Genomic DNA, 1,153,433 nt, shown 5'->3' on the forward strand with positions numbered 1-1,153,433 from the left:
TTATTTCTATATGAATCGGAAAATTGCCGATTTTATAGATAACCTAATTTCCAACAATGGGTTTATTGTTTGTACCCAACACTGTTTCAGTCATATTCAAACCATACAATTGATTGCACATAAAAAACGCGGTTAATAAACTATTTTTTTATTATTAATTATTGGTAATATTGGCAAAATTGCACAAATCGTGTACAGGTTTCAAAATATTTACGACTCTATATTATATATTCCTTGAAAAAAAGAGTTTGGACCTAAAGTGCTAAAATGACAATTAACGGCGATACAGTTTGCAGTGTAATCCAGGCTTTCCCAGTTTTACTAATCCTAGCACAAAACGCCAACAGATGTCTTAAAACCCCCCTCATATACCACCCTCCCTCCCCCACCCATTCTCCTGAATACTACGAAGCTTTAGACGCCCTATTCCAATCTTTATATGGGCATGGTCCCGACCATAGTCATGGTCATGATGACCACGGCTGTGACAATAGCCACGGCTATCAATACCACGGAGATTACGGCTACGGGAAGAAATCAGGGCATAAATATTACTACAATCACAAGCCTTGCTATCATAAGCCACATTATGGTCATACTGGGCATTCTGTTCATGGTCATGGTCAAAGCGGTCATGGTTATGGTCAGAGTGGGCATGGGTATGGTCAAAGTGGGCATGGATACGGCCAAAGTGATCATGGGTATGGACACAAGTACCCGACGTATGTGCTGAAAGTGAAGCCCCAAAGCCACGGACATGACGGTACGAAGGTGTACGCTCCGAACCAGATATACAACGTGAAACACAAGTCCAAGATCGTGGTACGGAAGAATAAAAGGGGAAAGGGGAAGTCGGCGGCCATTACGCAGAAAGGTAAGGGCTTTTTTTTAAGAATGAGTGTTTTGATGCTTAATCTTGGCTTAATAATAACCGTTTAATTATACTTTCTGATACACAACACAAATGAAGATGCCAGGATATTTTAATTAAACTAATAACCCAGAATATTATTGGGTACCTACTTATACAAATACATACAGAGAGTCGCTTCAATTAGCGATTCAAAGGAGACCAATGATAAAGGACAAAATCCAATATTGGATTAAGTTAACAATATGGAATTTGAAAAATATTTTAAAATTTACGAAAATGTCAGGAAAGTTTCATCTGAGATTTTTCATGCAAGCTGCCGCTTAGAAATAGAAAGTTCCTTTTCCATCTTTTCGGATAAGGGATTATTACTCTATGTTCTTAACTGTTGGCGACTGTTTAATTTAGGTACTAGTTTAATATTTTTGTCACTCATTGGAGTCATTGGCGTCTATTTCAAGTGTCATAGAAATCGAAACTAACTGTACGACGGTTTGGAAATAAACGTGCAGAAAAAATATCACTTAATGGGAACTTAGCATATTTTGAAAATTCTTTTTGGTACATTGTTGCTAGACTAGGTAAATAAAAAAATGCAAGTTTCTTGATATGCATTCCAATTTGTTTCACCAACAAGTAAAATCCGGCTTTTGCATGCTAGCCATTTAAACTCCTGTCACGTAGAACATAACAATCAGAGAGGAGTCAATTAATATAGAGTGTTAACGTGTTATTATTCTCATAAAAGTGAACGTTCTGAAACTGTCAGTTACCGTATATTCAAATTATACCAATATTTTTTGGATTTGGTTGTTTTTTGTATATGTACGGCTTTAGTTTGTTACCTTTTTCGTATGTTATCGTACGGTACTCTCATTTACGAGTATATGTGATCCGACGCGCACTTGGTCGATTTTATGCGTTAATTTAGTAAGGCATATAATATAATTCTTCACGTTTTTAGGGGTCCGTACCAAAGAGGTAAAATTACTCCTTATGGTGCGAACTGTCTGCCTGTCACTCTCGATTTTTTAATAGTTTTTTGCCGGCAACTGGGTCAAAGACTACTGTGTTCACGTCTTTCCTGTAGACATACCCAACAGTTAAGGGCTATAAACGTTAATTTCCTTATTTAACCTTTATCCACATGAAAAGGTACTCCTATTATTTGGATAAGTATTAAGTATGATAAAATCATTACCTACATGCCCACAAGCTGTCTTTTTCAAACTTTTGTCCACAGGAGAGAAAACTTGCGTGTTCGTCAGACCTTTTGAAGGGTAACTGTCAGTTTCACAGAAACCCTATTGTCTACAGTTTCAATTTCTTTTTATATGAGTGTCTCTCCGGTTATAAGACCGACGTATGCTTGCTACGGTTGACTTGGCACGGCCAACTACTTTATACACAATGAGTCACGAAGGCGAAGGCTTGTTCGCACTACAGTGTTAATGGGTGTGTACCATTCGGACACTTAATAGCAGGTTTTTTGATGTCTCATGAGCTTGGATTATTACTAGTTTCTTGATTTATGTATAATATGTAGGGGAAGCCCGGGAGACGAACCAATTTATTAAAAAATGTGCCATAAATAGAATATTTTATCAACATCGAATAACACATAACGATGTCTATTCGAGTACATGGCAATGTACGTTTTTTTGGTACTTTTTTTGACAATGGTTAAAGTCTCAACGTGGGCAATTACCATATGAAGTTGCCTGAAAACTGTAACGGTAGGTAATGGTTTGTGGGACTCTCAGCAAACGCGTCCAAAAAGATAAGTCAGTAGGTACATATAACAACTCCCTCAAAACAGTAGCTTATCAAGCATTCGAACCTCAAGGTTTATATTTACGAACGTCATATTTAATTATTAATAATTATTATTATGCACAGCAGTCAGAGGAGCCTTGATTTCGGAAACTCGGTCAGAGTAAAGGTTATCAACGGCAAAAGTAAATATATATTTATAATGTACCTATATATAAACATATGTTATCCTTATAATTTATAATATATGTAAATAAAGATATTTCAGTACCTATACAAACCTGTAATCCAAATATCTGCAGTAAACATGCTAATTTATTACGATAAAATTATTAATACCATAAATACTATTTAAATTAGTTTATCTGTTCTAGAGATTCCTAGAGTCAGACCAAGCTCGGCAGCGATTTTGGTAGCACAGACTGTGCAAGTGTTACTTTAAAGCCCTTGCTACACGGTCGCCGACAAGCCCCTCAGACCGCGTGGCCTTGGTCTGGACGGACCGTGTAGACAGTTGTTTCCAACAAAATTTGACCAAAACTGACCAAGGACAGACCAAGGTCAGACGGTTAGAAGGCTTGTCGTCGACCGTGTAGCAGGCTTTAACGTCAAAGTTCTTATGAAATTATGACATTTAAAATAACACTCTGTGCACATATCCTCGCACAGCTAATATGTGAAATGAACTGTCGCCCGCGGTATTTCCGTATCGATACGACCTTCAAACCTTCAAGAAAACAGCATACTCTAATCATGAATCCGGCAACGCACTTGCAACCTCTCTGGTGTTGCAGGTGTCCATGGGCAACGGTACCATAGGCGATATCTGTCTGCTTATTTGCCTCCTAAAAATGTAACACCTATATACGAGTATGTACGCTTGTTTGATGCAAATAAACATACATTCATTCATTAATTCATTCATTCCTAAGTATATCATTTAACCGATTCGGTGCGGATGGCACGACAGGCGTGTCATCAATGTTTTTAACGTGTGGTGTACCGGTCCATGACACGATAGGCGTGCCAATATATTATATTCTATGGCGTAAGGCACGCCTGTCGTGTCATGAAATAATTGTTCGCCGCCACAGCGAACAGTTTTCGAAAATGGAACACGCAACGAAAAGGTTAAATAAAACTACCAGAGAAGATACAAGATCGTGGTTTCCGTTACCTTACATTGAGTAAGAGTTGTGATGACGATGACGCATCAGTATGTTGGCATAGTACTGACCAATGACCATGGCCTCGCTACCCACCTCCAGTAGCTATGACGTCACTGTCGGAATTCCGCTCGAGATTCCCGTTTAGTTCCGACAATTGACAATCTATTCCGGAAGTTAGGGTCTGAACACATTGAGCGCCATTATTTTTTATGCTTTATGCTCTTTTTTCAAATGATTTATAGAACGCCTATATTTGCCACCCTGAGGACATTGTTTATATATAGGTAATATATAGTGTGTCAAACACAGACTTGTCATTTTCGCGCTTGCGAAAGAGTCATACTATCTTTGTCACCCAAAAGAAAAGGATGAGTATAGTTTTTTTGTTCCTATTTACTGACAAATTGGTTTGAAAATCTATATTATATTATATATTATAATTTAACGCTTATTGGGTTGTACACATAAATAAAGTTCACGGCTATAAAACCTATTTTATAGGGAGAGAGGAGAGATTATTATTTTAGAGAGGAGTGTAAAATCGGTGCCTGGACAATTATTATAATTAAATTAGAATGCATTGTCAAATTACTTAGATACAAAAAAAGTACCATTTTGAAAAAACTCTCACGTCTCAATTTGTATTTAATTTGCCAACAATTAGTGTACACACAACAACAACAACCTAGGTACATCAAAAAAGCATACAATCAAAAGCGGACGTGTAACAAAAATCTCCGCAGACCTTTTATCATATAGTGCGTCATACGAAAATGACCAGTGGTCAATATATACGCGACCCAGCCTCCAGTCCCTCAGTACCTCCACGGCCAACCGTCTTGACAGACACCAAATTGTCTATAAAATTTAAAATCAACTTTATAACCTTCAATTAAAGTTCAAAGTTGCGCGTGCGTGTTGTTCTACTGAACTTTTTATCAAGTGCCGGTTATTTAGTTGAGGCGAGACCTCCAGACGGAGTGTACGATGGCGATGCGGCTCTGCTTGTGTTTGTTTATGTGTGTGCAATTAGTGTTGTGTCAGTTTGGTGAGTTTTCTAGGTTTAAAATCATGAATCTAGTACTTTAACTGGATCGGGCATGAGGGGTGGGGGGAATTGACCGAACGGGATAGTCTTATGTATCTTTCAGTAGGAGTAGCAGCGAAAGCGCTATTATTGTTTGTCCTTGTTACAGTCTCACTTTTTTTTTATTTCCTACCGTAAATTAGTATGGATTATGGTAGGCAACAAATAAATTTGACCAATCGCAGTGTCGCATTGCGTATGTTTTGTCCCTCACGCAGGCACACGTATACCACTTCTATAGGATCCTAACTTCTATGTTTAAAATACTTGAGACAAGCTTTGGCTAATAGTAATATTAGTCTAACTTATCTAACTGTTCTTTCACCTAGAACTTTTTAAAGCACCGTTATTGGAATTTGGTACAGGTTTTGAATTCTATTTTCGAGTTTATAGACTTTGCACTTTATTATAGATATAAAAAGCTGAATCAATGAAATTTCACGATGCTCATAGTTCAACAATTCATTTTTCACATTAACAAAACAAAGAGAAAAAAATAATTATAAAATAAAACTTTTAACCGGCGGTCTTATACCTAACTAAATAGGTAGGTGCTTCCCCTTATAATTTTAATGAAAATAAAATCGCAAAAATAGTAAAAATACCTCCTTGTAAATGACTACAAAATTACTTGCTTAGGTTGTAGGTTACCTACAAAATTTTAAAAGAATTTTGATCTTCCATTATCAAAAATCCCTACTTAAGTATATACACCTATATATTCCATTAGGAATATACACATATATATTTATATCTACATAACGCATTTAAATAGGTAAACACTGTTTACCCTACTATTATATTGAAAGTTTGTTTACAAACAAATGTACCTACGGCTACCCTCGACGATATAAATAGACTATAATTATTTGGGGCATGCCAAAAGTGTCGGGTACGTCACGTGACACATGGCTTTAGTTAGACGCATAATGCCAAAAACGCAAAACGCCATTCATATGCGAAACGCCAAAGACGTAGGTATATTATCAAATTCTGTTAATGCCAAACACGTGGAATGCCAAAGCTGTACAAAAACCAAATACGCATAAATACGTAATTTTTTTAACACTTTTGATAATGGTAAGAAGCCGATATTTGGCACGATAACGTTTGATAACTTGTTAGCTTTCAATTCAACCGTATCACTAGGAACATGTTATAAAACAAAGTCCCCCGCCGCGTCTGTCTCTGTATGTTCGCGATAAACTCAAAAACCACTGAACGGATTTTCATGCGTTTTTCAGCAGTCAATAGAATGATTCTTGAAGAAGGTTTAGGTGTATAATCATTATGAAGCCGGGGCGGGACGCTAGTATAATATCCAGTCACATGATTGATGTTTTTCCGTGACCTCTATTATTATAAAATAACTACAGTTGCCAAAAGCATGTAAATAGATAAAGACCATTTCTGAGGATAATTAAGGTAGCTGCCATATACGAGTCACGTCCCCGTTAAAGTAGACATTTTTATTGGAATGCCCCATTTATGTACATTATAGAATGAATTATGTTTATACCGAGTATTATATATATATTACATAGACAAGTAGATGCAAAATACATCAACTGTTCAATCAGCAGTTTTAGTCGTCTGATCAGATCAAAATCATTATGTACCTAAGATATAGGTAGGAATATAATTAACTACCTACTTATATTCTACAACTCGCGCATTTTATCCACAAGAGTGGCAAAGTAATTTCATACAAAATTTGAGTTGTTTCCTCATTTTGGCTAGAAAAATCGTTTTTTAAGTGATGATTTTGAATAATTAATATTTTACAGTGTTCATTTGGATTTAATTTGTACTTACAGTATTTACAGTTTGTATTCTCGAGTTGCTATGGTGAAAAATGTTGTGTTTTACTCTGTAAAGTTTGTCAAACCCTCGTGGCACCCTTGCAGCTGCTGAAACGCTCAAAACTTTTCCAACCACTCACTAAAGTATGCTCTTTGTTCAATTTTGGAATCTGTACGTTGCTCGGATACTTTGTTTACCTCATAGTCATAATGTGTACCTATACCGTAAAATGGGGTGTGTAGGGTTCGCGGGGAGAGTTGGGTTATGAATGGGGAGAGAAAGGATGAAAGGGGGGTGAGATGGGATTTTAAGGCTAGTGCTACAAAAATAATGTATTCCAGTTTAAAATGGAGCTATAGTAATACTCATAATAAAAAAAATCGATCCAAGAATCTTCCAAAATCACCTTTGTATGAAATCCCATCTCACCTCAATTACGAGGGACTACGGGCCCTACGGGGTGAGGTGGGATTTCCTGTTTATCGTCAAAGTTATGAAATGGAACTACCCAAAATAAAATAAAAACTAAAATACAAATGTCCGGAACACTTATTATATACACCATTCAGTTTGCATATGTAAAAATAAAATGTTATCGAGGTTTGAATGTTAGTTTTGTCCCTAATCACCCCATTTTACGGTAATGAAAATGAATATATTTATTTCAGAGTATCCATATTTTTGTCTACGAGACTATATTAGCAGGTAACAAAGAAAAATAAAACTATAAAACTATAAATAATACAAGCATTTGAGGAAATACCGGTATATGTGCGAACGCCTGTGCAATTATGATCCGGTAGTAGGTACTCGAACCAGCGCAAAAAATGCCGTCAAAAAACCCATGCGGTATGTTGTTTGTTCTTTTAGGTAAATAAAAGTTACTGAGATTTCGCTAAATATTACTACCTACACTTAGAAACCACAGATATTTAGTCGTTTTGTAAACGCAAAAAACATACAAATACCACCAACGCCATGATAAAAACTAGGTACTCAAAACTTATAACATGAACCTATTGTAGTTAGGTTATCGGTTTGTTTTCGTTACATACGCTACGCTACGCTACGCTATAGGTTATCATTTATCAAAATAAAAAGTTAAATGTTATCTGGGAGGGCTTTCTGCTTTCATAAGTGAACAAAAATATAATTAAGTACAGCGTCTTAATTATATTTTTGTTCACTTATGAAACTCAACTTTTAGTATGACCATAACAGAGACGAGAAGCTAATATAATTGCTGCATAAGAACTGGAAGTTTGTTGGTAAATAATGATCCATTTTCACTATCTTCTTCGTCGTAACTTTATGCCATTAACCCAAACTGTTTCTTTCTTCATTTGTTTCAAAATTAGACATCTCCTTTAACAATATTTTATTCTGTACCTATTTCCTATTCAGTTGATTAATCTTTCAAAATTATTCTAATTTTTAACCTGTTTTTATTTTATAGGATCAATAATATACATGGATATCTTTTTGCTGTTCTGTGCTCATTCATTACCTATCTTGAAGTGTAATTCATTATCTTGTAAAAAAATAACTCGAAATTTTACTAATCAAAACCTATTAATTAAAGTACCGAATTCTTATATTTAGGATTCTTCCCATCGCGCGACAACCGAGGGTTCAGTCAGAGCCTCCTAGACCCTTCCAGAATAAAGCACAGGATCCAAACTGTTCTACATATCCAGCCCCAGAACCCCAACAACAATCCGTATGGCTACACCGCAGACGAATACGGCAGACCCATATCTGACTACAACCGACCAAATTACGATTACGGCAGACCAAATTACGAATACAGTAGACCGAATCAATTTGGGATACCTAACCAGAATCAATTCTATGATCAAAACGGGGCCAACCAATATGGCTTCCAGAATCTAGTAAATCCAAACAATTTCCAATATCCGCAAAGTCAGAGTGAATTCCAAAATCCGCCAAGCCAGAATGGTTTCCCTGATTCCAGTCAAGTTGGATTTCCTACTGCACCACCACAAAATGAATTCCCTGATAACAATGAAAACGGCTTTCAAAATCAACCAAGTCAAAATAAATTCCCAAATCAGCCAAGCCAGAAAGGATTCCTTGATTCCAGTCAAGCTGGATTTCCTACAGCACCACCAAATAATGAATTCCATAATATCAATGAAAACGGCTTTCAAAATCCACCAAGCCAAAATGGATTCCAAAATCCGCCAAACCAGAATGGATTCCCTGATTCCAGTCAAGCTGGATTTCCTATAGCACCACCAAATAATGAATTCCCTAATACCAATGAAAACGGCTTTCCAAATCCACCAAGCCAAAATGGATTCCAAAATCCGCCAAGCCAGAATGGATTTCCAGATTCCAGTCAAGTTGGATTTCCTACAGCACCACCAAAGAATGAATTCCCTAAAACCAATGAAAACGGCTTTCAAAATCCACCAAGCCAAAATGGATTCCAAAATCCGCCAAGTCAGAATGGATTCCCTGATTCCAGTCAAGCTGGATTTCCTACAGCACCACCAACGAATGAATTCCCTAATACCAATGAAAACGGCTTTCAAAATTCATCAAGCCAAAATGAATTCCAAAATCCGCCAAGCCAAAATGAATTCCAAAATCTACCAAGCCAAAATGAATTCCAAAATCCGCCAAGCCATAATGGTTTCCCTGATTCCAGTCAAGTTGGATTTCCTACAGCACCACCAAAGAATGAATTTCCTAATACCAATGAAAACGGCTTTCAAAATCCACCAAGCCAAAATGGATTCCAAGACCAGCCAAGCCAAAGTAGTTTCCAAAATGAACCCGACCTAGTTGGCTTTCCTGATAGAAGCAGCTTTCAAGGTAATCCAAACAGCGATAATTCAAACGCATCAAAAGAAGTAACAAATAATGAAAATACTCTCATTGTTATACCTGGGAACACAGTCCCAAATGAGGATGCTTTTGTCTTTGATGGGCCTAGTGACGCTGTAGCATTCCCTGATTCTCAGATGGATAAAACTCCTGGATTTACTAAAGCCACAGAGCCAACTCCAAAAGTTACCGAAGAGATCCCAAAAGCTATTGAATCTATTACATCGGTAACAACGTTGCCGCCATTAACTCCAGTGTCAGCGGACTCAAGAAACAATTTCAACTTTGGGCCGAGCGGCATCTTCCGTAATGTTTTTTCTTAATTAAAAATGGGAAACTAACACCGGGTTATTGTATATGTTTTAGGGGTGTTAAATCCCAATGAGGCAGAGAAAAATCATAAATGATAAGATATAGCTAACGAACCTGTAGTTTTTTAATAAAAATCTCGCTATCACTTATAGTTTCTAAATTTTCCTCAAGTTTCTCACGGACTCATTTAAATTTAACACCCTGTATAGATGTTGGATTGACAGAGATAGGACAGCATGACTTCTATCTATATGTAGTGTTTTAATCCTCTTGATCATGTGGCCATTAAAAAGTCTTTCATTATCATGATCTATATGGTTCTCTTTAACAAAGATATTCAATTAATGGCTATGTTATGTCATGATTTCATCATTTAGAAACATTTCATCCTTGTACATAAATATATATTACATTTTCATTTTATTATTTCAGTACCTATCAGTATCAGTGCCTACCCAACATATTTTTCCTTGAATGAATATAATGAATATACATATTTAATTATAGGTACGTGCATAGGTACATTAATAATTGAACTAAACATGGGCTATTACGAAGAATTGATTAACTATTTTTAAAATCTGCCTAAATTAATAACATGAAACCATTACGAGTAAAAATAAATGTTTTTTTGTAAAAAAGAAAACTTTATATTATTGAAAACTATGTGTAATGCGATCTTATTTTTATTTTATATGAGGTTTAAAATTAAACTTTAATGTTGAGCGTTTCGACTCGCACGTTAGATACTCGTCGTATCTATTGGAAGAGTTAATAGTAGGTCTAACTATAGGTACCTTGTAAATTTTGTTATCAGTGTTTGTTCTTCTAATTTCTTACGAGTTAATTAAGTACCGTAAAATTGGGTGAGTAGGGTCAAAACTGAAATTCAAACCTCGATAACATTTTATTTTTAAATATGAAAACTGAATGGTGTATATAATAAGTGTTCCGGACGTTTGTATTTTAGTTTTTATTTTATTTTGGGTAGTTCCATTTCATAACTTTGGCGATAAAGAGGAAAATCCACCTCACCCCGTAGTGCCTCGTATTTGGGGTGAGAGGGGTTTTCATACAAAGGTGATTTTGGAAGATTGTTGTATATTTTTTTTTTATTATGCGTATTACTATAGCTCCATTTTAAATTGGAATAGGTACATTATTTTTGTAGCAGTAGCCTTAAAATCTCTTCTCACCCCCCTCTCAAACCTTCTCTCCCCATTCATAACTCACTTCTCCCCGCGAAACCTACTCACCCCGTTTTACGGTATCTAAGTAAATGTTCAGTTTATTGTCTATCGAGTGATTCAATAGGAGGAGTACCTATAATCAACTAACTTAATATAGCAACAGTTTTTATCTAGGTACCTACCTATTCTAACTTTGTATGTTACGTCTTTAGGTATATATAATGAAATAACTTTTTATTCCGCTTTCTGGCCATAAATAGGCTGGGAAAGTTTAAAATAGAATGATGTCTCACATCCTTATCTACCTCGTAGCGTAGGTACAATATGCACTACAAGTTCAATTAAAGTGGGATGTATCGTGCATATCGATGCGAGTTGACATTGACGACCGCGCGACCTCACGAGCCGTGGTCAAGGTTGATCCGTTACTAAATGACTTGTGTAAACATAAAAAGTGTCGTTGACAGACCGGTCAATCGTGATTGCTGGCCCCTTGCTCCTTGCTTGCCTTGCTTGATATGGAGCAACCATGGATTGTCATCTGGTGATGACAATCGTACATCGACAATCGCCAAGCGAAAAGAAAAATTATGACAGATGCAAAAATAAAAGTAAAAAGTAAAAATTATTTATTAACCAAGAAAAATTGTTTAAATACAGTATGCAGATTATCGACGACTTCCGACGACGCGACGGCTTAGCCTGTGTCGTGAAAGTCAGCTATATGCGTAAATGAAATTATGTTGCGGAAAGTTATGTCACTATTTCCCATAGGATTTCGATTACTACAACAATTGTCATCTTGGCTAGACCCCTGGAGCCCTGGGGCCTTTATATTAAATTCTAAAACGAAAACTTCAAGATCGTGTTTTTTGGTCAGCAAATTTGACCGCAGGGAGTAGACGGGTTAAAAAGCATAAAAGCAAAGTGCAGACGCTCTTGACGTTACGTTACTTTTTTATTTCAAACACGGTATTATGATATTAAGTTTAGGTAAACTTAACTTCGAACAAATAGAAAACGTGTAATCAGATTTGATACGCTTCTAAATATTGAGAAAACCTTCGAAAAATCATAATTCTCAATGATACTCCTAACCACTCGAAAAACTTCAAAACAACAATTAAAATGCATCAACAACAACACTAAGCGCAACTACCATCGCCCACACTGTTAACTGACAGTAAACCTTATTACAAAAGCCATAAGGTCCAACGATGGACAGTTAAGAGTGTTTCTGTTTGGTACATCAAAAAGGTCCAATCTTACACAAGTTTTATAGCGACTTAACATTTGGAGGGCATTTTCATTAATTTGAGTCCATGATATAATAACGCTCAAATTATTTAAATGTCGTCGAGCGAAGAAAAACTTGACGAGCAAGGTGAACCAGTGTGACTTTTTTTTTCAATTATGGCAATCGTCTTTACCAGTGTGACTTGTGTGAAGCCAAATTACTTTGTTTTAGGTCCTACAATTTGTCTTTTTTAGTCACTAGGGGGTTGGGGGGGCTAGCCATGATGATAATAGTACCTACATCGACAAACGCCAAATGAAAATACAAAATGTACTTATACAAATGACAGATGCTACGAAATGTCTGTGTATTTTGATACATTATGTAAGTTTCGATTGGTGTTTTTTATGTACGATTGTGATCTCGGCTACAATTCAGTTCAATATCTTTAATGTCAAAAACACATGTCAAAATATACTACAATACAAAAGAAAAATAAGATTAAAAAATACATGACTTAAACTAAATTAATACACCCCTGTAATAGTCTTTCGTATTAGATTATCAATTCTTAGGGCCACCCCACATCTAGCGTCTTTCGAGCGTCGGCGTCTACAACTCTATGGCCGAACGTCGACGCAACGTCATTTTCCATAGCGCTGACCAGACGCCGACGCTCGAAAGACGCTAGATGTGGGGTGGCCCTTAATTCATGTTTGACTAGGTACCTACTCCATTTAACGTAAAGCATCTAAAATGACTAACTGCCTATAATTTTATGACTTTTGTTAAGGTGGCGGTTAAGCATCCTTAACCAATATGCGGTGGCTGTTTACCCTTAACCAATAACGACGGTAATACGTGCATGCATGGGTCAAGGCTTGGGTTTAACTTAAATTAAATAGATTACGCTACTTATATAACGGTAGAAACCTTTTAAAATCATAAGAATGTAAGAAATAAGAAAACCTTAAGCGATCCATACCAATCATAAACCACACTTTATTTTGAGTCCCAAACTAGCGAATACTTCTCAATTATAGCAAATGATTTTTACTTAGAATTGTGAGCCTAGCGAGCACTTAAAAAGTACAAGGTGCAAATGACTTTTTACCTCAGCAGTGAGAACGTAGGAAATACAGTTTGAAAATAAATATAAATAAACATAAAAAGTATTATAAATAACTAGACTTCAAAGTAGCTATTACCTACTTAAAAAGCATAAGCATGTTTGTCAGAGCTTCTATAGCTAAAACTTTATTTAACTTGCAGAGGAAACCTGCACAACGGTAGAGAATGAGGTGGGCAGCTGCATCTCGGTGACCGATTGCCAACCCTACCTGAAGCTGATCCAGGAGTCGAGGAGCAACCCTAATGCTTTGCGGCTGTTACGACAAGCACATTGCGGCTTCCAAGGAAATAATCCCAAGGTAAAATGGCTAATGTGAAATTCAAACAAACGCCACGTTTATTAGATAGTTACATATAAACAGGAATCTTAAATCATGACTAAGTACCGATTATCTTATCTAGAAAGTGTCATTAAGGGATGGCGCATAATATACCTATCTTTAATTACATATCATGTAGGTACAATTCCGACATGATAACTAGGTTTATAGAAGTCATCGAAGACATTTGGATATACGTATTGATAGGTTTTGATGTTATCCATATTATTTATCCGTCTTTTATATTTTCAATCAATATAAAACTCGTATCTAAGTATAGAACAAGGATTGCTATTATATAAGCAATTCTATTTTTCTCTTATCCAATAAACTAAACCATAGATGGCCCAGGAATTAAGGTAAAGATATATTTTTCCGCAGGTCTGCTGCCCTCGCCCCGGCATCCCCACTGGTCTAACCCCCACTCTTCCCCCCACCGAGCCTACCCCAGCGCCCACCCAGCCGACAGAGCCTACTCCAGGTCCGGAGCCTAAGGAGCTAGAGCCTCAGCTTGAAGCTGTGTCGCTACCAGAGGCCCCGGTCTGCGGAGTCAGCAATGCGTCCTTCAGTAGGGTTGTTGGAGGCATACCTGCCAAGTTGGGTAAGTAAAATGAAGAAGAATGTGTGAAGAGGTGAAAATTCGACACATACCGCCGTGACTCGGGTAGCCTAGTGGTCGCAGCCCTGGGCACTGGAGTCCTTGGTCACTTTCTCTTTTATATATGACACATATTTATTTACTACATAGTTACAAGGTTTAAACCCGGACCCCTCTGATCTGGTTGAAACTCTTATAACCCAAATTTTTCGATAATTAGTTTCATGTTCTTTTTCCTTTGAGCTTTGAACACTTGTTCCAGGTGACTTCCCCTGGATGGCGCTGCTGGGTTACAAGGAACGACGAGCCGGCGCCGGCGCACGCTGGCTCTGTGGAGGCTCGCTCATATCTGCCCGCCATGTTCTAACGGCTGCCCATTGCATACACACCAGGGAAAATGATCTGTAAGTGACGGACTCTCTATTATGCGCGGCCTGACGCGCACTTGGCCGGTTTTAGGTATTTCTCATTTACTCAATACAGTACAGGTAAAAAACATGTGAGTTATCAAGTAATTTATTACAAAATAATACCTACGTCAGATGCAGCTTTTATTATTGTCTATTTTAGGAATTAATATAAATACTTACACATCACTTTATTATTAGCAGTATTTTCCACGGGTACTAAAGCGAAACTAATCAATTTGTTATATATGTACCTATTTATCCTTGTGAACTAGCACCTAACAAATAAATTTGCTTGTCATTGGAATTCTGATCGCAGTGACAAATAAAATAGGTACGCAATTTGAAAAAAATCAGCCTCGATTTCGTAATAAGCCTCATTAGTATGTAAACAGCTCCATTGTGTGTTCACGGAGAATGAATCCAAATGTAAAAAATATGACTTATTAGCTTATTGCTTTTTAACATGAACTTCTATGAACCTTTAATTGAAATGTAAAATTAGAGTTTGGTTAAAAAAAAAACTAAAAACGTGTAAGTAGTTTTAACCTACCTATAATATTAATTTTACGTACACACTATAATCAAAAAGACTGTGATGATATAATATCTGACACTAATACTGCACTAAACAGGAAAAACACTAAAAGGCTGTCAAAATTTTCGCAAAATTTACAAAATACAATATTACTTACTAATAATTAACACCGAAAAGAGAAGATTTTACTGCGGTAGAATGGCGGTAGATGACAGAGGTGAACTGATATCTACCCAAAACTAATACCCATATAACCATTAGCAGCACAATTAGCAGAATAGTGTACGAATTTATAGGATATAAATTGTATGGTCAGTAATCTATAACAATAATAAAATACCGCACTTAAATGCAACGCACATACAACAATTTTCCTCACCATATGTTAGCTATAAGTGGTATAGTGACTGTATTACAAATCGTTTCTTCTGAAGGGCAAACGGAAGCAGCACGGTATGAATTACAACTTAAATACCAAATATAAATCGTCATAAAAACTAGGAATTTTCCAGTTCCGTCAAATTATAAAATGTAATGATTTTAGTGATGAATGGCATTAAATGCGATATAGTAATTATGGTTCACGTGAGATTTAATGATATCGAATGCAGTTTAATTTTAATATAGACTTATTCCAGAAAGAATAATTAAACCGGAACTAATGTCACATGAAGATAACATTAATGCGGACTGTTGTTAGTGTCTGCCTGCCTTCCGCCTACTGTTTTGTATGCCACCACAAAAAAGGCAAGGTGTTTGACTTTTATGAATGACGTTCTTTGATCGAACGAAATATCTATTGATGTTTTTTTGGAACAAATCAAATACTTTGATTTGTGTTTTCAAAGTAGTCACACTACTATTTTGGACATTTTGAAAGGAATCTTAGTCTAAGGTGTAGGTCCTAAAATACGGCGTTGCGTGAACAAAAGATCATTAGGATGCAGCCGAGAAAGCGTTATGATGAGGAAAAGTTAATTAATCTCAAATTAAATATACCTTACAGAATCCTACCAAGATAAACAAAACACATTTAAAAAATAATTTAAGCGTATTCTCTAGCTTCTGTTGCAAAACCACAAAGGTACAATGATAATGTAATTTTATTGTCTCTCCAAGGCCCGTCGGCAGATCCACCGACCGGTTTATATGTAAATACACGATGCATTATGGTTGTATTTGTTTGTATTTGTCTCTAAAGTCGTTGGTTACGTAACAGAACATCAGACACACATATCTATCAAAAGCAGCAGATGGACATAATCATACGTAATATTAGGTATACAGGCGACGTCAAAGATATGCTTACTTTTTTCGCCTTATTACAAAGGGTGCAAAAGTGTAACAAACATATTTTTGACGTCGACTACAACAAAATTATAGCCCCACACTTATTCAAAGTTTTTCTACGACGTTCCGAATAAATACATTTAGAATAAGTTTTTCCGATGTCCTTTTAGACGAATTTTAATTTGTTGTTTAATTAATTGCATGTAAAAATACGCAAGTAAGTATAATGGGTTAGCACGTTATTATTTCGCGGATTAGCAAAGTAATATTTTTTTTAAACCTTTGGACGCCAATGACCGATATATCCGCACCGTAGGTTCAACGCCAAAGACCGATTAATCGGTCATATATCACAGAGCAACATAGACCTACGTGCACATGCATAAAGTTCAATTTCAGTTTTGACACTTCGGTGACGTGGCGTCAGCGTGCCAGCTTAAATTGCGTTTGACACGGCGTCGAAAAGGTTAATTAATATATGTATATAGATTTTCGCAAAGTAACGCCTGATTCTATTAATTACCTACTTTTACTCAATAGGGTAGGTATTTGAATAGTAGTCAAATCAGTTTCTGTTTTCGAACTGTCAAAACGATTTTACTTCTATGAAATTTATATGAAACACTAGCATGTGACGTGACAATCAAATTACCTAATACTCTTTATAGTTTTATAAGGGTCTTAAAATATAAATTGTGTCCAAAAATAACTACTGTCTATGTTTTTCTATTAATCTTCTGGTGTTTTCATGCATGGTGTAAAATAATTTATTTTAAATATAGTCAAATACCCTATTATATTTATTTGATTCTCAGCTACCTTGTCCGCCTCGGCGAGTTGGACCTCGCCCGCGACGACGAGGGCGCGACTCCCGTGGACGTGCTCATCAAGACCCTCGTCAAGCACCAGGAGTACAGCCCCAAGTCCTTCACCAACGACATCGGCATCCTCGTTCTATCTCGCAACGTGCAGTTTACTGGTAAGACCCATAGTTAACCTTTTGGACGCCAATGACCGATATATCCGCACCGTAGGTTCAACACCAAAGACCGATTAATCGGTCACAGACCACAGAGCAACATAGACCTACGTGCACATGCATAAAGTTCAATTTCAGTTTTGACACTTCAATGACGTGGCGTCTGAGTGACAGCTTTTGTGTTTGACACGGCGTGGAAAAGGTTAAGGATAACTCACGCTAGAACAATCCGGACCGGGCTGAGGCAACCGTCAATTCAGATTTCTATAGAAAGCTCACGTGATCACCGATCATCCGTCATAGAAATCGTGTCGGAAGCTTCAGCCCGGACCCAGACCGTTGTAACGTGAGTCATCCTTTAATTATATTTCGTCACTTCATTTTTCAGATATAATTATATATTAACCATGTAGTTCCCCTATTGTACAGGTAGCATCGCACACATTTAAGAGTAACTATTTTGATTAAAACTGTCAAAGCAACTTCCGCCCACATCCGGTTACCGCTCACCGGCATGCCGCTCTTCTTTCTTTATTTGTGCGTGGTAGCGTCCACACGTCGGTCTCGTTGCCGAAATATTCGGCACAAGACCACATTGCTTTTTGATAACGATCTTCGTTTCGTACTATGGTGTTAGCTGTGAGATTACATTTTATTCGTTGTGCAATATAAAAAATATTTGTTATTAAAATAGTTGGACAATCCTTCAACTTGAAGGACATACATAAATCCTGGGGTTTAGTCGAGAACTAACACGAAGGAATAAATCATCCTGGGGGTTGGTCGTGAACCAACACGAAGGAAAGTCTGTTCGTATTTCGAACACCGATTTCGCCTGGGAGTTGGTCGTGAACCAACACGAAGGCATAAGATCGCACAACGAAACAGAGGGCCTAGATATTCATATTGGCGCATTTTTCATAGTAGGTACCCATGGTACCATGGTTGCAATAAAGAATTACGAATTATATTATGTGAAAAATGTATTGTCTTTAAAATGGTAATTAGGTTTTATTATAGAGCCGAGGGAGGCTTTCTTTTTACTTGGTTTTAGATGGCCCAACATATAAAAATATATTTGAATTTCTAATATCCAATTATGTTTGACATAATAAATTTTACTCACACCTAACCCATAGAACGGTATTTAAAAAATAGTATAAACCCTAATGCGCCCAGAGGTCTAATGTGAATCAACAATAAAGACTATCTCACACATTTTATAATTAACACAGTAGTACATTGCTTTTATACTACCAACATAAATAATATTAATACAGGAGGTAGTTATAACTTGTCTCTAAAAGTGGGAATTGCTAGATGTACCTACATCACGTCACATTATTACTTTAAAGTAATTGACATACAATTTGCAATTAAACAAATGAAGTGGTGCGCTGACAGTGGTGCATACATTTTGGTGACGATGAAACTTTAACAACTTCGGTTTACTCTTATATTAAACTGCATAAAAACGAGTCAACCAAATGAGTACATAAAAATATATTTATAATGTCAAGATCGCTTATAGGCGAAGTCAGTAAATAAGTGTTACTTATTGTCTGATTGACATATTGTTTTAAAGTGAAATAAAATGATTTATTAATTTGAGTCGTCCAACTATAAGGAGTACACCTAATTCAATTGAATTAGAGGAACATGAGTTTATTCATCATAATTTATCTAATAAACCCACTTGAACAATTTGTGAGTACTGAATACGAAACACTTTTTACGCCTTTTTCATTATTAATACATCAGTTCATGTCGAAGCTGACAAAGTGTCAAGCGTCATTTAGAGTACCATGACCATCCATCTGAGAATAATAATAAAAGCGGTTTTCTGTACATTTTGGCGAGTTGCACTTATGAAGATATTTGTTCACATATGTCACAGATATTTATTGTTTTAAATAATGGGTAACTAGGTACCTATTTAACTAGGTAACCTATTCATATATAATATTAAATTTTTCAAAACGATTAGCCTTTAAAGGATTACCCTCAGATTATGCCATTAAAAATATAAATAATTAAGTAGGTAATAGAAACCGTAAAACATAAACAAATGAATGTATGGTATGGTTCAAGTTTCATGTGTCGGTCGCGGTACCCCTCCAGCCATTGTCAATACGATGTTGGCAATACGATGGTACCTACTATGCAATACGCTTTTGCCAAGTTTAAAATACAGTAGGTACCTACCTACATATCATAAATGTATTATCCGTAGTTGGTGGGACCCACCACTTATACTTCTTTTGCTATCTAACCATACCACTATGTCATTAATACAGCATATGTTATTAATATAGCACATTCATAATATATGTCATGGCGTCAAGATGAAATCACTAAACATATTATTTGTTCTCTAAACTCACAATACAACCACAGTAGCAATACAGCAAATACAATATTTTTATTAGGCCAACAATATTTTATTTAATTAATATAATAATAAATAATAATATATAATTATTTCATAAAAAAAAAATTACGTCTAACGGTAACAGCAACGTTCCCGACAGAGCGAATATTTGGATAAAAATAAAAGGCATAAGTTTGAGTGTTGTTGCTTACTGCCTGAAATTCTGCGGATTGCTATCGTGGTTGATTGCTGTAAATAGGTACCTGTTTAGTTCGCGCTGCGGGAATAGAAGCTGCAACACCGATATCTATGCAAATATGGCCATTCATTCCTTGTTGTCAATAATATTATAACATGATAAACAGAGGTTCATCCCCTATAATATATCTTTATTCAAATGTAAAGACTCGTCACATGGAGTTATGTACAAATTACAAATGATGTTTGTTGAGTAGGTACGCTGACTATACCTACTCGGGTTTTAACTGGTTATTAGGTAAGTAATATGCACAATTGCACATTCAGTAGCTCGAACAGTATACATTAAGTTTATAAAATTGAATCATACATATACTTATTCTGGTGCCATTAATGGACCTTGGCCCTTGGATCATCTTTTATATGTATGTAATATGAGCGCAATAATAACCATTCGAGTTTGAGCAAATTATTTGAAAGATTACTACGAAAGTTGAGTAGCAGTAGTCTTATAAATGATTTTTGTTTAATATACCTTTTGGTAATGCTACACATGTGATAGCGCATGATTGAACCGAAAGCATAATTATGCACGTTCATATAGGTATTTGTTATAGATCGCAAACATGATGGATTTTGAAATTTGGTTAAAATAAAATTTATATTTTTTTTTCTTGGATAGATCCAGAGGACCTAACGATATTAGACACGTTATATATGTAAGAAAAAAAAAAAAAACTTAGTTTGAAGTTGACAGTCTTGAAACGCGCTAGGCCGCGTGAGTCTTTAGAATGTCTGTTGTGTCACAATTTGTTCAGCAGGAGCTGCTATAAGTTGACATGCGTGTGCATAACTAAATTTTCTCAGTGTCGCTGTCTGCTCAGACATCACACGGCCAACGCGTCAAGACGCGGGGAACGATATCACAGCCACAGCGTATCCCGCCCTGCATGGAGGTAACGCTGGGTTGTATGGTTGTATCGTTAGCCTAAATTACGTTATGACTCTTAGACGAGCCTGTTTTTGATATCAAGTAGTACCGCTCGGAGCCTCTAATTCCACATCGCGGACAAGGACCGCTAGCGAACTTTAAAACCTTTTTTCACAAAAGGACATTTTAAGAGTTTATAACACCTTTTCAAATCAAATTAAATTAAATGTAAAGTTGACCACAAATTATTAGTAGAATTCTTATCAATTACCTACGTTTTATCAACAAATTGAAACGGGATTATTAGGATTTGTTCTAACATCGTAATGTGTTCAAAAAATTTAACCTAGCTATACCTAATATGGACCTTTGTTGAACCTGCATCACTAAACTTCCTTTGTGCTTTTTAACAATGCTTTATGACTCAATTTGCACAGTAAACTTGTGTATAATGTACACATATTATGTCCTGAACTTGGTGTGCAGTACACGGCGTTCGATATTATAGTAATAGATAAATATTTAGATTATAACTTGGGTACTTGATTGCCTAAAAAGTTAAAAACACAACCCGTTAATACAGTTGTTTGCTAAAGCATTGATTTAATTTTGGTTCAGTTTAGTTTCTCGTGCTTCTGGATTCCTTTAGGATAGCAGTAAATAAATCAGAAAAGGTAGTATTATGGCTTTTCATGAAAAAGGATCATCAGATCGTATTATTTTAACTTAAAGTTAAACGACTACTAAAATACGGTTTTAAATCATATAACTTACTTGGTATATGTGGTATATTTGGGACACTAATTGTAAGTTAAAAACATAACATCCAAAATGGGTACAACATAATAAAATAAATCCCAAGAATAAAAAATAAAATTAAAAAAAAGTCAATATTCTACACGCACGGCGATTAATTTACAAACGAATGTTTTGAAATATTGAACTTTAATAGGCATAAATTATCTCATACCAATGACACTATTTATGAGTACCTAGCAGCCTAATATATTGCGTACACTTGGGCCAAATAAGAATTGGCGTTCCGGTTTAGCACCACGGTTAACAAACACATTCCACCTGAATGACTCGTTTTAATAAATAATAAATAAATAACCTTTGTTATAAATAAAATAAAACTTGGACCTGTTTTTAAATGTTTCACTATACTTTTAATAATATATTTCTAATGCCAGTGCGTTGTGTACGTAACGAACAGTATTTAAAAATACTGCGTTCAGTGGAATATAAACTGAGGAAAAATAAATTCATTCGGGACGCCCCGGCGCCCATGCTATAGTCAGGAGGAATCTCCTAACTTAGAGAAAAAAAAAAGATAAAAGAAAAAGACAACCAACACTTTTATCTTTTTTCAACCAAAACTTATATCTCTAAACATCTACATGGTTAATATATAATTATATCTGAAAAATGAAGTGACGAAATATAATTGATGATCAAACGAACTTCTTGAAGTGAAGTTCGATCGAAATTATATGAGTCACTTCATTTGAAGATATAATTAACTATTAAAAGAAACTTACCTAAGGGAAGTTCAATAGTAATTATACGAGCTTGTTCTTCCGAGAGATTATTATAACTTGTAGTAGTGTTCTGGTACGGCCGTTGTCACAATATTTAGAGAATCCGTTAAAAAACGAATTTTTTGTAGGCGCCTACGTAAATTGAATAGCAAACTTTTTCTCCCCCCCAACCCGCACCAGCCGCCGCCCGCTTCATCGATACGTCACCTCGTCATTCAGTTCAAAGAATTAGTTAATCGGGTAACATATTTATTTTATTTATACATGGGGCTTTAATAAACGGGTTGGGTGGGACTATTCTGGTCTAATCTCTCGGAAGAACAAGCTCGTATAATTACTATTGAACTTCCCTTAGGTAAGTTTCTTTTAATAGTTAATTATACTTCACTTGTTCTTCCGAGAGATTATTATAACTTGTAGATGTTCAGAGTGTTAAATAAAATAAATTATACAAGAAATCAAATTTGATTTATTTGTAACATATGACAATTTAGAGAAATCATTCAATCATTCACTCGATCTGAGACAAAATTGATCTAGCAAAACTTTCCTCAACCTGAGTATCGTCAATGACAGGCCTGTTGTAAAACATTCCAAATACTTTAGATGTGCCGCTCCATCCAGCTGTTTTTCGAATTAATTGAAGGTTTACTCCAAACCTTTGTGCAGCTGAAGTGGAAGCATGTCGGGTGCTATAAGCGTTAAAGATTGTGGTGTTTATTCCACACTCTTTAAGCATTAGCTTCACCCACCGACTGAGTGTCTGTGACGATACTCGGGAGTGTGGTTTTTTGAGACCTATGAACAGTTCATCAACATTGTTGTTGTTTCGTAATGCTTGTGTACGATCTAAATAAACTGTTAAAGTTTTGGCTGGACATATCTCTGGACGTTCCAAAAAGAATGGTAAAACCAAAATAGGCTGAGTTCTATTTAACCCCGAGGTTTTTATAAAATCAGGAATTTTTATGCATATTTTGGTATCGGTCTTTTCAATATTGCAGACTTTTATAATTGAAAGAGTTTGCAAACGATGTGCAGTTACCAACGCGAGTAATGTAATCAACTTTTTTGATAACATCTCTAGTGATATAAGATCATTATTTAAATTACTTAAATAATTGAGTACAACTGAAGTGTCCCAAGTTGAATTATACCTCGGTACAGAAGGGACTCGCCTATAAACGCCTTTTAAGAATCTTGATACTAAATCGTGATTAACTTCATCACCTAATAACAAAACTAAAGCTGATTTATACGTATTTATTGTACCATATTTGGCACCGCGATTGTAAATCGATGATAAAAACTTTAAAATAATTGACGTTGATGCACTATAATAATCGTGATTATTTTGATTACAAAAGTTTAGCCATTCTTTCATACAACACTGATATTGTTTTAATGTGTTTTGAGATATCGAATCTATTAATATATCTAATGCTTCTGTAGGAGCTCCTCTTCTTACGAACGCTTCCCGCATAAAATTCCTGCCATCAAAGACAGTGTTCTGTGAAGCGGATGCGTGATTCTGGAAGGAGACGATAATAATCTTGGATTAGCATCCAGAATCACAAGTTCTGATATCAATAAACGATTGTACAAAGGAAACCATGGTTGATTAGGCCAGTTGGGTACGACAACAATCCCTTTAGCTTTGTCTGAAACAATTTTAGACAAAACTTTTAGAATCAAACAAAACGGAGGAAAAGCATAAAATAAATAACCTTTCCAGCTCAATGTAAATGCATCAGTTGCAGCTGAATTTGGGTCCCCGTGCCATGATACATAATTTTCACATTTATGATTTAAACGGCTGGCAAACAAATCAATTTCTGGTATAGCGAGTTTTCTTTTAATCATCTCATAAGCGTAATCACTGAGCTGCCATTCAGTATCATCATTTAACCGTCTAGATTCAAAATCGGCTACATTATTATCAGCTGATGTAATATATGAAGCAATCACGAAGTTACTTCTAGCTTCACACCAATCCCATATATCTCTAGCTACTTTGTTTAAATGGGGATACTGAATGCCGCCCATTCTGTTTACATAAGCAATAGCAGTTTTATTATCGATTCTCAAAAGTATTTGGGAATTATAATAATCTTTTCCAAAGATCTTCAAAGCAAAGTAAGCTGCGATAAGTTCTAACTCATTTATATGTTTATTAGCTTCATCATGAGACCAAAATCCGTTTGCGGTTTTATTGTTACAAGCCGCACCCCAGCCGCTCCGAGAGGAATCTGAATAAATTTCAATAGCGTATTTTTGATCTCTTATTAAGCTGATTGAAGTATCAATATGATCTAACCACCATTTAAAATCATTTTGTAAATATTTAGGAATGTTAAATGGTTTATCATAATCTTCATTTCCTTTTAACTGTAAGTATTTAACGCGTTCAAACAACTTTGTATGAGCCAAGCCATAAGTTACTGCTGGGCAAGCTGAGCCAAGTAACCCTATCACTCTAGCAAACTCTCTTACAGTGCAACGTGTCATGTCTTTTAGCTTTAAAAGTTCGGATTTTATCGAAGAGCGCTTGTTGTCTGGAAGAACAATAGACAGATCTTTCGAATTTAAAATAAAACCCAGAAATTTACTTGTCATTTGAGGTATCAGTTGACTTTTTTCATAATTAACAGTAAATCCTAATGATTCGAATAGAGTTAATGTGTCTGACAAATTTTCTTTACATTTTCTGTAAGTGTCGGCCAATAACAAAGTGTCGTCTAAATAAATAACAGACAAATGACCTTGTCTTCTTAAGTGTTGCATCACCGGCTTCATTAATTTCGTGAAAACATAAGGAGCTACATTAAGTCCGAACGGTAGCACTGTAAATTCGAATAATTTTGACTTGTATTGAAACCGAAGAAATTTCCTATAATTTTTATCAATACTGATAGCATAATAAGCATCTTTTAAATCAACACAACACATAAAACAATTTTTTGATAATAATTTTATTGCCGTTCTAAGATCTTCTAACTTAAAATGAGCTGTGTCAATAAATTTATTTAATTCTTTTAAGTTAAGTATCATTCGTTTGTCGCCATTTGGCTTGCTTAGCAAGAAAATTCTAGATACAAATTGATTTTTACAAGGTAAACATTCATTTATTACCCCTTTAAAAATCAGTTCTCGAATTTCCTTTAAAAAACACTTATCCTCGTCGGCATTATGAGGAAGAGTAATAAGAGGTTCATTTTGATGTACCTTTCGAGAAAAGGGTATTTTGAAACCTCTAACCCAAGACAAAATAACTTCATCAGTGGTTATTTGTTGCCACTGAGCATAAAAATACTGCAATTTTCCCGCAGACTGCATTACCTGAGAATGAGCTAATATCTCTTGGTCGATGTCGACGACGGGTGCCTGGGGTTCCGGTTGTACTGTCTCCGGGCTGGAGCAGCTGCTGACTGGCGACGGTCCCGATAGCCACCCGTCGTCATCGCTTGATACGCTGTGCGACGCGACGGGCCCCTCCAGTTTAAAGAGTTTGATGCAGTCCTGTGTGTGCTAGGCCCAGCTGTGCTGTCATTTGAACGCTGAGCCGACTTTGCAGGCTTATTTTTTATGTCCGATGCGGATCTAGAACAGGCTTTTATAGCCTTTAATGTCTCTGAAAGACTTTCGCCAAATAAAAGCTTGTCTCGTGTGAGGTCCTTTACCGCATCCTTAGTATTTTTGTTAAGTCCATGAGTTAACAAGGATCTTCGTGTTATAGTGTCCAAATAATGTAAATCGCATAATATTTGTCCTGCTTCACCTAAATGTTTAACAATCAATTCGCGAGACTGTTTGTCTGGTATTTTAAAAGCGGCATCTAGCGCTCGACCTAAGCAAGTAATACCGGATCCAAGTTGAGACTGCTTTATGACTAATTTTTCATCCCGCTTTACTGAAGAATCTATAACAGCTGCCTTTATTTCTTCATTAAGCTTTGGAGCCTCCAAAAAAGTACAATTAGCTGGAGGTACGTACTTTTTTAATAAATCCGAGCGGAGTTCTTTTTTCAAACCCTTTGAAAGGATGTGAGTCCATCTAACGGCGAGATGAGCATGAATATCATCGCTGTATTCCTTATTTTGCGTTGGATCCTCGCCCAAAAGTGTAAATACGTCGTCTGTTTCGTCTTCATATTGTAATTCGTTGGCAACTGAAATTGAAAAATAAAATATATATTATGAGGGTAGACCTTATATCATTGCGTGAGACATGCAGTCGACACTTGCAACGGAATCTAGGTCATTTGGCTTTTTACCCTTTTAGTACGATCATTTTTTGTACAATTTTAAGTTTTATGCATAGTTGCGTATACCATTCAGGTAGTACTTGCAACTGGCAGATTTTTTTAGTTGCGTATGCCATCCAGGCGATACTTGCAACTACGTAACGGGCTGCTTGTTGCGTAAGCCATCCAGACAATACTTGCAACAAGGATAATATACGAAATATGAACTTACCGTTAATATTTGATGATCAAACGAACTTCTTGAAGTGAAGTTCGATCGAAATTATATGAGTCACTTCATTTGAAGATATAATTATATATTAACCATGTAGTTCCCCTATTGTACAGGTAGCATCGCACACATTTAAGAGTAACTATTTTGATTAAAACTGTCAAAGCAACTTCCGCCCACATCCGGTTACCGCTCACCGGCATGCCGCTCTTCATTATTTTTAGAGAAGGCAGAAACCAAAACTTATATCAGGGTTCTAGGGCGGGAGGGACCTTATATTATATCTTCAAATGAAGTGACTCATATAATTTCGATCGAACTTCACTTCAAGAAGTTCGTTTGATCATCAATTATATTTCGTCACTTCATTTTTCAGATATAATTATATATTAACCATGTAGATGTTTAGAGATATAAGTTTTGGTTGAAAAAAGATAAAAGTGTTGGTTGTCTTTTTCTTTTATCTTTATTTTTTTTTTTTTGTCTAAGTTAGGAGATTCCTCCTGACTATCGCATGGGCGCCGGGGCGTCCCGAATGAATTTATTTTTCCTCAGTTTATATTCCACTGAACGCAGTATTTTTAAATACTGTTCGTTACGTACACAACGCACTGGCATTAGAAATATATTATTAAAAGTATAGTAAAAAACATTTAAAAACAGATCCAAGGTTTATTTTATTTATAACAAAGGTTATTTATTTATTATTTATTAAAACGAGTAATTCAGGTGGAATGTGTTTGTTAACCGTGGTGCTAAACCGGAACGCCAATTCTTATTTGGCCCAAGTGTACTGAATATATTAGGCTGCTAGGTACTCATAAATAGTGTCATTGGTATGAGATAATTTATGCCTATTAAAGTTCAATATTTCAAAACATTCGTTTGTAAAATAATCGTTAATTAATTAGTTTAAAATTAATAATGCGACTCCACAGTCAAACAAATGTAGTTTTGTGGAGCTTTGTCCTTAACAAAAAAGTTGTAACTTTTGTGTAATAAATAACTAAAATAAATAAAAAATAAATAAAAATCGCCGTGCGTGTAGAATATTGACTTTTTTTTTTTTTTTTTATTCTTTATTCTTGGGATTTATTTTATTATGTTGTACCCATTTTGGATGTTATGTTTTTAACTTACAATTAGTGTCCCAAATATACCACATATGTCACCAAGTAAGTTATATGATTTAAAACCGTATTTTAGTAGTCGTTTAACTTTAAGTTAAAATAATACGATCTGATGATCCTTTTTCATGAAGCCATGATACTACCTTTTCTGATTTATTTACTGCTATCCTAAAGGAATCCAGAAGCACGAGAAACTAAACTGAACCAAAATTAGCAAACAACTGTATTAACGGGTTGTGTTTTTAACTTTTTAGGCAATCAAGTACCCAAGTTATTATCTAAATATTTATCTATTACTATAATATCGAACGCCGTGTACTGCACACCAAGTTCAGGACATAATATGTGTACATTATACACAAGTTTACTGTGCAAATTGAGTCATAAAGCATTGTTAAAAAGCACAAAGGAAGTTTAGTGATGCAGGTTCAACAAAGGTCCATATTAGGTATAGCTAGGTTAAATTTTTTGAACACATTACGATGTTAGAACAAATCCTAATAATCCCGTTTCAATTTGTTGATAAAACGTAGGTAATTGATAAGAATTCTACTAATAATTTGTGGTCAACTTTACATTTAATTTAATTTGATTTGAAAAGGTGTTATAAACTCTTAAAATGTCCTTTTGTGAAAAAAGGTTTTAAAGTTCGCTAGCGGTCCTTGTCCGCGATGTGGAATTAGAGGCTGCGAGCGGTACTACTTGATATCAAAAACAGGCTCGTCTAAGAGTCATAACGTAATTTAGGCTAACGATACAACCATACAACCCAGCGTTACCTCCATGCAGGACGGGATACGCTGTGGCTGTGATATCGTTCCCCGCGTCTTGACGCGTCGGCCGTGTGACGTTTGAGCAGACAGCGACACTGAGAAAATTTAGTTATGCACACGCATGTCAACTTATAGCAGCTCCTGCTGAACAAATTGTGACACAACGGACATTCTAAAGACTCACGCGGCCTAGCGCGTTTCAAGACTGTCAACTTCAAACTAAGTTTTTTTTTTTTTTTTTTTTTTACATATATAACGTGTCTAATATCGTTAGGTCCTCTGGATCTATCCAAGAAAAAAAATATATAAATTTTATTTTAACCAAATTTCAAAATCCATCATGTTTGCGATCTATAACAAATACCGATATGAACGTGCATAATTATGCTTTCGGTTCAATCATGCGCTATCACATGTGTAGCATTACCAAAAGGTATAACTATACTACAGGTAAGACTATACTGCTACTCAACTTTCGTAGTAATCTTTCAAATAATTTGCTCAAACTCGAATGGTTATTATTGCGCTCATATTACATACATATAAAAGATGATCCAAGGGCCAAGGTCCATTAATGGCACCAGAATAAGTATATGTATGATCCAATTTTATAAACTTAATGTATACTGTTTGAGTTACTGAATGTGCAATTGTGCATAGTACTTACCTAATAACCAGTTAAAACCCGAGTAGGTAAAGTCAGCGTACCTACTCAACAAACATCATTTGTAATTAGCTTACTGTACATTTGTACATAACTCCATGTGACGAGTCTTTACATTTGAATAAAGATATATTATAGGGGATGAACCTCTGTTTATCATTTTATAATATTATTGACAACAAGGAATGAATGGCCATATTTGCATAGATATCGGTGTTGCAACTGTTGCAGCTTCTATTCCCGCAGCGCGAACTAAACAGGTACCTATTTACAGCAATCAACTACGAGAGCAATCCGCAGAATTTGAGGTAAGTAATAAGCAACAAAACTCAAACTTATGCCTTCTATTTTTATCCAAATATTCGCTCTGTCGGAAATAAAATATTGTTGGCATAATAAAAATATTGTATTTGCTGTATTGCTACTGTGGTTGTATTGTGAGTTTAGAAAACAAATATGTTTAGTGATTTCATCTTGACGCCATGACATATATTATGAATGTGCTATATTAATAACATATGCTGTATTAATGACATAGTGATATGGTTAGATAGCAAAAGAAGTATAAGTGGTGGGTCCCACCAACTACGGATAATACATTTATGATATGAAGGTAGGTACCTACATATATTTTAAACTTGGCAAAAGCGTATTGCATAGTAGGTACCATCGTATTGTCAGCATTGTATTGACAATGGCTGGAGGGGTACCGTGACCGACACATGAAACTTATTGAACCATACCATACATTCATTTGTTTATGTTTTACGGTTTCTATTACCTATTTAATTATTTATATTTTTAAGGGCATACTCTGAGGGTAATCCTTTAAAGGATAATCGTTTTGAAAAATGGAATATTATAATATGAATAGGTTACCTAATTAGGTACCTAGTTAGTTTTTATTATTATTCTCAGATGGATGGTCATGGTACCTACTCTAAATGACGCTTGACACTTTGTCAGCTTCGACATGAACTGATGTATTAATGATGAAAAAGGCGTAAAAAGTGTTTCGTATTCAGTACTCACAAATTGTTCAAGTGGGTTTATTAGATAAATTATGATGAATAAACTCATGTTCCTCTAATTCAATTGAATTAGGTGTACTCCTTATAGTTGGATGACTCAAATGAATAAATCATTTTATTTCACTTTAAAACAATATCTCAATCAGACAATAAGTAATACTTATTTACTGACTTCGCCTATAAGCGATCTTGACATTATAAATATATTTTTATGTACTCATTTGGTTGACTCTTTTTTATGCAGTTTAATGTAAGAGTAAACCATGGACCTAGAATATTACGGACGGACTGTCACCTAAGACAAACTGTGACATTGCAATGGCGGACGGTTTGAATGTGTGCGTGTAGACGAGTGTTACCATGTAACACAAATTCTCCCCTAATGGTGAAACAATTATTTTTAATATCGTCCTTGTTTTCAAATAAAAAAATTAGGACAGTTTTACGTTAGACAATAAAAAAGGTGTGTACGTATCTGATTTTATAGGTCTTGAAAATGTGCAATATTGCACAATTACTTTGTGCAAACATTATTTTCAATACCTAATGATATTTAGCATCGTAATGAAATCAGTTCGTCATGTTTTTTAAATTTATACATTTAACTTGAAACATACATATCTGGTTTTCTTCAACAAAAAAATTATAATACATAACAAACAAACGTTAACTATCAAACATGCATGTAAGCGTCTAATCTCCTTAGTATCGGGAAATTACCATACCGACCTAGTTTGAAATGCACAATCAATAATTTAACCATTTACCTAAATGATCTCTTAATACATAATGATTTAATAAGAAGGGTATCAATTACCCTACTTTCGGGAAATTACCCTATTCATGTTACTGGTCACACTCCTGTTTTGCAGTTTGATAATTTATAAACAACAAATTATCGTGATTTTACGTACTAATTGATAATCTTAAGTATGAAAAGTTATTCCGTGACTTTTTTTCTTTCGATCGGTACAATTCTAGCAGGATTTAACTACGCATGCCGGCATATTTTATATTTTTCTTCGACATGTTTACTTCAATGACGTTTCGATTCGTCTGACGGCAAACTGGTGGATGTGGGCAGTCAATGTGTGTGTGTCACGCGTAAATACTATGAAACTGGTGGATGTTGGAATCACAGTTGTGTTGTAAGCGAAACTCCGTCCGTAATATTATAGGTTCATGGAGTAAACCGAAGTTGTTAAAGTTTCATCGTCACCAAAATGTATGCACCACTGTCAGCGCACCACTTCATTTGTTTATTACTATAAAGTAATAATGTGACGTGATGTAGGTACATCTAGCAATTCCCACTTTTAGAGACAAGTTATAACTACCTCCTGTATTAATATTATTTATGTGGGTACATGTAAGCAATGTACTACTGTGTTAATTATAAAATATGTGAGATAGTCTTTATTGTTGATTCACATTAGACCTCTGGGCGCATTAGGGTTTCTGTTTATTATACTTTGTCAAATATATTTTTATATGTTAGGCCATCTAAAACCAAGTAAAAAGAAAGCCTCCCTCGGCTCTATAATAAAGCATATTTACCATTTTAAAGACAATACATTTTTCACATAACATAATTCGTAATTCTTTATTGCAACCATGGTACCATGGGTACCTACTATGAAAAATGCGCCAATATGAATATCTAGGCCCTCTGTTTCGTTGTGCGATCTTATGCCTTCGTGTTGGTTCACGACCAACCCCCAGGCGAAATCGGTGTTCGAAATATGAACAGACTTTCCTTTGTGTTGGTTCACGACCAACCCCCAGGCGAAATTGGTGTTCGAAATACGAACAGACTTTCCTTCGTGTTGGTTCACGACCAACCCCCAGGATGATTTATTCCTTCGTGTTAGTTCTCGACTAACCCCCAGGATTTATGTATGTCCTTCAAGTTGAAGGATTGCCCAACTATATTAATAACAAATATTTTTTATATTGCACAACGAATAAAATGTAATCTCACAGCTAACACCATAGTACGAAACGAAGATCGTTATTAAAAAAGCAATGTGGTCTTGTGTCGAATATTTCGGCAACTAGACCGACGACGTGTGAACGCTACCACGCACAAATAAAGAATGAAGAGCGGCATGCCGGTGAGCGGTAACCGGATGTGGGCGGAAGTTGCTTTGACAGTTTTAATCAAAATAGTTACTCTTAAATGTGTGCGATGCTACCTGTACAATAGGGGAACTACATGGTTAATATATAATTATATCTGAAAAATGAAGTGACGAAATATAATTTCGTTGTCAGGCTCTGATTCCGATGTGTCGGTAGAAATAATTCTTCTTCGACAACGCCTTTTTGGAGGAGAAGCACGATCAGGTGAAGAATCTGATCGAGATGGTGATCTTGTTCGCTTTAGATTTCGCATAAGATTTTCTAACTTTCGACGAATCGATGCCCTATCCATGATGAATGATGATGCGTGTGAACAACGGCGCACAAGAACAAAGAATGACGAGGTGACGTATCGATGAAGCGGGCGGCGGCTGGTGCGGGTTGGGGGGGAGAAAAAGTTTGCTATTCAATTTACGTAGGCGCCTACAAAAAATTCGTTTTTTAACGGATTCTCTAAATATTGTGACAACGGCCGTACCAGAACACTACTACAAGTTATAATAATCTCTCGGAAGAACAAGTGAAGTATAATATAAGGTCCCTCCCGCCCTAGAACCCTGATATAAGTTTTGGTTTCTGCCTTCTCTAAAAATAATGAAGAGCGGCATGCCGGTGAGCGGTAACCGGATGTGGGCGGAAGTTGCTTTGACAGTTTTAATCAAAATAGTTACTCTTAAATGTGTGCGATGCTACCTGTACAATAGGGGAACTACATGGTTAATATATAATTATATCTTCAAATGAAGTGACTCATATAATTTCGATCGAACTTCACTTCAAGAAGTTCGTTTGATCATCAAATATACTGGGTATTTTCAGCAAATCGATAATCATTGTGCCTATTTTGCATGAAAAATGAGGTAGCGCTACTCTAACCACCCTAGCTCCTCCACGAAACCTAGCATTCAAGTACAATTTAATCGCTCTTATTGCGTAAACATAAAGCTTTTTTGTAAAAAGTCCTTACAACGAATCGTTGGAATTGGAGATTTTACTATACCTACGCCTCTTTACTACTTACTTTAGCGTTATATGCCATTTGTTTCAGATTTGATCCAGCCCATCTGCATCCCGCGCAGTGGCGAACTGCGCTCGCGCAGCTATGAGAACTACACGCCACTCATCGCCGGTTGGGGTGACACGGAATTCCGTTAGTGTTAGCTATTCTTTATTTTCCTTTTCACCCTGCATAAAAAAACTTATTACCTACTTGTTACTTGGCTCTAGTTTTGAATATCCCTGTTGATTTGTCCAAGATCCCATGTAAGTAATATGTACCTACCTAATACCTATATTGATTGTTTTTCCAGGTGGTCCATCCGCCACGCACCTCCAAGTGCTCCAACTGCCGGTACTCAGCAACGACTTCTGCGCACAAGCATACTCAGCGTACAAGGCCCAGGTGATCGACCAGCGGGTGCTGTGCGCTGGCTTTAAGAAGGGGGGGAAAGATGCGTGTCAAGGGGACAGTGGGGGGCCGCTCATGCAGCCTATTGTAAGTACCACTTTAATTACACTGACTAGTACGAAGTACCTACAAAGACATTTTTCTTTAAAGCCAAATTATAAAAAAAAGTCCACTTCGTGTGACTTTCCATGTATCCACATTTAAAGAAGACAAAGTAGTCAGTCTCTTGCAATGTACCCAAACTTTTTATTTGTGACCAATAAGATACTACATACTTCTACTGAGAGTACCGAGTTATTCTGAACCTGCATACTAAATTAAGTTTTTCTTAAAGTTATCTTCGCTGCCATGGATACAAAACGAGATTTAGCCATGATTATAATAATACCGACGCCATCCATTTACCTGAAGATAAATCATCGTCTTAAAATATCTAACCATGTGAAACTAATCTTCTCCTTCTCCAGTACAACAGCGAGACTCGAACCACATTCTTCTACCAGATCGGCGTAGTGTCCTACGGCAAGAAATGTGCTGAGGCAGGCTTCCCCGGCATATACACTAGGGTCACCAACTTTGTGCCTTGGATAGAAGAGACTGTAGCGAATAATTGAGCTGATAGGAACTAGGAATTAGCAATAGCACTCTTTGAATGATTTCGGGATAAATTTTTGACTAGAAAGTAAAGAGCTACATCTACAGAGAGGTTGGGTGGGTAGTTTTGTATAGTGCCTTCACAAAGAGCGGAATATGGAAGCCTATTAAAAACTAATTGTTAATAGTGCTTTCCTCGATTACATGTATAAAACGATCGTCCCTTGATGTCGATATCATCGAAAATCAAATTGACAGTTCAATCAGTCCCCCGAAAATTGACAGCTTCCCGGGGTACGGTTGAAAAATAAACAGTCTCAAACTCATAGGTTGTTACAATAGATATATGTATTATGTTTTAATTTTTATGAGTCGTGCACATGAGTGTATGTGTTATATGTAGTTAAACTTGTGAAAAGGAATCCTACACCTAGCACACGAAAATAGAAACGCAATCATATTTATTACTTCATACCTATTAAATATTTCAGTTGTATTCGCAATCAAAGATTATCTACAATTCTGTGCAGTATTTCTGACTGTAAAGCAATGCTTTAGTTGTTTATTATAAATTTAATTATATTTATCATAATTTATTCTAAGTAGGCATATAAACTAAGCTTTAATGTAGTTTTTTTTATGAAATCACAACTTTTGTTTATGCACTCAGTGAGAATAAAGTTTGTATTATAAATAATGCCGTATTTTGATTTATACCTTTTTATTGCTTTATAATCTTATCTTCTCACATACCGATCAACATGTTGTTCAAAACAGATTTCCTTGTTTTACCTAACCACTCTAATCAGTAATCACAACAGTTTTATATATTTCTGTACTAATGAATCATCATTTTTACTGTTAGTAGGTACTTATGTATGTTTGTTTTATTTATAAAATAGATAGTACATAGTGCATTGTCATCTTGGCTAGGCGGTAAGATATTTATATAAGTGACTTGTCGCAAGTGAGCATTTTTCCTCTGTTCTTAGGAGGATGTTTTTTTATATAGCCTTAAATAATATATATATAAACGAAGTTGCCGGAAACATACATTAGTTAGCGATCGCCGCTATCTCCCGATATGGTGATAAGCTCTGATAAACTCAATTCATCGACGCAAGTCCATGGAAACAAATGTGTTTTGATCGATGACAGTGCTCATGTGTAGTACTTATAGACTTATAGAAGTAGATGCTATCCGGGCTAGATTAAATCTAATAGAAATTGGATAGTAACTAGTGAAGTGGGGAGTGTTAATTTTAGGTTAATAATGGCTGCCACTGGTAAGTAGGAAAATGTTATCCAGTTTGTTTGTTTGTAAGGACGGTGATAGGTACTTATAGTACCTACAGCAAATACAGAACAGAAGGCCCAGGCACCCAGGCATATACCAAGTTAAAAGCAAAAGCAGCTTAGGTCAAACACAAAGCTGAGTTCGTGTTTTTCCTGTCGACATACCCAAAATTTAAGGGCTATAAAGGTTAATTTTCTTAGTTAACCCTTATCCACATGAAAATATAGCCAACTAATATCGAGGCAGGGGAAGACCACCCAACACCTGGTGGCCAGACATGCAGAAAGAGATCCAGAAAGAGAACCTGAGTACACAGACAAGCCAGAACAGGGCACTCTGGCGCAGGCATACAAGGAGACCCGACCCCAGATAAACTGGTAATAGGGACAGGCAAAGAAGAAGAAGTATGATAACATCATTAGGTACGTTGCCCACAAAAAAAAAGATATTTATTTACCGACACAAAAAAACACAACGAATTGCAAGTACATTGAAAAAAAAAACAGGTAGAATTTACAAATATTTGTGCAGTAAAATGGATGAGACTCAGCGAGACCGCTGATTTTCAGCCAAGCCGATAACTAAGCTTATATTGTCCACAAAGGAGATTTTTATTGTGTTCGTCCGAACTGTACACTTTTCTCTCCTGTGGACAATAGTTAACAGCTTGTGGGTGCACACGAAGTTACTTGTTTACTATTGAGCAGGTACTGGTGGCAGAGTCCATCAACTTGATTCCTATTAGCTCACCCAATTTACAGACAGTTGCGTATTTTTCCCACAACTCGCAAAGACGAAGGACAACGAAATAAGCTCTGGCTTGAGAAGGACAACTAAATATTAAGCTCTGGCTTGCCTACTAATTTTGTTGACGCTACGCCTTTGGTACCTATAAAACTAGTTCATGCACAGTGGAAACAATAACGTTGTGGTCTATCATAATGTATACTGTTGCAGATTTAGTGGGGAAGTACTCTGTAGGAAGTAAATAAAGCGCGGCTAATACAAATACCAAATAGCTCGCGCCTCTACTCACTCAATGCTACATGTACTATACCTACTTTAATTAGTACATTACGGTACAAGTGCGAAAAGTAGGTAGGAAATTCGCAACGAGTGGCGATAAATTGAAACACGACCGAAGGGAGTTTTTTAAATCGACACGAGTTGCAAATTACTTTTTCGCACGTGTATTGTATAACGTTTTACAGTACATATGGCCCTTTAAATGTTTGACATATGCACGTATACGTCGTGCTAGTTATTGCACTAGGGCGGTAAATTAGCACCATATGTACCTACTGTAAAAAAACAACGGGTTGCACTCCGGGAGTGCCGGCAGAAATGAAACCTCAATGACATTGTAACAGTTTTTCGATCAGGTCACGTGTTCGTCTTACGTATTACGAATCTTACGGTCACGTGACCTGTCGCGAGTTTAACATTTTTTCGCCATCACAAAAAGTGCACAGCGCTGCTAAAGAAGTTTTCACTTCGAAAATATTTAGCACTACGATAACACGGATGACAAACGCTACGTATATATACATTATCATTAAAACATAAACGTGGTAACTGCCCCCTGTGACAAGATAATAAAAGATAAATCTATAATTAAGTATTATTTATTAGCTAAAATCCGTTTATCAAACACGTGATATATGCTTATAAAAGAGTAGGTACCTAACTTTTTGACCGTGACGTCATTGTGTAATGTTCGACGTCATTGTGACTATTAGTAGTCAAATACATAGATGAGTTTTTCATATAAATCTCATATACTAAATGAGATTTATATGAAAAATTCATAACAATCGATCGGATTTATATAATGTGTATTTCCATTTCTTTTAATAACTTTGTTTTCTTTTCCTTTTGTAAGAATTTGATATGTTTTCTGAAAGAGCTACGTATTTGTATGATTCCATGTACATATGTATATCTTTTAAAATCAAATTTCTATTACACCTTATGTGTATAATTGCATGAATTATAGTAATTTAATTTGTATTTTTTTATGCATGTTAATTATAAGATGTAATTTTTTTTTTAAAAGATGTGTCCCGCCGAGTTTGTTGCCGGTCCCATATTAGGATACCCTCCTCCAATTGAGGGGGGATTTAAATCTTCTCGGGGCAGAGGTGTAGGGTTGGAGCCGATTAGCTTTATTTGACGTTCATAAGCGCATTATAATTATGCCTACTTGAATAAACTATTTTTTTATCTTTATCTTTTTACACAATGACGTCACGGTCAACTCACCAACTTTTTCTATTTCTATCCGATTTACTGAATACGACTTGTGTTTAAAAATAACTGCTATGTTTTTCTAATAATTATCTGGTGCTTTAATTCATGCATGGTGTGAAATTATTTATTTTACATACAGTCAAATACCCTATTTCAGGTGTCCCGCAGCCGCTACTCAAGCTATGGCACATACTCAGCACATACGTCCTGACGACACCGTTCTTCGGCCTTTGTCTCCAGGGCGCCCTGCTGATACTCGTGCTTCTGGACACCAATGTCACGCTGTTGCTCAAAAGAGAAGCGGCCTTGGGGCATGTGCCGGAGAGCACTCATGGTAAGGCAGGTTGAAAGTCTCGTACAGCAGGACCACGCTAAAGGTGTTATTACATCTATCGTTTTTCTGGAAACTTTGCTGAGAGGGAGAGACAAAGAATTGTTCCCTGGTAAATAGGCAGGAAAATAGCAGAAAGTATCGGGCGAAAGGATCTATTTATAAAAACTTTATTGGTGAGACAAGTTAAAGGTAACCCGTACATTGACACTGCCAAAAGCAGTCGAAGCAAACTTAGCGTGATCCCAGTCTAAAGCGTGCTTTGCGTCGAATCTTGACTAAAGCTCCACTTCTTACCTTTGAGAATATTGCTTCATTCTTTCAAGTTCTTTATTCCTTTTTTCTATGGCATTTCAGACTGGGTGACCATCGGCGCGGGCTTAGTAGAGTTTGGTCTAGGCGCACTCATCGCGTGGTGTGGCCAAGCCAGGAAGAACTTTGCCTTGTCTTTTTGGCTAACAGCGGCCGCCGCTGCCGGCCTGCTTGTGCTAGCCTTTCCTTTTAAAGACACTACTGACTCCACTGTGGGTAAGTTGTTTTTCTATTGAGCAATCCTCATCTTTTTAATCTTTACTGACCTGATCTTTTTATATATCAGGTTCAACTCATCTCAATAAAAAATACGTTTACGGTTTGATGAAATTAGATGAAGGCAGAAATTTGGTGAATGTCTGCCGTCCTTAATTAGGCTGAACGTGGTGGTTGTGGTGTTAGTTTTTTAAATGTTGTCCTTCCGTTATTAGAAACTTTGGCATTCTTGCGAAAGTAACAAAGGTGAAGTGAACATAGTCTCCGATTGTTGATAAAATCAACAACATTAAATTAAGGAGCTAAATTTTCACCAGTCTAAACCATCTTCAGTATAATAATATCAACTAGCTGAAGTTTCTTTCAATCTTAATTTGAAGTGACAAACAGTTAACTTTAAGTATAACAGCTTTTATACTTATATAAAAGCTGTTATACTTAAAGTTAACTGTTGCCTTTTTAAACAGCTAGAAAGGCGGTTTTAAACTTATCCTTCTATACAGAGCTATGTGGCGGCGAGGAAATAACATCGTACTACAAAACCATTGAGAACCCCGAAGACGATCCCTGGGTCCCTCGCGTCGCCATGCTGTGCTTGACTGCCGCCTTCTGCGTCCTCGCGCGTCTCAGTCTGTTCGCGCATGGCTTCGTTTATGTGGACGATCATGAGCCTCAGCATGGAGCGTATCGTTACGGTGAGCGGGTTTTACAAAACAAACTGCCAACTTTGACATTGATTAAAAGGATGACTCACGCTACAACGGTGTAACGGTAGTCATCACCGGTCACAGGTTATAGAAAACGAAATTGTGGAACGAAATTCTTGCTGTGGTTCTCGTTTCGTTAATATTTCTCGTTGTCTTCTCTCTCTCTCGTTAATATCAAAGAGCAAGTACCACGAGAGTTAAACTTCATTTGGTTCTAAGTTGCCCAATAGGTACAATATTATTCTGGATATTCTAATAAATGAAGCAGATACTGCATTGCTATGTTGGTACTAACCGCTTACCTGATTTACCCGACCAAAGTCTACCTTAATTCTAAAACCCATAAGCTCAATAACAGTCTATCAGTATTTAGAATATACTATCTTTATTGCTCACATGTTGGCGTACAGGGTCTTACTATAGGTACAATAGTTATATTACAACATGTTACCCGAAAAGGGTATTGCAATTACATGTGCACATAATTTATTATATCAGTAGATTATGATGTAGGGTAGGTTGTAATGGCATGCAACAACATAATAAAGCAGTATACGATCAAGCTGTGATAGTTTTATTACGGATTTCCCGATACTTTACATGGCGCAGCCGGTAGGATTAACAAACACCTAAAATATTCCTTCCAAGCATAGATCAAAATATGTGCTCTACTTGTATCCCAGGAATACTGATCACAATCCGCCTCTCCCTGGGCCTGAACGGCGTGAACTGGCTGACTCCGTCCTCCACCCGAGACGAGTGGTGGCACTCTCACCTGTCCCTCTGTATGCTGACGATCATGTTCGCGATACTGTTCACTCTGTTCCCGAGACGCAAGACCCAGAATAAGGGGGCTGACGGTGAAATGGTCAGCAAAGGTAAGCTAACTGCTATATTCCAAATGCGACAGCATTACTATAGGAATAACGAATTGTTTAGAACATCGACATGGATTTTGTAATTTCCTACAGCATTCTATTGTTTATTTATTTATACGTGGGGCAGAATTCTAGAAAAATAATTTGTCTGTTAGCCACTGTTATATTTACAAGTGTTAGGTACTCAAGGTGTCAATACTATAATGTCTAATCATGGACTCACAAAAAAAAATGCCAAAGACCATGTGAAGTGAAACAGGCACAGTCGGAAAACGGATCTTAAGCCGTATATGTAAACCAGAATAAATATTATGACCTGTTAATAAAATCCGTATATACTTATTATATATTTCAGAATTATTCTCAACACTGTGTCGCGTGCTCCGCAACAAGATTGTTGTGGTCCAGAGCATCGCGATCGCATTTCTCTCCGCCGCTGTGTTCGGCTTCGTGCGATTTGATGACGACATTGTCGAGGTTTGTTAACCATGTAGAGTCTGTGCGGAAAGGGAAGAGTTATAGAATGTATTGGATCCCATACATTTCACGACTCTTCTCTTTCCGCAGAGACTATCACTATATCAATAGATGATTGTTTTCCATCGTATTTTCTCGGAATCGTTCGTATAATTTGTCATGCTAGTTCAGCATGCATACACGCTGACTTAAGACACGTTCGTAAGTTTCCGTGAAAATACGAAGAAAAATAATTATGTCATGCACTACATCTGTATAGAATTTTCACTGTCTATCAAAACTAATGTTTGACAGCGGAAGACAAAATATTGTCAGTGCCTATTTTTACTCGCTTTTAAAAACAATGGACATACCCATAGATAGATCATCGCTAGTGAACTTGCTATTGTGTGTTCGGTCTTACCTCTGAACAGTTTGAACTTTATTTTTAAGTATCAATGTTTAAAAAATCTAACGTTAATCAATGTGTTTCAGGCTCAATTCCACATTGAGACCAAACGACAGGATCCGCGCGCTTCGCGGCAAGTCACCAACATTTTCCGAACTTTGGTCATCGTCTTTTTCGTCATGGTTAGTACATTCTCATGTCAGCAGTTAATTTAACGTTTATAATTTTCTTACCGCCTGATTATAAAATAAAAACTTCTCACACACTCAGTACGTGTTCATGGCAAGCGAGTGTGAGATAGTGATATGGTATGGTATGGTAAAGTCAATGCGTGATGTTTACTTCCAGATATTCCGCACCCGTTTCTCGGGCCGCCGGAGCGACGGCGTGAAGGCGACGACTTCGGCGCGCGTCGGCGGTGTCGTGGCGATAGCCACCGCTGTACCCTTAGTGGTGATCAGCTTACTGGGCTGCAACATTGGAGACATAGCCGGGAGCCACGCGGAGTACGGGCTACCGGTGTGCAGCATGCAGTGCGGGTATGACAGAGAAATCGAAGGGTATTTTCAAGCTTGGGCAAGTCCTATGAGAAGTCTATCCATTGTGGGAAACCATTGGAGGAACATTGTCTTTAAATCATTTAATTTAATTGTGTAAGTATTAATGTATCGTGGCGATAACAACCGCTGTCCCCGTCGTAGTTATCAGCCTTCTGGGCTGTAACTTTGGTGACAGCCGGGAGCCATGCGGAGTACGGGCTGCCGTTGTGCGGCGAGTCCTATGAGAGCTTAGTCTATCCAAAGTATATTAATGTATTGTAGTGATAGTAACTGCTGTACCCTTGGTGGTCATCAGCCTTCTGGACTGTAACATTGGTGTTATAGCCGGGAGCGATGCGGAGTACGAGCAGCCGGTAAGCAATATGCATGTTCAAGAAATCGAAGGGTACTCGTATTTTAAAGCTTCGGCAAGTCCTATGAGAACTAGAACTAGTATATCCAGCGTGTTCCAGAAAGTCCTGTCCCAGCAATGTCCTAACTAAATATATTTTGCAGGTGTTCAGCCGACAGCTACGGCTTCAGTCCGGTATGCACTATCAACACCACCACCACGTACTTCTCACCGTGCCTCGCCGGCTGCCAAGAGGTTGAAGATCTCAACGGATTTCTGTAAGCTTATTTGGTTCCAAACTTACAAAAGTGGTTGGTACCGATTAGGGACACAGAAGAATTTCGATCATTGGTGTTAGAAATTTCTACAATTTGTCTTAGGTAACTCGAAAACTACTGCCCCTCAATCGTACGCGCTTGTAAACCACTGAAGTTAGGTACAAGCGACGCGTCCGCATGGTATAAAAATGTATCTGGGCCATTTTATTTAAAGTTGTCCCCTACACTCTTTTTTCAAAATTGGGATTTTTTATGTTATTTCTACTCAGAATCATGAGCTCTTTTGATCCTAATAGGATAAAAAAAGTGTCCCAAGATTTCCAAACATTTTTCGATCTTTCCATTCCGAAACCGCCACACAAAGTCTATGAAAAAATGGTAACGGAATGGGAAAAAAACCTTGGGACACTTTTTTTCTCCTATTAGGATAGAAAGAGCTCACGAGCTCACGATCCTGAATAGAAATAACATATAAATTCACAAATTAAAAAAAAAAGTGTAGGGGACAACTTTAAATAAAATGACCCATCTACTTACCTTACAGATTGTTCTCCGAGTGTTCGTGCGGTGGCGGGCGCGCGGCGCGCGGGGCGTGCTCTCTTTCCGACTGCGCGTTTGTTTTCAACATATACCAGCTGCTGTTCGCGCTGGTGCTGTCCATGGCAGGTGAGGACTCAACCTTCTCTCTATCTCTCTCTCTCTCTCAATGATTGAATGGAATTTAGAAGAGCACCATTCACAATAAGCAGCCGACCCCAAGACCCTTGGCTTGGAGAGCGTTGGTGGACATTATTCAGTCATCACGTACCTATAAGAGAGAGATGTTCAACGTATCTGACGTTACAGGAGCCGCCCTCCTCATGCAGAGTATGGTGATCGTCCGCTCCGTGCTGACTGATGACAAAGCCGTGGCCCTGGGGACTTCGTTCGCGGTCACAGCTCTCCTGTCCCACATACCTGGCTACATGCTTTACATGCTGATCAGCTGTGAGTACCTATACCAGGCGGCCTAGCCAAGGTGACAATCGCTATCGCGTCGCCATCGAATCGCTTTGTGTCTCTATCACTCTTCCATATTAGTGCGACAATGACATTTGCGTTTCGATTGCTACGGACGGACAGCAACACGCTTAACTCTTAGGCGGGCCTCACATGGAGTCCTTAGAACGTCAGTGCCGACAGCTTCAAGCAGTCGCAGCTTCGGTTTAACCATGCTGTCGGCACTAAGGCCCGCCATAAACGGACGGCTTGAAGCAGTCGGCTGCCCTACAAGCGGTCCGTGTATGGCGGGCCTTAGTGTGCCAACGGAGAGGCTCGAGCGGCGACGACCCGCAAACAAAAGCAAGCAACAAATTCCTTGGACACTTGATGCAACGGTGGTCGCCCCGCCAAACCCTGGTTTGACCTTGAAACCCTTTGAACGCCACGCATATTAATGTGCGGCGCGTCATTGTGAGCCTTGTGCGTCAGTCGACGTCTTTAGCGGTCATCCCTAGGAGAAAGTTCAATCCCGCGGACGCGTTATGGCGTCCGAAATGAGGACACCTCAAAACTAAATTCTAAATTGAAATCCTCAAGTTCGTTTTTTGGCTGGCAAACTGCTACGCCATCAGGTTAACGTCAATTCTTTTTCCCGAGAACCAACTTTTTTTTTTCAGCCTTAAGCTGCGCATACACAGCCAACGGAGGCTGCCTGTTCCACTACCCGTCTCTCTGGTCCATGGCACTTCTGAGCGCGGGCTTCTCTGCTGTCTCCGGAGCGCTAAGTTTGGTCACAAGTCGTTTGGCTCGATCAATATCATAGCGGAAAATAGTTTCGTGGCTTAGGATGCCAATTTGAACTTACATTGTGACATCAAAATCATGTCTGTTTGTTAAAATGTTTATTCGTTCGTGCATCTCGCTCACGCCAATTCCCTTTTTGGCGAGTTTTAGGACATTAGGTATAAAAGTGGGGAATCGTAGGTGTACCTGTTTAACCCTTAAATGCATTATGATGTAAGTAGATCTACATCGTATATTTTGATGGCCCGTGGGTCAATATGCAGGTATAAATCATGCATTTAAGGGTTAAATTTAGTTCAGGTTTTTTTGCTCAACTTTGTAAACTACGTTTGTCCTGAATGTCAATTGTCTTGAATTAAGTTTATGTTTAGGTTGTTGTAAATAAATAATTTATATTTTTAAGCAATTTTCTTACTAACATACCTATCCCAGTACTTTGTATCAGAGACAAGTATCATAATAACGACAATACATCTCTGTCTGTGACGTATCTCGTTTTGACATCCGCTTAAACATAACGCGATCTAGTGATCTATCAGAGAGGGTTAGTGTCTATCAGAAGGAAATATAAACGAACTTTTTTTTCAACAGTTTACTACAATAATTGATGATGATGACACAATGCTAATAAGTAATATCAAATACAGCTCTAGTTTACAAATACGTAAAAAAATAAAATCACTATATAACATTGCTGGCCATGTGGTGTTCCACAAGCCATAAATACAGCATTTGTTTAAACAATAGCTTTAATTACTATCGTAAAGAAAATCTTAAAAATAGACAATGCTAATAAAAACGAGCAACATTTTATTTTTGGCAAATTACTACAATACATATTGGATATTATGCAAGCTTAGAATATAATGCGATTAGATAGACTTTAAAATAAAGATAAACTAAATAAGTATCTTATTCTCTACAACGTAATTAGTTATACTGGATTTTTCCTTAACTGATTTTAGAGCAGCAATACTAACTCGTACCTTGTCTGAAATTATAATATATGTATGTACTATTTATATCAGCATAAATATGGGGTACATTATCAAATACTAATCTAACTTGCAAAATACCTTTTTATTTACTGAGCAAATACTATAAAGAATTCGTGAAAATAATTGACATAATATAATATAAGTACTTAACACTTAACATAATTCAGAATCTACATGATTTCGCAGTTGCCTATAGACTAGTTGTAAACATCGACGCATGACTTAAAAGATCTTATAATTATAATCTCTAACACATTAATAGTTATGTGGAATATATTACTATAAGAGATAAGACCATGCTAACATACTGTCGAGACTAAAATACGTATGTCTACCATTTGGAAGTAAATATATAAACAGTTCTTAATCGGTTAAAACTACGAACAATTTCAAATGATTATAACAAAAGTTTGAAATAACACGCGGTATTATCCTTACTTGCATTGCATAAACATTAAGTATGTACTAAGTACTAACGTTATAAAATAATAGGACGATAAAGTTAAAAGTGCGTCCAGATCTGACGAATATGCCGCTAGCGCGCTGGTGGCCTAGCGGTAAGAGCGTGCGCCTTTCAATCCGGTGGTCCCGGGTTCAAACCCCGGCTCGTACCAATAAGTTTTTCGGAACTTATGTATGTACGAAATATCATTTAATATTCACCAGTCGCTTTTCGGTGAAGGAAAACATCGCGAGGAAACCGGACTAATCCCCAATAAGGCCTAGTTTCTCTGGGATGGAAGGTCTGATGGCAGTCGCTTTCGTAAAAACTCGTGCCTACGTCAATTCTTGGGATTAGTTGTCAAGCGGACCCCAGGCTCCCATGAGCCGTAGCAAAATGCCGGGATAACGCGAGGAAGAAGTGAACTTTGGTGAGGCGTTCGCAGCACATTCGCCGTATCTAGAAGTACTTTAACACATTAAATATATTAAAAACGGATCACTCACGTATTTTAAGTCGAAAAACGCGTATATATAATATGTCTTTGTCTCACGGAAGTTTTGTTACTTTAACACATTCATTGCCACCCAGCCAAACAAGACATCCGCGCCAGGCCACAAAAATTTCGTCATATAAAGCTGTACCACGATCCCGACTATCGGGTCGTCCGGCCTGGGAACAAAATCATAAAATACCCGATACTCGGGTTTTCGGCACTGAATGTGTCAAGGCTTGATACTCTATAATCCATATTACTTTTCTTCTGGCCTATAGTGTTGCAAAATACGTATAGTTACTGGTCTGGCGCAGATTGCTGAAGATGATTTTGTCTTCCAAAATATCGATACCGGCAAGAGGGACAGTTTATATCATTAACTGGTCTCTGGTCTTGGAAAGTAGGTGCACTATGTATGATAAGTTAGTGGTCCAAGATGCGAAGGTTGCCAGAGACTATCTTGTTCTCAAGGACAGCCCCGGATGGGATGTCGATGCGGTCGCCGTGGTTCGCTATGATGATTACCGTGCCCTGAAAAAAGTAAATACCTAGCTGTATTTAAGTAGTTATAGTTGGTCAAACCATTTGTCAGTCAGTAAGAACCAGGAAAACTATACTCATCCTTTTCTTTTGGGTGCTAGTCTAGTGTAAGACAAAGATAGTATGATTCTCTGCGTCTATGTTTGAAATGAGACAGTCCTTTGACATATATATTTACCCAAGCCATATTTTTTACGGCAAGAAAGGGGTTCTAAATCTCATGCCTCTGCTTGACAATATACCGGAGGAAGCGTTAGGTATTATTTTGTTTCTTTCAGTAAATGAAGATGTGTGAAACTTTTGAAATATGTTACAGAATAAATATTGTTAAGTTTATATTAATCAAAAAGAGTAAATTTATAAACGATATTAGAGTCATTCGGAATTTCTTAAATTTAAACCAAATGCCCCCATTTTAGTACAAAAGCATGCAAGCATGTTTGGGTAGTAAATTGGCATTTCAAACTGTCATTTCAGTATCTCGAACAACACTCAACACAGTTTAACCCCTCAACTCCCGCCATCGCTATACCGAATACGCGATATTATTCAAAATGAATAAAAAATATAAAACCGGCCAAGTGCGAGTCGGATTCGCGTTCCAAGGGTTCCGTACATTAAGTCCGACTCACGCTTGACTGCACATTTCTACTAGTTTTCCTGTCATTTATAGGTAAAGAACTATTTTGTGTATTTGTTTCAAAATTTTAGACCCAGTAGTTTCGGAGATAAAGGGGGGGGGGGGGGGACAGACGCACGATTGATAGTATAAGGGTTCCGTTTTTTCCTTTTGAGGTACGGAACCCTAAGAAGGCCGCATAATTAGGGGTCATTATGCACAAAATCAATAAATATTCTACCAACCTTCAAAGACACTCCTCTTCCAAAAGTAACGTCCCCAGACACAGTCAAATGATCCAACTCAATCAGATCCGGTATCGTGGCGAACCTGTTCAGAAACTCCTTCACTTTCGCAAAATGGTTGTCGCCAAGCTTCACAAGCGGCGTAGACGGGAACATCCTCTGATCAGACATTACTAAAGACCCGTGCGAAAGACTGTACAAGTTTGACATGACTAGCAGCAAATCCGAGGTCTTTTTGACAGGTAAAAATCTAGATCTAGGCACGTTCACGCCTATACCTCCTTCAAAGCATTTCATGGCAGCGCCTACCGCGGTTTCGAGTTGGATAACGTTTAAACCATCGCCTAAATGCTTGTTATTGACTATTATTTCCATGTTTAGGGATCCCTGTTCGACCACTCTCTGTATGGCGTCGAGTTTGGCCCATAAGTTGTTGGTGTTGAAGAATTTGAACTGACTGACGGATTTGAAGTCGTCCACGTGCTCTTTGGGGACTTGGGCGATTTCGAGGAGGCGGAGTTTGTCTTCGTATTGGATTAGGGTGCCTCCCTTGACGTCCGCTCTGGTTTTGTCGGTGACCTGAAAAAAACGGGATTAAAAATTAATGGTGACCCGGAAGAAAATTGAGGTTGACTTCGTTTGGGTTGAGGAGTATGTTAAGGACGCTGACGTGTAAAATAGGTACTAAATTGTATTAATAAATGTTCAAGCGCAACAACAACACCAGTCTGAGAGGCCATCACTTAAAATTAGAAAGGCATAGGTCCCACAGTAAACCATACAAACACTTTTTAAGCAACCGAGTAGTGAGGGCTTGGAAGATGTGGTTTCAGCACAAAATGTGGACCAATTTAAGAATGTATCCCTTGCTTTTGGATTAAATTGTCTTAAAGGGCCTCTGCGCTGTTGGCTTCGGCCCCACGCACACCCCCCAAAGGTCCGGGAGTAATAAATAACTGAATCTGATCAGCGGGCGCAGCATGGTTCCATTTTTATCGACTGTCACTATGCCCGCCACTTTCGCACTTACTTACATACTTTGTTAAAACGTGACAGGCATATGGTACGTGACAAGCGATAAAAATTCGACCATGCTACCGCCGCGGATGAAGCTTAGGTGCCTTTGATAAACAATTCTTACCTCCATGACGAACTCATTGACAGCATGTTGATTAGGGTTGAGGAGCAAGTTGAGGATGTTGAGGTCGACGGTGGCGCCCAAGTTGTCAATGTTACTGATGAAGCAGTAGTCTTTGATAAACTATCTTACCTCCATGACGAACTCATTGACAACATGTTGATTAGGGTTGAGGAGCAAGTTGAGGATGTTGAGGTCGACAGTGGCGCCCAAGTTGTCAATGTTACTGATGAAGAACCTTTGACAAACTATTCTTACCTCCATGACGAACTCATTGACAGCATGTTGATTAGGGTTGAGGAGCAAGTTGAGGATGTTGAGGTCGACGGTGGCGCCCAAGTTGTCAATGTTACTGATGAAGCAGTAGTCTTTGATAAACTATCTTACCTCCATGACGAACTCATTGACAACATGTTGATTAGGGTTGAGGAGCAAGTTGAGGATGTTGAGGTCGACAGTGGCGCCCAAGTTGTCAATGTTACTGATGAAGAACCTTTGACAAACTATTCTTACCTCCATGACGAACTCGTTGACAGCATGTTGGTTAGGGTTGAGGAGCAAGTTGAGGATATTGAGGTCGACAGTGGCGCCCAAGTTGTCAATGTTACTGATGCAGAACCTTTGATAAACTATCTTACCTCCATGACGAACTCGTTGACAGCATGTTGATTAGGGTTGAGGATGTTGAGGTCGACAGTAGCGCCCAAGTTGTCAATGTTACTGATGTAGAACCTTTGATAAACTATCTTACCTCCATGACGAACTCGTTGACAGCATGTTGGTTAGGGTTGAGGAGCAAGTTGAGGATGTTGAGGTCGACAGTGGCGCCCAAGTTGTCTATGTTACTAATAAAGCAGTAGGTGCGGCCTTCTTGGATGAACTTCTGCAGGAGGCCGGAATTGTGGAAGGATTCGTAGAAGTCGCCGTGACCGGGTGGGTACCATCTGAAAAAGAAATTGTCTGAAACTGAACCCTATTGCAAAGACTTAAGGTTTCACATGGCTTGCTTGGGGAGAGAATGGAACAATTGCGATTTTATATCTCAATTTAAATCAAGAAGGTTGCCGTCAATAACAATTATCAGCAATATTTTTAATGTCAAATAACACGATAAGAGTCTAATTTGCGGATACTGGAAAATTCGAGAAATTAATTCCTCCGCTTTCTTTTATATTTGTGGCCACTGACCAATCTAAACTAAACTTTATTTGTATATACTTAGGCTTCTTTATCACTATGAACATGTCCATCCTTAGCCACTGGCAGTAGAATCCCGGTTGATACGCGGGTGGCATGACTGATGGAATGTGTTTTGTCCAATCAAAACTAGACTTTATCACACTCCGTTACGTTTCAATATCGTTTGAAACCCTCGCAGCACGCTAGCATCTCTAGATCGTTCCAATCTAAAATCAATCTTATAACAATACACTTACGCTTCAATATCGTTGTGAACGTGTCCATCCTTCGCCACTGGTAGTAGAGACTCCCTGTTGATACGCGGATGGCAAGACTGGTTGAATGTGTGTATGTCCAGTTTCAAGCCCTTGTATTTACGGATGACCTTCTGAGTGTCTTCGTCGGTGTTGAACGAGTTCATTAGGACGAGGGGTACGTTGCATTTATAGGTTTTGTTCAGATGCTGGAATAGAAAGAGACATGTTGGTTGCATATATGTGCATTGTAGCGTAGCAATCACACTGAGGTCGCAGGGTCGAACCTCGGCTCGCACCAATGTGTTTCTCGAAACTTTACGAAATGTCATTCAATATTCACAAGTCGCTTTTTCGGTGAAGGAAAACAACATAAGGAAATTGGACTAGTCATAATAAGCCCTAGATTTGTTTTTGGGTTGGAAGGTCAGATAGCAGTCACCTTTGTAAAAAGTAAGGCCTCCTTGACGCAACTCGCTTTTTGGAAAGCGAAATTTTTGACGGAGCCCCAGATTAAAAATTTCGTTCGTCACTGTGGACCAGATATGCCTATAGAAGAGCTGTTTTGTTCTTATTATTAAGTACAAGTATTATTGTGGAGCCCCAATAGAGGCTTTGCGGAGCCCTAGGGGTCTACGGAGCACACTTTCAGAATGGCTGGTTAAGACCTTTGAACTTTTCAAGGCTCTTACTTGTTAGTTTCCTCACAAGAGTTCCTCGAAAGCATTTTCTTTTCTTAAATTCCTTCTATTGTTCAAAACACTAACCTCAATCTGCTGCACAGTTAAATCCAGAAACGTCAACTCATTCCTGACTTGTATGACAGACTTCGGCCCCTTGCAACCCATAGAGGTCCCCAGACCACCATTCAGCTTGACCACCACCAGCTTGTCCAACATGTGGTGGATGTTGTCTGTAGTGGGGGTCTCCAGGGAGCCGTAGTCGATGACCGCCCCCTCTGGGAGTTTCTCGATCTTGTCCCATGTTACTGACGGGCCCTCTGTAATGACATAACAATTTGTAAGTATTTACAATGCTTGTAGAGAATGAATCGCTTTGGGATTTGTTTTAGGACCGTTACCATTGTAATCACGTTAACAGGCCTATTGCATAATAAAATACAAGCTAACACTATTAGTGCATTTTATTATGCCATATCTAAGTCGCAAAGTTTAAATGAAAGTTCCATCTCCTCGTAGTTTCAAGAGCAAGGGAGAAAGCTGACCTGTCTATCTCACTTACGCTCAGCAAGGAACCGGCTGAAGAGGTTCTTGAACCCCTGGAACTCCTTAGAGACCAGTGATTTGCGGGCCTCAGGTAATGTGGCCAGTATCCTCTCTAGTTCCACTTCTACTCGTGCGAGGGCTAAAGGGAGAGAGCTGATCTGTCTGTCTCACTTACGTTCAGCAAGGAACCGGCTGAAGAGGTTCTTGAACCCCTGGAACTCCTTAGTGACCAGTGGTTTGCGGGCCTCAGGTAATGTGGCGAGTAACCTCTCTAGTTCCACTTCTACTCGGGCGAGGGCGTCTCGTTTTGTGGCCTCTTTGAAGTCGCGAGAGCCGGAGGGGGTTCGCTGGTGGCTGCGGATCTGTAAATACAATAGATGGCAAATTAACGTAACAATAATAATTATTATAATGTATTGCTTTGACAAATATTTTTCGTGCAGTAGGTATATATCGGAATTTTGTGTGGAAGTAAAGAAAAAACCCCATTTTAAACATCCTTTTTTTCTAAATTCTTCATGTAAGGTCAATGTGGCTAATTCCGTCATAGGGGCTATTCCGTCCATTAGCGTTTTTCTCGAACAACGAAGAAAATTCATAAATTCATCGTCAAAGCAGCGATTGCTTTTAGTTTCGGCAATCAAAAGCAAAGTTTTTTTTTTCTACGATTAAAAATCAAAGAAATATACGCTCGTGGACGGAATAGCCCAAAGAGTTAAGTAAGAATAGCTTCTATGACGGAATTTGCCACATTGACCTTACATGTAAAAATGCAATAATAAAAACTAAAATTGTTACCTATAGCTTGAGAGGATCGTAATAGGTATTCGCCTTTTTTAGGGTTCCGTAGCCAAATGGCAAAAAACGGAACCCTTATAGATTCGTCATGTCTGTCTGTCTGTCTGTCCGTCTGTCTGTCCGTCCGTATGTCACAGCCACTTTTCTCCGAAACTATAAGAACTATACTGTTGAAACTTGGTAAGTAGATGTATTCTGTGAACCGCATTAAGATTTTCACACAAAAATAGTAAAAAAACAATAAATTTTTGGGGTTCCCCATACTTCGAACTGAAACTCAAAATTTTTTTTTTCATCAAACCCATACGTGTGGGGTATCTATGGATAGGTCTTCAAAAATGATATTTATGTTTCTAATATCATTTTTTTCTAAACTGAATAGTTTGCGCGAGAGACACTTCCAAAGTGGTAAAATGTGTGTCCCCCCCCCTGTAACTTCTAAAATAAGAGAATGATAAAACTAAAAAAAATGATAAACTTCCACCGAAAATTGGTTTGAACGAGATCTAGTAAGTAGTTTTTTTTTTATACGTCATAAATCGCCTAAATACGGAACCCTTCATGGGCGAGTCCGATTCGCACTTGGCCGCTTTTTATTTCAAATGTTGCACTCGTAGTGAGCATTATTGTTAAAAAGTAATGGCGTGCGGCAAGTGATTGCCGCCATTATTGTTATCAAAACTGAATCTTATCAACAAATTAAACACCGGCCGAGCGGAATCAGAATATTTTGTGGTCGGTAGCAAACAAGCAGACGAGCCGCTTTGTAAGCAGCAGACATCGACGCCTAAGGACATAAGCGACATACTATAGTACCAAGAGTCATTCATCTTCATAAAGAAAAATATAAATGGAGAGGATTAATCTACAAACTAAACTCCAGCAAAATAAGTAGTAAAACTTTACGTCATATTACGAATTTCAAACATGGAAGGTAGGTATAGACGTTCAAGCAAATCTTGTCAGAAAAAAAAGGCGCGAAATTCAAATTTTCTATGGGACGATATCCCTTACGCCTACATTTTTCAAATTTGCCGCCTTTTTCTACTGACAAGATCTGCTTGACCAAGTATAGGTATATCCGAACACTTATCTGTTCAAATCAAAAGGGCCTTTAGTACACTCTAATTCTTTTGTTTACATTGCTTTAAATCAGAAAAATAGATATTTAGTACGTTAACTTTGAATAAAATGATTCGTACACTTGTGCTAGTATTGCCTCGCTGGATGTCATGTTTACAATGCCGCCCGGGAATAAATAACGTTGTCCGAAGGTCGGTCGTACCATCGTAAAAACTCCACTGATTATTCTAGACCGTAACTCCTACGACAGAAAGTCTATCAATGGTCAGTTATGTCGTTAGTACTCGTAGTAATAAAATATTACATATATGTTATGTCACTTATCTCGACGGAGTAGGGTTTGAAATTGTAGCAAGGAGCCATATACGACTAACCGTCACGTAACTACAATTAATAGAACAAAAGACGTAGCAATGGCTAGTATGTTTTTCTCAATTATATTTACTTATATTCAATAACAACTAAGTAGTAAATAAGGTTTGTTAACGTTTCGCTAGAAAATGTTTAAGAAAGTGAAACAATTAACAAGTAAAGATAACTGCCATAGCTAAATCAAAGTTCCAGCCAAGACTAGTTTTTACCTAAACATATTTATTAGGTATTAGATTTTTTTTCGAGGAAAGGTTTGTCGACAAAACAAGAGGTGACTAAATCGGCTCATTGGTTACATTACACACCTACGGAAACCTTGAACTGATGTGTTTATTTATATGTATAGACTATGTAGGTATAACTACGTACTTAGGTAATTTATCGTAAATATCATGAATAAGTAAATACGTCATATTTCCTGTTTCTCGTAAATTATCTAATACTCGACATCGACAATAACTGCGGGTTAACTTAATACCTACTAATCATAATCAGGTTTTCCTCACCACTAACATCTAAATAAACTCTTGTTTAATATAATAAACAAGTATCTGAAACACATTGAAAAGGCCTATAGGAATAAATAAAAAACTTGTGACTACATCTTAAGTAGGTTTCGATGGCCTGGCCAATGTGGCCAATCATTTGACGTTGCTAATAACAGTAGCCACTACCAAAGAGAGAGATTTTTTTCCAGTGAAATTATTTTTATAAATTAGCTCATCTGCAATATCAATTAAAAATTATACCTACCTTAATTGGAACGCTCATTTTAGTAACAGCGTTTAACAATACCGATTATTAAGATCAGCTTTCATTATTATCACTATCATTTATGCACAAAAAATCACACAGAAACACCAAATATTAAAAAGATACAACCACAATGTTTATATGATTCTACAATACATAGTTGAAACATTAAAATAATGTGTAACAACAGGTATTCATTATGCAAAGCAGTAAAATTAACTAAATAAACAACGTATTTTACGAGTACCGATGTTGACTACAAAAATTTGACAAACCATATCTTCAAATCCAAACTAGATAATGTATCCACGTATTTTTTTATAGATGTCGATAATTTGATGTTTATCTTTATAACCAAACCACCATTTTTACTAACCAAAGATCTCACTAATTCAGTTTCACCCGGCATTATGTCAAAAGGTCAAACACACCACAATCAAAAACTAAAAAAGAATGTCCTAAAAACAAGTGCGCCTCTATATATCCTGGCGATGACTGAACGTTGAACTACTGTTGATAGCAGCCCTACCACCAGCAAACATCGTAGCTGCGACAAGGGAAAATAAACTTTATAGTTGAACATATAAGATCCTCGGCATGTCCCTGATAAGTTTGCATGATCGGTTTGTTTATCACAGGCGTCTGTCACACCGTATTTACTGATGCGAGTGTAGGAAGTAGGCACTTATTTATTTTATCCTCTTAGGCTCACTTGCACCATCTCACTAACCCGGGGTTAAGCAGTAAAACCGTTAACCTAGTGTCAAATTATACTGGTAACCATGGTAACTTCCGGTTTAACCGATTAACCCCGGATTGGTAGAATGGTGCAAGTGGGCCTTAAGGCTCACGGTCATGGCAGGGTGAATTTAAATCATTTTCAATTGAAGGGATGTTTACAAAAACAACATAACTGACTACACTGACACCTGAAACGATTAACAATGTTTTTAAAAAAGTGTCTACCGCTTTAAGCAGTTATGTTGTTTTTGTAAACATCCCTTCAATTGAAACCAAGGTAGGTATTTGTTCAAATAAAAAAAAAACAAAATCTGCTCTTGAAATAACGTCTTTTTAACGTCCATCTCATCTATGTCTTCTATGTATGTAGTTTCGAAACGTCGGTAAATAAAGGTAACAAAATAGATTCGTGATTTATTCAAAATAATATGATTTAATAATTGACTATTATACCGATTGTTCATTATTGAAGTAAAACTTATGCAAAGAGAATTACTTACAAAGGTACTTTATGAATTTATGAAATAAGTTCTTATGTTTTTTTTTTCATGCAACGTTAACATTGACCACTAACACAGCATGAAATAATTAATTAAATATCGTGCAATTCGTTTTTTGAAAAACGGAAATGTGTTTTTGTCATCATTGGGTAGGTCTCGAATTCTATCATTATTTTAATATTACTTGATATTACGTACTACAATATTTATTTATTTAAATTAAATCATCTTAAGCCCGAATTTCGAACGCTCTCGTCTAAGATAACTTCCAAACTTATTGCTTCAGAAGGCAGGCGTAGTTATTTGACCGCATATTTGTCCACGTACGACCTTATGGCTAAAGCATAAAGGTCAAATTTGAATGCATTGAGTACACATGATTTGTTTTGATTGAACCAAGGACGAATCCTGTGCATTCAGCCACGAAGCGCCGACATTAGTGTAATACATATGTGGCTTTGAGTCAGAGAAGGGTCCTTATGCTACATCCGAAATACGGGCGCTTTATCAGAATGTCGACTGTTCGAATTTCAAATAGAAACGTCCTTATTGCACTTGAAGCATAGGGACCCTTCTGTGTTGGAAAGCCACAAATATATTGAGAAAAAGGTGTCAGATAAATTTAGTGTCAGATACTTCAACTTTACCTAGTTGATTTCGTGAACTACCTAAATAAGACAAATGCATTTAAAAAGATAAACTCTTTAAGTATTATGTAATGTAGTAGGTGTTTTCAGCAATATTACGATTAGATCTGTTTAGTGACGTTATATACCTACATATATTCAGTTATTTACTACTAATAAAGTTAAGATAATGTAGTAACACTAACATAAATGTTGCAAGGGCAGACTCCAACGAAGACCTAAAGTTGGCTCGACAGAAAAAAAAACACGAACACATGATTAATTTTCAATTAATTACCCTGCATACAGCAGTATAATTTAAGTATAAAATATAGCTAGTTATACCATACCAACTCGAGAAAAATACCATACTGCAAACCATTACAAATCAAATCCAAATTAACAAAATCTCTAAAGTCAATTCTATTAGCCAATAGACACATCACGAGGAAAGAACACAAAATTGTTTTGCCGCTCTTGTGGATAAAATGCGTCTTTCTCATGAGTTCTTAAATAATAAAAAGAGTCTATTCAAACTGGTGGTGAAAAATACAAATGCTTTACTCGAATGAAATCGTAAGATGAACTTTTGATAAAGGTTATCACATATAGCACTTGTCTGCACCCGAATGTTAATGACCTTATTTTTATTACCTATGTATAATGAAGACTCCAAGAGCGACACAAACTGCTTGGGAGCGACATATAGTGATATATGTAGGTAGTAGTCATAGTTATTATAGATTTTTTTTAGATAATCTGGATTTACAGGATTAATAAGATAAGAACTTATCATTCCTATTAATATCACTAGTATTTGCGCGGGAAAATGAGAATATAAGAACTTACACGAGTAAGTATAAATTATAAAGTTTTGACTGGCATTAAAGTTCGTTTACCTACGTCAAAATTGTCGATATTGACCATCATTTATTATTTTCAATTGGTAACACATTTCTGGATTATAATATACGTCCGCGGTGCCGATTCATGCTGGATTATAGGTGAACCAGGATCTATTGAGGGTGCGCCATGTTGCGGAATTTCACTGGAACTAATTTCTTCATACTACACTGAATTGTCACCCTATACATGAGAATAACAGCGCCCTCTTGACAATTATCATATATTACTGGTCAGGCTATACCTATATCGAAGTAACAGTTTTTAATGATTCGCGGTTTGTTTCACTAGACTTATATCGACCGGGATATGGACCAAACAACCGGAATATGAACAAAAGGTAATCACGGTTCATATCCCGGTCGATATAAGTCTATATCGAAGTAGTTAATAATAATAAAAAACAAGTCTAATTAACATAACTAATGCCATTAACGGGACTAACGCGATTAAATTTAATTATTTTCCGTGACCACAGCTAGTGCAACCTGGCTGTAACGTCGGAAAAAAGGTAAAATAATGAAATTTAATCTCGTGAGACCCGTTAATGACATTAATTATGTGTACAAAACGCGAGAGTTTAAAGTGTTACCTAAGTCTAATTATTGTAAAAAAAAACGCACCTTACTAAGTATATCCATATTCACAAGCAGAAACGAAACGCACTAAAAGTTATGGCGGGAGACGTCTCGTCTATGCGCCAACTGTCAGCACAATAACTAACTGCCAATGAACTGCCACTATAATGATGGCGCCGTAGAGGACGAACCGATACAGGAGTAGATAAGCTATCTCAGGTCTCTGACCAGTAAAGATAAATGGGTATTAAGAGAATTATGGATGATAGTAATACTAGCTTCTGCCTACAACTTCATCTGCGTATAATGAGTGCTGCCAAATCCCACTCATATCATCATCATAACAGCCACTGCTTTATCGCCCACTGCTGAGCATAGACCTCTCTTCGAGTACGCCCACTTGTCCCAGTTCTAAGCTGATCTTATCCACAAGACACTCGCAATCTTCCGAATGTCATCCACCTAACGAGCTAACGGACGCCAGGCGCTTCCTGCATCCGAAAGCTTCCATTCCGTTAAGATTTTTGGTCCACCTTTGGCCATCTCTATTTTAGTTTGGTAATGACGTATCCCACTACCATGGTAAATTCTATCTATTCACCACTTAAGTAGACACACACATCTATGCAGTAAACACACACACACACACACAAACCCAGAGAGGGTCAAATCTGCAGTCGACGGGTTGGTACACGAACGTGCCAGGAAGGCAGCTAGTCTGTTCGGAAAGAGAAGAGCCGTGGAATGTATTGGGCCCCATACATTCCACGAATCTTCTCTTTCCGCACAGACTCTAACAGAGAGGAATGGCGGCGTGCTGTGAAGCTCGTCATCATCCGATCATGACCACGACTACTCTGTCAAGAGTAAAACGACTAACAAGAAGAGAGAGAGTACTGTATATTGCCCTCTCTACCTTTCTACACCCTTATAATAATTCATCTAGTGTGTGTAACTACGATTGATTAAAACCCGCTTCTGACTGACTGAAAATTGACTAAAGCCTTGACAGCGTTAATAATGATCCCATCTTTGTCTACGACAATGATTCCACGATTATAATAATCATCATGACTATATCATACTCCCTAATCCCTAAATATCTAGTACTCAGACTACTTACTATAATTATCCAACAAACAATATTTATTTTATTGTAGTACATGGAAAACCAACATCGGTCTATATATCCATAATATGTGGAAATGCAATCAAAATATAAATATTTTGTCAAACTATTTAATTAAAAGAAATGTTTGATTTCCAGTTTATACCTACAGGTATAAACAGGTAGGTGTTTATGTTTAGTAAATACCTATGATTAAATTCACGGAATGCAATAATAACCTTATTAATATTTTTTCTGATTAAATTATCATATTTTTTCTGATTAAATTATATAGGTTCATGTTGAGACTGTAGGTATTTATGAGAAATCATAATTTTTATTCACGGAATGCAATAATAACCTTATTAACATTTTTTTCTGATTAAATTATAATATTTTTTTCTGATTAAATGATATAGGTTCAGATTGAAACTGTATTTATTAGAAATCATATTTTTTATTATGGCGTAGAAGTAAAACATGAAATTCATGGCGTAAACCATTTGCATTAGACACGTGTACGAACGCCTACGCATTAAGTAGGGATTTTTGTGACGTTATCTAACTATTAATTATTTATGTCCCATACTATAACGTAGCTAACACTTAAGGCGCAGGAGGTTCATGTTCTACCCTCCCTCTCACTAAGCGAGAGTGAGCGAGATGTATGTGCGTGCTCGGGACCGCGGGACCAACTACCAGGGGGCCTAGCCAAGATGAAAATTGTATATCGATAAACACTAAGCGAAATTTAAATGTATCGGGATGGCAGATGGTAACAAGTCACGTGACGATTTCCATACATAATTAAGTTTCGATAGGCGTTTCCTATCAAGGACTAGCAGCTTGGCTTGTAGGTAGGTACATCGCTTGCGTTCCGTGCATAAAGCCACATTATTCCTTACGCTGCGTCTTACGAAAGCGAACAACTCGCAAAACGCGGAGCGGCGCGGCGCGGCGCGGGGGGACCCACGGCGTTCGCGTTCGCAACGATCGCCCACATAGGACACTTCTATATGGGTATATAGTGTAGTCCAGACGAGACAATTTTTCGCCAATCTGATGAAATTGTCCGATCGAATCAGGCCGTGCGGACGCAAAAGCCAATTTGATTCCCCGATCAAATCAGCAGGTGTGGAGTTAAGCGTTTTCAAAAAAAAGTGTACATTTCATTCATGTCTTCAAAATATTGACTTCTTGGGCTCATTTTACTCAGAATCATTTGTACATTCACGCCTCATACATGAAAAAATGTGTCCCAAAATTTTGTATGAAAATTTTTTTTTCCAGTGCGTCACGTTCATACAAATAAAAAATAATTTCATACAAGAATGTGACGATCTGGAAAGGAATTTTTTTGACACATTTTTTTATGTATGAGGCGTGAATGTACAAATGATTCTGAGTAAAATGAGCCCAAGAAGTCAATATTTTGAAGACATGAATGAAATGTACACTTTTTTTGGAAAACGCTCAGTTGCGGACACAAAAATGCCAATTTTCAAAGTTAGTATCTATGGAATGCAAATTGGTGATTAAATTGTGTACGTGTGGACGCTAGATGAGATTGGCGCCAATTATTTTCCTGATCAAATCGGTTGATTTGCCCAGCTCGTCTGGATACGGCTTATGAAAGGATTGATTCACCCCGCGCCCCGCGCCACATCGCTTCGCTTCGCGTTCGCGTATTGTTCGCGTACGTAGTACGCTGCGTTACAATCCTATCAAGTACAATCCTATCCTATCCAGTAAATATTTAGGGTGATAAAGCGCACTGAACTGAATATCAGCAAGTGATTGAAAAGTGGTTAAAAGTTTTGAAAACAACTTTAATGCGTACATAAATACATGTGAACATTGCTATGTAATTAAATAAAACCTTGCAAAAATACTTAAAAGTATGCTTTCATGCGCCAGATCTTCACAATATGTAGGTAATTATAGTTTCGAAGCCATTTCCGTCAGTAAAAAAGGCGGCAAATTTAAAATGTAGGCGCGAAGAGTCTTCCATACAAAATTTGAATTTCGCGCTTTTTTTCTACTGACAAAATTGGTTTACCAGACTATATAAAGTTGTAATTATAAGTTAGTCTACCAATATGTAAGTATAAAGTTAAAACTATAAGTTAATCTACCAGCATGCTAAAAGGCTGTTAGGTCTTACCGCAGGTCTCAGCCGGTTGTCATTCGCCTGGAAGATGCAACTATTGAGTGAATCAAGCCAATAACAATAGCAGTTTTTAAATGTAGGACTAGTTTCAATAGCTTGTTTATTTCAGTCAATGTGAACCTTATACAGTAATTAATAAGGAGCAGAGTAACCTGACACTGAATGAAATAACCAAACAAAACATCAGAAATATTAGTTGAATGCTTTTAACACCTTTGCTGCAGTAATTAGTGTAGCTCGTAATAGGGTATTATAGTGTATTTAAAATAAATTATTTTACCCATCCATGAAATAAAACACCAGATAATTAGGTATTAGAAAAACACAGACAGGAGTTCTTTTTAAACACAAGTTCTATTTAATAAATCAGATAGAAATATAAAAAGTAGGCGAGTTGACCATGACATCATTGTGTAATGTTTCATATAAACTCCATATTATTAGCAAATCATTTTAACAGTTCTAAAAAGAAACTGATTTGACTAGTCTGAGAATACCCTATTAGGTGAATCAACAAGTTTTTGTTTTTCTGTCCCAAGCCAAGGGCCGAACAATGGGACGATTCTGTAGCAAGGCTTGGAACCCGTTTTTTCTTCATACAAAAAATACCGGTATTATTCGTTCTTTTTCGTTCTTTGTTTTATTATTTCATTTTTAAGGGACAATCTAATAATATGAAGCTGTTACCTAAATACATAATTCAGTCCTACGTAAAGGGCATAAAATAATTAAAAATATTGGGCTATTTTGTGTTTTACAATAAAACCGGTTCCGAGCCCTGTTCTGTAGGACTCATTGGATATACTTAGAGGAGTTACATGATATTATTTAAATAACAAATCTGTGATTAGTTTTCATTATATTACACTTAAAAACATATTACATATATTTTTTTTTACACACACAAGTAAATTATTCTAAACTAAACTAAACTACGAATTAAATATATTCGTGTTTTCATTAAGTATTAAATAAGTTTTATTGTTAAATAGGTATGTAGTTTAAGTATTTTAATTACAAAATCTGGATGTTTTTCCTAATAGACTTTAAGAACGTGAATTTTTGGTAGAATATTTTTTGCTCCAAAATGGTCAATTTAATAGAGGTGATCGAGCCTTAATAAAACCAAGCCTCTTTACAGAAAACTCCCATTTTTTATTAGCCAAGTATAACGTTTTTAAAACTCCTTTACAACCGGCATTATGCCAATAAAAATGATATGTCATTCAGCTAATTAGCAATGCTAAGACGCTACATCATTCAAGTAATTGTAGCTTAGTTGTTTATTTATGTTTTAAGAATGGCTTGTATCCGATCCGAGCGTCTAATCGTCAAGTGTTGACCTCTAAGCATAGGCAAGGTTACAGTAGATAAATACCGCTGTTATTACGCCTTATCACCGGGCGTAAGCATACACATGTGTAGTACGTACATACCTTCTTATTTAAATCAGCCGTTTCTGGCATTATCACTGGATATTATACAACACGAGTGTTTTATCAGTCGTCGAACACGCCGAGCCGAGCGGACCGCGGAGCGCGCTTCGCGATTTTTGACAGTGACAATCAGGTGATTGTCAAAACAGGTAAACTAAACGCAGAAGCGTTTTATTTCGTCGATGGGCGTTTTGGTTTGGCATTCCCGTTTTAAGTATCCGTAAACATCAAAGAATATATTTATACAGGGTGGAAAGATAAGTCGGGCCCTGGAGGGAAACTACCTTTAATCCTTAAGCTGGCTCATTTTACTTAAAGGAGACATTCCTTTATTTTTAAAAAGAAACAAAACTGCATTCAAAGTTCTTTTTTTCTTCAATTTGGCTTGTCTAAAAAAATCTTGAGTAAGTACTAAATATTAGATTTTATGGATATTTTGTACGACAGACGAGTGTAAGACCTAATGTTTCTTGGAGAAATGTTATCATTAACATTAACTGTATCGACTAGTAGAATAAAATTGCGAATTTTTATTTTTTGGAATTTTTAGTCGGTTCGAGTCCCGGGCGAGGCAAGCGAGTTTTAGAAAATCTTTGACTGCATTTGATTCTTTTTAAAAATAAAGCAATGTCTCCGTTAAGTAAAATGAGCCAGCTTAAGGATTTAAGGTAGTTTCCCTCCAGGGCCCGACTTATCTTTCCACCCTGTATCCTTGGTCAACCTGTCCCTTTTGTCAAATTTACACAACTTCGCAAGTAAAAGAAGGTTATGTTATGTTTGTACACTAAAGTAAGTTTATAAATATACCTACTTGGTCAACCAGATCTTGACAGTAGAAAAAGCCGGCAAATTTGAAAAATGTAGGCGCGAAGGGATATCGTCCCATAGAAAATTTGAATTTCGCGCCTTTTTTTACTGACAAGATTTGGTTGACCAGTTATATATACTGTACCTATTAAATTGGTCTTATTATCCTTTATTTAGATGTTTTATCTCTTTAACGCGTGAAATATACAGCAAAACTCATGTTTTTGGCCATTAAACTATTGTGACAGATTTTCTCTAAAGTGCCAACCTTAGACTTTGTAAAATGCTTAGGTGAGTCTTGTATGGAAATGGTCAAAAACGGGTAGGCAACATTGCCCACCCAATTTATTTAAAAGTTAAGTACTTATTACACTTATCGCTAAGTTATTAACAGGAAATGGCAGGATTGCCCAAAACCTTTAAGTGATCCTTAGACATCATCATCATACGAGCTGTATTTGAACACCAAATTGACGTGGGTAATGTTGTCCCAAACCCCGGATATCTTTGCCCGCCCTCTAAAACGCCAAACAAATGGGTAAAAACACGATTTAAATTTTTTTTTCAATGAAACTGATGCGTTTGATCACTATGGACGTGCTGAGCAAAACAAAGTCATATGATGTGATATAATTTTTTTGAGAAATTCGAGTTTTTTCAAAAAAAAGCGGGCAAAGTTGGCTATAATGACGGTAGCAAAGAGCGGCAAATTTAAAAATGTAGACTAAATATAAAAATCGAGAAAATTTTAATTTTGCGCCTTTTCTTACTGACAAACTTACTACTATAGCTTTGACAGGTAAATAAACATATGCTGGCGCCAAAGAGTAAAGTAAGTATGCTAGCGCCATCTGTGGAATACTTTGACCGACCAACCCCATTATTTGTTTCATTTATAATTAAGTTTCTATACAATTATACAGTACCTACACACTATCAAAGGTTCGTCCCATCTTCCTTCGGCACCTTCTGTCTCCTCAGCATGACGCAGGAGATTATGGTGAGTATGAAAGCCAGACCAGCTAGGACTACGCTGGAGTAAACCCATGATTTATAATAAATTTCTATACACTATCCAAGGTTCACATCTTCCATTGGCGCCTTCTGTCTCCTCAGCATGACGCAGGAGATTATGGTGATAACGAAAGCTAGAGCAGCTAGGACTGCGCTGGAGTACCCCACCCAGGGTGCGAACTGATCGTTCTGGAGGAGACACTTGGAACCGCGGGAGAACGCGCACGTGAACCCTGGAAAGAAAGCAAGTAAAGCGGGACTGCCAATTATAGCACCTTCGAGATCTACCAAAGGTTTATAGCAATTTTATTTCTGGTTGTACTTTACTTACAGCTAATTCCCATGTAGAAACCATGGGCCCCCACGAAGGCGACGAGGGACACAACGCTTGACGCGAGGCCTATCGCCATCGCGACATCACGCTTATTCACTGACTCCAACAACACGGTGGTGTGCCATATGAACGCCAGAGCTGGAAGACAGTTATAATTTATAATTAGGGTTATCGTGTCTTAAAATCTATTATATTAAAAATTACACAAAGATTCAACAAAAACGTGTTTCAGTTTCGTGAGTTCCACAGTGTGCCTTGTGAAGCTCCAGCAAGAATACGAGTAGCAATAAGCAAACAACGTACATCCTTCTTAATTAAGTTTTTAACCTCTTGTCCATATAAGTAATGATAAAGTACCTTTTTTCAGTCATTATTTTTCGAGAGCATTTACAACAATTACAAGTATTAGCTGTAATCGGCACGACTGAGGTTTTAAGAATCTTACACCCACTACTTTGGACCGTCACAGCCTGCCCAGCCGAGCCTGGCCAAATTTTTAGTAATTTTTTTTTTTTGTGTGAACGATTTTTTCTGCTCTATATTAGTACAGCACAACCGCGAAGTTGGAACCAACGATTTTTGATCACTACACACATACGAGTAGAAAGTCGGATACTTACTGCTGACCAACCAAACCACCACGTAGCACATTTGGTGTAAAGAGTACATGCTCGCGCAGGAACCGTCGTCGCACGCGCCTCTGGTGACGCGCCCGCCCGGCGCGCATGCGCAGTCCGAGTACACCCTGAACCAGACAGTTAATAAATATTATAAATAATATTAATCATATTTAATTAATATTAATTAATTTATAATTTATAATAATATTAATTATTTTTGTTTAGTTTTTGTCCGTTTTATATATGTAAACCTGTTTATGTTCAATAAAGTGACATACATACATGCATATTTAATAGATAGGAAACAATTCTAGGCTAATAAAATTAGACCCATAAAGCGCATTTTGAGGAATTAATTCCCAGCAAGCTGGAAATCGTTTTACCTTCGTTTGGTCCTAAATTTAATGCGTGCAATCCGAGTTTGCGCAATCTTAGGAGGTGCGCATACATATTTGCTCTTTTTCAGTTTTTTGCTTGTAGGTCGAAAACGTTTGCTGGGAATTAATTGTTCGAAAAAATCGAATCTGATTGGCCTATTCGTAGAATTAAAGTACATAGAAAATAAATGCGAAACGGTGCACAAATCATATATGATTGATATTATGACGAGGCATTCCCCAATGCCTTGTATGAAGTCCGTAAAAGTGCTATAATTTCGAAACGGTTTCGACGAGAGTAAAGAATTTACCCAATACTATTGACTGTGTCAGCTGTAGCACAGCCGGCGTGGCAAGGAGAGAAATACGTCGTCATCTGCTCAGGAACGCAGACGGGAGTAAACTCCATCCAGGGACGATCACAACTGAAAAAAACAAAAATATTTATTTAGCCACATATAATTTTAAACTTAACACTAGTGGCCATGTGAGCTGTTGACCTCGAGAATCCTCATACTTCATAGGTCCGTCATTTTGAAAAAAATCCAAGAACTGAATCGAGGAAAAAAATCTATACAATTAATGAACCTGCTCACAAAATTTCACGAAAATCGATTGAGAAATGCGACCTGTAGAGAACATCCGAATTCCGAACATACGAAAGCATTTTTGCCCAAACTGAAACGGTTGTTTCACGAATGCTATCACGAACGAAATTTCGATTGTAGGTATGTGTGACACACATGACACACCTATCGGTGTACAGTCAGGGCTATAACGGCAAAAATCGTAGTTCGCAAATTACGGGCATTTTTCTCTGTCACTCTAATTACGCCTTCATTGGAGTAGAAGAGAAAGATCCCCGCAATTTGCGAAAAACGGTTTTCGCGGTAGCCCCACTGAGCCGAAATTTTATTGGTTAATGTCTCATACTCATTCTTGAACTTGTACAGAACGGGGCTTAAACCCGCTACTACTACCCGCTATGCTATTAGGCTACCAATTGGCTTTAGACATTATTGATAGCAAGAGCTAAACTTACTCGCAGTTTAGTCCACAAGCAGGCTGAGTATAATTAAGCTCAGCCATGCCTCCAATCCCACTGCGATTGCAGCTCAGCACCGCCGTCATCACGACGTAGAACACGGTGGCCAGGAAACTCATCCTTGCGGCGCTGGCGACTGCTGCTTTACGATCAAATTTCGGCATGACTGGGGCAGTGTAGATGTATCCAGCTAGCTGAAAGTAGTAATTTGTTGCATATAATTACCAATAAGGTATGACTACTAATGTAACTGTACATAATTATAATAAGATCCGGTTCGAAGGACCAATTATAAAATATGGGTCGGGCTAAGTATGGGTCGCAAGCAAATATTGACTGGGCCCAGAAACATAAGATGACAGTCCGACCGATCGGCCTAACTGAGTCTTCTTCTTTCTAGGGGCAGTGTAGATGCATCCAGCTAGTTGAAAGTACGACACAAAACGTTGCTTTGTCGTGTGTTTGCATTAAAACTGTAATAGACAGTACCGGACTCACTTATAGTTTTCTCACTCTCACTTATAGCTACGTCCTTAAGGGACGTACGACAAATCAACTTCCACACGACTGAAGGTTGCGGTCCGGTACGCCCGGTCTCTTAGTAGCTTAAATGAGCATATCCTTATGCATTATTTTATGTCAATAAGGTTTGACTAGGTACAGTCTTAACTGCCTGACAAATAAATGTAACTACATAATATGTAGTGGTTTAACTTTAGTTTTTGTTAGGTATTGTAGTTAGTTGTAGTTTTTAATTTTTTAGATATATTACTTGTTTACTTACTTACAAAAAAAAAAATATGTAGTTACATTTATTATTACAAATATTATTTATAATCCGGTTCGAAGGACCATTATTTAACAAGACTTATCAATCTTATCATGTCTATCCACTCTATATATCTGCATTGCTATCTTGCTGTTAAGAGCGACAGTGAAATGACATATACTTATGTCTGTGTCCCTTTCAGTTGAAAGTGCTTGGCGACCGGATAGATTTATTAACAATCGCTTAAATGATGTTGTTTTTACCGAAAGACTGTTGAAACCATTTTTTTATAGTACCTATTTTCAAGTCAAAACAGACATTTCGTTAATAAAGTCATTGCAACAAGGTGAGGTCCATTCAAATTGTACTTAATTGTAATTAAATACCTGAAAGAGAACTTACAATAACTGCTAATAGGGTGGATAGCAGTTTTAACTGAATTTCTATTAGCTGCGTTACTGAAACGTTGTCCGGATGCACGTGGTATTTCACCTGTAATAAATTAAGGGTTTTTAAGTCCTTTTGTTGAGAAAAATACAACTATAAATGGAAATGTTGACAGTTCAGTACAAATCTCGCGCCAGTTCTTATGAATGTATCTTATAGAGCCCCCTCCACACTCGTGCGCGAATCGTGGCACGAAGCCGCGAGAACGCAAGTGTGGAGTCGATTTTCGCAGACAGCGAAATCGACTCCACAGTCCACACCCGCGTTCGCGGCTTCGCGCCGCGATTCACGCACATAGTCTGGAGGGGGCTTAAACGACACATTAAAGTAGGTACCTGGGCAAAGGCCGCATCATGCAGGCCGAAGCCCCGCCAAGCAGCTGCCAGTAAGGCCATCGCCAGGATTTGCAGAAGTCCCACTCCGCTGCCAAGGACGCGACCCATGCTACGGAGTAGACCTGGAAATATAAAAAAGCTTTGTTTTATTATATTTGTAGAAAAAAAGAATGCTCATTAGCTGCTCAATCGGCCATATTACATACACAAAGAAACAAAAAATGATTTTCCTGTACTCCACCAAACGTACCAACGTGAAGATATCTGGAGTAGGTACCTCATAGGTACCTATAATAATCACAGTCCCGATGTAGTTTTTTAGGAAAATAATGAATAATAAGTATAATAATCCTACCTGACGCTGCAATCTGCAATAGTTGATTGTGGCCAATGATGCCCGAAGGGGGTTAGACACGGTTATTATTATTTTTTAGTTAAATGTAAGAATATCATAAAAATAAGGTTTATTTTAAAAGTATTAACATTAAACAAAATAATAAGTTAAATTAAAGTAAACTTATGTACCTATAAAACCCTCCAATTATATTAAGAACAACCCATCCAGCAGGTCCGCTTGCGGCGGAGACCCCTCATTAACCTGGCGGCCTGTCCTCGCTGTACCGCCGGATGATACGTTGCGAGAAGTACGAGCCCTGGGATCTCCTGTGGATTCAATCGGCCATTGTGCCTAGGAGGTATGTATACGAAGTGGTGGAAGATACCTTTGTCACTTCGGCGTTCTATTTCCGGCACCGGAACCGCCTCAGGATACCTGAAGAGCCGGATCAGCGTGATCAGGCAACTGACGACGCTGCTCAGGATCAGCATCCACGCCACTTCCAAGGCCATGACTCTCATGCTCCTGCCGAAGGTGAATAACATCACGCGGTGTAGGATGAAGATACCTGAGGAATTGGAGGGTAAGTGTTTAAGGATGTGAAGTGATAAGGTAGTCGTTCAAATGTTACAGTTATATGTATATATCATCAGCGAAATGCGGGCAGCAATCGACTTTAATGTCACGCTGCAATACTGCCGACTGGATTAGTGATTTGATATATTAAATAGCACCTACCTACATGCCAACGCATATTAACTTACCAACATGCATATGCAGGTTATAGGAAGGATTCTGCTCGTCTAAATACGCAAGTCCATGCGAAAAGAAGGCGGCTCTTCCAAGCGCGCTCACTACCCCACATATGAGCAGCATGGACAGACGGACAGCCGCCTTCGTAGCTAAAGACCAAGGAGCTTGTGGAGCTGAGGTTGTGCAAAGACCTGCAACCACACAGCAAAGGGTTACACGCGTATTGTGATTAATTGACTATCAAGGTGCATCCACACCGCAGTTACCTAACTTTTGTGGGGCAACTGCGGATCAACACTGTGCAACAGTAAGTAATTATATAGGTAAGTTACCTAATGTTCCCGTGTTGCACAATGGTGCTCCATAAAAGTTAACTGCTGAGTGTCTATTGTACTCAAATCAAAACAAAGAACTGCTAAAATAAGACCAAAATATAAGATATTACTCAACTCACCATTGACGTATATCTCAGGACGTGCCTTACGGGCACTAAAAATGGTACTAGTTCAGCGGGGCGCCGTCTAACGCAACTAGTTGCGACCAATCGCGCGCGTGATGCGAACTCATCAACCAACCGCGTTGTTGCGGTGTCATACCGCTGTACTGGCCCCATTCAAGCCCCATTTTTATTGCCTGGAAGGCCAGTCCTGAGATATATACGTCAATGGAACTCACCCTCATCAGCAGTAGTATCCGGATCGGGCAACGCGAACAGAGGTACCGTGGTTACCAGAGCGGCGATGGTCCATCCCATTAGCACAGTCCTTCTCCTCTCCGAGCCCAGCCCACTGATTACCGGGACAACGAGGAACTCCAGCAGGGATATGCTGATTATAATAACATCTAGAAGGGAAAGACGAATACTTTAGAAGCCATAAAACTACCCAACTATGGGCTAAAATCTCCCAACTACACGCACCTACTACAGGTAGGTTTTACCATGGTTTTACGTAGTTATATTTCTTTAGGTTATTTGTCTAAATTTTGGGTTGTTGATAAAACTAGCCAAGTCAAATCCTGAACTTGAATTATATCCCAAGTAAAATAAATGTATTTTAAAAATAATGACCATGATCTCATTATTTTTGTCGGCGAAGCCAACGACGCACATGTTTAATATTGAACTTGACTCATTTCATTTCACATTTATGTTTGTGATGGGATTGGCATTAAGTACATTGATTTAAAAAGTTAAATTATTATGACACTTAAGGGGCCCACCATTTATAGTTCACCGGACGATGTCACGATGTCAGTTGTTCGGACCTTTTGCGTTTAACTGACAGGCTGACATCATCCAGCGAACTGGTAATCAGTGGGCCCCTGTGCCTACTGTGAAAACGTTCTCTATATCAGGGATGTTGCGGATGCAGATTTTTTGACATCCGCGGATGCGGTTGCGGACGCGGATGTCAAGATTAGGTACTTAGAAAACGTCAAATATTACATTTTTTAGTATTTTTTTATTTAACCCGTGGAGCGCCCTAACAAGACACGTGTGATAGTAACTCCATACTATTCTTGGTTCGGGGCGCTCCACGGGTTAAAAAAAACGAAACGTTTAGTATTTGAGCAAGAATATAGGTGCGTTATTGATAAACAGTAACTTGGTCGACTTTTCTGGATCTAGACGATTTCGTTATAGGTAATGACGAAATTACCTAGCACTTACGCCGCCGCTAAGATGTTCCTGTATCGAATTGTTCGACATCCGCATCCGCATAAGCTCCGCATCGATTTTATGCGGATGCGGATGTTGAAAATAATACGGAAGTTCCGCGGTTGCTGATGCGGATGTTCGCAACATCCCTGCTCATCGTCGCGGGTCACAAATCTATGTTCGATTACGTACTAGTACCTATACCCAAATTACCTGTAATATAGTGAGGAAGCTCTCCAAGGTCTGCGCTCTGCTGTAGCAGGAAGTAGACTACCAGCTCCGCCAGCATCATCGCCATGAACCCCGTTTTGGCCATGTCTCGAAACGCCAATGGCTCGAAGCTCTCCGGGTTGAAGTATTTTCGCACATGCTCGCGAACTGGCGACATCCAAAATGAATATACATAGTAAATAGGTAAGTAAGTTGTGGAACAAGTGAGAAAAATAGTTTTTTGCTGAGAAGTTACTTGACTGTATTTAAAATAAATTATTTTACTCCATACAAGAAATAAAGCACCAGAAGATTAATAGAGAAACGTAGACCGTACTTATTTTTAGACACTATACCTATTTTAAAACTCGTATAAAATGATAAAGAGTAGGTAATTTGATCGTGACGTCACATGCTAGAATTGCTAGCTAAATGCTGGTGTTTCATATTATATAAATTCCATAGTAACAAAAAATCGTTTTGACAGTTCGAAAATAGAAACGGATTTGACTAGAAGTCAAATACCCTATTGCAAATATCTTGTGAGAGCACAGACCTAGAATCCGCTCGCGCTTGACAGACAGCTTAAGTGTGCGAAAGGGAAGCCATCACGTATATGAACATCCCATGAGTGCGAAAGAGTCGGACTACCAATGAGAAAACGTAACCACTTTTGAGTTTGACGACGGCCGCTGACGGCCAAGAGCGTATCCCGGTAATTTTCAAATTGAAAAATATACACGGATTAGGACGAAAAGTATTAAATAAAGTAATTCAGTGAAGATGGTGTCTTGTAGTGTGCTGGGTTGCAGTGTCACAGGGCCAAATAATCCAAGCAAATACTCATTTCAGAGGATTTATGATATTCCGAGCGAAATTTTCATAACGATATTTTGTCAAATTAGCAGCGTAAAAAGTGTAAGAAGCCGGTTTATACAGTTCATTATAAGTTTTTCTTCCTTTGTGTGCTAATATTTTATCATATTAGGCTATAATTTAAAATATTTTGTGTAAAAACATAATCTGTTACTTTACGCTAGGGCTTGATAAAATGTTCATATGACGGTATCGATAACTTGTCGGTATATCAATAGCTATGTAATTATTTCTTCACAAGACATCATTAAGATATTAGCTTTTATAACCGACTTGAAATAATAACGAATGTTATACCTTTTTGAACGTGCTCATGTTTAGCAATAAATTTTAACTTCACTTTCCAACACACTTTACATTAAGATAAATCTGCAAGGATTTTGATAGCACACGCAGTGCAAGTGTTATTTGTACGTCTTAATGTCGTAGAATTTTTACGTTTAAAATAACACATTTGAAAAAGTAGTCGATAAAGCAATCAAACATCGACAAATTATTAATATGTTGTAACTTGACATCACTATTTTTGATCTCACATAGACAATTTACGCACACACTTGCATTTCATTTTTGGTCACACTTTTGAAGATTGACAGTTGTTCTTGTTCATCTAATTCTATGTGTGAGAGTTACAAGCGAACAGTAAAGTAAGTATTTATTTATATTAGGTTAAAAGGTCTGTGATTGACACTTATGTCAAAATGTCACTGTGATAGAAGTTTCGAACTATATTATAATATCTCGGGGTACTTTTAGAATAGAATATAATATAGAATACATTTATTTACGTCTCATCATGGCTGGTTACTAATTTAATTTATTTTATACTTATGTAACCCTTGTTTAACAATCTACTATTATTTAATGCACTTTTAAGGCCAATATATACACAAAATACCCAAGGGAGGTACGTTACGTTGACAGGAAATGAGACTTTCCACCCGCCAAACAAGGAACAGCTTTACCTACAGCAGGTAGCAAAGTTGACACAGTGCCGCCCGTCACACTAGGCGGAACGCAACTAACGCGAGTGTCGAAGTTCAAATACCTGGGTCACTGGGTCACCGATGACCTTTCGGACAACATTCCGGAGCCACATGTTGGCGCGCAGGTTTGCGAGGTGTAGGGTAGACCGGGGACAATTGAAACACGTTATGATTGAAACAAGTCAAATTTCTCGATAACTATAATACCTACGCGTCTGACGCAATACTCGGAACACGCGGTCGGCCATGTTTGAATCCTCGGCCAGTAGCGCTCAAGCGCCGGTGCGAGACGGGAGTGTCCACGAGCCAAGCCAGTTTTTCGCGGTAAAAAGTAAGTATTTGTGGTCTCGTATATTTTCTTATATCTTCGTTTACTCTTGTGTTTTGACTAATCAAATTACTTTGGTGTTATAGTTAGGAACAAACGAATGTTTTCAATGGCCGTTGATCAGCGTTAGAGTCTTTTTTACATATTATATTTGACCTTGAAGTGAAAAACTTGGTGTGGGGACGATAGAAACAACTTGTTTGTGGACGATTGAAACGTTTATGTTTATGTTGATTTGATGTTTGATATATAATAAATTAATAATAATACATTTTAGCAACAAAAGAGGTCGGTCAGTGCTAAAATGTATGTCAGAGAAAGTTTAACATTTTTTTATTGGCATTTCGCTATATTTTTGTTTTCTAATAATAATAAAACAATCGCATGCTACACCCACGCTCGTCAGTTATGAGATTGTACATCCCACGGAAATGTGGAGGCCGAGGCTTCCTAAACGCCAAGGATCTCCACAACCGCGAGGTGTACAATCTCAGGAATTATTTCCTTAACAACGACTGTGGGATGCATCGTGATGTGGTGGCAGTAGACAGGAACCTCACGCCGCTCTCCTTGGCAAACGAGAACTGGCGCAAACCTGTGGTACTAAGTAATGCGGATCGCAAGGCGGCATGGGAGAGTAAGGTGCTACACGGGCGGTTCTACAAGGCCCTCACGGGACCCGATGTGGACCTGCTCGCGTCGGTGAACTGGTTACGATTCGGGGACCTCTTCGGAGAAACCGAGGGTTTTGCCTGTGCAATTGCGGACGAAGTAATGATGACGAACAACTATCGGAAATATATCCTGAAGGACGGTACGGTCGACATTTGTCGGGCATGCCGTCGTCCCGGAGAGTCACTCAGGCATATCATTTCCGGTTGTTCTCATCTTGCGAACGGCGAGTACTTGCACAGACATAATCTCGTAGCCAGGATTATACACCAGCAGCTTGCTCTTCTATACGGCCTTGTGAACCGCGAAGTACCGTACTACAAGTATTCACCTGCGCCAGTTCTCGAGAATGGTCGTGCCACGCTCTATTGGGATCGATCTGTCATCACTGACAGGACTATTGTAGCCAATAAGCCTGACATTGTGATAATAGATCGATCGCAACGCCGGGCCGTGCTCGTTGACATCACCATCCCCCATGATGAGAATCTCGTGAGAGCCGAGAAGGACAAGTCCAGCAAGTACCTAGACTTGGCTCACGAGATAACCGCCATGTGGGATGTTGATTCGACGATCATTGTCCCGATAGTCGTTTCAGTGAACGGTCTAATAGCGAAGAGTCTCGACCAACATCTTGAGAGACTCTCGCTAGGTGGTTGGATCAAGGGTCAGATGCAGAAGGCGGTGATCTTGGACACGGCGCGGATAGTCCGCCGGTTCCTCTCTCTGCAACCCTGACCACCGGCAGCTTGGGCCTTGCCCCGCTGCTGGCGGCACCCTAGGTTAGGTTTTTTATAATATGTTTATAAGTATTTTGTATTGTTTTTGTAAGTGTTTTTGTATTTTATTTTTATATCCATATTATAAAATAACCTAACTTAAGACCAAAAATAAATAAAGAGAATATAAAACAATTTAAACTGATATTTTATTGCGCCTATTATTTCATTTTACATTCCGACGTCTGCACACTCATCACAGGGTGTGTGGGAAAGGTTATGATTGAAACATTGTTATAGTTGAAACAAGCATTTTTGTATGGAACATAATTGTGCTTGTTTTTTGCGATTCCTTATCGTTATATCTTAGAATTTCATTAAAATTACTTTGGTTAAGGTAAACGCATAAGGTGGCAGCGAAAAAGAAAATTAAAAGTCGTATAAGTACTATTTTTTTCCCAAGTTTTATTATAGAGATGTTCAGATGCTCATAAATTGAAATATGTTTATGTTATGCTTGCAAACTTTTAATGAGCTCATTGTATGCTGAGGTAGTGATGAAAAAGATTGAAAGGGATATAAGTACTTTAATTGTGCCGAAGATATTTGAGTGTTTCAATTAACCTCACGTAGTGTTTCAATTGACAGTCATGTGAGGTCAATTGAACCATACTGCCCCATTATCTTTATTACATTATTTAAAAAAACTATGGACTATAGACCGTTCAAATACATTTTATTTAGGAACCAGATAACTAACCTTGAAATATTTCGAGCGTACATCTTTCTACTCATAAAAATATAACGATCACAGGCGGTTAAAGGCAAATTGTTTCAATTGTCCCCGGTCTACCCTACCACAGAAGTAAAAACCACGCTCTTTAGAGCTTACTGTCAGTCATTTTATACCTGTAGCCTGTGGGTCAGCTACACGCAACGGACCATCAATGCCATATTATTATTATATTGTCAAAGCTACGTTAAATAGTTTTAAATCTTAAATTTGTAATGTTTATACATATGTTAATTTTGAACTTTTGAATTTTAATAATTTTAATTTTATTTATTACGATTTAAGTGTTAATTTAATTTAATTTAATTTATTTGACTTAGTGTGTGTTGTGTTACTTGTGTTATGAATTTATGATTAATTATTTATTTTAAATACTATTTGTTAATTTATTATGTGTATATGGACTATTTTTATTTTTATTTTTATTTTATTTTTATTTTATTTTTATTTTATTTTTATTTTATTTTTATTTTATTTTTTTATTAAGGTTCACCAACAGTGGCAACAACAACTTATAGACTAACACACTTGCGTAATATTAAATTATAATTGCGCCACCAATTACAGGTGAACACAGCATGCATAATATATTACTCTAAACATTTTAATAAGATAGGATTACCACTATACACCTACCAAGAATTACCACTATGCCTAACAAGACTATTTGTCAATAACGGTTACAATTACAATTACAATTTACTTTACACATTAAATACAACTTTAACTCTTACCTGACTTCCCTCGGGGCAACAAATTATTACTCTCCATAACTGCACTTGTAATGAAATTATAAGTTAAAACACAATCTTCTTCCTACGTGTTCGAAGTAGAGGTGTACTTATTACGACGCTCTGATAAAATGTTCGAAATATATTTGTAAACTTCCGAGTCCGCAGTAAGCTCGGTAAACAATTTATGCGCATTAATTCAATCAATAAGTTTTCTACACACCCGACTTGATTTAATCGAATGATATCAGAAAATGTGAACTAAAGCCGCAATATATAGGATTGTCAATAGATAGGTATAAGATAATCGTTAGACCAATTCACGCTTACTTATTGACATCAAAATGTCAAAATATCTAAATCATTTTGTTATCATTCGCCCGTGCGTCTCACTCGCGCCAATACATGTACGGACAAGTACGAGTGAAATGCACGGGCAAATATGATATCATTTTGAAGTAAAACTGTACGTTTAAATTGGCCTCTGAGAGATAACTCGTGCGAGAACATATGAAGGTTTTCAAGTTAATCAAATATCAACATCGGTCGGTTTTTCCATGATATAAGATAGGTACGAGGTTTTAAAAGATATATTATATTAGATAGATAGATAAATCATTTATTTGACAGCTGCAATGACAATGACACACAATATAAATTTACACACAACATAACAGAAGAAAAGGAAAAAAAAAACAAAATAATTATTACAATAACAAATAAAATAACATAGAAATTAGTAGATACAAAAGTAAAATTTAATAAAAGTAGGTAGGTACAAACTGTGTGCGTTGCAGCAGGACAAAAGGGCTGAGGGCTCTTTCGAGCAAAAGCACTGATTTTCTGCCGGGACCCAGGTCACAACAAAGAATATATTCACGATGAAGTATTTACGTACGTCGGAAACAATCGTACAGTGTAAGTGTGATTATATTTGTGCATGTCGTATGATATTTTTTTCATAAAATACTTAGATAATAGGTAAAAATTGACACGTGTCGTGTGTACTGTGTGTACCTAAGCCTCCTAGTTGTGTGACACCAGCCCCACCATGTTATATCCTAAAATCTGCAACCAAATAGCCAAATGGAATCCCAGCAGTTTGTTTTTCAAGGATAATTTTTTAAAAGTGATTTTTAAATGTTTTTTTTTGGATTTAAGCTGTCTTAAAGGCGGAGGGATATCATTCCAGCATTTGGCCGTGAGATAACGGAAACAACCGGTAAAGGCAATCGTCCTATGAGGGTTTACTTCTAAAATGCAACGTCGAGTAGATCTTGTGGCGTGTCGATTGTGAAAAGAAGAAATATTTTTAATTTAGAATACAGATATTCGGGTGACTTGCAATTTATAACGCCAAAGAGAAGACAAGCAAGATGTAAATGTCTACGTGATGCCATATTCAGAGTCGAAGATTTGTTCAAAAACGGTGTGATATGGCTCCTTGGAGGAACTTTGTAGCAATATCGATAACACGCGTTTTGAACTCGGTGTATTAATCGACGAGTTTTTTGTTGCAGACAAGGCCCGTACACCAGATCGCCGTAATTCAACTTAGACAATATGAGCAATTCGCATAATGTTAAGCGAACTTTTTCATCTAGAAGGTTTCTTACTTAATACAATACTTTCAATCTATAGAAACACGATTTGGCTAGCTCTGCTATGTGCTTTTCGACCCTTAACTGGTTGTCTATTATTATACCCAGGTTTCTGGCCTCCTCTACACGCTCTATTAATGAGCCTCTAGTTGAGGGCTACCATCTAAGATTCGAGAAATTTGAGTTTTACTACCCAAAATCATAAACTTTGCCTTAAGTAATAGGGTTTATGTAATCAATCAATCTAACATTTATTCGTGATAAACTATATTACATACACAAGTATAAAATAACAAAGAGATTAACAAAGAGAAACAGAGAGAGAAAATTAATATTTTTAGGGTTGCGTACCTCAAAAGGAAAAATCGGAACCCTTATGGGATCACAGCGAAGGTCGAAGTCCCGAAGCGTCCGGGAGAGGTACGCATTCACGCGAGCCCGAAGGCCGAGCTGCGAGCTGCGGGAGATTAGTGCTTAAACACAAAATAATGCTCCAATTATTAATGGTTAATTGCGAAGGCCGATCACTGCGTAGGGCTGAAGGGCAGATGCGCGTCTTTAGGTTCAAGTGTGAGTCGGACTGAAGAAAAAAATGCGACTCTAGGCTGTACCTGGCACACAAATACAATGATATAGTTGGTCAAACCAATTTGTCAGTCAGTAAGGACCAGGAAAACTTATACTCACCTTTTGTTTTGGGTGCTAGTACTAGTGTAAGACAAAGATAGTATGTTTCTCTCTATCTATGTTTGAAATGAGACAGTCCTTTGACAAACTATACCTACTTAGTACTATTGATTGACTTAGGTACCTAGGTACTTACCCACCCGTTGGACGCTAAATTGCTCATTTTCTATCTACATTTAACTAGATTTAGTTATAAAATTCAACATGTGTCAGCAACCCTATTTGCCTGTTAATTAATGCATGGAAATGATGACTATGATGATGCCTTTTTGTCATTGTCACATCAATAATCGATACATTTTTAGTTTTTGATAAGATATTACCTAATAACCATGACTGTTGAAAATTATAGTAGGTACATGTACTTAAAAACACGTAATAATACAGGGTGGTCCAAACCTTGACGTCCAAAAATTTTTTTTAGATTCCTCACGTCGCGGGCTATCAGAATATACCCCATGTATGATAGCCGATTTTTCGTAGTTTTCGAGTTATGATTTTTTATACTTTTAACTTTTGTTAATAAAATTCCGGGGTTCCCGTACAGAGTGGCTAAAAACAACTGCATTCCCGTTGCCAGGGAGGTTATGGGATTATATTGAGCAACTTTTACTATGGGACCAACCCCGAAATCGCGAAAAAAAAATTACCCTTCCATAGAAAATGGACCATCAGCCAAAATGTATGAAACAGTCCAATTTTTTTTTGCCTATTAACCACAAAATCACGTAAACAATAATATTTAGGTAGGTAATGGAAAAAAACTAAGGTTGTAAATAATATGAATGACATTTAAAGCTGCTTTGTGAAGTCAGTTTTTTTTAACCGCCTTCAAAAAAAAAGGAGGTTCTCAGTTTGACCCGTATGTATGTATGTATGTATGTATATTTGTTCGCGATTATCTCGCGTTTGGCTGAACCGATTTTGATGCGGTTTTCAGAAAAGTGTTTCTTACATTCCGGAGAAGGTTTTAGTATACATAGATCTGAGCTGATGCTGAACCTAGTGGAACTCAGGTTTGGTGCAACATAGGCTCACGCTGTTTTGGTCATCCGACACGCCTTGATGAGCACTTGGGAGAGCAGTACCCTAGATAGAGCTGATGCTGAACCCTGGATGTACCTAGTGGAACTCGGGATGTACCTAGTGGAACTCAGGTTTGGTGCAACATAGGCCCACGCTATTTTGGCCATCCGTCACATCTTGATGAGCACTTGGGAGAGCAGTACCCAAGATAGAGCTGATACTGAACCCTGGCTGTACTTAGTGGAACTCGAGTTTGGTGCAACATAGGCCCACGCTATTTTGGTCATCCGTCACATCTTGATGAGCACTTGGGAGAGCAGTACCCAAGATAGAGCTGATGCTGAACCCTTGCTGTACTTCGTGGAACTCGGGTTTGGTGCAACATAGGCCCACGCTATTTTGGTCATCCGTCACATCTTGATGAGCACTTGGGAGAGCAGTACCCAAGATAGAGCTGATGCTGAACCCTTGCTGTACCTAGTGGAACTCAGGTTTGGTGCAACATAGGCCCACGCTATTTTGGTCATCTGTCACATCTTGATGAGCACTTGGGAGAGCAGTAGGTACCCAAGATAGAGCTGATGCTGAACCCTTGCTGTACCTAGTGGAACTTAGGGTTGGTGCAACATAGGCACACTTTGTTTTGGTTAACCGACTTGTCGTCGTGTGCCTATGTTGCAGAGTTCCATTAGGTGGGTCGATGAACTTTTTACTAACTGCCTTTAAAAAAAGGACGTTCTCAGTTTGACCCCAGGTATGTATGTATGTACGTATATATGTGTGTATGTTTGTTCGTGATTATCTCGCGTTTGGCTGAACCGATTTTGATGGGGTTTTCAGAAAAGTGTTTGTTACATTCTGGAGAAGGGTTTAGTGTACAGTACATGGATGGTTTGAAAAACCAATTGGACCCGGTAGGTGGCCATGCTATCGGTAGGTGGCCATGCCAACAAATTTATGTTGCTGAAACCGATTTAGATAAAATAGTGCGAGTGGGAGTCGGACTCGGACTGGGACTGGGTATGGGAGTGGGAGCAATATACATACAAATCGTTTAGCACCAAAACGTCATATATTATGTTGTGTCGCGATTATCATCGAGTTAGGCCATCACCAACAGGGCCGGATTAAGCAAGTCGGGGCCCCTAGGCAGTGCAATGCTCGGGGCCCCCGTACAGTTAATTCTGCATACATAAGTTCAGTTGTTCAGTACAGGCAAGTAAGTTTGCGGTTTTAATTTCAACCTTCAGCTGTCGGTTGAGCCGATCCGAACATGCCGAATGTTTTTTTCGCTCTTGCGTGGACATAAAGGTTTTTTTATATTAGTTTTTGCCGATTCCTCCTTGCGTCTAGTGTGGGGAGAGCTCTTTTTTCTCAATAAGTAAGTAGTTAAATATTTTGCGAGGCTGAACAGTGATTGTCCGACCATATGAGCCACATGATTAAAATTAACCTAATAATAAAGATTTTACATGTGTTTAAATGATTATTCATTAACCAGTCAAACTAGCATGTAAGTACAGGGTAAATCGGAAAAGCAATATTTAGCAAGCGCGAAATTTTTTGTGAAAAATTGTGAAACCGTGTTAAAAAGGCCTAAAAATCCGAAGTTACCCAGTGAGGTGAGCTTTCATGCGAGGTCAAAGCCGTGCTTCAGGATAAGCTCAGCTAGATCACAGACGACAACCAATGTCCATTGTATTAAAAAAGGAGACCGCAGGCCGAGCTTGGCGCAGCGAGGCCTAAGGCTAAGCTGAAGAAGAGATTTGGTAGGCGAACCAAAAATTGAGGTAAAAAGTGAGGCTGAAGGTCGAGCTCAGCAATCTCCACATACTTAACAAGCCCGAAGCGTACTTATAACCAGCGAGGTGAGCTTTCATGCGAGGCAAAAGGCTCATCTTCTGAAATCAATGAATCAAAGCAGCGCTCTGACACGAACCAATCGTCAAATGTTACTCAACAATAATATATGTGTCATACAAGAGTTACTCGGAGGGCCAAAGTTTCATTAAGGAGGTTTTAGGCCCTCGGGAGCCTGAAATTCGAGCTCGATTTACAGACTTTAAAAGCTATAAAATAACATAATTTACATAATCATTTGATGATTGTGTGTCTGAGAAACTGATATTGGACATTAGGTATAAGTAGGTAACATAAAAAAATATTTATGAATTTTGGCCATATGCCAAACTTTGCAAACACATTTTTTTTTTGCGCGCGCGCGGCCGCCGGGCCCCCTAGCCGAGCCGGGGCCCCCTAGCCGAGGCGGGGCCCATAGGCAGTTGCCTACTCTGCCTTAGGGTTAATCCGGCCCTGATCACCAACATTAGTAGGTAGTTACTAGCCCAAAACTAAATGGAGAGCCTAACTAGTCTTTTAACCCAAAACCTAAAATAAATAAAGGGAAGAAGAAAAAAGGGAACCGCCTTCAAAAAACCAACCCACTGAAAAGTACAAAATAATTTTTATATGGCACCCCTTTACGTGTCCAGTCCCTATTTCGTCGTAAAGCAAAATTTTGCCAAAAAGTAATGAATACCTAATAATAAGAAAATTAATAATCATCCGGGTAATTAGTAATTACTTAGTTTTTGAAGGCGGTGCCAAACCAACAAAAACAGTCTTTACTACCAATCAGAAAAAAAAACGAGTACGTAGTACCTACAAGAACTAAATTAATGAGTAAACTAAGTATGTCTTTATAATGCAAGTAAGTGTAGCGTTCTTCGTTGTCTAAAATATCGGTTCTCAAAATTTTTGGTTTGGCACCGACTTCAAAAACTAAATAATTACCCGGATGATCATTAATTTTCTTATTATTAGGTTCATTACTTTTTGGCAAAATTTTGCTTTACGACGGAATAGGGACTGGACACGTAAAGGGGTGCCATATAAAAAGTATTTTGTACTTTTCAGTGGGTTGGTTTTTTGAAGGCGGTTCCCTTTTTTTAAAAAAAAGTTATTACATTAAGTTATTTTATTTTTCTTTATTTTTAATTTTTTAATTATTTTTTATTTATTTTATTTTATTTTTTACTTTTTTCTATTAAAGATTTAATTACCTACCTATATTTCACACCACACTTTGCCTTCACCGGCCGGCCAGAGTGGAGTCACAAGAGCGGGATCTACACTCCAGGTTGGAACTGTAAAACTAAAATGTCATTACGCCGGCGGCCTGCTGAACGGATTACCGGGATCTGGCTACCGCAGACTCACCTCTCGACAACCTTACAGCCGCTCCGAAGTGTTGCCCTATTGTCGCACTGTGCGTGCGGCCGTTTTAGGGCCCACTAAATGAGTAGGCGAGTCACCACCTGTCTTTCACAATTTTGAGACTGATTGTCATAGACCGATATCCAGTCCATCCAACATTCAAATCTATAGCCTATGTCACCTTAGATCCCATCAGAGCACAAAAGTGCTGCGCTGCAATAGTCTTTGCACCTGGCGGGGACCATCTCCGGATGTATCACATTGTGCGTTCGGGGATGGTATCCGCCACGTGTATCCCTTGTTTTACATTTAAATTGTCTTAAAAGATCTCTGCGCTGTTGGCTTCGGCCCCACGCACGCCTCCCAAAGGTCCGGGACCCCATGGTCCAGAGATATGGAAAATATACACAATAATAATAACTTATCAGTTTAGTATTTCCTATTTGCAGTCGGTTAAACTATTTTGGACTCGATACATCCTGTGAAGGTGAATGTTCAAACGTAATTTTCTTATCGCGACCATAACATAAACAAAACGTCCGGATTATCGCATTTCAACTACGATATCGTTAATATCTGTATTCGTTTCCTTTTAAAGCATAATCACATGTCATTCTACGCGCCTGCTTAGTTGTAAATACATACATAGTACATTCATGGATATTTCATGCAGGGATCGGATACCGGTATTTTTTGTATGGGAACGGAAACGGTATTTTTTCGTTCTTTGCTAATTACTTCAGTTCTAATTGGGCAATCTAATAATACGAAGTCGTAACCTAAAAACACAACCGAGTCCTACATTTCGAGTTAAAATAATTCGAAAAATATGGTTATTTCTAAGTTTTTGCAAAAAACCGGTTCCGATCCCTGATTTCATGATAAGATATTAATAATAAACATCTATGATGTGGCTTTTTGTGGGGGCCATCTTGTAAGGCCGAGTCACCGTCTGCCGGAAATAAAATTGCATACCGTTTTATTAGGCAGGCGTCCGCCAGCCTATTATGGATAGCTTTATCCATCTTTATCCACGTGATAAAATAACTGTCACTGTTTAACACCGTGGGAAAGAAAGTGACGGACACCGTTTTATCACGCTGTCACGTAGACAAGAACGACCATCATATCCGTACAGATTTTTATCCCATAGCTCAGTACTTAGACTACTTAGTGCATCGCTTTCACTCGTAAACCTAGTTCATTTTAGATTCCATCAACTCTCAATAGTCCTTACACCCTGGTGGGTGCTGCCTCTGCATGCAACCCATGACACGGGCAAGGGCAGCATCCGCTCGGTGTAGGCATACATTTCATTAAAGTGTCAAAAGGGCCTCTACGTGTTGGGAAAGACAAACATTTATGACATTTAGAATATACATATAGAATAGACACACATTGTAGAGTCTGTTCGGAAAGAGAATAGTCGTGGAATGTATTGGGCCCCATACATTCCACGACTCTTCTCTTTCCGCACAGTCTCTAAGTTACTTTATTATTAGGACATAAAAAGATAAACTAAACAATAAAACTAAACTACATACTTACATACATGCATTATATTATAACTAGTGATCGTTATCAACGTGCAGTTATCGTAGCAAAGGGTATGGTTGGCAGAAAAAACAAAAACTATAAAATAATAATAATGGCGGCACCCTAGGTTAGGTTTTTATAATGTGTTTATATGTATTTTTTATTGTTTTGTAAGTGTTTTTATATTTTACTTTTATATTCATATTACAAAAACCCTAACTTAAGATAAAAGATAAATAAAGAGAATAATAATAATAAAATGCTTTATTGCACACTACAAAAGAAATGGCACAAAAGTATGAACTGGTACAAAAATGTAGGTAACAACAGGCGGACTTATCGCTAAATAGCGATCTCTTCCAGACAACCTTCAGATAGTGAGACGGCGAAACAGATTCAAGTTAACGGGTGGTGCGAAAATAAAACAAATAATAAAAATAAAAACTTATCTTAGGATTACACTTCTAGATATAACTCTTTACGGTACAAACCCTTTTCCGCCCAAATCTATTTTTAAAACAATTTACGTCGAATGACATTAAATGTCATAAAAATACAACTATAGTTGCGTGCAATATTTTATTATTTTTATTAACCTTCCTGTGACATCCGTTAACGTAGAAAGGTCGTTTAGCTATTTAAAATGGATTTTTTTCAATCGACATGACACGTCAGTTGACAGCTAAATATGTTGAGCAAATTTTAGTCGTTTATTCAGTATAATTTGGATAAGAGATTATAAATATCTATATAAATCTCATAATTTGTGAAATATGTTTTTTTGTCAACCATACTTTGCTACCAATACAGCACGTTGATAACGATCACTAATTATAACACTTAAAATATCTTATTAAATAAAATATCTTATCTTACTAAATAAACTTATAAATAAATACATAAACACACATTTACATTTTGATTTAGAATTTGTTTGTACCTAATCAAGTAATAATTATGACAAGTTCGTAGGTAAGGCCGCAATTAGACTTAGAAATGATCATAGATATGGGATCCTATTTGAAGTAATCCTACAATTATAATTTATGATCATATACGTCAAACATATTAAAATTGTTGTTATTATTGAACACCTCGCCCGCTTAGCAACTATTGCTGGTTACTGTACTACTCACTGCTGAACATATTTTTATGGCAGCTTAAATATACCCGATATACTACTTGCATGTGGTCATGGCTTGGGTATTATTTTCAATAAAATTTACGTAAATATCAACACTTGAATACAAAATAAGTATAGATACTTATTTTTATGTACCTATGTCTATATTATTGTCTATCGTCTGTTTGTGTGTTTACGAATAAAAATATTTCTTTTTTTGCTTTCATCCGATATCCGAGGGTCCCGACCCACAGTTTGAAAAACACTGCTATATCGGATCGGGCAATGTGTTAAACGTTCTAATCCTCTCAAATAAGTATGTCACAATTGTCACAAAATGCGAATGTTATATGTTACCTATATATATATATATTAATATTATATTAATTTGTCGAAATCTCACTACCAATACCAAGTTTAGTAGGTATCTACCTGTTACTACTGTTAGGCACTGAATATTTTTTTAAGGTAACACAGATCAGTGAAAAATCCCTAAGTAGGAAAATCAAATTCATTATTTCGATGATTATGACGAAGTAAAAGAAAACACAACATTTTTTTTAAATTTCAATTCTTAATTACTTATAGTAACCTATTATTGCCAATTGTAAATTAACATGTTTCGATTGGCGATTTCTTTAACGATCTTCACTCTGCTAACCCCTGAGGATAAAACTTTAAATGCGATTTAGGTATCAAGAACAATTTTCAAAACCGTTCTTCACTAGCACGGACGACGACGGGCGAGATCCGTCCCCAGTCCTGTGCGCTCTCTTGGCGATAATGTCCAGGCTCGCCGGTTTCAAGTCGTACGCCCAACCAATCTTCGCGAACAACTCTATTAAAGCCGTCGAATAATTAAAATATTTAAATCCAAACTCCGAATTTCGATAGTCGGATGGGAAAGCGTGGTGATAGTTGTGATGTCCCTCCCCGAAGAGGACCAGGTATAGAAACGTGTTCTCGACGGGTGAGAATTTGGTGTCGTAGGGCTTGCGGTCGCCGGTGTGAGCGAGGCTGTTCACGCTGAAGATGACGTGCAGGCCGAGCAGCGCGGTGAGCAGGTGCATGTGGTGCGCGTGGCTCCACGACTCGCCCCAGCACTGCACTGGTATTACGACTGGTAGTATGAACCCTACTACAGTATTTAGAAGAAAATAGTATCTGAAACAATAAATGATCAACTATCAAAGGTACGGGTAACGATCAAAAACCTAATAAACAATAACATCCATTCAGATTCGGACCAAGGCGCCCGGGCGCCTTGCGTCGGACGGAAGCCGTGACTCCGGCCGTTCTAACAGTTAAGGTCCATCGGTGATTATTTAGCTGCGTGCAGTTGGATTGAGCTAGAGCAAGGCTAAAAGTATTGTTGAGGATAGGAAGATCTGAGTTGCCTTAGGACACCAAAACAGCAGCCAAAAGGTCTTACTTCTTTTGAAACCGCAACACCGGATTTTGTTCCAGATCCGCCATGTATATCGAGTTCCCCTTTCTAAGGACCTCGGGGTGCTTGTTAATCAGCAGCCAGCCGATGTGGGAGAAGAACAGGCCGCGGCGTGCGCTGTATGGGTCCGCGTCCGTGTCCACGTACTTGTGGTGCAACCTGGACCAAATTAAGTGTTCACTTCAATTTTTATACCTAGTCACACAATGTGTGAGCATCTTTAGCGCAAAGATAAAATGATCCTAACACTTACTTATAAAGGGAAAAGGTACGACAAAAATTTGTCGATAAAAATTCATCTATATTGTGGCTTGTGAATTTGTTATCTGGTTTAATAATTATTGATTTCTAATCATTGGTATACCTATGTTGTTTTAAAATATGAAAAATGACAATGCGCTTACACGCGTTTGCCGCAAAAAACAATGATGTGTTTTCGGGACGTAGACGCGGCCGTTGATGATCCTGCGATTACTTACCGCACAAAACAACCGAGCGCTTTCTTAAATAAAGCATTTTAAAAAAGGTTTAAATGTTTAATCTAGATGGCATTTAAACAAGAATATGGCTTAAATTCTTTTTCACCTCAGCAGCTCGAACAAGGGTACTTTGCTACTTAAAAACAGTGAGCAAAATCGCATTTTGCTCACTGAGTGGGACAAAATGAGCAAAATGCGATTTTGCTCACTGTTTTTAAGTAGCAAAGCACCCTTGTTCGAGCTGCTGAGGTGAAAATTTAATTGTTGGTATAATATCTTAAGAAAACATGAGTGAATAGAGGTAAGTGATGAAGAAGGAATACATTTTTCGGGTTCTCTAATATGTTCTCACTGCTGAGGTGAAAAATGTTGTGTACTACACGAGATCAAAGTTATTTACATCTCGTGCGCTTTTGAGTCCCTTACTACGCTCAAGATTCTAAATTAGATTCACTCGCTACGCCCGTGAATCTATTATAGAATCTTTCGCTTGCACGGGACTCAAAATAAGCACTCGAAGAAATATCAAACTTTGATCTCTTGTTGTACAAATAACTATTATTATCACGTCCCATCTACATATCTACCTGTGATCCCTCGCCCAGCTGTGCGCGGAGAGCTGGCACGCCAGGGTCTGCGTCAGCATGAGCAGCACCTGCAGCGGCAAGGTGGCCTTGAACGAGCGGTGCGACCACAGCCGGTGCGCGCCCGCCGTGACGCCGAAGCCCCCAGCCATGTACACGAACACGTCTGGAAACGGTAGGTACTTATACATTAATTTTGTTGTCAAAAATTTAGTTTTAATAAATACTGAACTAATATTGATTTGTATTGTTTGTTGACATTTCATAATTATACGTTTGCATGCTAAATTATTGACGACCATAATGTGAATTCATATAGATTAGCGTAAGAATAATTTATACTGTAATTTATCATGATTTGAAATAAATAAACTAAACTAAACTAATAGTGGCCCAGTGGGCAGAGGGCGCTAAGTAGGTACAGGCCGTCCGTTAGCCACCACCTCCTGAGCACCACGAAGTAGTCGAAGGGATCGCACCATGTGTACTCCCGCGTCCCGCGTCCGATATATTTAATAAACTAATCTAGTATAATACGTACTGAACACTATAGTGGCCCAGTGGGCAGAAAACGCCAGGTACAGCCCGTACAGCGCGCCGAGGTGCCAGTACACGAACTTGAGCACCACGAGGTACCGCACGGTGTACTTCCGCGGCTCCGCTGTGGGGGCCACTGGCGCCCGCGGTTCGGCGAGCTCTGCCTCGTCTAATAGTGGCACCTTTTGTTTGATAGGCGCCATTCCTATATTAAATGGTATGTTAGTGTTACATGATATTGAGAACCTTTCTTAATTTTTTACTTTTTATTACGCTTGGTTTATTAAATGTTTATGTTTTGTTTGTTTGGTTGATGATAAATAAGAAAAGATATACATAAGTACCTACCAAATGAACACTCACCGACCGTATATAAGTACCGCGGGTCACACGTTTAAATAAACACAAAATCAACGTATTCAGATTCAGTTGATGACTCTCAATTAATTTGAATTTAAGGTAGGTAAAGATAATCCTATAAGAAACCGGTAATACTTATTGTTTATTATAAGCATGACCAGAAACGCTGACTGCGTATCGCTTTGTATTGTACAACACGTTCACACTTTCTTATAAAGTTAAGTTCATATAATATAAGAACGGTTTCACATTGCCCTTTCCGATATTGGATGGATACAAATTTCGTTATTGAATATCGGATAATATCGGTCCGACTTCGGCCATTTTGCACACATAGACAGACGATAGATGCACATGGCGAATAAAAAATAAATAAATACAATAGGGCTAATTTACACAGATCAACCTAGTCCCACAGGCTTGTGTTGTGGACACTAGACGACGATATACCTAATATTATAGAGTTACCTATATACTAGGTGTGGCCCGGTAGACGAGCAAAAAATTAAACTGTAGGCCGCTCTGAGGGGCTACCCCAAACCACGGTCGACGTGTTGTCTCTCTGTCGGATTTGTAAATTCATACGTAAGTGGGACAGAAAGCCAACACGTCGAACGTGGTTCGCGGTAGGCCCTCTGCTCAATTTTAAGTACCTATAAAACTCCCGTGAGACTACCTGCCATGCCTGCCATGCCCGCCATGTGGGATGTTGACGCGGCGATCATTGATCCTATAGATAGGTAGTCGTGTCAGCGAACGGTCTCATAGCGAAGAGTCTCGACCAACACCTAGAGAGACTCTCGCTGGGTGGTTGGATCAAGGGTCAGATGCAGAAGGCGGTAATTTTGGATACGGCGCGTATAGTAAAGTACGTTGATTCCTCACTCTGCGGCCCTGGCCACCGGTAGCTTGGGCCCTGCCCCGCTGCTGGCGGCACCCTCATTGGATTCGGAATGATGTTTCAGAATAATGTATTCGGAGCGTTTATTAGCTCATAGAAAATTAAATAGTTATAAAAAAAAGTTATAAAAAAAAATATGGTTTTTAGTTCTTGGCCAATATCTCATAAACTATTAACATTTAAGAAGTTAAATTTAAGAGATTATTTTCAATAAAAAAATCTTTACTCTAGGATCTCTAACTCTACTATTTAACTATAATCTTAATTTAACGCTGTATAGCCTTATAGCGCATCATTTTCGCAATGCGAGCGCGGCGTCGTATTAATAATAATTCCAGTATAAAGGCATCCTTATTTTTAGAAATATAATATAATTGTAGGTACTTAAGTAAGAATTGCAATTTCATTATTTTTTTCATAAAAATCTTTCAACTTATTGTTTAGCGAGGGTCATTAACATAATTCAATATGCAAATATAAGAGTAAACAATATTTATTATATTATAACCCATGGGCGGAATGCATGAAAGGGGCATGCTCCTGCCCCTGCCCCTGCCCCTGGATATTGTCATAAATAATGGTTAATGCATATATGTATTTAGGTAAATGTCCGAACTTTAAACCTAAATGCAATAATTTTAGTTTTCTATTTTTTGTACTGTTGTATGACTATACACAACAACTGACTAGTTGTTGTACCTATAATTGTTTTCATGTACCTAGTCATATTTGTCTTTTTTAGCTGTCTTGGAACCAAATAAAACTGTATGTCAAATTATATGTTATTTCAGAATGTCGTTTAAAAATGAGAGCGTAACTTATGTATGGGAGCGGCTTTTTGGCGGCATATCCGTAATAACTTTTAGCGCCATTTTCACCATCCCACTAACCGGGGGCGCCCGGGGGTTAACCCGTATAACTTTAAGCGCCACTTGCACCATCCCACTAACCGGGGGTTAACCCGTATAACTTTTAGCGCCACTTGCACCATCCCACTAACCTGGGGTTAACTTGTATAACTTTTAGCGCCACTTGCACCATCCCACTAACCGGGGGTTAACCCGTATAACTTTTAGCGCCACTTGCACCATCCCACTAACCTGGGGTTAACCCGAATAACTTTTAGCGCCACTTGCACCATCCCACTAACCGGGGGTTAACCCGTATAACTTTTAGCGCCACTTGCACCATCCCACTAACCGGGGGTTAACCCGTGAAACCGTTAATCCAGTGGCAAATTGTACTAGTAACCATGATAACTCCAGGTTTAACTGGTTAACCCCAGGTTAGTGGGATGGTGCAAGTGGCGGTTAATGATGTAATAAAACAAAACCACATCGCTTTATATTTATACTGAATACTTATTTATCATCATCATCATATCAGCCCTTTATCGCCCACTGCTGATCATAGCCCTCTCTTCTAGTACGCCACTTGTCCCGGTCCTGAGCTAATCTCATCCAGAAGTGACCCGCAATCTTCCGGATGTCGTCCACCCAACGAGCCAACGGACGCCAGGCGCTTCTGTCATCCGAAAACGGCCACCATTCTGTTAACATTTTAGTCCACCGGCCATGACTCTGCCTAGCAACATGTCCTGCCCAACTCCATTTTAGTTTGGTACATACTTATTTATACAGGTACAAAATATTAAGTTACATAACATACCTACCTACTTACTTACTGATTAATTCGATAGGTGCGTAGGTACAAACGTTCTCATCTACTTAATTTATAGGTATAGGTAATAACTAAACTTAAATCAATACATTAAATACAAAACATTATATTTTTCGGAAATACAATAATTAATTGTACTTACATTATTCACAAAATCTTGAAAGGACCTTCATGTCTGTCCCATGAAGGAGAAAGTATATTAACATTTTCCAATTGTATCTAATACCTACATGCAACACTTATTAGGCTATATGATATTACTTAATATAATATATAATATCATATACAGGGTGCTTCCTGTAACAGGAGCAATAAATTAAACTAAAAGCTGTAAGTACTCCTCAAACTGACCAACATTAGTTCAACAACTTTTAAAAATTATGAATTCTTTAGACTTCCTCTTTTTCATACAAAATAAATATTGCCTTCAATGTACGCTGACATCAGTGTTTGACGTTGCTTGTCACGCTTTAAACATAACAAAATTTGTAATACATTGCGTCTTAGAACTTAAAAGTGTAATAAAAATCAAAACTGAGTTATTTTCAAAAGTTGTTGAACAAATGTTGGTTAGTTTGAGGAGTATAGCTTTTTGTTTAATTTATTGCTCCTGTTACAGGAAGCACCCTGTATATGTATAAGTAATATGTCGTCAATAGCTGCTTCATGGGATATAATACTAGTTCGCTATTTATTAATAGTATTAGTATCACAGTAATACATTGTCATCTTGTATAACACGCTTTTTCTAAAGAAGTTACTACATCTCTCCTTCTTCAGGATACTTATGAGTTCCGTAGTTCCACTAGTATCTGATACTTATAGACCCCTGGGGCTAATAAGGCCAATTTTTCTTTGGAATTTTTTTTTCGTCATTACCAATTTGAGATTTCTTATTTATTCCGCCTAGAATAAGCTCTTTAAACCAGTCAAATTTTACCCAGCGGGCGCAGCATGGTTTCATTTTTATTGCCTGTCACTATTTTGTTTTATTTATTTATTACTATTCGGAGATCGAACAGCTGGTAACATGTCAATAGGTTTTATAAGTGTGATACAAAAAGCCAATTACAGGTTTTCACCAGTACATACAGGTTAACAAAAACAATTGGTGGTTAGCACTATTGCACTACACATTCAGTTCAACGCCAAACTACTTAATTAAGATTTAAGTATAACTAAGATTCTTATACACACTATCCAAGGTACACGTCTTCTTCCTTCGGCGCCTTCTGTCTCCTCAGCAGGACGCAGGAGATTACGGTGAGTATGAGAGCTAGAGCAGCTAGGACTGAGCTGGAGTACCCCACCCAGGGTGCGAACTGATCGTTCTGGAGGAGACACTTGGAACCGCGGGAGAACGCGCACGTGAACCCTGGAAAGAATAAATAAATATTATGGCACAATCTACAGATCGACTTAGTCCCATAACAAGTTCAGTAAATCTAATAGTGAGTCTAAGTTCTTTCTAAGTGATTACAATATAAGCCTTGTGTTGTGAGTAATAGACGACTGTATACCTATGTATATATACAATTATAAATACAATGAAATAATAATTTTATTTTATATTGATATATGATCCATGAGCAGGATGAGGCAAGTGACAGTGTACAGTCAAGTGTAAAAATATGGGTGCACACATCATACTCAAAAATATGTATGTATGGGTTATAGCTAAATTGGACATTCCATAACGTAAGTATTGATCAACTAATTTAGCTAGGACCCTACATGGCTCAACAATCATAGAGCGTGATGGTTACGTACATCCGCGGGCTAGTGTGTATGTAGTCTGTACTCACAGCTAATTCCCATGTAGAAACCATGGGCCCCCACTAAGGCGACGAGTGACACGACGCTTGACGCGAGGCCTATCGCCATTGCGCCGTCACGTTTGTCCACTGACTCTAGCAACACGGTGGTCTGCCATATGAACGCCAGAGCTGAAAAACAATTGTACATATATAGTATAATAAGGCTTAGGTACCTAATAACTTTCCTTAAAAATACTTGAAGATCCAGCAGAAAGGGTTGTGAAACAAAATACGAATAATCGTGTCTCGTGTGAGCGGGTAAAATCCGTTGCACGCGTCTTCGCCAGTAATCGTTGCTCTTACTGGGTATTTTTCAATAGACATTCGTACACCATGCACCGAAGACAGCGGAGGCACTTAAGTAAAGAAATCGGTCAATGAACTTACTGCTGACCAAGCACACCATCACGTAGAACATTTGGTGTAAATTGTACATGCTGGCGCAGGAGCCGTCGTCGCACGCGCCTCTGGTGACGCGCCCGCCCGGCGCGCATGAGCAGTTCGAGTATATCCTGAAACAGACAGTTAATAGATTATATTATAATTTAAGAAATAGAAAACAATTTGTAGAAATAAAGCACGTGGAAAATAAATGCGATATGTTGCACAAATCATATATGATTGAAATAGGATGAGGCGTTCCCCAAGGTTCAGTTTTGGATCCTGTATTTTTTGTTAGTGATTAAATCATTATATTCTAGTTCTATTGGCCGATATCACCAACGCCGTAATTAAAATTAAATATAAAGGACCAATTGGAAGGACCAAAGGATTGTTTCATAATTCATAATTATTGTAGACCAATGTTATACATATTACTGTCGATGAATTTGTGTATGCCATATTTTAATTAGTACCTATTGTAAAAGTACCTAACCTTATAATTTTTTACATAAATTATCTTAAATAAAGGAAAGTAAAGAATTTACCCAATACTATTAACTGTGTCAGCTGTAGCACAGCCGGCGTGGCAAGGAGAGAAATACGTCGTCATCTGCTCAGGGACGCAGACGGGAGTAAACTCCATCCAGGGTCGATCGCAACTGAAAAAAAAAAACAGTTTATTTAGCCACATAATTTTTAACTTAATAACATAACCGTTAGGGTTAGGTTAGGGCGGCAGGTAGGTACTGAAAGTTTCCATCCAGCCAGGCGTAGCTCACTCCGCGATTTCGTCGCGTCGCAACAAGTACCTACATTCCTACAAGTACATCCGTCCCACACCAATTTTGGTGGCTAGCCATAGGCCGCGCGTGGTACTTGCGCCACCCAGCGAAAACCAACGCGATCAAGTTTTAGACATTTCTGATACCACTTCTTTTTAAACCTACCCACAGCTTTGTCCACAAGCAGGCTGGGTATAATTAAGCTCAGCCATGCCTCCAATCCCACTGCGATTGCAGCTCAGCACCGCCGTCATCACGACGTAGAACACGGTGGCCAGGAAACTCATCCTTGCGGCGCTGGCGACTGCTGCTTTACGATCAAACTTCGGCATGACGGGGGCAGTGTAGATGTATCCAGCTAGCTGAAAGTAGTAATTTGTTGTGAGTGTGTGTGTGTATGACTACTAATGTAACTGTACAGTCACCAGCATAAATATATGACTATGGGCAGCCATGCAAAAATATCTGATGCTCCATTGGAGACATAAGTATATGACGACCCTACCTCGGTAAAAATATGTGATGCTTAGTGGCCGGCAAAAATATTATCGTTAGTCTGTATCCGCATAAATATCGGATCGGGTCGCTTAAAAATATTTGATTACTCAAAAATCAAAATTATCTGATTACTCTCATCTGGCATAAATATCTCTCCACTGTGAAAGCAAATACAGTAGAGTCTGATTAGTACGACTTCGCATATAACAACCAACCGCTTATAGCGACGTAAGTATAAGCACTTGTTTGGTTTTAGTACGAGCTACTATGAAAGTACAACCGTTTATTACGACTCCGCTTATAACGACCGACCGCTTTTAACGACGGAAATTGACACAAAATCCGTCCGTCAAGTCCAGTTACAACGACGAGCGACGTAATTTTTACAAATAAATTGTTGGTAAGAAGCTTACTCCGTCCCGCGCATCCAACTCCCCTCCCCCCTTTGCCTACACGCAGCAAGTTAAAAAACTGTGACTTTTCGTAATCTTGCAAATTAAATAAAACCAAATTCGCATTATTCAATTGAGCTTAAACTTCACATACATAATTATGGAAGTTGGGTGACAATGCAATATTTTGGTTCCTTCGAGCTGGAGGTGGCCGGAGGCTGGAGGAGACTCTGCATTTAAGACAAAGTGTTGTAATACTAACGTAAATGAATATTTTAATTAAAATGTTTTTTTTCCGTTGATCGTCGCATAAGTATTAATAAATACAAAATGATGTCATTATTTTGATTAAAAAAATATATTAAAATTGGCAGTTCGTTTAGTGCGACGTCCGGTTAGTACGACGTAATATCAGCGGTCCCTTGGGCGTCGTTATAACCGGACTCTACTGTACATAGGATGGACGACGGACCGCCTATTATATATCTGACACGTTGGAAAATCACAAATATGTTATCGACCTTCAAAAACGAACCATACATGTTTGGTATAGAGCCGTAAATTGTATGAAGTCTTGTCATTGCAGACTTGTCATTGTATATGTGTGTCTCACATTATATTCTATCATCGATTTGACGGAATAAAATGGATGTAATTTTTTTGTAAATTTGAACGTATTGCAATCATATCATGAATCTAGTATATAACTTGATCTGGCATGAAGGGTGGGGGAAATGATCGAGCGGGATAGTCTTATGTATCTTTCAGTAGGAGTAGCAGCGAAAGCGCTATTATTGTTTGTCCTTGTCAGCCTCACAAGTTGACTTCTTCATTATTCTTTTTTATGTAAGAAGGAGGTTTATTACACATCTTCTATTAAAAGTCTACCTGAATTATGTCAGAATTTAAAATTGCAAATGAAACGTACATACGTACATAATGAAACGTGAATACGTGAGACAGACATATCCAATGACAAGTCTGCACTCTTTTCGTGAATTGTCAAATCACTTTATACAATTTAAGGCTTTATGCTATCCAGGTATGGTTCGTTTTTGCCGATTGATGACATATTTCATAATTTCGTGTCAGATATATAGGCGGTCCGTCTGCCATCCGATGTATTTGCATTCACAGTGGAGAGATATTTATGCCAGATGAGAGTAATCACATAATTACTCTCATTAATCACATAATTTTGATTTTTATGAGTCGTCAAATATTTTTAAGCCACCCGATCCGATATTTATGCGGATACAGACTAACGATGTTTTTGCCGGCCACAAAGCATCACATATTTTTACCGAGGTAGTGTCGTCATATACTTATGCCTCAAATGGAGCATCAGATATTTTTTCACGGCTGCCCACAGTCATATATTTTTGCTGGTGACTGTACATAATTATAATTACGATCCGGTTCGAAGGACCAATTATAAAGTATGAATCGGGTTATAGGCGCAGGCGAATATTGAATGGGCCCAGAAACATAAGATGACAGTCCGACCGATCGGGCTGAGTGTTATCAATAATATTTTATGCCCTCTTTTTAATACGACCGACAGGTGGGTCCCGAATTTGGCAGTTTTAGATGGGTCTGAGCCAAGTCAACTTTGGGAATTAATTGATGTTGGTTTGATCGAAAGACTGTTGATACTATTTTAAATTTTCTTTTTTTTTTAACTAGGTACCAATGTTTTCAAGTCAAAACAGACATTTCGTTAATAAAGTCATTGCAACAAGATAAGGTCCATTCCAAATGTAAAATGTAGGTCATATAGGTAAAAGTAGAAAGTACAATTTTAGTAAGTGAAAGAAAACTTACAATAACTCCTAATACGATGGATATCAGTTTAACATTCATATTTAACATCCCCATTTGTGAATCGTTGTCTGGATGTACGTAATATTTCACCTGCAATAAATAGTTTAATAGTTATTACTGTTCGGGTCAAAATCAGACTTGCCATAGTAAAAGCTCCACAGAGGACAATCGCCTCTCAATAATTTATGGCTTTTATAAAATATTTATATCAAATGTTGATATTCATTCTACCACAAGAAAGTTATTATATACTACATTCATAGTTTTCTTTTCGGCCAGAAGTAAAGATACACAAATAAAAAACAAGGAAATACCTAAACCTGATTAAGATAACTCCAACGAAACACATAACGGTCATTATCTCATTTATCTCCTTATCTAAATCGTATAATTGCCAAGCCTATATTGACTAATTTTATAATCTTTTCTTTGCATTGTAACGCTGCGTTGTGTAACCTAAAATTAGTAATTGCTTACCTACAACCTAGTTAGAGTTACTAACCCAATTGTACCCAAGTGTAGGGCTGGAGCCGGATCTGTATTTTTTTTTATCTTATGAAAATCGGCAAAAGCTGACCCCCCGAATGCAATCGGGGAACTTAAAGAGCTTAATAAGGAGATAAGAGGATATAATTATTAAAATGATCATGACAATAACACGAACAGAAACTAGGCCGTCTCATGCATCCGGAAGCCAAGATTTGTAAATTTGCCATTACTCTACCGACGCAATAGCAAACATGCTTGGGGTGGTACACGTACATATGAATGAGGGAACGAGAAAGAAGGGGCCGCAATCCACACTATGGAATACACTTCAAAAAGTATAAACTGACTAGTCCAAGATTCGTACCTGGACGAAGGCCGCTTCATGCATCCCGAAGCCCCACCAAGCAGCTGCCAGTAAGGCCATCGCCAGGATTTGCAGAAGTCCCACTCCGCTGCCAAGAACGCGACCCATGCTACTGAGTAGACCTGGAAATATAACAGCTTGGTTTTATTTTATTTGTAGTCAGAAACAGTGCTTACAAAGCTGCTTAACGAGCTACAAAAAAGTGTTTTGGTTTTACAAGGGCGGAAAATTGTTGTTTAACTCCTCGGTTTAGGTATTATTGATGTATACCCAACAAGCGAAATATTCTTGAATCTGAGCGTTCCGAGGTTTTTAAGACACAAGGGTTAAACAATCTTTGCTACCGACTAACACTTAAAAATGTTCACCACACAAACGCTCGGAAAATATTATCAATAAAACATTACAAATCAAATCCAAATGAACGTTATTTAATATGTATGATTCAAAATTATGTTCCGATTCTCCAAATTAGGTTTTCAAAGCTTCTAATGCTGCTGACTAAAAGGTATACCAGCACGAAGTAGTGGAAGATGCATACCTTTGGCACTTCGACGTTCTTTTTCCGGCACCGGAATTGCTTCAGGATACCTGAAGAGCCGGATCAGCGTGAGCAGGTACTTGATAACGATGATCAGGATCTGCAGCCACGGCATGTCCAAGGTCATGGTTCTCATGCAGCTGCCGAGGACGTATACCATCACGCGGTAGAGGATGAAGAGACCTGAGGAATGAAGGGCAAACATTTCAGTAAGTTAGCCTTATTGAAAGTAAACGGAAGAGTTAGACCAAGATAAGTTTGTAACGATTTTGATAGGACACGCAGTGTAAGTGTTATTTATACGTTATCATTTCATACTTTGACGTTTAAAATAACACTTGCATAGCGTGTGCTATCAAGATCAGACTTATCTTGGTCTAACTCTAGTTAACTTTTCTGAAAAAGTTAGGAAGCCGAGTTTCGGTTTGACACTACACTGTTAAATATGTAAGTAAGTCGAAGAATATCATCAGACCACCACCTCCTTATTACATTTTCAGCAGCATTTCTATACTTATACTCTGATGGAGTATTAGAACCTACTTATTAACTTACCAACATGCATATGCAGGTTATAGGACGAATTCTGCTCGTCTAAATACGCAAGTCCATGCGAAAAGAAGGCCGCTCTTCCGAGTGCGCTCACTACCCCGCATATGAGCAGCATGGACAGACGGAATGCAGTCTTCGCGGAGACACCCATGGCGATAGAGCGAGGAGCTAGTGGAACTGCGGTTATGCAAAGACCTGCAACAACAAAGAATAGGGGGTTACGCGCGTATTCTGTGCTCACTAGCTGTTGAATTTCGGAAACTAACCTTCTAATTCTATTAGCTTGCAATTTACAACGTAAACATTTTCAGCATGTAGGTAAGTAGGTAATGTACTAGTTTTCACGAAAGCGACTGCCAACTGATCTTCCAACCCAGAAGGGAACTAGGCCAGTTTCCTCACTATGTGTTCCTTCATCGAACAGCGACTGGTAAATACGAGTATCAAATGATCTATCGCACATAAGTTCTGAAAAACCCGCGACCTCCGGATTATAAGTCGGATGTCCTTACCGCTAGGCTAAAAACGCTTCTAATAGTCATGTCCCTAATGTTGTACCTGTACCTAAATAATAGAAATAATTTATTACTACGCCCAAACACATAAGGGAAAATTAAACAGGACTGAAAAACATAAAAAGGAGAAAGTGACACGAGGTCTCTTTCAGCTGGTTACTTCTAGCGCCGATATTCCGATGAGACCATCCGGTGAAACAACCAAGAGCCCTTAATCATAACCAAGAGCTTCTAACACAAGACCTCTCTCTCTCTCCTCAGCATTATTATTCCCATCTGATTGTGGGGTCTGCTTTTGGTCTTTTGTCTCCACTTCGCACGATCAGACGTGTCGTCTACTGAAACGTCGCAGGCCCTCATGTCTTTTGCTATGGTATCTGCCCATCTCATCTTCGATCTTCCTCCTCCTCTGGACCCAACAATATTCAGATCCACGGCAACATTCAAAATGTAATCTTCTAAATCTAAAACTAGACCAGAAGGTAAATTTTACGTACCCTCATCGACAGTAGTATCCGGGTCGGGCAACGCGAACAGAGGTACCGTAGTTACCAGAGCGGCAATGGTCCATCCCACTAGCACGCTCCTTCTCCTCTCCGAGCCCAGCCCACTGATTACCGGGACCACGAGGAACTCCAGCAGGGATATGCTGATTATGATGGCGTCTAGAAGGGACAGATAAATACGCTTTAACTTAGGTCCAGTCACGCTCCGTGATGGTACTTACATTTAATATTTACAGTGTATAGGTACCTAATGCTAATTGAACAGTGTTGGGAAAGCGATAAAGAGAAAATTTATTATATTAATTTTATGATAATCATTCTTTAAAGTAACGATACTTTGAATCTGGAAGTGGATTACAAAATTGTACAGTCTAGTTTTAAGATTACTTTGCATGCTATTGTGTGTTTTATATGAATAAGGACTGATTTTTTGACGTCTTTGACTTTGAAACATTTTTCCATGTGAAAATGTCGCACTTTGGAAAGTTCTAAAATTCAGCCAATTTATTTTACCAGTAAATGACTATTGCAGATCTCTTTTGTGTTCAAAGCTTTCATGTTTTTTTATTCGAAACATGATTCCAAACGCCAAACGTCATATTTTCATAGAAATTTGACCTTTCATGACCTGCCACGCCTTTTCATTGCAAATGCCATGCAAAGTTTTCTCGGTTCGACTCTACCCAAATTTACCTGTAATATTGTGGGGCAACTCTCCAAGGTCTGCGCTCTGCTGCAGGAAGATGTAAACCACCAGCTCTGCCAGCAGCAGCGCCAATAACCCCAGTTTGGCCACGTCTCGAAACGCCAACGGGTCGAAGCCCTCTGGGTTGAAATACTTCCGCACATGCTCGCGAACTGACAATCCAAAATAAATATAGTTATTGGTGGCACCACACAGCATTTTTTTCTTATTTTTTGGGAACAATCTTACACAGATCGACCTAGCCCCAAACTAAGCATAAGCGAAGCTGGTACTATGGGTACATAGATACTTATATAGATAAATACATCTTTAGATACAGAGTAATAATGACATTTATTAAAACAGAGATTAAATAACAAAATAAATCATAAATAAATCTAACCCTAATTTTATAATTAGGGTTAGATTTATTTATGATTTATTATGTACAGAGATGATTTACAGAGTGTGATTTATTATGTTATGTATTTACTTATGTACAGAGTTAGATAACATACATAAGTACCCAAAGGTTGTCTGGAAGAAATCGCTTTTTAGCGATAAGACCGCCTGTTGTTTACCTCTGCTTGTGTTTTTGTTTTCTTTTTGTATTGTTTTCTTTTATTGAGGTGTGCAATAAAGAGTATTTGTATTGTATTGTATTTGTATAAGTCAGTAACAAATGTTCGTGATAAACATTTTTCGCTGCAGAGTTATCTTGGTCTGACTGTGTGTTAGATGTGACCCGTTCAAGATATTTCCCCATAAATAATACTGATTTTATCGCCTACTAAACATTCGTAATTGCCGGAATAGCAGTGACGCATTCATATTGTTCCTTTCCTTAATAATTACTATCAGTAGGTCTATCTACATCACATAACATTTATAGGAAAGCATTATCAATGTTTTTATGTAGGTACCTATTTAATGCAATTAATCTGATTTCGTATTATTATGATTAAAGGTGCATCCACACCACAGTTTACTTTTGTGAAGCAACTGTGAAGTAACACTGATGTATGTTGTACCTTATTATTATTTCAACAGAAGATAAACGTAAGGTAAACGTCCTAGTGCTCGACGTGCTAATAGGTAGATGGCACTATGCTGTCTCCTCTATTATCAATGAATTAATATTATTGTAACGAATACAATGAATGAACATGTAGAATTGTAGAAATATTGGGACTGTAACGAGCACTCGGTCGTCTCTACCTTTATACCTACCTACTTAAAAGTTCATTTTATTTGCACGTGTATTATTGAACTATTAAATAGTATCTAGGGGGAACTATCAACCTTTGGTTAATAATCTACTATTATTTAACACACAAAATACTATTATTTAACACATAAAAAGGGCGCTAAAGCTACGGTGACCGAAAATTAAACTTTCCGCCCGCCAAACAAGCATCAGTTTTACGACACGTGTGACATAGATACGACTTTAACCCTTACCTCCACCCGGCAACAAACTAGTACTCTCCATAACTAAGCAGAGAGGTACGAGCACCCCTAAAATATTCAAAATTTAGTTCAAACCACATAGAATCACTCATTTGACTTTATAATTTTAGAGTCTAATTTGTAAATGAAAAACAAATTATTCGCATTAATTCAATCAATAAGTCTTCTACACACCCGACTTGATAATCTAATGATATCAGAAAATGTGAACTAATATGTGTGTGTGTTTGTAGCCCCTACAATGTATCAGTCTCAGTAGGTACCTATTGGGCTAATCGGGAGATAACTCGTGCGAGGACGTATCACGGTTTTCATTTCCATCCAAATTCAACTTTCTTACATAAACACAAGCTCGATTTTCCGGTGATATAGGATACGAGATTTTAAAAGGTATATTAATGTTTTTTGGATTAAAGATAATAATTATAGACTATTGTGTGATAATACTGATTCGGGTAAGATAATTAGGATGAAACACGCGAGTTCGAAGACTTCGAAGTAAAACGAAAATATATCATGATTATACAGAATTCAGCAAATAGTTGAGTAATTTTAAGATAGGTATATATATTATTGTCCTTTAGATTAAATATATGAATAATTGTGTCATATTTACGATATTTCGCGCGAGTTCGTATAAAACAAATTATAATTAAGATCAAGATTAAAAATAGTCTAATAAGTAGGTACTTAAAATTGTGACAAGCTCCTTTTGGGAAAAACATCCGGATCTTACTGATATGCCGATGGGTCATTCACTTACATTCAAAGATGTAAAGTCTGATGGCTGATGACTTATTATTATAGGTATGTACCTATTAAAAGATTTGCAAACAATATTGTGTGCATATGACAAATTTTGTTTGTTGTAAGGATTTTAAATACTTACCTAATATTTTTTTATATAATTTTAAGATTGATAAATTCGAAAATATTTAACAAAATAGCCGATTTTTTCCACCGAATATATAATATATGAAATCGATTCTGTTTTAAAAATTCGATAAGGTTTTCATATTGTTTTGACACGACGGTAAAACCAAAATATTTTATCTAATGATATCTAGAGAAGAAAATGGGGTAACGTTTGTATGGAGAAGGATCATCTTAAAACATCAAAAAATAAGAATTAAACTTAGAATATTCCAACCGACTCGCAAAAGTTAGGTCTCATCAGAAGTCACCTTGAAATCAAGCCTCATGTAAATTATAGTACTTATAAGTAAGTCGTTATAAGTAAATACCCACAGATGATGGCAAAAAGTGGAGGCACTAAACACTGTAAACATACTTGAAGACGGTTTAAATTAGCAGTGATTAAATAAGTATGATTGGACGGAAATGTTGTGAAAAAACAGGTTGGTACCCATTACCCAATATATTGTGTGCAAATTAGGTGGGAATTATATCTATTTAAATAATATCTATTAATAAATATCTTTCCTCAACGCATCAGTCTTCATATTGTCGAAAAAGCAAAAAGTAAAAAGTGCCTTTTATTATATTTTTTATTCATTTAGATAATTACTGTTTTTTGTTCAAAAGAAAGCTGTTATGCTAAAATAAAACTTGATGCCAAAGGGCATTCTAGCAGCTTTTTTTTTTAGCGGACGATGGGAAAACGCTCTTAAATAATATAACGGCATCAAATTAATAATATATAAACAAAGTAAAATTATTTATAGATTTTTTTGTATTTTTATGTATATTTTAAGGATTAAGAGTACTCAATATTATGTATTAATGTAATTTACGGTAATGTTTCAAATTGTAATGTATTAATAAATTACGGTTAAAGAAATTAATATGAAATGTATTTAACATAATATTATAATTAGGTATGTCTATGACTGTAATAATAATATTAAAGATCAAGCGTCTAGATTAAAACTCCACAATACATTCAAAATTACGTAATTATGGAGTAATAACGGCAAATTGGTTTATTTGCCTTTTTGGGTCATATCCATTGTCTCTGGCTGTAGGTACATGAGTACATACATACAGTGATATAATTATGTGGACACGCCGCATTTATTATGTACATAAAACCACTGATAAAATCATCAAAGCAAGTTCAAATGTATGTAGAACATATTTTTTTATTTACTTATATACTCCGTCTGTCTGTCCGTATATCTTCCGTATTGTCACAGCTTGAGTCGCTACGTAGGTTAGGAGTAGAAATTAATTTATTAATATTTCTGTTTTTTTTTAATATTAATAACTTTCTGAAGAAAGTGTATTGACTACTATTAAGTTATTTCGCTTTTACTGAACTGTGACGCGGTAGGCAAAGTTATGTTTAAGGGCAATTTTTTTTACTATTACGGTATATATTTTTATGGGGGACACTCCATCCATAGGCACATTTAGGTAACTAAAAGGGAAAATAATCGCCAAAAAATCAACGTGTGGTACTTCATTCGATAGGTCTCTCAGAATAAAGAGATTTTTAATTTAAATAGGTATTTAACTACTTATGAAAATTATCGCAATAAAATTACACGCTTTACTAATTAAACAGTTTTGTAAAAGCGCAATCACAATATTAACTTTGTCAACAGTCTAGTCTCTGATCTCTAACCTCGAGTCTAAGATATAGTCTTGTTTGACTATGTTACAAAGAAACATAAATTCAATGATAATAGTTGCAATGTTGCACTAATTAATGGCACGTATTTAACCGGTCAACTAATTAATCGAATTTGGGTAGTCTAATAAAATAGTAATGGCTACTAAAATTAATAGTTTGGCAACAAAAACGGAGCCTTAAAATATGTCAATATGAGTTGTATTTTAATGCCGTTACAACTTTTGATTATTTTTAGCCAGGTATTATACCAAGTATTTATTTGGCAACTGAATTAATATATTGGAGACCATTTATGAAGCACATTTTAAAAAGAAAACGGCTATCTATTAATTAGAAAATGGAGTTCTTTTAAAATATTTTGTTTGGTCATTACACGGTCAACCTAACACGCTCCTCCTCGCTTCGCTCGTCGTCGCACATATCTGTTGACTCTAGCACTAGCAGAACACATTAATAACTATTGAAATTAGTAATTACAAATTTAAAGACCTAATGGTATAATGGCCATTAGGCGTTTCATGATTAGAAAGGGTCTAGCAGGCTAAGCGAACAAGAAGTGCCCCCAACGACGGATTTTGTCGATATTTCTGGTAGTGTACTGTTAGGTCCTAAGGACCCTCCATGCTTAACATCAGACCTCGATTCTCTTTTGTTTGCGATTTATTCAGGATAACGTAAAATAATTAGGGTATCATTGAAAGTGTCATATTTTATAAACGATTCAAGTTACATGAACCAAACAAAATTATATTTGATAACAATAAAAAAAACTACAAAATGCATATTTTTACCAGCATCCTGTCCTTAAACTTCATTGCAAAAAATAAAAATATTTTTTTCCTTCCAATTTTTTTTTACTTTTCGCGGAGTTATACCTCCAAAAAAAATATGCATGAGTAGCCACTAATTCCCACTACATACACATATAAAAATATTTGCACAAATGTTCGTGCTTCATGTCAAAAAAACGATTCTCCAATAAAGTGTCATTCAATAGAACTTGCGAACTATGTAAACAAAACTTACTAGTAATTTGACATTCAGTGTCAATTTTAGTATGGCGGTTTGAAATGAAATGAAATGAAATGAAAGTTTATTCACGAAAACATATGGTACAGTAGATGTTATTAAGTATACATATTGACCCATGATATGTTCGGCCTTATGGCATGTGAAAATTATTTGTATTGACATAGTTCATGCATGTCAAAAGAAAATACGTTACAAAATGTCGCGTTTACTAAAATATTATCAAAAATTAAATTATTAAATACAAACATCAAGTTTCAAGCCTCAATCTACAGTCAGTCATTCATATTCAGCGCATAAGTTCATCAAACTATTATAGTTAAATCTAATTTCCTTACTTAATATAAAAAGATTACATGTAAAAATGAAGTAAAAAAAAAAAAATAGAATTTATAATGTCAAAAGTTTACATGTCAAAATTAGGTAAAAATTAGAATTTATAATGTCATAGTTTATATGTCATAATGAAGTAATAGAATTTATAATTAAAATTAGGATTTATAATGTCAGAAGTTTACATGTCAAGATGAAGTAAAAATTAGAATTTATGATGTCAAAAGTTTACATGTCACAATAAAGTAATAGTTAGAATTTATAATTAAAATATTCATCAATATTATAAAAACTTGCATTACACAATATATTTTTCAATTTAAATTTGAACTCGTTAAATGGTAGCGTCTTTATGTGTGCAGGAATTTTGTTAAAAATTTGTATACACATGTGATAGGCGCTTTTTTTTCTTATTTTAAGGTTATAGGGCGGTAGTGTCATTTGGTACTGTCGAAGAGGTCTATTATTTATATTATTAAATGGCGGGAAGAGTTCTAGATTCTTCTTCACAAAGACAGCTGCTTCGTAAATGTATAGACTTGTCAGTGTTAATAAGTTAAGCTTTGCAAAATCAAGTCGGCACGATTCTCTGCGACCTTTACCACAAATAGTTTGAATGCACTTTCTTTGGACTACAGATGCACGTTCTATTTCAACTGAGATTCCCCATAAGAGGATCCCATATCTAAAAATGGACTCGATATAAGCATGATATGTTACGAGAGCTGTTTTTTGCGAAACCGTTTCTTTGAGTCTCCATAATACATATATAAATTTATTAACTTTCTTACATACATTTTCTACATGTCGTTTCCAATTACAGTGAGTGTCTAAAGTTATGCCTAAGAATACAGAGTCTTCTACTTCTTCTATTTCGATGTTGTCATGTAAAATTTTTATTGTCTGTGGCGCTGCTTTGTAGGATCTAAACTGAATAAATTTTGTTTTGCTAAGATTTACCTTTAAATGATTTTCGCTAAGCCAACCGATGACATCGTTCAATGCAGTATTTACCTCGCGTTCATATGAGTCTGCATTGGTACCTTTGATTAATATTGTGGTATCGTCAGCAAATAGGATGCAATCATGTCGGATACATTCAGGTATGTCATTGATATATATTTGTTTACATAGTTAGCAATTTCTATTGAATGACATTTTAAGTAGTCACTGGCATTATATGTACAGATAGAAGTACCAGTGCAGTTTGAAGATTAGTGTGTAGGTAAACAAAGGGTAGTGCTAGTGACCCTGCCTGTGAAGCCGCGGTCCTGGGTTCGAATCCCAGTAAGGGCATTTATTTGTGTGATGAGCACAGATATTTGTTCCTGAGTCATGGTTGTTTTCTATGTATTTAAGTATTTGTATATTATATTTATCGTTGTCTGAGTACCCACAACACAAGCCTTCTTGAGCTTACCGTGGGGCTTAGCCAATTTGTGTAAAAATGTCTATTAATATTTATTTATTTATTATTTATTTCGTGTTAAAATACTACCTAGCTGAAACGATATGCTCAGTTATGATTAGTTGATTACTTAGGTGTGAACAACTAGATGACAACTAAATTTTATGATCGCTTTACAATATTAGTTGCCAATTTATTATTTTAGACGCCAACCTATCACTTTAAGTTCCCTATATTTTTTTTTGGGTGGCTTGATTTTGCTGCCAGTTTTTTTAATAATATGATGCTTATATTTGAGGCTAAAATATATTTTTTGGCGCTAAAATATTAATGCACATTCAAATTATATTATTATATGCCCAATGAAAGTTCCTGTTAATATTTTAGTTGCCCGGTTAATAATTAAGCCCTAATTAATGATTTAGGTACATAGTTGTTAATTATAGCTGGTCAACCAAATCTTGTCAGTAAAAAAAGGCGCGAAATTCAAATTTTCTATAGGACGATATCCCTTCGCGCCTACATTTTTCAATTGCCGCCTTTTTCTACTGTCAAGATCTGGTTGACCAAGTATACTTGTCAACACCACGCCTATTGTTTTTTTTATGATATAGGAGGCAAATGAGCAGACGGATCAACTGATGGTAAGCGATTACCGCCGCCCATGGACTGCAACGGAGGGGTTGTTCACACACAACTTGCGTTGCCGGCCGTTGCGTGTGAACTTCGTGACCACGTGTTTCCACGCCATCGAGTCACGAAGGTTTATATTGGATTGTAGCTGCCCTGCGTCAGTTAACGTCTTTGGCGGTCAAAGGGTTAACTCATTCACTGCAAAGTTACACTTGTCATGTATTGCTACGTTCTAGCATGTAGCGTACCTTTCCCGCGGCTCCTAAGGCGAAAATGCTTCGTAGAGGCCTAACTGATAAAAATCTTTAACAACATAAAAAAACTACAAATTTTATATCACTTACCCACTATTACTACTACTACCAAAACCAAGTCCCTCGCCGCGTCTATCTGCGTACGTAATACGTTCGCGATAAACTCAAAAACTACTGAACGGATTGTCATGAGGTTTTCACCTATATATAGAGTGGTTCTTGAGGAAGGTTTAGGTGTATTTGTTAAGGTTAAAGTTATTTTGTGTAACCCGTGCGAAGCCGGGGCGCGATCTTTGCTATCCGTGCAAAGCAAGGTCGGCGCGGGTCAGTGTCGGCGACGTCCGAGATTAATAATTGTTTAACCTCGTAAGACCCAGGGCAATTCTGGCGCTTTTGGATTTGGAACTTTCTTTTATTTCTAAGTAAGTACCTATATGAGTTTCTAAACTCGAATTTAATTTGTACAAGTACACGGGGACTTACGAGGTGTTAAGGTTCTAAAAGTCAAGTTTGGTATCATTTTCAACGAAATCAAAGTTGTAGACGTAGATTTCATACAGGTATGTAGTGTGGCTACTTAAAAAACAAATAAAAAAATTTTCATAAAGAAATGTTTTAGGAATTTATTTTAATTTATTTATGACCAGGGGGCCGATTTTTGAATTTCGTTCGCTCGATTTCGTCACTCGAAAATCGGTGGAAAGCGGCGAAATTCTGATTTTTGAAATACGAGCGATAGAAATATGGTATCTAGTGGTATTGACCACTCGATTTCAATTCTATTAGTAGAATTTAAATCCCTAGTTGCGGAGATATTATTGAACGAAATACACGAAATCGAGCGGTCGTAATTCAAAAATCGGGCCCCTGGTGTTTTAATTTAAATCCTTTTTTCTTTTCACATAAAGAAAACCCTGCAAATTTAATTACCTTACCTTTTCCAGCGTACACCATTTTCATAAAATTCTGCATTCAATATTTTCTTTAACAAGACTTCCTCTTATTTATTTAATCACTGATTAATAAAATTAACGAGTATTTATTCCCTTGTGTGTAATGAAACTGTTCGGTGTTCATATATGGGTACAAGCACAACAGTACTCATGGACGGCGAACAACTGTAGGTATAATTGTAAACACTCAAACACAGAGTTTAGAGGAGGCCAGAACAAAAAACATAACTAAGTACAATTTTTACGAATCCGAATCATATATTTATAAACCGAACGCCATACAAATAGTTTTAGAGATCAGTTCAAATTGTATTTCGCCAAGATACTAAGTACAAAACATTTTAAACCGTATATTATATATATAGGTTTATTGTGACTCATGTTGTTATTATAACTACACCGATACCGGCAAAAGGTTTGTTCCGACTATCTATGTAGATAAACATTTCTTACGCTATTGTCTTAAACAAATGCAACCTGGACTACTCTACTTTTCGGTACCTATGTAATGAAATAAACAATCTACTGATATACATTTTCTATTACATATTATATTAATTAATATTTTATTATATATTTTATACCGTGTTGTATACGGGTAATTCCGAATATCGCGAATACCGTTGGATAATTCTGAAGGACTAAAACAGAAAACAACAGACCATTACGCCAAAAACGCCAAAATAAACACGTTTGTTGTATGGGAGCCCACTTAAATATTAGTGTGTGTGTTTACATAGTTAGTAAGTTCTATTGAATGACACTTTACATCATGTGTGAAAATTTCAACTGTCTAACTTTCACGGTTCATCAGTTACCTACAGCCTGGTGACAGACAGACGGACGGAAGGACAGACGGACAGCGGAGTCTTAGTAATAGGGTCCCGTTTATACCCTTTGGGTATGGAACTCTTTAAAAATGAAGTAAGATTTAGTGTGGGTTGGTTCCCGTTTGCAGAAAGTAACTGCGTCCTAATCTTTAAGCTAAAATAGCTTGTTAACTACACCTTTCTGAATTTAGTTACTGACGAGAGGGACGCCGCAATACGTGAGACACAATAAGAGATATTATAACCTATCGTTACTCAAGTATTGTGGCGTCTCTATCGTCAGTTACTAAGTTTAGGTAGGTGTAATAAGCTCCTAAGCATTCTAGATCTGTGGTTGGTTAACCACAGATCTAGAATGGTAACCTACTCTTGGACAGCTTAGAATCTAATGAAACAGATGTAGATTTCCACAAAATATTTATTCACATTTAATGCAATAGGTATATATGTACTTAATAGGTATATCGTAAGCGCTGGTGGCCTAGCGGTAAGAGCGTGCGACTTTCAATCCGGAGGTCGCGGGTTCAAACCCCGGCTCGTACCAATGAGTTTTTCGGAACTTATGTACGAAATATCATTTGATATTTACCAGTTGCTTTTCGGTGAACGAAAACATCGTGAGGAAACCGGACTAATCCCAATAAGGCCTAGTTGCCCCTCTGGGTTGGAATGTCAGATGGCAGTCGCTTTCGTAAAAACTAGTGCCTACGTCAAATCATGGGATTAGTTGTCAAGCGGACCCCAGGCTCCCATGAGCCGTGGCAAAAATGCCGGGATAACGCGAGGAAGAAGAATAGGTATATCGTATCAATTTCTTTCTCTATCAGTGTATTTAATCAGTAGTAGGTAAATATAAGATACTGACAAGAAAATAGCTCTTATAAGTATTTCGTCGCACAAATTGTGAAAATTGCATTGGTACGTTATAATTAATATTATCAATATTCAACAACCTGAAACTTCATAAGAACTGTAGTGTGTACACGTACTTATTACTAGACGTTAAAAAATAAATAGGGTTTCAAATACCTCTAAATATCATAATCTATATATATAAATGCAAGTGTCCTGACTGACTGACTGACTGACTGACTGACTGACTGATTCATCAACGCAGAGCCGAAACTACAAAAGCTAGAAAGTTGAAATTTGGACACGAGGTTGCATTTGTAAAGTGTACAAGAGATAAGAAGCGATTTTGAAAAATTCAACCCCTAAGGGGGTTAAAAAGGGGATGAAAGGTTGTATGGGGTTCAAGTTTTAGTTTAAGCTAGGAATTTGAAACTTTGTGGAAATGTATTATATTAAAAAACAAGAAAACTAATTTCAGCGTTTTCGAAAATTCATCCCCCAAGGTGGTGAAAAAGGGGTTGAAAGTTTGTATGGAGATCAAATATTTTTGTGAGTGTGGGACTTGAAACTTTGTATATGGGTATATTATTATAAGACAGGAAAAGTAATTTCAGCGTTTTTAAAAATTCATCCCCTAACAGGGTTAAAAAGGGGTTGAAAGTTTGAATCCATTACAAATGCGTTGAAACTTCTTAGAAAGGCATAATAGCCGATTACAAAACAAAGTAATTGCGACGTTTTAGGAAATTCAACCCCTAAGGGGGTAAAAAAGGGGATGAAACTTTGTCTTGGGGTGCAAATTTTATTTTAAGCTAGGACCTTGAAACTTTGCGAAAAGGTATTAAATTAAAAAACAAGAAAACTAATTTCAGCGTTTTTAAAAATTCATCCCCCGAGGTGGTGAAAAAGGGGTTGAAAGTTTGTACGGAGATCAAATATTATTGAGGGTGCGGGACTTGAGTCTTTGTATAAAGCCATACTATTAAAACTCAAGAAAAGTAATTTCAGCGTTTTTAAAAATTAATCCCTTAAAAGGGTTAAAAAGGGGATGAAAGGTTGTATGGGGTTCAAGATTTATTTTAAGCTAGGAATTTGAAACTTTGTGAAAATATATTATATAAAAAAATAAGAAAACTTATTTCAGCGTTTTCGAAAATTCATCCCCCAAGGTGGTGAAAAAGGGGTTGAATGTTTGTATGGAGATCAAATATTTTTGTGAGTGTGGGACTTGAATCTTTGTATAAAGCCGTATTATTAGAACTCAAGAAAAATAATTTCAGCGTTTTTAAAAATTCATCCCCTAAGGTGGTTAAAAAGGGGTTGAAAGTTTGTATGGAGATCAAATATTTTTGAAAGTGCGGAACTTGAATCTTTGTATAAAGCCGTATTATTAGAACTCAAGAAAAATAATTTCAGCGTTTTTAAAAATTCACCCACCAAGGTGGTGAAAAAGGGGTTGAAAGTTTGTATGGAGATCAAATATTTTTGAACGTGCGGGACTTGAATCTTTGTATAAAGCCGTATAATTAGAACTCAAGAAAAATAATTTCAGCGTTTTTAAAAATTCATCCCCTAAGGTGGTTAAAAAGGGGTTGAAAGTTTGTATGGAGATCAAATATTTTTAAAAGTGCGGGACTTGAATCTTTGTATAAAGCCATATTATTAGAACTCAAGAAAAATAATTTCAGCGTTTTTAAAAATTCATCCCTCAAGGTGGTGAAAAAGGGGTTGAAAGTTTGTATGGAGATCAAATGTTTTTAAGAGTGCGGGACTTGAATCTTTGTATAAAGTCTTATTATTAGAATTCAAGAAAAATAATTACAGCATTTTTAAAAATTCATCCCCCAAGGTGGTGAAAAAGGGGTTGAAAGTTTGTATGCAGATCAAATATTTTTGAGAGTGCGGGACTTGAATCTTTGTATAAAGCCATATTATTAGAACTTAAGAAAAGTAATTTCAGCGTTTGTTTTTAAATTCGTCCCTTTAAGGGTTAAAGTTAAAAAGGGGTTGAAAGATTGTTTAAATTTTATTTTAAGCTAGGAACTTCAAGCTTCGTAAATAGGTAGTTACGTAGTAGGTTTTATTAAATAGTGGACTTGAAAATCTTCTGGGGGTTGAGAGGGATTACTTATTATCGAGAACAATTTTATTCAGTTTGGGGCTTGAAACTTCGTAGCCAGGTTGTGAAAGACAAATCTAATAATTAAGTTGTATAATACTTAACAAATGATTAACCGTCCCTACTGCTATCTTTTGCTGCATAATGTTCTAAGCTAATGTAGAATATATAACCACCAATATACAAATCCACGCGTACGAAGTCGCGGGCAACAGCTAGTTACTATATAAGTAGGCCACAAATATAAAAAATAAATTAATAACTTATCGATAGTTACACATAATTAGAAGTGTCGTTAGAACACACACAGAATTTAACACTTGGTCAAATTAACTTTATTTTATTTTAATGGAGCATGACGGACACATAGAATTGTTTAGTACAGCGACCTTGTCAGTAGAAACATGAGGCAAATTTAATAAAAATGTAGAGTTGACTTCCCATAGAAAATTTGGATTTCGCGCCTTATTCTACTGACAAGTTGGGTGTGTTCTACGGTGTGTTCATTGACGTATAATATCTAAGGACGGGCTAATGGGGCACTAAGAATGGTACTAGTTCAGAGGTGTTACTCACGAATTCCAGCCAATCGTGCAGTCTAACGCAACTAGTTGCGATTAGGGAATGCAATCTCGTACCAAGATTGGCGATTCGAGATCTCGCACGAAAAATCTGAATCGAGATAGGGTGTTTCGAGATCTCGACCGTCAGACTTTCGAGATCGAGATTAATCTCGACGAGATCGAGATTATACAAGGTAATTAAAAATGTCCTAATTTGGTCATTTAGGGTATAGTACGGCTCTTCTGAGGTGAACTTTTCGCTTCGAACGTTAATCTTTCAAACAAAGGCCATTGTCTCTATTATCGCCCAGCCGCTAGCTCGAGCGTTAGCACGTGCCAGTACAACATTCATATTGAAAAACAACCGGTGTCGTCATAGTATTAAGGTTCAAATTTAATGTCACTGATATTCTAGATATTACGTTTTGGTAGTGTAGGAGGATAGACCGCCCCGAAGCGATACGGCACTCATATTATTTTGATACTTAGTGTGGTGTTAAAAATGAAACGTTGTTACATATTTATTATATTGTTTTATTTAAATTATTAGCTTGCGGTGGTAAATGTAATAATTTACAAAGGTGCAGCTGCAAGCATTGTTATTTTTTCTTATCTTTAAAATAACTATACCTACTGTGAAATTAGCACCTCTGATGTGATGCCGACGCATAGTGACAATAAAAACATTAATAAGGATTTGCGACCTGACCACTATTGTTTGGCATAGGTAAATAAAATAGGTTTATGAGAAGAGCGGTGTGCAAGATCCGTGTGCATGAGTAGTGGGCCACATTATTTTATCATTTAGCGACCCTAAATCAGGCTTTAGTCGGTTTCTAATATCGTAACCGTGTGCTTCGTGTTATTTATATAAGTACTCTGCCCGATATTGTTATAAACTTGACGACCTGCTTACGTGACCCTGGATTTTGATTGCATACGGTTTGGACTTTTGTGCGAACTATAGCCATCCACCAGTGGTTATTCGTCTTTGGCTTCAGATGATGAGTCGACTGAAAGCGAAGATGATGCAACATAAATAATGTTAATTTTAATTTATGTAAATATGTAAATTTATTATACTTATGTATATATTTTTACCTATAATGCATGTTTTATTTATTTGATGATTTATGATTTATAATTGTTAAAAGATTTTTTTTTTGTAATTGTAAGAGAATGATTTATTTAATTTTATTTAGTGTTTTTATATATATAAAAAAAAATTGCAACAATAATCATTTTCACTTGTAATATTTTATTTTTGATTGTTGAAGGTTTATAATTATAAGAAAGAAATTGATTATATCTGATTTTTTATGACACGATTTTATCTAGTAGTAAGTACGTATAACTTTATATACCTACACGGAAAAATGTTGATTATACCTATGTTAAACTTATTAATCTTAAATTTACATTGTTACCTTAGATTTTGTTATATAACAAATATACAACGCTTTATCATAAATAACCGTGTTTCATTTTTAACACCACACTAAGTATCAAAATAATATGAGTGCCGTATCGCTTCGGGGCGGTCTATCGTCCTACACTACCAAAACGTAATATCTAGAATATCAGTGACATTAAAATTGAACCTTAATACTATGACGATACCGGTTGTTTTCCAATATGAATGTTGTACTGGCACGTGCTAACGCTCGAGCTAGCGGCTGTGCGATAATAGAGACAATGGCCTTTGTTTGAAAGATTAACGTTCGAAGCGAAAAGTTCACCTCAGAAGAGCCATACTATACACCATGTTATGTATTGAAAATAAAAACAACAAATGTAATTAGTTGTAACACAAATCTTTTACGTACAATTGTCAATTACAAAATTGACAAATTTTCCGCAAAATGGCTTGTAAATTGTAATATTTTGTGATACACATAATTGTAGATTTGTCGCAACAATTTACATATTTGTATAAATTTACCATTACAATTTTGTCATTTGTAAATTTTGTGATATGCCCAGTTGTACTAAATACATATTTGTAACTTGTCACTTGTAAATTGTAATTGTAAGTTTCGTGGTATAGGCCCCTGTTTGTTGCAAAAAGGCCAACAGCAGAAAACGCTCGCTCATTATTCCGCAGATATTCCGCTCAGAGTGCGCCACAGTGCTATTATCGTCGGCTAAAGCTGGCTACACACAATAGTACTGCCTGAACAACATGAATCTAATCTAAGGTAAAAAGATTACTCAAAACAAAGTAATTCACAGAGATCTCGAAATTTTTAATCGAGATCTCGACCAAGATTACATAAATCGAGATTCCCTATCAACGAGATTGAATCTCGCAAATTCATGCGAGATCTTGCGAGATCTCGAAATTGCGAGATCCAGATTGCATTCCCTAATTGCGACCAATAGCGCGCGTAATGAGAACTCGTCAACCAATCGCGCACGTGATGCTAACTCATCGCGTTGTAGCGATTTCACACCGCTGTACTGGCCCCTGTCATGCCTCATTATTATTGCCCGTAAAGCCAGTCCCTAGATATCTATGTCAATGGGTGTGTTACACTTGTTAGAGTCTGTTCGGAAAGAGAAGAGTCGTGGAATGTATTGGGCCCCATACATTCCACGACTCTTCTCTTTCCGGACAGACTCTACAGTGTAGAAAACATAATTTATGAACATTTTGTTTATTTTTTGTTTACTTTACGTTAATGTTACGGTAACTTTTTTGACATAGGTATACCTACGCGAATAATAAAAATGCATAACAATAAAAATCGACATCCAGGAATTAGTAATGTTAAAGTTGTGCTGTTATACCAAGTGAGCAAGCATCGTATGCACTTATACATACATTACAATTATCGGTACATGTAGGTACGTAGGCATGTAGGTAGGTGGCCATTGTGAAGGTACGTACAGTGCAAAAACACACAAATACTTGATTCTCACAAAAAATCTGCATCATAACGTAAGTTACGTAAAAAACAATTAGGTAGGTAGATAGGTAGATACTCGTAACGTAGATACCTATATGACATGACATGACCTCAGGAGTTCGATTCAGATTTGACAATTTGTTACGGTTTAGATCTTTATTTGACGCTGATGCATGCGAAATGAAGTTAAAGTCGTGTGCGAGACGCGCGCCAATCACCAAGACGTCTAGGTCGTATCAAAACCGGCGGCAACCCAAAACAAGTTGTTAAATTAGAATTGGCCTCTATAACATCCATAGCTTTTCCCGCATATATAATAATATCTGGGAGACCGAGCTTTGCTCGGAAAACATAAAATCTCAAAAATGCGCGTTATCCCAGAGATACGATCTAGATCGATTTTTCGCCCCCAAATATGTATATAGCAAATTTCATCGAAATCGATAGAGGCGTTTCCAAGATCCCCGAAATATAATATTGGTATACACACATACATAATAGGCGTTTACTTATTGCTCACCCCTCATTTCCCAGGACCTCTCAAATCCATACAATTCCGACTCATATTGGAGCCACTGGGAAATGAGAGGTAAACTAGCAATAAGGTTATTATTAAATTAACAATAACGTTATATTATAATCGTTATATTAAGGATGGTAGCGTGGATGTGCATTTGTGCAACGTTGTGAATGTTTCCACCAGAGAGAGATGTGCGATGTAACTGAGGGCCTACCGCGAACCACGTTCGACGTGTTGCCTCTCTGTCGCACTTGTAAATTCGTACGTAAGTGTGACAGGGAGGCAACACGTCGAACGTGGTTCGCGGTAGGCCCTCTGGGCGCGTAGCGAACGTGCCAATCGTTAACGCTCCGTAGCGTATCGTACCACTCATCTCTCTCTTATCACTCTTCCACACCAGTTCGACAAACGCGACAGTGACAGTTTGCGTTTCGTTGCACGTTGGCTACGCACCCTGAGCAGCGAAACGCAGCCTTAAAGCCCCCTCCACACTCGTTCGCGGCTTCGCGTCGTGATTCGCGTACGAGTGTGGGGGGCTTTATATCACGTGAACTTTGCTGTTCAGTGATAAAACTTGATGATATTAGTTCAATTATAATTGAACTATATGAATGAATTATATGAATGAATATGAATGAATTATAATGACACGGAAATGACAGGGATCTGAGATTTATGTCTGAGAGTCATGTCTAAAACATACATGAATACATGATTCATTCATTTTTATCAGAAAGGTTTTTAAATAATAGAATGATACTTATACTTAGATTAGATATACCTAGTTATCATTAAGACATTGACACAGGACACAGAGATACAATTCTGTGATCCATGATAATGCCTGGATCACACCTAACGAGTAATGTCCTTCCTCGGGACTCAAACAATCTCTGTACCAAATTTCATCTAAATCGGTCCAGTGGTTAAATAATTAAAATCATTAAATCATTTATTCATTTGCAAGAATGTAGTACACAAAACAAGTTTTAGCGTGAAGAGGTAACAGACAGACAGAAAGACTTCCTTTTATAATATTAGTATGGATGGATGTCCCACACCCAGTCAAGCGGCGCCACAGTCATGCACGGCGCGAAATTGCGAATACGCCTTTTGATCTAATATGAATATTGCGCGAAACTCTGCGTAGGGGGCGCCACTACCACAATCAGAGAGTAACTAACCTAACCTCTCTATCACTGTTGCAATTCGATCGATAAAGAGGCAGATAACGAAATTTCGATTTTCACGTTTCCCGGTAGGCCCTCTGTAATCAAACCGCCTTGATGCATCAATGTCATATTTTATTATCTGTGAAAACTTGTCTTATCGGTTTAAGCCTTAAGGCATTGTATGTATGACCATAGAAAAATATAGTAAGACAAGAGTGCTCACTCCATACATCAGTTAGACTATTAATTTCAGTGTCTACATCTAGCATCGAGTAGCGGAACTATCAGTACTGCTACTTGACAATAGATGTAGCACCGACCGGAAAGTCTTATCTCAACAGTATAAGACTTTCCGGTCGGTGCTACATCTATTATCAAGTAGGAGTACTGATAGTTCCGCTACTCGATGCTAATATTAGTCTTTTTGCTACTAAAACTGATGTATGGAGTGAGCAATCTATGTATTTTTTTCTCTATGGTATGACTCGCTCTATAAATAGTAAAAATTATCAGTATTTTAATCTCGCTATGTAAATATATGTAATGTAAGCTTGGCCTGTTAAACAATGATTTTACCAATAAATCAATCAATCTATGGTTTACGATATGTGCTAGTGCTGCACTGCACTCTGGCGGTAGAACATATATTGCAGTAGGTAATACCTTCTATTGGTAAAATTGGTTGTAGCTTTATAAAAAATATAGTATTACTAGCTTTTGGCCCCGACTTCGTTGCGTGGATTTAGTAATTTGGGTAGCTTATTTTTTATCCAATCTGCTTTTTATCGATTCCCCGTACAAATTTCCACCCCCCCTTTTCACCCCCTTAAAGGATGTCTTCTGGGATAAAAACTTCCCTAAGTATATGTCCTTCCCCGGGACTCAAACTATCTCTATACAAAATTTCAACAAAATCGGTAGGTAACAGACAGACAGACACACTTTCGCATTTATAATATTAGTATGGATAGTATGGATAAGTGACCACAGATTCCACTGTAATTTAAAATGTATTATTCCTACTAAAATAAAAGCCAATTCAGGTCCCAAAGCTGGCACCGAACTGAATGAAAGATAATGTCCTCAGCACTTGCCAAATCTCTGTCAAGACCATAACTTGGATGGATAGATAAGACAGTCAAAACCCGTTATTGTCATATGCCAACTCCATTAGATATGTGTATTTTACTGGCTTTTATATGAATTGGACGTTATGCGAAGTACCCAGCCATCCACAGAACAAATGACCCAGGATAAATTATTCGATTAAAAATGCCGCCCCCATACAATGGAACTTTGCTCTGTTCCGTTAATGTTCATGCCATGTTACATGTAATTTAACATGTCGTTTTAAAATGAGAGCGTTTCGATTGTATGCGAGCGGCTTATTGGCGACGGGTTCGTGTGACTCTTAACCCTTAAATGCATGATTTTTTTGTATAATTTCCTAATAAATTGAAATAGATGGGTTGGGATATGGTTGTATAGATTGTGGAAAAAGTAAAGAAAAAAATCATAGTAATATGCATATTGAGCCACGGGGCTGTTTGACCCAAAGGTTGACAGGTAGAGAAAACCTTTTTTAGGCATTAAGTCTGATATTTGTACATTTTTAGGATTCCGTAGTCAACTAGGAATAGGAACCCTTATATGTAGTTTCACCATGTCCGTCTGTCTGTCTGTCCGTCCGAAGCTTTGCACCGATTGTTAGTGCTAGAAAGCTGCAATTTAGCATGGATGATTAAATTAATTATGACGACAAAATGGTAAAATATTTTTTTATGTAGGGTAGTACCTCCCCGACACGTAAAGTGGGGATGTTTTTTTTAACAAGCTTTTATTAGGTCGACCTGTATGTACTTAACTAACTATGTAATGGAATCTAGCAAGTTAAATTTGATCCACTTCCCGGTTTCCGATTGAGCTGAAATTTTGCATACAGATGTAAGTCGGGTGACAATGCAATATCATGGTACCATCGAGCTGATCTGATGATGGAGACAGGAGGTGGCCATAGTAACTCTGTGATGAAACAACGCAACCTAATTGTGTTAGGGGTTTTTAGAATTGTCTCGATGAGTATTAGTTGTCTGTCGTAAGAAAAGTACAGTCAGCGATAAAAGCTTGTTCCAAAAATGAAATTTTTGCCAAAAACTTATTTTCGCTTAACCCTATGGTGTGGTGGAGTATTTTGTTTGTTTGCGCAATTAAGTTTAAATAAATAAGTAGCTATAGGTACTACAAATCTGATAAGACTAGAATATTATAATATAACATTTATTATAATGGTTATGTAAGTGGGTTACAAAAATACATTCATGTACAAAGATATACAAAGATAATTTAATAGCACATTTACATACAATCATCTTACTTTACAAATAACAACAGCAACACACTAAGTAATATTGCTACATGCAAAAAAATACTTAACAAACAGGCTGCAATTTATTGTAAATGGCAAAAACTACGCAAATTCCTAATTATTTGCACTTTAAATACAAGACCGGTGTAGGTAATAAAAATAGTGAGGATCCGTTTATACGGGCATATTCGGTATCGTGTTCGGATTAGGAAAGGTGGAAGAAAAAAATTTTTGACGAAAAAAATTCCTTCATAAAAATGCCAAAATTGTTTTGCGCCAAACGGATCTCCACTATTTTTGTTAAACCTTGTATACAGTGTTGCCGACTTGGCATAAAATATGCCAGATCTGGACATTAGTCTAGCATTTTTTCAAAATCCGAGTTTGCAACACTGCTTGTATAACAACTGTGTGTGTCATGTGTGCAACTGTGCACTGTGCGAGTTACGAAAACTTTCCAAACAGTACTGTATACCTGTTGAATTTAAACGTTTCAGTCAATTAAAACTCACTCATTGTATATACAATTACTTTTCACATTAATCATAAAGCAACTATACTAAATAATACAATAATACATGGGTAAATAATACAAGTAAACACCATCATTACAATACAATAGCACTTTTGTGTAAATTCAAATCAAAATTAATCCTTTATATTATTTAAAAACATTGTTCGTGCAGCTTATTCATTTAGGCGCAAATAACAAACTTCGTTATAATGACATAAAAAAAAACGTTGGGCGCCAACTGTGACAGTATTACAAAAATAAATTAGCAACATCACACTTATCTTTAGTCCACAGAGATAATGTAACATACAGCGGGACCTTAGTTCTTGTATCGGTATTTCTCTTCTTTGGAAATGGGTGCGGGCGGATCGGGCTGACTGCTCTGACTACTTCCGCCTGGCTCCGGACCTCACCCTGTCGTCCACTGTAGGAAAATGTTGGAGTCAATAAAATGTCCAGGGACATAGTGACATTTTATGACGTAAAGAGACAGTTGATTTTTTATATCCTATGTGCCACACTTGTAATTGTGAAAAATGGGAGAGTAGTTCCAAGTTTGCCAGGGTCATAACAAGAGACTATGGGTAATATTGGGATTTCATTTATACAGAAGTGACTATTTGTGTTAGTTAATAAATATTATTTTTAATCCCAACACACAACATACACATTCAATGTCTTTAAAAAATTTTAAAATAGGTCACATAGGATTATTATAATTAGGATTATGTTACTTGTAATTGTGAAAAAATAAATGCATCATTCATTCATTCACATAGGAATTAGCAAACCTTGAGGTTGGATCCTCCCTCCTTAGCCAGTTCAGCCTCTCGCCTCTCCATCTCCTCGGACCGCTGCTGCTTGCGCTTCACCTTCTCAGGGTCCTTGACGCCGCGGGAGGCCTCCTCCTGTCGTCGCTTCTCGGCCGCCTCCACCAGCTGTCGGCGTCTGGTATCCTAGTACAATAGATTGAGATCTCAGAAAAGACAGAACATCTGACTATGGCTAAAACAGCCGGTTACAGATAAAATGAGAGAGAAAAAAAAAAGATACAACTGATAGATAATATTGTGTAGAAATTAGAGATAATAAACCGTGATCAAATTAATTTGAGAGTATCTTTACTCCGTTGAGTAATAAAGTGCGAAACCTGTAGTGTAATTATAATCCAATTATGATGAATCTTAATGACACATTAGAAGCCCGAATGACGATACGATGTATATGGTGACACTTAAACTCATTATTATTCCAACAAATAAATGTCTGTAGCCTTCTGCTTATAATGTAAAAACTTATTTTATTACCCGATAAACTATTATAATGAGATAATAGTAGGTATTCGGAACTTGTTTGGAATGTTTAGCCAGGCCAAAGTTATTGAACCCACAAATGTTTTGCAATCGATCGCATAGTCTAGAAAGTACACAGTAAAAGCGCAGACAACTTACTGCATCTGGAGTCAGGACGTCTGCCGCTTGAGGCTTACAGCAGGATGTAAATATTCCCATTTTCGGGATCAATATACTGCATTTAGTTGGAAAATAGCAACAAGATAATCCAAATTCTCCTTATCAGAAAACGTCAACAAATATTAACTTGACTTGACGTTAGTGACTCGTTTAGAAACTAGATGACATTGATAGATTGCGTTCAGAAATTTAAATCAAACATTCGTCCCATATTCGTCCTTTATTCTTCGAACTTAATTTAATGACCCATGATTTGCGTGGTTTTGCTGAAACCGATTTCCAATGACCTAACGCAATAAACATAAAGTTGCCGAATTTTGTGTTCTATTTCAAAGAAATAAAATATTTTTGTTGTACTTTTAATTAAGATTAGGTATACTTAATGATTAATCTTCGGTAATAATATTGATGATATAATTACGAGCATGTACATAAAGTCAGACCAAGAAAAGTCTGCAGCGGATTTGATAGCCCACGCAGTGCAAGTGTTATTTACACATCATAATTTCATAGTAGTGTGACGTTTAAAATAACACTGGCACTGCGAGGGCTGTCAAATCCGCTGCAGACTTTTCTTGGTCTGACTCTACACGTACATCCTAAATTCTTAACACATAGACACATTGGGATTAAGCATGTATTATTTCCAATTAACCTTACAGTAACAAAACACAAAAAGTTTGTAAAACTTTGAATCATGTCCTAATATCGTGGAAATATTTGTTTTCTAGAGCATTTTAAAAACAGAATTACATACTTAATTGAAATAGAATCGAAAACACGAATCGACAATAATAATTATATTCGTAATTCAATCAAACAATAGGTATGAGATCGTTAACAAAATCAGTTCATATAAATAAAATGATAACGATGTCAATATTTTTATTCTGGGATCTTAATTCTCAAAACTTCATAAAAACTAAACTAACCATCTTTTTCCAAATAGACTGAACATTGGCCATTTCACTGATATGCTAAGTTACTTTATGCTTCGAAGTTGTCGCGACTAAGCCTATCAAGCGTTTGAAATAAATAATTCGCATGAAAAGCGAATTGCGAACATACAGATGATAAGCTAACTAATAGATCAATAAAAGCTAAATATGACCAACAAACAAAATATTGAAAGTAGGTCACTGGGTTGCGAATTGTGAATAACACCAATTCAATTCTTAGTTCTCCGATGAGACGTGTTGATAAGATTTTCAGCTATACAATGATGAGAAATACCAAGTACAAATAAAATAAAATAAAAATTCAACCATCCCCTATAAGTCCTATAACAAATTTGAATATCTCGTGGTTCATGTTATCTCGATTAATCGTTTCGATTCGATTATCAAAGTAATCGATACTAAAGATGGAATAAAATTTATACTTTTTTTTAGGTTTCAAATGTTTCAATGAAAGAAAAACTCTTCTTATTCTCAAAAGTAAATTATTGATATTATAAAAGATAAATTGATACTTTAATCTTTAATCCAAACATAGTTCTATCGATACCAAAGAGATCGATACCCAACATTTTTTTGACCTGTCACTTGTCTTTTTCGTCTCGTCCACTTGATATGTCGTTAATGTCGATGAATTCGCAACACTAGCGCAAAGTACATTTTCGTGGTGGACTGTCGAAAATTATAAATTAATTAATTAATACGCTATTAAATATGCTATCACGCGTAGCTTTGCGTTCAGGTATGTACATTTCGATTATATATTTATGGACACGTCTTGTAATAAAAGGGAAATATGATTTTAACCTTAACCCTAAGTTTATGTAATCACCGATTTGACAATTGACGATCGGTTTTACCTGTTTAATCTTATTTTAATTGTTTTTTTTTTAAGGTTTTAAAGTCACTTTGCTTATTTATGCGTCATTATATAGTAGTTATTTCATTGATAATGTTTTGGGCATGTTTAATTAAGTACAATTTTATTATAAGTATAGGTTATAACCTTACTTAAGTGTTCCACCGAGGGTTTTATTCTTATTAGTCTCCTTCAATTGGGATTTAACCTCATACAAAATAAAATAACGTACTCGCGCTCAAAAAGGCTTTTACTGCTTTATATAAAAATTAATGTAATCGTAATGGACACCATTAAACAATTACCCACAATACCTACTAGAATCCACACACATTTGGTAGAAGTCTTGAAATTAATAAATTAATTATTGTCAGATTAAACAGTTGACTTGCCATTAAATAATGTTAATAGATAGTGGATGTCACAAACATAAAACAAAAATAATAAAATGTCAGTGCTTTAATAAAAATAAAACAATTCAAGTCATATTCAAGACATGCTAATATAGTGAGCTCATTTACCATTTTTCTTTTTAATTCATTGTGTTAAAATACCTACCTGGACACCTCTTGATTTGCGAGCCGGGATAACCCTGAACAACGCTCTTCTATCTTTCGTTTCTTCTTAATTTGATTTTTGTTTTGTGGTCATCTTTCCTTTCTTCTTTTTGATATGCGGGAAGGTCCTTTCTCGAAAATGCGTGGAAAGGTTATTTCTTGAGAATGCGCGGAGGTTTCTTTCTTGAATTAAATCTTCATTAGGGTGATCTTCTTGCCTTGATTTCTATCTTCATTCTCGTATGCGATGCGCCGTAGTACTCTTCATTTTTTCCTGGTCCTCTTCTGGTACGGGTCGTCATGAGATGAGTTGGTAGTCGGAGGGTCGAATGAAGATTAAGTAAAACCAAACATTACCGAAGATGTGTTGTATTCTCGGCATCCAAGTATAGAGAGAGCAAGTAAATCTAAACGTAACATATTTATAGGCTATTATTGCTTACATGCTATTTATACAATTACGTGCGTCGCATATTTATGTCGCAAGCAGTAACTTATAGTTACTGTTAATATGTTAACTTAGGCATATAGTACAGTATCTCAAGAGTATACATTTTAGGTTTTATTTTATTAACCATCTTTAAAAAAAGCAGGTTCTCAGTATGACTCGTAAAAAAATTAGCTTATATTTTTTTTTGGATCCTTATATATCTTAACTTTTATAAGAACTAATTTTTTTATTAGCAAAAAGCGGCGCACTGAAAGTAAAATATAACGTTAACGGACATTACAAAAAATATAGCTGGTCAACCAAATCTTGTCAGTAAACAGGAACCAAAAAAACTATACTCATCCTTTTCTTTTGGGTGCTAGTACTAGTGTAAGACAAAGATAGTATGAATCTCTCTGTCTATGTTTGAAATGGAACAGTCCTTTGACACACTATAACAATATGGTTTTTTTTATTAAATCGTACAACTTGTATTAAAAATAATTATTATTATTTTTATTTCTTTTATTTTCTCAGCATTTCATAAAATACTGGTGTAATGGGATGCACGGGCCAAAGCCAAGTGCATCTCATATTAATCTTCTAGGTGTTGGTCGTTTTGGGTTTGGTTTGATCCGGGTAGAGTTTATGTGACAGATGGACGTTGATTCTGTGTATTAGGGAGCTGTAGATCATTCTGAAGAAATTTCCTAACTATTCGGCATGTGTTCAAAATGACTGCTTTTTGCATTACTACATATGAAGACGGCGGCAAAGACAGGGTTTTTATGGAGGCATGTAGCTGTTGTGGGATAACACCTGTAGTGGACAAAACGATAGGAACTATGGTAACGGTTCTGAGTTTCCACATCCTGGCTATTTCATCCTTAAGGTCAATATATTTAGTTAACTTTTCTGCTATTGTACTTTGAAGATTATGTGTGTTTGGGATTGCAATGTCAATTAAGAGGGCAGTTTTATTAATTTTGTCCACTACAGTGATATCCGGTCTATTGAAATGTGTTGTGCGGTCAGTTAAAATGGCTCTGTCAAAATACATTCTATGCGTCTGGTTTTCTAAAACACTGTTTGGCGTATATTTATAGTAGGGGGTGGCTGGTTGGGGAATCAATTTGTATTTCATTGCTAGTTTCTGGTGTACAATATTGGCTACCTGATCATGTCTGTGCTTGTAATCGGTCTGGACTATTGCTCTGCATGCTCCTGTGATGTGCTGAATGGTTTCTCCTGGGCTATTGCATTTTCTACATAAATCTGCGGTTCTATTTTTCATGATAAATTTTTGGTAATTTCTGGTCTCGATTACTTGGTCTTGAATAGCCATTATGAAGCCCTCAGTCTCCGGGAAGAGCTCGCCACGATTCAGCCATGCGTTCGACGCCACTATGTCGACATTGGGTTGGCCCAGATCATGGCGGTGCCTACCGTGTAGAGACTTTGAACTCCATTCGGCTATTTTGGTTTTGTAGTCGGTGATTGTTGCTGTTTTCTGGATAGCTCGGTCTTTCAGGTTTAATGGTGTAAACTGGTTATCACTCTGTTCTATGGCTTTATGGATAATAGATGTATTAGATTTTTGGTGAAAGTATGTTCTCAATGTTGTGATTTGTTTATTGTGTAGGTTAATTATGTCCGTTATACCTCTGCCGCCTTCTTTTCTCGGTAGGCTTAATCTTTGAATACAAGATCTTGGATGGTGTTTTCTAAACTTAGTCAATGAAGTGTTTATTGTTCGCTGAAGATTCTTAAGATCAGATTTACTCCATTTAATTATGCCAAACGAGTATGTCAAAACTGGTATTGCATATGTATTTACTGCTTTAACGGTGTTTCTTGAATTCAACTGGGTTTTGAATATGGAGTGAAGTCTATGCCTGAATTGCACCTTTAATTTATTCTTAGTTTCCCTGTGATGTATCTGTTGTGATTGAAAATATCCTAAATACTTGTACCCTGTGTTTTCATCTAGTGGATCTATTATTTCTCCTGACTCTAAAGTATAACTGTGTTTGTAGACCCTTCCTGCTTTAACTGAGTTGATTTTACATTTGTCAATTCCAAATTGCATTTGAATGTCATGTGAGAATTCTTCTGTTAAATTTGCCAGTTGTTCCAGGTCTGTTTCGTTAGAAGCATACAACTTTATGTCGTCCATGTAAAGTAGGTGGTTCAGATATATTTTGTCGTTTTCCGTCTGTCTGTTGGGTCTGTCATTCATGTAAGTTTCAATTTTAAGTGGGTGTCCTTTGTGTGTGTTGTTAAGTGTATTAGATAAGGGATTAAGCGCGAGGCAGAACCAGAGAGGGCTGAGAGCGTCTCCCTGGAAAATGCCTCGTTGTATGTTGATTTGATCTGTTTCCATTCTTCCAGTCGGTGTATTGAGTGTAAGTCGAGTAGTCCAGTTTTGCATCGTAGCCTGTAAAAATTGAATGATTTGAGGGTGAATTTTATACAGCTCTAGTACTTTAATTAACCATGAATGTGGTACTGAATCATATGCCTTTTTATAATCAATATACATTGTATGTAAATCAGATTTGGATTTGTTGACTGCATTTAGTATAACGGAATCTATCACTAATTGCTCTTTGCAGCCCTGGCTTAGTTTTCTGCAGCCTTTTTGTTGTTCGGCAAGGATATCGAGGTTGTGGATGTGTTTGTAAATTAATTCTGAAATGCAGCTGGTGATTATTTTATAAACAGTCTGTAAGCATGTGATAGGTCTATATTTGGCTGGGTCTTTAAGGTCACTAGGGTCTTTTGGGAGCATATATGTCGTTCCAGCGGTGATGTATATCGGCATTGTACCTGGAATAAGAATAAAATTATTAATGTGGTTGTGAAGGTAAGGATGGATTGTGGTGAATTTTTTATACCAATAGCTGTGGATGTGGTCGGATCCTGGCGCTTTCCAATTGTGTAACTTTTGTATCACTTCGCGAAATGTCTCTACTGGGATGAATTCAAATTCCATAGTATGTGCTTCAGAGTAAGCTGTCTCCTCCCTCTTAATCCATTCAGCTTCGGTGTTGTGCTCAACAGGGTTTTGCCAGATGTTTGCCCAGAATTGGTGTAAAGTTTCTGTGTCTGGAGCTTGGTTTTGATTCGAGTTATTTTGACTATTTTCGTGGCTATTGGTACAAGCGGCTTTGAGTTCTCTGTAAAATTGCTTCTCGTTATTAATGAACTGTGAGTTTTGGTCTTTACGAAGTGTGCAAGCTTTGTATCTTTGGAGACGACTAGAGGTAACAGCAAGTTTTTGTTTCAACGTGTCCAAAAAGTGTACCAGGTTTGTATTAATTCCCTCATGTGTGGAGTGTATCTCATACTGTTCTTTAATTCTCTCTACATGTAAACTAAGACTATTGCTTCTATTGCCATTAATATATTGCGTCAGTCTGCCTATTTTAATTCTCAGGTCTTTTATCCGTTTTAGCAATCTGTGCTCCCAGTTCGGTATCTTTTTCTTGCGTGGTTGGCGTGGTGGATCGGGTTGTATCAGGTTGAGTTTTGTTCCATTAGCTTTTGCGGCGGTCCATGCTGCGCAATACGTTACAGTTTGTAATGTCAGAAAGTCAGTATCTTTATTGATATTATCTTCAAGGATTTTACTATTTATGTATGTAATTATATTAGACAAATGTCTGGAAGGTTTCTGTTTGGGTATAAAGGGTCGGTTAGTGGGATCTGTATTTGCAAAGTGTCCTAGCGCTTCATAGAATATTGCATCTATTTCCGTATTACTGTCTACGTCGGGTTGTGTCTGTTGTACTTGGTTGGTTGATTGTGAATTTGAGTTAAAATCATAGTCACTAAGGAATTGAATATCGGTCAGTACTTCAGTGTTTGATGTTAGAGTGTCTGGGATAACGCTTTGTTCAGTTTGTCTGTCTGTCTGTCGCGTTATATTCAGTTCTTCTTCAACTTCTTGTCGAATTTCAGCAAGCCTTTGATCGGTTATATACTTATTATATATTATAGTCCTCCTCTGGTCAGCTACTCTCTGTTCACTAACATGAGCAAGTGATGGGAATTTTTCTATAAACTGCTGATGTAGTGGTTTTCGGTAAGCCGTCCTATTTGTATCCAATTGTGTTATTTGCAAGTACAATCTTATTATCGCCTCATTTTGTTCATTTGACCATCTCTTTCGGGATTGTGTGATTCTTTGAGTACCTGTATTTCCAGCTGTTTGCAAAGTTTGTGTGTTATATATTTCATTTTCTATTCGGTCTGTTAATGACGTTTGTGTGTTGATTTGAATATCTATGTGTAGCCTTTGTAGCTCTTCTTTGACTTCTGTGTAAATTTTATCTATTGTAGATTGGGGTATCATTTTCAAACGTTCTATTGCTCGTCTCTGGTCACCTACTCTCTGTCGGCTAACTTTCATGTGGGGGTATTTTTCTATGAACTTTAAGTGTAACGCTTCCAGGTAATTTCTCCTATCCGTATCTAAAGATGTAAGCTGTAGATAAGTGCGTAGTATGAACTCATTCATTTCATATGTCCATCTATTACGCTTGCATGTTTTACCCGCGGTGGGTGCAGTATCATTGATCTCGTTTAAGAGGTCATCCTGCACAACATCCTCGGGGGCACTACTAGACAAGGTGGTTTTAGATCTTGTCATATATGAAGGGCGAGTTGATGGGATGGAGGAAAACAGTGACTCTGTGTCGTCGCCCGAATCGGCTGTAACTTCGACATCGGCAGCCCGCCTGCTCAGCTCCCGATGACCGGCTGTAGTATCTTGTATGACGCGGGCCCGCCTGCTCAACTCCGCGCCACCGGCAGTTCGCATACTGAGGCATCCAGTACCGGCTCCAGATGCGCCCCGGCGACCCCCGGGCAGCGACCGTAAATTGTACCTACATTTCTTACCTGTTTCCATGATAAACATTGAAGGTTGGGACCGTTAGTTTGGGAAGTGTTTTAGCTGGATGTTATGCTAAATGTATTAGTTCAGCCGTAGAAAAACGGGTGTGGCCAAGGTGTTGTAGACCAATTTATAGATCTTCTACCCGTAAGCCCCCCCACCACGACAAGGTGGCCCCACAGGGGGGTTATTATTATTATTATTATATAATTATAGGCGAGCAGCTATTGAGCTGATGAGCCTATGTCACACAGTGTCCAGTGTTATATAGTTCAAAGTTTGTATAGTCATATCACTTCACTAGTAATCATCAGTCTAACTTATTGCTTAAAAGCCAATCGTCCAATCTGTTTTTAAACACATTGACCGAGGGGGCAGTCACAACACTATCCGGTAAACGACTCCAAGCCGCCACGACACGGTTCGACAAGGAATGATATGCAGCTTTAGTAGTAGTGGGAGTGCGAACAATTCGTAGGCTGTGACCTCGGGTCTCGCGGCTGACAGTTCTCTTATTGATTATTTTGTGGATGTCAGGGAGGTTGTAACAGTGGGTGATTCAACAAAGTTTCAATAATTTAATGTATGTTTTTCTTGCAGCGGCGTCCCGACAGTCCGCGTCCACCGCGCTGGTGGCCCGCAGCGCAGCCACCGACGTCTCCGGCGTGCGCGATGAGAAGAACTTCCCTAGGCCGGTCCGCGGAGAGCCCGGCAAGGTGCGCCTTGGATTCATCCCTGAGGAATGGTTAGTATTCGTTCTCGGCCCAATAGTCTAAAATAACCGTGCTCTTTATTTGCACCATTATTATTCTTAAAAAAGGAGTCAAATAAAATAACTAAAAGTGGTCAATATTATCAGTTTCTCTATTTCTGTTCAGAGGGCCTACCGACTTTCGCAAATTCGAATCACAGAGAAAAATACCCGGAATTTGCGAACTTCGCTTTTCGCCGTAGCCCCTCAGTTTTCTAAAGAGCCGAAATGGTACATATATACTACAATAGCTATGGCCCCAAAGTATAATGCCATATTCAAGTTTTGATATAATGTATATAATTTTTATTGGCAATATTGACTTCCTTTTTACTTTTCTTTTCCTTTTATTTGTGAAAGATAAAGTGTTTACTACTGTAGTTATCCTTATTCTTGGGGTCACCTTCAGCTCAATGGTAGAGAACATCTATCCCTATGACTCGAAAACTAAACTGCAACTAAATCTCATCTACCATTCCAGGTTCCAGCTCTTCCACTCAAAGACTGGCGTGACTGGCCCCTACACCTTCGGCGTCGGCCTGGCCACATACCTCTGCAGCAAGGAGATCTACGTCATGGAACACGAGTACTACAGTGGTCTATCTCTGCTGGTCATGGTCTATGTCGCTGCCAAGAAGTTCGGACCCTCTATTGGAGCTTACTTGGACAAGGAAGTTGATGTAAGTAGATAGTTCTTTAACCAAAAGGACCAAGGTGTACAGTTATATGATGGACCAGTAATGTGGTCCTACAATAGCATAATTTTAATAACTGCTATTGAGATATTTCTATTTATGACAATATGGAAGTAGCATCGCACGAAACTTTTTACAAAACGTCAATTGCGACAGATTTTTTTATGTACAGTCAGCAGCAGAAGTTGCTAAGCTGGCGAGGTGTTCAAAATTACCTCGACACGCTCTTATTCTCTTAACAATAAAGTCGCGTATGGGTATATTTTTCATCAAGATGGAATGTTCAGTTTCAATATTTTGTGTTGACGTTTTTCCTCTAGAGACTTATTGGAATTACTAATAATTAAATATCTCTTAGTTTTAAGTTGTACAGTCTATACAGTATACCATCTCAATTATCCACACTGACCTGACGATTCGCGAACCTTATCACAAAGACATGTGTAACCATAAACAATTTTTCCAGTCGATAGAGTCAAGCTGGAACGAAGGCCGAGCACAGACCATCGAGTCCCTAGAGAAGGCCATCGCCGAGGAGAAGAAGGCCCAGTGGCGCGCAGAGGGCCAGGAGCTGCTCGTGCAGGCCAAGAAGGAGAATGTGCTGCTACAACTCGAGGCGGCCTACAGGGAGCGCCTCATGAAGACCTACTCCGAGGTACAGTATCACTAGTATCATCCTATCTTTCAGACCCGACGAGAAAACCAAAAGGGTTTCACCTACCTCGTAAGATCTGGTGCCGTCTAAATAGGATGAGAACAGGTCACGGCCGCTGTAATTATTTCCAATATAAGTGGGGTTGGAAGGAATCTCCCCTCTGCGAGTGCGGCAAGAAGAACAAACCACTGAGCACATATTACGGCGCTGCCCTCTTCACTCCTATCCTGGCCCAGCTGAGGATCTGGATGCCCTGACACCCGACGTAGTTGCCTGGCTTAGCAACCTCAAAGCTGTACTCTGATTGCCTAATCATGCATGCCATACGATTAAATAAACTAGTATCATCATCTTCCTAGCGCTGTTCCACCTTCTTGTCACGACTGGTGGAACTTGGGGGTCTGCTTGGCATCTAATCCAGAAAAAACCGGCCAAGTGCGAGTCGGCCTCGCGCACGGAGGGTTCCGGACCATCAACAAAAAACAAGCAAAAAAACGGTCACCCATCCATGTACTGACCCCGCCCGACGTTGCTTAACTTCGGTCAAAAATCACGTTTGTTGTATGCAAGCCCCACTTAAATCTTTATTTTATTCTGTTTTTAGTATTTGTTGTTATAGCGGCAACAGAAATACATCATCTGTGAAAATTTCAACTGTCTAGCTATCACGGTTCGTGAGATACAGCCTGGTGACAGACGGACGGACGGACGGACGGACGGACAGCGGAGTCTTAGTAATAGGGTCCCGTTTTTACCCTTTGGGTACGGAACCCTAAAAAATTGGCGTAAGCCCTTTTTACGGAAGCGACTGTCTTCTGACCTTCCAATCCAGAGTGGATGTTGCCTTATTGGAATTAGTCCGGTTTCCTGACGACGATAACTTCCGAAAAACTCATTGGTACAAGCTGGGGTTTGAACCCTCAAGAATGAAAGTCGCACGCCTTTACCGCTACTCTACCAACGCTTTTGCACTAGTATCAGCGACTATATTCAAGGCCATAGGGCACCGACGGCTAAGGCATCAGTGACCTACAGTTCCTCATCCCTGAGTTCATCATTGAGAGTATAGAAGGCTATCGCCGAGGAGAATAAGGTTGAGCATAAGAGATGGACTTATTGTATACAGGGTGCTTCCTGTAACAGGAGCAATAAATTAAACTAAAGGCTGTACTCCTCAAACTGACCAACATTTGTTCAGCAACTTTTAAAAATTATAAATCCTTTAGACTTCCTCTTTTTCATACAAAATAAATATTGCCTTCAATGTACGCTGACATCAGTGTGTTTGACGTTGCTTGTCACGCTTTAAACATAACAAAATTTGCTATACATTGCGTCTTAGAATAAACTTTAAAGTGTAATTAAAATCAAAACATGAGTTATTTTCAAAAGTTGCTGAACTAATGTTGGTCAGTTTGAGGAGTACATCCTACAGTTTAATTTATTGCTCCTGTTACAGGAAGCACCCTGTATAGTTAAAGACAAATTTTTCAATATTAATTTTAAATTATGGACGGTCTCCTAAGACCATTCTCACTCTGCATGGAAGCTGCCCTCAGTGCTCTTTTTGAGATATCCACCCTATATAGATTTAGATTATTATTCAAGACTTGGGCACTTCTTTCAAATATGACGTGTACAGTTTATAAGTAACATAATATGAAATATTCCAGGTGAAGCGCCGCCTGGACTACCAGCTGGAGAAGACCAACGTGGAGAGGCGCCTGGCGCAGAAACACATGGTTGACTGGATCGTGAACAACGTTACCAAGGTAATTATATAATCACGGAGGCTTCCAGGGATCGGATACCGGTATTTTTTGTATGGGAACAGAAACGGTATTTTTTCGTTCTTTGCTAATTACTTCAGTTCTAATTGGGCAATCTAATAATACGAAGTCGTAACCTAAAAACACAACTGAGTCCTACATTTCGAGTATAAAATAATTCGAAAAATATGGTTATTTCTAAGTTTTTGCAAAAAACCGGTTCCGATCCCTGGAGGCTTCTACGTTGCGACAATAGGGATGATGACACATGTTGAATTTTATAACAAAATCTAGTAAAATAGATAGCAAACGAGCAATTTATCACAATAATGTGGATATTAAAATAAAATATTGAAAAATTACAAAATTACAGGACCTGAAAGTTTCAAAATTTAAGTTTTTTTTAACTTCCAAAAACGATAAAAGTAATATAAATCGAATGGTACCCCATTCGATTTCTTACATTTCATCCAAAAAAATATTGTATAGCAACTATATACATAAACGCAATATTTCACCGACAAAAACGCAATTTTCTTGTTTTGTCCATACTACAAGATGGGCGATGACGTCACGGCCCCTGGCCGTTTTGTATAGGGCGTTTCGCGAGTGAAGTGCGACTGTCGGCCTTTGACTACAATTTCTGACTTTTGTGTTACTTTAATGCAATGGGTCCCATATAGACATTTGATCCTAAAAACAAACCCGATCGATTGATACCATAAAAAAAAATTAGTCATGTAGCCTATTGCCATGCGATTTTAGATAATTGCCGGCTAATTAGGAGCAACGAGTCTAATCGATAGTCAAATGACGCATTGTATCGCAAATCGCATGCGGTTATCAGTGACGCTGGTAGAGGCCATAACCTGAGTAATTAGAGCATTTTTGATTATGTGCCTTACTTTTGCGACTTACGATCATATAAGTATTAGCACAGGGCGGATACGCCATACATCAAAAATGATTTGCGTTTATGTGTGCGCGGCACGTCTGTACACGCGTCATTGTGTATCTGACGGACTTCTGGCATGCTCTCAGTAGAGCGACTTACGCACACATTCATGTCGCGGCCAGTCGCGGGGCGAGGTATCAGAGTCGGGGCGGGGCGGTGTGTGTCCGTTCTGTATGATAATAAGTTACTATTACTTATTCTGTGGTATTAGGCTTGGTTTTAGTGTCACGCGGACCGTCCGTGCGGATCGCTCCGCACCGGACCAATATGTATTAAGTTCAGGGAGCATTTTAGAGTGGTCCGCGCGGACGACCGTTCTCATACAATTTGGCAATCCGCACGGACGGTCCGTGTGACACTAAAACCAGCCTATTAAGTTCAGGGACAACTTTCTCATACAATTTGGCAATCCGCACGGACGGTCCGCGTGGCACTAAAACCAGCCTTAGAAACGTACAATGACGCTCTTTGATAATAAAAATATAGCCCCTGGCTTAAAAATAACCTTTTCTCAAAAATGGACGGCAAAGTCGATGTTGCCGGTTAAAAAATAGGTCGCGAAGTGCGTAGTTTATGGTCATTCAAAAAATTAAAAAGTTAAAAACATTGCAGTCTCGATTTCGGGACTGCAATGTTGCATACAAATTCCATTATTTAACGGGTTCCAAACTTTTTAAAACTTTAAATGGCCATATCAAATGAAGGCATAGGTCCATTAAACAGTCAAATAGATGATCAGCACTTATTATTATAATGTTGGTACCGCGACTATTTAGGTGTCTCAAATACGTTGGCGTATTTTCAGCAGAAAAATACACTTCGTGTTTTTTTTTAAAGGCGGCAAGCAAATCTTTTTAATGGTTTTACTTTTTTCTGTGAAAAGTAGAACGTTGCTTCTGTAAAATATTTGTATTTCTTGCACCATTTTTGAGAAAAGCACTATATATGACTCGGTTGGAAGGCTACTTGCTGGATTCGGATTCAATTAAACGGACTCCCAAGGTCGTCCGTTTAAAACGAATCCTCAGCCTGCAAGTAGCTACTTCCGAGCCTCGACAATAATGTACTAATATAATCCAAATGTTACCTGGCAGGCCATCACCCCCGACCAAGAGAAAGCGACTCTGGACCGCTGCATCGCCGACCTGGCCGCGCTCGCCGCCCGCAAGTAAACTTAGAACAAGCGTGTACATTAATTTAATGAGGATGTATTGAATAAAGAGATCAGTTATTATGGTGACATTTTATTTTGAACCAGACAATCCTTTCATACCTTATTGGCAAGCAGTTGATGTGGCCGAGGGATAACGGGCCCTGGGTCTATACTATTCGCTAGGTGCACGACTGGTGCTGCCCTCATTTTGGCAGACTTTCTACGTTAAATCTTATGGAGTAAAATTAGTTCAAGCGGCTGCCGCTAGTACTAATGGCGGCTATTCCATAAGATTACCTGTGTTTGTGACGATCAGCGCCACTTCCCCCTTCACCGACTTCGCACTTTGCCAATATCAGAATTTCCCAAACTATGGGTCGCGAGCAAATACTGAGTGGACCCTGAAACTACTAGGGAATCTGAACGTTACCAATCTCTATTAGCCGCCCACCGATTTGGCAATCGAATTTGAATCAACAGTATTAGAAAATAGAGATGAAAGTGTTTTGTTTTAAAATCGAACAAAACAAAATAAAAGCAACTAAGGCCGATTTTTAGGGTTCCGTAGCCAAATGGCAAAAAACGGAACCCTTATGGATTCGTCATGTCTGTCTGGACTGTCTGTCTGTCCGTCAGTATGTCACAGCCACTTTTTTCCGAAACTATAAGAACTATACTGTTGAAACTTGGTAAGTATATGTATTCTGTAAACCGCATTAAGATTTTTACACAACAATAGAAAAAAAACAATACATTCTGGGGGCCGATTTTTGAAATTCGACCGCTCGATTTCGTGTATTTCGTTCAGTAATATCTCCACTACTAGGCATGTAAATTCTACTAATAGAATTGAAAACGAGTGGTCAATACCACTAGATTCCCAATTTCTGTCGGTCGTATTTCAGAAATCAGCATTTTGCCGTTTTCCACCGATTTTAGAGTGACGAAATCGAGCGATCGAAATTCAAAAATCGGCCCCCTGGGGGTTCCCCATACTTAGAACTGAAACTCAAAATTTTTTTTTCATCATACCCATACGTGTGGGGTCTATGGATAGGTCTTCAAAAATGATATTGAGGTTTCTAATATCGTTTTTGTCTAAACTGAATACTTTGCGCGAGAGACCCTTCCAAAGTGGTAAAATGTGTCCCCCCCTGTAACTTCTAAAATAAGAGAATGATAAAACTAAAAAAAATATATGATGTACATTACCATGCAAACTTCCACCGAAAATTGGTTTGAACGAGATCTAGTAAGTAGTTTCTTTTAATACGTCATAAATCCCCTAAATACGGAACCCTTCATGGGCGAGTCCGACTCGCACTTGGCCGCTTTTGAATTTCGATCGCTCGATTTCGCCACTCGAAATTCGGTGACAACGGTGAAATGATAATTTTTGAAATACGAGCCATAGAAATTGGGAATCTAGTGGTATTGACCACTCGAGTTCAATTCTATTAGTAGAATTTAGATGCCTAGCAGTGGAGATATTATTTAACGAAATACATGAAATCGAGCGGTCGAAATTCAAAAATCGGCCCCCTGTTCTTTTTCATTGGCGGTAATTTGCATGTTAGTATTAGGATATTGAACCCCAAGAGGTTCATATTTTATTGACCCCTTTTAAATATTGCCCCGAACTCGGCAGTTTTTGTTAGGTGAGTCGGATCCCAGTGTAGCTTTGGGAACCACTGGGCAATATGATACATACATAGGGTAGAGGATAAATAATAAAACATATTGTTATTGCCGTGTTTATTAGGTACAATACATTAGCTGGACAACATTAACGGTTTACCCTAATACCTTCAATATTATCTGACACAACGAAGCGCGCAAAAATACCTAACCTTCGTTGTACAAGATATTATTGCAGGTTATACAAAAACATACTCTACTGACCCATTGTACCTGAACCTTAAATGTTTAACCCTTTGACCGCCAAAGACGTCGTCTGACGCGCGCGCCTACAGGCCAATATCAACCTTCGTGCATTCCGACAAGGTTCACAATGACGCGCCGTACACGATAGGCGTGGCGGTCAAAGGCTTAAGACGAAATGCCCAAAAGGTCAGTTGGCTGTTGTTAGTACTGTAACGTTTATCGACATAAATCATTGGTCTCTTTTTAACACCGTATAAATGAGAGGGACAAATGTACAAAGTCGAAAAAGTTACAGAATAAGGGATGTTTCACTTACAATCGATGCTAGCTTACAAACGTTATTAGTAATAACAATACATTCCATTTACTATTTCCTTTTAAGGAAACAATTGCTCAAATTAATCAATAATAAAAGGAGGATTGACAATACAATTTTAGACATTCCTACCATTCTGTTTATAGTTGTATAAAATCATTTTTAGTTTAGGGTGGCCAGTTACTGGCGAATTACCTATCGTTAAGTTAAAAAAGTTAGCAAAACTATCTCCATTTTTTTTACATTAAAAAATATAGAACTAACTAGGCATAAGGCTGAACCTAGATGTTTTTATAGAACTACGTAAAGTAGAACAGTTAGTCTAAATTCGCCCACAATTTAAATGATTCCATTGTGTTACGAAAATTAATCATACACATGTGTAACAGACAGACATAACCGTCCGTTACATAATGGAATCAATGAAGTATTTTTTTAAATTCAGTTATTCAAATTGCAGTGAATCCACCTTTCAAAAACAATTGAAATTATGTGTTCCGTTCCACGTCTGAGATCTTCATTGAGAGCGTAACGCCTCCGGTGACCGATAGATGCCGCTAGCGTCTATGTAGTCGCTCCGCCGCCTCGCCGTGATGTAGTTCCGCTTCCCTTTCCTGCAAACAGACGCCCGCCCCCCGCCACTCGCCGCCGCCATGTCATTGTTTCGTCGACCGTCCTGACCGATGGTCCGCAAATTTTTTTGCGAACATTTTTGCAGCATGGCGCTTTAAAAATTTCCGATAGCGAGATATAGCCAGAGATCGCCACTACTAGTCTTTTGGCGGTCTCGGGATCGATCTTCCAACGGTGCTTTTCGCTTCTACCCACTTTTTTCTTGCAAACATGCCATGCTGCTAAAATCGTTACCGTTAACTCGCATTTTCGAGAGTGAAGTAGGAAGTTCGTCAACAAGTGGTTTCAAGTGTCGTTTGTTACAACGCGTGGTAACGTAAGTCGCTCCGCATCGGAGAGGAACGTGCGTCATCGTGCCTGCCGCGGGGAGCGGGGCCGGCCCGGCGCCCCGCGCGGTGGGGTGCCGGGGCCGCGCTGCAATAGGATAGGTTTGGATTGTCTCAAACCATCTGGTAAGGCAGTTTAATGATATTCTAGCTGTATTTGGCGTTCGGAAGCGCATTGCGAATGCCTACTTGGACGCTAAAGCCCCGGTTCTCGTCCGATTACCGCGGGTGTCGGCCGAGGTCGGTGCTCGTGCTCGGAGCCCGGGAGTATTACCTCGTGTTGCTAGTTTCCGACGCGACAGTTCGTGTCGTTCGCCGCGTTGGGGCCGTCGACTTTCTCTTGTCGTCCGAGGTGACTCCGAGACGCCGCGACGCTGCGGGCCGGCGCCCGAAGTGTCGCGGCGCAGGCGCTTCCGGTCCGCGGGACTCCGAGAGACGTCACACGCCCGCTCCTGTTGCTGCGGTCGCGGCGCGGGTGGATCGCGGACCTGTCGGTCCCGTCCTGGCGCCAAGGTGAAGGCGGACCGGACCAAGGGGAGCACGCTACTGCATCTCGACTGCTCAAAGTGGAAGGAAGGTAAGTTACGTGGAAGCCACTCTGTGGAAACACTACGAGTACAGCGGCGGGGCCGTTCGCCGCGCCGGTTGCCATCTATCAAGGCGTCCTGAGCCGGCAACGTCCATCACGCGCATCGGCGCGATGGCGCGTCACGCACCGGCGCCTCCCGAGCTGGCGGTGGCTGCCGCCACGATTGGCGCCGCCCACCTCACGCATCGGCGCCTCTTGAGCTGGCCGCCACCATGGCGCCTCACGCACCAGCGAAACAGTGGCGGGCCGCCACGATGGCGGCACCCGCCTCACGCGTCGGCGCCTCTCGAGCTGGCCGCCACGATGGCGCCTCTCGCCTCACCAGCGCCCCCTGAGCCAGTGGCTGCCGCCACGATGGCGCCGCCCACCTCACGCTCCGGTGCCACCCGAGCCGGCCGCCACGATGGCGCCTCTCGCCTCACGCACCTGCGAGCCGGTGGCGGGCCGCCACAAGGGTGCCGCCCGCCTCGTGCACCGGCGCCTTCCGAGCTGGCCGCCACGATGGCACCTCTCGCATCACGCGCCGGCGCCTCCCGAGCTGGCGGTGGCTGCCGCCACGATGGCGCTTCTCGCGTCACGCACCGGCGCCTCCCAAGCTGTCGGTGGCTGCCGCCACGATGGCGCCTCTCGCGTCACGCACCGGCGCCTCCCGAGCTGGCGGTGGCTGCCGCCACGATGGCGCTTCTCGCGTCACGCGCCGGCGCCTCCCAAGCTGTCGGTGGCTGCCGCCATGATGGCGCCTCTCGCGTCGCGCGCCGGCGCCACCCGAGCTGGCGGTGGCTGCCGCCACGATGGCGCTTCTCGCGTCACGCGCCGGCGCCTCCCGAGCTGTTGGTGGCTGCCGCCACGATGGCGCTTCTCGCGTCACGGGCCGGCGCCTCCCGAGCTGTTGGTGGCTGCCGCCACGATGGCGCCTCCTGCGTCACGCGCCGGCGCCTCTGCCGCCACGATGGCGCTTCTCGCGTCACGCGCCGGCGCCTCCCGAGATGTCGGTGGCTGCCGCCACGATGGCGCCTCTCGCGTCACGAGCCGGCGCCTCCTGAGCTGGCGGTGGCTGTCGCCACGATGGCGCTTCTCGCGTCACGCGCCGGCGCCTCCCGAGCTGTTGGTGGCTGCCGCCACGATGGCGCTTCTCGCGTCACGCGCCGGCGCCTCCCAAGCTGTCGGTGGCTGCCGCCATGATGGCGCCTCTCGCGTCGCGCGCCGGCGCCACCCGAGCTGGCGGTGGCTGCCGCCACGATGGCGCTTCTCGCGTCACGCGCCGGCGCCTCCCGAGATGTCGGTGGCTGCCGCCACGATGGCGCCTCTCGCGTCACGAGCCGGCGCCTCCTGAGCTGGCGGTGGCTGTCGCCACGATGGCGCTTCTCGCGTCACGCGCCGGCGCCTCCCGAGCTGTTGGTGGCTGCCGCCACGATGGCGCCTCTCGCGTCACGCGCCGGCGCCACCCGAGCTGTCAGTGGCTGCCGCCACGATGGCGCCTCGCGTCACGCGCCGGCGCCACCCGAGCTGGCGGTGGCTGCCGCCACGATGGCGCCTCTCGCGTCACGCGCCGGCGCCTCCCGAGCTGGCGATGGCTGCCGCCACGATGGCGCCTCTCGCGTCACGCGCCGGCGCCTCCCGAGCTGGCGATGGCTGCCGCCACGATGGCGCCTCTCGCGTCACGCGCCGGCGCCTCCCGAGCTGGCGGTGGCTGCCGCCACGATGGCGCCGCCCACCTCACGCACCGGCACCTTCCGAGCGGCGGCGGTTGCCATGATAGCGCCGGCAATTACGTCGATGTTGCAAGTACGACGCTGTCGTCCTTTGCAATGGCACCCATGTTCTGTTCGTAAGAAAACTTACCTGTTGCCATGTGTATGTGCCAGCGGCCGTGTCGATGCAGCCCGCCAAGCCGACGCCGGCCGGGCGCCACGCCGCTGCCGTCCGGCGCCACGTGTACCACGGTACCAGTTTTCCCTGTCCACATGGCCCCATTGAGGTACGCAGGCGCTTATAGCTATGGTGCAAGCTGTTGTCGTGCTGACGAGCAGACCGCTAAACTCTTGCTTTCGGTTGAGGATTCCTCCGTCGCCAAGGCGACGGCAGACAAGGTCCCGTGTGCTCCGCTCAAAACCGAGGTTGAAGGCATTGAAAAGGTTTGCAGTGTTCACATAATTATCTCTCTGCTTGCCCGCGCTCTCCAGCTTAAGTTCCGTCTTACAAAGACGAACTCGTTCGCCAAGCCCCTAATAAACAAAATGGGACAAATAAACCCGCTGCGCCTGAACGAGCTTGTGTTTCCGGTGCCAAGAGAAAGGGGCCAGGAGGACTCCAGCAGTTTCCATCTGTCTGTCTTCGACTTTATCGAAACAGTTTTGTTAAGCAAAGCGCCAAAATCGATTTTAGACTTGATTTCATCAGTGCGATTTCCTTAAAAGCATGCTACCATGCTCCTATACAAGTTTGACTGAAGGTTTTTCGTTTTCTCAACATACAGACCTGCCTTGCTGCCGAGTTTCTCACAGAAACTATACTCGATGCCTCCTGTTCAGTCTCAAATTCGCAAACGTTAGTTTATGGAGATTGCACCGTCGTAGTCCTCACCGTATACCTGTAGTCCGTTAATAATGGTAGACAATGTACGAAGTGAGGCCCTTCAAGTGGAGAGTAATCGTTAACGGGCCGCACCTGCAGCGCTGACGACAGGAGTGTACTACAAACATACAACCGTTACTACGGTTGTCGAAAAAACTGCTGATGCCAGCAGATCGTCTATAGTTCGCGCTGGTTCCTTGCTACTTACCAGGTCGGTATAAGAGGCGACGGTTTATCAAAAAGTCACTGCGTCCCCCGAGTGGCAGCTGCGCCCAGAAGCCGCCGAGACTATCTTCGCCCGATAGGCGCCTTGTTGGCCGGCCTCTCCGCTTTCGAGAGCCCTCGCACTGTACCACGGTATGTCTTAACCGACTCTTTGAAGTGCTACCACGACGCGTTTGGCAGCTGCCGGTGATACGACTTGGCATGGATATCTCCACCTCCCAGGCTAGTCTGTTTACTGTGACGGCGTGATGAGGAGAGCTTTCTCGCAGCTGTGGTAAGCTTGCAATTTACTGGCGGTCCTAGTGAACACAACGTCAGACCACCATCCCTTACAAGTCAACGACCTTAAGAATCGAGGCGTAGCTCCTGTCAGATAGGACGCTCCAACACCGAGCCGGCGATAACCGGGTATTTCCGGTTCCGGTACTGGTTGTCTAGAAAACCAGTACCGGGGAGCACTCCCTAGATCGTCCCCTTGTCGAGGTCGCTGTACGCCCACAATGTAGAAATGATCTTCATGGTGCATCAAAAATGAGATCGACTGCCAGGTACCTCTAATACCCAGTGAAGTAGCAAGCTATCTCAGACATCTATTTCTATTCTCCATGTTAGCTTTCAGAATGGTACTTGTTCAGAAGCCTGTAACAAGTGCTGTATGTGAACCACTATCGGACACTATGCCTTCTTCCATCGTCATTAATAGCGAGACCAGCGCCTCCCAAACCACCAGCTTGGGACGCGAGAAATCTTATTCAAATTACTTGCCCTAACTCGAATAATCCTACAACGTACCTATATAGAAGAGCTGCCGCACCTTTACTGTTAGCATCAGGCCGCAGGGTCAATGACCTTACCCTACTACACTGTAGCCCAGGCAATTACACAGATAACTTTGACGCTATTATTTTGTGTCCGAAATTCGGTTCTAAACCAGATAACGTGTCTCACCGACTGGACTCTAGAAGCTTCGGAATAAAGTATAGACCCAGTAGGTAGTCTGGGTACGTCAACTTGTGAGAATTACACAAAATGTTAGGGACACTGCGCTTATTTCCTTCAGACACAGTAGTCTCATCCAATCCGGCCTCGCCTACGATTGCTTTCGATCCATGATGTACTTAATCACTAAATTGGCTGGAAAACTATCCAATTACTTAGCGATATTTTGGCTTAAGTTAATTGGGAACATGACTCTTTCTTTAGACGATCCTATCGCCGAGATTCTGCGGATCGGATGCGATTTCGAATGAGAAATCTCTCAAACCAGTTTAACGTCAGATTCGAACCTGGGATTACAGTTTAAATTCTCAATTTCCTGTAATGCATCATTATAACGAGTTATTGTGATTTCATGGGTTGCAATAAGGCGTATATATTTATTCTTTCTCTGAGTTATATGACAGTAGGTGTAGCCCTAACGCTTGCGCGCCCGCTGACTCGCCACCAGGAGATAATAAACAGGTCTCAATGAAGATCTCAGACGTGGAACGGAACACATAATATAAAAATTTTACCTTCCAATAAAATTATTATTATGTTTCCTTCCACGTCTGAGATCTGAGTAATGCCTTCCTGGCAGGCTACTAGGCTACTTTTATACCGACGGTACTTCTCCTCAACAATGACATGGCGGCGGCGAGTGGCGGGGGGCGGGCGTCTGTTTGCAGGAAAGGGAAGCGGAACTACGTCACGGCGAGGCGGCGGAGCGACTACATAGACGCTAGCGGCATCTATCGGTCACCGGAGGCGTTACGCTCTCAATGAAGATCTCAGACGTGGAAGGAAACATAATAATAATTTTATTGGAAGGTAAAATTTTTATATTATTTGTTTATTGACAATTATAATAACAATAGATAAGAAACATGCACTAACAAGTATTATGCGAATGTTTCAGAATTGCATTTGATCTGACACTAACGTGTCTTGTACTTGAGTAAACGTAATAGTATTGCGTAAATCACAACATAAAACAATACTGGTTTAATAAGAGGCATTATTGATACGTATTCATAAATATAACAAAGAAAATATCGCACTCAAATAGTGTCACTGTCACTCCATACGATTTAAAAACATCGTTTCGGAGAAATATAATCAAATACTTAGAATATTTTTCTCCTATAGTTCGTTTTTTTAGCATTAGAGATAAGGTAAACAATCTTGATGTGTCTTTTAATTGAAAAACACATTTTAAAAATAAGTTACGGCAAATATGTAACAATTATGAATCTAATTTAATACGATCATTTATAATCTTCTGCTTTAATAAGTAATAGTTTTTGATTTTTAAAAAGCGTTTTTCAATTAAAAGACATGTCAAGATCGCTTACCTTCTTGGAAGTTCTTTCTAATGCTAAAAAAACGAACTATAGCGGGTTTCAAAAGTTAGACTATTACACTGTAGTTAGTATAAAATTATTTTTGTTAAACTATTGTAGAAAAACTATGCAGTTCGGCACCATTGGCAGTGTTATAGCTCACCTACCTATTACTAGGATATCATCAAACAGATTAGACATGTTTACATACAATTTGGTTAAATAGGTAATTTAATTCAGCTAATTATGTACGGTCACATTCAAAACATGTAAAATTATCTAGTAGACTTCAATTCGCCAAAAATAATAATGATTACATTGCGTAACGAAATATTAACAATACGATTAATTTGCGTTACATAATGGAATCAGAATTATTGACGGACGAAATCCGTTACTAGGTTAGGTTTTTCTTATACCTATTCTCAATATTTTACCGATTAGAATAAATATTTTGGAACCTTTCACATCAAACATATAGTTCCCTAACATTGTTTATGTTTACACATACCATAGAGAAATACATATAAGTAAATATAGAGTGGTAACTCCATACATCAGTTTTCTTACCAAATCGCGAGTTATTTCGTAGTCGACATCTAGCATCAAGTAGCGGACATTATCAGTACTGCTAGTTGACAATAGATGTCCCGGCGAACGAAAACTCTAATGCTCAACAATTTTCAGCTAATATTATAACCGGAAGTCTATTTTGAACTGTCTGTGTGTTTCTGCATATAATATTAGTTATAAATTGTTTTGGTACTACATTTTTTGTCAATAGCATCACTTGTGACATCTGGTGTCAAGTAGCGGTACTGATAGTTCCACTACTTAACGTTAGATGTCGACTTCGAAATAACTCGCGTTTTGGTAAGAAAACTGATGTTATGGAGTTCCCACTCTTTCTTTACTTATATTTCTCTATGCACATACCTACAATATATACAAGCTTGTAGTTAAAATATCCAAGTTTGTTACTGTAAAAACTACTTATTACAAACGTTAAAATGATTGTAAAACCGTATCAAAACTTATGCACCACAAACCGCAGCAAAAGCCCGAACCAATAAATACAACGTTACAAAAATATATGCATTGTATATCTCTTTATAAAACAACTACAAAATGTGCATCCTATATTATGTAATTATTGTTGCGTTAGCTCAAAACTGACACTGATCTTTTAATAGTATTTCCATGATTGTAACATATAGTTGGTCAAACCAATTTGTCAGTAAATAACAACAACAAAAAACTATACTCATCCTTTTCTCTTGGGTGCTAGTCTGCTAGTACTATAAGACAAAGATAGTATGATTATCTCTATGTTTTAAATGAGACAGTCCTTTGACAAACTATACATATTTTTGAGTAAATAAACACAATTGGGCCATTCCACGAGAATTACACTTATGTAACGCTGTTGCTTTGTATAGCAGCTACCTCGATGAAATCCTTAAAGCTCGAAAATATACTGCCAATTTATTAACCAAGTCATAAAATGTTACCAGACCCAATATCACCTTTCGAGGCATTTTCAGAAGTATTGAATAATGGCGTTACGTAAGCGACATTCTCGTGGAATTCCCCAAATCACGTTTGTATTTTTAAACAAATAAAATAGATCTGTGTCGTTCGCGTCAAACACATTTCATGTTCTCATGAATATTAAAATATTTTCTGTATTTTGAAAATAATTCCATTATTCTGTTCAGACAGTAAAAAAACAGTGTCCATTTCAGCCGTTAAACATCGAATTACAAGACTACAGCTAGCTAATATTAAAATACCGAAAAACTGTTAATAACAAAATACATAAACATTAGTATTTGGTTCACAAACGTTCGGGGACGTCCTAGTTTTGTTACCGTTTCTCTTAGTATTAAATACGACTTAATAATGGGAGAGAATAGTTATTTACATTCATCAAAGGAGGTAAAAGTAAAGAATACCTTAGATTCTTGATACGTGATCGAAATTCTTCTTTATTATACAAATGGACCAGGTTGACATGAAACAAATACAAATAACTCTATCCACCCATATTTTTGCAGTCAGTATAAACAATTTTTCAACCTTTTTCTAATTTTACCCTTCTTCAGTGATTAATTGGGATCAAATCCCACTGACAAAATGACTCAAAAATGTATAACGATATACTGCTAAGCTAAGTTGATAATGTTAGCACCGTATTCAAATAGCGCTATATGTATACGACCATTATACAAGTTAAATTGTTAAATGTTAGTAAAAGATGGAAATTAAAAAAAACAACCACTATTATATATATCAATTAATTACTTCTTAGTTTAAAATTTTATACGTTCCATTGTGTAACGAAAGTTTGTAACAGAAATTGTATGTATAATTATTGCTACACAATAGCAATATTTTTTTTGACGATCATAAGCTTTGATCAATCTGTAATTCGGTAGTTAATATCCGGCATTTTATGATCTAAAATATAGTTGGTCAAGCAAATCAGGTCAGTAGAAAAAGACGGCAAAATTGAAAAATCGCGGGTTAGCAACACTACGTTTGAATTGTTCGAAAATCGCGTGTCATTTATATCTTATTTGTGGAACTATTTTGTTTACATTTCATCCTTGTTCGATGTACATTGCTGCTTTTTGTTCGTTTCTTAGGGATACCATACTTTAGTTTGCTTTACATTGCTACCGACATATCCAGCTTGACAGACTATAGTTTGATTACTCATAGGTAATCTGAAACTCAAGTATCGAAGTGTCATTTAAGTATCGAAATGGCCGTATACATTAACATTACAGCAAAATAACTGTTTAAATTAAAGCCTTAATTTTAAAGCGATATTTGGTGTCCTTTCTCTCAGTAGAAATTTGAAGTATGGCACTAGTAAGATATATAGCACCGCTAAAATAATATATGGAAAAATAACAACAAAAATCAGATGCATTGTAATTATTTTTTTACTCCTCATATTTGAAACAATAAATGCATCCACCAACAAATCATAACTATCTTGTAATAAAGCTTAAGAACAACCTAAAAAAATAAGAATAAATACCTAGACTTAAATAGTCTATGCTTTTAAAAAATGTAAAGAAGTAGAAAAACGAATCTCACCGAACAAAAAAATAAATATTAAATATTGTGATATAAAAATATGTTTTAGATGTTCAGATTATGGAAGGTACAGTCGCCATCAGATATATCGGAACGGCTAAGGCGCTCACAAATATCTGAACACGCCACGCCTCTATTGTCAGGGCGTTAGAGTGCGTTAGATATTGTGAACACCTTGGCCGCTCCGATATATCTGATGGTGACAGCTCTGTTTAGCTAGATATAGTGTACAGTCGGCATCAATAGTAACGTATGAAACAACGAGTCAAAAGTATCTGCTACCCCCGATTATTTTTCCAAATAGAGGTATATCACGACGGTTCGCGTTCACGTATTTGTATTATGCTATATGTTCTACATATAGAGAAGAAACATATCTCTTTTTGTTAAGTTATGAGAGAATGGTAGATACTTTTGACGCGTAGTCTGATTCGCTAATTTTGATATTCACTGACTGGACAGTCATAGATGTGACTCCATAAACCTGAACAAAGGATTTAAGGGCAAACATGACAGCTAGCAATAGTTCGTTTTTTTTATTGAAAAACACTTTTGAAAAATAAGTCACGGCAAATATATGTAACAATTACGAATCATATACGATTATTTTGCTTGCATGAGTAATAGTTACTGATTTTAAAAAGCTTTTTCAATTAAAAGACACGGCAAGATCGCTTAGTCTTTTTCTAATAGGTACTAAAAAAACGAACTATAGAGTTTCATTTATTCCTAATCTACTGTTAAGTCTTAGCATTGCTGTTAATTAAATTAATAATGATCTTTCTCTCATCGTTTATTTAACAGTTAGATTGATTTAAATTGTGTTATGTTAAATCTTATATAAGATTAATTAGTAGTAAATAAGTTTTAATTTCGAACTGATCTTCTGTATAATACCGAGCCTCAACATTGCTAAAATCATGGAGCTATTGCTTTATATTGTACATAGTTAAAGGTTTTCATCAAAATTTAATTGTATCCTTTGTATAACGAAATCTAGCCATATGGATGACTAATTTCGTTACACAAATGAAACAATTTAAACATGTACATAAGGTCAATGCCGCCAAATCCGTCTGCGGTACATTCCCTACACGAACCCTTCTATCAAATAATAGACAAACACGATTGTTAAATTCATCGACAAAGCAACGATTGCTTTTAAGTAGTTTCAGCAGTCAGAATAAAGCAGATGTGCTCTATTCCCTACGGTAAAAAAAAAGAAAACAAAAAAATCCTGCAGACGGACTTGGCTGCATTAACTTGCAAAAATTACCTTAAATCTTAAATGTTCCGATACTCTCCTGGTGTTCCAACCTTGACTTACAGCAAAGACTTAACAGCATCTGAACACAAAACCTTACGTACGTTACAAAATCGCGCACTTTCTGCTCTTTCTGCCGTGTTCGGCCTTGATGTGGACTCTCTCGGCCTCCTGGAACCGGCGGACGAGGCGCACGAGCTCATGGAAGGCCTGGTCGACGTTCATGCGGGCCTTGGCGCTGCACTCGATGTATGGGACTTTGAGCTGGCGGGAGAGGGCTTGGGCCTCCTCTAGTGATACCTGAAAGAGAGACCATTAATTATAGTTGGTCTAGAATCATAAATATACTCTGTCAAAACAACCGTTTGTTGCGGATACCCTCCCCCAATTGAGGGGGGATTTAAATCTTCTCGAGGCAGAGGTGTAGGGTTTGGAGCCGGTGGAGCTTTATTTGACGTTCATGAGCGCATTGTAATATGCCTACTTGAATAAACTATCTTTTATCTTATCTTTATCAACTTTGTCAGTAGAAAAAGGCGCAAAATTCAATTTGCATTTTTCAAATTTGCCGCTCTTTTCTACTAACAAAGTCGGTTTGCCAGTGTATATCTTGTTGCATTTCTCCTTGCACCATTTTTGTAATGTCTCTGCTTAGTCCGATGTTTGCCTGGTAGAGAATGCAGTTAATTCCGCCATATGTATATTGTGCAAACAAGTTATAATGTTATAAATTTCCATACGCCCTTCGGCCCTACCATTCTGTTACCGTCACGACGTCGTCTAAATATGACATCTATGAAAAATGGTACCTACTAAATTGAATGTAAATAAAAATCTGGGGAGATTTTATTTTCCTAAGATTAGTATCAAAAGAGCTCTTGACTGTAAATAGAAATAACGTAAAATATCCATAAAAGGGTTGTGTACAACTTTAATATTATTTTCTCTAAGAACATAGCAAAAATACAACTTTATTACAGCAATTTTGTGTTAGGTCACATTCTCACATTAATCGTATTCGTGACATCTACATTTACGACTCATAAAACATTTACGGCACCTCCAGCATTCTCGAGACGTTCTAAACATAAATACACAACAAAATTAATATTTAACTCTGCTGCTTCGGGCTACGGTTTACATTTGTTTGTTTATAAAACGATGTCATAAAATGTAGTCAATTGGCCACAAAACATGTCTAACTTGGAAATAAAATTCTAAGCTTCACTGGAAATTAGGACTCTATTATTCGAAGCAATTTGTATGTAGGTTTTTTACCTAAGAAACTTTAGTACTAAGAACTAAGAGGTATAGCAAGGGTCACCAATTAGTTTCTTCAGGGATCCGGTTCTTAAAATAAAATGGCTATCGCGGTCCGTTTCTCCTAGAGTTTATTAAATAAGCAAAAAAATAATAATAGGTCGACGGTCCGGATCCGGACCGCGGTCCGCGATTTGGTGACCCCTGAGGTATAGTTTCAATATCTAACCAATTGCCAAAGGGCTTAAACGACTCTCCCAATGTATATTAGACAATGGCAGGGCAGGCCTAAGATGAGTCATACTGCGTCATATCGGGGAACACATGACGTATAGGACAAAACTTGAAGGAAAACAAATACATTATTCACCCATATGTTCATGTTTCGATGACCTACTCGGCAAGCCAAACAATTACGTATTACATTATTCGGGGATTCCCTGGTTAAAGTAAGGGATTTGATACCCATTTATAAGTTTTATAACTTAATGGGTATTTATTTAGTGCTAGGACTATCTAAATTTGAAATTGAAATTGCAGCCGGCAGTTTTGACGGTTGTGCCTACTTTGCGATGTTTATACAATCCTTACCACCATATTTTAGCTCTTTCCCCTTTGCTATATGCAAGGATTAATTTTAATTTTTTAGAACATAAGTAATAAAGGCTATAATTGAACCTATAATTCCACCAAAAATGGTGGAATAATTACCTAGTAACAGCCAAAAATTAGTCTTTATGTGTTCATATTTAATTGATACCTGTATGTAACGAAATAATAGCTCGATTAATTTTCGGTACACAAAGGCACCAAAAAATTTTTGACGAACTAGTCCACAATGACGTAACTTTTTTCATCAAAAGTCCATAGCAATATTAAACTTTTTATTAAAGGGTGCTTAGTTTCTTACCACTCTCTGCGCCTCCAAATCAGCTTTATTCCCCACCATGAGCATGGGGAACTCGTCCCGGTCCTTGACCCGGAGGATCTGCTTGTGGAACTTGTAGAGCTCGTCGAAGCTGGAGTGTTCGGCCACTGAGAACACGAGGAGGAACCCCTCGCCCGAGCGCATGTATTGTTCGCGCATGGCGGAGAACTCCTCCTGACCCGCCGTGTCCAGAACTATAATCAAAGTTATCAATTTTATTGACCGAGTGAGCGGGAAGCGTCGTGTTTCGTCTGCCCGACTATTCTCCTCTGCAGGTCTTTTTTCTCAAACGATTCTCGTGAAATTTTGTGACTAGCTAGGTACTGTTTATGGTATAGTATAGACTATAGCATAAACCATATCGTAACTAGCTTAGTTATGTTATATATATAGATACTAATAGAGAACAGCGTAACTAAACCATTGAAGATAGAAATTAGAAGTAGTAAAAATCTTTAAGAGCGCTCCAACAAGAAAAGTCAAAATAATGCAAAATTGATGATATTCCTCGATGACATTCAGTACTTTAGGGTCATTATTAGAAACAATGAGTACTTGTTACGGTAAAAGCGTCTTCTTATCTTTAGGAATTACTTTTTAAATATTGGAAAAAGGGCTTATTAAATTAGTAATGATTTTTTTTCTGATGGTTGTTTCCGAAAAACCACGTGAAGCACTAAATTGTGAGCTCGTATTTGTAAATGTTGAGAAGTTTACTCTCGTAAAGCTGGCTATTTTGTATTACTAATACCCTGTACATTAGGAATTACTTTTGACATTTTTCCTAAATACCTTTGAGAAAGAGAAAATCGAAGAAAAACAAACTCAATTTTCTCTCCGAAACAAGTGTCAATTCCTACGAAATTCTACTTAATATCGAAGTCATTTTCATACTCAAGCAATCTACAGCGTTTGCTTATACTGATGGTATACATTAGTGTTTATGAAATTCTACTATAATTTTTTGGCAATTTTTTGAAAACGACTCTAATATTACCGATGACGCGCGGTCGTGAGCTCAGTGCCGCGGCAGAGCTTGTAGAGGTAGGACGTGTGTCGGTCGGCTCCGCACGTTTTCAACGGCGACGACGAGGTTTTTTATCATTGTGTGCGGCAGGCGCCGTGTAAAATGCTATACTGTGTGCGTGACAGTGCGTGTATACGGCGACTGAGAAACTTTGATCCTAGTACTGTGTATTTGGTTTTATAGTATAGTATGTAACTACCGGACAGCATTAAAGATATTTGAAATGATCTGATATTTTATAGGTAATTAAAAAAGCGGCCAAGTGCGAGTCGGACTCGCCCATGAAGGGTTCCGTATTTAGGCGATTTAAGACGTATAAAAAAAACTACTTACAACTTACTAGATCTCGTTCAAACCAATTTTCGGTGAAAGTTTGCATGGTAATTACATCATATATTTTTTTTAGTTTTATCATTCTCTTATTTTAGAAGTTACATGGCATGGGGGGGGGGGGGGGACACACATTTTACCACTTTGGAAGTGTCTCTCGCGCAAACTATTCAGTTTAGAAAAAAATGATATTAGAAACCTCAATATCATTTTTGAAGACCTATCCATAGATACCCCACACGTATGGGTTTGATGAAAAAAACATTTTTGAGTTTCAGTTCGAAGTATGGGGAACCCCAAAAATTTATTGTTTTTTTTTTCTATTTTTGTGTGAAAATCTTAATGCGGTTCACAGAATACATCTACTTACCAAGTTTCAACAGTATAGTTCTTATAGTTTCGGAGAAAAGTGGTTGTGACATACGGACGGACAGACAGACGGACAGACGGACAGACAGACAGACAGACAGACATGACGAATCTATAAGAGTTCCGTTTTTTGCCATTTGGGTACGGAACCCTAAAAATGGCTGAATACAAATGCTTTTGATGACATGTCAGAATCAGAATATATAGGTCTGATGATGGAGCTGGGAGGTCGTCACCGGTACCAATCAACCATGCAACTAAACCACTTCGTGTTTCGGCTCGTTTGATTCGTCTCAACAAGATCTTTGACACAAGATAGGACTCAGGGTCTGATGATGGAGCTGGAAGGTGGTCACCGGTACCAGTCAACCACGCAACTAAACCACTTCGTGTTTGGGCTCGTTTGATTCGTCTCAACAAGATCTTTGACACAAGATAGGACTCAGGGTCTGATGATGGAGCTGGAAGGTGGTCACCGGTACCAGTCAACCACGCAACTAAACCACTTCGTGTTTGGGCTCGTTTGATTCCTCTCAACGAGATCTTTGACACAAGATAGAACTCAGGGTCTGATGATGAAGCTGGAAGGTGGTCAACGGTACCAGTCAACCATGCAACTAAACCACTTCGTGTTTCGGCTCGTTTGATTCGTCTCAACAAGATCTTTGACACAAGATAGGACTCAGGGTCTGATGATGGAGCTGGAAGGTGGTCACCGGTACCAGTCAACCACGCAACTAAACCACTTCGTGTTTGGGCTCGTTTGATTCCTCTCAACGAGATCTTTGACACAAGATAGAACTCAGGGTCTGATGATGAAGCTGGAAGGTGGTCAACGGTACCAGTCAACCATGCAACTAAGCCACTTCGTGTTTCGGCTCGTTTGATTCGTCTCAACAAGATCTTTGTCACAAGATAGGACTCAGGGTCTGATGATGGAGCTGGAAGGTGGTCAATGGTACCAGTCAACCATGCAACTAAACCACTTCGTGTTTCGGCTCGTTTGATTCGTCTCAACAAGATCTTTGACACAAGATAGTACTGAGGGTCTGATGATGGAGCTGGAAGGTTGGCACCGGTACCAGTCAACCACGCAACTAAACCACTTCGTGTTTGGGGTCGTTTTATTCCTCTCAACGAGATCTTTGACACAAGATAGAACTCAGGGTCTGACGATGAAGCTGGAACGTGGTCAACGGTACCAGTCAACCATGCACCTAAACCACTTCGTGTTTGGGCTCGTTTGATTCGTCTCAACAAGATCTTTGACACAAGATATTACTGAGGGTCTGATGATGGAGCTGGACGGTGGTCACCAGTACCAGTCAACCATGCAACTAAACCACTTCGTGTTTGGGCTCGTTTGATTCCTCTCAACGAGATCTTTGACACAAGATAGTACTGAGGGTCTGATGATGGAGCTGGAAGGTGGTCAACGGTACCAGTCAACCATGCAACTAAACCACTTCGTGTTTCGGCTCGTTTGATTCCTCTCAACGAGATCTTTGTCACAAGATAGGACTCAGGGTCTGATGATGGAGCTGGACGGTGGTCACCAGTACCAGTCAACCATGCAACTAAACCACTTCGTGTTTGGGCTCGTTTGATTTGTCTCAACAAGATCTTGGACACTAGGTGATACTCAGGGTCTGATGTGCAGCTGGAAGGTTGTCATCCCAGACACGAAGTGGTTTAGTTGCATGGTTGACTGGTACCGGTGACCACCATTCAGCTCCATCATCAGACCCTGAGTATCACCTAGTGTCCAAGATCTTGTTGAGACGAATCAAACGAGCATAAACACGAAGTGGTTTAGTTTCATGGTTGACAGGTACCGGTGACCACCTTCCAGCTCCATCATCAGACCCTGAGTATCACCTAGTGTCCAAGATCTTGTTGAGACGAATCAAACGAGCATAAACACGAAGTGGTTTAGTTTCATGGTTGACAGGTACCGGTGACCACCTTCCAGCTCCATCATCAGACCCTGAGTATCACCTAGTGTCAAAGATCTTGTTGAGACGAATCAAACGAGCTCAAACACGAAGTGGTTTAGTTGCATGGTTGACTGGTACCGGTGACCACCTTCCAGCTTCATCATCAGACCCTGAGTCCTATCTTGTGTCAAAGATCTTGTTGAGACGAATCAAACGAGCCCAAACACGAAGTGGTTTAGTTTCATAAGTTTACTGGTACCGGTGACCACCTTCCAGCTCCATCATTAGACCCTGAATATCACCTAGTGTCCAAGATCTTGTTGAAATGAATGAAACGGGCCCAAACACGAAGTGGTTTAGTTGCATGGTTGAATGGTACCGGTGACCACCTTCCAGCTCCATCATCAGACCCTGAGTATCACCTAGTGCCAAAGATCTTGTTGAGACGAATCAAACGAGCTCAAACACGAAGTGGTTTAATTGCATAGTTGACTGGTACCAGTGGCCACCTTCCAGCTCCATTATCAGACCCTGAGTGTCACCTAGTGCCAAAGATCTTGTTGAGACGAATCAAACGAGCCTAATCATGTTACTACATGGTTGATTGGTATCCGTGACCACCTTCATCATCATCATCAGGCTTCATCATCAGATGCTTAGTATCAGCTCGTTTCTAAACTTAAGATACAAATTAAAGGTTTTATTATATAGCTAAAATAGTTTCACTATACAACCTATACCATATGCAATGACGGAAAATGAAAATAAGCGAGTACCTAAGTAAGTACGTATAATTTCTTTCTAGTAATAATGACCTACATAAGTATGTATATTTGCACTGGATTTAGTATTTTCGTACCAAATAACATTTTTAGGACTTTGATATTAAAGTACAGTTAGTGTTGTTATGATTGATTTCAATGTGCTTCACGATCGGATCAAAAATGTTTAATCCATCATTGTAGTGCGACCGAGGGAAAATGCGGTGGAAGGGTTCGGCGACCTGAGATCGCGGGGCCTGCCGCAGCGCGTAAAATACCTAAACTCGCTCATCCCCGAAATGTAATAGCACTCTTAACTACTTGATGGACAAAGTTAATGGTGGAGGCTACTTTAGAATACACAATGTCACAGAAAAATCTATTTATTCAAGTAAGATAACAATCAAGGAGCATTTTGTTATCAGTTATAATGTCATCTCAACATCTCAACTAATATAACCCGATACCTTATCATTATCAACTGTCTGAGATAACATCTATAAATACTCTTATTCAATTGGACATCTCACTGTTTTATGAGCTCCAGTTATATCATACAATACTATGTCAGATTCAGATTATGGATGGTATTTTTGAAGTGAAAACTTCTTTATCGGCGCTGGGCACTTTTTGAGGTGGGGAATAAATGATAAACTCGAGACAGCGTAAGGCGATCACGTGACCGTAAGGGGCGTAAGGCGATCACGTGACCGTAAGCCCCGCTCATACTTTAGATGGCATTTAAATCAATAAAGAAAAACGCAATGTTATTTGACATTTATGTTGCAGACTCCTTTCAAGACTCTTTACCTATGTTCAAATAATTTGACGTTGTCATGGCAGTATGTAAATAATCATGTCAATGAAAAAGTGTGATCTTATTAGAGAATGATAATAATATATAACAAATAAATAGAATACCTCCGCTAAACGTATGTATCGTGTTACCGGGCGTCGGTAACATAGTGAGGTGTGTTTTCACTTCTATCGGCACTCCCGGAGTGCAACCATTGTTGCTTGTTTTTTTATTGACTAGGCCTTACAGTAAGCTCTATAAGGCCTCTGTTGTGGGTACAAACCCCATGATTCAAAGACCCAGAACAAATATCCGTGCTCATCACACAAATAAATGCCGTCACCAGGATTCGAACCCAGGACCATTAGCTTCATAGGCAGAGTCATGGCCAGACGGGTCGTCAAATATAATAATTACAAATAATAAATTATGAGTTTGATGAGTTCAGTCATAAGTAGTATTAAATCATTAGTTTATAAATGAAATAGTGCATTTCAATGTGTTCCATAATACATACTTATAATAATATTATAATTAATAAGTTGACTGAATTATTGTTAAATGGGATAATAAAGGGATAATAATCTAATACCTTTAAACGAGCAATTCTTGTTTATTTATATATTTATTTATTTATTTATATATATATTTCGGGGATCTCGGAAACGGCTCTAACGATTGCGATGAAATTTGCTATATGGGAGTTTTCAGGGGCGAAAAATCGATCTAGCTAGGTCTTATCTCTAGGAAAACGCGCATTTCCGGGTTATTATATATTTTCCGAGCAAAGCTCGGTCACCCAGATATTAAAGGGATAACTTGAGAAGGATTTTTAAATTTTTACAAGGTTTTACTTGTGTTAACCCTTAAATGCATAGTGATGCATTTATACACACAACATAAACATCAAATGTTATGCATTATTAAACAGATTCTATTTGTTCTTGTATATTATTTCAATAGTAAGACTAATAAATTTTTTTTAATTCATAAAAATTACATTTGTTTATAGACGAAATGTCGGAAAATTTGGAAAAACCTGGAAGTTGATGATTTTTAGTATGTGATTTTGGGCAGATTTTTCAGGGTTTGTAATTATTTTATATTTACAAACTTTATCATAGGAACATCATAAATAGTGTACCTTTCTGATGGCAGTTAAGATTTTTCCTATACCCTTTACAAATACCTATATATTTCCAAAAATATGATTTAGCCTATGCAACTTTTAACACTGATTTCGCAGTGAAAATCGATGATATAATTTTTTTTACTATTTTTCCTAGAAACGGCAAACAATTATGTGATACATATATTAATTTCGGCCAAAAAGAAAAAATCATGCATTTAAGGGTTAACTTTATCAATTTTAAAATACAACAGATGTCACCATAGACATACATGTTACAAAATATTATACCTATTCTGTAATGATAGGTACAAATTCGAATAAGGAAACTTAGCCATAAAAAGTACTTGGGTTCTGCCCACAAAATAACTGCATACATTGACAACAGCCATGACACACTGCCGTGTGCCGCCCAAACATATATCGTCAGGCCAATGATCCAAAAACAATAAAAAGTATACTTATTCTACTCACTGTCCAATTTCGCGGGAATATCGTCTATCACGCATTGCTTCGTGTAGCTGTCTTCAATCGTGGGGTCGTAGTCGGTCACGAAATAGCTCTAGAAAAAAAAACAGGGCACTTTTTAAGACCACTTGTAATAGTGGGCGGCGTCTTTGAGATTGGACCTTGACACACACTTTGTGTCATAACTGAAGGAATTGGAGCAAAATCAGGACTCTCAGCGGCTTAAACCAAGCTTCATGAGTCAAAGTTGCAATGTAGATTCTAAGAATAGTAAATATCTTGTTTGGAGACCTTGATTAACCTATTACGGGTTTTACCTGGATAAATTGTATAGTGATAGCACTTTTTCCAACACCACCACCCCCCACGACGACTAGTTTATACGTCTGCGCTTGATTAGGTCTATCTCCTGGCCGAGACATTGTGTAAAATTATTAAAAAACAAGTATTTTAACACAAATATGGTCCGATTGATCCTTCGCTGACGGTCACGGATGACACAAGCGACGGAATTTGCACGGCACTACTTGACTTGACAGACAGATTGTTCGGATCATAAAGAACTGTGTAATAACTATTTGAGATAAATATAAACGCGACCAACTTTAGAAAGTACTGAAATATTCTGACAGTTGGCAGCGAAAAGAATGACAATCTAGCATATTTAATCTGTGGCTATTATTGTTGTCATTTTATGATTCCATTGCTGGGTGCATAATTATTATGAAAATTGAGCAAAAATCATTCTAAATCATGATTAAAATAGCAGCATTAAACGATGAGTCTGAGGAAGAAAGTGGATCAGAAGAAGAAGTCACAAAAGAAGCCCTAGAACAAATAGCATTGCAACAATACGCAAAGGCTCTCGAGTTACAAAGAAAAGGCAATTTGAAGGACGCTACCCAACTACTCAAGGATCTCCTGGACACGGAGCTACTATATGATGTTAAGAAACCAGCACAAGGTGAGAAAATATCAGGTCCCTTGCTTAATTTAAAGTATTTATGTTATAAAAATCTTGCAACAATCTTGAGTAGTTCGGATGTAGACGCCGCCATTGATTGTTATTGTGCGGCCTCGGAACTTGACGATACAGACGTTACATTGTGGCACCGTCTTGGGCAACTGTGTATGCGTGGGAAGCGATACGAACTGGCCCTCCATGCTTTCCAACGCGGCGCCGACCGCAATCCACGCCACTGGCCTTGCCTCGACAAAATTGTTACTCTTCTGATGGGCCTCGACTTTCATGAAGAATGTATATCAGCTATCTATGATGCCCTACAACTGGACCCGGGCTATCTCAGGGGTTTAGCCTACAGAAAACACATATTCACTACCTACCCATACATAAAAGATTTTATGGAATATCTTAACCCTATGTACAAATGGAATGAAAAAGATGATGACCCAATAGATGAAGATGAAGCGAAGAAACTCTTAAAGGAAGCAGAGGAGATACATGAGATATTCATAGAGCAGCAAAGAAAACAGAAGCACAAATATGTATTACCCCACTTAAAATTGCAAAAGCCAATTAATAATTTAACATGGAAATCAGTTGGAGAATCTCTGATTCACATGCATCAATATATCTCAGACAATTTCTACAGTCATGCCTGTTTTATAGATGTTATATTTAAAAAAGAAGATAAACAGGAACCTATGGAAGTATGTGAGGAACCAAAGAAAGATGAAGCTCCTGACAAATCTGAGGAAAATGCAGAAAGCGATAAAAACAATGAGATTGTGTCTGAGAATGACAATGAAATGTCAGATAAAGACAAGGCTGCTACTGATACAGAGAAAGTTGAGAGTGACATAGAGAATGCTGCTACAGATCCGCCTACTGAAACACAGCCTGAAGCTAAAACTCAGAAGAAACAGCCTGTGAGAAGACGAGGGAGTGCTCTTAGCTTCTTGCAACAATGGGAGTGGTGCGCGCGTACTAAACGGCGCTCTGGCAGAAAGAAGACAACCAACAAAGTGGACAAACTCAGTGATAATATCTATGATACATTAAGAAGAATGGTGCCACCCTGCCTGACTTCTGACAATACTGAGAAAAAAGAAACAAGGGACCCTTCTCCAGATGTTACAGACCTAGACAAGCTGTGTGATGAAAAAAATCAGCCTGAGAAAAAAGACAGTGATTATTTTGGCACTGAGATTGAAAATAATGATGTGCAACAATTCATTAACAAGTACCTTGAGAATAAGAAAGATATAATTGATATTTTAAATGACTTTCTACAGATTTTAGCAGGACAATGGAAAGTAAAATGGCCTGAAGGTCTTTCAACTATATTTGTTGAATGTAATAAATGCTACAACAATCATATTGATGTGCCAGCTTGTACTGGAGATAACCATGATGACTTGAGACACTATACTGCAGTTAATATCTTGGTTGAGGAATTTCTAGTTAATGAAAAGTTGAATATAAATGACAGTAAAGACACACATGCTCTAGATGTGATTGAGTCTATCGGCATGATTCTTACTATGAATCCACATATTTTTTCAGGAATTGATTGTCTGGAATACATGTTGCGCTATCTTTGGGTCAGAGTGCATATTAATTTATTGAATAAGTGTGATGAATTAGCTTTGGATGCATTGTATCAACTATCCTTTGAATTTGAAGCAATGGGGGAAAGCAGTGAGAAATATAGTCTTCAAATTATCAACTTTACCTTTAAACCAATCATGAACAATGATGAAACAGCAGAATATATAAAATTTTTAGAAAGAAATAAAAAACTATCAACAGTTATGGAGTTATATGACCAAGGTCACTATGAAGAAGTATTGTCGATTATCATAGATTCATTTGAACATTGCAAGACTATAGCAAGGAAACAAGAAGAAGAGATGTCTTTAGATTTTGCTGTGCAACTATCTCTTATTTTGGACACATACTGGGCACTAGAAAAAGTAAATGATTGTTTTAAATGGTCTTTAACATGCTTACATGAGGCCTTAAAACACTATTTTCGGTATACATCAGGTTCAGAAGACTATAATAAGTGGACCCTTGCTGTAGTCAAAATACTCTGCTGTATGGAGCATATTCTGACTACAGAGGGATTGGTATGCCTAGATACAGTCAGTCAGAAAGAGATAAGTCAAGGATTCGAAGACCTTATCAGAATAATTGGGCATCAGGTTGAAACCAATGCAACAGAGATGCCTTTTGGAACAATCATTCCTTGGATTATACTGCATTATATTTTACAAAGAGAAGAAGATCAGGGACGAGTAGCAGTGCCCAATGATGGTGATAAAAATGATGATGATGTTCCAAATCCTTTAATGGTATTATTTATTGCACATCAACAACTTGGCGACAGAGGCTGGTGCTGCAGTTCGGATAGGAAACTGCTGTACTTTATTTTAGATACAGTGGTACCGCGAATACGATCACCAGCTTTAGCAAAATCAGCAGAACAACTATTGCAGTACATGGAACAATGTGTCTTTTGCTTATTCGGCCATCCAAGTAGAAAGAGTAAGATTAAATATTTGGCAGACCATAACGTAACCCCACATTCATTAGATTGGCATAGAGCTCAGCAACTTTACGAAATATTTAGGCCTCCCACACTTCCCGAACTCGAGGGTAAGGTTTCAGCCATAACAGCTGACACAGAGCAACTCTTCCATCGTATATTGGCACTGCTGCCTTCAGAGTGCGATCCACATAAGTACGTCCCCGAAATCGAAAAATACATAAAAGGCGTTGAAACGAAACTGCCAACCGTACCCTCTCTCTTACCGTACAAGATGAAAGATATTTACTTTTTGTTGGGTGACCATTACTTTAAACGAGAAGAAGCCAAAATGGCAGTTAAGTTCAACATACTCGACGTTATAGTCAATAACGACCGTTTGGAGTCTTGGGCGCAAATAGCTCTGGCAAAAGCCATGAACTTGGAAAGGCTATTAAACTCCTGTAAGAATCTGAACAATGAAAAGGAATTTTTGAATCCAGCGCGATCGACGATAAGATGCTTCAAGCGTTCTTTGCAATTAGACCCCGAACATTGCAACTTGTGGATTGAATACGGAATGTTCGTATACATTATCCATTCATTTTGCTCTCGTGCTTTGAAACAAGCCAGCGAGTCTCTGAGCATGGATGATTTTGCGTCTCTTGAAAAGCAAAAAGAAGACATGTTGGACACTACGCAAAAATGTTTTACTACTGTAGATGATCTCAATAGTGCCACTAACGAGGATAAATCGGATGAGGATTCATGGCTTTACTTTTATATGTTGGGTAAAGTAGCCGAAAAACGGAACAAACCACCGGCTGTCTATTTGGATTATTATTCGAAAGCTGTAACAATGCTACAAAAGACGGATGCTATATACCCTCTCAAAATCAACTATAATGCGCCCGTGCATCTCTGCATTGAAGTTTTAGAATTGCACTACAGAATACACGCCTCAATTTTAAAATATATCGAACAACACGAGAACAAACCCATTCCGTCTTCAGTTGGAAAAGTATTTCAGGCATGTATAGACGAATGGAGGAAGGGACCGTTCTCAAGAAAATCTGCAAAGGATCGAGAGGATGCGGCTAAAGAATCAGAAAAAGCTGAAGCAAAACAAAACGAACCGGTTCTTGCGGCTAATATACTCAAACGTTCTGTAAGTGACGCGGGCGAAGAAGATAACCTGGAAGCAAAACGGCTTAAGTTAGAGGCTGCGGCGGCAAAAGTTAGACGTTCTGCTTCTTATGATACTGAAAGACTTAATGCTAGTAAAGAACTTACCCCAACTCAAAATGCTGAAACAACATCGAATGTAGCGACTGAAACAACAAAAACTGTTGAAGAAGATGTGCAAATGACAGAGAAAAAAGATGAATCGGTTAATATAACTTCAGAACAGGAGAAAGTATCCGAGGTTCAGAAACCTCAAGACAAATCAGAAGTACCACCGGTAGTAGAACATACAGAAGAAGAAAAAGAAAAAGTAGACCCTGACAAGAAGGAAGAAACTAGTAGTTCATCATCTTCGTCGTCTGATTCCAGCTCAAGTGACTCCACGTCAGATAGCAGTAGCAGTAATTCAAGTAGAGATAGTGAATCATCTAGTAAATCTGCCAATGAGTCGAAGCCGCTAACAGAAGAAGAAACTATGAAAATCATTAATGCATGCTTATACGCACTAGAAGACTGCGCGAGCAGATTTCCTCCGCACTATAAAGCAATTTATCGATTGGCGCATTATCATTTCTATTTTAAGAAAGGGAAAAATATTGAGAGATGTCGAGATCTAATGCTATCTACTTTTACGTCGAGCTTTGGTTTATCGATCGGAGGGCTGTTTAGTGAGAGGAGAATGACGAATTTCTTCAACAATATTTGGAAGATTCCAGTGATAGAAGTTGAGAGAGCTGGGGGTTTCGCGTTCCATATGAACCGGTGTGTCCTGCTCACGATGGAAATATTAAAAGAGATAGACGACCATAAAACATTACTTGACTTGAGCTTGCAACTGCAGAGGATCCCTGAACCGGACAAAAGGTACTTGCGTGATACTGATAGGGAAGAACTAGCACAGCAAGCGTTCTCTCTGTCGGTACAATCTTTGAAAGGACAAGTTCTCAAGTTCAGTCAGCAGCCAGACTTGAAGAGCAACGACATCGAACAGCAGGCGCTGAAAAGCCTCATGCTCGACATTTACAGATCCTACCAAAGAACGCAGAAACAGTCAAATTCCAAGCAGTTCGTCAATTTAATCATTGACGCTTACAAACTTATCACGACAATTCCTATTACAGAAAACACTAATCTCGTAGACGTCAGTCTTAAATATTGCCAATCTATCGCTCGTTCGTCGTTGAAACAGTTGAACAACCTTGATAATTTAGAGAAAACTCAGAACGCACAGAAGAAGCAAGCAGCTAAGATGGCAGCTGCTGCCGAAACATCAAAGGCGAAAGAAGCGACTAATCAAAGTAGATCAGAGCCAAAAGTTACGACGTCTGTGTCGATGCCGCTACCAGCGGCGGGGAGTGGGCTTCCGAAGATGTCACAACACGAGATGGCAGCAGCCTTCCAAAATTATTTGCCCATGTTGAACGATCCAATGCTCTCCCAACAAACAGCGGCTGCACTATCCCTCTCTTACTTAAGCAACGCCTTAGCGGGCTACACTACCCTGCAAAACACTTTGCAGAACTCCCTCCAAAATTCGCTGCAGAATTCCTTCCAAGCCGAATTCTACCGACAGTTCCTCGGGCAGAGCTTTTCTCCGTACAATGTGCCACCGCCCGTTAAGAAACAAAAACGTGGTCCAAAACCCAAACCGAATCCATTGAGTAATCCTTTGAAGACTTCTCACACTTCAAAATCTCTTAGTGTCTTCACGACTTCGTTATCCAAATCAGTCAGTACGAATACAACTAGCAGTATACCGAAACCTGTCAGCAGCTTGCATAAGCCTACACCCAGTAATTTGCCAAAATCATCAAGCAATCTGCAGAAGTCAACGTCAGCTCCGTTAGCTCCAAGCATGGGGACGGTATTGGCCAGTCTTCCAGCATCGATGACTGCTGGATTAAGCAACTACAATCCGCCCCCTATTTCCTCGCACTCTGTGCCCACACAAGCGCACATGTCTACGGCGTCTACTGTAAATACGGCAATTCACGCAAAGCCACCACAACCTCACCAGCAGGTCAGTCCAGGAAAAACTCTACAGGAGAAACTAGCGGAACGTCAGAAAAATATGCCCGCAATGAGTAAATCTACCCAAAACGTTAGCTCCCAGGAAATTAATGCTTCAATAAGTAGATTGCCGTCATCTTTAACGATTACTAAGACTGGGGTGTCAAAGCAGGCGCCACAGACAGTTATACAAGGCAAAAAGCCAGAGGCTAAGAAGTCACTTTCATTTAATGAGACAGAAACTCGACCTAAACCTACTATATCCTCAGATGAAGTTATCGTGTTGGATGATGATTGAGATTGTGCTTATTTTATTAGTCTTAAGTACCTATTTATCGAATGTAACCCCAAGTACTGCTTTTATAAAGATTATTTGATAAAGTACGATTGTCTTTTATTTAGAATCTTCAATCTTCACGTACGGGTAAAGTGAATACCTAAAAAGAAATAATGCAAATAATATTTACAAAATTTATTAATTACAGAAAGTAATAGTTTAAATACAAGTACTTATCATAATTATTGACTATGTACAATGATATTTTAATAATTAACATATTTTTATGCAGTCCCATGCAACAATTTTCATTCAGTGGTTAATTTACAAAGATGCATTTCCTTATCCAACGCCCCGTTTTATTGTCACAGCTGACAATACTCTTACAGGCGCCTACTTATAATAGGTAATAATAATTTGAATTAAGTATTCATATTGTAGCTTCATGTGAAGACCTCTTCACTTTCTGTTGCTTAGTTTTCAACTAACAACTCGGTTATTACAGAACTCTATACAAGTAGAAGTCTTTAAGCATATGGCTGAAGTTGAACCCCATGAGTAGGGAGGCGATGTACGCGATACAGAGCGCGGGCAGGGGCAGCAGGAACAAGCGCGTGTTGCTCAACATTGGGAGATCTGGAAAAAGTAAATGATCCGTAGACTATTTATTTGAATTTGGAAAATTGTCCCCAGTCGGCCATTGGTCCTGATTCTGAAGAAATTGAATGAAAAGTCAGTATTTTACAGACTGCCACACACTTTGAGATTTATTCATGATTAAAATTTGTTTTAATCATGAATAAGTCTCAAAGTGTGTGTCTCGTAACAGTAAAGTTCTGTTCTATTGCCTGAACTGGCATTTTAGTAGGGATATAAGTCATAAGATCAGGATTTAGAAAAAGCTTGTCTTCAGGGGGTTATATATTTGCTTCGGTAATATCGACTTGAAGGTGCAACAGTCATGTCTGAAGTTAGAGCCAGATTGGTTCTGAATAAATTCAGATCAAACTGTCAATTGTAAACAGATTTCCGTGACATCAGATATGAATTTATCAGAGTGGTTACCATAGATAATCGGGCTCTAAATTCAGAGGTATCTGAGTTGAGGTGACCCTTACTAAATGTGTAAGAGCTGGTTGCTAAAGTCAGACCGAGATAAGTCTGAAACTATTTTCATAGCACACGCAGTACAAGTGTTATTTTAAACGTCAAACTTCTATGAAATTATGACGTATAAATAACACTTGCACTGCGTGTGCTATCAAAATCGTTGCAGACTTACCTCGGTCTAGCTATAGTTATATCGATAATCGAGTATTGGTAGCGAATTCTATTCGATTTGAGCGGTGCACGGTGCAGTAAACAAATCTTTGTCTCTAGGTATCTGTTTATCTATAAAACCCATTTTAAAACTTATAATAGTAAGTAAATCATAGTAATAACTAATGTTAGTCACAAGTCACAATGATCACAGTTGGAAAGTATAGGCCATTAAACAATTAAAAAGTTAACCCCTAACTTTGTCTCTGGACTTACCACTGTCAACTACTTTCCCATAATCTGAAAGTATTTTAAGTAACCTTTTTAATAATTCTTTAAACTGTTCGACTTTCAGATTACTTTATGTATGTCTGATAAATTCATATCTGAGGGCCTATCGCCAACATCGAAAACCGTTATATGCCTCTCTGTCGGTCGAATATGCAAGAGCAATAGAGTGGCAGATAAAGATTTTTGATTTTTCGACGTTGGCGATAGGCTCTGTCACGATGTCTATGGTCACGAAAACAGTAGATACCCCAAGACGAAACAATAAATTGCCTAAAAGGCATTAGCTTAGCTACTTAAATGAATTGTAGATTATATTTAAATGGCAAAAGGGTCTAAATTGAACTGAAACCGTTCGAGGTAGGACAGAATAGGATGATTGATCACTTACTGCTGTATCCCAAGAAAGTGATGTAGAGGTAGTAGATGATGGACGCGAGCCAGAAAGTGTTGGACACGAAGCAAGGTAGGATGCCGTCGTGGCTCAATAGACCTGGAAACAACAAGCAATTCTTTTGGCGCTCATTTCTCGAATGCCGACCGAAGCCAGTTACGTAGAAGTAAAAAAAAGCTTAGATCAAAACCAGGTTACGAAGCCCCGGTTACGTACTGGCGGCCGAAGGGTAATTTGGGTTCCGTACCCAAAGAGTAAAAACGGGACCCTATTACTAAGACTCCGCTGTCCGTCCGTCCGTCTGTCTGTCACCAGGCTGTATCTCATGAACCGTGATAGCTAGACAGTTGAAATTTTCACAGATGATGTATTTCTGTTGTCGCTATAACAACAAATACTAAAAACAGAATAAAATAAAGATTTAAGTGGGGCTCCCATACAACAAACGTGATTTTTGACCGAAGTTAAGCAACGTCGGGCGGGGTCAGTATTTGGATGGGTGCCCGTTTTTTGCTTTATTTTTGTTGATGGTGCTCCGTGCGCGAGTCCGACTCGCACTTGGCCGGTTTTTTTTTAGGCCTATAATAGGTGGAAATGAGGATTTCTATTACCATGTCGATCTACGCCCTTTCGGATCGCACGAGAATTATAGTTTGTCAAACCAATTTGTCAGTCAGTAAGAAGCAGGAAAACTATACTCATCCTTTTCTTTTGGGTGCTAGTACTAGTTTAAGACAAAGATAGTAGGATTCTCTCTGTCTATGTTTGAAATGAGACAGTCCTTTGACACACTATAGGTTTATGTGAGTTGAGTTTCTTAGCGATACGTAAAACGAAACTTACTGTTGAACAGCACGATCTGCAAACAGTGGAGCAGCGACAGCGGCGGGAAGAACGCGTTGATGTGCACGTCGAAGGCGTAGCCCCACTCCACGTCGGGCGCCGCCGCGTCGCGTCGTAAGTACTTGTTACTTATATACCTGGAAACATATAAATCTTAGTGTACAGTCACAGTAGCGAGCGTCCAACGGGGCGTGTCTGAGCCCGCACGCATATGGAATAAAGTGCTTGCATTCAGGTTGCACACTTAAGGTCCACAACTAGCGAATACGCCGCGACTATCCACGCATTTTGCGATTTGCAAACGAGTTGAAAGCGAGGCGAACACGCTGCAAGCTCTTTGTTAAATTGGGGCATTATCTATGAAAAGGGACCTTATTGTCGATGTCGCTTACGCTGCACATCGTCGCGCGGCATTGTATTTATATCGGAGCATCGTTAATAATGGCGTAACCGTCTTCGACAATAAGGCCCATTTTTATAGATAACGTCACAATTTTTTCTATTGCTAACTCCGGGTTTAATTAATAATGAAGGTTTAACTTCCAAAATAATATTGGGGGCTCAATATAAACACAGAAGTAAACTTTGTACTGTAGCAAAATGATAGTTACCAAAAGAAAGTGGACACCAACAAGCCAGCTCCGATGAAATCCACAAAGACTACAAATATGATGAACAACACCAGTTGCCCCCAGTCCAGGCCCATGCCCAGCCCGAAACAGATAGAGGATACTGAAACAATGGAAATCCCTTGTAGGGATAAGTTTGCCTTTGTACATTGCATATATTTTGTTTTTATCGTAATTCCCACCTGTCTTATGTACAATAAAGTGGTTACATTTGTACATACATCAAATCACGAATAATAAAATTGATAAATTCAACAGACAGAAATAGGATTCAATAAAACAAATAAAAATAAAAGGGCATTGCCAGGGAAAATAGGACCTTGCAGATTTACATTTAGAATTGAATTTGGATTCTCACTGCTGGCCAATATTGCACATCTTTTAATTGTAGAAGTTTATCAGACATAAATAATAATATTAAGATAAAAGAGGAAAATGAATCCATATAAAAATACTTACAAAATAACCAAACACTAAGTAATACAAGGAATGCTGGGTCATCTCTGGCAAACTGTGATCTGGTATCTGTAAACATTAATCATAATCATTTATTTGTTGCAAACCATGGTATTACAGATGGTCTTAAAATAATGAATATAATAATACAATTACCACAGTAATTAATAATGTTTTTTGATGTTTACACTGTTATTTTTTTATCTTAAGATGGAATTTTTAGTGTCTTTAAAGTTTAAAGGCATTTCCATGACTTTTTTACGCTTGTGATGATTTGCTATGTAGATTATGCCTACAAACTTCATAAGGACTGATTGATTTGACATTTTGAACAGTATTTGATTTGACTTGCTGATCCGAACACCTCAAGATAACTTTTTTAAACTAACATACACAAACATTAATAAAGGATATTTCCCGAAAACTTGTTGGGGTGTCTGGCGACCTACGAGCAGGGTCATATTTTGCCCAAAGGCTAAGTTTAACCATACAGCGGGGAACTATGCCCCAGGTGACATTAGGTTTCGTATAAAATTTGATGTATAATACCTTTGTAAATATTGTAAATATAACACAAACAGAAACATTGAAACACTTGTATGAAGTTCCCAACTCATATTAGACCATGTCAGAACACCCACTCATAAAATGACAAAGTGATTGAACAATAACTTCTACATCATATTTTCCATCTGGCAATTTCAATGTTCTTTTAGTGAACAAATATCATTACTACTCTCTTGTCCAATTAAAACAAACAAGAGGTACAATTTACTTACGTTTCCTATAATTAAAGTTCCGGAAAACTTTCTGTGGCGACACGAACAAGTACACCATTTGCCACGCCGCGAATTCGAAGTCCATCTGATTGAATTTGAACAGTCTCCGCAAGTATTTGTACCGCTTGACCGCTGCGCTGGCCGTCGTGGGCTGGTAGTTAGCTGGAGCGGGCAGAGGAGAAGTACTGCGAGGGAAATTATACGTAGAAGATGTGCTTGGGGTTGGCGATGTTGAGTACTTCATTTTCAACTGTAATTCACAAACTATTCCCAATAGTAATCAGTTGAGGCGATCTGTGTATCAATGGATAGTAACGGAGGGTGTTTTAGAGCGCATTGGTGGTCGCGTTTATTAAATTACTTGTTTATTTTCATTGGAAATAGGGGATTAGTCAGGCATCGAGACCTCCGAACTGACGTAAGTGACAGTTGACGTGTGACAGCCTGACAGGTGGCAGATAGCAAGTGCTGCCATAATAGAAAATAAATAAATAAAACGTAAGGTTCCGTAGCCTACGGAACCCTTATCTTATGACTTCGCCATATTCTCTAGTTTCTATAACTGGCATTATTAATTAAAAGGCTTCGATTAATACAATTTAGAAGGAACTGACGACTAGATATCGATTAAATTGGTGGCACTTAATATGTAATTGCACACGGAGCATGTTTCCTGTGCGCTTAAGCAAGTACCATCGATCGATCGCCACCCGCGTAATGAGTACAAATGTGCAAGTTGCGGAAAGTTTCCATAAAATTCTATAAATTATCGGAAATTTCATGAAACTTTCACTAGGAAATATGGGAAATTTAAATTTAAAATTGGAAAGTTTCAATTCTCATACAAAAATGTAAGAAATTTTCCTACGTTAAATTTTCGAAACATTTCGCAATTTTGGAAAGTTTCCTTAGGCACATCAGTAGTACCTAGTGAGTATTATATTCTTTGCACCCGCGCTACTGAAATAGTAAAGATGAGGACTAGTACAAGTAAATTCATAAATTGCGCATAATTATTGTGCAATTAGCCAGAGCCTTTACTAGCTTCAGCTTCAGCCCAGCTGGACTGGGTATGTAGCTACATATGGCGTGTGCATATGATTTATTTTTTATGAGGATGATTAAAACTTGTGCATAGTGATTAGATTATAGTTAGGTTAAGATCAATCTGATCAATGATGTAGCCTACATGTAGGTAAGACCGTCTATTAGGTATTACCGTCAATATTTGGTCAAGATGCTCTTTTGTCGCTTCTATACCTACTCCACTAACAGAAGGTCGGTAGAGAAGAGGGAGCGATGTTCTTCCTCTTTGACTGTGTCTAAGCGACGTACGTATTAGGGCTCGCGGTCGCGTCCGGATTTCGTGCACCCGTTGCCGGGGCCCCGTTCTCGTGCTACACGAAACCGGATTTGTGGCCCGTTCGGAACGGGTAATTAGGGTCCGTGTAATTAAAGTCCGGGTACCCGTGTTACCCGTGTGTCCGGATCCACGGATATTAATTACACGCGGGTCCGGCCCGTTCTCGACGTACAGTGACGATCGGACGCGTTCTTTTTAAGAGCGAAGAACGAAAATTAGTCTCAAGAACGAAAGATAAATATTTAATACTGCCCGCTGTTGCCCGCGACTTCGTTCGCGTGGATTTGTATGTAGGTGGTAATATATTTTACATGAGAATAGAGCATTATGCAGCAAAAGATAGCAGTCTTCTTCTTTTTAGTAGTAAAGTAGGTACAACAGGCTGACTTAATGCCGCTAATGGACCTAATTTCAAAATTAGTACTTAATTAAACGTTTTTTTGCGTTCCTCTAAATTTTTCCATGAGTGGAAAGAAATAAATATTTCATTTTTCACAGTTTATAATGAACAATAACAAGCAAAACGAAAAAAAAAAACAGAACATCAACAACTAGGTAAAACTATAAATGCAATTCAGATTAAAAACGTTGACCGGCAGTGTGGCAAACTCAAACCTTATTAATGACTAATGACTCTAATGAGTACTTGTGAGTTCAAAAGCTGCCCCCTCTAAAATAACTGAATAAATACCACTCTTACCTTGTTTGTAAAACAGCACGGCTAATTCTTCAACTTTCCAAACAAAAGGTATGCCTGGTAAAATACCAGTGTCAAAGGGAATCAGGGTGTCAGTGTCAATATTATTAGTAAAAATTGCCACGGGGAACCATTATTCTCTTTATCTGCACGTGCGACGTTAATCCTACTTACTTCTTTACTACAAAACAAAAGGCTGCTGCCCTAATATGTAGATAACGAATAACTCAATAGTTCTTTCACTTAACATGACTTCAAAGACGTTTTATTTATTTTAAGTACCTATCTCTATCAATATTTAGTTAGGTACCTAAATACTAAATACCATAAAAATAATTATGAAGACGATATCCAGTTGCATCTGTCTGCCTAATCCTGATTATAATAGTAGTAGTCTGGCTATTTGCAACATAATATACTGAGCCTTCTTAAACTTGGTAGTAGACAACCTAGAGAGGAAACCTCATATGATTAAACTTATACAAAAAACACTGTACATAAATAATAGGCGTTAAAGCTGTAACATAATTAAAAAAAACCTTTATTATGTGTTCCGTTCCACGTCTGAGATCTTCATTGAGAGCGTAACGCCTCCGGTGACCGATAGATGCCGCTAGCGTCTATGTAGTCGCTCCGCCGCCTCGCCGTGACGTAGTTCCGCTTCCCTTTCCTGCAAACAGACGCCCGCCCCCCGCCACTCGCCGCCGCTATGTCATTGTTTCGTCGACCGTCCTGACCGATGGTCCGCAAATTTTTTTGCGAACATTTTTGCAGCATGGCGCTTTAGAAATTTCCGATCCAAAGTTTGTTCGATTAAATAGCGAGATATAGCCAGAGATCGCCACTACTAGTCTTTTGGCGGTCTCGGGATCGATCTTCCAACGGTGCTTTTCGATTCTACCCACTTTTTTCTTGCTAAATTATCTTTTACATGCCATGCTGCTAAAATCGTTACCGTTAACTCGCATTTTCGAGAGTGAAGTAGGAAGTGCGTCAACAAGTGGTTTCAAGCGTTTGTTACAACGCGTGGTAACGTAAGTCGCTCCGCATCGGAGAGGAACGTGCGTCATCGTGCCTGCCGCGGGGAGCGGTGCCGGCCCGGCGCGGTGGGGTGCCGGGGCCGCGCTGCAATAGGATAGGTTTGGATTGTCTCAAACCATCTGGTAAGGCAGTTTAATGATATTCTAGCTGTATTTGGCGTTCGGAAGCGCATTGCGAATGCCTACTTGGACGCTAAAGCCCCGGTTCTCGTCTGATTACCGCAGGTGTCGGCCGAGGTCGGTGCCCGTGCTCGGAGCCCGGGAGTATTACCTCGTGTTGTTAGTTTCCGACGCGACAGTTCGTGTCGTTCGCCGCGTCGGCGCCGTCGACTTTCTCTTGTCGTCCGAGGTGACTCCGAGACGCTGCGGGCCGGTGCCCGAAGTGTCGCGGCGCAGGCGCTTCCGGTCCGCGGGACTCCGAGAGACGTCACGCGCCCGCTCCTGTTGCTGCGGTCGCGGCGCGGGTGGATCGCGGACCTCTCGGTCCCGTCCTGGCGCCAAGGTGAAGGCGGACCGGACCACGGGGAGTACGCTACTGGATCTCGACTGCTCAAAGTGGAAGGAGGTAAGTTACGTGGAAGCCACTCTGTGGAAACACTACGAGTACAGCGGCGGGGCCGTTCGCCGCGCCGGTTGCCATCTATCAAGGCGTCGGGCAACAGTGTCGCCGTGATGTTGCGTGCAACTACGCCACCATGGTGGCGCCAGTCGCCACGCGCACGCCTCCCCCCCTGTGCCGGCGAAAGACGCTACGGTGGCGCTGCCAGTGAAACAGTGGCGGGCCGCCACGATGGCAGCACCCGCCTCACGCGTCGGCGCCTCTCGAGCTGGCCGCCACGATGGCGCCTCTCGCCTCACCAGCGCCCCCTGAGCCAGTGGCGGCCGCCACGATGGCGCCGCCCACCTCACGCTCCGGTGCCACCCGAGCCGGCCGCCACGATGGCGCCTCTCGCCTCATGCACCTGCGAGCCGGTGTCGGGCCGCCACAAGGGTGCCGCCCGCCTCGCGCACCGGCGCCTCTCGAGCTGGCCGCCACGATGGCACCTCTCGCATCACGCGCCGGCGCCTCCCGAGCTGGCGGTGGCTGCCGCCACGATGGCGCTTCTCGCGTCACGCGCCGGCGCCTCCCAAGCTGTCGGTGGCTGCCGCCACGATGGCGCCTCTCGCGTCACGCGCCGGCGCCTCCCGAGCTGGCGGTGGCTGCCGCCACGATGGCGCTTCTCGCGTCACGCGCCGGCGCCTCCCAAGCTGTTGGTGGCTGCCGCCACGATGGCGCCTCTCGCGTCACGCGCCGGCGCCTCTGCCGCCACGATGGCGCTTCTCGCGTCACGCGCTGGCGCCTCCCGAGATGTCGGTGGCTGCCGCCACGATGGCGCCTCTCGCGTCCCGCGCCGGCGCCTCCGGAGCTGGAGGTGGCTGCCGCCACGATGGCGCTTCTCGCGTCACGCGCCGGCGCCTCCCAAGCTGTCGGTGGCTGCCGCCACGATGGCGCCTCTCGCGTCACACACCGGCGCCACCCGAGCTGGCGGTGGCTGCCGCCACGATGGCGCCTCTCGCGTCACGCGCCGGCGCCTCCCAAGCTGTCGGTGGCTGCCGCCACGATGGCGCCTCTCACGTCGCGCGCCGGCGCCACCCGAGCTGGCGGTGGCTGCCGCCACGATGGCGCTTCTCACGTCACGCGCCGGCGCCTCCCGAGCTGTTGGTGGCTGCCGCCACGATGGCGCCACCCGAGCTGTCGGTGGCTGCCGCCACGATGGCGCCTCGCGTCACGCGCCGGCGCCACCCGAGCTGGCGGTGGCTGCCGCCACGATGGCGCCTCTCGCGTCACGCGCCGGCGCCTCCTGAGCTGGCGGTGGCTGCCGCCACGATGGCGCTTCTCGCGTCACGCGCCGGTGCCTCACGAGCTGTTGGTGGCTGCCGCCACGATGGCGCCTCTCGCGTCACGCGCCGGCGCCTCTGCCGCCACGATGGCGCTTCTCGCGTCACGCGCTGGCGCCTCCCGAGATGTCGGTGGCTGCCGCCACGATGGCGCCTCTCGCGTCACGCGCCGGCGCCTCCTGAGCTGGCGGTGGCTGCCGCCACGATGGCGCTTCTCGCGTCACGCGCCGGCGCCTCCCGAGCTGTTGGTGGCTGCCGCCACGATGGCGCCACCCGAGCTGTCGGTGGCTGCCGCCACGATGGCGCCTCGCGTCACGCGCCGGCGCCACCCGAGCTGGCGGTGGCTGCCGCCACGATGGCGCCTCTCGCGTCACGCGCCGGCGCCTCCCGAGCTGGCGGTGGCTGCCGCCACGATGGCGCCGCCCACCTCACGCACCGGCACCTTCCGAGCGGCGGCGGTTGCCATGATAGCGCCGGCAATTACGTCGATGCTGCAAGTACGACGCTGTCGTCCTTTGCAATGGCACCCATGTTCTGTTCGTAAGAAAACTTACCTGTTGCCGTTCCCAATGGTATCGCCAGCGGCCGTGTCGATGCAGCCCGCCAAGCCGACGCCGGCCGGGCGCCACGCCGCTGCCGTCCGGCGCCACGTGTACAACGGTACCAGTTTTCCCTGTCCACATGGCCCCATTGAGGTACGCAGGCGCCTATAGCTATGGTGCAACAGCACGAGCAGACCGCTAAACTCTTGCTTTCGGTTAAGGATTCCTCCGTCGCCAAGGCGACGGCAGACAAGGTCCCGTGTGCTCCGCTCAAAACCGAGGTTGAAGGCATTTAAAAGGTTTGCAGTGTTCACATAATTATATCTCTGCTTGCCCGCGCTCTCCAGCTCAAGTTCCGTCTTACAAAGACGAACTCGTTCGCCAAGCCCCTAATAAACAAAATGGGACAAATAAACCCGCTGCGCCTGAACGAGCTTGTGTTTCCGGTGCCAAGAGAAAGGGGCCAGGAGGACTCCAGCAGTTTCCATCTGTCTGTCTTCGACTTTATCGAAACAGTTTTGTTCAGCAAAGCGCCAAAATCGATTTTAGACTTGATTTCATCAGTGCGATTTCCTTAAAAGCATGCTACCATGCTCCTGTACAAGTTTGACTGAAGGTTTTTCGTTTTCTCAACATACAGAGCCTTGCTGCTGAGTTTCTCACAGAAACTATACTCGATGCCTCCTGTTCAGTCTCAAATTCGCAAACGTTAGTTTATGGAGATTGCACCGTCGTAGTCCTCACCTTATACCTGTAGTCCGTTAATAATGGTAGACAATGTACCAAGTGAGGCCCTTCAAGTGGAGAGTAATCGTTAACGGGCCGCACCTGCAGCGCTGACGACAGGAGTGTACTACAAACATACAACCGTTACTACGGTTGTCGAAAAAACTGCTGATGCCAGTAGATCGTCTATAGTTCGCGCTGGTTCCTTGCTACTTACCAGGTCGGTATAACCCCCAAAGGCGACGGTTTATCAAAAAGTCACTGCGTCCCCCGACTGGCAGCTGCGCCGAGAAGCCGCCGAGACTATCTTCGCCTGATAGGCACCTTGTTGGTCGGCCTCTCCGCTTTCGAGAGCCCTCGCACTGTACCACGGTATGTCTTAGTCGACTCTTTGAAGTGCTACCACGACGCGTTTGGCAGCTGCCGGTGATACGACTTGGCATGGATATCTCCACCTCCCAGGCTAGTCTGTTTACTGTGACGGCGTGATGAGGAGAGCTTTCTCGCAGCTGTGGTAAGCTTGCAATTTACTGGCGGTCCTAGTGAACACAACGTCAGACCACCATCCCTTACGAGTCAACGACCTTAAGAATCGAGGCGTAGCTCCTGTCAGATAGGACGCTCCAACACCGAGCCGGCGATAACCGGGTATTTCCGGTTCCGGTACTGGTTGTCTAGAAAACCAGTACCGGGGAGCATTCCCTAGATCGTCCCCTTGTCGAGGTCGCTGTACGCCCACAATGTAGAAATGATCTTCATGGTGCATCAAAAATGAGATCGACTGCCAGGTACCTCTAATACCCAGTGAAGTAGCGAGCTATCTCAGACATCTATTTCTATTCTCCATGTTAGCTTTCAGAATGATACTTGTTCAGAAGCCTGTAACAAGTGCTGTATGTGAACCACTATCGGACACTATGTCTTCTTCCATCGTCATTAATAGCGAGACCAGCGCCTCCCAAACCACCAGCTTGGGACGCGAGAAATCTTATTCAAATTACTTGCCCTAACTTGAATAATCCTACAACGTACCTATATAGAAGAGCTGCCACACCTTTACTGTTAGCATCAGGCCGCAGGGTCAATGACCTTACCCTACTACACTGTAGCCCAGGCAATTACACAGATAACTTTGACGCTATTATTTTGTGTCCGAAATTCGGTTCTAAACCAGATAACGTGTCTCACCGACTGGACTCTCTTAGAAGCTTCGGAATAAAGTATAGACCCAGTAGGTAGTCTGGGTACGTCAACTTGTGAGAATTACACAAAATGTTAGGGGACACTGCGCTTATTTCCTTCAGACACAGTAGTCTCATCCAATCCGGCCTCGCCTACGATTGCTTTCGATCCATGATGTACTTAATCACTAAATTAGCTGGAAAACTATCCAATTACTTAGCGATATTTTGGCTTAAGTTAATTGGGAACATGACTCTTTCTTTAGACGATCCTATCGCCGAGATTCTGCGGATCGGATGCGATTTCGAATGAGAAATCTCTCAAACCAGTTTAGCGTCAGATTCGAACCTGGGATTACAGTTTAAATTCTCAATTTCCTGTAATGCATCATTATAACGAGTTATTGTGATTTCATGGGTTGCAATAAGGCGTATATATTTATTCTTTCTCTGAGTTATATGACAGTAGGTGTAGCCCTAACGCTTGCGCGCCCGCTGACTCGCCACCAGGAGATAATAAACAGGTCTCAATGAAGATCTCAGACGTGGAACGGAACACATAATATAAAAATTTTACCTTCCAATAAAATTATTATTATGTTTCCTTCCACGTCTGAGATCTGAGTAATGCCTTCCTGGCAGGCTACTAGGCTACTTTTATACCGACGGTACTTCTCCTCAACAATGACATAGCGGCGGCGAGTGGCGGGGGGCGGGCGTCTGTTTGCAGGAAAGGGAAGCGGAACTACGTCACGGCGAGGCGGCGGAGCGACTACATAGACGCTAGCGGCATCTATCGGTCACCGGAGGCGTTACGCTCTCAATGAAGATCTCAGACGTGGAAGGAAACATAATAATAATTTTATTGGAAGGTAAAATTTTTATATTATTCTCTTAGGTAATCTATATATATTAAATAACAATAAAAATCTGTACATGAGTTTTCTAAGTTGTAAGCCATAAAGTTGTACATATTTTTCTTAGTTTTCTTAAAATAAACTGTTTATTTTATTTTTATAAAACTAGTAGTGTGCCGAATTATGGTCTTACAATACAAGAATACTGTAGGTACTAGTTTTGTATTCAATAACGCCCTTACTCGAATATAATCATTATAAATATAACCGATGCAAAAAATGTAACTCGACATTGATTCAAATATATTTAAGTACCTAACCCCTATTCGTACGCAATATAACATAATTTTTAACATTTTACAATGATTTAACAAAACTCAAACCGGCCCGCGTGGGTCGGTCCACTCGGTCCGTCGGCGCTGTGTATTCAATACCCGAACGGAGCCGAGATTCGGATCCGAACGCACCACACGGGGGAACGGACTACACGGGGGAACGGACTACACGGGGGAACGGACTACACGGGGGAACGGACTACACGGGGGAACGGACTACACGGGGGAACGGACTACACGGGGGAACGGACTACACGGGGGAACGGACTACACGGGGGAACGGACTACACGGGAACGGACTTCGACGGGTTCGGGTAGTTCGGACGCTTAGCACCGCCGGGGTTAAGAACACGGGCGCACGGGTTGGCGGGTAGCACGGATATCGGGAGCCCTAGTACGTATACCTACAATACCAGCCGGGCTAGCACATGATTGGCGTTGGCGCGATAGTATCTCGCGGCGAGATAGACTACCCGTCCCTTTTTTATTTACATAATTAGAAAAAGACGGGTAGTCTATCTCGTCGCGCCAATCATGTGCTAGGCCCAAAGAGAATATAATCACTACAATCAATATAGGCCTACAGAGTGCAGTATGCCCTATGTTTCACTCGGGAGCAAATTTTGTTTAACCCTCGTGCTTTGAAACCCTCGCAACGCTCAATTTTTCGATTTTGGAATATTTCGCTTGCTGGGGTATCAATATTAGTAAGAGCGGTTAAACAACAACTTTGCCTCCTAGTAAAACGAATAACTATTAACTAACTGCCTAATAGGTCATGGTAAAAGGGTAATAAAATAAAAACAACCATTTATTTTATTTACATTATTTATTGGTCTTATTATCTAAAATACGCTAATATTACTAATTACTTATCTACTTACAATAAAGTTCTATAATTAACAGTCAATTTAGTTTTATCACAAAACATTATCCAGTACCATCGGTCGGGTTTATATCGATAAAAGCACAATAAATAGAAAGCCAGAAGTTATTGAATAAATATGAATGCCACATATTTTCGTTGTTTATGGCAAAATTATCTTAGTGACTAAATATTTTCTGTAAGTTGGTAACTGGGTTATATAAAGTTAGCGTCTCTCTTAACTTCTTAGAAAAAGAGGGAATTTTCTCATCATATTTTTACTTAATTGCTGGATATCGATGTATCAAGCTGTATGCCTACCTATGCAATTTTTGCCTTGGATGAAGATCATTCCGATACGGTTGGATGAAAAAGACTAAATAAACTTGAGATTGATCATTTTACACTGGTATGTAGTCATAATTAAGTCACGAAAACTCAAGGTCTGGCCAAGGATACCTAAAAAGATTCCACAAAACGTCTCATCTGTCGTATGGGACCGCGATAGTTAGCTGGACATCTGAAAGGAAGGAAAAATTAGATGCTGATTCAACCAGCCAGCATAATGCGTGAGCCGGGTGTAGACCCCGGGATACCCCGGCTCGCCGCACTTGTTGCCGAACGACACGACGCCTATCTGCGTCCAGCGTCTGATGGTATATGATGTATAGGTGGACATTTGGAAGGGATAGGGAATCCAGTATTATCATAGATGACAAAAACATGATAAAGGTTACTAAACTAGATGCTGATTCAACCAGCCAGCGTAATGCGTGAGCCGGGTGTAGACCCCGGGATATCCCGGCTCGCCGCACTTGTTGCCGAACGACACGACGCCTATCTGTGTCCAGCGACCGTTCACTTGCAGCATCAGCGGGCCGCCTGAGTCACCCTGGAATGGATAAATAAATATAAATATAAAAAATCTCCTTATTTCACATTAAAAAGAAAACAGAAATCACTTATTTTAAGTTAAGAGTACTTAGATATATATTCATTATTTGATTGTAATGCGCATATTGCGCATATCAGATCAAACATGGAAATGGCAGGGGTCTCTACAGGGGGCACTAAGCCAGGCCTGTATCGCGGCCTCGAACTCTGTGTTCAGGGGCCTTACCATGATGTCCTTACTGCGATTCTGTTTAATTTAGGACCTAAACTGAATCGCTAAAGGACGGCGCTATATAAGATATGTAGCGCCCCCAGCTAACTATGTGGTGTTCCGATCGAATACTGTTGCTACTAAGTTGAACTGACCGATATTTTAAAATAAGACCTCACCTGACACGCATCCACGCCGCCTCTCGCGTACCCGGCGCACAAGAACGCCTCAGTGATTGGCTGAAAGTACGCCTTGTCGCAATCTTCGTTCCTCCACACAGGAAGCTTCGCTTCTAACTGTCTCGAGCTCTCAGTTCCTCCGTAGCGAGTGGTGCCCCAACCGACGACGGTTGCCACTGAACCATCGAACTGATGCCGGTATAGGTCGGCCGTGGGCAGGCAGATGGGGATGACGTATTTCGATTTTTGGACGTTTTCTGGAAATGAGAAATACATAATATGATTGATAGCATATTAGTAAATTATGTAATCTAAACTACAATGTATAAATCATGTTTCAGAAGTGATAATGTCCAAAAATATCTCAGTCCCAGGCGCACGCTGAACTGCTGACGTGTAGTTACATCATGAACTTACCACCGAAAACCAGCACAGCTATGTCATTGTAGTATCCCACTCTGGAGAACTGCTCGTGAGCCTTCACAGCCACGACACGCAGCGTCGTCGGCCTGGAAGGCTCGTCATCGCGGGACAGGTCCACGTCTCCCAGGCGCACGCTGAACTGACGGGCAGTTACATCATGAACTTACCACCGAGAACCAGCACAGCAATGTCATTGTAGTATCCCACTCTAGAGAACTGCTCGTGAGCCTTCACAGCCACGACACGCAGCGTCGCCGGCCTAGATGGCTCATCATTGCGGGACAAGTCCACGTCTCCCAGGCGCACGCTGAATTGACGTGGTGGGAATCTGCAAACGATATTGGCACTTTTAAACCATATGATGGTCGTTATTGTCTACATGACAGCGTGATAAAACGTTATACGTCACTTTCAATCCCGCCGAGTTAAACAGTGTCGGTTAATTATTTTGTCACGTGGATAAAGCCGGCATCCATAATAGGCCTGCTGGTCATGTTAGTTTGCTGGCAAAATTATAGTTGGTGTCCAGAGTACGGCACAACCTTCTGTGGCTTTTCAGTGTTCGTGTGACAAAGGAAGTCTTTTATTATCTATCCAAGGCCTAATGATGTACGGACTCATATTATAAAGCCCCCTCCAGACTATGTGCGTCAATCGCGGGCGAAGCCGCGAACGCGAGTGTGGAATCGATTTCGCTGTCTGCGAAACTACCCAGGATAAGCAGTGGTGATTATTGATGGTTCAGGAAAGTGAGAATTACGGCTTCTGCTAACAAGTCTAGTAAAATACACAGCTATAAGTAGGTACACTACTTTTAATGCCGAAGGTATGGTCCGACCACTCACGCCTAAGCTCCTTACTGCGATTACTGAGATTTATGGTCGGTTGCACAAAACTGTTTGTCACTATTAAAACGCTGAGTGGCGTTGATCAGTTCATCAATTTGTGGTTGGAGCAACCTGATACTCCCGATAGTAACACTTATAAAGGATGGTAAGGTAACACTTACGGGAAGCGTAGGGATGGACGTATGGCCACACGTTGGGCGGACAGAATAACGTCACTGCCACACTGCAGGCTAGCATGCACTGGGCGCAGGACAGAGCGGCCTGGAGAGCACTGGCGAAGAGTGCCCACAATCGTCATGTCCCTCAGCCATGAGGCTACGACAAGGAAGAAGAACACTTACGGTCTTTGCTTAGAGTCCCTGGTGCAATGAGCGGCTGTAAGCACATGCCTCGTGCCCACCAAAGTGCCTCCGCACCAGAACTCTCTCCTCTTATTCCCGTGAAGGTAGATGGCGACCATCCACGGCCACGCGCCGGGCGCAGACTCCGTGCCGCCCACTATGCGGCCGCCTTCGTCTTCGCGCTGCCCGCACTCTGAAATGGACGTTGTGTTGGGATTAGGAAGGTTTATTTGAACTTAGACGTGCGGGATTACGAGCAGATTGTTTATGTAGTTTATCATTATCAGTAGAGTCCGTCTACGATAAGTCTACACCAATTTTGATTTGTGTTTTTAAAGTAGTCATACTACTACATATATAAATTATAAATTGAAATAGATGTCATATTGTACTAAAGACAAAGTGATAAAGCCCTCCAGGTGGTGGGGGCCGGATTCAAACCAGCCTCTATCGCGGCTAACGCAAAGAACCCCTAGGCCACATCGTCACGTTCTTCTTTTCTGATACCTCATCATCTCCCTCGCGTTGTCCCGGCATTTTGCCACGGCTCATGGGAGCCTGGGGTCCGCTTGGCAACTAATCCCAGGAATTGGCGTGGGCACTAGTTTTTACGAAAGCGACTGACATCTGACCTTCCAACCCAGAGGGTAAACTAGGCCTTATTGGGGTAAGTCCGGTTTCCTGACGATGTTTTCCTTCACCGAAAAGCGACTGGTAAATATCAAAATATATGTATAACTCATTGGTACGAACCGGGGTTTGAACCCGAGACCTCCGGATTGCAAGTCACACGCTCTTACCGCTACCTAATTTTATTTTTTTCCTTTAAGAACATAATAAATTGACCAAAAATTACAATACTAAGAAAAATACATTAAGTAAGTGTGTACTTAATTACCTCAGAGCTCAACAACATAGGTAAATAGCAGGTCATGGCACAATGGCACTAAAATGACTAATTTTCTATTTGGGACTAGGTACATTTAAAATTTAAGTGGTTAAAATACCTACTTAAGATTACGAAAACAACACTTAGTAAAGATATTGCACCTAAGGATCCTTACGGAGGTATCAACGTTAACCTTTCTTACGTCGCCAGTCATCTATATAATCTATATATTTTTTTTAAACAACAAAATTTTCTAAATGAAAATCTTCTAAGGGGGTTGCAGTGATTATATCGAGAACAATTTCATTCAGATAGGGGGTCAAGCGAGCAATTTTATTCAAGGGGCGAAGTTTCAAAATTTCGTAGGTTGTGTAAGACAAGTCTCATGCGTTGTATAATATTAATAATTAACAAATGATTAACCGTCCTACTGCGATCTTTTGCTGCATAATGTTCTAAGCTAATGTAGAATATATAACCACCAATATACAAATCCACGCGTACGAAGTCGCGGGCAACAGCTAGTAATCTATATATTTTTTCTAAACAACAAAAATTTCTAAACCATTTGTAAAATCCTTTAAATTGAATGAAATGTAACTTACCGCTTATATCAACAATGTTTGAGAAGTTAGCGATAACAGGAGGCGGTACTGTTGCGAACGTAGTCGAAGGCGGTCTAGCAGTCGTCACGCTCGAAGGCCTGTGCGTCGTCGCAGGCCGCGGCCGTTTCGTCGTCAACACAAGCACTGCCGATGGCCTAGTCGTCGTCGGTTTGGAAGGCCGAGGAGTAGTCACTGGGACTAGGTAAGTCGGCTTGCTAGTTGTCGCTACCACCGGCTTTTCTACTGCTGGCGTTGTCACTATAGCGTTTTTAGGACAGCAGACTCCAGGGACAAATAGGTCTTTGAAGCAGAGGGATTCACGAAGACTAATTAAGTTTAAAAGTAATTGAGGACAGTTGCTCAAGTCCTCACATATTCCTGCTTCTCCTTCAGGCGTCGTACAGTATTTTGAGTCCTGCGTATCTCCTGTAGCTACTTTAGTGATTGGTGCATCAGGCAAGACTCTCGGTAGCGCCTTTTTAACTATAGGAGCTATTTTGTCTGTTACGTTTCTGCCTAGGACGTTTTTACTTATGGTGTATAAAGCTTGTGGAAGTTGTTTCAGATTGGGATCGCTTTCGTCTTTCTCTTCCTCATTGACCATGTCAACGAGGTAATGGCCTACTGTGTTTATGGCACCTAAAGTCTCTGATATCCTGGTGAATGCAGAATCAGAGAGCAAACGTGGATCGCTTGGGTTGTCTCTGGTTTCTGAATTAATAAGGTCAAAGGAACTTCTGCTTTGATAATTCTGAGGGCCATGGTTCTGGTAACTTTGGTAGTTTGGTTGAAAGTTTGGTGCGTTACCAAATGGGCCATGGTTGTGGGTGGTTTGCGTGTTGTAGTATATTTGCATGGAGTCGGGGGACCTTTTTCTTGGTGTTGAGAACTGCCAGGGTGGATTTCTGGGTTGGTGTGGATTGTGCCACTCAGCCGGGGTCTGCGCGAACGACACTGAAAAATAAAATATTTATGGACCCGTAGATAAGGATATTGTACGTTTATATTTAAAGCACGGCTAAATAATATAAATCCTATAATAAAATAAAAGAGTTTTAAGTAACATTTTTAAAACATACAGTTTAAAGTAAAAATATTCTTAGTTCGTACAAAAGGGCAATACAGGAAAAAAAAATCTGAGTCTGAATTAGACATATTTAGAAAGGTATCCTTATTTTAGCAACAAGAGAGACGTATTAAATAGAAATTCCAGCCTAGATAAACACATGTTTGATCCATACATCATCTTCCAAAGATCATAGAGACAAACCAAAGAAAGTCTGCAGCGCAATAATTTGACATCGAATTAAAAAACTACATATGGCAATGTTTTTTAAGCAGTCAGTAAACGTCATGCACTATGGTATGTGTTTGTCAAAATCGTTTAAATATTCATTGTGTTTTGTGATGAACGGAATAAACATGGTGAAACCTTACAAAACCGGCGTGCGGGAGTTACTTTTCCGCGTGACGAATAATTTTACACTTGTAAAAAGTCAGCACGAGGCGATTCAAGCTGAAAAACGACAATGTTTACAAAATTTGGAGTTGATGACGGGTAAGTGGAATGAAACATCTTAATACTTCACCATATGTACCTACTTAGATAATATAATATTGGTTTAGACAAAGGTTTCACAGCAAATTGAACACACCTAATAGGTATAGGCATACTTATGAACTTCCTCTAACATTTCGAGAAACTCATTGGTACTAGCCGTGTTTTGAGCTCGAACCCACAACCTCCATGCTTATGCTCACGGCATGGGTACCTACTAGTTAAAGCTAAAATTAATTTTTAATATATGTTTATTGTTTTAATGGTTTATTTCGTTTTTCCGAAAACTTTAGTTCGCAAATTGCGGGCAATTTCTCTGTCAATCTAATTACGCCTTAATGGGAGTAAAAGAGAAAGATGCTCGCATATTGAGAACTTCGGTGTTCGCGGTAGGCCCTCTGTACCTATTTACCGCCGTCGCGGATATTACAAAAGCTTATTAATTTTGATGAAGCCAAATGTCACATTCTTCCAATATTATTTATCAATATTAGTATATGTCTACATATTAATAGTGACATCTATTGTTGGAATGAAATTTATTTTACCATAAAAATTAAGCTGTGCATACAGCTTAATTTTTTCATAGACGGTAAATATGGTAGAAATTTCACAAGTATCAAGACTATTTAATCCATTTTCTGTGGTGTTGTCGCATACTGATTTTTAAAAACTACTTTTAATCTAGCGCTGCAGACTTTCTTTGGTTTGTCTCTATCTCGTTTTGACGTGAAGATGAAGTGTTATTCATTAGTTTAGTTAGCACTTTGACATGATACCAGCCTGTAGGGAGCATAATTTTGCCATCAGTAGTTTCCGATAAGCAAGGGGTTGGCAGGGGCGCCAAAGTTTCAGGGTATTAGTTGCAATTTAATAGGTTTAGTTTTAGTGAGCCATGCATAGCTAGAGCGAATATGTTTTTGGGCCCTGGGTATGTTGGTAGGTACATTGATGCTGGGTAAACAATGTAAACATCAATGTTTGGCCCCTTGCAAAGTTGGTAAAAGTCCATGGACACTTTCTGTTGTCTATCTGCTATCTACCTGCTCTTCTCCTCTCAGCAGAATGTGTCCTAATAAGTTAGAGGAAACAAGCGATATTGCCATTTCGATCTGATGCATAGATGTGTTCCCTTTGTTGGCTTACGTTGGCCCAATATCTGTCCCGCGCATATTACAGGTAGAGTTTGGAGAGGCTATTTTTCTAAAGCGTTATTAGAGTGACAGAGAAAAATGCCCACAATTTGCGAACTTCGATTTTCGTTGTTATAGACCTGTGCGGAAAGAGAAGAGTCGTGGAATGTATTGGGCCCCATACATTCCACGACTCTTCTCTTTCCGCACAGACTCTATTACGGTCCATAATTAGCTATTGCCTGTACGATTTTTATTTACCTATATCGTCAGGTGACAAGCAAAAGTCACTAAATACCACCACAAGTTCATAGCCATAGTGAAGATATTAGTACAAATAGAAGGTTGATTTTTGTTTAAATATTTTATAGTAATTAGTGACTTTTGCTTGTCACCTGACGATATGCTGTATTATTATGTAAAACTTGAAGCATTGATGCATACCTACCCGGGTGAAGAGCTGGATACTGGCATCTTATTTGGGCTATGACATTTAGGAAACCTGAAACAACAGAAAGATACTCATTATTAGCAGTCTTGAAAAAAATTAACACACATATCGATAATTTCACGGTTCGGGACCTCAAAGAACAAAGGCCAAAACATTATTAAGTTCTAAAGTCTGTGGTGCACTTTAGTAATCAATCAAGGACAATATTCAGATTCAGATTATTTATTTGCATTACCTACAAGACAAGTACCTACATCCAGCCGAACCAGCTGCAAATACAGTTATACACGATGTGGGTAATTCTCTGAGAATATGTCTGCGGTTGCCTCTAATTACCACGACACCTTTTTCATACATTTTGTATGGGTTGCGGCAATTAGACCTCAGACATATTTTTGCGAATGACCGATGTTCCTATACATATAATTATTCACAATATTTACCTACATTACATTACCTTAATTAATTTTACATTCAATATCCATCTAATAACCATAATTTTCATAGGATTTACGTAGTCAATAACCTTATTTTTGACCAATTACTCAGTTTTCGCAACAGCCCATATACTTTTTCGACATCATACCCATAAAGGATCCTCTGAGAGAAATTTCTCCTTATCCGGAGATCGTTTGCCGAAATTAGAAACCCCAAGTCATGCTGCGTCCCACACGCCTCCTAATATATTATACCTAAAGTGTTTTTTACGTTCTGGACATAAACAGCAAAAGAAAGTAAAATGATATTTTACCCGCTCCGGAACGGAGACGGTATCCGTTACAAAAGTACCTACTTCTTTTTTTTAAGCTACCTAGTATTAGTATGGCAAACCAATTTTGTAAGAAAAAGGGCGTTAAATTTAAAAAATGTAGGCACGAAGGGTCGATCTCCTAAACAGATTTAGAATTACGCGCCTTTTTACACTGACAAAGTGTTATCATAACACTTTGTCAGTGTAAAAAGGCGCGTTATGCGCATAACACTGTTATGCCAGGATATTCTTAGAAAAAAACTCCACGATACGACGAACGAGTAGGTAAAAATCGTAAAAGCTCAAAATTATTTCATTACTAAGCAGGTATACCGCAGTTGCCCGAAAAAAACCTCATTATATTCTTTCTGATGAGTTCTTTCGAATGCTAAAAAACGAAGTAAAGTGAGGGGTTAATTGTTAGAAATTTCCTGCCCCTCACAGCTAAACTGCAGGGCACTCCCATCTTGAATGCCGGCAACGTGCAACCCCTTTGGTGGTGCAGGGCTATAACCGCGAAAATCGAAGTTCGCAAATTGCGGGCATTTTTCTCTGTCACTCTAATTACGCCTTCATTGGAGTAAAAGAGAAAGATCCCCGCAATTTGCGAAAAACGGTTTTCGCGGTAGCCCCTCAGGTGTCCATAAACGACAGTCATTAATTGCTTACCATTAGGCGATTCGTCTGCTTGTTTGCCCCCTATATAGTAAAGATATGTGCGTTTCACGTTGTGAGTGTTGTGCTCGGATTACTCCGAGGTGTTGTGACTAAATTAATACACATGCATCAATTATCTCTATTTAGGTAGGTACCTACTTGTCTCTAAAGCCGTTGATTTATTTATTTTTCACCTCAGAAGCTCGAACAAGGGTACTTTGCTACTTAAAAACAGTGAGCAAAATCGCATTTTGCTCACTGAGTGAGACACAATGAGCAAAATGCGGTTTTGCTCACTCAGTGAACAAAATGCGATTTTGCTCACTGTTTTTAAGTAGCAAAGTACCCTTGTTCGAGCTGCTGAGGTGAAAACTTAATTGTTGGTATATCTTAAGAAACCATGAGTGAATAACATAAGTGATGAAGAAGGAATACATTTTTCGGGTTTTCTAATATGTTCTCACTGCTGAGGTGAAAAGTTTTGTGAACTACACGAGATCAAAGTTATTTACATCTCGTGCGCTTTTGAGTCCCTTACTACGTTCAAGATTCTAAATTAGTACTACTAGTATAGAATCTTTCGCTAGCACGGGACTCAAAATAAGCACTCGAAGAAATATCAAACTTTGATCTCTTGTTGTACAAATAACTATTTTCGTGTGTCTTGATTAATCAAGCATTAACTCAAACTTGTCAAAAAAAGAATTTTCACCACACCAGCTCGGAAAGGCTTACTTTGCACTTCAAAAACTGATAGCAAAGTTGCATGCATATTCACACGTGAGGCAAAGTTATCAAATGCAAATTTTGAGTTGTTTTCTTATATTTGCTGGTATAATTGACTTAAATGATGATTTTGGATGATACATATTTAATAACATTCATTTTGATTTGATTTGGTTTGATATTTTACATTTAATATTTGCTTCGGGTTGGTGTGGTGAAAAATTTTGTGTTTCACTCGGGGGCAAATTTTGTTTAACCCTCGTGCTTTGAAACCCTCGCAACGCTCAAGATTCCATTTTTCGAGTCTTTCGCTTGCTCGGGTATCAATATTAGCACGAGCGGTTAAACAATAACTTTGCCCCCTTGTAAAACAAATATCTATTAAAGCCTCAAATCAAACAAAAACACGACAACATTCCTGAGTGAAGTAATAGCAAGGTCCGGTCTTGTGTAACTCGCGCATCGCTCTCACTGTTGACTCACTCAATCTTACAATTATTACGTGCTTTCCAGTTATTTACAACTTAGTGTAAGGCCTGAGTGGACGCTCGAAGCGGAGCGTTCGGGGGGGCGTGCAGCGTGGCGTCGGGGTCAGGAGGAGTAATTTGAGCAGCGTGCACTAAGGCCGCTCCTATACGTTTGCATTTGTTTAACATGCACGCTGCACGCCCCGGCCCGCTGCACGCCCAACTCGTGCGTGCGTGTTGTTAAACAAATACAAGCGTATAGGAGCGGCCTTAGTGCACGCTGCTCAAATCACTTGCGATCCCGACGCCACGCTGAACGCCCCGCCGAACGCTCCGCTTCGAGCGTCCACTCAGGCCTTACACTTACACTTAGGCCCACTTGCAGCATTCATTAACCCGGGGTTAACCGGTTAAACCTGGAGTTACCATAGTTAACAGTACAATATGACAGTGGGTTAACTGTGTAACTGATTAACCCCGGGTTAGTGAACTGTGCAAGTGGACCTTAGTGTTATCGGATTCGGGATTGTGTGTCAATTGTTAAACTTTTTTGGTTGCTCTGCTTGCTTGCATATTTGTATGTCCATGTTATGTGCAATCGTAACTTTAGAGAATTCATTCGTTAGCTTTTTATTACCTATTGTTACGACACATTACCCATGATAATTAAAAAAAAACAAAGAAAAACATATTGACATGACAAAAAAATTCGATACTTTTTATCGTAGACGTGCTCAAGACGACCGAACGAACGAACGAACGCAAATACAATGAAGTTGTAACGATACCTTCTACGGTGTTGACACTAGACCCACACTAGACCAGTCTGATAATAGACCAGTAAATGTCTGAATTTAAATTCCTTTCCGCGGAAACCGGTTCAAATCATAAAATATGTCAAAAGAAAGCAAACATTGAAAGTTCCATTAAAGCTTAAATAAACCGAAAATTCTTTCAAGGCCATGAAAATAAGTAATAATAACTTCTACAAATTATGCACCCTAACCCAAAGTCTTTACCACTTTTATCAATAAGAATAACGATAACGTTCTAATTCTTTCCCGCTTCGCCGAATACCTACGCGTTGCATAATGCCAAGTGACCCAGATATGTTCGGAAAATACGCCATTACCATACACTTCAGTGTCAGTGAGCATTGGAAAACGCCTCATTACTGATTCAGTGTTGGTAACCATTAATCACGTTGTTTTTATTGGTTTGAGGATGGCAATGAACTCTTTTAGGCTTGGGGCTGATGGGAAGTTGGGATTACCTCAGGGTTAAGCCTCTGTCGGATGTCAAGTATAGTTTGTCAAAGGACTTTATCATTTCAAACATAGACAGAGAGAATCATACTATCTTTGTCTTACACTAGTACTGACACCCAAAAGAAAAGGAGGAGTATAGTTTTTTTTGTTGTTATTTACTGACAAATTGGTTTGACCAACTATAGATACTCTTGCTTCCGGTATATTTTCTTAATGATTTGTGGGTAGGTTTTCCTTTTGTTGTGGTTCTTAGGACTATCTTGTTTTGGTGTAATTATTATACAAAATACTTATAATCACTCTAAAATACTCAAATACTTATAACCCTAAAAGGAACGCAGTTTCAACAGAATCAATAATACTCGTAATTAGCCCAGTTAGCCTACATATTTGAACTAAATAGATACAGTTTGCCAATGGAGTGATATTGGTAATAAACTAATAACTAGAAGTTCTGTAATACGCTTATAATACGTTTTCTACTTTCATACATAATTACTTAGGTACATAAAAAATGTATGCGGACAGAGTGTACTTAGGAATCAATTAGGTACATTGTGCTTATGTACCTCTTTTTAAATCATTCATATATAAGTATATCTATTATGGGTCTAAAACTTTTTAGTATGAGTTAAGTTAGTTCCGGTAAGGTAAACTTTTTAGTATGAGTTAAGTTAGTTAAGGTAAGTTCCGTCACACAGGCGCGTTTTCCGGGCGGGGCGTGAGCATTTTATATGTAAAAGCGGCGCGCCCCGCTCACGACCCGCCCGGAAAACGCGCCTGTGTGACGGAACCTTTAAGGCAGTGGTTCCTAACCTGGGGGTAATTACCCCCGTGGGGGTAAAACTGGTATTTTACGGGGGTAATAAGCTAACCTAATATAACAATACAACAAACGTACACGTTTTATTATTTATTACCATTGGGAGGAGGGGGGTAAAATTAGGTTCCCTAACCTAACCTAACCACTACTTTAAGGTTACACGACATTCCTGCGGACATCAAAAAATTTACGGATTTTAAGTATGTACTGTACATATAATTTTCTTACTTCGTTATCCTCACATTATCCTTAATGGCACGTTTTGAGGGGTTTTATTTCTTTAAAGTTGTATGATAAAAGTCTTAGCTAAGTCTTTACTAACATTCCTATGGATTATGTTGGCCGGAAAATTTTTTTTTTTTTATTTAAACCAGGGATGTTGCGGATGCCGATTTTTTGACATCCGCGGATGCGGATGCGGATGCGGATTTTTAAAGGCTCACATCCGCGGATGCAGATGCGGATGCGGATATCAAGATAGTACCATAAAAAACGTCAAATATTACATTTTAGTAATTTTTATTTCAAATAACCGGCCAGGTGCGAGTCGGACTCGCGTTCCAAGGGTTCCGTACATTAAGTCCCACTCACACTTGACTGCTCATTTCTAATAGGTTTTTTGGTTAATGACTAAATACCAGGGATGTTGCGGATGCAGATTTTTTTGACATCCGCGGATGCGGATGCGGATGCAGATATTTAAAGGCTCACATCCGCGGATGCGGATGCGGATGTCAAGATTCAGGTACTTAGAAAACGTGAAATATTAAATTTTTAGTATTTTTTTATTAAAAAAACGAAACGTTTAGTATTTGAGCAAGAATACCTATAGGTGCGTTATATTTAATAAACAGTAACTTGGCCGACTTTTCTGAATCTAGACGATTTCGTTATAGGTATACCTAATGACGAAATTACCTAGCACTTACGCCGCTATTAAGACGTTCCTGTACCGACTTGTTCGACATCCGCATCCGCATAAGCTCCGCATCAATTTTATGCGGACGCGGATGCAGATGCGGATGTTGAAAATAATGCGGAAGTTCCGCGGTTGCGGATGCGGATGTTCGCAACATCCCTGCTAAATACCTAGCAGTCTAGCACTTACGCCGATGCTAAGACGTTCCTGTACCGACCTGTTCCACATCCGCATCCGCATTAAATCCGCATCGATTTTATGCGGATGCGGATGCGGATGCGGATATTCGCAACATCCCTGATTTAAACGTATCCAAAACGTTGTTTAATCATGTACACAAATGACCCGTCCTGACCTTTAACACAATCCAATACAAAGAACAATCAAAGGAACATCAGTACGAGTAACAATCGCGAACAGCTGACATTCACCGTTGCGCAAGAGTGACATCACATCGCTTTCACTCGACGTTTGCCGGTCAATGAGTCAGCCGATCGCGGTCAGATCCATTTATATGTCATGGTTCGAATTTGACTGTGTGACGTCACGTTTTTTGCACGGTTTTATGTATTACGACCTTGTTCGTCGCGTCGTATACGAAAAATGTTTTTGTACTTGTAATATTTGCCCCTGCCTACGATTTTGATCGCGTAAAAGTAGAAAGCTCTCGTAGAAACGTAGTAATTCAGGATAAAAGTATTGTTTGTTTTTATTCCAGCTTATAAACTGTATTACCGTGCCAAAGCATAACTATTTTATCCAAATCCGTGAAATCCGTTCTACCGTTTTTGCGTAATTCAACAACAAACATACATATAAACATGCGAACTTTCGTATTAATAATATAAGTTGAATTTAAATATATTTAAAATATCAAAGATGCTTGAGCACTATTTTGCATTATATGGCTTGCTCATAGAGGCAATAAACCGTATTATATAATATGTTGTTAAGTTATCCAACCTAGCACAGTCTCACTGTTTCTGACAAGATAAGTTGTTATTGGGCCCGATTCGGATTTTGTAATAGACATCTATTAAATATCTTTTAGACATCGCCAAGATACGATAACGATATGTTTAAGATCTAACCTGTCAAATTTGACATTTCCGCGATTCTGGAGATACTCTTGAACGATTTCCACAAGATATTACTTAGAGATCTAATTCACTTCTAATAGATATCTAACACAATCTAACGTAAAAGTGACATTGGTTGCCCGAATTGAGCTACAAAAGAGAACTAAGTAGTTGAAATCTAAATTATAACGTATCTAGAATGGATCGTGTCGTCGTGAATATCTTGAAGTTCGAATACGGCAGATTGTCTCCTTACAGAGCATAAATATTGTCTTGTTACCTCTGTATTGTGCAAGTGGATAATCCCATATGACTCGGACGAAAATTGCAACATTTTCGTGAGATACAGCTCCATTTCTTAAGTGAAGTCTTAACAATTGATAAGGTGCTCGGATAATTCATATTTATTACTTAACTAGTGCAGTAACTTGCTAAAATATCATGCACAACAATACGCTTAAAAATACTTCACACACTTATTCTTATTTTATAGAGGCGTAAAAGTGTAAGTAGGTACATTTTTTTCTACTCGTCGATTTGAATGTATGTAGGTACCTATTAAGACTTTATAGACCAATCACATAGTTGTATATATGAAGCCCCCCGAGTCAACTAATATGAGTAATATGACACATAAACGCTTTTGTAAACTAATAATTATGAGTTTTACCAATAACGTGTTCCGCGGGCACCAAGGCTAAATGTAAACCAAACCTTAGAATAAATAAAAGACATCAACGGACGATGAACCATTAACCGCACACTTCATTTGGGCGATACTTAGTTTTTCAATTATTTCATAACTCGACTTCACATTTTAACACATTACATTTGTTAAGTTTGATACATATCAAAAAGTAGCTGTAAAAGTTCATATTTTTGTCATGACCACGATTGTCGCTTTTAGGCTGAACTTTGTACAGTATTTGCAATAATATGTTACTCTTCGAAGGCCTCAAAAATATGTGACACACTTTAATGGCTCTACAAATAAGATCGTGTCAGATATTTTTGCGGCATTCGTTGTGTAACATATTATTGCAGGTGACTGTACATAGCTTAAACCATATATTTCGACCCCAGGACATGTGGGAGGGTTGTAAACAAATTACAAAATAAAGGATACACTGACGGATGTCACAGTGTCACAACCGGAGTCACAACCGTAATGTGACACACTTGCTGTGACAACCGCTGAATTACATTAGCCTATATGAGGTAACTTGTGTTATTGTTGCTAGTAGGTAAGCAGTTATGTAAGTTGGGGTTTTCTTCAATTAGATGCGGTTTAGATTTTGCAGTAGCATAGAGAAAAAAATACATAGAGTGCTCACTCCATACATCGGTTTTAGTACCAAAAAGACTATTAGCATCTAGCATTGAGTAGCGGAACTATCAGTACTGATAGTTCCGCTACTTGATGCTAGATGTAGACACTGAAATTAACAGTCTGAACTGATGTATGGAGTGAGCACTCTTGTTATACTATATTTCTCTATGGCAGTAGGTAAATTCTTTTTTACTTGATTACGAATATCAATAGGAAAGGTTATGTAAAGGTTTGTGCATAATTATATGGAGGTCTAATTATGCTTGTATAATTTACCGAAACCGAGCAGAATTCCATAAAAGGTGGTCCTGTACGAATAAAATCTGAAGACGTGTCTAAGTTTTTTCACCACACCAGCTCGGAAAAGCTGACTTTGCACTTCAAGAACTGATAGCAAAGTTGCATTTTATTCACATGTGAGGCAAAGTAATCAAATGCAAATTTTGAGTTGTTTTCTTATGTTTACTGGTAGAATTGACTTTTAAATGATGATTTTGGATGATAAATATTTAATAACATTCATTTGGATTTGATTTGGTTTTGTTTGATATTTTACATTTAATATTTGCTTCGGGTTGGTGTGGTGAAAAATTTTGTGTTTCACTCGGGGGCAAATTTTGTTTAGCCCTCGTGCTTTGATACCCTCGCAACGCTCAAGATTCCATTTTTCAAACCACTCGCTATGCTCGTGGTTCAATTTTGGAATCTTTCGCTTGCTCGGGTATCGATATTAGCACGAGCTGTTAAACAACAACTTTGCCCCCTTGTAAAACAAATAACTATAACTGTTTATGTGTTTTTTTTGAAGTTCATAAAAGGTAGCCTATTTGCATCACTCGATCCGTACAATATAGAGGGAAGTTATCATCAAACCCAACTCGATTAAAACATAACCATGCATAATCGTACATATAAGTTGGTATTTCTAAAATCACAACCCTTCTTTTGGCTTGCGTCGGGTAAAATGCGCAACTTTTTTATCCGCCGTCGTATTATTTATTTCGATTTTTCGTTAAAGTTCCCTGACTCCAATTACGCAGTTGTTTCGGCTCACGAAATACTGCTTTAAGAATTTAAAACATAATTCCCGCTCATGCAGCTTAGTCTTATTTTATTTGCGATAATGTCTGGGGTGCTGTTCCGAACGCTTACCGAGACCAAGGTACGGGAATATATGTAAATGTCATTCTGCCATTTACGAGTACCTAAGCAATTTGTTACTGATAATATTGGTAGGTAAATACTTTAGTTCTCGGAGTCGCTAGCTTTAAAACTCGACTGTTTTACCCCCTTTTTCATAAACCTAAATTAGTTTAAGAATTGTCCCTTTCTTACAAATCTATAGGAAAGTCTGTATGACAAATTAAGACAAACTATTAGTACCTAGCTCATGGAGACTTGTAGCACGTTTATGAATAGGACCATTAGATTCTATTAGTAATTAAATAGTCGGATCTTAGTGTTATGTTCCGCTTTCTGAATTGACAGTCTTCTGTAGAAAACATACCAAAGAAGTACAAGGTGACTTTTTAGGGTTCCGTAGCCAAATGGCAAAAAACGGAACCCTTATAGATTCGTCATGTCTGTCTGTCTGTCTGTCCGTCTGTCTGTCCGTCTGTATGTCACAGCCACTTTTCTCCGAAACTATAAGAACTATACTGTTGAAACTTGGTAAGTAGATGTATTCTGTAAACCGCATTAAGATTTTCACACAAAAATAGAAAAAAAACAATAAATTTTTGGGGTTCCTTCGAACTGAAACCCAAAATTTTTTTTTCATCAAACCCATACGTGTGGGGTATCTATGGATAGGTCTTCAAAAATGATATTGAGGTTTCTAATATAATTTTTTTCTAAACTGAATAGTTTGCGCGAGAGACACTTCCAAAGTGGTAAAATGTGTGTCCCCCCCCCTGTAACTTCTAAAATAAGGGAATGATAAAACTAAAAAAAATATATGATGTACATTACCATGTAAACTTCCACCGAAAATTGGTTTGAACGAGATCTAGTAAGTAGTTTTTTTTATACGTCATAAATCGCCTAAATACGGGACCCTTCATGGGCGAGTCCGACTCGCACTTGGCCGCTTTTTTTGGGTTGAGTTCTTTACATTTAGACTTTTAAGTGTTAAGTTCTTACTAACTCCAGTCACAAAGTACCGAGAGAAAATTTCGTTATGTGCCCCTATCGCTCTTTCATAGGTATTCGTGCGAGAGATGAAGAATTGAAGATAACAAAATTTTGATTCACGTTTCACGCGGTAGGAGTTAGAGCACTGAACAGATCACTGGTAACCCTGACAACTGTCGTAACCAAGTATAATACTCGGGCGATTGCATGGTATAATAATATACTCCGCCTGGTACTCTCTTCCGACTTGACCTTGACCACGTGACTGACACAAGCCTACGTCATCATGCGACAGCGCTATATGATAATATGCGATAGCGCTATATAAAGTGGCGATGTTATTGTGACGTAGGCTTGTGTCACTCTGGGAAGAGAAGACCATGTTTTATTAGACTAATATGGGCGATTGGGCTTCTTGTCGACCGCCATCTTGGTCACATCGGGTCGTGATTAATTTCTTTGTTTTTGCCCATTAATGTTGTTTAAAGTGTAATACTGATAGCTTATTATACAGTAAACTAATATGGAAGTGTGCGGATAATGAAGAATTAATCTTGATACGAGTTTAATCGCCATTCTGGCGTCAACGCCAGGTAGCCCCACGTGGCCCTTGTAAAGTCCAGCTATCGCCTTACAAGAGCTCATAATACAACCGAACAACGTCGTGCTCTACGAGCATTTGGTATTTCTACCTCTAACCGTGGCTGGCTAGAGCCCTAGAGGCCATAATTTTATAATTTTATATACCGTACACTGGCTGAAGTTTATTTATTACAAATAATATTAATTCGATCCCACGAGGGATCCACTTCGACGTTGGCGAAATCATCGACAGTATCGATGGAGCCATATTACCCAAAGATTGATTGATTGGGCGATTGCTTCTTCCCGGAGATAACTTACAATGTACTGGCCACTTAGGATGTGTGCACATGTTTACAGCGCGATAAATGTTGCCAGCCTAATTATACGTCCTAAACTCACTGACTAACGTTGTAAAATGTGATGTTTAACTAGGCAGCTCAAGTCTGCTCATTAACCTATCCTTTTATTATACGGGTGCTACAATTTTAATATTATAGTTGGTCAAACCAATTTGTCAGTAAATAAGAAAAAAAATATATGCTCATCCTTTTCTTTTGGCTGCTAGTACTAGTTTAAAACAAAGATAGTATGATTCTCTCTGTCTATGTTTGAAATGAGAGTCTTTTGACATAGTTTATGATTGACGAATTGGTTTGACCAACTATATCTCATTTTCCGGATTTGTGTTGTAAATATTACCCATAGTGAATAGTTCTCAACACCTACGTAGATTGGGGTGTTCTAAGATGAATTAGGTATGTAATATTTTAAGACGCCGCCATTACGGCGTTGCTCATCTGTCAGTCCTTGCTGCGCTATAGTGATATGACCATTTCCAATACCGATTGTTCGGCTGCACTTGCGAAAGCCTTATCGGTTATCAGTAGGAGCACAAATTCCAATGTATCTCCGTATTGATATCCCATTTATAAAATGGTTTGGATTCAAAAATTCAAAGAGCTCAAAGTTATATTGGACGACGTATAGCAAGCTATGTCGGGTAAGTTTTGGGAATAGCCGCTAAAGTTTGATGACCGTTGAACCGGCTTTATGCATTTTGGGCAGCGTTGCGAGTGCAAGTTACTCATGCAAGAGGCGTGAGGTACAGGGGTTTAAATATATTGAGGCGGCTACCATTTTGATCAGGAGCCCGTTTTTTATTTGATATTTTGTTACGGTTTTGATCTTATTTTGACACGACATTGAAGATTACTCACGCTGATTGGTGTGTGGCATTATTACTACGTTTAGATATAAGGCTTGCTTCGTGAAAACAGTTATAATATAGACTCGAGTGGAAATACACATGTTTCATTTAATCGTCGCCCCACCACATGGCGACCGTGACAGGTGCATGCAAAATAAAGTGAATGTTTTGCGTGAGATGCGCCCCAATCGCCAAGACGATTGTCATGGTCGACGTATCAAAACCGGTTTAAAACCATAAAAAATTGTTACATGTGAATCGATCTCCTTCTTGGAGCTGTCACGAGCTGTGCTGTAAGGTAGAAGCCAAGTTCACTAAGTTTCTGTAGGTTTATTGCAAAAATAAAACAACTGAGCGTAAAGCGAAATGTAATCTTAGGTCTTTGAAGATTTAGGTGCACCTACTGTGTAGGATGACTATCACTATCCACCATCAAAGCTAACCGTCGTAAACACTAACCACCTGTCATATTACTGAATCGCGATCAGAAAGGGATTAGAAATAACAGATTTCCATACACTTACGTCAAAATCAATATGGATTGACAGCTATCTCAATCCCTTTCTAATCGCGATTCAGTAATAATAATAGTCGTCAAAAGGCCGTAAACCACGTAATATGGGTGAGCATTATAGCAATGCTAAATCTCTTAACTGGGAAGCATAGTCTGCCAAGCACGGGCGTCGAAAGCGTAGCTACTTGGAGGGAAGAATGGTGTAAGCGACATCAATGTTGGTAAAGAAGAGACGCTTTCCATATAGATTTTTGTACTTTGACTCGCCTGTTGCTATCTCTATTGCACGCGCATGATTATATTGTTGTCAAGCTTGCGCAGTGACATTGACAACCGGCATTATGGGCAGGACAGCAATTATGCGATAGAGATAGCAACAGATCGGTCAATGTACAAGAATCTATATGGAAAGCGTCTCTGCTTTAAATGGGACGTTTTTTTCGTCAGTTTTCAAACTTTTGATAAAATTTGGTAGATAGATAGAGTTTCCTATTCACAATAAGCCTCTCTGTCACTCAATTTGCAAGAGCGACAGAGAGGCCGATAATGAAAATTCGTTCCCTGTGTTTTACTGCTCTAGCCAGACAGACCTCGTGCTTTGAAACCCTCGCAACGCTCAAGATTCGATTTTTCGAATCTTTCGCTTGCTCGGGTATCAATATTAGCACGAGCGGTTAAACAACAACTTTGCCCCCTTTTAAAACAAATAACTATAGTTGTATATCGACTATTAAGCATTTTTATCTTATTATGCTGACATAATTATACAGTACAGTATACAGTATATTTTTACGATTATTAACTGACGATAAATGGAGGAGTAAGTATGGAAATAGTAATGGACCAAACACATTTTCGAAAAAAAATCCTTTCTAAATATATCACGTTTTTCGTACGTCTCAAGTACTTACTGAAAAAATTACCCTGTCTGTAAATTATCCTGGGTGGGGCGTAAAAAATTGTTTTTGATTCTCTTTGCGATGGCTACAGGAAACACGTCGAGTTAACCATACTACTCAGTGCCGGCCCGAGCCCTTGATCAGGGTAGAGCGAAATCGGGTTTTGGCGCCCTTCCTTGAAGTTTTTAAGAGTATTTTCCACGAGTATTTTCCACCCCCCCCCCCCCTCCCTCGCCACATTCGCGTCATTTTGGCGCCCCATTTGCCATTTTGGCGCCCCCTTGCCATCCGGCGCCTAGAGCGGCCGCTCCACTCGCTCTACCCTAGATCCGGCCCTGATACTACTCGTATAAAATGTGTACGACCCAAATGTTCCTTAAGCTATTTTGCCACCACGTGCCCCGCGAAAGCTAATCCACAATTAAGTGAGTTACGTGCGTTTGTCTGTCAGTGTTTGTTGTCCTAACCCTGTTCTCTAGTTTCTCTCTTTGCTCGTAAGGTTTGTCTATGGAAAGTAGTGTGTACCAAGCACAGACAATCCAACCTCTAGACATAGCATATTAGTCGCGCTACCCCCTCTGCCACACATACGGTAGCGTTACTCCATCTTCGAGTCAATCCCGTGCCGTGATTGGTCCGTGTCTTTGAACGGACCAATCACGGCACGGGATTCGCTCACCTCGTCCCCCCGCACCCCCGTAGTTTTGGCAGCATCGGTTTCATGAAAGATTTGGCCTAAGCTCAGTCTAGAGGTTGGATTGTCAGTGGTACCAAGTTTCGCCAATGTAACATTATCTGTAAAAGTACCATAATATTGGTTTAAGTATTTGTTTTTAGGATGTTTCCGCCATTGTCATCCTACGTATAAACTTCAGTCTGCCTTGTATTTTTTCTCATGATTTGTTTTTAGTGTTCTGTAGATAAACACAGAAATAAATGCCCTTACCGGGATTCGAACACGGAACCTCCTGGCCCTCCTGCTTCGTAAGCATGAAGTCCTCTACTTCTCGAACGATTCATATTTAAAAGTCTACATTACCCAAAAAAATATTAAAAACTCTATCGCAGACAACATAAATCTAAGATCAGAAAGCGTGATATACCTACAGATTTGTGAGAATACCACAATTTAAAAATCCCTAGATACTTAAACTCCGTGCGACCGTTCGTTATCTGTGAGATGTCAACCAGTTACCTAACAGTAACAACTATTGCTAGTCACAATGGTCCTCAGATTTTTCTCTTAGAAACCTGTTGTTTAATTACAATTAAGTTTCACCGCGCGCGACAAAAACGTGGTGTTACTTGGAGCGGGGAAAATGTGCAAATAATAGGTACTTTTATAAAGACGAGATGACCGTTTTGGTAAATTCTTTTTGTCAAGTTTGCGATACAATACAATACAACTCCTCTTTATTGCACAACCTGAGGACAGAGGTAACAACAGGCGGTCTTATCGCTAAAGAGCGATCTCTTCCAGAGAACCTTTATTAGGTAGTGTGAGTGTGGGTGTGGGTTGCGATGATGGGATTCTAGAGAAATCGGGTTATTCGACCTTCTGAACTGAATTGAACATCATATACCTATTGTCAATTTTTCTTCAAATATTACCTACTTCGTCTACGTGAAATGATGACGATGATTGATAAAATCTCCTATGTCATTCCTTGGGCCTCAAACTACTATCATACGAAATTTCATCTAAATCGGTTCAGCGGTTTGAGCGTGAAGAGGCAAACAAACGGACAGAGTTACATTCGCAATTTTTATATTAGTAGGGATAGACATACTAATATAGGTACAGTGAAACCTGGATAAGTGAGACTTCAATGGACGAGAAGATTTGTCTCACTTAAAGAGGTTTTTCACTTACCCAGGCTCTCAGTTAGCCAGGTACAAATAAATGTCTGTCTCATTTACAGAGGGTCCCATTAATAGAGGTGAGAATAGAGGATATATTTCAGTTATAGAGGTGGTTAATAAGGTATTTTGTAATTATCTTTAAAAATAAATAAGGTAAAATAATTCTTGTCCCTAAGTATTTTTAAGTCTGTTTAAATATTTCTTTGAATTTATTTTGAATGATTGTCCAAAGGTAAGATATTTTCAATTAAATTTGATACGGACTTCATTGCGTCTTAGAAATGTATTAAATGAAAATCTGTTTATTCGTGTTACTTATCAAAATTTCAGCTTTCGTTTCGATAGTTTTAACTACATAAAGTAACCAAATGAAACTTGAAGTCGTTTAGACACAATTAAGCAAATGCGGAATTTGTGCATAGACTAAGAGTTAGTAAGAATACGGAAATTGATCAATAAAGTCCAAGTTAGAGAGGTCATAGATTGACGTTATCTCAGATACAGAGGTCAATTCCTATACAATTCTAAAAAAACAATTAGGAAAATGTAATCTTATAAATATAGTATCAGTAAAAGAGGTAAAATACACTCTCTGTCTCACTTATAGAGGTAAATGTGACTATAAAATCACAACAGCTAATGCCAGTTATAGAGGTTCGTTTTATCTCACTAACAGAGGTAATTCAGTGCTAAAGTGTCGGGACCGCACCATGAGTCCCAGCTATAGAGGTTTCTCACTTATCCAGGTCCCACTTAACCAGGTTTCACTGTAATTGGTACTCGGTACTCAGCTTGGCTTGTTAAAACACGTCGGTTCTTCAGCTCAATTTAACTTGTCTACAATGTCTATGGTTATATCTTTCTGACTAAACTATAGTTATAAGTGGTAACAAAAACAAAACATCATCGTCGCCAACGAAAGAAAGTTTATCGCCGCCGTTGTACTTGACAAAGCCCTTTAAAAACAAAACACAACCGCTCGCAGTGCGCCGCGCCTATACAATGGAAGAGCAAGAAAGAAAGGATGGAAAGCGTTTCAAACGCACTGTGGAATGAAACCTTTTAGGAGGCATTTGTTTTCAACGTTTTTTACACGAGTTCGAGGCGTTAAATATTCCGTTCATTTTAAGACAACTTAAGTCTAACACAATCACATTACATCAGCAGAATTGAAAATTCATTAATTTTGTAATATTTGAACATTTTGAGCACTCCTGATATTTATAAAAAGAAAACAACCATATCGAAAATCAGAATAAAACATTCAGTTAAAATAAAATAAAAATAAATAAATAAATAAATTAGAATAAAATTGTAATGTTATTGTATGTAATGGGGTTGTTGTTGGTAATTATTAAAATAATAATATTACTAATCAGTTTTTAGGATTCCGTAGTCAACTAGAAACCCTTATAGTTGCGCATTGTCCATCTGTCTGTCCATCTACGGATTTGCTCCGTCATCGTTAGTGCTACAAATCCGCAAAGCCTTGATAATTAAAATGTAAATTATACAAAGTGGCAAAGCAAAAAAGAAAACAATTTAGGGTACGCTCCTACAGGTAAAGTGGGGGTGAGATTTTTTTTTCACTTCAACCCTAATGCGGTATGGGAAGTCTTTCAAAAGTTTCAAAACGAATATGGCTTCTCTTCAGCGACCATTTTTCGATAAACTGAATATCACTCCGAAAAAAAAAACAAATGTATCCCCCTCTAACTTTTGAACGGGTCCAATGACTATTAAAATAACATGCGAAAAAAGTGTCGTAAATATAGTTTTACATTGTAACGCAGTAAATGTATAACTGTCTCCATACCTAATAAATTATTATAGGTACTCTACGGTCTACGCAATAAAAAGATTAGGCACCATATAAAACGTAATTACGGGAATCCAATATGACAGCCGACGGAACTACTTAAACTGATTTCAAAGGAAAGACTCCAAAGGTCGGAGGTAAGTGGGTTTTTATCGATTCTATTCAGTCTCAGAGCTACAATTCGTAAATAGATCATGTCTCTGGGGGTTAGAGGCCGGCTTTGCAATCCGTGCAAACTCTATACCAGTAACTCTATAGTTAGAGGTGTATCCAGACTTTATAAAAAAACAACGGGTTGCACTCCGGGAGTGCCGGCAGAAGTGAAAACTCAATGACTAGTGCAAAATGTCTGCAGCACTATGTATGTATAATTGAGGTTAACGCCATCTAGCGTTATTTCGTCGCATTACTTGAAACCCCTAAGCACATCACTGTTAGTACTCGAGTTATATTATTACCAGTTAGAGGGAAACTCACTAGATGGCATTAAAATCAATAAAGAAAAACTCAATGACATTGTAACAGTTTTTCGATCAGGGGGCCGATTTTTGAATTTCGATCGCTCGATTTCGTCACTCGAAAATCGATGGAAAACGGCGAAATGCTATAATCTTTGATTTGAAATACGAGCGATCGAAATTTGGAATCTATATGGTATTGACCACTCGATTTCAATTCTATTAGTAGAATTTAAATGCCTAGTAGTGCAGATATTATTTAACGAAATACACGAAATCGAGTGGTCGAAATTCAAAAATCGGCCCCCAGGTCACGTGTCCGTCTTACGTCTTACGAATCTTACCTCTCGCGAGTTTAACATTTTTTCCCCATCACAAAAAGTGCACAGCGCCGCTAAAGAAGTTTTGACTTCAATAATAAATTGATTTCAGTATTGAGTTATTCATTGGATTCATAGGTTAAGATACAACTAATACATATAGGATAATTAATGCTGTAAAATGTAATATATATAAACGCATTTGTATAACGAACGGCTATGAATCCTGTAAGTGGGTGAAACACATTTCAGGAAAAGGTCAGATCTGTAGACAAAACATTAAAGTTTTAACCCGGCCAGGTATTTCGTTCACAGGTATATCGTTTTTTAACCGACTTCCAAATCTAAAAGGAGGAGGTTATCAATTCGGTTGTATGTTTTTTTTTTTTTTTTTTTTATGTTTGTTACTCCATATCTCCGTCATTGCTGGACCGATTCTGAAAATTTTTTTTTTGATTGCATGTATATGCTTACAGATTGGTCCCGTTTTTGTCAAAACCCAGTTCTGATGATGGGATCCATGAGGAATCGAGGGAACTCCTCAAATCTTAAAGGCATACATATAGTGATTTTTATATTTTCATCAACAAATCAAGCATATACATTCAAAAAAGTGACATTTGATGAAGTGGAACTGCTGATGATGATCAGAACGGAACTCTTCAACGACGCATAGTACACGTTTGACGATTTGTCCTCTTCGTTATGTTTGTTAAGCAAGTTAAGTTTTTAAGCCACATTTTTGTCAAGCTCGAGTTCTGATGATGGGATCCATGAGGAATCGAGGGAACTCCTCAAATCTTAAAGGCATGCATATAGAGATTTTTGTATTTTCATCAGAAAATCGAGCATTTTGATTAAAAACTGTCGCATTTGATGCAGTGGAACTGCTGATGATGATCAGAACAGAACTCTTCAACGACGCATAGTTCACGTTTGGCGATTTGTCCTCTTCGTTATGTTTGTTAAGCAAGTTAAGTTTTTAAGCCACATTTTTGTCAAGCTCGAGTTCTGATGATTCCCATCATGTGGCCACGAGGAATCGAGGGAACTCCTCCAATCTTAAAGGCATGCGTATAGAGATTTTTGTATTTTCATCAGAAAATCGAGCATTTTCATTAAAAACTGTCGCATTTGATGAAGTGGAACTGCTGATGATGATCATAACGGAACTCTTCAACGACGCATAGCTCGCATTTGGCGATTTGTCCTTTTTGTTATGTTTGTTAAGCAAGTTAGGTTTTTAGGCACATTTATGTCAATCAAGTCCTGAACATGGGATCCATGAGGAATAGAGGGAATTTCTAAAATCTTAAAGGCATACGTATAGAATTTTATATATTTTCATCAGAAAATCAAGCATTTACATTACAAACTGTGGCATTTGATGAAGTGGAACTGCTGATGATGATCAGAACAGAACTCTTCAACGACGCATAGTACACGTTTTGTGATTTTGAATTTCGATTTTGACTTGGACTGGGCCCCGGACTCCGGACTCGGACCCGTACTCGGACTCGGACCCGGACTCGGATCCGGACACGGACCCGGACCTTGACCCGGAAAATCACTATGGTACCTAAACTAAATATACCACTATGATTACCATAAAATGTAGGTATACATATTACCAAATAAAGTATAAGCGCCGTTAAGTGGGTCGAGGCTAGTAGTTAGAGAAGTCGGTTTTTTTCTATTAAAGATTATCTTATTTGAGTCTCAAGTACTGAAAAAATATACCTCGCCTTTATACGAGTATATGCGGCCTTTACGTCCTTACGGGTACAGCGTAAGAATTGGCTTAACTTTGCGATGTCTACAGGAAAGACGCGAATGCGTATAATAAAATGTGTATTACCCATGGGCACTGCAACTTACAACACACATTACACACACCACTTAACAACATTCAATTCTTAAGTAACTAACTAATACGAGTAATACCTATTTGATATTAAACTGATATCAATATCGGTACCTAACCCTCGCTCGCACTTATATTATTGATATTGACGTGAACATAATTAAAGATTAATAGTTATTAGGTTTGAGTCAATGAAATAACATAAATATGAAACAGCCTCCTTTAGCTGCTAGTTACCTAGTCACTCCGATCTCCCTCATTTTTAGCGCAATGTAAATTTCCATACAAATTGACCCTTTTTCATTTATTTAAAGTGTGCGCATGCGTCTGATTAGACAACATAATGTGCTTCACTCTCTAACGTAAACATGATCGCTTCCCGCAAGAAAGGCTGGTTCAACGGCCGTCGCGACAACATAAATCAGAGCGAGGTGATGCGTGCGCGTATGTACACCCACACAAGGTAATGGAGATTGACTTCCAATAAAATATAAAGGGTCTTACTTTTCAATTTCCAAAAAATTCTAAATTTAAATTGATTTTCAAAGAATACGTTGGTTGAACGGCCGTTGCTCGCAATGTCGTGAATCAGCGGGATGCGTTGGCGCGTGTGCAAATCTCGTGTGCACTTAAATGCAAATCTTTTTTTACATTGACGGTGGCTAACAAGCGCACGGAAAGCCGATACCGCAGTGGCATATGGTCGTTCGTGTTTAGTGATTCTTAGTTTTGACAGGTTATAAAGGATTTTACACCGCCAATACAGTTGAGAAAAATAAATAAATCCTCACTAAACGTAACTGTACCCGTCGGTAAGCAATCGTTAGATATATCGCTTTTGCTACAAATTCATAAAAAAACTTCACTCTGTTTCCGCCTATTAAAATCGTCGATTCGAACCTCGGTCCTAATATACAACATATATAGAGGAAAAATGATACTTAAAAATATATAAAAATAGCTGGTGTGATAAAAAATTATAAAAAGTTATTTGTGTATCACCAACGTTGCACGCAAGTGTACCATCGATGACGAACGTAAAACTTTTTGTGATAATGGTATTACGTTACCTAATAACGCGTAACATAGTTTAATGCTCACGAGTTACGTGGGTTGTTTATTGGTTTAGATAAAATAGTGTAAACAGGTAGTAATTTTACGTTAAAGTTAATAGGCTGTATCGTTAGGGGTTGGTAGAGCATGTTATTAGGCCTGGGGCCCGTTTCTCAAAAGCTTATAACTTGTAATACAAGTGGAAGTCCCTTTCTAACAAATGCTGTCAAATAGTGACATCCGCTTGTATTACAAGTTACAAGCTTTTGAGAAACGGGCCCCTGGGCTATAACCGCGAAAATATAAGTACGTAAATTTCGAGCAAGTACCTATCTCTGTCACTAATTACGCCTTAGTTGTGCTAAAATATAAAGATGCCAATTTGCGAACTTCGGAGTTCGCGGTAGGTCCTCTGATGTCTGTCTTTTTGGGAAACGCTACCGTAATACGTTTGATTACAATATTGTGAACGCTCAAAATTGTAACACAAATTGTCGTAAAATATACTAGACTGTAAAAATAGAAAAAAAGAATTGTAGGAGTGTGAATAAAATGTAACTCGATTCGATTCTACGCCAATTGGAAACAATGTGAGCCCACATGTAGATGGCGGGAATTCAATCGAATATATGAATAGGAATGGTTCCTTTAATATTTTTGGCATTGGAGCATATAATACAATATGTAACATACATACATTATATAAATAACAAATATAGTTTAAATTTACAATAATTATACGAACTTCAAGAATGAAGGAGGCAATTTTTATAGAGGGATGTTCTAATTTTGACGTGTGTATTGATATGCTATGGTATCTCCAAAACGATTGAACATGAGCAATGAGCAGATTTCAGTGAATTGAGTGTGTCGGTTTATTTAAATTTATACATTCTTTATTAAAAAAAAATCGTTTATTAAAAGAGAAAACATAAAATAACATAACTAGCTCAGTGGTCCCACACTAGGCTAGGCCTGTATCGTGGTGACCGCTCTACAGAATTACTAAAAACATAAAATTTTGGGGTTTCCTCTAAAACTAGACTTTTCTTTTACATGAAAAACTATGCTAAAAGACACAACAACAATTATGATATAACAACAATTTGCCTCTTGAAACTCCAAATTTGAAAAATGTATTAATAAAAACACAAGCACGCTCTAATAATGTGCATTACATAAGCAACTTATTATTATTAGTTTATAATTAACGCTGCAAATTAAAATTATGCTGCTAAAAAACATTATAGAGTAATTTTATTTAATTGCATATCTTATTATAAAACCATCGACCATAAAATTACATAAAATAACAACCGATGAACTCACCGATGACAGTAAGACACTGCGTTCCAAAACTGATTTCCGTCATGTCTGCTCCGACCGTAACGTTGCGTCACACCACTTTCACCACAACATACTATAACACCCACAATTATGAAACGCCGCACTCCACATAAAGGTTCAACGCTGTTTAAAAATAAGTTCAAAAATCTTTTTTAAAAGTTGGCTGTCTATGGTTTTTGGCGGGAGATTGACATTTAACTTTTTTAAATACGTGTGGCGCGCTCACTTTCGTGGGCTGTTGTGAGCGTGCGTCGTTCAGCCAAATGCTTTTACTTTCCTGAGCCAGTGGGGATTACGGATTTGGTGTAAGAGCTCCTTTGAGATCTGCCATTAGGATCGATGATCCGCACTGATTATTTTTAAAAAAAATCTGCACTTAGTCTCTCATTTTGCTTGTTTAAATTAAATAATATCTGGGTAACCGAGCTTCGCTCGGAAAACATATAAAAACTCGAAAATGCGCGTTTTCACAGAGATAAGACCTAGCTAGATCGATTTTTCGCCCCCGAAAACCCCCATATAGCAAATTTCATCGAAATCGTTAGAGCCGTTTCCGAGATCCCCGAAATCTATATATATAAATGCAAGTGTCCTGACTGACTGACTGACTGACTGACTGACTGATTCATCAACGCAGAGCCGAAACTACAAAAGCTAGAAAGTTGAAATTTGCACACTAGGTTGCATTTGTAAAGTGTACAAGAGATAAGAAGCGATTTTGAAAAATTCAACCCCTAAGGGGGTTAAAAAGGGGATGAAAGGTTGTATGGGGTTCAAGTTTTAGTTTAAGCTAGAAATTTGAAACTTTGTGAAAATGTATTACATTAAAAAACAAGAAAACTAATTTCAGCGTTTTCGAAAATTCATCCCCCAAGGTGGTGAAAAAGGGGTTGAAAGTTTGTATGGAGATCAAATATTTTTGTGAGTGTGTGACTTTAAACTTTGTATATGGGTATATTATTATAGGACAGGAAAAGTAATTTCAGCGTTTTTGAAAATTCATCCCCTAACAGGGTTAAAAAGGGGTTGAAAGTTTGAATCCATTACAAAAGCTTTGAAACTTCTTAGAAAGGCATAATAGCCGATTACAAAAAAAGTAATTGCGACGTTTTAGGAAATTCAACCCCTAAGGGGGTAAAAAAGGGGATGAAACTTTGTCTTGGGGTGCATATTTTATTTTAAACTAGGACCTTGAAACTTTGCAAAAAGGTATTAAATTATAAAACAAGAAAACTAATTTCAGCGTTTTTAAAAATTCATCCCCCGAGCTGGTGAAAAAGGGGTTGAAAGTTTGTACGGAGATCAAATATTATTGAGAGTGCGGGACTTGAGTCTTTGTATAATGCCATATTATTAAAACTCAAGAAAAGCAATATCAGCGTTTTAAAAAATTCATCCCTTAAAAGGGTTAAAAAGGGGATGAAAGGTTGTATGGGGTTCAAGATTTATTTTAAGCTAGGAATTTGAAACTCTGTAAAAATGTATTATATTAAAAAATAAGAAAACTAATTTCAGAGTTTTCGAAAATTCATCCCCCAAGGTGGTGAAAAAGGGGTTGAAAGTTTGTATGGAGATCAAATATTTTTGTGAGTATGTGGCTTTAAACTTTGTATATGGGTAAATTATTATAAGACAGGAAAAGTAATTTCAGCGTTTTTAAAAATTCATCCCCTAACAGGGTTAAAAAGGGGTTAAAGGTTTGAATCCATTACAAATGCTTTGAAACTTTTTAGAAAGGCATAATAGCCGATTGCAAAAAAAAAGGAATTGCGACGTGTTAGGAAATTCAACCCCTAAGGGGGTAAAAAAGGGGACGAAACTTTGTCTTGGGGTGCAAATTTTATTTTAAGCTAAGACCTTGAAACTTCGCAAAAAGGTATTAAATTAAAAAACAACAAAACATATTTCAGTGTTTTTAAAAATTCATCCCCCGAGTTGGTGAAAAAGGGGTTAAAAGTTTGTACGGAGATCAAATATTTTTTAGATTGCGGGACTTGAATCTTTGTATAAAGCCATATTATTAATTCTCAAGAATTAAAAGGGTTAAAAAGGGGTTGAAATATTGTATAGGGTTTATATTTTATTTTAACCTACGAATTTGTAACTTCGTAAAAAGTTATTTCATTAAAAGAGAAGAAAACTATTGTTAGCGTTTTTCAAAATTCAACATTTAAGGTGGTGAAAAAGGGGTTGAAAATTTGTATGGAGGTCAATATTTTTTGTAAGTACGGGACTTGAATCTTTGTATAATGACATATTATTAGAATACGAGAAAAGTAATTTCAGCGTTTTTAAAAATTCATACCCTATAAGGGTCCAAAAAGGGGTTGAAAGTTTGTATAGGGTTCAAATTTTATTTAAAGCTAGGAACTTGAAACTTCGTAAAAAGGTATTTTATTAAAAAACAAAAAAACCTATTCAGCGTTTTTAAAAATTCATCCCCCGAGGAGGTGAAAAAGGGGTTGAAAGTTTGTATGGAGATCAAATATTTTTGAGAGTGCGAGACTTAAATCTTTGTATAAAGCCATAGTATTAGAACACAAGAAAACTTATTTCAGCGTTTTTAAAAGTTCATCCCATAACAGGGTTAAAAAGGGGTTGAAAGATTGTATAGGTTATAATTTTATTTAAAGCTAGGAACTTGAAGCTTCGTAAAAAGGTATTTTATTAAGAGAAAAGAAAACTAATTTCAGAGTTTTTGATAATTCATCCCCCAAGGTGGTGAAGGGGGTCGAAAATTTGTATGGAACCCAAATATTTATCGGAGTGCGGGACTTGAATCGTTGTATAAAGGCATATTATTAAAATACAAGAAAAGTAATTTCAGCGTTTTTAAAAATTCATCCCCTAAAAGTTTAAACATGGGTTGAGTTAGGTAGTAGGTTTTATTAAATAGTGGACTTGAAAATCTTCTGGGGGTTGAGAGAGATTATATCGAGATTATCGAGAACAATTTTATTCAGTTAGGGGCTTGAAACTTCGTAGCCAGGTTGTGAAAGACAAATCTCATGCGTTGTATAATAATTAACAAATGATTAACCGTCCCTACTGCTATCTTTTGCTGCGTAATGTTCTAAGCGAATGTAGAATGTATAACCACCAATATACAAATCCACGCGTACGAAGTCGCGGGCAACAGCTAGTATATATATAAATAAACAAGAATTGCTCGTTTAAAGGTATTAGATTTAAAATAGGTTTTACATATAGGTAAGTTCAATAAGTTAGGCTTCTGATTACATTGTTCCTGATTGCCATTATAGGGGTTTACCTCAAAAGTAAGGTATGCCAAGTGCATCTGCCTTAAACTCCTGTCTGTTTATAAGGATCATGTCCGAATTTTTAGTCATCTATTTGCATGTTTTCGAGAAGGATTTTTCTGCTCTATACATCACAAGTATCACAACCGAGGTTTGAACCCACGATTTTTGACCACCACATATGAAAGGCTAAATTAATTTATGTACTCAGCAGAACACTGCATTTAGTCAGAGGACAAACCAAAATTATGAAACACCTCCGGTACCTAACGTTCTGTCCGTAGTTTCGTAACGTTTTCAAGAAACGGACATTTTGTGCAACACAGCTGTGGGGTTTTACATCTTGTGTTGGCCATAACGAACTTTTAATATTTTCCCTAAACCTTGACCTCGATATTTTTAAATTTTTGCCGGTGACTAGGTAAGGTTGCCAGATCTCAACAAGGGTGCGGGGTGTTAGGGTCGGCAACGCGCATGTCTCTGGAGTTGCAGGCATCCATAAGGCTTCGATGACCGCTTACCATCAGGCGGGCCGTATGCTTGTTTGCCACAAACGCAGTATTAAAAAAATTATAACTCGTACTCGTGCAACGAAGGCAAATCTATACTCGAATCGAATGAAGTTTGCCGAACAAAATAGACTATTTTTAGGGTTCCGTAGCCAAATGGCAAAAAATGGAAACCTTATGGATTCGTCATGTCTGTCTGTCTGTCTGTCCGTCCGTATATCACAGCCACTTTTTTTCGAAACTATAATAACTATACTGTTGAAACTTGGTAAGTAGATGTATTCTGTGAACCGCATTAAGATTTTCACACAAAAATAGAAAAAAAAAACAATAAATTTTGGGGGTTCCCCATACTTAGAACTGAAACTCAAACATTTTTTTTTTCATCAAACCCATACGTGTGGGGTATCTATGGATAGGTCTTCAAAAATGATATTGAGGTTTATAATATCATTTTTTTCTAAACTGAATAGTTTGCGCGAGAGACACTTCCAAAGTGGTAAAATGTCCCCCCCCCCCGCCCCGCTGTAACTCCTAAAATAAGAGAATGATAAAACTAAAAAAAATATATGATGTACATTATCATGCAAACTTCCACCGAAAATTGATTTGAAAAAGATCTAGTAAGTAGTTTTTTTTAATACGTCATAAATCGTAAACCGCAATTTACCTTTCATTCAATTACTTGCTGCTACGAAACCGTTCATGGGCGAGTCCGACTCGCACTTGACCGCTTTTTATAGTCTAATTTCAAAATCAAGATGATATTTTATTTTGGTTTAAGAAAAAACGTGACTTAACTAAAGAGCGGCTGCCAAGATATACAAACAGATGCAAACTGTTGACTGCACTGAACTGACTTGTGTTTTGCTGCCTATAATTAGAGTGCATACGGTACGTAATTCAAATGATTTACGTACATTTCTTCTGTTAATTAGCTATACGTAAAATAAAACAATTATTTATTTATTTCATTATTAACGCGATAATGTAACTAATGGTGCGAGTTTTCCTTCCTCGACTAGTTACCCAATATCTCTACATTTTCCCATTTTGTTCTAAACAATTACATAATGGTATCTTTAAACTCTTTAAAGGAAAAAAAAAATTTGTACCGCCGTCTTTATGATGTCACAGCTAGACCCCCACCATTTTAGCGCTTGTCATCTCATACACCTATTTGTGTTCAGGACATCTGCATCATACTGAATGCATTGATACCAAAAATACCCATGTCCGAGATGACTTGAGCGAAAATAGATTTCTAGAAGTCTTTTAGACAAAATAACGACTGATTAACCAGCGAAATTAAAAATTAATAGTATTTTCGCTAACACCCTCGATTTGTACGAACGTCACGCCTCTTTAAATGTTTGCAACACAATCACGTTTCATCCGCAAAGCGCCTAAAAATTTTATGCGAGCAATACTGCTATTCAGCACCTTACAATCTTTTGTGCAGGCGTCGAAATATGAATACGATATGAAAGGTTGAAGAGGAACGAGGCAGGCAATATGAGTGAAGCACCCATTTACATTTTTATTCAAATTGCTTCGGTATTTACTTGATTTCGATCTTAATATAAAAGGCGTGGAGGGCTTCTCAAGTACTGTTTGCTGCCAACTCTGTTTTTAATGCCATCTTTATGAAATGCGGTTAACAGTTGAAATGTATTCGGAATGGAAAGGTCAAATTTGATTTCGCGCTTTTAGCGATTTTTAGGGTAATAAACAAAGCATACTCTTGTTGTTTTATTAAATGTTATTTCACTTTAAATAATACTTCGCACGATGTTCATTTCGTAGTTAGTACTTATAGACCTACCTAAATTATTTTTCTTTTTAATTACCTAACATCATTACAAATGTTTGAAATGTAACTTAATGATTTATCCATGCATGCATAACCTGAACCTAAACTACTATTGGTACGATGACTTTAACCTAATGAATAAATTACGGTAAACTTTTTTATTACTTTGGCCAAATAATAGAGTAGTAGTACCTGTAGTAACCACCTCAATTATGGACAGATTAATTTTTTAGCATCGCTACGAGAACTATTAAAGTTGGAACTTGTATCAACATATTTCTTTCGCGTCAAATTTTTCTCTCGAATCCAAACATCATATTTCAGCATTCCAATTTCAGTTTTAGGTGGTTAATCTGCCTTAATAATCCTTAGCCGGGCAGAGGCAAGGCAACTCAATTTGCCGCCGGCGCCGACTGACGTCGACACGTGGCAACTTTTTGTAATTGAGCACGGCTGCCGAGTGCGGGAACTAGGGGGATATAAGTGACAAACTTAAACGGTTTTTCAAAATAGGGCATTTGACAGTAGTCACTGACTAGTAAGTCAAATCAGTTTCTTTTTTCAAACTGTCAAAACGATTTTGCTACTATGGAATTTATATGAAACACAAGCATGTGACGTCACAATCAAATTACCTACTCTTTATAGTTTTAAATACACGGGTTTAAAAATAGAAATTGTGTCTAAAAATAAGTGCTATCTACGATTCTCTATTAATCTTCTGGTGCTTTACTTCATGCATCATGTAAAATAATTTATTTAAATACTGTCAAATATTCTATTATACCATAGAGAAAAAAATACATAGAGTGCTCACTCCATACATCAGTTCAGACTATTAATTTCAGTGTCTACATCTAGCATCGAGTAGCGGAACTATCAGTACTGCTACTAGACAATAGATGTAGCACCGACCGGAAAGTCTTATCTCAACAGCATAAGACTTTCCGGTCGGTGGCTACATCTATTGTCAAGTAGCAGTACTGAAGTTCCGCTACTCGATGCTAGACGCTAATAGTCTTTTTGGTACTAAAACTGATGTATGGAGTGAGCACTCTATGTATTTTTTGATTATACAGAGTAATTCAAATCAGCGATGTAATATAATGTGTACAATGCAAGCATCGCACATTTCTCGCGTCAGCATTAAATACAATGACTTTATAATAATTGCTGTATTTGCGATTACGCCATACATCGAGTTATGAATTAGTTTACGTTTATACCTGTTCCTAGCTAGTACTTATATACCTTGATTATCAATAAATACATATACCGAAATCAGTGTTTTCATCAAGATTGCAATCAACCATCAAGAATCATATTAACTCAGATGTACGACCCGTACAAATGTATATACTATATATAGCTTTCAATACATTTTTGGCACCGAAAAACGGTCTATTGTACTGAAAGTTATCCCTTCTCAGTAAATATACCCCGCCGGCAGTTTTCAATATTAACAATGCACCATTTCCCTCTAGAAAAAAAAAAGTTTTGATTGGATAAAATAAACAAAAACCAAAATATTATTTTGCGGATTAGCAAAGTAATATTTTGGTTTTAATTAGAATTCTACATGTCAAACCTCTTACGCGGCATTACAATATTGGACGTTATCGACACGCGCGCTGTGTAGTTGAAATAGTTGAAGCACTCGCGGTACAATTCCCGTGGGGTCATTTCTGAACTCTAATGATAGAGATCCTGGTCTAACTAGTATAAGTTGTCTCCGCTTGCGGCTGTTTCTTGCACCGTACAGGCGAGTTTGTGTCGAACTCGTTACCACGCCACACCGCCTCTTACATACCGTGCTACACAGACTTTATAATATCCTACACACACGTGCATCTGATAACATTTTACCTTTTACAGTTAAAGGAAACTAAAAAAGCGGCCAAGTGCGAGTCGGACTCGCCCATGAAGGGTTCCGTATTTAGGCGATTTATGACGTATTAAAAAAAACTACTTACTAGATCTCGTTCAAACCAATTTTCGGTGGAAGTTTACACGGTAATGTACATCATATATTTTTTTTAGTTTTATCATTCTGTTATTTTAGAAGTTACAGGGGGGGGGGGGGACACATTTTACCACTTTGGAAGTGTCTCTCGCGCAAACTATTCAGTTTAGAAAAAAATGATATTAGAAACCTCAATATCATTTTTGAAGACCTATCCATAGATACCCCACAAGTATAGGTTTGATGAAAAAAAAATTTTGAGTTTCAGTTCTAAGTATAGGGAACCCCAAAAATTTATTGTTTTTTTTTCTATTTTTGTGTGAAAATCTTAATGCGGTTCACAGAATACATCTACTTACCAAGTTTCAACAGTATAGTTCTTATAGTTTCGGAGAAAAGTGACTGTGACATACACGGACAGACGGACAGACAGACAGACAGACAGACAGACAGACAGACATGACGAATCTATAAGGGTTCCGTTTTTTGCCATTTGGCTACGGAACCCTAAAAATCACCAGACAGCGAGACTCCCACTAGTAATCTTTGGAACATCTGTCCAACTGTTTTATCAACGACGTAGTTTTCTCGTCGTTAGAGCCTTTGAACTAGTTGTAAAAGGTCACGAGTTCAAAGTTCGTCCCTTCGTCCTTTTTATGAAAATACTAGCTTCTGCCCGCAACTTCGTCTGCGTGGAATGAAGATGATAATGGTGATTGGTGAATACTATCCCATGCCCTTCCCCTGCCTCATGCATGACCTGCCTTCTCCATGCCAGATTTCATCTCAATCTGTTCAGTGGTTTCAGTTTAGAGTCTCGCAAAATTAGGGAAAATCCAAACCTACCAATACACAACGAATTCACGCACCCCGTAAATAGTCGCCTGAAGTCCAGGAACCCCCCCTACAGTATAGCGTCAACTCTTTCACAAGGAAACTATAACGCTAACCGGGAGTGGACGCAACTATGGACTACTACTATGGATGGAAAGTTTGGATCGGGGATTATCTCGGGTAAGAAAATAGATGGGTTTGAACTACCGAGGCGCATATGGTGTAACCTCAATAGATTGCGCACCGGCCACGGTCGCTGTGCCTTATATAAGTACCGTTGCGGCTGGATGGAGTCCCCTACTGCCTGTCACTGTGGTGCCGAGGAACAGAGTATCGGACATATTTTCCAAGAGTGCCCATCTACTCAATTTACTGGAGGCCCCCCGGAAGACCTGATAAAACTGAATGACGAAGCTATCAAGTGGATTAATTCTCTGGAGTTAGATTTATGATTTCTCTGTATCTGTAAATATAATATAATGCCATACGATTAAGTAAAGTGGTTTCAAGGTTTACATGAAGAGGTAACAGACAGACAGACTTACAGAGTTACTTTCTCATTTATTTTTTATTTCTCATTTTAAGCCAAAACCATTTAAGATAGATATTTTGAATGATATGAAATTACACTGTAACATCGAATGCAGGCCCACTCCTTTAAAATGCACAAAATAGCTAGGGTTTTAAACCTTCCTTGATGCTCAATTCTTTTTCTTTTACTCTAATGAAGGCGTAATTAAAGTGACAGATAAAAATGCCCGCAATTTGCGAACTTCGATTCGCGGTTATAGCCCAGCGCAAGCAATCGTCATCGTATCGTATCAAAATATGATTAAAACCGTAACAAGTTCTAAATGTGAATCGGGCTTCTCGTTACGGTAGGTACTTTACTAATTGAAAAAGTTGCATTTTTTCTATGACAGTGACGAGAGAAATTTATTAACCGGCTTTAATGCACTATCAGGCCAATTGTCCTAATGATTCTCATGATAATGTATTTTAAAGAAAAACTCATAAAGAGGGTCAAAAGCGTTAAAAGTGAAGTTTTACGTAATGAGGGGTTAAATAATCACCCTCATATTTTTAAAGCCGGTTAATAAATGTCTCTCGTCACTGTCATACGAAAAATGCAACTTTTTCAATTAGTAAAGTACCTACCGTAACGAGAAGCCCGATTCACATTTAGAACTTGTTACGGTTTTAATCATATTTTGATACGACTTTGACGATTGCTTGCGCTAGGCTATAACCGCGAATCGAAGTTCGCAAATTGCGGGCATTTTTCTCTGTCACTTTAATTACGCCTTCATTAGAGTAAAAGAGAAAGGTCCCCGCAATTTGCGAATTTTGGTTTTCGCGGTAGCCTCTCTGATTGGTGCATGCGAAATGAAGTGAAAGTCGTGTGTGAGATGCGCGCCAATCACCGAGACGATTTTTAATATCCATGGCTCGGAAAAGCCCGTCATTCTGAAAACATTAATTTAGGACCCATTTATGAGTCGAAAATGTTCGTTCACAGTCTACGGACATCATTGAGGCATATTTATTTTAATCATTGACATTGGTATGTATAAGGAAGTCTCTGTTGTATTTCCCAATCTCATCTCCGAAATCTTTAAGGCCGATTATTAAAACCCCGAAATTTTCATTTGACCCAACGCGTTTTTTTTAACCGTTGAATTCTAGAGGGTACCTAAACCAATCTAACCTAACCTAACCCACTAGCTTCTACAGGCCTTATTCAAAAGGTTGAAATATTTAACGGTTTTTAAAAAAAACCTTCCGTAAAATGAAAATTCGGCAAAAGAAAGACCGGGCAAACATATTTCGAAGTTGCGACATGTTACCCTCTGTTGTATGGAACAAAAGGAAAGGCATTTTTCCGAGCCTTGGTCAAATCGAAACTATAAGAAATTGTTAAATTGGAACCGACCACCTACTCTAACACCAATTACAGCATGATTAAAGACTCGTGAAGCGATTAGGAAGTTTTAAGTGGTTAAATGCCTTTCCGGGATAATGTAATAAAAATAACTAGGCTAATAGATTACTGAGATGGCTTCCGTTTTAATTATTAGGGATTTATTGAAGTTTTAATTGTGATACTGGGCCAGAACCTGAGAGTTTTAGTAAAGAAAGTAAAGTTTCTTAGTCTGCCGTTATTAGGTATATATATAGGTACCTATAATTAAAATGAAGTAGAAGTTAGCAATATTAAGAATCAATTGGTCAGAAAAAAGGATACGCTACTCTTGATACTACTGAGTGAACCTGTCCCTTAGATTTTAGTTACGATAATACCTATACGTGTCTATCCTTCTTCAATTAGCGCTACCGTTCCTATATTGACTTTGCCCTGACAGGTCATTCCCTAGATAATGGAAAACCGCCATCTTGACCGATTCTCAGGCTCAGCACACGTGTAAAGGTGTCTACTTGCTTATGTTGGTCACACGCGTTTGGTCGGCGCCAGTTGCTCACACCATCATATTTGCATATACAACAGGGGTGGCTTCTTATTTTAGGGTATTTTACTACCAGTCAAATCAGTTTCTTTTTTCGAACTGTCAAAACGCTTTGTTACTATTGGAATTCATATGAAACACTAGCATGTGACGTCACGATCCAATTACCTACTCTTTATACTTTTATACGGGTTTTTAAATAAAAATAGTGTCTAAAAATAACTGCTGTCTACGTTTCTCTATTAATATTCTGGTGCTTTATTTCTTGCATGGTGTAAAATAATTTAGTTTAAATACAGTCAAATACCCTATTCTTACGACCTTTTATTACGTGGTAATTTCCGTGTTTTGCGGTAAACCTAACAATTGCTTTTGTATTCTTATTGGCCAAACTATAAAACGAAACCCTATTTAATTTAGATATTTCCAGTAGCACGGTTTATGACACATGGATGACATTTACCAGACCTGACACAAATTGGTTACAAGCGGCACACTCACAGGAAATTCGATATGTTCACTTTAATGCCCCACTCAAACCCACTTAATGGTCTCAATGCTCTAAATGCCACGGGTCACGTTCGGAAAGATAAATAAAATATATCGTGTACCTGCAACGATAACTTATACGACGAAACGCGCAATACAGGGTGTTAATTACGACATTTGTCCCCTATGTTCAGCGAAAATGAATAGTTTCGGAGCAATCCTCCTCCAAAAGAGAAAACCTCCTCATCTCCTCTTAAATTAGATCGGGTTAATAATATGTAGGAGATTCCTAAGATTCCTAACCACTCAAATATCCATATTCTTAAAAACGTCTGTTCTGAATGTACTCAGATTATGGAGGGTAGAGGTTAGGTAAGACTCTCTGTGTAGGAAAAAGTGTCCGTCAAAAAACTTTAAATAGGTGGCGCCACCATTCCTAGAATATTTAATAAGAAATTGCATTGTCAGCGCACTTCCCTTTTTAGAGCGAGCGAAATTTTGTGACCGCTATGACCAGGTTCTATGATTATTTTTTTTATCGATTCAGTTTTTGTAAACTTTTCAAAATGGTGAAGCCATACATTTTTTCGGTAGTTATGCTCACGAGCTCGCTCACAGAGCCACTAGTAACATAGCGAAACGATCAACTGGTGGCAGTTTAAGTTTCCGTCAAGAGCCTTGAGTCACGTAACTGCTCCTGACAATCGTTAATCGGGGTCGTAAACCAAGAACGGTCTTAAGAAATTTCCTGCAGCGAACATTTTGACTGCAGAAGGTATGGGCCGTATGGGGTTCTTCAAAAAAACGAATATAATGTATGAAACGAATGTAATGTGATATGAAGATATTTATCGACAAATCTGTTTAGTACGGGAACCCTCCGACAAGACGCTTTGCATCTGGATTTTCCTTACATTTGCACAGTGTTGTATGGGAGTAACAAACCTGCAATTATTAAATAAAGGTTGTAGGTCAGGCTTTTGATATATTAGTTCTCGAACATTGCACGAGATAGATAACACGTGCACATTTGGCATTTACGTGTAAAGGTCACAGAGAGATGGGGATCCTGATATAATTGATTATACAACATACCTACACTATTGTACTGTTCCTACTCGTGTTACCTTTGTTTGGAAAAGGTCTAGCCGCAATCCTATAGTGAAACTGCCCCTGGCTAAAGTGTATACCTTTCTTAGGTGCGTTTATTGGTCTTATTATAAGATATCGTTTTACCAAATTTCAAGGCTAGAATCCCCTTGGTTTGGCTAAAAAAAAAAATTTTTTTAATACGTTTTTATTTTTTTGTAGCTAAACTAGTGGTTCGATTGTTTTGAAATTTGGATGTTAATTGCATCTAATATTAGTATATTTAAAAAAAAATCAAGGTTAACTTGTGTATAAAGGCACTATAAAGGCTTAAAAAAATTTTTTTTAATTGTTTTAACTTTTTTTTATACTTGTGAGATAGCGACAACCTCAATTTTTTGTTATTTAATGCAGAATATACTATTGCATAAAATATATTTTTTGTAAAAAAATCCATTTGGAGCAGCAAGGTAAAAATGTCTTACTAATCCATACAGGCCGTCCTTCTTACGTACTTTAGGGTTTACGTACGTAGCCAAACCAAGGGGATTCTAGCCTTGAAATTTGGTAAAACGATATCTTATAATAAGATAAATAAACGCACCTAAGAAAGGTATACACTTCAGCCAGGGACAGTTTCACTATAGGATTGCGGCTAGACCCTTTACTCCGCGCTCCCGGGCACGCACTTCCAAGTTCCATCGCGCTAACGCTTACGCTCAGTGAGAGTGAGCGAAGAAGACAAACTCACTGGGCCTTAACCGATTTAGATAAAATTTGGTATGGACATAGTTTGAGGCCCGAGGAAGGACATCGGTAAGTTTTGTCAATCATCACCATCCCACGCAGACGAAGTCGCGTGCAAAAGCCTTGAGTACGAACCTTTGACCATCGGTTTGAAAGTCCGCGGGCTAAGGTCCACTGATTACCAGTCCGCCAGACGATATCGGCCTGTCAGTTAAAAGCAGAATTTGAAGCTCCAAACAACTGACAGGCTGATATCGTCTGGCGAACTGGTAATCTGCGGGCCCCTTACCGCCTCACTAACACCTTTACATTTCTAAATTATCCAGGTAGGCGCTGAAAAATGAAATTGTTTTATATTTTTCTCATCCCGTACCACGCTTAGCATTCAGCATCAAATTCAATTTATTTGATTACTTTTCTCTACGGGTTCTGTCTGGATCAGGCTTTGCAAGTTAATTTTGACCTACTTCTCCGGGCAAAATGCTCTTTATTACAATTTAATATTTTCGTTTCGACCGCGATATGTACTTATGTTATTAGTGGTCGGGAAACAGCAAACTAAGCCAAACTGGAAGCTAGTTTGAACTTACATTTAAGTAGAATATCATGTTGTTAACATTCTTACATGCATTTCATTCGTATCTACCTGTTCGAACATGTATTGGCGCGAGCGAGACGCTTGGACGGTACCTATAATAAATGACGTCTAAATGAAAGTTCGAATCGGCCTCCCGGGAATAATTTTGAAACAGCACTTTAATCAATATGACGCCAGTATGACGCTTAATATAGCTATCAAGCTTATAGGTCGCGGGTTCGAACTTCGAACCTCGGCTCGTAGCAATAAGTTTATTCCTATGTACGTAACATTTAAACAAATAAATATTACTTTATTAAAATATAAATAATAATAATATAATAATGTGAGCCTATATGCGTCCCACTGCTGGGCACAGGCCTCCTCTCATGCGCGAGAGGGCTTGGGCTATAGTCCCCACGCTAGCCCAATGCGGATTGGGGACTTCACTTACACCTTAGAATTTCTTCGCAGATGTATGCAGGTTTCCTCACGATGTTTTCCTTCACCGAAAAGCTAGTGGTAAATATCAAATGATATTTCGTACATAAGTTCCGAAAAACTCATTGGTACGAGCCAGGATTTGAACCCGCGACCTCCAGATTGAAAGTCGGACGTCATATCCACTCGGCCACCACCGCTTAAAATATAAAATTGCTTAATATTTATGTCATGCAGGATATAAAAGAAGTCAGCTTTAACATTGTTTAATGAGCTATTTATAGTATAGTGCCATCCATCAAAAGGAGTCTCGGCGGCTGGACTGTCATCAGTCTTACGCAGGAATTTTGGGCAAGTCTGCATTTATGATGCAAATTTATATTGTCTCTATTTTAGTGTCAAATGTAACTGGCGGGAAAATTTTCCTAATTATTAAAAGATTTCACTAAATACCTACACTTAATATTACGTATTAATTTTTTAACGACATTGAACGTTTTTCGCTGTGAATGACCCCAAATCTTCACAATATTAAGCTTACTTTACGGTTTACTCGTAACTCGCGCATTTTTTTTTTGTATGACTTACGACAGTTTAAATTCGTTTAGGATTTTTTTATAGAATCAGTTACATCCATCTAAATATTCAGGTACATAGAATTTACATAGGGTAAATTAAATATCGCATCGTAATAAGAGGCCAGACACACAAGAACATATTGTGTATGGATACAAAATTTAGAATTATTTATCTTTAAACTTTTAAACTGCGTGTTTAATTTATTCAATCAGCATTCGTTTTATACGCCTCTACTTAAATTTCGTGGCCTTATATCTGGGGCTGGTAACATAATTAAAGTGTAACGCTTTTCACGTACCGACCGATCCGACCGACCGACCTATCTCGACGGCAAAGGTAATTAAATGAGAAAGAAATGCTAGCATGAAGTCATTACGTCATTAGATGTTGTATGACTTGAATTGACTAAATTCACTCGAAAACAAACATAATTAATTTTACTTTTTAAGAAACTCTTTTGTTTCATTGTTGTCTGTCTAGTCAATGCCTAATGATGTGCACAAACGAGTTCAAAGAGTCTGCGCAGTGCATCTTAGTTCATATCAAGTACCAACAAGTGAGTTTAAGTGCCGTTTTCAAACCTCGTATATTTTTTAATTATTTCCCGATTAAAAATGGTACACGCCTGAAAGCCTCAGTGGTCCATATGATCGTTTGATAGGTCTATTTATAGACGGGTCCAGCCAGAGGCTGCGCGGATCAATACCCCATCCATCCAGTACCGCGCCCGGGCCCGAGCGAGCGGCACGACACAGAACATGGGACTGGGATAAGGTGAGTTTTTAACTTGAATAAAACCTTTTTTGGATATTTTTTAACTTAAATTATATTCCATGTTTAATGTTTGGTGTGGAATGATAAAAAAGAGAGGGTAATTGTGATTAAAAATGTGTTTTGAGGAAGGACGAAGGATTTTGGTCCTGACTTTTTTATTTATCGAACAGGTACCAATTATTGAAAAAATTACAATAAATAATATAAATAAGAAATATTAAAATAAACACCAATTTAAGTTAATATTAATGATATTGTCTTTAGTTAATTTTAATGGTTTAGCGTTTAAATGAGATTTGGCATTCAACAATGTTATGTGTGACTTAGTAAAATAATTGATTATAAAGGTAATAAAAGGATTATGAATTTCTGAATGAAAACAGGTTCTTTATAATGTTTTACATGAAAGCAGGCTAAAAAACAATTCCTTTCTCAAGATAAGAAACGTTCAATGGGGCGACATTTTAACTGCCTACTTTATTTAGGTTTTTCTGTAGATTTATTTCAAATGTCAAAATGACTTTAACTAACGTAATATTAACAATACTCGTTGAGTGAATTTATTATTTAGCGTAAACATAATATGAAACGTCCAATATCTACATTTTACTCGCAATTTTTCTTATAATTGTTAAAACTTTAACATCCCAAAATCGCCTACACATCAAGTAAATTTGTGTCTTACTAGATGATGGTACGAATGTTGGAAGTCTATACAACGCCCTAAAGCTTCGGCCCCCGTCCTGACCTATGGCATGATGGTTTGAAAGCCGTTGACTGTTGTATTAGTTTTTAATGGGTGTGTCAGACGGTTCTAGTCGATCATCTGTCTCTTTCTATCAAGTATGCAAGACAGAGATGAATGCTTTATCTTGTTTACCACGACTAGACCATCTCCACCAGCGTCAACGTTGGGTAAACTATGTTTTTACAAAAAATTTAGACTGTTTAGGATTAACAGCTGACTCCATATTTAATGTTGATTAGGGGCCCGTTTCTCAAAAGCTTGTACCTTGCAATACAAGTGGAAGTCCCTTTCTAACAAAAGCTGTCAAAAAGTGACGCTTGTATTACAAGTTACAAGCTTTTGAGAAACGGGCCCCAGGTCGTTGATGGTGCATCCCGCAACTTAGATTGTATGGGAGCGGCTTTTTGGCGGTAGGTTCGTGTACCATCACGTAAGTCAGTACGCTTATTGTTTACCACCGCCGTGATATAAAATAATGTAAGTTAGAGCGTAGGTTCCTGAGTTAGTTAGAGCCCTATATTCTTTACATTCGAATTCGATGCTAGGATCTACTTGCTAGGGTTGAAACATGCAGATTTTTTCACTAATGTTTAACAAACTATATCTCATAAACGGTTAGAAATATTAACGAGATTAAAGTGAAAAATAAAGTACGTAGCCTAAGAAATTCCCTGTTTGCATAAAAGTCCTTCGTTCTGTTCCACCTAGGGTTGCCAGATCGAAAGGCGCTATTATCGGGAAAAAATATCAATTTTTCGGGATTTTGGGCCTCAAGTCGGGAAAATGAACCATTCAAATTAAATTAATTGTATTAAAAACAACAATATTTTACATTATTGGCACTACGTCAGCTGCTCTGCCCAATCTAGCCACGCGCGCCCCGCGCGCGCGCTGACGGGCTCGACGCGGGTCGCTGGTTCGCTCGACGACAGTTCAGAACTTGAAATTATTGTTTTATAACGTGATGCTGTTTTTCGGGACACTTTTCACTTTGTCGGGAATCGGGAACACATGCTAAAAATCGGGAGAATCCCGCCGAATCCCGACCATCTGGCAACCCTAGTTCCACCCGATATAATTATAAGGGAAAAGCCTTCAAACTGCTTAACTTATTTCACCGAAAATAATTTGAATTGTTCACGTTACGTAAATAAAAAAGACATAAGTAACATTAATACATTACTTAATAATTTATTAATTTCATAAAAAGACAAAACTAAAGTTCATAAAGGCACTGCTACGAAACGCGTAGCGGCTACGAAAGTCTACGAGGTGTCAGAAGGGTCTGAAGTTAACCCCCTCTACGAGTCTACGCACGACATAATTGGCTACTTTCCTACTAGTCAAATCAGCTTCTTTTTTAGAACTGCCATAACGATTTGCTAATGTGGAATTTATATGAAAACATGTGTAGTGACGTCACGATCAAATCACCTACTTTTTATATTTCAATCCGATTTATTAAATATAAATTGTGTTTAAAAATAACTGCTATCTATGTTTTTCTAATAATTATCTGGTGTTTTATTTCGGGCAGTGTGAAATAATTTATTTTAATTAGGGGAACCTACTACCCAATTCTAAATTAATATAATATAGCTCCATACCATATACCATGAAGCTATACATTCCATATACCATAAGTATGATTAAAAACATATTATATAATATATGTGTAAGTATGTGTATCAACTATCAAGTTGACTACCTACATACTTTGAGACATCTGACTTGACTTGACCAAACTTGACTCGTGAAGGATTGTGCCAATAACTCCGATATCGATACTTTCTTTTTTTTAGGGTCCCGTTTTTACCCTTTGGGTACGGACGAACCCTATTACTAAGACTCCACTGTCTGTCTGTCCGTCTGTCTGTCACCAGGCTGTATCTCATGAACCGTGATACCTACATAGTTGAAATTTTCACAGATGATGTATTTTTCTGATGTCGCTATAACAACAAATACTATAAAGTACGGAACCCTCGGGTGGGCGAGTCCGACCCGCACTTGTCCGGTTTCTTTGTCAGTAGTAAAGGCGCGAAATTCAAATTTTCTATGGGACGAAATCCCTTCGCGCCTACATTTTTCAAATTCGCCGCCTTTTTCTACTGACAAGATCTGCTTGACCAAGTATAGTTTCAAAAAAGTACAAAATTTACATTGCGGATGCGCGAGAATTTTCTTCCTGCATCGGGCAAAGCAAATGTTGGTCCCATTTTGCCACGGACGCTCCAACCGGCCAGTAACCGACCAGATGCCACCGAGGTGGGTCGCCGCTGCCGTTCCAATTTCAAACTTTACGAAAACTAAATACCATAGACAGAACTTATGTTTTTAAATACCTGCAGTGGAGTTATTTGAGCTATTTATACGAGTGCATTTGGCACGCTCTTGCATTTCGTTTATTTATAAATGTAGTCTGGTTTAGTGCAGTTTTGAAGATATTTCACGTGTGTTAAATAGTTTTGGAGTTACGGTAAAATAAAAGGTATGTTTTGCTTTTATGAATTACAAAGTAAAATTTTTGTTTTATGTTATTCAGTGCTACGTGCACTTATAGATCGTTTTTTTAGCATTATAAATATCTTGATCTGTCTTTTAATTGAAAAACACATTTTAAAAATAAGTTACGGCAAATATGTAACAATTATAAATCTAATACGATCATTACATATTTTTCTGCTTTCATAAGTAATAGTTTTTGATTTTTAAATAGCGTCTTTCAATTAAAAGACATGTCAAGATCGCTTACCTTCTTGCAAGTTCTTTCTAATGCTAAAAAAAACGAACTATAGTTATTATCGTTGAGGTATTTAGGTACCATTATTCATTTATTTTACATACATATTCAACTCAAACAAAATTGTATGGGTAAATGAACTGAACATTTTTAAAGTTATAAATAGGTACATGCTTTCTTCTAAAATTACGCGAACCATTTTTTACACTGTTGCTAATTCTAACGTCAGAATAGACAGCGTGGTGACTACCAGACAGTTAACTCTAGGCAGACTCTAGGCCGATAATTATCTAAAGTCTATTTTTTTATTCGGTAGACTAAAATGACATTTCATAGTATGAAATGACAGATGATGTTCATACTATGAAATGTCATTTCAGTCTATCGAATAAAAAAATAGACTTTTACTCTGGCCGATTTCCAATGTAGCTACTTCAACTATTTAGTCATGAATGTTAGCTATTGTAGCTATTAAAAAAAAATGTTTCGTTATATTTCGCTGTTTTACTCGTATTACAATTTTCATTCGATTTAAGGTGCAGAAAAAAGATGGTTAAACAGATTGCGAACTTCATTTCAATGATTATTTTGGAATTTTGTTTCTTTTTTTAAATCTTTTAGACAAAAAATACATTTGAGGATAATCTTTACAAAGCCAGAAAGACTAAGTACTTGAATAGATAATCAAATTACTGATCCGAATTGTACCTACTTTCAGCCCAAATGTAAGCTTTAGAGTACCTATACAGTTTTTAGAAATGTTATACTTAAGTAACGTATTTTTACTCACTCTATGTACTACTGTAAAATATAATGATAAAACTAATCAAAAATATCCATACAATTTTGACCCATGAATTCCGTTTTTAGCTATTTCTCATAGAGTTTAAAATCATAATTTATCTTATAACTAGGGCAGAACGAGCATTAGAAATCGAGCCCAGAAACCAATTTTTAATAAGATCATAAATCGGCCATAATAATATATCTTTAATGTAACACAAATATTTCATACAATATTTTCGATATTATTAAACTATGAAGTCCATTAAGGCACTGTCCGCGCTGACGTATGACAAATGGGCCTACGTTATTGATGTTAACATCAGAGTGTACGGTAAATAACCAATATAGTAACGGTAAATATCTGTATCTTCTGCTGGTAGTTACAAAACCAGCATTCATTGCTGAATATAATCACAATCTAGTTAAATTTAAGGTATTTGGAGTAGTTAATTGGCTCTTTTAATTATGTATAGGTACTTATTGACACATCCGATGTTCCATGTTAAAACAATAGGGAGTATAACTGCAATGTTTTGCCGCCAGAGTGCGCCACTAATAGAACTTAAGTATACCATAGAGTAACTTATACATACTGTACCTACCTTAAACTGTTTTTTGACAAGTTTTCACAGACAATCAAATATGACATTGATATATCAAGGCGGTTTGCTTACAAAGGGCCTACCGGAAAACGCGAAATCGAAACTCGGGTATCCGCCTCTTTATCGCTCGAATATGCAAGAGTGATAGAGAGGTTAGATAACAAAATGTCGACTCTCTCGTTTGCGGTGATGTGGCGCCCCCTACGCAGACTTTCGCGTAATATTCCCTATTTGACTTGACTTTTTAACGCAGTACCTCAGAGTGCTCAGAAGTAACTTTATTTACCTGCATGTCCTATAATATTACACTTATAGCAATTTGTAAGTAACTTTATACATACATACATTGTATAGATCTGATTGTTGTTGTTGATTTGTGTAAAGTTGTTCGCTGGTATTTTGTTTTATTGTCTATTATGCTTTCATGTTCTCCATGATGTGTAACTAACAGGACGCTATATTTGCATTTATATCGGAAATAGAAGCATAATTCATCGTCCAAACATTATTTAAATAACTTACGATAATTAGTTAATAACAATAACGTATCACACAGTTTTTTTGTTAGCCTACTTTGGTGTCCCAATCAAATAACAATTATAAAATAATATACTACGAAAATGAGAGAGTTATTATGAACAAAAAACAACAAACCACAAAATGGCCCCCACCTTCCGTATCATAGTGGGAAATGGGGTATAGTATGGCTCTTCTGAGGTGAACTTTTCGCTACGAACCATAATCTTTCAAACAAAGTCCATTGTCTCTATTATCGCAAACCCGAGCGCTCGAGCGTTAGCACGTGCCAGTACAACATTCATATTGAAAAACAACCGGTATCGTCATAGTATTAAGGTTCAAATTTAATGTCACTGATATTCTAGATATTACGTTTTGGTAGTGTAGGACGATAGACCGCCCCGAAGCGATACGGCACTCATATTATTTTGATACTTAGTGTGGTGTTAAAAATGAAACGTGATTATCTAATCTAATACCTTTAAACGCGCAATTCTTGTTTGTTTATTTATTTATATATATATATATATATATAGTCATAGTCATAGTCATAGTATATGTCGGGGATCTCGGAAACGGCTCTAACGATTTCGATGAAATTTGCTATATGGGGGTTTTCGGGGGCGAAAAATCGATCTAGCTAGGTCTTATCTCTGGAAAAACGCGCATATTCGAGTTTTTATATGTTTTCCGAGCGAAGCTCGGTTACCCAGATATTTTATGATAAAGCGTTGTATATTTGTTATATAACAAAATCTAAGGTTACAATGTAAATTTAAGATTAATAAGTTTAACATAGGTATAATCAACATTTTTCCGTGTAGGTCTATAAACAGTTATTTACTAAGTACTAGATAAAATCGTGTCATAAAAAATCAGATATAATAAATTTCTTGCAATCAAAATCCAGGGTCACGTAAGCAGGTCGTCAAGTTTTTAACACGGTACATGCTTTCTTCTAAAATTAATATCGGGCAGAGTACTTATATAAATAACACGAAGCACACGGTTAGGATATTAGAAACCGACTTAAGCCTGATGTAGGGTCGGTAAATGATAAAATAATGTGCCCCACTACTCATGCACACGGATCTTGCACACCGCTCTTCTCATAAACCTATTGTATTTACCTATGCAAAACAATAGTGGTCAGGTCGCAAATCCTTATCAGTGTTTTTATTGTCACTATGCGTCGGCATCACATCAGAGGTGCTAATTTCACAGTAGGTATCGTTATTTTAAAGATAAGAAAAAATAACAATGCTTGCAGCTGCACCTTTGTAAATTATTACATTTACCACCGTAAGCTAATAATTTAAATAAAGCAATATAATAAATATTTAACCACGTTTCATTTTTAACACCACACTAAGTATCAAAATAATATGAGTGCCGTATCGCTTCGGGGCGGTCTATGATCCTACACTACCAAAACGTAATATCTAGAATATCAGTGACATTAAATTTGAACCTTAATACTATGACAATACCGGTTGTTTTTCAATATGAATGTTGTACTGGCACGTGCTAACGCTCGAGCGCTCGGGTTTGCGATAATAGAGACAATGGCCTTTGTTTGAAAGATTAAGGTCCGAAGCGAAAAGTTCACCTCAGAAGAGCCATACTATAATAGTCAGCTCTATAGGACAGTCCCAAGTATTATATTTAAGGGATCCACTAAAATATCATAACGAGGATGGAAAGTAGGTGACCGTCACATATGTCATAGCCAAATGGCCCATGATTGCCACAGGACGTAGTTACGTGCGATGGTGCGAAACCAACACAGAAAACATTGGTGTCCTGATTCCCAATGCTTACTGATGACAGGAACGCCCATTTGAACTTTAAAAATAAGTTTATGATACTAATTTGATCAAAGAGTTGAAACACAGGTCGAATAGGGTCGCTAAGACGATTCTGTGATTTTGTAACACGCCGATTTCCACTGTAACAGTTTAGGATTAAGCTGCATCTACCTCAACTTCAACTTCAACATTTATTCAGCAAATAGGCCACAAGGGCACTTTTTTTTACACGTCAACATTGAATTTACATACAAGCATAAAAATAATAACAATACATCTACAATTATAAAATACAACTACCAAATCAAACTAACGTATTACAATTACTTAGACATGTATAAATTACACTTTCTAGGAAACAACTCGTTGGGAGTTAAGTGTAGTAGGCGAGCGCCAATCCGCCTTCGGGAATAAAAGGCAGTATTTTGTACCTATGCGTTTCATAATAGTATAGTACTTTGCATTGAGTGGCAACAATTGGTTCAATACTTTAAGTGCCGGGGTCCATAAGTGAACAATATTCAGTGGAACCTCGATAACACAAATCTTAAGGGAAACGCCAAAAAGTTTGAGTTAACGAGGTTTCGTCTTATAGAGGGTATGGACTGGAGTTTTTGTTATAAGTTTTTTCTTTAAAGGGGTTTTAGGGGTAAAACGAATGAAAACTTCGTATTACAAAGGTAATAAAACAATACATTAATTTTTAGAGTTAAAGAGGTCTAATTTCATTTTTCGAGTTATGGTGCCAAAAATTTATGTACTGGATACTGGATAGCCGTAAAGGGAATCGTAGGTTACTTCGTTTCATGTGAATTATTGACTTTTGGGCTTTGAAGGGAACGGAATAGCATTATATTTCGAGTTAACGAGGATTTAGCCTAATTGAGGTTCGAGTTATCGAGGTTCAACTGTAATAATAGGTACGAAAGAACGTAGACACCAGACATTTGGACGGACATTACAATTGTATTTTCGCGTGATAAATTACAAATTCAAACTGATCTCGAATGTCCTAATGGCTTGCGGCTGTTATGCGCAGTAGGGAAGATGAAGAAGATTAAATAATGCCTACTGACAACAGAACCCCTAGTGTTTTCATTCGATAGAGCACATAACTAAAACATTCCAGCACCGTTACCAAAAACCCAGCAACTGCAGGAACTTTTAAAAGCTCCTCGTTGTTTGCGCAGTTTCCCGGCAGGCGGCGCTAATGCGCTCACTTCCGCCGCTATTTCCGCTGGCATGGCGCCCCTGATTCAATTTTCGCGTGCTTCGGTGACTTAAACGTACAAATATTTACGCGTTGTTGTTTAGTATGTATGTTTAGTGCTTGTTAAAAAATTCAGAGTCGTTTAGACCTGTACCGCTATCATGGTCGCATTTTTATCACCTGTCATGTCATGCGTCACTTTCGCACACCTACTTGTTAGAACGTGACAGGCATGGTGACAAATGATAAAGAGCCGGCCATATTAGCCCTTCTAAAAAGGTTTTAGATGTGGAGAAATGAAAGGAGTTATTTTTAGACTCATTGTCCAAATGAAATTAATTACAGATAGAAATAAACGGGCCTAAATTATAGACTAGTAAAAATAACTAATTTCGTAAACCAGGAGCCCGATTCAGATTTGATAACTTTTTACTCACGCGAAGTGGAAGTTGTGCGTGAGATGCGCGCCATTCACCAAGACGATTGTCATATCAAAACCTGTTGTAAAACTATACCAAGTTGATTAATTAGAATCGAGTTCCTGGTTAAACTTAAAATTAAACTGTTTGTTTCTTAGGCCTCCGCATTAATTAGAGTATTTTGAGCCAGAGGCAATTAAAGTGGCTCATTAGTAAATATCCGACTTCTGTCCGACGCTTGGTACCCTCATTTGGGGTAGTAATATATTCTGTACAGTCTACTTAACCCAACCCAAATTAACACACTTGACCTAATTGGTTAAGTCATTAATGAATTATGTTCATTCCTTTATTTATTACATACTAGCAACCCGCCCCGGCTTCGCACGGGTTAACAAATTATACATACTCCTTACTCTTGAATCACTCTATCTATTAAAAAAAACAGCATCAAAATCCGTTGCGTATTTTTAAAGATCTAAGCATACATACAGACAGACAGACAGCAGGAAGCGACTTTGTTTTATACTATGTAGTGATGATAATTGTACCTAAACTATGCATAGACTTATCTGACTGTTCAACAAATTAATGCAGGACTTACATTTTTTTGTGTTTAACGGCGACACAGGGCTTTTCTTTATCCTTTAAGAAAATATTTCAGATTATGAACATTTAGCTATATATTTTTCTACGAAAAACCTTAAAAGTAACGTATGTTAACGCATTTCGTAAACATTTTAATCTTCTTCTTTATAACTATATATGTATGTCATAAAACTCATAAAACGACAGACCAGTAGACAGCTCGAGTGGCAGGTGTATACACCAATATTCCCTAATACTAAATGGACTAAAAAGAATCGAAAGGTCGAAACCTGTTGTTCTTTAGCATTTTATCCCTTGTGGCGCTTGCTGTCACTAACACCACTAGACAGTTGGCACTTACCACTTGGCACTTGACGCTTGGCACGCGCACCACTCATTCCCGGAGGATTTACTGTACTACAGAAAATAACTTCCGTAAAATGTGCCTACTTTGCTCTTTGGTGAGTAACTATGCTCCAATTTAAAAAAAATGACTTATCGTTTATTATATCCAACCATGATATTTCTATAATAATAATAATAATTTTTATAGGCTACAAATATAATGACCACCAAAAAATACTTTGGTACCCTAAATAAAAAAATCATGCTTACCAAAAAAAATTACTGAACACCAAAAAAATAAGGCCTAAAAATACAAAAGTACCACCGATTTAATAACGACTGCACTTCAAATTGTATTCAAATACCAAATATATTGAATGATCACCAAAAATCATTAATGATCACCAAATCTTGAAGACCAAATTAATGCGATATTTTCACCTAAATAAACCACTATGATTCAATTTCAATTTATTTATTTGCTTGAACATACACAGTTGTCATGGTTACATGTCATAGGGGTGTTATAGGTACTTATTGTAGCTATTGTGTACATGCATGTATGGTCTACCACAATATGGCATGCAAAATCTTAGATTAACTTAAATTAAAATAATAATCTAATTACAATTAAAATGACAAGTTATCAAAATATTCCTTCAGATTATAATATGGTCTTATTAGTAGAAATGATTTTAATTTTTTGGAAAAGTCAATAATATTATCACATTGTCTAATGTCCTCATTCAAAAAATTATAAATTTTAATTCCCATGTATTCCAGACTTCTTTTGAAAAGTATATAATTTTTAGATTCTGGTAATTGTATGTCAAATTTATGTCTTAATCTAGGATGTCTATTTTTGTTTTTACATGCAAATCGGGTCTTATTTTTATAAACAAAAATACAGACTAAGTATATGTAAAGTGATGTCACTGTCAATATGTTATGCTTCACAAACAGAGGACGACAATGTTCAAGTCGCTTTGCCTTATCAACATACCTCACAGCCTTTTTTTGTAAAAGTAAAACACATTTCACATGGACACTGTTACCCCAGACCTCAAGGCCATATCTCATTAGGCTTTCAAAATATGCAAAATAGACTGTTTTAAGCGCAGACGAGCTAAATATTTTAGAGAGGCTTTTCAGTGTGTAACAGGCGGAGGCTAATTTTTTTCTTAGAAGTTCTATATGACTGGACCAGCGCAATTGTGTATCTAAATGTATACCTAAGAACTTAACATCATCTGCTTTTGCTACAGGTAGAGGCAGATCATACGGTATGCTATTTGAGTGTCTGAGAAAAGGAAAATATACCGTTTTGTCCAAATTTATTTTAAGACCATTGCACTTAAACCAGTAAGATATTTCCTCCCAAGTTTCACCTATTTGAGTTTCAAGTAAATTTATATTTTCATTACCTATTATTATGCTTGTGTCATCTGCGTAAAGATAAGGTGTACCATGAGTTATATTGGATTGCAAGTCATTCATAAAAATAATAAATAGTAAAGGTCCTAAGACAGACCCTTGGGGAACTCCACAGTCAATTACTTGCTTAGTAGAATTAACATAACTAACACACCCGGAATTATCTACATTAACTATTTGAACAAATTGTGTTCTATCCGTTAGGTACGATGTCAGTAATTTTAGAGTCGGTCCACGGATTCCGTAATATTGCAACTTATCAATTAATATTTTATGGTTTACACAGTCGAAAGCTTTACTTAGATCGCAAAAGATACCCGCACATTTATAATTTTGATTAAGATTGTTCATAACGTCTAGGACCAATTCAGTAATAGCTGCTACTGTATTTCGATTCTGTCTAAAGCCAAACTGTTGAGAACAAAAGTAATTGCATTTTTCAAAGTGATTAATAATTCTATTCGCAATTGCCTTTTCGAAAATTTTGGAAAGTACAGTCAACAAAGAAATAGGGCGATAATTCGATATCTCCTCTTTACTATCCTTTTTATGCAATGGAATCACTTTTGCAGTTTTAAATTGAATTGGAAAAATCCCATCACAAATACACGTATTGAAAATGTCACACAGCGCTGCACAAATAGCTTCTACGTTATGTTTGATCAACGTCGTACTTATATCATCCGGGCCGCATGAGCTTGTGTTTTTCAGTAACTTGACGATTCTTATGACTTCAAACTCGTCAACGGGTGACATGAAAACAGATTTAGTGTTATTAATGTGACTGTTATGTAAAAGATTCATATGTTCACTACCATGATCTGTTTTTGATATTTGATATCGGAGACTTTACCCACGTTAACAAAGTATTCGTTAAAAATGTTACTTACTCTTGTAGGATCATCGATTATATCATTATTAACGCGGAGTTTGATTGTACTTTTATCAGTGATTGACTTCTTGGCAGTATTTTCATTCACTATTCTCCATATTACCTTACTTTTTGACTTTGCCCTTTTTATAGCATTTTTAATGTGTATGTTTTTTGCTGTAAAAATCAGTTTCTTTAGGATGCCGTTGTAAGACTTGTAAAGCTGCCTAAGATTGCTATCGTTTCTAAATTTACGCATTGCTAACAGTAACGACCTTTTTCTTCTGCATGATACCTTGATTCCTCGTGTTATCCAGGATTTTTGGTGATTCCGTAGTTTTACATGTTTAAGAGGAAAGTGCTTGTCAATTAAGCTATACATTATATTATAGAACGCTTGTACTTTTCCTTCACATGTGTTTTCATTGTACAAGTCGCTCCAAGAAGTTGTTTCTAAGTCTGTTTTAAAATTCTTTAAAGCACTTTGGGAGTATATTCGTTTCTCTTGAACCTTAATTTGCTGGACTGGCAGTATTAATTGATCGTAGAAAACTACCGTTTGAGCGTCGTGATCTGAAAAACTGCAAGGGACAACTTGGCCTTTATATTTATCATCCATATCTGTAAAGATATTGTCAACTAAAGTTTGAGATGTCTCTGTAACGCGAGTGTAGTTTCTTATCGTAGGCCTCATATTATGCTCTAGAAAAACTTGCAAAAAATCTTTAGTTACATTTGTTTTGCCTTTTAAATCGATGTTGAAATCCCCACACAGGATGGAGCAATTATTTTTATTATTACTTAGAAATAGGTCTAACTGTGTCAAAAATGTTTTAATGTCACTACTCGGACTTCGGTATACTGTACTAAGATATATTTTGGGCATGTTTTGAAGTTCAATTGTCAGACAGCATACTTCAAAAACTTTTTCCTTATAGTATCTTTCAACATTATATATTTTGCAACTTTTAAATATGTCGTCTCTAGCAAAAATAATACAGCCACCTCCACGACTAATGGATCTCGAACAATTGGTTACAATTCGATATCCAGGTAACCTAATGCTACTGTCTTCGTCCTGCCTTAGCCACGATTCTGTTATACATATAAAACATGGTCGAAATTCAAGTTCCAGCTCCACAAAAGACTCCAGATAAAGTATTTTATTTTGAAGACGGTTAATATTAAGGTGTAGCACAGACAGGTACTTATTAATGTTTGGAGAAGGATTCTCGTGGACGGAGGCTTGACAATCTGACTTGTTTATCTTTTCACTAATGGATTGTGTGCTATGTCTAAAAAACTCTTATAGTCTTCTGTTATAACTGTTTCATGAGTGTTAGTTTCCCCTATATCTATCACATCATCAGGTACAGAAAGCGATGTCAAAAGTCAAGTCGTTATAAATTGTGATGAAACCCTGCTGGTTTACATTACCAGACCGAGAAAACATAAGGCTATCATATTGCAAATTTAAATTAGAGTCCAAAATATAACAATAATTATATTCCAAGTTACTTTTCCAGAGTAAGTTATTAAAAAGTTCGACACGGCTTGTAAATAAATTTGAAAATTGATTAATTTTGAATGTAGGCAAACAGATTATTATATTCGTGTGCTGCACAAAACTTGATTGGTCCTGAATGAATTTGACTACACTATCATAGTTATTACTAGTCTTGAAGTCCTTATCACCAATATAAATAACACAAAAGTCGTTCATAGTGAAGTCTTGAAGCTTGTTCCGAAGACCGACAAAAAGTTCCCGTGTTGGCGCTCCAGGCTTCAGGTAAAAACATGTATTCTCACTTGAGAAATCTCGTTTCAGCAGTTTTAGCATGTGATTTGTATAGTTACTAATAACGCACACTTTTGACTGTGAAAGAGTAGGTTCTATTGCAATTTTCCTCGGAGTAATTGAAACTTGACAATAAGTTTGCGCATCGGGGTTAATCAGGGACTTGCTCTTAATATTATTTGCAGTAGCATTTGTTTCAAATTCAGATGTGTGAAAATTTTGTGCCATAGTTTCCACTTGTTTATTGAGTAAAATGATCTGGCTTTCAATATTTTTGAGTAGTTTTTCGAAATTAATTATCTTTATTTCTAAGCTTGATATCTTTTTATCACTATCTAAAGTCAGATCTTGATGCAAATCGGCCGTTGGCGAAGCTGGTGTTGATGGACAGCCGGGAATCAAAGAGTTTCTCGTCTTTTTCTTAGCAGTGCATCTGTTTTTAGTTTCAAAAGATGAAGAGTAGCACAATGATTGGAGTACTTTTATCTCTAAAGTCAATTGCTGTATTCTCCTTTGAAATTCATTGTTTTCTAGTATTTTTAGGTCTAATTCCTCTTGCGTGCTGGCTAGTACCAACTCAAGTTCGTTTATTCTTCCATGCAGTTCATTGTGTTCATTTGAATATGGTAAGCCGCGATGTACGCCGTCTACGCTTCTTGACAGGACATCAGAAGCGGGTAAAGAATCATTCAGAGACTCCGAGACATCGCTGTCTCTGAAATTGATTGAGTTCATTATACTTGAGTTGTTGGATATACTGGGCTCTGTAGAGTGTAAGTCCTCATTTGGATCGGGATCATTTCCTGATGTGCGTTGTAAGGGTGAAGACGATAGAAAACAGGAAGCCATATATACTTGTGATACTAGATTGATGGTGTCTTTAGTTTCTTTTTGAGCATTATCTTTATTAGGAGTTATTTCATCTATGGCGGACGGTACTGGTAAAATAGATTTTTCAGGTAATTGCGCGTCAGGACTAATTTGAGATACAATTTCAGTTGAATGTGATTGTATTAGGACTGGAGATTTTAACTCAGTTTCTGGTTCTTTAAGTTGTGGGTTATCGGATGAAGATGGCACTACGGGTTTTTGAGGTAATTGCGTGTCAGGACTAGTTTGAGATACAATTTCAGTTGACTGTGATTGTATTAGGACTGCAGATTTTAACTCAGTTTCTGGTTCTTTTAGTTGAGGGTTCTCTGATGAAGATGGCATTACGGGTTTTTCAACATGAGGGACACCTGGTGATTTTTGTTTAGCCTCAGATAAAGATAAAGATTCAGCATTCGGTGTTGATTTTAATTTTGTGACAGATTGTGGCGTCCCTTTAGAAGGCTGGATCATTTTCTTAGCTTTAAGATTTTTTTCCTTTGAGACTTTAGCGTCAGTGTGGTTTTCTACGCATGCTTTGCATTTCCACTTATTTTTGGATTCCCTTTGGCTCCTCATACGATAAAGTTTTTCTGAGTAGCCAGCGCAATGAAATTCAAACCTATTGTTGCAAGACGTGCATAATATTGTGTCTCTTATTTCGACGTTTGTTTTGCATTTAAAGCATTCAACATTTGCTTTGTCGTCAGTGCCTAAGACTTTTACGTTCAATTTTTTCGACATGTTGTTTAATAGTAGTCTACTTGAACGCACAGTTTCCGAACGCAACCATAAACGTCATAGGTGTCACTGTCAACTGTCAGAACTCTTGCGCAGAGTTGACAGATTTTCGCTATCAGCTGGTAAATTACCGCATTTATTTTTTATATTTTTCAGAATAAATATCAGTTAATTTAAAAACATATCCATGTGTGAGTGAGTTCCAGTGTAACCGTCGATTTCCGAATTCAGTTTTCGATAAATAATTGATGAAATATACCTCACCCAAGCGATGTTCTTATCACAACAGTATTGCTTTGATCCAGTGCCGGTTTTCTTTGTTACCAATAAATGTATACATATTACCTAATAAAGTAAAATAATGCCAAAATTACTAGCCCCTCCCGCTTAACCCCCCATACACCGCACCGCATACCTACCTAACCTAACCTAATTTCTAGTAGCATTTCGTTATGCTACTAGAAAAGTAGGTTAAACTGCTATCAGTCAGTTAAGTGGGTTAGGTTAGGTTAGCACTGCGCGGGCCGCACTCGTGGCCGTAGTCGGAAATGACCTCTCCCTGCCAGCTATAGTGGAAGCCATGGTGGGTGGTGAGAGATCGTGGAAGGCGGTAGCCTCCTTCTGCGAGGTTGTGATGACGCAGAAGGAGGCAGCCGAGCGCGGTAGGGAGGAGGATCCGGCCTCCCAGCCAATGCGCCGCAAACGCGTGGGGCGGCGGCGGCTGGCTTACGACCGTCGGCTACCCCCATAAGGGCACTTGTGGGCGGCAGGCCCGGGGACGTCTGTCGCCTACACAAAGGTCCCTGCGTGGGCGGGCGCGATGTGTAGCCAACGCGCCCACTGAGGTGAAGGGGTGATTTCCCCAAGAGTCGGGTCCGAGTACGGACGGCCGCTGGCGAGGTTGCGGAAGAGTACTTCGGCGTTCCTGGGACCTCGCCGTATAGCAGCGAGGCGGCAACAGAGGGGTTTTAGTGGGTAAACCTGGGGTCTCATTAGCCCACAACAGGGAGTCCCAAATAACCATCCCGGCCCGTCCCCGCGCCGGGTGGTATGCGTAAAGCATTTCCCCTCTTAAAAAAAACGAAATGGTACTAGAAAAGTAGGTTAGGTTTGAACTGCGACGTTTACAGAAACGAAATGCTAGTGGGTAAATTTTTGAAGAGGGTGTTTTTTCGACATTTGTATGGCAATTTTATATTTTTGGAAAATTTGATTTATAATCATCGATTTAGGAAGGATTCTTAACAACAAAAAATATACTGTACGAGGCACCACTCTACTTTTTATAGTTTGCTAGATATGGATGTCTGAAGATCAACATTGCACTATTGCACTATTTAGCAATTTTTAAGGCACTTTAGACATGTATATGGCATTTTTTCGACATTGTATGGCAGTATCAAAATGTTTATGTCACTATTTATTAATTTTGTGGCATTTGTAAAACCTGACGACATTTGTATGACGCCTTTTCGACATTTGTATGGCACTATGTCGACATTTGTATGCCACAATCGACATCTGTACGGTCAAAATAACCGTACAAATGTCGCCATACAAATGTCGCCAATAATATTTTTTGGCGAAATTTCTTACACCATATAACCGATTCACTTATTTATTTGACTATATATTTTAACACTATATTTGCAACTATTATTATGAAATACACATTTTCATTTCGACTGTGTACCAACATATGAAGCGTCCATACAAATGTCATTGTAGTCGTACCAAAATATATCGAAAGAGATTATTACATAAATAAAACTGTTTCCGCGTGCATACTTAATGGTCAAAGACACCCAACTAACCGCACTATTGCGTCGTAAAGTTAATTTAATCGTTATTCAATAGACAAAGAAGATTTTGGGGGGTATCTTTAAGTCATAACAAAACAAGTGCCGCGCGGGACAGCGATACAAAGGCTATTCTTGTTTTATTAAATAACGCATTAAATTATCGAAATGACTAAATAAATTCTCTAGAAAATGCTCTTTATAAAAATATAAAGGTATTCATAATACGTTGCCTACATCCAAAGTTATGATTTTTTAAATTGGGCAATGCCGCCACTGGGACACGCGAAAAACGGCAAATTTCGCCATTTTTAGACCTTCAAATGCGATTTTGTCAGAAACAAATAATATTGAAGGTACAGTTGTACATTATTTTTAAAGTTTATAATACACTGAATGAAAATATATACATATCTAGTCTTTAAGTCCTATGGACTTCGAGTTTTAGCCGTGGGACAGCAAAAAATGCCTATTTGAAAATTGACCCTACTATAAAAGTGGGTTAGGTTAGAACTGCGATCCTCACAGAACCGAACTTGTTGAAGATGTGTAAACATAATTACAGTTTCTGAACGAACAAACGTCTTTTAGTGTACTAACATTGCCACTTGGTGTCGCTACTGTCAATGCGAAATCGAAAATTGCTCTTATCATTGTTGTTAACTTTCTATCTTACATTAAAACCATTAATTAACTATTCTATTCGGCGTATTATTTCCTCAGGTTATGGGCCGTCCCATAAACGCAATATAGAACTGAGGTTAATTATTTTAATCGTAGTAAAGTCAGTACAACAAGTAATTCGCGAAATAATTTGACCCGGTAACAATGGCTACGTCGTCTAACCTGCAAATTGAAAAATTAGCCGGTCGTGAAAACTACTCGACGTGGAGGTTCGCAGTCAAATCGTATTTGGAGCACGAAGATTTATGGGAATGTGTTGATCCGGGAGAAGAAGTGGATTCCAAGAAAGACATTAAGGCCAAGTCCAAGATTATTTTGTTAGTGGAACCAATCAACTATGTTCATATTGAAAACGCAAAAACATCACGAGAGGTGTGGTTAAATCTACAAAAAGCATTTGAAGACTCCGGGCTGTCAAGAAAAGTGGGATTGTTACGTGATTTAATCAACACTTCGCTCGATAACTCCTCAAATATTGAAGATTATGTGAATAAAATTATGAGCACTGCATACAAGTTAAGAAATATAGGCTTCGAAGTGGGAGATGAGTGGTTAGGTACACTCATGCTGGCGGGTTTACCTGAGAATTACAAACCAATGATCATGGGTCTCGAGGGCTACGGTGTCAAGATATCATCAGATTTTATAAAGACTAAACTGTTACAAGAAGTGAAAAGTTCAGAGTCGTCTGCGTTCTTGACTAAAGGGAAGGGTACTTCACACCAAAATACAAACACAAAGCCCAAAGGAAAAGGACCACGTTGCTTTGGCTGTAATCAATATGGACATTTCAAGACTCAGTGTCCAGCGCAGAAAACTAGTAATGTTCAGCATAGTTTTTCAGCAGTTTTTTCAGCATGCAATTCGTTAATAGATAAAGATGATTGGTATGTCGACTCGGGTGCGACAATGCATATGACCAGACGTTCAGAATGGATGTATGATTTACAACCACCTCCGGTCGAGAAGATAATGGTGGCAAATAAAGCTTATGTCAAGGTAGAGAATATGGGTAAAATAAATATTCAAACAGACACATGTAAAGATGGTTGTCCTATCCAGGTGAGAAAAGTTTTGTTTATTCCTGAATTGGGTGCAAACTTGCTATCGGTCAGCCAGTTAACAAAAAATGACTGCACAGTGGAGTTTACGAAACAAGGCTGTAATATTTTTGATGCCAACAAGAATCTCATAGCAACTGGACAAGCAATCAATGACTTGTATAAGCTTAACACTGTAACTGGTAATGCATGTGCTATTTTATGTGCAAGTAAAGCAGATATTGTCACCTGGCATAAAAGAATGGCTCATCTGAATATGGCTGATGTTAAAAAGTTACAGGTGTGTGCTGAAGGCATGAATATTACTAATAATAAGCAGATTAATACTGTATGCAAACCCTGTTGTGAAGCAAAACAAACTCGATTACCATTTCCGCAATCTGGTTCTAGAACTACTGCATTGCTAGAAATAGTGCATTCAGATCTATGTGGTCCGATGGAGGTACCATCAGCCGGTGGTGCTAGATACTTCATAACTTTCATAGATGACTATTCCCGCAAAGTATATGTATATTTTCTTAAGAACAAAATGGATATTACAATGATTTTCAAGACATTTAAAGAAGAGGTGGAAAATGAGTTGGGAAGAAAGATAAAGGTATTTAGGAGCGACAGAGGGACAGAATATTGTAACAAAGATTTTTCTGGATTTCTAGTGGCTTCCGGCATCAGACACCAGACCAGTGCTCCGTACACGCACGAGCAGAACGGATTGGCAGAGAGGATGATGAGAAGTCTGGTAGAGCGTGCAAGGTGCATGCTTTTTGAGGCAAAGCTGAAGAAAAATCTATGGGCTGAAGCAGTTGCCTGTGCTGCTTATGTCATTAACAGATCACCGTCACGAGTTTTGGATGAGGTAACACCATACGAGAAATGGACAGGTAAGAAACCTAACATTTCACACCTTAAGATATTTGGAACTAAGGCTATGGTACACATTCCAAAAGAAAAACGTCTAAAATGGGACCGTAAATCACAAGAATTAATTTTTGTAGGTTATTGTGACAATACAAAGGGCTACAGGTTGTTAAATCCTATTAATGGAAAGATGGTGATTAGCAGGGATGTTATATTTATTGAAGATGGTAAAAGCACTGAAAATATGACACAGAAACCCATCTCAGGGCCACAGTCGGCCACAGTCCCTCTTAGTTCAGATGAACAGATACAGGAGAATGAAGATATAACAAATACAGATGATAGTAACGTAGAGACATTACAGGATGGAGCTACATCATCAGATTCTGAAACATCCTTTGACAGCTGTGTAATCAATACTAATGATGAGACATATTACCCCAGTGGTAGTGACAGCAATGAAAGTTTTGAAAGACAAATCACTCTGAGGTCTCATCAGAAACATTTTGCACCAGGTAATAATTTCATGTGTGTTCAGATTTCAGATCCGCTGACTGTTGAAGAAGCGTTGTCAAGTTCTAACGCTCAACACTGGAAAGATGCTATGGAAGAGGAGTATCGGTCCTTAATGGAGAATAATACATGGGAAATTACTACTCTACCACCAGGCAAGCGTCCCATACCATGTAAGTGGGTCTTCAAAACCAAGACGAATGAAAATGGAGCAATAGTGAAGTACAAGGCACGGCTCGTTGTCAAAGGATGTTCTCAAAAACCAGGCATAGACTACACAGAAGTATACTCACCAGTTGTCAGGTACGCTTCTTTAAGATATTTATTTGCCTTAGCGGTTAAATATGACCTAGATATATGTCAGATGGATGCCGTGTCAGCCTTTCTTCAAGGTGACATAGAGGAGGAGATTTACATGAAGCAACCGCCAATGTATGGCAACAACGGTGAGCAAGTATGCCGGTTAAATAAATCACTGTACGGTTTAAAACAGGCCAGCCGGCAGTGGAACAAGAAGATTGATATGACATTGAGAGAAATGGGACTCTCACGTTCAAAGTTAGATCCTTGTATCTATTATAAAATAGTAGATAGTAGTAATATGTTTTTTTTGGCCATTTATGTTGATGACCTTGTGTTATTTACCAATAATCAGGAGACAAAACACTACTTTAAGGAAGAGCTACATAAAAAATTTAAAATTAAAGATTTAGGAGACATTAAGTATTGTCTTGGCGTACATGTGGAGAGAGATAGGACCAAGGGCATCTTGTACTTAGACCAAAGAAAATATATACAAGAAGTATTAAACAAATTTGGCATGTCTGACTGCAAAAGTGTACAAACACCAATGGATTTGAATACTAAGCTAATTGGAACTACTGAGAATGCCGAGATTTTAGATAATGTTCCTTATCAGGAGATAATTGGTTGTTTGTTGTACATCTCACAAGTTACTAGACCGGACATAGGTTTTGTCATAAATATGTTGAGCAAATATAACAAAAAACCGGAGATGCAGCACTGGGTTGCGCTGAAGCGTGTTATGCGCTATTTAAAAGGCACTCTTGATTACAGGCTGAGCTACAAGCAAGATTGTCAGGAAACCATGGCTCATGGATACTGCGATGCAGACTGGGCAAGTTCCGGAGATGACAGGCGTTCCTGTACCGGCTATACTTTTCTGTTCCAGGGAGGAACGATCAGTTGGAACTCTAGACGTCAGCCTACCGTTGCGCTTTCTACAACAGAAGCGGAATACATGTCTCTATCGTCATGCGTACAAGAGGCTTTGTGGCTTAAACAATTTCAAGAAAATATGTGGCCACAACTGAAGAATGAAGCCTTAGTAATTTATAGCGATAATCAAAGCTCTATAAAACTTTCACGTTCTGACGGATATCATTCCAGAACGAAGCACATCGATGTGAGGCACCATTTTGTCCGTGATAAGGTACTTGAAGGAGCCATTGAGGTGCGCTACGTACAGACAGACAAGATGATTGCTGACGCTCTTACTAAAGCAACGTCGCACAGGAAACTGGCATATTGTTCTTCCAAGATGGGATTATGTTTAAGGGAGGATGTTGAAGATGTGTAAACATAATTACAGTTTCTGAACGAACAAACGTCTTTTAGTGTACTAACATTGCCACTTGGTGTCGCTACTGTCAATGCGAAATCGAAAATTGCTCTTATCATTGTTGTTAACTTTCTATCTTACATTAAAACCATTAATTAACTATTCTATTCGGCGTATTATTTCCTCAGATAAGTGGGTTAGGTTAGGTTAGAACTGCGACCCTTACAGAAACGAAATGCTGCTAAAATAGTGGGTTAGGTTAGGTTTGAACTGCGACCCTTACAGAAACGAAATGCTGCTAAAATAGTGGGTTAGGTTAGGTTTGAACTGCGACCCTTACAGAAACGAAACGCTACTAGAAAAGTGGGTTAGGTTAGGTTTGAACTGCGACCCTTACAGAAACGAAGTGCTACTAGAAAAGTTGGTTAGGTTAGGTTTGAACTGCGACCCTTACAGAAAAGAAATGCTACTAGAAAAGCAGGGTAGGTTAGGTTTGAACTGCGACCTTTACAGAAACGAAATGCTACTAGAAAAGTGGGTTAGGTTAGGTTTGAACTGCGACCCTTACAGAACCAAACTGCTATCAGAAAAGTGGGTGAGGTTAGGTTTGAACTACGACCTTTACAGAAACGAAATGCTACTAGAAAAGTGGGTTAGGTTAGGTTTGAACTGCGACCCTTACAGAAAAGAAATGATACTAGAAAAGTGGGTTAGGTTAGGTTTGAACTGCGACTCTTGCAGAACCAAACTGCTATCAAAAAAGTGGGTCAAGTTAGGTTTGAACTGCGACCCTTACAGAAACGAAATGCTACTAGAAAAGTAGGTTAGGTTAGGTTTGAACTGCGACCTTTACAGAAACTAAATGCTACTAGAAAAGTGGGTTAGGTTAGGTTTGAACTGCGACCCTTACAGAACCAAACTGCTGTCAGAAAAGTGGGTGAGGTTAGGTTTGAACTGTGACCTTTACAGAAACGAAATGCTACTAGAAAAGTGGGTTAGGTTAGGTTTGAACTGCGACCCTTACAGAAAAGAAATGATACTAGAAAAGTGGGTTAGGTTAGGTTTGAACTGCTACCCTTACAGAAAAGAAATGCTACTAGAAAAGTGGGTTAGGTTAGGTTTGAACTGCTACCCTTACAGAAAAGAAATGCTACTAGAAAAGTGGGTTAGGTTAGGTTTGAACTGCGACCCTTACAGAAAAGAAATGCTACTAGAAAAGTGGGTTAGGTTAGGTTTGAACAGCGACCCTTACAGAAACGAAGTGGATCAATTAATTTAATAAGATAATGATATATTAAGTATTTCCACATTTTTAATTAAAATGTGGTTACAATTTTGGTGGTCATTTACTATTTTTGGGTTTACAATGATTATTTTGGAGTCATTTGCTTTAATAGGATAGCAAGATTTAAAAATTTGGTTATAATTTTACATTAAAATGGAGTTCTAATTTTGGTGGTTTGGTGATGGTGATGGTTTGAACAACAAACAATAATTAAATATTTTAAAAAATTAGAAGACCAGCGCTAGCCCAGCCAGGCTAGCACCATGCTGAGTCGGCACCATTTCGTGGCTTATTGTTAAGTGTTACGTGTTGTTTTGTTCTTTTTTGCCACGAATAAACGCTCTATACTATAGAGTAGGTATAGACCTACTTTACTGTTCTCTAAATGTAGTTATTTTCGATACAAGTGCGAAAAAGAGGAAATTCGAAACGAGTGGCGATAAATTAAATCACGACCGAAGGGAGTGTTTTAAATCGACACGAGTTGCGAATTACCTATTCGCACGTGTATCGAACAACGTTTTACAGTACATATGGCACTATAAAGTTTCGACATACGCACGAAAAGTGCTATTTTACGCACTAGTGCAGAAAAGTAGCCCCATATGTACTGTAAAGGCACTTTTTTGCATTTTTGTAGTCGTCCTCCGACATCCGATATCGGTTTGGACAATGTGAAAATGCTCTTATAATAAGTAATAACCGTGTTTAAAAGTCGTAACATTTTAAAAGTAAAATTGTGTCATACAGCCGTATCGCGTGTTCAGCCACCGCAGCCCGCGCTCTAATTTGTGCAACTTCATCAAAACTAAACGGTGCGTTTATTTGCGATGGGGGGAAATAAGAGGGGGTTTCATAACAAAAGGCTTTTAAGAAAACATTATATAAGACGAGAGTTTATAGGCGCTGGGCATGCTCAGATTAACTTTTTTGAAAAAAAATCTAAAAAAGTTACAAAAAAACATTTTGACTAGTTATAGGTAGGCTAGTTAGTAGATAGGTATATGACGGTAGTTAACGTATAAGGCAGTATTGTTTGAGAAAGCTTACGTAAGGTATTATAGTTTAATTTAAAAAAAAACTTTGTGTTCTATACTGTTCAGCGTATTCATATTTTGTAATCTTTCTACATATACCTAGGTATGTCTGCTAGTTGTTCAACAAAGCAATTAGCTGAAAAAACAGGCGAGCCAACAATTAGTAACAGTTTCAGCCTTTGCTTTAAATGGCGGCTGTCCATGCAATTCTCTTCATAATACATGTCGTGACATTCTGTGATCACGATTAATCCCCAAGTGGGGTATGATTGTTTCAGTATGTCAGTCCCTATGTCCCCTGTTAGGGCTACCACCATTGACATAGATATCTAGGTAGGGACTGGCTTTACGGGCAATAATAATGAGGCATGACAGGGGCCAGTACAGCGGTGTGAAATCGCTACAATCCTTGGAGGATACAACTAAACGGAGTAGCCATTAACAGGCTTTCCCCTCTGTCGAAAATAGGCGGCCAACGGTCATACACAATGTATGGACTGACGTTTATCTGACATGGCTATTTTTACGTTACGCATACATTTGACGTTCCCCTCCCCCGCAAAAATCGGCAGACTGTTTTGTACAGATAATTACAGACATGGCGTCTCCATTTGATTATATCCACCAAGCTACAATCCGATTGGTTGATGAGTTCGCATCACGCGCGCGACTGTTTGACGAGTTCGCATTACGCGCGCTATTGGTCGCAACTAGTCGCGTTAAACTGCACGATTGGCTGGAATTCGTGGGTAGCACCGCTGAACTAGTACGATGTTTAGTGCCCCATTAGCCCGTCCTTAGATATTATACGTCAATGGCTACCACCGACGAAACTGAACTACGCACGCCTACCATGAGCTAAACTACGCTAGCGACTGCGTGACCTCTATCGCATTCCCTCTCGATCGCACCAATATACCAGTGCATCAAGTGTCAATTCATGGTAGCGATAAAGAGAGATATCGAAGTTTAGATTTTCTATGTTTGCGATAGATAGGATAGGGCCTCGTCTCAATGTCTGGTTCTGAACATGTTTGCGACACTTGTATTTTTTATTTATCACAACTTTAACACATTCATTGCCAGCGATCCGCTAGGCTGGTTCTCCGTTCGTAAGCGTCCTTCGCAACATACGTTTTTCCCATGTTAACGGCTACGCTCGTGGCTTTGTAATTAGCACTTTACGTGCCTATGTCCGAACATTTAAAGGGCCGTATGTACTGTAAATTGTTGTACTTTTTTTTTTTTGGAGAAACAACAGAAGTAAGTACAGTAAGTTAATGATAAGATATACAGTTCAGAAGATGTGCACTTACCTCCTAAAACGCTCTCACTAAGAACTATGCATAATATAGGTAAGGTAATGCTACAGTAAACTTAACTAAATTTAACGCACACTAGCGACTAGATAGCAAGGAACAAAGCTATACAAAGAAATTAAGTTGTCTCAGCTAGACTTTCAAAGATTTGTTTTTGGAAACATACTCTGTTTGTGCTGAAAATGTCTACGGCCGTGAATAGCTTATTGTAAGTATTGCACAGTCGGCGCAAAGATGCGCGGACTCCAGCGTTGGTTGAGCAAGTCGGGACGGCGAACAAGGCATTAGAGCGGGCAGTACTTCGCGAGGGGACCCTAAAGCGGATGTTGTCAAGCAGCTCTGAGCAGTCGTACCTGTCATGGCAGATGTTGTGGAGAACCATCATATCTGAACACGTGCGCCTTGAAGCGAGGGAAGGTAGCTTATAATGTTTCAATAAATTACAGTAGGACATATGTTTGCCAGTTAGGCGTCTATGTGTAGCCCGCAAAAACTTTTTTTGGACCATTTCAATTGAATTCGAATATTTGGAATAAAACGGGTTCCACACGATTGATGCATATTCCAAATGCGGTCTAACAAGAGCTTTGTATAATAATATGTACGTGGACGGTTTTTTGAAAACTTTTGCTGTTCTTAAAACAAATCCCAACATTTGGTAAGCCTTTGAGATAATTCGTTCAATGTGACTGTTAAAATCAAGTTTGTTGTCAAATAATATACCTAAGTCTCGTACAGATGATACTTTTGTAATGGTCGTGTTGCCAATCCTAAATTCAGAGTCAATTGCCCTTTTTTTATTTTTAGTAAAACACATGTGCAAAGATTTATCACCCGCTAATTGAAGTTTATTTTTATGGCAGTACGAGGTAAAGTTGTTGATATCGTCTTGAATTAAGTGAATGTCATCACGTGATTTTACTGATTTGAATATTTTTAAGTCGTCCGCAAACATAAGAAAACTACAGTTCTTAAAACACTCCTTAATCTCGTTTATAAAAATAATGTACAACAAGGGACCCAAAATAGAACCCTGTAATACCCCTGAAGATACAGTTGTGAGGTCAGACTTAAACCCATTCAGGGCAATGACTTGGGTTCTGTTAGAGAGGTACGAGATAAACCAGCGTAGGAGGTTTCCCCGAATGCCGTTGTACGCCAGTTTTTCCAAAAGCAGTATATGATCCACCTTGTCAAAGGCCTTTCTGAAATCTGTGAATATCACGTCCACCTGCACTCTTACGATGCACGTGGGAATAGGTAATTCGCAACTCGTTTAAATTTACTACTTTTCGCACTTTTATCGTATTAATGTACTGTTCCCTTATATCAACGGCATAAAAGGAAAAGCTTAGACACGGGTACGATCGTATCGTTACTATACCTTTAATAACACTCTTAAGTTTTAACGACGCAACTCTGCAATTAATGCCTTCGCCCTTGATATGACATAAATTTAAGTAACAAGGAACACACATTTGTTTGATGGCACAAACACAACCTTATACAAGTGTAATTACGGTGCAAATTCGCGATTAAAATGGAATTGAGCGATCACCCTGCCCCTCGTTTTTCTTGATTAAAGGTACATCATATAGCGTATTGTAAACAAGGTGGAATAATATTGTAATTTACACCAATTTGTAAATGATGGCAGGTGGTCGAGGCAGTGAGTAATGGCCGCTCTGACATATAGATGTCGCTTTAATTATTCTTGGCAGTTGCATAATTGTTGCGGACGTGCTGTTTATCATCAGTATAACTCTAGGACACATTTAGTACCTACCCTTTTAACGTATAATTCGGAATAAATTAATTCATACGACAGGGTGAACAAGTTTTCAAATCCGGTCAACTTTAAAATCGCAAAACTAATTTGACTATTGCATACATTTTCCAGGATTCGATGTCAATTGTTTTCTACAGGACAGAATTTTTTATAACCCCGACGCAAAAAGAGAGATGTTATAATAAGTTAAACATTCACCGGTGTTTGTGTGTGGGTCTGTGGCGCCGTAGTTCTTAAACCCCATAAGTAAAAACTATACAATCACTTCGCAGGGGTAACCCGCCAAAAGTGAAAATAACACCCAACATAAGTAAATCAGAAAAGGGTTACGTTATAGCCACTTGAAAGGTCAAATGATTTTTTCTTTGCCATTATTACTTGAACCTTTCACCTCCAATTACCTGTTAACCCTAATTCTCGGTACCCTCATCAGCAAGCCGGTCGAAACTCGCTACATTATAAATAAAGTGCAGCGGGTATCGACACTCGGTCAGCTTTGGCCTTATTCTACATCTATGTATCAGAATGATCAAGAAATCGTATTGATTGCGAGCGCTTGTTCCCTCTGAATAATGATCATGTGTTAGCGTGACACTGATATGTTATGAATTGGAATGATATTGGTATTAAAATTTCGTTTCTGAACTTGGTTCTTGGACGGGCGCCATGGACGTGTTGTCTACGAGAGAAAAACACGTGGGATTTGTCTGAAAACTGAAAACTTTTTACGAGACGTAAGGAAATTTAATTTAATTTCCGAAATTATCGGTCAACAATGATTTGCTCGCATGATATTTCAAAGTTTTACCTGTATACAGATAGGTACAGGCTTTTTTTGCGATCATAAGTGTTGTTGGCCTACGTGAATAAAGTATATTTTGAACTTAAAACTTGAACTTGAACCTACCTAGTCTTGAGAAAATCTCTGCAACGAAACCCCCGTTTTGTTTTGTCGTTAATTTATTTGTGTAAATATAAAAATGCGAGTTTTTATTGAAATGAGCTCTTTAATTTCTTATACTCGTGCACACGGTCCTACATATCAGGGGTCTCAAATCGCTTCACACATCTTAATTCAGAATCCTAAATCCTAAAGGTGTTAGTAAGAGTCTGACTGCTGCTCTAACTATTAGGTACACTTTTTTTAAGTGCCTACCTAGTTAGGATACCATGCAGTTAAGACGACTGAATCAAGTAAGGAGTGTGAAGCGTTTTACTCACAGTTTTACTCTTGGGCTACGGAGAATTAAGCGAGAGAAGAGAACCAATGAACTGCATTCCTTAGAGCGTCCGCTAGCTGGCGCGGGTGCAATTGTAAGTAGGTAAAAACCCCGGTAAAATACGTCGCACGCGTCCGCGTTCTATTTTTCGTTAACCCTTAGTATTTGAGTCATAGTGTTTGGCTTGTTCCAGACGGAGGATGGACGTGTCGCGGCCATCATGCGCCGCCTTCTTCTGCCTGCTACTCCTGTGCTTCACACAATTTGCAGAGTAAGTACCTTCATTGAGATACAATTATTAGCACTTTAATATACCTAATACAATCTCAGTCGTCAAGAAATGACAAAAAACTTATTTTTACGTGTTTGCGTGGGCGCCGTTCCTCAACCCACCCCCACCAAACGATACGGCAGATATCTTGCACGAAGTTTCAATATAGGTACCTAATACAACTTCCTTATATATCGCCCGAAAAATCAGTTGCTGGATTATATGGCGCGATAGATTTGTAAACATATTAACTAATAGACTTCCACGTGTACTTGACAAGAATGATGCACAAAAACGGCATATTCAGCGCTCAGATATTTACTGGTAAAAGCCACCTATCCCCAATTCCCCACTACCCCACTGCAAAATCGCCTTGAATAGAGGTTTGGGACTTTTAATAGGTGCAGTGCAGTTACAAACATAACGACTTGCTTTGATCTGAATTTATAGAAATCGATTCAAAAATGCATTTGAACGTGACTACGTAAAATTTTTTTGTAGCTGCCGTGACGAGTTAAGGATGACTCACGTTGTCACGTTAAAACGGTCCGGGTCGGGCCGAGGTGTCCGACGTTTCGTTTTATTTGACAGGTGATCGGTGATCACGTGATGCTTTTTATAGAAAATTGAAGTGTCGGACGCCCCGCCCCGGCCAACCCCGTGAGCCATCCTTTTGTCTGCAAATTCCGTTTCGTCCCAACGCCGGAGTTCGCGAATAAAATCGTATTGATTTCATAAAACCTTGAGAAATTCGCTGATACGGATATTTTTATTACAAACACCAGTAATGGGTGCGATACCATCGACAATTTAGGTTAATTTGGGGCACAATCAACCCTTCATTTTACTTTGTTACATGACTTGAACCCCATTTGACTTGTTACATGAAACAACCCGATTGTTAAACATGAATAATCGGGTTTCCTTTCGTTGATGTTTCCGTCCCGAACGAGGTGAACAATATTTAACTGGTGGTATTTGTAGTTATTACTTATTAATACAATTAAAGTTCCTGAAAGCCGTTTTTTATTTAAAACACTCGAAGCGGGGGAAGCTTTCCCAAGTTTCATCCCTTGTGGATTTGATAGGTGATATGATATGTTTCTAATAAGAAGGCCGATTTTATATAGTTACTAGTAATAACGAAAGTCGTATTTTATAGATTTGTCCCAAATCTAATCTCTGGGACTCTGGGAATTCATTTGTACTACTATAACTATTTTTAATCTTATTAGAATTCGGAAACAAGATAATTTAAACAAATATTATTTAAATAGGGCAGTCGTTCTATTTTATTTTTACAATTACAAGCTTTAAATATTCACTATTTGATATGTATTTTTGAAAAATCTACGTGTACTGTTTATACGACAACGGTTTCACTCACTTGAATTTTTAGTCGCTATTGGCGACATGTTTCGGGCCCTTCGGGGGTCCATCCTCAGGCTCGAGCCTCGACCGTTGTCGTATAAACAGTTTAAAATATGTCTCACGAAAGTTTAATATCGATAATCTACGTGAGAAGATAGAACTGTCATTATTCTAGTGCACTAGGGACCTGGCTATACAGAACTGTTTAGTATTTTAATAAAAAATAACAGACAATGTCAATGTCGAATGAGGACGCGACGGAATTCGACCACTAAACGCCGGATATATTGTGTTATCTTTGAATTTATACTGGTTATACCTAGTGGACGTAGTAATGTGATGTTGTTTAAAAGTAATGAAGATATATCTGTGGTTAGTTTTGTGACACAACAAGATTTGTATTATCATTACGACTTTAATGTTAAGCAACCTAATTACCATTTAATGCAGCGGTCGGCAACCTGCGGCCCGCGGACCGTATGCGGCCCGTGAACCTGTCACTTGCGGCCCGCGAGCCTCCCTGGCTATTTTGTACGTAATATTGACAAACGACAATGTCTGATAAAGTCATAAATATTAACAAAGTACGGCCCGCGTCAACTTCGTTAACTACTATGTGGCCCTTGGCTGCTAAAAGGTTGCCGACCGCTGATTTAATGACTAGGTCGTTGATATGACTTTCAAATTCTACTGAATACCTACTTACATTACATCTTATTCTTCCAAAAAAAGTAGGAAACCGGAGTGAAAAGTATTGTTAGTAAAATAAATATAGTGAGTATATTCGTAAATGTAAAACGCGTATACGTAACATGGGTTAATCAACTTTTTCTTGTCACACGTTGCTATGGTTACGGTCTCCTGAGGACGGACTCTTAAAATTCTAGGTTTTTCGTATTTAAATGAACCAAACTTGCATTTTATGGTAGTTATAAGACGTTTCCATAATGGGACATCTACTGAGCATGTTAGTAGAACATGCATGGTACAGCAGTTCTTCTAACAATGGGACAGAATAACAACAAGAAATAGTTGATTGACCCACACATATATCTATTTACCATTTAATGTACTAGATACATATATCTATAATGGTTAATAAATAGTCAAATAAAATACGAGTGGTTTCTTGAGAAACAGATACGGTCCTACAACAGTAATTACTAGTTCGGTTATTTCTGTCCGCGTAGTTAACACTTGTACCGCGTTTCAGTGGCCGAACCGAACTAGACAATATGCCAAAACATTTCTAACTATACATATTACACACAATTTATTGGTTCATCGTTTTGTTGTTCGCTTGTAACATAATTACGTACAGTAGGTACAGATTTGATGAAAAAAGTTCATTAATCCAGCCAGTTATAAAAAATTATGCTATATACCTATTTAGTTTTTAGGGTTCCGTACCCAAAGGGTACAAAAAGGGACCCTATTACTACGACTCCGCTGTCCGTCCGTCCGTCTGTTTGTCTGTCACCGGGCTGTAACTCATGAACTCAGTTGAAATTTTCACAGACGACGTATTTCTATTGCCGCTATAACAACAAATACTAAAAACAAAATAAAATAAATATTTAAGTGGGGCTCCCATACAGCAATCGTGTTTTTTTGCGTAATGGTACGGAACCCTTCGTGCACGAGTCCGATTCGCACTTGGGCGGTTTTTTGGTATACTTAAATTACACACCTTTTTTATAAAAATAACATCGATTCTCGAATGACGGAGTTCTGCCAGCCTATTATGGATAGCTTTATCCATCTTTATCCACGTGATAAAATAACTGTCACTGTTTAACACCGTGGGAAAGAAAGTGACGGACACCGTTTTATCACGCTGTCACGTAGACAAGAACGACCATCATATCCGTACTGAGGTAACAAAAAACAATACAGTCGAATTGATAACCTCCTCCTCTGTTTTTGAAGTCGGTTAAAATATATTTCATAACAGACAACAAAAGTGCATGCGTAGTTTTCCATGCTATTCCTCACAAATATCTCGCCTAGTTAAACCTGGAGACATTAGATATTGAATGAGGAGTAAATTAGAAAAAATAAAAAACAACGGGTTGCACTCAGGGAGTGCCGGCAGAAGTGAAAACTCAATGACTAGTGCAAAATGCACTATGTATAATTGAGGTTAACGCCATCTAGCGTTAGCGTTAATTACTTGAAACCCCTAAGCACATCACTGTTAGTACTCGAGTTATATTAATACCAGTTAGAGCGAAACTCACTAGATGCCATTTAAATCAATAAAGAAAAACTCAATGACATTACGTGTAACAGTTTTTCATGTAATGTCATTGAGTTTTTCATTATTGATTTAAATGCCATCTAAATGAGTGGCCATCTAAATCTTACGGTCACGTGATCGTCTTACGCTGTCTCGAGTTTAACATTTTTTCCCTACCTCAAAAAGTGCACAGCGCCGCTAAAGAAGTTTTCACTTCAAAAATATTTGTAGTCATTTATCAGTCGTCACGGCGCCCACGATCGGCTCCCATTTCAAACAGAGTTATTTCTATTTGTTACTGATATTTCATGATTTAAAAAAGCGCTGGTGGCCTAGCGGTAAGAGCGTGCGACTTGCAATCCGGAGGTCGCGGGTTCAAACCACGGCTCGTACCAATGAGTTTTTCGGAACTTATGTACGAAATATCATTTGATATATACCAGTCGCTTTTCGGTGAAGGAAAACATCGTGAGGAAACCGGACTAATCCCAATAAGGGCTAGTTTACCCTCTGGGCCGGAAGGTCAGATGGCAGTCACTTTCGTAAAAACTAGTGCCTACGCCAATTCCTGGGATTAGTTGCCAAGCGGACCCCAGGCTCCCATGAGCCGTGGCCAAAATGCCGGGACAACGCGAGGAAGAAGACTGATATTTCATGATTTAACGTGTTTTTTTGTAAAGGCATAGGGAAACAACGAAATTTTTGCGAGATTATAAATAAGAGATATAAAAATATGTAGGTAACAACAGCCAGAGTAACACTCGAATAGAGAATACTCGTAGCATACATAGGCTCCACTAAATTTAGAACTTTAATATGGTTCTTTTTTTAATTAAGTTAAAAACAATTTAAATTAATAAGCTCCAGAAGTTCCTTTTTTTGGTTCTGTGTCGAATCCAATGAGACTAATAGATCATAAACAGGGGTCGGACAAAAAGTGCGGATGACGTCAAACCACTTATAGGATGATTTCAAATAGTATTTTTGATTTTCATAAACAATTATCACTTATCATTTATCAACCTCTTTATTAAACGATATCGCCACTTGAAATGAGTAAGTACGTTTTTGACTGACACATTGTCAATCAGATGAACAATAAATTGACTTCGTTATTTTTTAGCTATTGTATCTTCACGATTATATTTAGCTAAAATTTAGCTATAATAGTATAATAACATCAAATTACCTTTTTTTATTTTTACTAATCTTACCTACTGTTCCCACTTTTGACTATTAAACCTATTTATCTGAGGATCCCACAGACTTGTTCTAAGTGTTCTAACTAATTTCAAATAATTTATTTTATTCACTACATCACCCTACCACCTGTATTATTAATTCCATGGATTTATTTACGATTATTTTGTTACTTCATTAATACTACTTTGTTACTACATGTCACACGGAAGTTTAAATACAAACTCAAACATCATCCTGTGTGCAAGATTACGTCATTTTTACGTCATCCGCACTTTTTGTCCGACCCCTGATCATAAATCAGTGCAACCAGTAGTGCAACTAATTTGTTTCCTTTATTTTGAGAGACCAGAAAAATAATAATATATAAAACCACAACTTAAACCATAGCCTTTCTTTCCCATCACGGAACAATGGTGTTCCGGACCTTTGGGAGGCGTGCGCGAAGCCGAAGCCAACACGTAGAGCCCCTTTTGTCACTTTAATTAAATGTTATTTATCGGGTACACCGAGCGGATGCTGCCCTTGCCCGTCTCATACTCGTAAACCATAGCCGATTATTATTACAAGTTTCATAAGTTGACATTAATTTCAGCTTGTGTATCTGTATGTTTTTAACATCATTAAAGTCCTCTCTGTCCCACAGATGCCTGAACGCGAAGATAAACTTCAGGGAGAAGGAGAAACAGATCCTGGACCAGATCCTCGGGCCGGGGCGGTACGACGCGCGTATCCGGCCCTCCGGGATCAACGGAACTGGTAGGTGTCTTCTTGACTTACAAGATAACCTAAGCTGTATGGTACCTAGCTAAGTGAAGCTCGCTCCAATCTTCGTGCGCGAAACACAGGGGAAAGCCTCGCATGAACACGAATCCGAATCGTGAACCAATGAAAAGAGCGGTGATAGTATAGTGTTTGCTTTCTTTGACATGGGATATAAAAGGTACCTACCAAAAAAGGGACCAGCTCCACACTTTCGGCTTCACGCCGTGATTCATGCGCGAATATGGAGGGCCTGTATAATCGTTTATACAAAACGCCAATTGAAACTTATACATGTAAATGATCACGATACATTTTAATTTTTAATTTACCTATCGATTGGAATTTGATTATAAACGATTGTCATTTTGGCTATGGTTCTTAATGCAACCGGGTGTCATTTCGAAATTTGTACCCGTTTTTTGCACTCGACTATTTATAAACTATAATTAATGAGTGTATAAATACTTTTTCCAATATTTTAAGTCTTTAAATAGATATTACATCTCGAAATTGTTATTGTTGATATCAAAAGACCTAAACTAAAAGGGCTTTAAACCGGCTGATATTGGGTACTGATAAATATTTATTCCCTTCAACTACCTTGAAACTTATAGAGGTGTATTTATAGACTTTACTATAGCCCAACATCTGGAATAATAACTGTTGCCAGTCACTGTTTGTACGGGTTCAGTGTCGTAAGAGTAATTCAGGCATATTTTACGATAACTAAAATTGAATTCAGCAATAATTTCCTTTATGTAAATTGCTTACTACAGTATTACGCTTGGTACTAAGTACAGTTATTTACGGGCATGAAAGTGAAACTAATGCCTAAATATATAATTACCTCGATTATCGTATATTGTACCTTTTAACGAGCAATTCTTGTATATTTATTTATATATATATATAGGTATATTTCGGGGATCTTGGAAACGGCTCTAACGATCTCGATGATATTTGCTATACGGGGGTTTTCGGGGGCGAAACCCCGATCTAGCTAGGTCTTATCTCTGGGAGAACGCGCATATTGGAGTTTTATATAAGAGAAAAGCTCGGTCTCCCAGATATTAGTTATCTAAACATGAAACGATGAGGAAAAAGAATTTGCCTTTAATCCGAGTCAAAGTTACAATATAATTAAAGAATAATCTTATAGCATGACACTTCTGATGAATACAATTTTCTAAATATACGTATTTATGTACATTACTGTACATAATACCTTCCGTAACATATCGGCACAAGAATCAAAGCTGAGAGGTGTCTTCCGCAATAACCTTTTAGTCGAAGCGACAGGAAGCTGCCGCTGGAAGGCATTACCTTAAGTACCTACGTGAAGGAACGCGGTGAAAAATGCCTTCCTCGTTCATTTTTAGAAGGTGCGGCTTTCAGATGCGTGTAGGTATTGACCCTTTTGATACAGTAGATATAGGTACTTAAATGAGAAAGTAATAGGCTTCTAATACTTTATTTTTTGTAGCTTACATGACTTTCGAATGTGAAATTAAAAATTCACAGATTTGAATTTTCTTTTAATCCGAAATCTAAGTTAAGACCTGAGTGGACCCTCGAGTTGGGCGTGCAGCGGGGCGGGGCGTGCGGCGTGCATGTTAAACAAATGCAAGCGTATAGGAGCGGCCTTAGTACACGCTGCTCAAATTACTTGCGAGCCCGACGCCACGCTGCACGCCCCGCCGAACGCTCCGCTTCGAGCGTGCACTCAGGCCTTACACTTAGCCTTTTGTCATTTTACCATATTCGTGACGTTACTGACCTGGAACAGTTAATATTTTTATTGAAATATATGTTCGTTAAGATCTTAATCACACGCACGACCTTGTTAATACAAAATTAGCCAAATAAATAAAGTAACAATTCAAACGACTATTTTGCTACCGTATTCAACTAGTCGATGACCATTTATTACTCTTTAGATACAAAATAATAAACACCGTGCAGTATAAAAGATAAAATACAACACTAGACAATTTGTCACTTTAATAATATCGCATAAAAGATTGTAAGAAACTTTTCACGGCAGAAACGCTTTTCATAACTTAGTACTTATTTTCAGCCTCGTCATGTACTGACAAAAGCATTCCTTCAAGCAAGAGCTCTTTAGACAGAACCGCCAGTCATGGCGTCTGGTTATTCTTAGATTAATATGAGAGTATTAGAGGAAATCCTATACTTTACTTAAATAAAGGATGACAGGATAAATTGAAAAGATTTGTAGGTGTTACTTTTTAACTAGGCGCAGCGGTTTACATTTTGAATGGAAAATGGTGATTGTTTACACAATGTTTTGATAACCGACGACATACTGGCCAGCCAGGAATATGAACCTGGCAGAAAAAACAAAAACATAAGACAGTCTGCAGAGTCGTTTATGTTTTGAAGTCAGCAAAAGAGTAATAAGTATAAGTTATTGCTAAGTAGGTCAAGGTGGTTACGAAACAGTGTTTAAGAAATTACCGATTAAATTCAGTTCACCCATTTAATCACAAATGGGTTGATGTAAATTGATTCAGGTGGCCGTTTACCATTTACGCCAGTCTGGGACCATTTGTCACGTTGATGTCTTCATAATACTCGCGTTTGGTGCGTATCGATTACTCTAGCCTTTTACTACTGAATTTATGACGAGACATTATTAGGTATGTTTTGGTTTGGTTCCCTGTAAACGGTTTGTATGCTTTGCAATTCTTGGCAATTGGCAGGTCTCGACTATTTTCTTACTATACTGAATAGATGATACTGAGACGTAATTTTACTGACTACTTGCTACTGCATATATCCTTTGCCAAACAATTATAATATGTCGAAAAAAAGAGTTCTGCAATATAGCTTTGTTTAGCTATTGGAGTTTAAACAAGCGTTAAATTTACAGAATTCGTCTGATAGCAAAAGTGCAACGCTTGCGTATTAGAGTTGACAATATTTAGTACCTGACGGATCGCCCTTAGGGTGGCGAGAGTGGATCGCACGCTAAGGATACTGCTATACCCATTTTTGGCGACATACCATCGAACTCTCCCCATCCTAGTACAATGGGCGACGCCGTCCTAGGTACTACTAATAAGGAGCACTGTAAAAAATACATTTTGCTGTTGTACTATGTTTATCGCCAGATGGACCCGCTGTCGTTAACATAAATATCTTCGTACGAACAATTACTACCATAAGCGACATAAAGATGGTTAGTAAGACGACATAATCGTTGTTCGTAGTCGGTAGCGCTTCACGAGAACTCGATAAATTATCACTGAAACGTGGTACATTCGGAAAGGATTTGTAAGGAAAATTTAATGTTTAGGTGATATTATTTTGAAATTTTTCGAGTTTTTCGTGCCTTAGTTACGCACCGCTCCGGGTGAATGTCAGGGTGATTCAACCCAATAAGGACTGTTCAGTAAATATTGACGAAAGGACAGGCCGGACATGCTATTCAATCGCAAAAAAACTATTCTGCGTTAAATTTTTCTATCGGACGAAATGTAGACAACTAGACACTGTTTAATACATTTTCTAATTAGATCTAAGTATGAATACATGTTGAACACAGGTTATAAGTTGTGTTTTTCGTCAATATTGGGATAGTTAGGTGGGCGGTTGAACCACTCGAGCATTTCTCGCGACGTGCCGTCGGTTGTGGTTGCCGCTCGACGACAAACACAACTGACAATGAATTTAGTTGTACGGGTTACGATTTTCTGTGTTTTTCATCTATTTTTGTGTGCTAGGTGACACGGACTTTCAAGATGAATGATTTAAAGTCATCTTGAGCGTCTGTTTTATGTTTTTTTACAGATATTAACATTAGTTTTCACATTTAGTCAGCCTGTGAGAACTCTTGTTACTTGTACTCGTAATTAGAGATAAATAGGTATTTTATATATTTTATGTTGCTACAAACCGCTCGAGTGCGGGCGAGCCTGTAACACCAAAGAGCAAAATTGAATTTACATTAGAACGCGGCGTCTCGGTTAAAAAAATAAAAATATTTTAACGGATAACAATCGCTTCTTTTATGTTTCGTTCGAGTCGATGGGTATTTTTCTTTGCACAGTTATTTGCACATTTCTAACCGCGGTTGTCAAATTCGATTTGTTAAAAACAGATAAGGCCGTTGTAAAAAGTGGTCCTATGATTTTTCCGTGGCCTTTAAATAACCTTTTTTTTTATAAATATACGCTTCATTGTTCATTTTAGGTCCATTAGTCAGCCTTTAAACGAAAAACAAGTTATTTTTACTTATTTTTCATCAACCCCGACACTCCGACGCTGTAAATGACTTAAGAGCCAACAGGAGCGGTCATTTCTCCATACAAACGTATACTCGACTGTTTCCTCCGTGGGTTTTGAAGCTAGAGCAATGATTTTTTCAACACAGATTAATATTGTCAATATCTGTGTCGGACCGTTTTGCTTTTTTTGATATTTTTGTTTTTTAAGGCGCTAGAGCCCATCAAAAATGGCCAAAATGGCCTAATTGACTATGCCGCAATGAGAGGCGTGATATTCAAAACTGATATCAATTAGCCAATAAAGCAAAACGGTCCGACACAGATAATTTCATAATCATTTAGATTTCCAAATTTTACGCAGGATTTTTCACCTTCTCCTTATCGCACTAGTTTTAGGATCCGCTTCCGTTAGCGAGACGGGTATATTTACCTAAAATATTTAAATCTCAGCTCCTGTTTCGTCTTAATGTTAGGTACTTACTCGAGCGTAAAATTAAATAATGCGTTTTATGTAATCCGTTTAAACATTTTTATTTAAGTCAGCCAAATTATTGTACCAACGATGCCACGCGATAAGTGACGATCTGTAAACCTTGTAACAAAGCAACCTGATTCAGATGTAACAAGTTGTTATGGGTTTGGACTGGTTTTGATACGAGCTGATTGGTACATACGAAATGAATCTGATCGAATTGATCGTCGAGGTCGTATCAAAACCATAACTAGTTTTTATTGTGAAACCGTTACATTATATTAGAATCTACCTCAAGGTCTACTAATATTTACTTATTGTGCATCGTTTGTACATAATAATGTGAACGATATCATAATATTCATTTTCTCATAGTCTATTATTACAAAATACTTTATTTCTTTTTATGCAAACGTTTGAAAATGATTGTTGCAATTAAATGTCCATGTCCAAACACTATCTGCCTCAAAACGATAAAAAATGCAGTGCTATTAAAAAATCGATGTCAGCTTATAAACACGCGACTGTTATCATTATCAAGTTCTACTCATATGTAGGTCCCTGTCGTGTCATGGGTTGATATTAATATTCAGAGGTTCTGCCCTTAAGTCGTGGAAAATGTCGGTTAATCCAGCCTGAGCCGGGTTATTCGTACTCACTCGGTACGGGAACAGTAATTTCCGTTTCATGTCAATCTATAGTTCATATCCGGATTTCGTGTGGAGGAGTTTTCTTGACACGAGGCTTCGGATACATAACACGAAACAACCAAACATAGGTATTTGTTTACTGAAATGGAGCCGGAACAGAAATGTGTTTGATGAAAACGTAACTTTAAATGTAGCGCTTCCTTGCCTGATATTTTACCCGATGCCTTATTGTACCCTCAGAATTATTTAGCAGGATTATAGCGAATTGATTCGGTTAGCGAGTACAGCTTTTTGATCCCTTAAAAGCTTTTCGTGATGTTTTAAATTAGCTACAGACAGCCCTACAATTTAAATCTGAAGCCGCGCACAGCTAAACTTGTGTAAATATGCCTCCGACAGCGCTCAGCTAGATGACATTTTCTTTTCAATTTTAAGATTAAATTTCTGCTCTATTTATTACACTAACACAAATTCCTATAAACAAGCAAAGTCCGTCGATGGCTTCTTTAATCCCGGTATCCATCCGTCCACGTCCCGTTTTGTTTAAATTCACAGATTGAGTTCCATTTCGATGTTTATTTTCCATCAGTTCTCCCGCACGCGCGGGTCCAGGTGAGTCGTTGCTAACATGTTATTTTCAGAGCGACATCACGCAGGGCACATACAATCATTATCGTTATGTTTAGGGCTAGCTCCATTAGTCTGATAATTATTTATCAACCGATATATTTTGCTTGGTACTTAGATGGGCCTGCGGTTGTGAGCGTGAATATATTTGTCAGAAGTATATCAAAGATCGATGACGTCACGATGGTAAGTCTCCCGAGCGGGCACACTCGTACTCGTATTTAGCCTAAGTACATACATTGCGCTACCGGGTCGCGAGGTTACAAGTCAAATGAATGGGCAACTCTCTCCGCTTGAGGAGAGGCTTACCCGCGTTATGTGTAATGTTCATTTTTATATTTATTATTTTTATTCTTCTAATCAATCCCGTTTGGTGTTAACGACCAAAATCGTTTTTTGACACGCGTTAACTGTTTCCGTGATCGGCTCCGTGGACTCGGTCGAACGACCGGTCCGCTTTTCACCCTTGAGAGCATTGGAAGGGATTTTGTCTTCTAGAACATAGATTTTTTGTTTATTTTAGATTGGCTGGTTGTCCTTATGGTTTCATACAAGAGGCATTTAGCTCGATGAAATGGACTGAATATGTTCGAAGTTAGAAGAATACGTTGGGTCCATTTTATGAAGGTGTAATGTAGCAGTTGGTTTTGAAGTAAACCTTACTAATACATTTTTTGTAAATACTTAGGTACTATATTAATATTTGCTCCTAAAAAATCTAAGCATTATACATAACTTTGACTGAAACCACCTGGTAAGATTGCACCCAAATTTTTCAGCATCCGACATTAACTCATCACCCCTCAAAATCTATTTTTCCTTAACTGGTAGCGTAGGCGCCTAGGGGCATATAATATGTCGCATCATGGCTAGGGCTAGGCTGACATACAAAGTCTAAGTTTGATATTTTTTGTCACTAAAGGCGAAGCTCCCACGTTAGTGCGAGTCAACCTGTATCTCCGATCCATCAGCAAAATAGATGATTATAAAATGGTGAGTGACTGCACATAACCAAACGATTATAATACTCACACTTTTATTATTAAACAAAGTCGACGAAAACTCGTCATCTATGACTGAAACTCCGAGCTGTAGAATAAAAAGAAATGATCACACTGCTTACTAACTAAATAGGCCAGGTGTACAATAATGGTGTTGTACCAAGATAGGGATGGGTGACGATATTGTAACTTTGTTTATAATAAAACTGTAACGTTCTTTGGATATTTGACAATTGCACTTTGCTGAACATTATCAAGCTACCGTGTTTGGATATGTGATTGTGTTTTGTTCATTTATTTACTTTCTCTTGGTTACTTATGTTTTCATGGATGTTTTGAGTTTTGCACTGTCTTTTTGGTTTGAGACTATCATACTGTCTGTATTTAACAAAGACGCATTGATTGAACCTGCTAACGATTTCCTTGCGATTCAGTCCCCAATCTTTCGTAAGTCGTGTTGAAGATCCCCTTCTGTAACAAGTACGTGTCGTGGTTTGGAAAAAGACCACTTTGTCATTGTCACTTACCTACAGTTTTTTATTAAATAAAAGTCGTTGAAAGTTGTAAGCGAAGGATGGAGTGGCCAATTTTCTACCGACTCACCTAAGACCCTTCTTGATATGAACTCTGAAATAACCAACATTTTATTTTGATTTCACGGTGCGGTGCCGTTCACCCTTTTGTTTATATCAAGTTACCTTCAAAACATTACTTAAACTCTTTCTAAACTCACGATCGGCTTTCAATACAAACTCCGTTTTAACTATTTTAGTTTGATTATATTTGTTATTAGACTTATTTTTATTTATTTCCAAGTCACTTAGGAAAAGACACAACAATTCAAAATTTTGTAAAAACACAAACTGATGGACAATTGGCACAGGTAGTGAGCACTGAGAGCTAAATTTTTATAATTAAATTTTAATTATGTAAGTTAAGGTTCGCAACTTCGCACTTACCGGTTGGCAGGACCAATCCGGACCGCACCGAGGGCAGAGGGAGTAAAGTATGTAGTTCACGTTCATCCAGTCGGAAGACGGCACTTGCTCGCACGCGCCCTCTCTGGGCGGCATTACTCGACCAGCACTTACCCGCAGGCGAGACCTCCGCCGGAAGCGACCCTCGAATCAATACACAGCTTCGGGAGCAACGCGGCCCGCACCTTTCATCTCATGCTTTTATTTCCCTTATATTATTTTCGTATCATGCTTTATTTAACACCTTTCTGTTGTCATGCATTTGAAAAGGATATAAAAACTATTTTGGTCGTATAATATGTACGTGCCGTTGTTACTATTGTCTTGTTCATGTGAATTTGTGTTGTGTAAAATCGGGATGTACGCCGCGCCCGCACTCGGCAGCTTGTGTCGACCGTCCGACGCTATGTGACCCGCCCCCAACGACCGCTAGACGTATCGTAGCTCTAGTTAAGCTGGCAGATAACCTGCATGCAGGTAACACGATTGACAAGCATTCCATTGACGAGTGCTCGAGACGGTGAGTAGGTGCGCTTCGCTTCGTCGCACTACCACCCTCTAGCACACTACAAGCATTTCTCGTTAGCGAGGTCGATTTAGATTATTACAGCCACTTGTACAAGTGAGGCCACTAAACACTCTCTTGCCTGCTCAATACTTCCAGTGTCTTCCAGGGAAAGTGTTTATTCTGGCTCACGATCGCTACAACTACACTACACTGGATCAATATCAACATACTAAAAAAGGATAGATGCTTTTAAAAAACACTAATCTTTTAGTGTGCTACAGGGTAACTCTTAACCTAAAGCACGCGGGGTGATCTGTCTTTTTTACACAATCTATTCCCTTAATGTATGGAAGGGATGCGATAGAACCGTGTGTTCGGTTTAAGAGCAAGCACCGCAGCTTTAATTGATCCGGAGTGGCACTTACAAACAACACAATGCACTCGTAACACAATTACTTTGTGAAACACCAACAGTAGAGCTAATGGCACTAGAGAACTGCCTTCCTCGTCAATTAAACGTTGGCTAAGATTCGAAACTAGATTGATTAGGCCATTTACTAAGTGATGCGTTTGCCATTTCCAAATGGGCAAATTTTGTGTTGAGATTGTCATTAATATTTACCCAGTCGCATCTGGCAAATGGACCAATGTAAACGGGGCATTACTAAAGATGTAAAAGTAGTTTTTTGCTACATATAAGCAGTAACTATTCGAACGTTTCGATTCTTCTTTCGTGATCCTTGATTCGATTTTGTCAAGTCTTAACCCTCTTTTCTAGCTCATATGTATTTGTATGCATTACCGATATGGGAATTGATTTGTGCTGCAAAATCAGAATGAAGGAGCACCACCTGCATAATGACGCGCCAGGTACCTACAGCCGTGTCAGACATCAGCTGTAGCCTTGTGGTCAACGCTAGCGTCGTAATGCACGGTATGAGCATGTGTTTGTGTGTGTATTGACAGTATAATGCCCTCGACCAGCCTTAGATTAGACGAAGGAAAAGGCGAACGTAAATGCCTCGCTGGCAGCGCGCCAAATTGACTAATACATTCATAATCCCAAATTCATCAATGTCTACGATAGCATCGTCATGCCTCCTCCTTCATATGAAAGCATAATCATCTACCTCCATTTGTTTACGCTGCTTGACCAACTTTTCTTTCTCATGAACGAAAAGTGACTCAAGTTTCGGGTAGAGCATGCATGTCATAGCCGTTGATTTTGCAAGCTTCGTTTCGTTGTAAAACTAATTCATTTGACTTGCTCCTGACGTGAGGGACCCGTCCTTGACGTCAGACTAAATTGTTGAGAGAACCTCCGGCATCCCTCCTCCCATTCTAGTGTCTGAAAATATGTGTTTGTGTAACATTTGTGTCAATACGCGCCTCGCACTAAATTGTACATTGGCTATTAAGTGCGTTGCTCTTATAACACACTTTTTAGAGTGTCTAAATTAAATTGTAAATTGTTAAAATTTCTTGAGAAACGCGCATAATAGTTGCACATATTAATTCATCTTAGATAACTTAGCTTGTTCATTGGCAACACGTTTTAGTAGGCATATTATTGGCACAAATAACATCACCAGTGAAAGCTTTGCGAAAAGTGTACAATAGTAGACATACATTTGGTATGTAATAGCTTTCTGCATAAACAACAATAAAAAGAATAAAAAAAATAAAAGCTTCTAGACATTTGCACAATAAAGCTGAGAGATAATAGCGTTTAGTAAAGAAGAATGACGTAAGAAGTAGGTCAACATAGATTTAGACGAAACGAGATATCTTCAAGGAGCGTTTAAAAGTCCATTTGCTATTCGCCTTGAGGGTATGTTGTTGTTTATTTTACAAAGAGCAACTGCTTTATCTCTTTGTAATGTTTTAGGAATACTCCGTTCAGCTGACGTTCAGAGAACAATGGTTAGACGAACGGTTGAAATTCAACAACTTGGGCGGTAAGTAATTCATTTTGTCCAGCTTAATATTTATTATAGATGGATCGTTTACGATATTCTATTTCCAAAGGTTGGCTATAAGATCTCGATATATATTTAAGCCTTTTCATGGTTATGCCTGTTGAATATATTTTACGATGTTTGTTTGTTTAATTTAGCTCTTGTCATTTTATTTCGTTTTGTTGTACAGTAAAGAATATTTCTATTGTACATAGTGTTTTCATCAGTGATTGTTAATTTTCCAGCAATTTTGGTGCAGCATAGTAAAAATAAAGGATTTTCTTAAATTTTTTTCTAGGGAGAGGATTGGTTAAGGTTAATATTACTGTTATTAACCCTAATTATCCCGGCTTCGTCTCGAGATTTAAATTGACCATGTAGTAGCTCCGCTACACGCTATTCCACTCGCACTTTAGCTAAATAACGTTAGAGTAAGAAAGACAAAAAACTAGTTTTCCCACTCCAACACTACCCTGTACGGTAGGTCCACTCCGCCGCTCGCCTGGACCGTCATTATTTTTCCTGCGCGCGTGCGCTACGCACTTGGCTATAAAAATACTTCAATAGTGATTTAAATAAAATGTCGAAACGGTCACATCAAGAAACCAATGAAGACCGTTGGAGAAGAAAAATAAAGGACTATGAAGCTAAACTGGCGGCGACAACAAAACGAAGACGTCGTGTAATCTACTCCAGTTCGAGTGACGACGAGGCGATAGATGTACAACCAGAAGGTTTGTACCTACGTGATTTAAATTTCGTCGCTATTGTTGTCTCCGATCTAACACGAGATGTTAGGCAGTAGACTTTTTATTCCCGAGTTAATACGAGATATTGACCAGTGATATTTATTTCGAGTTAATACGAGATATTAACCAAGTTTTATACGTTGCTCTCGAGTTAAGTGCAACCTACCTTCATTTTTACAAGAATTTATAGATGGTACCCTCTTTTATTAAAAATTGTACCAAGCGTACCCTCATTTGTAATTATTTTTCTTCTCCGCAGAAGTAGGGTTATTTTAATATATTCAATTTAAATTCGATGTTTCCAGAACATCTCAATAACGACGTCGTCCAGACGGAGCTGTACACGGATGAACATGATGTGGTTGCAGAACCTGGCACCGAGTTGGCTACACAAGAAGAGGAAATGAATGACCCATCATCATCATCAGCCGTCCCGGTACCAGATGACCCGGTTGTAGACCCTGATTTGCTTCTTGCACTTGGGGATTCCGTCACAGATACCCCTGAGTGGGGAGACGATATTTTGCAAGATATATCTCAGCGATGGGAGCCCATTTTTAAAACGGGTCTTGCAAAGGAGATCAAAGAAGACCTTTTAAAGAAATATCTTTTTCCTAAAAACGTTCCCCTGTCAAAGCCTCCAGTGCTAAACCCCGAGGTGTCTGCCATGCTAACCGAAGCGTGCCGGAGCAGAGATGCCCGCGTTTCCTCCAAGCAGAATCAAATAGGTCGCGCTATCGCAGCCTTAGAAAAAGCTATGTCCGGCATACTGACAAAGTCTATGAAGGGATCGGAGGTTGTTAAAATACTTAACGACGCCGGTAAACTTCTCGCAGACTCTCACTTCTTAGAGACAGACACACGGCGGTCTCTAATTATGCCGTTATTAGATAAATCATATGTCGTCTTGTTCAAAGAGCGGCAACGCAATACTTTCCTTTTCGGAGAGAACTTGGAATTCATAAAGTCATCAAGAGGAATAAAGAAGACAGGAGAGTTGATCGCGCCTACGGCGCCCTCTACGACAACCACAAATTTAAACTGGACGGGCCCGCCGCGCCAGCAACGCGTCAACCGACCGCCAGTACAACGCGGCGGCGGGCAGCGAGCACCGAGGGCGGCCCCGCCGCCACCGCCGCGGCCGCGCCGAGCGCCGGCCCCTCCCCCGCCCGCCCCGCGCCGAGCGCCGCCCGCACCCAGCCGACGGCCGGCGCCGCGGTCCAGGCCGCGTAGCCAAGATGCCAATCGCTTACGCTTCGTAGCGATCGAAACGCAACTGTCACTGTCGCACTAATATGGAAGAGTGATAGAGAGACACAAAGCGTTTCGTTGTCGAAGCGATAGCGATTGTAACCTTGGCTAGGCTGCCAGGTCCCCATACCGGCGTGCGACGTAGAAGTACAGGCAGGTCGACTAAGATTTTTTTCTAATGCCTGGCGTACTATTACTTCTGATAATAACGTCCTAGATATTATCTTGGGCTACAAAATTCCCTTTATTGAAATACCACATCAAGATCCCGCTTTGTACCCTAAAAATCGTTTAGTAGTAGCGAATCTTCGGCTATTGAAAAAGAAATATCACATTTGCTAGAAATTCAAGCAATTAGACGTTGTGGGCCGGTTAATGGGCAATTTATATCTGGTATTTTTCTCGTGCCTAAAAGTAGTGGAGATATGAGATTTATTTTAAATCTTAAAAAGTTAAATAAGTTTGTACACGCAGATCATTTTAAAATGGAAGACTCGAGAACGGCCGTAAAACTTATGACGTCTAATTGTTTTACGATTAATTTGGACCTTACAGAAGCATATTTTTCGGTTCCGATTGCCGTTGAACATCGTAAATATTTACGCTTTTCGTTTAATGGTATTTTGTATGAATTTTGTGCCCTCCCTTTTGGACTCTGTTCGGCGCCGTACATATTCACAAAAATTATGAAGCCTGTAATGACTCATTTGCGATCGAGGGGTTTTAAATCCGTATCCTATCTAGACGACACTCTATGTATCGGAGATAGATACGAGGAGTGCATAGAGAATGCAACAGAAACAATTAAACTGTTTACCAAATTAGGATTTATTATTAACTATAAAAAGAGTGTTTTGATCCCGAGTCAAACTTGTCAATTTCTTGGTTTTATTTTAAACTCACGAAATATGACATTAGAATTGCCTTTAAAAAAAAGACAGTCTATTATAGAGCTTACAAGGAAATTGAAAAAAAAAATAGATAAGATACGGATTCGAGATTTTGCTCGGTACATAGGTACGCTAACAGCAGCGTGCCCAGCCGTTTCATATGGCTGGGTATATACGAAATCTTTAAAAAGAGCCAAGTATTTAGCTCTCTCAGAATTTGACAATTATGATCGTGTCATGAAAGTTCCAAGGTTTTTATGTGAGGATCTAAACTGGTGGGAGAACAATATCCTTAATATTTACAACCCTATTCGTACATTTAATTATGTTTTAGAGATATTCACCGATGCATCCACAACTGGCTGGGGAGCCGCTTGTGGAGGGGAGAAAATTGGGGGTTTCTGGACATCTACAGAAAGAGAACAACACATAAATTACTTGGAACTTTTAGCGGCTTACTTCGGCTTGAAATCGTTTGCAAAAGACTATAATCATTGTGAAATCCTATTACGTATCGACAACACCACTGCCATTTCTTATATTAATAGAATGGGCGGTGTCCAATTCCTGCATTTAAACAAAATCACACGTGATATATGGCAGTGGTGTGAACAGCATCAAATCTTTATTTATGCCTCCTATATAAAGTCTACACGTAATATTGATGCTGATTCTGAGTCTAGGAAGGTTAATATTGATACAGAATGGGAACTGTCTTCTCGAGCCTTCGACAAAATAGTTAAATTATTTGGCCAGCCTGAAATAGATCTTTTTGCTTCCCGAGTTAACGCAAAATGCCAGAAATATATTTCATGGAAGAGAGACCCGTATGCCTTTAATGTAGATGCGTTCACAGTTAACTGGAATAGGTATTTCTTCTATGCGTTCCCACCGTTTTCTCTTATACTCAAAACGTTGCAAAAAATAATAACCGATAAGGCCACCGGCATACTTGTCTTTCCTAACTGGCCATCTCAGGAGTGGTATCCGTTATTAATATCGCTTTCAGTTAGCGAAATTATTATACTTTCGCCAAGTAAGCATCTGCTTTCATCTGTTTTCAGGCAAATTCATCCCTTACACCACCAGCTTTCCCTGGCTGTGACTATATTGTCAGGCAAGCGTTCCTGAGAAGACAAGTTCCTCATTCGGCCGTACAAGTGATGGTATCATCCTTATCAAAAAATACTTTATCGCAATACTCATCCAGCTTAAAATTGTGGTGGCAATATTGCCAAATTAATGACATCAATGATATCTATGATGTAAAAATCAATAACCTATTAGATTTTCTTAATCGTTGCCTACAAGATGGTGCATCTTATGGTACGTTAAATAACCACCGGTCGGCTATTTCGTTAATTTCAATTAATTGTATTAGTCAAGATGATTGCCTTAAAAGATTTTTCAGAGGAGTTTTTAGATTAAAACCTTCCTTCCCAAGATACACTGTTACATGGGATCCTATGATTGTATTAAATTATTTTTCAAATTTTTTTCCAAACGAATCCTTGCCGATTGAATATATTACAAAGAAACTTGTTATTTTGTTAGCTTTAGCAACTGGCCAGAGAACACAAACATTGTCATTGATTCGTTTAAACAATATTCAAAGATTTAATGATAGAATTATTATTAAGATCACCGACTTAATTAAAACCTCTGCCGTTGGAAGATCTCAACCTATAATTGATTTGCCATTTTTTGATGAAAAATGTAGTATTTGTGCAGCGAAAACACTTCTAGCCTATATTAATATTACTCGAAATAATCGACCTCCAAATGAAAGAAAGCTTATACTAACTTATAAGAGACCTTACCATGCTGCATCGCCCCAAACAATCGGTCGGTGGATAAAGCAGGCTATGGAAGAGAGCGGAGTCGATGTCGATATGTTCCGCCCACATAGCACGCGTCACTCGGCCACGTCGGCAGCTAGCCTTGCTGGTGTCTCAGTAGATATCATTCGGAAAACTGCTGGCTGGTCGGGCGAGTCCGCAGTATTTGCGAATTTTTACAATAGGCCGATCATAAATCATAATAATTTTACCGAATCGGTGTTCAAAGAATTATAATGTAATGATTATAAGGATAAATGTATTTTTGTTTCCATTTACAATAAACAAATGCCTGGTTTATGATTGATATATTTGTTTTACTTATCATCGACAACATTGATAACCTCCAAACATCTACATGGTCAATTTAAATCTCGAGACGAAGCCGGGATAATTAGATGATCAAACGAACTTACCTGAAGTGAAGTTCGATCTTAATTATCCCGGCTTCGTCGAAGAGATTTAAAGTCCCAACCCTCCCGTGCTGGCTATTGTTGACAATTAACCAGTACCCATATATCTGACCAATGTTGTCTATGTACTCTAAATATAATGACGGTCCAGGCGAGCGGCGGAGTGGACCTACCGTACAGGGTAGTGTTGGAGTGGGAAAACTAGTTTTTTGTCTTTCTTACTCTAACGTTATTTAGCTAAAGTGCGAGTGGAATAGCGTGTAGCGGAGCTACTACATGGTCAATTTAAATCTCTTCGACGAAGCCGGGATAATTAAGATCGAACTTCACTTCAGGTAAGTTCGTTTGATCATCTAATTATCTATTCCACCTAGAGTAGGGCATAAGTACAGATGCTTTTAACCAACAATGCTGCACCAAAATTCCTGGAAAATTAACGATCAATGGTTTTCATGCTATCTCATCTTATCATAAGTTTATCTAAATAATGTAACGGAGTTTCCCACAGGCCGGCTCAAATACCTAACCCTCACGGAGGCCAACCGCGTGTGGATGCCGGACCTGTTCTTCTCCAACGAGAAGGAGGGCCACTTCCACAACATCATCATGCCGAACGTCTACATCCGGATCTTCCCCAACGGGAACGTGCTGTACAGCATCCGAATCTCGTTGACGCTGTCGTGTCCCATGAACCTGAAGTTGTACCCGTTGGACAAGCAGACCTGCTCGCTCAGGATGGCCAGTTGTGAGTATCTGCCGGCGTGATTTAATGATCCCATTTTTTTCCATCTCAATCGGTCATAGGTAATTTAAATATTGCTTTCAAGATTTGACACAAACAATCTACCAAACAACCAATTATGAGTTAGGTAAATTACACTAGTTATATTACAAAGTATTATAACACAGAACAAGAACATGCTTAATACGCGAAAGTCCCGAAACCTCAGAACCCTCTTTCTATAAATCTCACTCATCGCAAACGTTACAAGATAATGTCGATTCATTCAGAAAATAATTCGCAGTAAACTGATTTACGAAGGAATTTGTCAAATTTACCGGCCGTATTTTAAAATAAAACGTTTACGACGTTGATGCCGTGAATTCCCTGATGCCATAAGGCGCCAGTGCCAGCCAGTCATTACATCATTTGATTTACGAGTTCATTAGGGTACAGCGTTCGGTAGCCATACAAATAACAATTATACAATCGTAAATAATGCAGTCAAAATTACGTTGTACGTGTAAACGATGAACGTTTTTTATATTCCTCGACTTTTAGGTATATTTTATTTTATTTTTAGGTAGCTATATTAATGTCTTGTACGAAATAAATGTATTACTGACTAAAACCTATTATCCCTATTCACTAGGTACGTGTTGACAACACATAATTGTTGGTTTAAAAGTAATCAATCTTGTCCTGAATTTTACTTGTCTCGCACAATTCTCTCTATTACTATTTTCGTTGGAAACAAAACTAGCTGCCCAGTAATTAGGAACACTTATAGCAACATTAGTCGCTTTTATAAAAACAATTTGTAATCTCATTCCAGACGGCTGGACGACAGATGACCTGGTGTTCCTATGGAAGGAAGGTGACCCAGTGCAAGTCGTCAAAAACCTACACCTACCGCGCTTCACACTCGAGAAGTTCCTCACTGATTACTGCAACAGCAAAACTAATACTGGTAAGCATTCTAACCGATAGTCTTCCCTAATGTTATTCATTTTAACTTTAATGTTATTGAAGAGGCGATTTTTATTTTATTGTCGACTTCTTTTTCGTTACGTTTGGATACAATTTGGCTGGTTTGAAGTGCTATAAATACGAAATCACAACTTGTCCCGAGTAAAATGTATGTAATTTTCCGTTGAGTTACGAGAATACCATACTTTTTGGTAACTCAGTAGAATATTTTTAAGACATAGAGTATTGCGCTTATGTTCTATGTAGAGAATAGGGAACTCTATGTATCCACCAAATTTTATCGAAATCTGACGAACAAAAATTCAACAACAAAATAAAAATCGGCCCTGAAATAAAATTAACTCTTTTCCAATAACGATTTACTGCAGAAACTTTACAGGATTTCCGAAACATCTTGTTAAGGTTTGGTTTCCTTTACATCCTTGCCATCTTAGATTAAAAGCTGCATTTAGAATCTCGCTTTACATAGTGTATATAAATTATACTTTTATAAACTAGAGAATTGTAGATTTACAGATTTCGGGTATGTCGTTTCCATAACAATGTGTCTTTTAAAACGGGTTTTCCTATGCTTCATCATATGTTGGTCCGCTATTCCAGGTGAATACAGTTGCCTGAAGGTAGACTTGCTGTTCAAGCGCGAGTTCAGTTACTACCTGATCCAGATCTATATCCCCTGCTGTATGCTGGTCATCGTGTCCTGGGTGTCCTTCTGGCTAGACCAGGGCGCGGTCCCAGCCAGGGTGTCGCTAGGTAAGTCACAGCAGGCCTACTAACCGCGCTGCCCATTCGATGTTAACCGTTTTCCGCCCCTCTACAACGGCCCAATGAAAGGAGCTTCTGCTAGTATAAACACTTCCTAATCCTTTTTTACGAAAAAATCTCTTTTATTTTAAATTCTGCATTTACTGACTCTTTATGATTTCTCCTCGCTACAATCCTCTCCTTTGCCGCTAAAGTATTCGCGTTAGCAAATTTGAGTTGCATATTAAATGATAACAATATTTAACCTATAAGGAGTAACAACGCTCCTGACGATGGCGACCCAGTCGTCTGGCATCAACGCCTCCCTGCCTCCCGTCTCCTACACGAAGGCCATCGACGTGTGGACGGGCGTCTGTCTCACCTTCGTCTTCGGAGCGTTGCTAGAATTCGCTCTAGTGAACTATGCGTCCCGCTCCGATATGCACAGGTATGGTTTGGATGTAAAATGAACATATATTGTACAAACAGGAGTAACAACGCTCCTGACGATGGCCACCCAGACGTCAGGCATCAACGCGTCCCTGCCGCCCGTCTCCTACACCAAGGCCATCGACGTCTGGACCGGCGTCTGTCTGACATTCGTCTTCGGAGCGTTGCTGGAGTTCGCTCTGGTCAACTATGCGTCTCGCTCCAACAAGCACAGGTATCGCTTGTACATATGAAATGACATGATAGTGCACTAAACGGGGGTGACTGCACTCCTTAGTGGCTCAGTTAGACGGCATCGGCATTAGCCTTCCCTCGTAGAAAACCATAGATGTCTGGACTAATGCAGAAAATAATTGATGAAATTCCTTTTGATAACTGAATAATCCGAATGTATGGCTGTAGTTATTGACAATAGATATACCGACAAAAGCCATAAAGATAATTTTCTCGGCCCTAAGACAATTGGCAAAGACAAGTTATCATTAGTCTAGACTGGAGCTTTTCGCAAATTTAGAACTATTCGGAATCATTGAACTAAAGCTGGCCTGAAGAAGGGATGAAGGGATGCATGGTTGAGATACTTGAGATTAGATAAGGCAAGAATAAACAAAAATAAATAAATGCCCATTTTATTACGTGTCCCTTTATCAATCAGTTGTTGCATCGAAAACGACACGCGAATTAGGATTCATTATTTATGCTGAAAATCAATGCATGATGGTAAAGACATCTAGGTATAGATTTAGACTTAGAAGAGAATGACTAGACTAGAGATGGCGTGCCTTAAACTGGTTTCTCATCATACCACAATAGTAGCATAGATTTCATGAATTCATGGGGCAATCTTCCATTTGTAAAAAGTTCTTTTGGTAAATACTTAGTCTCATGTAATCGCTAAAGCTGGTCATGGTATTGGTATACACTGCATTTTCAATTTGGAACGGTAGTGTTTTCAGGATTTTTAAATACCTTATGTCACCTTTTAGACACTATAATCTTCAAAAGAATATTAATTATTTTTTGTTTGCGTACAGTCTAATGATAAATAAAATGATGCTGTAAAGCTTCGTTGTAGAGTTAAGTTCGCAGGTAAGTTCTTTACTTTTAGTTAAAATCGTATTTTCGAAACTGTATGATAAAATAGAGTCCGTCTAAACTATCTTTGCACCGATTTGAATAGAACAAAGTGAGGGAGTGTCATTCATATCGATGTATTATAAACGTCATACTCTATAGAAATTTGACACTATGACATTGCAACTGCACTGCAGAGTTAGGTTGGTTCGACTCTAGTCTTGTACATGGCTTTTTATACTTGTACCCTAAATTAAAAGTTTCCAAGTGGCGTTCGCAAACACCTCTAATAATCGATAACTCAGAAATGAGTATTTCCTGAGTTCATTGAAGTTCTAAGAGAAATAATTAATGAACAGTCGAAACAAGGCCTTGGCGCCTCACCTTTCATGAGAATAAAATTGAGTGTTCATGAACAGTAATGCCATCCGTAGAATGAACAGCAAGCTTGTAAATTCAAAATGTATCGCTAGATAAAAACGCTGTTTCTTGGCCTAAGAGCTTATAGTTACAAATATACTATAATGAAAGTGCTATGTAGATGAATTTCATCATCATTTATTTTGTAGTTATTTTCGGTGCCATCGAACTCAATAATGAATACCCTAAGGTCATGTGGGGTAAAAGAAACATAGTTTATTTTGCTTGCGGCAACAGGAACAGTGTCAGGATTCCCTACATATGTTTCTGTTGCCCCAATGTAACCTTAACTACTTCTATGCCGAAAATGTTTACACCATAAGCACAATTTGTGATAATAATTCCATCTGGTTTTCGGAATCTCACATTTTTAATCTTTTCTTGAATTTGGTAGTCTGATTATTACCGAATTCGAGTACACCAGGAATTTGTTATATTAGCTAAAATATGTTTCGCTAGATTTATTTTACGTTCAAATTTTAATTTCGTTCGTTTTTTCAAAATCCTTCGTAAGCCCTTTAGATGCAACCGAATAATGGGTCGCAAAACTTTTCCTCTAGCAATTTTAGTGATTCATATACAGATTTAAGATTCTACTTTGTCTTCTTTCGTTTTCATTGTTAAGGACATGAGGAGCAAATACCCGCAATTTCTATACAAGCTAAATTAATATCTTGAATTATATATATGTAGATTCAAATACTTCAAGTTCAGATCAGAGTCAATTAGGCTGCCAATCTCGTGTCCTAAACAGTTGAGAATAGGAGTTTTTTTTTTAACTTACGCCCTAGTTTTCAAGGAGTGCATGCTTCTGCCATAGAACTAGCTAGCTGCAATCATAGGTCCTATGGTCCCGTAGTACGTTTGACTAACTATGTGCAGAGAGAACCTGAAGAAGACGCGCAGGGAGATGGAGGCGGCCACAGCGAACCTGGACGCTGCCTCGGACCTGCTGGACACTGACAGCAACGCCACCTTCGCGATGGTGAGATCGCATTTGATTTGGACACATAATTAATATCTACTGAGAGTCAGAATGGTTCGTATACGACAACGTTTACCCCGTTCTAAGGTATAACTTCCAGCAATATATAATATGCTTATTCTTTAAACAGATTTAACTTTACTTTGGCGCATTTTGACTCTCAGGCTAGCTTATTTTATAGTATATATCTAAGTCTATACATATCCAAATTAGTTATCGACACAACTAGAGACATGTTACATCTCATTTATTTACTTTCCACATATGCCTACTGATAAGGTTTTTTTACTCAAATATCACATTAATGTTATATTTCTCAGTACCTGCACGACTAACATTGCGCAATAGATCCAAAACTACCACCTTGTAATAATATGTTTTTATATGAAACACTACAATCCTAAAATAAGTAGACAATTTTTTTCCTCTTTGCCACAAAGATTCCAATTACTTATTACTGATGAATTATTAGACGAGAAATCTTAGAAAGAACACTCATTCCTCACTCATTCACTTCACTTATCACTTAAAAGACTCATTATGATCTCATACTTGTGTGCTTAATCAACGATGAACCCACTTTTAATTGGCACCCAAAAACTAACGAATAATTTACCTCAAGAAAAGTGTTGGGCTAGTTGCACCAAACACAATTGATGGACCTCAACGCCAATCTGCAGTCAACTTTTACCTTCCTATAAAAATACAATAAAATTTTGCGAACATATAACGATGACAAACGGTATGGTGCAACTGACCCTTACTGTCATAAGTAGTTCCTAACATACCGGTACCAAATGCACCCCGTCCGTCCTCCCTGACTGGTCTGCAACTGCAGAAACCGCTGCGCGGCGGCGAACCGAAGATGCGGCAGTGCGAGGTCCACATGAACCCCGCGCGCAAGAACTGCTGTCGCCTGTGGATGTCCAAGTTCCCCACCCGCTCCAAGAGGATAGACGTCATCTCAAGGATCACCTTCCCGCTGGTCTTCGCCCTCTTCAACCTGGCCTACTGGTAAGTCGTTTCACAGTTTTTACACTAGCTATCAGAACCTTGCTACAGCACTGCGCCTACACCAAAACCAATGGCGTCGGTCGGTATTGCCACAATCTCTTGTACTGGTATGTTGATTCTCCGACAGTTCGATGTCACTATTTTACTTGCCAACATCTTGCCAAGGCTAAAGTTAATTCATTTATATGTAGACCCAGCACCTGGTATAACTTTTTCTAATTGAATGTATATCCTCAGGTCAACCTACTTATTCCGCGACGAGGACGAAGAGAACTGATTCGCGCGCGACGCCGCCGCGGCCCCGCAGCACGCGCGGCTCGCCGCTGCCGTGCTCGCGCCCTACGCGCTCTTCGCGCTCGCCTACGCGCTCTTCCTCCGCCAACGGCCTCTATCCGAAACCTTCTGTCCCTGCTACCGCCCTGGTACTTGTAAGGACTGGCGGAGCAAGCGGGGGTCGTCTCCGGGCTCCAGTATTATGCTCACTGTTAGGATGGAGAACGATGAGCGAGGGCGTAGGTCTTAAGGCTATTAAGACTCGTGAAAGCTGTAGTTTATGACTTGCTGAACCACCGCCCTGGTTGCCCAGTTTGGCGAAGCAAGCGGTTGTCTCCGGACTCCAGTATCATGCTTTAAATTGCTCACTGTCATGATGAAGACGCGCGGTATGAGGGCGCAGGTCCTAACGCTATTAGACTCGTGAAAAACTGTAGTTTCTGACTTGCTGGGAAATAAGAAGTTTTTACAAGGTCAAAGTTCTCATGATCTTACTGCAGCTAACTGGTACGTTTTGCCCTAATTATTTGCACCTACTAGTAAAATCTTATAATCGTATGAGCGAGCGAAAAAGTCGTAAACACAGACTTTTGAGCTTATATTGTTTAACTGGAGCTGTGCCAATTGGTTTAACTACTCTAATATATCAGACCAGTATCTACTTACTACTCAGTACTTCGTAGCAAGAGCATAGGTACGAATTAATTGAGATTGAGGGACACAAGATTAGTTAGGTTAGGTTAGGGACAGTAGGACTAACGAGAGGCATTAGTTAGTTGGGAAAGAAAATATTCAGAATCCTATGTTGAGGAGTCTCCAGGTTCATATGATAATAATTACGAGTCACCTAAGCAAGTCATAAACTAGACGATTTAAAACATTTCTTGTGATAATATGTAGTACCAATAACACCAACCTTTTTCGTTCTGTTGCTCAAGAATCAGACAACTTTCACACTTGACTATTCGTGTGAACTTTACACAACTTAAATCAATGAAAATAAATCTTTGTCTTCATTTTGAGTCTAAAAGAAGTTATTCTGAAATTGGATGTAAATATAAAATATGACAAGCTTAAAACTAAGGCAGGCGTCAGGCGCGGGATAATATAGCCTACAAAAATAACCTCACATTTACGATTTTGGTTCACTGCGTTAGGGTTAGGTCACTTATACATTTACAATATGTATAAATAACATAATAATATGTAGATAGAATTATAGATTAATCAAAGTAAAGGGAAGCGTATGTTCCCTTCGACGGCGGCGGAATGTGTGACATCTGAATTAGGTATAGGTACAAACATTTTCGTTTCAGAAAAGTTTTCGATAATTTTACCAAAACTCCATGAACGGAGACTTACAGACGTAAGTAGGATATATGATTCGGTTTGCCAGATATACACACGAGATTTGAATCCGTATCCCATTTGAAATACCGTTCAAAATCGTGTGACATACGGTAACCGCCCTATAAAAGCGTGTATGAATGTATGTATGAATGTAGGAGTATATTAAGGGTCAGTATATTAACTTATTGATACCGATTAAACTACAATATAAACTCGACTCTATCACTTATAACGTAGAGTCAAATATCCATCTCTTGGGAATAGTCGGATAAGAAGGCCTAGTATCGGTAGGTTTCATTCATAATCTATACTAAGTTCTCGTCTATAAGACAAAAGGAATTTATAAAACAATTTAATCATTAACTATAATATATAGAGCATAGATAAATAAGGTCATGCATTTCTTATTAAAACCTAAATCCGGCTCGAAGGACCATCGTTATAAAATGAATATCATTTGAGGATGCCGTTTTATGTTTTAGTAACAAATACAAGAGGTATGGTGTAAATAGTATGGGCCTACAAATTTCTACACCTGTGTCGCTCAGTGTACAGAACTCTGTTATCTAAGATGTTTATTAAATTACTAAAATACTCGTAAAATATGTTAAGGTATTTCGATATTAATTTAAAATCATCTATACTTCGTGGCACTGTAAATAATTTAGACTACGTTAGCGACTCTACTCAATGTTTCCTACGTATCGATGTTTTAATTAAATACACTTCTTCACGTTTAAAATATGGACACACATTCTCACTTTACAATATATTGTGAAAGTATCACTAAAGCTGTGTTCGTTCGATGTCGGCGTCGACGCCATTTGATGCACCATCGTTTGCTTCCGCGATTCAATCGCTTATGTTCCATTTACATAAATCGAATTACAGAATAAATGTACTATTTGCTCATCTTTCTATTTCCGTCCCTTTTTATTTCCATGGGTCTTGAAGTTTGGGTTGTAACATGGTTAATACTAGTTGATATAAGTAGCGAATACTGATAATCTAGCATGTATTCTTATTTACTTAGATATGTCCCTTATTAGATATTCTTGGCTGTGATGGCAACCTTAAAAGTTACGATATAGGTACTTGCCTAATCAAAAACTTATGATTTTTATGGCCTGGCAACACAATTTTTGATAACAATTTGAATTTATGCGTTAAGTCAATTAAGGTTTTCGAAAACACATCTACATATCGATACTAGAAAGGAAAAAACACAAAAATAAATCTAACAAATATAAACAGGACAATTATGAATGAAATACCGGAACGTTAGTTAATATTTAATGGGCGAATACTTTAAATGATCATCACAAACAAATGCCAGGAAATACATAAGTTTACAAAACTTTCGTTTCTGTAGATTTATGAAGTCTGTGTTCTTTGTATTTTAAGTTTTAATCAATACTTAATTAATAATGTTTGCTGAAGAAAAATATGAGCTACAACTGGGACAACGCTAGGAAGATGATGATGATGAAATAACAAAGATAATGAAAACGGCCCACTTAAACAAATTTATATAATCAGTAAAATATAAACTTGAACTGCTACATAATACTACGTGGTCATATTATATTACATAAAAAAGTATCGAGTATAAATATTATGTACTTGTAGATACAAAATATACAATATACCTATTATTTTATTTACCTTAAAATTCAGAGAACCAGACTATTAACAGAATTTTAGAACAAATGAGTTTTTAATAAATTTTAAACATTTAAATAAAATGTCAAGTGATGTAAAATGAAGTGCAACAAATATCCAGCCAATATCCCTTGTCATACGATTCGACCAATCAGTGACCGTAAAAAAATCGTTGACCAATCATGATCGTTCAATGACTAGCACCTCAATTCACGTCACTTTGATGACCATGAATAATGGTATATTATCCTTGTATCTGTGGTAAGTAATAATGGAAGACATAGGTTTTTGAAATATTAAAAAGTATATGTAAAAAGTTTTAATTGAAAAGACAAAGCGCAGAATCCCTTGGTCTGTTTATAAAGAGAGTTAGAGATATGTGCGAGAAAGAGATGACAACAGATCCAATGGATAATATAATATACAAAATTAATTGTTACTTTAGCCGATTAGAACCCTTTAAGTTAAAAAGGACGGCATAATGAAATGCGAATTTCATAAAGTGACTTTTTAATAAATGTATACCCATCTAAAGTGTGTTTTACTTCTACCTGATAAACTATTTTCTAGAACTATATAAACAACAGCGTGCGTCATCGTGTTTTCGGGTGTGGTTGAAGAGTTATTTTTGACAAGTTAGCATCCTCTCTGCTTCGCTCTGAAAAAGACAAAAAAATATATTTTTAACTAATTTAATAATAAAAATAAATTTAATAAATTATCATAATGATAAACCGCTAGTCAAAACCTAAGACCGGGCCGAGGAATCTGACATTTTTTTTATAAAACGCATCGGCTCGGACCCGAACCGTTCTAGCGTGAGTCACCTTTAAAGCGGTGTTGGCGTCAGCACACGGAATAAAAATTAATGTTTAGAGCCTTGCATTTGACGACCGGTCTGGCCTAGTGGGTAGTGACCCTGCCTGTGAAGCCGCGGTCCTGGGTTCGAATCCCAGTAAGGGCATTTATTTGTGTGATGTGCACAGATATTTGTTCCTGAGTCATGGTTGTTTTATATGTATTTAAGTATTTGTATATTTAACCCTTTCCCAGGCTGACAGTTCAAAAATCACAATCGAATGTCAGTCTTATCGAAAATATAACACGTTTGAAGTGCCGTATGTGGGAATTAAAAGTATATCCCATAGCCTGGTACCTAAAGGTACCTTAATAGTGGAGTCAATATAAAGTTAAAGTTACATTAATTGCACAGTCAAATGTTTCTACACGGGTGAATTATATATCATATTGAATACCCGGCTGCGAATTAACAACTTGATATCTGTTCCCGTTTTTGAGAAATAACATTTTTTTTATTTTATATTTTATACTACCTAAACAGTAATTTCACACTAGAGATTTTTTGAAGAATGGGCTATGAAGCTTACACGACTACACGGTCAGAATTTCTCCCGGCAATAATATTAATTATAGATTTAATGAAAAAAACAATAACTTTGTAAGTTTTTCATGACCGAGAATATCCCACACTGAGAGAAAAGTTTACTATTGTGGTTAATAGTGTTTGTTTCGATCATGTTTAATTTATCTGCCTGAGGAACTGCTATATTCGCAGAATAGCAGCATGATATTGGAAACAAACAGCAAATAATGTTCTACACAATTAATGGACACTTCTAGTTTTTTGACAGTAAGTGTACAAGTTATTGAAGAATAACATACTTATTTTTCTCGCAATTATTAAATCAATTTCCAGCATAAAAAGTCAATGAAGTATGCTGTATTTCCAGGCTTCCACAGAGGCCAAGTCAAACTTTGTTTAAGATGTCAAAAAGATATCATTTTGTTATCATTCGCCCAACCGTCTCGCTCGCACCAATACATATTTCATCTAGTACGAGTGAAATGCACGCGCGAATGATATAAAATGACATCTTTTATAACAAAGTTCGAATTAGCATCAAGGTATATTAGGAAAATATACCTTATGACTTATGGCATTGCGTTAAGGTTTAATAATTCAATGCATAAAGTGTCTGTGTTTATGTGAAAAATGATAGGTGTCAATTTTTATATCTATTCACAAAACGTTTAGAATACAGGATGCACAGTCAGATATAAATAGACCCTTGAAGTCTTACAACTATCTATGATACTGGATCTCAAGCTTATTTGGTTAGTAAGTACCGTCCACCAAGTTATACTTCGAATAGCCACCCGGACAAATTCCAAAGCTAATTTCGAATTTTAAAATTTGACAATTCACGAGAAGAGTAACGTAACGTCAAAGGATATGTTTGTCCCTTTTCAACGATCCTGTCATCCGATGCTTGAGTAGAGTGAAACTAAAAGAAGCAAATGTCAGCAATTCGTAACGCTTAGTTTTTGTTAGCGTTAGCGCATCGCGACATGAGAACTAGTATGAGCCTGGCCCTCGATTACGTATAATTGCAAGGAAACTTGGGATCAAGTTATCTTAGTCAATTTAGAGCAGTTGGAATTCAACTCATTGTGAAATTTTTGAACGTTTTCAAATAATTTGTTGGATTAAGTAGTAAAAGTGTTACAGTGTGTTATATATTTGTGATCTACTTACAAGGCCCTTTCATTTGGTACCCCACATGGTATGTTTAAAAGAAAAATGGTAAAAACTTTGCGTCATAGCAACTACCCTCACCACTTTCGCGCTTGTCATCTCATATATTTGTGTTCAGGTAATTATACTGAATGCACTGATACCAAATATACTCATATCCGAGACGACATGAGCGTATTTTTTCTAGAAGACTTTTCGAGAAAAGGCCAGGCTACAATATCTTTACAGGTTGATTGATACTGAGTGTATTAACACCATGTTCACCCATATCCAAGACGATATGAACGAAAAGTAACCTAAAGCCACCCTACCAACATTTTCGTAACAATGAGAGATTATTTCTTGGAAATAATGTTGTAATATAAACTCCTTGTAGAGCACCTACCTGCGAAGAGATCGTGCTGTCAAAGTTGTTAATGATTTAATATAATATTGTTAATTAACTAAAGTTTTATTAATGCATCATTTCATTTTATACACCGCGGGATTTAATAACCCGAAAGATTTAAATCACGTATTTTTGACGACAGTACGAGTAAATAATGTTATATCAACATGGGTCCAATTATATATTTTAATTAAACTACTATTTCAGTACAAATTAAATCATATTAATTTACCGCTTCTTTGTGAACAAACCTTTATTCAGAGAGTGAGCGAGTTTAATTAATCTCAAGTAGAGAAACAGAGAGCGAGCATGACATTTCATGAATCACTCCGATATCATACGATGCACGGCGAATGCACATGTGTTCCATGACAAGAAGTGTCAAGTTATGTCTAGGATCATGTTTACGTTGAAATTATTTCAATTGATTGGCACCTCAAAATACCACAAATTGTATCAAAACTTTATTAATTACTACAACAGTAGGCATAGTGCAGTTATTATTGTTGAAACTTTGCGATAAAATCTTTTCCTTTGAGTGAGGTAACCAAAGCCATTAACCATGATTATATCCGAAAGAAATCATGCCTCTTATTGTTTTAACTCATACTACAGCTGGAAAGGGATGATTACTTGAATGACCTTTTGTTAAAATATCGATCATGCTTATCAGTACGTATTTTAAATTCTCGATGTGTTGATTTATACTGAGTAAAGTAAAATAAACAACTATGTTAAACAATTACGCTTTTTTATTAATTTAATGAATTAGGTTTTCGAAGTGTGTACCACCGTTTTCAGCACAAAGATTTAATTTTAAACGGATTTCATTATTTAGGTTTACAAAAGTGTTCTTTATTTCTTCGGAAGCCGTTCGAATTTTTATTCATAATTCTTCTCCAGAGTTCACTGGTGTTGAGTATTCCTTCCTTATCTTTCAGAGTTCCCCATAGAAAAAAACCAATGGCGTTAAGTCGGGTGACCGGGCGGGCCAGGTTAGGACGTTGCTTCCACGGCCAATCCACCTCTCAGGGTATTGTTCGTCTAGCCAATTTACGAACTTCTAGGCTGAAGTGGGTCCGTCGTGCCGGAAGCACATAGTTCTTCGGGTTTCCAAATCCGTACACAAAGTGAATATCCGCTAAATGAATTTTATTTATTACAGTCAATCAAATTTAAAGATGTTATCTTGCGCATATCTTGTGTGACATATGAAATATGTCATTTTATTGACATCAATTTCGTCATTTTCGTCAAACTGGCCAGTTATCGTAAAGGTAAATAGTTTGTACTCTCGTGATTGAGAACAGAACAAAATTTCGGTAGTGAAACCTTTTGTAGGATATCAAACTTAATTAAGTGAAACTGGCTAATAACCATGTAGTTAGTGCGTCTGCGTGTAAAATTAGTTGGTGGCTACGTCACGCATAAGGGTGTGTTAGAATTGAGATTTTTTTACTTGTGATTTGTTTTAAATAATTAATATCTCTTAAATTAAGGGTTTTTGGACTATGTGTTATATAACTTTATATACTCTAATTAGGCTCTAAAATCGTTGGTTTAAATCTTTCGGGTTATTAAATCCCGCGGTGTATATAACCCTATTACCCTTTGAATGACCTTTTTCACGTTTTCTACAGCAATGCAGTCGACTGCAGCAATTTTGAAGCGCGACATTGCTACCGACTGCATTACTGTGGTAAATGTCAAAATCGAAGTTCCTGTCTGGATTTTGGCGTCCATTAAAAATAAATAATCAAAGGAGGTCATCGATCAAATGGGCCGGAGGACAAGCCATCGTTAACTGGTAGAGAATGCCTTATGGCATTAAGTCCGCCTCTTGTACTATAAGGTTTTTCTTTTGTGCAATAAAGATTAACCACTTTATTCATAAACTTTACGGGCCTGATTTAGTTCAATTATGTTTATCCCTTACTTACAAATACATAAGTTAAAGTGACAGATAAGGACAAACGATTATTACTATTATTAGCTAATTGAGGTTTGTAGCGCGTTTATGAATAACGGGGGTTAAAGAAATAAAATAAATACAGATGATGACAGTAATTATATACGCATTTTATTACGGAAAAAGATTTAATATTGGGTGTAAATGAAACGGGAATTGGAAATATAAAATAAAATGATATTCTATTATTCATTTCCGTAAGTCAAACCATCATCTTTATTAGCATTGACATAACGCTCAACTTCGCACAAACCGTATGGTTTTTCACTAAGGAGTGATATATTCTCTTTACGCTAAACTTTATGGTGGGTTGACAAGTCTGTATACTTCTTTGGAACTAACTGCCACAGTCTGTCATAGCCATGTCATAGCCTCATAGCTGACATATGTGACGTATAGGAGATACCGCAATGCATGCATGCATTGCGCGTTTTATAGGAGCTTGGCCTGAGGTGTGTTAAGTAAGCGCGCAACGCATACCGATGAAACTGGGTAAGATAGTCATGGGAGAATTAACGGTCGACCGGATCGCGAACTCTCGGCTGTTGAAGCGGAACAATCGTCTGCCGCGAACATTGAAGTGAGACGGAGATATGGAAGTCGATAAAACGTTCTCTACAGTGAATCAGTACCCGCCATTTAGGGTAATTTAAATAGCTTGGATGATTTAATAATGGTTTTATTCCATACAATATTACATATACGTGGGAGATTTTTTGTTGTTACACTAACATGAGAAAGAGATTTGAGAAAGTGAAAAACAAACCCACTGTCCATTTTCTCGAAGCAACGAAAACATTTTCAAAACAAAAATGGTTAATAGTAATTAAATGGATTAATTTACGTGAGAGATTTTTTTGTAGGATATAGTAAATATACAGAGCTTAATTAACATGTAATTGTTATGTACACATAGTTGTTATTTTTATATAAAAAAATATTTTTAATAAAGAAAATTATTGGGAGCTGGTTTTGGTGTCAAGCTGGGAGAAAATATAAATACATAATGAGTATATGTTTGAGAACTGCATATTAAAAAATCTCGAGTGTCGGATTCATGTTTTGATATATTTTTTCTATTTTAATAATAGTTTGGATTTATTAAAACCATGTGACATATTTTGTGGAGATTTTTTTTTAAATATAGTATTTGCAACATAGGTTATCACATCTCAAAAAATCTCTAGTGTGAGAATTCATGTAGAGCTCTCATACATTATGAACTGTGCTGACCCGCCTATAATTTAATTTCATCAAATGGGCCTATTACCTACATTCACACTTGAGCAAGAGTATTAATTATCAGTTTCACCAAATATCAGCACATCGTTAATAATATTAGAAATGTAAAAAAATTATTCATATGCAAAAATATCCAAACAATGAACATTTTCGGTAATTAGAGACAAAGTATTTTTTCATGACAAATATTGTTAAAGATGAAGATATATAATATGTTACTTAATCGTCCATGCCAAGTTTCATGTCCTTTTAAAATTAATGTAACTGCGATTGTATGGCGGCGGCTAAGTTCGTGTGGCTCTTAACTAATCAACAACCTCGGTAGGAGTAATATTCGCGTAAACGATATAAATAAGAGATAGCTGTGTTTTAAAAAAGAGCCACTAGCATCGCGGAAGTTTCTAAATAAATCGAGTACGGTTTTCTATTTGCAAGTAGTTTAAAAAAAATCTGCTCCGTGACACTTTTTCTCATTAAGACTAGCAAAACTAATATTAATATTGTCTTCGGTTACCGCGATAGTCACTCATGAAATAAAACTATTAAAACGGATTGTATAAAAAGGCTGTAAAGAGTTCGAAACGTCGGGATGTAGAATAAATTCAATATACGCGATATAATCCGTTTTAATAGTTTTATTTCAAAACTAATATTAATTTAGTAGCTTAGTAATACAATCTTAAGTTAAAAGATTCAGCTATACACTGTAACTTGCATCCCAACAAAAACATAAATGTGAAATGAGAGCCAAGTTCAAAATTAAGAATATGTGTCGTTGTTGACTCGCCGACAAAAGAATTGAGATCTATATGAGTGCCAAGTTCTATGCTGTGTAGAAAATCCTGAAATTATAAAGGATTTGTCTTGGCTAGTTTTTACGTATAGGCATATAGGTAATATATATTTATCTATGTTACTTGTTCAAAAATTGCTTTGTTTTTAAAAACTAGCCAAGACAAATCCTTTATAATTTCAAGATTTTCTACACAGCACAGAACTTGGCACTCATATAGATCTCAATTCTTTTGTCGGCGAGTCAACAACGACACATATTCTTAATATTGAACTTGGCTCTCATTTCACATTTATGTTTTTGTTGGGATATCATTACTTTTTGTACAGAAATTACTATAGTATTCATCATGAAAGCAGTTTGCCTAAGCTGAAAAGGAGACCCTCGCTAACGCGCGGTTAATTGTCAAAAAGTTTCAGTTTACATATTTTTTCTTTTGTATACGCCTAATAGTCTACCTTCATGCCAAATATCAAGTTTCTAAGTCATCTAGAAGTGGGTTAGGTTTTTGGTCTATAAGTATTAATTATTTTTTTTCCATCGAAATATCAATAATTTCCAGTTTTCAGATTTTTTCCTCTATATGCACCTAATAGTCTACCTTGATGCCAAATATCAAGTTTATAAGTCATCTAGAAGTGGGTTAGGTTTTTAGTCTATAAGTATTCATTATTTTTTTCCATCGAAATATCAATAATTTCCAGTTTTCAGATTTTTTCCTCTATATGCACCTAATAGTCTACCTTGATGCCAAATATCAAGTTTCTAAGTCATCTAGAAGTGGGTTAGGTTCTTGGTCTATTAGTATTAATTAATTTTTTCCATCGAAATATCAATAATTTCCAGTTTTCAGATTTTTACCTCTATATACACCTAATAGTCTACCTTGATGCCAAATTTCACGTTTCTAGGTCATCTGGAAGTGGATTAGATATTTGATCTATATGTCAGTCAGTCACAAAAATGCCGGTTTTTAAACGTTAATTTATCAATAACTGGTTGAGCTATGTTTATGAAATTTTGTATTTTGTACAAGCTAAGGGACTTGAATACATGTGCCAAATTTCATTTGTGTAGGTTAAGTAGGTTTCAAGTTGTGAAGGGGTCAAAAGTAGCTCGAAATGGTTCGTGTAATATTACACACGGTTGCTCCGTCGCCAGTTCCTTTTTCTTTGAACTTGGCTGGACACGCTACCGCGTGTCTAGATTATAGATTTATTTTTATGCAATAGTTTAAATTTAAAATTTAACTATTATTTTCTTAGTTCACCCGTCATAGAAAACTAAGTGGCGGACGCTTCGACCCCGACCAGGACTTTTCAAGCGTAAAGTCATCCTTTAGGCGTTGCACATAGCACATTCACAATTAAAAAAAAAGACGATCACAAACCTACCTCAATCAGCTTATAGATGGCCAGTATCGTCTCCCCAGGTTTACATCCGTCGTTTCTTCCAGCGGCCCTCTTTCCCCAGTTGGGCGTGAACGTCAACTGCGCCTGCGTCATCACCACCATGGCCGCCAGCACCAACAGGAACACTCCGCGCATTCTACCAGAGACAATGACAAGTTTCCCGCGCGCTCACAGACTAGAGAACTTTTCACCGCCAATCCAGACTTCGGAATGAGTGCTTTCAGCTACACGCGGGTTTTTATATGCCGAAGTGATCATGAAGTTTTTATCCGGCTTCGCAAATCAAGTGAAGCCTGTGTCCAAGTTTTAATTGGGATGCAATGGCGTGGGTTGGGACATTGTCGTAATTACATTTCTTATTTAGGTCTTCAGCGGTTGGCGGCTGGATGTGATGTGATAAATAGTCGTAGGTACACTTCTACAAAGAGGGGAAAAAAATCGAAACGAGGTAAGAGGTGTGGTTATTAGACGTTGGAACATAATATCAGAGGCATCCAAATCCGAGTAATATACATTAAACACAAAAAAATATACAATAAGGACTCTTTAAGAAAAGTGTAAACTTTTTACAGATTCATATTTACAGCTTCTGTAGCAATGTGCAAGTTGCAGAACTTTCTGAAAATTCCTGGAAACTTGCATGGAAACTTGCACTTAGAAAGTTCGCGTTCAGATTAACTGTTGACGACTGTTTCATTTCATATTTACGTCACTAATTGGCGTCTACTATTAGTATCATAGAAATCGAAACGAAATGTAAAAAGGTTTGGCAATAAATTGGCAAAATTCTCTTTAGTGCATTGCTAAGCTTCTGTAAGACCTTTATAAAATGAACAGCTCATTATTTTTAGTATGAAATTCAAAGGTATAGTTATAACAATGGTACACTAAAATATTTATTGACTTCAAACTATATATTTGTATATTGTCCATTATTTTATATAAAACATACGCTAATCAAATATTTGACCATCATGTCATGCGGGTGAAGCCGTGGATACAAACTAGTGTTCCATAAACAAAACAACCCTTCCATAGGAATTTAATAACTCATCGTCCAGCACACGCCGAAACACTCGTAATTCTCATATTTATGCTTATGACCTCGTCCTTTCATACTCTATACTTACAGTCGAATTTACATACAGTAGGTATATTGTACTCACACCCTCTATGGCCCTTTTATAAAGAGGCCTTTTCGACTCGTTATTCTGACGGCTGTGACATGGTTACGATATTACAATATATCCAAGTGTTATTAATTATGACCATGTAATATAATATCCGCATTGGGCTAGCGTGGGGACTATAGCCCGAGCCCTCTCGCGCATGAGAGGAGGCCTGTGCCCAGCAGTGGGACGTATAAAGGCTGAATTATTATTAATAAATACACAGTTCATATAATAATTAAATCACACACATTGTACAGTATTTACGTACACAAAAAGCTAAAAATATCGATCGGGTTAACATAAAGATACATATTATTTGACTGTATCTAACTACAATAATAATTCGTCTGCTATAAATATTATATTTCTAATTCCATCAGAATCCAACTATCCGACACATTAGTTTTATTAAAGTAGCTTTCTAATGAAAACATATTTTATGAGTGGGATGAACCTTACTTAACAAAGTATTCTTCCCTGAACCAATTTTCTCGGCCCAGCGTATTCTGTTCGATATTTTCGGTACCTAATTAATTAGAACCAGGATTTCCTTACGTAGTCGAGGACGCTTCATAAAAAATAATCACCGATCATTTGACATGCGTAACATACCTACTGATATTACCCATTACAGGCATTACAGCTAATCAGTCGATCAACTACTGTGCCTACCCGATAATTTTTGCTGTTATCAAGTTAGGTAATTGGCAATGTCAGTTTCGGAAAATAGAGTGCAAAAGATATAGCAAATGGAAGCTCAAAAGGGCAACTTTAAGGGACGGTAAGGTAAACGTACTGGTGCCATCTATTGGGCATTAGCGTGTCGAGCACTAATACGTTTGTATACCTAACAGGCGGATTGCAACCCGACTGCAACTTGTATGGGAACTGCACGCCGACGTTGCAGTTGGCGTGCAGTCCCAGCAGCAAATCAGAATCAACATAAACTATTTTAGATCATTTTTTGTCGAGGATTTATTAACAAGCTGTTTTCTACTGGGTTTCATTTTATACACGCCTCATGTTTCTTTGTGTAGGTCGTAGGTAGGTTAAAATAAAGCTACGCGAATATTCTATGCGTTAATTTTATCCCGCGACAGAGCTGTCACACTGATATGTTATCATTATCATCCTGCACTAAACTCCCTGCCAGCTACCGATTAACCAAAGCATGAGTGATCCATTCGATGAATTTTGTTTGGGCGACGAAGAGAACTTTCTAACATTATTTTCGGTCTTGTCCCGGACCGCCATGCTTTTATCGAATGTATGAATATCGTTTAAAAAAATGAATATCAGTTTAAAGTAGACTCGTGGTTGGCTCTATAAAACACAAAAAGGTACACACTCTTATACGGTAAAACTATACGTACCTAATTCAAACATAAAATCATACCTACATATTTAATGTTCTCTCGTCTTCTTTACCAGGAAAAGAAAAGAAAAACTTTTTTTGGTAAGTTCCTACTAAAATTTCCAAGCGGAAAATCGCATAGCTTTCCTTACCTAAAAACCTACATCTGACCATTGTATCAATCTCATTTATCCCATCATTAATTGGCCACAATGTATGGCTTGACCATGCGTCACAGCCGCGTATATAACCCGTATCCCCCGTCGTCACTCCATCACAGTCACCCCATCGCTCCCGTGCCGCGGTCGTGCGCCATCTTGAAAAATGTACAAGTTTTGTCTACTGCTGGTGTTGGTGGCGTGCGCCCTGGTGCTCACGGAGGCGCAGCTCACGTTCACGTCGAGCTGGGGAGGCGGCAAGAGGTCCTCCGCGCCGAACCCTTGCAGGAGTGACGATGCTGTTGGACAAATTTATAGAATGATACAGGTAATATGTTATTTACGATACAAGTGCGGAAAAGAGGAAAATCGACAAGAGTTGCGAATTACCTATTCGCACGTGTATCGTACAACGTTTTACAGTACATATGGCACTTTAAACTTTCGACATACGCACGGAAAGTGATCTTTGCTGCACTAGTTCGGGAAAGTAGCACCATATGTACTGTAAATAATATTTCTATGCCCGAGGTTGTTCTTAGCAGATAATATACGTGAGCAGACTAATATGCGGATATCGCGGATCATGTTAATCATATATAATAAGTACCTAATTAAAAATTAATTACTTGCAACCGCACAAGTAGTTAGCCTGAGTTGGCTGCAAATATCTGTCATTGATCATCCAACATCCAATATATTTCAATAAGTAGGTACCTAATAATTAATAGTTACTTAAATATTAGGCAAAGATTTAAATGTATTATACGATAAACCATTGTTAAAGCTTATTATCTTAATTACGTCGTAGGTACCTATTTGTATTTTTTATCGGCGGAATTCTCGAAATAGGTAGGTAGTAAGATTTTTTTCCTGTTCATGAAAATCGAAAATTGCAGAACGTATGTGTACCTATAATATTGTTTAAATACTTTAACTATTAAAACATGATAAAATAATTAAGAACTAATTTTATGATAACTTTCAAAATTATCTTTACATTTAAATTAAATTCTAAATACCATACGAGTAAAAGCACGATTTTACACAACGCAACACTTCGAGTGCTACGGCGTAGCCCGTACGGGCTGTAGAGACATTTTCCCGCTACGTATCCTTAACACATTCACCGCTGAGCTACGGTCGTAGCCGATAACATGGGTTTCCTGGTATGTAACGAAAATGCTTTGTAGAGGCAAAATGGCAACGTGTCGTGATTAGCGCTGAACGGGTTAAACGTGACATAATTCAGACTTCACAACGGTTTTGATGTCATTTTAATACGACCTTGGGCCCGTTTCTCAAAAGCTTGTAACTTGTAATACAAGCGGATGTCACTTTTTAACAGCTTTTGAAAGAAAGGGGCTTTAGTATTACAAGTTACAAGTTTTTGAGAAACGGGCCCTTGTCGAAAGAAGTGAAAGTTTGAGATGCGCGCCAATTGCCAAGACGATTGTCAATAATGCCGTATCAAAACCAGTACAAAACCGTAACTATTTGTTAAATCCGAACCGGGCTACCGGAAACCCATTTTGTGGCTACCACGTAGCGCTTCAAGTGTGGCTTAGCAGTAAATGGGCTTTTTCTAAAATAAATATCGAAAACCCGATTCTTTCAAATCTGGACATTCTTGGGCTCATTCTACTCAGAACAGAATCGATAGCACTCTCCATCCTACCATTAAAAAAAGATGTCCCAAAATGTCAATTCCATTACGTCACGTTTTTAGTATGAGAAAATGTTTCACTTGTATGTAACGTGACGTAGTGGAATGTATAATTTTCATACATATTTTTGGGACAATTTTTTTTATCATCAGGATTGAATATGCTACTTAGTGATTCTGAGTTGAAAGAACCCAAAAACACCAGGATCTGGGAGAATCGGGTTTTCAATATTTATTTTAGAAAACGCCCAAATGAGGTAACTCATATTTATCGGCTACGACTTTGCGCTACGAGCGTAGCAACATAACACGCAACAAGGGTTTCCCCAGCAGCCAGTTTGTATTAGCGAAAATTTGTGACGTTTTCAACCAAAAGGTACCACATTGTCGGTTGTCAATAAGGTTGATTTCAGATTGAAGTTATATGGAGACAGCCTTAGTGACAACCGACAATAAGTACCCTTTTGGTTGAAAATGGCACATTTTGTTTCGTATTAACGACAAAGTGTTATTATTAGCACTGAATGGGTTAATTTTGATTCGTTATCGATAACTTTTACGGGACGACGGCTTTTTTGAGGGTTCCTATTGCGGAGACGACCGAATTATGTTTTTTAAATTAAAATTTGTTTTTTTTTTTTCAGGCGGAGGCAGAAAGACTACTCCTCTGTCAGAAGCCCTGAGCACACATCCAACAACGACCGCCAACTTAAACCTACTTTAAACCAGTATCTAATTAAGTGTTTATACGAGCAGTTAGAGCCAAACTGTGTTCCTTACGCATGTTATTTTATATCACGTTTATAAATATATGATGTAGTTTTCGTTGTGTCTGTTATTTCAGAACCCATCCCATGATACAGTTTGTATAGGACACATCCAAATAAGGTCAATGGGACAAATCAAATGCGGGAAATAAGTAGGGTATTTGACTGTATTTAAAATAAATTATTTTACACCATGCATGAAATAAAGCGCCAAAAGATTAATAGACAAACTTAGACAGCAGTTACTTTTAGACACAATTTCTATTCTATTTTAAATCCCGTATAAAGTATCAAGAGTAGATAATTAGATTGTGACGTCACATGCTAGTTCATATAAAATCCATAGTAGCAAAATCGTTTTCATAGTTCGAACTCGAAAAAAGAAACTGATTTGACTAGTAGTGAAATACCCTATTGTTTACCGTAAGTAATCTCGCACAACAAATTACAAGTAGGTACACATTTTTTCAATGTCACTTTATGTGTAGTCACACTTTAGCCACAGCGGGTATTGAAAACAATTGCCATTAAATATATCCCCTAGTGCGAAATAGTCGTTCACTTCGTGCTTCCGTCAGAAATCACAATGAGTCCTAATAAGGAACGCAATAACCACAAAAAGACCAAAAGCCTATTCAAATCCTCAACACATTTTGATTTTATTTTGTCATAACTCATATTGGTGCATTCCCATTTGTCCCCACTCTCCGCCCTACACTGAGACCGCCGCTACCGTACATGAGGCGAGGACAGATGGGAATGATTGTATAGTTTTTTTAGTTGGTAGGTAATTACAAAAAACAATACTTGGTTTCAAGTGTTTTATTGATAAAACCATTTTCTTCTGTCATGTTACATACCTAAAATAAAATATAAAAGAATAAGTCAATTCTATTTATATCTATCTCTAGTAAATATAGTCATTCACGAAGGTTCACCTGACTTCAACCTATGTTTATATAAGGTCCTTCTAATAAGGACAATACAAACAATTATGTTTAACAATTAGGCTGACCATCATGAATGAACATATTTCTATGCTGATGAATATTACAAAGTCAACAGACAGCTGACAAATAAACCTGCTTTGTCATTTATAACTTAGATTTTTCTTAACATTTCAGTTCAGTATAATACAACAGCATACCTAAACAAAATTAGTCTATAATCTAAGAAGCGGAGGGTGAAAGGACTTGTGTCACTCCACTCGTATCTAGGGACATCCTTGTGTGTCCGGTGTACACCAAATCATCTTCATCCAGCGCCTCCCGCATCCGCCTCTTGTATATCTCGCTGTCCGGATTGTTCTCTTCATTCCGACACCTGTCCAGCTTCTTGTCAATGACTCGCACGCGCTCCCGGGCTGGACTCTCCACCATTTTCACCATAGACCTTATCTTACGTACCGCTTCAATCAGGATAGCCAACTTATCTGGACCAGCATCTCTGAAGAGCATGTCTGTAACGTAACTGTCCAAGTTTTCTTGCTCCTTGGAGGCTGCGTGGAGTACTGCTGCTAATGCTATCTGAGACGGTGCATATAATAGACAAGCGTCAGTCAAAAACAGTTTTTCTAAGAATTCGTCAATACCGCTCCGAAGGCGCTCTGGATTGGCAAGGCTGCACCTTGTTTTAATGTCAATCAAGAAGCCTTCCACTGGTCTGAACGGATTATGTATGGTTAAATGATAGTTTAACTGCTGCATCAATAACAGTTCATTGTTTAAGATTATGTCTGATGCTTTATCCCTGTCTCCCTTAATATTAGCCACAAATTGTCCAATAGAAACATTGAATTCTTCAACTTTGCACGATAAATACACGCAAGTGGCCAGGATTTCTTTAGGGTGGTAGTCCATCGCGGAATTGTACAGGTAGAAACGTTTGAAGTAGTGGAACGCAGTGCCGACAACGCCTTTGGGCATTGGCGGGCTGAATCTTTTGCAGAACTCTTTAAGGTGCAACTCGTACTGCCTAAGAAGCAGTCTTTCTTCCTCTGGAGACAGGAACACGTTGTACCGCTGGTATTCGTCTACATGGGCGCCGTGCTTTGCGATGAACTCCAAATTGTGCTTCTCCCGCAATTGTGCAAGCTCGCTCTCGTCGTTGAACGTCCAAAACTTCCTTTGGGAACTCGTGGAAAACATTTTTATGTTCAATATTTATCTTAAAGATAGTGAAAGCAGTCAATATTTATATTTTAACGGACAACAAGATATGCGAAGAAGATACGCTTTCCTCGTATTTTTTTTGAAGAATGTGATGTGACAGCCTGACAGCTGACTGACAACTTGACAAGTCGAACTTTTTTAGTGTGTTCGAATACAATATTATATTCTTTACAATACATATAGAAAGATTAATCGCTTTTTAAAACACCAACATTTTTTATTACTATCACAAAGAAATCGTTGCTGAATACTTTTTTGGCCTTAAACAAGTGAATAATCTTGATTGATTGAGGTTCCGTAAATTTAATAATGTTTCAAGGGGGTTCCGTCAAAAGAACAGGGTTAAGTTATGGTTCAGTTAGCTTATCTGTGTATCCCCCATGAAATGTCAAAAGTGTCAAATGTAGAATCTGAATTTGTAGAGGAAGTTAGGTTATGTTATGAGATTGTTGTAGTAAAATAGAAGATAAAAAATAAAGTATACCTTTGTGAACTTACAGATTTAAAATGCTTCCCCACAATTCTCTTTTAAAACGCACACTTCCTATAGTGGTTCAATGCGCAGGTGCTCACCGAAAACCCCGCTGGCTTCCTGTCGCAAAAAGCAAAATTTACCGAATCCCAAAGCGCCCAGAGGTATCAGAGGAGGAACGTATAGAGTTGCTACGAATCAACAACAATTATCACACACAAATGCGGGCTATACGGCGTTTTTATCATGAAGAAATGATTAAAGAGAAGTCTACGTTAGAGAGTGCTAGTTCAGAGATGTCTATCAAGATGGAGGCTGAGGAATGGGAGCGGTGCATCAAGGTGAACGAGGAGTGGAACACAAAGGTGGCCGCGGAGCGCGAGGAGCGCCGCAAGCAGGAGCTGGCGGAGCGGGAAGAGTACATCCTCTCCCGAATGCAGAAAAAAGATGAGTTGATGAGGGAACGCATTGAAAAGGCGTCGCAGGAGATTAGAAAACAGAAGGTAATCATTCAGGACATAATAAATGATATTAAATACTATTTTAAAATGCTAACCTAGAACCACTTATTTAAAGTGTTTAAAATTCAATATCTTATCATCTATCATATTTTCCAGGAACTAAGTGCCACATTCATCACACCTGAGACCCTGGACGAGGCCATCGAGAAAGCCCTAGCCAACCCTGTTGACTACAACTATGCCATTGACCTGCAGGGCAACCAGATACCCGGCAGAGAAACAGCAGTGCCTCCCAAGGAAAAAGCAAAAGCTGCTAGTACATCATAATAATGATCTTGTGATTATTAGTTGTTCAAATACCTATTTATATTGCAAAGCTAAAACAGTACTATTTTGATTAATACAAATTCAAAACACATTATTTTATCTTGTGCAAGTAATGTAATGTAATGGATGAAAAATATGAGATATGTTGAGGCCATTCTCACATACACTACAGACTTCAACAAAATGTGAATGTGCTATGGAAAGCAGTTGAAACATGACAATGAGCATTTCAATTCTGTAAAAAAAGTGCATCTTGATCTAGCAAATGCACAAGACAAGTGTGCATGCATGGTTGCTGTAGATTATGCAAGTCTTTCCAGAATGGCGTTAGAAATCTGTAGCAAACTTGCATGCCCTGGATACACCTTTAGGGTGGCAGGCACTTCCTAGGAATAAGGAATATAGCTATATTATCAACAATGCTCCAACAATGTAATGGAAGCACCTTCCACTTTAAAAGCCCTCTTCTGCATGTATTCCAACATTTCCAACTATATTTTGAAACTAATCTAACATAAAATAGTTGTCTGGTTACAAACATTAGGTTAAAGAAGTTATAAATAAAATATGTAAATAATAACTTAACATTTGTTTTATTAATCATACAAAAGTATCACTTACAACAACACTTAATTATATTTACATAGATAAACTTGCTGTTTAACATTTATATACAGAATTTTTTTATTCCTATAAAATGGATTCATATGTGGCAATGTAACAAAAATTTGTCTGGCTTAATTTTTTAAATAGTCAATGTAAAATAGCCATCCCATTTAAATTACATGTAAAAAAAATGCAAGTCGCGCAACACACTCGATACACATAGCTTCTGTTGTAAGGGTCCCAAAGAGATCATGTTAGTGGAGCGCGAGTGCTCTTCTGTGGCCACGGAGACTGCTTCTTAGTTGAAGAATACTGTGAAAGCTTAGTGACTTCGGCTCTCAAGATATTCTTTAGGCACCTTTTGAAAATGCTTTATGTGTAACAATTTTGGACACGGGTTCAGACGGGCATGTCCTGGAACATGGCTTCCCAATCAGGCGTGAGGTTGAGTTTGTGTTGTAGGGGTCCCAAAGAGACCATGTTCGCGGAGCGCGAGGTGTCGTCTGCGGCCACGGACACTGCCTCTTGGTAGAATGCTGCCTTTGTGCCAGTGCTGACCTGTAATATTTATTTTATTTTTATTGGGAAACAAACAGCTTACAATAATACAGGATATAGATATAATGACTAATACATGAGCCAAAACAGTTTCCACTAATTAAATTAAATTCATTTATTTCAGGACCATCAGGGATTTTGTTAGTACTTACGACTATGCCTTATAAAATATTGTTAGTATTGGAATAAAACAGAATTGCTCAAAGAGAACTTTGAAGAGTGAAAATACATTATTATTTTTCATTTTAATCGGTCTAGGAAACAGACAGAGAAAAGAAAAAAGAAACTGTTATTTTGGAGGGAAAAGGGTGCCGAGAAATGAGACACGGCCGTTTATCGTATAGCTATATTCCGACTGACAAGGCTGTTGCCGGGTGCAACCGGCTGACGTGAAAATCTCATCTACCCGATATCTTAAACCTAACATCCCTCCACCAATAGTTTTAAACAACCAAAAGAACTTAAATTAGTAAAATTGTCTATAATCCACCAGGTTCCGTGTGCGTTTGGTCTTTCCCGCGGCCGCGTTCTGTGCCGCGGATTCATCAGGCACCGTCTCTGATGCCGGTAATGACGGCGTATGGACCGTGACAGACTCACTTATACAAGATTCCTGTGGTTCTGGACAATCGGTCCATTCCTCTAGCTCTGTCGTGGTCGATGACGCTGATGCTGTAGCCGGAGCGGGCGGGGAAATAAAAAATAAAAGTAAATCAGCCAAATGCTGCAAGCAGAGGTAACAGGATAGGAAATTTGTAAGTCGAAGCGTAAGAGAAAGAGAGAAGCCTTAACTCGCACACAGGTAACGTGTGAACAGAACAGATACACACAGACAGACATGACGCACACACACATGGGAATAGTTTAATATCCATCTATTAAGGCTTCGTCACACAGGCGCGTTTTCCGGGCGCGGCGTGAGCGGGGCGCGCCGGTTTTACATATAAAATGCTCACGCCGCGCCCGGAAAACGCGCCTGTGTGACGAAGCCTTTATTGTAAAAACATGGAAATGAAACTATAGGGTAGGTGTACTTGTAACTGACCTCAAAGATCGTGTCTCCGAGTGCGAGCGTGACGCGGCCGGACGCGTGCACGCGTAGTTTCCCGATGCGGCCCTCCTCCAGGTCGCTCAGGCGACATCTGCCGTCGGTCGGCTACAATAACAATAATCAAATTAACGCTACACAGGTAACAGAAATATAAGTGCATGCAATGGGGTTGGCAACTGTCACAGGTTTGCATAGATGGCGCCATCATAGCTTGCCCCTTTTTTAGGGTTCCGTACCCAAAGGGTGAAAACGGGACCCTATTACTAAGACTCCGCTGTCCGTCCGTCCGTCCGTCTGTCACCAGGCTGTATCTCACGAACCGTGATAGCTAGACAGTTGAAATTTTCACAGATGATGTATTTCTGTTGCCGCTATAACAACAAATACTAAAAACAGAATAAAATAAAGATTTAAGTGGGGCTCCCATACAACAAACGTGATTTTTGACCGAAGTTAAGCAACGTCGGGCGGGGTCAGTACTTGGATGGGTGACCGTTTTTTTGCTTGTTTTGTATAGGAATTAACTATCTGGGAGTATATAAATGATAATCCGGAATACTTAATTAGAACGTGTATTTCTCAGTACACAGCCGGGGAACAACTGAGGAGCAAGTCGCGCGGCGGGCATTCCGTATAGCGCGGGGAAATGCTGACCACGTAATCTGTCCCTATAGTCGTCCCTCCCCAAAAAACAAAAAAAATTACAAATTTTTTAAGAAAACTTAATAATAAACAAATTACATAATATTGTTATGCTTCAGTAAGAACCATTTGTAATTACACATTAAACGGATCTACATATTTTGTATTTTATTGTGTCTGTTACCTTCACTATTTTAAATCAAACAAACTTTAAATCAAATCAAATGTGCTATGAAAACAATATCGCGCAGTTACTAGGTACTTGAAATCAGAGCGATAACAGGACACAATGTAACTTGAGTACAATGCTGAACTTAAGGTTGAAATTATGAATGCACAATAGGTAGTCACTTAAGTAATACATAAACACGTCACGATATCTAAATATAGATATTATCCGACCTACAATAAAAAATGAGTAGCTTATTTTACCACGTTAAACAATTTGCACTGCACTTAGACTTTCAAATAAATCTGTTGTGGCACTTGTGGCTGGCTTGGAGTCGCCTGAACTCCAGAAGACAGCTGTTGGTCCTTCGTCAGGACCTGAACTCTCTTGGTGAACCATTTATTCATCCTTTGTTTACAACGACTGTAGAAGTAGCACAGTAAAAATATCATCAAAACAATAATTATTGCCAATAACACGAAACTGAACGTGTTTATCTGGGTAGCGAGTCCGGAAACGTTAATAGATGCTTCTGCCGTAACGGTATTAAATTTATCCATATTTTCTGAGTCTTTCTTGGTACTGTAATTTCCCATGATTAGGTATTAAATGTTTCACTGTTTCGAGTGGAGTGCCAATTGTTTCTTAAAATTACATATTTATAAAACACATGTAACCTACATAAAGTGTTGTCACAATTAATACTTATTTGCAAAATTAAAATAATAGTTGCTATATATTAAGTTTACTCATCGCAAAATCTGACCGACTTCTTAACTGTCCGACCACTGCGCGTAACATAGGGCGCAACGCTATGCATAGGCGGAGCGATTCCGCTATCAGCTTGTGGCGTACTTGGTACAGTTAAGTTTTGTGATGAGTTCACTTTTTCGTTAAGTAAGTATGCAGGCTTTAGCCTGTCAATTGACATATTTACCTCACGCTCATCTAATTGAATTTTAAAAACCTTATCATTTCTTTTCAGAACTTTGAATGGCCCTTCGTAAGGCGTCTGTAATGAGGATTTTACTATTCTACGTACAAACACATAATCACAGGTTTTAAGATCAGGACTTACAAAGAATTTATCGTCTCTATTATGAGAGAATGGTCTTGGTTTTAATTTACGTATCGATTCCTTAATTTTATCTAACATAGTATATGGTTCTGTTATATTTTTATCAACATTACAATAAAATTCAGCAGGTAAACGAATGGAACAGCCATAAACTAATTGAGCTGCACTCACGCCTGTATCTAATCTAGGTACAGAACGTAAACCTAGTAAAACTGTGCTTAATTCTGTAACCCATGAAGTACTATTTATACGTGCCTTTAACGCAGATTTCAAAGTACGGTGAAATCTCTCAATAGCCGAGTTACTCATAGGATGATATGGCGTAGTTCTAATCCTCTCCGTGCCTGTATATTTCATTAGTTGTCTGAAAAGATTGCTTTCGAATTGCTTACCTTGATCACTGGTTAAAGTAACTGGACATCCGAATCGCACAATCCAGCCATCGTAAATAGTTTGTGCTACTATTTCTGCCGATATGTTTTGCAATGGAAACGCCTCCGGCCATCCTGTAGCTCTATCTATAATGGTAAGGCAATATCTGTAACCTTCCGCTGATGTTGGTAGTGGTCCTACTAGATCAGTATGTATATGCTGGAATCGGTCTACTTCTGGAAACTTACCTGGTGTCGATTTGGTGTGTCTCGTGACCTTGGCTTTTTGACATTGAACGCAGGTTTTGGCCCAAAGACCTACATCTTTGTTCATATTCGTCCAAAAATACCTATTAGAAACCATCTTGCGTGAAGTTCGTACACCGGGATGACTTAAGTTATGAATCTGATTGAAAACATCGCGACGAAACTGTTCCGGTATGTACGGTCTCACATTACCTGTAGTAACGTCACAGTAAATATCATATGTACAGTTAGGCAACATTATTTTCTTAAATTGCCAATTATTATTTTGTAATAATGTTTTCAATTCGCCATCTTTTTGTTGTGCCTTCGCAATCAAAGAAAAGTCTATTGCAATATTTTGAAAATCGACTGTCTCAACTCTAGATAAAGCGTCAGCAACTACATTGTCCTTACCCTGTATATGTCTAATGTCTGTAGTAAATTCACTTATAAAAAGTAATTGTCTTGTCCGTCTTGGTATCTCCTTGTTATTGTCGCTATTTAACTTACTAAATGCGTATGACAAAGGTTTATGATCTGTAAATATAATTAGTTCTCTGCCTTCATGCAGATACCTAAAATATTGTACTGACAAATAAATAGCAAGAAGTTCCTTATCATAAGTACTGTACTTCGTTTGTGCTGTTGTTAGCTTCCGAGAAAAATAAGCTAACGGTTGCCACTTACCTTCAACTTGTTGTTGTAACACAGCACCCGCACACGTGTTGCTAGCGTCTGCAAAAATCGCTATCGGTACTGTGGGAAGTGGGTATGCTAGCGTAGCAGCATTTTGTAAGCTATGCTTACATTGTTCGAATGCTATGTCAGCTTCCTGCGTCCACAGAATAGGTGTTTTGTCGTTTCGTTTTGCCTGATGAATATACCTATGTAATACTTCTTGGTATTGGACAGCATGAGGCATGTGCGGCCTGTAAAAGTTAATCATGCCTAAAAATGTTCGCAACTGATTAACGGTCTTGGGTTTCGGATACTCTTTGATAGCTTGAACCTTCTTTTCCAGCGGTTTAAAACCTTCCGTTGATACCTCATAACCTAGGAACTCTAATTTCTTCTCTTTAAATGTACATTTCTCCAGGTTAATAGTGATACCGAATTCGCTAAGTCTTTTAAACAATTGTTCGAGATGACCGTTGTGTTCTTCCTCTGAGAGAGAAGCAACAAGTATGTCATCTAAATAACAATACACAAAATCGAAGTCTCTTAAAACGGTATTGTTCATGAACCGCTGGAAAGTCTGGCAAGCGTTTCTCAGGCCGAAACTCATCCTAGGGAACTCATACAAACCAAATGGAGTCGTAATAGCTGTCTTCTCCACGTCATCAGGGTGTATCATGATATTATGATATGCTCTACGCATGTCTACACAAGAGAATATGGACTTACCTGCCAATAAATAGGTGAAGTCGTGTATCCTCGCTATGGGATAGCGATCTGGCTTCGTGACTGCATTGAGAGCTCTATAATCCCCACATGGACGGATCTCTCCATCTTTTTTAGGAACTATATGCAAAGGACTAGACCACGGACTCTTAGATGGCCTGCAAATACCCATCTCTTGCATTTGCTGAAACTCCTTCTTAGCCTTTTCATACCTATCAGGAGGCAGCGGTCTAGTTCTTTGGTGAATCGGAGGCCCTGTTGTCTCAATATGATGGTAAGTGTTATGTTTAGGTGCCTCAATAAATGATAATGGCCTTAATATCTCGGGATATTTTTGCAGTAAGTGAAATGCTTTGTTATCCGTACTTAATAAATTAATCGATGACTGAGTATGGTTTATGACCGTTCCAATTACATAAATCCTTGTCAAATCATCAATCAGCCTTTTACCAAACAAATCTACAAGTAATCTATAATTACGCAGAAAATCTGCCCCTATTATAGGCTGTTTGACATCGCACACAATAAAATTCCATTTAAAATTACGTCTTAAATTTAAATTTAATGTTAAACTAACATATCCATACGTTTTAATTTCAGTATTGTTCGCGGCATATAACTTGCAATTATTCACAGGTTGTAACGAGTCTTTAAAAAAATTAAAGTTCTTTGGAATTACACTCACATTTGCACCTGTATCAATTAAAAATTTAAAACCGGAAATTTTATCTGTCACACTAAGGCGATAATTAGTTACCATGGTGCAGGGTTCCGCCGCAAACGCCTGCACTTCCGCTAGTTTCCCTGCGGCGGTTGTGGTCCCTTCCAGCCGCACGGTTGAACGCACTTATACGCCTTCGCCTTGAAGCGGTAGTGATAAAAACACAACCAATCCTGGTTTTTAGAATCCTGGCTTGAAGAGCGGCTGTTGTTGCGTGAGCGACTACGTGCACGCCCTTGTCTGCGGCTATTCCTTCCAGTCCCACCTCGTCCTTGGTTATTGGCAAGTTCAAGTTGATTTATCCGATTGTTGATCTTCGCCAATTCTGCCGTTATAAAATCTGTCGGCGAACTCTGGCGTGATTGACGTGAAGTACTCTGTATAGCGGCAACTTCATTCGGTTTGAAGGTCTCCATTAGCTTATCAGCTATGCTTGCCAGAGTCTCAATCTTTTTTGAATCTGCGGACGCTACAACGGCCCTCACCGACGGTGGTAGATGACCTTGCCAAAAATATGTCAAGGTCTCATCAGGAATCTTATCTCTTGCGAGGTCCTTCATCTTCCTCATAAGCTGCGATGGGCGCTGGTCACCAAGCTCCATGTCCGACATTAACTGTTGCAATCGTTTTGCCTCTGTCTCCTCGTAGACACTTAATAATCTGGCTTTTAATGTTGCAAATTTATTCTCCTCCGGTGGTTTCTCCAAAATGTCGGCAACTTGCTGAATCGCCTGCTTTCCCAATTTAGCAATAACCATATTATAGTTTGATTGGTCCCCTGCTTTCTGCTGAGCTAATACCGCTTCTACCTGCAGAAACCACAGCCGCGGTTGGTCCTGCCAGAAGTCTGGTATTTTCGCTGCAAGCGATATCGCTGACAACTCGATGGTTGTCGCGGTTCCATTTTCCATTTTGCGACACAATTAAATTTGCTTCCGTTTACCCAGGTGCGCGGGGAGTTGTCCGGCCGTAATACACACACGCGTACCGAAATAATATTACGAAATAACTCAACCAGATTTTCCTTTAAAAGCCGTTTAAACAATGCACCAACACTAATTGTCACTGTTAATAGTTCACGGTTCACTAAATGTCAAATGTCGGGAAGTCACCAGTTATAGGAATTAACTATCTGGGAGTATATAAATGATAATCCGGAATACTTAATTAGAACGTGTATTTCTCAGTACACAGCCGGGGAACAACTGAGGAGCAAGTCGCGCGGCGGGCATTCCGTATAGCGCGGGGAAATGCTGACCACGTAATCTGTCCCTATAGTTTGTTCTATTTTTTGTTGATGGTGCGGAACCCTCCGTGCGCGAGTCCGACTCGCACTTGGCCGGTTTTCTATGAGATTTGGTTAACCTGTCGAATCCCACGATATGACGTCACCATAAGCGTTCTGGCTCAGCCGTTAACCACTATACGAGTTACACTGACAATCCAACCTCTAGACTGAGCTTAGGCCAATTCTTTCATGACCCCGATGCTGCCAAAAATACGGGGGTGCGGGGGAACGAGGTGAGCGAATCCCGTGACGTGATTGGTCCGTTCAAAGACACGGACCAATCAAGGCACGGGATTGACTCGAAGATGGAGTAACGCTACCGTATGTGTGGCAGAGGGGGTAGCGCGAGTATGCTATGTCTAGAGGTTGGATTGTCTGTGACGAGTTATCGCCCGGATCACGGGAATGAACAACCGCGTGAAAGAATAGAGACGGTGAACGAGCTCACCGGCACTTCTTCCTTGTTGTCTCCCGAGCTGCAGGGCTCCGGCTCGCCGCCGCCGCGCCCCGGCAGACAGTCGGGCAACTGAGGGAAAAACCAGGGATGTAACGGATGTGGTTTTATCGGAACCGAAAGCGGAACCAGATGTTTTAAATTTAGTTTATCGGAACCAGAAACGGAATCGGAACCGAAAACGGAACCAGAACCGGAGCCTGAGTCAGTACTATCAGTAGGTATACATTACACAACACACCACATACGAATACGTACTTTAAATTCGAAAACACAGATATACCAGAACATCTAATTACTGCAGCACGTGGCAAGCGGGACTATGAGCGAATGACTGGTATAAACCTGTTTGTGTTTGATGTACACCGCTCATGTCCCGCTGCCGCACTAAGCATTGACATCCGATATAACTTCCGTTTCAAAAGTAACGGAACCGGAACAGAAACGGGTGTGTAATACCAAACGGAAGTTCCGACTTAACGGAAACGGAAACGGAGCTCCGTAACATCCCTGGAAAAAACACTATTCTTTCAGATAAATAAATACAAATTAAAGGTTCCGTCACACAGGCGCGTTTCCCGGGCGGGGCGCGCCGCTTTTATATACCTGTAAAACGCTCACGCCCCGCCCGGAAAACGCGCCTGTGTGACGGAACCTTTAAGTTGGAATAGTTATGAAAAGTTTGGGAGGGATATGCTGGATAGGCTTTGAGGTTATGGAATTAGAGTAATAATAGCAATGTTAGTAAATATGTGTTATACAATGCTAATACAGTCAGCAGCAGAAGTTAAGCGGGCGAGGTGTTCAAAATTACCTGGACACGCTCTTATTCTCTTAACAATAAAGTCGCGTCAAGATCATTCTGAACACCTCGCTGGCTTAGCAACTTCTGCTGCTGACTGTACCTACATATGACTCGTGTTACTATTAAAAATAAAAAGTAATCTACACAGTCATTTTTTAAAGACTAAAGTATAAAAAGCGTCATAAATATAGTTTGTCAAAGGACTGTCTCATTTCAAACATAGACAGAGAGAATCATACTATCTTTATCTTACACTAGTACTAGCACCCAAAAGAAAAGGATGTGTATTGTATTTTTTGTTTTTATTTACTAACGAATTCATATCTTGGTCAACCAGATCTTGACAGTAGAAAAAGGCGGCAAATTTGAAAAATGTAGGCGCGAAGGGACATCGTCCCATAGAAAATTTGAATTTCGCGCCTTTTTTTACTGACAAGATTTGGTTGACCAGCTATAACTACTATACCTGCAACAGTATCATTGTGGGTTGGTCATTCTTGAGCAGGTTGACCACGTCGTTTTCTTCGAACACTTCCTTCTTGACGATCGGGGCTGGCACTGTCGCTACTGAAAATACATTATTGTTATGAGACTCAAACTGGGTTGATTAGAAGCCCCCTTTATTCGCTACGCTAATAATAAATATAGCTAATAAGAGACGCGTTTACATTTGTATCGAACCGAGGCGTGTCAAGAACGGATGGACAATGGTACTTTAAATTTCTGGTTTGGAAAAAAAACGTGTTCAGAGGATCTCTGTTTTTTGAAACCAGGAAATTTTAGGCATGGTAGGTAATGTTGAGCAAGTACCTACGTTTATTCTAAATTTATAAAAAAATGCAATATTGAGGTAAATTCAGACGCAGTAAGCAACATACAAACTAAAGCCAGGTTCCGAATACACAATATAATGCATCGAAGGCCCCCTATGTTCATAATTATAATTTATTCAGTCAATCGATCATTTATTCTGCATATGCTATAGCCGTTCCCGTCAGCCGACGCCATGTTGGATCCGGCCCTCCAAGGAACTGCAGTGTTACGACCTACCGTTTGACCGAGAAGTAGACAAATGCGCAAACTAGGCAGGATGGTTGATATAAGCACCAAATTATTCCCAAGACGAAAAATATAAAATAAATGTATCCCCACTTGTGAAGGTCCTACTTTTCGCACTTGTATCGTTAATCCATACTAATCCATACTATACATACTAATATTATAAATGCGAAAGTGTGTCTGTCTGTTACCTCTTCACGCTTAAACCGCTGACTGAACCGATTTAGTAGAAATTTGGTATAGAGCGGATATAGATCTAGTTTGAGTCCCGGGGAAGGACATAGGGTAGTTTTTATCCCAGAAGGCATCCTTTAAGGAGGTCGCTTTTCACCTCCTTGGGTGGAAGTTTGTACGGGGAATCGATAAAAACCAGATTGGATGAAAAGTAAGCTACCCAAATTACTAACTCTACGCGGACAAAGTCGCGGGCAAAAGCTAGTGTACTATACCCGAGCTGAAACAGATACCACTGGCGCTAGCGCGGTCAATAAACTTCAAATTCATTGTATTTTTCCTCGGCCTGGTGTACGCATTTATTCTACAAAACGTCAGTCCGGCGGCCTAAGTAGGGCTCTTACTGGTGCTCGGGGCGTCCTCGCCAGGCTCCGCCTTCACGACCACCTCCTGTTTTACCTGCACCGGCCTTGGGCGGTCCCATGCTATAAATATTCACGGTTAGCTTTAGATATGGCCCTAATTGGTACTAATTTGTAAATATGTGAGAAATACAACAACAAATGTAATTTTAATAACAAAACTTCCGTGAGACACAGACATATTATATATATTAAAAACGGGTCACTCACGTGATTAAAAAAAAAGAAAAGATTGTGATTCAGCGAAAATTACGGGAGGCTATCGAAATTAGTCGTCACCCGAATTTTAACCGTGATTGTGGTTGGTCAGTGCCTACAAGCTGGAAAACTGTGTTACTACGTCGGTGGACAGTGTGGACGAACCATTAGCGAGTGACGTAGTGAGTGTTGTGTGCAACCCATCGTTTGACAATAATGCCATAAATGAGGGTAGTTTCTCGCCCCCCCTGCCGCCACCGGCGCCTGCGCCGAGTCATCGGGCGTGGAGAGCTGCGGCAAACTGCGGTAAACGCAAGCTCCTGATGACACTCCTCGGTACGGAGTGAAACATGTCCAGCGTTTTTCGACTTAAAATACGTGAGTGACCCGTTTTTAATATATTTAATATAACAAATGTAATTCTTTGGTCGGGCCCATGGTATTCACGGTTAGGTTTACATTTATTTACTGCAATCTATGGTACATATAGGTGTTATATTATAATCATTTAAATTGTAACAGCATGGACCCTGAATAAGGTATACTTAAAATGACATTACAAAACATAACATTTTTATCCAGTTAGTTTTAAAACTAAGCCACATGTAAATGTGGCCCTAGTTGGTACAGCCACCTGTAATAATATGTTACGCAACAAAGGCCGCAAAAATATCCGACAAGACCTTATTTGTAGCGCAATAAGAGCGCGTCACATAGCGGCCTTCGAAGAGTAACATATTATTGCTGGTGACTGTACTAATCTGTTAATACCTATATTAATATAAACTAACTAGATACAGTCAGCATCAAAAGTAACAAGTGACGGAACTGACAACGCTTCATAATAGGTACCCAAAAAAAACATTGATTTCAAGCTACAAGGCTCATAATCAGTTAAAAACAGCTACATATGTTATTCCAAAAATACTGTACGACAAAATAAAATAAAATAAAATTTAAATAATAAAAACAAAAAGCTTAACAATTTTTTTATTTTATAATTGTTACCAGGGATGTTGCGAACATCCGCATCCGCATCCGCAAACGCGGAACATCCGCATTATTTTCAACATCCGCATCTGCATCCGCATCCGCATAAAATCGATGCGGAGCTTATGCGGATGCGGATGTCGAACAAGTTGGTACAGGAACGTCTTAGCGGCGGCGTAAGTGCTAGGTAATTTCGTCATTACCTATAACGAAATCGTCTTGATCCAGAAAAGTCGGCGTAGTTACTGTTTATTAAATATAACGCACCTATATTCTTGCTCAAATACTAAACGTTTCGTTTTTTTTAAATAAAAGAATACTAAAAATGTAATATTTGACGTTTTCGAAGTACCTAATCTTGACATCCGCATCCGCATCCGCATCCGCGGATGTGAGCCTTTAAATATCCGCATCCGCATCCGCATCCGCGGATGTCAAAAAATCTGCATCCGCAACATCCCTGATTGTTACCTCCGGTATCCGTGGGCAGCTTGATGGGAGCGTCTTTCTCAGACACCTGTTTGAAGTCCTCGTATTCCTCTTCCTCGGGGCTGTCCTGGCCCATGGCTCTTCTTATTTTCTGGTCTTCCAGCTCTTTGTCAACCTAAAGGGTTACATTGATTAAGGGATAATTTTAACTTTTTACTGTTTGATAGTAAAATTGTTCTTATAAAGAAATACATACATAAATACAAACATACAGGTCAAACTGAGAACCTCCTTTTTTTTGAAGGCGGTTAAAAACTGAGCAAGGCCTCAGTGCCTAGGGCTGAAATTGAACCAGCATCTTCTGTATTCGCGACAGGACTGGAGGCCTTGGTCACTTTTCTTTCATATATATGGCATCTATTACAGTTTATAATTTATATAGTAGTACAAAGTATTTTTCATAAAATTGAATTAAATTAAATAATTATTTATTTCAGAATACTTTTCCATAATATTAAATAATTTGATATGTTTCCTAATAAAATTGTTCTTATTTTATTATATTCTATTAGACAAGCTGTGAAAGAAATTTCAAATAAACTTGTCTGGGTGTCTGGCGACTTTCGGGCGGGCGAATATTTCGCTCAGCGGCTAAGTCTGGCTATACAGCGGGGAAACGCGGCAAGCGTCCTGGGGACGATGCCCCAGGCAACTTTAGGTTTTATTTTGTAATTTATTTTGTTGGAAAATTAAAAAACTGATGAATAAATATTTAAACATATTCTATTAAAAGTAATTAAACTATATTACTAAACCAGTAAGATTATATTGGCGTAATTCACAGGTTAGTAATATGTTTAAACAAACTTATTTAGTTACCTGTAAGGTTCAATTATTGTATCTAATAAACGGAAAGAAAATAAACCTATTGTTCCATGACAAAAAAATAAAATATTAATTCATAATAAAGTACTTAAGCTTGCAATGATACATACTTTGACAAAGTCTCTGACTTTAATGGTTGGTTTCTGAAGAGTAGCTGCGGGTGCTCCACTACCATCCCGGTTGCTGTAAGACCCAAAGCGTCCTGACTGCCTCTCCACTCCCCCCAGTCCTGATCACAATTTAAACAAGTTTATTTACACACATTCAACAAATGGTCATACCTGATGAAAAAAAGTTTAAATTATACTATCTATTAATAATATATGGTTTTGAAACAGAATTACATAATTATAATATGTAATTCTGCCCTTTACGGCCCTTTAAATGCCACTCCAGCACGGCGCGTCATTGTGAACCTTATTGGAATGTAAGAAAGTTGATATTGGAACATAGTCGTACGCGCAGGGCAGATCGAGACTAGAGCGAGTGGAGCGGCCGCTCTAGGCGCCGGAGGGGGGCGCCAAAATGGCAAATGAAAAAAAAAAGTTTTAAAAGACGCGAGTGTGGCGAGGGGAGTATAAAATACGAATACTTCGACGAAGGGCGCCAAAACCCGATTTCGCTCTACCCTGCTATATCTAGGTAAATAAGGTAATACCTTCAGAGAAGACACCAGCTGATTTGATGACATTTGGTCCATTTTTATTCCTGTTTTTATCGTTTTTACGGTCCCTCTTGCCTTTGTTATCTCTGTTTTGGTCTCTAGCTGCGTTTAAATTCGGTCTGTAAACATTTGATCACACACAAACATTTAGGTCACAAAAGAGAACGTTTATGCACTTATTACCAACATATACACAAATCTGCACGTTATGGAAACTTGAACACGTGTTATTTATTAAAGTATTAACCATATTTACCCCTTGTTTTTGTTCCTAGCCACGTTTAAATTCGGTGTGAACACTTTTTTGTTAGGTTTTACTCCGCCCAAGGTAAGGTCTCGGGTTGGTTTTAACGAAGCCAGCCTCTGCTGTGGATCTGGAGCCAAGCCGTTTGATGTGGAAGATTTTTCCCCATTGTTAGACATCTTTGTAATTTAAATAAATTAAAACTAAATATGTTTAATCCCGCATGCACTGTAGCACCATGGCACTGCCACTAATATTTAGAAAATGTAGCTCATGTAGCTGTCACTGTCAGTGTACCGAGCTCACCGAACTGTCAAATCAAAGAATGCATTCAAAATTTAGTCGTATAATAATAGCCATAACACACTACCTCACCGCACCAGGACCTTGGCGCGCCACACCCATAATCTCTTTCTCTCTCTCACTTATGCCGACTACACACGTAACTAAAGCCCTTACTACACGGTCGCCGACAAGCCCCTCAGACCGCGTGGCCTTGGTCTGGACGGACCGTGTAGACAGTTGTTTCCAACAAAATTTGACCAAAACTGACCAAGGTCAGACCAAGGACAGACGGTTAGAAGGCTTGTCGGCGACCGTGTAGCAAGGGCTTTAATCGTAGCGATTTGCGCAGTTTTATCTACCGTATCGTGTGTATGACAAATCGTTGACGATTATCGTAACGACTTGTCATACACACGGTAGATGTATTCTCACGAAGTTAAATGTATAATTTCTTTTGAGAAATAAAGTTCTTTAAACACAAAACTGCGCAAATCGGACTGCACAGATTAATCGCTACGATTTATATACTTGGTCAACCAGATCTTGACAGTAGAAAAAAGCGGCAAATTTGAAAAATGTAGGCGCGAAGGGATATCGTCACATAGAAAATTTGAATTTCGCGCCTTTTTTTACTGACAAGATTTGGTTGACCAGCTATAGTTAACGTGTGTAGCCGGGGTTATGGGTGCGACGCAGTGACCTTGGTGCGGTACGGTAGTGTGTTATAACTGTATTATTTTTATACTAAAAGTGATAACACACTATCGCACCGCACCGCGACCTTGGAGGGTCGCACCCATAAGTGAGAGCGAGAAAGAGATATCTGTTTCTCTTTCTCACTTATGGGTGTGACCCTCCAAGGTCGCGATGCAGTGCGATAGTGTGTAAGGGGCCTTAGCCTGAGATTTCGTTAAAAGTTTAAAGTTCCTTGATCCATACTTTATAGTTGATCACAACAATTTGTCAGTAAATAAGAAAAAAAAAAACTATACGCATCCTTTTCTTTTGGGTGCTAGTACTAGTGTAAGACAAAGATAGTATGAGTCTCTCTGTCTATGTTTGAAATCAAATAGACCTTTGACACACATATCTCAATATGGAAAAAGCGCAAACTCGTTTAAAAACAAAAAATATATTAGTCTATGGAAGTCAACAGACAAATTTTGAAGTTGAATTTGAATCGAATTAACGGCACAGTTGTATCCTCCAAGGCACAAGCAAACTAAGTGAGCGTTAAAGCAATCTACTACAATTTTCCAGTTTCCATTCCTATTAAATCGTTATTTTTGACAAAATTCATCATGTCTGAATTATTCAACATCTTTGGAGACAGCCTGACGCGCCAGCCAACGAAAAATGTCGCACGCCAACCGCTATTCAACATTGGTATGTTGTTATCATTTATTATATTGTTAATATTTAGTAATGGATGTTTTTTACGCTTAAATTCACTGTAACGTAATGTCTATTTACAGAGAATATGGGGAAAAACGTTTCAACGGGCCCAATCAAGCCCAACGAACCGTTGAAAAAGGGCGCCGAACCGAAGAAGACTTTTCTCTGTAACAAGGGAAAAGCCCTACAAAGCACGCCTATACGGCAGGCGTTCACGCCGCGGGCGGTCAACGTCGGCGCCCTAATCTACAACGACGCTGATGCCAAGTCTGACAAAGATGTAAATTTGGAAGAGTTGGAATTCACTAAACCTGTTTACAAATATGGTGAGGAAACCCATTTTTATTGTTATGGAAACAAAACAAAACCATGGCAGCAAATTGAGTTGTTAGTTTTTACTGACCTTAAAGACAGGTTAATTTGATGGTTAACAAATCTTAAAAAGTGTGATAGGATTTAATCCTGTATGTTAAACATAAAAAAATATTTATTTTGCTACTAACTACAATCTTTGTATTTACTAACCATCTTTTTCTTTGTCTCAAGAATGTAGGAGGAAATATTTGCATATTTCAGACAATTACACTAAAGACTGGCTTGACTACCTACCATTACCAGAGCCCGAGCCGAAGCGGCTGTCGCTGACGCCACCGCGCACGCCAGCGCCTGACACGCGCCGCACCAGCCTGGACTTTGACTGCTCCTATCAAGATGAATTCTTCACGGGTAAGTTTTCGAACGAGCGAGCGAAGCGAAGCGAAGTTCTTACATTCGACTTGGGACACGCGGCCGGCTAGCGGCACGTCCCGGCATTTCGATGTTTTTAAGCTGAACTGTCAGAGGATAGTTTGATACTCAAGAACTTAAGTAAATTTGTTCTAATTTAAATGAAATTGGATAAACGTGTAGTCGAGGGCATTATATTTTAGTCATTAAATTATGAGCAGGCTCGATCAAGGGATTATTGAGATTGAAGAGCTTAAAAGGCCAAAAAGCTGTTTGTGAGAGGTCTTGCTATTCTGGTCATTTTATTTGCAAAAACATGGTCGAGTTTAGTATCAAATGAAAGTGCTCGGTTTACACTTTTATAATATCGTTTTTAAATTTACCATTTTGAAATAATTAGCAAGATAAACATAAAATAATATAAACATAATATAGGTATTTGACATTTGACAGGAAATATTTCGGCTTAGCACAGATACAGTTTATTTCAATTTCTATGGTGACTTAAATCCAGGGGAGGGACAGTCGTATATAAAGCCCTTTATTCGAAAAAAAAATAGCGCCATCTATATTACTTAACGCTATACTTTTTTTTAATATGGCTTCACTTTATTTCGTCAAAACGTCTTAATCCAGGGCATGAAACAAACAAAAAACATCTGATAGAAAAGATTATTTATAGATGGTCAAGCAAATCCTATCAGTAGAAAAAGGCGCGAAATTCAAATTTTCTATGAGACGCTATCCCTTCGCGCCTACATTTTTCAAATTTGCCGCCTTTTTCTACTGACAAGATTTGCTTGACCAAGTATATCCATGGAGACGATTGTCACAAAAAAGAACTTAGTCAAATAAAACTCAAAATATTAAAACACCGTATTTATTGTCTGTACCTACTACGACATAATTCAGATAAATAAAAATACTTACGGTTTTACAATGTTAAATGAAACAAAGTTTTCATACGCCATCATAGTTGCTGAAAACTTTATTACCAGAAAATTCACATAAAATCATGGCGGGTAAATGCACAACCTGCTGCGTGTAATTTTGTTTCGTGGTCAATTGTGTGTTATTCCAGCCGTGTATGATAGGTACCTATTTTATTTACATCAACAGTCAAGTTAAAAGTACCTAATCTGTTTTCGTGTATTAATAAATACCTACCCTGCTTAAATCTAACAGTTAAGGGCTACACAGACCTTGCAATAAATCCACGTGATTTTTGATTCATTGCCGCCTATAGTGCGACATAAAATAGTAACTCAAAAATGTCCATACTAAATTGTTGCCATGTGTAAACATTTTACTTCAAAAATGTGACAGTTACGTAGAAAGTGGCGCCCTCATTTATTTTCTACTATTTTATGTCGCACTATACGAGTACCTAAGTAGGCTCAGAGTAAATTAAGTAGGTGCAACGTTTAATGAACAAACCATGGTATAATAATATACTCCGCCTGGTACTCTCTTCCGAGATTCGCGAATGACCTAACTGGCACTTGCCTACGTCATCATGCTGTTTACAGGTTCTCAAACTTTAAAATGTGGGAGAATTTTAACCAACAGTGAAAATTATTTTAACGGCATTAATTTTAAGTTATTCATGTAGAAACATAGTAAAATAAAACAAATCTATACTGCACTTTTCACTCCTACTCTTACAGTTCCGAATAGAGCAGCCAACCATTTTCGTAACAAAACATTAATTACGAAGCTTACGACGTGAAAAGTTTGGAAAACACTGCGACTGCTGACACTGAGCGAGAAGGAAATAACAATTAACACGCGTTCGACAAGGACGGTCGGTCAGGGACAAAATGGCGGATTGTCAAATGTGACAGCGCTATCCTGTGTTGCCAGTAGTGTAAACAGAATTACCCGAACGTCTGAAATTTCTATCGTGAATCGGAAGATATTGCTAACGAATAATTAAAAATGACGTGTTATTGAAAAATTTAAGATAAAATACATATAAATGAAAATTATTAAATTATAAAGAAATAAATTAACTTATTAACCATAGATATAATGTACCCATGTAACATGTTATGTTGAAATAAAGTGGCAATGTTATTGTGACGTAGGCAAGTGACACTCTGGGAAGAGAAGACCATGTTTTATTAGACCATGGAACAAACTCAATGGCTCTATATAATTTTTGGTTAACCGCGAGTTCTCAGTTCGGGGCGAACTACTAGTTACAACTGAATTATAGATTACAGGTCCTTGTAAAACACTTAAAACAGCTCTGCGCATTTACAATGCTCCACTAGTCAATAAATTTTAATATATACATATATAGTCCTCCTCATCGATTTCAGTGACGGCGACCTCGGCATTTATGGATTACGCCTATTATGGGCCTGGATGTGGCTGGCCAGGCCGAACTTGGTCTTAAAGACTCTTGCAGGCGTTACAATAGAGTATCACAAGTTTAACTCTTATTTAGAAATGTTCTTCTTAAGCCCCGTCTCCATATCGCGCGGCAAGCTATCGAACATTGGCTCGCGCGGCAATGCCGCGAGCCAATGTTCGATAGTTTGCCGCGCGATATGGAGACAGGGTTTTAAAACTTCTTTTTGTTACAGATGATTTCTCAAACGTGAGTAACCCGGATCCAAATGACAGTGACCTGGGCTTGCCTGACATTTATTGAGTTGATTTATTATCTTAGTGTGTAATATTTCAATTAGTTTTTTTACCTTTTGGACACAGTATTAAACATGTTTAGACATAAACTAATAAGAGTTGTGGACTTTCTATACTTTTAATTTCAAGATTGTAATTTAATAATTTCTTGCCGCCTGTCTGAATAATTTTTATATAATAAGATTACCAGTACAAGATTTTCTTGTCTTGTAGTATTCCAATGTGAGATTGTAAATCTTTCTTATTTTATTAATTTCATAACTATCTAGATATTCTTATTTTCTGTAAAATACTTACATTTGTAAACTTGAAAGTAGTTAGTCTATAGAAATGATACTGATGATATGCAAATAATGCTACTCATCAACCACATTTTATGTCATGCAATGTTGCAGTTTAGAATATAATTGTTTAAGAAAATTAATATAGAACTAGATGTATTGTGCATGCATTTTCCTAGCTCAGCTTGGATGAATATAATAGTATATGTAAGTGTTTTCTAATGACTTGTGATATTTATTACTAATTCTTTTTAGAAATGAAAGTAATTTGTAATTAAGAAATGTCTTTAATTTGTTACTGTTAATATACATTTCTATTTACAGACTTAAAAATAGTATAAATTTTATAATATAAATATTCTTATACCATATGCTATATTGGCCTGGGGCCTAGGGTGGCCAACACTGCAGATCTGCCACTAGGTAGATTGCAAAAAGAAATCAAACCCTTAGAATTGTCTAGGGTGACTTTATGGTGCGGACTGAAAATCTTCATATAAACATTTAGCATTTGCCTTGCAGGGTAGCCTTTCAACAATAAATTAGCTTGTAATATCAATACTATTGGACTATGTTAGATACTTCTTCCCTAAGAACTGCACCTTCTTGTCAAATGCAGGGAGTGTGATGGGCGTGTCCTCCTTATAGAATGGGTTCAGCATGAGCTTTATGTAAGATTCATACACATCTGTGAAGAAATTCTTGATACCATCTTCATTTCGCGCATCATGAACCATTATGAAGCGCATCTGTGGGATAAATTGAATATTACTACTGTAATAATACATACTGACAAAGATAACCAAAACAGGATATTGAATTGATATAGTATGTACGTATTCATCACTCGGTTGCAATGATATTTGGACTGCCTTTATAAAATAGGGCTTACCTGACTAGCAGTGACAAAAGCAGACACAAACCACTGGTTGAACTTGTCCACAGACTTCAGGTAAGTGTTAGTGACCTTCCACATATGCTCATCTACGAGATCTAGCGCTGCGTGGGCAATAAACTGGTTCAAGTGCCTGTTGTCCTCTTTCTGGAAGATAAATATTATAGTAACAAAAGTACTTCACTAAATCGGTGTTATATATTTTTAATGTAATAATCATTGAGGTGAGTGACTTATATAGTAACAAGTTTAGACTGCTTTGAAGCAGTTTTTTCAACAGAAAAAATAAAAAGTACCTTAACCTCCTTTGGAACAGGGATGAAATCTTTCTCAAAAATGGGATTGTCCGAATGACCTACAATTACAAAATAGTACGTCCCCGCCATTTCGGGTGGCGGACTAAGAGATTTATGGCTCGATAAACACAAAAAATCTAAATATTTACGCCTACGAAATAATGCGACTGACAGACACTACAATAACGTTCGGTAACCAAGTAACAATAATTACGGAAACATTAAAGTAAAACTAAATTTAATATAAATAATTGCTTTAAGACAGAGAGATTCATACTATCTTTGTCTTGCACTAGTACTAGCACCCAAAAGAAAAGTATAGTTTTTTCATAGTTTTTTGGTTTCTATTTACTGACAAATTGGTTTGCTATAGTTGTATTACTTGATATACCTACGCATTTAGTTTTAGAACAGACTTGATACTTGCAAGAGCTGTCAAGTCACGACTATGGTAGCGTTCAATTTAAATAATTAAATAAAAGATATTATAAAAAGTTCATATAAAAAAAACTTTTAAGCGGGAAAAAACAGAAAAAGTTTTATGAAACAAAACTTGTAACAATCGTAACATTGAACTACTGCGTACTTAAAATTGCAGAACTTACGTAAAATAATGGAAAGTAAGTAGAAATTGCTTTATAAATGAAAATATAGAGTTTGAATTAAATCCATATAACAAATATTTTTCAGACTCGTGGTCTACATCGATTGAAAAGTTGATGGTATGGCGGAACGGTAGTTGGAGTAAATACGATTCTAAAATTACGAAGTTGACACTGAGAATGGTCTACGATGTTCTGATAATTGCATCAAATACAAAAGTATATGAAACACTAAGCCTACAGAATAAAATTAAAGGGTTTTATAAAGGCGACGTCTTGATACTAATTGTAAGCAATCCAGCTCAAGAGGTAAGTGCTTTATTAAATTATTAATGTACTTATTAGGTATTAAATTTATTGAAAGTCGACTTTCATTTCACACAACAGTATATCCTGTATATCACGTATATTTTACAATAAATATGTTCAATATTTGATTTTAATTAATAAAGGTAAGGAAGATTAAGTTTCAAATTAAAAGCGACGTTGCTGAAAGTCTGAAGAAACTTGGACAACATTTTCCAATTATTAGTCACAGTTCAACGACAAATGAAAAGATATTTGAATCTCAGTATCGGAATATAGAAGAGGTGATGAAGAATGCTGTTGAAGCCATAGGTATAATAATATTGATACACATGTGGCGCCACAAGTTAATTTGATTTTTTTAAATGTTTTAACAGCGTTGTAATAATAATAACCATTTATTTTCACACGCAGGTAAAACCGGCACTCTCGACTTACCTACAGATTTCAATAGCTTCGTAAAGCTATGTCTCTTGGATCCAAACATGCCTTTAATAATTAATGAAACGCAGAAAATTGTAGAAGAATTAAATAAAATTTAAAAGTTTTTATACTTGGTCAAGCAGATCTTGTCAGTAGAAAAAGGCGGCAAATTAGAAAAATGTAGGCGCGAAGGGATATCGTCCCATAGAAAATTTGAATGTCGCGCCTTTTTTTACTGCCGAGATTTGCTTGACCAGCTATAGTTTATATTTTTGATGATTTTGTTAAATTATTTGTATTTATGAACGCATCGTTAAAGTTCTGGCTGTAAACCAAAGAGTAAAGTAAGTTTGAAATTTGTAACTGCCGTTGGCGATATATGTGATTGTGGTTTTATTTTAGAATTAGTTATAATTATTATAATATCTAAGTGAACAATCATTTATAATGATACCTACAAGATTTGTTCCGGGGCAGGCTCCCCGAAAATCAAGGTAAGCTTACTCAAAACGCATACAAATATAACAAATATATCTCGTGATTCACAGTAAACACCAAGTCAAAACTAGTTTTCTTTATATTTAATCAACTTCAACAACAAGAAATCGTGAAAAAATATCGAGTAAAATGTTCGATAATACAGAATGGAAGGCAGACAATCGTTCTTGCCCCGTCGCGTTGGTTCTACCGACCGTCTGTCGGACTCCCGGCGGCCGAGCGGTACGGGCCCGCGGTCCAGCAGCGCCGAGCCGGGCCGCGCCGCGGTCGCCGTCGGCCGGCTGAGTCGCGAGGCTTCGGCTACCAAGCTGCCTGTCAATAGGGTAAGTAAAAAAAACACATCTGTGTAATTGCAATACTATTTTTTTATTAATGATTAATGATAATTATACTGCAGTTAAATATTAGGAGTTCATACTGACTTGTCGTATATATATGTGGAGTATTGGGACAAAGAAAAACAAAGTTGGATAGTCCTGTTATCATTAAGTACTTGATCAGATGTAGACGTTGCCGGCCAGAAGCAGGCAGGCTGTCAATCACTTGTCGCGTTCAGTCACCCCAGTTCCCTGACTTGATCAGATTAATTCTCCCATTCCTTTTCTCATCATGCTAAATTCATGTTTTCTTGCCAATGTTTTTCAAGTAGCTTAATTTCTTGATGTGACCGCAACCAGAATATTGAATGTTGCTATGATACTAACATTTTCCAGCGGTCCCGCTCCCAGCAAGGAGACTCCCGCTATGGCCAGCCTACCACCACCCCACTCAGAAACAACCAGTACTTGAGGCCTACTACTACACCTGTGGTATGACTGCAACACAGATTTTAACATCTATGCTTTGAACATGCTATTGTAAACCTTACATTGTGATCATAATCATGGGATAACTAAAAGACTACCCAAGTCAGTCAACATAATTTATGCTAACCATAAAACCGTAAGTAAATCATCAGGTGACTACCAAAACACTAATTGCAAAAAAAAAATAAAAAAACAAAAATCAACCTTGTTTTGGTACTACCATATGGATCTATATAACTCTGAACTTATGGGCAGTAATTAGTCAGTTTTGGTTGTCACCTGATAAACTGTAAAAATCTCAAACTCAATCTTACAAATATCTTGGAATACTCCACTAAAATATCCAAAAATATTAAAAGATAACGTGCTAGTGAATCAGTGGTAATAACCCATTACAAAATACCCTTTTAGCAATTTTGTTACAGATGTAGTACGTAATTGTTTTCTATCACATTTTCACGGAAACGTACCAACGTGTCTCGCTATTTCAGTCAGTCTCAGTACAAAAAGTACTGAGGTTGACCGAAGTAGCATGACAAATACGAATGTACAATGGAAAACAATTATGCACTACATCTGTGTGTCCCATTTGCAGCGCACCCCATCAGGAGACAGATCCCGGGGCTGGGAAGCATCTCTTGACAGGGCTCTTGCTTGTGTAACTGTCAAGGATCAAAGGTAAGATTACTTGTATAGTATTATTTGGTATTCAGCCTATTCAGTCACTTTGCTGAATATTTGGTATTCGGTCTATTCAGTCACTTTGCTGAATATTTGTTATTCGGTCAAATGTTGTTTGTTATTCGGCCCAATACCGAATATCTGTTGCACCTATCTAAAAAGAAAAATAACAAAAAAATTGGTATATTTAATATTTAACATGTATTTTTGGAAAGTTGTTAAATACGAAGACCCTTTTTTGAGCAAGCATTTGTCGATGGCATTTTATGAAAGCATTAACATGAAAGCAGCTAATTTAATGAATATTGGTCACATTTTACACAAAACACCTAAAACTAATTTACCAATACGCAATGGTCAGTATACTTATAGTCGAAATTCCTAATCATGAAACACCTAATGGCCATTATACCATTAGATTTTTCAATTTTTATTTACTAATTTCAATAATTACCACTGTGTCCTGCCAGAGCCAACAGATAGGTGCGACGAGGAGCGAAGCGAGGAGGAGCGTGTTAGGTTGACAGTGTGATGACCAAACAATTTTTTTAAAGAACTCAATTTTTGAATTAATAGATAGCCGTTTTCTTTTTAAAATGTGCTTCAGAAATGGTCTCCATTATAATAATCCAGTTGCCAAATAAATACTTGATACCTGCCTAAAAATAATCAAAAGCTGTAACGGCATTAAAATACAACTCATATTGATATATTTGAAGGGTCCGTTTTAGTTGCCAAACTATTAATTTTAGTACCCATTTCTATTTTTTTAAACTACCCAAATTCGATTAATTAGTTTACCGGTTAAAAAATACGTGCCGAAACTAAAGTATAAGTTAGCAGTGGATTTTAGAATACAGGAAATTGGCAGTGAAACAAGTAATGAGTCCCTACAGATAAGTCATCCTCCAGACTGAGCATAGTAGCGCTACCCCCTCTGCCACAAATATACGGTAGTTCTACTCCATTTTCGAGTCAAAGTGTCTTTGTGTGACGTCCAACGGACCAATCACGGCACGGGACTCGCTCACCTCGTCCCCCCGCACCCCAGTATTTTTGGCAGCATCGGTTTCATGAAATAATACGGATGATGACACATGTTGAATTTTATAACAAAATCTAGTAAAATAGATAGCAAACGAGCAATTTATCACAATAATGTGGATACTAAAATAAAATATTGAAAAATGACAAAATTACAGGACCTGAAAGTTTCAAAATTTAAGTTTTTTTTAACTTCCAAAAACGATAAAAGTAAGGGTACCATTCGATTCCTTACATTTCATCCAAAAAAATATTGTATAGCAACTATATACATAAACGCAATATTTCACCGACAAAAACGCAATTTTCTTGTTTTGTCCATACTACAAGATGGGCGATGACGTCACGGCCCCTGGCCGTTTTGTATAGGGCGTTTCGCGAGTGAAGTGCGACTGTCGGACTTTGACTACAATATCTGACTTTTGTGTTTTTTTTTTTTAGCCTCTTTATTTTCTTATCAACTACTTACAAACGTATCATTTAGGTATAGCCTGACCAGTAATATATGATAATTGTCAAGAGGGCGCTGTTATTCTCATGTATAGGGTGACAATTCAGTGTAGTATGAAAAAATTAGTTCCAGTGAAATTCCGCAACATGGCGCACCCTCAATAGATCCTGGTTCACCTATACATAGAATAAATGAAAAAATTTAATTCATTAATATAACTAATTCTAAGTATGTACTATACCTTACCTGTACTGTACCTTTTTATTTTAACTTATTTTAATTATACTTAATTTAATGTTTGTGCGTTTAATAATTAAATGTTGATAGGAACCCCATTTTATTGGGTATACGCCTCCTCCAATTTGTTCCATTCATCTCTGTCTTTTGTGTTACTTTAATGCAATGGGTCCCATATAGACATTTGATCCTAAAAACAAACCCGATCGATTGATACCATAAAAAAAATGAGTCATGTAGCGTATTGCTCTAAAGTCCGTGTAGAGGATTCCTAGTGTATGCGAGTCCCCTCGTACAGACCGATCGCGAACGTAGCGTGGCAGCGCGCGGAGCTGGCGCGCGTGCAGGCGGCGCTGGCGGCGCGCGGCGAGGCGGGCGCCGCGCTCATCCGGCCGCTCACCATCGCGCGCTTCGTGGACGTGGCCGGCGCGCTGCTCACCGCCATCACGGGCGACGACAAGCTCAACAACGACAACTACGTCGACAAGGTACGGAACCTGGCCAGACCGGCTAAGGCTGCTTACAGACGAGCGACAGTACGCGACACACTGTCGGCGACGGTCGCTGACGACCGCCTGCGACGGCTATCGGCGACGGTCGGCGACGGTCGGTGATAGCTGTCGCGGCGTCGCTCTTGTGTCACAGCACGCAGTCTTCGATGTGTAGTTCAAGAAAGAGCAGGTATTTTCTTTTTCAAAATGAGTAATGACGATTTTGATGCTGATGCATTATTGTTTAAAAAAAATACGTACTATCTCTTGAACTACACATCGACAACTGCGTGCTGTGACACAAGAGCGACGCCGCGACAGCTATCACCGACCGTCGCCGACCGTCGCCGATAGCCGTCACAGGCGGTCGTCAGCGACCGTCGCCGACAGTGTGTCGCGTACTGTCGCTCGTCTGTAAGCAGCCTAACCGGTCCGGCCTAGTGGGTACTGACCCTGCCCTGCCTATGAAGCCGATGCTCCCGGGTTCCAATCCTGGTAAGGGCATTTATTTGTATGATGATACAGATATTTGTTCCCGAGTCATGGTTGTTTTCTATGTATTTAAGTATTTATATATTATATATATCGTTGTCTGAGTACCCACAACACGAGCCTTCTTGAGCTTACCGTGGGGCTTAGTCAATTTGTGTAAGAATGTCCCTGTAATATTTATTTATTTATATTTATAACCTGGACGTATGTTGCCAGCTCTACTCAACTCTATGGCTGCTGATCGACGCGACATTGGCGCGACTGCGCAGCGACGCCATTTTCCATAGCGCGGACGCTCTAGGTGGTCCTAAGCGACTATATTTTTATTACACACTTTTATTTAGCTTCCCTGCGTATATAGGTACCAATATCTCTTTGTACCTATGGTGCTGCAAATCTTGTCCCCGACTTAAATTTGAACCGCTTCCCGGTTTCTGTTGAGCTGAAATTTCGCACACTTCCATATTTCCGATGACGATGCAATAATATGCTCACGTGGAGCTGATCTGATGATGCAGTCGGAAGCTAGCCAAAGGAACTCTTACGTGGCTCATTTGAAAGGTCTCGAGAAGTACTCGATAGACGTGCAAACTTGAGTACTCGGCAATAAAAGTGTGTTCCAATAGTTATTTGTACAACAAGAGATCATCCAAGTTTGATATTTCTTCGAGTGCTTATTTTGAGTCCCGTGCAAGCGAAAGATTCTATAATAGATTCACTCGCTACGCTCGTGACTCGCTTCGTCGCTAATTTAGAATCTTGAGCGTAGTAAGGGACTCAAAAGCGCACGAAATGTAAATAACTTTGATCTCGTGTAGTTCACAAAACTTTTCACCTCAGCAGTGAGAACATATTACAGAACCCGAAAAATGTATTCCTTCATCACTTACCTCTATTCACTCATGTTTTCTTAAGATATACCAACAATTAAATTTTCACCTCAGCATCTCGAACAAGGGTACTTTGCTACTTAAAAACAGTGAGAAAATCTCATTTTGCTCACTGTTTTTAAGTAGCAAACTACCCTTGTTCGAGCTGCTGAGGTGAAAAAAATATTTTTGTCAGTTACTTGTTTCCAGTAAAGTGCAAAGTGTATTTTTCTTTAATACGTGTTCAAAACGCAAAAGTTTTAACATTACCTATATTATAAATTTATGTTATATTTAATCCGTTTATTTATCCTCTGTAGCTCCCTCACATGTGCAAGCGCCTGCTGTACCCGGGCACTGTGTCCAAGTCCTGGCTGAAAACCGTCAACACGCTACACGCCTTCCCGCAGGCGCTCGCTCTTATTGCTTATCTGCTGGATCTGCTGCAGCGAATCGTAAGTTATCCTACTCTGTGGTCCCTTATACATACATACAGGATACACTTTGACCCAAAAGTAACATATTGTAAGTTAAAAAAAATTACTATGCTGTTCAGCTTCCTTAAATGTACTCAGCCATACCCCGAAGTTGACGGAGTTTAAGAAAAACACCGTGTATTATACAAAGAACGAAGTATATGACACATTTACTAGGGTTGAGAAAGCTTTGATACTTGGTTAGAGTGGGAAGGGCGCAAATTCGCACAAAACGGTAGATTACTTTTTTTTTCTTACTTATATAATACAAGTAACATTCAAGCAACAGGCTCTGTCATTAAAAGTTTAACAAAATAACTGTCACGAATCGTACCTGGCTCAAACCCCATTACGCTGGCAGCGTTACCGCGCTGGATGGCTAACGAGATCTGTTGGACCAGGTACGATCCGGACCGAGGCTCGCATCCCTGTCCCTCACAAAGTCCCTAGCCTCCACAGCCCAAGGTCCCACAGTCTCGACTGCAACTGGGACAAAGTCACGTGCAAGTGAATTGCTTCCATTATCAATAATAAAACCATAGAGAAATATACGTAAAGAAAGAGTGTTAACTTGGGAGTTACCGCTCTTTGTTTACTTATATTTTTGTATGGTGTGACACACCTTGATGTAATGATATAGGAGGCGCCCGTGAGCGGCGAGTGGCTGTACGTGGACAACGACGAGCTGAGCCAACTGAGGCGCGAGTACCTCCGCAAATGCTTCATCAGGTTCGTATGGGGTCGTCCATTACCTCCGCATATGCTTCATCAGGTTCGTATGGGGTCGTCCATTACCTCCGCAAATGCTTCATCAGGTTCGTATGGGGTCGTCCATTACCTCCGCAAATGCTTCATCAGGTTCGTATGGGGTCGTCCATTACCTCCGCAAATGCTTCATCAGGTTCGTATGGGGTCGTCCATTACCTCCGCAAATGCTTCATCAGGTTCGTATGGGGTCGTCCATTAACATCACACAACATTCACATTTTGTTAGACCCCCTTACACTTTTTCATAGGAAAAATATAGGTCGTTAATACGTACTGTCACACTTGGTATGATCCCCCCTCCCCCTGTTGTTGTGACGTAATATGTGGATGAACCTTATATAGGAAACTATATAAGGCCAGCCCACCACTCAGTGTTATTGGATTAGGGATACCAGTCGCTTTTCGGTGAAGGAAAACATCATGAGGGAACCGGACTAATCCCAATAAGGCCTATAGTTTCCCCTCTGGGTTGGAGGGTCGGATGGCAGTCGCTTTCGTAAAAAATTGTGCCCCCGCCAATTACTGAGATTAGTTGCCAAGCGGACCCCAGACTCCCATGAGCCGTGGCAAAATGCCGGGACAACGCGAAGATGATGTTTGGCTTTGTTTATTTTAACTAGCTTTCAGTTATTTTTGATTGGCGTTATTCATAAACGGCTGCTAACTTAACCAGTTGATGATCGTCGTTTGTCCCTATCTGTCGTTATGCCATAGAGAGGGACAAACGATGATCATCAGCTGATTAACTTAGAAAAAAAAAACAATTACTTCTTTTTGTCACGTAACATTTATGGCACAGGTTCCAAATGCCGGACGCCGAGTACGACGATTTAACAGAGGAGTACCTGCAACAACTGAAACAGCTGCTCGGAACCGACGATGACAAAATACGAGAGTTGCAAGAGGCTATCAAACGTGAGTATCTCACGACCGTGAGACCTAATCTAGAGGGTCTACCGCGAAAACCGAAATGTGCAAATTGTGGCGATCTTTCTCTTTTACTCCAATAGGGGCGTAATGGGGTTGGCAACTGTCAAAGGTTTGCATAGATGGCGCCGTCATAGCTTGCCCCTTTTTCTATGAGATTTGGCTTAAAGGGCTGGCATCCAGGGCATTAAAAAAACAAGGGGCGGGGCTATGGTTAATACAGGGTGGATTTTCTTTTTGGGTCAGTGAAGGCAGCTACCAGATCCCGTGCTGCTACGAGAAAACGATCTTAGAAGACCTTCCCTCGATTTCAAATTAATGAAGATTGGCTTTTACAGATTTTGAAAAAAACATACAGGGTGCGAGAAAAAGGTCATTTTGTTAAACTTTTTTTTATGCCATTCGATCCCATTCCTATTGAGGATCAAAAGCTTGTATGGAAGCAAAAAAAAAATCCGGCTAGAAAAGCCACAAATCGAGGAAAACTTTTCTCATACAATTTGTATGAAAATGAATACTTTTATTTTTCACCTGCTATTTTTGTATGCCATTCGATTCCATTCCTATCCAGTATCAATAGTTTATTTGGGGTCAACTTACGATAATGTACTCAAAAGCCACAAATTAAAGAAAACTTTTTTCATACATTTACTATGGACAAAACGTGAAATTTTATTCACTATTTTCTATCTGTCCCATCAGTCCTACAGCAATGTCTTCATACAGTATTATGGTCCTTAAATGTAACAGGACTAGTTGGCCAGATAGAAAAATGTGAATTAAATTTCACGTTTTGTCCATAGTAAATGTATGGAAAAAGTTTTCTTTAATTTGTGGCTTTTTAGTACATTACCGTAAGTTGACCCCAAAGAAACTATTGATACTGGATAGGAATGGAATCAATTGGCATACAAAAATAGCATGTGAAAAATAAAAGTTTTCATTTTCATACAAATTGTATGGGAAAAGATTTCCTCGATTTGTGGCTTTTCTAGCCGGAAAATAATAATATTCCTATAATATTGCTATGCCCTCCCAGGGTCCATGTGGAACTACCCAAACATTGTAATATCTATAAAAATACCATGGTTGCAATAAATAAATATGAATATGAATATGAAATTTTTTTTTGCTTCCATACAAGCTTTTGATCCTCAATAGGAATGGGATCGATTGGCATCAAAAAAAAAGTTTGTCAAAAATGATCTTTTTCTCGCACCCTGTATGTTTTTTCCAAAATCTGTAACAGCCAATCTTCATTAATTTGAAATCGAGGGAAGGTCTTCTAAGACCGCTTTCTCGTAGCAGCACGGGATCCGGGAGCTGCCCTCGCTGACCCAAAAAGAAAATCCATCCTGTATACATCCTATTATGTAAAAATATTTTCCATACTGTCAATATCCAGAGAGGAAAACGGGGACTACGTTTGTATGGAGAAACGGCCGTCCCCTTTCCTCTTAAAATCAGTGTTTTAAATATTAGTTTACTTGAACAATCAGAACAGGAGCAAGCCTTATCCGAAGAGATGGAGTCGTCAGCGTGCGCTCGAGCCAGCGAGGCGAGCCGCGCGGCGCGGCGCGACGCGCTCGTGCACGCGCTGCGCGCGACTCGCATGAACATACAGAACGGACGCGCCATGCTGGCCGCCGCCAGGGCCGAGGCCAGGGACAAGGCCAATGAGATCAAGGCGGTCGACGTCGAAATCGCACGAGCCACGTAACTATAAAAACATTTGTGGCTTTTCATCACAGAAGGGGATCTTTATGCTTCAAGTGCAATAAGGACGTTTCCATCTGAAATTCCAATATAAATTCTGATAAAAAAGTCCTTATGGCAGATGAAGTACAATAAGGACCCTTCTCTCATAGAAAGCCACATTATTCATCCATGTTGAAATCCATAAATAATGCATTTTCACATTTACACTCGAAAACCTAGAAAATGAATCCTTTGTCATAACCCAATGAAATTAAGGCTGTGGACGCCATAATTGCACGAGCTATATAAGTAAAAAGTTAAAAACACTTTCCATGTTAAAACCATTAACCCGTCAACTCCCACGTGTGTGACGTCACCATAAGCGTTCTGGCTCAAATTTGAGCCCTTGGGAGATGTCTACAAATTTTAACTTGAAAACCTAGAAAATGACTCCTCTGACGTCTCTGAGCCATCCATAATCAACGTGTGTAAAGGTAAGCCATCGAGTTAACTCGTGCAGGCCTAGAGAGAGGTCTAGTGTGAGTAGAGAATGGCCGAGCCATGTTGTACGTGGCCAGAAATAAGGCCAATGAGATTATTTCATGGCGCATAACGTCATGTAAACGTGTTTTCAATTAAAAAAAATCACCTAATTCTTATTTATTAATTCAGAGTTTTTAAGAACAGGCTAATTCTTAGTAAAATGTGATGTGAATGGTTTAAGCCAAGGATTTATTATAATATCTAAGGGAAGAGTCTACCATTACTTTTTTTGAAAGGCAACTTGTGTCATTTCCAGTGCTGAAACGGCGCAACTGAGAAAAGAGTTGGAGTCTCAGTCCATGACGGTGGAGGAGCGTGGCCGTCTGTTGGACGAGGTGGACTACGCGGCGCGTGTGTACGAATCCAAGAGGGTTCTGGCCGATCAGATTGCTAAGGTAATGTTCTAAATATGGGGTATTACTGCAATGTTCTGCCGCCAGAGTGCAGCTCTAGCGCACATCCTAGACCACATAGTAACTTGTACATACTACGCCTTAACCCTTAATTGCATAGTGTTGCCAAATGTCTACAAAGCATTCGACAGCTCACAGATTAAGGGTTAAACAAATTCTATTTGTTCCTATATATTATTTCAATAGTAAAACTAATAAATTTTCCGAATCATTACATAAATTTACGCAGTATTTTAATTTATAAAAATTACATTTGTTTATAGACGGAATGTCGGAAAACTTGGAAAAACCTGGAAGTTGATGATTTTTAGTATGTCATTTCGGGGTTTGTAATTATTTTATATTTAAAAACTTTATCATAGGTATATCACAAATAGTGTACCTTTCTAATGGTAGTAAAAAAATTCATATATCTATTACAGAAAATTACATATTTACATAAATATGATTTAGCCAATTCAACTTCTAACACTGATTTCGCAGTGAAAATCGAAGTTATATTTTTTTTTTTATTTTTCCTAGAATCGGCAAACAATTATGTGATACATATATTAATTTCGGGCAAAAAGAAAAAGTCATGCATTTAAGGGTTAAACAGTTTTTTTGACAAGAATTCACAGATAATTTGTTGTGAATAAATATAACATTGATGCATCAAGGCGGTCTTGTTTACAGGGATCTAACGCGAAACGCAAAAAAAATAAATTTCTTTAAAGGGACGTCTAGAAATCATATGATCATATTTGGCCAATTATTTTAGAAGTTTTTTTTTACTTTATAGTTTTGCTACATGTTAAAACAATGCAAATTACATGAAAGATTAATATAGTTAGTCGAACCAATTTGTCAGTCAGTAACAACCAGGAAAACTATACTCATCCTTTTCTTTTGGGTGCTAGTACTAGTGTAAGACAAAAGACAGTGTGATTCTCTCTGTTTATGTTTGAAATGAGACAGTCCTTTGACAAACTATATGCTCATAGATGGTGCATAGCAGAGAAACGGAGCTGGCTCTGTGGCAGAAGAAAACTCTGGACAGTTGCGTGGAATACAAGCAGGGACTTATCCAACTGAGCGCGCAGTTCCCGCAGTTGGCCGCGTTGGCCGTCGACGAAACGTGAGTAGATTGTTAACCAAGGCCTGAAAGGCACTCATTTCTGCCGAGAATAGTCCGAGGCTGAAATGATGCCTTTCACCAGAGTTAAACGTATCATTTATGCACACTTTTTAGAACAACAACGATACACTTTCAGAGCATGGCAAAAAAAGTACCGGCATCATCTTATAAAACGAAGTACCCCTCCCCGTCTGTCTGTTTGTATAATGTTCGCGATAAACTCACAAACTACTGAACGGATTTTCATGGGGCTTTCACCTAACAAGTGTGGTCCTTGACGAACGTTCAGGTGTATAATTTGTTAAGGTTTACCTGTGCTTCGCCCCAGGTCTCTAGTATATTATATTATTGAATCTCTGTTAAACCTTAAGCTGTGGTAAGTAAGCGTTGTAAAGTGTGCGTTTCTATTACCCCCCCCCCCTTACCCCTACCCCCTACTTCATGTCATAAATAAAAAGTATTTGTTTAAAAATGAACTTTAATAGTTGCTATATAGGGCTGCGCATGAGGTAAAGGGTTAAGTAGATACCTAAGTTTAAGTTGCCTATCAACTACCTAGCTTGCAAATACATAAAGGAGCCTCGTCTGCCAACAAACCACTCTGTGGTTTGGCAGAAGAATATATGTAATTAGTTATAAGAAAGATCTCTGAATAAACATTTTTTTTTTTTTTTTTTTTTTTCAGCAAGTTAATGGAGCCCTCCAGTTTGTCAGCAGCCAGCTCAGCCCTAGAAGCCCTGAGGCAGCTGTCCACGCAACTCGCACAGCGCCGAGCCCAGCTCACCAGGTGTCGCTCCAACCTCGCCACGCAGCGACAGGCTAAACTGGTACCTACGTCATAGAGAAAAAAATACATAGAGTGCTCACTCCATACATCAGTTTTAGTACCAAAAAGACTATTAGCATCTAGCATCGAGTAGCGGAACTATCAGTACTGCTACTTGACAATAGATGTCGCCACCGACCGGAAAGTCTTATGCTGTTGAGATAAGACTTTCCGGTCGGTGCTACATCTATTGTCAAGTAGCAATACTGATAGTTCCGCTACTCGATGCTAGATGTTGACACTGAAATTAATAGTCTGAACTGATGTATGGAGTGAGCACTCTATGTATTTTTTTCTCTATGCCTACGTTGAACTTTCAACCTTTTATAGAGTTATAGGTGACACAGCTCAGGTAAGCAGGAAAACACATCAAATATTATATGTTGGTAATTCATAATAATCAATCAGATTTATATAATATGTTTTCCCATTTCTTTTAATAACTTTATTTTCTTTTCCTTTTGTAAGAATTTGATATGTTTTCTGAAAGAGCTACGAATTTGTATGATTCCATGTACATATGTATATTTTCTAAATCAAATTTCTATTACACCTTATGTGTATAATTGCATGAATTCTATAGTGATTTAAATTGTATTTTTTTTTCCTGATTTTCTCGTAATGCATGTTAATTATAAGATGTAATTATTTTTGAAAAGATGTGTCCCGCCGAGTTTGTTGCCGGTCCCATAATGGGATACCCTCCTCCAATTGAGGGGGGATTTAAATCTTCTCGGGGCAGAGGTGTAGGGTTGGAGCCGGTCTACCTAGCTTTATTTGACGTTCATAAGCGCATTGTAATTATGCCTACTTGAATAAACTATCTTTTATCTTTATCTTATCTTTATCTTTAACCAGCAAAGGAAAACTCTTGCACCATCCCACTAACCCTGGGTTAACCGGTTAAACCGTTAACCCAGTGTCAAATTGTACTGGTAACCGTGGTAACTCAAGGTTTAACTAGTTAACCTCGGGTTAGTGAATGGTGCAAGAGGCCCTTAGAGTCGAGTGTCTTCTAAAAGTGAATATAAAAGTGAATATAGTTAGTCCATACTATTGACCCGGTTCTCATGAAATTTATCAGAAATTGAGATAAGTTCATTTTAACAACAATTTATAATGGGCTATTTAACCTAATTATCCGCGTTAGTGGATTAATTAACAATTATTTCGAATTCAATAACTTACTGCGCGGATCAGCATACGAGAGCTTATTAATTTACCATGCAAATATATTTTTCTGACTTCCCAATATTTCCGCGGTATAGTATAGCATATTCATGAAGTACAATTCTGTGCTCTTTGAAAATTAGCTTCTATTACACCAAAATATATAGAATCATATTTATTTAGACCAAGATTAGTCTGCAACGATTTTGATAGCATACGCAGTGAGTGTTATTTATACGTCACAAAGTCATAGAAGTATGACGTTTAAAATAACACTTGCACTGCGTGTGCTATCAAAATCGTTGCAGACTTATCTTGGTTTAACTCTAGCTACAACTTCTCAATTCGGTTTATTTTTTTACGTTGATTGTAATTGTAACAATGACATTTGTGTAAATTGGTATTTTTGTAACAGGAAGAAGCCAGAGCTGCAATAGCGGACCTCAAAAGGAAAATCCTCGCAGCGGAACAAGCTCGCGAGGCCGACACCACTGCCGACGCCGCTGAAGAGGCCGCCGCGGCGCAATACGAGGCCGAAGCCACCGCTAAGCTGCAGGCGTACAAGGAAAAAGCCGAGGAGTTCAGGAAGGTGCATGAGGAGATGGTGTTCTGGAAGAAACAGGATGAAGCGTAAGTATAAAATAAAGTACAATTATAAGACAAAGATGGCCGAGGCCGCTGGAGAAGCCGCCGCGACGTAATACGAGGCCGAAGACACTGTCAAATTACAGGCTTAGAGAGAAAAAGATGAAAGTTTTAATCCTGTGTTAAAATATGACAGTAAATTTACTCTAACTACAAAATTTACTATGACTATAAGCCTCTATACACTCGATTCTTTTTGCTATCCATATCGACAGACTCTTTGATAAATGGACTGCCTTATAGACAAAATTAATTTCTTATTTACAAACATGAAAATAAAAACCGGCCAAGTGCAAGTCGGACTCGCGCACGGAGGGTTCCGCACCATCAACAAAAAAATCGTGTTTCTTGTATGGGAGCCCCCCTTAAATATTTATTTTATTTTATTTTTAGTATTTGTTGTTATATCGGCAACAGAGATACATCATTTGTGAAAATTTCAACTGTCTAGCTATCGCGGTTCATGAGATACAGCCTGGTGACGGACGGACGGACGGACAGCGAAGTCTTAGTAATAGGGTCCCGTTTTTTACCCTTTGGGTACGGAACCCTAAAAACATAGATTTAAAAGCCCTCTTATTCTAATATCATATTTACACAGACAAGACATCCTCCAGATTGAGCATAGTAGCGCTACCCCCTCTGCCACAAATATACGGTAGTTTTACTCCATCTTCGAGTCAAAGTGTCTTTGTGTGACGTCCGTGTCTTTGAACGGACCAATCACGGCACGGGACTCGCTCACCTCGTCCCCCGCACCCCAGTATTTTTGGCAGCATCGGTTTCATGAAATAATTGCTCTAAACTCCGTCTAGAGGATTCATAGTCTATGCATATTTATTACACTTATTAGGTAGTATTAAATACTGATGTATTGTTTATTCTATTGGCAGGTCTTACAATTAACGGTGGAGAAATGTGGTGTATTTGCATGTGTGCGTCCGCACGCACACAGGCGCGGCTACTTGTAATGTACAATTACCAGTAATAAACGAGCAACTATCAGAGCCGGTTGTTTCACTTAAGTACTTGCATATACCTCAATATTCTAATATGATATAATTTATGTTCCAGTTGGAAGGCGAAGTTGTCAGCCATGCACGAGTACATCCGCTCGCAGAAGGAGAACCTGCCCACAATGCTGCAGGAGGCCTACACAGCGAGGGCCGAGCTGGTGGCCGAGAGCCTCGCACAGTGGAAAAACACCGCCGGCCTCGCCGAATAACCTGTGTATATGAAAAAAAATGAAAATGAAAATATTTATTTCAGACACCAGGTATCCATATTTTTGTCTACAAAACTATATTAGTAGGTAACAAAGAAAAGAAAAGAAAAATAAAATAAAATAAAACTAAAACTTTAAAACTATAAAAATAAACGTTAATGCCTATGCGTTATGCGTATATGCCTTAGTTATGTGTACTTGTAGTTTTGTTTAGGAATAGATGGGTTATTCCCACTAGTTACCACCAACTTGTTACCAGTGGTAACTACTGGGAGTTTTTTTCCCACCTTTTACCACTGGTAACTACTGGGAAAAATAATTCCCAGTAGTTACCACCAAAATTTTGTTTGAGTTAAATAAGTTTTGTTTGTAAATTTAAGAGACTTAAGAGTGTTGTTTTATTAGTAGAATTTCTACCTACTCTTTAGGCGTTATCTAGTAAATAGGGAGTATTACTGCAATGTTCTGCCGCCAGAGTGCAGCACTAGCGCCTTTCGTAAACCACAGAGTAACTTACACATACGGTGCCTTAAACTGTTTTTGACACATTTTCACAGACAATAAAATGTGACATAGATGCAACAAGGCGGTTTGTTTATAAAGGGCCTACCGGGAAACGCGAAAATCTAAATTTAGTTATCTGTCTGTAGTGTCTCTATCGGTCGAATATGCAAGAGTGATAGAGAGGTTAGATAACGATTTTCTTGTTTCGCGGTAGACCCTCAGATTGTGGTAGTGGCGCCCCTACGCAGTTTTGCGTAATATTCCCTATTGTTTAGATACTCTATAATCTCTAGATTTTCCTTTTCTAATCACTCCTTTTTCCTCGGCATAAAACTAACCTACAATTTTATGGCCACTATGGACTAAAGTGTCATTCAATAGAACTTGCTAACTATGTAAACAAAAGTTACTAGTAAATTGACATTCAGTGTCAATTTTAGTATGGCGGTTTGTTTACATAGTTAGCAAGTTCTATTGAATGACACTTTATGTGCGCGTATGATGATGGTGATTGTCCTTCCCCGGACCTCAATCCATATCCATACCAACTTTCATGGCACCTTTGCTTTGGCCGCGGGCTTGGGAGGGGGGACGGAAGGCTTGTATACCATCTGAGACTTGTCGTAATTCTAGCCTACATAGGAACAAAATATGGCAAGGTATTGTAAGAAAAAACGAAACAAATTAACATTCACATTTATTCTACTATAAACGTCCACGATCACCTTTTCTTAGGCAATGCAATCTCAATCTCACTCAAATTCACTTTGTTCTCGACATCATCACACAGCTGTTTGAAGTCGTGCTGCGCCCACGCGTGAGTGGGGGGCACTTTAGCCTTGTTGGTGGGCTTGGGGGGGGGGATGGACGGTTTAAACGCCATTCGGGACCCGTCGTACTGCTCGAAAATGTGCACGGCCGATCTGTAATCATGGAAAGGTTTGGGTATGGACTTTTATATGGATGGTACTCGGGTACTAACCTTTCCTATGGGTGGTGCCTGGTGGTCAAAAATCGTGGGTTCAAATTCAAACCACGGTTGACAGATTCACATATTTTTTTCAGAAATTGAGGTGCAAAGCGAAGGCGAGCTTGTATCTTTTTTTTCTTTTTTATTTAAAATTTTAGTTTGTCGATGCCATACAGCGTAAATGTGAAGCGAGGGGTAATTGGGTGGATCAACTATTTCTTGTTGTTATTCTGTCCGGTCAGCCAAGAGACAATAGGAGCATAGTTTGTTAGAAGACATTGTACACCACCTTCTGACACGCTCGGTAGACGACCCTCAATGGAAAGGGTTAATAAGTATCACAAAAAAACGTGTTTGGTGAATTTAAATGCCTAAAAATCAGGATTTAAGTAGTGACCCAGGAGAACGTAACCATGGCAACGAGTGACAAGAAAAAGTTGATTCACCCAATTAACACATTAGAATTTTAAATTGTGCTATATAGAAGTCATCAATAATTGAGTAACGATATAGTTAAATTATAAAATGCTGCCGGGGTAACAAGGGGTTTCGAGAGTTAGCAGCCTGCGCGTGTGGGACACCACTGTGGTGGCATAAACCGGAGATCGGCCCGTCTCGCGTATCCCTTCCGCGTGGCAAAAGTTAATTCGGACCGCGGGTCGCAGTTTAGAGACCCCTAGCAATGAGAAACGCAACGGACTCTGTAAGAAGGTTTACAAAGTTACAGTTTGCTATCAGTTTTGGAGACGGCCTGCCGCACGGCGGGATGGTAGTGGCGGCGCAGCAGACACAGCTCGGCGAGCGCGGAGCTGCGCGCGCGGCAGTGCGCCGGGGACTCCAGCTGCGGGTCGAAGTGCCCCGCGCCGGACTCTGGATCCGGCTCGAACAGGGACTCCACGGCTTTGCTTTGCTGGAAATTAAAAAAGGTTATCATTTAAGGACATAATATTTAAGAATGAGTCTAATAATATTATTGTTACTGAGAATCAAAAAGTTATAAAGTGTAGAGTTGTAAAATCCGCCACACGTTTTGTGGTAACCGGATGGCCAAACGCCGACTTAATATAATGGCAACATACACATTGTTGATGAAAAGAGACGCCGTCGAGTGTAAATATATTTCGATTTAACCGTCATATTTTTTGTTGTGCGCGGTAAATATTAACACGACTTAGAAAATGTTTGTTTTGGAAACGATGGTGATTCGCAAATTGTGCACCTTCCCGCCATCTTTCGGCGGTCAGTCGGCAAGACATCCCTAGACATCCTTGAGCATTGATATAGTATAAAGAACTGGATACCCAATCAGCCGCCAAAAATGGCCCCACAAAAGTGATGTCAAAACAGATCATGCATTACTTTTTCGTTTAGTCTTGTTTGAAACGCTCAAATGTGAAGTTGTCAACAATTACGAAATGTGCCGTTAAAATATGTAAAAATAACAATGATAAAGCAAGGAAAAAGGATGGAATGTATTTCTTTCGGTTAGTTCTTTGGATAGCATTACATAATTTATGTAATCTGGTGGTAATTTTATGGTTTTGAATAAATTAATTTGTTAGTACTAAAGAAGGGATGTCAAGGAACAAAATTCTAATGAGTCGATGTGAGGTCAATATTTTATTTTATTTTTATATGGAATTCATAAGAAATAATATTATGTTTAAATTGAAGATTTCCAAGAAAACCTATGCGACGTGCAAAGTGGACTGCTATTTAATTATAGCAAGAGATAGGGGTGATGCAGTTTTAAACAAGGCAAAACGGCACTTGTGTGTTACTGTGTTCGGCCCATTTCCCTGTTTCCGACATATACACCACCAATAAGGGCTTATATCGACTAACTGTAAATGCTAAACCTGTCGGAACACAGTGACAACCACAGGATTTTTTTTATAAAGTATAGGTAGACTTTATAAAAAAAATCCAATCAGTATCTAAATTTCCCCGTGCACCCGTGCTATGAGTAAATGTAGATCTTAAATACACAGTTATTTAATAAGTAGAATTTATTTCAAGGAAATTAGTATTTAAAGACGTATACTTCCGAATTAAAAATTTAATTTGTTTGAATTTGAACCACGAATTAATTTTATTTGAGCTCCCGATTAAATTAAATTTGTTTTATTTATTACTTCAATTGGTTTTCCTGTACAGTAATACATATTAAAGTGTACCAAAGTGACTCCATTCGTTCATTATTCTCGTTTGACGTTGTTTGACGTAAATACGTTACGTTTAGTGCCATCGGACTAAATTTTTTAACAGTGTTGGTACTTATGTTTGCAAATTTGACACTTAATGCTTACGACATTAAGCTCTTTTCTGTACGAAACATATATCTTGACTCAAAATTTACGTAAGCGTTTTTATCATCAATGCAAATGGTGCGAAACGTCATTGGGATCCACATTTCTTGACGTTTTTGTTCTGCTTTGTGTGTCTATTTCTTTTATATTAAGTCAGTGTCCTTGAGCTAATAATTAAGTTAGTAATTTTCGACTACCTGAGCTAGCTGATGCAACAACGTCAAACACGCCAAAGCCCCATTATGTTGCAGTTGCAACGCGAGCGTCGCCAGCCGTTTGGCGAAGGCGGCCAACTCGTCGGCCGACACGCGCCGCGCGCGCGCGCAGATCTGCGCCACGGATTCTAGCACGATCTTTGCGTCGTTGTGAGTTTTACCTGGAATTTATTTAAAATTTAATGCACAAATAAGGAAGATAAACTAATGGCGGACTTATTGCGTTTTCTACCAGTCAATCATTGCATCAACCTGAAACATACTTAAAAATCGGTGCAGCAAAGATTCTAATTCATAAGTATTCAACAATTTTAAGGGGACTTAAACACATTTATTGACACCCGTGGCAGGCCACAACAATTTCGTCATATAAAGCTGTAGTACCACGATCCCGACTATCGGGTCGTCCGGCCTGGGAACGAAATCATAAAATACCCGATAGTCGGGTTTTCGGCACTGAATGTGTTAAAACGCTACCCATGAGCTCCATCATCCGGCACATGGAGATGGTCGAAAAAGCTCTTGAGTAATTTCACAAAAGATCCCTATGGGTCAAAGTGTGGATACCCGAATATCATAAGATAAGATAACGTACCAGCATGTACGGTCAGCATGGCGGCATACAGCGCAGTATGGAACCTGCCCGGGTCCACATTAATGGCGTCTCCCGAGCCCGCCAGTATGGCCAGCACGCAGCGCACACACATCAGTCGCTCGCGGGAACCGATCAGCTCGTCCTGGGTCAGGCGCGCCAAGATGGCCACCAGGTCGGAGTAGTATTCCAGGTTGATTACGTGGGTGAACCTGGAAAAATAAAAATATAGTCTGTCAAGCTGGATATGTCAGTAGCAATGTAAAACAAACTAAAGTACGGTATCCCTAGGAAACGAACAAAAAGCAGCAATGTACATCGAACAACGATGAAATGTAAAGAAAAGAGTTCTACAGATAAGATATAAATGACACGCGATTTGCGAACAATTCAAACGTAGTGTTGCTAACCCGCGATTTTATCAAATTTGCCGCCTTTTTCTACTGACAAGATTTGGTTGACCAAGTATAAACATTCAGATCGTACAAATATTAGCCCCAACCTTCACAACAGAATAAATAATAGTACTAGGTACAGAAGACTCACTCTCTAACAAAACGCGTCTGTTACGATCAGCACAGATATATGACCGCTAGGTGGCGACAGCGCCACGCGCGGCTTATGGCTAGCCACCAAAATTGGTGTGGAACGGATGTACTTTTAGCTACCTGTAGCACAGCGACGAAATCGCGGAGTGAGCCACGCCTGCCTTCACTACTTATAAAACGTCACCCGCCGCGTCTGTCTGTATGTTCGCGATAAACTGAAAAACTACTGAACGGATTTTCATTCGGTTTTCACCTATCAATAGAGTGATTCTTGAGAAAGGTTTAGGTGTATAATTTGTTAAGGTTTTGTGTAACCCGTGCGAAGCCGGGGCGGGTCGCTAGCAGATATTTATAATACTTTGAAAGCGCGATTCTGCAATGCCAGCATTGATATTAAAACGTAGGTTCGAATTGGCCTCTCAGTCTCTAGAACACGTTCTAAACTTGTTCGAGTTCAATATAGTAGTAAAACACTTTATTGTACAAAAAGAAACATAAAACATGAAAAAAAAAACATCAATTTGCACAAAGGCGAACTTATTCCTTTCAGGAATCTCATCTAGTTAACCTAATCAATAAAATCATTCTCATTTATTATCTGGGATACCTATAGTTTTCTACTCACTTCGCTAGTTCACTCAAAACCGCTTGTAAATACCTAAACTATGCCTAAATCTACTTACGATAGAATTTTAATAGCGCGATTCAGTAACAATAACAGCGCCATCTAGCTGAGAAATGAAAAATTACAACTTACTTGGCTAATCCGTCTAGGGCCGCGCACAGCAGCTTAGACCTCGGCGCCGTCTTCAACAACCGGAAGTAGATGTGGAACACGGTCTTGGTGACTTCCGTCAGCTGTTTCCGGCGGGAGACTTCGCTCTCTTGTGCTTCTGTTTCGAGAAGCTCGCGTTCTACTTCCTTGAGCTTTTTCGCTCGCTAGAACAAACAGCATATACCTAAGTAAATAAATCTATGAATATCAACCATTAGTGCCTTCTAGAATCTAGAAACACTTTCTCAGCGCTTTCAATGTTAGCAGGGTTCGAAAGGATAATCATCAATGATAGTTATCGTGATTTTTATGCCTGATAATTATCGTCAGGATAATTATCGCGATAATTATCAAAAAGACTATAGTTATCTGGATAATTTCGAACCCTGAATGTTAGTGCGACGTAACGACGTTTATACAACACATTTATAAAGAACCACGCCATCTAGCGGACGACCGAGCTAACTAACTTACTGTTTAAGTAATTTTACCCATAGCGCCGCTTGCACCTTCCCACTAACCCGGGGTTAAGCGGTTAAACCGTTACCCCAGTGTCAAATTGTACTGTAACCATGGTAACTCCAGGTTTAACCTGTTAACTCCGGGTTAGTGGGATGGTGCAAGTGGCGCTTGGTATCTTCGTGCAATGCAGTTAGGGCGCAATTCGGGGTTATATCGCCTGCCTTAGTATGCGATTATTATACAAACCTACGATTAAAATATTGATAGCGCGATTCAGCACTAGGAACAGCGCCATCTAACGGATGAGTGACTGCAAAAACTACACAATGTAATCACTACATAGTATAAAACAAAGTCGCTTCCCGCAACGGATTTTGATGCAGTTTTTTCAATAGATAGTGATTCAATAGGAAGGTTTATGAATAATTTATTAACCCGTGCGGAGCCGGGGCGGGTCGCTAGTAGTATATAAGTACCTTCTTTTCCTTCTTGGACAAGTTAACAATTCTCTTCTTATGTTTCTCTTCCATCTTCTTCTTGTGTTTGACGTCGGCCTCCGCGTCGAGGTCGACGTCCCTTATCTTCAGGCTCAGGAGGCAGCGCAGAGCGGTGGCCTTCAGGCGGTCTCCGCGACGCTTCACCAGTTGGTTGATTAGTCGGACAATCTGAGACACAAGAAAAATTCAATGATACTAACTCCTCGCAAACCAAAAAATTAAAATTGAATCGTAAAACTTCAAAGTAGTTTTTGACAGGCAATTTTCGATCCCTGGGAGTGAAATGTGAATAAGTTCGAAAACAGCGTTGCAGTTTGCACTCTGCAGTTCAGATTGTTTTTTAATGTATTTATCTTGAGCCGGGTGGCATGCACCCTTTGCTCGCAGTGGGCTTTTGCGTCAAATGTGCGAGAGACACATTGCGCATTGCAGTCCAGTCCAGTGACTGGACTCCAGTCGAGTAGAAGTTTTAAAAGACCTATATACAAGCTACAGAAAAATGTTGATACAGAAATATGCGATGCAGCACAAAGAACAGCGCCATCTAGCATGAAATTAGACATGTGTTGCTCGCGAGTGAGTGATTTAAATGAGCTTATATCATTTGATTCAACTCGCTCAGTATCTCAGTCGCTCAGTGCTCCTTGCGCGCTCTTTCCCACTCATGAATCGAATGAGTCGGCCGAGCACGAGAAGCCAATGAGCGAGTGAGACTGCGAATAGGTTTCGTAGCGGTTCGGAGGGTGTCCGAAAAACATGAAATGAAATGAAATGAAATGAAATCGTTTATTCACAATGAACATATGGTATTATAAGATCTTAAATTACAAGCATTGCGTCCCATGATATATTCAGTCTAGGTAGACGTGTGAAAACAGTTGTCAGTGATTAGGTAGATCACTCTGTCATTTAAAGTTCATTATATTAGGTATATTTACAAGATTAATTATAATTTAGCATCAACTAACAATATTTAAAACATGAAAATACTGAAATGAAAATTAAGTAGGTACAATCAAAAAATACAAAACATGGCGGGATCGTATCGCGTGATTCGCCATCTTGGTCGCACTTATAGCTGTATGTATCTGATTGATTGACTTCTCTCTCTACTCACTCGGGAACAATATAGTCTACAGATCCACTGAGCGAAATATATCACCGCGAGCGAAAGTTATGAATCACTCTTTTCAACTCAGTGAACGGTTTCGCGCATGTCTACATGAAATTGAGCAAACCTACCGTTATATATTTTTTCTCCTTTAGCATTTCTGAATACGACGTGTGCGCACTTCTTGGCAGCATCTTAGTTGGCGACCTTTATAAAACCTACAGAAAAATGTTGATAGCGCGATGCAGCGCCGGACACCGCGCCATCTAGCATGAAATTGAGTAAACTCACCGTGAGAGTAATTATCGCTTTAGTATCCCCTTGAAACACGGTCTGTACGCACTCCTTGACAACATCGGCCATCTTAGTATGCGACCTTTATAGAACCTACAGAAAACTGTTGATAGCGCGATGCAGCGCCGGGCACAGCGCCATCTAGAATGAAAGTGAGTAAACTCACCGTGAGAGTAATTTCCCCTTTTAGTATCCTCTTGGAACACGGTCTGAGCGCACTCCGTGGCGACATCGGCCATTCTAATGTGCGACCTTTATAGAACCTACAGAAAACTGTTGATAGCGCGATGCAGCGCCGGGCACAATGCCATCCATAGACTAGGAATCCTCCATAGACAGAGTTTAGAGCAATTATTTCATGAAACCGATGCTGCCAAAAATACTGGGGTGCGGGGGACGAGCCCGTTCAAAGACACGGACGTCACACAAAGACACTTTGACTCGAAAATGGAGCAAAACTACCGTATATTTGTGGCAGAGGGGGTAGCGCTACTTTGCTCAGTTTGGAGGATGTCTTGTCTGTGGCCATTTAACGGACGATTGGGACTCACCGTGAGAGTAATTTCCCCTTTAGTATCCTCTTGGAACACGGTCTGAGCGCACTCCGTGGCGATATCGGCGGCGTCCGCGTTCCCGCAGTCGAGGAAGGGCACGGTGGACTGCGCGATGTTGGTGGCGTAGTTGAATTGTGGCCGGGCCACTAGCAGGCCGCAGAGGCTTCGGAGGGACACTAGGGCTAGGCTGACGGCTGCTGGGTCCGGCTTTCTGTACATTAAAAAAAAACAATTGAATTAGTACCTAGTTATCAAGGACAGGTAGTAAGTACAGCTACCAGAAACAAGTGAATAGATACGGAGATTAAGGTATGGTGGGTGATTAAAACTGCTTTAAGCATTTTTTTTATTAGTCTATAAGAGTGTTCCACTGCTGGGCAAAGGCCTCCCCCTTTTCCCGCCATTTGGTCCTATCCGATGCATACAAGCAAATTCAAATAAATAAAATATTTGCACAATTTCTGACACGTCCTAGTCCAACAATAAGCTCAATAAGGGTTAACCCTTAAATGCATAGTGTTTCCAAATGTCTACAAAGCATTAGACAGCTCACAGATTAAGGGTTAAACAAATTCTATTTGTTCCTGTATATTATTCAATAGTAAAACTAATAAATTTTTCGAATTATTACATAAATTTACGCAGTATTTTAATTTATAAAAATAACATTTGTTTATAGACGAAATGTCGGAAAACGTGGAAAAACCTGGAAGTTGATGATTTTTAGTATGTGATTTTGGGCAGATTTTTCGGGGTTTGTAATTATTTTATATTTACAAACTTTATCATAGGAACATCATAAATAGTGTACCTTTCTGATGGCAGTTAAGATTTTTCCTATACCCTTTACTAATCAAAAATATGATTTAGCCTAAGTACACTGATTTCGCAGTGAAAATCGATGATATAATTTTTTTTACAATTTTTCCTAGAAACGGCAAACAATTACATATATTAATTTCGGGCAAAAAGAAAAAATCATGCATCATCAGGGTTAAGCATAACAAATTTTTATTTAATTATTTATTATATTGTAATGACTCACCTTGTATCTCCTTTTTTGGGTCTTAGAACTGTACAAGCCTTTTCAAGCCTCTGTAGATATCTTTTGTAAAATTCTAGTAACTCTTTTTCGTATTTGTATAGAGATAACGTGTCCTTCTTTACTGTAATACAAATGAATAAAACAAAACATTATATAGACAAATGGTTGAAACTATTTTTATACCCATATTCAAGTTTCAAGTCTTATTTTAACCTCGTAAGGCCCACCCATAGACTAGGAATCCTCTAGACTGAGTTTAGAGCAATTATTTCATGAAACCGATGCTGCCAAAAATACTGGGGTGCGGGGGGACGAGGTGAGCGAATCCTGTGCCGTGATTGGTCCGTTTAAAGACACGGACCAATCACGGCACGGGATTGACTCGAAGATGGAGTAAAACTACCGTATGAGTGGCAGAGGGGGTAGCATTACTATGCTCAGTCTAGACTCTAGAGGATGTCTTGTCTGTGGTTCAAAGACACGGACGGACGTCACACAAAGATACATTGACTCGAAAATGGAGTAAAACTACCGTTTATGTATTTGTGGCACAGGGGGTAGCGCTACTATGCTCAGTCTGGAGGATGTCTTGTCTGTGGGCCCACCATACAAAGGTTCCCTATTTTTAATTTGAACCTTATTGTATATTAGTAGATTAGGGTGCCTTTCGTTTGTTTTAGAAAACAATGAAACAAAATAAATGCTACTTTATATAGTTTTTGAAAGGTTCAAATTAGATTGAAACAGAGTGTACATTGTAATGGGTCTTACGAGGTTAAATAAGTACATAATTTGTAAAGCAGAGCCGCTTTCCACACAGATTTTCGTACATCGACGTGCCTGTTGTTATCTTTATCGCACATCATTAAATTAGTTGGTAATGGTAACTTACATTTGACATTGGAATAGTCTTGATGCCTGATCTGGTACTCGGGCAGTATGTCCTTGAACACCTCGTAAGCCGACAGGGTGGCGATCTTGCGTACCGAGTGGAGGTTCAGAGTCTCGTCCCTCAGACGCTCCTCCATTAGGTACAGGATTGGGTACAGGTTTTTTAGCTGAAAGGAACAGTTACCAAATTTTAATTGATATATTATAATTAATAATTTTTGTTAGTTACAAAACAATCAATAGTGTCAATGATTACTGGATACAGGCAATATCAGTTGCCACAACTGCCTGCCTGCTTATAGAATAGTAGTAGTAGTAATGGTTTCTTCGCTTGCTACACGGTCGCCGACAAGCCTTCAGACCGTCTGACCTTGGTCTGTGGTAAACGAAATTGTGTTCTCGCAGTCTGAGGGGCTTGTCGGCGACCGTCTAGCAAGGGCTTTAGATAACATTTTTCGTGCAGGAATGAAACCAGTTCCTGATATCCAACCTACTTGTAGCTGAGATTTCACATACCTACACCAACATTAACAATGAAATCAAACTAATGATAATGAAGGCCAAAAATGGCACGAGTTCTGTTGAAAATCATGACATACGCCATGCCAGGTGGCAATGGAGTTCAAAATAAGCTTGATGTTAAAAATCAGAGAAATTTATAATTCCATGAAGAAAAAAATAACATACCTTTTTCTCCGGTTCCTCAAGCAGAGAAGAGCACAGAGCTCCAATCCTCAGCTTCTCATGATTAAGCCTGTCTCTCCTAGCAGCCATCAGCTCGACAGTACTGATCACCCCACCCTCAGGGGTCTCGGTATCTTCTTCACCCGTTCCTTCCATGCCGGAGTCGGAGCCCGAGTCCTGGGGTTCTTCTTCTTTTGTTTGTACTTCTTTTTGAGGTTCTGGGTCATCCTCTCTTTCTGATTCTGTGTCTGTAATTATGAATAAGAATGGAGCCGGTAATTTAGAGGTCTGAAGACATGTCTCAAGGTATACAGATAACATTAACAACAAGATGGAAAGGACCATTACCAGCCAAGAGGAAAGCTGGAAAACCTGTCAAGCGTTGGACCAACGACATAGTAGAGGTTGCAGGAAAAGACTGGATGTACAATGCCAAAGACAGATATTTATGGAAGAAATGGGAGGAGGCCTTTACCCAAATGGGATCCATACCCCAAGAAACGAGAAAACTCTACCAAAACTACAATAGCATAAAAGCATATTTTAACCGAATCTAAAAGCAAAATTGTAAACTAAATAATTTCACCTGTTGTTAGTGGTGTTTTAAATAAGGTCTTCAATTGATTATTTGTGTTTGGCAAAAATTTACTGACCATAATTTTTGTTGTTTCAACTAAAATTCAGAAACAGTAGAAGTAAGCTTAGCAAGTGAGCTGTTCAAAATTATCACATGGTCTAACTCTCTTAGCTAAACAATAAAGTTGTCTTCAGATAGGTGTGGCTCTATAAGTATGTGGCCTAGTTTGGTGTCTAGCCATAGTAGTTGCCGCGCACCGCTACAGAACAGACGCCTGCTCGCGCTTGCGCCACATAGCAGTTGTATCTAACGTAATAGACGTGTTTTGTTAGAGATTGAATTTTCTGTACTTAGTACTATTATTTATTCTGTGCTTCAGATCCTTTTGACACCTCACCTGCTTAGCTACCTACTTGTGCTGCTAGTTGTAAATGCAAACCTCTACAATACCTGCATACTCCTCGGTCCTCTCCATAAGCCCCTGCTTTGTCTTGATGGGCAGCAGTGCCCGCATCCTCTTCGCTGGCCTCTCCGCCATCTCCTGCTCGTACTTCTCTTCAACGTCACTCTCAGATGCAGAATCACTCTCCGCACCACTGTCACTTCCTACTTGAGGCCTTTTCTTTGGAACCTTCTCTTTGTCAATTTTCCTGCGTTTTCTGCTTGATCTAATAATGGCAGTTGAAATTAGGATTAGTCATATTCATACAATGTATAGACCAACCGCTTAAATGAGCGGCGGCGAGCACCCACCCACCCACACCTTCTCCGCCGCCCTTAGTAGTCCTACCCCGGCGCCCCCGTACCGCGCAGGCGAGGACTCATTTAAGCGGTCGGTCTATAAATGTCTATGTTCATTTTAGTCTATATCTATGCATGTTCACTCACTTGTTCTCATCCTCTTTTTCCGGCACATCAGCCAGGAACCTCGGGTTCTTCGCCAGCCTCTTCATAATGTACGTTTTCTCCTCGTCGTCCAACATATCGCCCCACTCGTCGGCCGACTCCTCGCTCTCGCTGCTGTACTCGATCTCGGGCCTCGCCGGCGGCTGGTTCTGCTTCTGGAGTTTCGCGCGGTGCCGCTGGAGCTTCATCGTGCCCTGCTTCTTCATTCTGTTCGTGGTCTGGTTGTTTCGCTTCACCTTACTTACTTTTATTTTGCCTTTTTTCTGAAAAGCAAAATGGAATTTTTCGTTGGGTTAGAAACTGTTTTTACACGATAAGGAATTAATACTTTATGCTTCGTTTTATACTTACAGCCATGGTGTATATTTAAAGTAATTAGTACTGATTTATAATAAAGTTACGGTAATTTATTTTGAGGAAATTAAAACAACGTGGATTTGACAAACGAAGCACGTCAAATAATTTTGACAGTTGACGGTTTATTTTTGTTTTTTTTTAAACAATTATGGCCTGGATACGACAGATGACGGGTCAGAGAAGTATATTCACTGTTTTAACCAGTTTAACCATCTTCACAAATAATGTACTTTAAATCAAATAAACTTTACCTTGTTTGCTATTGAGTGTATTGATGTATTATATTTTGATTATTGTCATTAACGCCATTTTTTATTTTAAATTATATAACGTATAGCTGGTCAACCAAATCTTGTCAGTAAAAAAAGGCGCGAAATTCAAATTTTCTATGGGACGATATCCCTTCGCGCCTACATTTTTCAAATTTGCCGCCTTTTTCTACTGTCAAGATCTGGTTGACCAAGTATAGTTAAAAATGAAAATACGCCTTTGGTTTTTGGGTGCGTTTGGCTTAAAAAACTCGCATCCAGGCCATAATTGTAAAAAAAAATTTGGGTGCGTTCATATTTGCGATCAATTGATATAAATATAAAAATTAATATTAAAGCACTATTAATTTTTATATTTATATCAATTAGCACAATATACTCACAAGAAAATGAGAGAAGTATAGTAAAAACAATATTTAAGAACTACTTGGGTTACATTCAGACATCAGATTAACCTTAAAAAAGTTGCAGTTGCAAGTCGGTTACAGTATTTTAAAAGGGAACGCACGCAAACTTTCTAAACGTCAGTTACAACAAGGCCTCGAAACTTTCTAGTTTTTCTAGTTTTCTTCTATGAGGTTTCGCCTGAAGCTATTAATTAGATCCCATATCCGGCGCGCGTCCTAATTCTTTTACAAATTACGATGAGTATTTAACAAAGCCAGTGTTAGTGAAAATGGTGCCCCAACAGCAAAGAAGAAGGAGGAGAAGGGCCGCTTTGGTTCGGACTTCGGAGCGTCGTGTTGTGGTCGCCAGGGGCCCTGGAGGGTTTGGGTTTACTATAGCGGGGCAGCGGCCTTGTGTAGTGTCTGCCGTAGCGGCTGGAGGGCCGGCGGAGCGGGCTGGGTTGCGCGCAGGGGACGCTTTGATTGCTGTCGATGGGGCGAACGTAACGCGAGCTCCTCACGCCTCTGTGGCTCGGCTGGTGGCAGCAGCGCCAGGAGCGATCGCTTTGAGCGTAGCGCCGCGGGAGGCTCCGCCGACGGACACGGAGGATACCGAGCCAGATGAGCGGGCGCGGACTAGGCGACGGCACCCACCGCCGAGGCGCCGCCCGCAGCCTGCTATGCTGCACCACCCAGGTCAGTTCATTAGAAAGGTCGGTCCCCAAAGTACCGTTTAATTGACATGTATTGCATCATAAGTTCATGATAAAACGAATTTGTTAAACAGATTGAGTATATTGTTTTGTTTGCATTGGGTCTAAATACATTAGAATAATTAAGAGGGGTTTTTCTGCTTTTGCCCTCTTGCTTAATTTAATCTCTAAATTGTGATTGTGGTTTCCAATTTCTTTTACATTAACTTCCTCTATGGTGGTGGTCTTACTTTGCAAAAATGTATAAAATAGCCTAATCTTTATTGACAATCAATTTTCAGTTAAAACTTCGCTTTGCTAATAAAATATATTTAGTGCCTAGTTTCTTAATAACCTTAAGCCTTGAACTTTCAATGGTTGACTTATAAATCAAGTAAACGTTGGTTTACCTTTAACTTGTTAGTTCTATGGCTGGCGCATATAGCTCTGCAAGATGGGAAAAATTAAGTTCCTGAGTGAGTGAGCAGAAAAGACAAAAGAAATAACATTGCAGTAGACCTCATTTACATTGGACAGCATAAAACAATAATAGTTGTGTCTTTATTCCTTTTGCAGATGGCTAGTCAAGCTACTTAAGTGGTTAATGAATGATGAGTAAGTGCCGCAACATGTTCTTGCACTTATTTGTGTTGTGTTTGCACTCATTTTGTATTCATCTTACATATTGTGTTGTTGTTGTCATTCTCTCATGTTTGTTAATGTTTTAACAAGGATCATAATGAACTGATAAAATTAAACACTGTTTTAAGGTCTAAAAAGTCTTACAAATTATTGTATTCATGTGGTCCTTTTCCTCTTTATTTGGTGTGTAGTATACTTAAATGTTATTAATCTATAAGTACCTGCAAATTATTTTCATTTCCACACATTTTTTTAACTTTTCATTTTTTTTATCAACAACTAACACAAATAGAGCTAAAATCCCTTGGTGCCTTTAAAAAGTTTACTAATTACAATTAGGCCATATCATACGCATGTCAAACTTAACCCACACTGCCCTCCTAATGTAAAAGGCCGTATTTTCATATAGTGTTCTTTGAAAATACGGCCTTTTACCTTATGAGGGCAACACAGTGCACATTTAATATTTAATCATTATATTCATAAAAGCTTGTGCTACTTCATTTCTGTTGATATTTATTTGGCTTAACAATCTTGGATGTGATGTGTCAGATATGAAAAATCTTTTTGCACATAAAGTTGCTGTGGGGTCTGCACTTCAGGTTGTCTTTCTATAGTCATCCTTATAAAATTTATCTGTAAAATTCTATTAAAATGTTACTAATGTATCTAACCAATAAGTCCTGTTTTTGTTTAACATGCACTCAATTCAATAACACTACAAATATCAATGTAATGGGGTTGGCAATTGTCAAAGCTTTGCATAGATGGCGCCATTTGACTTAAGGGGCTGGCATCCACGGCATAAAAAAACGAAAAAATTACACAATTCTAGGGATTGACAGGGCAAGCTATGATGGCGCCATCTACTAAATACTTCGACAGGCCAACACCATCTATTTACTCTTCCATTGTTTAACATATCTCTAATATGCTATTTTATGTATTGCAATATTACATGTCCCACAACATTCCTTAATTATCCATTTAATTTTCCAGCATGCCACGCTCCAAGCACATCCAACGACATCCTGCACCTGAGCCGCGCGCACCTCACGCCGGCGCAGGCCGCGCGGCTCGAGTGTCGCGCCGTCGTCGGCTACCTCGGCACCATCGAGACCCCCAGCGCTGCCGCCAGCACTGCCCCCGGCAACGTTCGCTCCGCTGTACGCAAGCTGCGCCAAGAACGACGACCGGCTACACCAGTTTTATTATCTGTCTTACCTAATGCGTTGAATCTTAGACGCCCAGGCGGACAAATTCTCGCACAGTATCAAAGAGAAAGAATACTCTACGCTGGATGCGGCTCAGACGCTGACAGAAGATTTTTTGGACTTGTAACGGCAGCGGAGACTGAAGAACAAGTAGAAGCGTCTCATAGCTGCCATGTTTTCGCCGTTGATCCTAGAATGGCAGAGCATGAAGCGCATATAGCTCGAGCGAGAGAATTCCAGTTATCATGCACTAGAGATGCAGTCGCTGAGAGGTGTTTAGAATTCCCACCGTCAGCGGAGTATGTAGTTGGAGTTGTCAAAGGAATGTACTCCTTACCGGCTGACGATAACAGCCCAAATCTCGCGCAGATTTCTAAGCTAGCTATTAAAGGCGATAGTCCCGCGTTTGGCAACTTCTCTAGATGCAATAGAGCGGTATTTAGAGTGCCCAGAGAGAGAAGGCCGTGTAGACATGATGATAGACTAGAAAGGCTTGAAGATCAAGAATTCATCGCTAACTCTCCACATCCAAGTAATCATAGCGAGATAACGACTACGTCTTCTAACAGTGATTCCGGTATAGGCTTTCATAATGACTGTAGGAATATCGCTGACCGGATTTTAGTAGTTGATTTCGCTGGGCCACAACCTCCGGTGAACAGGTTTAGACAGGAGATGCCCAGGCGTCCTCTAGGCCTGGTTGGCTGTAGTTTTGAAGATGGTTCCTTCCTGTCTAACACAACTCCGGTAGTAGATGGCTTCGCCGGACAAGGCAGGCCGCTGAACTCGGATGATGTGCTTAACTCTGATCTCCAAGCGCGACACGTGAGCCCTAGATGTGAGGAAGATAATTACAACTACAATGCGTATGGTGTTGCTTCAACTTCGGGCTCTAGAAGTTTCCAGAATGGAGTAGTATATGATCAGGTATGTTTATTTAATTTTCATTAGTCATCAAAAGAGGCATTAGAAAAACCACATTACTATGATTTATGAATTACTTGTGGCTTCCATATTGATTAACTGGGGTTTGCCATACAGGCAACCTTTTTGTATACCACGTCGTTGTCAAACAAACACGGCCCGCTGGCAGCGGCCCACGGCACGGCCTGATGGTAAGCGGTCACCATAGCCTATGGACGCTTGCAACTCCAGGAATGTTGCATGCGCGTTGCCGACCCTTTAAACCCCTGTACACTTCTTTTTTGAGGAATCCCATACTGTAGTCTCTAACTCCTTAATGCAAACTTCGGCCGAGAACTAATTTTATCAGTAGAATAAAGCAAGAATAAGCAAAGGTTCATTCTCCCACAAAAAATAGAATTTCGCGCCTTTTCCACTGACAAATAAGATTGCCAGTCTAACTTCAATCTTTTCAACTCTTTAAGATATTTCTACTCTTCCACAGGTCTACACTGAACCAGAAACACACCACTACGAGCTCCCAGACATCCAACTGGTTCGCGTAGCCGAAGCCTTCAACTCCGTCGAAATATATGAAGAAAGAGACAAGCCTGCTTTCAACTCCGTCGAAATATATGAAGAGAATGTCTCCAACAAACCTTGCTACTCCGTTGAAACATGTGAAGAGAAACATTCCGGGAATACTTTTAATTCCGTTGAGATATATGAGAAGTCGGTGTCCGACAAGGCTAGCATGGATAGTATGCCGGAGGCGAGACCAATGGGGAGGAGGCAGGCGTCTTTGGATGATATACTTGTGCTAGGCCGCCCGCCTAAACATGATGATGATCATTTTGTGCATCCTGCGACTGTGAAAAGCAAGGTATAGTTGGTCAAACCAATTTGTCAGTAAATAGGAACATAAAAAGCTATACTCTTCCTTTTCTTTTGGGTGTTAGTACTAGTGTACAAATATAGTATGATTCTCTCTGTCTATGTTTGAAATCAGACAGTCCTTGGACACACTATATGTGATATAGTGTGTCAAAGGACTGTTGTAGTTGGTTGAATAAAAAACTCCGGTTGCACTCCGGGAGTGCCGATAGAAGTGAAAACTCACCTCACTATGTTACCGACGTCCGGTAACACGATACATACGTTTAGCGGAGGTATTCTATTTATTTATTTATTATATATTATTATCATTCTCAAATAAGATCACACTTTTTCATTGACATGTTTATTTACATACTGCCATGACAACGTCAAATTATTTGAACATAGGTAAAGAGTCTTGAAAAGGAGTCCGCAACATAAATGTCAAATAACATTGAGTTTTTCTTTATTGGTTTAAATGCCATTTAAATTATGAGTGGCCACCTTACGGGGCTTACGGTCACGTGATCGCCTTATGCTGTCTCGAGTTTATCATTTTTTCCCCACCTCAAAAAGTGCCCAGCGCCGCTAAAGAAGTTTTCACTTCAAAAAAAAAATCATTTATTCACAATCTTGCTTACAACTAAAATTACATATATTCTTCTGCCAAACCACAGAATGGTTTGTTGGCAGACGAGGCTCCTTTATGCTTATGTAAGCTAGGTAGTTGATATGTAACTTAAACTTAGGTATCTGTTTAACCCTTTACCGAATGCTTTATTTGGTTTACGTTTTGTAAATCTAATTGTTTTATCAATAGTCTTAAAGTAAGGACTTTAGCTTAGCTTAACACGAAAAATTTCGTACATTAACCCGCCTGTTTCCATCTACCTATAACGCATATTTATATTGCTGTCCCGCCCATGATGCCAATGTGCGAGCGAGATCACTTTCGAATGCTATGGTTTTATTGCCAATAAGTGTTAGTAGGTAGTATGAGATACAACATTTCTCCATAACCTTTTTTGACTGCTGTCCTCTAGGTAACATGTGTAACAATAACAACTTGCCAGAGATCGGACAAATTTGCGACATTGCTCGCAAGAATGTGGACATGACTACAAAATTGATTAAATAATTAATCATTTAATTATTTTAATTAATTTTTTACCTGAGATTTCATTCTGTTCCCTAGTCAATAAATAGCACTTAAATATATGTTTGATATAAAAAAATGACTACCTACAGAAATTTTGGAAAACATACTGATTGTTTTTAAATAAATTTACATTATAAGAAATCATTGTGTTATTTATTGATTAGGAATCAAAATTAAACCTCAGGTAAGAAATTAATTTAATGATTAATTATTTAATCAATTTTGTAGTCATGTCCACATTATTGCGAGCAATGTCGCAAATTTGTCCGATCTCTGGCTATAACAAACTCTATCTTCCAGGTCCGCAAAATAAAACCCCTAAATCTACTCTCAAAGACGAAGCACATCCTCACCGGGCGAGAACGAGACAAAAAACTGGACAGAGAGAGAGCGCGTGCGCTCAGCGCGAGCGCGGGCGACGTGGCCGCCCCGGGCGCCGCGCCGCGCGAGCTGCCGGCCGCCGCCAGCGAACCCGACTTGAGACAGGTCAGTGGCAACCTAAGTTGTAAAAAATCCTAGAAAACGATCACCATGCAATTTTTTACTAAAATCAACCCATCTAGTTATTTACTAGATGACTGCTCCAGTTCTGATTTTAGCCGGTATTTAAAATACATTGTGGTTACGACTTTTCATTTTCACAATATGCTAGGTACATTGTAGTTCTACAAGCGTAGTTTGGCAGTAAATGGGATAAAGGGTTAACTAGGGAGTTGGATGACAGGAATTCAGACATAAGGCTTCTACGGAGTAGAACAAGACTGTTAACAAAAATATGGATTTTTGATTAAATACACAACTATAAGTTAAGACAACTAAAATTGTATAGGTGACAACAAGAATGATAACTTTGATAATGCAGTTGCGAATGTCAAATTCTGTTATTTCAACAAACATGTCTGATTGTATGCTTGTAATGAAACAAAATAATAACTATTTTCCTTATAATCTCAATCAACCTTGTACCGCGAGCTGCAAAAGTGCATGACCACTTTATGAATAAGTTCCTTTAATAATGTGTCCATGCAATTTTGTAGCTCGCTGTCGCATGACATTAAACGGCTATAATTTACAATTACCTAACTTTCTGTATGATATTGTTACCTAATCCTACAATTCCTACATGTCCTGTTTCAGATTTCCTTTCCTTCCCAAGGAACTATCAATTCTACTCCCCTCAATTCTACTAGGAATCCCATTCCTTTCCCTACTGCATAAGGACTATAATATTTAAATAGGGAGAAATTTTAATAGGGAGGATGGATTCAACTTATCGCCAACTTGGGAACCAGTGATAACAGAAGTTAAAGCCAAGGGATCTATCTTCGGATGTGTGCGTGGATATTGTGAGATTTGCGAGTGTTGCGTGTCGGACTATTGACAATAATTAACCTTTTCGACGCCGTGTCAAACACAAAAGCTGTCTCTCAGACGCCACGTCACCGAAGTGTCAAAACTGAAATTGAAATTTATGCATATGCAATGCACTTAGGTCTATGTTGCTCTGTGGTCTATGACCGATTAATACGTCTTTGGCGTTGGACCTGCGGTGCGTATATATCGGTCATTGGCGTCCAAAAGGTTAACATTATGTGTATGGTTATAGCCGCGACCACGACCAGTGAAACCTGTGTCGAAACGTGGGTAAATAAAGGTACCTAATAAAATAAACTTCGCGATAGACTCGTCTAAATATGAGTTAATATGTGCATAAGGACTGTTGAGTTGAGAATAGGATAAAGTCGTGACATCGTGATAACTGGTCCCGTAGACAGTTGCCAACCCACTAGTAAAGACAAGGGCCCCGTTTCTCAAAAGCTTGTAACTTGTAATACAAGTGGAAGTCCTTTTCTAACAAAAGCTGTCAAAAGGTTACATCCGCTTGTATTACAAGTTACAAGCTTTTGAAAACCAGCCCAAGGTCTACCATTGTTAGTTATGTGTTAAGAGTGTGGCTGTTAGTACTAGGCCACCTCCACTATTATTTATCGAATTAAATCTTTATTAATTTATTTTGTGTGTTTATTTAGGTAGGTAGGTACTTACCTGCAAAATGTAAATTAAACTGGTGGCTAGGCATAGGCATAGTTTCAAAGGTTCTACGGCTGTGTTATGATATGTAAGTCAGTTGGTTGGACCTTCTGAAATATGTTTCCTTTCGTGGCTTTAGTAAAATGAACCTAATGTTTAAATCATAAGGTCCAGTTTAATAAACTAAAGAGTGTCGCGTTCTAGAAGCGTTCTAACCTACTAGGTGTCCCGTTAGGTATGGGAAATTATAAATGAGTAGGCAGAAGAACGGTACAAAATATTTATTACCACAACTAGCTCAGATGGTAAAGCGGGTAAAATGTCGCGGTTCGCGCTAATACTTATTAGGATCGGATTCCGCTAATCATTTGCAGCCGAAGTACTCCCCTGACGGTGCCGAGGTGGTAGGCGCCGTTTTTCTGATCGGCGCTGAGTTCAGCGCAGCTCGGAACTGCGTGGCGCTGAGTCGGGGAAAGGGCCAGAAGCACGCCAGTAGCAAAACGGCAAGCGGGCGGCAAGCAGGAAGCCAACAAAAGTCACTCTGGACTTTGGACCCTGGAATGCGCCATCAGACAATGCGTTAGAAACGGTCCATAAGCCTTTGTGAACACCAACACCGGCAAGCGGGAAAGCACTATAGTAGTTGTGTTGCCGTGGAAGTTCACAATTCAGATACGGAGATTACAAAAAGGCGAAGTAATTTAACGAAAGAAAGGAATTTAAATGCAATTATATTTTTAATACAAAATGGAGGGTGGATTGACAAAAGGCCATGATGACTATGATCAAAACTATAGTGAAGAAGTGATAAATCTTTTTTCTACTCCAGCACTTAAATGTGTCAATTAAATGACTGACAGTGATATCTAAAGCAATGTCATTTGAATGATTTGTCTATAGGCTCATAAGATGACTGCTAGCAGTCATCTTATGAGTATAATACAACTGCTTTATTTTTTTTAAAGATACAAGTTCCGATCATCTTGATTGAAAGAGGTATGTTTTCATTTACAATAATAACTCTTTTTTTTTAATAATAACTCAATTTTTTTTAAATAATAACTCTTTTTTTTTAATAATAACTCTTTTTTTTTGCTGCAGCTGTCATAGAAAAAGTAATGTATGCAACAGCTCATAATTGGTTCTTAAAATTCAAGGGTCGAAGTTACAAAACGAAACCCTTATTATATCACTGTTGCATAAACTACTATAGTTAAATGACGTCATGCTCCGTGGAAACCCCACTGTCTGTTTTATGATTTATTGAAACGTAATGCTGATGTACACAATATGTACTGAATTAGTACATACTTAAAAAAAATTGTACCTCAATAGATCGGGAGTACAATTAACTCAATTCGGACTTGCTGTAGAGCATCTCCCCAGCAACCCCAAAATTTATTTAAAGAAAATTCAGCTAAATACTTACTTTTTAGCAAATAAAACGCTGAAAAAAAATTGTACTGTGGTTTTTAACATTGAATCAGTTAGCCATGGCTAGTTAAATTACCTAATTGTCGCCAGGACGCAAGCGCCTCCAGCCGACTTCTCAAACGTACGAAACTTTGTATTTTTATATACAATGGGATACACACATTTTATTTATGTTATGAATTTGGTTTCTGGTGAGAGTTTCAATGTTTTCTTGTCAACCAGCAATGGTGCATTGATCATAAACGTACCTAATTATTTTTAGGGTTTCGTACCTCAAAAGGAAAAAACGGAACGGAACGGAAACTGCTGAACCAATTAAGTTGAAATTTGGTGCACATATGTAAGTCTGTGACCCAAAGACGGACATGTAACGTAATTAAATGAATTTTAAACATAGGGGGCACTTTTGGGGGGTGAATGAGACAATTAAAAAACAAAGTTTTGCAAACTATATCGTGTTACTTATCATATGAAAAAGCTCATTATGAGGTTCCATACTGAGGTCTTATGAAACAAATGAGTTCTTCACTAAGATACATACAGATCTTAAAATGTGGAACTCAAGCCCTTTCATAAATGATACCCCACACTTGACCTTAGTACCCAGTAACATTGCTGGTTGACAAGAAAACATTGGAACTCTCACCAGAAACCAAGTTCATAACATAAATAAAAAGGCGTATTATTAACCGGGCAACTAAAATATTAAACAGGAACTTTCATTGGGCATATAATAATATAATTTGGCTGTGCATTAATATTTTAGCGCCAAAAAATATATTTTAGCCTCAAATATAAGCATCATATTATTAAAAAAACTGGCAGCAAAATCAAGCCACCCAAAAATAGGGAACTTAAAAAAGTGATAGGTTGGCGTCTAAAATAATAAATTGGTAACTAATATTGTAAAGCGATCATAAAATTTAGTTGTCATCTAGTTGTTCACACCTAAGTAATCAACTAATCATAACTCAGAATATCATTTCAGCTAGGTAGTATTTTAAACGAAAGCAGTTAAATTTAATGAATATTGGTCACTTTTTACACAAAACACCTCAAATTAATTTACCAATACGCAATGGTCAGTATACTTATAGTCGAAATTTCTAATCATGAAACGCCTAATGGCCATTATACCATTAGAACTTTAAATTTTTAATTACTAATTTCAACAGTTACCACTGTGTTCTGCTAGGTTGACCATGTAATGACCAAACAAAATATTTTAAAAGAACTTCATTTTTTAATTAATAGATAGCCGTTTTCTTTTTAAAATGTGCTTCATAAATGGTCTCCAATATATTAATTCAGTTGCCAAATAAATACTTGCTACCTGCCTAAAAATAATCAAAAGCTGTAACGGCATTAAAATACAACTCATATTGACATATTTTAAGGCTCCGTTTTTGTTGCCAAACTATTAATTTTAGTAGCCATTTCTATTTTTTTAAACTACTCAAATTTGATTAATTAGTTGACCGGTTAAATACGTGCCTAAATAAAATGTGTGTATCCCATTGTATATAAAAATACAAAGTTTCGTACGTTTGAGAAGTCGGCTGGAGGCGCTTGCGTCCTGGCGACAATTAGGTAATTTAACTAGCCATGGCTAACTGATTCAACGTTAAAATCCACAGTACAATTTTTTTTCAGCGTCTTATTTGCTAAAAAGTAAGTATTTAGCTGAATTTTCTTTAAATAAATTTTGGGGTTGCTGGGGAGATGCTCTACAGCAAGTCCGAATTGAGTTAATTGTACTCTCGATCTATAGAGGTACAATTTTTTTTAAGTATGTACTAATTCAGTACATATTGTGTACATCAGCATTACGTTTCAATAAATCACAAAACAGACAGTGGGGTTTCCACGGAGCATGACGTGTTAAATGGCAATTACTATGAAATGGTTGTGATTTCGATATGCAAGTTAAAATTCCAAAGCAATAAAATAGCACTACAATATTCTAAGCAACTAGCATATAAAATGTATCCACTTATCCAATTCGGGGTACACTTAAAAACATAATTAAACACCACAGTGATTTTCTAATGGTTGAGGAACACGTAGGGACGAAGTTAAATTCGATTACGGTTTCGTTATTTGATCCGTTGCAGAGATCGATAATTTTGCGACGTGCGTTCTACTCAACTTCAATGGTAAAATGAACGAGACGACGGCCGTGCGCGATGACACAGCGCACCGTTCAGTACATTCATTCATGCACTCGCGAATGTGAACATTATTGTAAGTGAATGTTATAACTATGGCGCGACATATTTAAATTAATCAGCGTGATAATGATTTTATAATCCTAAATACACAGTTTTAAGACAGTATTATTGTATATATTAGTGTGTAATATAGTTTAGAATTGTAAATATATTTTTAATTAGGTAAGTAGTAGTTTTTAAGGTATATTTTTATGAAACATGTAACGTATTACGTTACAAGAGTGATAAATTAATACATTTTGAAAACACCCCATTTCTCAGACAATGTATACTAAACATACAGTCTAGCACACGTATTAAACGTTAAGATAAAAGTACGACCTTATTACAATTACATAAGCGCCATAGATATAAAACACAAATGCATTCCGTCTTGCGTGATTGTATATAATTTTATAAATACATATTTAGTCTAGACTTCGCCTAGACCCTAGAGTAAGTATTGTGAACAGGTGACACAAGCTATATATTATTAGAGTCTGTGCGGAAAGAGAAGAGTCATGAAATATATGAGATCTAATACATTATACGAAATAAGATGAAACTTGGCATGAAAATTAAAGTAACATACTTATATCAATCGTATGGTATTCGTTTGAGAAATTAGTACAGAGATCAGAGCAGAGTTTTGATAGATCTGTGGAGTGGACCTAACAATTCAATTCAATTCAACAGTAGTTACTCAAGGAGTACGTCTGAATGTTCATACAAGCATTTTATTAAGAAACAGTGGTCACTGACACCCAGTTTGTCCCTTCCCACATCCGTCCCTTAGTAGTGACTCGTCATAAGTAAACGTTGACAGATTGCGTATGACAGTTGGAAGTGACCGATGAGTAATTGTCATTTGCGTGTCTCATCAACTAGCAAGACTAATGTAATCAATCATGTTACTAATAATAGTTTACTACTAATGTGCTTTGAACTGGGCTAGTAGAATACTAATAATAGAAGTATTATGCAGGATTTCTAATCAATTTATGAACTGAAATAGATGTCATATACTAAAGTAAGGTTAAAGTAAAGTAAGGTAGGTAGGTAGCTGTAAAGTAAGCTGGAAGAGATCCCTTAAAGGGATAAGTTCGCCTTTGTACTAATGACGAATGTTATTTTTCCTGTTTTGTTCTCATTTTTGTACAATAAAGTGTTTTACTACTTACTACTACTAAAGTAAAAGTGACGCTGTAATAACACATTCATTTGATTGATCCAATTGGTATTCTGATTCTGACCATTCAACTAAAGTAAATATAGCTCCTATATATTTTGTGTTTCTTAAGAGTATAGTGGACGAGCGCTTCTTCTTCATACATAGTCCCCATTTTCCTCCCAGGATATTGACATTATAGAAAATATTTTTACACGAGTTTTTGTACATTAACCATAGCCATTGCCCAATTCTATGCCCCTTTCGTTTGACGTTTTTCGATTACTTATACATATTTATTATATTATTATACGAGGTGACATATGTATAAGGTGTAGGTAGACTATTCTGTCATATATCTCATATATCGTAATTCAGTGCAAAAAAGCCCCTTATAGGCGGGTCAGCACAGTTCATAATGTATGAGAGCTCTACATGAATTCTCACACTAGAGATTTTTTGAGATGTGATAACCTATGTTGCAAATACTATATTTAAAGAAAAATCTCCACAAAATATGTCACATGGTTTTAATAAATCCAAACTATTATTAAAATAGAAAAAATATATCAAAACATGAATCCGACACTCGAGATTTTTTAATATGCAGTTCTCAAACATATACTCATTATGTATTTATATTTTCTCCCAGCTTGACACCAAAACCAGCTCCCAATAATTTTCTTTATTAAAAATATTTTTTATATAAAAATAACAACTATGTGTACATAACAATTACATGTTAATTAAGCTCTGTATATTTACTATATCCTACAAAAAAATCTCTCACGTAAATTAATCCATTTAATTACTATTAATCATTTTTGTTTTGAAAATGTTTTCGTTGCTTCGAGAAAATGGACAGTGGGTTTGTTTTTCACTTTCTCAAATCTCTTTCTCACGTTAGTGTAACAACAAAAAATCTCCCACGTATATGTAATATTGTATGGAATAAAACCATTATTAAATCATCCAAGCTATTTAAATTACCCTAAATGGCGGGTACTGATTCACTGTAGAGAACGTTTTATCGACTTCCATATCTCCGTCTCACTTCAATGTTCGCGGCAGACGATAGTTCCGCTTCAACAGCCGAGAGTTCGCGATCCGGTCGACCGTTAATTCTCCCATGACTATCTTACCCAGTTTCATCGGTATGCGTTGCGCGCTTACTTAACACACCTCAGGCCAAGCTCCTATAAAACGCGCAATGCATGCATGCATTGCGGTATCTCCTATACGTCACATATGTCAGCTATGAGGCTATGACATGGCTATGACAGACTGTGGCAGTTAGTTCCAAACAAGTATACAGACTTGTCTACCCACCATAAAGTTTAGCGTAAAGAGAATATATCACTCCTTAGTGAAAAACCATACGGTTTGTGCGAAGTTGAGCGTTATGTCAATGCTAATAAAGATGATGGTTTGACTTACGGAAATGAATAATATAATATCATTTTATTTTATATTTCCAATTCCCGTTTCATTTACACCCAATATTAAATCTTTTTCCGTAATAAAATGCGTATATAATTGCACAAAAGAAAAACCTTATAGTACAAGAGGCGGACTTAATGCCATAAGGCATTCTCTACCAGTTAACGATGGCTTGTCCTCCGGCCCATTTGATCGATGACCTCCTTTGATTATTTATTTTTAATGGACGCCAAAATCCAGACAGGAACTTCGATTTTGACATTTACCACAGTAATGCAGTCGGTAGCAATGTCGCGCTTCAAAATTGCTGCAGTCGACTGCATTGCTGTAGAAAACGTGAAAAAGGTCATTCAAAGGGTAATAGGGTTATATACACCGCGGGATTTAATAACCCGAAAGATTTAAACCAACGATTTTAGAGCCTAATTAGAGTATATAAAGTTATATAACACATAGTCCAGAAACCCTTAATTTAAGAGATATTAATTATTTAAAACAAATCACAAGTAAAAAAATCTCAATTCTAACGCACCCTTATGCGTGACGTAGCCACCAGTTTGATATCCTACAAAAAGGTTTCACTACCGAAATTTTGTTCTGTTCTCAATCACGAGAGTACAAACTATTTACCTTTACGATAACTGGCTGATAGTTTGACGAAAATGACGAAATTGATGTCAATAAAATGACATATTTCATATGTCACACAAGATATGCGCAAGATAACATCTTTAAATTTGATTGACTGTAATAAATAAAATTCATTTAGCGGATATTCACTTTGTGTACGGATTTGGAAACCCGAAGAGCTATGTGCTTCCGGCACGACGGACCCACTTCAGCCTAGAAGTTCGTAAATTGGCTAGACGAACAATACCCTGAGAGGTGGATTGGCCGTGGAAGCAACGTCCTAACCTGGCCCGCCCGGTCACCCGACTTAACGCCATTGGTTTTTTTCTATGGGGAACTCTGAAAGATAAGGAAGGAATACTCAACACCAGTGAACTCTGGAGAAGAATTATTAATAAAAATTCGAACGGCTTCCGAAGAAATAAAGAACACTTTTGTAAACCTAAATAATGAAATCCGTTTAAAATTAAATCTTTGTGCTGAAAACGGTGGTACACACTTCGAAAACCTAATTCATTAAATTAATAAAAAAGCGTAATTGTTTAACATAGTTGTTTATTTTACTTTACTCAGTATAAATCAACACATCGAGAATTTAAAATACGTACTGATAAGCATGATCGATATTTTAACAAAAGGTCATTCAAGTAATCATCCCTTTCCAGCTGTAGTATGAGTTAAAACAATAAGAGGCATGATTTCTTTCGGATATAATCATGGTTAATGGCTTTGGTTACCTCACTCAAAGGAAAAGATTTTATCGCAAAGTTTCAACAATAATAACTGCACTATACCTACTGTTGTAGTAATTAATAAAGTTTTGATACAATTTGTGGTATTTTGAGGTGCCAATCAATTGAAATAATTTCAACGTAAACATGATCCTAGACATAACTTGACACTTCTTGTCATGGAACACATGTCACTGCATTCGCCGTGCATCGTATGATATCGGAGTGATTCATGAAATGTCATGCTCGCTCTCTGTTTCTCTACTTGAGATTAATTAAACTCGCTCACTCTCTGAATAAAGGTTTGTTCACAAAGAAGCGGTAAATTAATATGATTTAATTTGTACTGAAATAGTAGTTTAATTAAAATACATATATAATTGGACCCATGTTGATATAACATTATTTACTCGTACTGTCGTCAAAAATACGTGATTTAAATCTTTCGGGTTATTAAATCCCGCGGTGTATAAAATGAAATGATGCATTAATAAAACTTTAGTTAATTAACAATATTATATTAAATCATTAACAACTTTGACAGCACGATCTCTTCGCAGGTAGGTGCTCTACAAGGAGTTTATATTACAACATTATTTCCAAGAAATAATCTCTCATTGTTACGAAAATGTTGGTAGGGTGGCTTTAGGTTACTTTTCGTTCATATCGTCTTGGATATGGGTGAACATGGTGTTAATACACTCAGTATCAATCAACCTGTAAAGATATTGTAGCCTGGCCTTTTCTCGAAAAGTCTTCTAGAAAAATTTACGCTCATGTCGTCTCGGATATGAGTATATTTGGTATCAGTGCATTCAGTATAATATCCTGAACACATCTCATAAATATATGAGATGACAAGCGCGAAAGTGGTGAGGGTAGTTGCTATGACGCAAAGTTTTTACCATTTTTCTTTTAAACATACCATGTGGGGTACCAAATGAAAGGGCCTTGTGAGTAGATCACAAATATATAACACACTGTAACACTTTTACTACTTAATCCAACAAATTATTTGAAAACGTTCAAAAATTTCACAATGAGTTGAATTCCAACTGCTCTAAATTGACTAAGATAACTTGATCCCAAGTTTCCTTGCAATTATACGTAATCGAGGGCCAGGCTCATACTAGTTCTCATGTCGCGATGCGCTAACGGTAACAAAAACTAAGCGTTACGAATTGCTGACATTTGCTTCTTTTAGTTTCACTCTACTCAAGCATCGGATGACAGGATCGTTGAAAAGGGACAAACATATCCTTTGACGTTACGTTACTCTTCTCGTGAATTGTCAAATTTTAAAATTCGAAATTAGCTTTGGAATTTGTCCGGGTGGCTATTCGAAGTATAACTGGGTGGACGGTACTTACTAACCAAATAAGCTTGAGATCCAGTATCATAGATAGTTGTAAGACTTCAAGGGTCTATTTATATCTGACTGTGCATCCTGTATTCTAAACGTTTTGTGAATAGATATAAAAATTGACACCTATCATTTTTCACATAAACACAGACACTTTATGCATTGAATTATTAAACCTTAACGCAATGCCATAAGTCATAAGGTATATTTTCCTAATATACCTTGATGCTAATTCGAACTTTGTTATAAAAGATGTCATTTTATATCATTCGCGCGTGCATTTCACTCGTGCTAGATGAAATATGTATTGGTGCGAGCGAGACGGTTGGGCGAATGATAACAAAATGATATCTTTTTGACATCTTAAACAAAGTTTGACTTGGCCTCTGTGGAAGCCTGGAAATACAGCATACTTCATTGACTTTTTATGCTGGAAATTGATTTAATAATTGCGAGAAAAATAAGTATGTTATTCTTCAATAACTTGTACAGTTACTGTCAAAAAACTAGAAGTGTCCATTAATTGTGTAGAACATTATTTGCTGTTTGTTTCCAATATCATGCTGCTATTCTGCGAATATAGCAGTTCCTCAGGCAGATAAATTAAACATGATCGAGACAAATACTATTAACCACAATAGTAAACTTTTCTCTCAGTGTGGGATATTCTCGGTCATGAAAAACTTACAAAGTTATTGTTTTTTTCATTAAATCTATAATTAATATTATTGTCGGGAGAAATTCTGACCGTGTAGTCGTGTAAGCTTCATAGCCCATTCTTCAAAAAATCTCTAGTGTGAAATTACTGTTTAGGTAGTATAAAATATAAAATAAAAAAAATGTTATTTCTCAAAAACGGGAACAGATATCAAGTTGTTAATTCGCAGCCGGGTATTCAATATGATATATAATTCACCCGTGTAGAAACATTTGACTGTGCAATTAATGTAACTTTAACTTTATATTGACTCCACTATTAGTTATGAGCGGGTTTGCTTACAAATCATATAACAAATATGGTTCAAATCAAAGATTGTAACATCAGCCGACCCCTTTGCCAATCAAGACTCGTTGAAGTAATGACGGTATTCAATGTAGTTTATTATCTGTTAATAGGGTCTGAATGTATCCGGCTCGGAGGACCATTAATGAGTCTTGATTCTTGATAACTGTTTTATAATTTGTTACGATTGATTTTATTTAAGGTCGTAATGCATTTTTCAAATAAGGAAAGCTAATCAGAGAATACATAATTATGGATTAATTCGGTTTCTGCTGGCATTAAAACGCATACTAAATGATTGCCGACTACTTCTAAAATGCCTTCAAAAAATTTCACTCCGTTGAAACTAATCATACCTAATGCCAATCGCGAGACTTTCGTAGTTTGTAAATTAATATGAATATTTTTATGTTTGGTTGTTTATTCCTCCCTCATTCAATAACGCCTTACCTGAAGGGATTTTGATGATATTTGAAGATGGTAGTTCAGTAGGAAAGCAGTTCCAATGTTAGTGCAAGAAAAGCTCGCATTGTGCGGCGAGCGGTCATCGCGCCCGCACCAATAATTTACCTCTAATTGAGCGGCGTCTGCGCAAGTAGCGACGATGAAGATTGGCTCGTGGGTGCAACGAAAAAATAGTACAGTCAATGTTCGTTGCGCTTTTGTTTTGGATTTAAAAATGATAGGATTTTCTTTTGTTCGATCTTTCTTGTAATTGTTAACAACAGAGGTATAATAGCCTTTTTCCGGCATAGACTGCTTCAAGTTCAAATGCATTTCAAATGTGAGCGTGTTATAGAAATTTGTCGAATGATATGACAGATGTCAAATATTATGAAATTTTAGGCTCTGGAGTATATATTTTTGCCACTTGCCACGCAAATCGCACACACATGGCCATTAGGGCTCATTTAAACGATGCGAGTTTCATTACATTGCGGGTTTTGAGCGGTCGGTTGAATTGGTCGTAACGTAACCAACAGTCCGCAAAGTAACTAAAATCGCATGCGAGTTCGCGCGCCAGGTAAATCAGCCCTTTTAGTCACGGACAAATCGGCTGGTTGTAAATGTTGTAATTAAGCCCGTTGTAATTAAAAAAAAAATAATATAAGTAGGCTCCTTTACCACGCAGCTACGGTCCCTTGTTGTGTAGTAATTTTCTCGTAAGACATCATTAGACTAAAAACAGCTGATCCACGAGCCAGTGTTAGCGGCCTGCACTACAGTGATCCCGCCGATTGATACCGGCGCGGGCGCTCCCAGTCTCGCGCGGGCGGTGCCCACTACCGTGGTACCGTGCCATAGACAAACAAACAAACCTACTTGTTTTGTGCAATAAAGTGTGTATTACTCACTCGTACTGCACACGAGAACCAACGTGAAATATTGGATTACATAGAGAGGTTCGTTTATAATAAACCGCCCGATAAGCAGAGAGTGACAATCGTTTGCATAAAACGAAAAGAAACTCTATCATAACATTCATAATGTTTCGGTTTAAGCAAACGATTGTCATCTTGGCTAGGCCCCTGTAGGGCTAAGATCAAGCTAAGATGGTCGGTTTTTTATCATCTGTCATCATGCCCGTCACGTTCTAACAAGTATAACATGACAAGTGATAAAAATGCGACCATGACACCGCCGCTAGTCTAAACTAGGGCCGGCCCTAGAGTAGCGCACCTATTATAAACTGGTCGAGTACCGTACCACAGACAAACCGTGTATTGTATATACCTGAATCAGTGAATGACTGGATTTTATAGAGAAATATTAGATTACAATAAGAGAGGTTAGTTTTTAGAAAACCGCCTGTTATGTTAAGCTCATCTCAGCAGGATCTCATATACGGTTAGGCCTAATAAAGTAGCGCGCCTATTAATCGACAAACTGCCGTGTTTACTATAAATTCGATATAATTATCTTTACCAAATCTTGATTTAAGTTTTCATTAATCACTTGATTTGTGGATGTATATCTATATTAGTCTGTCATCACAGGTCTCGCTTTATATCTGATCCTCTCGCTAATTAAATTATCTGTTTAAAAACGAATAAGGAAACAGACAATAAAGTTAGTTGGGCGTTTTCTAAAATAAATATCGAAAACCTGATTCTTTCAAATTTGGGCATTCATGGGCTCATTCTACTCAGAATCGGCAGCATTCTCCATCCTTCCATTAAAAAAAGATGTCCCAAAATGTCCATTCCATTACGTCACGTTTTATTATGAGAATTTTTTTCACTTGTATGGACGTGACGTAGTTCACGTAGTCGTAGTGGAAGTGGAATGTACAATTTTCATACAAATTCTTGGGACTAGTTTTTTTTATCATCAGGATTGAATATGCTAGTGATTCTGAGCTGAAAGAACCCAAAAACACCAGGATCTGTGAGAATCGGGGTTTCAATATTTATTTTAGAAAACGCCCAGTTAGGATTGTGAAATTTAATTTGAGTCGGATCGGTAGGGCTTAGTCGTAGTAGGCTCAATAGCAAGGTCAACTTGTATATCGAACTGAACAGGGATAAGTAAGCCAGATAACCTACTTTGGAAATATGTCGAGGTAACGTTACTTTGATGCACACAAAATATAACATAAAACTGTCTCCGGTAACAGTTATATATTCTTTATGGTTATGTTACGACCATAGATAATAAATATGGCGGGAACTAACGACGTAAGTGTTAATTTTACTTTTATCCGCTGATGGCGCAGTCACGAGTGGCCGCCACGTGTATAATCTGTGACGCCATTATGTTAAAATTAAAACGTTACGTTTTTGTAGTATACCTTTGTATTTAGTTTCTTTTATCACAAGTTGTAACCAGTTTTTAAATAAACATGAGGTAAAATGAATCCTGAACATAATATATCCTTAGAGCACACTTGGTCCGAATTCTGAAACTACCGCTACTTCTTGCCAAGAAGAAGATGAAGATGGAAATGTTGTCGCGTCAAGTTATTACTTTTATTTTTCCATCTTCACCACTTAGATGGTTGACACTGTTGACAGTCCTCAACTGTGCGTTTCTCCAGAAACTTCCTGCCTCGCACAGCTAAACTGTGGATGAACTGTCGCTTGCGGCATTTCCGGACCGATACGGCCTTCAACCTTTATGGAAAGAGAGCACTACCATCTTAAACGCTGGCAACGTGGTTGCAACCCTCTGGTGCTTAGTGCTTACTTACTTACTGTTAAAAAGTTTGGAGACCCCTGACATAGATACCGACTTCGTTTTATTTGGAAAATTAGCCCACGTAATAACTTAACTGTTTTTTTTTATTATTAATTAAATGCTTAAAGCCAGTTTCAAAATCGTTTTTCTAGAAATTCCTCGACGGAAATTACACGAATTTTGAAATCGTAAAAAAACGAAATAGGTATAATAGAATTAAACAATACTTAATTACAAAAAGTTCCCGGAGTAATATCCTTTCTATTATTTATGGTCTAATACCTACTTTGTTTGAATACCCGATGTGGAACTGCGGCTAAACTCGCACGTCGCCGGAAAATGAGTCATTTCCTTTAGTTACATTACATCTGATAATCTGTAAGGCCCACTTGCACCATCCCACTAACCCGGGGTCAAGCGGTTAAACCGTTAACCCAATGTCAAATTGTACTGGTAACCATGGTAACTCAGGGTTTAACCGGTTAACCCCTGGTTAGTGGAATGGTGCAAGTGGCTCTAAGAAACATAATTTGACGGACTGTGTTGTATTTTAGACAAATTTTAGTATATCACTGTATTATCGCGTAGAAATTGTTACTACTCGTACAATGTATAACGCGATGTTTCATATATTTTGATAGGGTCTCTATTGTTTCCCAAAAAGTTTTAAGTCATAATGTATTTTTGCCCGCATTTCCGTTAGTCATAAGTCATAATTCATTTATACTGGATCAACCAAATCTTGTCAGTAGTAAAAGGCGGCAAATTTGAAAAAACGCGGGTTAGCAACACTGTGTTCGAATAATTCCAAAATCGCGTGTCATCTGTGTGTTATCTGTGGAATGTGGATCGTGAATGACAGCCATCATCTTATTGTTTACATTCTGAATCGTTTCTATTTCAAGAGAAATTTCTGCTGTCACCATTAAATACCAAGATTATGCATGACCTCAAGCAAAGCTAAGGTGCCTACAATGTACAATCATGCTCGTTGACGGTAAACATTACTAAAATTTGAGGTTATGATAATTCACTCGAACTGACGTATGATGGGCGGAAAAATAAACACGTTTTGGTTCGATGTACATTGCTGCTTTTCTTAGCGCAATTCTGCTCTTTGAGTGTTACATGGTGTTACCCAGGGGTCGGACAAAACGTGCGGATGACGTAAAAATGACGTAATCTTGCACACTTGATGTTTGAGTTTGTATTTAAACTTCCGTGTGACATGTAGTAACAAAGTAGTATTAATGAAGTAACAAAATAATCGTAAATAAATCCATGGAATTAATAATACAGGTGGTAGGGTGATGTAGTGAATAAAATAAATTTCACGAAACTTGCCACAATATTCGAGTAAAGATGACATTTTAGAGCGTTTTCTTATACATTAGTAAATATAAATTTTAGCTAAATATAATCGTGAAGATACAATAGCTACACAATAACGAAGTCAATTTATTGTTCATCTGATTGACAATGTGTCAGTCAAAAACGTACTTACTCATTTCAAGTGGCGATATCGTTTAATAAAGAGGTTGATAAATGATAAGTGATAATTGTTTATGAAAATCAAAAATACTATTTGAAATCATCCTATAAGTGGTTTGACGTCATCCGCACTTTTTGTCCGACCCCTGTTACCCTACTTTAATTTGCAGTACATTGCTACTGACAAGATTTGCTTGACGCACTATAGTTCAGAAACGCGTCACTTTTCAGGATTGCCATTAATCAAATTTAGCCTTAACCTTACGAAAATTCTGAAAAGGTGTCAGTTTCAGTTTTATGACGAATGATAATATGACATACAATACATTGTGACTTAAAACTTTATGGGAAACAAAGGGACCCCATTTTGATATGATACTTAAACATATGTAGGTATATACAGTGTGGAAAGTTAACTCGGGCCCTGGAGGGAAACTACCTTAAATCCTTGAGCTAGCTCATTTTACTTAAAGGAGACATTCCTTTATTTTGAAAAAGAAACAAAACTGCATTCAAAGATTTTCTAAAACTCGCTTGCCTCGATCGGGACTCGAACCAACTAAAATTAAAAAAAACACACTCTATTTTATTATACTAATCGATAGTATTAATACTCAGGATAAAATTTCTCTAACAAACATTTGGTTACTGTTCACTTTTAACAAGTAAAAGACACGTAACAATTCTGTTATCTCTCTCATAACAATCATTACTGGTGTCGTCAAAATCCATTCCGTGTCCGTGAAACGAACAATCAGGTCAGATTTTCGTTTAATGTTTGGTGTGGAATCAAAAGTAATATGGTTGTTTTGGTGCACATTTACGAAGGACATCTGAATGCAGCAAAATACATTGAAATATTGGAGCTTCTACAAAATCAATTAAACCTTCTACCAGAAGAGGAACGAAATAATATCATTTTTCAACAAGATGGTGCACCTGCCCACAACAGCAGAATTGCCAGGGCTTACCTCAATGAACATTTCAATACCTGGATAGGTACAAACGGGACGATTAGATGGCCTGCAAGAAGTCCAGACCTGACGCCCATGGACTTCTTTTTATGGGGTCATGTAAAAAATGTTATTTATGAAACTTGCTATGAAACCGTTCAAGAGCTAAGGGTTGCGGTAGAAAATGTTATTAGGAGCATACACCACAACACTTTGATGAAGGCTACAAGAAATGAATTTCAACGGCGACTAATTTTGTGTAGACGGAACCACGGGGCTCATTTCGAACAATTTATCAGTTAAATAATTTAAGTGTAACAAATAGATAGTAAAATAAAGTTAATGTTAGATGTAACGATTGTTTTTATTTTTAAGACCAAATGTTTGTTAGAGAAATTTTATCCTGAATATTAATACTATCGATTAGTATAATAAAATAGGGTGTGTGTGTTTTTTTTAATTTTAGTTGGTTCTAGTCCCGGGCGAGTCAAGCGAGTTTTAGAAAATCTTTGAATGCAGTTTTGTTTCTTTTTAAAAATAAAGGAATGTCTCCTTTAAGTAAAATGAGCTAGCTCAAGGATTTAAGGTAGTTTCCCTCCAGGGCCCGAGTTAACTTTCCACACTGTAGACTAAGGTACTTACTCGAAATATGTATTACGAAAACTGAGATGTGCAAATAGTAGGTAGTTACTGCTCCACAAATTTAAGATAAATCTCCATTGTTTGCCATGATAACTAATATTTCAATTTAAGAATCCTTTTATCTCTACAATTGCAACACGATTCTATTTTTGTACTGTCTGTATCGTTATCAGGTAATTCCAACAATACTCAGGTATGAGGGCACTAAAAATAGATTCCCTTAGTCACCTAAGGACGAGTATTTATAAAAGTTTGTTTATCTGTGATTTGGTTCAGAGAAATACCTACTGCCTATGACTACGATGTTTTGATTATTTCGATCTGATTACTTGTCAGTTGTTTGCGTAGTTAGACTGGTAGAAATTGACGTAGACCTTTGTTGTTAGAAGGATCTAGAGAAATATTGCGCTGTACATAAAGAGGGGGCTTAACGCTAGGAAATTGGAAGGGAATAAAAAATATGGCTAGCCACACTAAACTTGCGACGGAAGTTATGACAATCGAGAAGGTTTTAACGTTTTACATCAATAACTTATATTGGTATAATCACTGGGTATTATAGATACAAACAGCAACACTTTTTTAACTGTCCATCGGTGGACCTTATGCCTTTTGTAATAAGGTTTACGAACTGTCAGTTAACAAAATGGGCGAAGGTACGTGTTTAAAATTTGGGTGTCTCGTCCCTCGGCTACATCACCAGTTATTTTATACTAAAACTATACTGCTTACAGACTTTGACTGTGCCAACAAATCCTGAAATCTCATTTATTTATACATTTCATTTGAAACTAGTTTTCGTCCAATTGACAACGACAGCAAATTAAAAACGTAATATATATTATGTATTTGCTATTCCGTCAAGTGGCCGAAAACTGTACTGTACTGACTAGGGAATGCAATCTCAATCTCGCAATTTCGAGATCTCGCGAGATCTCGCACGAATTTGCGAGATTCAACCTCGTTGATAGGGAATCTCGATTTATGTAACCTTGGTCGAGATCTCGATTAAAATTTTCGAGATCTCGAACGAGATTGAAAGATTGATCTCTGTGAATTACTTTGTTTTGAGTAATCTTTTTTATGTTGTTCAGGCAGTACTATTGTGTGTAGCCAGCTTTAGCCGACGATAATAGTATTGTGGCGCACTCTGTGCGGAATATATGCGGAATAATGAGCGAGCGTTTTCTGCTGTTGGTCTTTTTGCAACAAACGCTTGGCCGACAATACCTTGATTGAGCACCCTGTGTTTTTTACGAAATCATTTCCAAAATGCATAGTGAATTAAAATGCTGATTTTCTAAGTCAAACACATTACAATTATGTACAGGGATCGGATATTCGGATCGATATTTACCTAAACTTGGCAAAATTCCGGAAATTGTTGGGAAAATATGGAGTCGGCTTCTTTTTTATTATAAGTTTAATAAATATGCTCCGGGACTCCGGGATCGCACGAAATGACATAAGATGGTACAAATTTACCTACATGTTTAGTTTATGGCTATTTTTGACAATTTTTGTAAGGAAATATGTTGTTATATAGATCTAACAAGTACAGTGTATGTAGTGTAGCCGCAGCGTGAATTGGCAAAATAATGTAAGCATTTCTCTATACATATCTGACATAACTATTTACTACTTATTATAGTAGATTCAAGGGTTCTGTAATATAAGAGAATAATAAAACATTTTTTTTTGTATAACACATAGCTCTAGCCTCATACAGAAGTAATTATTAAATTTTAACATTGGAATGCATTAATTTGTATAAAAGATTTTCCAAAACTTAATTTCGTATTATATGTAAAGAGTTGTAGCTTGTTAGCTAAGAAAAAAAAGGATTAAGAACGATATAAATATTTTTTTCATACGAATAAAAATGTTGTGCTTCACTAAAAGTATATGTAAACGAAACATTAGCTCGTGATTGCTTTAATTTGACGTGCAAATTACCAATTGTTATTCTATAGACACACTATTTTTTTGGTACATTTTGGAAATAATCTTACGAGTATTTTAGCAACAGTAACATAATTACTTATTTTTTTATTACTTAACTTTGAATATCATTGGTACAACTTACCGTTTAAACAGAGAAGATAATCCGGTCCAGGTCACAGGAAACACAAAGGTCCGGGAATCCAAAGCACAAGTCGGTGTTGAAAAAGAATCCAAAATCCAAATCACAAAGCAAAGCAGAAACCGTTGTTGAATAGCCGAGTAGAAACGTAAAACCAAAGTAAATAATACACCCGAATGCATGTACAGTACAGCAACGAATGATCTATGCACTTTCGAAAACTATTAAATGAATAGTATTAATATTACTCTCAACACCCCACTTAATCTCTAAGATAAAGCCCACGTACATACCTAAAGTACATGTGGTGACGAATTTTCTTTGTATTGCCCGTCTTTTTTTACCTGCTATACGTAAGACAATGGCGGTAGCAGAGATAGCGGAAGGGCAAAAATTTGAGACCACGGGCATAATGTCGTCCTTGAAACGTCGAAGGAAAACAATTTCTAAAGTACTCGTAGTTTTAAAAGTACTAGTACTCACGACAAGTTCCGTTAAACTAAGTTATGATAATGATACTTCGCTAGTTGAATAAATCTCAGGTACATTGAATTTAATATTTCTCCATAGTAAATTACATTAAATACATAATAAATATGCGTATTAAAATGTTCAAATATGAGTTTAGATTGCCTTGTTACATAGTTAACAAATCCCGGGAAATCCCGGGAAATTTATTACGAAAATAAAGTTGAGTCCGTCTCCATACCGTTCACGCCGCCAAAGTTTAGGTAAATATCAATCCGAATATCCGATCCCTGAATTTTTATGTATAATTAAAAATAATAATTACCACTTTTTCTTACTAACATGGTTACGTTACGTGCTACGTAGAGCAAAATAAGAATTATCTTGTTTAAATAAAAGTAGTTTTTTTGTTAAATGTTGATTAAATTTGTTGTTTTTATTTTCAATACATAACATGGTGTACCCTAAATAAGTACATGTAGTGTTTACAAAATTCTTAGAGTTTTTTGACCAGATTAGGACTTTGTATAATCTCGATCTCGAAAGTCTGACGGTCGAGATCTCGAAACACCCTATCTCGATTCAGATTTTTCGTGCGAGATCTCGAATCGCCAATCTTGGTGCGAGATTGCATTCCCTAGTACTGACGTAATGACCCTATAGCCACACAGCAAAGTACCGGAGAGAATGGTCATTAGTGGTCATCACCATCAGCCGGGTCGCGTGAAGGTCGGACCAATTGAGGAGTCCACCCACTGCTTGTTTGGCGATGAGTGGATGGTTCCAATTTGGAGCTTCCTCGTTTTTTAGCCAATTGCGGCAAAAAGAAAAGCATATTGTTAAAATTACCGTGTTCAAGTTACGGATGTGTCGTTGGAAACTTTCCGAAATTGAGAAACACATGGAAAAACAAGCAACAACGGTTGCATTCCGGGAGTGGCGATAGAAGTGAAAACTCACCTTACTATGTTACCGACGCCCGGTAACACGATACATACGTTTAGCGGAGGTATTCTATTTATTTATTAATTATTATACAGGGTGTCCCAAGAAGTAGTGATATACTGAAGCTGGGAGGTAGAGGACCTAGAGGGCTATCTGAATCACCCCATGTATGTTCCGCGATTTTTCGTATTTTCGGAGTTATGATTTTTTTTAATTTTTCACCTATCGCCGAGTACGATGAGATTTTTATTTATGGTGACGTGAATTATTGCGGTAGATGCTTGATTTTTTTTGTGTGCTAAGCTGATAGATAGGCCAATTAGGATTGTTCATTTTTTTTAGACACTCATTTTTATATTATTTTCTGAAAATATAGGTTAATTTAAGATACCAATTTGAATGATTTAGTAATTCGTGGCTCGGTTGAATATTTATAATTTATTGAAAATATGAGATACGACTTCTCGTAAATTACATGTCGTGGCTGATTTGATAAAGCACAAGCAACAACAAGCATTAAAAAATAGTTGTCATTGTCAATTAATTGTAATGGTAACATTTACTATCGTTAGATCTTTGAATAGAATAAAAAAAATGACAAGAAAGATAAAATTACCCAGTATGTTCACAACTTCAAGGGCGCTTAGAAAAATAAAACATACTGGGTAATTTTATCTTTCTTGGCATTAATTTTTTTTTTAATTCCATTCAGAGATCTAAACGATAGTAAATGTTACCATACTGAATTGGCCTATCTATCAGCTTAGCACACAAAAAAAATCAAGCATCTACCGCAATAATTCACGTCACCATAAATAAAAATCTCATCGTACTCGGCGATAGGTGAAAAATTAAAAAAAATCATAACTCCAAAAATACGAAAAATCGCGGAACATACATGGGGGTGATTCAGATAGCCCTCTAGGTCCTCTACCTCCCAGCTTCAGTATATCACTACTTCTTGGGACACCTTGTATATTATTATCATTCTCAAATAAGATCACACTTTTTCATTGACATGTTTATTTACATACCATGACAACGTCAAATTATTTGAACATAGGTAAAGAGTCTTGAAAAGGAGACCGCAACATAAATGTCAAATGACATTGAGTTTTTCTTTATTGATTTAAATGCCATTCCTTTTGGACGCCGTGTGAAACACAAAAACCTGTCACTCAGATGCCACGTCACCGAAGTGTCAAAACTGAAATTGAACTTTATGCATATGCACCTAAGTCTATGTTGCTCTGTGGTCTATGACCGATTAATCCGTCTTTGGCGTTGGACCTGCGGTGCGTATATATCGGTCATTGGCGTCCAAAAGGTTAAATTATGAGTGGCCACCTTACGGGGCTTACGGTCACGTGATCGCCTTATGCCCCTTACGGTCACGTGATCGCCTTACGCTGTCTCGAGTTTATCATTTTTTCCCCACCTCAAAAAGTGCCCAGCGCCGCTAAAGAAGTTTTCACTTCAAAAATCGGAAACTTCTCATATTTTTGTATGGGAAATTCCCATTCCATTTCTAGTTTCCTTAATGAGAGCGCCACCTGAGATTCGGGTTAACCTCACAACATTTCATTAAGACATTGCAGACGGCTAAATCCTTGGTCCAACTGCAGACAAGTGACGATATCCAGGTCGTTCGTAATTCAAATTGGAACGCCAATGAGCCGTATTTCCGCGTCCGAATGCTATACGCATCGGGATGTTAACCTCTTTACGGCGAGGTCGTGTTTGGTTATCGCATGAATGACTCCTCTAGTCCTCTGTTAGTTTATCGTATTAAAAAAAAGTTTATCGTATTTATGTTAGGTGACCTTTTTAATAAACCTTTTCTGATTATTGTTACAAGATGATTTCATTATCAGGTGTTATTTATATTGCGACTTCTGAAAGATGGTTTAATATTGTGCGTAGTTATATATGTTTACATAACCTAACACGTAGCTAAACTTGTAAAACCAATCAAACAGGGCATGTAACATCAAGTAGGTACCTAACGTTTTAGGTATTATACCTAACAGTCATGAAAGGTATAGGTACCTTTTATGTTAAATACATGACCTACGATGTTAATTTTCTTCAATAACATTGTTATTTTAAATAGGTCATTTATACAGTAGCTCACTAATTAATTACACATCATGTTCGACCTTAGAAAATCATAACAATGTATTGTTTTCATTCAAGAATCTTCAATATAGGTACTATCTCATCTCAACATAATTCTCACATTTGTGGGTATGTCAAAATGGCGCAAGTACCTTCCTAGCCTATAGGCGCATGCACCATTGTTCCAAGACCGGTGCAATATTACAGAATATTCAATTATTGATATTCCCGTATGTACGGTGGGAATAAGACGTAATCAGTCTCTCTCGGGCGTCCGTTCGTGACTGACGTGAAGTTCGCTTCAATTACGCTGAAAACCATGTGATAATTAACCGTTTCGTAACTTGTTACGCCATTTAGATTCTTAACTACGTAACGATACGATTCAAAATCAACTGTGCGTCGTTGAGTTAAGGTGTATTTTGTGCGCGCACGTGTTCGATTAGTTCTGAATTTAAATTTGGAAATTGTATTTGGAATGTCGGGAAAATATAAACAGATGAGGTGTTTTGTTTAGTAGCTTTGTTTTTGGTGATCAACTAGAAATGGCCAACAGAGTTATGGGATACGTGATTTGTGGGTACAACTCTGTCGATAATCTAATGGTGAGTTTCAAACTTAAGTAGGTATTGATTAAAAAGAAAAGTAGCTGAAACTAAAAAATAATCAGAGGGTCTTGTCGAAATCGAAAGTCGTTGCGTTCCGTCGCGACCTTGGGTCTACCGCGAAAAACGAAATGCGAAATTAAAAAAAGAGAACAATTTTAGTTTTTCGCAGCAGGGCCTCTGGAACGATGAGGTAAATAAATGAATAGCCACGAGTGTATAAGACCATACACTTATAATAATTGAGTCAGGCGTTACTTTGCAGTCTAATACTAGAATTCTTCGTAATTCAATGGTCAGTAGGTAGGTTCTTTCTAGTCTTCTTTTATACATAAGATACAATCTGTATTCATAAAGCAACTTAAGGTGCGGTAGGTAGGTACGACGTGGTTTAATTTTTAAAGTCTGTAAAACACATCACAGCTCTATATGATATGATTAAAAAAAATAATCTGACATGTTTACTTAGCAGCAAGTCTGCGTTCTATTTTTGAATCTAACCAATCGTTTGTGGTTTAAAGCTTTGAAGGTAAAAATAACTATTATGCCTGTTTCTTTATATACATTTTGTAATTAATTAATTAACTTGTTATACCTATATGTCTCTTTGATCCTTTCAAGCAAAAGGCGTGTTGAGGAAAAGGGACCTATTCTCAAGCAGTGTTTGTAATTTTTCAGTTATTGCAAGCATTTCCTGTTTCCTCTATTGAAGTCTATTGTTTTCTGTTCAGCGGAATAATAATGATTTATTTAATAACTGCTTGTTTATGAAGGAAATTGTGTAGTAATCGCGTTCTTTGGCCAGTGCATTTGCACTTGGTTTTACATATATGCATCAGTTTTAAGTGGGATGTTGGATATGGACGCTTGTATTTTTTTTTCTTCATATTTTTCGATATCTCATAGTCACAATATATAGTCTCATAGTCAGTACTTTCGACGCGGACACTAAAAAATGTCCTAAAATGTATTTTGAAATGAAACTTATAAATGAAAAAAAAAACTGATGAAACTAGAAGCGTCAGTTTTTTTTCATTTATAAGTAGTACCTATGTCTGCGGCATTCCGCCAATTGCATAATAAAAAAGTTTTTATTGCCTACATAAGAATTTCCCAGGGTTTGCTCGTTAGTAATGTTCAAAAAACGTTGGAAACTGTCCTAGTCAATTGTTTTCATCGCCTCTCCGTATGAGTAATTCCTTGACATAATTTTACCCGCATGGTCCATATGGGAACACGGCGCTGATGACACATCCAATTAAGCGACTCATGTTTTGATCCAATTTTATCCTTAGGTTTTATTCTGTCTGTCTGTTATCTGTTCAAAAACAGGGATTCACCTCCTTTAAGTTTATAAGAATAAAAATAAACGCATTTTTGAAGTGAAAACATCTTTAGCGGCGCTGGGCACTTTTTGAGGTGGGGAAAAAATGATAAACTCGAGACGGCGTAAGGCGATCACGTGACCGTAAGGGGCGTAAGGCGATCACGTGACCGTAAGCCCCATAAGGTGGCACTCATAATTTAAATGGCATTTAAATCAATAAAGAAAAACTCAATGTTATTTGACATTTATGTTGCGGACCCCTTTTCAAGACTCTATACCTATGTTCAAATAATTTGACGTTGTCATGGCAGTATGTAAATAAACATGTCAATGAAAAAGTGTGATCTTATTTGAGAATGATAATAATATATAATAAATAAATAGAATACCTGCGCTAAACGTATGTATCGTGTTACCGGGCGTCGGTAACATAGTGAGGTGAGTTTTCACTTCTATCGGCACTCCCGAAGTGCAACCGTTGTTACTTGTTTAAAATAGATATGTTATGTACCTATATCGACTATCTTACGAAGTATTCATGGCATACCTTGATTTGCACATGGCACATGATTGCATGCAATACAGTAATTTTTATTCTATAGTCCGTCAACCAAATCTTGTCAGTAGCAATGTAAAGCAAACTAAAGTAGGGCAACACTCAAAGAGCAGTATTGCGCTAAGAAAAGCAGCAATGTACATCGAACCAAAAGATTTTTTTTCCGCTGAGCGCGCCCTGCGTACGTCAATTCAAATTGTCACTCGCGGTTTATTGAAAAAATTTGAAACATGGACGGACAATTTAAAAGCGATGTTAAAACAATGTTAATCAAAATGATGAACAAATTTGAAGATATCAAAAACAACTCCCTATCGTAGTGTTTATATTCTCTTTGTTCCCTATCTATGTCTTCTAAGTTTACTAAAATAAAATCATATCAAAATGCAGATAATTAGATAGTGCATATATTTGTTATTTACAATATAATATGCCACTTGTTAATGTAAATTAGTGTATTCTTCTGGATGAATATGACATACTTACCTGTGTAATTTTTTTGATTGGTATATATTGTACAATAGGATTACATATTAAAAATAAAACAACTGATATTTGGGTGTTTATTTAATTTAAAGGTAAATAAGATAAGGGTCACTTTAGCTTACACTATAATTCAGGTAATTAATTGAAAAAATATAATGAAGTTACCAATGTTACCGGGTCACTTCAACCAAGCATAATACTCTGTAGTATTCTATTGCATCTTTGTAAATAGTCACAGCTGATTGCTGAAAATATTAGACATGTGGGCCTATGGACGGTTTCCAGGACACAATTTATGGTCTTGTTGGATAGATTTAGGCATACGTTTTAATTTTATTTATGCCTTTTAACCCTAAAACAAAAAAACTGAACATAATCTTAAAAGTTCGAAAGAGTTCTTCCAGTATGTACTTGTCATAACCTCAATTTTTAGTAATGTTTACCATCAACGAGCATGATTGTACATTGTAGGCCCCTTAGCTTTGCTTATTCTTATTTAATGTATTGGTATTTAATGGTGACAGCAGAAATATCTCTTGAAACAGAAACGATTCAGAATGAAAACCAAATGAAAACAAATAAGGTGACGGCTGTCATTCACGATCCCATCACGATCCGCATTCCACAGATAAAACACAGATGACACGCATTTTGGAATTATTCGAACACAGTGTTGCTAACCCGCGATTTTTCAAATTTGCCGCCTTTTACTACTGACAAGATTTGGTTGACGGACTTTAAAAAACATAGTCGAGCCAATTTTAATCGAGAATATACCAATTAGACCGTGTTACAATTAATCGAATCCGGAAATTAGCTAACAAAGAGTGTGCAATAAAATAACTAGACGTTATTATGGCGATTGCCGTTGCGGCAGTGAGGCAGTCTGCCGACGACCGCCATTAGGTATATGCGGGTCAGAGATGTCTGCTGTTTTGTCAACACTCACACGTTTCGTTTCGCTAAGCTATGTTGTGAAAACAATATCGTAGCACAGGCACACAGGGTTAAAACACGTAATAGTACATTTCGATGCTAGTGCGAAGAATGACATTTCCGCACGTGTATCGAACGACGTTTTTTAATACAGTTGCGAAAAAATAAGAAAAACATTGTTAATCGTACACTAAACAAAAGTGGTAACAGTGACAGCTCGGTTAGACGTCGTCTTTAAGTATATTATATCTATGGGCGTTTGGCAGCTATTCCGTTCCATTCAGTCAACTTATTAAGAACGGAATTTTCAATATTGAATATTAAAAAATAAACGTGTTATATTGATGAAGAGGTAAGTAATTAAATATGAAATATGTAATATTTTTCGTATTCTTACATTAACGGTAGGTTTTTATGCTGATTACGACGTTTAAAGGAAACTAATATTAACACTCATCAATAAGTAGTCGTGAATTGGAACAAGTATAAATTTAAAAAAATTGGAAAAGTAAAAAGCACTAGTTCGAGATAACCAACTTTCCGCACGCTAAACAGCTACGTAAAGTAGCACTTTTTGAGCAACTGTATTAAAAAAACATTAACGTTAAGGTTAACGACAGTACAACCAACATCATAAACGATATTTAAAAAACAAAAATATAGAACGTACATCTATGCTTTTTATTTTTTTAACCTTACGTCGCGACATGGTATGTCAAGGCGCGTCTGGCTGAAAATACGATAAACCGGGTCCGAAATAGACGGCATGAATGAACGGGTCTATTTAAAGATGAATGAATGACTGAATGTACGCATTGTTGTGAACGCGGAAACGTTGTGCAAGTGAGATCACTGACTTTCACTGGGAAAAGGGTAACTCTGTAAAGTAGTATTGAAGATAACAAATTAGAATATTACTTGATTTATTTGGTTATAATTGTCTTAGTTATTCATAATTTCAATTTCAATCATACATTTCAGACATAAAAGCCCATATCATTTGTTAGTAATACAATACATACAAATATAATGTATATAAATGTATTTAAATAACCATTTTTATATCGATTACAAAAAAAAAATCGATATACCTATCTACATATAGTATTACCTATGTAATTTATAATTCCTTCATTGTGTAGGTAAATATTAGTCCTTCGTGAACAACTTTGTTTACGTTGCACTTATTCTTATTTATCGTTACAATTTTGTGTTTCGTGCATTTTGTTTTGTTGCAATTCTTACTTCGTAAATGATATCATGTCTTTGGTGCAATAACTGATTATTTACCTGCTATTAGTAGTTACCTGAGCTTGTAGATTGAATTGAAATAGACCAGATCCACATGACTGCTTCGAATAGGTAGGTACTTTGCATTCCTCAGTTGCAGGTTTTGCGTATTTTTTTTCCACGCACATTAGTAGAAATCGGAGCCATTAAACATAATAGTAAATATGTTTATTTTATCTGTTTTCATAATCATAATGGTGACATAATGAGATTAATGGTGGACTGATGTGATAGTATTTTCCAAATACCAAGACAACTGATTGATGTTGATGATCCCTTCATATCAATAATATCTCGAGTTAAACTTATGATACAAAGTTTCCTTAAAACTGTAAAGGTTTTTAAAATTAAATCGTTAACAGAAAAATTAAATGCATTCCTGATTTTATTTCAAATTACATACCTCTAGTAAAAATTAATAACAATTTATCTCATTGTCATAAACTCGTTTTCCAAAGCAAAAGAGCACGTTTTTGGCGGTCACGTAGACGAAGAATTTAAAACCAATAAAAAAAACTATTTTTACCAATCAATTTCGACCATAGATAAGCTATATCGTGGTATTATTCCAACCACTGATTTACGTGTCTAATCTGCGTTTATCTGTTGCAGCGATGCATTACATTCGTTGTTCTGATCTCCGGTCATTCACACCAATCTTTTCCAGAATGAAATTCACTCCACATGTTTTTATTGTTTGTCAAAATCACGATTGACATCAACTGCGTTTAAAAAAGAAAAGGGTTAAGCTTTGGTTTCCTCCGAAAGCGGTGCCGTCATATAGCGGCCGTCTCCATACAAATACTACGACATCCATATTTAGCCGTATAATTTAGTATGGAGACGGCCGCTATATGACGGCACCGCTTTCGGAGGAATCCAAAGCTTTAGTCAGTTGTCAGACTGAATTGTATTGCAGTTTATTTTTAAGAACCATTATTTTCAGCCAGCATTCTATGCATCACATTTGAATAAAAACAATCGGTAGATAAAGGTACCTACTAAAGATGTATTGGACAGTGTTATGGAATAGCGAACTAAGCGCCATACCGCTTAATAGCGCTTAGTTCGCTATTCCATAACACTGTCCAATTTTAACATTATTTCAACGGTCTAATTTGAATAAAAACAAAGTGAGGCGATATTTTTGGCGCGAATTTCTACTACTGTGTCACTTATAAGTAGTTATGAGACTGTTTTGTAATACCTAAAACTATGTATTTGTAGCATCTTTGAACGCATTTCAATGAGGGCTAGCATTTTTTTGCTCACCAGTTGGCGCCACTCTTGATGGTGGTCCAGAAAAACAGATCTCAAAATTCTTCTATGCTTTTTTTATAAAATCTATACGTTGTAATTTAACTTTAAATTTAAAGGTATTTTAACGTCTAAATTTGCCGTTTTTTCAACCTGTAAAATTTTGCATATATTTTATAGCTGGTCAAGGAAATCTTGTCAGTAACAAAAGGCGCGAAATTCAAATGTTCTATGGGACGGTGGTATCCCTTCTCGCCTACATTTTTCAAATTTGCCGCTTTTTTCTACTGACAAGATCTGCTTGAACAGCTATACATAGTTGTAATTTTTTTTAAACCCTAACATTTATTGAGCTATTCTATTGTTTACCATGATTATAATCAAAGATGGACAAAGATTTACCACAATTATAAATAAGGAGTGAAAAAAGCGATAAAAAAGCTTGAAACCTCCAAAACTTTTACGCATTTGACATTTTGAAAGACCTCCATCTACACTAGCGCCCCTAGCGGCGAAATTACACGCGGTAGCCCTCATTTCAATGAAATGGAAGGGCGATTATAGTCGATCTGCAAATAAACTTCGACATATTAGTATGTATCTATTTTGCTGAAAATATTACCATAATAAGTTTAATGATAATAAGCTTTACCAACATTATCTAAGCCCTTCCCAGCTCCCTGGCTGGCTGATTCCAAGAATTGGCGCAAGCACAATTTTTTTTCACAAGCACGAAATCCCGTTGCAGTTGCGAAATAAAATGGCGACTGTCAAACGGGTTCACATTTATTATCTGTGATACCGTAACCACTGTATCGCACAGGGCAAGGAACGCAACGGTGCAGTAAGCGGAGATGGGATGGGCTGATCTAGTGATCCATGAGAGGGAGGGAGGGGATATTATCTCAACCTTCATTATATAAGTTGGTGCCACAATATGTGATATATACTTGGTCAACCAGATCTTGACAGTAGAAAAAGGCGGCAAATTTGAAAAATGTAGGCGCGAAGGGATATCGTCCCATAGAAAATTTGAATTTCGCGCCTTTTTTTACTGACAAGATTTGGTTGACCAGCTATAGTTAAGAAATGTAGCTATGAACGCCCATGACCTTGAGTGCGGTATACGAGTACCTTAATAATAGGCAGGGATCTAGATAGGTACTATTTTTGGAAAATAATTCCAGGGTGGCAGAATAAGCGGATACTTTTGGGGCTTTGTTCTATCCGCTACTATTTATATTACTAACTGTACCTATAAATTGCTTATAAGGCGTTATTAAAACATAGGCAGAGAGACCGATTAGGAGAATCATTTTGACTTTACCAACCAAACTCTAATAATAAATGGCAATGCTTTATTTGCTGTACCTATATCACCGACATAAACACGTTTACTGCTACTATTAAACGGTTGTTTAATTGCCGCACAGATACGACTTAGGAGTACATAACAGATAAATAAATAATACCGACTGTACTTGTGATACTTAAAGACCTTTGACAACTGTAGTCCATAACAGACTGCAATGTTGAATCCGGCAACACTTCAGGAGGGAGCGTTAAGATCCATTTTACGCAGTATTCGGAGATAAACACGTTTGAATAAAGAGGACGATCGACCGATCCGAATATTCGGAAATACCGAAAAGCTGTTATAGAGTCTTCGAAAGAGAAGAGTCATGGAATGTATTGGGCCCCATACATTTCACGACTCTTCTCTTTCCGCACAGACTACATGAGTTTGAACCGTATAATTAGAACGCTAAAATCAACTTTACTTTACCCCACGCCATCTACAACTTCGATGACTTGACGATTACTAACTTTGTATGGAGATTGTCAGTAATTCTTATTAACTTGTCTCTGTTAATAGATACGGCGTGGGAACTGGGTCCAGAGACATGTGAATTGTGAACGATCCGATTAGATCGGTTGCTACAGACTGTTACATGGTAACGGCCAGTTCTTGCAACGTAAAGCGTCCTAGAGATGAAACGATTTGATCACCAACCTGATGTTACAATGTGTTGAACTCTTTACCCATTGGTTTTTTAGAGCTGCTCCTTGTTGAAGGAAAACATCGTGATGAATCCGGAGTGATTCCAATGAGGCCTAGTTTCGCCTCTTGTTTCAAAGGCCAGGTGGCAGCTACTTTTGTAAAAACAAGTAACTGCGGCCAATTATTGGGATAGGCTGCCAAAAGCGGAGCTCGGGCTCTTTATGAATGGCAATGAATGCAACCGCGAAAGTGAATAATTGAATGATTTAACAAATTACTGTACAAAAGACACGATTTGAATAACTCAATACTCTCAATAGTAATAGCAATCGTAGGAACCACATGTTGAATGCCTTGTCTTTGACATTATCATTAGATTTGTCTGAGGGTAGATTTGTCTGTAGAATACGAGATGAAGATACAATATTGCCGACTTTCCATGTTCGCGTATGTTCAGCAAACTGTCTTGTTTTTTTTCACGCGCCGAAATAATCCAATCAAGACTGTCGCGACATTCCCCACTAATTAATTACTCGACTTAAACACTGTCTCCCAAGCCCAACAACCATCAACGCGATCTGACTCAGAAATCAAGCAATTGAGTTTCGTCACGCCACCGTGCTCAAACGGCGGCTTCCGGTCAACGATTTAATTTGTTTTTTTTTCTCGGACTATGGTGTTGTTTTGTGCCAGTGGGTTTGGAAAAACAGCTGATATTGCGATTGAGAAATTGTTGAAATGACAGAATTGTTTAGTATACTTGGTCAACCAGATCTTGACAGTAGAAAAAGGCGGCAAATTTGAAAAATGCAGGCGCGAAGAGATATATATCGTCCCATAGAAAATTTTAATTTCGCGTTTTCGCGCCTTTTTTTACTGACAAGATTTGGTTGACCAGCTATAACTACCTATACGTCAAAACAATATTTGAAGGAAAATTCATTGAGAAATCATGGATAAATTATACCTACCTACGTAACGAAACGGATAAAATAGTTTGTTAAGCCATTTCCGTCGGTAGTTATTTCGCTCCCTTTTCTGCTGACAAAGTGGGTTTGCCAGAGTATACATTAATATTATAGTCTGGGTAACACAACTTGTCAGTTAGTAAGAATCAGGAAAATTATGCTTATCCCTTGCTTCTAGGTGGTAGTACTAGCGTAAGACAAAGACAGTATGATTCTCTCTGTTTGAAATGAGACAGTCCTGGGCCACACTATATTTAGATAGGCATTTTTAAACTAAGTACGACTGGTCCTTTTATTAATAATGAACTTTTTATTGTTTCAGGTATGTTTCAACCACAGTAGATTCATTAAAGCAAACTTTCAGTAAAAGTAAGTTATGAAACTTATGAAACTTTTCTCGTGATTATAATTGAAGTAGGTACCCTAACGCTATAACGCACATACAGTAATGCGCTTTTTAAAATCTTAACAAACGGAAATTAACTCAATTTCATTACGCATAAGGAAGTGTTTCGTTTAACCGTCGCTTCACCGTGACAATATGTCAACGCGAAATCGCAATTACATAGCGTTCGATTAATCGAAAATAGATGCCAGACACATCTGCATGCTCTCGAATTAACAAGCGACGCATGCTGGTGCGTGTTCCTGTTGGCTGACGAGTGAGATTCTTGCTTTAACCAGGGTAACGTGACCGCGAGATGTGTAAAAATAAAAAAGTTAACCAGAGGTCTCATGGGTTCCCTTTGCCGCGTCCAGCTACTTCTTGGATAAGAAATAATACGGGTTTGCCGGAGGTCTCTGTATACATAATTATTTTCTGCCTAAAATAGTCATCACCATCAGAGACAGTATAAATAACTATAAGGTAAGCATTTTAAGGCACACGTCACGCAAGCGATGTGCCGTCTCTCATAAGAATCTGTATATTACAACGCGCACGTGTATACGTCTACGCACACGCATCAGGTGTGCACAGGCCTTCACATTTCTACACAACGTGAATGGAAGTCGGAGATAATCTGTGAGTTAGTGCTTGCAATTCTGCAAGAGTGGAAGGCAGAGCTATCAGAGCAGAAATACTCGTATCAAAACCTACCTATCACTTTAGCATCCTCGCTCTTCCAGGACCGTGAGTTGTTAAGCTGGTTTGGTTACCTATTTGCGTGTTCTATCTCGCGCGCTTAGTATATCGGATCGGAATAGCAACCCTGCAGTCGAATTGCGCTTTCTACTGCGTTCGTGACATTCGGTCGTGAACACTTTGATTGAACAACTGACTGTCGTGATTTTAATGAAATGATGATTCAATAGTAACCGGTACCTAACTTCTTCATTTATCTAGGAAATCGATTTCTGTACTTATAAACATTTTCAAACGAAACAAAAATAAAGACGAGAATAAAACATCTATACTTGGTCAACCAGATCTTGACAGTAGAAAAGGCGGCAAATTTGAAAAATGTAGGCGCGAAGGGATATCGTCCCATAGAAAATTTGAATTTCGCGCCTTTTTTTACTGACAAGATTTGGTTGACCAGCTATATATACATATTTTCTTAAGCGAAAATATTTAGTTTATATTTGTATGTAACAGTTTCTTTAACTGTACATGTATTAATCCCAAAGAAATGGTGTTGTAAAGTTGCACCTGTAATTTTAGTCCAAAAAATATTTTCGGACTGATTTCAAAAATGTACCTATATACTGTGGCAAAATTGCTTTATCCTTATCACACACAACCAAAACTAGTGAGACAACAACATACGGTCAATTTCTCTGTTGATGAGAGGCCATTAGGCCCCATTAGCGGGTAAGTGCTTTAATTAAGGAAGCTGGAATGGACACAAACTCATTCAGAAAATTAACCATTTAATTAACTTGAGGACTTTCTATTTAAATTGTTATAGTTTGGTACTATTTAGTAGATTTGTCGGTGTGGTGTATATATGTCAGTAGGAAATGGCGGCAAATTCGAAAAATTTTGGCGGAAAAGGTTTTATCTCTTATAAATATTGTATTTCCCAAATCAGTTGTTACTAATGAACTTTGATTTGTTATAGTCGAAATATTCTTGATAAAAACATACATATAGCTGGTCAACCAAATCTTGTCGGTAAAAAAAGGCGCGAAATTCAAATTTTTTATGGCGCGAAATACATTTTTCAAATTTGCCGCCTTTTTCTACTGACAAGATCTGCTTGACCAGCTATATTTACACTGAATGAAATGAATGAATGTAATTAAAAATGAAAACGCGGGAAAAAACTCCGTCTTGACTTTGTAAAAAAAATCCGTAACTATACAACATACAACGTCTAGTTTTTTTTTTATATTTTAAAAAGGTATCTAAATTGTCTATGGTATCTTTAGATATCACGCTGCCTGTCAATGTACAGTGCAATCGTTTAGGAATGCAGTGCGTAAGTACTGACTCATGGATTCCCATTATTGCGGCTGTTACTAATTGTGTCAGTACTTCGACTTCGGGCCTTATTAAGCCCTCGTTTGTCTATGGACTCCCTTTCTGAGAACCTGCCGCGCATGTCAAAATCGAAATTTCGTTATTTGCCTCTCTATCGCTCTTATGTGGACGAGGAAAGGCAGATAGTGAAATTTCCTGTGCCCCTTTCCTCTGGTTCATGTTATGAATTGCGTTACTGTCATTTTGGGAAAACTACTTGTGACTTAGGTAAGGGTGTGATGTGACTGATGATGTCAAGGAAATTATGTAGATTTATTTACATGTCATACCTGCTTTTTTGGGTTGAAATGACTTATAGTTTATTGTACATATATAGTGCGTCAAGCAAATCTTGTCAGTAGCAATGTACAGCAAATGAAAGTAGGGTAACACTCAAAGAGCAGAATTGCACTAAGAAAAGCAGCAATGTACATCGAACCAAAACGTGTTTAATTTTTCCGCCCTTCGTACGTCAATTCAAATGAATTATCATAACCTCAAATTTTAGTAATGTTTATAGTATGGCTCTTCTGAGGTGAACTTTTCGCTTCGAACCATAATCTTTCAAACAAAGGCCATTGTCTCTATTATCGCAAACGCGCTAGCTCGAGCGTTAGCACGTGCCAGTACAACATTCATATTGAAAAACAACCGGTATCGTCATAGTATTAAGGTTCAAATTTAATGTCACTGATATTCTAGATATTACGTTTTGGTAGTGTAGGACCATAGACCGCCCCGAAGCGATACGGCACTCATATTATTTTGATACTTAGTGTGGTGTTAAAAATGAAACGTGGTTACATATTTATTATATTGTTTTATTTAAATTATTAGCTTGCGGTGGTAAATGTAATAATTTACAAAGGTGAAGCTGCAAGCATTGTTATTTTTTTCTTATCTTTAAAATAACGATACCTACTGTGAAATTAGCACCTCTGATGTGATGCCGACGCATAGTGACAATAAAAACACTGATAAGGATTTGCGACCTGGCGGCGTATCATGGTCGCATTTTTATCACTTGTTATGCTATGCGTCACTTTCGCACTTACTTATTTGTTAGAACGTGACAGCCATGGTGACAAATGATAAAGAGCCGGCCATAATAGCCCTACTGACCACTATTGTTTTGCATAGGTAAATACAATAGGTTTATGAGAAGAGCGGTGTGCAAGATCCGTGTGCATGAGTAGTGGGGCACATTATTTTATCATTTACCGACCCTACATCAGGCTTAAGTCGGTTTCTAATATCCTAACCGTGTGCTTCGTGTTATTTATATAAGTACTCTGCCCGATATTGTTAAAAACTTGACGACCTGCTTACGTAACCCTGGATTTTGATTGCAAGAAATTTATTATATCTGATTTTTTATGACACGATTTTATCTAGTACTTAGTAAGTAACTGTTTTATATACCTACACGGAAAAATGTTGATTATACCTATGTTAAACTTATTAATCTTAAATTTACATTGTTACCTTAGATTTTGTTATATAACAAATATACAACGCTTTATCATAAAATATCTGGGTGACCGAGCTTCGCTCGGAAAACATAAAAACTCGAAAATGTGCGTTTTCCCAGAGATAAGACCTAGCTAGATCGATTTTTCGCCCCCGAAAACCCCCATATAGCATATTTCATCGAAATCGTTAGAGCCGTTTCCGAGATCCCCGAAATATATATATATATATAAATAAATAAATAAATAAACAAGAATTGCTCGTTTAAAGGTATTAGATTAGATAACCACGTTTCATTTTGAACACCACACTAAGTATCAAAATAATATGAGTGCCGTATCGCTTCGGGGCGGTCTATCGTCCTACACTACCAAAACGTAATATCTAGAATATCAGTGACATTAAATTTGAACCTTAATACTATGACGATATGATGACACGCGATTTTGGAATTATTCGAACACAGTGTTGCTAACCCGCGATTTTTCAGATTTGCCGCCATTTACTTCTGACAAGATTTGCTTGACCCAGTATATATCTTTACTCTGTCCTTCTACGACATGTTTAAAGGACCTACATTGTAGGTACAAATATGTCCTGGGGGCCTAGATCACATGATGCTTTTTCCATATTGGTGTTTTCTATCAATTCGCAGCAGGGTACAACGCGGACGGAGGTAACGAAATTGTATTGTATCGTAGTCTCGTGCAAATTCACGTGGTCATTCGCGAAGATTACTTGGGTTAGAGCTAGGGTTGCCAGATGGTCGGGATTCGGCGGGAATCTCCCGATTTTTAGCATATGTTCCCGATTCCCGACAAAGTGAAAACTGTCCCGAAAAACAGCTTCACGTTATAAACAATAATTTCAAGTTCCGAACTGTCGTCGAGCGAGCAAGCGACCCGCAGAGCAGCTGACGTAGTGCCAATAATGTAAAATATCGTTGTAGGTATTTAATACAATTAATTTAGTTTGAATGGTTTTTTTTTTCCCGACTTAAGACCCAAAATCCCGAAAAATTTATATTTTTTCCCGATAATAGCGCCTTTCGATCTGGCAACCCTAGTTAGAGCATTGTCTTGTTCATATCAATTGTTTGTATACTTCTAAAGTGACTGTCACTTTAGACCGGAAAACTCAACGCATGCTGGAAACACGTGACGCAGTGACCTAGCTCGCAACTATGTAGTAAGAAAGCTGCAAACTGGGTTACGTAGTAGTTTTATGTTGGTGTCCTGATTTCTAAGGAAGGCAAGCGAGTTGGGATCTGGTTATTTGACACCGGTTGGAAAAGAAGATGTAGTAAGCAATTAAAATGTAGGTAGTATTCTATAGGTATAGGTAGCCTCCATAGCTTAAAGTTAATTTTATAGTTTATAGCGAAACCAGTCAAATAATAGGATAGCTAATAATGATGGATAGCGAGGTCTCCTAAATACATGACACTTGTTAATTAAAAATAAGGAAAGTGCTATATATGAGTAAATTTACTTAATTACGTTATTTAATTACTTCCCCACCTGTTATTAAGACGAACGTCAAAACCAAGTAGCACAGGCACCATTATGTAAAAATTTGGCTTACATTTTGTTTGCCCATGCCCTAATAAATACCCTTTTCAAATGAAATATGTCAAATTTCAGTGACATAGTATGTATTGGTTTTTCTTTCAACAATACCTACATAGAAGCAAGTAAATCGCAGCTACCAAACTCGCGGCGTTCTTAAAGCAACTAGCGTTCCCTTTATCACATTATCTCGATCATTATAATAAAACAACACATTATAAAACGACAATAAAGTCCGTTAACCCCTAATAAAAAACTGACATTACCGGCATATAGGAGGGGATGCCGAAAATAGTAGTAGGGGGGATCGCGCGCGCAGTCTTCCCGGCGCATGCGTGTTGTCAACTGCGTTCGTGTCACGTTCTTGTGTCATAACGTGTGTGCATTGTGCGCGTTCAAGTGCCCTGTGATTGAACTATTGACAGTTATAATGTTGTCGTTCATTAAGGAACCGTGATTCGGTCGGGTTGTGTGTGAATTATTTCGTGCGTTGCGTTTATTTACGGTGTATTATTGGTTGTATAATTGACAATTAAATCGTGTTTACATTAGATATTGGTTTATCCTGAGATTGACTGTCGAATCACTTGTAAAAGTTGGTTCTTTTTATGATTAGTTTTTGTTAGTCGTAGTGTTTTGATTGGAAATTTATATGCTGACTTAGATGATCATTATTTTAATTACATATGTTCAAAGATTGGAACCGATAAGACCAATGAATTCTTGAATGTGTTTACCATCGAAGTATGGTAGATATAGTATAAAATGAACTATATGTCGATGAACTATTGGTTGTACCTTATGAGAACCTCAACTGTTTCGTGTTGAACTTTGTTGTATGGTTCATGTTGAACATGTTGTGTGGGACGAACGGCGCAGTCGCCGCTATGGATCGCGCATACATGTCGCTGCGCGTACGCAAGCCGCAAGCCAAGACTACGGTGCGTTACTAATTGTATATTATTCGTACTAGCTTTAAGTAGCTTTTGTACTTATGTGTCCTCGTCTGCGTATAAGTCATCCCTCAGTACTTAAGTGATCTTATTCTTAATTTGAACAACCATCCATTTCATCCAATAGGCTTAGGTTAGGATGATGTAGATACCCGGCTGCGTTCGGTTCCCCTGAAGCTTGGAGCGTTACATGTAGTTCGTTTTTTTAGTATTATAAAACTTGACGTGTCTTTTTATTGAAATGAATGAATGATACATATACAATTATTTACATTCTTTTGCTTTCATAAGTAATAGTTACTGAATTATAAAAAGCGTTTTTTAATTAAATAAAAGACACGTCAAGATCACGTATAGTCTTTTTCTAATGCTAAAAAACTAACTATAGTAGATGACCCTATCCTATGTCGCTCTTCTAAGTGGAAACAAAAACCTTAAAGGACTTTTGACATCAGTATTTGGATGGACTAGTTTATTTTAACATATGTATATGTATATCGCTATTTAAAACAATGTTGCACCTACCTACAGTTTAAGCACAAAACATACAGAGATTTTACAAACTAAAGTTATACCTATCGAGAACAGTTATGTATTAACATAATGAGCATAGTTATTATCTTTATTCGCAATTACCGAAGATATATTTTTTCTGATATTTCAACCTGATGATAACCTTTCCGAAGTGAATTGTCGATAATATAAAAAGCGGCCAAGTACGAGTCGGACTCGCCCATGAAGGGTTCCGTATTTAGGGGATTTATGACGTATTAAAAAAAACTACTTACTAGCTCTCGTTCAAACCAATTTTCGGTGGAAGTTTGCATGGTAAATTAGTACTATGAAAAAAAAATTTGAGTTTCAGTTCTAAGTATGGGGAACCCCCAAAATTTATTGTTTTTTTTTCTATTTATGTGTGAAAATCTTAATGCGGTTCACATTGACCCAATTTGTTCATGAATTCAGTTTTTATATTTGCTTACATTCCGTTGTTTGCAAGGTCAAATAACAAGGCAATAAATGCATCGTCCAATGTCATATAATTTATTCAATTGAGCATCTGCCGGTGGACTCCCCCACGACTGATTTAGAATACATGTACGTTGTACAAATATATAGCTGGTCAACCAAATCTTGTCAGTAAAAAAGGCGCAAAATTCAAATTTTCTATGGGACGATATCCCTTTGCGCCTACATTTTTCAAATTTGCCGCCTTTTTCTACTGTCAAGATCTGGTTGACCAAGTATATTACATTTAATACGACTAGGTAACATTTTTGACACTGCGTTTTACGTTCACCAAAAAAGTTTGTTTATTGTTGTCATAAAAAATGCGGCATAGGTAAGTAAAGTCTATTTTTTTATTCGGTAGACTGAAATGACAGTTAATAGTATGAACATGAAATGTCATTTCATACTATTAACTGTCATTTCAGTCTACCGAATAAAAAAATAGACTTTAATAAGTAATGAGTTTGCTCAAAATCTGATTCTCCATGGTTTTTTTTTAACTTCGTGTGTGTTAGCATACGAGTAGTACATAATACATATAGATAGCCATTTTATTTATATTAAAACTGTATTTATGCTATTGTATCATCGCAATAAACGCTAACGCTTGCATATAAGCAGTAATATAATTATGATCATTGTCAAGAGGGCGCTGTTATTCTCATGTATAGAGTGACAGGTCAGTATTGTATGAAAAAAATAGTTCCAGTGAAATTCCGCAATATGGTAATATATTTCTGGTCAGACTTTAACAACGCAATCAGATGCAAAACGTACTTAATATTCGAGAAGTATCCATTATGCTTCCTTCATTTAAATTGTGGCAATTTGTACAATAACCACTAAACAATGGAATTGCTACAAATGTCATGCCGATCTAAATTGCATAATATTATCGTTAAAACTGAGTCGTTTGTAAATTGCAATGTAACGGAAAAGAAAACCACAATGGTATCAGTGGTTACAAATCACAATTGAATATTGAAGGAAATTACAGAGAATATATAATCATTGGTTGTATTATTGTCTGTGGTATTCTTTTTTTAATAACCTACATTGTCTCCTGCTGGGCTGGGCAAAGGCCTATGTCTAACTCCTCTGATTTCCGCCACTCTTCTTAAATTTAAGGCTAAGTTAGAAATATTTAACAAGAGCACTTGGTTTTTATAGTCTGGCAATCTAAATTTGTCTGTAAAGTAGAAGAAAAACTATATTCATGCCTCTTTTTGGGTGCTATAGTTAGTTTTTTTAGCATTAGAAAGAACTTGAAAGAAGGTAAGCGATTTTGACATGTCTTTTAATTGAAAAACACTTTTTAAAAACCAATAACTATTACTTATGAAAGCAGAAGACTATAAAAGATCGTCTTAGATTCATAATTGTTACATATTTACCGTAACTTATTTTTAAAATGTGTTTTTCAATTAAAAGACACATCAAGATTGTTTACCTTATTTCTAATGCTAAAAAAAACGAACTATAGTACTAGCGTCAGACAAAGACAGTATGATTTTATCTGTCTAAGTTTAAAATGAGACCGTCCCTGGCCAAGCTATACCGTTTAAAGAAATCAGAGAGCGATAAAGCATTTCCTGTCTCATTGTTACCAATCTGTAATGACCGGATGCCATTTTTAATTATGTTGTACACTTTGCGTGCACCCTAGTTATTGGTCAACCAAATCTTGTCAGTAAAAACAGGCGCGAAATTCAAATTTTCTATGGGACCATATCCCATCGCGCCAAAATTTTTCAAATTTGCAGCCTTTTTGGAAGATTTGGTTGACCATCTATATCTATTCCGCCCAAAAACCATGGTCATAGACAAAAATACCTAAAGCAAGCTTACTGTACCTACATATTTCACGTAGGACGTAGGTACTATAGCTGGTCAACCAAATCTTGTCAGTAAAAATAGGCGCGAAATTCAAATTTTCTATGAGACGATATCCCTTCGCGCCTACATTTTTCAAATTTGCCGCCTTTTTCTACTGTAAAGATCTGGTTGACCAAGTGTAGTTTGAATTTTTCTGTTTGTGTTTAGGTAGCTATACACGTGAAAACGCGACCAATATGTACGCGCGATTTTGTAGGTATACTTGGTCAACCAGATCTTGACAGTAGAAAAAGGCGGCAAATTTGAAAAATGTAGGCGCGAAGGGATATCGTCCCATAGAAAATTTGAATTTCGCTCCTTTTTTTACTGACAAGATTTGGTTGACCAGCTATAATACATATAGCGATTTTGACTTGACAAAAACCAGATGACGCCTCATAATATTTTTCCCGCGCAATTTTATATTTTATCTGTCCTCCAACTCGAACAGAGAGTCGTTAACTTTTTATTCGTTGTTATGGTGGGAGTTCGTGCTTTTTTTAGCGGTTAGTAAATAAACCGTGGTGGCGCAAACACCGGTGTTTGGTTTTAAATCGTTTTTAAAACGCATTTAACGCGATGGAAAACGCAATAAGTACTTGATGTTACAGGCAGTGGGTAAACAATCCTCCTACTATTCTATTACAAATTTCTCATGTCAAAAGGGTAATTAATATTCAACAAATTAGACGAAAAGTATGAACTTTCATCTTTCTGCGCCATTTCTACTGACCTACTATAAATTGTTTTGCTTGTCAAAATGTAGTGTATGCTTACTGTCTGGAATATTTTAAAATGTGATCTATCATACCCTCGCTCAATCATCTCGTGTTTGTACTATAGTAAAAATAACATTCACGTCACCGTTGCGTGCATGCTAAAAAAGATCATGAACTTGTTAGGTTAGGTACCGAAAGAAGATTAGATAATCTATGTTGTGGTTATCTGGTAATGCCATTTGGTGTGTGGTGGTTTGGCTTTGACTTTGAACTTGCTTTATCTTATATATTATTGTACCTATGACAAAATCAAGACAATACGTAAGCGGATATATACTTGGTCAACCAGATCTTGACAGTTGAAAAAGGCGGCAAATTTGAAAAATGTAGGCGCGAAGGGATATCGTCCCATAGAAAATTTGAATTTCGCGCTTTTTTTACTGACAAGATTTGGTTGACCAGCTATATTTTATGTATTAAAAAATTTAGCTGTTGCGAAAATGAAATTGAAAACTTGTCTGAAATTAAATATACCTCTCCCTTAATAAAATTCACGGATACTATAAAATTAGATTTTTAATCGACACTGACTCTTCGAAAATAAACGTTGGTGAGACTTGCACTTGCGTCTGTAGCAGCCAGCACGCGGCTTTAAATTGAAAATCGAATGCATTTTATTAAAGCACGTTCGCTCAAATACGGGCTAAGGTTGTAATGCCATACTGCCTTGCACTATTCTATCGTTATAAATAATGCATGGATATCGTATCTGTGGCAGTCAGGTGTGCACCACCTGCTGTACCGTCACGGCAGGTGAGCACCCCTGCTTTTGGCAGTTCGGCTTGCTACCCTTGGTCTCGCCTCGATAATCTGCGTTTCGAAATTTAAATTGTCGGGTGTATAAAGGTTCGTTTACACTAAAACGATATGAAGACGTTAGGAAATGCATTAGTCCTAGGTTACAATCTATTTCAGTCAATTTTAGATACAGTTAAATCTTATCACAGTCCATATAGGGCGCTAAATTCATAAAATTAGAGCTATTTTACATACAATCGTATCTAATCACGTTGTTTCTATATGTAATAAATTTCTAAGTATAATATATAAAACCCTGCCAGCCATAAATAAGTAGGGAGTGACCATGCACAAAGTTCGGATACTGAAACCCATAAACATAGGTACAGCCAAGTGTAATAATATGGGTGCATGCATATAACTTACTCAAAAATATGTCCCAATAGTTCTTAATTCGCTGACATAAGAGCTATGGGACATACTTTTGAGTATGATGTGTGCACCTATACTTTTACACTTGACTGTACTTATTAATACTCATCTTTTTCTAACGACACGATTGGCTGACCATATTGTACGTTACACATAACGTATAATGCGAGGAAGCTTGAATGGAGCTAGAAAGCTCCAGCCCGTCCCATTCACGCTCCGACAAAGGTCCGTTAACCTCATTGTTACTGGTTAACTTTGTAAAGGGGCCCACAGATTACCAAGTCCCGTAGACAACATGCCAATCGCTAACGCCCCGTAGCGAACGAAACGCAACTGTCACTGTCACACTAATACGGAAGAGTGATGAGAGATACAAAGCGATTTTATGACGAAGCGATATCGATTGTCACCTTGGCTAGGCTGCTAGTTCGCCGGACGATATCAGCCTGTCAGTTAAAGGACACCCTTGGACAGTGCCGAACAACTGACAGGGTGATATCGTCCGGCAAACTGGTATTCTGTGGGCCCCTTAACGTTTAGACCTTATGAGTGTTGCTGTTAGTATCACCGTTGATACAATTAACTGTCCATTTGTAAACCTTATTACAAAGAGACAAGGATTACGTAGTTAAGTTAGTACTAGCTAGACGTTATATATCCAGGGTGATTTATGACTCATACAGTAGTATCGTTATAAGTTTTCCTATGAGTGTTAAGAATGTTACGAGTGTCTCTGTAAATAACACAATAGTTTGTCAAAGGTCAAGTAATCTACTTTTTATGTACCAAGGTGTGGTCGTGTAGTGCTTTTAACACGCACAAACGTGTATAATTCAAATATAATACGATTTTTGTAGTAGGGTCAAAAAGCTACACTCTGTCACATTTTTAGGGAAAAAAAAAACAACGGGTTGCACTCCGGGAGTGCCGACAGAAGTGAAAACTCAATGACTAGTCCAAAATCTTTGCAGCACTATGTATAATTGACCCATCCTCCTTTCTATTGAAACACTTTAGTTCCCAAATTGCTGGCCAGTGAGCTTAAATTTGTAGCGTTAATTGTTTAAAATTCGAATAGAAATTGTAAAGTTACCTTGCAGACCTCGCATCTAAATATATTTGGTCATGATATTTTGAGTTTTATTCACCAGTACTAGAGTTCACTTATATTAGCGATTTCATCAAGATGTAGCTTTATTGAATTATATTTGACTGATATAAAGTTAGAATGTAACTGTGTGATCCTTGTATTTCAGCCCGTACAAGATTAGAACCTTTTTCATGTAATGTCTTTAAATGCCATCTAAATGAGTGGCCATCTAAACCTGACGGTCACGTGATCGCCTTACGGTCACGTGATCACCTTACGGTCACGTGATCACCTTACGGTCACGTGATCGCCTTACGCTGTCTCGAGTTTATCATTTTTTCCCTACCTCAAAAAGTGCCTAGCGCCGCTAAAGAAGTTTTCACTTCAACAAGACAACGAAAGGATTTACTCATATATGAGATGAAATTTAGTTTTTAATTTTTCTCATGTATAATATAATCTACAGCTACGAAGTACAAAGACATGCGATAGCACTCGACTTTTTGTAGTTATTTAATTGATAGAATACGGAAATACTCGCGTGACATTGTCAGAAACAAGACAACGAAAAGAATTTTGACCTAGTAACTTAATATTGTTATTGCCTACATTGTCAAACATTACCTGGCTTGATAATAAAGGATTCTTTACCAAACAATTATCTATAGGTAATATAGGTATCTAATTCTTAGACAATCCAATTGAGACAGCTGTTTGGCAGATAATTTCTGCTCAGACCGTAATATTTTGCATGTCAAGCTACGTTGAGCAAGTTTAAGTTATCTACATTATTGAATCGTCAGGTCGCTTTGCCCTGAGATGCTCATTATTTTTTATTTCCTGAGATAAGACGCGGTTACAGTTTATCGACCCGTGATAATACGAGCTAATGGCGCTAAGCAATATTACAGAAGTGTCATCGTAAACACGTCAAGATTATCCTCGTTCACACGAAATGTTTAGAGCAAAAGCTCTGATTTTAATTTGTTATTTTTATTATTGAAACATTTTAATTTCTACTACTCTACTCGAGCGACGTTTGAAGGCCCTCTGCAGTCTGCACCTCTGACCAGTTCACCGGACGATGTCACAGCCTGTCAGTTAAACGCAAAAGGTGACAGTTCCGAACAACTGACAGGCTGATATCGTCCTGTAGACTGGTAATCAGTGGGGCCCTTTAGAACTGGTTGGCAGGTATTTTGCTTAGTTCTATAAGTTCTATTGTTTTTATTCTGTGGTTGTGTTGTGATTACACCGGGGGAGGTTACCGCAAACATTTTCAAGTTCGCGTTAGGCCCCTACCTTTACCTTGAAGCGCCCTCTATAATAAGCTTCTACTTTTAACCTCACAGACAGTTTTTAACCTGATTGATGCAACAGACATACACAATCTGCAAAGTTGCATAAGACAAGTGACGCAATCTATTATTCCTGTGAACTCAACGTCAAGTCAAGGTTCTATATTCACGATTCCACGCAAAATTGATTCTAGTTTCTTAGATAATAAGGTCTTAAATACTTCTTGGTTCTCGATGATCCCTGTTAATTTGTTAAACAGCTATTAAAGTATAATCATTCTCATGAATAGTGGTAGTTTGACGCACGTGTGTTTAGATATTCAGCATGTACGACCATGTGATCGGGACCATCGTTTCTTAAGTTGACCTGCGGGGTAATATATAAGTAGGTCACGCGGCACAGACGTATTAAATAGAATATACCTAAAGTCTATTTTTTTATTCGGTAGACTGAAATGACAGTTAATAGTATGAACATGAAATGTCATTCCATACTATTAACTGTCATTTCAGTCTACCGAATAAAAAAATAGACTTTTAGGTGCCCAGATATACCTAGATATATCTTATAACTTATTTAGTCATCGGCATCCAACCTACAATAAATCTGAGCGTCCGGTTTTGTTAAGTTTATTTTCTGCGCGGAAATAAATGACATTTTCACACATGGTGGAGGTTATTCATGTTTGGATGTAAAAGGCGAAAAATGGCTGAAATCTTTTTTACCGCAATTCATTTTCTATGGAGTAAAATGGGGAATAAAAGTTAGAAAGTATACTAACGACCTTTTGCATAGATATACTGAGTTGATTTCTTTACCGCAGAACATAAAAAGGCTAGGTATAGGTATAGCGGGATATCCTTATTTTTTTGTTTCCTTTGTAATCTGATATCCTTTTATGATCCTCGAACGCCCTTTCAGAAACAAAGAGTAAAGGCCTATTCTGCTTTTTATTCATTCAAAGTTCAAACGAACAAAACAGAAGATGCTCGTTTATATATGTAATTACTAAATGAGCTCTTTATATCGCAACGATTCGAACTGTAGGTTTTCTTTAAAATGTACACGTGTGGGTTCATTGTTATTCTAATACGTTAGCGTTTAGTACCTACTTCTCTAAAGACCTCTCCTCCTGGACCTCTGAACTCCTCATATTGTGCTTTGTCCGTCCAGTAAAATAACCTTAACGTTATAGTAGTAGTATGTACCTTAGTCTAAGTATAGTTTCTGATCGGTTGTTTTAAATTATTAAGTAGGAAATAATACTGTCTCAGAAATAAACAAGTTTTGAATGATTCACGGTTAGTTTCACTAGACTTATATCGACCGCGGCATATGAACCGTGATTGTGATTTTTTTTTTGTATTGTTTTCGAGCTCCCGATATTTCGACGCAGTTACGTGCATCTTGTTCACGGGTAACTTAAATTCTTAGTGAAAACTAATGTTGAAGCTTCCCATAGCAACTCAACAGCATGTTTCTATGATATTATATACTGTTCGTAGGCAGGCATACGTCATACGTAAATATATGTATTTATTATTGTTACAATTATCACTTAACGCTTCAAGTATGGACGCAGTTCTTATTAGTCTGTCTTAAAATAGCACGCAAATATTAAGTAACTAGACTATACTTGAATTACTCATAGTTTTATCATTCTATATTAGTTATATTACACATAACTCAATAGGTGTGTATTAAAACTATTAAACACAAACTTTATGTCTAACTTTGCAAACGTTTTACAAACTTAACTTTACCGTCTCTTGAAGCGTTACTATCGCAAAGCTCTATACAAGTTAAGTGAAGTTACGTTAGTTCTAAGAGTTAAGCGTCTGAAGCTCTACCATGAGTTCCGTGAATGACAGTCGATAGTGAGAAAGTTAAGGAAAATGTATGGAGTATTTGTACAGAGCCTCTACCGGTCACTTAAAGAACTAAAAATTTCAACTGGTACCATGAGTTCCTAACGTTTTTACGTAAGTTTTCTATCTATGCCTAACTTCACACCTAAAACGCTCTCTTTCTAATTATATAATGAAAACTGAGCCAGAATTATTCTACGTAAATACTTTACGCGAGTAAACGTGACAGATGTTATCGAAAAATACGTGCGTTTCCAAAGTGACATTTCTGTCAACTTTTAAACACAACAAATACGCAGATTTTTCACGATTATCCTTGCAATTTTCAACGTAATATGTATTTATTTATAACAGTACGTGAAATCCAGGCAAAACTGTATGGAATAAATCAATTAGTAGCTCGAAAAAAAGGCTGATTTGATACAAAGGTAATGAGTTATATTTTCCTATTTCTACTGTTTAGTTAAGTACATTTGCGAAGATCACATTACTTACGAGCAGTTTTTGCTTTTAGGCAAGAACCTATGATTGAAAACAACATTTCCATACAAACCCGGATGGCATCCAGCTCAGAGGCTTCCAGCGGTACATGCGTGCAAGCAGATCGTTCATCGTTTGTATGCATGTAGAAGTGATTAGTTGGTAAGCGGACCCCAGGCTCCCATGAGCCGTGGCTAAATGCCAGGACAACAATTACACATCATCATACATCATAAATAAGTGAGTTTTGTTACATATTCATTAACTGCCATAAAACGTTGATTTATTATAAGATCACGGTATTCTCAAGCTCTAACTAAAAAGCATTTATTGCGTACATATTACATAGGAGCCTGCAAGGGCACAGCAATATTAAAGGTAAGTACTTAATTGAATAATATAGGCAGCTAGGCAGGTATATTTTTGTTGTAGGACATACCATATTCCAATTTCTAGGTGTATTACCATTATCACTATGAAAAAAATAAACTGTGGTTGGATTTCTATGCACCATTAACACTGCACTGAATGCTGTGTGGTACACTGTGCTATTTGCTACGAAAGAATGGTCTACTCGGGTAATTGCTACTAATGCTAGCATACTTGAGTTCTGTGTTGAAGCCCACACTGAGCAGAGTAGGTAGATCTCAGTTCATTTTTTAGATTGTGATAGATAAATAAACAAGTTCATGTATTTTAAACTGAGATTTTTATTAAAACATATCAGCATATTTCATACATACTAGAACAAATTAAATTATTTTCAGAAAATATTTTTGTTGTTATTTCAAGAGTCACACTACTATATAAATTATAAACTGAAATAAATGTCATATACTAAGAAAAAGTGACCCAAGCCTCTAGTGCCCCAGGCTTGAATCGAACCAGCGTCCTCTGCTATCTTGGCAGGTGCCTGTTACCTCTCGGCCACCGGGGGACAGCGGCATAGGTCGAATATTTCCAAGTATATGGTATATGCATGTTTTTTCTTAGTATATGACATTTATTTCAGTTAACATATTTCATGTGTTTATTTAGGGAAATCAAACCACCCACTTAAATAAAACAGTTTTATTACATTTGACAATCATCAAACTAGTTAATATTTTTTTTCTTTATTTCAGTGCGACCAACTTCACTTGCTGGCGGTGTGCAGGCAGGTTAGATGCCAGAACGGTGTGGCCTCCGGAATGTGTAGCTCTTCCTATTCTCATATTCGGCCAAAGCTTGATGAGTGACTGTCTTTACAGTGACAATAGCTGATGATGGAATACTCACAACCTGAAAAGAACACAGTTTCAATTAATATATTCATTGAATCAACCTATAACTTCTTTTATTTTTAGCTTAAGTATGGAATAATATCCATATTGTTATGGTGACTACATATATGGAATAATGGATCGTCATCCAGGCAGAGATTCTGTTTTAATTTGTCAATATCATAGCTATCTCACAGCAAAACTAAAGAATTACATGTCTGTTTTGTTCATAGTTACCTACATACTTTTACCTAGTGTACCTACCTACACTGTTTCTTACAGGCAACTGTAGTTTGACAAAATGAAGTTAAACAATAATAACAAAGTTATGAAAAATTCCAATATACTTCTTGAACAAATAACCTACACAGGTGTGTAATGATTGATAAGAACATTATGTAAAAATCATTGTTGGTTTTAAATTATATAACCTACAGACAGTCACACTGTCCCGTGAATAATGAACATTTCTGCCCCATTATGAGTTGTGCAGTTTACCTTTTAAAGAGGCTATTGGCTGAGATGTTTCACTGCGAACATTGTCAAGTTGCATTGCATAAGCGCCCCAGGGCCAAAACGAACACAGGTTTGTACGATAAATCACCACTCCACTGATAAATTGGTTCCGTCGTGTGGTTAAGGATTATTATCTACTAATTCTTATTATAAACAGCTACTAGCTAGCTTAGTTCTACAAAACACCGACGTCGAGTCGTCGACGTACGTCAAATGTCAAAAACGAAGATGCGCGAGAGGCCGTAATTTTTACAGGCGGATTAGACTCTCGCGCGAGCCACGAGACGAGCCGCGAGCCGCGCCACGAGACGCGAGTGTAAGCGGTGGGCTCGCGGCTCGCAAGCTCGTCGAGCTAATATAATTTAAACACTAACGGCACGGCATAAGGTTTATAACCGAATGACAAGCCGAACGCGAGTGTAAGCGGTGGACTCGCGTCTCGTGGCGCGGCTCGCGCAGGGGTCGGACACTTAGAACTATAGTTAACATTAGTAAAGATGCAGGCGATCTCTATTCATTGAATCGAGACATTAACTTTTGCGTAAAGTTGACTTACTATTATGCAACTACGTCACCAGATGTCACTATAAAATTGGTACAATTTAAAGGCATGAATACAACATTAAGAAGGTTGCATATACTTCGTATGTCAAGACCTTTCTTTATTCCTAATGTTGTCACATGGTTGTAACCATAGCAACTGTTATTTACTGTCAGAAAAAATAAATATCGTAAATGTCGTTTACAGAGATATGAATTATAATTGATTTGAACTTATTATTTCTCTAATTTTAAAGTGCATAGCACAGTAGAGTAAAATCGGAGCAAGCTAGCAGCATTAAACACGAGTTAAATTCAAATAGGGAAATTACAATCCCAATATAGTTCCAATTAATGTCATCAAACCCGGAGGTTTAAAAATTTAACAGTGCATAAGGCAATGCCGGGAGGCCTAGATATTCCCGAAGGTAAGAAGAATACCATCCTTGGCGCTCATTGCCACCAGCGATAAAAAGGCTATCTATGATAAAGACCTGAAAAATATTTTAATTTACTTTGCGACAAACTTGTCCAATGACACTGCAAAGATTTATGTAATTTGATTCCGCTAAGTAAGACGAGATAGACTACATCTATGAAGATACGTGTGTAGACAAATCATACGACCTATGCCTGAAATTCAATCAGCTACAAGAAGGACCCGAATCACGACATCATTACTCGTGTATTTATTTTGTGTGTGTGTATGTACGGAGCGACAGAGCTAGGCTAAAAATTACCGGGGATTGTAAGATCCTGAGATGACCAAAGGTAAAAAGAAGAACAATTCCAAAGAGAATCAGAAGCTGCAGCCTGCAAGTTTTTACACCTAGTCTTTTACTATTTTGTATAACTACCGAATTGAAAACAATAAACATACTTGCTCTAATATAAATCCTCGCTCGTTATGGCAGCATATTGATAGTCTCAAGTCGAAGGGTGGGTTTGCTGGTGAAGTCATGTTCGAGGGAAAGCGATTCGCGGGAGCGGAGGCGGCGGTGGCTTTTTCTAGGTTTTTTTCGGGCGTCTTCCTGCCTGAGGTCCCACTATTGGATGTGAACTTGCTTCAGGACTGCGGCCGGAACCATTCGCAGTGTATTAATATTTCTAATATATCTGAACAGGAGGTGGTTGCTGGCATAAAACGGTTAAAGGCCGTGAGTTCTGTTGGTCCTGACAATTTTCCAGCATACATTGTCAAGGGGTGTATGGAGCAGTTGAAAGTTCCCATTCAGTTCTTATTCAACCTGGCAATTTCAACTGGCACTTATCCGAAGCTTTGGAAGATAACAAGAGTGCGGCCTATTCCAAAGACTAGCGACACCGCTGATGTTGAAAACTATAGGCCTATAGCTGTACTTCCCACATTGGCAAAATTATTCGAGTCGATAGTGCATAAAATATTAGCAACACAATTGAAACCGCATTTGAGTGATGCTCAGCATGGCTTTAGAGCAAATCGCTCGGTCGACACCAACCTGTTAACTCTAACGGCTACTATCTCCGAGCATCTTGATAGGGGCACCCAGGTCGACGTTCTATACTTCGATTTCAGAAAAGCTTTCGATCGAGTGGATAACGACATACTTATGAGAAAGTTAAATGACTTAGGCTTCTCGCCAAGGTTGCTTGCTTTCTTCGCTAGTTATTTGCGCGATCGTCAGCAGTACGTTCGTTATGGGTGTTTCGTCTCGGCTCCTTATCATACCAGGTCTGGGGTCAGTCAGGGGTCGATACTTGGTCCGCTTTTATTTGGACTCATGATTGATGACTTGGAATCTGTCGTCAAGCATGCTCAATGTTTGTTATACGCTGATGATTTGAAGCTTGTGTATGGGGTAAAGAGTAGAGCGGATTGTGTCTCTCTTCAAGAGGATATTATCTCAGTTACTAACTGGAGTATAGCCAATAAGCTGCTTTTTAATACATCAAAGTGCTCTGTGTGCACGTTTAGCCGTTCTGCAACCCCTTTACTTGAGCAGTATACGTTGGGAACTGAAGTGATCGCCAGGGTCTTTTCCGTAAAGGATCTTGGCGTGACCTTTGATGAACGCCTGAGCTTTCACGAGCATATTCGTACACTAGCGGATAGTTCTTTTAAGAGACTAGGCTTTGTGATCCGCAGTGTTAAGGACTTCTGGGACATTGGAGCCATAGGGATGATTTACAGCGCATTGGTCAGAAGTAAGCTTGAGGCCTCGGCAATCATCTGGCACCCGTACGAGCCCACTTATGCCTTGCTTCTGGAGAAGATCCAAAAGGCATTCCTAAGATTCTTTTTTAAAAAAAGATTTGGGTATTATCCTTTTATGTATCCAACAAAATATTTACTCGGGTGCCTCGGATATAATTCTTTAGAGGTAAGGCGCAACAACAAATTGCTGACCACTGCTTGTCGCATTCTGCGCGGTGAGTCCGACTGTCCGGAGCTTGTGGCTCGAGTCTTACGGCTGTACGTCTCAGACTTGCCAAAAGTCACTTTGAGACCGCGAGCGCGGCCACTGCTGGCAGTGCCGGCGGCGCGCACGGTCTCGCATAGGAATTCGCCGCTCTTTCGTGCGCTGACGCTGCTCAATGCGCTCCTGACATCGGCACCTGAATGTGACTTGTTTGCTTGGAGATGGGCGACTGTATGCCGTGAATGTCTAAGGTTCTGCGAGTTGATGGATGACAGGCTGTCTAGTACTTGTGTTTAATTTATTATCTGTTAAATGTTTTATGTGTTTGTATACCTACTGGGTATTTTGTAATGTTTTAATTTCTCGGTGTATTGGCTTGTCTGTAATGCCGTGTAAATATATTGTTAAATAAATAAATAAATAAATAAATAAATAAAGTACAGTGTATGTTTTTTTTTTGTTTTTGTTATTCTATTAAAATTAACCTTTTCTAGACAATATTAGGTCTACTTGTGTACTTTCGAAAGTCGTAATTGTGTACTTTCGTCCTACATAATAATATTTGATCTAATTGGGTGGTTTACAAGTCAATATTTTGTTTGATATCTTGTAAACAAAAAACTATTATAAGTTACAAGATATCAAACAAAAAATTTACTTGTAAACTAGCCAAGTAGACATAATATTATTATGTAGGATGAAATTACACAATACTGATATTACTGATGCTTATGTAAATGTGCACGCACACATACATAGTTAGTTTCGGATCCAAATTATAGATAGCGCTTTGAAATGAGTTCCCATAAAATGCTTCAAGAGGGCTCTCTTTTCCTATATACTTACTTTACTCTTTGGGCTCGCGGCTCGTCTCGTGGCTCGCGCGAGAGTCTAAATTGGCTAATAAAGGGTGTCGATAGAGGTAAGCCCTAGTAACTACCCATATCAGTCATGTTTCCTTTAAATGTTGTAGTATTTGAACCTACAGCCCTTGCTACACGGTCGCCGACAAGCCCCTCAGACCTCGTGGCCTTGGTCTGGACGGACCGTGTAGACAGTTGTTTCCAACAAAATTTGACCAAAACTGACCAAGGACAGACGGTTAGAAGGCTTGTCGGCGACCGTGTAGCAAGGGCTGTAGGTTCAAATACTACAACATTTAAAGGAAACATGACTGATATGGGTAGTTACTTACCGAGTTTTGTAAAATTTCCGGCCGTGCAATATTATTTATTTATTTTTCTGATGCAGAGGCTATTTTAATATATAATAACCCAGAAAACTGGTGAAAATTGTATATCTTGATTTTACGATTTCCCGCTAGCGCTGCTGTCAGTGCTGACAAACTTTTTTTTTAATTGACTTTCAGCCATATTTTTGTCTATGATTTGTCAAGATGCCAACATAACGCGTCTAATCAGCTTATTATACTTGGTCAACCAGATCTTGACAGTAGAAAAAGGCGGCAAATTTGAAAAATGTAGGCGCGAAGGGATATCATCCCATAGAAAATTTGAATTTCGCGCCTTTTTTTACTGTCAAGATTTGGTTGACCAGCTATACTTAAGAAACGGCTAATAAGCGATTATGAATCATGCTTCTTATAAACCGTTTATTAGGCCTAAACAGCTATAGCTGGTCAACCAAATCTTGTCAGTAAAAAAAGGCGCGAAATTCAAATTTTCTATGGGACGATACCCCTTCGCGCCTACATTTTTCAAATTTGCCGCCTTTTTCTACTGTCAAGATCTGGTTGACCAAGTATAATTAGTTAATACGCTGATCATTCCTCATTTAAGGATTTTTTATGAATACGGCTGTCAAGTTTCTAAAAACTGACAAAATAGCTCGCACAAATTCAAGATTGTACGCGGTAGCGTGTCAAGCCAATTTTAAAAGAAGAGAACTGGCGACTCAGCGGCTTATTACACGAACCATTTGGAACCACTTTTGACCCTTACGTAATTTAAAATCTATTAAAAAATAAACATAATATGAAATTTGGTTCATTTATCTAGAAATAAAAATAAATGTTAGTTTCGAAATCAAGTATGATGAACTCTAATAATTTCTGTACAAAAAGTAATGATATCGCATCAAAATCATAAATTTGAAATGAGAGTCAGAGTTAAATACTAGGTACTTATAAAAAATATGCGTCGTTGTTGACTTCGTCGGAAAACGAATTGACGTCTATATGGGGGTAATTCGCCAGTAACTGGCCACCCTAAACTAAAAATGAATTCTATTCAGCTATAAACAGAATTCATTTTAGTATAAGGTAGCTAGTTATTGAAGGCTGGCCAGTTATTGAACCCGTATACTAAATTTAATTCTGTTTATAGGTGAATAGAATTCATTTTTAGTTTAGGGTGGCCAGTTATTGGCCGGTGGCCAGTCACTGGCGAATTACTCTGGGTGCTAAGTCCTAGTTCGCTTGGGATGAAATTAAAGTTCAGGATTTGTCTTGTCTAGTTTTTATGCCAACAAGAACTTTAATTACATCACAAGCGAACTAGAACGTGGCACCCACATTCTAGTTCAATATCTCAATTCTTTTTTCCGCAAAGTCAGAACGAGGCATATTCTAAATATTGAACTTGGCTTTCATTTCAGATTTATGTTTTTGAGCACCTTATTAGAAACCATAGACACAGCTAAAACATGGCACAGAGGTTCGCAATAAGCGCGCATGCTTCTCTTTTACTCTAATTAAGGAGTAATTAGAGTGACAGAGAAAGATGCCCGCAATTTGCAAACTTCGATGTTTGCGGTAGGTTACTTTGATAAGTTGGATATTTAGTTCTTTAAGTGACTCCTAGAGGCGCTGTACAATCCTCCGATATAATTCTTGCTCTGTTTTTAGTATAAACTTAGAAAGGGACAGCATCGTTTCTAGTGGAGTGAAGTTAGGCACATTAGACCGTAAAGAAACGTAAAACGTGACATACGGCGCGTTTATTCACTGAAAGTAAGTGAGAAATACTCTGGCAACTGATGGTAGAGGCTCTGATCACATTAAGTTTATGAAGTTAAACAATTGCACTTTGCAAATTTGAGTTTGCGGTCTACAGCGGCATTGTCATCGCAACGTTCAATAGAGGTTATATGTGACTTTATTAGTTTAATGGGTTTTCCGCCTATTTTCATAAGTTTGCACGCATTTGTATGCGAGAATAGTCCGCACTGACGCACGCGCTGCCTACGAGTTTCACACGCGGAAATAGATAACTATTTTTAATAAATTCCATAGTATTTTAGGAAACCAAAGTCAGATGTTATCTTTACTCGGGACGCTAAAGTCGTTGAGAGAAAAAATTACTGGGGATGAGTATTTTTGAGACGATGTGCGTCATACAGCTTTGCTTAAAACCCTAAAAGTTGAAAACATCAAATTATTATTATTATTGCGAGCCTATTGTATCCCACTGCTGGGCAAAGGCCTCCCCCCTCTTCTTCCACTCCTCCCGATTTCGAGCTACATCTGGCCAGTCGCTTAAAAAGGAGTCTAAGTTATCCCGCCATCGCCGAAGAGGTCTGCCGGATCCCCGGTTCGACTCACGGGGCACCCACTCTGTGGTTATCTTGGCCCATAAGTCATTCGGCATGCGGCAGACATGACCAGCCCAGTCCCACTTTAACTTGGCCGCTTTTCGAGCTACATCTATTATTTGAGTTTTAGAGCGCAGCGTGGTGTTCCGGATGCGATCCCTTAGTTTCACACTTAATATGCTGCGCTCCATAGCTCTCTGACAAACCCCGAGTTTGGACTTCTGAGCTTCCGTCAAAGACCAAGTCTGAGCACCATTAGGTTAGGACTGGAAGTATGCACATGTCCATGAGCCTACGTTTGAGAGACAGAGGTAGGTCTCCCTTCATGAGGTGTTTCATGGACCAATAGCTCTTCCAGGCGTTCTCGGTCCGTCTATCGACCTCTTTTTCTTGTCGCGCCTGGAAAGAGACTATTTGGCCCAAATAAAGGTATTCATGGATATATGCAATGTGTTCTCCGTTTACCTCAATCCTACGTTTTATGCCGTTAGTCATGACTTTGGTCTTTGACATATTCATCTTCAGTCCAACCTCGAGGCTTGCGTTGCTAAGGTCTTCTAGCATATGATGTAGCTCGGATGCCGTTGGGGCAAAAAGGACAATGTCATCGGCGAAGCGAAGGTTAGTTAACCTTTTCTCGTCGACAACCAACCCCTTGTCTCCCCAATGCGGCGCAAGCTTCTGGAAGACATTAGTATCTGCTAAAAATAGATCCAGTAGTTTCTTTCTATACAAATAGAATATCCAGTTTAAGTTTTAGGTAGGTACATATATTTTAAGTGACTTAGGTAACTAGAAATATAAACAAGCAGCAAAAAGTAATCTCACACTTATTTTTATTTGTGTTTTTTATTGTTCACAGGTAATACACTTGATTGCTTTTACCGTCACTGATGGAAATGTAAGATTATAATTATTTTAATATAGTATGAACTTGCAAAATGCTCAAAAATGAGAATTTTAAGAGCGGTAATAAGTAAAGTGAATCTATTTATTTATTACTTAATACATATTTAGAATTTTAAGAGCGGTAGAGTGAATCTAAGTTAACTTTGCACCAATTTGAATAGAACAAAGTGATGGCCTAGCTGTCATTATAGATGTCATATTTCAGTCAGATTCAGTCAGTCGGTGTCAAACTGTGCACGTAATTACCAGGCATCGGAGTTTTTGTCGCATGGTAAGGCTAATAGCAAGCTATGGAGTCGACATTTGCCATAAATGTAAACTCTTATTCATACTCATACTCATGATTAATTTTATTTAATATGAGAACAGATTACTAAATAGTTACTACGTATATCAGTTTAATTTATTAAACCTCATTTGTTGCAATAAATGTATGTTACAATTGGGTGAGTTGTACTTCACAACTCAAGCACACTATAGCAGATTTTTCATAGTCATATTGTAAATCGTTGTATGGCTCTATCCATGCCAAAATTGCAGCTATTTCTGGGTTAGGCATAATAATTAATTATGGAATATTCCTCAACGTATTTACCACATACAGATATAAATAACTAATACGTTTGCAATCACCAGTGATTGACACATGACAAATACTAATCAATTTTATCAGTGGTCAGTACCTACATGACATTAGGTCTTTCGCAGCGATGTAGTTTGTATAGTTGTATGTTAAAATAGTTGAAGTTATGAATTCATAATGTAATAGAAAAATATTTTTTTATATAATTCGACTAAGATAATATACACGACCGACCGCTCTAAAGGCATTTTAAGATAAATTAAATAAATGAGTATGAGTATGAATAAGAGTTTACATTTATGGCAAATGTCGACTCCATAGCTTGCTATTAGTCTTACCATGCGACAAAAACTCCGATGCCTGGTAATTACGTTCATAACTAAAGTCTATTTTTTTATTCGGTAGACTGAAATGACAGTTAATAGTATGAAATGACATTTCATGTTCATATTATTAACTGTCATTTCAGTCTACGGAATAAAAAAACAGACTTTAGAACAAATGTTCATAGCAACACATAAAAACATGCATAGGTACTTAGCTAAATGCATAGTCCTCATAAATGTGTAGGTATAGGTCATTGAACTATTATTACTACGTATAGAACCGGCACAGATAACCAGTATTTTGTTTGCCCCATGAGTTGTTGTTTTGACAACAAACTATAGAATTCTCTATCTTATACCTTTAAACGAGCAATTCTTGCATATTTATATATAATAAAATAAATAAAATAAAATAAATAAAATAAAATAAAAAGCCTTTTATTTCATGAATATTTAAAAATTGTTTACATACCTATTTGATTTATGTTTTAAATAGTTATTCAAGAACCCCGTGTTCACAGGTGAAGGCCTCCTCCAAAGCCCTCCATGTATCTCGATCCTTGGCCACTTGTATCCAATTAGGCCCGGCAATTTTGGTAACATCATCTTGCCATCTCATAGTGGGTCTTCCTTTCCCTCTTTTCCCTAAAGGTCCCTTCCATGACGTTACCCTTAGTGTCCAGCGCCTGTCTTGGGTACGTGCTACATGGCCTGCCCACCTCCATTTAAGTTTTTTGGCATAGCTGAGAGCATCTATGCTCTTTGTGTGTTGTCTTATTTTTGTATGGTTAATCTTTTGTATTTTTTTGATGTTTAGCATACTGCGCTCCATTCCGCGCTGGCAAGTCCTTAATTTTTCCATAGCTTTTTGAGTAAACCTCCACGTCTGACAGCCGTATGTCAGACAAGGTAATAAGCATGTATTCATGACTTTAGTCTTCAAGCTGACCGGCATGTTACTCTTAAATACTTCTTTTAGCTGCCAGTATTTGTTCCAGGTCTTTTGTGCTCTCCGTTCAATTTCTAAGTCGTTGTTCGTTTTATTAAAACTTATCTGTTTACCTAAGTATATGTATTGTTTTGTATAAGTCAATGGCTCATTTCCTACCGTTATGGTTCGCTCCTTGCCATTTGTCATTACCATAGTTTTTGATAGGTTCATTTCTAGTCCCACTTGCACACTGGCCATATGTAGCGAGGTAATCATATATTGTAGTTGTGAGCTTGTCTCTGCGAATATTACCGACCATTGCGATTTATATTGACGACCGGTCTGGCCTAGTGGGTAGTGACCCTGCCTGTGAAGCCGCGGTCCTGGGTTCGAATCCCAGTAAGGGCATTTATTTGTGTGACGAGCACAGATATTTGTTCCTGAGTCATGGTTGTTTTCTATGTATTTAAGTATTTGTATATTATATATATCGTTGTCTGAGTACCCACAACACAAGCTTTCTTGAGCTTACCGTGGGACTTAGTCAATTTGTGTAATAATGTCCTATAATATTTATTTATTTATTTATTTATTTACCAGGTCGTCTGCAAAACGAAGATGATTTAGGTAGCTTCCGTTTACATATATTCCTTTGTTCTTCCAATCTAGCTGTCTAAAAATAGTTTCCAGGATCGCTATAAACAGTTTTGGGGATAGAGGAGATATATATATATATTTCGGGGATCTCGGAAACGGCTCTAACGATTTCGATGAAATTTGGTATATGGGGGTTTTCGGGGGCGGAAAATCGATCTAGCTAGGTCTTATCTCTGGGAAAACGCAAATTTTTGAGATTTTATATGTTTTCCGAGCAAAGCTCGGTCTCCCAGATATTATAGACCAGGATCTCTAGAACTGTGTCGTATGCAAAATTGTTAGACCGCAGTTTGACTTCTAATCCTTGTAGCGGTGCTCCCAGGCTTCAAGGAACTCGATGTTGCCGGGCTGAAAAGTGGTGCAGTTTCCACCACCAGCCCTTTGAATTTTCCCCTTACAATTCTCATACATTCGCTGTCGAAAAAAATAAACTTTTTTCACAAATAGGACTTATGTGGGTCTAGCTCTTAGCGTATTTGCACTACCTAATTAAAAATGATATCAATTGAAATTACGTTTAATCACCTTTACAATGACATATTTTTTGTTTGCAAAAAATATTATTTATTTGAGTTTTGGACTTTAAAAAAAAGTTGCAAATACAAGTTTGGTGGGCCGGTGTTGTGTATGTTTGCAAAAGCAGAGGCCCGTATGAAATGTGCATCATAGGAACCTTTTTTTAGCATTTTGAAATGTAGTTATCAATTTATTTAGACCACTGAAAAACCTGATAAATGCCAAAACGGCTGAATTCACTTACCATAAACATATTACACGACCCAACTCTTATTAGAACTAGTCCACCATTTTAACTGATATAGCTCCAGTAGTTTCTATTATTAATGATAATTTTCTGGCTTGAGTTGTGAAACGAGCATTAAACACAACTTTATCTAACATCTATTAAGTGCTTATGTATGATCCTGACCGACTTACTAATGTGTTGCAGAAAGTTTTTTGACATATATTTGTATTGCATAATGTTACTTGGCAGAAATGTCGTTTGGCAGAATTACCTTTCGCATAGTATCATTTAGCATACAATCACTTCGCAGAGTTTTATAATCCAGAACCATATTTTGGCATACTGTAGATGATCATAATTATTGATTTCGCAGATAAATGTATTGCATACTATTTTGGTGGCATAAAACTATCAAGTTTAATTAAAGGTGATGTTATAAATGGTTTTAATTGACTTACCAATGTGCTGCAGTACCTAGTATGCTCTAACATAATCTGTTTTTATTGCAGTTGATGTTACTTTTCGGTAGCCATTCGTTTTTGTAGGAGGTCGCAGCTCTAACCTGACCTAACCTATTTTTCTGACAGCCATTCGTTTTTAGGGTTCCGTACCCAAAGGGTTAAAACGGGACCCTATTACTAAGACTCCGCTGTCCGTCCGTCCGTCCGTCCGTCCGTCCCTCCGTCCGTCCGTCCGTCCGTCCGTCCGTCCGTCCGTCCGTCCGTCCGTCCGTCCGTCCGTCCGTCTGTCACCAGGCTGTATCTCACGAACCGTGATAGCTAGACAGTTTAAATTTTCACAGATGATGTATTTCTGTTGCCGCTATAACAACAAATACTAAAAACAGAATAAAATAAAGATTTAAGTGGGGCTCCCATACATCAAACGTGATTATTGACCGAAGTTAAGCAACGTCGGGCGGGGTCAGTACTTGGATGGGTGACCGTTTTTTTGCTTGTTTTTTGTTGATGGTACGGAACCCTCCGTGCGCGAGTCCGACTCGCACTTGGCCGGTTTTTTGTAGGAGGTCGCAATTCTAACATAACCTAACCTTGTTTTCTGGCACACGTCCAATTTTGTTGGGGTCGCAGTTCTTACTTAACTTAACCCACTTTTCTGCTAGCAGAAAAAAACATTATGCCATAATAAGAGTATGCTGCAGGATGGTTATGGTACATAAAATTATGCTAAACGAAAATCGGCAACAGTAATCTTCTGCTTAACGATATGCTGCAAATTGTATTGTATGCGTAGTAAATAGTAATGCCAAGTAATAGTTATGCAAAATTATTATTCGACTAAAAGTGTTTCTGCGATACATGTTATGCGAAATGTATTTCTGACAAACAATATTATGCCAGATGAGGGGAACCCGATCCTGACCATTTTCAGGCCGTTTTTACCATAACGGAGACGCTTTAGAAATTAGCATAATGCGCCACTCTTCAAACAGTTATTTTCATGTTTTTTTCAAACATCTTAAACTCAATAGGATAATGTTTTCTGTAAACTTAAAATATGTCTTTGTAAAGGTAAATAAACGTTCTTTCAATTAATACCAATCTTAATTAGGTAGTGCCAATACCCTAAGATCTAGACCCACATAAGTCCTATTTGTGAAAAAAGTTAATTTTTTTCTACAGCGATTGTATGAGAATTGTAAGGGGAAAATTCAAAGGGCTGGTGGTGGAAACGGCACCACTTTTCAGCCCGGCAACATCGAGTTCCTTGAAGCCTGGGAGCACCGCTACAAGGATCAGAAGTCAAACTGCGGTCTAACAATTATGCATACGACACAGTTCTAGAAATCGTCTATTAGTAATAATAACTCAATTGTATAGGTACGAGTAAGGAAGTACGCAGCTAAAAATAGATTTGTCATTAACCGCTAGAAAAGGACGCACTGAAGTATAAAATCAATGCAATTACTTTTTTCTCCTTTCACACACCATCTTTTCCTCTGCTCATCATTACTCTAGTAATTGATAGTTACGTGGACAGTTTACATAATTACGCTTTTTGTCGTCGGTTAAGTATAAGTTGCGCGGTAATCGTTCAGTTCTCGTCCTCGTGGGAACCGATTCAAGAATGTATGTATGGGACATTGATCTATTGAAACTAGAATAGGGTGCGTGTTCAAACTACTCGGTTTTAAATGTAGAGACAAAAATAAAAATATCATAGGACAATCTAAGAGATTACCCCCCCCCCCCCCCCCACACACACACACACACTAGCATCTTTTGAGCGTCGGCGTCTAATCAGCGCCATGGAACATGATGTCGCGTTCAGCATTCAACCATATTTTCACCTCTAGGATTTGAATTTCAAGATTTTTTTTAATTTTGAAGAGTATACGTTTTAAATTCCTACCTTTAATAGTTGGCTGCTGTGCATTGCCTGTCAGGGTTACGTGACGTAATTATTTTGTATGTTGAAATATTTATCTATAGGTCTATCCTTTTGCGATGTGGTGATGGCGTCGAATGGCAAAGATCAGTTGGACGGAAAAGAAAACCAAACGAAGAGTTTTTAGGAGTAGGAGAGCTATTTTTGTTGAGAACCATAGAGAACAGAAGAGGAAACATGCTTGGACACCTGCTACGATACGACGAATTTATCAAAAACATCATAGAAGGGAGAGTTGAAGCAAAGAGGTAGAAGGAGCGACCATGGAGAACATACATGAATTAAGTAAACGAAAAACTCAACGTCGTGGCGTCAGGCTGTCTAGAAGAAGGCAGACCGACATAGGTACATAGAAATCGCTCCACCGATAAGAAACTCTGAAATATATGACGATGAAAAATCCGAAACTGAGGAACAGATCTGACCGAACTGAACCTATCTGTTCTCAACACACAAACCAAAAGATTCGAGCCACTCGGCCCAACCAGGGCTATAACTACAAACTTTTCTCCCACTTCGAACGAAGGTTATCCTTGCCCGCTCTCTCTTGCTTCCTCTTTTGGACTATGGGGACATTGCGACCCTGGACCTTAATGAGGAACTTCTTAATAAGATGGAGCGCCTGCAGAACGTCTGCATAAGATTTATATTTGGCCTGCGAAAATTTGACCATGTTTCATCGTTCCGTTCTCAGCTTGAGTGGTTACCTATCCGCCGCCGTAGAGACTTGCACACCTTATCTCTACTTTATAAGGTGCTGTTCTGCCCCTCTTCTCCAGCTTACCTTGCAGAACGGTTTAGATTTCTGGCGGATGGAAGTGACCACCGGCTGCGATCTAGTGCGGATCTTTCGCTCGCTATTCCTCCCCACAAACACCGGTCCTACAATAAATCATTTACGATACACTCTGTGAGGCTATGGAACGCGTTGCCATCTCCGCTGAGGCAGTGTCAGTCTGTAGCGTCGCTGAAGGCAAAATTAAAGAGGTTATGGCAATAATATTAATGTCAATTGAACGACACGTAGGTAGGATTGTGCGGTTATATATATTAGTATATTTGTAGGTATTTAAATATATATATATATTTATTTAAATGTATGTATTAATATTTTTATGGATATATAATTGTTTCGTATATTTATACATGTATATGCCTTTGCACCTAATGCATCGCATCGTATTTAGTTATGTTTCTAGGGTTAGCTACTTCTTTTAAGTCTCGCCGTCATGTACAGTTTATCTTAGTTTGACTACCATTTCATAATGTATCTCTCAGTTACTTAAAGGTTAGCTGGAAGAGATCCCTTAACGGGATAAGTTCGCCTTTGTACACATTTACTGGATTATCTCTGTGTTATGTACTTGTTTTGTGCAATAAAGTGTTTACTACTACTACTACTACTACTATAACCGCGAAAATCGAAGTTCGCAAATTGCGGGCATTTTTCTCTGTCATTCTAATAGGGATGTTGACATGAATCGCGAATATATAACATGTTTTGTTTTTACCATAGCAGGGAATATTAGAACGCGGAAAATCATATTTTGCAAGTGTAAATATGCGTAATAAATTAATTAAAAATAATCAAAAGTATTTAAAATAATGCCCAGTATCACGTGACTGCAAACGCCAATCGGAGCGCGTGACGTAATCACAGTGGAATTACCAATGACAATTTATAAAACCTGCCTAAGTGTCTACAGATTATCGTACCGAAACGCGATCTTGGTGCGGTGCGGCGCACGAATCGATAGTGTGTAAGGTGGTGCGTTAAGGACGCAGCTATAAGTTAGAGCGAGAAAGAAGGTCGCTGTCCGATGCGGCAGTGTGTTAAGGCTTTAAAAAAATTGTCAGTTGCCATATAAAGAATTAAAAAAAAATGACTGACAGCAGTTTGTTTAAAACGCCGTTACGTCATCAAGGTCACGTGACAGTTTGGAGCATTCAGGCGCGAAATTTAAACACGAAACTTATTATACATGTTTTTTTATTCAAAATTAATGAATATATTTTTTTAATATTTTTTTCTGTAATTATTACGTGTCTATCTACAAAATAAAACCAGTTCCAAAAAATTGTCAACATCCCTATTACACCTTCATTGGACTAAAAGACAAAGATCCCCGCAATTTACAAATTTCGGTTTTCGCGGTAGCCCCTCAGGCCGCTCGTGTTTTCAGGATGTCTATTCTAGTAATAACACTTCAATGGTGAGAACAAAGTATTGATTGCAGTAGAATTACGGCCGGCCATCACGAAATCCAGTCGCGCGTATTAGCCAATTTGTCTCGAAGGATTACTTTTTTTCTGGCGTTTCGTTCGAAGAGACGCGCGCGGTCTTAATTGTAGATTGAAGAGGATTAATGAGCTGAGAATCTGAATTAACAATGTTTTTATTTGCATCTAAAAGGCGTTTGATGTCCGTAACCTGGCAATACGTCAACAAGAAACGGTGGTGACGAAGTGTTGCCTTTTTTTTTAGGTAAGTATTAGTCTCTTTGTTAGAAAATGTAACTTGAAAATGAATAGTCTCAATCTTTGTACTTATCAGAATTTATGGCTAGACTTGTCGTCAAATTTTCGTAATTTTTAAAGGACAAGTAAAATTATGTTACCTCTTACCTTACCTTACCTTAGACAGACGTCAATCGTAATCATAAATCGAGATTTTCTGTAAAACAAGTCAAAGATTTTCTTTGTAAACTACATCAAACCGTTTTTCGAAGAATACCTCTACAAAATGGCGCCCGATTTTTGCGAAATCAGTCTTGATTATATTTACGCTAATAATTTTGGGAATCGGAATACAAATGTAAATGTTTAGGAATACTTTATTTACAGTCTAGCGTTAATAATGGCGCCAAAAGATCGTTACATAGAAGTGTAACTTCACGGAAATGTAACTGGAATGAGATCTTTGAACTACTTGTTGATTTTTTGGTGTGTAAGAGCAAGTTCGGAAAGTTTTGGTTTGAATACAGGCTTCGTCACAGGCGCGTTTTCCGGGCGGCGCGTGAACGGAGCGCACCGCTTTTACTTATAAAATGCTCACGCGCCGCCCGGAAAACGCGCCTGTGTGACGAAGTCTTACATCCCACACATCGCTTGATGTTCACATAATAAATATATATATCATACTAAAGTCAGATCGAACCATAGACGCACCATGTTGTATTTAAATTAAATCAGTATACGTTTTCTACAATATGTAAGGATATGATTAAATACAGTGGCCTAGACTACGGGTTTTATTCAGTATTTAACTTTCAAGTAGTCTAAAAGCAATCTAGTTCTAACTACCTATTGCCTAATTATACCTTGGTGTGACTCCCCCTTTCCCAGCCTCAGACAACCTCAGCCCCGAATCCTTTGTCTTCAATAAGGCTTAGTGGTATGTATCCTCCCGCCTTGGTTGTCTATGATGTTCGATCACGTTGACAATGTCTTGTGTTGGAAAATATATTCTTTTGTCCTGACTAGAATCTAGAGTTTTATTCATGTTTATTTGAGGATTATTTCCATACTTTTCACATGGCGACGATGACTATCGGCACGTTAAGTGCATTTGAACCCAAAACGCAACAATGGGAAATATTCTGTAACAAGGTAAAACAGTTCATTTTGTTAAATGGAATAGATTCAGAGGACAAGAAACGGGCCGTATTATTGACTCATCTATCCGACGAAGCTTATCTTTTGCTCCGTAATTTACTTCATCCTAAGGTGGTAGAAAGTTCTACATTTGATGAGTTGATAGAAGCATTAAATAAACATCTGACTCCGAAACGTGCAACATTTGCGGACCTTAGTAAGTTCTATAACGCAATGCAAGCGGAGGCAGAAAGCGTGGAGGATTGGGCAGCGCGGCTGCGAGGCTTGGCTGTACACTGTGACTTTGCATCTTCTCTCGATAAGGTGTACCGCGACCGCTTCGTTCTCGGACTGAGACCAGGAAAGGTAAGAGATCGCGTGTGTGAACAAGATGCGGCGAAACTTACATTCGCCAAGGCCTTAGAAGTAGCGCAACAGACAGTGGTCGCGAGTCAGGCGCGCGCAACTACAGCTTGCGCTACGTCGACCGCTACTACAGTAATCAAGGAGGAACCCTTGTTGTGGACGCGCGCTACTCGAACTGGTGCGTCGGAGAAGGTACACAAGAAAGAAGACCGTTGCGCAGTCTGTGGCATGAAGAGCCACGCGGCCGAGACATGTCGGTACAAAAACTACCGCTGCCAAAGGTGCAAGGAGAAGGGCCATCTATTGAAAATGTGTAGTTCCAAGATTAAGTCCATTAACAATATTAATGTGGGGACAACCTCAAGTTCTGATGAAGCGGATTCAATTAGTAATTGTAAAGAATGTCAACTTTTTAACTTAAGGTCAGTTAATAACGAACCATTCCTAGTTCCTATTATTCTTGATGACAATGTTAACCTTACCATGGAAATTGACTCTGGGTCAGGCACGAATGTAATGTCAAGCGAGCTCTATTTCAAACATTTTTCACACAAGAAACTTGTTAAAACAAATGTTAAAATGTGCTTTTACAACGGACATAAAATTTCGCCTTTAGGCCATTTTCACACACAAGCCAAATTTGAAGGGCGGTCACGAAATATTCGATTCTTTGTTGTCAAAAATGGCGGTTCCCCGTTACTTGGGCGAGAGTTTATGTCCACATTTGATATGACTATAACGTCTAAAACAAATAAAATTGATTTATTTCCAGCAAATAACCCGGAGATACAAGAATTGGTTAACAAGTATAAAGAATTATTTAACAAGGAATTAGGCTGTTATACACGATCGGAAGTTAATTTACGGTTGAAAGAAGGTACGAGTCCGAAATTTTGTAAAGCACGCCCTTTGCCTTTTGCCATTAAGGACACAGTTGAGGCCGAACTCGCAAGATTAGTTGAGGTTGGTATATTAGAACCAGTAAACCATTCTGAATACGCGACACCGATTGTACCGGTTCCGAAATCTAATGGTAGTATTAGGATATGTGCAGACTATTCTGTAACGTTAAACAAAGATATTCACGTTGATAAATACCCCTTGCCTAGGATCGAAGAGGTTTTTGCTAAATTAAGCAATGGTCAACATTACTCGAAATTAGACTGTAGTCAGGCCTACAATCAGATTAAATTATCAGAAGAGTCTCAAAAACTGACGACCATCAATACGACCAAGGGGTTGTTCATGTACAAGCGGCTCGTGTTTGGACTGGCGTGCGCTCCGGCGATTTTTCAGCGCACTATTGAGAACCTCTTGGCAGGAATTGAAGGTGTGACAGTTTTCCTTGATGACGTTTGTGTGACAGGTCCGACTAAAACTATACATTTAGAGAGATTAGAAAAAGTGTTTCAACGATTTCAGGAATCAGGGTTTCGATTAGAAAAAAGCAAATGCGCCTTTTTTCAGGACAGTGTTACCTATTTGGGCCATATCATTAATAAAGACGGTCTACACAAATGTCCGAAAAAGGTGGAGGCAATCGCTAAAGTACCTAAGCCGTCTAATACAACAGAGTTAAAGCGATTTCTAGGTATGGTAAATTATTACCGGAATTTTGTTCCTAATGCTTCGACTATACTTGCGCCACTTCACGGACTATTGCGTGACGGAGCACCGTGGGTTTGGACGGATAAACAGCAGGAGGCTTTCGATTGGGTGAAGAGAGAACTAAGCAGCGATCGCGTGTTAGCACATTTCGACCCGACGGCACAACTGGTCCTGACCGTTGATGCTGGACCTGCGGGTCTTGGAGCTGTGTTAGCGCTAATCGACGCCGCTGGCTGTGAACGTCCGCTAGCTTTCGGTTCCCGCTCCCTTTCCCAGAGTGAACGCAATTATAGTCAACTGCAAAAGGAAGCGACTGCCATTGTCTTTGGTGTTAAACGCTTCCATCAATATCTGTACGGCAGACAGGATCCGTTTATTCTAAAGACTGACCACAAGCCCTTATTGGCAATCTTGGGCCAGAAAGGAGGCATGTCGGTGACCACAGCCTCACGTTTAGTAAGGTATGCAATATTCCTTTCTGCGTACAATTATAAAATTCATTACACATCGAGTAAGGAAAACGTGGTTGCTGATTTTTTTTCAAGGGCCCCGCTAGACAAGGTACCTCAAGAGGTTTCTCGAGACGAGTTAGAACATTGTTCACCCGCCTTGCATTCACTTCAATTAGAAGGATTGCCGGTCACTTACAAAGACATTCGCGAAGCGACGTCAAAAGATTCCGTGCTTAAAACCGTAGTTAAATATGTGAATGATGGCTGGCCACGTAAAATTGTATGCAAGAATATCTTACCTTACTTCTTATGTAAAACAGATCTGGAGTTAATCGATGGTTGTTTACTTAGAGGGCATCGAGTAGTAATACCCGCTAAGTACAGAAATGATATTTTAAAAGAACTCCACCGGTCTCACCAAGGCATCGTTAAAACCAAGAGCGTTGCTCGTTCTCGGTTATGGTGGCCCGGCGTCGACCGCGACATCGAGCAGGCAGTAGGCGCTTGCCGCGTGTGCGTGGCGCTGCGACCTGCGCCGCCGCGCGCCGTACCTAAACCCTGGCCGCGACCCGCGGGACCGTGGACTAGGATACATATTGACTACATGACGGTCGCACAATCAACCTATTTAGTAGTCATTGACGCTTATAGCAAATGGCTAGAGTGTATTGATATGTCGAGTGGTACAACTACCAAACACTTGCTTATAAAATTAAACGAGTTGTGTTCTAGGTTCGGCCTCCCTGAAACGATTGTGTCCGATAATGACGTCAAAATAGCCTCTCAAGAATTTATTGATTGCTGTAAATTTAATGGTATCTCGTATCTTACTTCGCCAATTTATCATCCGTGCAGCAACGGACAAGCGGAGAATAGCGTTAAAACATGTAAAAAAATGATCAAAGCTATCTTAGATACTCAAACGTGTAAACATAAAATTAATGAAAAGCTTCAAGAATATCTGTTTGAGTATCGAAATACCGTACATTGCTCGACCGGCGCGTCCCCTGCGCGGTTGATGATGGGCCGTGACTTACGTTGTAGGTTAGACTTGTTACATCCACCGTGTAAAAAACAATCTGATGACTTAGAGAAACGTATACAAACTAGTGATGGTTCTAGGATATTTGCTGTGGATGATTTTGTATGGTGTCGCTCATATGTTAATAGGAAACCCGTGTGGCATAAGGGTAAAATATTAGAGAAGATAGGTAACCGGATGTATTTAGTTAAATTAGATATAAATAATTTAGTTTGTAAACGACATGTTGACCAGTTGAGGCGTTACGTTAGTAGCCCAGATGTAAACCTCGAGCGCGAGGTAGCAAATTCGTCACCCGTCTCTTCTACGCCATTCCAATTGATAGACGATGACCCCGCGGACGAGTGGCAAGACGCGACGGATGGGGAAGCGCAGGTAGATGTAGGAGAGCTGCCGCAACAGCTCGTGGAGAGGGAAGTGCCGCTGGCAGAGGTCGGAGAGCCCACACCTACAGTGACGGTGGAAGCAACAGAATTGTCACCACCGGCAGTTGAGGTCGAAGGCTTAGGGGATCGTGTCCTGAGACCCCGGAAGGTTGTAAATTATAAGGTTTAATGTTTGTTTCTGTTTGTTGTTATTTATGTATAACTTAGGAGCAGTATATTGATTTTAGTTAATAATGTTTATTTATGTCTTCCGTGTCTTCAGCTAAGGGTGGAGGAGCTGGTATGTATCCTCCCGCCTTGGTTGTCTATGATGTTCGATCACGTTGACAATGTCTTGTGTTGGAAAATATATTCTTTTGTCCTGACTAGAATCTAGAGTTTTATTCATGTTTATTTGAGGATTATTTCCATACTTTTCACTTAGTTGACGTCAGTGGACACAATGGGTCGTTATGCCCGATATGGGGCCCGCCAGCGCGGCTGGTGTGAATGCCGGTACTCACCACGCCACGTACGCTACGGGCTGCCGAAATGATAGATATGTTTGTCGTGTACCTAATGTAGAAAAATCTCCAACCAAACCTCCTTCGGAATATTCTTTGAGATAAAAATCAAAGCTAATTAATTGCTCGTTATGCCCAAATTGGGCATCGGGAATAGATCGGCTGATGTGAATGTATGTACTTACTCATGTAGGCTACAAGAGTTTGAAGCCGGACCCTCGGCCTCGTTGCTTTGTTTGGGACGAAGCATTTGATTGTAGCCTGATTTGCATTTGTAGCCACCCTGGTCTGCCGAAGCCTGCGTAGTGGATATCGTACATAAAAACCGGATTCATTTTGGTTTTTGGTCATTATATAACTGTACTAAGGTGCAGGGGGGGGGGCATTTAGACTGCGGGATAATTTAAAATAATCGAAATATCTTCCATGTTTTACATTATTAACTAGAGTGCCATATATGTCCAGATAGCGACAAACATGTGTTGTGTGTGACTCTAGTTAATAATGTAAAACATGGAAGATATTTTGATTAGTTTCAATTATCCCGCAGTCCTAATTGCCCCCCTGCACTAAGGTCGCGATTATCTCACTCATATGACACGTTAACATTATAAAATACTCTGTCGTCTCGTCTGTGCCATTGCGTGGGATTCTAATATTTCTAATAACCGATCGTCTCCGTCATCATTCCGGGAGCCCGTGGGTGTGATTGCGTATTCGTGTTCGGTTTTACACTAATCTATATCTGTAGGTACATTGTTACCAAGTAGTACAGAATAGATAACTAGTAAAATGTTTGAAAATCTATCACATGACATCCAATTTTTTAGTTCCATTTTGGAACTTGGTCATCGGTTAAAAATGTCAAGCTTCATTTAGTACAATCTTAATATTTATTATTTATAATTAAGTTGACTATTAGCTTACTAAAAATGGATTTTCTTAACATATCAAATCTGTCAACCATTATCAAGAGCGTTTAGCATTTTAGTACAATATGGTTAAGTGGTTTTCTGGCCTATAGTAAAACACACGAAACAAACGTACCTATCCACATAGGTACAATACAAGTACTATACAAAACGCAGCCAAATAAATAACACCAGGCCCTACTCATAGTGTTGTGTTCGTGAGTAAGACTAAGACACTCAGCACGCGGAGCGTCAGCGTAAGAGACGCGTATCGGCGTATCGTAAAAACGTTACGAGTACCTACGTTATTAGTTTTACAAATTTTAAAAAGCCTTTCCTATCTCTCTCGCACTAAAGGAAAAGAAAGAGCAGCACAAAGTAAAGCTACCCTAAATCGTGTCACTTATCTCTTGACGTATCTTTATGTATTATATTATAAAACATAAAACTCCGCCCACACCTACAGTCACAACCACGCTCACAAACATCTACAAACATTTTCACTCCACTCCTAATAAAAGTGTTTACATGTTTATAACCCCGTGATGAGGCTTTGGCGGAAAACTTAACTTTTCCGACCGAACTTTTTGATATTAGAACCTCAGTGTCAATTGCTTTGATTGGTCGGTCACGATCGCGGATCGAGATGGTCGCCAGTTAGCACCAATCACGTCAAAGTATTGTATTTTTTTGTAGATCACTTATGTGGCGCGTGGGCTACGGTAAACAGAATCAGTAAATACTAAATAGGATCCCGGACTCTGCCCTGGCTAGTCATAAAATAAAAATAACTTAAATAAAGTGTTTTTAATGTTCTTGTTGGTAACGAGTTCATCAGGTTTCTGGATACTGAAAATTAACTGTCATACCCTAGTCAAAGAAGAAACTTCACAATCAAATCCAACGCATGTAGAGCCGGGCCCAGCGAACTCTGCATCTGCAAGTCTGCATGGTAATGCATTGCAACTATGGTAAGTCCGGTAATGTCATCATGAATGTCAAATTTCTGTGAAAATGTGACATGACGCTTTCTCACTGTATTCTATTAGTCGGTGGAACTTAGCCGGACTTTAACATAATCGCAAAAAAAATTGGATTTCGTCGTGAATCGTGAAAAAGTGTGAATAACATTGAGGTAAACCTGGTAGTGGTAAACGATATAAATTACTGCCCTTTAGGCCCTTAAAATGTTTGACGCCTTCGGCCTTATAATTCTTTCTTTCTTACATTAATACGTGCCAATCACTGCAGTTAAAGTTATCCTATAGGGCGAACCTAAGTCGAGTTTTTGTGTTGATATTCAAAATCCACTCCAAATAGTTGCCAATACCAAAGTTTCAATTTGCCAACTCCTTCGACTGGGCTAACAGTAACGTATGAAACCGTTTCTTTAGATGTTTCCACGATACGGAACAAGTTCAGAGTTCAGTTAGGCCGGTCATGGGCCGTTTTACCCTCCTTAAATTTTGCGTTGTACACTTTTGCGGAATTACTTTAAAGAACCCAATGCACTTGAGGAAGGCCTGTTTTATGTATTTTTAAAAACTTATCAGTATCATTCTAGCCCCCAGTCGCCCACTGCTCCTTTTAGGCCTCTTAGTAGGCCTCTTTTCGTGTCTTGAAGAACTATACACAAATTACTGTAAGATCAATTCTGTAACAGCAACCCCTTTGCGAACTTCGATTTTTGCGGTTATAGCCCTATAACGGCTCGGCCACGACATTGAGCGACTTGCGACGGCGGCAGCGATAACCATAGGTTGGAGCGAGACATCAGCGATCGGACCTTTCGTTCCCACCTGTGGTTGTCGCTGCCGCCGTCGCCAGTCGCTCAATGTATGTCGTGGCCGAGCCGTTATAGGGCTATAACCGCAAAAATCGAAGTTCGCAAATTGAGGGCATTTTTCTCTGTCACTCTAATTACGCCTACATTGGAGTAAAAGAGAAAGTTCCCCGCAATTTGCGAATTTCAGTTTTCGCGGTAGCCCCTCGCTGACCACGAAGTCCACGAACGCTGTTGACACTGTAACGCGTTATAATCCATTTACATACTTTTATTTCATGTTCTCAAGAAACCAAGAAACTCATCTTGTTAAAAAAAATTAGTAACTCATTTATTAAATTGTTATTACTCGTAATTTGTCAACAAACAATAAATTATCTGCCTGGCATTAAATAATACTTACAGTTTATTTGTAAACGTTGCCCATCAATTCCAAGTAATTGATGAGACAGGAAAAATTAAATAACTGATACTTACAGAATAACAATGTTGTGAACCAATTTAATTCCTGGAATCGCGATATAGGACGTAACATAAACATAACAATGATTAGGTATAGCTGGTCAACCAAATCTTGTCAGTAAAAAAAAGGCGGGATAAAAAATTTTCTATGGGACGATATCCCTTCGCGCCTACATTTTTCAAATTTGCCGCCTTTTTCTACTGTCAAGATCTGGTTGACCAAGTTATAGCAAATATGGAAAAAAAATGTGCATTAATTTTTTTTAACAATTTCGTATAATTGAGAATTTTGAACATTCCTCTTTCTAAAGAATTGGTATTTGTAAACAAGTATTTTGTCATTACAGCCTACTTTAACAATGCTGAAAAATAGCTTTTTATTAAATGTTTTTTCTTTTGTTTGCAGGTAAAACCCAAAATGCATTTGTTTGCTTCTATCATCGCAGTAAGAATAAATTAAGTACTATGATTATGACTATTATGAGATTATATATTATATATAAAATAACTAAGCAGGAAGGCGTGGAGCTTTCAAACGGAGGTCGTCGGTTCAAACCCGCTTAAGACGATTCTGAGGGGACCTAGCAAAAAAAGCGTCTTAAACGGGAAATTGTATTAAACGTGAACCAAAAACTATAATGAGCGAATGAAATTTAAGTGTAGGTAGGTATATAAATTCACACGCGGTTAAATAATCTAGAAACACTAACGATAGGCTCAACTAGAAAGTCGTGGACTAACTGACCTCAAATAAATCTGGGAGTGATAGCTTGCAATCCGTGTTCCATAACGGTCAAGCAGATGGCATCGCATTCTCACGCCGATAAGGACCTTACAAAAGATATAAGACAAAACAAAAAACCGAAGGTAGATAAAAAATACACTAAAAAATGTTGGCTAACGGCGTTTCGTATTGCATAACAATACAACGGTTAAGTCAATAATTTAACATAAACGTGCAGATGGTGCGTAACGGGACGGGTAAGTAATATATAATACCTAAGAATATAATTTTAGATGGCGTATTAAGCGGGACGCGAGTCGAATAAACCGTGAAAAAATGTATGCAAACAGGATTAAAGTTGCAGGGACCGACGTAAAATGGCGTATTATGCGAGAAATCGTATTAAACGTGATCATATTAAGCGGGTTTTACTGTAATGTGTTTTTGGGACTTAAGTAACATATAAAGTGAGTGCCTTCGTATAACCTAGAGCCTGCACCATTTCTTGGGATAAGGTTGTCGGGCTCCTTTAGTTATTATCCTGTTAATTGTTGCACATAGTTACTGTTACATTACATAAGAGATCGCGAATAAGTCGGGCTAAACTAAAGAGATTACGACATGACACTGATTTAAGCTTTCACGATTTTTACACATTATTAAACTGTACAACGGGACTTAATCGCGTATCTAAGTAAGACACAGACAAGACAGTCTTCTCCGAGACCACGGGGACAACGCCGTCCTCGAAACGTCGGAGGTAAATCTTAAAACTTAGATACGCGATTAAGTCCCGTTGTACAATTTAATAAGATTATGACATGGTAAAACGAAATGGTAAAAAGATAGAAAACGGTTGGAAGCTTTGGAAATGTGGTGTTGGCGGAGAATGGAAAGGATCAGCTGGACCGAGAGGAAGACGAATGAAGAAGTCCTGAGTATGATAGGAAAAAAGCGATGCTTATTAAATACAATAAGAAATAGGAGAGGCATGATGGTAGGACACCTGATACGGCATGACAAGTTTTTCCTGAACATCTTGGAAGGCAGGATTCAAAAGACAAGAGAAGAAGGGAAACCTAGAATAACTTATCTTAGCCAAATAAAAAATGATACGTCGTATGAGGAAATTAAAAGACTGGCACAAGAAAGGACTAATTGGCGATTACTCCACCGACAAGAGCAAAGCTCTTAAGTTATGATGATGATGATGACATGGTATACGAGATCGAATCTGCAATTTTTGGACACCGTAACGAATACGTATATTAAGCCCATAATTAAAACCGACGTGACGACGTGTACCTATTTATGCGTACATCATCTTCCTATAAAAAAATATTAATTATTAATATTCCTAATAGATAGCGTTGTCGGCGTTGTATTTTTGCCACGGTTCTCTAAAAAAGCTTGAACTCCACTCGTATACCTACTTTAGTTTAGGTATATTGAGAGTTGTAGTTGGAATTATTTTCTACGAAAGCGATTTAGATCGGTCAAATCTAACAATAAAAAAACATTGCGTGATGTAGTTCTATATTTTTGTGTATGTTGTTTGGAGTCCTTGGAAGAATGTAAAACTATATTTTGCAAGCAAAAAAAAGTTGTGCTCCCTTCGTAATTTGCAAAAAACTGAAAATTTTTCGGACTTTTTTCAGTTTTTGCTCTTTTATTATAAAACTATGGGTTTTTGGTCAAAGCTTGCTATGTAATGTTGAAAGAACATTAAATTTTATTTATTTCATTTACAGCGCCGTATGTCAAATAGTTCATGAGATATGGAACTTTAAAAAAGGGTATTTTTTTCCTTAGAATGAAATTTTTAGTTTTTCCTATATTTCAGGACAAATATCGGCACAACTGCTTATGCTATGAGATATATTGCGTGAATAAAGTTGTAGCAAATTTAATTACCTTTCATTTAAGTGCAAGAAAGGGTCAGTAAGTTCTACAGTTCTCTAGTTATCGTAAAAAAACGAAATTGCTATAATGAGGGAGGAAACTAATGTATTGTTTAAGGCATTGTCAAAATCCCTATAAAAGGCAGTACCGTCGACGAGAGTGCCATCTATGCTTTTACCGGCCTTCTCCGATAGCAGCAGAGCGATGTTAGAGATCAACCATTTTTAAAATGCACTCCCCTCTTACGAGTAAGCACTTCATTCATTCAGTAATGAAATCAAGATACAAATTGTAGTTTGGCTTGTTTTTCGGCTCCACTTTTTGATCGTAGCCATTGATTGTAGTCCACGATACCGATTCTTATTTAAGAATTAGTTTTGGTTTTATCTTGTTTTGATATGACCTTGACGATAGTTCACAGTGATTGGCGTGGTGTTGGCGAAACGCACTGGGATCACTGGAAGTCGTGTCATTAGATGTCTAGCTGTCGCTTCTTGGTGCTCTTGAGTGTACTGTGAGTGATGTTACAAGATCACGATAGTTTTTTTTATTTTTTTTTATTAAAAATAGGCTTACTCATGGCCACAGACTAGCCGAGGCGAAGACGTGGCCTACGATGGAGCGAGTCTGCCCAGAAGGTGCCTGTTCACCCTTGATTTGAAGGTTGCCGGGTTATATGACCATAACAACCATAACAAATTGATACATCAGAATCAGCTACCTTTACCCACTCTAGGTATACGTTTGTGTTATAATCTACGGGTTTTAACTAGCTATTATCCTATTACTACGAGTCTTAACTACATACATAGGTGTATAGATTGACAAACCAAATCGGGAATAGAAGAAGAACTAAAGGAAACACCTATGTACTAGTTTTTATTCAGTAAGGTATAGATAAGTGTGTGTGTGTGTGCATCTGCCAAGCCGGGCGGATTGCATACATCTGTTACTTTCTAGCATTCTAGCAATGATACATTCTTTTGGCATAATTAGTTAATCATGTTAACATTGAGATATATTTGGTTACGAATTACACATAGCTGTACTATGCCAAATAATACTTATCTAATTTGTAACTCAAAAAATTATGTGTAATTGCCGTATTTTCTATTGACAAATTAGTCCAATCATTTTCCAATTATTTCTATTTTTGAATACAGTAAAGACTGAAATAAGTATTTTAAGATAAGATAAAAGATTTTTATTCGTGACGTTCACAAAACATGTACGAACATGTACAGACAACAACAGCAAGAACAGAAGAGAACAATAAGTGTGCATCACGAAATGGACCCAACTCAGCATAATGCTAGCTATAAAGCCAGCGCTGGTCTTCCGTAGGGTCCATTCGGTATTTATGGTCACAACCCGTGGATTGACAACTCACTGAGCAGTAGCTCTACATAGATTTAGCCTTAACAGCCATTGGAAAATAATTTGCAATATTGTGTGTACATACGGTAAACCACTGAAGAAGTTATAATATAGTGGTATAGCACAAACATATACCTAGTGTATCTGATACTGATGTATCAATTTGTTGTGGTTAGGATATTATCGTGATCTTGTATTAACACGACTCACAGCAGTACACTCAAGAGCACCAAGAAGCGACAGCTATAGACATCTAATGACACGACTTCCAGTGATCCCAGTGCGTTTCGCCAACACCACGCCAATCACTGTGAACTATCGTCAAGGTCGTATCAAAACAAGATCAAAACCAAAACTAATTCTTAAATAAGAATCGGTATCGTGGACTACAATCAATGGCTACGACCAAAACAAGCCAAACTACACTTTGTATCTTGATTTCATTACTGAATGAATGAAGTGCTTACTCGTAAGAGGGGAGTGCATTTTAAAAATGGTTGATCTCTAACATAGCTCTGCTGCTATCGGAGAAGGCCGGTAAAAGCGTAGATGGCACTCTCGTCGATGGTACTGCCTTTTGTAGGGATTTTGACAATGCCTTAAACAATACATTAGTTGCCTTCCTCATTATAGCAATTTCATTTTTTTACGATAACTAGAGAACTGTAGAACTTACTGACCCTTTCTTGCACTTAAATGAAAGGTAATTAAATTTGCTACAACTTTATTCACGCAATATATCTCACAGTATGAGCGGTTGTGCCGATATTTGTCCTGAAATATAGGAAAAACTAAAAATTTCATTCTAAGGAAAAAAAATACCCTTTTTTTAAAGTTCCATATCTCATGAACTATTTGACATACGGCGCTGTAAATGAGCTTAAACTGTTCCAAATTTAATGTTCTTTCAACATTACATAGCAAGCTTTGACCAAAAACCTATAGTTTTATAATAAAAGTGCAAAAACTGAAAAAAGTCCGAAATTTTTTCAGTTTTTTGTAAATTACGAAGGGAGCACAACTTTTTTTTGCTGGCAAAACATAGTGTCACATTCCTCCAAGGACTCCAAACAACATACACAAAAATATAGAAATACATCACGCAATGTTTTTTTAGCAGATTTTTTTGTAAGATTTGACTGATCTAATTGCCATATTTCCTTTTATTGGGATATCTACGTCATTCCGATTTCCTTCCCGGTGGTTTTCTTTACAGAAACCATATAGATGCATAGATATTTCGCACAAATATGTATGTACTTATCTCGGAAAATAGTCGTATTATTGTCATTTTTGTAATTTCGTTCTTTTGGACTAGGCAGTAGGTACCTATGATGTTATGATACTCACAGTCAAGCTTATATATAGGCATTATTAATATTTTATTACATTTACAGCGTGGGCAGACTCGAGTGTCATATCCATATCATATCAAATATCGCTCTACCATTCAAATCTTATCACTGTGAGAAATTAATTTGCCCATCTCTGATGTGCTGTCGACTCTTTCCTCTTTCTCACACTAACTGTACTAGAAGAGGACGTCATTATCGAACGCACCGCAAGACTTCGGGTCCTTAGAATTCAACTCAGTATTGCTCAAGCATTCATATTGCACGGAAGCGCGAATGTTTTATTAAAACTTTTTTTTAATTTTGATTATTTGGACTTATGTTTTGAGATGTGATCCTGTTGTCAGTTGATAATTATTTTGAAAATTTTTGTGACGGATTTTAATGAAACCTATTATATAAAATTATAATTAGTGTGTGTAGTGATTTAATTCGTTTTGATACATTGAAAGTGATAAAAAAGTGACATTTAATTTGTGTGACTGACGTGTGTAATTATTGTGTGACAAAAACAGAGTGACCTTGTTCTAAACATAATGTGTGGGAGATGACAATCATTAGGGATTAGGCTATCGGGTGCTTGACCTGGTGGAAGGGGACAGATATAGGAGGAGTGTGTGAGTGGGAACGAGATGGCTAGATTAGCCACGACAGCGGCGCACCTCTGCCAGAGACTGCAGGAGATGTATCCTCAGAAGTTGCATTTGACGTATAAGCAGGTTCGTATAGCTATAGCTCATCGGTTCTGAACCTAGGGATAAAATTATCCAAGTGATCAATTAATTAATGAGGTTGGCCGTAAAGTATTTAGCAGATGGCGCCAGCATAGCTTGCTCTGTCAATCCATGGAATTGTACCAAATTTTTGTTTTTTAATGGAATTTTATGCCTTGGATGCGAGACCTTTAGGGCCATCCCACACTAACTAGCGTCTCCCGCGCGTCGGCGTGTAAGTCAACTCTATGGCTGCTGCTCGACGCAACGTCGGCGCAACTGCGCAGCGACGTCATTTTCCATAGCGCTGACTAGACGCCGACACTCAAAAGACGCTAGTGTGGGGTGGCTCTAAATAGTGGGTATATGAACGATGGTGCAATTGGTGCATCAACTCATGTTTAGACTTGTGTAAATGTGTACGCTATCTGCTGTTTGAACAGACAGTTTACATTGCCATTCGTTTCTCCAATCAAACATATAACATATTTTTCATTTACGTACGTAGGTACATCTTGTATGCAGAGTTACTGTGACATTGAAAGTTTGGCTGACAGTCATGTGGACTTGTGGAGTAAAGACACAAAGTATCGCAAGGTAGGTATCATATATTTTGGTTACGCGGTTGAGTTCACCTTATTCCATTGGGCAAAAGAAATCTAAATGGACCATTTGGCATACCCACTACACTATAGACTATTTCGATTTGACTCACGTTTATAGACGGGTCTATCGCGAAATTTAGTTTATTACCTTTATTTACCGACGTTTCGACGTTTAAATATTATATTTCGATTTGATTATAATACTCGCATTTACTTTACATGTCTTGTTACTTAACCTCATTACTTATGTTTGTCGATTTGAGGTTCTCTTTACAATTCTACATGCCCTTTGTCCTTTTGTACAAATATTTAAAATACCTAAATAGGTTATTGTTTATTCAAGATTATTATAACTTACTCATATAATAGTCATAATATTTACCTACCACTGTACACTGTAATAGTTAATTAATGCTCTGGATATAATTAATTAAAATAACTAAATACAATACCGAAAATGGTAGACCGTGAATCAATACTTAAATTACCTATTTCAGTTAATTTTACCAACATTTTCACAAGACCACAAAAGAAAAGCAAACAAATATTCAAGCAAACATATTTAATAAAATAAAAAGAAACGACTTTGTTTATTATCTAAGCTAAATCTGTTTATCATCAAAATAAACTTCTTAAACATGTTTTATTTGACCATATGTTATTTAACGGGATTAAGATCACCTACTATTTTTCAACTCGCCTTTTTCTAGCCACGTAGACAAGCCGTTTAGACTACATACATATATGTAATTTAGTATCTAGGTAAAGTGTTCCGGGCAATTTATTTGTGTACCAACTTTACGGTGCAGGCTAAGCCCCCGCACGCGAGGAAGATAATGACCGCAATATCGTTATGTAAACGTCGTCATGTCAACGTAGGAAATGAACAATGGACAGATTAACTGGCCAGTTCCTTGTGGCTTATCGAGGAATTTGTTCCAAAAAGTAATAAGACTATCAGAAACTTTTTCATATTACGGGTGAAGCCTGCTAAAACGAGCCAATAATTAAAACATAAATAGATTGTATTCCTGAACGATAAAATTTTTGTTTAACAACTTCTAAAAACGATGAAATATTTAGATTTAGGTACTCCATTTCATAGAAATGTGTAATCAATCCGTATTTAGAAATGTTGAACGCTGACCAAAGTAATTTTTCATTGAACTAATGTTGGTACGAAGCGATAAGTCACCATTTATTTCGTTCGTTTCGAAAACAAACATCACCACAACATCGCGCGAACCTTTCGCGCTGTCAACCGTTTTTCTGGGAATCTGTGCAACTGAATCCCGCGCCAATTATAACCGTCACCCTTCCAGGTATTATACATAATTATAACTACTTGTCGGAGCGAGACGCCAGAAAGACGTATTGCAGCATTACAGTTTATAGTTAGACGCCTGTATAAAATCGATTAGCAATGTTTGGCTACGTATTATTTGCTTGTAACTAAATAATAAAGTTGCGCAGGGAGTATAACGCCATCTATTGGTGTATTGTTGAACGAAAATGACAGGTAGAAGGCTTTGGAACGTCAAGATGTGTATCTTGAGTGAACGTAGGCACGAGCAGGCATTTTTGTCGTTATGTTGGTAGACTGGTCAGGCAGGTTTACCAACTTGAATTGGAGGCGGGAGCGGTTGTCTCCGCCGCTGGAACTGGCTTCCTTCTTCTTGATCGGACCGCGCTAGAGATCGGACGTTAGCCAAGCTCGTGCCTAATTCGCTACGTTCCTGAAGGCTTACACCTGAAGGATTATTCTGAAAGCTTATAGATTCTCACGTTCTTTAACCGTTTAGCTAAGTGTTTTATTCCAAGTGTTATTTTGATTTCTTATGTGCCATTATAAGCTTACTTTTGTAAAATAAAGAAACTATGTGTTGTTTTGAAAAGATGTGTCCCGCCGAGTTTGTTGCCGGGTTAAATCTTCTCGGGTCAGAGGTGTAGGGTTGGAACCGGTTTAGTTTGACTGAAATAAAGATTTGAACGATTTCATGTGATCTTTTTATTTTCAATTTAACCAGTCAACATTCTAATAGCAATTAGTTCTTTTCATCATTTAGTACTGAAATATAGTAGGCACTAGTATGGTTAATGAGTCCGAATGTTTATTTCATGCGTTGGTAGCATACCTACTATTTTGGCTGTGAAGTAATACATCTAGGTACTACCCCCACGCGCCCACCGCCATCGGGACCATCCGTCGCCGACATACTTATATTGTTTGACCTCGTGGTATTTGTACACCGCCGTGTGTGCGTGAAATTTGAAGAACTGTGACCATTTCTTTACCTGAAGAGCCAGTGACACAACACAAGTTTTGAGTCTGATTCTTGGGGGTAACTCCAGCCAGCAGATCCTTCAGCAAGGACTAGGAAGGGGAGACTACAAGGGGGAGGCAATGTTGATACAAAATAGCACTGTATTAAGCTCGCATTTCTCTGTCGATTCAACCTAAGCGACAACGAGTCGGTGGAGTATGTCAGCGGTATAGCGTAGCTTCAGTATGTACTTGTGACTGTGACGTGCACCGGCTAGACGTACCTACTTAGTGTCAACAATGTGGTCAAATATGACACCGGCACCAGCACGGTGACGTCATATCCTTCAGTTCTCCTTCAGAATGTTATGCTCGTTTCTTCACTACAATATTACTCGTAGTATTGTACAAAAAGACTATGTCATAGAGTCGTTACGTTACATACGTTAAATGTATTGTCACGTTATGTTGAATAACTAAATATACCTAGAATATAATTTACTCGTACTCCAATCAATTTCCCTTTAATATAAATTCGAAACAACAACGCATTGTTATAGGTAAGGTACTATTTGAACCTCGTGAGCACTTGTGAGTCAACGGGAGAGGTTCTTGGAAACGTTGTTTGATTTAGGTCGAATACCAAGATCGGAGCGAGGCACGTAGGCCACGGGAAATCACCGACCTATAGGCAGACTACGTTAAACACTATAGCTAAGGTACACGTAGCGGACAAAAACACTAAAAACTAAACTTTCAGCAATTTGCAGCACTGCTTATTGTTAGGAGATATTGGATAAAATCTCAGAAGTCTTTATACATTATTTAAGGGATTATTGCCTACTTAGGTAATCAAGAGAGACCGCACGCTATAGCGTATCCCGAGCGTCGACGTCTAGTCAACTCTATGGCTGCTGCTCGACGAACGTCTTTTGAGCGTCAGCGTCTAGTCAGCGCTATGGAAAATGGCGTCGCTGCGCAGTAGCGTCAACGTTACGTCGAGCAGCAGCCAACAGCCATAGAGTTGACTAGACGCCGACGTTCGGTGAACACTAGTGTAGTGCGATTCTGAGATATACCACCATCATACCACACATAAAATAGGTGCAGATAACAATTAAACTAGATGCTCGACAGATGTATTGAAGACAAGTGATATGATGTCAAATTCAATTTCCCGTTTAGGGACACCCCACACTAGCGTCTCTTGAACGTCGGCATCTAGTCAGCGCTATGGAAAATGGCGTCGCTGCGCAGATGCGCCAACTTTGCGTCGAGCAGCAGCCATAGAAGAGAGTTGACAAGACGCCGACGCTCGAGAGGCGCTAATGTGGGATGGCCCTTTAATATGATAACACAGTTTTATTGCCAATATCTTGCACAATCATTTAAGTCACAAAAAGTCATATTTCTTAATATCATATCAGTTATTGCTTGTTTCCTGCATTAATTTTGTGGTATTAGTTACTTTTACGACTTGTTAAAAATAACTACATTTGATGTAACTGTCGTAAAGTCATATGTATTAAGAAAAAGATAGGGGAGGGTGTGCTGCTAGTTTACATAAACATGACGCAATATCTTATTTACTTTGCGCATTTATTTAGTTAATGTTAATTGCGTTACAGTTTCACCTAGTTACTATAGTTTCGTATACATTTAGACAGGTAGCCATACAAAATACATACAATGAAAGAACGGCGCCAATGTCTAGTTCAAATATTTGACATGAAAAGGAAGTCACATGTTATGATTGTGATACATTCGCTCCTAGAAGACATGTGATGTGTGATCATTTCCTTTTTTATCTGTATCAGACAGTAAATGTTTCTGATTCATGGCCGAATTTAATCACGGACGTTGATAATGATCTTCGCTGCGTACTTTAATAATTAAAAAGGCATATTGTGATCATCGAAAAGTTTTCTCCAGAAATGTTAATATTATTCCTACTCACAATCACGAGTTCTTTCGATACCAGAGTTCTTTCGAAAGAACGTAGGTACTCCCGTGTTAATGGCCGGCAACGTACTTACAACCCCTCTGGTGTTGTCCATGGGCGACGGTAATCGCTTACCATCAGGCGATTCGTCTTCTCGTTTGCCTCATATCATAAAAAAAAAACAATAAATAAAAGAAAAGTGTCTTAAAGTTTCTATACATATTTCGTAACAACATAACGATATATGTATAATGTACCTATGTACAATTGTACATGTTTCGTATTTCTATACATATTGTTACAATATTTCAAACATGAATAGCCAGAGAGCCATTCAATAATCCGGAGCTGAGAACGTGCAATTTTCATATTCAATGAGCCTATTTTTAAATGGCATTCAGCAAAATTGTATAAGTACTTGTAAAGTAGGTATATGCGTATTCATTACTAATAACATTACCTCTTGAATTCCACATAACAAAGTGGTCTTTCTTGCACATCAAAATGAACGAGCGAAAAAAAGGTAAGAAGGGTAAAACCTACACAAAAATGCCTAATAATTAAGTAAAATTATTTGACTTTTTTTGTGTAGAGCTTCCATTTTTAAAAGCATTTGTGATCGAGTGAGCTATAGGTACCTACATAAAGATGAATCACTTGACACCTAATCATTCATCAAAATCGGCTTACAATTAGTAAAGATGACACAAACATGCTATTGACTGTTTACCTCTATAAAATCACGACCCTGCCTTTTTGCTTCAGCGCTTCACACACCTTACTTAATTCAGTACATAACAGACGACAGGGACGCAGCAATACGCATAAGTGAGATATATAGTCTGTCAAGCTATTTCCATCATCGTCATCGTCATCGTAAAAACAAGCGGCAAATTTAAAAAATCTAGGCGCGATGGGTTATTGTCTCATATAAAATTTGAATTTCGCGACCTTTTTCTACTGACAAAGTTGTTTCACAAACTGTGGCTAAAAATAAAAATATCAACCAACCCTATAAAATTTTTAATAATTATTAGTATTATTACTCTAGGATTAAAATTTATTACTTACATCTAAAACTTGCAAGTCATTCACATATTCACATATCGATACTGTAGCACACGTACCTAGTTTAATTGTTTCCAAAGCTTCTTTATATTTGTACTACGATTCTTAGCTTAGAAGATGTGTATGCTGATAGAGTACTCAGGTATATTTTATTGACATAGTCTTAGGTGCATTATAAATTAAATTCTACGTCTATATTTAGTTTTATTAAGTAAATAATGCCACGTACCGTATAAGTCACACTATACACTAAAGTCATACAATACAAGACAGGTATGGAAGAAAAAGACATGCTGCGCCAACCCCAAATGAATGGCATAAGGGCCATCTCACACTAGCGTCTCCCGAGCGTCGGTGTCTAGTCAACTCTGGCTGCTGAGTGCTGCTCGACGCAACGTTGGCGCAACTGCGCAGCAACGCTATTTTCCATAGCGCTGACTACACGCTGACGCTCAACGCAGACGCTAATGTGTGATGGCTCTAAGGGCAACCGAATGATGATGATTTTTAAGCGGCTGACTATTGATACCGATTTCGCGGTATAAATTCGTAATCAAAGAAAATATCAGATTAATTACAGTAGGTACTAGGTATATTATCTAACATATGTATGTATATATCGTCCATTATGAATGTATCGTGGGTGGGCAGACCAGACATCTTTATTACTATAATGATATGTACATAATCATGTTTATGATAGATTTAACGACTTAATCTCTGGTTTATTTGCTGAATATGATAATTTTAACTTTCTACTCGTAAATTAATCGTGTAAGTGTATGTAACTACATAATTCGATGGGTTTTGTTGAGATAGTAATCAAAACTGCCGATGGATTTTTATTAGATTAAACATAGGTAGAGTAAATTATTACTTATAATACAAATTTTGTAGATATGTTTTTCCTATTGTCTACTCTACAGGAAAGCCTGTAGAGTAGACATCGTAAAGTTTTTCGCTGCACCCTGACGTACAGGCGGAAATGGCGGGATGCATTTTTTCAGTTAAACCAAACAGAAAAACAGGATATATGTAATTAAAAATATAACCAAACAGGGTTCCTATTTTCAGTAAAAGGTATTAAAATAGGAGCTTTACATAAGTGACATTTGGAAGAATAATATACGCACTTGCTACCCCTCTGGTATTGCAGGTGTCCATCGGCAACGGCAATTGCTTACGCGATTCGTCTGCTCGTTTGCTTCCTGTATCAAAAAAAAAATCAACTAGTACCTATGTTACTAATAATCACTAATACGTTCACACCAGAGCGTTTAAATTAAAGGAAAGTTATATACGTAGTATCTACCTATAATATAAAGTATAAACCATACAGTAAGTTTTATAACACGGTGTTCAGCTGTCCACTCGAAAGTCTCAAAACTGCACTCGACAAATAACGGTGTACATCAACACCGGAATGCACAGACACACGCATATGTACACCTATCAGCAACATCTGTTCTAAGATGCATTGATAGGCGACGGGCGCCATGTCATATCTATTGTGCACGTATTTTTCCTGTTGTTTATGGTTGTCTGGTTGAGGTGTAAACTTTCCGCATGTGGAGCATTCCACCAGAATATACATATATGTTGCTTTTAGAATAATAGTAGCGACTCGCCCCGACTTCGCACGGGTTACAAAAAACCTTAACAAAATATACACCTAAACCTTCCTCAAGAATCACTCTATTGATAGGTGAAAACCGCGTGAAAATCCGTACAGTAGTTTTTGAGTTTATCGCGAACATACATACCTATACACACAAACAGACAGACGCGGCGGGGGAATTTGTTTCATAAGGTGTAGTGAAGAGGGAATATACTTAATAATCTAGCTTTGCAAAAAGTGATATAAATAAATAAATAAAGAAAGGCTTGTGTTGTGAGTACTTAAGACAGCGAAATATATAAAACACATAAATACGTACGTACATACAAAACTATAACTGAGGGCCAAATTTAATATCTGTGCTCAGTTGCTCATCACACAAATGCCCTTACCGAGATTCGAACCCGGGGCTGTCGGCTTAATAAGCAGGGTCACTACCGACTTGGTCAGACCGGTCATCTACTCCTGATCTACTCGTATTATAATAATAATAATAATAATAATAAAATGCTTTATTGCACACTACAAAAGAAATAGTACAAAAGTATGAACAGGTACAAAAATGTAGGTAACAACAGGCGGTCTTATCGCTAAATAGCGATCTCTTCCAGACAACCTTCAGATAGTGAGACGGCGAAACAGATTCAAGTTAACGGGTGGCGCGAAAATAAAACAAATAATAAAAATAAAATAAAATACATACACTACAAATATAAGATATAAAAATATACTACATTTATTACTATATAAACATTATATAAATAACAAATAAATATGTAAATGACAAAGGAGGATGATTATATATATATTAGATCTCTATCTAGGAACTAAAGTGAATTAGGCGCACCTTTCTCTAGTTTTTAGTGTTTGTTCGCACGCAAGGCAATTTAAAGCGTAGCAAATGGTGACCATAAACTTGCGTACCTACAGTTCCGAGAATCGGTGTATTTTTATCCAACGAGTACAGTCAACATCAATAATAGTGGATAAAACAAAGCGTCAAATATATCTGCCACCTCTAAGGGTGGGTTGCGCTAAATTTTATTGTATGAGAATTTTCATAGTTCAATGTTGATTGCCTAAGAATCTAGATCACGCGGCCGCGGTAGGCCTAAGAAGCGCTGGCTGGACGTCGTGATAACGGACATGGAAGAGAACAATCTCACACCTGAGGATGCCGAAGACCGGGCAAAGTGGCGAAGACTGAGCAGGAAAGCGACCCTGGCGCTAGGCCGGGAAAACGCTAGGTTGAAGAATGTTGACTGTCGTTAAACAGTCTGTCAATTGTGGTTGGTGCAACTGGCCCAAATACTTCTACAGTTGGCGTTAAAATGTACCTGCCACACTTTTATCATAAATTTAACGTTTACTTAAATAGTCTCATGAACTCTCCACCAAAGAGCCGCTTCCATACAATCGAAGGACTAATTTTAAAAAGACGTATTTAAATTAGATGAAATCTGACATGAACATATAAGTATATAACATATATCTACCTATGTCTATTTGTCTAGTACTAATTTTCATTGCTAGGTGGTATGTATGGCCATGCTGAGTGACCTACTTCGCAAAATACAAAACTTTTACAACATAAATATCAGTGACATTAACATGTTATTGTTATTTTAAGTAGGTAATACTCTTAACCCTAAAAATTAAAGAAAACCCCCATTGTCCTTCCAATGACGTACATAAGGTGTCGATATTGATTGGTGTACACATGCCTTATGTACTCAGCTGTCAGATGTCGGCGCGTGCGACTATTGTTTTCATAATTTAATCAAACACCAACTTACTTATGCCATCGGCAAATTGAAGTTTCGTAGAAGATCTCATTTGGACTTCTGTTTCGTGGCTGCAAAGTAGATTTGTTGAAAAGAGGGCGCTGAAATTAGTAACAAGATTAGTTTTGCGATTAATAAATTTCTGTAAGAGCTGTTTGACTCTTATGCTTCTATGATTAAAGGTTATAAAATTATAATGCAATTCAATAAACTTAGTTTTGCGTTTGTATTTTTACAAGGTTATCAGTGCGGTTCAAAAATGCTTGTTCTTTAATAAAATTGTATTGAATAGATTTAAATCGTCCGCATAATCGCTGACAAGGTGCTGAAAGGTGCACAGCTGTGTTTTTCTATTAGTTTATTTACATTGCGGGTGTTTGCTCTTTTTGCGCGTAATTCGACGTAAATTATAAGTTGTGGTAATGGAAAACCACTTTATCTTTTACGTTTTCGCTAAAATAGCCCTTGTACCCCGTACATAACCAAGTTACATAACTAGTAATGTGAAAGGATAAATAATTCCTATTCCAGAACTGGGTTTTGTAAAAGGAATTTTTATTTCCTGGTACAAAACTTAGGTCACGTGCCGGTAATGTAAAAGGAAAGAAAATTCCTACTACAGTACCCGGTTTTGGAGTAGGAACTTTAATTGCCTCGCACATAACCAACAACTACAATATGTTAATAGGAATGGGATTTCCTGACGCATAATTTCATTTCGATACTTATAACCTAAAACGCGAAAAATGTATTTAGATGATAGCTGTCAAATATTGGTTGTAAGAAAAACTGTACTGTACGGATATGATGGTCGTTCTTGTCTACGTGACAGCGTGATAAAACGGTGTCCGTCACTTTCTTTCCCACGGTGTTAAACAGTGACAGTTATTTTATCACGTGGATAAAGATGGATAAAGCTATCCATAATAGGCTGGCTGTAGTATATGTATGTTCTATTGGTCAGTTACTTAAACATATTTTAGTAATTATCCTGACTTGTGCGTCAGGAAATCCCATTCCTATTAACATTGCAATTATATTGTAGTTGTTGGTTATTTGCGAGGCAACTAAAGTTCCTACTCCAAAACCGGGTACTGTAATAGGAGTTTTCTTTCCTTTTACATTACCGGCACGTGACCTAAGTTTTGTACCAGGAAATAAAAATTCCTTTTACAAAACCCAGTTCTGGAATAGGAATTATTTGTCCTTTCACATTACTAGTTATGTAACTTGGTTATGTACGGGGCACAAGGGTTTACGTTTTCGCTAAAATAGTAAACGCTCCTTCTATCAAAGAAAACTTACAATTTACGTACGTTTCTGTCAGTCACTTTACAACCGAACTATAGCGGAACTACTAGTGCCTTACGCCAATTTTTGGGATTAGTTACCAAGCGGACCCCAGGCTTCCATAAGATATGTATTTATATTTGTTTCTAAGTACATGATCATGATTTGTTTCTCTACATACACATAAACATAACCATCTCGTGTTTGCAAATTGACCGGCAGTTCTCTGAACTGGACGTCAATTGTCACACAATTAATCAACAGCTAAATTACCACTTACCTACCACACTTCATCACAGCCTTACGGCTTTATAATACAGCCTATATCACCTTCATTTATGTGAACGTGCTATTATCTCCTCTTATTAAAGGCTATGCTTGATTAACATGTAATAGCTAAACGTTCCCAAAGGATTCCACGAAGATCCTTATAATTGCTCACGCGCGAATCCTGCCGTTTTTTCTCCCTCAATTATTTCTATTTGCGTACTTTAATTACAACTCATTGTTTTGTGGGAACCTCCAGAGATAGTCGGTTGTCGGCTGGTCGGTTGCCGGTTGTCAGTCGGCTGTGTTCTGCCGAGCCTCGCGCTTGTGGGTGCGTGCACGCGAATGTGTCGTAACAACGGGGGATAGCAGCGTTTTTAGAGTAGAGTGCAGTGAAAGTTATGTGGAGATTGTTTTGAATTGGTAAGATTGTGGCTCGTTTAAAATAGCAAAGCAAAGAAAATTTCGAAAATATGATTATTTGAACATGTGTTCGCAGAGCTTGATCTATGCGTTAATTTTAACTTTAAACTTATCTTAAGATTTCTCAGTTTTAGCTGAAATAATCTATTTCTTTCTTTCTTTCTACATTTCAGTTGGTGCTAATTAATCATTTGAAACCTTACTTATTTTAAGGCGTACGGGCACATCACGGGCACATATATGCTCTCATTGCTCTGTACTGTACGCTATGGCTATAGCCACTACCCAAAACTAAAAAGGAAAATTGTCTCCAATGAAAGTGCTCTCTATATTAAATGTAGGTATATCTAACGCACTAAGTACGTCATGCTTTTACGTAGGTATGACGGCAAAGCCACGAGTAGATTAGGGGTCAAAGAAAGCGAGGGTTCAAGGCTTCGTAGAAATAGAAATCATTAAATATGTATTCGTTGTTCAACTCTATGCCCATGGGGGAAGGTAGAAGGATGGGTACATATTTGTGTGTATTTGGCATGACTTTGGAACGAAGCCAGAATCTTCCGGTATTTTATCTGATAAGAGTTGTATTGCCTAAATAACACCTTATTTTATGTTCAATGCTGTTTTTAAAGACTAATTAGATTAGTTTTGTTTTATACGTAAAATGTCGTTATTTAAGTTATTTTTATTCGAATTTTGCCTATAACTGCCTACACGAGGAATGAAAACTCCTACTTAGCGTATGAAATTTGTACCTATAATAGGTATCAATACTCTTGAGGTCAATTCAACACATTCTTCTTTTTCTTCTTATTTAAGAGCTGCTGTGCTCTTGTCGGTGGAGCAATCTCCAACCCATCCGGTCCTCTGCCAACTCCTTAACCTTCTGGTATGACACGACCTGAACCTTTTCTTTTATTTGGTTGAAATATTTTTTCCTCGGTCTTCCTCTCCTTCTCTTTCCCTCTATTTTCCCTTCTATAATGTTCTTAAGGAACAGGTCGTGTCTTAGCAGATGTCCAATTAGTATTCCTCTTCTATTTTCTATTGTCTTTAATATATTTCTTTTCTCTTTAATCCTATCGAGAGAGAGATCATTTGATTATTTTTCTGTCCAACCAATCTCTTCTATTCTCCGCCAACACCACATTTCGAAGCTTTCCAATCACACATTACACATTGGTAATTAAGCTTTTCATGTAATATTACACATTGGTAATTATTCGCTACATCAAACTTTCAAACTTCAAATATACTTTATTCATGTAGGCAACAAGCACTTATTAATAGTAGCTACTTATTACATATTATAATTAATATAATTATATTATTTTAAGCTAATAATTATATTGAATTATTATGCAGATCAAATTTAATACACATGCAGAAGAATTTCACAAAAAGACTGACAAAACAATAAAATATATTACTCTCTGCGGTATTCAATCTAATATATTTTACTAAATAAGAGGCTAGATATTCAAACAATTTGCGTAAGGCTTGTTTCAAGAGAAAGTACCACGTTTCGTTTGTCTCGACTCGAATGCTATTTATTAGCTATCACCTTAACTTGGTGCACTAAGATTTCTTAACTCATCTATTTGTCTCAAACGTGAATATACCCATATACATAAATACAAACTAATTCATATTTCTTTCCTTATGTTGTGGTAAACTTTACCTATTTGTATGTGTACATATTTCAGTATACCTACTTGCCTTATTTGTTTGGGTATTCCTTATGTGTCATCTTCTCTTCTAGGTGGTATTTGGACACAATGACTGATTTTACCGTTGAGAACGTTACCAGTGCGCTATTTGGTGACTGACATAGGTAGTAAATCGTTGATGTATTAAATTATTACTAAACAGAAATTTACAAATGTTTTTATGGTGTGAAATTATTTTATCGTCTTACCAATAACATAAATGTGACGTTATCTATGAAAAGGGACCCTATTGTCTATAGCGCTTAGGCCATTATTAACGATGCTCCGATATAAATACAATGCCGCGCGACGCTGTGCGGCGTAAGCGCCATCGACAATAAGGTCCCTTTTCATAGATAATGCCCCAAATGGTTGGTCAGACCATTCCACCATTACCATTAGTACTTAGTACTCCATTTATTAATAAAAGCTGTCCGAAGTAACATCATTTGACTAAAACGTTTGGGATTTTTTTAAGGTAAGCGTAAAAAGTTCCCCATTTTCAAAGACATAACTTTAAATACTATTCGTATAGGTTAAGAATGCTAAAATTGTATAACGTTTGACCTACTTAAAACAACGTAAACATCTAAGTAGTAAACAAATAACAGTGAATGAACATTTGATTCACGGTTTCCCGAAAGAAACAAAAGGTTACGATAAGACACTAACCACAAGCATATCAGACGTCGCTGAAATGTATCCTCAGACCACAACATTCTAGCTACATAGTAAAATGCATCTTATTGTAAGATACTGAAGTCCTGAAATGGTTTAAACAGACTGACTACAGGGTTCTTCAGCTGCATAGGAAATTAAATCTTATTGTAGGGGACTTAAGTCTTGAAATGTCTCAGTTGGTAGTGGAATGTTGAAAATGTAAGTTTACACCGAGATAATGCTTACGTTCCTGTGATCTCACGTGCTATGGAATGAGTTTAGGATATACTCAATGAGTCTATGAAATGAGAGCTGAAGGCCTGACATACGACCATGATCAATTCACAAAAGCTGTGGTAGGTACGAATGGAACGAATGAGTGAATGAAAATATATACTTGGTCAACCAGATCTTATTGACAGTAGAAAAAGGCGGCAAATTTGAAAAAATGTAGGCGCGAAGGGATATCGTCCCATAGAAAATTTGAATTTCGCGCCTTTTTTTACTGACAAGATTTGGTTGACCAGCTATATATGTGTATGATGTTATGAAATGGCGGCTCTGAATATAGGTATACCGATACAATACAGGTGTCACTAAATAATACAATGAAACTTTCTTTCTTTCCATACGCGCCAGCTTTCGAGAAACGACCTGTATGTTTGGCCAAATTTAAGTAATGTCACAGAATAAATAATAGTCAAAACTGTGGCTTTGGTTGAACTTAATGCAATTAAGAACATTCATAGAGCTTATTCAAAGCTTTGAAACTCCTAACATTGAATATTGAAAGCATAATTAATGTGACCATATTGCTTATTGTTTGAATCTATTTATATATTAACCTGGACTTCTATATTTAATATTAATTAGCATGATAATTCATTATTTTTTACTATTCTCATAAAAGGAGTGACATTGAATACTACATAAAGGTCGATAAAGTACAAAATTATGAATAGATTTTATTGCTATTGATATAAGATGCATGCATATACTTACCTAGACTTAAGAAATATTGAGTGCCCTTACAGGGTGTCATGTACCTACCATCCTCAAATCGTAACACCTAATGTAACATGAACATGACTGCAATATAATAAAGAATAAAGCTTGCTTATTACCGTTATCTTGGTCTTACTTGGCATATATTGTATGAGAGTTATGGCCGAAGGTGACATAGAAATGGTCCGGTTTCTTGAGTGGCCACGTGGGCACCTTGACATAAATCTACGGAGTATTTGCCCTACTAATGAGCAATAGAACAGTCTAATTTGTACTTTATGAAGGTGTAGTTAGAACTGTTTTATAATGAACGGTCGGTTATACAGTTAGTCATAAATGTTTTTATAAGGGATTAGAATATGTAGCTATAGATGTCTATAAATATCGTAAACACGAAAGTATTTGATACGTTCGTATATTTTTATAACGAGATACCACATTGAAGAAACTAATATGACTAAAATTAAAAACATCAAAAACTTTCGACCTTAGTTTCACCCCCTTAAGAATAGAATTTCAAATAATAATAATACAATAATTGAAGAATAGGTATAGGTGTTTTAAATATTAAGGTCCTATATTTTCAACGGTGCGTTATATGCCTGACCTGTTTATATATAGATAAGGCCAAATAATAATTTATTGTCTGAATACAATATGTGTTACAATCATAGTTGAAAAACAAGACCAGCGTGACTGATAAAAATAACTATCGCTTTATATCAAAAATACACACACATCTACTACGAAACATCAAATTTCGAGAGTATAATCTTATTAGAGATAAAACTGCCTAGTAATAACCAAAATTACTGTTTTGGTGGATTTGTGACGTCACAATACGCCAGATAAGCGTTCACCAAAACACTTGACAGTTATATCTCATTACTCTTTTATAACCGAGAACTGTATTAAATAAAGATTGGTTGTCATAGGACCTTATAGGTCATCGTGTAAACTTATGAGCCTTAATCATTTCTGTATATAAATAAACTCTAGCCAACCAATTCCTTAAAACAAACGGCAAATTAATGTAAAAGAGGGAAGTTGATAATCAGTAATACCACTTACTTAAAGCCCTATTTAGATTGTGAATTTTCAAGAAAATTTTTGACTAACAACTTCAAAATAGACTCATTTGTGCTTATGCAATTTATGCATATACATAACTCCAACTATAAATTGTGAAAAATGTATTGTATCTCCGTCATTAGCTAGTAAGATGGTGCTATGGCTATGGTAGGGTTGCCATACGTCCCGGTTCGCCGGGACATGTCCCGGTTTGAAGCACGGTGTCCCGGCGTCCCGGCCGATAAGAAAATTGTCCCGGTTTAAAAATCATAGTTATTTAGTAGGGGGCTGGACTTGGTAAATAATAATATACCTACATTTCTACGTTTCATATGGCCAAAATTAAAAAAAAAAAATGATTTATACTACCTACTTTTACCTAATGTCCAATATCAGTTTCTCAGACACACAATCATTAGATGATTATGTAAATTATGTTATTTTATAGCTTTTAATGTCTGTAATGTAGAGCTCGAATTTCAGGCTCCCGAGGGCCTAAAATCTCATCAATGGAACTTCGGCCCTCCGAGTAACTCTTGTACATATGACACATATTATTGTTGAGTAACATTTGACGAATGGTTCGTGTTAGAGCGCTGCTTTCTTACAGCTCGACCTTCGGCGTCACTTAATTTTTAACAAATATAAACATTTTTTCAGAAGCTTGGCATTTGCCTCGCATGAAAGCTCACCGCGCTGGTTATAAGTACGCTTCGGGCTTATTAAGTATGTGAACATTTCTGAGCTCGACCTTCAGCCTCACTTTTTACCTAAATTTTTGGTTTGTCTTCCAAATCTCCTCTTCTTCAGCTTAGCCTTTGACCTCGCTGCGCCAAGCTCGGCCTGGGGTCTCGCTTTTTAATACAATGGACATTGGTTGGCGTCTATGCCCTAGCTGAGCTATGGTGTTAAGTAGAGAAACCGGCGAGACGCATGTAGGCTTAGCACAGGCTTTTTCTAACTGTATTAAAAAGGGAGAGGGACGAGTCAGACATCTCCCGGGCGAGATACTGTCGCGGCGCTCCTGTGCTAAGCTAAGTCACGCAACTCAATATGGCTTTGACAGTCTATATATTGATTGATCTCTGCAAAAACAAAGCATCACAAGTCACGTGCTACCCTTCAAACAGGTTATGAACCAGATAGGTGGGAAGATAAAAGATATGGTGGTGTTAGGACTTTTAGGGTTTTTTGTTTACCTCCGAGAGTGCAAGTGTACCAACAGCAACTCTCTTAAGAGGGGGACTAAAGCCAGAAAACTAGATGAAAACAAGTTATGAGACGAGCCGCGCATTTTTATCTTTTTCCGGCGTAATATTGACAATCAATCAATAATCATTTAATTTTTAACAAGCAGAAACGTCTGCGACCGATGCTATTAAGCTTAGAATAAATTCATAAGTGGAAAAAATACGGCTACAAATATAATGACCACCAAAAAATACTTTGGTACCCTAAATAAAAAAATCATGCTTACCAAAAAAAATTACTGAACACCAAAAAAATAAGGCCTAAAATTACAAAACTACCACCGTTTTAATTACGACTGCACCTGAAATTGTATTCAAATACCAAATATATTGAACGATTACCAAAAATCATTAATGATCACCAAATCTTGAAGACCAAATTAATGCGATATTTTCACCTAATTAAACCACTATGATTACCAAAAAATTTATACATATTACCAAATAAAGTAAAATGATGCCAAAATTACTAGCCCCTGTCTGTCTGTCTGGCTGTCTTGGTCTTACAGAAAAGTGGGTTAGGTTAGGTTTGAACTGCGACCCTTACAGAAAAGAAATGCTACTAGAAAAGTGGGTTAGGTTAGGTTTGAACTGCGACCCTTACGGAAACGAAATGCTACAAGAAAAGTGGGTTAGGTTAGGTTTGAACTGCGACCCTTATAGAAAAGAAATGCTACTAGAAAAGTGGGTTAGGTTAGGTTTGAACTGCGACCCTTACAGAAAAGAAATGCTACTAGAATAGTGGGTTAGGTTAGGTTTGAACTGCGACCCATACGGAAACGAAATGCTACTAGAAAAGTTGGTTAGGTTAGGTTTGAACTGTGACCCTGGCAGAAAAGAAATGCTACTAGAAAAGTGGGTTAGGTTAGGTTTGAACTGCGACCCTTACAGAAATAAAATGCTACTAGAAAAAGGTGACGAAGTGGATTAATTAATTTAATAGGATAACGATGTATTAAATATTTGCACATTTTTAATTAAAATGTGGTTACAATTTTGGTGGTCATTTACTATTTTTGGGTTTACAATGATTATTTTGGAGTCATTTTCTTTAATAGGATAGCAAGATGTAAAAATTTGGTTATCATTTCACATTAAAATGGGATTTGAAATTTGGTAATCAATTACTATTTTTGGGTTAATAATGATTAGTTTGGTGTCTTTTCCTTTAATAGGATAGTAAAATTTAATAAAATTGGTAATCATTTCACATTAAAATGGAGTTATAATTTTGGTGATCATTTATTATTTTAGGGCGGTAAAATACATTTTTTTGGTATTAAATTTTACTAAATCTGGTGATCAGTTAAATAGCAGCCAAAAAATACTGTCTTGGGTGAGACTTGAACTCACGACCTCCTCTGGACCTTCTCTGGTATTGATACAGAGGCCGTGAGTTCAAGTCTCACCCAAGACAGTAATTTTTCCACTTTTAAATTTATTCTTAGCTTATTCATCATTTATTTCGAACAAAAGTCCATAACACGTTAGTATAGTAACCACAGACTTGTCATTTTCGCGCTCGCGCTTGACAGACAGCTGAAGTGTGCGAAAGGGAAGCCATCACGTATATGAACATCCCATGAGTGCGAAAGAGTTAAGACTACCAATGAGAAAACGTGACCACTTTTGAGTTTGATGACGGCCGCAGACGGCCAAGAGCGTATCACCGTAATTTTCAATTTGAAAAATATACACAAATTCGGAAGAAAACTATTTGATAAAGTAATACAATGAAGATAGTGTCTTGTAGTGTACCGGATTTCAGTGTCACGGGGCCAAATAAACCTAGCAAATACTCATTTCAGAGGAATAATGATATTCCGAGCGAAATTTTCTTAACGATATTTTGTTAAATTAACAGCATAAAAAGTGTAAGAAGCCGGTTTATACAGTTGATTATAAGTTTTTCTTCCTTTGTGTGCTAATATTTTATCATATTACTCAATAATTTAAAATATTTTGTGTAAAAACATAAACTGTTACTTTACGCTAGGGCTTGACAAAATGTTCAGATAACAGTATCGATAACTTGTCGGTATATTAATGGCTATGTAATCATTTCTTCACAAGACATAATTAAGATAATATTAACCTTTATAACCGACTTCAAATAATAACGATTGTTATACCTTTTTGAAGGTGCAGATGTTTAGCAGTAAATTTAAACTTCACTTTCCAACACAGTAAGAGTTAGACTAAGACTGTAACGATTTTGATAGCACACGCAATGCAGGTGTTATTTTATACATCATAATGTCGTAGAATTTGAACGTTTAAAATAACACATTTGAAAAAGTCGTCGATAAAGCAATCGAACACCGACAGATTATTAATATGTTGTAACATGACATGACTATTTTTGATCTCACATAGACAATTTACGCACACACTTGCATTTAATTTTTGGTCTCACTTTTGAAGATTGACAGTTGTTCTTGTCTATTCTAATTCTATGTTAGTAACATACTAATACTCTAATACTTAAATCTATAGGGTTAGTATAACATAACATTAATACAAATTCTTACTATATGGCTTATTTCTTATAATATGGCCAAACTTAAGGGGTAACCATGAGAGGCCTAACGTTGCCTGGTATATAACGAAATAGGGCCTCTAAATTTTACCCCGTACTTCTAATCTAGAATTGCGCAGTTGCCCCAAACGGGACCTGTCCGCCAACGGACCTTCCCCTTGAAAGCTAGGACTAGGACAAAGGAAAATACCACACGCCATCAGTTGACTATCTCTCGTGATTTTCAACCCTATTATACTTACTTTACTCATTGTTTTCAACTCTACACTACAGTTTATTGCACGACATTTCTGAAGAATTTCAAGATCGTCTGTAAAGTAAACCCTCGTCAGGCAAGGTCGAGAGGCTAAAAACATCCACTATTATCTTGCCACTTGATAATCTAGGAATATTTTTGAAGTGAAAACTTCTTTAGCGGCGCTGGGCACTTTTTGAGGTGGGGAAAAAATGATAAACTCGAGACAGCGTAAGGCGATCACGTGACCACTCATTTAGCTGGCATTTAAATCAATAAAGAAAAACTCAATGACATTACATGAAAAAGGTTCTAATCTTGTACGGGCTGAAATACGAGGATCTCACAGTTACATTCTAACTTTATATCACTCAAATATAATTCAATAAAGCTACATCTTGATGCAATCGCTAATAAAAGTGAACTCTAGTACTGGTGAATAAAACTCAAAATATCATGACCAAATATATTTAGATGCGAGGTCTGCAAGGTAACTTTACAATTTCTATTTGAATTTTAAACAATTAACGCTACAAATTTGAATTTCGAATTTTAAACAAGCTCACTGACCAGCAATTTCGGTGCTAAAGTTTTTCAATAGAAAGGAGGATGGGTCAATTATACATAGTGCTGCAGACATTTTGGACTAGACTAGTCATTGAGTTTTCACTTCTGTCGGTACTCCCGGAGTGCAACCCGTTGTTTTTTTTTTATACCTAACTGTATACAGGGTACTTCCTGTAACAGGAGCAATAAACTGTAGGCTGTACTCCTCAAACTGATCAACATTTGTTCAGCAACTTTTGAAAATAACTCATGTTTTGATTTTTATTACACTTTAAAGTTTATTCTAAGACGAAATGTTTAAAGCGTGACATTAAGCAACGTCAAACACACTGATGTCAGCGTACATTGAAGGCAATATTTATTTTGTATGAAAAAGAGGAAGTCTAAAGAATTCATAAGTTTTAAAAGTTGCTGAACAAATGTTGATCAGTTTGAGGAGTACAGCCTTTAGTTTAATTTATTGCTCCTGTTACAGGAAGCACTCTGTATAACATTGCACCATAAGAATTTTTCGTCTTAGTCTTTAAAAAACTAAACTGCGACACGCTGTTTGTCTATGAAAAGTATGAAAGGCCAAAAAAAATAAGAGCTTGTAACTTATAGTTTGTCAAGCTATTTCCGTCAGAAAAAAAGCGCCAAATTTAAAAAATGTAGGCGCGAAGAGTTATCGTCCCATAGAAAATTTAAATTTCGCGAAAAAAAAACTATAATTGCTCTACTTCTGAAGGCAAACGCACTTGTCGGTAAGATAATACGAGAAAATGGAGTATGATTTTACAATATAATAAATTTACAATGCCATTAAGTATGTTATTGGCACGAGATAAGATTTCGCGAACCTATATTTGTGGAATTTGTGATTGGGGATCGGTTTGTTTTTATTTGGCATTTAGTTCCTGGAATGTGCCATAGAATCAGAATTAGACGTTTATTGGTACTTTGGTAGAGTCTGCGCGGAAAGACTCTTCAGTCGTGGAATGTATGGGAACCAATACATTCTATGGCTCTTCTCTTTCGGCACAGACTCTAGTACCACAGACAATTCGTTTCATACGATTGTTTTTAAATTGGCCCCAATTGGGGCCAATAAACGGCTTTCGGGACGTATTTGCGATGATAATATTTCCCGATTGCTTGATATTGCTATCAAATTTGCATTTGAAAATGTGACTTGACATCATTTATTTCCTTTAAATTCTTGACCTGAATGCAAAGAGGAAAACAACACGTTCTACCTAAATCGACTGGCTGAATGGAATCAGTTTTCTGTGCCTTATAAATACGGATGAACTAAACTACAGACAACGATGAATTTAAAAAAACCGGCCAGGTGCGAGACGAACTCGATCGCGCACGAACTTCGTGTCACGAAGGGTTAAAAGGGTAAAAAACAAATATAGCTGGTCAAGCAAATCTTGTCAGTAAAAAAAGGCGCGAAATTTAAATTTTCTATGGAACGATATATCCCTTCGCGCCTACATTTTTCAAATTTGCCGCCTTTTTCTACTAAATTAAATTTAAAATTAAAAAGCGGCCAAGTGCGAGTCGGACTCGCCCATGAAGGGTTCCGTATTTAGGCGATTTATGACGTATAAAAAAAAAACTACTTCCTAGATCTCGTTCAAACCAATTTTCGGTGGAAGTTTACATGGTAATGTACATCATATATTTCTTTTAGTTTTATCATTCTCTTATTTTAGAAGTTACAGGGGGGGGGACACACATTTTACCACTTTGGAAGTGTCTCTCGCGCAAACTATTCAGTTTAGAAAAAAATGATATTAGAAACCTCAATATCATTTTTGAAGACCTATCCATAGATACCCCACACGCATGGGTTTGATGAAAAAAAAATTTTTGAGTTTCAGTTCGAAGTATGGGGAACCCCAAAAATTTATTGTTTTTTTTTTCTATTTTTGTGTGAAAATCTTAATGCGGTTCACAGAATACATCTACTTACCAAGTTTCAACAGTATAGTTCTTATAGTTTCGGAGAAAAGTGGCTGTGATATACGGACGGACAGACAGACGGACAGACAGACAGACAGACAGACATGACGAATCTATAAGGGTTCCGTTTTTTGCCATTTGGCTACGGAACCCTAAAAAGGGAGACGCTTTGAGTATGAGTCTGAGCTCATGAGTATAGATATATTTTTGTACGATAAGAGTGAATTGTATTTTTTTAATGCGCAAAAATAAAACGCCGATATTATTTCCGTTCGTATCACAGAACAAGTAGAATGGCGATGCGAACAGGGTACGTGTCGCCGCCGGTTATGAGCAAACGCTCGCATGCTAGTACTCGCCCGCGCTGACCGAAAAACGTAAACATGCCTTTTGCGCCACAATAACGTTCAGATTAAGAAGCCAGACATCAAATCTGTCTAAAGGAGGCGTATCCATTCACCAGGCACACAAGTTTTTACTACCGTTGCGCGAGAAATGTGGAAATGTGGAGAGGAACGAGCGGCGACACCGGTTCCGATACTAACTGCGCGCGATAGCCGTTCTAACCTCTTTACTTTAATATGTTCTGTGGTTCGTATTATCGATTGATAATAAAAACCACAAAAGCAAATTATACGAGACCCGGATATGACCACATCGAAGACTAGCACAGTTTATATAGGGGAAACTGGGGAGGGTTGATCACCCCTTTTGTTTTTAGCATACATTTTCTTAACTATTTTTAGTATTGAATAACTTTATAGACCATACGACTCAGAATTTATCTCTTCATTAATAGTTTGAATTAGAACAGATTTGTGCAATAAATTAGATCATTATTTAATGAAAACCCATACTGTTGACTTTTACCATGTGTCCCCTATGTAAGGGAGACTTGTTTACCCCTGGTCGGGAGCCTTGATCCTAGGGGGATCAAGTGACCCTGGTTCTTGGGACACATGGTAAACATATTTTTACCATGTCTCCCCATACCAGATTCTCATTGATTATATAACTCGGATCGCTATTAGCAATGCATCTATAATTTGTAAAATACACAGCAAACATATATATATTGCATCTTCCATGCTTTGAAGTTGTATTTCCGGTAATCAGATGTCTAAGCCGAAGGGATCAAGTCTTCCAGATTTGGGGACACTTGGTAAAAAGATTTTAAGTGGCAATGTCATATTTCGAGGGTAGTATCTACATTAATTTATTCACTTTATCTACAGAAAATTAATATATGAAGATATCAAACACATATTAATCCATAATCTTATACTTTTTAAAAACAATGTAATCGTATTATCCATAAAACCACATGCAATAGGGAATCAATTTTTGTACCAAAAAAAAAAACAAAAATCTAAGTTATTAACATAAAATTTCTTGTAACAAGCTATTTTTTTTAAAGTTCTTATGAAGGTATTTTTAGCGTCAGATACCTACAGCAATTTTAATTGTTTTACCCATCACTGGTCGTTATTGTTTACTATAATAAATAAGTTTAGAAATATACTGCTCACGTTTCGAGGACGGTGTTTGTGCTGCATAATCCTAAAATCCTTTCTATGGACCGTCGGTTCTATAGTACATAAGGTCGGAAAGCCATTGAAATAGCATTTCATCCATAAAAACAAATATCGCCGGTTGAAAACCAAATATCGTTATAAGTGTTTTTTGTCGACCGAGTAACATCCCCTGTGTGTAAAACGTTTAACTTGATAAAAAAGACCAAGTACGGGTAGTTCGTAAAATGTTGATGTCAACTTTAGTCAGTCTTTTCAAAGGCCACTGTGATAATTCCGTTTTCGGAGTCGGTTGTATAATTAAAAACTGAATTATACGCCATTAAATTCCGTTTTAATAAACAATAATGAGTCAAAAACCTTGACAGTTTAAATCAGTGTTTCTCGATCTGGTCGTACTTTCGCGGCATGATTTACTAAAGAAAAGAAAATATTTATGATAGGTCTATGAATCATTTTGTAAGTAAATTTATTACAATGTATACTTGATCGCTTTGGGGGTGACATGATCCCGGAATCATATCTCCCCTGAAGAAAAAGACAAAGTCTCCCCATACATAGTAAGATTATAAAACGTGCCGTACTCGAAACATGTGTTCGCGTATATCAATGTAATCCAAGTTAATCATCACTTCAATAAACAACAAATAAAATAAGCACACTCACTAACATCATTTCCATCTCATATTATAAAATAAATCCAGTTAAAGCTTACCGAAAATTGAATATAGTACGCAGAAAATCTTTCACCGTCCGCCATTTTTGAACCACTGACTTTTCCGATACAGTGCCATGACAGAACGTGAAGTTAGGTACGAATGAATGAGTGTTACCAGCGCAAAAAATTGTATCTCGTTTGGTTTGATTAAAAATGAAGTTTACCAAGTGTCCCCTAGGGATCGACCCTCCCCACCCTCACCTACATATAATGTAAGTATAATTGTTTTTTTAATTTACTCTTCTAATGTACTTTTACACATTAGATGTGCATTAGCTACTATTTTATTACAGAAAACAGTAGCTCATCAAATTAGTACAATTTAATGTGTTTGCTTTGAGTACTCTCTTTTGGACCAAAAACTATTGTGTTGTAAATTTGTTAAATTAAATCGTCAATTGATTCCTTTTTTTTATTTCACTGTATTAAAAAAAAAAGCAATCACTACATAGTATAAAACAAAGTCGCTTCCTGCTGTTTGTCTGTCTGTATGTATGCTTAGATCTTTAAAACTACGCAACGGATTTTGATGCGGTTTTTAGAGTGATTTATAGTTTGGTAAATAGCGGTGTCTAAAAAATACAATTGGTAAATATCTGCTAAAAATATATCTTTAGTTACAAGAATTAGATAATTTTATTTATGACCTAACTCCTACTTAATAAGAATAAGAATAAGAAACCATTTATTGCCACACACAAAACAGATAGGTTAATTACAAAATATCAAAAAAAATTACATATGTGCGGCAAAAGGAACGGGCTCAGCATACGCTGCGTCAGCTATTTTCATCACAAATTGCCTACGCAGCACTGATTTTCAGTCCGTCCCCTTCACTGAACCACATTGATAAACATCTATAGTTAAATTAAATTAAGACAACATGAATTAGCTTCGTCTAAAAATATCTCTAATCTCCAGTTGTAATTTAATGAGATAAAATCACTATCATGATCCCAGCTCCAGACACACCTACTCAAACAACTAGTACAACTACACCCATCATTTTTTATTTTCATACCACAGATCTACATAGAGTCTGTGCGGAAAGAGAAAAGTCGTGAAATGTATGGGGTCCAAACGACATACGACTCTTCTCTTACCGCACAGACTCTACAAACTAATTGGCCAATTCGAGTTTTAGTTGTTCGATCTGTTTCCGATATGATACTGATCCGTTAGTGTCAAAAGTTTCTTCAACCAAAAACGTCACCTTTGGCTTCGGATTGGCTTGGTAATCATATCAAACATCGAATAACAAAGTCCACGCTGCCCGCTCGTGGCGATAACAGATGCCAGATACGGTGTTAATGATAACGTATGTAATTAAGATGTATAAAGTACCTATAACCGAACTGCGTGGTGAGATACGCCCAGTACCATCGGAGACTTGACGCGGAACGCACGCGCCCAGACGCCTACTATTCGCGGTTGTGTATAATTATATCTTCGTAAACGTCTTTGTCGGTTTCAACTTTCGATGTTTATAGTGTTTTTGGAACGTTAAATTGATTTGTAATCGAACAGATTTTGAGTGTTGTGGCTTTCATTAAAATGCCGTCGGTTAAGTTTGAGAAGTTTATGGCGAAGCTTTCGTTGACTTTTATTGTAAGTTATTTTATTTACTTTTTTTGAAAGCCCTTGTTTTGTTACTGACGGTCTTTCAAATTTTCTTCACGGTACATATGGTGCTACTTTCCCAAATTAGTGCGGGAAATAGCACTTTCCGTGCGTATGTCGAAAGTTTACAGTGGCATATGTACTGTAAAACGTTGTACGATACACGTGCGAATAGGTAATTCGCAACTCTTGTCGATGTTTTAATTTATCGCCACTTGTTTCGAATTTCCTCTTTTCCGCACTTGTATCGTAAATAACTATTGTATATGTGAGTTTGGATTATAGATAGTTTTCAGGCCAGCTCAATGCGGATTGGGAATTTAACACCTTGAAATTTATTTTCAGTAGTACTAACGTATTCATTTTTTTTTTAAATGACTCCATTCTATCAAACGGCAAATATAATACTATTTATTTAGAGATGCCTATAACCCTCTTGAAAATTCAGAACTACCTGCCTAACCTGCCTTAGCTAGTAGAGACCGTTTTGGGATCACAACACTTTTTTCGTCAGTAGCAGTAAAACGACAATAGACAATTAACTATTGTTTCTTTTGTATTATATACAGGCAGTATAAAAAAGAAAAAATTTAATGAGACTGACATATGCAAGGAAGTATATTACTGTGCATATATAGTAACGTTCAGGATGTATACATATGTAATATAGTTATATTAATGCAGATTACACGCGTGTTTGCGAAAGCTGTAGGATAACGGACGTCATGTTCATATTCTTTGTATCCGGAGTAATGGTCATATTCATGAAGACAGTAGGTACTTACTGGTTAGAAATGTATAGTTTTCTGAGTAATATTTGAATCATCATCTTCCTCACGTTGTCCCGGCATTTTGCCACGGCTCATGGGAGCCTGGGGTCCGCTTGGCAACTAATCCCAGTAATTGGCGTGGGCACTAGTTTTACGAAAGCGACTGCCATCTGACCTTCCAACCCAGAGGGTAAACTAGGCCCGTATTGGGATTAGTCCGGTTTCCTCACGATGTTTTCCTTCACCGAAAAGCGACTGGTAAATATCAAATGATATTTCTGATCTGTCTCCATACAAGTCCAAATTTCATTTAAATCGGTTTTTAACTTGAAGAGGTATCAGACTGAGTTACTTTTGAATTTATAATACTAGTAGGTATTTAAATAATACATATTACTCTTAAAAATAATTTTGGTACCTACACTTTTACAGCATAGTAACACAACATTTCAAATGTATGTTACTAGAGTCTGTGCGGAAAGAGAAGAGTCGTGGAATGTATGGGGCCCAATAAATACCACGACTCTTTCCGCACAGACTCTATGCTGTTTAAAATGGTCCTGTGATTAACTCCATCCGTCGTGAATAGCTGTAGTAAGCAGGGCTTGTTAACGTTACCAATTCACATTATAAAGTAACGTTACTTAACGTTAAAATCATAAAAATACCTTATTACCGGTAGTAAATGGTAACGATACTTGATAACTTAACATTATTATAACGTTAGCTAGTTAACGTTAATTTTACCGGTAATTTTACTTTTTATTGCAGGGCTTGTTAACGTTACCCAATTCACATTATAAACTAACGTTACCAAACTAACGTTAACACTATCATTCTTTAAGCTGATATTTGCTTGTAATTTCATACACAATTTTAAGGCCAGTAGACCTTATTGACCATAAATACGGCAGGGCTTCTGTCAAATTGAAATAGAATCAGTCAAAATACATTAAAGATAATTATGTACGTTAGTAAAACTCAACTTTAATTCTAGTAGTTAGAGTTCATAGTCTTTTGTCATTATTCTTTATGTTTATCAAATGAAAGAGGTGGTATTCTACTTGTTTAAGATCTTTGTCCAATATGCATTGCGTCTCACTCTCTCATTAAGCAAAATGTGAGACGCAAATACACAATGGACCGAGATTGGACAGATAAAATACCACCCGGCTGTGTCGGAATATATTTGCCAAAATAAGAAGGTTGCAAAACGTCATAAATTAGTTTGTTAAATATGATGGTATAGCTAATTCGTTACTTGGTCGGTTTATATTAGGTACAGGCGTCTTTGATATAATATACGTCAAGATTATATAGGTTGGATAATGTCTTGATTTTTTTTGTGAAATATGGAGGTGTTGCTGAAATGTAATTTAGTCGGATTATATTAAATGAGACACCTATTTATTATTGATGTTACTGCTTGCTTGTAAAATAGTCTGGTCAGCACAGTTCATAATGTATGAGAGCTCTACATGAATTCTCACACCAGAGATTTTTTGAGATGTGATAACCTATGTTGCAAATACTATATTTAAAAAGAAATCTCCACAAAATATGTCACATTCTTTTAATAAATCCAAACTATTATTAAAATACAAAAAATATATCAAAACATGAATCCGACACTCGAGATTTTTTAATATGCAGTTCTCAAATATATACTCATTATGTATTTATATTTTCTCCCAGCTTGACACCAAAACCATTTTCTTTATTAAAAATATTTTTTTTTCATAAAAATAACAACTAATGTGTACATAAAAATTACATGTTAATTAAGCTCTGTATATTTACTATATCCTACAAAAAAATCTCACGTAAATTAATCCATTTAATTACTATTAACCATTTTTGTTTTGAAAATGTTTCCGTTGCTTCGAGAAAATGGTCAGTGGGTTTGTTTTTCACTTTCTCAAATCTCTTTCTCATGTTAGTGTAACAACAAAAAATCTCCCACGTATATGTAATACATATTGTATGGAATAAAACCATTATTAAATCATCCAAGCTATTTAAATTACCCTAAATGGCGGGTACTGATTCACTGTAGAGAACGTTTTATCGACTTCCATATCTCCGTCTCACTTCAATGTTCGCGGCAGACGATCGTTCCGCTTCAACAGCCGAGAGTTCGCGATCCGGTCGACCGTTAATTCTCCCATGACTATCTTACCCAGTTTCATCGGTATGCGTTGCGCGCTTACTTAACACACCTCAGGCCAAGCTCCTATAAAACGCGCAATGCATGCATACATTGCGGTATCTTCTATATGTCACATATGTCAGCTATGAGGCCTATGAGGCTATGAGGCTATGACATGGCTATGACAGACTGTGGCAGTTAGTTCCAAACAAGTATACAGACTTGTCTACCCACCATAAAGTTTTATATCACTCCTTAGTGAAAAACCATACGGTTTGTGCGAAGTTGAGCGTTATGTCAATGCTAATAAAGATGATGGTTTGACTTACGGAAATGAATAATATAATATCATTTTATTTTATACTTACAATTCCCGTTTCATTTACACCCAATATTAAATCTTTTTCCGTAATAAAATGCGTATATAATTACTGTCATCATCTGTATTTATTTTATTTCTTTAACCCCTTATTCATAAACGCGCTACAAACTTCAATTAGCTAATAATAGTAATAATCGTTTGTCCTTATCTGTCACTTTAACTTATGTATTTGTAAGTAAGGGATAAACATAATTGAACTAAATCAGGCCCGTAAAGTTTATGAATAAAGTGGTTAATCTTTATTGCACAAAAGAAAAACCTTATAGTACAAGAGGCGGACTTAATGCCATAAGGCATTCTCTACCAGTTAACGATGGCTTGTCCTCCGGGCCATTTGATCGATGACCTCCTTTGATTATTTATTTTTAATGGACGCTAAAATCCAGACAGGAACTTCGATTTTGACATTTACCACAGTAATGCAGTCGGTAGCAATGTCGCGCTTCAAAATTGCTGCAGTCGACTGCATTGCTGTAGAAAACGTGAAAAAGGTCATTCAAAGGGTAATAGGGTTATATACACCGCGGGGGTTATTACCCGAAATATTTAAACCAACGATTTTAGATCCTAATTAGAGTATATAAAGTTATATAACACATAGTCCAAAAACCCTTAATTTAAGAGATATTAATTATTTAAAACAAATCACAAGTTAAAAAAATCTCAATTCTAACACACCCTTATGCGTGACGTAGCCACCAACTAATTTTACACGCAGACGCACTAACTGCATGGTTATTAGCCAAATTCGAACTTCTAACGAAATTTTGTTCTGTTCTCAATCACGAGAGTGCAAACTATTTACCTTCACGATAACTGGCTGATAGTTTGACGAAAATGACGAAATTGATGTCAAGATATGCGCAAGATAAAATCTTTAAATTTGATTGACTGTAATAAATAAAATTCGCCATGCCGCATTATCCTCCGGCTCATTTAGCGGATATTCACTTTGTGTACGGATTTGGAAACCCGAAGAACTATGTGCTTCCGGCACGACGGACCCACTTCAGCCTCGTTCCCAGTTCGTAAATTGGCTAGACGAACAATACCCTGAGAGGTGGATTGGCCGTGGAAGCAACGTCCCAACCTGGCCCGCCCGGTCACCTGACTTAACGCCATTGGTTTTTTTTCTATGGGGAACTCTGAAAGATAAGGAAGGAATACTCAACACCAGTGAAGTCTGGAGAAGAATTATTAATAAAAATTCGAACGGCTTCCGAAGAAATAAAGAACACTTTTGTAAACCTAAATAATGAAATCCGTTTAAAATTAAATCTTTGTGCTGATAACGGTGGTACACACTTCGAAAACCTAATTCATTCTTCTTCTTCAACCTAGCGTTTTCCCGGTCTAGCGCCAGGGTCCGCTTTCCTGCTCAGCCTTCTCCACTTTGCCCGGTCTTCGGCATCCTCAGGTGTGAAAACCTAATTCATTCAATTAATAAAAAAGCGTAATTGTTTAACATAGTTGTTTATTTTACTTTACTCAGTATAAATCAACACATCGAGAATTTAAAATACGTACTGATAAGCATGATCGATATTTTAACAAAAGGTCATTCATTGATTTTAACAAAGTAATCATCCCTTTCCAGCTGTAGTATGAGTTAAAACAATAAGAGACATGATTTCTTTCGGATATAATCATGGTTAATGGCTTTGGTTATCTCACTCAAAGGAAAAGATTTTATCGCAAAGTTTCAACAATAATAACTGCACTGTACCTACTGTTGTAGTAATTAATAAAGTTTTGATACAATTTGTGGTATTTTGAGGTGCCAATCAATTGAAATAATTTCAACGTAAACATGATCCTAGACATAACTTGACACTTTTTGTCATGGAACACATGTCACTGCATTCGCCGTGCATCATCATACGAGTCATCGGAGTGATTCGTGAAATGTCATGCTCGCTCTCTGTTTCTCTACTTGAGATTAATTAAACTCGCTCACTCTCTGAATAAAGGTTTGTTCACAAAGAAGCGGTAAATTAATATGATTTAATTTGTACTGAAATAGTAGTTTAATTAAAATATATAATTGGACCCATGTTGATATAACATTATTTACTCGTACTGTCGTCAAAAATACGTGGTTTAAATCTTTCGGGTTATTAAATCCCGCGGTGTATAAGATGAAATGATGCATTAATAAAACTTTAGTTAACTAACAATATTATATTAAATCATTAACAACTTTGACAGCACGATCTCTTCGCAGGTAGGTGCTCTACAAGGAGTTTATATTACAACATTATTTCCAAGAAATAATCTCTCATTATTAAATTATACAACGGGACTTAATCCCGTATCGTTGTATAATTTAATAATGTGTAAAAATCGTGAAAGTTTAAATCAGTGTAATCTCTCATTGTTACGAAAATGTTGGTAGGGTGGCTTCAGGTTACTTTTCGTTCATATCGTCTTGGATATGGGTGAACATGGTGTTAATACACTCAGTATCAATCAAGCTGTAAAGATATTGTAGCCTGGCCTTTTCTCGAAAAGTCTTCTAGAAAAATTTACGCTCATGTCGTCTCGGATATGAGTATATTTGGTATCAGTGCATTCAGTATAATATCCTGAACACAAATATATGAGATGACAAGCGCGAAAGTGGTGAGGGTAGTTACTGTGATGCAAAGTTTTTAACATTTTTCTTTTAAACATACCATGTGGGGTACCAAATGAAAGGGCCTTGTGAGTAGATCACAAATATATAACATACTGTAACACTTTTACTACTTAATCCAACAAATTATTTGAAAACGTTCAAAAATTTCACAATGAGTTGATTTCCAACTGCTCTAAATTGACTAAGATAACTTGATCCCAAGTTTCCTTGCAATTATACGTAATCGAGGGCCAGGCTCATACTAGTTCTCATGTGGCGATGCGCTATCGCTAACAAAAACTAAGCGTTACGAATTGCTGACATTTGCTTCTTTTAGTTTCTCTACTCAAGCATCGGATGACAGGATCGTTGAAAAGGGACAAACATATCCTTTGACGTTACGTTACTCTTCTCGTGAATTGTCAAATTTTAAAATTCGAAATTAGCTTTGGAATTTGTCCGGGTGGCTATTCGAAGTATAACTTGGTGGACGATACTTACTAACCAAATAAGCTTGAGATCCAGTATCATAGATAGTTGTAAGACTTCAAGGGTCTATTTATATCTGACTGTGCATCCTGTATTCTAAACGTTTTGTGAATAGATATAAAAATTGACACCTATCATTTTTCACATAAACACAGACACTTTATGCATTGAATTATTAAACCTTAACGCAATGCCATAAGTCATAAGGTATATTTTCCTAATATACCTTGATGCTAATTCGAACTTTGTTATAAAAGATGTCATTTTATATCATTCGCGCGTGCATTTCACTCGTACTAGATGAAATATGTATTGGTGCGAGCGAGACGGTTGGGCGAATGATAACAAAATGATATCTTTTTGACATCTTAAACAAAGTTTGACTTGGCCTCTGTGGAAGCCTGGAAATACAGCATACTTCATTGACTTTTTATGCTGGAAATTGATTTAATTATTGCGAGAAAAATAAGTATGTAGTCTTCAATAACTTGTACAGTTATGTACTGCCAAAAAACTAGAAGTGTCCATTAATTGTGTAGAACATTATTTGCTGTTTGTTTCCAAAATCATGCTGCTATTCTGCGAATATAGCAGTTCCTCGGGCAGATAAATTAAACATGATCGAAACAAATACTATTAAATTAACCACAATAGTAAACTTTTCTCTCAGTGTGGGATATTCTCAGTCATGGAAAACTTACAAAATTGAGAGTGAATGAACATTCGCTCGATTGTCAACGATGATGGCACCTATCAGTTAATCAAACGGTAAATAAGCAGCTGTTAACGTTACCTACTAACGTTAACAATGGTGTATCGATACCTTTGACTTAACGTTAGCTCAAATTGACAGCTGCTAACGTTACCATTTTGTTACCGGTAAAGAGTAGTATAACTAACGGTACCTGGTCTAACGTTAGTTACAACTTAACGTTAAATCTGTCACCTTGTGGTAACGATACCAACTTTTTAACGGTATTTAAAGCCCTGGTAGTAAGGCGCTCAGTGAATGGGTCTGTAAATCATTCAATCAAGCCCTATCAGCCAATGATTGGCAAATTAGCCTATTAACACATGTTATTGGCTCTTATCTGCGCTCATTATTCAATTCAAGGAATGATTCATTTGTGTGTGAAAATAAACAATGTAAATGAATTGTTTATAAACATTATCTAACAATGTATGTTTCAGATACAACTTTCGGTGACGTTATCTGCGGATTATTACTTTTATATTACAGCGGTGATTTTTTTTTACACGTTTTGGCGTTGTTCGTTTGTCCGTTCATTGCAACAAAGATTTAGTTACTTCAATCATCTAACTAAAAAGTTGACACATTGTGCGATTTGTATATATAATAGGGTATATTTAATTTTTTATTGGCGAGGAGCTCTAAATTCTATAGTCGGGTTAAGTTAAGAAGTAAATTTGGACAGTTATGAATTGACCCTTATATATATGTCACTAAGGCTATCAGTTAAACGGTAGGTCAGCTTCGTAAATATAAGGGTCAATTCATAACTGTCATAATTTACTTCTTAACGTTACACCTACTATGTATAGTGATTCTTAGGCCCGTAACCGCTTGCACCATTCCACTAACCCGGGGTTAACCGGTTAATCATGGAGTTACCATGGTTACCAGTACAATTTGACACTAATTTAATGGTTTAACCGCTTAACCCCGGGTTAGTGGGATGGTGCAAATGGGCCTTAGACATTAAACCAACCGTTTTTATTTTTATTAAACTTACAGAAAAAACAAATAAAGACAAATATGAACGCTTTCATAAACTTGTTTACATTATATTCCATTCCTGAAACGCTAATATTACCTGTTGACCGACTTAGTCCCCGTTTCCGAGTTGCATGACCCCGATGACAGACTCAGACTGGACGATCGCCAACCGCGATTGTTTGAGGTATGCCACTTCGGCGCCTGTGCCACAAGCGGTAGCGGTTTATTTTATTTTAAATTTACAAAAGTGTATTCATAATATAAATGTCTTTAACCATAAATGCGGTACTTTTCCTTACTTTTCTTCACTTTATCTTGACCTTAAAAATGACCAACGATAATATAGATTAAACAAAGTTTATCTTATAATATCTTATCTGTACTTCAAGGCGATAAATATTTATACAATTTCTGCCAATCGGTTGTTATAGTGATTGATGCCTTGAACATGCACTTCTGTCTGTAAAAATGAGTCCATATGATTGATGCATGCTGTCTGTTTTGTTTATGTATTATACATTATATACTTACAATTATAGAGTCAGACCGAGAAAAGTCTGCAGCTATTTTGATAGCCCACGCAGTGCAAGTGTCATTTTAAACGTCAAACTTCTATGAATTTATGACGTGTAAATAACACTTGCACTGCGTGGGCCATCAAAATTGCTGCAGACTTTTCTTGGTCTAACTCTAAAACCGCGATAGGCGAGTATAAACTAAGCAGTTGTTGTTAAAAAAAACAAGAGGTGACTATGGTCACCGTAGAATTTTTATAATAAAACATTATCATAATCGTTTAGACCTCAACAATCGCCCTTCGCCGGAAACTCTACTGTTTCGTTAGCAATGCGTATTGTTATTATAATTTAGTATTGTCCCTCGGCGATGACTATAATGACTGACGTCTAAACGCTCAGTATGGAACGAAGCACCGAGCGCGAAGCACATTTAATTAAAAATCATATTAAATGTTTCCTCTGTAGCAAACTGACAGCATTATCGTTTTACGTATTAAAGAAAGAGTCATTGTTTATGGTTCATATTTTTTTTTATTTTCAAATCATTCATTTAGTTAGTGATGGGAAAGTGATATAATAGTTTTTATTCGGTTAAATATTCATATGGACCATTTGAATCGATGTTGGTTGTGTATAGTGAAAATGGTTGTGTGGTACGACACCGAGGACTCGTTAGACGAGGTACTAATTAGATTTTCAATCAAATTCAAAATTCAAATTCAAAATTATTTATTTCATGTGATTTACACACATAGCTATATACAACAATAAACATACAAGAATTACACATAAACACAACATATACACATTAGAATTGACACATATCTCAATATTTGCTACCACTGTATCACACTTGTAGGGAATGTAGTCCCTCACAGTGGAGTATTATGGGACAGTCTGGTTTCTGGTGGTGGTCGTGGTTTTAATTGTACATTTATAATTAGATTTAAAATTGATAATAGTGTTGTACTTATACTTGTCCGCATTTCCGATTATTAAATGCTAGTCAAATATTTATATAATATGCACCATTTGATATGAATATCGTCAGAGCGTCATTTCCTTCCTCTGAGCAATTCAGAAGTTATTTACAAGTTCCCGTAGGACGTCGATGACTCATACAGTTTTTATAAATTGTATTTCGTATCTGTTCCGGCAAACCGTTGTTATATCTACATACAGTGTCAACCCATATAGATTTTTTTATTGTTTAAATGACATGTACGGTCAGCAGCAGAAGTTGCTAAGCGGGCAAGGTATTCCAAATTACCTTGACACGCTCTTATTCTCTTAACAATAAAGTTGCGTCAAGATCATTTTGAACACCTGGCCCGCTTAGCAACTTACTTACATACATACTTCTTTCTTACATAATGTAAGTTACATTTTAATGTACTTCCTTAATTCTCAGTGTCCTCTTAAATCGCAGTTTCACACGATAGTTAATATGGGGCATTATCTATGAAAAGGGACCTAGCTTATTGTCGATGGCGCTTACGCCGCACAGCGTCGCGCGGCATTGTATGCATATCGGAGCGTAAGCGCCATCGACAATAAGGTCCCTTTTCATAGATTACGTCACATATATTTAACGAATGATTGACACTTGTGAGATCACCTGGGTGCCTCTCTATCTGCGTAAACTGCATTTTCTCTTGTTTAATTTTTCGTGGTAGGTAATTCTTTTGGTTTGTTCCTACTTACGTAAGCAAAACTTACAAGTGTATCTCGGGCCTAACTGTAGGTACATGATAATAATCCTGACCGAAATTCAGTCATATTTTCACATTTTATTTAGTACGATTTTTTCTGCTCTAATACAGCTCAGCCGAGGTTTGAACCCACGATTTTTAGCTACCACACCACACACATAAATAAAGGTTAAGACGTAAAACGAAATCGAAAACACCTTATAAATATTAAAATCACGGCTGTTGGCTCCCACGGTCTAATAACCGTAAGTACTAAACATATTTGAGTTGACTCATTTGGATTTCCCTTTCTTTACAATACCATCGTTGTGATAAGAGAACAATATAATATAAAGTATATTATAATTAGCAGCATTGTTGCTTGTGTATTTTTTTATCGTTGGTATATAGTATAAAAAGCTATAAAAATAGGAGTATATCCTACATCTGGCTCTATTAAAGTCAAAGTCAATCAGTCAGTCATTAGTACATACGTTTATGTATTAGGTACTATAATAATTTAGTCGAGTAATAAGTTTATGAATTTATTCCGTAACCATTGGAGATTCTTATTCTCAAGAGTCACTCGAACCTATAGCCGCCGCAATACAATCGAATCGCGAGAGCTTTAAATTCAATCGTGTGGCCTGTTAAAAAGATTGCGGTTTACCTATCTAATGACCGTGTTTATTTCTTTGTTTGTTTTGATGATGTGGTTTCATGCAAATATTTATGATTATTAAAAGTGTTGTTTTGTCAACAGAGCGAGCAGACGTCACCGTTCCGGCGCTGGACGACGGGCAGCGGCGCCGGCAGTTCCTATCGCCACCATCACGACCCGCGCGCCATGTATAATAAGGTAGGTCGCCATACCCAATTTATTTATAACCTCTTCTCTATTGTTTCGCGCTCGGCTCACGACTGCTCTAAAGCAGGGATGTTGCGAACATCCGCATCCGCAACCGCGGAACTTCCGCATTATTTTCGACATCCGCATCCGCATCCGCATAAAATCGATGCGGAGCTTATGCGGATGCGGATGTCGAACAAGTCGGTACAGGAGTTTTAGCGGCGGCGTAAGTGCTAGGTAATTTCGTCATTACCTATAACGACATCGTCTAGAATAGTCTAGATCCAGAAAAGTCGGCCAAGTTACTGTTTATTAAATATAACGCACTTATATTCTTGCACAAATACTAAACGTTTCGTTTTTTTTTAAATAAAAAGTACTAAAAATTTAATATTTCACGTTTTTTAAGTACGTAATCTTGACATCCGCATCCGCATCCGCATCCCCGGATGTCAAAAAATCTGCATCCGCAACATCCCTGCTCTAAAGGGTCAGTCCGCCGGATCAGCCCGTCAGTTGTTCGGAGTTGTCACCTTTTGCGTTTAACTGCCCGACTGCTCCGCCGGACAATGAGAATTGTCCATTACCTGTTCAGTGCCATAATCATTCAAGGTGCGTTCAGATTTTATTTGATTTATACTCAATTTTAAAAATACATATTCATAAAATGCATAGGTTTAGGGACGATGCCGCCCGATGAGCAAAAAACGTATTCTAGATTTATTTCCATTAATACTCTCATGATTTTTTACAGCAAATCAGCGAGGGTGCCGCACCAGCGGTGCCTGGTGCGGGCGGCGTGGCGCGCTGGTCTTTAGGTCTTGAACAATTGCTGGCAGATCCAGCAGGTGCTGCGGCATTCGCGCACTTCCTCTCCAAGGAATTTGCAGCTGAGAACATTAGGTGAGACTTTAATAATGGGAAGGGCTGGTCTATAGATCTTGAATAATTACTGGCGCACCCAGCAGGTGTTGCGGCATTCGCGCACTTCCTCTCCAAGGAATTTGCAGCTGAGAACATTAGGTGAGACTTTAGTAATGGGAAGGGCTGGTCTATAGATCTTGAACAATTACTGGCGCACCCAGCAGGTGCTGCGGTATTCGCGCACTTCCTCTCCAAGGAATTTGCAGCTGAGAACATTAGGTGAGACTTTAGTAATGGGAAGGGCTGGTCTATAGATCTTGAATAATTACTGGCGCACCCAGCAGGTGTTGCGGTATTCGCGCACTTCCTCTCCAAGGAATTTGCAGCTGAGAACATTAGGTGAGACTTTAGTAATGGGAAGGGCTGGTCTATAGATCTTGAACAATTACTGGCGCACCCAGCAGGTGCTGCGGCATTCGCGCACTTCCTCTCCAAGAAATTTGCAGCTGAGAACATTAGGTGAGACTTTAATAATGGGCCTTCCCTTTAGATCTTGAACAATTACTGGGCAGACCTCAAGTGCTGCAGCATTCGCGCATTTCTTGTCTAAAGAGTTTGCAGTGAGTAAATAGAGTAACCAGTAAAGTTTTGGATCTAGCTTGTGTAGCATTCTGGCAAATTGACGAACTAAATCTGAAAAGAAAATCCTTGCATCGCCAACTGTCATCCATCCCACAGAGAACTGTCAAACTTTTCATAGCAAATTTTATGTTGACAGGTATTTTTGTACAATCGGCTTTTCCTGTAAACTTGATCACAATCTCTATTTGATTTTCTTTGCTTTAACCCTTTGAACGTCACGCCTATCGTGTGCGCGTCATCGTAAACCTTGTCGGAATGCACGAAGGTTCATATTGAGCTATTAGCCGCCCGTTTTTGGTGGTTAAAGGGATGTCCTTAGAACATAGGATATGCATCCTACGTTAATACTGAATTGTCATTGTTACCCAGGTTCTGGTGGTCCTGCGAGCAATACGCCGCGGCCCCTGAGTCCGGGCGCGCGGCGCTCGCCCAAGAGATCTGGTCGCGACATCTCGGGGAAAAGGCCCCTGAACCAGTCAACGTGGACGCCGCTGCGAGGAGAGCTACTGAATTAAGGATGCACCAGACACCAGCGCCACAAGACTTGTTTCAACAGGTGTGTAAGATATCCTTGGAGTTACCTACCTAGCTTCTTTAATATGAATGTGAACCGTTCCGAGCTCAATCATAAATGTCTACCAGAAACGTCAGAATTAACCAAATAAATAAACCAAACAAATAATTAAACCAAATAAAAAAGTAAATAAATAAACTTCATTCGCAAACAAAAAGTCCGGTGTCCATGAATTATCTTAAAAGTATGGAGATCTTTCTTCATAATGCCGACACTTGATTTGATTCCGTCGTAATGATAAAGTGGCAACAATATTTTAGCCTCATTGGCTCTGTGTTCCACAATGGCGCCCGCCTTGCAGCTTCGGGACAGATTAATATATGTAACTTTGTAATTGTTTTACCTACATTAATAAATGAATTATTATTTGACATTCGATAGGCATTGTAGTTTTTTATGCCCGCTTTTCGCTCGGTAGTGTTGTTATTGAAAAACGAACTTAATTATTTGTCCAACAGGCCCAGAAGCAGATCTTCAACGTGATGAAGTTCGACTCGTACCCTCGCTTTTTGCGCTCCGGCGTACACGCTGAATGCGCACGCGCAGATCTGCGCGGGCTGCCGGCGCCGTACGCGCCGAGAGCGACGCAGCCTGACCCCCCGACGCCTACAAAGGTGAGGATTTTTTTTTAATTCATTTTTTATTTACACTACGTCATGGTGACCTAAAGTCGAATTATGTGAGGTATAAAGAAATCTAAAGCGTGATAATGCGTGTTAAGTGCAAATGGAATGTTGGTGTCAGGCACCAAAATTGTAACAGACCTACCATTTAACTCATATGTTGGGTGTTTACAGACAGACCATAATATGAATCAGACGCATAAAGCAAAATCTTTAACAAGTAGCTTTAGTAAAGTAATTTCTGGCCAACCGTCTGAATTAAGTGGTACATTTTGTAGCAAAATAAATTAAGTTTTGTTACTTGATTTACACCTTATGCAATGTCCCATTGATTAGTCGTAGATCGAGTTATAGTTACAAATCCGAATATTTACCATTAAATTCCTTACCACATTCACTGTCAGCGACCCGCTAGGCTCTCTGTTCGTATGCGCTTTTCGTTACAAAGCGGAAAAAACTTATTATCCGCTACGTAGCGCGTAGCTCGCGCTGGCAGTGAACGCGTTATATTTTCAATGGGGTTGACCGGTCGAAGTATTTAGCAGATGGCGCCATCATAGCTTGCCCTGTGAAACCCTAGAATTGTGTCAAATATTTGTTTTTTTAATGCCCTGGATGCCAGCCCTTTAAGCCAAATCTCATAGAAAAAGGGGCACGCTATGGCGCCATCAATGCAAACCTTTGACAGTTGCCAATCCCATTAACACCCTTCTCACAGCCTCATTTCTCACCAGCACCACGCACCCGTCCCATCCACCAGCCGACCCTTAATAACCGTCCGTTGACAGTGTTTTGACGTTGAACAGCTGAAGAAGTCGGCCTCCAACGCGTCGGAGCGCCGCCGCAGCGGGGGCTCCCTGCTGCCGTGGCGGCTGCGCGCCGGCTCCCGGGACCGCGCGGCGGACCACGCGCCCGTCACTGATGTGAGTCTACTTTCTGCCGACATATGTGACGTCCGCAGACAATCCAACCTCTAGACATAGCATAGTCGCGCTACCCCCTCTGCCGGATACGGTAGCGTTACTCCATCTTCGAGTCAATCCCGTGCCGTGATTGGTGCTTGTCTTTGAACGGACCAATCACGGCACGGGATTCGCTCACCTCGTCCCCCCGCATCCCCGTATTTTTGGCAGCATCGGTTTCATGAAAGAATTCGCCTAAGCTCAATCTAGAGGTTGGATTGTCAGTGGTGACGTCCCACGGATAATAAAATAAAAAAAAAATAAAAAAGCCTTATATTTCTTACAAAAAATAAAAATTACACACTTTTAAATAAACCTATTTCTACAAAACAGTAATACGTTCTAACATTGCTTTATACTAATAATGTAAGAACCCCTCGCTACTCGAAGGTGAAGGCCTCCTCTAGTGATTTCCAAGCGTCTCTATTATTAGCTTTTTGCATCCATTGATCACCAGCCAGTCTCACTATTTCGTCAGTCCATCGCGCTTTGGGTTTGCCTTGTTTTCTTGTACCCTTTCGTGTCCCACGGATAAAGGTACCTTATGGCCTTTGGCGCTTACGCTATTATTAACGCCGCTCCGCCGCCGCGCGCTATTATTATTGCGGCGCTATGCGACGTAAGCGCCAAGTGCCATAAGGTACCTTTTGCCGTGGAACGTCACATATGGGTACGGCAAACTAATTTGAAAAATGTAGACGCAATGAGATTCTAGTAAATTTTAATTTTGCGCTTTTATAGTATGAAGAAAACTCGAGAAATATTAACGTACTAGCTTTTGCCCGCGACTTCGTCTACGTGGAATTAGTGGCAGCAGCTAAACTAAGTATAGCGCCTGGATAATGCTAATAGCAATCATTCAATTTGCGCATTGCTTACTTCAATTATTAGGCAATTCATTAACTCTTTCATTCCCCCCCCCCCCCTTGCACTCTCTTTAGGGATGATTTCCGACATAAAAACTATCCTATGTCGTTCCCCGAGACTCGTACTATCTCTATGCCAAATTTCAACTAAATCGGTTCAGCGGTTAAAACGTGAAGAGGTAACAGACAGACAGACGTCTATATTTCCGGGCACATATAACCCGGCAACCTTCAAATCAAGGGTGAACAGGCACCTTCTGGGCAGACTCGCTCCATCGTAGGCCACGTCTTCGCCTCGGCTAGTCTGTGGCCATGAGTAAGCCCATTAATTATTATAAAAAAAAAACAGATACACTTTCGCATTTATAATATTAGTATGGATTTACCGTGTTATTGTAAGCGAGATCTAGAGCAGAGGCCAACTGGGGAAGTACCTCCACCTTACAGAAAACCGCAGCGAAATAACACTGGGCCCTACTCATAGTGTTGTGTTCCAGCCGGTGAGTAGGGTTGCCAGCGCTCAACAAGGGTGCGAAGTATTAGGGTCGACAATGCGCATGTAACACCTCTGGAGTTGCAGGCGTCCATAAGCTACTACGGAGACTTACCAGCAGGCGGACCGTAGGCTAGTTTGTTACCGACATAGAAAATTTGAGTTACTGCTGTAAACTTTTTACATTTACACCTTCAATTACTCTTATTTCAGTAACAAACCTAGATAAACACGGTGATATCACAGTTCATTGTCTAATTATTATAATTATTGCGAAATCAATGAACACGAGATGTGTACTAACATTAAACAGCCGTGGAAAATCACGATAACCTAACCACAAATATTTGCCTAACCACGTTTCCGCGCGTATATTAAATATAGAACGCGAAGAAAATGGATGCCTAGCAGAATATATAGGTACAAATGCAAACAACAATAATGTAAGATTATTGAGTTTAAAATAGACTTCTTTAAGGACAATGATTCTATAAATATACCTACAACAATATTGCTAGAACGAATAATACAGGGCTTTTATTAATAGGCCTATAGGTATTCATTTTCCTTTAATTGGGTTGTATTAATTTTCCTTCTTTACAAAAATGGGACCGGCTTGCTTGTTTATAATTTACCACTAACAAGGAAGGGTACCCAACTGTCCGGCTCCGATATGATTTATTTTTATATATGTCATAGAGTAGTCTAAAATAACAGACACGTATTTTTTTTTTGCTGCCCATACTCAACTTACTGGGAGAAATTGGCTTCCAAAGTACTGAAAAGTGACAAAACGCTCTAACTTCTGTAGATAGTTTTGTTCAAGCAAATTGCTAGTTAATTACTGGTTTGAATATATGTTGGAGAACATGAAAAAATAATGGACACGTGGTTTTGCTATTTCGACTCAAATTCATATTTTACAAAAAAAAACACTTCAAAGTTTCGTCCCTTGTAAGAAAAAAATGGTCTTGTGTCAAAAAAAAAACATACAACCGAATTGATAACCTTTTAGATTTGGAAGTCGGTTAAAAACAGAGAGCCAGAATGGACCAAAAATGTCAAAACCAAATTCAGCCATTATCTATTATAGCTTTTATTTTCTTTCAATTAAAACAACAACTTAGATTAAACATGCTTTTCGTTTCTTATAAATTACTTTAAAGATCAATTTGTTTTATTAGTTTAAATTGTCACATGCCACCACTGAGACGCAGTTCCCACGACCTAAAAAGGCCTATCATAATGATAGTTAGTTTTCAGTACGTGCACCTTACATCATCCATCACCTTATCAAGCCATTGTCTGCTACTACAATATGAACCTTAATCCTTTGTGACAAGACTCATAAATGTCGCTATTTATTTTTACCATTTACCTTATATTTATAGATTTGGTTAGCGCAGTTTTATTAGAGTTTCATTCGCTTGTTTTCTGCTTTTTACGTTTTCATGGGGCATTGTTTGGTTTATCAATTTACGTGCTTACGTTTATTTTTGGAAATGAGACTTCATTGCCTATTTTTCCACGGTAGTTTGTATGTTTTTTATTGACATTGAGTCGGATTGACTTATTTTCCATTGTTATAACTGGAGTGCAGTTCAAACAAGGATTCTTCGTATAATTATAAGGGAATGTAATTGTATTTCCATTAGCTTTTCTTTGCTCATTTTAAATGAGCAGATGGTTTAAATCAATTGTGCATTTTCAATCTGATTGCATTCCAAACGTTTTTGCTACCTAATTCCAAATTCCTGTACCTATTAGGCACTAGTTAGGCAAAGTTATGGTATTTTGTAATGTCATTTTCTAATCTAGACTACTAAACTATACATACTGAAAAAAAGCGGCAAAATCGAAACATTTCGGCGCAGAGGATCGATACACATTTTGAGTCTCCGAGTTTTTCTACTGACAAAGTTGGCTTGCCAGAGCATAAATTGGTGCCATTACCGGCAATTTTATCAAGTAAACAATTAATTTTAAACAAACCCTTCTTTATTTCCAGCTCGTAAAATCCAACATGTCCGGCCAATGCTCGCTCTGTCGCGTCGTGCTGCCCGACGGCGCGTCGTCGGTGGTCGGAGTGGACGCCGCGCTCACGGTGCGGCGGCTGGTCGAGAGGCTGCTGCAGCGGCTCAACCTGCCGTGCCCGAACTATGACGTCACCGTGAGAGACGACCAGGTAACCAGTACAGTAAAATACTCTATGCTCGCGCCCTGTCTGAATGGTCTAGTAGAACGGGTGAATAGAACATTACTTAAGATACAAAGACTCAAAGGTTTTCATGCAACATAGTCAGACCATAGGCTAATCTTAACACATTCAGTGCCGAAAACCCGACTATCGGGTATTTTCTGATTTCGTTCCCAGGCCGGACGGCCCGATAGTCGGGATCGTGGTACAGTCGGCCAAAAATGTGGTCTACCACCCTACGGTTGAGGTTCGTTTGAACGTCATGAGACAACAAGGTCGATTTACATTAAATGTCAACCTTAGCGATCGTTAGATCTCGCAGAAACTTTTGTCAAAACTGGTAGACCCACTCACTCTTGGCCCACTGTACTACTAGCTTTATATGACGAAATTATTGTGGCCTGGCGCCTTGGAGGATATAATCAAACGGAGACGCCATGTCTGTAATTTTCTGTACAAAACAGTCTGCCGATTTTTGCGGGGGAGGGGAACGTCAAATGTATGCGTAACGTAAAAATAGCCATGTCAGATAAACGTCAGTCCATACATTGTGTATGACCGTTGGCCGCCTATTTTCGACAGAGGGGAAAGCCTGTTAATGGCTACTCCGTTTAGTTGTATCCTCCAAGCCTGGCGCGGATGTCTTGTTTGGCTGGGTGGCAACGAATGTGTTAAAAGCCGCACTTTACTAAATGAAATGCATCTTTGTGTTCAGGGTGAATGCTCAACCATCGACCCCTCCCAACCGTCAACCGTCCTTAGCGGTCGCGAGGCCGTTGTTGAGCGTCGTTGCGTCGTCCGCGTTGAGGTCGCGGGGAAGGTGGTCGCCGTGCGTTGTCGGCCTCAGCGCCGCGCCGCGCACGTGCTGAGGCCGGTGCTGAGGAGGTACCTGCCGACGGCCTCGCGGTACAGACTGTTGAGGGACGCCGCGCCTTTGCCGCTGGATACCCCTGTACAGGTAAGCATCTTTTTAGAGTTCCGTACCCAAAGGGTAAAAACGGGACCCTATTACTAAGACTCCGCTGTCCGTCCGTCCGTCCGTCCGTCTGTCACCAGGCTGTATCTAACGAACCGTGATAGCTAGACAGTTGAAATTTTCACAGATGATGTATTTCTGTTGCCGCTATAACAACAAATACTAAAAACAGAATAAAATGAAGATTTAAGTGGGGCTCCCATACAACAAACGTGATTTTTGACCGAAGTTAAGCAACGTCGGGCGGGGTCAGTACTTGGATGGGTGACCGTTTTTTTTTGCTTGTTTTGCTCTATTTTTTGTTGATGATGCGGAACCCTCCGTGCGCGAGTCCGACTCGCACTTGGCCGGTTTTTTTTTTAATCTTATTTATTTTATAAGCCATATATCTTATGATTAAGTCGGCTTACAGGTTAGCATCTTGAGTTTCTAATATTGTTACCCCTGTCACTTGTTAGGGAAATATTTGAACTGTGAGGTTTGAGTTACGATGTGAAATAATTTTAACAGAACAGCACAAAGAATAAAATATTTTAATAAACCAATTTTTTTTACCTCGGAACACACTGTCCAAACCCACGTCCGTTTAGCACTTAGGTTGAAACAGAACGGTAAATGTGATAAATGTCGCTTTATTATTCACTGAAGCAGATTATACGTCTACTGCTAATATTATTTATTTCTGTCATTGTAAAGTCTGCGCTGAGTTAGCTTGGTCCAACTCTGAACTTATTATATGTTATTATGTTATATGTTTATACTGGAAGTTTTACATTTATGTTATTTTGTTTAGGAATTAGACGGTGCGCGACTCCTTATACTAGAAGTAACGGGGGGTGAAGAAGTAACAGAGGTGGAATGTGAACTGAGTGCTGACGATGAGTTGGACTCGCTCAGCGAGATGGCGCTGCGGCTGCACGACGATAACGCCGATGCTCAGGTAATTTTTTTATACGATAGTTTACGGGTAATTAAATCTTCACCGGTTCAAATTCGGTTTCTGTCACCAAAAGGTTTGTTTATTTTTCTGTAAATGTAAGACATTTGTTTCAGTTGATGATTACTTTTTTACTACATTTTACAATCAATTACAATAGGCTACATGACAAATTTTCATTTATGGTATCAATCAATCAGGTTTGTTTTTAGGATCAAATGTCTCTATGGGACCCATTGCATTAAAGCAATACAAAAGTCAGAAATCATAGTCAAAGTCTGACAGTCGTTCTTCACTCGCGAAACGCCCCGAACAAATCGGTATATGAACGTGACGTGAAGGTCACTGAGAGTGCATCTTGAAGTATGAACAAAACAAGAAAATTGCGTTTTTGTCGGTGAAATATTGCGTTTATGTATATAGTTGCTATACAATCTTTTTTTGGGTAAAATGTGAGGAATCGAATGGTATCCTTACTTATTTCGTTTTTGGAAGTTAAAAAAAACTTACATTATGAAACTTTCAGGTGCTGTATTTTTGTATGATTTCCATATTTTTTTTTAATTTCCATAATATTGTGATTAATTGCTCATTTGCTATCTATTTTACTAGATTTTGTTATAAAATTCAACATGTGTCATCATCCCTATTGTAATATTGGCGCTCTTATCAATTCATTACTTTACAAATGTATAGTGTTTGCGCCCTTTTGGCGCTATTTAAATAAATCAATTGAATACAAAATATACCATTCTTTTAATGGTGAAGTGTACAAAAGGTTCTTTATATTAAGTCTAGGACACGCGCGATGGGTACGGTGGTTAGAATGCAAGAGAGTGATGCTTGCGGCGCGCTGCCTGGAGATGCGTTGCATAGGCGAAACTCTGGCGCCAGCATCGCGCTTTCTGGTTGGCCGCTGACCTCGCCGTGCATGTTGGCATCCTGGAGCTGCAGGGCTGCGTTCTAACACATCATTGGTTGGCTCGAAGGTGGCGATGCTGCCAACATCGCTAACATATAGTAATATTAGTAATGTGACGTTGTTTGTTGTCTAGGGATGGGCGAAATGTGTCAGTAGAAAGAAAAGAGTGATATATATCTTTCTGTCACTGGGATATGTATCACTCTTTTATATCTTTATATCCGCAGTTGTCCCGCTCGCAACTGTATCGGCACTTGCTGACTACGCGGCATCTTATCAGTGAGAGAGAGAGAGAGAGTAGTAGTAGTAGTAGCGAGCGAGAAAGACTATACTTACTGTATCTACTTCTCGCGGAATATATAGCGCATGACGCGTCCGAACTCGCCCGAACGACCGCTGTCGCTCGTTCGTGTTACTTCGGTCAACGCGCGACCGAGACATCGCTTATCGCTTTAGTAAATTGTTGCTGAGGGAGTGAGAGGTACGGATATACTGATACATTCGGATTCGTAAAGACAAGAAGAGTGATTCATGAAACGAGAAAGATATATATCTTTTTTATCTATCACTCCGGAGTTACCCATGTCTATTGTTGTCGCAGAGCGGCGCGAGCAGTAGTTGTCGCAGCGACGCGAGCGGCCTGGTGCGCGCCGCGCTGCGCCCCGGCCCGCCGCTGCACCACCACCCGCCCGGTACGTGCACTTTACGTATATGCATATATACCCTGACCAGTAATATATGATAATTGTCAAGAGGGCGCTGTTATTCTCATGTATAGGGTGACAATTCAGTGTAGTATGAAAAAATTAGTTCCAGTGAAATTCCGCAACATGGCGCACCCTCAATAGATCCTGGTTCACCTATACCATACGGGTTTTAACGTATTCATTGCCACCCAGTTAAATGTCATCTGTGCCACAAAAAAAAATGTTATATAAATTTGTAGTAAAAATAATAATACACATAACACAATTTAATAGATATTGCCGCGACCCGCATATATACACAATTACTCATACTAGATCGCACTAACTCAATACTTACACAAATACAACATAAACATAATGTACGTCATAAAGCGTTGCACAAACTTTTATTGTAAGGTCCTGGCAGAATATCAGCGATGTGGCTTGCCGCATCATCATGCTGAGCCAGCGCCAATTCTCTGCCACGACACATGGTTATGTCCTTCTATGTTTTGTTTTTTTGGTCATATCGTGTAATTATATAAGTTTTTCTTTTAATTTAAGCTGCATGCCAATATTTAATAACTTTGTAATTACCATGTATGTTGTGGAAATGAATAAAGTGTTTATCTATCTATCTAGTATCACGATTTTGATTATCGGGTCGCCCGGCCTGGGAACGAAATTATAAAATACCCGATGTGTGTTGTGGGTCCATTATCGCGTTAGGTTGCGGAAATCTGCCCGTGCTACAGTACAGTACGCTACATGACTAATTTTCATTTATGGTATCAATCGATCGGGTTTGTTTTTAGGATCAAATGTCTATATGGGACCCATTGCATTAAAGTAACACAAAAGTCAGAAATTGTAGTCAAAGGCCGACAGTCGCACTTCACTCGCGAAACGCCCTATACAAAACGGCCAGGGGCCGTGACGTCATCGCCCATCTTGTAGTATGGACAAAACAAGAAAATTGCGTTTTTGTCGGTGAAATATTGCGTTTATGTATATAGTTGCCGTACAATATTTTTTTGGATAAAATGTAAGAAATCGAATGGTACCCTTACTTTTATATCGTTTTTGGAAGTTAAAAAAAAAAACTTACATTTTGAAACATTCAAGTCCTGTATTTTTGTAATTTTTCAATATTTTATTTTAATATCCACATTATTGTGATAAATTGCTCGTTTGCTATCTATTTTACTAGATTGTGTTTTAAAATTCAACATGTGTCATCATCCTTATACGGGGGTCTAGTTTTCACTCGTCGTAACAAACGCGACGGCGTGCCGAAATTTCGATTTTAGTATACATCCGTGCGCGGTCGGACCCAACCGCCAACATACAGAGCATCGGCGGCTTAATGCTTCGATGAAACGTTTAAGCTTTTGTATCTAGCTATAATAATATTATTCCATTGCAGATTTCCTAAACAACCTGCAAGCGGCCCAACGGCTGCGGCTACACAGCGGTACCGGTGCGGGCCCGGGCTCGGGTGCAGGAGCGGCGCGCGCGCCGCCGCCGCTGCCGCCCAAACCTTCCGCGCGCCCCGCCGCGCCCACACTCGTGTGAACATAGAGCCCGAGGCTGAGCCGAGCGCTCCCAGGTAAGGTATTATCATTCAAATTGTAAACTGTTTTCGAAAAAATAATTTGATTTTATACATATCGACTACCGTAGGCTCAAAGGGCGTAAGGGACAAAATGGCGAAAATGAATTATGAACGCAGTTGCACTTTGTAACTGCGTTCATAATTCCTTCGTTTGCGGGAAAAACCGCTTCAGTGGCAAACGCTCCAACACATAAATAGTCCTTTTCTCAAAAATGGACAGCAAAGTTGACGTTGCCGGTTAAAAAATAGGTCGCGAAGTGCGTAGTTTGTGGTCATTCAAAAAATTAAAAAGTTAAAAACATTGCAGTCTCGATTTCGGGACTGCAAATGTTGCATACAAATTCCATTATTTAACGAGTTCCAAACTTTTTAAAACTTTAAATGGCCATATCAAATGAAGGCATAGGTCCATTAAATAGCCAAACAGATGATCAGCACTTATTATTATAATGTTGGTACCGCGACTATTTAGGTGTCTCAAATACGTTGGCGTATTTTCAGCAGCAAAATACACTTCTTTTTTTTTAAAGGCGGCAAGCAAATCTTTTTAATGGTTTTACTTTTTTCTGTGAAAATTAGAACGTTGCTTCTGTAAAATATTTCTAGTTCTTGCACCATTTTTGAGAAAAGCACTATATATGACTCGGCTGGAAGGCTACTTGCTGGCTTCGGATTCAATTAAACGGACTCCCAAGGTCGTCCGTTTAAAACGAATCCGAAGCCAGCAAGTAGCTACTTCCGAACCTCGACAATAATGTACTATTAATTGTTTTAAAAATCACCGAATAAAAGTCCCGACTTTAACTCTTTTTTTAAACCCGTTTCTACTCCCCTGTCTAGGTTACTTCACGTGAAAATGTAGCCTGATGTTAATTTTCTCCTTATTGCAGGAACGACGAAACTGTTCAGTCCATAAAAGATGGCGTACTCTTCGATCAGAAGACGTGACGTCGAACCGCAGTTGCGGGCCGCATCAGTGTAGACGAACTGTTGAAGATTTATTATAATCAAAATAAAGTGTATAGTGTATCTTCAATCAGGTGTGACGTCAAATCGCAATGGAAATGCGGATCACCTCGTTAGAAAGAAAATTATTGATTTAATAAAAACTTTGAAGTGTAAGCGACTCTTCAATAAGATATGACGCCATTAACCGCAAAATTTGCGGATGCAGAGACTATTGGGGATAAAATTCTTATATATTATTCTAGGGAACAAACGCTTAAAACCAGCGAGTGAGTTTAAAATTTAAAATAACACTTAATTTGACTTGTATAGCAATAATATGAAAAGTAAAACAGGAACAGTATAACTGTATTCTTTAATAGTCATCGGTTGTTTATCACCACTAGGTACTTAGACATCAGATATAATATAATAACATCACATTTCAGGGTAGAATATGATGGAACTTGCATTAATTCTAATTTAAGATCACATCAATGTACTATACTCTGACAAATAAATACAGGGTGTTTCCTGTAACAGGGGCAATAAATTAAACTGTAGGCTATACTTCTCAAACTGACCAACATTTGTTCAGCAACTTTTAAAAATAACTTATGTTTTGATTTTTATTACACTTTAAAGTTTATTCTAAGGAGCAACAGCCTGTATATTTCATTTCATGATCACAATTATTCTGAATGTGTTTTAAACATAACAAAAACACCGATTACTATTAAAAATTTGGTAGTATTGTATTCAATGTATTCATTATAAATATGTAACATTAACTTGTCCATAATTAATAATCAATACATACCTAATATAAATTATTGATATTGACTTAAATATAAAATATTGTACAACTTAAATATTCCTAATAATCACGAGTGTACAAATGCATGCCATGAGATCATTCCATTTTAGAATGATTGTAATCATCTGTATGTATAGATTCTCTCCTTATTTTATCGATGTCCAGAGTTCATAGGATCATTATTGTACAAAAAAGTATTATAATTGTAAATAGATACTTAATAGTTACTAATATTTGGTGCCTTCCATAGACATAAGACTGCACTAACATTAGAACATTAATTTTATCGAATTGTGGAGCGGACCGTAATATTAAAGAACCTTATTTTAAGATCTGGTAACAAGTTATTTTGTATACATTTTTGTCAATATTCAGTACGTATCGTACAATCCAAAGTATGTTAAAAACTCCTTAAACAAATAATCAGGACTATCTTGTTAATCCTGGCGAAACATTAATGTAGTAAAAAAGGTTGTCTTTGAGTTTCATGCATGACATACACAAAATTTTAAACAGCACCCCTATGTGTAGCTATAGCATTTGTCGAATTTTGTGTTAAATTAGTCAATAGTAATTTATTATTAAAAATATTGTAAAGCAAATGATTTATGCTCGGAGAGTATATGCAATAAAATAGTGTTATTAACTTGTGTGGTTTTATTTTGTACTTGCATAAAAACATAGAACTAGGAATAACCTACAAAAATAATGCACTTGTCAATACTACAAACATACTGGGCAGTATGACTGAAATATCGACTTTATTTTTTTGCGTTAAGGTAGAAAATCAAGTTGACCAAAATCATTTGTTATTTACCTAAAACGATTTATTTCCATTAAAGTAATTTTGGTCTGGCATTTCTGGCAACTCAAAACACAGAATCAAAACGTACTAGTGCTAGACATGCTAATGCCTAGATGACACCCTGCGTTCACCTCTATTGGCAATGACTTAAGTTTCAAGATGACATGTACTGGGACCACGTCGAGCACGCGCACGTTTACCTTATACATACACAGACATACAATTCGCGGCTCGCGCTCGTTAATTCTATGACCTTATAGGACGCATTTTTCTAGGTTACTGGCAATGAAATAAAAAAACCAAAGTAATCTAACAACTATTTATTGAATATAAATCACTTATTAGCTACAACCGCTGTTTCAGTTTCATTCGTTTCCGCTGGTAAGGCCACAATTTCCTCCTCCAAAACTCTAGTAAGTTTCGAAGGCTCTTTAGGCGGGGTCCAGTCTGGTATAATCTTGTGGTGAATCCTCCAGGTCCCATACATGTTGGAGAGGTGTTTCTCGAACACTATGTATTCAAGCACGTCCTTAGCTAGGATCTCGCTGCCGTGTAACAGACGACCGAACCGGTCGTATACGGCGAGCTGTTGCTGGGTGTGGAAACGAACTGTCACCTGGAAAAGATTAAGTATTAGTGTCACACACAAAAAAATACTCCAAATGCGAAAGTGCCAAATTTGTCAGCCGCAATTTAGATAGCTGAAGTAGCTATATACTACTCTAGACTCTAGACATTACTAACATGGAATAAAATTTTGTAATGTAATTTGTAATAAATGCAAGAAAATAAAATTACCTGTCCAAATATATTCTCCTTGCTAACAACATCCGTACACCTCGCATGGCACAGTCTCGGTGGCTCCAGCGACTGCAGAAACTTCCACCGGATCGTCTTCAAGTGCGAATTATGTCTAAACTCCCCATACGCCTTCTCCGTAACATATATCTGCAACGCCCTTTTATCATTAACTGCTAAAGCCTCATGCGCTTTGATATAAATATCTTGTGCTTGTTGGCAGAAGATTTTGGAGTCGAAATCTTCTTCGAAGGACTTTATTTTCCGGATTGCCATCATGGATTTGGATTTTTTCTCAAGGAGCTCGGCGGCCTGTTTGACACGGGTTGTGGACGCGAGGGAGGCCTTGCCATCGCCTTCTGGGGGCACGTAGGGCTCGAAGGCACCGCCTGAAAAATGAAGTAAGTTTAGGGGATGGAAATGTTAGCATTTCCTGAATGGACCATTATTATTATTATTTTATTTGATACACTAGCAGCTCTTGGAGCTGATGCGTGTATATCGAAGCACTTGTATTTTATTTTATTTTGCACTTTTTAAAGTTCTAAAATGTGTATCCAGTCTATTTTTGAAAGTGTTGACCATATATTTATTTATTTACTAGCAACCCGCCCCGGCTTCGCACGGGTTAACAAATTATGCATAAACCTTTCTCTGTGGTATCACTTTATCTATTAAAAAAAAAAACTCCAAAAAATTCGTTGCGTAGTTATAAAGATCTAAGCATACATAGGGACAGACAGCGGGAAGCGCCTTTGTTTTATACTATGTAGTGATTGCGCAACTGCACCTGTAGCCGAGATGTAAAACGGGCGCTCGATCCACGGGCGCGGCGGCATCAGCCCGCGCTCCTTCATCTTCTGCCGCAGCTTCTCCTTTGGTAGCGCGTTCGTGTCCTCATTGTAATCCGGCAGTTCCACCTTCAGGTATTTCTCGCGGCGGAGCTTCTTGAACTTCGGGTCCCAGTGCTTGCTTGTCGTCGTGCGCGAGGATTGCGTCAGGACAACGGCAGGGACTAATCGTAGGCTGCCCAACTGGAATGTTTAGTTTATGTATTTGGGGAGAGGGCGAACGATTGGGTGTAAATAAATAAATAACGACGATAGCGCGACTTACTTTGGACAGTACGCACTGTGCCATCTTATATTGAAATGAAACGTATGCTTATTAATTTAATTACTTGAACTAAACAGCAAATATTACAAATTTTATTTATTTCTATAAATCTATAACCTAAAAATCAGCTGGATGAGACAACTGTCATTTCAGCGTTTGGTTATCTCAATTTTTTTGATACAACTAATGTTCAGTTGTAACAAAACGCAATTCGTATCGTACGCCTGGTTGACACGATCCAACAAATTTAGAAAAAATGTATATTTGTCATCTCAGCTTTAAAACAAACTTCAGGTCTATAGCCTGTTTATGGTATTTTGTTGGTTCTGCCATTTTTAGTCAAATATTTTCCGTTCATACATGTTTTTGTAATTTACTGTTACAAATTGAATCAAATTTACTGTGTGGTCTTGTAAAATAAAATAATACATATTGGTCCTAGATTGGGCTTATATACTGTGACTTGTGGTTTCTTTTAATTTGTTCTACGTAAACGTTCGATTGTGATTGAACTATCTGTTGCAAATTTTATTTTCTACTCATCGCGTCTAGAATTATATTTTTTGTAACAAAATCGTTGTACACTCTAGTAGAACAGTATATTTAGTTCGTTGGACAAAATTTGTTTCTCGCACATTTGAATCGATCAGAGCAGAATATTAGCGGATATCCGGCGCCTCCATACACGTTGTCTCTACCGCTCTAGGGAATAGAGCCCGTCGCAGCGTTTCTTTCTTTTCTGAACAGGCGCAGTCCGAGACAACTCGCAAAAGGAGTAGAAGGCTCCTACATAACCTGTCACTACGTAAGTATCAGTGCACACATAACTATCTACTCCGTGCTTTGTTCGATTGGGGTGTATCACGAGGCTTTCGCTGAGTCATAAGGGCTGAGTGATATCGGGTCTCGTAACTGGGGTCAAAGGCGTCGTGGTGTGATTTCTTGGCAGTTTCCGTGTTCAGAGTAGTAAGTAGAGCGCGAGGGGCTCCGCCATGAGCGCTGGGGTGTCGGGGGTGTAAATTATGAGTGAGATGTCTGAATGGTGTGGCGCGGCGGCCGATGACCCCTCCGCCGCGAGCCCGCTGCCTTTCCCTCGCACAACTAATTGCCACGTGTGTTTCTGTTTCAGCAATAAATTGTATGAGTCAGAAGGTAGAAAAACCAGTATTATCGGGTCAACGGATCAAGACCAGAAAAAGAGGTGAGTTTTGAACTTTTTTCTTAATTTTTCTCTCAAAAATGGCAATTATTGATCGATAATGATGTCATTAACAATCGACTTGTCAAGAGTAGCAGTTCTAGTACTTGTTCAAATTATTATTTATATCCTAAAACGTGAAACAATAATTGCTAGGGAATTTCATCATGTTTTCATTGTTATTACTCTGCAATAAAAACACAATTAGCACACTTATGAAAACTGCACAACCACATGATTCATTGTGATACTTCTTTACTTGTTCCAAATAACATGACTCGGCGCTTGTATTACTTAAAAATGATAACTCAGAATAACTTATACCAGGAAACTAGTGAGTTCCTCCTTATGACTGAAAGAAGGAAAATGTTTGAAAATAGGCCTAGAATACCTACATGTTATGGGATGGGTATTATTGACAAGAAATTGTCTAAATTGAACTTGTGTCAAGGATTCAAAGTAACTTTTGATGGGTTATCAGAACAATTTCCTAACCTGTAAGTAAGAATAGGGCCTTTAACCTGTCATATCCCAAGGGCTCAAATATGGGCCGTAAATAAATTTTCCAGATTTCCCACGATTTTCAAAACCTTCCACTTCAACTCCCACGGACTCAAATGTGGACCATACTGGGAGACAACGACAAAATTAGTTTTCGGGTTGCGGGATCGGACAGGTTAAATAAGGTTAACCAATTTCAGCATTTTTATAAAATTTTCTTAAGTGGTATATAATTCAGTATCGGTAAGAGTAAATAAACAAATTAGGAATACCTAATATTCTGTGATGTACATATTTTTTCTCAACAGGGCAGCAAATATCACCATTTTGTGATTTTTGTCTTTTTTTCTAATTTTAAGTTTATCATATAAATATAATAAGAAACCATAGGTACTTGAATGAAAGGATACAAACTGGGTATAATTTTACATCATTTCAACATGTCCTTTTGTTGCCAGCATTGCCAACATAAAGACTAGAATTATTTGTATTATCTACGGTGCATACAAATCTCGCATTTTGTAACCTTGTTTGATCACCTGTGTGCTTGCTCTCTTTCTCCGTGGTTACCATGTGCAGGTATTGGGTGGTATAATAATTTTGTTACAGTCAAATGAATGATTAAAAATGAATAGGCATATTTTAAAAATAATACAGTACATGAATATAGGCACCCATTTCATCACCTTTCTATTATAATATAATTGTATCACCTATTAGATAGTTTATCGGAAGCTTCACAACATTACATAACACTTGTTGACACTAGCAGCCGTGACATTGAGTTTCTCTGGCACTTCTCGTGGAGTAATGATGTTCAAGGATGTCATCTCGTTAATTTGTTTGTTTGACAACTAGTTGTCAATTTATTGGGTCTGTTTAGGAAATTATCATGATTCATGAAGAATCTCGGTTTGGTTAATGCTTATTTGTAACTTTTTTTAATTTATAACAAGATACACTAGTCTAACATGTATTAAAAACATTATTTCTTAACGGATTTGTTAGTTTGTAAGGTAATAAATGATATTTAATTTAATTTGATTATCAAGTACAGACAGCTGTGGAGTAATATTAACTCAGTATAAAATATGTATTATTTACTTAGATATGTTTCCTTTTTCTTTCTGTACTTCACATTAAAATCGGAAGCATTTATTCAGCAGAAATATTTAATACATTTAGAACATTATTGCTGGACAATAGAATACTAAAATGTAACTGGGTTTTCCAAATCATCATGGAATTTAACTTGATTTGGTGAAACAGTTTATGCAAAGTTTTGTTAGTCATCACAAGCCTGTCCTGTTGGTGAAATTTTATAATAATCAAAGACTGAATACATTTTCTAGATACTTCTACTTTTAAGAAGATGAGGCTTCTTAAAATATATACATAACTTTATGGGAACAGATAAATTAGATATGGCCTTGGGATTATAGTTAATTATTTAAATGTATGCCAACTATTGCCAACACGAACTTTGAAACTTTGAATGTTTTTTATACCAATTTATTTGTGTCTAATAAGTAATAACCACTAAATTAGTCAACTGTCTAATTTTAGAACAAACACACCAACAATTTGTATCATGTCTTGAAAGTTAAGGCGCGATTCCACCACTGTGCGGCATAGGTATTTTTGTACTGAATATGCTTGTATTGCAGAATTAGTGTTACATCAGTACATCACTTATATTTGAACTGATTTAAGTACAAATAGAATGCTGTTATCAACATACAGATACTCTCAGTTCACTATCTCACCATCTGTATGGCCGAGGTTAAGATTTAGCACGCGCCATTAGGTACAGTCGTGTACAGTTACTTACGGACAAGGTGTGTCATTCATTTTGGTCACATTTACCTGTTATTAATGTTTAAAATATTCCCTTTTCATACCGTTTGTTGTACCATCTATTTAAAGCCAAAATAATAACTATTAGTTCCTAAGCGCCACTTGCTTGCCACTAACCCGGGGTTAAGCGGTTAAACCGTTATCTCAGTGTCGCATTGTACTGGTAATCATGGTAACACCAGGTTTAACCGGTTAACCCAGGGTTAGTGGGATGGTGCAAGTGGTGCTAAGGAGCTCATAAAAGTTTAGTCCCAATACCACTTCGTATTTTTTTTTAAATCTCCATTTAAAATTACTCATATTCACTCGTCTAGAAATCTGGTGTGTCATTAAGTTATGATTGCATTGTTGGAAGGTGGCAGTACCAATTCAGACCAGTCTGCACATACAGAGAATCATAATTAGGACATACGTACGCGTGATGTCAATACTGACGTCAATGTATTTGATTGTATTACAATTAATTAAAATGTAGGACATATTGACACGTGACTTACGTCAATTTATGGCTTAATATAGACTAAAACCAAGGTTAGGTATACCTAGAAACAATACTTACTAAAGACGCGATGGATTTGTGAAACAGTATGTTAAGTAATTCTTTAGTAAATTTTCATGAAATTTGGCAGTAATGGCGCCAGCATATTTATGGCTTGGGCAAAACTAGACACGGGTGAAACATAATATGCTGGCGTCGTCTGTAAAAACCTTTGCCAGTTGCCATTCCCATTGTAAATTATATCTCTGGTGGTCTAGCATGAGTTGCGTTCTCGCGCGCGACGTCTGCTATTAAGTTAATCAGCTGATGATCGTCGTTTGTCCCTCACTATGGCATAACTACAGATAGGGACAAACGACGATCATCAACTGATTAGGTTGGCAACCGTTTATGATTACCGCCATTAGTTCTGGGCGATCTACTACCTAATAGAGTTGAACGGTCATCAATCATGTAATAAATGTGCACTAATTAGAGCCAGGCCGCGTGCACTGCGCTGCTCGGTGTCGGAATGTGCTACAGCAACTGCGCGGGTCGTCTTCGTGGCGCGATTCTTGTCGCATCACCGCGACCCGCTCCACAGTTAAAAGAATACGTACCTATAACAATTGCATGAAATCTGGTCCGGTACCGCGAAAACCGAAATTCGCAAATTGCGGAGATTTTTTCTCTGTTACTCTGATGAAGGAGTAATTAGAGTGACAGAAAAAGATGCCCGCAATTTGCAAACGATTTTCGCGGTTATAGCCCTGAACTATTATTTTCCTTTGTAATAAATTCAGGTTTACCCTTAAATTCCTATTTTAGTATTCATCGCACCAGCGTCTCATAAAACGATGAATGCTTATTTCCAACTGCTAAATTGTGGCTTAGGTAGGCATTGCCCAATAGTTTTGTACTAAAATGAAATGACAATCTAATTACATACTAGAACACATTAAATTATTTTAATTTGTTATTATTTCTGATTATATGACATTTGTTTCAGTTGACAATCTAATTGATAAGTTATGAAACAAAATAGTCTGGATGATAAACTATTAAATCTGACAGTCTTTTTAGTATCCGCGACATAAAAGCCGCGTTTAAACGATCACATTCCGTATAAAGAATGCATATGATCGCTGGAATCGACTCATTATTAACTCACATACGAGTATGACTCTTGCCACCACCTCATAAACCTTAGTCTTTTGTAAATAAAGTTGAAAATGGAATGGAACGAGCAGTGGTTTCTCATTGGATATGATGCGATGATTACAGTAAGTTTGGCAAGCGGGTCGAGTCGAGGCACCGTTAGTTGGCCGTTATACCGAGTGCTGATGTCACTTTATTATAGGGTGTTTTTCCATGTTTAGCCGAACTGCGATCTGTACTTTACCGTGGGTCACGACATTCTAAAATCGTAAATATTGGCTCTTCCATAAAAAACTCTTTTATTGAAACTAGGAAATTACCCCAAATAAAAGTTGCTCAATGTTAAACGTTGAAAGAACACTGACGTTTAAGGAACACGCTGAACTGATAGATAAGACCGTACCATGAGTCACAGGCAGTGTCAAAACTGACATACACATGTAGTGCATAATTATTTTCACGGAAACGTACGAACTATTTCAAGTCAGTCTCGGTACAAAAAGAACTGACATTTGCGAGATTTCCAAATGGATTTTTTTAACTTCTCATATGTATGGGAATCGAACTTTTTAGTTACCAAAATGAAAATTTCCTTTGTTTCCTGTAAAAAAATCCTGAAATTTTCGAGAACTTTCCTACTTCTTGTAAACATTCCGCAACTTGAACATGTATTAGTCACGACCACGATAGACATGTGATAAAAGCGCGACCATCTTAGGCTCGCGGCAGCCTAGCCAAGGTGACGATCGCTTACGCTTCGCAATCGAATTGCTTAGTGTCTCTCTATCACTGTTCCATATCAGTGTGACGGTGACAGTTGGGTTTCGTTCGCTACGGAGCGTTAGCGATTGTCATGTTGTCTACGGGGCCTGATCTATCAATTTAAAGTATTTAAAAAGAGATGAAAACAATTATGCACACAAGCGTCACACCGATCATTAACACTGCTTGAAAACAGGCTAATTAGAAAGTGAATGTTATCATTATCACAAGCACGCATTGCATTGGATATAACTGCACCGTGTTGATAGCGAACTCTTTGTATGTGTGTCACTCCCTTGAAGTGACGAATGTGTGTCAGCGGCTGTGAGGGTAATTGACATTGCAATTAAGTCAAGGGAACTGAGAAAACATTGGAGTTTTATTTACATTGTACAGTCGCCATCAGATATATCGGAGCTGCCGAGGTGCTCATAAATATCTGAACACGCTCTCTAGCGCCTTGACAATAGAATTGATTCAATAGAGGCGTGTTAGGGCTGATTTAGACGGCGCACGAACTCGCATGCGATTTTAGTTACATTGCGGACTGTTTGGTTACGTCCAATTCAACCGACCGATCAAAACCCGCAATGTAATGAAACTCGCTTGCGAGTTCTCGCATCGTCTAAATGAACCCTTAATGTGTGAGCAACTTGCTCACTCCGATATGTCTAATGGCAACTGTACAATATAATTAAAATAAAAACATTGCTGGATGTTGTTATTATCTACTTTTGATTTTGAATGTCTCGACGCGGTACAAAAAAACAAGAAGCTTTAGTTTGATTTGGGAGTCTTCTATTGAAAATCGTAAATAGTATTTGTTATCTTATCATGGCTCCACAACTAGCAGATATACAGGCAAATCATCTATCTGCTTAAACAGTGTTTTCACACACAGCTAGGTATGCTGTGCTGTGCTATTTGAAATACCATACTTCCCGATGTCTACTTAATTCAAACGCGATGAAGGTTCATTTGCATTTATTACTCTTAGGGCCGTAGTACACACTTCCTAGAATATTAAAAGAGAAATACATAGGCAAGATTACATTTGTTTACCTTCTAGGTAAACCTCAGTGTCATTGAATTGATAAAACTACAGTGTATGTAACCTTAAGTTTGTAGATAACGAAGAATATATCTAAAAAAAGTGTATAATTGAAGTTTCGGTCCGTAAAAAATCCGGTTTCGGTCGGAGACTAAAAAAAAACACGTCGGGTTTTTTTCTGCGAGTTAAGTTATTTTTTCTACTCCAGCACTTAAATGTGTCAATTAAATGACTGACAGTGATATCTAAAGCAATGTCATTTGAATGCTTTGTCTATAGGCTCATAAGATGACTGCTAGCAGTCATCTTATGAGTATAATACAACTGCTTTATTTTTTTTAAAGATACAAGTTCCGATCATCTTGATTGAAAGAGGTATGTTTTCATTTACAATAATAACTCTTTTTTTTTTTTAATAATAACTCAATTTTTTTTAAATAATAACTCTTTTTTTTTAAATAATAACTCTTTTTTTTAATAATAACTCTTTTTTTTTAATAATAACTCTTTTTTTTTTTTTTTTTGCTGCAGCTGTCATAGAAAAAGTAATGTATGCAACAGCTCATAATTGGTTCTTAAAATTCTCGGGTCTTTTTTTACAAAACTCGACTACGTGTCGTTTTGTAACTTCGACCCTTGAATTTTAAGAACCCTTATTATATCACTGTTGCATAAACTACTATTTTAGCAGTCCTAAAAAAATCTTGAAGATTAATACCGGTATGTTTTGTATAGAAGTTCTATAGAAAGGTTTCTTCCATTGTTCAGTGAACGTGGACACTTTTCTAGTTCATTAATATACAGAATTGGCTTCTAATTGAACGATCAAAAGCGGCAAATAGGGCCATCACTGCAACTCCAATTGACCACATCGAGCTCAATTAATGTAGAATGATTCGTGACATTAGGCAATAAAGTCTTTCATCTAGGTCCCTTACCTTTCAATAATTGATTACCTACTAGAAGTAGAAATATTCGCTTGTCAAATGCGGAATGAATAGTCGAACATTATGAAGGCGAATTAGTAACGGGCCGTGGAATGTTATACCTATAGATTGTCGTACCGTTGTCAATAGTGATTCATATTGAGTAAGCGTCTAAGCGACTTACTTACGTAAATAATATAAAGTTCTTCTTCTTCTTCCCCACGTTGTCCCGTAATTGGCGTGGGCACTAGTTTTTACGAAAGCGACTGCCATCTGACCTTCCAACCCAGAGGGTAAACTAGGCCCGTATTGGGATTAGTCCGGTTTCCTCACGATGTTTTCCTTCACCGAAAAGCGACTGGTAAATATCAAATGATATTTCGTACATAAGTTCCGAAAAACTCATTGGTACGAGCCGGGGTTCGAACCCGCGACCTCCGGATTGCAAGTCGCATGCTCTTACCGCTAGGCCACCAGCGCTTCTGTAAATAATATAAAGTTACGACTGATAATTATAGGGTTGATGTCACGGCTAGGTTATCATTTGGAAACAATCACATTTACTTATTGCAGTTATGACTGACAGTCTTGGCAATCTTCTTCCGGTACATAAAGTTAATAAGATTGTTAACATATTTTTAATTAATACAGCGCTGCATATGTTTCGTTCAGTAAAAAAGGGGGATTAGTGTTTACCTTGCTCCATTTCACGAACGCGTAATAGCGCCAATTGCCAGACTGGTCACTTTTCCTAAGGAACTACGCATAAATTTAACTTGTCGGTTGCTCTTGTGCACTTGATTAATAAATGCGATATCCGCTTAAATAATATTAATATTTGACGTTATGCATAAAAATCAGCCTTCATTTACAAAAGCAAACCTCAAATGATCTAGAAATTTCCACCACATGACGAATACGTAGCCCACACACGTGGTACGCTTACAACATGTCATTGCCATATGGCGACAACCAGTTAGCAACATCTTGTAGGTACCTACTTGCGCGATTACTTCCTGCTTTAGATAAAATTACTATTCTTATTGATTCTTCGATACTTCTTATCGAAATGGCATTGATGATAAATAAATATCACAATGGTGACCATTGTAAAAAACGCTCAAATAATGGCATTGTGGGTTGTTTTCTAATATTCTTTTTTCCAAAGATTTCTTAGTATCTAGTTGTCTAAACTCTAAAATCGTTACAACATTATTGCACATTTCACAGTACAAAACGCGGAATAATTTTATTTACCTATTTATCGTTCTCCTACAACTACCAATAATTTTAGGACGAACCAAATCAACGTTTTTGGGGTTCATCTGCCTTATATGTAAAGGCAGGATTCCACCAGTGTGCGATACAAGCATATTCAGTTCAGTACAAAAATGCTTGTGCCGCACACTGGTGGAATCCCACCTTAACGTTTTATCTCTTATCTACTATTATTATTAAATGGCATTGACAATGGCTCAGAGCGCGCATAGATAACAAAACCCATTGTTTAGTTCTTACCTGAGTTTAGGGTATCGCTTTATTTCCCCCAGCATATATTCCCTTATTGTTAGAAAAATTAAAAAGAGAACAATTACACTCTGTATACCTACTTTTATTTTTACACGCCATGTTACTAGTAGCATGTTAAATGCAGAGTACTACAATAAACTCTTTGTTAAAGTATATAAACTGGAGCTAGTTTACTAATAGTCTACTATTTATTATCGCCAATAATCTTGAAGCCAGTTAAGGGACACTTGGCCGAAAAAAAAAGATATAAACTTTAGCAAAACTAGGTTAAATTTGAAATCTTAACCGTTAATTTAGAGGTGATCAGGGTTCTCAGCCGCTGACTGTATGTAATGAGAAAGACGATACGACATTTTGGTTCTGAAACGATGGATAAAGTCAATCGACTTTGACAATGTGGAATCCCACATTGCGTGCGGCAAACAACGGTTTGAATATACCTAAATTTAGGATGTTTCCCATAAAATCATACAGTGAATCCACTAAGGATACTTCATGATCGAGGGTTGGCGATTAAGCTCAATATTTCTAAACCAATAACTGATCTCTATTTGGTTGTCCCACAGATGAGAAAGAGAAGTACGACCCTAACGGGTTCCGCGACGCGCTCGTGCAAGGGCTTGAGCGCGCGGGCGGCGACCTCGAGGCGGCGTACAAGTTCCTAGACGCCGCCGGGTCCAAGCTCGACTACCGACGCTATGGCGAGGTCATCTTCGACGTGCTCATCGCCGGTGGCTTACTGCGTGAGTACACCATCCGGCTACACCGCCTCGACTAGACCTCGAGGCGGCGTACAAGTTCCTAGACGCCGCCGGGTCCAAGCTCGACTACCGACGCTATGGCGAGGTCATCTTCGACGTGCTCATCGCCGGTGGCTTACTGCGTGAGTACACCATCCGGCTACACCGCCTCGACTAGACCTCGAGGCGGCGTACAAGTTCCTAGACGCCGCCGGGTCCAAGCTCGACTACCGACGCTATGGCGAGGTCATCTTCGACGTGCTCATCGCCGGCGGCTTACTGCGTGAGTACACCATCCGGCTACAACGCCTCGACTAGACCTCGAGGCGGCGTACAAGTTCCTAGACGCCGCCGGGTCCAAGCTCGACTACCGACGCTATGGCGAGGTCATCTTCGACGTGCTCATCGCCGGTGGCTTACTGCGTGAGTACACCATCCGGCTACACCGCCTCGACTAGACCTCGAGGCGGCGTACAAGTTCCTAGACGCCGCCGGGTCCAAGCTCGACTACCGACGCTATGGCGAGGTCATCTTCGACGTGCTCATCGCCGGCGGCTTACTGCGTGAGTACACCATCCGGCTACAACGCCTCGACTAGACCTCGAGGCGGCGTACAAGTTCCTAGACGCCGCCGGGTCCAAGCTCGACTACCGACGCTATGGCGAGGTCATCTTCGACGTGCTCATCGCCGGTGGCTTACTGCGTGAGTACACCATCCGGCTACACCGCCTCGACTAGACCTCGAGGCGGCGTACAAGTTCCTAGACGCCGCCGGGTCCAAGCTCGACTACCGACGCTATGGCGAGGTCATCTTCGACGTGCTCATCGCCGGCGGCTTACTGCGTGAGTACACCATCCGGCTACATCGCCTCGACTAGACCTCGAGGCGGCGTACAAGTTCCTAGACGCCGCCGGGTCCAAGCTCGACTACCGACGCTATGGCGAGGTCATCTTCGACGTGCTCATCGCCGGTGGCTTACTGCGTGAGTACACCATCCGGCTACACCGCCTCGACTAGACCTCGAGGCGGCGTACAAGTTCCTAGACGCCGCCGGGTCCAAGCTCGACTACCGACGCTATGGCGAGGTCATCTTCGACGTGCTCATCGCCGGCGGCTTACTGCGTGAGTACACCATCCGGCTACAACGCCTCGACTAGACCTCGAGGCGGCGTACAAGTTCCTAGACGCCGCCGGGTCCAAGCTCGACTACCGACGCTATGGCGAGGTCATCTTCGACGTGCTCATCGCCGGCGGCTTACTGCGTGAGTACACCATCCGGCTACAACGCCTCGACTAGACCTCGAGGCGGCGTACAAGTTCCTAGACGCCGCCGGGTCCAAGCTCGACTACCGACGCTATGGCGAGGTCATCTTCGACGTGCTTATCGCCGGTGGCTTACTGCGCGAGTACATCCAACACACTAGCTAGATGAAATAAATATTAGGGCCGATATGCACTGGCGGTTGCAACCGCGAATGCGGGATAGCGGTGGACAATGAACGCACGCAAGTGGGTATGAAACCTAAAGTTTCTGCTCACGCCAAATTCTACGGGTCATACTAAAAAAACTTCAAGATCAACGCTGACACAAAAAAACCGGCCAAGTGCGAGTCGGACTCGCGAACGGAGGGTTCCGCACCATCAACAAAAAATAGAGCATAACAAGCAAAAAAACGGTCACCCATCCAAGTACTGACCCCGCCCGACGTTGCTTAACTTCGGTCAAAAATCACGTTTGTTGTATGGGAGCCCCACTTAAATCTTTATTTTATTCTGTTTTTAGTATTTGTTGTTATAGCGGCAACAGAAATACATCATCTGTGAAAATTTCAACTGTCTAGCTATCACGGTTCGTGAGATACAGCCTGGTGACAGACGGACGGACGGACGGACGGACAGCGGAGTCTTAGTAATAGGGTCCCGTTTTTACCCTTTTGGGTACGGAACCCTAAAAATAATTGTTCAGTTGAAATGTATGAAACTGCCTTTTTTCGCTACTTCGTGTTTGGCCTCATTAGTGGAGGTTGTTCAGTATGACCTACACATTTAACTATGTACCTAAGTACCTATAGCTTAAAAAAACACCGGATTGAAAAAAAAAAACCGCTATATGTTTGACGTGCGCCGCAAGCTACGCGAGATATTTCTTTGTTTATAAGATATAATCTAGAATGCACGCCAGACTTAGTTTTCATTCGTGTATTACTAATAAGGTGACCCGAGTGACCTTTCTGTGAGCTGTCTAGACCAAATTATCTATTCCGACGCGTCTAGCTGAGCGAAATTAACAGGACCCGATTAAATTCGGCTTAGGCTCGGATTTATTGAGAGATCCTTATCGCAGAATAGTTATTTCACTTTCAATTAGTACGTAAGAAGAACTGTACAGGGAACATGTTCAAATGATGAAACGACTGGCTAGAGATCTGAACAACTGTGTCGATAAACACATCTCGTTCGTTTATCTGACATCCCCCTCCCACCACCAGCTCTCCCTCGCTCCTCTTCACAATACTGATGATGTATGTTTGTCTGTCAGTGCCCGGCGGTGGCGTATCGATGGACGGCGAGACTCCCAAGACGAACACTTGCATCTTCAACGCCAGTGAGGACATGGAATCCATGCGCAATTTCGAACAGGTAATTCGTTAACCTAAATCTTACGTGTACTTAAAAATCGTAAAGTCGTAAACTTTGTGGGATTAGTGTAGGCTCCAAAATGTTGAATGAAACAAAATTTTTGCTCATTTTCCTAGCACTCAGTGAAAACAGAACATACAACTCTAACAAAAATACCCATTTACGAGTTACACAACTGCACTCTCCTAGTGACTCGAATTTAAAAATTACCTGTGATAAAATGAGTTGTTTTATGCTCTCATTGTAAAATCTAGTTTACCTATGGTGATGCCAGTTGTAATCTCACATACTTTAAGTAAATTTTTGGTGTTTTAAATGATGAAAAACACGGCTAGAGTCCTGAATACAAGTGTTGAGAAACCCTTTCTCGTTCAATTACTTCTGAAATCATTTTATAACAGTTGATAAGTTTGTCATACTTGTGCCATTGCTAATGTTATTGTTTAATCTTTTAAAGGTATTTGTGAAGCTGATGCGCCGATACAAATATCTGGAGAAAATGTTCGAAGAGGAGATGAAAAAGGTATTGTCCATAGTTCATTCATTGCTAGAATTTTCACACAGAATTTTATATGGGTTTCAACAACAATAAATAGTGCATCCAGATCTGGTGAATCCGCAGCTATTTGAAAAAGGATCGTTGGTGTGCATTTCGGAGTAAGATTTGGAGTGCGCGAATGGTTCTCTAATAGGTGCGTCCACACAGAACGCCCTGCCTCGCGAGGAAATTGTCGCGCGTAGATATGCCTCTTCCGTGGCTAAACGCGTGGTTGCGATGCCTCGGGCGAGCCATGTTATTCTGAGCTGCCTCTCGCGGCAATTTTCTATCGAGACAGCCTATTCTGTGTAAACTTTTGTGTGCTTCCTTTATTCAGTGTGCCGTATTTGTCAAGTCTGAAAGGATTTTTAGACTCCATAAGCCTATAATTTACTATTGCTAGAAGCTTATATTGTATGTTGTTCCCAGGTGCTGGTGTACTTGAAGGGTTTTGAGCCAGCCCAGCGCATCAAGCTGGCCCGCATGACCGCGCTCTGGATCGGTATGCATATAAACTACTCTTTTATAAACATAGATATCAGTTGATGATCGTCGTTTGTCCTTATCTGTCGTTATGCCATAGAGAGGGACAAACGACGATCATCAGCTGATTAACTTAGCAGACGTTTATGTATAACGCCGTAGATTTATAATAATTCGGCATTCTAACCTTAACTTTTGTAAACTACAATATACTGGAATGCCCTTCATGTTTTCACGGTCATGATTTTATCATTTAATCACAAACTAGTCTTAAGTAGATGCACTAATTAGAGCCAGGCAACGTGTATTACGTTGCTCGGTGTCGGAATGTGCGAAATAATATGTGCGTGTGTTGTGCTGTGGCACCAAACTTTGGTTTTGGTGTTACATACAATGTACGTTCGACAATTATTTAATATTGAATAAATTATCACGTCCTAATAAATAAACTATTAAAACCAATCAATTTCCCTAAAATTGTACAGCTATCATGCTTATAGCTCCATATCGTACCATATTATGACGTATCTTCGTAGGATTGTTTAGTTCTACTGATTTTATTGGAGGTATGAGATAGTTATAGTTCACTGCTGAGTGACGTTGATCAGTCCATCAGTTGTGTTCGGTGCTACTGGCCCTAAATCTGTCTTAACGCTTTGAACGCCACGCTTGTCGTGCGCGGCGCGTCATTGTGAACCTTGTCGGGATGCGCGAAGGTTGATATTGGGCTGCAGCCGCGCACTTCAGTTGACGTCTTCAGGCGGCTCCACACAAATAAGTCTCGGTGTAGACGTGCCACGTCCGAGGCAATGCGCCCGAGGCACGTCTACACAGAGCGAGCTGCTCCGCGCGGCAATTTCCTCGCGAGGCGGCTCGTTTTATGTTCGCCTTTTGGCGTTCAAAAGGTTAATATTTACCTAGCGCTATATATTTTAGATTTATCAGTAGGTAATCTAGTAATCTGTGGACGATGTTGTTGGTCTCACACTTTATTACCCTTTGTATTCTATTTCTGTGTCTTAACCCTGTGTGTTACTGTTTTTTGTCCCAAATAAATTGAAAAAAAAATATGATGTGAATTTTTTGAACATAAATAGTTGATGATGGCAGGTAACGGGTGCGTGCCGCCGTCGGTGCTGCTCGTGATGCTGAACGAGCACATCGTGAAGGACAACCTCGCGCTCGACTTCGTGCTCGAGGTGTTCAGCTGCGTCAAGCAGGAGCGCGGCACCGCCTCGCTCGTCACCGCGCTCAAGAAGGGCCAACTCGAGGGCAGGTCCGTACCACTGAATAAATAGTACTAAGTATAGTTTGTAGCTTTCTAGTAGAGCCCGAAGGCTTATCCTATTGTTTATTGTTCAGTAAAACCGCACGTGCTACTTACCTGCAAAAAAGGGTCCTAATTATTCTATTTGGCACCTGAGCGCGGGCTAGTCCAACGCTCAAAAAACCAGTGTAGGTGCGCTCTCCGATAACGCGCCTTTGTTACGCATCTCGATGACACATTTTAGACTGGTTCTGTAGCGTTCGACTCGCCGGCACTCAGTAACCGAAGTACCGACTTTTTATGCAGGTGGTTGTGGCACGTGGCACGAGCGGTTTTACTTAACAATAGACAATAGGATTAGCCTTCGGGCTCTATTAGAAAGCTACAAACTATACAGAAGACTCGCTCTCTAACAAAACGCGTCTGTTACGATCAGCACAGATATGGCCCCTAGGTGGCGACAGCGCCACGCGTGGCCGTTGGCTTTCCCCAAAATTGGGGCCGAACGGATGTACTTTTAGCTACCTGTAGCAAAGCGACGAAATCGCGGAGTGAGACACGCCTGTCCGTACTCTGTAAACGTACACTTAAGCTTTGGTTTCCTAGGAAAGCGGTGCTGTCATATAGCGGACGCAAAAACACGGCCGTCTTTACGGTGACGACATGTGGAAAGTTCCACGGCGTCATAACACACCGTCAGCCACCAAAGTCAAACGAAACGTATCCAGGAGAGAAAATGGACGACCTTGATTTAGATTTAATAATTTGCTCGGAGAATGAACTATCAGAAGAGGAAAATAATCTTAGTGCGGAAGATCATTTATTCAAATTCTCGTATTTGGTTTACATAGACAACGTTCTAGTGACGCCATTCACCACTGTATTACGGCCGCTATATGACGGCACCGCTTTCATGGGAAACCAGAGCTTTACACTACACACCCACTTGTAGAGGCGGTGCGGATCCCCAGGCCCGCACCGCGGTTGCTTCAGATGCAACATGTGATGATTGAACAATGGATCCTATGGTATGAAACCAGGTTTTACATTGAGGTAAAATTTGTATGAAGCCATGGGAGATTACCGCGACATGTACTGGTTCTCCGCATCGTTGCGGTAAAATCATAAATGGCGCTACATTTTTTTTAATTACATTGCTGAAGAGAGCTTTCGCTCTCAGGTTTAAAATAATATAAACCGTTTAATTCGTCTTCTCATTCATTTACATACTCGCCAAATTGTCAGGTTCATACAGAAACCTCCTCGCAACGAAATTGCCGCGCTCGAGGCATCGCGCCCGCGCGTATTTGCCTCGGGTGAGACACAGCAAAACAAAATCGCATCGTAGATTAATCGCAAGGCGGTTCCTTCTGTGTGGACCTGCCTAAGTAGCGAACGCTTTTTGTCAGGCAGTTGAGGCAGTACTCAAATGCCTAAATGAATCTTCTCCAGCGTAATTGTGTGACCGAAGACATTAACACGTTCATTGCCACCCAGCCAAACAAGACATCCGCGCCAGGCCACAAAAATTTCGTCATATAAAGCTGTACCACGATCCCGACTCGGGTCGTCCGGCCTGGGAACGAAATCTTAAAATATTTATTTATTTATATATATTTAATTCAGATAACAAGATCCATACATTACAAATTAAATTAAACTAAAACTATTTCTTAAATAACTTAAATAACTAAATTAGCCTAAAATACCCGATAGTCGGGTTTTCGGCACTGAATGTGTTAAGACAGTATAGTAATGAGTGGTGTGTCGCAGGTTGCTGGAGTTCCTGCCGCTGAACCGGCGCACGGAGGAGGTGCTGGCGGCCGCCTTCGCGTCGCGCGGCCTCGCCGAGCTGCTGCGCCTGCACCGCGCGCAGGCCTCGCAGGTAACCACTATACACTACATACCTATAGGCCTAGCACATGATTGGCGCGACAGTATGGGCCACCCCACATCTAGCGTCTTTCGAGCGTCGGCGTCGGTCAGCGCTATGGAAAATGACGTCGCTGCGCAGTTGCGTCGACGTTGCGTCGAGCGGGGCCATAGAGTTGTAGACGCCGACGCTCGAAAGACGCTAGATGTGGGGTGGCCCCACTGACAATCCAACCTCTAGACTGAGCTTAGGCCAATTCTTTCATGAAACCGATGCTGCCAAAAATACGGGGGTGCGGGGGGACGAGGTGAGCGAATCCCGTGCCGTGATTGGTCCGTTCAAAGACACGGACCAATCCCGGCACGGGATTGACTCGAAGATGTAGTAACGCTACCGTTATGTCTAGAGGTTGGATTGTCTGTGGGTTAGCGGCGAGTCAACCCGTCATTTTCTAACTACATATGCTAATAAAAGAGGGACCGGGAGTCAATCTCACCGCGAGATACTGTCTCGCCAATCATGTGCTAGGCCGGCTGCAAGCGCAGCACGGTTCCATTTTTATCGCCTGTCACTATGCCCGTCACTTTCGCACTTACACACTTGTTAGAACATGACAGGCATAGTGACGAGCGATAAAAATGCGACTGTGCTACCGCCGCTGGTGGCAGCAACTTGCCTCATCTCAACTTAGCGACGTAATACACCTCTCATACCAATGTACCTATCGGAAAGAGCAACAGCGGCACATGTTGTCCCTGTCCTCTACCCTGCCACAATGGCTAACTATTGACGACGTATTACTGTGGCGTCCGTTGTGAAGTTCCTAAGAAATTCGATTTTGTCAAGCGAAGACGTTTCAATGTCCCTGTCAACATGAACTGCAGGGTATTTGAATTAGCAACCTAATACCTAGGCCACGAGTGGCATGGGAAGTAGGTAGAGACGTAGTGTGGCCGCGCTACTCGTCGGCCGCCATACTGCCCTGCATACTTCCCATACCACTAGTCGAGTGTGTGGCCTAGGTACAATAGGTTTACTGCTTTAACTGACGGTGGTTTAGCTTACTTTAGCATCAGTTAATCAACTTTACCTACACCCGAATTCCTCACAATGCCCTGAAATGATGAAACCCGATGACGAGTCGGAGCGTCGTTGCGCGAGCTGCGCGCGCGCGTCGAGTGAGTCTTTCACGATACGCGATGCTAGCTGCCTCTTAGCTTCGCTGCTTTGTCGACATGGCTATCTGATTATATTTCCCTCCAGTTCCCCTTTTCAATATAGACCAAAGAAGACGTTTTCATTCAGATGCCGCTGTGCGTTTTGTGGTAACTGGATCGAGAATTGGTCGCGGATTGGAAGCGGCAAATCGAGGCCATTCATACTTTTGGCTCGACCAAATGTATGAGCGGCCTTAATTTGCCGCGCGTCGCTCGCGTCCAGTCCGCGGCATTAGGCCCTGGCGGTCTAGCACAACTTCAACTTCAGCGCGAGTCCATACTCGAAGTCGCGCCAGATGTATGGAGTCGCGCACGAGAACGCAACTCATGCTAGACCGCCTGGTCTCCTATAAACGCCATTGGCCGCTTACAGCGTCTGCGTCACGATGCTTACTATAGAGATGTACTGTTGTGGTCTGTTTTAGACGTCGACGTCAGCGTCTTTTTGTTCAAAAACGTTGACGCTGACGCCAGACGCCGCGTACAGCATAAAATAGGAGACCAGGGCCTTAGCGTTTGACCTAGGTACCGCCTAACGTTACATTCGGCGGTACCTGTTGGTCGCACCACGTCCTTCAACGGTTGCATTGTGCCTCGCTGGCGACGTCGCAGTTCTTTGTATGTCTGTTTCAACTGTCCTCCGTCCCTCGTAACAACGGCAGCTCCTACCATACCTACTGCTAGACTTGATAGTGAAGATTGAACTAGAGATGCACCGGATATCCGGTTACTATCCGGTATCCGGCCTATATTTTAGTATCCGGCCGGATACCGGATAGTGACCTACTATCCGGCCGGATACCGGATAGTAAAATTAACACATTTTTGGGTAAAAAATGGAATCTAAAAAAACAGTCACGGTCATAATGCTAACGACACAGTAGATAGAAATGAATACGTAACCAATGTCACACAATACACTTATTTGTTTACACAAAAATACGCGCGCGCACTTGTAACTATAAACGAACTTACTACGTAATGACATGATAAAACTCGTTACGATCCTAGAAAACGAAACAGGTCGAAACCTACACGACGCGCACCTGCAAAACTCAAAATATAGGTATAGTTCCGCCGGCCGAATATCCGGCCAAACAAGTATCCGTTGCATCTAGGGTTGCCAGATCGAAAAGCGCTATTATCGGGAAAATAAATAAATTGTTCGGGATTTTGGGACTTAGGCCGGGAAAAAAACATTCAAATTAAAGTAATTGTATTAAAAACAACGATATTTTACATTATTGGCACTACGTCAGCTGCTCTGTCAATTACGGCTCGACTCGCTCGCTCGACGATAGTTCGGAACATGAAATTATTGTTTTATAACATGAAGCTGTTTTTCGGGACAATTTTCTCTTGGTCGGGAATCGGGAACACATGCTAAAAATCGGGAGAATCCCGCCAGATCCCGACCATCTGGCAACCCTAGTTGCATCTCTAGATTGAAGTTGGTTGTGACAGGAGGCGCGGCGGGAGCTGACGCGCGCGCTGGAGGACGAGCTGGCGGACGAGAAGCCGGTGCGCGACCTCATCCAGGAGCTGCGCGACATGGCCCTCAAGCACGCCATCCCCGACCACGAGGTCGTGGCCATCGTGAGTACTAACATTATCTATATCGGTATCCTAGCCTAGGGAGTGGCAGCCAGTTGACTTTTACGGCAAAGCTCCTCTCAAATAAAACCGGCCAAGTGCGAGTCGGACTCGCGCACGGAGGGTTCCGCACCATCAACAAAAATAGAGCAAAACAAGCAAAAAAACGGTCACCCATCCAAGTACTGACCCCGCCCGACGTTGCTTAACTTCGGTCAACAATCACGTTTGTTGTATGGGAGCCCCACTTAAATCTTTATTTTATTCTGTTTTTAGTATTTGTTGTTATAGCGGCAACAGAAATACATCATCTGTGAAAATTTAAACTGTCTAGCTATCACGGTTCGTGAGATACAGCCTGGTGACAACGGACGGACGGACAGCGGAGTCTTAGTAATAGGGTCCCGTTTTTACCCTTTGGGTACGGAACCCTAAAAATGAAGAGATACGCAGCCTCGTAAACGTCAGATGCCGCTCCGTGTAAGGCCAGAGCACACCAGCAACGTGTGCGTGCGCTTAAATGGTGGAGCCGTGCATGTACACGTCACGCAAGCAGTGTGCCCCCTCGTATAAGGATCAGCATTTTACAAACGCGCACACACAGCCTGTGTGATCTGACCTTAACAAAAGCAGCGGTAACCACCCGTAGTTTGTTTTACAATGTAGTCACAGCAGAGAGTATAACACAGCGCAGCACCATTTATTTTTAAAAATCCCAACGCAATTTACCAGTGATGAAATTGTGTGATAAATTGGTGATCTTGAAATTCCAAACTAACCCAGAAGATTGTTGGCTAAAGTCGCAAATCTCTTAATTCCATTCGTAAAAGATGAATTTGTGATTTCAACCGAAAATACAGAGTTAAAACCCTCTTAGATGGAGATGACAGTTTTGTGACCTTAGCCCACAGTATATGACATATTTCACATGATGAAACTCGATGACGAGTCGGAGTAGCATTACAAAACGGCGCGAGCTCGTTTCTATCGAGTCTTTCGAGCGTCTCGACGCTCGCGTCGCTAGTTTTACTACGCTGTCGACATGGCGGTCTGATCCAACCTAAAACCCACCTTAAACCCAACTGTATAGAGTCTAATTTGTATTAAGACAGTGTTCGTTGTCAGATTTGGACGTGCGTCATGAACCGCGGCGAATGGAATAAGAAGGAAGAGTTGCTAGCGGAGCAGGCGGCCAAGCACCTGCGGCACTACACGCCTCTGCTGGCCGCTTTCGCTCAGTCGGCTAAGGCGGAGATCGCACTGCTCACCAAGGTGAGATATAAATAAGCTTGCTCGTAAACGTAGGCACGTAGGCGACGCGACGCGGTCCGCGTACATCCTAAATTTCCACCTAGGGCTGTAATGTATATTTTCATCGCACTTGCTACTCGATGCGGTCCGTAAATCCTAAACTTCGACCTAGGGCTGTAAATGCTGTAATATACTTACGAAATTGGACAGAAGCTTATTTATTTCAATTTATTCCCTCACAAGTGTGATGAAAAACATTGTGTGTGCGGTGGTACAGGAATTACGAACTCGTGTCAATTAAGCCCTCGCCTTCCGCTTCGGTTTTCAATTCACACTCCATCGTAATTTCTTGTTCACCGCCCATCCATTACATCGCATACAATTTAGATTTTTTATCCAAAGCCCGCTAGATCGGCCTAACTAGATTCTGATACGTATACAACCCGGTTATGAAAGGAATAGTTCTGAAATGATGAAACCTGATGACGAGTCGGAGCGGCGTTGCGCGAGCTGCGCGCGCGCGTCGAGTGAGTCTTTCACGATACGCGATGCTAGCTGCCTCTTAGCTTCGCTGCTTTGTCGACATGGCACTCTGATCTCACACTATTCCCTTGTAATATTCCATAATACTACTCCATAATACAACAACAACAAACAACAATGTGAATTTGACTATTGCAGTAGATGGTGCCGTACGTTGGTAACTGCATTGACAAAATTTAGTAAGTCGACTGTACTTAAGTTGGGGTTAAGTACAGTCGACGTCAAAGGTCATACGTTTTTTGCCTTACAAAGCGGTAGGATGCAAAAGTGTAAACATATTTGATGTCGACTGTACCTACGTCGCCATACTAGCAGAAAAGTTGATACTTATTGTAGGGCACCAACTGTAAAGTCTGTGCGGAAAGAAGAGTCGTGGAATGTATGGAGCCCAATACATTCCACGACTCTTCTCTTTCCGAACAGATTCTACCTTAAGGCCCCAGTACACAATGGGCCATCGCAGGCCACTCCAAGGGACGTAGCCATGCGGTAGAATGAGATGGCAATATCACTTGCTCCCTCTAACGCATAAATGCGTCTTTTGGAGTGGCCGGCGATGGCCCATTGTGTACTGGGGCCTTCACAACATAGTTATATCAAACCATACATAGCGATTTATTCAGCTGTCAAATTTGCAGCTACTATCTATGCTGTAGGCTTCTTATTTTTTAATAGAAACAATAAGATTATGCTATTTCGATTTGTAGAAGTAATTTCCCGATCTATTAGGGCAGTGGTTCCTAACCTGGGGGTAATTACCCCCGTGGGGGTAAAACTGGCATTTTACGGGGGTAATAAGCTAACCTAATATAACAATACAACAAACGTACACGTTTTATTTTTTAATTACCATTGGGAGGAGGGGTAAAATCAGGTTCCCTAGATAGTCATAGGGGTGACCGGACTAAAAAGGTTAGGAACCACTATTTTAACAAACTAATTTGTAGTAACATTTCCCCAGGTGCAAGAATACTGCTACGAGAACATGAGCTTCATGCGCGCGTTCAGCAAGCTGGTGCTGATGCTGTACAAGAGCAACGTGCTCTCGGAGGAGGCGATCCTCAAGTGGTACCGCGACCCCAACTCCAGCAAGGGCAAGCTCATGTTCCTCGACCAGATGAAGAAGTTCGTCGAGTGGCTGCAGAGCGCCGAGGAAGGTGGGACATTATTCAATATTTATAAACATGCCAACTTCGCTTGAGGCACAGAATAACTAATAGTACTACCGTACAGAAAATTCACTCCTTCAGAACAGTCAGATTTAGGTATAAACCTTTACATTTTACACCTATTACACCTATATCGCCGCCTGCAAGCAAAATTGAAACTTATAACCGCGCACGAACCGTGAACCTCCTTTGCGCGCCGCAGTTTTATGACCGAGCTGTGAGTGTCGGCACGGGGTTATCACTTGACAAGTTTTTATACCTATACCCACTGATTTATTATTTTTAAGATAAATATGTAGGAATTACAAACGTTGATTATGTAAACATACATTTTTTATCCGGAGATAGTATGTCTGATTCTCACGGTAGTAAGTTTCGAAGCCATTGTGTATTTTCAATTTAGCGCGAGCGCCACGTGACTATCGTGCGCGCCGAGCGGCAGCCCACTGCCATACGCCTGACCGATGGGCGCGCCGGCCAAATGTACCTAAACTGCGGAGTGACACCCCCCTGCTTGAGGGTCAAAATGCCTACTTTTTTGAGCCGTCGAAACTTGAACTTATGCATATATTGGCTGATTGTGTTGAGAATCAACAATTACTAACCTGTGGATAGCACAAAGAATGGTAAGAAGCAGCAAACTAATAATGCGGATGCTGTACACTCTGTAAAGCAACGTCCTCTCTGAGGGGGCCATCCTCAGTGGTACTATCACGCTCCGCGATTGTTTTGCTATTTACCAGGCGTGGCTCACTCCGCGATTTCTTCGTGTCGCTACAAGTACCTACAACCTAGCAGTCTGTCGTAATAGACGCGTTTTGTTAGAGAATGAACCTTCTGTACCTGGTACTATTATTTATTCTGTGCCTACAGGTGACGCAACATGTGATGATTGAACAATGGATCCCATGGTATGAAACCAGGTTTTACACTGAGGTAAAATTTGTATGAAGCCATGGGAGATTACCGCGACATGTACTGGTTCTCCGCATCGTTGCGGTACAATCATAAATGGCGCTACATTTTATTAATTACATTACTGAACAGATTTTCTCTCGGGTTTAAAATAATATAAACATAATTCATGCATACACATGACATAAAGCATTAATTCGTCTTCTCACTCATTATTTATTCTGTGCATTTACTAATGCTATGGCATGTCCAATTTAGCTAGACCTCTAAATGGCATAACAATCGCAGAGCGTGATAGTACAATCTCGTGCTGGCGTAAAGAAAGCGGGACATTTTGTACATCTACTGTTCTGTGCACTGTGATAAATGCAACACTGTAAGTCCTAAAGCAAATTATGAATTTTCAGTAGTCTTAAGCAGTTGTATTGTTGAAAGTTATATTGTGTGTACTCTTGTGACTTTCCCCCAATAGTTCCTAGTATCAGTTTTCTCATAATGAATTTGTTTTCAGAATCCGAGAGCGGCGAGGAAGAAGATTAGAGTAAGCGCAGCGTGAGACTGACTCCGACGCGCCACCGGCGCACACAGATAATAAGCGTACTATGAATAATAACATATAATAATTAAACTAATTGTTGAACACCGGCAGTAGGGGACGATGTTTTCTACACTGTATATTCATTTCTAAAGTAACATGTTGAAATACAATATTTTTTATTCAATTTTTTTAGGAAAATTCCAATAAATGGTGGCAACACTCTGTTTTTGTTTTATTTATGCGTGGAATGATGGTCCCTTAGACAGTTCATTTTCATATGAATTTACTGTCACGTAATTGTTACAACGTAACATGTTTGTAGTAATTTTTTGGAAGTTAAGCACATAAATTACATATGCCAGTTCATGGGGACCATCATTCGACGCGCAAGGTATAAAAGATGACCGCCTGCATAAAAAAGGCACTTGTGCATCTGGGATTCAAATCTAGATGGCGCTGTTCCTTGGAATTAAAATCCTGAATGGCGCTATCAGAGGCCAGTGAATATGTCTTCCAACCTTATTGTGTTCTGTGATGCAAGATTGCAGACTTGTTTATTGGTGAGTGTCAATACCTATCTTAAGTTCGATTTAGGTCACAATCATAAGGTGACAGCCATGAATCTAGTATAACTGGATTGGGCATGAGTGGTGGTGGGGATAACTGACGGAACGGGATAGTCTTATGTATCTTTCAGTAAGAGTAGCAGAGAAAGCGCTATTATTGTCCTTGTCAGTCTCACTATTGTTTTTATTCCCCACCTTAAATTAGTATGGATGATTGGTCGAATTTATGTTTTGTCCCTCACGGAGGCACGCGTAGACCACTTCTATAGGATGCTACCTTCTATGGTGACAGCACGCTCTCTCCTTAGGTTGGTGTTCCACCAGTCCAATGTGCATTGCGTCTCACTAAGCAAAATGTGAGGCTGAAGCTGGAAACAAATTATTGGACGCGGCTGACGGACGCGGCCTTGGAGGATATAATCAAACGGAGACGCCATGTCTGTAATTTTCTGTACAAAACAGTCTGCCGATTTTTGCGGGGGAGGGGAACGTCAAATGTATGCGTAACGTAAAAATAGCCATGTCAGATAAACGTCAGTCCATACATTGTGTATGACCGTTGGCCGCCTATTTTCGACAGAGGGGAAAGCCTGTTAATGGCTACTCCGTTTAGTTGTATCCTCCAAGGACGCGGCTGACGCGCGCGACATAAAAGTTTGCACAGTCAGGAACATCCAGCGCGCCAGATTTCTGTCGGATGTCCGAAGGCTCAAGGTTACGTCCACGGCTTACCTCCGATAGTTTGCACAGTTCAGTGTATATTCATTATCTAGATACCTATAAGTTGCGACTGTGAGCCGCGTCCGTCAGCCGCGTCCGATAATTTGTTTCCAGCTTGAGACGCAAATACACATTGGACAGGTGGAATACCACCCTAATAGCCATAACACACTACAGCACCGCACCGCGCGCGATCTTGATGCGCCGCACCCATAAGTGAGAGCGAGGAAGAGATAACTCGTTTTCACGTAACAGCAACGCCATCTATTGACGAAATAAGTAAGTGGAGCTACATACTCATAGCGCGAAATTTTTTGTGACATAATTGTGAAAGCGTAGTAAAAATCCGAAGTTCCCCAGTCACCCCAGTGAGGCGAGCTTTCATGCGAGGTCGAAGCCGTGCTTCAGGATAAGCACAGCTAGAGCATAGACGCCAACCAATGTCCATTGTATTGAAAAGCGAAACCGCTGGCCGAGCTTGGCGCAGCGAGGTCAAAGTTCTAAGCAAAGGTCTAAGCTGAAGAAGAGGAGATTTGGAAGACAAACCAAAACTTAGGTAAAAAGTGAGCCTGAAGGTAGAGCTCAGAAATCTTCACATTACTTAATAAGCCCGAAGCGTACTTATAACCAGCGCGGTGAGCTTTCATGCGAGGCAAATGCCAAGCTTCTGAAACAAATGTTTATATTTGTAAAAAATTAAGTGACGTCGGCGTGAGCTGTAAGAAAGCAGCGCTCTAAAGGCTTGGCCAGACACAGAGCGCGACGCAGCGCCGCGTGATGCCGACGCGATGACTGTTCAAACAGGGCGCGCGCGTACCGCGCTCTCAACACGCCCTCATCGCGCGCGCGAACGCGGCGCGGCCGCGCGGGAACGCGGCGCGGCCGCGCGGGAACGCGGCGCGGCCGCGAGCCACCGCTCGCTGCCTAACGTCCGATCGTCTGATGTGACCCAGCGCGACGCGGCGGCCCGCCGCGTCCCGCCGCGTCCGCGCGGCGCAGCGCTGCGCGGACGCAAGGGGCCGCGCGGCGCGGGGCGCGACAGAAGCGGGGCGTGATACCGGCGGGACGCAGTCTGTTTGACGTCGGTAACCTGTTAGCATGTGCCGCGGTCGCGCGGCGCGGACGCGGTGCTGCGTCGCGCTCTGAGTCTGGCCAAGCCTTAACACGAACCATCGTCAAATGTTACTCAACAATAATGTGTCATATGTACAAGAGTTACTCGGGGGGCCGAAGTTCCATTGATGAGGTTTTAGGCCCTCGGGAGCCTGAAATTCGAGCTCTACGTACATTACAGCAGCTACTTTAAAATAACATAATTTACATAATCATGATTGTGTGTCTGAATAATTGGACATTAGGTAAAAGTAGGTACCATAAAACATTTCTTTTTTAATTTTGGCCATATGAAACGTAGAAATGTAGGTAGGTATATTATTATTTACCAAGTCCAGCCCCCTACTAAATAACTATGGTTTTTAAACCGGGACAATTTCCTTATCGGCCGGGACGCCGGGACACCGTGCTTCAAACCGGGACATGTCCCGGCGAACCGGGACGTATGGCAATTTTCCCAGAGATAAGACCTAGCTAGATCGATTTTTCACCCCCGAAAACCCCTATATACCAAATTTCATCGAAATCGTTAGAGCCGTTTCCGAGATCCCCGAAATATATATATATATATATATATATATATATATATATATATATATATACATATATATATACATATATATACATATATATATATATATATATATATATATATATATATATATATATATATATATACAAGAATTGCTCGTTTAAAGGTATTAGATTAGATAGATATCTGGGTGACCGAGCTTCGCTCGGAAACATATAATAACTCGGAAATGCGCGTTTTCCCAGAGATAAGACCTAGCTAGATCGATTTTTCGCCCCCGAAAACCCCTATATACCAAATTTCATCGAAATCGGATTAGAGCCGTTCCGAGATCCCCGAAATATATATATATATATATAAATATAAATAAATAAACAAGAATTGCTCGTTTAAAGGTATTAGATAGATAGATACATATACTATAGATGGTCAAACCAATTTGTCAGTAAATAGGAACAAAAAAAACCGGCCAAGTGCGAGTCAGACTCGCGCACGGAGGGTTCCGCACCATCATCAAAAAATAGAGCAAAACAAGCAAAAAACGGTCACCCATCCAAGTACTGACCCCGCCCGACGTTGCTTAACTTCGGTCAAAAATCATGTTTGTTGTATGCCCCACTTAAATCTTTATTTTATTCTGTTAAATCTTTATTTGTTGTTATAGTTATAGCGGCAAGAGAAATACATCATCTGTGAAAATTTCAACTGTCTAGCTATCACGGTTCGTGAGATACAGCCTGGTGACAGACGGACGGACGGACGGACGAACGGACAGACGGACGGACGGACAGCGGAGTCTTAGTAATAGGGTCCCGTTTTTACCCTTTGGGTACGGAATCCTAAAAAACTATACTCATCCTTTTCTTTTGGGTGCTAGTACTAGTGTAAGACAAAGATAGTATGACTATCTCTGTCTATGTTTGAAATAAGACAGTCCTTTGACACACTATACTTTAAAACTTCGAGAATATTTTAGCCGCAGATTTGACAGCTAAGTTAGATGGCGTTGTATTACACCATGCGGCGCCATGGATTATGTTAGTGCTTAACGACTTAAATACGTAGGTGTTACCGCATGGCATATATATATGATGGCATAACAATATATATATATAGACTAAAACCAACGCATATATATTAGCGACATTTAAAATTAAATTACCAACATAATACGCTCTAACGGTAATCCTTTCGTTTCGACATATGTAGTTAAGTACTTATATTCAATGTTCATTAATCAATAGAGTTCCCTAACACACATTTTAGACTAACTCCCCTTCTAATAACTTTACTGGCTTCGCTTAGGGTGCCTAGACGTCTGTGCCCCCAGTCCAGCACAATAACAAATAGGAAAATCGTTAAACTGCCGAGATTACCATTTCGCATCTATAGGCATATTCATATGCATAATAACTCCAATAAAATAAGCAAGGGGACCGTTTCCGGACCATTCAGACTCGCTCAACGGCTGTCGGCATTATGTATTATGTGAACCCCTCGCGGCTCAAGGACAAGCCAATCAAGGTCACATCTGATCAGGTGCCCCAAATAAAATATCTAAACAACACGTGTTACCAAAGTAACCGTCTAAAAATAAACGCTTTTTGAGGTTATGTCATCAAATCTGTACTGCTAGCAAAGCTAAAATATTAGTAACTTCTTGGATAAAAAATCTTACTTATATTGAAACAGAACACCTAATGAAGACAAATGATTGGTAAAATCAATAGTCTAACCTCTCGGTAGGCTTTTAATAATGGAAATTTAACCTTCACTCTCGCTCCGTCATATAACACACACACACATTCATTCACACCACAAACACACAGTGGCGTAACTAGAGGATATGGCGCCCGGGGCAGGAACCAAATTTGCGCCCCCCAAACGAAATGAATTAACGAAAGGGTTACTTTTTACTTATTAAAGTTTACTCATGGTATAATAATATACTCCGCCTGGTACTCTCTTCCGAGATTCGCGAATTACCTAACTGTCACTTGCCTACGTCATCATGCTGTTTACAGGTACTCAAACTTTAAAAAGTGGGAGAATTTTAACCAACGGTGAAAATTATTTTAACGGCATTAATTTTAAGTTATTCATGTAGAAACATAGTAAAATAAAACAAATCTATACTGCGCTTTTCACTCCTACTCTTACAGTTCCGAATAGAGCAGCCAACCATTTTCGTAACAAAACATTAATTACCAAGCTTACGACGTGATAAGTTTGGAAAACACTGCGACTGCTGACACTGAGCGAGAAGGAAATAACAATTAACACGCGTTCGACAAGGATGACGGTCAGGGACAAAATGGCGGATTGTCAAATGTGACAGCGCTATCCTGTGTTGCCAGTAGTGTAAACAGAATTACCCGAACGTCTGAAATTTCTTTCGTGAATCGGAAGATATTGCTAACAAATAATTAAAAATGACGTGTTATTGTAAAATTTAAGATAAAATACATATAAATGAAAATTATAAAATTATAAAGAAATATTATAACTTATTAACCATAGATATAATGTACCCATGTAACATGTTATGTTGAAATAAAGTGGCAATGTTATTGTGACGTAGGCGTAGGCAAGTGACACTCTGGGAAGAGAAGACCATGTTTTATTAGACCATGAGTTTACTTTTGATTTAGACAAATAAGTGTTTTTTTAGTCCATCGGTGGCTAACAAGCTTACGACTCACCTGATGGTAAGCGGTCACCGGATCCTATGGACGTCTACATTTCAGGGGCGTTACAAGCGCGTTGCCGACCATTTTAAAACTTATACACTTCTTTTTTGGAGATCTCCTTAGACTTGAAGATTCAATATCGCTTGTAAGTTTGGGATCGTAGACTATTCATAGCGCGCCTTTGGACTGATTTGAAGGGACCAAGGTGGCATCTAGGTGCTCCTGCCCAAAGGTGACAGCAGTACTCATTATATGGGATCTGTCCATGGTCGTACGCAGCATTTTTTAAGGGGTGGGGCAGAAGTAGGGGAGGCTGAGGACGTTGTAACAGGGTACGGTTGAGACAGATATTCTTAGTTTATGGTCAGAGACCAGGGTGAGACCACTGCCCCCCCTTGCCCCACCGTGGGTACGCCTATGGATCTGTCTGCCCCAGAGTAAAGTATCGCCTCCCTTTATTGAGCACACCGTGTTTTTTGGATACGAGCGCAGCCTACCCAGCAAGGAGGCTACGAAATTATTGGACGTCACTGATGGAGACGTCAACACCGAGGCTTCCAATACTCCCTGACATGGGAAGGGTTGTGCCTTGAAAAATGAGGTTTTCTTAGCGGTATAAACGCGCAAAATTGAGCCTAGGTGGGATTGAATTGGACTAAATTCTCCCGATCCCACACCGAAACTCTGGATAGAATGCTTTCAATACCTGACACAGGTTTTTCACGGCATTCGGATGTTGGCACGGCATGTGTTAAATATACAGGTTGGTCCAAACCTTGCCGTCCAATTTTCTTTTTTAGATTCCTCACGCTGTGGGCTATCAGAATATGTATGTTAGCCGACTTTTCGTAGTTTTCGAATTATGATTTTTATTTTTATTACTTTTAACTTTTGTTGAGAAATTCCGGGGTGAAACAATTATTTATTTAAAAAAACTTCTTCTTCTTCTTCAACTTAGCGTTTTCCCGGCCTAGCGCCAGGGTCCGCTTTCCTGCTTAGTCTTCTCCACTTTGCCCGGTCTTCGGCATCCTCAGGTGTGCGATTGTTCTCTTGCATGTCCGCTGTCACGACGTCCAGCCAGCGCTTCTTAGGCCTAACTATTGAACTTTTTTGAATATTTCTTTTTGTAACATAATCTTTCACAAACGGCGCAGTTGCTAAAAAAAATCAGCATCCTCACTTGGCTGAGTTGGCAAAAAAAGACAAAGTTTTACCATTACGTTCAAGCATGTCAAGCTTAGATGTTGCCCTTACCTAAATAAATAAAAAATACAAGCGATTTCAAGGACTTTTGGTTATTTTAGAAACTGCTAGACCCTACGTTTTTTTAAAAGGTCAAAAAAGTGATACTTAATAGTCATAATTTGTCAGAGTCGCCGGTCAAAGGAACTGAGGTGGAAAGCTTCCAAATTAGTAATTCATTACAAAAATCCTCTTTTGTTATTTCTACTATTATTTTATGGGGTCACTTTCCCCATCGCTATTTCATGTTATCAGTGCAAATACTACGAACAATTATTAGAAGGCATATGAGCAACGCAAAGCTTGACCCCGGAATTTCTTAACAAAAGTTAAAAGTTAAACTCGAAAACTACGAAAAATCGGCTAACATACATGGGGTATATTCTGATAACCAACGACGAGGATACTAAAAAAATTTTTTGGACGTCAAGGTTTGGACCATCCTGTATACAGGGTGGCTAAAAAATAACTGCATTTCCGTTGCCAGGGAGGTTTTGGGATTATACTGAGCAATTTTTACTATGAGACCAACCCCTAGTCGCGAAAAAAAAATTTGACTGTTTTCTACATTTTGGCTGGTCCATTTTCTATGGGAGGTCTTTTGCCCATTTTGGACGGCGCCCGGGGCACGTGCCCCCCCCCCCAGCCCCCCCCTAGTTACGCCACTGCAAACACACCTCACATGATTGCTGTCTACAATAGGTAAAATAGTATGAATTAATATTAAACTTATTGCTCTACCTAAATTGTGATTGTTCCTGTTAGATTAAGCCTGTTATCATAATTAAACATATTAGTTAGTACTAGATGCTTATTAGAAAATAAAACTTCAGCGTAGGATGTAGGTAACTCAATGTAGTAATGTTTTCAATCTGACTACACAATACAGGCGTAGCCTAGTGTGGCAGTCATAGGTTAAGTAAAACCTGTAAAATTTTTGGCAAATAAAACTGTTTTATTTTTATTTTATTTTTTTTATTAATCATAGTTTCCCGCGCGCCCGAACGTTTTTAACTTTTTTTTAAACTCTTGACAGCTGTGCGGCGTAGGAAATCAGTGCCTACTTACTGAATGCCATTCGAAGATTTTTTTGAATACAGAAGTGCACACCTGCGTTATTGAATTTCACGCACACATAGGTACGTACCTACTCTTATTATCCTGGTTGAATACGACAATCAGTACAGAAATACAAAGAGGGATATGGAATAAAGGCTCGTCTCGGTGTTAGTGATACCTGGCAAGCGCAAAAAATGTCGGGATGTGTCTTTGGTTCCCGGAGTATTTTTAAATGCTTGGATTTCAATGGAGGTTCTGTTAGTTATAATTTGGATACAATAAAGTAGCTGAGGGCTTGACTATGTTATTACTACAGTGAACTTTGATACAATGTTCGTCATCACATCACAGGACGAGACATTTATAAAAATAAAAACCTTTCATACTTCCGATCCTTTAATAACTTAATAAGCTACCATTTTTTTGCCGACGTTACGAGGTCTTTGTAGTTTTGTTGGTAACTTTCCCTCTGAGAAAACCCATACTGACGATTGCCGCTTGTTTTACCGGTTCATATTGGTAAATCCATGTTTCGTCACCTGTAATTATTTCCGATATACGCCGCGATGTCCCGTTGTCGAATCGTAGACGCATCTCACGACACCAATCTACACGAGCCTGTTTCTCAGTATCGGAGAGCAAACGTGGTATCCAACGACAACAGAGCTTCCTTACTCCAAGATGTTGATGTAGAATGATGCTAACGCTCCCCGAACTGACGCCTAAGATATTCTCTATGTCCTTGTATCTTCTCGCACCAACATTTCAGTAGTCCACACGTTTTCTGCAGTTACTGCTGTTTGCGGGCGACCACTTCGGTGGTCATCTTCGAGGCTGGCTTTACCCCTTTTAAATTCGTTGAACCATCTAAAAACTGTTGCCCGTGAAGGAGCAGAATCTCCTAACGCTGACTGCAATCGTTGCAAACACAGTTATTCAGATAAACCAAATTTAAAATCATAAAATATCATAGCACGCAAATGTTCGCGGTTAAGCTCCATCGTTTCAAAGAAAAAACGCGGGAACCGTTTTAGAAAAATTACTGTAACATATTCATTTTTTAAATTGGAGCGAATCGGCAACTTGTGTTCTATTTTTAAATAAATTTTGCTTTTTAAAAACATATAATTCAGGTGCGTTCCATTTTCGAATTTCGAGCATCTCAAAACTTATCGAGTGACCTACGTAGAAGTCCCTTTCTAACAAAAGCTGTCAAACAGTGAAATCCGCTTGTATTACAAATTATAAGCTTTTGAGAAACGGGCCCCTGGTGTCTAGAATCACTAAGTATAATATTATACAACCATGGAATTTTAACAATCCATAGAGAAAGTCTTTCTCTAGTTTTCTCTTGTTTATGGCCGAAATGTTTTCTTAATGATTTGAGCTGTCAGCCACATTAAGCCGTAAATTTGTTATAAGTAAGTATACTTGGTCAACCAGATCTTGACAGTAGAAAAAGGCGGCAAATTTGAAAAATGTAGGCGCGAAGGGATATCGTCCCATAGAAAATTTGAATTTCGCGCCTTTTTTTACTGACAAGATTTGGTTGACCATCTTATAGTTGAAAGTTTTTAACAACTTTTAATTCGAATGCAGTCGCGGATCGAAACTATTTTTTAAATTTAGCTAATATAGTTATATTTATTATCTACCTACACCAAAACTCACTTATTACCACCACAAGTTCATAGCCATAGTGAACCGTATTAGGTACTCAAATAAGGTTGATTTTTGTTTAATTATTTTTTAGTAATTAGCGAGTTTTGGTTGTCACCTGGCCATACAATGCAAATGCCTCTGTAAACGAATAGAAATGTCAGCAAGATGAGCCATTAAACCAAGCGTAGGCGTGTATATGTAACTCGTGTAGGTAAGTAGGTAACCCGTGGGTAACCCTACACCTGACCGTTACCGTTCCTCGTTATCGCGCGTCCTGTGGCCATTCCAAGCATTAATATTATATGTTAAATACTTCACTAATGTAATGTGCTAGCATGTGCAAATACCTTTACGCCCTGAACTATTTCCTGATTAATTACATCGCAGGTTTTTTCATATGTTGTCTTGTTTTAGGGTTCCGTACCCAAAGGGTAAAAACGGGACCCTATTACAGGGTGGCCCAAAAATACGTTGACAACGTTTTTTCTAATTATTTTATTAAGTACTTGCGTAACTATTAAAAAATAAGTTAAAAATTAAAACTACACTCTTTTTATGCAACAAAAATTAATTGTCTTCAAAATAGCCTCCTTTCGATTTGATACACAAACACAAACGTTAAAATTTTCAACGAAATGCCGCAGCTCCTCCAAGGATATTTCTTCCCATTGTTGCTTTTAGAGCGTTAACATTTTTGTGTTTAATAGCACATGCCCTTGTCTCTCTCTATATACATAGTTAGTTTTTTTTAGCATTAGAAAGAACTTGAAAGAAGGTAAGCGATTTTGACATGCATTTTAATTAAAAAACACTTTTTAAAAATCAATAACTATTACTTATGCAAGCAGAAGACGATAAAAGATCGTATTAGATTCATAATCATACATACATACAACATTACATATTCACCGTAACTTATTTTTAAAATGTGTTTTTCAATTAAAAGACACATCAAGATTGTTTACCTTCTCAGTCTCTAAGATTTTTGAACTTATCGGGAAAATTTGCAGTGGTGCAAAGATATTAAAGACTCCACTGTCCGTCTGTCTGTCTGTCTGTCACCAGGCTGTATCTCATGAAACGTGATAGCTAGACAGTTGGAATTTATTTGCTGTTTTTTGCGTAATGGTACGGAACCCTTCGTGCGCGAGTTCGACTCGTACTTGGCCGATTTTTTTAAAAGTAGCATGATAATACCTGTAGTTAGGGTTGTCTATACCTAGGATTTCCCCTGGCATGTCAGGATTGCTGGGGGTTGGCGAGACCAGGGTACCTATTAAAAAAAAAATTAGAAATTTCAACTAACCACTAGAAGTCAGGTAAAAGTTTGGAGTTGGGCAGAGGAAAAGGCTATGCTGTGGCTGCAGCATGGTGGCGATTTTTGGCTCACGAAAGGTTTTGGAATAGGTAAGGAATTTATTATGGGTGAAAATACCGCCCAAGTAATTTCAGGATGTTTAGGGTGATGTCAGCTGAAGCTTATTATATAGTCGTAATCCGATAGTTAAAAACCACTCAGTCCATTTACTATGTTTCTAGATACACGGAGTTTGCGATCAAAATTGTTTAAAAGTAAAATGATTGATTGTTCCAATATTTTAATTAGGTAAACTGCATCGCCAATAAACATGGAAAATAAACACAACTTGCATAGGTACAATTGATACATTTATGAATATAATAAAAATACAAATCACCAAATTATTAGAAATTTTATGAATGAATTCATTGATAAAGTGTAAAACAAGCTTTCTATAAAACCAAGTTATGTTTGCAGTTGTATCTGGCAGTTGCATCGTTAGTCTCAAAGCTGTCTCTCAAAGTATCAACCTATCAAGTTTTGCGAGCGGCAATAATAAGTTTGTAAATATTCGAACGTGATATTTTCAGATCGCGTGTGTTTTTCCATTCAGTAAAAGCTTCAATTTACATTTCATTCACAGGTCACACCATGCATTCGTTTGCGTATTATGTAAATCTTTAGTGGGACAGACGTCACATATAGGTATATAGAATAGAATAGAATAGATTATTCGTAAGCACAGACAATACATAATATGAAAGAAAACACAAAATAAGATTAAAGTGCCACGAAATGGCCTCATCTCAGCATGTTGCTGGTGGCTTCCAGCGCTGGTCTTCCGATGAGACCATCAAGTGAGAAGAATCACGAAGGGTAACAGACAAGAAGAAAAAAAAAATCAAATAACGTACAGTGAACAAATAAAATATATAAATATAATACATAAAATCGCATAAAATCTAATAGTATGAAGTAAATAGAGCACAAAAGACGATTCTCTTTATTCGTCAAAAACTGATCCATTAAGATGCCATTAAGTATTATTATAATTATTGTAAAATTGCTGCAAGTTCACCCTGAACTGAGAACTCGCGGTTCACCACAAACGATATAGAGTATGTAGGTAGGTACACATCTATTTAATTTTCGACGCGATTGAATAAAAATATGGAAATTTTATAATTTCGACTACGGATTTATGTTAATAAAGAACCTTCAAATCCTCATTATGGTTGGAGCAAAAAATGAGAAATTCAACATGACGGCTTATTTTTACAATTGCTGCTGACTATACAAGTACAGTCGCCATCAGATATATCAAAGAGGCCAAGGTGCTCAAAAATATCAGAACAGGCACTCTAACTCCTTGACAATAGAGGCGTGTTCAGATATTTTGTGAGCACCTTGGCCGCTCTACTATGTACCTTTAAAGCTTCGGATTCGGAACGGTTTCGGATGGTTTTGCCACAGGGGTCGGAATCGTGGGTAAACTGTATTTTATGAGGTACCTACCTATTATTATGAATGACTTGAATGACAATGAAGGAGTCGTGAATGAAACAGGTTTACGCGAATAGGTTAAATAGGTTAATTGTAAAAATCGTGCCCCGTCGGGTACCGTTGCCGACGATACTGACTATTGATCTACTATAAAACCCAACTATATATGATGTATAGTTCAAAACCTGCCAACTATGGTACAAATTTTACTCAAATATCTTCGTGCGACTAATACCTATTTGAATGTCGTAGTTCTAATGTAAAATGTTTGTATGAAATGGAAGGAAAAATCAAATAGGTATGTAAAACTATAAACTGAAATAGATGTCATATATTAGAAAAAGTGACGAAGCCCTCCAGTGGTGAACGCCGGTTCGAAGTCTTTAGCAATCCGGGCTAACGCCTTGTGTAAAACTACTTATAAAATTAAAATAACATTGGTTTTGGTACTTTATTACGTAGCGTATTGAACTTGTGGACCGTGATATAAGAGGTCTAATCATTTTATTAAAACAACGGTATGTGTGATAAAAATACATTTATTTGGCACAATGAATATAATCTCTTTGAGCCTGATTAACCACACGCACGCGACAGTAGGTATACACTTAGACACATACTATAATTATTATCTCGGGTTCTCACAAAACAAAACGAACTGACCTGCTCACAATTCAAATACCTTCTACCATTTTTAATATTGATCGACCTTATCGTTCGAACGTCACCCCACGAAATCGTTCAATATTCAAGATGGAGGGATCGATCACGTGACCATTCACGTGATCGATCATTACAAATACTTTTAAAAGTCACTTAGCTTATTTAATCTAGAAAAATGTTTTATAAGTACTAAAAATCTATATAAACCACACAGTATCCTTACAGCTCGGCCATCCTGCTAGAGCAAGTCCCTTTGCTCATCTACAATTACCATTCGATTAAATGTTAGATATACTGGTTTTATAACAGTATATTACAAAATAATGTATATTTTAACTAAGTTATACGAATTTATATGATCACTTTATTTATTAGCATTCATTTAATTATTTTTAATGAACTCATTGAACAACGTCAAGAAAGCCTAATCAATAGCACTTATATAACACATAATAATCAAACAACATAATGTTATTATATTTTAGGATTTCTATTAGTACACACACACCTCTACCTAATTACAGATACAGATACAATTGAAAATTCGAACTTACAATAGTGCAATATTAATTAAAAAATTATCAATTTATCTAAATTACCTATGTCCTAGATCCTAGACTAACAGCCATGCAAATTAGCCATGATGATTACTCAGACCCATTTGGACTTTCGGTGTCGTCACTGCCAAATTCGGAACTACTTACTTACTTTACCATGCTTGTTATCAAACACAACCAAGATTTTAATTTATTTATCGCACTTATGTTTTCATAACGATGGTTGCCCTTTTTCGTGTTAGTGGTGTATCTTCGACTACTTAGCGGTCGTTAGGAAGGCATCTAATAATCCTATACGGTCCCTGGTATTTGCTACCCAATTTTGATTTACCACCACTCGGCACTTCTCTCCTAACGCTCACTAGGTCCGTGATTAATCTAACGGGTGTTCCAAAATAGCTCATGTAGTCGCGGAAGACCTTCACCGTTGTTGAGGTCTTTGTATTTCGAACAGGCTAGATGTTAATGAATTTAGAAAAGCTGTCATTTATAACAAGGAGGTAATCACCGTGAGGGTCTCTAGTTCAAATGAATGCGAACGTTGCTTATCTGGTTTAGTTTTCCGGCTAAAGTACGAGACTGGCTTAAAAGGGCCTTCGTCACTTTTTTTTTGGAAAAGCAACTGAGTCTTACGTTTCGGGTCATAAATATTGAGAATAGATCTAGATATTAGTTTTCCCTTTAATGAGTTGAATGCATCATCCTGGTCACTGATTCTGGTCACTTCCATTCATTGCCTTTCTTCAGCATGTCTGTCAGTGGTCTGCGTATCACAGCTAAGTCACGTACAAACCTGCTAAAGAAGCTTGCCAAGCCTATAAATAGCTTTAGAGTCAATCCACCTATCGTTATATTGACTTGTACAATATATTATAATCTTTCATAAGTAGCCATAATTTCCTTGTATTCAATCTTAATTTTTAGTGTAACCTCTGTATTTATAATTAAAATTTTGTTCAATAAAGATCCTCTTCCCCATATATCTTAATTGTTATTATTTTTATTATTTTATTTTTATGACATGTTTCCCTTAAATCTAAATCTTACGTATTTTAGTAGGTAACATCTTAATTTAATATATTCTGTATTTTTAATTTAAGTTGTAATTTTAATTTTTTTTTATGTTTCCCAGCCTTTTGAGCCATGTTGCTTGATTAATAAAATATATAATAATATAGGTAATCATAACATCAACTTTTTTTTTTATTCCTGTACGGTCACGTTAGCTTTTGTCTTACCTAATTATCGCTTTACGCGGCCAGCTACACCTACCGTTACAGGCAGGTTGCTAGTGTCAAAATTTAATTCAATTTATTCCCGTCGGTTTTCTATTTAGAGTTAACGCACTACCCAATACCCATATTGACAAAACACAAAAGATTTGTATGTATTTTTTTTTTATCAGGATATCGATAATAGTTATATTTGGAATTGTTTCTCTACTACTACCTACAGAACACTGGAAGATGACCTAGCTTCCCACAGGTCCGCTGTCTTTTTACCCAGGAAACTTTTGTGTTCTTCCTCGTTACAATTATGACAAACAATTTTATTAGAGGGTTAATCCGATTGTTTTATAGTAGGGTTATCTAACTATTTCCTATCTTGTCCCTGCTTATCAAATTTTTGACCTATTTCTCTGTTAAACCCCACCTTAACTGTTTCTAAATACTTAAGACCCTCTTCAGGTTCACGAAAGCATGGTCCTCTATACCATCTAACAAGCAGTCAACAACAGCTTTCCAACCCTTAATACAAAATCTGTTTAATAAATATAACTTTGTCATATAATAGTGCTCAAGTGAATCTCCATATTTAGCTTTCTTGGAGAGCATAGTTGTTAAAAGTTCCGCGTAATCATCACAACATGGGAAAGATTCTACAAGTTTCTTTTTCTACTCCGACCACGTGTAGAGGACAGTGCTGGGATCCTGGTACAAAGATTTAGCAGGGCCTGTAAGTTTCGGAAGCGTAAAATGTATAATCTCTTTCTCTGTCCACCCGTAAATCTCAGCACTCCTCTACTTTGTAAGCCATGTAAGAATGGTTTAATCTTTCTACATTGGATCGGACTCGTGAACATTATTTAACGACAATTTAGAAGATAAACTGCCTTTCATATCTTTTATGGTGTTCAAAAATTTACTTATAACATTTTCACCAAATTCGGGTAGTTTACTTACGCTATCACTAGTGATGGGTAGGACATCAATTTAAAATGAGTTTGTATGAGTACCTCATTTTCTAAAATGAGGTGTTACAATGTCTTACTTCAAATGAGGTGAGGTACTAGCATATTTTCAGCGTCGACTATTCCATTAATTCCAACGGCGACAAAAATATTTAATGTATATACATATTTATGTATTCATCACTTCCTTTATAAATAAATAAATAGTAACATTTAATTGAAGTGCAATTCTGAAGGTTAAGAATAGAACTTTTAGGAGAAAGATAATTTTAGAATCAAGTAAAATGAATAGAGGAGTGAAGTAAGACATTTTTGCGGTACGAAGTACTGCGACAAATTAACAAAATGAGTGGTACAAATGAGGTGCCTCACGAGTGAGCGACTCAACACTAGCTATCACGCCGTTAATTAAGACTATGTTTGGGAATTTTTTTTGAACCGATCGACGCTCGGAGAGTGAGAGTATATATAACCTTTTATGTCCAGAGGTTATGCGATAGTCATCATCAGAACTGTTATTATAAATATATTGCCTATTTCTCTCCATGCGTCCATACCGTCTTGGGACTCACATGATGTCGTGGGTGCTTATATATAATTATCCTCGTTGTCTTCATAAGAGGAATTCCGCGACCTCCGCAATTTCCGTCGGGCTCGTGCGTCCACATATGGTGACGTGCTTCTACTGCGCGGAATGTGGCTTGACGGTCCACCGTGGCAATCTCTAACAGATTCCCCGCGCGAGCGGCGGCGCCAAGAGGCACTACCATTGTAACCGCCCAAATTTCGTGTTCGCGAACATGAATCTCTCTCAAGCCGTAAATCGCGATCATATTCTTCATCATGCAGCAAGTGTTTGCGGCTTTGCCTTCCTTTCAGGCTCCCTTCCGCTCCCTCACTTGGCATCGCATGCAGCAAGTGTTTGCGGCTTTGCCTACCTTTTAGGCTCCCTTCCGCTCCCTCACTTGGCATGCCAGATGACTTACGCGTTGGACGTTCCCGAATCTCACATTCGTTAACGTCCACTTCTGTGACATTAAGATCTGAACTTCGCATCTTTCTGCCTGCCATTAAAAAATGGACAAACATCAAAGACGCGGCCACGCTAACAAGACTGGCCAAGAATAGAAACGACTTTGCAAAGGTGGCCACCGACGCCCGCTAGGGCATGACAACAGAAGAAGAAGATCTCTCTGCACCCACCATCGCTGACCTTATCGTCATTTACTGTCCATGTACGTACTGACTAAATAAGAACATTTTTTTAATACCATGGCTGCAATAAACGATTATGATTATGATTACGTCCATCACTGAAACTTATGGGCACGTATTTAACCGGTCATCTAATTAATCAAATTTGGGTAGTTTAAAAAATAGAAATGGGTACTAAATTAATAGATTGGCAACAAAAAGGGAGCCTTAAAATATATCAATACGAGTTGTATTTTATTACTGTTACAGCTTTTTGTTTACTTTTAGACAGGTACCAATTATTTATTTGGCATCTGGAGACCATTTTATGAAGCACATTTTAAAAAGAAAATGGCTATCTATTAATTCAAAAATGAAGTTCTTTTAAAATATTTTGTTTGGTTACTACCTCTACACTGACTACACAGTCAACCTAACATGCTCCTCCTCGCCTCGCTCGTCGTCGCACCTACTCTGGCAGAATACAGTGGTAACTATTGAAATAAGTAATTAAAAATTTAAAGACCTAATGGTACAATGGCCATTAGGTGTTTCATGATTAGGGATTTCGACTATAAGTATATCGCTTTGCAATATTTTAGTTATTATTTTAGACGCCAACCTATCACTTCAAGTTCCCTATATGTTTTTTTTGGTGGCTTGATTTTGCTGCCAGTTTTTTTTTTAATAATTATCATGCTTATATTTGAGACTAATATAAACTTATTGGCTCTAAACTATTAATGCACAGCCAAATAATATTATTGTATGCCCAATGAAAGTTCCTGTTTAATATTTCAGTTGCCCCGTTAATAATAAGCCAAACTTATATTTGTACGGTTAATTATCGCCGCTCCTTCCAATTTTTAACCGTCCTTACAAACATTACGAGTGTGTAGCGTCATCTTGCACTATATGGTTAAAAATATGATTAGAATAGTACACGTTGTTTTTTTAAAAGAGCTCTATCAGCTGACAAAGTACCTTGATGTCAGTTAAGTACCTTGATGTCTAACACGATTTAAACCCGTAATATCAGCATTTCCAACAGGTTCTAACAACCCGAAATATTATCATCCCTGCCAATTTATTAAATTTTCACTAAGTTCAGGGAGTTTTCAGGGGCCTGAAAGATCTTTACAGGTTGTTTCTAATGAAGTTCTACACAATATGAAAAGAAATGCGTTCGTGCATTGGTGGGTATCCAAGAACCCGATAGCTGCAAGCCACATTTTTTGAGCACGGCATACTTACGCTGCCATGTCTTTATATTTTAGAATTATGTATTTATGTCAAAAAAAACATACACTTGTTCAAACAGCTGCCAAATCGAAGGCTAAAATACAAACTTGAGCTACCCGCGCCTAAATTACAAATATATAGGAAAAAGCCCTCTTTATGCAGCAGCTAAATGCTACAATCATATTCCAGACTTTATAAAGGCAGAGGAAAGGGATACAACATACGCAAAAAGATTGAAATGGTTCCTTGCGAGAAAAGTGTATTATTCTATTAATGATTTCTTCGCAGATAGCTTTAATATGTAATTTATTAGTTCTATTTATATAATTTAATACGATGCTACTTTTGTGCTTTATTGCATGACATATGTAAATATTATAAATCTTAGTTTAAGGAAATGTTTGTCATACCCTTTTAGGGTCCATGAGGTACTTACTTGTATAAATGTTGTAACATCTCTTGTTGTAACCATGGTGCAATAAATAAATGATTGATTGATTGATTGATTGATTTGTAGTTATAACAAGTTTCAGCTGCTTTCAGCAGCCTGAAATATCGTTTCAAATCGTTTTGAATGAGGCTCTACATTAATGTAGAATTGAAACTTTTACAAATTTCAGTTATTTTCATCAACCAGACATATTTCAGGCCGATTCTAATAATTATCTTCACTGTATCAAAAATTCTAAATTTTCATCAATTATCAGTGTTTTTCAGCAGCCTGAAGCAACGTCGCGTCGCAGGGCGCGTCGAAACGGGTTCATTATTTATTTTATAAAAATGATTTTAAATTCTCCTCATCATGGTTACATTAAAATTTAATTATCCGTACCATTTACGAAGTATTTAAGCATGAATCTATTATAAGGATTTATTTCTTCATTTACCATATCGTTTAGTTTCTTTATACTTATAATCTGGTCATTATTTGAATAAACAACTATTATAAATATAGACTTGTTCACATGAATGTAACACGTGCATACTCAAACTCAATGTAATTCGAAGAATAAAAGAAAAACGAAAAGGGAAAGAGAATGGGAAGTTATATTGCATTGCCTTATTAGCATATCATCACGCATCTAGTTTTAGGCAAAACTTGAAAATATAATTATATTTACAAGTACCTACACTAAGATAAGAATAAACACTTAATTGCGAACCAATCAAAACATTATTAAATCTGACCGTCGCAATTGAAATACATTGTATAGGTAATAAAGTAAATAGGTATTTAATAGAATGCAACACCCAACCTTAGGTATTGGAAATTATAATTATCTTTGTAGTGTAAAACTTGTAACTGTTGTTTTTTGTCAAAACAGCTCAGAACAGGACAATACGTTTTAACGTATGCATGCACTCGTTTCATAATATATTTCTCACGTAAACAAATTTGAGATCACGAAATCAAAACGACTCAAATTGTTATTACATTACATTATTTTATTATTTCGTTTACTTTCCTAGTTGTATTAAGCTATCATTATTTAAGTGTGAGCACGAACCTCACACTAAAAAAATATTTAGTCAAAATAAGTGGTCAACAAAAACAATATCATTTAATTGTTATGTGTCATTATTGTATTCATTGTGCCAGGGCCGATTAATTAACTTTTGCAGGCGGGATAAACGAGTGATTTGTAAAAATACTCGCCTATCCTCACTTCTGAGATATAAGAGGTCTAATCATTTTATTAAAACAACGGTATGTGTGATAAAAATACATTTATTTGGCACAATGAATATAATCTCTTTGAGCCTGATTAACCACACGCACGCGACAGTAGGTATACACTTAGACACATACTATAATTATTATCTCGGGTTCTCACAAAACAAAACGAACTGACCTGCTCACAATTCAAATACCTTCTACCATTTTTAATATTGATCGACCTTATCGTTCGAACGTCACCCCACGAAATCGTTCAATATTCAAGATGGAGGGATCGATCACGTGACCATTCACGTGATCGATCATTACAAATACTTTTAAAAGTCACTTAGCTTATTTAATCTAGAAAAATGTTTTATAAGTACTAAAAATCTATATAAACCACACAGTATCCTTACAGTAATGTGTCTATAGTTATAGTAGGTACGTATAATTTGCGAATCAGCTGAAGAACCTACCAATTACAATTAATTTCTGTAACGAAATTCATTACGCCAAGAAAATTTGACGACGCATAAAAAATCATTAATCAATCAAAATTCCACACACAGGCCTAAAAACAAGCTTTGTTACGCCGCCTTTTCTATAATGAATTTCTTTACAGTTTGACAGTTAACCCACATACTCGAGGTTTGTTTATAGCGAGTCAGATGTCTAAGGAGCCGAAACAATGACGCTTATCTCGGGATCGGTTACGAGAGCTTGACTCGTAAATAACTTGAGAATATGAGAAGTGGTGACGTGTGGGTACTTACTAGTGTCCAATACCAGTCATTGCATGGCACCTGGGGCCTTACCATGATGTCCTTATTGCGATTCTGTTTAGGGCCTAAACTGAATTGCTAAAGGACGGAGCTATATAAGTCGGATAACTCCATCCCGTAGCAATTCAGTTTAGGCCCTAAACAGAATCGCAATAAGGACATCATGGCAAGGCCCCTGTTTTTGTGGCAAAGTCAGCTGAGCTGTCTTAACTTAAAATAAGGTTGAAGACGCCCCAGGAACAAGGAATTTCTGGAAAGTATCCTAAAAGGTTTCTCCTTCAATTATAAAAATAAGTAAAGTACCTAAACAAATACCTAATAATTAAGTAAGAAAAGAGTTTCCTACATTCTGTATGTAGGTACGTATGTATGAAACTATGGAACGTTTAGTTAAGGCATCGGCTTACAACCAGCTATGTTCATAAAATATACCTAATTAGACGAATTTTAGTTTTTACCTGACCCATCTTCATATCAATAAAGGCTAATCACCAGAAACACCATGCCTAATGCCTACAATCCTAAAGTCATTTAAAGTTTAAATTAATGCAGATGAGTTTTCCTAAAAACTTTGGGCTTAGTGCCTCTTACCCGACTTGGGCACAAAAGGTAATGTTTTTACCTGAGGTTTAGCTCATTGCACCTTTTTCCTGGAGCGAATTGATAAAAGGTTGTTAAGGGAGATTTGTGCATCTAACAATGCAAGTGCATTTGATTGGGAAAGAAGGGTTCCGTCAGTTACGCGTGGTAATTTTTATGATCGACTTTTAATATCATGGTTCGATTGTATAGTGTTTTTTTTTTAATAACTTTGGCCCTTTGTCACTATTTAGCCTTTCGTTTTTTTTAACAAAATTAGGAAAGTTTACTATGACTCTACCTACCGATTACCGAGTACCGACTCTACATTGATAAACATGTACCCCAAATGTACCCCCTTATTCATAAACGTCTTCTAAGTTAATCAGCTGATGATCATCGTTTCCCTCTCTATGGCATAACGACAGATAGGGACAAACGACGATCATCAACTGATTAACTTAGCAGTCGTTTATGAATAACGCCAAGTAGAGTGGAATCATGGAATAGGTACCTACATAGATTACGAGTCTGTTTCAAATTATGGGTTTTATTTCTGAATTTCGTCTTGTCAAAAATGGCAGCTTTTGAGTTGTTTTCCTATGGGCTATGGGTCAAGAACCTATTTAGATATAGAATCTATCTACTCGAAAAGTCAAGAGGCGTAAAGAGATTGGATATTGCATGTATCATTTTCTGCAGGGTATTTTTCTTGAAATTAGACATCACTACATAGTATAAAACAAAGTCGCTTCCCGCTGTCTGTCTGTCTGTATGCTTAGATCTTTAAAACGGATTTTGATGCGGTTTTTTTTAATAGATAAAGTGATTCAAGAGGAAGGTTTATGTATAATTTAAATTGTTAACCCGTGCGAAGCCGGGGCGGGTCGCTAGTTAATAATAAATGAAATAAATTAGGTTTATAAATGTATAATACTAATATAACTAACTTAAATGTAACTGACTTTCATGGCGCAGTAGTTGTAAGTATACTGTAATGTAATGTAAACGTGTTTTCAATAAATAAAATTAACACGTTCACTGTCCCAATCTGAATTGTTAACCTTACGGCTTTGTAATAGAGGCTTGCCGTGACCCATATACGGAGCACAGACCGTGAACGTGTTAAGGTAGAATATGAGGTAGGCAGGTTCCTAGAAAGTTATTATCAAGTAACTTACAAGAGACAGCCTAAATAAGGTACAGAAAATTGGCATGACGGTCATATTTCACACCGTAACGTGACTTTTATATGCAACCATGTGTTTGATGGTTTATGCTATCGGCCATACTCAGCCGCGGAACCCTAAAAAAGTAACAGCACTCCCGGATACACAGAGGAACACAAAGCTCGAAATTACGTTCCAAGAACTCTTGTACGGGTCGTTTATGATTTATACCCGGAGTTTGAGGGATGGCTCGGAAGGGTGCTTTTGAGGTGCCACGTGGTGTTTATTTAATTCTTTGTCGTTACAGGAAAACGTGGTGCCGTCGCCATGAAATTTATCGAAGCGGCCAAGACGCTCACAAATATCTGAACACGCCTCTCAAGCAGTAGAGTGCGTGTTCAGAATTCAGATATTTGTGAACATTTTGGCCGCTCCGATATATCTGACGGCGACTGTACGTGGGGTAATATGCTAATTCCAGGATAGGTATTAAAAAAAATTACGTCATTTGGAAATTAATCAAGTTTTAGAGATACAATCATTCAATAGTTTTGCATGTTTTATTAGTAGGTGTATTATAGTTCGTTTTTTAGCATTAGAAATAAGGTAAACAATCTTGATGTGTCTTTTAATTGAAAAACACATTTTAAAAATAAGTTGCGGCAAATATGTAACAATTATGAATCTAATTACGATCTTTTATAGTCTTCTGCTTTCATAAGTAATAGTTATTGATTTTTAAAAAGTGTTTTTCAAATAAATAAAGACTTGTCAAAATCGCTTACCTTCTTTCAAGTTCTTTCTACTGCTAAAAAAACGAACTACTTATATAGGTATACATATAATTAATCTATTAATTAGTATAGTTAGTAAAGTAACCTACCTAGTGTAAAAGCCTCGAACTGAGTTGAGTAAGCCATAATAGGTGTTGTTGCACACATATTGTTGGTGCATAAAATATTATAGAGTACGTGTCCACTATATTTATGGTAGTTGCTAGCTTTGTTGTTGGTATGTATTTAATTTAATCAGTTTCCGTAGTTTCAATATTGTTTTAGAGACATTAAACAAATTGATTACTTGTGGTATTTATTTAATTATTTGTAGTTACCTAATGAGATGACAATGATTAATATATTAAGTCAATTAGATAATTATATAGATACTTCAGTTATTTTAAGCTATAATCTGTGAAAACATAAAAACTCAAAAATGCACGTTTTCCTAGAGATAAGACCTAGCTAGATCGATTTTTCGCCCCCGAAAACCCTCAAACCTGCAAATAATTTCATAGAAAACATTAGAGCCGTTTCCGAGATTCCCGAAATATCGAAATATGTATATAGCGGTATATATAATACATATAAGTAATACAATTTAATCGGCACAGACAGTGTTATCATCTAATAACTACTTATGGAGAAATGTTCATTTAATATTCCAAAAGAAAGAAAGAAACAAAGTAGGTACCTATTTACTATTTAGTCAAGGGAATAAGCTTAAAATAATAAGGCTTTACAATTCCCAGTATTTTAGCTATCATACTTACCTACCCATAGCTACCTGGACCATGGATCGCAATAAACGTTTATTCTTTTCAAATACGGCCACGCACACACCCGCACACCCTGCCTATTGTTTCAACCAGGGATGTTGCGAATATCCGCATCTGCAACCGCGGAACTTCCGCATTATTTTCAACATCCGCATCCGCATAAAATCGATACGGATTTTAATGCGGATGCGGATGGGGAACAGGTCGGTACAGGAACGTCTCAGCATCGGCGTAAGTGCTAGACTGTTAGGTAATTTAGTCATTAACCAAAAAAACCTATTAGAAATTAGCTGTCAAGCGTGAGTGGGACTTAATGTACGGAGCCCTTGGAACGCGTTTCCGACTCGCACTTGGCCGGTTTTATGAAATAAATATTACTAAAATGTAATATTTGACGTTTTTTATGTACCTATCTTGACATCCGCATCCGCATCCGCATCCGCGGATGTGAGCCTTTAAAAATCCGCATCCGCGGATGTCAAAAAATCGGCATCCGCAACATCCCTGGTTTCAACCCCCTACTCGCCCTAATGTCTATTTCAAACGTATATAAACCAAAGCCGGTGAACCAAATTGTCATTCATAAGCAAGCAACGGAACAGTAAACGTTTCGTTGCAAATCCCATTAACGAAATGTACGCTAGATAACATAATGTCTCTGCTACTTATCATGCTGGGCTTGCCGCATCCTCATCGGCGATTGGAAGCAAAAATCTCTTTGCTGCCTTTCATAATAGGCTTGGGCTTGCTCTTTCCTCGGCTGAAGCAACAGGACTTACTCGCGATAACGCCTGACGACTTCACTGCATCACCAATGGCGAGATATCTATGGACACAGCGGGCTGAGAGCAACGGCTTCATAGAGTTTGACAAAGAAACGTCCCAAGTGAATTTCGACGTGTCAGAAAACTCCGTCAAATCACCAGACCGATTCATAGTCATCGAAGAAACAGAGCAAGCTAATGGTTACTCCTTCAGCCAGTTCTCAAAGCCGTACGCGGTTGCCGAAGGCAACCCGGAGGCAGAAGCGTTCAGGCTGGCATCAGAAGGTGTCCCATCGGTCATCGCTCCGAAGAACGAGATGCCGGTGTCCATCTTCAAGCGTGGGCCAGTTCGGAGCGAAATTGAGGACTTGACAACTCGGGGAAACCTCGATGACAGATAATGAAGGTTTTAAGTTACAATTAAGGTCGTAAATTTTCTTACGCTGGTTGAAAGAAAGCTATATATGACCCTGGTTGTGATGAGGGATGGTAGCTGGTAGGATAGGTAGTGTTATAAAATTGAGCGAAGTGGCTGGATCCTGCAAATGTATTTAAAGTTACGTTAGTATAAGTCATCTTAGCTTTTAATTTAAGGTTTATTAGTTTTTATTAAGTTCTTAAAATGTATAGGTATTTGTTATTTTATTCCTACATTAAATTATTACCCTTACTTCACACATAAGATAAATTAAACTTCAAGTCACATGTTAGACAAATAAAACATACCTACCAATATACAATAATATTACTTTTCATAAAAAGAGAAAAAGTAAAAGTAAATTCTTTATTATAATAATATGTCCAAAATTGACATAACGATCGAAATAAGTAGGTACCTACCATTACCTATATAACCTTTAATATTATACTTTAGCGCTACAACTCTTACGATTAAATTTTTTCAAATACTTAGTTATTCACTAGCCGGCCTTCTGAATAAAAAAAAATTAGTAAGTAAATCTTTTTTTAATAGCTTTTACATTTTTTTAATTATCAAAGTTGTATTTTTGAGCGATCAATTTAAGTAATAAGCTCAATGAACATGAATTGGTAAATACGTGTAATAAGTAACCCCATTGTTTACTTAAGTAATTGCTTTAAAAAACATCGCAAAATCGTCGTGAAATCTGCAATCAATATTCAATGATCACTCAATCCCACAAAACAGGATTTATAGAATACAAATAGATTCTTGTGTGGTTAAAGATTCAGGTGGAATTATTATTATACTTGGTCAACCAGATCTTGACAGTAGAAAAAGGCGGCAAATTTGAAAAATGTAAGCGCGAAGGGATATCATCCCATAGAAAATTTGAATTTCGCGCCTTTTTTTACTGTCAAGATTTGGTTGACCAGCTATAGAATTTTGTAGTTCCAATTCTGAGGCAAAATATTCTTATAAATGGAAAAAAACTCAAAATAAACCAAAAGAACATTGTTACATTTGGTTCTGATTAGAGATGGGCGCCGACCCCAAAAATCGCGGCGGCGGCGCGCCGGCAAATAGAGGCCGGCGGCGGCGTGACGCCGGCGGCGTGGCCATGGATTTTGATGACCTTGGATACCTATGGCTCCTTAAAATCATTATTTTTTTATGATATACGAGGCAAACGAGCAGACGTAAAACCTAACGGTAAGCGATTACCGTCGCGAGTAAGTGCGTTGCCTATGAAAATACGCTCTTTTCTTGAAGGTTTGAAGATCGTATCAGTCCGGAAATACCGCAGGCTTACTCCACAATCCACATTTCACAGTTTAGCTGTGCAAGGCAGGAAGTTTCTGGAGAAACGAACAAGAACTGCCAACCATCTAAGTGGTGAAGATAGAAATCTTGTCGCAAAGGGCCTTCGCGGAAAGAAGCGGCAGGGAAATAAATTCCTCGGAGCACTCCCCGTTGTACAAGTAGGTCTAGGTACAAGCCATGGAAAATGCAAAGCGAGTCTACATCTGTATGCAGCGCATAGGAATCAAGCCCATCTGAATTATTACGATGGCAACTGCCAATTTTTTCACTCTTAGTTGGATGCAGCCTAGAGGGAGAAGCTGGTACTGGGGTGCCGCCCTCCCCACAGATTAGATTAGAACAGTATTAGAACAATGTCTGGGCAAACCCGTGCCTTATAAAGCTGTAGGAAGTGGGCCAGAGTGTAATACTATATCGATCTGTTGAGCACACCGATGCATTTTTGAGACTAATTTGGCAATTTCTAAAAGGCCGCAGAACTCAACTTTACTCGAGATGTCGTCGAATTAAAGAAGTGCTTTACGCACCGAGCTTTAATTAGTTGAACCGGACATCCGCTATACAGCTCTCACTTTGATATATTAGCGGCGCGGCTCTCCCGTCATCCAGTGTCGAGTTGGACGCAAAGAGCTTACCCATTTCCCATGTGCAATTGTGCAGAGATGGAAAAGATGGCGTGCAGTAATTCCCCTGGATAGCTTTGACTAGGGACCCGAACGCACGAGTGGAAGGAAGGTGCTCTAACTTCTCCCAAATCCTACCAATGTGCAGCAACTATGCTTTGGCAACTACCTATTACTCTTTTGAAGGACCTGGAGGCAAAGTTAAACTCGTGTTTTAACTTTGAATTGAATTGAAATATTAATAATGCGCTATTTGTCGAATTGTATCCACATATCTGTCGTAACTAGATATTATATTGAAGTCTGATGCGCTCCGATAGCGACCCGTAACTCCCGCTAGTTGGCGCTGGAGTGCACGGCGTCACGCCGGGCTTTGGTCAGGCGGCGGCGCCGCGGTCTGACGGCGCGGCGCCCATAGCTAGTTCTGATGAAACTTAACTATGGATTGAACTTGTGGACCATAATAATATTAATAATTGTAGTACTATACCTAGTTGAGTGCATGATTTTGATTTTACATTAGTAAAAGGACTGAGTCGTCAAAGTTCTATGTTTGAAAAACAATCGCACCTATCGGGTTACACTGGTTTCAGGGGCCTAATATTGCATAATAAAATACAAGCTAATTAATACTATTAGTGATGTTACATACAAAATCACTAATAGTAGTATGTCAGTTGTACGTTGTCTGTCAGTTCATATTAACGCGATTTGTTTTCGATTAGCCGAATCATCAATCCATCAGTGAACTGCGGCAGTGACCCGGTTGAACTGCGTTTACGCATAACGGACGCGCCCACGCATCGTGCTTGTTTAGTTCGCTTCAAAACAAAGGTTCCGCGCGACGTAGTAGGCTCAATCTAGTTCTGAGAGTCTAAGCTATCTCTGCACCCATTTCGACTGAACAAAGTGTGGATTTTCATGTAATATTGTAGTCGGCAATGTAATGTAAATTGAATGCAAGTTCTTGCTAGTCTAGGCCTCGGCGTTTTAGATTGCGTCGCCATGTCATATTATGTGTCACATGCGATAAAGGTTTGGTCAGAGTGAATGTAATTGTTAATTTATGCCTAATTTCGACGTTGACAAAATTCATCGATATTAAACTTTCGTGAGACATATTTTAAACTGTTTATACCACAACGGTTTCACTCACTACTACTAAAAATTCAAGTGAGTGAAACCGTTGTCATATAAACAGTTGACAAAATTACCTACAAGTATGTTCCAATTCCAATCAAAGCTTATGGACCTACGGCATCAGCACAAGATGGACATAAATAAAAGATTGATGAACGTATGAACCCTGTAGCATATTATGCATATATATTCAATTTAGTACAATTACTAGTACTTAAGTAATCTAATTTTCACGTGGACAAAATAAGTTGCAAGTATCGAAGCCTACAGACCCCGCGGCACAAGATCGCCACAAATAAAAGAGGGATGCACATTGCACGCAGCGCAGGCGCAGCTGCGCGGCAGCTGTGCGCGCACGCGCCTCGGCATCTGACGATCCCACTCGGCGTAAACACAGAACTGTCAATCCTAGCGGGCACAATGATTGGGATAATATCGCTTGATCCCGGCCACTCCACAGTAAACACAGGATCACAGAACTTTCAGCCATGGTCAGTGATACCTATGTATGTGATACACTATAGCGAGCCGCCCTGACTTAGCACGGGTTACCCGTTACGAATGATACCTAGGTACACCTAAACCTTCCTCAAGAATGACTCTATTGATATAATTATGATAAAATTCTCTATTGCTAAAATCTGTTAAGTAGTTTTTCAGTTTATAAGAGAAGTAAAAATTATGGAAATAATAATTAGACTATATATCGATAGGTACCTAAGTAGAATGAGGTATCAATTCAATAATCTGTTATTTATACTTTATTGGAAAATATTTACTCAATAAACCTTACCTGAAATATATAATTAGGTACCTATATACCTATAGTTCGTTTTTTTTAGCATTAGTAAGAACTCGAAAGAAGGTAAGCGATCTTGACATGTCTTTTAATTGAAAAACGCTTTTTAAAAATCAGTTACTTATGAAAGCAGAAGAATATAAATGATCGTATTAGATTCATAATTGTTACATACCTATTTGCCGTAACTTATTTTTAAAATGTGTTTTTCAATTAAAAGACACATCAAGATTGTTTACCTTATTTCTAATGCTAAAAAAACGAACTAGGATAGGATGGGGTAGGATAGAAAGGAGAAATAACTTTTGAATCATTTTATGATAATTCTTTTACCCTTTATGTAAGAATAATCAAGTATGTAAGTCGGAAACGTGTAAAACTCGGTCAATGTCAACTTTACATCCAGGTAGAGCTTACCCTTCGTCAATTGTTAATTGAATTATAATACAGACTTGAGTCCCAGCACCCCACAAGGCAATGGGTTACGGAGGGATGCACCCATAGACGACCACCCACAGACTATACGCATTATGGGCCAAAGTTTAGGGCCTAAACTATACTTAGCGCCACTTGCAACATCCCACTAACAGTGTCAAATTGTACTGGTAACAGTGGTAACCATGGTAACTCCAGGTTTAACCGGTTAACGCCGGGTTAGTGGGATGGTGCAATAAGTGGCGCTTAGCGTCTTTTGAGCGTCTGCATCTAGTTAGCGCTATGAAAAAGCCAACGTTGCGTCGAGCAGCAGCATAGAGTTGATTAGACGCCGACGCTCGGGAGACGCTAGTGGGGGTGGTCTTATATAGCGTTTACACCGCGCTCTTGCACCTTCGCCGCGTGGGCCGCGCGCATCGCTTATTTGCATTGCATCATACAGCATTCGTTACATTAATGATTGGATACTACGACGATATGATAATGCCAACGGCAATCTCGAAATTACCTTTAGAGTCTGTGCGGAAAGAGAAGAGTCGTGGATTCTGGATTGTATTGGGCCCCATACATTCCACGACTCTTCTCTTTCCGCACAGACTCTAGCGATGTTTTATTCAAGTGGGATGTGGGTCCAAAACTTACTCCTATATAAATCCCAACAATCATATTTTACATAATTAAAAATGTTTTTCTTTTAAACTGGTAACGTATTACTTCAAGATCTAGGTACCACATTCTAGACAAGGGTGCAAGTGCAATTTGGGGGGTGTAAAGTTTAGGAGCGCCGATGCCAATCGTTTGCGCCGTAGCGACCGAAACAGTAATGTCATGTCATAATAATATAAAATAAGTGCGAGAGAGAGACATTAGCGTTTCGTTCGTTGCATCTTGGCTAGGTCCCTAGTACTTGTATGCTTCATCTATTAAGTGATCTGTGATGCACCGGACGCTAGCGGCAGCGGGTCCAGATTTACATCTGTCGCCGTCAGATGGCGCGTCCACCTGCTTGGCCTTGTACTACTGTGTCATATACCTACATAATAATATACATATCGGGGTGGTATCCGGCTACCAGACTAGAGCGAAAAGGGCGATAAGTTATGGGGTAAGTGCTGAGCTATATTTGGAATCTAGGTACATTCTGATTCCGCCATATACACATATGTACCTATGTACCTATATAAACTCAACTAGACTCTTCTATACCATACCACAGAATAAATAATAGTACTAAGTACCATACCCAATAAAAAGACATCTATGTACAAGTACATATATATAAATAACTTAAACATGTACGTATGTACTTGCTAATACAAAGGTGGTAATGTGTGTTTATTTTTACCGTTTTAAGCGACGAAAACTTAAGACTTTTTTAGAGAGGTAAGTAGGTATAATACACGTCGTAGGTATTATAATACACCTTTTAGCAGCCAAGGGCCACATAGTAGTTAACGAAAATGACGCGGGCCGCACTTTGTTAATATTTATGACTAAGTATATCAGACATTGTCGTTTGTCAATATTATATACAAAATAGCCAGGGAGGCTCGCGGGCCGCAAGTGACAGGTTCACGGGCCGCATGCGGCCCGCGGGCCGCGGGTTGCCGACCGCTGGTATAAAGGATGACTCACGCTAAGCCGGGCCGCGGCCGGGTCGCGGTCGGAGCTCCCGGCGCTTGGTTTTCTATGGAAAGCACCACGTGATCATCGATCAGCCGTCATAGAAAATGACATGTCGGACGCCTCGGCTCGGGCCCGGCCCGGGCCCGGCCCGGTCTAGCGTGAGTCATCCTATACGGTAGGTCGAGTTTTAAAATAACCTCGTTGTGACAATTAACATTGGACTTTATTAATGTCCGTGAGCCAAAAATATCAGATTGGCCGATGGCGGAAATTGAAAGTGCAAAAATTAATCTGATTGTCAGATTTATTTATAAACACGAGTACATAATTACACTAAGTACATAATTTTAATACATTACGTAATACAAACCAACTTTAAAAAGCCGCCAAGTGCGAGTCGGACTCGCCCATGAAGGGTTCCGTATTTAGGGGATTTATGACGTATTAAAAAAAACTACATACTAGATCTCATTCAAACCAATTTTCGGTGGAAGTTTGCATGGTATTGTACATCATATATTTTTTTAGTTTTATCATTCTCTTATTTTAGATGTTACAGGGGCGGGGGGGGGGGGGGGGGGCACACATTTTACCACTTTGGAAGTGTCTCTCGCGCAAACTATTCAGTTTAGAAAAAAATGATATTAGAAACCACAATATCATTTTTGAAGACCTATCCATAGATATCCCCTACGTATGGGTTTGATGAAAAAAAAATTTTGAGTTTCAGTAGTTAAATATGGGAAACCCCCAAAATTTCTTGTTTTTTTTTCTATTTTTTGTGTGTAAATCTTAATGCGGTTCACAGAATACATATACTTACCAAGTTTCAACAGTGTTCTTATAGTTTCGGAAAAAAGTGGCTGTGACATACGGACGGACAGATAGACGGACAGACAGACATGACGAATCCATAAGGGTTCCGTTTTTTGCCATTTGGCTACGGAACCCTAAAAACCCGGTCAAGTGCGAGTCGGTCTCGCGTTCCAAGGGTTCCGTACACTACTCCATTTTTAGGGTTCCGTACCCAAAGGGTAAAAACGGGACCCTATTACTAAGACTCCGCTGTCCGTCCGTCCGTCCGTCCATCCGTCTGTCACCAGGCTGTATCTCACGAACCGTGATAGCTAGACAGTTGAAATTTTCACAGATGATGTATTTCTGTTGCCGCTATAACAACAAATACTAAAAATAGAATAAATTAAAGATTTAAGTGGGGCTCCCATACAACAAACGTGATTTTTGACCGAAGTTAAGCAACGTCGGGCGGGGTCAGTACTCAGAGTACTTGGATGGCTGACCGTTTTTTTGCTTGTTTTTTTTTGCTTGTTTTGCTCCATTTTTTGTTGATGGTGCGGAACCCTCCGTGCGCGAGTCCGACTCGCACTTGGCCGGTTTTTACGATCCACCAATATCACTTCATTGACCATTCATAAGGCTACTGCAACGAAATAAGATCTAACAACTGCTCATCTGTGTTCCTGTGTACCATAAAATAAACGTGGTCGTTTCCAATAAAATCATGAACTTGGGTAATTTGTTCGATGCAAGCATATGCGCGACAGGTCGACAGCTGCATCAAATTTTAAAAGGTAAAAAGTCTTAAGAACCCATATATTTTACATAGATTACTTAATGTTACAGTAGATACGCCACTCTAGTAGAGAAACATTCGGTATTATATAATAGGTAGGGTACCTGTAGTAGGTATCCTGTCGATTATTCTGGAATAAATTTGATGTTACCACGATGTTACACTTGTAATTAAATTTTGTATAAAAGCCAAACTTCGCTTTTTTATTGATTTTTAGGCCGTATTTCGTATACTTATAGGTACCTAATTTAATTACTACATGCACCGGAAAATTAAAAAAAAAATACATAGTAGAGTCTGTGCGGAAAGAGAAGAGTCGTAGAATGTATGTGGCCCAATACAATCCACGACTCTTCTCTTTCCGCACAGACTCTAGTAGAATATTCTTTATTGTGCATAGGGTTTGCAAGATCCGTCAATTTTACGGATCCGGATATTTCGGATATTAAAATTTGACGGATCCGGATATCCGGATAATTCGGATAATACGGATCTGTATCAAGAAAGGTGACGAAATTTACAGCTTACAACCAGGGATGTTGCGGATGCAGATTTTTTGACATCCGCGGATGCGGATGCGGATGCGGATTTTTAAAGGCTCACATCCGCGGATGCGGATGTCAAGATTAGGTACTTAGAAAACGTCAAATATTACATTTTTAGTATTTTTTTATTAAAAAAACCAAACGTTTAGTATTTGAGCAAGAATATAGGTGCGTTATATTTAATAAACAGTAACTTCGCCGACTTTTCTGGATCTAGACGATTTCGTTATAGGTAATGACGAAATTACCTAGCACTTACGCCGCCGCTAAGACGTTCCTGTACCGACTTGTTCAACATCCGCATCCGCATAAGCTCCGCATCGATTTTATGCGGATGCGGATGCGGATGCGGATGTTGAAAATAATGCGGATGTTCCGCGGTTGCGGATGCGGATGTTCGCAACATCCCTGCTTACAACGAACAGCTAGTAAAATTTAAAATGTTCATATTTTAGTTAATTGTAATTTTTAATAATTATTATTATCTCAAAACGATATAAATAAGTATAATAAGATATTCAGTGTAGTCTTAATTAGGTATTCCTATTAATAATATTATGCATTTTTTTTAGGAGGCCGTAGTCGATTTGTAACCGAAAACGCCAAAAATGAAGTAATTAAAGCAAATTTATTTCTATATATCTGCTCAGAAGAATTAATTCTAAAGGTGCCTAAAAACACCGCTTTAACTTCGGCGTTTTTTTCTTAAATTTGCCATTATAAGCTCACAAAATAGAAAATGGAAAAAAAGTTACATTTATGTACTTTTATTATTTTATACCGGTGTGGTGTGATATAATTTATGCTATTAAAAAACGTACTTCCTTTACCTTGGTAAAATAGCTATACCTTCAGTCGTTAGATTGAGAAGAATGGCATAGAAAAAGTATCTAACTCATTTATTCAGTCTCCATTACAACAATCTTCCATTATAGGTATATATAAATCCAGTTAATTACTGCAAAATAATGTGAAATTACTACAAAAGTTTCGGGAAATTAAGAAATTTGGGCTACAGCTTCTTAATAACGAGAAAAAAATATCAATATTAGTTACTCAGTTAGCAGCACATCAAGCATATGTTTTTTATGTTAACAGAAGACTGGGAACGGACACGATAACACAAAAAAGTCACTGATAACAACACGCACAAGCACTAATGAAGTTCCAGGTAGACGACCCAAAGGCGACTGAGCGAAAACCTGATAACAATTACTTTAAAACATACAAATATTTACCCTTATTCCAGTCAGGAGGCATGCAGGTAGATCGTTTTAAGACTTACTGTTACTACTGTTTAGTTTAAGCAATATTTGTACTTATTTTATGACGTTATCGCGTACCAATAACGCGACCAATGCAATATTTAACGGATCCGTGAGATCCGAAATATCCGGATCCTATGAGACGTTGGATCCGGATCTTAGATTTGACGGATATCCGGATATTTCGGATATCCGGATATCCGGATCTCAAACCCTAATTGTGCACAATTAAAACAATTATTGTGAATTAATATATTTTTGTTTCATATCTTATAACTTAGGTAAATATGAACCGTAACGAAGTATCCGATTCGGCTGAAATTTGGAGTACTTTCTTAATTCCGATGACTCAGAAGGTAGCAAACGGAACTCCTCGATGGAAAAACACAAACACAAGACATCGAGTTTTGGTTCATTAGAAAGGTCTCGAGAGGTATTTGATAGACATGCAAATGAGAAGTACAGTCAGTAATACAAGTATTTGTTACCAATAAAATTGTCATTAACTTATTGTTCTACTGACAAAATTGGCTTGCCAGAGGGTTATATTATCCCTATTCATTTAGCAGTGTATCATTTTAGATTAGACCGCGAGCCAGGAACAGATTTCCATGACTTCCCGGGCAAAAACTCGTATAGTGGTTAACGGCTATGTATGATGATCCCTCATGGACGTCAGCTGTCGCTCCGTTGGTGGATTGAGGAATGGCAGCCACCGAAACACGCAAAAAAGTTATAATACTTATAATATACATTCAATCATCGCCTCCCGCTTGATACTTTGTCAGATGATAATTTGTATTTGTATGTTATGTACACCTTAAAGTTAATGCCCTTTACTTCTGGTCGAAAGTTTATCAGTCTCAATAGAAGAACGTCGTATGTCCGTACGGCCGGTCTAGATTTTTATTGCTTTTCGATAAAGTGACAGCTGTGCCGTCAGCTGCTGTGCTTGTGCCTTGTGCTTATCTTAACGGGTGAAATTGTATTATAATTGTAAATATACCTACGGTTTTGATTCATATAATACTTTATAGGGTTAATCTAATCATAATTATCTAATGGTTGAGTTTCCCTTACTTTGTAATTAGGTACCAAATTTTACGAATTTTTACACCTAAAATAAATCTTGCAATTAGAGGTAATCAAGGTAGGTAGGTACATAATAGAAAACTGGACAAGTGCGACTCAGATTCGCCCACCGAGGGTTCCGTACTTTTCAGTAGGTATTTGTTGTTAAATATATATAGCTGCAACAGAAATAGGTATGTACATGTACATTATCTGTGAAAATTTCAACTGTAGCTAAAGCTATCACGGTTCATGAGATACAGCCTGCTGACAGACAGACAGACGTATACAGTGGAGTCTTTATAATAGAGTCCCGTTTTTATCCTTTGGGTACGGAACCATAAAAAGTAAGGGCGAATCGCCTAGCGTGGTACGGGCATGTGTTGCGTTAGCAGTGTTAGCACACGTGCACATTTCTCGTTTGCCCAGGTCCGACTAAAGGCAACTTCTACAATTTGTCACAAGGTAAGCGATTCAATTTTGGAACGCCTATAATAAGCCATATAGGTACATATCTTGAGTTATAATAAATCATTGTATTCAACATAAAATTTTCTCTGATCTGTTACGATATCAACATCAACCCGTGACACTCAATTATCTAACAATCTGCTACCGCTGTGGTTCATTAATCATTATTAATCATTAATACAGATTATACGCCACGCTAGATAAGGTCATTGGGTCTCTGGCCCTATTCTGTGTCCATTATGATTCAAATTCTATAGAAAGGGTCAAAGATAAGCAAGAAAGTTTAGGAATACTTAATAGACCTCAAACAGAGTAACTTTTACACTTATCAATCTTATAATACAATTATTTATTCCTGTTCAAGTGATCACGCCTAATATGGCAGTACTCAACCTCTTGTAAATCTGTCATAAGTCAGCTTTAAAAAAACAATGAGTTAAGTGAGTTACTGAAAACACAACAAGTTGAAGTGCAGTGTTTTGGCGCTTCAAGAGTTACACGAAACCGCCATCAATCGAAGTTAAACTCTTATGCATAATTGAACCTCTATTTAGGGGTCTATGTCTGGTAGATATACCTAATACTACTATTAGTTAAGTAAATGGTGAAATTAAGCTCATTATGCATGTAATAGAAAACTCTATCTATCCGCCAAATTTTATCGAAATCTGACGAAAAAAAATCGACAGCAAAATAATAATCGGCCCAAAAAACCTTACACCGCAGGTGGCATTTTTGAACCTATTATACTATTAGGGGTAAAATTTTCAAAATCTCACACAGTCCAGCGGTCACGCACCTTGCGATTTTTCTCCAGTCCCGATATCGATAAATCGCGCCGCGGCACGTGGGTGAAGTAACGGTGCGACCGGTCGCTACTGCGAGCATTCCATGCACAAGAATACCAGCCTCCGAGCTCCGGAGCTGGCGCGGTCGAGTTTGTAATTGTATTTGATCTTATTCGAGCACGAAACACGAAACTTATCTATAGGTATATGATCATTGACAACTTAAAAATTAACAAATATACTATAAGTATACATAGGTAGGTAAAAAATTGGCCATCGTTGTCAACGTGCAAGGTGAGGTACCCAGAAGGCTCGCCGTATTTCCTCACTGAATGGAGAATTGGAGATACTTAATATTCGTTGTGCGAAATAGCGGCCAGCCAAGATGACAATCGTTTGCACAATACTAATCGAAACGCTATTGTCTCTCTCTTTTCCATATTATTGCGATAGAGACAGGTAGCGTTTGTTTTTCTGCGAGCGATTATCATCTTGGCTAGGGCCCCCCTGGTCGTCAGAAGCTAATAGTCACCGACAAATTTTTATCCATGACTCTGAAGTACAAAATCCACTACGAGTGATGTCAAGATGAGATCAAGTTGTTAAAGTTCGAAAGAAGCTACTGAGTTCTGAGTATAGTAGAGCTAATAAGTGATCATCTATTAATTACTTCACACGAATTTCTAGGTTTTTTTACCCCTCCCCCCCTCTTTGTCACACTAGGTCACATTTTGCAAACCCTGGTGTGACGTCACATTTTAGGCAATTTTGTTTTCAACGAAATCGACAATATTAACTCGGCATAATTTTATTAATAAAAAAATATTTTTGATATAATATAAATATTAGTAATTTTATAACACAACGAAAGTTACATCCAAAATCTCATTATTTAACTGTCCAGCGAATAAAAAAATATAAATTAATTTTCGATTACTAATGTAGTTAAAGTGACATCACAATATTTGTGACTCCCCCCTCCCCCATGTCACAACATGTCACATTTTCTTGACCCCCCTCCCGCCCCCTAAACGTGTGACGTAATTAATGGATGACCCCAAATTATACAGGTGAACTTTTCGACTTCGGCTGCTGATCCTTGTTTCTCTCTTGTTAAAGTCTTACGTTGTATTTCCATACGTAATTGACGTGGGCAATGTTGCTAAAAAATTGAGATAGGTAACTTTACCGGCCAACATCATCAAACTTGTCAGGAAAGTAGGTAGGTAAGTAAACAGATGATTTAAAAAATATTTCTGCAAATAAATTTCATGCGTATGATCACAAAATTCACTTATCACAGGCAATAATGAATTTTTTAGAAAATCGTGGTATTCGTGGTTAAAAAAGTGGGCAAAGTTGACTAGTTTCAAGGTACAGTCGCCATTTGATATATCGGAGCGGCAAAGGTGCTCACAGAGAAATATTTTGTCTATGTCACAAGTATCTAAACACGCCTCTATTGGAACTTGGAAGGCGTTAGAGTCGTGTTCAGATATTTTTGAGCACCTCGGCCGCTCCGATATATCTGATGGCGACTGTACAAGCTAGTGTACATGACATGTTTCAAATTTTAAGGTTTTCCCTATAACGGTTTAAGGATGTGCATTGTCTGCCAGCCAGTATCATGTAAGTACATGTTATAGGTACAAATAGTTTCTATGTCTGCTGTGAGGACTATATAGTTACCTATGCTGAGGCACGCATCATTCACTGATCAATGTCACAGGATGTTTAGTCTCCCGAGTAGCTGACTGCGCTATGATGCTATATGCGCGGGAGCAGCCTACGTTGCAACTTTGCATCCAACAGAGTGAGAGGCGTGAGAGCCGGAAAAATTATACGCTTTTTAGGGTTCCGTACCTCAAAAGGAAAAAAACGGAACTCTTATAGGATCACTCGTGCGTCTGTCTGACCCCGACTACCCCCCCTTTATCTCTGAAACTACTGGATCTAAAACATTGAAAAAAAAAAAATACACAAAATAGTCCTTTACCTATAGGTGACAGGAAAACGTATTAGAAATCTGCAGTCAAGCGTGAGTCGGACTTAATGTACGGAACCCTTGGAACGCGAGTCCGACTCGCACTTGGCCGGTTTTTATTTTCATTTGTTCAATAAGCGACATCCAAGCAATACCTACCTACTAATCATAAAGTCGTAATTAATATATACTTACTGGGTCAACCAAATCTTGTCAGTAAATAGGAACAAAAAAAAACTATACTCATCCTTTTCTTTTGGGTGCTAGTACTAGTGTAAGACAAAGATAATGATTCTCTCTGTCTATGTTTGAAATCAAACAGACCTTTGAAACACTATAATTATTGAATTTTTTGTTTATAATTTTAGCAAAATTGTACCCACTTTATGAATGGAATTCATTCATAAGGTGGGTATGCACTTTTGCAGCTGGGTGTACCTACTTACCTAACTACTTGCTTAAGTAAACAAACTTTGTTTTTTTTTTCACGCATCAATTCAATTGGCACCCGGTGGTCGGATTGACTTGGAATTTGCTCATCTAACGATGACAATGCATAATAAAGTACCGTTGGCAAGATTGTTGGGGCCCGATTCGGATTTTGTAATAGACATCTATTAGATATCTTTTAGTCATCGCCAAGATACGATAACGATATTTTTAAGATCTAACCTGTCAAATTTGACATTTCCGCGATTCTGGAGATACTCTTGAACGATTTCCGCAAGATATTACTTAGAGATCTAATTCACATCCAATAGATATCTAACACGATCTATCGTAAAAGTGACATTGGTTGCCCGAATTGCGCTGTAAAAGAGAACTAGTTGAAATCGAAACTATAACGTATCTAGAATGGATCTAGTACGTGTCGTCTCTTGTGTATATCTTGAAGTTCGAATACGGCAGTCGGTCATTTACTTACTTTTTTTTGTAACGTGTCTTTTTATAAATAGGTAACGCGGTGGTGTTATTTTATTTGCCATCTTTTATTAAATATTTAGTCCGTAGTCCGAACTTTGAAGTCAATTGTTACATTTAAGAATTTTACGTGTTATAAAAAGTTAAAAACACCTACTTAGGTAGGTACCTACCTATAAGCAAACTTGTTATTTAATTACAAACCGGGCCTATTTTATTACAAACCTATTTTAACAAAGGAAGCGATCAAGTTAACTATTATTTCATTGTAAAACACAGTCTCCATTGATTCCACAATGGAGCGAGATGTGCAAAAATTTTCAACGAACGCACACTTTTATATTTTCCAAGAAATATACCATGGTCACTTACCATTGAAATGATACAATCCAAATACAACTTTAATGTGTAACACTCAAGGTTTAAAATAGTTTGAGAGGTTACTTTGATCCGAGGTCAAAGCAAAAGTATTTCATTAATAAAACAAGCTGAAAACAACTTTATTATTTTAAAGTTAAGGTATAATTTGCATAAAATGAGAAATTAAGGTGTCTTAAAGGAAGCATCCTTTTGTTGAAATTCGCCAAGATATTGGCAAAAAAATGGCCGCTCGGATCGGTATGGAGATTTTATTTGGTCTAAATTTTGGTTATTGTCTTCGGAGCGTGGTATTTATGGGAAACAATACAAGTTGTACCTGAGACCTGCAGGTATAGGGTCTTTGATAGCAATAGTAGGAAAAGCGGACAAAAGACCTTATCAGTTGTAAGCTCTATTCTATTCAAAAGAAATAAATAGGTTGTCTTTACCTAGAAATAATAAGCCTAAGTATTTACATTCAAGATTTGTTCTTTAGAAAAATTGTTAATGAATAAAAGAAAGAGGATTTTTAAAGTATCCGTAGTATTAGTTTTAACTGATACCATTAACCTACTCAATACTTAACACGCCATAAAGTAGTTCATATTATGGTATTTCTTTTGCGGCATAAATCTCCTTTAAGTTAAAATCACCCTTTGTTTAACACTCAAGTGCTTTTTGGTTGAAGTTAAAACACTTATAGTAAGGACCTGCTACTCAATTCATAGTTTGTAGTGTAGTTTCGATAACAATAGGTACCTTAAATATAGGACCTATAGGTCCACTTTAAGTCACACGACACCACACGAACCTATAGCCGCCGCCAAACAAAAACAATGGAAGTTTCGTTCTCATTTTAAAACGATATTCTGATCCGAAATAAAATGAAATTTGACATATGAACATTCCAGTAACATTTATCTCTGTCTTATTGTATGTACAGTCGCCATCAGATATATCGCAGCGACCGAGGCGCTCAAAAATATCTGAACACGCACTCTAAGCCTTGACAATAGAAGCGTGTTCAGACATTTGTGAGCACCTTGGCCGCTCCGATATATCTAATGGCGACTGTACTAGTAAGCAGAAGTTTTACATAAGTACCTACACAATTTCTACTTGCTCTATTTTGTTTGTATACCTACCTACATGACAATTTTTAGCAACGAAAACTGGTACCAGACCAGACATACATGCATAATATCAATTGCGTAAATAAAAAAAATCATGTAAGTACCTAATGTAAGACTTAAGAGCGTAACTTGGATTGTTAGGGAAATATAGCTTTAAAAAGTCCTACGCTACTTTCTGAATTATAAATTATAACATTTATTTTCAAACAATCATAAAAATATAAAAACAGAAATAATACTAAATTAAATTAAATTAGGTTTAACTATCTACCTGTAAACACATATTTACAAGTAAACAAATGGGAGCTAGATCGGCGCCGGAGTGCCCATCAGAAGGCTGGTGGCGTTGCCGCGCTGAATGGCGATGCCAATTCGCTGGGCAAGGAAGTAACCAGCCCTGACAGCCCTCAGTACGGCTACCATCAGTACGGTTACCATCAGTTTGTCACTGACATAAACGCCGTCGAGAACGTAATTTACTTTCTATTAGTGTCCGACCGAAGGTTCGGTTTCGGTTTCGGTTTCGGCCAGTTTCGGCCAAAAAATCATGTTTCGGCTGTAGTTTCGGTTTCGGCCAAAAAACGGCCGAACCTTTCGGCCGGGCCGAAACTTACGAAATGGTACTTCGGACAAAGACCAAAAGTTGGGGAATAAGTAGGACAACAATATTAATACCTACATATACTGATTCATGTATATTAGGTACAGACATTAATTGGTTTATTATAAAACACAATTCCACTAATGAGGGCGCCACTGGACGGTTGACGCAGTCTTAAGAGGCTGTCAATACCTATAAGTGAATGAGACTGTCGCATGTTACTGGGCCCTGGGCAAGATAATAATAAGAAAACTAGTCTCACTTTTTACCTCAATTTACCATTGGTTTGTGTTCCACATGTCTTCTACTTCAGCTTAGCCTTTGGCCTCGCTGCGCCATGCTCGGCCTGCGGTCTCGCTTTTGAATACAATGTACATTGGTTGGAGTCTGTGCTCAACTACTTATCCTGAAGCCTTAAGCACGGCTTTGACTTCGCATGAAAGTTCGCCTCAATGGGGCACTTCGGACTTTTTGGCCCAGGTGAAGATCGGTACCCGGCCTTGCGATATTGTTAACAAAAAATTTCGCGCTCGCTGCGCTCGCGTTTTTGGTTAACCCTGTGTCTACATGTTAGCTTGACTGGTGAATGAATAGAGTTAGACCAAGAAAATTCTGTAATGATTTTGATAGCATACGCAGTGCAACTAGTGCAAATGTTATTTTTACGTCATAATTTCATAGAAGTTTAAGTTTTGACGTTTAAAATAACACTTGCACTGCGTGTGTTATCAACTTATCAAAATCGTTGCATAATTATCTTGGTCTAACTCTAGTAATTTTCATAAAAAACTGCTTAAGTAACATCAATTTCAAGGACATTGGGTGTTGACAGCCCCATTATATGTGTGTAAAAGCGGTTTTATGACATTTTTTCAACGATTTTAACAAGTCTACAAAAGTTTCGGTTTCGGTTTCGGTTTCGGCCGAAACTAGAGCCAAAGCCGAACATTCGGTTTCGGTTTCGGCAAAAAAACATGTTTCGGTCGGACACTACTTTCTATACATCCCGTTTGCACGAATATGTGAGTGCGAGCGAGATGTATAGAAAGTAAATTACGTTCTCGACGGCGTTTATGTCAGTGACAAACTGAGGTTTGGTATAGACGTGTGCGCCGCGCCGGCGCGCCGCCGCCGCGCCGCCGCCGCCGGGTTTTTTTGCCGCGCCGCCGCCGCCGATAAATGATCGGCGTGAAATCGGCGTGATCTTGAGTGTTGTTAATCAGCTATTCTAACTTGGCATTTGTATTAAAATTTGGATTTATTGGTATTATATATGTTACAGTTGTCAAATTTTTATCAATTATTTATTAAATGAAACGGATTTATGTCAGTGGCACAAACTTTTTGACATACTGGTTAAACGGAGTAATCTTCAGTCTTCAGTATGGTGCCGAAACGTGGAGCCTCAAAAAGTGTGACGTCCAAAGGGTGGCGCTTTTGTGATGTGGTGTTTGCGATGACTGCTGCTTATACCTAGGACAACTCAGCTTCTCAGAGACCTCAATATCGCTACTCGGTTCTCCACAACATCTTTCTTCGGACATATTATGCGTTTTCCTACTCGTAATGTGGAGAAACATATGCATTAAGGCCCAATGAATAGAATAGAATAGAATATTATTTATTTCAGCATAGGTACACAGTTATACAATACATAGACAGGAAGAAAGAAAAAACTTATAACTAACTTGTACACTGTCACTACACTGAAAAAGGTGAACACTCAGCATGATGCCGGGTCCTACTGGAGTAGTACCTGACGCTGGTCTTCCGTGAACACCTGTAGGGAGCGTAGTTGCGCGCAGCTACCAACTAAATACAGTAGAGTTATAAGATAACTATATTAATTGTATTAATTACGATAATACACACTGAAGCGGCAATGAAGCAGTTGACATCAAATGATAGTATGACTAGCATGGTCTGAAAAATGTAACATATGGACTTAATATTATAAATACGAAAGTGTGTCTGGCTGACTATGTATATAAATACAATACATAAAATAAATAAATAGTTTAAACAGTTACAGTACCTAAAATTCGAAATGACTCTATTTTTTGCTTATCTTTGCTTTTTGAAATGACTCTGACACTACTTTTTCCTTGGACAGAAGATAACTTTTTAGTTTAACTTTAAAAGACTGTAAAGAAGTTAGTTGCTTAAAAGGTGGTGGCAGGTAGTTCCAGCATTTTGTGGCGGTATACTTAAAACTGCCACGAAATGCTGCAGTTTTGTGTTTTGGACACATGAGTAGAGTGGATAATCTTTGGCGCTGCAAAAACCAGAGCTTCTCATGCAGGTATCGAGGTGCTTGAGACTTCACAATACCGAACAGTAGGCAAGCAAAGTGAAGTGAAGGATGGATGGCAAACGTGCTCGGAGTGGAGCATGTGTGAGATAGTCGATGGCTGGTGGTAGTCTGCAGTCTGCACCGTGCAGTCCACACGGTTTATGACCGCGACCGCACGAAATGGAGACAAATTACAAGTGGTCGCAATCCTCAGCAATGATAAAACGAGAAAGATGAAGATACGTCTCAGTGAGACTGGTGCTAGTACGACAAGAAAACCATTAAAGGGAAGCCATAGCAGTCCATTATGTCTAGCAAATTTCAAGGATATTTAAAGATAAGCCATGGAAAGCATGAAAAAACAGAGTCACAGAGCGATACAGATCGGATCGAAAGTCATTGGGACCATTGGTGGCAGCATGGTTCCATTTTTATCGCCTGTCATTATGCCTGTCACTTTCGTACTTACATACTTGTTAGAACGTGATAAGCATGGTGACAGGTGATAAAAATGCGACCGTGCTACGAGCGCTGGTAACCCCTTAATGCAAGCCAGTTACTAGGAAAAGTAAGTTATTATATCCTATATTCATTTACAAACGCGACCCTATTTTACTCACAACCTATTCAAAACTATACGTAGATTACGTAGTTCACTTACCACCATTCAGGATTAATCAAATTTTCAAGAAAAAACAACAAATTAATGATTTTTCTGTAGAAACTTGAAAGTCAAGGTCACGCCGATTTTACGCCGAAAACACGCCGCCGCCGGCGATTTTTTGAAAAACGCCGCCGCCGATCGTTTTTTAATCGGCGCACACGTCTAGACTTTGGTATGCGTACTAAGGTGTTGGGATTATTGTAAATAAAAATGTAGACTCCGGAAAAATAATTAATCTTTATTAACACTACTCAAAAACTAAACTACTTAACAAAAATTACAATATTAACTAGTAGTAGTAGGGAGCGATAAAAAAACAAACTCGACCTGTGATAATAAAGGTACGAGACAACTCGACTACAGTTTGTCACTGACATAAACGCCGTCGAGAACGTAATTTACTTTCTATACATCTCGCTCGCACTCGCATATTCGTGCAAACGGGATGTATAGAAAGTAAATTACGTTCTCGAATGGTTCTCGATAGCGTAAATGTCAGTTTTGACACTCATGGCTCTGGTTATAAATTTATAATATACTTAACACAACATAATACACCTTCACGGCAGCCTGAAGAGTATGTAGGAGCCAAGTAGCTATAAAAAAAAACGCATAAGTAACGTAACGGCGATAGTTGACGGTAAATGACGGTAAGTGGTCACCGACGATAATGCTCAGGAAGCGTGAGAAAACTGCGTACGCGTATACTGTTCAAATTACCATGCGTATTGTATGTACTAATGTACTATATACCTATAGTGCTACGTTCGAAACTCGTTGAGTTGATAGATGCCCTCTTACATATCCTGAAAAAACCGGCAATGTGCGAGTCGGACTCGCGCACGAAGGGTTCCGTACCAATTCGCAAAATCCGGCAAAAAAATCACGTTAGTTGCATGGGAGCCCCACTTATTTATAAATATATATTTTTTTCTGTTTTTAGTATTCGATCCGATGATGATGATGAGAAAATACGATGGAAAACAATTATGCACAATACATCTGTACCAAATCTGTACCGGTAATTTTCGAAATTTAAACATCTGCCCCTCGAACTTCGTTCGATTTCACGATCGCACCGGGGAAATTCCACGATGAAATTAAAAAAAAAACGACCCATATGTCACAATACATAAAAGCGTGACGTCATTTGCTTCCAATTGTGATAAATAACATTTATGACCACGTGGCTTGTGCGTGTATATTTTGTCTGTAGATATTTTTTTTATTTTATCCCATCGCTCGATAATCTGTGGCTCGCAGGTAGGGCGCGGGATCGGTTTGAATGTCCAATATCGCTGGGCTGCCAGCTGAACGAAACTTTTGTCCCGATTAACGGTTGTCGGGATGGGCAAGTCATTTGTTGGTCATTGTTGTTCTTTTCATATAAAATCTTGACTACCTAGAGTCAGACGAAGCGATTTTTATAGCTCAACGGTGCAAATGTTAAGTAAACGTCATAATTTCATAGAAGTTAGACGTTTAAAATAACACTTGCACCGTCTGGGCCATCAAAATCGCTGCCTACTTAGTAATAGTGATCTGTTTGCAGATTATAGATCAAGCTTTTACTAAAATCCTGTTTCCATTGACCCAAACTGGCACGGTGACTTTTATAAGGTAAAACATAAGTGGTTCTAAAAAGTTGAATCACCGAGGCAACTGTCTGTTGTAGTCGTTAAAAAAAAAGTTGATACAGATGTGATGTAATGTAGGTAACTATGAATATGGTGAATGGTATAAAATTTATACTTACGACGAATAACTTACTGATATTGTGTTGAGAAACCACGTCCTTAGTTAGTCATGAACTCATGACTGAAATGCGGAAAATCGTTGCTTCGAAATTGGAACAACATTCCTATAACTATTTAATATATTATGTACGTGAAACGTACTTACTGTAATATGTTAACAATAAGATTGTGAAAAGAAAATAATTTGTGATGAACTGTACACATTACTCAAACACTTCAGAACTATAAGTACGTAATCGACAAAAGACACAAAATACCTAAATCAAGTTAAGTCGACGTAGGCATTTCATTTCATTAATATTTTGATTCATTCCTTTATTTAACATAACTCAACCTCTTGGCGCCCACAATCATCATATTCGACAGAACTCATTAAAAATCTTTTATTTTAAGATTTTAAGCGATCAATCGACCGGTTCCACAAATTAGGTCTCCATTTCAATTTCAAATGAAAGTGTATGGTAAACTACTTTATATGTGCGTTCACAGGATTCCAGTTCCGATAAAACACATTGTAAATTGTAATTTCAATCACCTTGATATCTGTATCAATGCACACGGCACAAGTAGTGATCACGCGAACGCGAGCGACGTCATCGCCGGTCAAGGAGCGCAACTTTCAAAGTTTCATTTTTACCCGACTCTCGGGTAACGTGGAGGAGTCGGGTAATACAATCGGGAAGTTCAGGAACCACTTCCCAGAACGATAAAGGGCCGGCGGGGCGCGGGGCGCGCGGGCGGGCAGCGCGACAGCTGCGCCGGCGTCGCCTCCCCGCCGCCCGACACTCCGTCGCCGGCCGCCGCGCGCGCCGCACGCGCGCTAAACTTTCCGAAATACGCGGGTTCCGATACCGTTCAAATAAAGTGTGTGACTTTCACTAACGAAGATTTCCCGAGATCACAAAAGCTCCGGACGTCGAAAGAAGTTGGAAGATTGGTGTTCGTGAGCATCGGCGGCGTGTCTACAGACATCCTTTGTCCGGGAGGCCCGTGTGGCTGGGCGGTGACTGGCGCTATATTCGGTTTCTGTGATATTGCACCAGTCCCGGCCTATCCAAGCGGGCCCGGTCGTCGAAGACCGCTACGCAGCATCCGCGGCGCGCGGTCCCGTTACCCGGTGCGGTCGTTCACTGCGGTGGCCACGCTTAGACCGTGATTCGGTGTAAAAGTTGTGTATCCTACCTATCAAATTGCACCAATCCCGGCCTGCATGTGGCCACTGACGTGGCGGGAAACCAGGTTTAAGTATGGATCTTGTCATTTGCTTTGTTCGAATTTCAAAATAACGGTTACAGTGCCCGTATCGATAACCGATATCGTTAAAACAATATTTAACCTGTGTTTAAACTCTGATATCTCGATATGTTATGTGTGGCTTTGTAAGAAAGTATAGGGTGACTGTATCGAAGTAGGTAGAGTGGAGACCGGTTTGTGTGGTAAATCGTAACATACCTACCGCTCGGCGCATAGCGGTTTGACCGCTGCATTGCCGAATCCTCGGAATAACTTATAATAATGTAGGTACCTATTGTCGTTACGCCTCCAGCTGTTTCATTCATTGTAGTAACACGCTTTTCGCTTCAATTAAACCACAATGGGTATCCAAGTTTACGTGTAAGCGCAGTTTTTTATCGAACTTTTTTTACGGCTTGGCGGCAAAGGTCACCACGTGTAACCCGTGCAAGTCATACGGATGTGTCCCGACCGGGTCAGCCGTTTTGACCGGGTTTGCTGACCGATGTCGTTGACCTTCACTCAACACCAAGATTGATCAGTGCCCGTTTGCTGACCGCGGCGCGGAGAAATTCTTTTATCGCCATTTCACGATCTTTCACATGTTAAATTGCCGCCTACCACTTTACATTTAGTTTCTTGATAATGATGTTTTATCTAGAAAGTGAAACGTTTTAAGTTCCTCAATTTTAAATTTCTGTTTACAACTTTCGACCACCTTTTGACTGGGAACAAAAATAAAAGAGGGTCGCGGTGGCTCTTTGTCGCCTTTGTACGAAAATGACAGCTGCACATATTTGTAATGTAACGTCACTTCCTTCCTTCCCCTTCTGACCATGAAATGAATGTAACTAGTTTTTGAACATACAAGTACCTATTTGTGTTAAAAATAATACACGCGCATTCTCTTGAGTTCGTACTTTTCCATCTTACTTCTATGGTTTAGGTTAGGTATTTAGTTTAGTTAGTCCTAGAAAAGTCTGCAACAATTTTGATATGGTAGCACACGCAGTGCAAGTGTTATTTAACTTTTTAATTAAACTACTTATTTAATTTATACGTCATAATTTCATAGAAGTTTGACAGAAGATCGTTTCAGACTTATCTTGGTCTAACTCTAGCTAGGTACCTACTTTTGTTAGTTTTCTCTGCCCTAACAAAGGATAAGTACCTTGACAGTAATTTCTTTGGTTCGTTTACCAATTCTTTGAATAATCTTTAAATGAAAATAACTAGGAACTTAATGTATTATTTTAGTATAAGAATGTCTTTATTTTCCATTTCAATAATATTCAAAAAAAAGTACCTATCATGTAGCCTTACCACGAGCTTCTCACTGACATGCCACTGACATATACGCTAGCGTTGCGTAACTTACATTCCAAGCTCCATGCATCTCGCTCTGCTGGCATATATACCTATTAGTGCGAGCTATATGTATAGTAAAGTAAGTTACGCAGACGATAGCGAATAGGTATGTCAGTGCTGTCAGACGGCCTACCGCAAATACCCAAATTCGAAAATTGCGGGGATCTTTCTCTTTTACTACAATTAAGTCGTAAGTAGAGTGAAAGAGAAAGATGCCCGAAATTTGCCAACTTTAGTGTTCTCGGTAGTCCCTCAGGTCAGTTAGACAAGCTCGTGGTAGCCGTGTAGTTCTAAAAGAAACAAAATCCTCTGTGTTGTTTATTTCCAGTTGTATTGGATACCTAAATGTATGTAAGTAGGTACCTAGACTATTCATGTATTATTCATGTGTAACTGACCATACACAAATACGATCTAGGCTAGTGATTTTACTTATTCATGTTCAGCCACGGATAGGGAGACCAACATAACAGCCATATTCGAACTTTAAGATACGTCAAATATTAGATATCGAAACGATATGGATTGGATATGTCAGTGTCATAAGGGATGTTTTTGTTTGAAGAAACGACACTTTTGACACTTGTTTGACATCTTTCATTCAGTGTAATTTGAAACTTTCTAAAACTTACGTTGATATAGGTATTTACAGTCGCCAACAGATATATATCGGAGCAGCCAGGTGTTAACAAATATCTGAACACGCACTCTTAACGCCTTGACAATAGAGGCGTATTCAGATATTTGTGAGCACCTAGGCCGCTCTGATATCTCTAATGGCGACTGTCCCTTTGTACTAGGTAAGGTAGGTAGGTACCGTTGCCAACACTAGGTACTACTATACTCGTATCGAAGGCATCGAAGCGGCTAAGGGTTTCAAAAATATCTGAACGAGCATGCCCACTAGCGTCTCAATAGAGGCTCTGTTCAGATATTTGTGATCACTTTGGTCGCTCTGATACAATCAAGTAGTTTGATTTGTGTGCCTTATTGTATTGTAGGTACCTTGTCACAGTGACAATCAATATAGGTACGTAATGCCGAGGGGGCGATAAATAAGGTTCCGATTTTATTATAATTGTTACAAGATATCCAAAGTGGCACAAAAATCCTAATTCCTTGACCCACCAGTACCTATTTTAAGTATACTCAGGGTTGGGCAAAATACTGGCTTCCACGTATTTGAAATACAAATTACAAAATACATTTTTAAAAGTATTTGAAATACAAAATACAAACTACTTTGGTGACGGGTATTTGAAATACAAAATACAAATTACAGTGTTTAAAATAATGTATTTCAATTACAAAATATACCTTTATTTATTTTTTTGTTTAGCATTTAGTTTTAACGTTAACGAAAATCCTTTCATATAAACTTATAGGGTCATTGCGCTAGTTTTCGTCCAGCTCTAGTTTACGTCCACTTGACGAAATTTGAATATATACCTACATTCCTGCACAAATTTGGACTGATTTCAATCCTTATGTCTAAGGCGTCTAAGCAATATATCTGTCTACATATAACAATGATATTTCGCAAAAAGGAAGCGCTGGTGGCCTAGCGGTAAGAGCGTGCGACTTGCAATCCGGAGGTCGCGAGTTCGAACCCCGGCTCGAACCAATGAGTTTTTCGGAACTGTGTACGAAATATCATTTGATATTTACCAGTCGCTTTTCGGTGAAGGAAAACATCGTGAGGAAACCGGACTAATTCCAATTACGGCCCTAATTTACCCTCTGGGTTGGAAGGTCAGATGGCAGTCGCTATCGTAAAAACTAGTGCTAACGCCAATTACTGGGATTAGTTTCCAAGCGGACCCCAGGCTCCCATGAGCCGTGGCAAAATGCCGGGACAACGCGAGGAAGATGAAGATTTCGCAAAAGGTAGTAAATTAAAAATGAAATATATATTTGATAATCCGTCAAGTCGTCGAAAACTAGTGCATAGACGGAAACTACTGCAATGACCCTATCCCCTAGATTTAAACGAAAAGTTCCACGCAGAAGTTGACCTAATATACATCCAGTATCCAGCCAATGAAAATTGTATCTCGGCTGGATCGGAGGTTCGCGGTCGGCTCACAGCTTGTGCGAGAGATTAGACATTTTAGGATTATAGAATTTAATAAAATGTATTTATAGAAATGTATTTTGAACTTGAAGTATTTGAGATACAAAATACTAAATACATGTGAGTGCAGTATTTGAAATACCAAATACAAAATACTTTTGAGGTAGTATTTGAAATACAAATACAAAATACTAATTTGTATTTCAAATACGTATTTCAAATACATGTAATTGAAATACTGCCCAACCCTGAGTATACTACTACTAGTTAGTACTGGTTAAGCCCACCTACTAAGAAATGATCATGTTCAAAACTGCGGAAATATCATGTAACATTGCCTACCTACCAAAGTACACAACAAAAAACTTTGCTACCTACCTAACCCACCTACAATTGAACCTTTTTAAATCCGTTTGGAAATGTATTGTGAGTATTTTGAAGGTACGGCACCTATTGGGGTAGGTCTTATTACCTTCAGGTAGATGGCTGCACTCTTTTATACATCTCGGCACTAATCTTTATTCTTTTGTTGCGACGCGAACTTATTTAAATTCCTCTATAGTCTATAGAAAACGCTTTTGTCGAATCTCGATTTTCGGATTGAAGATAAACTAAGCTTACCTTATCTTCGATCAGAAAAAGACAGATACTTTACTTGCACCCCCTAAAGCCCATCACAGACGGAGCGATAATAGGGTCATTGCGCTAGTTTTCGTCCACTGGACAGATTCGCAAATACATAATATAATTGATTTTTAATTTTCTACTTGCTATGATTTTTATGTAGACAGAGATATTGTTTTGACATTAAGAATTGCATTACGTACAAATTTGTGCACTAAAGTAGGTTTATGTTCAAATTTCGTTAAGTGGACGAAAACTTTACGAACTATTTGACAGAGTCCACACACGAAGCTGTAATATATATTTTGTTATCTGCCGATATCTTATCGCAAGGCATCTGATGCGTTGCGATGTATAAGAATAAGAAGGTATCGGTCGGTATATTTCGTCTCTCTCTCAATTTAGGTGCTAGATATACAGCGATATATATTTTGTTATCGTTGTCGTCTGTGGTGTTTAGCTATAGGTACTATAAAAGATATCTTTAATCTTAAGGTATCTTACGGTATATTAATATGTAATTATCGCTTTGTCTGTCACGGGCTTAAATTGTATTGAGATGATAGCTGTTAACTGTACCCATGTATATGTGAATAATACTATAGTCACCAAAATGCACTTTTGGTTCATTTAAACCACATTTTTACGAGTGACCCAGGGGTTACCATGGCAACGAGTGACAAGAAAAAGTTAATTCACCCAATGCATTCCTTTTATTTCGGTACTTACAACGAACTATGGTACTTACGACGTAGTAAACATATGAGATACGGTATTTCATAGAGCACGCCGCGCCTTAGCGGAAATAGGTGCAGCATGTAAATGATGTAAAATTGTAAATGAAGGCTCGCCGTCACCCGGGTTTTCCCGGACGTATCCTTGCGCACCAGGTTAAGGTTTTTCCGGGGTTGCCTACATTTAAACTAAAGGGCAATTTTATTGATGATTTTTTATCATGATCTTCAGAAAAATAAAATAGGTAAAGAAATAAAACAGCTCCTCCATCCGGTGTGGCCTGGCCTTTATTGTAAACTTGAATGGGTGAAACAAGAAAAAGCGGCCAAGTGCGAGTCGGACTCGCCCATGAAGGGTTCCGTATTTAGGCGATTTATGACGTATAAAAAAAAACTACAATACAATACAATACAAATACTCTTAATTGCACACCTCATTACAGAAAACAATACGGATAATACAGGAAGAAGAGGTTAAACAACAGGCGGTCTTATCGCTAAAAAGCGATCTCTTCCAGACAACCTTTAGGTAGCGGAAATTAATAAATTTATGTCATGTCAGTAGGTGTTTCATATTCAATATAAGAATTTTAGCACAGAAAAACACAATACAAAAACAGTATAACACAAATAAAAATAAAATAAAATAAGATACATATACATACACATATACATACACATATACATACACATATACATACACAAATACATACATATATATATAAATGTATAACTACTTACTAGATCTCGTTCAAACCAATTTTCGGTGGAAGTTTACATGGTAATGTACATCATATATTTTTTTTAGTTTTATCATTCTCTTATTTTAGAAGTTACAGGGGGGGGGGACACACATTTTACCACTTTGGAAGTGTCTCTCGCGCAAACTATTCAGTTTAGAAAAAAATGATATTAGAAACCTCAATATCATTTTTGAAGACCTATCCATAGATACCCCACACGTATGGGTTTGATGAAAAAAAAATTTTTGAGTTTCAGTTCGAAGTATGGGGAACCCCAAAAATTTATTGTTTTTTTTTCTATTTTTGTGTGAAAATCTTAATGCGGTTCACAGAATACATCTACTTACCAAGTTTCAACAGTATAGTTCTTATAGTTTCGGAGAAAAGTGGCTGTGACATACGGACGGACAGACGGACAGACGGACAGACAGACAGACATGACGAATCTATAAGGGTTCCGTTTTTTGCCATTTGGCTACGGAACCCTAAAAAACAGATTTAAGCCCGTCCCAGGCGGAGCGATAATAAAAGTTGTTCAATATGACCTATAAAGTGCTTCGTGATCATAATGTTACCCTGAATGTATAATTGTATACTTATCCGCAAACCAAACTGACCACCGGGGTCGTAAAACTTCTTATTTACGCTTACGTGGTCATGGCTAAAGTCAGAGAGATAGTGACATGACTTCGGTCCCCAGTTCGATTTGCGAATAGTAATAGTCTATGACTCGAAGTAACAGCCGTGTGTTAATCTAATCGCATACACGTATAATACGTACAGTACAGATGTAGTGCATAATTGTTTTCCATCGTATTTTCTCGGAAACGTTCGTATTTGTCGTGCTACTTCAGTCAACCTTAGTACTTTTGGCACCGAGAGTCGAGACTGACTGAAACAGCAAGACACTTTCGTACGTTTCCGTGAAAATACGATCGATAATAATTATGCACTACATCTGTATGCATGTTCGGTTCTACTCGCTTCTCAGTGAGCGTCGGGAACAATATTACAACGTCGGTGAATCAGGCGGAAGATGAATCACCCGAGAGCCACGACCGTTATGATATAAACTGTAGGTATGTACTTACCCCGTCGGACAGACGTCTTCATCTTATTATTTACACCTCTGCCCGTGACTTCGTTTGCGTAATTCGACGATCGACATTTCAAATGTCGTAAGGGACATGTTGTCGTATGTCCCTTATCTTATGACATTTGAAATTTACCAACTACATATAACCAACTACATACATATTTATATCTGTAAAATACTTTGAACTTGAACTACAGTTGTATTAGGAATCGTGTCTTTGTGTGTATCATAAAAACTGTAGTTTTCGTCGCGCATACATTATTTCGTCAGGTGACAAGCAAAACTCACTAATAACTAAAAATATTTAAACAAGAATCAACGTTCTTTTAGTACTAATATGGTTCACTATGGCTATGAACTTGTGGTGGTGGTGATTAGTGATTTTTGCTTGTCACCTGACGATTTATTCATGGGCACATATGATTTAGATTCAGATACCGCAGGAAACATTAGATTAAGAATGATAAATAAAAATAAAATTTGCATTTATGTGTGTTTCCGCTGGAGCGTGAGAGTTACTTTATCTATGTGATTTCTATGCAAAATTGTGTTTAGAATATCTTGCGAAGACTCGCGCTTTTATACATACTGGTGGGTATTTTATGTCATTTAATTCAATTAGCAGTAGTACTTATCATGAATTTGATTACTATTTTCTATTTAGTTTTGTCAAATTCCTACATAATTATTACAGTTCATCGAAGATAATAAAAACATTTTTATGTTCCTTACTTACCTACCATAACTAGATGTAATGAACTCTTACGTAACTCGAAACCCGTAAAAGTAAAACTCTTAATACACTCATTAACTTCATTAAGGCTATCATATCATACTCATTTACCGGCGGCGCCAGGCTTGGTCAATGCTTCAATGGTCATCATTGGAAAACCTTACTTCCGCCGCGACAAGTTATCAACATCATGCCACCGGTTATTTCAGTTATTTGGTACAATCAAGTGTAATATTAATATCGGTGCACAAATAATCTCAAAAATATGTCCCATAGCTCGTCAGCGAATTAAGAACTTTGGGATATATTTTTGAGTAAAGGTTTCGTCACACAGGCGCGTTTTCCGGGCGGCGCGTGAGCGAGACGTGAGCGTTTTATATGTAAAAGCGGCGCGCCCCGCCCGGAAAACGCGCCTGTTGACGAAGCCTTAAGTTATCGACACCCATGTTTTTATTCGTACACTTGGCTGTTAACTTCATGAAAGCTCTCATATCAGTCAATGACACTAGAGGGCTAGCCAAGATGACAATCCTGCATCCTCAAACGCCAAACGAAACGTAAACATGTATCGGGATGACGGACGCTACGAAACGTCACGTGTCACGTGAGTATTTTCATAGGGTCTGTATTGTTTGCCCGCATTTTCGTTAGTCATAATTCATTTGGTTCAGAAACGCGTTACTTTTCAGGATTGCCATAAAACAAACCTAACCTAACCTAGCCTATCTATAGGATAACCTTACGAAAATCCTGAAAAGTTAACGGTCTCAGTTTTACGACTAATGATATTATGACAAACAATACATTATGACTTAAAACTTTATGGGAAACCATTTGCATACATTATTTATATTTCGATTGGCGTTTTCTCTCAACGATTGTCATCTTGGCTAAGCCCCCAGGCCTTGGTTATGATCAGAAAGCCATAAAGTTACTTCCGGCACGACAAGTTACGAAATACTTAACGGCCATGGTACCGGTTTGCTGTTTATGGGTGTTTCATTAACTTATCAGTTTACGGTAAAGCTGTGATATCACTAATTATATCAATTACGTATATTTGCGTAAGATTTTATACCTATTTATGTACAGTCAGCATCAAAAACAGCAGACTACGCGTCAAAAGTATGTACTAACTATTATCTAGTAGATATAAGTACCTACATACGTGGCGTTTTCAACCAAAAGGTACCACATTGACGGTTGTCGATAAGGTTGATTTCAAATTGGTGTTTTATGGAAATAGCGTCTTACTGACAACCGACAATAAGTATCCTTTTGATTGAGAATGGCACTACTTAGTCTGTAACAGATAGGTGTTGCTACCTAAACTACTATTTATACTTTATGGCGCGTTGTTTCATCCTCGTATTGACGATGTCCACTGTACAGTTAGTCGTTTCGTCCTACATATTGTGGCAAGCGTCCATAGGCGCAGTAGCCACTTACAGATAGGCGGAATGTACATATGCTTCTTGGTCATTGTCACAACTTGTTTAATGGCTCCTCTACACGATGGCCCAGCGCTGGGCCAGCTAGATGGCCATGCGATGGTTGGAACGCAACTACACGATGGCGACATTCAATTGTGATCTATCCGGTTTCCAAGATGGACGTGGAAGCATTAGCCGTTGCAGGAATTTATCTATACGCCACGTACCAATATTTTCTTCAAGTAATAAAAAAAAATGGCGTAGAAGCCGCAGGAGTTTTTTTGATGATACATACTTCCTGAAAAAAAATTAATGTTAGATTTTTTAGAGAATTAAATTAATTGAATATTTTTTTAATTGCATGTTACCGTACAATTTGCTTAAATTATTTTAGATCATATTATAATTTTGTTACTAGCTTACCAACATAGCTGTGCAAATTGTGCAGTGTAAGTACTTATTATGTACCTATAGTTACTAAATAGTTAGATATGTATCTAATATTCATTTATTTAACTATTAGTATGTATTGTTATATTTATTTATTTAAATTGTAAATGTACTGTCTGCGTAAATTTCCTATTCCTTCATTACTTCCATAATGAGGTCACGTACTCGTCATTTTTAATAAAAAAACCGTAAATTGATACGAAGCGCATACGTCCACACTCGACCGCGTTCGAGCGCGCACTGTGGATTGGGCCACGTATAGATGCGTACCGCCATCGCTGGCCCATTAACTTTGATGGCTCCTCTACACGATGGGCCAGCGCCGACCACTCCAAGGGACGCATTTATACGTTAGAGGGAGCAAGTGATATTGCTATCTCATTCTGCCGTATGGCTGCGTCCCTTGGAGTGGCCGGCGCTGGCCCATCGTGTAGAGAAGCCATAATGTGTGCCGAAAAACCGACACCGCGGCCATCCCATCGCCATTCGCCGCGCCATAATGGCTCCTCTACACGATGGACCAACGCCGGCCACTCCAAGGGACGCATTTATGCGTTAGAGGGAGCAAGTGATATTGCTATCGCATTCTACCGCATGGCTGCGTCCCTTGGAGTGGCCGGCGTTGGCCCATCGTGTAGAGGAGCCATAAGCCAACCGACACCACTACCCTCTTTACACGTTGGCCCATCATATTGGACCACTAGATTGGGCCAACGTGTAGAGGAACCATAAAAAAACTTCACAATTTGTTCAACTACAAACTAGGATACCTAGATTATTTAATGTTATTTGTTATAATATTAGGTTTTAGGCATGTCTAATTATAATTATGGCCAGTACCATCTTAAAATACTTATTTAAGTTTGGTTGTGAAAATACTCGGTCAAAAGCTATCACCTCACCTGAGCAAACATCTAGTATCAGCGAACGGTACTCCACCGTTAGTCGTTTCGTCATTTAATTGTAGCAGGAAGTCGAAACCTTATGGCTGTTTCATGTTTATTGGCCAAACGGTACCAGCTAGTGATAATGGACTTACATTGGATGTGGTGAACTTTGAATTAGTGGATGCTAATTAAGTATTGCTTTATTATTTTCCATCGTATTTTCATGGGAACGCACGAACGTGTCTTGCTATTTCAGTCAGTCTCGGTACAAAAAGTACTGAGGTTGACTGAAATAGCATGATAGATACGAACGTTTCCGAGAAAATACGATGGAAAACCATTATGCACTACATGATTGTTTTTAATATATCTGTGGGTCAAAGCTGGAGGAGAATATTGTGAAGATTACGCTTTGTTATTGGTTTGTTTGTGGTTGGTGGTTGGTGTTATTGGTTGGTTGAACGTGGTTTAAATTTTTAATGACAAATTGTGAAAGTTGGAAAGATATTCCTATTTTTTTTTGTGTACGTATTTTTGAGCCACCCTGTATTTATCTACCCTACACTAAGTCACCCGCCAAGTGTCACGTCAATAGCTCGCGATCATTCTCGCGATGCATTGTAGCTGCCAAGAGACTAACCCGCTTATTCATAAAACTTTACGGGCCTGATTTAGTCAAATTGTTTTATCCCTTTCTTACAAATAGGTACAGGTACATAAGTCAAAATGACAGATAAGGACAAACGATTATTAGCTAATTAAGGTTTGTAGCGCGTTTATGAATAAGGGGGGTAAGTCTGTGCAAACTTATCGTAGACAGAATCTAATAGTTTAACACTTTGTTTATTTTGATTTTGTTGACATTTTTCAGAGAAGGGCACTTTACTAATCTTTTATAATCATATATAATAACTATTTCTTTACGATTGTGATGATTTCTTATAGGTATGTTGACCTTTGAGTAATTTGATATTTTTTGTGTGTACAACCAAAGGTACAACTGTTCAATGTTATTACTTGTTGGATTCGAATATCTTATTTAAGGTCTCTGCCCACTACACCGTATCATACCATGACCGTGCTATGAACGTATCAGGCACGGAATGTAACGCGACACGGACTACTATGCCCACTACACCGTGTCCACATTGTTTCATATCCGTACATAACGGGTTTAGTGCCCGTAGTAACTGCGTATCATCCCCATAGCATCCGCCTATAATCCCCGTAGCATCCGCGTTTCATCCCCTTAGTACCCGCGTTTTATTCGTGAGAGCCAGACTTGCCAGAAAGAGCCAGCGAATGATTATCATACTGACAAGAGCGAGCAACAGATACGGCAACGCGTTTATAAGGGGCTTAGAACGGTCACCATAGGCGGTTATAACCCGTATGCTTACCGTTTCGCCGCCTGCACGCACCGTTCTGGCAACGTTGCGTGGAATGCGCGGAGCGTTTCGGCACCGGCAAAATATCCTCGCCGACAATTTTTGACAGTCCGTGCATGGCACGCTACGGGTATGGTCGGTGACGGAACGGGCTAGTGGGCATAGTCTCATACTTTTTAATACAAAGTTATTTTTTTTGCCTGACACGTTCATAGCACGGTCATGGTATGATACGGTGTAGTGGGCAGAGACCTTTACAATGTTTCTTTTATTGATAGATAAATATTTAATTATAGGTATATGTTTTAATATGTATCTTTATGTGTTATCTGTCGTGGCATTACCGAATCGGCCCTATGGAAGACCAGTGCTGGCTTTAAGGCTTCGTCACATAGGCGCGTTTTCCGGGCGGGGCGTGAGCACGGCGTGACCGTTTTATATGTAAAAGCGGCGCGCCCCGCTCACGCCCCGCCCGGAAAACGCGCCTGTGTGACGAAGCCTTTATAGCTACCTAGCATTATGCTGAGTTGGGTCCATTTCGTGATGCACACATAATTAATTCTTCTTTTCTTGCTTTTGTTGTCTGTACATGTTTTGTAATCTTCACGAATAAGAGCAGTTTCGCACTACGTCCAATCCGAATCCGTGAAAATATGGTCCGAAGTAGCCGTAGAACTATTTCTATGGTAATTTACGCACTAGATCCGTCTGATTCATTTCCGAAATCGGATGACGGAGTGCGTAAATTACCATAGAAATAGTTCTACGGCTACTTCGGACCATATTTTCACGGATTCGAATCGGACGTAGTGGGAAACCGCTCTAAATCTATCTTTATATTTTTTCCCAGGAGAAAGCCTAAGCAGCTCAGACACCCTATGTCCATGTGGAACGGCTCCACAAACGATGGAGCACATGATATCTTGTCCTCTCTGTCTCTGAGCAGGACCACCGTGATGCGAAAGAGAGGGCGATAAATGTAGCTCCCTTCTGGTCCCGCACAGTCTGAAACCATCGACACGAGGGAGAAAACCTTCTAACAGTTTCAACTCATTCGGAAGATAGCTTCTCAAGGATCCTGTGACAGGACAGGCTGTCTGGACGTGCTAATGTGTTGCGTTCTCATACTTCTTTAGCAGCTACTCAATATTGTGAATAACTCAATAACTTCTGCTATTCGTGGCATAGAAAGCAAGCAAAAAAAAGTGACTCAGTCAGGACCGGAGTTGAGTCAGCCAATGATATTTCCGTGACCATAAGAAATTATTCTTGCTTTTGTTATATATCTCTCTTCCTTCCTTGCCGTATCCGGCAATGGCGACTCCATCAACAGAGCAATTCTCAAAATGATGTCAGCAATTATCTATGACTAGTATGACTACCTATAGCGACAACCCTAGTCGGTTGTCAGAGGGCCTACCGCGAACGCCGAAGTACGCAAATGGCGGGCATCTTTCTCTTTTACACCAATTAAGGCGTAATTAGAAAAAATCCTCGGAAACAATGTCTCATAATGTAGTAGTAGTATGTAGTAATCACTTTATTGTACAATTTGTACACAACACAGGTTTACATAATATTTACAAAAATAAAGGTACAAAGGCGAACTTATCCCTGTAAGGGATCTCTTCCAGCTAACCTTCGAGTAGATGAGGGGAGAATTCAAATTAGATAGACAAACTTACGGAATGCACAGTAAAGTAACAATTTAAAAGTAAAATACATAAATAATAGGTAAATAATGTTATATACTTACGGCGTTATTCATAAACGTCTGCTAAGTTAATCAGCTGATGATCAACGTTTGTCCCTGTCTATGGCATAACGACAGATGGGACTGTAATGAAACACATCAATGTAAAACAGCAACTGTTTATTTGACATGAATGCGGGTACCATGTACAAATAATAACTACCCACGACAGGGACAAACGCCGATCATCAACCTGATTTAGGTTAGTAGAGGTTTATAATAACGCCATTAATCTACAATTAACGTCATATCCCGTACTGCTGATGTTTTGGCATTTTAAAAGCCGGTCTCTTAATTCGAATAGGTACCTAAAGTGTCTATAAGTGTCATATGTATTGCGTCCGGCATTATTTTCATATTTATATATGTAGGTATTCCGACATGTCTCACGACCATTGTCAAGCACCCATAACTTCCATAACACAAAGCGTTTTTCGTTTTTTCGCGCATCTCAAAAGAACGCAATAACTGCTTACAGTTTTTAATAATGCTTTTAGCATTTTATAAAGACTATTGTTAGCTTCCGAATCGCCCTATAACCTTGCCCCTAATCTGGACTGGTCTAACGGGTTTTACTAGTTTAAAATGGTGGTTATTTTGCCCTTGAAAATTACTGAAGCGACTCCATTTTGAGTGTAACATGAGAACTTTAGAGCGTTTGCAGATTTTGTATGGCTGCAACGATCTTTGACAAAAGTAAAGTAAAAAGCGGCCAAGTGCGAGTCGGACTCGCCCATGAAGGGTTCCGTATTTAGGCGATTTATGACGTATAAAAAAAAAAACTACTTACTAGATCTCGCTCAAACCAATTTTCGGTGGAAGTTTACATGGTAATCTACATCATATATTTTTTTTAGTTTTATCATTCTCTTATTTTAGAAGTTACAGGGGGGGGGGACACACATTTTACCACTTTGGAAGTGTCTCTCGCGCAAACTATTCAGTTTAGAAAAAAATGATATTAGAAACCTCAATATCATTTTTGAAGACCTATCCATAGATACCCCACACGTATGGGTTTGATGAAAAAAAATTTTGGAGTTTCAGTTCGAAGTATGGGGAACCCCAAAAATTTATTGTTTTTTTTCTATTTTTGTGTGAAAATCTTAATGCGGTTCACAGAATACATCTACTTACCAAGTTTCAACAGTATAGTTCTTATAGTTTCGGAGAAAAGTGGCTGTGACATACGGACGGACAGACAGACGGACAGACGGACAGACATGACGAATCTATAAGGGTTCCGTTTTTTGCCATTTGGCTACGGAACCCTAAAAAAGTAAGGGTAGGTATATAGTAGCTACATACAATGTGCGAAATCAAGGAATGAGAACTGATGGCGTTATTCATAAACGGCTGCAAACTTAATCAGTTGATGGTCGCCGTTTGTCCCTATCTGTCGTTAATCGTTATGCCATAGTTGTTTTTTAGGGTTCCGTACGCAAAGGGTAAAAAACGGGACCCTATTACTAAGACTTCGCTGTCCGTCCGTCCGTCCGTCTGTCACCAGGCTGTATCTCATGAACCGCGATAGCCAGACAGTTGAAATTTTCACAAATGATGTATCTTTGTTGCCGCTATAACAATAAATACTAAAAATTAAATAAATATTTAAGGGGGGCTCCCATACAACAAACACGATTTTTTTGCTCTATTTTTTGTTGATGGTGCGGAACCCTCTGTGCGCGAGTCCGACTCGCACTTGGCCGGTTTTTTTAGAACATTTGGGAATTCAGCAGTGAAGGAATAAATAAATGGATAACTTACTAACCACCCACAGCCCACAGGGCACCTTAGGCTGGTCCAGAAAATGGGCTTGAAGGTCTATGTTATGTAAAAGTTTCATGATTTTACTTACACGCACACACTCACATACACACCCTCACAAGCGTAACTCTCATACTTTATCACCCACTCTCACACATGTTTTTTTTAAGTTATCAAGATTTAATTTATCCAACCGTTACATACTCTTTTTGGTGAGTCCCAAGATACTGGCTCAGCGTAGTTTTTGGGGCTTACCGAATACATCTTGTGCATGTACTGTATAATTGTTATCAATTAATTTGTTCTTATTCTTTTCTTTCTTTTTAATAGCTAAGCTAGCACCATATTGGCTTCTTCTATCTTTATTTGTAAAGATGTAAATAACATGTGAATTATGTGTATCTAATACCATTTTAGAATCAGTACCTATTAGATACCTACACTATTTTGGGGTCGTTTTCGATTTTTTAGACGCATTTAGATTTCGGGAAGATGGAGCAGGGTTTAACGTTATTATTGGTCTTAATAATATAATAAATAGGTACCTATTGAAATAAAAAAAACATACTTTGAAGGTTTTTTTTTATTTGTACACAAAATATTACATTTTGATGAACATCCAACATTCACATTAATATTTGTATAGAATAAAGTGGACTTATCGTAAACATACACACTAACAACTGCTAGAACCGTTAAAATACTTAACAATAATATTAATTCTTCCACATATGTGGATATATGTCATATCAAAATTAATTAGGGTGGTCCATTTTTGTTTGAAAATTAAATATGTATAGAAAAATACAAATAATTTATTTCAGTAGAGGAAATGTCAATAAATATTCATAACTTTCTAAATATTTTAGATAATTTAGATCATTCTAACCTAGATCCAACTAGATCTAAAGTCAGTCATATTTTAGTTGTTATTTACAATTAAAAGTTTTTGAACTATATTTTAAATTCGGTGAATTGTCGAAGGAATTATATTAAAAATATTTAATTAAAAATAACAATCCTAAATTTCAACGGGTTAGAGGTTATAATTATAATTCTCATGACTGTACAGTCAATGAATTTAATTTCAGTACCATTTCGTACCTTTGTCACAGTGACAATCAATTTGAAAGTCGCTAGGGACCTCATCATACTAATGGTAGGTAGGTACTTACTGAAATTAAATTCATTGATAAAAAATGATTAAGTATTTTATATTTGGCATTGCCCTATGTGAATGATTAAATGACTTAGTGGCAAGAGGTGTACGAACAATGAGGTGAAACTAAAAAAAAGTTACAGCTACTCCTTGATGAAATGAAAGTATTTTATTTGGTAGTCGATATTTTTTCGTTACTTTTAGATAACATTTGGTTTTAGACCATGATGCTCTAAGCAACGGTAGAACGCAATGGCAAACAGGGGCATCTCCATGGAGGTCAAAAAGCTCTGCCAGCGCAGAGACGCTTTCCCAGGTAAACTGACACCGTCCGTGCCCGTAACCGGCGCTAGAGCGCCCGAAATTTCGAGTAAATCCAGCAGAGCGCCTTGAATTGACACAAACAACACTATGTTCGTTGCAAAGGACAGCAAAATCTTAGGCTCTGGTTCAAGATGCTTTTCGGCAATGTTAATTGCAATCAACAGGTTGGAGAGAACGGACATAGTTTTTGTGGCTAATACGTCGTAGTAGTGTCTGAAGTCGTGATACCACCCCTTTTTCTTTAACACGATCACATAGACGCTGCATGAGAATTTAGCCAAAATAAACTGGACCACATTCTCGGCGACTTTGCTACATGGCTTTGATAATATTTTTGCCTCTTCGCCACAGCAAATAAAACCGTAGTACAAATATAGGCCGTACACCATGAATGCTTCCATGAACGAATTTTTTGCGATTACATAGGCAAAGTTGTCGTCGTTCAAGTGACGGTCGGTGACGATACATGTTAAAAATATATTATAATTGTAAACAGCACAAAAGTATAATGAAATAGTTAGTACACTAATTAGACCCGAGTGTTTCTTATCAGAAAAATTTAAAAAGGTGACGTACGTGATGACTATGATCACATTCACGGAAATGAAGGCCATGCATCTTAATAAACCTCCATATGGTATTGTGTACAGTTGTGTTCTTGTATTGTTAGGAAATTGCTCATCGACCATCCTTACTGAATTGCCTTTCAAGTTCGTAACAGCAATACTCGACGTAATCGTCACTCTTAGAAGATACACCCACTTTTAACTTTGGAACGTGCCTCGTTTAGTTTGTTATTTAATCGTGCAAAGGCCGTGTCCAAAATATCAGACAATCGGGAACTTTGGAAAAGTCTAAACGTCATTCACTAATTTACAATGCGTCTTATTTAAGTTCTTCGTCTTGCACAAAAGTTCACAAAACCGCACTATAAATAAATCCTAGTCGTTTTCTTCACTTCAAAGCTTAAATATAATTTATTACTTTGTTAAATACATTTATGTATTAGTATAATGGTAATGGATGTCTCCAACCTCAAGTCGCCTAGATTACGCCTTGTTGCACAAAATATGAAGTTTTTAAACTGGCAGAATCTAGGTCCCAATTACAAAGCATCGAAGTACCAATTTGGCGATGTACGCATGTCCGAAAAGTCTGGGTTGCAAATGTTGCAATACGTCAGGGTTTCTCGTGACATGTCAGGATTTATGGTCCATTGTCAGGATTTTTGGTCCATTGTCAGGATTGCGGGGAACTTGGCGAGACAGGGTTTTTTTAGAAATCTCAACTAACCACCACAAAAGTGGAATTGGGCAGAGGAAAGGAAAGGTTATGCTACCCCAGCTTGACAGTAGAAAAGGCGGGAAATGTAAAAAAGTATTCGCGAAAGGTAAACCTCCCATAGAACATTTGAATTTCGCGTTTTTTTCTACTGACAATGTGAGCTACAAGCTACAACGTATTGTGGCAAGTTAAGGGAGCTAATGGTTCCCCAAAGGTTGTAGAATATGGGATTTTATGGATTTAAAAAAAATTGCATTCATGAAATTTCAGGATTTTTAGGGTGATGTCCGGATTTTGCCAGGATATTTAAAGAAATCATATGTCAACCCTAGACATGCAAGTAAATTTTCGAGTGCATCTCCTGTACGGATATGATGGTCGCACTGGTGTACATGACAGCGTGATAATGTCAGGCTCTATCTCTTTCGATCGCGTGGTGTTCAAAAGTGACGAGTAGTTTAACACGTGATACTGATAAATGGTATCCATCATACGCCGACCAACTATTTTAAGTGCAGCCTGGTGCAGCCTTGATGGAACAATCAATACTTTCTTCCCAGGGAAATGCAGGAATCCTGTGACATTGAACCTAGTTTTCGTAGGCCATTTATTGATTTTACCTAGAACTATATACCTAAGTAGCAGGCACTGTTCTACGCTCAGTTTTAGTGTGATATTTCATATGTACCTACCTATATTTATTTACAAGCTTTTATTTAGTTCTACGTTCTACGTGTCCCGCAACCTAGTAGGTATATAATTGTTGTGTTTGGGGTTTATAGACTTGTCTCGATGATGAAATTTTTCTAAAGGCTTGTTAATGTTTTTAATGTATTTACTGTACTGATTGTATTTACTAACATGAGTGCAATAAACAATTTTGATTTAATATTATAATACGGTACCTACTTAAATCCGTTTTCAAATAAGTATTGACTTTTTGCAACGTTTGGTATTCTAAAATAAAATAATACACATTACCTATTTTAATGCAGACAGGAAGAAAGTTCAGTGTACTTAAGTAACTAAATAGGAATGATATTTGGCTCAAGTATGGTGTGGGTACCTAATATGTACCTATACCTATATGAATAGGTATTCGAAATGAATCAAACGAATGGCGCGTCATTTCGCCATCTCTCTATGACGAAACAGTTTTCCGTATGTTCCCTACGAATGGTCGCACGTGGTTAATGATGTAGTAAATCATCACTAAAACTACCTAACAACCAACGAAGATAAACAAGGAATGTCACCTTTATGACAAGATAGAATCGGTTCAATTTGCTAGGAGCGGATAATTAGATGAAATCTTTTTGATGAGCTTATGTTAATCTTTCGTAGCAAACAGTGACTTAAAAAGGGTCGAACGGAATTAGAAATGTACAAGGAATTTCAACTTTATGATTAGAACGTTTAAGGATCTTTTTAAAAGCAGTATTAGCTAACGAGATATTATCTTTTAGCGTAAGTATAAGCCTTGTTGCAAATAGTGATCTGAAAAGGTCCTAATCGGCACATGAATTCAAAGAAATAGCAACTTTATGTTAAGATCCAAAAGATACAATTTTGAAGAAGTACAGAAGGAATGTTGCAACTTCGGAGGTCGTGGCGCCATCTCTGTTTGAATGTCAAGAAGGAAATGGCCTAAACAAAAGTTCTATGACTTAACAAAGTTGACTGTTTATTGTGAACCTTATTGCAACGAGATAGGGTGTAACAATAGTTAAGTTTCTGTTAGTACACAGTGTACACATAGACTGACCCCGTGGCTCCGTCTTCAGCCTCATTAATCTTATGTGGTTGTAAGGTAACGGCAAGCTTGCAAAGAACCTAATAAAATAAATAGGTAAGGATGAACCAGACCAACAGACGATACATTTGGAGTGCGAAAGTCCATCAAAACTTGAGGCGAAAAACAGTCTATCCCCATTCAATGTTCTTCGCCAAAAGTCTACTTAGATAAATTAAGTACAAATACCTAACTGTCAAACTTAAATGTCAAAGGCATTTTCAACGGAATGTCATTCAAAACTCAAAAGTCGCTTACCAACGAAAGGAACTTACCTACTGGTAAAAAAAATTGGGCCTAGGGTGTGCTACGATGCTATTAGCTGTTCACAGGCTCTGATTTAGAGACCCAGGTCCCGTGGGAACTTGGTATGGCACTTAGAATTTAGGGAGGCCCCCTTCTTTCTCTATCTCAAAACCATTGCTAGGTTGCCTTGGCCCCTATAGGCCCGGGCCTAGGTGGAAATCCGGCCCTGATTTCATCGGATGATATTTGTTATTTCACTTATTTCATCGGTCTGTGCAAACTTTAGTGTGGTCGGAATCTAAACGACTTTAAAAGTTGAAACTGTCATAATTTAAAAACAAAAGCTTCCAATTCTAACGGAGTCCTGGTCGTCACGCTCGGCCCACTCCGGGAGGGGACGTGGGCCTTGACACGGAATCGCCAGACCGTGCACGATTGGCAGACAGTGTGATCCCTGCCTTAGGTACAAAACAAAACAACATCAACAAACATACCATACAATAGGGACAACCAAAACTGGAACCTAGCTATTTTCCTCAAGGATTTTAGGGAAACGTATACTTACCTACGGTAGATTTGCCATGTGAAACGTTGGAATATCCCAACAAATGTTCAGACATCACCTACTTTTATTATGGCACCAACCCCGAAATCCCGAAAAAAAATTTTACTTTTTCATACATTTTGGCTGATCAGATGTCAACGTTTTCTATGGAAAAGCCAAAAAAATTTCCCCGATTTTAGGGTTGGTCCCATAGTAAAAGTAGCTCAGTTTAGCTAGTAAAATCAAGCCCTGGATTTAAAGCCCCATGGTCAGAGACACCATGTAGAAAAGGAAATTTTTCCCCAAATAAAATCATACATTCGTATGATCGCAATGGATGGCAAGAAAAGATCTTTCGTGTTTTTATTTAGAAAATCGTGTTTTTTTCCCGAAAATTCCGGGCAAAGTTGGCACGGTTACGGCACTTTAGTTGCAGACTGTTCCTCATTCTAGGGCCAGAAGCCCCAGATCAGTCAATAAATCCTTCAAACACCGTCAGTCTCTCTGTTTTTGCATTATTACCTATTCAATGATGTATGAAACATGCTTTTTGACGCGAGAAATTGCAATAAAAAGGCCATTTAAGTATTTCTCAAATTTAAATAAATCCACGCGCGCTCCCAAACGGGACTACTATTCAATTTCTTGGCATTGACGAATTGAGTGATTAAAATGTATGGCCTTGAATTCACCCCTACAGATGGCCACCCTTTTGATCACCATTAAAATCAAAAGGGCCCAAGTAAGACTTGTATGGAGACAGGATGTTTTAGTTTATTATTATGGCACAGAATAAGTAATAGTATGATTACGCAGGATCTTAGGTGATATTGAAATAATTTGAGATGAAAATTTACTTACAAAAACTGTCATTACTCATTACAGTTTTAATCTTCTTATCTAATCTAATCTATCTATCTAATAACCTTTAAACGAGCAATTCTTGTTTATTTATATATTTCGGGGATCTCGGAAACGGCTCTAACGATTTCGATGAAATTTACTATAGGGGGGTTTTCGGGGGCGAGAAATCGATCGAGCTAGGTCTTATCTCTGGGGAAACGCGCATTTTCGAGTTTTTATATGTTTTCGCTCGGTCACCCAGATATTAAGTATTTATAGAAAATAAAGTTGTTTTTTTATTGGTTTATTGTGTAGAAATTGTTATATAATATTCCAACCTTGTTAAAACATTCGTAAGATACTATAATATATATACATATCTGAATTAGGATAGTGGAGTGCGTATCTCATTTAAAATTTCAATGTCATTGGGGTTGGTTATATCATAATATATTATGCAATTCTGCGTTGAATTTACACCCCTGCTATTTTGTCGAACTGCGCCATTCATGGACTATTTTGTATTTTGACCTTTACACGTGTAAAATAAACGGTTAAGAATCCGGAGTCACATTTTATTTTTAGTTTTTAGCAGAAACAATTTTTTTATTTTAAGACATTTATTTTTAGATTTCGGTTTTATGTTTTATAGTTTAGTTGATGTTACTGTAAAGGCTTCGTCACACAGGCGCGTTTTCCGGGCGGGGCGTGAGCGGGACGCGCCGCTTTTACATATAAAATGCGTGCGCCCCGCCCGGAAAAGGCTCCTGTGTGACGGAACGTTAAATGTTATAGGTATTGTATTGACTTGTAAACGAGCCCTTAAGCTTGAGGCCTACTTGCAGAATAAATTATCGAATTTATTCATTTTTAGGGTTCCGTAGCCAAATGGCAAAAAACGGAACCCTTATAGATTCGTCATGTCTGTCTGTCTGTCTGTCCGTCTGTCTGTCCGTCCGTATGTCACAGCCACTTTTCTCCGAAACTATAAGAACTATACTGTTGAAACTTGGTATGTAGATGTATTCTGTGAACCGCATTAAGATTTTCGCACAAAAATTGAAAAAAAAACAATAAATTTTTGGGGTTCCCCATACTTCGAACTGAAACTCAAAAATTTTTTTTTTCATCAAACCCATACGTGTGGGGTATCTATGGATAGGTCTTCAAAAATGATATTGAGGTTTCTAATATCATTTTTTTCTAAACTGAATAGTTTGCGCGAGAGACACTTCCAAAGTGGTAAAATGTGTGTTCCCCCCCCCCCTGTAACTTCTAAAATAAGAGAATGATAAAACTAAAAAAAATATATGATGTACATTACCATGTAAACTTCCACCGAAAATTGGTTTGAACGAGATCTAGTAAGTAGTTTTTTTTTATACGTCATAAATCGACTAAATACGGAACCCTTCATGCGAGTCCGACTCGCACTTGGCCGCTTTTTAAATATTGTACTTACCTAGTGAATTTTTTTGTTACACTCGGGAGCAAAGCTTGTTTAAAGCTCGTGCCTTAAAACCTTCGCAACGCTCAGGTAAGAAGTCCACAATATCTCTGCTTTGCCTGAAGGTTGACTAGTAGAGAATGCCTAGTTTTCTTTTAAGCAATAAAGGTTAAACAAATAAATAAATAAGATACCTACATGATTTTCTTTTTAAACAATAAAAGATAAGTACAGTCAGCAGATGTTCTGCCGCTGACTGTACCTAAAATAATACTTTTAAATACACTACATTTGACTTTCTTCGATGCTAATTCTTCGCAAGTCCCAAACGAAGCCACCTGCATATCACCCGTGCCACTTACATCTCCCCACCCTTTCCCCCCTTCCTGTTAGACAGGGACGGAACACGCAGGTGCGTTGCGTAAGAAGTAATAAAATTTATTAACCGAATTTTGTTTTTTATTTCGTTAGGTGCTAAGTTTATGGGGGCATTTTGTGAGTTCAAATGTAGTTGTCCTTATTTCCGTGGGCGTTATTTTAATTTAACCCTTTGAAAGAAAATGACGCCTACAATGTTTGTCACAAACATTAATTTAAACAATTATCATTGTCATTTGCAATACAAAATACAAATTTTGTACTTACAGAAAATGTAGTGTATTTCATAGGGAAAAACACACGATTATACAAACATTTATTGATAAGTGGTAAGAGACACAATATTGATTGACACAGTATTGATGGTGGTGGTGTACGAAAATAATTGTCCCTGAGTTTGACAGCTGAACTAGATGGCGCTATACGGCGCCAATTATTTTGTGGTAGTGGTAGATACGTAACTGAATTGTCAATGTTATTTTTTGTCACCCAGAATTGACTGACTTGACTGTAGGTAGGTAGGACTTTTTTTTATTTTAAAAATCTGTAGGTAAGTAAATGTCAATCATAGTTAGGTTAGAGAAGGTCTCCTAAGACCATTTTGTTTGTGCCGCTACGAGTGAACTATGGCATCTTGACTTGGCACCCAGGTAGCTGGGGTCAAAAACTAGCCTAAAAACCTCGCGGGGTTGTGCCAATATATTATTATACTCTTTGGTTTGTGAACAAGCCCTAAGCTAACTTTGCACCGCTTGAAGAGAACAAAGGGAGGTAGTGTCATTTTGTGTCATAAAACGACATATTTTCATAGTAATTTGACATGCCGGAATTTGTCGTTGCAAAGGCCATGAAGAGCTTGGTCCGAATCTAGGCCCTTACACTAAAGTGTCATTCAATGGAACTTGCTAACTATGTAAACAAAAGTCACTAGTAAATTCATCATTTTTGACAATTTCAATATGGCGGTTTGTTTAGATATTTAGCAAGTTCTATAGAATTACACTTATACTACTGTTATTTATAGATACTATGGTTATATCGGGTTAAAATGATAAAGTAAAACAATAATGTATCATGCCAATTTCACTTTATAAATTTTATAATAAAAAAAACAGTAAAAACAAGACGAGCTTTTCTCCTCCAAACTTACTAAATTTCATCATAATATATTTCATTAAACAAAAAAGCCTTTCTTATATTTACAAAATAAATAAGTTATTGACTTCTTTTAAATAATAAAATGCTTTATCTACCCAAATATCATAAAATTCATAAACCCTCCATGATGCGTTCAAGAACCACACATTATGACCACCATAAAAATATACTGTTTTGTTAGAACAAATTTCTTATCTGTAACAATGTTATTATTGCTAAATAATAACATCGATTTCGATAATATTATGCATTCAAATTTCGAACATCTTTGAAAAACAAAGAAATTTGATTTGACCTCTATTCTAATATCAGTCGAGATAACGTTTAGTTCGGAATGAATTGTTAATTTTCAAACAAATTTGATAAATGTCGCACGTAAGTAAGATATCGAACGATATGATAGTTGGGGCCGACTCTAGTTTGTCTCTGAATTAAAAAAAAACTATGACAGCTGCCAGAAACCTTTTCAATACTGCCATTACAGGTTAAAATTTGTTTTGTTGCATAAAATTGTTCAATTTGTTGAATTTAAACTATAAAATGAGCGATCAAGATGATATAGATATTTCGGCGACGCCTCCTGATATCCGTGACAAAGCAACTAACGTTATAAATGACTTATTACCAGCTAAGTCAAGGAAACAATACAAAGGAACATACTTCTGTCCGAGCTGGGCAAGTGAATTATAATAATTGCACCATCCAAACTGTAGGTAAATAATTATTATTGTTCTAAATCAATTTCTTCATTTTCGCATTTGTTTTCTGTTTTATTTTACTAATAATTATTGTTAGTGGCCCTGAACAACACCGCGATGCCGGTCATAATATGCGGCTCCTGAATGCATCATGAAGGCTTATGATATGTGGGTAGATAAAGTAGTGTATGTAACTGTACATAATTAGGCATTAAAACACTCGTGTGATCCTTTTAAGAAACTCACTTCGTTCGTTTCTTAAACCCACACTCGTGTTTAATGCCCTTCATTATGTACAGTTACATAAACTACTATAATACTCGTAATATGAGAAAGATCTTGAAAATAACTGAAACAAAAACAAGATTATCATTATCACCTAGCACCTAGCGCTCTAAGAGGTTAGTTATTGTTACGATCTTACGATACAGTGTGTAAATTCAATTCGGGCGAATATTTAAACGGTGGTTAGCATAGGATATGATAGGACCTAAGGACCTATAGATGTATATTGAGATAAATTTTGCTTAGAAATACAATTAAAACATTAACCATACAAAATCATTCGGGCACACAAAAACCGCAACTTATCTTCTTTATCCCGCATTTTCGACACCGAAAACCACATATACTTGGTCAACCAGATCTTGACAGTAGAAAAAGGCGGCAAATTTGAAAAATGTAGGCGCGAAGGGATACCGTCCCATAGAAAATTTGAATTTCGCGCCTTTTTCTACTGTCAAGATTTGGTTGACCAGCTATATCTCCTAGTAGTCCTCATTCTACCGGCTGCTACACTATCAAACATCCACTTCGCCCCCACCCCCCCCATTCCCCACGCTATCGTCAAAATCAGCTGTTTGCGTTCCGCCATCTTGTAAACCGCCGCCATCTTGGAATGGGCCGCCATTTTGTACGATATCGCCACACAGTGTTAACAGTTGTATGGCCGCGTCTTTTTGTTCAGTGTGAGGTTATATTCGGACCTCGCGTGCCTACAAAGATATCATAAGCAGGGCATTTTTATCATTTATAACATTGTTACATAGAACAAACGCAAAAAACTGCCACTTAACTTCTTTATCTCGCATTTTCGACACCGTAATTCACATATCTCCTAGTAGTCATCCTACCAGCCGCTACACTATCAAATACCCACTTCGAGCTCACTTCGCCCCCCCCCCATTCCCCACGCAAACGTCAAAATCAGCCGTTTGCGTTCCGCCATCTTGGAATGGGCCGCCATTTTGTGCGATATCGCCACAGAGTGTTAACAGTTGTATGGCCGCGACTTATTGTTCAGTTTAAGATCACATACGGATTCGAATGCTTCGTAAGACATAACATGACCATAAAAATTTTATAACTTTGTTACATAGAACAAACGCAAAAAAACTGCCACTTAACTTCTTTATCTCACATTTTCGACACCGAAAACCACATATCTCCTAGTAGTCCTCATTCTACCGGCCGCTACACTATCAAACACCCACTTCGAGCTCACTTCGCCCTCGCCATTTCCCACGCAAACGTCAAAATCAGCTGGTTGTGTTCCGCCATCTTGTAAACCGCCGCCATCTTGGAATTGTCCGCCATCTTGTACAACACCACCACAGAGTGTTAACAGTTGTACGGCTGCGTCTTTTTGCTCAGTGTGAGGGGATACACGGACTCGCATGCCTCGGAAAACGTCGTAAGCGTAATCGGAGCATGTTCGGCCGAGCGCGGAACGTTCCACGCGGGCTTTCTGGAAAGTATATTTGACTGATTAGATAATGACTAATGTATGATTGTCATCAAAAGGATGGACTCTGAGTGCGTCTTGCTAGAGATCAGAGACTAGTAAGTAAGTAATGGCGACATTTAATTTGAAATAGTTTTTATCCATCACAGATAGTTTGCTACAGGGAAGGACGCCTAGTAATGCTTTTATGTAAAGAAAGGACCCATTGATTATATTGCTGTCCCGCTCGCACAGTGTCATTGACCATGGTATGATAGGCGGGACAGCAATATAAATAATGACGCGTGCCATAGAGACAGGAACAGGCGGGTCAATGTACGAAATTCCTCGAGGTACGCGTCCTTTCTTTAGTTTTGGGATTCTGACAGTGGCCCGGCAAGTCAAACTTTACGTTTTGAAATTATAATAAATAGCGGCAAAGTGACAGTTTTCAAATTTGTACCAGTAGCCATAGAAACCAGCGGGTCTTGGTGTGCTGATGCTAAAAAATTCATAAGAAAGTTAGGTCAACGCCTACGAGAGAAAAGCCCCCAGGTCCGGCGCATTTTTAATCCAGCGTATTTCGCTAGCGGTGCAAGTTTTAAATGCAAATTCTACGGAACTTGCTACGTAAACAAATCGCCATATTAAAATGGAATTTGCTAACTATGGCAACACCTTATTTCTACTTTTCGTTAATGACCTTCCAACTGCCATTACGACAGGCCTACCGGTGCTGTTTGCAGATGATACCACAGTTATTGCTAGTGCTCAGACATATGAGGAACTCACTGCAAGGGTCAACGAGACGTGTATGCACACTTTACAACAACTATTCGAGAAAAGCAGTTTAAAAAATTAAAAAAAAAAAAATTACCTCTGAAATCTTTCTCAAATGCGACACCTCGTACCCATGATGATGCACCCATTTCTTCACCTCCACGGAATCTGTCACCCATTGCGAGTAAACCACCCTACACCCCCTCGCCGCCCCTAGTAACGCATTCAACGTACGCGCCTTCTCCACCCCGCACCGCTGACTCGGTATTCCATACCTAGTATTCGTACTTGGTATTTCCGACCTAGTATTTGTACTTGGTATTTCTGACCTAGTACTTGTACTAGGTATTTGACACCTAGTATTTATACTTGGTATTTCTGACCTAGTACTTGTACTAGGTATTTGACACCTAGTATTTGTACTTGGTATTTGTGACCTAGTATTCGTACTTGGTATTTCCGATCTAGTATTTGTACTTGGTATTTCTGACCTAGTATGTGTACTTGGTATTTTATTTGTACTAAGTATTTGAGACCTAGTATTTATTTTGGAACAGTGGCTTTGGTCCAGCGGCTGTACGCCGGTGTGGTCGTTTCGGTCGGAGACGCAGGAGCCTAGTACGACGTGGGTGGTGCGGGTGTTGACATGTTTTTGGACCTGTCCGTTGAGGGATTTAATGGCGGCTTGTATGGCTTGCCGCTCGGTGCGTGACATTCCTGTCAATACCTGAAAACAAAAACCAATTAATGTATATTTATAGTAATGACGTGTATAAAAATTCCGGATTTTCTACACATGACACGTATCACTATTACATAGTAAGTATAAAACAAAGTCGCTTCCCGCTGTCTGTCTGTATGTATGCTTAGATCTTTAAAACTACGCAACGGATTTTGATGCGGTTTTTTAAAATAGATAGTGATTCAAGAGGAAGGTTTATGTATAATTTGTCAACCTGTGCGAAGCCGGGGCGGGTCGCTAGTTACAACTATATTACTATTAGGTCTATGAGACATAGCAAATATAGGAATATGATCATTTGGTGTAAATAACTAAATACTATTACCTACGTCAATAGGCTACATGACTAATTTTCATTTATGGTATCAATCGATCGGGTTTGTTTTTAGGATCAAATGTCTATATGGGACCCATTGCATTACAGTAACACAAAAGTCAGAAATTGTAGTCAAAGGGCGACAGTCGCACTTCACTCGCGAAACGCTCTAAACAAAACGACAAGGGAACGTGACGTCAAGGTCTCCGGGAGCCCATCTTGTAGTATGGACAAAACAAGAAAATTGCGTTTATGTCGGTGAAATATTGCGTTTATGTATATAGTTGCTATACAATATTTTTTTGGATGATATCTAAGGAATCGGTTGGTACCCTTACTTTTATCGTTTTTGGAAGTTAAAAAACAACTTAAATTTTGAAACTTTCATGTCCCGTATTTTTGTATGGAAGTTTACATGGTAATGTACATCATATATTTTTTTTAGTTTTATCATTCTCTTATTTTAGAAGTTACAGGGGGGGGGGGACACACATTTTACCACTTTGGAAGTGTCTCTCGCGCAAACTATTCAGTTTAGAAAAAAATGATATTAGAAACCACAATATCATTTTTGAAGATCTATCCATAGATACCCCACACGTATGGGTTTGATGAAAAAAAAATTTTTGAGTTTCAGTTCGAAGTATGGGGAACCCCAAAAATTATCGTTTTTTTTCTATTTTTGTGTGAAAATCTTAATGCGGTTCACAGAATACATCTACTTACCAAGTTTCAACAGTATAGTTCTTATGGTTTCGGAGAAAAGTGGCTGTGACATACGGACGGACAGACAGACGGACAGACAGACAGACAGACAGACATGACGAATCTATAAGGGTTCCGTTTTTTGCCATTTGGCTACGGAACCCTAAAAATGGAACCGTGCTGAGCCCGATGTACTTACTATTCTCGGAGCATCGGTCTGCGACAATATTTGTTGCGTGATCGTTTTGGCCGGCGTGGCGGCGCCGAGCAAGCGCCGCGCCATGCGTTCGGCGCGCGCGAGCTGCTTGCGCTCGCGGACAGTTAGTCTAGAGGGGGTGCGCTTCGAGACGGCGGGAGTGGCTGCAATTATCACAAATATAAACAGTTTAACACGTTATAGGGTACAATCAACATTGTAGAAACACTAACAGTTTTGAAAGATAAGTTTTTTTTTTTTTTTTTTTTTTTTTTTTTTTTTTTTTTTTTTTTTTTTTTTTTGTATCACTTGTATGAGTCAAGTGTGAACGCGACCGGACCAACGAGTGAACGCGTCCGGTGGTAACGTTGAAAGCGAACGCAGCCGACGCGCACGGATGAGGGTAGACCGAGCGCGGTCGACACAACTTTGACACGCGCCCACTATCTTCAGTCACCACACCCGTAAACAAGATGCATGTAACTGCGTCGAAATATCGGGAGCTCGAAAACAATACTAAAGGTAATCACGGTTCATAGGTCTATATGTCTGTTGTAGAAAAACTACCCTATAAAATTATCATTTTGGTTTTTGTCTAATGTAGACTTTTTAGGATTAGGAAGTGACAATGAAACTTGAACTGCAGAGTTTTCAAATTCTGCTCTGTTAAAGGATTAAAACAGGACAGTTTTACACAGATCAGCCTAGCTCCAAAGTAAATAATGTATCTAAACTATAGGTAACCGACGACGATATAAATTAAATTAATTATAATTTATTATCAGGTCCCATTATCCTCATTGGTCCCATATTTATGTCAGGGCCATCTAGATACATACTACCTTACAAACGAACATACATACAATAAAAAAAAATCTTACAAGCTATAAATTATTTCGGCGACACGGTGACAAGATAAAAAGACATCCATAACTCAGGAATAAATATTATATATAAACATAAATAAATGCATTTACCGGGAAGTACCCTATACTTTTTATTTTACCTGTGCTATCTAAAAAAAATCCTTACCATCGTCATCTTCAGTCAGGTCTTGAGCCTCCTTCTGAGTGAACAGTTTCCGCCTCGACTTGGGCGGCGTCGCCGCCGTGTCGGCCGCCATCTTGGCTCCGCCGCGGGGCAACGTGTTCACACGGATTGTCGGGTCTGGAATATTACGTGAATAATATTAAGAATAAGAATTGTTTATTGCCACACACATACAAGAATACACAGACGATAAAAGAAAAACAAATAAATAGACATGTTGATATTGTTGATAGGAGAACAGCAACAGCATAATTTCTTAAGTCTATCTATGACAATGGTGTGACATTTGCTGTGTTACAGACTAGCTGCGTCACAGCGCTGGTTTTCAGTTCACCCCTAATTATTAATAAAATATAAAACAAAGGTGTTTGAAAAAAAATATTAACACAACAAGAGAATGTATCTGTGACACAGACAACAAACCAGGGACCGGTCCGGTATAGGTTCTGACTGAAGCAATAAGTCTGGTTATTAGTTACCTTTTTTTTCCTCGCTTCGCTCATCGTCGCACCTAACTAGGCTCTGTTAAATGACACTGTTTAGTGATTGTAAACAAATGATATATAGTGGGAAATTATGCGAATGGGAAATTATGCGAAATCCTGTTAGGAAATTAATCTATTGAACAATAAATATACCTAATAGAAATAAGAATATGCGAATTGGTTAGAGATTCTTTCGGGAAAGGAAGCTATTGAGAAAATATAAAGAGGTAAAAATTGCGAATGGCAGAAATCGCAACTAGGAAAAAACGATTTTGGGCCATTTTCGAGACTTTCGGGTAAGCCAATACAAAAGTGCAAAATTGCACTTAGTATGCTTGTACCTGTAAGTGTATGGAAGCATGGGCTGTCAAGTCATTATCGGTTTAGAATCGAACTAGCTTAGGGTGGTATTACACCTGTCCAATTTCTTTGTCCAATCAGTCCAATGTGTATAATTGTCTCGCATTTTGCTTAGTGAGAGAGTGAGACGCAATGCCCATTGTACCAAGACACTGGACAGGTGGAAAGCCAACCTTACGGTTCCCCCACATATGTCGACGCGGAATCGCATAGAAAAAAGCTTTATGTCTGCGCAATAAGAGCGAAAAAGTCGTCCTTCGGCTCGGCTCGCATCGGCCGATGCGCCATAAAGGCAGACATATAGGTTTTTTACTATCGGCTTTTGCCAATTCGCGTTGACATACCTAATTAGGTGGGGGAACCCTTAGTCCGATCATAATTACCTGTGCTATCCTTGGAGTGGTCATGCGACGTGTCCCTATCGGTGGACGTGTCGTGGTCAGCAGATGTGTCTGCTGTAGTGTCGCGCTCCGTTTCACTGGATATCCTCAGTCTTTGCTCTTTGGTGTTGTTTGGAAACTTGACAGGTGGAATACCAACTTTAGTCCGATCATAATTAATTACCTTTGGGGTTGTTTGGAAACTTGACAGGTAGAATACCAACCTTAGTCCGACCATAATTACCTGTGCTATCCTTGGAGTGGTCATGCGACGTGTCCCTATCGGTGGACGTGTCGTGGTCAGCAGATGTGTCTGCTGTAGTGTCGCGCTCCGTTTCACTGGATATCCTTAGTCTTTGCTTTTTGGCGTTGTTTGGTTCCTTGTTGTTGAGTAGCTCTGCTAGAGGTATGTTCTCTGCTTCGGCTCGTTTCTGAAATGTTATTGGAAATTTTATGTAAATCAGTATAATAGTTGCATCCAGCCCTCACTATTAAAATATACAACCTATGCTTATTAAAATATACAACCTATCGAACTCCCTAAAAAATATTGAAAAATGCCGATGTTTAACCTTTTCAACGCCAAGAGCCACTAAAGTGGTCGAGTGCTGTCGTGCCCATGACGCCAACAGCCACTAAAAAGGCTATGACGGACGCTGTCAAAGCAATTTTCCTGCTGACAGATAAGGTTTATTTTCGCTCTTCATATTGCAACCATTTGGCGTATAAGCCACATTTTAGCATGGGACGAAAAGCGTTGAAAAGGTCAATAAACGCTTGAAAACATTTTTAGCCAGCAAATGTTACTATAATATTAATGATTTTTTTTAGCGATAAACATGATTAACAATGTTAATTTATATGCATGTTAGTCTTAAGTATGTCGCTGTGGCCTTGCAGGGTGTCACATGTAAACCTACCTACTCATAAGCTCCACCTAATAATGTGTAATGTGATATGCAATAAACATTTTGAATTTTGATTTGGACAGACCAAAACGGCTAGGCTTCAGTGGGAGAATGGGGGAGGATGGTGCCGTGAAGAGAGCGTATTTGGGACAGCCAAATGGGAGACGCCCGATTGGACGTCCTAGCAATGTTGGCCGAAACGTTAATGCAATTGAAAATGTTGGCCATTAACCATTATAATTTTTTTTGTGCCGTGTGGTGCCGGCATCAGAAAAGAATAGCACCACCCCATCTCGTCCCGTGGGTGTCGTATAAGGCGACTAAGGGAAAACTGGCGACAGATATGCATATGAGCAAGGCTCGCCCGTATCCTTAGCGGGGTCCTTGCTCACAAGAGCTGTGCGCGCGCCACATCGAAAAAAAAGAAAAATAACATTATAAATTGAACCTTAAACCGTAACGGACGATTACAGTTTACGGTTCAATTTATAATGGTTAATGGCCAACATTTTCAATTGCATTAACGTTTCGGCCAACACTGCGTCCTAGGTACCGCTGGAACGACGTAGTTGCTCAAGACCTGGTCATCCTCGGCCATGGCGACTGGCGAGAGCTATCGCAAGACCGAGAGGCATGGGGTGATCTGGTGTCGGAGGCCAAGACTCACTTTGGGTCGTTGCGTCACCGTAGTAAGTGTAATATTGAGATGGTAAATTACGAGATGGAATTTTATATAAGAAAAAAAAACTGAACTCAGGTAAACAATCTCTATTTCTAAGAAATAAGGTTGAAAATGCCAAAGAATGGCATGAAACATCGGTTGGGGACTTCTCATCTTTGAAGTTCTTTACCGCCACTGCAGGTAAGGTTTCATGTATGATGTAAATGTTATCTTTTATTTAAGAAAATTTGTCAACTATTAAATTATATTTGGCGTATAAATTCTGAGATTCTCAAGCCAGCATAACCAACATTGTTCTTTGTAATAAGGTTGATATTTGTATGTAGGGATTTTTCTTAGAGATAGACGTGTGGACTGTTTGAAGATTTATTTGCGACTGAATTTGACACATACATGCATACATTAATACGTTCACTCACACATGCTTAAAACGCATCCAACATACCGCCCACCAAAAGGGCATCGACCTTTTATTAAACTACATAGGTATAGATACTTATCTACAAAATTGTACATAGTATTTACTATAACAAATTGTATGATAAACTACATTATATGCATGCAATTGCATTGACAAACTATAGCACTATGTATAGTAAGGAAAAGCAAGTATGAGAGAGTATTATACAACAACATGTCAGCAATTAAGGTAAAATTCAATTACTAAATTTATACAATTATCTAAGCATTTAGTGACAGAAACAAAGTAGAAGACTTGAAACATAGTTACATGCAAAATTAATTTCAATTGGAGCATTAACTAAATTAAGATTCTGTATCAACGGGCATAAGACACAATTTAGTAATAGTTCTTTTTATGATTGAATCACCACTTTTAACACTGTATACACGGGTTAAGTTGACAGTAATCCCTTTACTCTTAAGATCTAGTACTTCGACCTTATATAATTCAGAGTCAGCTGATATCGCCCATGTAAGGTTCTTCGGTGGGCGTCGTGCATGATGAGGTACGTAAAGTGACATTTACATAAAATTATAGGATGCTTTCGTTCTTCATCTAGCTCAGAATGGCACAATCTACCGCCTACCTTGACGAAAACGACATCGTCAGGGTGGGCGGTAGATTGTGCCATTCTGAGCTAGATGAAGAACGAAAGCATCCTATAATTTTATGTAAATGTCACTTTACGTACCTCATCATGCACGACGCCCACCGAAGAACCTTACATGGGCGATATCAGCTGACTCTGAATTATATAAGGTCGAAGTACTAGATCTTAAGAGTAAAGGGATTACTGTCAACTTAACACTGTATACACGGGTTAAGTTGACAGTAATCCCTTTACTCTTAAGATCTAGTACTTCGACCTTATATAATTCAGAGTCAGCTGATATCGCCCATGTAAGGTTCTTCGGTGGGCGTCGTGCATGATGAGGTACGTAAAGTGACATTTACATAAAATTATAGGATGCTTTCGTTCTTCATCTAGCTCAGAATGGCACAATCTACCGCCCACCCTGACGATGTCGTTTTCGTCAAGGTAAGGGTTTGAAGTTCTTAATTTGCTCTTAGCGCTTACTCTATTTCTTGTTTTTATGCTTTCTATGTCTTCATTGAAATATTCTGCTTGCACAGCCTTTGTAGTTGTACATACCAGTAATGCCTTCTCTAATTCTTGTGTTGTTATTGTCTTTTCTGTGTTTGTGGTTTTCTCTTTTAGGTACGTCAAGAATCTTCTGGCATAAACGATGGACTTCAGTAAATCAGGTAAAGTATCATAGTCTTTAAACTTCTCAGGTAAGGGTTTGTAAACTTCTGTATTTTCATCTCTATTTAGGTTTACTTTTATTGTTACTTTTTTAATTTCCAGGTCTGTCTCTTCTTTTATGGTTTTCGATGCAAGCGGGTACTCCTTGCCTTCATCTTCTGCCACTTGTTGTAGCGTCTTGACAGCAAGATAAAGCGCAGAAGCAGTGCCAAAAGTTACGCGAAGCAGTTGGTAGTGTTTCACTGGATCGCTTGTATTTTTACGCCATAGTATCCTCTGGAAATCGGTATCCTTCGGGCTCATCAGAATCTGTAAGTATATCTTCTTTATGTCTGATATCATGGCTACACGTCGCATACGCCATCTCATGACTAGATTTCGCATGTCTTCCTGTAAATGAGGACCGACTAGGAGCTCGTCGTTCAGGGATACGCCATTGGAGCCTTTAGAAGAAGCATTAAAGACTATTTTAGTCTTTGTAGTTTCTTTTTCTTCTTTAATCACAGCGTGATATGGTAGGTATACTGCTTCCTTGTTAACTTCTTCTTCAGGAACTTCTTCAATGTAGTTTAGTTTCATGTATTCTTCTATAGCTTTAACATACTCATTCTTCAGATTAGGATCCCTTTCGAATCTTCTTTCTTGTTGTTTCAGTCTCAGCATGGCGATGTCTCTTGTATGTCCTTTTGGAGATAGTGTTTCTTCTTTTTTGAATGGTAACGTTACTATGTATCTTCCTTCTTCGTTTCTTGTATGCGTCTCCTTGTAAATCATTTCACACCTTTCTTCTTCTTTCGTCAGACTCTTCTTTGTATCTGTAGTGTCTATCTCCCAAAATGCCTTTAACATGTCGTCTACGTCGACCTGATGATGCATCACAACTATGGTTTCTTGTAAAGTGTCTGCTGTGCCTTCTACGTCTCCGAATATTATCCAACCTAGGCTTGTTTCTTGAGCGCATGGAGTGCCAGGTGGACCTTTCTTAACCTTTCCTTCTAGTATTTGTGCATACACTTTTACACCAAGTAGCATGTCTACTCGCCCTGGCTGGTGGAACTTAGGATCAGCCAGAGTGAGTCCTTGTATGTGTGACCAGGCTTGTGGGTCATACTTTATCTTCCTTGATGGTAGTTGTGATGTGAGCTTTGAGGGCATTATATAAGCCTTGACATCTAGCTGGAAACTGTCATCTTGATTTGACAATATTTGAACATGTGCTGCGCTGTTGATCTTGATCTGGAGGTCGCCGACACCGGTAACAGTTCCTCTCACAGGTGACCTCTTGACTCGCAGAGCTTGTGCTGCGCGTTCGCTTAAAAAGCTTGACTCTGACCCTGGATCAATTAAACAACGAAGGGGAGTCACGTGACCTTCGTCGTCCCTAATGGATATCATTGCCGTCGCTAGCAGGCCTTTGGATTTCTTGCAGGCAAAGTTACACGAAATTTCCACCACTTCTACTTCTTCATCGTTCTGCGGGTCTTCTTCGTGGTGTGTAAGCTGACTGTGGTGAGCTTGAGTTTTCACTGACTCCTTATTCTGCTCTTGGTGTATCATGGTGTGATGCCTCTTTTTGCATATACGACATGAAAAGGAAAGACGACATCGTGATGCAGAATGTCCAGGAAGGAGACAGTTGAAACATAATTTAGTTTTCTTCACATAGTCAATTCTCTCCACAGGTGACATTTTCGTGAACTCTTGACAGTGACATAAAGTGTGTTCATCCCTACATAAAACACAGCTTTTCGATGGTGTTGTTACATGGTAAGACTTCTCCTTAATTGATTTTGCTTCTTTAGGTACGGTAGCCGTGACAGGGTTAACTAGTTCTAACGTGCGAAACTTCGACTCGAGATATTTCCTTAAATCAGTCCACTTGGGCAACTGGTCAGCACTTAACCTGTAGGCATGTTCCTCCCAATCCTTATGAGTTTCGTTGTCGAGTCGGTTCACTACCAGGTATATTATGAACGGATCCCACTCGTTAATATTCACTTGAAGATTTTGTAGATCATTCAAACATTGCGTCGTAGTGTCCAGTAGATGTTTTATTTGAGTAGATGTTTGCGTAGTAGTCTTCTTTTGATTAAACAATCTCTTCAAAAGGGAGTTCACAATTAACCTCTTATTACCATACCTTTGCTTTAAAGTCTCCCAGGCTAACTCATAATTTTGTTCTGTAATCGTAACATGCTTCAATAAGGCAGCGGCTTCACCGGCGATACTTGACTTTAAATAGTGCAGTTTCTGAACCTTACTAAGACTCGTGTTGTTATGTACTAACGACGTAAACAAGTCGTGAAACGTCGGCCACTCTTCATAGTTATTAGAAAACACAGGTAAAACAATAGCAGGTAACTTGACATGTTGTTGCACAGCTTCGAACATCGTGATATCCAGCGAACTTGTTCCTTGAACATGTGTGGGAGCGGCAACAGCGAGCGCGTCCTTGATATCACCTTGTAAACATAGGTATAACTCCTCCACGACGTAATAATCTTCCTTAAGAAAGTACTGCATCTCGCCGCGCTCCTGCATTGTAGTATTCTGTACCAGCTGTTTATGCGCCGATGTAAATGTTTTCCAATAAGCGTCGATACACTGTGCTCGACATTCTAAGTAGCCTTTAGTTAAACGTTGTTTGGGACATTTCTTCAAATTAGTTACAGTTTTCTTCAATAATAATGCTGTATCCTCCAAAACACGAATTAACTGTTCGTTAGTACTCATATTGCAGTATTTACTTGTTCATTCACGTAAACAACACGATAACACAACTTAATAATCTTCACTTTATTTAATTTGTCATAATTTCCTTATAACGTGCAACTGCAGATAGCAACTATAGGCTCAGGAATGCGGTCCTCTATTGTTCTCGCCGGCCGGCTGGACTTCGCTTATCTGGTTCCTCCTCCGGTTCGATGTCGACCAAATGTTCTTTGTAATAAGGTTGATATTTGTATGTAGGGATTTTTCTTAGAGATAGACGTGTGGACTGTTTGAAGATTTATTTGCGACTGAATTTGACACATACATGCATACATTAATACGTTCACTCACACATGCTTAAAACGCATCCAACAAACATAATTTTATTGGTTGGCATGGAGCTTGATTGAGTCTTCATAGATATGAAAAACCTAGCTAGCTTAACCTAACCTTGAATACTAGCAACTCATACAAACATGCATGATCTTTAATGGTCGAGAAGAGGGTAGATCGCTAGGCCTCACAGCACAGGAAAGGCGGCCTCATTATCCCGATTTTCACAAGAAGCACAGGCCTCCACCCACAGTGGAGATACTTGGATAAAATGTAACAGTAACCATATAGAATACATACCAGTATGATCCTCAGAGCTCGAGGAGAGGGCAGATCACTATGCCTCGCAGCAGCAGGAAAGGCAGCTTCGGTAACCCGTCGTCCACAAGAAGCGCAGGCCTCCACCCACAGTGGAGATACTTGGATAAAATGTAATAATAACCTTAAACACATACCAGCATGATCCTGAGAGCTCGAGGCGAGGGCAGATCACTATGCCTCGCAGCAGCAGGAAAGGCAGCTTCGGTAACCCGTCGTCCACAAGAAGCGCAGGCCTCCACCCACAGCGGTGATACCAGACGACAGGCCAAGGCGCGGGCTTTGGCGCGAGTGTCGCGGCAACCACCTTCAAATATTGGTTACTACATTAAATTGATGGATTTAATATAAGAGTGATGGCTTTATAAAACTGTGGAAGAGGTATTTCATGTGAAAATGCCATTTGGTAAGTCCGCCATTTGTAAGTACAGCCAGCAGCAGAAGTAGCTAAGTGGGCCAAGTGTCAAAAGAGAATAAGAATGTGTCAAGGTAATTTTGAAAACCTCACCCGCTTAGCGACTTCTGCTGCTGACTGTAGATAGTTGTATGTTATGTAATAATGTTCTTATTCTTATAATATTTAAATAAATTTGTGTATTCAAATTCAAAGTGTTCAAACTTCTTTGCCTATTTGATAATTTTATTAACATTTACCTGTGCTTGGGAATGACAATGGTGATGAGTGACACTTGTTATAAAATTTAACCAGAATATTATCCTAACAAAGTTGCTCTTAAAAATAATATTTGACTTATATCATAATATACTTTTCATCCATCTATCTTCTACACATATATTTTATTAATCACTTAAAGCACCTTGCTTTAATTCAATATAACCCTCAAAATTTCATTTTTATACACTTTGAAGTTAAATGTCAAGTTTGATATAAAACCATAGCTATTTATGATTGTAAAGAAGGTTAGGTTAGATTGTAAGTTGAATATTAAGCAGTCAATACACAAATTATACTTGCCCTGAGTCCACACAAGATGCGTCACAAACGGGCTCCAAGCCGGCACCACCGTGGCTCCCAGCGCCATCAGAGCAGCCCTAAGAGCCAGCGCCCGAGTCTCCGTCCCCACATCAACTAGCGCCACCACCCCTGCGAGCGCATCCGCACCCACATCCATGTTCCTATCTGATATCGGTACATTTGACATGATATTTTCATTCCGTTTCTTTAAGACTTTAGTTTCTTTAAGACTCTTGTTTGTAGTGAATTTAGCTCTCTGTGCTACGAGCTTGCTGGCGCTTCGCACTGGTTTCTGTTGTTTCCGTATAATTTCTGGGATTCGATTGAGCGGTTTCACGGGTTCCTCGGGTCCTTTCAGCTCCGACCATTCTTCTCTTATCCGAATACGCGCCGCTATGGCCGAACGACGCTGGAAGATGAAATATAATAAATGAACTGTACTAATACAAAAAGTCATGGCAAATAGATAGATAGATGGAAATAGATTGTCTATGCAAAACGATCATTAATTAAATATAGTATTGAATGTGCTACTGTTGTTAGTTTGTAATTGTGAATAATAATAATAAATATTATAGGACATTATTACACAAATTGACTAAGCCCCACGGTAAGCTCAAGAAAGCTTGTGTTGTGGGTATTCAGACAACGATATATATAATATACAAATACTTAAATACATAGAAAACAACCATGACTCAGGAACAAATATCTGTGCTCAACGCACAAATAAATGCCCTTACTGGGATTCGAACCCAGGACCGCGGCTTCACAGGCAGGGTCACTACCCACTAGGCCAGACCGGTCGTCAAAATAATAATGTTATTGTTAAGAATTGAATGACTTGTAAAATGTATTTATTTTACCAATAAAGATCTGCATATTTGTATTGGTTCTTTAAACATTATAACATTGGATTTAAAAAAATACTTGTTAAAAAACACATGTTTTACATATCTAGTTATTGCTCCAGTTAATGTAAGAATGTAAGTAAAAGCAAGATAATAAGCATGCATTGGCAGTTGAAATAATTTATAAATTTCATAATAAATGATATTTCATACATCATTATTATTTCCCTAGCAGCCTCCTTGAACATGCAGGGAGCAAAAACCTGCACCAGCAATAGCGTTTCCTCTCTGCAACATGCAAATGTTTAAATATTAAAGTTATAATGTATAGCCCCGTCTCCATATCGCGCGGCTGCCGCGTGAGCCGATGTTCGATAGCTTGCCGCGCGATATGAAGACGGGGCTTATGAACATTGTATGAAGCTCCCAAGCCTGAAGAAATACAATATTTTGTAATTGTTTCAAAACTTACCAGTCCTGCTGCACTTCTATTGTTCATTGTGGTATTTTATTAACTTATTAACCACAAACACACAAGTTCTTTTATACAAGTAAAACAAATCAGTCATGAAAGTTAAAATTTACATTGAGAAAGTCGTACATAGAAACACTAGTAAATAAACAGTTTTACAGATTCATAGTAATTTAATGATGCACTTCACAATTCGAGTATATATAAACTAATTAGACTAGCAAGAAGAATAAAAAGTATATGTTTATGAATTTGTTTCCGCGTTAATAAATGCAATTGCAATCAAACAGATTTTTAGGATGATAAAAACACTAGATTCATGCAATCAAAACAAGCTGACTGGTCTCAACTTGTCAGTCAAAAGCATGTCAAAAGTCAAAATGTCATTGTCAAATGTATTTTATTGCCATGTATAAAATCAGAACTGCCCTTTAATGGCTCCTCTACACGATGGGCCAACGCCGGCCACTCCAAGGGACGCATTTATGCGTTAGAGGGAGCAAGTGATATTGCTATCTCATTCTACCGCATGGCTGCGTCCCTTGGAGTGGCCGGCTTTGGCCCATCGTGTAGAGTAGCCATATTGAACATGCGTTGCACGGTGCACGGTGAATTTACGGCTGTTATGAGTTGTTAACGTTATTATGGGGTATTGTTAAAAATATGGATATAGCTTGCGGAAATGACTTAATTACTTTAAGTTAATTATATGTAAATATAGATGGTCAACCAAATCTTGTCAGTAGAAAAAGGCGCGAAATTCAAATATTCTATGAGACGATATCCCTTCGCGCCTACATTTTTCAAATTTGCCGCCCTTTTCTACTGACAAGATTTGGTTGACCAAGTATAGGTGACTTATTTGAGTAGGTAAGTAAGAAAAGTTCCGTGTGCAGGTATAGCTGGTCAACCAAATCTTGTCAGTAAAAAAAGGCGTGAAATTCAAATTTTCTATGGGACGATATCCCTTCGCGCCTACATTTTTCAAATTTGCCGCCTTTTTCTACTGTCAAGATCTGTTTGACCAAGTATATTTTATACTGTTAAGTGGAGTCCAGACGAGACAATTTTTCGCCAATCGATGAAATTGTCCGTTCGAATCAGGCCGTGCGGACGCAAACGCCAATTTGATGCCCCGATCAAATCAGCAGGTGCGGACACAAAAATGCCAATTTACGTAGTTAGTATCTCTGGAATGCAAATTGGTGATTAAATTTGTGTACGTGTGGACGCTAGATGAGATGGGCGCCAATTATTTTCCTGATGAAATCGGTCGATTTGCCCAGCTCGTCTTTAGTGTAAAGCCGTATCCAGACGTAAAGTCCTATATAATTATAGTCCGTCAACCAAATCTTGTCAGTAGCAATGTAAAGCAAACTAAAGTAGGGCAACACTCAAAGAGCAGTATTGCGTTAAGAAAAGCAGCAATGTACATCGAACCAACAGATTTTTTTTTCCGCTGAGCGCGCCCTGCGTACGTCAATTCAAATTGTCACTCGCGGTTTATTGAAAAAAAATTGAAACATGGACGGGCAATTTAAAAGCGATGTTAAAACAATGTTAATTAAAATGATGAACAAATTTGAAGATATCAAAAACAACTGCTTATATTCTCTTTGTTCCCTATCTATGTCTTCTAAGTTTACTAAAATAAAATCATATCAAAATGCAGATAATTAGATAGTGCATATATTTGTTATTTACAATATAATTTGCCACTTGTTAATGTAAATTAGTGTACTGTTCTGGATGAATATGACATACCTGTGTAATTTTTTTGATTGGTATATATTGTACAATATACATATTAAAAATAAAACAACTGATATTTAGGTGTTTATTTAATTTAAAGGTAAATAAGATAAGGGTCACTTTTCGACTTGGTTGCGTTGTACACGTACATAAACCGCCATAGGTAAGTATTGTCTGAAAAGATACTACCTACTACGAACGCCTTATATTGGGCAAGATTTAATCCTGCAACAAACATGTATAGATTAGGTAGATATTGCGAAAGAACGGCGATATAATAATGGCTCTTAATACTGTTTAAAAGGTTTACCTTTGTAAATAGTCACAACTGATTGCTGAAAATATTTGACATGTGGGCCTATGGACGATTTCCAGGACACAATTTATGGTCTTGTTGGATAGATTTAGGCATACGTTTTAATTTTATTTATGCCTTTTAACCGTAAAACAAAAAACTGAACATAATCTTAAAAGTTCGAAAGAGTTCTTCCTATACTTGTCATAACCTCAATTTTTAGTAATGTTTACCATCAACGAGCATGATTGTACATTGTAGGCCCCTTAGCTTTGCTTAATCTTATTTAATGTATTGGTATTTAATGGTGACAGCAGAAATAGGCCTAGGCCCGGGTCATCTGGGGGCTTACGATAACATGCATTGCTTGTATTTTAAATCGTTAAAAGATTTTTATACTTGGTCAACCAGATCTTGACAGTAGAAAAAGGCGGCAAATTTGAAAAATGTAGGCGCGAAGGGATATCGTCCCATAGAAAATTGGAATTTCGCGCCTTTTTTTACTGACAAGATTTGGTTGACCAGCTATACCGTACTTATTGTTGTGTTGTTATATCTTTGTTAATGGATTTGTTTAAAATTGCTGTTCACTGTTATAAAATTTGGTAAATAAATTAATTTAACCATTTCAAGTTGTTTTACTTAATGATTATCAGGGTGCTTTTAGTTTTTAGGGTAATCAAACTATTTATTATATTAATTTAACTATACAAAGAATAGTTTCATTACCCTAATCAACCATGAACAGAAATAAATTTTCCCTAAAAAATTACCCTTGTGCCAGTTAGTTTCACACTTTTCGCTAGATGGCGTAGTGCCTCAACGCTGAGTGTATACTCTATCTCAGTATATATAAGTTACTCTATGAGAAATATCTCTTGAAACAGTAACGATTCAGAATGAAAACCAAATGAAAACAAATAAGGTGACGGCTGTCATTCACGATCCACATTCCACAGATAAAACACAGATGACACGCGTTTTGGAATTATTTGAACACAGTGTTGCTAACCCGCGATTTTTCAAATTTGCCGCCTTTTACTACTGACAAGATTTGGTTGACGGACTTTATAACTTAACCGACAAAATTTAAACAGTTCTATGAAGAGCTGGTCTGCACTTCAAATAGACTTTTCAGCGTGAACCCCTCCTTCAATGGCTCTATGGCCAGCCCGAGATACGCGCTGTAAACCGGCTGTATTTCGTCGTCAGGCTTGTTCTGAGCTAGCTGGGACGCGAGGTAGAGGTTGGGGCCCATCTCGCCACGTGGCTCGCCGATTTCCTGCAGCTCTTCGATGTCGTCTTTTGGCGGTTCTGAGGGTTGCTGCAAGCAATACATGAGTGGTTATTTGTGATCCAGTCCTCGCGGCTGAATCAGTAAGGTCCGTGGGATTTTTTATAGCTCTCATGAATTATGTGACACTGGGATGATGCCGTATGTCGTACGTTGACGAATGCTGATGATGGTGATGAATGTGAAGTTGTGAGTTTTGGAGGGTGGACGTGGTATAGATTAGACGTATGTAGTGTGTATGTATTAAAAAAAACTATCGGGTGATTACGTTAGTTTTGTAAAACCTGCGAGAGAAAACCTTAAATTTGACCATTACCAAGGACATCATCCTGAATGCTTGGTGTAATTCTTTTAAGTCGTCTCACAGACAGTATGGTCTCTCCTTCGGGACTGCCCGGAAGTCTCACATAAATATGTAGGTAAGTACATAACATTGCAACACACCTCATTCCAGCTCATCTCAACTCCAAACACAGGTCTCTCACTGTAAGCTCGGTGTAATTCCTTCAGCTCGTCTCTCAAAGAGTATAGTCTTTCCTTCGGGTCTGCCCGGAAGCCTAGAACGTAACCGCCGCTACTTTGCCGCGCCGATATTACTAGAGCCTCGCCAAATTTTGAGTCGCGAGTTGAGATCTGGAAAAATCAATCAAAAGTTTTTTGTTTCCAACTTTCCCTGGAATTTGACCCATTTTCAATTCTCTTGTCAGAACATCCCACGGAAGAAAGAATGAGCGCGCCGCGCGAGCATCCTGTTTTTCAATTTCAATTTCAATTCTTTATTGATAAAAATATAATTTTACACGTCAGGAGCAACTTAACTTGTGAGCAGCTTAACTTGAAGTTACTACTAAATAAATACGTAGGTACCTAGAGTCCCTTTATAATCCCCCCCCCCCCCGTCCGGTATTATTGTATGGGCATGACTCCACGACTCTTACATTCCACGACTCTTCTCTTTCCGCACAGATTTTACCCGATTTAGATTAATCATTTAGTCATGAATTTGATTACTTGCCGATATTTTGCTATAAAACCTATTTATCGTCTTATGAAAAAAAAAGCATTTAATCAGTAGCATTGTTAGTTGACTGTCATATAATGAGTTTTAGTATGGTTTTAGTCATGTTTTCAAATGAGGTATTTCTGGCGTGGTGTGGAAAAATTGCGTGTGCTATTTAAGTGTAATGTGTGTGAGGCTGATGTGATGTGACCTACACTTCGGACATTTATAATACTGTTGCAAGTTGCATGTAAGTTCATCTTCGTACATTAAGTACCTATACTGACGGAAAATATACGAACGATCCCTGGACCGAAGTGTACAGGATAACAGTTTAGCTTCTAATAGTTAATGTGTGATAACTACCTAATACTCACGCTATCAATGGTCAAGAAGGGTAAGGATACGTAACGTTGAAGGAATCGTTTATGTCAAGAGCCAACAGGAGTGGTCATTTCTCTATACAAACGTACTCGACTGTTTCCTCCGTGGGTTTTGAAGCTAAAGTCTATTTTTTTATTCGGTAGACTAAAATGACAGTTAATAGTATGAACATGAAATGTCATTTCATACTATTAACTGTCATTTCAGTCTACCGAATAAAAAAATAGACTTTAGAGCAATGATTTTTTTCAACACAGATTAATATTATCAATATCTGTGTCGGACCGTTTTGCTTTTTTTGATATTTTTGTTTTTTAAGGCGCTAGAGCCCTTCAAAAATGGCCAAAATGGCCTAATTGACTATGCCGCAATGAGAGGCGTGGTATTCAAAACTGACATCAATTAGTCAAAAAAGCAAAACGGTCCGACACAGATAATGTCATAATCATTTAGATTTCCAAATTTGGTTCCGATTGGTTAAGTTTTGGAGGAGGAAACAGTCGAGTACGAAACCTCGATTTTTGATATTTTTACGCAGGAGTTTTCGCCTTGTCCTTATCGCACTAGTTTTAAGAGCCGCTTCCGTTAGCGAGACGGGTATATTTACCTAAAATATTTAAATCTTAGCTCCTGTTGGCTCTTAAACCAACCAAATACCTACTCACACTGTCAATGGTTATGTAGGGTAAGGATACGTTGAAGGAATCGTTTATATCCGCGTACCACACCACCCTTACGTTGGTGACCACCATAGTGCCGAGGTTGCCTGACTCGCTGGACAGGTTCCAGATGCTGTGCTCGTTCAAACAAATCTGAAAAATAATATTTTTGACAAATATCGAATTTTTGAAACGGAAAAAGACAGCCAAAAAGGTACACTACCAAATTATGGTACGACTGTCCATCTGTCTGTTTATCACATCGCTAAATATCTCGAGAACTGCTTAGGACCGGGAACTCCGGGAAGGGTTGATCCCTAGGGGACACTAGATAAACGTAATTTCAAATTAAACCAAATGTGATGCTGCCTACACTTTTTACGTTAGCAAAACTCATTTATTCATATGTAGGCGCGAATGGTAGTCCTACCATAGAAAATTTGTGTTTCGTGCTTATTTCTACTTTCAATGTGAGCTTGACAGAGTATATAGGGTTATTGCGCTAATTTCCGTCCATTCTCTAGTTTTCGTCCACTTGACAGATTCGCAAATAATATATTTGATTTTTAATTTTCCACTTGCAAAATATCATTTTTATGTAGATAGATATATTGTTTTGACATTAAGGATTGCAATACGTACAAATTTGTGCAGAAATGTAGGTTTATGTTCAAAATTCCTCAAGTGGACGAAAACTAATGCACCTACCCTATATGATATCTGATGATGATTGAACGTACTTACCCTCTCTAAGGGCAGTATCCTGAGCTGCTTATTGTGGATGATGGCACTGCGTAGTTTCAGGTCGCGGTACGGCCTTGAAGCTGTATACGCCCTGCAAAAAAACCCTTTAAATACCAAGAACCTGCAAGCTGTGCCCAGACGATACAATTTTTCGCCAATCTGATGAAATTGTCCGATCAAATCAGGACGTGCGGACGCAAACGCCAATTTGGCTCGCCGAATTCGACCGCCGATTATGACCGATATTATTACCGACAAAATGGGGCGCGGACGCAAGAATACCAATTTGTGACGCTAGTATATTTTCGTTTTGGAGCATTTTGTTAACTTAGAGGGTTCAAATATCACGATAAATCGTAAATTGGTGATTAAATTGGAGATTGACGCAAATTTTATTTCTGATCAAATCGGTCGATTTCATCATCCCGTCTGGACACCGCTTTAACCCGTTGACCGCCAGACGGCTACAGACGCGCACTGTTTATTATTCTATTAATCTTCAGGCATCCCAATAAGAAGACATTGGATTTCAGGGGGCAAAATTAAATGTCAGGTAGTATAGGGAGTTCCTATATCGATTAACTTAAAGTTTTGTTTGTAAGTACTGTTTGGAGACGAAGGCAAAATATGCCCCATAAAATCCAATGTCTGTGTAAGGTATGACCAATATTCTTCAAGTTAGAGCCAGCCAGTTATTTATAATATAATATATGAAGTAATAGATTAGACTTCAGCGCTATTCCAATATCTGAAGCAGAGTATATTTGGTACAAAATGATCCATTATGTTACTACATAGCTTTGACAGTAAGTAATCGAATATTAACATAGTGAATAGAGTAAAGCAAACCAACCTTTTTTAAGCATTTGCTTAAAAGTCAGGCTAATAGACGATAGCTTAAATACAAACTTATTAACTAAAAAGTGGCCCAGTCAGTTGTAGAGAAACATTCGTTCCAATTGAAATTACCTCGAATAGTCCAATGATTATGCCTAATAAATTTCGATTCGATATGAAGACAGGGCGCTTTGGCGCTCTTTAGGGGAGGGCTATGTCCAGCAGTGGACTAATATAGCCTGGTGATGATGTGATGATGATGTTATGTTATGTAGGTAATGTAGGTGTCACATAGGTAGGTACAGTCAGATGCAAAGTCAAAATAAAAGGAGTGGTCGAGACCGTGTAACTAGTTCAAATTTGCAAACAAAAACAAATACGAAGTAGGTAATACCTAGCAGTCTACTAACACGGCAGTGTGTCGGCCAAGTTTGCAAAACAAAATATCTTTAACACGATTAATCATGGTAAAACGAAAAGTACACCACACCAAGAATTGTATCTTGGCTAGTTATGCCTTTGTGTACGGTCGTGTTTATAAGTTACATCTTTAGAAGCCAACGTACCAAAATAGTTATTTGTTTTACAAGAGGGCAAAGTTTTTGTTTAACCGCTCGTGCTAATATTGATACCCGAGCAAGCGAAAGGTTCCAAAATTGAACCACGAGTGTAGCGACTGTAGCGAGTGGTTCGAAAAGTGTCAGTGTCTAAGAGGCGTGTGTAAATATATTTTTGGAAATTTCGCTTGCAAAGATGGTTGTGAACTCGATTGTACCTATACATACTATTCGTTTTGCAACTGTATATGTAGGTACCTACTTGTTTCTTGTACTTATTAGTTTTTACACGTGTAAGTAATTTATTAACGCGTTTGAATATTTACAAACACAGAAAAATTCTTTACTGTACCTAAAAAAGGTTTTTGTGAGAATTGTAAGCACCCACAAAAGCTGAGACTTATACTTATACGTACTCCTTTTGGCAGATTGTTTGTTTGACTTCACTACTCAAAGAATATCTGAAGAACGTCGTCTTCACGCATCCTTAGCGATAATGCCGATTCCAATCTCAACGCCTATTGTGTCTTTTTTGGGAATATTTTCTTCTATCTTGTGGTTTTTATTACGAACCTTTTGAAGAGGTACACCTACACGAACTTTTTAAATTAATAACTAGGGAACACAAACATATATACTTAGGTATAGAGGGTGGACTCAAAATCAGCGATGTGACGTGGATGTGCCAGTTACGCTGCGTCTTACGTAAGCGAACGACTCGCGAATGCGAAGCGAAGCGGCGCGGCGCGGCGCGGCGGGCCACGGCGTTCGCGTTCGCAACGAGATCGCCCACGTTGGACACTTCTATAGCAGGGATGTTGCGGATGCCGATTTTTTGACATCCGCGGATGCGGATGCGGATTTTTAAAGGCTCACTTCCGCGAATGCGGATGCGGATGCGGATGTCAAGATAGGTACATAAAAAACGTCAAATATTACATTTTAGTACTTTTCATTTCAAAAAACCGGCCAAGTGCGAGTCGGACTCGCGTTCCAAGGGTTAAAATATGTACATTAAGTCCCACTTCTAATAAGTTTTTTTGGCTAATGACTAAATTAGGTACCAAGCAGTCTAGCACTTACGCCGATGCTAAGACGTTCCTGTACCGACCTGTTCCACATCCGCATCCGCATGAAACTACGCATCGATTTTATGCGGATGCGGATGCAGATGCGGATGTTGAAAATAATGCGGAAGTTCCGCGGTTGCGGATGCGGATGCGGATATTCGCAACATCCCTGTTCTTAGGTATCAAAGGATTGTTTCACCCCGCGCCGCATGGCTTGGCTTTGCGTTCGCGTGTTATTCGCCTACGTAGCTAGTACGCTGCGTTTTAGTATATTCCACACAGCAACCGCAGAGTTCAGTTTTACTGTCACAATGTCCGTTTTTATGTTATTTTATGTAATTTTAGTCAAAGTTCATATAAGCCAAGTTCCTCTTAAAACCGAAGACGCGTAGCGTTTCATCGACGTGCGTGTTGCTTGTGGCAGCCAAAGGCCGAGCTGCTTAGCAGAGTTAAAGTCAAATTAAAATCGAAGTTCGCAAATTGCGGGCATTTGGCTCTGCCACTCTAATCGCCTTTATTGGAGTTAAAGATTATGATTCCCGCAATTTGCGAAAAACTGTTTTCGCGGTAGCCCCTCTTACTTGTGTACACCTGCGACGGACGTGTAGTGCCTTACGCAGTTCGGAGCCAAGTTGGTGAAGATGAACTCGTATCGGCTGGACCTGTATACAAATAGTATAGCATTTTTATAAGTTTAAATTCAGTAAACGCGACTCTTGTATATAGTATAGAGTTTTTATAAGTTTACATTCGGTGAACGCGACTCAGTCTTAGCAGCAAGGCTCGGAAAAACGCCCGTCTTTTCAAATCATAATTTAGGATCCATTTACTAGTCGAAAATTTTCGTTTACGGTCTGCGTTCGTTCGTAAATCGTTGACATTGATATAAAGTCTGTGTTGTACGGAACACGGTAATGTTTTCAAAATGACTGGCGTTTTTCCGAGCCGTGCTTAGCATACTGCGCTACTACCTATACAACACTACCTGTATGCAGCCAACAGATAAAGGGCTTGTGTGGTGCCGCGGAGACCGGAGTTCACTACTTTGGTGCTGGTGGAAATTATGCAGTTTAGGCCCACCGCTGCAACCAATACACACATGAACAATATAGAGCAGCGGTTCTCAATCTTTTTTTTTGACGGAACCCTTTTGGAAAGCGAAATACTTGATGGAACCCTACAATAAAACAATAGTTTTTTGAAGTGTATTTTTTTATTAAATAAGCATAATTGTAAATTCTTGTGGAAACCCTGCAGGGGTGCCGCGGAACCCTAGGGTTCCGCGGAACACACTTTGAGTATGGCTGATATAGAGGACTTGGTACCTTGGAAGCGACAAAGTGTATAGGTGCGCGATGTACCTAATTATTTCTATGATTTCTATCATTATCTTTTACCATGGTAGCAACTCTGAAATCACAAAAAATAATATTGGTTTCCCTTGGTTTTCCTTGGTAAAAAATAATCTTGGAATTAGAGCACGTTATTTGTAGGGTCAATTAGAGCTCGTTTACCTATTAGTGAGCCGTAGTGTCAAAAATCTTTTAAGTACCTAATCAGTTAATGCTTACACAAATTAATCCTTGGGGATGATAAAGAATGCCAGATTAGTCGGAGATTGGTGACCACCATACGGCCCTTGGTGCCTGTGTTGCCTTTGGTGTCCTCAACTGGCTCGATTCTGTCGAAGATCTTCTCGCCCGAACGCAGTTTTAGGTAGCTGCAACGCAAAGTTAAGCAATCTTTGAAACCTCGTTTTTAGGTATAAATTAAAGGTCTAGGTAAAAAAAATCTCGTAAGACCTATTTGAATTTCTACATGAAGTAAGTTATTAAAGACAATAAGCAAGCATTAATGCGTGTTACACCTTTGTGATACGTACTACTAGATACTAATAATATACATTGCCAATAGTTGTCTGAAAATAAAGATTTTATATATTTTGCATTTCATTATTTTCATTTTTGTCGGGTGAACAGTAAATACTGATATATTATAGTCTATCAAGCCATTTTCGTCAGTAGTAACACGCGGCAATTTAAAAAATAAATAAAAAAAAATTGCGCGAAGGGTTATCGTCCTATTAAAAAATTTACTACTGACAAAGTTGTTTGACTTGAAAAACTTTTACTATAAAAAGTTTTTGATCTAACTTATTTGGTCGTTGAGGCAGTATCTTTAATCAAAACTAATTAATATTGTCGCATACATGTCTAGCTAGACTATGTATAAATATAGATTATTAATGCGATTATTCAAATACCAAACTATCTACTACAGGAATCTTAGACATTATCAGGAACAATTGATAATTTGTATCAATTTGGCAAACAATACCCGGAGGCGAAACTTTGAAACGAGGGTTAGTGTTGTATTGAATAGTTTGAAAAGTAAGCTGAAGTTTTGGATGTACAATAAAGTCGATTACAAACTTCTGTTCTTGTCTGGTTCCCTTCTCAGAATAAAACCTTAGAATAAGTAGATAATAGTACCCTACATGTATATTTTACACTGCCTTTTGCCCTTTGCCTCGTCTTGGCGGGGGCACGGCCGTGCCCCCAGATACAGAATGGCCATGCTCCACTCCAACTGATTTTTTAAAGATAAGGGAGGCAAGAGCGCAGTCGAATCACCTGACGGTAAGCAACTAGCGATTATAGATGTAGTGAATAATCCTTTCCCAGCGTATTTTCTCGGAAAAGTTCGTGTATGCCATGCTAATTCAGTCAACGTCAGTACTTTTTGTACTGAGACTGAATGAAAAAGCACGACACGACCGTATGTTTCCGTGAAAATACGATGAAAAAGGATTATTCACTTCATCTGTACCGTTGCCAAATGGACACCTGTAAACTTGCAACACCGAAGGGGTTGCAAATGCGTTGCAGGCATTTAAGATGGGAGTACGCTCTTTTCTTCATAACATGTCTGTTATGTCTGTAGTGTGTGATGGTTAAGAGTCGTAGGTTCAAACCTTGACGGTCATCCTGTATAGAATAGAAAAAAATTGTTCTCCAAAAATTGCTTTAAAATAGTCATTATAGAGCAATTTTTGGGAGAACAAAATTCGGTCAGGTTCCTTTTAAATCTTTCATACACATGCAAGATACACAATATGCAAGATGTTAACAATACACTTACAGCCTTCAAACACGGTACAAAGTGTACAAACAAACATCAGTGGCGGATTTCCAGTCTTTGCCGCCCTAGGCCCCAGGCCCTGTATAGTAACTACTCACTCATCACATAGACAGTACTCATGTCACTCTGTACAGCACTCATCACATAGACGCCGCCCCTAATGTCTTGCCGCCCTAGGCCCGGGCCTTAAAGCAAATCCGCCACAAACATATAAGCTATACAAAGAAACTTACGCAAAAGGCAAATCAAATAACACCTCCCGATCCTCCCACAGAGCTCCACTCTTAGTTTTACTCATGGTTAATTAATAATTAGTGACAAAGCTGCCGTAAATGAATAACGCTGTTAACGTTAAATAACATTCGTTTGTTTCGCTGCCCGTTGCCGTGGAAACGCGCTGTTTGAGTTAGCGTTTTCTATGATGTCTTGTGTACTTTGAATTAATGTTTACTTTAATAAACATTATTTGCGTTAGAAGATATTAATATTGTCAATCTTACGTTAGACTGTAATCGCTAGTAATTAACAATACGTACCTATTTAAGCTCAAGCGGGATAAATGCGTCTATTGAAGATCGTTTTGCAGGTTTCGGCATAAAAATCATGTTTCGGTCGAAACCGGATCTTAGGCCGAAACTGGAAACCCTCTGTGTTCGAAGTTGGTCAATTAACTTTTAATGTAGATGGTTATACATGTAATGTCTAATAGTTATAATGTGTTGCGTTTCGAAGATATCTTCAATAGACGCATTTTTCGCAAGTTTCGAAGATATCTTCAAGAGTCCCCATAGCAAGCGCGGCCGAATTTCATCTTCCCAGACAAACGGAGTTTCGTGCTCATTTTAAAACTACTGGTCGGATTGTAATGAAACTTTGCACATACAATGACATGAGGTATATCTTTATAGCTCCAGTTTATAAAACAAACGAAATAGAGCAAAAACAAGTATTGTATGAAAAAATTAAATTAGCTGTAGGTATTTTTTTAAGTATGGTATCTGAAGCTATATAAACGAATTACAGGACTAGATATACTTTATCCTATTGTATAAAGTTTCAGAGCAATCTAGCTAGTCGTTGTAAAATGAGAGCGTAACTTGGTTTGTATGGAGAACCGACCTTGCTGGGGACTCTTAACACATGAGACGCATTACCCCGTTTGACCTTATTACATATTTACACGTATACGACGTACTCACATATTTTTTCATTAAAAAACCTAAAGCTTGCTATTCAAGCTTTCTATTCATGTTGAAGTATTTTCCATTGTTTAGTTGTAGCGGGCTGAAGCATGCTTTGTTTAACGACAAAAGGATGACAAAGCCAAACCTTCAGAACATACCTGGTCTACCTATTCACTACACGTTTTTGTAAGCATTTTGCATTAAAATATTGGTTTTTAAGCCATTGTAGAAAGCTTATAATAGGTATTTAAGTTTATTTGAAGTAAACTCTAGACAAATGAAGCCTGTAATCATCTTCCTCGCGTTGTCCCGGCATTTTTCATGGGAGCCTGTGGGGTCCGCTTGATAACTAATCCCAGGAATTGGCGTGGGCACTACCTAGTTTTTACGAAAGCGACTGCCATCTGACCTTCCAACCCAGAGGGTAAACTAGGCCCTTATTGGGATTAGTCCGGTTTCCTCACGATGTTTTCCTTCACCCAAAAGCGACTGGTAAACACAAATGATATTCGTACATAAGTTCCGAAAAACTCATTGGTACGAGCCGGAGTTTGAACCCGCGACCTCCGCACGCTTTTACCGCTAGGCCACCAGCGCTTCTCACCTCACCTCAAATGAAGCCTCACCTTCATCGCAAATGAAGCCTGTAATATTGTTGTATTTTTCTTCATCATCATCATCAGCCTTTTGTCGCCCACTGCTGAGTATAGGCCTCTAGTCTAGTACGCCACTTGTCCCGTGTCCGAGCAATCTCGTCCTGAAGTGACCCGCAATCGTCCGGATGTCGTCCACCCAGCGAGCCAACGGACGCCAAAGCGGCCACCATTCTGTTAACATTTTAGTCCACCTGCCATCGCTCTGACTAGCAACATGTCCCGCCCAAATCCATTTTAGTTTGGTAATGATGTTTATTTCTTATCGAAATTAAATTCGAAATGAATCAGATTAGTCATACGTCGCATTTACTTAGTTTAGTAATTTATAGATAAGGATCCGATATTTATTTATATTTCAAATTCAGTTTTTCAAACGCGAAGTTCGGAACGTCACAATAAAAAAGTAACCGAAAGATAATCACCGTTAACAATAAAACCTCGTTTTGTTAAAATACTAAATGAAAAATTAAATGAATCAATTATCCAGTTCCTTAAATTCGGGTGACCAAATTCGGCTTTAATTTTAGTCTACAATAGCAAGCTAACGTAAAATATTAGGTAGCAATTATGAAATCCGCTTCGAGATGGACGTCACAACGTCAAATGCCTGCCACTAGCCATCATTGAAGATTTTAAGTCGATTAAATTAATGGAGAGTAGGAAGTTAGACGCAGATCCGACCTTATGAAAAACTTTCATTATTAAGCTGATGATTAAAAATTAAATTTGTGTATCATATAAATAAACTCAAGGCACTAGATGTGTATCTACCACACAAGGACTAGCAACGCGTGTCATGTGACATCTGCCATATAATTCCTTACATTACAACCAGCGTGTGTATGCAGTAAGCCTACGTAGCAACCCTCCATACAAAGGCCAAACAAACAAACAGGCCGCGTAGCCAACGTGACAATCGCTAACGCTTCGTAGCGCACGAAATGCAACTGTCAGTCACACTAATATGGAAGAGTGATATAGAGACAAAGCGATTCGATGGCGAAGCTCAAGCGATTGTCACCTTGGCTAGGCCGCCTGATCCCCAATATTTTTGTTACACCTTGTATTTGCAGTAGGCGGCCAAGATGTTTTCATTATTCACCAATTATCTGCGAGCACTTAGCTTTTAATCTCTTCTATCGTAACGAGGTTATGTCCGCCATTACGCCTGTTTGGGCGGGTGTTTTAAGAGCCCTGTCAAAAGGCAGATTACTTAATGATGGATGTAAGGTTGGTTGTGCACAAATTGAAAAAAAAAAAAAATTAAATAAATACCCTGAATAATTAGAATTGTAGTAACCTGAATATGGAAGAATCATCTGCGTCTTTCGATTTGAACAAGTTACTGTAAATTGTTTACGACACGCACTTTTATAGCTGATACTGTACTTCTTGTCATTTAGGTACATGTCTATCAAAAACTTCTTGAGACCTTTCTAAATGAGCCTGAACTCGATACGTTAGAGTTATTCGGGTTATTCCATCGATGAATTCAGTTCCGGCTGAATAATATATTTTTTTCAATACCTGACATTGCATAATAATATACACCGCGGGATTTAATAACCCGAAAGATTTAAACCACGTATTTTTGACGACAGTACGAGTAAATAATGTTATATCAACATGGGTCCAATTATGTGTTTTAATTAAACTACTATTTCAGTATTGGTACTGAAATTAAAATTGGCGGTAAATTAATATGATTTAATTTGTTAAATCATATTAATTTACCGCTTCTTTGTTAACAAACCTTTACTCCAGAGAGTGAGCGAGTTTAATTAATCTCAAGTAGAGAAACAGAGAGCGAGTATGACATTTCACGAATCACTCCGATATCATACGATGCACGGCGAATGCAGTGACTTGTGTTCCATGACAAGAAGTGTGTGTCAAGTTATGTCTAGGACATGTCTAGGATGATGTTTACGTTGAAATTATTTCAATTTATTGGCACCACAAATTACCACAAATTGTATCAAAACTTTATTAGTTACTACAGTTATTATTGTTGAAACTTTGCGATAAAATCTTTTCCTTTGACTGAGGTAACCAAAGCCATTAACTATGATTCTATCCGAAAGAAATCATGCCTCTTATTGTTTTAACTTATACTACAGCTGGAAAGGGATGATTACTTTGTTAAAATCAATGACCTTTTGTTAAAATATCGATCATGCTTATCAGTACGTATTTTAAATTCTCGATGTGTTGATTTAGACACTGAGTAAAGCAAAATAAACAACTATGTTAAACAATTACGCTTTTTTATTAATTTAATGAATTAGGTTTTCGAAGTCTGTACCACCGTTTTCAGCACAAAGATTTAATTTTAAACGGATTTCATTATTTAGGTTTACAAAAATGTTCTTTATTTTTTCGGAAGCCGTTCGAATTCTTAATAATTCTTCTCCAGAGTTCACTGGTGTTGAGTATTCCTTATCTTTCAGAGTTCCCCATAGAAAAAAAACCAATGGTGTTAAGTCGGGTGACCGGGCGGGCCAGGTTAGGACGTTGCTTCCGCGGCCAATCCACCTCTCAGGATATTGTTCGTCTACCCAATTTACGAACTTCTAGGCTGAAGTGGGTCCGTCGTGCCGGAACCACATAGTTCTTCGGGTTTCCAAATCCGTACACAATGTGAATATCCGCTAAATGAGCCGGAGGATAATGCGGCATGGCGAATTTTATTTATTACAGTCAATCAAATTTTTAAGATTTTATCTTGCGTGACAATCAGTACATTTTTACTTCATACTAATGAAATATGTCATTTTAGTGACATCAATTTCAAACTATCAGCCAGTTATCGTGAAGGTAAATAGTTTGCACTCTCGCGATTGAGAACAGAACAAAATTTCGGTAGTGAAACCTTTTTGTAGGATAGATACCAAACTGGCTAATAAGAGTAATAACTAATAACCATGCAGTTAGTGCGTCTGCGTGTAAAATTAGTTGGTGGCTACGTCACGCATTAGGGTGTGTTAGAATTGAGATTTTTTAACTTGTGATTTGTTTGAATAATTAATATCCCTTAAATTATGGGTTTTTGGACTATATGTTATATAACTTTATATACTCTAAATAGGCCCTAAAATCGTTGGTTTAAATCTTTCGGGTTATTAACGCTCACGGTGTATATACAAGTGCCTATAGCTGTGGTTATGAAACATCTCGATGTCTTAAAACGTCCTTGGCAGTTGGCATTGAAAACTTAAAAAAGAGTCTACGAAACACGAAACATAAAAAGAATGCGATAATTTAGCAAAAAGTATCCACGTAGTGTGACCAGGTCTTAAGGAAAATGGATGCAGACTTTGTTGATTAAAATTTTGCTATAATTTGGAAGTAATTTTGGCATTAAGTCTCAGTTAATGTCAATTAGTGGACAGCTTAGAGCCCGTACCATGAGTCATTGACAGTGTCAAAACTGACATAAACGCTTTCGAGAACGTAATTTACTTACTATGCATCTCGCTTGCCCTAATATGCGAGTACGAGCGAGATGCATAGAAAGATGCATAATATTAGTTTGTATTTTCTGGCACTTTATATAAAATGGTATATAAAACCGGCCAAGTGCGAATCGAACTCGCGCACGGAGGGTTCCGCACCATCAACAAAAGCAAAAAAATAGTGTTTGTTGTATGGGAAAAAAATCGTATTTATTTTATTTTTAGTATTTGTTGTTATAGCGGCAACAGAGATACATCATTTGTGAAAATTTGAACTGTCTAGCTATCGCGGTTCATGAGATACAGCCTGCTGACAGACGGACGGACGGACAGCGAAGTCTTAGTAATAGGGTCCCGTTTTTTACCCTTTGGGTACGGAACCCTAAAAATGCCCCCGTAAATCCAAAACTTACCTCCGACCTTCAAGTATTGAATAAAAACATTCCAAAGAACCGGATATTACTTCACAAATCCCTCGGCTTTGCTGGAACCCAAATCTTGGCCAATAACGTACATAATTGAAGAGTTTTGACTTGAAATGAAACGGACAAAGCTGTATCGGAAATTGCCGTCGGTGCCCCGGAAGTGGACACAGCGCCATGGCGGTAATTAAATAGACATATTGATTCTACAAGTACGTACTTATAGGCGAATGTCCACAATTTTGCGTGTGGTTCCGGTGGTTTTCAGCGGCATACTAAATGCGATAATTGAAGGAAAACTACAAGGCTCCTCCTTTTGTTCTTATTTGTTGTTGGGAATGTTTAGCTTTTAAGATTTTTATTATTGTAGGTATCTATATATGGGCCTTAGTTAACTGATAATAAATGGTACCTATTTAATTTTGTCGTGTAATAATTATAAATAAAAGATAGGCCGCAAACGCACGAAGGAATATTACGGAAGGAAGGAATTATATTAATTCATAATAATCAATCAGATTTATATAATATGTTTTCCCATTTCTTTTAATAACTTTTTCTACTCCAGCACTTAAATGTGTCAATTAAATGACTGACAGTGATATCTAAAGCAATGTCATTTGAATGATTTGTCTATAGGCTCATAAGATGACTGCTAGCAGTCATCTTATGAGTATAATACAACTGCTTTATTTTTTTTAAAGATACAAGTTCCGATCATCTTGATTGAAAGAGGTATGTTTTCATTTACAATAATAACTCTTCTTTTTTTAAATAATAACTCAATTTTTTTAAAATAATAACTCTTTTTTTTTAATAATTGCTGCAGCTGTCATAGAAAAAGTAATGTATGCAACAGCTCATAATTGGTTCTTAAAATTCTCGGGTCTTTTTTTACAAAACTCGACTACGTCTCGTTTTGTAACTTCGACCCTTGAATTTTAAGAACCCTTATTATATCACTGTTGCATAAACTACTATTATTTTCTGTTCCTTTTGTAAGAATTTGATATGTTTTCTGAAAGAGCTACGAATTTGTATGATTCCATGTACATATGTATATTTTCTAAATCAAATTTCTATTACACCTTATGTGTATAATTGCATGAATTCTATAGTGATTTAAATTGTATTTTTTTTTCCTTATTTTCTCGTAATGCATGTTAATTATAAGATGTAATTATTTTTGAAAAGATGTGTCCCGCCGTGTTTGTTGCCGGTCCCATAATGGGATACCCTCCTCCAATTGAGGGGGGATTTAAATCTTCTCGGGGCAGAGGTGTAGGGTTGGAGCCGGTCTACCTAGCTTTATTTGACGTTCATAAGCGCATTGTAATTATGCCTACTTGAATAAACTATCTTTTATCTTTTATCTTATCTTATCTTTACGTATGAATAACTTCAGATAGGTACCATATTCCATATTAGACATAAAATCCTCACAAAGAAGAAGGAGAGGTTTTAGAGTTATCGGAATCGTCATTGTCTTTAATAAGGACTACTTTATATATAATTCTCTAAGCACTAACTTTAAAAACAAAGGCCTTCATTAGGACCTCATAGTTAGTAAAGGTGTTTGAGTTTTTTGTTACCTACAACGCGTTGGGAAATGTTTTTCGCGAGGGCTCGAAAAGTTTTAACAAAAATCCTTAAAAGAAGGAAAAGCAAGCATGGTGCGAATTTTTTATATTTAGTTTAACCTCTATTCGCCCATACGTCAAAACTTGCTAATAAAAATGCAATTTTGATTTGTTAAAACAAAGATTCAAATTAGAATGGAACAGGAGACCTTTTTATAGGTATCTGGGCGGCTACAGGATATGAGCACGATCACGCCGTGTACAATAAATAACTGTCGAAAACAATTTTGCTACTATGGAAATTATATGAACTGTCAAAACTATTTTGCTACTATGGGATATACACACACGCTGTGAAACACTAGCATCACTAGCATGTGACGTCACAATCAAATTACCTACTCTTTATGGCTCCTCTACACGATGGGCCATGCAGCGCCGGCCACTCCAAGGGACGCAGCCATGCGGTAGAATGAGATAGCAATATCACTTGCTCCCTCTAACGCATAAATGCGTCCTTTGGAGTGGCCGGCGCTGGCCCATCGTGTAGAGGAGCCATTATAGTTTTACTAGCGACCCGCCCCTAGCGGTTATATATAAACCTTCCTATTGAACCACTCTATCTATTAAAAAAGCCGCATCAAAATCCGTTGCGTACTTTTAAATATCTAAGCATACATACAGACAGACAGCGGGAAGCGACTTTGTTTTATACTATGTAGTGATACGGGTTTTAAAATTGTGTCTAAAAAGAACTGCTGTCTACGTTTCTCTATTAATCTTCTGGCGCTTTATTTCATGCATCGTGTAAAATAATCTATTTTCAATACTGTCAAATACCTTATAATAAAATATTTAGTTCTTGTGCTAATGTAAGTGAACCCTAAAAAGTTAGTTTGTAGTAAAGTTATTACGCGGGGGTTAGTCTGTCAGTCTGTCGGACACGATGATCCCCGGCTTGGTCGGCCTAGTTCGGACCGCTCTTTACGAACTTTTACAGTCACTAATTTAATATTTTAATATCAAAGATACATTGATTGAGTAAGATGTGTAAAATCTAAAAGATTTGTAACTACGTGAATTTTAAGAACTCTTATTATTTACTTGTTGCACAAAACACTATTTTTTCAACGATAACATCATTGATGTAGCTGGTCAAGCAGATTTTGTCAGTAGAAAAAGGCGGCAAATTTGAAAAATGTAGGCGCGAAGGGATATCGTCCCATAGAAAATTTGAATTTCGCGCCTTTTTTACTGACAAGATTTGATTGACCAGCTTTAACTTTTAAATTTAAAAACCCCTTACGCTAATCATAAGATTTTAAACCATTTTATGCCAAAAATGCCTTAGGTACGTATATCATTTTGGAAAAACCTGATACTCTTCAAACTGTTGGATCGATTTTTATCAAACATAGCTAAGAACTACCGCAAGGAAACTCGCTATCACGTAAAAAAACCGCATCGAAATCGGTCTATCCGTTTCAGAGCTACGACGCCAAGGACAGACAGACAGACTTTGTGTATAGGTATAACAACCCTCTTTTTGCGTCGGGGGTTAAACTTTTACAAAGGAAAGTCGCAGAGAAGCGCACCTTCTAATTTATATCATCATTGAGCAGAAAATCAGACCAACTCCAACTCCGACCCAACAAAAGTTATAAATGCAAATTAAATTATCTCCAAAAATCTTTAATTAGACTATTCCCGACATCTGGCGTTTCACGTACTTAATAATAGAACGATTAACGCATGTACCAACTTAACCAGAAACTTATTTGATCTAAAATATCTCTTGAAGCCTTTAAAATAAGGTGGTGTTGAAGTGAATGGGTTGAGTTGGTAAGTAGTTATCATTTAGTTAATTTACTTGAACTGCCTTTTCTTACTGGAATTAATTGAAACATTCGAGTTTTGATCTGAAGTTGGGTTGGGGTTATTTATTTATGATGGACGAATTTCGGTGTGATTATGTTCAGAACCCCTAGTCAGGCGTGTCTCACTCCGCGATTTCGTCGCTTTGCTACAGGTAGGTAGCTAAAAGTACATCCGTTCGCCCCCAATTTTGGGGAAAGCCATAAGCCGCGCGTGGCGCTGTCGCCACCTAGCGGCCATATCTGTGCTGATCGTAACAGACGTGTTTTGTTAGAGAGTGAGTCTTCTGTACTTAGTACTATTATTTATTCTGTGCCCTAGTGTAAATTTCATTGATAGCGTGACGAGCGTTCCGGTCTGTTTTTGTATGGGGTTTTGAAGAGAGCGCCAAGCGGGACGTTTTGGAAACTCAAAATCGAATACAAAATGAGACTTAACGCACGTCACGCTATCGACTGAAATTTACACTAGGGGTGCCACAGATTTGTGTAAGTCAGAATTAGCCATTTTAGTCTTTGGAGAACTCATTATGGGTAATGGTGGTCCCAGACTGGCTGTTATAATTTATGAATATTAGGTATTATATAACATTGACAGGGAGAACATAATAAAATACTATCAATACTATATTATGTTGTCCCTGTTACACGATGTTATTTAACGTTAAATATATAATATAAAGTTTTACATAAGAAAACTTCTACTCCCTCTATTTTACTTATTTATTTTTTTCTGAACTTTTTTCACTTAGATTGTATGGGAGCGGTTTTTTGGCGGCGGGTTAGTGTGATTATTAAACTTAAACCCTTCCTGTTGGTGCAAAGTTAGAAAGTCGAGTTTCCAGAAGGTTTGCTTAAGTAATGCCACCACTGGACCGAAAAACAAGCTTTTAAGACGAAAGTGGAGGACCGCCCTGAAACCGCCTATCAATAGAAACGTAGTCCCCATTTTCCTCTCTGGATATTAACAGTATTGAAAATATATTGACACAATTTGACATATTATATCAATATCAACTACAGCTATGCCCCTTCGTTTGATTTTTCTTCGCAGTTTTATTTTATATTATTTAAACTCTATATAAAATTGCGTGGAATATGTTTTTCGCTCTTAACTCTTATAATAATCAAACAATTAAAAAAAAAATCAAACGAAGGGGTATTTTATAATATATTTAGTTGTATTTGAGTTTTAGTCCCTTTAGGTTTTAAGGTTTTGTTTTAACGTATTAATTTTATCATCCTTGCTTTTTGTTTGTGTTTTATGTATTTTTCATTAATAAATAAACATGTCATAAATATTACAGGAAAAATATAATCACACTCCTGTTTGATAACACAACTCAACGAAGGGGCATCTAAATACGTAGGTATAGATAGTGTAATGTTGCATTTATAAACATACCTTCTATTATGTCAATATCCAGGGAGGAAAATGGGGACTATGTTTGTATGAAGAAGTGGTCGTCCCCTTTCTTGTTAAAGCCGAAAATCGAATCTCAACTCGAATCGAACTAATAAATTATTCTTGACCGACGAACGAGTTACGAGTGCAATACCTGTCTCTCTCGCTCTAGTTTAAACTGTCATTAGGCGTCCCTTACTAATATCTAACAAGGTTATAAGGTGCTCGTAATTTTTCTGTAAGAAACGAGGAAAAGCGCGTTGGAGGTTAGTTGGAGGGTTCAATGCCGAAAATTGTGGCTAAGCCATAGAATAGTTGTTTGTTTTACAAGGGGGCAAAGTTGTTGTTTAACCGCTCGTATTGATACCCGAGCAAGCGAAAGATTCCAAAATTAAACCACGAGCGTAGCGAGTGGTTCGAAAAATGGAATCTTGAGCGTTGCGAGGGTTTCAAAGTACGAGGGTTAAACTGAAGCCCCCGAGTGAAACACAAAATTTTTCACCACACCAACCCGAAGCAAATATTAAATGTAAAATATCAAACAAAATCAAACCAAATCAAATCCAAATGAATGTTATTAAATATGTATCATCCAAAATCATCATTTAAAAGTAAATTCTACCAGCAACCATAGGAGAACAACTCAAAATTTGCATTTGATTACTTTGCCTCACATGTGAATAGAATGCAACTTTGCTATCAGTTTTTGAAGTGCAAAGTAAGCCTTTCCGAGCTGGTGTGGTGAAAAAATATAGTAAGCATAGAGTGCTCACCCCATACATCAGTTTTGGTACCAAAACGCCTATTTTTTTGCGTAGTCGATATCTTGCATCGAACGAGTAGGAGAATTATCAGTAGGTACTGCTACTTGACAATAGATGTCGCGACGACCGAAAAAGTTGTACCGACACTGACGAAATAGCAAGTCAAGTCATCGTATTTTGACGAAAACGTACCTAACGTTTTCGTCAAAATACGATGGGAAACAATATGCACTAGATCTGTACATTCTAAGGTCCAACCAAAGGTGTTTCTATTTACCCGTCCCCATCTCAAAGGTCCCTTAAGATCCCTATGGATTCCTAAAAAAATCGACGCCCCTAGGGGGCGAAGTTCAAGCCAGATGGCGTGAGGCTATTCAAATTTTCTTGTTAAAATTTCCGTGTTTTAATAAAAGAAGTTGGGACACGGGATGGTTAGCAGTAAATAGGCCGTGATTGTTCGCCGTTTTTTATTTTGCCCTTGTATTTGGCTAATTAGACATGTTTTTTATTTATTGTTCAGTTGTTATTTAAAAATCCTATAGATGTTTTTAACTTTTAACTTTCTTTAGAAATCAAATACATGGATCAAAAAGAGGTATTGTACTCGTGTTTAGCTTCTTAGAAATTATTTTCTCATCTTTTTTTCTAAGTTACGAGCTATATTTTTACCAGTGCCATTATGGTGGTCCCACAGTCTCTGTTATATTATAACATTATCTAACATCGTGTGACAGGGACAAAATAAAGGCTATGTTCAGATATTTGTGAACTACTTGGCCGCTCCTAAATATTTGATGGCGACTGTACATGTCAACAGTCTATGAAATTATTCAATTCCCAGTCGTACCATACCTCTTCTATTTTAATTTCACGGTAATTTCAGTACCAAGGCACACCAAGGTCTCGATTGTCCAGACTAAAGCCTACCTAAAATGCCTGTCACACCAATCAGTACCACTTTATCCGTCATTAGTCCACTTCCTACCCCTTCGGGTTGACTTTTCGGGGCTCATTGTCCGATAAATGAGTCAATCCTGCGATCCCTTAATGATAATTTATTGACGTCTTTGGGAGCCATTATGAGCAGCAAGGAGGGGAGGTTGGAAGTTTTTATCAGAGTTTTGGACCGATGTTATTAAGTCTGATTAGTTTTCGACTTTGAAAAAGGAGTAGTAGAATTAGGTCGGGACACACACATGATGAATGATGAATTTTCATTAATAGTAGTAAGTGCTAGTAAATTGATAACAGTTTTGAATGATTCACGGTTAGTTTCACTAGACTTATATCGACCGGGATGCCGTGCAGTGATGGCCAACACAACTTTGACACCCACCCGCTATCTTCAGTTACCCGTGAACAAAATGCATGTATAATAACTGCGTTGAAATATCGGGAGCTTGCAAATTGCAAACAATACAAATGGTAATCACGGTCCATATCCCGGTCAATATAAGTAAATTGATAGGAAATCAGCAAGTACCTAGGTCAGAAATAGTAGATTGTGTTTGTGTCACAAGGGAGCAACGCCCAAGTTGGAGAAAATTTTGCTACCATGTGACACATACTGCTTTTCACATTACATAATATGAGGAAATGATTATAAATAAAATAAATAAAATAAAAAGCTTTTATTTCAGGCAGTACCCATATACAAATTGCATTAGAACTAATTTAAAACTAAAACTACTGACACTGTAGAGGGGTGCCACTCATGTTAAAAATGCTAAAATAAAATAAAATATTATGTTTCTAAGTATTATTCTCTTTATTTGTCTTCAAGCTTAAGTTAGGTTATTTTACAATATGGATATATAAAAATAAAATACAAAAACAATACAAAATACTTATAAACATATTATAAAAAACCTAACCTAGGGTGCCGCCAGCAGCGGGGCAAGGCCCAACCAAGCTGCCGGTGGTCAGGGCCGCAGAGAGAGGAACCGGCAGACTATCCGCGCCGTGTCCAAGATCACCGCCTTCTGCATCTGGCCCTTGAGTATTATTTATTATTAACAGGTTTCTCTGTAGTTAAATATTGTCCTCTCACTTAAATTATTTCTTTACCCCGTTATCAGTAAGTGGAATAGCAAAAATGCTCCGTTTCCACCGTCCTTTATACCTAAGTGAAATTAATTGCGTAATTATGTTTAACAGAAAAATATTGTTGTTTAACGGGCAAGGGGTGAGCATTCGTCTAAATTAACCAGGGCAATATGTCTGAATAAAAAATATATCCATTAAAAAAGGCGAGATTTAGAATCATTAAAATGAAACGATTGAATTAAATGGGTCTTATTTATATATTTTTGGTGATCATTTCAGCAAAAATGGTAGAAAGAAGGAAAATAATAAATGTTGTCGTAAAAGAAAATTCCACCCGAGTGTTCCTTGAAGGTGACAGGCCATTTCCAACCGCAGCTGCACTACTGTACATTTTACTATGGAAATTGACAGTAACAGCGATGCGTTCAGTACCAGTAGTGCAGCTGCGGTCAGAAATGGAATGTTACCCTTTAGGGGCCCACAGATTACCAGTTCGCCGGACGATATCAGCCTGTCAGTTGTTCGGAACTGTCACGTTTTGCGTTTTTAGGGTTCCGTACCCAAAGGGTAAAAACGGGACCCTATTACTAAGACTCCGCTGTCCGTCCGTCCGTCCGTCCGTCCGTCTGTCACCAGGCTGTATCTCACGAACCGTGATAGCTAGATAGTTGAAATTTTCACAGATGATGTATTTCTGTTGCCGCTATAACAACAAATACTAAAAACAGAATAAAATAAAGATTAAAGTGGGGCTCCCATACAACAAACGTAATTTTTGACCGAAGTTAAGCAACGTCGGGCGGGGTCCGTACTTGGATGGGTGACCGTTTTTTTGCTTGTTTTGCTCTATTTTTTGTTGATGGTGCGGAACCCTCCGTGCGCGAGTCCGACTCTCACTTGGCCGGTTTTTTTAACTGATAGGCTGATATCGTCCGGCGACCTGGTAATCTGTGGGCCCCTTTACGGACGCTGGTCTTTTCATATTTCGGGAAAGGTTAAGATTCCGCAGCAACCTTGGCCGAATTTCATCTTCCCATACAAACGGAGTTTCGTTCTCATTTTAAAACTACTTGTTGGATTGTAATGAAAAAGCAGATTGGATAAAAAAATAAGCTACCCAAATTACTAATTCCACGCAGACGAAGACGCGTGCAAAAGCTAGTAATGTATTAAAACATACCCAAAGAAGACGGGCGAGTAAATATTTATCGGGAACATTGTTTTCCACCAGGAATGAGATTCTGCAAGAATAATCAATTAGATGAATACATCAGCCGACTCGTGTTTTAGTGAGTTCCGGTAAGGTGGAGCGCTATAGTCTGTGGTTTTATTTTTAACCGGCGGTTCTACAGTAGGTTCTTTTTTTACTAGCTTTTTACTAACTTGCAAGGGTAACTATGTTTGTACGGGTCAAATCGTGCAAATTAAATTTGACCCACTTCCCGGTTTCCGATGAAGCTGAAAATTTGCATACATATGTAAGGCGGGTGACAATGTAATATTACGATATAGTCCGTCGATTTGGAACTAGCCCCGAGCGGCTTATTCTTTGTCTATTGTTAAGTAAAACCGCACGTGCAAGCGTGCAACTACCTGCGAAAAAAGGGTAAAAACGGCCCAAATATTTTTTTAGGAAGGTAGAAGCACGTGCGGTTTCACTTAACAATAGACGAAGGATAAGCCGTTCGGGGCCAGTTCCGAATCGACAAACTATACCATCAGCCATCGCGCATCGAGCTGATCTGATGATGGAGACAGGAGGTGACGGTTTGGGGTTTTTAGAATTGTCTCGATGATTATTAGTTGCCTGTGGAAAGAGAGTACAGTCAGCGATAAAAGCGCTTGTACCTATGAAAACTTGTTGTTTATGAAAAATCTTTGCTACAATCACTATACGACGCCGTAGCACCGCCGTAGCAAGCCTTACGAATAAAAAAATACATTTGCATTAGAAGCGCGTGCACCGCGCTTCTCGGCCCGATTCGAACTTTAAGATACGTCAAATATTATAGCTAGATACGATATGGATTTGATACGTCAGTGTCAAAGGTGACGTTTCTTCAAACAAAAACCGTCACTTTTGACACTGACACATCTAATCCATATCGTATCTAGACGTATCACAAACCGATATTAAACTTTCGTGAGACATATTTTCAAACTGTTTATACGACAACGGTTTCACTCACTATCATGTATCATAAAGTTCGAATCGGGCCGTCTTTCTTATTAGAAATAGAGGCCAATTCGAACGATACATTGACAATCAAAACGAAATCTAAATGACGTCATTCGTGCGTTCATGTCGCTCGTACTTATCCGTACATTGTATTAGATCGAGTGAGACGCACGAAATGAGAACAAAATTTTTCCCGTAATCATTAAAGCCTATAGATAATATAGACGTATTAGATATGGTGCGTTTACCGGCCGACAGATGGCGCGGTTGATTGATGGGCCTAAACTTAATTATCATACTTTGCGGGCGTATTCTTAAAATTACTTGCGCCCCAGTTTACACGCAACTTCTCGAGGCATGTTTGGACTTCAAATAATCTGATCTTGTTTGACTAAAGAAAGGACGTTCAGCTCAAGGAGTTTTGTACATTGACCTCTGTTCCTATCTCTATCGCACGCACGTAATATATTGCTGTCCCTTATATAAATTAGTTACACATTGTAAAGAACATGAAAACTTGGCAAACAAGCCGATTTATTGACTTAGTTGAGTAACTCCTTCTTTACAAGTGGGTTACATAAATGTAGGTACAGTCACCTTCAATAATATATTATGTTACTCTTCCAAGGCTGCAAAAATATGTGACACGCTCTTATGGCTCTACAAATAAGAGCGTGTCACATATTTTTGCAGCCTTCGTTGTGTAACATGTTACTGCAGGTGACTGTACCTAATGAATATTGGTGCATACAAAACTAGCTAACATTAAAACCCAAACTAACTAAGCAGTCAAGTCGAGTCGTTGGGAGTTGAAAATACAACTTCCGGTGAAAAAACCGCGGCGGAAACGGATGCCAGGAAGTAGTTTTTCAAACCTTTTCACTCGGCTGCGAATGTATCCCGCAGATATTTATATAAAATAGACAGCGCATGCCTGGTTCGGACAAAATCGCAGGGTACCGTCGGGTTAACCTCTCGTCTGGGTATGATAAGATTCTGACCTATTTTTTTAGTCATCTTTAGCATTTTTTTCGAGAGCAATTTTTTCAGTTCTAACTAGTGACTAGTGCCAATTTTTGGGATTAGTTGCCAAGCGGACCCCAGGCTCCCATGAGCCGTGGCAAAGTGCCGGGATAACGCGAGGAAGATGATGATGATGATTTTTTTCAGTTCTATATCTATACGGCACGATAGAGGTATGAATCCATGATTTTAGAACGCCACACAAATACTAAGGGTTAAGGGCGAAGGTAGCGTACCATTTACTTCCTAATATGTACCTAGATTTTTTTGGAGGATGTCTATGTCCGTGACAGGGGTTTCAGGGATTGGTACCTAATGATGATACTAATGAGAACACATAATATAATTATTTCACCGTTGTTATTTAATATGCTTATTTTAGTTTCTTGTAATTTGTAGGTTTAAAGGTGTAGGTTGTAGGTAAGGTTTAAAGATCAGTCATAGTCAAACGGAGGTTTCGAATTATAGTATGTCAGATATAAAACATAATTATATGTATATACCTAAGTATTATGAAAAAATATATTCAATGAGACTCCAAAATTAGGTAATAAAACTAAAAAACTTATTGATATGAAATGTGCAACCATTTTAAGAATCTGATTAATTCTGCCGGGTTCTATTTATTCCCAAGCAAAGGCTTTGTCCCTCAAAGAACGCGATCACTCGGCAGTTCGGATTACAGCGACGTTCGGATTAGCCTTTTTAAGAGGGGAAATGCTTTATGCATACCACCCGGCGCGGGGACGGGCCGGGATGGTTATGTGGGACTCCCTGTTGTGGGCTAATGAGACCCCAGGTTACCCACTAAAACCCCTCTGTTGCCGCCTCGCTGCTATAAGGCGAGGTCCCAGGAACGCCGAAGTACTCTTCCGCAACCTCGCCAGCGGCCGTCCGGACTCGGACCCGACTCTTGGGGAAAACACCCCTTCACCTCATTGGGCGCGTTGGCTACACATCGCGCCCGCCCACGCAGGGACCTTTCTGTAGGCGACAGACGTCCCCGGGCCTGCCGCCCACAAGTGCCCTTATGGGGGTAACCGGCGGTCGTATGCCAACCGCCGCCGCCCCACGCGCTTGCGGCGCATTGGCTGAGAGGCCGGATCTTCCTCCCTGCCACGCTCCGCTGCCTCCTTCTGCACCATCACGTCCTCGCAGAAGGAGGCCACCGCCTTCCAACGTTCGGATTAGCCTGTGTCAACCTGTGTACGGATTAACGAGCCCCTAACTGTAGGTGCATTCCGTGGTCTACTATGATAAAACATATATATCTACGGCTGATCCGGATTCCAAAGTTGGCCGAAAAGTCCGCCATCTTTAATGTAGGCTATATATGTAGGCTAATGTAGAATTCTGCAGTGGAAGTTGTCGTGACAAGTTTAGAATTTGTTTTTATGGGTGTCGATGTACTTGAGTAGTTTACACAGCGCACCGAAAGAAAGAAAATAAAAAATGTTTTCAACGGATTTTACATAAAATAGGTATATGTACTATTTAGTGCCTCCGTGAGCTGTAGATGTATACCTATTATTATTATTTTTTTGCTTGTATGTAAATTCAATGTTGACGTGTAAAAGTGCCCTTGTGGCCTATTTGCTGAATAAATGTTGAAGTTGAAGTAGACGTCGCGAACCCCCATATGGCTCTACCATTTTGAAAATTTTCCATAAAATGAATCGAACCAAAATATCTATATACCTACCTAACTAACTAATCTGCTCACGCTCACCAAAGCACTCGAACTAACTCTTCATCTATTGGTCACTTTCTGGCATCTTCAACAATGTACTATTTTTCGTACGAAAAATCGATCTAGCTAGGTCTTCTTATCTCTGGGAAAACGCGCATTTTTGAGATATATATGTTTTCCGAGCAAGGCTAAGTCTCCCAGATATTGATATATACAACTGTTTATGTTATTTAAAACCCGTATTTATGAAATAGATCCTGAAACAAATACAGGAGATCGTAATCCTTCATACTGAAAACAATATGCAGCAAATGGATTGATTTCAAATGAAAATGAATCTGCACTAGTGTTGTTCTGAATATTGCAATCAATCGATATTTCATGTTTATTATATTCATTTTGTATGTAAGCAGAAACGTATTAAGCTTAGAAACAAATTAAAGGTGAAAAAATTCACTGTTTTTGTGGGACTTGAACCCACGACCAGGGATACTAGCCCGGTGTTTTATTTTTATTTTAGCCAAGACTGAAATTTTCTCCTTTTAATTTGTTAATGTTTATTATATCCGCTATAACTAGCATTCGTTTGATCTGTATGTTTCAAATTTCAAGGCCCCACCTTCGACGGTTTACGAGCCGATTCGAATGTGCATCTGACATCAAACCGATATTTGAATCATATCAGTATTCGCTTGTATGGCGGCGTATAATTTCGTGTGACTCTTAAATCTCTGCCTGTGTCACAGATAAAATATGAAGATCTTCCCTGATTTTAAAAACAAATGGCGTTATTTATCAATGCGTTACCGGCCTGAAATAGCTATGAATGAATCTGTCATGTCATTTTGACTTATGTATTTGTAAGAAAGAGACAAAATATAATTTGACTTAATCAGGCCCATAAAGTTTTATGGATAAGGGGTTAAGTACTTACTTACTAAAAATATTAAAAGTAATTAATATAAATAATTGGATCAGAGAATCGACACCGCGCAACCTTAGTGCGCTCTCGATTTGTCTCTGTTGACAAATATTTAAATGAGCCGTCCGCGTTGGCGATCGATCATTGGCGAAGTTTATCGATAGGCAAATACGGCCAACCCTATTTATTGGTGAATAAGATTATTTCCTTTCAGTTAGCGGGTTTTTATATCGAGTTTATAGCTCTCTATGAATCTCATATTCAATTCAATTCATTTGCATGAATGGCATCTCGCTCGTTTCTTCTTAGAACGCGCAGAATGTGGAATGAGTGTGTTGGTTGACTGGTAGAGAATGCCTTAAGACATTAAGCCCGCCATTTGTAAATTTTTTATCGTGCAATAAAGTTTAAATAAATAAATGAATGAGTACCTACGCGATTAAGTCCTTTTCGTAAATAATAATGTGTGAATATTTTAAAAGTATAAATCAGTAATTTAAAAAAAATCCTTCAGAAAATAAAGCGGTCGTAGTCGTAATATCACATTAAAAAAAATACATTTTAAAGCCGTATACAGGGTGCTTCCTGTAACAGGAGCAATAAATTAAACTGTAGGTTGTACTCCTCAAACTGACCAACATTTGTTCAGCAACTTTTGAAAATAACTCATATTTTGATTTTTATTACACTTTAAGTTTTATTCTAAGACGCAATGTATTGCAAATTTTGTTATGTTTAAAGCGTGACAAGCAACGTCAAACACACTGATGTCAGCGTACATTGAAGGTAATATTTATTTTGTATGAAAACAAGGAAGTCTAAAGAATTCATAATTTTTAAAAGTTGCTGATCAAATGTTGGTCAGTTTGAGGAGTACAGCCTTTAGTTTAATTTATTGCTCCTGTTACATGAAGCACCCCGTATAATGCCCGTAATACAAGTACAAATTGAAGCTGTCAGGAACGCCGCTATCTTTCCACATTGTACACGTATGGTGGAACGAGTGGACGCGATCAAGTTATGTAATTTAAAATTTGAAAATAATAGGTAGGTACATCAGTGCATAGTATAAAACAAAGTCGCTTCCCGCTGTCAGTCTGTCTCTTTGTATGCTTAGATCTTTAGAACTACGCAAAGGATTTTGATGCGGTTTTTTTAATATATAGAGTATTCAAGAGGAAGGTGTAAGAAATCGTCTTTTCCGCCTTTGAGGCGTTAACCTCGAGAGTCTTAAGGGTTCGAGTCTTTAAGCCTCGAAATGAGCGTTTTCACAACACTACATATACGTTATCGAGAACGTAATTTACTTTCTATACATCTCGCTCGTACTCGCATATTAGTACGAACGAGATGTATATAAAGTAAATTACGTTCTAGATGGCGTTTATGTCAGTGCCAAACTGATGGTAGCCGTACAGGTGTAGATATAACTTAATATCTCAACGTAAGCTTTGTGTCTTTTGTGTTAAAACGCTTTTATTGTGACCGCACCTTAACAATCCGTCACGTTGTGTATTAAGCGCAGGCCTAAGTACATGCAGCTTAATATTACGTGTGTGCTATCCCTTATAGAAACGCTCTTCTTAAATCTTCTCGAGGCAGAGGTGTAGTAGAGTTGGAGCCGGTGTAGCTTTATTTGCCGTTCATAAGTGCATTGTAATATGCCTACTTGAATAAACTATCTCTTATCTGTATCTTAAAAACGCCTTAAATGTCGCCACGCCTTAACAATCACGTTATTGTGTATTAAGCTCAGGTGTGGACGTGGTTTAATATCTCAACGACCAACGTGTGCTATACTTTGTTTTAAAAACGCTGTCATTGTCACCACGCCCAAACGATCACGTTGTCATTGTATTGAACGCAGGTGAAGACGTGGCTTAATATTTCAACGTATTTGCTTATAATGTTGCGCGCATTTTTTTATATCAACATTTTGTAATCAGTGACAATAGAGTGGAGTTTTTTTGTACGCGTATGTACACCTGATACATGTTTTCTCATCTATTGTTGTCATTTAAAGGTAACAGACGTAAAATCGATTTTTAGCGGGTGTTTTAGGGTTCCGTATCATCTATTTAAAAAGAAAAACATTCTAAATTGTTTTGTGAAGCCCGTCACGTACAGTTTTTTTTATCTAAACACATGGTAGGTACATATACATTTTTTCGTTTACACATAAAACCCGTATTACTTACTTATAGCTGAAAAACGAGGATTAATATAAAATAATAACACTTCATTGTTCAGAATATTATAATATTGTACTAGAATACTGTTAATGAAATCAAAAACTTAAAATATGCTCAGCAAAAACTCAGGGATTCAAGAGAATTAAAAAAAAAAAATAGGTAGAATATTTTATTTTTTTATAATTTCATCTTAATATTAGCCTTTAATATTCACGCGTTCTCGTCTTTCAATTTTTCGTTAAATTTCCTTAAGCTAACCTATAAATTCAAATTCGCCACCTTGTGAATATTGTTACACAGTGTATACCAAGCAGCGGCGCGTATCGGCGCTGGTGTGTACGCAGCGTAATGCCGAGCAAGCATAAACAGACTGCAGATTGCTTTGTGGTCTTGTGATGGACAGGAGCACTAAGCTAAATCAGCAGCCAGCACAGATTTTGAAGTGACAATGTAGGGAATATGTAGGGGTTATAGGTTATAGGTATTCGCGGGCTTGGTTTCCGCAACTCGACGTCATATTATTGCGCCTATTTTGCGTGATGGGTTGGCGGCACTATTCCTGCCAACCCAGCTCTACCAGGAAGCCTAGCAGACCCTTGACGTTGCCGACGACCTCTGGGAGCGACCCCGGTGAGCCGAGGTGTTGTGCCCGGTATTCTGCCACCCCTGGGCATTCGAGAATGACGTGGGCGTGGGGTCCCACGCAGGACCAATCACGACAATGTAGGGAAATGCCGGTATACTCGTACACGTCATATTTTGCATAAAGTTGGTCAACTGAAAATAAAGTTTTCTGATATCATCTGTAAGGCTAAGACGGTCGCCTTTTTATCATCTGTCACCATGCCTGTCACGTTCTAACAAATATGAAAGTGATAAAAATGCGACCATGATATCTGTGCTGACAAAGGTTTTTCAATGGCTCCATAGTGACAAATATTATTTATATACACGCAATAAACACTACAGGGCCCAATAAGAAGGTCAGGTCAGCCACACTTGAAGAAATCCGTTATATCCGTTTCATAACAAGATTATAAAGTCCGAATCTCCCTCCAGAACAACTTGCGAAGTCAGTTGTAGTTGGGTCGATTTTAATTGTGTTGTAGTTTATTTTACGGATTTTGAGTAATTTTCGTCAGTATGAAGCCCGTAGCGTTTGGACTCTGGGTGGAATAAATATGAAATTCCAATTTGCGACAAAAAATTGTAGGTACGCATTTTCTATTAAGTTACCATATACAGTAAAATTGCGCTCATATACATTTTATATATGTAGGTACAGAATATGGAACTCTAATAATAATATATCCATTAACATGTACCTATCGAATTATGACAAAAAAAATATTGTTTTCTGTAAAGTCGGTTTACGGACGATAATTTTGCGTTATAACGTCATAAGAAAACATTGATGAAAAATTGCATACGTTACCATGGAGATCTGTCCACGACGTTACCATGGAGATCTGTCCACAACGTGACACTTTTTCGTGCATGCTACCGGTGTTCATCGATTAATAAGACGTTATCACGTCATAAAAACTACTAAAGAAATCGGCCGTCATTTTGTTAAATAAAGGACGGATAATGTAACCATCGTAACAAGTTGTAGTTCCCCGAAATCTTGCGGGCATGCGGGCGCTGACGTCCACAATTACTTTCCTTGTTCCGCAAATTAACTGCTCACGCTAATAGTAATTCCTTTTTCTCATAGACAAACGAGGGAAGTATGCTATGCGTCAGAAGCAGAAGTTGCTAAGCGGGCGAGGTGTTCAAAATTATCTTGACGCGCTCTTATTCTCTTAACAATAAAGTCGCGTCACGATCATTATGAACACCTCGTCCGCTTAGCAATTATTGCTGCTGACTGGTCAAAACTCGACAATTGAGAGGTATTTAAGTATAACAATCATGGACAGTTTTAGAAACAATTGCAAGTACGAGTAAGGTACATTGAGGTACTGGTAGACTCATAAATCTCATAATTTAACATTACGTAAAACTTACACATGTTTTTAGTCTCCCGTACAAAACTTTGTTCACGGAACACTTATGGGATCACTTCGGTCTTGCAAATCGGTTAAATGCTTTTTTTATTATCATATATTTATTTAACCTTTGTAGCACAATACAAACGGCGAACTTAATGCCTTAAGCATTCTCTACCAGTCAACCAGAGAGTCACAATTGGCGCGGAAAATCTGTCGTCAATACGCTAGAGTGCCTCTTAAGATATTTTTGAGCACCTCGGCCGCTCCGATATATCTGATGGCGACGGTACCATTTGTGTTACCGATTGTGAACCTTAGTGCGTCGATATAAGGTCTAAATATGGTCAGTAGGGTGCTGATAGTACTCGCTATACTACAAACACAGTCTCGGGTTATTATCGGGTGCATGTATGTTTATACTGACTGGATTGATTGTTTAAAACGTTATTTTACTCCAATACAAAGGGTTACAGTATCAATAAGTAGAATTATGCTCCTTTTAAGCGACTTTATTTTTTTTTATTAAGGCCCCGTAGATTCCTGTTCTTCTCCGACTCTCACTGAGCGTAAGCCTGAGCGAGACGGATGTGCGGGACAGTTTTTAACAAAAATTGCGCATTTTATAAAGCAATTTTCATATTATTAAATTGTACAACGGGACTTATCGCGTATTTAATGTAGGTATCTTAAAACTTAAATACTCGATTAAGTCCCGTTGTACAATTTAATAATACTTATAAATCAGTGATTTTTTTTTTATTCTTAGCTATTGCGCATAAAGTTTTCCGTTTCACGAAATATTAGAACATCGTTAACAATAAATTTCCTGTAATAAGCACTTAAGTATTTTTTTCTACTCCAGCACTTAAATGTGTCAATTAAATGACTGACAGTGATATCTAAAGCAATGTCATTTGAATGATTTGTCTATAGGCTCATAAGATGACTGCTAGCAGTCATCTTATGAGTATAATACAACTGTTTTTTTTTTAAAGATACAAGTTCCGATCATCTTGATTGAAAGAGGTATGTTTTCATTTACAATAATAACTCTTTTTTTTTTAAATAATAACTCTTTTTTTTAATAATAACTCTTTTTTTTTTTTTTTTTGCTGCAGCTGTCATAGAAAAAGTAATGTATGCAACAGCTCATAATTGGTTCTTAAAATTCTCGGGTCTTTTTTTACAAAACTCGACTACGTCTCGTTTTGTAACTTCGACCCTTGAATTTTAAGAACCCTTATTATATCACTGTTGCATAAACTACTATTAGAATGTTTCCCCGTTTCTGGGCTCGCCAGTTTGTATGATTTTAGTTATCCGAATACTAGGGTAGTCTAGATACCCGGCATGGCGGGCAACTGCTCCGCGGAGGGCTGCAACGTGTTAACTGCTAATTGGAACGCTGTTGTGAACGTAACACCTAGGTCCTAGAGTAACTACATAAACACGTAATAAATCTATTGTTTTTGCAGAATGGAAACAGTTGTTTTGGTTCATACTTTAGTTTCTATTTGACTTTGATCTGGTCTGGCGTTGTTCAGAACTGAAGTTGTTGATGACAATAATGACATTACTCAATTTTCATTGCGCTTGCACTAATGAATGCTTTTTTCCAGTTAAGCTTTGATCTTATCTTATCTTATCTAAACTTCCAGGAGCTTGAATATTGAATATAAAGTCTGTACTTATTTCTGTATCATCCACGATCTATACATTTACAATGTGATATTAGGTACCTGCAGATGTAGTGCATAATTATTTTCCATCGTTTTTTCACGGAAACGTACGAACGTGTCTTGCTATTTCAGTCAGTCTCGGTACAAAAAATACCGAGGTTGACTGAAACAGCATGACAAATGCTGCGCTACATCTCTTTATTTTTTACTAGAGTCTAGAGGTTTCTAAATAGAGTCGGACCAAGCTAACTATGCACGGAATTTGCAATGACTAAGTGTGGATATGTCATCATGTATGTCAAATTTCTATTTTCGAATTTAAGAGCCAACAGGAGCTAAGATTTAAATATTTTAGGTAAATATACCCGTCTTGCTAACGGAAGCGGCTCCTAAAACTAGTGCGATAAGGACAAGGCGAAAAATCCTGCGTAAAAATCTCATAAATCGAGGTTTCGTACTCGACTGTTTCCTCCTCCAAAACTTAACCAATCGTAACCAAATTTGGAAATCTAAATGATAATGACATTATCTGTGTCGGACCGTTTTGCTTTTTTGACTAATTGATATCAGTTTTGAATAGCACGCCTCTCATTGAGGCATAGTCAATTAGGCCATTTTGGCCATTTTTGAAGGGCTCTAGCGCCTTAAAAAACAAAAATATCAAAAAAAGCAAAACGGTACGACACAGATATTGACAATATTAATCTGTGTTGAAAAAATCATTCCTCTAGCTTCAAAACCCACGGAGGAAACAGTCGAGTACGTTTGTATGGAGAAATGACCACTCCTGTTGGCTCTTAAACTGTTGTGAGACATACTAACATTGAATAATTTTACGGTTACGCGAGTACGCGATACACCGCCGTCGTGAACGCTGCTCGCACTGTTAGTGCTTGAGAAAGGAGACCTATTAGGCTCTCCGAAACATGTCGCGCGAGTGACTTAAAACAAGTGAGTCTAAACCGTAAAATTATTCAATTTCTATTTTATTTATTTATTCAGGTAATTACAACAACTATAGGTACCTATTTAACAAATTTATAAAAGTTTTTAAACACGCCCCAAAATGTTTGCGTTTTTTAAGACAACCCTGACTGAGACATTATTTATTTTGCCCTTGAAACCGTCACACGCTCGTCGTTATCCAGCCAAGTAATTATGTTCAGCGTACAGTACAATAAATCTTGCGCCGGAGATTAAAGCGCAACTTTTAATCTTGCCGCGACGTGACCGCGGGACGTGCGCTAACTTGGGGCCCGATTCGAATTTTGAACTAGATATCTAGTAGACATCCCTAAGATACGACAACGATATTTTTAAGATCTAGCCTGTCAAATTTGACATAATTCCGCGATTCTGGAGACACTCTTGAACGATTTCCACAATGTCTAAAACGTCTAGTTATGTATTTTTAGATCTCAAACGATTTTGAAACGATCTTACTACGATAATTTATAAATGTAAAAGTGACATTGGTTGCCCGAATTGAGCTGCAAAAGATATCTAGTTGAAATCGAAATTACCAGGTATCTAGTGCATGTCGTATCGTTCTCTTAGAACGGATCTTGTTTTACGAATACCGCGGTTGTAGGCCAATTCAAACGTACAGTACAGTCACCTGTAATAATATGCTTTTATTTGAAGAGCCATATAAGAACGTGTCACATGTTTTTGCGGCCTTCGAAGAGTAATATATCAATGCAGGTGACTGTAGAGCGAGCTGCAAAGGTCCATCAATTTATTAATGAATTCCAGTCATAAATGACATCAAAATTATGTCATTAATGCGATATTTGAAAGGCTAAGCGCCTTTGACCAACTCTAAAAGGTGAGCTGTACGTGCTTGCTTGCATATCCTAATAGGATCCCTTACGAGATTTTGGCTAGAGCGAGAGCGAGCTAATTTAATTATTTAAAATTATCATTCATTAGAAATAGTGAAATATGTTATATTTAATGAATAAAAAAAATACAATCGTCATCAAAATATTTGCATAATTATGCAGTCTACATTATTACTATGCGTATGCAATTACATGCATTACTATGCGTCTGCAATTATGCAATCCTAAATCTTACAAGACTAAAAATATAACTGTAGATAATCTCTTTCAAGGCGGAGCACGGCGTTAGTATATAAAGAAAAACTTTGTTATAAAACGCTTTATGTGAGAAATCTAAGGAAATTACGAAAAAACTAGATATCCCGGAGTGGTTATGCGGTCCTATGACGGTGTGACCGCTCGTTTGCGGGGGATCTATCACCGCATATGTGTTGGCGATGGCCGATAGGAGTGTGGCCGGATTTCGGCCCAGTCAGCGCTGCGTCTTGTATTAGGGCTGCGTCTTGTATGTAATTCATAAGGTAAAAATGTAAGATCATATTTACAGGGCTATTTCCAAATTATCCCGTATACATATATATTTTTGTAAAAAAAAAATTAAAAAAATAACTAGAGGTATCCCAAAGTCATGCCGTCTTATGACGGCGTAGGGTTACTCGTATCAAGGGTTTGCAATCCGGATCCGAAATGTATGAAATTATCCGGATCTGGATCCGGATCCGCGGATATTCTCATACATTTCGGATCCGTCGTGCAAACCCTACTCGTATCATCATGCAGAACAGTCTACTTATAGACTACTAGACTTAGACAGACGGACTACGTAGACTTAGTATATTTTTTGCGTTATCTGGATACGGAACCCCAAAAAGAACATACAATACATATTATCTTCCTCGTAACTAGTTTACTTACAGGCCGTTTCATTATCCAACATTCACTCGAGCAACGATTCCGCCCCCGGAATTCCACAAGGAATCAACCCAAAAGCAACACCCTTGAGGGCTGCCCTTGTAATCACGGGCATTATGAAAATATGTAGGTATATATAAACTTTTACTCGCTCTAATTTCTTTGTTTTACAATTTCTAGCAACGAAATATAGTACCAGATATAATATGTTACTTGAATGATCATGTCAAATTTCATGTTGTTTTAAAACAAGAGCGTAACTTCGATTGGTGCGGCGGCTAGATTCATGTGGCTCTTTTTAAGAATACTGTCATTCAGTAATGCGACCAATAGTTAAAAAAAAAACACCCTGAGTACACAAAATGTATACCTATGCTTATCATCTAGTAGTTTACTTATCATTCATTTTCATCATTCGCTTGCCCTTGTCTCATTCACTTGGGGTCGGCGTAGCATGTCTTTTTCTTCCATACCTCTCTGTCGCCCGTCATCTCATCATTCACTTGCGTTAGTTTCATATCATCTCTCACAAAATCCTCCTCGTACTTCCCTCCAGATTCACTCGTAATACATTTCTTCCCTTCGTATCACATGCCCATACCACGCTAGTCGATTTGCCCTTACTTTTTCTGTTATGGTGTACTTTCAGGGTTCCTCTTATATTTATATGGGCCCGTTTCTCAAAAGCTTATAACTTGTAATACAAGTGGAAGTCACTTTCTAATAAAAGCTGTCAAAAAGTGACATCCGCTTGTATTACAAGTTACAAGCTTTTGAGAAACGGGCCCCAGTTTGTTAAGAGAATTCCACATAGCCCCGTCGCGGCACCCCTACAACCCGCCCTGTTATTTAGGACCGGCTTTATGAAAGGATGTAACAAACGATTTGTAAGGATTTCATCAGTTTTCAGTTTGTGGGCTTTTCTCGGCCGGACGGTTTGAGGGTACTCTGTTATTGTTTATCTATCTGTGGGTTTTCAAGTCAGTTTTATTTATATAGGTACCTTTTTCAGGGTTTTATATAACTCTAAATGTTTGCCGGTTTATTTAGGTGAAATCTTAAAAGTAAGTATTGAACAAACACAGAGGCTGGGTTCCACGGATGATTAGCTGCTAATCGCTTGAGTCTATAGTAGGTAGTATGATAATAAAATAAACAAAAAAATTAGGCAATCATTCTCGTCGCGAGTTCCACAAGGTCGGATGTGAAAAAGGTCAACCTTTCAGGAGAGCTAAAACAAAATTGACTATGTGAGCTACCTAGACCATTCTTGTTTTAAATACCTCTATAAGAGGAGTCTTTCTGCCTTTTATTCTGGATACCTAAGTGAAAACATATATTTATTTTATAGGTTGGTACCTATACTATCTAAAATACTTTGTTTTATCATAATTGCACTGAACAGGAGTCTAAAGTCTAAAGTCGTATTATTACATGCTTACAATTTTTGGCGATTTACCATACCTACTATTTTAATACCCACAGAACAAGTTAGAATGGCGATGCGAGCAGGGTATACGTGTCGCCGCCGGTTTTGAGCAAACGCTGGCATGCTACTCGCCCGCGCTGACCGAAAACGAAGTAAACATGCCTTTTTACGCCACAATAACCTTCAGATTAAGAAGCCAGACATCAAATCTGTCTAAAGGAGGTGTATCCCGTATCCCGTATCCGTAGGCGGTTTATTTATTTATGATTTTTATTTAAAGGAGGCGTATCCATTCACCAGGCACACACCGTTGTGCTTTTACTACCGTTGCGCGAGTGTTAGTAAATGTGTAGAGGAACGTCCAACGTGCGGCGACACCGGTTCCGATAAGTACTAACTGCGCGCGATATATAGCCATTCTAACCTCTTTAATAATGTTCTGTGTTAATACCTATATTGGTAGGCAAGTTACAAATAACCTACTCTTTCCCATTACACGACAGACTTGTAGCTAATTGCAGGTACATTATGTCAGAATATACGTCTCGGCAATCATCATCATACCCCGCAACGGAGCTAGCAAAACCGTAGCATATGACAGTTTTGTGTCAGGGTTGGCGATTATGATGAAACATTTTGCTTTAACTTTATTGTATGTGAGATTAATAAAATTGATCGAGAACCTTGTTGACCCTCTTCCGATATAACCCGGTTCAATTTACTGTCAAATAATATAAATTAACAGGTCAATGTCAATATTAGATGCGTCTCAATGTATCTGTTATTTTGTTTATAAAATCACGTTTTTTTTTCGCATTTATTTCAAATATTAACATGGAATTTTTATTGCTTGATAATATTGGTGTGTTTGAAAACAAAGAAAATATATTTTTTGTACTTTAGTTTATGCGTAGTAGTGATAACCCTGACGTACAACTGCTACAGATTTGCTAGCTCGGTTGCGAGGTATGATCATCATAACAGAAGGTAATTAGCGGCAGGCAGCTGATGACGAACAGATGATTTCCCCAACGTGCTTGATCCACGACGATCACACGCCCCAGTTGACGGGAGGTGCAAGTTATAAGCTGGGGACACACTTAGCTCACGTACGCAACGTATACATTTATGCATTACGAAATCTAAACCCTGAAATTTGTAGGTATGCTTAGAAACACGTATTACTTGTCATGCGTTGCGTTGCGTATGTAAGTACAAAGTATGTTTCTAAGCATACAAATTTTTAGTAAAACCGGCCAGCGAACGCTAAGTCTTCTCTGGGAGTCGATTTTCGCTCATGTCGTCTCGGATATATGGGTGAATATCGTATAGATGCATTCAGTGTGCGAAAGTGGTGGGGGCAGTTGCTGTGACGTCATAAAGTCGTCGACATTAAGTAGGGCTCCCATGCAACAAACGTGTTTTTTTTGCCGTTTTTTGCGTAATGGTACGTAACCCTTCGTGCGCAAGTCCGACTCGCACTTGGCCGGTTTTATTTTTATTTAAGACAGTCTTTCATGACTGGGCCCATCGCCGCCCGCCCGCGGCAGTAAACGCCGCGGTCGCTGTATGCACAATATAAATTAATTTAAATTTATTCACGGCCCACCGGCGTTATGTATAAGAAAATATTTAAAACCGCGAACGGGGGCGCGCAGCGGCGAGTTTAATTGTTTGCTGTTTAGCTGTTTTGTGTTTTTAAAGTGGCTTTGCTTATCGAGTGATAAAAGTATTTACGTCACCCTAATAGCTAGGCCCGTAAGTGGGATTTTCTCCCCGCTACGCGAGGAGAAAATCTCACTTCCTGGCCAATTGAGGCAAGACGTAAAACTTTAAACAAACCACGGGCGGTAATTCGTAAAGCCCCAGATCGGATATTTATGGCCCTCACCTTCGGTTCGGGCCACAAACACCTGCGATCTGGAGCATTCACGATTTTACCTCCCTAGGTATGTAATGTACTATTCTTGTTAATTACTGGAATATGACTGTATGTAAATTGTGACTGAATAAAAATTCGGTATTTAAAAATTCTTGTTATGTATAAATACGAGTATGTAGGTAATGTACAGTCACCTGCGGTATTTCCGGACCGATACGACCTTCAAACCTTGAAGAAAAGAGCGTGTGCACGGGCGACGTCTTTGCACAAAACTATTTTACTTTTAGCAAAAGAAACAAAGGATGGAAAAAAAGAATTTACCCAAACAATGGACCTACTCGTAACAATTAGATTTCGCAGAAAAACAAGAGAGGCTTGAAAAAACCGTGAAAGGGTAAAAAGCACATGTTATTTCTCGTAATTAGCTCAAAAGCGTAATTGCAAGGTGGATTCCGAAGTTTGCCGCCATTTTTAATTTCTCACGTTCCGTTCCAGGGTTGTTAGCGAAGAAATGAGTTTAATTAAAGCGGGAAAAAGTTAAGGATGAATTGCGCGTTCCGTTATACGCTGTTCGAGTACTTTATTAGTGGGTTGACTAATGTTTCCCTTTTTGTTCTGTTTAGGGCGGTAATAGAAAAACAGTTATTTGGCATTTCTTCTTAAACTAGCTAAAAATAACGGAACAAATATGGGCTCTGGGAGCTTAGTCAAGATGACAAACGCTAAATGAAAAAAATAATATATTAGGATGACAGATCCTACGAAAAGTCATGTGACTAATTCCATACATTATTTAAGTGTCAATTGGCGTTGTTTATCTAAGATTGTCATCATGGCTAGGCCCCCTGTGCCTAGGGCGGGAATAGAACCTGCGAACTTCAGCATTAGGGATTGACGTCGTGTACCTATGTAGGATGGATATGATTTTAATTTATTTAGGTACAATGATTGAATTATCTTTTTTCAACTCCTCGAAAAATTTAGAGTTTCAAGCTATAATATAGGAAATAAAATATAAAACCTTTTTATTATATAACCACTTAAGTATACATATTATTTTTAAACTAAATACTATTTTATACTCATCTAATAAAATAAAGTGTGAGTACCCCTTCCGGATATAGGTTTCAAGCTATACTTGACGAGAGGTCCTTATTGTTTTACATATGGAGTCATATTAATTTTTTTAAGTTTTTAAAAAAGAAACGGTACCTAGCTACTTTTGACCCTGTATCTGATTCGCAACTTTTGATGCTGACTGTCCCGCAAATATGTCTTTTTGTAATTTAACTTTTTCTTCCTGTGTCCTATTTTCCAATCACGATTCCCGATTTTTCGGCCTTACCGACACTACACTATAACAAAACACCTGATAAGTAATTAAGTATCAAACACAATCTTTTTAAATAACGACCAAAGGCGCATTGCTACCAAATAAATAGCCAACTCAAATAACATCGGTTACATTTTCCTTAATAGATTTTCAATCTTCGAGAAACCGAAAGATTATTTTGGGTGCGTCGGAAGGATGGGGTTTATTGGGAGAAAGGAATTTCTGTGGATATACAACGCACGCTGGTTAAGATAAAACATGTTTTTTCACTTAAATATAGCTAAAACGCAAAGGGTTTTGGAAGACTTTTTTGTTTTACGTTTTATGAGCTTTTACGATCTTGGAGAACGGTTTGGAGTTTTAGATGCTGACTAAGCCTAATATATACTTATAGTTTGTCATAGGACCATTTCAAACATAGACAAGGAGAATCATACTATCTTTATCTTACACTAGTACTAGCACCCAAAAGAAGAGGATGAGTACAGTTCTCCTGGTGCTTACTGACTGACAAATTGGTTTGACCAACTATAAATAAGCCTAGTCTGACAGCCTGTCAGTCTGTTACCTTTTCACGCTTAACCTTTTATGTGTGTGGTGGTCAAAAATCGGTGATATACCACCTCGGTTGTGCTGTATAGAATACAAAAAAGTAGTTTCTGAAAAAAAAACCGGCCAAGTGCGAGTCGGACTCGCGTTCCAAGGGTTCCGTACATTGTTCAGACAAATCTCAGACAGAGGAGGAGTCAAAAAATAATAAATACTTAAATAAAAAGAAAACCTCAAAAGTCCCTCGCGTAATAAATGGACGCCCCCTGTTCTATGTGTATACTTTCAATAACTTAAATCATGTCTAAGAACTGTCAATGCAGCAAACGCAAGGATTCCCTGTTTTTTTTAATACTCTGTTTACCTATAACCGGCCTTCCTCAAAGTCGGGCAAACGGCTCGTCTCACGAAATAGTTCAGCGTCCCCGGCGACGAGTATCCAATCCTATGTAGATCTGCTAAATGCTGGGCCTCTGTTGGCCGCTTTTCCTTTTTCATTTCCTTCCAACACTCGTACAAACAAATGCCTATTTGTGTGGTGCCAGTGTGAGAGTACCAATTGTTGGCAATATTTAATTCAATTCAATTCGTTATTCATTTTTAAGACAACAGTGATCTCATTTTTGTTAGTATTGCATATAAAATAAGACTTTTAAACTATGCGTTAAAACTTAAAAGTTATATTAGACTGTTATATTGGTGTAATTCTCAGAATGCTGCTTGTTCCGTCCTTGGTTCTACGCAGCAGCGTTTAATTTCCGCAAAGCTGTCGGTTCGCGCCTCCGCAATCATATCGGAAGCGCAGCAGCCGGTCTAGCCAAGCTGACAATCGCTATCGCTTCAACAACGAAACGCTTTGTGTCTCTCTATCACTCTTCCATATTAGTGCGACAGTGACAGTTGCGTTTCGATCGCTACGGAGCGGTAGCGATTGGCTCGTTGGCTACGCAGCCAGAACCGAATGAATGTACTATTTCTAGAATTAAGTATTTAATTAGTAAACTGACAGCAGTTTGAACTAGTAGGTACAGTCAGCTGCAGAGAAAAGGTAGCCCTCCTGCAATAGTAATGGTAGAGTTTTGTATGCAAATGTGCTAAGCGAATAGTATTGCTGACTGTACATTATTTGGTGTGCGTGACTTGCAATGCGGGTCTCGCTAACGTCGTATCTTAACAAAACCAAAAGTTTTTGAAATTGTATAATTAGAATAACCCTTTTTCAGTCCCGCTATCACTGAACCACACCCTCGCTTACGAACCTTCAATTTCCTCCTCCGACTATATGATATTGAATTGCTCCACAGAACATAATAGAGCTCGCGTATGTCGCCTATGAAATTTTGCAGCATTACATATATCTCTATTGATATGAGTTGATGTTTATGATAAAATATCTATGTTTGTGAACGTGTCGAACGCACGCGATCGCTATTTGATACGAGTTAAAGTGAGGCGGTATCATAGTCGCATTTTTATCACTTGTCATGTCATGCGTCACTTTTGCACTTACATACTTGATAGAATGTGACAGGCATGATGACAGATGATATAAAAAACGAAGAAAAAACAGCAGAGCGACCCTGCTGGAGGCCGTTTCTGACTTAATTTGGTAAGGTTTTGGTCTGGTTTTGACACTATACTTTGACCATCACTTAGGGAGCAAATCGCAATCAAAGTCATAAGGCTACTCGTTCACGTTTATAGTTGCGCCTACAATATTGGAATCAGACTAGCTGTCAGGCGGCAATTCTAAGCGAAATGAATGCGCGAATGACAGCTAAACTGATATGATTCCAATATCGGTTTGATATCAGTGCAGGTTCAAAATGTCCTGTTAGAAACCATCATTAGGGATGTCATTTTGATATTCGTTTTCTCCGAAGCCATTATTATATCGATGTATTTATCAATTCGCTGTACAGTGTTATCGTCAAATGACTTTGGGCCCGATTCGGATTTTGTAATAGATATCTATTAGACATCGCCATTATCGCCAAGATACGATAACGATATGTTTAAGATCTAACCTGTCAAATTTGACATTTCCGCGATTCTGGAGATACTTTTGAACGATTTCCACAAGATATTACTTAGAGATCTAATTCACATCTAATAGATATCTAACACGATCTATCGTAAAAGTGACATTGGTTGCCCGAATTGCGCTGCAAAAGAGAACTAGTTGAAATCTAAACTATAACGTATCTAGAATGGATCTAGTACGTGTCGTCTCTTGTGAATATCTTGAAGTTCGAATACGGCAGTTTGACCCAAGATACGGCGCTCGGACGCTGTTACAAGGATAATAATAACAATAAAATTGTATGCTTTTGTGTATAAAGTCGAAATGTTTTGGGTTACCATCAACGAGAACCATTGAATACTACAACGAGAATATTGTTACAACTGACCCCGAGATTTGTAAAATTGGAAATTGAAATAAAATGGTTGGTTGACGACGGTGGAGAAAAGCCTGAGGGACCAAGGCATGACACACACCTGGCACTAAATCGTGCAGAATGGAAGAAGAGGACAGGGAAGGCCGACCCCAAGTAAATGGGATAAGGTCTGGGAAGAAGAAGAAGAAGGAAATTGAAATAAAATTTGTATTCACATTGATTATCCCGAAAACGTATTTTATTTTGTATTTTAACTTTATTGCGCAAAATATGCATAACAATATACAAATGGCGGACTTAATTTGATAAGTAAAAAATAGGACCAAACCAAACAGAGATACATAAAATAGGGACTGTTTAGGTATATGAATAGATTTTATTGAGGATTTTTGAAAAAATAAACATTCGTAATAAAGTGATAAATATCCGCATTAATTAACTCCAAATGTAAGCCGCGTTGTAACTTATAATTCCCCGAAAAATCAATCGTAAATAACGAAATCCGGGTACGTTTGCCCGCTTTGCATATAAATTGCCAGCGCACGCCCGCCGTAATTGCAGTGCAAAGGTGCCTTCATAAATATTGTTTATTACCGAATTTTGTATAATGCTAGTACTCGGAAATTTACTCCGTTTGCGGCGCTTTCCCGTTTCATCGGGTGTAGCGGTACCGGTGTAATGCCAAACCCAGGTAAAAAGTAAATCTAGCGTTTTGCAGGTAGAGGCTGTGCGGAAAGAGAAGAGTCGTGGAATGTATGGGGCCCAATACAATCCACGACTCTTCTCTTTTCGCACAGACTCTAAGAGCAAACCAGGGATGTAACGGATGTGGTTTTATCGGAAAGCGGAACCAGATGTTTTAAATTTAGTTTATCGGAATCAGAAACGGAATCGGAACCGGAAACGGAACCGGATCCAGAATCGGAGCCTGAGTGAGACGTGGATGAGATGTTAAGGGTAGACGTATGAATATTAAAAATAAAAATTCGGGGCGATGAGAGAATGCGAGGTACTATAAACTTGTTTGTTATTGATACCGCTAACTAAGCTTTGACATCCGATATAACATCCGATTCAAAAATAACGGTATTGGAACCGAAACGGATGTGGAATACTAATCGGAAGTTCCGACTTAACGGAACCGGAGCTCCGTAACATCCCTGGAGCAAATAGCGCTAAAGGATAAATAAGACTAAAGAATGTGAGGAAATAAATTTCATAATAAATTTCATAAGTGCTTGTTCTAGCAACAAGCACTTATGAATAAAGTACGTATATTTTGAACTTGAACTTGAATACTTATCTTTGCCCAGCAATGGACCAGTATACTTACGTACGTACAATGAGAGGAATAGATACTCGGACGCTGTTACGAGAGGATAATAATATTAATAAAAATGAGTTCCTTTCTGCGTAAAGTCGAAATGTTACGAGTCAATGAGAAATTACTATTGTTGCAATTCACTCCAAGATTTGTAAAGACGCGGACAAAGTAGTGGGTAAACCAAGGTTCATCACTACATTAACTATTACCGCGTTTACCACTACCTTTATCCTAGCACTCTTTGTTCCTTCAAACTTTTCATGCTTTTATTATCATCATCATCTTCTCTTCTTCTTCCCGCTAGACCTGTTCCCATTTACTTGGGGTCGGCCTTCCTTGTCCTCAATTTCCATCTAGCGCGGTCTTGCACTACGTCTTTATTTAAATGAGCTTCTTTTAGGTCTTTTTCAACCGTCGTCTACCAGGTGGTAGGTCATCATCATCATCTTAGCCTTTATCCCGTATCTTAGGGTTTGAGGTCGGGTCTCCATATAATTATGCGCCACTCTTCTCTATTTTGCGTCAAGTCAAGGCTTGCGCCTATCGTCCTCAAATATTTCGACACTGCTCATCCATGGCAGAGACCCCCCCTCTGCCCCTGTAGAAGGGGCAGTGCCCCTTCTACTTTCGGGAATGTCATTTAGGGTACTCTCCAGGGATAGTCATTTATAGTCATGTGGTGGTCGTCTCTTCGCATCACGTGACCGAACTAGCGCAGTCGCTTTTCATCCTTTTGTGTGAACTCATTTGTTTCTTGAATATTTTCTGTATCTTTGCGTGTTAAATTGTCTGTCGTGGCACCACCGGATAGACCCACTTGTAATGGTAATTAGTGAGTTTTGGTTGTCACCTGATGAAATGCTTCCATTCTATTTTAGACGTCAAGTCAAACTTGCTCATTATCCAACCCCATCGATTCGTCTGTTTATTTCTTCGGTTTATAGCCTAAACTTCAGATTGATTTACATCGGGCCGGCTGTAAAACGCGGGCCTTGAATACAAATGTACTTTTAATCTTAGTTCGGATTGTTCGGAAGGTTGCGGGCTTAATAAACTATTTTTGTTTGGGAATTATCGAGTTTTCAAGTATATTTACGTTTTATTGAAGTTTTATACGGTGTAGACTTGCGACTGAATAATTATTTTTATCTATAGTTTAATATCATATGGCCCAATTCGAACAATGCTTGTAAAATGTCACAGCGATACGATACCGATCTGTCAGTGTCAAAAGTGATTTGGTTGAAGAAATGTCATTTTAATACCGACATATCGGTATCGTACCGCAGTATATAAGTAAGAATAGAATAAGAATAAGAATAAGAAACCATTTATTGCAACACAAAAAGCATACAGGTTACAAAACATAAGGATTGAAAAAATATGAATAATTGTGCGGCAAAAGGAACGGGCTCAGCATACGTTGCGTCAGTCATTTCATTACAAATTGCCTGCGCAGCGCTGATTTTCAGTCCGTCCCCTAAGTAAGCATTATTCGAATTGGGCCGTATGTTGACAACCATTCCTTGCCGTCTGCAGTTATCGCATGCAGTTCTTTCATGCCTCCAGAAAAGCATAGATGTACACATGAAGCTCTAATATTGCCTTAGTAAATCTGATTTTATTTTCTAAAGGGGCCCACTGATTAACAGTCTACCGGACGATATCGGCCTGTCAGTTAGAACAAAAAGTTGACAGCTCTGAATAACTGACAGGCCGATATCGTCCGGCGGACTGTTAATCAGTGGGCCTCTTAATAAAGCCATACATTAATAATATATTACTTATATATAGCATTTATAGAAATATAGCCTAGGAACGACGACATTCAGATAAAAGTCACGCCTGAGCGAAGATATATTTAATTACATTTTGGGCCATAGTTGGGAGCTCTAGGACTATAGTTGGATTTACTGTACAGTCGCCACTCAGATATCGCCAATCAGATATATCGGAGCGGCCAAGGTGTTCACAATATCTGAACACGCACTCTAACGCCCTGACAATAGAGGCATGTTCAGATATTTGTGAGCGCCTTAGCCGCTCCGATATATATGATGGCGACTGTACTCTTAATACTAGTATTAAACAAAAGGTCAAAGACAAGATCTTTATCGTCAAATAAGCAATTCAATATGTCGATTCAAAACACGTGGACTTGTAAATGAGACCCGGATGGGAAATAGTTATTATCGAAAGCAACCATTAATTACCAAACCCATGTAAAATGTATGGAGACGGTAGTGGTAATCAAATCAATTAATCAAAATATGTATTGTATGTTCATGAGGTACAAATGTATTACCGTAAAACGGGGTCAATAGAAATCGCGGGGTGAGTAGAGAAATTTTGAAACTTTTCTTTCAAGTTGTTACTAGTGATATTTCAAAACCTACACCATTATTAAGGTGTCTAATTTGTATGGGATAGGTAAGTACATATTATTGAATTGAATGCCCTTACTTCAAAGTAAAGCTAACTGAAATTGCATACAAAAGTTTGTCTTATCAATTTAGTAGTAAATGTATAGCCCTATCTCGCGCGAGATACTGTCACGGCCCACTCGTGGTAATCTGACTTATTAAGGGGCCTACTGATTATCAGTCCTCCGGACGATATCGGCCTGTCAGTTAAAAGCAAAGTTTGACAGCTCCGAACAAGTGACAGGCTGAAATCGTCCGGCGAACTGGTACTCTGTGGGCCACTACATAGTATAAAACAAAGTCGCTTCCCGCTCTCTGTCTGTCCCTATGTATGCTTAGATATTTAAAACTACGCAACGGATTTTGATGCGGTTTTTAATAGATAGACTGATTGAAGAGGAAGGTTTATGTATAATTTGTTAACCCGTGCGAAGCCGGGGCGGGTCGCTAGTTAGATGTATTTCCCAAGGATTCCGAGTATCGATATTGTTTGGAAGTAGTAATTATTCGGTCAGCATATTGTTAGTTACGGTTTGAAACCAGAGTTCCAATGCCCCACTCGGCATATGTAGAAACTAAATCATCCTCTAATCATGGGGCAACCAAAATAGCCGCACGCATGGCTTAGGCCCAGGGTTGGCGCAAGCAAGTTTTGGTGGCGATTAGAAAGGTCTTACTCCAATAAATGCCCTTACCAGGATTTTAACCCGGGACCTCCTGCGTAGGCAGCGTCATTACCGACTAGGCTATGAGGCCGTTAAATATATTCACATCAAATTGTACGGGCCTTTAAGTCCACCTTTCTAATCGCCACCAAAACTTACTTGCGCCAACCCTGAACCTACGCCATGCACATATGGCTTATACATATTTAATATGTATTAATTTTTTGTTTTACTTGGTGCACCATACTTTCGCCTGCATTTTACCTTTTTTTTTTGTGTGGCATGAAATTCGTGTGAACCATAGATCGGTGTTGGACAACCCTGTATCGTGTACTGCTATCCTGCTTAGTTCGGCGCGATAGACAAACGGTGTAAATAAGCCAGCTGCACACCTGCCTGTACACGCGCAGGGGGCTGTGGTGATAAGCGGGTGAAAAATATGTTTAAAGTCGACCAAAATATGACGCTAAGGGTTGACAACCCTGTATCGTATACAGTCATCATTTTGAGTTCGTCGCGATAGACAAAGGGCGTAAGGGGTCCCGTTGTTTCCCATAAAGTTTTAAGTCATAATCTATTGTTTGTCATATTATCATTAGTCATAAAACCTAAACCGTTAACTTTTCAGGATTTTCGTAAGATTATCCCTCTGTCACTCAAGAACATCAATTTTAATATTTCAAGCAAATTTGGATAGAACTAGTTGAAATAAAAAACTTAATTTCTCATTTTTTTTATTTTTTTTTATTTCGCGAAAAAATCAAAAAAAAGGGAGCGTTGCTCGTAGGCAACATTGAGTAACAAGCATATCAAAAATATTCAAAATCCTGTCCTTTTCGTCTTTTACTAAACTAGTGCCTATGACAGATGATAGTTTCTAAAACAATTTATATTTTTTGTGTAGCATGAAGCTACGCCGCACTTCTCACATACAGTGTGGGTGAATCCGAAGCAAGACGGAAACTTACAGCGGATTTCCTTGTCAGACCATTGCGGCCAGTGCCCAATCTGGTCCTGTCGAACTGCTTGTGGGGGTGCGTGCTGAGCAGGTCCTTTACGTTTTTTAGCCACGATTTCAGTTTCTAAAGATCGTCGAGTTGTTGTAGATGATTTAGTCCCCATTTGGCATAGACTAGTGGCGACATCCAGACGAAAATCTGCCGAACCTTTGATGGATTTCTTGGGAATTATTTTGTGTTTGCACACTCTTTTGTACAGCAGCCATGCATTTGCCATTGACAAATCCAAGTAGTGGTAAAATAAACGCATAGGCCAGCGTTTGCTCCGCAGTTTTGTATATACCCATTATACTGTCTGTCTTATTTTTTCGAACTTGTTCAAGGCCATTGTACGTTGAATTAGTTATGTGCCGAGTATAGGTGCCCAGGGACTGGTAACCCTGGGTAGTTTAATCAGGGACATCAGGAATACTATGCCGATGATCTGTCGTATATCTAGGTCAGTTACACGAAAGGTATTACTTGGATCCTTCTGTACCACATAGAGGTTGGTCTGTTCAACAATCGTTTGAATTAACTCTGGTGGGAACAACTTCAGAAAGAACTGCACGGGTGTATCGAGTTCTAAAGTATCAGGACTAAGTGTATTAATTACCTTTGCATGCTAGCTGAAGTGCGTTTAACTCCAGGTTCTTCTTTTTCTACCGTAAGTTCAGCTTTTTTGCCTTCTTTCCTTGGGACCTTGAAGCTGGAAGATTACAATCGCTTGAAGTCGATTGTATTGGTTCTACCTGAGTCGAAATGGTAATTTCGTCATTTTGTAAGGTTCAATCAATGTGTCCACATGATTATCAAACTCCCCGTCAGAAGAAGCATCGCCAAACTCATCAATCAACTCCTCAACCATCTCCTCAGTCAACCCTTCCATCTCAGGATCAAAATCAGGGTCGGCAATACTATCGTCATCAAATTCTAACCCATCTTCACTCGCATCATCATCACAGAGTGCCGCAGCAATGTCGGTATCTTGCAAACGACGTTTACGAGACATCCTAGGACAAGATATTAATTACGTTAAAAACATATACCTACCGTACTACACTTTGACCCTTTTACGATAATGTAGCTTATGGGCTACAAACACTAAGTACCTATTACTTTCATAAAAACAAGGAATTACTTGAAGATAACAATATATGTTAAGATTTATACACTTACCTCAACTTTTTTCACGATAACAGGCACAAAAATCACCAACTACTATTTTTAAAAGATTTTAACAAATTCACAAACACATGTTTTTCAAATTTCTCCGAAACACTAAACATTGTTGTGTTTGACCGAGTAACGCCATCTAGTTGAAAATTGAGGAAGCGTATAGTCCGTGCATCGGTGTGTAGACTACAAGATACAGTGCATAAACTAGCGTTTAAACAATTCCTTTAAAATTGAGAAAGGTGTCAAGAGTATGTTGCCCGTAGGCAACAGTATGATACAGAGGGTTATCCTATAGATATAGACCCTATGACGGAATTAGCCACATTTACCTTAATGATATCATTAAGGTCAATGCAACTTATATTATGTGCCTACCCTTGCCCAAAAAAGAAATTAACTTTAAATTACGCCTGTGCATAGCCTCTCTCGGGTGTGCTGGGTAGGTAATCGATCGGCTCATTCGGCTACCGATAATCGCGGCGTTTACCCCACTCTGCATCAGCCTCACACTGAATTATTAGCCCTGATTGAGCCCTAATTTAGCCCTAATTTCACCCGCTATTGCACAGCTCATTTTCGATCGTGTTTCGATTGCAATCCACGTCTGGCCACTAATATGATATCATAGTCAATGTCAATTGTCATGACTAATAGGCTAATTTGAACGTGCATCAATAATCAAAACGATATTTAAATAATATTAGAAACAGCTAATTGAAGCTGTCATTCGCACGGGCGTCTCGCTCACACTACTGCATGTACAAGTCCGAGCGAAATGAACGCGCGAATGACAGCTAACTGATATGATTCAAATATAATTCAAGTCGTTTTGATATCAAGGGCCCGTTTCTAGCAAAGGCTGTCAAAAAGTGACATCCGTTTGTATTACAAGTTACAAGCTTTTGAAGCAACGGGCCCCAAGTCCCAGGTGGACGTTCGTTCGAATTGGCTTGTAAGTATTGATATATTGATCCAGCATATTATGATTGTAACAACAGATTATGAATTTCATCTGGATGATTTTGACCTGGTTTTGATATGACCTTCACTTCTTTTGCACGTCTTTCACTTCATTTCGTATGCACCAATCAGCGTGAGCGATCTTCAATGTTGTATTGAAATAGGTTTAGAACCGTTAACATATTAAATCTGAATCGTGCTCCTCAACAGTTTCGATCGTGTTTTGATTGCAATCCACGTCAGGGTCAGTAATAACATGTCAATATTCGAATTCATTTCATGACATTGACTTGTTGATCGGTAGTAAGTAATTCAACCCTTTGAACTTCATATGTATAGGTAATTTGCATCACAAAAGATGCCACTATGTGTGTCTTTCTTTGACACGTTGCGAGCGTATGTATGTATCCTATCGCAACGTTGATAAACATTTGTCCTATATTTCGTTTGCCAATTTTTCATTGGACCGAATTCGTTTTATTTTGAAAAAACGGCATCCTGTAGAACCTTATTATTGGGTATATTATTGGGTTAGGTTAGATTTGTGCCCCTTCTGAAAATACGACGGTTTAAAAAAACGCCTTCGGGCAAACGAAAGCTAGAAATATGAAACAACGGACAAAAATGTTTCAAGGTTGCGATAGGTGTCTTGTGTTAGTCAGTACTCAGTGTGTTGAAAGACCAATAAACTCCTTTTGGGCTAATAAAAAAGCCTGAGCTTGATTACTGTGTTGATATGATAATATATAATTACTTATGTACTAACGTAATATATATTATATAAATTAATCATGTAATTTAGATTGAGGTACTAATGTTGAAAATGAGTGCCTCATTTCGCCATTAAACGTACGTTTGGCGAAAATTTACCGTACTTAAAAAAAAGTTTTACCAAACTTTAAGCCCCCCTTTGAAGTAGGTATAGGTACTCAACTCTAAAAAACTTTCTTTTTGGTTTAGGTACCTTTAATTTGCCAGCACGACTTCTACAACAATTTACGAGTATTTCCACCACCTACGTATCAATTTGCCCGACTTGACGACGAGTTACGAATTGTTTGGCTTTGATCAACGTTTTTCCTCCAAAATGTGAGTGGGTGTGGGCCCTAAGGGCCCGATTCGGATTTTGAACTAGACATCTATTAGATATCTATTAGACATCAGTCTAGACCCCGTTATCTTGTCGCACTGACATTAATTTTCCGTAGAGCGGGAACGTTTTTTTTATCGACTGTTTAAGTTTCGATAGTGTAGATTGTAGAACTTAAAGTTATATATGTCAGTGATAATTACAAACCGCCGGTTTACATTCGCGTGCGAGCCACGAGCCGAGCTGCGAGCCGAGCCACGAGACGCGAGTGTAAGCGGTGGGTTCGTGGCCCGCACGCGAATGTAAAGCGGCGGTTTACCTATTTATTTTTAATCAAGAAGTTTTGATTGAGATTGAGCATAGACTTAAAAGGCGAAAATTCAATTGCATTATAATAAACATCGATATCAAGATAGCCGATAAAAAAAAACATTCACGCTCTACGGAAAATTAATGTCAGTGCGACAAGATAACGGGGTCTAGACATCACTAAGTTACGACAACGATATTTTTAAGATCTAGCCTGTCAAATTTGACATTTCCGCGATTCTGGAGATACTCTTGAACGATTTCCACAATGTCTAAAACGTCTCGTTATGTATTTTTAGATCTCAAAACGATTTTGAACCGATCTTAATACGAAATTTAACGTAAAAGTGACATTGGTTGCCCGAATTAAGATGCAAAAGATATCTAGTTGAAATCTAAACTACCAGGTATCTAGTAGGTTACATATCGTATCGTTCTCTGCTTTAGAATGGATCTTGTTTTCCGAATACCGCGGTTAGGCGTTCTAGTTCTGAAATAGGTCTAGCAGAAGTTATTGGAAGTTATTGAAGTTATTTTAAATTGGGAGTAGGTTACTTTCGCTCTAATTAAGGGAGGCATAATAAAAAACCGGCCAAGTGCGAGTCAGACTCGCGCACGGAGGTTCCGCACCATCAACAAAAAATAGAGCAAAACAAGCAAAAAAACGGTCACCCATCCAAGTACTGACCCCGCCCGACGTTGCTTAACTTCGGTCAAAAATCACGTTTGTTGTATGGGAGCCCCACTTAAATCTTTATTTTATTCTGTTTTTAGTATTTGTTGCTATAGCGGCAACAGAAATACCTACATAATCTGTGAAAATTTCAACTGTCTAGCTATCACGGTTCGTGAGATACAGCCTGGTGACAGACGGACGGACAGCGGAGTCTTAGTAATAGGGTCCCGTTTTTACCCTTTGGGTACGGAACCCTAAAAAGGGGTAAAGGAATGCTGAAATGTATGGAAATTATCCGTAAACCATCTCTCTACCCGTAAACCATTTATCTGCTTACCATCAGGCGGGCCGTACCTATATGCTTGTTTGCCACCGATGTGGTGTAAAAAAAAAAAAGAACGGGTTGCACTCCGGGAGTGCTGGCAGAAGTGAAAACTCAATCACTATTGCAAAATGTCTGCAGCACTATACAGGTTAACGCCATCTAGCGTTATTTAGTCGCATTACTTGAAACCCCTAAGCACATCACTGTTAGTACTGGAGTTATATTAATACCAGTTAGAGCGAAACTCACTAGATTGCATTTAAATCAATAAAGAAAAACTCAATGACATTGAAGTACTTTACAGTTTTTCGATCAGGTCCGTGTCCGTCTTACGGTCACGTGACACCTCTCGCGAGTTTATTTTAGCCACGTGACATTGACTAAATGATCGAATGAACATAGAAAAAAAAGGAGGGAGGATAAATAAATAAAATAAATACCCAGTGAAATTTTTAGTGTAGGAACTATCACTCGCTGGCAAAGTTTGTTTGACCCTCGTGCCTTGAAACCCTAGCAACGCTCAAGATTCAATTTTCGCTTGCTCGGGTATCAACATAAAATAAAATAAATAATTATTGTTCTCAAGCATCTCAAAATTAGCATTATCTTACTTTGCCACCCTTGTGCATAAAATGCAACAGTTTTATCAGTTTCTCAAGAATAAAGAAAGCTTTTACGAGCTGGTGTGTCGAAAATTTAATTTTTGATTTCTTCCACAGAACGCCGCCTGCAATGAAATAAAAATATTATTTCTTAGCTCAGCTAGTTTATTTTACTATCTCGATTGAGTTACGATCTGCGATACAATAAGGAATTTACCGTCCAAGCGTCCAAAAACCCATAAACTGAAACGGAAGCGAGAAACGAAATGACAAATGCATCTCACAGTGTTATTCTTACTAACAAACAGTATTTTGAACTTACAGACATTGCAGTTAGAGTTTAAATTTGAACAACGAGTCTTGACACTAACATTTTATTCTAATAAAAATCTAGTAAAAATTGACCGTATGACATTGTCATTTGATTCAAAATTGAGTGAAAACTCTCGGCAGTAACATATTACCTTTTAATTTGGTTACAAGTTACGTGTTTTCATCGATTCTTTACATTTGTAAGACTTTTTATCCGTCATATCTCTCTTTTAATTTGTATTGCAGTTTGAATCGTATCTGTTTATATTTAAGGTTGCTTTTGCGAGAATACGTTGGAGTAATTACGAGGTTTCTGAAGTAACATTCTGTTTGTTTATTCTCGAAGTTGGGTGTAATCGGGATGTATTGTTTATGTCTGATTCTGTCATTGTTTGGGTGATGGGGGTATGCTGTGTCAAGAATAGTGTTAGTTATCTTTTATTCTTTTGGACTGTTGGTTTACAAAATAAATACTAAAACACTTTTACACTGTCTAGTAGTCCGCCGCGAACAGACACCTCCAGACGCTTACATACATCTCCCTAACCTGTGACGTAACCTATATTGTAAATTGAGATCTAAATTGTATCATATTTGACTTGGAAAACTGTCAGAAGTTATCAAAAAAGTAGCCAATATGATAGACAATGGCATCCATCTCTTACTCCAGTGAAATAGGCCCCCTGTTGTAAAACTTTCAAAGACAGTACAAACAGCAACACTCCTAAACTGTACATCGGTAGACCTTATTACAAAAGGCATAAGGTCCACCGATGTACAGAGCGATGGTACGACATCGTACCCTTTACCTCATAGGCAGCCATATATGGCAGGTATAATATTCAACTCTATTGATAGCTATTAAAGTTCAATTTCAAACAAATGTTTTTTATTACATGAAGTAAGGGGTCTAAACTTTGACTTGCATGCGATTTGACTTCTTAATCTTTATATACTCACATGTCAGTTCAAAACCAACCTAATTTCATACCCCATTCAGTCCACTTTTCATATTCACGACAACCCTTTGACTCCTTACACATCTTTGATATTTTTAACTTCGATTCGCGTCTTACTACGACGCTGCATTGAAAAGTAAACTTTAAAATCATAGTTATAAGGTTTGATTTTACAATGATTCGCTTGGGAAGATAGGACGTTAGGATAGTAACGTGATAGGCTGATTTCCATGAAATTTTGCATAGTTTTCCGTCTCGAAGCCTGAGGGAAATACGATCCGCTGCCAACTATACCACAGATCAATGCTTCATCACTAGATACAGTAGGTATAGTAACAGCTGAATTAAATGATTTATCTACACAAATATAATAAACCCTCTACGATGCGTTCAAACACAATTACGGCCAGTATAAAGATCAACTTTTTTATTAGAACAAAAAAATTGCGCAATAATAACGTCGATATTTAGTCGATATCGATTGGATATAATGACATAGGTACTCGAACTTCTTTAAAAAACAAAGGAAGTTGATTTGTCCTCATTTCTAGTCAGTCAGTCAGTCCTATCAGTCGAAATTATGAGATGACGTTTTTTTTATTCGAAATGAAATGTCAATTGTAAACAGTGTGACCAAATGGCGCAAAGGTGGTCATTACATGCGGTTCCTGAACACATCATATAATAATCAATTAATTCTGTGTGTAGATGTATAACTGTACATGGATAGTCATTAAAACACACCGTACAACAGTTCGGTGTACATCCTGCATAATGCGAAATCTATTGGGAAGGTATCTATGATATCGGTTAAGATGTAAGTGATAAAAATTAAACCTTATTGCTTTGCTATTAGGTCTATAATTGATCGTTTCCGAGTATTTAGTACACGTGGGTATTGAAGACGGTTCACTTCTGGGACGGACTATTTGTTAAACTATTATTTGAATTATTTCAGTATAAATCAGTTACCTAAATAGAAATGAATTTAAATTTGTTTCCAAAACAGATGGTTAGTATACAATAACTAAGGGCCCGATTCGGATTTTGAAATAGATATCTTCTAGATATCTTTTAGACGTCACCAAGATACGATAACGATATGTTTAAGATCTAACCTGTCAAATTTGACATTTCTGCGATTCTGGAGATACTCTTGAACGATGTCCACAAGATATGACTTAGAGATCCAATTTACATTTAATAGATATCTAACACTATCTAGCGTAAAAGTGACATTGGTTGCCCGAATTGAGCTACAAAAGAAAACTAGTTGAAATCTAAACTATAACGTATCTAGAATGGATCTAGTATGTGTCGTCTCTTGTGAATATCTTGAAGTTCGAATACGGCAGTATAGCTTGGGTAACTTGGGTGCGTACGGAAGGTCAATATGAAAAGTTTGGCTACAAATATAATGACCACCAAAAAATAGTTTGGTATCCTAAATAAAAAAATCATGCTTACCAAAAAAAATTACTGAACACCAAAAAAAATAAGGCCTAAAATTACAAAAGTACCACCATTTTAATTACGACTGCACTTCAAATTGTATTCAAATACCAAATATATTGAACGATTACCAAAAATCATTAATGATCACCAAATCTTGAAGACCAAATTAATGCGATATTTTCACCTAATTAAACCACTATGATTACCAAAAAATGTATACATATTACCAAATAAAGTAAAATGATGCCAAAATTACTAGCCCCTGTCTGTCTGTCTGGCTGTCTTGGTCTTACAGAAAAGAAATGCTACTACAAAAGTGGGTTAGGTTAGAACTGCGACCCTTACAGAAAAGAAATGCTACTAGAAAAGTGGGTTAGGTTGAACTGCGACCCTTACGGAAACGAAATGCTACAAGAAAAGTGGGTTAGGTTAGGTTTGAACTGCGACCCTTACAGAAAAGAAATGCTACTAGAAAAGTGGGTTAGGTTAGTTTTGAACTGCGACCCTTACAGAAAAGAAATGCTACTAGAAAAGTGGGTTAGGTTAGGTTTGACCTGCGACCCTTACAGAAAAGAAATGCTACTAGATAAGTGTGTTAGGTTAGGTTTGAACTGCGGCCCTTGCAGAAAAGAAATGCTACTAGAAAAGTGGGTTAGGTTAGGTTTGAACTGCGATCCAGAAACGAAATGCTACTAGAAAAGTGGGTTAGGTTAGGTTGTTAGAACTACGACTGTTACAGAAATAAAATGCTGCTAGAAAAAGGTGACGAAGTGGATTAATTAATTTAATAGGATAACGATATATTAAATATTTGAACATTTTTAATTAAAATGTGGTTACAATTTTGGTGGTCATTTACTATTTTTGGGTTTACAATGATTATTTTGGAGTCATTTGCTTTAATAGGATAGCAAGATTTAAAAATTTGGTTATAATTTTACATTAAAATGGGGTTCTAATTTTGGTGGTCATTTAATATTTTTGGGTTAATAATGATTAGTTTGGTGCCATTTACTTTAATAGGATAGTAAAATGTAATAAAATTGGTAATCATTTCACATTAAAATGGAGTTATAATTTTGGTGATCATTTATTATTTTACTAAATACATTTTTTTTGGTTTTAAAAATTTACTATCTCTGGTGATCAGTTAAATAGCAGCCAAAAGTTTTATACATCAATTATTCCCACGGGAACATATAGTTATAGTTGTTTTTTTAGAATTAGAAAAAGACAACACGATCTTGACGTGTCTTTTAATTTACAAACGCTTTTTAAAAATCAGAAACTATAACTAAAATATGAAAGCAAAATAATATAAATAATCGTATAAATATTCATAATTGTTTCATATTTGCCGTGACTTATTTTTCAATAAAAAGACACGTCATAATTGTTTACCTTCTAATGCTAAAAATAACGAATTATATAACACCCTTTTCTTTTTAAATTTTTCCTTTGCAATTTCTTTTACGTTTATGTACTTATTGCACTCCATGGTACATAAAGTGTCATTCTATGGAACTCGCTAACTATGTAAAAAGTCACTAGTAAATTGACATTCAGAGACGATTTTAATACGGCGGTTTGTTTACATAGGTAGTTATCAAGTTCCATAGAATGACACTTTATAGTTGTTAATCAACTCCCTATTTCTTGTTATATCCAGGATACTTATTAAATTACTGTTCCAGGCAGCCTATTGTAACGGACTGGTACCTACTGAGCATGGCCCGACATGCTTTTGGCCGGTTTTATTGGTATATATATATTGGTATCGTTGGGGTGTGTGGTGCTTAGCGATACTCTAAGATATCTTTTGGTATCTGTCAGTATCTGCCGATATCTGCCGATATATCATCGATATATTATCGCTCCGTCTGTGACGGGCTTAAGTCCTTAATATTATATGGCATCTCGAAAGAAAACTTCACGCCAACCCTGTTGATTGCTAATTATTTCCAACTTTGTATTTGAGCCTTTCCATAGGCCGTAAAACGATTTATAAAGGACAGCGACATTGTAGAACATCCTTAGAGTTTAACTGCCCTAACTTATAACGACCCCCACATTGTATACTTTATGGCATAGGGCTGGGACTTTGGTATCGATACCGGTTTTTTATATTTTTGGACAATTCTGAAGGACTCTAATACTTAATGTGCAACATTCACAAAGTGTTAATTGCTGTTACTTTTAACGACCCTCTTTATCGATATCCATATTCATGAGTTTCCAACTGTATCGGTATTGGTATCGATATAAATTAGTTTTTGTCATTTATATTGAACGCCGACGATCGACTTGATACATTTGGCATTTCGCCTGCTCGTTTGCTTCCTATATCATAAAAAAAACCGGCCGACCCGCGCACGAAGGGTTCATTACCATTACACAAAAATCGGCAAAAAAATCTTTTGTTGTATGGGAGCCCCCCTTCAATATTTATTTTATTCTGTTTTGATTATCGGTTCGTATAGCGGCAACAGAAAAACAGCATCTGTGAAAATTTCGACTGTCTAGCTAATAGCTATCACAGTTCATGAGATACAGCCTGGTGACCGACAGACAGACAGATGGACAGTGGAATCTTTTTTAGTACCTAATAGGGTCCCGTTTTTACTCTTTGGGTACGGAACCCTAAGAAAGTAAATCCTTAGTGTTTATGTTTGAACTGATCTAGGTACCTAGGTACCACGATAGGTATAGCAGAGTAGCTGGGACACTGATATCGGTATGTTTTTGTCGTTTGAAGTTGACCTTGTGGTTTAATGCCCTCAAAATATAGATAAACAAAAGTGATTTATAGCAAAGTCGCTAGAAGGGCGAAACGGTCGAACACAGTTAATTATTGCTCTATATTAGTCTATATTATTATTAATTGGTCATTATTACATGTAAGTCATTATTATAATATAGGTTAGACTGTCACCGTTATCAATAACAATTCGTTTGTCAGAATTTTGTAATTTTAGGTTAGTTATAAATTTAGTTTAGTATTTGTATTAATAATAAAATTGTCTTTATCTGATTCAAGATTTAAAGTACAAGTAATAAATTGACAGAATTGTCATTTATTGTGAAGCGCAATCTCCGACCCCAAAGACCGCCATGCTACTCTGTCCAAAGCCGTTTCTGTCCAGTCGACTAAATAAAATAGAAATAGTTGTAGAAATACTAATAGTAGTAGTATAATAGTAATAGTTGTAGTTGTAGAAATAGTTGTCACAACAAAACTAAATTAATAAGTGTCCTAGTAAGCTAATTATTATACATCGGTGTCAACAATATCAACATTCGACTGTCACTTCATCCGCGAAAGGTAGCAGAAATAGCTATACATTTGAATACTAAATTTCGTGAATAATAAATCAGTGTTTAGTTATTTCAAATTAATTTATTCAAACAGATATCACAAATCTATGGAACAGATTTGATTGATATGTTTGTATAGCCGTTTTAGTAAGTTAACATAAAATATTTATTAATGATTCAGAGTGGGTACTAGTGGTATAAATAAATAAATAAATATTATAGGACATTTTTACACAAATTGACTAAGCCCCACGGTAAGCTCAAGAAAGCTTGTGTTGTGGGTACTCAGACAACGATGTATATAATATACAAATACTTAAATACATAGAAAACAACCATGACTCAGGAACAAATATTTGTGCTCATCACACAAATAAATACCCTTACCGGGATTCGAACCCAGGACCGCGGCTTCACAGGCAGGATCACTACCTACTAGGCCAGACCTGCTGGTGGTATTTCTGTGTTTTATTTTTAAAACCATAGCATCACTACATAGTATAAAACAAAGTCGCTTCCCGCTCTCTGTCTGTCTGTATGTGTGCTTAGATCTTTAAAACTACGCAACGGATTTTGATGCGGTTTTGTTTTATAGATAGAGTGATTCAAGAGGAAGGGTTTTATATAATTTGTTAACCCGTGCGAAGCCGGGGCGGGTCGCTAGTAGCTATAATAAAATACTTAACTTTGGCCATGTCTACAGAAGAGACGTGAATAATATGCATTACCCAAAAACATTCGGTTCAGTGGGCTTGAATTACTTAAATTGTTATACACATTTTAATACCGATAACAAAAATCGGTATAAGATCACCCCATCCCTAAACTAGTGCTTTAAATGTATAAGGAAATAGCTCAATCTGGGCATTGGCCCGGTGCACTGAAAATTCCGGTCTTAACTACCTCTTACCTACCGCCAATTTAGACATTAAGTGCTTGACTTAGTTACTGCAAAGATATATGTAGCTCCGTATAAGATACCTAAGTATTTAAGTCTAAAGAAAAAATGTGCCTCGAAAATAAAAAAAAGTTATTTTCGAATAGATGGCGCCACACCTTTGCCCTATACTCGGGTAGATGGCATTGGAGATACCGTTTGATATTTAACAATGTTAATACATATCAGTGAAATAACATGGGTCGAAGAACGAAGACATAATTATGGCATTCGAAAAAAAAATTATAAATAAAAATAAAAATTATTTATCCATTGTTTGATATTTTTGTACATTTTCATTTTTAGTTTTAATCGTGTGTTAATAGATGGCATTAAATTTACTGTGACTACAAAATTTACGATGACTATAACCCTCTAGACTATCTATTATCTTTAGTTACTGCTATTTAGTTAGTAACTAACTATTTATACTGGATCTCGGGGTTCGCCCCATAGTAAAAGTTGTTAAGTATGACCCACATATTCACTCCTCAGAGTATGGTCAGACATAACAAATTCACCCTGTAGATACCCGAGCAAGCGAAAGATTTTAATAGTGGAATCTTAAGCGTTGCGAGGATTTCATTGCACGAGAGTTATACTAAACTTTGCTCTCGAGTGAAACACAAAATTTTTCACCACACCAACGCGATGAAAATACTGACTGTAATTTACAAATCAAATTCAAATTAACGTTATTAAATATTTATCACTTGAAAGACAATTTTAATAGCCAACATGAAGAAACAACTCAAAATTTTCACCAAATTACTATGATGAAAATTTTGAAGTATGTATAATAAAGTTAATAAAGCTTTTCCTGCGCAGTGAAAAAAAAACGCGTTGCAGCAAAATACGCGTGTTTGAGCTGCGACGGTAAAAAATATGAAGTTTGCATTTTTCAGTATTTCTCAAAGACAGTTATAGCTATTGAGGTCCCTCGTGCCTTCAAATTAGACGCTACAAGCAACCTCTCCTTATAAACTTCATAAGATTTATAATATAAACACCGATCTTATTAAGATCTCAAAGAAAACTAAAGGACCGCCAGATTCAAAGCAATCTAACGAAGCGAAGATTTTGAAATAACCTGGACAAATTCAAAACGTCGTCTTTTCAAGCAGTGGGCTAAGGCCGCGATATGATATAATTATGATGGGTAATACGAAAATTCCGTGCGTTCGAATTCGAACAAGTTTGGGAGACGGGAGAGGAAAAGCGGGTGGGAGAGGTACGGGTGTTGTGTCATTTGGTAGGGTTATACTACGGTAGCTGCGTAGTAGAAAATAAGCAGTAAGTCATTATGAGTAGTGAAAAGGCAGCTATATCTGAAAATGCTAACAGGAGTCAGAAGTAAGTCATTTTCTGTACCTAAAATGACGCTCTACATTTTAGGTACAGAAAATGGCATAGCTTTGCAAAATTTTCAACTGAATTGTATTGATCTTGTTTTCTCTAACATACTAGACATATTTGTAGCTTTACGTACCAAAGTTGGTTCACGGAACGGAACACTTATAAGATTGTTTCGAGGTCTGTCCGTTTGTCTCACGCGTTTTTCTCAGAAACCGTTTAAAGTTGAAAACTGCATGAAATTAGGAATAGGTATAGCAAATATTTTTTCATTAAGAGAGTAACAATCTGCTATATATTGTCCTAATTGATTCAAGTTATGAAAAATGCATAAAATTGGTCCAAAATTATGTTGTTTATGTCTATCCACAGTATAGGAATAGTGACGACATAACGAACTACACTATAAAGAGATAGCGAGCCTCTTTGCAATACTTCTGAAACAAATGATATTCGTGTGATAACAGATGCGCTCAGTTTGTGATTTTTTGCAATCATTATGTTGTTTACGAAATATATGTGTTTTAAGTATTGACCTGTAAGTATAGGTATTTAATTAATTAAGTACTGCGGAATGGAGTAAGTATCGAGACAAACCATTCTGTTTTAACGATGCTTTTGGATCAAAATATTGTGATCTATCTCTAATACATAAAGTAAAAATAACCCAGAAAATATAAAATTACGGCAGATAATTGCCTCCATTTCTCCCTTATATTTCTACTGTGGTCTCAGGCTGAGGTGAGACCGACGAGACCGAGATCAGTGCGCATCGGTCGGTCACGGGGGGCGGTCGCGCTCCGTCGGTTAACTTTTGTCGGCTTTCGTGTTGTGAACCACATGTAGTGAAGTGAGTATGAGTTTATTATTAGTTTTGGAACGTGGAAAATATATGAGACACTTGGTATTTGGAATATAGTTTTATGTAAATAGGGCTGCGTTACGGGTGAGTGAATATGATTACTTTTGGAACATTACAATAAAAATGGGGATGCAAAAAAGGTACTGTATGTAAGGTTTTTTTTTCGGTGCGTCTAAAAACTAAACTTAATGTTTTAGGCTCGAAGAAATAATAAGAAAGTTTATGTTTTAACACTAATTTTATATAAATAGGGTTTCGGTTCGTTACGGGTGAGTGATTATTAATTAAGATTTGAATTAAATTTAGAGTAGTTGGAAAATTCGGAAAAAGGTACCGTACCGGTTTTTTAACAATAAAGTGGCTTCAAGATAATTTTGAACACCTCGCCCGCTTAGCAACTATTTCTCCTGACTGTACATGTTTTAATTAAACTTGATTAGTACATTTACAAGGGCAGACCCTTACCAAAACCTTACTAGGTTAACCCTTAACCAGGCTGACATTTCAAAAATGACAATCGAATGTCATCATCCAAAACAATTACCCTGTATCTAGCTTTAAGTGTTTAGTGAGTAAGTTTCTTCTCTGTTATTTTTTGTAACTGAAGTGGCGCTGAATGTAGGTTTTTACAATAAATGACTTTCTTTCCGCCGTATGTAGGAAATGTATATCCCGCTTGGTAAAGGGTTAAATTTGGCTCGATAGAAAAAAAAACCACGAAATATATCTAATTTTCATTTCGTTTTAATTGTATATAGTTAACCTGCATACTAGAGCAGTATAATGTGTAATAAGATGTTAAAATTTTTTGGTTAATCCTTTCTAAGGTACCTACTTAAGCGTTATAAAATAGGTAGGTACTGATAATATATTTATTCATTTATTTAACCGTTATTTCTCAAAAGAAAACCTGCTATGCTGAATGCTAATTTGGTTTAATATCAAATAACACTTTATTAAACCAAATTAGCATTTGAAACCGTCAAACAAAAATAATCTAATTCAAGTTTCTAATCACGGCACAAATGCGGCTGATTTCAAGATTCAAGATAACGAAATTAATTTTAAACGTTAATTTATTGAAGATATTCAGGAACGTTGCTTTTTAGAGATAAGACCAGACCGCTACAGCCTGTACAGTCAGCAGTAATAGTTGCTAAGCGAGCGAGGTGTTCGAAATATCTTGACGGGACCAGGCGTGTCTCACTCCGCGATTTCGTCGCTTTGCTACAGGCAGCTAAAAGTACACCCGTTCGGCCCCAATTTTGGGGAAAGCCATAAGCCGCGCGTGGCGCTGTCGCCACCTAGCGGCCATATCTGTGCTGATCGTAACAGACGCGTTTTGTTAGAGAGTGAGTTTTCTGTACTTAGTACTACTAGTGGCTCTGTGAGCTGTTGACCTCGCGAGCATAGCTTATTGGGACCGTGCACGATGACAGCGCCACACAGCGGTTTGATCAATCAACAATACAAAGATTTTAATTTATTAAAAAAAAATACGAAGTTTAAGTGAAAAAAAATATACAAAAAGCTATGTCTTACTGGGGATCGAACCCAGACTTTCTGTGTGCAAACAAAAAAAGCGATTGTTTACAAAATGCGCCATGATATAGTTCTTAGCTAAGCTGACGAAATTCGGCTACTCATTCTCGAGTACAAACTAAATATCTAAATACCGCCTAAACCAGCAATACAATTTTTCTGCATTTTTTGCCATTTACTATGTAAATATGTCTCAAAAAGGAAAAACTCTTATGATACCGATACGACTATTTGTTTAGGCGGGAGCTATCACGACTCCGCCATTATGAAAAATTTCCAAAAACCGGATCGACAAAAAAAAATTATTTAGTCATAGAATTCGGTCACAAAATTTCACGAAAATCGGTTAAGAATTGCGACCTGTAGAGGAGAACATCCGGACATACAAAAGCAAAATGCCCGAGTCAAAACGTAGACCTACGCTACGCTGCGGTCAATAATTATTTATTCTGTGACGGGACTTTATTGTTAAGAGAATAAGAGCGCGTCAATAGTGGAGTCGAGAGCGGTATTTAAAAAATTGGCCCTTAAGGTACGTAAGTCGCTCTTTCGTGAAATTATATTGAGATAATTTTATTATGCATCTACGAAGACGTCCATAGAAGGTGCGTGAATTTATCTCCAATCCGCATTGAACACGTGGATACTATAAAAAACTTTTTCACACCTCCTATTTGGAAAAGAGCTTTTTCTTCCCTGCTAGGAGGAATCAAAGTGGCACTTTTCCTCCCTGCTAGGAGGTATCAAAGTAACACTTTTCTGTTCTAGCACACTATTTTTACATTTTTTTGCACATTATTTTTTTAGTTTAAATAATCTGTCTGTGTAAATCTGTTTAAGCATCAGATTGTGTCAACACTAAGATTTTTTTATTTTCCTCATAGTTGATGTGAAAAGCAGTATGTGTCAGACGGTATCAAAATTATTTCGTCTTGGGCGTTAACACTTGAATCCCTCATTATGCTCAGGATTCTACTTTAGAATCCCTCACTACGATCGGGATTATATTGTAGAATCCATCGCTTCATTCAGGATTCAATGTACGCCCTTGACGGAAATATATAATTTTGATCCCTTGTAACACACACTACTATTAGTCTATTACAATGAGAGGATAAAAATAATAAATTCATATTTGTAGCGACAACACGTCAAACGGTTTTGTGAACATTGGAGGTAGGGCTGACAGATGCATGGCGTATCCTTCACAAATCCCCTTCTAATAGTTTACCTAAAAATATAGCTATACGGAACACTATGAAATACTTTTTTACTTCTCCAAAAGTGCAGCCTACGCTTCATCACTACATAGTATAAAACAAAGTCGATTCCCGCTGTCTGTCTGTCCCTATGTGTCCCTTAGATCTTTAAAACTACGCAACGGATGTTGATGCAGGTTTTTTTTTAAATAGATAGAGCGATTCAAGAGGAAGGTTTATGTATAATTTGTTAACCCGTGCGAAGCCGGGGCGGGTCGCTAGTTACACCTTATAAAACTAAGTCCCCCGCAGCGTCTGTCTATCTCTATGTTCGCGATAAACTCAAATACTATAATTATACTGCAATAAAACTAAAGCAAATGACCTGGGTATGTATGTTCCCTTCGCTAACGAGCCAGCAAAATAGGTGAATGTGTGTTTTCCGGCGCGATAACAGGCCGGCAAGGATTCCGCGGCACATGTTATATCACACTCAAATTACATAGTATAGGTACCTACCTAGTAACCTACCTTTTAACTAAGGCGGCTGATAAGAAGTTATTGTGATTAGATATGGACTAGTTTATTTATTTGTTTCTTTCATACATTTCTTTTATACAATTACACCTTACCTACGCTAAACTAGAAACCGTTAAGGAATCTAAATTATTAGCTTACAAAGAACACTTATACAAGGTGTAACAAAAATGCTTGACTACGACTATCAAAACATTCTTCTTCTTCTTGTTAGGGGCTATATAAGGCTCCAAAGCCTATGTATCACTGCGACCATCGCTGATCTATTGTGATCGCCACCTACTACAACTCTCGATCCAAACATGCAACTTCAAATAGCTGCAGGATCTTTTTGAACTCGAGAGACTTTACCTCCTCCGGGCGCAATATGTGCCCGCCCAGGATTAAGTCACGAGTACGCATTAGGCAAGGGCACTCTGTGAGGATGTGCAAGGGCGTCTCCTCTGCCTCCATACAGAGTCTGCACCGCCCCATGTCACGTTTCCCCATGGTGTGCATGTGCTTATTTAGGCAACAGTGCCCAGTAAGCACCCTTACCAAGTTGCGCAGTTGGTTCCTAGACAGCGCTAAGGCGTTCGAGGACGCCTTTTTGCTGAAGGCCTTGATAAGCGCTTTGGAATGGTTCAAACCTGTTGTTTCCCTCCAGAGTTGAATTGTTGCGTATTGACAGTAGGTCTTTAGGGTGAGCCGCGTTAGGCTTTTGGGGATACCACAAAACGGCTCAGGACTGTAGTTTATCCCTTTAGCCCCTGCTCGCGCGAGCTCGTCGGCCTTTTCATTTCCTACGATACCCGCATGCCCTGGGACCCAACGTAGAACAACTTTGTTCCTGGCTCCAAGGTTGTTCAATAGTTGCCTGCAGTTCTCAACCAGCCTCGATGTGGTGACATCAGAGGTTAGGGCTAAGAGTGCCGCCTGGCTATCCGAATGGATATAGATTGTGTGATTACCGTAGTTGCTTTGCAGATTGATTGACGCACATTCTAGGATGGCGTATACCTCCGCCTGGAATATAGAGCAAAAACGTCCTAGGTTTAAGCTGATGCTTTTCCTAGGCGCTTCACCGTATACTCCGCAGCCTACTTCAGATCCGGATTTGGAGCCATCAGTGTACCACCTTAGGCTTCCTTCTTTCCACTTAATTTGACTGTTTGACCAGTCCTCCCTTTTGGGGAGTTCCACTGAGTAATGTTTGAGTGGACAAAATTTGGGTGCCATAGTGTCGGAAGGCATCCCAAGAACAGGGATATCATACACTGATTCCTTAAACAGTCTCAGAGTTTTCGATAACCAATTACCTCTCCTCGCGCCCGCTATTCTAAGCATACTAGATTTCGCCTCCAATCAAAACATTGGGCCCGATTCGGATTTTGATATAGACATCTGTTAGATATCTTATAGACATCGCCAAGACACGATAACGATATGTTTAAGATCTAACCTGTCAAATTTGACATTTGCGCGATTCTGGAGATACTCTTGAACGATTTCCACAAGATACGACTTAGAGATCCAATTCACATCTAATAGATATCTAACTCTGTCTAACGTAAAAGTAACATTGGTTGCCCGAATTGCGCTGCAAAAGAGAACTAGTTGAAATCTAAACTATAACGTATCTAGAATGGATATAGTACGTGTCGTCTCTTGTGAATATTTTGAAGTTCGAATACGGCAGATTGGTAGTTTAGGGTGCTATACTCACTTTAAAACATAATAGACGTAAAAATGAAATATATTTTAATCTTGTGCTTATTCAAATCAAATTTTTATTTAAGCGGCGTGAAGTGTGAAATACCTCGTAGCACGGCTACAGGTCCGTAGCGGAAACCTTTCGCGCTACCCGTAGCAGTTAAACATTCGTAGCGTGCTACGAAAATATCACATATGGACCAAAAGGTAGTAAGTCACTTGAATATCACTTTAATTTTAAACTCTAAGCGGTGATATTAAGATTGGATTTGCAAAGTTTTGCTTTTGACTTAAAGTTTGCTTCCTTGATAGTATAAAATTATTTAGTGTTTACTTATTGTACGTATCGTTGTTTAGCTGTGACGGAATGTGAAATAATATTATTATGGGTTTTCGTAAGAAGTTTATTATTTATTGTTGATGTATAATTATTATTATTTTGCTTGTATGTAAATTCAATGTTGACGTGTAAAAGTGCCCTTGTGGCCTATTTGCTGAATAAATGTTGAAGTTGAAGTTGAAGTTGAATTCACCTGTGAGTTTCACCCGAAGAAATCGTAAAAATAAGCATTTAATGCCAGCTGAATGTGTATTACGTATTTACCGTAAATCGCTAGTAAATGAGATAAATATATCGAAAAGGAGGATTTAATGTATCCTTTTCCAGTGTTTGAACAGATTACGTTACGAATATACGTTTAAAATAGACTTAAGTTATAGTCCCCACGAGCCTGATTGATAAAAACACTGTATTGGCTACGTGCGAAGTACATGGTGGGGGAAAGTAAAGCGATCGCAGCGCATGCGGTGGTGAAAATTGGAACTAACGAAAGGATAGAGTCTTTAACATTTCATACAAGTTATATGGCTCGAACTGGAACTTTAATTTACGATTATTCCTAAAGATATTCATTTAAATTGTATGGTCTATCTATTGTAATTTGTATGAAATGCTTAATATAACTAACGTAATTAATTTGATAATTATTGATGCTGTATCCGTGTAAAAATCTTTGCAAATGCCACATACTATGTGATCTTTTTCTAGAAGTTAAGAATGGGTATAGTAAGTTATCCTTAAAAGATAGACATACACCATCGCGGAGTTATTTTAAACAAAACCTTAATAAGTTATATACCTATAATTTTAATTTGTAATTTTAGATATAAATATTAAATTTATACCTAAATCTTCCTCAAAAATCATTCTATTGATAGATGAAAATTGTGTGAAAATCCGTTGAGTAGTTTTTGAGTTTGGAGTAGTTTTATAAAATGTAGTAAATTGACGTTTCCCCCTAGAGTTGCGGATGGTAGGTTGCGTGACAGTCGTGCACGTAGCGAATAATGAACGCTAATTAATACGGTATAAATGGTATAATCTAAATTTATCCTTCAAAGAGGAAACTTTACTCTTCCAGCCTCTATCCCTAAACCGCCGTGATAGATAATGGGTGGACTGTATAAAGAGATGATGCAAACACGTGGGTATTGTAAATTACTTATTTTATTAGACAAAGTATTAGTGCTGTATGCACAAGATATGTTAGTTTTTGCGGTGACAGATAGACTCACTGACATGGAACAAGGAGCCAAAGGACTATAAAAATTAAAGATCATATATAAAAACAATTTTGTACCTAATACTTAAGACCACTATGTAACCATATTACTGCGAATAAACCATTTGTATTTGTATTTGTAAAAATAAAAGAGGTCGCACGCCAGCCAGTCGCCAACACTCCTATCGTTGTTTATCCAAAACTGTGTCACCGAGCTGAAAACTAACCGTTTTCAATCAGCCAGATAGTAAAAACAGAATTTCAAACGATTCCTAAAAAACGCAGGAAAGTTGTTTCAGCTCAAAAAGCAAGCTTTGTTGGCCATTAAAACCGGATCGGGAGCGGGGCTGGCAATAAATATAAGCTCGCGTTTACATACGAAAATAAAACGTGTATCGAGTGAGGGATAGATATGGGGAAGGGCGGTACCACTGTTAGCGTGGAAAGGTTTTAATGTTTTTACTATTAGTTTTGATAGGAACTCGAGTGAGTGACTCTAAATTTGAAGAAATCGACTTCTACAAAACCCAGCGCAAATAACTACCAAGTAAATTTTCCTAAAGTTCATAAACTTAAAACTAAACACTATTTTGTGATAGAATGGCGAGGCTCCGTTGAACCGTCTGCTCCTGTAAGATTTGGCAGTTTGCCCCGGAACTTCCGAAACACCAACCCTTCGGCGAGACATTGCGCACTCGATGGTCCCCTGTAGCAGTCGCGGCACGCGCACCACAAGAGTTGAAGTGCACGTAGTGGCGCTATCGAAGCTGGAACACCCTCAATCAGTAATCGGTCATCTGTTGTACATAATGTACATACCCATTACATACCCCACCACTTCAGTTGCCATGGCAGTGATGCAGGTGCAACACATACAGCGCCTTACTCGGTATACATCCTAAAGCGAGACTAGCAAGAACTTGCATGGAATTTACGTTACATTGCTGACTTCCAAGGTAAACTGCATTCAAAAGTTTGATCAGATACCGCAATGTAATGAAAATTGCAAGCGAGTTCTAGTCTAAACCTCGTTTCACGGTGCATATCGCTAACGGAACGCCGTACTTAAACGTTTCCAAAACCCGCGTTCAGTGGCGCCACTCACAGCGATTACGATACAATGCAAATACACCCCTTGCCGGAAGAGATAGCCGCATTAACGTACGATCGCCCGTCCGCTAATCCAATTCATACGGCATACAAAGTTTGCAGTGCTAAAGTAAATATCGACTTACCTATAGAAAACGAAACCTGCGGCGGTATCATGGTCGCATTTTTATCACCTGTCACCATGCCTCGTTCTAACAAGTGTTAAAGTGACAGGCATAGTGACAAGCGATAAAAATGGAACCATGCTGCCACCGCTGCAGCGGTATCATGGTCGCATTTTTATCACTTGTCATGTCATGCGTCACGTTCGCACTTACATAGGTACTTGTTAGATAAAAGCCCTACTGACAAAATGTACAGTGTTACTAGAAAGTGACATTTGAATGTCATCTGCAGCTACATTACTACAGAGATTGCAATCCTCACCTTTTAGATCTGACTGAAATTGTATGAATCAAGCCAATAATTCCGAACATGAGTTTATTTAAATTTATTATATTTTTAAGGCGTATTTTATTACTGCGTGAACATATCATGTTAGTTTTTTATTTATTTTGTATAGTGTGTTATATTATATCAGTTATATTTATGTACAGTCGACGTCAAATATATGTTTACATTTTTCGCCTTATTACAAAGGTGATCAGTAAGGTGCAAAAGTGTAAACATATCTTTGACGTCGACTGTACTAATAATAAAATGTTTAAAGAGTCAAAGCTAAAAAATCCCTTATGAACTAATATCACTTAAACTAATGAATTAACTTAATACTTAACTTCACTTAATCATGAAGTAATTAATTATTTTCTGTATAACACTTTTTGATCAGTTTTGAAGAGTCATATGAAACTATTATACCTAGGTATTATAAAATGACATTCTGATTGAAATTAGACATATAGGTATACATATATATAATTGGTACTCGTTTTTGTATCTAGAAATTATAATACAAAGAAATTCGAGTCCGGTTTTCTCCGGGAGGGTATAGTGGACATAACAACTTTTGGCAGTTTTTGGGTGGTCCACGGAATTATTAAGCAAAGAGGAAAGGGCACTTCAGATATACGACACTCCGGGGGATCGCATTTCGTTATAATTAGGGTGACAATTACATGTTCGGGTACAAGAGATATCCCACGGCTACACGGTATGGTATGGGTACTTATATGTCAAAAAAGTTTTTTGAGAGTCCCCATCAGGCTCGGCCGAAATTCGGCCGCCGAATTTCACCTTTCGTATGGGAGTTTCGTTCTCATTTTAAAACTACGTGTTGGATTGTAATGAAATTTTGCATATACAATGACATGAGGTATATCTAGTCCTGTAATTAGTTTATATAGCTCCAGTTTATAAAACAAACGAAATAGAGCAAAAACCAGGTTTGTACGAAAAATCAAAATTCGCTGTATTTTTTTGAAGTATGGTATTTGTAGGCCTAGCACATGATTGGCGGGACAGTATCTCGCGGCGAGATAGACTACCCGTCTTTTTCTAACTATGTTAATAAAAGAGGGACGTATTGGAAACCCAAAATCCCATACAAAATGAGACAGGTAACGCAAACGCGAACGTAACGTCACGCTATCGAATAAAATTTACGCTAGGGGTAAAGTAGCTTGTTTTATTTTAGTTCTTTGTGGTTGTATCCGACCGATATGGGATCAATGATTTATAACTCAAGATAGGTTATAGGCTTCAAATTTGTGACAAATTGGACAAGTTGCCTTTAGACGCGGCTGGACAAGCGAGAAATATGCACGTGCTGACGAGCTCCCGCACACCGAAAGAGAAAGAGACGACATTATGTTTAACAACGAAAATTAATCAAATTTATTTTTTGTGCTCCTCAAGTATGAGTATAACCTATCTATGGTTATATAATTGTGTGGGATCGGACAATGTGAAAACACTCTAAAGGTCTCTGACCCATTGTATCCCATTATTATGTGCTCATTAAAAGCCTTTTTGCCTTCACTGCGGTAATTACAGACGGGAATTAACCGGCTATTAAAGGGTTAACGGCCGACTGGATTAAGAGTCAATTTGCGGTAAAGGGTTAAAAATAAAAGCCAATTATATTGCGTTACAAAATTCGTTACTTGGATTTATGGGCTGAAAGGGAATTTTACATTAGGTAAGTACATAAAGGTTGTTCTAAGACAATCCTTTCCTGACTATGACACGGATGGCCATTAGACAATTGTAACTCCAAATGCGAACCAGGGCGCGTAGCCAACGTGCCGATCGTTAACGCTCCGTAGCGTACTGTATAGTCATCTCTCTCTATCACTCTTCCACATTAGTGCGACCAGTGCGACATTTGCGTTTAGTGATAGCACGTTGGCTACGCACGCCGGAGTTTTACGCGATGACTAGATCTGGAATGGAAATGCGTTTGTATAAAAAAACTAGTACCTAGAACACAACCTGGGTGTAGTCCTTTTTTATCGCGATGTCACAAAATAGTCGTAAAATCTTGAATAACTATCCATGTAAAAATGAAAACTGACTTTTCAAATAATTATACCTATATACTTACATTGGTAATTGGAAGATCTTATTCCATTCCAATGACGTTTATGGTTAGTTTTCCGTTCGTATGTGTCGACGGAGGTTCACTTTTTACAGTCCAAAGTACCTATATATCCTCTAATTCCCTTATTAATAAAACTGTTAAATTTGTCCCTTTCTAACGAACGCAATTGGCAAAATGGCGGATAAGGACAAAGGATTATGAAATTATGCCACCACCAACCCAACTCTATTTCAATCTTTGACATTAATCAGATTAGGTGTTTTAGGCGAATATCGAAGTTCGCATATTGCGGGCATTTTACTCTGTCACTCTAATTACGCCTTCATTGGAGTGAAAGAGAAAGATCCCTGCAATTTGCAAAAACGGTTTTCGCGGTAGCCCCTCTGCTCTGTTGATTAGCAAAGTTAAAATTTGGCACGCGTAGGGTTTGCACGACGGATCCGAAATGTATGGGAATATCCGTGGATTCGGATCCAGATCCGGATAATTTCATACATTTCGGATCCGGATTGCAAACCCTAGGCACGCGCCAATGATTTACACGTGTAAATACTAAATATAACCCTTTGTAACATGTAATCTTATAGTACATTCTATGTGACAAACTTCAGTCAAAGGATTGTTTGAAAGTTTGAATTAATTCCTGCTTTCATATCATATTACGTTCGCGTTTTCCATTATGAGCACAATAGAGCCCGTACCATGAGTCATTGACAGTGTCAAAACTGGCATAAACGCTTTCGAGAACGTAATTTACTTTCTATACATCTCGCTTGCCCTAATATGCGAGTACGAGCGAGATGTATAGAAAGTAAATTACGTTCTCGATGGCGTTTATGTCAGTGTCAAACGGTGGTAGTGGTACAGGATAATCTATTTAACCATTCAAATCGGCTACTATTTATAAAACGCCATTGGGACTATTGGTTGCAATGAAGTTAGTAAGAGAAAGCATTCTGTCACGTATTAATGAGTTTTTGATGACTTTAAAATAATTGAAAATGAAAAAATATTTTTCTACCTATTTTTAATTTATTTCATCTTCGATTCATCTATAATATTTCAAATCATTGGTTTAAAAAAATGAATTGAATTTGTTTCGTTTTAAAATGAAACAAACCAAAAGCTACCTACTCTTTGTTGTCTTTAATAAATAAATTTAATTAATATTTTTTTTAGTAATATTAGGACCGTGGGACGCTAGAGGGTTAAGAAACAACCATATTGTGCACGAATTTAATGGATTTTGTTCGTAATCCTTTTGCAACACCTATTTTTTAAGACCTCCAGATTTCCAAATACCAGTAATAGGTAGCCATTATTTTTGTGATGACCACGAGTATTATTGTCGGAGTCTAGGTTTTTTGTTTTCTATGTACCTACAGTCAACCAATTAGATTCCTAGGCCATTATAGGACTATGTCATAATGAATCAATTGAATTCAATGAAGCTAATTATTGGTTTACTAGACTATATCAACTCTTAGAAAAGTTTATATACAATTTTTTTCTTTCCCAGATCCACCAGTCTCAAATTCGCGCGCGCGATGCCGTAACCAAGATGGCCGACTAGACAAAATGGCGGACGTTTTCGGCAAGATGGCGTGGGGTGTGCTGCTGTTTGCGGTGATCCTGGAGACAGCTATCGGACAGTCTGGACGGTTCTCCGACCCGAAACTTGAGGAAGATTTGGGTAAGTGTTTCATTTTAGTATCAATACATAAATTTAACCTCGGTATAGTATATTTTACAAAAATACTCCTATGACATGAAAAATATTAAAGGAGCATTTGGAAAGGGAAACCACAATTGAAGAGTATATTTTTCGTATTAAAGTAATATAACTTTAAAAAATAAACCTTTTGTGCTTGAAACCTTTTACCGCGTAATATTACCGTGCTTGGTTGATTATAGATTCATATCTATAATAAAAAAACTATAAAGATAATTAGTTTATTCAAATAGGCATATTACAATGCGCTTATGAACGTCAAATAAAGCTACACCGGCTCCAGCCCTACACCTAGGGTTTGCAATTCGGATCCGGAATGTATGAAATTATCCGGATCTGGATCCGGATCCGCGGATATTCCCATACATTTCGGATCCGTCATGCAAACCCTACCTACACCTCTGCCTAGAGAAGATTTAAATCCCCCCTAATTGGAGGAGGGTATCCCAACATGGGCAACAAATGGAAAGGGCTTATAGCTACCACAAAAATGCATGTTGGTTAATTTAAATGCCATATAACTAGGATTTAAACAGATGACCGTAACCATGTCAACAAGTGCCAAAAAAGTTGATTCACTTAAATAGTTACCTACGTGTTTTTGAGGTCCTTTTACTTTTGTGTTTTCTGAGCCACTTTCAACTGGCTGGCCACACCGCCTGTTTCACGCATTTACAGCAGAAATAAATAAAAACTGTTTTTAGCGAGCTAATGCGTACCTACATTATTCAGAAGCCAGGATCATCCTCGGGCGAAGCAAATAGAAATAAAATAATATAATGTACATAGTTAAGTTATAAAAGTTGGGTGAACTTTCCACCTGGATATGTTTATGTAGTATAATTTTGCGAGAAATTACTGGGTTTCGCGACTTTCGCGAGTCTTGAAGTAAGAAAAAGGATAAAGTTATTTAGGTTAGTTGTCGTACTGTAAGCCGTTCTTCTTAAGCCGGTCCCTGAATACTGAGGATCGTGACATCATATCCTTCTGTTGAAGACCAGGTTCCTCCATAGGGTTCTGTTCCCCGCCAAGCGCATGGCCTCGTGCAGTTTTAATTGCATGGGTGCCGTAATTTGAGTATACCATCTAGTAGGGGGAGGGGCCTGAGATACCCTAGTGTAAATTTCATTCGATAGCGCGACGTGACGTACGCGTTTGCGTTAAGTGTGTATTTTGTATGGCATTTTGAGTTTTCAAAACGTTCCGCTTGGCGCGCTGTTCAAAATCCCATACAAAAATAGACATACATATAACACAAACCCTTGCCACGATATCAGAAATTGTTGACCATAGTTGCAGTACTGGACTATAGTTGTTACCCTGAGGTAGCGGATTACGTCTATGTATAATAGGTAGGTACGTATGCCAAAAGAGAATTTGGATAAACCTGCCGGGCTTTGTCTTGAGGGCTTTTATCTAACACGTAAAATACAGGGGTTATTTCTTAATGACTTTAAAGCGGGATATTTTAAATGAGAATGTGAACAAGTACACATTGAATTATTTCTAAATAAACGAACGAGACTGAGACTAATTATCTTAAAGCTTTTAAAGGCTTGGTAAAATGAAATCATTTGTAAAATATTTTCGCTTTACTCAAGCGCGCAGATAAACAAATTATTTTAAAATAAATCATTTAAACTACTTACTCAAAGAAGGTAAACCAAATATTAAAAATATATCAGAATTTTATTTACTTAAATATGTACTCACATTACGCCACGATTTCTTCTAGTTGGGTTAGCACGTCGTTAAAAACATATCACGAACTCAGAATCGTATAATTATATTACATAATTGATATTAAATAACAACGGCAGGCATCGTTATGAAACATTGATGTAGTATAAAGAACTGGATACCCAATCAGCCGCCAAAAATGGCCCCACAAAAGTAATGTCAAAACAGATCATGCATTACTTTTTCGTTTAGTCTTGTTTGAAACGCTCAAATGTGAAGTTGTCAACAATTACGAAATGTGCCGTTAAAATATGTAAAAATAACAATGATAAAACAAGGAAAAAGGATGGAATGTATTTCTTTCGGTTAGTTCTTTGGATAGCATTACATAATTTATGTAATCTGGCGGTAATTTTATGGTTTTGAATAAATTAATTTGTTAGTACCAAAGAATAAGCAAAGAAGGGATGTCAAGGAACAAAAATCTAATGAGTCGATGTGAGGTCAATAATTTTTTATATTTTTATATGGAATTCATAAGGAATAATATTATGTTTAAATTCAAGATTTCCAAGAAAAGCTATGCGACGTGCAAAGTGGACTGCTATTTAATTATAGCAAGAGATAGGGGTGATGCAGCTTTAAACAAGGCAAAACGGCACTTGTGTGTCGGCCCATTTCCCTGTTTCCGACATATACACCACCAATAAGGGCTTATATCGACTAACTGTAAATGCTAAACCTGTCTGAACACAGTGACAACCACAGGAGTTTTTTATACTATTAGACTTTATAAAAAAAATCCAATCAGTACCTAAATGTCCCCGTGCACCCGTGCTATGAGTAAATGTAGATCTTAAATACACAGTTATTTAATAAGTAGAATTTATTTCCAGGAAATTAGTATTTAAAGACGTATACTTACGAATTAAAAATTTAATTTGTTTGAATTTGAACCACGAATTAATTTTATTTGAGCTCCCGATTAAATTAAATTTGTTTTATTTATTACTTCAATTGGTTTTCCTGTACAGTAATACATATTAAAGTGTACCAAAGTGACTCCATTCGTTCATTATTCTCGTTTGACGTTGTTTGACGTAAATACGTTACGTTTAGTGCCATCGGACTAAATTTTTTAACAGTGTTGGTACTTATGTTTCCAAATTTGACACTTAATGCTTACGACATTAAGTTCTTTTCTGTACGAAACATTTATCTTGACTCAAAATTTACGTAAGCGTTTTTATCATCAATGCAAATGGTGCGAAACGTCATTGGGATCCACATTTCTTGACGTTTTTGTTCTGCTTTGTGTGTCTATTTCTTTTATATTAAGTCAGTGTTATGAAATGTATAAATTATTTTATTACACTCCTGAGTAATTCTCAAATGAAAATCAGCACCAATATTATTACTTTAAAAAACTTGCAAGATTTTACCCGTATAAACAATCATACATACATACTACATACATTGCAAGTTAAGTAAAAGCTTGCAAAAATAATACTTAATCAACCGAAGAATACCTAATATTCATAAAGAAACAAATCAAAAAAGCAATCCGCCCATATGAAAAAATATCAAAAGGCTGCCAGTGTCACGTGAAATAAATATTTAATGCACTAGCAGAAAGAAATAATTCAAATACCGTATGAATTATTCCGCCAGTTCCAGCAAAAGGGTTACAACTTCGTAAATGTCAAAATTGACGCACATCGCACATTTATTGCGTTTTTGAGAGCTTCGAAGTTTTTGAGAGGTTTTTTTGGCGGGTTCGTGTGACTCTTAAAAAATTACTGCTATTTGCAAAATAATAAAAGCACAAAGTAAGTGAAACCGTAACTGCTACAAACATAATTTGTATGTTTTGAACCCATAGACTAGGAATCCTCTAGTCTAGACTGAGTTTAGAGCAATTATTATTTCATGAAATCGATGCTGCCAAAAATACGGGGGTGCGGGGGGACGAGGTGAGCGAATCCCGTGCCGTGATTGGTCCGTTCAAAGACACGGACCAATCACGGCACGGGATTGACTCGAAGATGGAGTAAAACTACCGTATAAGTGGCAGAGGGGGTAGCGTTACTATGCTCAGTCTAGAGGATTCCTAGTCTATGATTTGAACCTCATAGGCCGAACACCGAATAACCAAATACATATTTGCATCCCTAACAAGCAGAGCTTTTTGTGAATAAACTGAGCAAACTACACGCGTTTAATTATGTACGGCCTGCAACCGCATTAAACGATTACCGGGCCTTTATGGACGTGTTTAATAGATAATTTAATTACAATGCGATTTTGGCTGTTTAAATATTACCAGATTGGGTATTAAAAGCGCTTTGTTTTGGGGTTATAGTGTTGGTAATTATTAAGAACCTTACGCAAAATTGCAGTTTTAATCATGAAATTGTAATTAAATTTTTAGGTAATCACATTTTGTTAAATGTGTAAGTAACGATAATATTTCCCAGAAACTTCATTGAACTGTCACCTGCGGTATTTCTGAACCGATAACACCATCAAACCTTCAAGAAAAGACCCACACCCATCTTAAACGTTGTTGCGGGTGTCTGTTTTTCGAGTGACAATATCGAGCGCTCGAAATTCAAAAGTCGACTCCCAGTTCTGTGGCTTAAATAGTTACAGAACCCTTATCTTGGGTTTTCTCGTTTGGCCGCAATAGGGAAAACTACGTTACGTAAGTTGTTACGACGAAAGAATTGGCCACGATTGTCCTTGTTGGCCCGGGGCCGTTTCTGCGTGGACAGCATTACAAGCATATCTAATAAATGTTGTATTATTTTGTAGCAGCGATGGAAATGGATGGAATACATAAACAAAACTCTCGATACATTAATTAAACGTTACATAGGATTGTCACCTATCCGCATATCACTGAATTATCCAACACACAATTTCTCGTTACGAAAAAGTAAACTTTATTGACCAATCATTGGTCAATTGAATTGAAAATCTTTATTTTCAGGCTCCGAAACTCAAGACATAATAATAAACGGCAAGTATTTAACCGGTCAGCTAATTAATCGATTTTAGGTAGTTTAAAAAAATAGAAATGGCTACTAAAATTAATAGTTTGGCAACAAAAACGGAGTCTTAAAATATATCAATATGAGTTGTATTTTAAAGCCGTTACAGCGTTTGAATATTTTTAGGCAGGTACCAAGTATTTATTTGGCAACTGAATTAATATATTGGAGACCATTTATGAAACACATTTTAAAAAGAAAACGGCTATCTATTAATTCAAAAATGAAGTTCTTTTAAAATATTTTGTTTGGTTATTACACTGTCAACCTAACACGCTCCTCCTCGCGTCGCTCGTCGTCGCACCTATCTGTTGACTCCAGCAGAACACAGTGGTAACTATTGAAATTAGTAATTAAAAATTTAAAGATATAATGGTATAATGGCCATTAGGCGTTTCATGATTAGAAATTTCGACTATAAGTATACTTACCATTGCGTATTGGTAAATTCATTTGAGGTGTTTTGTGTAAAAAGTGACCAATATTCATTAAATTTAACTGCTTTCGTGTTAAAATACTACCTAGCTGAAAACGATATGCTCAGTTATGGTTAGTTGATTACTTAGGTGTGAACAACTAGATGACAACTAAATTTTATGATCGCTTTACAATATTAGTTGCCAATTTATTATTTTGGATGCCAACCTATCACTTTAAGTTCCCTATATTTTTTTTAGATGGCTTGATTTTGCTGCCAGTTTTTTTAATAATATGATGCTTATATTTGAGACTAAAATATGTTTTTTGGCGCCAAAGTATTAATGCACAGCCAAATTATATTATTATATGCCCAATGAAAGTTCCTGTTTAATATTTTAGTTGCCCGGTTAATAATAAGCCATAATAAACTTTCCTCGCCAATTGTATGTCAGTGTGACATGAAAAGCCCTGATTTTATGTGACTTCACATTAATTTTCTTTTTAATTGCTTCACATTTATAACACGGCTAATACGAGATAAATAATTAAAAAAGTTTGTTCGTAATAGACAATTCTAAACTCACTAATTTTAAACTCACTGTATTCCGTGTTTCCGTTGTTCACAGAGTATAATTGCGCTCTAAATAATTGTATAAAAGGATTTCCTTAATGCCAACATTAAATCAACTCAACATAAACAATTCTAACAATTTCTCCTAATACTTGAAACTAATTGATGCAAGAATCCGCTAGATGGAGTTGTCTCCCTGAAGTCTTCAGATGTTTTCGTATATTTTCGCATAACTTCGTATTCAGAACGCCTTAAACAAGCCAGTATAAATGCATCCTTGAATTTTACATATTTATTACATGTCTAGAGTTCCAATTATAGTGGGAATGAGGTTATATTTGTGGGAAATGTTTTGCGAAGTAGGAAAGTCAGTGGCGCGCGTAATGCAGTTATGTTCGTTCGGAATTAGAGTTCTTTGAGAACTGTTTAACGGACAAAAGAACTTGGAGACAAAATGGTTCCTCGCGCGTTGTATATTATTGTGCCGTTCTTTTATGTGTTGTATTCCGTTTTGAGAACTTTTATTGGAAAATATCGACGGTGCCAGTGCAAAAGGATTTTTGGATGAGGCGACTACAAAATGCGAGGCGAAAGAGGCAGACTACAAATTAAAAAATGTGACCACTTTTGAGCCTCATAGCGGTCGTTGACAGTGTACCAAAACTTTTATCAATATATTTTTACATACATACTCGTATAAATATTACTTTAATACACCAGATTAGTCGCAGAACCCAAACGTAAAATTGAATGCAGCCATCGAAATGAATTTCAAAAGAAATGGCTTTGTACCAAAATAGTTTGTAAGTTAGTGATAAATTCAATGAATGAACATGGACAAAGGAGGCTTTTGCCTCTTCATTGTACTAGAAAATATGCCGATGTGTCGTTTTAAATTGTTGCTTATTCCGTACATCAAAAGGAAAAAACGGAACCCTTATAGGATCACTCGTGCGTCTGTCTGTCCAACCATTCCCATCTCCGAAACTACTGGGTCTAAAAAATTTGAAAAAAATACACAAAATAGATCTTTACCTATAGATGATAGGAAAACCTATTAGAACTGTGCAGTCAAGCGTGAGTCGGATTGAATGTACGGAACCCTTGGGATGCGAGTCCGCCTCGCACTTGGTCGTTTTTTTAGGATCGGGCTTGGGCACGAATACCTGAATTCCGGGCTACCGAAATACCGGAATATCGGACCAATTTTTACAATATCAAAGACTTTGAAGAGGACCAATATCGGAATTCGGGTATTGGAATCATTTAGTTTCATTATATAAGAGGAAGGTTTTGCGAATATTTTGTATAGTAGACCTGTCCTATATTATGTACAATATATTCTATTTCCAAATTCAGTAGTAACTAAACTATTGCCCAGAAGCATGCTATTTTACTACTTACTGATTTAACGACAAACTATGCTTATTTAAGCTACTAAGGTGAAATTAATGTCCAAAATTATCAACTCGAAATTATGACAAAATTGTAGTCTTCTTAGAATCCCTCTTGAGTTGAACAAATTAAGGTAAAGACATTTCAAGCGTAACCCAAATCAAGTTGACTTGAGTTTTGACAGGTATCTAGGTGCTTTAGATTTCCACTGTAAAGTAGGATCGTAAATTTTGACTACTACTTCTAATAAGTTGAAATGAATCATAAACTCGTAGAAGTAACTTAGAAAGGTACTGCTAGTAAAATCAAGTCATAATCATAAGTGGTTATCATACTGGAGAAGTTTTGCTCATTTGCCAAAATTTTACTTTCTGATTGCGCCTAAACTAAATGATATTAGGAATTGCAATTAATTTTATATGGTGTATGTCCAAATCAAATTATGTAAGCTTGCAAGGTCGGAAACACGCGTGTAACTCCATTAGCAAGCATCTATAGGCTGCGGTGGCTGCTTAACTTCAGGTGGATCACACGCTCTTTTGCCACCGCCGTGGTATATAACATTGTTAAAATAAATATAACTCATGTAACAATTTACTCCTGTCTAGTGCTCAGACAATAATTATTTTCTATAGTAAATAATTATAATGATACATAATATATCTTAAAGTCTAAATTGAAGTTATTCCAGAAGCGAAGTATTTGGGAATTTAATAGTATTTTAAGCAAAATTCTGTTAACGAAATGAATTATTTCGAAATTAAAATTAAAATTTAATTGAAGCGTCACAGAGTTTTCGACTGCCCAGTAGTTGGCGAAATTATTATTTGTGATACATATTTCCTCGGCTATTAAATAGGGAAAATGTTTACCTAAAGCGAAGCTAAGTCTAATGAGTTTTAATTTAGGAAATAAGTAGGTTTTTACCGTATAAAGTAAAATAATATTACGAACACCAAGGTAGTGTATGCTTCATCATACAGAGGTAAATATTTTAATCAGTAAAACAATTTATAAATGTGTTCCGTTTATCGAGATCCGTAGATAAGAATTAATTACTAGATCAGTGGTTAAATATAATGAAAAAATACACATAACAATTGGGTACTTAATCAACTCCGCCTTTTTTAAAAGTTTGTTTATAAAATATATTACAGTATTTTTATTGTTTAAGTTTGATGTAAAAGTATTGAGGGGACGATTTATAACGGACTAAGCCGACTAAGGTTTAAGTATAAGTATAACAGCCACACGTACTCATAATTTTCTATTTTAGTGTAAAGAAAAAACCTGCGATGGTCTCTAAAGAAATATTGGGAAAAGAGAGGCAATGTGTTGGCCCATAAAAAAACTGTCTGGGACGAAACAGCTTTTGTTAATCGGATTTTTTTAGCTACTATTGTTTTATGTAACAGTAGACCATTATTGGCCACCAGTACGCCCATTTTCCTAAACACAGAATTCCCGGATGCTTCTAGTCAATTATATCTGTATTGATTTGTTACTTTGCATATGTTCACCCGGGACTCCAATATGGAATTATATTTTGGGGTAAGATGCACGAAACAGAATACAGATGTATAAAGACGTGTACTTGGAAAAATGTAGGCATATCACCATTTGTGTATCGATAGGAACTTCCCTACTAACAAATCCCAGTAAGGGTATTTATTTGTGTGATGAGCACAGATATTTGTTCCCGAGTCATGGTTGTTTTCTATGTATTTAAGTATTTGTATATTATTATATATATCGTTGTCTGAGTACCCATAACACGAGCTTTCTTGAGCTTACCGTGGGGCTTAGTCAATTTGTGTAAATGTCCTATAATATTTATTTATTTATTTAAATGACACTTATTCCCCGATGCATTTTGTCTACCGCGGCCGTCGGTTGCGCGCGACGCGGACTGATGGCTACAGGCCGCGATTAGCCATCGCGGGCTATTGCACCGAGAGCTGGTTATTTATTAGAGGCTACTTAACGCACAAGCTTACACTGTTTACATTATATGGTCAACAAAGACACAAAATTAAAGGATATTTCGGTTACCTCGAACATGCTCACTTGAGGCTCCAATATGGGGTCAAATTCTGGGGCAAGAAGTTAACAAAATACAATTGACATAATAAAATAAATACCTCTTTATTGCACAATCTCAAAATACATTTACAAATAAAACAAACATTGTCTACCATCATGTAAAAAATTAAAAATGTTCTCTTTGTGTATGTAAATATATATAGTTACTTAGTTATCAAAAGTAACTGTTACTTAAGAAGCTTAAAATTTCACACGCCTGCGAGGACTAAAAACTGAATTGTGATTCCCCCACCGTTCAGCCTGTATCTAGAATCCCGTAGAATTTCAAACAATATCGGCCACAGCTCCCTCGAGGTTTAACATATTCACAGGGTGTTCCGCAGACGCGCTGAATACGTAAATGTAGAAATATAACTTACGTGAATTGAGCCGTTAGCTGGAAAGTATAGAATCATTCTGTGGATGAGTTATTTGAGTGGGATGGTGAAGGTTATTTCGCGATATAGAGAGTAATTTATAGAGTAATGTTGGTTCTTTAGGTGTCTTCTTACGTTACATATTCTTTCTGCTATCTTTTTTAACACATCACGACACACATGACCCGCTAGGCGTGTTATGTCTAAAGGCGCTTTCGCTACATATGAGTTTTCCCCTGCCAGTCAATGTGGTAAATTCCCAACGAATGGTTTAAAAATCCATTCACGTTGTACATTCTAATAAAATCTCTTAGAACATGTGGTACCATTAAAATACTATATAGCAGTATCCTTGATAGCAGGGGAAAAAAAACCTTAAACACATGGAACTAAAAGTCAGTTTACAAGAAACGAAAATAGTTCCTTTCAGTGGGCAATCAAGAGATAACCTTTTACTTGAAAGGTTTCAATTGAAAACTGTCCTTTACATTTCCACGAATATAGGTGGACAGGAATTAATGGCACTGTTAGTTTTAAAAATAGCTACCGCTTTTCAGGATACGGCAAAAAGTTAAATGGGAACGTCTTGCCAATCAGGTATCCAATTTAACAAAGCTTAAAAGCGGTGTAGCGGGTTCAATAGTTTTTAGTTTTAGTTACAGAAAACTTTAAAAAATCTGCTATTTGACTAGAGGTTTTTTTCGTATGGAACCTCCTTCTTTTGTTAACATATTAGTTGCATTTTGGTACGTTTGTATATTTTTGTTATCTTCCTTTTGAAATCCTTTTTGAGGTTTGTATTTCGACACCACAAAAAGTAGTATTTTCATCAAAATTTTGCCGTTAATTCCATAGCTAACGTATATTTGTACAGTTCAAACACATAATCCCTCTCACTCTTTAGCTTCGCCGCAGCGTAGGTACAATTTCTTGCAGGTTGCAGATAATCAATGCAATTATTCATTTTCTATTACAGAATACAGACTTTATTGGTAAATATAAACATAGTACATGTTATTGGTAACAAAATCAACATTTAAAAGTTATACTAAAAATACTTACTGTTATTATTATCGGTTATTGCGATCATATCAGTAAATTATTATTTCAGTAACAAAATATAATTCTTGCACTAATGAACATTTCTTTGAAGTAGTTTTCTGTACTCAGTATTTGTAATTTACCATTCTTTTAACCCTCATTAGTATTTCACTGTAATTTTACTTATGTACACCTAAATATCACGTAAATAGATTCTATCTACGTTTCTAAGGAATACAAACAACAATTAATATATGTTCAGTCATCTGCAATAATATATGTTACTATTCGAAGGCCGCAAAAATATGTAACACGCTCTTATGGCTCTACAAATAAGATCGTGTCAGATATTTTTTCGGCCTTCATTGTGTAACATGTTATTGCAGGTGACTGTACTTACTGGAAATGTATCTTACTTGATTAGTGCGACTAGATTTAAAAAATATCTTATTGATCTGATATTAATAGAATATTACTCTCAGTCTGCCTTATTTCGTATTAAATACCTACCAAGCGCGATGACTATAGGGCCCGATTCGGATTTTGTAATAGACATCTATTAGATATCTTTTAGACATCGCCAAGATACGATAACGATATGTTTAAGATCTAACCTGTCAAATTTGACATTCCCGCGATTCTGGAGATACTCTTGAACGATTTCCACAAGATATTACTTAGAGATCTAATTCACATCTAATAGATATCTAACACGATCTATCGTAAAAGTGACATTGGTTGCCCGAATTGCGCTGCAAAAGAGAACTAGTTGAAATCTAAACTATAACGTATCTAGAATGGATCTAGTACGTGTCGTCTCTTATAAATATCTTGAAGTTCGAATACGGCAGTTAGTCTATTACATCTAGTCCCACGCCATCTGTGTACAACACTTAGTAAGCATATTCTGTAGAAAACATTCGAACGCAGATATTTTCTGCACATTATGGCAGCGTCCCTTAGGATTAGGTTCACTTAGCGGATAGGAGAGTAAGGTGCGGTCTCACTGTTAGCGCGCCACTGTCGTTATTCTTTACAAACACAAATACAAATAATTTATTTATAACACCAATACAAGTTACAAGTCACAGGCTAGCTAGCTAGGCTAGGCTAGGGTTTCGATTTTTAGGGTTCCACCGTACCTCAAAAGGAAAAAACGGAACCCTTATAGGATCACTCGTGCGTCTATTATCTATCGATCTGTCCGACCATTCCCCCCCTTTATCTCAGAAACTACTAGGTATAGATTTTGAAAAAAAAAAATATACAAAATAGTTCTTCACCTGTAGATGATAGGAAAACCTATTAGAAATGTTCAGTCAAGCCTGACTCGGACTTAATGTACGGAACCCTTGGAACGCGGGTCCGACTCGCTCTTGGCTGGTTTTTTTTCGTCGGGTTCCCTTAGGACTAGATTCACTGAGCGAATAAGAAAGTGAGTTGTGGCGATACTGTTAGCGAGGGGTAGTCGTGTTATTTAGTCATTTTATTCTTTATTGTACATAAAAAAGAGTACAACAGGCGGACTTAATGCCACTATAGGTATTCTCTACCAGCGTATTATATGTGATTGATGGTTATTCTTTATTCTTATTGAAATAAAAACTGTACTTAAAGCAGAGACGCTTTCCATATTGATTTTCGTACATTGACTCGCCTGTTGCTATCTCTGTTGCTCGCGCATAATTATATATTGCTGTCCCGCCCATAATGCCCGTTGTCAATGTCACTGTGCGAGTTTGACAGCAATATAATTGCGCGCGTGCAATAGAGATAGCAACAGGCTGGAAAGCAGCTCTTCTTTAGTGTACAACTTTAAATATAAAATGTCGCAAATACGCTAGCAGTACGACTTGCCCTTAGCTAGGAAAGGTATGAAAACAGCGGGTTGACAAATCATCCCACGCGGAGTGGGCATTTGTCAGCGATTCTGAGCACACAGTGGGCCGCGAGGCGGTTATTTCTGGACAAAAAAAAATAACTTGCAGTGTTCGTAAGGAAGTAAATAGGTAAAGACCTAAGTATGTAAAACTTCACCACGAGAGTGGAGGATTGTGTGGTTTGTGGTTACTGAATTAATTAATGGACTACGTAAACTATTTTGTTTTTATGAGATTACAAAAATCTCCACCAGGTTTAAATTTAGGCAAACTTTTCGGTTTTTTTTAAAAAGGTATGTCTAGTAAGTACCTGAGGTAATTAAGGAGTAATAACCGTGCTATTTGAAATTGTTTTATTACTAAGTTCACCGTATTAAATGCCCGATGATAACTTTCATGCTTTCAATCTTTTCATTATTCTTTGGAAGATTTTCTCATACCAAAAACATATTTCACCTATAGCTTACTTTAAAAAGAAATTAAATAACTTTCTATGAAAATATTCTTCTAAGAAATATTTATTTCGTTTATACCCATAGCTTCTTTAAATAATTTGATTTAATACTAAAAATATTGTAGATCATCAAAAATTTCACTTTTTTTTATCCAATTTTCAAGCCTAACAGCTCCACTGTGTGCCGGGATTGGGATGACTAAGTCGATCAGCTGCCACCGATCATCGGGACACAGGTCCATTTAGGTTAACCAATTTATTTAAATAAATAATATTGCTCTTGTAATATTGCATTTGAAATTGAAATAGTTATTTTCAATACAAGTGCGAAAAAGAGGAATTTCGAAACGAGTGGCGATAAATTAAAACACGACCGAAGGGAGTGTTTTAAATCGACACGAGTTGCGAATTACCTATTCGCACGTGTATCGAACAACGTTTTACAGTACATATGGCGCTTTAAAGTTTCGACATCGCACGAAAAGTGCTATTTCCCGCACTAGTTCGGGAAAGTAGCACCATATGTACTGTAATAGTTATTTACGATACAAGTGCGGAAAAGAGGAAATTCGAAACGAGTGGCGATAAATTAAAACACGACCGAAGGGAGTGTTTTAAATCGACACGAGTTGTGAATTACCTATTCATACGTGTATCGTACAACGTTTTACAGTACATATGGCACTTAAAACTTTTGACATACACACAGAAAATGCTATTTCCCGCACTAGTTCGGGAAAGTAGCATCATATGTACATATGTAAAGTATATATTTAAAGTTGAAAATGTTATGGAGGCCTATTATAGGCAAAAAAATTCAAGTTCAAATATGTTTACTTTATTCATGTAGGCCTAACAACAAGCACTTACGAACAGTAAGTAGGTATTATTTGGTATAATGTCTCCGTTTCTGTAGACAACATGCCCATCGCTAACGCTACGTAGCGAACGACACGCAACTATCACTGTCACACTAGTATAGAAGAGTGATATAGAGACACAAAGCGATTCGATGGCGAAGCGATAGCGATTGTCACTTTGGCTAGGCCACCAGGTCCTTTGTTGTCTGACAATTAATTTGATTTGATTTTCGGATTTATTTAGCCCTTAATATGTGACTTAATGACTTTCTATCAGAGAAGGGTTTTCATGCTTCAAGTGCATAATTTTAATGACTAAGTACAAAATGTATACAACGGTTTTAGAATGTTACTTCAAAATAAGCGAACAATTCAGTATAAATAATAACCTAACATGACGTATGAGCGAGAATAAATTATCCCGAAATATATGCAGTCCCGCACTAGATACGGAAGATAATGTGTCTGACCTAACGCCGCTTTGCATAATGAGGCATCGGTGGGCGCTGCGAAACCTTGCCGAGACCGATACTGGTATACCACGAATGGAGGGAATGTATGGCCTTTTTAAGAGCCCATCAACGTGCACACTAGCGCCACTGCTAAATAATCGTGATTATTTAAATTTAACGAAATATGTATTAGAACAAATTAAATTATTTTCAGAAAATATTTTAATTTGTTTTTATTTCAAGTAGACACACTACTATAAAGGGCACCTGCCACGATAGCAGAGGACGCTGGTTCGATTCCAGCCTGGGGCACTGGAGGCCTTGGTCACTTTTTCTTAGTATATGACATTTATTCAAAGTTTAACGAAATATATTTAAAAAAGGAGGCCGCTACGTACTGTATCTTGTATTAAAGTATTCGTCAATCTACATATAAACTCAAAACAAAAACGGCCGTTTTAACTTTGGACGCATAGATTGACGAATCCAGCAACATAGAAACTAGTTTGTTGTGTTCAAAAGGTACTAAAGGCACAATGAAGATACAGTACGTAGCGGCCCCCTTTTTTTAAATATCTTTCGTTAAATTGAAATAATCACAATTATTTAGCAGTGGCGCTAGTGTGCACGTTGATGGGCTCTTAAGGCAACCCCACACTAGCGTCTCCCGAGCGGCGGCGTCTAGTCAACTCTATGGACGCAACTACACAGCGACGCCATTTTCCATAGCGCTGACTAGACGCCGACGCTCAAAAGACGCGTGGGGAGGCCCAGGCCGCGTAGCCAACGTGCCAATCGCTTCGTAGTCACTGTCACACTAATAGGGAAGAGTGATAGAGAGACACAAAGCGATTCGATGGCGAAGCATTAGCGATTGTCACCTTGGCTAGGCCGTCTGGCTGGTAGGCTGTTGGAACCAAGGATCCTTATTACTATTAAGAGGGAACGTAAAGGCAGGAAATTAGAAAGGAACAAAAGATATAGTGCCGCGCGAAACTTGTGACGGAATATATGGCTGTTGAGCGGGTTTGTACAGTATTATTTTCGTGTTAATTTTGTCAGTGATTAGACACGCGTAAAAAACAATATAAAAACTACAAATGTACGTTAGCCTCCTTCTTAAAATACCTACGTAATTACACACCCCATTCCGTTCTTCGAACAAACGTGTGGAACTAATTAAAAGTGGAAATTTACTGTTTTGGGTAGAACTTGAACCCACGACCACCGCACCGGAATGCTGGAATATTTCCACCATAGGTATAGAGTTTCGCTGTATTGGGTAAGGTCATTTTTGCACTTTAAATTTGTTTCTAAGCTTAATAGCATAGTTCGCAAATGTTTCTGCTTGATAAAAAAATAATTCAAAAGCGTGGAACCGCCATATCTCTTCCGTTCCGTTATCTACTTATCTATTAAAGTAGATACAGAGTTTCGGCCTTTTGTCTTCGCGAAGTTGCCTCGATTTGCATATAAGGCGTTGTCGGGTTTCACCGAAACTCGATACTGAATTCATGGCCGCTGTTAATTAGTAACCGAGTCGGTTTCACGGTTATTATGTTTGTTATACATAATAATAATAATAGCATTTTTTAATAGTTAGGTATTTGTTTTACAAGGTGGCACTAGTTGTGTCACAGGAAGTGTCATCAATGTCATCATGAGTTGATATTTGACATTTACGCTCGATCGCACAAATACATCATCAGTGCGAACTAGATTTAGATTATCTAGCGAACCTATTTATTGCTGAGGATAACTTTCGTCGTTTTTGCTTGCATGTATTAGTTAAACTTCGTGATCGTTATAAGAGTAAAATGCTAATCTCAATCTAATGACATCATTTAGATATCATTTTGATGTCAAAATGTACTTACGTTCGAATTGGCCTCTAGATCGTCGATCTGCTTTGTCGGAGACTATTTTATCCCGTACAACGCATTTCATTTCGTATTACCTAAATACGAATTCGTCTGCGTTTCCAGTCGATGATTATTTTATTTACTGAGCATCTTTCACATCCACTGTAAATCTTCAGAAAATTCGCGTTTCTACGGGATAACGGTGTATATACTTGTCATTGTCTACAATTTCGCGGAATGCTCCATTTGTCTACTTCAGCTGCTGTCTATAAGTATGTTGAAACCGAATTAAATAAAATCCCAGCACAGCACTACTGTTTCCTAACGCCCCGGGACATTTAACACCGGAGCATATATCATTGTTCCACATTATCTCGCGATGGGACGGAATCAAAACGAAACGGTATTTCCGTTATGTTGTTTAACTCTTTTATAAAAACGAGAGAGTTACTTCTTGATACGAGTTTTTGGAATCGTGATTCCAATTTGGCTGCATTGTGTTCCGCGTTGTAAGTCGAGAATCTAAATTGGATGGACACCAATCAAATTTAAACTAGGTATCGTAAGTTATAGACATATTAAAATGTCAGAACCGACGCTGCACCAAGGTACAAGACGTAGGATACGCGATTAAAGGCTTCGTCACACAGGCGCGTTTTCCGGGCGGGGCGTGAGCGGGGCGTGAGCGTTTTGTATGTAAAAGCGGCGCGCCCCGCTTACGTCGCGCCCGGAAAACACGCCTGTGTGACGAAGCCTTAAGTGGCGTACTCGAACAGAGGAACTCTGGTTGATAAAATACGAATATGAAACGTTTATGCGTATATTCGTCTATATATATGTACAGTCTGCAATAATATGTTACCTACTCTTCGAGGGCCCTAAAAATATGTGACACGCTCTTACAGCTCTACAAATAAGATCGTGTCAGATATTATTTCGGCCTTCGTTGTGTAACATATTACTGCAGGTGACTGTACGAGTATATGGCACTTTCCACTACAAAATCTCTTATTTGCTTATATTTTCTAAGAAGCCACAAAAAGGGAAGTTTGTATAACGTTCGAGCTAACTTTTTCCTTTGAGAGAGAAAAGTTAATCTCGGCTGTATATCATAGCTTGCGGTCGCAATGCGGTGCCATTGCCTTGCGGAATTACCTAACTTAATTTATTGCATTTAAGTAACTCAATATATAATAAAAATACCGGACAAGTGAGAGTAGAACTCGCCCACCGAGGGTTCCGTACTTTTTAGTATTTGTTGTTATAGCGGCAACAGAAATACATCATCTGTGAAAATTTCAACTGTCAATCTAAGTATGAACTCAAAACAAAAACGGCCGTTTTAACTTTGGACGCATAGATTAACGAATCCACCAACATTTAAACTAGTTTGATGTACTTATTCAAAAGGTACTTTAATACAAGATACAGTACGTAGCGGCCCCCTTTTTTAAATATATTTCGTTAAATTTAAATAATCACGATTATTTAGCAGTGGCGCTAGTGTGCACGTTGATGGGCTCTTAATGAACCTCAAATGCCTCAATTTTCTCAATCGATTTCGTCTTACCCTAATAACTTTAACCACATTTTGAAGTAAACTCCCACACTACCCTCAATCTCAAGGTAACAACAAACAAAGGAAAGACACTCAAAATGGGACTTTATGCCACTCTATTAAGGTTGATTTTAGATGGCATGCTAATGTTGTTATAACATTTTGGATAGTACTGTTGTCCCGTGATAATGTCCTAGGGTTTAATCCGGGACAGAAGTTCGGGGTCTGGGTGTAAAGTGATATTTTGATGTACCTGAAGCGGCTGCCACAGATATAGAATGGATAGACTAGTCAAGTATGTAGCCAGGTAGACGCCTCTGGTACTTGGTGATTGAACATAATTTGGAGGACACAATATATTGCACTTAAATAAATGCATTATTATTTAGTTAGTATCGAACAATCTTGACGCAATTTCATTTCATTTTTTGAGCTTGAAAAGTTGCAGATCTCAGAATGTGTTTAGTAGTGAGTAGCACCAATTGGACCGGGTATCTCGCCTGAAGAAATCATATTTGGATATTATTTCCATTAGTCCTTGATTAATAAGTTAATCTATTGCATTATGGATTTCAGACCAGTCTATTTTAATTTTAACCGACGAAAGAAACGGAGGAGGTTCTCAAGTCGATGCGTATATATATATATATATATATATATATATTATGTATAACTTTTTACAGACGCTATACAAACAGTAAAAGAAACGGGGTTTAACTTTAAAGCCTTTGATAAAATATAATGCTGCGGTGTCTATTTTCTCTATATCTGTGGCTATTACTAAGTTAAGGGTGTTTCTACGGAGTTTGAAACTCATTGTCCCTTTCGTATTAAAATAAACAATATAAATAACATACGTTTGTTTGCTACCCATCTACGGCTCTTAATTATTTTCTACGCTATAGTAGTTAGTAGTTACCCTTGAGAATAGGTATATGCCGAAATAGTTCAGAATTTGACTATAATTATGGCATTTTCAACTCAATTATATTATTTTTTATCACAACTATTAATTTTCAGCTTTTCAATGTTTTGCTTTGTGTGTGCGTGTGTGTTTTTATTCCATAGACGAATACTTTGACTATGAAATTTAATAATACATACAATAAATTTGAAATTAATTAATAAATCTCTGCAAGACTTTTCTAATGTTAATTATTAATCTGACATGTTATTTTGATTATATTTATCTTATTCTATATTATAGTCTGTGTGTAGTCTGTGTCTATACTCCATGGTTGAATCAGTTTGGCGAGCCATTTAAATTAAAATTCAAAATTTCTTTATTTAAGACAACAATGGTCCATACATTTGTTAGTTATAGCTTATGATTTAAGTATGTTAGTAACAACGGGTAACCTACTTAATAAAATAAAATATAACAAAAAGTGACTTTGTCCGCTGACCCATTGCCCACAACAGAGGACAATCTAGCTTATTAGCTCTCATATCATATCATTTAATATTAATAACATGACTCTGGTATGTACAGTCAGCAGGAGAAGTTGCTAAGCGGGCCAGGTTATCTGCTGCTGACAGTACTTCTTTGTACGCCCGGTTCAAAAGTTAGAGGATATGAATAATAGGGTATTTGACTGTATTTAAAATAAATTATTTTAAGCTCATGAAATAAAGCACCAGAAGATGAATAGAGAAACCTAAAAAGCAGTTATTTTTAGACACAATTTCTATTTTAAAACTCGTATAAAACTATAAAGAGTAGATAATTTGATTGTGACGACACATGCTAGTGTCAAATACTCAATTAAAATTTTCGTAATAAAGCAAACAGAACAGATACAAATGCGATACCGCACTTTCATTACCCCGAGGTGCTAAGAGTTATGACAGGTATTATGTTTACAGTAAAACTTAGAGAAGTTTGCGCAGCGGCGAATGGGGAAATGGAGGGATAGTTATCTTCATTTTTTATAACGATAATTGTGCAGACAACTTATGTAACTACCTTTTTCTTTCACGAAACAATTGACTGAGTACTTTGAGAGCTTTTATACTAATACGTTTGATGATCAGTAGTAGATATAAATAGTAAAGTTACGTGAATCTTTTTCACTTAATCCACTTTATCAAATTTACTTTTGGCCTTATGCTAATGATCGGTAAAGTGTCTTTCTAAACTTGCTAACTATATAGGTAAACAAAAGTCACTAGTAAATTCATCATTCAGGGACAATTTCAGTATGGCGGTTTGTTTACATAAGTAGTCAGCAAGTTTCATAGAATGACACTTTAGCAAATTATTTTCAATAAAATGGGATCAAATAATTTCGTTACATTGACATGTAAGAGTTGAAAGTTTCTGTACTTATGAATCATAAGTACAGAAACTTTCAACTCTTACTTCAATACATTTATGATTTACGGGGCTAACCGCTAGCACAGCTGCCCCAGGGCCCCGCAGTCTGTCCCTGAAGGATTGTTGGGCATCTTTCCTTCGGCAGGCAGCTTTAGGCAGGATTGGCTCGGCCACGACATTGAGCGACTGGCGACGGCGGCAGCGACAACCATAGGCGGGAACGAAAGGTCCGATCGCTGTGTCTCGCTCCAACCTATGGTTATCGCTGCCGCCGTCGCGAGTCGCTCAATGTCGTGGTCGCCGGCACATTTCAGAGTCATCCTTAGGGTCGCCAAACGACTGGCGTTTAATTTAAACCATTAAAATAACACGTTATTATATCCTTGAAGATTTATAGGCACTTTATCAGGATTCGAACCTAGGAGCCCCTAGGAGAGCCGATTCAATTTTAGCAACTTGTTATGGTTTTGATACAAATTTGAAGATCGTTTACGCTTGGCGCATGTGAAATGACGTGAAAGTCGGGCATAGAATGCGCGCCAATCACCAATCAGGGATGTTGCGAACATCCGCATCCGCATCCGCAACAGCAGAACTTCCGCATTATTTTCAACATCCGCATCTGCATCCGCATCCCCATAAAATCGATGCGGAGCTTATGCGGATGCGGATGTCGAACAAGTCGGTACAGGAACGTCTTAGCGGCGGCGTAAGTGCTAGGTAATTTCGTCATTACCTATAACGAAATCGTCTAGATCCAGAAAAGCCGGCCAAGTTACTGTTTATTAAATATAACGCACCTATATTCTTGCTCAAATACTAAACGTTTCGTTTTTTGTAAGTAAAAAAATACTATCTATAAACGTAATATTTGACGTTTTCTAAGTACCTAATCTTGACATCCGCATCCGCATCCGCATCCGCATCCGCATCCGCGGATGTGAGCCTTTAAATATCCGCATCCGCATCCGCGGATGTCAAAAAATCGGCATCCGCAACATCCCTGTCACCAATAGCCATATTCGAACTTTAAAATACGTCAAATATTGGATATAGAAACGATATGGATCGGATATCGTTCCATATCGTTCCTATAATCTAATATTTGACGTATCTTAAGTTCGAATAATGGCTGCAAGACAATCGTCAAGTCAAGGGCGTATCAAAACCATACTGAATTGTTAAAGGGTATAGCCGGGTAAGCATGGCCAAACTGCCCTTATCGAAAAAAACAATTTCCTTTTACTGGATTATTAACCTATATATAAGTAGTGCTTTCACCAAATATTAAGCCTCAAATGCTTCAGATTTAAAAAAAAATGCAAAAAAAGAAAAATCATTTTTATTTTATTACAGCCAAATTACTAATCCGATTTCTTTGTAATTTGGATATGTTGTAAATACAATTAAGGTCGCTTTCTGAAAAAAATAATATTGAGTTATCTCTTAAAATAATAGTAAAAAATTGACATGAAAATTTTCAGAAAAATAAAAAAAATACATGCGAGATAGCGACAGTTATCAAATTTACATATAATTTCATGTAGAATTTAATAATATTTAACATATATTTTTTTCAAAAATGAAAATCGGGATTAACAGTGTTAAAAACTCGAATTTGTAACATCCCATAATACCTTCTCTTCATACAAAATAACTTGTACGTTATACTAGAAAGGTATATTCCCAACGCAATTTGAATTTAGAACGCGACTTATTTTGCTGAGCGCGGACCTTAAACTCCGTGGCTGTATGCGGCTAGGGCGAGCGCGGGAACAGGAAAATAGGCACGAATTTTATACAGAGCGTTAATGATTGAAAAATGTCTGTTCCTTTGATGAATAAAATACGTCACATTCTAAATTCAAATTCGTAACGACTGCGTTCACAATATACTTCATTCGTTTATGACTACTTAGCTTTGCTTGTATGAAGAGAGAGTATTATAGGATGTTACAAATTCGAGTTTTTCACACTGTTAATCCCGATTTTAATTTTTGAAAAAAATATATGTTAAACATTATTAAATTCTACATAAAATATGTAAATTTGATAACTGTCGCTATCTCGCACGTATTTTTTTTATTTTTCTGAAAATTTTCATCTTAATTTTTTACTATTATTTTAAGAGCTAATTCAATATATTTTTTTTCGGAAAGCGACCTTAAATATATATACAACATACACAAATTACAAAGAAATCGGATTAATACTTTGGCTGTAATAAAATAAAAATGATTTTTCTTTTTTTGCATTTTTTTTTTAATCTGAAGCAATTGAGGCTTAATATTTGGTGGAAGCACTACTTATATATAGGTTAATAATCCAGTAAAAGGAAATTGTTTTTTTCGCTAAGGGCAGTTTGGCCATGCTTACCCGGCTATACCCTTTGAACCGGGCTCCAGCAAGCTTCAATTTTGTAGGCAGAAACTGTAATATAAAACATTGGCTAAACTATAATAGTTATTCTCTTTGCAAAATTGTTTATGTCCAGCGCCAAGGGTCCAACATTCTTAATTTAAATGAAATGGTTCATGTTTAATCAAACTAAGTACGGTTCCAGGAATCCGGATATTTTGTATACTTTTCGGTAAATTTGGGTCATACAACTACACTACACAGGTTTTAACCTCTAGACATCAAAACATGTCAAGTCAAATGCAATTTTGATTTGTCAAAATAAATATTCTAATTGGAATGGTGTTGAAGATCTTTTATAATAGGCCTCATGGTGGCTAGAGATTAAAACAAAATTTGATACTTCGCTAAATTCACCGCTTCGGGCATATACTTTGAGCAACTGTTACTATGCCAGTCAAGTGGTATGCTATTAGGAACCATGCGCGTTGGAAGGTCTGCCATTTTGTGACCTGAATCGGTAACATAAACATGTAAAATGCCAAAGCAAGTGCTGCCATCTACCGTTCCTGTACGTTTTCTTGTGCGTAGTAGGTTCTGCCATCTTGTGGGCTACATTGGAAGCATAAACTTCACATTTACGCCTCGGGCCATAAATCTGACGGCTCCTGTGTGCTACCTATAGTTCAGGCACGCTCCCTATAGAATCCAGAATCCACCTTACAAAGGTACTATGATCCTCCTCAGTTCAGATTTTAGCGACAACATTTTGCTGCGACCTACCTTAAACCTCATTGGGCTTATTGAACTGGAAGGTTTTAATGATGGTGAGTAATTAATGATCTGATTTCGTTCTGCGTGTTTTAGAGAAGGTAAACATTTTTATTAATTTACTTATATAAACTGCGTTTTTGTGATAGGTAGTAAAGATCCTTATTTTGATAAGGAATAGTTGTGTTATGTTTTTATGTTGTTGTATAATGTATATGAACTAAAGACATATGCAACGCCGTTTAAGATGAATAAAGTCTAACGAAAAAACGTGCCTCGGAAATCAAGAAAAAGTCATTCTCGGATAGAGGCGCACACACCTTTGGCCTATGCTCGGCTAGATGGCTTTGACGACACCGTTTGATATTTAACAATTCTAAGACATAAAGTGCCATTCAATAAAACTAGCTAACTATGTAAACAAACCGCCATACTAAAATTGACACTGAATGTCAATTTACTAGTAACTTTTGTTTACATAATTAGCAAATTCTATTGAATGACGCTTTAGGTATCAGTGAAAGAACATGGGTCAAAATGATATAAAAATAATAAAATCATTTATCCATAAATATACATTTGTTTGATAGTTTTATACGTTTTCATTATGAGTTTTAATCGTGTGTCGATAGATGACAGTCAATTTACTGTGACTACGAAATTGACTATGACAGGTCCCTCTATACTATCTATTCTTTTTGATATTAACGGTACGGTTTTACCGAAAAAATTTAGAAACTCCAGTAGAAACTCCGACTCAATCGGGACAAATTACAATAGATATTCTTGCTATTTTACTCGGGTCACCAACGTTCCGGATTCTCTCTGATCTTGTCAAAAATGGTAATTCACATAATATTACCCAAATACCGCCTTTGTTCTACAAAATGACCGGAAAGCGGATTCCGAACTACGACAAACATTGTTAATCTGGAAAATTCCATCCTTGTTTTTGTCCCAACTAATTTATTTAAAAAACCGGCCAAGTGCGAATCGGACTCGCGCATAAAGGGTTCCGTACCATTACGCAAAAAATGGGCAAAACAATCACGTTTGTTGTATGGGAACCCCACTTAAATATTTATTTGATTTGTTTTTAATATTTGTTGTTATAGCGGCAACAGAAATACATAATCTGTGAACATTTCAACTGTCTAGCTATCACAGTTCATGAGTTACATCTGACAGACAGACGGACCGACGACGAGACACATTGACAGACAGACAGAGAAGTCTTAGTAGCAGGGTCCCGTTTTTACCCTTTGGGCACGGAACCCTAAAAATTGAGTTCGATATCTACTAAAATGATATTCTTATCGCTAACGGAACGTAAGCGAGCGAAAGCTTCAGGGGGTCTAGCCAAGGTGACAATCGTTGATAGAAAACGCCAATCGATATTGAAATAATGTAGGTATTGAAATCGTTACGTCACTTTTCGTAGCATTTTTACTTTTACATACAAACGTAGTCCCCATTTTCCTCCCTGGATATTGACTTTATGAACAATATTTTTACAGAATGTATTGTTTCAATGTTATAACCATGCCCCTCAGATTGATTTTTTTTTAGATTTTACGATATCGTAAAACAAATAATTACCATGGCAAATTGTGAAAGCTCTTTTCACTTTACTTTGGTGGATTTTTTTTTCTCAGTTGTTTCCTGTGGTAAAAGGTGAGGAAACAAAACTGCAGTTGTTACCACCGGTGTTACATAGGTACCAGTTGTTACCAACTTGGGGCAGGGCGACGCCAGTTCGATTCGCTATACCGCCGTATGGCAAATATCTCTGGGTTTTTAGCAGCAACTTTTTATAGTTTGTAGGTTACACCTGTCCTGTTTATAGACTTCGCTGTCCGTCTGTCTGTCACCAGGAAAAGGCCACATTACATTTGTCGCCTGAGAAGTCGACGAGTTCGCAAGCGAAACCAATGGAATACACAGCATGGTGGCCTCAGTAGAAAAATGTCATAAGTGTCCATAAAACATTAGGATCCTGCGACGTTACTCGATTCGCAGCTTAGCCACAAGGTTGCTAATTCTATCGCGTACCAATTGTGGGCTTGCTCGGATAAACCATTTTTAATTTGACCTCTGATTACAAATACTTATTATCAATCTCAAGGTCAGAATTAAATGGGTTAGCTTGGACAGCCAAGGGAATTAAAGGACAGGACCGGAATGCTAAAGCGACTTCAAAGTCGAGATATGAAGGGAAAAATGAAAGTGGCTCAGAGGAAATATTATTTGAAGCAATTTCCGTGGGTTTTTAAAGAATTTATCCAGGTAGGGTGGTCTGATATTGGTTGCGGTATTGGTATCCAATGAGTAGATATTTGTTTACTCATTGCTTTTGCGATTTTGTGTATATTTGTAACTTTACCTTTTCGTATACCTAGGTATATTTCTGAAGCAAATAATAATATATTTTTATATCAGTTATGATAGTAGGTTGTATTCATAATACAACCTAATAATATCAACAATCACATAATGTTGACTGGGATTATGAACAAAATAGTTTTAACTATTAAGTACTTCATTTTTTATTAATTGTTACTTCTCTAAGTAATATGATGCAACATAATGAACATGACTTACAAGATCATTTCAAAGTCGTTTTGTTTCATGCTCACAGCAAAATGGAATATTGTTCACTTTTTTAAGTAATAAAATACCCTTTGTCGCGTGCTGAGGTGTAAAAATTAAATATTTTTGACAAATCTCTAAGACATGACATCATCTCATCTCTTTCAAACCCTCTCTCTCTCTTCTTTTCGTGTAAAATGGCTCCCTGAGGGCCTACAGTGAGTCACTTCGTTCGTTCGTCTATCTGCCTCTCTATAACTTAATTCTACTTTCGATGTTCGCGGTAGGCCTTCTGGTATCATTGAGGATTTGGTATCAACAGGAAGGTAGGTGCAACACTCAAATAGGCTATCTCCGTTTCGGTTTGATGATATCGGCATGAAAGAGTTGCTTTGAGGCCGTGCAAACATGATCATTCCTTTAAAACTTACAAAACGTCGTATTTCATAAGAGTAGTCAGAGACATAAGACCATTAAGCAATATCTGTCTTTTTGATTAACTGAAGGTAATAATCCCGAAGATGGTCTTTCTAAAAAAATAAGTTATAAGCAATTTGTGTGTTTGGAAATAAATTAAAATTGTCTGAGATGAAAATGATTTATTCTTTTCTGACTGTTAAAGTAAAGATCATTCACTTAGTAAAAAATGATGGATTGAATAGACAATAGGCATTATTATTAAATAAGTTGATGAGATAAGAGTTTTTCTAGTCCCAAATGAACCTAAAGACGAAATAAAATACATTATTCCATTAGAGAAATACCTGCCCCTAGAAACATAACTCTTCAAAGATAACTGAGTTTATTAATTTTTAGTACCTACGTATAATGACTTGGCCATCGCACGGCTGCATAATGACATAAGGATAATCGTCAACTATTAAAAAAAAAATTTGAACATAACGCTAGATCACATGCAGTTTGAACATTACCTACCTATACATATTTACGATTACGATTGTGTGCGATTGCCAAGTTGCCATTATAGGTATGTATGTATTAAAAATTAAAGATATCTTATTGATACGATTTTAACACCCCCTGGCACTGACTAAAATAACCGACTTGGTTTCACATTACATCTCAAAACTTTTTTGTTGTAGAAGAATTGTGTTGCGAGACTTGCATCTTTTTACATGTAATGTTTTTGATGGGATCTCGTCTCTTTTTGTATAGGTAGTCCTTCTTTTCGGGTACTACTTCTTAAGTACGTCAGCTTCCACTTTTCTCTACGCTCATACTCATACCCATCCCACACTATACTCGTACTCATACCTATACAATACTCATGGCCATACCAAACTTTACTTGTACCCATAAAATACTCATACCCAAGTACCCATCTCACACCATACCTGCACTCATACCTATGCCATATTCATATCCTTACTCATAGCCATACCATACTCATACTAAACACATATAATAACTATATACATCTTCATACTCACAACGTACATCACAGACCTTTACCTACTATTTGTAGGAACTGCAACAGTAACTTTGTCATATCATATATTTATATGAGACTAAAAACTTACTTATGCAGTTATTAAATCTTTAAAACGTGACTGATATTGCAATATTTTTAGGTTTTCTAGGGCTTGATAACCTGAAAACTACTTATGTTTAAAATTTGAAGCTTGTGGGTCTGCTAGCAGTACCTTAGAATTACGATGATCGTTAGTGAGTGAGTGAGAGTGTCAGTGTCAAAATTAAGGAACTTTGAGGTACAATCATTCTTAAACTACAAGTTCAAATTGAATGTTTTTGAGAATATTATCTAAAGCATGTTAAGCCCTATATGTCACTGAAAATTCATGGTTCTAGCTTTAGCCAGCACAAAATTACAGGACGTCGAAAATGGCCTGAATCGCTTCGAGAAAAGGATGGTACGGCCGTGCCTCTTTGTTTTGCTCGACTTGGCGGGGGCACTGCCGTGCCCCGGATTCTTAAAAAATATGCATTTTGTAGCTAACATACAGTACGTACGTAACGTACAGTTGTGACTATGTTTATAGCTACAAAATGTACGCAAATACGTGTACGGGGCACTAATGCACCGTACCATCTGTGACCCGTGCGAGATAGAACTGTGAGCTGTGTCCGTACACAATGTGCATCGTTATGAGGCGCTACGGAATTATTATACAGAGTGAAAAACCACTAACTAAGACCAAAGACTAACTACTAAGACTAAGAGTAACTAAGTGACCAAATCTGTATTATATCATTATTAGAACGATAAATATAATATTGCAATGTCCCAAATTTTGGCCTAGCGGTAAGAGCGTGCGACTTGCAATCCAGAGGTCGCGGGTTCAAACCCCGGCTCGTACCAATGAGTTTTTCGGAACTTATGTACGATATATCATTTTATATTTACCAGTCACTTTTTGGTGAAGGAGAACATCATGAGGAAACCGGGCTAATCCTAATAAGGGCCAAGTTTACCCAGAACCCAGAGGGTTCGAAGGTCAGATGGCAGTCGCTTTCTTAAAAACTAGTACCCACGCCAATTCCAGGGATTAGTTGCCAAGCGGACCCCAGGCTCTCATGAGCCGTGGCAAAATGCCGGGGCAACGCGAGGAAGATGATGTGTGTGACCGTCATAAATCGTGGGTTTAAATAATTGTATCGTCGTAGGTGGGTAAATTTCAACAGGTCCAAAATTTACCTAATTTTGGTGGGATTTTTTATTTTTGTAGTTTATGTCTAAATTATGTATCGATAATACGTAACTAGTCACAATCGATATTGTGTAGTAATCGCCTTTCATTATACGTAGTAGTTTTAAAGTTATTATGATTTTAATAATTTGGTTGCCACCAAAATTAGATTTACTGGCCACCATCCCTGTATCTTTAGGTATTTCAATAAAAGTAAACGAAATCTACCCTCAAATGGCTCCTTAAGCCAGTTGAGGGTAGATGAAAACATTACACGATCAAATAATGTAGGTTAAAGTCAGTGCAATTACAAAAAGTGAAATTTTGTTTTATTGTAAAGAATTTATGGTTAAACAAACTTACCTGAAGTGAAGTTTGGCCATAATTATACGAGACGTTACATCCGAAGAGATTTAATTTTAACTAGGTAGTACACTGTTTAATGTACTAGGCATCCAGCACAATATTTAGATATAAGAAAGTCAATTGATCCTCTCGTTCCCGCCGCTGCGCCCTCTGTCGGCGTGCGCGTCACCTCATTACTTTAGAGAGTTAAGGCATCTACTCTGCGAAATTTTGGGATGAATGGTAAGATGTAATTACTAATTACCATTCAAACAGGGCGGGATGGGACCTTAAATCTCTTCGGATGTAACGTCTCGTATAGTTATGGCCAAACTTCACTTCAGGTAAGTTTGTTTAACCATAAATTATACTATCGACGTTACATCCTCGAGATTTAATTTTAACTAGGTAGATGTTTAGCGCCCTTTCGCAGAGTGAAAACTAAAGGAAAAAACACTATTGTAATCACGTGGTGTTTTAATTAGTTTCTTTAATTATGATTAGGTATATAATATTAGGCTCATTATCACTTATAAAGTATAATCAAATAAGTACAATCAGGCATTATAAACTGCTTCAGCAAAGGCATTGTCGGCACTAGCGTCAGTTGTTAGGGGTCTATTGTAAAATTTTGAGAATACTAGCGAATTTCCGGACCAGCCTGCTGTTTTCTTAATCCTTTCAACTGACAGGCCTTTGCGATTAGCCGCTGAGGTAGCGGCGTGCCTTGTGCTATGCGCACAAAACAAGCTGGTATCAATTCCACTGTCAGACATCGTCTGTTTTATCCAACGACTGATTGTGCTAGAACTAGCGTTATGTATTGGTCTTTTTATTGTTAGGAAAAGTCGTTCTGTGTTGACGCTATTTCTAATAGTTTGGGTTCTATCCATGTATGCCAACAATGTCTTGGCTGGGCAGATTTCTATTTTATTGGGAAAGAACGGTATAATGAGACGTGGCATTGTCCTTCCGGGAGCGGAAGTTTTTATAATATCATCAACAATTATTTGAATGTTATCTTCATTGATTTGAATATTAGGAGGCTTAATCAAGGATAACGTCTGTACTCGTTGTGCAGTTGACAATGCGAGCAGAGTTACGGTTTTTCGTGTTAACAGATCCAGGCCTATATCTTCATTTGGATATAGGGTAGTTAAGTGATCCAAAACTATATTCGGATCCCAAGTTGTTTGATATTTTGGGAAACAGGGTTTGGTTTTATAGACTCCTTTTAAAAACCTAGACACATGTTTATCTTTACCAATCGAATCTCCTAAAATTAAAGATAGAGCTGATCGAGTAGTATTTAGGCTTGAATAGTTAGCTCCACGTTGATATTGCTCCGTTAGAAAATTTAATACTATGGATGTGTCCACTGAGAAACAATCTAACTTATTGTTTTTACAATACAGCCACCACTTATACAATGCACAATTATATTGTTTTAATGAATTTGCAGAAAGAGATGAAATCATTATATCAATCGTTTGGGGCATTAATGACTGCCTAGAAAATGCTTTCCTGATAACAGCGTCGCCACCAGGGTAAGCTTCTTCCAGAGTGGATGGTAAGTCCTGAAAGGGGATAGGAGCAAGTCAATATTAGGTCCCAAGAAAATTTGTTCTGACGTTGACAAGGCTGTCAGTAGCGAAAACCACGGTTGACTAGGCCAGTAGGGAACAACAATTATGCCAGTTGCTTTATCGGCAATTATCTTATTTAAGCATCTTAAAATTAATGAGAAGGGCGGAAACGCGTAGAAAAAGAATGGATGCCAATCAACTGTAAACGCATCAATATTGAATGCACCTGGATCCGGGAACCAAGAGATATATTTCTGACATTTAGAATTGATTCGAGTGGCGAACATATCGATGTCAGGGACACCAAATTTGTCAATAATTTGAATATACGCATCCTCTGATAGTTCCCACTCTGTATCTATATTGGTGCGCCTGGACTCTTGATCGGCCTCCTTATTCTCTCTTGATTTTATGTATGATGCGAAAATAAATAGCTTGCGACTTTCACACCACTGCCATATTTTGCGAGTTATGTCATTAAGGTGTACGTATTGCACCCCACCCATTCTATTTATATAAGAGATTGCGGTCATATTGTCAATTCTAAGTAAAATCTCTTTGTTTTTCAAATCTTTCGCAAAACACTTAAGTCCTATAAAGGCTGCCTGGAGCTCCAAAAAATTAATATGGTGTTCCCTATCTGTAGCGTTCCAGAAACCGTGAGAGCGTTTACCATTACAATATATGCCCCAGCCAGTGAGTGATGAGTCTGAAAATATTTCCAACGCGTATTTACTAGATCGGATCGGGTTTTTGGTAGTCATTATGTTTTCCTGCCACCACTTTAAGTCTGGTTGAATTTTTTCAGTTAATGTCATATTACTATCATAGTTATCACCTGAATTCCTTAACGCGAGAAATTTTTCTCTCTCCAGACATTTGGTGTATACCCAACCATAAGATACTGCCAAACAAGCAGAGGTAAGGGAGCCAAGAAAAGTAGCAAATTCTCTGATGGTTACAACTTTTTGTTTGGAAATATTTTTTGACTGATCGTAAACATGTTTTCGTTTTTTGTAGGGCAACTCTAGGCTCATATCACGAGAATTTATATCAAATCCTAGAAAGGTACATGTCTGGTTTGGCTGCAATTTACTTTTCTTGTCGTTAATCACAAATCCTAATTTGTTTAAAAGTAATACGGTTTCTGTAACGCAATCATAGCATTCGCTATAAGTGCGACCTATACACAATATGTCGTCTAGATATATTACAAGCATTAAGCCTTTACTTCTCAAATGTGAAATAACAGGTTTCATGAGTTTTGTAAAAACGTACGGCGCCGAACAGAGACCGAATGGTAGACATGTAAACTCATAGGTATCATGAAATTTGAACCTTAAAAACTTTCGGCTTGATTTATGAATCGGAATTAAAAAATATGCCTCTTTAAGGTCAATTGTTGCCAGGTATCCTGATCTAGGTACTAGTTTTGTGGCAGTACGAATATCCTCCATCTTAAAATGGTGATGATCAATGAACTTATTTAGTTTTTTAAGATTGAGGATAAATCTAAGTGACCCGTCACTTTTAGGAGTAAGAAAAATTTTGGATATAAACTGCACTGCAGAGTCTCGACATTTTACGACGGCGCCGCAATCTAGTAATTTTGTGATAGCAATTTTAAGATTGTCATTATCGGATGGAGAAATAACAGAGTTAGTTGGCTCAATTTCTTGTACAACTGGTGAATTAAATGGGATTTTGTATCCAACAACATACTGTAGAACAACCGGATCGTCTGTTATATCACGCCATTGATCAATGTAAAACTGGAGTCTACCTGCGTGTTGCTTTACCTCTATTGATGTTTGCGTGGCTGCCGGCTGTCTCTCTTGGACGACGAAGGCTGGTACTTCTCCGAGGTCGTCCGCCGGGGGTGCTGAGGAGGGGCGCGAGGCCGGTACCCACCCGGCTTGTTCGTTCTCGAACCCTGTTGCCTGGGTGGGCCCCTCCAGTTTCCCTGGCGCGAAGTATATTTCTTTGACGTAGAAGGGACATTAGAAGTGTAGGATCTTTTAATTTGCAGTCCTGACTTTTCTGCTGACTTTGAAGCTTTAATCTTTTCGCCGAGATTCTCTCCGAATAGATACGAGTCCCTTTTAACATCTTGCATCATATTTGTAAATTTTTTATCCAAACTTGGTAAGATAATTTTCCTTCTGCTACTGGTATTCTCCGAATGAAGATCAGCTAACAATTGGCTAACATCAGCTATCTGCTTTATGATAGCAAGCTTTTCCATGTTTTCTGAAATTAAGGAACCTGTGAGCTTTGATAAACCTGCAATAGCCAGTCCTAGTTGGTTTTGGGCCTTTTCCATTCTTTTGTCTCTTTGTCTTGAAGACTCAGACATCACAGCTGCAATTTCAGCATTTAGTTTAGGAGCTTTAAGTAATTTAAAGTTTTCTGGAATTAGAAATTTCTCTGTAAGCTCCTCCTTTTCTTCTTTGCCTAAGCCCTCAACTGCTATTCGCCCCCAACGTTTAGCGATTTCTTCTGGGACGTTAGGCCCAAATACCTCATCCTTCTCCTTCGAACCACCCAGCGCCTCCAAAATATTAGCTGGCAACTCCACCGGCGGCGCTTCCGGCGTTACAGTGCTTGGGCCTGCGACAGGCTCTGGAGCGGGTGCTTGTGTAGCCTGGGCGTCGACCGAAGTTTCGACCGGTACTACTACTGATTTAATCTCCTCTGCATTAGAGTAGTCCGATGCCGAGGCTTGTGACACTTCTTCATAGTCAGAATAGTAATTTTCCGCTGAAGAGTTGCAATCGGAAACTGTAATAATGAGTTCCCATGTAACAAAGAACAACTTCGAGTAAATGTATGTATATATCGATCAGACGTTGATGTGTGCGTGCATATGAAGTGCATACCTCGACATAATTCGTATTTTACTTTGTAAAAATTTAATTTCAGATAAGGTCGTAATCGCATCACGACTCAAAAAATAATAGGCAACAAAAAAGTTATAGACCGTAATCGCATCACGGTTCTAAATAACTTGTTTTATACAATTCGAGGTATGAAGGGCTAAAAAATAAAACGTTTGTTGCCAAACTTAACGTTTAAAGTCATTGATTGCAATCGCATCGCAATTCGAGACTAAAGTTATTGACCGTAATCGCATCACGGTTCTAAATAACTATATTATGTGTTCCTTACACATATCCACACATACGATTTGCAGCACACAACAGCGTAGGGTTTCAAACCAGATAAATAAGGGCGAGTATTCAGTTATTGACAAAGGTATGTATGTAGCACATTTTTTCCTAATAGTTGTGCATGTCAATCCGGTAGAAAATGCACCTTATGGCATAGGTAACTGGGTCATAAACGAACGAACGAATATTGGTATGTTTACATTCTCCAAGATGTGCGGTAGGTAGCGAACAGCAGCGGAGGCTCGCCGCCCCTGCACCATAGTACCCACGGCTAAAAAATGTAAGTACTTTGAACTCACCTTCATCGTCACTATAATAATGGCGCCGATCTAAACTGCGTTTTAATCGTTTTATTTTGCGCTTAATATCTTCCGAGCGACGTCTTTTTCGTTTTCCCATGTTATCGTGATATCCTTTTATACGTACGCGGTAATATAACACTTATTTTCACAAGATTAATAATTTAATTTGAAAAATAAGAACGAGAGTGTACTGCGATGCCCGCACAAAAAAAGCGAATGAGGTGACGCGCACGCCGACAGAGGGCGCAGCGGCGGGAACGAGAGGATCAATTGACTTTCTTATATCTAAATATTGTGCTGGATGCCTAGTTAAAATTAAATCTCGAGGATGTAACGTCGATAGTATAATTTATTTTTTACTGGTAATCAACGCACTTAGTCATTAATGCTGTGAATACAAAATATAAATATATGACAGAAAATACAAAATTACTTATTTATGGCTCATAAGTATCAATTTTGGTGGCATTAAGCAATTTTGGTGGTCTTCAAATTACCACCAAAACCACCAAAATTGATGCACCAAAATTAGAACCATTGCATAAAAGTATATTTAAAAGTAAACCGCATAACTCACTTCAGTTTCAAGTTTATATTTTAAAAATGAAACTATAAACATGCTTTAAATACAGTTCACACAAAAACAACTACATTTCGGTCATTAGTTAGATACACCACCAAAATTGCATTAAAAAGTATTTTAATTACACCAAAATTAGATACTTACGCGTTTGCTGGACAGATCTAGCGTCATACGACTCATTATCATCGCTCAGTGCCGGATCAGAACTGAATTAACAGGTTACTACACGTTTGTTAGCCTTTATTGCTTTTCGTTTGACCAAAAAATCATTTTCAATATTTACCACCAAAAGTTACTATTTTACCAGGACAACTAGTTTAGAGTATCAATTCATGTACTAATCTTCACTTTTCTTTTCTTATAATATACGTAGACTAATAACGAGTAAAAGTTTTTGAAGTTTTAGTTAAATCAATGGATGTTATGGTTCTACTATAGAAATCATTCAAGAAAAATGGATTCGGGACACTACACCAAAATTAGAATTGCGGCGAAAAAATTTTTTTTCATAAATAACAATAACTTTTATAACATTTTGCGATTTGGCGTAAGATAATAATTTGTGTAAGGTTTTCAGAAAAAAAAAATACCATTGTGAAACAATTAGTCCAGTGTCATTATCAGCTCCGCCGCAAAAAAAAATCGTTGAGATAATCACCCAGGTACATAATCTATTCAAATAAAATTTTTCAACTTCCGACAACATTGATATCGGAAAAGCGATACTGAACAAAGAGTACAGTTGATCAATATGTAAATTAATGGAATTCTGAGTTTGTCTTCCGCAGGATAATGCACTGGATTAACTGCTAATATAGCCTTCATATTTACAAAGAATTGCTTTAAACAAATCAAACTATTTAATTTGGTGTACATAGTGACTGCTACATAATGAAAAGCATTAAAACACTCGTGTGATGTTCGAAATTTGAATTTCATTATTAAATCGATATCGATATTATTATGAGATAAGAAATGTGTTGCAAACTTGTAACAACTCAGTTTATCTTTATCCTGGCCGTAATATGCGATTTTTGAACGCATCATAGAGGGATTAAACAATATTAAAGCAGGTACGTATTATTTCCCAGTAGGGCTAAGATGGTCGGCTCTTTATCATTTGTCACCATGCCTGCCGGGCTAGCACATGATTGGCGCGACAGTATCTCGCGGCGAGATAGACTACCCGTCCCTCTTTTATTAACATAGTTAGAAAAAGACGGGTAGTCTATCTCGCCGCGAGATACTGTCGCGCCAATCATGTGCTAGGGGTGCTGTCACGTTCTAACAAGTATTTAAGTGCGAATGTGACGGGCATAGTGACAGGCGATAAAAATGGAACCTTGCTGCCACAGCAGGCCACGTAAAAAGCCCAAAGTATATCAAGTCCATTAAAAAAACTAGGCAATTGTCGTTTTTTGCTCATGATAATGTTCCACCAGTACCGGCATCGACCGTTATCTCCGTACAGCAGTAACTGCGGATTAGCATATTCGTACCTATTTGCATATAGCCGGTACTGTGAGAAGCAAATCGTTTTAGAACAGTTTTTAGGGTTCCGTACCTCAAATGAAAAAAACGGAACCCTTATAGGATCACTCGTGCGTCTGTCTGTCCGACCATTAACATTAACATTTGCAACAAAATACACAAATTAGTTCTTTACCTAAGATGACAGGAAAACCTATTAGAAATGTGCAGTCAAGCGTGAGTAAGACTTAACCATAGGAACGCGAGTCTGACTCTCACTTGGCCGGTTTTTTACATTAAATATTTTTCCTGAAGATTCTTGATGGTTGACAATGTTCCTAAAGTCGCACTGTACACTGTGTTGACGTTGAAGTAGGTTTGTTAGTCCTTTCAAAACCAAAACAAAAAACAATAGGCTGGCTATTAGAAAGTATTGTAGGTATAGTCTGTCTCATTTCAAACATATTTTATTTGTTCTTATTTACTGACAAATTGATTTGACCAATTTTACATTACAATTAAAAGTACCTTTGCAGCGCTTTTTACTAAGAGGGGAAGACTTTTTGCAATAACTCAAAAACGACTTTTAACCGATCATGTTCGTCATTGTTTTTATTGGAATTATTTATAAAAGATTTATTTCACGAATTTTTTCATGGGTTTTGGCCCATAATAGGTAGTTGTAAAAAAAATGAAAAAATGTTTATTTGTTAACAAAGAGGGTACAGTAAGTCTAAAATACTTGTAACAGAAAACCCCGCTCTTCCATAATATCTAGGGCTTAGAACTTAATTAACAAATATAAGTAATAACAATATTGTTGTCTAAGAAGAAAATAATATAATTAACTTAATATTGGGAATATTAAGTTAATTATAGAAGGGTGTGTGAAATGAACTAACGTGTAACTTGGAAATATCCTGGCGTAATGAATCTGCGGCAACTCTGAATCTACGAGTTGTATTGTGGTATTGAAACAGGAGTGGCGTTCAGATTTCACAAATATGTAACTGATTTGATATTAACATTACGTTTTTCTTACGTCTCGGCCTCGAAACGCACACTCTGAGGGTCTACCACGAACAGCAATGTTCGCAAATTGCGGGCATCTTTCTCTTTTACTCCGATTAAGCCGTAATTGGAGTGACAGAGAAAGATGTCCAAAATTTGCGAACTTCCGTGTTCGCGGTAAGCCCTTTGAGCGTGCACGCTTGACGCCGACGCAGATTGGATTGGTTAAACTTAAAACAAATAAAAATATTAACTAATTAACTTAATATTAAATATTAATATATATTATAGATGGGCGTTTTTTTTTGTTGTCCCAAACACTTTTTTTTTCAAATTTGGGATTTTTTATGTTATTTCTACTCAGAACCACGAGCTCTTTCTATCCTAATAGGAGAAAAAAAGTGTCCCAAAATTTCCATACATTTTTCGATCTTTCCATTACGCGACCACCATACAAAGTCTATGAAAAATGGTGACGTAATAGAAATAAAAACCTTAGGACACTTTTTTTCTCCTATAAGGATAGAAAGAGCTCGTGATTCTGAGTAGAAATAACATAAAAAAACTAGTGGCCGACCGAAACATGTTTTTTTGCCGAAACCGAAACCGAAACCGAATGCTCGGCTTTGGCTCTAGTTTCGGCCGAAACCGAAACCGAAACTTTTGTAGACTTGTAAAAATCGTTGAAAAAATGTCATAAAACCGCTTTTACACACATATTATGGGGCTGTCAACACCCAATGTCCTTGAAATTGATGTTACTTAAGCAGTTTTTTATGAAAATTACTAGAGTTAGACCAAGATAATTCTGCAACGATTTTGATAAGTTGATAACACACGCAGTGCAAGTGTTATTTTAAACGTCAAAACTTCTATGAAATTATGACGTATAAATAACATTTGCACTAGTTGCACTGCGTATGCTATCAAAATCATTGCAGAATTTTGTTGGTCTAACTCTATTCATTCACCAGTCAAGCTAACATGTAGACACAGGGTCAACCAAAAACGCGAGCGCAGCGAGCGCGAAATTTTTTGTTAACAATATCGCAAGGCCGGGTACCGATCTTCACCTGGGCCGAAAAGTCTGAAGTGCCCCATTGAGGCGAACTTTCATGCGAAGTCAAAGCCGTGCTTAAGGCTTCAGGATAAGTAGTTGAGCACAGACTCCAACCAATGTCCATTGTATTCAAAAGCGAGACCGCAGGCCGAGCATGGCGCAGCGAGGCCAAAGGCTAAGCTGAAGTAGAGGACATGTGGAACACAAACCAATGGTAAATTGAGGTAAAAAGTGAGGCTAGTTTTCTTATTATTATCTTGGCCAGGGCCCAGTAACATGCGACAGTGCTATCTCATTCACTTATAGGTATTGACATCAGCCTCTTAAGACTGCGTCAACCGTCCAGTGGCGCCCTCATTAGTGGAATTGTGTTTTATAATAAACCAATTAATGTCTGTACCTAATATACATGAATCAGTATATGTAGGTATTAATATTGTTGTCCTACTTATTCCCCAACTTTTGGTCTTTGTCCGAAGTACCATTTCGTAAGTTTCGGCCCGGCCGAAAGGTTTGGCCGTTTTTTGGCCGAAACCGAAACTACAGCCGAAACATGATTTTTTTGCCGAAACTGGCCGAAACCGAAACCGAAACCGAACCTTCGGTCGGACACTAAAAAAAACCCAAATTTGAAAAAAAAAAGTGTTTGGAACAACAAAAAAAAAAACGCCCAGATGGGTCTAACGCGAAATTTATTCAATTACCTTTATTTACCGATGTTTCGACACAGTTCAGTTTCGTTTTTAACCGACTTCCAAATCTAAAAGGAGGAGGTTATCAATTCGGTTGTATGTGTATATACATATTACCAAATAAGGTATAAGCGCCGTTAAGTGGGTTAGGCTAGTAGTTAGAGAAGTCGGTTTTTTTCTATTAAAGATTATTTCATACACTTTTCGTTGGGTAGTTTTGACATTTTGCTGGGACATCAGATCACAACCAGTGAAACCTGTGTCGAAACGTCGGTAAATAAAGGTAATTGAATAAATTTCGCATTAGACCCGTCTATAAATGTGAGTTAAAAGGTATGTGTTCAAAACGCGAAAGTTATATTAAATAAAAACATGGCGTTCACTGTGTGTTCCGTGGTCCCAGGGTTACTACTGAATAAGCTTGAGTAAGTAAGAATTCAACTTTATTTATAGATGCGAGCGCCTCCTAGGTCCCAGAGACCGGCTTTATCCCAATACGTAATTTTAACTATGATTAAATAAGACGATTCTGGGACTAAAGAGGTTACTGTAATGCCATATCACATCTAAAAACTGACTTTTGAAGTCTGAATGCCGCTTTGGGAGTCGTTATTTAACTTGGCAATCGTTCGGAAACTAGGTCGTTCTGTAGTAAAACCGTGAGTACTAACTTCCGGTACTAGTGCAGAAAGAGGAACCTATATAGGTACCTATGTACTTACGAAAATTTGTAAGGTTCTTTGGGGTGAACAAGTTTAGGGATGAAAAAATCCAGTAAAATAGTATTACTCCTCATCTGTACCTATGCAAATATAAAAATTAACAGTTTTGTAATTCGTTATATCATTTTTGCCATACCAATACCGTTGATTTAGTGAAGGCTCAGATAAACTTTGGAGTTTAATAAGTAATTTTAAAAAGTTTTAGCCTGAAATTAATTGATCGAGCGAAGCCATGGTAAAAAAAGTCTGACCGGATGTTTTTCTTTACAAGTTTGAAACATTCATTACAAACTGTGAAATTTTGTGTGCCGGTTCGATAATTAGAGATTTTACGGTTTAGACTCACTTGTTGTAAAAAAAAAATCAATGTTAGTATGTCTCACAACAGTTTAAATTCGACTCTAGAGATTTATTTGTTGATTCAGGTTTTGGAATTATTTTAAAATGGCGGTGACATGGTTTCCCAGGGTCTACAGCTCACAGAATTACTTTATATTGTGATAAGCAAACGAGCAGACAAACCGTCTAATGGGAAGCGGTCACTGTCGTCCATGGACGGAATAAAAGCAGCCACTTATGCGTTAAACGTTACTTAGTTTAAACGAGCTTAAATACATAGAAAAGCCTTTCAAGATCCTCAAAATGAGAGATACGTAAAGCCTGACCAGGAATATATGATCACGCGCCATGTTGCGGAATTTCACTGGAACTAATTTTTTCATACTATACTGTCGCCCTGCATGAGAATAACAGCGCCCTCTTGACAATGATCATAATTACTGTTCAGGCTTTAGTTAAAGTAAAAGATCTGCCCTAACTCTCTGACTACTCAAAATGTATCCACACGCATTATGTACATTTGGACTCACTTAAAATATCATATCTATATTTCATAACCGGCATCCGCAAACCGCAACAGAGCTACGAACCGAACTCGTTATATATTCATGGAGGCGACGCCGCAGTGAAATAAATAAGACGATAAATAACCACTCCATTCTTCACGCTCGTCGTGGCTCCGTGGCGCGCGGCGAATACCAAATATATATATATAGGAGAACCTCGATAGCAGGATTTTTTAGGGAAATTCCAAAAAGTTTGTGTTAACGAGTTTTCATCTTATAGAAAGGGGGTACATATTGAAGAGGTTCTTTTCTTACAGGTTTTTGTTGATCTTAAAGAAACTTAATGAATTTATTTTCTGAGTGGTTATATATTTATACGGGTGTGTACAGTCTTTTTGTTTTCTTTGAATTACAAGCTTTTGTAAATAACTACGAGATATAATAGGCGACAACATTTGCCAATATTTTTTAAATTATAAAGATTTGATGAGTCATGGAGGTTAATATTTTAATGTGTAACCACGAAGAGATTTCTAAGAACAAAATAAATTACTTTCAATGAAAATATTTTAATTTATGTTATTTCAAGTAGACACACTACTATTTAAACTATCCGAAATAAATGTCATATACTTGCGAAGGAAAAAATACCAAAGCCTCCAGTATCTAGAGCTGGAATCGAACCAGCGTCCTCTGTTTACCGGTGCCTGAACCGCTCGGTCATCTGGTAACGATGGTATGGATCGAAATTTCCATGTATATGATAATTTCCTGAAGGATTGTGTGATTTTTTCTTTCGTGTATAACATTTATTTCGGTTTACGAAGAGAATAGTTGGTTACTTCATCATAATATTGATTTAGCTTTGATTAAAAGGACATTTTATTTAATGTTAAGAAGGATTTCGCCTATCGAGGTTCGATTTATCGAGGTTCCACTGTATTGGGATAGATTGTAAGAGTAACTGTTGGATTGTGTACAGATGCGTTCGGATACGGAATGGGCGGTGTGCTCATGCATGTTTACGAGCCTTTGAGTTCGGGCTTTGAGAAGTTAATATAAATATCGTTTAATAGCTGTAACTTGTATTTGTGGAAGTATTTTTCGTATCGTGATGGTAGTATGGTAGTGAACAAGAGCATGAATTACTGAAACAGTAGTAAGATAGGTTAAATTAGGCTTGTGATGTGGGTACTAGACAATGTCAGTATTTATATGTAAGTAAGTAGATTAAGGTGAAGTGAGTTCAGAAAACGGAGTATTAAAATATTCGTAGCGCTTTTTTGGATCACCGTACGGCTGCCATGAATGGTATAAGCAATCTTGAGGCCTTTTTCTAGGGAACTCAACGATTCGAATCCTAAGTTTTTGACTTTCGCTCGATAGAAAACAATCACGAACATAGGTCTAAAACGGACTTGAAATATTCGTAACAATTTTGGCACAAAAGATAAAGATATGAAATTTGCTTCTAATAACGCGCAATCATATTCTTGATGGAACTCAGTGATTCCTTTTTTTTTAATTGAACATTAAATAAATATATTCAAAGACATGATATCAGCGGTCCCGTGCACGCAACTTCTTTGATTCAGATGGCCGCTGGCCTCGGACGAAGGCGGACGCATCGCGCTTTGGAGCTCCATGACAGCTTACTCTTGACAAATAAATCATGTACGTATACGAAAAAGTATACCAGTAGACAGTTTGTATTAAAAGAAATAGGGTAAATAATTATCATCACATAGAGCTCGAGTTTCATTTTAAATTAGATTTGCTGTTATTTACGGGGCATAATGGTTGAAAAACGCAGTAAACTATCTTAAAACAATACGATTACAATATCATTTAAGTAATTTGCTCCTTGAAATCCCGCTAAAAATGAAAAAAGTTTGAAGACTCATTTTTACTGATTGGAATTAATTTTCATTATGCTGGTATTAATATAGCGTCATTTTAAAAACGTTCCTACGTAACTTCTGTACGTCAATGAACTGTGATGACAGATGACAATTTTGTGATTTTGTATTTATGTTAGAGAACTTTTGTTCTTCAAATATTACCTATTAACATTCAGTGCCGATAACCCGACTATCGGGTATTTTATGATTTCGTTCCCAGGCCGGACGACCCGATAGTCGGGAACGTGGTACTACAGCTTTATATGACGACATTTTTGCGGCCTATTCTGTTGCGGTTACATGCTGTTCTGCAAACCTTCATGAAATCAAGAAAAAATAAGCGGTTATGGTCTAGCCTCAGTCCTAGCGAGTTTTTGCGGCTTTTGAGACCGAGATATACTTACCTACGAGGTTTACAGGCTGGTTTGTGTTTGTGGTTGTTTGGATACATATAAACAGTATTATACAAATTTACTAGGTACCAAATAAACAAAGTTCAAGTTCAATGACATCCTGAGCATATTTAATTTTTATACCACGTCGATGACAAACAAGCATACGTCTGATGGTAAGCAGTCTCCGCAGCCTATCCTCCCTGCCGGCCTGCAACTCCCAGAGTTGTTACATGCGCGTTGCCGAGCCTATCACTCCGTACCCTCGTTGATAACTGGCCACCTTACTCACCGGCAGGAACATAACACTATGAGTGGGGTAGGGTCTAGTGTAATTGAGCTGCGGTTTACTGTAAGGTTGAGCTCTGCTCTAGATCTGGAATGACATCCGCTGTGCTGTGCCCTATCACGCAGGTGATGATATTCACAGTACCCATACCTCTCTTTCCATATACCTTAAGTATTTGAAAACAAAATAGAATAATTATCCTAAAGCACCCAAATATAATTTAAAGGTATAAGATAATCTATATATGTAAATGCATATACAATGTTTGCGTAATTTTAAGATTTTTTTTCAGATTAGTTTACTTTTTACTTTAGTAATAAATACATACAAACATGAACGCTGAAAACAATACACTCTTTTTGTTTCGGCAGTCGTGTAAAAAGCGGTACCGTACTGCTTACACCGTAGCTAAATCAGTCCCCGCATAGTGCAACATTCTATGTATATCAAATTTATGTGCAATCCTAATATATACAGTAAGTAAGTAGGTAGGTTACATTTCTACATGTATAAAATACAATTTACCTACATTAAAATTTTGATAATAGTACCTATTTTCCACCCACCAATTTTCACCCTGCCAGGACTTTACTTATTGATAAAGATAAAGAAATGTTTATTTGCAAAAATGTAGTGATGGATAGGTGGACAGTAATTCTGGATGCGTACAGTTCACTTGTAGAAGCATGCAATTTTTTCTTATTAGCTAGGTACAGTCACCTGGAATAGTATCGATAGATTTGGGTTCAGTTGGCGTAAAGGGCAAAATTTTAGTTTTCATAAGACGCGAAAAACAGCGATTTTTTTTTTATGTTGATATTTATATAATATTTTTGTTGTTTATGAAGCTACATTTTTGATGTGTATTAGAAAAGTACTCAAAATTTTAGTAACTTTACCCTGAATTAGCAGTCATTGTATGAATTAAATACGAAAGAAGTTACTCAATGTCCTTTACAATTGGTCAAAAACACTATGAATGTCTTTTACACCCATACATTTTTTGGTAATTTAGTGTATCTTGTTTAGTAGGGGGTCGTAAGTGACATTCTCAGACTATTTTATTCCAAATTCGGGGTGTATTAGTTACCAGTCACGGTAGTCATGTTAATGAAGACGGTAAACTAAATATCCCAGTGCTTAATGCTAGCCGCCTTATACAGGGTGGATTTTCTTTTTAGGTCAGTGAGGGCAGCTACCAGATCCCGTGCTGCTACGAGAAAACGGTCTTAGAAGACCTTCCTTCGATTTCAAATTAATGAAGATTGGCTTTACAGATTTTGGAAAAAACATACAGGGTGCGAGAAAAAGGAAATTTTTGACAAACCTTTTTTTATGCCAATCGATCCCATTCCTATTGAGAATCAAAAGCTTGTATGCAATCAGAGAAAAAAATCCGGCTAGAAAAATCCCAAAAAGCGAGGAAAACTTTTCCCAGACAATTTATATGACAATGAAAACTTTTATTGTTCACATGCTATTTTTGGATGCCAATCGATTCCATTCCTATCCAGTATCAATAGTTTCCTAGGGGGTCAAGTTACGGTAATGTACTAAAAACTACTAAGCCACAAATTAACTGCAGCCTATGGATCAACTACACTAAACGGGCTCTCAGCGCCCTACGCGTCCAATATAATAATAGCTTTAGGATGCTGTTGGGGCTGCCGCGCCATTGCAGTGCATCGGGAATGTTTTGCGAGAGACGTACGGATGGCTTCCATGCCATAATGCGCAAGCGCGTTGTGTCCTTGGTGAGGCGCCTGCGCGGCAGCCCGAATAGCCTCCTTCAGACGGTGGCAGAGCGCCTAGACGGCCCTTTCCAGCTTCACTGGGATAAGCTGCACAGGGCGTCAGTTTTAATTTTTAATATTATATTTTTTACTTATTGTTATTGATTTTAATTTTAATGTACCTACTTATATTGTTTTTATTCTAATTTTGTGAATTAATTTGATTATTGTGTAATTATGGATCACTTATCTGAAGTAAATGAATTTATTATTATTATTATTAATAAAAACTTTTTCCTTACATTTACTAGAGTCTGGCTAGCCAAAAGAGAGATAGCTTTGTTGAGAGATATTTCATTGTTGTATCACCAATTGCCTATGATAGAAAAAAAACTAAAAGTCAGTTGTCAATTTATGTCATTCATTCAAATTGTTTGGGGTTTATAATGGGTTTATTTTAAATAATATTAATAATGTCTATACTGAGTGAGGTCCGCAAACTATTATTTAAGCTCGTAAATAATTACGACAATGTGCGAAGTCGACGTGTAGCGTTGTATGACGACTGCAATGTTTACAAGTCGTAAGCAAATGTAAACAAATTAGGAGGTTGGTGCTCTATAAATATTTTGATACTTAGCATTTAAGCAAATTTGGCATAGTACTTATGTATTTTTTGGTGATGGAATAATAATACGGTATCATCGAGCTAGGTCTTATTTACACCATTTAATTTTTCGACTTGTTACAATGGTGTATGGTGAGAAAGTGTTAACATATGTGTAGAAATTATGTGACCTGACTTTGAGTGCACGTCAACGTATATTTAACCCATATTCTTAGGTACCTTAGGTAATATTTCAGTAGCCAGACTCTATGGAGAAAACGTGAAGTAATTATTCACAATTTTCTATCTCGCCCATCAGTCCTACAGCAATGTCTTCGTACAGTATTATGGTCCTTAAATGTAACAGGACTCATTGTGAAACAATTAAGTAAACGAATTAATTAAAACCGATTCGGTCTTTAGTCATTAAGTATTAATTACCAGTTCGTCCTGATACGTTCCAAATTTTGTGAGTGTGTTTGAAACGAAGCATTGTTCTTTATTTCAACTAGTTATTGTATCCAAGCTCAACCAATGACACAAATAATTAAATTACGCACAAACAACAACAACTTCCACCGCTCAGAGACGGATAATAAACAGTCATAACATAACCCTACGCCAGTCAAGCTGCGTATCCGATGAGAATCAGGAAAGCGACGCAATGGGCAGTCGGTGATACACATGTTTCGTTCTCCTAACCAACAAGAAATGCGAGCCGGAAAGGTTCAGAGTGTATTATGCACAGGCTAGTATGCTGTCGCAAGACTATAAGAGGTTACACTGCGAGTAAAACAATAATAGTTGGGGGAAAAACATTTGAATGGCAAACATTATATTTTCGTAACAAAGGACTCATAAAACTATTTATTAATTTGGCATTATAGACCTTTACGTCCTTAATCATTATAACCCAACAAAAACATAAATGTGAAATGAAAGCCAAGTTCAATAGGTATTAAGAATATGTGTCGTTGTTGACTCGCCGACAAAAGAATTGAGATCTATATGGGTGCCAAGTTCTGTGCTGTGTAGAAAATCCTGAAATTATAAAGGATTTGTCTTGGCTAGTTTTTACGTATAGGCATATAGGTAATATATATTTATCTATGTTATTTTTCAAAAATTTGGTTTGTTTTTAAAAACTAGCCAAGACAAATCCTTTATAATTTCAGAATTTTCTACACAGCACAGAACTTGGCACCCATATAGATCTCAATTCTTTTGTCGGCGAGTCAACAACGACACATATTCTTAATACCTATTGAACTTGGCTTTCATTTCACATTTATGTTTTTGTTGGGATATCATTACTTTTTGTACAGAAATTACTATAGTATTCATCATGAAAGCAGTTTGCCTAAGCTGAAAAGGAAACCCTCGCTAAAAAAGTTTCAGTTTTCAGATTTTTCCCTCTATATGCACCTAATAGTCTACCTTCATGCCAAATATCAAGTTTCTAAGTCATCTAGAAGTGGGTGGGTGGGTTAGGTTTTTGGTCTATAAGTATTTTTTTTTCCATCGAAATGTCAATAATTTCCAGTTTTCAGATTTTTCCCTCTATTTGCACCTAATAGTCTACCTTGATGCCAAATATCAAGTTTCTAAGTCATCTAGAAGTAGGTTAGGTTTTTGGTCTATAAGTATTAATTATTTTTTTTCCACCGAAATATCAATAAATTCCAGTTTTCAGATTTTTCCCTCTATATGCACCTAATAGTCTACCTTGATGCCAAATATCAAGTTTCTAAGTCATCTAGAAGTGGGTTAGGTTTTTGGTCTATAAGTATTATTATTTTCTTTCCATCGAAATATCAATAATTTCCAGTTTTCAGTTTTTTCCCTCTATATACACCTAATAGTCTACCTTTATGCCAAATTTCAAAGTTTCTAGGTCATCTGGAAGTGGGTTAAGTTTTTGATCTATATGTCAGTCAGTCACAAAAATGCCGGTTTTTAAACGTTAATTTATCAATAACTGTTTGAGCTACGTTTATGAAATTTTGTATTTTGTACAAGCTAAGGGACTTGAATACATGTGCCAAATTTCATGTGTGTAGGTTAAGTATGTTTCAAGTTGTGAAGGGGTCAAAAGTAGCTCGAAATGGTTCGTGTAATACACACGGTTGCTGCGTCGCCAATTCCTTTTTCTTGGAACTTGGCTGGACACGCTACCGCGTGTCTAGATCAAAGATAACTGCGGAAAAAACTCTTAGCGTAAATGCTTTCAAATTTAAGGGCAAAGATTACATTATAGTAATAAAGGTCACAGAAAACGACTTATTTGATATTATACACCGCTACGTCCATGTTATTTGTTTTAAATTTAGAGTTAAGAAACTGATTTGTGGTAGTAAACGACAGAAATATTAGAAAATTCCTTTACAACCTGGTTCACCTCGTATACTTATGGTTAAATCATTTTTAGGGCGGGTCGTAAAGGGCAAGTAAAATAATATCAATAGGAAAATATGTCCTTTACGACCATCTTGACGATACGACATGGAAAATTTTATTATCATGACAAATGACGGGCTTAATGGACGACAAAAGACTTGTAAGTCCTTTACAACAGTATTATTATTTAGTGGTAATAACTAGGGATGTACCGACTAGTCGGGAAAGCCGACTATCCGGCCACATTTGTAGTCGGCGATTAGTCGGCGACTAGTCGGCGAAAAAGGCCGATTAGTCGGTCTATTATTAATTATAGAAAGCAGGACATAAATAAAATAAAAAGCCAATATTAATCAAATGTTACATGCCCATTTTACTCAAATACGTATTTAGGTTACAAAATGAGCTTGTGTTCATATTAAATTCATGTATAGGTAATTATGTAGGTGTATCGTCGCAGTAGCACAGAACATCTTTCAGTTGATATTGAAAGCGCGACGACGCAAGGACAAAAAAAATGTTTTTATAATGCATCCGAACTTGAATAAATAATTCTACTACAGTTGCCATACATATATAATCTTTATCGGGAAGTAACGATTATGAATTTGGCCGACTAGCCGACTAGTCGGCTAGTCGGCCAAAACCATAGTCGGTACATCACTAGTAATAACCTTTAGGATACTATCTTTGAACTTATAATTTATAACTAACTGGTCATTTACGCCCCTTGAGCTAAGCTGTTTTTGCAAGCTCATAGTGTAAAAATTGGGTCGTAAAAGCAACTTTTCTCGAGGTATCGAAATTTTAACTATGCAGAACGCTTAGAATTCTGAAAAAAAAATGTATACATAACTGATTTTCGTCAAACTGTCCTTTGCGCCAATTGAACCCAAAGGTATATATATATAGATATCTATCTCTTTGAAGGCCGCAAGAATATGTGACACGCTCTTATGGCTCTACAAATAAGGTCGTGTCAGATATTATTGAGGCCTTTCGTTGTGTAACATATTATTGCAGGTGACTGTATTAATAACTAAATAATAATTATATACAATTTGAAGCTACGGTAAGTTATATACTAATAACATCATCGGAATACACATATGAGTTCATTGAAATTGTCATTGAATTGATTTTGCGCCTTATCGAAAGCCGGACAGAATACAGTTGGTACCTAAATAACGTATTACCTACATCTGAAGACTTCTGTATTTATTCGGTTTATTTAGTATGCGCAATGCGCATCTCAACAACAATCAAATGAATTAGATTATTTACATTTAAGTACGTCACGTTTGACATTAACAGACAAGGAAAGCAAGATAAAATGTATTGTTTCTCTTTCTTCTTTCAATGGAACGCTTTTACAGTTCCTGTTCCTCTAAAAAGGCCAATGGTTAACACTAAACTCAAAATGCTCTCATCTGCATCTTAAAAAAAACAGCTTGGGTCACTGACCTGTCCCAGTAAAGTGAGGTAGTGTGCGTGAAGTGTGCTTGTGTGTGAAATGGGGTAATTTGACAGAATCTGAAAATTTTCCCCGGGCATACCTCGCCTTAAGATGTAGGGTAAGTTTTATCGGCATGCAAGAAAAATAATAAATCAGTCTATAATCAGCTGAGGTGGTTTCATAATAACTTAATACTTACATGGCGCAGTCGGTAGGGTAGGCGGTGGTAGGATTTACAGACAACGATACCTACTAAGTAGTATAGGTACCTACATAATAAATGGATGAATGAATACAGGTGCATAAAAAAACATCCACTTGGAACAATAATTGTTAATCACACAAACAAATGTTTTTATCGGAGTACTAACCCAAAACCTCTAGCTTCGTAAGCAGGAACTACTAACTACTCACGATTAATTGAGCTAATAATTATAAGATATCTAATAATTTATTTATGTATGTTTTTTATTTTATTTAATAAATCTTACAGCTATCTTAACAGTTTCCCAATGCGATAGTGTAGACAGGCTATTAACATTAAAAAATAATTACTACAACTATACTACTACTACTATAATTATACAGCATTTAAAGTCTGTTTTTTTATTCCGTAGACTGAAATGACAGTTAATAGTATGAACATGAAATGTCATTTCATACTATTAACTGTCATTTCAGTCTACCGAATAAAAAAATAGATTTTAGGTATGTATATTTGATACAACCGCAAATTAAAACGAGGTGCAGGTTTCAATTCTATGAAACGAATTAAATAGGAATATTTAATTTAGCCTAATGTTTAGTGTGGGACGCAACGTGTGTCAGCACTTTTGCGGCGTCGCATATTGGCCGTACCGTGAGATCGGCGGGGGCAGCAGCCGAGTGGGCTGCAGTTCGCAAGCGGGAGAAATATGAGGTCCTGGCGAACTATTTATTTGTCCCGCTTGCGGTGGAAACCACAGGGTGCTGGTGTGTTGAGGCCAAGGCCTTTTTGGGGGAGGTGGGGAGACGCATGCGGGAGAGGGGTTTGGATCCTCGCTCTGGGTTCTTCCTGATGCAAAGGTTATCCATCGCGGTTCAACGTGGCAACGCAGCGAGCGTGATGGGCACTTTTGCATCGGGGGGGTCGCGGAGCGATTTTATCGGCTAAATTTAGTCTAAGTGTAATTTGTGTTTGATTTTTTTAGTTTTCTTGTTTCTTTAGTTAGATTTTATATCATATGTTTTTTTTTAAGTTACTTTGATGTGGAATTCTGTAAATCTGACATTATTGTGAAATAAAGACTGTATTTAGCCTTAACTGACACAGTGTAATTAATTTTTGAAAATTTTTCGTTTGGAATTTTTCGAAAATTTTACATTCGTAATCATCACTTGTGATAGTTGTGAGGTCGCGTCTGTAAGTGCGACGTTTTGAATAAAAACATAGTAACGATATCTTACGTGCTAAATTATTAAAAAAAAAGAATTAGTCATGTTTTTTGTTAAACTTATGAAAGTTCATTTGGGACGATACCGAATTCGAGTATGTGTTCTCATCTATTTCTAGCAGTTGAAACATTTGTAAATAAATACCAAAATTAGCGGTAGTGCAGTACGAGTATCATTTGCATTGTCCAAACTTTGGCGATTTTCGCTACGCTTATTGTTTCACTCGCTGTTGTAAAGCAGCTAGGTTTTCCGTGTTAGGATTATTCTGAACGAAATTGAAAATAGTGGCGAGTATTACAATGGTCATAGTTTATAGTTTAATTTTGTTTATTTTGATAATTAATATTGTACACAACATCTGGTAGCATTTTGGAGGTAGCGTAGCGCGTTACAGATAATTTAATATTATTCTTCTTTTTTAAAATTAAATGGCTTCAGTCCAGTGGGACCATTTCGCCTGTATCAAGGTATTAGGAGCAAGGTAATACGACTAAAGTTGTACGGTTAGTACAAGATCGTGTAAGGTGATTTTATTAGCTCTTGTAAAGCGGTAGCTGGCCTTTACAAGAAGCACGTGGACTACCGGCCGTTGACTCCAAAATGGTGGTTAAACGCACTTCAAGATTAATTCTTCATTCACTGCGCACCACCACATTAGTTTACTGTATAATAAGCTATCGCTATTACACTTTAAACAATATTAATGAGCATAAAACAAAGGAATTAATCACTTTTTAACTGAAATAGATGTCATTTGCTGAAGAAAAAATGACTAAAGTGGCCAAGGTGGTAGTCGATAATGCCGTCCTCTGCTTGGGTACATTTTGTTGACAACAATTAAATAAATATAAGATTTAGTAGGTACATACTACTTAAATCCATCAGAAGGTTTTTCCCTCGTTGACAAAGGAATACAAGCCTCTGTTTAAGCTTAGGTGTCGTTTCTTTCTTCTTTTGCTCACTACCAATTCCACTTTGACCAAATTCACACGGGTGCACAAAAATGTCTATGACTAAAAAAGGCACACATCACATTAGTGCCACATGACTGGTATTTTATACGACTGTGAACTCTATTGCTTTATAAATACGGAAGTTATTATGGCGAGCCCGGCGACCATTACACTGGTCATAATCGGGGTACGGGTATCTCGTCAGTAAATAATGACCCTGGCTTGTATTCACATCGCTTATTCACCTAGTAGCACGAAGCACGAGTTCGTTTGAGACCAGCCAATATACTGGGAATTGTGGCAGAAATGTATAGAGCAGTCTGTATTTTTGTCTCAGGCCGTGCGCGATTTTTCTTGGGTCAAAATAAGCTGATCTATAGTGCCTTAGCCACGAGACTAGCAGGTCAATTCCAACGTATTTACCTATAGTGACATCACATATGTCATTTATTTAGTGATCGTGCGTTTGCTCGCGTCAATACATTTTACGGATATGGAGTCGGATATGAATGACACCATTTCAATGATATTTTGATGTCAGTGTACTTTCGAATTGTCCTGTAACTCACCCATCAAAAAGGGTGAGGGGAAAGCCTGCACCTTATTTCTATTCTTACCTGCTTGTAACTTCGGATCAAGTTTGGACAGATGAAATTTATTTATCTTGATGAATCTACCTATAATTACACCCCATACGTTGAAATCAGTTGAACGGTGTAGGCTACCTACATCAAATAATTACATACATATGCATAAGGACCCTTTAGGCATGACATGTCACAAATATAGGTACATACAAACACTCGAACACCGTAACCCTCTTTTGCTAGCCGGGTAAAAAGGTTTTTGTCAAAACTTGTTTTTTTTCTGAGCTGAATATACATAACATAAACAAGGCACGGACGCATTAATACAATACATAAGGCATCGTTGCACCCATAGACTAGGAATACTCTAGACTGAGTTTAGAGCAATTATTTCATGAAACCGATGCTGCCAAAAATATGGGGGTGCGGGGGGAAGAGGTGAGCGAATCCCGTACCGTGATTGGTCCGTTCAAAGACACGGACCAATCAGGGCACGGGATTGACTCGAAGATGGAGTAAAACTACCGTATAAGTGGCAGAGGGGGTAGCGTTACTATGCTCAGTCTAGAGGATTACTAGTCTATGGTTGCACCGTAGCCCTTTATACGAGTATCGGATCCCTGAGGGTGTACCGCGAAAATCGAATTTCGCAAATTGCGGGGATCTTTCTCTTTTACTCCAATGAAGGCGTAATTAGATTAGAACTTCGATTTTCGTGGTTATAGCCCTGGTTCGAATGGCTGTCAAGCTTCAACAATAACATTCAGCTGGAGGTTATCTCACGCGGGTCCGCGATACGAGCATTACCATATTTTATACGCCGGTCATTTTTAAATATGAATTTCTCCATATTTTCCGGCCGGCTGAGTGCGTTTATATGTTTTAGGGCATGTTATTTGGGCGGCTTCATGATGAAGGGATGTTTTAATTTAGGTTCACTGCCAGTAGTACCAATGTTTGGATATAGGTATGTAGGTTTTAAGCTCCTTAAAACTTAAAACCGTCTACCGAGCCCTAAAAACGCACGATGGCCACCTCAATTAAAATTTTGTAGGTATAGTGTTTGTTTTGCACTTCTAACTCTTATAGTTTGAGTTTGAGTCAACTTACATCAGATTATGTAAACATACCTACTTACTTGATGAAAATGGGAACAATGTTTGTACTTATGAAGAATCGGCCCTCCCCTTTCTAAAATACAAATGCAGGTTTCTCGCAAACAACGATTGATTACTTGCCTGGTCATTTATTAAAACAATATTTAAAACAAAACAGACAGTACAGTGATCCCCACCCTAGGCTAGTATTTGTTTTCAGATTGAGAGTTAATCACTAATGAATTTTATTTTTTCTTGATTTCAGGTAAGAATTTGTAATCCTTCCGTACCAATATTAAGAAACCCAGGAGTCGCTGTAAGTACACATATTTTTAGATTATTTATACGACCTTAATACCTAATACTGTACCTAATCTTTCAAGACAAAACCTATTTGACCTCACTAAAAACGACGTGTATCGAATGATATTGACACGTTTTAGGATTCCATACATACAGGGAACAATGATACAGTTTTGACCGCGTGAAGTGAGGGGATACATAATAGATGAATCTTTATTATCTGAAATAACGTATAGGTCACTAGAGGTGTATATGACTGATATAATAGCAATACCCTAAAGAAGCCTAGGGTCGGCATGTGGCGACCTATGTACCTACACAATTTTTATGAACTGCCATCACTAGACTTTCTTCTGGAGAGAAACTAGGCCTTATTGAGATTAGTTAGTACCTACGTTACGTTATTTTCTTTCACCGAAAAGCTGATATCAAAGACCTATGTAACTGCGTATAAGAAGAATAAAGTCTAAGGAAAAAACGTGCCTCGGAAATCAAGAAAAAGTCATTCTCGGATAGATGGCGCACACGCCCTTGGCCTATGCTCGGCTAGATGGCGTTGACGACACCGTTTGATATTTAACAATTTTAACACATAGGTATCAGTGAAAGAACATGGGTCAAAATGATGTAAAAATAATAAAATAATATATCCATATATATAAAAACATGATAGTTTCATATGTTTTCATTTTGAGTTTTAGTCGTGTGTCGATATATATGCCAGTAAATTTACTGTGACTACAAAATTTACTATGACAGGACCCCTCTATTCCATCACTTCAGTACATTCATTATTTGATGATATCAAGTGATGTTACGTATAGGTATATGTAATTAGTGAACCGACTGAATGACCTAAACGGTAGATTCGTATCTTGTACCTAGTTTATTGTATCTTGTAAAAAGACTTCCAGCAAGCAATTTCCCTGGCAACATCATATCGCGCATGATTACGGAAACGATTTACCTCGCGCTTACTTTGATTTATTACTCTCACAGAATGCATCACCTATTAGAGCTTCGATAGCGAAAATGCATTCTTGTACATCTAACCTCTCTTATAACGAAAATGTGAGAAAGAAGATGTGTGTGTACATAATGTTTTTCGAGTATACGAGTATGCACGTTTAATGTCAATTTATTTGGCAAGCCCTAAATCCAGAATTATTTGTCGGATTTCAACGTGTGAGATATCGTGGAGATAATACTTCATTATTTTTCTCTGAATTGTGGATATGTCATATGTGGAAGTAACATTAAGATCTTACCTCAGTTGTTTACTAGTATTTATCGTGTATAAAAAGTTTCCGAAAACTTACGGAAAGCAATTTCCCTGCAACACATCATATCACGCATTAGGTATTACGGGAACGATTTGCCTCGCGCTAACTTTGATTTATTATTCGCACAGAGTGCATCTCTGTCGGGATTTTGACTGTAAAAATGCATATACTTTTCACACTTAGGTACTAGAGAAAAAGGGATACCTGATGTTTACCGAGTGTAAGTATTGTTGACAAGTTGTTGTTTGTTTCGTCCTAGTTTAGAAAGTGATAAAGGTTTAAATATTATTCAATATATTATTGGTCAGAATTAAAAAAAGCTGTTTTCAAAGTACTTTTTTGTGGATATCTTGTTACATGTGTGTTTATAACCTTGTATCTAAAGTTTCGAAAGTCTTCCGGAAAGCAATTTCCGCGGCAACGTCATATCGCACATTATTACGGGAACGATTTACCTCCGCGCTAACTTTGATTTATGTGCATCGATCGGGTGTTTTAATGGCGAAATTGCATACTTTTTCACGCTTGCATTGTTAGTTGTTTATCTCTCTATTGTGTAGGAGATGGATTATGCTGTTATTGGACTGAACAGGTTTAGTATGTCATAAATGAAAATTGAACAGTTGGTTTTAGTCCTATTAAAGTGTAGGTATGTTTAAACGCGAAACGTCGATTATTTGTTTTATTTGTTTTAAGTGGTGTTTCTGTATTTGTTTTTTTTTATATTTCAACCTATTCGTTTAGCATTTGCGTTTTTTGCGTATTTTTAATTAATGATTTTTTTAAATATATTCACGTAGTATGCCATGTACCTATGCTAAATTTTATAAAATAAGTATATCTAGAGCACTTTACTCATGTTTTGATGGAATACTTTGCCTACTCTGAAATTGCTTTGCAATTAATGTGTAAACTTGTTACGAGCACAATTTGAACTTAAAATCTAATTTTGATATGATATTACCCCCGGTGCTTCTTACGCGCAATACATAGTACATTTACATTATCATCACATATTTGGCAATATCAAATATTATTCACCGCTCCTGGATGTAATGGTATTCTGGCCCTATAGAATGAAGCTTGGACAAACAATAACCTTGGCCACACACCTCAGAACCACTTCCTCACAGAAAGAGCCTGAACCACTATAATTCGTGTTCGTCTGGGACGAAAGTAATTAATTCTCGACCGGTGTTGCGTCCAACGCCGGAGAGGCGCGGAACAGTTTTTCCTAAGCGTAAGTGAACTGTACTGAACAAGGCAGCTTCTGAGGTACCAAAACTTCTAGAACTGTTTCGTCAGCTACCCACGTAGAGCCTGTGTCTAATAAGTGTGTAAGCTAGCTAGCGTTATCGTATGGAGGGTTAGCAGGTGCACAAGTGCACTATATGATGTTGGATTGTAATAGTAATTGATGTTAACTGGTATACCTTTATTATTACTTGTGAGTGGCCACTATAAGCTAACCCTCGGCGCCTCGTATAGGTAGACACAGGTTGTTCTACGCAAATCATATAACCGTGATGTGTACTAGCAATTAATCTAGTCCCTAGACCCGCAGTTGCAATGAAAACGGCTTATTCCCCCCGTAATATAATAGCAATGAACCCTTAATCAAACAAGTGGCTGAAATTAGATATCTGTAATTTACAATGAACCCAAAAGGCGTGCTAGGGCCGTCCACAGTCAGGCCGGGTGGCGTCGTCGTGTAATTCCTCTAGCCGCGTCAAAACTACCAATACACATCAGAGCTTTACCTGAAATCGGTTCTAGTCGTCTATTAAAGCCAGGTATGTAAGGTATAAGTGGATATTAACTCGGTATCTAACAAAATACCCTCTTGTCTGTCCAAACTAACTGTAAGGTAACTATGAAGGCTTAGGGCCTAGGGCAAGTATGAAAGTAGTATGAGAGGAAACACTAAATTAAAAGCAGATCAATTTATAGGTATTTATTACCCGCGATTCGGAAAGGTGGACACTGCAAAGAGGAAGAATCGCTGAAGAAACCCCTTCAGATTATTCTTTTGGTCTCTTTTCAAATAAAAGTTAACATGTTGCTTACAACAAACCAAATCTGATCTACTACCAATATAACTAACCTAACCACTAGCTTACGCATACAAAAATATAGACCCTTTATTATAATATTATAACCATGGAGACAAATTATCTATATATTCCCAAACTGTCCTAGTTACGCTATCTTTATTAAAGGTTGAACGAGAGTAGCGAAATTTACAAGACAAATACACAATCAGAATATAATAGCCTAGTATTGGTTGATAAGTTTCAGGAAATAACAAGGGAATGATGTGAAGTGATACCGAAATCACCGCGGCGCGGTTTAAGGAGAAGAATATAATTAATATTCTTCTTTCTTCTCAACCAATACCTCAGCCCAACACAGTCAAATACACACGATGGGGTCAATTTTCAGTGACTAATCGGATAATTTTATTATGGCACTAAATCGACAAAGCCCTACGGCCTTGCCCTACAACGCTATGAAAATATGATGAAATAAATTGATCAGTATATCCGATTTATCACCTCACATTAACAGAGTACTTAGCTTTGGATTAGCTGCTCGTCTGCCACTCGACACTGGCTTTACAACTCTCTATTTGGAACAATATTGAGATACTTGTTGTTCGTGAAAATGGTGAATTAAGTCAGACGACCTATCTCTTCCGCGTCTTTCAAATAAGTGTCCTCAACTTCTCTCTACTAACTTAACCAAACTTAATTACTACAACTTTATTATTTACATATTATCTTAACCTAAATACAATGTAACAGGGATGATTTTCGCTCGTCTCTGGTCCGGTATCTTTGCAGCCCCTCCCAGCAAATGCTCCGTCTCGTTCCTTCGTACTGGGCCCCGCGCTGTCGCGTTCGCACCTCCGGCGGCGCTGGAGTCGCATGGGAAGTGATCTCAAATGTCAGCCCGTTGTGTTGCACATGTCGACTTATTCTGCAAAGATTTGAAGGAACCAGAGTAGTGCCTGCATTGTATAATCACTCGTATATGTCAGCGATAGACTTCATATTAGGTTGTATTCAACTTTAAGAGTTAATAGATTTCTTTATTCTTTTCCTTGGACTGTCTTATCGCACACTTGTCTATATTGCATTTCTTTTACTTCCTTAGACCCTAACTAGAAACATAAATTGTATTGTTTTTATATTTCTTTGTTTTATTAATTTATTACTTTCGAGCGTTTGGTTTTCTCGTTCTCAGAATACGTTCGTTTAAATTTATCACTCTCCCGTCGTTTTTAGTTCCGTCTCAAATTACTTAACAATGTCTTTAAGCCGAATAATATTATGGTTATGGTTTAAGAATTTATTTCTCCAAAAGAATATTACATTCACTTACATAGAGAAATACAAACAAACATTATATACATTATTTACAGAGTGCACGAATAGCATAAAATATATTCTAGGACTAAGCAAAGCAAATATTTTTTTATTAAGAATGTGTTGTGAATGTGAATATTTATGATGCAATCCTATGTTACCATCTCATGGACTACCTACGCACTACTACTGCACTAGAACCAGTATTACAAATTGACTTTATTTTGACATTTATTACAAAAATACGTAAAGATATATTTGTTAAGTTAAAATATACAGCTCCAGTTTTCTAAAATATACACTTTCACAGTATCCAAAACATTTTCATGGACAATATCAAAGTTAAATTTCATAGGCGCGCTACGCTTTATTAGTTGGTTTATCACTTCACCCCGCAGCCAGAACTGGGTTAGTGTTATATTCGCGTGCAATCACTGAGCGTAGCTAGGGTTCCGTAGTCACAACATTTTTTTATGAAATTACAAGGGTGCACACCCGTGAAATCTCTTATCGAAATTGGAATAATTGGAATAAATAATGACACCGTAATGACTGATTATTATCTGTGTATAAAACATTTTTTTCATAAGTTAGCTGTAAGTAATGTCACAATTGTATTTTTGTAACTATAAATTATTTTTCTGTTTCGTCATCAAATCGTAATTTCTCAATGTCCACAGAAAAGACGCCCGTTTTACATATTAAGCGTGAGTCCTCTAAATAAATACATACTTTATTCAGTTTTTTTAACTCTTATACTTAATGAAAAGTTAGCGTAGCGTAGCTAGGGCACATAAAGCCTTATCAATAAGTGTGTGAGTGAGACTTTTTTTGTGGTTTCCGTCCGACTTTAACCGTCTCGGTACAAAACCTTCGATACGTAAGTCCGGCTCAAACTTGACGGCACAATACTTTAGCCGACTGCGACGGGTAATGGCGCTCATAATTGCGTTAATGGGTGTGGACGTGGACGAATCAACTGAGGCGTTAACGGGAGTTATTTAATACCGCCCACGAGTTTAGAAAGGTTTGCTATGGGATGTAGATTATCACTACTACATAGTATAAAACAAAGTCACTTCCCGCTGTCTATCTGTCCCTATGTATGCTTAGATTTTAAAAACAGGCAATGTCGCGGCCAGGCAACAATAGGTGGGAACGAAAAGTCCGATCGCTGTGTCTCGCTCCAACCTATGGTTGTCGCCTTAGCCGAAGCCAGTCGCGCAATGTCGTGGCCAGGCCGTAACACATTCAGTGCCAGCGCGAGCTACGTGCTACGAGCGTAATTGATAACACGGGAAAACCCGTATGTAACGAAAAGCGGCTATTACGAACAGTAGGTCCGCCTAGCGGGTCGCTAGCAGTGAATAAGATAAGATAAGATAAGATACATTTATTGATAAAATTGTACAAATTTTACACGTCAATTCTCTTACCATCATAATATTTACTATGCTATTTACAATGTCAACCATATTATTATAAATAGATTTATATAACATTACAATGTTCGTCTGTTTAGTTATATTAAATACAATTTTAATTATTAGAAATACAATTTTTATATTTACTCATTTAATATCTCCGTTTTTTATCGAATATTATTGTTTATTCACACTTCCTTAAAATAAATTCATTCACACTGTAGCAACACAGGTCGACCAACATTTTCTTAAGTTTATTATGAAATATTTTATCGCTCGCGGAGGTAATTATGTCAGTAGGTAGGGTATTATAGATCTTGACACCTAGGACAGCAAGTGACTTTCGAGCTTTAGCGAGTCTGCGGTAGGGGACAAGTAGCAGATGTGCACCCCGGGTATTTCTACCATGACACTGACCGCGCGTTGTGTATTGGTCCAGATTAGACCTCACGTATTGGCAGGCCGTCAATATGAAGATACAAGGCAGAGTGAGGATTTTATGCTCCTTAAATAATGCTTGGGCTGGATGATCGTAGGCCTTACCAGATATTATTCTAAGGGCCCGCTTCTGTAGTTTAAACGGTCTGTCACAGTCTGCTGACGTACCCCATAGCTCAACACCTTGGGTTAATAGAGAGTGAAAGTACCCAAAATAGGCAGTTCTGAGGTTTTGAGGTGTCAGGGTGGGTGCAAGTCTAGATAAGGCAAAACAGGCAGATGCTAGCTTGTCGCAAATTGCGTCTATATGGGGTGACCATGTTAGCCCTGAGTCCATCGTGAAACCTAGATATTTCACGTGATCAACTTGAGGTAGGTTAATGTCATTTATAACAATATTAAATTGATATTCGTCACTTTTACGCAATTGGAAGTGCATTATATTAGTTTTGTCAATGTTCAGTTGCATGCCATTAGTCAAGAACCATTGGGCAATCTTATGCATAATTTTGTTGGCTTTTATTTTTAAATTATTAAAATTGTCTGCGTGAATTATTATGCATGTATCGTCAGCAAACATAATGTACTCAGGTTCCGAACATGCAGTTGTTATGTCATTAACTAACGTTAAAAAAAGGTTATTCCCCATTATGGATCCCTGGGGGACAGAACAACCCCCGATGGGCTCGAGATTTGATTTTGCACCAAGAACAGATGTACTCTGCTGGCGATTAGACAAGAATGATGCAATTGTGTTCAAAAAATGTCCTTCGAAGCCGTAGCAATTTAGTTTTTTTAAGAGTAGGGCATGATCGATCATTTCGAAGGCGCGCGACAGGTCGCGAGTATCGCTGCTACCTGCCGCCCGCCCTCGAGGTGCGTCATCACCCGGGTGAACACATCGCGTGCCGCATCTCTCGTCTAATGTGCTATAGCAAGTTAGGTATGTTGGGGTAACTGCGGACTATTATTTGACAGGTACCGGTTTATTTTTTTTGCCTCACTCAAGCTGGGATTTATGGAAGAGATAATATTTGTTATTAATAAGTATGTACTTAGTGTACTTTATATATATTTTTTTATTGCATCATACAAAATGTGACTAACCTACATCCCTTAAATTATTTAATTGAAGTACTAAGTTTAATATTATTTGTACCCAAGTACTCTCAGGTAATAAAATAATCCATTCGAACTAAAAGCGTCAGTCCAGACAGAGACAAAGTGGATATTTACTCCTGTCCTCAAACTTACCATAGAAACTTATGTCATTCGAATAAGGTTCTAAATCTAAGTATTGAAAGACTTTGACCGGAGGGCCTAAACTTGTATAGTTCATCGGGAACCGTTAGACTGTAAACTCTCTGTGGAACCCCAATTTTATATACCAAAGGATAAGTTATGCACGATTAGTTTTAATGAAAGAGCTTAGAAGTTCACTTGCGTGCACAATGAAGTATTTACTAAAATGTAAATAAACAGGGCTGCGGTAAATATTTTAATCGCCTTAGGTTGCATGTGGAAATAATACCTTAAGAAAAGCGGCCAAGTGCGAGTCGGACTCGCCCATGAAGGGTTCCGTATTTAGGCGATTTATGACGTATAAAAAAAAAACTACTTACTAGATCTCGTTCAAACCAATTTTCAGTGGAAGTTTACATGGTAATGTACATCATATATTTTTTTTAGTTTTATCATTCTCTTATTTTAGAAGTTACACACATTTTACCACTTTGGAAGTGTCTCTCGCGCAAACTATTCAGTTTAGAAAAAAATGATATTAGAAACCTCAATATCATTTTTGAAGACCTATCCATAGATACCCCACACGTATGGGTTTGATGAAAAAAAAATTTTGAGTTTCAGTTCGAAGTATGGGGAACCCCAAAAATTTATTGTTTTTTTTCTATTTTTGTGTGAAAATCTTAATGCGGTTCACAGAATACATCTACTTACCAAGTTTGAAGAGTATAGTTCTTATAGTTTCGGAGAAAAGTGGCTGTGACATACGGACGGACAGACAGACGGACAGACGGACAGACGGACAGACAGACAGACAGACAGACATGACGAATCTATAAGGGTTCAGTTTTTTGCCATTTGGCTACGGAACCCTAAAAACGAATTGACCGAGCGTTAGCGAAAGCCTCCGTTTCGCTTGGGCAAAAATGCTTTCGTATTTCCGGATGTTCTCTTCTACAGGTCGCAATATTGAATCAATTCTCGTGAAATTGCGTGAGCAGGTTCTATTTTGTTTGTCGATCCAGTTTTTGGAAAATTTTCAAAATGGCGGAGCCATACATTTATTCAGTTTATAGTTATGATCACGAGGTCTACAGCTCACAGCTATACGTTCTGTTTAAAGTGCATCCTTTCGGCATCAACTTCCTACATTTACATACACAACAATAGATAATTTAGATGTGTCCCGCCGAGTTTGTTGCCGGTCCCATATTGGGATACCCTTTTCCAATTGAGGGGGGATTTAAATCTTCTCGGGGCAGGCGTGTAGGGTTGGAGCCGGTGTAGTTTTATAAAGATACACATACACATTAATACGCCTACTTTATCTTTATCTTTAGAATCCCTGTTTTTAATTAGAATATAATTTCCTACAGTTTTGTCCGCACAGTTAAGGGTAACAGCCTTTTCCGGTAGAACAGTCAAACGTGTCAAAGGCGAGCGCCGAGACGCGCACAATATCCGCCCGCGGACACCCGTGTCTATTCCACGCTACTTTTGCGATCTTGAGCGGTATTTTACAATAGGGAATATTACGCGAAACTCTGCGTAGGGGTCGCCACTACCACTGTGCCTCATAATCTGAGGGTCTACCGCAAACGCGAGAGTCAAATTTTGTTATCTCACTTCGATAGGTATAAACTCTTGCATATTCAAGCGATAAAGAGGCAGATAGCCGAGTTTCGCTTTTCGCGTTTCCCGGTAGGCCCTTTGTAAACAAACCGCCTTGATATTGTATCAATGTCATTTTTAGGGTTCCGTACCCAAAGGGTAAAAAACGGGACCCTATTACTAAGACTTCGCTGTCCGTCCGTCTGTCACCAGGCTGTATCTCATGAACCGCGATAGCTAGACAGGTGAAATTTTCACAAATGATGTATCTCGCTGCTGTTGTCGCTATAATAACAAATACTAAAAATAAAATAAAATAAATATATAAGGGGGGCTCCCATACAACAAACACGACTTTTTTGCTCTATTTTTTGTTGATGGTGCGGAACCCTCCGTGCGCGAGTCCGACTCGCACTTGGCCGGTTTTTTTATTGTCTGTGAAAACTTGTCAAAAGACAGTTTAAGGCGCAGTATGTATAAGTTACTCTAAGTTTACGATGGGAGCTAATGCTGCACTCTGGCGGCAGAACATTGCATTAATAATACTCCCTATTTGATAAGGCTTTGGACACGACCTTGTTACACCTCGCGATGCATCAGTCAAGGTCGTAACATAACAAGATCGAAACCGCAACAAATTGTAAAATATGAACCCATTCCTCAATTTCAATCTTGTTTTAATTTTTTTTTCGTGGGCAGAATATAAGTAATACTTGGTTTATGGCATCAGCTCGGCTAATAGGTTCTTGTGAGAAAGAACTCGACTCCCCCTTTTGAAGTCGGTTAAAAAGCTATAGTTTCAATAACTAACGTATATATATTTTTAGCAAATATTATGGCAATATCGTTCAACTAAGTTAATTGCCTTGTCTAGACCGCCTAAGTCAAGTTGGTCCTCACGCTGAAGATCACTTATGCAAATGAAAATGGCTGCCCAGATGCAGCAGCCATTATATCAAAGTGCAATGCATAAATGTGCCCTCAAGGCTGGCGAAGTGATGAATAAATACATACACAAGGATAACTTAATTTTGCATTTTGGAGCGTGTTTGGCCAAGCGAGTGCAAAGAGGTTTTTCCCACTTGTTACCTCCAAGTTGTTGCCAGCGGTAAGAAATGATTCTTATTTCTCTCCCGTTACTATTTTTCTCCGTTGGTAGCAACGGAGAAAAATAATTTACAGGAGTTACCACCAACTCACTTACCTATATATGGTAATTAGTGGGAATTTTTATTATCAGTTGATACCACCAAATTACTGCTAGAGAGTTATTATTGTAGGACTGCAATACAGTGACACATTAAAATATATTTAACATATCTGCGTTTCACGGTTTTGTATTTAGAATATCGCCTCATAATTTTACAACATGCTTCTTGATACTTTCTTCGTACTCTTGAACTTAAAAGGCCTGCTTAAAGCTTCAAGTTCCTTTGTAACTTCGACCTTACTGTAATAGCCTGGCAAAAAGCTATATCGTACGATTTGCCTTTCCTCGGGCTTTTTAAAGCCTCTTATTTCACTTGGCCTAAGCAACGCTAAGATGTACGGTCGGCAAAAAATTCTAAGCCCTCCATAAAACTATACATACTTTAAATATTAATAACAAATTTTTAGAGTGTTTTAGTAGACATGCATAAGTAAAGATAGGTGAAGTAGAAATGAAATTGGGATGGATCGAGATTATTTAGATTTTATGTGTAGTGGGTGGTTTGAAAATGTGATGTCTACCCCAAACTTTTTCATACACTTTTCGTCGGGTAGTTGCACAAATCTCTGTTTTGACATTTTGCTGAGACTTTAGTTGGCCGCGACCATGACCAGTGAAACCTGTGTCGAAACGTCGGTATATAAAGGTAATTGAATAAATTTCGCGTTAGACCCGTCTATAAATGTGAGTTAATATGTGTTCAAAACGCGAAGGTTTTAAATATTATATTTAGATTTTAGAAGTACATATAGATAAAAATATAAACCGGCCAGCAAAATATTAGCCTATTTAATATCTGATTTATGTCAAACATATTTGAAATAAAATATTCACATCGTTAGAATAAGAGTAGATTTTACATAAATGCTTTCTATTAGTTATGTGTGTGCCTAAGGCAGAACTTAAGCTTAAAACCAGAGCATACATTTCCATTAGGTATAAGGGAAAAATAACACAAACATCTTTGAATAAAAGTGGACGCCATTTTGAATTTCTTAGTATGGTTCAATGCCGTTTAATATTGATTTCTAAATAATTAAAAACAGTAAAATATGTATTGTATCTACTGTTAGGAGGAAGGTAGATGTATTTGTTTCTCTGTTAATAGCTCAATTACTAGTATCGACTCTGGGCATCAAACAATGTCGGTTGCCTTGCCTGGCCACCCCATACTTTGATTCGAACGCATTATATGAACGACCGATTGTAATTGCTTTTACGATTAGAAATCTCACTTCGTATTAGTTCCCAGTTCACATAGGTACATAGTTTTAACAAAACCCAACTTTGTCTAAACACACGGAGAGAAAATTTTTGTAGAATCAAGTAAAAAATATTAATCATTAGTAAAATTTTAGTGAATCCCATGACAAGTAGATTATACTAACGGTTATGAACCAGTTTTACTAATTGTATTTACTAACACCAAAAAAATTGTTCTTTTTGGAACAACAATACTGTTTACTAAAAACAAGTAAACTTTACTAGAAATTACAAAATAAAGTCATGGAATTTATAAAGCTGAGAAGTTTTGTTTCTTGGTTTTACTAATCCCGTGACTAAAATTCACAATAGTTTGCTTGGAAACAATAAAGCAGCACTCTTATTTTCAGTAATATTTTTACTAGAAATTACAAACCTATAGAATATATCATGGGATTCAGTAAGCTGCGATTTGATTTCAAGTACCCATAATTGCAATGTACAGATACGTCCGCACCTGAGCCTGATCCAAGCGATCCAAACGCTATCGAAACGTACCAGTCATATTTAGATCCCGTAAGGAACAATCACTTCTTACGTGATCTAAAGCGTGGCACGCTCCAATCGCGCTTGAATGGATTGGATCAGGATCAGGTACGGGTGCATCTGTAAATTGCAATTATGGTTACTTACAAGTCGCTGGCCCAATTTTACAGGTTTCTTTGTTATATGTTCAACGTAGTTAAAACTAGACTTAGTCATAGTTCCATTCAACGACACACCACATGCACCAAACATAATTTCTCCGATGAGCTCCTTTCGCCGATGAGGTTACAAGCAAAATGGACGAGTCAAAGATGGATACGGAGTACGCGTGCGGGGGGAGGGGCGGCTAGTGCGTTTAGGAATCTTGTTATTAGTACACTTTACTAATATCTATAAAGCTATTTTCTATTTACGGAAATAAGAATAAAACTCATAAGAATAAGAAAGGGACTTGTTAATACAAGATTACCAAGTATAGAAATCAGAATTGACTTATAATTATTAATACTCATTTGTAGCCACCGATTTTAATAAATCCCATTTGTATTATCTAGTAATCTTTACGTACTGTAACTAGTACACCATTTATAAACTCAAGGAAAGTTTTATAGAATTTATACAAATCTGTTATTCCGAGTAAAGAATATTAATTTCACGATTAAGTAAAACCGTTTTGTATTTCCTATACTATGGAATTAATAAAACTTACTTGAAATTATATTATTTTCTATCGCCAAGAAAAAAAATGTAAAAATTAATAAAGTTTGATAATCCCGTCTTTTAGAAAGCAGGTTTTTAATTCGAACAATATTTTTTCTCTCCGTGCAAAACTACTTATTAAGGTCTCCGGCTTGAGTTACACCTGGATTCCCAATATTTCTGGAATCAGCGTCAACTTTAAAAACATGCAAGTTCGTAAGGAAATCATACGGTTTCTTTCAGCTACATCATTATTACTCATTTCATTGGTACACTTCGCCTTAAAGGCCTTAAGGTTAAAACTAATTTCTATGTTGACAGTGAATAGTGATCAAATGCTAATGTCAGATCTCAGATCCAAGTTCTAAAGTTTGAGTGTTTGTGAGGGCTAGGGCACATCGAAATGCCATCTCCCTCGAATCTATACCAGCCCTATAGGGTCGGTTGCACCAAACTGTTTGTCATCATTAAAGAGTTCGCTAAATTTTATTGTATGGAAAGTTTCATAGTACACCGCCGCAGCGCGCCGGGTGTCTTTGATCAATCTGTCAAATGCGGATGGTGCAACTGGCACTAAGTATTGAGAAAGTTACAGGAGGGCTTGGTTACCTTTTCTGTATGAAAGTATGACATCTAGTATTGATTTTCTGGTGGTAAGTAGGTAATGTTTTTAGAGGGGCTACCACGAAAATCGATTTCGCAAATTGCGAGGATCTTTCTCTTTTACTCCAATGAAGGCGTAATTAGAGTGATAAAGAAAAATGCCCGCAATTTGCGAAATTCGGTTTTCGCGGTAGCCCCTCAGAGCTCACGTAGCAACGAGGGGCCTGGCCGCGTAGCCAACATGCCAATCGCTAACGCTACGTAGCGATCGAAACGCAACTGTCACTATCACACTAATATAGAAGAGTGATAGAGAGACACAAAGCGATTCGATGGCGAAGCGATAGCGATTGTCACCTTGGCTAGGCCGCCTGTTTTGTCCGTAACTCAGAAACGCACATGTGGCAGTTTTGGCACTCTATAAGCGTCTATAAGCTACGTAGTCTGTTCGCTTCTGGGTGGACATATGCTTATTTACTTCCGTTGCAGCATAAAAATACGACTTGTTTTGTGTACGCATTGCGGAGAATTATACTCGTACAGTCACCTGCAATAATATGTTACTCTTCGAAGGCCGCAAAAATAAGTGACACACTCTTATGGCTCTACAAATAAGATCGTGTTAGATATTTTTGCGGCCTTCCTTGTGTAACATAATTGCAGGAAATTGTTTACGTAAGATTAAACGTTTTGAAGTTATGCGACTTTTTCAAAAGGTATAGCGTATAGCGTCTCGCGGCGTCGCGTCTCAATGTCGTGGCCAACGCGTAAGTGTATTAAGCGAAATTTCTTATGTCACGACTTGTAAGTTGTAGTGCATTTCGCGCGCACCAAAGAGTGCGAGCGATATATCAATATAAAATGTCTTATATACTCACTGTATTATTGACAGCCAAAAAAACCTTTTAGTAATGTAGGTATACGACTAAATTTAACTGCTTTGCAGTCTGTACAAGTTATGTAAACGTTGGATGCATTTCTTTAGCTCGGAAATACCTTGGATCTGAATGTTAAACAGCCTTCACTTGGCGTAATGTATGTACTAGAAGCTGCTAAATAAATATAGATGTTTTATTTTAACCTGAAAACCAAGCATTCGCACTTATACGATGTTATTAGGTGAAATGGAACTGCTCATGAAGACCAAACTCCTCCATTCCTTCTTCTCCCGAGCCTATTTCCCATGTCTCTTGGGGTTAGCCCTCCTATAACTCGCCCTCAACCCAAAAGACGACTATACGACGACGAGATGACATATAGTCCGTAAACGCCACTCTGGGCGTTTCTGTGTCATCTCTGCTTTTGAATCCGTCGTCTCCATGTCTTTGGAAATGATCCCCATCCAGGTAGTCGGTCGGCATCCTGGGCCATTCTTAGGTTGTTCTATTCCCATGATGGCTCTGTCATAAGCTCTTTGCTTCGCCTCATGACGTGACCGTACCACCGTAACCGATTTTCTTGAAGCTTGTCAGTGATCCACGACAATACTATAAATCTTGGGGCTTATTGTATTAGGTTATGAGAAGGAGTATGGTCGTAAATAATTTTAATGGAACGCCAATAAAACTGTTTTGTGAAGTGGTTTTTTTTCTATTAAAGATTATTAATACGCTCCATACTAAAATGATAATTCGATTGCCCTAATTTGTCCAACTGATATGTATTGTTATTTTAGTACAAAATGGTTGTAAATTTGCCAAATGAATCTGGGATATAATAACAGAGCTTGAGTAGTGATATTTCAAGCTAAATTAATTCTTAGTCATCAATGTTTAACGCAATCGGACCAAAAACAAAGAAATGTATAATGGCGTTTTATTAAGAGACGATGATGTGCGTTTAATTTCATCATCATCATCATCATATCAGCCCTTTATCGCCCACTGCTGAGTATAGGCCTCACTTCTAGTATGCCACTTGTCCCGGTCCTGAGCTAATCTCATGCAGCGTTTACTTTATATACTTTTAACTGTCAATCGGTGGACCTTATGCCTTTTGTAATAAGGTCCACCGATGTACAGTCAGCAGCAATAATTGCTAAGCGGGTGAGGTGTTCTAAATAATCTTGACGCGACTTTATTGTTAAGAGAATAAGAGCGCGTCAAGGTAATTTTGAACACCACGCCCGCTTAGCAACTTCTGCTGCTGACTGTACAGTTAAGAGTGTTGCTGTTTAGTACATAAACCACACTTGATATGGTCTTAGGATTCTAAAATTAACTAACTTTATTAAATCACGTAGCATTCGCTGAAGGGAACCATACAATTTCCTTAGAAACTTGCATGTTTATGAAGTTGATGCTGGTTCAGGGAATGTTAGACATCGAGGCGTAACTCAAGCAGGATACCTTAATAGTTTCATAGTTCTGTTTAGATGAAGTTGGGGGATCAGGTTTAAAACTAACAGGCGTATTCTGATTTTAATACCAGGTTACGAGTTAGATCTGAATTAGATATTATTAAATTGTACAACGGGACTTAATCGCAAGTTTTAAGATTTACCTCCGACGTTTCGAGGACGGCGTTGTCCCCGTGGTCTCGGAGAAGATACCACCACCACCCACGACGTGGTCACCGAACCACCTTAAAACTTAGATACGCGATTAAGTCCCGTTGTACAATTTAATAATGTGTAAAAAACGTGAAAGTTTAAATCAGTGAATTAGATATATTATGGATCGGATCTGTCAGTGTCAAAAATGACGTTTTTGGTTAAAGAAATATGTCACTTTTGACACTGACGACTCAGATCCATAACTAATCCAGATATCTGTTAATTTGTTAATGAAATCAGAATATGCCTGTAAGTATGTAAGCTAAGGAATATGTAGTGAGATTTCTATTCTGAGAGGGGGCGTATATAAGGGTGCAATTATAAGTAGTGGGTCATAATAATGCGGTGTAATTAAAGTATGGCGTGGCCAGGCGACCGACATTATTAGATGCCCATAATGGATATAGAGTAATTGCGCTATTAAGTAAATAAATGTTTTAGGACAATCTTTCACAAATCGACCAAACCCCACGGTAAGCTCTATAAGGCTTGTTCAGCAACTCTTAAAAATAACTTGTGTTTTGATTTTTAGTGCCCTTCAAAGTTTAATCTAAGACGCAATGTATTGTTATGTTTAAAGCGTGACAAGTAACGCCAATCACAATGATGTTAGCTTACATACGAGGACAATATTTAGTTTGTAAAAATAGGAAGTCAAAAGAATTCATAATTTTGGTAAAGTTGGTAAATAAAAGTTTATCGTTTGAGGAGTAGGTAATGAAAAATAGGAAGTCTAAACGCTTCATAATTTTAAAAGTTGTTAAACAAAAGTTTTATCGTTGAGGAGTACAATATATGTTTATAATTAGGTATATATTTGCTCGTGTTACAGGCCACACCTGGGGGCTCAGCACGGTTCCATTTTTATCGACTATCACTATGCCCGTCACTTTCGCACTTACATACTTGTTAGAACGTGACAGGCATGGTGATAAACGATAAAAATGCGACCGTGCTACTAGGGCTGGTATAGTTAGTTTATCATCAAAACATGATTTCGCGAACACATTTCAATGCAGTGCCGTAGTATTAGATGACGGAAACTATACGATTTCCTCGCAAACTAGCTTGTTTACGAAGCAGATGCCGAAACCAGAAACTTGCGTACCTACCTTAGCTATTCAACATGACGTCAATACAAAACTTGACGCTTCAGAGACCTTAGTAGTTCGGTATGTGTAAAAGTTGGGGAAATTAGTTTTAAAACTAAGTAAATGTTGTGGACTTAAGATTTACTTAAAAGCTATCGAATTAAGTAAGTTTCACATTAATTTTCTTCGTAGTACTTCTAAAATAAGGATATAAAAACAATTTTAAGCATGTTTTCAATTGAAAATTCTATCGAGAAAATAATGAGCCTTCCTGTTTCTGACAAGCAAAAATGTAGTTCAAAGACTGAAGTTATACATACTAGAAAATAATGCATGAAATCCTTATAAAAGTCTGTAAATATCGTCTCAAAATAGCGCATTATACTATACACCGCGCCTTAAACTAATTTTACGGTTTAAACTCACGTGTTTTCAGTCACTCGCGCGATATCCTACACCCGATATCGGATCGGACTGTGTCAAAAAGGCGCCAAGGATGAAATTCAATCATAAAACATGTGGATCCGGGTCTCAGAGTAAGTTGAAAACCTTATAATTTTTTTTAAACAGAATTGGCCTCCAAAACTCCCCATCTAAGATTGCATCGCCCACTAATACATCGATTAAGTCCCCGCGCCGTCCCCATTACAACATATAACTCTATTAGTTTCTATGTTCAGCTTTATTGCGTCTAATGTGCAAACACTCGAGCCTTTATTTAGCTTCGAATTGAATAGACGAACCACAGATGGTATAAAGGCAGGGCAAAATAGCCCAGTTTTTTTTTTTATGCTCTTTACGTAGGCATGAATCATTTATTTATGTAACACCTTCGTATTATTAGATTGTCCCATTAAAAATGAAATAATAAACCAAAGAACGAAAAAGAACGAAATAATACCGGTATTTTTTGTATGAAGAAAAAACCGGTTCCGAGCCTTGTATAAAGGTGGCTTTCGGACAACTCGCGGTCACCGCATTTTGGGTAATTCCGTTTTAGAACCCAGTTAAATAATGAACCGAAAACTACTTCAGAGGTCGGCAAGGGTGAGCTGTTTTGTTTACCTTATAATTTGACATGCCTTACGTCATGTTATAAGTCAAATAGCTCACCTATCTCATCATCATTCCCTATCAAAATCATCAATGACCGTTTAAAGACACCATTATTTTCCAAAGTTTCGTTCATCATTTTGTATGATTGCATGATCATTTCCTCTTTAATTTTACATTTTCTAAACATAACAATCTAAAACTATACTAAAGTCTGATAAGCTGGATATGTCAGTAGCAATGTAAAACAAACTAAAGTATGGTATCCCTAGGAAACGAACAAAAAGCAGCAATGTACATCGAACAACGATTAAATGTAAACAAAACAGTTCCACAGATAAGATATAAATGACACGCGATTTTAGATCAATTCAAACGTAGTTTTCATATTTGCTGCCTTTTTCTACTGACGAGATTTGCTTGACCAACTATATCTAGAAATTCGGGCCAACTTCCGATTTGTTCCACATCACCCCAACACCTCGCAATTATTCATGTTTATGTACTTACATAAGTCAATACGAATACACTGAACCCTTGTACCTTTACCATAGGTTGCTATCGAAAATTTGTATTACATAGGTACATGTTTTGCCCATCACGGAACAATTTCCGGACCTTTGGGAGGCGTGCGTGGAGCCGAAGCCAACACATAGAGTCCCTTATGACACTTTAATGAAATGTATGGGGTACAACGAGCGGATGCTGTCCTTGCCCGTGTCACGGGATGCACGCAGAGACAGCGTCCGCCAGGGTGTAAAAACTATCAATACTTGGAAGTTACATACATACAATCATACTTACATACATTATTATACCAATCGCTTATCGGTGAAGGAAAATATCGCCAGGAAGCTAGTAACAATAAGGCCTAGTTTCCCTGTAGGTCGATAGTACAAAAGTGCAAGTAATGGAAAGTTTAAAAAAAATAGAAAAAGTTATAGGATATTTCAAGAAAATTTCCCAAGGAAAAAGGGAACTTTCCCTTTCCCATACAAAAATATTAACAGATTCCAACATTTTTACATGTACAAATTTTGGAAACTTTTCGACGGCACATCAGTCGATAGTTAAACTCGTGGTAAGGGCACTGTCGTGGGAGGTTGCTGTATGGGGTTGCCGTGCGTTGGTGTCGTTTGTACATATTGTTATTTGAAACCATTAGGTATGGAATCGGTTTGAGGTGACTGGGAATGTGAAATGCTGAATAGCATGGGGTTTGGAAGTTTGTTGCCACTATTTTGTTGAAATTTATTTGAAGAAATGTGTCTGAAGTATAAAATAGAAATACAGGTATTTTAAGCTTAGTTTGTGTTTGATAAATCGTTTTAATCCATGTGATTTTCTAATACACACCCACACCCACCCACACACACACACACACACACACACACACACACACACACACACACACACACACACATACAAATGCAAACTTGCACATTTAAAAAAACTTTGGCGACGTATTTTTGGGCCAATCCGTATCCTGCTACACAGCCTCCTGGGACCAAGAAGCAGTTGTTTTGTTTTTGAATTTGGAATCTTAAATTACTCAATAAAAGTTCAAAATAGATTGATAAATATGTACAAAAAATTGTAGGTGGAATTAGGAGGATATATATTGATGCGAATGAGGAATGGCAGTGATATCAGCATTAGATCAAACAGAACCCCTAAGTGTAAATTTCATTCGATAGCGTGACGTGCGTTCGCGTTCGCGTTTGCGTTATGTCTATTTTTTTATGGAACTTTGAATAGCGCGCCAAACGGAAACTTTGGAAACTCAAAACCCCATACAAAATGACATTTAACGCAAACGCGAACGCACGTCACGCTATCGAATGAAATTTGCACTAAGGGTAAGTACAGATTATTTTTTTAAATTCGAACTCAGCTTTATTCAAGTTAATGAACCTGACAACTAGCCACTCATATCGCGGGCATTAGGGCGCGCGCACACTACGAGCACGCTGCCGCAGTCATTTGCGACTGCTCGTAACGTTTTATGACTCAACAAAATGGCGACCACGACCAAGACTCATGAGTATTGCGTATTTTTTGACGAAATGAGTTGTTTTATGCATAAAATCGTAAAAACGAGTTTTTGGACGGTGTTTTTACGAAGTTTGCGTAGGTACGTGGTGGTAAATTCCATACATTGTGTTTAATGTTGTGGGAACTACATAGTTTAATACTAGCGTACCTACACAATGCGTTTACATAGTAGTAGTCTGAAATTTATGCAACTGGAATTATTAATAAAGTTTGTTAGGAGACAGGTAAAAGCTTGCAAATTAAATGATGATACCTAATACCAACAGTTCTCATTTCGTAGCACATTTATACATATAATAACATTATTTGAGTTCAAATTCAAAGTACATATGTTAACCTTACCCCACCTGCCCTAGTAGCACGGTCGCATTTTTATCATTTATCACCATGCCTGTCACGTTCTAACAAGTATGTAAGTGCGAAAGTGACGGGCATAGTGATAGTGGATAAAAATGGAACCGTGCTGAGCCCACTGACCTTAATATTTTATCAGTTTTGAAGTTGGTTTTTCTTTTTCTTAATATCAAAAAAATATTGTTATAATTTATGTTCTTGTTTTATGCATAAGCATACTCTCTACCCTATCTAGCCACCTATGATATTACAGTGCCAACATAGGTTATGTTTTTCAAACAAAAAATCGGTTTTATAACTTTTTTCCATTGCAAACCAGGTAATTTTTCCGCCGCACACTAACAGTTTAAAAGGTTTTCCAAAGTGGTTACATTAGATGTAATCTCTTGCCGTTTATCGCCGCTCCGCCATTATCTGCCCTTAATCGTGCTATGACGATTAGGAGCTCCTGATTGCGCCCTTAGGGACCCCACAGATTCAGCGATACCTACTAGCGGTTTGATATTATTAATAGACTACACAATGAAACGTTTTTGTAACTTAGGATTGATTATTTGACGTTTTATAACTTTTTGTAAATATAATTTGGACATTGACATAACAGTAGGTATCTACGCACAGCAACTACCCCCACCATTTTCGCGCTTGTCATCTCATACAGGGTGCTTCCTGTAACAGGAGCAATAAATTAAACTAAAGGCTGTACTCCTCAAACTGACCAACATTTGTTCAGCAACTTTTAAAAATTATGAATCCTTTAGACTTCCTCTTTTTCATACAAAATAAATATTGACGTTGCTTGTCACGCTTAAAACATGATAAAATTTGCAATACATTGCGTCTTAGAATAAACTTTAAAGTGTAATAAAAATCAAAACATGAGTTATTTTCAAAAGTTGCTTGAGGAGTACAGCCTACAGTTTAATTTATTGCTCCTGTTACAGGAAGCACCCTGTATATTTGTGTTCAGGGCATTACACTGAATGCATCGATACCATATTCACCCATATCCGAGGCGACATGAGCGTTCACTAACCTAAAGCCTGTGCGGCCGGTTTACTACAACCATCTTCAGGAAATCAAGAAACATATTAACATACCATATTTAAAACTTTCGCGTTTTGAACACATATTAACTCACATTTTGTTGGGACATCAGAGCCCGTACACTGAGTCACTGACAGTGTCAAAACTGACATAAACGCCATCGAGAACGTAATTTACTTTCTATAAGTACCTACATCTCGTTCGCACTAATATGCGAGTACGAGCAAGATGTAGGTATAGAAACTAAATTACGTTCTCGATGGCGTTTAAAATGTCAGTGCCAAACTGATGGTAGCCATGCATACAGTTAGCCGCGACCACGACCAGTGAAACCTGTGTCGAAACGTCGGTCAATAAAGGTAATCAAATCAATTTCGCGGTAGACCCGTCTATAAATGTGTGTTACTATTAACATACCATTCAAATAAAGATCCCAACGACCCAAAATTTTGAAGTATCTTGCAAATATCTCATCAAATGCCAAAAAATGGCGCTCACTGTAAAAGCAAATATGCCTCGTTTTACCAAATCACGTTGCATTCGCGCCAATATCGTCCAAATAGCTCTCATATGCATGGAATCGAAGGAAATGCCTGAATTTACTGCTAATGCCTTTCTGGCGGCTAGTGCACTAGGGGGAAAAGTTTGGTAAACGTTACTGCAGGCGTGTACAAATCAAATAAGTAATAGATTGTGATTTGGGTGTCACTGAAATTTACTTATTAAATATATAACAGAAGTAGGTATATTTGGAAAACAGAAACCACATTTATCAAAAAATACTTGCCATAAACATGTGTTTGGTGCGTTAAGAGAATATACGTTCAATCTACACTTAGAACTTTGTATTTCAATTATGTTTTTCAACACTGATACCTATACTAAATAATAATTATTAATAAGTTCATAAATAAAAGCTAATTAGCTTTTAAATTATAAAACTGAATTTTAATGACTATTGTTCTTTAGTTTTTAACTGAATGCCTGTTAGTTATTGTTTTATTGTGACATTGTAATATTTTGTAAAGTGATTACGATTTTTGCTTTATTGCTGTTTCTGACTTAAATTTTTGAATATACCTGAACCATTTTGCATGTACCTACCCTTTATAAAGTAAAATAAAAAAATGAATAATATTGATGACAAGCAAGCTTTACTACGCTCACTTGAGTTCAGTCTACTTAGTATGTAGTGGCCTTGCCGACGAAGCTTATTGTAGTGATTATTTCATAATGTTTTTCTATATAATTTTTACTAATGTTACCTATGTCCTTCTTGTTTTATTTTAAGATATTGTTCCTGAAAGCAGAATACAGCATCAGTATCGCACAGTAAAACAAGCTAACTAAATATACAAGCCACTGCTTTATGAATCTTAAATGGAATGCATTTGGGTTGAATATTAAACGAAGCCAGGTTAATGGGCCGTCCGCTGTCTGGCAAATCGAAACACCATTTAAAGTTCAATTCAAATCTTTATATGTTTTTAAGCAACACGGGTACAGTCGCCATCAGATATATCGGAGCGGCTAAGGCGCTCACAAATATCTGAACACGCCTCTATTGTCAGGGCGTTAGAGTGCTTGTTCAGATATTGTGAACACCTTGGCCACTCCGATATATCTAATGGCGACTGTACTACGGGCAGTTTTATACAATTCTGAGTCTAGTGGCCTTGTTGTAAGCAAAGGGCATGTAACAATTGCTTTGTAAAAACTAGTGCCTACTGTAATTCTACGGAAAAAACTATTTATAGGTACATATTGTAAAGAGTGGCGGGAATGTGCATAAGATGGGACCAAGGCGAGGAAGAAAGGGGGCTTTTGCCCAGGACACTTATAGCCTATAAAAAAAAATTGATTGTTATGATTATGATTTAGGCGCTCGGAACTCGGAAATGAATGCTTTTAGTAATCTCCCGCCCTAGAAATATGACTAAGCAAGGCATACCTGATCATATTCCGCCATTGCCTGTAGGTATTTAAAATCATCACAAACTATCCTGAAAACTGCCTCATTATTGATATTTCCACAGTTAACATAATTACATTTGAAAGCATTTCAGCATTGAGAATGTAGGCTAAGGTCGGGAGTAGAATAGGTATCGGAAATATATTATGCCCGTCAGCATGACAGGAAAAGCTAGTATTGTACAGCTTTGTTCTATGAAATGAAACTACGCATTTATATGAGATGCGGCCGCTTTGAAAGCAGCTGATGGTAATTTTAGTGTGTGTTTCAATACATTTAATTATCTTATGAGGTCTGTGTCAGGCAGTTCAAGTACAGTCGATGTCAAATATATGCTGACATTGACACTTTTGCAGCTTTGCTTACTCCGTTGTAATAAGGCGAAATAAGTAAACGTATATTTGACGTCGACTGTATAAATTCTTTTTTGTTTTTTCTTTCAATACATAACTTGTTTTTGCTCTATTTCTATTGTTTTATAAACTGGAGCTATATAAACTAATTACAGGACTAGATATACCTCACGTCTTTATAAGTGCAAAGTTTCAATACAATCCAACGCGTAGTTTTAAAATGAGAACGAAACTCCGTTTGTATGGGAAGGTGAAATTCGGCTGAGCTTGCTGGGAATTCTTACTAACCCGGGGTTAACAAGTTAAACCTGGAGTTACCATGGTTACCAGTACAATTCAACACTGGGTTAACGGTTTAACTAGTTAACCCGGGGTTAGCGGGATGGTGCAAGTGCGCTTAAAGGGATAAAATTGGTTTTATATACTATCAAACTAACTTTAACCTTTAAAAAATGTGTTTTTTTCCCCAAAACTTATTAGTTTTCCACACATTTTAATTCCATCTATAAGTTACATTAGCATAGTTAAGTCCATGAGTCCATAAGTTAGTTGCATTAGTCTTGGGCCTGGTGAGATATGGCTGAGGTCGGTGATCGGCTCGCAGGTGCCGGTGCGCGATTGAGATAACTTTATACACATAGCTCGAGGCGATGGACAATCTTCGACCTACTAGGGCACAGATTATATTATAAGGTACCGTAAATAACCCAACTGTAGTCCAGGTCTACAACAATGGTCCACAGTTTAATGCCATCCATAAGTTACATGGATGGCATTAAACTCTCAGGTGCCGGTGCGCGATTGAGGTTCGGGCTCAATTAGACGGCGCGCGAACTCGCATGCGATTTTATGGCTCCTCTACACGATGGGCCAACGCCGGTCACTCCAAGGGACGCTTGAACCCTTAAGGAGAATCTGAGCATGATTGTTCTCAAAGTCTGTATGTAGCGACCAGGACAAATTCCTGTAACCTCTCTTTTATTGGCGGGAATATCGAGCCACTATACCAGTGCGCCATTTGAAATCTTTATACCTCACGACATAGGACTTATTTTCCCCCGACCAGTGCAGAATTAAGTTTGCACAGCGTCGATGGGTACGGGTGGACTGAAATAGATTTTAAGGAATCAATTCTAGATTTTGTTGCAATCTTTTGCGGTTTAGAAGTTTCTGGAAATTGCATTACACTTCTAGATCGTTGTTTGTAAACGAAATGTATTGGAGTTGTTTTGGATCTGCGTGTAGTTCGAAAAATTCTAACATTCTGTAATGGAACGCAATTTGTAGAGGAATGGAATGAGGATTGCTTCAGCAGCCTTTTTACATAGATTGTTTCAAAAGCCTGTCGGGTAGACGCGTTTAAAAAAATAATTACGACATTTTACGAACGCGACTGCCATCTGACCTTCCAAGTCTTCCAACCCAGAGAGTAAACTAGGCCTTATTGGGATTAGTGCAGTGCAGTTTTGTTTCACGATGTTTTTCTTCACCGAAAAGTGACTGATAAATAACAAATGATATTTCGTATATAACCACTCACATGATTCCGATTTTAACAAAAGGTGCCCTGAACTGCTCTGCCATTTCGCAGATACGACGGCACAGTGTCATGATATTTTCAAAAATCGATAACTTTACTTCTGCTAAAGCATTTGCAACGATTCTTTTGGTTTTTTAATGATAAAGAAACAAAGAATTTATTTTACTACTATAGCATTGTGCTGTTATAATAAAAATAATTATTAAAAATTCACAAAGTTGACCCAATGAAATAATGTCCGCGTTATAGTAGAAAACTATTTTTAATTAAAAATCTAAATCGATAACGTATCTTTTTTTTGTATTCAATTTAAAGAAGACTTAATAAGCTTTTAATTGGTACTAAACATCTTGATAGCTCACCTATGAAATTGCCGAGTAAAACTAATTCAAATTCCGATAAGAAACTTTCGAATTGCTCAATCTGCTGTGAAACTATATATTATGAAGTACTAAGTACTGAAGTACTAAAATATAGTAAAAAACAGTTTAAGACACTAATAATCTTGAAATAAAATGCATAACTTATGCAATTATAACGATGATAGTAGCTATATAACTTAAAATAACAAAAGAGTATCTACGTACCTACTAAATTTTGGTGTTTTTATAATTGCCGATCACCAACAACCGAACTAACTTATAACTACACTAACACGTTTAATACATCCACCATAATACACACTTCACAACATATTAAGCACAATAAACCAATAATAACTATTAACACATAAAATTATACTGATTACAAACGTAAATAAGCCGGTAAACTGACTTCTTCCATCTCAAAAATAAAGATGGCTACCCATTTAGGGTGGAGACACAACAGCGCACGGTGCAGATGTTCAACAGAAATAGGAACTGTAAAATTGTAATACCTAATTAATTATTTATTTAATCGTATAATTATTTAGTTTATTCAATGTAAATAGCAAAGAAATATTAGTAAATACAAATTATAAGTAAGTAGTAAAAAAAATCCCAAAACGCGTATGCAACGCGTCTAGTACACCACATGCCTTACGATATGCAGAAATGCTTTAAGCAACCACAGTTGCCGGGTTTGTACTTACAATTTACCGTCACATGTTTTGATCGCTAATCCTGTGTAATACACAGTGATTTAATACATTCTATGGTTTATTAATGTAACTTAATAATCGAACTATTTAATGTCTATTGGTTGCTCAAGATATATTTAGTAATCTTAGAAATGTAGGGCATTCAAATAAGAAACACGTCAAGAATCTACAGAACTATTGTTTTGAAGTGATATTATTTGGTCATCAATATTAAGTAGGTCTAAAATATAGTTTTAAACTAATAGACCAATAAACGCGGAGTAGTTTAATATACATTACTAATAGAAATATCTAAATTTGAATACTTGAGGCATTTTAAAACACGCAGCAACTTTTTACACATCGCACTTCCTGAACAACTTGCAAAGTAAAATAGATAAGAAATACTGTGGTTGTGTCTATATGGTTGAAACATTTTTTAAATATTGTCACGTTGGTAGTCTGTGTTTTAAAAATTGTTTATACCGTATCTGTGCAGCCCTTCACAGATAATAAATAAAAAACCGCATACACTCCTTTTGCAACTCGAGTTGCGACGATCATTTTAGAGGTGCGCAATCTTGAAACTCTAGTTGCTGGAATCATGTGAGTGGATAAATAAGTTCCGAAAAACTCATTGGTACGAGGCTGGTTTTGAACCGCGCCCTCCGGATGGAGAATCGTATGCTCTTACCGCTAGGCTTAAAAGCTTGTAACTTGTAATACAGCGGATGTGACTTTTTGACAGCTTTTGTTAGAAAGGGACTTCCACTTGTATTACAAGTTACAAGCTTTTGAGAATCGGGCCCCATCGCTTTATGATAATGATAAGTCCAGTAGTGTGGTGGTGAATAATACAGTTAGCAACAAAGTAACATATCAAACAAACTTGTAAAGATGTAATGAGCGTGTGCACTTGTGCAGATAATTTTGACCGCTTCGTCCGCTCCACTACTTCTGCAACTTGCAGTACACTGTTAAATCTTTTTATTGGCTTCAGATCGAAACTGAACAGGTGCTCGTTACTGAGCTTAAGGGGTTTAAAGCTCGATATCTCGGGAAAAGCTTCCACGATTGAGCTTTTATGATATTAATAATGGTAGAGCAAAGAAACTTGTACAGTCATCAGAAATGTAGCTTGGTAAGAGCGTTTCTACGGATATTTATTTCTGCCATGCAAAAGGTAAAGCTAAGCCATTTTATAAAAGTAATCTTATTTATTTAAAGCATACAAAACAAGGCAAAATATCAGATTATTTTGTATTTTTAACTAAAACGAATTGTTTGTTTTCTAGTTTGTTTAACTTATTTTGGAGCCGTTGCTGATACACTTCGCCCCAACGGGATCTTTTGTGTAGGTATAGCTTTGTCAAGAAAGAGCTACCTTGAGCCTACTCAAGAGTTTTTTTGACCATTTCCATATGTCAGATGATGAATAGCGACAAGGAATTAATTATTTCGAACATAACTAACAAACCCGAGAATTCATACATCAATAAAAAAATCTGTTAGAATGTTTGAGATCGCGTCAAAACACGAATAAGTGAACAGCTACAAGGAATTAATGATTTTGAGGCACATGACTAACAAACCTTAGTTCCTATACCACTAGAACAAAAGGACGAAATTCGCGTTAGTTAAGATCTTAGACATAAATCAGAGAATTGAGAATCTCTATAGAATGTTGTACTTAATTAAGATTAATCTGAGTCGGTTCGTTGAAGACGTATGCGCAGCGCGGCTCATGTATGTTAACTTATTTCAGTACGGACTGTACGAACAAGTGTTTGTAACAGCTATCACTTAAAAATATACAATACAATACAATACAATAAAATTCCTCTTTATTTTTTGTTGATGGTGCGGGACCCTCCGTGCGCGAGTCCGACTCGCACTTGGCCGGTTTTTTTGCTTGTTTTGCTCTATTTCCTGTTGATGGTGCGGAACCCTCCGTGCGCGAGTCCGACTCGCACTTGGCCGGTTTTTTGTTTTTGCATTAGGTAAGCTTTCGTTTCAACAACAAACAACTTAACTGTAATTTTGTGGAGCTTTGTCCTTAACAAAAATGTTGTAACTTCTGTAAATAAATAAATATATAGGTATATTTTTATTTTGCCTCATTGTATTCGATCCGACATTATATCAAATCAGACAATGTGAAAACGCTGTAAGCTTTATCGAAAGGAAATATTACTTCTTTATACCTCGCGCGTTCAATGATGGTCCCAATGACAGTTCGTTTTATATGGATCAGCTGTCACGTTAAATGTTTGTACAATATTTCTAGACATTTTTTGGAAGTAAGTTTAATTATACATTTAAACAAATTTTAGGTATCTACGTCAAACGGTCTCTGAGAAAAACGCATTTAACTGATTTGCAAGACCGAAGTGATACCATAAGTGTTCCGTGAACGAAGTTTTGTACGGAACACTAAAAATGTAACATTTAAGTAAAATGTAACATTTAAGTAAAATGTAACATTTAAGTAAAAATGTAACATTTAAGTAATAAAAATACATAATCCTTAAAATTTTTTTTACTTGAGCCTTATTCAAAACCGAGTTGGAGTAACTCTCATTGAAATCATCATTCGACACGTTAGCCTTGTATAGAACGTAAATAGCTAGTAAACATTTACTTTACGAGTATATTTTTCTTTTTATTTTTCAACATCAACACATCATTTCATGCGTATCGTACATAGTAATATTACATATTTAGGTATTATCCAAAAATAATATAATTTATTACAAAAACTACATTTTATTTAAACCTTCAAACAGTTCCAACAAGCGAAATTAGTCCCTATTATCGTAATGAACTAGTTTATTCGGCAGAAGCTCACAACACGGGCTCTTACAGAATTCCGAGTCTTTAAAGACCCCTAATTGGCAAGCTGTTTGCATTCAGGGAGGCTTTAGGCACGTTTGGCTCGTTAAACGAAAAAAAACAAGATCTTTAAGAAGAAAGCGGAGACAGGAGGTACCGTGCGAAATCGCCTTTTCATACAAACTTAGTCCTCATTTTTTAAATCTATTGTATATCAACCGCTGCTATGCCCCCTACGTAAGATATTTTTCGATTTTTAGCTAGCCCGAAGCGGTGAATTCCATTTTCCTTTTTATATAAAAAAAAAACACACACGCTGAGAAACACAACTGCGGATACCCTAAGCAAACTGTTCACCAGATGGTTTTCTAATGCCCCATAACCAAGTATGGATTCCCATGGATTTCAAGACCTCACGAGCGACGCTATCGACTATACTTACGGAATGCTAAATTTAAGTTATTATTATGATTTGCATGTTAATACTAAAAACATAGGTAAAATGCCATACGATAAATAAATAAAAACACCCAAACACCATCTCGAAAAATTGGTTCACCCATGCTTGTTGTTAACCATAAGATGTTAAATATTTTTGCACTCCCATCAAAGACAACACGAATTTTCTCAGTGTCCCCATATTTATTAAAAATTCCATGATGAGGCAAAATGAAATATCCATGGCCAGAGTCCACATTAAAGTGTGAAAGTACTTGTTGGCAAAGTGGCAAGCTAATTAAAATATAGTCGATTTTGTTCCAGTGTCCACGGTGGAGGTGGAGGCCGTGGTGGGGCGGAGCGCCTCCCTGCCCTGCGACATAGAACCTGACACGAACGAAGACCGCGTGTATATGGTGCTGTGGTTCCGGCATTCTGGAGGGAAGCCTCTATACAGGTTAGTCTTAATATAACATGGTGGAGGTGGAGGCCGTGGTGGGGCAGAGCGCCTCCCTGCCCTGTGACATAGAACCGGACACCAACGAAGACCGCGTGTATATGGTGCTGTGGTTCCGGCATTCTGGAGGGAAACCGTTATACAGGTTAGTCTTAATATAACATGGTGGAGGTGGAGGCCGTGCCGTGGTAGGGCGGAGCCCCTCCCTGCCCTGCGACATAGAACCAGACACCAACGAAGACTGCGTGTCAATTTACGACGGTACTGTTAACCAGGGTTAACAGGGACGGCGGGGTGAATAGTGATATAAATCGGGAATGTAATTACTTAACCTGTTTTTTTTTTTTTTACTTTCTAAACTCTACTATTATTTTTAATTACGTTAACGTTAAACAATTTGTGTAGGTCGTTTTTAAGTAATTATCACGTAAATTGAATTCCCAGTTTATATCCATAATATCTGGGTGACCGACCTTTGCTCGCAAAACATATAAAAACTCAAAAATGCGCGTTTTCCCAGAGATAAGACCTAGCTAAATCGATTTTTCGTCCCCCAAAACCATATAGCAAATTTCATCGAAATCGTCCGAGATCCCCGAAATATAAATAAATGAACAAGAATTGTTCGTTTAAAAGTATTAAATAGATGAGATAGATTCACACCCCCGTTCACGGTACCTAATGAATCTTGACATTGCAATGTCGTAGTTCGTTTGTTTGCGGTTCCAGGCATTGAATCACAGCAGTCTGGATTTAAATCTTGTTTACCTTTTATACCATGTCGGTGCTTTAGGGTCCACCTCATAGTAAGCGGTCACCGTAGGTATGGACCTGTAAAACACCAAGGATTGTGTTAACTCGTTTTTAAACGTCTCTGCAACTTATTATTGTAAGTACTCCTTTAAAGTAATTAAAATGACGAAAAAATATTTATATGAGGTTAAAACATTAACGATAATGATGTTACAGTATAACTGAAGTTTTTTTTGTCACTACGCACTACATGTATTGGATTCTCGAATAGGGATAACAGCCAGGGGTTTGATTGTGGCACTACATGTATTAGAGACCCTACGCCTCCATTTTCAGAACATTCAGAGTGCTCAGCACGCTTAGAAACCGTAGATTTTAATGTTAGTACCGATCACCCAACAGTTTTAATTCGAAAAATCCAGGTAAAAGGTACAGACACCGTAATATTCACGCTATCGAAATACCACAGTCCCGTATTTGCGGCCCGATCCCGTACACCTGTTCATGGTGACCGCTCAAAGGGATGAGAGACACATGACAGACTTGTACGCGTCGCCGAGTACAGACCACGCCGCCAGGCATACACAACTACATAAAACCTCTGCCTATGTGTTGCTATTGTTCACTAAGCTCATCGCCTCAAATAATTTATTAGGCCTAAAACCTCACAATAATAGATTGTTAACCAAGGGGTGAAAGGCACTCATTGCCGAGGTAGTTTGGTGCTCGAACGCAGTGAGAGCGCCACTAGTCCGAGGCTGAAATGATGCCTTTCACCCGAATTAAACACTCTACTTTTCATCTCGAATACGAGGAAAGTAAAATGCATGTGATTAAAAACAAACATGACTGAGTATTAATTTTATACTGTTGCTCGAGGGTACTTTCAAATTAACAATTTAAGTAAAAGAATCGTTATTTATGGAATGGTTGAAAGTCAGAATGGAAATGGTATAACAAATCCATTTAAAACCAAATTTCAACTGTTTATCTTAAAAAAATGTAAAAAAAAGTTAAATGCTCTAGTGCAGAAACATATAACTTTCTGCTCACCTTTTAGAATAACAATGATTCTCTTTCAGACCATGAGAAATGAAAACAAATGAGGCGCATTGGAACTTTGCAATCTTTGATCTAATATTCATTCGACATAATTCTTAGTCAGTCAATTTCAACTTTACTGGGTTTTGTATCATTTCGGTGATTCTATTTTCGTCAAGTAAGTACATTTCGTGCGCTCAATTGGTACCTAGAGGCGCGACTAAGTGTAAGGCCTGAGTGGACGCTCGAAGCGGAGCGTTCGGCGGGGCGTGCAGCGTGGCGTCGGGCTAACAAGTGATTTGAGCAGCGTGCACTAAGGCCGCTACTATACGTTTGCATTTGTTTAAAAAACATGCACGCCGCACGCCCCGCCCCGCTGCACGCCCAACTCGAGCGTTCACTCAGGCCTTACACCTTAGTACTTAATTAGCGAGTAATGATCAACAAATGATCCTATAAGAGTTCCGTTTGTCCCTTATGAAGTATACCCTAGAAGTCGTCGTCATGCTTATTGTTGTTTTTAATATGAAATTTTCAAGTATACTTGCCGGCCGAGGCGGCGAGGTCGCCAAGCGAGACGAACAGCAACCCTGTTCAATCAACACCATTTAACCTACGCCGTCACATTCCTGCATTTACAAAGCTTAGATTACCAACTTAACTTTGCTGTTGCCGAAATAAATCCAGCCTTGACTTTGGAAGATCGGATAGAGATCGCACGTGAATTTGTAAGGTTGTGTCACCTATATTGGAATTTGTGGACGGTTGTTCGCTTTCGTTTGTCTCGTTGGGGTGTTTTTTTTTTCTTATTTCTTTAGAGTACCGAATAAGTATTAAGTATAACGCAAAATCTGCATGCGAAGTTTTTAGGGAGACAAATAAAAATATGTAGGTATGTGATGTCCATTAAAATTGTATACCTACGTTTAAATCGTTCTTGAGTATAGTTGAGCACTTAAATGTTTATAAAAAAGTTATATAAATATACGATACAAAATCTAATTACACAATACAAAATATTTAATTAATATGTGTTTCTGAGAACCTTGGTCTCTTTTATCATCTTAGGTTAGGTTAGACATAATAAATCCTTATTTAGTTACCTAATGTCATACGTTTAACTTGGCAAGCTAAATTACGATGTCTTCTATTCGCCGGCTGAGAATACGTTTGTGCCATATCCATTTTTGAGCAAAATCGTTTTTTAATGATTTCTAAAATAACAAAAAATATGCTATAATTGACACTAATCGGTTTTTGAAAAAGCGGCCAAGTGCGAGTCGGACTCGCCCATGAAGGGTTCTGTATTTAGGGGATTTATGACGTATTAAAAAAAAAACTACTAACTAGATCTTGTTCAAACCAATTTTCGGTGGAAGTTTGCATGGTAATGTACATCATATATTTTTTTTTAGTTTTATCATTCTCTTGTTTTAGAAGTTACAGGGGGGGACACATTTTACCACTTTGGAAGTGTCTCTCGCGCAAACTATTCTGTTTAGAAAAAAATGATATTAGAAACCTCAATATCATTTTTGAAGACCTATCCATAGATACTCCACACGTATGGGTTTGATGAAAAAAAAATGTTTTGAGTTTCAGTTCTAAGTATGGGGAACCCCCAAAAAAAATTTTTTTTTTTCTATTTTTGTGTGAAAATCTTAATGCGGTTCACAGAATATATCTACTTACTAAGTTTCAACAGTATAGTTCTTATAGTTTCGGAAAAAAGTGGCTGTGACTTACGGACGGACAGACGGACAGACGGACATACGGACAGACAGACAGACAGGCAGACATGACGAATCTATAAGGGTTCCGTTTTTTGCCATTTGGCTACGGAACCCTAAAAACATACTTTTCAAAAATGTTGTGCCATATCCGCATTTTACTATAGGATGTTTACATTTTGTTAACAGAAAATTATCACAAAAATGTGACATATCCAAAACTTTTGTGTCATATCACACATTGTACGTTTAACATTTACTCATCAAAAACGGATATGGCAATAATAAAAGTGCTTTTATTTCATGATTACCACTATATTCACAATATTTGTTTAGTACTATAAATAGTAAACATATGTGCCTAAATGATAAATAAGTTCAATATTTCCTAAATGTAAAACTTTTCGAGAAATTATTTTTTTTTGCTTCTTTTCGCTCTCCTGTAAACCAATGTAAGTGGCGTATGGCACAAACGTATTCTCACCCAGCGTATTATTAAGTAGCTAATATACCATTTTATTTAAGAACATTTAGATTAAGAACCTTATTTAGTTACCTAATGTCATACGTTTAACTTGGCAAGCTAAATTACGATGTCTTCTATTATTAATTAGCTAATATACCTACCATTTTATTTAAGAACATTTAGAATAAGAATTGTTTATTACCACATATTCAATACAAGTACCTACATAAAAATTACATAATAGAAGAAAAGAAAGAATAACAATAATATATACAAATCAAACAAACAAACAGAATATATTGGGCAAAGGGTTTTCGGTCTCAGCGTGTGCCGGGCCGAGATGTCAGCGCTGGTTTTCAGACCGGTCCCAGTTAGTACACTAAACTTTTTTCTTAGATTTAGGTATATTTATAATATGTTATTTCTAGAATAACGAGCCCTTTTGATCTAAATAGAAAAAAAATACCGTCCCAAAATGTTCATACATTTTTTTCCTTCCATTCCGTAACCGTCATACAAAGTCTATGATTATTACGATACCTCCTAGCCCCAAGCGTACTTAAAGTCTATTTTTTTATTCGGTAGACTAAAATGACATTTCATAATATGAACATAAAATAATATTTCATAATATGAAATGTCATTTTAGTCTACCGAATAAAAAAATAGACTTTAGCTATGCCAATGTCACACTTAGGAAGTTAATTTATAAATCAATAGCACCCGAATGTCGCCGATTCGAACGAGGCAATTAGGGCTCCATGTTGCTATTGGAGGCAGGAGTCGCACGAATGGACCAAAATTGTGTGACCTCGATATCATCGTAATAAATATGAGTAAGGACAGGTACCTAATCGCGATGTTTGAAATAAAAGTAAAATGGAAATAAGAAATAAGCGGTTTTGACTTTACAATATTAGTGGTGGGAATTGCTATAACTGTTCAAAATTTTAGGTATCTACGTCAAATCAAACGGTCTCTAAGAAAAACGCATTTAACTGATTAGCAAGACCGAAGTGATCCCATAAGTGTTCCGTGAACAAAGTTTTGTACGGAACACTAAAAATCGCGAAAACATGTTAAACTTTCATTCATTTTCAGTTGTATAACCGTTACCCTGCGTAACATGGCAGTACAATTTTAGAATACAATCATTGGTAACATAGCCGAGGCATCTGATCAGCGAAATTTTTAAACAGAAGTATATTTTCGATTTTCCGGAGGTCGCGGGTTCAAATCCTGGCTAGTACCAATGAGTTTTTCGGAACTTATGTACGAAATATCATTTTGATATTTACCACTAGCTTTTCGGTGAAGGAAAACATCGTGAGGAAACCTGCATACATCTGCGAAGAGTGTATGTGAAGTCCCCAATCCGCATTGGGCTAGCGTGGGGACTATAGCCCGAGCCCTCTCGCGCGTGAGAGGAGGCCTGTGCCCAGCAGTGGGACGTATAAAGGCTGAATTATTATTATTATTATATTTTCAGAGTAATTGAGATAAAAGGTAAGAATCCGCACGACGGCCATTACTTCTGTCGCAAGTTAAGCGCGGCGCGCCATATCTTTTCTTTCCTTCTAATTTACCCCTCCTCTCAAGTTGAAATTTTAAGCTGGTTTGGATAATTAAATGACTCGTCACTCTGCAAGCAATCGCAAGCTCCCAGCTTCAAGCGCTGGCCCAATTTAGCTCGAATTTTCGAATTTCACTCGGATTGTTCGCAATTTTACCAAGTTAGCCTAGTTCGGTTTTTCTTGCAGGTGAAGTTGACGACAGTTTAATAAACCTGTCAAGTTTTATTCGCGTTAGTCGTTTGAAACTTTGCTTATTACTATGGAATAACATATATTTTCGCTTGGCATCTTTAAAGTTTTGTTCTTAATGGATTTCCTTTGTACAGTGGCGGCTAATAATATTTCCACACCTAATAAGAGAGAGAATAAGAGCGTCATTCTACAATGCTTTTACACAGTTTGTAACGAGTATTATTATTTATAAATTAGCTTTTGCCGTCTATTTTTTGATGTACTTTAAAATGTAAAGTAAAAATTTCGAGTTTATCGATGTCATCATCACTACTTTGTCACTCGTTTTAGGGTTCCGTACCCAAAGGGTAAAAACGGGACCCTATTACTAAGACTCTGCTGTCCGTCCGTCCGTCCGTCCGTCCGTCCGTCTGTCACCAGGCTGTATCTCACGAACCGTGATAGCTAGACAGTTGAGATTTTCACAGATGATGTATTTCTGTTGCCGCTATAACAACAAATACTAAAAACAGAATAAAATAAAGATTTAAGTGGGGCTCCCATACAACAAACGTGATTTTTGACCGAAATTAAGCAACGTCGGGCGGGGTCAGTACTTGGATGGGTGACCGTTTTTTTGCTTGTTTTGCTCTATTTTTTGTTGATGGTGCGGAACCCTCCGTGCGCGAGTCCGACTCGCACTTGGCCGGTTTTTTATTAATAGTTAAAGTTGATCATATTCTAAGTAGCTCATATTTAACATAATCATCAATTTTGTTTTCTTTGGAAATCATGCCAGCCTAACCTATGAAGGAATATGGATTATTTAAAAAATTAGGAGTGTAATGTATAAGTGAACATAACATTTTTATCAAATTGGACTGAAGACTGCTCTGTTATCAATACTGGCGCCAGTGCCGCTTTTTAATTAGTTGTACTTTTTTCGTCAGAATTCGATTGAATTTGGTGGATATATAGAGTCCCCTATTCTGTACAATATTGAACATGAACACGACACCGTGTAATCAGAAGGTTTTCAATCTTTGACACCGTTCACCATTTAACACACACATAGCCGGTGGAACAGCTTCCAAAAGGCTACGCTTTCATCCAACGAAAGCACGAAAGGATTGCGTTATGTAATAAGTGATATTTATTGAATTAATGGAAGAATATAGTTGATCAACTACTTATATTTTAAACAATTTATGTGTTTCTCAAATACTTCTTACTTCCTTGTATACGTAAAAGATTGTAAAGGCAGCATCAAATATCCCAACAAGACCTCAAGAAAGAGAACACACCTGGTGGACCAGAATAAAGAAGGCTCTAAGCCCTGAATATCTTGCCTTCGACAACCCAAGACACGGTGCCTACGACCTACGTGCAAGGATGCTCGTTGCTCGACCCCAATTGAGAATGGGATCTTTCCCAGAAATAAGAAGAGGTCGAAACATGTAACAGTCAATCAAAATGTTAATACGTTCATATTCTCACTTTAACTTAATGCCGCTTGTTTGCTTCTTACATAACGCCGTCCAGTTTAAAAATCGTGAGGTTCGACACAAAAATAAAGGGGGTTTTCGGCAAAGCCATTTTCGGGACCAATTAGCGGTTCCCCGAATGCGTCGGTCGTAGTCGGTGCAGCGATTTTTCAGAGCTCTCCAAACAGCGTCGTTAATACGCTATCGGTGGGATCAGGCTGTGGCCTTTTAGGCAGCGTTTTTTCATCAGCAGTTTGAGATGCATAGAGATTCAAATGTCCATTCAGTAGAAACGTTTGTTACAAGGGTACGGCTTTCATGTTAATGAAAAGATGGCTGTTGACACCTAAGAATATTTGTAGTAATTCGTAAGTATTTTTAATCCCCGTATTGTTAGTATTCTAAGCATAATTGAGAAATGTTTCAATACTTTGTTAACTATTTAGATTATTATGTATAAGTATGTATGTAGATATGTAGTTCGACAAGTATACAACAACAACAACAAAGTACAATATTAAGTAATAAATAGTAATAAAATTTAATCGCCATGTAACCCTAGTACACAAATTCAAGCAGACCGGTGCAAATGTAGCAAGTAAGTAACAAATGTAACAAAAGGTACGACGCAAATAAATAAATGTTGGATAGGTATTACTTACAAATCAAATTTGCGTATAAAGTTTTTTTTTGTTAATAATTCGTGCAACATAACTGATTTTTAGGCAAGGTTACTGAGGTAGTAAAGAGTAAAATCGCTGCCCCCCGACCGCACCTTAGACCGTGGCCTTTTAAAAACATGCCGTTATCGGGCCCGCTAAATCCTTCTCGTATTTATCACAAGCACAAAGCTTCACATGACGCCCAGCTCGTTAGCTCTGCGACATTAACTAACACCGCGTTGCAAGTCATGAGTGGTAGCGATTTTAAACTAACTTAGGTGTTATACTTACGTTCAGAAACACAATGCTTCAAATGACGCCCGGCTTGTAGCTTGCGACATTAACTTACACTGCGTCGCAAGCTACGAGTGGTAGCGTTTATAAGCTGGTTGAATTGGTATTGTTCATGTTTCCTCTCGTTTTCTCCACTCGACCCTTGTCGTTGGTATTTTCCCACCATTTCGGGTAGAATGCGTTTAGACGCAAGGTCATCCCGCCACTTCCTTTTTGGTCTGTCTGTATCCCGGCCTGGACTATCTATGGTGTTCTACTCAGTAACCATTTTGGCCCACCTTTCCGGGTCGTTAGCTCTGGAAATTCGATTTTTAAACATACGTTATTCTAAGCTAGGTATATTTATCAGAAGTACTAAGTACATAGCATATCATGCCTGCATCATTGGCTCTGGCATAAAGTAAGGCTGCGTCGTAAGTCTTAAGCGGTAGCGGTTCTAACGTGCAGTTTTAGCTCTCATTTTGCTGACGGATTTAGGTAACTAAATTTGATACCTAAGTGACATAGCTATCGATATCGGTACGTAATTGTGGACATTTAATTCAAATCAAATGTTATAATAGAGATAAACCTCTACTTCTAAACTTTTGAGTGCCATAAAAACTTCACCTAATGTTCACCACAGGGCTCATAGTAGCGAATCTATAAAATGCGGTTAAATGTCCTATCGAGTTTACGTCTGAGGCGTAAAACTCCATATGAAGTACGGCTCGTTAGCTCCAAGACATTAAATAATGCTGCACCGTAAACCATAAGCGAAAGCGATTTATTCGATTGTGTTTAGCACAGCAGATTATAACGCATTGCGTTTATTTTATTTTTTAATTGGATTAGGTTAGGTTGTGAAATTAGCTTACTAACTTCACATTAAAACTCACATAAAACTTAACTCAGTGAAAAATGGTGACAGCTGATGTGACAATTTTAGACAGCATTTACTGCTCTCCTGTGCACAAATTAAAGGTTAATTAAGCCTAATTTTCTGAGGGAACCTTAATCCGCATAATACCTACTCTGTATCTATTATCCTGTGCGATAACATCAGCACTTATTAAACACACAAATTGTTAACTCACTGTCGACAGGCGTGATTAGCTTCGCTTTCCGCTTCCGCTCAGCGATTATCGCTTGTGGCACAATTTACGCTCGCTCGTCTCGCGCTGAGCCGATTTGCGATAATCCTCGCGAGCAAAGAGGATAAATAAGATACTCTAAATTTTATGAGGAAATTGATAATTGCGTTACGTCCTTAATGTAGACGCCACCTGGGATTTAAGACGAGTTTAGGTTTTCGTAAATAAACAACCTGGAGCATTCGAAATTTACTACTTACTTAGATTTCGTATTTAATATGAGATCTATCTCCATAGTGGGTATATGGTCCTGAGACGCCTGAAAGTCCAGAGGTCTTAAATTCAAATAATTTATTTACAAAAAGAATTTATATTACGTAGTACTACTAAACTAAATTATTAACTAACTTACATCTAAAATAGGCCCTTGACTTTGCGACTGCTCCAAGTTATAATCATACATCGGGGTTTTCGGTGCGGGAATGTTTTACACTAGCCAAATAACAGGTAAAAACTGTAAAAAACGATACTACTAATTTAACATTTCTAAGCACATTTGGACCTTACTACCTACGTTTAATTCATAGTTTGGTAATTAGGTATTTTACAATAAACAAAGTTATAAATACACGAAATTATTCCCGCACCGAATACCCCGGTATCGTTTTTTACAGTTTTTACCTGTTATTTGGCTACATCGGGATGTATGGTTATAAATGTTATACATAATTGTATAAGTAACAAAGTAAGTGCAAGGCCTGAGTGGACGCTCTTGTTGGGCGTGCAATGGGGCGGGGCGTGCGGCGTGCATGTTAAACAAATGCAAGCGTATAGGAGCGGCCTTAGTGCACGCTGCTCAAATTACTTGTGAGCCCGACGCCACGCTGCACGCCCCGCCGAACGCTCCGCTTCAAGCGTCCACTCAGGCCTTACACTAAAAGGTACCTACCATGCGTTAGGGCCGGACATTTATTCGTGAGAAATCTTTACGTAGTACTTATATCTACTATGTGGCACTGTATCGAGTAAGATTAACTGGAGTGACTAGACACAGCATGCTTCGTTACTCTGCACTGCTCCTAACGAACTGGCAGCCGTGCAAAACCAGTCCTACTCTAGTCTGGACGACCGCCGTATTGAATTTAGAAACTGTAAAAACTCTAAAAGCAAAAGGCAAAAACAAAAAGTTCATGACTGCTCCGAATTTGAGTCTGTTCGGAAAGAGAAGAGTCGTGCAATGTATTGGGCCCCATACATTCCACGACTCTTCTCTTTCCGCTCAGACTCTAATATGATTGTATAGGTGGGTATAGTGTTTTTTTAAACAGCTTGGGCACACCAGGTGACACTTGATCTCAATACAATTTTGCGAGATATTGCGTTTTAAGCTCATAAATTGTATTGAAGTGAAATATTTCACCGTACCCAAGCTGTTTAACAAACACTTTTACGTCACCCTAGGCCCGTAAGTGGGATTTTCTCCCCGCTACGCGAGGAGAAAATCTCACTTCCTGGCCAAGGCAAGATGTAAAACTTTTGACAAACCACGGGCGGTAATTCGTAAAGCCCCAGATCACATATTTATGGCCCTCACCTTCGGTTCGGGCCACAAACACCTGCGATCTGGAGCATTCACGAATTCACCTCCCTAGGTATGTAATGTACTATTACCATCGTATTTTCTCGGAATCGTTCGTATTTGTCATGCTACTTCAGTCAACCTCAGTACGTTTTGTACTGAGTTTGACTGAAATATGGGTTATGCAACACGTTCGTACGTTTCCGTGAAAATACGATGGAAAAGGATTATGCACTACATCTGTACTAAGGATTCAATTCAGGGCGTCTTACGTCATTCAGTTTTCGGGTAAGTACAGCGGTCCAGCGAAATCTATCCTCACAAGTAATAAAAAGACTTATCTCTATATTAATTTCATATCGACATACGATCTAGTGGAATTGCAGTGCAGTTGCAGTGGTTGTTGCAGTTGCATAGACGTCATCCGTTGAGCAATGGAATAATTGACACGTGAAATTCGTTGCAAACGGGTATTGGGAATCTTGAGAGACTAATGAATAGTGGTCTTACCATGAGTTTAGTCACTCGATCCGAACCGCCGCCATACAATCGAAGTTACACTGTCATTTTAAAACAACATTCTGAAATAACACATGAACTTTCAACTAACATATATTTTAGTATCTGTGTGGTCACGAAATGACACATGTATAAGCATCAAGGTTAAGAATAATTCCCACCGAACAAGTTTAAGACCCGCGTTTAAAACCTAACAGGCGGATTCGGCGCGCATTTAACAGTTGTACGGTCGCAAGCCGGCCGGCTCCTCGCGGATGCGGACGGCTCCGGTCAGATTCCATCGCTTCTGCCATACATAATGTATTGAAAATGCGCTCCGGCGCGGCCCGACTCCAGCCGGTCGGTGGGAATTGTACATTTAGTTCCTCAGGACAGTAATTTAAACATATTTTGATGTTACCGTGACAGCGTGGTTTAAGGAAAGGTTGTTTATTTACTCAAATTAACAAGCAACCGTATATCCTGGCACAGTACATTTTATCATTTTGTCCTTTTCGTCATCGCGCTGGTCAAAGACAATCTGCCGCCGAGTGGTGAGGTGTTCCATTCAAGGCGGAGTGGAGCATGCCTATTCAGTATTAAATAGTATCACTTAATCTATAGGTACCTACTCATGGTAAGGGTACAGTATGGGCACTAGTTGCAAATGGGTATTGGGAATCTTGACTAATGAACAGCTTTGAGGCAACAGAGATGTGATGCGATGCGGATGAGTTGAATTAACGGTATTTTAGATTCTAATTAGTCCCTAGCGTTTCAGATAATTTGGATCATACTTGTCGATTAGGTGTAACATAATGTTGTGGCCAGATTTTAGAATTGATCATATCATGATGTGAATGATGGCCATCATTTCATGAAATGATCGTTGGCCACAATGACAAAGTCAAACCTAACCTAACCATATCATGAAGTGATCAATTCTGAAATGGGTTTTCATGAAATGATTAACGCATTCACTGCCAAGGGGCGTGGCCTAGGAACAAACTTGTATGACGGTGGACGCACATGTGCGTCGGGGGCAGTGAATGTGTTAAATTCTATGATCGACACGGCGTACTTATGTACATTATTGTGGAGGCAAGGAGCTGGTTGTTGCTGGTTATGTGTTAATTTTAAACAGACTACTTTGGGAGTCCATTTAATTTAATACCAATAGTGAAAACAATTGACTTTCCAGACTAGTCAATGGTCATATTAAGAGTTTTAGAATTAAATATTTGTTCATAGAGGTTTTTAAATCACTTTATATTCAAAGGGTTTTTAATAGTTACATAGAGTTAAACCGAGACAAATCTGCAACGATTTTGATAGCACACGCAGTGCAAGTGTTATTTAAACATCAAATAATAGAAGTTTGACGTTTAAAATAATGGCTCCTCTACACGATGGGCCAACGCCGGCCACTCCAAGGGACGCATTTATACGTTAGAGGGAGCAAGTGACATTGCTATCTCATTCTACCGTATGGCTGCGTCCCTTGGAGTGGCCGGCGTTGGCCCATCGTGTAGAGGAGCCATAACACTTGCACTGCGTGTGCTATTAAAATCGTTGCAGACTTTTCTTGGACTAGCTCTTCATGTGTCGGATGATTAGAGATATATTATGCGATAAACATATATTCAAGTAAAAATTTAATTAAGTTTATTACTTTGTACTCAATTCATATATTTTTTATATTTCTGCTTGTCCCTAATATTTGAATATTTCTACGAATCTACGTACCTACCTATTACGTTAAGAAATGGAGAGAGCGTGTTCAAATATTTCCCTTTACAAGGAAATTGTTTATTCAACATATATATTATTACTCTGAAAATAGACTCTGTATTAATGATTCTGACAAAACACAAAGAGAAAAACACACTCACAGTGACACTAACAAGTACAAATTGAACAGTCGTTATTTTCTTACCAGTATTCCCAAATATTTATGTCAAGACATAGAATATATTATTATCCTTATTCACGTCTGTTTCTACGAATTAGTATTTAGGAAAGAATGTAAATATATTTAATATTATTATTTGTACGTGCTTATTATCTATATATTCTATAAGGTCAAGGTTAATGCAATTATAGGATTATTACGTCTATTATTTATTTCTAGGATATGATTGGTCCGGGACGTCCTCTATCTAAAATACGATTGCTCGGAAAGCCCTCTATGTTACGTTTTATTTCCAAGTAGCTTCTCAGGCGTTTATCATTATATAGATGACGGGAGCTCTTGTACCGTAAAACGGGGTGAGTAGGGTTTGCGGGGAGAGGTGGGTTATGAATTGGGAGAGAAGGTTTGAGAGGGGGGTGAGAAGGGATTTTAAGGCTACTGCTACAAAAATAATGTATTCCAATTTAACCCCTCGTTTCCCAGGACCTCTCAAATCCATACAATTCCGGCTCATATTTGAGCCACTGGGATCTGGCAGGTTAAAATGAAGCTATAGTAATAAGCATAATAATAAAAAATCGATCCAACAATCTTCCAAAATCACCTTTGTATGAAAACCCCTCTCACCCCAAATACGAGGCACTACGGGGTGAGGTGGGTTTTCCTCTTTATCGTCAAAGTTATGAAATGGAACTACCCAAAATAAAATAAAAACTAAAATACAAACGTCCGGAACACTTATTATATACACCATTCAGTTTTCATATGTAAAAATAAAATGTTATCGAGGTTTGAATTTCAGTTTTGGCCCTATTCACCTCATTTTACGGTACCTAATAAAATTCACGTTAAATAAATAAAATACATAATTTATATCGACCGGGATATGGACCGTGATTACCTTTTGTAATATATATGAGGGTAGACCGAGCGCGGTCTACACAACTTTGACACCCACCCGCTATCTTCAGTTACCCGTGAACAAGATGCATGTAAAACTGCGTCGAAATATCGGGAGCTCGAAAACAATACAAAAGGTAATCACGGTGTCATATCCCGGTCGATCGAAGTCTAGTGAAACTAACCGTGAATCATTCAAATCCCGGTCGAATTGGCCCTAATACAATAGTTCAAGTTATAATTTAGTTAGGTATGTAGCGAGTTTCACGTTCTTTAAACTTAATAACTTGTTCTTATATATCTAACCAAATTTAGTTAACACAAACGCGAGACTAACTTAAACTTGTTATGTTAACGTTTTTAGGAAAACTTTTCACATCATTTCTAAATAAGACGAGAGTAGCTTTAAAACAGAGCAGTAATCAAAGTGTACTTGAAAATGAGTAAATTCAAGACACTCTGTGTAACTGGTTTAAGCCCACGGCGCAGAGTCACAGAGAATGGAACCAAACAGAGTTACAAATTGAATGAACTTTGTTTTGGCTGTGTTCAGTCGTTCTGGCGGTTATAAGTAGTACTAGTGGCTCTGTAAGCTGTACTCGTAGATCTCGGAATAAGCTTTAAAAATTAAAAATACTTCTATGAGATTTTCACAGTGAACTCACAATATTCTTAAGTCCTTTATGCCAATTTCAGCCATTTTAAATTTTTTTCAAAACACGAAACGACAAAAAATCTGTCTATCTACCGAACCTCACAAAATTTCACGGGGATCGATTGATAAATTCGACCTGCAGAGGAGAACATCCGGACAATACAAAATCATTTTTGCTCAAGCTGAAACGGAGACCTTCGCTAACGCTCGGTCAATAAATGGGACCCCGTCGCTCAATTTTTTCTCGCTGTGAGCTGTTTTCTATTTAAGCATGGGTATTTTTTTCGCACATAACTAATATTGGTGAGGTTCAAATCTCATCCTCAAGATTGCTAATTAAATTTTTGGCAACTGTAGGTGAGTACTGTAATCTTAACCTCCTAAGACCCTGCGTACAAGTTTTTGTACATATTTCAAAAAATATTTTGGATTTTCATTGAGTAACTAAGGGTTTCAAATTCAAAAACAAACCAAATGATTCTGAGTCTCGGGAGGTAAAAAGTGGTATGATTTTTTAAAAACTCCGCTCTCTGAGCTTACGGCACGTTAATGCATAATAATAATAACAGTTCGAAGGTGTTTCTGTGGTAAGTAAATTGTCTGTGGTATCGCTACGCCGTAGACGCTCTACGGAGACGCTACGGCGCTACGAGGCTCAGTTTCAAACGATAATGACTATATGACTACACGATATGTGCGAAGCAAACAGCCTGTATTTAATTACACTACACTACAGTAATGAGGAGTTGTGGGAGTTTCAACTTAATTAAAATGTGTTGAGACTCAATTGGAGGTGTTTTAGGAAATGTGTTTGTGAATCTTAATAAATGTACATTTGAAAGCTGTTCAGAACCAACGAACCAACGGTTACGGCGGTTAACATCATCAACATGAATTTAATCAATTTTCACTGGAACGTTTTACACTAGCCAAAAAACAGACACTATTTTAACATTCCTATGCAGAAATTGAACTTAATTAGTTTTTTTTTATACCACATCGGTGGCAAACAAGCATACGGGCCGCCTGATGGTAAGTAGTCACCGTAGCCTATGGACGCCTGCAACTCCAGAGGTGTTACATGCGCGTTGCCGACCTTTTTACCCTCACCCACCCTCGTTGAGCTCTGGCAACCTTACTCACCAGCAGGAACACAACACAAGAGTAGGGTCTAGTGTTATTTGGCTGCGGTTTTCTGTAAGGTGGTGGTACTTCCCCAGTTGGGCTCTGCTCTAGATCTGGAATGACATCCGCTGTGCTGTGCCCCTACCACACAAAGCGAGATGACACTCACAGTACCCATACCTCTCTTTTGGACGTAGTTTAAGGACATACCCGGGTCCGATTGTTATTGTTAACAATAAACTACGCTAAATCATTCCCGCACTCAATACTCCGAGGAGTATTATGATTATTAATTATTATTCAGTGGGGCATTATAACAGTTTGCCTAAATGACAAAAGGATATCACGACACCCAGACTTTCTGGCAATATGGCAATAATACATATGGACTTATTGGCCGTAGGAAATTTTGAAGTTTTGATACTTGGACATATTATATACCGTAAACTCGGGTTACTTTGACCAATGGAGGGTAACTTTCACCCACATGAAAACCTCATTTAAAAGGGTCTAATAAAAATCATTAAAACGTCAAAACCAACCTTATAATTATTATACTATAATTATGGAAATATGCCATATTTCCATAATTATAGTATAATAATATAGCCTGGACCGAGTAAATCTCAATGGCCAAAGTTACCCTCCAGGGCTAAAGTAACCCGACTTTACGTATGCCCCTAAACGGAAAATCAACATCTTATTTCCCCCCTTTTGTCCCCAGTTTCGACGTCCGCGGCCGCAGTTTCAACAAGGCCCTCCACTGGTCCGACCCGCTGGCGTTCGGCCGGCGGGCCTACTTCGTGACCATGTCCCGACCAGCATCGTTAGTGGTCGACGCGGTACAACTGGACGACGAGGGCGTGTATCGGTGTCGAGTCGACTTTAAGAACTCGCCAACGAGGAACTTTCAGATACGACTCACTGTCGTTGGTGAGTCTTCGTTTGGGGCCTTGCTAAAGGGTCCGCTTTTTGATATATATAATTAGATAGATAGGAGTTGGGTACAGATGTAAAATAGTCTTTATTGGCACGCCTGAGTAAAAGATACAACATAAGGGAAAAAATTGAGGCAGTGAACAGGCTATCGCTAAAGAGCGATCCTAACCCAAGTAACACAAGGCAGCTGAATATTGTTTGCATAATAGAGCATGCCGTAGGTACTATAAGCTGAATAAGGTAGCTGAATAATGTCTGCAACAGCGCTGTTACAGACGTTATACAGAAGATTTGGGCACAAATTAAACAGCTTACAACTGAATAACAGCAAGGTAATAGCTGTATAATGTGTGCATTATACAGCTATGCACACGTTATTCAACTTTTGGTTCAAAAGTGCATTTTTACAGAAAATATATTCAAATATTACACTTACTGCACTTAAATACAGAAAATGTATTGTCGATTAGCGGAAATAAAGATATTTAATCAATGAGAATCAGAAAATTAATGCAAGTAATAAAGCCAATTAGACCCTCCGACCTAAGCGGAAATCTAGGCCTTATTAAATTATACAACGGGACTTACTCTTCTCTGAGACCACGGGGACAACGCCGTCCTCGAAACGTCGGAGGTAAATCTTAAAACTTAGATACGCGATTAAGTCCCGTTGTATAATTTAATAATGTGTAAAAATCGTGAAAGTTTAAATCAGAATCTAGGCCTTATTGAGATTAGTCCGGTTCCCTCACCATGTTTTCCTTCACCGAAAAGCGACTGGTACCAATAATAAATGGTACAAAAGTTCCGAAAAACTAATTGATACAAGCTGGGGTTTAAACCCACGACCTCCAGAGTGAAAATCGCATGCTCTTACCGCTAGGCTACCAGAACTTTTATGATCTGTGTATAGTGTGTGACTTATTATAATTTTTAACGTTGTTTCAGTGCCTCCACACAAGCTGTTGCTGTACGACGAGCAGGGCCGCGACGTCGCCGGTGTGGTCGGGCCTTTAGAAGAGGGTGGAAACTTTACGCTTCTCTGCGAGCTTAGAGGGGGTGAGTCGGAATAGGAACATATAGCTGGTCAACCAAATCTTGTCAGTAAAAAAAGGCGCGAAATTCAAATTTTCTATGGGATGATATCCCTTCGCGCCTATATTATTTAAATTTGCCGCCTTTTTCTACTGTCAAGATTGGTTGACCAAGTATACATTGAAATAGCTAAATTATAAAATAATCGTTTAACCCTGTTGCCGCCCAAGACGTCAAATGACGCGCGCGCCTACAACCAAATATCAACCTTCGTGCATTAATTCCGACAAGCGTGGCTTTCAAAGGTGGAAGCCTCTTTATATTATTTTGATACGACTATGAGTTATGTCATTGGACAAGGACATTGCTCGCGCTAATTGGTGTGGGCGCAATACAATCACAGTCGTAAGGGGTTCGTATAGGAATTGCACGTACTGCTTGCCCTTTAGAGTTGATCCAAGACATGTAGCCTTTCAAGGATCGCAAAAATTCACAAAAATTTGGGACGTCGCCGACCGTCGCCGGCCGTCGAGGAGGTCGTCGGCCACGCCTCCGGCTTGGTGACTTTTTCTTTAATATACATCTATTTCAGTTTATGGCATGAAAAACAGATTGTTAATGGCTCCTCTACACGATGGGCCAGCGCCGGCCACTCCAAGGGACGCAGCCATGCGGTAGAATGAGATAGCAATATCACTTGCTCCCTCTAACGCATAAATGCGTCCCTTGGAGTGGCCGGCGCTGGGCCATCGTGTAGAGGAGCCATAAAATAGAATCAGCCTCCATATGCATTCTCGAATTCAATAAGTTTCAGGTCCAGTTTCAGTTATCGGTTTGTAGAAAATTCCCAATATCTATGAAAAGCAAATATGTACAGTTGCTCGCGTAGTGCCTCTATATTTAAATGTAAAATAACCAAATAATAATAATGCATCGTCACCTAAGTCTTTGGGTTCAGGCTAGTATTTAACAAAGAATAGGTACGAGATTCGGATTGATTTTAAACAGTAATAGAACATTTTAAAAGAATACAAAAAATAAAAAATATATTTAAAGCAGTAATTGTTTCTATGAAATTAAGAATTTGTAGTAACTTTATCAGTATTTCGTATTTTTCGTAGTGAAGCAAAATAAAATACCGCAAAATGCAAGAATGAATTGAATAGACATACAAAGCTCTATCAACAAACTACTCAAAACAGTATGTAAATAGTTCCAAACTTTTCGTCCTTGTATAATAACTATTATATCCACTTACTATACCCATTTCATACTAAACAGTCAAACAATTAACATAACTAATTACTCGAGCGTGTTGTAACAGCAAAATAAACACGATAGTTCTATTTCTATCTCCTTCCATTAAACAATGAAAGTGACGGTGCCTTACCGAAATTAATTTCAGAAACTCACGCGCAGAAGCAAAACGATGTATGTCTCTTTAGGAGCCTTGTAAAGCTACGAAAACAACGGTAATTGGAAGGGAACCAAAAGATATGGCGCGCCGCGCGAAACTTGCGACAGAAAATAAGAATACAACGCGGAATAAAAAGGATAAGCGTGTTCTGAAACATGATTGTTATAAATCTGCACTTTCTTGAGCGCATCCTACTTAGAATCGTTAGCATTTTCTATCCTACCCTTTAAAAAATGTCCTAAAATGCCCGTTCCATTACGTCACGTTTTTAGTATGAAAAATGTTTTCACCTGAATGTGCGTGACGCGTGACGTACATTGTTGTTTTTTTTCTATCCAACTATAACTTAGTAAGGTTTTGGTTGGAGCCTTCCCTTGCAAATATAATTTACTACACATGTGTTTTTCCATGGAATTTTACCTTGATCAAAACGTGAAACTGAAAAGTTGATGGTCGATAGGTCTTTTCAGAATTGGTATGAACGCACAATGAAGTTGAAGTTAGCGCAAAGTCAAACGTGCAGCTTTATTGTTCGAAGTTACTGCACGAAACTGTTTGCTATTACTATTTTAGCGTGTGTCGAAATTCGTGTATTTTCAAAGGCATTTAGTACAATACGGACTTTTGCTGTCGTTAGGGCGGTTCCACCACGCACAATTAACTACTTGGTATACTGTAACTTTGGCTAAAACTTTTTCGCATCATTTGAATTACTTCCCATTCCCAAATAATAACAGGAAAGGTTTAGATCTAAAACCAATGTTTACCAAATTCTTATTTTTCTAAAATGGTTTCATACGCCCATACGAAATATCATATAAGTACGGTTACGCGTATCTTAAGCTATTACTTAACGTTGTTACAACCATTTAACGATTCACCTATAGTCGGATTATTCTGTCTGAAATGGAATTGGAACCAGTCTGAAATGGAATTGAGACTACAATCGAGAACAAAAAACTTTCCTGTAACTGCGGCCTCGCGGCTAGCGGTAGTCTCGCACACTGCCAGAGTTCAAGCAGTGAAGTTGTTTAATAAGTTGCCTATCGAGTTCAAATCTATAACATGTCATAAGAAATTCAAATCGAAGCTAAAAGTATATTTGTTGGAAAAAAATTACTATAGTGTTGACCAGTTTTAAGTAAATATTATTATTCAATGTTAAATTATGGACAAATTTTATTGGTTTTTGACATATTGTAATTTTATCGTTCTATGTATTTTAATTAGTTTTAAAAATAGGCTCAATTATGTATTATGACTATAGGTATTATTGTAAAATTGTAAATGAATATTTGTAAATTGTAAATAGGCATGATTTATTTAGATAATAATGTAACATTCAGACACAATTGTATTATTGTTTATGAATAAATGAAATGAAATGAAATGAAATTCCTATTTGCATTATTTGACACGTCACTCACAACAGCAATACAACTTAAAATGTCTTGCACATCGAAATCACAAAGGAAGACCAATGTTGTTCGCAGTGCAATTCACTGCGAACGTTTACGTTCTACGTCTTTTTTTTATAAATTTAGGGTTAGCCGGACACCACCGTTATGAATCGGTAGTCGTGTAACTAAATCGATATAAATTTTTCATTTTAGGTCGCAACAAAGCATTATTAAATTTATTATATTTTCTAGCTTTATTTGAATCTCAAATAAAAATTAATTAAACGTCACAATTCGATACCTCAGTCTAGGTGCCATCCAATCGTAATCGCTCGCTGTGACAATCGATTTGGGTTAGTTACATCTCTATAAACGTTAGTCATAATGTGTCAAATAATGCAAATAGGAATAATCCCACTATAGACGAATTTATGGGGCAAAGTATTTGAGAAATAACGATTTGCTATAAAATATTCGTCCATATAGGTACATTAGTAAACCGAAATGCCTTAAAAGTAGAACAGAATAGAACTCTCAATGAAAACCATAAAATGATAAAATGTTACACTGTTTTGTGAAGTCGCTCCTTTTTTTCGCAAAATCAACACTTACCTCAATTCGGAATTCAGAATACGAGTATAATGCTCGAATCAAACCCCATCTGTCAGCCCGACAGGCACACAAAGGCGCACTCTGTCGGCAAATAACCGGCAAACTATTAGCGTTACAAATTACGTTTGTGTATGGACCATTTTTCTCGCTGACAGCTTCTTCCACTGTTCTGTGTTCTTCCATTGATATTATAGATATGAAAGTTTGTATAGTTGGTTATTTGGCTGGTTGTGGCTCTTATTTGATACACAGATAATTTATATTTTGAAATAAAGTATGTGCGGAAAGAGAAGAGTCGAGGAATGTATTGGGCCCATACATTCCACGGCTCTTCTCTTTCCGCACAGACACTAACAAATATTTTATTTTTATTTTATTTTATTTTATTTGTTACGAAAACTTACAGCTAGAGTAACAAGTTAAGTATGTGCGGAAAGAGAAGAGTCGAGGAATGTATTGGACCCATACATTCCACGGCTCTTCTCTTTCCGCACAGACACTAACAAATATTTTATTTTTATTTTATTTTATTTTATTTGTTACGAAAACTTACAGCTAGAGTAACAAGTTAGGCAATAAGAAACAGTGAGCCAATTACAAGTTTCCACAGGTTGAAGTTGCGTAGAGTACATGGCGTGCAAAATTACAAATCTAGTATATAGGAGTCACTTTCTAGCTGACGTCTTTTTAATAGTTTGAGATTATTATATTTATTTAATAATGCACCTGGTATAACAAAGTCTAAATAGTAATAATTACTACACCTTATAAATCAATATATGTCACTCGCCGCGTCTGTCTCTTTGGGCCCGATTCGGATTTTGATATAGACATCTGTTAGATATCTTTTAGACATCGCCAAGATACGATAACGATATGTTTAAGATCTAACCTGTCAAATTTGACATTTCCGCGATTCTGGAGATACTCTTGAACGATTTCCACAAGATACGACTTAGAGATCCAATTCACATCTAATAGATATCTAACTCTGTCTTAGATATGAGCGCCGATAGGCATTTAGCCGGCGGCGGCGCGCCGGTCAAAATTAGTCGGCGGCGGCGGCGAATCGGCGGCGTGGCCTTGAAACACCTTCGATTAAAGAAAAAAGAATTCAAACCAAAATTTAACCGGTAAAACATGTTTTTGCTGTAACAAAGTTATGAAATAAATGCAGTTTTTTATTTTCAAGAATAATTTATTGAATAATGGTACGAAAAAAGTTTTATATCGTATAAACTGTGGATAAGCGGTATCGCGCATCACGCGGCATCAGAGGCGGTCTTAATCTTGGCGAGGCTCTGGCCGGAAGATCTTAGCGAGGCCCTTATCTTTTGTGCTAAGTTAAAAACTGCGGATTGACTGTATCAGGGAATCGTCTTCTCGACGGTCCAAAGAAAATCGAGCTCCGTCATTAACCAATATCGACCCAACAAAACCGATTTATGTCAAAAAGTGAGGCCCAAGGCCGAGCTCCATATAACACCGAAGACTTGAATTCGACGCCTACCAATGCGAGGCCAGAGGATGAGCTGCGGTAAGCATACAGCTAAGAATCGAACGCCAAGTATGAGTTTGGCTGACGGCCGAACGCCTGGAGCGCCGATTGCGGCGCGCTTCTGTGCAAGGCTTCGGCCTTGCACAGAAGCGCGCCGCAATCGGTGCTTGGCCTTCGGGCCAAGCTGCAAGAGAGCAGAGCGAGGGCGAAGGCCGATAAAGACAGAAGCCATAGTGTTAAAGATCTGGAGCTTTCCTGCGGGCGCATTCGTGCGACGCCAAAGGCCGAGCTGCAATGGAGCTAAGATCGGACAAGGACCAATGCTCAAGCGTTTTAAAAGAGGCCGAAAGTTGAGCTCCAAACAGGGCCAAAAACTTGCAGGTACAGATAGGTACAGAGAGGCTTACTTTCATGCGAGCGATGCAAGGCCAAAGATTGAGCTATGAGAGAGCCAACGGCCGGACATTTGGACGTGGAAACGCTTAATATCTCAAAATAAACCCCCCCCCTTTTTATACCTTTTAAAGACGTTTAACCATGCTTGCAATGGTTAAATTCGCGGTAAATGGCGGATGGATAGCTGGCAAAATTAGTTATGCATTGGACCGGCCATCCAAAGATGTGGGTTCGAGTCTCACGTTAGGCAGAGTTGATCACAGTTGATTTTTTCATTGTGATTGACATATGTAGGTAGTGTATATACAACCTATAAATTGTAATGTAGAACGTTCCACAATAACAATGGAAGGAAATCAGTACGTTTATTACGAGCATATTGACGTTAAAATTGATATTAAATAATTTCGTTTCCTCAATACTAGTAGCGCGTAGGCCTAAAATACCCTTTGAATGCCTATAAACTATTCGAAGTGGCGCCGTTAATTATCTAAACTCTATTGAATATATATTATCTGATTATTAAAGTAGTAGTAACTACCAAGGTCACGCCGATGCCACGCCGATAGCGCAGCGTCGGCGGCGGCGGCGCGAAAAGTTTGTCGGCGGCGGCGGCGCGCCGGCGCGGCGCTCATATCTACTCTGTCTATCGTAAAAGTGACATTGGTTGCCCGAATTGCCCTGCAAAAGAGAACTAGTTAATATCTAAACTATAACGTATCTAGAATGGATCTAGTACGTGTCGTCTCTTGTGAATATATTGAAGTTCGAATACGGCAGTTTGTATAAACTCAAAAACTACTGAACGGATTTTCATGCGGTTCTCACCTATTCAGAGTGACCTTGAGAAAGGTTTAGGTGTATCATTTGTTAAGGTTTTGTGTAACCCGTGCGAAACCGGGGCGGGTCGCTAATCTTATTATAATTATAGAAAAGTCGTTCGTACTTATGTAGAAAATTAACCTTATAAAAAATAAGATTCTGGAGGCTTAATCGACATTCCGACACTTTGATCTTTATTTGATCTGTAAATAACTAATGACTACAGCACTCGTCATATATAAATCCAGATTGATTTGATCTTAACATGACTATGAACTTGATACGACTTACAGTGCTATAATTTCATGTCATATTCGTATCATATCCATTAAAATTTCAAGTTAGGATCTTTTTTCTTCAAATATGCCTCTAGGTCTATATAAGTCGCATATTCAGCTTATTTACAGCACCCGAGATGATCCGTCAACATTAAGTTAAATTGTTTAATGGCGCGCCTCGGTTCCATACTTTTTCATTTGTGGCGTCGCTCCACTTTCAAAGATATTATTTGGGTGTGGACTCAGATCAAGCGGCATGACATTTTCACTGTAATAAATAATTGAATCAGAAGTAAATTGAAATAAACAGTTATTTACGATACAAGTGCGGAAAAGAGGAAATTCTAAACGAGTGGCGATAAAGTAATTCGCAACTCGTGGCGACACAAGTTGCGAATTGCCTATTCGCACGTGTATCGTACAACGTTTTACATTAACTACATTATGGCACTTTAAACTTTTGACACGCGCACGGAAAGTGCTATTTTCCGCACTAGGTCAGTATATTGTATTGAATTTACAAAATATAGCCATACATGTTTAGCCACAAATGGAATGAAAAATGAAAAGGAAACAGAAAAATTAAACCCACTCTTCAAAACAGTAATCCACTACGGTCTTTGTGAGCATGTCAAATAGAGGTCTCACCCTATAGCTGTCACTGAGACCGAAAAGAGAAGGTAATTCATTTTCCTTGCCACCTATTACTTCTTTAATTCAGCCTCCAGGCTTATTCATGTAGGTACCACGGCGGTTTCTTGAATATAATTTGATAAAGTAATCTGTCATTTTAAATTCATGTTTCTTTTATACATTTACACACCTGCGTTCCAAATTGTGTTAAAATATATCTTATAGTCATACACACATTACGTCACGTCACGTCACGTTTAAATTATCTTCTCTTTATATTTCTTTCCCGTATATAATTTAATATATATTTTTAATATATACCTACAGTCAGCAACCTTATTGGACTTACACCCTATTGTGCTTAACTATTGTGTTTTATTTTGTTCTATTTGTTGCTGTAAGTTTTTTTTTTTCGACAATAAATGACTTTTTTCAATATATATATTTTCTGACTAGAATGGCGGTGACGTACGGACAATTTTGGCTACGGGACCCCATATTAACCTATCCGTACACCGAGATAAAGACTTAATTTATAAAAGCTACATTTCCATCGGCTTCCTACAGCCAACGATATTCCCGCGCCGTAATCAATCTAAGTTGATACGCCTACACCGCCTACACACTTCAAACTCAATGAAATACTCTCGTTCTTCAAAATTTTACGTAAAGACAGATCGTGTCGATGCCAATAAAGTTGTCGACGATCTTCAACGATTTTGCCGTGTTCAAACGTCCTGAAGTTTTCAGTACACCCCTTGTGTAGTGCGTAATATTAGCTAATATATAATTGTGTGGTACGTAGGTATACGGGACAACGCATACGAAAGTTTAAAGCAAACGCGTACGTCACGTCACTCTATCGAATGAAATATTACACTAGGGCACAGGGCGGACACGCCATACATCAAAAATTATTTGCGTTTATATGTGTGCGCGGCACGTCTATACACACGTCATTGTGTAATACTTATGTGTGGGTATGTCGCTATACTGAGAACTGAGAGGACGCCAGAAGTCCGCCAGATTCATGTCGCGGCTAGTCGCGGGGCGAGGTAATGCGAGTCGGGGCGGGGCGGTGCGTGGCCGATCTGTATGATAATACTTCATATCTGGGGGCACGGCAGTGCCCCCGCCAAGTCGAGCGCGAAGCAAACACTGCTGTACCATCCTTTACTGGAACCATTTCGCCGCATTTTCAGGCCCCTATTTGAGAACCTCTGGATAAGACCAGAACGCAGAAATTTTCGTCATCCAGTAAGCTATAATCACATACTTAAAATCCAAAATTTCAAGTCTGTAGGTCATTTAGTTCCGAAGTTAAGTGAAAGCAAAGTTTCGCATTTATGACACTCACTCACTCACTCATGATCATCAGAATAGAACTAGTACTTCCCATAAACTCAGAGAGAAATTTGGTACAGAGTTAGGGTTTAATGGCCACATAAAGGGAAAACCTAAAAATATTGCAATATCAGTCACGTTTTAAAGATCTAAGAACTGCATAAGTAAGTTTGTAATCCCATATAAATATATGATATTACAAAGTTACTGTTGCAGTTCCTACAAATAGTAGGTAAAGTAAAGGTACACTACGATGTACGATGTGAATATGAATGAAGATATGTTTAGTTATGATATGTGTATACATAGTATGGGTATGAGTACCCGAAAAGAAGGACTGCCTACAAAAAGAGATGAGATCCCATCAAAAACATTAATGTAAAAAGGCGCAAGTCTCGCAACGCTTTTACTACAAAAAAGTTTTGAGATGTAATGTGAAACCAAGTCATTATACGTATTACAAATTAAAGATATCTTATTGATACGGTTTTGACACCCCCTGGCACTGATTAAAATAACCGACTTGGTTTCACATTACATCTTAAAACTTTTTTGTAGTAAAAGCGTTGCGAGACTTTGCGTCTTTTTACATTAATGTTTTTGATGGGATTACTTATTCTGTGACTAGGGGTACAGAAACATCTCAAAACCCAAGATAAGGTAAAGACGCGTAATATTCCAAGTGGTGCGTGTTCTTGTTTCGCCCATGACCTTCCTTAAGCGATAAGCCGAAGTTTCCTGATGTGTCCCGACGGGTACGTCGGTTACTAGTGTTGGTAAGACTCGAGTCTTTTGAGTCCCCTGCTTTAAGACTCGACTGTGTTTTTCAGACTCGTACTTATACTTAAGTCGTAGTTCGAGTTCATTTCAACTTGTAGAAACTTGAGAGTCCTTTTCAGCTTTTTTTGCATTTTGACGAAATATGTCAAAATGCAACTGTATTTATGTAAAATTGTTGTGTAAGATACACAAATCATACAAAAGCGTTGTGACAATGTGTAGGGGTGAGAGATAGGTAAGGGATGGTACTCACAGCTAGTCCTTTGAATTGTCCAAATTACAGTGCACTGTTCACTCTTTTCACTCGCGTTTCGGGGCCCTTTGGTTTCGGAAGGCACACGCGACACTGAGGGTGCAGAACTTCACCCTTTCGAATTATTTTTGAAGAGTCCGGGACGCACACGCGCGATGTGTGTCAAGCTCGGAGCCAGATCGCATTCTGCCGAGCGTTCCCGAAAGATCGCCGTGAGTTATGATTTTGGGACGGGGAGGGTAGTTGGAAACTGCACATTGTCACATCCCCCCCCACTTAATCTCGAACAGTATGGCTTCAATTGGGATATATTTACTCTTTTTACAACATTATTTGAATTCGGCTTAATTAGCGCGGCTTGACCGTTTGTAATATTTTTAATTGTATATGGCCCTGACCACCGCGGACAAAACGCGGCGCATACTCCTCGATCGGCGTTTGTAAGCGGAAAACATTTCGCGAGTACTTGTTGCCCTACATTAAAAATATTGGCTCTCCTACGATTATTATAATAATGCTCTTGTCTCTCATGTGCAGCGTTTAACTTTCGAACTACTGTAGTTTGTTCGTGGTTATGGGTCGAGTTTCCTTCAGAAATTATTTTATCTAATTCCCACCTATTTTCTAAAGGACTTCTAATTTCCCGCCCGAGAAAAATAGATGATGGTGTACGATTTGAACTCTCATGGACTGCGGTGTTGAGAGCAAGCTGGAAATTAGGTAGCGACTCGTCCCATATAGATTTCGTTTTCCTACAATAAATATTTAACATTATACTCAAATTTCGATTTACGCGTTCCACTGCATTTGCCTGTGGGTAATACGGAGATATTTTAACATCATTAATTCCCCAAACATGGCACATTTGTTTAAATACATCGGCTGTGAAATGTGTTGCGTTATCAGATACGATAGTTCGCGGCGGTCCGTAATTCGCCCACACGAGCCTCGACAGCGCGCGCACGGTGTTAGCAGCGGTCGCCGCCCGTACTGCAATCAACTGAACCCACTTTGAGTAGCCGTCCAAAATAACCAAAATATATTTGTTTCCGTTCTTTGATATCGGAAATGGTCCTTTGTAATCTATATAAACTCTTTCCCAAGTTTCGGTAGGTACAGTTGATGACATCAAACCAACCGGTTTCTTATTTAATGGTTTTGTCGTTTGACAAAGCAAACACGACCTTACGTACTCTTTAATATCCGTATACAAGTTCTTCCACCAAAAAATACTGGCTATTCTATTTAAGGTTTTTGTTATCCCTAGATGACCAGCTATATCTTGATCATGATAATAATTTAAAATTACATTTTTTAAATGAATAGGTAATACTATTCGCCATTTGTTTGTTTTCCCTAATTGCCGGCACAATAACTCGTTTTTAATTTTATATTTTGGAACCCTAGTCCCACCATTAATTTGAATAATTAAATCATTGCAAAATTTGTCGTTTACCTGGTGTCTTATAAGCGAATCATTAGTAACGGGGTATTCCTGAAGCGCGGAACAATTGACTTCATCCGTTCCTTCGTACATACGGCTCAAACAATCGGCTACGTTATTACTACTGCCCTTAATATGTTTAATATCAAATTTAAATCTGGACAGAAGAAGTATCCACCTCCCTAACTTTCCAATCTGTTTAGGATGTTCAAAAAGCCAAGATAATGCAGCATTATCGGTTTGAAGTTCAAACGGCGCGACTTCTAAATATTGTTTAAATTTAGTGACTCCGAATACGGCGGCGGCACACTCTTGTTCGTAGACCGTTTGGCGACGTTCGGCGCTCGACAGCGTGCGGCTCGCGTAACACACCGGCGCCAGGGCCCCGTCCACTTCCTGCTGAAGCACAGCTCCAAGAGCTGTTCCAGATGCATCACTTTGTAAAATAAATTTTTTTGAGAAGTCAGGAAACCTCAAAACGTTAGGTGAAACCAATTGCTGTTTTAATCGTGCGAATGCGTCAACCTGTTTAGGCCCCCAGATGTACTTGGCATCTTTTTTTTTTAACAAATTTAACGGTTCGGCAACTTCCGAATATCGAGGAATAAATTTTGCATAGAAGCTAGTCATCCCCAAAAATGTTTTTAGCTGTTTTAAATTTTTCGGTTCCGGATAGTTTACAACGACACTTATTTTATCGGGGTCGACGGCTAAACCGGAATAACTAATATTATACCCTAAAAACTGTACCGACTCTTTACATAGTTTTAATTTTTTTGGGTTGACTGTTAACCCTGCTTTACCAAGTCTACTCAACACCTCGTCTAGGTGTTGCACGTGCGATTCCTTGTCTTTGGAAAAAACACAAATGTCGTCCACAAAAGGGATTATATACTTGTATTTTATATCACCAAATATCATATCGACCACCCTGTTTAATGACTGCGGACTTACACAGAGCCCGAAAGGAACATATTTGTACTGAAATAACCCAAAGGGGCATATAAACGCTGTAACCGGCTTAGATTCGTCGCTTAACGGTATCTGATGAAATGAGCTGTTAAGATCAATTATTGAAAAATACCTAGCCCCGCCTAAATACTGGAAAACTGATTCAATCGACGGCATTGGATAACTGTCGTATACAATCTTCTTATTTACCGCCCTGTAATCGCAGCAAAGTCGCTTGCCACCACTGGCTTTGTCGATTAAAAATGCTGGTGACGCATACGGTGAACTCGATTTTTCAATGATACCTTTATCAAGTAGTTGTGTGCCTCCATTTCCGCGGCTTTCGGCGGCGACAGCGGATAAAATCGTGAGCGAACCGGAACATTATCAATGAGTTTTATCTCATAGTTCAGGATGTTAGTTTTACCTAATTTTTCCGTTACGACTTCTTTGTGTTTTCCTAATAAATTTTCCATTTTACCTCCAATTTCTTCATCGTTTTGAATGCTGTTAAACTGTACTATATCTTGCTGCTCTTCATTTTTTAACAATGGTATTTTATAATGCGGCATAAAGTCAAATATCACGTATCCATAAAATGGATATGGGACTAGTTTTGTTTTGTTAATAAAATCGCATCCTAATATAACAGGTGCAATTAAACTCGGTGCTACTGTAAATTCAAATTTCCAAGTAAACTTATCAATTGAAATCAATACGGTTATAACTTCGGTAGCTGTAAAAACTTGTCGCCTAGCGGTAGTACATTGAATATTGCACCGCGACGTAACCACCTTACGACGACCTTTGAGTTTATCTGCTAAGTCCTGAGTAATAAATGATCGAAACGCGCCCGAGTCCACTAACGCGGTAAGAATATTATTACAAATAACTACTTGTAAGCATGGTTTATTGGTTTCCCTATAACTAATTATTTTGCCACCTTCTTGGACTACTGCGAGAGGAAGCTGACGGTGGATATCGTTGCTTACTCCCTGTTCGCGTTTCCCGCGTAATTTGACTGTGTCTGTAAACGTCTACGACGCTGTTCACAATCACGCCCGAAATGACCATAAGAATTGCATTCATAACAACGTGGGCCGCGCTGCGTTGTTTGAACCTGATTAGCAACCGATGTATTTGCGTTAGGCAAGCCCGACCCGCCGGCGGTGACCTCTCGCTCGCCCCCATGCGCTAACCGGTTCCCGCGCGAAAACGATGCACTCGACTCCCGTGCCGGTTGACCATATTGCCGATACGTATTACTACCAACATTTAACTGGTTCCTTTGATAAAAGTTATGCGAGTTTTGTGAATGCAATTTGTCTCGTAAAAGAGCGCCCTCGACCTCACTACTTATTTGCGCTAATTGCGACATGTCCTTTATGTCCATAGGATTGCATTTAATGTAATAATATATCCTTGGAGAAATTCTACTTAATATAGTTTGCATTAACATTTCCTCTGACCAGCCCAGATTGAGCGCCTTCGCCACCGCAACTACAGAATGCGCAAACTCTAATAACGTTTCGGACTCATATTGATAACGCAAGCACATTTCATTTTTTAACGTTTCAATATGTATCGGAGATAAAACCTCGCTTAAAATCAGTATTTTAATATCTTGCCAATTATGTAACGCAGCTGCCCGACGGAACCACCAATCCGCCAGGAACCCAGTTGTCCTGGTCATTATCCAGGTCACATACTCTGACTGGGGAACTAGCTGGAGTTGAGTAATTTTATCGACGCTGATAATAAATTTAATAAGCTGTTTAGCCACCTTGCCATCACAAGTTGGTAACTCCGCGAGCATTTTTTGCAACACTTTTAACTTATTTTTATCGACTCGATTATGTTCACCTACCGCGTTCGCGGGTGACTCGACCTTTTGACCGTTAAGGCACGTCGATGGAGTATGCGACATTTTTTCTGTTTCGATCGTATTAATTCGTTTCTTTAACTCTGATATTTGATTATTTTGCGACTCAATCTTTTCCTGTAATTGTCTAATAGCCGGATTCAAATTTTCCAAATTTAACGACTTAAAATATTTAAACATGTCCGACACTCGAGTAACGGTTTTTTCTTCTGTGTCGGACATTTTGTTACCGATACGTACTAATTAATGCCAAACAAGAAAATATTAGACCTAATTCGGGGTTTCGCAACCTCCACCAATTGTGACAATGTGTAGGGGTGAGAGATAGGTAAGGGATGGTACTCACAGCTAGTCCTTTGAATTGTCCAAATTACAGTGCACTGTTCACTCTTTTCACTCGCGTTTCGGGGCCCTTTGGTTTCGGAAGGCACACGCGACACTGAGGGTGCAGAACTTCACCCTTTCGAATTATTTTTGAAGAGTCCGGGACGCACACGCGCGATGTGTGTCAAGCTCGGAGCCAGATCGCATTCTGCCGAGCGTTCCCGAAAGATCGCCGTGAGTTATGATTTTGGGACGGGGAGGGTAGTTGGAAACTGCACATTGTCACAGCGTCTATTTACTTTACCTTTTTTTAAATTCAAAAGGAAGTTCTTAAAATACTGCGAACGTTAGACGTGCATAAAGCCGGCGGTCCCGACGGAATCCCTGCTATTGTCTTGCGAAACTGTGCAGCCGAGTTGTCCCCAATCCTAACACGCCTGTACCGCCTGTCGCTTGAAACTGGCGTAGTACCCTCGTGTTGGAAGCTTGCAAACGTGCAACCTGTGCCCAAAAAAGGTAGTCGTTCAGACCCCGCCAATTACCGTCCAATCTCAGTCACCTCCATACTCTGCAAGATTATGGAGTGTGTACTGAATAAGCGGCTCCTATCGTACCTAGAGGATAACGGTTTACTCAGCGACTCTCAGTACGGCTTCCGCGGGGGTCGTTCGACTGGAGATCTTCTGATACATGCCACTCATCTTTGGAGCGAGGCAATTGAGAGGCACGGTGAAGCCCTTGCGGTATCTCTCGATGTCTCTAAAGCATTCGACCGGGTCTGGCACGCAAGTTTGGTGAGCAAGCTTCCAGCATATGGGATACCAGTTGGCCTGTGCAAGTGGATTGAGAATTTCCTGAGCGAACGTTCCATTCGGGTGGTGTTAGATGGCTACACATCTGACCAATGGACTATTAATGCTGGCGTTCCTCAGGGCTCTGTTCTGTCCGCGACCTTATTTCTGCTACATATCAACGACATGCTAGTCTCAGATATTTTTGGGTATGCCGATGATAGCACTGTCGTGGACAGATATCTCTCCAATCCTCGGGCCAAAAAAGAGGAGGTCCAGTCTTGTCGACGAGCTATGGTAGACCGTCTGAATTTGAGACTTAAGGCAGTGTCCGATTGGGGTTGACACAAACCTGGTCAAATTCAACGCTACCAAAACGCAGGCGTGTCTGTTCTCTGCGAAACGGAGTCCTTTCGAACTGACTCCGACTTTCCGGGATGTATCCGTACCGATATCCAACCATCTTCAGCTACTTGGCACGAATATTTCGTCTAACCTGAGCTTTGGGGCGTACATTGAATCTCTGGCCAAATCTGCAGCTAGACGACTAGGCGTCCTCTCTAAGGTCAAGCGGTACTTCACACCGGGGCAGCTCCTTCAGCTTTATGTAGCTCAAGTCCGGTCGTGTATGGAGTACTGCAGCCACCTTTGGGATGGATCCGCCAAGTATCAGCTAGCCGCCTTAGATTCCATAGACAAGCGCGCTAGGAAGCTTATTGGAGATGCGGGATTGGTTGAGACTAGACTGCAGAGCCTTGAACACCGTAGAAAGGTAGCCTGTTTATCGGTATTCTACAGGATACATTTCGGGGAGTGTGCGATGGGATTACATAATCTAATCCCCCCATCCCCGTTCTGCCACCGTGGGACTAGACGCGGACTTGCGTTTCACCCCTACGTTGTTGCTCTGCCACTGGTTCGTACCAAACGCTATGCATCCAGCTTTATCATGCGAACGGCTAAGGAGTGGAATTCACTTCCTGCAAATCTATTCCCAATCCACTATAACTTGGATCTTTTTAAATCGAGAGTGAATAGACATCTTTTAGGTAAGCATGTTCCATCCTAGACTGCATCGGCACTTACCATCAGGTGAGATTGTGGTCAAATGCTTACCTATTTCTAATTAAAAAAAAAAAAAAAATTTAGCCTATAAATTGTTGAGAGATCCTTTATTTGGAGGCCTGAGTCTTGCTTATGAATTAATGTTAGAATTCAATACCTCTCGTCTTGCTGGTGTCCATGGGCGATGGTAATCGCTTACCATCAACCAATTCGTCTGCTCGTTTGCCTCTTATATATTGTGAAAAGGAATTTCGACTTAAGAGACTCGAGAGTTTTTTTAGCACAGTCTCATAAAAACGAGTAGATTTTTTCAAATTTAGACTCGAACGACATAAACTCGAGTTCCTACCAACACTACGATGGTCCTCTGTTTCTGTTCAGTCGACGTATATTTTGCACCTTACTCCTTTGTGATAAGGCCGAAAATGTAATCATTATCTATGATATTTGTGCGTCCTTGGAGATTCCGGAACGATTCCGGAGGCTTTTGAATAGTTTGTTTGTGAATTATGGTCTACTAATACTTTTCTTCTTGAAATATACACACTTTAGTTTAGAATCTATACCATAACCAAAGTAACCAGAAAAATGTATTAGGTATTCCGATTTCTGTTTTTGAGATTAATAGAAAAACAAATGTTTCCTGAAAATTAGAATGAAGTAAGAATTGTTACCTATACCTATAGGTTTTTTTTTTTCGAAAGTATGACTTCTAGATCTAGCGTTATGAAAACCTGTTTTCAAACAAAAAAAAAACGCATTCAAATCAGTTAACCCATTTAAGAGCTACTCGACTGTTTAAAAACCTACAGTTCCATATTACACGCACGGTAGAATTGTTGTTCTTTTTCACAAGCTTTTATTAGGTCGACCTGTATGTAACTATGTAATGGAATCTAAGGTAACTAATTTAACCATCTTCCAAGGATCGTAGCGTCATGAAAATTGGCAGCTGTATGTAGTTCTGATGACAATACAATAATATGGTACTGTCGAACTGATCTGATGATGGAGACAGGAGGTGGCCATAGGAACTCTGTGATGAAACAACGCAACCTAATTGTGTTAGGGGTTTTTAGAATTGTCTCGATGAGTATTCGCCTGTCGTAAGAAAAGTACAGTTAGCTATAAAAGCTTGTACCAAAAATGAAATTTTTGCCAAAAACTTATTTGAAGTCTATTTCAAAAATCGTGTTACTTGTCTCGACCTAATAAGTCAATGTGTCACCGCAGCGCTCCCGATTGGCGGTGTGAATTCTGTGAATGCGTAGCAGTTATTTATGTCGGCCATATTTAACTGAAGTAAAAAACCGGCCAAGTGCGAGTCGGACTCGCGCACGGAGGGTTCCGCACCATCAACAACAAATAGAGCAAAACAAGCAAAAAAACGGTCACCCATCCAAGTACTGACCCCGCCCGACGTTGCTTAACTTCGGTCAAAAATCACGTTTGTTGTATGGGAGCCCCACTTAAATCTTTATTTTATTCTGTTTTTAGTATTTGTTGTTATAGCGGCAACAGAAATACATCATCTGTGAAAATTTCAACTGTCTAGCTATCACGGTTCGTGAGATACAGCCTGGTGACAGACGGACGGACGGACAGCGGAGTCTTAGTAATAGGGTCCCGTTTTTACCCTTTGGATACGGAACCCTAAAAAAGAACGACTTTATACCATTCGTCTGTACTTTTCATTTACTTTATTTGTTAACAGTTAGAGCATCAATCAAACAACGCGCACAAAGTATCAGGCACTCTGGAAAACTTTTCCAAATACTGGCCGCGTAGCCAACATGACAATCGCTTACGCTTCGTAGCGATCGAAACGCAACTGTCACTCTCACTAATAGGAACTACCTATAGAGAGACACAAAGGGTTTCGTTGTCGTAGCGATAGCGTTTGTCACCTTCGCTAGGCCGGCTACGAGTACCTATATAGTTGGTCAAACCAATTTGTCAGTCAGTAAGAACCAGGAAAACTATAATCATCCTTTTCTTTTAGGTGCTAGTACTAGTGTAAGACAAAGATAGTATGATTCTCTCTGTCTATATTTGAAATGAGAGTCCTTTGACAAACTATATCTCTACAATTCCCATCCATAAGTATTTAGGCTGTGTCAAATTCGTTAGCAACTCGGTAAAAGTTTGACGACATTGGAACAGCATGCGAATTATTAAAATCTGTTCTTAATATTTTATTATCAGCCAGAACTTTTCCTTGCAAAAACCAGTTATTGACTAAATTAAATATAGACATGGCACGAAATACAGGATGGACGTACACCCCATTAAAATTCTTTTATAAAAAGAAACAAGTAAAACAAGAAAAAATAAGGAACAAGTATGAAGCGCTGGTGGCCTAGCGGCAAGAGCGTGCGACTTGCAATCCGGAGGTCGCGGGTTCGAACCCCGGCTCGTACCAATGAGTTTTTCGGAACTTATTTACGAAATATCATTTGATATTTACCAGTCGCTTTTCGGTGAAGGAAAACATCGTGAGGAAACCGGACTAATCCCAATACGGGCCTAGTGTACCCTCTGGGTTGGAAGGTCAGATGGCAGTCGCTTTCGTGAAAACTAGTGCCCACGCCAATTACTGGGATTAGTTGCCAAGCGGACCCCAGGCTCCCATGAGCCGTGGCAAAATGCCGGAACAACGCGAGGAAGATGATGATGATGAAAAAGAAACAAGTATACATAGACATAGACACAGGTTTCTAATTCATTCAGCCAGAAGTCGGTTCACATTCGTCAGGCAGTGGAAACACGACGAACAGGGGGAATAAATTTTAACGAGACCTCGTAAATATTCGCCGATTGGCTTAATGCGGAAGTACAGTTGGACGCCATTTCAGTATATCCTCCTTTTTAAAGTAACGTCCAGATTCTGCTCAAGTGCTCAATGTTCTCAATTACAGACACAAGAACTTCAATAAACTAAAAACTCTTTATTAAGAACATTGCGCAGGACATTGATATTGGAGTAGGTATTCCACCGAAGTATTCGATATCTTGTTTTTCTGAGCTGCTTACTTGAATTCGTTTTTCTGAGAATAGAAGTCAAATTTAGGTTCTCCCTTGTATAATAAACACACAACTACCTTTCCTTATTCATATACTCGTACCTAAACATTTTTTACCAAATAAAATAGTTACAGTAAACGCTTCGCCCGCATTTCTCCGTCCGACTGTAACGCGATAAAAGTCACAAATGAATTTTTTCGCTCAGAAACCTAGTGATTGCGCGCCAGCCTGTGATTTCACGCTATTTTCATATTGATTTTCAATTTATACGCTCCGTTGTAAGACGTAAATTGTATCTTGTGGAGTTCGTAAAATTAAAGCTACCGACAAGATTTGAGTAGGCATATAACAGACTCTGCATTACAAGTACGAAGCGTTTTCAACTCATTGGTGAAATAATTACTTGTAAAATACTAAGCTATGAGTAGTTCTTCGTAGGTACACAATTTTTTAAAAACAGCCCATTATTCATCCTTAGATGGCAAATTTTGTAGATATCTTTAATTTACTTGAGTACAGGGGCCTAGTCAAGATTACAGAAAGAGAGAAGAGAAAAAATGTATCGGAATGACAGAGGTTAAGTAACTACAAAAGTCTTGATTCGATTATTCGATCATTCAATCAAGATGACCGCAACTTGTATTATAAGCTCCATTTCAAAGGTGATATGATTTGTGTCATTCAGCCTTTTTTGCGTGATTCAGCATAAAGTACAAACTTTCATATCATCAATTGGGTAGGTACATATGGGTAAGGTAATCAATACTTCGTTTGTAATGCGCATATTAACAAGTACATCAACATTTAAGGTTAACTTAAGTAAGTATATGTATATTTAACAACACATCGCTACCACATACACACACATATAACATAATAATAGCTATTATCTTGGAAGGGTGCTGACAATAGGCAGGCTTACCCCATAAAGCAATTGTTTTGCCACACAAAGAAAAAAACAATTGACGCCTGAATACAATTTTTCTTTGCGTTTGATCTTGCATTGTTTATTTTAAAACATCCTGCATTATTTTGTATAGTGTTGTCGTTTGTACGAGGACAAAAAATAAACGTTTACAGTACATATGGTGCTACTTTCCCGAACTAGTGCGGCAAATAGCACTTTCCGTGCGTATGTCGAAAGTTTAAAGTGCCATTTGTACTGTAAAACGTTGTACGATACACGTGCAAATAGGTAATTCGCAACTCGTGTCGGTTTAAAACACTCCTCGGTGGTGTTTTAATTTATCGCCACTCGTTTCGAATTTCCTCTTTTCCGCACTTGTATCGTAAATTACTATTTTGTAACATAGTCTTTTATACATTTCGCTTAAATTTTTGATGTGCTTTCTTACAAGCTCGCTGTCATTTTTTTGAAGTATAAATACGTAGATTAGGGTTCTGTTTTTTTTTCTACTAACGAACATTATGAACATTGCTGAAGCAAATGACCACAACATTTTATTATACAGACCAAAACTTCGTTAATTTACCTTTGGAATTTGGAAATTTATTTTTCTGTGTTCGTATATGATCCTCTACAAAGATCATAACGTGCTTCCAGATTTTTTGGCTGCTATATTAATTGCCAGTTTTCAATATAAAACAATAATTTCAACAAGACACATCGACTCAGAACTTTTGGCGTTGCAAAAATACACGACACAAACAAACATACTTATAACACTTTCAACTCTCGCGTTTTGTACACATATTTAATTATATCGTGGTAGACCCGTTTGTGTAATTAAACATACTTACATAGGATGCTAAAACTATAAGAACCGTAATCAATGTTCCTTTGCTTTGTGACTTTGCTATAATCAAGTAAAATAGATCACAGTATTCATGACATTGTCTGCGTCCTTATTTAATTTTATCAAATCATTTTCTTCTAGAATATTTTTTAAAGTGGCGCCCAACGTGGAGCGCTAATGAAAAAAATCAAATCTGTAGAGTTAGACCAAGACGCGTCTACAACGATATTATTAGCACACGCAGTGCAAGTGTTATTTTAAACGTCAAACTTCTATGAAATTATGACGTATAATTAACACTTGCGCTGCGTGTGGTATCAAAATCGTTGCAGACTTGTCTTTGTCTAACTCTAACGTGTTTTTACAATTATTGTTTTAAATATATTTTTCACACCACCTATTCGGAAAAGAGCTTTTTCTTCCCTGCTAGGAGGAATCAAAGTGGCACTTTTCCTCCCTGCTAGGAGGGAGCAAGGTAACACTTTTCTGTTCTAGCACACAATTTTTAAATTTTTTTGCACATTGTTTTTTTAGCTTAAATAATCTGTAATCATCAGATTGTGTTTACACTAAGATTTTTTTTCCTCATAGTTGATGTGAAAAGCAGTATGTGTCACACGGTATCAAAATTATTTCGTCTTGGGCGTTAACACTTGAATCCCTCATTACGCTCAGGATTCAATGTACGCCCTTGACGGAAATATATCATTTTGATCCCTTTAACACAAACTACTATTAAAACACAAAGCGACATATTAATATAACACGTTTATTACCTTCCATAATCATTGTCCAATCCGCTAGTTAAATCAGTTCGCTGCCATTTGGACAGTTCGCATGTTCAGCAAATGGCGCGATGCATCAAGCTGTCAGGTCGCCGGCGGATTATGTGGCCCGTCATTATACAGGTCTAAATTATACGCTCGCTGTAGGTAGTGCGTGTTATCGATAGGTTACTAATAGCTAAATTTGTCATTGTTATCGATAGTGTTAATAATAAATACTTAGTATCTCGACTAACACCTTAAACACCTAGAGAGACTCTCGCTGTGTGGTTGGATAATGGGTCAGATGCAGAAGATGGTAATTTTGGACACGGCTCTTATGACCCTTGCCCTTGCCCCGCTGCCAGTGGCCTCTTAGGTTAGGTTTTTAGTTGTGTTAATATATATTTTGTATTGTTTTGTAACTATTCTGAGACTTATTGGAATTAATTGGAACAGTAAATAAATAATCATAAAGGTAAAGCAATTTACGAAAAATCTGCAGATCAAAGTTACAACTATCGGAAATATAAATAGCTTTGATCAAAGAACGCCGGGAACTAGTTTCGAAGCCCATACATAGGGACGTGGGCGATGCATTCCTGGAGGAAAATATGCAGTTGACCGCTCCAAGTATTTTCTGACTGAGTATCAACTATGGAGGAAGAGGAATTACTGTTCAATGAGAAAGTCTATGCTATTATATTATACACGTGTAACTGTTATTATTTAAGTACTAAAACGATTCCTAAACACATCATAGAGAGCTTATAAATTTTACTACAGTCTATATTTTAGGTAAATTTTATATTACTACATTTAAATTTTAAATATTAAAAAATTAGTTCTACTGGTAAACATTGGTATGGTCGGCTCGCAGTAAAGTAACATTAAATTAAATGTGCCCTGTAGTTATTAGGTTTAGTCTCATTTCACCTGCAAAATATCTATAAAACAAATTTAATAAAATACATACCTACGAGCTAAATCCATGAACAAAATTAAAAATATGGCGGGATTTTTGCTAATGATATCATCTGGGGCCACGGGAGTGCCCCCGCCAAGGGCGCCAAGTCGAGCAAAACAAAGAGGCACGGCCGTAGCGATTCAGGCCATTTTCGATAATGTTTTACCTGGACTGTGTACATAATATTTAAACTTGTCCTTATTTGATATGTATTTGATCGATGAATTTTATTTCAAGCATTTTCACTGAAACTGTAGATAATGAATTCTCCATTTAAGGAGCAGCTTTTTACATCAATTCCCTTGTTCCAGGCCGCCCACAACCCACCCTAACCTGGCTGATCAACAACAAGCCAGTGGAAGACCACACCCTCCTCAAGAACGACGGGAAGGTCATGGTTTCCCGCATCACAGTCAGTGGAGCGGAGCGAAGCTGGCTGAACCACACTGTGCGTTGCCAAGCGGCCAACACTCCTTTACTGAGCCCGCATGAGAGAGCGGCCAGGGTCGAGATGCACTGTAAGTTCAGGTTTTTGTCTATATACTCAATTGTAACGTATAAACATACCCTAACCTGAAGAAATTCAAAATTTGAGCCGTTTTTTACAACTTTAACTACGAATTCATATTATAGTAGTTTATGCAACAGTGATATAATAAGGGTTCTTAAAATTCAAGGGTCGAAGTTAAAGTTAGTAAAAAAAGACCCGAGAATTTTAAGAACCAATTATGAGCTGTTGCATACATTACTTTTTCTATGACAGCTGCAGCAAAAAAAAAAAAAAAAAAAAAAAAAAAAAAAAAAAAAAAAAAAAAGAGTTAATATTAAAAAAAAGAGTTATTATTAAAAAAAAAGAGTTATTATTAAAAAAAAAGAGTTATTATTAAAAAAAAAGAGTTATTATTTAAAAAAAAATTGAGTTATTATTAAAAAAAAAAAGAGTTATTATTTAAAAAAAAAAGAGTTATTATTGTAAATGAAAACATACCTCTTTCAATCAAGATGATCGGAACTTGTATCTTTAAAAAAAATAAAGCAGTTGTATTATACTCATAAGATGACTGCTAGCAGTCATCTTATGAGCCTATAGACAAAGCATTCAAATGACATTGCTTTAGATATCACTGTCAGTCATTTAATTGACACATTTAAGTGCTGGAGTAGAAAAAGGTACCTTTCGGATCCTCAGATATCAATAATTTTCATCATGATTAGAGCAAATTTTCCGTCAGACGTACCGTTTATGAGCTACAAGGAATAAGTTTTGCACACCTTCCGGGATTGCGCAAATTCAGATTACACGCATTTAGGACCAAATGAAGGTATTTAACATGATTTCAAGCTTGCTGGGAATTAATTTTTCGAAAAAATGAAATTTGATTGTCCGATTATTTCAATATGTTTCTTTATTAATTATTTTTCTGTAGACATTATTGTCTATAGTTTTTTGTAATTTAATCAACTTTTTTTAGCAGACAATGATAATTTTTTAAAGTTCTTATTGAAACTCAAGGAAAGTAGCCCCATTTCCTTTCATTCTTGTAACTTCCGCATTGAAATAAACAAACCCACAACATTATTAGTCACCAATCTTCACACCACATCGCCGTAGTCATTTAAAAGCGCGCGTCATTTGCGTAAACAGCAGATTTGGGCGCAGACACTCGTACAAAGGGCTCGAATGGCTCGATGGTTCGGAATACGAAACAAACGTAGTGATGTGTTATGTGTGTTAACCCTTTCTGGGAATGTTTCTCAATGTATGTTAAATAAATAAAAAATAATGCTGGTTATGTCGATCATAACGAGAAACCAATGCTTACTTACACATTTTGAAACAAGAACCATATATACGAGGGCTGTTTGATAAGTACCCGTTTATGAAAAAAATTATCAGTTGTTTTGGTTTATATGCATTTATTTTTCTTCATAGTCTCCTTTTAGCTCTATACACTTGTTCCACCTATATTCAAGCTTCAATAAACCATCCAAAAAGTATGATTTCGGAAAGTCATTAAAATAGGCCTCTGTGACGGCAATGACTTCGTCATTTGATCCAAATCACTTACCACCGAGCCATTTTTTCAGGTTGGGAAACAAAAATAAATCGCATGGGGTCAAATCTGGAGAATACGGGGGGTGAGGCAATAGGGCATAGCGTAATTGTGTTAATTTAGCCATCACAACTCTAGACGAATGAGCTGGTGCGTTGTCGTGATGAAACAGTACTTTTTTATTTTTTAAATGGGGTCGTTTGTCCTTCAACACAGCGTCAAATTCATCCAATAAATTGGCATAGTACTGCCCTGTTATCGTTTTCCCCTTTTCTAAGAACTCAATATGTATAATACCCTGCGAATCCCAAAAAACGGTCGCCATGACCTTTCCAGCCGTTGGGACGATTTTTGCTATCTTTCGAGCAGGTTCACCCGGTAAAATCCACTGCTTCGACTGCCCTTTCATTTCCGGGGTGTAGTGGTGAACTCACGTTTCGTCTACGGTCACGAAACGACGCAGAAACTCCTTCGGGTTACGTTTGAACATGGCCAAACACTGCTCCGAAGTAGTCAGTCGGTTCCGTTTTTGCTCCTCCGTGAGTAAACGCGGCACCCACCTCGCCGATACTGTCTTCATACCCAATGTTTCTTCTAATATGTTTTGTACCCGCTCGATTGGAACATTTACAGCATCAACGATTTCTCGAAGTTTAATTCGGCGGTCGGCTAAAACGATATTTTCAATTTTCTTAACCATATCGTCTGTAGTCACCTCAATTGGGCGGACTGGGCGATCCTCATCAAAGACGGTTGTTCTCCCCCGCTTTAACTCGTTAAACCAGTATCTGACGGTTGTCATAGAAGGAGCACATTCATGGTAAACAACTTGCATTCTTACTTTTATCTCATCACATGTTTTTCCTTCCAAAAACAAGAATCTACCGACCGATACTGCTCTTTCTCCATTTTCACAATTTTAAGTTCACGCTTTCACTGAATCGCTGTCAAATGAGAAAAAAACAAAAGAATACTGTTTTTTTAAAAAAAATCCCACCTCTGAAAAATGGCTTAAAACGGTTGTATAGATATTTTCGGCCCGTGATATTAATACATTTGGAAAACGGGTACTTATCAAACAGCCCTCGTACTAGTAGTTCGCCCCGAACTGAGAACTCGCGGTTCGCCAAAAATATCAATTGAATGCAGTCGTCAAAGGATCGAAAACCGCGTACGATTTATTGCAAGGTCTTAACTGATACTGTATCTGTGGTAAGCCGAAATATTTCCTGTCAAATGTCAAATACCTATATTATGTTTATTTTATTTTATTTTTATCTTGCTAATTATTTCAAAATGGTAAATTTAAAAACGATATTATGAAAGTGTAAGCCGAGCACTTTCATTTGATACCAAACTCGACCATACTTTCTTGCAAATAAAATGACCAGAATAGCAGAGGTGTCTTGCTTTTTGGCCTTCTAAGCTCTTCTAGCTCAATAACCCCTTGATCGAGTCTGCTCATAATTTAATGACTAAAATATAATGCCCTCGACTACACGTTTACCCAATTTCATTTAAATTAGAACAAATTTACTTAAGTTATTGTGTATCAAACTATCTTCTGACAGTTCAGCTTAAAAACATCGAAATGCCGGGATGTGCCGCTAGCCAGCCGCGTGTTCAAAGTTGAATGTAAGAACTTCGCTTCGCTTCGCTCGCTCGTTCGATTATGTCTCAACAGATATATCTTGATCCAAGATAAATTATGAATCCTTAGACTAGTTAAGATAATTTCACCAACGGTTCAAGAATTTAAAATTCCCAAAATACAAGATTGAAAATCTTGGGATAAGAATTTTCGAAAATCGAAAGATCTTGAAACAAATAATATTCTTGGTGCAAGAACTTAAGTTGAAGTTGCAGTAATCTGACGCAGAGTAAACATTATCCGTTAACTTTTAAATAATGTTTTTCAATATGGCCTCAGAATTTATAACAAAAAGGAAAAAGCTATGATACTAATCGCAATATTCCTAGAAATGACTTGCAATTTCACATCACTAACACAGAAAGCAAACAAACGAATATTACTGTCTAAAAAGATTACATATCCACACGAAATATATGGCGTTTAAATCCTTTTGTAAGTCAGTAGTTTCCGCGATATACGGGAGTTTTAAATCTCTTAAGTGGCCTAGCTATGGCGGGAATTTATGGTGCTCTCAGGAATAACGATTTAAACCTGTTTTGGAATGGGTTTAAAGTTTCACGGGTGACATTTGTTTGGTTAAGGTGTTCCTATTAAAAGTTCCATTATCTGGATTATTCATGTGTTCGCGATTCGTGTAGGTACTGTCACTGTGCTTCTTTTTAGATAACAAACGATTTTGGTGTTGCCGTTAAGTTGTAAGACGATATAGTTTGAGTTAAAGGTTTCAATGCCATTCTGAGCGTTTAAAACGCCTACCTAATTTATTTAGAAACTTTGTAAGTTTTTAAAAATAAGATGTTTCTGATATGTCAAAAGAATTTCAGTTCTGAATGAGATGCGCGGGCAAATGATGTCAAAATAAAATCAATTTTAACAAACAATCGATATCCTCAACACACTTACCCATTGGTGTGTTTTAAAGTTTATTTGCCAATATATTGCGACTGTCCACAATAAAATTACGTATTTAGTTTTAAAACCCATACATTCTTGCAACAATAACGTCGCAGCGTACAATCGCGCCGTATTTATGGCGCTCTCAGAATAACGACTTAACTCGATTTGTGCAGCCGTATTTTAAACGGAGCTGCACGGACACAGAGCGTAACAGATGGGTATAGCGATGGTCTAACTCAATTTTAGGAAGCGTCCTAGTAAGCTATGCGAGGCCGGATCCAAGCTGCATGGAGAGCAGAGCTCAAAGGCGCTTCCATACGTGACAAAAAGGTGTGCTGCAGGACTGCAGAGCTCAAATCATTCAAATACAGTTGCATTATTTGACGACCGGTCTGGCCCAGTGGGTAGTGACCCTACCCACCGAATGGGCCCTACGAAAGACCAGCGCTGGCTTTATAGCTAGCATTATGCTGAGTTGGGTCCATTTCGTGATGCACACATATTGATTTCTTCTTTTCTTGCTGTTGTTGTTATCTATACATGTCCGTGCAATTTTGTGATCGTCACACGAACAAAAATCTTTTATCTTTATCTTTACCTGTGAAGCCGATGGTCCTTGGTTCGAATCCCGGTAAGGGCATTTATTTGATGAACACAAATATTTGTGCCTGAGCCATGGGTGTTTTCTATGTATATAAGTATGCATTGATTTGTATAAGTACGAGTATGTATATCGTCGCCTAAGCACCCATAGTACAAGCTTTGCTTAGTTTGGGGCTACGCTGATCTGTGTAAGATGTCCCCTAATATTTATTAATATTTATTTATTAAAATTACGAACCGGTAGGCCGTAGGCCCGACGGTGAGCATTGAAACCCAAAGAACGACCAGCCGATATTTACCTATACTTAGCTAAAGACCTGGCCCCGTAGACAACATGCCAATCGCTAACGCTAAAAAAAAAGCGATTCGATGACGAAGCGATAGCGATTGTCACCTTGGCTAGGCCGGAAGCATCTGGCTATCGCATATTTTTGTGCAAGGCCAAATACCTAGTTGATGGAAAGCCAAGATCAGCCCGTTTGTCACTATGCCTGTCACGTTCTAACAAGTATGTAAGTGCGAAAGTGACGGGCATAGTGATAGTCGATAAAAATAGAACCATGCTGAGCCCGCAGAGGACCTACCGTGAACCACGTTCGACAGGCGAGGCAACATGTCGAACGTGTGTTCGCGGTAGGCCCTCAGACTTTGCCTCTTGCACGCATTTATGCTGCAACTATGCATGTTCACCTCTAGAATTAAATTACTGTCGATGTTTGTAATTTACATGAGTATCCTCCTAAGGCCCAGCCATACAAACGAAGCATCCAAAATTTGCCACTGAAATTTGAACCTAAACTGTAGGAAATGGAGTTGATTTTGCGTTGTTTGAAAATTGAACGAAACAAAGCAAAAGCGACTCTGTTCCAATTGAACATGGTTTAAATTACATCGAAGTTCGAACTGAATAAGAACCTTGGGCCTTACGAGGTATAGGTGCTACACGTGGAAGTAATTGAAATGAGGGGTCCGCTCTTATACCTACTAAATTAGTTTAAATATGAACGCGCCAGTGTGCTGACCACAAATCGTCTTAGCCACATGTCCCGTCTAGTGGTGAGCGATCTGTAGGGTTGTCCTAAGTATCAACATTCTCTGCAGATACTTAAAAGAACAAAGAAAAATAACCCATGCCCGACCCTTTGATTGTAGACACGTAATAAAATATGTATAACCCAATTCTGAAGAAGAAACACGTGCTGAGGTTTTATAATACCTATAGCACAGAATAAATAATAATTAGTACTATAAGGTACAGAAGATTCACTCTCTAACAAAACACGTCTATTGCGACAGATATGACAATCGCGAGCAGTGGAGCAGGCGTCTCCGTTCCGTAGCGGTGCGCGGCAACTACTATGGCTAGACACCAAAATTGGTGTGGGCCGCATGTACTTTTTACTTGTAGCGACACGACGAAATCGCGGAGTGAGCCACGCCTGCCTATAGGGAGTTTAGTAAGTGTTCACATACTGTAGGCACAGGAGTTCCCTGTAGGTAGGTAGGTAGGTGTAGGTATATTTGCGGGAGGTGTAAATGTCAAGTTAAGGGCTACCACCAGTTTGACACTGACATATCCGCTAGCGTGTGCGTAGTTTATTTTCTATGCATCTCGCTCGTACTCACATGTTACTGCGAGCGATGTCAATTTGACACTGCTAAGATAGTCGTGGGAAAGCTACAGGTGACATACCATAATATATAACGCCTGAGGTAGCGTGCGTAAACTATAATATAGTTTACGAAAGAAAACAAAAAAAAGCGCGTGAAAGTATCAATGAATTTTTGAACTGGTTTTGATATGACCTTGGTAATCGACTCGGTGACCGTCTTGGTGCATGCACCCATCAGCGTGAACGATCTTCAAGGTCGTATCAAAATAAGATCAAAACCGTAACAATTTGTTAAGTCTGAATCGGGCTTAATGTTACGTTCCAGTTTTCAATTTAGACCACAAGATGGCAGACCCATAAACGCGCATGGTCCGTAATAATTTATTGTTTTAAATGAATCTTAAACGGTATCTAACTTGAAATAGTTAAAATTGTCTTATGCAATCAAACGCCAGACTTAAAAACAACCATAACTAACGAGTTTCACCTCGAACTAATTTATCTAGCAAATTATCCCTCCAAACAGTCTAGATTAATTATGTCAGTCTAGCAATTTATCTGGCTGTATTTCTGTTGAAACAGTTAATACATTTATTTAGGTGTAATTATCGCGACTGTAATAAATGTAGGTAATATAACTTTTGATGAATATTTTGACTGGCGTCAATTGTGGTGTCTGACGTAACTTTGAGATTTCTCGTTTCATGAAATGTTTCAAATAATGTAAATCTTATTAAAATAACTTACTCAGTAACTGTTTTATGTTCCTACCTACTCGTGTAATTCAAACCATAATCATGCAAAAATTTCATAGATATCGAATATGTATCGAATTGGTAAGAGGAGGTTTATATCCGTCGGTTTTTTAATGGTAAAAACCATAAAATTTTGGCATTGTTACTGTTTTGTGATTTCGGTTCTTTTTTGTTAAAACAGTGGGTATTCTGAGCCACCACAATCCTCATAGGTACTCGTATTCCTAAGAAATTATGACATTTGTAATGGCGCTACAACATTTGGTCGCTGCCTCGACAGTGCAGGTCTGATACGTATTTTATTTTATTTGTCCACAGTACGTCCTACCTCAGTGGCCATCACGGACAAACCTGGGCAGATGTCAGCAGACACAGAAGTTACTCTGGTCTGCGTCAGCCACGGCAGCAGGCCGCCGGCTCATATCACCTGGTTCAGGGAGAACAGGCGGTATACGAGAGGAAAGGTAAGTTTAAAGTGGATTTTCGAAACTATTTTCGACAATTTACCTACGCAATGCGTTAGTAGCCATCACTGACAAAGACACTCTTGAGCTACAGTAGATATAATGGACAAATTAGGGCAGATGTCAGCAGACACAGAAGTTACTCTGGTCTGTGTCAGCCACGGCAGCAGACCGCCGGCTCAGATCACGTGGTTCAGGGATAACAGGCGGTATACGAGAGGAAAGGTGAGTTTAAAGTGGATTTTCGAAGCAATTTTAGACAATTTGCCTAGGTACGCAATGCGTTATAGTAGCCATCACTGACAAAGACACTCTTGAGCTACCTACTCAGTAGATTGTATAATGGACAAATTAGGGAAAATGTCAGCAGACACATAATGTTACTCTAGTCTGCGTCAGCCACGGCAGCAGGCCGCTGGCTCAGATCACGTGGTTCAGGGAGAACAGGCGGTATACTAGGGGAAAAGTGAATTTAATGTGGATTCTCGAAGCTATTTTAGACAATTGAGCTATACAGTTTGTTTAACTTCAGTGGCAATGACGAACAAACCAGGCAGATGTCAGCGGATACAGAAGTAGGTAGTAATTTTATATCACAAAATTAAATAAATTGTAATAAGATTTTTTTTTCACCAGCACAACGACTTCTCCAACGACACGTCGTCGGTCAGTCGGCTGACGATCGTCCCGCAACCGGAAGACGACGGCGCGGTCATGCGGTGTCGCGCCGACAACGCCATTCTGCGTACAGCGCTGGAGGACTCCTTCAAAATGAGCGTCGTTTGTAAGTACATTCACGACACGTCTTCGGCCAGTCGGCTGACGATCATCTCGCAGAAGACGACGGCGCGGTCATGCGGTGTCGCGCCGACAACGCCATACTGCGTACAGCCAGGGGGATGTCACTCCGCAGTTTAGGTACATTTGGCCGGCGCGCCCATCGGACAGGCGTATGGCAGTGGGCTGCCGCTCGGCTCGCACGATAGTCATGTCACGTGGCGCTCGCGCAAAATTGAAAATACACAATAGCTTCGAAACTTACTTCCGTGAGAATCAGACATACTATCTCCGGATAAAAAATGTATGTTTACATAATCAACGTTTGTAATTCCTACATATTTATCTTAAAAATAATAAATCAGTGGGTATAAAGTCTATTTTTTTATTCGGTAGACTTTTTAGTATATGACATCATCATCATGTGACATTTCATAGTATGAAATGACACATGATGTTCATACTATTATAAGCATTTTTATATTCTGTGATACTTTTATATTATATAGTATTATTCCAAGCTTATCAACGTAACGGTTTAATAAAACAATATGGCCATACAGTGAACCAACATAAGGTGCTTGTAATATTAGTTCTAATGACAGTTATTGAAAGCCCGCCAAATCTATACTTTGAGCGATATATGTTATCTGCAGGCCTCGGAGTTTTTTTAGCACGGTAAGACTAAGGAGAGCTATGGAGTCTTTGTTAACATTAAAATTAAGTTCATACTCATACTCATCCTCATTAATTAAGTACAAGTAAATTATGTACAGCTCTAGACCTAATAAATATCAGCGATCATCACAATAACGAAATACGTAACTATATATTCATGACATAATGTGACATCTGATTTACTCATACACATATTTAGGTAAAGAGGTTTAATCATAAGTGGCCTATCACTTAAAAAAGTACTTAAGACATGCAACCTATGATTATAAACATTGGTAATACGTATTCGACATATTAAAACGATATTCCATAGATATTAAAACTGTTTATTATTCATTAAGGTTGATATAGAGCTACAATATTTTAGAATAGTTATGCGTTACTCTTCCTTACGTCTACAAAACAGTTCGTTCACACATAATGGGCAGTATAAACGTCGTAAGTCGCATTCATGGGCATCATTTTCAAGACACCAATATCAATATCTTAACAGTAATTATAGTATGTAGGTACGTTAAGTACTTAAATAAAATATTGGAGCGATGACACTGCAATATGGGTAATATAATAATATTAACATACACATATACATATTATTACTTTTTTATAATATAACATTTAATTAAATATATGTAAACAGAATTAATTACATATAAGTAGTCTAAGTATTTATAAAACGATTCGGACGAACTTAATTAATGAGGATGAGTATGAGTATGAATTTAATTTTAATGTTAACAAAGACTCCATAGCTCTCCTTAGTCTTACCGTGCTAAAAAAACTCCGAGGCTTTATCTGTGACACTTAGTTTTTTGCCTGTCAACTTAGAGAATTACCGCAAGATGAGAAACCAGCTTTGTACAACGAATATTAATTATAAACCTGTCAAGAAGAACATCGTCTTTACATTTTTAAGCAGTATACGAATCCCCAGAGCGAGGCCCACAGGGTGAGCTAACAATTCAGAAGCAGGGATAAGCTGCTCCAGCTTGCTTTAAAACCGACGCCCGCCAGTTGGAAAAGACGCTATTTCTATAAATTGGGAGCCAATGGTCAGAGAATTCCAGTTATTTTCATCTGTTTTGGCTGTCAGAAGAGTGATTGATTAGCTACTAACAATCTGAGAGTTGGAGAAAGTGATATCCGTATAAGGAAAACTAACCTATTTGAACAAACTTTACACTAAGAGAACATTGCGAGATTTGTTTTTGTGTCGTGAATTAACAGCAATAGCTGTTATAGTATCAAGTGATTAATAATATGTGTTTGGCTTTTCGTGAGCATATTGATTGTTAATGGGCATAATTTTCAAGGAAAATCTGGTTCATAATTGTTACCTATGAATTTCACACTGAATTACTGGCTGTAAATATCATGCTATATGTGTAGGTACTTGATTTGTTTTTATATTGTCCGTTTTAACAGTAAAAGTGAAGTATGGAAAGATTCCATGGTTGTAGTATGTACAAGGTGTGATAGAAGAAATAATAAAAGTGAATTGCTAGTACCTACTGGTACACCATAAAGACAAGTGAGTAAGTAGGTCTATGGTTTAGGCGCACACATAAAAATAAGTGGAGGGATTGTTGTAACATTCATCTCATTCACATAGATGGTACCAAGTACCAACGCCAGCCATAAGATATTTTCACATGGCCGGAATGAAAAATAAATAAATGATTGCGACAATGCCACGATTGCCACAAATAAATGATTATTATGATTATGAATATTATGGAGAACTTTTGACAAACATGTTGAAACTAGGATAGGACAGCTCTTAGAGAATTATTATTATGATAAAATTGCATTAGGTAATAAGTGTGAGATATCCAGTAATAAAGCTGTTTTAGGTAACAGGTAGAAAAAAATAGATACCTAACCATTTTGAGTCAATTTATATCACCAGAGTACATTACTAGGCACAGGTTGATTTTGATAGCCGGAGCATCTGAGCACAATGAGAGAAACTGATGCTTGAAATTTATAGATGGAGCCAGTTAGGGTCTTAAGGAAGTAAAGTATACGCTACAAATTATTAAAATACTGACCGTTGACTAGTACTTACTTTAGGATGATTTGAGAATATATAAACTTTGCTTGACATTTAAAGTAGTATTGCCATATGCAGCATAGTCATCAAACATGATTTCATACCTAGAGATGCGCAATGACATAATCTTATGTTCGGTACTAGCTAATGTAGAATTTAGAGAGTGTACTAAGATACTCCTATTTAGGGATTGCTCCTGGTAATGAGTTTGTATGGCGAGAACCGGGAATTCCCGGGAATCACAAGCGTTCTCAACAAGTTATTAAGATGTACAAGAAAACTTGTGTGTGAGAGAGGTACGAGTATACTAGTATACATACATAGTGATTCAGAGTGAAAGCAAAGGGTAAACATGTTTACTATCAAAGTATATGTGATATAAGATTTTATTATCATAGTGATATAAGATTTTATTAAATGGAAAAATAATAATGATGATACATGTGAAAAGTTGTGATCAATTTGAGATTTATTAATCATGATTAATTATAAAGTGATATTCATACCTGTTGTAAAATTTAAATGCTAAGCAAGTTAATATTAGTGATAATATTTTGGAATACAAGAGAGTCAAGAGACTGAAAAACTTAAATTTTGCAAGTTACTGTTTATTAAGATATTAACTATTTATCTTTCTGTTTAAATTGTGATGAGAATTACTACAAGAGTAACAGTAATATGAATATTACATATAATATGTTATTGAGTGAGCCAGAAAATCATAGAATAATTATAATCAAAACATAAAAGATGTATTCAATCCAACGAGTTATGGAGTGAAACAGAGAAATTTGTGATATTATTAAGAGATATGTAGGTATTTATCCATGATCATTTTCTGAAAGCGAGTCAGAGAATTTTGTGACCAAGAAAAATATTTTATAATAATTTGTAAGAGTGAATTTATAAATATATTTGTCTAAAAATAATAGAGTGATTTAGTACAAAAGACATGCAATTATTAAAGTTGAGTGAGCTATATTATATGGTACATACATTAACAGTGAGGCATTGCATATGAAGAGCTGCAATGATGTAATAAATGAATAACAGTGAGTCAATAATATGTAAATCCATGTATTTTTGTATTAAGTGAGCAACAGTGAGTCAATGACATGTTAGTCCATGTATTGATGTAACAAGTAATAGTGAGCCAATGATATATGTGAATCCATGTATTTTAATAAGAAATGAGTAACTGACGTGAGTCCATATATTGATATATATTGATATAGTAAACGAGTAACAGTGAATCGCTGACATGTAAATCCATGTATTGATGTATTGAGTCAATGACATGTAAGTCCATGTATTGATGTATTAAGTGAGTAACAGTGAGTCAATGTAATGATGTATTAAGTGATTAACAGTGAGCCAATGGCATGGCATCTGAATCCATGTATTGATGTATTAAGTGAGTCAATGACGTGAATCCATGTATTGATGTATTAAGTGAGTATCAGTGAGTCAATGATGTAAATCCATGTATAAAATGAGTAACAGTGAGTCCATGTAATGATGTATTAAGTGATTAACAGTGAGTCAATGACATGTGAATCCATTTATTGATGAATTAAGAGAGTATCAGTGAGTCAATGACATGTGAATCCATGTATTTATGTATTAAGAGAATATCAGTGAGTCAATAACATGTGAATGCGTTATTGATGTAACAGTGAGTCAATAACATGTGAAAGCGTGTATTGATGTAACAGTGAGTCAATAACATGTGAATGCGTTATTGATGTAACAGTGAGTCAATAACATGTGAAAGCGTTATTGATGTAACAGTGAGTCAATGACATGTAAATGCATGCATTGATGTAGTGTGTAAGAAACAGTGAGTCAATAACATGTGAAGGCATGTATTGATGTAGTTTATAAGAGTGAGTTGTTGCAGGCATTGGAGGAATGCCTGTAATGATGCAGTTCATAAGTTGAGTAATATTGATTCTTTTGTCTATTGTTCTGTGGTGCATTATGTGTAATGTGGATTATTTATGTTTAACTCTTTAAAACGCAGAGACGCGTTGTACCCAGGATTGGCCGAATATAAGCATTTTTATATTCTGTGATACTTTTATATTATATAGTATTATTCCAAGCTTATCAACGTAACGGTTTAATAAAACAATATGGCCATACAGTGAACCAACATAAGGTGCTTGTAATATTAGTTCTAATGACAGTTATTGAAAGCCCGCCAAATCTATACTTTGAGCGATATATGTTATCTGTGACACTTAGTTTTTTGCCTGTCAACTTAGAGAATTACCGCAAGATGAGAAACCAGCTTTGTACAACGAATATTAATTATAAACCTGTCAAGAAGAACATCGTCTTTACATTTTTAAGCAGTATACGAATCCCCAGAGCGAGGCCCACAGGGTGAGCTAACACTATGAAATGTAATTTTAGTCTACCGAATAAAAAAATAGACTTTAGGTATAAAAACTTGTCAACCGACACTCACAGCTCGGTCATAAAACTGCGGCGCGCAAAGGAGATTCACGGTTCGTGCGCGGTTATAAGTTTCAATTTTGCTTGCAGGCGGCGATATAGGTGTAATTTTATACCTAAATCTGACTTTTGTGAAGGAGTGAATTTTCTGTACGGTAGTACTATTAGTTATTCTGTGGTACAGCGTTGGAGGACTCCTTCAAAATGAGCGTCGTTTGTAAGTACATTTTCAACGACACGTCGTCGGAAAAAATACCTACTAAAACGTGGCGGTAAATTCCGAAAAGGGACTCTTATTACTACGTAATATGACTGATTTTTAAATTACCTATATACCCAAATACACCTTATACGTACCTATATATTATGTTCTGAAATCATTTAGCTAATCATGTGTAAACGGATAACCGTGTAAAACTGACTAGATAGGAATTAAATTCGTGTCTTTGTTCCGCAATATAACTTAGATACGTAGAATATTAGGGGTCATCCCAAACATATTAAACGCCTGTACTACATAAAGAAACATGGGTACACTGAAACAAACAATAAAAGACACTAAACATCAGCTAAAGGGCGCCAATAAAATCTTAAGCACGTATAAACTTTCTTACTCTTACTTCCCCAATTCAATTTCTACCCAACAGTATTAAGAATAAGATCTAATTTACATTAACGTCGTAGCTTATAAAGTAGCTGCCAGTTTCTAATCAATTTTCCACTTTGCAACGTTTAAAATAGGATCTATATTACGCAAGTTTACGTGAATAGTTTTTATCAACTTGCCCCCTAACTCCATCAGCCAGTTTTGAACTCTAACGCTCTCTTCCGTCGGTGCATTTTTGCTTATTACCCTTCTTTCTATTAATGCTAATGTAATAAGAACTTTTTCTCTAAAGTAATAAAGTCTTTTTTTGCAGATAAGCCAGTATTAGCTATGTCGCTGGGTAGCACGTTGAACGCGAACGACATCAAGGAGGGGGACGACGTGTACTTCGAATGCAACATCAGGGCGAACCCGAAGGAATACCGCATTTCGTGGTTCCATAACGTGAGTGAGTCACGAACATTATAATGGAGACGAGTGGGAAATAAGAACTGGAGGCCAAGATGGAAAACGCCAGTCGAAGCGTAAATATTATAGCCTATGGAAATAGCTTATGTGACTTTTCGTTTGATCGAAAAGGAAAATGGTACGGGATGATAGATGTGACGAAAAGTCACACCATCATTTCAATAGGTACATTATTTGAGTTTCCATTGGTGTTTTATCATTTGCCTAGGCCTCCTTAAGCTTAAGTCTGTAATCTTACGTTAGATTTCTCGCTTGTGTCAAGTGAAATCGGTGTACGAAAGTACCGTGTAAAGTTCAAGTGCCGTGGTATACCTAATTTAAACAATCTGCCACAGCATCCAGAGATCCTAGTTGTCAAGCTGACCCCAAGCTCCCATGAGTCGTGGCAAAAAGCCCTCACAACGCTAGGAAAATGATGACCAACTGATCAGGCCTTCACAGGTTCACATGTCAGACTCGAAAATGGAGATTCATCATCATCATCTTCCTCGCGTTGTCCCGGCATTTTGCCACGGCTCATGGGAGCCTGGGGTCTGCTTGGCAACTGATCCCAGTAATTGGCGTGGGCACTAGTTTTTACGAAAGCGACTGCCATCTGACCTTCCAACCCAGAGGGTAAACTAGGCCCGTATTGGGATTAGTCCGGTTTCCTCACGATGTTTTCCTTCACCGAAAAGCGACTGGTAAATATCAAATGATATTTCGTACATAAGTTCCGAAAAACTTATTGGTACGAGCCGGGGTTCGAACCCGCGACCTCCGGATTGCAAGTCGCACGCTCTTACCGCTAGGCCACCAGCGCTTTTTTTTAGTCTCGAAAATGGAGATTACCAGTAATTATTTCATACTCGTCTTCGAATATACTGTAACATGTTTATTATTTATGCCGCCCCGTAAACGTTGGGAGGAGAATGGAGGGTCGAATTGGTGCTTAAAAACGTCCTTAAAAAGTTTGCCGCCCAAGTGCGTAAAGTTACCCGCTTCACATGTGATATATAGAAAGTGGTGTTTTTATAGCTTTGCACGTAAATATGGCATTTTACTTTACTTTTGACTTATGTATAGGTCAATATGTCGAGCCATCCAGAGATATTACTAAAGGCCCGACCGTTGACCGTTTCTTTGCGGTCGAACTTTTTCTCTTAAGTAGAAAAAGTAATTGCCGGCAATAAAGTGAGTGATCAAGAAATATTATAGAAAATTATTTTATTTACACGGGACCTACATCTATAAGTAGGTAGGTATGCACTATTATTTTGAGAGTAAATCGCTATTCCCCTTATTTCGCCGGTCGGTCAGCTGCTTATAAATGAACTAAAGCTGCCTTTTCCCCGAGGCGGAGATAAGAGGAGACGTGTGGGTATCAGCTACTGTCATTTATTATAATCCAGCGGAGCGGAGAAGAGATGTGGATTACAACCAATGCTATTGGTTAATTCCCGCACGTCTCCCTCATCTCAGCCCCAATGGAAAGGCAGCCTAAGCCCTTTCTCACGCGAGGATATACAAAACGACAATTTGTTAACTGGGTTGCGATCAAACGCATTAGTATGTGTATTTAAATGGCAACTTGAATACGACGCAACTCACGCAACTTATTGAAAAAAAACCTTTTGCACCCAATAGCCTTACATTGTTTATTTACTTACATTGTTTATTTTTCTGCTCAGGACCAGCAAATCAATCAGAACATGTCTTCCGGGGTCATCTTCAGCACCAAGTCGCTGGTGCTACAAGGCGTCACGCGGAGAGACGGCGGGCTATACACTTGCAGCGCCGCCAACCAGATAGGGGAGGCGACTAGCCAAGCGGTCTACTTGAGGGTGCAGTGTAAGGAAACTATCTACTTATCTTGCCAATTCCTGACAAGCTGGCTACTAAACAGACCAGACACCAGATACACATATTTTCGTGTTGCCAGACAGCCAAATGATACTTACAGGAGTTTACATATAGCCTCGTGAGACCTTGCGTATCTATAATGTGCATATTTCAAATTCTATTTTGAACTTTAAAGAATAATAGAATGTTCCAACTTCTAACAATTTCCCAGAAGGGATTCGGGAATAGACAGATTAACAGACAAAAAGAAGAACTGCCATATGGACTCACAATGTGTCACGGAGATCTGTCCGTCTATGGGTGTTAAAAAAATCGAAATTATCCTGACAGGTCCATGATTGTCTCTGAAGATACACCCATATTTCATATTCCCACCTTTATTACAGACACGCCCGTCTGCGCGCAGCTATCTCCCCTCCTGATTGGTGCTCGGTTAGACGAGCCGCTGCGCGTACGCTGCACTGTCAGCGCAGACCCCGCTGACGTCACGTTCTCCTGGCAGTTCAATAATAGCGGGGAGAGTTTTCAAGTGTCACCAGCTAGATATGGTGAGTTTTATATTCGTTCTTCAGTTTGTCATCTACCACGAGAGTTTTTTTTTATAAAAACTGATCCGCGATTGGCGCTAGTCACACCTCATGGAGCTCACCGGTTCACCAGTTGGAGAGTGAATTCACAAATGATGTTTCTAATAGAAGATTCAAATATCTTTACTTACTCGTACTTAGGTGGGCTTCTCCTCCATTTTGTTGATGTTATTTATTAATCAGATGTCTCCAGTCTCTCTGCCAATAAATCTGTAACGTTAAATTTTTCATACAGTATCTACTGGTGGCACAGCGAGCGAGCTGCGCTATCGCGCGGCAAGTGACCGCGACTACGGCGCGCTGCTTTGTCGCGCGACAAACGCTGTTGGCCGACAGAAGAGGCCGTGTGTCTTCCAAATTGTGCCAGCTGGTAAGTCGTATTAAATGTAATGCTTTTACAATGAACTCACAAACTTATTATTGATGTCGGCGGCCGATCGTAAGATCAGGCATATCGTGAAATTCCTAGGCATATCGTGAAACGTGAAAATCTTTGACCCGTTCCCTGAGTCGACGGAGCCCCGCTACGGGGCTCCTACTTATTTCTGGGCAGTTTGCCCTTCGGGCATCTAAAGCAACCTATCGTAGGTAGTATATATTGGTTTAATGTAACTATCGTCAAAACATTACACAGGAACATTACGATCTTGTAAGGCTCGCTTAGTACACGGTACACGGGACCGGTGCATTCAATTGCGTAGTAATTTTTAAAGATTCATCAACTTATACTAAATAGTACATTAGCATTAGCAGTAAATTTAACAGTGAACAAGTTCTAACAATCTGACTACGATGAAAGAGCAAGGATATTACGAAATTTATGAAATAGCGGCAGTTAAACGTGACATCATATGCCGAGATTTACTTCATGCACGTTATTCTAAAGGCTGGTGCACACTCATAGTCTTGATGCAAATTCTGAGCACGCTTATCGGAATGTTTCATATTTTTCAAATGAAAGTGTGGGCAAAATGTTCAAAGAAAAATTATCTTACCTACCTATTTTGTGATATTATAGAATGAATAGGTATCAGGTAATCCTATAAGCTAGGGTTGATTGAGTGAAAAAGTTCTCATGATATTTGCTCAACTTCACCTTGCAGTATTGTACGCACATTATGTTTCTATACTATAATCAACATTATTTTATAAAATTACGACCGCCATTTTTACTATAACTCTAAGGTGTTATCAATTTCGGCGGCGGACTGCCGCTCAGCGTGCGGCATATTATTCTGCATATTGCATCAAATTATTGGGGAGTCGTTACGCCGACCTTAAAATATGATTAGTGGGACTAATTCCCGTTTAAATAAAATCTAAATAGATATTATGTACTCACTCTATCTCGATAGAAAATAACAGTACGAAAGACAACCTTAATTATTAAAATTTCAACTAGGAATAGAATATAGTATAATATAATTTATTCGTAAGCACAAAAAAACGAGACAATACAATAATATAACATAACTAGGCAAGATGATCTAAAGAGTAACTATTCGCTAAGAAATCTACAGCCGCGACTGTGCAAGTGTGCACCAGCCTTAACACGTATGCGCCAGACGTTCCCCAGCGGTTCATAGAAATAAATGACAAGATGTGCAAGAGGTTACTGCACTTGCACTTGCATGGAATACGGGATGCAAGCCGGTTGGGCTAAGTGTAAGGCCTGAGTGGACGCTCATGTTAATCATAATCATAATCATAATCATAATCATAATCATAATCATCGCATTTATTCGTGATAAACTATAACATACACAAGTACACAACAAACAGAGAAAATTAAACATAAAATAAATACATAGTTTACCACGAAATGGTCCCGCCTCAGCATAATGCTAACCCAGAAGTCAGCGCTGATCTTCCGGCGAGACCATTTGTTGGGCGTGTAGCGGGGCGTGCGGCGTGCATGTCAAACAAATGCAAACGCATAGGAGCGGCCTTAGTACACGCTGCTCAAATCACTTGTTAGCCCGACGCCACGCTGCACGCCCCGCCGAACGCTCCGCTCCGAGCGTCCATTCGGCCTTACACTAAGTAGGCGAGTAGTAAGGAATAAAAGGAGTTTTCTCAAACATGCAATGAAATGTCGTCGCTCCGGGCGTTATATCAGGCTTCGAAGTATCACGTTTAGGGCGGAGCAACTCCAGAGAACTGTAAAGGAATTTCATACGAAATTGAAGGCCTAGGCCGGGAAGTAATTTTTTTTTAATTCTAATGTAAACATGGGGTCTGTGTCCGTGAACAGGCTAAACAGCCGAATTATATTTTTTTTTTAATATTCTTAGTGAACGAATGGTTATCGGACCAAAATATCCGTGTTAACGCCTGTTATACACGAACGTACTGATATTAAGAATACGAATCTGTATGATTCAATGTGTTGATGAATAAATTTAAAATTGTGTCTATACGTAAGTCAGCAGAGACCATAGACAATATTTAAAATCCTCTGCATTTATTTTATTTATAGAAATTGAGATTCTTATTATCAGATTGTGTATAATGGCCCTAATAAGGTATATTAGAACACCCGCAAAATACGGACGACTTCCGTAAAAAAAAAACAATTATGGCGGGACTGGAAGGAAAATTAAAAACCTTTTGTTGTGAAGTTGGATTTTTATTATAAAGATTATAAATTTGTTTTTTTTTGAGTGGTGTATTTTTTTATTTCATTGCATGTTTGAGAAAAGCACTATACATGCCTAGCCGTGAAAAGGTCTTGCCGGCTTCGTATCACTATCCGGCCTCCCTACGGTCGGCCGGCTATACCTACTCACCCGGCAAGCCCTTCTTTCCCGGCGTCTGCAGTAATGTACTATTATTTGGTCTAGTTGCTCGTCGCATTATACTTTAGGCATGGTATATAAATATCTAACCAGTCACATGATTGATAGCTTTCAGTGACCTCTATTATTATCATGCTTGTGAGTTGTGAGTGGCTAAGAAAATGTAATTACTTATATGGTATTGTAACGCGGACTTTCCCAAAAAACATTAATACGCCATGTTTAGTTCGTATGACCTCTTACTAGATGGCGCTAGTAGTCCTCGATTTCGACGTAAACATTAGCGATATTTTATCTTTCCCGTAGTTTTAAAAATCCAAAACCTTGCGTAACCTGTGTTAAGTGTTGCCTAGATTTTTTGAGTACACATAACGAATGTGCAAACTAAGATTAATGTAAAATTAGTTAGCCATCAGTTCCTATGCAAACCATAGTTCACGGTACCCACAAAAGATGGCGTTACTAATACCCAATGTTTGATCTTAATCCTAGTTTTCCTGGAGCCTTAAAATTATGACTTCACGCATTTCGTAACACTTGTATTTTTACCAAAACGTAGCAAATGTATAGATATAGATTAATGTCATTTTGTCAACCCATACATATGTAATTCACCTATGTGCACAGAGATGGTGATAGTAGGCCTATGTTATTTCGTTTCTGAAACCTGTAAAATACAGAACATCATGTAACATGTTCCTAAAAATATAGCGAATGTATCCAAATAGTTTAACATATAAAAACAACGCGCATGTTCGTACAACTTTGGTTACCAAATCACTCACTAGATGTCACTGTACAGTGCGCATAGCCATCCTACATGGCGGTGTTAAGATTTTTCCTAGAATAAGGACCCGATGCACCTAATTTTGTAATTGTTGAGAATAAGTTAGGCGTCATTAGGCGAACGGACTGCGTACCCTCTGGGACCTTTCTGGACCTTCTTGACACATTTAGTTAGATCTCAGTACATTTGCACCTAGGCGCTCGACTGCTGTCCTTTAGGACGCCGCTCGGCCTTAGGCAGTTAGTTTAGTAGTATTCTGTTAGTATAATTGTAATTAGCGCCGACTGGAATAGACTTATACCAACGTATACCGACTTTGCTTTCGCCTTCACCCTGCACGCCCCACCCCTCTCGAAGAAAACCACTTCACATCTGGCGCCCAACGTGGGGCCGTGCCGTAACGTCGCAAGGTTTATGCCTGTCGAGACACGAAGAGCGAAGCTATTGCGGCAAAGCGAAGAGATGGCGGTCAATTTAACAGAGAGCCAATTCCAGCAGCTATTGGGAGCAATTACCAGCGCTGCACGACCTGCTCCGTCTCCGGCGAAACATAGTTCCTTCGCCAAGGCCACCTTCTCATACGACGGTACAAGGGATCCAGCCTGCGTGCGAACGTTTCTGACGGCGGCTACGTGCTTTAAAAACGTCGGAAACATAAGCGACAGCGACGCGCTACGTAGCTTACCTCTCATCCTGAAGGACAGCGCAGCCGTTTGGTGGAACGGCATAAAGGATTCTGTTAAAACCTGGGCGGACTTCGACAGCAGATTGCGTAGAGCATTTGCACCCAAGAAACCTGCGCATATGCTGTACAAAGAAATCGCCATGACTGATCAAGGTCCAAGTGAGCTGACAGAGACCTTTGTAGCCAAGAAACGAGACCTGCTTGCTCAGCTACCAGAGCCACTCTCGGAAACGCAGCAACTCGACATAGTATACGGGAACTTACACAGACGTATAAAAGAGAAGGTTCCGAGGGAAACTGTTTTGAGTTTTGACTCTCTCCTGGAAGCTGCACAATCAGCGGAATTGTTATTGAACGACGAGCCATCGCTACCAGCAAAGAGTAAGGAGCGGATCCGATGCAACTATTGTCGGATTATGGGCCACACAGAAGATGTGTGCCGGAAGAAGGCGAGGGAAGCAGCAGCACGCGAGGCAAACCGAAACACCACGAAGGCCAAACCTTCAGCTGCTGTTACAACCGCAACGGCCACACAAGCGCCATCTCCATCTCAACCACTTTTTGCTTGCTATGGTTGCGGAACGCCAGGCGTAGTTCGAAGCAAATGCCCGAAGTGTGCCGAAGCTAAGAAAACTACCAAGACGGAACGCGTCGATTTCTGCGCCACTGCGATAGCTGAAGACGACTCGATGGATATACGCAAGAGGCCTATGATTGGCATTGGCATTGATACTATCACGGGGACAGCCTTCATTGACACGGGTGCCAGGAGCAATGTGGCCTCCTACCAACTATACACTTGCTTGAAAATGCGTGGCTACCGCATCAGTGCTGAATCCGCACGAGTGACACTGGCTGATGGTGACGAAAAGCTACAAGAACTTTTAAAATTCAAATGTATAGTCAAAGTATGTGACCGTGCCGTCCCTACGAAATTCATTGTGTTCCCTAACAAACGGGATACACGAACACTCCTGGGGATACCCTTCCTGCAAGATGCCGGCATGATAGTGAATGTGCCACAGATGACATGGCACTTCATTGACAACCCCACGAGCGTCTATGAGTTGGGAGAGGAAGATGATGAGGGGGCTTCATCGACCTACTGGTCAGACCCTGCTATAGATCATGGCATAGCAGCATCGGCGGTGTCAGAGAGCGCTCCTGCGAAACTCATTTCTTCAACGCGCTGCTCAAGAAGGTCATTTCTTCAACGTGCCTTGCCATTCGACGCCGATCTACCTTCCGAGAATGCTACCGTCCCCTATCAACTGATCCCGATAACAATCGCTGATTTGCCGGAAGCACCCGCTCCCAAGAGAGCAAAAGCCCTAGACGCCCCTCTATTTGACGGTTACTCTCCGAGGTTTGTGGACTGTCTATACGAAGACGCTGAGAAGACTCTCCTAAAATCGGAAGTTGAGCTATCACCAAATTCGCTTGCGCTATTCCCAGAACCGAGCAGAACTGGTATAAATTCGCTTGAAGTAAAGGCCGCTCAATCTACTTTACTCAATGACAGCCAGAAAGCCCAGCTGGAGCTACTACTGCGCGACAACGAACAAGTGTTCCAATTTAGCAAGGAACCAACCACGATGGCAGAACACGCTATAGAAACTGTGGACCATGGACCAATCTCTATCCCGCCATATCGACTGTCACCACCACGCCAAAAAATACTGAAAGAAGAGATACAGAAGATGTTGGAGGAGAAGGTCATAGAGCCGTGTCATTCCGCATGGGCAGCTCCCGTCGTCATGGTGCCCAAGAAGGATGGTAGCACTCGGGTGTGCGTTGACTATCGACGCCTAAACGCCATCACAGTCCCGGACACTTATCCGATCCCTAGGATTGATGACCTACTGCACGCTGCCAAGCCCACGGCCTACATGACAACACTTGACCTTAGAGCAGGATACTGGCAGGTGAAAGTCAGAGATGAAGACCAGGACAAGACGGCTTTTATCACCCCATTTGGAATTTACCGCTTCAAAAGGATGCCTTTCGGCCTTCGCAACGCCCCTGCGACGTTCCAACGCCTTATTGATCGAGTGCGAGTAAGCCTGCAGACAATTAAAATGTTGGCCTACCTGGATGACCTGATCATCTTTTCAGAAACTTTCGATAATCACCTGACGGATTTAGACCAGGTGTTTAAGAGATTGAAAGAAATCAACCTAGCCGTGAATCTGGACAAATGTAGCTTCTGCTGTGCAACTGTGAAATATTTGGGACACTACATAACCCCTGAAGGTCTACAGGTTGATCCACAGAAAGTGGCTGCCATAACACAGATGCCTGCACCTGGGAACCTACAGCAACTGTTATCGTTTTTGCAAACATGTTCCTGGTATAGACGTTTTATCCCAAACTTTGCCAAGATAAGTGAACCACTAACGCGTCTGACCAAAAAGGACCAGGCTTGGCAGTGGAGTGTCGAGCAAGAAGAAGCCTTCCGCACGCTGAAGACTCGCCTCACAACTGCACCGGTTCTAAAGCAAGCAGACGAGACAAAACCCTATATAATCAAGGCTGACGCCAGTAGTTACGCGCTCGGGGCAGTCTTGGTCCAGGGGGAGGGTCAAGACGAGCACCCCGTCGAGTACGCCAGCCGCCTCTTGATTCCAGCGGAGAAGAACTACACGACCACAGAGAGGGAGGCTCTAGCAGTGGTTTGGGCGATCCGCAAATTCCGAGGTTACATCGAGGGTCTTCCGGTGACTGTTTACACGGATCATCAAGCCCTCAGATGGCTAATGACGCTGAAGTCCCCAACAGGCCGCCTAGCGAGGTGGGCCTTACAAATACAAGCGTACGATGTCACGATTAAGTACCTGCCTGGTAAAACCAACGTGACAGCTGACACTTTATCCCGACCTTTCTGTCACCAGGAAAGCACAGAGAAATGCGAGATATGTACTGTCACGGTTACCGACGCTGTCACACGTAGCCCCGCTGAAATACGCCATGAGCAGACGAAGGACGAACTCGTAGCAAAAATCGTGCACGCTTTGGAAAGCACCGATAGCGAAAATGCTGCTTATTGGAGCAACAAAGGGTACCTCCTAAACAATGGCTTGTTGTACAGGTATAACCCCAGCGAAGAATGCGAAGATGCACAGCTAGTGGTACCCCAACATGAATGGGCAAACGTTCTGGCAACATATCACGATCATCCTCTTGCTGGACACTACGGCATAGAAAAAACATATCAGAGAATTGCTCATAGGTATTACTGGAAGGGCATGCGTAAATACATAGAATCCTACGTCAAGAACTGCTTGCCTTGTCAGAGATACAAGCCCACAAACTTGAAACCCGCTGGACTACTCCAAACAACTCCCTTGAACCAGCGTTTCGAGGTGATAGCTTTCGACTTGTTTGGACCCCTGCCCGCGACGAAGAAAGGAAACACATGGATCTTCATTGTGGAAGATGTAGCTACGGGCTGGGTGGAATTGTTCCAGTTGCAAACAGCGAACGCTGAAAACTGCGCCTCCCTGTTAGTGAATGAGATCTTCCTCCGCTACGGATTGCCACGAAGGCTTATCAGCGACAATGGACCGCAATTTGTCAGCGCAACCATGCAGCAAGTAACTTACTGCTTAGGAGTTAAGCACCAGTTTACCCCCGTCTACCACCCAGCAGCTAACCCAGTGGAACGGAAAAACCGAGATCTGAAGGTACAATTGGCCATACTAGTCCAGGAGGACCATACTAACTGGGATGAGAAGCTATCCGCTATAAGGTTTGCTATGAACACTGCAACTAGTCTGGTTACCGGATACACTCCAGCGTATTTAACGTTCGCTCGGGAACTTAAAACCCCTGACGACAATGAGAAAGATCTGCGTGAAGTTATTATATCCGAGAACTTCGTACCAGAGATTACTCCAAAACTGCTACTGCTAGCGGACACGCTAAAGAAAGCAAGGGAAACTCGTGAGCAAAAAGAGGAGCAAAGGAAAGAAACCGCTGACAAGGATCGGAGAGAGACCCCGACCTATAGGACTAACGACCTTGTGTTAGTAACCACACACACCCTAAGCAATGCTGCTAAAGGAGTTAGCGCTAAATTCGCACCGCGGCGAGACGGGCCCTACCTCATAAAGGAACGGATTGGAACTACCAATTACATCCTTGCCTCACCCAGTAACCCTACCGAAGCAGTAGGCTTATACCACGCGAAGGATCTGACCCCATACCGGAGTAGCGACGACGCAAACTTGCCTATGCCCGTGCAACCTTTGCGGAAGAGGGGGAGACCCAAGAAGACCACCCCTATTCCCAACGCAGAGTCCGTAACGAACACGAGACGCCGTAGACGGCCTCGCAAATAAACGCAACGCAACTCTCCTGTCACCGCGCCGGGTCGTCTGCAGTTCCAGAGGGGGAGACTGTAACGCGGACTTTCCCAAAAAACATTAATACGCCATGTTTAGTTCGTATGACCTCTTACTAGATGGCGCTAGTAGTCCTCGATTTCGACGTAAACATTAGCGATATTTTATCTTTCCCGTAGTTTTAAAAATCCAAAACCTTGCGTAACCTGTGTTAAGTGTTGCCTAGATTTTTTGAGTACACATAACGAATGTGCAAACTAAGATTAATGTAAAATTAGTTAGCCATCAGTTCCTATGCAAACCATAGTTCACGGTACCCACAAAAGATGGCGTTACTAATACCCAATGTTTGATCTTAATCCTAGTTTTCCTGGAGCCTTAAAATTATGACTTCACGCATTTCGTAACACTTGTATTTTTACCAAAACGTAGCAAATGTATAGATATAGATTAATGTCATTTTGTCAACCCATACATATGTAATTCACCTATGTGCACAGAGATGGTGATAGTAGGCCTATGTTATTTCGTTTCTGAAACCTGTAAAATACAGAACATCATGTAACATGTTCCTAAAAATATAGCGAATGTATCCAAATAGTTTAACATATAAAAACAACGCGCATGTTCGTACAACTTTGGTTACCAAATCACTCACTAGATGTCACTGTACAGTGCGCATAGCCATCCTACATGGCGGTGTTAAGATTTTTCCTAGAATAAGGACCCGATGCACCTAATTTTGTAATTGTTGAGAATAAGTTAGGCGTCATTAGGCGAACGGACTGCGTACCCTCTGGGACCTTTCTGGACCTTCTTGACACATTTAGTTAGATCTCAGTACATTTGCACCTAGGCGCTCGACTGCTGTCCTTTAGGACGCCGCTCGACCTTAGGCAGTTAGTTTAGTAGTATTCTGTTAGTATAATTGTAATTAGCGCCGACTGGAATAGACTTATACCAACGTATACCGACTTTGCTTTCGCCTTCACCCTGCACGCCCCACCCCTCTCGAAGAAAACCACTTCACAGTATTTTATTTATTACCTACTGTTTGAAGTTTTCCAAGTTTAAACAACTCATTCAAGTTTCAAGGTCATAGTGCATCTCGCGAGCACTAATCTGGGGGCACGGCAGTGCCCCCGCCAAGTCGAGCGCGAAGCAAACACTGCCGTACCATCCTTTACTGGAACCATTTCACCGCATTTTTAGGCCCCTATTTGAGAACCTCTGGATAAGACCAGAACGCAGAAATTTTCGTCATCCAGTAAGCTATAATCACATACTTAAAATCCAAAATTTCAAGTCTGTAGGTCATTTAGTTCCGAAGTTAAGCGAAAGCAAAGTTTCGCATTTATGACACTCACTCATTCACTCATGATCATCAGAATAGAATTAGTACTTCCCATAAACTCAGAGAGCTGAAATTTGGTACAGAGTTAGGGTTTAATGGCCACATAAAGGGTAAACCTAAAAATATTGCAATATCAGTCACGTTTTAAAGATCTAAGAACTACATAAGTAAGTTTGTAATCCCATATAAATATATGATATTACAAAGTTACTGTTGCAGTTCCTACAAATAGTAGGTAAAGTAAAGGTACACTACGATGTACGATGTGAGTATGAATGAAGATATGTTTAGTTATGATATGTGTAGTATAGGTATGAGTACCCGAAAAGAAGGACTGCCTACAAAAAGAGATGAGATCCCATCAAAAACATTACATGTAAAAAGGTGCAAGTCTCGCAACGATTTTACTACAAAAAAGTTTTGAGATGTAATGTGAAACCAAGTCGGTTATTTTAATCAGTGCCAGGGGGTGTTAAAACCGTATCAATAAGATATCTTTAATTTGTAATACATATAATGACTTGGCAATCGCACATAATGCTTTACTCGTATCGTACTCGTAAATATGTGTAATGCTCAAACTGCAATTAGCGCTAGCGTTATGTTCAATTAGAATTATTTTTAATAGGTGACGATGATCCTTTTGTCATTATGCAGCCGTGCGATGGCCAAGTCATTATACGTATTACAAATTAAAGATATCTTATTGATACGGTTTTAACACCCCCTGGCACTGATTAAAATAACCGACTTGGTTTCACATTACATCTCAAAACTTTTTTGTAGTAAAATCGTTGCGAGACTTGCACCTTTTTACATGTAATGTTTTTGATGGGATTTATATTATACACGAACAGCTAAACATTACTATGTTATAAAATAAGGATGTACCTACATTCGATGCTGACGTAGGTAGGTACGTAACGTTATGAAAATCGTTGATAAATATTTTTATTACGCTCGAGTTGCATTCAAATTTAAATTTCGGATAAAATATTATTCGGCCACATTTCGTGACCCGGTAATAATTATTCAACGCGCGTACGGCAACAAGTGACTTCAATTTTGTATCATTTTTATTTTGTTTATTTCGGACATGTGCACTTAAAAAGAGCAAAATAGGTTGGTGTATGGAAATAACTATGGTCCCCGTTTTCATAGTTCGTCTATTTTACTCGTAAGGCGCTGGGGAGCGATTATTGAATTTCGACCGCTCGATTTCATGTATTTCGTTTAGTAAAATCTCCACTACTAAGCATATAAATTCTACTATATAATAGAATTGGAAATTAGTGGTCAATACATTGAGGTATATACAAGAGACGACATCTCGAACAAAATGTTTCCGCACCTCAGAGAAGTGCATGCACTTCTTTGCTTTTAGTACGTCACCGACCACTGACGAGATGCCACCATGTACAGAAAATTAAAAAAAAATAAAAACTAAAAAATGCCTTCGTGCGTGTTAAAAAGTTACAACAATAGCACAAGAAAATATAATAAAAGGGATGGAATAACATTTCACCGGTAAGCAATGGAATAACTGTTGATTTACTATTATTTAGTTTTCAAAGTAAATGTTTGGTCGTAGAAAGAGTATTGTATGCAACGTTGTTTAACTGAGTCAAAAAATGCTCGTGGCGTCTTTATTAATAATTTTCGGTTTCGCATGCATGCATGCACTTCTCTGAGGTGCGGAAACATTTTGTTCGAGATGTCGTCTCTTGTTATGTACCTCAATGGGTCAATACCATTTGATTACAAATTTCTATCACTCGTATTTTAAAAATTAGCGATTCGCCGGTTTCCACCGATTTTCGAGTGAAGAAATCGAGCGATCGAAATTCAAAAATCGCCCCCCTGGTGAGCGGTAAAAGCGTGCGACTTTCAATCCGGAGACGGGTTTACCAACCCCGCTATATATATTATGTAGATATACCGGAGCAGCCAAGGTGGACAAAAATATCTGAACATGCACTTCAATCTCTTGATAATTGATAATAGAGGCTTTGTCCAGATATTTGTGAATACCTCGGCCGCTCCGATAGATATATCTAATGGCAACTGTACCAATGAACTTCTGGGAACTTATGTGCGAAATATCATTTGATATTTATTTAATAGTTGCCAAGTCGATACCCTAACTACTGCACGCTCGTACTTGGAAAATTACGTTATAATTAATGCCATAGCACAAATAAAGTCTTAATTACAACTAACTTTTCCCCGTAATTATTACGAGTGTAAACTAGGGCATCGATGTGAAGAAATTTTCAATTAGGTACCTACCGGCACATTTTTTTTTTGTTTTTAGAATTAACCTCTCGTGAGACGAATTATTTTTTTCGTTTCCTCATACGCCCACGTACCCAATTTCCTACTTAGGTATACATATATGTATTGTATTCTAGTGATTATACCAATTATAATGCATGCATATCTAATTTAACCACAGAATAAGTAATAGTATTATCATACAGAACGGACACGCACCGCCCCGCCCCGACTCGGATTTCCTCGCCCCGCGACTGGCCGCGACATGAATGTGTGCGTAAGTCGCTCTACTACACAATGACGCGTGTACAGACGTGCCGCGCGCACATATAAACGCAAATCATTTTTGATGTATGGCGTGTCCGCCCTGTGATTTAACTTAAGTAACACTTAAAATATTCGAGGGCTTACTTCCCTATTTTGCACATTTTTATCCTGTCAGAAATTTACTCCCTATTTTTGCAGTTTTAAGTTTCACATAATACCATATAGTTTTCACCGTGCATGTCTGACCTGGTCGCTGACTGTACACGACTCGAGTGTCACTGTCGAGATTGCAACGAGTCAGTCTCGTGGTAAAATGTCGAGACAAGTGTTGAGTGTACGCGCAGTGCAAATATTACCAGTACTTTGACTTTATAAAAATTAATTGCTTTACTAACCGTCACCCCATAAAAAACAGACAACAGCATGTAGACGCAGTTCCTTATGTATAAATATTATAAGCAGTAGTTAAAGGTCATGACCACTGTTGAAACATTTTGAGTGATTGCGCTTTGCGAGTTGAAAACTGCAAATTATATCATAAATCTTTGACTAATTATTAAATCTTTGGACTTGGTCTGGAAAATTCTGATTGTAATAACATGATGTGTCATTCTAAATTCTAAAACCTCGCTTTTGACACTGACACATCATATCCATAACAAATTTAGATAACATTCTTAACTATTAGTACCTAATACAAACATAATAGCAATCCTGATCTATAATTATTGTATTAGTGCACTAACAGTTCATTAAGCTAACATAATAACCATTCATTATTCCCTCATTAACCAAGGAATCCCACTAATTAAGTCAAAACTAATTAATTTACCGCGTTCAATTACTTACTTACTAAGTGGTCGAGTATTGAGTGAATTAGAATCTTCACCATTTATATTGTATTGCTGTTAAATCAAAAATACACAACAATAAAAATAGATTGTAAATTAAGAGAAACTAAAATATTTTAGAATCGGAAACACCAGTAGTAGTGCTTTCTGGTACTTATGTTAAGAGAGTCCGCGGAATCCGTTTGGTAAGTCAGTTCCAAGATTTACCTAATTAATTGTCCCGTGTGGCCTAATCTGAGTGCTCATGCACATAGTTTGTAGGGAATCGTCACAAGCACAATTATTTTCGAAAGCGACTGCCATTGGAACTTCGAACTCAGCGGATAACTATCATACCTATATATTATATGTATTATTATTAGGATTATACTGCGTTTTTTTAACGACGGTTTCTATAACCGTAGGTCGAGCTATACGTCCTTACATTTGATTACGTAATACATACGGCAACGAGTATGTGACATCTTTAGGGTCTGGTTACGCATGCTACAATGTTTTTTTCATAAAGGTAATTTTCTTGGTTTAATAATATCACCCAATTTGAACGTTTATGACCAGTTAAAATACTGTCACAACATATATTGTGTCAACGTGCCGGTGACAATTTAAAATGTATTTCCGTGGAAACAGTCCACGTAGCGTTACTTCGTAGTTTTTGTCAACGTTAACGTTATAACGTTGCCGTGTGCACGTAAAACGTTGCCAGGTGTACACACGTCGCGTAACGCTGTGTTATGGAGCGTGAGCTGGAATCTTTTTTAGTTCCTTTTGTTATAATAAATAAACTGGGCAGGATTCATAAATTTTGAACAAATGAAGTAAGTAAATAGGTAAAAATAAAAACCCTACTTCACTATCACTACATAGTATAAAACAAAGTCGCTTCCCGCTGTCTGTCCCTATGTATGCTTAGATCTTTAAAACTACGCAACGGATTTTGACGCGATTTTTTAAAATAGATAGAGTGATTCAAGAGGAAGGTTGATGTATAATTTATTAACCCATGTGGAGCCGGGGCGGGTCGCTGGTAATAAATAATTTGGGCAGGTTTCGTACATTTTCAACAAATGAAGTATGTAAAATCACCACTACATAGTATAAAACAAAGTCGCTTCCCGCTACCTGTCTGTCTGTCTATATGTATGCTTAGATCTTTAAAACTACGCAACGGATTTTGATGCGGTTTTTTTTAATAGATAGAGCGATTCAAGAGAAAGATTTATGTATACCCGTCCGAAGCCGGGGCGGGTCGCTAGTAATATTATAGAACCGAACGTAGCTCTGTCTGTTACCTTTTCACTCTTAGGCCACTCAACCGATTTAGATTAAATTTGTTATGCTGATAGTTTGAGACCCGGGTAAGGACATGACATAGGTACATACCTAGGATAGTTTTTTATCAATCATCATCATTCCACACAGACAAAGTCGCGGGCAGGAGCTAGTTTCATCTGTCCTTGGGGGCCCTCAGAGGATGAGGGGGGGGGGGGCTGGACATTGGCCCCGTGTGCCCTTATGGTAAATACGGTACTGTTAATAAACTGTATTTTGTATACACGTGCTCACTAAAGTTTAAGTTAACTACTAAACTTACGTAAATCGCTTTAAATTAAGACCATCAATCAGATCGAATCACAAATCAGATAATGCTAAATTAATATCCAACCTAATTAAAACATTCCGAAATCAAAACTCGAATATTTGTAGGTTTAAAATACGAGCGAACTTCGCCGGCAATCCCGCCAATATGGGAGTAACGAGGTAACTTATATAAGCGAACTTCGCACTAGCCCATTCGGTTTTTGAGCGCCATTTTTACGGGGCGGCCATTTTGATTTTGGCCGCGCGAACGCGTCGCGATAAAATGTAGCGGTAGTTTTTTTAGGGTACCGGAATGAGAAAGGTTCGCGGTTGAGCGGAATGTATTTTGTAAAATTAAAAAAGTATGAGTAGCAAAGTTTTATTAGAAAAGAAGGAATTTTAAATTTCTTCGGTCGATAGCGAAATATAAGTATGAATAAGTAGGTAGTTACTTCCTACCTGGTCTACCTATTTATTCTGGATTCCTAAGAAATCTTTATCATTTCAAGTACTTTAAGTCGAAAAACGCTCGACATGTTTCACTTCGTACCGAGAAGTGTCATCAGTAGCTTGCGTTTACGGTGACGGACCGGCGCAGACTGCGGGCCGCAGCTCTCCGCGCCCGATGACTCGGCGCAGGCGCCGGTGGCGGCAGGGGGGGCGAGAAACTACCCTCATTTATGGCATTATTGTCAAACGACGGGTTGCACACAACACTCACTACGTCACTCGCTAATGGATCGTCCACACTGTCCACCGACGTAGTACCCAAAACAGTTTTCCAGCTTGTCGAGCGTTTTTCGACTTAAAATACGTGAGTGACCCGTTTTTAATATATTTCAAGTACTATCCAAGAATAAAGTGTATTTCAGCATTTTTACTTAAGTACAGTCAGCGAAATTATTAGATCATTTATTTCTCATATCTATTGTCAGAAGATCTTATAGATCTCGTCGTAAGTCTCAAATCCGAAAAGCTAAATCCATTTGTTTATTTGACTTTCTCCTCGAAATACCCAGAACTACAATTCGCACTTGCCGAATTTTTCCCCGGCCTGTTTCGCGTTTTGGTCTGACCAATCGGAGCGCAGTTTTAATGAATACGTCGAATTAAAATTTGGCCGGTATCGCTAACTGAAAATTAATGGATGCCTGCAATTCTGTGCGGCTGAGTGAAATTTTTGCAATGTTTCATATCGTATCATGTGTTTATTAGTTTTCGGATCGTTAACTTCAATTATGTTTGTCATTTTACTTATTAGTGAATTAATCATTCTGCTTTCAAACATGATACCTATACTTGTTGTAACGTACAGCTTCACTGGAGATAGGTAAAGCTAGATGGAACTATCTGAGAAGTGATAAATATCGTGCGCATGCTATTAGCGTATCTACTGTAACGTTATGACTGTTATGCGTATTGAATGCTCTTTACGGTGTTCTTTACCCGAACCCGAACATTGCCAAGTTGCCAACGGGACCCTATTATATATACCTACGTGGTTAAGAGTAGCTTCTAACAATAAAATTATATTTTCTTCTTTCCTAGCACGCCCATCTCCGCCTCGCAACTGCACGGCAAACAGAGTCCTCAAGAGCGGGGAAGCGTTCCTGTCAGTGCGGTGCCTGGCCGGCTACGACGGGGGGCTGAGTCAAAGATTCACGCTGGACGCTCTGGGGGACAACATCAGAACGCTGGCTAACACCACAGCGTCTAATTTAGGTCAGTTTTAGTGTAAGGCCTGAGTGGACGCTCGAAGCGGAGCGTTCGGCGGGGCGTGCAGCGTGGCGTCGGGCTCACAAGTAATTTGAGCAGCGTGCACTAAGGCCGCTCCTATACGCTTGCATTTGTTAACATGCACGCCGCACGCCCCGCCCCGCTGCACGCCCAACACGAGCGTCCACTCAGGCCTTACACTTAGACGTTTTACAGGTGGATCAATCTGGCATGAAATAACACGTCCTTACGGCTTACAGGGGCCTTACCATGATGTCTTATTGCGATTCTGTTTAGGACCTAAATTGAATTGCTAAGGGACGGAGTTATGCGACTTATGTAGCTCCGTCGTTTAGCAATTCAGTTCAGGGTCTAAACAGAATCGCAATATGGACATCATGGTAAGGCCCCAGATAGTATTTAGCCATAGGTTGGTAGACGCGCCAACCATGTTACAAGCGCAGAGTATATTAGAGATTGTAGGAGCTTATCTGATCCTGCCAAGAAGATGAAACGCATTTGGCACAAATCTCCATTAGTTAGGTATATTATGAAGGATGTAAGTATGTGGTAATCATAATCATTTGTCTTTCAACAGCGTCCATAATACTTAAGCCAGCAAGCATTTTATTTCTTTAGTGGTCTCCGAAACACAGCCTTTAGAAACAGATTAATTTCAAAACAGAAGGTAAAGTAGTACCTACCCTACGATGGGGGACTTAGAAATACATACATGTATAGTTAAGTTGTGTAGGTGTAAATAGGTAATTTAAATTATAACCACCAAAAATAGTGTTCATCCGTAAATTATGAATCAGTAATAACTCTCGCTTTAGTCTTATTATTATGAAGCCGAATATTATTAGTAAGTATTTAGATTACATTTCATTTTTTCTCCCAGACTTGGTAGTATGGCTGAACGTCAGCTGGTCGGCGTTGGAAGCTCTCACTGAAGACGAGATCCTCGGCGTGGTGGCCAGGAACAGCAAGGGTGCTTCTGAACCGGCGCTGCTGAGGGAGCTGGTCTTCCGAGATGCAGCCAAGAGGACTGGTAACCCTTTGCACATAATTCTTCTAACCTGAAGGGCGACCCCACATTAGCGTCTTTTGAGCGTCGGCGTCTAGTCAGCGCCATGGAAAATGCATGACGTCGCTGTGCAGTTGCGCCAACGTTGCATCGAGCAGCAGCCATAGAGTTGACTAGACGCAGACTCTCGCGAGACGCCAGTGTGGGGTCTCTCGAAATCCGGCGGTTTAGCCTATTCTATAATTCGGTTTACCCAATTTAATGACTGGATGAGTTTTACATCTATGTTGAATTGTAAAGGTAAGGGTGTCTTGTCTTTTCAGTCCTTAGCTTTAGACTCTACAAGGCTAGTTGGTCTTACTGAGCGTCTTTTACTCATAGAACTAAGCTGTTTTTGTGTTTTCAGAAGAAACCACGCCTCGCATCACGACGAGGTTTCCTGCAGCAGCGGCGCTGGCTGCCTTAGCTGCGCTCGTTACAGCGATTGGTGCTATTGTGGTGCTAGCTGTACGCAGGTATCTTAACTTATCGGGAGAACTTGCGGACACAGTTCGACACATGGGGATCTTTTGTGTTATTCCCTCTTAAGATTGACCTTTTGCCTACTCAAGAGCTTTTTCGACCGTACGACTGAACGTAGGTAAGGCACAGGACACAACATAGTGCGGAAATCATCCTATGTGCGCACGCATACCCATCATTGTGTGTGTATTTGTCCAGGTTTCTCATATACTATGCCGCCATAACCAAATGACCATAAACCACTTAACTTAGTTTAATATATGAATGATATACACAAGACACTTTAAAAAAAAAAAAAAAAAGTAAAATTAAGATTAAAATTATTCACCAGTCTGTTTACCCTGACCATCGGACACACACACTGATCAAACTGCAGATATTTATAAAACAAATGAAACCATAAAGTAAAAGTCATAAACTAAAATTAAAAACTATATATTACAACTAAAATTAAGCGCTGGTGGCCTAGCGGTAAGAGCGTGCGACTTGCAATCCGGAGGTCGCGGGTTCGAACCCCGGCTCGTACCAATGAGTTTTTCGGAACTTATGTACGAAATATCATTTGATATTTACCAGTCGCTTTTCGGTGAAGGAAAACATCGTGAGGAAACCGGACTAATCCCTAAACGGGCCTAGTTTACCCTCTGGGTTGGAAGGTCAGATGGCAGTCGCTTTCGTAAAAACTAGTGCCCACGCCAATTACTGGGATTAGTTGCCAAGCGGACCCCAGGCTCCCATGAGCCGTGGCAAAATGCCGGGACAACGCGAGGAAGATGATGATGATATTACAACTAAAATTATAAATAAACAAATTGAATGCAGATTTATTGAAGCATATATGCACTTGAATTGAAATGAACAACGAACAATATTCTGTATGTATAAATTGTATAATGTTCATGAACACAAAATATACCTACATGTACCTAGTATGCAAAGACTGCATGATAATCGTTTACGAACCTAAACTAACATTTTCATAAGTATCTGAATATTATCAAAACCTCATAATTAAATTAATGATGAGCATTCTGTATGACTAGCACACTGTCTTTTTTAGTTTTTAAATGTTTAATATGTTAAGCAATACTTAGATACTACTCACCTACGTTATTTTAAGTAAAATGTAATCTATGGATAACTGTTATTGGCCATCTGTTATGTAAGCATTCATATGTAAAACTTTTATTTACGGCTGTTGTTGTCCTAAATATCAATTAAAAAAAAATTTTCGGCTGTAGTTACTCTTAGTTTGTAACTAAATGTGTTTACAAATCTGGGCTATTGACTAAACGTCCCATTTTGCTTGATAGCCGATAATATGTCAAGTGCAGTCTTTATATTGGATGCGGATGAAAATCTGATCAGACGCACGCAGCAGGCGAACGCAGTTCCTGATGTGTACGAGTGGTACATCGCTGATATTCATCATGCATTGCGCCGCATCAGTGTGATGAACTCTTCAATCACAGGTAGAAGAAATAAAGTCTCTTAACTTTTCTTATTTTGATCACAGACGAAACGAGAACACATCAAACAGCAAGCGCCCCTCCCAATCCGTGGTGCAGGTTGACGCACAAGGCAGGCGGTACCTCATCGCGTACCCGCCAGCTGATAAGCTGGAAACTAAACCTGACATCTTGAATCCTAAGCCTGGTGAGTACGGTCCACATTGCAATGGCATATACGTCCTAATCCGTTGTGCAAGGCAAGGCGCACAAGGCAGGCGGTACCTCATTTGTTTTGAGAATTTTTGTTTTAACTTAAATTTAAAAGTACTGTAAAGTACTAAAGTATTTTTGACTACACAAATATGAAAGGTCATAATATACAAGAGTCCGATCATATCACAAGCTTATAGAAAATAAATGTGACGTTATCTATGAAAAGGGACCTTATTGTCGATGGCGCTTACGCCATTATTAACGATGCTCCGATGTAAATACAATGCCGCGCGACGCTGTGCGGCGTAAGCGCGATCGACAATCAGGTCCCTTTTCATAGATAATGCCCCAAATAACAACTAAAACAACATGTGAAATACATCTCACCACCGCCCGTCTGTGTTGTGTTGTGTATGTAGATTCATTCGTTAATTATTGAAGCTGACGCTTCTCGCCGTGGCGAGTCCACTCCATTTATTAGCGTGTCTATTTGTGTTAATGTTGACTAGAGCTGTTAAATAGGAACATAGATTATTATAGAATATTATGTAGTCTTAAAGTTTTTGTTTTGTAATTTTTGGTAAATTATGAATGGGTCATAAAATTATTGCTTGAGGAGGCTGACGCAAAATTGGAGTTTGATATTTAATTTTTACAAGTTTTAATCAAGGGCAAATGCAATGATAATATATGCAAAGGCAAAATCTAACTAAAACCAGACTAACCTATAGGTTAAAGTAGACTCGAAAAAAAAATTACGTAAACATGTCTAATTTTCATTTATTTACAATTTTTCAGTTGTTACCTTGCATACCATAGCAGTATAATTTTAGTATAAAATACCTAGTGATATATAGCCGAGGAAACCGACGAGCTAAATTTTAAAAGAAAGTATATTTTATTATTTTTAGAGTATAATTGAGATAAAAGGTATAAACCCGCGCGAAAGACATTTATTTGTTGAGATCAAATAACTTTCATGACAAAAATGAAAATGTTTTGAAAATATTGCCATTTTTGCCGTTAGATTTATAAATTATAACACAGTGTAGGTCCCTAAGTATTTACGCACCAACATGAAAGCAAATGAATCATTTGACTGGTAGGTAAAAATATAAATATGTTCAACTTTGAAATATCATGTAAAACGTAAATTTTAGGTACTACCTTAAAAAATATTTTACTCTGTTAGTCAAAGGTTAAGTTTACTAAGTAAATAGGTACCCGATATTTGGGCTAAGCCTTCATATTGGCATCGATAAATCCTCGGCAATGTTTAAGTTTACTCTTACCTCGAATACATTCCACGAAATTACTTTCTACATTAATTTACTGAAACACTGAAGCCTAAAAAGGATTCTGTTGAAAGAAAGTTGGATTCCTCCTTCTCAAGCTGGAAGTTGGATTTATAGAATTTTCTAGAAATTATTTTTCCCTGTAAAATCAATTGAATCGTAGTTATTAAGCTCGTAACCTAGTTATGCTTAGTTGTTTATTATTGTTTTATCAATAAAGTAGGTACACGAGGTACAGTCAGCAGCAGAAGTTGCTAAGCGGGCGAGGTGTTCAAAATTACCTTGACACAATCATATTCTCTTAACAAGTCGCGTCAAGATCATTTTGAACACCTGGCCTGCTTAGCAATTTCTGCTGCTGACTGTACTACTAATCTAATAATATACTAAATAATAAGGGTCCGCGAGGGCAAACGAATGGTACCTATCTATTTAAAATCGGTATAAGTAATGTGCACCATATAGATTGTGTGGTCCGAACATTTTTAACACAAAGCGTTCTTTTTGTATTTGCGAATTAATGAGCGTTTTCGTTTATTTGAAACTATTATACTTACATAAAGCTTCGAATTTGAAACATATGTGATAGCTCTACTAAAAAAATAGTTTTGAAATTGTGTCAGTAGTAAATCAAAATTAAGGGGATGGAAAGGGGATGTTACGGGATTTGGAAAATATTCAATGATATTTACGCTGACCTTTTATCTCAAAAGGGAAACTAAGGTCTTAATGGGATAAGGTCCCGTTTCCTCGCGATGTTTTCTTTCACTGAAAAGCGACTTACATATTTAATGATAATTTTCGTACAAAAGCTTCAAGAAACTAATTTTTACGAGTTGATTTTCGAACCGACGATATCACATTACTATAAAACAATCGGAATGGATTGCGCGTTCGGCCGGCGATCTAAAAGTGTAGGTTCGAATTCCACGTTGGCCGATTGAGGTAGACATCGTTATATACAGTTTATATATAGGTATTTTATGTTGAACAGAAAGCGAGCCACCGCGCGTAGTCCTGGAATCCAGCGACAACAAAAGCTACACTATCAGAGAGCAGGAAGTAGCATACGTGACGACAGCCACGCACGATCAAATGGTAACGTAACATAGTGGACGAAATGTAACATAGTGGACAAAACGTAACATAGTGGACAAAACGTAACATAGTGGACAGAGTCCACAACAAAAGCTACCATCAAGAAGCAAGAAGTAGCATACGCGACACGCGACGCCCACAAACACATGACCATAATCCACTCCCTGGACTAGGTCTAGGACTTTTGGGTTTCAAAGTTTTAATTGAGACGAGTGACGTCACGGACGGTAACACAAACTGTTACGCTCGCGTAATTTATAAGTTATTAATTAGTATTCGGAACAGTTACCCGTAACCGTCGTTATCGTTGTGTGCATTGGCGCCGTCTAAAGTCGTGCGAGTGAGCGCAGCTTGCCGCGCGCTAGTGATAGTGCGTTGATAGCACATTTATTAGTGTGTATTACGGAGTGACATTTTTGCGCTGGTGGGTAGGTGGATAAACAATATACAACAGCTGTTTGATTAAAACTATCTCTTTTTTAATAACTTAATAATACGTACCTAATATAAACTCACAAATATTACCTAAATACAGTGACAATAATAAGAGATTTACCAACACTTTTTATATTAAAGTCAGTGACTTGGACTGATATAAGCGCCATCTAGCGATAATCGCTGAAACTCCTTGTATCTCCCTTAACGATCGCAACATCGTCTCCGCAATGGGAAAGTGCGTGACATGCGGACGCTACCTGTCCCCGAAAGGTGCCGCCACTTGCGCACTCTGTCATGGGGTGTTTCATCGGAGCTGTGAGGGCTTAGACTTAACCGAGAATGTAGCTGTCCCGAAAAACTGGCTCTGCAAAGATTGCCATAAAAAGCAGAGCGGGTCCAGCGGCTGTACTCCTTCAAAAGGCGACGTAGGAACAAGGGACACATCTTCGGTGGCCGCTGCGCCTTCCCCTGTCGGAGCCGCGCTACCCGTCGCACTGTCGCCTGCCGCGCTGCCCGTCGCGCCCTCGCCGGCCGTGCCAACCGTCATTTCCTCGCCTGCTACCTTTAAAGAGTCGGACCTGCAAGAGCGTCTCGATCAGTACATGGCGGAGCAAAGAGAGTTCCGAGAGGAGATCCGGGCCACTTTAAAAAGCCTCACGGATCGTATGGCCGGTGTCGAGAGCCGCCTAGAAATAGTGGAGAGGAAGGTGGCGGAGGCGGAGGCGACCCCCCGCGGCAGCAGTGCGGAGGTGAATGAACTGCGGCGGACAGTGTCGCGCCTACAGCAGGAGCTGAATGACCGCGACCAGGACGCTCTGCTCGCTGACCTGGACATCGGCCACATCCCAGAGGAGAAGGGCGAGAACGTGGTTCACACGGTCACCGTCATCGCCGCTAAGCTTGGCGTGACGCTGGAGACCCGCGACGTGGTGTTCGCCGAGCGAGTCGGCGCGGTGGAGCGGGGTGGGACGGACGCCGGGGGGGAAGGGGCCGCGGGGCGCCCGCGCCGCGTCGTCGTGAGGCTGGCGCGGCGCCAGCTGAGGGACGAGCTGCTGCGTGCCGCCCGGGTGCGGCGCACCTTCACCTCCGCTGACGCGGGCCTGCCGGGCCCGCCGCGCCGAGTGTACTTCAATGAGCGGCTCACCCGCACTAACCGCCTGCTGTTCCACCGAGTCCGTGAGGAGTGTAGGAGTCAGCAGTGGAGGTTCGCGTGGACGAAGAGGGGCCGCGTGTATGCTCGGCAAAGCGACGGCAAGCAGGCGGTCTGCATCAGGTCGGACGCTGATATTGAACGGGTTTTTGGGAGAAGTTCGGTTTGACTAAATGGGACTATAGATATAAGTTAATTAATATGTTTTGTGTTAGGTTAGTCACTATTACAAGTTTTTTGATAGGATATGGCAATTCAAACTTCATAAATGTATCTATTTATACAATGTATGTTTTTTATTTATACACATCGTACCAATTGTTTTACACCATATATGCAATAATTATTGTTACTCGTTACAGTTTCTTATCTATCACTACATACTATGTTCATGACTCAAACCAAACCAGTTATAATATTCAATATTAAGCAGCTTAAAATAGGTTTGTTTAATGCAGGTTCCCTAGGCACAAATCAGGACAATCTCATAGCGGCTACTACTCGGCAAGATGTTGAAGTGCTTGCACTTAACGAAACTTGGCTGACTGCAGAGGGCGACGGACGGGCCCCGGTGATCCCAGGTTACAAGTTGCGACACATACCCAGGCCTCAGGGTACTCGTTCGCGAGGGGGAGGCGTTGGGTTTTATATTAAACGCAATCTTAATGCCCGTACATTCCCTCACCCCGTCGATCCTCTGCATAGATTAGTTGAGCAAATGTGGCTTACTTTGACGGTGAATGGGAGAAAGCTAGTTATTGGTACAGCTTATCGGCCACCTTGGATGGACGTGGATTTATTTTTTGACGCAATTTCTGACACAATTAGTTCAATTCCGAATTATGACAACTTAATAGTATTAGGAGACTTCAATATAAATTTGTTAACAAATGCCGACTCAAGAATAGTTAAATTTAATAATTTTTTGACATGTTTTCAACTTACACAATTAGTTTCGCAACCTACGCACTTTACAGAAAAAAGCCAGACTCTGCTTGATGTGATTTGCACAGATATGAAGGCAAAAAATATATGCATTGAACATGTAGGCACACTTTACGGACACTGCCTCATAGTCTGTGAATTTAATATCAAATTAGAAAAGCCTAAACCATATCACATAACCTACAGGCCTCTCAAAAATATACAACTTGAATATTTTGATAGGGACTTGCAGTGTGTGACTTTGGACCCCCTGTTGAATTCCGGAGATGTCAATGACATGGTTAGAATATTCAATAAGAACTTACTTTTCTTATTCGACCTCCATGCGCCTCTAAAAACAATCGCACTCAAGGGAGGGTCTCACCCCTGGATTACAGACACAATCAAGGATATGATGCGGCTGCGTGATAAGGCTGCAGCTGACTTCCATAAGAACCGGTCTGAGGGAAAACGACAATATTATAAGGACATGAAATCCATAGTAAGTAAGGCTCTGTACTGTGAGAGATCAGCCTATTATAAACTTAATATAAATAATAAAATAAATGATCCCAAAACACTATGGAAAAATTTAAAATCTACTTTATTGCCCAAAAAAAATACAGAACTGCCCAACTCATTCAGCGACCCAGAAATAATTAACACACATTTTCTGACCCTACCGGGCACTTCAGACATTAGCATATCTGACCTCACTTACTTTGAATATCATAGATTTAATGACTCTATCTTTCATTTGCACCCATCAACCTCTGATCAAATAATTAAAATTGTTAAGAACCTTAAGTCAAATGCTGAGGGCTGTGATGGCATTAACTTAAACATGCTATTATTGACTTTTCCTCATACTGCAGACATAATTACCAAAATAATAAATATCTCTTTCTTGACATGTACATTCCCTGACATCTGGAAATTAGCAATTGTTCGCCCACTTCCTAAAATATCAAACCCATCTGGACTAAAAGATTTAAGGCCCATTAGTATTCTGCCATGTCTCTCTAAAATAATAGAAAAAATTGTAAGTAAACAACTAACTGACTATTTAGAGACCAACAATATCTTACCAGATGTTCAGTCAGGTTTCAGAAAGGGGCGAGGCACAGCAACTGCCCTGCTGGATGTCACTGACAACATCTTGTGTTCCCAGGATCAAGGCTTGTGCACTCTGTTAGTACTGCTAGACTTTTCCCGGGCGTTTGATTGTTTAAATATTAATCTGCTCTTATCTAAGCTTACTTACTATGGTTTTGATAATAATGCTGTAAAGTGGTTTGACAGCTATCTTAATAATCGCTCTCAATGTGTAAAACTAACTCAGAGCAACGGCACCATAAAGACTTCAGTTCAGGCTAGCCTTAAGAGAGGCGTTCCGCAGGGATCGGTTATCGGTCCAATCCTATTTATTCTATACTCTGCTGATATAGGGACGCAGATCACACACTGTAAGTACCACATTTATGCAGACGATATCCAAGTGTACATTTCTTGCAAGCCAGATGAAGCAGATAGTGCAATTGAAAAACTTAACCACGATCTTAGCAAAATTGCATGCTGGGCCAAAAATAACTGCCTAATGCTCAACCCTAGCAAGACCAAATATTTAGTCTTCGGCAGCAAACAACAACTGACTAGGTTTAACCCCGCGGCCAATGTGATATTGATGGATCAATCCATTGAGCAAGTTCAGGAGGCTCGTAATCTTGGGCTCCTCATGGATAGTAGCCTTCGGTTTGAGCGCCACACTGTTAATGTTGTCAGAAGCTGTTTTTATAAACTTAAAATTCTTTATAAAATAAGGCCATATATAAATGAAAATGTGCGTATACGGTTAGTTGAGTCTCTTGTTCTCTCTAAATTAAATTATGTTGACAGTGTATATGGTCCCCGACTTCTTGCCAAGACAAAGAAGCTTATTCAGCGCGTCCAAAATGCCTGCGCACGTTTTTGTTTCAGCATTCCTTCAAGGGCTCATGTCACTCCATTTCTCAACAAACACAATATGCTAAAAATGCAACATCGACGCAAACTCCATTTAGCTTGTCTTCTTTTTGGTGTTTTGAAGTTCAATGCCCCAAAATATCTTTACGATAAGCTGACGATCAATAGGACGCGTGAACGCCGGCAGTGTGCGATACACCTACTGCCACCCCGACATGCTACATCAGCGTTCCGTGGTAGTTTCCGATATGCAGCAGCAAAGATTTGGAATAATATTCCTCCGCCAATAAGGAACCTGCAAAATGTTAACGGTTTTAGATGCAAACTCAAACAGTTTATGTATTTACACCAACAATCACAGGAAACTTTGAGTCATGACACTAGTTGCATATAACTTGTTTTGTCTCTCGTATTTATATAGACTTACCGTTCGTTTTTTGTCCCTTTTGCTTTGCCATATCGCTTCTATTATCATTTCTATTAATTTTAAGTTTAGGTTAGGATTACGTTTTGTATGCTATGTCGCAGAACTCATAGACAGCCAGCTGTACTGTATTGCCGTTACTTGATGTGGCTGAACAGGATTAGTGACACTCGCGGTAATGAGTTTGTTACGCCCACTTAATATTGTGTTGTCCATCTTCTAGTTTAACTTTTCCCATGGTGCGACCATGCCATGCCATGCTTATGCAGTTTTAGTTTCGCACGTCGCCGCTGGCGCTAGCAGTTGCAGGCAAGCGTTGACGCATGGTATGGTCGCGTTCATAATTTCTCGTCTATTATAAATTTTTGTCTGTGTTTATGTTTTTCTTTTCTTTTTGTTTTGTTTGTATTCATAATTCGTTTTCATGTATAAATTTTTGTATTCTCTGTTTTCTTATTTACTTCTTCTGTGTATCTTTTTCAAATGTTTTAATATGTATCTTTTTGTGTTATCTGTCGTGGCATCACCGAATGGGCCCTACGGAAGACCAGCGCTGGCTTTATAGCTAGCATTATGCTGAGTTGGGTCCATTTCGTGATGCACACTTATTGTTCTCTTCTGTTCTTGCTGTTGTTGTCTGTACATGTTCGTACATGTTTTGTGAACGTCACGAATAAAAATCTTTTATCTTTTTTATCTTTTTAATTGCGAAAAAATTATTTAGTATATTTTGACCATGTCGAAACAAATCTCTGTTTTGCTAAGATATTAGGAATGGCAGATACTTTTCACGTATAATTTGATCCACTACCTTGGTCTAGATGGGCGTGTTTTTTTTGTTGTCCCCTACACTTTTTTTTTTCAAATTTGGGATTTTTTATGTTATTTCTACTCAGAATCACGAGCTCTGTCTATCCTAATAGTCCCTATCCTAATGTCCCAAAATTTCCATACATTTTTCGATCTTTCCATTGCGCGACCGCCATACAAAGTCTATGAAAAATGGTGACGTAATGGAAATAAAAACCTTAGGACACTTTTTTTCTCCTATTAGGATAGAAAGAGCTCGCGATTCTGAGTAGAAATAACATAAAAAAATCCAAATTTGAAAAAAAAGTGTATGGGACAAAAAAAAAACGCCCTGATGCACAGTCTTCCATACTTTCAGGACAAGTTAAATCAATAATAATAATAAAACGTTTATTATTGATTTAACTTGTCCTGAAAGTACACCTACTTACAAAGATGAACTCTGAAAACATTGTTGTGGCTACCAACCTCCGTGGCGACCTGACGTAGACAGACTGACTGACTGACATACATATTTGGAACTAAAGTGTCATTCTATGGAACTTTCTAACTATGTAAACAAACCGCCATACTTATTGAATTTATCAAAAATAATGTATTTACTAGTGACTTTTGTTTACATAGGTAGCAAGTTCCATAGAATGACACTTTACGGACATTTAAATTCAAAATCCTCCATGACAATCACACGACAAAATACCATCAGTTCACGACGGACAGCCAGACAGACTGCTCAGACATTAAGTACCTTTTTGACTCCATTGAATTCGTATTGCCCTTTCTCCGAAACAATATCCCAACCCGTCCACCTAGACGCATTTATTTCCGCCTCAAATAGCATTATTGCATTAATAATTCAAATTTATTCCCTTACAGATGCCGGAGAGATAACAAAAGGAATAGCGGCTCTTGTAAATATAAATGAAAATGTTTATTGTAAATTCCAAATTGCCAATTGTAATTTAGGGGCTATAGCATGGTATCGTTTTTATGTATCGCATCGAAGCGACATGTATCGGTATGGTAACGTAACTTTTTTAAATATAATTTTAATCGAATTTAAACTTTCGTGACTCATGTTAACATTAAGATGATTTTACGGTTTAACTCGCGTATTTTTTATTTTCAAGCCTTAACGGTGTATAAGTAGCGGTCACGATATATATACCAATTTTAGCTTCTGAACAACAGCCGGCCATTCAAAATTGTTTATTTAAACGCTTTTTTACTTCGAATAATGAATATATTTATCTTTCTGCGTAGAAAGGTGCCTAAGGAAGTATATAAAGTCAGGCAAATTCTAATGTGAGCTCTATAATACTGTTATTTGAATGATGTTGAAATAAAGTATTTTTTTTAATATCACGATATATATATCGCTATCCATGCCGTAATCGGCAACGGCGACCCTAGCTAATTACGAGCGTGAGCTCTGATATGGCTGGCAAAGCCGAATTTACTTTTAAAGACTCTTATAAAGTATGTATGACCGTATGACCCAATAAATATAAATAGTATGGTATGGGGCATTAAAAATGGCCATTGTGGGAGACCACCATATTTTTATTATATTTCTTTTTCTGGCCTTTAGTTCTCTTATTTACGATTTCGCCGTCCCTCTAGACTCGTTAGCGTCACGCAAAAAATATATATTTTTCTATTCAAAAATCAAAGGTCGCTTTTGTATAATTTTTCTTTGAATTATAAAAGTGAGCTTTGTTGTAAAATCTTGGGATTATTCGCTAAAAATAGTGACAAACATTTAAAAAGATGTATAAACGATACCATGTCATAGCATTAGTATTTATTTAAAGAATTCTTCCATATCATATAATACGTATATTCTTATTATTTCAACAGAGTGGTCATTGTCAACAATAGGAATGTTGTATGTATATATGTTCAAAAAGAAAACGTTTATAAATAACATACTGCCGTATTCGAACTTCAAGATATTCACAAGAGACGACACGTACTAGATCCATTCTAGATACGTTATAGTTTAGATTTCAACTAGTTTTCTTTTGCAGTTCAATTCGGGCAACCAATGTCACTTTTACGTTAGATAGTATTAGATATCTATTAGATGTGAATTGGACCTCTAAGTCATATCTTGTGGAAATCGTTCAAGAGTATCTCCAGAATCGCAGAAACGTCAAATTTGACAGGTTAGATCTTAAACATATCGTTATCATATCTTGGTGACGTCTAAAAGATATCTAGAAGATGTCTATTTCAAAATGCGAATCGAGCCCATAGTCGGGAAGTAAGTGTAGTGTGTAAGTGTAGGTAATATGAATAAGATTCTTCCTTGGATCATACTAGAGTTATCTAATGCCGTAGCCACGAGATTAACTCTTGGTTAGCCCCCAGAAAGAAAGGAGGGGGGATCAATCCTGGCGGTCCAGTTAGCGCACTATATATACATACATCTACATACCCTAGGCCTAGCCAAAATGCCAATCGTTTGCGCTAACACAACGAAACGCTTTCTGTCTCTCTATCACTCTTACATATTACAGACATAGTGTTTCGTTGTCGTAATAGAGCAAACGATTGGCATCTTGGCTAAGCACCCTGTAGCTATCCGGTTAGATTCGGTATCATTAACAAGCTTTTATTAGGTCGACCTGTATGTAACTATTGTTCGTTTTTTTAGGGTTCCGTACCCAAAGGGTAAAAACGGGACCCTATTACTAAGACTCCGCTGTCCGTCCGTCCGTCCGTCCGTCCGTCCGTCTTTCACCAGGCTGTATCTCACGAACCGTGATAGCTAGACAGTTGAAATTTTCACAGATGATGTATTTCTGTTGCCGCTATAACAACAAATACTAAAAACAGAATAAAATAAAGATTTAAGTGAGGCTCCTATACAACAAACGTGATTTTTGACCGAAGTTAAGCAACGTCGGGCGGGGTCAGTACTTGGATGGGTGACCGTGTTTTTGCTTGTTTTGCTCTATTTTTTGTTGATGGTGCGGAACCCTCCGTGCGCGAGTCCGACGTGCACTTGGCCGGTTTTTTAAGCATTAGAAATAAGGTAAACAATCTTGATGTGTCTTTTAATTGAAAAACACGTTTTAAAAATAAGTTACGGTAAATATGTAACAATTATGAATCTAATACAATCTTTTATACCTAGTCTTCTGCTTTCATAAGTAATAGTTATTGATTTTTAAAAAGTGTTTTTCAATTAAAAGACATGTCAAAATCGCTTACCTTCTTTCAAGTTCTTTCTAATGCTAAAAAAACGAACTATACTATGTAATGGAATCTTGCAAGTTAAATTTGATCCACTTCCCGGTTTCCGATTCAGCGGAAATTTTGCATAAACATGTAAGTCGGGTGACAGTGCAATACTCGTATTATGGTACCATCGAGCTGATCTGATGATGGAGACAGGAGGTGGCCATAGGAACTCTGTGACAAAACAACGCAACCTAATTGTGTTAGGGGTTTTTAGAATTGTCTCGATGAGTATTAGTTGTCTGTCGTAAGAAAAGTACAGTCAGCGATAAAAGCTTGTACCAAAAATGACATTTTTGTCAAAAACTTATTTTCGTATAAATTATCATCCCTACTTCCTACGGAGACCACTCTTTTGAAATATGTATGTAAATATTGGTTTCGTCCGCATTCACCCTTTTGTATGGTGTTTCCTAATTAACCGTGGCGGGGACGTCCATAGAAAATCAATTACTAACGGCTTGTCTAATCTGAACATGAAGAAAGCAATGAATAAAACGTATTTAGTAATCACCACTAGAAAACCAGCTTTTTGCAAAACAAAAACAGCATCCAAATCGGTTTACCCGTTTAAGAAATACGGTGCCAAAGACAGACACACACATATAGCGGTCAAACTTATAACATGCCCTTGTTTCGTCTGGGATTAAAAAGGTAGACTAAACTTAACGGCCCAATTCGAAGAACGCTTATAAGATGTCACATCGATACGGTACCGATATTATGTCACTGTCCAAAGTGACATTTCTTCAACCAAAAACGTCATTTTTGACACTGACAGCATTGTTCGAATCGGACCGTCTGGCTCTTCTAACATATTATTGGTACCCCGTCACTGTCTAATGGGGTTGGCCACTGTCAAAGGTTTGCATAGATGGCGCCATTATAGCTTGTCCCTTTTTCCATGAGATTTGGCTTAAAGGGCTGGCATCCAGGGCATTAAAAAAACAATAATTTGACATAATTCTAGGCAATGACAGGGCAAGCTACGCTGGCGCCATCTGCTAAATACTTCGACCGGCCAACCCCATTATTTCAAAGGAAATGTACTTATTCGGTAAGAAATAGGTTTTTTTACTATAAAAGTAAGATAATTATGCGTTGTACTAAATATAAGTGAGACGAATTCGGATGGACCCCATATTGATATTTAAACTAGTTAAAAAGAATAATTAGTACATTACATACCTAGGGAGGTGAATTCGTAAATGCCCCAGATCGCAGGTGTTTGTGGCCCGAACCGAAGGTGAGGGCCATAAATATGCGACTGGGGCTTTACGAATTACCGCCCGTGGTTTGTCTAAAGGCCCCAGTACACAATGGGCCATCGCCGGCCACTCCAAGGGACGCATTTATGCATTAGAGGGAGCAAGTGATATTGCTATCTCATTCTACCGCATGGCTGCGTCCCTTGGAGTGGCCAGCGATGGCCCATTGTGTACTGGGGCCTTAAAGTTTTACGTCTTGCCTTGGCCAGGAAGTGAGATTTTCCCGCTACGGTGACGTAAAACCATTAACATAGCCTTTAATGTAAATGATTGTAATTATAGAAATAAATGTTGACTCATACAATCGACGTTTTATTTACAATTCATGTAGGCAAGTACTTAACACACTATGTATGTAACTAACATCCTAATAAGTTGTTGAATTGCAGAAATCACTAAAAATAATAAAACTATTAAGCCTACTATTATACCTAGTTTTCCGAATTTTTTAAGATGAGTAATAATACAATAGTAAAATATCTAAGAAAGTTATTTTAAAAATCTAAAACCTCAAAGTTGGCATCATAAAATTATAGTCGCCTATTGAAATGAATTTAGTCGATTATTACACCATATTTTAGCAATAAGTAATACAACTTTATAGTATTTGTTTTACAAGGGAGCAAAGTTGTTGTTTAACCGTTCGTGCTAATATTGATACCCGAGCAAGCAAGATTCCAAAATTGAACCACGAGCGTAGCGAGTGCTTCGAAACATGGAATCTTGAGCGTTGCGAGGGTTTCAAAACACGAGGGTTGAACAAAATTTGCCCCCAAGTGAAACACAAAAATTTTCACCACACCAACCCGAAGAAAATATTATCTGAAAGATTCCAAACAAAATAAAAGCAAATCAGATCCAAATGAGTTATTAAATATTTATCATTCAAAATCATAATTTAAAAGTAAATTTTACCAGCAAGTATAAGAACACAACTCAAAATTTGCATTTGATTTTACCATTTGGTGTGGTGAAAAAACTATTGGAGTAGGTACAATTTCACCCAGTTGGGAGCAATGAAGGCACATTTTTCGCTACGTAATTGCCTAAATTTACCCAGCTGCTGCGATAGTGACTAATGTCACACAACAATTTATCAGCGTTCAAAACGATCTAATTTCTCATATCACCTACGAGTAAAGGAATCATTCCCAAAAATGGACCAATTTTATTTCTACATGTCTCATTTCTGTCCGTCCATTTCAAATAAATAATTCTACAGGCCTATTGGCATTCTCGTGCGTCTTGGAGTATTGAATTGTGGTCCTCAGGGACCCTGCCATGATTGAACCGGACCATACGTTATGGAGGGCAGAATAAAACAGGGCCTAAAAGTATTGGTGTGTTACATATTTAGACCTGCTTATTTATTTACTTCTACTTGATTGAACAAAATAGAGAAATGTACAAATAATGGACTTAATAGCTGACCTCCCAGGGGGCTTACATTTTGATATGGCGTCCATGGAAAGCAAGGGCTAAACAGAATTCTCTACCAGTCAACCATAGGGTTATGCCCTTAAAAAAAGTATTTAATAAACAGATGGTGTAGAGACAAAAGTAAGAAAATCATTTGAACTATCACAAAGATAACTGACGAACGTAAAAAACAAGATGCTAGAAAATATATAAATAAATATAGGCAGGTACCTAGTAAAAACTAGTAAAAAAACTTTGTTTCATGATTACAAACAATAGCCCACCACCTATCGTGCTCTTTAAGATTCTGAGTATTTTAGGCAGTACGAAAGCATTGGATTTCTATGAATATGTACCTATCGTTCTTCGAAAAACAAGAAACTCTGAATCTTACAAGCGAACGGGCATTTTCAGTACCTATTAATTATCCGGTACGGGATTAAAACAGAACCACTAGGCGAGCGCGATGTTATCTTTAAACAAAGCAACTTTTTGAAAACAGACATTCTAACGAACCCGCAGCAATTTAACTACAGACAGAAACTATTAACCCTTTGTCCGCCAAAGACGTCACCTTACGCGCGCGGCTACAGGCCAATATCAACCTTCGTGCATTCCAATAAGGTTCACGATGACGCGCCGCACACGATAGACGTGGAAAATGCTTAAGGGCGTTTTTTTTTGTTGTCCCAAACACTTTTTTTTCAAATTTGGGATTTTTTATGTTATTTCTACTCAGAATCACGAGCTCTTTCTATCCTAATAGGAGAAAAAAAGTGTCCTAAGGTTTTTTTTTCCATTCCGTCACCATTTTTCATAGACGGCGGTCGCGTAATGGAAAGATCGAAAAATGTATGGAAATTTTGGGACACTTTTTTTCTCCTATTAGGATAAAAAGAGCTCGTGATTCTGAGTACAAATAACATAAAAAATCCCAAATTTGAAAAAAAAAGTGTTTGGGACAACAAAAAAAAACGCCCTTAAACGACGATATTGAAACGCAAACTCACAAAGCCAACTATTTCACATGTCTTCTCCGCTGGATACAACTAATGATTTTGGTCGATTCCCGCACGTCTCTCATCTTCGCCACAGAATAAGTAATACTTAGTATAAGTAATATGAATACTTAGTACCTACTACCGACTACCGTACAGAAAAGAAACTTCCTACAAAACCGAAGTTTGACAGCGATTCAGGGACGAATCATGTTGTCCCTTTCTAATGTATGGCACTATCCCTTTCCACTATTTAGGGTTGTCAAAATTCAAGTCATTATATTATCTGCGATCACGCAAAGGGACAAACTGTGCCAATGCCAACCCTAATAATTGCTCGGAACAATGATGAGCCGAACGGAGCCGAGAATACCCGAAAGGAACAGTTTCACCCCCCTGTGTCCGCCTCGGTCGACTTTTGTAAGAGTGTAAGTATGCTACAGTGTTGCCTTATCATTAAGCAGGCCGTACGCTTATTTCCAACCGTCGTATTAAAAAAAACTATGATCAATGAATTTTCTAAAGATAGATCATATATTTACCTTTGCCACAATTTCCTGGCGAATCTGTTTAAAATCTGCGCTGATCTTTTAATCCCGTTAGACTAATAATAGTAAATTAATCAGGATTAATCTGTCTGGGGCAAATTAATTAGTGCCCGAGGGAGCTGAATAGCCGCTGAACGTGTTACATTGTTAGCCTTTATAAGGCATTAATTACCGCACTCATATCCGGTAAATTTGTAGTAATAGTAACGTCTGCAGATGTATTGCGTGATAAATAATAGTTATGTAAATAGGTTAATTTGTTGCCGGTCCCATATTGGGATACCCTCCTCCAATTGAGAAGGGGTTTAAATCTTCTCGAGGCAGAGGTGTAGGGTTGGAGCCGGTATAGCTTTATTTGACGTTCATAAGTTTGTAATATGCCTACTTGAATAAACTATCTTTATCTTATCTAGAACATTGTTGCTGGTCAATTCAGATAGTGTCGGTCATATAGACAGTTTTCTAAAGTCAAAAATTTACTGAGAGCTTTGGCTATAAGCATGCCTATAGTAGGTAGGTATATTCCGTCGCTTCTAGAGACCCTGGGCCCGATTCGGATTTTCAAATAGATATCTATAAGATATATTTTAGACATTACCAAGATACGATAACGATATTTTTAGGATCTAACCTGTCAAATTTGACATTTCCGCGATTCTGGAGATAAGTACTTGAACGATTTCCACAAGATATGGCTTAGAGATCTAATTCACATCTAATATATATCTAACGTAAAAGTGACATTGATTGCCCGAATTGCGCTGCAAAAGAGAACTAGTTGAAATCTAAACTATAACGTATCTAATAGAATGGATCTAGTACGTGTCGTCTCTTGTGAATATCTTGAAGTTCGAATACGGCAGTCTATCTAACATAAAAGTGACATTGGTTGCCCGAATTGAGCTGCAAAAGAGAACTAGTTGAAATCTAAACTATAACGTATCTAGAATGGATCTAGTACGTGTCGTATCTTGTGAATATCTTGAAGTTCGAATACGGCAGCCTGTGGTAACAGCATTGCAGGTTATGTAAAGTCAATTTAAGCGCTACAAATACGCTGGCAATTATAACGTAAACTTATGCGGACTTGAATTTTACTTTACCTACTGCGCTAAATCTTAAAACGCATACCTACCAAGCCTTCAGTCGGTGAACTATTAAACTGCAAAACAAAACCGAAACATCTTATCTCCATACGATATTCATAGTTATACGTCCTTTTGTCAAACTAAGGCAAGGTCCCGCGTAGTCTACTCTTCAAAATAGAAAGGTAGTATCTTCATAACGGTGTTATTCTAGAATACGTCTTTTGGAAATTATGAAGTAAGAATCCGCTAAGTGGGCTCAGATAATCTATTTACGGAGAAGTTCGGTACTGGGAATAAAACTTTTGATGAATTGCCCGCCTTAGACGACAGCCGCTAACGATCCGACGTGTATTATGGACGAACTGGGGAATTTTGTCGTGAATAAAATCTTTATTGTTAACTTCATAAGTGGTGTTTGTTAAAATATAATTGATGGGCTTACTTCTGAGTTGAGTTTGATTTTTATACGATTACTAAAGTCTATTTTTTTATTCCGTAGACTGAAATGACATTTCATAGTATGAACATCATGTGTCATCTCATACTATGAAATGTCATATCAGTCTACGGAATAAAAAAATAGACTTTAGCTGTGCCCGCGGCGCCGCCCGCTTGGAATTCGGTTTGTGTCAGTAAGTGGCTAATTCATCCCTAATCTCTCTCCCTCTCCCCTGGAGGCGGAACTTGAAGTAAAGTTGACAGATGGATACACTAGAGGACTGAAGTCCAGATAAAATATTTTACAATTAGGTAGATATGTAGGTACCACTAAATAAAGCTACACTCAAATCAATAGTTTTTTTCTCGCTTATTAATAAAATTTACGTGATTTAAACGACACGGAGTAGTAGATGTATAATGGAAGATATAGTACCACTCGCGCAAAGGATTGCCATCGCTATACAGCGCGGGAATGCTGCCTGCGTGATGGGCACCTTGCCGAGGGGCCTAGGTTTAGAAGGTAGGTTTTAGGGATTTTTTTTTTTATTAGGTTTACTTTTAGTTATTTTATTTTATAAGGTACTTAAGTATTAAGTTTGTATTTTTTACGTTAAATAAACATTCTTAAAACCACTTGTATTTTTACGTCCTTGATTGTAGGTACCTATCTTAAATAATGCCCATGGCAAGACTCATCCAATTCTGTCCTCCAGTCAAATCAGTCAAAGCATGAAAAGGTAAGAAGGAGTAGGGCTGTAGGCGCTTGAAACGGAACGGGTAGTTGCTCGGGATGAGGGGGAAGCTCGTATATAGACAGGTGGAAATCGGCCTGTTTCGAGAAAAGTCGTCGACATCTCTTCTAAATACCTAAAACTGGTATGGATGTGTTCCTCGTGATCTCTAGAATACGAAATGACCGGTTTTAGTTTATGGAGTGGGGGACGGGTCGAAAAAAAGGGGGGCAAAGATGGCGGCCGACCATTATTGATATTTGTTCACATCTTGAGTCCTATGGGACCGATCGGTTCGTGTGAGGTGTCGTTTGAAAGAGTATTAAACGTGCTATTATTGTTTCATAATAACCGTAGTCATAACTGTAGTCGTTTACAAAATATTTTAAAATATTTGATTTTATACCGTGCATGGATGGCATAAGTACTGATTAAATATGCGCCTAACTCAATAAATTACAACAATACCGCAATTATTTTATTACAAAATATACGAGACATTTCATTAGCTTACCAAAAACATAAGTTTTATTGGTGTATGATATTATATAACCAATTAATAACGAATTTTGTTCAGCATGGGTCACTACGCACCGTCACGTAAATGGCGGGCGACCGACGTAAACTTTTCATTATTTCTCGGGTTCTATTTTATTGATCAATTGCTGATAGGTACCATTTGAAAGGTTATTAAACGTACAATAAATGGTTTCTAATAGCCGTAGTCATAACTTTAGTAATTTACAAAATATTTTAAAATATTTGATTTTTTTACCGTGCATGGATGGCATAAGTACTGATAAAATATGCGTCTAACTCAATAAATTATAACTTTACTCCAATAATATTCTTACAAAATGTACGTGAAATTTCATTAGCTTTCCAAAAATATAAGTTTTATTGGTGTATGATATTATATAACCAAGTAATTACGAATTTTGTTCAACATGGGTCACTAAGCGCCGTCACGTAAATGGCAGGCGATCGGCGTCAACTTTTCATTATTTCTCAGGTTTTATTTTATTGATCAGTTCGTGATAGATACCATTTGAAAGAATATTAAACGTACTATAATTGGTTTTCAATAACTGTAGTCATAACTTTAGTCATTTTCAAAATAATTGAAAACATGATTTTTTACCGTGCATGCACATAAGTACTGCTAAAACATGGTTCTAACTTAATAAATTATAACTTTATCGCAATTAATGTATTTACAAAATATACGAGACATTTCATTATCTTTCCAAAAACATAAGATTTATTGGTGTAAGATATTATATAACCAAGTAATAATGAATTTTGTTCAGCATGGGTCACTGCGCACCGTCATATAAATCCCAACAAACAATTAGGCGACACTTAGCACCTATTTTCTTACCTAAAGACAGCCTGGCTCTAGAATAGCTACATATATAGTCTTAGTTTACAGTTTACAGGCTCTGGTGAGATAAAAGTGTTTAAAAGGTTCATCTAAAGATTTAAGATCTACAGTAGCTGTTTTGGGCGCTATATTGCATGTTAAGCTGCTAGTATTATAGCTTATAGCTCAAAGTGAATTGAACAACCTTAACATCTATATGAGTAATAATCTGCAATTTGCACTTAAGGTTCTAAACGTGTGATAAAGCCTTCTACTTATAGCTTTTTATATCGCAATCGCTACTTAACTCTCTTGTATGACTTACAGTCGAACAGAGAAGTTATGAGTCGCTATTATAGATCTAAGATCATGCAGTTACAGACGAGCGTTATTTAAATACCGTAGTACATCTTATAACTGTCAATAGAGTCATACTTACAAGCTAAAACTACAATGCCAAACGCCAATGAATCAATAGGTAAGCAACAACTATAAATTAGACTGTAAAATAAAATAGTAAATAAATATAATATAGTTATAGATAGTTTACTCAATATTGACCTTATCTTACTATTACTATACTTAAAACCGGACTTCACGGATAGTTATTATGTGGACATACGCTGCTACTCAAATAGTAGTCACTTATTTTGCATCCTGGAGCGTGCGGCGACAAATATCTCTTTAACGCCACAAGCCTCAGATCTCACTAAAAAGGTGATTTTAAATTATTAACTACGGAGTGGGTTTGAAAACGTTTTACGTGTAGACGCGTGAGTCAAATAACAACACAGATATTAAGTACTTCATATGCAGTGGTTTTGCAATCATGAAAGCTACGAACTTAACGATGTTATGAACCTAGAACTGGGCTTTTGTCAAAAGAGTCAAAATATACTTAAGTTTCCTGTGATAAAAAAACAAAACAAACAAACCATCATTTATATTGATATTTTATCATTTTGGATACCTACATTATAAAATGTACTGTCAAACAATAATAGAATGCTGCTGGTCTACCAGGCGCTCGCCGCGCCGTGTGTTTGCTTGCTTGGCGAAATTGGTCCTGGCATACCTTCATATATGTTTATAGTTGTACGGTAACTAAACAATATTTTTGGAAAGTTAATAAATAGTTTGCTGATTTTACTCTAAAAATTTCACGCTATATTTACTACATTATCTCTTTCTCAAATTATTTCAGTCACATAAGCAAACCTCTAAGGTAAAAATTAAACATTTTCTTTAATATTTTTAAAATGTTTATTTTGGGCCTCAGATTTCAAACAATCGAATATTCACAGAAAATTTAATATGCTTGCAAATGGTATCCACCATGTATCAGAAAAATAGAACCTGAAATATAATGAAAACTCAACGATGGCCGGGCTACATTTACGTGACGGTGCACAGTACCTATGCTGAACAAAATTCATGATTACTTAGTTATACAACATTATAAAGCAATAAAACTTATATTTTTGGATAGCTCATAAAATTTCCCGTATATTTTGAAAATATTTATTGCGGTAATGTTATAATCTATTGAGTTAGAAGCATGTTTTACCAGTACTTATGTCCATGCACGGTAAAAATCATATATTTTCAATGATTTTGTAAATGACTACAGTTATGACTACGGTTATTAGAAATCAATTATTGTACATTTAACATTCTTTCTAATGGTATCCATCACCAATTGATCAGTAAAATAGAACCCGAGAAACAATGAACAGTTGAGGTCGGTCGCCCGCCATTTACGTGACGGTGCGTAGTGACCCATGCTGAACAAAATTCATCATTACATGGTTATATAATACCATACACCAATAAACCTTATATTTTTAGAAAGCTAATGAAATTTCTCGTATATTTTGTAATAACATTAATTGCGGTAAAGTTATAATTTATTGAGTTAGACGCATGTTTTGTCAGTACTTATGCCATCCATGCACGGTAAAAAATCATATATTTTAAAATATTTTCTAAACGACTACAGTTATGACTACAGTTATTATGAAGCAATAATAGCACGTTTAATACTCTTTCAAACGACACCTGAAACGAACCGATCGGTCCCATAGGACTCAAGATGTGAACAAATATCAATGCTGGTCGGCCGCCCACATTCCCCCCCTTTTTATCGACACGTCCCCCTCTCCATAAACTAAAACCGGTCAATTCGTATTCTAGAGACCACGAGGAACACATCCATACCAGTTTTAGGTATTTAGAAGAGATGTCTACGAAAATCGTGAAGGAGACGACTTGTGTTTAATTTAACTCCAGACTAATACGATTATCCCATAGAAAACTGTGTTAGCGATCGCGTTTGAGGGTCTACCGTCTTGTAGAATAAATCAAAATTGATAACCTGATAAACAGAGGGTCAAGGATGACTCACGCTAGAACGGTCCGTGTCCGGGCCGAGGCGCCCGACACTTCGTTTTCTATGACGGGTGCTCGGTGATCACGTGACGCTTTATATAGGAAACAAAACTACAGTAAACACACGCTTAGATGAAGTACTCCACACGTATTGGCTCGCCTTTCCTGTGGGTTAAGACAGTGAAGCCGAGAGGGTAATGCAGGTGCTGGGCATCCCTGCATTTCCTTAATTCCGTCCCAGGCGGTGTTGTCTGGAGAGGTCATTGTCTCTCCGATTTGCACCATAAATCGTCTGCAATAGACGCACAGGCCAAAGGCCAATGGAGATGAAGTACTGAACTATGGTTGGTTGGTTTTACGGTACAAACTATAACAGCCTAGTAAACTCCTAGTCAGAGTAGTTTAATAAAACGATAAATCCAGATTATTCAATCCCCGCTATCTTTGACAGAATCACAATCGGCCATCGCAAACTTCTAACTAGACGGGCACAATATTTTCTGAACTCGGGAACTTGCATTTGGAAACTTGTCACAATAGCAAAAACTTGAGCTTTGCCCACGTGAGCACAAATTTCAACTTTTCCTGGGTACTTTCTGTTCGGGACGGATGGAGTTGTCTTCGTTTACAGGTAACTCGCCTCGGCATTGTGGATATATGAGCTGTGACGGCGACCTCAGCAATTACGGATTACGCCTATTATGGGTCATCAAACATTCTGGCAAAATTTGTCAAAAGTTTGGTTGAGAAATGCGATCTGTAAAGGAGAACATTCGAAACTGAAATGGATACGCTTCGCTTTCACACACACGGTAAGTAGGTGGCTGTACCTACCTAGTACAGCGAGCTGCATAATTGCATGGACACATTACTTATGAATGGCATTGGGTGTACACTTATGACGAGGGCATGCATTGATTTGTATAATTGTATATGTACAGACATGTCACAAATGATCCGCCCTATGATCGTACGGGAAGAACTGATGATTAGTACCAACCTTTATGGTATTGACTTGGAAAACGATAACCAGAGACCACGTTAATATTGGTTCCCTTCCCTCGCTAAGCTATGGCATCAGTAGCCTAGGTAAGCGTTCCAATAAGTTTCAACCGATGCGCGAAAAAGTTGGAACGTGCCTGAATGTTTTAAATTGTTCCACTAGTTTTTTGTGGCTACGGCCTGGTTAAAACTGCGTATGACCTAAATTGCCTGTGTTGGGGTTGAACATTATTAGCCTTTACCCCGTCATAGAGAAATATAGTAAGACAAGAGTGCTCACTCCATACATCAGTTTTGATACCAAAAAGACTATTATTTTCAATGTCGACTAATAGCATCGAGTAGACGAATTATCAATACTGCTACTTGACAACAGATGTAGCACCGACCGGAAAGTCTTATGTTGTTGAGCAATTAGACTTTCCGGTCGGTGCTATGCTATTGACAAGTATCAGTACTGATAATTCCGCTACTCGATGCTAGATGTCGACACTGAAAATAATAGTCTAGGTACCAAAACTGATGTATGGAGTGAGCAATCTATGTATTTTTAGGGTTCCGTAGCCAAATGGCAAAAAACGGAACCCCTATAGATTCGTCATGTCTGTCTGTCTGTCCGTCTGTCTGTCCGTCCGTATGTCACAGCCACTTTTCTCCGAAACTATAAGAACTATACTGTTGAAACTTGGTAAGTAGATGTATTCTGTGAACCGCATTAAGATTTTCACACAAAAATAGAAAAAAAAACAATAAATTTTTGGGGTTCCCCATACTTCGAACTGAAACTCAAAAAATTTTTTTTCGTCAAACCCATACGTGTGGGGTATCTATGGATAGGTCTTCAAAAATGATATTGAGGTTTCTAATATCATTTTTTTCTAAACTGAACAGTTTGCGCGGGAGACACTTCCAAAGTGGTAAAATGTGTGTCCCCCCCCCCCTGTAACTTCTAAAATAAGAGAATGATAAAACTAAAAAAAATATATGATGTACATTACCATGTAAACTTCCACCGAAAATTGGTTTAAACGAGATCTAGTAAGTAGTTTTTTTTTTATACGTCATAAATCGCCTAAATACGGAACCCTTCATGGGCGAGTCCGACTCGCACTTGGCCGCTTTTTTCTCTATGGTCTGTAGGTATAGATGTAGTGCATAATTGTTTTCCATCTTATTTTCTCGAAAACGTTCGTATTTGTCATGCTAGGTACTTCAGTAAAACTCAGTACTTTTTGTACCGAGACTGACTGAAATATCAAGACGCGTTCGTACGCGACGATGGAAAATACACTACACCTGTAGGTATTGTCATAATTGGTGAGCGCCAACACAGCACTCAAATCGTATCTTCCATTTGGTAGCTATGATGCCACAGACAAACTCACAAATATACATGTTCAAACGAGCCGCGAAAGATCTGGGTTACACTCAACAGAATAAGGTCCGACGTCAGCTGCTGTAACCACAACCTCCACAAATGGGGCTACTAGCCCTCACCAAACTGTGACTGTGGCGAGCCAGACCAAACAACTACGCACATAGTGAAATAATGCCCCAGGAGACGTTTCTCGGGAGGCATGAAAGACCTGCATGCAATAACTACGGATGCCAGGGTTTGACTGTCAAACCTAGTAGATATTAAGCTATAGATAGATGTACGCATATTGTTAACCCTTGTAAATTTGATTTTATTTTTCAATAAAGCCATACGATAATAATAATAAATACATGTTCAACTTATAACATCGCATCAGGGGTTCAAAATACCTATTTTTTTAATCGAAATTGAAACATTACCTTCCATGTAATTTGGTGAACAATAAAAGTGGTCAGGTCAGGCAATATCGGTCATCGCATCAAATATTAAAGCATGATGTCCGTTTGAGCCGCGGCCTAATTTCATTTCACTGGCACTGAACAATTCCAAATTAGAACACGTATGGGGATTTGGGCAACGTGGGGAAAACCGGTCTGTATTGTTTCCCAAATAGTCTTAAGTCATGATAAATGTATTGTTTGACCGCATTTTCTTTAGTCATAATTTATTTGGTTCAGAAACGCGTCACTTTTTAGAATTGCCATAAAACAAACGTAACCTAACCTAACCCTTCTATAAGGATAACCTGACGAAAATCCTGAAAACTTAACGGTTATAACGGTGACAAAGAATTGTATGGAAACAACAAGACCATGGCGAACACCTACACCCCCCCCTTTGCAATCAGTCGTGAACGTAGCTTCGGCACGTTTGCATGAGCGTCGGAGGATAAATCATTACGATAAGCTATCGGGTAAAAACGTGCGATCTTCCGCTAAAGGTACTAATTAAGTATAGGCGCTATTTGCACGGCACGGTCGTCACGTATATACGTATAGCATGAAAACGATAATTTAATTAAATGTATTTTAAACGGGTCACTCACGTATTATTAAGTCGAATAGTTCGTCATGTTTCGATCCAATTTTCGAGGATCCTCTTCACGGAGCAACGACTCGCCTTCACTGGCCGAGGGCGCGCCGTGTACTTCTGGCCAAAGCACAACTCGTACGATAATTTAGTTATTAAGATGTAAGTATGATTTTTTTATCTATTAATTTAATACTATTTTCTTAAAAGCACTATACTTATCTAAATAAAGAAAACGCGGGGGCTTGAGATAATTAAGGCCTGTTTATAAATGAAAAGCAAGAAGGATAATATTTTGCGATGATCTGATGGCCTACGATTTTTTTAATCAATTTCTAAAGCGTTATGGGAATTATTATTATTTATTATTAGTTGGCAACACTTATTTTACGATGGATTGATTTATGGATGGATTTTACTCATGGTATAATAATATACTCCGCCTGGTACTCTCTTCCGAGATTCGCGAATGACCTAACTGTCACTTGCCTACGTCATCATGCTGTTTACAGGTTCTCAAACTTTAAAATGTGGGAGAATTTTAACCAACGGTGAAAATTATTTTAACGGCATTAATTTTAAGTTATTCATGTAGAAACATAGTAAAATAAAACAAATCTATACTGCACTTTTCACTCCTACTCTTACAGTTCCGAATAGAGCAGCCAACCATTTTCGTAACAAAACATTAATTACCAAGTTTACGACGTGAAAAGTTTGGAAAACACTGCGACTGCTGACACTGAGCGAGAAGGAAATAACAATTAACACGCGTTCGACAAGGATGACGGTCAGGGACAAAATGGCGGATTGTCAAATGTAACAGCGCTATCCTGTGTTGCCAGTAGTGTAAACAGAACTACCCGAACGTCTGAAATTTCTTTCGTGAATCGGAAGATATTGCTAACCAATAATTAAAAATGACGTGTTATTGTAAAATTTAAGATAAAATACATATAAATGAAATTTATAAAATTATAAAGACATATTTTAACTTATTAACCATAGATATAATGTACCCATGTAACATGTTATGTTGAAATAAAGTGGCAATGTTTTTGTGACGTAGGCAAGTGACACTCTGGGAAGGGAAGACCATGTTTTATTAGACCATGATTTTACTTATTATGCGCATCAAGTTCAAGCGCAAGAATTTGCGAATACCACTAGGCCTCCAAAACGAGCAGCTTGCAAAACTTCTTGTAAAAAAGGTTCCCAAATTTATCAAGATAATAAAGAAACGTCCCAAAGTGACATTGTCGAGGCGAAGGTGTGAAATGTCGGAGACGTAAAGCTGGCGCAGTAAGATGATTTTAAGCAGTAGGTACACGTAACAGGCTGAGACTTTTACTCCTGAGGATTATTTATATTCTACGTACGCGCGTATCTATTGCGGGTATGTATCAATTACTTCAGATTTATCACGGCGGTGATAGTAATTTTATGTCGAAACTATAATAAAACTGAGCTTGTGGTAAGAACAAAACACAGTTGTTTTGTCATATACAAGGGCAGTCCCTTTGTCCATTTTTGCTTACAACTTTATTATTTACTTGAGATTTGTAAAGAAAATTAGTGGACAATATATCAATTGTGTAATCTATATCTACACCACACCCAACGATCCCAATATTTTCCTACTAGGCAGCAGTTCGACCGGTGGCGAGAATTATATAATCACTTAAGAAAAAGTACCGAGTATCTTCCACACAGTATGTGGAAGATACATAGGTATCTTGATCCTAGCACATAGTTTAATTGACGCATCTCTATACGTTAACATGGCGCAGCCGGTAGGATTATTTTTATAGGAGTAAACACTTGCTCGCAAAGAAAAAAACTTATAGCGAAAACGCTTGCTTGCAATTATTATTAATTATTGGTAAGTATACTTACCTACCTTAGACTACTGATTGTTACTGGTCGACTGTAGCAACGGGTGACACAAACTAACGACGTGACATATCAGCTAAACGGAAACCCTTGGCATTATCTCATCCGTTTGCTCCCGAGGGTTTCGTTAAAAACGGAACCCAAACACAAAACTAGGCACATATTTTTTTAGAAAGTCGTGGGAATTTATTGACCCATTACTCCAATGCATGTGCATCTCACGCGCATCAAGGCACATAATAAATAATAGTACTATTAGGTACAGAAGATTCACTCTCTAAAAATGCGCCTATTACTTAAATAATTTTTAAATTACTTAAATTTACTTAAATAATATTTAATCTACTAGGAGAGAAGTTTTTGCTAATGCTACAGAAAACATAACTAGTATAACTAGCTACATAACTTAATTTAAGGCGGACACGATTTTCAACTATAAAGAAAATGACCTAAATCATAAACCTTTTCGAACGCCCAACATAACCAAATCTATGACTACTGTAAATCCATAACCCGTCCCGCCCATTCGCTTTTATTACAAAAAAAGGTGTCCCACACTTAAGCCTAAGCGGCCCCAGGGAGGCTCATAAAGAGTGTTTCCTTATAACGCACTATCAACGGCTATAAATTGCAATCGGCCGTCGATTTATACGAAGCTAATACGCCGGGGGGATGGACGGGCCTTAATGCCTAAAACCTTGCTGTACTACATGCGATAATAAAAAAATGGGTCTCTATTGTTTCCCAAATAGTTTTAAGCCATAATGTATTGTTTGCCAGAATTTTCGTTAGTCATAATTCATTTAATTCAGAAACGCGTCACATTTCATGATTGCCATAAAACAAACCTAACCTAACCTAACCTATCTATAGGATAACCTAACGAAAATCCTGAAATGTTAACGGTTTCAGTTTTATGACTAATGATAATATGACAAACAATACATTAAAACTTTATGGGAAACAACGGGACCCCTAAAAAAATGTTGTATAACTTCAGTTGACTTCAGTCAACCCAACATTTTAACGATGGCCACAGCGTTTAACAGATGGCGCTAGTGATAAGATAAGATAAGATAAAATATAGTTTATTCAAGTAGGCATAGTTACAATGCGCTTATGAACGTCAAATAAAACTAGGTAGACCGGCTCCAACCCTACACCTCTGCCCGAGAAGATTTAAATCCCCCCTCAATTGGAGGAGGGTATCCCAATATGGGACCGGCAACAAACTAGGCGGGACACATCTTTTCAAAAAAAATTACATCTTATAATTAACATGCATTACGAAAAAATAAGAAAAAAGAAATACAATTTAAATTACTATAGAATTCATGCAATTATACACATAAGGTGTAATAGAAATTAGATTTAAAAATATATACATATGTACATGGAATCATACAAGTAGCTCTTTCAGAAAACATATCAAATTCTTACAAAAGGAAAAGAAAATATAGTTATTAAAATAAATAGGGAAACATATATAAATCTGATTGATTCTTATGAATTAAGTACCAAGATAAAATATTTGATGTGCTTTCTTAACTGAGCTGTGTCACCTATAACTCTATACATAATACAATGTTTTTAATTGCTACTAGTTTTTATTAGTCTCTGGTTTGGACCATGCATGTTTGTCTGTCAAGTAGTCCTCAACTCTGTAATAAGCCTTCAACATCAATGACTTTTTTAAGTAATTCTTAAGAGCTGGAAAGGGTAATCTTAAAGCATCCTCAGGTAACTTGTTATGAAAATGAATGCATTGCCCAACGAATGACTTTTGTACTTTACGGACACGAAACTTTCTGATAGCAAGCTTATTTTTATTTCTGGTGTTAAAGTTATGGACATCAGAATTCTTAGTGAAGCAGTCTAGATTCTTAATAACATAAATAATACTATCATGTATTGGGAAGCTACAGTTAAAATATTAATTTCTTTGAAAAGTTCTCTTAATGATTCACGCGCTCTAAAGTTATATATAGAACGAATGGCTCTCTTTTGTAAGACAAATAAAGTCTGTATGTCAGCTGCTTTGCCCCAAACCAGAATACTATATGACATTACACTATGAAAATAACTATAATAAACAAGGCGAGCTGTTCAACATTAGTCAATTGTCTAATTCTCCTCACGGCGTAAGCGGCCGAACTTAATTTGTTAGCCAGTGTTCCTATATGAGGACTCCATTGTAGATTTATGTCCAATGTTAAACCAAGAAACAGTGCTTGATCTACCATCTCTAAGCATTCATTATTCAAAAGTATTTTAGTATCGACTGGTTTAACATTCGGCAAAGCAAATCTAATACATTTGGTTTTCTTAGCATTAAGAAGCAAATTATTCATAGTAAACCAGTTAAGTACATCAACGAAGTGTGCTGTTAATTACACTGTAATCGGTAGATTTCCGATCAACCTTAAAAAGTAATGATGTGTCATCAGCAAAAAGAACTATTTCACAAAGATTTTCTACTATACATGGCAAATCATTTATATACCTAAACCAAAAACAGGAATGGACCCAAAATAGAACCTTGTGGCACTCCTAATTGGACTACAGCTCCGCTAGACTGGGTTTTGTTTACAACAACTGTTTGTGTTCTATTGCTAAGGTAAGAAGACATAAAGTTTAGGGCATTTTCTGACAGACCATAGTGTTCTAATTTCAAAATGAGCGTTCCATGATCCACACAATCAAATGGGTCAATTTCTGAACACGATTTTTTTTCTGTCCGTGATGAAAATCGCGGGTTAGCATCAGACAATACTTACCAATTTTTTTTTACATAAAGAAGTCACACTTTCACACCGAGTTCCATATGAATTCACTGATTAGTTGGTTTTTAGAGTACACATAAAAATACCTAAAGGCTCAAATTACTACTCCCGTGCCCTGTCCGGAATCTACTTTTGAGCATAATGAAAAATCCTACGAAAAATTCTACATTAGTATCACTAATTTAGTGTCAAATACTTAAACTAGATGATATTTACTATCACTGAGCACATATACTATTAACTTCATTGTGGTAAATAACTCGTGATCGATGTTTAAATTTTGTCCGAGCGCGCGAGTAAAATTTCGTCGGCAAAACTCAAAGGGCTCTGACAGCCGACGTTTGTATTTGAACCGCCTCGTGTCCCGCCTCACCTGTACTGGCAGTATTCGGCTGTCTCTCAAAGCAAGCGGATGTAAGTCAAGCCGCGGCGTGTTCGAGCAAATCGCGTAAGTATTTCGGAATCCGGGTGGGCGACAATTTTTTTCTAATTTCGATGCCCCTTATAAATTTTATTTTCCACATAGCTTTTCAATAGCAATTGTCATATTTAGGAGCCCTTTATGTATCTTTATGTAAGCGATAACATAACAGTTTGGTCAAACACGATTTAAATTTTTGGCGAATTTTTTTATTACGAATTCTAATTTCCGTGCCCTAATTCCCATAACAAATTTACCTAAAACAGCTGATTAAGTGGCACGGGAATTAGAAAGTATTACATATATTGTCAACAAATCTTTTATTGGGGGCACTGTAAGTTAATTGGCAATGTTTACGTCATATTATTATTACTTATATATATTGGCATTGAATATATATTATATGTAATAATAATACGACGTATATCTTTCTATTTTACATTTAAGGAAATCTTAAAGAATGCACAAAAATCTGTGAATAGTTTTTTAGTATAAGTACTATAGTAATTACATACAGGATCGACCCGAATAACCCGGGCAATTTTAATACGTAAGGTAAGGTGGGGTAAGACGACACCGGGGTAAGACTATCACTTGTATGGAATCCTTGTACTGTTAGTCTTGCCCCACCTTACCTTATTCATTGATCATATTATAACATTAAAATATTATATAAACATAAAACTATTTCTGGAATTATTACATATTATAATACCTGTACCTAAGGTTACATGAAACAAAATGAATCACATTTGCAATGTTTTGTTTTTGTAAATTAGACAGCTGACAGCGTATGCCGTATAAAGTTTAAATATCTGGGAGACCGAGCTTTGCTTGGAAAACATATAGGTACCTACCTACCTAAAAACTCAAAAATGCGCGTTTTTCCAGAGATAACACCTACCTAGATAGATTTTTCACCCCAGAAAACCCTCATATATGATAAAATTTCATCGAAATCGTTAGAGCCGTTTCCGAGATCCCCGAAATATATACAAGAATTGCTCGTTTAATAGATTAGTTGTTATAAATTAGCTTTTCTAATACAAGAAAAATTAAATATATCCTATTCTTACTATATTATAAATGCGAAAGTATCTCTGTCTGTCTGTCTGTTATCTCGTCACGCTTAAACCGCTGAACCAATATCATGTTGATGATATTTGGCATGGAGATAGTTTGAGGCCCGGGGAAGGACAAAGGATCTGGGGACACGGCAGTGCCGCCGCCAAGTCGAGCAAAACAAAGTGGCACGGTCAAAATAACATTTAATTTGAACATGTAATCTAAGAATTAATGCACTTTAAAATCCCTTAGTTTTGTCACTGATACAATCACTCACGATCATCATTATTCTAAGGTACTTCTAGCATACCCACAAGTTCCAAATTTGAAACGTAATTAGGTTTAAGCTTTTTAAGCCAATAAAAATCTAATAGTACTGCAATATTAGTCACGTTCTAAAGATCTAATAACTGTATAAATAAGTTTGTAATCCTATAGAAATATATGCGATAACAAATTTACCTTTTAGTTCTTACAATTAGTAGGGAAAGTAAAGGTACACTACGATGTACGATGTGAGTATGAATAAAGATGTATATAGTTATGATATGTGTATACATAGTATCAGTATGGTATGGGTATGATTACCTGAAAAGAAGGACAGCCTACAAAAAGAGATGGGATCCTATCAAAAACATTACATGTAAAAAGATGCAAGGCAGTTCTTCTACTACAAAAAAAGTTTTGAGATGTAATGTGAAACCAAGTCGGTTATTTTAGACAATGCCAGGGGGGTATTAAAACCGTAATACTATTAGATACCTTATTAGGGTTCCGTAGCCAAATGGCAAAAAACGGAACCCTTATGGATTCGTCATGTCTGTCTGTCTGTGATAGTCTTACCCCGGAGATAGTCTTACCCCACCTTACCTCATATGTGGTTAAACAATTGTTTGTGTTATGAATTTATGAAGGCAGCATATTCGATTTCTTCAGATTAACTTACACAATAACTTCTTCTCTCTGTGCCCCTATTTATTTCTTAGTATCATTTCCTATACGGCCATAAAGCAGATCATACACCTTGTACCTATCTACATGCAGATACATAATGACACTTTTTAATGAATAGTTTTGTATGTAAGGCGGACATGTTTACGCAACTACTCAAAGTATTGTTTTGAAATATATATATTTTACTAAGAAAGAGAGATTAGTTGCCATTAAAATCAAGGAAACTATTAGTCAAATACGTAGTTTTTAGTGTATCATACTTTCGTAGATTTGTCGTCCGAAACTAAAATTAAAGTAGATAAATATGTTCGATGCCGCTTCAGTATGGTTGAAGTATATTATTGTAGATTAAAATATACATAAATAATAGTTTTAACTACCAAAATAAGCTAATAAAACAATTCCTGTGCCATGTTCTAATTTCCGTGCTAGTAAAATCTAATTCCCATGGACACACTAATTCCCGTGCCCTGACCAAAATTTTAAATTGAAATAACTGTTATAGTTTTATGAATATTTTTACCCCATAAGAAAATTAATGTTTATTATATTTTTTATCAAATTATCAGCATATTTTTTTTTGTGTAATGTTGGTATTTCAAAATTCCATGGGAATTAGACAAAAATGCTCGTTTGGTGAAATTGACCCAAATGCTTTAGAAAGATCACAAAATATGCCAATTGCATCACAAGAATTTTCCCAAATATTACAAATATGTTTAATGAGTATGAGTACCGAAGCAGCATCGGTCGTGGAACGGCCCTTTGTGAAACCAAACTGATTTCTTGTAAGTATGTCTGTTGAAGTGACCCAGTAGATCATTTAACATTAATTTTTCAAAAACATTACTTAGTACAGGAAGTATTGATATTGGTCGGAAATTAGCCATAGCACTCGAATCGCCCGATTTAAAAAGAGGTATGACTTTGCTATATTTCATAAGATCTGGAAAGACGCCTTGTGAAATTGAAATATTATAAATTACGGCTAAGTAAGGTGCTATTACGTCTATGACATGACTAATGACTCGAACTGATATTCCCCATAAGTCTTCCGTTTTCTTTAAATTGAGTGAGTTGAATGTTTTAACAATATTTGCTGAATCTACTAGACTAAACTCAAAGTTAATATTACATTTCTTAACATTAGCGCAAAGTAAGGAATGAGCTCAAGAAGAAGATGAATGTAGACATTTCGTGGTATTAATAGCTATTTTAGAAAAATAATCTTCGAGTGTTTCCTATAATCACTGCAAAATCTGTACCAAGTATGTATGGAGATACAGACACAGAACCTCGTACAGTTTTGCTACAACGCGCTTTTGGAGTTTCCAATTGTTACATATTACCTTTATCTTTTTTCAAACTTAAGTTAGGTTATTTTATAATACGGATATAAAAAATAAAAAACAAAAATACATACAAAAACAATACAAAATACTTATAAACATATTATAAAAAAACCTAACCTAGTGTGCCGCCAGCAGCGGGGCAAAGCCCAAGCTGCCGGTGGTCAGGGCCGCAGAGAGAGGAACCACCGTACCGGACTATCCGCGCCGTGTCCAAGATCACCGCCTTCTGCATCTGACCCTTGATCCAACCACCCAGCGAGAGTCTCTCAAGATGTTAGTCGAGACTTCGCTATAAGACCGTTCACTGAAACGACTATCGGGACAATGATCGTCGAATCAATATCAATTATTATTTATTATTATGTCAGTTGCTTACATCGTACACACAACTCTTATAGCATTTCGGTCGTTGACTGTCCCACCCATTTTGTCCACATGTCTCTTTCATATCGCTTCCAGTGTGACCTCGCCTTAACCGTCTCATATCGAAGGGCTTGTAAACACGTTCAGCCAATCTAACGGATGGTTTCACCGTCGCCTTATCTGAATAATGTCTTACATACAATATACAATACACATAGGTATTAGTTAGATTATTGTGTTAAGATATAAAACCTTAAAAAAAAAACCTTCTTCATTCACGGTTGCTCAGGGTACAATTGAAGACGTAATATATTTTACAATCTTTTATTTAACTTGCAAAGTATGAATATAAAAGAATGTTGGTTGGTGGGGGTCAAATCTTGCAAGTTAAATTTGACCCGCTTCCCGGTTTCCGATGAAGCTGAAAATTTGCATACATCCCTATGTATGAATATTATATATAGTTTGTCAAAGGACTGTCTCATTACAAACATAGACTAGACGGAGAGAAAAAAAAGAAGGCGGTGCATTTAAATTCTTTGTATCAAAAATGTTGATATAATTAACTGACTGATATGGTTAGTACAAGATAAAATCACGATTTTCGAGACAGTTATAGATGTATGTACTCATTTAGAATAGGTAACTAAGAATTAATTACTAAGGGCGACCGCTAGCCGATGCAGTTGCACGGAGCGGGTGAGCGGGTTAACGAAAAATAGTATGAGCAACGCTAACTGAGGGGCTACCGCGAAAACCGAAATTCGCAAATTGCGGGGATCTTTCTCTTTTACTCCAGTGAAGGCGTATTTAGAGTGAAAGAGAAAAATGCCCGCAATTTGCGAACTTCGATTTTCGTCCTGGCGCGGACGCGTGCTACGGTTTTGATTTTCACCTACAATGGCACCCGCGTGCGTGCGCCCGCTCCGTGCACCCGCGCCAGCTATCGGACGCCCTAATACAGTAGGTTTAATTGAATAGTACATCCTAGAAACAGTAAGCTACGCTCATTGGGAGCTACACGCATTACTGCCCCGCTGGGGGTGTTTAGGTAGATTGATACACATCCCAGGGCATATTGGTTCTGAACATACAGAGCATACCGGCTATCCTGTAAAGGTCATTCTGCTGTAACCTTTACATGCTCGTACAATTAGTAGTTCAAAGTAATTAGTATACACTAGAATTCTATGCAGTAAATTATTAAATTACCTAGCCTTATTTCAAAGTCTATCAAAAAATGTAGCTTTATGGCTACCACAGACTTGTCATTTTCGCGCTCGCGCTTGACAGACAGCTGAAGTGTGCGAAAGGGAAGCCATCACGTATATGAACATACCATGAGTGCGAAAGAGTCAGACTACCAATGAGAAAACGTGACCACTTTTGACTTTGACGACGGCCGCGGACGGCCAAGAGCGTATCACAGTAATTTTCAAATTGAAAAATATACACGGATTAGGACGAAAAGTATTAAATAAAGTAATTCAGTGAAGATTGTGTCTTGTAGTGTGCCGGATTTCAGTGTTACAGTGCCAAATAATCCAAGCAAACACTAATTTCAGAGGATTTATGATATTCCTAGCGAAATGTTCATAACGATATTTTGTCAAATTAACAGCGTAAAAAGTGTAAGAAGCCGGTTTATAAAGTTCATTATAAGTTTTTCTTCCTTTGTGTGCTAATATTTTATCATATTAGTCTATAATTTAAAATATTTTGTGTAAAAACATAACCTGTTACTTTACGATAGGGCTTGACAAAATGTTCATATGACAGTATCGATAACTTGTCGGTATATTAATAGCTATGTAATTATTTCTTCACAAGACATCATTAAGATATTAGCTTTTATAACCGACTTCAAATAATAACGATTGTTATACCTTTTTGAAGGTGCTCATGTTTAGCGGTAAATTTAAACTTCACTTTCCAACACAGTAAGAGTTACATTAAGATAAGTCTGCAACGATTTTGATAGTACACGCAGTGCAAGTGTTATTTATACGTCATAATGTCGTAGAATTTTAACGTTTAAAATAACACATTTGAAAAAGTAGTCGATAAAGCAATCAAACATCGACAGATTATTAATATGTTGTAACATGACATCACTGTTTTCGATCTCACATAGACAATTTACGCACACACTTGCATTTCATTTTTGGTCGCACTTTTGAAGATTGACAGTTGTTCTAGTCATATTAATTCTATGGTGGCTACCACCATCAGTTTGGCACTGACATAAACGCCATCGAGAACGTAATTTACTTTCTATGCATCTCGCTCGTACTCGCATATTAGTGCAAGCGAGATGTATAGAAAGTAAATTACGTTCTCGATAGCGTATATGTCAGTTTTGACACTATCAGTGACTCTGGTACGGGCTCTTATGTCACCCGTAACATACAATAAGTTTTTGGCAAAAATTTCTTTTTTAGTGTCAAGCTTTTATCGCTGACTGTACTTTTCTTACGACAGACAACTAATACTCATCGAGACAATTCTAAAAGCCCCTAACACAATTAGGTTGCGTTGTTTCATCACAGAGTTCCTATGGCCACCTCCTGTCTCCATCATCAGATCAGCTCGATGGTAACATAATATTACACTGTCACCCGACCTACATGTGTATGCAAAATTTCAGCTCAATCGGAAACCGGGAAGTAGATCAAAGTTAACTTGCAAGATTCCATTACATAGTTAGTTACATACAGGTCGACGTAATAAAAGCTTGTTAAAAAAAACATTCGTTCGACTCACTCACCTCAGTCACCAAAAACGGCCGATGAATAGTTTTGACACTACGATGGATAGTTCAAGTTTCAAGTTTCTTAATTTGGCCAAGTAACAAAAAAACGTTAGGGGAGATGCGTGTATAATGATCCCTTAAAGTGAAATGATCCCCCCTCTTATCTGAGCAACTACTGATGCCATCTATCTAAATATGCATTTCCATTACTTATAGCATGTTGCGTTTTATTCATATTATGTTTCACTGTCGGATCTTAATGATGTTTATCTATACTTTAAGGATGTTTATACTGAAGCAAGTTGAATTTGAAAGTTATATTTTTGTCGATATTTCAAATTTGGTGTTTGAGGTCAAATGATCCCTTTTCGTAGGCGTAAAATGATCCCTGGAATCATTTTACCCCCTAAGTAATTTACTATGAGCATTTCCTGTACAGGCCATAACATATCATGTCGCGAATTTATGTGCGCAAACCCACTTACTTCCGAAAAAATTACCTTAGGAAAAAATGCTAAGGGCTCTTAATGCGATTAAATTATGGATAAAATAGCAAGCAAAATCTGTGCCCCTGACGGCGTTAAAAATTAGGCCAAAATAGAAAAAAATAAATAGCACTCATCTTCTGAAAATAAAGAAACGCTGGAATCGACTGACTTAAATGATTAAAACGAAGAAATCTTGATATTACAAAGGAAGCATCTGTGATTATTTTAACATACCTATGTATAAAATGATCCTTTACTAAACCTTTAGAAAAGATAACATAATTATTTAAATATATAAAAAAACACGAGAAATAAGTATGCAGTAACTTAGTTAAGTAAATGGACTATTCATAAAGACCTAAATCTTGTGTTTTGGTCTCCAACTGTGAACACAGTAAAGTTTCTCCCTTAAGGGGATCATTATACCCACATCGCCCCTACATCTAGCAAGTCAAATACAGGTAATTGCTAAAACTAATCATGCAGTGTCTTAATAGGTAGATAAAATTATATAAATCAAAATGTATCATCGTGTGCTTAGATTTTTTTTTATATAAGAAAGTCATTATTTTTCATTTTATTTGTAAATTCATTGATTGAGTAAAATGGGTTACATTGAAAGAAACGTTTAAGTTTACTTTTAAATTGTATACAGGTATGTTAAATTCGTTATTTGTAAAGGCTAACTAGGCTAGGTTTGGTTGTAAAGGGTAACTTTTATGGATAATACCTTGCTTAAATTTTTAAACATACAGACCCACATATAGCCATATAGTCATTATTCATATAGCCATTCATTATTCATTATTTTTGGATGGATGGCAAACAGACCCACATACAGCCATATATTCATACCCGATTGTGGAAGTATCTGTATGCACAGTCAGCTGCAGAGATAGTTGACCCCCTCTGCAAACAAATTTCTTTGCAGGGGAGGTCTTATCTATGCAGCTGTCTGTACAAATACTGTCGAAACGAACTTCAGGCGTCCATGGGCTAGGGTGACCGTTTTCTATAAGATGGGCCGTATGATTATTTGCTACCAACGTGGTATTAATAAAAACATTCTGGTAAAAACAAAGGTGTAAAAAAAGTGTTAAAAATGTTTTATTCCAATAAAAAGTTTTATTCCTAATATTTAAGGGGCACGGCGTTAATTGTTATTAAATAAATAAATAAATAAATATTGAGGGACATCTTACACAGATCAACCTAGCCCCAAACTAAGCAAAGCTTGTACTATGGGTACTAGGCGACGATATACATACTTATATAGATAAATACATACTTATATACATAGAAAACATCCATGACTCCGGAACAAATATTAGTGTTTATCACACAAATAAATGCCCTTACCGGGATTCGAACCCAGGACCATCGGCTTAGCAGGCAGGGTCACTACCCACTAGGCCAGACCGGTCGTCAACCACCATTGTTACTGTTACCAGTCCCTACTGTTACGGAAAGCAGTATTGTAGCCATTATCGTTTCTAGCTGCGTAACCAGCGTAGTTGGGGTTAGTGTAACCACTGTTATAAACGGGTTTTGGTACTACTGGGGCTACTGGTACTACTGGGGTTACTGGTGCTACTGGGGTTACTGGTACTACAGTAGCCCCTACTGGCACTACTGGGGTTGGTACTACTGGCGCTGGTATGTATGGGACTGGTGCTACTGGGGCTGGTACATATGGAACTGGTGCTGGAACTAGGACTCTTTGTCTCGGTGGGACTGGTATTTGAGCGCCTCTTTGAGGTACTGGTCGCCTTTCGATCTTCGTTCTGCCGCCGCCTCCGTGTCCGTAAATGATTTTAGCGTTCGGACACTTGTCTAAGTGTACGCACTGGCCGGTGACATCGTTTCTGACAGTAGGGTGGATGCAGTAGCAGGCTGAGTACCCGCAGGTCTTCTGTTTGTCTGGTCTGGGGCGGGATTCGTAGCAGGTTGCCTCGCGGGTTACGTAACCACAGCCGGCGAGGGAGTAGAGTTGGGTGCCTGCTGGACAAGCTTGAGCTTGCGGGCCTGAGGAAAGTTTTGAGGTAAAGTTGGAAGCTTAAACAAGAAAAACGAGATATAAACGAGACTTAAACTACCGTAAAATGGGGTGAGTAGGTTTCGCGGGGAGAGGTGGGTTATGAATGGGGAAAGAAGGTTTGAGAGGGGGGTGAGAAGGGATTTTAAGGCTATTGCTACAAAAATAATGTATTCCAATTTAAAATGGAGCTATAATAATAATCATAATAAAAAAAAATCAATCCCACAATCTTCCAAAATCACCTTTGTATGAAAACCCCTCTCACCCCAAATACGAGGCACTACGGGGTGAGATGGGTTTTCCTCTTTATCGTCAAAGTTATGAAATGGAACTACCCAAAATAAAATAAAAACTAAAATACAAACGTCCGGAACACTTATTATATATACCATTCAGTTTTCATATGTAAAAATAAAATGTTATCGAGGTTTGAATTTCAGTTTTGACCCTACTCACCCCATTTTACGGTATCATAGATTTTTCCACAGAAGGTCAGATCGCACGGATACAACGAGTTGGCATTTGACATTTATTTTAGCGACTGCTAATTCTCGATCGCATTTCCTCTCTATCGCACCAATACATCAGCGCGAGCGAGATGGACTGCGATCAAGTTTACGGAGTCGCTAACGTAAACGTCAAGTGTCAACTCGTGGCACTGGTACGGTAAACCGCATCCATGGGTTTGTACTAAATTACAGCTGTGGTCACAGCCATGTTTTTGACAAAAATAGAAACTTACCCAGAGGAACCACATTCGCGGATACTGAAGACAGGCCAACGACGGCCAACAGGCAAGCAGTAACGCACTTCATCTTAAATCTCTGATCAAAACCTTTACGTGGTAACCCTGGTTACTAACTACCGAAGCACTGGAGCAAAGAACGGTGATACCGCTATTTAAGCAATTTTCTGCAAAATGCAATACAATGGTACCAACCTACCAACTCATTTTATTTGAACAGTTTGTGATGAACTCATTATTTAAATTGGCAAAAATAAATATCACAAGTAAGAATATGCAAAAGACGTCATGGCACAGATGTGTGCACTAACCAGAGTAACCGCATTAATATCAGTACCTATCTACACAGTCACACACCCTCCTCATTCTTTGACTAGACATCACTTAATCCTTATGCGCGGACTGTACATTTGTCTGGTTACATCTCGTTTAGTACTCTCAATACTGACTAAACATGAGTAGAGTACCAAAGTAAAAAACATCTTTAAAAAACTACCTACATATAACTCTATTCAGATGCCGATCCATAAAACATAGCGCTTCATAAGCATATGTAGTTGTAGTCTAATACACAGTTTTTTCTTATTGTTAATTCGAATTAGGGCATATTTTCCTGAAAACGCCCGTTCATTACCTAATAAGTACCTAATTGAAAAAGGTAAGTACCGAAATATATATTGAAAATACAAATGTCTGTAATTTGACGTCGGTACCTACGTACGTTGAATGTATGGCCGACTTCATAAACTTCTTCACCAACCCACTAACCCGGGGTTAACCGGTTAAGGCGTTAATCCAGTGTGAAATTGTACTGGTAACCATGGTAACTCCAGGTTTAACTGGTTAACCCCAGGTTAAAATGCAAGTGGCCCTTAACGACCAATGTCAGTGTCTTAGAGGCGTGTACAAATATATTGTTGGAACGTTGGTTTGTAAAGATGTTTGTGACCTCCACTGTACTTACACAGCACGGTTGTATAACGTTGTTACTCTGTTTATTTCAACTCTGCGTTGCTGTTACTGAGAACCATTATGGTAACAAGTAGCAATTAATTATAAAGAAAGTTTACTTACGGTCTCATATTTAGCAAGCTGGAAGAGCTTGTACATGACCTGATTATGCAAGCCATTTTTAGTCTTATGTTATACAGTAATTAGCATTATATTTACGTGAAAAACAAAGTAAATAAAATTTATGTGACGTTACTTCAGCTCTCGGCTCTTTTAAATCATTTTATTAGTCATATATTTGTTTGCTAAAGTTAAACCCCCTGCCAGGGATGGAAAAATAATTGTTCCTTACAAATGTCAGTTACCGTAAAATGGGGTGAGTAGGGGCAAAACTGACATTCAAACCTCGATAACATTTTATTTTTACATATGCAAACTGAATGGTGTATATAATAAGTGTTCCGGACGTTTGTATTTTAGTTTTTATTTTATTTTGGGTAGTTCCATTTCATAACTTTGACGATAAACAGGAAATCCCACCTCACCCCGTAGGCCCTCGTAATTGGGGTGAGATGGAATTTCATACAAAGGTGATTTTGGAAGATTGTTGGATCGATTTTTTTTTATTATGAGTATTACTGTACCTCCATTTTAAATTGGAATACATTATTTTTGTAGCAGTAGCCTTAAAATTCCATCTCACCCCCCTTTCATCCCTTCTCTCCCCATTCATAACCCAACTCTCCCCGCGAACCCTACTCACCCCATTTTACGGTATACAATAGGTGAAAAATAATACATATTAGAACAATTAATAAGTACAATAATTTATTACGCAGCTGCAATAAAATATATTAAAACTTTCCAATGTACGAATAGTATTGTCTTTGGTTAACGCGATACTTATTCATGAAATAAAACTATTAAGTTAAATGGATTGTTTCGCGTATATACAAGGGTTCGAAATGTCGGGATGTATATACTTTTTTCTAATCCCGTACTTTTATTTCACACATCTTTAAACCCCTACCTTATAGTTGTCAAGACAAGTCTTTAGTCTATTCCCCAAAAAAGCATTTGTGCATACACGCAGTATCTTTTTGGCACTTTTTCGATACTTATTTTAAATGTCATCTCTGACAAATAAGTGAACCATAGACATGTTTTATTTTATTTCATTCATTCTAATCATTATTTTCCCGCCCGTACCCTCCATTCTTTGCTACTTCTTGAATGTGATTATTGTGGTGTCATGGTGTGGAATAAAAACTTAACTTTTGTGTTAAATAAGTTTTTGGCAAAAATTTAATTTTTGGTACAAGCTTTTATCGCTGACTGTACTTTTCTTACGACAGACTAACTCTCACTCACTCGAACTAATACTCATCGAGACAATTCTAAAAACCCCTAACACAATTAGGTTGCGTTGTTTCATCACAGAGTTCCTATGGCCACCTCCTGTCTCCATCATCAGATCAGTTCGACAGTACCATATTATTGTATTGTCATCAGAACTACATACAGCTGCCAATTTTCATGACGCTACGATCCTTAGAAGATGGTTAAATTAGTTACCTTAATAGATTCCATTACATGTTAGTTACATACAGGTCGAGAGTTCCTATGGCCACCTCCTGTCTCCATCATCAGATCAGTTCGACAGTACCATATTATTGTATTGTCATCAAAACTACATACAGCTGCCAATTTTCAATGATGCTACGATCATTGGAAGATGGTTAAATTAGTTACCTTAGATTCCATTACATAGTTACATAGGTACAGGTCGACATCATAATAATAAAAAAAAGCTTGTTAAAAACAGTTTGTCTTTCAAGTTAAAATGGATGAAGACGAAAACTTAGTGTCTACGCCTGAAGAAATATCAGTGATGGCTCAAGAAGTCACTAAAAATAGGTAGATACCGTAGGTAGAATGAAAGTGCTTGGTCGTAGAAAATAGTCCAATTTGCCCACCCTCCTTTAAACATTTTATGATTATTGATTTTGGAATTTTTAATTTTTCCACTAAGAATCACGAGCTATTTCAATCCTAATACGGGATAATCAGTGTCCTCAAAATTACATATGATTTTTTTTGTTTGTCCCTTTGCTGAAATAAAAATGCCCACCTACAGGAGACGTATTTTCATTGTAATATTCAACAGGTTATGAATCTGATCTGGATTTGTTATGGATATGATCTTTCAGTTCCTGTCCATTTTCGTCACTGTTACATACCTATATCGAGTGTCTGTTGCGGTTGACTGACTACTGGAGTGTTTACCCTATATCCATGGTATAATAATATACTCCGCCTGGTACTCTCTTCCGAGATTCGCGAATGACCTAACTGGCACTTGCCTACGTCATCATGCTGTTTACAGGTTCTCAAACTTTAAAATGTGGGAGAATTTTAACCAACAGTGAAAATTATTTTAACGGCATTAATTTTAAGTTATTCATGTAGAAACATAGTAAAATAAAACAAATCTATACTGCACTTTTCACTCCTACTCTTACAGTTCCGAATAGAGCAGCCAACCATTTTCGTAACAAAACATTAATTACGAAGCTTACGACGTGAAAAGTTTGGAAAACACTGCGACTGCTGACACAGAGCGAGAAGGAAATAACAATTAACACGCGTTCGACAAGGACGGTCGGTCAGGGACAAAATGGCGGATTGTCAAATGTGACAGCGCTATCCTGTGTTGCCAGTAGTGTAAACAGAATTACCCGAACGTCTGAAATTTCTTTCGTGAATCGGAAGATATTGCTAACGAATAATTAAAAATGACGTGTTATTGTAAAATTTAAGATAAAATACATATAAATGAAAATTATTAAATTATAAAGAAATAAATTAACTTATTAACCATAGATATAATGTACCCATGTAACATGTTATGTTGAAATAAAGTGGCAATGTTATTGTGACGTAGGCAAGTGACACTCTGGGAAGAGAAGACCATGTTTTATTAGACCATGCCCTATATCAATCTATAACTGGATTGGGCATGAGTGGTGGGGATAACTGACAGAACGGGATAGCCTTATGTATCTTTCAGTAGGAGTAGCAGTGTTCGGTGCAATGCACCTTTAACACGTTTTAAGCCTCGTGCGGCGCGAGCGCGCCCTGTCAGCAAAAGACGCGTTAACCAATAATTTGCATTAACCTAAATTCAGTGTACTTTTCGGAACCATCGCGGCCGGGTGCATTCGATCACTATAACATTTTATAACATAACTTTTAACAATCATATAACTATTAACATTTTAACATTAATAAACATTTTCTCTACTTTCTCTCGACTTTTAACATTCATCGCGAACCCGCACCCGCACATGGTCCTTCGAACCGGATCTCGCGCGTTTTGATACTGTGGTTGATAGCCGTGTGAGGTGAACGAACTTTTAAACTCAACGAGTGAGGGTTGCAGCGTTTGAAGGAGAGGAGTAGCAGAGTCTCAACAGCAACAGTGGTGGTATTGGCAGTAACAGAGCAGCGCTAAGAGATATTCAAGTAAGATCTTTCCTTATTTTACTTAACCTTCGTCGGTCAAGATGGCTTACATTCAACGTCAAGGAGAGATTCAGCGGCTTATTGAGGCGTCTTTCTCGAACTTTAAAAAAGATAGTTCGGACAGGAAGACGAAGCTTGAATATTTTAAAACGCGTTTAGATACGTTAAACGAATTATGGAGCGAGTTCCAGTTTAACCATGAACAGATAAGTATGGTAGAGAGTCGGTCTAATTCGTACTTTACTAACAGGATTTATGAGAGCGCTAAGGAAACGTATTCTACTTTCCACGCGAAGCTAACAGCAGGGTATCAAGCATTGTTTGAGAAGAACATTGAATCTAAGATCGACCTCAACCCGTCAGAAACGAACACGTCTACAACTCTCAACAAGGACCGGGCAGAAGCATCTGCGAAGGATGACAAACCAACATCCGTCACTGAAGTTGGAGGTAATAAACTTAGCAAACAGCAGAGGGGAACAGAAAGTAAGATGGACGAAATGATGCGAAAGCAACAGGCTAACATAAAAGCCTTTGCGCGGACCGTGAACAACATTCAGATTGACCTATTAACAGAGAAATGGGAGCTCGAGGACGCTCTCAAAACATTGGAGGCTCGTTGGTCAGTTATCGATACTTTGCATTGGGAAATGGAAAGCGAGGACTCCCAAAGTGATTCGGCGTATGAAGATATGTTCAACAAACATGAAAAAACCTACAACATGATGAAGAAAAACATTAATAAAAAAGTATGGTCTGTAAAGCATAAAGTTAAATCTACACCAGTTTTAGACATCCCTACGTTTTACGGAAATTATAATTCTTGGGTCTCTTTTAAAGATTTATTCAGTGAAGCAATTCACAATAATTCGTCCTTATCAAACGCTCAAAAAATGCAGTTTTTGAAGTCAAAAGTAAAAGGTGAAGCAGAGCGTCTAATTCAACATCTTCAGATAAGTTCGGATAATTATGTAGTTTGCTGGGAGATTCTCAACAATCGGTACAATAACACTAAGCTAATATTTAACTCGCACATGAACATACTATTTGGGCTCCCTATCATGCAGCAGCAGACTTTAGCCCAAATAAAGAAACTACATGACACGGCGACAGAGTGCCTGCATGCAGTTAAGAATTTAGGGGTAAATATTAGTACGTGGGATCCATTGGTAGTTTATATTTTAACTCAAAAGCTCGACTCTGAAACACATAAAGACTACATAGAGTCATTGAAAAACTCAAGAGAATTGCCGGTACTAAAAGATTTCTTCGATTTCTTAGAAGGAAAGTTTACAAGTCTCGAAACATCTCGCCGAAAGCAGGAACCTCTAATCAACAGAACAAACTCTCAACAGTCATCGACCTCCAACAACACGAAGAAGCCTATGCAATCATACAATAATCGTCCTTATTACAACAGCAATAGTGGAGCCAACAAAAGCAATGGAAATGTAACTATTGCAAAAACTATGCACGTTTCAAGTATCAAATGTCCGTTGTGCAAGTTTCCACACGGAATCTACAGTTGTCGACAATTTTTGCAAATGCCAATGGAAAAACGATTCCAAACGGTCAATAAACTCGCGTTATGCATAAATTGCCTATTTAGTCATAATGGAAATGCTTGCAATTCAAATAAAACATGCCAGAAATGCTCAGGTCAACATAACACATTATTACACGAAGCATGTGTAAAAAGTGCAGCAACAGCAACTCAGTCATCGACCTCAACTTATGCAACGAATGCAATTACTTCGAATAAACAGATGGAATACGTAACAAACATTTCACAGACTTCATTCTGTGAAACTTTACTAGCTACCGCCATACTGAAAGTGCAGGCAGCAGATGGCACCTACCACACCTTCCGGGCCCTGGTAGACCCAGGAAGCCAAATTTCACTTATAACAGAACGGGCCGCTCAGATACTTAACTTAAAACGAGATAAGTGTTCTGGGGTCATCTATGGATTGGGAGAAAAAGAAAACGACTGTAAGGGCAAACTGAAAATACAATGTATGTCGATGTACAATGATTTCACATTTAATGCGAAAGTTTTTATCATGAACAAAGTTGTGAAATGCCTACCAGGCGAAACATTTTCGAAACCTTCGTGGTCCATGATACAGAATCTTAACCTGGCCGATCCAGACTTCAACGTTAGTCGTCCAGTAGATCTGCTTCTAGGATCAGTTGTAAACGCTCAGATAATTTTAGATGGTAAAATTAAGGGTGAAAATGAGTTGCAGCCTCTCGCGCAAGAGAGCCAACTCGGATGGCTTTTAAGCGGAAACGACGAAGAAGAACTGGAGACCTACCATTGTAACATTATCATAAACAACTTAGAAGAGATACAACAGTTTTGGGAAGTGGAAGACATAATGGAAGAAGGAAATCTATCACAGGAAGATTTAGAATGCATAAAACATTATGAAGAAAACACAAAACGAACAGTGGACGGCAGATACGAAGTGCGTATTCCCATGAAACCAAACTTTCAAGAAAAGTTAGGAGACTCTAAAACAAAAGCGATAGCTCAATTCAAGCACATGGAAAAGAAGCTCCAGAAACAAAGCAAACTAGCTGAAGCGTACAAAGCCTTCATGAAAGAATACAGCGACTTAGGACATATGAAACCTGCCGTGGGCAACAACAAGGTGGAGTGCTACTATCCTCATCACATTGTGGAACGCGCAGAATCACTTTCTACCAAGTATAGAGTCGTGTATAATGCTTCCAGCAAAACATCAACAGGATACTCACTAAACGACTTAATGTACAGGGGCCCAAATTTACAAAAAGATTTACAAACACTGTTACTAAAATGGAGGCAGTACGAGTTTGTGTTCTGCGCTGACCTAGAAAAAATGTTCCGTCAGATCCTAGTACATGAGGACGACCAACCCCTTCAAAAAATCATCTGGAGAGACGAGCACGGGACACTACAATCATTTCAGCTTACAACAGTTACATACGGAACAAAAAGTGCAAGCTTTTTAGCCATGATGACGCTAAAGAAGCTAGCCCGTGACGAACGAGACAACTACCCAGAAGCCTCGAAAATTTTGGAAGAATCATTCTACATGGATGACCTAGTACACGGTGCGCACTCCATAAAACAATCTATAAAATTAATCAACGACATAACAGTTCTATTAAAAACAGCAGGATTCAATTTGCGGAAATGGTCCTCAAACAAACAAGAAGTATTGGAACATATACAAAACAACCAAGAAAACCAAAACCTACTAATCAATTTTAAACAAGATGACATATCTAAAACACTCGGTTTAAGTTGGAATCCAGCAGAAGACATTTTTACCTTTCAATGTAAAATTGAAAAACAGAAAAACAAACCAACAAAAAGAACTCTCCTATCTGACATCTCCAAACTTTTTGACCCACTAGGCTGGCTTGCCCCGCTTAGCACCAAACTCAAAATTTTATTCCAAAAAGTGTGGAAACAGACCGTTCAATGGGATCAACCTATACCAGAGGAAATATACATGGAATGGTCCAAAATACAGGAAGACATTCACCTAATTAATGAATGTAAAATACCCAGATGGCTATTATGTAAACAAAATGACATGATTCAACTGCACGGGTACTGTGACGCATCAATGGAAGCCTACGCCTGTGTAGTATATGCACGGATTAAACATCAAACAAAACCAATTCTCGTCGCAGCGAAAACAAAAGTCGTCCCACACAAGAAACAATTAACACTTCCAAAGCTCGAATTAAGTGGAGCACATCTTCTTTCGAAGCTAATGGCAAAAATAAAAACATCTTTACAACAGCATACAGTGGAGACATTTGGCTGGTGTGATTCTAAAATCGTCCTTGGATGGTTGCAAGGTCAACCAAGCCGTTGGAAGCCATTTGTAGCAAATCGCGTAGAACAAATAAAACAGGTGATGCCCGAAGAACAATGGCGCTATGTAAAATCATCAGAAAACCCCGCGGATGCTGCAAGCAGAGGACAGACAGCATCTCAATTAAAAGACAACTCCCTATGGTGGTCAGGGCCAACTTGGTTAGCTGATTTCCAGTCAGAACTTGAATGTTCTCAAAAACCAACATATACTACAACAGAAGAAGAGAAAACATCATATGCATCGAATGTAGCGCAAAACAATAACAAACATGATGTCATACACAATTTACTAGAAAAATATAATTCTATTACAAAAGTAACACGAATCGTAGCCTACATATTGAGGGCATTCACTTTAAAGCGACAATGCTTACCAAGCTATCTCACATTACAAGAGTTGAGAAAAGCAAAATTGGCTATAATTAAATGTGTGCAAAACAACGAATTAGGAGAAGATATTGAACATTTACGTACGCACAATAAAGTCGAAACAAGAAGCAAGCTTTTCACATTATACCCTTTCATGGACAACAGCGGTATCCTTCGAGTGGGAGGTCGCCTCGAAGAAGCGCATTTATCTTACGAGATGAAACATCCAAAAATCATTCCGAAGGAGTCACGTCTTGCTACGTTACTCATAGAACACGCACACCTGATGACACTTCACGGAGGTGCCAAGATCACTTCAAGCAAGCTGCGAGAAGAGTACTGGGTAATGGGTGGAAACAATAGGGTCAAACAGCAAGTCCGAAAATGCGTCAAGTGCCAAAAAATTGATGGGAAAAAACAATATCAGCTGATGGGAGATCTTCCTGCCGCCCGTGTTAACGAAGCAAAACCATTTTTTCACACCGGAGTCGATTACACGGGATTTGTTGACATAAAAGCAAGCAAGGCGCGTGGAAGCAAAACGTTGAAAGGTTACATTGCCGTCTTCATCTGCATGGTCACAAAAGCGGTACACTTAGAGCTTGTAACTGAACTAACAAGCTCAGCATTCCTGGCAGCTCTAAGGAGGATGGCCGCCAGAAAAGGAGCCCCAAAGCACCTATACTCAGATCAAGGAACCAACTTCGTAGGCGCGAATAACATTTTGAAACAACAGTGGAAGGAAATTCAAAACACATTAGATGATAACTTCTTAGCAGAAATCGCCGAAATGGACATCGAATGGCATTTTAATGCCCCGTCCTGGCCCAGCGCTGGCGGGCTCTGGGAAAGAGCAGTCAGAAGCCTAAAACACCATTTGAAACGGGTAGTGGGTGAACAAAAACTTACTTACGAACAGTACGCAACAGTATTGGCCCAACTGGAAGCATGTCTAAATTCCCGCCCACTATGCCCCCTAACCGAAAACATTGATGACTTAAATACACTGACTCCAGCCCATTTCTTGCAAGGTAGAGCAGGAGTCACTATAATGGAAACATACGAGGACGCACGCACGAAATGGAGTTTAACACAAAAAATATTCAGTGACATTTGGAAAAGGTGGAAGTCTGAGTACTTAAGCCTACTTACAGCAAGACAGAAATGGTGCGATCCTCAGAAAAACCTTGAAATAGGCGACATAGTGGTCATACACGAAGATAATTTGCCGGCAGGAAAATGGGCGCTAGGGCGAGTAATCGACGTGCACGCAGGTCAGGACGGATATGTAAGAGTAGTAACATTAAAAACAGAAAAGGGAATACTCAAAAGACCCGTAGTAAAACTATCTGTCTTGCCCCTGGAAAAGCCTAAACCAGAAAAACAACCCGCCGAACAAAACACCCTGAAACAATCAAAAACAAAAAAAACAGCCAAACGGGGATGCATGGCATCCATGTTGATGATGCTATTTTATTTCCTAACATTTTTAGCAGCCGGAAATTGCGTCAAAATGACACCTATCAACGAAGGTCAAGGGTTGTACTTCGATAAACTGGGAACAATGCAGCTAGTTAGAGACGAGTGGAAACTAGTTGCGTACTACGACATGAGCCCTTTCTGGGAAGGGGTATCTGCATACAGAAAGTACAACGAACAATTGGAAACTATTTGTAAACAAGTAAGAAGCCTCTCACACTGTGACGTCATCCTTCTACAACTACGGCATTCGTACGATGAGCTGCAACATTACAATAAAGTATTATCCAGACATCAGCTGAAACAGCAGACACGCAAGAGACGGTGATTTGTCAACGGTGTCGGGAACCTAGCGAATACTTTATTCGGAGTCTTAGATGATAGATTCGCTCAACAATATCAAAAGGACATAAGTTTTATAAGAACAAATGAAAAACACATCGTCACAATGTGGAAAAATCAAACATCAATCGTAGAAGCCGAATATAACATGCTCTTGAGAACCAAAGACACAATACAAAAGCAACACAAGTTAATACATCAACATTTACTTTCTTTAGAAAAGGACACCACTGCAATGGAGAAAGAAATCACAGCTGCAGAGAGCATATCTCAATTTACAGTCGTAGCTATGGCTGCAAATAATTTATCAAGCCACCTTAAAACAATCCAAGACATGTTATTAGAGACTATAACTAACATTTACAATGATAAAATGAACATACATATTATTAGCCCCGAGCAACTACAGAAAGAATTGAACACTATATCTGGTCAACTTCTAAGCGACCTTACCCTACCAATCGATAACACACAAACACACCTTCAAAACATCTACCAAGTATTAAAAGTTAAAGCAAGAATGACTGACCAATATATGATATTTGAGATTCGCATTCCATTAATAACTCGTGATCGTTACGATCTTTACAACATTATTCCGGTCCCGCATAGCTCAAACATAAATATGATATCTGTTATCCCCATAGAAAAATACGTAGCAATGAACCTTCAAAAGGACGCATACATGCCATTACAAGAAAGAGATCTTGAAGTTTGTATCATACGAGACACGTTTACGTATATGTGCCCGCTTAAGGTCCCTATATACAAAATGAACACCGACCAGGATTTGTGTATAAAGGAAGAAAAGCAGAATTTAAAATGCAAAACAAGCATAGCCGCGTGCCAGAACAAGTGGATTAGCTTGACAAAGCCAAATTATTACTTATATTTTTGTTGCGATCAGTGTCAGTTTCGAACAATATGCTCAGATCGAGTTACGGCACAAACATTGGCACGCGCTAATATTATTTATATCGAGGAGAATTGCATTGTAAAAACAGATAACTTTGCAATTCACACGCACATGAATATGCAAAGTAGAACAGATTTAAAAGACAGCATACCTACACCAAAAATCGACCCAATTAACCACATAATAAACATTACAGTCGAAAAATTCGAAAACAACAGCTTAAATTTTATGGAAAGGAATGAAGATAAAAACATGCAAGAAAAAATAAAAGCGCTAAAGGAAAGTCAACCACCCGACGAGAACGACTATTCTATACATGATGTACACCACTACACTGCCATAATGCTTTGGATCACAATTATCATAATGGCAATTATACTAATTTGCCGGAAAAAACATTGCCAATGGAAACTTCTAGGAGCTCCGGCAACCCCAACAAATCCAGAGGAACCAGCAGCATCGGACAACATGTTCGAGAGACGCCGACCGAACCAGCCGCCGCCGCCGCCGCCGCCCCGAGCGAGCGCGAGCGCGGCCTCCACGCCCTGCAGTGCACGGCGCACCATCACCGGTGACATTTGTAGTGATGACAAGTGTAGTGTTAGTGCGCGATATCGAGCGAAAAGTGTGAGTGAAGGAGAAATAAATAGTGCGCGAGTGAAAGTGCTTACATGTCAGACACCGGAGATGAGTGGATCAACACATATGGACAGGGGAAGCTCCCCAATTTTAAGAAAAATATCATTCAATGAATAATATTCTAGTTTTAAGTTGATTGTACAATCACCTTGTATCATTCTTTTAACATTCCCATCTCATCTCATCGTTTGCCCCCCGCAAGATGTTCGGTGCAATGCACCTTTAACACGTTTTAAGCCTCGTGCGGCGCGAGCGCGCCCTGCCAGCCTATTATGGATAGCTTTATCCATCTTTATCCACGTGATAAAATAACTGTCACTGTTTAACACCGTGGGAAAGAAAGTGACGGACACCGTTTTATCACGCTGTCACGTAGACAAGAACGACCATCATATCCGTACTGTCAGCAAAAGACGCGTTAACCAATAATTTGCATTAACCTAAATTCAGTGTACTTTTCGGAACCATCGCGGCCGGGTGCATTCGATCACTATAACATTTTATAACATAACTTTTAACAATCATATAACTATTAACATTTTAACATTAATAAACATTTTCTCTACTTTCTCTCGACTTTTAACATTCATCGCGAACCCGCACCCGCACAAGCAGCGAAAGCGCTATTATTGTTTGTCCTTGTCACAGACTCACATTTTTCTTTATTCCCCATCCCCACCATAAATTAGTAAGGATGATTGGTCGAATTTATTTGTTGCCCACCATAACAAATAAATTCAACCAATCATAGCGTCGCTTTGCGACGCTATGATTGGTCGAATTTATATGTTTTGTCCCTCACGGAGGCACGCGTAGACCACTTCTATAGGATGCTACCTTCTATGGTTCTATAAGATTATTATTTTACGGTTGTTTTCGACCAAATTTTAGGACAGGTTGTAAAATGTAAATAAAACCAAGATTTTCCTTCCTTACCGAAAATAAAATAAAAATAAAAATAAGTAGATATCGTGTAATTCGTAATACATAATTAGTTTTACATTTATACTGGGTCAACCAAATCTTGTCAGTAAATAGGAACAAAAAAAACTATACTCATCCTTTTCTTTTGGGTGCTGGTACTAGTGTAAGACAAAGATAGTATGATTCTCTCTGTCTGTTTGAAATCAAACAGACCTTTGACGCACTGTAGTACTGTTACTTTAAAAAAGCTTATTACTTTCACAAAATGGCAACTTTACTCCTTATATAGATACGAAAGATACTTGAAGGCCAATTTGAACGCACACTGACATCAGAATTATATCTGAATGATGCCATTTAGCTATCGTACGTCTCGCTTGCGCCAATACATGTACGGACAAGTACGAGCGAAATGCACGATAACTAATATATCACTCTGATGTCAGTGTCCGTACGAATTGGCCTGTTGGGTAACCGGAGTTCAAGGGTTAACAACTAGCGGTCACAGGCGTTCTTGGTGTTACAGGCGTTCTTGGGGTCACCGGCGTTCTTGGGGTCACAGGCGTTCTTGGGGTCACGGGCGTTCTAGGCGTCACCGGCGTTTTTGGAGTCACAGGTGTAACATGTTTTTTCGGGCAGTCGCGTAGCTTCACGCATTGCTTAGTTTGTTCATTCCTCACGGTAGGTGGATTGCAGTAGCAAGCTTGGTAGTCGCAGATTTTACCCTTTGTTTTGTCTATTACCGGCTTCGGATTTTTGCAGGTTGCTTGTGGTAGGAGGTAGTCGCAGCCGGTGGTGTATCTGTAGGTGCCCGGTGGGCATATTATTGGACCTGGAAAAAAATATATTTTTAAAGCCTGTGTAATTAATAAGTTAAGCCTGTGATAAGTTTGCTATCTCTCAGCATATATTAGTAAATATTTTTGATATAAAATTTTAAACAATGTTACGTGTGTTAGGGGCAAGGAATACAAGGGAATTTTATAGTTCCTTAAGTTCAAAGTATAATATTTTAGACCTCTTATAATTATTTTGTCGCTGTTGAACTAAAATGAGAAAGAACTCATTTATTGTATAATAAGTGTTAGAAAATTAATATAAAACTAAAATTAACTACAATTAAGATAACTAAAGCTAAAAAAATACCTATCAAACTTTTGCGCCCATCACGCAGGCAGCGTTCCCGCGCTGGATTGCTATGGCCAATCTTTGCCCGAGAAAGCTGCCTGCGCGAGGGTCACCTGTGGCCTCCCTTAGGCGTTTGCTGATGCCGCAGCGCCTTGTGGAGTCCCCGAGCCCCCCTACCCACGGACCTAGTGTCTTGACGCCAAAAATATAAAAAAAACTAAAATATTGTTTAATGAAAATATATTTGTCGAAGAATAGTTTCACTGATAACCATTTAGTCCGATCTAGGAGGCTGGAATGGTATGTCAGCATCACGCACGGGAATAAAAGCTGTTCATAATATTCAAACATTTAAACTTATTAACTTAGACAAAAACTAAAGACTAAAGACTCAAGACAAAAGAGGCTCAAGACTCTTAATTAAAATCATTTGAGTATTTTTCGCTTCGAGACTGATAAAACAGCAACACTATAAACCAATTTGCTCTCTTTTTAATTACTTATGATGTTTACCGGTGCTAAATTATAGGTACATACTTAACCTACACCAAGGTCCCTGGCATTCTGGTGGATCCTGGGCCTTCACAAATACGAAGAAACTTACTAATAAAGTATCGCGAAAAGTTTGATTTTAAACACGTCGGTGCCAAAACGAGTGCTCTATGGCCACTTGTTTATTAAAAAATATGGAGCGCTTTTATACCTTTTCAATGAAAAAACAATAGTTTCATTTGACTTTCCGATTTTAAGGCAAAGTTATTTTTGTTTTATTCTTTTCACCTTATCGTGTCAACTGTGTTAATATTTGTTTTTCAGTCTTTATAGGTTTTTATGCCATTCATTTTATTAGAGTAAACAATATTTATCATAAATCGTAAGAAAATGCATGTCAAATAAAATATATATTGAAGAGAAATTTTGATGGAAATTTTATACAATATGTCCAAAAAAATAAATAAAATATTGTCCATTCAGAGTTTTTTGGTTTAAACCAAAGGATTCCGTAAGACAACCCAACTATAGTCTGAAAACTCCCAACTGTGGACCAAAAACTCGAATATCTTGTTTTAGGTTAGACTAATTTAGCCTTTTGGCTAAACATTTTTATAAAACTAAAAAAAAAACTTCGACTAAACTAAGGCGTTTTGGGGGTACATCGAAAGCGGGATAATTATGAAAATAGCATAGTTGCTACAGTACCTAGAAAGTTATTTTTAATCCGAAGTCAAAATTGTAGAAAACGGCCGCCATCTCGAATTTCTTAATTTTTGCTCTCATTATGATGAAACGTTATATCTAAGTATTCGAAAGGCTCCTTAATAGGAATCCGAAGTCAAGATTTTGAAAAAACGGCACGAATTGTGTTTACGCCGCTCTTTTTATAGTGAATTTAATCAATATATTTTTCTTTGTAAAATTATTATTTTGATAATACCTAGGTACCTATTTTACTTGGGCGAAGTTGGGTACCAACCGCGAAGATAATGTTCCCTGCGGTAGATTTGACAACCCTGATTTTCAGTGAATTGTTACATTGATGACGGGGTTTGGATATTATTATGCAAAGACGATTTAAAGATACTTACACCTAGGCCCCACGCAATCTGAGGGGTCTTGCGCCTTCACAAACACGAAGAAACTTACTAAAATCGCGAAAAGTTTCATTTTAACCACGTCGGCTCCTAAACGAGTGCTCTATGGCCACTTAGTTCCGTAAAAAATATGGAGCGCTTTTATACCTTTTCATTGAAAAACAATTCTTATTTTATTGTTAATATTTTTCTTTATCGTTTCAACTGTGTTAATATTTGTTACCTATATGTTTTTATGCCATACATTTTATTAAAGTAAATAACATAAATAATAAGAAAATGAATGAAAATAAAAGACATATTGAAGTGCAAGTTTAATGGAAATTTCATAATAAAATATGCCCATTCAACGTCTTTCTTATGTACCTACAGCCATTAGCCAAAGAATTATTTAAACTTACCTATTTTTTTTTATTAAAATATAACATTCAACCTCAAGTAGATAAATATAAATTAAGAACATTAATTTTCCACATGGATTAAACTAACATAACTAAAACTAAACATTTTAATAACAGTTCAGTTCAGTTAAGTTTCATTTATTTTGTTAAACATAGGTAACATGAAAGATGGTAGATACATTAATTTATACATTTGATCTCTATGTTTTATGAACGCATGCTTATGTCTAAAAAAAACCTACCTACCTGAAAGCATAGTCATACATTAATATTAATACTACTACAAATTTCACTTAAAATACAAGTTACAAACTGAAATATCAACAATATCAATATGTCTTACAATTATAATACAAAATTTAAATACACTGTCAATAGAAAAAAATACATTTAGATGTCAATAATCAATACAATTCTAATACAAGTCTGAGCCATTATCATCATTTATGTATTCACTAATAGTATAGTAGCATTTGTCAATAAGATACGAATTACGAAGTAAACTGTTTTTTGAATTCATGTATGTCAAGTACTTTAAAATTGTTTGGAATTTTATTAAATATTATCGGTGCCATGCCTAAGATGCCATTTTTCACCAGCGCGGTGTTGCAACCCTGCAGAGTTTTCAGATTCTGACTATATTGTTGACGTGTTGGAAATCTCCGGCCTTCAGAAACGCTGCTGTATAAGTTTAGGTTAGTTTTCACAAATATAGCTACTTTTAGTATGTATAACGATGCCAGTGTTAATATTTTAAGTGACTTAAAGAAAGGTACATCTATGACTTTTAGTCCGTAACTACCCAATTATGCCAAAAAATGCCTTACATCCTTATGGAAAAGAGCTGATACTCTTCAAACTGCTGGATCGTTTTTATCAATCATAGCTAACAACCACTACAAGGAAACTCGCTTTCACGTTTAAAAAACCGCATCGAAATCGGTCCATCCGTTTGAGTTACGATGACAGACACAGCATACAGACATTGGCCTCAAACGTAAATTAACATTCCTCTTTTTGCATAGGGGGTTAAAAACACTGCCTAGATAGGCTGAATTGATGAGTAGGTTTAAAATATCTGTTTACCTAATGAAGGTATCTTAGATGTCTAAGATTTTGAATATAAATTAGAACTTCTTCTTTCTTGTATCTCTTATGTAATTTGTCTCCATTTAGTGCAGTCATAAACCATTTGGACTGCACGGTTCATTTTCACTACACCTTATAAAACAAAGGCCCCCGCCGCGTCTGCTGTTTGTGTGTTTGTATGTTCGTGATAAAGTCAAAAACTACTGAACGGATTTTTATGCGGTTTTCACCTATCGAGACAGTGATACAAGAGGAAGGTTTGTGTATATTTTTTTAACCCGTGCGAAGCCGGGCGGGTTGCTAGTTTTAAATAAATTAGATATTTATGGTTAAAATATACATATCTGCATACTCTTCACTTCACTCACTCACTCACTCACTCACTCGGTGCGTGGTATCACTTGGTGCGTGTTGCGCAGCATTTACATAAACAAGCAGGTGCAACAAAAAAACCGTTCGTACCCAAACTATCTGACGATCCGAAAGGCCTCATAAAATGGATATGCAGTCAACAAAATTCCAAAAACCGTTCGCCATCTTAAATTTCTTTACTTTTGGACTGATTATGATGATAATTGATATCTGAAGCCTCGAAACGTCTTGATATCTGAAGCCTCGAAACGTCCCTTAATATGAATCCGTAGTCAAAATCTGAAGAAAATGGCCGCCATCTTGAATTTCCTTATTTTTGGTCTAAGGTAGATGAGGCATATAAGGCCCGGCGGGTGACAAGGCCCATCATTCAAACATAGCAGTTGCACTAGTATGATTTGTTCAACACATCACGCCCACATAATAGTAGCAGCTATAACGAGCTGGCAACAACGCTTCTCTTCGCACGCGCTGTTATTTTCTCAGTAGCATCCATACAGGCAGAAATAGGTTGCAGCTGCGCTTGATGTTATTTTTCACGAAAACAAAGTGTGTTTTTATCGAGGTTCTTGATATAGGTTTCGTACCTATTCGACGTTTTAATCTATATGGGTACGAACAGAAATTTATCAAATTTTGTGGGGACGGGAATATTTCAATGTTTTTTATATTTCTAAATATTCCCTATTGTTCTTGAAGTCGTACTACGGCTAAGAAGACCCACTGTCAGCACGAGTAACGAGGCCCGGTACCGGGCCTTATTGAACGTATGAGATGAAATAGTAAATTTAAATATTTTAAGATGATTGATTTTGGAATATTTATATTTTTTCCACTAAGGATCACGAGCTCTTTCAATATGTGTACTCAAAATTTCATTTTTTTTTTGTTTGTCTCTTTGCTGAAATAAAAATGCCTACTTACCTACAGGAGGCGTATTTTCATTGTAATAAGGGCATTTCTCAGGAGGGCCATTTTTACGTGTCCGGGGCAAAAAGTTATTGAATTTACTGTTCAATAAATCTGAATTAATTCAGGCATGATTTCTAGCATATATTCTGTCTGGGACACTATCAAACTATTTATTTATTATTTATAATATAATATATATAATACATTAAAAAAATATCCAAATGCGAAAAATGATGTTCGGTGGGCGTGTCCCGCGCCCAGAGTTTTTGAAACAAAAAATTATTACTCAAGATGGGGCATTATATCGAAGTTATTATCGGTGTTCACGCATAAGGTATTAGTTAACTGATCATATTCTTTATATCAAAGTAATGTGTTTGCTCAACACATTGAATAAAACCAAATTTACGATGTGTCCCGGGCTATTGACTGATTTCGGTGTAATTTACAAACCATCTTACCAACCTCTTACAAAGTTGTAGACCAGGAACTCAGTGGCTCAAACAAAGTATGCTTGAGTTGTGCCTTAACCCTTGAATAAAGTAGAGGTGCAGTCACAGTATACTAAGGTAGTTTTTTAAATGTTTCTCTGTCATTCGGTGGATTTGGTTCTATGTTTTTTTGAGATCGGTGGTGCAATTTTCTCCCACAGTTTTAGTGCATTTATCGTTATGCAAGTGATCAAAAAACCCTCGAAAGTACCTAAACCCATCATTATTACATCTCCTCTGTATCATTCATACTATTTCTGTAATTGCTAAAAAGCGATTAATTTTGACATCACTGGTGTTGATTTCCTTGCTTTCGGTGGATTTTTTGACCACCGATATCAAGAAAGTGATCACCGAATTCAAATCTTGCTTTGTAAACTAGTTTGTTGTACTTTATTTTCTAACTTATCACACCTAAACAGTTCAAGATACGCTTTATAAATTAAGTCATAGTATAAGTAAACAAAATCACTAGTTTACAATGAGTAGTATTTTTTTTTTCACGAGACGTATGTTGAAAATCGTAGACCCAATGTTTCTTTCTCTATTTTCGCTGTTGTCTTGATTTATCTTCAAACCAATGGAGTATATTATGTGAATTTATCTTCTATATCACTTGAGACCCTACAATACGATACCTCTAAACGTGTCAGCCATATTAATTAAATGCAGTTAATCCCACTTCGTTTAAAATAACTTGTGTTTTTACGGGTTATTCCCACTAGTTACCACCAAGTTGTTACCAGTGGTAACTACTGGGAATTTTTTCCCACCTTTTACCACTGGTAACTACTGGGAAAAATAATTCCCAGTAATAGTTACCACCAACTCGGCTTGGTAGTAACTAGTGGGAATTTTTATTGTTATATGTGTGTTGTGTGTTAGTTAAATACTAATAAAAACAGTATAAAAATAGTATAGTATAAATATAGAGCGATTTAATATATAATTATAAGTCGATTAGAGTTTTAGTAAACTGCCTTAAAAGTGGCCAAAACTATTGAAACAGTTTAACCGGTACTAGTACAAAAACTAAACTATATGCAAGGATAAATTTAATAACCCATTTTGATTATTTTTCAAGTGATTTTATTAGGTAATTCCATCACTATATATTTATACTATACTATTTTTATACTGTTTTTATTAGTATTTGACTCTAACAAAATTTTGGTGGTAACTACTGGAAATAAAAATTCCCAGTAGTTACCACCAAGCCGAGTTGGTGGTAACTACAGGGAATTATTTTTCCCAGTAGTTACCAGTGGTAAAAGGTGGGAAAAAAATTCCCAGTAGTTACCACTGATAACAACTTAGTGGTAACTAGTGGGAATAACCCGTTTTTACATACTATGCAAGGTGCACCCACAAAACAAGGGATTACAAATAAAGTGGCCTTCTATTGTCGAGATCTCTTCAAAGGCACTGAACGTACCTACTGATCAATATTTCTAAAGCATAGCCATGAACACAAATTCAACATAGCCAATGATTTAACAATCCTCAATGTCTGATGTATTTATGTTTAAATATCGGACTTACAATTTAGCTCAAGTGTGTGAGGGTGCAGGAGATCATAATGAATAGGTGATTTGATCTTTAAGCATTAGTCAACAACTTCAAATAGTTTTAAATTGAGGGAGTTCACGCTTTAAACCTCTGTCATTCAAAAATACTACATATTTATAAGTCTAGCAAAATACTCGTTTTCCGTATTGTTTACATTGTTTTATAAGTGCATTAAATACTTTTAAGCATTGAACACCACTCAAAAGTATCTTGTTTATCGGGTGTAGGTAACATAAGTTTCTTTTTGATGAGTGTGCCGTTGGATTGTGTGAAACATTTTCTTCTTCATAGCACTTATGTGCGAATTTATGGTCGACATGTCTGAAACTCGTTTCAGGACCATACATCGCCCTGTTGTATAAGGATAGTCAATTAGTGTGGGATATCTTCTAGAGATGTTGTTTCATAAGCCGCAACTTGGTTATTTTAAAATCTTGAGTAAACAAAGGTACTATTTATTAAATTTATGTAAGCTATGCTATATCATTAGCCTCGCTACATCGTTTATTATCAAATAATAATAAAGAATATTAATGTTATTATTTTCATTTTAATTTTTTATTTTTATTTTGACGATCATGATAGAAATTCTTATATTTTTGACATCAATGCAAACTTATTATGTAATTGTCTTTCATGAAATAAATCATCTATCTATCTAATAAATTATAATATAATTTAGATATAAAATTGAAGTGTGATTTCTGTGTAAGCATTTTTGAATTCGGTGACGCAAATTGATTTCAGTGCCTACACTTGATTTCGGTGTTTTTTAAATCTCAAATATCAAAGAAACTATAAGGTTCTAATGGAGGCCTCCACTACCAATATTTTTTATATTAAGGCTAGATTTTAGGAAATAAAGTTGTGTATCAAATAAGTAAAAAATAAAATTCGGCACCGAAGTCAGGCACCGAACCTCATCTCTGAGAATCTCCCATAACAGGTTATGAATCTGATCTAGATTTGTTATGGATATGATCTTTCAGTTCCTGTCCACTTTAGTCACAGATCTTACATATATCGGGTGTCTGTTGCGGTTGACTGACTACTGGCGAATTTATACCCTATATCAATATTGTTCTATAAGATTATTGTTTTACCTGGTTGTTTGAAATATGACCAAATTAAAATTTCCTAAAGGACAGGTTGTAAAATGTAAATAAAACCAAGATTTTCCTTCCTTACCGAAAATAAGTAGATATCGTGTAATTCGTAATAAGTAATTAGTTTTACATTGGGTACTGTTACTTTAAAAAAGCTTGTTACTTTCACAAATTTATGACTACTTTATAGGATACGAAAGATACTTGAAGGCCAATTCGAACGCACACTGACATCAGAATTATATCTGAATGATGCCATTTAGCTATCGTACGTCTCGCTCGCGCCAATACATGTACGGACAAGTACGAGCGAAATGCACGATAACTAATATATCACTCTGTTGTCAGTGTACGTACGTATTGGCCTGTTGGGTAACCGGAGTTCAAGGGTTAACAACTAGCGGTCACAGGCGTTCTTGGTGTTACAGGCGTTCTTGGGGTCACCGGCGTTCTTGGGGTCACGGGCGTTCTTGGGGTCACGGGCGTTCTAGGCGTCACCGGCGTTCTTGGAGTCACAGGTGTAACATGTTTTTTCGGGCAGTCGCGTAGCTTCACGCATTGGTTAGTTTCTTCATTCCTTACGGTCGGTGGATTGCAGTAGCAAGCTTGGTAGTCGCAGATTTTACCCTTTGTTTCTTTAACCGGCTTTGGATTTTTGCAGGTTGCTTGTGGTAGGAGGTAGTCGCAGCCGATGGCATACCTGTAGGTGCCCGGTGGGCATTTTATTGGACCTGAAAAAAAAATTAAAGCCGGTGATAAGTTTGCTATTTTTCAGCATAAAATTACCATTAATAAAATAAAAAAGAACCTACATTTTTTATTTTATTAATCGTAATGTATGTTCAGGAGCAAGGGAATTATGTAGTTATTAACCTATTAGTCTCTGCTTATACAATGTAAATGATTAGAATAAGACTATAGAACATTGTACAACGAGGTACATAACTGAAATTTTGTAAATGAGAGTCTGTAGATTCACGACAGCCGCAGGCTGGAGCAAATTAAAGACTCGGGTTTGCAATATTCTTACCCCCGTTTTTCATCACACTTGCAAAGAAAAAACTAAATTTTAAATTAATCATATTAAATATTTTTAAACACAAACAAAAAAATTAAGTAACGCCAGTATTTTATAAGTAAATCTTGTTTATACCTTGACTTTCAACAAGTGTTTTACTTATAACCTAGTCTGTTCGTATGAAAAAATAATTAAAAAATCTATAACTCCCGAGGGCAGGTTTTTTTTTCACAATCCATAACTCCTAAGTAACTTCGTGCCATTTGAGTCTCTAAATTAAAATCAGTAAAATCACTCATGACTTTCGCTTCGAGACTCAAAAATAGTAGTCCAAACTTACGATAGTTATGATGTTTACAAATGCTAAATTATATTAACAATACAGATCTTACACCAAGGTCCCTTGCATTCTGGTGGAAGTGGTGGAACCAGCGCCTTCACAAACACGAAGCAAGTTACTAAAATCACCAAAAGTTTCATTTTAACCACTTCGGCGTCAAAACGAGTGATCTGACTTGAAAAATATGGAGCGCTTTTATGCTTTTTCATTGAAACAACAATTTTTGTCGCCGTTGTCCATATGTGTGAATAAGGTTTCTTCATGTTACAAGCGATTATGCTGCTTGTATGCTTGACTTTTTAGGGTTCCGTAGCCAAATGGCAAAAAACAGAACCCTTATAGATTCGTCATGTCTGTCTGTCTGTCCGTCTGTCTGTCCGTCCGTATGTCACAGCCACTTTTCTCCGAAACTATAAGAACTATACTGTTGAAACTTGGTAAGTACATGTATTCTGTGAACCGCATTAAGATTTTCACACAAAAATAGAAAAAAAACAATAAATTTTTGGGGTTCCCCATACTTTGAACTGAAACTCAAAAATTTTTTTTTCATCAAACCCATACGTGTGGGGTATCTATGGATAGGTCTTCAAAAATGATATTGAGGTTTCTAATATCATTTTTTTCTAAACTGAATAGTTTGCGCGAGAGACACTTCCAAAGTGGTAAAATGTGTCCCCCCCCCCCCTGTAACTTCTAAAATAAGAGAATGATAAAACTAAAAAAAAATATATGATGTACATTACCATGTAAACTTCCACCGAAAATTGGTTTGAACGAGATCTAGTAAGTAGTTTTTTTTAATACGTCATAAATCGCCTAAATACGGAACCCTTCATGGGCGAGTCCGACTCGCACTTGGCCGCTTTTTATAATTTTTTTCTATAATGGTCTAAAGATTAACTTCACTTAGAGCATTCTGACTTTAAGTCTAAGTTATTTTTTGTTTTTTTCTTTTAATAACTTTATCGTATTAGCTGTGTTAATATTGTTTCTCAGGTCTTTGTATGTTTTTATGCCATTCATTTTATTATTACCTAGCAGTAAAAACATACCTATTGAATTGCAAGTTCAATGGAAATTTCCTACAGCCATTAGCCAAATAATTATTTAGCTTATTATAAAATAATATTTAAAGTTATTAAAATGTAACATTGAACCTCAAGTAGATAAATATAAGTTAAGAACATTAATTTTCTACATGGATAAACTAACATACCTAACATTTTAATAAACCTCTACGCAATTATGCCAAAAAATGCCTTACCATTACCTTATCATTATGGAAAAGAACTGATACTCTTCAAACTGCTGAATTGTTTTTATCAATCATAGCTAACAACCACTACAAGGAAACTCACTCTCACTTAAAAAAAAACTAGCATCGAAATCGGTCCATCCATTTGAGAGTTACGATGACAGACACATACAGACATTGGCCTCAAACGTATTACTTACTCCTCTTTTTGCATACGAGGTTAAAACACTGCCCATCTGCTCAATTTATGGTTACCTAGGTTTAAAATATATGCAATGTTTACGTAATGAAGGTACCTATGTCAGATTTCTAAGTTTTTGAATAATTAAGTAGAACTTCTTCTTTCTCGTACTTATCTCTCATGTATTTTGCAGAGATGCGATTTATTTGAAATACTTCTATTTAAAATGCAAATACAAAATGCAAAATACCTATTTTGTATTTTGCATTTAAATGCCTTTTAGTAAAAAACATTTTGTATTTTATTTGAAATACTTTTCGAGATGTATTTTGCATTTTTAATATTCATTTCAAAATGCAAAATACTTTGTGATTAAGTTTAGCCAACATTACCAGTCAAACAAAATGAAAAGAACGAATGACGCTTGTATTGCCGAATTTGACCGATAGAGGCGTCTGCTAGCCATGCGCACCCTTTTTTAGGGTTCCGTAGCCAAATGGCAAAAAACGGAACCCTTATAGATTCGTCATGTCTGTCTGTCTGTCCGTCTGTCCGTCTGTCCGTCCGTATGTCACAGCCACTTTTCTCCGAAACTATAAGAACTATACTGTTGAAACTTGGTAAGTAGATGTATTCTGTGAACCGCATTAAGATTTTCACACAAAAATAGAAAAAAAAACAATAAATTTTTGGGGTTCCCCATTCTTCGAACTGAAACTCAAAAATTTTTTTTTCATCAAACCCATACGTGTGGGGTATCTATGGATAGGTCTTCAAAAATGATATTGAGGTTTCTAATATCATTTTTTTCTAAACTGAATAGTTTGCGCGAGAGACACTTCCAAAGTGGTAAAATGTGTGTCCCCCCCCCCTGTAACTTCTAAAATAAGAGAATGATAAAACTAAAAAAATATATGATGTACATTACCATGTAAACTTCCACCGAAAATTGGTTTGAACGAGATCTAGTAAGTAGTTTTTTTTTTATACGTCATAAATCGCCTAAATACGGAACCCTTCATGGGCGAGTCCGACTCGCACTTGGCCGCTTTTTTTTTCTTTGGTCAGAGTGCGCGCCTTATAGCCGTTTAGACTCGCGGCTCGGCTCGCGGCGCGTCTCGTGGCTCGCCTCGACACACTCGCATTCGGCTTGTCATTCGGTTATAAACCTTATGCCGTGCCGTTAGTATTTAAATTATATTAGCTCGATGAGCTTGCGAGCCACGAGAGTCTAAACCGGCTATTATGTCTGACTAGTGTCAATATCAAACGAAAACGACGAACATTATCTATTCTATGGCTATTCTCATGATAAATACCTAAAATAAATAAAAATATCTGAGATTTGGTCAAAAGGTATTTTATTTTGAAAAAGTATTTTGAAAATACCTATTTTGCATTTAGCATTTGAAATACAAAACGCAAAACTATTTGGTATTTTGCATTTGAAATAGTAAATCTGAAAAGTATTTTGCATTTTGTATTTAAATGCTTTTTTAAAACCATTTTGTACATCTCTGGTATTTTGTCTCCATTTAGTGCGGTCATAAGCCATGTGGACTGCACGGTTCATTTTCACTACACCTTATAAGGTAAAACAAAGGCCCCGCCGCGTCTGCTGTTTGTGTGTTTGTGTGTTCGTGATAAACTCAAAAACGACGGAACGGATTTTTATGCGGTTTTCACCTATCGAGACAGTGATTCAAGAGGAATATTTTTTTAACCCGTGTGAAGCCGGGCGGGTTGGTTTAAACAATGATTTATAACTCAAGATAGGTTATAGGCGTTCCAAAATTGAAGCGCTTACCTTGTGACAAATTGGACAAGTTGCCTTTAGTCGCGGCGGGACAAGCGAGCGGCGCGCTCTTTCTTTCTTCCGTGGAGAAATGTGTACGTGCTAACGAGCTCCCGCACACCGAAAGAGAAAGAGACAACCTTATGTTTAACAACGAGTGTGTCAAATATGGATGGAATGAGAAAATTAATCAAAAATAACAGATTTCTTCGTAGGCACAGAAATAAATATGGAAGTATTTTTTGTGCACCTCAAGTATGAGTATAACCTATCAATGGTTATATAATATCATTGGTTTTAAATAAATTAGGTATTTATGCTACGCTAAATATATACTCAAAGCGCATAATGTACCTACCAACATCAAGGTATTAGTCTCACTGAACACAGAAAAACTGTTCACCTACCAGTTTTAGTTATGTGATCAAAATATAAGGAGTTAAATGACGTTAATAATAAAACAATACGATATCAAAACCAATTTATTTATTTAAGCATGACTCATCTTTTAAAACCTGTGCATTTTGTTTTCTCAATGTCTGGTTTACGACAAATCGACTATTATTTAGTACATTTGTCCAAGCTAACGCATTGTTTGGTCTTCTCGTCCCGCACAGTGGGCGCGTCGCAATAACATTTGGAGAAGTCACAGATATGGCCGCGGGTGTCCTGTATGGGTTTCGGGTTAGCGCAGGTTGCCTCTGGGGTTAGGAAGCCGCAACCCGTTGTGTAGGCGTGGGTGCCCACTGGGCATTGTTCGGCACCTGGACAAAAAGTTTGCACGTTAAATTTGTGGACATTGTGAAAATATAATGTCGATGCAGACTCCGGTATACGTATACCGTAGTTGATTGATAGGACTTACAAGGCAAGAAGTTTGTTTTGTAATATACGATATTTCGTAATATATGTGTTGCTTATGCTAGCTTATCTCCGGGATCGTAAACACATAATTATGTTACTATGAGACTTTGTATTCAAATATAATGTGTTTTTTATTTATTTACATTATTGGTAGTCATAATACCTACTACCTACCGATATCGAGGAAAGGTCAATCGAAGGTGTATTAGATATATATCTGATAGATGCAACCTACTGTTATGGTCAAGGTTAAATTGATATGTCACAAACAGGTTGGGTTAGGCCTTGTTAGGTAATACGGAATCTCTAGACGGCTGAAAGACATTATACTCGTAAGGCCCACGGTCCTACCCGTAGTACTAATTAGTTCAATGTAATTTAAACCATTTTCAGTTGCAGCAGAGTGGCATTTCTTTTGTTTCGTTCGATTTCAAAATAATAGACATTTAACCATGTTTTTTTCACTATTGCTTGTAAATTTTTGGTAGACGACCGAACTCCCAGAACATATCATCTTTAAACTTACGTCATTAGTTATAGAGGGGACTATAGGGTGTCAACTATTGGACATTAGCATGTCGAGCACTGGGACTTTTACCTTATGCGGACTAATTAAAACTTCATATCCGTCTCGCCCCAGTAAAAAAACTACTATTTCTCAAAAATGGACGGCAAAGTCGACGTTGCCGGTTAAAAAATAGGTCGCGAAGTGCGTAGTTTATGGTCATTCAAAAAATTAAAAAGTTAAAAACATTGCAGTCTCGATTTCGGGACTGCAATGTCGCATACAAATTCCATTATTTAACGAGTTCCAAACTTTTTAAAACTTTAAATGGCCATATCAAATGAAGGCATAGGTCCCTTAAACAGCCAAACAGATGATCAGCACTTATTATTATAAAGCCTATAACAGACTATCGCACCGCACCGCGACCTTGGAGCGTCGCACCCATAAGTGAGAGCGAGAAACAGATATCTCTTTCTCCCTCTCACTTATGGGTGAAACAGATATCTCTTTCTCGCTCTCACTTATGGGTGCGACGCTCCAAGGTCGCGGTGCGGTGCGATAGTCTGTTACAGGCTTAATGTTGGTAACGCGACTATTTAGGTGTCTCAAATAGGTTGGCGTATTTTCAGCAGAAAAATACACTTCTTTTTTTTTTAAAGGCGGCAAGCAAATTTATTTCTGTGAAAATTAGAACGTTGCTTCTGTAAGTTCTGTAAAATATTTCTATTTCTTGCATCATTTTTGAGAAAAGCACTATATATGACTCGGCTGGAAGGCTACTTGCTGGCTTCGGATTCAATTAAACGGACTCCCAAGGTCGTCCGTTTAAAACGAATCCTCAGCCTGCAAGTAGCTACTTCCGAACCTCGACAATAATGTACTAATGCACTACATGTCCTTAAAATCGGTTGGCTTTTCCGGACTACACTCATGCTAGGAACATTTATAAAGATTGTGTGTACCTACCTATTAGGAATCAATGAAATAAAAGCTGATGACAATAACTTTTGCATTTATAAGTAGTTGAAATGTGTATTTTTATACAATATGACACTATTATAAACTACTTACATCTTCCCATAATGTATATACATCCCCTCGAATTGCCCTCATCTCCCGCAGGTTTAGCCAAAGCCAAACCCACGAATAATAAGCAAACAAACACAGCCTTCATTATAAAATATAAACTACAACTTAAGAATGTATATTTTCAACTAAGTTTCAACTTGTAACTTAACTAGAAGACGGACGAGCGGACACTGGTCAGTTGCGATGTAATTTTGTATATTTATAGAACAAATTTGTATATTTATGAACAAAAGCAAAGTCAAGAGATAAAATCAATGTTTACAAAACAAGTTTTCATATTCTGAGGTATGAGGGTTCTCTGGTGATAAGTTGATTACTTGATATTACCTAAATATAATTACGTAATGGCTTAAACTGGTTTGTTAATCTGGTTATTAGCGCTGTGGTTATTAATTTTAGTGGTAATCTATTTACCTACGCAGACTGCAATGTACCTATGCGTTACGTAAGTTAAATTTTTTTTAATGTAGGTATATTAGTAGTAGTAGTAAATCACTTTATTGTACAAAACAGGTTCAGATGAAATTCACATAAATATAATTAAAATATAAATATATTTGTCTTGTATTCTGTTTGTAATGTTAGTACAACATGAAATGTATAAATTAATGTTGTACAAAAAAATACATAAAACTAAATCATAATTTAAAACCGAATTATTTGCTTGTAAATTTAACCTAATTAACTTGCTTTATGCTTTTTAAGTCCTATTCTACTGTCGCCTGTCAAAATCTAAATACATCAGTTGAATTAAAAATAGAACACTTAATAGTACATACAAGTGCGAAAAGTAGGAAATTCGAATTACCTTTTCGCACGTGTATTGTGCAACGTTTTACAGTAAATTATGGCCCTTTAAATTTTTTACATATTACGCACGTAAGTATAGTGCCAGTTACCGCACTAGGGCGGTAAATTAGCGCCATCTGTACCTACTGTAAATGTACTTACATCTATCCAATATGTATCTACATCTCCTCTCATTGTCTTCACCTCCCGCCGGATTAGCCACGGCCAAACCAAGTAAAAACAAGCAAACCAACGCACACTTCATAACTGTAACTAATGTAGCTTTAAAAGTTTAGACTTCCAAATAAAATCACCTCGTAACACCTACGACTACCTACTTAGATTGACCAGTAGTCACTGTCTTGTCAAGGTTACCTAAGTTTAATTTTACCCATCATAATAATTTTATGATATAATAATAATATCATAATACAGATGGGCCAAAATAGTGACCGAATGGGCACCACAGATCACCCTAGGCAGAGGAAGACCAAAAATGAGATGGCGAAATGACCGGGACTCATTCTGTGGCGACTGGCGGGAGCATGCACAAAGCCGTGACGAGTGGTGAAAGACAGGGGAGGCCTTTGCCCAGCAGTGGGACACAATATAGGCTATAAAAAAAATTATAATAATTTTATAGATAGTAGCAGTCCCTATTAATAAGTACCTTAATTAATGGTTTGAAATATACCGTTAATTGAGTAACCTATTATCTTAATAGGTAACTAAATATTACGGCGGAATATCCTCCGATATTATGACGTTATCAAATAGATTTCCTATCGATTAACATTAATGCAGTGAATCGAGTAAAAATCATCGACTAAACACTACTTTTTACGACGGAATTATGTCCAATAAATTCCCTCCAAATTCGTTCAACCAAGACATGTTAATTGTTCATATTTTAAGACCATAGACAATCATTCTTTTGGTATACGGACCCCTGAACCAGCATTCGTATAATCATAGTTATAGATAAATATTAGACATAAACAGTACAATTTACCTGAATCCTTGAAGAGGACGAGAACATTATTTATTTTGTTTTTCTTAGAACTGGTTGTCTGCTAGCAACTAAAGGCAAAACTAATAATGCTTCTATTATTACCTACATGCTTGTTATTTTCCACTTAAAGCAAGACTCGCCCAGGCCGATATCTGATACCTATTCCGGGAACTTGTATGTACCCATGGAATTTCAACTAAATTGTGGATAAGATTACATAGCTGACATAAAGTTGGGTTTATAAACAATCTAAAAAAAAAACAGCCTGAGCATACAGCCTCACCTTCGCTAGTAAAAAAAAATAAACAATAGGTACAAATGTTACAATGTGGTACAGTTATTTATGAAAAAAAATAAAAAAATATTTTTAAAATTGGTATTGGTAGGTAGGTACCAATTCCAATTGAACGAGAATTTAAGTTACCTATATATACTTGTTTATTTGTATATTATACAGCATTATAGCCATGCGCTGTACCTACAACCAAGGGGTAATACTCGTATCAAAATATTAAAAATATACATTTTTATGGGAAAATGAAAAACTAAAAGTCAAATTAAGTAAACCTACATAATGATGTCGTTTTATTGCCAGTGAAACGACATCATTATGAAGACTCATTTATTATAAATTTATCAGTTTGAATAGTTCAACAGTATCATGAATTTAACGTACACTTTCACAATAAATCCATTATATCCTTGTCAACCTCATTTCCTAATGATTAATCAAACAACATTAATATAATTAAATACAGCGCAGAATTAATCTGAAGCGCCTATACTTATTTGTCCGCAACATGTATTAATCACAAACGTGCTATTTTATTACGGCAGGCGCTCAAAGGAGTGAATGTAATAAAAATCAATGCTCTCGAATTCAGGTTAATTGAAACAGGGGTTCAGTGACCGCTTTTATGACACTGCTACTGCTTTTCTTTGCTACTGGGAAACATTATTATTATGCTAATTTTAATTTAATTTTACTGAATTCTTTATCATGTGAAGTTACTGGTTGTTGAATGTTTGTTCCAAAAAAATATTGGGTTGCTCAACTTGTATTGTGGTCGTATTAATTCAGAAAGTTAAATTTTTAATGATCGCATCAAATTAAAATTAAAAATTAAAATTCATTTATTTCAAGCTATTTGGCTCATATTTCTACATTATTTACATTTTGATAATTAAAAAATGACATTTAAAATATATTCTAATAAAATTAACATTACAATTTAAAATTTACAAATAATATTAAATAATATATAATAATAACACACACAACACAAACAATACACACAAAACTAGCCTACACCTATCCTTACATGCCTGTTGCAACAGTGCGTGATGTAAGGACAGTCATGACGATCTGCGATCATCGCCAGGACAGTGTTGGCGCTGGCCCGCACGCACCGCACCAGCGCAGCGGCGCGCACGCGCATGGTGGCGTGGAAACAGGCCGTTTGCGCCCCCGCGAACATGCCCGATGCGCTGCAGTAGCGGGGCAGCCCCAACACCGCCCTAAATGCGTTATTGTACAGATTGTACTGGACGCGGAGCGCGTTGTACGCTCTCTGCGTGTAGTCCGCCCACAGGCCGCACGTGTACAGCGACGTACAGTAAGTACGCTTTGAAAAGCGTTATCTTCACGTCACTACTACTACGAGCAAACCTGCGAGCCAACATGTTCGCCCTTACGCACAACGCCCTCCGCTCCCGCTCCATATCCACATCATCCTTGAGGTCCACAGTAACTGTGGGCGACAGCTAGGGTTTGAGATCCGGATATCCGGATATCCGAAATATCCGGATATCCGTCAAATCTAAGATCCGGATCCAACGTCTCATAGGATCCGGATATTTCCGATCTCACGGATCCGTTAAATATTGCATTGGTCGCGTTATTTGTACGCGATAACGTCATAAAATAAATACAAATATTGCTTAAACTAAACAGTAGTAACAGTAACAGTATTAAAACGAGCTACCTGCATGCCTCCTGACTGGAATAAGGGTAAAAATTTGTATGTTTTAAAGTAATTGTTATCAGGTTTTCGCTCAGTCGCCTTTGGGTCGTCTACCTGGAACATCATTAGTGCTTGTGCGTGTTGTTATCAGTGACTTTTTTGTGTTATCGTGTCGGTTCCCAGTCTTCTGTTAACATAAATAACATGTGCTTGATGTGCTGCTAAGTAACTAATATTGATATTTTTTTCTCGTTATTAAGAAGCTGTAGCCCAAATTTCTTAATTTCCCGAAACTTTTGTAGTAATTTTACATTATTTTGCAGTAATTAACTGGATTTATATATACCTATAATGGAAGATTGTTGTAATGGGGACTGAATAAATGAGTTAGATACTTTTTCTAAACCATTTTTCTCAGTCGAACGACTGAAGGTATAGCTATTTTACCAAGGTAAAGGAAGTACGTTTTTTAACCGACTTCCAAATCTCAAAGAAGGAGGTTATCAATTCGGTTGTATGTTTTTTTTAATTTTTATTTTTTTTATTTTTTTTTTATGTTTGTTACTCCATATCTCCGTCATTACTGGACCGATTTTGAAAATTCTTTTTTTGATTGTATGTATATGCATACAGATTGGTCCCGTTTTTGTCAAAACCCAGTTCTGATGATGGAATCCATGAGGAATCGAGGGAACTCCTCAAATCTTAAAGGCATACATATAGTGATTTTTGTGTTTTTATCAACAAATCAAGCATATACATTCAGAAACGTGAAATTTGATGAAGTGGAACTGCTGATGATGATCAGAACAGAACTCTTCAACGACGCATAGTTCACGTTTGGCGATTTGTCCTCTTCGTTATGTTTGTTAAGCAAGTTAAGTTTTTACGCCACATTTTTGTCAAGCTCGAGTTCTGATGATGGGATCCATGAGGAATCGAGGGAACTCCTCAAAGCTTAAAGGCGTGCGTATAGAGATTTTTGTATTTTCATCAGAAAATCAAGCATTTTTATTAAAAACTGTCGCATTTGATGAAGTGGAACTGCTGATGATGATCAGAACAGAACTCTTCAACGACCCATAGTTCACGTTTGGCGATTTGTCCTCTTCGTTATGTTTGTTAAGCAAGTTTAGTTTTTAAGCCACATTTCTGTCAAGCTCGAGTTCTAATGATGAGATCCATAAGCAATCGAGGGAACTCCTCAAATCTTAAAGGCATACATATAGTGATTGTTGTGTTTTAATCAACAAATCAAGCATATACATTTAAAAAGTAACATTTGAGGAAGTGTAACTGCTGATGATGACCAGAGCGAAACTCTTTAATGACGCATAGCTCGCGTTTGGCGATTTTTTCTTTTCGTTATGTTTGTTAAGCAAGTTAGGTTTTTAAGCCATATTTATGTCAAGCTCAAGTTCTGAACATGGGATCCATGAGAAATCGAGGGAACTCCTTAAATCTTAAAGGCACACGTATAGAATTTTCTGTATTTTCATCATAAAATAAAGCATTAACATTAAAAACTGTCGCATTTGATGAACTGGAACTGCTGATGATGATCAGAACAGAACTCTTCAACGACGCATAGTACATGTTTGGTGATTTCGAATTTCGACTTTGACTTGGACTGGGACCCGGACTGGGATCCAGATCCGGACTCGTACCCGGATCCGGTTCGGACCCGGACCCGGACCTGGACTCGGATTCGGACTCGGACCTGCACTAGACACGGACTCGGACACAGACCCGGACCTTGACCCGAAAAACCACTATTATACCTAAACTAAATAAACCACTATGATTACCTACCGGGCGCGGCTCGCCTTAAGGAGCGCTTGTGCGGTGCACTCCCATAAATAATCAAAATGAAATCATACCACCTATTTAATATATTACTATTTAAGATCTATCGTAAAAAACTCAATACCAATTAAATAATAACCTTTATTCATTATAAGTTTATTTTATAGACAGCTTACCACTACCTACTCGGCGTAATTTCATAGAAATCAAAGGTATAACGCGCGAAGCGGAGCGCTTTGGATTGCGCTCCTATGGAAAAAGATTTAGTACATTCGATCAATAGGAAATTCAATAAGAGCGAAAGAGAAGTTTCAACACAGCTGTGCGCGTGAAACAGATAATTTTCTATGAGGGAACAGGCAAAATCGGTGCAGCGCTCCGAGCCCGGTTGACCTTGCGCGCGCATCCCGCGCGCCATGTTGATGTTGTTGTCACTTGTTTCTAAACAGACCTTAGTCAATTTTAAAGGCGGGAATGCAATTTTGGCTTTTTTTCATAATAAATAATGAAACAAGAGTTTAAACAGTGAAAGCACATAATTTGTTTCTTGTGAAGTGTTTAAAAATTAATGAATTTAACGTGAGAATATGAAAAAGTTCACAAAATCGACTCGAGTTAAATTATTGACGACCTTGAACGTTCGTAACAATGTTACGAAGTGTCCAGTAGAATTGACACATGAGACAATCATGTTCTCGCTTGATTATATTGTTTAATTTAATTTTAGTTTTGGACACTTGGAGACCATATACATCTCTAAGTAATTATTTATTTTATTTTTAATGATTCTGACACTTGGAGACCTTTACATCCCTAAGTATTTATTCATTTTATTATTTTTATTTTATTGTACATACTTATATTTTTAATGATTCGGACACTTAGAGACCTTTACATCTCTAAGTCAATTTAGGCTAGTAATTATGTGAAGCTATACCGTCTTTTATGTAACATACGAGCACAAAATGCTGTGTCTCACAGCTAAGTGTTATCACTATTTTAATATTAATATAGGCCGGTAGCTTGAACATGTCATGCTCGCTTAAAAGTCTTTGCTTACGGTGGCGTCGTTGATCGGGTCGCCACTTTCCCGAATGAAGGTTGAGGGAGGCGATGGCTGAGATACGCGTCGTACTCGTGAACGGGTGCTGTTTGTGGAGACGGGTCTGTTTAAGCTAACACGAATATATTTAGTAACTTTATTTTTTAATTTAATTGCAGTGAGACGCCTCATTCGGTTCTCGTATGTTTTTTTTTTTTCTCTCGTAATGTGTTAATCATACAGGATTGTGACTCTTGGAGACCCTATACATCTCTAAGGATAATTTGATAAACTATGTTATTTTTTAGTTCTGACACTTAGAGACATTTACACCTCTAAATAAGTTTAGATTTTTTTTCCATGTATCTGTTTTGTTTTTATTTTAATATTATTATTATAGTTTTTTTATGTAATTCGACATTAAGAGACCTTATACATCTCTAAGTAATTGTATTACGTTAGTTTGATTTGGTAGTTGTAGTTGTATTTAATAATTGTTGATGTATAATTATTATTATTTTGCTTGTATGTAAATTCAATGTTGACGTGTAAAAGTGCCCTTGTGGCCTATTTGCTGAATAAATGTTGAAGTTGAAGTTGAAGTTGAAGTTAGTCAAAAACAAAAACTTATATATTTTTAAATCAGATCAATATGCAAAAACACCGTGGTTGTGTTGTGTGCAGCTTATTTTGTTTTTCGTGTTACTTAAGTATATACTCGTATTATGTTTTGTGTTTGGCTCGGGCGCGGGCGAAGTGCGGTGAGTTTGTTTGGACCGAAATAGGTGTGTTAACAATTTAGCACATCTTTCCATAAAATTTAAATAAAAACATTATATCCATTTGTAAAATGAACTGCAGTTGGCGTCTATCGGTCGTCAAGATATTCGTAATACCGAAAATCTATGAGAGAGTTCAATGACCGGGTGGACGGAAACCGACATCTAGGTACTTTGCGACGGTTAATTGAATGTGTAGGTTTAGTTTTCGTTTTTTATTGTGAGTGAACACCCATAACACATAGCTACCGGCCGCCTCTGTTACCTACCATAAAATGTAGGTATAAAGTATGATGAGGCCAAACCCCTCCCGCTCAAACCCCCGTACACCGCACCGCATGCGCCGTTAAATGGGTTAGGTTAGGTTTGAACTGCTATCCTCACAGAACCGTACAAAAGTGGGTTAGGTTAGGTTAGAACTGCGAGCCTGACAGAAACGAAATGCTTCCTTTTCTACATAGCGCACCATCTACAATAATCTTTCACCGGGCCGCATAGAAGTCAGTTTTTTTTTTTTAAATTATTAATAGTATAAATTATATCCCACCACACCGGTATAAAATAATAAAAGTACATAAATTTTCTCCATTTTCTATTTTGTGAGCTTATAATGGCAAATTTAAGAAAAAACGCCGAAGTTAAAGCGGTGTTTTTAGGCACCTTTAGAATTAATTCTTCTGAGCAGATATATAGAAATAAATTTGCTTTAATTACTTCATTTTTGGCGTTTTCGGTTACAAATCGACTACGGCCTCCTAAAAAAAAATGCATAATTATCATAATATTATTAATAGGAATACCTAATTAAGACTACACTGAATATCTTATTATACATATCGTTTTGAGATAATAATAATAATTATTAATAATTGTAATTAACTAAAATATGATCATTTTACATTTTACTAGCTGTTCCTTGTATGTAAGTTGTAAATTTCGTCACCTTTCTTGATACAGATCCGTATTATCCGAATTATCCGGATATCCGGATCCGTCAAATTTTAATATCCGAAATATCCGGATCCGAAAAATTGACGGATCTTGCAAACCCTAGCGACAGCCGACCCGCTGACCACGACCGTACCTATTATTATTACATAGATGACCCTAAGATATAAATTCAATTCCTTACTTAAGTTGTAATAGCTTAAAATAAAGATCTTGATCAACGTAGGTAGCCTAAGACCTAGGTAGACCATGTATTATGCCTAAGTTGTAATTAGTTAAGACCTAACTGAACCGTTAGTTTTAAAATGAGTACTAGAACCTTGTCTCTATCCCAGTCATAATAATAATGAGCCCGATTATGCCTGCATTCCATTTATATTTACGTGGTCGCCGATACCACGGCGAAAGCCAGCTTTTTCGCTCTCTAATTGGTCGCCAGTAGAGCGAGAGAGTGTGTGAGCTAGACAGGTATAAAAATGGTAATTTTCTCCAATTATTTTGGAGAAACACTTTGATACTCATTCCTACTTCAGGCTTAGAACTATAGCTAGAAGTACGTATGATTATCATTGTAGAAAAAGGTAACGGTGTTGATCTAGGTAAAATCAAGACTCTCACATCTCTCCTCGAACCGTAGGGCGAGAAAGCGTGCCTAGCATTTGTCATTCTTGGCAGATTTTGGCTCATTAATCTGAACCTTGTAGCTAGACCGTAATCATGCACTTGTTTAAACTATTGCCAGTCTATAGAGCGTAAGTAGACGCATCTAATAACATATAGTAGTATAGCTGAACGATTTAGCTTGAAGTAGGAAACCTAGATTCTTACCAAATTGAAAGAGAAAATTCAAGCAAATAAGTCTGAACTTGTGCATTTTTACCGAAATCGCATAAGCTAATCACAGTCGCTAGATCGAACGCGTCCCTTGGTTTGTATGTGTGTGTAAACTATCCTGGTCTCTGTCAGTTACCATGGAGAGAGCCGCGAACTTGCGATTGTCATTGGCTAAAAGTCTACACTCGCAAACGTATAAATACGAGCGGGCCTGTAAAATTGGAGTTAGTTGTGACCAGGACCCAAACCGAACAGTTAGTTGTGACCAGGACCCAAACCGAACAGTTAGTTGTGACCAGGACCCAAACCGTGCAGTTTAGTTATTATTCAGGACCCGAACGATTAAAACGCGAATCTAAGTGACCCGATCCTAGGCTAGAACCCAAGCTTAGACCTAAGTTAGTGTTGTCGTGAACCTAAGTTACAGTGATCCTTGTAATTTCCATAAGAACCATTATTATAACAGATACAATCAGACCCCTTTTGATTTTGAACCCTTGAACCTTGAGCTATCGTAGATGTCTCTGTAGGCGACCGTCTCCTACAGTAACAATAATTATGTCCTAGGTACTTGAAACTCTGTACTCTGTCTAAGAGAGCTCCGTTAAGCATGACAGGTGGCACATTCGATAATTTGTTATTGCGGGCCTCAAAGACCATGTATTGGCTCTTCGTAACATTGTACCTTAAGCCGTGACTCACGGCGTACCCCTCACATATTTTTAACAATCGCCTGAGACCACAGACTGACGCGCTCAGCAACACCATGTCGTCTGCGTAACTAAGATTATTCACGCAAACACCGCCAATCTGACATCAGACATGCTGCCTGCTGAGCGCCCCAATCAGGTCGTTCATGCATGTAAAGGTTGAACAGTGCGGGGGAAGTCAGACCCCCCTGTCTTACCCCACATTCCAACCCATACACCTCAGACATTGCCCCTGCCCACTTGACAGTGTTGACCTGATGTCCATACCAGTACTTAAGGATATTAATGAGTTCTAACGGCAGGTTAATTGACTCTAGCTTTTGCCATAGCACTTCGTAGGACACCAGATCAAAGGCCTTGGAGAGGTCAAGAAAGCATGCGAATACCGGGGTCTCGCGATCTATATAATATCTGACGGTATGCTTAAGACACAGTATGGCGCTTTCTGTGGACAGGTGAGGCCGAAAACCAAACTGGTTATCGTGCAGCTTTAAGTATTTGCCTAACTGTGTATTAAGCATAACGTCAAACACTTTTGCAATAACCGTGGCAAGAGAAATGGGTCGGTAGTTACCCTTATCTGTCAGATCTCCAGTTTTATTTTTCACTACCGGCACCACTATCGTTTTCAGCATATCTGTGGGTAGATATGAATGACTCATACACAAGTTGAAGAACATAGCTAAGACTCGTGATATGTGTGGACCAGCATGCTGAAGATGCTCGATGCTCAGACCGTCGTGACCGGGAGATTTGCCTCTTGAGATCGACTTTATCGCATTAGCGACATTTTTGGCTGTAAATCTTATCCCTACTACCTTACTTACGGTCCGAGCACCGGGCGCCCCACGCATTGGTCCCAGCGGTGACTGTACAAGAAAGTGTTCTTTGAAAGCATTCGCTATGCCCTTTGAGTCACTCAACCCGTCAATACTCACCGGAAGGCCAGGCCGAGCGTTCATTTTTCTTGTGTTTTTCCAAAAACCTCGAAAATTGCCTTTAGAGTGTTCTTCGGCTAGGGCGTCCATTCTTAGCTGATCTTCATGGTTTTGGCACCACTTTAATCGCGATTTGAACACCCTACGACTGTCACACATCTCATTATACAAATATACACTATGCCAGATCTAGGCTTCCCGCATGACACCCATTTCACAAACCTCGACCTAGCCACCCGATGAGCATCAGCCACGTGTTTATTCCACCCCACCACACGTGGTCCTCTCCTCCCCCTACCTTTACTTCCCCTTCCACAGACCGCTGCCTCACATAATGCTGTTACAATATTTTTATACATGTTATCTAGAGTACGCCTATGAGCCACATCGCCACAATACCAATCTGCACAATAAGTAAAATCGTTATTAAAATCTATACATCTTAATCTGGCATGAGCCTCCCTACTATATAGTGCTATCTGCTTCTCGTTTCTCTCCCCCCACACTACCGTTTTGTCCGACACAGTTATACTCGGCAGCTTAGGTGTTACAAGTTGCAAATCACACTCAATAATTAAAGGGAAATGATCCGACCAGAAACAATCATACTTGACATATACATTATGCACAGAATGCACCGCCGCCTGGGTCAGGATACAGTGGTCGAGCCAGTCACTGTCAAACCGATAGAAGAGTGTCCTAAAATAATCTTCGTCATAAATATGTCTTTATAGTTTTTGTAATAGCCTACAGCATACAATAAAAACGTCCAAAATTTGCCAGTGTCCAAAATCGGTCCGGAAATAATGCAGGCGACAGTTCATTCCAATTTCCACAGTTTAGCTGTGCGAGGCAAGAAGTTTCTGGGGAAGCGCACAGGACTGCCAGCTATCTAAGTATTAGGCAGTGATGATGGAAATGTTGTCGTGTAGAGTCTGTAGAGCAATGGCGGAAAGAAGCGGCAGGAGTATGACAAAACAAAATCAGCCTGTATTTTAGGGCCTAGACGAAGGTTACAATGAAGATAAGATAAAGCATTCGACTCCTTCAGTAACCACTTAAACTTGACATGAAGAGGCGGTTGCTTTGTCTTTTTATTACGCGATAAACGTGCTTCTTGTTCGATTGTCTATTATTATATGTACTATTTACGTACCGTAAAACGGGGTGAGTAGGTTTCGCGGGGAGAGGTGGGTTATGAATGGGGAGAGAAGGACGGAGAGGGGGGTGAGAAGGGATTTTAAGGCTACTGCTACAAAAATAATGTATTCCAATTTAAAATGGAGCTATAGTAATACGCATAATAAAAAGAAATCGATCTAACAATCTTCCAAAATCACCTTTGTATGAAAACCCTTCTCACCCCAAATACGAGGCACTACGGGGTGAGGTGGGTTTTCCTCTTTATCGTCAAAGTTATGAAATGGAACTACCCAAAATAAAATAAAAACTAAAATACAAACGTCCGGAACACTTATTATATACACCATTCAATTTTCATATATAAAAATAAAATGTTATCGAGGTTTGAATTTCAGTTTTGACCCTACTCACCCCATTTTACGGTATGGAGAATTATACCGTGTATACCACATATAAGTATACCGTCCATTAACCACTTCGTGGTCCTTACAATTCGAACCCGGGACCTTCTGCTTTGTAGGCTAAGTCGATACTAGGTTAAGAGGCCGTTAATAAAAAGACAATTATATACTTAATCCATTTAATATAGTTTCGCTATTTTAACTGAAAGTTTAAATACAGCTGTTAAAATATTAACCTGTCCACACCTACGTGTAGATACGCGTGTTAACATTGTCCACATGCGGGCTCGATACCATCATACCGACATCAGAGACCGATAAACAATAAAGAGACCCCATACAAGCGTTGCTTTTCTCGTACACTGTTGTAGTTGGCAACATAATTATATTATTAGATCGTCGACATTCAGGAAAACGGCAAGAGTAAATTTTCCCTAAATATTCTTTCCTAAATACTCTATCTGATATCGGATGACGTTTGGAGAAAATGCCCTACAGCGTCAGTCATTATATCATCAGTCCTTTTATTTTTTCAATAAACGCTTTCTTTTGACCAACAAACAATAGTTTTGTGTAAAAATAAATATAAAAAGGCATTTTCTTACCTTTTGCTTCTTTGTATCATCGGATCGGACTGTGTCAAAACGGTCCTATCTTATCTTATCTTACTTATACCTTTAAACGAGAAATTCTTGATTTGTATATTTCGGTGATTTCGGAAACGGCTCTAACGATTTCGAAGAAATTTGCTATATGGGGGTTTTCGGGGCGAAAAATCGATTTAGCTAGGTCATCTCTGGGAAAAGGCGCATTTTTGAGTTTTTATATGTTTTTCGAGCAATGCTCGGTCTCCCAGATAGGTAATGCGCCACACGATTTTGCATGAAGATTGAAAGTGTTTACCATTTACTAATCTCTGCTAACCGGCCTACCTCTACTCGATACCATAGGGAAGTAAGTGCCAAGCACGCCAAAGCAACTCATTCAAATTAAAACCTTAATACCATGTATTTGGAATTGGTTTAGTTTGAGCAGTTTTCAAGTTTTTACCTATGCAAAGACTGGTTAGTTGACATACTGAAAATGTACTGAAACATATCGGAACAAAATGCTTTATTAAACTTTGTTTGTTCTATGGATTCACTAGGCTGTGAATAGGTATTTTTAAATGTGCAAATAGATTAGAAGGATTTTTTTTAAATTAAGTTGTCAGATTTTTAGAGCATTGACTAAAATTGAGATTCGTTTTGTGTTTATAGCTTGGCAAGTCATTTCCGTCAGTAGAAAAAGGGGGCAAAAAATGTAGGCGCGTAGATTTGTCTTCCCATACAAAATTAGAATTTCGCGCCTTTTTCTACTAACAATATGGGTTTGCCAGAGTATAAGTTCGAGTGTTAAAGCCTCGACGACGTGTAAAGACTCGCGAGTCATCAAGACTTCAATTTCAACCTTATTTTTGCTTGACTGGTGAAGATTAAAATTTCTGTTAAAAAAAGAATGTCTGATCTACGGTAGGGGAGGAACCGTAACTTTGCCTTTCATATGGGTACACTTGGCTCTCGATCTATATAGTAGGCTCAGGCAAATCGGATCACAGGGCGAATCGGATCATGATGAAAAACTCGTTGAGACGCCCGGTGCACTAGCATTGCCCCGTGCGTCTCTCCTCTTAGCCTGCGATGCCATCTAAGTAGTTATCGAAGGGAAAATAATTGTAATGGAACTATTTTGTATTATCTATTTATCAAATATCACAAAAAAAACTAAAGGATATGGAGTTTTTTGATGCCAAGTTAAATTCAAAATCTAAAAGATCATCCCAATTTGCAGAACATTGTAGTTACTTTTTAGACGATTTATTTTTAATTCTATGGCACTTTTTTTCTAAATTGCGTGCTTAAATTAATAGACTCACTGCTTAAAATAGCTTTAAGTTGTTAAAAACATATCCACTGGGGAAATAAAGCATGACTAGAAACTTAAGCTTTACAACATGACAATAAAGTCTATTTTGTATTAAAGCAACGTAACTATACTTACTTTTCCCTGTGTTTGCTCTCAAACGATCTCTTTTAAAAACAGCCACTTTTTCACTATTAACTAATTAGTTCTTTGCTCGCATAAAGGAAATTAATTAAAACACACACAAACCTTTCAGCATTTATGTTTCATTTTGCAGTCGCGAAACATTATTATAAATTACAGTCGTTTTTAAAACTACTTAGAACTACTTAAAATTACGATCACATACTGTTCAGGCTCTAGCACATCTCACTGCACCAGTTGCGCGAGATAGACCCATCTCTTTCTGAGTATTGTGAAAAAGAGACGAAAGATACTATCTCGCGTCCGGAGATGTCTTAGCCGCTCAGGTAAATTAAAACGCATTATTACCTAGACCTTGGTTCATTGCGTTCAACAGATCACCGTTATCAGCGTCTATTTCCCAAGCGAATAATCCACCGAGTTTATTCGCCCTCACATATTTGCCCTTGGCAATGACCGACCTTGCGTCATCATAAGTTATGAGATCGCCCGTCTCTTTTCTGAATACGTAAGGAGCCTCCGCGACGCTGTCGTAAGTGTACTCCCATTTTCCTTGCGCTATTTCGTTGGCTATGTCTCTGTAGTCAACGACTCCGTCTTGCCATGAACCCTTGCAGGGCCCTGTAGCGTTTCCAAGGAAGGGATTCTTCGGGTCCTCGTAACCGTGCACGCCGGTCCAGCCACGGCCGTACATAGCGACGCCGATGACGATCTTCTTAGGATTCACTCCTTGAGCAAGCAGCATCTTCGTACCGAAGTCTGTGGTGTAAGTTTCCTTAGGCCTCCAAGCTGGCGCGTGTAAAGGAGTCTGGTGTCCAAGCGTATCGTTAGACCAAGCGCCTTTGAAGTCGTAACTCATGAGGAAGATATGGTCCATGTATTGCTGAGCCTCTTTGTAGTTGACAACTTGGATCTTGTCCCAGCCAGCACTGATGGCCGATGTCAGTTCGTACTTCTTACCAGTTTCAGCGGAGAGTTCGTTCAGCATAGCGCGCAGTTCCTTCATGAGAGTAACATAGACTTCACCATCCTTGGGACTTCCTAAATGAGGGTTGGCTCCCTTGCCTCCAGGGAATTCCCAGTCGATATCGACGCCATCAAAGAACTTCCAAGTCTGGAGGAAGTCCTTGACTGAGGCTACGAAGCGGTCACGTTTGACTTTGTCATCAAAGAAGAAGAAGGGATCGGCCAGAGTCCAGCCACCAACGGACGGCAGGATCTTCAAGTCTGGGCGGGCTTGTTTGAGAGACATCAGCTGACCGAAGTTACCCTTGTAAGGCTCGTTCCAGGACGAGAGTCCCTTCTGGGGCTTTTGCAGAGCGGCCCAAGGATCGTGGATGGATACTTTGAAATCTTCGCGACCACTGCAAGAACGCTGTAGAGCTTGGAAACTTCCCTCGATCTCCTTCAGACTGTCGTTGATACCGTCGCCACCGCAAATTGGGATGAAACCGTACAAGAGATGGCTCAGATTGGGCACAGGTATTCTATCCACGGGGAACCTCCTGGGATACACGCCCCATTCAACGAAATACGCTCCAACTACTTTCCCAGAAGTCTGCTTGAAAGGCTTATTCCTTTCTCCCATGCTGTAATCTAATGGGGGCAAATGGCTTCCATCAGTATCGGCAACAACTATTTCAGTAGGGTCGCTAGAGCTGCATCCGTCCTTGTTGCATAATTCTACAACCATTTGGTAGCGTCCTCCCTTCTTGACTTTGAAAGAAGCTGAGCCCGTGGACTGTCCTGGTCCCGACCAGTATTCCTGTCCGTTGAGGAGTACCCTGGATTTTTCGGCGGCATCGCCAGACCAGACGTTCCACGTGACGGAGACGTCGGCGGCATCGTGGCGCTTGACGAGCTGGTTGTAGGCTGTGGCCGCTTGGTTGACTTCCACGATGGCGAAGGTGCGCTCTCCCCAGCCGAGGGAAGGCTTCCCCGGAGGGGCGGCGTGCGCCAGCGCCAGCGCCGCGATGACTAATGCCACTGGATACCCCATAACCGGTCCCAAAGTTCAACGCGCGAACTTCGTTAAGCGACGACACGTACTGAACCTGCATATTGAGACGGATCTTTTATATACTCTGATATTAGTAGGCCAACCGCTAGTACGAGAGCCTGTATCAATACTGCACCGCAGAACCTATATGGCGAACGTGTAGGCTTATTGTATAGAGCGTCAGCCGTATAGATTCTGGGGTAGAAAGTACATGCTGGGGAGATTTTAGATACGAAATAAATATCATTAGCACAGTTTTGTATCACGGTTAAATTTCTAGAGCAGCCAAGGTGACAAAAAGTGTTTTGTTTTTTAATTAATGATTTATTTTGATTTTCCTTTTAGGCTAATGGACGATGACTAAGGAATGAAACAACGCCTTTGTTATCTCTGAGTGTTTCCTTTCGTTGGAAAATAAATCAACTATTTTAAATGCCTACTACTGAATGTAGTACCCTTGTAAGGCTAAAAGGTTTAAAGTTTCTTTAAATAAATTAGCTCTGAATTATCAAATGACAATCTAGATAGAATTAAATTTAAATTAGACACTACTAAACTAAACATGTTTGAAACAACGCTTATATTATTATAATTTTACAAAACTTATAATTAATTTTTCATTTAAACTGGAATTACCTATTGTCTACGTCTTATTGAATCTAATAATTGAAGCGCGTTTTAACTAAAACCTAATTTAATAAAACTGAGTTTTTGATTAAACCTAAAAGAGGCAGAGTGTTTCCACAGTCCTGTGATCCTATCTTGTATAGTCGCCATCAGATATATCGGAGCGGCCAGGGTGCTCACAAACATCTGAACACACCTCTATTGTCAAGGCATTATCGGAGTGCGTGATCAGATATTTCCGAGCACCTCAGCCATTCCGATTTATCTGGTACGTACCAAATTCAAAGTTTCCATGTTTTAATACCGTTTGTTTGTTTTTGCGATGACCTGTTAGTGATATGCGAGATTCATAAAAATAATATTGGCTTTAGTTTTATTGCATATTATTGATGTATTTTACTAATTTGTTTTTATACAACGTACGTTCATCGTATCTTTGTATATGTATTGTTTTGTTTGTATATGTATTGGACCTGTCTGGCCTAGTGGGTAGCGACCCTGCCTATGAAGCCGATAGTCCTGGGTTCAAATCCCGGTAAGATCAATTATTTGTGTGATGGATGAGCAATCTATGTATATAAGTATGTATTTATCTACTTAAGTAGGTATGTATATCTTCGCCTAGTAGGTACCTAGTCTGTCTTAGTAGTAGGAGTTTTATGACTTCTCAGCGCCCTAGAGTAAAATGGGCTTTCTCTGAAACTATCCTAGTAATTACCGCGTTATTTTCCAAGCAACTACGAAAACATTGGGCTCTGTTTTGTAGGACCCCGCATTGACTGACTTATTTTGGACCTTATTTCCTTACCATAAGGGTTACGAACGGTCGTTTTAGTACGTCTACAATGGTAGTTGCTAACACTGAAAAACTAGCTGAACCCATAGCCTACATAGTTTTTATTTTATTACATATGTCCTACATTTGTTACGCAAATACAGTGGGTTTTTTGTTTCTGCGATATGAGGGGACCCCCCCAATCTTAGGTCAGTTGTTATCTAATCTATGCTCCAAATAAGTACCTACTATTTCCATCAAAAACAAGCGTGTTTCAAAACAAGGAAAAAAATGTTTGTGATAAATTATAGGTACACAAATAAATATACTTTTACCGGGATCGGAACCCAATGCCTCCAGCTTCGTAGATATTCATTGTCCCCCCCCCCCCCAATATCAAAAAACTACTTTTATTTCCCGATTTTTTGGGCACCCCTCAATTTTTTTACAAATTACTACTGCATTTACCCTTCTAGACTCATAACAGGCAACGATTATCACTTATTTTTTGAACTATATATAAAAAGAGGAGGCCAAGATTATTTTTAGATCACTGAGCCAAAACAGTTAGTATAAAAATAACATAATTTATTATTAATAATAGCAAAATAGACGTACGTGATTATGTGCGCCGCGCCTACGTGTGTTACACACACTTAAAACACGTCGTAATCTCGTTATGATAGCTGGGTGATAATATGCTACATGACTAATTTTCATTTATGGTATCAATCGATCGGGTTTGTCTTTAGGATCAAATGTCTATATGGGACCCATTGCATTAAAGTAACACAAAAGTCAGAAATTGTAGTCAAAGGCCGACAGTCGCACTTCACTCTCGAAACGCCCTAAACAAAACGATAAGGGAACGTGACGTCAAGGTTTCTCTCTTGTAGTATGGACAAAACAAGAAAATTGCGTTTTTGTCGGTGAAATAAGTATTGCGTTTATGTATATAGTTGCTATACAATATTTTTTTGGATGAAATGTAAGGAATATCCACATTATTGTGATAAATTGCTCGTTTGCTCTCTATAGTAACAGCACCAGTCATGGGACATTTAAGAGGAAATTTGGAGTATTTGTGATATTTCCCTGATACCGGCAAAAGTTCTACCGCTTAGCGTGTTTAAAGATGAAAATCCTATCCATCTTTTATGTTTCAGGCGTGTTATATCAAAGATACTGCAATTAGTTTCCACATAATTTACAAATTAAAACTATGCCTTTTTTCTCCAGTCATGGACACCAAAGCTCCAGTAATGGTACCCCGGTAATGGACGTGGATCCAGTAATGGGCCCCCTATAATGGACATACCCTATCAGTATAAGATATTGGAACAGGGAATAAATTTTTGGCAAAAAACTAGTTATTAGTCATATTTGGTATAAGCTTTTATGTAAGAATGTATTTTTCTTTTCACAGCCAACTAATACTCATCAAGACAATTCTAACAAACCCAAACACAATAAGGTTGCGTTTATTACAGAGTTCCCATGGCCACCTCCTGTCTCCATCATGAGATCAGGTCCATGTTATCATAATATTGCATTGTCATCCGATTTGCTTACGTATCCAAAATTTCAACTCAATCGGAAATCCGAAAGTGGCTCAAATTCAACTTCCAAGATTTGAACCACACTAACTAACAGGCATGTTAAATAAAATTTTGTAAAAACGATATTAATTTTTTCTACTCCCGTACTTTTATTTGTCATTTAAAGGGTCGTGCACACACCTTTAAACCCCTCTCTTATAGTTGTCAAGACAAGTCTTTAGTCTATTCCCCAAAAAAGTATTTGTGCATACACGCAGTATCTTTTTGGCACTTTTACGATACTTCGTGTAATCACCACTTAAAAAATATTGTATGGAATACATTGTTGCCAACCTAATTTTAATTGTCATTTCTGCCAGATGAGTGAACCATAGACATGTTTTGGTCACATCATCATCATCATCATCAGTTTTCATCTTTATAGGGCTGTATCTCCTAAACCGTGCGTCGTAGCGCAAAAATAATCAAATTTTCGTTCCCCTTTTAATCCCGTAAGTAATATTTAAAAAACACGAAAAACAAAAAAAAATTATAAAAAAGAAAGAAAAATGTTTATGGGTTGTATCTCCTAAACCGTGCGTAGTAGCGCAAAAATATTAAAATGTTCATTCCTCTGTAAGAAGCCCCTAATTAATATAAAAAAAAACACAAAAGAGAAATAATAAAAAAAAACAAAAAAAAAATTATAATGCTGTATCTCCTAAACCGTGCGTCGTAGCGCAAAAATAATAAAATGTTCATTCCTCTGTAAGAAACTCCTAATTAATATTAAAAAAAAAAACACAAAAGAAATAAAAAAAAAAAACAAAAAAAAAACTTTATAATGCTGTATCTCCTAAACCGTGCGTCGTAGCGCAAAAATAATAAAATGTTCATTCCTCTGTAAGAAACCCCTAATTAATATTATAAAAAAAAATAAAAAAAACAAAACAAAACTTTATAATACTGTATCTCCTAAACCGTGCGTCGTAGCGCAAAAATAATCAAATTTTCGTTTCCCTTTGAAACCCCAAAGTAATATTTAAAAAAACACGAAAAACAAAACAAAATAAAAAAAAAAGAAAGAAAAATGTTTATGGGTTACATCTCCTAAACCGTGCGTCGTAGCGCAAAAATAATAAAATGTTCATTCCTCTGTAAGAAACCCCTAATTAATATTAAAAAAACAAAAAAAAAATATATATATTTATAAGGCTGTATCTCCTAAACCGTGCGTCGTGGCGCAAAAATAATAAAATTTTCGTTCCCCTTAAGAATCCCACGCACTGAACAACCTATCACATTAGGACATTAAACAATCATCATCATCTATTCTTATTATTATTTCATTGCATTTCAAAGTAAGTGCTTGGTCGTAGAAAAAGTATTGTATGCAACGTTGTTTAACTGAGTCAAAAAATACTCGTGGCGTCTTTATTAACAATTTTCGGCTTCACGCCACTCGCCTTTTTTGACCCCTCTTAAACAACGGTTGCATAAAATACTATATCCGAAGTCCGAGAAGACTTCCTGACATAGTTCGTAACTACATTATACCTACTTCTGTATTATTTAAACATGAAATTACGCCATGGCAAGCATCATTATGTAAATTGTAAGTTATCCCATCATAGGAGGTATGCAGTTTTAGAGCTCCTATAATGGGATTGGGCAAAATACCATTATTTTTTATACATCTCTAGAGACACAAAATAGTGTGTTGTATACCTTATTTCATGGTAAATGCAATTAACAAAACACATTCTAGTTTACACCAAGTTATAATTAATTACAATTTAATATATGAACTCACCTCTCTTAGCGAAGTTGTTAAGAATTCTTACTAGTTATATTTTTCGGTGACACGACAACTTTTGGGTTGACGCCAATTTCTTAAAAAGTAACCGAAATTAATAAAAATACAAACTTAAACAGCTCTATGACTCTTATTTATGGTAAAATATTGCCAGTGTTCATAAACTACTTTTAGATACTTATTTTAGAGGATTTGTGGTTTTATGTCCCATTACCGGTTCCACGTCCATTACATTATTTTACTAGAATTTGTTATAAAATTCAACATGTGTTATCATCCCTATATATACAATATTTATAAGTATTGATAATATAAGTTACTCAGCAGGGCGGGACTATATCGTAGCTATATCTCAGCAGGGAGATCTATATCGGGATTCCTAAAGTTTATCTTCCTATTATTGAATTTCTTAATATTTTTTGCCATTAACATCTTTTTTCCTAATTATGTATCACTTGTTATATTTATGAAAACTCATGTTACCTATGGCTAATAAAAATAAAAAATGCTTTTTTTTCATTTATTAAAAAAAATTAGTGTCGCTTGCAGACGTAGGTATCAACTTGATAAAAAACCCCTCCCTCCTTTTAATCATACCTATTTTCATAAAAAAAGTGAAAACTGACTTTCTTCGCATGGCTTTACTAAACTGCAAATAGCGACCAGACCACTTTAAAAATGGAATCGATTAAAATATATATTATGCAAATTGCAAACGTGAACTTGGCATGTTTATGTTGCAATGAACTGCTTATATAATATTGTCATTAAGTAATTAATATTAATTTAACATGTTTCATATGCGGTATTGTACATCTTAGGTAAATGTCCGAATTTACTAAGGATACCTTTGTACGGTCAAGGAATTTAATTTCAGTACCAATTCGTACCTTGTCACAGTGACAATAGTATTAGGTCCCTAAGTGACTTTCATATTGATTGTCACTTTGACAAGGTACGAAATGATACAGTGACAATGGTATCAAATTGCCCTTGTGTTGTACAGAATAGGGAACTCTATCTACTCGTCACACCTAACTTTATCGAAATCTGACGTTTTTTACAATAACACAATTAAAATCGGCCGATTTAAAAAGTCGTTAGAAATGTAGGTCGAAAAGTGATGCTTATTGAAAAGTGAAATTTAACTTTCCTTCACAAAGACGATTTCACCAAAAAGCATAGGATAAATGTTATAGGTAAGTATTATAAATGTAAATGTGAACTTGGAGCCTGTTCATTAACCTCTAACTGGTTATATAACTATTTGCAAACAGTGAAAGTTATTATAAATCAGTTGATATGAGTTTATTTTGCGCTTCACATTACTATCATAAGAAAATATAAACTTAGTAGTTAAGTTGTGGAATAGATGTACCTAAAATAAAAACATTCCAAGAGAACCTCTGTAATAATTAATAATAATTTTAGTGATATGTTATATTATAATGTAATGTTACGTTACAAATTTTTGAATGTTATGTTAGAGGTATGGCATTGTTTGGGTAGACAATACTTATTTGAAGCGATAACAAACTACCAAATAAATTGAGGCCTTTATGTTAAAAGTAACAATAATAATTCTGTAAAAAAGAAAGCGCACCGTTGCAACATTTAAATTCATACAAACTCAACACGTTTATTTTAATACATATACATACAAACAGAAGACTTTAACACGTTATTCATAACCATGTAAATAAACATCCTTAGTTTATTTATACATGATTCTTTCTCCGCCTCCGTTTCTTTAATCCACTTTCAAAAATTAACGACTTGACCTACACTACATCTACATAACTGTAAAAAAAAATTCTTCGTCTTCCTCGCATTATCCCGGCATTTTGCCACGGCTCATGAGAGCCTGGGGTTCGGTTGACAACTGTAAAAACAATTTAAGAGTACCTAATATTAATTTGATGATATTTCGTAAAGGTACCTTTATTTTCATACAAACTTGAAGTCCGCACATTTGAGTGATGGTATCTTAATATGATGTACATAAGGATTTTATGTTTTCAACCTAAAATTGTGATCTGCTTATCCTTTCTCCGACGTGCGACATTAAAAAACAAATGAGCATCTCACCACCGCAAAAAATGCAGGTCAACGCTCAAACAATATAACAATTGGTATAAATTAAGGCTTAGATGCGCTCTTAAACTGGATTGCCGAGGGTTCTGCGTATATGATTCTTTTAAGGGTTCCGTACCCAAAGGGTAAGAACGGTACCCTATTACAAGACTCTGTTGTCCGTCTATCCGTCCGTCTGTCCGTCTGTCTCTCACCAGGCTGTAACTCATAAATCGTGATATTTCTGTTGCCGCTATAACCACAAATACTAAAAACAAATAAAATAGATATTTAAGTGGGCCTTCCATACAACAAAAGTGATTTTTTGCCGTTTTTATACGTTCATGTATACCTAGACGTAATTAACTACTTTCAACCTCATGGGGTGAAAACTCCTTAGGTGTTTAATTAAGGCTTTTTTTTAAAGCCTTTCTTACCTAAACACGGTACTCGACTGAAAACCTCTCCATTATATCGCGATTGTATAAAATAACAAAACTTCCGTGAGACAAAGACGTATTAAATAAAATATATTAAAAACGGGTCACTCACGTATTGACCGGGTTCACGGGTACGAAGTGAAACATGTCGAGCGTTTTTCGACTTAAAATACGTGAGTGACCCGTTTTTAATATATTTAATATTGTATAAAATACTATTAAACTATATCCGACGTTCAAAATCTTTTTGTTTACCTAACCAATGCCACAGAACAGAATAAATAGTAGTACCTACTAGGTACAGAAGATTCACTCTCTACCAAAACGCGTCTATTACGACAGATATGACCGCTAGGTGGCGCAAAGTGCAAGCAGACGTCCGTTCGGTGCGCGGCAACTAGTATGGCTAGATTGGCTAGACACCAGAATTGGTGTGGGCCGCATGTACTTGTAGGTAGTTAGCTTGTTGCGTATTGTAGCGACGCAACGAAATCGCGGAGTGTGCCACGCCTGCCAATACTCTATCCTTGCACTTCACCTAACCCTAAACGCTCGCGTATATCTGGGTTGTTGACTTTTTGCACATTTGCATACAATACCCCAGTTTCCGCGCATTAGGTCGTAAGTGCACAGCGCGACCCGCGCGGATCCGACCTTGTTCTCCGAATGTAGGTTTTTTGTGCCATTGACCGTGCAATCCGGTTGTCCGAGTGCAAGGGTTTAAGTGCGTATTGGGAACAGAAAGGCGCGGGTGATTTGCAATAAGTGTATGGAGAAAGTTTAATTTAAATAATACAATATACAATACTTTTAAACGAGCAATTCTTGTATTTATATGTTTCGGGGATCTCGGAATGAAATTTGCTATATTTGCAGGGTCGAAAAATCGATCTAGCTAGGTTTTATATCCGCGAAAACGCACATTTTCGAGTTTTTATATGTTTTCCGAGCAAAGCTCGGTCTCCCAGATATACATGTTTGCTACAATAATATATGTATAGGTACTGGTAACAGCAGTTGTTAAGGATTTTTTAAATACATTCTATATACATATATATTTAGCCATTGTTAGATTCGATTAAAACGAAACTATTAGTGTAAGGCATGTGGCATTGGTACAAATGCTAGCTTATTTATTGTTCAACAATTGTAATTCGCTGCATAATGCCCCACTAGCATTTAACGAATCGCTATACTCGGGAGGAATAAAGTCGTAAGTGTAATAAAACGTATATGCACATACGACTTTTTGCTATTGTAATACGAGGAGGTATCATTGTAAAGCATCCTGTTGAAATTGGTACATCTCTATGTTTATTGACTTAAAATGTATGTAAAAGCGACTTTTGTTTACCAACATAACTCGATTCAGAAGTAAAAATCGGAAAAATGCTAGAACAATATACAAAGATATGTGTATTTAATTAAAAAATGAAGGGATTTGCATTGTGGTTAAAATTAAGGATATCTTTTTTTTTGACTGCGCTTTGAAAATGATTTAGTAATTTTCTGTCTGGGCGAAGAAATTTTCGGCATGTAGGTAGGTAATTAGGTACTTTCGTTATTTTTTACTATACTATATTAATTACGCATTTTCCGCTTCCAGAAAAGCCTTTTTTAAATCGTCGCATTATTTAAGCGAACCAGAAGAATGTTATGCTCATCTGTTTTATAATCCCCAGATACCTATTGCCCCAATTCCGATATAGTACAAAATTTACTACTTACTTATTATAATCGAATGAATGGAATGATGGTCCCTATGACAGTTATTTTTTATATGTAGTAGCTGCCGCGAAAATTTGTTTGTTTGTATGTATTTTTAGAGATTTAAAACATAACTAATAAAAATACGGTAAAAACAACTTGTTTGTATGAACACGGGTGTATCCAAAATGTAGTGCAATGCATCACAGTATCGCATACAGGCCATCATAACGGCGCCATTGAAATGTCAACTTTCGATGACACTTTCTAAATATATACAGCACAATAGCTTTCCAACCACCTTTTTTGAGGTCGGTATATGAACTCATACATCACCTAAGCGACACCTCTAGAACAAGCATCCATGGATTACGGTGTTTGCTTACCAGGTCGCCTAGCCAAGATGACAATTAGTTGAGAGAAAACGCCAATCGGAACTTAAAATAATAAAAATAATTTGAGCCTATTTACGCCCCACAACTGGGCACAGAGGCCTCCTCTCATGCGCGAGAGGGCTTGGCCTATTCCCTACGCTAGCCCAATGCGGATTGGGGACTTCACATACACCTTCAATCGGAACTTATTTTTTTTTACATTATACGAGGCTAACGAGGAGCAGACCTAAAAAACTGATGGTAAGCAATTCTCGCCGCCCATGGACACCTGTAACACTAGAGAGGTTGTAAGTGCGTAACTGTCCTTTTTAGATGGGAATACGCTATTTTATTGAACGTTTGAAGGTCGTATCGGTCCGGTAACACCGCAGGCGACAGAGGGGCTACCGGGAACCACGTACGACGTGTTGCATCTCTGTCGCACTTGTAATTTCGTACGTAAGTGTGACAGGGAGGCAACACGTCGAACGTGGTTCGCGGTAGGCCTTCTGATCATAGAAATAGTCACGTGACTTTTCGTAACATCTGTCACCCCGATACTTTTTTTTTTCAGCGTTTCTCGATGTTAGATTATCATCTTAGAGCTCCAGGCGTTTACATTTTTTTTTTCATCATTACCGAAAACCTGTCATAAAAAAATAGGTAGGTACTACAAGCGAAACTCAATTTTGATGCTCTGAATATCCAAATAAATTAGGTTTGTTAACGGCGACAGGCAATTGAATACCTAAAATGAAATCTATTTTCAGTTACCTACTTCAATGGAATTTTTACAAAGAGAAGTATAATTTAACTAGTTACACTCGCGAAAATGCTGAACAAATTCACAATTTTGTTCTCTTAAATAAAATTTTCCAAATATTTTCTTCATTACGAAATCACTTCACATTCCTTAATTAGGCCGAGAGATAAAATTTCGGGGTTAATTTAAGGTTTATCAACTGTTCGACTTACTTCAGTAAAACATTATTCTATAACCACTCTTATCACCTTGGCTTAAAATCCAAATTGGAATATTTTGAATCTACAGGCTCTGTGCTCTCGATTTTCGAAGGGACAGTAACGGTAAAGCGTAACGGTTTAACAATAAAGTTCCGAATTTAAATTTCGATTTGTTCGAAATTCGGATCGTTTGCCGTGTAAAGGGAATCAGTATTGGACTTTTTTGATTATAATATTATTGTTCGATTTTTAAATTTGGAACTTTGTTTTTGTTTTTTGTTGTAACTGCATGTATCATATATCATAACTTCTATATTTATTGTAATTCCGAGACCAAAATAAGAATGGAATTGACCGATTTGTCACGATACAATGTAAATGTACATGCGCTGGAACCTTTTTTGAACGTCAACTGTACGTAGTTTTTTCAATATCAGTTTTCCAATTCCTTCCTAATCGCAGCCTTGTAATTACAACAAGCCGTAAATGTCTCATAAACTTTATATTGCACGAAAAGGTCCGTAAATTTATGCAAATCGTTGCATTTGTATGTTAATTTTGTTAGTCAACAACCATAACTCAGTCAGTGATCAAAATAAAGCTCATATCTCATTATTTTGGTACCGTTATGAGAAATTTTTATAAGTATGCGTAAAGAGTTTTTGATTGTCACACTGATGACTAATAAACACACAAACAAAAGACTGCACTTAAGGTCTGTTGCACCAAACAATTTGCCACCGATAAAAAGTTTGCATAAAATTATTCTACGGGAATTATCGCATAGTTCACTGCGAAATGGCGTCGATCAGTCCGTCAATTGTGGTTGGTGCAAGTGGTGCAACTGACCCTTAATCCAATTTTAACGCACATATTTGAACTTATAAAATCACGTATTTTAAGTAATTTTATTTTAGCTTATAAAATCATTCACAAAAACTAGTAAACAATGTGTTTTTACCACTTTTCGCGTATCGGCGCGCACAGGCACCGCTGGCTCCCCCGACACTGATTCTTGCTAAGGACTAGCTTGGCATATAAAGTGGTTCTCCAGGAAAACCAAACCTCATGAGTAACTTATGGTGTATCGTAATGCTGTACACGTATTTGGCTGCGCGGTACGAGTGTGGGGGAGTCATTGGTTTTGCTGAACTGTGTACAAAGGTAATTGTAGAAATTTGGAAAAATTCCATGTGATTAGTATCTAAATTACTTTATCTGGGGCTGCTATCTATCATATAAAAAAACTTGGTTAAAAAATTTTGAAAATTGGTTACCAAATTTAACGTCTTTCACATAATAGTTACCCCAGGTTATTGAAGTGATTAGATATTTTTTTCTTATTAATTATACATTATAATCGGAATAATGGCAATATAATGGCAACTGCCATTTAAACAACTTATCTAAGCCAACATGGAATAATGAACAAAACTAAATTATTATGGAGCAGAACCCTCACGTATAAAAGGCCCTTACAATGTTAATAATATCCACACATTTTATCTGTTTTTTTATTTATTACCACAAAGCATATAATACATAAAAATAAAAATATGACAGCGAACAAAGCCCCATACGGTTTAATACCTGCCGCTGTAGTGGAGTTTAGACTGTTAACCACTTGCAGTGTATAGTATTAACTTTAAATGGGGCATTATGTATGAAAAGGGACCTTATTGTCGATGGCGCTTACGCCGCATAGCGTCGCGCGGCATTGTATTTATATCGGAGCATCATTAATAATGGCGTAACCGCCATCGACAATAAGGTCCCTTTTTATAGATAACGTCACAAATATGTAAAATAAGTACACGTACACGCTTCTGAAATTAAGCAGCAAGAGGACATTTCAACGAAGTCGATTTTCTTTCACGAAGCTAAGGTACAAAGAGTCCATTTTGCGTTTTTTAACCGACTTCAGAAAGGAGGAAAATTTTACAAGAAAAAAGGAAATTCCAACGGCATTCATGGCCAAGGGCTAAAGTCTAACTAACCTCTGTAATTCTTTGAACTTCCCCATAACTATTTTATTCGTGTTATCACAACATAGTACCTACAAAACAAAATCGCTTCCCGCTGCAGTATGTCCCTATGTATGCTTAGATCTTTAAAACTACGCAACAGGTTTTGATGAGTTTTTTTTAATAGATAGAGTGATTCAAGAGGATAAGGTTTATGTATAATTTATTAACCCGTGCAAAGCCAGGGCGGGTCGCTAGTTTTTATTAAAATCTTACCTTAAATATAAATACATTGTATCCATAACCGCTGCAGTATGCAATCGTTCACAAAAGACTAGCGAATTGACCATCCTATTTTAACTAGTTCAGTACACCTGTTAGGGTTGGCAGTCACAGAAGTTTCACGATTTTTTGTGCGTTTTTAGGGTTCAGTAGCCAAATGGCAAAAAACGGAACCCTTATAGATTCGTCATGTCTGTCTGTCTGTCCGTCTGTCCGTCTGTCCGTCTGTCTGTCCGTCCGTATGTCACAGCCACTTTTCTCCGAAACTATAAGAACTATACTGTTGAAACTTGGTAAGTAGATGTATTCTGTGAACCGCATTAAGATTTTCACACAAAAATAGAAAAAAAACAATACATTTTTGGGGTTCCCCATACTTCGAACTGAAACTCAAAATTTTTTTTTTCATCAAACCCATACGTGTGGGGTATCTATGGATAGGTCTTCAAAAATGATATTGATGTTTCTAATATCATTTTTTTCTAAACTGAATAGTTTGCGCGAGAGACACTTCCAAAGTGGTAAAATGTGTGTGTCCCCCCCCCCCTGTAACTTCTAAAATAAGAGAATGATAAAACTAAAAAAAATATATGATGTAGATTACCATGTAAACTTCCACCGAAAATTGGTTTGAACGAGATCTAGCAAGTAGTTTTTTTTTAATACGTCATAAATCGCCTAAATACGGAACCCTTCATGGGCGAGTCCGACTCGCACTTGGCCGCTTTTTTTAACTTGACTCATTACGTTATATCCAAATGGGTATAACATCTACTTAATACGTAGAGATACGCATCTTAACCACATTTTTGTTTTGTAGTTACATATATATAGTTCAGTACATAACTTTGTTCACGGAACACATTATGGGATCACTTCGGTCTAGTTTTTTCAGAGAAGGGTCCTTATGTTTCATGTGCAAGAAGGACCTTTCCATCAGAAAAAGGTCCTCAAGCTACATTATACGTACCTATTAAAAATAAAAAATGTCTATTGTAATGGTAATATCGATACGGTTTTAACACCCCCTGGCACTGATTAAAATAACCGACTTGGTTTGACATTACATCTCAAAACTTTTTTTGTAGTAGAAGAATTGCGTTGCGAGACTGGCATCTTTTTAAATGTAATGTTTTTGATGGGTTAAATATTTATCATATGGATAGCGTGTCGTCGACAACCCTGAACCGATTCAAACCTACCCACCAATTCTACTATCATTCTCATCGCTCTAACATCAGCGATTAGTAAAGGACAACGATATTCAATACTCATATTTGATCACGAATAGCTAGTTATTCAACCGAATGTTCCGCATGAGTTAAGCACGCACAAAACATAGTGTTATAACTATAGCAAGTATAGCAACAAAAACGTATATGAATGTATCCAATAGCAAGTATCAGGCCAATGGGGTTGGCAACTGTCAAAGGTTTACAGAGATGGCGCCATCATAATAGCTTGCCCCTTTTTCTATGAGATACAGGGCATTAAAAAAAAACAAAAATTTGACACAATTGGGTACTTTCCTCTACTTAAAATAAATTATTTCACACTGTGCACGAAATAAAACACCAGATAATTGTTAGAAAAATATAGATAGCAGTTATTTTTAAACACAGTTTCTATTAAATAAATCGGATTGAAATGTAAATATTAGCAAATCGTTTCGACAGTTCTAAAAAAGAAGCTGATTTGAGTAGTAGGAAAGTAGCCAATTCTAGGGATTGACAGGGCAAGCTATGGTGGCGCCATCTGCTAAATATTTCGACCGGCCAACCGCATTCGAACGTACCCTAATATCAGACTGACACTAACAGGGCTATAACCGCGAAAATCGAAGTTCGCAAATTGCGAGCATTTTTCTCTGTCACTCTAATTACGCCTTCATTGGAGATCCCCGCAATTTGCGAAAAACGGTTTTCGCGGTAGCCCCTCTGGTGTCATTCAGTTATCGTGCATTTCGCACATAATCGTCCGTACATGTACAGCCATGTTCGAACTTTAAGATACGTCAAATATTAGACATCTTAACGATATGGGTCGGATGTCAGTGTTAAACAAGTCACGATTCTTCAAACAAAAACTTCAATTTTGACCCTTGTTTGACTCTGACATATCGGATCCATATCGTTTAGATATCTAATATTTTGACGTATCTTAAAGTTCGAATATGGCTGGTATTGTCGCGGGGAGACGTGAGACGTACGATAACTAAATAACATGATTCAAATATTATTTTTATAACCATTTGAGAACCATCATTTCATGGTATCATGGTATGCAGCAGGGATGATTTTTTGACATCCGCGGATGCGGATGCGGATGCGGATTTTTAAAGGCTCACATCCGCGGAAGCGGATGCGGATGCGGATGTCAAGATAGTACCATAAAAAACGTAATTTAGTAATTTTTATTTCAAAAAACCGGCCAAGTGCGAGTCGGACTCGTGTTCCAAGGGTTCCGTACATTAAGTCCCACTCACGCTTGACTGCTCATTTCTAATAGGTTTTTTTGGTTAATGACTAAATTACCTAGCAGTCTAGCACTTACGCCGGTGCTAAGACGTTCCTATACCAACCTGTTTCACATCCGCATCCGCATTAAATCCTCATCATTTTTATGCGGATGCGGATGCGGATGCGGATGTTGAAAATAATGCGGAAGTTCCGCGGTTGCGGATGCGGATGCGGATATTCGCAACATCCCTGGTATGCAGATCCGCACGCCGCTCCTGTGCGCGGGCGGGACATCGCTATATACGTGAATAGGGCTGCCTCGCTCGCACTCTTGCAAATTTGCATCAGTACGGTAAACATGTAACTTTACACTTTTGTGGCAACTAAAGACCCTAAAAACCTCAAAACGTTGACTTTCTAAAGAGCCCCAAAAACCGGAGATACAGTACTTAAAACGGGTATCTTGATACTAAATTTATTGCACGCAGTAATTCGGTATCTCGCAACGCAAATAAAAAATAACTGCAAAATTTGGTTGATATAGGCAGTTTAATAAAGAAAAGTTTCTCATCAACGACAAAAAAGTCGAGGGTAACGATATCGATGGTGTAGTTGGTCAAACCAATGGGAACAAAAAAAAACTATACTCCTCCTTTTCTTTTGGGCGCTAGTACTAGTGTAAGACAAAGATAGTATGATTCTCGCTGTCTATGTTTGAAATGAGACAGTCCTTTGACAAACTATAACTTCAAGTTTTTTTTACTTCCAAAATGAAAAAAAAGCAATGACTCTAGTCCTGAACCCCATGTTAGTGTCTTTGCCCTTACCACAAACTTATCGATGTAGTCAATAAACGCAAAACAAAGAACATTTCATACTAATTTGTAGGCAGCTCTTAGAAAAACGACTACAACGACTGAATATGTAAGTTTGTGTGCCATCCTTTGTGCGAGTCACGGTAAAAATATTAGAAATATTTTAACTCACATTCCCATTTTGAGTGACCTATAAGGCGATAGGCTCAATTTGGCCAAGTCCAGGAAAAAAGTAACGTGGCCGTAATTTTCACTCGAAATTCCAAATTTATATATCGGTTTTCCGGACATGTCAATTTGGTAAGCTTATTGCCATTCAACTCATCCAGAATTACACAATAATGGTTTCCAAGTTAAGCCACGGGCGGACAGAGACAGGCATGCAAACAGATAGAGCGAAACTAAATGTAAGGATTCCTTTTTGACTAAAAAAAACCTAAGATTCGTTGTTTCTCGAATAATTTTAAGACAAAATTAACTCATCCTATGTGTCGTGTCTCTACCACACAGTACACAGAAAACGCCAATCGAATATTTAATGATGTATGGAAATCGTCACGTACCGTTTCGTAACATCTAGAGTCTGTAAGTAAAGTCTGTTCGGAAAGAGAAGAGTAGTGGAATGTATTGAGCCTCATACATTCCACGACTCTTCTCTTTCCGCACAGACTCTATCATCTCGATACAATTATTTCGTTGGCGTTTGTCAATAAAAGTCAGATACAGTAGAGTCTGTGCGGAAAGAGAAGAGTCGTGGAATGTATGGGGCCCAGGCCCAATACAATCCACGACTCTTCTCTTTCCGCACAGACTTTACTTTTTATACGTAATACCTACACACAATCAAATTGACACTACTGTTGCGTGTTCAGCTCCATGAGGCCGTGCAAGTGTGGCAGATAGCATGCATCCGATGCTTTACGACCTGACCCGCCACTTTTGTGCAAGAATAGCTTTTATGTAGAGTTACGATACTGATTAATACTTATATTGGCCACGTGGTAATTCCATTCAAACTCCTCGCACGTACATACGACGAGACGGAAGAATTTTATAATTTCCTCGATTGTTAGTGCACAATGCGGTTTGATAAGGAAGTGTCCATTGTTGTGTCACATATCATATGGTATCTGTAACATAAGATGCGGACGTTTTTTAACTATATAATGAGTAATTATCCGCCTTCTACGTCGGTCGGTAGTGAAGCTGCTTAAGAAGCTGATCAGAATCCCAGGACAATAGGCTACATGACTAATTTTCATTTATGGTATCAATCGATCGGTTTTGTTTTTAGGATCAAATGTCTATATGGGACCCATTGCATTAAAGTAACACAAAAGTCAGAAATTGTAGTCAAAGGCCGACAGTCGCACTTCACTCGCGAAACGCCCTAAACAAAACGATAAGGGAACGTGACGTCAAGGTCTCTGGGAGCCCATCTTGTAGTATGGACAAAACAAGAAAATTGCGTTTTTATCGGTGAAATATTGCGTTTATGTATATAGTTGCTATACAATATTTTTTTGGATGAAATGTAAGGAATAGAATGTACCCTTACTTTGATCGTTTTTGGATGTTAAAAAAACCTAAATTTTGAAACTTTCAGGTCCTGTATTTATGTAAATTTTCAATATTTTATTTTAATATCCACATTATTGTGATAAATTGCTCGTTTACTATCTATTTTACTAGATTTTGTTATAAAATTCAACATGTGTCGTCATCCCTATTATTTGTGTTTTATCACAAACTAGCGACCCGCCCCGACTTCGCACGAGTTTCACAAAGCTTTTTAACAAATTATACATTTAAACCTTCCTTAAGAATCACTCTATTGATAGGTGAAAACCGCATGAAAATCCGTTCAGTAGTTTTCGAGTTTATCGCGAACATACACACAGACAGAAGCGGCGGGGGACTTTGTTTTATAAGGTGTAGTCATGTAGTGATATGAGTTTTATTTATATTGTTTTCCTTACTTCAAGACGGCTTCAACTTGATCGTGACGTCACGATCTAGTATCCTTTGTAAGTGGCGCGCGTTGAGTATAGGTACGATTGTCTGGTCTGACTATTATGACTGTTATTTCTGACTTTAATATTGATTTAATGCAATGGGTCCTATATAGACATTTAATGCTTAAAACAAACCTGACAAGCCAGCATGACGTGCGATCTTCGACTTCAAGTATGGAATCGCGTGCGGAGACACTAAGTCATGCTAGCCGGTCTTATCGACTGATAACATTAATAAAAACTCCAGCTATCTTAGCGTCTGTCGTCTCGGCTAACTTGTCTGTGTCTTTTTACTTGTCTTGTGTATACAGGATGATTCGTGAGACGTGAGCAGGACTAAGCCTACACAATCAGTAAATGTATAGTAGAATCGCTCACCACAATATTTAAGTAAAACAATCACGCTTTTTTTCTGTTGTTATACTTTTTGGTAAGGACAAATTTAATTATCTACTATCATGGATACCCTACAACATTTAATTAACAAAGATAAAACCTTTTTAATCATTATGACAGCACATCGAGTATGAAGAAAATGAAATGTCACACTTGAGTGAGATACGATTTTTCAAAAGTAACCAGTCTCCGATGACATTGAATTTGACACTTGTTATGGATAAAACAAAGAGGGTGACCATAAATGTCGTAAATAAATTAAAACTTTTTTTTTAAAACAGTGTAAAATAAATTAAAGTTAATCTCACAAATACTGGTATGAAACAGTTGTTTATTACAACTTACTGTATGCGTGGGCTTGATCCTGTCCTGGCGTTTGGCTTCAGCTGTGAGCCGGTCATGTTTGTAAATAACTATGTAAATAATACTAAATAAATAATAATAAATATTATGTTGCACAACTTTACGTATCTTACCTAGTAACAAGATATATCTTAGTCATATCAAAAAAAATTCACAATAATTTCTGAAACATAATTTCACTATACAACAAATACACTTGAAAAACAACGTATCAATTAACTAATAAGAACAAGCGATTATGTTCGTTAAACCTCGAGGCTTCCACAAAAACAATGTCTCGATGTCAACATCGTTAGCCGCCATTTAATTGGGTGATTAAATCATAGCACGTCGACATTCCTAGCGCGTAGGTACACACTACGTTATATCTTCGTCTCAATTATGTACCTACAGTAATATAATATGTGTCTGACGGTCTAGCATGAGTTGCGTTCTCGCGCGCGACTCCATACATCAAGCGCGACTTCAAGTATGAACTCGCGCGCGAGAACGCAACTTATGCTAGACCGCCTGGTGCGGTTAAACTAATAAAGTATATTAAAATTGACCGTACAAAATAAACGTTATAAACTTACATTATCACAAATAAAATGGTTGTCTGTAAAGTCGGTTTACGGACGACAATTTTGCGTGATAACGTCAATAAGAAAACATAGATGAAAAATTGCATACTTTTATACGTTACCATGGAGATCTGCCCACAACGTTACCAACGTGACATTTTTTCGTGCATGCTACCGGTGTTCATCGGTTTTTAAGACGTTATCACGTCAAAAGTACGGATCAGTGAGGATCCAGATAAACGTCAGCGCTCGGATAATAAAATTAAAGTTATCTAAGTTCTTACTAAAAATTTTTGGAGGTAAATTATACCGCTTACTTTTAATAGTTTCAAAATCAAAACTATTCGTAAACTGTTTATTAAACTTACTAGATACGTCTTTGTTACATAATATGAAGCCTCCAGGTGTTATAATACAATACATAGCTGGTATCCGCAATAAAGTCGCACTACAAACATAGGCGTGACATGTATGTAATAAAGTACAGGAAGACAATTTCACTTAGCTGGAACATTTCGCGATACTTGAGAGAAGCGTGCGTTTCCATTGAATAACGATATTTTATAAACTGTTCAGAAGTGTTACCTAATAATATGAAGCCTCCAGGTACTATAATACAATACATAATAATAGTACATAGCTGGTATCCGCAATAAAGTTGCACTACAAACATAGGCGTGACGTGTATGTAATAAGTACAGGGAGACAATTTCACTTAACTGGGAACATTTCGCGATACTTGAGAGAAGCGTGCGTTTCCATTGAATCACGATGTTTTATAACCTATATAACCATGGCAACGAGTTGAATTTAAAAGTTTTACCGAATAATCACGTAGGAAGATACTGTTCCATTTATTTTTGTAACGTGTATATCAATCGGCGAATATGACTAGTGTAACCTGAATCGGAAATAAAGGTACCTTAACAAAATAAGATTCGCGACAGTACCTACTCGTACCTGATACAAAATATGATTGAATATATCAATTATTTTTATTTGGTAAAAGTACATGAGGAACAGATAAACAATAATTTAATTATTTATTTACTGACATTGACAAGATATATTTTTACCTAAGTATCTGACACAATACACGGGCATTACCAATTTCCGTTCTTACGTTGCTAATGGGTTTTCTCAACCTGAAACACCTATACACCCGTGTTTTTAGAAGTAATTAACTTCTATAAACACGGGTGTATATCGGCACTACTTGTCAAATATACAGCCGTTCTCGTATGACGTGCGACAACGGAGCCGCGCCCTCACGGAATAGTAAATAACATATCGGATGTAATACTCCGCATCTGAATTACGCTTTAATTACTGCTGTATACACGGCTATATATCGGCACTATTTGTCAAATATACAGCCCTTCTCGTATGACGTGCGCCAACGGAGCCGCGCCCTCACGGAATAGTAAACAATATATCGGATGAATATGAATATGATGTAACACTCCGCATCCGAATTACGCTTTAATTACTGCTGTATGTGTATACACGGCTGTATATCAGCAGTATTCTCGTATGACGTGCGCCAACGGAGCCGCGCCCTCACGGAATAGTAAACAACATATCGGATGTAACACTCCGCATCCGAATTACGCTTTAATTACTGCTGTATGTGTATACACGGCTGTATATCGGCACTATTTGCGAAGCTGAATTAATTTCACCACAAGCTTTATTATGGGTGTGGACATTTACAGTTGCCTGAATAGGATTAAAGATAGTCAGATATATTCCTTCATTAGTGCAGTACGAACCTGGAAAAGGCAAAAAGGGGTAGATAGGTTTGTAATGCTATTATTAGTCAGATGTGTTTCTTTCAGTAGAAAGAACGATTTTTTATAAAACGATTAATTTGATTGATACCTCATTGACTCATTGATCAAAAACAGCTCAGGGGGCCGATTTTTGAATATTGACCGCGATTAAGTCCCGTGTTCGTAAAAAAAAACCCGGAGTCGGACTCGCGTTAAAAGGGTTCCATACATTAAGTCCGACTCACGCTTGACTGCACATATGTAATAGTATTTCCTGTCACCTATAGGTAAAGAACTATTTTGTGTATTTTGTTTCAACATTTTAGACCAAGTAATAGTTTCGGAGATAAAGGGGGGCATCAGGGGCATGGTCATTTTTTGGCTATTTTCCTAAATAATTTCTAACCTATGTATTTAAAAATTATAAAAAAATATATTTGAAGTTCTCAAAATGAACTCCTTCATTTGATAGTATATAATATAACACGGTATAGTTTGAAAAACTTTATTCTTTAACTTTCCTACTTTTAACTACGGAACCTAAAAATTTACTTCTAAAATCATAACCCTCCCCATAAGATAAAAAACCCAATTTTTCCCACTACCCAATCAACGGAGCAGTAAAGTAACTGTCAGTGGGTAACTCGATCGCAAACTTATGATTAGCGGCTGATCAGGAAACTTTTCTCGTTAATACGCGACTTTCGGGGACATTTGTAAGAAACCGCAACTTTGCTGGCTCGTTGGACCGGCTTGAATTAGTTGGTGAGGATTCAAGCGTATTAAGGCTTGTAAAGTTAAGGGGGTGAAATTATAGGCATAAAAGCGGTTTAAAAAGACCCAATGATGACCATGCCACTTTTCGTTCATTTTTGCAGTTATTATAATATATACGACCCGCCCTGGCTTCGCACGGGTTAACAAATTATACATAAATCGTCCTCTTGAATCACTAACATCTATTAAAAAGAACCGCATCAAAATCTGCTGCGGAGTTTTAAAGATTTAAGCATATAGGTACATAGGGACAGACAGACAGCGGGAAGCGACTTTGTTTTATACTATGTATATGTATATAGTGACTTATTACCAAAGACATATGTATTTACTAAAACAAACTACGAATACTTACTAAAACAAAAGGAACCTAACTACGCATGCAATTGTCTACGTAATTCTGAATACCGTTAAAGAATATATTACAATAACGTCATGGCGCGCCTCTGCAAGTCTGCAATGAATAAAGGGAAAAATCTAGGAACAGTTTATACTACGCAAGTTGTGATTATGTCCTATTGTCGTATTGTCGTTTCCAGCCCCAACCGCTATCACCCAAACCGCTACCGGGAAACACAGCTATAGAAACATAAGAGTACGTAAGTTAGTAAGGTAAGTATAGTATTTCTATAAATTCTATAATATGTAACTCCTACAGTCCTACTGTCTCCTCCATATATTGTTTACGTCGAAATAAATCATGATATAAATATAAGTAAGGTAAGTAGGTATACTTACCTACATATAAACAGTGGTGAATAGGCATCATACTGTCTTGAAGTTACGCATGTTATGACGCAAAGTGGCTAAGCGGACGAAGTGTGCAGTACCCCTAGTGTACATTTCATTCGATACCGTGACGTGACGTACGCGTTTGCGTTGAGTGCCATTTTGTACGGAATTTTGTGTTTCCAAAACGTGCCGCTTAGCGCGCTGTTCAAAGCCCCATACAAGAATAGACATAACGTAAACGCACACGTATAACGTTTTGCGTCGTGGGTTACAAAAACAAGATTTTTGGGCTTATTTTCTAATGCGCTTATTTACTTAGCTAGGTAGTTAAGACTTATGTCCATTATTTATCATGTTGTCATAAAGATCGGTTTGTTGCTATTAGCCGCTCTTTCTTTTGCAATTTACTTGGCATTTTGATACTTTTATCGCCCTTAATTGCACTATTTCGCTTGATTTACTATTATAACTCTATTTTATAGTTAACTCTGTGCGATCAACATCGCTAGTTCATACAAACACAAACTTATAAAATATCTAAACTTATAAGCGTCTATTTTACTGGGCTTTAAAAATGAATATAACTATCGATGTAACTCGACAAATTTAAGTTGTATAATCGTCGTATGCCTTTATCGAAAAAAAACAGGCTTCAAAGTAATCGTAAGTAATCTTTATTAGCTTATTTGGGTAATTATGCGTGATTACCTATATATTTTAGGTCCCTCCCAAAACACATGTGCATGAATAACATTATTAACATTAAAAATTATTTTATTAATGTAAATACATATACTATAAGAAGCCATTCGTATGGCTGCCGGGTAAAACAATATATTATTAGCACAGCAATAAAGTTCTATAAAATTTGTAGGTGGAGTTCTTAATGGGAAAAAGTTTTAATGTAAGTATATAACATAACCCGTGTTTTATCCTACTGGTTTAAAAGAGTTTATGGCTTATTATTTTTGTGTCTTATTCTTTTCATTTTCACCGACTTTTTTATTTCTTTTCAGATATCTATTAGGGTGACTTGCGTAAAAAATATTTTTTTACGTAAAAGCTATTTAACAGGTTGTATTAATGTCTAGACAAAACATGCGCTGTTATAGAATAGAATGTAATTTATTCGTAAGCACAAACAAACGAGACAATGCATAATATAAAAGAAAACATAAAATAAGATTAAAGTGCCACGAAATGGCCTTACCTCAGCATGTTTCTGGTGGCTTTCAGCGCTGGTCTTCCGATGTTATACTGTTATACTGTAAGTTGTAGCTAAAACCATTAAACTATTAAAGTGTTACGTCTATCACAACCTTTATTAATTCAGTCTCGGCCGCCCTGCTTTAGAGCTGTCCTCGTAAATAACGCGAGATAGGTAATCCTGCCTGATTCTATTAAGATATGTCTGTGTATGTGTTAACAGGCTCCTTGTGTGGCCTGTATAAGTGGGTTCTTTACTTTCAGCGCTTTAACTTGGCTAATATATAACAACAGCTAATTTTGAGTAGGTACATATTTAGGGGGAAATCCCCCAGTGGCCGATACGACTTTTTGAAGCAAATAAAAAATATTTAAATAATATATATCTTTATTTATGATTTTTTTTTACTCCCGTACTTTTATTTGTCATTTAAAGGGTCGAGCACACACCTTTAAAACCCTACCTTATAGTTGTCAAGACAAGTCTTTAGTCTATTCCCCAAAAAAGCATTTGTGCATACACGCAGTATCTTCTTCTTCTTCTTCTTCTTTTATTTGATGGCGGTCTGGCCAAACAAGTTGGCACAAATTTGCCAATGTCAAGTATAAAATACTGCGATCTGCACCTGAGAACAGACGACAACACAAATATATACCAACGCCCACACAGAACATGAAAGCACTACACGTTTTGTTATAACTAAGTAAAACAAAGGTGAGTGATTAGTTCAGATGCAGACGGCACACACATTATATAGTTATTAGTTATACTATACTACACGGTTAGTACGATGTTATTTTTCTTCAGAAACCTAGCAAGAAACCGGAATACTTTTTTATTATCAGTGAGACTTAGTAAGGTCGAAGATTTTATAGGGAGGGGAATTTTTAATTTTGTTAAGACGGAGTATAAATTAAAGAAGGGAGAGTTGCGAGGACAGTTAAAGAAAATATGATCCAATGATCCCACTTCCACATTACAATCGCACATAGGAGAGTCTCTGCGTTTGAAGAGATGCAGGAGTTCTGGTGAAGAATAGAAGCCCAAGCGGAGTCTAATAATGGTACTGGTGTGCCTTTTCGAGAGTGAACGATTTTTAAAAACCAAGGGCGAGAGGGTATCGAGGACTGAATGTACGAGTAAAAACATTTTTTGGAAGATTTCCATCGAGCAGACCATTTTTTTTTAATTGTTTTTGAGGTGATACAAACCAGATCTGAGGGGAAAATCTTAAAGAAGGAATCATTTCCGCGTAGAACAGACACGCAGTATCTTTTTGACACTTTTTCGATTCTTCGTGTAATGACCAATGATATTATATAACCATAGATAGGTTATACTCATATTTGAGGAGCACAAGAAATACTTCCATATTTATTTCTGTGCCTACGAAGAAATCTGTTATTTTTGATAAATTTTCTCATTCTATCCATCTTTGTCACACTCGTTGTTAAACATAAGGTCGTCTCTTTCTCTTTCGGTGTGCGGGAGCGCGTTAGCACGTGCATATTTCTCGCTTGTCCAGCCGCGTCTAAAGGCAACTTGTCCAATTTGTCACAAGGTAAGCGCTTAAATTTTGGAACGCCTATAACCTATCTTGAGTTATAAATCATTGGTAACGACCACTTAAAAGATACTAAATGAAGTACATTGTTGCCAACCTTATTTTAAATGTGTACCCTCAATTTTTGCTACTTCTTGAATGAAAAATATTTGTTAAATTTACAACTTTATTTCAAAGTAAGTGCTTGGTCGTAGAAAAAATATTGTACCTATGCAACGTTGTTTAACCGAGCCAAAAAATACTCGTGGCGTCTTTATTAATAATTTTCGGCTTCGCCTCAAATTGTTACTCAAGCCACTCGCCTTTTTTGACCTCTCTTAAACAACGGTTGCATAAAATACTATTACTTTAGTCAACAAACTTTACAGTGTAATAAAATAACACGAAAAAATTTATAAGAACTACAATAATAATAATGGGCAGTTTCCGAAAGTTACTTGCATATTGAGCGTTTTGAGTTTCCATGGCAATGTGTTATTTAATATTCAGATTCAGTTGCTGTTTTCTGATAAAGATTATTTTGACAGCGAAAGGTCTTAATTATAGGTGTTTACGGCTTACGAGACTGTTATATAGAGTAGTTTACCAACCACCAGTAGTAACTATTGTTTTGCAAAAAAAAATTTTCACTTAGTGCAGATTTTTCAGTCCTCAGTTAAACAGACGGATAGGATTTAGTCTATTGATAACACGATTCTCATGTGTCAATCTCGTAACTTAATTTATTAGAATTATTATCGGAAGAGTTAAATAGTAGGTAGGTAACTGCAAACTCGGCCCTAAGATAGCTTTGAAATTTTGTTTTAAAATTACTATATCCTAAATAAAAGCAACAAAAATGTAACAAGGGCTTTCGATAAGAAAACAATTAGGGCTTCAATCTTACTTTCTTATTATAAAGCTTCGGATTTATTTGGTGTACTCATCAGCGCCAGAACTGAAGTAGTCAACAAACAGCGGAAATAGGGAAAAGAATTACAAAAAACGATAAATTACTCGGAAGCAAACTGTTAGTACAGAGCTCGTTACTAGGTGTAACGACGCACTGGACTTCCATAAATATCTACACACTTTCACTCTTATACCATCGGGATAAGGTGCATAAGTGTGTAGATGTTTAGGATAGTGACTATAGTGAGCGTGCGCTGTAACTACGTAGGCAGTAACATGGTTCTAACGGTCTTAGCATTTGTTTTGTATGACTTTGGGTAAGTGGGGTTATTCCAATTAGTTGGTTTATCTTCTTGACGTAAAACGTTGGTGTTTTTATGTTTCAGCTAAAAAATAATTTCTTGTAGGTACTTAAATAATTGAAGGTTGGTTTTTAAAACCTTTTACTTATCAAAAGTTTCAAAAAAATCGTAGTTAAGGCACAGATTATATAATAGTTCTTACGAACAGATACTTATCTCTCAAAGAAAACGCAAATACCTACCGTTTTGATACCTACACAAAAATACAATGGAGTGACCTTCAACGCGCCGCTTCCCGCACCGCGCGCGCCGGCACAAAGCTAGGGTTGCCGACGCTTAGAAATGATTTTACAAATAAGTAGGTACCTACTTAAACTATATAACTATAACTATAGAAGATACCTAAAATATAGGTTTTAGTTGTCCAACTTGCATTAGAACTTGCCATATAAAATCATAGCGTACAATAACTTAATTATTATATATTATGCATGCTAACTTTAGATTTAACTTAACCTAAGAATAGTATATATATATACAGTTTGCTCTGTACTCTGTAGGTATAACGCATAAAGTACATACTTATAAACATAATCGAGAGCGCACTATTCGCCAACAAACTGTCTACAGTTTGGCGAAACTTTTGTATACCTAGACATAAGTATTTTTTGAAAAAAAAAAAAAAAAAAAACTATACATGAGTAAGATAAGTTGCAATTAGTTATAATAATATTCCGTTTATGCGTTTTATTCCGACAAGTGACTGCGAAACATTTTAAAAGGTCATATCTTCCTGCAGCAACCGTAGTGTTTACGCCGGTACACTAGGTACTTATATTGAGAATGTCTATACTATACTTAATTCCTATCTATCGGAAGAGCATGCAAAAACGGCTTTTTTATGTTGTTTCTGCATCCATCGACACTACAAGCTGTGTTATTTGTTCGTAAAGAGGACATTTCTTTCGCATACATTTTAGCATATTCGAGCGCGCGGCGACGCGATGTGCGTGCGTGAGCGTGTGTGGCAACCAACTGGCGTGCTTTTCTACCGTGAACGGGAACAGATTCGTAGGTATAAAACCGAGCTCGCGCGGAGAGTTCCATAGGCCTGGTTAAGGGTTAAGTTACTATTGGATTAAAAATAGTATAAAGTTCTGTATGGGACCAATTAGTTATTCGACAATTATCAGCTGTCAAAAAGTAGATAAGTATCACAATTTGAGCCCATTTAAAAAAAAATCGGTTACGTTGAGTGCTACCATCGTTTTTAGATCCCCAAACTAAGTAAAATACTTCAGAACAGGGGGTTCAGCCAAGAAGACAATCGTTCATAGAAAACGCTAATTAAAACTTAAATAATGTATACCTAGCCTTCGTGGCATCTTTCATCACGATATATTTTTTCTTTCCGTTTGGCGTTTGTCGATGTACTTGTTGGCTAGCCCCCCAGGAGTGTTAAGGATGAATCACGCTAGACCGGGCCGGGGAAGGGCCGGAGCTTGCTTGAAGGAAGGGCATGGAAAGCACCACGTGATCACCGATCCCGGAGCCCGGTCTGGCGTGAGTCATCCTTTATATGTTAATAACGGTTTCACTCTTCCATCCACACCTACCTAAGTACCTATGCCTTATACCTTGACCACAGTATAATAAAGAGTACTAGCATACAGTATGGACGCTCCCTGCCTCCCGTTGAAAGTGCCGCCCACCCGCTGAGACCCGCTCTCGGTTACCTCACAGTTACCAATGTCTTATCTCACTCACACAAACATGGTACGCGTTCACCTACACGAGCTTAGGCTGTGTGCGTAGGAACGCGTTTGTTTCATACATTTGATCGCCAGTGTCCGAGGTGTGCCTTGACATTTCCTATTACCTATTGACATTTTACAGCTTCAAGGACGTTTTCACACGCAAGATCCAATTCCAAATGACACATTTAGCCCGCATGATTAAAAATAAAATAAAACCTATTGGTAAATATTCTAACCCCAACATTAAAAAGCTTCAAGTGTTCAGACAATTTTGAAATCATAAGTCCTTTTTAAAATACGGAGTGTTCTAATACGGGCTGTAATGACATGCTGCAGTGATTCGTTTTTGACAGGTGCCCTCAATGTGCAGTTATCTTGGCTTTACTTTACCGTCCTCGGGCTAAAATGTGCAGTATTTAGGTGATGGGCGCTTGAGAGCGGCTATGGTAAACAATGTTCTAATCTTGTACATACATATAATACATGTATTCGGTCCGAGCGCGTCTACGCTATTTAAGGAGTTATCAAAAAAATAGCAGACGCTACTTGGTGATCGTAGAGCTGGCCGCTTCCTCTTACAAAGAATAAGTATTGCGATACAGCGAGGAAATGCTGCCAGCATTTACGGCACCATGCCACAGGGGTATATGTAGTTTTTAGTTAATTATTCTAAGATTAGCTTTACTTATTTTTATTAGATTTAGTTTTTAAGTTTTACAGGTTAATGTTGTTGTATGTTCACTGAAAATAAATGGTTATATTATATACATGTATTTATAATTTAAGGTCAAACCTGTTATTCTCTTTGTAACAAATATAAAAATTTTTAGATTTGACAGAATGGATTATAACAGGAATTTCGAATATACGTGAAGCGTTAACGAATAGTCCTTAAGATTTTCCACAGTGATGGTATAGCAAACTTAGAAGACATCTTTAATGGTACTTTTTCTTATTTCTGATCGAAAAGTTGTGGTTTCCGAATCCAAAAGTATCTAGTTTAAACTAAGCCGATAACCAACTTTGAAATTAATATAATTAACACCGCAACTTGGTGCTAAACATTGTAGCATGACTTATGTTATGCTGAACAACGTGTTCAGACTATATTTCCTTATTAATATTAGAGCAGATACACATCGTTGTCTTAAATAGCTCGTGTTGCCGAAACGGGAGCGAATAGTTGTGAAAACATACGGTACGGTATTTTTGTTTAAACCGCTTCAACTCCCAGCAGGATAATAGAGGGAAAAATCGAAGGGAAAAGGGGCAGAGGGAAAAGAAAAACAACATGGATGGGAAACCTTAGGAGTTGGACGGGAATGGACGCTGCCACACGCTAGGCAGAAATATTGCGAATAGAGGAGAGTTCCGGACTGTGGTAGCCGACATCAGTAAAGGATATGGCACCTGAAGAAGAACTCCCAGCACTTCGAAATATCAATCAACCTCTTTCATGACTTTCACACATTTTCTATGAAGTAGTGAGTGCGATATCGCAACGCAGGGAGTTGAAGGGTTATCGTGAAAATTAAGAAGAACAAAACACAAACTTTCAGTGTCTTTTAAGTCTGTTTGAGTTTTTGAATTTCCCTTGGTCTTTTTAGGCGACTTTACCGGCATCGCAGTAAGTACCTCTTGCCATCGCAGTATTGGTTTTTGTAAAGCAGCCTATAGGTTAAGAATAAGTTCAATTGTTATTTGCTATTCGGAGACAGGTACAGATTGAGTCCTAAACTGATCACAAAGCTTATAACTCGTATGGGTACTAGAGGACAATACATATATGTATATATAAGTATATATACTTGTCACTATTTTTACTTTTTTACACTTCTATACATACTTAGTTCATAACTCAAGAATATTTTGTGTTTATGACACAATAGTTGTTTACGATACAAGTGCGGAAAAAATTAAATTCGAAACGAATGGCGACACGACCGAAGGGAGTGTTTTAAATCGACACGAGTTGCGAATTACCTATTCGCACGTGTATCGTACAACGTTTTACAGTACAGATGGCACTTTAACCTTTAGACATAAGTACGCACGAAAAGTGCTCTTTCCCGCACTAGTTCGGGAAAATAGCACCATATGTACCTACTGTAAATACATATTTATCCTTATAAACACTTCGCGGGTCATTTCCGCCTAGATTACTAATATACATAGTTAACATAGTTTGTAGCATAAATAGCACATTAGATTTCTATTTCCATAGGCAAATTAAGCTAATGAAGATATGCTTTGTGTGATTATCGCCAGCGGGCGCCTTCAGAATACAAATCCGTATGTTTCGTACAAAACGCCAGAAATTGTAGCGATAAAGCGGCCTAGCACAGAAACGGCGCATTAGCTGCAACGCAATTAGTACTTAGCGAGCACCGATACTAGGTACTAGTAATATCTACTGTAATAACCCTCCTTACGGCATTAATATCTACTAGTAATATCTACTGTAATAATCTTTAGACAATGTATAACATCGGTGTTTTGGCTGGAATCACCATGCATTCCTTTCGTATTTTTTGCTAGTTTTAAGGTATTTATCTATCAATCAATATCAATATCAATCAAATCGGGTCAATATTAGTTGCCTGAAAATAAAGATTTTAATTTATTTCAGTGAAATTCCTTGTCGTCCGACACGTCGAACAAGACTGTCGGGCCACATGTCGGGCCACGGCGCCGGAGAGATTTTTCTCTCTAGCATAAATTAAAGTGACAATCAAGGACAAGGAATTTTACTTAAACAATATTTAATAGCATTTAAAGGCAAAAGCTATTCAAATAATTAAACGCGATATCAAAAACTGTTCACCGCCTTTGAATAGTTCACTCATTAGCAATTTCACGCTCGCATCCTCAGGAATTAGATCATTCGAACCCACTGAACGATCTTTATCTTATATAAAACAATAACCACCATTAATACAACAGCAAATTGAACTTTAAACCAATACCATTAGGGTTTAAAATACAATAAAAATTAACGGAAGACTACTTAAGAGTAAGTTCACTAACATGTCTAAGTAATTTACACTCTAATTTAATAAGGATAGAGTTTAAAATAGGAAAAGTTTAGTATTCAGATCATTCTAATCAACTGAAACGTTCGACTTCTCTCGCAGTTTTATGCAGGCTAATATAAACCTTAACCCTATTATATTATAGTGTAAATTTGATTGATTATTGCTCGTACTTAAGTCTTTGTGGAAATGTAAATGCATTAAATTGTGCTCAGTAAATGGTCGATTGTTGTCGCGACGCCTTTATTGAAAGAGACAAAGACAGATCAATGGGGCGATCTAATTAGGCTGTATTCTCGGCAGGTATCCAAACCGCACGGGGACGACGTGAACAATGAACGTGTCATATAAAAATTGATTTTCCAAAATTTTATTTATGATGGAAGCTTTTATCGCTGACTGCACTTTTCTTTCAAAATGCAACTAATACTCACCGAGATAATTCTAACAAACTCGAACACAATTAGGTTGTTTCACAAAGAGTTCCTATGGCCACCTGCGTCTTTCCTCAGATCAGCTCGATGGTACCATAATATTGCATTGTCACCCGACTTATGTAGGTATGCTTGGTCAAGCAAATCTTGTCAGTAGAAAAAGGCGGCAACTTTGAAAAATCGCGGGTTAGCAACACTACGTTTGAATTGTTCGAAAATCGCATGTCATTTATATCTTATATATCTGCGGAACTCTTTTGTTTACATTTCATCGTTGTTTGATGTACATTGCTGCTTTTTGTTAGTTTCTTTGGTGGTATCCCTAGTTTTTTTTACATTGCTACTGAATAATGGGAAGTAAGTCAAGTAGGTCTAATTTAGCTTGCAAGAATTGACACGAATATACAAAACATTGTTTTTTTAAATGACTTTCTCTGATCAGTTCGGGAAAATATTGAAGAAAGGCCAGGTCAAGAGAGAACACTAAACCGGCGAGCGTGTATGAGGAATGTTATGAAAGTAACGGAAGCGAAAGAGGTAATATGTCAGGATCGTAGCAAATGGCAATCCGTGGTCTCTGCCTACCCCTCCGGGAAATAGGCGTGATTATATGTATATGTATGTATGCATTTTAAATAAAAGCTAAACTGCGGGCATATAATGGCAGTTTATTATAGTATTAAGAAGGCTTGGTAATAACCTAGGCATTATAAGGCATCAGCTAAACAATTAAATCCACAGTAGGTAATTGCAGCGCCATTTCTTCTTTACGGCGAGCCATAATAACTTGGCGTTTAAGTATTGCATTCGGCGCCCGGACTACCCGGCCAGAGATTATTTGATAAAGCGGATTGCATTTGAGGTTTAATAAAAAAAATTGCATGACTATCACGCTTAAACCGCTTAACTGTTTTAAAAGGATTCTATTAAAAGTATTAAACCAGCGCTTCTTTCAAGATTAAGTAATAGGTACAATGCTTTGGAGACGTATATTAAAATAATTTGTCAAACTTTATTAATATAAAAAAAGATGTTAAGCTGATAGAAGCCAGGAGCGATTCTAGGATTTCTAGGTAATAACCTAGGCATTATAAGGCATCAGCTAAACAATTAAATACAGTATGCAGCGCCATTTCTGCTTTACGGCGAGCCGTAATAACTTGGCGTTTTTTGCATTCGGCGCCCGGACTAGGGCCAAAGGTTATTTGATAAAGCGGATTGCATTTGAAACTTTGTTGGTTATTAATATCTATGTATATTGTTATAATAAAGTACCTGTTGCGCATATTGCGTCTATTTCTTTCTATTTACAGTGTAAAATACGTAGGTTATGCACAAATAATTCAAACACTAGTAGCATTATTTCCTATTTCATTTTCCTGCTATAAAACTAAACGTTTTTGTGGAACTTAACTTATTATACAGACAAACAAAAATAAAAGCAAAAAAATCGCCAAAATAAGTGAAAGAAACTTTTTTTAATAGGGTAATTTGCCAGTAACTGGTCACCTGTTGGTCACCTGTTAGTAACTGGCCACCCTAAACTAAAAATTACTCAGAATTCATTTTAGTAAAAGGTGTTTAGTTATTGAAGGCTGCTTATACTCATTCATCATTTTTAGTTTAGGGTGGCCACTTGGCCAGTAACTGGCCGGTGGCTACCTATAGCTTTTCTCAAGGCCTGATACTCCAGAATATAAACTAATGCCCTCATTCCTCAGTGATAATAATGATATAAACGCCGGTGTCCTTTCTCAATCCTGGTAATAATTCCAAACTACTGCCGCTCTGTTTTCATTCACCGTCCTGGTCACTGCTTTTACCTTTTCGCAAGATGTTCGGGAACAAAGTTATTTTACGAAACTTTAACTCTATTAAATAATAATGGCATTGATACATAAATTTTGGCAGTCATAATCAATACATTCAATAGACAAGTACTGGGGCCTTACCATAATGTCTTATTGCGATTCTGTTTAGGACCTAAACTGAATTGCTAAGGGACGGAGTTATGCGACTTATGTACTTCGCTGCGTCCTTTAGCAATTCAGTTTAGGTCCTAAACAGAATCGCAATAAGACATCATGGTAAGGCCCCGAATCGCAACCATGGTACCTATAATCTCAACATACAATAGGCTAGTTATAGTACGGCCCTTCTGAGGTGAACTTTTCGCTTCACAAAGGCCATTGTCTCTATTATCGCAAAACCGCTAGCTCCAGACTTAGCACGCGCCAGTACAACATTCATATTGAAAAACAACCGGTATCGTCATAGTATTAAGGTTCAAATTTAATGTCCCTGATATTCTAGATATTACGTTTTGGTAGTGTAGGACGATAGACCGCCCCGAAGCGATACGGCACTCATATTATTTTGATACTTAGTGTGGTGTTAAAAATGAAACGCGGTTATTTATGATAAAGCGTTGTATATTTGTTATATAACAAAATCTAAGGTAACAATGTAAATTTAACATTAATAAGTTTAACATAGGTATAATCAACATTTTTCCGTGTAGGTATATAAACAGTTATACGTACTACTAGATAAAATCGTGTCATAAAAATCAGATATAATCAATTTATTTCTTATAATTATAAACCTTCAATAATCAAAAATAATATATTACAAGTGAAAATGATTTTTGTTGCAAATAAAGTTGGGATAGCAAGAAAAAAACAGCTAAATTAGTCGTTATTCAACTCTCTCAGTCGCACAAAAATCCAAACAGTATGCAATCATAATCCAGGGTCACGTAAGCAGGTCGTCAAGTTTTTAACAATATCGGGCAGAGTACTTATATAAATAACACGAAGCACACGGTTACGATATTAGAAACCGACTAAAGCCTGATTTAGGGTCGCTAAATGATAAAATAATGTGCCCCACTTCTCATGCACACGGATCTTGCACACCGCTCTTCTCATAAACCTATTGTATTTAGGTATGCAAAACAATAGTGGTCAGGTCGCAAATCCTTATCAGTGTTTTTATTGTCACTATGCGTCGGCATCACATCAGAGGTGCTAATTTCACAGTATTTTAAAGATAGGAAAAAATAACAATGCTTGCAGCTGCATCTTTGTAAATTATTACATTTACCACCGCAAGCTAATAATTTAAATAAAACAATATAATAAATAAACATGTTTCATTTTGAACACCACACTAAGTATCAAAATAATATGAGTGCCGTATCGCTTTGGGGCGGTCTATCGTCCTACACTACCAAAACGTAATATCTAGAATATCAGTGACATTAAATTTGAACCTTAATACTATGACGATACCGGTTGTTTTTCAATATGAATGTTGTACTGGCACGTGCTAAGTCTGGAGCTAGCGGTTTTGCGATAATAGAGACAATGGCCTTTGTTTGAAAGATTAAGGTTTGAAGCGAAAAGTTCACCTCAGAAGGGCGTACTATACCATCCGCGTTGTTTCAAAGAAATTCAGCTTATTTAAATACTCCAAAATCCGCTTTTACCTACACAACCTGTGGTTGAGTGCAGATGAGATCTTATTATAGATAAGTAATCGACCTGATATCCTTATTATGCGGCCCCTGAATGCCTCTTTGTGCTTTGGTGGCGTTCTTGGAACTGAATGGATTTTGTTTGATATAAGCTGAATGGGAGCCACTTACAGGACATAATGGGAACGAATGATTACCTAGGATAATGGAGCTGGGTCAATTTCTGAACACGATTTTTTTTCTGTCCGTGATGAAAATCGCGGGTTAGCATCAGATAATACTTACCATTTTTTTTTTACATAAAGAAGTCACACTTTCACACCGAGTTCCATATGAATTCACTGATTCATTGGTTTTTAGAGTACACTTAAAAATACCTAAAGGCTCAAATTACTGCTCCCGTGCCCTGTCCGGAATCTACTTTTGAGCATAATGAAAAATCCTACGAAAAATTCTACATTAGTATCACTAATTTAGTGTCAAATACTTAAACTAGATGATATTTACTATCACTGAGCACATACACTATTAACTTCATTGTGGTAAATAACTCGTGATCGATGTTTAAATTTTGTCCGAGCGCGCGAGTACAATTTCGTCGGCAAAACTCACAGGGCTCTGACAGCCGACGTCTGTATTTGAACCGCCTCGTATCCCGCCTCACCTGTACTGGCAGTATTCGGCTGTCTTTCAAAGCAAACGGATGTACGTCAAGCCGTGGCGTGTTTGAGCAAATCGCGTAAGTATTTCGGAATCCGGGTGGGCGACAATTTTTTTCTAATTTCGATGCACCTTATAAATTTTATTTTCCACATAGCTTTTCAATAACAATTGTCATATTTAGGAGCCCTTTATGTATCTTTATGTAAGCGATAACATAACAGTTTGGTCAAACACGATTTAAATTTTTGGCGAATTTTTTTATTACGAATTCTAATTTCCGTGCCCTAATTCCCATAGCAAATTTACCTAAAACAGCTGATTAAGTGGCACGGGAATTAGAAAGTATTACATTTATTGTCAACAAATCTTTTATTGGGGGCACTTTAAGTTAATTGGCAATGTTTACGTCATATTATTATTACATTTATGTATATTGGCATTGAATATATATTATATGTAATAATAATATGACGTATATCTTTCTATTTTGCATTTAAGGAAATCTTAAAGAATGCACAAAAATTTGTGAACGGTTTTTTAGTATAAGTACTATAGTACATACAGGGTGGACCCGAATAACCCGGGCAATTTTAATACGTAAGGTAAGGTGGGGTAAGACGACACCGGGGTAAGACTATCACTTGTATGGAATCCTTGTACTGTTAGTCTTGCCCCACCTTACCTTATTCATTGATCATATTATAAAATTAAAATATTATATAAACATAAAACTATTTCTGGAATTATTACATATTATAATACCTGTACCTAAGGTTACATGAAACAAAATGAATCAAATTTGCAATGTTTTTTTTTTTGTAAATTTTACAGCTGACAGCGTATACCGTATAAAGTTTAAATATCTGGGAGACCGAGCTTTGCTTGGAAAACATATACCTACCTAAAAACTCAAAAATGCGCGTTTTCCCAGAGATAACACCTAGCTAGATCGATTTTTCACCCCAAAAAAAAAAGCGGCCAAGTGCGAGTCGGACTCGCCTATGAAGGGTTCCGTATTTAGGCGATTTATGACGTATTAAAAAAAAACTACTTGGTAGATCTCGTTCAAACCAATTTTCGGTGGAAGTTTACATGGTAATGTACATCATATATTTTTTTTAGTTTTATCATTCTCTTATTTTAGAAGTTACAGGGGGGGGGGGACACACATTTTACCACTTTGGAAGTGTCTCTCGCGCAAACTATTCGGTTTAGAAAAAAATGTTATTAGAAACATCAATATCATTTTTGAAGACCTATCCATAGATACCCCACACGTATAGATTTGATGAAAAAAAAATTTTGAGTTTCAGTTCGAAGTATGGGGAACCCCAAAAATTTATTGTTTTTTTTTCTATTTTTGTGTGAAAATCTTAATGCGGTTCACAGAATACATCTACTTACCAAGTTTCAACAGTATAGTTCTTATAGTTTCGGAGAAAAGTGGCTGTGACATACGGACGGACAGACAGACGGACAGACGGACAGACAGACAGACATGACGAATCTATAAGGGTTCCGTTTTTTGCCATTTGGCTACGGAACCCTAAAAACCCTCATATATGATCAAATTTCATTCGAAATCGTTAGAGCCGTTTCCGAGATCCCCGAAATATATACAAGAATTGCTCGTTTAATAGATTAGTTGTTATAAATTAGCTTTTCTAATACAAGAAAAAATAAATATATATCCTATTCTTACTATATTATAAATGCGAAAGTATCTCTGTCTGTCTGTCTGTTATCTCGTCACGCTTAAACCGCTGAACCAATATCATCTTGATGATATTTGGCATGGAGATAGTTTGAGGCCCGGGGAAGGACAAAGGATCTGGGGGCACGGCAGTGCCGCCGCCAAGTCGAGCAAAACAAAGTGGCACGGCCGTACCATCAAATCTCAATAACATTCTATCAAAATAACATTTAATGCACTTTACAATCCCTTAGTTTTGTCACTGACACAATCAATCACGATCATCATTATTTTAAGGTACTTCTAGCATACCCAAATTTGAAACGTAATTTGGTTTTAGCTTTTTAAGCCAATAAATATCTAATAATACTGCAATATTAGTCACGTTCTAAAGATCTAATAACTGCATAAATAAGTTTGTAATCCCATAGAAATACATATATGCGATAACAACGTTACCTTTTAGTTCTTACAATTAGTAGGGAAAGTAAAGGTACACTACGACGTACGATGTGAGTATGAATAAAGATGTGTATACATAGTATCAGTATGGTATGGGTATGATTACCTGAAAAGAAGGACAGCCTACAAAAAGAGATGGGATCCTATCAAAAACATTACATGTAAAAAGATGCAAGTCTCGCAACGCAGTTCTTCTACTACAAAAAAGTTTTGAGATGTAATGGGAAACCAAGTCGGTTATTTTAGTCAGTGCCAGGGGGTATTAAAATCGTAATACTATTAGATACCTTATTAGGGTTCCGTAGCCAAATGGCAAAAAACGGAACCCTTATGGATTCGTCATGTCTGTCTGTCTGTGATAGTCTTACCCCACCTTACCTCATATGTGGTCAAACAATTTTTTGTGTTATGAATTTATGAAGGCAGCATATTCGATTTCTTCAGATTAACTTACACAATAACTTCTTCTCACTGTGCCCCTATTTACTTATTTCTTAGTATCATTTCCTATACGGCCATATACCAGATCATACACCTTGTACCTATCTACATGCAGATACATCATGACACTTTTTAATTTAATGAATAGTTTTGTATGTATGTATGTAAGTAGGTATTGTTTTGAAATATGTACATTTTACTAAGAAAGAGAGATTAGTTGCCATTAAAATCAAGGAAACGATTAGTCAAATACGTAGTTTTTAGTGTATCATACTTTCGTAGATTTGTCGTCCGAAACTAAAATTAAAGAAGGTAAATATGTTCGATGCCGCTTCAGTATGGTTAAAGTAAATTATTGTAGATTAAAATATACATAAATAATAGTTTTAACTACCAAAATAAGATAAGAAAACAATTCCTGTGCCATGTTCTAATTTCCGTGCTAGTAAAATCTAATTCCCATGGACACACTAATTCCCGTGCCCTGACCAAAATTTTAAATTGAAATAACTTTTATAGTTTTATGAATATTTTTACCCCATAAGAAAATTAATGTTTATTATATTTTTTATCAAATTATCAGCATAATTTTTTTGTGTAATGTTAGTATTTCAAAATTCCATGGGAATTAGACAAAAATGCTCGTTTGGTGAAATTGACCCAGCTATTTTTATTTCAGGTAGGTAGCTGTACTAAAAATTTATAAGTTATTTTGTGAGTAGACAGATAGGTATTAGGTATTCTAGGCTTAGAAAAGAAAACTAAACAATTCTAAATACAAAATCAAAAACTTACAATAAAATGTCAATTTTACGCCACGCTCCCACTGTGATTTTTTTTTATACCACATCGGTGGCAAACAAGCATACGGACCGCCTGATGGTAAGCAGTCACCGTAGCCTATGGACGCCTGCAACTCCAGAGGTGTTACATGCGCGTTGCCGACCTTTTGACTTTGTGCGACAAGATTAAATACTACAACTTTAAATAAAATTACCCTTTAATTAAATACAACGTAAATCATAAATCATTTATTTATTAATTTAGGCATCGGAGTTTTTGTCGCATGGTAAGACTAATAGCAAGCTATGGAGTCGACATTTGCCATAAATGTAAACTCTTATTCATACTCATACTCATGATTAATTTTATTTAATATGAGAACAGATTACTAAATAGTTACTACGTATATGAGTTTAATTTATTAAACCTCATTTGTTGCAATAGAGCCGAAAGTGAATGGAACTGTCACCTTCCACAATTAAAAAAGTTATGAATTAATTATATCACTACTGTCATTGATTAGTTGTTTACTTGAAAGATATTTTACGTTTCAACATGTGTCCGTGTATACTTTCATACTGATTTAAACGAGAAATTGGAAAGATTAATCAGATGTGCGATTTGGTCGAATCAATTTTATCAGCGGTCAGTACCTACATAACATTAGGTCTTTCGCAGCGATGTAGTTTGTATAGTTGTATGTTAAAATAGTTGAAGTTATGAATTCATAATCTAATATAAAAACATTTTTTTATATAATTTGACTAAGATAATATACACGACTGACCGCTCTAAAGGCATTTTAAGATAAATTAAATAAATGAGTATGAGTATGAATAAGAGTTTACATTTATGGCAAATGTCGACTCCATAGCTTGCTATTAGTCTTACCATGCGACAAAAACTCCGATGCCTATTTATTATTCATAAATGTCGTCAACATACTTTATTTACTACTTACTTAGTAAAACCATAATCCAGAACCCATAGTGTAAATTTCACTCGTGCGTGACGAGCGTTCACGTTTGCGTTATGTCTATTTTTAACCGACTTCCAAATCTAAAAGGAGGAGGTTATCAATTCGGTTGTATGTTTTTTTTTTGATGTTTGTTACTCCATATCTCCGTCATTGCTGGACCGATTTTGAAATTTTTTTTTTCGATTGCATGTATATGCTTACAGATTGGTCCCGTTTTTGTCAAAACCCAGTTCTGATGATGGGATCCATGAGGAATCGAGGGAACTCCTCAAATCTTAAAGGCATACATATAGTGATTTTTATATTTTTATCAACAAATCAAGCATATACATTAAAAAAAGTGACATTTGATGAAGTGGAACTGCTGATGATGATCAGAACGGAACTCTTCAACGATGCATAGTACACGTTTGACGATTTGTCCTCTTCGTTATGTTTGTTAAGCAAGTTAAGTTTTTAAGCCACATTTTTGTCAAGCTCGAGTTCTGATGATTCCCATCATGTGGCCACGAGGAATCAAGGGAACTCCTCCAATCTTAAAGGCATGCGTATAGAGATTTTTGTATTTTCATCAGAAAATCGAGCATTTTCATTAAAAACTGTCGCATTTGATGAAGTGGAACTGCTGATGATGATCATAACGGAACTCTTCAACGACGCATAGCTCGCATTTGGCGATTTGTCCTTTTCGTTATGTTTGTTAAGCAAGTTAGGTTTTTAGGCACATTTATGTCAATCAAGTCCTGAACATGGGATCCATGAGGAATAGAGGGAACTTCTAAAATCTTAAAGGCATACGTATAGAATTTTATATATTTTCATCAGAAAATCAAGCATTTACATTACAAACTGTGGCATTTGATGAAGTGGAACTGCTGATGGTGATCAGAACAGAACTCTTCAACGACGCATAGTACAGGTTTTGTGATTTTGAATTTCGATTTTGACTTGGACTGGGCCCCGGACTCCGGACTCGGACCCGTACTCGGACTCGGACCCGGAAACTGATCCGGACACGGACCCGGACCTTGACCCGGAAAATCACTATGGTACCTAAACTAAATATAACACTATGATTACCATAAAATGTATACATATTACCAAATAAAGTATAAGCGCCGTTAAGTGGGTCCAGCTAGGCTAGTAGTTAGAGAAGTCGGTTTTTTTCTATTAAAGATTATTGTATGAGATTTTGAACAGCACAAAATCCCATACCAAATGACACTTAAGGGGCCCACTGATTAACAGTCCGCCGGTCGGTATCGGCCTGTCAGTTAGAACAAAAATTTGGCAGTTCCGAACAACTGACAGGCCGATACCGTCCGGCGGACTGTTAATCAGTGGGCCCCTTTAAAGCAAACGCGTACGTCTCGTCACGCTATCGAATGAAATCTACAACTTGTAAAGGTACGAAAGTATCCTAAAACCTCGTAAATCTCGTAATAACAAGACGCGCCCCGAAAAAGTCGAGCAAGTCAATTAGTGCGCATTGTTTATGAAGTGCATAAGTAAGTTAGAAAAGCTAATCCAAAAGTGACCTCCTGTATTTTTTTAATGTCGTCAACATGTTTACTAACCATAATCTTGTATCATAAAACCTCGAAAACCTCGTCATAATATCAGAAAAGCCGGAAAAGTTGAGTAAATTTGTGCGCAATGTTTATGAAAGTGGCTCCCGGACCCGGATCGGCTCGAGCATCAATCAGGCAACTTTTTCGATTTGCTTAAAATGTACGACCACTTACCGTGTGTGACCACGGGCTAAAATAGCGGAGGAGCTTTTTATAGGCCCACTTGCAACATTCCACTAACCCGGGGTTAACCGGTTAAACCTGGAGTTACCATGGTAACCATCAGTACAATTTGACATTGACACTAGGTTAACGGTTTAATCGCTTAACCCCGGGTTAGTGGGATGGTGCAAATGGGCCTTACTATTTATTTATGAATCTATTATATTCTTGAATAGCAATCGTGAATAATTAAAATTAGGGAGGGTGTCTTAAGACCAGTTCAGATTTAGCAGCATGACATACCTTACATATATTACATATACACATACATTAGAATTAACAATGAGATTGACAGTGACTTTGTCCGCCTGCGACAACGCTGCACATTAGCAAAGATACCGTTCGGATTCAGACTACTGGGCTCTAACCGCGAAATCGAAATTCGCATCTTTCTCTGTCACTCTAATTACGCCTTCATTGGAGTAAAAGAGAAAGATCCCCGCAATTTGCGAATTTCGGTTTTGGCGGTAGGCTCTCTGTATTGCAGCGCAGCATTCCTGCCAACTGCATTGCTTATGTTATGGATTTGACCGGTCGAAATTGGAGAAAAAAAACTTTTTTTAAGAAATAAGGTAGCTCCGTCATCTTCTCTACTGCGTGGCTAAACTTAAGATACCTTATCGGTTCCTTAACTGTCCCGAACAATGCCACATTATTTATTTAGGGGCTACGTCTGCCCTGCCGGCCTAGCCAAGGTTACAATCGCTATCGCTTCGATAACGAAACGCTTTGTGTCTCTCTATCACTCTTTCATATTAGTGCGACAGTGACACTTGCGTTTCGATCGCTACGGACCGTAAGCGATTGGCATGTTGGCTACGCGGCCGGGGCTGCCTCGGCGTTGTATTTGGACTATTTGGACGGGTATGTTCGCAAGGGTATGTGTGCAAGTTACGAAAAGTATCCTATACAAAAATATGAAAATTTTCCAAAAAATTTACAAATTGGAATTTTTAGTTTCAGAAAATATACTATTTTTACTTAAATATTATTTTCTAATATTTGCTTACAGAAGGACTTGTTTTTTTTTATTTCTTGATAAGTCATTATCACGAACACGACCATCTTATAGGTATATTTTATGATTCTACTAGCCAGCCGATCCGGCATTCGCACGGGTTAACAAATTATACATAAACCTTCCCCTTGAATCACTATTAAAAAAACCGCATCAAAATCCGTTGCGTAGTTTTAAAGATCTAAGCTTACATGGACAGACAGACAGCGGGAAGCGACTTTGTTTTATACTATTATATGTAGTGATAACACTTGTTGAACCGCGTCTGTCTCCCGGACTATAAAGAAACTCCATGCAACGCTGTAACTTCAAGCAAATTAATCTAACTCGACCCTTTCAAACATCAAAAGGAGTGTTCGGGAATTAATTCATGATTCCCGATAAGTTGACTGAAAGATTTGCTTGATAAGTCTGCCGTTTGACTTCTAAGGCTCCATAGTAATTATCTTTGGCGATAAACGTCTGGAATATTTAAATTAAAATGAGTTGTTTATCCTCGTGCCGCGCACCATACAAAATTATAGCCAAGGAAGTTTGAACCTTGTTGTATTTTCAATTGGGTTTAATTTCATTTGTTCGAAAATGAAATGCTACCAATAATCTAATGTACATTGGGCGGCACGAGGTTAAGATATTCCGAAGGGTTATATTCGGGTTGCAACTGCTGCGTTACTGTTGCAGCGTTGCAGCAGCAAAAACGAGCGATGTCACTGTAATTTTCCTTGATTGACCGAGCGTTAGCGAAGATCTCTGTTTCAGCTTGGGTAAAATGCTTTTGTATGTCCGCATGTTCTAACCTACAGGTCGCAATTCTCTACCGATTATCGTCAAATTTTGTGAGCAGGTTGGAAGATAAAATAGATTTTTTGTCGCTTCGGTTTTTGGATTTTTTTTAAAGGGAAAACTTCTTTAGTGGCGCTGTGCACTTTTTGATGCGGGGAAAAAATGTTAAGTAAACTCGCGACAGAGATCACGTGACCGTCTTACGGTCATGTGACCGTAAGACGGACACCTGACCTGATCGAAAGTTACAATGTCATTGAGTTTTTCTTTATTGATTTAAATGCCATCTAGTGAGTTTCCCTCTAACTGGTATTAATATAACTCGAGTACTAACGGTGATGTGCTTAGGAGTTTCAAGTAATGCGACGAAATAACGCTAGATGGCGTTAACCTCAATTATACAGACATTTTGCACTAGTCATTGAGTTTTCACTTCTGCCGGCACTCCCGGAGTGCAACCCGTTGTTTTTTTTTTAATAGCGGAGCCATACTTTCTGAATCAATTTGTATGAAAATGTCCCATAATATCACTATCACTATCACTCTACACTTTATAAAACAAAGTCGCCCGCCGCGTCTGTTTGTTTGTATGTTCGCGAGAAACTGAAAAACTACTGAACGGATTTTCATGCGGTTTATTGAAGAAAGATTTTGGTATATAATTTGTTAAGGTTTTGTGAAACCCGTGCGAAGTCGGGGCGGGTCGCTAGTTTATTTATATAGGAAGGAAAGTCACATATATTGACATTTGACATCTTTTCTGGTGGCTGCTGCAGTCTCAATTCGAAAGTAACCTTAATACATGTGTACAGTCACCTGCAATAATGTTACCCTTCGAAGGCCGTAAAAATATGTGACACGATCTTATGGCTCTACAAAAAAGATAGTTTTAGATATTTTTGCGACCTTCGTTGTGTAACATATTATTGCAGGTGACTGTACATTGAAAGTAATTTAAACGTATACGAGTACCTACTGTATACACAGTGATTACTTAATACAAATAATCCTTTCATCGCTTTGACTCCAATCGCTGCTTTAATGGAAATTTAGTTTCAATACCTTTTCTAAATTTCTGTGAGTAAATGCGAGCCAAGATTATGTTTATTTTGATCCATATTTACTGAGCAAAAACAGTAGGAACGTTTACCTATTGTTTTCATTAATTTAATATATTCAGTCAGGAGCGAAAAATATACTTCATACAATATTTTAAAATAGCGACTTTTATGGAGGAGCGGTTTAAAGTGGTTTTATATTTATTCTCTTTGGAGCAGTCACAAGACTTGGCTTGGTCCCCTTTCATATTAGGACCGATACAAACGGACTGCAACTTGTATGGGAACTGCACGCCAACTGCGGCGCACGCGTCGTCGGCGTGCAGTTCCCATACAAGCGGGTTGCAGTCAGTCTACACCGGCCCTTAAGGAAGATGCACCAAACGCAGTAAGTCCCGTTTTAGTAAATAATTTTGGGTAAAAATCGAGAAAGTTTAAATCAGTGAAATACTCTAGTGCTCAACACTAGGTACAGAACCCCTAGTACCTTAACTGCACCAGACACATTACTGTAGGTAGTGTGACGTGCGTTATACTATGTCTCATTTTGCATGGGATTTTGAACAGCGCGCCAAGCTGGACGTTTTGGAAACTCAAAATCCCATACAAAATGACACTTAACGTAAACGAGTCACGTCACGAATAGTCACGATATCGATTGAAAATTACAGTAGGGGGAAAATTACAGATGAATATAATAAAAACCGGATTTCTTGCAAGCTTCTTTGACTCTACTTATATGAACCATGATTATCTTTTGTATTGTTTTATAGCTCCCGATATTTCGACGCAACAAGATGTAAACATGCATCTTGTTCACGGGTAACTGACGATAGCGGGTGGGTGTCAAAGTTGTGTAGACCGCGCTTTCGTGCGCGTCAGCTGCGTTCGCTTTCAACGTTACCTTCTTAGACTAGCTTTTCTTTTAACTCACAATAGTTATAGTACATTACATACTTAGGGAGGTGAATTCGTGAATGCTCCAGATCGCAGGTGTTTGTGGCCCGAACCGAAGGTGAGGGCCATAAATATGCGATCTGGGGCTTTACGAATTACCGCCTGTGGTTTGTCTAAAGTTTTACGTCTTGGCCAGGAAGCTACGCGAGGAGAAAATCCCACTTACGGACCTAGGGTGACGTAAAAGTACTTTACCTTAACCTCTCAGTTCCCAGTGGCTCCAATATGAGTCGGAATTGTATGGATTTGAGAGTCCTGGGAAATGAGGGGTTAATAGCTACTGAATGAACTATAGCGTATTACCTTACCTTTAGCGTGAGACAATTAGTTTTCGCCATCAATTAAAGGAGCGGCGTCAGCAACCGCGGCTAATCGCTTCGGCAAGGTTTGCTTCCTTACGGCTGTGGCCAGAGACGGAGCGTATTGGCAGGCGTGGCTCACTCCGCGATTTCGTCGTACAAGTACCTACAAGTACATGCGCCCCACACCAATTTTGGTGTCTACTGTCTAGCCATACTAATTGCCGCGCACCGCTATGGAACGGACGGCTGCTCGCACTTGCGCCACCTAGCGGTCATATCTGTCGCAATAGACGCGTTTTGTTAAAGAGTGAATCTTCTATGCCTAGTACTATTATTTATTCGGTGCTTACGCTAGACCGGACTGCGTCCGGGCCGAGGCGTCCGACATGTCATTTTTATGACGGCTGATCGGTGATCACGTGGTGCTTTGGCCCCGGCTCAGTCTAGCGTGAGTCATCCTTAACTCAGCAAACCGTTCTGTAATCATATCACCATCAATGTACTAGCCTATATTTATTAAAATATTCTACAATTCACGCTGTATAATGATTTACATTTATTACATTACACAATTTTCCAAATTCAGCCGGAGCCCGTCGCGCAATGTCGTGGCCAACGCGTCAAACTATTAACCTGTCACCTGCGGTATTTCCGGAATGTTACGACCTTCAAACCTTTAAGAAAAGAGCGTACTCCCTGTCTTAACCGCAAAGCACGTACGGGTTGTACTCTGGTGTTATGGGTGTCCATGGGCGTCGGTAATTGCTTACCATCAGGAGACTCATCTGCTCATTTGCCTCCTATGAAAGAAAGAAAACTCTCATGAAAGAAAAATATTGTTATTTTATCGCTCGCTCTTGCCAAAACCTGACCTTAATCACTCGATACAGACGTAGTGCAAAGTGCATCGCACGCAATTTTAAGGCACACTGTTAATGGACTCTCCCAGTTTAGTGGTGCGGTTAATGGGACATTACAGGTCTGGTAATTACACCTTAACCTCTTTTTTTTACAGTGCATATGATGCTACTTTACCGCCCTAGGGCGGGATTAAGGACTATGCGTGCCTGTGTCAAAAATTTAAAGGGTCATATGTACCTACTGTAAAACGTTGTACAATAAACAAGCGAAAAGGTAATTCGCAACTCGTGTCGATTTACTTTTCACAATTGTAATGTATTATTTGACGACCGGTCTGGCCTAGTGGGTCTGGGTAGTGACCCTGCCTGTGAAGCCGCGGTCCTGGGTTCGAATCCCAGTAAGGGCATTTATTTGTGTGATGAGCACAGATATTTGTTCCTGAGTCATTGTTGCGGCTCCTACCAACTAAGGGGAAGCGGGGACCGTACACCACTAAACCAGTTGGCCCATCAGCCGCGCCCCCCGCCGACTTTATAGACGCCTAGCGAGCCATTAGGCTCTGAGATACAAGCTCATGTGCGCGTCACACTCGCAAATATATTTTTCATACATACATTTAATCTTAATTACCTCTGTGGAACCAGAATTAGAAGCTTTTTTAAGTATCTGCGATTTTTATTTAATACTCAAGACATCCAAGCTTGAACAGTCATGGTTATTTTCTATGTATTTAAGTATTTGTATATTATATATATCGTTGTCTGAGTACCCACAACACAAGCTTAAGCTTTTTTGAGCTTACCGCGGGGCTTAGACAATTTGTGTAAAAATGTCCTATAAGTACTTAATATTTATTTTTAGAGAGAGTTAAATTGTACTGGCAACCATTGTAACTCCAGGTTTAACCACTTAACCCCGGGTTAGTGGGACGGTGCAAGTGCCGCTAACCTATTTAAGTGACAACAGTGTCATTTAAAATTGGAGCAAATTGCATTTCAAAAGTGGAAAACAGAACGTGAGAACAAAAATAACATCGAATTTCGAAAATACGTACCGTCTGATTGGCGGTGTTTACGCGAGAATTGTCTTCGATCAATAAATTAAGATTTACCCCCATCATAAAACTTAAGACTTATGTCTTATCCCGCAATTTAAATAGATGCATATTCTTAAAAAATAGTACATTACCATACAAGTACAAACTGTATTTAATTACACAAATAGGTCTACCGCGATAAAGTTTCATTGTTTTTAGTTTTTACCTTAAATTCCGACGTGGGACGTCGTCACGGAAAGACATGAAGAAAGCTGGTGCAACTCAGCTGAAACGTCGGAATTGAAGGTAAAAACAATGGAATTATATCGCGATAGACCCGCTTGTGTACCTAATTAAATACGTGTACCTACAAAACGCGAGAGTTTAAAGTGTTATATAAGTACAAACGATTAATAGTACATTACGATACAAGTACAATAAGAAGGAAATTTGTAAAGAATTAGCCTTCCAACCCAGAGGGGAAACTAAGGCTTATATGTTTTTCTTCACGGAAAAAGCTACGAAAAAAAAATCTTGTATGGCGGGCCACTAAAGGCTAGAGCATACTTATAGTGCTCGTATTATTCATACAAAATGCTTATTTTTCGACACATTATAGTTGCATTTTTTTTTAGATTTCAAATATAAAAAAGTGGCAGAACCGTTCCCTAAATACGGCAAGGCATATAGGCACCATAACAAGAACAAAACTCATGCTTTACTCGCTATGATAAAACGAAAACACACTCAGAGATATTTCTGTACATCAGCAAAGCCCACTCATTTTTCAGCTTAATTTCCCGTGAAAACTTCAAAAACTGCAACTGAAAACGTAAAATCCCGGCCATTCTGTACAAAGTGCGGCCCGTATTCTCGATGACACTGACTTAGTTAGCGCACGTAGGGTGTCCAAGCTTTATGGCCCATTCCGACGTCCCGGCATTTTACGGCGTCGCGCGGGACTCGAGGAATCGTGGACACCGACTCTCCATGGATTCCCGTCGTGTGCTTTGTGAAATGGAATTTGACCGATTCTTCGAATTTGTGGTCGCCGCTGAAATGCATCAATCTTGAGAGTTTGGAATGTCAATGTCGCTTCTGAGGATTTCGAAATTGAATTTATAGACGATTAATTACTTTTTCACCTCAGCAGCTCGAACAAGGGTACTTTGCTACTTAAAAACAGTGAGCAAAATCGCATTTTGCTCACTGAGTGAGACAAAATGAGCAAAATGCGATTTTGCTCACTCAGTGAGCAAAACGCGATTTTTCTCACTGTTTTTAAGTAGCAAAGTACCCTTGTTCGAGCTGCTGAGGTGAAAACTTAATTGTTGGTATATCTTAAGAAAACATGAGTGAATAGAGGTAAGTGATGAAACTGATGAATAAGGAATACATTTTTCGGGTTCTCTAATATGTTCTCACTGCTGAGGTGAAAAGTTTTGTGAACTACACGAGATCAAAGTTATTTACATCTCGTGCGCTTTTGAGTCCCTTACTACGCTCAAGATTCTAAATTAGATTCACTCGCTACGCTCGTGAATCTAGTATAGAATCTTTCGCTTGCACGGGACTCAAAATAAGCACTCGAAGAAATATCAAACTTTGATCTCTTGTTGTACAAATAACTATTATAAGTATTAAGATACTAGTTAGATAAATAAGAGTTAAAGAAATAAGTAGCTACCTACATAATTCATAAAAGCATTCCAATTTGTATCTAACGAAAGTAAAACAAAAATTCGAATGTATAGAGATCGTAGTTAAATTTTAAACTTTTAGGAAAACCTGTGATGTAAAAAATATAAAAAAAATATTGCCGTCCCTGTTTTAACACGGTGATTACTTTTTACCGTCGATTGCTGGTCCAAGTATTTTCTCTGGTTTAATTACCTTTTATATCTCCAAATGAAACGGTACGAAGTGAAACATGTCGAGCGTTTTTCGACTTAAAATACGTGAGTGACCCGTTTTTAATATATTTACTATGTTTACACAAGTGTTTTGGCTGTTAAATTGTTTTTATAAATGTTGCCATGTATTTTTCATATGTGCATTGACTTATGAAAGAGCCCTTATATTAGGTCACTTACAGAATTGTGAAACAGTCGATGTCAATTTTGTGAACAGTGGCGTAGCTAGGCGTCGGCGAAGCGGCCCCTGACCCACGGCCTTGCACTTTAGGGGGGCCTGCCGCAGCCAACCCTTTTAATGAAGTACCTTAAGAATACAAAGAAAAGGGCCTCGCAGGTGCGACTTCGGCCATGGCTAATATAGTTCACGCTTCGCCAGTTCGCCACTGTCGCCACTGTACTGTAGGTAGCGCTTGCTCGCTTTTAGTTTTAAATAACCATTTAGGCAAACTTTTTTAATCACGATTCGGTCACTAGAATTGCTTCAATAACGCAGCCGGCATGTAGTGAAAAGTTCAATATGTGACGACACAACCCCCCGGATTCGCCGAAACCGATATGAACTGTGTTTACTTTTTTATTTTCCGGTTTTTCGGTAACCGGTATAACAATTTGAAACGTTTTGTTGGATTTATATTGGGTTTATTCGTTTTTAGGGTTCCGTACCCAAAGGGTAAAAACGGGACCCTATTACTAAGACTCCGCTGTCCGTCCGTCCGTCCGTCACCAGGTTGAAATTTTCACAGATGATGTATTTCTGTTGCCGCTATAACAACAAATACTAAAAACAGAATAAAATTAAGATTTAAGTGGGGCTCCCATACAACAAACGTGATTTTTGACCGAAGTTAAGCAACGTCGGGCGGGGTCAGTACTTGGATGGGTGACCGTTTTTTGCTTGTTTTTCTCTATTTTATGTTGATGGTGCGGAACCCTCCGTGCGCGTGTCCAACTCGCACTTGGCCGGTTTTTTGTCTATTAAATTGAGCGAACGTTTTTGTCAATCCATTTAGGTAATAATGAATAACGGCGTAAAAGCTTTGGTTGTATTCAAAACAATATTTAGGATTCATCTTTTTTAATTTCACAAATCAGTATCATCATAATTTATTCTCAATTTGTAAAAAATAACACACGAACATTTCTATCCATCTTTACCACTTAGATGTTTGGCAGTCCTTTTCTCCAGAAACTTCCTGCCTCGCACAGCTAAAATGTGAAATGAACTGCCACTCGCGGTATTTCCGGACCGATACAATTTTAAAAACTTTCAAAATAAGTTTTTGGCAAAAATTTAATTTTTGGTACAAGCTTTTATCGCTGACTGTACTTTTCTTACGGCAGACAACTAATACTCATCGAGACAATTCTAATAACCCCTTACACAATTAGGTTGCGTTGTTTCATGGCCACCTCCTATCTCCATCATGAGATCAGTTCGACAGTACCATATTATTGTATTGTCATCAGAACTACATACAGCTGCCAATTTTCATGACGCGATCCTTGGAAGATGGTTAAATTAGTTACCTTAGATTCCATTACATGTTAGTTACATATTACAGGTCGAGAGTTCCTATGGCCACCTCCTGTCTCCATCATCAGATCAGTTCGACAGTACCATATTATTGTATTGTCATCAGAACTACATACAGCTGCCAATTTTCATGACGCTACGATCCTTGGAAGATGGTTAAATTAGTTACCTTAGATTCCATTACATAGTTAGTTACATACAGGAGGCCGATTTTTGAAATTCGACCGCTCGATTTCGTGTATTTCGTTCAGTAATATCTCCACTACTAGGCATGTAAATTCTACTAATAGAATCAAAAACTAGTGGTCAATACCACTAAATTCACAATTTATATCGCTCGTATTTCAAAAATCAGCATCTCGCCGTTTTCCACCGATTTTCGAGTGACGAAATCGAGCGATCGAAATTCAAAAATCGGCCCCCTGGTCGACCTAATAAAAGCTTGTTAAAAAGGGCGTGCTCCCATCTTAAAACGCCCTTGCAACCCTTCTGGTGTTGTAGGTGTCCATAAATAAAAAATAAAATAAAAAAGCCTTTATTATTCCAAAGTCTTACATAACATGCATTACTACTATTTTTACTTTCATTACATTATAATTATTTCTTGCTAACTAGCATGCATTTAAAAATAGTTTTAAATTGATAGTGTTCTAGAATATTATTATTATATTTTTTTAATAACTTATTATTTTTATTTATGTTCGCGTAGTTATATTATTATTCCATTGTTTAGAAATTGTCCATTTAATTAAGAAAATATTGATTTTACAGTAAGAATAGAATGTCATTAAATTTGAACACATTGTTTAGGTGTGGACCCCTCGGCGGGTAAAGGCCTCCTCCAGGCATTTCCAACTGTCTCTATCGCATGCTATTTCTGTCCAATCTTCTCCGGCAATCTCTACGATCTCGTCTTTCCATCTCCCTTTTGGTCTTCCAGGTCTGCGGTCTCCGTCTGGCCCTTTCCATGTGGTCGCTTTCTTAGTCCACCTGCCATCTTGGTACCTAGCCACGTGACCTGCCCACTTCCATTTAAGGCCTTGGGCGTAGGATAGAGCGTCGAGTACTTTTGTTTGCTGTCTAATTTTACTGTGTCTGATCTTATCTTTTAATTTTATTTTTAACATGCTTCTTTCTAGTGCTCTCTGAGTAGTTATTATTTTATTTCTGGCTTTTGCATCAAATACCCATGTTTGGCAGCTGTACGTAAGGCATGGTAGTAGGCACGTATCCATGATTTTTTTCTTTACCGATGGGTGTATATTGGACTTCATTACCTCTTTAAAGCTCCAGTATTTCTTCCATGTCAGAGCGATTCGTCTATCAACTTCTAGTTCGTTCCTGTCCTTGTGGAATGACGCTTGCTTGCCGAGGTATATGTAGTCGTCGACGTAGTTGATTGAGGATCCAGCTACGTGGATCGAGTCTTGGGTGTGATTTGTCATAGCTTTCGTTTTGTTTACGTTAAGCTCCAATCCGATGTTACTACTGACAGCTTGAAGTTCTATCATCATACTTTCTAGCTGTAGGTGTCCATGGACTATGATAATTGCTTACTATCTCATTTGCCTCCTATATTAATAAAAAAAGAAAAAAACACAGGTGGAAATGCTTGAAACCTCAGATCAAACAATGCCAGGACGAATAGAAATAAGTATAAGAACAAACGAATGTATTCATACTCTAGCTTTTACGACGAAAGCCGTTTTACGATCTGCGTAAAAAACTAACTTTATTTTTTTCGTTTTGATCTTTTGATTTATTCAATGCACGACTGGCCATTTGTTACAGTTTTTCGGTCGGCTGCTCTATCTACGAAGGTGTTCGAAATATGAAACAATTCGAAAATTGAATAAAATGTTCCATTTCAACGGCCAATTTTAAAATTGGAAACGTTTTTTCATAAAAACGTGTAAAAATGGCCTGAATTTGCTCGACTTGGCGGGGGCACTGTCGTGCCCCCAGATTGTACGTATACTGGTAGGCTGTAATAAAGAGTATTAGAAAACATTTCGAACTACTTACTAGCACAAATATAGTTGATCAAGCCAAATTGTCAGTAAATAAGAACAAAAAACCTACAATCATCCTTTTCTTTGTTAGACAAAGATAGTATGATTATCTCTGTCTATGTTTGAAATGAGTCAGTCCTTTGACTATATCTCCTTTTTTAACCTATTCTCGTGAAGTTTGGAAAGCTGGTTCGGTATTTATACTTGGTCAACCAGATCTTGACAGTAGAAAAAGGCGGCAAATTTGAAAAATGTAGGCGCAAAGGTATATCGTCTCATAGAAAATTTGAATTTCGCGCCATTTTTTACTGACAACATTTGGTTGACCATATATAGTTTTTTGTTGTTGTTGTTTGTAATTTTTCGAAATGGCGGAGCCATGAGGGTTCGCGAGTTCTACAACTCACAGAGTTTTAATTGTGTACCTACCGTTCAAACTACACAATTGTGCATTATATCACCCGAGTATAATTCAGTTAGTATACAATCATGCGAGCAGCCTAATTTGTTTTATTTTATTTTACAATTAGCGCTGCCCATAAAACTCCATTTTACGCTCTCGTGGAGTACCTAATGGAATTTATTTCCAAGTTATTTTCTTTATTGTTAATGAGTAAAAGCAATTTTAAGCCAATTAGGTACCTACTGTAATTATGCGTAAGTGAGAGCTTTTGTTTCTTATTTTACTACACGTTATAAAATAAAACAAGGTCCCCGCCGCGTCTGTTTGTTTGTGATGTATGTTCGCGATAAACTCAAAAACTCCTGAACGGATTTTCATGCGGTTTTTACATATCAATAGAGTTATTCTTGAGGAAGGTTTTGTGTAAAGGATGACTCACGTTAGACTTGGCCGTGTACGGGCCGGAGCTTCCGGTGCTTCGTTTTCTATGGAAAGCGTCACGTAATCACCTGTCATCTATCGAAAAGTAATCGCCGGAAGCTCCGGCCCGGACACGGCCCGGTCGGCCCAGTCTAACGTGAGTCATCCTTAACCCGTGCGAAGCCGAGGCGGGTCGCTAGTGGTTAATAAAAGTGGGAAAACACCCAAGTTTACCATTCTTTTAGCCGATGTGTCTCCGAAGATAAGAGTGCGGCAATATCTCGGGCACTTGGTTACTCCGGCTCACGGCCATATTCGAACTTTAAGATACGTCAAATACTAGAGATTGAATCGATATGGAATGGATATGTCAGTGTCAAACAAGTGTCAAAAGTGACGTTTCTTCAAACAAACGCGTCACTTTTGACACTTGTTTGACACTGACATATCCAATCCATATCGTTTCAATCTCTAGTATTTGACGTATCTTAAAGTTCGAATATGGCTGTCAGTCATTGCATCCCATAGGACTTGTACATCTGAAATGTTTTATCCTAGCCTTTACGTATACTGGAAATGTATTTCGATCAGTTTTTTTTTTATATCGTCCCTTGCCTGCTATACGGCCATATATCAAAATGAATGACAATGGAGATTCAATCTTATTTAAAAATAGGTAATAAAAGTTAAGTTTCCAATCATTATAATTTTGAGATGGGGCCGTATAGCAGGCAGGGGACGATATACATGTTTTGATACTCTAGCCCTTTTTAGGTTCCAGTTAGGTCCATTACAATCTGTAGGTTTTAACCTCAGTGTTAAATGCTATTCCTATGCTAAGCTCACCACGCACGGCAAATGGCGTATGCGGGGATATTTCTCTTTTACTCCAAAGAGGGCGTAATTAGAGTGACAGAGAAAAATGCCCGCAATTTTCGAAATTCCGTTTTCGCGGTAGCCCCTCAGACGCCTAAAGACGCTGTAAATTCGGGGATACATTTCAGGCTAATGTATGTCGGGGTTATGGTTATGGGGTTCTTTCCGCACTTAAATCCACTCCGTAAATACCGAGCTATTGTGTGGAACATGAATGCCAACAATTATGTAATGTAATAGGTACTTGTATCATTTAAGATATTTTTACTCTTGTTTACGTTGGTCCTTGTTATGTTACCGTTGGGTTGGTTGGGTTAGTCATGGCACACGAAATTTTGTTTATCGAAACTAAAGTAAGTAGGTACCTAATAAAGGTTCAAAAAACGACGAAGCGCTTCGAGAAAAGGTAGGTAAAGTGTCATTCTATGGAACAATTGTAAACAAACTGCAATATTGAAATTATCTTTGAATGATTAATTTACTAGTGGCTTTTATTTAGGTACATAGTTACATAACAAGTTCCATATAATGACACTTTAGTGCCCTTGCGCTTCACTTGGCTCATCTTGGCGGAAGCACTGCCGTGCCCCCGGATAATAAGACGGTGTACCGAGATTCTCAGTCGGAGTAATTTGTCCGTCAGTCAGTCATAGTGACAGCAGTAGTTTAGGGAACTAGGTATGCTGGAGTTTGAGCATGGGAGAAATGTGACGGTGCACTTAGAATAATGAACTTCAATTTGTATACAACTTGTATGCAGTGAATATTACTGAATATTAACATTATAGTCGTTACAATTTTATAATTGTTGATAACGTTTAACGTCTAACGTTACTACGCTAGACGTTAAACGTTATCTAATTATACAGGTTGGCAGAAAAATACCTTAAGAAATAATATTTAGGTTTTTTTACTTACTTACCAGTCTTTTACAAAATGTCATTGCGTAGACACCTTTGCGCAGTCCCACATCCAGGCTACCCGGGCACAGGCTGGCGCTGCTGCCGACCAGGCCCAACTACTCAAGCGCCGCAAATACTCATCTTTACTGCAAGATTATGAGTTTGCGGCGCTTGCAGTAGAAACAATGGGTCCTTGGTCGGCGGACATGAAAACTTTCATGGGGGACCTGTCGACACGGCTGGTCGACGCCTCGGGAGACCATAGGGCTGGCGCTTACCTCTCCTAGCGCATATCGCTGGCAATACAGAGAGGTAACGCAGCCAGCGTTATGGGCTCAATGCCGCAGGCGGACTTCTTAGAAGGGGTGTTCTTTTTATAACTTCTTTTTATATTCATCTATTTTATTAGTATATTTTAGTTTTTATATAATATTTTAAGTATTAGTTTAATTTTTAAGTAGGTTTATTTTTAATTTTAGTTTAGTTTTTAAATATTTAATTCATAGTTATTAGTTTTAATGTTTTTTTTTATTATTACCTAATATTGTTAATTAATAGTATAAATAAAGGTTAGATTTTTTAAAGTTCAAAAAAAAATGTCATTTACAAATTAAAACTACAATTGAACTAAAACAAAACATATATTTCCAAAATATTATCCTTTGGCTTCGATACCTACCACTACCTACACAAACATTTGTTAAAATGTGCCATTCTCAACCAGAAGGGTAGGTACATATATGTCGGTGGTATATAATAAGGCGCTATTTCCATATAGCTTCTATTTGAAATCAACCTTATCGACAACCGACAATGTGGTACCTTTCGATTGAAAACGTCACAAATTATCAACAGTATGCCGCAGTAAAGTTTTTTTGTACCTGATTTTAGGGCCACAGGACCTACAGGTATATGTAGGTATTAAAATGTAATCAAAAAACCCTGTAAAAACTCGCCAGACGGAAATTACCCAAACGTACCCTAAAATTTAATGAGCTACGCATCGGAGTCATAAATTTTTAATTTATCTTAACTTCTAATTAGGTGACCCTGCCCGGTTAATCGGATTATAAGCTTACCATAATCCTGGCGAAGCTTGATATAAGTTGTTTGGTTATATGGGGCATTATCTATGAAAAGGGACCTTATTGTCGATGGCGCTTACGCCGCATAGCGTCGCGCGGCAATGTATTTATATCGGAGCATCATTAATTTTCATAGATAACGTCACATATTATCATCATCGTAAGCCACCTTTCATGAGTTAGAGCCTTTTCCGATTTTAGCAGTGTGGCTACCACCAATTTGGCACTGACATAAACGCTAGCGTGAACATAGCTTACTTTCTGTGCATCTCGCTCGTACTGACATTATTAGTGGGAGCTAGATGTATTAGAAAGTAAATTACGTAGACGTTGGCGTATATGTCAGTGTTGACACTGTCAGTGACTCATGGTACGGGTACGGTTTCCTGCAAGATCCCGTTTGTTTAGCTTAGAAATAATTGAAAAATTAAAAAATTCACTATCTCGGGCTAGACTTGAACTCTTGACTCTGGATCACTAGCCCAGCATATCGCCCTGCCAACTGAGCTACCGACACTTCACTCGATGGCAGCGAATATTTTCACCATATCACTCATATGCCCTTAGGCACCTAGCGACATCTAGCGTAAGAGACACTTCATAAACAACGTATTTTGGGCAGCCCTGCCGGCCTAGCCAAGGTTACAATCGCTATCGCTTCGACAACGAAACGCTTTGTCACTCTTTCATATTAGTTCGACAGTGACAGTTGCGTTTCGATCGCTACGGAGCGTAAGCGATTGGCATGTTGGCTACGCGGCCTGTATTTTAAATTAATTACCTAAAGATTCTGTGCCGTGTACAATGTTATAATACCTACCTAAATAAGCACCATTTACTAGTATCAATAATAGCCAGAATTGTTTAATTGTAATTACCACTAAATTCGTGCCTATGTATTAATTACCAGCTATGCAACGGCCCGCGGCAAACACTGCACTAATATTTGCATAATCGGGTAAACCGGTTAGAACCGGGTGTTAACCGGATTTTAACTGTTTAGTTAGTGTTTACGCAGATGTAAGCTGATGCGGCATTTTCGGGAGTACGAATAAGTAACACGAATAAGTGCCACAGAATAAGTAATAGTATTTATTATCCAAACGATGCTCAACGGCCTAAATAACGTCATAGTTCATTTTTAGCATTAGAAATAAAGGTAAACAATCCTGACGTGTCTTCTAATTGAAAAACGTTATAGTTACTGATTTATAAAAAGCGTTTTTCAATTAAAAGACACGTCAAGATCACGTAGTCTTTTTCTAATGCTAAGAAAAACAAACTATAGTAGTAGGCAGTAGGTAGTATGTTCATGGAACTCAATTTCAACCGGCTTATTGTGTGTGTGTGTGTGTTTAGTTTAGTTAGTTTAGTGTAGCTATTAGCACATTTTATAGCTATTATTAATCCCTTACATCACTGACCCATCCCCATAACAAACCTACTGCCCTATTCTCAAAGGGCCGCCCAAACCGCGAATGCATTGCAATTCGAATAACTTCCCACATCTCCCATCTCATCATATCAAATATACCAAAATCAACCTTATATTATCATCATAAAGTCCTTAATCAGAAACAAAAGAGGACACAGAACTGATATTCAAAGAATGAGCATTTGAAATTCGAACGCGACTCGCATTTTATCAATGCTGGTCAATTTAAAAAGGACCTTATTTTTCCATGTTAAGGTCCAGATTTGATTGTACGGTAATAAAAAGATGTGAGCTTATGAGAATCGGCGGGAACCGGAGAGCGATTCGAAAAAGCCGAAATTCGAGGTAGCAGCAGACCTGGGTTCATTAAATTTTCAGCCACCCCGATACGAACAAGGCTGCGCCAGCGAATTATTAATTAAGCGAAATACGAAGGCCATTTTTCTTAATCCCGGTATAAAATGGGACGTGTGGTCGGTGGGAATTAGAGGTGAGAGCGCAATAAACATTTATTATAGGTTACAACTACAAGTTATGGTCTACAACTACATGTTATAATATCTAGAGACCAATTAGAACTAAGTGAACTAACATTCTGATATCTAACGTACGTTTCGCTAGTAGCCCGTTTTAGCTCTGGCGGCCTAGCCAAGGTGACGCGATCTTAACGAGTCTTTTAATTGAAAAACGCTTTTTAAAAATCAGTAACTATTACTGTTGTGTATTAATGTTACATATTTGCCGAGACTTATTTTTCAATAAGTGTTTTTCAATAAAGACACGTCAAGATCGTTTACCTTTTTTAGGAAAGGGCCCATCTGTTAAAGATCACAAAGCCAATTCATTAAAATCAGTTTATCAAAGTAACACTAATATATTTCGAGTGACCTTAAACCCGAGTTCATGCTCGAGCATACCCAATCAATTAGTTTCTTAATTAAAACGTCGTCAAAATTCCGCGAACCGGAAAACGTCCCTTCGCAAAAATTATATCAAATCGCCGTAAATTGGCCTGTCCTATATTATTGAGCGCAGAATACTCGTACAGAGGGTTTTTATTTTTAGAAAACGAATTGTATTTTTTCTTTTGAAAATATTTAAATTTGTGTAATTACAAATTTCAAGTAGAAATACTACTATGTGAAAAATAAAGTGAAAAAGACATCACATAATAAAGAAAAGTGACCAAAGGCCCCCAGTGTCTTTAATTCGTTCTACATCTTTGTTATTGTATCAAATAAAAACATTAAAGTCCGTCTATGCTAACTCTGCACCGACTTGAACACAACAAAGTGAGGAGGTGTCATTACAAAAGTCATACTTAGAGAAATTTTACATTCATGATGACATCATTACACTTTGTCATTGCAAATGTCGTTCAGTGATCGGACTAACCTAACAGTTAGCTTGGTCCGATTCTAACTTCCATGAATTTTCAGTGAAGTTAAAAGGAGTGAACTTTCTGTAAGTAAATACTCTGTAATAAAGACAAAGATGCGATGCGATGAATTGGTAACAACCAATTCAGGGTAGGTAAAGGTCAACTCACTCAAGCCCAAAATGACAGGTAAATCAACCCCTTTATTTCATTGAAAAGGAATTCTGGAACAAGGAGTACCCATTTATATGAAGAGCTTTTATTATGTAATGTAAGTATTTCATTGGTAAATAGTACGTTTCAATAGCTATAGTTATTTGTACAACAAGAGATCAAAGTTTGATATTTCTTCGAGTGCTTATTTTGAGTCCCGTGCAAGCGAAAGATTCTATAATAGATTCACGAGCGCAGCGAGTGAATCTAATTTAGAATCTTGAGCGTAGTAAGGGACTCAAAAGCGCACGAGATGTAAATAACTTTGATCTCGTGTAGTACACAACATTTTTCACCTCAGCAGTGAGAACATATTAGAGAACCCGAAAAATGTATTCCTTCTTCATCACTTACCTCTATTCACTCATATTTTCTTAAGATATACCAACAATTAAATTTTCACCTCAGCAGCTCGAACAAGGGTACTTTGCTACTTAAAAGCAGTGAGCAAAATCGCATTTTGCTCACTGAGTGAGCAAAATCACATTTTGCTCATTTTGTCTCACTCAGTGAGCAAAATGCGATTTTGCTCACTGTTTTTAAGTAGCAAAGTACCCTTGTTCGAGCTGCTGAGGTGAAAAAAATATTTTCATTAGTTCTTCTTATCTGAAAATTTGATAGTATAGCTGGTCAACCAAATCTTGTCAGTAAAAAAAGGCGCGAAATTCAAATTTTCTATGGGACGATATCATTTCGCGCCTACATTTTTCAAATTTGCCGCCTTTTTCTACTGTCAAGATCTGGTTGACCAAGTATACCTACAATCAGGTGTAAAAATATGTGTGCACCAATCATCTCAATAATAATTATGTCCCATAGTTCCTATTTCAGCGAATTATGAACTATGGGACATATTTTTGTGTAAGTTATCTACACACATATTTTTACACTTAAGATTGAGAATTAAAAAAATATTAGACATCCTCTGGTGGATAAATAGGTATAGTTTGCAAAGGACTATTTTCAAACTTAGACAGAGAATCATAATACTATCTTTGTCTTACACTAGTACTAGCACCCGAAAGAAAAGGATGAGTAGGTACCTATCTTTATTTTGTTCCTATTTACTGACAAATTTGGTTTGACCAACTTACATAACGTAGGGGAGAGTGGGTCACAGTGAATTACCCTTTCTCAACATACATTAACTAGTAGTTCGCCCCGAACTGAGAACTCGCGGTTCGACACAAAGATCAATTGAATGCAGTACTACTTAGTCCGAGATGGGCATTTCGTAACTGATTGATCATTTTCGAAATCAGCGCCCCCTAAAACCTATAAAACGACATCCATGATGACTTTTATGACATAGTGCATGGCCGCCATCTTGGATTCCAAAATTGTCATCATTTTCGAAATCTGCGCCCCCTATAACCTACAAAACGACATCCATGGAGACTTTTATGACATACTGCAGGGCCGCCATCTTCGAATCCAAAATGGTCATCATTTTCGAAATCTGCGCCTCCTAAAACCTATAAAATGATATCCATGACGACTTTTATGACATAGTGCATGGCCGCCATCTTGGATTTCACGATAGGCATTATTTGACAGTGATTCTGATTATACAGTTTGACACAAAAAGTGTATTTATGTCTGGGATAAGAACGATCAAAAGTATTTTGACATTGAGTAATTATTTATAAATGTAAAATTAAAAAAAAAGCAATATTATAAATGTGTAAACCGAGCACTTTCATTTGATACCAAACTCGACCATACTTTCTTGCAAATAAAATGTCCAGAATAGCAAGACCTCTCACAAATAGCTTTTTAGCATTTTAAGCTGTTCTAGCTCAATAACCTCTTGATCGAGCCTGCTCAAAATTTAATGACTAAAATTTGATGCCCTCAACTATACGTTCACCTAATTTAAATTAAATTAGAACAAATTTACTTAAGTTCTTGAGTATCAAACTATCCTCTGATAGTTCAGCTTAAAAACATCGAAATGCCGGGACGTGCCGCTAGCCAGCCGCGTGACCCAAGTCGAATGTAAGAACTTCGCTTCGCTTCGCTCGTTCGTTCGATAAATTTCATTTCATTTCATTACTTTTTTTTTCTAAGAGTTGTAGTTGCGTCATTTAAACTTCATATTGTATTATTTTCTTATCTAAGCCTAGAGTATTAATCTAACTCTTAAACCTTTTTAAGAAAAAAACTATAAGGAAAGTTAGTAATAAAATAAGATAAAATTTAATTTAATTAATATGGATCTGTTGTTATCTGGAATAAATATGAATTGAATTGAATTGAATTAAACAAAAGTGGAGAAAAATTCACTGTTACCCATGTGCGGGTAACGTGGATCACCGTCCGATAAAAGGAATTGATAAGAGCTGCTGCATTGTTTGAGCATTTATCCATTAAAATATATTAAGTTTTATCATATATGTGCAAAATTTTGATCATATCCGTTGATTTCGTTGATCATAATTATTCATAGTGTGCGATGATTTTTTATCTTATTTTTTGCATACTGGCTACAACTTAAAGAACAGGAATTTCGCTCTTTGCGTGAAGATTTATATTAGTTTTGTGCTTTTATAATCATGATTTTTTTTTTCTGAAAGAAATCTATTAATTTTTCCACCCGATTTTCCTTTGATCCACTGTGACCCAATTTCATATGATCCACTTTTCCCCATTGATGTTAGTTGTATAAAAAAAAAGCACTGAAAAATGTATTAGTTTGGTTTATGGTTAGAATAAGGTATTAAATCGATTTTACATACATTAAAACCATATTCACAACTAAATATGAAAGAATTTGTAATCACAAGCCATAAAGAAAACGACTCTTTGAAAATCGTGTAAAAAAATAGTTTTACAGCTACTTGGTAGCCGATGCTCATTTCTGCGAATTTTAATTCTGAAGGAGAGGTGGTATCTAGTTAGGCAAATAGAGGGGCGTAAAAGCGGTAACGTCGTGAACGCTTACCCCTGTACAAGTAACATTAGTAAAGTTATTGCAAAAGATCCACTGTTACCCGTTATCCACTGTTACCCACTCTCCCCTACTTGGTGGATAAACTTTTTTTGTGTTAAGATTTTTTTTTTTTCAAAAACCGTCGAGTTAGTTGGCAGGGCTGTACCTAATAACTTTCTTTACACAAATTATACTGAAGCTGAATAGTTCGGTATCGGAAAGTAAACTCAAATACGAGAGTTCGAGCCTTTAGTTAGACGTTGCCGCGGATCACTTACCTAATAATTAATAGATGAAGTGTGCAGTATAGTGTTGACTAAAGAAAGAATGATTTAAAACTTTTCAAGACTAATTCTTCATTTAGCTTGACACTTTCACGTTAGTTCACTGCATAGCAATATAGTTATCCATATTACCTACACTTTAAGCAACATAAATGAGCACAAAACAAAACAGTATTCTTGAGACAACTTCGCCATTTTAGAGTTCAATCGAAGGTGAATTGTGAACAGGTGACAATTGTGACCGTGGTGACAGGGGCCTGTATTTTTAAATGAGAAGTCTGTACGTGGTAGTCAATGGACGTTGCACTTGGTAACAGCGGGTGCTGCACCACTTACAGTAAATTCTCAAACGAATCCAGTTGCAGAGTGCAACGGCTTTGGAAATAAGTTACGGTGTTAAGTGTCTAACACTGAGCGTCAATTATTGTGAATTCTTGTGACTAGGTGATATTTAACCGACTACAGGAAGAGTTATGATTTAAACCATCTATGTTTTTAAGTAGGGTTATATTTGTGTGGTTTGGTATGATCCACCTCAGAATGGGAGAGGATCGGGCTGTCAAGAGGGCGTTCATGGGATGACCGACTGGTGGCCGCCCAGTGGGTCGGCCCAGGTATCGCTGGGAAGACAGCGTGACTGCGGATCTGCGTCAGCTTCGCGTCGGTAACTGGCAGGAAGTTGCGCAGCATCGGGACGGGCACGCTCTCGTTTCCGAGGCCAAGATTATCTTTGGATCACTGAGCCAAAAAAGTTAGTTATGGTATGATCCACCGTAGCGCCAAAACTACTAAAAGTTACATTCTGATATTGAATAAAATGTGTAACTAAATGTATATGTATATGCCCCCCCCCCCCCCCCCATCAGCTGGCGACCCCCATGGTCAGTTTTCTTATAAAATAAGTGCAGGATCTTTAAATCGCACCAGCAACGTAATTTGTCAAGTAAATTGACAGGGACATTTTGTCAACGTTACTGCAACAGCAACGCTGCTGCAGTCGCTGAACTTTCAAACAGCATCTATTAATAAAGATAAGTTTAAAAGACCGATAAAATCCTTACAAAAGTTGCAGCCGCTGCGAAGTTAGCGAGGACGGCATTAAATATGTCCGACAACGACAAGTTGCGCTACTGGGGAAATTATCCGATTCGTAGCTCCCTGACTTGGTTAGGTAGGTCCTCGGCTTCTTTACTTACTTACTTATTCTTGTAGATTTTATGTTTTATAAAATAAGAACAAAAGTAAGGCAAGCCGTGCATATTGGCACTAAGATCACGAAGATCAAGGAAAGAAACAAACACGAAGTTTAATTATTGACTACGTGCGAAATTGGGGGTATATATCACTATTAGCTTTTGCCCGCAGCTTCGCACGCGCAGGAGAGTTTTTTTTTTAAATTTCACCCCTTTAGGAGATGAATTTTGAAAAATCCTTTCTTAGTGGACCCCTAGACCTTATAAGGAACCTACTTGCCAAATTTGGACTTTCTAGTCCCAGCGGTTTGGGCTGTGCGTTGATTAACCGCCTTCAAAAAAAAGGAGGTTCTCAGTTTGACCCGTATGTATGTATGTATGTATGTATGTATGTATGTATATTTGTTCGCGATTATCTCGCGTTTGGCTGAACCGATTTTGATGCGATTTTCAGAAAAGTGTTTCTTACATTCTGGAGAAGGTTTTAGTATACATAGATCTGAGCTGATGCTGAACCCTGGCTGTACCTAGCGGAACTCAGGTTTGGTGCAACATAGGATCACGCTGTTTTGGTCATCCGACACGCCTCGATGAGCACTTGGGAGAGCAGTACCCAAGATAGAGCTGATGCTGAACCCTGGATGTACCTAGTGGAACTCGGGATGTACCTAGTGGAACTCAGGTTTGGTGCAACATAGGCCAACGCTATTTTGGCCATCCGTCACATCTTGATGAGCACTTGGGAGAGCAGTACCCAAGACAGAGCTGATGCACCAAACCACCCTGGCTGGCAGGGTTCACCCTGGCTGTACCTAGTGGAACTCAAGTTTGGTGCAACATAGGCCCACGCTATTTTGATCATCCGTCACATCTTGATGATCACTTGGGAGAGCAGTACCCAAGATAGAGCTGATGCTGAACCCTGGCTGTACTTAGTGGAACTCAGGTTTGGTGCAACATAGGCCCACGCTATTTTGGTCATCCATCACATCATGATCAGCACTTGGGAGAGCAGTACCCAAGATTGAGCTGATGCTGAACCCTGGCTGTACCTAGTGGAACTCAGGTTTGGTGCAACATAGGCCAACGCTATTTTGGCCATCCGTCACATCTTGATGAGCACTTGGGAGAGCAGTACCCAAGATAGAGCTGATGCTGAACCCTGGCTGTACCTAGTGGAACTCAGGTTTGGTGCAACATAGGCCCACGCTATTTTGGTCATCCGTCACATCTTGATGAGCACTTGGGAGAGCAGTACCCAAGATAGAGCTGATGCTGAACCCTTGCTGTACCTAGTGGAACTTATAGTCTTACTGGTTATGAAGCTTTTTTGCCCGAAAGCTGCATTTTGAGAGGAAAGCAAGCCGCTTTACATGATGATAGTGGAGGCTCAATAAAACGATTTTTTTCGAAGAACCGGTAATTTCGTCCCTTAGGAGCCGAGGTGAAGCGAGGGCTGTTATAAACAGAATAAAAAATCCTACAAATTTTACGGATCCTCCGATTTCGTTAAATTTGGTGTCAATTGTAAGAAAATGACTATCTTTATCGTAAAAAAAATTAAAACAAAATATGTCAATACAAAAATAATGTAAAAAAAATTGAAAACCTATTTTTTCCTTCTACACTTTATTTTTGCAAATAGTGTGTTCCATATAGAAAAAAGTCTACAAAAAGCACTAAATGATAAAATCAAACATATTTCTTATCGTATATTGAAAACCGCATCAAAATCGGTTAAGCCGTTTATGAGATTCAAGTTCTCGAATTTGGCTAAGTTTTATTTACATGGCGATTTTTAGTACTGTCATATTCTTGAGTCGGGACTATTGGGCTTCTGTTAATGACCAAGTTTATGCGCTGTAGGTTGTTAGGATAAGTAAGGATACACAAGTTGAAGTGTTTGTGTTTTGATGCCAGTGGAAGATGGCCCTTCATGGACCAGAAGCTCTTCCATGCTTTTTCGATGCGTCGATCGATTTCCTTGGACTGCATATTATCGAAGGATTCTATCTGGCCCATGCAGGTGTATTCGTCAACGAAATTGTATATCCTGCCTATCTACCGTGACCCTACGTTTCACGCCATTGACCATTAACTGGGTTTTTGTCCTGTTCATTTCGAATCTGACTTCAAGACTTGCTGCTCTAAGATCTAACATTTTCTCTAAATGAGGTGCAGTGTGGGAAAACAAGACTATGTCGTCGGAAAAACGCAGGTTTTTCAACCTTATTTCGCCGACGCCAATGCCCATTATTTCCCATTTAGCCACCAGCTTCTGGACGATTTCCTGTAGGCAAGAGGTAAACAGCTTTGGAGATAGTGGGTCGATCATCCTGTTTGACTACTTTTTGGATGCAGAATTAGGGCCGGGAACTTGCAGTACTTTTGCGGTAGACGGTTCTGATGAGCTTGTGCTTATAACGCTGCTCGCGTTGCTTCGCTGTGTGGCTAACGACGTGTCTTACACTAAATATGCGCCGGACCTGGGGTCGCCCCTTTTTTCACGTAGGCATCATTGTCCTAACTTATTGATAGTTTTTTTTTGCCTCAGCACACTAAGAGCCGCTTGTCTCTACGGCTACTTGTACCTATGTACAAATTCGTAGGCAGGCTCCAAATTGGACTATTTCGCTCGTTTAAGTTTTGCTGCATTTTCGGCGGCTCGGAGCAGCCCTGTGGCCGAGGTGTGAAGGGACAAGTGTGCTTAACTGCTTACACACGTCGCATCCCAAATGGGGCTGCGTTTTCAGCAGTGTCAAACCATCTGGCCTTTTTCCGTCAGCTCTATTTAGGCCCTGAGACTCCAACACGTCCAGCGTCCAGTAGCATCCGGAAGTACCTCCTGCCTTTATAAGCTTATTTGGTTCCCTAGAAACCATTTTATTAAATTGTATGATGCACATGCAGAGCACAGAACGGTTTTTTACAGTAAAGGACAAACTTGTAACTAAACTTCCCTCAACTCAAGCTGCACTTCACAAACATACTTTGCGTGCAGCGTATAACTCTGGGCTCTACTAGAAAGCTACAAACTATACCATGTGAGCCAAGTACGAATGAAGGCGAATAGACCTCTTCAGGGTTCCGTACCCAAAGGGTAAAAACGGGACCCTATTATACTAAAACTCCGCTGTCCGTCTGTCCAAACGGAACAGAACTGGTAAACATCAGACTGTATCTCATGTACCGTGATAGCTAGGCAGTTGAAATTTTCACAGATGATGTATTTCTGTTGCCGCTATAACAGCAAATACTAAAAATATAATAAAATAAATATTTAAGTGGGGCTCCCATACAACAAACGTACATTTTTTGCCGTTTTTTGCATAATGGTACGGAACCTTTCGTGCGCGAGTCCGACTCGCACTTGTCCAGTTTTTTGTGAATATATACACATATTTTTAAAATAGATAAAGTAAATACCCACAAAATACTTAAAATTTACTATGATTTACATGCTTCTTGGTCTATAAAATAAATAAATAAAACTAAGTCAACTTCTGAAACATGGATCTCATAAACTGCTTAACCGATTTTGATGCAGTTTTCAGTATATGGTGAAAAATGTGTTTAATTTTATGGTACAGTACGTTTTTCTAAACATTATTCAACGTGGAAGACACTCTTTGCACAAATAAACTGTAAAAGGAAAAAATAGGTTTTCAATCTTTTCACACTATTTTACTTTAAAAATATTTTGTTTTTATTTTTTTATAATTAAGAATATAATTTTCTTTCAATTGACACCAAATTTAACGAAATTGGATGATCCGTGAAACTTGTAGGATTTTTTTTTTGTTTTTAACAGACCTCGCTTCACCTCGGCCTCTAAGGGACGAAATTACGGGTTCTTCGAAAAAAAATGTTTTAATGGGCCTCCACTATCATCGTGCAAAGCGGCTTGCTTTCCTCCAAAAGTGCAGCTTTTTTTTCATAACAAGCATGACTATTACGTTTGGTGCAACATAGGCACACTTTGTTTTGGTTAACCGACTTGTCGTCGTGTGCCTATGTCGCGGAGTTCCACTAGGTGGGTCGATGAACTTTTTTCTAACTGCCTTTAAAAAAAGGACGTTCTCAGTTTGACCCGTATGTATGTACGTACTACGTATGTATGTGTGTATGTTTGTTCGTGATTATCTCGCGTTTGGCTGAACCGATTTTGATGCGGTTTTCAGAAAAGTGTTTGTTACATTCTGGAGAAGGTTTTAGTGTACAGTACATGGATGGTTTGAAAAACCAATTGGACCCATGGGTGGCCATGCTATCGGTATACCTACCAACAAATTTATGTTGCTAAAACCGATTTAGATAAAATAGTGGGAGTGGGAGTCGGACTCGGACTGGGACTGGGAATGGGAGTGGAAGTGGGAGCAATATACATACAAATCGTTTAGCACCAAAACGTCATATTATGTTGTGTCGCGATTATCATCGAGTTAGGCCATCACCAACATTAGTGGACTAAATGGAGAGCCTAACAAACTAGTATTTTAGCCCAAAACCTAAAATAAATGAAGTATCTACCTATCACTAAAAAGTAAAAAATAAAATAAAATAAATAAAAAATAATTAAAAAATTAAAAATAAACAAAAATAAAACCAAAATAAAATAACTTAATATAATATCTTTTTTAAAAAAAGGGAACCGCCTTCAAAAAACCAACGCACTGAAAAGTACAAAATAATTTTTATATGGCACCCGGTCCTTTACGTGTCCAGTCCCTATCCCACGGCGTAAAACAATTTTTTGCCAAAAAGTAATTAATACCTAATAATAAGAAAATTAATAATCATCCGGGTAATTACTTAGTTTTTGAAGGCGGTGCAAACCAACAAAAACAGTCTTTACTTAGTACCAATCAGATAAACAAGACGAGTACGTAGTACCTACAAGAACTAAATTAATGAGTAAACTAAGTATGTCTTTATAATGCAAGTAAGTACAGCGTTCTTCGTTGTCTAAAATATCGGTTCTCAAAAATTTTGGTTTGGCACCGACTTCAAAAACTAAGTAATTACCCGGATGATTATTAATTTTCTTATTATTAGGTATTAATTACTTTTTGGCAAAAAATTGCTTTACGCCGTGGGATAGGGACTGGACACGTAAAGGACCGGGTGCCATATAAAAATTATTTTGTACTTTTCAGTGCGTTGGTTTTTTGAAGGCGGTTCCCTTTTTTTAAAAAAGATATTATATTAAGTTATTTTATTTTGGTTTTTTTAAGTCAGTCAGGTCTTTCACGTTTATATATATAGATCAGTGGCGGCGCGTCAAACATATCCATAGGCAAGGCTAATTTGGCTTACATATTTCCTTTACAGCTCTGCTCAAATGTCCAAAAACAGGCAAGCCGGTGGGAATCGGCTTTTATGGACGCGCCGCTACTAGTACAGTAAAGCGATCGCTGCATGCCGTGGTAGAAAGTGGCACTAACGAAGGTTAGCGTCTTTAACATTTCGTACAAGTTATAGGTACCTATATGTTTGAAATAGAATTATTACTCATTAGCATTACAATGATTTAAAAAGTAAAATTATTATATTATAACACCTAACGCCTAAGGCCCACTTGCACCATTCCACTAACCCGGGGTTAACTGGTTAAACCTGGATTTACCATGGTTACCAGTACAATTTGACACTAGGTTAACGGTTTAACATCTTAACCCCGGGTTATTGGGATGGTGCAAGTGGGCCTTACCGTGAAACGTTCTAGGGTTGGTCACAAATCAGTTTGTTCGATTGTACCTAATGAAATCCGATAAGTACTGATTTTTGTACAGAAATTGACTGTTTATAGACGGACGTTAGGACCTTCCGTGTCTAGATGTAGTCAGCAGACGGATCGTCCTGGCGCGCTGGCAAATGAGTGGTTAGACAACAGTCGAGTGGAGCTGTGGCCAGGCTGCGGCGGAAAGAGAAACCTAGCCAGACAGAGAGAAAAGCCAGTAAAAGGCAATTTTTTTTCAGACTAAATTTAAGTAGGTATGTATTGACAATTTGACATGTGTAAACTTAAGTGGAGTCCAGACGAGACAATTTTTCGCCAATCTGATGAAATTGTCCGATCGTGCAGGCCGTGCGGACGCAAACGCCAATTTGATTCCCCGATCAAATCAGCAGGTGCATGCGGACACAAAAATGCCAATTTGTGAAGTTAGTATCTATGGAATGCAAATTGGTGATTAAATTGTGTACGTGTGGACGCTAGATGAGATTGGCGCCAATTATTTTCTTGATCAAATCGGTCGATTTGCCCAGCTCGTCTGGACTCTATTAGCAAACGCTCGGGGTGCGCGGCGATCATAAGTCATAACAAACAAATGCAAAGGTATGAAACGTATGTACCCTCCTCCAATTGGGGGGGGGGGTTTAAATCTCGGAGCCGTTTGACGTGATTTGACGTTCTTATGATGCGCTTATGCGCATTGTATTATGCCTACTTGAAAAAACTATCTTGTATCCTATCTTATCTTGAAAGCCGCTTAAGGTGTCGCTGCCCGCCCCACAGAACGCCCCGTTGCACGCTAGCCACTGTAAGGCTGCAAAGTAATAAAATTATTAATCTGTTTTTATACCGTTAGAGAAATAGGTTCGAAATAAACAACTCCGTATTAAAACGTATTATGTTCTGTGCTAAAATGGGACAGCACCAATGACAAGCGCAAAATCGCTACTATCTTAAGACAACAAATATGTATATTATTACAAAAGCCAAGACCACAACCTTAGCTAAGTAAACTGTAGCACTCGATAGTTGAAACTTTCAAGAGAATGCCCTTAATGCCCGTCTGTAACTTAAGGCAGACCTGCACTTGTCTAGATGCTGGCTTGTCGGCTCTTCACAATTACTTTATATCTTGTCGATTATATTCATTAGGTGCACTTACTCGCTTACGAATCTTACTTTGATATTTTAGAATAATATTTTAAAACGTAATAAATATAAGAGCCTCGGTAGCTCGGTATAGAGTACCTACCCTGTTTGTTCCATATGGAGTTGAAACTCTAGTGCGCACAAGTTGTTTGCAGAAATCGCGAAACGTCTAGCTGGTATAATAATAAATAAACAAATAATAGTTTCAAATTTGTAAGCGTTTTAGATGACATGTTTTTTTGTTTGGAGCAAATGACAGCAGCATAATCATGTTTTTAGTCGAATAAAAATAATACCGGTATATCAGCAAAAAGCTAAACTGATAAAGCTCAAAGTATGTTTATAACCCGTAGACTACAGTTAGCGGAGCTAGCCCAACTTAGTATTAACTTAACCGAACTAAGTTACAAGTGAAGTGAACTTCGTCCAGATTTGTGGTGCAACCGCTAAGCACTTTGTCTGTGCTGACCTCTGTGCACTTAGGTACTTTTTTGGGTTCATATCTAAGGATAGGTGCAGAAACGTAAAAAAAAAAATTTATTATGGATAGAGAATCAAGAATCAATAATAAAGGTGGAATTTGATAATTACAGCAGCATTAAGAACTCTCACTCACACTAGAACGTAGAACGGTCCGGGTCCGGGGCACTTCAGTTTTCTATAGAAAGCATCACGTGATAACCGATCACCTGCCATAGAACAAAAACTGTCGGAAGCCTCGTTCCGGATCCGGACCCCAGACCGTTCTAGCATATGAGTCATATTTTACTGTTACGGCGTTACTGATGCGGCGTAAAGCGGGCGATGTCTGTCTGAGATGTCTCTTACAAATTCATAAGGCTTTACAATGGAATATATTCACCAAATCGGGCATGGACTAATCGAAAAGTCGATAAATAGGTACCTACCTATATGAAATATGAAGAAAAATCTTTAAAAGTACCTATGATTAGATCTCATTCGTTTAGTCCATATCATTCACGTCAGCTTTGATAAATCGATTTGTCACTTTTACATCACGTTTTCTCGCTTAAGCATCGCGATATATCAAAAACATCCACATTTAGATCCCTAGCCAGAAAACGGCCTCCTTTTCAAGGAACTATAAAAAGGAAAGTTACCCAAAAGCAGACGGTCAGAATAATCTCAGCCTTTTGGGCTGCGATAAAAGAAATCAACTGTTTCCTTCCCAAACCTCACATATCACCAATCCCTTTTCTTAATTTTAACCTTAAATTGTAAGTTATAAAGTTCTTTTTTAGAATAAAAGTTGATGTAGATAGGAGGTTGTTTAAGTTATAAGTGGGGATGTAGATAACGCGCGCAATGGACATGTCGAAAACATTACCGTCCCTACCGACTGCGCCACTTAAGATTGTTTCGCAGTCTACATAAGTTTCTTTATCCGGTCGTATGGAATAAGTGTTGTTGTTTGTTTGTATTACTATTATTATATTAGGACTATACACATTGGAAGAGATATTATTATCTACAATATATTTGAATGATAAGATAAATTACGAATTTTTGCCACAAACTATTTAAATGCTAGAGAAACTGAATAATAAACATAAAAATTTCAATTTTCGCATTTCACGTAGTTAAAACTAGTTTTCCGTAACGCTTTGGTGGAAACGCATGTTCACTAGTCAAAACCAGTTTTCCGAGATGACTTAGTGAAAGTGCCGTGGTGCCTAAATATTTTTTATTTAAAAATTTAAATGTTCCTACAGCGCCAGTCTCATTTACTTTGTATACAGCCTGGTATACAAAGTTTCATAAAAGCAATAAATCAGAGATAAAGTTGCGCGTACATCCGTCGATGGTTCGGAACTTCCCCCCGTATTTCATCTGTGAAAGATATAAAAGTATTGAAAACTATGAATATAATGGCGCAATCACCCTGGAGGCTAATTCAAACGAACACTTCACATCAAAATAATATCGAAATTACGCGAAACGCGAGCATTTCGCTCGTATACTTGTCTGTAAAAGACTATAAGTATTAACGCTAGCGAAACGCACAGACAAATAATAACATTACATCATTTAGTTATCTAAATGTAAATTTGAATTAGCCTTCTAGTGTGATTGCGCCTTAAGGGTCGGTTTATATGTCCAGGCACGTGTCTGGCACGCTCAATGTCTGTAGATATAAACCGACCTTGATGCGTGTTCTTTTTGCTTTCATGCGAATCGATCTGTCATCACTTCCTCTCGCCAAGAGGTAGATTTCCAAATATAAAGTAGCCTACGTACGGTCGGTGCCCCAACTTAAGTACTTAAATTTGTCATAATAATTGTATAGAAAAGTGGATATTTATGTTAGCGAACCGACTACAGTTCAGCTGCAGAGATAACTAACTGATGTATGTAGGTTTGTCCAACAAGATATTGTTGTGCTCGAAATGTTAGGCTATATGTATAATAGAGTCTGTTTGGAAAGAGCAGAGTCGTGGAATGTATTGGGCCCCATACATTCCACGACTCTTCTCTTTCCGCACAGAAGCTATTATTCTTTACCTAGGTATTAAAATAACAGAGGCATTACTGTCACCTAGTCGACAATGCTAGTTTTTCCGACCCGTACCGTATTGTACGGTAAGAAAGTTAGCTCTTAGACCTCTTTGTCTAAACTAATTGCCACGACACCATGCGGGCGGGGGCTATTCTGGTGGTGAGCGAAAATTCGCGGTTGTTATGCGATATTTGTGTATGCATGCATGATAATCAGTCATGCCATTCAATCCTACCATTCTTGTCACTAAAAAACCGCAAAAAGGAGTGAAATTGATAATTTCGTTGGGCACAGTTCAACCTTCCGCGCCTAAACTTTACAAATATTCCGCCTGTTTTAGTGAAGGAAATACCTACTTGGCCAGACTATAATGTGTATACCTATAGATAACTTATGTCATCATTTAATATTGCTAAGACAAAAATAATCCCTAAGAGTACGACACCAACCACAACGACAACAACAACACACGCCACTGAAGTACCTGTATCCATGGCAATGACAGCACCAGCTTTGTTTGTCAAAGACACCCAAAAATTGGCAACTAAAATAGGACTGAGTGAAAACCAATTTTTCCCATTCAGATAACCAGGACTCCTGACACTGCTGGCAACGTTTATTTTGATGGAAGTCCTCAAACGCAAAGCGAAGGCTTGTCAGACGTGCTGTCGGGTTACGACAGCGATTCCAAGATCGAACTAGACCCGAGATTTATACGGATGCAGCTTAAAAAGAAACAGCTTCGAGCCAACATACCTCCGAAAGTATGGAAGAACTGAAAAACGAAAACCAGCAACGGATTAATTGAAAACCTCTGTTTCGAAAAATCTAAACAAAACCCCGAATATTTAAATTTAAAGGGGCTGATCATTTATGGCCTATCAAGCAATTTGCAAGTTGGGAGCATTCTTTCCCGTATTCAAAGTCACCCCAGTTTACGGTACCCTGATATGTATGTAAAGTTCCTGGTACGTATTCAAAGTGTAGATCGAAACGAAAGACAGAACAGAGCATCCAAACTTAAATTGCTAATGCTAGTTCAACATCCTTTGAGGAACTCCGTACTAGTGTGAATACATTCTAAACTCGTAATCGATTGACTCTAGTAACTCTAGTTCCTTTAGTCTTTAAACTTATATAACTTATATAACCTACTAAAAACTAAGCGTGTGTTTTGCATGCATGTACGTACTTAGGAACTTTTAGATGGCCCGGTAATCAACCCCATAAATATTGGTCTTGATGGGTTTAACTAGGATATAATATCTATATGTTTACATGTAATTACACACCACAATTCGTACAATCTAATTTTTGTGATTAGCGCTTACATCACGGTTTTTATTAATCAGAAAATTGGTAATAATGGCTATGAGCCAGTGCCAGTAAGGTCTTTTTTATATAAAATGATACATATACGTACATGATACATCCAAACACACCTAGGCACTGTGTCAACTGTGTTAGCCATAAATCGTATCGAAATTAAAGACAACTACATATCAAAGAAGCCTTTAATTATTTGATTTACAAAGCCAATATTCTAACACAACCTTGACACACTCAAGTTACATTAGATACAAATTTCGCACATAATTCATACGTCGTATCACGCGACACGCGATAGCCCCCAGCTATCCGGCGATAGCGAGTTGCTTTATCTAGAAAGTTGCCCTTTGAGTCGAGTTTAAATTTATCAGCACAGTTCCCAACTAACTGCTGGCTGATTTGGAAGTAAAATGTGACGTGCTGGTGCCTTAAAGCTGCTTTGTTATTGAGTTTGGTACCCATATGTGATGTTTTTGTGAAATAAATCAGTTCGCGAATCTAATATAGGCGCGCTTATCACAAGATAAAATGACAAAACCTTCTGACCGTAAGTTAGTAAGAACTAGACTTGTGAAAAGCTACTATAATCTGTAACTGTCGCTATTTTTACACATTATTATTTACTAAATCGGCATAAATGATATTTTGTTCAAATAAACAATCCACAACTTGTTCCCATAACAGCGCGCCATACAGCGTTGCGAATGGAGCGTAAGCAAAATACTCTCTATGTTTACAGTTTATCATTAGATATTGAAACATCTTGAGCGTAACTACCGCTCATCCTTTCAAACCCGATTGAAAAGTACTCCCGATAATCAAACCCATTCCACGCAAACTGCGCCCTGACACATCATATTAAGTCAATGTATCCAATGTATTGTTCCTAAAATCCATCCAATCCAGCAATGGCTTGACGGCCAATCTGGCTGAGTATTCCTCTTACGGCTAAGTAGGTAGATGGTTCGACTCAAAACTAATAGTAACAGTGACCTCAATATATCATATTTAAAACTTTCGCGTTTTGAACACATATTAACTCACATTTATAGACCGCGACTACGAACAGTGAAACGTGTGCCGAAACGTCGGTAAATGTAAGTAATAAAATAAATTTCGCAATAGACCCGTCTATAAATGTCAGATCATATCCTCACTTGAGAAATATACAGTGTATAAAGATATAATAATAATCACGAAGCTCAAATCTATACCTATCAGTGGCGGCGCGTCCATAAAAGCCGATTCCCACCGGCTTGCCTGTTTTTGGACGTTTGAGCAGAGTTGTAAATGAAATATGTAAGCCAAATTATAATTAAGCTTGCCTATGGATATGTTTGACGCGCCGCCACTGATACCTATTTAAGTATTTGTCAGAGAAAACCCGCAGACTACACCGACATTGCTCAGTTGCATCCTACATCATTACATGGGCATTAGTTAAGAGAGTTCGTGTTCATTCCTATCGTATATATAACTCCATCGTCATCTCAATCGTCATGTCTAATGTGGACACACTTGTAACCTGTGGAGACAACCTACGAGTTAAATGAGTTCCATCAAATAGTTTCGTGCGAATATATAGATTAACTATGTTGTGAGAGCGCAGTGGAGTCCACATAGGGTGACTGTTATAGTTATTGGCCCCTCCATAGAAATTGGCCACTCCATACCTATATATAAAGACAGAAAGAAACGAGGCAATAGAAGGCTTATTGTTAAGAGTGGCCTGTTACTATGGAGGAGGGGCCTGTAACTATAGCAGTCACCCTAATATATTCGGTTACACTACAACTATATTGTTTTTTCTGAAATAAACGATCGCAAAGCTTTTGGAACAGCCCCCGTCAGTAAAGGATCGCTTTACGGCCACACTCACTCGAACCCGCGCGATTGCGAGTGGTTCGCGTACTTAGTATGTACAACTGTTTCTTTTATCTCGTGTTTTATCCCAGATTGGGGAGACGACAGTATATTTTATCTACGTATAGATGGAGTTACAAAGTGAAATTGGTGGGAAACGGAAATATACCTAATATAAATCCAATCCGATCAATTTGACATACCTACTTCACTACATTAAGTATAAAACAAAATCACTTCCCGCTGTCTGTCTGTCCCTATGTATGCTTGGATCTTTAAAACTACGCAACGGATTTTGATGCTGTTTTTCTAATAGATAGAGTGATTCAAGAGGAAGGTTTATGTATAATTTGTTAACCCGTGCGAAGCCGGGGCGGGTCGCTAGCAAATTAATAAAAATTGAGAATGAGTAATATTTTAATCTGCTATTTATCTAAGATATTTCTTATCGAAACGAAAATGAACCGATATGACATAGGTTACATTTAAACCAAGTTCCAAAAACTCGAGAAAGGGAGAAAATCAAAAAGTTGGGTTCGGGTTAAGTACATTTTTTTTAAATATTATACTTCTAATAGATTTGTAAATAGAATTGATTAACAACTTTAACCAGAATATAATTTCATCATGAATCATCCTTTTTGAAAGTAAGTTAAAGCCTATGGCCCGGACCAAAAAACAAATTGAAAGCCATGATACGAGGGGTATTCAAAATATTCTCGGTATGAGAATGAAAACAAACAAGTACGAAAAGTTTGATATTTTTATTTTTCAATATACTCCCCCCCTATGTTCATACACTTAAAAGATCGATCAATTATTTTTTTTAATCCCTCGTAAAAATATTTTTTATCTTTCGTGTAAAAATGCTCCTCCACTGCCGCCTTCAATGCTTCATCGTCAGAAAATTTATTTCCACGCAGATCCTTTTTAAGATTGGGGAGCAAAAAGAAGTCGCTGAGGGCTAAGTCCGGACTATACGGTGGGTGAGTAACAGTTTTAAACCCACATTCAACAATAGCTGCCTTGGCAATATGAGCAGTATGGACGGGGGCGTTGTCATGCAGAAGCAGAATACCTTTGGTTAACTTTCCTCGCCTCTTTTCTTTAATTACATCCTTTAATTGACGTAGAATGTTAGCGTAGTACTGTCCTGTGATATTTACACCTTTTTCTTTATAATCGATTAGTAATACTCCTTCACAATCCCAAAATATCGTGGCCATGACCTTGCCAGCTGAAGGGATGACCTTGAACTTCTTGGGATGAGCTGAACCCTTAATGTGCCACTGCATGGACTCTTGTTTACTCTCTGGGTCATAATGATGAACCCAGGTTTCCTCTCCCGTAACTATTCTTTGCAGCACCTCATCAGGATTTTCACCGCACAGGTCAATAAAATCGGAACAACAAGCTACACGCATGTCTTTTTGAAGCCGAGTCAGCATTCGCGGAACCCATCTTGCACTTACTTTTGACATATTAAGATGGTCATGTATAATATCATGTACGGTACCAATAGAGAGATTGGTTACTTGTGCTATAGATTTTACCTTCACTCGACCATCTTCCAATATAAGTTTTTCCACTTTATCAATATTTTCTTGTGAAGTAGCTACTACAGGCCGGCCAGGTCTAGGGTCATCTTCAATACTCTCCCTTCCGCGTTTAAACTCGCTTGACCACTTTTGAATGGTAGATAAAGAAGGAGCAGACTCACGGTAAACACAATCCATTTCCTCTTTTATGGTTTTTTGATTTTTACCCTGTTTTGTCAAGAATTTTATCACGCATCGATGTTCTAATTTAGTTAACATTGTCAATTCGCACATGATGTTCATGTTTGTTCAGCAATTGCAGAAAAACAAAATACCATCTCGGTTCGAATTATACTTTTTTTTAATGTCAATGAATAAACCTTAGCGGCCAGTAACGAAAGAAATTTTAGAAGAGGTCGTAAGATATCAATACCGAGAATATTTTGAACGCCCCTCGTACCTAATCCATTCATCATCTCAGTCGTTTTGAAGATACGGTTCAAATATAGTGCTCAAATCACATACCTAGAAAGGTCTTGGATTTTTCCTGGTTAGATGAAAGGAACGGGTTCTATATAATATTATTTTCGTAACCAGAAAGATCAATACCAGAGATAATAAAATAAAGCCTCGAAAATGATAAAGTGCCAATCAATACGTTTGACAATGGGCGATAACGGCAATCCTTCACATCACGCGACTCCTAATCGGATTTTTATGGCATTGCCACAAACACTATACAATACCAGTGGATCCCGGGGGACCTAAGAGTAGAAAATTTTAGGATTTAAACAATGTTGCGAGCTGAATTATCGTATACTTAAAGAAAAAGTCTTAAATTTTTAATGATACCTACATACATTACCTGACTAACTAATCTAAAAACATTTGTTCGTATGAAAAATACACGCCGTACAATTTAAACGAGCTTTTTGATTCTGACAATCGCAAGTCTGTGGCAAACATCACAACACAACACTCTGTGCTGCCTGCTTGTTAAAGTATTTCTTTATTTATTTTAATCTTTATTGCCCAATACATGAAGGTACAAATGGTGGACTTAATGCCTTAAGGCATTCTCTACCAGTCAACCAATGGGTCAAACCAGAAAGATTAAGTAGGTGCAGTGTCTTTTAGAATAAAGTATAAGGACGCTAAGCACGAATAATGTTGTTTTATTTAATTATATTGCTGTCCTGCTCGCACAGTGGTATTCTGTTATTACGTGAGTGCGATAGAGATAGGAACAGGCGGGTCAATGCACGATATTCTTCGTGCTTACCGCCCTTACTTTAGACAGTATATGTCTGGACGCACTGGTGTTCCAAATACGCTGTTATTCAACCAAAGAAGAAAATAAAGAAAAAATATTTCCTACTTTTCGTAGGCTAAAGTTGTGAAGTATCGGATTCGCGTGCTCACAGACATTACGTTAGATTAGAATAGATAGTTTAGATAATACTTTGGTGGATTGGGTTTTAAAAGCGTTTATATCATGTGGTACTAGTACATAGTGTTCTATTACCTACGTCAGGTAAAGGAAGGATTCACAGGAAAGTAATTTGGAATACAAATCAATTATTTTATGGTGTGGTCGAATCAAAATCAATATAACATCCCTGGACAATTCCAGCAACCAAAAGCGTCCATTGGCCAAGGCAGCACCATCAGGCGTACCTAGGGTTTGAGATCCGGATATCCGGATATCCAAAATATCCGGATATCCGTCAAATCTAAGATCCGGATCCAACGTCTCATAGGATCCGGATATTTCGGATCTCACGGATCCGTTAAATATTGCATTGGTCGCGTTATTGGTACGCGATAACGTCATAAAATAAATACAAATATTGCTTAAACTAAACAGTAGTAACAGTAACAGTATTAAAACGAGCTACCTGCATGCCTCCTGACTGGAATAAGGGTAAATATTTGTATGTTTTAAAGTAATTGTTATCAGGTTTTTGGTCAGTCGCCTTTGGGTCGTCGACCTGGAACATCATTAGTGCTTGCAGTGACTTTTTTGTGTTATCGTGTCGGTTCCCAGTCTTCTGTTAACATAAATAACATGTGCTTGATATGCTGCTGAGTAACTAATATTGATATTTTTTTTCTCGTTATTAAGAAGCTGTAGCCCAAATTTCTTAATTTCCCGAAACTTTTGTAGTCAGTTTACATTATTTTGCAGTAATTAACTGGATTTATATACCTATAATGGAAGATTGTTGTAATGGGGACTGAATAAATGAGTTAGATACTTTTTCTAAGCCATTTTTCTCAGTCGAACGACTGAAGGTATAGCTATTTTACCAAGGTAAAGGAAGTACGTTTTTTAATAGTATAAATTATATCACACCACACCGGTATAAAATAATAAAAGTACATAAATGTAACTTTTTCTCCATTTTCTATTTTGTGAGCTTATAATGGCAAATTTAAGAAAAAACGCCGAAGTTAAAGCGGTGTTTTTAGGCAACTTTAGAATTAATTCTTCTGAGCAGATATATAGAAATAAATTTGCTTTAATTACTTTATTTTTGGCGTTTTCGGTTACAAATCGACTACGGCCTCCTAAAAAAAATGCATAATATTATTAATAGGAATACCTAATTAAGACTACACTGAATATCTTATTATACATATTTATATCATTTTGAGATAATAATAATAATTATTAATAATTGTAATTAACATACCTCGCAACCGAGCTAGCAAATCTGTAGCAGTTGTACGTCAGGGTTATCACTACTACGTATAAACTAAAGTACAAAAAATATATTTTCTTTGTTTTCAAACACACCAATATTATCAAGCAATAAAAATTCCATGTTAATATTTGAAATAAACGCGAAAAAAAACGTGATTTTATAAACAAAATAACAGATACATTGAGACGCATCTAATATTGACATTGACCTGTTAATTTATATTATTTGACAGTAAATTGAACCGGGTTATATCGGAAGAGGGTCAACAAGGTTCTCGATCAATTTTATTAATCTTACATACAATAAAGTTAAAGCAAAATGTTTCATCATAATCGCCAACCCTGACACAAAACTGTCATATGCTACGGTTTTGCTAGCTCCGTTGCGGGGTATGGTAATTAACTAAAATATGAACATTTTACATTTTCCTAGCTGTTCCTTGTATGTAAGTTGTAAATTTCGTCACCTTTCTTGATACAGATCCGTATTATCCGAATTATCCGGATATCCGGATCCGTCAAATTTTAATATCCGAAATATCCGGATCCGAAAAAATGACGGATCTTGCAAACCCTAGGCGTACCGTAGGTACCTAAAAACCAGTATAAAGCTACAACGAAAGGATTTAAACTTTAAATTCAAGAACTTTCCCGCAGTGTCAATGAAAAAACCGAACTATCTTAAGCAACTCGGAATGTATTCAAATTCACTTTTAAATCCTTTCTACAGCTCCAATACGTTCTCAACTCTAAGACCATTTAATTAGGTTGAAAATCGTGCAGAAATAGCGGAGAAGCTAGTTAATTAGTTCAGTACATTGAAATGAATGCTGAAACGGCAGATCTTCGCTTCCTTGTCGTGATTCCTATTGGCTGGATGGCGAACGAGTCGAGATCTAGCGATATCTAATTAAGGTTAATTTGGGTAAGACCGTCTATCAGTGAGACCGTCTTTAAGTTCTTTCATCGCTTCTAACTCTTGAGTTTGTACAGTCGCCATCAGATATATCGGAGCGGCCAAGGTGCTCACAAATATCTGAACACGTCTCTATTTTCAAGCCAATAGAGTAGGTACGTCACGTACCGTACGTGTTCAGATATTTTGAGCCGGTCTTAGCCACATTGATCTTACCTATCTTCCTCGAGCGCTGTCCCGGCATTTTGCCATGGCTCACTTGGAAAGCCCAGCAGTTGGTCGGCGTCGGTCCACCAACGCGTGCTCCCGTTGAAGCCGCTCGTTATGGAGCGAAACTTTTTAACATATTTGATATGACACTTTAAACTCTCGTGTTTTGTACACGTATTTAATTAGGTACACAAACGGGTCTGCCGCGATATACCTTAAATTCCGACGTTTCAGCTGATTTGCACCAGCTGTGGTCACGGAAAGACTGACGTCCCAGCAAATGTCAGCGGAGATATGAATAAAACAACACTGAACTACCCGAAATTAGTTTATAGAAATGTTCGGGTAGACAAAGGAATTGCAGCTACCTACCCGTTACAGTTTAATGTTTATTGTCTACGGCATTTAATATGGCGGAATAAAATTAAGCACTGACATGCACTGATCAGTCTGTAATAGAAAAAAATGGTTTTCTGGTTGGTTGGACTCGCCTATGTTCGTTAAGACCATTGCAATTGGAATAGCGTGGTCTCGTGAAAACGGTTAATTGTTATAGCCTAGGATTTTCTAGGAAATGGAGAGTGCCTAGTCACTAAAAATAAGGTTTATTTAATTTTCAGAACGATTATGAACGGAAATTATTTTCAAGTTTTATTAAACTTAATAACCGTTTTTATTCATTTTTACATATTATAACATAAACTAATTAAAAAAAACTGTAATTAGATGGGAGGTAAGGTGCACGCATTTTACAAGAGAAACGAGAGGGAATTTATTTGTGCAATAAGACGATATACTTAGTCAACATTTTGTGAAATAGAAAAGTATAACCCATTTGCCATTCACAGTTTACTTAAGGTCGCTCTAAAATCTTTTTCATAACACCACTCAAAAGGGAACACATAAATCTAATAATAACATGAAAACCTGAAATTCGAAACAAAAAAGTGAGATTAGAGTGTAAATAATCAAAAATAACTTGATGACTTATTATAACTTGGCGACCGGTCTGGCCTAGTGGGTAGTGATCCTGCCTGCTAAGCCGATGGTCCTGGGTTCGAATCCCGGTAAGGGCATTTATTTGTGTTATGAACACTAATATTTGTTCCGGAGTCATGGATGTTTTCTATGTATATAAGTATGTATTTATCTATATAAGTATGTATATCGTCGCCTAGCACCCATAGTACAAGCTTTGCTTAGTTTGGGGCTAGGTTGATCTGTGTAAGATGTCCCCCAATATTTATTTATTTATTTATTTATTTATTTAACTTAATTTTTTTTATAAAAGCTATGTACGCATATTTAACGTCGTTTTGATTTCTGCCGGATAGTACTTGGGTAATTTTCTTCTTTTTTTTTTAAGCCACGCAATCAAATTATCGATGCCATCAGAAAAGGCATACTTACTAGAAAAGTGCCGGGTACGTGACGCTATTTTATTTTAAATCTAATATAAAAAAACTAGGATAGGAAGCCGATATTTGGCACTGCCAACGATTGATAACTTAGCCATAAATTAAACGTTATGTAGAGTCTTTTCGGAAAGAGAAGAGTCGTGGAATGTATTGGGCCCCATACAATCCACGACTCTTCTCTTTCTGCACAGACTATACGTACCCAATACAGGGGGCTCAGCACGGTTCCATTTTTATCGACTATCACTAAGCCCGTCACTTTCGCACTTACATACTTGTTAGAACGTGACAGGCATGGTGATAAATGATAAAAATGCGACCGTGCTACTAGGGCTGATTTCTGCAGCTGCCATACGCGTCACGTTCACCTTTTTGTGGAATACCTTAAGAAACACAGCCTAATATTCATATCCAACTATTCTAATAGATGAGACCTTTATTCAGCGAATTACCCGTATTGATTCCGCTTTTAATAAAAATGAATTTCTAAGTTTCCCCGTACTCGCCTTCTTCAGGCTGAAGTTCGCTGAAACTTTGTTGGTGACGCTAACCGTGCACTAATGAAAACGGTATTCTGATATACCTAGCTGCGTGTGAACCTAACTATTGATAAATATATTGTAGGGTGACTGCTATATAGTTATTGGCCACTGCATAGTTGGCCACTCAAGGGCGTAGCCAGCTGAGGAGAGGGATACATTTAGAAAATTTGTTCTGCCTTGTGCCTTGTTTTTTTCCGATTTGTTAACAGTGACCAATTACGTAGGTACTTACTTCCTATGGAGGGGCCAATAACTATAGCAGTCACATGATAAAAAATAATTTAAAATCCTAAACCATAAAGAAATGTTGACCTGGAAAATATCGCCTGGCAAACAGTAAAACTTTTAAAAAGATAAAGAAAAATTCGTGTGCAATTTGCACTTTTTAACGGACGACAGCCATTTTGTTGCCGTCATTACCCGGGAGCCTATCTCTCGGCAATTTGAAGTCCCAGTCCCAAACCTCTAATAAAAGTGTAAAACTTGTTGATAGTAGTTCAACCATGGTAACATGTTGGTAGGTAGGTACTGTGTCCAAATCAGATTCTAAACTTTTAATTTAATAATAAATTCCTTGTAAGCCCTCAAAATAATTGCCTAATCAAGTACACAAAGCGAAATTGGACCAATAGAAAATTAAATTACTGAAATGAAATCTCCATTCACATTCGTCGGAATAGAACCCTGTACCAAAAGGTTCCGGAGGACGTATCATATTACAGGATAAATAAACAGCAAGGAATCCACGTTATTTCTCGCGGAATGAGCACAATCCGATTTGTTTAAGGGTATTTTCTGAAACAACCCTCTCAACCCCACATCTTAACCTCCACACTCATTCCAATTTAAACCTTATACTGCTTATTTTAAGGTAGACTTTAGTGTACAAGGTTTGATTAAGATAGGATCTCGTGTAAGTTGCGCGTCGATTTGCGAAAACAATTTGCTCAGAGCATCCTATTTCGCGAATAAGTGAGCTTAAATACTTAGTTGGACTGTATGAGCGTATTGCGTGAGGCAATTATTATTATTGGACGAGATTTAGATCCTCTCACTTGTATTATTGAATTTTCACACTTATGTGTGACCTCTTATAGGTAGGGGAGATCGAGGTAAGTTGAATCATGCACAGATTTTAAACATGTCACTTATGTGAATCATAGTTAACAGATTGTGTGAATATTTAAGTAATTAAGTATATCAAAGAAAATTAGACTTTATGCACCATTATTTTGGGTTAGATTGAACAGTCGACGGACAGACGGACCTACCTAATTGCTGTTTATGTACCCAGTTGGACTAGTTCGGCTGACATGCGATAATCTGTTACTGTAGCTAGTACATCAGTCAATTGTTCGGATGCGCTCGGCTCGCAACTGCTCTGAGCAGTAGGTACCTGATTAAGGCATAGCTAGAGACGTAAAGAGAGGGGCAGTTGAGTATTAAAATTATTCTCCTTTAGTTGTACTATTTAAGCCGCGTCATACGCCCGCAGATAACTAAAAGTTGTTAATTTCCTGAAACTTAAGGAATTAATTGTGACATTTGTCTCACAAAACTGATAAATCCCGATATAATCCCGTAAAATGTGGGCAACGAATATCCCAAATTGTACCGGATCTATATCTGAATCCCTAAAGTCTTTTCTCCTATCTTTGCGTTCCCTAATATTGTTTGTCATAATGATCAGTTGTCCTAACACTAAAAATCCTAATTTTGGTTTTCCTAATTATTGATTGCTTATCCTAATGTTATTAAGCATATTTTCTTTTTTGCGAGGGTCGCAGTTCTAACCCTAACCTAACCCACTTTTGTGGCAGCAAGTTCTAAAACCTAACCATTTTTCAGAACCTTACATTATGGAAAATAATCGTTATGACAATTGATCGTTAGGGCATGTGCCCATTAGGACAAATCAGTTAGGCAAGTGACTTTAGGACAAACGTTGTTAGGGATTCAGAATGACACCCAATTGTACCTACTTATGTGGATATGAGTATAATACTGCATGGTAAACCTTTAATAAGATCTAATAAAATCGTTTACCTGACTTACGCCATGAAACCGCCAATCCCGACGAAACCTGGAAACTTAAGACAAGACCCGTACTCGCTGCCTGGACCTGCCGCCCCAACAAATCAGCAATATGCACCTATACTCATCACATACCTATAGCTTCTATCCGAGTAACACAAAAAAAGCACAACAACAACAACACAACAACAACCCAAGACAAGTGATACAAAAAAAACTGTATGGTTAGATGACTACTTCGTTACCTACACTATCAGGAATAGATACCTATATGGTTAAGTTAAAGTTAGTTTACTCACGCCCACCTTGCATATATATACATAGAATATTAGAACAATGCATGCATTACATCATATTATTGGTTTGGTTAGCCATGCATTCGGAATAATCCAGCTGCTAAAGTTTGGGCTGAATACGAACTCACGCGGTGAACAATGCGATCGGTTCAGAACAGTGATGTGACAGTACACAACCAATATTGCTGGCAAGCTGGCAATATTGTCAACAGTATATAAAAGAAGACCGCAAGACAGACAGTGACAGTTCAGAAAAAGTAACACAGCAAAAGTTATTCTCGAATTTGGAGCAGCATCTCACCAACTAGAGAAGGGCACTAAGGTCAGGGCCGGATCTAGGGTAGAGCGAGTGGAGCGGCCGCTCTAGGCGCCGGATGGCAAGGGGGCGCCAAAATGGAAAATGAGAAAAAAAAGTTTTAAAAGACGCGAGTACGCTTGAAAACTTCAACGAAGGGCGCCAAAACCCGATTTCGCTCTACCCTGATCAAGGGCTCGGGCCAGCACTGACTACAGGTATACTTAGGTAGGTACGTAGGCCTAAAACGGCGAGAGCTCTAAGATCAAAAAGTGTGACCCAAAGAGATGTCAAACTTCAGAAATGCATCTCGTTTTGACAACTAGTAATGACGTTATTTCCGAATAATGTCAGTTCAACTTTACAAAAAGCATTGTCAAAGGGGTACCTTATGTATATGAGAGTGATGAGACACAGTTTTTGGGTTTTCTAACCGCTTTTTACCTTCTTCGGGAAGTTTCTCTAACTTACTTTATGTTCATAACTTCTACTATTAAGTACATGAATGCATTCGGAATACCTAATCCAATTTTTACGAATGAGACAGCCACCTGACCTTTCGGCCTAGAAAGGAACCTGAGCCTTATTTATATACCCAACTAGCGACCCGCCCCGGCTTCGCACGGGTTAACAGATTATACATGAACTTTCCTCTTGAATCACTCTATCTATTTAAAAAAAACGCATCAAAATCCGTTGCGTAGTTTTAAAGATCTAAACATACATACAGACAGACTGACAGACAGGGAAGCGACTTTGTTTTATACTACCTACGGACAATATTCCCGGGCAAGGGCACAGCACTAGTTGAGACTGCGAATGGTGCTAGGTTCGAATTCTGTTCAAATTGCATATGAGGTATTGTTGGTTAGTATCCGAAACACTCAAAGTATTTATAATGGGTTAAGTATAAACTGTTTATTAGTTTTGAAGATGTTCGGTGAAATTATTATACAGAAGGTCAGCTGCAGAGAGAGGTGATCCCCCTGCAAACAAATTTCTATGCAGGGGGGTTACCTCTCTCTGCAGCTGACTGCACATAGGTATCTCACTCCTAAGAATTAAATTAAATTGAAAAGCTTGGAAAGGCTTTATTCTTTGAAATCAATACGTAATACTATAGCCGCCCACCTTTAGAATTGATTGAATATGTCGTTCGAAATAGATTTTTTGTTGGTTTAAATTTTAACAAAACAAATGCATATATATTCCAATTAATTTAAAATAAGTGTAAAATTAGAAGCCTTGTTTTACGTCAAAACTCTCGTTAATAATTTTAGCCCTATCGCCCTTAATCGCAATACTAAAGTGTACCTTTACAGAACTTTAGGGAACAAATTTAAAATGTCATGAATTTCTGAGTGAGTAAAATATGCTTTTAAATATTGGCCTAATTCTGAGAAAGGACGAACTTTTAACCTTTAGTTCGAAGTTCAGGTCATAAAGGTGAGGATTTTAAAGTTTTATAGCTTTCTTCTTCTATTTACGGCTTTCGCGCTTGCATTCAAAAGGAGCTTTTGGCAGGCGTGGCGCGTAGCTCACTCCGCGATTTCGTCGCGTCACCTCAAGTACATGCGGCCCACACCAATTTTGGTGTCTAAAACGCACCATTAACATTTTGTACCTAACGATTTTTGCATTAGAGCTATTAACATGAAAGTTGTAACATCGATTATTGTGATAAAAGTTACGGAATCACGGTTTAAACCAAGTACACTATACAACTTCAACTGTCTACAACTCTACACAGACGCCATGACGCCATTAACGTGTAAAATAGCGGTCTTGCGGGACGCAGTGTCTGATTGTCCGGGAATTGCGGGAATTTCCCGGGCATCGGCCGGGAATGTGCCAAACGCCGGGGTTTCCCGCGCCGCTGAGTCGGCGATATATGGTATGTGGGGGAAGTGAAGACCGGACAGCGGAATATTCATAGTCAGTCCCGAAAACCAGACTATCGGGTATTTTATGATTTAGTTCCCAGGCCGGACGACCCGATAGTCGGGATCGTGGTAGGTACTACACCTTTATATGAAGAAATTTTTGTGGATTGGCGCGGATGTCTTGTTTGGCTGGGTGGCGATGGTTGTGTTAATGGCATAAATAACTAAGAAAAACATGAAATGTGTAAAGTGTTTCGTATGACCGGAAAAGGAACAAAAGAGGTACAGTTTTAACACATTTTTTTTTGTTTTTTATTTATTTAAGGTATACTGGGTCAACCAAATCTTGTCAGTAAATAGGAACAAAAAAAACTATAGGTACTCATCTTTTTCTTTTGGGTGCTAGTACTAGTGTAAGACAAAGATAGTATGATTATCTCTGTTTATGTTTGAAATCAAACAGACCTTTGACACACTGGTAATAGGTGCTGGACCTACTTATTAGCTTTTGGTAGCTGTAGCAAACAGTCATCAGGTAATATAGCTCAAAGACAAATATCAATCAAGTAACTTAGTGGATGGCGTCTGATATCAATGAGACTTAGGTAGTAATTTAATCAAAGCCGCTACGCGCTCCTGCTGCCGCCTGTGCCTTGAGTCACGTGAACACACGTGAGTCACCTGAAATAATATGCAATTTATAACAATAAACTCTTCTACGGACCCGTTAACCGCTCCCGCTGGCGCCAGTGTCTTGAGTCACGCGGTACGTGAACTAACGCAACAGAGAATTGTTTATTTTACAACTTACCATCTGCAATAATGTGCGATTTATAACAATAAACTCTTCTATTAGCCCGTTAAGAGCTCCCGCTGCCGCCTGTGCCTTGAGTTACGTGAACTGTTTATTTGACAAGTTACCATCTGCAATAATGTGAAATTTATAACGCTTGCAAAAATTTTAAGTTTATTGGAATTATACCTACCGACTTTTTGGACGCAACAGAAGCTGTTTAGAGTGTTTAACGAGAGCTTAACCATTTTTTAGGGTACCAAAGGGTAAAAATGGGACCCTCCACTGTCCGTCCGTCTGTCTGTCCTTAATATTTTCGGGAGAGGTGAAAGCGAGGGGAGCCGCAAGTGCGTAACGAGTTTTCAACGAATTAGCTAATATTTTTGAAAAAAAAAGATTGTCTTAAGTAGCCCGGAAATTAACATACAAAAGCTTTGCTTATAATAGTTATAATACACTTGGAAATAAAATAAATTGACCCGTACCGGGGTTTACGCTTGAAGGCTAGCCATACTTATCCTGAAGCCACACTTATCCATATTGACTTTACCTTACCTGGTTATGAAAATAAAGCTGGCGTATTAACATTTATTCCACAGACATTGTTTTTACAAAACGTAACATCAGCATTGCCGCAGCCCTGGAGCTAACAAAAATAACAAAATACGTGTTCACATTTCCGATTAGCCCGCGGGAAAATACAGCTATCGGAGGCGGTCTGTGACTTATTTCCAACAAGAAAAATACGGCTACACGTACGACAGAATATTTTCGAAAGCTTTCATTCATTTAGTACCTAGAAATGTTTACTTTTGCAGCATTGTTTAGTAGTTCAGTTCAAAAATATAAACAAAAAAATATTGTTATATGTGTCATTCATTAGTTATATTATAAATTATTTAGTGTTTTCTGTATTCTTTTGAAAAAACCGAACAATTATTACTTTAACGATCTAAGGTTATAGAATATTGATAAATTAAAAATGTAAATAAAACAAGACATCTAATACATTAAAGTTTATTACAAATATTGTCTTTTTATTGTCTTTTCGTAATATAGCTCTATAAATATGACTAGATTCAATATTAAAATAGGTATAAGTTATTTATAAAATTATATTGAATTTAGTGTAATAGTAGTAAATTATCTGAATAGGTAAAAAAAGTATTACAAAACAATTAGGTACATTATGGTACCTATGTAGGTAAACAAACAATCCTATACATATGTACGAGTAGGTATAATCAACACTACGGTACTTTTACTTTTAGTAAAAAAATCCAGTATAATTCAATCAATAAAAAAAATACTGCAATAATCAAGGATTTGTATGACATTTGAACAATACCTTAAACTATAGTGCAATAAAATACTTATAGGAAAACAAAATATAGGTAATAATATGATAATATCCAAAAATATGTATTGTACAAACAATCCTACTGAAATATGTCTTTTATACGAATTATATGGTTTCGGTGGGTAATTTCTTTAAATGAATTTTTAGGATTTGTCAAGTTTTTTTAACCAAAACCTAGAGTTTCTTAAATAATGACTGTTACAAAATAAACAATAAAGTCAATATATTACAAAAGCGGACTTCAAATACTTAAATTATCGTAAATAATAAGAGTTTGACATCTGTGATAGTCTTACGGTGTCTAACTACCACGACTATGCTAATTGTCTTTCTTTTGCAATATGCATTTTTTTATTCTAATCAGCAAGCTCAATTTAGGTACAGTCAGCAGCAGAAGTTGCTAAGCGGGCCAGGTGATCTAAACGATCTTGACGCGACTTTATTGTTAAGAGAATAAGAGCGTGTCAAGGTAATTTTGAACAGCTCGCCCGCTTAGCAACTTCTGCTGCTGACTGTATGTAAAGTTCTCTGAAGGTTTACTTATATGGAGTTGGAGTCGGCAAATTATTAATCCAAAGAGGCAGTCACAGCGAAAGTTTGCTCGCTTGTTCGCTACGCTCGTGGTTCAATTTTGGAATCTTTCGCTTGCTCGGGTATCAATATTAGCACGAGTGGTTAAACGACAACTTTAACTTTGTAAAACAAATGAGTATTAAATGTAGTTAACGTCCCTATTGTACCCGAACGCATGCAGCACGAGTTTGCCGACCCCTGACTTATGGGTCTTCTACACGATGGGCCATTATACTGGCCCACTAAGATGGGCCAGCGTGTAGAGAGGGTGCTGGTGTCGGATGGCTTAAGGCAGGGACACACTTATCCCACGTACGCAACGTATGTAATGCATTATGACAATCTGAACCCTGAAAGTTACGCTTAGAAACATACTTGTCATGCGTTGCGTTGCGTATGACAAGTATGTTTCTAAGCATACAAATTTTAGGGTGCAGATATCATAATGCATTGCATACGTTGCGTACGTGGGATAAGTGTGTCCCGAGCTTTATGGTGCGGCACGGGATGGCGATGGGATGGCCGTGATGTCGGTTTTTCGTCCGCACATCAAAGGTGCCAGCGATGGTGCGTACACATCTACACGTGGTCCATTCCATAGTGGCCACCTCGCTGGTCCATCGTGTAGAGGAGCCATTAGATGGCACTAGTTTAAATATCACGTCAGATCGCCTTATCCCGGTTAGTCGCGTGTCGGTACGCGACGTGCTTCCTCAGCGCGTCGCGCGACCGCGACACGTGGCTGCAGGCGCGACACGCGTGCCGCCGCCCCGCGTGCGTCTCCATGTGCACGCGCAGGTTGTACTGGTTGCTGAGCCGCTTGTGACAGATGGTACATACCGAGCTGTTGAGACGCCATTTGCGGTCGAACGGTTCGGGGGGATCTGGAAATAACCCATAGATTATACAAACCCAATGGAGGTGATAATGTCAATGGGGTTGGCAACTGTCAAAGGTTTGCATAGATGGCGCCATAGCTTGCCCCTTTTTCTGAGGTTTGGCTTAATTGGTTGGCATCCAGGGCATTAAGAAAACAAAAAACCGGCCAAGTGCGAGTCGGATTCGCGCACGGAGGGTTCCGCACCATCAACAAAAAACAAGCAAAAAACGGTCACCCATCCAAGTACTGACCCCGCCCGACGTTGCTTAACTTCGGTCAAAAATCACTTTTGTTGTATGGGAGCCCCACTTAAATATTTATTTTATTCTGATTTTAGTATTTGTTGTTATTGGAAAGGTGCGAAGTCGGTGGAGGGGGAAGTGGCGCTGATCGTCACAAACACAGGTAATCTTATGGAATGGCAGCCATTAGTACTAGCGGCAGCCGCTTGAACTAATTTTACTCCATAAGATTTAACGTAGAAAGTCTGCCAAAATGAGGGCAGCACCAGTCGTGCACCTAGCGAATAGCGGCAACAGAAATACATCATCTGTGAAAATTTCAACTGTCTAAAGTCTATTTTTTTATTCGGTAGACTGAAATGACAGTTAATAGTATAAAATGACATTTCATGTTCATACTATTAACTGTAATTTCAGTCTACCGAATAAAAAAATAGACTTTAGCTATCACGGTTCGTGAGATACAGCCTGGTGACAGACGGACGGACGGACGGACGGACGGTCGGACAGCGGAGTCTTAGTAATAGGGTCCCGTTTTTACCCTTTGGGTACGGAACCCTAAAAAAGTTGACACAATTCTAGGGATTGACAGGGCAAGCTATGATGGCGCCATCTGCTAAATACTCGACAGGCACCAGAAATCATACAGTGCAGTACAGCGCCATCTGTTTCGGCTGCCAAACTAGCGGGCATGTGTAGACTTAACCCGCTCTAATACTATCAATTTCTTATTCGTAGTAAGTACTCTATATTGTTACTTTTTATAATAATACTATTTTCATAAGAGGTTAATAGGTACATGTAATACATGCTTATCCTAAACGTAAAAATATAAGGTAGACAAACTAAAGTAAGTAGGTATTTCATAATATACTAATTAAGTATCTACAGTTAGGTCAAGAAAAGTCTGCAACGATTTTGATAGCATACGCGGTGCAAGTGTTATTTTATACGTCAAACTTCTCTTGCACTGCGTGTGCTATCAAAATCGTTGCAGACGTATCTTGGTCTAACTCTATATGCGTTACGTAAGTAAGGTACGAGTATGTCTCTGTCAGACACAGTTCGCCGTATCACGAATAATATTAGAAGAACACTCAGTCAGCGTCATATTCGCTTGCGTGAAATAAGATTTTCTTGACAAATGGCTAAAGAAAAAATGGATTTGCAGTCGTATTGAAACAATGTGAATTATGTTTGTAGGCGAAAGTGGTGTAGATTCATACACATGAAGCATGCGTACAGTCACCTGCAAAAATATGTTACTCTTCGAAAGCCGCAAAAATATGTGACAAGCTCTTATGGCTCTACAAATAAGATCGTGTTAGATATTTTTGCGGCCTGCATTGTGTAACATACTATTGCAGGTGACTGTTCAATCGCCATGTCTCCAATTAAACATGCTGAAGCATTCATTTTTGTAATGGGAGACTTTCGCTCTTACGCGTATACAATAATGTACCTTCCACTATGAGGCTTTAAGTGTTAAGATTCTACCCGCTAAACTGGTCTACTTATACTATGGGACCAACCCCGGAATCGCGAAAAAATATATTAGAGATTTATGACGTTATTCATAAACGTCTGCTACGAGTAAGTTAATCAGCTGATGATCATCGTTTGTCCCGCTATATGGCATAACGACAGATAGGGACAAACAACGATCATCAACTGATTAAGTTAGCAGCCGTTTATGAATAACGCCAATCAAATTTACCTGCTAAATTAGGCATAATCGGAGGCGTCATATTCCCAACTGGATTGCCAATCTTGTGTGTACTATACAAATTCTGCACGATCTGATCCAGCTTGCTCAGTCTGTCCTTCTCGTTTCTGATCGCATCGTGCATCCCGCTCGTGTATTCTTTCTCCATTGGCTCGTCGAAGCTTTTTGGGTCGGGTAAGTCGGGTTTGGGCTCAAAAGTTGGAGATTGTCGGGGTTCTTGAGGTTCTGGTTCGGCTGGGTGTGGGGTTGGGTTCTGGAAATTTAACAAAATTACTAAGAACCAAAAAGGAGAAAAATATTTGATTATTGTCAAAAATCATGTCACAAATTGGAATTCTTATCAATGCACCGTCTTTTGGTAATAAGTACATGTTACAGTCGCCATTGCACATCGGAGCGGCCAAGGTTTTCACTATACGCCTCTATTGTCAAGACGTTAGAGTGCGTGTTCAGATATTTTTGAGCACATCGTCCGCTGCGATATATCCGATGGGGATTGTACGATTTACCTTTTATTACCTCTACGTACGCAAATAACTGGTAACCCTTGTATGAGAATAATGCCGGTAAATAAATGACTCGTCCTAGTTTGCCGTCGCGCAAAAAGTGCCCGTGATGGATGGCAACGTTGATACAGAGAACATTTTTTTACGGCACGTCACCGGATCGGATACGGATCTTTGAATTGATAATGTGACTTTATTTCGCTTTGCAGGGAAGATAATACCTAGAATGAAGTATATAAATAAATAAATGCATATGAGGAAGAAAAATGAATTATGGGAATTCATTATTCTTTATGAGAATTCTCATAAAGAATAAGGTTCCTATGTATAAAGCTTAGTGTCAGCGTCGGTCAGCCCGGACACCTTGAGGGTCTGCGCGAGCCGCAGCAGCGACGGCAGCACCTCCTTAGACGCCGTGACCTCCCCCGCGTACATGAACGTCAGCAATAGCCGCAGTTCCTATATATAACTTACAGTGTCAGCGTCGGTCAGCCCGGACACCTTGAGGGTCTGCGCCAGCCGCAGCAGCGACGGCAGCACCTCCTTAGACGCCGTGACTTCCCTAATACATGAAGTCAGCAATAGCCGCAGTTGCTATGTATAACTTACAGTGTCAGCGTCGGTCAGCCCGGACACCTTGAGGGTCTGCGCCAGCCGCAGCAGCGACGGCAGCACCTCCTTAGACGCCGTGACTTCCCTAATACATGAAGTCAGCAATAGCCGCAGTTGCTATGTATAACTTACAGTGTCAGCGTCGGTCAGCCCGGACACCTTGAGGGTCTGCGCCAGCCGCAGCAGCGACGGCAGCACCTCCTTAGACGCCGTGACCTCCCCCGTGTACATGAACGTCAGCAATAACCGCAGTTCCGTAGCTTCGCAGCTTAGGACTACGACGAGGGTGTTTTCAGCCTCCACCTCCTGAAAAAAAGTGTAGGGGCTTAAAGAAATCTGCGGTCTACTCTAAATGACTTCATTTCAATTATAGTTGAATATAAAATTCATGTAAAGTTGTAAAGCATTTTCTTTGTATAAAATGTAGGTTGGCAAGGATCGATCGTCCATAGACACACAATTTAAATGCGCCTGTTTTTCTAAGGTAAGTAGGTATGTAAGGTTTTTTTTTAATTATGGCCTGGTTATTATTAATCGTTTAAGCCTAGTGTAACATAAAACTAGAGCGACACAACTTGGACACAACACAACCATCTTCTATTGAAAATTCCATAAACAACAATCCTCTTTTTAGACTCCGTATTCACTAACCTTGAAAAGTTGCGCGAAGTACTGGCTGCATGATGCCAGTACCAGCCTGTGGGCCCGCAGCGAAGTCCCGCTGGCGTTCAAGGTGACATCAGTTAGGGCTCCGGTGCTCAGCATGCGCCCTAGGGCGCCGATTACACTACTCTGTTCAATGGGTAAAATCAAGAGTTAATAAATTAACTTAGGCACCAGGGTTGTGGAACTGTTAAAGAAATTGTAGATATTGTCTGTCAAGCCATTTCCGTCAATAGAAAAAAGCGGCAAGTAAAAAAAATGTAGTACCATAGAAAATTTGAAGTTCGCGCTTTTTCTACTGACAAAGTTGTTTGACAGAGTATAGGTAGGTACTGTCACCTGCAATAACATGTTACTCTTCAAAGGCCGCATAAAAATGTGACACGCTCTTATGCCTCTACAAATAAGATCGTGTCAGATCTTTTTACGCCATGCGTTGTGTAACATATTATTGCTGGATTTGCTGGTCACTGTACCTACAAGTAAAGTACCTAAAACTGATTAGACGCCGACGCTCAAAAGACGCTAGTGTGTGGTGGCCCTAATGTCAGTCAACAAACAATTTAGGTCCACGATTTTACTAATTAAAAAAACTTAGTAGGTAGTGTAGAGAAAGGTAAGACAAACTTACTTGTTCTTTAGATAAACGTTCACATGGCGCCGCTGTGTATGAAATGCAGGGCATTATTAATAATTAACAGCAAAATTTTAGTTCCATCTTCATCCACCAGAGCAAGTAAATTTGTCCCAAACCTCATTTTACAGTCACTACAATTATTAGTATTAGCTGTGTAAAGTGCAAAGCAGATGTGTGTGACATTTTATGTTAAAATAACATGTATTGCTATTGACAAAGCAGCAAGACCAAATATAAATATCATCTTATAAATAGTAGTAGGTAATCCTAATAAAAAAAGGAAAAAGACAAATAAATAAAGTTATTTGTAACTGCATTTATTACTGCGACGTGTTATGAATGGACTATAAAATTTATGACTAAACAACTAAGTACTCAACATCTCAAGTTATTTTTGTACTATGTATTTATTAACTATAGTGTGTCAAAGGACTGTCTTATTTCAAACATAGACAGAGAGAGTCATACTATCTTTGTCTTACACTAGTACAAGCACCCAAAAGAAAAGGATGAGTATAGTTTTTTTTTGTTTCTATTTACTGACAAATTGGTTTGACCATCTATAAGTAACTAATATACATATGGAAAGAAATAATCACCAAGTACAAATTATTATTTTTTAGGTAAATTAAAAACACAATTTTAAATGTTTTTGGAAAATAAAACACCCAATTAATCTCCAGTCGGTTCTATTTTATATAATAAAAAAAATATGATGCGTCGATATTTGTTACTTTTTAATTTACCAAACTCAAAACCTTGACCAAAAGCGTGAGGCGTTCCGCCTGCGTGTAGGTGATTATTATAATGTACGTGTTAAAAAATGTTTACATGTAGGTATACCTATGTGTCGGTGCTCGCTGTGGAGTGTTGGATCGTAAAAACTACTTACCTACCTGGTGATTATGCCAGCGCAAAGAAAACTGTTGCATTTCATCCTCATCCATAGCGACACAAATTAAAATAATAGGAAAGCAGAAGCGAAAGCAGAGAGACTCACTATTGTCGGTCGCCGCGTACGCTCAAGACAATAATATTGTTAACCGAATCCAGGCTAATTTATTTTAGTCGATACGCCTGGAAAACCTGTAGCCACCTATTTCTGGAGCTGATCGTATTTATAAATCCAATGACATTCAGTCAGTGACGCGGCTCACATACCAAAACTCATCCAAAAACAGATTTAGTACGGGCTCGATGATTGGCATCATTGTTCGACTGTTTGCACTAATTATACGAGAATAAATCGAATTTAGAGCGAAAGCGAATATTTCTCATGCAATGGCTGTTTGACTACTGGCTGAATGGGACACTGACGCTTGACCTAATTTTTTTTTTTTTAAGGTTACGCATTCCCGCCTTTTTATTTGCAACCGGACAGTCAGTCATTTGTCTAATTGTTGGGCAAACACAATTAAAATTTATAAACCCGGGTTTTGTAGACGATTTATTAATTTGACGTGCTCTGAAGGGAACATATGTAAACATTGTTGTCGGTTCATTAGTAGCGAAAAGCTGTTATTTGGAAACACAATGGAAAAGACCAGCAAATTGACGGACTTTTCTCACGATCCCGACTTCTTTGAAAGAACTAAAGAGTCAATTGAAAAAGATTTGTCGAATATGAAGAAAATTGTTGATAATCTGAACCAAATGAGAGGTTTGTGGAATTTTTCAAAATAGGTACTTAGTAAAGTAATTGGTATAAAGAGAAAGGTGTAGGTAAAGGTCAAGATTTACTAGTTTTCTACATTCTGTAAGCAAATAAAATTATAAATTATTGGGTACTTACAGCAAAATTACAAATTACAAAACTTTACACACATTTAGGTATATGAAACAAACACACATAGGTACATAATAGGTTAAATAGGTATTCTATAGTTTGTCAAAGGACTGTCTCATTTCAAACATAGACAGAAAGAATCATACTATCTTTGTCTTACGGTAGTACTAGCATAGCACCCAAAAGAAAAGTGAAATGAGTATAGTTTTTTTTGTTCTTATTTACTGACAAATTGGTTTGACCAAGTACCTATAGGACATTTATTTTCTATATGTAGATATTAATTATGTAAAAGGAATATATGATCATGCGCTATGTTGCGGAATTTCACTGGAACTATTTTTTTCATACTATACTGAACTGTCACCCTAAGATACATGAGAATAATAGCGCCCTCTTGACAATGATCATATATTTCTGGTCAGGCTTTACCTTACAACCGAATATGGTGTAAAGATTAAACTTTTTTAATGTGGTCTACAGGTCTACACGTCGTCGTTGTGCACTGGCCACAATCAAATGATGATGATATATTAGGGCCATGTTTTCAGTGGAAGCGGCTTACCTGGAGTCCGACCTGATGACGATCATCGACGCCAAGACCTGGGAGAACGTATCGCAGCTGATCGGACTCACTACAGCCGACATCATGGACGTTACAGTGAAAAACGACACATGAACTAACACAGCTTACTTTATAAACTAGATAATAATTTAATTAAGTCCTAGGTTTTTTTGTTTGTGTTAATACATCGTCTGCCCGTCGGTTGTGGGCTCAAACCTCGTACCAATGTCAGGTGCAGGGGTAACTTCGAAAACGGGTTGATTTTGAATACACCTTAATTACTTGACCTCGTGCCGCCCACCATACAAAATTATAGCCAAGGAAATTAGAATATCGTTGTGTTTTCAATTAGGTTGAATTTCATTTGTTCGAAGATTTTACGAGACAAATGAAATGCTACCTACTTTATGTTTAATTAAGGTTCACATTCCATCATAACTGAGTGTACATCCTAATGTACATTGGGCGGCACGAGATTAAATTAGAAAATTCCATATTTCGGCGGCGGAAGGAGACTATTTTTTGCGCATCTGTACCCTCTAAATTTCAGAAAAACCTATAGGTACGAAAAAACACCTACTTATCAATAGTTCTATATCTTTGCACTCCCAGAAATTGCATAATGTTGTCTTATTGTGCATTTTGTGAACCAAAAACCTGCACCGTCCGATTGTGTATTTAAGAACTAGAATAAACTCTGTGCAAAGATTTCTTGCGTTCCGTTCAATTCCTTTTTCAAAAGTATTCCGCCTTTTGCTGATTTCCGAGGGGTAATGGAAATTGAACCTTAACGCGATGGGGTAAGGCGCTTTTGAGGTGTTTCCAATTGTTGTGGTCTATGTAGGGTTGTCTTGTTCTTGTTTATATTTATTTAGAAGTGTCTGTGGTGTTTATTTATTACACAATGTTTGTCAATAACCTAAATAAATATTAAATTATACATTTTAAAAACCGACGCATTATGTCAAAAATTCAATTTAATATTATAAACATTACATCATCATTATTACATCATTTTGGAAAAAAGCTCTTCAAACTACTGGATCGATTTTTATCAAACATAGGTAGCTAAGAACCAAAGTATATCAATTATTTACTGAAAATGTAAATAAATGTCATACGAAAGAAGAGACAAACAGGCATTTTCACAAATTTTCTGCTCTAGCGGCTAACACTGTACGCCAGAAATGTTCGACAGGTTCGACGTCTGGCCTAGGGTTAATAGCGAAGGTGACAGTACACAACCGTTTAACCCCATTTAACCCTGTTTAAGACGAGTTTATTTGATAAAGCGTTATAATTTAATATTAGTTAAAAGCTCCTGTAAGCTTATTTATAAATTAAAATAATATCACAAAAACTTGTCCATGCCAACATTGTCAACCCTACACTCGAATTATTCGGTTGAGAGCCCACGGTTGCTCACGCCACCCGCCCCGTGTTTTATGACGACCGGATTCTTTCAAAAATTGAATTCGATTGCGCACTATAAAGTTATCTGTGGCAATAAAGGTGACGTGAGTGTTGTATCTGTGGATGCAATTTCAATTCTGTTCGATATTTGAATTATTTTCATTTCAAAGTATTGTCTTGCCCTGGAAAGGATTTGAGACAGAAATTTAATTTTACATTATAGCAACAGTTGTACCTAAAGTCTTATTTTTTTATTCGGTAGACTAAAATGACATTTCATAGTATGGAATTACACATGATGTTCATACAATGAAATGTTATTTTAGTCTACCGAATAAAAAAATAGACTTTACAGTACATATGGGGCTACTTTTCCGCACTAGTGCGTAAAATAACACTTTTCGTGCGTATGTCGAAACTTTAAAGTGCCATATGTACTGTAAAACGTTGTTCGATACACGTGCGAATAGGTAATTCGCAACTCGTGTCGATTTAAAACACTCCCTTCGGTCGTGTTTTAATTTATCGCCACTCGTTTCGAATTTCCTCTTTTTCGCACTTGTATCGAAAATAACTATTATGACACCATAATACCTAACCTAACCTTTTTTTTTTTTTTTTTTTTTTTTTTTTTTTTTTACGAGGGGAAATGCGTTGCGCATACTCCCGCCCCCGGGGGGGGGGTCGGGAGTTATGTGGGACTCTCCTCCCTTAGGGGGAGGCCTACCCACTAAAACCCCTCGGTGTACCCTCGCTCCGCCTGGGGTAGGGCTAAGGGAACGCTTGGCGCTTACCTCGGCCCTGCCATGTGCGTGTCGCCCTTGCGGGCTCGGCTATTGCGGCTTTTGCCACTGTCCCTCCTAGATGTGCACTTTTGTGTTTTATCCGCCTCGGGACACTCTCGTCAGGCAGGAGACCCCCCGATCTCCTGCCCGAGGTCCCAGTTAGGGCGGCAAGCGGCGGTCATACGCGGCCCGCCTCCGCCCGGTCCTTTTTCGGCGGATAGGGAGCGAGAGGGGATCGTCCTCTCGCTCTCTCTCCGCCGCCTCCTTTAGGGACATGACAGCGTCGCAGAACGCGACGACCGCCTCCCAGGTGCCTCTGTTGCGGACCATCGCACTGGCTATTGCCGGCAGCGATAGGTCTGCTCCAAGAACCGCAGCCATCTCCGATCTCGGTTCATCCCACGCAGGGCATACGGCGCGGGTGTGATGCGCCGTGTCCTCCTCACCTCTGTCACAGTGCTTGCACACCGCTGTGTCCTCTCGTCGTGCCACTCGCCACAGGTACCTACCAAATACCTAACCTAACCTAACCTAACCTAACCTTTTTTTTTTTTTTTTTTTTTTTTTTTTTTATTAGGGGGGAAAATGCATTCCGCATACCACACGGGTGCGAGGGGTGACCCGAGTGGTTATGTGGGACTCCCGTCTAGGCTAATGAGGCCCACGGTATACCCACTAAAAACCCCCCATATGCCGCCTCGCCGCCCTATTGGTGGGGTTACGGGAACGCTTGCGTGCTCATCCGCGACCCCACCGGCGGCAGCCGCCTACGAGCGGCTCCTTCGCGAATGCCCGAAGGCCCTTCACGTTAGGCGCGCCAGATGGTTCGGCGCGCCTTCCTCCTCGGCCTCCGTTCTGCACTGTAGCGGACCCCCCCGAGCCCGCCACAAGGAAGCCACGGACGCCAGAAAATTCCCCGGCGCCCGGCGACAGATCAGGTCTATGGTCCTGCCGCAATACCACAACTCGGCTGCAGAGGATAGGGAGAACGGCACATCGTAACACCGACACTCCTCTTCCTCTGCAGCCCCACCAACGCCGCTACAGCGGAACGGCCCCGCCAAGTTCGCAGGGGATAGGGAGAGTGGCGTATCGTAATACCATCACGCCTCTTCCCCTGCGATCCCACCTCGGCCGCCGAAGATAGGGAGAACGGCTCACCTCAATACCGACACTCCTCTTCCTCGACGGTCCACCTCCAACGCGTCACAAGCGGGCTTAACAAGCCCACTTGGAGCGTCCTCCTCGGGCCAACCCGCACCTCAAACAGGCCGGCCCTGGTTGCCTCTTCGCTTCACCGTGGGTGACCAAGCCACGGTTACTAAGCCCCTCCACCACGACAAGGTGAGCAACCTGCGGGGGGAACCTAACCTAACCTAACCTAACCTAACCTAACCTAACCTTTTTTTTTTTTTTTTTTTTTTTTTTTTTTACATGGGGAATGCTTCTACGCATACCGCCGGGCCGGGGAGAAACCCGGACGGTTATGTGGGACTCAGGGCTGTAAAGAGGCCCCACTACCCACTAAACCCCATGGTGTCCTCTCGCCGCTATGGTTGCGGGGTTACGGGGAAGCTCGCGCAATGCGTCCGCGACCCCGCAGCGGCTATCCTGACTAGATCCATATCCATGTTTTTTTAATATCCGTCCCAGTGGAAGCGCTTCCGGGACACAAGGTCGCGCTTACCATCTCGGGAGCCAGCGTCATGGGCGGGGACGCCCCCATGTCCGCCGCCCGCTGGCTCTCATCAGGGCGGCAGGTTCCGCTCATGAGCGGCACGCCTGCGGCCTATGCGGCGGCGGCGCATTGGGTCAGCCTCGGCCCGGACTTCCCGTTCGCGCTCGGCCGCCTCCTTGTCTTTCAAACCTAACCTAACCTAACCTAACCTAACCTAACTTTCTAACTTTAAACCAGGGAAAAAGATATACCTACAATAAATAGATTAGGTAAAACTTTTATTTGGCTGCTGCAATGCAAACAGACAATTTACAAATAAATACGTTAACAGAAAAAAACTAAAAATACACAATTTCACAAACGCGACGGAAAGAAAAGGAAAATCTAGTAACTATAATTTCCATACATTATTTAAGTAAGTCTCGATTTGTGTTTTCTATCACCGATTGTCATTGTTGTCAATTCGACGAATCTGAGGAATGGGGTCGTCCAGAAATCATGTATCGTTTAGAAGGGGACGGGTAAGGAAAATATCACGAATTATCACGATGGGGATTCAAAAATAGGCCAAATATGATCAGTGATCACACATGATTTCTGGACGACCCCAATATCGAATCACAAACTGAAAGTACTTAATCGATGTAGGTAGGTAGGTACAAACAGCAACATCCTTAACTGTCTATGGTGGACCTTATGCCTTTTGTAATAAGGTTTACCAACTGTCGTTTAACAGTGTGGGCGATGGTACATCCATATATGAATACATTTTAACGTAGGTATTAAATACATTCCATCTCCAACCAGGTAAAAACGTGCTCAGTCTCCTTACAATAATTCATTCGTTATTCAGCTCCACAGAAAACGAATATAAATATGACCATTAACCGCCTATATATCTTACGAATTTAAAGGCAAAGTTATACTGGACAAAATAAATGTTTCGTGAACGGCCCGACGTAAGCCTCTTACAGGGACGTGTAAGGAACACTGTGCGAGACGAGGGACTCTAATTCCCGGTTTGGGGGATTATGTTTTTATAATTGTGTGGTTTTTGCTGTTGGAAAGCTTCTTGTTGTTGTAATAGACTTTTTACCACACCAGCTCGTAAAGGCTAAAGAAAGTCGCATTTTATCCACAAGAGTGGCAAAGTAATTTGGAGCTGGTTCATGTTGGCTGGTAGAATTGACTTTTAAGTGACTATTTTGAATGATAAATATTTAATGACGTTAATTTGGATTTCGTTCTTAATTTTTTACGGTTGGTTTTGTCATGGCTTTTGTTTGGTGAAAAAATTGCGTTTCAGTCGGTAGCAAAGTTTGTTTCACCCTCGTGCCTTGAAACCACCTTGAAACCCTCGCAACACTCAAGAGTCCAGTTCTCGGGCACTCGATACGCTCGTGGTTCCATTTTGGAATCTTTCGCTTGCTCGGTTTCCTATCAACTGACGGGCTTTACAAGTACTTTGCGCCCTTGTAAAACAAATAACTATATTTGCCTTTTAAAATACTAGGAACTACGGAACTTATACAGCATAGCCCGACATGGTCTCGGCCTGTTTTTAGTTTGCCGCCGACCGCCGTCCGCCGTGTCGCGAAACCTCGTTAACTAAGCACTGATTATAATTTTCCTTAGGTTCTCGCTGGTGGGCGTTAACATATTGTGCTCACAAGCCTTCACACATATAACATGACACAGACTCGTCATTCCCGAGAAAACGTTGTCTGCCTCTCTGTCGCATTTGAGCGACAGAGAGGCAAATATCGTTTTTCGATTTAGGCGGTAGACCCTTAGAGGTCTCCGAACTGCCATCATGCATCGGGTTACTCGACCGTTTGTTTGTTTAGAATCTCTTGTATGGATAGGTAGGTACAAATTTTTTCATGCAATTTATGGAATTTTAAACTTTTCCAATCGACATGGTAGGTTTAAATGAATATCTTGAGCGCGCTAGCATATTCAAGGATTAAACGGTATCTAGGGGAAGTACAAAACTTTTACAAATAAATGAAAATCACAATTTTTTTTACAGCGAACACCTAGAATATGTTTATTTAGTGAACACAAATGACGCTGTTGAAACACTCGCATAATGCAGTGTCGCATTCAGTGTTTTAACCGTACAGAAAGGACAGTTTGACAGCGATTCAAGGTCGAATCATGATATCCCTTTCGGCATTAAGGGTCGTCAAAATTCAAGTCATTATCTTTATATGTCATGGTCGTGCACGCAAAGGGACGTCAAGTTGTGTCAACCCTAATAATTGCTCGGAGCAATGCTGAGCCGAACGGAGCCGAATTTGCCCGAAGTCAGGAGTGTCTCCCCACTGGTAATACCCTAGGTAGGTTCAATCTTTGGTAAAACAATTTTGTAAATAAAGTGGCAGTTCTGCTTTAAGTACTCATCTGTGTTCGTCGCAAACTGGGATGGAAGGTAAACTTACACGGAACGGGCGATATTCTGCAATAATATTATAGGAGCTCACAGACAAGACATCATCTAGACTGAGCATAGTAACGCTACCCCCTCTGCCACTTATACGGTAGTTTTACTCCATCTTCGAGTCAATCCCGTACCGTGATTGGTCCGTGTCTTTGAACGGACCAATCACGGCACGGGACTCGCTCACCTCCTCCCCCCGCACCCCCGTATTTTTGGCAGCATCGGTTTCATGAAATAATTACTCTAAACTCCGTCTAGAGGATTCCTAGTCTATGTAGGAGCTTATAGAAATTGCGCATTCAGTACTCTACCTCATCCGATCTGAGGGTGAGATTCACATTGTCCGATACGACCATAAGAAGTGAAAATTTAAATATATAACGCCTTTTTATAATTAACTTAACACACTTATTTTTTTGACATTGAAAAAAAAAGCCTCGCTTCGCTCATCGTCGCACCTATCTTGGCTCTGCGAACACCGCTTAGAACATCCTTTACCGTGTCACGTATACTTTATGGAAATATGATAGAAAATTAGAGCTCGCGATAAGCGAAGGGCAAACAAGGGGAATCGAGTCCGTGACTTATCTGCTCGGGCGCGGTAATCAGCTGAATAACTAGAGTTGTTCGGGGGTTACTTGTAAGTGGGGCAAGTCCCGATGACCTCTTGATAAGTTTATATGATTAATCTTGGCGTTGGATAAAGTGTAATCATTTTTAGGTATAGATGAGGGGTGACTAGTTGTAAGTATAAATGGTTGTAAGTGGATGTCCGACTGGATAATTTCTCACCCAATCTGAATAAGTTGGCAATTTAATAGTCATTAAATATCAATTCGATTGACCGATCAAATTAGGAGATATGTACGCTTAAATGGCAATTTTCGACGCGTGTTGGGGGGGATTTATCTATTACATTTCTAGCGGGTGTCTGTCACCATAAATTTTAAATTAGTGATTAAATTGTGTACGTGTGGACGCTAGATGAGATTGACGCCCATTTTTTTCTAATCAAAATGTCAAAAGAGTCCTACCTCTACAGAACGTATCTTAATCCGATTCACTCGTTCTAACCATGTAGCTCGAGCAATTATAATAAATTCAGAACTACACGCAATCACTGCTCCCCTGGGCGCACTGGGGTCGAAAGTAACCGCTCAAGTAAAGTTAACTCATTTAAAATACCTATAAAATACTTCCACTTACATATGTTACGACTAGATTAACTAGCTTAGGTGACTTTTAAATTGGATTTTAAATGAGTGCAAAGTGATGTTAAATAAAGATAATGTTATTGTAATATTGTTATTATTTCCACATCTCGGGACCATGGGGTCCCGGACTCTTGGGAGGCGTGCGTGGGGCCGAAGCCAACAGCGCAGAGGCCCTTTATTAAGATAATTTAATCTAAATACAAGATGGTTTTTGATGCTACTTACGAGCGTGACGTGAGCGTGACATAGGTATTAAATTATCGTACGCCTTTGTGTGACCAGATATTTTTTTTTATGATATAGGAGTCAAACGAGCAGACATATATCGCCGAATGGTAAGCGATTACCGTCCCCATGGACACCTGCAACACCAGAGGGGTTGTAAGTGCGCTGCCGGTATTTAAGATGGGAGTATCTCTTTTCTTGAAGATTGATGGTCGTAGCGGTCCGGAAATACCGCAGGCGACAGTTCATATGTAGAACATAAATCATTTATAAGCACCCTTTAATCCAAAATATAAATATTTTGTGTAACTCCTTGAATCGAAGGCGAAGCGATAGGCTTCGCCTTCGAATCGCTTTGTGTCTCTCTACCACTCTTGTCACCTTGGCTAGGCCGAACTCATACATACAGAGTTGAGTTACTGCCTTTCAACTTTGAGCACCAGCGACGAGAGTTTTTCAAAGTAGTAATTAGATGGAAATGTGTCTGACGCAATTAAGTATCGAAGAAAGAATTAAAACAAACAAAATACAAGTGTATACAATTTATTACTTATCCTAGTTACATACATACTTCATTTTAGTTCAGTAGAAATCACGTAAAAAATCGAGAAAAATATTTTAGAAATTAGTATAAAAATACTGTTTAGACACAAGTTTTGTTCACAATTCATAGGAAAACTGGTATAAATGCAGTCACACTAGTTAGTAGCAGTTGGCGATCTCTTAGATCTAAATCTCTATGATATTATAAATTATAAGGGACTGACTTTACATGCTCAGAGCAGGTTCTTTAGACATACCTATGTGCAGTTTAGTTAAAAATAATAACCATTTCAGACAAAAACTAGGATTATAATCGCTTTTTAAGTAATTTTGACTAGATATGAAATAAATTGTGTAGATTTACCCCTTCGATGCCCATGGACATCATATGTTGTCGATATAAAGATATATTTAAATATAAATGCCTGGGTTCTAAAAGGGTTACTCACGTGAATACTGCCCCATACGCATAAAACCGTTTGACATTGGAAAACTTTTGAATTTGAAATTTATTGCTCGAGAATACGGTATACATTTGAATGAGTTTTCGAACGTAACATAACGGCTGTTTTCACATGGTGCGGCAAGTCGCTTAGTCTAGCCAAAAAGAAGACATTATTATCAAAATGGCGTCTGTCATCCAACCAGAAATCATAATTTATTTAGAGTTTAGATCTCTATAATACATTAAAGTTTACAATATCAGTACAACAGATATGGTTATGGATATATTGCAGTTTAACATTAACAAATCCTTCAGTTTTTATTGGTCGAGATCAAAATTAACAGCCAGTCCCGTGTAAATTAAATACGCGCAGTTAGTAAAAATAAATTATGTCATAAAACTGAGCATCTGATTAAGTTTATAACTTAAAGTAAGCAAAATAAATATGTTAGTTAAATTATACGTAGAAAATCTGGGGTATATCGTTGTTGTAGGGAGACAATTTTTCTTTTTTTTCCCAAAAATTATAAATTGTAGAGTTGATCAATTTCCGCTTAAAAATTGGAAGTCCTTTTGCAGCCACATAGGACTATAATTTCATAGGAAAAATCATAAATGCATTATGAATAATGGAACTTTCTAGTTATATTCAATAACTATTTGGATATTTAGGGCTGGTCTCCCCAGTGATGTTCACAGTTTAACAATTACGCATATTAACACCCGCTCGAATATGTATAGGGAGCGTGCGTGAACTGATAAACACCGATTTAGGCCAAAATTGGTGACTCCTATAACACAAGGGAGCGTGAACTGCCCCCAGTTAACCTTTTGGACGCCAATGACCGATATATCCGCACCGTAGGTTCAACGCCAAAGACCGATTAATCGGTCACGGACCACAGAGCAACAACACACCTACACCTACGTGCATATACATAAGGTTCAACTTCAGTTTTGATACTTCAATGGTGTGGCGTCTGAGTGACAGCTTTTGTGTTTGACACGGCGTGGGAAAGATTAAGGCGCTTATTGGCATGAATTGTCACTATCAATTTTGACTATTTAGTGCGCACAAAATAGCCAAGGTAGTGCATTCAATTTCCTTGACGCTCAGTCGTCCTAATGATTATGCAAAGGACAAAGGACCAAAATTACATTGTTTTAGAGTTGGTTGTTAAAGGTTCAGGCTTTCGATTTAGGGCCCAAGGCGCACGGTCCCTACAATATGCGTGTTATGCAGTATCTCCCCGTATGTTTGTGTGTGTGTCTGTGTGTTTATGCTTGAGGCACGGTCCACACGCGCGTGTTGGCGTCCTGTCCCACGGACACGATGGTCTCATCGTCCAGCCACGCCACGCCCGTGATCTGGCTCTGTGGATGCGCGTCTATAAACAAACACACGTTGCAATTATAGGCTTTGAACATAAAATTATTATTTTTTGTCTAAAATATAAATTTGACATAATATTTAGTCACAGGTAATTTTTACAGTAATTTACTACTCATAATTGTGAATATTCAGATTGATTCAACGAGGTTGTATTATTTAATTACCTAAATAGTTTCGTTTTTCATCATAATTGATAGCGTGCCATGCCTAAAGGGTTGTTTGTTATGTACATGGAGTATAAAGACCCTTTAGGCAAGGAACGTCACATGACGAAAACGACCCCTATCGAATCTCAAAAATGGATTATTTAAGCTTCCAAAATTTGACCAATGTAGTAGAATTTCTAGGCATGACGCGATCGGTCTGATAAGGGTGGTATTCCACCCGTCCAATTTCTTTGTACAATGTGTGTTTTGTCTCACATTTTGCTTGAGAGAGTGAGACGCCATGAGTATGGACAAACATAATGGACAGATGGAATACCACCCTAAAGATCGGTTTTCCTAGGATAGCGGTGCCGTCATATAGCGGCCGTCTCCATACTAAATAATACGGCTAAATATGGATGTCGTGGTATTTGTATGGAGACGGCCGCCATATGACGGCACAGCTATCCTAGGAAAACCGATCTTAAGTAACAAGTTGCAAATGGCGACCACATTATACTCACTTTTGATAATGATGTGCTTGCCGGGGTTGGGTACGCTCCACACGATGATGTTGGTGTCGAGCGAGCCGGACGCGACGCGCTTGGAGTCCGGGCTGAACGCCACGCAGTTGACGCGCGCCGTGTGGAAGCCCCACTCCTTGTTGTGCGCCGGCTGACGAACATCAAATAGTATTTTTTCTACTCCAGCACTTAAATGTGTCAATTAAATGACTGACAGTGATATCTAAAGCAATGTCATTTGAATGCTTTGTCTATAGGCTCATAAGATGACTGCTAGCAGTCATCTTTTGAGTATAATACAACTGCTTTATTTTTTTTAAAGATACAAGTTCCGATCATCTTGATTGAAAGAGGTATGTTTTCATTTACAATAATAACTCTTTTTTTTTTAAATAATAACTCTTTTTTTTTTAAATAATAACTCAATTTTTTTTAAATAATAACTCTTTTTTTTTAATAATAACTCTTTTTTTTTTAATAATAACTCTTTTTTTTTAATAATAACTCTTTTTTTTTTTTTTTTGCTGCAGCTGTCATAGAAAAAGTAATGTATGCAACAGCTCATAATTGGTTCTTAAAATTCTCGGGTCTTTTTTTACAAAACTCGACTACGTCTCGTTTTGTAACTTCGACCCTTGAATTTTAAGAACCCTTATTATATCACTGTTGCATAAACTACTATTATACAATCGTGATATAATGGAGATCTTATATCATATTTAAAACCTTCGCGTTTTGAACACATATTAACTCACATTTATAGACATTTATCTATTGACAATAATTAACATTATGTGTAGTGGGTGGTTTGAAAATGTGATGTCTACCCCAAACTTTTTCATACACTTTTCGTCGGGTAGTTGCACAAATCTCTGTTTTGACATTTTGCTGGGACTTCAGTTGGCCGCGACCATGACCAGTGAAACCTGTGTCGAAACGTCGGTATATAAAGGTAATTGAATAAATTTCGCGTTAGACCCGTCTATAAATGTGAGTTAATGGAGATCTTTTCAGTCGAGTACCGTGTTTAGGCAACCAAGCTTGCTGAGTTGCCTAAGTAAAGGTACGAGATTGAAAAGCTTGATTATATCACTATTGTATACAATACTTTTTCTACGAGTCAACAAAAAAAAACTTAAAACTAATCGTAGAAGAATTATATATGTAGGTAAAAAAACCAAAAGTATACAGCTAAGATGCGCGAGCAGCCGCGATACCTTCATACTCGTACGCGACCCGGCCCCGCGCCGCGCGCCCCCGGCCGGTTGGTCAACGACACCTTCTCGTAACTCATGAGGCCCTGGTACTTGCTCCGCGCTTTCGATTGGTCAATTTCATTATAGTTGACTAAACTGTATCGAAATGAATATTATAGTTGCCTAAACTGTATCGAAATGAATATTATAGTTGACTAAACTGTATCGAAATGAATATTATAGTTGAGTTGGGGTCCCATATTGCAAAAAGTATGCGATCTCACTTTGGTATACAAAGTCTTAATTCAAGCATTGCAGTCGACGAGTAGAAAAACATATTAAGTAAACAAGATACAGTCGTTTTAAACGAAAGAAGTTTGACGTCCGACTCGTCACTTTAGCTAAATTTAATTTTAATCTAATTTTATCTAGGTCGGTATTCCACCTCTCCAATTTCTTGGTCCAATGTGCACTCTCTCACTAAGCAAAATGTGAGACGCAAATACACATTGGACAAAGAAATGGGGCAGGTGGAATAAGATAAAATAAATACGAATACTTAAGGTCGATTTGATCAAACTGTGTGTCAAAGGGTCTGCTACCTTGTGGTCTAAATAAAAAGCGGCCAAGTGCGAGTCGGACTCGCCCATGAAGGGTTCCGTATTTAGGCGATTTATGACGTATTAAAAAAAAACTACTTGCTAGATCTCGTTCAAACCAATTTTCGGTGGAAGTTTACATGGTAATGTACATCATATATTTTTTTTAGTTTTATCATTCTCTTATTTTAGAAGTTACAGGGGGGGGGGACACACATTTTACCACTTTGGAACTGTCTCTCGCGCAAACTATTCAGTTTAGAAAAAAATGATATTAGAAACCTCAATATCATTTTTGAAGACCTATCCATAGATACCCCACACGTATGGGTTTGATGAAAAAAAAAATTTGAGTTTCAGTTCGAAGTATGGGGAACCCCAAAAATTTATTGATTTTTTTCTATTTTTGTGTGAAAATCTTAATGCGGTTCACAGAATACATCTACTTACCAAGTTTCAACAGTATAGTTCTTATAGTTTCGGAGAAAAGTGGCTGTGACATACGGACGGACAGACAGACGGACAGACGGACAGACGGACAGACAGACAGACAGACAGACAGACATGACGAATCTATAAGGGTTCCGTTTTTGCCATTTGGCTACGGAACCCTAAAAATTGACAACTAACTTGTCACACTCACATATATGCTAACAAAGACTCTATTTAATCCCTCAACTCTAAATGAAAGATTCAAGGATTTAAATGTACCAACCGACAAAGTCCCGTGTTTTTATTTATTGCCTTTGCTGTCCCGACATCGCATCGGCGGGAAGCCAGTAGGCGTAGCGTAGACTACCTACAAGTTTTTTCTCAAAAATGGACGGCAAAGTCGACGTTGCCGGATAAAAAATAGGTCGCGAAGTGCGTAGTTTATGGTCATTCAAAAAATTAAAAAGTTAAAAACATTGCAATCTCGATTTCGGGACTGCAATGTTGCATACAAATTCCATTATTTAACGAGTTCCAAACTTTTTAAAACTTTAATTGGCCCTATCAAATGAAGGCATAGGTCCATTAAACAGTCAAACAGATGATCAGCACTTATTATTATAATGTTGGTACCGCGACTATTTAGGTGTCTCAAATACGTTGGCGTATTTTCAGCAGAAAAATACACTTCTTTTCTTTTTAAAGGCGGCAAGCAATTCTTTTTAATGGTTTTACTTTTTTCTGCGAAAATTAGAACGTTGCTTCTGTAAAATATTTCTATTTCTTGCACCATTTTTGAGAAAAGCACTATATATGACTCGGCTGGAAGGCTACTTGCTGGCTTCGGATTCAATTAAACGGACTCCCAAGGTCGTCCGTTTAAAACGAATCCTCAGCCTGCAAGTACGAGGGGTGTTCAAAATATTCTCGGTATGAGAATGAAAACAAACAAGTACGAAAAGTTTGATATTTTTATTTTTCAATATACTCCCCCCCTATGTTCATACACTTAAAAGATCGATCAATTATTTTTTTTAATCCTGCATAAAAATATTTTTTATCTTTGGTGTAAAAATGCTCCTCCACTGTCGCCTTCAATGCTTCATCATCGGAAAATTTATTTCCACGCAGATCCTTTTTAAGATTGGGGAACAAAAAGAAGTCGCTGGGGGCTAAGTCCGGACTATACGGTGGGTGAGTAACAGTTTCAAACCCACATTCAACAATAGCTGCCTTGGCAATATGAGCAGTATGGACGGGGGCGTTGTCATGCAGAAGCATAACACCTTTGGTTAACTTTCCTCGCCTCTTTTCTTTGATTGCATCCTTTAATTGACGTAGAATGTTAGCGTAGTACTGTCCTGTGATATTTACACCTTTTTCTTTATAATCGATCAGTAATACTCCTTCACAATCCCAAAATATCGTGGCCATGACCTTGCCAGCTGAAGGGATGACCTTGAACTTCTTGGGATGAGCTGAACCCTTAATGTGCCACTGCATGGACTCTTGTTTACTCTCTGGGTCATAATGATGAACCCAGGTTTCATCTCCAGTAACTATTCTTTGCAGCACCTCATCAGGATTTTCACCGCACAGGTCAATAAAATCGGAACAACAAGCTACACGCATGTCTTTTTGAAGCCGAGTCAGCATTCGCGGAACCCATCTTGCACTTACTTTTGACATATTAAGATGGTCATGGATAATATCATGTACGGTACCAATAGAGAGATTGGTTACTTGTGCTATAGATTTTACCTTCACTCGACCATCTTCCAATATAAGTTTTTCCACTTTATCAATATTTTCTTGTGAAGTAGCTACTACAGGCCGGCCAGGTCTAGGGTCGTCTTCAACACTCTCCCTTCCACGTTTAAACTCGCTTGACCACTTTTGAATGGTAGATAAAGAAGGAGCAGACTCACGGTAAACACAATCCATTTCCTCTTTTATGGTTTTTTGATTTTTACCCTGTTTTGTCAAGAATTTTATCACGCATCGATGTTCTAATTTAGTTAACATTGTCAATTCCCACATGATGTTCATGTTTGTTCAGCAATTGCAGAAAAACAAAAGAACATCTCGGTTCGAATTATACTTTTTTTTAATGTCAATGAATAAACCTTAGCGGCCAGTAACGAAAGAAATTTTAGAAGAGGTTGTAAGATATCAATACCGAGAATATTTTGAACGCCCCTCGTAGCTACTTCCAAACCTCGACAATAATGTACTATTGTGAAAAGGCACCTCGTTAACAATAACATTTCTAAAATAGTAAGTTTACCTTGTATTCTTCAGTGCTATACAGGATGACTTTCCTATTGGCGTCGCTGGCGACTAGATAGGCCGAGTCGGGGCTGAAACGGACGTCGGTGACGGGCCCGAGGTGCTCCAGGATGACGCCCGGGGTCAGGGTGCGGACGTCCAGGGTGAACAGGCGAACTTTGTTGTCCGCTCCTGGAAATTTGAAATAGATAGTTATTTACACAGAACCAGGGATGTAACGGATGTGGTTTTATCGGAACCGAAAGCGGAACCAGATGTTTTAAATTTAGTTTATCGGAACCAGAAACGGAATCGGAACCGAAAACGGAACCGGAACCAGAACCGGAGCCTGAGTCTGTACTATCAGTAGGTATACATTACACAACACAACACATACGAATAGGTACTTTACATTCGAAAACACGGATAAACCAGAACATCTAATTACTGCAGCACGTGGCAAGCGGGGCTATGAGCGAATGACTGGTATAAACCGGTTTGTTTTGATGTACACCGCTCATGTCCCGCTGCCGCGCTAAGCATTGACATCCGATATAACTTCCGTTTCAAAAGTAACGGAACCGGAACAGAAACGGATGTGTAATACCAAACGGAAGTTCCGACTTAACGGAAACGGAAACGGAGCTCTGTAACATCCCTGCACAGAACATATTAAAGAGGTTAGAACGGCTATCGCGCGCAGTTAATATCGGAACCGGTGTCGCCGCTCGTTCCTCTCCACATTTACTAACACTCGCGAAACGGTAGTAAAAACTTGTGTGCGTGGTGAATGGATACGCCTCCTTTAGACAGATTTGATGTCTGGCTTCTTAATCTGAAGGTTATTGTGGCGTTTTTCGGTCAGCGCGGGCGAGTAGCTTGCGAGCGTTTGCTCAAAACCGGCGGCGATACGTACCCTGCTCGCATCGCCATTCTAACTTGTTCTGTGGTTATATAGATAAATAGTATAGACATTCTTACACAAATTGACTAAGTCCCACGGTAAGCTCAAGAAGGCTTGTGTTGTGGATACTCAGACAACGATATATATATAATATACAAATACTTAAATACATAGAAAGCGTCCATGACTCAGGAATAAATATCTGTTGTCATCACACAAATAAATGCCCTTACCGGGATTCGAACCCAGGACCATCGGCTTCATAGGCAGTGTCACTACCCACTAGGCTAGACCGGCGTCGGTCGGTGGTTTAGTTGGTATTTATCAAAAAGACTCGCTAGTCTTAGTCACTACCCGCCCAGGTTTCGCACGGGTTAGCAAATTATACATATAACTTCCTCTTGAATCACTCTATCTATTAAAAACAACCGCATCAAAAGCAGTTGCGTAGTTTTAAAGATCTAACCATACATAGGGACAGACAGCAGGAAGCGACTTTGTTTTATACTATGTAGTGATTATAATTGTAGTTCAGTTAGATATTTTTTGGTCTGATCTTTACCTCCAACAGCCACGTGCCGGCTCTTAGGGTCGATGGCGACGCATGTCGGCTCGAAGCTGAGGGGGATCGCCGACTGCTTGCTGCCGCCGATCACTACGCACAGCTGGAAATTGTTTTTCTCAAAAATCATACAAGGTAGCATCCTATAGAAGTGGTCTACGCGTGCCTCCGTGAGGGACAAAACATATAAATTCGACCAATCATAGCGTCGCGTTATGGTGGGCAACAAATGAATTCGACCAATCATGGTGGTCAATTTACGGTGGGGAATAAAACAAGATGTGAGACAGTGACAAGGACAAACAATAATAGCGCTTTCGCTGCTACTCCTACTGAAAGATACATAAGACTATCCCGTTCTGTCAGTTATCCCCACCACTCATGCCCAATCCAGTTATACTAGATTCATGTCAAAAATGGACGGCAAAGTCGACGTTGCCGGTTAAAAAATAGGTCGCGAAGTGCGTAGTTTATGGTCATTCAAAAAATTAAAAAGTTAAAAACGTTGCAGTCTCGATTTCGGGACTGCAATGTTGCATACAAATTCCATTATTTAACGAGTTCCAAACTTTTTAAAACTTTAAATGGCCATATCAAATGAAGGCATAGGCCCATTAAACAGCCAAACAGATGATCAGCATTTATTATTATAATGTTGGTACCGCGACTATTTAGGTGTTTCAAATAGGTTGGCGTATTTTCAGCAGAAAAATACACTTCTTTTTTTTTTAAAGGTGGTAAAGCAAATGTTTTCAATGGTTTTACTTTTTTCGGTGATAATTAGACCATTGCTCCGGTAAATAATTTTTATTTCTTGCACCATTTTTGAGAAAAGCATTATATATGACTCGGCTGGAAGGCTACTTGCTGGCTTCGGATTCAATTAAACGGACTCCCAAGGTCGTCCGTTTAAAACGAATCCTCAGCCAGCAAGTAGCTACTTCCGAACCTCGACAATAATATACTATTCAAGTACAGTAGGTTCAACCGGCAAAGTTTATGAAAAATCGTAACGCTTGAGACAATGCGGTTGAAAAAAAAATTAGCAATCTTGGCAGGCGTGGCTCACTCCGCGATGTCGTCGCGTCGTTACAAGTACAAGTGGCCCACACCAATTTTGGTGTCTAGCCATGGTAGTTGCCGCACACCGCTACGGAACGGACGCCTGCTCGCGCTTGAGCTTACATCTCTCGTAATAGACGTGTTTTGTTAGAGAGTGAACCTTCTGTATCTGGTACTATTATTAATTTTGTGATCCTGCGGCCTTTCTCTAATGCAGCGGTCAGAAACCTTTTAAAAGCCAAGGGCCACATAGTAGTAAACGAAGTTGACGCGGACCGCACTTTGTTAATATTTATGACTTTATCAGACATTGTCGTTTGTCAATATTACATACAAAATAGCCAGGGAGGCTCGCGGGCCGCAAGTGAGAGGTTTGCGGGCCGCCTGTTGCCGACCGCTGCTCTAATATATTCGCCTGATAATTGACCGAAGCGTAGCGAAGGTCTACGTTTTGACTCGCGCATTTTGCTTTTGTATGTCCGGATGTTCTCCTCTACAGGTCGCAATTCTTAACCGATTTTCGTGAAATTTTGTGACCAAATTCTAGGACTAAATAAATTTTTTTTTGTCGATCCGGTTTTTGGAAATTTTTCAAAATGGCGGAGTCGTGATAGCTCCCGCCTAAACAAATAGTCGTATCGGTATCAAGAGTTTTTTCTTTTTGAGATATGTTTATAGATTAAATGGCCAAAAATTCAGAAAATTTGTATGGCTGGTTTTGGCGGTATTTAGATATTTAGTTTTTACTTGAGAATGAGTAGCTAAATTTCGTCAGCTTTAGTAAGAGCTATAATGGCGTATTTTGCAAACGTTCGCTTTTTTTGTTTGAATCGGCAGGTCCCTGGTTCCATCCCCAGTAATTGTATACTGCTGCATAACTTTTTGTATTTTTTTTATACTTAAATTTCTTATAGTTGTTTTTTATTTTATTTTTTTATTTTGAAAAAATTAAAAATGTCGTATTTTTTATTTATCAAGCGCGGGTTAAGCGTATTCGTTTAATTTTTGTTTGTAGCTTTATGTAGTTTTCAATTTTATGTTTTTTGTACCTACTATACCTATATTTTAATAAATATTTTAGCCATACATTTATTCAGTTTTAAGGTCTACTCGCGAGGTCTACAGCTCACAGAGCCACTAGTGTAAAATGGTCGTATAGTTTGTAGCTTTCTAATAGACCCCGAAGGCTAATCCTATTGTCTATTGTTAAGAAAAACCGCTCGTGCCACGTGCCACAACCACCTGCATAAAAAATCGGTACTTCGGTTACTGAGTGCCGGCGAGTCGAACGCTACAGAACCAGTCTAAAATGTGTCATCGAGATGCGTAACAAAGGCGCGTTATCGGAGAGCGCACCTACACTGGTTTTTTGAGCGTTGGACTAGCCCGCGCTCAGGTGCCAAATAGAATAATTAGGACCCTTTTTTGCAGGTAAGTAGCACGTGCGGTTTTACTGAACAATAGACAATAGGATTAGCCTTCGGGGTCTATTAGAAAGCTACAAACTATACCTCCTTGACGGTGGCGATGATGGTGGTGTCATCGTCAAGGATGTGGTCCATGCCGCGCGGCTGCGAACCCAGCGTCACGGCCGCCTCCGTGTACGTCGGCACCTCGCCTGAAACACATTACATTCTATTATAAAGCTTTTTACAATACAATACAAATAAGAGAAAATAATACAAAAGAAAACAGAAATCTTTATCTTTTCCAGGTAAACTTTGGGTAGCGGAAATTAATAAATTTGGTAAGCTATGCGACTTTTCTGTGAACTTCATAAAATAAAAGGACTTATAAAACTATTATTTTTATTCCAACCGTCTATTTCTTAAAAGCTGTATGATTAAAGCAAGATGTAACCAAACTGTTAACTTTCGTATTGTCCACAGGAAAGAACGCTAGTTTTCTCAAACGTTATTGATCCGTTGAACATTATTATGATAGGTAAATATTGAGTTTCTTCTTCACTTTAGCTGCTAATAATTTTAAATGATAAATAATTATCGTGTTTTTTTTTCTCGGTGGTAAGATGAAGAAATTTGAGTTTTATTCGACGCCAATAATTATTCTTGTCTTTTACCTTATAAAACGTCTATTTTTCAGAATTTTGCTCAACATTATCACAATGGATAAACAACAACTTCGCTACGTTGTTAAACAACTATTTTAAGTCATAGAGAAAAAAATACATAGAGTGCTCACTCCATACATCAGTTTTAGTACCAAAAAGACTATTAGCATCTAGCATCGAGTAGCGGAACTATCAGTACTGCTACTTGACAATAGATGTCGCCACCGACCGGATAGTCTTATGCTGTTGAGATAAGACTTTCCGGTCGGTGCTACATCTATTGTCAAGTAGCAGTACTGATAGTTCCGCTACTCGATGCTAGATGTAGACACTGAAATTAATAGTCTGAACTGATGTATGGAGTGAGCACTCTATGTATTTTTCTGTATGTTTAAGTCGACAATTGCAATACCTTCAGCTTTGGGCACGGCGCGGCGCAGCGAGTCGTCTATGCCGCACGTGAGCAGGGAACCATCTTTGCCGGCGCGCATGCCGTTGATCTGGTTGCCGTGGCCTTGGCCTTGGATATGTTGGCCTTCGCCTAAAATTGGAGAAATTATTTATGTGTAGTACGGAAATACATGTTCGCAAATTTATTGATCAACTTATTCAGGTAGTATATACATCCTCTGATTTGGATCATGCCCCAAGAACATGATACTATGGTAAAAATATTGAAATTTTATACCGTAACATCATAATTGGTCCTTCCTAACTAGTAACTGTTCAGAACGCATCTTAAGTGACGTCACGGACGGCCGATTGCGTCCGAAATTCGAAGATCGGCAACGAACGGATGCGTATATAACGTCCGCCTACAGCCAACGGCAATCTTTCAAAATACGTTGAACGACAAAGTTGTACTGTAATTTAATCCTAATTTATAAAATAAATCTTTGTACACTAGTTAAAATAACAAGTCTTCATTGAAGATACTTCACTTAGGCATCCCTGCACTACCTAGAAAGGAGCCTAGGCCTCTACAGTAACATTGGTTAACTGATAGAGAATGTCTTAAGGCATTTAGTCCGCAAACACAGCTATAAGTGTGCTTCTGCAGGTGGAAAACCAAACAAGGGGACTAATTATAGCCAAGGTATGTTAGTTACAGTTTGGTCTTGTTAACCAGGATATTAGAAACTTATCTTACCAGTAGCAATATTCCAAACAGTGACAAACCCGTCATGACTATTGTACGGGCCAAATGAACGGTGATTGGCTCGTTGTAGTCAAGGCATGTTACTGTTACAGTTTGGTGCCGTGACCAGGATACTTAAACATATCTTACCTGTAGCAACATTCCAAGCAGTGACATTTCCGTCATGACTAGCCGTATAAACAGTGTGCTTGTCCGGATGTAGAGCCAGGCAGGTGATGGGCTTGTTATGGCCGGTGAGGACCCGGAGAGGCTTGTCTGGGTTCTCGGGGTCCAGGTAGCTGATGTCTCCGGACAGGGAGACGGTGATCAGGTGCTTGCCTTGCCAGTGGCATGATACCTGTAATTAAAAATCTCAGTTTAGTAGAAAATCTAAATTGAATCGTACATATAGGTACAAGTAATTATTTCTTTGGTTCTCTTTTAAATATTCAAGACGTAGTCTGTTCGGAAAGAGAAGAGTCGCGAAATGTACGGGAGCCCATACATTCTACGACTATTCTCTTTCCACACAACCCCTAAAAGGCAGTAAAGTTAACAATTGGTAAAATCCTTAACTGTTCTTTCTGATTATTAAATTGTACAACGGGACTTATTCGCGTATCTAAGTTTTTAAGATTTACCTCCGATTTTTAAGTCCCGTTGTACAATTTAATAATGTGTAAAAATCGCGAAAGTTAAATCAGTGTTCTTTCTGGTTTTAGATTTAAAAGACATTTTTTTTTTAATTATCTTACAAAACTTACCTTTCGCTATTATTATTAAAAAAAAATATTTACCTTTCCCCGAGACAACAGGCGCCAAATAGAAATCAAGCTAATTTTTACGTAGTTTTGTTCCACTTCAGTTAATAAGAACGATTTAAGTCAATATACTTAGCAGTTTGTTAATAATGCCCACAATGGTACTTTATTCAATGATTTATAACTCAAGATAGGTTATAGGCGTTCCAAAATTGAAGCGCTTACCTTGTGACAAATTGGACAAGTTGCCTTTAGTCGCGGCTGGACAAGCGAGAAATGTGCAAGTGCTAACGAGCTCCGAAAGAGAAAGAGACGACCTTATGTTTAACAACGAGTGTGACAAAGATGGATGGAATGAGAAAATTAATCAAAAATAACAGATTTCTTCGTAGGCACAGAAATAAATATGGAAGTATTTTTTGTGCACCTCAAGTATGAGTATAACCTATCTATGGTTATATAATATCATTGACTTTATTGTGAAAAACGCCAATCTTTTTGTAGTCCAGATAGTTTTACCAAGAACAACGGTTTGCTTAAGGTTTTCCACGGTCTCAGCGGTGAGTCTCCAGCGGAGCGTTCAGCGGGGCGGGCAGAGTGGCGTCTAACGCAAAAGATTTTGTACAACATGCACCCAGACCGCTAACATACGTTTGCGTTTGTTACGAATGTTACTTATGAATATGAATCAGTCAACCATACCTGCTGGTTCTCCACAGCGTTGCCCATGTTGAAGAGTATGGTCCTCTCCATGGTGGCGGCGTCCCACACGGCGCAGGTCTTGTCTCCGGAGCACGAGAGCAGCTGCTTGAATATGAATGAATCAACCATACCTGCTGGTTCTCCACAGCGTTGCCCATGTTAAAGAGTATGGTCCTCTCCATGGTGGCGGCGTCCCACACGGCGCAGGTCTTGTCTCCGGAGCACGAGAGCAGCTGCTTGAATATGAATGAATCAACCATACCTGCTGGTTCTCCACAGCGTTGCCCATGTTGAAGAGTATGGTCCTCTCCATGGTGGCGGCGTCCCACACGGCGCAGGTCTTGTCTCCGGAGCTCGAGAGCAGCTGCTTGAATATGAATGAATCAACCATACCTGCTGGTTCTCCACAGCGTTGCCCATGTTGAAGAGTATGGTCCTCTCCATGGTGGCGGCGTCCCACACGGCGCAGGTCTTGTCTCCGGAGCTCGAGAGCAGCTGCTTGAATATGAATGAATCAACCATACCTGCTGGTTCTCCACAGCGTTGCCCATGTTGAAGAGTATGGTCCTCTCCATGGTGGCGGCGTCCCACACGGCGCAGGTCTTGTCTCCGGAGCTCGAGAGCAGCTGCTTGAATATGAATGAATCAACCATACCTGCTGGTTCTCCACAGCGTTGCCCATGTTGAAGAGTATGGTCCTCTCCATGGTGGCGGCGTCCCACACGGCGCAGGTCTTGTCTCCGGAGCACGAGAGCAGCTGCTTGCCGTCCGGGGACCAAGCGATGCCGTACACTCCGCCTTTGTGGGCGGGAGACCCGAACTGAAGAGAGAGATTTTCTTATTATACAGTAGGAAAACGAGTTGCTTAACTGGGAGTGACAGGGTAAGCTGAAGTGGAACTGGGCTGGGCTGTACCGCATGCACCCTGAAAGGTGGGCCAAAATGATTACCAAGTGGGTGCGGACAAAACTAAAAGGAGATGGCGGGACTACTTGGACGTATTCTGTCCTGATTAGTGGGAAAGTACATACGACAGGGACGAGGGTAGGCCTTTCCCCAGCCGTGGGACACTAAATTAGACTAATAAAAAAAGTAGGAAATCGTGTAGAGGAAATTTCTAACCTTTGTCATGAAATGTCGGCGATGGTCATACAGTCGACATCAAAGATATGTTTACACTTTTGCACCTTACTCCCTTGAAAGAAGACGAAAAATGTAAACACATCTTTGATGTCGACTGTACCTTGAGTTTCTTTTTTAATATGGACTTTTTAATATTTTTAAAAGTCGGTCAAACTTAAATGTAGACTCGCGTGTCACGGATTCTATAACCATCTAACTCACCTCTCCTTTAAGTTCAGAAGTAGCGCCATCGAAAAGGAAGATCTTGCCATCGAACCCGGCCGACGCGAACAGACTACCATCGGGGCTGTAGCGGACCGCCTGCGCGAAGCGGGAATGCTCCTACAAATAATAATTGTACCTATTAAATATATGCTGGGATATGATTAACTATACCTACTCATTAGAAATTTAATTGAATGTATAGTGTTTTATTGACATTTCGCAAAAATTAAGTCATTGATAATTCGTAGCTGAATTGGTTACGTGACAGGCTACGCCTAGTGTAGGTACGGGTACAACCATGAGTGTAATTGCTTCAAATGTACATACATAATTGTTTTTGCATAAATGTACATACATGTGTGTTTTATTTTTTTAAGTTTTCTTGTATTGTTTGTTAGTTTAGATCGTATGTTTTTTTTAAGTTGCTTTGATGTGTAAATCTGTAAATCTAACATTATAATAGTTATTCTCATTGTTTTTAGTTTTAAGACCAGTGTTATGTTTCTTCCTAAATCCGTGTGTACAATAAATAATGTTTACTTTACTTTATAGGTGCGTGCGCATCTTGTGCCCTAAATCGGAATCATAAACTTTACATTGACACTTTACGCCAAAGCAGGTGCTAGGTATCCTCTAATAACGTTTTTCTGTGCATTGTAAGTTCTGTCATCTTGTGGTCTATATTGGAAGCTTTACTATTGATTACTAACTTATTTAGAGCTAGCTACCGTGTCTTCAGAAGCCACCATTTGTATTTTTCTGTCACTCTAATAATTTGTAAAATCTGTTCTAAGCGTAGCAACCAGTGTTGTTTCGCCGGCGCGTGGCCAATAACCCGAGCGTTGAAGGTCACTCAAAGGTAGGTCTCTTTCAATGAGAAATAAGTGTGTTTGACGACCGGTCTGGCCTAGAGGGTAGTGACCCTGCTTGTGTAGCCGTGGTCCTGGGTTCGAATCCCGGTAAGGGCATTTATTTGTGTGATGAGCCCAGATATTTGTTCCTGACTCATGGATGTTTTCTATGTATTTAAGTATTTGTATATTACATATATCGTTGTCTCAGTACCCACAACACAAGCCTTCTTGAGCTTACCGTAGAACTTAGTCAATTTGTGTAAGAATGTCCCTATAATATTTTTTTTTTTTTTTTACTAACCTGTTTAGTGCACTTGAACTTGAACGGCGGCCCCTCGAACACAGCCAGCGTGTTGTCCTCGGAGGCCGTGATGATCCGGAACGGACGCGCGGGACGGAAGTCCACCGAGTTGATGGGCTTGGACTGCCCGCTGATCTCGCCGACGGAGGTGCCCGTCTCGGACATGAACACGTGGCCGAATCTGGAAAAGATTTATTGGTATAAATACAGTGTGTAAGTCCAATACGGGCAATAAATTAAACCAGATATAAGAATTTACCCGTCTAATCATTAATAATGAAGTTTTTTAAAGTTACACTTAATATGACTCCGTAATGAATTTTTTTCGCATGTACCAAGCAGCAATGTACTGCAAACATTAAGAAACAGAAGATGACATGACATTACGAGATACGAGCTTTTTATTGTAACTGCTAACAAACGTTGACAGTTACTTTAAAAAGCTCGTATCCCGTAACGTGTGGTGTATTACATTGCGGGCCGAATTATTTTGTATGGTTAAAATTTTCATTGCATTTCTAAGTAAAATGTATCTCAATATACTTTTTAGGTCCTATGCTAACCACCGTTTAAATATTCGCCCGTATTGGATTTACACACTGTATAATAAACTATGAAAGAAAAGTTGTGGGAATACGGCACATGGGCTAGGATATCATCGCCAAAAAAACCGTGATCTGACAGGCATCTTTGTTTCCAGAACTTAACTGTAGGATGAGCTACTTCACCACAGTGTTCAACGCTAATCATTGTCTCCGTAAGTAGGTAATCTAAAGTCTATTTTTTTATTCGGTAGACTAAAATGACATTTCATAGTATGAAATGACATTTTATTTTCATACTATGAACTGTCATTTCAGTCTACCGAATAAAAAAATAGACTTTAGGTCGGACAAAGGAATGCGCGATTTAGGAGTCACCGTGCCACCTATCGGAACAGCGACCATTAGCTGGCTGTCCGCGGTCCAAGCGATGTCTTTGATGGGCCTACCGATTGGCTGGAGCTCATTTTTGAAGTTCACTTTGTCCCAGATACGAACCTTGGTTCCCTTAATCCATCTACATCGAACAAACGATAGCGCGATCTAGAACTCACGTTGTGCAGCACCATCTATCAGGAACTATGGAAGCCCAAGTACCTTACCTGTCCGCACTCCATGCTATGTTTTTGATTGGCCCACCGATTAGTTGAAACTCATTTTTGAGGATGTGTTCCTTAATCATGTTATCCCAGATACGAATTTTGGCTTCCTTATACAATATACGTCAAACAAACGATAGCGCGATGTAGGAATCTCACTCGACCGGTACAGTGCCACCTATCGGGAACTATAAAGCCCTAATATCGTACCTCTCTCTGCCCTCGCCGACGGCGACCATTCGCTGGCTGTCCGCACTCCATGCGATGTCTTTGATAGGCCGGATAGGCCCACCGATTGGCTGGAACTCATTCTTGAGGATGTGTTCCTTCTTATGCAATATACGTCAAACAAACGATAGCGCGATGTAGGAATCTCACTCGACCGGTATAGCGCCACCTATCGGGAACTATAAAGCACTAATATCGTACCTCTCCCTGCCTTCACCAACAGCGACCATTCTCTGGCTGTCCGCACTCCATGCGATGTCCTTGATAGGTCCACCGATCGGCTGGAACTCATTCTTGAGGATATGCTCCTTGTTCACGGTGTCCCAGATGCGGATTTTGCCTGAGGCGTCTGAAACAATTAAAAAAGAATAGTTAATTGTATGAAAGTAGTCAGCAGCAATAGGTAGTTGCTAAGCGGGTGAGGTGTTCAAGGGTGAATCAACTTTTCACTCGTTGCCATGGTTACGTTCTCCTGGGCCACTCCTGAAAACCTGATTTTTAGGCATTTAAATTCACCAAACACGCTTTTTTGTGATACTTATAAATCCTTTGGTGAGAATCTTCAATGGTGAGGGTCGTCTACCAAGCGTGTCAGAAGAAGGTCTTCTAACAAACTATGCTACTATTATCTATTGGCTGACCGGACAGAATAACAAGAAATAGTTGATCCACCCTCAAAATGATCTTGACGCGACTTTATTGTTAAGAGAATAAGATCGCGTCAAGGTAATTTTTAACACCTCGCCCGCTTAGCAACTTTAGCTGCAGTGTACGAAACCCTCCAAAGGGTATTTCACTACTAGTCAAATCAGTTTCTTTTTTCGAACTGTCAAAACGATTTTGATACTATGGAATTTATATAAAACGATAGCATGTGACGTCACAATCAAATTACCTACTCTCTATAGTTTTATACCGGTTTTAAAATAGAAATTGTGTCTAAAAATAACTGCTGCCTACGATTCTCCATTAATCTCCTGGTACTTTATTTCATGCATGGTGTAAAATAATTTATTTTAAATACTGTTAAATACCCTATTATGCGTGGTCCGTAGTTTTAGAATTTTGGAACTCATCCAATTATTGATAAGTAGTAGGAAGGAAGCAGTATTTAAAACTGATTACATCACCATATGAAATTAAGCACACTACTCATCGCAACTCAAATCAGTAACGTACTACGGAAAATTAAATTTTCCTTGTTAATTCATAGTTTGTTCAGTTGCGTCACGGCGGCTTCTGTTATGCATCTTATTTCATTTATATTTTTAACTCTTCGAAAATAACGTGGAATGCAATTTTATTTAACACGCAAAATACCTAGTCAGTTACGAAAAGTGGCGTTCCATGCCCAAAGGGCTCCATGTTGGATAAAAACCGTTTACACATGGCATGGAACGCCACATATTATTTAAAAAAAGACTGGATGAAGTTACAAATAAAATATTTAATTTAACATTGGACGTAATAAATAAGATTACAGGGGATTATAACTCGCCTTGAAATTTTAAATAGGTATACAATCTTCAAGAAGACGTCAAGTACCTATCATTTGACGTAGGGTCGTACATACAGAATTGTTAAAGAACTCTTTATTTTCAATAACAACAAACACAATAATCTTGGTTACCACCGTCCCTACATTCATATATAAACCTAGTTTAATTCTGGAATAGAGTTGGCGGCCTTCCAACGTTTGCGGGCAATATATTTGTCGCTAAAACATTCGTTATTAAGTAGCATCTTTATGGTATGCGGCGTTCTTAATTATGTAAATAACAGATACACTTTCTGTACGAGTTTCGTGCATTTGCCATTTGAATAACCGGCCAAATGCGAGTCGGACTCGCGTTCTAAGGGTTCCGTACATTAAGTCCGACTCACGCTTGACTGCACATTTCTAATAGGTTATCCTGTCATTTATAGCTAAAGAACGTTATTTTGTGTATTTTTTTTGTTTTAATTTTAGAACCAATAGTTTCGGAGATAAAGGGGGGGGGGTGGTCGGACAGACAGACAAACGCACGAGTGATCCTATAAGGGTTCCGTTTTTTTTTTTTAATTTACAATTTTATTGTTTATTTATTTGTTGCATACAATTAACACTTACAGTTTAACCTTTTTGTCCATTTAACCTTTTTGTCCTCCTCCAAGTAGACCCAATATGCGTTGGGAAGACGACATCAAAAGGGCTGCGGGGATGAGATGGCTCCAGATTGCACAGAACCGTGACAAATGGAGATGAATGAAGGAGGCCTACACCCGAAGGGTAGAAAAGGGCTAAAGAGAGAGAGAGAGAGAGAGTCCTTTTGAGGTACAGAACCCTAAAAATCGGGTCGAGAGCGTATGCAACACAACACACCATGCATTCAGCGTAATGTGGCACACAAATGGGGCTTCTCAACAACGTCTCGATTCATGTTTATAGGCTACCAAAAAAGTTCCGTCGAAAAGTTCCCAAAATTACGAAATTTCCACATGAAAAAATTCGGAAATACTTCACATTATTGTAAGGGAGTTCAAATTTTCCATTTCCGAAATGAAAGTTCACTTTGTTCTCCAGGACTTCCTGGCAGCAGAATATTCTTATCAATTTCACCTTATATACAGTCAAGTAAACAACTTATGGCATAGAAATACGGTTCAAAATCCTATACATTAAGATCTGATTGATCAACCCAATTAAACATCTAATTATAGGCTTCCAATTAATTTATGCTCAATTTATTATCCACATGGAAGTTTATTCACGCACAATTACACTTGGAAAGTTAAAAAGTCATATCTCCTTGCTACAAACAAGTACACATTTACAACCTTATGTGATGGTAATAAGGTAGAAATCTATATGTATATTTTATGGTAATAGTGCACAAATTAGATATATGTATTTTAGAGATTAAACCATAATAGAAGTGTGAAGAGAAAATTGTGTCAACATTAACATAATGCAAGTGAAAGTTATCCTTGATATAGAGATAGTAGTTCCATATGCAAATGACCATATGCATGAGTTAATTGCATAAAACTTTTTTTCCTTCTTTTACAAATAATATGTATATTTGATCCAGTTTTTTTGGCTTTTCATTGTTATGTTGTCAGCATTATACCTAGTTATACTTTAAGTAATTTTAGAACTGCTATAACATCTTATCTTATACCTGGTTTGCAATCCGGATCCGGAATGTATGAAATTATCCAGATCTGGAGCCACGGACCTTCCCATACATTTCGGCTCCATCATGCAAACCCTACTTATACCTATAAACAAGCAATTCATGTATATATATTTTGGGGATCTCGGAAATGTCTCCAACAATTTCAATGATATTTGCTATATAAGGGTTTTCAAGGGTGAAAAATCGATCTAGCTAGGTCTTATCTCTGGGAAAATGCACATTTTTGAGTTTTTTGTTTTCTGTCTCCCAGATATTCCTCATTATACTAAATATCACACATGTCAGAAATGTTTGAATTATATAAATTAAGCATCTTACATAAATCCAAACACCAACAATAACTGTTTAAATGTTCCAACTGAGGTTGTAGGGATTGAGTACCAGTACTTTTTTGTATGGGAATGAAAACAGTATTTTTTCGTTCTTTGTTCATTATTTCATTTCTAATTGGGCAGTCTAATAATACAAAGTTGTTACCTAAAAACACAACTGCATCCTACATTTTGAGTATAAAATAATTCGTAATATATGGTTATTTCTAAGTATTTGCAAAAAACCGGTTCCGATCCCTGATAGCAACTATAGCAGTTCATTTTTATTCGATATCAAGACTAAAAAAATACTCAGTAGTAGCAAATGTTGGTTACATTGGTACATAGGTAGACTGAAAGAATACTCTTAACAGGTTGGGAAAAATTTATAAAATATACCTTATAAGCATAGAGGTGTGTAACATATTTGTATTGTATAAGAAAAACATGAACCTGTAGAATAATCCCAACAAATGTCATTCAGTTTCAGCATGGCACTAAGTAGAAAGTATGTACCATAAATTTGTTGATATTCATACATAAAGATACAACTTTCTTATTTTGAAACAAAACTTTAGGCAGTCAAGGCCATTCTTGCACTGTAATTTCATAACTACACTCTCTTGATGAAATAAAATAGGTTCAATTCAATATAAAAAGTAATTGACTTACAGTTTAAGCCATATCTGAATAATTCTAGGTCACCCAGCTATCAGACAGGAATGCCTTATAAGTGAAACTTTATCACCATAATTGTACCATGACTCATCAATACAAATAAACGGAGAGTAAACAAATAATTCCTACAGATAAACAATGATTCATAATGAATGTTAAACTGATAAATTAAAATTGCAAACTGATAACCTTACCTCCTGAAGCGATATAGAAGCCGCTCGGGGAATATTTGGCCACGTTGACCTGGCAGGAGTGCTCCGTGTACACATCGGCAATCGCCGGATCCTCAATATCGCGGATAATCACCGAATTTCCGTTCGTGTACAGGAAATTTTTGCCCTTCGGATCACCGCCCAAAACAAGCGGTGTACCGCGCTGCGTCCTCGGAAGAGCCGCGAAAATGTATTCTGTGGGGACATCAGAACAATATCACATATTGAAATGGATAAATAATTTTGAAAAATAAATAAAACCACAGACTTTCATGAACATAATTGACACGGCACATGCTTCCGGCATCACTTGAAATTTCCAATAAGAACTTACTATTTGAATACGACATGTTTTGCCTACTATTTATTAGTTTATAACTACGAGAGCTAAGCTAAACCTAGAGTAAAATAAATACTTTTCAATTATAGAAAACACTATCGGCCGCTAATCCATAGCCTTCTAAAAAAGTGACGTACAATATTTTTTTGGGGTTGTTGGCAATCCTGTCGCTCATTTTATTGCCCATATATGGGCATGGGGTAGTGTTGTCCTGTACATGTTGAAAACCGGTAAAAACTTTTTTTTTATATTTTTGAGTTCTTTATTTGTATGTATTTTAAATGATACATAAAATACGTGATGAAACACTATATTTTATAGAGACAAATATTACAAAAGAATATTAGTTTTTGACGGTGACAGATCATTCTCGGTGTGTAGTGTGATATCGGCTTAATATCATGTAGACTTTTGTCTATGAAAAAGGCAGCCTTCATTTCTTTCTTTTTCGTGTCAGTGTCAATTTACATTTCGCTCCGTGTCAGTCATGTCGTGAAACGAGGATACCGCATCATGTGACGGAAAATCACTAAAAACGCTGCATCGTTTGTATTTTTGTTCAACGAGTGTGCTCTAATTGGACTATAAAGAGTTATGTTCGTGGAAAGAAAAGTAGGCGTTTGCAGTATTAGTGAGATAGTGGCATTTTTCAAGGATTTTATTTGACACTTGTTTCCACGTGGTGACTGTCACCGATCAGTCGACGTGTAAAAAGTAATCGCCCTTTTTATTCACAAATTCACCCTCACAGCTAAGTTATTAAAAGATGGAATCCTTGAATATGTCTAAATTAAACCTGTCCAACGTAAGAAGCCAAAATCATCACGAAAGTGGGACAAAGAGCGTGTCTGAAGCTGAGGCAAAACTGGATGCAATCGTAAGTAATATGCTCACTTTAAACGAATATAACTAGGTTTTATACTCAATCTGTGATTAAATTTGAAAGTAGTAAATTTACTCATTATTACAATAAACTCATTAGTAAATTTATCTAAGATAACATTTCAATAGAAAACATGTTTTTATTGATGTTATATTTTTCTTTGTTACACAATATTGAACAACCATGGTGTATATTTTAGACTATCCGAGATCCCGATGACGAGTATCACTGCGAGTACAGGGAGGACATTTGGAAGCATCTCTTGGAACAGGAGGCCGAGAAACCTGTGATACATCTGCAGTCCCCACAGGTAAGATATATTTTCAAAATTTCATATCTTTTATTGCATCATGTTCTTTCAAATGAGGTGTTTGAAAATAAACAATATGGAAGGTTGAGTGTTTACATACTTTAATATTGTTTTACACATACTATATTTCTTTTGCAATGAAATTTATGTGAAAATAGAAAATGAAAGTAAATAATAAATCATTATTATGATTAATGTTTCTTTGTAGTGGCTAGATGACAACATTTGCATACAATATTGCATAAGCTGTTCTGCAATATTGTAATAAATTATATTTAAATATGAAATGGCATTGATTAATTCTAGAAAGCAGGTTTCTTAGTAAATGCATTGACTTTTAGACATGTTGTTTGTTATGTGTAAGACAGAATTGTCTATTTATTTATTTTAATATATTTATTTCGGATAACAAGATCTATACATTGCAATCCAAAATAATAAATAAATAATAATCTATCTAATACCTTTAAACAAGCTATTCTTGTATATTTATTTTGGGGATCTTGGGAAGGCTCTAACAATTTCGATGAAATTTGCCATATGGGGGGGGGGGGGGCATCTCTGGGAAAATGCGCATTTTTGAGTTTTTGTTGTTTTCAGAGCAAAGCTCGGTCTCCCAGATATTAAATAATTTAACCATAAAATTTAAATAGATATCATTTCAATTTAATTGACTTATTATATAGTATTTAACATAATGATTGTTTTGAGTAACATAATGTGTAATAACATTATTCTACAATAATTAACATTAAGGCTGCTTACAGACGAGCGACAGTACGCGACACACTGTCGGCGACGGTCGCTGACGACCGCCTGCGACGGCTATCGGCGACGGTCGGTGATAGCTGTCGCGGCGTCGCTCTTGTGTCACAGCACGCAGTTGTCGATGTGTAGTTCAAGAGATAGCACGTATTTTCTTTAAACAATAATGCATCAGCATCAAAATCGTCATTACTCATTTTGAAAAAGAAAATTCGTGCTCTTTCTTGAACTACACATCGAAGACTGCGTGCTGTGACACAAGAGAGACGCCGCGACAGCTATCACCGACCGTCGCCGACAGTGGCCGACCGTCGCCGACAGTGGCCGACCGTCGCCGACAGTCACCGACCGTCGCCGACAGTCACCGACCGTCGCCGATAGCCGTCGCAGGCGGTCGTCAGCGACCGTCGCCGACAGTGTGTCGCGTACTGTCGCTCGTCTGTAAGCAGCCTAAGAAACCATAAAATTAACCAATCTTAAATTGCTCTTAGTTAATATGGACTAATATTGAAGTGGTGCATCATAATCATGTTACGAAAAGTTCATGATGCAATTATGTTTCAATAACTTCATTACTTAACATTAAAGGTATTACAAATGTAGGCTACATTCTCACAAGTCAAGTCTTAATCAAATTATCAGTACAAACAGCAACACTCTTAACAGTCTTAACAGCCAGGCTAGCACATGAGATTGGTGCGACAGTATCTCGCGGCAAGATAGACTATCCGTCCCTAGTTTATTAAGGGCCAATTGCGCCATCCCACTAACCCGGGGTTAAGCGGTTAAACCGTTAGCCCAGTGTCAAATTGTACTGGTAACTATGGTAACTCCAGGTTAACTCCGGGTTAGTGGAATGGTGCAAGTGGCCCTAACACACTTAAAAAAAGGTCGGTAGTCTATCTCGCCGCTAGATACTGTCGCGCCAATCATGTGCTAGGGGTGCTGTCTATTGGTAGACCTTATGCCTTTTGTAATAAGGTTTACAAACTATCAGCAGTGTGGGCGATTACTAGACCTAAATGTTAATATTTCCTGCATGTACATTCAAGAAGTTATTATAAAAGTAAAGGAAAACCTTAGACATTCCACGACATATATATTATCTCCTGAGACCCAGACATAGTTGTTTCGTTATTGAATTTGGATTATTTGGAACCCTTTTCTTACTCTATAAAAGTTCAGATTAGATTGTGGAATATGTACAAAAAATTGTATGCGAGGTCTCATGAGATTAAAAATCTGTACACTCTTTTGACCAAGTCCATTGTAGAGTTAGTCGAGAAAGCATTGGCAGTTCAGCCCCAGGGAGGCCCCCTGCCTCTTTGATTGTTTATTTGTCTATAGGCCTATCACTCTTAGTGTAAGGCCTGAGTGGACGCTCGAGTTGGGCGTGCAGCGGGGCGGGGCGTGCGGCGTGCATGTTAAACAAATGCAAGCGTATAGGAGCGGCCTACACGCCCCGTCGAACGCTCCGCTTTCGAGCGTCTACTCAGGCCTTACACTTAGGGCCGGTACAGAAAGTCTGCAACTTGTATGGGTACTGCACGCCGACGTTGCAGTTGGCGTGCAGTCCGTCTATATCGGTTCTTATATATATATATATACAAGCGACAGAGAGGTAAATAGATATAACAATCAACATATGTTGTTCGCTGTTTATAGCTTTCGGACGTAATCACTAAGATATATTTTTCCTTACAGCTAGAATTCCGAGGCGCCCTAATCCAGCAACTGCGCGACATCAGCAAGAAGCTCGGCCTGAGCATCGCCACTCTCCACTCTGCCGCTGCGCTTTTAGATCTGTTCATGGACGCGCACAGGCTCCGGGCTGACCGACTGACGCACGTTGCGTTGGCCTGCTTAAGTCTAGCGGGTAAGTTTCTTTTACAACTAATCTGGAGGCGAAAAGGATGGTTGGATTACAATTTTTCATGTTAGACTAATGTAAAGTTAGTTGACACAAAATATCAGAGGTGGAAATCGGGGTAAAAGAATGCCGGGCGTCTGCTGGTTACTATAGTGAATAGAGGTTTCTATATGTATATATATTTCGGGGATCTCGCGGGGATCTCGGAAACTGCTCTAACGATTTCGATGAAATTATATAGGGGTTTTTGGTCTTATCTCTAGGAAAACGCGTCTTTTCGAGTTTTTATATGTCTTCCGAGCTTTGCTCGATCTCCCAGATATTATTGTTTATATGAGGACTAGTAGAGTTCAAGCCGTATACAGAAGCAGGATTATTTAAATTCCTTCTTTAGATACCCGAAATGTAAGCCAATCTTGGCAAGGACCAATGTATGGACCCAATACTATATATATTATGATTATAGTGTGTATTTTTATTGAATTTGTATGCCAATAGGCACGACATAGTGATACTGAAACATTTATTTAACATCTTGTATCTTACCTATGTTGAACAAATAAAATCTTTGAATCTTGAATCTTAATTTTGTGCCCCCTCTGATCTATTTCATAATTGCGTGAATTGCGTCTAAAGGGGTTTAAGGTTGTAACACTTCCTTAGTTGAAACTGGTTGTTGAATAGATAAAGGGCAGATAGCTAATAGATTGTATTAATCCTATTATAATACCTGTTCTTGCGAGTAGAGCAAAACTTAATTAATATTCAATAATTATCAATGTGTAGTCTAGTCTAAATGTGTCACAGATAAGCTATGATAGCGGTTTTGCGATTGAAAATTAAAATAGAACACTAGATATTATTAATTCACATTGCGGTCCACGAGAGTAACTTTCGATTTAAAAAAATGGGATTTTAATAACAGATGTCTCCCCAAAGAGCATGACATTATGAAAAGAAGGATACAATAAAACGTGATGCACCGACGACCAGTAAATGGGATAAGGACCAAGCAATTTTTACGAATATACAGTACAAATACTCTTGCTTCTTATCGTAAACTTCATAAATTTTCAGCAAAAAGCGAAGAGAAGTTCAGTCGAGCCCCAACCCTCAAGACCCTCTCCAAGATCAGCAACGTCCAACTCTGCGGCAAGACATTCCGCCAGCTAGAATGGATGGTGGGCCAGCACGCACGATGGCGGTTACTAGCACCCACACCAGTAACCTTCGCAGCACTGTTAACGCAATATGTGGTTACCGATGGCGACCTGACGACTAGGCATCCGAAATTCGTACGACGGTTCAAGAGAGATGGTGCGAAGCTGCTAGAAGCGTATCTCGATTTAACTTTATCAGGTAAGCAATTGAAGACCTTCCAACTAGAATGGATGGTGGGCCAGCACGCACGATGGCGGTTACTAGCACCCACACCAGTAACCTTCGCAGCACTGTTAGCGCAATATGTGGTTACCGATGGCGACCTGACGACTAGGCATCCGAAATTCGTACGACGGTTCAAGAGAGATGGTGCGAAGCTGCTAGAAGCGTATCTTGATTTAACTTTATCAGGTAAGCAATTGTCTAGACTTTTCAACTAGAATTGATGGTCAGCATGCAAGATGGCGGTTACAGTTACATGCACCAACACCTGTGACCTGCGCAGCATTGTTAGCGCAATATCTGGTTACCGATGCAGATCTGACTATTAGGCATCCGAAATTCGTGAGGTGGTTTAAGTGGGATGGTGCGAAGTTGCTTGCAGCGTATCTGGATTTGACATTGTCTGGAAACTAACTACATCTTGTTTTTATATTCCAGATACAATACCCACTAAAATGACAGTTAATCAACTGTCATTGGACAAATTAGGTCAATTGACCTAATTTGTCCAATGACAGTTGATTAACTGTCATTTTAGTGGACAAATTAGGTCAATTGACCTAATTTGTCCGGCCGATCTATTATTTTAGCTAAAACTTTGTACAAAACCAGGATCATTAGGTAGTAAATTAGCCATAAATATCAATATCGGTCGCTTGTCGCTAGACCATCATAACATAGTCGTGTGAGAATATTCTTCTCCAACATTTTTAGGGTTCCGTACCTCAAAAGGAAAAAAACGGAACCCTTATAGGATCACTCGTTCACCTGTTTATCTGTCAGACCCCCTCCCCCTCCCTTTATCCTAAACTACTGGGTCTAAAATTTTGAAAAAAAAATACACAAAATAGTTCTTTACCTTGGAACGCGAGTCCGACTCGCACTTGGCTGGTTTTTATTATACTTGGTCAACCAGATCTTGACAGTAGAAAAAGGCGGCAAAATTGAAAAATGTAGGCGCGAAGGGATATCGTCCCATAGAAAATTTGAATTTCGCGCCTTTTTTTACTGACAAGATTTGGTTGACCAGCTATAAAATGAATCCCCTTTTCACAGATGTCCGCCTCAAAGTAGTGGAAAGCGTAGAAGTGGGATGCGCTTGCGTCGCGTGCGCGCGCGCCGAGCTCGGCCTGACCGCGTGGCCGGCCTGGCTCGCGACCGCCACGGCGCGCCAGGCTTCGCGTATCGCCCCTGTCGCCCGTTTGCTGCACCGGTGAGTTTTGATACTTTAAAAAGCGGCCAAGTGCGAGTCGGACTCGCCCATGAAGGGTTCCGTATTTAGGCGATTTAAGACGTATAAAAAAAAACTACTTGCTAGATCTCGTTCAAACCAATTTTCGGTGGAAGTTTACATGGTAATGTACATCATATATTTTTTTTAGTTTTATCATTCTCTTATTTTAGAAGTTACAGGGGGGGGGGACACATTTTACCACTTTGGAAATGTCTCTCGCGCAAACTATTCAGTTTAGAAAAAAATGATATTAGAAACCTCAATATCATTTTTGAAGACCTATCCATAGATACCCCACACGTATGGGTTTGATGAAAAAAACTTTTTTGAGTTTCAGTTCGAAGTATGGGGAACCCCAAAAATTTATTGTTTTTTTTTCTATTTTTGTGTGAAAATCTTAATGCAGTTCACAGAATACATCTACTTACCAAGTTTCAACAGTATAGTTCTTATAGTTTCGGAGAAAAGTGGCTGTGACATACGGACGGACAGACAGACGGACAGACAGACAGACAGACATGACGAATCTATAAGGGTTCCGTTTTTTGCCATTTGGCTACGGAACCCTAAAAATGTGGCGTTCTATGCCTAAAGGGTCCTTATGCTCCATGTGCATAAGGACCCCTCTCTGATGGAAAGCCACATACCAAGGTTTAACTGCTTAAGTGTCAGACTCCCCAGAGTCCAGTACGCTCGGAAAGTGTGGAAGAATAATTACATTGTTAAATTTATTTACACATTACACGCTTCTCAGAACACATGTATCCTGAAAGCTTATTAGCCAAAACATTTAGCTGAAACATTTGGATTTATGCTTCCATTTAAGAATTACGATTCTGCACCAACAGCACTACATATTATAAAACGAAGTCCCACGCTCCGTCTGTGTGTAGGTGTATGTATGTTCGGGATAAACTCAAAAACTACTGAACGGATTTTCATGCGGTTTTCACCTATAAATAGAGCGATTCTTGAGGAAGGTTTAGGTGTATAATTTGTTAAGGTTTTCTGTATATTGGTTGAACTACCCGTGCGAGACCATGGCGGGTCGCAGTTTAACTATGTTTTCATGATGAAACTAAGGCCGAAAAGACTCAAAGAAGGTCGATCCCAAACGGTTGATATCCTTCACAGTCGATATCCCAATTGGCGATACCCTTCTAATGGTTATAACAACGAAGCGAAACCACTGATCATCGCAAACGAAAACCACCTTAATGTCTACTGAAATAGGGTTTTAAATTTGATTTGTTTACAGGATGATGCAAATCCTGAAGTCACGAGAAACGCCAACGGAAGCGGATATCGACCAAGGCTACAGCAGCGCTAAAACCTCACCAAACCAAACACCCTCCACATCACCGCTCCTAGTCAGCCTGGCCTCATCAACCTGCAGTACTTCAACACGCAGCTACGTCAACGTTGACAACTACCGCCAAAAACCGGTACAAACAAGTATGTATTCCGTTCTAGACTTGAACAACACTAGCGTCTCCAATATAGAAAATTATTACCTACCAACCGCGGTCGACATGACTCTAAGGGTTGACAACCCTAACGATTACAGGTATTTTAAGTCTCGTAGGTTAATCGAAGCTAGCTTAGAAGGCGGAACCGCCAATAGGGCTGTGAAACGAGGATTAGACAGCACGGTGGAGTTGGATAGGAAAAGGTACCGTTTGACTCAGATGTCGCAGGTCGTTCAATGATTTTTATTTCTAGTCGGTCCATGTTTGTGAATTTGATTTGTGTTTTTTTGTAAGCTGAATAGTGATAAATGAGATTGGAACTGTATAATACACCGGTGGTTTTGAGTTTTACATTTATTTGTTTATTCCTTTATTATACATAGTGTTTTTTGTGTCTGACCAACTGGTATTTAGCTCATACTGAATAACTTTTTCTATGGGGCCAACCCCGCAAACGCAAAAAAATCTGTTATCTCATACATTTCGGCGAATCATAATATGTCAACGCTTTCTATGGAATAGCAGATATTTTTTCGGTATTTCGGAATTGGCCCCATAGACTGTATGACCTGCGTAATCTACGTATTCACCCCTCAGAGTATGGTCTGACAACAAAAACATCCTGCACTTTATTTTGGTCTTGGAACAATGTTTTGGCTGTTTATGGTGTAAAATAATCACGTACAATTTTGTTACCAGCATAAAATCAGTACCTACTTACACACATAATCCAAAAAATACGTACATATAGTTTGTAGCTTTCTAGTAGAGCCCGAAGGCTTATCCTATTGTCTATTGTTCAGTAAAACCGCACGTGCTACTTACCTGCAAAAAAGGGTCCTAATTATTCTATTTGGCACCTGAGCGCGGGCTAGTCCAACGCTCAAAAAACCAGTGTAGGTGCGCTCTCCGATAACGCGCCTTTGTTACGCATCTCGATGACACATTTTAGACAGGTTCTGTAGCGTTCGACTCGCCGGCACTCAGTAACCGAAGTACCGATTTTTTATGCAGGTGGTTGTGGCACGTGGCACGAGCGGTTTTTCTTAACAATAGACAATAGGATTAGCCTTCGGGGTCTATTAGAAAGCTACAAACTATACTATCTATTTTTTTTGTTTTATTATTATGTTTTTTTTTGTCTTAGCATTAAAAAAATTAAAATGATAATTAGGTACCGACTTTCGTGTTTCGTACCACTCGAATCTCATTTATTAGTTTGAAGCATAATATTGAATATCATCAAAAATTATTGTTGCTTACTTGATAGTCTTGATACTGCCAAAAATTTACAAATGTGGACATTGCATGTGCTTAATTCGCGCATTTGATATGCATACATAAGCATTTGTAAAAGCATATGCAATTTATTAGTCTAATTCCTATATCAAGCTGAATTTTGTATAAGCTAGCACCAATATTATATGCTTAGTAAGTTTATACTTAGAAGGAATAAGGAGTTTGTATAAGGCGCTCAGTTACTATTTATTATTTAAATATTTGCACCACTTATTCAATTTTTTTTAATGTAAACTCACTCACTTCTCCATATATTTTGAAAGAATTTTTTTATATCTTATTAATAATGTATTAAAATGAGGTCGGTTAATTGGAGGTTTTGAGCCAGTATGACTTTAAAAGTCCGAGCAAAAGCGAAGTCTTCAAAAATACGAGTCGAAATTTTATAATGAACGCGAATTTGAGCCACAAATATGCATTTCTGTATTAGAATGTTATTCTTATTCCTTCTCTTACTCACTTGGTGGTGTATTGTATACGAACGAAGCATGAATTCATGCAGCTAGGTAATAGCGAGCCAAAGGAAATTAGACAACTGAATAGGAAAAAGTTATTAAAGTATTTAAAAAAAAAATCCTCATATTGTAACTATTGTAAGGTTGATTTTTTAGATCTGCGACCAATACAAAAATATTCAAATATAAACGGAATATAAAATCAAAGATTTTTTCTGTTGTATCCAAAATGTACAGTCAGCAAAAGAGTTGGATATACCTTCCTGCGTAGGAATTTCTACGCATGAGTAGTCAATTTTCACTGCCGCTGACTGTACTAAAAATTGTTAAGTTGTCAGATTTTCTGTAGGCTCAATGACTAGGTATAGACAGAAACGAAATGTGATATAGGGTAAATAATATTTATTGGCCATATAAGTATTTAAAATTAAAATGTTCGTACTTTTCTAAAATTCTTGACGCAAGACAATGTTATATGGTCAAGTTTTGTAGTTACCCTATCTTTATTCCTTCGCTTAAACTTTTTGAAAAACCTGTGTTTACTGTTTAAGTCATTTTTTTCCAAAATATTTAATTTGAACTGATACCTGTAAATCTTTTAAGCCAAGTTTTGACTTTCAGGCAAGAAAATAAAAACTAGACAAAAAACGAAGGATAAAGTTTTAAATATGTTACTTTGTAAGACGTTAAATTTGACAAATTCCAAAGTAGCCAGTTTTTCTTTCTTGTGTTAGTAAAATTCTTATAAAATATTAAGGTGATTTTATTACTTCTTGCATTGGCTGTTAAAATTATTTTATTTTATTTAGCGGAATCTCTATTCCGCTTATGTTTATAGGAATTATGATATGTCACGATATCATCCTGTGTTTTGGCCATTTAGAAATTAACCTTTAAAAACTGTTCTTGATTTATATCTGGATAACTGAATAATCACCTTAATATTAATGCTAGGTAATTTCTAATTTAATATATCCAAAACGTAAGTTGACAATGAAGGCAATGTTGAACCAAATGATATTTAAATTGAATACCATCGATGTATGAAATAATGGTAGCTCTAAAAACAAAAAACGTCATTTTACGATGTAATCCGGTCTATTGCTATCATTTAGTTCACCAACCTTAAGGCGTCTACAGACGTTGCGACAAAAGGCATGCGATTTTAGATAATAGCTTGCTAAGTAAGTAGCAACGAATAACAATATGTTGCAAATCGCATGCGATTATCGGTGACGTTTGGAGAGGCCATTGTTAGATTAATTTAATTTAAAATGCTGTTTTGGATGTGAGGTTGTGATTAAAGAATGTGTTGTTTTAATTTACTTATTTATTTAATAAATCCTCTTCGTGCTTTGTTGTACAATTATGGCCGAAAACAATGAAAATGCGTTTTCTTTGCTCTTGGTTGTATTTGACGCTCAATATTAATTTATACACGAAATTTTTTAAAGTTTTTTTTTTAACAAAAGTTCTGTTCCACTATCTCTGATTAGTTTTCGTGACTATGTTACTGAAATATACAGTTGCTTTCAATAATACACGAAGAACACAATTTTACCAACCAAAAATTGGTATTCTTAAATATTGGAAACTTTTCCTGTTCATCCACATATTATTGAAGGCAACTGTACCACAGAAATGTTGAAGCGGGTTTTATACGTTATTTTCTTACTTTTTTAAAAGACTAGTTTTACATATGTTGGTTGATATTGGTTAATGTTGTTGTTGGTTCTAAAATAGCAGAAAACAATTCTTGCAACATTTTCAGACAAAGTTTTCTACTGTTTTAGACGTGTGTGTTTAACCCTTTGGTTGCTATTTATAACGAACGTTGAGTATTTTATTTTGATGTATCTCGTATAAACGGTCAAAGGGTAGCCAGAGGGTTAGAATATTATAATGGCCATTATTGGTTTTTGTTGTCCATTTAAAGGCTGTTTTTTTTTTAAATTATGTCGCGTTTTTATGTCATTTCGATTTTGCGCAAAAATACTTAAAACTCTTTACCCAGATTAATTAATTAATTATATGTTTTGTGATACATCTGTGTAGGTACTATCATCATACCATATATTTCGGTAGAAGCAATATAATATAACCACTTTTAATAGGTACAGTTGTTCATCACCAGTGGCGGTAGCACGGTCGCATTTTTTATCGTTTGTCACCATGCCTGTCACGTTCTAACAAGTATGTAAGTGCGAAAGTGACGGGCATAGTGACAAGCGAAAAAATGGAACCATGCTGCGCCCGCAGTGTAACTTGAAAATAATGATAAGTACTTAATGCATCATACTGCCAAATGATATAGATACTTAGCAATAGTCATTTTAAAGTAAATGTAACACATGTGCTTCCTAGGTAATGTGATGATTTCAGATTCTTTCGCCGATAAAGATTTAAATAAAAGCATGTTCACACTTTCAAATTTCGATTATGTTTTGATTAGGTATGAAAATATTGTTAGAGTGGACATGTATATTTCATTGTTCAACATATATCATGCTAAAGCAATAGACGTAATGATATCTTTAAAAATAAACTAAACCTTAATCAATCTATAGAACCTTATATACTTGATAGCTTTCAATTTGTAACATAACAGTAAAAATTGCTTGCATATTGTTGAAATGTATAGCCTTACATTATATAATAAGTAAGGAAAATCCTTTCATAGGTATAATACCTAAACACTAAAAATACACTGTCTTTATTTTGAAATCACACTTATATTTTGTCAAATGTTTTACTGTAAATTGATTTTGTGTTCAATCAGCTGCGATATTTCGGTCGCATTTTTATCGCTTGTCACCATGCCTGTCACGTTCTAACAAGTATGTAAGCGCGAAAGTGACAGGCGATAAAAATGGAACCATGCTGCGCCCGCAGGAGGGAAGAATTTTAGAATAGCATATTTTCTACCTACACTACCTAATATGATATTTTCACGATTAAAATCCATGCTAGGATTTTCCTTACAGTGATATATTTCTATAAAATGATGTAAAAACGTGTGAGAACTTGTTTGAAGACTGATGTAACTATGCGTGGCATTGTACTGAGAAACTATATTTTGTACCATTAAATTGATAATGAAAACGACCTATAAACCTTTAAATAAATATATACTTCCGTAAACTTTTTTTATTTCATAATTTAATCGAATTATTTACTTATACGCTTCTGGAAAGCAGTCTTAAATTTTATTGAGAACCACTCGAAAGTTTAATTCAATGAGTGACGTTCTATTTTTCAAAGTTGGTTTTTGGTAACGGCACTGGTTTTCAAGGAGCGCAATATTTTGAATATGGGCCCATTTGTGGTCATTATGGCAATCAATTATACACATAATTATGTGATGCCAAATCATACCTACAATTTGATTAGATTACACAAACACACAGAATTAGATTGTCTTCTATGTTCTCAAAACCAACATCCTTAATTTTGATTTGATTTTGATACGAGCCCAAAACTACATCGGCCTTTGCGGTGGTTTTGGCCGATATAATAATACAGCAAAATAAATCTGGAACAGAGAAGACAACTTTTTAATGCCGTGTGGGTATGAGCTGTTTGTAATTCATACATATATACTTGGTCAACCAGATCTTGACAGTAGAAAAAGGCGGCATATTTGAAAAATGTAGGCGCGAAGGGATATCGTCCCATAGAAAATTTGAATTTCGCGCCTTTTTTTACTGACAAGATTTGGTTGACTGGCTATACCTATATTATTATACTCTTTGATTCATACGCTGTATGCGTCCAGCCAGCCTATTATGGATAGCTTTATCCATCTTTATCCACGTGATAAAATAACTGTCACTGTTTAACACCGTGGGAAAGAAAGTGACGGACACCGTTTTATCACGCTGTCACGTACACAAGAATGACCATCATATCCGTACTGTACGGATATGATGGTCGTTCTTGTCTACGTGACAGCGTGATAAAACGGTGTCCGTCACTTTCTTTCCCACGGTGTTAAACAGTGACAGTTATTTTATCACGTGGATAAAGATGGATAAAGCTATCCATAATAGGCTGGCTGTTACCCTTTCGGTAATGATATGCGTCGATATGCATTTGTTTAATTGTTTTTTGCGTACGCGGATATCAATATCTTACGTTCGAATTATGTTTTTGTCTAGTGTAGTGTGGTTACAGCCAAAGAGAATTAAATCACTAAGTACGTTTTAGTTACAGCGAGTGATTTAAAAATTCTGTTTCAAATATTTTTTTAAATTCTTCAACCGTTTTTCACCTTTAGTGATATGCAATGCTTGCGCTTATCGATTCACGTTAGGCACCTCCTACATTTTGTTTATACATAATAATTATATACATATTTAGGTAATGCATGTTTATAAACGGTTTCGTGTTGATGTGGCGCAGTGCATTGCAGTAACTAATCTGATTTTTTATCAAGATTTTCCTTATTTATGAATTACTATAAAGTAATACATCATAGTCATAAATCTATGAATAAAACAACAGTAATAGATTAATATATATATTTACAAAGTTTATTTACACTCTCTAAAAATTAAATATAAGTAACTATCCTTGTGCCAGGTTCGTTTGTACCTAAAAATCTAGGCAAGCCGGTAGACCGATGCGTCATCTGGAGATAGTGGCGGCAGGCGCGGAGGGCGGCGTGGCGGGCGACGGCGGCGCCGAGGACGGCACTCGCAGTGCAGTGCGCAGAGCCCAATCCCAGCACAGCCTGACAGAAACAGCGGAAGAGCCAGAGTCCTGGTCACTGTAGCCACCTGTTCTCCCCTCGACCAGCGAGGAATCACCACACTCGTGTCAGCCCGAGACCAAAAACAACTGTATCTCGCTCCAACGTACCCGTAGCTGATCGTGAAGTTCTCGCAATCCACGACTGGAGGGTAACCGCAGCCCTTTATGTTTACGAACAGCACTGCTGGACGCCATTCGTCGCCGTGCGCTTTATATTTCACGTGTAGTTGTGTGCACTTGTATGCGTCGCTTGTACATCCTTCTCTGCAGGAAGCCCATGTACAGTTATCTAGGCCTAAACGGTCGTCTCGGCGTTCTGTTATGCATTCCGCGGGTACGGGGTCGAAGTCCGCAGCTAGAGCGCTCAGAGCGGGGTCCGCATACAGAGGAACGAGGAAAAGTAGAGCTGAAGCACCGCCACCCAGCAAAGCGGCTAGAACAACAGTGATGTACCGAGTAAGTTTCGCACGCGTATCGCCTCTGCGCTTCGTAGGTCTCACGACCAGACGTTCTGAGCTCCCTCCCCTCATTTTGCACACACTGCGTCAACCCATGTTGAACTGAATACTTGGTGTCCTAAATGCAGTGCAGTCTGTACACACCGCGCATGTGCTGAATCCAGTCCTGCGCCCTACTAAGTAATTGACGTTAATTAATGTAATTCATTATCATGTCATGGTGTGGTATGAGCTTGAATTATTAAATAGAATAGAAAGCCCGAGTAGAAGTCTGCAGGGTTACGTTTACTGGAATACCTAGCTACGTTTTAAACATGCAATGCAAACGTTAATAATTATTTATAAATGGCTTTTCCCTTTGAGGATTTTCCCCTTTTGGCCGCTTTTATAAAGTCCGTCAACCAAATCTTGTCAGTAGTAAAAGGCGGCAAATTTGAAAAATCGCGGGTTAGCAACACTGTGTTCAAATAATTCCAAAACGCGTTTTATCTGTGGAATGTGGATCGTGAACGACAGCCGTCACCTTATTTGTTTTCATTTGGTTTTCATTCTGAATCGTTTCTGTTTCAAGAGATATTTCTGCTGTCACCATTAAATACCAATACATTAAATAAGAATAAGCAAAGCTAAGGGGCCTACAATGTACAATCATGCTCGTTGATGGTAAACATTACTAAAAATTCAAAAAATTGAGGTTATGACAAGTACATACTGGAAGAACTCTTTCGAACTTTTAAGATTATGTTCAGTTTTTTTGTTTTAGGGTTAAAAGGCATAAATAAAATTAAAACGTATGCCTAAATCTATCCAACAAGACCATAAATTGTGTCCTGGAAACCGTCCATAGGCCCACATGTCTAATATTTTCAGCAATCAGTTGTGACTATTTACAAAGGTAAACCTTTTAAACAGTATTAAGAGCCTTGATTATATCGCCGTTCTTTCGCAATATCTACCTAATCCATACATGTTTGTTGCAGGATTAAATCTTGCCCAATATAAGGCGTTCGTAGTAGGTAGTATCTTTTCAGACAATACTTACCTATGGCGGTTTATGTACGTGTACAACGCAACCAAGTCGAAAAGTGACCCTTATCTTATTTACCTTTAAATTAAATAAACACCCAAATATCAGTTGTTTTATTTTTAATATGTATATTGTACAATATATACCAATCAAAAAAATTACACAGGTATGTCATATTCATCCAGAACAGTACACTAATTTACATTAACAAGTGGCATATTATATTGTAAATAACAAATATATGCACTATCTAATTATCTGCATTTTGATATGATTTTATTTTAGTAAACTTAGAAGACATAGATAGGGAACAAAGAGAATATAAGCAGTTGTTTTTGATATCTTCAAATTTGTTCATCATTTTGATTAACATTGTTTTAACATCGCTTTTAAATTGTCCGTCCATGTTTCAATTTTTTTCAATAAACCGCGAGTGACAATTTGAATTGACGTACGCAGGGCGCGCTCAGCGGAAAAAAAAATCTGTTGGTTCGATGTACATTGCTGCTTTTCTTAGCGCAATACTGCTCTTTGAGTGTTGCCCTACTTTAGTTTGCTTTACATTGCTACTGACAAGATTTGGTTGACGGACTATACTTTATCGTGTAGTCCACGGTAACGACACGATTTTATCGTCACGACACGCCGGAGACGTAAATGTTTGCAGACCAAATGTAGAAGCTTTTTATCGTCAACGGTAACAATAAATCGTGGATGATACTTATAGCCCTAACAGACTACCGCACCGCTCCAAGGTCGTAGTGTTATGACTTTTAATATAAAAGCGACTGCATACAATCTCTGCCTACTTCTAAAAAGTCCTAAAAGCCTAGTCTAAACCAAAGCTTTGTGGAAAACAATGAACCTATGCAATGAACACTACTAAGTTACGTAGGTTGTTTTTGGTGTGTTGTCAGAAACGTTACAACTTTTTTTTTAATTTCGTTACATTGTGCATGTTCACCGTAATTTCAATAATGTATAGCTGGTCAAGCAAATCTTGTCAGTAAAAAAAAGCGCGAAATTCAACTTTTTTATTTTTTACTTTTTTTTATATCCCTTCGCGCCTACATTTTTCAAATTTGCCGCCTTTTTCTACTGACAAGATCTGCTTAACCAAGTATATATATGTAAATTTGAAAAATGTAGGCGCGTAGGGATATCGTCCGATAGAACATTTAGAAACAGATATCCTTTTCTCGCTCTCACTTATGGGTGTGACGCACCAAGGTCGCGGTGCGGTGCGATAGTGTATTATCACTTTAAAAGCCATAACACATTACCGCACCGTCCAAGGTCACGGTGCGGTGCGATAGTGTGTTAGAACTTTAAACGCTGTTAAAATGATAACCATCGATAACTCTCAAAAACATCGATTGTTAAAAACCGGTATTTATTTGGTTGTCACTACTTTCATTCGTTCACTGTACTTCGTGAATGAATGGATTGAATGAAATTTATTAAACATGTCGACTTAATAAATTGAAACTTTGATATATACCATTTTTGAAATCAGCAACTATTATTAATTATCTCATTATAATTTCTAAATTTTCGATTTATATACATATCGACATGACACTGGCTACTGTAATAAACGCCATTTAAAAAAAAAAAAAAAAAAAAAAAAAAAAAAAAAACATGTCGACTGCCGCTAGCCCGCTAGCCGACTGGCTTAGTGATTATAATTCTCTTCGATTCTAGTATTTCTAGCTTGTTGTTGAAATTTTCATAAAATTATTTAAATTCCGTTGTGTAGGTATGACATTACTTAAATTATTTGTAAATACTTTAAGACAAAACCTGCCATGGCTTCCCAATACAGGTAGAACTTTATAACTGTTGTACCTATTCGTTATTTGCACATGGTTAATTTTGGTTTGAGAAACTATCAAATATAATGTATTATTATCACTTATCAGTTTGATTTTCACACTTACGTTTTTCGTCGGTCTTGTAAACTTGCCTAATAAGATCTTATAAAAACATAACCTCTATTGCAATGCAAAAATAAACACTGAATTCACTTGTTTTCTTGTCTACTTCTACTCCAAATTTTGGGCTAGAATATTCCAGTTGCTAGGCAGCCGCTGTTGTGTTTTCTGGGTTGTTTTTCAAATTATTGGCAGAATTTTTGGTTACTTGTGCGTAAACCACCTAAGCAATTAAATAATGTGCATAATAATGAACTTAGGCTGGTCACATAATTTAATTTAGTTTCTCGGAGCAAGTGATACTGATAGTCTTCTATTCAATTACCAAATATTCATTCTGAAGTTTATTTGGTCTGAAAGAGTTCGGTTGGTTGATCTCTGATTTTGTTTTGTTACTACAATAACATTCCAAGTTGTGGGTAATTCTTGAGCTTGGTATGATAATGTCGTTTTTGGGAGTTTGGGGTAGTCTCGAAGTCCTTTGTGCACTTAGAATAGAATAGAATAGAATACTTTATTGCATATCACATTACAAACATGGATGGAATCGAACATAAAGGTATACATGTGACACCCTGCAAGGGCACGGCAATATAAGAGGGCTACAAGTAGGTGATTTGATTACAATTTGTACACATTTCATTAAATTTATATTATACATACATTCACACATGATCATTTGATAGCATTATTACATTATTTTCTTACATAAACAAAGCACGGTAATATTTTCATTTACTGGCTTGATCAAAAAATTCTTTAATATTATAAAAACATCCACTAATTAAAAACAGTTTCAGCTGTTTTGTAAATTGACTTAGATTTTCCAGATCCTTGATAGAGTTTGGAAGGTGATTATAGATTTTTATAGTCATATAATGGGGGCTACATGTGACAAGTTTTAATTTCGAAAAAGGCAGTTTTAGTTGATTTACATTACGATTATTTCTTTTGATTTGGGTTGTATCTTTGAGTGAATATAAGTTTAAGTGTTTCCTAACAAATTTACAAGATTCGAATATGTACATAGATGCAACGGTCAGTATTTCATGTTTGATAAAGTAGGGTTTACACGACTCCATTTGATCTATGTTTACTAGAATTCTGATGCATTTTTTTGCAGAATAAATATTTTATCAATATCGCAGCTATTTCCCCAAAGGACCAGGCCATATGATATTCGCGAATAAGCATATGCGTAATATGCCGCTAGGGATGTCTGTAGGTCTGTAGCTCGCTTTAGATGCTCAAGGGCATATATAAAAGATGATAATTTTTTTGACAATTTTAGAATATGGTCTTTCCAGCTCATATCTGAGTCTAATTCTATTCCTAATAGGGTGGCAGAACTCACGTTATCTAATTTTGAATTGTTATATTTAAAGTCTATTTGCAATGGTGATTTTTGATGTGGTTTAAATTGGATAATTTTTGTTTTATTAATGTTAAGCTGTAGGTTATGGGATTGCAACCAATTTGTAATTTTATTTAACGTTGACTGTAATTTATTCTGAGCTTCTACAGTAGTATCGCATGAGAACATTATAGATATATCATCTGCGAAAAGCGTGCTATGTTCGTCTAATATTTTAGGAAGATCATTTATGTAAATGATAAATAGAACACAGCCTAAGACGCTACCTTGAGGGATAGAGCCCTTCACGGGGACTCTATCAGATCTGATGTGCTGTATTATTGCTCTATCAAAGTCTCTGTGCTCTATTTCAACACATTGGGAGCGATTACTCAAATATGACCTAAACCACTCCAGTGCAATACCTCTAACACCTATGTTATATAGTTTGTCTAAAAGGATTTCATATCGGACTCTATCGTAAGCCTTACTCATGTCGAGTAAGAGACCCACAGCATATTTTTTGTCGTTTATAATATTGAATATCTCTAGGGCATACTTATAAATTGCCAAGGTAGTTGAATGATTTTTTCTAAATCCATTTTGATTTTCACTAAAAATTTTGAATTTTTCACAGAAACTATAAAGGCGCTTTACCATCGCGGTTTCAAAAATTTTAGATGACGTGGGTAATAGAGAGATTGGACGGTAGTTATTTATGTCTGAGGTGCTTCCCTTTTTGTGAATGGGTTTTATTAATGAGACTTTCAATGCATCAGGAAAGATGCCTTGTGAAAAAGATTGATTTATTAGTAGGGTGTAGGGGCTGCATAGAGATTCTGCGCAAGATTTTAATAAAGCTGGGGGGATTTCATCTATGCCAAATGATGATTTATTTTTAAGGTTTTTTAGGATTGTAAATACTTCTTTAGGTTGAGTAGGCCGAAGGAAAAATGAGTTGTTTATTGAATTTATTAGAGGTAGTCTATTTAAAGGGGTGGGATGATTGTTTCCAGTAGAGGAGAAAAAATCATTAAAGATGTTGGCTATTTTTTGGGGATCGTTTATTGTGCCTTGTTCAGGTGTTTTGATTTTAAAATTTACTTTATTTTTTGATGTGTTTTTATTTGTCTCATTATTTATTATGTGCCACATAGCTTTGGTTTTATTCTGGGAGTTTCGGAACTGACTCTTATTGTGTAGTTTTTTAGATTTATGCATTGCTTTTTTTAGTATTTTGCAATATAATTTATAATGGTTTTTTAAAATATTATCTTCCGACTGTTGTACTAGTATTTTTAATTGCCTTTTATTGCGGCAGGACACTTTTAACCCCGGTGTCAAATAAGATTTATTTGGTTTTAATGTTATTTTAATTTTTGGAATGCATTTATTAAGAATATTTTTCAAAGTGTTTTCGAATGAATAATAATTATCGTTTACAGTTTTATTTATATTAATTATAGTATCCCATTTTATTTCTTGAAGTTCGTTTTTAAAATTATTTATATTTTTATCACTGAATAATCTTTTCCTTATAACCCATGGCTGTGTATTTATTGATAAAGTGGGTGTACTGAATAAAATACCCTTGTGATCTGAGAAGCCTAATTCGTTTACACTTAATTTCCAGTCCGTAGTTTTCCAGTCCTCCAGTTCCAGTTCCAGTTGTATAGTTCTCCCTCTTAAACAGCTCCTCTTACTTGTAGGCACTCAGCTCAGACACATAACTGCCATGGAAGTAGCCCCAGAGCCAGAGACAGATAAATTCGTGCCAAACAAGAACAGGACCAGGTTCAGAAAACGGCAATGGGAAGACAATACTAAAGCTAATGGGACGCCTGAGGAGAAAAGAGATAAGCCTTTTGAGAGAATCAAGAAGAAGAAAATGGCCATGCTCTTGGGCTATTGTGGAGTAGATTATTATGGTATGCAGAGGTAATGTTGGGCATGAATGTAGTCATTATACAAAACCACAGAGTAGAATAATCGCCGGGCACTTTTTGTAGCGAGGTAAACCTGCTTTCCCACAAAATGTGGCCGGCGACCATGTACCTATAGAAGCGCTGTTGACAGAGATAAAGTATTTTGGCGCTATTGACAGAGATAAAGTATTTGCTAGTTCTGAAATCACAGTTAGTCTTTTAGCGACATTGTTAGCCTGGTTGGTTGGAATTGGCTCTATTTAGCAAGGACTTAGGAATTTTTTTTGAAAATATATAAAAATAGGTACTTTCTATTTCCATATCTACTTAGTTTTTAAAGATACAGCTCAATAACCAGTTTAAAAAAATGTAGTCATTGTGTTATGGTATTTATGGTTATGACATCATTGTTTAGTACTCTGTCTCTTTCACCCTATAGTATGTTTAATTAATACCAGTAATGTCAAGCGCCTTCATGCGATAAGTTCCCCATTTGTACAGTAAAAATCATTCACAGGAATCCTGGCGTCAGAACAATAGAAGAAGACTTACTAAAGGCCCTGTTGGAAGCTAAATACATAAGTGAGGAGGACTTCACCGCCCAGCAAAATACTCAGTTCCAGAGGAGCTCCAGGACTGACAAGGGTGTCTCTGCTTCCAGGCAGGTTGTATCGCTGAAATTACGTGAGTCATGGCATTTTCTTATTGGTCTTGAAGTCGTACTATTGAAAACTGTTGAATGGAAGGTGTTAGTAAATTAACTACTCGCTCTGTGCATGACTGGCGCCGCCGTAGTGGGTGTGGGGAGACACTCCTGACTTCAGGCAAACTCGGCTCTGTTCGGCTCAGCATTGCTCCGAGCAATTATCAAGGTTGCCACAACTATGCGTGCACGACCACAGATAAGATAATGACTTGAATTTTGACAACCCTAAATAGCCGAAAGGCATAGTGCCATAAGTTAAAAAGGGATATCATGATACGACCCTGAATCACTGTCAAACTTCGGTTTTGTAGGAAGTGTCTTTTCTGTACGGTAGTATGATGATGATGTCTTACAAAAGTTCATTTTTTCGCCACACCGTGCGTTGCACGTTGGCGTCCCTAGTTCTTCCCCTACCCTACCGCAACTTTGCAAATAGCCAATAGTATTGTCCCTTCAGATATCCATGTCTACAGGCAAAACTTTAGAAATGTATATTTTATACAATGAATTTAAAAAGGGTTTAGATTTTCTCCTCTCTATAACTACCTATTGAATTTTAGTGCAATCCGATCTTTTTTTTTTCACTAGGTCATATAATTCTATATATTCATAATAACTGATTAATAAGTCTTCTACTTTATGAAATCAAAAGTTGTCTTTTATTAAACATATTGATACAATTAAATTCAAAACAAACCACATAATATAATAGTATAATGTGTAATAACTATAACTACAAGTTGACATAAATATAATTATTTCAGCTCTAGAAGTAAGTGTAGAAGAAATAAACAAAGGACTACCAGAATGCATCAGAGTGTTCGATGTAAAGAGAGTGACGAACAAATTCAACTCAAAAGGCAAGTGCAACGCACGGACATACAGCTATACTGTTCCCACATTCGCCTTTGAACCAAGCTTGAGTATAGAGAGTGGGGACGAGAGAAAGAGATACAGAATAAGTGCTGATAAAATGCAACATATTAATAGTGTTCTAGGGTACTATAAAGGGACAAAGTGCTATCATAATTTTACAGAGAAAAAGTAAGTTATAAATTATATAATGTCTTGTTGTTACAATGTTTTCACATAAAATAAAATACACGAGTTTATGAATAAGAATATGGTCTTCATTAATGTATTTGTGCATTGATTATTTGCATATTAAGTATAGTGGGGGTGACTTCACCAGCGTAGCTCAACATTTTTTTTACTCCCACACTTTTTTTTTGCCTTCAAGGGGCCCACAGATTACCAGTTCGCTGGACGATATCAGCCTGTCAGTTGTACGGAGCTGTCACCTTTTGCGTTTTACTTACTCGATATTGTCCGGCGAACTGGTAATCTATGGGCCCCTTTAGATGAACACACAAATTTCATAGTATCCACTTAAAAATTAATAAATATAGTGAATGGGCAATTATCTTAATTATGTTAACTTTTTATGAATACTTTTATTTCTGTTGTTATATATATGGGTTATTTTCAGACATTTTCAAGACCCTTCTGCGTCGAGGTACATGATGGGATTTAGCATAGACAAAGTTTTTGTCGAGTCCGATATGGAGTTTGCCGTTTTATTAGTTAAGGTGAGTGTTGCCAGGCTTGATGTATTTATTAATTAGGTACGACTGTACCACACTGCTGACTAGCAGAACCACTCAAGCCGTAAAAATATGTATACAAAGGGGTTGGCTAAGCTAATAGCAGGCATGTCTCACTCCGCGATTTCGTCGCTTTGCTACAGGTAGCTAAAAGTACATCCGTTCCACACCAATTTTGGGGAAAGCCATAAGCCGCGCGTGGCGCTGTCGCCACCTAGCGGCCATATCTGTGCTGATCGTAACAGACGCGTTTTGTTAGAGAGTGAGTCTTCTGTACTTAGTACTATTATTTATTCTGTGCTAATAGTTTTACTGACTACATTCGAAAAAACTAATAATCGTTTGAATTACTTGGGCTCGTATGATATAAAGAGTTTTAAATAGGTCAAATCATACAATTTGGTGATAATTTCAAATTTAAGGTACTTACTATCAAGCTGATCGCTTATGCAGTCACGCGCAACATTGCAAGTCATGCTAGGGGGTTTGGTCCATACAGTCAGGGATAAAAACTTGAATAATCCTAGTATTTATGACAAAAACTTATTGTTACAGGGGCAGAGTTTCATGTTGCATCAAATCCGAAAAATGATAGGTTTGACCATAGCAGTGTGCCGAGGGCTCGTTGACATCTCTATAATGGACAAAGTGTTTGGAAAGGAGAAGGTCATGATACCCACTGCTCCGGGCTTGGGTCTGGTTTTAGATAAGGTGAGGCCGTATGTCCAGAGAATTGGAAAGTATCAAATTAACTTTGACCATTTCTTTAATTTTAAAGTTTGTGGATTTCATTATAACTACCATCACTAGAAAGCATTTAAGCCCTTGGAATCGTATACCAATACCATATCAAGATATTCATTGTTTACGTTATAACAATAATCATACACGAGATATTAATTATGTTAATATTTGCCATGCGTTATTTAATTGTTTAATTAAACCATCGGGTATTTTTACGACAGGTTAGCTTGATACGCCTCTTATCACTGGATCTAAAAAAAAACCAGTTTATTATCCTTCTTTCGCCAATTTGTAATGATTTTCCTATACAAATTATGAAATTTAATAAAAATTATTACAGGTACATTACGATAGGTACGACACCAAATTCAAAGACAGCCACGACAGTCTAACATGGACTGAGGTAGAGGACACCGTCCAAAAGTTCACACACGAACACATATTCCCTAACATCATCAAGGGTGAGATACAGGACGAATCCATGGCTACCTGGCTGGAGAAATTGAAAAGACACTCTTATGAGCCTTCTGATGACGCGCCAGTTGAAAAAGACGGCGAGAAAGATGACACTGATGATGAGCAAGATGATGATGTAGCGGGAGATGAAGAAAATAATACCGAAGAAGTTAAAGATAAAAACGAAGAAGCTTCTGAGAAAAAAAATGAAGTCAGTGAAAATAAAGATGACAAGATTGAAGACAATAATAGTGAGAATGTTGAAGAAAAATGCGAAGATGACAAGAGTGAAGAAAAGAATAGTGAGAATGTTGAAGAAAAAAGCGAAGTTAGTCAAGTTAGTGAGGAAAAAAATGAAGTCGGTGAAGTAGGTAAAAAAGTTATTGAAACTTAGTACATAGTAAGTAGTAGGTGAACGTTACGACAAATCAAAAACTAATTAAAAAACTTTTTTATGACAAGAGATATGGGACACTAACATAATTTAGAATAGTGTACAGGGGTACAATCTTGTAGTCTACAATAATATATATTTATGTATAAACAAAAAGTTTAATTCCCGAAATGTATAAAGTGTTATTAAACTTATTTCATTTCATGTCCGTTAATTGCTTCTACAATAATTTCCTTCAAACATTTTCACAGCACATTCGATTTACATTTAATGTACAATCATCAAAATTATTAGCTTAGCACTCCGATATATATGATGGCGACTGTACAAGTATGAATACAAGGATGCTATGTTTAATTGTCTTGTTTTACGTTTGTTACCTTTGACATAATTATTTCACTCCCATAATGCGACAGTTACAAGAAATTCCAAAAATTGTTTATTTTTGATATAATAGTTTGTCTAATTGGAGAGCCTGCCTTTTTGTAGTTTTCATCCGAGCATTATACGAAAAAAATCTTTATTGGATTGAGTTGGTCACACATTTTGTAATTCTGTCGTCCGAAATCGACGAAATCGTCGTCTATATCGAGCTTATAGAAAGGGTCTTTAAGTCGTTATAGCTGGACTGAGTAAATAAGGAGTAAATAGGTCATTTCAAAATGTTGGCTTTTTTCTGTGTCCGAGGTTTCAACCGAGTACCTACTACCTACGTCAATTGTCTTTATTGAGTCAATGTTTTCTGATTTTTTTTTTATGAATTACAAAGAGTTGTCGATGGGGGATACTTGACGGCGGGGATTATACTTTATAGTTTATGTTGAATAGATCGAGAATAACCAACAAAAAAATGGGAAATTAAATGCGACTTTGATTGTTGTTTTATCAACCAGGACTCGACTAGTTCAAATCAAAATTCATTTGATTAATAATTTCATTGGATGTATTAACATCATGTTGATGTATAAATAAGTAACTAGCTGTCAAGGAAATTTTCTTGTGTCTACGTCTGAGTTTTGTATTGTGACTCCGTCGTTTCTAAAGTTTTTCTATTTCGTCCAGCGATCAAATGCCATGCAATTGCTGGCACAAAAACGAGCCGTCTTTCAGTTTCAAATGACAAGCGATGAGCACGTTCTTTATCTCTGATTTAAGATTGTATTTTATATAGCAAAAATGTAGTTGACCTGACCATTAGTTTTATTGATTTAAATCTTCTGGACTGTCTGCAGGCACGCTATACCTAATGCTGAACTATAAATTATGGATCAATATTGACACATCATAGTTTTAAAAATTGTAATGATTAAGTACCTAAGTACAGTTCATCATTGTTTTTAACTTTTCAATTTGGTTCCTCAGGGCTGTCAAAAGGTGGCACAATCAGAGAATTGCTATTATTTACGTGTATTTAAATATTGTAAATTATTGTTGAAAAAAATTCTGAGCATCATGACTCATGACTTTACTGTTTTATAAATGAAATACGTAACAAATGTACACTTTTGTCGTTGAATTTTGTAATTGGGTCGTACAAAAAGGCAGGCTTGTATAAAGGCTGAGCATTTGAGCAATAGAATCGTCTTAATTGAATGAGATGGTGTTTGATAGAAAATAAACAAATTATTATAAATTTAGATTTACTAACATATGATACTAGATTATGATGATAGATTTACTAATATGTTAGCCTATACTATATCATTGTTCACGTCATCTATATTTTGTAATTGCAATTGAAGATGATGATGTTCGATAAAGTTTATTATATAATTTCTCCTGTTTCCAGCAGGCCCAATAAATCTGGAACATTCCTGACGTAGATATTTGTCATCTAAATGCGTGACTGGTGCAAACTGGCCAACCATGTTGAAATTGTTGTTACAAGTGACAGCCCATCCTTCAGGAATCGCTTCATCTACCGTACTATAACAAGATCCAGGCGCTGCGTGAGCCCCACTTTCTATTCTACGACGATGATTCACTTCGATGTTCGCTTGATTTGCAGCTTCTGCAGTATTTAAATCATTTGAATATACAGTAACATTACGGTCATACAGAGGCGTGTTTAGTGGATTGGCTGGTCTTTGAGCCTCCACGAACGTGAGATTGGAATCATTAGAATTTGTAACTTGTTGTGGTAAACTAGGAACCATCTTAAACCTATCCTTTAGCTCGGCTAGTATTTTGTATACTCTATTGCAAGCAACGGAACTTATCTTATACCGGCCTTCTATTGAGTCGTCGTCTAGGAATACAATCCCAGATAGGCTAGTTTGTAATCCAGGATTTTGTATGTCAATGGGGCCAAAACCTAATAAGTTTCTATTGGCTATTAAATTTTCGGGGACGATTGCTGGGGGAAGTGGGTGGTTTTTGATTAGCCTAACTGTTAATGACTCGGTTCGAAGTTACAAGCGGGCATACATATGCCTCGTATACATTATGTGATTCGGCGTCTACGACACCAAATGTCCCGGATGGTGAATTGTCGAGCGGTCCCTGAGGAATACGAGGGGCGTTCAAAATATTCTCGGTATTGATATCTTACGACCTCTTCTAAAATTTCTTTCGTTACTGGCCGCTGAGGTTTGTTCATTGACATTAAAAAAAAGTATAATTCGAACCGAGATAGTCTTTTGTTTTTCTGCAATTGCTGAACAAACATGAACATCATGTGCGAATTGACAATGTTAACTAAATTAGAACATCGATGCGTGATAAAATTCTTGACAAAACAGGGTAAAAATCAAAAAACCATAAAAGAGGAAATGGATTGTGTTTACCGTGAGTCTGCTCCTTCTTTATCTACCATTCAAAAGTGGTCAAGCGAGTTTAAACGCGGAAGGGAGAGTATTGAAGATGACCCTAGACCTGGCCGGCCTGTAGTAGCTACTTCACAAGAAAATATTGATAAAGTGGAAAAACTTATATTGGAAGATGGTCGAGTGAAGGTAAAATCTATAGCACAAGTAACCAATCTCTCTATTGGTACCGTACATGATATTATACATGACCATCTTAATATGTCAAAAGTAAGTGCAAGATGGGTTCCGCGAATGCTGACTCGGCTTCAAAAAGACATGCGTGTAGCTTGTTGTTCCGATTTTATTGACCTGTGCGGTGAAAATCCTGATGAGGTGCTGCAAAGAATAGTTACTGGAGATGAAACCTGGGTTCATCATTATGACCCAGAGAGTAAACAAGAGTCCATGCAGTGGCACATTAAGGGTTCAGCTCATCCCAAGAAGTTCAAGGTCATCCCTTCAGCTGGCAAGGTCATGGCCACGATATTTTGGGATTGTGAAGGAGTATTACTAATCGATTATAAAGAAAAAGGTGTAAATATCACAGGACAGTACTACGCTAACATTCTACGTCAATTAAAGGATGTAATTAAAGAAAAGAGGCAAGGAAAGTTAACCAAAGGTATTCTGCTTCTGCATGACAACGCCCCCGTCCATACTGCTCATATTGCCAAGGCAGCTATTGTTGAATGTGGGTTTAAAACTGTTACTCACCCACCGTATAGTCCGGACTTAGCCCCCAGCGACTTCTTTTTGCTCCCCAATCTTAAAAAGGATCTGCGTGGAAATAAATTTTCTGACGATGAAGCATTGAAGGCGGCAGTGGAGGAGCATTTTTACACGAAAGATAAAAAATATTTTTACGAGGGATTAAAAAAAATAATTGATCGATCTTTTAAGTGTATGAACATAGGGGGGGAGTATATTGAAAAATAAAAATATCAAACTTTTCGTACTTGTTTGTTTTCATTCTCATACCGAGAATATTTTGAATACCCCTCGTAGCAATATTTGGGAGATTTAGTTTTACTTCTATCCCATGTTTCGGGATGACATTTCCGACGTGACTTATATAATCTTGGATAGATTTCGGTATGCATTGATTGAATGGAAGTGCTTCTCTAAGATCAGTGTTCACTTGTAATACGTTTTGGCCATTTTTCCTCGCTACCTCGGCAATATGAAGATTAAGGTTAACCATTACATGCTGGAAAAGCGAAAACGGCAGTCTGTCGAGGAGACGGGGATCTGCATCCATGAGTTTCTTGTAAGTCTCCTCCACCAGGGGGATGAATCCACTGTAGTCAAAATTTTGACAGTGTGGGCCGTGGATGGGAATCAAAGCTGAATGTGGTCCAATGTCGTAAAGTGGTTCATCCAGCGCCATTTGTGAAGTTCTGTCTCCGAGGACTAAAGCTTTTTAATGTTAGGAGACTGTTCTTGTCCTGTAGAAATCAAGTCATGTTCAATTCAATCTAATCTTTAGTGTCAAAATCAACAAATGACCAAAATTATAATAAAATAATTTCTTAATAATCGTTCTGGCTCATATATGAGCCGTGGGAGCTGACAGATTAAACAGCTAACAATCTAAAAAAAGAAAACTAAATGTATTAAATCGACAATAATCAATGAAGAAATAAATAGTGGAAGATGTTGACTCCGACAATAAATGCAGCCTGACTGTACAGTGTACATGAATTGAATAAATTTCGATAAGGTTGTTCAGATTCAGATATTACGTTTTGCAAGCATTTATTTATTTAATATTAATTTATCTTTATTAAATTTAGGAGATCTCGTTTTTTTGTCCGTAGAAGGGTTAACGTTGTGGCACTTGTGGCGCCTATTTTCCTGTCATTGCACTTTCTACGCCGCGAACGTGAGTGCTAATAAGTGCGAATAATTTTGAGATTGACTCCACACTTCAACAGCTCTATCTGGTTTTAAGACGATTTGATTTTGAGTTTTTTACATAACTCTTCTTTGCAAATACACATGGTGTAAATTCAGCAAACCATTTTAAAATAAGTACCTATATTTTTTCTAACAAACGTTCGTTCAGTTAAGTCGTTTAACTTAGCAATAATATTGTAAGGATGGAGATATTTTTCCGTTGTTTTTCGTCTACATATTTTCCACTTGTCTTAACGATCAGGTAAATTAGCAATATATTTTTTTTATATAGTTTATGCAACTACCTACCTGGTTTTAGAGCTCAAAATCCCTAGCCTGCTGTAGTGCCGTCTTTCATAGTAAAAATTTGTGAACCCCTCACTTAATCTAAAGCTCAAGAGTACAACATGACTTAAGTCTCCCCGTTTCAATATGTTAACGGATGGTTAACGGTCAGCAAATTATGTCAAGTAAGTAGCGTACGACGCAAAATAATAGTCAAATATCAATAATTCATAATCAATATGCAATAAAATTTCTAACGAATGTTGAGCTTATAGCGATGTCACTGGGCACCGAGGGGTTAAATACTTAAACAGGGCGTGGGCAAATCTGGATGATTTTCTTCCGTTATATAATGATTAATCATTTCTAAGTCCCAGACAGGGACGCGACGAGCTGCGAGCCATTCTTTGTCCCGCTGTTTCATGGTGTAGTTCTGGTCTGCGAAGTAGACGTTGATAGAGTCGATAGTATGTTTTGCTTCAGGGATATTGTACAAAACACGTCCGTGGATTAATTCGGGATATACGTTGGGGAAGATGTGCGCTTCAAACAGCCACCAAGTTTCCAGTTGGTTGACATCAATATTCTGTTTGTCAGTTGATACATTGATTGCTAGTCAGGATGAGTTTCGATAAGCATTATCCATAAATAGTCGAATAAACGTTCTGCGTTTTTTAAGGTTATGAGAAATTAACGTTAAATATTTAGATAAATGCGAATTCTAGCCGGATTGGCGGATTCCTCTTGTCTTGGCGAACAAGTATTCCCCGGATCTGCATAATTTGCAGAGCACGTTTAAAATCTCTTTAAGCTATTTTCGTCGACGCTTCGAATTCTGCGAATTCGACAACCTAATAAGATACAAAACATAATTTGATAGTTCCCATATGGAACAAAATTCCCAAAAAACCTTAGGTATTCGGCCACATTTCGCTGTTTCTATGGGAGTTTTTCCCTAAGGTTTTCTTTTCTGAGGTCGTTGCAGAATTCGTTGTCTTCTCCAGTGGTTGGTTGTCCACAGTTTTTACAAAGTTGGTGCAGTTGATATGTGATATGTGGAAAGTTTGGGATTTTATTTTCGTGTGAGAAAGTACTGCACTGCACTAGCCCTTGTTTTGTGTTACCTTAGGTCCTATTTCAACGCGGAACAGTGTAAACTAAAAGCCATAAGCCTGCAAAATGTTGACAGATTTTTACAGGATGGACTTGTTTAGGTTTCTTGCAACTGATACCGATACCGCGGAACTGTTACCTGGCCTGCGCGTGAGCATGTTATTAAATCACAAAAAGACGAATAGTCCAGAAAAGCAAACAACAGTATTCAAGACATTCCATGTCAAGAATTCGTAAGTAGATCAAACGAATAGCAGTTGTAGTCTGCGGAAAGAGAAGAGTCGTAAAATGTATCGGGCCCCATACATTCCACGACTCTTCTCTTTCCGAACAGACTCTATAAACTCTGTATATTTCCCTAAATGTTTTTGAATTCCAAACTCAAAACATTCGTAAATGTATAGGTAGTTGTTATTGTGCTTCCCTCGCTGCTCTGTCTTAAGACTTTTATCAGGATCTGTTTCCCTACCATAAATCTAAATAACCACTGTTTGGAGGTTTGGTTTGAACTACAAATGTGATGGAAAGAGTCCGTACCTTGCGGGGTAGTCAAAGTGGATGTTTTTTTTTTGTTGAAGGTATAGGGGGGTGCCTTTTAAGTTGGGTCGTTTGTACGAGGGGCGTTCAAAATATTCTCGGTATTGATATCTTACGACCTCTTCTAAAATTTCTTTCGTTACTGGCCGCTAAGGTTTATTCATTGACATTAAAAAAAAGTATAATTCGAACCGAGACAGTCTTTTGTTTTTCTGCAATTGCTGAACAAACATGAACATCCTGTGCGAATTGACAATGTTAACTAAATTAGAACATCGATGCGTGATAAAATTCTTGACAAAACAGGGTAAAAATCAAAAAACCATAAAAGAAGAAATGGATTGTGTTTACCGTGAGTCTGCTCCTTCTTTATCTACCATTCAAAAGTGGTCAAGCGAGTTTAAACGCGGAAGGGAGAGTATTGAAGATGACCCTAGACCTGGCCGGCCTGTAGTAGCTACTTCACAAGAAAATATTGATAAAGTGGAAAAACTTATATTGGAAGATGGTCGAGTGAAGGTAAAATCTATAGCACAAGTAACCAATCTCTCTATTGGTACCGTACATGATATTATACATGACCATCTTAATATGTCAAAAGTAAGTGCAAGATGGGTTCCGCGAATGCTGACTCGGCTTCAAAAAGACATGCGTGTAGCTTGTTGTTCCGATTTTATTGACCTGTGCGGTGAAAATCCTGATGAGGTGCTGCAAAGAATAGTTACTGGAGATGAAACCTGGGTTCATCATTATGACCCAGAGAGTAAACAAGAGTCCATGCAGTGGCACATTAAGGGTTCAGCTCATCCCAAGAAGTTCAAGGTCACCCCTTCAGCTGGCAAGGTCATGGCCACGATATTTTGGGATTGTGAAGGAGTATTACTAATCGATTATAAAGAAAAAGGTGTAAATATCACAGGACAGTACTACGCTAACATTCTACGTCAATTAAAGGATGTAATTAAAGAAAAGAGGCGAGGAAAGTTAACCAAAGGTATTCTGCTTCTGCATGACAACGCCCCCGTCCATACTGCTCATATTGCCAAGGCAGCTATTGTTGAATGTGGGTTTAAAACTGTTACTCACCCACCGTATAGTCCGGACTTAGCCCCCAGCGACTTCTTTTTGCTCCCCAATCTTAAAAAGGATCTGCGTGGAAATAAATTTTCTGACGATGAAGCATTGAAGGCGGCAGTGGAGGAGCACTTTTACACGAAAGATAAAAAATATTTTTACGAGGGATTAAAAAAAATAATCGATCGATCTTTTAAGTGTATGAACATAGGGGGGGAGTATATTGAAAAATAAAAATATCAAACTTTTCGTACTTGTTTGTTTTCATTCTCATACCGAGAATATTTTGAACACCCCTCGTAAATCTAAAGACAATTTAAACTCAAGTACTATTTATTGTTTTTCCAAGAACTCGCCGAAAGTGCAAAAGCTTCGTCCCCAATCCCCAAAAAATGTGACAGTAATCAATCGGGGACGCGTTGTTTATACAATTTGTTGCACGCTATTCCACTCATGCGCAAGCGTCACGTTTATTTTATTCCCTTGCTAGTCTTATTGCCGCTGTTCTGGCATAAGATTTGATCATATAATGTGGAAGTGCAAAAGCTTCGTTCACAATCAAAAAATGTGGCAGTAATATATCAGTTCCCGGCAAACATTGCATCACCCCCGTGGCACACGCACCACACTCTTCACATATTGCCAAGAGCCGTATACGGACACGCTAGTTCGTGTCCGTTCCAGAGTTTTTGGATATTTTTTTTGTTTGGCGGCTACAGCATCCGGACCCGTGTACCAACCTATACGGTCCTATCTTGAATAAGTTGTTTCTACGTGCCATATGGTGCGCCAACCTTCTGGGGAATGTTCTTTCCACTTCGTTTCTGAAACGGAAAGGTGCTGAAAATAGGTGAGAAGGTTTAGCAAGTTTGTGTCATGTCAGCCCGAGAACTTCTCGGATATCAGACCGCTTCTGTTTGACTTATTGGTAAACGTACCTTTGTGTGACCATATTGTTTAATTTTAAGGCCAACTACCTCCAATTCTCGGCAGTTGGTCCCAATATTAGACTTAGTAGTTGTGTCTGAAATGTGTTCTTTTGCCAGCAAGATGACATCCGTCATTTCTTGGTGTCACTGATGGTTTTTTAGGGCTCGGCACCTCAAAAGGAAGAACCGGAACCCAAGTTCGGAAGGGGATACAGTAGAAATAAAGATACATAGAAGACCTAGCTCTTTCAGCAATGACAGCCGACATCCCCATCACTACCAGCACCCGTTCCTCAAGCGCAGTTAGGGTGTGCCTGACCTGCTATGAGACCCGCCCCCTGTACTGCTGGCGTGCTTCTTATTTTGAGCGCTTTGCTCTTGGTCGTTGTTTTCCAGTCAGTCCAAACCTAAAAAAGCGGCCAAGTGCGAGTCGGACTCGCCCATGAAGGGTTCCGTATTTAGGCGATATAAGACGTATAAAAAAAAAACTACTTACTAGATCTCGTTCAAACCAATTTTCGGTGGAAGTTTACATGGGTTTATGCGTCGTTGGACTAAAAGTAAATATGGCGATGTATAAAAATGTCTAGATATAAAATAAAAATTGGTCCGAGTATTAGAAAGCCAATACTTCAAAATGTTTAAGTCTTATCAAGTCGGAATATAAAAATGACTACTTTCAAAGTATACAAATGTCTAAGTCTTATCAAGTCGGAATATAAAAATGACTACTTTCAAAGTATACAAATGTCTAAGTCTTATCAAGTCGGAATATTAAAATGACTACTTTCTTTACATAGGTCCAGGATTATAATAATACATATACGGAACAAATTCATCCCCTCGTAACATCTAGTTCTTAAATTAAAACGAATAATATTCAATAAATATGAACAAGCTAATAGATAAGCGATCAACAAACAAGCTGAATTCTAAACAGACAAACTTTTATCTATAAATTATAAAAAAAAACTGAGAACATTTTATTTATTAATATTTATATATGCCATATTTACTTTTAGTGTCGCAACATATTTATATTTGGTCTAATATACAGATGCACATTTTTATACTTCGTCGAAATTATATACGCACGAACTTATGCAAGTAGACATTTTTATACATCGCCATATTTACTTTTAGTCTAGTGCCGCAACATATTTGTATTTGGTCTAATATACAGATGCACATTTTTATACTTCGTCGAAATTATATACGCACGAACTTATGCAAGTAGACATTTTTATACATCGCCATATTTACTTTTAGTCCAACGACGCATAAACCCACATTTTACCACTTTGGAAGTGTCTCTCGCGCAAACTATTCAGTTTAGAAAAAAATGATATTAGAAACCTCAATATCATTTTTGAAGACCTATCCATAGATACCCCACACGTATAGGTTTGATGAAAAAAATTTTTTGAGTTTCAGTTCGAAGTATGGGGAACCCCAAAAATTTATTGTTTTTTTCTATTTTTGTGTGAAAATCTTAATGCGGTTCACAGAATACATCTACTTACCAAGTTTCAACAGTATAGTTCTTATAGTTTCGGAGAAAAGTGGCTGTGACATACGGACGGACAGACAGACGGACAGACATGACGAATCTATAAGGGTTCCGTTTTTTGCCATTTGGCTACGGAACCCTAAAAAGAGTTATCTGATAACGAACATTTGTTTGGTCATTTTCCAAGTAAACTAGTATTATGGAACCAACTCCATCAAAAGTGAACATTAGTTAGGTACCTACAGCTGTGTGCAATAGCAGTCAATAAGAAAATGAAAATTAGGGAATAATCTTGTTTGTTTTATGAATGTTATTTTATTTCTAAATTCAATGCATTTGAAATTCACAACAGTTTAAATTCGATCATTTGAAATACGAAAATATTCTCATAAAATAAATTTCGGAAACATTTCCGAACGAACACGTTCCAAAAAACCGCGTTTTCAAAAAGATTTCAATAATGTCAAATCAGTCAAATTCAAATACAATTCTGAAATTTTGGTTTATGCGGAACTGACGACAAATATTTTTTAGGTTATTTTAATTAACTTATTAGAAATGAATGCTGCAAGCAGAACCGTTGTCCGTTGGAGTAGGTAAGCGCATGTATTCCTGCGCTGGGATATGCTCGTGACTCTCGTGAGTATATTTAGTCTAATCGTTATATAGAAAAGTACATTTTTTTCTGCATATTTTAAGAAAATAAAAACTTAATAGGATTTCCGCTTTCATTTTATAATGAGTATTATTTATTTTCTTTTTGGCTTCGACATCTTGTACAAGTTTTACTTTTATACGACTATGACTGATGACCTTAGATGTTGGTTATAGGTAAGTCATTTGTTGTTATGCCACTGATTATGATATGAAAAATGGCAGAAAATGCGCATGTCTTCGTCACGTTCCTATTGGAACCCTGCAAGCGTACCGAGCCCTTGTGCTGCAGTTCGTAAGAACGGGAATACCTAGCTCTGGCTTGAGCGTCTTTAGTTATTGAATTTCCATTCGGGACAGGCAACTGACAACGTAAGTTTCGTCCGTTTGCGCTTGAGTTGGTTGTCATGAGAGATGATATTTTTGTCTTGACCCCGCCATCTTCCTTTACACTCCATTCGTTGTCGGCAGGAATGTTATTATCTGATAACTTTCCTACAGATAAAGAATCTGTGTTAGGTTGCTTCAATTCCGGTTTCGTTTCTTTTGGGGTACTAGTTTTTTCGGGAATTTCGAGCACAGAGAGCTTTTTCCTACAGAAACGTCGAAACAGTTACTGTGAGCGCTCTTGCGTCACTTTCCTTTGGTCGCTTTTTAATTTTTTCGTCGATGCGGTCTAGGTGTTGCAAAACAAACCTGTCGATCTTCATAGGTAACTCCCTTAAAAAATTTAACGGATCAGAACTGTCCATGCTCTGGTAGTAAAGTCACTAAACCGATGGATGAACACTTGGACGTGTTCAAAATTTTTCGCGACCGACACGGCACCTGAAGAAGCGTCCAGGATCTAGGAGTTTCGCCAACCAGACCATTAGTGATCGATGAGGATGATGACTCGTTCGACGAGCAAGCCGGGAAGATATCGACAGAACTTTCTATGAAGCTTTTTAGCTCTTCTAGATTTTCAGTATGCGGCACGCTCGCTTGCGCAAAAGTGACTCGTCGAACGATATGAATGTGCATTTAGATAGCTGTTTGTGAGTTAAACTACTAATTATTGTTAATGTATTATTTGATGATACGTTAAAGAAATTCAAATATATCCTTATTAAATAATGTCGAAGATATATTTTCGAACGAACGCATGGGACAGCCCCGGGAAGTCTGTTGTTGACGGCAAATAACAAGTCCTTTAGAGCAGCATGTGATATATTTTTGCTCAATGCCCATTGTCGGAGATCATCGCATGAAATGGTATTTCTCGTCCATTCTGTTATATTGTCTTGACAGTTGACAATCATCATCACTACTCGAAACACTTTCGCCGTCAATAAAACATCCATTTTCTGGAATCAAGGAACCCTTGATTCAACACTGCATGATGGCGCTTCACTTATAGAGTCGGACAAATCTTTTCACAATCACATCTCAAGTAGATGTGATTGTGAAAAGATTGATGTGATTCTGGAATCGAGGAACCCTCTTCAACACTGCATGATGGCATTGATGGCGCTTCACTTATAGTCGGACAAATCTTTTCACAATCACATCTACTTGAGATGGCAATGCCGCTAGCCTTCTTTTCCCCATGGCAATGAGCTGGAGCCAGTTTTTTATTTATTAATTTTAATTGTTGTAGGTAGTTGTAGTTTTTTATTTTAGTTTATATTTTTTTGTATTATTTGCTGTGATTAATTTGACTAGTACTATTAACCCCTGGAGCGCCCCAAAATTACCGTAGTATGGAACTCCTATACTAGTTACTGGCACACGTGTCTTGTTAGGGCGCTCCACGGGTTAATAAATAATTATATAGAGGTAAAAAAATCGCATAGGAACATAGGCAGAAGCAATAAGCATTCATACAAGATCTAGAGCGTCGCCGTGCGGCCAACGACGCCATATTGGGGCAGGCTATGCTTCGCGTCGCGCGAAACGTGGAACGTCCCAAGCTCCCAAAGCCCCCTCCAGACTAGTCCAGACGGCTTCGCGCACGAGTGTGGAGGGGGCTCAAGAAAAACACGGTTTCATGAGCAGGTTGTGAGGCTCTAACTTCACGTGATGATCAGTAGAAAACGCTACCAAACTACGATCAACAGCCTCCTAGACGAAATTTCAAGACAACATGAGGCCCATGTACGAATGATCAACATAAGGGCCGTGGGCACACTTAGCGTCTTTCGAGCGTCGGCGTCTAGACAACTCTATGGCTGCTGCTCGACGCAACGTCGGCGCAACGCCATTTTCCATAAAGCTGACTAGACGCCGACGCTCGAAATACGCTGTGTCCGGGCCCTATGGCAGGCCGCATTTCCGGGTCAATTCGGGAAGTGTCATTTTTAGGGTTCCGTACCTCAAAAGGAAACACCGGAACCCTTATAGGATCACTCGTGCGTCTGTATTTTCAAGGGCAATCATAAAATTGCGAGCTGCCTCAGAATATGAGACAAGTAGATGACACATATTTTGTGGACATCTTGAATAGCTTCCGGATCCGGATCGGTCAGCTTACAATGCAGCAACTGAAAGTGTTATATCGTCGTCCAGTCCCGCTCGTTGGTCAATTTGCAGACGGTGAATGCGTACCTACGCATATTTCCCACGACCCGATAGGTCGATGACGTAACAACAAGATGACCAACAAGCTGGCGCAATCATGTTTGATGTATGATATAGTGGCGTGTCTTTAGAGATTAACCTATGGACAAACACCGAACGACGACGACGACGACGACGACGACGACGACGACACGACGACGACGACGACGACGAGGTTGGTATTAACTATTTGTATACTTTGAATTGTGTGTGTTGTCTGTGGCAGCTGACTCTCTCTTGCATTGAAGATGGCGTCGGTAACACTTATTATTGTTAGTGCTCCCACAAATATTAATCTAATAAATATATAAAAAGTCGTCAAGTGTTTCCTTCCACAACATGGTGTCAGAAGTGTTGTGATACTGATGAGTGACACAGAAGAAAACACGCAAGTCAAGCGAAAGCGAGACAAGGTCACACAAGGAAAACCTAAAACATCGGCAATGGCGGATGGAACTGAAGATCTCGGAATCAAGCCGCATGTGCTTGGTACATCTTTACCGAAGCTCATGATCTCGTCGGACACCACAAATAATAATGCAGAAGAATGGAAGAGGTGGTGGCAGCGGTTTGAAATATATTTATTGGCATCGGGACTTGACAAGGCGGAAGACAAGAGAAAAATAGCGATCATGTTGCACTCGATGGGCGCTAAAGGTTTGGAAATATTCAATTCTTTCAGCTTAGAATTCGACAAATGTCAATTGGCAGAAGTAAAAAAGAAGTTTGACACACATTTTGAACCACAAAAGAACCTAACCATGACTCGATATATGTTTTTCACACGGAAGCAGATGAAATCTGAAAACATCGATGATTTCATAACTGATTTAGAAAATAAAAGCAAAGATTGTGAATTTAAAGAGCTTAGGGAATCTCTCGTCAGAGATATTTTTATTGCAAACATGAGTTCAGAACTATCACATGTGCGACAACGGCTATTACAAGAGCCCAATTTGTCTTATTCCAGAACACGCGAGCTTGCAAAAGCTGTCATTGCGGCTCAACAAGATTCAGACAGAATAGTACAGGAAAGCACCGGCACACAGAATGTGTTGCAATTGAGGGGCAGAAGCAGTAACCGTGGTAGCAGTCATCACAGATCAAACAGTCAGTCAAGACATTCAACGTCAAGTCAGTCAGCGTCAAGAAGTCCGTCAGCATCAAGAAGTCAGTCAGCGTCAAGAAATCAGTCAATATCAAGGAATCGGTCAAGTCAATCAACGTCGGGATACCAGTCGTCGAGTCAACCACAATATACCCAGTCAGCTTCATCAAGATCGTGGCAGAGAGGTCAACATCAACAGTCTACATGCACGCGCTGTGGGCAGGTCCATCGCTTCAAGTGTCCAGCAGCCAACGTACAATGCAGGTCATGTAACTCTTATGGTCACTATGCTAAATTTTGCTTTAAAAATAAAACTATTAGACAACTTGAAGTAGACGACCTCAATGATGAAAATGCTTATTGCTCTGAGAGGTTATTTGTGGGGCAAGTAAAAAACAAAAATAGAAATAAAAAGTCTTGGTACTTAAAAGTCAATGTCAATGGTAGAGATATTAATTGCCTTTTGGATACAGGAGCAGAATTGGATTTGATGTCATTACACACTTACAAAAGTTTAGGTCTTAACAATCTAGTTGAAACAAGTCTTACAGCTAATGCATATAGAGGTCAACTACCGATTATAGGTGAAACTGAATTGGAATGTCATTTTAATGACCGTGTTGAAAAAATTACCTTTGCGGTCACAACCGTAAATGGTGAAACAATATTAGGCCTAGACACATGTGATCGAATAGGTATAGTCAAACGTGTGTATCACCTAACTGAAGAAGTAATAAAAGAAAGTAATTGTCAAATGCTTACACAATACAATGATGTTTTCCAGGGTCTGGGGTGCCTGCCTCCTGTCTGTCATCTGAAACTGAAGCCAGATGCTGTGCCATGCATTGATCCTCCAAGGAAGGTACCATTTGCGCTACTGAAGGATCTACGTGATGAGCTGGATCGTATGGAGAGCATGAAAGTCATTGAAAAAGTCACCAAACCAACGGCATGGGTCAACTCGGTGGTAGTCACTGTCAAGTCAACAGGTCAGCCTAGAATATGTCTAGATCCTAGAAATTTGAACAAAAATATTATGAGAGAACATTATCCATTAAAAAACATTGATGAGATTAGGTCACAATTGAAAGGTGCTACTTGTTTTTCACACCTTGATGCGTTCTCAGGATTTTGGTCTTTGAAACTTGATGAGGAGAGTTCAGAACTTTGCACATTCCAAACTCCCTTTGGCAGATATAAATATCTTAGATTACCGTTTGGCATAAATGCATCAACAGAGATTTTTTATAGAGTTATTAGTGAACTATTTGGTGACATAGAGGGTGTTCTCATTTTTGTAGATGATTTTTTAGTTCATGGAGAGACACCAGAGATTCATAATCAGAGACTTAAAAAAGTGCTAGATAGGGCTAGACAAGTCAATTTAAAATTAAATAAGTCAAAATGCAAATTCGGAGTGTCGGAAGTAGAATTTTTAGGATATATTTTTAACCGAGACGGTGTCAAAGTCAGTCAGGAAAGAGTCAAAGCGATCAAGGAAATGCCAAGTCCAAGTAATGTTAAAGAATTACAAAGATTTCTCGGGATGGTAAATTTTGTAGGATGTTTCATTGATAATTTGTCGGCAAAGACCACACTCATGAGAACTTTGTTAAAAAAAGACGTTCCCTGGCAGTGGGACAGTAACTATGAAAGAGAGTATTGTGAATTAAAAGAAATAATATGTAATACACCAGTCTTAGTACACTATGATGTCAATTTACCTCTGATTTTGTCAGTTGACTCGTCCAAGTCAGCGATAGGTGCTGTAATTATGCAAAATAATAGGCCAATTGCATATAGTTCTAGAACACTAACTAAGTCACAAGAAAATTTTGCACAAATTGAAAAAGAGCTATTTGCAATTCAATTTGGATGTTGTAAATTCAATCAATATGTCTATGGACGTAAAGTCATAGTGCACACGGATCATAAACCGTTAGTTTATCTGTTTAAAAAACCTTTGCATGAGGTACCGGCAAGACTGCAGCGTATGATGTTAACTTTGCAGAAGTATGATTTAGAAGTGATTCACATACCTGGCAAGGAGATGTATATATCTGATACTTTGTCTAGAGCAGCTATGAAAGACCATTTTATTCCAGAAAATGAATCTGATATGTCTTACCATGTCAATTTAGTCGAGTCAAATTTGGCGATCAGTCAAGAGTACAAAAATAAATTGAAACGGGCAACCATTGATGACGAAACTCTTCAACTGTTAAAAAAATATTATTTTGAAGGATGGCCCAGTAGTAAAGATAAAATCAATTCATTAGTCAAACCATATTGGAACATGCAGGGTGAAATTCATGTTATAGGAGATTTAGTGTTCAAAGGGTCAAATTTAATTGTTCCGAAATCCATGCAAAAAGAAATATTAAATAAATTGCATGAAGGTCATCAAGGGATAAATAAGTGTCTAAGATTAGCTAGAGATTCATTATATTGGTCTAACATGTCTGCTGATATAAAAAATGCAGTGGAGCAATGTGACGTCTGTGCCAAGTTCAAGCCTTGTAATCAAAAAGAACCTTTAAAGAACTATGAAATTAGCAAATATCCTTGGCAAAGAGTCGGCATTGATCTAATGCATTTTGATAACTTAACCTATATTGTAGTAACTGATTATTACTCAAAGTACATAGAGACAGCCTTGTTAAAAAATAATAGTACAGCTCAAAATGTCATAATAAATTTGAAGTCAATATTTGCCAGACATGGGATACCTATGACATTAGTGTCAGATGGTGGTCCTCCCTTTCAGTCATCAGAATTTAAATCATTTTTATATGAATGGGACATAAACCATATAGTGACAGCTCCTTATCATTCTAACTCCAATGGTCAGGCAGAAAGTTCTGTCAAAATCATAAAAAACATATTTAAAAAATGTAAAGAAGATGGATCAGATCCTTACTTAGCTTTATTGCAGTATAGAAATACAGCTAAAAATCATATGTTGTCACCAGCTGAGTTATTAATGTCTAGAAAATTAAGAAGTAAAATACCAGTAAATTTTAACAAACTCAGACCTAAAGTTGTAACATTTAACGAATACAAGCAATCAGCTGTTAAAAATAATGAAGAGATGTCTAGATATTATGATAGGAATGCTAAATCATTGTCCATATTGTATCCAGGTGACCAGGTTTATTATAAGAAAAATCCACACAGTACTTGGGAAAAGGCTGTAATTGTAAAACGGTTAAGTAATAATAGGTCATATGTGATAAAAACTGATAATGATGTAACTTATGTAAGAAATAGGATTCATCTTATTCATAACTATAGTATCTTGAACAGTGACTTGACACAATCGTCTCCCATGCGATCTTGCTCACCACGAGGGGAAAGAAGTATGGAAGTGGCAGAGGCAAGACAGGAGACGGATACTCCAGCATCAGTAATGACTGATCACCGGGTGACTAGATCAGGACGTACTGTTATACCTCCAAAGCGTTATATAACAGAAATTTAAAATATAGTTTTGTAGTTGTAGTTTTGTAAGCTATTTCATAAAAATGTAAACAGTCGTACTTAAACATAAACACATTAAATTTTAGTAATGACTTTAGAGACCAGTTAAAGGGATAGACTGTAATGTTTAGATGTGTAGATCATTTTATTGTTAAAACTTAGCTAACTCAAAGACTAACATAGCATGTTATAAAGATGAGTTAAACAAGAGACTGGTCATTAATGTAATTATGATGTATAACGTAAACTTAAGGAAAGGGATGTTAGGTTGGTATTAACTATTTGTATACTTTGAATTGTGTGTGTTGTCTGTGGCAGCTGACTCTCTCTTGCATTGAAGATGGCGTCGGTAACACTTATTATTGTTAGTGCTCCCACAAATATTAATCTAATAAATATATAAAAAGTCGTCAAGTGTTTCTTTCCACAACAGGCGGAATTTATATCTCCCGACTCGAACAAAACCGGAGGAATTCCCAAAGCAATAAAGGTCTCCGCAGGTTCAAGAGTAATGCTGCGGAAGAATTTAAATGTTGGCCACGGCTTAGTCAACGAAGCTATGGGAGTCGTTAAGAAAATCGAGCCGGCACTGCGCCGTGAGCCCGTGACCAGCTCGAGCCCGGGGAGCTGCCTCAAGCTGTCTTTGTAGAGTATGACGACATAAATATACCTAACAATATTGTGGGTTTGGGGGTCAAAATTGAGACAAGCACAACAGAGTTTGATGCGATGAGAGGCCAGGGTATGGTAGAGCGACGTATGCTGCCACTGATATTGTGCTGGGCTGTGACAGTGCATAAGCTTTAAAGGACTACGCTGGACACAGCTGTCGTCGATCCTGGCAAGAAAATCTTTGGCAAAGGTCGTGGTCGGGCGTGTGGCGTTAGGTAATTAGTTCTGCCAATTAGCGCCCTGGGATCCTAGAAAACTTGTCACATGATAAAGTCTCTCGAAGAAAAAGATCGCCTGAGGAATCTTCATCATCATGAACTTTATTCTCTTGTCGGTGGAGTATCTTCCAGCTCCAGCAATTGCATATTCTTTTAATATAATGTATCTTAAATATATGTATAAAATATCCAAAGAACAAGTCAAATCGATTTCATAGTTTAGCAAATAAAAAATATACAACTCTACACTGATTTTTATTTAGTGAAATATTTAAAATACAGACGCGAGTGTGTAAGAGCAGTCAACGAAAAAAACCTACAAAATCAAATTTGCTTATTTAAAAAATATTTTTATCTTTTCAGTTCATTTTAAGGAAGCAGTTCGTGTTTTTTTAATTATTATATTTTAGTTTTTTATTCTTTAAATATTTCAACAGGACCTAAAGGGTCCCATTACCGGTTCGCCGGACGATATCAGCCTGTCAGTTATTCGGAGCTGTCCTTTTTTGTGTTTAAGGGAGCTAAGCAAATGACCAACTGGCGAATTTGCAACAAATAGTACTAAAACTTGGAGTAACACTCGCTATAAATAGCGATCATGGTCCTGTCATCTTGACGCTCACAAAAAATCGTTCTCGGAAATAAAGCAAAAAGATGACCTTATCATAGACAGACCAGAGGCTGTACCAGTTATTGTCCTTATTTTATTTTAGCTGATTGCCCCAAATTGACTAATTCGTCATTTTATAGGCTGGACTAAATTCATTGCACAAACGCAGACACCCAATAATCCCAATATTTTGGACCGCACACCTGCCTAATAAATTATACGAGATGGATGAATCTAATGATAGAGGAACAGTTTCAAGACACAACATACAACAATAGTCGACACAAGCACAAGACAACAAATTTAAAGTCCCAAATGTTGATAACGTTTTGATTAACAGACATTTTCAAGTTCTGCATACAAGTTTGAAGCCAATGCGGAATACTGGTGATCTAGATATTAAATGGACCTAAGCAGGCTAAGCAGGACTCGACAAGAATTCGTCATATCAAATGTAACTGTAACTGGTCATAATTATATTTCCTTTTGTATGTAAATCCATTTATATTTCTTATTGTATGTAAATATATTTAAGTCATAGTTCTGTAAATATTAGTAGTAGTAGTAGTAGTAAACACTTTATTGCACAAAACAAGTACATAACACAGAGATAATCCAGTAAATGTGTACAAAGGCGAACTTATCCCGTTAAGGGATCTCTTCCAGCTAACCTTTAAGTAACTGAGAGATACATTATGAAATGGTAGTCAAACTAAGATAAACTGTACATGACGGCGAGACTTAAAAGAAGTAGCTAACCCTAGAAACATAACTAAATACGATGCGATGCATTAGGTGCAAAGGCATATACATGTATAAATATACGAAACAATTATATATCCATAAAAATATTAATACATACATTTAAATAAATATATATATATATTTAAATACCTACAAATATACTAATATATATAACCGCACAATCCTACCTACGTGTCGTTCAATTGACATTAATATTATTGCCATAACCTCTTTAATTTTGCCTTCAGCGACGCTACAGACTGACACTGCCTCAGCGGAGATGGCAACGCGTTCCATAGCCTCACAGAGTGTATCGTGAATGATTTATTGTAGGACCGGTGTTTGTGGGGAGGAATAGCGAGCGAAAGATCCGCACTAGATCGCAGCCGGTGGTCACTTCCATCCGCCAGAATTATATATAATATGTAAATATTTATTTTATGTTGAGATTATTTTTAGAAAGTATAAGAAATATCAATTAGTGTTTGGGCTATATAGCAAAATAAGACACAGTTAGGCTGTAGGTCACACTGCAAATTTCATACTGGAAGATAATCAACATTTTATCGGTTTATTTTTTCCCAAATGTACCACAGAGTACTTTAGCTAAAAAAAAGTGTTGAATGTTTGATAAAAAAAAATAAAAAAAAACGGTCGAATTGATCCGCCTCATACGCCATATGACGGCCAGACAGATATCGAAAGAGTCACAAACTACTATTTGAACGTCTTAAGCTTCTTTGGCAAGTAAATCATCATCATATGAGCCTTTTATCGCCCACTGCTGAGCATAGGCCTCTCTTCGAGTACGCCAAGTTGTAAGTAAAACAATGAAACATCTGTGTGTGTGTCAAGTATAATAACCCAATTAACCTTTTCCACGCCGTGTCTAACACATAAGCTGTCACTCAGACCAGATCATTGAAGTGTCAAAACTGAAGTTGAACTTTATGTATATGCACGTAGGTCGATGTTGCTCTGTGATCTGTGACCGATTAATTGACCGGTCTTTGGCGTTGAAGCTACGGTGCGGATATATCGGTCATTGGCGTCCAAAAGGTTAAGCTTCCAAGCTGGCGACGGCCATTTTAAGCGCGCCCTCTCTCGTGGCGTTGCCGCCAATGAAGCCGGTGCTGTGGCAGAATATGCAGTCAGGTATGGCGGCCACGTCGCTGAGTAATTCGTCGCGGACGCCCCACCAGTCCTTGTGGAGAGGTTTCCTGTAAATATACCTAAACAATTAGCTTAAGTATTTCTTAAAAACATGGCTAAATTAATTTTTCTTCATTGGTAGACGCCGATACATGTTAGATATATTATAAAACAGACAATGGTCAAGCGACTAGGAAGTTGGTAGTGACCCTGACTACGAAGCAGTAGTACTGGGTTCAAATCTTGGTAAGAGCATTTATTAGTGTAGGACTTAATATTTAAAAAACATGAAACACGGCATTAATGGGGTTGGCCGGTCGAAGTATTTAGCAGATGGCGCCAAAATAGCTTGCCCTTTCAATCCCTAGAATTGTGTTAAATTTTTGTTTTTTAATGCCCTGGATGCCAGCCCTTTAAACCAAATCCCATAGAAAACGGGGCAAGCTATGATGGCGCCATCTATGCAAACCTTTGACAGTTGCCAACCCCATTGTAGACCAAGCTTTCGGCTTTAAGCTGTGTTTCCACGAGAGTGTGAGGATGCATAGAGGGATGTGTTTGTTAAGAATCACTATTCACCTATCCTCACTCAGCGCAGCTCCGGTGGGCACGCCGTAGCTAAGCAAAGTTGGTCAGAAGTGCTCACTTGGTCAAAAATCAGTATCATACCTGGTAAGAAAGCTGGTAGGGTTCTGAGGCACGGCCTGCACCCGCCATGACTTGGGCTTGTCGTTGAACAGCACATACTTGATCTCTAGGCCCAGCCCCATCTCCGTCTCCAGGTCAAACAGGTGCTCCTTCCAAGGGAACCTGGAAATTGTAAAGTGGCTGTCAAAAACTGTGCATTTTCTTGCACAGTCTGGGAAATTTTGAAGTGTCTTTTTACCTACACAAATGGTTTTATCAACTCACACACAGTATGTCAAAACTGGCAAAGATGAATTACAAAATTTGTCAAATCAAAATAAAGATTTGAATAAAATAGAATGGAAAACCTTTTTAATATAAGATTGTTAAACCTGAAATTGTAAAACAGTTTTATAAGAAATTACCTCTCTGTAAACTCCAGAATCTGGCCAGACTTGTGAACCTCAAATCTAGATTCTATCGCAGACTTGACATAGTCTCTAGCGGGCAGCCAAACTGATATAAAATAGCTCGTTGTGTAAACAAACTCTTCGCTGACAAGTTTCATAGCTTTCTTAAACACTTCATCTAGATCCACTGTAGCACTAGAGTTCCATTCTGGATTTAAGCGACCCACTCTTGCACTTAAATGTGTTCTTATCTTGTATTTTGGCTCTTCACTGGTCATAGGTACTCCGTTATCAATAGCATCTATTTCTTCAATGAAGTTTTCATATACTTTCTTGTAAATTATTCTTAAATCTTCCGATTGCAGGGGGACTTCCTTAGGAGCGATGGTTTGGATGACACCCTCGCCATAATATGCATAAACTAGACCAGCTGAACTTAATCTGAAACAAAGAAATTTATTTGTCTGGTCAAGCCATATGGATAATGCAGAACCAATCGACGTCATATACCTGGACTATGAAAAAGCTTTTGACAGAGTACCTCATCGTAGACTCCTGGCTAAACTTGAGCATTTTGGCATAAGAGGTAAGCTTCTACAATGGATAGAATCGTTTCTAAGAGACAGAAAATTTAGAGTGCGCATCGCTGACAGTGTCTCTGATGAATTTGATGTCTGGAGCGGCGTCCCACAGGGATCGGTCATCTCAACCACCATGTTCAGCATATTTGTTACCGACTTGCAAACCACCATTGAATCCAACTTCAGCTTTTTTGCAGATGACTCCAAGCTGTTTGTAAACCCTATGATAGACCATAGCAAACTACAGTCAGATCTGAACCGAATTAGGGACTGGTGCCTAAACTGGCTTATAAACCTCAACGAATCAAAATGCACAGTCCTCCATATGCACAAGAAAAACCCCAAGTTGCCCTACACTTTAAACAACGTGCAATTAGCAGGAACCACGACCCAACAAGACCTAGGAGTCATTATGTCTGACGATCTCAAGTGGGAACCCCATATTTCACAAATGGTAAAAAAGGCTAATTCCATAATCTACATAATCAGAAAAGCTTTTCGTATTCTCACCACCGAAACAATGCTAAAGATATACAAGACCTACATAAGACCAATTCTGGAATATGGCTTTCAGATATGGAATCCATACTTCAAAAAAGATATTGACATGATCGAGCGAGTACAGCGTAGATTTACTAAAATTCCCGCACGGCTAAAGTCACTTTCGTACGAGGAAAGATTAGTCAAGCTGGGCCTGACAACACTGCAAAAAAGGCGGGAACGTGGCGACTTGATCGAGACGTTCAAAATTATGCATGGATATTACGACTGTCCAGAGCTAAGCGACCTGTTCACTCGAAACCCAAACACGCGCACAAGAGGACACTACCTTAAACTAGTAACAACAAAGCATAAAACAAATATCGGGAAAAACTTTATTGCAAATCGTATAGTAAATGCTTGGAACAAATTACCCTCTGAAGTTGTGAACTCTACAAGTGTGAATCAATTTAAAAATAGACTCGACAAACTATCAAAACAGTGAAATCGTGCTAAGTGAACTATGATTTAGACGCACCAGCATCAGCTGCCTGTCTAAAATGAAATAATAATAATAATAATAAACACTAATATTTGTTCCGGAGTCATGGATGTTTTCTATGTATATAAGTATGTATTTATCTATATAAGTATGTATATTGTCGCCTAGCACCCATAGTACAAGCTTTGCTTAGTTTGGGGCTAGGTTGATCTGTGTAAGATGTCCCCCAATATTTTTTTTTTAAATAAAAAAAAAAAAACAAATTAAAAATGATTCAGAAAAACACACTGAACTATGCAAACAAAGGGCAGGCCACAAAACCTTATCGCGTATTAACAAATAAAGAGCGTTAAAATTTAAAAACGCAAAAACCCTTAACATATGCATAATTTTTTTTTAACAAACTAATCAGTTGAACATACTAAAGACTTACTTTATTTTATACTTATCACCAAGCTCTGGCCGCAACGAGCTCAACGTCTCGCTAAATTCTCTCTGATGATGATCGTACCGCTTCGACTCATGGTCGAACTCCGCGCCTACATCAACCACGACGTCGCAAGTCTTGAGCTTCTCCGGGTCTCTGGTGCGCACGATCTCGGCGTCCTTGTACTGCGGCAGCTGCTTGAGCATGAAGCACGCCAGGACTTCGTCGCAATGGAAGACGCCATCGTGGGTTCCGATCTGGAACAATTTGAATTTAGAAGGGTTGGTATAAAATTACATATGGCGACGTTGCGAAGCGAAATCACTATGATTTTAAGCGTGTAATTTATAATAAGTATGTATTTACTTGTGTTAAACTAACCTTCATGTTTTTAAAAAGCAGTTTACTAACAGAAAATGAACGCGTAATGGGAAAAGAACACGATTTTGGAGAAGTACGGTATAAAATCGGGTGTAAAAGTTGAAATGATTTCTTAAACATTACAATTAATACATTTTTACATTAAAATAATTCTGAAACTCGTGGTTTTACAGGTAATAAGCAACTTACAAGAAAAAATGACGTTTTGTTCGCCGGAGAAACTGCAAATCGCCGGTGACGCCATTTTGTGAGTGAATGTATATTGAATTGAACGAATGATTTTGTATAACCTCTAGTGCCAAATGTGGTACCAAAAACCGGTAAAATAATCGAGTCGAAAATAGTATCGATAATAAACAACTCACGGTCTTTCTTGCAGTTCTGGCATAAGAGCAGGAGATAACTAACTACTAGAGTGGGATAGTAATACACTACAGTATAGACACACTGACTTAATATTATAGGTGGATTATAGTCGATTTAGACTCTCGCGCGAGCCACGAGACGAGCCGCGAGCCGCGCCACGAGACGCGAGTCCACCGTTTACACTCGCGTTCGGCTTGTCATTCGGTTATAAACCTTATGCCGTGCCGTTAGTGTTTAAATTATATTAGCTCGACGAGCCGCGAGCCCACCGCTTACACTCTCGTCTCGTGGCTCGGCTCGCGGCTCGTCTCGTGGCTCGCGCGAGAGTCTAAATCGACTAGCTCGTCTCGTGGCTCGCGCGAGAGTCTAAACCGAGTGATATAGTCGATTTAGACTCTCGCGCGAGCGTCGAGCTAATATAATTTAAACACTAACGGCACGGCATAAGGTTTATAACCGAATGACAAGCCGAACGCGAGTGTAAACGGTGGACTCGCGTCTCGTGGCGCGGCTCGCGGCTCGTCTCGTGGCTCGCGCGAGAATCTAATCCGCGTATTAGGTGCGGTGTAGTAGTGTGACTAGTGTGTTATGGCTTTAAGAACAGAGGGCCTGTCGCTCGAATAAACAAGAGCGATAGAGAGGCAGACAACGTTTTTTGATTTTTCGATGAGGGTGTTATTCCACCTGTCCAGTTTTTTAGTCCAATGCGTATTTACGTCTCTCATTTTGCTTAATGAGAGAGTGAGACGCAATGCACATTGGACCAAGAAATTGGACAGGTGGAATATGGAAACTAGTGCGGTTAAGTAGCAGATATTCTATAACTATTTAAGTATTTATTTACAAACAACGAACTTGTAGCTTCACAAAACGCGACTCAGGCAGGTTCAATGTGAGATGGTAGAGTTGTGATAGAGTCTGGCTAGCCAAAAATTGTTGACTTCCTAGTTGTATCACCAATTGTCTATGATTAAAAAAAAGCTAAAAGTCAGTTGTCAATTTATGTCATTCATTCAAATAGGGAGTATTACTGCAATGTTTTGCCGCCAGAGTGCAGCACTAGTGACTTAAGTATACCATAGAGTAACTTATACATACTGTACCTTTTTAAACTGTTTTTTGGCAAGTTTTCACAGACAATCAAATATGACATTGATACATCAAGGCGGTTTGCTTACAAAGGGCCTACCGGGAAACGCAAAATCGTAACTCAGCTATCTGCCTCTTTATCGCTCGAATACGCAAGAGTGATAGAGAGGTTAGATAACAAAATGTCGACTCTATCGTTTGCGGTAGACCAGTAGTTTGTGGGTAGACCCTTAGATTGTTTACTTGTTGTTGATGTGGCGCCCCCTACGGCCCCTACGCAAACTTTCGCGTAATATTCCCTATTGTTGTACGGTTTATAAGGGGTTTATTTTAAATAATATTTATAATGTCTATACCGAGTGAGGTCCGCAAACTATTATTTAAGCTCGTAAATAATTATGACAATGTGCGAAGTCGATGTGTAGCGTTGTATAACGAAAAATTGCTATGTTAATAAGTCGTAAACAAATTAGGAGGTTGGTGCTGTATAAATATTTTGATACTTAGCATTTAGCATATTTGGCATACTTAATATTTTAGTAGCCAGACTCTAGTTAGGAAATCATTAGGGCCCTCCGCCTCCACACTCGTGCGCGAATCGCGACTTCGCCCGCGAATCCCGCGATTCACGCACATAGACTGGAGGGGGCTATTTTATATATTTACTTTACTCTTTGGGCTATTCACATAAAGCTTTGTCCAGCAGACGAGACAATTTTTCGCCAATCTGATGAAATTGTCCGATCAAATCAGGACGTGCGGACGCAAACGCCATTTTGGCTCGCCGAATTCGACCGCCGATTATGACCGATATTACCGATAAAATGGGGTGCGGTGACTGCGGTGCGGACGCAAGAATACCAATTTGTGACGCTAGTTTTTTTCGTTTTGGAGCATTTTTTTTACTTAGAGGGCTCAAATATCACCATAAATCTTTAATTGGTGATTAAATTAGAGATTGACGCCAATTTCATTTCTGATCAAATCGATCGATTTGACTATCCCGTCTGGACACCGCTTTAAACAAACTCCTCCACCTTCACACCATGCACACACACACACACACACACACACACACACACACACACGCACACACACACACACACACACACACACACACACGCACACAAGCATTCAGTCGTTTCAAGCATGATGAGTTGATGACTCTCCGGAGTGCCCGACCTGTCCTGGAGTTGTTGAAGACGCGGAGCACGTATTCTTTGCGTGTCCCCGTTTCAACCTCTACGAAGTACGAAATGCTCTGGAGACTGTCCTTAAACAAGCGATTGAACCAGAGACATTAATAGGAGCAATGCTTACATCAAAGACGGCCTGGGACGCGACGAATGTTTTTGCAACTAAAGTACTTCAAGACTTGCGTTCGACAGAAAGAGAGAGAGAGCCAAAAGGAAAGAAGTAGCGACTTCAAGCATATAAAGGAAGAGCAATTGCTATATCCTCTCCCCACGAACGAAGTAATGCCTAGCGGTGGATCCCGTGGGGAAAGCAGAGGCCGGAGAAAGAGGGAGGTTTTTTAGTCGGTATTGAACATCTGAGGGCCTACCGCGAACCACGTTCGACGTGTTGCCTCTTTGTCGCACTTGTAAATACGAACGTAAGTGTGACAGGGAGGTAACACGACGAACGTGGTTCGCGGTAGGCCGTCTGAGTCCGACACATACCGGGCATAGTCCTGATGATACGCAAATGTATTTTTCCACCTCTATAAACACACACACACATAGTGTTGAGTCGCTCACTCGTGAGGCACCTCATTTGTACCACTCATTTAGTTAATTTGTCGCAGTACTTCGTACCGCAAAAATGTCTTACTTCACTCCTCTATTCATTTTACTCATTTACTCGCGCGCATCACAAACACCTCTGCCACACAAATCATTCAAATTCATTCGCGAGTCTCGCGACCCTCAAAATTTATACACTCCTCACAACAGTCACAAATCGCAAGAGAGTCACTGGATCGCGCGAGGCGCTAGGTGCTCGCCTGCTTAAATATTACTATTTATTTATTTATAAAGGAAGTGATGAGTGATGAATACATAAATAAAAATGTATATACATTTAAAAAAAATTGGCCCTGTTGGAATTAATGGAATAGTCGACGCTGAAAATATGCTAGTACCTCACCTCATTTGAAGTAAGACATTGTAACACCTCATTTTAGAAAATGAGGTACTCATACAAACTCATTTTAAATTGATGTCCTACCCATCACTACACACACACACACACACACACACACACACACACACACACACACACACACACACACACACACACACACACACACACACACACACACGCACACACACTTGTATGCACCACTTAGGCTCTAAACATAAAATTAGGAATTCGTTAGTTAATAAGTATTAGTTAAAAATTGAAATTATATTGTTATCATCCTGCTAGTACTACTTTATAGTATAAAAGAAGTATTTCGTTTTAAGTCTTAAGTATTAGATTTATACACAAACCAATTGGTTTATTAAACCCTGCATTCTTTGGAAGATCGGGGTTTTCTGTCACAAGCATATATGTTGCTTAAAAGAGGATCCCAACCTATATTGTAGCAATACTTGTACAAAACCAATAAATATTTTTTCATTTTTTTTTCCAACTCGTTTTTGTCAATTTTCGCAAAAATAAAAGTAAATGTAATTTTACAAATAAACAATAATCGTACTGTCGAAAGTCGAAACGCACCCTGCCGGGATGGAGGGAGAACTATACTTCGGGTGTTGTATATCAACTGCTGACAGATGGCGCTAGTAGTGTTGAATACATGTACACCTGTAACCAAACTGCAATAAATGAAATTAAATGTTAATTAGAAATTAAACGGCGCTGTACGTGACCATATGTTTTAATGTAAGTAATCTTTAGCAATACCTACCTATTAAATAAAAATAAATAAAAAAACCTCGAGGTGTAACGTTATTTGTGAATGGTCCCTAATCGTCGGGTGAGAATACGTTTGTGCCATACTTATAATATCCGAGCAAGCTAAAGATTTTAAAATTGAGTGTAGCAAGCGGTTCGAAAAGTGGAATCTTGAGCATTGCGAGGGTTAAATAATTTATGCTACCGAGTGAAACACAACATTATTCACCAGATGAGGAAAATATTAACTGTAAAATATTATAGATCAAATTTTATATTAAAGGAAAAAATGGAAAAAGTTACGCTTCCGGCAGGACTTGAACCCGCATTTCCACAATCTGTGTGTTGCTCTTAAGCAATTGAAAAATAAAAAAATTGGAATATCGCTCGCAGACGTATCTGCTTGTTAAAAAATTGATTATAGATCAAATCCAAATTAATGCAACTTTCCCATCAGTTTCAAAGAAAGTTTTACGAGCTAGTGTGGTGAAAGTTAAAATGTATGCTTGTTTGCCACCGACGTAGTATAAAAAAGTGTCACAGTGATCAATCATGAAAGTAGGTAAATATAGGAAAAATCACACAATTAGTTTCTGCCAATTTCATTTTTTTAACTTACAATTATTGCCGATTGTAGGTACCTTATTGGTAGATGGTACCTACTAGATACTAGATTATTGCATTCGGACATTTCACCGCAATACAGTTGTAACTCGAAAATAGGACAGATGTTTAAAAGTCGTGTTAATTACAGTGTTTTTTATTAATTTCTAAATCATAGGTACTAGAGTCTGTTCGGAAAGAGAAGAGCCGTAGAATGTACACTAAACCTTAAAACCTTATAATGTCATGAATGGCTCTAATCCCTATACATTCCACGACTGTTCTCTTTCCGCACAGAGTCTAAGGGCTGATTTAGACGGCGCGCGAACTCGCATGCGATTTTAGTTACATTGCGGACTGTTGGTTACGTCCAATTTAAGCGACCGATCAAAACCCGCAATGTAATGAAACTCGCATGCGAGTTCTCGCATCGTCTAAATGAGCCCTAAGGCCCTAACTGTCGCAATCCACAAATGTTCACAAGTTTGCGCTTTCTTCTATTCCGAATCCCTGGATCTGGATATACAAGATACTCTACAGTTGAAAACCACCTTTTTCGGTTGAAATCGTGTATTATTTAAAAAAAAAACAACGGGTTGCACTCCGGGAGTGCTGGCAGAAGTGAAAACTCAATGATTAGTGCAAAATGTCTGCAACACTATGTATAATTGAGGTTAACGCCATATAGCGTTATTTCATCACATTACTTGAAACCCCTAAGCACATCACTGTTAGTACTCGAGTTATATTAATACCAGTTAGAGGTAAACGCACTAGATGGCATTTAAATCAATAAAGAAAAACTCAATGACATTGTAACAGTTTTTCGATCAGGTCAGGTCACGTGTCCGTCTTCTTACAGTCACGTGATCTATCACGAGTTTAACATTTTTTCCCCAACTCATAAAGTGCACAGCGCCGCTAAAGAAGTTTTCACTTCAAAAATTCTAAAATGTATTGGGTGTAACGTTTATGACATCGTTATGTAAGTAACGTTACGAACATTGAGATATTTGATGGTTACGAATTAAAAATAATGTTTCAATAACGTTAATACAAGGTGTAAAAAAAGGGGTGTGGTCATGGGTCGGCAAACTCTTGAGAAAGAGTCAACTGCAATAGAAATCACCATTAGTTTACGGAAGCATAAACTTAAAGAGCCGCAAATTAAATGTACTCAATTGAGGGTTAACTTTATGGGTACCGTCATAATAACAAAAAAAAAACACTTATTTCTAAAAAAAAATCACATCATATGACTTTTTTTGCCCAGCACGTCCATATAGTGATCAAACGCAGCAGTCTAATTGAAGAAAATTTTTTTAATTCGTGTTTTTGCCCACTTTTGTGGCGTTTTAGAGGGCGGGCGGGCGTTTATCACAAAGCTAGTTTTGTCACAAAGCCTCACAAATATAACCTATTTGCTACTAAAAATAGCAGGGTGGCCATAAGTATTTCACATTTTTCTACATTAACGAATTTGTTTAAAATTGTCGTTTTGGGCAAAGTTTCTCCTGGAGGCATAGTTGGCGATAATGACGGATGGTAGCGTAAAGAGCCGCAATAGTATCCCGCATGCGGCTCGCGAGTTGCAGTTGCCGACCCCTGCCGTAGGTTATAGGTGCCTATTCGGTACCGGTATCGTGTTCTGATTAGGAAAAACCGCCCACGAGTCCGACTCGCACTTGTCGAGGGTTCCGTACTTTTTAGTATTTGTTGTTATAGCGGCAACAGAAATACATATCATCTGTGAAAATTTCAACTGTAGTTATCACGGTTCATGAGTTACAGCCGGACAGTGGAGTCTTAGTAGGTAATAGTTTACCCTTTGGGTACGGAACCCTAAAAGTGAATCCCGGAACCCATTATCCAGGGTTGTGAAGGAGTGCTATAAACAGATTCTACGTGGAAGAAGTCGCGGGCAAAACCTAACATGTATACACAACATGTATATTAATGTAACATGTATATTAATTTAAACTAACACGATGTTCATTCATCAATATATAGGTACTAGCTGAGGTACCCGGCTTCGCTCAGGGAGCTGACATGAGAATTGTGTGGTGGTTGTAATAAAAGGAACAACTTTAAAATATATTTAGGGTTTTTTTTTACTACAATACCTGTACCTACGTCTACGTACATTTTTTTTATTTCCAACTCGAGAACAACCTACGACCCGTACCTATAGTTACCCGTGAGAAAAGCATAGGGAATAGGGATAACTGAAAGTGTTTGTCGAAAATCTCCTGAAGTTATGAAGGCTTCGAATAGTCCATAATGTTCTAGAATATTCCAAAACATTTGAATGTGTTCTGAAACACTCCACAATGATCTGGGATCCTGGATTCTAGGCTATTTACAAATATTTTATAACATTCCAGAATATTCCGGAATGTTCTCGAACATTCGAACCTCACAACTGTCTTGCTTACACCTACTACCGTACCTATATATACCCCTACCAATAGGTAGCCCCAACCCTATAAAAAAAGCTTCGAATGGTCCAGAATATTCCACATTTGAAAGTGTTCCGGAATGTTCCACAATGATCTATCTAGAATGTTCTCGAATATTCGACAACATTCCAGAATGTTCTGTAGCTCCACCCATACAAAAAAGGCGTTGAATGGGCCACAATGTTCCAGAATATTCCACAACATTCGAGGGTATTCTGGAATATTCCACAATGATCTGGGATGTTCTCAAACATTCGACAACATTCCAAAAAGTTGTGAAATATTATAGAATGATCTCGAATACTCTCGAATGCTCTGGACTGTTCTAGAAATGTCTAGAGGGCGTAATTAACTTCAAAAGCACGCCCCTCAGGTAAAAAGAGGATTCTTCTTTATGTAAAGACAAAAAAGGCTTCAAATAGTCCAAAATGTTCTAGAACATTACACAACATTTGAGTGTGTTCTGGAACGTTCCACAATGATCTGGTATCCTGGATTCTAGGCTATTTCTGAATATTCGACATCATTCCAGAATATTCTGGAATGTTCTTGAACATTCGAACCTCACGACGTTACCACAATAGGTAGCTATGATCCTACAAAAAACCTTGGTCCAGAATATTCCACATTTGAAAGTGTTCCGGAATGTTCCACAATGATCTAGCTAGAATGTTCTCGAATATTCGATGACATTCCAGAATGTTCTGTAGCTCCACCCATACAAAAAAGGCTTTGAATGGGCCACAATGTTCCAGAATATTCCACAACATTCGAAAGTGTTCTGGAATATTCCACAATGATCTGGACGTTCTCAAATATTCGACAACATTCCAGAATGTTCTGAAATGCTATGGAATGTTCTCGAATAGTTTCGAATGTTCTGGAATGTTCCACAATGATCTAGAATGTTCTCAAATATTCGACAACGTTCCAAAATGTTCTGAAACGCTGTGGAACTATCTCGAATACTCTCAAATGGTCTGGACTGTTCTACAAATGTCTAGCCTTCGAGACCCGAGACGGCTTCGAATGTTCCAGAATATTTCACAACATTCGAAAGTGTTCTGGAATATTCCACGATGATCTAGAATGTCATCGAATAATCGACAACATTTCAGAATGTTCTGAAATGCTGTGGAACGCTCTCGAATACTGTCAAGTGGTCTGGACTGTTTCAGAAATGTCTAGCCTCCGAGGCGGCTTCGAATGTTCCAGAATATTCCACAACATTTGAAAGTGTTCTGGAATGTTCACAATAATCTAGAATGTTCTCGAATATTCGTCAACATTCCAGAATGTTCTGATATGCTGTGGAATGCTCTCGAATGTTCTGGACTGTTCTAGAAATATCTAGCCTCCGAGACCCGAGACACCTCACCAGGTACACATTTTTATACTTCCCGATCTATTCTGAACTTTATTTTATTAAGTTAAGGTTCAAAATTCAAAAACAAAAACAACCGCTTCTTGGTCTCAGAGGGCGAAACTTTCAGCCCTTATATCTTCAAAAGCACACCCTTCAGGTAAAAACGGAAAACTTCTTCATGGACGGCAGATAGAGGGCAACCACCCCATATAGCTTCCTTGATCGTATCGGGACTCATTTCTGAGTTTTAGCGGCACGCACATTGTACACTTTCTTTTATTATATATATTGATTATAAAAGCAAGTGTACAATGTGCGTGCCGCTAAAACTCAGAAATGTTCTGGAATATTCTGGACGATTCGAAGCCTTTTTTTGTAGGGTCGGAGTGGAGCTACCATTGGTAGGCGTAAAGCAATATCCGTCGTGAGGTTCGAATGTTCGAGAACGACCCAGAATATTTTGGAATATTGTCGAATATTCGGATATAGCCTAGAATCCAGGAACCCAGATCATTGTGGAACGTTCCAGAACACACTGAAATGTTGTAGAATGTTATAGAACATTGTGGATTATTTAAAGCCTTTTTTGTATTTCCATGAAGAAGATTCCTGTTTTGACCTGAAGGGCGGTGTTTTTGAAGATATAAGGGCAGTTCATTCGCCCTCTAGACATTTCTAGAACAGTCCAGAGCATTCGAGAGTATTCGAGAGCATTCCACAACATTTCAGAACATTCTGGAATGTTGTCGAATGTTCGAGAACATCCCAGATCATTACGGAATATTCCAAAACACTCTCGAATGTTGTGGAATATGCAAGAATATTGAGGGCCATTTAATTTTTTTACAACTACCACACAATCACATATCAACTCTCTGAGCGAAGCCGGGTACCTCAGCTAGTAATTTATAAAACTGTACGGGATTTAATCGCGTCCTTACGTTTATTGTTTGTTTTTAATCATTTCTAAAATAACAAATATATGCTATAATTGACACAAATCAATTTTTGAAAAAATATATTTTACAACAAAATAAAAATGCTTTTATTTCATGATTACCACTATATGCACAATGATAAATAAGTTCAATATTTCCTAATAGGTATATAACTTTAAAATATTCTAAAAAGATATTTTTTTGCTTCTTTTCGCTCTCCGTAAACCAATGTATATAAGTGGCGTATGAGTGAATTGCAAAATTTTTTTACGTAATTAAGCGCAGTTAAGAAGCTGTGTTTAGTCTTAACCTAATTGATTCATTTGTGTTACGAAAATTAACTACCTATGTAAATTGTATTGTATTTATTGTACCTACTTAATTCGTACACATATAATATAAGTCTAAGATACGCTAACACACTTTCATGCATATCTAGCTTAAATAGGAATGGCTTAACAGTCGTAACACGATGGAACCAATTAACTTTAGATTAATCACAGGTGCTTAACTATGCACATTTTTTTGCAATTCATTCGTATGATACGTAGTATCTCGTTAGTAGTTTGTGTTCGTATGGCACAAACGTCTTCTCACCCGACGATTAGGGACCATTCACAAATAACGTTACACCTCGGGTTTTTTTTTATTTATTTTTATTTAATAGTTAGGTATTGCTAAATATTACTTACAACACACGTTTGCACCCCAAAATCATTAAAACATATGGTGACGTAATTTTTATTTACGGCTACAATATTTAGCGCTACTAAAGACGCGTAGCAGCAATGATTTCAAAAGAAGTAATAAGTATAATAGGTCTATGCGTAGCAGTATTCAATTGTGTATGCACGTAGTTTTCATAAGTAAGAAAGGCTGTATTCTGGTTAGGGGCGCGGAAGCAATCGGTCAAGTGCCCGCAAATTACGTCATAGAACATGGTGACGTGAAGTGTGTGCCTTAAACCAGGTTATGCCAAACTAAATTGGGGCACATTGTAGCGATGAATACAATATAAATTAAATCTTACAATTTATGGTTTAATTTCAAATTATGTAGTCGATTCAGTTTTAGGAAATTTTGCAAAGCTATGGTGGTTGGCGAGGTGTCAGCTCACAGAGCGACTGAATAATAGTCTTAATTATGTACCTGTACCTACCTACTAAATGTGGCCTACTCCCTACTAGGAAACTGTCTTTATCAAAGTTAGAAACAGCGAGTATTTTATTTTGATTTATCACTTTACTATTCCACTACGGGTAAAGAGTTAACAATTGTTCCGATATGTAGCGGCGTAGAGGATATGAAGACTCATAATTTTTTAAACGACTAGAGTGTAGTGTAACGTCTTCTAACCCTTCCCGCTGTTTCAGGGGTTTTGTCAGCGGTCTCACATTGAGCTGTTCAGCCCTAATTGGTCCAAGTTTCGTCGTGAAGAAGTCGTGAATATTCTGACCCTACGCGCGCTGACGCTACGGAGACGGTCTACGTCCGAAGATGTTTAAACTGTATCGCCCGCTCCAGATAGCCGAGCCGCGACACCGGCAGTATCGCGCGAGACCCCGGCCCGACCGGTCACGCCATGCGGCGACCCCACGCGCGCTCAAACTCGCAACCGATCCAATAAAATAGGTAAACACGTGACAACCAAACAAAAAATACCACAGTGCAACCGAACTGTCAAAAATTTTTTTTTAGGTTATAATTTTTGGCGGCGCTTTCGAGCGGCGTTTCGTTGCATAACGCTGCAGTTAGAGAAAAGTTGACGCGGTGAAAATTTTTTTTCTCAAACTTGGCACACGGTGGCAGATTTGGGCCGATTTCAGTGCAATGACTTGTGCGCCGGCCTGTTACGAAACGCTCCAGGCAAAAAGTTTGCGAAAAAAGTTTCCGCCGCGCTAATTGTTAGCCAGTTTCGGCTTAGAGTTTAATTCGTCGTAATCGATTGACCGGATCATTTGCACTGTGATATTTAAGCAAAGTGTTAAAGTGTTTTAGTGTCATAAATATTGTGTATTTCAGCTAGGTGGTCGGTGAGAAATGTTACTAGTATCCATTACTTCCCCGTGCGATTTCGTTTTGCCAATGCAGTGTTAGATACTAACCACAAGTGAACCCGATCCCGGTAACAGTACGAAAGTATCGGTGTTGGGAAACACCGCGGTTTTGAAGAATACCTAGTGTGTGGACATTCGAAAGTGTACGGTTCCTGCTGACCCTACCGGACTATTGGTGAGATTATACAGGTGAGATTATTGCCATCATTTAAATTTTTTGTTAAGGACTTGGCCAAAACACTTCCGAGTGTATGGATTTTTAAATTTTCTTCATACTCGCGTAACTAATATAACACGGTAAATGCATAGTTTTTGCAAGAATTTGCCTAAATTTAAATTAGAAAAACTAAAAATTTAGTAAGTAAGTAAGTACCACTGAAAATACATCTTCCTAACCTAACCTAAGTAGGCTCTGCCATATGCACGTAACAACAAAAACCATGTGCGTTTGTAACCCAGAAATTAAAGGAAAATATCACGTTGGAGTCACAGGCTCTAACTAAACTCTAATAGTGCAGACATAGAATTTTTTTTTGAATTCTTGAGCAATAAATAATGTGAAAATAGGTACGAAGTTATTTTTTTACAGGTTGTTGTTGTTTAACTCCTCGCGCTAGTATTGATTCCCGAGCAAGCGAAAGACTTCAAATTGAACCACGAGCGTAGCGAGTGGTTCGAAAGGTGGGGTCTTGAGCGTTGCGAGGATTTCAAATTAAATAAACTTTGCTACCGAGTAAAACACCAACATTTTCACCACACCCATTAAAATCTCTCTAAATATAGGTACTCATTCTTGTTTATAAAATTTGTCGAGTCTGGCTCGCAAGTCCACTATATTGCAATCTACACTTGCATTCTATTTTATATGAAACCATTTCGACATACCAACGTACTTGGCACAAATTATACTTTTTAAGATCCGCTGTCGGCAAAATTAAATTCGTTAATGGAAGTTAAGTACTTAGTAAGAAATACCTAATGATGTGGGTACCTAGTCTCTGTAGGTGGTACCTACAGAGTGAAAGTGAGAGTTTATATTCCTGTGTTATCAAAAGTATTTTATACCACGTCGGTGACAAGGACACGGTCCGGCTAATGGTAAGCGGTCACCGTAGCCTATGAACGCCTTCAACTCCAGTGGTGTTACATGCGCCTTGTTAAGCTGTCACTGTAAAAACCTGAGCAGTCCCTTTTTGAAGAACCCTATACTCAGGCCATACTGTAAGTATATAGTCTATCGAGAAAATCTCGGTGGGGAGCTTATTCCATAGCCGGAGCGTCCGCGGGAGGAAATTCCTCTTAAGTCGCGGAGTACCTACGCGACCATTTTGTCACTAGAGTAAGAGGATGAACATCCTGTCGACCGTACCTATATATTTTCTTGTCTTATTTCTTCACTGCACAGCAGAAGTAACTATCTCCACGGAGAGCTCAAAATGATCTGTACAAGTACAGTCAGCAGTAAAAGTGGCTAATTGTTTCAGGTCTTTAATTTAGACAAAAGCGCTATTCGCCATACAAACGTATCGTCCCATTTCTAAGAAGAGTAAACATCTTCCCATAATTCCCATTAGAAATTTAAGATGTCAACTGGATTTCAAGAGTTTCTAATTAGATCAGATGTTTCATCCTTCCCATAGGATATGGAACATAAAACTTGAGGTTTTGTATTACTAGAGAGATAACCAGCTGATTAAATAAGTTTGGAAGCCGCCAAGGCCAATGCTCAGTGCGCGTGTAAGGCTTGTGAATGCGTGTGAGCCTGCGATTTGATAAAATAGCCGTGGATTGCATTGCTGCAGGAAACGTCAAATAATCATTTTATAGAGACATTTAATTTACATTGTTCAATGTATATCAGACGTTCAAGAAAAAATTACAATCTAAAATTAAGGTTACCGGTTGTATCGATGAGCTTTTCGCATAGTTCTTTGAAAAGAACATATGCGCTTGGATTGGACCCCACGGTGGACCTACGAAGTGGTATTGGGGGCCGAGACCCCGATATTTAGCATTTTTTTTGCTTTCAGGCGCCTCGGCAGCTGCCCCGCTCTGGTCGAAGTTCTTGGTAGATGGGACGGTATATATTATCATAATCGATGTTGATGGGCAATTAAGCAGTGTAGTCGGCAGTAATGTCGCAAGTAATACTGCATTAATAATGCTGGCAGTCTGAATCCGAACAGCACCTTTAAACGCCAAGTACCTACAATCAATTTGCGGCCAATCATGCACAGCCAATAATTAAAATAGTGCAAACTAACTGTTCGACATTTGGACTAAAGTCGAAAATATGTTTTTGGCTGTCCCTCATCGATCATCCATTTATGAAATAAAAATGGCAGAAACCAAATGCCTTCTAGCTCACGAAGGCAATTTTGACCCCGTTTCGCGGCACTACAGCTAACCTGAAAAATGTCTAATTCATCATTCGCAGACTTGTAAAATCTAGATAAGGCTGAAAAATTGCCACAATCGGAGGCTAATGACCTCAAAACGGCTCGATGACAGCTCGTCTAGTGACGCATTTATTACACACAGATTTGTGTCTACTTTTTAGGGTTCCACACGAAGACTTCCACACAAGTACGTAGAGTTACACTAGGATATATCTACCGTTACATTAGGGTATCTCTTACTATAAGGATATCCCTCTTACCATTTAGATACGGACCAATGCAATTTTAATCTAATATTTTTTTAGGGTTCCGTATCTAAATCATTTAGTCTAAATGGTAGAGTTGCGTACTACAGCCAATTTGGTTTTAACATAATCCAATACGTCCTTGTAGGTACAGATGTGTTATTGTGTAAGCTACGGAAAAGTTTTTTGTTTCTTTCAAAAAGTTTTCGGAATTTTCAGGAGTATTTCACAGGGAACAAAGGAAACTTTTATTATAGAAATGGAAAATTTCGATTCTCATACAAAGTATGTTTCTGGAAAAATTGGGCTCCGCTTGGCAATCTATTCCCAAAATTTACGGTAGGCCTAGTTTTGTTAAATCTGATAAAATAAGCCCGTGATTCTTATTTATTCTTGTTTGTTATGGCTCTACAATTTAAATAACTACTGTAGTGTCTAATACTTTTGCGCTCTTCTTCATGTAAGATATCGTTGTAGGTGACTGTTCTAAAATACCTAATGGTACGTTTACCTCAGACGCTAGACACTAGACTAGATACATCATCATTTGACAATGAAACTCCGTCATACAGCTACTTAGTAAAATTAGCTTACACGCCTACTACTTACGTGTGTTTAAGCTACTCATTAGCATAGAGATACACATGTGATACTTATAAAATGTAACCTACAATATATGAAGTCGATGACACAGTGTGTAACAGTAACAGTTTTTGTAGCTAAGCCTCACGTAGACATATATGTTAGTAGACATCGCATGTATGCGAGAAGTTTGAATGGTGGTAGCCGAGCGATTTACATAGATGTGAAACTAATATCGGCCAAGAGGATCATACCTATAAATAAACAAATCGTACCAAATGAAGGGGAGACAGAAACGAAATAATGGTAGCGATTTTCAATGACACAGACCCGCTCAATTTCTGTTAATGGATGTCAATCAAAATTTTTGTTAATCGCCTTCAATCAGATTAACATACGCTTTAATCGGGATTGTAAACGACCAATCGCGATTGCCAATCACGTGAGATTGATAATGATTGATCGTTTCGGGGCCACTGTACGAAGTGTACATACTAAATATGTATATAAATTATTATTTTTTAAGCAGAGACGTCTGCTATTTAAATACACCTCAATGTTCCAAAAGAAAAGAGTTGCTAAGACAATTGGTACAACTGCGGGCTACTATCTCGAAGTCACTAAGTTCGAATCTCGCTCGAGACGGGGACGATAAATTTTTCTTTTTTCAAAAAACAAGAATATATAAATATTATTAAAATAGTAGCCTAAAATTAAAGCTACCTACAAAACTAAACTAATATTAAAATAAACCTGCTTAAAAATTAAACAACAATAGAAAAAAATACCCACCTATGAAAGGTCCCCTAAGCTTTGCAGAATAAATAATATATGTCTGTGTCGTCACACTTTCTGTTGTAACTATTGATCCGAGAGATAATCGGCGGATCACGTGACTACCGGCTTGATGTTGATAATGTAGATATAGATGTGTAAGACGATAATAACTATATTCTTATATGTATGTAGCTCCCGTATGATAAAGGTTGAAAGAAGAGTAATATTAAATATCAAAAGAGTAGCGTTCGTAAACAACCCGTTAAAATAAATGAAGACAGGATAGTGATGGAACATGCAAAAATACCACAAGACCTATGATTAAAATCAGATGACTGTCACTTATAGGGTTAGTTATTCTCCTTAAAATTGTACTCTTCGAGGAACAAACTTGGTTGACTCGCTGCCGGCGAGGTGTACCCAGAAAGCTAACCGCATTGCCACCTTGAATTACTAAGGGGCCCACTGATTAAAAGTCCGCCGGATGATATCGGCCTGTCACTTAGAACAAAAGTTGATAGTTCCAAACAGGCGGACTGATAATCAGTGGGCCCCTTTACACGATACACGCTGAGCAAAATACTGGCCAGTCCTCTAGCAATTTAATTCAATTGCAATATATTGAAATCTACTTTCTAGTATGTATTTACTTTCACAATTATTAGGTAATTAGCGTAGCCGTGTCTAAGCGACCTCGCGCGCCGCTATATATAGGCGACCCTGACGTTTACACTGAATACTCAAATCTCTGAAGAATAGCGGATCGGACAACATTGTCAAGCCGTCATTATAGAAACGTGATTTAGGTTTGATATTCTATGGGAAGGCAAGCGTCAATTGTTACCAAGGGACCTAGCCAACATGACAATCGTACAGCGATAAACGCCAAACGAAAAGAAAATACGTATGGGACGACAGATGACAACCAAAATAAAAATAGATCTATGAAACTGTCAGGCCGTAGTTTTTAATAAAACAAGGTGAAGGTGAAGGGTTAGTAAAGTCCGGGATTAGGAGCTTGGCTTTTTCTAAGATTTGATAACCATTTTTACATTGCTTGGCCGCCAATGTAACATGAAATGTTGGTGTTGGTGGGATTAAGCTTTATCTTCTCTTCTTTAATAATTCAATGTAAGTAGTTGAAAAACGCAGAACTTGCAAGTTAAATAACCTTTAATAGAAAAAAACGACTTCTCTACCTACTAATCTAACCCACATAACGGCGCTTATACTTTATTGGGAAATTCAAAATCTCAAAACGTGTACTATGCGTCGTTGAAGAGTTCCGTTCTGATCATCATCAGCAGTTCCACTTTAACAAATGTCACTTTATTGAATGTAAATCCTTAATTTGTTGATAAAAACACAATAAATAACTATTAAGATTTGAGGAGTTCCCTCGATTCTTCATGGATCCCATCATCAGAACTCGGTTTTGACAAAAATATATTACATATAGATGGTCAACCAAATCTTGTCAGTAGAAAAAGGCGCGAAATTCAAATTTTCTATGGGACGATATCCCTTCGCGCCTACATTTTTCAAATTTGCCGCCTTTTTCTACTGTCAAGATCTGGTTGACCAAGTATATTAGGGTGGGTCATTTTTACTTTTTTTTTTAATTTATTAGGGGGCACAGTTAAAAAAAGGTGCCGTTTGATAATTAATTATTGCACGTATTTTTATTTTATTTTTAGCTTTAATTTTACTGCCTCCGGATTTTAGATAAAATTTTTGTTAAATGTACCTATGGACATTGTGAAAAAAATGTTTCTTTTTGAGTACTTTTTTATTTATTTATGGCTCTGAACCTTTACCATGCTATTTCGAGCTAATAATGGTATAACTTTTTAGCTAAAGTTTGAACAAAGAGATGATACATAAATATACTCCGCAGACCATACAAAATATAACAATATTTATATGAAAACTTTCAAATGGATCCGGAGGCAGAAAATGAATTTCGATTACAGAATAATTTAAAACACTGTTTATTGGCATTATTACGCAACTTTTTGTAACTGTGCCCGAAGGATAACTAATACTTTTTTTTTCTCCATACACAAGTGACCCACCCTATTACATATACATACAAAAAAAAGAATTTTCAAGATCGGTCCAGTAATGACAGAGATATGGAGTAACAAACATTAAAAAAAAACATACAACCGAATTGGTAACCTCCTCCTTTTAGATTTGGAAGTCGGTTAAAAAAGAGAAGACGCTAAAAGGCCATGGCAGGATAAGCTAAGTGAATCTGCCCCCAGCGAGTTTTGGCTTGTAATTTTTTTCGATGATGTGGCTTTGTATTGGTAACAAGTATGCAAAATTAGAGCCCCCAAAAGTTTATAGTTAAAAAAAAAACGAAATATGATCATTTTGCTATTTTTTTTTCTAGCCAGCCGATTTTGACGTGCGTCGCGTATAATGTGCATATAGTAAAGACAATTATATGACATGAATTATAGGATATATTGCCATACAAAAAAGAAAAAAAATACAATTACTTTTTTTACAAACAAAATTATTACTTTCACGTCAGCGACACCTCCAAATTTTTCACCAAAGCTAGCCTCTTTAATAAGTTACAAAATAAATGCATTTAAGACTTCATTTTATCTGTGGTAGAACAAGGTGTTTTTTTTTAATTGAATACATCACTATACGTTTTCTATACCCGCTCGTCAAAACTACTCGATTAAAATGATGAATACTGGCCACTTATAAAAAAAATGTATTTCTTCTGTCGTTTTTCAAATTAACTGCGGAGTGCGGATATCGCATATCTTTTGACGAGCGGGTATAGAAAATGTATAATGATGTATTGAATAAAAAAAAACACCTTGTTCTACCACAGATAAAATTAAGTAAATGCATTTATTTTGTAACTTATTAAAGAGGCTAGCTTTGGTGAGAAATTTGGAGGTGTCGCTGACGTGAAGGTAATAAAAGTTTTTTTTTTAAAGTAATTGTATTTTTTTTCTTTTTTGTATGGCAATATAACCTATTATTAATGTCATATAATTGTCTTTATTATAGCTGGTCAACCAAATCTTGTCAGTAAAAAAAGGCGCGAAATTCAAATTTTCCGACGATATCCCTTCGCGCCTACATTATTCATGCCGCCTTTTTCTACTGTAAAGATCTGGTTGACCAAGTATATATGCACATTATACGTGAGGCACGTCAAAATCGGCTGGCTAGAAAAAAAAATTGCAATAAGATCATATTTCGATTGTTTTTTTTTAAACTATAAACTTTTGGGGGCTCGAATTTTGCATAGGTACTTGTTACCAATACAAAGCCACATCATCGAAAAAAATTACAAGCCTAAACTCGCTGGGGGCAGATTCACTTAGCTTATCCTGTCATGGCCTTTGAAATAAAAATAAGAACCTAATACCTATACAACAAAAAATATATTATATGTACAATACCACAGTAATTAGTTGTTGACAACAGTTGCTTCACTTTATGGTTCCGAGTTTCCGAACAGTCAGCAGCGAAAATCTATATTGTGCCCAGGGCATGAGTAAGTGTAAGGCCTGAGTGGACGCTCGAAGCGGAGCGTTCGGCGGGGCGTGCAGCGTGGCGTCGAGCTCTCAAGGGATTTGAGCAGCGTGCACTAAGGCCGCTACTATACGTTTGCATTTGTTTTAAGCCGCGTCTCCACCAAGCGCACGCGCCCGCGAGGCAGCCTCGCGAGCCAAATGCTCGGTCTATGTGGACGTGCCTCGAGGCCGTTCGGGCGCACGTTGGCTCGGCCGTGCGTGCCTCGGGGTTGAGCCGTCCGCTGTCGGTAAATGTGGCATGCTCAAAGGTGCCTCAGTGTGCGCTGTTCGTTCGGTGTGGACTGGTGGTGGTTTTGGCTCGCGAGCGCAAATAGTTTTAAATAATTATGAACTCTCAAGAGCAGTCGATCCGTTTGATTCAACTATATGGTGAACATAAGGTGTTGTGGGATCCCAAACATCCAAAACATTTAAATAAATTTACGCGGGAAGACTGTTGGAGGAAAATGTCTGCAGAAATGCAATGTTCTGTTGATGAGGTTAAAAGGAAAATGGATTCATTGTTGGGATCATACAGGCGCGAAAAAAGCAGAGAAAAGAAAAGCCATGTTACAGGTTCAGGTAAAGATTGCTTTATTATTTATTTCTATTATTCATTTACGAACAAATACTTATCTCTCAAAGAAAAAGCGAATACCTAGGTACCGTTTTGATACCTACACAGAAATAGGATTTGAATACAAAAGATTCGAACTGATTGCAATGCACGCGTCACAAGAAAACTTCAATTTTATAAACTATTATTTTATCATAAAATGTCTAATCATATTTATATTATAATATTCATTGTATTTTTTTCTGCTGCAGGAGCTGAAGACGTATATACATCAAAGTGGTTTGGGTACCCTTATTTTGATTTCATGAGAAACAAAAATGAACCTGGAGATACTCAGGATACGATGCCGATCGTAAGTATGTTTTGTATTATGCATACTGAAGTTGCCATGGAATAGAGCCATTAGTTACAAAATGTTCTGCTAAGTACAACCGTGTTTCTTTTGCGTTATTAGTACCTCGCCTAGGAATCGCTGCAATTGGTGTGAATGTAATTTCATTTATATTATTTCTCCATTGGCCGGGAATTAGTACACCATCTTCAAGTTCCCTGTCAAATAGCTCGGGTGGAATATTATTGGTAGAAGTGTTTTTCCGGATATAGTTATACAAATATATAGCTGCTAAGACTACTTTTCTCGCTTTGTTTGGATACGCCCTTTGCTACCTACGTTCACATACAGAAAATTGTAATTAGCATCAACCAATGCAAAGAGGACAATGCTTGGGAATTGCTTATAATTGATATAATCAGTCCCACTATTAATTGGTGCTTGTAACATAACATGTTTTCCATCCATTGCTCCAATCACATGGGGGAAATTCCATTTGTTCTCAAATTCTTCCGATATAGCTAGCCACTCTTCTTCTGTAGACGGAATCTAAAAAAAATACTAGGTATTATTCATTGCATTTATGTTTTTGCTTTGTCCTAACCCAACACAAAAACAGTGCTGTTGGTCATTACCAACAGCACCGTTTTGTGTAGACAATGTAGTAAAAATGTGATTTTACTACATTGTGCATTTCACTAGAAATGGGCCCTCAACCAATTCCTTATCATTAAACTAAAAAAAACCGGCCAAGTGCGAGTCGGACTCGCGCACGGAGGGGTCCGCACCATCAACAAAAAACAAGCAAAAAAACGGTCACCCATCCAAGTACTGACCCCGCCCGACGTTGCTTAACTTCGGTCAAAAATCACGTTTGTTGTATGGGAGCCCCACTTAAATCTTTATTTTATTCTGTTTTTAGTATTTGTTGTTATAGCGGCAACAGAAATACATCATCTGTGAAAATTTCAACTGTCTAGCTATCACGGTTCGTGAGATACAGCCTGGTGACAGACGGACGGACGGACGGACGGACGGACGGACAGACGGACGGACAGACGGACAGCGGAGTCTTAGTAATAGGGTCCCGTTTTTACCCTTTGGGTACGGAACCCTAAAAAGGATGACATTAACAAATAAAGGGACACTGTTTGCTAGTTTCAACCAGGGATGTTGCGGATGCAGATTTTTTGACATCCGCGGATGCGGATGCGGATGCGGATATTTAAAGGCTCACATCCGCGGATGCGGATGCGGATGCGGATGTCAAGATTAGGTACTTAGAAAACGTCAAATATTACATTTTTAGTATAAATAATAATAATAATAATTTGAGCCAATATACGTCCCACTGCTGGGCACAGGCCTCCTCTCATGCGCGAGAGGGCTTGGGCTATAGTCCCCACGCTAGCCCAATGCGGATTGGGGACTTTACATACACCTTTGAATTTCTTCGCAGATGTATGCAGGTTTCCTCACGATGTTTTCCTTCACCGACAAGCTAGTGGTAAATATCAAATGATATTTCGTACATAAGTTCCGAAAAACTCATTGGTACGAGCCAGGATTTGAACCCGCGACCTCCGGATTGAAAGTCGGACGTCATATCCACTCGGCCACCACTGCTTTGCTGCTTATTTTTAGTATATTTTTATTTTAAAAAAAACGAAACTTTTAGTATTTGAGCAAGAATATAGGTGCGTTATATTTAATAAACAGTAACTTCGCCGACTTTTCTGGATCTAGACGATTTCGTTATAGGTAATGACGAAATTACCTAGCACTTACGCCGCCGCTAAGACGTTCCTGTACCGACTTGTTCGACATCCGCATCCGCATAAGCTCCGCATCGATTTTATGCGGATGCGGATGCGGATGCGGATGTTGAAAATAATGCGGAAGTTCCGCGGTTGCGGATGCGGATGCGGATGTTCGCAACATCCCTGGTTTCAACTATGCACACGAGAGATATTAACGAACAAAAGAAAAACCGTGGCAGGATAAAACAAAAGCACAAATAAATAACCAGGAAGGAACAACAAAACAATTTGCACAAGCCAGGTCAGTTAACCGGCTAGTAACAACAGATGCACGTGCCCCCATTGTTCCTCAGATAGACCCAATCAACCAGAAACGGCTGAGCGACAAAATTGTAATTTAAACTAACGCGCAAAGGTTCAAAATAACGTAGCGGTAGGTTGATGGTTTCTGCAATAAGTCGTGTTCTCACTGCTTATAACATTTCATAACAATTTTTGTTTTCAGGAGGTCCAGCGGTCTTCTCCAATTTGTGAGGTGGTCGTACATACTGACAACGATTCATCGAACCAGGCACAACAATCGCAGTCTAACACAGATGAAGGAGGATCACTACAGCCTGAAACTTCAGCTAACATGCCTTTACAAGAACCTCCACGTAAAAAAAAACGTAATAATAAAAATCCGAAATCTCAAACGCAGCCGCAGGTAGATTCTGCAGATACCATGCTTCAAGAAGCCTTTCAGTTCTTACAAAAGTCTTCTAACGACGTCAATAATCCATACTTTTCCTTTGGAAAACACATAGCTAATGAATTAAAAAAATATGATCACCATACATTAGCCTGTGTAAAGAACGCGATAAATAATATTATTTTTGAAGCTGATTTAGGCAAATACTCGCGGCATTCATCTACATCGTCATCGTCACTAGCCATGACACCGTTGTCACCTATGTCACAAGTTATGATACCGTCACCTGCCGCTGTATCATCACCTGCCGTTACCGATGCACAATATTTAGATTTGCAAGATGAGGACACACCAAATTTGTAAAAGAATAACGCGATACACTAAAGTTAGGTAATTGAATGATTGTAAAGCTAAAATAAATATTATACATAAATATTTTTTTTACTTACCTTTACGTAATCACTTAAGGTTTCGATAATAGCGTCGCAAACATCTGGAATTATTTTTGAAATACTCTGTTTCGATATTCGAAATAAGTATTGCAAGCTGGTATAAGAGTCCCCACTTGCTAAAAATCTTAAAGTTATTAAAATTCTTTCTCTCACAGTTATTGCTTCTCTATAATTTGTGTCGCACTTTTTAACTTTCTCAGATAACAATGAGCACAAATTTTCAAAATCTTCCAGGGACATACGTGTAAAATTATGTACGGTTTCGTCATGTGTCAAATCTTGAAATAATTTATTGCCGTGTTTATTGCGACGCTCATAAAGTTTTTTTATCCACCAGCGTCTTGGTCTTTTCTTAAAACGTGAGTTTTTCCTCTTTTTTAAACAATAAGCCACTAGAAAAATAGCACCAGCAGAAATAACACAACTATCCATTGTGAATTGCCTCGGACTTCTGATGGCTCGGTCTGCCTCGCGAGGCTCGCCTCAGTGTCTCCGAGCTAAACCTCGAGGCTGCCTCGCGAGGCCAGGCTCGCGAGCCACACATTCGAGGCTGCCTCGCGAGCGCGTGCGCTTGGTGGAGACCCGGCTAAAGACAGTCGACCCGCCACATGTTGTTCGCGCAAAGGAGGTTTACTCATGATTTTTTTTCGTTTGAGGTGGGATGATGTTCTAATAATCCGTCGAACTGTAGAGAGAGGTGCTCTAGTATTTATTTCACTAGCTATTTGCCTGGCGGTCTTGGTGGAATTTGAAGCAGTGCGTAAAATAAGTCGACGTTCACGATCCGTAGTGGCAAATTTTGTGCGTCCTTTATACTGGTGGCCGTAATTTTCCTTATTTTTAACATAATTATTAATAACTTTAGGGCTGCGACCTATTTTTTGAGCTATCTCACGATGGGATAATTTTAGAGTTAAATAAAAATTAACCTTTTCAATTTCTAAACTTGTAAGTTTTTTCCACGTCCCATAGTCACAAAAACACTGTGTTTATCGCGTTACTGCAGGTACTTAATAGAATGCCATCTGTATTATCTAATCATAATAAAATAAATTTGAAAGCGAAACTTAAATGCACAGTTTGGACGATTATGTTACACTGAGGCTATTCATGTGGACGGCCCGTATTAGCTCTTGCGTCCACAACGTTTCGCGCGCAGACAAATTCGGACTTGTTAATGTGTCGTTCGATAAACGTCAGGGCGTACAATTCAAATTTAAGATATATTGATAAAAATAATCACGTATAATTATAATACTCACAATATATAGGTGAGGCTATTTAAGTGGTTGGCACTGTATGTACTGTCGGCAGATACGGTTTTATTGTAGTTAGAATTACTAACTTTATTTATTATCAAGTTATTAATTCTAACTACAAAAAAGCCAGAAGGTCTGCTGTTCTTTAGAAAACTTTAAGAGACATTAAACAGCACAAACACATCAGCACAGCTAACTGTGGAATACGACCTTCAAACCTTGTACTCCCATCTTAAAGGCTGGCAACGCACTCGCAACCTCTATGTTATGTTGCACACAGGTGTCCATGGACGACGTTAATTGCTTACCATCAGGCGATTCGTTTGCTGTTTACATCCTATATCGTAAAAAAACCATATAATTATGAGAAAGCATTTTTTAGGTTCCTAATCTACTAGTTTTCTAAAAACGGAATAGCTTATAGCTTCATTTAAGTGATCGTAATGTGTGTAATGAAAAAGCTATTCGTTTTAGATAATCGATCCGTCGGCCTACGGTTGAGCAAATAGAGCGAATATTTCAATGCCGTACGAAATCAAGTACCGTACATCAATATTGGCTGACTATTATACACCTTGTACCTTTGTGTTAAGGTTGACGTTGAAAAGGTTGAAGGTTCGAACTGGTACGAGCCAAATCGGGGAAAGCTGGTGTTACTAACCGAAGTGTTTTTGTCTAAAATTTGGAGAAGAATGTTCTGTAGATTATCAATCTACGCTAAAAGTTGTATTTTTGCTATTTATTTAATTTTTAGTGTATTTTGAATTGTACTGTATGTATTTTAGGTATAAGGAAATTGTATACCGTAAACCGATTGACTGTGACACTCACCAATCTAATAATATTGTAATATCTGTAAACTGACATGCACAATCTGACAATAAATGATTACTTACTTACTTACTTACTATCAAAAAATCGGTCAAGTGCGAGTCGGACTCGCGTACGAAGAGTTCCGTAAAATTACGCAAAATACGGCAAAAAAATCACGTTTGTTGTATGGGAGACCCACTTAAATAGGTATTTATTTTATTCTGTTTTTAGTATTTGTTGTTATAGCGGCAACAGAAATACATGATCTGTGAAAATTTCAACTGCCTAGCTATCACGGTTCATGAGATACAGGCTGGTGGTAAGCCTTAGTAATAGGGTCCCGTTTTTTACCCTTTGAGTACGGAACCCTAAAAAGGAAAAACACCCTTTAATTTAATAAGAAAAGGTTCGAAAAACAACACGAACTAATTTTCAGAGACAGTATAATAAAAGACCGTGTCATATCTACTCTTACCCTGAAAATTGCACTTGCCACAGTTATTTGACGACTGGTCTGGCCTAGTGGCCTGCCTGTGAAGCCGCGGTCCTGGGTTCGAATCCCGGTAAGGGCATTTATTTGTGTGATGAGCACAGATATTTATTCCTGAGTCTTAAGGGTGTTTTCTATGTATTTATGTATTTGTATATTATATATATCGTTGTCTGAGTACCCACAACACAAGCCTTCTTGAGCTTACTGTGAGACTTAGTCAATCTGTGTAAGAAGGTCCTATAATATTTATTATTTATTTATTTACTAAAGCAATTATTATGACTTATGTCATTCCAACAATCTTTTCCTTTGCCGAAGACCATTTTATAACATCAAAGGATAATAGCGTTTTATTTCTTATAAAAACAAAATAGGTCTAGATAGAAATGCAATCGATAGATACCTAAGTATTTCACTAGATAATTGTGTAATGAAATAATTGCTCATAGATAGTTAGGCTTGGGGCGACACGAACTAATTAGTCTAATTACGTCTTGTCTCTAAACCAAAACTTTAAAGTGTGATGAAACTTACGAACTAAATACGAACACCTGACTGACGAAGTCTATATTACATTGTATGGAAACTGCAGTATTAGATACTTAAACTGTTCCAATACGAGATCTAGAATGTAGCGGACCTAGACAGTTCAACAGTCTAGTAAACCTATATATATGTAATCTATAATTATCGTTCTACGTAGCGCGCCGGCGATATCGGCCGAGAGAGCTCATTCATTAATTAACTTTCTGCATTATGTTTGCCGATTGTTTTATCTAGCCCACCCCGTGGTTTGACATATGCAAAAATGTCATTTACATATGGGGCGGGGCTACTTTTCCGCACTAGTGCGTAAAATAGCACTTTTCGTGCGTATGTCGAAACTTTAAAGTGCCATATGTACTGTAAAACGTTGTTCATTACACGTGCGAATAGGTAATTCGCAACTCGTGTCGATTTAAAACACTCCCTTCGGTCGTGTTTTAATTTATCGCCACTCGTTTCGAATTTCCTCTTTTTCGCACTTGTATCGAAAATAACTATTACACCAGTTACACCGCAAACGGCAAAATCGTAGGTGCAAGTACATTGTCTTCTTATGAACGTTTTTTCGATGTTACTCTATTGTTATAGGGATGTTATGGGCCTTTGAGTACCACATGGTAATCACACCTTACCTAGGACCTTAGATGTCATTCTAAGGAAGCCAGGGAATCTTTGGGTTATTTTATCTCGTGAATTTGGGGTAAGCAATAGCTGGCAATAGCTTGTACGAAAACTACTGTCATCTGCCCATTCAACGCTAAGGGGACGAAAGTCTAATAACGATCAACACGGTGATCTCCTTGCACCATTTCTACATGTCTCTATTTATCGATGGTTGACTGGTAAAGAATACCAATAGGCAAGTCGGTCTTTGTACAATCAGGGACATTCCACGTGAACCACTTTAGAATTTGATTACCTCGATCCTTACGAGCGAGCTAAACTCCGCCTGTACAACCTGTACCTGTATGTACATTATTTTTGAATTTTGTGCAATAACGTTTACAATTTAAATAATAAGTAAGTCCATTATTTGTAAACAATATATGTATATAGAATTTTTTCTGTAAAGGTAGCCGTCGATTTCTTGTCTGTTAGCATTTTTTTTATAACTTTGCTTCCCAATCCCATATTGTTATCATTGTTATATACTTATTACTATAGTGATAAATTATTGAGTCCCTACGTCCTTTTATCCCCCACAGCTTAGTTGACGATAGATTCAGTAAGTAACGACACACACAACAACACGACAACACAACACACAACACAACATAGACACGACACTAATACGACAGAAGTACGACATTCGGTCAGCAGCTCTCGGCGTGTCGAACTCAGATTAGATTTTAGGTCGTCGCTGCGTTACATGTTACATAACAATTGAATAACGCGCGCTATACTTAGCGCACCTGACTTTTGTTTATGCTCGCTGTTTATGAACGTTTGGCTGAGTCTGTATACTGCCTGCCCCACCAGGCATAACAGCCGCAAGTGACATTGGGACACCGGCACCTATTTCACCAAGTTGATAATTGACAGTAGACACTGTCAATTTTCTGTTTATGGGTCGACAAGTAACGTCAACACTTTAAACTCGCGCGTTTTGTACACATATTTAATTACACAAAGTGACCACAGCTGGTGCAACTCAGCTGAAACGTCGGAATTAAAGGTAAAAACAATGAAATTATATCGCGATAGACCCGTTTGTGTAATTAAATAAGTAACGTCAAAGTTTACTTGTCTTGTATTTCCTTTTAACCCTTCAAGTAGAATACGTCATTTTTCAGTAGTAGGAATTTTCATTTTATTTTAATTAGACAAATTTCAAATTTAAACAACATAATCGACCACGAGCCGGTGGACTGCCACTTGAGGGGTTTTTAGGGTTACTTAATACATAAATTTGAAGCTCCCTCGCAGACGTATCTGCTTAATGAAAATTAATTAAATGCGATATCCTGTCTTTTTGGTTGTTTTGTGTGTTGGGTCGGTATAGGTCACTTGCTGTAATGTCGGTCTTGCACAACGAATTTAAGCGCTCAAAAGTATATAAGACAAGGTTGGTCGGACGTAAGAAGCAAAAAAGAAATGAAATAAATCTAGTATGTGCAAAACTGCATACCTAGAATACCTAGATACAAAAATAATTAATAAAACCATGCATTTTAAGGCTCACATACAATATTTCAAGAAATGAAACTAGAATGTATATTCTACACAGCACATAAGGCATAGGTTAGGAGCACACGTGCAACCGAGCGTGGTGCACCAGATAATAACGGATACTGACCGTTGATTTATCACACTATTCAATATACTGCACTACGCTGAAGCGCCTTTTCCCACACCCAGTAAATGTTCCAACATTAAATATCACAGTGACAATTTGTTAGATGTGAAACAGATTTACCCATAGACCCAAACATTTGTTTCTGACTAAACTTACGGATGACACGTTAGGCCGGGCCGTGTCCGGGCCGCAGCTTCCGGCGCTTACTTTTCTATGACAGATGACAGGCTGTGCTTACGTGATGCTTTCCATAGAAAACGAAACCGCTTCAATTGATTATGCTTGTTATTTACCAATAAAACGTTTACAGTTACACGTCATAGGTTACTGTTCCTAAGCTGCCAAAAGGGCATCTTAATGTTATTAGTAGATGAACCTCCATGTCTCAACTAACAGGTACAAAAAGGCAATAAAAACCTAAATCGTGTATGATACAGACGTAAAGGGCCCACTGATTAACAGTCCGCCGGACGATATCGGCCTGTCAGCTAGAACAAAAAGTTGAGAGTTCCAAACAACTGACAGGCCGATATCGTCCGGCGGACTGATAATCAGTGGGCCCGAAGAAGTAAAGTGTAAAAGATACAGAAGGCTTAAGTAATAGACACCAGCTCTAATACTAACGTTATTGATAATGATAAGTAACTGTACTTAATTAATACTAACATACGAGGGCTGTTTGATAAGTACCCGTTTATGAAAATAATAATCAGTTGTTTTTGTTTATATGCATTTATTTTTCTTCATAGTCTCCTTTTAACTCTATACACTTGTTCCACCTATATTCAAGCTTCAATAAACCATCCAAAAAGTATGATTTCGGAAAGTCATTAAAATAGGCCTCTGTGGCGGCAATGACTTCGTCATTTGATCCAAATCGCTTACCACCGAGCCATTTTTTCAGGTTGGGAAACAAAAATAAATCGCATGGGGTCAAATCTGGAGAATACGGGGGGTAAGGCAATAGGGCGTAGCGTAATTGTGTTAATTTAGCCATCACAACTCTAGACGAATGAGCTGGTGCGTTGTCGTGATGAGACAGTACTTTTTTATTTTTTAAATGGGGTCGTTTGTCCTTCAACCCAGCGTCAAATTCATCCAATAAATTGGCATAGTACTGCCCTGTTATCGTTTTCCCCTTTTCTAAGAACTCAATATGTATAATACCCTGCGAATCCCAAAAAACGGTCGCCATGACCTTTCCAGCCGATGGAACGATTTTTGCTATCTTTCGCGCAGGTTCACCCGGTAAAATCCACTGCTTCGACTGCCCTTTCATTTCCGGGGGGTAGTGGTGACCCACGTTTCGTCTACGGTCACGAAACGACGCAGAAACTCCTTCGGGTTACGTTTGAACACGGCCAAACACTGCTCCGAAGTAGTCAGTCGGTTCCGTTTTTGCTCCTCCGTGAGTAAACGCGGCACCCACCTCGCCGATACTGTCTTCATACCCAATTTTTCTTCTAATATGTTTTGTACCCGCTCGATTGGAACATTTACAGCATCAACGATTTCTCGAAGTTCAATTCGGCGGTCGGCTAAAACGATATTTTCAATTTTTTTAACCATATCGTCTGTAGTCACCTCAATTGGGCGGCCTGGGCGATCCTCATCAAAGACGGTTGTTCTCCCCCGCTTAAACTCGTTAAACCAGTATCTGACGATTGTCATAGAAGGAGCACATTCATGGTAAACCGCTTGCATTCTTACTTTTATTTCATCACATGTTTTTCCTTCCAAAAACAAGAATCTAATTACAGACCGATACTGCTCTTTCTCCATTTTCACAATTTTAAGTTCACGCTTTCACTGAATCGCTGTCAAATGAGAAAAAAACAAAAGAATGCTGTTTTTTTTTAAATTTTCCCACCTCTGAAAAATGGCTTAAAACGATTGTATACATATTTTCGGCCCGTGATATTAATACATTTGGAAAACGGGTACTTATCAAACAGCCCTCGTATGATCAGTGAAAGCAAAATGACATGTGACGTAAATTAACAGACGTGAAATTAATACCTATTTATCGAAATTCTTGCATTTTTAATACAAGTTCTGTGTCACTGCGACCTCTCATTTTATATTTAAGTGAGTGCTTTTATTTATGATAAGATTTACGTTTGTTCTTAAGTTAGGCTCTTTTTACAAATCTACATGAATGAAATTAGTAAAAACAACAAGAAAGATTTAAGTACACGTAACGTTAATAGGTACCTAGACCTATTAACGTTACGTGTACATAAGGCAATATAATTCAAGAGGTATATTAACATAAATTGCGGTAGCTTCGGAACATGTGCAAATATTACTAACCTTACCGCCAATCCCAAGAGCGTATTTCATAAAATAATTTAGTTTTCAATTAGAAATTCCCATAATCCGCCCATGCCATTAGCTAATAGATATTAAGATGAAAACCATCGTGCTTAGGTATAGGCATAGGCTATCTATAAATAAACAAGCAACAACGGTTGCACTCCGGGAGTGCCGATAGAAGTGAAAACTCACCTCACTATGTTACCGACGCCCGGTAACACGATACATACGTTTAGCGGAGGTATTCTATTTATTTATTATATATTATTATCATTCTCAAATAAGATCACACTTTTTCATTGACATGTTTACTTACATACTGCCATGACAACGTCAAATTATTTAAATATAGGTAAAGAGTCTTGAAAAGGAGTCCGTAACATAAATGTCAAATAACATTGAGTTTTTCTTTATTGATTTAAATGCCATTTAAATTATGAGTGGCCACCTTACGGGGCTTACGGTCACGTGATCGCCTTACGACCCTTACGGTCACGTGATCACCTTACGCTGTCTCGAGTTTATCATTTTTTCCCCACCTCGAAAAGTGCCCAGCGCCGCTAAAGAAGTTTTCACTTCAAAAATCGTGTAGAAACTTTACTGTAATCATCATGATATCAATGAATGGTCCACTATTTAACTGTACGAGTAGATGGTAAATATCTAATGTACGAATTATCATTTGATATTTACCAGTCGCTTTTCGGTGAAGGAAAACATCGTGAGGAAACCGGACTAATCCCAATAAGGCCTAGTTTACCTTCCAGGTCAGATGGCAGTCGCTTTCGCAAGAAGATGATGGTCCACTAGTGAAGATCCGTCCTCAGGATAAGGTGACCAGTTTTAAACTTTTCACTTTTCATTCCCTTGTATTAACCGTAAAATCCTCTCCAAACGCATGATTTATTATTTAATAAGTGATTAATCTACTAGGTAACGAAAATGATTTAACCTACGAGTCATTTTCATTAATATTTCAAACTCGTTATTTGCTTTAAATTATAAAGCACCGGTTTAAGCAGACATACAATATTAATATTGCAATAAAACCAACATAACAGTATCCCAAGGCGATACAGACATAAAAGATAGCAGCGTAACTTAAAATTGTACAAAAACGCGCTTATCTATATTTCGTATCGGCACTTTACATACCGACCAAAGTGCACCGAAAATGAAATATTTAATGTGAAAGTAAGTCACGAAATTTATTTGGGTATAGAAATTTAGACCATCATACATATTTATAGTTCCCAAGACAAGTTTGTTTCTCATAAAAAAAAACATAAAAAAACACTGAAAATCGACTTGGCCAGGATTTGAACTTGTATCGCCTATTATAAACAGCTGCTAAGAAAATCGGGGGGCTTAGGCCATATGGCAATTTTTGATAGAAAACAAAACAATGTATAGAAATAGTCACGTGACTTCATAGCATCGGTCACCTAATCACCTCGACACATTTTTTCTTTTCGTTTGGTCGATGTGGCTAGGTTACCCCAGAAAATTTTCATTTGAGGTGGCGAGGTTTATTTTAACAAAACTGGCTAATAAAACGGAAAAATGGTTGGTAAACTCTGTAAAGTATGTGCGGCCTGGCAATGGCAGGCGGTGCCAATTGGGTACTGAATACATAATATTAAATATAAAAATGAGCCTATATAAGTATATGTATACGGTCCACTGCTGAGCACAGGCCTCCTCACATGCGCGAGAGGGCTTGGGCTATAGTCCCCACGCTAGCTAGATTGGAGACTTCACATACACCTTTTGAAAATCATCGCAGATACTAGACTAAATACATATTTCGTGAGAATATATGTAGAAAATGTGTATTTAATCACCATTTCTTACCTAATCCTCCTCCTCCTCGTCTTAAAAACAAAAATCGTAAACATCGTTCTTCACACCTGGTTAATTAGCATTCAGTTATTTTAATAAACAAACATTTGAAAATCAATACGCTAGAAAAGTCAATTAACCTTAATGTTGGAAGCGGTATAACATGCTGTGCCCTTTAGCATTCACCTAAAGAGATGCTTTTAGTACAAAATAGAGTCAGAGAATTAATAAAAGTGGAGCAAATTATAATAATTCCAAATTTACTTACCGTTTTTTAAAAAGATTATGAATCTTTCTGATTCAAAAATACTAGATCTGGTGGAACTATATAGTACTATCTTTGTATTTTTGTGTTTTTAAGGGATTCAGTCTATGTCATTTCTCATCCCTCAACCCAGAGACTGGATTTAGTTTATCGTGAATTCATAACAGACAGGCAGAGACAGACAAAAAGCAGGTAGAGTTAGTTATTTTTGCATCTTAAAAACAGAGAGTTATTTTCGCATCCAAAAAAATGTTGTCATGAATATATTTTTGTTAATTTACTGGTTCTATTCCTTTCGACACACACATATGACACTTTAGCTGTGACATACGGACAGAGAGACAGACGGACACGACGAAACTGTAAGGTAAAGGTTACGTTTCTGCCATATTGGCTATGGAACCCTAAAAAGGGCCATCACCGTTTCCAAATCAAGTTCCACAAAACGCGTTACTCAAAACCAGATGGCGCATTTTAGCGGACGGAAGAAGAAGAACCTGTAGAATGCGCATACGCGTAAGAAAGTTACACAAATGAGGGCCATAAACTAGAGGTCGATGGACGTGATAAATTAAAGTTAGAAAATTGAGGAAAAATCTTGACAGCTTCGTGGATCACTAACGGTTATGGAATCAATGATCGACATCGTAGTATATACTCGTAGGTACTCGTATGTGTTTCGTAGCTAACTATTGCTGATTTCATTTTTGGGAAGTGTGAGAGATCCTTTTCTTGTGTGAGAGAGAGAGGTTTCTGGTGAGAAATATAAATTTCTTACAAGATATACAACCAGATAAAATGTCATATTAGGACTTCATTAATGTCACGTGAAATTTATGCTCGATGTCTTGTCGAATCTGGTTAGGTACAATGGAATGGTTAACTTAACAGAAAAAATAAGCAATAAATAGCTTGACACTAATATATTGATCAATGTTGCAAGGTTTCTGCAGTCATAGGTTACGTTTCGTTTAATGAAAAGTCACATTTATATTGCGAACTTCACATTTGGTCCTTGCGAGTGCGGCCAAATCTTTAGTTACGCACATGCCACAGACGAGGGAGTTATGAAAAATGTGACTTTTGTGACCATCTAGCTACTGCTTTGGTGACCATCTTGCAACTACTTTTGTGACCATCTAGCTATAAGTATGTCAGGAGTATATATATCTCTCATAACATAACAATTAACTCGTTCGTAACCTCGCTATCACTAACTTATTTATTTACTGCGACCTTTCTGAGAAATTCCACTATTTGCTCTCAAGCGGAAAGTGAAAGCAAATATCCACTTTATACACTAAGTTTTATCGTACCTACCTAATCTTTAATTTATATGTCCTTATGCTAAGTGATAAAGAAAGATAAGGAGTTATTAATTATCGGTTATGTATTGTCCAATAGATACACAGTTAATGAATGAAATCAGGAACTAAGTTGAGAAACCTTAAAATACAGCGGATACCTAATTGTGGTCGAATTTTCATTTTCTGTAGTGCTTGTGTATTTGGGTCATACAAATGTTATTTGTATGTTAACTCGTTCGCGTCTTCCCTGTTGACACGACATAGCGAAGTTAAATGTATCAAAAGCTAATTTTTACGCTTTAGTTATCTAATCTTACAGACAGAATACATAGAAAAAGGTGATATCCATCAGGGTCCTTAACTAATGTGTTGTCCACAGACAGTGACCTTTTCTGAAATATGTTCACGACGGATCGAATTTATGTAGACCGATACGTGAGTGAGCCGTTGTAAATATGTACTTAATTATAATATGTATTTTAATAGGTTATAATTAACCGGAATGCGGAATACTTGTCCCACAGGCATTTTCTGGCACTTGTTTTGTTGTCTTCTATCCACGCCCGAAAATCGTCAGTGAAACGGATACATCTGCCTTGTCAAAAAATAGCTGTGAAATATACGATTGCTACTTGTTTTATTTTTCTTAGCTCTGCTCGTAATCTTTGGCTACAGATATCAGTCTATGTAAAAAAGTATGTATGTATGTATGTATGTCACTTTATTGCACATAAACAGGTTTACATAAAACGGACAAAAACAAAACAAAAATAAGAATGTTATGTACAAAGGCAAAGTCATCATGAATTGCCAAATAGATAATTTCTAATGCTATTAAACGCAAAACGACGATCTCGTGTTGACCGCGGAAAGGGACTGATTAATAAATTATGGCCATCATGATGGGGGATGGGTAATGTCCTAAATAGGGGTTCCTTTTTGGCTGATGTGATGTTAATTTTGATGGACAACAAATCTAATATGTATGTCCCTTTCTGTAGGTATACGCATAGCGCTATTATCATAAGAGGGTATCATTATAAGAGGGTCACAAAAAAATAAACTGCTGATTCATATGGCGCTGTACGGCTCCATACGTTATGCGTTTGGACGATTGGCAATCCAGTTACAAAACATATAGCATGATCTCTTCGTAAATTGTTTCATTTTCTACAATAAAGTCTTTGATATAAGTAATCAAACATTTTCTGGATTTAAATTTCAGAACAGGAATGTGAATCCCTGGCCGCTTCCGCTACATTTCGGTAGTGATAACGCTGCTATCTTATCGCTGTCGTGCGTTGTATACTTTCTAGTTATCACGAAATCAGTGCCATATCGTGTTACTTGACGGCGGTAATCTTGGAAAGGGTTAGAAGACAGTTTACATGGCATTTATAAAGTGCTCAAAATTATCAGTCAACGTAAAAGTAATGTCAGTTCTTACTTAATTATTTATCTACAAATTAAACGTATATCCAGAAATAAAATAATATCTATGTACTTAAAATTACATCCTAAATAAAAAGAACACACATAAAGAGTAACACGAGTGATCGCCTTAGTGTAAGGCCTGAGTGGACGCTCGAGTTGGGCGTGCAGCGGGACGGGGCGTGCGGCGTGCATGAGGCTAAAAAGTACATGTGCTGGAAAACCGAGTGGCGAAATGTGATTTTTAGTGATGAGAAAAAGTTTAATCTAGATGGTCCAGATGGATTTAAATATTATTTTCATGACCTAAGGAAAGAACCGAAAGTACTATCACGTCATCATTCAACTCTCGGATCGGTGATGGTTTGGGGAGCAATTTCTTACTATGGTACTGTTGATTTAATTGTGGTAGACGGAAGACTAAATTCTGAAAAGTATTTAAATTTATTAAAAGAAACAAAAAGTAATAGGTAGAAAAAAAGTGTTTTTTTAGCATGATAATGCTCCCATACACAAGTCAGCCATAGTTACAAAGTGGTTTGAAGAAAACCAGATTGAAGTTCTAGATTGGCCATCCTTGTCCCCTGATCTGAACATCATGGAAAATGCCTGGGGTTGGCTTTCTCGGCAAGTATATTACAACGGAAGACAGTTTAGTAATAAAGAAGAACTCATTCAAGCTATTTACACTGTTTGGGATTCTGTGGACGTTAATTACATACATTCTTTATATGAATCACTACCTAAACGTATTTTCGAATTAATAAGGTCTAATGGAAGGTATACGAAATATTAAACGAGAGTTTTAATAACTAAACAGTATCTTTTAGCATGTGAGGCTATTCAAGTGGAAGGGTCAATTTATTTGTTTGACGTTATTTCTTAAAACTTTGATTAGATAACAATAAATATTGTATTTACTATTACAAGGCTTCTTGTTTTATTTCATATTTAATGTTTAATATATATCTCCTTTTTATATTACTATGAGAAATATTAATTTTGTTGAGTGAGGCTATTCAAGTGGCTGGCACTGTATATCTAATTTATTTACCGACGATACTTCCTAATCCTCACTACATAGTATAAAACAAAGTCGCTTTCCGCTGTCTGTTCCTATGTATCTTTAAAACTACGCAACGGATTTTGATGCGGTTTTTTTTAATAGATTGAGTGATTCAAGAGGAAGGTTTATGTATAATTTGTTAACTCGTGCAAAGCCAGGGCGGATCGCTAGTTTCCAATAAAGTAGATATATACCTACCGTTCGCCTTCCGCATAAGCGCAAATTCGAACCCCGACCCGCTCACGTAGCAATAGGCTAGTTGACACGTCCATACGTTTCAATTAGGGCTATTGACACCCGTAAATCAGGCGCATGACAATCGTCTATTGACTAGGTAGGGTAAGTATGTGTACATATAGTTTGTCAAAGGACTGTCTCATTTCAAACATAGACCGAAAGAATCATACTATCTTTGTCTTACACTAGTACTAGCACCCAAAAGAAAAGGATGAGTATAGTTTTTTTTGTTCTTATTTACTGACAATTTGGTTTAACCGACTATATATGAAACCATTGATTCAAGACGTGTTAAGACCACTTCGTATTACGAGTTTGACAGCTGATGAGTTTTAAATTAACCTGTTTTACACATATTCAATAAATTATTTTAATCTAACAAGGCCTTGGCGAGAGTGTAAACTTATCATAACAAAAAAGAAGGAGCCTGCAAATTGCTTTCATAAGACTTCGCTAAAATTATTATCGGAATAGCTAAATGATTAACAGCCAAATTGGGTTTTTTATACGCCACGCTTTGTGAAATTAGGTTTTTTATGGTTCAATTAATGCTCGCGGTTTGTCGGTGTTTTAATGGTGCTCTAAATACGTTTAATTATTGCGCTTGGATTGTAACCGATTTCCGTCGCGCTACTATCAGTTTAAAGACTTTCAAATTTAAGTACTGTCAGCAGCAATTACCTAGTTGCTAAGCGGGCCAGGTCAGTGTTGGCCGAACGTTAATCCCAATTACCATTAAAAATTAACCATTGAAAAGGTTAATTAGAATTAACCATTAACCATTGAAGGAAAATTAATTATCAATTCGCATTAACATCAATTTGCATTAATATTAATTTATTTCGAACCATTAAAAATTAAAAAGAATTAATGGTTAATGCTTTACAAACTATTAAAAATTAAATCAATTTTTAATGACAATGCCTCAAGGGCCTATTTTAGATTTAAGCTAGTTTTTAATTTCTTTTAGTAATACACTGTATATATCTTGTTTTGTAAATAAATGATTATGCACAAAAAAAAAATTAAAAATATTATTGATAATTATCAATTAACAAAAATATATCGTAATTTTATACAGGCGCCCGTAATTTTTGTCTAGCTAGTGGAACTCAGGTTTGGTGCAACATAGAAACACGCCGTTTGGTCATCCGACTCGTCTTGATGAGCACTTGGGAGACCAGTACCCAAGATAGAGCTGATGCTGAACCCTGGGTGTACCTAGTGGAATTCAGGTTTGGTGCAACATACACACACGCCGTTTAGGCAATTCGACTCGTCACAATGAGCACTTGGAAGTGCAGTACCCAAGATGGAGCTGATGCTGAACCCTGGCTGTACCTAGTGGAACTCAGGTTTGGTGCAACATAGACAGACGCCGTTTAGGCTATTCGACTCGTCACAATGAGCACTTGGGAGAGCAGTACCCAAGATGGAGCTGATGCTGAACCTTGGCTGTACCTAGTGCATGGAACTCAGGTTTGGTGCAACATAGACAAACGCCGTTTTGGTCATCCGACTCGTCTTGGTGAGCACTTGGGAGAGCAGTACCCAAGATAGAGCTCATGCTGAACCCTGGCAGTACCTAATGGAACTCAGGTTTGGTGCAACATAGACAAACGCCGTTTTGGTCATCCGACTCGTCTTGATGAGCACTTGGAGAGCAGTACCTAAGATAGAGCTAATGCTGAACCCTGGCAGTACCTAGTGGAACTCAGGTTTGGTGCAACATAGACTCACGCCGTTTTGGTCATCCGACTCGTCTTGATGAGCACTTGGGAGAGCAGTACCCAAGATAGAGCTGATGCTGAACCCTGGCAGTACCTAATGGAACTCAGGTTTGGTGCAACATAGACAAACGCCGTTTTGGTCATCCGACTCGTCTTGGTGAGCACTTGGGAGAGCAGTACCCAAGATAGAGCTGATGCTGAACCCTATCAGTACCTAATGGAACTCAGATTTGGTGCAACATAGACAAACGCCGTTTTGGTCATCCGACTCGTCTTGATGAGCACTTGGAAGAGCAGTACCCAAGATAGAGCTGATGCTGAACCCTGGCAGTACCTAGTGGAACTCAGGTTTGGTGCAACATAGACAAACGCCGTTTTGGTCATCCGACTCGTCTTGATGAGCACTTGGGAGTAGGGCTTGCAAATATTCGAAACTTTCAGATATTCGAATATTCGACTTTTTCTGACGACGTATTCGAATATTCGAATAATTATTCGAATATTATAAAAAATAAGAAAAGGAACGAGAAATCGGTTTATTATCGTTTTATTCAAAAGCTTTTTTCACATATTGCTAAAACTAAGGATATTTGGCAGAAATCCACTTAATTGACTAGATTTTATCATCCTACTATTTATAAGATGCCTACATTTATAAAAACAAGTAAAACGCCAAAATTAGACGTATTTAATATTTCTAGATAAAACTTATTATATTATAAATGCGTCGTTGCGTGAAATAATATAACTTTAACCATCCAAACACCTAGGTATGTAAGATATTTTTTTTAGTAGGTAATTATTTTCCGATTTAAATTAACTTGTAATCACTCAGAGGCCTGTAAAAAGGCCTTTAATTTCATTGTATTTTGAATCTTTATTGACTTTATTTGTTTTGGCAAGTTTATTATTCCTAATGGTGGGCTAATTATATAATATTAGAATATTTAAGGGAAAGAGTTAGTTGAGTATTGGGTGGATTATTCGTCAGCTAAAGGTGCATGGTTAGATTACCAAGTTGGGCAGGATTGGTATGATTAAATTTGAGAATTGCGATAAGTGGCAAGGTTTAGACTTCAAAAATTCGCTTAACGTACGCTTGTACTGAATAAACAGAATGACCTTTTAACTTAAAACTTACGCACCGTAAAAATAACATACTTTTTGATTTCGTTTTCTTTTAAATTGAGTTAGGTTTCACTGTATTCACGAAGTCTATCGAGAGGAATACAGTAAAAATATTATTTCCTTCGTATTTGGGTACCTAACGTTCCTCATGCACTGTAAATACCCGTAAAACACACAGAAACTGTAACTACAGCGGATGATATAGATTTTTTTATAGTAATAAAAAATATTCGAATATTCGAAACCTGAGCGGCCGAATATTCAAATATCAAAACAGGTCGAATATTCGACAAATTCGAATATTCGAATATTCGAATTGCAAGCCCTACTTGGGAGAGCAGTACCCAAGATAGAGCTGATGCTGAACCCTGGCTGTACCTAGTGGAACTCAGGTTTGGTGCAACATAGACACACGCCGTTTTAGTCATCCGACTGGTCTTGATGAGCACTTGGGAGAGCAGTACCCATGTTAGAGCTGATGCTGAACCCTGGCTGTACTTAGTGGAACTCAGGTTTGGTGCAACATAGACACACGCCGTTTTGGTCAACCGACTCGTCTTGATGAGCACTTGGGAGAGCAGTACCCAAGATAGAGCTGATGCTGAACCCTGGCAGTACCTAGTGGAACTCAGGTTTGGTGCAACATAGACAAACGCCGTTTTGGTCATCCGACTCGTCTTGATGAGCACTTGGGAGAGCAGTACCCAAGATAGAGCTGATGCTGAACCCTATCAGTACCTAATGGAACTCAGATTTGGTGCAACATAGACAAACGCCGTTTTGGTCATCCGACTCGTCTTGATGAGCACTTGGAAGAGCAGTACCCAA

The 1,153,433-nt window shown here is 38.2% G+C and overlaps 38 protein-coding genes and 2 long non-coding RNA genes across 58 annotated transcripts; 15 read left to right on the forward strand and 25 right to left on the reverse strand.

Annotated features, from left to right (window-relative positions):
- The first annotated feature begins 1,716 nt into the window (after positions 1 to 1,716).
- On the forward strand, positions 1,717 to 136,923 carry LOC134654539 (ATP synthase subunit b, mitochondrial). 2 transcript variants are annotated; one of them, XM_063510101.1, is made up of 7 exons: positions 1,717 to 1,726; positions 124,786 to 124,860; positions 131,465 to 131,609; positions 132,097 to 132,295; positions 132,777 to 132,965; positions 134,639 to 134,737; positions 136,784 to 136,923. In XM_063510101.1, the coding sequence occupies exons 2-7, from the start codon at positions 124,833 to 124,835 to the stop codon at positions 136,859 to 136,861; spliced, it is 738 nt and encodes a 245-aa protein (XP_063366171.1). In that variant the 5' UTR covers positions 1,717 to 1,726; positions 124,786 to 124,832; the 3' UTR covers positions 136,862 to 136,923. The 2 variants fall into 2 exon arrangements, with proteins under 2 accessions (XP_063366171.1, XP_063366097.1); XM_063510027.1 differs by lacking the exon at positions 1,717 to 1,726 and having other exon boundaries at positions 124,743 to 124,860.
- LOC134654349 (venom protease-like) lies at positions 4,629 to 34,907 on the forward strand. Its single transcript, XM_063509841.1, has 8 exons — positions 4,629 to 4,861; positions 13,568 to 13,725; positions 14,128 to 14,347; positions 14,607 to 14,748; positions 17,395 to 17,558; positions 33,863 to 33,964; positions 34,125 to 34,309; positions 34,690 to 34,907. Exons 1-8 carry the CDS (start codon positions 4,801 to 4,803, stop codon positions 34,834 to 34,836), a joined length of 1,179 nt encoding a protein of 392 aa, XP_063365911.1. The 5' UTR covers positions 4,629 to 4,800; the 3' UTR covers positions 34,837 to 34,907.
- Positions 36,090 to 44,645, forward strand: LOC134654820 (solute carrier organic anion transporter family member 2B1-like). The gene is made up of 12 exons (XM_063510294.1): positions 36,090 to 36,102; positions 38,521 to 38,697; positions 39,052 to 39,222; positions 39,726 to 39,917; positions 40,613 to 40,807; positions 41,163 to 41,284; positions 41,759 to 41,854; positions 42,021 to 42,211; positions 42,728 to 42,841; positions 43,386 to 43,507; positions 43,688 to 43,828; positions 44,500 to 44,645. The coding sequence occupies exons 1-12, from the start codon at positions 36,090 to 36,092 to the stop codon at positions 44,643 to 44,645; spliced, it is 1,680 nt and encodes a 559-aa protein (XP_063366364.1).
- LOC134654052 (UTP--glucose-1-phosphate uridylyltransferase) lies at positions 46,899 to 62,956 on the reverse strand. 3 transcript variants are annotated; one of them, XM_063509490.1, is made up of 8 exons: positions 62,832 to 62,956; positions 61,390 to 61,416; positions 51,939 to 52,125; positions 51,305 to 51,537; positions 50,541 to 50,746; positions 49,856 to 50,048; positions 47,967 to 48,545; positions 46,900 to 47,093 (listed from the first exon to the last, which is right to left on the reverse strand). In XM_063509490.1, exons 1-8 carry the CDS (start codon positions 62,859 to 62,861, stop codon positions 46,986 to 46,988), a joined length of 1,563 nt encoding a protein of 520 aa, XP_063365560.1. In that variant the 5' UTR covers positions 62,862 to 62,956; the 3' UTR covers positions 46,900 to 46,985. The 3 variants fall into 3 exon arrangements, with proteins under 3 accessions (XP_063365643.1, XP_063365560.1, XP_063365714.1); XM_063509573.1 differs by lacking the exon at positions 61,390 to 61,416 and having other exon boundaries at positions 46,899 to 47,093; XM_063509644.1 differs by lacking the exons at positions 61,390 to 61,416; positions 62,832 to 62,956 and adding an exon at positions 58,163 to 58,260.
- Positions 64,707 to 69,397, reverse strand: LOC134654448 (solute carrier organic anion transporter family member 74D-like). The gene is made up of 8 exons (XM_063509922.1): positions 69,302 to 69,397; positions 68,580 to 68,701; positions 68,200 to 68,289; positions 67,026 to 67,222; positions 66,295 to 66,408; positions 65,607 to 65,731; positions 64,984 to 65,124; positions 64,707 to 64,885 (listed from the first exon to the last, which is right to left on the reverse strand). The coding sequence occupies exons 2-8, from the start codon at positions 68,685 to 68,687 to the stop codon at positions 64,710 to 64,712; spliced, it is 951 nt and encodes a 316-aa protein (XP_063365992.1). The 5' UTR covers positions 68,688 to 68,701; positions 69,302 to 69,397; the 3' UTR covers positions 64,707 to 64,709.
- LOC134653036 (acyl-CoA Delta(11) desaturase-like) lies at positions 86,529 to 89,083 on the reverse strand. Its single transcript, XM_063508320.1, has 4 exons — positions 88,885 to 89,083; positions 88,347 to 88,509; positions 87,266 to 87,439; positions 86,529 to 86,997 (listed from the first exon to the last, which is right to left on the reverse strand). The coding sequence occupies exons 1-4, from the start codon at positions 89,081 to 89,083 to the stop codon at positions 86,529 to 86,531; spliced, it is 1,005 nt and encodes a 334-aa protein (XP_063364390.1).
- On the reverse strand, positions 86,529 to 89,083 carry LOC134654831 (acyl-CoA Delta(11) desaturase-like). The gene is made up of 4 exons (XM_063510304.1): positions 88,885 to 89,083; positions 88,347 to 88,509; positions 87,266 to 87,439; positions 86,529 to 86,997 (listed from the first exon to the last, which is right to left on the reverse strand). The coding sequence occupies exons 1-4, from the start codon at positions 89,081 to 89,083 to the stop codon at positions 86,529 to 86,531; spliced, it is 1,005 nt and encodes a 334-aa protein (XP_063366374.1).
- On the reverse strand, positions 93,012 to 109,902 carry LOC134654252 (solute carrier organic anion transporter family member 2B1-like). The gene is made up of 12 exons (XM_063509753.1): positions 109,829 to 109,902; positions 101,179 to 101,343; positions 100,477 to 100,644; positions 99,468 to 99,659; positions 98,913 to 99,095; positions 98,372 to 98,493; positions 97,519 to 97,608; positions 94,970 to 95,166; positions 94,568 to 94,681; positions 94,026 to 94,150; positions 93,627 to 93,767; positions 93,012 to 93,196 (listed from the first exon to the last, which is right to left on the reverse strand). Exons 1-12 carry the CDS (start codon positions 109,863 to 109,865, stop codon positions 93,018 to 93,020), a joined length of 1,713 nt encoding a protein of 570 aa, XP_063365823.1. The 5' UTR covers positions 109,866 to 109,902; the 3' UTR covers positions 93,012 to 93,017.
- On the reverse strand, positions 121,945 to 124,249 carry LOC134652503 (small VCP/p97-interacting protein). 2 transcript variants are annotated; one of them, XM_063507707.1, is made up of 3 exons: positions 124,095 to 124,249; positions 122,482 to 122,646; positions 121,945 to 122,114 (listed from the first exon to the last, which is right to left on the reverse strand). In XM_063507707.1, exons 1-3 carry the CDS (start codon positions 124,125 to 124,127, stop codon positions 122,100 to 122,102), a joined length of 213 nt encoding a protein of 70 aa, XP_063363777.1. In that variant the 5' UTR covers positions 124,128 to 124,249; the 3' UTR covers positions 121,945 to 122,099. The 2 variants fall into 2 exon arrangements, with proteins under 2 accessions (XP_063363777.1, XP_063363770.1); XM_063507700.1 differs by lacking the exon at positions 124,095 to 124,249 and adding an exon at positions 123,142 to 123,293.
- A 13,205-nt stretch (positions 136,924 to 150,128) lies between the features above and the next one.
- Positions 150,129 to 159,613, reverse strand: LOC134652518 (ras-like protein 2). Its single transcript, XM_063507718.1, has 4 exons — positions 159,405 to 159,613; positions 159,094 to 159,181; positions 152,253 to 152,464; positions 150,129 to 150,382 (listed from the first exon to the last, which is right to left on the reverse strand). Exons 1-4 carry the CDS (start codon positions 159,507 to 159,509, stop codon positions 150,188 to 150,190), a joined length of 600 nt encoding a protein of 199 aa, XP_063363788.1. The 5' UTR covers positions 159,510 to 159,613; the 3' UTR covers positions 150,129 to 150,187.
- A 197-nt stretch (positions 159,614 to 159,810) lies between these two features.
- On the forward strand, positions 159,811 to 166,112 carry LOC134654693 (calcineurin-binding protein cabin-1-like). The gene has a single exon (XM_063510195.1). The coding sequence runs from the start codon at positions 159,841 to 159,843 to the stop codon at positions 166,069 to 166,071; it is 6,231 nt and encodes a 2,076-aa protein (XP_063366265.1). The 5' UTR covers positions 159,811 to 159,840; the 3' UTR covers positions 166,072 to 166,112.
- Positions 166,113 to 166,547: 435 nt separating this feature from the next.
- Positions 166,548 to 171,121, reverse strand: LOC134654779 (protein unc-50 homolog). Its single transcript, XM_063510279.1, has 6 exons — positions 170,700 to 171,121; positions 169,924 to 169,989; positions 169,447 to 169,567; positions 168,836 to 168,972; positions 167,990 to 168,091; positions 166,548 to 166,686 (listed from the first exon to the last, which is right to left on the reverse strand). Exons 1-6 carry the CDS (start codon positions 170,941 to 170,943, stop codon positions 166,550 to 166,552), a joined length of 807 nt encoding a protein of 268 aa, XP_063366349.1. The 5' UTR covers positions 170,944 to 171,121; the 3' UTR covers positions 166,548 to 166,549.
- A 9,790-nt stretch (positions 171,122 to 180,911) lies between these two features.
- LOC134655344 (proclotting enzyme-like) lies at positions 180,912 to 210,143 on the reverse strand. 2 transcript variants are annotated; one of them, XM_063510824.1, is made up of 7 exons: positions 209,780 to 210,143; positions 187,713 to 187,766; positions 184,574 to 185,527; positions 183,080 to 183,272; positions 182,058 to 182,218; positions 181,468 to 181,724; positions 180,912 to 181,075 (listed from the first exon to the last, which is right to left on the reverse strand). In XM_063510824.1, exons 1-7 carry the CDS (start codon positions 209,820 to 209,822, stop codon positions 180,920 to 180,922), a joined length of 1,818 nt encoding a protein of 605 aa, XP_063366894.1. In that variant the 5' UTR covers positions 209,823 to 210,143; the 3' UTR covers positions 180,912 to 180,919. The 2 variants fall into 2 exon arrangements, with proteins under 2 accessions (XP_063366894.1, XP_063366971.1); XM_063510901.1 differs by having other exon boundaries at positions 187,709 to 187,766; positions 209,780 to 209,834.
- A 15,122-nt stretch (positions 210,144 to 225,265) lies between these two features.
- On the forward strand, positions 225,266 to 282,844 carry LOC134655498 (glutamate-gated chloride channel). Of its 11 annotated transcripts, none has more exons than XM_063511353.1 (12): positions 225,266 to 225,337; positions 254,160 to 254,237; positions 259,694 to 259,806; positions 265,930 to 265,997; positions 270,186 to 270,255; positions 275,905 to 276,141; positions 276,953 to 277,087; positions 277,708 to 277,860; positions 278,125 to 278,299; positions 280,678 to 280,780; positions 281,619 to 281,794; positions 282,032 to 282,394. In XM_063511353.1, the coding sequence occupies exons 2-12, from the start codon at positions 254,167 to 254,169 to the stop codon at positions 282,069 to 282,071; spliced, it is 1,341 nt and encodes a 446-aa protein (XP_063367423.1). In that variant the 5' UTR covers positions 225,266 to 225,337; positions 254,160 to 254,166; the 3' UTR covers positions 282,072 to 282,394. The 11 variants fall into 11 exon arrangements, 10 of the variants coding, with proteins under 10 accessions (XP_063367423.1, XP_063367119.1, XP_063367345.1 ...); XM_063511049.1 differs by lacking the exon at positions 265,930 to 265,997 and adding an exon at positions 266,734 to 266,804 and having other exon boundaries at positions 225,267 to 225,337; XM_063511275.1 differs by lacking the exon at positions 265,930 to 265,997 and adding an exon at positions 262,947 to 263,014 and having other exon boundaries at positions 225,268 to 225,337.
- LOC134653064 (leiomodin-2-like) lies at positions 270,600 to 274,250 on the forward strand. The gene is made up of 3 exons (XM_063508355.1): positions 270,600 to 270,989; positions 271,310 to 272,233; positions 274,210 to 274,250. Exons 1-3 carry the CDS (start codon positions 270,836 to 270,838, stop codon positions 274,248 to 274,250), a joined length of 1,119 nt encoding a protein of 372 aa, XP_063364425.1. The 5' UTR covers positions 270,600 to 270,835.
- A 16,795-nt stretch (positions 282,845 to 299,639) lies between the features above and the next one.
- Positions 299,640 to 300,805, reverse strand: LOC134654975 (cyclin-H). Its single transcript, XM_063510464.1, has one exon. It carries the CDS (start codon positions 300,702 to 300,704, stop codon positions 299,727 to 299,729), a length of 978 nt encoding a protein of 325 aa, XP_063366534.1. The 5' UTR covers positions 300,705 to 300,805; the 3' UTR covers positions 299,640 to 299,726.
- Positions 300,806 to 301,133: 328 nt separating this feature from the next.
- Positions 301,134 to 301,991, forward strand: LOC134655070 (small ribosomal subunit protein mS26). Its single transcript, XM_063510567.1, has 2 exons — positions 301,134 to 301,703; positions 301,818 to 301,991. The coding sequence occupies exons 1-2, from the start codon at positions 301,236 to 301,238 to the stop codon at positions 301,986 to 301,988; spliced, it is 639 nt and encodes a 212-aa protein (XP_063366637.1). The 5' UTR covers positions 301,134 to 301,235; the 3' UTR covers positions 301,989 to 301,991.
- A 969-nt stretch (positions 301,992 to 302,960) lies between these two features.
- Positions 302,961 to 316,669, reverse strand: LOC134655180 (DNA-directed RNA polymerase III subunit RPC4). 2 transcript variants are annotated; one of them, XM_063510663.1, is made up of 9 exons: positions 316,456 to 316,669; positions 316,194 to 316,318; positions 315,646 to 315,764; positions 314,693 to 314,825; positions 313,016 to 313,096; positions 311,845 to 311,945; positions 310,568 to 310,645; positions 304,198 to 304,308; positions 302,961 to 303,152 (listed from the first exon to the last, which is right to left on the reverse strand). In XM_063510663.1, the coding sequence occupies exons 1-9, from the start codon at positions 316,620 to 316,622 to the stop codon at positions 302,994 to 302,996; spliced, it is 1,074 nt and encodes a 357-aa protein (XP_063366733.1). In that variant the 5' UTR covers positions 316,623 to 316,669; the 3' UTR covers positions 302,961 to 302,993. The 2 variants fall into 2 exon arrangements, with proteins under 2 accessions (XP_063366733.1, XP_063366799.1); XM_063510729.1 differs by lacking the exon at positions 313,016 to 313,096.
- A 1,277-nt stretch (positions 316,670 to 317,946) lies between these two features.
- Positions 317,947 to 321,575, forward strand: LOC134656211 (uncharacterized). The gene is made up of 4 exons (XM_063511748.1): positions 317,947 to 318,114; positions 318,204 to 318,449; positions 318,700 to 318,849; positions 321,441 to 321,575. Exons 1-4 carry the CDS (start codon positions 318,030 to 318,032, stop codon positions 321,506 to 321,508), a joined length of 549 nt encoding a protein of 182 aa, XP_063367818.1. The 5' UTR covers positions 317,947 to 318,029; the 3' UTR covers positions 321,509 to 321,575.
- A 726-nt stretch (positions 321,576 to 322,301) lies between these two features.
- On the reverse strand, positions 322,302 to 323,097 carry LOC134652532 (trafficking protein particle complex subunit 2). The gene is made up of 3 exons (XM_063507720.1): positions 322,974 to 323,097; positions 322,675 to 322,824; positions 322,302 to 322,531 (listed from the first exon to the last, which is right to left on the reverse strand). Exons 1-3 carry the CDS (start codon positions 323,061 to 323,063, stop codon positions 322,352 to 322,354), a joined length of 420 nt encoding a protein of 139 aa, XP_063363790.1. The 5' UTR covers positions 323,064 to 323,097; the 3' UTR covers positions 322,302 to 322,351.
- A 1,584-nt stretch (positions 323,098 to 324,681) lies between these two features.
- LOC134658108 (uncharacterized) lies at positions 324,682 to 339,687 on the forward strand. The gene is made up of 14 exons (XM_063513750.1): positions 324,682 to 324,798; positions 324,948 to 325,125; positions 325,516 to 325,611; positions 326,204 to 326,286; positions 328,320 to 328,509; positions 330,194 to 330,328; positions 330,990 to 331,078; positions 331,917 to 332,032; positions 333,544 to 333,760; positions 334,542 to 334,680; positions 335,682 to 335,815; positions 336,501 to 336,642; positions 338,227 to 338,441; positions 339,531 to 339,687. The coding sequence occupies exons 1-14, from the start codon at positions 324,752 to 324,754 to the stop codon at positions 339,679 to 339,681; spliced, it is 1,932 nt and encodes a 643-aa protein (XP_063369820.1). The 5' UTR covers positions 324,682 to 324,751; the 3' UTR covers positions 339,682 to 339,687.
- Positions 339,688 to 340,869: 1,182 nt separating this feature from the next.
- LOC134657126 (nucleolar complex protein 3 homolog) lies at positions 340,870 to 353,086 on the reverse strand. Its single transcript, XM_063512713.1, has 13 exons — positions 352,967 to 353,086; positions 352,598 to 352,878; positions 352,160 to 352,377; positions 351,136 to 351,380; positions 350,450 to 350,615; positions 349,558 to 349,678; positions 348,510 to 348,723; positions 346,533 to 346,721; positions 345,577 to 345,758; positions 344,275 to 344,483; positions 343,662 to 343,840; positions 341,881 to 342,065; positions 340,870 to 341,108 (listed from the first exon to the last, which is right to left on the reverse strand). Exons 1-13 carry the CDS (start codon positions 352,970 to 352,972, stop codon positions 340,907 to 340,909), a joined length of 2,397 nt encoding a protein of 798 aa, XP_063368783.1. The 5' UTR covers positions 352,973 to 353,086; the 3' UTR covers positions 340,870 to 340,906.
- Positions 353,087 to 353,724: 638 nt separating this feature from the next.
- On the forward strand, positions 353,725 to 490,095 carry LOC134654840 (regulator of G-protein signaling loco). Its single transcript, XM_063510311.1, has 14 exons — positions 353,725 to 354,323; positions 355,961 to 357,102; positions 357,584 to 357,961; positions 359,414 to 359,599; positions 477,692 to 477,787; positions 478,533 to 478,681; positions 479,654 to 479,840; positions 480,317 to 480,472; positions 481,288 to 481,404; positions 484,811 to 484,987; positions 485,715 to 485,957; positions 486,769 to 486,915; positions 488,436 to 488,526; positions 489,947 to 490,095. Exons 1-14 carry the CDS (start codon positions 353,918 to 353,920, stop codon positions 490,093 to 490,095), a joined length of 3,624 nt encoding a protein of 1,207 aa, XP_063366381.1. The 5' UTR covers positions 353,725 to 353,917.
- Positions 490,096 to 493,007: 2,912 nt separating this feature from the next.
- Positions 493,008 to 494,756, reverse strand: LOC134656311 (large ribosomal subunit protein mL45). The gene is made up of 4 exons (XM_063511858.1): positions 494,617 to 494,756; positions 494,291 to 494,534; positions 493,501 to 493,889; positions 493,008 to 493,318 (listed from the first exon to the last, which is right to left on the reverse strand). The coding sequence occupies exons 1-4, from the start codon at positions 494,638 to 494,640 to the stop codon at positions 493,037 to 493,039; spliced, it is 939 nt and encodes a 312-aa protein (XP_063367928.1). The 5' UTR covers positions 494,641 to 494,756; the 3' UTR covers positions 493,008 to 493,036.
- A 441-nt stretch (positions 494,757 to 495,197) lies between these two features.
- LOC134657628 (protein krasavietz) lies at positions 495,198 to 843,182 on the forward strand. Of its 3 annotated transcripts, XM_063513346.1 has the most exons (12): positions 495,198 to 495,421; positions 495,746 to 495,817; positions 504,644 to 504,820; positions 507,358 to 507,458; positions 507,916 to 507,981; positions 508,426 to 508,498; positions 509,590 to 509,755; positions 511,520 to 511,631; positions 514,301 to 514,432; positions 515,555 to 515,701; positions 517,185 to 517,380; positions 518,819 to 519,067. In XM_063513346.1, exons 2-12 carry the CDS (start codon positions 495,757 to 495,759, stop codon positions 518,845 to 518,847), a joined length of 1,260 nt encoding a protein of 419 aa, XP_063369416.1. In that variant the 5' UTR covers positions 495,198 to 495,421; positions 495,746 to 495,756; the 3' UTR covers positions 518,848 to 519,067. The 3 variants fall into 3 exon arrangements, with proteins under 3 accessions (XP_063369416.1, XP_063369356.1, XP_063369296.1); XM_063513286.1 differs by lacking the exons at positions 495,198 to 495,421; positions 495,746 to 495,817; positions 504,644 to 504,820 and adding exons at positions 505,845 to 506,080; positions 843,170 to 843,182 and having other exon boundaries at positions 518,819 to 518,881; XM_063513226.1 differs by lacking the exons at positions 495,198 to 495,421; positions 495,746 to 495,817; positions 504,644 to 504,820 and adding an exon at positions 505,930 to 506,080.
- On the reverse strand, positions 535,421 to 535,896 carry LOC134652548 (uncharacterized). Its single transcript, XR_010097192.1, has 3 exons — positions 535,820 to 535,896; positions 535,582 to 535,686; positions 535,421 to 535,515 (listed from the first exon to the last, which is right to left on the reverse strand). It is a non-coding gene; the product is annotated as an uncharacterized LOC134652548 (long non-coding RNA).
- On the reverse strand, positions 610,415 to 619,312 carry LOC134652557 (Bardet-Biedl syndrome 5 protein homolog). Its single transcript, XM_063507724.1, has 8 exons — positions 619,244 to 619,312; positions 617,441 to 617,589; positions 616,855 to 616,951; positions 616,451 to 616,531; positions 613,406 to 613,496; positions 612,668 to 612,814; positions 611,063 to 611,251; positions 610,415 to 610,648 (listed from the first exon to the last, which is right to left on the reverse strand). The coding sequence occupies exons 1-8, from the start codon at positions 619,306 to 619,308 to the stop codon at positions 610,424 to 610,426; spliced, it is 1,044 nt and encodes a 347-aa protein (XP_063363794.1). The 5' UTR covers positions 619,309 to 619,312; the 3' UTR covers positions 610,415 to 610,423.
- LOC134654848 (hemicentin-2-like) lies at positions 769,686 to 856,620 on the forward strand (the record flags this gene model as incomplete). The annotated part of the gene is made up of 16 exons (XM_063510319.1): positions 769,686 to 769,837; positions 786,479 to 786,687; positions 787,642 to 787,752; positions 810,442 to 810,648; positions 818,025 to 818,170; positions 818,807 to 818,954; positions 825,059 to 825,189; positions 826,884 to 827,043; positions 827,442 to 827,603; positions 827,878 to 828,012; positions 844,131 to 844,304; positions 845,200 to 845,349; positions 845,732 to 845,840; positions 847,364 to 847,503; positions 849,801 to 849,904; positions 856,489 to 856,620. Coding segments are annotated over 16 exons (2,253 nt in total), but the record flags the coding sequence as incomplete, so codon positions are not given.
- A 40,767-nt stretch (positions 856,621 to 897,387) lies between these two features.
- Positions 897,388 to 899,583, forward strand: LOC134654861 (uncharacterized). The gene is made up of 2 exons (XM_063510326.1): positions 897,388 to 897,893; positions 897,993 to 899,583. The coding sequence occupies exons 1-2, from the start codon at positions 897,538 to 897,540 to the stop codon at positions 899,581 to 899,583; spliced, it is 1,947 nt and encodes a 648-aa protein (XP_063366396.1). The 5' UTR covers positions 897,388 to 897,537.
- A 9,857-nt stretch (positions 899,584 to 909,440) lies between these two features.
- On the reverse strand, positions 909,441 to 910,548 carry LOC134654872 (104 kDa microneme/rhoptry antigen-like). The gene is made up of 2 exons (XM_063510336.1): positions 910,461 to 910,548; positions 909,441 to 909,781 (listed from the first exon to the last, which is right to left on the reverse strand). Exons 1-2 carry the CDS (start codon positions 910,546 to 910,548, stop codon positions 909,441 to 909,443), a joined length of 429 nt encoding a protein of 142 aa, XP_063366406.1.
- A 3,584-nt stretch (positions 910,549 to 914,132) lies between these two features.
- On the reverse strand, positions 914,133 to 916,243 carry LOC134652567 (uncharacterized). The gene is made up of 2 exons (XM_063507735.1): positions 916,086 to 916,243; positions 914,133 to 914,406 (listed from the first exon to the last, which is right to left on the reverse strand). Exons 1-2 carry the CDS (start codon positions 916,186 to 916,188, stop codon positions 914,204 to 914,206), a joined length of 306 nt encoding a protein of 101 aa, XP_063363805.1. The 5' UTR covers positions 916,189 to 916,243; the 3' UTR covers positions 914,133 to 914,203.
- A 2,962-nt stretch (positions 916,244 to 919,205) lies between these two features.
- LOC134654883 (uncharacterized) lies at positions 919,206 to 919,626 on the reverse strand. Its single transcript, XM_063510348.1, has 2 exons — positions 919,600 to 919,626; positions 919,206 to 919,529 (listed from the first exon to the last, which is right to left on the reverse strand). Exons 1-2 carry the CDS (start codon positions 919,624 to 919,626, stop codon positions 919,206 to 919,208), a joined length of 351 nt encoding a protein of 116 aa, XP_063366418.1.
- Positions 919,627 to 930,617: 10,991 nt separating this feature from the next.
- On the reverse strand, positions 930,618 to 943,873 carry LOC134657219 (chitinase A-like). The gene is made up of 2 exons (XM_063512823.1): positions 943,789 to 943,873; positions 930,618 to 932,569 (listed from the first exon to the last, which is right to left on the reverse strand). The coding sequence occupies exon 2, from the start codon at positions 932,512 to 932,514 to the stop codon at positions 930,847 to 930,849; it is 1,668 nt and encodes a 555-aa protein (XP_063368893.1). The 5' UTR covers positions 932,515 to 932,569; positions 943,789 to 943,873; the 3' UTR covers positions 930,618 to 930,846.
- An 80,992-nt stretch (positions 943,874 to 1,024,865) lies between these two features.
- On the reverse strand, positions 1,024,866 to 1,030,622 carry LOC134656402 (protein bric-a-brac 1-like). The gene is made up of 5 exons (XM_063511967.1): positions 1,030,366 to 1,030,622; positions 1,028,821 to 1,028,961; positions 1,028,302 to 1,028,475; positions 1,027,043 to 1,027,304; positions 1,024,866 to 1,025,087 (listed from the first exon to the last, which is right to left on the reverse strand). Exons 1-5 carry the CDS (start codon positions 1,030,414 to 1,030,416, stop codon positions 1,024,867 to 1,024,869), a joined length of 849 nt encoding a protein of 282 aa, XP_063368037.1. The 5' UTR covers positions 1,030,417 to 1,030,622; the 3' UTR covers position 1,024,866.
- Positions 1,030,623 to 1,041,814: 11,192 nt separating this feature from the next.
- LOC134656488 (actin-interacting protein 1) lies at positions 1,041,815 to 1,063,067 on the reverse strand. Its single transcript, XM_063512084.1, has 13 exons — positions 1,062,910 to 1,063,067; positions 1,062,558 to 1,062,770; positions 1,058,397 to 1,058,544; positions 1,056,827 to 1,057,007; positions 1,055,669 to 1,055,788; positions 1,054,980 to 1,055,144; positions 1,053,012 to 1,053,219; positions 1,052,136 to 1,052,264; positions 1,051,164 to 1,051,270; positions 1,048,591 to 1,048,693; positions 1,047,144 to 1,047,316; positions 1,042,630 to 1,042,780; positions 1,041,815 to 1,041,954 (listed from the first exon to the last, which is right to left on the reverse strand). Exons 1-13 carry the CDS (start codon positions 1,062,923 to 1,062,925, stop codon positions 1,041,845 to 1,041,847), a joined length of 1,824 nt encoding a protein of 607 aa, XP_063368154.1. The 5' UTR covers positions 1,062,926 to 1,063,067; the 3' UTR covers positions 1,041,815 to 1,041,844.
- A 234-nt stretch (positions 1,063,068 to 1,063,301) lies between these two features.
- Positions 1,063,302 to 1,071,213, forward strand: LOC134656589 (cyclin-J-like). The gene is made up of 6 exons (XM_063512173.1): positions 1,063,302 to 1,063,792; positions 1,063,998 to 1,064,108; positions 1,066,578 to 1,066,749; positions 1,067,821 to 1,068,102; positions 1,069,183 to 1,069,339; positions 1,070,619 to 1,071,213. The coding sequence occupies exons 1-6, from the start codon at positions 1,063,682 to 1,063,684 to the stop codon at positions 1,071,067 to 1,071,069; spliced, it is 1,284 nt and encodes a 427-aa protein (XP_063368243.1). The 5' UTR covers positions 1,063,302 to 1,063,681; the 3' UTR covers positions 1,071,070 to 1,071,213.
- A 5,876-nt stretch (positions 1,071,214 to 1,077,089) lies between these two features.
- LOC134656690 (protein tipE) lies at positions 1,077,090 to 1,077,958 on the reverse strand. Its single transcript, XM_063512246.1, has one exon. It carries the CDS (start codon positions 1,077,863 to 1,077,865, stop codon positions 1,077,185 to 1,077,187), a length of 681 nt encoding a protein of 226 aa, XP_063368316.1. The 5' UTR covers positions 1,077,866 to 1,077,958; the 3' UTR covers positions 1,077,090 to 1,077,184.
- A 2,582-nt stretch (positions 1,077,959 to 1,080,540) lies between these two features.
- LOC134654902 (pseudouridylate synthase 1 homolog) lies at positions 1,080,541 to 1,087,937 on the forward strand. The gene is made up of 7 exons (XM_063510362.1): positions 1,080,541 to 1,080,645; positions 1,083,818 to 1,084,046; positions 1,084,551 to 1,084,717; positions 1,085,504 to 1,085,783; positions 1,086,229 to 1,086,328; positions 1,086,899 to 1,087,054; positions 1,087,428 to 1,087,937. Exons 1-7 carry the CDS (start codon positions 1,080,582 to 1,080,584, stop codon positions 1,087,935 to 1,087,937), a joined length of 1,506 nt encoding a protein of 501 aa, XP_063366432.1. The 5' UTR covers positions 1,080,541 to 1,080,581.
- Positions 1,087,938 to 1,109,232: 21,295 nt separating this feature from the next.
- LOC134657519 (MYG1 exonuclease) lies at positions 1,109,233 to 1,112,915 on the reverse strand. Its single transcript, XM_063513131.1, has 5 exons — positions 1,112,733 to 1,112,915; positions 1,112,358 to 1,112,608; positions 1,110,377 to 1,110,802; positions 1,109,994 to 1,110,134; positions 1,109,233 to 1,109,392 (listed from the first exon to the last, which is right to left on the reverse strand). Exons 1-5 carry the CDS (start codon positions 1,112,850 to 1,112,852, stop codon positions 1,109,233 to 1,109,235), a joined length of 1,098 nt encoding a protein of 365 aa, XP_063369201.1. The 5' UTR covers positions 1,112,853 to 1,112,915.
- LOC134658210 (uncharacterized) lies at positions 1,111,139 to 1,112,003 on the reverse strand. The gene is made up of 2 exons (XR_010097686.1): positions 1,111,333 to 1,112,003; positions 1,111,139 to 1,111,261 (listed from the first exon to the last, which is right to left on the reverse strand). It is a non-coding gene; the product is annotated as an uncharacterized LOC134658210 (long non-coding RNA).
- Positions 1,112,916 to 1,153,433: the final 40,518 nt, after the last annotated feature.

Source organism: Cydia amplana, chromosome 1 (assembly GCF_948474715.1).
Source record: "Cydia amplana chromosome 1, ilCydAmpl1.1, whole genome shotgun sequence".
Taxonomy (NCBI): Eukaryota; Metazoa; Arthropoda; class Insecta; order Lepidoptera; family Tortricidae; genus Cydia; species Cydia amplana.

Excerpts from the sequence above, each read along its gene's own strand:
- LOC134654349 (XM_063509841.1), top strand. The coding sequence starts at position 4,801 with ATGGCGATGCGGCTCTGCTTGTGTTTGTTTATGTGTGTGCAATTAGTG. Across the intron at positions 14,749-17,394 it reads CACACCAGGGAAAATGATCT|CTACCTTGTCCGCCTCGGCG; the intron begins GTAAGTGACGGA and ends TTTGATTCTCAG. Across the intron at positions 17,559-33,862 it reads TCGCAACGTGCAGTTTACTG|ATTTGATCCAGCCCATCTGC; the intron begins GTAAGACCCATA and ends CATTTGTTTCAG.
- LOC134654820 (XM_063510294.1), top strand. Across the intron at positions 43,508-43,687 it reads GCTGGTGCTGTCCATGGCAG|GAGCCGCCCTCCTCATGCAG; the intron begins GTGAGGACTCAA and ends CTGACGTTACAG. Across the intron at positions 43,829-44,499 it reads GCTTTACATGCTGATCAGCT|CCTTAAGCTGCGCATACACA; the intron begins GTGAGTACCTAT and ends TTTTTTTTTCAG.
- LOC134654052 (XM_063509490.1), bottom strand. The coding sequence starts at position 62,861 with ATGCCAGAAACGGCTGATTTAAATAAGAAG. Across the intron at positions 52,126-61,389 it reads ACAACCGGCTGAGACCTGCG|ATCCGCAGCCACCAGCGAAC; the intron begins GTAAGACCTAAC and ends TTGTATTTACAG. Across the intron at positions 51,538-51,938 it reads CAGCCGGTTCCTTGCTGAAC|AGGGCCCGTCAGTAACATGG; the intron begins GTAAGTGAGACA and ends ATGTCATTACAG.
- LOC134654448 (XM_063509922.1), bottom strand. The coding sequence starts at position 68,687 with ATGGGTCGCGTCCTTGGCAGCGGAGTGGGACTTCTGCAAATCCTGGCG. Across the intron at positions 68,290-68,579 it reads ATGATGCGGCCTTTGCCCAG|GTGAAATACCACGTGCATCC; the intron begins GTACCTACTTTA and ends AATTTATTACAG. Across the intron at positions 65,732-66,294 it reads GACACAGTCAATAGTATTGG|GGTGTACTCGGACTGCGCAT; the intron begins GTAAATTCTTTA and ends TGTCTGGTTCAG.
- LOC134653036 (XM_063508320.1), bottom strand. The coding sequence starts at position 89,083 with ATGGCGCCTATCAAACAAAAGGTGCCACTATTAGACGAGGCAGAGCTC. Across the intron at positions 88,510-88,884 it reads CTGGGCCACTATAGTGTTCA|ACGTGTTCGTGTACATGGCT; the intron begins GTACGTATTATA and ends TACCGTTTCCAG. Across the intron at positions 86,998-87,265 it reads GTGTTGCGGTTTCAAAAGAA|ATACTATTTTCTTCTAAATA; the intron begins GTAAGACCTTTT and ends TTATTGTTTCAG.
- LOC134654831 (XM_063510304.1), bottom strand. The coding sequence starts at position 89,083 with ATGGCGCCTATCAAACAAAAGGTGCCACTATTAGACGAGGCAGAGCTC. Across the intron at positions 88,510-88,884 it reads CTGGGCCACTATAGTGTTCA|ACGTGTTCGTGTACATGGCT; the intron begins GTACGTATTATA and ends TACCGTTTCCAG. Across the intron at positions 87,440-88,346 it reads AGCTGGGCGAGGGATCACAG|GTTGCACCACAAGTACGTGG; the intron begins GTAGATATGTAG and ends AATTTGGTCCAG.
- LOC134654252 (XM_063509753.1), bottom strand. The coding sequence starts at position 109,865 with ATGCAGAATTTTATGAAAATGGTGTACGCTGGAAAAG. Across the intron at positions 99,660-100,476 it reads GGATACTACTGTCGATGAGG|GTCTTTGCATAACCGCAGTT; the intron begins GTACGTAAAATT and ends TTGTTGTTGCAG. Across the intron at positions 95,167-97,518 it reads CCATCGTATTAGGAGTTATT|CTAGCTGGATACATCTACAC; the intron begins GTAAGTTTTCTT and ends TACTACTTTCAG.
- LOC134652503 (XM_063507700.1), bottom strand. The coding sequence starts at position 123,201 with ATGGGAATATTTACATCCTGCTGTAAGCCTCAAGCGGCAGACGTCCTG. Across the intron at positions 122,647-123,141 it reads ACGTCCTGACTCCAGATGCA|GATACCAGACGCCGACAGCT; the intron begins GTAAGTTGTCTG and ends CTATTGTACTAG.
- LOC134654539 (XM_063510101.1), top strand. The coding sequence starts at position 124,833 with ATGCTATCACGCGTAGCTTTGCGTTCAG. Across the intron at positions 131,610-132,096 it reads GGATTCATCCCTGAGGAATG|GTTCCAGCTCTTCCACTCAA; the intron begins GTTAGTATTCGT and ends CTACCATTCCAG. Across the intron at positions 132,296-132,776 it reads ACTTGGACAAGGAAGTTGAT|TCGATAGAGTCAAGCTGGAA; the intron begins GTAAGTAGATAG and ends CAATTTTTCCAG.
- LOC134652518 (XM_063507718.1), bottom strand. The coding sequence starts at position 159,509 with ATGTCTCGGCCAGGAGATAGACCTAATCAAGCGCAGACGTATAAACTA. Across the intron at positions 159,182-159,404 it reads TCACTATACAATTTATCCAG|AGCTATTTCGTGACCGACTA; the intron begins GTAAAACCCGTA and ends TTTTTTTTCTAG. Across the intron at positions 152,465-159,093 it reads TATTCCCGCGAAATTGGACA|TTCTGGACACGGCGGGTCAG; the intron begins GTGAGTAGAATA and ends CTTTGATTATAG.
- LOC134654693 (XM_063510195.1), top strand. The coding sequence starts at position 159,841 with ATGATTAAAATAGCAGCATTAAACGATGAGTCTGAGGAAGAAAGTGGA.
- LOC134654779 (XM_063510279.1), bottom strand. The coding sequence starts at position 170,943 with ATGAAGTACTCAACATCGCCAACCCCAAGCACATCTTCTACGTATAAT. Across the intron at positions 168,973-169,446 it reads TTGGTGTCCACTTTCTTTTG|GTATATAAGTAACAAGTACT; the intron begins GTAACTATCATT and ends ATATGTTTCCAG. Across the intron at positions 166,687-167,989 it reads CACTTTCTTGGGATACAGCA|ATCTCCCAATGTTGAGCAAC; the intron begins GTAAGTGATCAA and ends TACTTTTTCCAG.
- LOC134655344 (XM_063510824.1), bottom strand. The coding sequence starts at position 209,822 with ATGACGGAAATCAGTTTTGGAACGCAGTGTCTTACTGTCATCG. Across the intron at positions 182,219-183,079 it reads AGGGACTCTAAGCAAAGACC|ATTCCCACCACGTCAATTCA; the intron begins GTAAGTGTTCTT and ends TATCGTTTGCAG. Across the intron at positions 181,076-181,467 it reads GCGGCGTGGATGCGTGTCAG|GGTGACTCAGGCGGCCCGCT; the intron begins GTGAGGTCTTAT and ends TATCCATTCCAG.
- LOC134655498 (XM_063511049.1), top strand. The coding sequence starts at position 254,167 with ATGGACGTGTCGCGGCCATCATGCGCCGCCTTCTTCTGCCTGCTACTC. Across the intron at positions 280,781-281,618 it reads GCAACGCCACCTTCGCGATG|AAACCGCTGCGCGGCGGCGA; the intron begins GTGAGATCGCAT and ends CTGCAACTGCAG. Across the intron at positions 281,795-282,031 it reads CTCTTCAACCTGGCCTACTG|GTCAACCTACTTATTCCGCG; the intron begins GTAAGTCGTTTC and ends GTATATCCTCAG.
- LOC134653064 (XM_063508355.1), top strand. The coding sequence starts at position 270,836 with ATGTCGAAACGGTCACATCAAGAAACCAATGAAGACCGTTGGAGAAGA. Across the intron at positions 270,990-271,309 it reads GATAGATGTACAACCAGAAG|AACATCTCAATAACGACGTC; the intron begins GTTTGTACCTAC and ends CGATGTTTCCAG. Across the intron at positions 272,234-274,209 it reads GGCGCCGCGGTCCAGGCCGC|GCAAATTCATCCCTTACACC; the intron begins GTAGCCAAGATG and ends ATCTGTTTTCAG.
- LOC134654975 (XM_063510464.1), bottom strand. The coding sequence starts at position 300,704 with ATGTTTTCCACGAGTTCCCAAAGGAAGTTTTGGACGTTCAACGACGAG.
- LOC134655070 (XM_063510567.1), top strand. The coding sequence starts at position 301,236 with ATGCTTCCCCACAATTCTCTTTTAAAACGCACACTTCCTATAGTGGTT. Across the intron at positions 301,704-301,817 it reads AGGAGATTAGAAAACAGAAG|GAACTAAGTGCCACATTCAT; the intron begins GTAATCATTCAG and ends CATATTTTCCAG.
- LOC134655180 (XM_063510663.1), bottom strand. The coding sequence starts at position 316,622 with ATGTCTAACAATGGGGAAAAATCTTCCACATCAAACGGCTTGGCTCCA. Across the intron at positions 314,826-315,645 it reads AAGTCAGAGACTTTGTCAAA|GTTGACAAAGAGCTGGAAGA; the intron begins GTATGTATCATT and ends GTAACCCTTTAG. Across the intron at positions 310,646-311,844 it reads CCACAATGATACTGTTGCAG|TTGCCCGACTGTCTGCCGGG; the intron begins GTATAGTAGTTA and ends TTTTTCCCTCAG.
- LOC134656211 (XM_063511748.1), top strand. The coding sequence starts at position 318,030 with ATGTCTGAATTATTCAACATCTTTGGAGACAGCCTGACGCGCCAGCCA. Across the intron at positions 318,450-318,699 it reads TAAACCTGTTTACAAATATG|ACAATTACACTAAAGACTGG; the intron begins GTGAGGAAACCC and ends TGCATATTTCAG. Across the intron at positions 318,850-321,440 it reads TCAAGATGAATTCTTCACGG|ATGATTTCTCAAACGTGAGT; the intron begins GTAAGTTTTCGA and ends TTTTTGTTACAG.
- LOC134652532 (XM_063507720.1), bottom strand. The coding sequence starts at position 323,063 with ATGGCGGGGACGTACTATTTTGTAATTGTAGGTCATTCGGACAATCCC. Across the intron at positions 322,825-322,973 it reads CTGTTCCAAAGGAGGTTAAG|AAAGAGGACAACAGGCACTT; the intron begins GTACTTTTTATT and ends TTTATCTTCCAG. Across the intron at positions 322,532-322,674 it reads CTTTTGTCACTGCTAGTCAG|ATGCGCTTCATAATGGTTCA; the intron begins GTAAGCCCTATT and ends TTTATCCCACAG.
- LOC134658108 (XM_063513750.1), top strand. The coding sequence starts at position 324,752 with ATGATACCTACAAGATTTGTTCCGGGGCAGGCTCCCCGAAAATCAAG. Across the intron at positions 324,799-324,947 it reads CAGGCTCCCCGAAAATCAAG|AATGGAAGGCAGACAATCGT; the intron begins GTAAGCTTACTC and ends TCGATAATACAG. Across the intron at positions 331,079-331,916 it reads CTCCGCAAATGCTTCATCAG|GTTCCAAATGCCGGACGCCG; the intron begins GTTCGTATGGGG and ends TTTATGGCACAG.
- LOC134657126 (XM_063512713.1), bottom strand. Across the intron at positions 350,616-351,135 it reads TTGAGGAACCGGAGAAAAAG|CTAAAAAACCTGTACCCAAT; the intron begins GTATGTTATTTT and ends TGTTCCTTTCAG. Across the intron at positions 348,724-349,557 it reads CCCAAAAAAGGAGATACAAG|AAAGCCGGACCCAGCAGCCG; the intron begins GTGAGTCATTAC and ends TTTAATGTACAG.
- LOC134654840 (XM_063510311.1), top strand. The coding sequence starts at position 353,918 with ATGGTGCCCCAACAGCAAAGAAGAAGGAGGAGAAGGGCCGCTTTGGTT. Across the intron at positions 357,962-359,413 it reads CTGCGACTGTGAAAAGCAAG|GTCCGCAAAATAAAACCCCT; the intron begins GTATAGTTGGTC and ends TCTATCTTCCAG. Across the intron at positions 480,473-481,287 it reads ACCCCCCGACGCCTACAAAG|CTGAAGAAGTCGGCCTCCAA; the intron begins GTGAGGATTTTT and ends GACGTTGAACAG.
- LOC134656311 (XM_063511858.1), bottom strand. The coding sequence starts at position 494,640 with ATGGCACAGTGCGTACTGTCCAAA. Across the intron at positions 494,535-494,616 it reads CACAGTGCGTACTGTCCAAA|TTGGGCAGCCTACGATTAGT; the intron begins GTAAGTCGCGCT and ends TAAACATTCCAG. Across the intron at positions 493,319-493,500 it reads AGGAGAATATATTTGGACAG|GTGACAGTTCGTTTCCACAC; the intron begins GTAATTTTATTT and ends AATCTTTTCCAG.
- LOC134657628 (XM_063513346.1), top strand. The coding sequence starts at position 495,757 with ATGAGTCAGAAGGTAGAAAAACCAGTATTATCGGGTCAACGGATCAAG. Across the intron at positions 511,632-514,300 it reads ACCGCGCGCAGGCCTCGCAG|GAGGCGCGGCGGGAGCTGAC; the intron begins GTAACCACTATA and ends TGGTTGTGACAG. Across the intron at positions 515,702-517,184 it reads AGATCGCACTGCTCACCAAG|GTGCAAGAATACTGCTACGA; the intron begins GTGAGATATAAA and ends ACATTTCCCCAG.
- LOC134652557 (XM_063507724.1), bottom strand. The coding sequence starts at position 619,308 with ATGAGTAAAACTAAGAGTGGAGCTCTGTGGGAGGATCGGGAGGTGTTA. Across the intron at positions 613,497-616,450 it reads TCCGTCGCAGGTGTACACAA|GGCGTATACAGCTTCAAGGC; the intron begins GTAAGAGGGGCT and ends GTTTTTTTGCAG. Across the intron at positions 612,815-613,405 it reads GGATACTGCCCTTAGAGAGG|ATTTGTTTGAACGAGCACAG; the intron begins GTAAGTACGTTC and ends ATTATTTTTCAG.
- LOC134654861 (XM_063510326.1), top strand. The coding sequence starts at position 897,538 with ATGGCATCCATGTTGATGATGCTATTTTATTTCCTAACATTTTTAGCA. Across the intron at positions 897,894-897,992 it reads CAGCAGACACGCAAGAGACG|AACAAATGAAAAACACATCG; the intron begins GTGATTTGTCAA and ends AAGTTTTATAAG.
- LOC134654872 (XM_063510336.1), bottom strand. The coding sequence starts at position 910,548 with ATGAAACTTTTGGTGATTTTAGTAACTTGCTTCGTGTTTGTGAAGGCG. Across the intron at positions 909,782-910,460 it reads AGAATGCAAGGGACCTTGGT|GTCCAATAAAATGCCCACCG; the intron begins GTAAGATCTGTA and ends TTTTTTTTTCAG.
- LOC134652567 (XM_063507735.1), bottom strand. The coding sequence starts at position 916,188 with ATGAAGGCTGTGTTTGTTTGCTTATTATTCGTGGGTTTGGCTTTGGCT. Across the intron at positions 914,407-916,085 it reads TATATACATTATGGGAAGAT|GTGCCGAACAATGCCCAGTG; the intron begins GTAAGTAGTTTA and ends CTTTTTGTCCAG.
- LOC134654883 (XM_063510348.1), bottom strand. The coding sequence starts at position 919,626 with ATGGAGCGGGAGCGGAGGGCGTTGTGC. Across the intron at positions 919,530-919,599 it reads GGGAGCGGAGGGCGTTGTGC|CGTACTTACTGTACGTCGCT; the intron begins GTAAGGGCGAAC and ends CGCTTTTCAAAG.
- LOC134657219 (XM_063512823.1), bottom strand. The coding sequence starts at position 932,514 with ATGGGGTATCCAGTGGCATTAGTCATCGCGGCGCTGGCGCTGGCGCAC.
- LOC134656402 (XM_063511967.1), bottom strand. The coding sequence starts at position 1,030,416 with ATGGATGAGGATGAAATGCAACAGTTTTCTTTGCGCTGGCATAATCAC. Across the intron at positions 1,027,305-1,028,301 it reads GGCTGACCGACGCTGACACT|AACCCAACCCCACACCCAGC; the intron begins GTAAGTTATACA and ends TTAAATTTCCAG. Across the intron at positions 1,025,088-1,027,042 it reads GATTATGCCTAATTTAGCAG|ATCCCCCCGAACCGTTCGAC; the intron begins GTAAATTTGATT and ends GGTTATTTCCAG.
- LOC134656488 (XM_063512084.1), bottom strand. Across the intron at positions 1,052,265-1,053,011 it reads TGCTTGGAATGTTGCTACAG|GCGAAGGCCAACATATCCAA; the intron begins GTAAGATATGTT and ends CTCCAATTTTAG. Across the intron at positions 1,041,955-1,042,629 it reads CAAGCACATCATTATCAAAA|ACGCGCATCCACAGAGCCAG; the intron begins GTGAGTATAATG and ends GTTTGTTTATAG.
- LOC134656589 (XM_063512173.1), top strand. The coding sequence starts at position 1,063,682 with ATGGAATCCTTGAATATGTCTAAATTAAACCTGTCCAACGTAAGAAGC. Across the intron at positions 1,063,793-1,063,997 it reads AGGCAAAACTGGATGCAATC|ACTATCCGAGATCCCGATGA; the intron begins GTAAGTAATATG and ends TGTATATTTTAG. Across the intron at positions 1,066,750-1,067,820 it reads GGCCTGCTTAAGTCTAGCGG|CAAAAAGCGAAGAGAAGTTC; the intron begins GTAAGTTTCTTT and ends ATAAATTTTCAG.
- LOC134656690 (XM_063512246.1), bottom strand. The coding sequence starts at position 1,077,865 with ATGAGGGGAGGGAGCTCAGAACGTCTGGTCGTGAGACCTACGAAGCGC.
- LOC134654902 (XM_063510362.1), top strand. The coding sequence starts at position 1,080,582 with ATGACATTACTTAAATTATTTGTAAATACTTTAAGACAAAACCTGCCA. Across the intron at positions 1,080,646-1,083,817 it reads GCCATGGCTTCCCAATACAG|GCACTCAGCTCAGACACATA; the intron begins GTAGAACTTTAT and ends TCTTACTTGTAG. Across the intron at positions 1,085,784-1,086,228 it reads CATAATTTTACAGAGAAAAA|ACATTTTCAAGACCCTTCTG; the intron begins GTAAGTTATAAA and ends GGTTATTTTCAG.
- LOC134657519 (XM_063513131.1), bottom strand. The coding sequence starts at position 1,112,852 with ATGTTTAAGAAATCATTTCAACTTTTACACCCGATTTTATACCGTACT. Across the intron at positions 1,112,609-1,112,732 it reads TGCTTTTTAAAAACATGAAG|ATCGGAACCCACGATGGCGT; the intron begins GTTAGTTTAACA and ends AAATTGTTCCAG. Across the intron at positions 1,109,393-1,109,993 it reads CCTACCAGCTTTCTTACCAG|GAAACCTCTCCACAAGGACT; the intron begins GTATGATACTGA and ends GTATATTTACAG.